This window comes from Pelodiscus sinensis, chromosome 4 (assembly GCF_049634645.1).
Source record: "Pelodiscus sinensis isolate JC-2024 chromosome 4, ASM4963464v1, whole genome shotgun sequence".
Classification (NCBI taxonomy): domain Eukaryota; kingdom Metazoa; phylum Chordata; order Testudines; family Trionychidae; genus Pelodiscus; species Pelodiscus sinensis.
In genome coordinates, this window is record NC_134714.1 from 98,279,110 (window position 1) to 99,432,542 (window position 1,153,433).

General features: G+C 45.4%; 9 protein-coding genes, 2 long non-coding RNA genes and 1 pseudogene across 20 annotated transcripts; 8 read left to right on the forward strand and 4 right to left on the reverse strand.

The window, feature by feature from the left end:
• Positions 1-39,520: 39,520 nt before the first annotated feature.
• Positions 39,521-86,526, reverse strand: LOC142829186 (uncharacterized). The gene is made up of 3 exons (XR_012903589.1): positions 86,389-86,526; positions 81,074-81,263; positions 39,521-41,459 (listed from the first exon to the last, which is right to left on the reverse strand). It is a non-coding gene; the product is annotated as an uncharacterized LOC142829186 (long non-coding RNA).
• PRRG4 (proline rich and Gla domain 4) lies at positions 45,443-66,648 on the forward strand. Of its 2 annotated transcripts, none has more exons than XM_075927811.1 (6): positions 45,443-45,539; positions 47,845-47,945; positions 50,781-50,944; positions 63,542-63,590; positions 65,233-65,368; positions 66,426-66,648. In XM_075927811.1, the coding sequence occupies exons 2-6, from the start codon at positions 47,855-47,857 to the stop codon at positions 66,646-66,648; spliced, it is 663 nt and encodes a 220-aa protein (XP_075783926.1). In that variant the 5' UTR covers positions 45,443-45,539; positions 47,845-47,854. The 2 variants fall into 2 exon arrangements, with proteins under 2 accessions (XP_075783926.1, XP_006110337.2); XM_006110275.4 differs by lacking the exon at positions 45,443-45,539 and adding an exon at positions 46,268-46,473.
• A 71-nt stretch (positions 86,527-86,597) lies between the features above and the next one.
• Positions 86,598-194,557, forward strand: QSER1 (glutamine and serine rich 1). Of its 4 annotated transcripts, XM_075927809.1 has the most exons (14): positions 86,859-86,991; positions 115,286-115,393; positions 135,576-135,688; positions 136,654-136,812; positions 144,321-148,004; positions 158,391-158,680; positions 160,495-160,611; positions 161,220-161,353; positions 166,519-166,730; positions 170,817-170,954; positions 177,635-177,732; positions 189,985-190,137; positions 192,747-192,842; positions 193,392-194,557. In XM_075927809.1, the coding sequence occupies exons 4-14, from the start codon at positions 136,719-136,721 to the stop codon at positions 193,530-193,532; spliced, it is 5,157 nt and encodes a 1,718-aa protein (XP_075783924.1). In that variant the 5' UTR covers positions 86,859-86,991; positions 115,286-115,393; positions 135,576-135,688; positions 136,654-136,718; the 3' UTR covers positions 193,533-194,557. The 4 variants fall into 4 exon arrangements, with proteins under 4 accessions (XP_006110338.2, XP_075783925.1, XP_075783924.1 ...); XM_006110276.2 differs by lacking the exon at positions 115,286-115,393 and having other exon boundaries at positions 86,598-86,991; XM_075927808.1 differs by lacking the exon at positions 86,859-86,991 and having other exon boundaries at positions 113,889-115,393.
• Positions 194,558-242,990: 48,433 nt separating this feature from the next.
• DEPDC7 (DEP domain containing 7) lies at positions 242,991-260,089 on the forward strand. The gene is made up of 9 exons (XM_006110277.4): positions 242,991-243,148; positions 249,950-250,343; positions 251,380-251,507; positions 252,818-253,007; positions 255,979-256,193; positions 258,888-259,030; positions 259,191-259,316; positions 259,410-259,488; positions 259,734-260,089. The coding sequence occupies exons 1-9, from the start codon at positions 242,992-242,994 to the stop codon at positions 259,955-259,957; spliced, it is 1,656 nt and encodes a 551-aa protein (XP_006110339.2). The 5' UTR covers position 242,991; the 3' UTR covers positions 259,958-260,089.
• Positions 260,090-271,420: 11,331 nt separating this feature from the next.
• Positions 271,421-307,278, forward strand: TCP11L1 (t-complex 11 like 1). 2 transcript variants are annotated; one of them, XM_075927813.1, is made up of 10 exons: positions 271,421-271,530; positions 276,927-277,101; positions 283,341-283,473; positions 284,260-284,380; positions 286,248-286,468; positions 291,465-291,601; positions 292,093-292,286; positions 301,367-301,548; positions 303,031-303,203; positions 304,741-307,278. In XM_075927813.1, exons 2-10 carry the CDS (start codon positions 276,948-276,950, stop codon positions 304,959-304,961), a joined length of 1,536 nt encoding a protein of 511 aa, XP_075783928.1. In that variant the 5' UTR covers positions 271,421-271,530; positions 276,927-276,947; the 3' UTR covers positions 304,962-307,278. The 2 variants fall into 2 exon arrangements, with proteins under 2 accessions (XP_075783928.1, XP_075783927.1); XM_075927812.1 differs by lacking the exon at positions 271,421-271,530 and adding an exon at positions 271,731-271,860.
• Positions 307,279-310,272: 2,994 nt separating this feature from the next.
• CSTF3 (cleavage stimulation factor subunit 3) lies at positions 310,273-397,247 on the reverse strand. Its single transcript, XM_006110279.4, has 21 exons — positions 396,971-397,247; positions 381,757-381,858; positions 381,528-381,623; positions 334,204-334,236; positions 333,712-333,809; positions 330,551-330,617; positions 330,427-330,461; positions 330,196-330,322; positions 326,913-326,990; positions 326,535-326,697; positions 321,861-321,970; positions 321,371-321,487; positions 320,958-321,032; positions 319,719-319,862; positions 319,527-319,629; positions 317,970-318,039; positions 316,718-316,913; positions 313,133-313,286; positions 312,477-312,571; positions 312,277-312,337; positions 310,273-310,973 (listed from the first exon to the last, which is right to left on the reverse strand). The coding sequence occupies exons 1-21, from the start codon at positions 396,998-397,000 to the stop codon at positions 310,771-310,773; spliced, it is 2,157 nt and encodes a 718-aa protein (XP_006110341.1). The 5' UTR covers positions 397,001-397,247; the 3' UTR covers positions 310,273-310,770.
• On the forward strand, positions 318,317-339,515 carry LOC142829188 (uncharacterized). The gene is made up of 3 exons (XR_012903590.1): positions 318,317-318,634; positions 322,727-322,814; positions 339,384-339,515. It is a non-coding gene; the product is annotated as an uncharacterized LOC142829188 (long non-coding RNA).
• Positions 397,248-421,200: 23,953 nt separating the features above from the next.
• Positions 421,201-461,436, reverse strand: LOC112547854 (uncharacterized). The gene is made up of 3 exons (XM_075928787.1): positions 461,326-461,436; positions 442,185-444,307; positions 421,201-421,429 (listed from the first exon to the last, which is right to left on the reverse strand). The coding sequence occupies exons 1-2, from the start codon at positions 461,434-461,436 to the stop codon at positions 443,372-443,374; spliced, it is 1,047 nt and encodes a 348-aa protein (XP_075784902.1). The 3' UTR covers positions 421,201-421,429; positions 442,185-443,371.
• On the forward strand, positions 443,778-605,171 carry HIPK3 (homeodomain interacting protein kinase 3). 3 transcript variants are annotated; one of them, XM_075927814.1, is made up of 16 exons: positions 443,778-443,915; positions 486,302-487,400; positions 557,586-557,709; positions 570,863-570,982; positions 571,606-571,692; positions 574,721-574,905; positions 576,181-576,340; positions 577,866-577,989; positions 578,505-578,626; positions 579,694-579,818; positions 579,928-580,089; positions 581,278-581,574; positions 584,036-584,176; positions 589,928-590,163; positions 590,456-590,583; positions 601,121-605,171. In XM_075927814.1, exons 2-16 carry the CDS (start codon positions 486,304-486,306, stop codon positions 601,592-601,594), a joined length of 3,582 nt encoding a protein of 1,193 aa, XP_075783929.1. In that variant the 5' UTR covers positions 443,778-443,915; positions 486,302-486,303; the 3' UTR covers positions 601,595-605,171. The 3 variants fall into 3 exon arrangements, with proteins under 3 accessions (XP_075783929.1, XP_075783931.1, XP_075783932.1); XM_075927816.1 differs by lacking the exon at positions 443,778-443,915 and adding an exon at positions 444,306-444,688; XM_075927817.1 differs by lacking the exon at positions 443,778-443,915 and adding an exon at positions 444,696-444,858.
• A 13,780-nt stretch (positions 605,172-618,951) lies between these two features.
• KIAA1549L (KIAA1549 like) lies at positions 618,952-848,968 on the forward strand. 3 transcript variants are annotated; one of them, XM_075927820.1, is made up of 21 exons: positions 618,952-619,186; positions 730,282-730,608; positions 733,489-734,079; positions 736,007-736,119; positions 738,660-738,879; positions 741,166-741,299; positions 745,380-745,542; positions 756,092-756,151; positions 758,424-758,575; positions 760,610-760,781; positions 763,280-763,443; positions 770,045-770,235; positions 781,116-781,243; positions 796,615-796,793; positions 799,510-799,727; positions 802,735-802,864; positions 819,680-820,027; positions 828,134-828,231; positions 830,647-830,795; positions 834,184-834,335; positions 845,930-848,968. In XM_075927820.1, exons 1-21 carry the CDS (start codon positions 618,991-618,993, stop codon positions 846,209-846,211), a joined length of 4,167 nt encoding a protein of 1,388 aa, XP_075783935.1. In that variant the 5' UTR covers positions 618,952-618,990; the 3' UTR covers positions 846,212-848,968. The 3 variants fall into 3 exon arrangements, with proteins under 3 accessions (XP_075783935.1, XP_075783933.1, XP_075783934.1); XM_075927818.1 differs by having other exon boundaries at positions 730,282-734,079; XM_075927819.1 differs by lacking the exon at positions 618,952-619,186 and adding an exon at positions 691,434-691,656 and having other exon boundaries at positions 730,282-734,079.
• LOC102462147 (centrosomal protein of 97 kDa-like) lies at positions 633,841-635,319 on the forward strand (annotated as a pseudogene).
• Positions 848,969-867,864: 18,896 nt separating the features above from the next.
• On the reverse strand, positions 867,865-872,434 carry LOC112547855 (uncharacterized protein C11orf91 homolog). Its single transcript, XM_075927821.1, has 2 exons — positions 871,701-872,434; positions 867,865-869,538 (listed from the first exon to the last, which is right to left on the reverse strand). The coding sequence occupies exons 1-2, from the start codon at positions 872,068-872,070 to the stop codon at positions 869,450-869,452; spliced, it is 459 nt and encodes a 152-aa protein (XP_075783936.1). The 5' UTR covers positions 872,071-872,434; the 3' UTR covers positions 867,865-869,449.
• Between the last annotated feature and the right edge of the window lie 280,999 nt (positions 872,435-1,153,433).

Consider the following 1,153,433-nt stretch of genomic DNA (forward strand, 5'->3'; position numbering starts at 1 on the left):
CTTGGGGAAGCTGACTTAAAAGCCAGTCCCCTCCAGCACTGTCTCCGGGGCGTCAGAGGAGGCAGAATGCAGTAGGGAAACAGTGTGAGTGGGGATTGAAACAGTCCCACTCACACCAGTCCAACTGCTGCTCCTTTCCCTTTGAAATGTACAAGAGCCACGTGTGGCTCTTCTACATTTAAAAGGAAGATGCACAGATATGATCACATGCTAGCAGGGACTGCTTTGGTCCCCTCTGGCACAGGTTCCTCCTGCCTCTCTCCCTTTGAAATGCATATATTAAATATTTCAAAGGGAGAGAGGAAGCATTCCCACTCACTATCCCGCTGTGTCTCTCTCTTTGAAATATATAAGAGCTGTCTGTGGCTCTTGTAGGTTTCAAAGGGAGTAGCACAGCAGGACAGCAAATGCCCTCCTTGTCAACTAATCGAGTAGTCGATGGTCATTTCATTGACTACTAAATTAACTTATTAATAAAAATTTAACATCCCTAGACATTATAGCAATTTCCAAATACCTAAAAGGATGTTACAAGGAAGAGGGAATTCATCCTTGACCTCTGATGATAGGACAAGAAGCAATGGGCTTAAATTGCAGTAAGTGAAGTTTAGGTTGGACATTAGGAAAAACTGTCAGGGTAGTTAAACACTGGAATAAATTGCTGAGGGAGGGTGTGGAAGCTCCATCATTGGAGATATTTAAGAGCAGGTTAGATCAGGGGTTGGGGAAATACCAGCCTGTGGGCCAGATCCAGTCCATTAGAGTTAGCTGCTGGTGGGTCCCCAGGTACGAGTGATCACAGCTCCAGCTGGCCTCAGACCACTGTTCCTGGCCAATGGGTGCTGTGGGAAGCGGTGTCCTGGTACGAACCACTTTCTGCTAATCCCTTTAGCCAGGAACTGCAATCCGTAGCCAATGGGAGCAGTGATTGCCCGTATCTGTGGAGGTGCAGGTAAATATAGAAGTGGCAGCCCACCAGGGGCTAACCCTGGGAAACCATCTATTAGGGATGATATAAAAGGTGAAGGGGATTGGACTTGATGACCTCTCAAGGTCCCTTCCACTTCTAGTGTTTGACAATTCTGTGAACTTTATAAGAAATTCCTAATATTCGGGAGTTAATTATGAAAAGACAACTTGCTGATTCTGTATCTTTATTAACCATGGTTCTGTTTGGACTCAGATATTTTCATAAATATTATGCCAACATTGTCCTACACTCCTGCTCCCTTTATTTTGTGAAAAATTTGGATTCTTTTAACCTTAAATAAAATTTCCAATCAAAAGTTGGAGATATCAGTAATTTATAGTAAATTATGAGACTGTCAAATGAAGCTTTATTAACCCAGGAAATTCAGAATTATATTTAAAATGAAAATTAATCCAAACCTATTAAAAATATATAATTTTACTTTTTCAAAAATTCTCTCCTGTTCTCAGTGACAAAGTTGTACTTAGCAAAGATGGCTGCTGTCCCCATTCTCCTCCTCACAGAGCTCCTCTCAGTGGCAGATTAGCCACTGAACCAATGTAGAGGAAGGCCCAGGCCTCGACCCATTTCACTCACCAAGTGCTCCTGGCAAGTAGTGGGGTTAGGGTGTGGGGACTTGACCTGTGCACCCGCAGTGCTCCTGCCAAGGAGTAGTGGAAGCCCGCACATCCCAACCCCACTCCCCAGTAGGAGTCCTGGTCAGGACATGCCCCCACGTCCCAACTGCATTTTCCCAGCAGTAGCACCAGAGTGGAGGCCTCCCCTTGCTCTGGACCAGAGCTTCATAAACCCCTAATTTCTCTCTAGCTCCTCTCCACTTCTTGATAGTAGAGTGGCTGCTGTCATTTTCCTAAAGTTTAATGTCACACTTTTTGGGAACAATGGTACCTGGTGACCATTTTGGAAGAGGGCATATTTTGGTGAGTTTCTCTTAATTTTTGGGTAGAATTTTCTGTAGGAGAAAATTATTCTTTCATCTGTTATGAAAGAGAAAATTTCCATTATGAAGAATAACTGGGAAACAATTTCCAGTGAAAGGTAAACCCTTAAAAATCATGTGTAGTTTATATACAATATTTCACTGAGTTTTAATAAGGGAATAATTGCATTATTCTGTTATTAATTTCATTAGAGTTAAATACAGATCATACAAGGAGTTTTAAAAAATTTAAAGGATTCATTTTAGCTAATTTAGTTAATTTAACATAAGTGGATTAACAAAAAATCAATAATATTTTTGGGAGAATAAATTGTATTTTTCATTGATAAATAAATTTAACATCTGTGTTGACGATAGAATTAAAAACTTAATGGAGTCTCAACCATTGCCTCAATTTAGCTTTATACACTTATATGTCCCTGCTCATCTTGAAATCAATAGGAGATATACCATTAACTTCAGTGAAAGCACGATGAGGCTCTACATTCACAAGATTGGGGACTTGAACATCTGCACTAAATGTACCATGAAAAATGAAAATCTGTGATGACAGACCTTTATGAACATGTATGGTTCAAGCTACATGTTTTCAATCAGGGCCTGCGATCTAGAAGCTTCTCTCAGTTGTCTGAAGAAAGCCTTGTCTATCTCATCCACCTGATCCAGTGGTCTATAGCAGACACCAACCACAACATCACCCCTGTTGCTTCACCTCTAAACTTAACCCATAGACTCTCAACAGGCTTTTCTTCCTCTATATACTGGAGCTCTGAGCAAACATACTACTCTCTTACATGTAGTGTAATTTCTCCTCCTTTTCTCCCCCACCTGTTCTTCCTGAACAGTTTATACCCTTCCATGACAATGCTCCAGTCATGCGAGTCATCCCACCAAGTCTCCATTATTCCAATCAAATCATAGTTCTTTGACTGGGCCAGGGCTTCTAATTCTTCCTGTTTTTTCCCCCGGGCATCTTGCATTTGTGTACAAAAATCTTAGATAAACAGTTGATCACCCTACCTTCTCCATTCAAATTAGGGGTCCTCCTTTGTTGCTTGTTCCTCCTTGTGTTTCTTCCCAATATCCGACTTCCCCACCTACCTCAGGTCTTTGGTCACTGTCCCCCACTGAACCTAGTTTAAAGCTCCTCACTAGGTTTGCAAGCCTGCCTGTGAAGATGCTCTTTCCTCTCTTGGTTAGGTGGATCCCATCTCTTCCTAACCATCCTTGTGCCTGGAACAGAGTCCCATGGTCGAAGAAACCAAAGCCCACTCTCCAACACCACCTGCGCAACCCACCCATTTACTTCCTCAATTTGATAATCCTTACCTGGACCTTTTCCTTCAATAGAGAGGATGGACGAGAACACCCCTTGTACTTCAAATTCCTTGATCCTTCTTCCCAGAGCTACATAATCTATTGTGACCCACTCAAGTTTAAGCCCATTGCTTCTTGTTCTATCCTCAGAGACCAGGAAGAACAATTTTTTTCCCTCCTCCTTGAGACACCCTTTTAGATATCTGAAAACTGCTATCATGGTCCCCTCTCAATCTTCTCTTTTCCAAACTAAACAAGCCCAATTCTTTTTAAAAAAAACAACAACAACAACAAATGGTCTGGTAGCACTTTTTAGATTTACAAAACATGTAGATGGTATCAGCTTTCCTGGCACCTTGGATCCTCCCTTTAGGCTGGGGGTAGGTCCTTTAGATGTGGGCGGGCTAACGCGCACCCACCTCCTGGACCCCAGTAGGAGCACTCTTCTGTAACTGTAATAAGTGTGTGATGTAGTAGACATAAGAACTACACATAGGTATCACCAAAATCTGTACAGGCATGATCATATGTCTGTAAATCGGGGCTTTTTCATAACTGACCTAGATACATCTTGATTACAAATAGTGATTAAAGGAGGTGGAGCCACAATGATGTTATAGTTTGAAAAGGTCCCGTTACAGTCCATTTACCCTTATTTAAGGAGCTAGAAAAACTTTGACTGAACATAATTAGGTTGTGAAGCAGAGCAGGAATTTACGCAAGCAGGAAAGGATAAAATTATAGATGAAGGATTGTGATTGGGAGGATTTGCACACAATTTAATTGAGGTGGTATGCTGCTTGACATGTAAAACTCTAGACCTTTTAAGAGGAACTTGAATTACAATGTAAAGTGCATCAATCTTTAAATTTATACATTTTAATGCATTCCAATTGCCTAAATTTAAAGTGCATGACAAAAGCAAGGTTTGGATCCTTTATCCAGCTGCATCCAGCAGAGGAATCCTTTTTCCAAATTTCAGTTAATAGTTTAATTCTGTGGAACTGATTTGCCTTTACTATATATTTGGAGTGAAAGATCTTGGGCTGACTACTATGTAGAATGAACAGCATCCATGGTCCATTTCCTTGCTCTTCACTAATAAGTAAGGCTATGTCTACACAACAGCGTTTTCAACATAATGTCGAAATCATGTCGAGCTGGAGGACTTCTTACTCTGACTCCTGTAACCCTCATTTTATGAAGAGTAAGTGAAGTTGGAGGAAGAGTGCACTACCTTGGACTTCCTGCTGTGTAGACAGTGCCAAAAGCCAAAATAAGCTATTTTGACTTAAGCTATGCAATTGACATAGCTCCAGTTGCATAGCTTATTTCAGCTTTATCCCTATTGTATAGACACATGCCCTAACTAACAATAGTTCATACTAGCACAGGGGCATAAAAGAGGGCTAACAGCCTTCTGGTTATGATTGTGAAAGATTGAAAGATTACTGCAACTGCCTCTGCTGCTTGTGCCAAATAGTGGGAGACAGTTCCTTGTGTGCCTCGGTCAGGTTAGAGGGTTACAGAAGACACCAAATGATTCCAGGGGACAAAGAAAAAGAAAACAGGGAGGGGTGTGAGGGTCAAAGGGCTAAAACGAGAGAACTGTATGGGGACACTGAGCAAAAAACCCTGGACAATGCCCACTGCCCCTCTAAGGTCTCAAGAGAGCCTCACAGTGGAACTCTGCCTAGATACGTGAACGGATGCAGGAACGGAAATAGGCCCCACAGTTGCAGGCACCTCCCTCAGCCAGCCTCTGCTCCCTGGACTTATAAATAGCCATCGTGGAGATAGCCAGGAGAAGGTTGATGAGGAGATCCCATGAATTTGTAGGGCCACAGATGGGGTGTGCGTAAATTAATAGGCGAGGGGAGAAGTGCAGGCACAACCTCAACAAAAGGTTCTAAAGGAGCCGAAAGAGGGGCTGTAACCTGGTGCACTCAAGGTAGACATACACCATGGTCTCCCTCTCACCACAGAAGGGGCAAGTGTTGGGGACAGGGGTGAACCGTGCTAAGTACACGCCCATGTTCACAGCACTGTGGAGGATTCCCCAGTAGGCCGCGGAACCAAGGTGGAATAGGGGCTGGCCCACTGGAGCTCCCCACCCTCTATTGGTGGTAGGAGGCCCCGCCACTTGGCTGAGTGGGACATGAGGGTGGAGAAGTGGAGAGTGTGGCGCACGAGCGTGTACAGATGACTCCTTGGTACGGTTTGAAAGGGGGACTGGATGCATTGCAGGCAGCCACCTTGGGTGATGAAGGGGAGGAGGTTGGGAAGGTACATGAGGCTGGGAACTATTGGAGAGATCAGGAGGGCTGGAGGTGAGGGGTGGGCGGGGTGCACCCTCTCATAGGACTCTGTCGCGATAAACCCAAGGAGAGCAGTGGGAGGCAAAGCATCCTTCACCTCCTGAAGTATGCACTGGGAAGTACGTAGGGTGGAGAGACCCATGTGCTGTATGAGTGCTGGAGGATCCACCCAGTCTCCCTGGGCATAGTCCAGGATGTCTCTGATCCTGGTGACTTCTGCCAGGACCAACCTCTGGCGCACCGAGGGGGATTCCGCCACCTGCAAACGTAGATGGGGATTGTGTAGCAGGGGCTTCGCGAGGAGGTCCACCCCCATGGTGGTTCCCAAGGACCTGGTCGCCGCAAGCAGCTTTCAGGTCCTGAGGAGGTCCTGGTAGCAGGCCAGCAGTTCAGAGAAGTCTCGCGGAAGACCTCTCAAATAAAGGAGCTGCCGGTCATATTGGAGTCCTTGGAAGGGACAAAGGAAAGCATGCGCCAGCGTGCTCCACACCTGACTGCCTGCATCATATAGAAACCTCTGCAGGGCCTGGAGGCGGAGGACATGGATCCACGTGCACAAACATGTCAGGCCTTGCCCTCCCTCCTCCAGAGGAAAATAGAGAACCCTTGCAGAGACCCAAAGTAGTCTAGGCCAGAAGAACCACAGTATCAGCTGCTGGATGTGGTCCAGGAAACCTGGGATTGGGACTGGGGTGTTGAGACGGTGCCAGAGCATGGACAGGACCAGTTGGTTAAGCACCACTGCCCTCCCACACAGGGAGAGGCATTGGAGCAATCCCATCCACCTCTGCAACCACTCAGCCACCCTGGATTCTAAACCTTGCCAGTTCTCCAGCGGGGAGAGCACTATGAACAGGATTGGGCCCCAAATCAGTACATATTAGAATCTAAAAACATTAAGGGACTGAAGTTATGATACCTTTTATAGACTTTCAAATTTGTTTTTCATAATTTTATGTGAAAGAAGGACCTGATCTTAGGGTTGGGATGGGGGGGAGAACAGACTCTGTTTAGCTGACTGGATCTGTTACATTAATTTTTTAATATGCGAAGGAGTAGATAACCCCCAAAGAGCAATGGGAAATTAAGATTGTGGGAGGGAAATTAATTTTCTACTCTGGTTTTTCCAATTAATAGAATATATCTTTAATAAAGTGATGTAGTATGTATATATATTACACATACACACACACATACCCTATTATAGATTGAAAGCATTCTCTAAATTTACCCTAATTAGCCTTTTTTAAAAGTCATGGTTTGATATCTTATATTTATTTTTTGCTTTTCATTTAGTATGAAATAGAGTGTATTTTTCTCTTTTTTTTTCTGATCCAGCCCAATTCAGCTCTCTATAGAAGAAAATGCATCCAAAAGAACTGTTCTCCAAACTTATATTGGTATATTTTGGTTAATGGTACATTGGTAATCTATGTGGTCCACAAATATTCAGAATCTGATACTGTATGATAATTATATCCATAGCTATATTCTTTCAGTTTGCATTTGTGTACAACACTGAAAATCAAGATAGCAAAGTCAAACACTCAGAAGATTCCTGTAGATTTCAGTCTCTCCAGACACCCAGTTCTGAAGGCAGGATGGAAAGCAGAAGTTCCTAGATGGGCACCCTACTCTGAAGGCAGTACTGCAACCAGCAACAAAGCAGAGCAAAGAAGGAGCATATATAGTTTGCCACCATTACTTCTGTTTAGGGTAAAAGTACATGAGACCAGATTTTATGCTCCAGGATGCATTTTTCACAGCCACAAATTTGGTATGGCCCTTTTATAAACCACATTGCTATGTGTATATATATATTACATTCATTCTGAAAGAGAAACATGCTTATCTAGGAGCCAGTTATGATACTACCTGGAAGAGCTGCAACTCACAAGCTAGCCTTCAGTTACTTCAGTTACTCAGCATTTTGTGGTTCTGCATTTGATTTTTTTTCCTTTCTGAGTATAATACTTTGCTTTTATCTTTAATTAATTTCATCTTGTAGGTTTCAGACTAATCCTCTAATTTAATGTTGTAATGTTGAAGGTTGATGTTGGGGTGGAAGTTGTTCAAATCCCTGTGCAATTCTTCAAGGGTCTCCTTCTCATGGGTCCATATGATGAAGATGTCGTCAATGTAGTGTAAGTAGAGTAAGGAGTTAGTAGGGGCTGAGAGCTGAGGAAACATTATTTAAGGTCAGCCATAAAGATGTTGGCATATTGGGGGGCTATGCAGGTGCCCACAGCTGTGCCGCTGACTTGAAGATATAAAATGCCCCCATTGGAAATAGTTGTGGGTGAGGACAAAGTCACACAGTTCGGTCAACAGTTGTGCAGTGGCGTCATCTTCTTACAAAGCAATTTCAGGAACTGACGAGAGAGACAGAGAGACTGTGGAACTGGCCTTCATATGCAAAGTGGACATTTAGCCAAGGATTGAACAAAAACATTTTTTGGATGGGCTAGAATATTCAATACCCAAATGACATCAAAAGCTAAGTATCAGGCAATTATAGCCCACTTTATTAGTCTCATTTAGCACAGACACTTAAATTGACTAGGTTCCACTATTTATTTGTACCTCTGGACCCCTTGCTCTATTCATCTGAAGAAGTGGGTTTTGCCCACAAAAGCCCATGATACCATCTATTTTTTGTTGTTGTTAGGATCGTAGAGACTACAGGACCATTCATTGTTTTTTAAGTTTTTTAGTATATTAGTACAGTATATTCTTCCAGTTTGAGCAAGCCTTTGATAACTACTCTGAGTACGACCCCTCACTCTCACTAGCCTTCAGGGACAGACTAATTCTCCTACAGATAACCCCCTAACCTCAAACAAATTATTTCCAATAACCACACAGCAGACTTCCATCATATTCATCCAGGAACCCACCCCTGCAATCAACCCTGATACCAACTCTGTCCATACATCTATACAAGTGATATCATCATAGGATCTATCCACGTAAGTCACCACATCAGAAGCTCATACAACTTCACATCCACTAATGTAATCTATGCCATCAAGTGTCAGCAATCCCCCTCTGCCAAACTGGATAATCTCTATGAGAAGGAATTAATGGACACAAATCAGATAACCGAAAAGGCGCAACACAGAAACCTGTTGGGGAACATTTTAACTTGCCTGGGTACTCATTAATGGATCTCAAATTTATTGTATTATTTCAAACCAATTTCAAATGCCAGCTCGACAGGGAAACTACAGAACTAAATTTCATTTACAAGTTTGATTCCTACAATATAAGTCTAAACAAAGACATTGGCTAGATGGCCCACTACATTCCACATCCTAACATAAAAAACCAAACAAAGGGTATTTGGAGTGGGTACTAAGTATTCTTATCAGTTTCATATAGCATGGACACTTAACAATTTCTTTCCCCTTTTTTTCTTCTCCCCCCTCACTCCTTCTCTGTGCTATTTATTTCAAAACTGTACCGACCCCTTAAACTCCATTTATCTGAAGAATGGGTTGTGCCCACGAAAGCTCATGATACCATCTGCATTTTTTGTTAGTCTCTAAAGTGCTGCAAGACTATTTGTTGTTTTTTAAGTTTTACTCTGAGTGTGGTTTTTCAGCTAATTGTGCCCCCGATACAGAGTAATTTAATCTAAGCCACATTTCCCTCATTTGCTAATGAAAATGCCTATATGGGACTGTGTTAAAAGCTTTACTAAAACCAAGATATATCACATCTGCTCCTTAATGTCTATGCATTAGATTAGTGATCCTATCAAAGAAGGAAATTAAATTAGTAGTATGATTTTTTTGACAAATCCATGATAACTAATACTCTCTTGCATATACAAATTCATATTTTGACAGATTCCAAGGCCAGAAGGGGCCATTGTGATTATCTAGTATGACCGTTTGTATAACACAAGCCATACAACTTCCCCAAAACAATTAGAAAAACATCCACCGTGGATTTAAAATTAGTTAGTGATGGGCAATCCAACACGACTCTTGGTAAATTATTCCAAGGATCAATTACTTTTACTGTTTAAAATTTTTACCTTATTTCCAATCTGAAATTTGTCTAGCTTAAGCTACTAGTCATTGGATTGTGTTATGCTTTCCTCTGCTAGACTGAAGCTCATTATTACATTTGTTTCCCATACATGTCCTTATAGAATGTCATCATGTCACCCCTTATCTTTCTTTTTGTTAAGTTAATTAGATTCAGCTCCTTGAGTTTCACTATAAAGTACATCTTTTAATCAATCATTCTCATTACTCTCTTCAGTTTATCAACATCCTTCTTGAATTGTGGACATGAGAACTGGACAGAGTATTCTAGCGGTGGTCATACCAGTTCCAGATACAGAGGGAAAAAACTCATCTCTGCGCTTACCCAAGATTTCCCTGTGAATGCATCCCAGGATTACATTATCTCTTCTGACCATAGCATCACACAGGAAGCTCATGTTCAGCTGATTATCCATAATAGCTTCCAAATCTTTTTCAGATGACTGCTTCTGAGGACTGAGCCCCTCCCCCATCCTGTAAGTATAGCTAGAAACAGACATTTCCATTAAGCACACACTGTTTACTTGTGCCCATTTACCAAGAGATCCAGATTGCTCTGAATCAGTGACCTGTCCTCTTCATTATTTACTATTCCCCCAATTTTTGTGTCATCTACAAACTTTATCAGTGATGATTTTATATTCTCTTCCAGATCACTGATAAAAGTATTAAATATAATAGGGTCAAGAACTGATCTCTTCAGGACATCATTGTAAAAACACCCACACAGTAACAATTCCAAATTCGCAATTATATTTTGAGAGCTATCCGTGAGCCAGTTTTAAATCCATGTAATGTGCACTATATCATTTTAGTATTTTGGTCAAAATATCACATGGTTCCAAGTCAAATGCCTTATAGAAGTCAAAGTATATTACATGAATACTTACCTTTATTAACCAAACTTGTAATCTCATTTAAAAAAAAGATATAGTTCGTTTGACAGGGTCTGCTTCCCCTAAACTCATGTTCATTTTCATTATTTACATTGCTTTCCTTTAATTTTGTATTAAGTCCCATATCAACGGCTCAATTATCTTATAAATAGAAGGTAAATAAATAGATAAATAGAAGGGTGTGAATAAACATGAGAGGGCTCTGTTAAGGCAGTGGATCCACGGCTCAAGCTCAGACCCTCTCCTTCCTCTTTGTCGCAACTTGGTTCGGTCATGTGCTGGAAGCCCCCAGGGGTTAAAGCCGACTACCCTGTGAAAACTACTGGATGATGGTGAAACAAATGATTTTTTATCAAACAGAATGGTTCTTTTATCAAAAATCAAGTGACTTTCATATGAATTTTAAAACAAGAAATTGCCTAATGCTTTTACAGGAGGGGAAAACTGAACCAAACTGCACTTAACTGATTACAAACTTTGTGATTACAATTTGATTATATTAAATCATTATGGCTGTGTCTACATTGGCACCCCTTTCCGGAAAAGGGATGCTAATGTAGCACTTTGGAATAGGCAAATCCGTGGGGGATTTAAATATCCCCCGCGGCATTTGTATTAACATGGCTGCCGCTTTTTTCCGGCTTGGAGATAAGCCGGAGAAAAGCGCCAGTCTAGACGTGATTCTCCGGAAAATAAAGCCTTTTCTGGAGGATCTCTTATTCTTACTTGAATATTCCTTATTCAAGGAATCTGTTAGGGTATGTCTACACTACCCCGCTAGTTCGAACTAGCGGGGGTAATGTAGTCATCCACAGTTGCAAATGAAGCCCGGGATTTGAATTTCCCGGGCTTCATTTGCATGAAGCCGGCCGGCGCCATTTTTAAATGCCGGTTAGTTCGAACCCCGTGCCGCGCGGCTACACGCGGCACGGAGTAGCTAGTTCGGATTAGGGACCCCCCCACATCCCCAACCTACTCACACACCCCCGCTGAGACCCTACACCCCCACCTGCTCCTGAACCTTCCCCCCCTCAGCCAGACACCCTACCCCCAGCCCACTCCTGCATCCTCCCTCCTGGCCGCACACTGCTCCTTCCCTTTCTCTTGCCCCCTTCCTCTGACCAGACACCCTACTCCCAGCCTGCCCCTGCACCCTACTTTCCATTCAGACCCCTTAACCCCTCCTACACTCCACAACCCACCCAGACCTCACACCCTTACCCCCTCCTGGACCCCACCTTTTTCCCAAATCCTGTACCCCCATTCCTCTCGCTGGCAGCCCTGTCCTACATGCTGAACCCCCATTTTTGTCCAAACTCCAGATCCTAGGATGAGTCCACAAAATCCACTAACCCTGGAACTCCAGAAGAGTAAATCTGGCTATGAGAAGCCCTGAACCTCAGTCCTCCCGGTTACTCCCCCTTTCTGGGTGGGGCTGGAGCGCCAAAGGAGTGAGGTGTCTCAGTTGGGAGACATATCAGTGAGGGGTGGGGGTTTTTTTGGAGGGTTTTTTCTTTTTTTGCTTCTCACTTGTGTGGTCCTATAATGGACTCAGGCTGGGGACAACCAGTCTCAGAGCCCCATCGCAGGGTCAGAGCAGGGCAAACAGTAACAGTTTATAAGCCTGTGCCCTGGTTCAGGGCAGGGATGCAGGCAAGCAGTTTATGAGCCAGGCGGTGGGATCAGGGCAGGGCGAGCAAACAAACAGTAAGTAATCCCAAAGGGTCCAAGGGTGCAGACCTGTCTACAGGCTCAGCCAGGGGTCGGATCTCCTTACTGGTGAAGAGCTGACAGGCGCAGGTGGTTCCCCCTATGAGGGGAGGAATCTGCTACCCAAGGGAAAGGCTGGCAGGGGAGGGAGGAACACAGGCCTACCTGCTCCACTGTGTCCCAGCCCAGGGCCCTAACAGTGGCAGCATTGGTTGCCACAGGGTTGGCGGGAATCTTGGCTGCAGCATGCCGGTCTGGTCAGTGATCTAGCAGGGATCCGGACTGAAACATGCAGCCCAGCTGACCTCCATGTCCTTGGCTGGCACAGGGCTGGCTCCCCCTGGGCTACTTTCCAGTCCCCCCGGGGTCCTACCTTGCTCCAGCTCTGGTCAGCAAGCTCTGCGGGGGTCAAAGGAGCTGGCAGAGTGTCCATAGGTTCCTCCTGAGTTAGCTGAAGCAGAGGTTCAGGGGGCCTAGCCCATTCCTCTGGCCCAGTGCTTAACAGGGGTCTCTGCAGCCTCCCATGGTCACCAGGCTCTAGCAGTGGTCACAGCAGCCTGGAGCAGTCCTCAGGGTACGGCAATGGTCCCAGCAGCCCATCCCAGTCATCCCACTGGGGGTGGTTGGGGCAAGGTTCTCCTTTGCCTCTTGAACTACAACCAAACCTCCTCTCTGTTCAGCTGCTGGGCTCCAACTGAGCTGGGAGCTCCCTCTCTTATACTTCTGGTCCCGCCCTTCTGCTTCCTGTGGGTGGGGCTAGGGTGCTCTGGCACTGCCCACCAAGGGGCCTTTAGGGGAAGTTCTCCTTCTGGGTCATCAGGAGGCCATACTGACTCACTACAGGTCCCCAATTGATTTTTCTGTGGTACAGTGGCCCCCAGCCCAAAAAAGGTTCCCCATCCCTGCCATAAATAAAGAAAACATAGTAACCTTTTGTGTTGGACTTTCTTTCTTTCTTTAAAATGAAGTTTGATAGCATGCAAAAGTTAAAGTGCTTAATATATTTATTAATTTAAATTTATATTTCCTTTTTTACTGGTTAAATTAAACCAAATTTGCAGCACTAGCAAAATGGCTGGGATGTAATTATGTAGTTAACAGTAAGTGGTGGGCCACAGAAAGGTTTACATTGAGCCAGGTGGGCCACGGGCCAAAATATTTTAGAACCACTGTGTTGGGGGATGGGAGAATGCTGTGTTGTGGGGGGATGGGCAGGAGGGGCTGGTGGTAGTACTGCAGGGCTGGGGGAACAGTGCTCCCCACCCATGAGGAGCAGCCAAGGCCCAGCCCTGCTGGCTAGAAGTCCTGCCTGCACTCACCTGGCACTGCCTCACCGAGCAAGTAGAGCAGCAGCAGGCAGAGGCAGCCAGGGGAGTGGGGGGGGTCAGGGCTGCCGCGCTGCCCACCATGATCTCAGAAGGTAATTTCTATAAAACCTTTATGACTGAATATATTTGTAGTATGTTATAGTAAAATCATTTTACCAATCACTGTTTCCACTCCAATTTTTCATTAACCTCTCTCATGCACTCATTGCATGACTATTTTTAACTCCTTTATTGTTAAAAGAATTGTGGTTCACATTTACAAAAAAATAGCACCCCTGTACAGAAATGCGTGCGTATGGGCCTGCCTGGACCCATGGGTATTCTTCTGTCTCCTCCGAGTACACTGCGAAGGGCATTGGCTGCAGCTCCACAGTGCCACCTTTCTACGGAGGTTCTGATTGATCCTTGGGGCAACAGTGGCTCTTCCTGCAGCTTGCCTCCAATGATGTGGCAGCAGTGTCTCTTGCCTCTGACCACTTCTCTCCAAGGGTATATCTAGACTGCATCCCTATGTCAGCAGAAGGATGCAGATTAGGCAGGTTGACATTGCAAATGAAGCGGGATTTAAATATCCCGTGCTTAATTTGCATAAAAATGGCCACGGTTTTTGCCAACTCAGCACTTTGTCAGCAAAAAGCAGCAGTCTAGAGGGGGATCTGTTGAGAAAGAAAGCCTTTTTTGACAGATCCTTTATGCCTCCTGTAAGTGACGTTTTATTGGAAAAACTAACATTTTTCCAAAAAAAACTCTGTGGTGTTGACATAGCCTAAGATAAGATGTCACTGCTACATTGAATAGGAAGCAAAACATTTTAAAAGTATATTATTTTTGCTTGTAACATATTGTAGAACGTGCAAAGCCTATTGGCAAATTTGGCTGAGATTTCCTCCTTTTTCAGAGATTTGGATCAAAAGCTAGAAAATAATTAATGAAAGACTCTATGAAGTGGATAACTGAGGTGGTTACTTTTTTTATATTACCAAAAGGTATGTCTGCACTACAGTGTTATTTCGAAATAATACATCTACACACAAAATGCATTTTGAAATAGTGTATTGCTATTTTGAAATAGCACGTCCACACTGAGTGGACTCCGAATCACATTTAAGGCTGGCCGGAACCAATTCCAGCAGAGCACCAGGTCAAGACTTACTGTGTGGGGCTGCTGCCTGAGGCTATCTGAGGCCTATGCTTAAAGGGACCCCCCGGACAGCCAGTTCTCAGGTTTCCCTGCTTGCTTGTCTACCTCGATGAGGGACAGCAAAGCATTTTGTCTCTGCGTGCGCTGGTTGCCCTCGCTCGGGACACCACAGCACTCTGCAACATGGAGCTAGAGGCACCCTGGGCACTCTGGTGCTTCTCTTGGACACGTTGCTGCGAGCCTGGCTGCAGTTTCTGCAGGCTGCCATCCAGGAGGTCCATTGGGGGGCTGTCAGTATCCAGGAGGTCCTGCGGGAGAGCTTCCACCCTGAGGAGCACTAAGAGCCTCCCTGGTCTGTCCCACTGCAGGCTTGTACCTTATTCCTCCTTCACGTCCTTCCACTTACTCCTCCCTAACTCCCCTTCCTGAGGTCAAATAAAATACACAATTTTTCATTAACACAAACTCTCTTTATTTAACAAAACTGGGGGGGAGGGAATGAAACTCTGGTGAGACTGGGGAAAGGAGGAGGGAGAGGGGAGAAGAGAGAGTGGGAGAGGGGAGGGGGAAACCTTGGAGGAGAGAGCTGGAAGGGGGAAGCAAGGGGAAAAGGAGGAGGGGAAGCTGAGGGCTCAGGGTTGGGAGTCTTGCCGGACCAACTTGATTGCTCCTGTGTTTGCATGTGGCCTTTGGTGGCCAGACTGATAGCTATCCTGCCATAGACAGCCACGTTCCTCCATCTACTGTGGAGATCATGGACGTTGGCAGCATCCCCCCCAAACCTGAATAAGATCTATGATCTCCACCCTGGACCAGGAAGGTGCCCACTTTTTCCAGGCCCTGGGAGGCTCCTGGGAGCTGGCAGACTGCTCCTGGGGAGCGGTGGAGGGCTGGCTGCCAGTGGCTTGCTGGCTCATGTTTTGGGGCCACTGGGTCAGGGGCAGTGACTGCTGGCTCTGGACTGGAAGGTTTGGAGCTGGCACAGGCACTGTGGCCAGAGTCTACCCCTTTAAGGGCTCCAGGGAGCAGGAGAGGGAGGAGAAGTGTTCTTGGTTGAGGCTGGAATGGTCATCAGGGCACCCTGGGAAGGCTGGAGGCTCCCTATTTCTAAATAAGTATCTACACAGCACTTGTGAAATAGCTATTTCGAATTTGGCGTTATTCCTCGTAGAATGAGGTTTACCAAATTCAAAATAAGCGCTCTGCTTATTAATTTTGAAATAGCAGTTTGGCTGTGTAGACTCTAGGAAAGCTATTTCTAAATAAGGGCTGTTATTTCTAAATAACTTTGCCGTGTAGACATACCCTAACTGACACAGAATAACAGCATGAAGTTGGATGGATGTAAAGAACTACAGGAGATGAAAGATTTAAAAATGCAGAGGAAATTTTTTTTTTTTTTTTTTTAAATCAGAGTTAAAGTATCTGCTTTCTAGTATGGATAAATTGAGGATAGGATTTACAGAAGCATATTCTAGACCCAATAATATATTAGTGTGTCTCAAAAATTTAGTCTCAGAGGGATAGTATTATTAGTCTGCACCAAAGCTCATGATAATATATATATATATATATATATATATAGTTTCTTAGAGCATGTCTATATCAGGGAGTTATTTCAAAATAACTCTCCTTATTTCGAAATAACAAGGTGAGCATCCACACTACCAACTCTGTTATTTCTGCTTGTGAAGAGGAATAAGCTTATTTTGAAATAGCTATTTTGGGAGTTATTATTTTGAAATAACCTGGTAGTGTAGACATAGCCTAAAGTGCTACAGGACTACTAGTTGTTTCAGAAACTTATACTTACATTATGGTTCAATATGCCTGGTAAATTCTGCCATTCATTTATTTGAATGGCTGTTCTCTTTGGGTATGTCTACACTACAGCGTTATTTCAAAATATCTCATTTCAAAATAGTTATTTCGAAATATCTTATTTCAAAATAATGTAGCTACATACAAAATGCATTTCAAAATAGCATTTTGCTATTTCAAAATAGTGCGTCCACACTATTGATTGGATGCAGAATTGCATTTAAGGCCAGCCAGAACTGGTTCCAGCAGGGCATCAGGTCAGGAGTTACCTTGTGTGACTGCTGCCTGAGGCTATCTGAGGCTTGTGCTTAAAGGGACCCCTCTGGATAGCCAGTTCTTAGGTTTCCCTGATTGCTTGCCTACCTCGCTGAGGGACAGCACTTCATTTTTTTCTTTGTATGCTTTGGTTGCCCTCACTCGGGACACCACAGCACTCTGTACCATGGAGCCGGAGCTGCCCCTTGGCACTCTGGTGCTTCTTTTGGATGTGTTGCTGCAAGCCTGGCTACGCTTTCTGCAGGCTACCTCGCAGCATCTGCTGCAGCCCAACCCCCATACCATCATCCAGACCCTCCTGGGGTACATGGAGGAGCAGCTGCACCTCCTGGATAGCAACGTGCCCCGCCACATCTGGCATCTGGACACCAGCACCGACTGGTGGGACAACATCATCCTGGAGTGTTGGGGAGACCAACAGAAGACCCAGAACTTAAGGATGAAGGAGGACACCTCCTTGGAGCTCTGCAAGTGGCTCGCCCCTGCTCTGCAGCGACAGGACACATACATGAGGCCTGCCATTCCTCTCCAGAAGTGGGTGGCCATCGTTCTATGGAAACTCTCCACACCGGATAGCTACCGATCCGTGGGGAACCAGTTCAGCATGGGGAGATCCACCATCAGAGCGGTGCTCATGCAGGTATGGCAATCTCCAGCCACTGTACCAGGAAGGGGGGTGCAAGGATGGAATGGGCTGCCCTAGGGAAAAGGAGGGGAGGAGGTGAAAGTCCCCTCCCCGGGGAGTGGGGTTTCTGTCCCGCCCGCACTAAGGACTGCCTGCGGTGGCCAGGATTGCAGGGGATGTTGCTCCTGAGGAGTAGTGGCACAGGGCAGTGGTGGGGAGGAAGCGTACTCAGGTGCTGCTGCTGGTAGTCCTCTTGGGCACGGGTCAGCCTGCAGAGTGCCCACGTGCAGGAGGATGTCCTGGGTGCAGGGGCGGCCCTAGACTAGCTGCCAGCAACTGGCGTCCGAGGCAAACCATGCAATCGGTGCCCCCACCTACAAACCCCTCAATGATATTGCACCACCATTTGGCATCCCATTTAGCTTGGCACCCTAGGCGACCGCCTATTTCACCTATATGGATGGGCCACCCCTGCCTGGGTGGGATGGTGTGCCCTGCACTCGCAACTGCTGCAGCTGTGGACAAACAAGAGAAGTGGTCAGTTATCCCTGGGGACACAGTGGGTGAAGCCCAGTCCCCTCTGCAAAGCAAGGACGGTAGGTCTCTGCACCATCACAGCCCCAGTGCTAGCACAGAGGCCATGTTTGTCATGTATGCTTAGCAGCTCTTTAAAATTAAGCCATAGCAAAAGCACAGACAACTATGTTTAAGAGGAAGTAGCCTAATGGCAGACTACATGTATTGCTTTTTTTTTTTTTTTTTTTTTTTTTTTTGCTGGTAAGAAGGAGTGTATTAGGAAATGTGTTATGAAACATATAATTTAGGATAAGCAGTAAAATTTGTAAGAGTAAAAATCCTCATCTAATTCTCTAGCTCTTGAGTAACATACCAAGTTTGGTCTAAGAGAAAAAAATTTTTTGCATCTAATTACAAGAGCCTCATCTAATTTGCCAGCTCTTAAGCAACACACTAAATTTGGTGTAAGAGAAAAAATTATTTTGCATCTCAAATTAACCACAGAACTGAATAGACAACGAGAGATCAGGCCCTAAATACCCTGCAGTAATGACTGCGGGTACCTCATTATCTACAACTCATTCTGGAAACTGAACTCAGTGCTGCTCTCTGACGACAAGAGGCAGGAGGTCCATACTGAAGCAGGCATTGTAACAGCATTCGTCGTCCTCTACCTGGCCAGTAGAGAGATGCTGCTACACCTGATCGGGTGAGTCAAAAAACTTAACAAAAGACTCTGAAAAACTTAACAAAATGAGTCAAAAAGTCTAACAAAAAGAGTCTAAAAACCTAACAAAAAGATTCTAAAAAATCAAGAAAAACAAAATAATCTTGATAAGCTATAAGATCAAGGATCCTCATAGTTGCAGTTCTTTTAAAAATTAATCTAGAAGAAATTAAAAAGCTAGATAACGAGTTAGCTGACGTCACTAAATAACCTTGTAATCATGCTAGCAGAACCAATTTTCTTTTATTCATTTTCTTTTAATTTTTAGCTGTTATCTTTTAACTTTGTTATTCATTAAGTGGCAACATCAATAAAGTTATGCTCATTGATTAAGACACAAATTGGTATTTGGTCTAAATTTATTGACGACTTCCCAGGTAAGCAAGGGGGCAGACCAGAGTTCTGCACAGTCCCAGCGAACGCAAGGGAAGGGGGCGGTTTGCTTAATTGCAATGTTCAGGATGTCCTGCTATCTCCAGGAGTGGGAGCTAGCCCAGGAGTGCACCCATGCCCCTGTGCTGTATGTGGTGTGGGTCTGTGGTGGGGGGAAGGGTGGGAGATGTCCCCTGCCTCTGTGTAGTGGGGGCTTGTGGAGGGAGGGAGTCCTGCTGTGTCCTACCCCAGGGTCAGGAGCATGTCATGTGCCTTCATACATACACGCGTGTGGGTAACAGGCCAAGGCTCCTGTGTGGCAGCCAGCTGGGGCCACATGCCCAGGGGTGGCACGGCACATGCACAGGTTGCTGAGTGATCTGTGGTCAGCAAGGCCCATGCGCACAGTCCCTGGTCTCCCTCCTCTCCTGCCCCCGCATAAGGGGACAGTGATGGCACTCACATGTTTTATAGCCTCCCCAGCCTCGGACAACACCGGTGACAGGCTCTCTGGGATGGCTCAGGGGTCCTAGCTGCACAGCACGCTCCCTCCGGGCTCCTGTGGCTTCTGGCCCTCTTCCTCCTCCTCCTTCTCCTCCTCCATGCTTTGATCAGAGCCTATGCCCCAGGGTCGATGACCACCTGGGGGGCACAGACCACCCTGCCCCTGAGTATGCGGTCCAGGGCATCAAAATAGGGGCAGGTATCTGGGTCTGCCCCTGTTTGGGAGCTGCCCTTGTGGCCCTGCATACTCCTGCTGCAGCTCCTTAATTTTCATCCAAACCTGCTCCTGGGTTCAGATGTGGCCTTTCATGGCCAGGCTGGCAGCCATCTGGCTATAGACGGCAGCATTTCTTCTTCTAGTGCAGAGATCAAAGACATTGAGGCATCACCCCAAACCTCACTGAGATCCCTGATCTCTGCACTGGACCAGGAAGGCGCCTGCCTTTTCTGGCCCCTGGCAGGCTCCTGGGAGCTGGCAGACTGGCCCTGGGGAGTGGTGGAGGGCTGGCGGGCAGTGGCTTGCTGGCTCATGTTGGGGCCACTGGGTCAGGGGCAGCGAGTACTGGCTCTGGGCTGGCAAGCCTGGAGCTGGCACAGGCACTGTGGCCAGACTCTACCCCTTCAAGGGCTCTGGGGAGCAAGGGGAGGAGAGGAGTTTTCCTGGTTGGGGCCAGAGTGGCCTTCAGGGCACCCTGGCAAGGGCTGGAGGCCCCCTAGTTCGAAATAGCCCCTTTTCCGCATCTACACAGCGCTTATTTCGAAATAGCAATTTCAAAATAGGCACTATTCCTCATGGTTTACCAAGTTCAAAATAAGCCCTCCGCTATTTTGATTTAATTTTGAAATAGCGATTGGCTTGTGTAGACGCTAGTAAAGTTATTTCAAAATAACTTTGCTGTGTAGACATACCCTTTGAAAATTGCTGCCAAGGAATTTGCTAAGTGAAACAGTATAAAGTATAAAGGAGTAGAAAAAAGTTATTTTACTCATTTAGAAGATTTGTTGCTTGCTTAATAATTGTTTAATAATTTAAATGTGTCCACAAGGGCTATGAAGTTAATACCACATTAAATGTCATCTGCAAAGAAAAAAGATGTTTCCTTTTTTATCCTTACTGATGTATAAAGTGTGAAAGTCTATTTGTTTATTTTCAATGTGGATTTTTCAACTTTAACATTAGAAATATCAGGTTCTTTCTATCCCATTTTTTCTGGAGCGTATATGGACATTGAAGAACTAGTGAGATTATGACATCATAAGAAATAATGGACTGGAGACTGTAAAGAAGTGTTTTATTCAGACTTTAAAGTACTGTCAACCTAAAACATTTTGGGGACAGGGTGTTTGTTTTTTTTAATAAATTTAGTCCAGTGATACTCAGAGGCTACATCTAGACTGGCATGATTTTCCTCAAATGCTTTTAACTGAAAAGTTTTTCCGTTAAAAGCATTTGTAGAAAAGAGCGTCTAGATTGGCACGGACGCTTTTCCGCAAAAGCACTTTTTGCAGAAAAGCGTCCGTGCCAATCTAGACGCGGTTTTGCGCAAGAAAGCCCCGATCGCCATTTTTGCCATCGGGGCTTTTTTGCACAAAACAATACCGCGTTGTCTACACTGGCCTTCTTGCACAAAAGCATTTGCACAAGAGGGCTTTTGCCCAAATGGGAGCAGCATAATATTTCCACAAGAACACTGACAATCTTACATGAGATCGTCAGTGTTCTTGCGGAAATTCAAGTGGCCAGTGTAGACAGCTGGCAAGTTTTTCCAAAAAACTTGCCAGTCTAGATGCAGCCAGATTGAAACTCAGGAGCCATAAGTGGCTATTTAATGCGTCTCCTCTGGCTTTTTGCAGCACATGATATTAGAACACTGTGATTTGTCTCCCTAGACACCGAAGACTAAATATCACTGATTTAGTTAAACTGATACAAATCCTGCATGAACATACTTAAATCCATTTTTCAGCTGACTTACATCAAACCATTTTTTATTAAACTAAAACAATACAGTTGCATCTACACAGCACCCTTACCTCAAAATTTCATAGCTTATTTTGAGGTTATTTCAAAATAGCTTATTTCGAAATTTAGCGCTGTGTACATAGTGTCATATTTCAAAATAAAGCACTATTCCAACAAGTCCCTTAACCCACATGGAACAAGGGTTACAAGGGACGACGGAATAGCGTACCCATTATTTCTAAACATATTTTGAAATAACGAGCACATTTAAAGACTCAGAATTGCTATTTCAGGATACTTCCAGTATCCCAAAATAGCCCCACTGTCTAGACATAGCGTACAAGTCCATTGTAAACTGATTTAACCATGTCTATGCAGAAGTCTCCATCAATTTAACTAACTTGATTTAAAAACTGATTTTAGTAAAACTTGTGTAAGATTTGTGAGGATTATAGCACAATATACATCACAGCAATTGGAAACTTTATTTGCAGTCTTAACAAAGAGAACAAAGATTGAATAAGTGTGGCGAATGAATGAATGAACCTATGACATCTCAAAGTAATCTTGATAAGATTAGACTTTTCACACAGTTGCAGTACAAATGTATCACTTCTGCTTTGGCTGTACTCATTCCGTAGATAAATAAAAAACATTCTGTATGAGGACTAACAATCCATGAGACACAAGCACATTTAAAAATTATTTGAGCATGTGTGAAATGTAATTTGTTCAAAAAACTAAAATTTCCAAGTACGGTCTTTAAACTATATAAAATGCTTTCTGTGATGATAATATGAATATGTAAAAAGAACAATAAGCAAATAATACATCTCTATAAACATAGAGCAATGTACATGAGCAATGAGAAGAAAGGAAAGTAAAATACTCCCTCTAGTGTAAAAAAGAAAAGCAAGCAGTTTAAACAAAAGAATAAATTGTTCAAAGAAACTATGTAGTCCTTAGACCTTAGTCCATTCCAGTTGACATGAAAAAGTAATATAACCAAAGTACAAGGAGAAAGAAGTAGCTAACTCCAAAGCACAGTGAGAGAAAGTTATGAGACAAAATTAGTGTCTTATTTTCAAAAAAGATAAACATGTTAGAAAAAATCCCTAGTACAGGAGAAGAAAACACAGGTCTCAATTTTCAGTTCTAGTCAAAATGAAATTAATAAAGAGCAAATGTAGGCTTACAATTTCCCACAGAACTATTGGATTATGAAAATCTCCAAAGAAGACTATTTAAACTGCAAAAGGGGTAGAAAATATGCTTTAGGGAACATTGTTGTATCTACATGGAGATGGACAAGAACAAGGAGGGGAGAGCAATAAAACAGAGGTAGTCCCTGGTGGGCCACTGCTGCAATCTTTACCTGCACTTCCACTGGTAGAGACCATCTCAGCTCCCACTGGATGGGAACACTGATCCATGGCCAACGGGAGCTGTGACCCCCCATACCTGCAGAAGAGCACATAAATACAGTGGCTAATCCTGACAGACCAGATCCGGCCTGTGGTCCAGTATTTGGCCACCCCGCACAAGAATCAAAATGACCTATATAGTTTTTTATATTTCCTGTTTTTTGAGTCTGTGTCTCCACTAAATAAGCTTTGACAAAACCAACTAATTAGTGTTTGTTCACTCTTCTACACAGCTAGGATCCTCCCAGGGTTGCATGTCTGAGGGCCATTGATATTTTTAGAGATATTTCATGCAAACAAGTTATTTTGAGAAAATCCAGAAACTGACTTTCGTCACAGTAGTAGAAGAATTCTGAGAACATTATAATTTCTGTATGTGTATTGTGCATTGTTCTAAACAATTATTCTGGCTATTTCAATTTAATTATTTTAAATATTCCTATCAAGAAGTTTATATAATATTCTAGTTTCATATTAGCCTTTCCAATAACCATACAAAACAGGAAGGTATAACTTAAGTAAATTATGTCTGAATATAATCTAACCAAATGGTAGAAAGATGTAACGGAGGGGGGTACCCCTCCCCACTCTCCGTCTCCGTCGCAGTCTCTCCCTCGGTCCACTAATTGTCCTCAATTTCCTCCCTGACGGGGGGGGGAGGTGATAGGGGGGTCCGGGCCCGCCCTCTCTCCCAGACCCCAGCCCAGGGCCCTAAAAACAGAATCAGACGGTCCTGTCCTGCTGGTGGGAGATCTGCCCTAAACTCACCAGCACGCCGGACGCCCTGTCCTGCCCTGGGCTACTTCCTACCCCCTCGTCCTTGTCCTTTCCACTCCTGTGCTCCTCTCCTTTTGCTCCTCTGCTCCCACGGCTCTGCCTCTCTCCCTCTCCCACTGCTCCAGCCCCAGCGGGTTTTAAAATGCCCGCCCCAGCGTCCTGGCATCGTGACGTCAGACGCCACGCACACGGACGCCGCCCTCCGGCTCCCCGCCAAACGTGAACCTGTTGCGCCGCCGCTCAGCTGAGCGGCGGCGGCAGAGCATATGCCGCATCTCGCCCCTCTGCCTCGGGCCGTCCCAAGGAGTGTTAGGGCGACCGCGGGCTCAGTGCGGGGTGGGTCCGCGTCCACGGGGCGGAGGTGGCCCACCCCGTCACAAAAGAGCAGAGATCCAGTCCTGTTAGGTTCTGTGTATCCCTGAGAGGAGCTGAGGGATCTGTTTTTGGTGAAATTGGAGATGACGGTTTACTTTTCCATGAAGCAATGAAAATGTTAAATAGTACTTCTTCAAGGAGTGTCCTGTGGGCACTCCACTATAGGTGTCTTGATGCCCCAGGGTGTGGACCCAGAACTTTTCAGCAGCAATACCCTCTGGGTGGCGGCACACACACATAGCACCGTCCACACCATAGCAAATGTGCTGATACACACATACTATCAACCGCCTGTCAGTTCCTTTCCCGGTTTGGTCGGAACACAGCAGTGCTCCATGCCTTACTCAAAGAGGGTATGTCTACACTACAGCGCTAATTCGAACTAACTTAATTCAAATTAGTTAATTCGAACTAAGCTAATTCGAGCTAGTGAATCTAGACTAAAAAATTAGTTCGAATTAGCGTTTTGCTAATTCGAACTAGCATGTCCACACTGAGGGGACCCTGAACTGAGGTTAAGGATGGCCGGAAGCAGTGCCGGCAGGACATCAGATTAGGACTTAGAGTGAGGAGCTGCTGCCTCAGGCTAGCCGAGGGCTGTGCTTAAAGGGACCCGACCCCCACCCCGGACAGACAGTTCTCAGGGGTTCCCCGCTTGCAAAGCAGTCCTGGCTTGGAGTGCCCAGAGTGCCCACAATCGGCACATCACAGCACTCAGCCATCGGCCCGGCTGTACTTGCCGCAGGCTGCCATCCGGGGGGGAGTCAATCAAGGGGCTTCAGGAGAGCTTCCACCCCGAGAAGCCCGCAGAGCCAGCCCAGTCCTCCCCATCGGGGGCTTGTACCCCATTCCTCCCTCACCTCCTTCCACTTACCCCTCCCTAGCCCCCCTTCCTGATGTACAAAATAAAGGACACGTGTGGTCAAAAATAGAAACTCTCTTTATTGAACAAAACTCGGGGAGACTGGGAAAAGGAGGTGGGAGAGGGGAAGAGAGAGTGTGGGAGAGGGGAGGGCAACTACAATATCAAGGGTTTGGAACAGGTCCCATATGAAGAGAGGCTAAAGAGACTGGGACTTTTCAGCTTAGAAAAGAGGAGACTGAGGGGGGATATGATAGAGGTCTATAAAAGCATGAGTGGTGTGGAGAGGGTGCATAAAGAAAAGTTCTTCATTAGTTGCCATAATAGAAGGACTAGAGGACACCAAATGAAATGAATGGGAAGCAGGCTTCAACCTAATAACAGAAAGTTCTTCTTCACAAAGCAAATAGTCAACCTGTGGAACTCCTTGCTGCAGAAGGCTGTGAAGGCTAGAACTATAACAGAGTTTAAAGAGAAGTTAGATAAAGTCATGGAGGTTGGGTCAATGGAGTGCTATTAGCCAGGGAGTAGAAATGGTGTCCCTGGCCTCTGTTTATGGAAGGCTGGAGATGGATGGCACGAGACAAAAGGCTTGGTCATTGTCTTCGGTCCATCCCTTCCAGGGTCCCTAGTGTTGGCCGCTGTTGACAGACAGGCTACTGGGCTAGATGGACCTTTGGTCTGACCCAGTACGGCCATTGTAAGCTCAGGGCTCAGGGTCGGGGGTCTCAGTGGACCACCTTGATTTTCATGCACACCTGCTCCTGGGTGGCCAGGCTGGCAGCTATCCTGCCCTAGACAGCCACTTTCCTGTGCCTAGTGCGGAGGTCGTGGATGAGGTCCACGATCTCCGCACTAGACCAGGTGGGCGCCCACCTCTTCCGGACCCGGGCAGGCTCCCGGGAGCTGCCAGCCTGGTCCCGGGAAGAGGCGGAGGGCTGGGTGGCAGCGGGTGGCTGGCTCGAGCCGTGCTAGGTGCAGGGTCTGCTGGCTGGGTGCTGGCAGGCTTGCACCTGACACAGGCACCGTAGCCAGCCCGTGCCCCTTTAAGGGCTCCGGGGCCGGGAGGGGGGCAGACGAGTTTCCCTGGTGGTGCCCAGAGTGGCCACCAGGGAAAGCTGGGGAGGGCTAGCCTCCCACTAGTTTGAATTAAGTGGCTACACAGCCCTTAATTCGAACTAGCTAATTCGAACTAGGCGTTAGTCCTCGTAAAATGAGGTTTACCTAGTTCGAATTAAGCGCTCCGCTAGTTCGAATTAAGTTCGAACTAGCAGAGCGCTAGTGTAGCACCTATCAAAGTTAATTCGAACTAACGTCTGTTAGTTCGAATTAACTTTGTAGTGTAGACATACCCAGAGTTAGTACTGTAGTTATTATTAGATAGTTATTGTTAGATAGTTCTCAACACAGTTTTCCTCTCCCAAGTAGTTAGTTTGTTAGTTCATTAGTTTAAAAAAAATTGTTGTTGTTGTTGAGTAATATATACTTCATAGTTATAGTTAGGTCTTTCAAACATACCAGCTTCACTGGGATTTGAGTAGTGCCTGACATGCCGCATGTCCATACCCGTTTTGTACGGGCATGCCTAATGCATTCGATGCTTGGGCCAAGAGCATTCGCCGAAGAGCTGCCACCACTGTAAAAAGCTCTCAGCCAGAATTCTGAAGGTGAGAGAGCTTCAGGTGAAACACTTCACCATAGAAAAATGGAGAGACCAGCTTCCAAACGGGCACCTCAAGCCTCCCCAGTGTGCACCTCACCAACGGCGGCTTCTGACCAAGGTCCCTCAGTTCCAAGAGACATCCCAGCCAAAAAGACTGCCAAAAGGAAGCACTCTTCACCCTCGGCACAGAGAGCACAAGAAACCTCCTTCACCTAAGGGGAAGAAGGCTCTGGGGGACACGATGCACCATGGAAGTCTGGTACAGACTAACCCCAAGGGGCGATATCTGCAAAAGATTCAAGTCCTGCGGTACTGGCATCCATGCTGAAGAAAACCACCACTGCACCATTGGCACTGGTACCAGCGGTACTGATGAAGTCAGCTCTGAAGATGTCACACAACGCCGAGCACAAGAAGTGCTCTGAACCATTGGTATGCACACCGATGAAACTGGTACCAATGAATGCCACAGAGATCTCCCTGGTACCGACTACATCCAGGGTATGGGCAGATTCCGTAGGGCAGTTACAACTCATGGCACCAGTGGTCCTGACTTTCACTCCACCAAAGCCGCTGACCATACAACAGGAGCTGACAGTAGCATTAGTACTGGGCATATTGTTATTCGGTACCAATACCTCTCCTATACTGGATGGAACAAGCAGGCTGCCCACTCCAACTAGTCCAGCACCTTGATTCTCTAGCAACAAGAATGACAAGAAGATTACTTTCTCCCTAGGCACCATTGCCCCAGCCAGCCACACCTGCCTCAAACAGGGTACGTCTACACTACAGCGCTAATTCGAACTAACTTAGTTCGAATTAGTTAATTCGAACTAAGCTAATTCGAACTAACGCGTCTAGAACTAAAAACTAGTTCGAATTAGCGTTTTGCTAATTCAAACTAGCGCGTCCACACTGATTGGACGCAGGGGCGCATTTAAGGGCAGCTGAAACCGGTTCTGGCAGGGCATCAGGTCAGTAGTTGCGTTGTGTGGCTGCTGTCTGAGGCTATCTGAGGCTCGAGCTTAAAGGGACCCCCCTGGACAGCCGGTTCTCAGCTTTTCCTGCTTGCTTGCCAACCTCGCCGAGGGACAGCAAAGCGTTGGTCTCTGTGCCCGTCTGTGTCGGTGCTTCCCTTTGGGGCCGCCGCCACAGGTGGCAACATGGAGCCAGAGCTCGCCCTGCACCTTCTGGTGCATTTTCTGGACTTGCTGCTGCAAGCCTGCCACCAATGGCTCGAGGCTGCCTGGTACCTCCTGGTGCACATCAGCCCCCTGCCTCTCCACCTGGCCGCCCTGGGGGCCGTGGAGGAGCCGCGGCAGCGCCCCGGCACAGGTGTGCCCCGCCGCGTCTGGCGTCTGGACACCAGCAACGACTGGTGGGACCGCATCGTCCTGGAGCGCTGGGAGGACCGACAGTGGACGCAGAACTTCAGGATGAGGAGGGACACCTTCCTGGAGCTCTGCGAGTGGCTCGCCCCTGCCCTGCGCAGAAGGGACACTCGCATGAGGCCCGCCATCCCCCTCCAGAAGCGGGTGGCCATCACCCTCTGGAAGCTCTCCACGCCGGACAGCTACCGATCCGTCGGGAACCAGTTCGGCGTGGGGAGATCCACCGTCGGAGCGGTGCTCATGCAGGTATGTCACTCGTCGACCACCGCGCTGCGGGGAGAGGGGGGCTGCCCCAGGGACAAAGGGGGGGCGGGAGGAGGCGAACGCGCCCTGCACCGGAGGGGGCGGTCTGTCCCGGCCGTACTACACGCCGCCAGGGGGGTTGCTTCTGGGAGTGGGGCACGGGGCACTGCCAGGGCACGAACGCTCCCAGCCACCCGGGCGCCCCACTGATTGGCGCTTTCCTGTGTCTCTCTCCGCAGGTGGTCAAGGCCATCAACCGGGTGCTGCTCTGCAGGGTGGTCTGCCTCGCCGACCTGGACGCCGTCATCCGGGGATTCGGCGCCCTCGGCTTCCGCAACTGCGGGGGGGCCATCGACGGGACGCACATCCCCATCCGTGCCCCGGAACATCAGGCGTCCCGTTATGTGAACCACAAGGGGTGCTTCTCCGTGATCCTGCAGGCCGTGTGTGACCACCGGGGACAGTTCACGGACATTAATGTGGGCTGGTCTGGCAAAGCACACGACGCCCGGGTGTACCGCAACTCCTCCGTGTGCCAGCGGCTGCAGGCTGGGACCTTCTTCCCCGACCACCACATCAGGGTCGGGGACGTGGACGTGCCTGGTGGGGGATGCCGCCTACCCACTGCAGCCGTGGCTGATGAAGCCATACACGGGGCACCTCAATCCCCCCCGCCAGGCCTTCAATGCCAGGCTGACCAGGGCCCGCATCGTGGTGGAGGGGGCCTTCGGGCGACTGAAAGCCCGCTTTCGATGCCTCCTCACCCGTCTGGACCTGGCCGAGCACAACATCCCTCCCGTGGTGGCAGCATGTTGTGTGCTCCACAATTTGTGTGAGTGAAAGGGGGAGGCTTTCCTGCCAGCCTGGATGGTTGAGGCTGACCACATGGCTGGACACTACGGTCAGCCCCGCACCGCCGCCGTCCGGGAAGCCCAGCGGGGGGCCGTCCAGATCCGGGAAGCCCTGCGGGAGAGCTTCCTGGTGGAGGAGAAGGACTGACCTCTCCCTTGCATGCCCCACTGGGGCCTTCTTCCACCCTACCCCCCTTCCCCTTTCCCCTCCCTACCTACTGTAAAATAAAGACACCTGTTTTTCAACCAAAAATGTCTGTTTATTTCACATAACTGGGGTGGGGGGAGGGAGGAATGAGGGTGGGAGAGGGGAGGGGGAAACCTGGGACGAGGGAGCTGGAAGGGGAGGGAAGGGAGGAAGGGAAAGGAAAGCTCAGGGGTGGGAGTCCGGCTGCCCCTCCCGTCTCGCCACACTGCGGGTCCAGGGGCGTCGGTGGGGAATGGTTGTGGAGGGTGGGGCAGGAGGAATGGGGGGTGTGGAGGAAGCAGGAGCAGGAGGGGGAGCTGGGGGAGCAGGGGGTGCTGGGGGAGCAGGGGGAGCAGCAGGGGGAGCAGGGAGAGCAGGAGCAGGAGGAATTGGGAAGCAGTCGAGCAGGCTCTGGAGGTGGCCTCTCAGGGCACGGCCCTGCTCCTCCAGGGCCTCCAAACTCCTCCGGCGCAGCCTCAGGTCCTCCTGGACCCAGTGGTCCTGGAGACGGAGCTGTTGCTCCAGGAACTGGAGGTGCCGCCTCTGGTAGTCCTCCTGGTTCCTGGTTCTCCTGCTTGCCCGGGCACGGGCAGCTGCTGCAGGCGGGGTGGTGCGCCCTGCAGGCCCAGGTGCTGCGGCTTTGGTGCAACAAGACCAGCGGTCAATTACCCCAGGGGCCCAGGTGTGTGAAACCCAGCTCCCCTCTGCAAGGCCAGGGCCCCTGCAGGATCCCCAGCTGCTGCTCCGTGGTGGGCAAGGCCCAGGCGCACAGTCCCGGGGCTCCCTCTCGCCCCAGCCCCCCGTACACATAAGGGGAGCACGATGGTACTCACAGGTGGACGCCTCCCCGGCCTCGGACAACACTGGCGAGCGGCTCTGTGGGGTGCCTCGGGGGTCCCAGGTCCTGGGCAGGCTGCCGACAGGCTCCTGGCTCTCGGAGCCCTCCTCCTCCTCCTCCGTCTCCTGGAGCGGTCCCTCTGCCCCGGGGTCTATCACGTCCCGGGGGGCAAGGACGGCATGAGCCCCCAGGAGGCGGTCCAGGGTGTGGAAGTGGGGGCACACCTCCGGTTTGGCCCCTGGCAGGCAGGCCCGGGAGTAGGACTGCCGCAGGTCTTTGATCTTGCAGCGCACCTGCTCCCGGCTGCGCTGGTGGCCCCTGGCGGCCAGGCTGGCAGCCATGCGGCCGTAGACTGCCACGTTCCTGTGGCTAGTGCGGAGATCGTGGACATTGGAGGCTTCCCTCCAAACCTCGATGAGGTCCATGATCTCCGCACTTGACCAAGCGGGTGCCCGCCTCTTGCATCCCCGGGCAGGCTCCTGGGAGCCGCCAGGCTGGTCCTGGGGAGCAGTGGAGGGCTGGGTGGCATCGGGTGGCTGGCTCATGTTGTGGCAGGTGCAGGGTCTGCTGGCTGGGTGCTGTCAGCCTTGCAACTGGCACAAACTGTGTAGCCAGCCCGTGGCCCTTTAAGGGCTCCGGGGCCGGGAGGGGGGCAATAGAGTTTCCCTGGTGTTGGCCAGAGTGGCCACCAGGGCAAGCTGGGAAGGGCTAGCCTCCCACTAGTTCGAATTAAGGGTCTACACAGCCCTTAATTCGAACTAGCTACTTCGAACTAGGCTTAATCCTCGTAAAATGAGGTTTACCTAGTTCAAACTAAGCGCTCCGTTAGTTCGAATTAAGTTCGAACTAACGGAGCACTAGTGTAGCGCCTATGAAAGTTAGTTCGAACTAACGTCCGTTAGTTCGAACTAACTTTGTAGTGTAGACATACCCACACAGATGTGGAAACCATTCCCGTGGCTCCCTCCAATCCCAATCCGCGAACCTTTTGCCATGCTGAAGGCTCAGGTTCAGCCCCCCCAACCTGATGCCCCCACCAAGACCTCCCATACAGCTGCCCAGACCCTCCTCCCCAACAAGGTCAGAGGTTACACAGGAGGACATTGAAGAGTTCAATGACTCACAAGGAGAAGATACGATACCTCCATCCCACATTTTGTCCTCCTCCCCAGATGAGACAATAATGCCCCCTCCGCCAATAGCAGAGGATGATTTTTAAGTTCTTTCGGGACCTATATAACAGAGTGGCAAACACCTTAGACATTTTCTTGGTTGAGGTGCCTGAGACACGGTACAAGCTCACCAAGGTCATACAAGCCTCGCTGTCCTCCAAAATTGCGCTACCATTCAATGAAGCCATTTTAGATCCTGTGAAAATACTATGGCAAACACCAGCTTCTATTTCTCCAACATCAAAAAGATAGGATAGCAAGTACTACATCCCGGCAAAGGGCACCAAATTTATATTCCCACATCCGGCAACAAATTCATTAGTGGTCGATGCAGCCAATAATAGAGGCAAACACTTGCAATATAAATCCACTCCCTACTATAAGGAGTGGAAGAGATTCAATATCCTACGGAGGAAGTCATACTCATCGGCCTCCCTCCTAATAAGAATAGCCAACTATGCGGCACTGTTGGTGAAATACACATACCACCACTTTGACAATATAAAAAATTGTATTGAACGGCTTCCTAACAATAGTAAGGCTTCTTTCCAGTCCAACATTGATGAAGGACTCCTCATAGCCAAAACGGCACTACAGGCATCCCTCGCCATAGCAGACACTGCAGCACAGTTGTTAGCCATCTCAGTAGTCATGCAGGGTGTATCCTAGCTCCATTTTCATCTTTCCCTTTTGAGGGCCAAAAACTTTTTTCCACAACAGATGCCTCCCTTCCCTCCCTCAGGGATTCTCAAGCAACCTTAAAGACCTTGGGCATGTATGTTCCCCAGCCTAGGAAGAGGCTAAACAGGCAATATATACCACAGAGCAGAGAGCATCATCTTTTGTGCCCCAGAGAAGCTATGATCTCAGGAGGAGGCAAAGGCAACAAAATCGCAGGCAAACTCAAGATCAGCCAACTACATCTCAGGTGACCAACAGCTGACAAGCCTTTTGAAAATCTGATCGAGGGTTCAACATCATTTCCCAGTGTAACTTATCAATACAGTCTGCACCCCTTTTACCAATCATGGGCCAAGATTACTACAGACAAGTGGACTTCAGAGGTCATACAGAAACACAAACCCCTTCCCTGTCCCTCAAACTCCTGCTACACAAACACACACAACTTCTGCCTCTGTATCAGAGGCAGCAGAGAGAGGGAAGGGAAGCTGATGTGTGTGGGGAGCTGACTTTTAAGCCAGCTCCCCGCAAACACTGGCTCCTGCCTCCCCCTACCTGCGTGTAAATGTGTAACTGCTAAAAATTCAGCAGTTATACGTTTACACACATAACCACATTTTAACATCCCTACTACAGTCATGATAGGACTCTTTTGCACATTACAGTAGTAGCATTGTCAAGAAAAGTCATTTGCCTGTTCTGTCTTAGTCAGATCACCAAATTCTATACCCTGCTAACGTGTTGATGCACATACTGACTCTTAGACACACAGTCGAACTCTTGGCTAACATTGCAATATAATCAGTTACTAATACAACATAGCACCAGCTGGAGGGAATATTATTTATTGTGAATTACATTTATTTCTGTCCTGGAATGCTCCTGATCACAACTAGATAAATTGTATTAACCTGTGTTTTAATGTAGGAAATAGCCTGAAACCAACATAGTACTTTCCCTTGTGACTAAATAAATGCTAATTCAGGGGGAAGAAATAAAAAAATGAATGCTCATTAACAGATAGTATCCCCCCTGTTAAGAAAGGTACTTTTATTTTTCAGGCAAATAAATAATGGAATTATCATTCAGATCTTCAATATGATAACATAGTTCTTAGATACCACTTTAATTAATGAGGTATCAAATATAGATACATAAGTTTAATGAATAAAATGAACAATAAGTTGAAAATTTAAATTTTAGGAAATATGAATCTATCTTTCTATGTATATAGATAGAGCGAGAAAGAGATTTTGTGTGTCTGTCTATCCATGAGTCTGTCTGTTTATGATTCTGTTTGTTCAAGAACTCCTCCTAAACAGTATGCACCAGGACCACCACATTCGGTAGGCAGCTTCCTCTTACCCTAACTTAAACCAAGGTCAAGGTTTGGTTGTGCCAGGACAATGGAAAGTTCCTAGAATGGAATTGTTTTCTATAACATGGAAAGGGAGAAAACTCAGAGGAGGGAGTTATATTGCAGAGTGACCACTGGGGACAGAGTGACCACAGGTGAGTGGCTGCATGAGGAAGAAAGTGGCCATCTGGGTGTAGGGCTCTCCATGTTGCTGGCCACCAACCCAGGTAAGTGGCTCCTGCTATCCCAAATCCCTCCTGACATGTTACTGGGTTGTAGTAGGAAAAGGCAGTTAGTTGTTGCACCCACTGTTGTGTGTTTTCCCCAAATTAGGTGCAAAGTGGGCCATGTGAGGCGTCAAATGAAAGCTCGTGCTACACTGACTCTGTCTATGCTACTCGTATACTTGTATGATTTGTATATGTAAAGTTATGAATATGGACTCTGTACTTGTATTTTAAATGTTTTCTGTCTGGGAGATAGAATTAGGCATTGACCACCTGTTGCAGGGATGGGCAAAATAGGGTCTAGGGGCCAGACTTAGCCCACCAAGCCACTGGATCTAACCTGATGATCACCCTGCCGGGACGCTCAGTTACACAGCTGCTGTGGTTTAAAGCACGGGCAGTGAGGTTCTTTGCTCCAGAAGGAGGGGATCTCCCCTCTCCTCTCCCACCTCCTCCCCCCCCCCCCCCCCCCCGCTCCACCCAATCCTCAGCTCCTCTTGGCCGGAAACAGCCAGCCAATAGGAGCTGAGAGATTGGCCTGGGAGATGGGGCAGCACAAACCTCTTTCCCCTCTGAGAGCTGAGAGCCATGTGGAGGGAGCAGCCTGCAGTTTAAAGTGATCTGGGGCTGCAGCAGGCAGGGAGCCCAGCCTGCCTGTGGGGTGTTGCAGGGCTGCTGGCTTAGTAAGTGCCTCCCAGCCAGAGCCTGCCTCTGGCAACCCTGCCCCTCCCGCACCATAACTCCCTCCCCCAGGTCACCATCCAAACCCTCTGCACCCCCTGCCCCAGGTCACAACTTCCTCCCAGACCCTGTACCCGCTCTTACACTCCTCCCTCAGACCAGAATACTCTCCTGCACCCACACCCCTCCCAAAGCCTGCACCCCACTGCTCTTCCCCATGTCATCACCTAAACCCTCTGAAGTCTGTACCCTCTTTTCCCATTCTCCCAGGTCCCAATTCCCTCCCAGACTTTGCACCCTCTCCTAGGGCCCCTCCTCCCAGTCAGAATGTTCTCCTGCAACCATACCCCTCCCTGACCCTACACCCCCATCCCCCGATCCAGGTCACAACCCCTCCTTCACCCAACCTCCATCCCAGACCCCGCAACCCCTCTACAAAAAGTGTGGCCCTTCACCACTTTCCAAATTCTTGGAGTGGCCCCCACACCAAAAATTCTTGCCCATCCCAACCAGGGTTCCCTCTAAGGCGTGTGCCCATGCAGCTGAGCACAAAAAATTCTCAACCCACCCACCTCCTTCCCAGAGCTGCACAGCAGCACTCAGTTTTTTGCAGGACTGGAAGGTGAGTGGTATGGCTGCTTGGGTGGGCAGCTGGGGACACGTGGGGAGCAGTTGCTCTGCTCCAGCAGCTGGGGCAGAGGCTAGGACCACTCGGCAGCTCTAGCTGCTCAGGCAGATGGGGCCGCAAAGAGAGCGGCTGCTCAGGTGGATGGGGCAAAGAAGTGGCATGCTGGGAGGTAGGCAGCTGCTCCAGCTGGCTGGAGCAGGAGGAACCACATGGCGGGAGGCAGGCAGATGCTCCAGTCAGCCTACCGGGACTGTGGCTATGAGACAGGCTGGTGGGCGGCTGCTCCAACCGGGCTGGGGCTGAGTGGTGGGCAGCTGCTTCAATTGGGACCATGGCTGCGAGGTGGGTGGGCACTGTGACTACATGTCTAGATGCGTCCCCAGGGATTACTAAACTTTAAGCCTCGTGGATATTTTTCTCCCACAAACGAGGCGTACAGCTAGTTCAGATTAGAAGCCTAATCCGAACTAGCTAGTCCGTGCCGCGGGTAGCCGCGCGGCACAGAGTCCGAACTAGCCGGCATTTAAAAATAGCACCGGCCAGCTTCATGCAAATGAAACCCGGGAAATTCAAATCCCGGGCTTCATTTGCAAGTGCGGATGACTACATTACCCCCGCTAGTTTGAACTAGCGGGGTAGTGTAGACATACCCTCATTAACATATTTTCTTCTGATGCTTTTTGAGGAAGAGGTTTTTACACAAAAAAGCAGTGTAGAAAGGTCCATTTTGCACAAAAAACCCCTTTTGCACAAGTACCCTTATTCCTCAAAAAATTAGGTTTACAGGTTCTTGTGCAAAAGGATTTTTTGGCGCAAAACGGACCTGTCTACACTGCTTTTTTTGGTGCAAAAACCTCTTCCGCAAAAAGCATCGGAAGAGAATATGCAAATGAAGCATGAGAAGTTGCTAATGAGCGCTTCATTTTCATTGCTTCCGCAAAAAAGAGGCAGGTAGACATAGCACCCATTCTTATGTTATGGGAACAAGTAAATAATGAGTAAATTCAAGATGTGGGCATATCATGCTTTTATACAGAGGCAATAAGATGTTCTCTGTTTTATTCTCTAGCCCATCCTAGGTCCCGCAATTTTTGTGCTACCGCTCTGGGCTGGGCCCCTGGGGGAAATTGCTCTGTACGGAACCATTGGCGGTATGTTTCTGGATTGATCCCTGTCTGGTCCAGGATAGCCTCCTTAACTTTGTAGTAATTAAGGGCCTCCCTATCTGGGAGACTTCTATATGCGGCTTGAGCTGGCCCAGTTAAATATGGGGCCACCAAGGTGGCCCAATGCTCCCCAGGCCAGCAGGCGGCTGTGGCCACCTGCTCAAAGGTGATTAGAAAAGCTTCTGGGTCATCCCCAAGCCCCATTTTTGCTAGGCGTACGGGTAACTGAGCTAGATCCCCCTCCTCGCCTGACACGCCGGAGGCAGCGGCAATTCCTGTGAGGTCTTTTGAGGCCCATCCCTGGAACCACCGGTCCTGTTGGGCCTGGTGTTGGTCTGCCAGTTCCCTGACCAATTGCCTCTGCTGCTCTTGTTGTTGAGCCGCCAACTGCTGCATCAATTGGGTTTGCTGTTGGTGGTTCTGGTGCTGGTGCTCAGTCAGCCAATCTAACAGCTATGCCGCATCCATTTTTTTTTTTACCCCAAATCTTATTACACTCCCTGACCTGAAATCCTCTTAGTGCAGAGGTGTGGGTCCAGTGCCCACATTCTCCACCATCTGTCACAGATCTCTCCGCCCCCAACCCCCCCTGAGCTCGTGTGGGAGTGAGTCCTCACGTTGACTGCACAGAGGCCCCAGTCCCTTTCTTTGTTCTGGGCTTGTAAAGCAAAGGGGGTTAGGTATCGGCCCACGCAGGTGAGCTTATGAAAGGCCAACCTACCACCCGGCACGCCGTATATCTCCCCAAGGTTGGGGAATAGCCACCAGTCACTTGGAGTGGGGACGTCTTGACGCCCATCGCAGCGTTGCTCACGGCCCCGCCTGGCTTTGTTGTGAATGCTGCTCCGGGTGTCGTCCTCGGCAGTCCCAGCCGCGGGTTCTGCGCGCGCCCTAGGGTCCGGGCCCCCCTGGTCCTTCCCTCCAGCCACTGCCCTCTTCCTCCGGTGCCTCGGCCCTCTGCTGCCTCCCCATCTCTCCTCTCCAGTCTTCCTCTTTCACCGGCCTCCCCAGTCGCCCCTGCCGACCCGGCGTATCCGGCCCTTCGGCCCCGGTGTCCCAGGCCGCTTCTGCCCCTCCCAGCTGATCCGCCTGGCCTTTAAATGCCAGGCGCTGGCCAGCAACACCCTTTCCCCCACGGCTGTGGGGCCCTACACGGCCTGGTGCACACGCCAGCAGCAACAGCCGGGCCAGACTGGACTGGGCCACGCTTGGGCCGTACACCTTAGGGGCAGGCACAGGCTGCGCACCAGCGGCTGTAGCTGGGCCGTGCATGCACCATGCGCCCCGGGGGCAGGGGCAGGCCCGGGCTGCGCACCAGCAGCTGTAGACAGGCCGTGCATGCACCCCGGGGGCAGACCTGCACACCCTAGGAGGGCGGGCCTGCTCCCCCCGGGTGGGCCCGCGCATGCATCTTGCACCCGGGGGCAGTGCCACGTGCCCGTGCCCAGGGCACCAGAATACCTTGGGCTGGCCCTGATCAGCCCCATCCAGTCAGTCAGCTCCATGCTGCATAGCTTGAAGGAAACACAGCTGCCTGCTCCACCCCTCCACAGGCAGCAGCCATGTGCTCTAGAGACCGTTGTGCTTCGTGGCTGCCTCTTATTGAAACAGGCAGCTTCCACTGGCTGGTTTCTGGCCAGAAGCCGGCCAATGGGATTGTGCTGAGGGTGGAAGCAGCTCCTAAAGCTTTCCTGTTCCCCTCTGGACTCACAGTTTTTAAAGAAAAACTGCCCCACAGCCATGTTCCTGAGTTTGGGTGGGGCAAGGCAAGCAGGGAGCCTGCTTGAGACTCTCCACAGCAGTGGTCCCCAACATGGTGCCCGTGGGAGCCATGGTGCCCACGGGGGCATTCGTGTGCCCCCGCCAAGTGCTCGGGGCTGGCCTGGCCCTGAGCACGTGGCGCATGCACAGTGCCAGAACCAGCCCCGGGCGCATGGTGCACGGTGAGCGCCGGCCCCGGGAGCGCTGCAAATTGGCTGCCCGCGCTCTGGGCGTGCGGTGCTTGGAGGAGGCGCCAGCCCCGGGCGCACGGCGCTTGGAGGATGGGGTGCCGGCCCCAGGTGCGTGGCGCTTGGAGGCTGGGGTGCCGGCCCCAGGTGCGTGGTGCTTGGAGGGGGGGCGCCGGCCCCGGGCGCGGGGCCCTTGGAGGTGGCCCCGCCCCCGGGCGCGCGGCTATGGGGGGCCCCGCCCCCTGGCTCCCGGCGGGTGAACGGCCATGCCCCCTGGCACCCAGCAACCTCCAAAGGTTGGGAACCACTGCTCCACAGTGTCTGTGGGCCGGTTTTGATCCATGGGCCAGATTTTGTCCAGGCCTGATTTAGACAGAACAAGTTACTTTCACCAGATCATAACCTTTTCCCTGTTACCTTACATGGCATACTTTATAAGCAAGATAATACTTAATTATAAATGAGGGATCTGGGGGATTATAGGACGCTCTCACATTGTCACAGAGGTCTCCCTGTACACTCTCCTTTGTAAAATTTGAACAGACAGTATGCTTGCCCTGAGGGAAACGGAGTGGAGGGTGAGGTACTGTGCACAGACTTCTTCAAGCATGATCACTGTACCACAGTGGGGAAAGATAGGCAATCCTATTGCAAGTACAATAAGTGGAGATGGGGGTCAGGGAGAAGTGGGTTCATTTGAAAGCTGATTGATTAAAAACCGAGTTGAATTTATTTTATTCTGTGCCCATTTTCCTAAGAAGAATCTCACATTTAAAAAGAAAATAAATTAAAATGTGTATAAAAGTGAACAAATTGTTGTTAAATGGTTGCTAGGGTGGTGGTCCCAAGGAGAGAAGTTCTCTGTTTAGTCACAGGATGGGTAGAGCAGGAGCAGTGGCACAGCAACTTTTCCCTACACAGATGGTCCTTTGTCAGGTCCTGAAGGAACCAACTCTGGGATAAAAAGGTGTAGGGCTGTAGCATGAAATCACGCTTCTAACAAATTATATCTATCAGTGTAACATTATGTATGTAACTCATGAATTGCAGCCCAGTTTTTATGTCTATGATTTGGATTAATTGTTAGTAACCTGTTAAGAATTGCCTTTGCAAAATCCTTTATTGTAACTTTTTTTACCGTTTTATATGTTGTAATTGAAACCCCATTTTAGACTTACTGTAACTGAAACCCCATTTTCAATTTTGTATTGCCTTAACTCTGTTTAAAGTTGGTGTCCGTGTGTGTGTCCATGTGTGTGTGTGTGTGCACAAACGCAGCCTGTCTGAATACCAGCTGCCAACACCACCTTGATGGCTGACAAACAATGTGAGCGAACTCTGCAAAAAAATCCACCCAAGAAATAGAGAGACAAAAGCCCCATCATGAAAAGAAGATCAAAGTCCCATCTGCCATTAACTGATGACTCACAGTCATACAGGGCACATCTACCTAGCAGCATTATTTTGAAACAACTCACATTATTTCAAAATAACTAGGTGAGCATCTACACAACAAACCCATTATTCTGAAATAATTTCAAAATTTTTTTATTCTAGATTTTATAACCCTCATTTTATGAAGAATAATGCCTATTTCAAAATAGTTATTTCAAAATAGGGCATGTATAGATGGGGCAGTTGGGATTATTTCAAAATAAGGGGCCTCCAGGGCTTCCCACAGGTGCCATGCTGGCCACTCTGTCCACACTCATCAGGACTCTATAGTTCCCCTTCCCCTTTAAAACTGCAGCCACAGGAAACAGTGTGTGGCACAGAGCAGGCCCAGCTCACACTGTGCCACACAGCATGCACCCAGCTCTGCCTTCCCCACTGTCATGGCAGACCACAGCACCAACTCTGAGCCCCCAACAACTGCAAGCACAGCTGCAGGCAGCTCCTAAGTCCTTGCCTGGAGGTGGAGGAGGCTGGGCTCCATCCTGGACTGATGTGGAGAGCCTGTCTCCCATAGCTATCTGGGGAGGTGAGGTGAACCTCCAGGATCTCTGCACCAGGCACAAAAACAATGTCTATTGCCAGATGTCTGGACCAGAGGGGACAGAGCCGCACCCAGGAGTAGATGCGAATGAAGGTGTAGGAGCTCAGGCAGGCCTATACCAAGGCCTGGGAGTGCAGCTCCCACTCAGGGGCAGCACTGCAGACCTGCTAGTACTACTACCAACTTCAATGCATCCTGGAAGGGGGGGTCATTCTCTTCTCCCCCTTGTTGTGGACTCTTTGTGGGAGATGCCCTTTGTCACCCTCACAGAGGGGATGCCTGCAGTGAAGGAGGAGGCAGAGGAGCAGGAACAGGCCCTGGATTCCACAATGCCCACCAGCTCCTGTCTTTGGAGCTGGTACCACCCTCCCAGGATGTTGCCCAGGGATCAGATGACCCAGGAGAAGTCCCATCAGGTGAGCTCCATGACTGTCTCTAGACACATGCAGGGGGAGGTGGTGAGCAGATGCCTTCTTGGCCAGGGCATCGCACAACAGCCTGTACACATAGGCACCAGTCCAGAGCAGACAGCCCCAATGAGGCTGTCTCAGAAGACCCTTGTGCTCCTGCTCACAGGGTTTCTGGACAGGCCTGCCTTACTCCCAACTCCATGGAGTGACACTCTCCCACCACAAGCCACCACTAAGGAGGATGAAGTCAGGGACACACACACAGCAGTGCCACACATAGCACATGGTCCGGCCCACACTCATGGGGCAGTATCCACACCCAGACAAGCACGGCGAGGCGGAGGACACCGAGCCCCTGGTAGGGGAGTCTGCTGGGATATGAACTGGAGGGGACCTCAGCAGCACTCTTCCCAGCAAGTGATGTCTGCTGCTTACACACACCTCCCCCGATAGGCTTCCCCCCTCCTCCAGTGGGCAGAGATAGAAGTCCTCTCCCTGCGGGCCACCACCACTGCCAGACCCAGCGTGTGTGTGGCACAGAGGGAAGCCCAGCCGCTCTGTCACCTCCTTCTCACCCACAGGCTCTCAGCCTGGCCGGCACCTTCCCATGCCTGCTTGTCCCCTGAACATGGGGGTAGTGAGGCTCCCCGCAGGGACATCTGTGCCCCTGTAGGAAGGGGCATGCTGTCCAGGCCACAGATGGTCTTGCTTGAAGCACATTACCTTCATCAGACATGAGACCTCTCAGTGTTGGCTCAGAGATGAGGGCTGGCTTCAGGCACACTGTCTCCTGGGATGACTGCCCTTCTCTCTGTTCTTCACAGCTGGACCAGCTGCAAGAGAGGTGCTTGCAACACCTCCCATGACAGCTCCCAGCCCCATGGGAGCTGCTGCCACAGATGAGCCCATGAGGACTTGGAGCAGGAACACATCGCTTGCAGGGTTCCCTGTCAGGGGCATGCCTGCGCAGGCACGCACCAAGAATTTAATTCCTATCCACCACCTCAGCAGAGCCATACAGATGCAGCTCCAGCTGCTCCCGGGGGTGGGGCCACACTTAAACTTATTCTTGTTTTCACTGTCAAAATATAAATCATAAAAACAAATTAAAATGAGAATGAGTAAGAATAGTGGAAACAAATGGTTATAGATAAATCAAATTCATAACATTTTCTAGAGACTAAACTAACAAGTTAACCTCCTGTCTAAAGAACTTAGGATGAGATAAATTTATCTTCAGCATTTTCAACAAGCCTGGTTGAGACCTCTTTTTCATTAAGCCAAATCACTCTCCTTTTACATCTTCAGTAAAGCATGCCTGGGCACCCTTTTCTCCCTGCAATTACACTCAAATAAACCTTTGATTGGCACCACCTCAGATGGTTCTCTCTTTCCCCTTTTTCTCCTCCTGTTACTTTCTTCCTGAAGTCCCCACAACCTTTCATTTGTGTTTGGTTCAGACTAGTGATGGGAGACCTATTGTGAATGAGACAATACTCAAGTTACAGGTAAACAGATGGAAGAGTAAACAGAAACCTGTTTTTCACGCTTAGTGTTGGCCAACTTCACAGACCAACTTCACAGACTTTAAGAACCTATGTTTGTTATGTGTACACACAGCTCCTTACACAACTCCTGTCCATGAATTTTGCAATGGTCCTGATGGACAGTGTGACACCAGCTTTTATGTGAGACTAGGCCTGCCAATGGGAGGACAAAGGAGACAGTTGCCCTGGGGCCCAGTGATTCTAAGGGATTGGGGCTCCAACCACCACTGCTGCCGCAGCAACCCCAGGCCTCTTTGATTCAGAGCTGGCAGGAGCCAGTGGTACAGTCTAGGTGGCGTTGAGGGCTGGTGGCTCTGACCCCACCCCTTCTATCTGAGGCCCCGCCCATTCTGAGGGTGCAAAGCCACCCCTCACACTTAGCCCCAGAGTCTTCAGTGTCTGTCAGCCCTGCTGTGTGAGACCTTGCATGACATTCTTTGAGGAACTAAAATGTACACACCAGACTTATTCGATTTCTGTAACCCTACTGCACTTCCTTGACAGTTGGCATTGAGAAGTTCTTGGGTCACAATCAAGACAGCACCACTTCAGATATAAGGCTCTTGGGCCACTCCACACCCCTCCACAAATGACAGTATCTTGTGTCCACTATGATTTTACAGAAAGGTAGCTAATATGTGTTAGTTATCTTACTGTAAAAATGAGGGATCTGCAAGGTTAGCCAGTTAACCCATAAGCATCATCCTTAACACCCGTAACCCTTAATTTTTAATCATTTCAGTTAAGCCACAAGCAGGGGGCTGCTCCAACCCTCTTGGACAGAGCAGCCCCTGTCCAAAGTAGGCCCTGGTGCATCGCAAGCAGGCAGGGGCTGCTCTGGGCAGAGGTTGCCCTGTACCGATTAGAGCAGCCCTGCCTGCCGTGGGGGGCTGCTCAAGTCTGACTAGGTGGGAGCACCTCCCCCTTAATTGGTTAACTGGTTAAACTTCACATTTAACTGGTTAAGCTATTAAACAGGATTTTACATCCCTAGTAAAAACACACCTGTAGCAACAGTGAAGAGTATGTCAAGTTATGTATTAATCTGTTAACCAGCCCATGTTACAGTCCTGCTGAAGACAATGTTGTGGCAGTTAAAGGCTAGATTGTTCTGTTGAGTTTTTCTTGACCAGCTAATATGGGTTAAAAATATAACTACCCTGTCTTTACGAGGCTTGTAAGATAGATTAGTTTAAATATACACTTTTTCCCTAGGCCTGAGAATAGGGCACATTGCATTTGGGGGTGGAGGAGGCTAGGGTTTGGGGTTGCTTGCCATCCACTAAAACACAGCTGTTTCTGAAATACTCAGAAAGTCTGTAACAAAGTAAGCAGGGATCTCTTACTGGCTTCTCTGGAATTAGCTATGCTTGTGTTCCTTTTGTCTTTTCTTTTCTTATTTCATAGAATCATAGCATCCTAGGGTTGGGAGACACCTTAGGAGGTCATTGAATCCAACTCTCTGCCCAATGCAGGACCAACCCCATCTAAATCATCCCAGCCAGGGCTTTGTCAAGCTGGGACTTAAAAACCTCTAGGTATGGAGATTCCACCACCTCCCTAGGGAACCCATTCCAGTGCTTCACCACCCTCCGAGGGAAATAGTTTTTCCTAATATCCAACATAGACCTCTCTCCCTGCAACTTGAGACCTGTTCTGTCATCATTCTGTCATCTGTCACCTGTCACCACTCTCCATCCTCTTTGGAATCTCCCTTCCCCCCCTCCCTTTCAGGAAATTGAAGTCTGCTATTACATTCCCCTTAGTTCTTCTCTTCTGTAGACTAAATAACCCCAAATCCCTCAGCCTCGCCTCATAACTCACGTACTCCAGCCCCCTATTCATTTTTGTTAGACTCTCTGCAATGTGTCCACATCCTTTCTGTAGTGGGGGCCCAGAACTGGATGCAATACTCCAGATGTGGTCTCACCAGAGCCAAATAAAGGGGAATAATCACTTCTCTGGATCTGCTGGCAATGCTCCTCCTAATGCTCACCCAATATGCCATTAACTTTCTTGACTACAAGGGCACACCGACAACTCATATCCAGCTTCTCATCCACTATAATCCCCAGGTCCTTTTCTGCAGAACAGCTGCTTAACCACTTGGCGTCCAGCCTGTAACAATGCTTGGGTTTCCTCCATCCCAAATGCAGGACTCTGCACTTGTCCTTGCTGAACCTCATCAGATTATTTTTGGCCCAATCCTCCAATTTAGGGTCACCATATTTGAACTTTCAAAAAAGAGAACACCCCTGAGAGGGAATGTATCTGTATCAGTATCTACCAACTCACGTTGTGTTAACATGTTATATAGCATTAACACGTGAGTTGGTAGATACTGATACAGATACATTCCCTCTCAGGGGTGTTCTCTTTTTTGAAAGTTCACATATGGTAACCCTATTGGTCACTTTGGACCCTATCCCTACCTTCCAGCTCATCTACCTTTCCCCTACCTTAGTGTCATTTGTGAACTTGCTGAGGGTGCAATCCATCCCCTCATCCAGGTCAATAATAAAGACACCAAACAAAACTGGTCCCAGAACCAATCCTTGGGGCACTCTGCTTGATACTGACCACCAACCAGACATCAAGCCATTGATCACCACCCTTTGAGCCCAATGATCTAGCCAGCTCTCTGTCTCCTTTCTATTTACCCAATCCATACGTATTTAACTTGCTGGCAAGAATACTGTGGGAGAGCATATCAAAAGCTTTGCTAAAGTCCAGATATATCAGGTCCACCATCTTCCCTATATCCACAGAGACAGTTACCTTGTCATAGAAGGCAATCAGGTTGGTAAGGCATGACTTGCTCTTGGTGAATCCAGGTTGACTATTTCAGAATGTATTTCTCTGTACTTTCTATCAGTGGTTTATTTGGGGTTCCCATACATTCCATATAGGGAGCATATTTTTCCTTTTTTCCCTATTCGCCTCTTTTTCAGGTGTTTCTATTATCAGTTGCTAGATGGATTAAGATCCTGTGCTGTTTGTTGAGACAAGCAAGCCTTGGTGTGGCTCCTTCCAATTTCACAAGGAAACCACTGCTCTCCTGCTTCATGTTTCCAACCACTGCACCATCCCCGCCCCCAAGCAAAGGAATGTCACATTATTGGGATTTAATGTGAGCAGGTAGATCATTGTTGTATCCACTAGTGTGTGTTTGCTCCCAATTTGGTGCAAAGTGGGCCATATGAGGTGTTAAACAAAAGATTATGCTATGCTGGTTCTGTCTAGCCTATTTATGTACATGTACAATCTGCACGTGTAAAGTTATGAATATGGGCTTTGTATTTTACATGTTTTCTCCTGGGAGAGGCGGTTGCTCAATGCTTCATGAACAATAGCTCTAAAGGGCTGCCAATTGACACCTGAGGAGCACACAATGGCCCTTTGCCTAAGAAGGGCACACCCGGGGACTATATGGCTCCTTGCCTAAAAAAGACAGAAACTGGTTTGGAGGTCATGTGATCAGCCCATTTTGGGAGGCACCAGCACCCAGAAGAGGAATGGGTTTTTCCTCTGCATGGGCAAGGTTATAAAAGTGTCATGAGGGGGCCTCCAGCTGGTTTTCACTCCTGCCCTCCGCTCCAGAAGCAGGACTGGTAAGGACGGAGGGCTAGGAAGGATTTGTTGACCCATCCTGCCATAGGATGTGCTCCAGAGACTTTTGAGCCAGCAGTTTGTAACATCTCTGCTAAGAGCCTGCATCAAGCATTTGGTGATTGATGTATGGCATGTGTTCTCTTTAACAATCTGGCTCTTGGCCTTTTCTTTCTTTTATTAATAACCCTTTAGGTTTTATATTCTAAAGGATTGGCTCAGCGTGCTCTTTGGGTGAGATCTAAAGTTTTAGTAAATTGGCTCTGGACTGTGGCTGGTTCTTTGGGACCAGGAGGATCTGTTTGGAATTGGTGAGGGTCGGTTTATAACCTGTAAGATGGGGTGCTGGTTGTGGCACAGGGAACACTGGGGTATCTAAAGGGATTTGCTGGTGAGACATCTTGCTGGCCAGAGTGGCAGCTGCAGTGCCTTGTGACTGTCTTAGTGCTTTATAGGAAAGGACCCCAGTTTGGGCCACTGCCCTGTTCTGCACAATTCTCCGAGGTGCCCCAGACCCTGGTATATTACAAGAGGGAAAAGGCTAAAACACCAATCTGAAGTCATGACGCTAGCTGCTGTGGGAAGAGGCAACGAGGAGACGGGAGAGACAGCGACGATAGCTGCTGGGGAGAGAGCGGGGGTCAAAATGGGACTGGCTCACACACGGAGGCTCAGCTGTTCCGCGGGCTATGGGGGGCTCAGCCCGTAGGGAGGAGCAGGAGCCCAACGACTGGCGGGAGGAGGGGGGCTGGCTGCTGCGGACAGCCCCTCTGTGGTCAGGCCAGGTGTCAGCTGGGAGGCTCCGCGTGGAACAGCGGCGGGGCCATGTGATCCCGGCCGCTCCCTGGTCGGGAGGCGCTGCGGGGAGGAGGCAGGCGGAGCCGGGCCGGCGCTGCGGCGGTGGAGCGCGTTGGCCGCTGTCTGGGCGCTGCACAGGTCAGTCCCCGGGCTGGCGGGGGCTCGGGGGGGCTGGCGGGGCAGAGCCCCCGGCCGAGGGATTCCTTGCAGCTCGACCCCGCCGCCGGGCGGCTCGCACAACGAGACTTGTTCAACCCGCGCCCCCTCCTGTCGGGCCGCGAAACTCATTCCCGGAGTCAAACCTGGGGTCGGCCCGGTCGCAGCAGCCCCCCAGCCCCGCAGGGGTCCGCTCCCATGTCCCTCGAACGCGCCTGCGGGTGGGATTAGGTGAGGCGGCGCTAACCGCCCGGCCGGGCCCGGGGATCACGGCCAAGAGCCCGGGTGGGTTAGTTCCACTCGCCCCAGCCAGTCATGAGAGCCCCAGAAACAAGCTGTGTAATGAAGACGAGCCCTTGGCTGGGAAGGGAGCTCCGGGCACGATCCCCGCGCCAGCAGCGCAGTCAGTCCGAGAACAACCAGGGTGCTGCCAGTTTCAGTTGTCTGGGAGGGGTGAAGGGTTGGTGCTCAAATTCCTCAGACCTGCCTCATATGGGGCTCAGCCGGCTGTCACCAGTCTAGGATGGCAAGAGACAGAGACTCCCTCAGTGGTCCAGCTTTAAAAAAAAAAGGGAAAACAGAGCTTTCCAGCAAGCTCCACTGGAAGGGAAATTACTTTTTAATTTGACTATTTATCTTAGAGTCACACTGGCACCCCTTTTTCATGTAAAGTCTCAGGGGGGTTGCTGTTTTACTCTGTAACTTGAAAACGATGCATAGTCTTGTCACAAATATAGCTATCATGAGCTTTCCTGGGCAAAACCCACTCCATAGAAAAGTGTTTTGTAGGTGCAGTTTGAAAAGGTTTAAATAATCAAAGCTGGTTTATATTCTAGAATAAGTTAAACGGTACCTTCCATTGGATAGGGTAGGTATTACAAATTCTGCTGTTAACAGCCAAGTAGCTTGCCCTCTCCCCAAATGGTGGCTGTATTTCATCAGTGGTCAAAATGATTGTTTTATCTGCAATCAGTCACACTTGCACTGTGGTTTGTTTGGCTGCCTGCAGGATCACCATTATTAAAATCTACCAAGTGTGATTGCCACAAACACAAAATGTGTGGTATCTTTTGTAATAGCCTATACTACTTCTGCCAGCTAATCAAGTTATTCCTCTAGCTCATGTGGTAAAATACTGAGCTTTGTTACATCAAATTGTGATGACTATCAATAAGGAGGTCATTATGCAATTGTTATTAAATACATGTGGGACTGGTTTGGGTAGGTGTACTGCCTATGGGGGGAAAAAATCCAAGTTGCTTGTAGGGACTTGTCTGACAAATGCATATAGAGGATTCATTAAGAAACACAAATAACATCCGGGCATTTTTAACTAATATTTTATTTTGACAGATATTAGACTATGTCTGTGGTTTTGGTACTGCTGTGTCAGCTGCCAGTAATGTTTGCATTTCCCCATTGCATAAGAAGATTAAAGCATACAAGGAAGCAAGGTAACATTCTTCTAAAATGAAGCTGTGCTTTCTGAAGCAACACTGCATCTTATGCTATTGAGGAAACAATCTTTTGCTTAAAATTGTGTAACACTTGTCATAGTTAACTAACACTAGTAGCAATGGCATTTAGACTGGTTTAAAAATTATATTCCTGCTTCTCCCATAATTTTAAAATAGTTAAACAGGATGGTACAAAATTCTCTTGGCATTCAGAAAATATCCATTTTTTTTAAATGAAAGCTTTGATCCAAAACTGTTTTGAATCACCAGATTAACTTCTGACATAACAGAAAGTTTGTTTGATTAAAGAAATGTTTTCATTCAGAAGCCTGTGGAACTTACTGCCACAGGATGACATTGAAACCAAGAATTCAGCCAGACTCAGAGGGGTTGGACATTTTTATGTGGACAGCAAGGAATATGTAGAGTTATGATAGTTGATAGTTGCATAATTTAGGAGCAGTGTAAACCCCAAGCTTCAAGGATTGAGACAATCTTTAACTGTAAAGATTTGAATGAGACCTTCATAGGGGCTGATTATCCTACATTTACCTACTGAGAGGTGGCTTGCACCCTCACATAAAACATATGCTGGTAACTGTGGAAGACAGTGATGGATCAGTGGTTGGTGCAGTTTGGCAGTCCTATACAGCCTCTTCCTGACTTACAACCAATTGCTTGGTTTGTAGCCGCTTTGTAACTCGGTGTGTTCGTAAGTCGGACCCCATAGAGTTACACGTGACCGTGCTGTTCGTAAGCGCGGATCGCATTCATAACTCAGGGTCCGCCATTTACAACTGCTTCAGTCGTAACTGCAAACGGTCATAAGTCGACCGTTCACAACTCAGGGACCAGCTGTATTCCTAACAGCCAGCATTGAATCCAAACACGTGGGAGCATTAATCTGGTCTCTCATTTGGTTTATTTCTCCAAATTATTTGTCTCTAGTCCATTATTACGTGAAGAATCCACTATTGCAAATAACATGAGTGTATGTGGGTGTGCAGACCAAGGTGCCCCACCACTCCTGATCAGTAGATCTCCAATCCTGCCAGTCAGGATTATATTTAAAGGCAAGATGAGTAAGTACCAAAACAGTAGTTCCAAGTCTGATGGGGTTTTTAAGGTGTGCCCAATTGCCCACTAACAACTGGATTAAAGTCTCATGATTATTTCACATAGGCTACTGAATAACCTAAATGCAGGAGATGGGTTTGGAGTCAGACTAGTGAGCTAGAAAGTCTCCATATATAGATCTTGATTCTGCAAGTCCTCTGCCTGCATAACTGATCATTTTAAACTAAAATGAGAAATTGTTAGTATAATGTTCTGGTACAGGGGTGAGACATAGAAAAGTCAGGAAATTCCCACAAAGCAGCCATAACTCTAATACATACACATTTAAGGCACTACAGTTAATGTAAATATGTGCAAGTTTCTTAGATTTAACAATATGGAACCTGATTTTGACATTTCCCCCTCCCCCCGCCCTCTCCCCCCATTCTGTTGGATTGGCATTTAGCTGTTGAAAAACCTATAAGTTGAAGGATCAGGTTTTGATTTCAGTTAAACACATGTATTCTGCTGTACAATTTTTTTCTCTGTTTTATCTGATAAGTGAATGAAAAGTTTGAGGGATAGCCATGTTACTTTGTAAGTGGAAAAATTTAAACAACAGATAGTCTTGCAGCACCTTAGCAACTAACAAAAAATGTAGATGGCATCATGAACTTTTGTGGGCACAGCCCACTTCTTCAGATGACTGGAGTTTTAAGGTGTCCATCCAGTTTTCAAATAAACAGCATAGAGAAAGGATGAGGGGAGGGAAGAGGAGGAAAAAGAAGGGGGGGGAAGGGAAAGAAATTATCTATTATCCATGCTAAATGAAGCTGATAAAATACTTAGTACTCACTTAACATACCCTTTGTCTGTTTTTTGTGTCATCAGGATGTGGAATGTAGTGGGCCATCTAGCCAATGTCTTTGTTTAGACTTCTATTGTAGGAATCAAACTTGTAAAAGAAATTAAATTCTGTAGTTTCCCTGTGAACTGGCTTTTGAAATTGATTTGAAATAATAAGGTGACCATGATATCCGAAAAGACAACACACAGAACCTGTTGGACCATTTTAACTTGCCTGGGCACTCATTAATGGATCTCAGTGTCACCATATTATTGCCTCAACAAAGACATTGGCTGGATGGTCTGCTACATGCCACATCCTAATGACATAAAAAAAACAAACAAAAGGTACTTTATGTGGGTACTAAGTGTTCGTATCAGCTTCTTTATCAGACACACACACAGACTTGAATTCACAGTACCAGCATGAGTGAAAAAGGATGTATGCTGGGGATCCTTATGGGAACATATCAAAAGAGATATCCACATCTTGAAAAAGCCTAAGGGTTATAGATTTTGCTCAGTCTGAGTCTGCTTAGAAGTCCATCTTAAAGAAATTGAATATTGCAAGGAAGCTTAGGATTCCCTGGGACTCAAATGTTCCAGCAGGGCTAATACCACAGCTGCATTTCAAACAATGTCCATGAGGGCCAAATTCTAAAAAGTTGTTCTGATAAAATCTGAAACTGTTTACAAGGTACAGAAAATGCTCCGATTTGAATGTGGTAGAGGCAGAAAGAGAATGATAGTCTTGGCAGCAAAGAAAATGGTTCAGGAAGAGGCATTGAAGTCTCTGATAGCAGGGGGGAAACTGGGGGGGGGGGAAACAGATGTTTTACTTTGGGAATTTTAAAGAGCTCCAGAGTTTTTCTATGAATACCAGAACCTATCCTCCTAATTTAACTATTTTAAATTAATTTATTTTGTTAGTGTTTATGTCAGAAAAAGGAGCCAATTTGTTCATTGGACGACATCTTCTGTATAACAGATTTGATTTTGAAGCATTTACTCCTGGTAATCTAGAAAGAGAATGCTATGAAGAGACATGCAATTATGAAGAAGCAAGAGAAATTTTTGAAGACCCTGCTAAAACGGTAATTGCTTTGATTTAGCTTAAATACTGTATGTCCATCAGCATATGGTTGTTATACTGCATTCCTTCAGAAGAAGTCACTTAAAATAGGAGTTCTGCCACTATTATTTATAGAATCATAGAATACCAGAACTGGAGGGGACCTCGAGAGGTCATGAAGTTCAGTTCCCTGCTCTCATGGTAGGACCAGTCACTGTCTACAGCATCCCTGATGTCTAGCCAACCTGCTCCTAAATACCTCCAGTGAGGGAGATTCCACAACCTCCCTAGGCAATTTATTCCAGTGTTTAACCACCGTGACAGTTAGGAAGTTTTTCTTAATGTCCAACCTAAACCTTCCTTGCTGCAGTTTAAGCCCATTGCTTCTTGTCCTATCCTTATCCTATCCTTAGAGGCCAAGGAGAACAATTTTTCTCTCTCCACCTTGTAACACCCTTTTAGATACTTGAACTGCTACAATGTCCCCTCTGTCTTATTTTTCCAAACTAAACACGTCCAATTCTTTCAGACTTCCTTAATAGGTCATGCTTTCTAGACCTTTAATCATTCTTGTTGCTCTTCTCTGGACCTTCTCCAATTTCTCCACGTCTTTCTTGCAATATGGCACCTAGAACTGGATACAATACTCCAATTGAGGCCTAATGAGTGCAGAGTAGAGCAGAAGAATAACTTCTCGTGTCTTGCTCACAACACTCCTGTTAATGCATCCCAGAATCATGTTTGCTTTTTTTGCAAGTGTCACACTGTTGACTTATATTTAGCTTGTGGTCCACTGGGACCCCTAGATCCCTTTCTGCAGTGCTCCTTCCTACACAGTCGCTTCCCATTCTTCATTTGTCCTAATTAAACTTCATCCTATTTACCTCAGACCATTTCTCCAGTTTCTCCAGATCATTTTGAATTATGACCCTATCCTCCAAAGCACTTGCAACCCCTCCCAGTATCCTCTGCAAACTTAATAATCGTACTCTCTATGCCGATATCTAAATCATTAATGAAAATATAGAACAGAACCAGTCCCAAAACAGACCCCTGCGGGACCCCACTTGTTATGCCTTCCAGCATGACTGTGAACCATTAATAACTACTCTCCAAGAATGGTTATCCAGACAGTTATGCACCAACCTCACAGTAGCCCCATCTATGTTGTATTTCCTAGCTTATTGATAAGATTATGCAAGACCCTATCAAATGCCTTACCAAAGTCTAGGTAGACCATGTCCACCACTATCCACAAGACTTGTTATCCTGTCAAAGAAAGCTATCAGATTGGTTTGAGATGATTTGTTCTTTACAAATCTATGCTGGCTGTTACCTATCACCTTATTATCTTCCAGATGTTTGCAGATGAATTCCTTAATTACTTGCTCCATTATCTTTTCTGGCACAGAATTTAAACTGACTGGTCTGTAGTTTCCTGGATTGTTCTTCTTTCCCTTTTTATAGATGGACACTATATTTGCTCTTTTCCAGTCTTCTGGAATCTCTCCTGACTCCATGAGTTTTCAAAGATAATAGCTAAAGGCTCAGAAACCTCCTCTATCACTCCCCTCCCCGCCAATGCTTTATGAAATGGACTTATGGACATAAATGTACATAACTCAAAGGTGCTTTGAGCAAATTACTTCATGTAACCTATCAATCTTCATGTCTTAATTCACTGGATCTGTTTATCTTATTTTGGTGTATGTAGCAAAATGTGTAAAATTAGACATATGGAGTAGGGAATACTTTATGGGTTTTAAATGTGTGAATGAAAGTCATCAACGGAGATCTTAGTGTCTGGGCAATCATATGCAAATAGCCTTTGTCCTTAGTTCTTAGCAGTGGTTGGTAAGTATGGGCCAGGTCACTCCCCGTGCAATAAGGCAGGGGTTGACATCCTATGGCACGCCAGCAAAATATGGCGTTCTAGGGAGCCAGATATGGTTCTTCTGCAGCCCCAGCTCAGCCCCCTCTTTCTCACCTCCACAGCAGGGAGCCCATGCTGGCGCTACAACTTTATTGCTCCCCACAAGACTGAAGTGTCAGTGCTGACTTCCTGGGAGGGCACGGGAGGGGGGGCTGGAGAGGAGACAGCCCTGAGTCTCCTTACAGGATCTGGTGTGTATACACTGACCATCTGTCCTGGAAAATCCGGGATAGTCCCAATTTTTAATCTCCTGTCCCTGTGAAGCATTGAAGTGTCCCGGAAAACCCCGAGACTCCAAATGCAACTGTGCATTGTGGTTTCCCCTCCGCCTCCCTTGGCTGGGAAAATAGGAGTCAGGACACTTCCTGCTCAATAGGAGGTGTCTATTGGGAGTGCCAGAAAGCAAGTGATTTGTGGGGCAAAGGCACAAAGAAACATTGTGGGGCTCAGCTGGGCTGTGGAGGAGAGTGGAGGCACCGGAACTTGGGTGCAGGGCTCAGCTGGGTTCTGAGGGGAGGCGGTGTGCGGGGATCAGCAGGGCTGTGAGGGAAGTTGCCAGGAACCTGGGTGTGGGGCTCAGCTGGGTTGTGAGGGTGGAGGAGGTGCCAGAATTTGGGCACAGGGCTCAGCTGGGCTAGGGGGGAATGGGGGAAGCACAGGGAATAGATAGTGGCTTAGCTGGGCTGCGAGGGGGAGGCACAAGGAACTGGTGTAGGGCTCAGCTGGGCTGTACCAGGAAGCCTCCCGGGGGAGGAGCAGCTGGGGGCCTGAAATGACCTCACCTGATCAGGAAAAATCCCTCATCTGGGAGCAGTAAGGTCCCAAGGGTGCCCCAAAGTCCCCTCCTGAATCCTCCCACTTGGCCAGACACCCTAACCCCAGTCCGCTCCTGCACCCTCTCCTTTGGCCAGACACCCTACCCTTGTCCTGCTTCCGCATCCACTGTTGCTCCTGCACCCTCCCTCCTTGCCACACATTGCACCCTCCCTTGCTCCTGCTCCTTCCTCCTGGCCAGACACCCTATTCCTAGCCTGCTTGTGCACCCTACCTCCCACACAGACCTCACAACCTCTCACCCTTCTGCACCCACCTCCCTCCCACATCCTGCACCCCATCCATATCCCATGTATTGGCTGCCTTGTCCCACACACTGAACCCTTCATTTTTGTCTCCCCCTCAGAACCTAAGGGGGGGGTCCATAACATTCACCAGAAAAGCAAATCTGGGCTATGGGGAAGCCTTAAACCTCAGTCCTCCCTGTCTCTTCTCCTCGTACTATGGAATGCCAGAGGAGTGAGGTGTCTCAGTTGGGGGTCACCTCCAGTGAGGGGTGGGGGTTGGGAGGAGTTTTTTTGCTTCTCACTTGTGTGGTCCCCAACTGATTTTTTTCTGTGGATCAGTGGCCCTCAACACAAAAAAGTTTCCCCACCCCTGCCATAAACAAAGAAAATACTGAAACTTTTTGTGGTGGACATAAATTACTATTTTACTTTATTTAAAATGAAGTTTGACAAACTAACATTAGAAAATTAAAATGCTTCATCTGTTTAATAATGTAAATTAAACCATTCTCCCCAGCTGCAACACTAGCAAAATGGCTCGAGTGTAATTAACAGTGAGTTTCCATTAGCAACTGGTGGTCTGCGGAAAGGTTTACATAGAGCCAGGTGGTTCATGGGCCAAAAAGTTTGAGAACCACTGAAATAGTCACCCCTGATCTCTGCCCCAGGCTCCCTGCTGCTCCACAAGAGCCCAGACAGAGTTCAGGTCTGGTGAAATCACTGTGTCACTCTGGTGTGGATGATGGACAGACTCTCTCTGAGCCTTCCTCATCCAGGCAGTTGATAATTTAAACAAGTGGTCCCCAACACAGTGCCTGTGGGCACCATGGACCCCGTTGGGGCATTTGTGTGCGCCCGCCAAGTGCTCGGGGCCAGCCCCGCCCTGGGCGCGTGGTGCATGCGTGGTGCTGTTCCGGGCACACTGCGCATGCGTGGCGCCGGCCCTGAGTGCACACCACATGGGGAGCGCCGGCCCTCGGTGTGCAGCTCTGGGGGCCGCCCCGGCCCTGGGCACACGGCAAATGGGCCGCCCTGGCCCCAGCTGCACGGCGCATAGGGTTGCTGGCCCCAGGCATGTGGCTCATGGGAGACCCTGCCCCCGGGCATGTGGCACATGCGCGGCCCACTCCTGGGCACATGAGTGGCCCCGCCCCCTGGCACTCGGCGGGTGAGTAGCCCTCCCCTGGGCGCCCGGTAGCGCCAAATGGTTGGGGACCACCGATAAACAGCATGTTAAAATGCCACATGAAAACACTTGGCGCGTCCACAAAGCAGCAGTCTCTCTCCAGAGAGGGTTGTTGTGACTTGTGTGTCTGGGTGAACAAGCCCTTTGTGAGCTCTGGGAAGAGCTGAGATGTTTTGACTTCCAGTTTCAAGGGACTTGTTTTTCTGTCTTTGGGCCACATGTTGCCTAGACCTGAATGGAGTTAGCTGTGACAATGCATTTCTGAGCTATTCTGACATACAAAGTAAAATTTGTGCTAAAGACTCTGTTTCCTGTGAGAGAAAGCACTGCTGTCAGTAGTAAATTCAAAATCTCTCCAATTTTCTTCAAAGGTCGTCTCTACCAGGCAGTGGGGCTTTGACTGATTTGTCCCTTATATTTTTGAAGAGTGACTAAATGTTAATTGGATCTTCTTGGGGAATGTCAACACATTGCTTTGGGCCCAATCCTAGCTTAAAATGTAAATTGCATCAGGCCCTTTGTAAGCAAGTTGGGAAGTGGTCTCATTTGGCAATTAGTATTAGGTGTTATTTACATAATAAAGGCATTGCTATCATGGGACTGACTTGTACATTTCTCAGTAGCTTTACATCTAAAATAACCCAGTCCCATTGATCTCCATGGGCAGTGGTGGGGAGGGTTAGTGACATGGTCTTCTCCACCCTGTAGTTGTAGTGGTTAGTTCAGTATTGTCATTCTGGCTTGTGGAAACCAAGGGCATTGTATAGTTTTTGCAGTAACTTGAAAAATGCAGTTGCAGTCCATCTCATTAGGGATGTAAATTCCCATTCATCAGTTAACCAGTTAATGTTGGGTTACACTGGGGCTGCCGCCAGCTCCCAGCCTCCACTGGAGCAGCCCCTGTCTACAGCAGGATGGACCCTCCATGGAGAGAGTCTGCTCTGGACATTGGTGCAGTCCCTGCCTGTGGGGCCCCTGGGTTCCCCACAGACAGGGGCTGCTCTGGACAAGAGTAACCCATGTTTACAGTTGGCCCTCTGTGGGGCTGGAGCAGCCCCCTACCTGCAGCAGGTGGGGAGCTGCTCCAGGCCCCTCCGTTTGCCAGTTAATTGGAGCTGGTAAGCATCATCTGTTAAGAGAAGTAAGGAAGTTGTCCCATGAAATTGTGGGCTGGTTCTGGATGACTCCCAGGCCCTGAGTCAAATGGGGCTGCATCTATATTGTAACAGGTCTCAGATGCTGGATCTCCTCTTGAATCGACGTTGGAACCCTAGTGCTGCAGTGTCAGGGGACCCTAGGTCTGGGGCCTGGGTTAATGCAATTGCAGGATAGTTGCATGAGGGGCTCCTATAATGCCCAAACCCATCCCTATTGGTAGAGAATGGTGGGAGGAGTTCTTAGAGGGGTCACGTGACACCCTTTACTTCGGGTCATGTGTCCCTCTTGACTCCAGAAGTACTACCCCCAGGGGCAGGACTTCCTGTTGCAAGCAAGTCAGACCTAAGGGGCTCGTTTACATTGGCCCCTTTTCCGAAAGGGGCATGTTAATTTAAATAAAAATGTCCGCCGCTTTTTTCCGGCTTTTAGAAAAGCCGGAAAAGAGCATCTACACTGGCCCCGATCCTCCGGAAAAAGCGCCCTTTTCCGGAGGATCTTATTCCTACTTCAAAGATAAGAATAAGATCCTCCGGAAAAGGGCCAGTGTAGACGCTCTTTTCCTAAAAGCCAGAAAAAAGCGGCGGACATTTTTATTTAAATGCCGCGGGGGATATTTAAATCCCCCGCGGATTTTTCTGTTACGATCTCTGAAATTAACATGCCCCTTTCGGAAAAGAGGCCAATGTAGACGTAGCCAAGGAGTCAGGTTTTGGGCTACCTGTGTAAAGAGCCGCAGCTAATGTAGCCCTGTTTTTGGTTCTGAAAATATGGTCATCATAGGTGTGTAGGGAACAAGTGGAACAAAAATATGTCTTGGTGTGCTGCTCTTTTTCTTCCTTCTGCATGCAGGAAACAAGTAGTCAAAATGGCTCCATGAGCGTTGCCCTTTTTCATCCTTCTGGGAAACACTTCCCTGGAGGCTTCCGGGGAATGGGAACAGCAGGCATATTACTACTCAGAGAGTAGTTATTAATGGTGCACAATCCTGCTGGAAAGGCATAACAAGTGGGGTTCCGCAGGGGTCTGTTTTGGGACCGGCTCTGTTCAATATCTTCATCAACTATTTAGATATTGGTATACAAAGTACGCTTATTAAGTTTGCAGATGATACCAAGCTGGGAGGGGTTGCGACTAATCTGGAGGATAGGGTCATAATTCAAAATGACCTGGACAAATTGGAGAAATAGTCTGAGATAAATAGGATGAAGTTTAATAAAGACAAATGCAAAGTGCTCCATTTAGGAAGGAACAATCAGTTTCACACATACAGCATGGGAAGCGATGGTCTGGAAAGGAGTACGGCAGAAAGGGATCTAGGGGTTATAGTGGACCACAAGTTAAATATGAGTCGGCAGTATGATGCTGTTGCAAAGAAAGCAAACATGATTCTGGGATGTATTAACAGGTGTGTTGTGAGCAAGACACGAGAAGTCATTCTTCCGCTCTACTTTGCGCTGGTTAGGCCTCAATTGGAGTATTGTGTCCAGTTCTGGGCACCGCATTTCAAGAAAGATGTGGAAAAATTGGAGAGGGTCCAGAGAAGAGCAACAAGATTAAAGAATGATTAAAGGTCTAGAGAACATGACCTATGAGGGAAGGCTGAAGGAATTGGGTTTGTTTAGTTTAGAAAAGAGAAGATTGAGAGGGGACATGATAGCAGTTTTCAGATATCTAAAAGGGTGTCATAAGGAGGAGGGAGAAAACTTGTTCATCTTGGCCTCTGAGGATAGAACAAGAAGCAATGGGCTTAAACTGCAGCAAGGGCAGTTTAGGTTGGACATTAGGAAAAAGTTCCTAACTGTCAGGGTGGTCAAACACTGGAATAAATTGCCCAGGGAGGCTGTGGAATCTCTGTCTGTGGAGATATTTAAGAGTAGGTTAGATAAATGTCTATCAGGTATTGTCTAGACAGTATTTGGTACTGCCATGAGGGCAGGGGGCTGGACTCAATGACTTCTCGAGGTCCCTTCCAGTCCTAGTATTCTATGATTCTATGATGCCTTCCATGCAGGGCACAAACAAGTAAGTGCTCTCCCTCCTGCCCAGACCCCCATCCCCTCACTCACTCCGCCCTCCCCGGCCAGACAGCCCAAGCCCCCTAGCCAAAATCCTTCCTACCCCCAGCTCTCTGGCCAGACTCTCCCTGCCCTCTGCCCAGAATTTTCTTTCAGCCAGAATCCCCCCATTCCCCTGGCCAGAATCCTCCCTACCCCCAGCACCCTGGCCAAACACCCCCACCTTCTGGCCAGAATCCCCCCTGATCCCAGGCCAGAATGCCCCACTGTCCTCCCTCTCAGCCCCCTTGGCCAGAATCCCTTTCCCCCCCCGCCCCCAGCCAGGCAGCCAGATTCCTGCCCCCTTGTCAGGCAGCCTGCTCCCAGCCCACTCCTGCCCTGTGGCCAGGCAGCCTGCCCTCTGGCCAGACCTCACACCCTCACCCCATCCTATGCCCCATTTCTTCCTATCCAGATCCTGCACGCCCATCCCTATCCCATTCACTGCTAGCCCTGTCCTGCACACCGAGACCCTCATTTTTGGCCTCACCGCAAAGCCTAGGGAGACCCACAAAATCCACTAACCCTGGAACCCCAGAAGAGTAAATATGGTCCGAGGCCTTGAACCTCAGTCCTCCCTGTCCTCCCTCTTCCCACTATTGGACTGGAGCATCAGGGGAGTGAGGTGATTCAGATGGGGGTCACATCATTGAGGGTTGGGCTTTTTTTTTTTTTTTGCTTTTCACTTGTGTTGTCCCCGACTGTGGTTTTGTTTTTTGTTTTTTTCTTCTGTGGGTCAGTGGCCCTCAGCCCAAAACAGGTTGCCCACTTCTGCCATAAATCAAGACAACGTTGAAACCTTTTGTGTTGGACATAATATTTTACTTTATATAATAATGAAGCCTGGCCAATTGGGGCCCAGTCCCCATCTAGCCGCAGCATCATAACACTCCTGCACCCCTCCACACACCAACCCTGAGCCCATTATACACCTGAACCCTCTGCCCTGAGCCCTTTCTATCCCCACATCCCTAGACTCCTGCAACCCCCACATCTTCAGCCCCTTCCATAGTACTCCTGCATCTCCACACAACCCAACCTTGTAGCCTGAGTCCATCATACACCCAAACCGCCTACCCTGAGCCCCTCATACACCCCAACCCAGATTCCTGCACCCCCACATTACAGGTCCCCTCCCATAAGATTGACCAAAGACAACCTCATTGCATGAATGAAGTTGAATTTGACCAGTTATGATGTAAACTTCAAATAAATGTGTGAAAAGATGCAGTAGCAGAAGTCCCATTAAATAAAGTCTGAGTACGTTTCATTTGTGCTATTATTAATCATCACGTTAATTATCAATAATATTAACTTGTATATTTTCAGTCATGCAAATGGACATTCTTATACAGCTCTTTGTTGACCACTTGTTCTGAATTTTGAGGTAGTTTGACTCTTTGGTTTGAAAAGGTTGCCGACCCCTGCAATAAGGAAATCTTTTAAAAACAATAGGAAAGTAGGAGTCTCTTGTTTTTGACTGGCTGGATACACCCAAGGAGGGTGAACCAGAGACCTCAGAGAAAGGGAGGTGACCCTGGTTTGGAAGGCAGCTGAAAGAAAGCTTTTTTATGAGTTTATAAGTTTTTGCTGAGGATTTTTGTTACTTTTGATTTGTAATCTGCTCTGCTCTGCCTGTTCTCACCTATTACCACTTAAATCCTACTGCTTGTACTTAATAAAATCACTTTTACTTACTATCAAGCCCAGTGTAAACAATTGTTACCTGGGGGAGCCGTCAGTGTGCACATTTCCCCTTTGATTGTTAAAGGGGGCTTACCTAACTAATTCCTTGGGGTTTGATCCCCTTTGAGGAGTGGTATCTCAGGAAGCTGGGCCCTAAGCTGCACTCTCCGTAGTCCTGAAGAGATTCAGAGTCTGCACTGCTTCTCAGTGGGGGCTGTGATTCTCAGCTCTGTGCCTTGGCTGAGGAGGAGACCAGGGAGCTGGCCAACCAAGACAGGGTGGCAATAAGCCTCAGAGAACAAGGAGGGTGGCAGTGGCCTTGTCAGCACCCCGGGAATCACTCCTAAGGGATCATCTGTGACCTCACCCTGTCACATTTCATCAGGCCCTGGTGACTTGAAGACATCTAACCTTGCTAATTTATTGTTCACCTGTTCTTTTCCTATTTTAACTTCTAAGCCTACCCCATTTCCACTAGCATTCACTATGTTAGGTATCGCCTCACCATCCATTTCCTTGTTGAAAACTGAAACAGAAATCATTAAGCATCTCTGCCATTTCCAAATGTCCTATTATTATTTCTCCCTCTTCACCAAGCAGTGAGCCTACCCTGTCCTTGGTCTTCCTCTTGATTCTAATATATTTGTTACCCTTTATGTCTCTAGTTTGAGCTCATTTTGTGCCTTTGCCTTTCTAATCTTGCTCTTGCATACCTGTATTGTTTGCTTATATTCATCCTTTGTCATTTGTCCTAGTTTCCACTTTTTATACGACTCCTTTTTTAGATCATGTAAGATCTCCTGATTAAGCCAAGGTGGTCTCTTACCATACTTTCTATCTTTCCTACACAGCGGAATAGCTTGCTTTTGGACCCTTAATAATGTCCCTTTGAAAAACAGCCAGCTGTCTTCTGTTGTTTTTCCTCTGAGTCTTGCTTCCCATGGGACCTTACCTACCAGCTCTCTGAGTTTACTAAAATCTGCCTTCCTGAAATCCATTGTCTCTAGTTTTCTGTTCTTTTACCATTCCTTAGAATCATGAATTCTATGATTTTGTGATCACTTTCACCCAAGCTGCCTTCCACTTTCAAATTTTCAACCAGTTCCTCCCTGTTTGTTAAAATCAAATCTAGAACAGCTTCCCCCCTGGAAGCTTTCTCAACCTTCTGAAATAAAAATGGTCTCCAGTGCAGTCCAAGAACTTATTGGGTAGTCTGTGTCCTACTGTTAGTTTCCCATCATATGTCTGGATAGTTGAAGTCTTCCATCACCATCAAATCCTGCACTTTGGATGATTTTGTTAGTTGTTTAAAAAAATTCTCATCCACTTCTTCCACCTAGGTAGGTGGCCTGTAGTAGACATGACATCACCCTTGTTTTTTACCCCTTTTAGCCAAACCCAGAGACTCTCAACATGCACGTCTCCTATGTCCATCTCCACCTCAGTCCAAGTGTGTACATTTTTAATAGATAAGGTAACACCTTCTCCCCTTTTTCCCCCGCCTGTCCTTCCTGATTAAGCTGTACCCTTCTATACCAATATTCCAATCATATGTATTATTCTAGTGATACTGACTATGTCACAGTTGTGTTTATTTATTAGCACTTCAAGTTCTTCTTGCTTATTTCCCATATGTCTTGCATTTGTATATAGGCATCTAAGATACTGATTTGATTTTTGCCTCCCAGTTCTGCCTTGTCCCTCCTTTATCTGCTATTATAGCCCATGCTCCCTCCCATTTCTGACCCATCTCTCCATGTTTTTCACTTGCCGGAGGGCATTGATCACCTGCCCGTCAAACCTAGTTTAAAGCCCGCCTCACGAGGTTAGCCAGTCTGCATCCAAATATAGTCTTCCCCTTGCTCAAAAGGTGAGCATCCCTGCTTAGCAGGCCCTGCTTAGCAGTCGTTCTCGGAATAGCATCCCGTAGTCGAAGAAGCCAAAGCCCTCCTGGCAAACACCATCTTCACAGCGAGGCATTCACCTCCAGGATGCACCTGTCTCTGCCTGGGCCCCTACCTTTGACAGGAAGTTCAGAAGAGAACACCACCTGAGCTCCAAACTCCTTCACCCATACTCCCAGAGCCCTGTAGTCACACTTGATCTGTTCAGTGTCACACCTTGCAGTATGGATGAGTGCCCACATGGACGATTAGCATGGGGGAGTAGTCAGAGGGCTGGATAATCCTCGATAATGCCTGCATAACGTCTTGGATATGTGCCCCGGCAGGCAGCATACCTCCTGAGATGTTATGTCAGGGTGACAGATGGGTGCTTCTATCCCCCTCAGAAGAGTTTCCAACTACCTAGGGCTGCCAGATATATTTCCCAAATTTTTTTTCCCATAGCAGGGAAAAAAACGGTTGAGCAAAAAAAAACGGGGGGGGGGGGGGGCAAAGTTGTTGAGCAAAAAAATTTAAAAAACTTCTCCAAAAAAAGGGTCACAGCGCCTTTAAATTCCAGCACTCCTCACTCCCTCCCACCCCCGCCAGACAGGGCAGGGGAGGAATGTTCAAAGCAGCCTTCTGTCAGAGACACAGAAAATACTGCACACGTACGGTATCTTTTTTTAAACCGGACAAAGGCCACAGATACCGGACTGTCCAGGCCAATACCAGACATCTGGCAACCCTACAACCACCACCACCCTACGCTTCCTCCTCGCAGTGGTGTCTTCTCCTCTTCTGCTTTAGGGGGTGATTCCTTATCTCTTGTATCCAGAACAGCATATCCAAAAAACCCAATTAGAGGGGGCCCATTGTGTTTGGAAAGCAGTGAAAACACACAAATACACAGTATGTTCCCCAAAGAGCTTAAGGGTAAAGGCTGTGATTCTGTGAATAATTACAAACATAAATGAGACTTCAGTAGGGCTAGTCACAAAAGTAAAGCTAGGCACATGCATAAGTGTCTTTAGAACTGGAAACTTTTTTGGGGGGAGGGGGAATGTGACCTGGGAAGGGGATAATATCACACACAATTTGGTTACTTTATACTTTTAAAAGTTTTACATAAAGTACCAAGTATTTCCATTTGTCCTTACTCATTAATTGGCTAATTTCATATACAAGATACAGCAAAAAGGAACCTCAAGAAGAGGGTGAGTATTATTGAGGGAAGTAGCTTTGTGAAATCAGACACTGGCATGAATAGCACTGGAATGTATTCTATTTAGAGTGAATAAGCACGATCAATCTCCGTTGTCAGAGTGTAAGCTAGCTACTAGGTGATACCAAGAAGAAATTTCTCTGCTACTTTGTTGCAATTTAGATGTGTTCCTATTTGTTGGGTTTTTTTCCCCCTTTTAAACAGCTGGCATTTCTTTATATTGGTTTACGCAGACCACTGGTTTGTTGTAATATGGCAGTTCTTATGATGTTTTCCCTGAATATGCTAGTGGATTTTCAGCTTGGCGTAAACAGGTGCCTCTTTTGACTTCAGTGAGAGTTGTGCCCATTGCTGCCATGTCTGAATTCTGTCCACAATCTTATTTACCATTTATCTACATGTATGCTTGATCTTTAAACAATTATTTTCATAGATGAATTTTTGGAAAGAATATTCCATTAAGGGACCCGGCACAAAAACTGGTAAGTCCAGATCAGAGCTTCTCATTTCTTTCCCTGTTATGTTGCAAATGTTGCTCCCTTCACACATACTCTAGGGCCCCCCTCCTTCTAAGCTTGTTGCAATTTATGTTGTAATTTGGTCATAACTAAGTCCCAGCTTGACAAAGCCCTGGCTGGGATGATTTATTTGGGGCTGGTCCTGCTTTAGGCAGGGGGCTGGACTTGATGACCTCCTGAGGTCTCTGCCAGCCTTAGGATTCTAAGTATACAGCTGGCAGAATTATAACCCTTGCTTTACAGTCTTTTTATCTTTGTGCATTTTCTTATAATATTTTATACACTGAAATGTATATTGTCGTACCTAATATATTTGTGAAGTTCAGGGAATTGGAGGACTTTAGCCATTTACTATTGCATATTGAAATATGCATTCAGCTATCTATTTCCTTGTTTGTTATTAGTTACAAGTTTCCATATTGTCTATCTTTCTGCAACTGCCTATTGTTTTATTTTGTATTGCAATGATTTTATAGAGACCCCAGTTAGGCTCAGGACCCTCAGTGTGGCAGGTGCTGTACAGATAGAGTAAAAGTCCTTCTCTGTTCTGAAGGATTTAATCTGATGAAAGCTGCAATAAGTAAGGATGTTTGATAGTGGGTAATAGAAGAGTGAACTAACCATATGAATTCTTAGCAGTTAGTTGACTGTTCTATAGTCCCCGGGGGCAGGGCCAACAGCCAGTATAGTCTGGCCCCACTCCCAGGAAGCCCCCTGCCACTCTGCACAGCAACATGGGGTGCCAGGCAGGAGTCGGTCCGTGTAGGGATACAATAGTGACGTCAATTAACCGATAAGCAAAAGTTTATAGATTAATGCCATAGACTATACACATTTCCACCCCCACCCCGCCTGTAAATTTTTTAGCAGGCTGGTCAGCAGCCTGGCTCAGTGCTGGCTCATGATGGGTCTGGGAGCTCAGGACACCCCCACCACCACCCCTCCCACACACACACACACACACACACCCAGACAGGGGCTGCTGCCACCCGATGTTGCTGCCTCTGTGTCAGAAGCAGCAGCACAGGATGACAGGCAGCTGGTCTGTGAGAGGAGCTGATTTTTAAACTGGCTCACTTTGAGGACCAGCTCCCACCTGGCACCCAATGCTGCTGCCTCTGATACAGCCCCTGTCCGTGAAGTAGGATGCCATGAAGAGGATGATGGAGGCAGTAGCATGAGGCCATAAAGAGGCAGTGGGGGAAGGGGTAATGCAAGAAGTTGGCTAGATTAACCAATAAGCCTAGGCTTATCAGTTAATTGTCTAGTCTACTACTCATTGACATCTCTAGCAATAAGTGTGTGAAATAACAATTCGCAGGGATGGAGTGGTGGAGAATCTCAATAATATGCATAAATAAATGATCTAGGAGAGGAATATTTGTTAACCTTTGCTTTTGGTTGTGGGTGGGCATTGAAGTCTTTGGCTATTGCTGGAGTGATGTGAGGGTTTGCCACATAAGAAGACTAAGAGAAAGGAACTATTACTGTTAAAGTTACTGTACAATTTCAAGTCTTCAAAAAGAGAGAAGGCCACCACTGAAGAAGTATTGTTAATAATGCCATAGTGCTAATCAACTAAAAATAATTACTGATTTCTGTTCAGATGGTGAAACTCTACAGAAAATTGATGTTACAGGACTTCTGACTGGCCTAGTTGCAGTTGGTGTGGTGTTGGTTATAACTGGATTACTTATTTATTATTTCTGCAAAAACAGATGCAAACCAAGACAACAATCAGGGTAAGCAATAGAGACTAATAACTCTCTTTACTTTCATACAGAATATGTATGAGGTGGAATTTTCAAAATCACTCTGCTCTCGTTGGAGTGGAAATTTTCAATAGGCCATAGCGTTTGATTATTTTTTGAAGGGTTATGCACATCATCAAACTGTAATCTGTGATACAACCCACACTACGACTCCCCTTATGATGAAAAGCTATACCACTATTATCTGAAGCACTCAAACTCTACAGAACATGGAGTATTTAAGAAACATAAATGTTATTTTATTACTAAAATATGTATTATGCTTCTGGAATATGATTAAAAACTAAATTGTATACCAGTACTTGAAACACTAAAATTAAGATCAACTAATATAAGTAATAGATGCTTAATGATGTTAAAGAAGAGCTCTTATTGGTTCCTGTAAATAGCACATATATTTTTACATGCACATTGTGGCATACAGAAAAATAGACCAGTAATCTAAAGTGCAAAAAATGCACTGAATTTTGATTTATATATAAAATAAAGGGAAGAGTGTACATAAAATGTAGGACAGTAAAATGGAGTTACATTATTTGCAAGAGTAAATATCTGTATAAGTTAAATACCTACTGATATTTAAAGCAAATCCTATCTGACTTCCATAAGCGTAGAAGGTTCTTTTCTAAGGAGGCACAAATCTGCAACTCCAAGGAGAGGTGGAGCTATGCATAGGTCTGCTGAGATAGGAAGCTGAAGAAAGCTGGAGGATCCAGTACTACATGGATAATTTAGTCCTCCTCCTCCTCCCTGTGGTCCCCTCAGCCTGATGAGTATGAATGGGGCAATAGAGTTACAGAAGATACTCCTGCCATTGCTATGAAGAAATAGACATTGAGGGCCCTGAAGGAGGATTCTGCACCATTCTTGTCCCAGTGAATTTCTGCAGCACCTGTGTTCTTCAGCCTGGGTTCTGGGGAATTTGCTGTTAAGATGATTAAAAATATACTTGTTTTGGCAAAAGGCTATGTAATCCTTCATACATAACAACGAAGCTGTCATTCATAAGACTCTTAACTTTGTTTAGGTACTCTGACAGTGTAAGAAGTAGAAGAAGTTCATCTATCTTCAGAAGACATGACGAAGTTTCTTTAAATCCACTCCCTCTAAGAACAAATGAGTCAGGACTTCCAACTTATGAAGAAGCAGTGACATTAGGTGGAAAATATGATGCCCCACCACCACCATATCCAGGGCCTGCAAAAGAACATAAGGTGCTTAAAAAGTCGGTGTCACTTCCTGCCCCTTAATCCCAAACTTGACTCTGGTGGAGTAGGGAATGAATCTTCATTGAAAGATGTACATTTGAAAAGATGCAGTACCTTACAAGACAATTTTCACAAATGTGAAAGGCCTACAGATCTTCAGCGCAGCTAGAAGCAAGTGAATTCTTTCATACTAGAAAGGAAGAAATTGTTTTACAAAGGTTTGATGTATTTTTCTTGCATGAAGCTTGTTCATACAGGTTTTTGGTGCAAGAACTGAACCATGCATAAAGGTACAAATTTCTATGAGCTTCCATGCATTTTGAGCCAATATCAAATTATTGATATTCCATTACTAGTTTTACTGGCTATTTGTTCAGAAGGTCACACTTGCTTATGGCCTTTGGCAAGTCACTTAACTCCTCACCCCGTGTGTTATACATTTTGTAGATTGAAAAGTATAATACTTAAAGCTTAGGATGATGTTTTTGTTTAATTCATTGCCATTCATACTTCAGGAGTGTTTGAGAGTCATTTGGAAGAGTGCCATAGATAATTTTCAATTGCTGAAGCTTCAAAGATGCATCTCAATTTGTGTAGTAGATCAGCTGATACATGAAGTGCTGAGCTAGGTCTCATGGCTTAACCACGAGTAGGAATGTGAAAGGTTAGCTGGTGGGGGCTGGTGCAGCTCCCCACCTGAAGTGGGAAGGGGGCTGCTCCAGTCCCGCAGGGGACCCACCATGGACAAGGCTGCTCTGGAAATCCAGAGCAGCCCCTGTCTGGGGTGGGCCGGGCGCCCTGTAGGCAGGGGCTCTGGCCAGGCTGGAGAAGTCTCTGCATGTGGTGAGGGAGAGGGGTGCTCCAGCCTGGCCTTGTGGTGGGGGGGAGCCTGCTCCAGCTTGTGCCCCTTTTCATTGGTTAACCAGTTAAACATAATGTTTAACCAGTTAACAGTTAAACTGCATTTAAATACCTAATCACAAGGAGGGTGTAAACCAGACAGGGTCAACCTTAGGGAAAATGGTGCCCTGGGCAAACTTACATTTTGGCGCCCCCGTACTCCCTACTCTGGGCATGGTGCCTCCTCCTCCCTCCCGCCCCCATTTCCCTTGGATGCTGCTCAGTCCTTTGCTCCCCTGAGTGCAGGGCTATTCTCTCTCCCCCTTGCAAAGGGAGTTGTCGCAGTCCTTGGCCAAGCCCTTCCTGTAGAGCTACATGGGGAATGGATTATTTTAGATTACATATTTTTCCCCAAGATACACGTAAAAGGTGGCTGCTGGTTTTGAATGACATCAGGTTGTGAAATGAAATAGCAGGTGAAAAACCTGAGTGGGCCACTTGCCTTTCAGTGGTTTCTTCCTTCACAGTCTGAGCTGCTCTGCAGAAGCCCTGGCAGCTCCCTTGCTGCGCAGCCCTTGGCCTGCAGTTCCTGGCGAGCTCCATGCTGTCAGATGGGCGCTGCATCTTGCCCATGGCCCTCCTGCAGCCTTCTGGTCACTCCTGACTCACCGGGGAGGGCCAGTTCAGATTGTGGTGGGGCTGGGTTTAACTGATTCCAGAGGATACTTAGGCACCTGAAATCTCCAGGGTTTTTTGGGTTTTGTTTTGTTTTGTTTTTAAAAAAACCAACCCTTAGCTGATTTCACAGTACACAGAAATCTTGAAATATTTCCATCAGTAATAATTAAATTAGTTACAGGTAGGGAGAGCAAGAAAAATGCTGCTTGAGAACTTGTTAGTTAAAATTTAGCGATATAAACTTCTGAACTGAGCTTGTTACAAATGGACAAATGAATGAATAGTTAAATCAACAAATCATGTCTGGTGTTAGGATATTTATTTTGTAGATATTGGCATGTGATATGGTGGTTTTGGCTGTTTTGTTGTAGTCATGTTGGTGCCCAGGTGGTACTTCACAAGGGGAGTGAAGTAATATCTTTAATTGGACCAAATATGGTTGGTGACAGAGACACCCTTTGGAACTCCTCAGAGCTCTTCTCCAGGTCTGCAAAGTTCAAAAAGGCTAATCTCTCACCAACCAAAACTGTTTAAAAAAAAAAAAAAAAAACTCACCCACCCTGTCTCTGTCTGTGTTTTAACAACTTTGAACTCTTTGTATCTCAACTTCTTCTGTCATTAAAAAATTATCAAACCTTCCTCCATAATTTCCCACAACTGTGAAAATTATAAAAAGACAAAAAACTTAAAACATATAGTACACAAAGTTACACAAAATAAAAAGTGCATTCTATCAAGCCTTTTTATAAGCCAGAGCAGCAGCGTTGAAGCACTGCAGAGGGGTGGGGAAGATGGGGCAGAGTCTATATTCCCACTGAGTTCCCTTTGAGTTTAAGAGCCTGACTGTTGTAACTTGCAGTTTCAATCACACACTTCAGATTCTCACACTCGGAACTCAGGTGCCTTCCAGAGCATGAAGAAGGTTTGCAGATTAAGATGGGAGCAAAGAAAATTTCCTTATTCTTAATCTTGATCCAGAAACAACACTGTGCCCAACAACAGCTTTGACAAGGCCCCCTGCCCTGACACAATTTAAAGGTTCCCCCCAACAACTCCAGTGTCATACCCCTCCCCCCCAGTTCCTCTGTGAGGTTCTTAGGGGTAAAGGAGAATAGGGATGTGAAAGGAACCGTGTACCTGGTTAAGCAATGAGCCTGGGCTCATTGTGAACCTTCATGGTTACATGCAGGCTCCTGGCATATGTGGGGAGCCAGCTTTTGCGAACGCCAGCTCCCTGGGAGCAGCCTTCCACCTGTGTGTCCCCTGAATTGATCAGTGGCTACACGGTTACTTAAACACATTTTAACATCCCTAAAGGGGAAGAAAAGGGGAGGGGACCTAGACCTACTCCACACTAACACTCCCCCTCCCCCCAGATAGCAGGGCTGCTCTGAACCCCAGCCAGCCAGAACATAGAGAGAAGCTGCATGCACACACACAATCCCCACCAAACTCAGGCACCTACCCCAAGCCTCTTCCAGCACAGCCTCTCCCCACAGGGCTTCTACAGGGCCCTCTGTCCAGGGAGAATGAGGAGCTCCCACCCTTTTCCCCCTCCCCCCAGGCACCCTGCTGCTGCTCCCACAAGAACAGAGGAGTTACCTGAGACAAGTGAATGCCTCTTTCCTCCCTTACTATGGCTGAGCTGGCTGCTGGGTTCCCCCTCTTGCTTAGCTGACTGGCCCCAGGTAAGGTGAGGTGACCCTATTCATATGCGCCCTATCAGCACATCCAGGATGGTTGCCCAGGTCTAGGGCCTGCCGTGAAACCAGACATTGTTAGCGAGAAGGGCTTGGCCACTGAATTGTCTCCTCAACTGTATGCTCCAGGTCCCGAGTCTGTTAACCTGCTCACTTTGCATGGCTCATTTGCTCTCCCAGGCTTTTTTTGCAGGGGGCAGTGAAAAGAGCTTTGTAACTGAAGGGGAGAGACTTGAAGAAGGGTCTAGAGGAGTATGGGACAGTTTGAGGTTTTGAGACATTGATCTGAATTGTATCTTGTACATGTGCCAAAAACATTGCATCATTTTAAAAAATATAAATAAAACTGTATGTGAAATAAGGTCAGCATATTCACTTGACTGTACAATCTAACTCTTAATTTGTAAAAGAAGGAAGTAATTCCAACTAGGTGCCTACCGCCAATGAAGAAAACCTGTTGACATAGCAAACAAACTACACTTTGAAATGTTGAGAGTATTTGTCTAGCCAGACACTTTCCTTGTACCTTTTTTGCCAACTAATGGATGCCCACCAGTTTTCTGCCAGAGTCAATGCACCTGGCTTCAGTCAGGACTGTCCCTAGGAAAGTGTGGGGACTAGGACAACCCTGGCTTCTTCCCACCCTCCCCTACACTTCTGCCCCTGCTCCACCTCCTGCCCCCAAGCTGTGTGACCTGGGCAATTACCGGGATGCCTGGCACTGGTAGTACAGGCTGGGCCTCCTACACTCACCACGGTGGCAGGAAGTGGAATGACCAGATCCCAGCCCACTCCATTCTCCCAGCCACTTCGGGACCCAGATGGGAGATGATAGAGTGGAGCAGGCTGGGGTTGGGTTTTTCCACTTCCTGTAACTCCCATCACCGCTGATTAGTGCTGGGATGGGCTCGACCCAGGCTGCCTAGTAATCTATTAGGCTGCCCTGGGCCTTGTGGGTCCCCCTTTCCCCCAGAGTGTGGGACCCAGGGAAGCTGCCCAAACCATCCTATGAATGGGACAGTTTTGGCTTCAGTATCTGTGCCTTATGTAAATCCATGCTTTTCCACATATTAAACTAAAGCTGGGTGGCATAAGAAACATTGATTTGGAAAAGGAAAGTTAATAAAGGAAGATTATTCTTGATATGATAAACGTGTCCTGAATTGAAAGCACCCCAATTAGTGCAACAGAAATGGAAGAGTTGTAAAGTACCACCCTGCATTCAAGGTGAACCACTCTTTTGTCAAGCTTCATACAATGGGATTATTAATGATGTCACTTCAAAAATAGGGAGTGAGAAGTTGAACTAATTCTGGAAAACAGGCCTAAACCACCACTCCCTTTCCAGTCTACAGGTTGAACCTCTCTAGTCTGGAACTCTCTGGTCCAGCAACATCTGTGATCTGGCATGATTTTAGTTTCCTGGATGTCCACTTATCATGGATAGCCAAGTGTCCCACAGTCCCATTAAGTTTGTTTACAGCCACCAGTCCTGGCTCTGCTGTGATTTAACTCTGATTTACTGCTAAATGTCTTCTAAGAGCCCAGTAAGCAGTGGCAGTGTTGGTGATGCTGCTAGACAATATTGACCTCTTGTGGTTTGGCAAATTCTCTGGTTCAGACCAGTCAGGTACCTAGGGTGCCCAAACTGGGAGGTTCAACCTGTAGTTAAAAGTAAGATCTGCACCGCCTGGCTGTACACAGTGGCTACTTCAAGTCAGGAATAAGAGATCCTCCGGAATAGGGCTTTATTCCGGAGGATCGCGCCAGTCTGGACGCTCTTTTCCGGCTTTTCCCCAAGCCGGAAAAAAAGCGGCGGCCATATTTATTTAAATACCGCGGGGGATATTTAAATCCCCCGCACATTTCCCGATTCCAAAGTTCTAAATTAGCATGCCTATTCCAAAGAAGGGGCCAGTGTAGACACAGCCAGCTTGTATAAACTCTGCAAAGCCAAGCTTCTTTAAAGTTGATCATTTACAAAGTGAATAGGTTATTGCTTTACAATAAAATACAAGTTAGACCTCCTTGGTCAGGCACCCCCAGGACCTGACCAGTCCGGAAGGAGGGATTTTGCCAATCCAGACGATGCTCCCTGATGCCCCTCCTTGCTGACGATCCCTGGCCCTGCTACGGCTGGTGCAGCCAGGAATCCCCATCCCTGAGGCTCCCATTCCCAGCCACCACTGACCCCAGTAGGCTCCCTCGCCCTGTGGATCACCGGCCCCTCTGCTGCCTGTGCTGCTGGGATCCCTAGACTGGGGCTCCCCAACAGCCTTTGGCCAAGGCTCTTTGGTCCAGCAACAGCTGTGGTCCCAGGCCAGAGTGTCCCAGATTTGAGCAGTTAAACCTGCACTTAGGCTAATATTACGTTGTTTAAAATATTTTACAGGTCATTTTGAACGAAGTAGCAACTTGTTTAATTTTACCATTTGTTTAAAGGATCTACACTTATTTAGACTATGAAATATGAAGACACTAGCTCCTAATGCTAATGTTTAGTCACTAGATACTTCAATTGATAGCTGTTGATCTTTTATTTATAATCTGTTATATTACAAAACTAATTAAAATATTATTTAAATGTTTGCATAGTTGCAGACAGTGTAATCAAATTTATTTCAAGATTAAACTTTTAAAGTAAGAAGTGAGAATTCCTCTAAAAAGGAAGAATTTTTCAAAGTTTGTCTTTCATACCCCAACCCTTCCTTACCTTCATTCCTGTGACCCTCTGATCTTTTGTTTAGGGATATTTATGTAAATATATACACTATTGGTTGCGTCTAGATTGGCATGAGTTTCTGGAAATGCTTTTAACGGAAAAGTTTTCCGTTAAAAGCATTTTTGGAGCAGCGTCTAGATTGGCACGGACACTTTTCCACAAAAGCACTTTTTGCGGAAAAGCGTCCATGCCAATCTAGATGCGCTTTTCCGCAAAAAAGCCCCGATCGCCATTTTCGTGATCGGGGCTTTTATGCGGAAAACAAATCTGAGCTGTTTACACTGGCCCTTTTGTGCAAAAGCTTTGCACAAAAGGGACTTTTGCCTGAACGGGAGCAGAATAGTATTTCCGCAAGAAGCACTGATTTCTTACAGTAGGAAGTCAGTGCTTTTGCGGAAATTCAAGTGGCCAGTGTAGACAGCTGGCAAGTTTTTCCGGAAAAGCGGCTGATTTTCGGGAAAAACTGGCCAGTCTTGACACAGCCTATGGGGAAAAATGTAAGTGATACATGTTCATGTATTCAGAATGGTCATCACATTTGCAATTTTATCCACTCTTTAGAATTACAATTATTATTATTAAAGGTTGATTATAAACAAAATTTGCATCAGAGGGCACCTTTGAAATGTTTTGGATTGTTGTTTTTTTCAAGTAGGGCAAATTTAAAATTTAGTATCAATGCATTTAGTAGCAATGATTTTTCTCTTTCGTAAAAGGCATGTATTGAATAGGAGTGATTTTTAAAACAGAACAGAATGAGGCCTTGTTAACAGCTATAAACTCAAGTCCTTCTTTCCTACGTTAAATTGTATTTGTTGATACGGTGTTTTTACTTCAGTTTTCACAGAACAGGTTTAAATGCAAATGATACGTCACTTCTGTACCTAATTGCTTTTAATTTCTCTGTTTCCTTTCAATTGTAAGGCTTTAAATTGACCCAACTTCAAAATCCTTCACACATCCCTGGAGTGTGATTTATAAAATTGTATAAATACTGGTTGGAGCAAGTTCTCTCAGTTCAGGGCAAGTACACCTGTATTCCCTTTCTGTGGTCCCTCGGTGATACCTGCTCTAAGCTCCTCAGCCATTGCCTGTCTTGTGAGAGAAACTCAACTCTACTCTTCTCACTGATTTCCCCCCCCCCCCCCAAGCTGGTTACACTCTAATATTCCCAGAAAGCCAGGCTGCCTAACAGGTCCCTGTCTGAGTTTTATTTTCTCTTTGAAGGCTAGGAATAGCTGTAATTGTCAGCTGCACAAGTTACCACACAGTTCTTTATATATGCGTGCACACCCTACTTTTAAGATGAAAGAATTACTGAGAAAACATTATCAGAGGTCACCCATAATTATATCGGGGCCTTAGTAAATCATATTCTTCCAATCCTTCCTGAAGGACTGGGGTGCTCATACTGTCGATACAAGGTTCTGTATGTTTGCTGGATCAGAAAGGAGGCCTTGAATCAGTTTAACCTCAGGCTATCCAGAAATCTGTTGGTTTCTAAAGAAACTGGTTTGATTTAATATGTGAGCTTCTACAGGAGGTGATTCCTCTGTGAGATGGTTACACACTGGTTGATCTGCCACTGTTTCTAGTCCTGGATAAGCTTTGGTAGCCTTCTGACTTGGAATAATACAATCATACATAAACCATTCAAAGATACTGTGTGATATTACAATTTTTATTCCGCTGTCCCCATAAAGAAGTTGCATGCCATCCCAACCCACAATAATGCATACACTTAATACTATAAGGTCTTCAAAAAATATTGCAGGACATTGCCATATCTGTCGCCATGGGCGGCTGGTATAATAGGTGGGGGAAGGCTCTCCCCTGACCCTGCCCACACTCTATCCCCAGAGTGCCGGCTGTAGGCGTTCTGGGGGTGAAGTGTTGTTGTCCCCAGTGCCCGCCCTCCTGCCTGGAGCCTCCTCCATTCTCCCTGTGCTCTGGGGCCGAGGAGATTGGAGCTGCACATTCTCCACCCTCCCCATGCTCCGGGGCCAGCAAAGCTGGGGATATGCGCCACCCTCCTCCTTCCCTGTGCTCCAGGCGGAGGAGGCTGGGGTATGTGTGTCCCTGTCCTCCTTCCCCAGCATTGGGTTGGGGGGGGCATGCGCACTGCCCCGCCTCCCCATGGTTGGGGGAGGGGATGGGGGGCTTCCCTCTCCTAGCCCTACCTTCACCAACCGCCCATGTCTGTGACACAAATGAATAGATACCAGCATTTCTATGTTCTGCTTCCTGTTCTGCCAAATGAATAAGCTTGGACAAATCCCTTGACTGTTCTTTAATAGGGTAAAGTAAAGATATCTAACTTTTTATAATAGATCTTGAGATCAAATGAAAGACACTATACATGTGAAATTATTAAATTCACTTTTTTATGGACATAGTGAAACAGCAAAACCTTAAGTACTATGTGAAAAGTGAGTCAGGGAACTATCTCCTGGCTCATGAAGGGCTGGAGAGGTTAGATCCTGCTCCCACTGAAGTCAATAGCAAGTTTCTGACTTCAAGGAGAATGTGTTTGGATGCAAAATGAAATGATTTATCAAAATTTACTGGATACTTTGTATATGCCTACAACTATGTTGCTGTCAAACTTGCTTATGGAAGATACTTATTAACAAACAAACAGTTAAATTTTACAAGCACAATCCTTTGTTTTAATGGGTTTGTTCCAGCTGTTTGTCATTTTACTTTTTGGTTAGATTTGTACCACCAGTCTTGGGGGATGGAGGGAGAACAGCTGTAAACAGATAATGAAACTACTTGATTATTGTGATCAATAGTTTATTAAAGCCATGATTATCAACCTTTTCTTATGTGTTACAACAGAGAAGTTTTGAGCCATAAAAAGGTGGAGGTGAGCTCTGCCTCCATTTGAAATTATTTCTGTATTTATATCTCTAAGGATATGTCTATCCTAGCCCCCTAGGGAGGCTAATGAGGGTGACCGAAATTGCAAATGAAGCGTGGGATTTAAATATCGTGCACTTCATTAGCATGTTCCCGGGCAGTCGCCATTTTGGAAATTGACTAGCCTGGAAGAACTGCCCGCGTCTACACACAGCAGAGAAGGGCGATTCCGGAATAAACCCCTCACTTTGAATTACCAATTAAACATTCCATGAGGTTTAAATCCCACACTTCATTTGCAATTTCGGTCGCCCTCATTAGCCTCCCTAGTTCGAACTAGGGGGCTAGTGTAGACATACCCTAATATATTTATCAGCTATACAATTTTCAAAGCAATAAACTCCATTTGTTAACCACTTCAGAACCTGTACATGTTCCCAAAATGTACCAGCTGTTCTGTAATTTTAACAGTAACACCTGACTGCTTTGTAATATTTATATAATACATCTCTTTCCAAAACTGTGGTAACTTTAGATGTTTGCCTAATCTTACCAGAGTGTTTCACTCTGCCCTCAAGCCAAGGCTGTCCTTGCCCACACCAAGAATACACAGCTGTGTGGGGCACCTGAAAATGTGGGGCATCACTGGGTGTTAATGTCACATTTTCCTGTCCCTGTTCTGTGACTCTGCTTCTTCCAAAGAGGATCCAGTTAAGTTAAAAGTGAAAAAGCTTCCAGACCTATTAGCAGAACATCGAGTCTAGGAAAGAGCCATTCAAGTGGTAATGAAGCCATTTAACAAGCATGTGTTAACTCCAGGTATATACTATCAGTTTCTGAATTTACCATATTAATCTATAGGACAGTAGTTTAAAATTTGCCGTAAAAAGTTCATCAGTGTGTTGCTGAAGATTATAAAATCAAAGCTCTAAAAAATTGTTATCCTCTCCTCCCCCAAGGCTGCTGTCAGGCATGGGGCACCAGTTTAATAGTACTGCGTAGGGCCCCATAAATCCTAAGTACATCTCGGCCGTAAGCCCTCTGCCATAATAGGAAACGGTATAGCATATTTGACATCATGTGCTGGTTCTATTTCCCTCCTCATAAAATGCTGAAAATGTGCCAATCTCCATATTAATGTGAAAAGTACTATCTCCAAGTAAATGCTTTCAAAACCCAACCACAGCAGAAGGAACATGCATTCACCCTGCAACAGGAAGTTAAAACTACTACACAAAAGGGACAAAAATTGTTATTAATTATAAAGGGTTCCAGTGTGCTGACGACTTAATCTCTTCATGCAAGGGATTATCCCGCGACTGCCAAATACAAGCAGTCCTCACTTGAGCGTAAACTGCAGAAAGGTGGTAGGTCACAGGTTGCATTTTGTTTCTTTATGTCAAAAAGGTTACATTGTTGTTCTTGGTTTTTTTATCACAGAAGAGCCTTGCTCATTCCTTAAGGAGTCAATTGTTGTGCCAACGAAGGGAACAGCACGGCAGAGGCTGCTAGCCAACAGCAGGAGCTATCAGAAATGGGAGCCAGAAGTAGCAGCAAAATGTTTATAGATAAGAATTAGGTAACACGTCAGAGCAGTTGAGGTAATAGGCAGAAGAAAAAGGAAAGGATGTCCAAGAGCAAAAGGGGAGTAGAAGATAAGCCAGGACATGGGCATTTGGGGAAGAGAGTGGGTAGGCAGGCTGAAAAAAAGAGCGGCTACATCTACACTGGCATGATCTTGCACAAGAACTCTTTTGCGGAAAAGTTCTTGTACAAAAACTCTTCCAGAAGAGAGCGTCTACACTCGCATATGCATTTGCAAAAGAGATGTGCTTTTGCGCAAGAGCATCCATGCCAGTGTAGATGCTCTCTTGTGCAAGAAAGCTCTGATGGCCATTTTAACCATAGGGCTTTCTTGGGCAAGAAATTTATGTTGCCTGTCTACACTAGCCTCTTGCACAAGAACAGTTGCACAAGAGGGCTTATTCCTGAGCGGGCGCATCAGAGTTTTTGTGCAAGGAGCACTGATTTAATACATTAGAACGTCAGTGTACTTTCGCAAGAACTTGCGGCCAGTGCAGACAGGCAGCAAGTTTTGCACAAAAGCAGTTGCTTTTGTGCAAGATCGCACCAATGTAGATACAGCCAGTGGATTAGGAGGAAATTTAATAAAGATAGATGAGAAAATGTATTTCCTTCCTGTTGAGAAAAGTTTCAATACATGGAAATATTTTGTTTATATTCATTGCCACGCAGTCATTCGGTATATTTGTGACTTCACTAGTGTAGTTATGAATTGGATGGGAAAGTCCATGCTATGAAAAGTTCAACACCACTGTGATTAAGGCCTGGTCTTAGCAATTATTTTTCACCACTTGTCAAGAAACTAAATTTAAAAAACCCAAACTTGTCTACATCAATTCCTGGCAATGTGTTTAATTCAACTTTGCTTCAGCGATTCAAAGCCCTGCTATCTAATCTGAGGGGTTACCATTAGACCCATACAAATTCACTTTGCATGTAACTTGTCAATTCTGTGCACTTTAATATTCATAGTGTTCAAGTTCAAACAAATTTTTTAAAAGGTGAAACCTTGCAGAAGCTGACACATTTTGCTTGACTTTGGGTTACAATCATAAGAAACCTTAGTATTCTTCATGGTTTTCAACAAAATTGTAAATTCCTTTCTAGAATAAACCCATTCCCCACTCTTGTCTTCTGAAGGATTGTGAATATGTGGACAGCATTTTGGTTTTATAACTAGAAAAGTTTAATCTGCTTTATTCCAAAGGTTTTGCCCAGCTGTTGTTGTTTTTAAAGTCCTAGATCTGTTGGAGGCATTTCACAGTAATATACTGACCTGTTCTGTGCACAGAATGATGAACAAAGGAATTAAAACAATGATACACTAGGTGTATGATACTTCAAGGTGCACCTGTTTATGCCAGTAGCAAACTTATTTATTTAAAATGAACTTATCCATACATGTAAAGATTCTACAAACAAATTCTGATCTCAGAGCTAGAAAACCTAGTGTAGAATTTGTGGAAATAGAGATTGTATTCATGTAGCAAATGGCAGAATTTGGCTTGCAGAAATAAACCAGTTTAATTTTGAAATCCCAGGTATAGTGTTCAGGGCTGCTAGTGTTGGGAAAAAATAGTAATAGTAAAGGAAGTGGATATGATCTAGAATCAGAGATAATAGAATACAGAACCCTCCATGCCCTATTTGTACTCTATTTGACACAAAGTAAGGTAAGTACCAAAGCCTTCATCATTGTCTACGTTTAACAATAAAATCTTACCCTAAATTGGACAATATTATCATTTAGAACATCTCCCATCTGCATGCAGTAAAACTAGAAGCCTAAAAACTTGCATGGAAATGTGTTAATGTATTTCATAACTTCTGTGCTAGTTCCTTACAAATCCTACATATTTTAATTCAAATTGTAAATCGTTTTATAGCCTTCACTAAATAGAACTAGCCTGAACAATTTGACAAAAACTGAAAATTCACCATGAGATTAACTTCCATTTTAGGAGTGTCAGTTCTTATAATGGATTAACAATGGACCCAATCCTGTTCTCATTTAAGTGAGCTGGAGTTTGACTAGACTATTAAACTCAGTTAAAGGAGCCTAAGTAATTTAGATCAAAACATAGCATAAGCATTCTAAAATATTTTCACTGTGTTGACATGGATTCAGAGAAGATGTCTTTATGCACCACTACCTTCTCTTTTGCAATCACGGTAACTACAGCAATTGATTACAGGGAAAAGCAAGAGAAGAAAATTAATGTATGTTAATAATCTTTTGAAGAATTAATTACAGTTTATTTTGGCTCTTCATTTGATCTTTTCTTCCCATGTATCTTGTTTTCCTTGCCTTGTGATTCTGCACATCCTTTGTTACCATGCTCCCTTTCCTTTCTCTCTCCTTCCTCGCTGCTTGGTCACCTATTGCACATGTAGACCTCTTTCTTAATTCCATTCTTTCCTAACCATGCAGTCCAGCCACCAGGTCTCATCCTGCCCCATTGGGCACATCTTTTCTGCTGGGGGCTCCAGTCCCACTGCTGACTTCAGCTCTCTCATAAATCAAGCTGCTTTCAGGGGCCTTATTTTCAGCTACTTTTATGAGCTTCCAGGTAAGATCTTCTTTCTGTGGTGCTTTGATTATTGGAGAAGCAGCCAAAATCAAGATTCAGCACCATGTGACGAACCAGCTGTTTACAGTCCACAACTTGGAAATCTCTAGATCAGTGGTCACCAATCAGTAGATTGGGATCTACCAGTAGATCTTGGAGCCTCTGACAGGTGACCCTGACTGGTTTGGTCAGGAAGCTATCAAGTGCTGGCACTTCAGTTGCCCCTCCAGCCACTGTCATGCTGCTCCTGCCCTCTGCCTTGAAGCTGCCTCCCTGGGAGTCTCCTGTTTGTTGTTTAGGGTGTGGGAGGGAGAAGAGGGGAGTGCTGATGTCAGGGTGTCCCTCCTCCCTCCACTGCTGTACCCCATCTCCACACAGATAGAAGGGGTGGAGGGAGCTTGGCAATGCAAATCTGTCAGTTTTCACACTGGGGCTGTGTCTACACTGGCATGAATTTCCAGAAATGCTTAAAACGGAATACTATTCCGTTTTCAGTTTTTCCGGAAAAGGAGCATCTACATTGGCAGGCTGCTTTTCCAGAAAAGCCCTTTTTCTGGAAAAGCGTCTGTGGCCAACGTAGACGCGCTTTTCCGGAAAAGAGCCCCGATCGCCATTTTCGTGATCGGGGCTTTTTTCCGGAAAAGACTACTGGGCTGTCTACACTGGCCCTTTTCTGGAACAGTGTTCCGGAATAAGGACTTATGCCCGAGCGGGAGCAGAATAGTTTTTCCGGAATAACGGCTGATTTTGTACAGTAGAGCATCGTTGCTTTTCCGGAAATTCAAGGGCCAGTGTAGACAGCTCGCAGCTTATTCCGGAAAAGAGGCTGATTTTCCGGAATAAGTGGCCCAGTGTAGACACAGCCTGGGTGTGTCTAGACTGGCAAGATTTTGTGCAAAAGCACTTGCTTTTGCGCAAAAACTTGCCAGCTGTCTACATTGGCCGCTTGAATTTGCGCAAGAGCACTAGCTTTGTAATGTACAAAATCAGTGCTTCTTGCACAAATACTTTCACTCTCTCACTTGGGGAAAAAGTCCTCTTGCACAAGAATACTTGCTCAAGAGGGCCAGTGTAGACAGGGAAGAACTGTTTTGCGCAAAAAAGCCCCGATTGCTAAAATGGCGACCAGGGCTTTCTTGCACAAAATCGTGTCTAGACTGGCCACGGATGCTTTTGCGCAAAAGCACTTTTTGTGCAAAAGCATCCGTGCCAATCTAGATGCGCTTTTGCGGAAATACTTTTAATGGAAAAACTTTTCCGTTAAAAGTATTTCCGCAAAATCATGCCAGTCTAGACATAGCCACTGTATGTGTGTCTGTCATTCTCACAAACACACACTGTCCTTTCCACTCATCTCACAACCCAGCACATACATCGGGGGGTTGTTACTCCTTTTATTGCTTGCAAAGTGGGTTAGTTTTGATTTTTGACTGGTCAGTGCATTTCATCATTTTCATTTCTCTCTTATGCTTAAATGTAATTCTTTAAGCAGTAAGTACTAAAATGCCTACCCTGCTGTGGCTGGAGTCATCATCTCTGTGGGAACTGTGCTCCTGTACGTGGCTCGCATGTCCCTGTAGCACCTGAGAGAGGCAAAGCAGTGGGTCTCCACACGCTGTCCTTGCCTGCAGACGCCGCTCCTGCAGCTCCCATTGATCAGTAATGGGGAACCATGGCCAGTAGAAGCTGTGGGCTCAGTGCCTGGAGCCACTGCTGTACATGCCAACTACTTTCAGGAGCGGGGAAGGGCCAGGGCAGGAGTAAGCCTGCCTTAACTCCACTGCTCCACCACACGGACATCATTTCAATTAAAAGGTGCCCAGCCAGAGCCTGCTTCCTGAACCCGTCCCAGCCCTGAACCCCCTCCTGCACCCAACTTCCTGCCCCAGACGTGAGTCCCTCTGAACCTAAATTCATTCCAAGAGCTTGCACCCTGAACCCCCTCCTAGACCCCAATCCCTTGCTCTGCCCAGGACCCCAGCCTGGTGAAAGTGAGTAAGGATGAGGGAGGAAGGGGGATAAAGTGAGCAGGGTGAGGCCTTGGAGAAGGGGTGGAACAGGGGCAGGGCCTTAAAGAGGCAGGAAGGAAGTGAGAGAAGGTTATTAGGATTTTAAGTAGGTCTTACATTGCACTTAAATTGAAAAAGTGGCCTTGTGGTTAAAAAGGTTGGAGACCACTGAATTAGACCCTGAGCAAGACCCATCAGCCAGACACCTGGGAAAGAAGTGTCTACAGCAGGGGTTAGCAACCTATGCGTCGTGAGCCAAATATGCCCACACCCCGTCACTCACTCTCCTCTCCCCCCGCCCCCGACTCTCCCAGGCCAGGCAGCTTGTCCCCAGCCCTCTGGCCAAAATCCTCCCATCCCCCTGGCCAGATCTCTCTCTCCCCCCCCCCCCCCCGCCACACACACATCCTCTACCCAGACACCCACCCCTGCCCTCTGGCCAGACAAACATCCCTCACCCCACCCTTGGCCAGATTCCCCTCTGCCCCCCAGACGGACAGCCTGCCCTCTGGCCAGACCTTGCACCACACCACCTCCTGCCCAGACCTTGCACTCCTGGACCCCAGCTGGAGCTAGATCTGGAGCCCATGGTCATGTTGCCAGCACCATTGTCTCCGGTGAACCCTGCATAACAATCATGGAGCCAGGTAGGCCCCCAGGGAGGACCGCAAGCAGCCTAGGCATAGCCAACCTAGGGTCAGCTGAGATGGAGGTTAACTGGCAGTGTGTTGCAGTCAGGATCCCCACTGATCCACTGGGCATGTTGCAGCCAGGATCCCTGTTGACCCAGTGGCAGCCTGTGCTGCCACTGTTAGGGCCCTGGGCTGGGATGCAGAGGAGCTGGAGCCCAACTGCTAAACCTCTCTCCACCATCTCCTGGACAGTGGCCTTGGACACCAGGAAGAAAACCACCTTCCCAAACATCTTAGAGGCTGCCACCATGGCCACAGACCTCACCATGCTTGCCAGCACCTTCATGTAGGTCTCCACATAGGATGAGGCTGACAACAGGAAGCAATGGACCCCATGCCTCCTGGTCAGGGGCAGCCACTGAGGATGAAATTCCAAGAGGCAGCCTGAGTGGAGTAGGAGGTGGTGAGCGGGCAGGGAGGTCTACCTGGGCGTATGCCCGGAGGGCCAGGACACCGGCGCTCCTAGAGCTGGTGGAGGGGAAGCCGTGGCTGACACTGGGGCTGGGAGAGATGCTGCCATGGGAGGTTTTTGCCTTCTGGGCAGGCTCTTGCCCTTCTTAGTCCCCTGACCCTTCCTGCCTTTCAGGGGGGCCTTCTTAATGGTGGCAATGATCCTGGAGTCCCCATCCATGCTCACCCCCACCATTGTATTGGTGGGCAACCTGGCAGCCTGAGAGGGGCTAGCATTTGCAGAGGTGAACATGAGGGCAGGAAAGTGGGCTTTCCACATAGGAGAAAGACTGGAATTTATTCTTCCCTTATATCATAAACTGACCAATGATTAAAAGAACTCGACAAATAGCAAACTAATGCTCTAGGTGTGGTGTCTAAAATTGACAGCTATTGTGAGCCTCTGAGGCAAGCAAATCTGCTTGAAAATGCAGGACCCACAGAGTTTAAGTAGGAGCTTTGTCATAATACATTTAAATAAATCTAAGTACTGAACATCAAATAGCAATTAGGACAATCAAAGAATCATTTGGGAAATCACTGAAAGATCTTTTGGTAAAGTCCTATGAGATAAAATATGAAGAACGGATTCTTTCTAAGTCCAATCTTTCTGAGCCCATTTGCATTAAAAGAATGAAAAAATATCCTTCAAGTCAAACAATAATCAAGCACGAAAATATAAAACACGGAGAGCTCAATGGATTTCCCAGTATAGAAAGGAGGCAAACAACCAATTTCAGTATACCAAAAAGCTGCAAAGATCTCAGTGCTTGACATTAGAGCAAATGGATTTCTGTGTACATAAAGTACAAACCAACAGATAAATTGACTATATTTTGCACATGTGGACATTAGCAATGCAAGTTATGCCCTGTTCATTCATCAGTCTTAGCTGCCACCACTGCAAAGACATGAACAAAATCAGATGTGTCTCAACTTTTCTTCAATACTCCTGACCTTACTCAGCAATATTATGGGAAATATGTTTGTACTGTAGCAGCCTGCTATTTAATGTAGAAAACTAGTATGTGTGTTGTACTGTTTTTCTTACCCATAAAGTCACGTGGTCTTATTTACCATGACTTTACATAGACAGTACACACATTCTCCCTTGCCTGTTTTCTAATAGTATAATCAAAATATGTAATACAGTAGAATACTATAGTTGCCAAAATTTACTGATAGTGCTGCCATTTATTAGGATGTTGCTGATTTACACTTGTGGCAACAAAGCTTGTATGGGAGCCCTGCATTAGCATAGTCTCTTGACACCAAACACTGCAGGTTGGCAAGGTATTGTGTGTGGTATGGGTGTCTGTAATTCCTTCCCCATCACTCTCTCATACTTGTGAAGGAAACAATGTATTGTAATTGTAATATTGTTATGTAGATTACTTGGGATCCTGCAGGAAAATCAAGACAATATGTAAATCCTTTCCTGCTAGAAATGCTACTTTCAATAGCCTTAACTATATTTACTTGAGCATTATCATAAAAAAGAGGTCCCTTTTGTCATCATGTTTAATTCAGATGTAAATAGCAACCTGTATATTCTCCACCACCTCACCCACTCTCTTTCAGGGCAGCTACAGCAGTAAAGAGAAGGAAAACTCTCTTTGGTCCCTGCACTTTTGCTCTCTAGCCTTGCCCCATATGACTTTATGAACTCTCACGGTTTCTTACTGCCCCTATACTGATAACTCTCACATCTACCTCTACACTTATATCCAAACCTTCATTTCTTCCTGTCTCATGGATAACGTGCTGCTTCCTTAGATATGACAAAAACTGAACTCCTAGCCTATGTCCCTAACTCTCTAGTCTTCTCTTTTTTCATTTATAGGGACCACTCTGTTTGTTTTGTAATCAGTCACTCACAGACTTGGTTAATCTTTCACTCTCCCCCCCCCCCACCACCTTTTTCTTGTCTGCTCATATACAGACTTTTGCCCAATCTTGTTGCTTCTGTCTTTAAAACATTCCTAAAATCTGTATATTTGTTTCTCTCCACTGCCAAAACTGGTTCAAGCCATAATTTTATTTTGCCTAGACTTCTGTCAACAAATCCTTGACTGTTCCTTCACCACTATCTAACATTAAAACTTCTATTTAATGTTAGGCAGTGTAGTTTAAATTCTTCATCTTCACTATTAAGGCTCCTTACCACCAACTTCTCAGGTCTCTACTCCTCATTGCATGGCCTGCACTCTTCTTTTCTTGCTTTTAATTCTCTCCTTCTTCTCTTGCCTTTTACATAGTATTTCCTAAATCTGAAACACTCTCTCAGTTCACCAACCATATTCAAACTGCACCCTCAAATCTCCCCTGACAATCCTTCCACTTTGCTTTATTATACAGTTGAATCCCTCATTTCTCCTTTCCTTATCTTCCTCTTAATATTCCTGTCTTGGATTTGTCTAGGCCTCAATCCTGCAAAGACATCCATGAGTGGGTCTCTGCAGCTGTACAGACCTCCTGGTGAGGCTCTTCAGAAATGTGAGAATCAAGAATAACTATTATATTGTACTTTAATTAAATGTATTTTGATTAGTCTACATATTAAAAGCCAAACATATGAACATCCTACTATAATAATGTGGAACAAAATAGGTTAAGATATTTGATTTTGTTTCAATGGCACCTTTGTTTCTCTGAATAGATAACATCTATGCTGTTTATTGTTATGGGAGGGACTTTATTATTATTATTCCTTCAATATAAACTTCCAGATTACAGAACTGTCTGCAAGAGAACTGTTTTCAAACAGGGATAGCAGGGACTAAGACATTTCATAAAGCTCCAGTTAGACTGTAAATATATCAGCAAAAACCCCCAACAAACCTTTTCCTTACCAACTAGAGGAAACTTTGTACAACTGCCTTCAAACTAATCCCCAAGAGGTAATCTCTTTAGGGACTGCTGCGGTAGTGGTGATAGCTGGGAGTATGGGGGGAGGGGGAAGCACTGAAGTTCAGAAACTACCCGCACATCCTTGACGCTTGGCACCTGCTTTTGAATATAAAGCGTCGGAGTGGGACATGTACGGTAGGGCTGTAAGAAAATAAGATAGAAGTCACCATATTCCCCAGTAGGGAAAATTTGTCCAATGGGGGGGAGGGCGGTCCACCTATAATGCAAGGAAGGAGGTGGGGGAATCGTCCCTCCTGCTCCAGGGCAGCGATTGCTGCCCGTTTACGGCGGACGACGACAGCGGGGAAGGTGGCTGTAAACCGGACAAGCAGCGCGCAAAGGACCCGCGGGGAGTGGAAAAGGTGCGGGCGGCCGCTCTGGGGCCGGGGAAGGAGACGATGCCTTCTTGCGTGCGAGGCGCGCGGCCGGAGCAAGCTTACGGGAGTGCCCGGTGGGCGTGGCAAAGAGCGGGCACTTCACCTGCCGCAGCTCCGCCGGCCCGAGAGGGAAAATGACACTCCGGCCTTTCACCCAGCGCCGCTTTCCCCCGAGTGGGCCGCCAGCCAGGGACACCCCCCGCCGCCGTGGATTAACACACACACCGCCCCCTCCTCCCGGTGCTTCCACGTTCCTCTCCCGCACAAAGAGACTCCGGATTCCAGCCCGCAACGCCGATTAAATCCCCAGCCCTAGCACTTGGAGGCGGGGTAGAGTCGCTCCTCGATCCGGATTATAACCCCCCCCCCCCCCGGAGTTTCGACTCACCCTTATGGCCAGGCTGCGGCTCCCTTTCAAGCGGGATTAAGGCCGCCGCCTTCCTCCAAGGCGAGAGTGCAGCACCCCAGCCTCGGCCCATCCCCCGCTGCCCTGAAGGGTTTGCCCCCCGCCGCCACACGACAGGCCTCCCTTGCCCCCGGCCGCGGGAGCCGAAGCCCATCGGCCCCAGTGAGCTGGGAGGGGGAGGTGCATCCTGGGAAGGAGCAGCCCGACATGGGTCTCCGCCTGGGCGGCTCGCAGCCCCTGCCGCCGCCTCCGTGTGCAGCTCCCCTGAGCCGCCCGCCCGCCGCCGCCCGGAGCTGAGCGGAGTGTGTGTGGGGGGGCGCTCAGCGGCCTGGCCCGGAGCGGCGGGGGGAGGAAGCGCGGCGCTGCCCGCCCCGCATGAGGGAAGGGGGGGCCGCTCCCAGCCGCCCCGCTCGGTCCCGGTTGCTGACGCCCCGCACGCAGGGCCCTGCTGGCCGCCCCCATGATGGACAGGAACTACCCGCCGACTGCCAGCTTCGCCGACCCGCTGGCCCCGACCGCCGCCGCGCAGCCACCCGCCGCCGCCGCCTGGGCCTACGAGCGAGGCGCCAGCAGCCTCAAGCCCAGGTAAGGAGGGTCCGCCGGGGGGGCTGCGCTAGGAAAGGCCGAGGACTGAGACTGGGCCTTGGGTCCCCTGCCGCCTATGGGGTCCTCTCCCCGCGCGGTGCGGGCGGAGAGGGGCCCCTAGCGAAGGGGGGGCTGAGGGGCGCCCCCTGGGGCTGGGCCCACCAGGGAGCCCGGGCTGCAGGAGGGAGCCGCGCTCTGGGGCGCAGCCGGAGCCCGGCGCTAAGGAGCGAGGCCCGGGGCGGTCATTGGGCCAGGGCGCGTTGCTGGCGGGGGCGGGGGAAGGGCAGGAATCCGGGCAGGCGGCCCGGCTCACGCACGTTCGCAATGGCCAGGGCAGCGCCTCTTTCTCTCCCCCTGCCCCGGAAGATGGGTGCAGGCTGGCAGCGGACGCCTTCCCTGTGCGGTCCTCCAGCTCGATTTCGTAGCAGGCTATGAGGAGTCGGGGTACGGGGGGGGGGGGCTAACTGGGGCAGGGAGAGTTGCTGGCTTCCCCTTCTCCAAAGGGCTGTGTTGAATCCGTAGCTAGGGTTCAAGAGTTCACGTTTTCCTCCTGCGAGTCCGGGGGCAGCCCCATACAGCAAACGTGCCTCGCGAGCTGTACAAAGGAGCAGCGTTCTCCCGGTGCCTTACACTGCGAAACAGCAACGTTACAAGCGGCCCAGTGGAAGGCGTGGTCCCGGTTTATTAACGGCATGGACTAATGAGGAATGCAGCGTCAAGAACAATACCGTGTCTTGTAGGTTCAGTCCCTGCGCTGCGAGAGTAGGCTACACATTCTGGGGTATTGGGAGTTTTTGGAGACCTCATCCTAAACCACCAGAGGAAGCTGCTGTGTTTGAGCTCACCTAACCTCTTTGCTACATTCGCAGCTTTGTTTCATCCTATTTTTGATTGTAGCATCTTATTACTTTCGTTCACGGTTACCTTTTCCAATAAATCAGTTTTGAAAGGTGCAGTGCGCTTTCTGTGCAGAAACGTGTCCAAGAGGGTTCAGACACTTTTTGAAAAAGCTGGGAGAAAAAATATTTACGAAAGATTTTATAGGATCAGGTTTGCTGTTACATTGTATAATTCAGGTTAACTTTGTGAACTTGATTTTTTTTAGGATTTGGAATATTTTTTCTTTTAATCTTATTATTATTAGTTTATTATTTGATTAATTATATTATTTATCTATATATAGATGTAGCTCCAAATTACTGTTTTATAGAAAGGCAAAATACAGTGTTAGGATAGCATAATGGATTTTTCTGTTGCTATGCTAATATTTGGGCAATTAAACTTGAATCCTACTTTTCCTTTCCTCTTCCTGTAATGGGATGGGGCTTCCTTGGGTTCTGAAAGCAGTCTGAGGGGGCCCAGATCTTCCCAGGTATTTAGGCTCCGAACTTCCCAGACTTTTGTTCCCAAAAGATTCACCTATGGATTTGTCGAGAATAGGATAAAAGGTGGATTTAAAAACATCTTTTCTAAAACATTTTTACTAATGTTTTAAAACTCTAATCTAGGCAGAGCAAGTTAACACATTCCTGGTAGGGGTTTTCCTATTTTGAAGAGTTTAGGGTTCTCCTTACCTTTATTAAGTGATTTAAAACACAGCTTGCTTTGTCTATATTACTTCTCCCCTCAAGGGTCTCATATTTAACGCAGTCTGTGTTTATATAACAACTGTCGAATAATTGAGATTATATAAAGTAACAATGAATATTAGAACCCACCAAAATGGAGGCTTAGAACTTTGCTGTTGGCATATGCAGTAGATATAAATTATTTGTTTTCAGAAGAATTTTAATTCTACACATTTTTTTCGTAGAAAAACTGACACGATATTGTAACAACTCCAAGTATCTGTAAGCCAGTCTAGACTTATCAGTTTGCATATTACAATGAATGTTTGTATTACAGATAAAAATTCTAGATAACTAAAACATGTTAAAATTGGCATAGAGAAATATTTTGATATTTATGCCTATTTTAACAAGTTTATACCTTTCATACTAATTAAACAAATCGGGTATCTGTCAGTTACTAAAATTATTTTTGTTTTACTTGTTGTCTATAGAGTACTAATATTTTAGAAGCCTGAAACTAAAGCCTTTTTCTTATTATAAACACAATTAAAAGAAAAACACACACAAATTATTGAATAAACTTTGTAAACCCATAAGAAAAAATATATCATATTGGCCAAACTTATTAACAGACCTTAAAACTAAAATCTAGCACTTATTTATGTTGCAAGTTCAACATAGGCAGAGGCAGTACAAGAATCCCTACAGTGCCCTGCTGGTGTGTGTCACCCATTTTTGAAGATCTGGAGTGAGCAAGAAGGTAAAATATTGAAAAAACAAGGAGAACGAACTGCTCTCTCAGTACATATCCCTCAAGTATCCACAGATACCAATGTCTGATGGGTAGGGATGCTGGTGTATAGTCATTTAAATGATTAATTGGTAAGCCTGGGCTCCGTGGCTAATCCTAATGACTACATGCACACTCCCCACCCTTGCTGCCTCTGTACTAAAGGTAGCAAGGGAGGGAGGGGAGAAGACGACTTCTAAGCTGGTTCCCTGCGCACACTGGTTCACGCAGAAACACCTACCCTTACCCCCTCCTACTGCCTCCCAAAGAGACAGCAGCATGGGGAGCAGGCAGGAGCCAGTGCTGCTCCTGCTGCCCCCCACGTGATACTGTCTCTTTATTAGAGGCAGCAGCGCTGGGGGTGGGGCAGGCAGGAGGCGATATGCGTGGGGAGCTGGCTTTTAAAATTTAAACTGGCTCCTCTCACGAACTAGTCCGCCTGTCATCCCGTGCTGCTGCCTCTGATACAGGTGGCAGGGGAGCTCCCTGGGAGTGGGGCTGGGAGCGCACTGGCTTCCAGCTCTGCCCGGGGGGTGGGGGGGGGGGGCAAATTCCTGCTGCCAGAGCCTTTTGTTACTGTGAGGAAAGGCTCTGGTGGAGGGAGACAGTGGAGAAAGTTTGATCCCCACTGCAGGAATCTTTCCCTGTAAGGGAGCTGTCAGAATGTCCCCTGCTTCCAGTCCTGTAGGGGGAAGGGGTCCAACAGCTACGAGCCAATTGTCTTTTTCTGTAATGCTGAAAGGCTGCAGGATACTACATGGTTAAAAACAGCAGAGTAGATGGGAAGGTGTGGTTTGGGCAAGCAAATAGCATTGTAGGATACATACTAAGGATGTGACCAGGTAACTGGTTAAACAGTTACCTTACTGGGTACTGGTTAACCGGTGCCTGGGAACAGCCCCCTGTCCGTAGCCTGCCATGGGCAGAGGGCTGCCCCAGTGACTCTGAGAACCAGTAGCAGCCTCAGGACTGGGACTAGGAGAGTGGCAGCATCCCAAGCCCCAGCACCAGGAGCCTCTTGCCGATGGCAGCAACAGCAGCACCGGGGCCAGGGATGGGAGCCTACTGCTGCTGCTTGGGGGCCAGAATCCCACTTAGCCAGTTAGATTGACCTAACATTTAACTAGTTAACTGATTAATTTGGATTTTTCATCCCTAATACGTACTCACAACCTTCAGGAGTGACCATATTCTGCTTAGCTAAGCTGTTCTACACTGCTGCTTGGACCCATGCTAGTGAAGCTAATTAATATCTATTGTATGCCCTACTGAAAGAAGACTGCAGTGTAGATGTAGGCTGAGAGGAGTGATAGAGCTCATTGTGCCCTACCAAGTCCTAAATTGCAGGGAGAACTTCTAAGTGTGAGAAACTAATTCAGACTACGTTTGCACTGCACACCTTAGAGCAGGGCTAGTAAACATGTGGCCCACGGCCCATTTGTTCACGGCCCGCAGTGCAGTTTGGGTTTAAGTGGGGCTCAACATGCGGCTCGTGGGTGGGAGCCAGAATTAACAAGTAGTAAATATAATGGTTTTCTGTTGATACACGTTTTAGCAGTTAAATTCCTGGACTGTCATTGCTCATTAAAAGTGCTGTCATATGAGTGGAAATTGGGTAACTTGCATTTTATTAATATCAACAGAACTGACTTAAAGGGGCTCTGCGTGTTGTGTAGTCTTGCCTTAATCTTTGTGTTCATGCCCATCAGTGTGAAAAACTATTTGCATATATATTTTCATGTATTTGCAACCACACTTAGGCTACGTCTACACTGGCCCCTTTTCCGGAAGGGGCATGTAAATTTCACTAGTCGTCGTAGGGAAATCCGCGGGGGATTTAAATATCCCCCGCGGCATTTAAATAAAAATGTCCGCCGCTTTTTTCCGGCTTTTAAAAAAGCCGGAAAAGAGCGTCTAGACTGGCCCCGATCCTCCGGAAAAAGTGCCCTTTTCCGGAGGCTCTTATTCTTACTTCAAAGTAAGAATAAGAGCCTCCGGAAAAGGGCACTTTTTCCGGAGGATCGGGGCCAGTCTAGACGCTCTTTTCCGGCTTTTTTAAAAGCCGGAAAAAAGCGGCGGACATTTTTATTTAAATGCCGCGGGGGATATTTAAATCCCCCGCGGATTTCCCTACGACGACTAGTGAAATTTACATGCCCCTTCCGGAAAAGGGGCCAGTGTAGACGTAGCCTTATGGTGCAGTCCTCAGCATATGCAATGAGTTTTGTTGTGGCCCCTGGTGCTTCCAAAGTTGAGTAGCCATGCGTTAGCTCAGAAAGCTGTGTTGCTCTATCCCCTGCCAACAAATAAAACCAACCCAGTAAGTATAACTGGACCACTTGGACATAGTGATCATAATATAATAAAATTTTAGCATCCCTGTGGTAGGAAAAACATCACACCAGCCCAACTCTGGCATTTAATTTCAGAAAGGGGAAATTACACAAAAATGAGGTGGCTAGTTAAAACAGAAATTAAAAGGTACAATGCCAAAAGTAAAATCCCTGCATGGAGACTTTTCAAAGACACCATTATAGAAGCCCAACTTAAATGTATACCCCAAATTGAAAAACATAGTAAGAGAACCAAAGAAGTGCCACCAAGGCTTAACAACCATGTAAAAGAAGCAGTGAGAGAGAAAAAAGCATTGTTTACAAAGTGGAATTTATGCTCCTTTCTATTTTCCTTACTAGGATTTAAACTCTGTCAAATTAAGTGCGAAACTGTAATAAGGAAAGCCAAAAAGGAGTTTGAAGAACAGCTAGCCAGAAACTCAAAAAGTAATAGCAAAATGTTTAAGTACGTCAGAAGCAGGAAGCTAAACACCCAGTGGGCCCCCTGGACAATCAAGATGCTAAAGGAGCACTCAAAGACACTCCTTGCAGAGAAACTAAATGAATTCTTTGCTTCGGTCTTCATGGCAGAGGATATAAGGGAGATTCCCAAACCTGAATCATTTTTTATGGGTGACAAATCTGAGGAATTGTCCTAGATTGAGGTGTCTCATTAGAGGAGGTTTTGGAACACATTGATAAACTTACCAGTAACAAGTCACTGACACCAGTTGGCATTCACCCAAGAGTTCTGAAAGAACTCAAATATGAACTTGCAGAACTATCAACCGTGGTTTGTAACTTATCTTTTAAATCAGCTTCTGTGCCGAATGACTGGAAGATAGCTAATGTGATGCCAATATTTAAAAAGGGCTCTAGAGGTGATCCTGGCAATTATAGACCAGTAAGTCTAATGCCAGAGTTTGGCAAATTAGTTGAAACTACAGTTAAGAATAGAATTGAATAGAATAGAATTGTCATAGATGAACATAATTTGTTGGGGGAAAGTCAACATGGTTTCTGTAAGGTCAGCATGGTTTCTGTAAAGGGAAATCATGCCTTACTAATCTACTAGAGTTCTCTGAGGGGGGCAACAAGCATGTGGATAAGGGGGTTCTAGTGTACTTAAATTTCCAGAAAGCCTTTGACAAGGTCCCTCACCAAAGGCTCTTAAGTAAAGTAAGTTGTCATGGGATAAGAGGGAAGGTCCTTCCATGGATTGATAACTGGTTAAAAGACAGGAAACAAAGGGTAGGAATAAATGGTAAATTTTCAGAATGGAGAAAGGTAATTAGTGGTGTCCCCCAAGGGTCCAAACTAGGACCAATCCTATTTAACCTATTTATAAATGATCTGGTGAAAGGGGTAAAGAGTGAGGTGTCAAAATCTGCAGATATACTAAACTGCTCAACTACTTAAGAATAAAGAAGAATGTAAAGAGTTTCCAAAGGATCTCACAAAACTGGATGATTGGGTAACAAAATAGCAAATTAATTTTAATGTTGATAAATGCATAGTAATGCACATAGAAAAAAATAATCCCAGCTATACACACAAAATAATGGGGACTAATTTAGTTGTAGCCACTCAAAAGAGATCTTGGAATCATTGTGGATAGTTCTCTGAAAACATCCACTCAATGTGCAGTGGTAGTCTAAAAAGCAAACAATGTTAGGAATCTTAAAAAAGGGATAGAGAATAAGACAGAGGACATCTTATTACTTCTGTATACATCCATGGTATGCCCACATCTTGAATACTACATACAGATGTGGTCTTCTCATCTCAAAAAAGATATACTGGCATTGGAAAAGGTTCAGAAAAGGGCAACAAAAATGATTAGGGGTTTGTCATAGGTCCCATATGAAGAGAAATTAAAAAGACTTGGACTTTTCATCTTAGAAAAGAGGAGACTAAGGAGGAATATGATAGAGGTCTATAAAATTATGAGAAAGTGAATAGGGAAAGTTTTTTAATTGTTCCCATAACATAAGAACTAGGGGTCACCAAATGAAATTAATAGGTAGCAGGTTTAAAACAAACAAAAGGAAGTTTTTCTTCATGCAGCACACAGTCAACCTGTGGAACTCCTTGCTAGAGAATGTTGTGAAGATCAGGACTTTAAGAAGGTTCAAATAAGAACTAGATAAATTCATAGAGGTTAGGTCCATCAGTACTTATTAGCCAGAATGAGTAGGAATGGTGTCCCTAGCCTGTGTTTGTCAGGAGCTGGAAATAGATGACAAGAGAGGGATCACTTGATGATTACCTGTTTCTTTTCACTCTCTCTGGGACATCTGGCTTTGGCCACTATCGGAAGACAGAATATTGGGCTAGATCAGCGGTTCCCAACCTTTTCCAGATGGGGACCCATTTTGACAATTCAGGAAGACTTGGTGACCAAGGGCAATTCAAAAAATGTGTGAATGGCTCCTTCAGAGCCACAGGGAGAGACTCCTGGCGACCCTTTTGAAATGTAATGCTGACCCATATTTGGGTCCTGACCCATAGGTTGGGAAACCCTGGGCTAGATGGACCTTTGCTCTGAACCAGTATAGCCATTCTTATGTTCTTATCTCCAATGAATTTTGGTGGCAGAAGAGCATCTCCCACTAACAAAGCAGTCCACACTGACGCTTTTTGTGGCTACAATTTTTAATAGTCAGGGGAATGTTTTTTTTCCACACCCTTGACTGATGAAAGTGCACCATGCTCATTTTGTCCTTGACTGCTCTTTAGAGTAGCTACAAAGATGCCAGGATTGATTGGTTTTTATTTCTGATGTGGGTCTTTGTCCATAAGAACATGAACACTTCAGATGGGCCACTGAGCAGGTTCCTGAAACAAATGCTTCTCTTAGAGACTAGGCTACCTATTCCTTTACCAGTGCAAAAAGACATTGAGTTCCTAAATGTTTTTGCATCTTTTTTGTTCTTCCTTCCTGCTTCTTTGAAAAATTAATTTCTTTCTATATTACAAGCCAGTGCAGCAAGCCTTTCACTTTCTTTGTTTGTTTGTTCTGCATTTTATTGCCTAGTCTTTGTTTGTTTTGGAGCATTCTGATGAAACTGGCAGGACGGGCTATTAGGAAGAGGGTGGATTTAGAAATATCACTGCTCTCGTTAGGTAAAAACACCTACAGCCATTATTATGGCAGTTTGTACAAATAACATGTATTTTCTCCTCTACATGGCTTGCAGTTTTTATTGTTTTTTGCTTATATGCTAACTTGTGAAATTTAGTCATTTGTAATGGATCTACTGATATCAATGTATATTTTTAATCAAATGTTCTGAGTGCATATACCATAACTTAAAAAAAAGTAAACTTAGAAAAAGGATTGCACATAAATATATCCACTTCAACCCACAGCTTCTCTCAACAGCCTTAACAAAGGGGTGAGAGGATGGGTGCCCAGAAAGTTAACAAATCCTTCACTAAAATACTGTTTTTACTTTACTTCAGGGAAAAACACTTTAATATAAAAGTAAAAGATAGGTCAGATCACAATTCAAACTCTTCATGCCCTCAGAGGAAGGACTACATCTGCCATTTACATCCACAGTGCTGTTTTTTTGGTGGTGGTGGGTTGTCTGTGTGGGGAGCTATTCAGAAATAACTCCAGATGTAGGCACTCTTGTTCCACAGTGTTCTTCTGCAGCTTACCTGGATAAGCTAAATGGGAACAAGGCACCCTTATTTTCGAATAAGAATGTCCACCAATGGAGTAATTCCTGAATAGCTGTTTTTCAATAACCCCATGTGTAGACAAGCCCTAATACTTTACTCTTTATCCTGGTGGTTTTTTCTCCTGTTTGTGGAGTTCCTGTTGTTGTCACTATGCTATTTTAGACTTCTCTTCTCCACATCATCCATGGAATCTTTTGACTCCACATTTATTTGCTGTTTTAGTAGTCAATGAGTGAAAAAGAATATCATTTATTGCATAATTTGTTACAGAGATCGTGCTGAGAAATGCCAAAAAGCTGTCGGGTTTCCTTATCTGTCCTGAAATTGAGGTTCTCCTTCCAGTGGTGTCCCTATGCGTGCTCCATTCTAAGGGTCAGTGCATCCCTCGTGCCAGCGATTGAAGGTTTTTGCTAGCAGTGCTATGTATGTGCAGTAGTCGCTTCATGCTGTTGTGTCCATTGATTGCATGCACGACATGGCACCCTCAGTTCCTTCTCTACCATCCTCGGCAGCAGACAAAGTGGTGTGACTCTTCTCCCTCCGACAATTAGAATAGTTTGCTTTACCATGTTCCCCCCCCCCCCAAAACCAGTACTTATGCAACTTTTGTTGAATTATCAATTTTTTTTCCTTTTTTCTTCACCTCAAGCTTAGGCCTGTTTAATCATGCCGAAGGCCAAGCGGCCAGATATACCTCCTCCTCTCACAGCAGCACACGACTCCGCATCAGGATGTGCTTCGGCACTGATAGCAAAATACCATTAGGCACCAGCTACAGGGGACACAATGGGGCAGAAATACAGGGAGCCTCAACAAAGAATGTCAAGAATGCACCTCCTCACCACCTCTGACATCCAAATCAAGTCAGTATCTCAGTCTCTGCGCTTCAGTAATGACAATTCACCTCAGCACTGCTCAGACCATCACACTGTGTCACCTACACCCTCCTCATCACATAGCGAGTTAGGCACGGGACTAGAGAGCAGATTTTTATCCCAGCGCTCTTCTCCATCGTATGGAGTGCCTCCTTGGCAGACAGGAAAGTCTAAAGTCGCTCACCAGGCACCTCTGCATCCATGGTTCAACCACCCATGGCTGACTTCCACCATGGGATCTAGGGCCTTAATACTGTATAGACAGCAGTACACTGCACCGTTCATGCCAGCCCATCCTGTAATCAGGTCTCCGTCAACCAAGAGTCCTGACACAGTTTTAGTGGCAGTGATTGATGAATCAGTGGAGGAGGAGAATGTCATTCAGACACTGAGGATCCCTTTTGGGCCATCAATTCTTCCTCACTGGATGAAGCTGTCATACCATCTACCTCAGCACTTGTTGAGGACCTTAAACAATTTCAAGATCTTTTTAAGACAATTGCCACCACACAGGACATCACCTTTAAGAGGTCCAGCGAAAGCAGCACAAGCTGCTTCAAATACTACAACCTTCTGCAGTTATAAAAATTGCCCTTCCAATTGATGAGGCCATCAGACACTATAAGGCAAAACCCAAAAGAGGTCAGACAAACTATTTTGTGCCCGCCAAGGGCATGGACTTTCTCTTTTCTCACCCCCAGCCTAACTCATTAGTGGTTGATGCAGACCACCACTGTTTAAAACAGTCTCTATTCAGATCCATGCCCCAGGACAAGGATCATAAACAAAACCTTATTTGGCCACTACCCTACAATTCTGGGTAGCCAATTATACAGCTCTATTGGCCATTTACAACCATTTTAACTATTCCAAATTACAGGAACTGCTCAACGATCTACCAGAACAAAAGCGTCTATAACTATAGGCTATTATCCAAGGAGGACAGACAATAGCTTGTACAGCTCTTCAGGCAGTTATGGATATGGCTGCTAGAATGACTGACGGCCACAGCAGTTGTGATGTGTTATGCTTTCTAGCTCCAGGCATCAGGAAGACGCAAAGAATTACAGATCAGAATAGATGATCTCCTCTTTTGTTAGGTCATAGCTCTTTGAGACAAAGACCAACAAAGTACTCCATCACTGACGGATTCCCGTACTACACTCTGCATTCGGGAGATGTGTACCTGCCTCAATAAGAGGACGCTATACTCCTTACCAGAGGTCTTGCAACATGCCCTGCAAATGCCACCAGCAGTGCTTATTTGACCAAAGGGCCATACAATGCCCCAACAGGAGATGCACTCTGCATACACAGTCTACTACGAATCAACCGTCCACTTCTATGACACATTTTGGGCCATTGAATACGCTCTTTTTACCACCAGTGGCTCCTAGGGATGTTAAGATGCAGTTCATTGGCTAGTCGACTAGTTGACAGAATTATCGACTGCTTGATTAGTTGATAAGGGAAGGCAGCCCAGCTCAGTCCCGGCTTGTGGAACCTGCCCCTGCTGCGGAACTGCATTTTAGATGTAGTAAGAACTAGTGCCAAGCTCTTTAAATGTATTAAGAGCCGGGCACAGGTTCTTACTACATTTAAAATGTAAAGCCACAACGGGGATAGTTCCCGGACCCGGCGTGAGCTGGGACTGAGCTGGGTTGCCTGCCCAGCCTGAGCAGTCTCTATTCATGGCCAGCCTGGGCCGCTGTGGGCAGAGACTGCTTTGCGACAGCAGTCCCAGTCTGCGGGGGTCCCAGTGGGAGGCGGGGACCCCAGCAGACACGGGTGCTGCCAGAGCAGCCTCTTCCCATAGTGGGCACAGGCTTGCCACAAAGAGGGCCTGCTTTGCGGCAGCCTCCCCTGTCTGCTCTGCCCACCGTGCTGCTGCCTCTCATAGAGGCAGCAGTGCTGGGGGGTGGTGGCAGGTGGCACTGCAGAGACAGTGCTGGAGGGAACCTGCTTGTAAGCTGGCTTCTGCTTCTCCCCCCTCCTTGCTGCCTTTGATGCAAAGGCAGTGGGGGTGGGGAGAAAGTGAGTAGTTGACTAGCTTAACCGATAAGCCAAGGCTTATCAGTCAACTACTCGTTTACATCCCTAATGGATCCATCATACATCAGGCTAGTGTGTACCAGAGATAATTCGATCTGGATACATAATTTCTTTCCTCTCTACACCTCCTACCTTCCCTGCTTCCCAGTCCCTCTTCAGGAACCATTCCCATGAGCACCTCCTACAATTAGTTCTAACACCTTCTCTAGCTAGGTGTGATAGAATCAGTTCCTTAATTATATCACAGGAAAGTGTTCTATTTGAAGTATTTCCTCACACAAAGGAAAATGGGAGGATGGAGGCCAACCGTAGACCTCAAAAGGATCAACAAATTTATCCGAAACCACAGGTTCAGGATGGTCACACTAGGAACTATTGTACTGGCACTGGACAAGGGAGATTAGTTTTCAGCCCTGGGCCTTTAAAATGTTTATTTTCACATCATAATTCATCCATCGCATAGACGCTACAATAGGTTCCCAACATCAATACTGGGTACCCTTCGGCCTCTCCACTGCAACTTGTGTCTTTTCCAAGACGCTTGCAATAGTCAATGCTTACCACAGACAATGGGCCATGATAATATTTCCAAACTTAGACTATTGTCTAGTCAAGGACACTTCCTTACCACAAACAGGGGACTTGCTCAATGTAACTTAAGACATTTTCACACGACTCGGCCTTTTGATAAACCTGAGAAAATCCATGCTAGAATCTATGCAGTCAATACAGTTTATAGGGGCCCTAATAGACTCCATCTGATCCAAGGCAATACTACCTCATCATCATTTTATCATTCTCCCTGATTTTGTAAACAGGCTGTGAATTAGGGATGTTCAGTATTGGTTAATTGAATGGTCGATTAACCTCATAAATTCTTATAAATTACTTGACTGTTCCATAATCCCTGGGGGTGGGGCCGCCAGCCAGTGCTCTCTGGCCCCACCCCCAAGGAACCCTTTGCCACTCTGCTGCTGCCTCTCATACAGAGGCAGCAGCGCACAGGGTGCCAGATGGGAACTGGTCCATGAGGGGAGCCAGCTTAAAAACCTGGACTGGCTGCCTGTTGCCCCAGACTGCTGACTGACCCAGAGGCAGCTGTGTGGGGTGGCAGCAGCCCCTCTCTGGGGGGCGCTGAGCTCCTGGATCTGGTGCAAGTCAGAACTGAGCCTGCCTGCCTGCCTGCCTGCCTGCCTGGCTCTAATACACTTTAAATGCAGGGCCACAGCAGGGGTAGGTCCCGGACCTGGCACAAGCCAGGACTGAGCCGGGCTGCTGGCCAGTCTGCTAAAAAATTTACTGGCAGCGCAGAGGAAGAGGGGGAATGCATATGGTCTATAGCACTAAACTATAAGCTTTTGCTTATCCATTAATCGGTTAATCAACTACACTATTGCATCCTTACTGTAAATCACTGAATTGATAACAGTACAGACATGCCTCCAGATCCTAGGCCACATGGCAGCCAACACTTATGTTGTGAGGTTTGCGAGACTATACATGCACTGCCTGCAAAGCTGGCTTGCAACAGTTTATTTACCTACCTGCCACAGCTTGACCAAAATAGTGACATCTCTTTCCCCATCCTGCCCTCTCTTCACTGACGGATCCAACCCCTGGGTCTACTACAAGGGGTTCCCTTCTAACAAGAGGATCCATCTCAAGTGATTACCACCAACACATCCCTCGCAAGTTGAGATGCCCGTCTGCATCAACACACGATTCAGGGCATATGGTCTGCACGAGAAGCTCATCTACATATCAACATCTTCCAACTCTGTGCAGTATGCAGTGCACGCCATCACTTCCTTCCCATAATCCAGAATAAAATGAATTGCATCATAATGGACAATGTTGCATGCATGTTTTATATCAACTAGGGATGTGATAGTGTATGCAGTTAAATGGTTACCCAGTGAGCATTGGCTCATCAGTTAACCTTCACAGTTACACACAACTCACGTGCTTCTGCCACAGCTGCTTTTTAACATTCTTAATGTCACCGGGGGGGGGGGGGTGGAGGGAGAGGGGACTGATCACACTCCCTCTGCGTGGAGGCCACCTGGTCATGGAAGTGGTGCATTTCACATCATGTAACTCCCACAGTGGCATACTTGCCAGGCAGCCAGAATGTCATGGCGGGCATCCTGAACCATCAGTTCTCCAAACAACATGAATGGGAGCTCAACTCCATAGTTTGCCACAGGATATTCTTCACATGGCGTTATCCCCACAAATCTATTTGGAACAATGAATAATTGCAAGTGCCCTTACTTTTGTTGAAGAGCAGGATCGAAACAGTGGTCACTGGGAGATGCATTCCTCTTCATATGGAAAGCACCACTTCTATATGCATTCCCTTGATTGCCAGGATAATACGTAGGATACGAGCAGACCAGGTCTGATTAATTCTAATTGTCCCAACTTGGCCCAGACAACCCTGGTTTCCTTACCTCTGTTGTCTCTCCATATGCGAACCCCAGGTGATATCCAGCACTCCCCAACCTCCTTTCCAGCATCGAGGCCACTCGTTTTATCCCAGGCCGCAGGCTCTGCAGCTCAAGGCATGATTCCTTTGTTGTTCCAACATGGTAAGCACACCCGCTCTGACAGAGTTAAACCAGTGCTATTAAACAGCCATCATCCCTCAACATACTATACATACCAAAGTAAGTGAAGACAATTTCAGGCCTGGTGCCCTCAGAGGGTATGTCTATACTACCACCCTAGTTCAAACTAGGGTGGTTTAAAGTAGGCAACCGGAGTTGCAAATGAAGCCCGGGATTTGAATTTCCCGGGCTTCATTTGCATATTGCCGGGCACCGCCAATTTTAAATGTCCGCTAGTTCGGACTCCGTGCCCGCGGCTACGTGCGGCACGAACTAGGTAGTTCGGATTAGGCTTCCTATTCCGAACTGCCGTTACTCCTCGTGGAAAGAGGTATACCGGTAGTTCGGAATAGGAAGCCTAATCCGAACTACCTAGTTTGTGCCGCGCGTAGCCGCGGGCACGGAGTCCGAACTAGCGGACATTTAAAAATGGCGGTGCCCGGCAATATGCAAATGAAGCCCGGGAAATTCAAATCCCGGGCTTCATTTGCAACTCCGGTTGCCTACATTAACCACCCTAGTTCGAACTAGGGTGGTAGTGTAGACATACCCAGAGACAGCTCCTGTCGTTTATCATTCTGGATTATATACTGAACATTAAAGAATATGGTCTCACCTGCTGCTCCTTATGGTTTATCCATCAGCCACTGCTGTTTCTCATGACCTGGTTGATGGTGTATTGATCTTTGCTCACCCCATCATCAATCACCTCCTCACGGGAATTCACAGTTTATACCAAGGGCAGGCAAGATCTGGCCCATCAGACCTTTGGCTTCAGTCCACGCCTGCCCCTGCAGCACGGAGCAGCGCCTATCAAAGTGGCTAGCTGCTCTGTGTTGCTCTCTCTGCTGTGGGGAGAAGGGAGGGAAGGAGTAGCAAAATTGCTCAGTTCCTATTGGCTGGAAACCAGCCAGTGGGAGCTTAGAGATTTTGCTGAGGGCAGGGGCTGTGCAGCATAATTTCTCAGCTCCATTTCTGGCTAATAGAAGCTGAGAGACTTTGCAGGGGGGGAGGTGGCAGCAGCACATGAAGCCTCTCCCTCCTCCATCCCCTCCAGCTCAGAGAGCCACATGCACCGTCAGTAGTCTGGTGCTGCAGGGAGAGTGGGGGAGGAAGCTTGCCTGAGTGTGTTGCTGGCTGGGAGCTGCTTATGTAAGCACCTCCTGGCCAGAGCCTGCCTCTGGGACCCCACCTCCTCCCTCTCCCCAACTCCCTCCCAGATCCTGCACTCCTCTTAAATCCTCCCCCAGCCTAGAATCCTTTTCCTGTATCCATACCCCCTCCTGGACCCTGCACCCTAATGCCCTGTCCAAGGTCACAACCAAATCTTCTGTACTCCTCTTCCACTCTGCTCCAGGTCACAACTATCCCTTTCCACAGACCTTCTACTCCCTCCTACATTCCTCCCTTTAGCCAGAATCCTGCACCCATTCCCCTTACCAGACCCTGCACCCCAATTCCTTGCCCCAGATTACAACCCCCTCTTTCACCCAAACTCCCTCTCAGATCCTGCACCTCCTTCTGCACACCAGTCCCTTACCCCGAGCTCCCTTCTGCACCTAATCTCCATCCCAGACCTCACAGCCAGTGTTCCCTCTTAAGATTTTCCATCTGTGAGCGGAGTGAGCTTTGTCTTATGCATTAATATTGACCTCGTGCGCTTGTTTGGATGTGTGGCACTGTGGCACCCACCAGTTACTTACCAAAATTATATATATAAATAAACAGACTGCTGGCTAAGCCAGAGCTCTGCCGCCACAACCTGGCTGAAAAGGCCAATTACCACCAGCTGAGCAAGCCCAGGCCTGAGGGGCTAATGGAAGCAGCTGTGGGCCTCATTAGCCCGAGGGCTAGATAAGGCAGCCAGAGGGGAAGTGAAGGGGAAGAGCCAGGTGCCAGGGTGTGGCTGAGTGCGCTCCCCAGACAAAAGGAAAGGCTGGCAGAGTTTGCTGTGAACAACAGCTTTGTAAATAGAAGGGTATGGAAAATTGGCACTGACAATAAAAGGCTTGGGTGACTGCACCAAAAAGGGGGTCTGGTTGATTTGTGACACGAGAAGGGGTCCCAAGCCAAAGGGCCTGGCAAGACCTTGCTGGAATATATAATTTTTAAAGTGTTGTGTTGTTTAAGGAAAAAATACTAAAAAATAGATAAGCATGACCCTGCACTCACCCACTCTGAAAACCACCCAGCTTGTTGGTCTTTCTTTATAATATGGAGATATACCTATCTTGTAGAACTGGAAGGAACCTTGAAGGGTCATTGTGTCCAGTCCCCTGATCTCACAGCAGGATCAAGTACCATCCCTGACAGATTTGCCCCAGATCCCTAAACAGCCCCTTCAAGGATTGAACTCACAACCCTGGGTTTAGCAGGCCATTGCTCAAACCACTGAGCTATCCCCCTGCCAAATGTATGCCCCACTGCCTGTGCCCCCTTCAGGACCACACACAGCCAGCTGGTACTTGTATAGGCCTGGCTAACTGCCTACCCCCCACACTAGGGATGTAAAATTTCAATTAATTGGCTAATCAAATAGTTGATAAGGGTGCCCTGCCTTTGAAGTGTAGCAACAGCCCCAGGGCTGTTGCTACACTTCAAAGACGAAAGCACTGTGGGGAGCACAGGGCTGGTGGGGAACTCAAGCAGTCCCTCGCTAGCTACGTGTTCCTCATGGCATTTCAAAGCAGCAGCACCACATGGAGCCCATGGTCAGCTGGGGACTCAGAATCCCCAGCTGACCCCGGGCTCCATGCTGCGCTGCTGCTTTGAAAAGCCATGTGGAGCCCCAGCTGGCTTTGGGCTGCACGCAGCATTTCAAAGCAGCAGACCCTGGGGTCCACACAGCACTGCCGCTTTGACACACTGCAGTTCAGGCCAGTTGGGGACCCAAGGCTGCATGCAGCATTTCAAAGCGGCTGATCTTGAGCTCCAGGCAGCACTGTCACTTTGAAATGCTGCATGCAGCCTGAGCCAACTGGGGCTGCCACTTTGAAGCAACTCCTCCTCTTCTCGCCCCCCCCCCTTTTTTGCCTCTTTCTGGTAGTCAGCAGGGGGGGAAGCGACTAGTTGACTAGTCGTTCACATCCCTACCCTCCACACCCTTGTAGTTGTGTCCAGCCTTGTATTCTGTGCCCCCCCCCCCCCCAATATGCCACTAGTACATATGTCAGGGCCATACTATCTGCTCCCCAAATACAAACAGCCAGTACCTGGACCTAGGGCCCATAGTCCAAGCACCATTGCCCAGAGACCTGTGCCCAGCCCCACATCTCGCCTGCCCCTCCCCCCATTCACTCAGAGACCTGTATCCAACACCACACCTTGCTCCCCTCCCCCCGAATTTACCTGTGCCTCGTACCTACCACCACCACAGATGGCCGGTGCCTTTGCCCCAACGCAGCTGGCTTCTGTGCCGGACCCCCGTTGTCCTTGGTACCACCTGTACCAGCCCCAGTACCTGCCCCACCTCTCTCCAGCCCAGGGCTCCCTTGCAGTGGCTCCGGCTCCAGCTGCCGGAGCAGCTGCCCACCACGCAGCTTGTGGTTCCTCCGGACCCAGCTGGCGGAGCAACCACTTGCCACACGGCTGCGCAGCTCTGCATAGAAGATGGGCAGGGTGGAAAATATTTTTGTGTGCCTGCGCAAGCATGCAGCTTAGAGGGAACCCTGCTCACAGCCCCTCCATAGAAACGTGTTGCCCTTGACCACTTAAAATCTTGGTATGGTCACTCATCCAAAATTATTGCCCACCTCTGACTTATACCCTTATATCTGAAAACCCATGCCACTATGGAATCTATTCTCAAGAGATCTTCATTTGAGCCCTTAGCCACCTGCTCCCTTTTCCATATGTTGTTGAAGGTCACATTTTTGGTAGCCATCACATCTGCTAGACGTGTTGAAGATATTTCAGCTCTGACGACCAATCTTCGTTATACTCTCTTGTCCAAAGAAAAAATTACATTGTGTAATTAAAATTACATTAAATTACACCCCACGTTGCTACCTAAAGCCATCTCTAGTTTTCACATTAATGAGCCCATACACCTTCCAACATTTTCCCCCAAACAGCATAACAATGCTAGGGAACCCTTGCTTCACATGGAGGATGTAAGATGTGCGATCGCCTTTTACCTGGGCAGAACTAATCCAATTCTATGAGACTGTCTCTCTAGCCGACCGATCTCAGGACTCAGCTATTTCCTCATAGCATATTTCCAAATGGATATCATCATGCATCCAGGTGTGTTATATGCTGCATATCAAATGGCCCCTACAAGGGTACATAGCATACTCCACTTGGGCAGTGGTAGCTTCAACTGCCTCTCTCAACGTGCCTCTCATAGACATTTGCAGGATGGCACCTTTGTCCTCTGAGCACACTTTCACCCAGCACTATGCCTTGAAGCATGGTCCTATCTCTGCTACAACTGTGGGACTTGTTGCTCTTCCCACTTCATAGACTCGACTCCAAAACCCACCACTGCCTGAAGCGGACACTGCTTTATAGTCCCCTAGAGGGGGACACCACTTGAAGGAGAAGTTACTCACCTTGTGTTGCAATGATACTTTTTTAACATGTGTGTCCCTGTGGCTGCTCCACAACCCACCCTCCTCCCCTCTACTTTGAATTCCTTTTATATGCGATTCCATGGTAGAGAAGGAACAGAGGGTGCTAGGCCGCACAGACGGTCAATGGACACAATGGTATAACGTGACTCATGCATGTGTGGTGAGGCAAACCTCTGATCGCTGGCACAAGGACATACCAACCCCTAGAGTGGAGTGTCCACAGGGACAGAGTTTGAAGACACTGGCACCATGGCAGCTTCACAATCACATTCGCCTTCTCCAAACACATGCTTATAAAGCATATCAGTTTAGATTAAAATAATACAAACCCAATAATTTAAGCCACACAAGCAAATTGGTCTGGGGTTCTGGCAAACCAAGTGTCAGCTTAGGTCAATGGTACAATCTCAATTGCTGAAACTTACTTTATTTTTAATAAAATTCTAATGGGACTAATCCACTTCATGAGCTAATGGTATGCTTTTATGATATAATTTTAAATACATTTTACTATAAAATTATATTAATGAAATATATGCAAACATGTATGCCAGCCATAGTAGAATAGGCCTCAATTAATAGAGCCCAATATGAAATATTGCAAAGTATGTGTTTAACAATGACCATATTAGTACATATTATTAATAAGGCTAAGGGAAACTGGTCTCCCACCTTCCCTCCCCCCCCCCCCCCACCATCTTGTATAGCACTCGAAGATATACAAGTGAAAAGTTCTGCAAGAGGGTTGAGTTTTGTTACTTTATTAATGGCAATAATTCATAGTAGTTATCCTTGCAGGAGGCAGGGAAGAAAAATTGATGGAGAAAGGGCAGAAAATAATAAAATGACATGGTAATAAAATAAACCAGTTGATACCTCATGAGGAAAGCACATCAGAAAAATCAAAACTATACACAAAAAGTGGGAATTGGTTATGTGGTCAAAACCATACAAAAAGGATTTATCAGTGGCTTTCCCAAAAATTTTAGGAAGGGCAGCAGGCCACTCATCAAGGGAACTGAGAGAGCCCTAAAACATGAAATTTGAAAATGAAATCGCTTAAATTGTTGGGATTGTATTATTTTAATCTAAATTGATGATGTTTATATGAGCATGTGTTTGGAGGAGGCATATGTGATTCTGAAGCTGCCATGGTGCCAGTGTCTTCAAACTCTTTGTGGAAGTTATAAGAAAAGTGCCACCACACGAGATAGAAACTACAGCATATTGTGAACTAGCATATGTGCCCGGTGTTGCTCAGCTCTTTAATTGAAGTTGTTGTTGGTTTTTTTTGTTTTGTTTTAAATAAATGAAAAATGTACAGGCTTTATTTAAATTATTGTATTTTTTTAAACAAAGGCTGAAGTGAGGGTTTTCAGGTAAGGTGAAGCAGAGGGTGGGTGGCTTAGGGTAGAGGATAAAGTTCCTATGCATGAATTAAAGTAATGTCACTCAAAGCCCATCTCATAACTGGATTCTCAAAATATTTTAAAAAGCAAACAAGATGTTAAGGTGTTTTTTATTTAATCGTAGCACATTAATATCAGGATTCAGACCCTGCTGTGTTAGGTGCTACACAAACATATAAATAGAAATAGTCCCTGCCACAAGCTTACAGTCTGAGACTTGCAAATCTGCAGATATCTGCGGGTACCTGCTTCTGCAGAGGTCTGTGTGAATATCTGCAACTCACTTTTGTGGATGCAGATACAAATTCTGTATCCGCACAGGGCTCTTCTTACAGTTACATAACGTGGTAAACTATGCACTTGTTAACCATCTTCCTCTGGTGTTCACTGATATTGGGTACAAGCAGCTGATTTGTTTTTTTGCATATTATTAACAGAACAAATAGTGCGGAATCAAGTGCTAGTATTCTTGATTATTATTAATTGTTTAGTTGGTTAGTCAGATTCAAATTGTAGCTTCTGCTGGTGCTTGAGCTTTTTTTCTTCCTGGGTCAGTTTGCATAGTTCTTTCGTAAATTGGGGTGAACAAACTTTGGGTGGCAGGTGCTTATCTGTAGATAGGAGGATAAGAAATCATTATAAATTCCCACCAGAAATAAGTGAATGTTCTGTCACATGGACAGTGTTCTCTCAAACTTCTCTAGAAATGCTCTGTGGCACCATCAATTTTAGAGGGCCTCGTCACATGACTAAAACAGGACCCTCCTTTAACAGGAGAGATGTGCCACAACTTCAACTTGCATGAATGAATGGTCTGATGACAACATGAGGAAAAACTTTAAACTATTAAACCTCCAATCCTATCCCAAACAGATCCCAGGCATGGCTAGCTGTGAGACCTCAGCCAACATATCGAGCTCTGGTCTCCAATTTCATAAGAAAATCTCCCCCAAAAATATAGGTGCTGCAGGAAGTGATGTCTGATGTATTGTGCCATTTTTCTCCTTTGAGAATTGATGCCACAGTATGGATCAGATGCAAAACTAGGACTTGAATTTTTTTTCCTTTGAGTTGAATATGCAACTTTCAAACTAATTAGCAGTAAACAGGATCTCATCAATTTCACAGCTACCCAATGGTGTTTTGAACAGTGGCAACGAAACTGGATAGTCTTGTTTCGCTGTGCTACAGTACTGGAAGAAGGAAGAGAGCAGTCCTTTTCCCCTCACAGCAATGGTCCATGGGGCTCTAGAGGTTCCAGATGGCAGCAGATGATTGGTCATTTTAACACCTAACATTCAGAATGGCTTTTTGGTAGCTGTGAAGCTATTCGGATCTTGTCCTCAGTAGCCATCTAGGAAAATGGGGAAGGTGAAAGGAAGTTAGTTTGATGCTTTCTGTTCTTTCAAGGCAGGGAAGGGAAAGAGACTGGAAGTTCTCTCCTTGCAGTGGTTGGTGATGGCGTGGAAGAGGGAGATAAAAAAAATGGTTAAGCTATAGTGTTAACAACGGTGAACTTTAAAATAAAAGGAAATTAGCTTGGTGCCCTTGTTTGTTCATCGATATCTGTAATATTATACAAGGAGGTGTCTCCATCACAGAGAGCATTTGAGAATACACTGGAAGGCTTGAAGTCTGGGTCTCAGGTGGGTCCTCCAGTGGCCTAATGGATAAGTTGTCAGCTAGAGCTGGCACCAGTTGAGTGTAGGGAGGTGGGTTACCAGCTTCCCCAGGGCTGGAGCTGGCAGAGGTAAGCAGTTGGCCCTGGAGCTGTGGAGCCGCTTGCTCTGGCTGCAGCCAGTGGAGCAGCAGCTGGCCCGGGCGGGGGGGGGCTGCACGTGCGGGGGGAGCCACTCCGGCATGTGCAGAGCAGCCCCGGGCCCACCCCGCAGGGAGCAGGGCTGCAGCTGGGGGTAGCTGGAGCCGGGGGCAAGGCCCGTGGGGCAGTGCCGGCACACAGGGGCTCCTAGTCCCGTGCAGGGGAGGGTTGGTGGAGTGGAGTCATGGCACTCCCTGCTTTCAGACCCTTGCTTGTGGGACAGTGCCTGGCTCCAAGCCCTTGCCCCCCCGTCCAGGACAGCTTCACTCCCCTCCCCCCCCCCCCCGCAACTTCCCACCCTCCCCAGCCAGGGCAGCTCCCAGGCTTCCAGCAACCTCCTCCTCTCCTTCCCCCGACCCCCCAGCAGGACAAGCCTCAAGCCCCTCCCCCTCCAATGTAGGGCAGCTCCCAGACACCCAGCCACCCCTTCCCCTGCAGCTGGGGACAATGGTGGCTCATGTTGGACCAGTCCCCTGGCCAGGCCACAAGTGACAGGTACCCCTGAACTCCAGCTCCAGTGTCTGTAACAGGCTTTATTTATTGTAACAGTCACTCCCATGTGGCACCCAGATGCTGCTCCAAACAAATAAGCGGCCCATGGACTGAGTGTGGAATGCAGGCTGCACCTTGCCAGGAGTTCAGGAAGTCCAGCCGGAAAGTGTGGGCAGGATGACAGACTCCATCTGCCCCACAGCACTCTCTGGCGGGCGTGAGTGCACAGTGTGTGCAGACAGTACGAGGTGGGGGCGGAGCAGCAGGGACAAAGCCATGGCAGCAGCAGCATGATGATGGACAGGTCTGCTTTTGCCCTCTACACCAGGCCAACCTGAGTGTACGTCTGCCCCCACAACCGGATGGGTAATGCTAGTAATGTATAGAAAGAGCCTGACAATCACCTCCTTCCCAACATCCCAGCCAGATGAAAGTACGTTTATTTTTAGCATGAAAATATTAGGAAAGTGAAGTCTTTTGCCTGTTCTTGTTTGTACACTTTGGCAATTTATAGCTTTGGAAGTTTACTCAGCCCTAAACTGAAGGGGTCTGGGTGTTAAATAGGATTGAATGAACCCAGAATTTTAATCCTGAATAAAAATGACTTCTCTTTCAATTAATAAATTGTCATTTGCAGTATTTCCCTAATGTTATAATCCCATCACTTTTCCAGTTGTTTCCAGGGCAGATAGTCCTAAATTTTAGAAATAACTGAAAAAATATAACTACCAGCATTGTAGAAAATGTGTCCATTTTTTAATTGAAAATTTGGAAAATTTTAACTAGCTTCATTGAATTTTGACTGTGTTTAAAAAAATCTCCCTCAAAAAACCCCATCCAGACTGTCTTTATACACAATAAAGAAGACAATAAGGACACAATTGAGACTCCTAATATAAAAGTTTAAAATTAGTCTTATAGCTATAAATCATTTTCAAATATATAGTTCAAAATGTATTTGTACTAATTTCATGAAAATGGCACTGCAGTTGTCTTTGCTATTAAGAACTCTATTTGTGGGTGTTTTATCTTAACCAGACACGCCAGCACTTGCATTCAAGTATTAAACTACTTAATAGCTGTAGGAATACCTTGGCCTTTGGTTAGCATGCACTTTTCAAAGATTCAGGTGAAAGATTTCAGACATAAGAAACATAAAATAAAAGGAAGATTGTTTGTTTCCTTTTAGCTTTTAATGTGGTGGTGTTGCTTTTTAAAATACAAAGTATATTTAGTATAAAAAAAGCCAACTTTCATATAAATAAAGAAAGAAATAATTTTCCTGCCAGATGACAGAATGATGTAGGCAGAGTTGAGAAGGGTATGCAGCATGGCCCCTCCCCACTCTGCCCTCAGCGCCTACCTTTCCTGTGCTTCGGGAGCTGAGGAGGAAGGAGCCACACAGCCTCTCCCTCCCCTTTCCCACGTACCCCCTCGCTCCCATCTCTGAGAGCAAGTGAGATAGCAGGGTTGGGGGTCCAGGATCTGTGTAGGAGGGGGTGAGAGTGCAAGGTATGGATGGGAGGTGGGGTGCAGTCTGTCCAGGAGGGAGGGTGCAGGAGCAGTCTCGGGGGAACGGTGTCTGGCCAGAGGGGAAGAGGTCAGGAGCAGGGGAGCGTACAGGAGCAGGATGGAGTGTGGGGGCTGGGTGGGGGAGGTGGTGTGTGAGGTGGCTGGGGGTGCAAGGGCTGGGCATGAAGGGCTGGGGCGGGGAGGTATTTGTTTTCACACTGCTCCCAGGCATCCTATGGGAGCAGTGGGGAAAACTTCCAGGAAGTGCACCTGTGCACTGCTGTTCCCCCAGCTGTGGGAGGGGGAAGGGTGGATCTGGTGGGGAGGCTTGGGGCTTTCCTTCCATCTCCCCTCACAGGAAGCTGGCACTAGCCCTTCAGTCTTGCAGGGGGGAGGAGCAAGGATGGGTCCCTCCCACTGAGCTTTAGCCTTTCAACTGTATTAAGAGCCAGCAGGCTCTTAATACCTTTAAACAGCTGGTGTGCAGCGAGGGGGACCCAGTGTGAGCCAGGAATCAGCTGTGCTGGCTCATAACAGGTCCTCCACTGTGCTTCTGATTTTTAAATATATTAAGAGCTGGTAGGCTTAAAAAGCAGATACACAGCGTCTGGCACTGGGCACAAGCCGGCAATCAGCTTATTCCCGGCTCACACCTGGTCCCCATTACTCCCTTGGCTTTTAAGCTGATAGAGGCAGCAAGGGGGGGATGTGACTAGTTGAGGTACTAGTAGACTATCCAATAAGCTTTTGCTTATCGGATAGTACCTACACAGATGATTTAGAGTGCATCTGTTTCTGTGTTGGTCTGCAAATGTGTTTGTTCAAGAACTCTTCCATCACCCTATACTGGAAACCTACCGACTGCTACACTTATCTTCATGCCTCCTTCCATCCCAGATACATTTCTCAATCTATCGTATACAGCCAAGCCCTAAGATAAAACCAGATTTGCTCCAATTCCACAGACAGAGACAAAAACCTATAGGATCTATAGAGAGCATTCTTAAAATTGAAATACCTACCTGGATAAGTGAAGAAACAGATTGACAGAGCCAAAAAAGTACCCAGACATGAACTACTTCAAGACAGGCTCAAAAGAGAAAACAGAATTCTACTTGTCATCACCTACAGTCCATAACTTAGAATCATAGAACTGGAAGAGACCTCAGGATGTCATCAAGTCCAACCCCCTGCCCACCGCAGGACCAATCCCAATTTAAACCCCTCCAATGCATTATCAAAAAAAATCCATTAGTTAGCACTTGGAAAGGAAGATTACCAACACCAGATTCTACACAGACATCAAGAACCATTAGCACTTTTATTGTTTGGTTGATAAAGTGTGAGTCATCTGATATCACGATTCAAACCATTAGTATAAGAATTAAACTTGTGAATGAAGTTAAGCTCCAAACCTTCTCTGTGTATTTGGCTTGTGGAATTGGTCTGAAACAAAACAGCGACTTGGAGATCCATTAATGAGTGTCCAGGCAGATTAAAATGTTCTCCAACACGTTTTGTGTGCTGCCTTTTACGGATATCTGATTTGTGTCCATTAATTCTTTCCTGTAGAGAATGTCCAGTTTGGCTGATATACATTGCAGATGGGCATTGCTGGCATTTCATGGCACAGATCACATTAGTGGATGTGCAGTTAAATGAGCCTCTGATTTGGTGGCTGATGTGGTTGGGTCCAGTGATGAAAACGCTTGTATAGATGTGTGGGCAGAGTTGGCACCGGGGCTGATTAAAGGGGTGGGTTCCTGGATGCTTATGATATAGTTGTGCTGTGTGGTTCCGGGAAAGAATTTGTTTCAGATTAGGGGGGTTGTCTGTAAGTGAGAATTGGCCTTTCCCCCAGTGCCTCAGAATGAGGAGTCAATTTCCAGGATAGGTTGTAGTTCTTATCAGCCTCTTTTAACTGTTTAGTCTTTGAGAAGCTACTAGACCAATTGTTGTTTAAGCTTTTCCTGTTACAGACTCACTCCACTATCTCTCTGAAGCTTATCTGCTGTCTTTTTTTCTTCCTCCCCTCCATTTTTTCCCCTCTCCTCGTTCTTCACTTATTTATTCTTGGATCTGGATTTCCAACACTCCGGTTATCTGAAGAAGTGGATTGTACTCACTAAAACTCATGATACCATCTACATGTTTTGTTAGTCTTTAAAGTGCTGCTAGACTATTTGTTGTTTTTAAGTTTTTCTTCATAAACAGTAAGAGCTGGGGCCACCATTTGATATGCAGCTTCCTCTTATCCTAACTTAAAGCAAGGTCAGGATTTGATTTTGCCAGGACAACCGGAAGCCCTAGGAAGAGGATAGTTTTCCATAACATGAAAAGGGAGGCACTGCTGTTCGGAGGGACACAGTATGAGAGTGTTAGCTGGGGACAGTGATCCCGCAGGGGAGAGCTGGTGGGACCAAAGTGGGAAGAGAACAGGCCCTTGGTAGCTGGGGAATCCAGAGGGTAAGAGAGTACCCACTGGGGGTGGCTGTACCACCAAGGGAGTGGTCATCAGGGCTGGGGCTCTGCCATCTTGTCTACCTGCATGCCAGTAATTGGTCCCCTGCCCTAAAACCTGTCTTCCCCCTAGCTCTTGACGGCAGCACCAGGGAGAAGAGAGAAAAGACCACTGATAATCTGTGGGGGGGGGGGGGGGGAATAGGCTGCTGAGGGCGTGTGGGTAGTGAGAGAATAGGCCCCTGGCAGTTGTGGGGGAAGGAGGGAGGCTCACAGGGGAAGCAAATAGGCCCCTGGCAGGCTTGACAGGTCCAAGAGGGTGAGACAACAGGTCCCTGATGAGCTGGGGGGACATGGCGGGGGAAACAACAGATCCCTGGCAAGTGAGCCTGAGGAGGGAGAGAACAAACTTGTGTTGCACCCCCCTACACCTGAAGGATCTGGGCAATGCCGGGTAAGTCTGCTAGTGTCTGTATGTAGTGTGATTGTGTGCGTGTGCGCACACGTACGTATGCACACACACACACACACTGAGATTTACCCGGCATTGATAGAGTCCTTAACTCAATTAAGTTTTTTTAAATAAAAGGAAAATATGCATGCTTTATTTAAATGATTGTATTTTTGAAAAATACAATTAATTTAATTTTTATTTTGGATTTCTTAAAAGAATTAACATTTTTCAACTTTGTTTTTTAGCATGTTTTTAAAATGGGAATTCCATCAGGTGTATTTGTCTTCATTCCAATAAACTTTTACACCTTGCTATGTATTAACAAAAAGGGGCTATAGTCAATGTGGTTTCCAATAATATTTTCTTCTAGTTTTCAAACTTTAAGCACGGATTTACCTGTTCCAAAACAGAGCTCTACCCCACCTGTTTATTGAAAGGCAATCCTATTTCAGTTTCATCCTATTTTTCTGGTTGATCTTGGTTAAGTCTTTCAACATTCGCTCAGTTATGTCAATTAAGAACTGTACTTGCTATGGTGATTCTGTTTTGTTTCTGTTTGGTTTAATGAGAAGCAATCCCATGCCAGGCATATCCTGTTTTCAATCCTTTACGTTGCTTTACAGTTATGATCAGAGGAAGCTGCATACCTAATTTGGTGGTCCTACCTCTTACCTTTTAGGAGCAGTTCTTAATCAAATAGATAACTCTCTAAAATATATAGCAGATATAGAATTGTCATAGCAAAATGATTGACCAAGTATCACTGAGCCTAAATGAATTATTTGCGTTGGTTGTTGCTGCTGAGGATGAGAGAGTGTTGGGATTCCTTACACCCAAATCATTCTTCTCAGGTGACAAATCTGAGTAATTGTCCCAGATTGAGGGGTCAATAGATTAGGTTTGGCACACTGATAAGTCAGACAGTAATAAGTCACCAGGACCAGATGCTGTTCACCTAAGTTTTCTGAAGGAACTCAGATATGAAATTTCAGAACTGCCAATGGCGGTATGTAATAATGTCTATTTTTAAAATACTCCAGAGCAGGGGTGGGGAATAATTTTTACAGGGGCCATACCGAGATTTGACAGTGGTCAAGGACCACACTTTTCCGTGCTCTTAATGGAGGAGATGTGGGTGTGGCCAGACAGCCTGCCTCCATATCATCCATCTTATTTGCCTCTCTGAAGCACAGGGCAGAGAAGGAGCAATAATATCAGCATAGTCTATGCTGGCTCATCTGATCCTGAGAAGCTGAAACACAGATATGTGGATAGAGAGCAGCTAAGTCAATAAGCTGGCCTCGAGGCTGCGGCTGGCACCTATGTTGATTCGAACACACACAGTCCCAGGAAGAGGAATTTCCCACTGAGAAAACAATGTCCTGTACTTCAAAATTTAATCACCTCAAATCTCTCTTACAAGTGTAAATTAAGTTCACAACTCCCTTGTAAGAACTGGTCTCACAGCAGACAGACCAGCATCAATTGGCATTACAGATAAGAAAGAGAAATACGTGACCTCATGATTATAAAAGATGGGCCCAGCACACACTCACTTTGAGTGTCATTCTACCCTCTACCTGCTGGTCGGGTTAGGTGTTTGACCTCCCGAGGTTCTATGGGGACGCCCACCTCGTATTTTCGTCTTTCCTAGGAATTGAGGGACCGGCCCTGGCCTGACATGCTGGAGTCGAGAGGCACAGAAGGGGGTAAAAATGGTACCTGGATGTGGTCCTCTGTCTTAAGTGTACACATAGAAAGAGTAAGCTGTTACTTGGTACCATTATTTCTATTTTTCTATCTTTATCTTCTTTGTAACCATTTTTAAGATCTATATTTTGCTAATAGTTAAGAAATAGAACAATAGCCATTGCAACCATATGATTTATAAGCTTCCTCAAATAAACCTGTAACTGTTTAAGCTTTAACCTGACTCCTTCAGTTGCTGTAACAGAACCAAGCACAATTTAAAAGAACTTCAGCCGGTCTAAAGGGACAGTTATAGGAAGAGCTTGGGCGTTTGGATCTGTGTCACTCCCAGGTGACAGGACCCACTGGGGCATCTTTCAGTCTTTCCTCAAGGCTGCCCGCTGCGAAGGAATTATGAAATTCTAGCAGCTGAAATCTAAGATGTAATAAGCTCTTCCTATATAACGGGGCGTCTGTTGGCCTGCTGGCCACCCTCTGCGATGGGACCCCGGTCCTAGCAGTAAAGGCACGGACGTTAAACCTTTTCTCGGAAACATACACACACACACTGCCCTGATATCTTCTTTGTAACCATTTTTAAGATCTATATTTTGCTAATAGTTAAGAAATAGAACAATAGCCATTGCAACCATATGATTTATAAGCTTCCTCAAATAAACCTGTAACTGTTTAAGCTTTAACCTGACTCCTTCAGTTGCTGTAACAGAACCAAGCACAATTTAAAAGAACTTCAGCCGGTCATAAAGGGACAGATATAGGGAGAGCTTGGGCGTTTGGATTTGTGTCACACCCAGGTGGCAAAATTCAGTTGGGGCGCTTCTCAGTCTCCCCGAGGCTGCCCGCTGCGAAGGAATTATGAAATTCTAGCAGCTAAAATCTGAAGCGTAATAAGCTCTTCCTATAAACTCGGGGCGTCTGTTGGCCTGCTGGCCACCCTCTGCGATGGGACCCCGGTCCTAGCAGTAAAGACACGGACGTTAAACCTTTTCTCGGAAACATACACACACACACTGCCCTGACCGTCGGCTGACAGTGGGGTCTGGGATGGAGGTTGGGTGCAGAAGGGAGCCTGGAGTCTGGGAAGGAATTTGGGTGAAGCAGGTGGTTGTGACCTAGGGCAGCGGACTGGAGTGCAGGGGTTTGGGATGTGACCTAGGATGGGAAGGGACTGTGATCTGGGGCAGGAGATTGGGGTGCCAGATCTGGGAGGGAGTATAGGTGTAAGAGGGGGACAGATGGTTTGGGTATTTTGAGTGGGGAGGGGGGAGAGCACAGAGCTGGGACAGAAAAGGGCTGAGGTGCCAGAAGCAGGCCGTGTCCAAGAGATTTACTTGCCAGCTGCCAAACTTGCCTGCCTGCCAAGCTTAAAATGTTTCCAAGCCAGCCAGCCTGCTTGCCTGGCCATGAGCTTCATGAATAACTGAGCAGAAGAAGGGGGGGTGGTTCTTCTTGGCTGCCTATTACTCCAACAAACAGCTCCCATTGGCTGGTTTCAGCCAGAAACTGGCCAATGGGAACATGCTGGACGTGGGGCAACTCCTAAAACTTCCCCCCTCCCCTCCAGTTTTAAAACAGAAACAGAGCCCTGCCGCCACATTTCCGCACAGCCTGGGGGGCAAGTAGGGGAACCGGCCTGGGGGTTGGCGGGCCAGATCTGGCCTGTGGGCCATACTTTGCCCAGGCCTGCTCCAGAGGCAATCCTAGCAGTTAAAATCTGGTAAACATGAACAAGGGTGAGCCATTGGAAATAATGTACTTGGACTTTCAGTAAGACTTTGACAGGGTCCCTCGCCCAACACTCTTGGCTGCGTCTAGACTGGCATGATTTTGCGGAAATACCTTTAACGGAAAAGTTTTTCCGTTAAAAGTATTTCCGCAAAAGAGTGTCTAGATTGGCAAGGATGCTTTTGTGCAAAAAGTGCTTTTGCGCAAAAGCATCCGTGCCCAGTTTAGACGCACTTTTGCGCAAGAAAGCTCCGATGGCCATTTTAGCCATTGGGCTTTCTTGCGCAAAAAATTAAGGTGCTTGTCTACACTGGCCCTCTTGAGCAAGTATTCTTGCGCAAGAGGGCTTATCCCTGAGCGGGAGCGTGAAAGTATTTGCGCAAGAAGCACTGATTTTGTACATTACAAAGTCAGTGCTCCTGTGCAAATTCAAGCGGCCAGTGTAGACGGCAAGTTTTTGCGCAAAAGCAGCCACTTTTGTGCAAAATCTTGCCAGTCTAGACGCACCCTCTTAAGTAAAGTGAGGAGTCATGGGGAAGGAGCAGAGTCTTTTCATGGATCAGTTGTTGGTTAAAATAGGAAACGAAGGCTAGAAATAAATTATCAAATTTCTCTGTGGAGAGAGGTAATTAGTAGTTTCCCCCAAGGATCTGTACCAGGACCAGTCCTAATCAACATTCATAAATTATCTGAAACAAATTTGCAGATTCAAAACTACGCAAGTTAGTTCAAATCTACTGAAAAGAGTTACAAAGGGAGCTCACTAAAAAAATTGACTATAAAAAGCTCACTAAAAAAACCTGACTGGCTGCTGTTACACTTCAAAGGCAGAGGCGCCCTTATCGACTAATCTAATAGTTGATGCAAATCACATCGACTGTTTGATTAGCTAATTAATCAACATTTTACATCCCTCGATTGCACCCTCAGCATATTAGCAGAGGACACTAAGCTAGGGGAGAGGTAGATACGTTGACGGGTAGGGGTAGGGTCGGGTCCAGAGTGACCTAGACAAATTGGAGGATTGGGCCAAAAGAAATGATGAGATTCAAGAAGGACACATGTAGAGTCCTTCACTTGGGACAGAAGAATCTCAAGCACTGTTACAAACTAAGGACCGACTGGCTAAGCAGCACATCTGTAGAAAAGGACCTGGGGATTATAGTGGATGAAAAGCTGGATATGAGTCAACAGTGTGCCCTTGTAGCCAAGAAGGTATATTAGGGTGCATTAGTAGGAGCATTGCCAGCAGATCTAGAGAAGCAATTATTTCCCTTCGTTCAGCATTGGTAAGGCCACTTCTGGAATGCTGTGTCCGGTTCTGGGCCGCTGTTACAGAAAGGCTGTGGATGCATTGGAGAGAGTTCAGCAGAGGGGAACAAACATTAATAAGGGGCTGAAAGACCTGCAAGGAGAGACAGCGGGATTTGAGCTTATTTAGGTTACAGAGAGCAGATTGAGGGGCAGCAGGCAGAGGGGGGGAGGGAGAAGTGGGGTTGAAAGCAGCCTTCAACTACCTGAAGGGGGTTCTAAAAACTATGGAGATAAACTGTTTAGAGGTGAAAGATGACAGAACAAGGAGCAATGGTCTCAATTTGCAGTGGGAGAGGTTTAGGTTGAATATTAGGAAAAACATTTTTTAGGATGGCAGTGAAGCACTGGAATGAGTTCCCTAGGGAGGTGGTGGAATGTCCATCCCTGGAGGCTTTTAAGTCTTGACAAAGCCCTGGCTGAAGTAATTTAGTGGGACTGGACTCAATGATCTCCTAAGGTCTCTTACTACTCTATGATGTTCTATGTTGAATTGCAGTTAAGTTCATACTCTGGTTAAAAAGGTCACATGATCATCCTTCTGTCCTGAACTTCATCTGTATTATGGTTGAGTATGTCCTGGGACAGGGTAATCCCTCTCCTGGGTCCCAGACCCTTGCTCAGTCCTTTAGCTGGCAGTCTCAGTACTGCAACACTGGTCCTGCTTGCACTTGCCAAGGTTTGAGCTTTTGTCCTAGGCTACAACGGGTGTTGGGACAGGTGTCCTTGGTCAACCTGGGCTAGATTCTCAGGCTGCTGGGGAAAAGGAGCCCAAAACCCCTTGTTGGAACTCTCCTCTCCCTCTTGCAGTCTCTGGCAATACTGCCCTTTCCTTTCTGGTTAGGTGGGGTCCAGTCCAAACTTCCTCTCCTCCCTGCAGAGAAGGCTTCTTTTTAATCTGCTCTATGGCAGCCTCAAGTGAGATCAGCTGGCCCTGCTTGATTTACAGCAGCCCTGTCTCCCCTGCTCCTGATTAGCCAGGGCTGTTGCTGCTATTTATAACTGGCCCTCTCTTTCAGGGCTGACCCTGTCACAGTCCTCAAATCATATGCTCTTTGACTAAGAACAGATATCATTATTGATACGTTTTCATTCTGGGCGTTAAACATCAATAGCTAAGACAAACTTGAGCTGAATTCATATGCATAAAAGATTAATCTAAAGGCAGATATATTGGCTAAAGGAAAATGAATTGTAAAGTATACCTCAGTTTACAAATAACTTTGCTATAATTTAGAGAGAACAATACTTCTAATAGGATTAGTCTGAATCTGGGCTCTAGTTGCCCTTCCCCCTTTCTTCTCCCCCCCCCCCCAGCCTATCCATCAGCCAGGGGGGGCCCTCTGGGGGCTGGGCCCAGCTTCCAGCTCGCCGCCCCTCCCCCGCAGCTGATTGCAGGCTGGGTTTCTCCTTGCAGGGGGGCATTGATCGGGGGGGGGGGGGGCAGACTGTGCCGCCCAGCTCCGGGGATGGTTGTAGCAGATTGAGGGGGCTCCTGTCTATCACTGTTTAGGGATGGGGGGCCATGTGGAGCCCCATCCCCAGCTGGCCACTTTCCTGCTGGTGCAGCTGCCCCCAATTGTCACTCTACTATATCACTGTACTCTGATCCTCTCATGTGGAAAACAGTCCCGTTCCAGGCACTTCCTGTTTTCCTGGCACAACCAAACCCTGATCTTTAAGTTAGGAGAAGAGGAAGCTACATACCAAACTTGGTGGTCCTAGCTCTTACGTTTAGGAGGAATTCTTGAATAAGCAGACTCACAGATAGATGGATGAACTTACAGACAGACACACTCTAAAAGTTTATATATATATAAAATGCATACTAGGTATGTTAAATTTTGAGTAATTGACTAATCAAATAGTCGATGCAATTTGCATTGTCTATTCGATTAGTTGAGAGAGTGCCTCCGCTTTTGAAGTGTAGCAAGTGCCCTACGGCTGTTGCTACATTTCAAAGGCAAAAGCGCTGCCCTTCCTTCCCACTAGGCACCCATGGTCTGGAATACGCTTGGCACACTCCCCCACCCCCAGGCCAATCAGGGCCTATGGGGTGCAGGAGCGCGTGAAGTCTCCTCCGCTCTGCCCCCATCCTGTGAGCAGTGCATGCGTCACGTGCTCCTGGCAGGGCGGCAGGAGGCTTCACTCTCTCCCTCACCCCCAGGCCAATTAAGGCCTGGGGGTGGGGGAGCAGCAGGGCCTCCGCAGGCTGGATCTGGTCCATAGAGGCCCTTTTGCCCACCCCTGCCTCAGAGCCATGTGCAGATTGGAGCAGCATTCCAGTGGCGATTTAAAGGGCCCACGGCTCTGGCCACTGCCACAGTAGTAAGGGCAGCCAGGAGCTTCGGACCCCTTTAATTGCTGGGGCCCAGGGCAACTGCCCCTTTTGTCCCTCCCTGTCGGCAAGCCTGCATCCTACTGAAATCCATATGAAGAAGTAATAACGATAATTTTTGCTTCCCTGCCCTACATGTACCGCTTCTGGTTAAGAACAAATACCATTAAGAGTACTTCCTTTGCCTGTCTAGCTGCTGTTAGGACTATATGTTTATCTCTATTTCAGTGACTTTATATGAATGGCTTTTGTGTGCATTTCTTCAGGTCTTTTCTATAAATTCCTGCTTTCAGTAAGTCAGGAATCAGTTGCAAGTCTAACCATTTTTAACTTTCATTCTTCTGGAGTTCTTTTTGTAGACATGCATGGAGCCTGAGAAAAAAATAAAATCCATTTTCAGCATGTGTGTCTGTTTAGAGGCATCAGTGTTGGAAGTTTTAGTCTTAGTGGGGTCTAGGAGAGTTTCCAGTGTTGATATCTAGTCTGATAGGATATAGCTTTCAATCTTGAGCTACTTTTGTAGTATGAGGACTTCAGAAAATTTCTATTGGTTTAAATAATCTAATTTTTCTATCAACAGAAGCAGTTGCTGCTTTAGAGCAATGTGGCAGGCTCATGGGACCCACAAAAGACTCTTTTGCTAAAAGTTCTGATGTTTAATCTGTAGTTTAGTTACTTAAAACAATTTTTGATGAGGTTTGTCTGAGAACTATTAAATGCCATGGATTTTGAAAGTACAATAGGTAACTAATCAAAACTATCCTCTCTCCTTCTACTGGCAGTCTTTTTAAAACCCTTTAAAGGTAATCTCTAAAAACTTGTCAAAAATAAAATATTAAACTACTTTTTGCTTGTGAATTCTTTGCTGTATGAATTGTAAGGAAGTAGCATTGCTTTGTAAAAGTGTGATTGTCTGAAAAGCAGTACTGAAAAAGCGTTATATCTAGACAATGTTTATTGCAGCAAAATGTTGTTGTCTTATAAGTACACAGTTCTTTGCACTTGGCCCCAAAATTAGTAGACATACAAAATCTGCCACAATCACAAAGATTGTGGGAAGCTCCGGAGGGTTGGCTAATGTGATTTCATTTGTTAGCTTTTAGTTCTGGAGAGTTTATTTAAGACGTAGAGATAATAGATTGAGTGAAATGAATACTTCATAAGTTTTTTAATCAATCAAACCCTCTAGTATTTAAATTGCATATTTTTTTTCTTATAAATTAGTCTAATCCTTTCAGTTTTGGATAGTTAGCATTCTTGAGGCAAAAAGAGGCTCCACACACAACAGCATGGAGTTAAACACCAGGACTGAGGTATTTCAGTAAAGGTGAAAGTAAATATATGAATTTCACTTTCATTAGTGCTCAAGAGGGTTTCTTTGTTGCCATTGTTATGACAATAAAAGTTAATAGTACTCCATATGAAGTCTCTAGGAATAGCTTCTTTTCTCTCTAGATTCTCTATACTTTTTTTAAAACTATCAGACTTGTACACAGAGGCATCACTATCCTTTTTTCTTAATTTTTTTTTTCAGTCCTCCATCAGCCCCTTTGAACATGGTAACTACTTCACTGTGCAATATTAAATTCCTTACAACAGAAATGAGGAAATTAGCATGGCTTATTTAAATTGAGTGTTAAATATTTTTGAAACATTAAATAGCAATTGAGACTAACAAGTACAAGTCATGAGATACTGCTAGAGGTGTTCATAACCACTAATATCAAGTACAATTAGCTAATATAGAAGTTGGCATATGAAGGATTGTTCAACAAAAATGATAACTTTTGTGAAATTAGCTGTTACATGATCTGCAAGGATATGTGTGGTTTTCTGAGATAATCTACACTGTTAACACTTTATTGCACAATAACTGCTAGCTAATTGGTTTTATTCTTATTGAATAAGATTTTTATGTTGCAAGACAAATTCATTTTCGAGATTGAGATTGTATTAATTCCTAACACGAGTGATTGAGAGGGCATAACAGAAATGTTGGACTCTTTCTTTTCCCCAGCCAGTCTTTTCCCCAAGTAGAAATGCAGAAATGAGTGTTGGGGGGAACCTGAGCCCACTCCCTACTCCAGGTTCCAACCCAGGACTCTGTAATAGCAGTTGCCTATAAAAGTCTCCTACACCAGTGACGTGATAGCTCAGGGATTTTGTAGCTACTTCCCCAGCATCTTCCTTATTTCAGGCTCTTCCTACTAGGGATGTTAGTATGTGTGGGAGGTTCGGGGGTGCAATCACCCCCTCTCCGGGGGGGGGGGGGTCTGCGAACCCTCTGCCCCTTCTTTGATCCCTTGTTGGGTCCCGGGCCCTTGTTAGGGAGCCTTGGGTCTGAGTGCGATCACCCCCTCCCAGGCGGAAGGGGGGGGTCAGCGAACACTCTAGTCGTTACCCATCCAAGCGGGCTTGGGCACCGGCCCTGTTCCTGGGTTTCCTTTCCCGCAGGGGTTCGCCTCCTAGTTCCTTCTCTTGGGTCGTCGGGAGCGGGTTGCTCCTATAGGAGAGGGAGGGGGACTCGGTCCCGCCCTCTCTCCAGGTCCCAGCCCGGGGCCCTGGGTGCCGGGGCTGGCTAGCGCCCCGGCGCAGTGGACGGGGGGGGGGGAGGATTCACTCCCCCCTAAGCTTGTCCACCCACGGTCGCCAAAAGCGCCCTGCTCCGGGCTCCTTCCTCCCTCCCGGCGTCTCCTGCGGACCGCCCCCGACGCCCCTGAACCTACCCTGGCTTGGCGGTCCGCAGCGTCCGGTGTTTGGGTGGGGTCTCGGGCGGGTTTTCCGGTCCCGGTGCACCCCTGGCTGTCCCGTTCCCTCCTGGTCCGGCGCGGCGGGGTCCGTCCACCATCTGAAGAGGGGCTGACCGCTCGCCAGGGGCAGTGGCTGTCCCGGAGGCCCCAGGACCAACGCCGGGCCGATAGCCGGGCTGAGCGGCGTTCACGCTCCGTCCTGCGGCGGGGGCCGCTCCTCCGCCGCTGCGAGGAGCCTGCCCCCTGCCCCGTTGGCGGCGGGCCCTTTTGAAACAGCCCGCCGCACCAGCCGCCGCCCGGGGCCCCGCCCCTTCCGGGCGCGTCCCGGCGTGCGGCCCTGTCAGGCAGCCACGTCCCTCTGCCCCGCCCCCACCGTGCGGGGCCTCGGGGGACGGGCCGTATTCGCGCTGCCAGCGCAGGCGCGGGGGTAACACCCCAGCCCGCCGCCTCCTCTGGCTCGCGTTGTGGGAGTATTGGGGGGTCCGGGCCTGGCTGTCAGCCCCCTGCCCGCGGGGGCTCCGGTCACCCCGCCCCCGGGTCAGTGACAGCCCGTCACAGCATGTAATTGAATAGTCATGAGACTGGATCAGATTTTAGTGGTTACAGACTATTTGATAGTTTATGAAAGGCAGCAGCACGGAGTGGCAGGCAGGTCCGCAAGAGGAGCCGGTTTAAAAATTGGTTTGTCACACAGACCAGCTCCACCTGCTGCACCTATTAGAGGCAGCAGCCCCTGTCCTCAGAGGGTCCGAGCTCCCCATGTACAGAGGCTCTTCCACAGCAGTAGCCCCTGTCCTTAGGGAGCTCAGACCCCCCTCAGATAGAGGCTGCTGCCATGAACAGGGGCTGCTTCATGGCAGCCTCTCCCCACCTCTCCTTCTCCCTGCTCTGCTAACCCTCTGATAGAGGCAGCAGCATGGTGGGCAACACCGTAAAGCCAGTGCTGGAGGGAGCCGGCATAGAAGGTGGCTTCTCATGTATATCAGCTCCTACCTGCTCCCCTCACCCCCGCTGCTTCTATAGGAGGCATCAAGGGGAGCAGGCAGGTTCGCAGAGCCAGCCTGTGCAGAGTCTCAGCCTAAAAGCCGGTTCCCCATGTGTATTGGCCCACCGGCTCCCACCTCTACCCCCTTCCCCTGCTTCTGATATACAGGCAGCAAGGTGGGGCAGAATGCATGTAGTCAACAGGATTATCCAATAGGACCAGGTTTATTGGTTAATCCTGTAGTCATCTACACATTGATATCCCTACTTCCTACTAGACTCCACTGGTGCTTGTTTCTCCTCAAACTCCTCAACTCCTCAACTCCTCTTGCACCCTAACAAACAGCAGAGAAGCTTTTTATAAGCAGTCTCAGCTGGTTCTTTAATTGGCCCCAGGTGTTCCAACTCGCCTTGGCTCACCTGAATCTGCAAGCCCACTTAATTAGCTCCAGATGCTTCATTGCCTTGATTGATTCTGGCAAGTTCTCACTGGTTCTGGACTAGCCCCTGCAGCTTACCCTGGGAACAGATATGTACTCAATCTGAGGCTAATATTCCTCCCTTACGTCACACTCTTGTACCCGTTTGCCTGACCCTGTCACTCTGCCTTTGGGGAAAAACAGCCAATAATAGATGCAGCAAGGAGGAGGCAGAGCTCTCCTTCCTCTCTGCTCGTCAGTGTGACACTATTCTCTCAAGAGGCCAGGGAAGAAGAGGGAGCAGAAAGAGCACAGCAATTCAAGGCAATTCCTCTCCCTCCTTCCCTTTCCCATTCTGTGAGGGTGTGTCTAGACTACATGCCTCCTTCGACGGAGGCATGTAGATTAGCCAGATCGGAAGAGGGAAATGAAGCCGCGATTAAAATAATCGCGGCTTCATTTAAATTTAAATGGCTGCCCCGATCTGCCGATCAGCTGTTTGTCGGCAGATCGGGGGAGTCTGGACGCGATGCCCCGACAAAGAAGCCTTTCTTCATCGACACAGGTAAGCCTGGTTTCACGAGGCTTACCTGTGTCGATGAAGAAAGGCTTCTTTGTCGGGGCATCGCGTCCAGACTCCCCCGATCTGCCGACAAACAGCTGATCGGCAGATCGGGGCAGCCATTTAAATTTAAATGAAGCCGCGATTATTTTAATCGCGGCTTCATTTCCCTCTTCCGATCTGGCTAATCTACATGCCTCCGTCGAAGGAGGCATGTAGTCTAGACACACCCTGAGCAACAGATCAGTCTTCTCTCTGGTTCTTCTCCTTTTCTTCTTCCTGGTCTGGGACAAGGAAAAGAGGGTCCTTACTGCAGCCTCCCTCAAGCCTGCGGGAGCCAGGGTGAAGTTGGAGGTGGGGAGAAGAGTTGAGGGGGTTAAATAGGGAAGAACAGTGGTTTGGACTGAATTTGAGAACCTGGAGGGATCAGGATTGATTTGGGGATGGATTTAATTCCTGACAGGGAGATGGGCAAAGGTCGAGGCTTGATCTTAGAAGTCCCACCTCCTCCCTTTTTTTCAGACCACATTAAACATTATACCTGAGACCTCACTTGGAAGGATGTTTGCCAGTGAGGATCCTTTTGCCCCAGAGAGTCTCTGCAAACCAGCATACTCCTGCTTCCCATAAATGAATATTGATGGAAAAACAAGATTCTGCCTTAGCAGTAATTTATTTAGTGAGAATTTATAGTTTGACTTTCAAAACCAAGGAAAGGAATCAATTATATGTTCTTATGGATGTTACTGAAAATTGTATTTGAAGTTGAAAATTCCTTCTGTAGATGAGAAGATCTCACAGGGCTAGGATTTGTATCACTGAATATAATGCTTGCTAATACTGTTCCTATAACTTAATTTGGTGATCTATTTAGATTGTAATTGCCAGTATAATCCAGTAGGGATGTCAACGAATAGTTGTCTAGGCCAGTGTTTCTTAAACTGTGTTCTGTGGCACACCAGTGTGCCGCAGAGATATGGTGACCATACGTCCCTTTTTTTCCGGGACAGTCCCGGATTTAAAGACACCCAGCACTAGCGCGGCGCAGCATCAACTCCTCACCTCCACCTAGCATGTAAGTGGCTCCTTTGGTGTTTTGCGTGGGCAGCTAGGGCCGCTGCCAGTGGCACGCAGTGTCCAGAGCTCCAAGGTCCTATGCAGCACGCTGCTGTCTGGCAAGCCCCTCCTCTCACTGCGTGGCTCTTCCCTCCCTCTGCGGAACTGCCTCCGCTGTGCACCGCAAGCCTGGCCTCCTCCATCCGCAGGCAGCCACCACTGGTACTGGTTGGAGTCGGTGAGCTGCTCCTGGGAGCTGCCGCCGGTGTCCCGGCAGAGACTGTGCAGAGCCTGGCTGGAGCACTGTAGAACGGGGTACGTTTGGGCTTTGCTGGTGTGCTCTGTGCACGGCCAGCCCTTTCTCACCCCCCCACCCCTTCCCATCCTACTGGGGGAGCGGCAGTGCACGGACCCGCTCGCTCTGCTGTGCTCCACGAGCCAGATCTGGGATGGTGGGGGCTTTCTCTCTCTCTCCCCGTGCTCCTCCTAATGGGAGCCAAAGCTGCTGCGAGGACTGGAATGCAGCACTAACTTTAGCACCACGGGCGGCCCAGCTCCAGGCCCGGCAAGTGGTCCTGCCCCAGAAGCAGCTGGGGTTGGGGCTGTGGGGACTTCTGGGTCCCGACCACAGACTCCAGCCCTGCAAACAGGAAGGCAAAAGATGAGGATGGGGCATGGAGAGAACTAGGGGGAAGGAGGGTGGGAGAGGAAGGGGCTTGTGCTGAGGGGAGGGACACAAGGCAGGAGAAGAAAGGGGAAGGCACCAAGGGGCAGGATGGAGGAGAGAAATGCCAGGGGGTCAAGTGGAGACAATGAGGAAAAGAGCAGAAGGAGGGAGGAGAGGTGTCATTGGGGGTGGGACGGTAGAGGGGACAGGGTGATGCTGGGAGAGGAGAGGGGAAGGGCATTTGGGGCAAGAGGAAGCAAGGGGAGGGGGAGGTGCTGAGAGAAGGGTTGAAAGGAAGGGTTGGATGGAGCAAGTCATGTGTGAGGGCACAGAGGCATGAGAGGGCATGAGAGGAACTCGGGCAGAGGGTTGTGAGGGGATGGGCATCAGGGAGAAATAGGGCAAGGGGGCGGGGCAATGAGGGAAGGAGGAAGCACAAGGAAGATGCAGGGGTAAGGGAAGGTGCAGATGCCAGGGGATTCTGGGAGTGAAGCAGAAGGGCAGACACCTGAAGAAGAGAGACCAGCACCAGAGGAGAGAGGTTCGGTGGGGGCCAAACTCATCCCCTGTGGGTGGGAGGATGGTGGGAAAAGTTCTTAGGGGGGTTACTTTTTTTTTAGTCAAGGGCATAGTAAACAGAGGTCAGGGTGTGTAAGTAGAATCAAAGAGCTGGAAGAGACCTCAGGAGGCCATCAAGTCCAGCCCCCTGCCCAAGGCAGGACCAATCCCAACTAAATCAACCCAGCCAGGGCTTTGTCAAGCCGAGACTTAAACACCTCTAGAGATGGAGATTCCACCACCTCCCTAGGTAACCCATTTTAGTGCTTCACCACCCTCCGAGTGAAATAGTTTTTCCTAATATCCAACCTAGACCTCTCCCTCTGTAACATGAGACCATTGCTCCTTGTTCAGTCATCTGTCACTACTGAGAACAGCCTTTCTCCATCCTCTTTGGAACCTCCCTTCAGGAAGTTGAAGGCTGCTATCAAATCCCCCCTCACTCTTCTCTTCTGCAGACTAAACAAACCCAAATCCCTCAATCTCTCCTCATAGGTCATATGCTTCAGCCCCCTAATCATTTTGGTCGCCCTCTGCTGGACCCTTTCCAATCCGTTCACATCCTTTCTATAGTGGGGGGGCCCAGAACTGGACACAATATTCCAGATGTGGCCTCACCAGAGCCGAATAAAGGGGAATAATCACTTCTCTTGACCTGCTGGCAATGCTCCTCCTAATGCACCCTAATATGCCATTAGCTTTCTTGGCTACAAGGGCGCACTGTTGACTCATGTCCAGCTTCTACTCCACTGTAATCCCCAGGTCCTTTTCTGCTTAACTGCTACTTAGTCCCTAGCCTGTAACAATGCTTGGGATTCTTCCATCCCAAGTGAACGACTCTGTACTTGTCCTTTTTGAACCTCATCAGATTTCATTTGGCCCAATCTGTCCAGGTCACTCTGGACCCTATCCCTGCCCTCCAGCCTATCTACCTCTCCTAGCTTACTGTCATCTGCAAACTTGCTGAGGGTGCAACTCATCCCCTTATCCAGGTAATTAATAAAGATGTTGAACAAAACCAGTCCAAGAACTGATCCTTGGGGCACTCTGCTAGAAACCGACCGCCAACCTGACATCGAGCTGTTGATCACTACCCATTGGGCTCGACAGTCTAGCCAGCTTTCTATCCATTTTACAGTCCATTTATCCAATCCATACTTCCTTAACTTGCTGACAAGAATGTTGTGGGAGACCATATCAAAAGCTTTGCTAAAGTCAAGGTATATCCCATCCACTGACTTTCCCATATCCACAGAGCCAGTTATCTCATCAAAAAAGCTAATCAGATTGGTCAGGCACGACTTGCCCTTCGTGAATTCATGTTGACTATTCCTAATCACTTTCCCCTTTTCCAAGTGCTTCAAAATGGATTCCTTGAGGATCCTCTCCATGATTTTTTCTGGGGACTGAGGTAAGGCAGACTGGTCTGCAGTTCCCTGGATTGTCCTTTTTCCCTTTTTTTTAAAGATGGGCACTACATTTTCCTTTTTCCAATCATCCGGGATCTCTCCCGATCTCCACGAGTTTTTAAAGATAATGGCCAAAGGCTCTGAAATGACATTTGCCAACTCCCTCAGTACCCTCGGATGCATTAAATCTGGGCCCATGGATTTGTGTATGTTTAGCTTTTCTAAATAGTTCCTAACTTGTTCTTTTCCCATCAAGGGCTGTCCATCTCCTTCCCATACTGCATTGCCTAGTGCATTTGTCTGGGAGCTGACCTGGTCCGTGAAGACAGAGGCAAAGAAAGCATTGAGTACTTCAGCTTTTCCCACATCATCTGTCACTAGGTTACCTCCCTCATCCAGTAAGGGCCCCACACCCTCTCTGATCACCCTCTTATTGTTAGCATGCCTGTAGACACCTTTTTTGTTACCCTTCACATCCCTTGCCAGCTGCAATTCCAGTTGCGCTTTTGCCTTCCTTATAACTCTCCTGCATTCTCGAGCAATATATTTATACTCCTCCCTAGTCATCTGTCCAGGTTTCTACTTCTTGTAAGCTTCCTTTTTTTGTTTAAGCTCACCATGGATGTCCCCGGTAAGCCAATCTGGTCACCTACCATATTTATTTTTCTTGCTGCACATCAGGATGGTTTCTTACTGTGCCTTTAATGAGGATTCTTTAAAATACTGCCAGCTCTCCTGGACTCCTTTCCCCTTCATGTAAGCATCCCATGGAATCCTGCACATCAGTTCTCTGAAGGAGTCAAAATCTGCCCTTATGAAGTCCAGGGTGTGTATTTTTCTACTCTTCTTTTTTCCTTTGGTCAGGATCCTGAAATCTACCATCTCATGATCACAGCTTCCCAGGTTGTCACCCACCTCTACTTCCCCTACTAGTTTCTCCCTGTTTGTGAGCAGCAAGTCAAGCTGCACATGGCCCCTGGTCAGTTCTTTCAGCACTTGTACTAAGAAGTTATCCCCTATATTCTCCAAAAACTTCCTGGATTGTCTGTGTACTGCTGTATTGGTCTCCCAACAGATGTCAGGGTGATTAAAGTCGCCCATGAGAACCAGGGCCTGCAATCTGGAAAGTTCTCTCAGTTGCCCAAAGAAAGCTTCGTCTACCTCATCTACCTGATCCGGCGGTCTATAGCAGACACCAACCACAACATCACCTCTGTTGCTTCCACCTCTAAATTTAACCCATAAACTCTCAACAGTCTTTTCTCCCTCCAAGTACTGGAGCTCCAAGCAATCATACTGCTCTCTTACATACAACGCAACTCCTCCTTCTTTTCTCCCCTGCCTGTTCTTCCTGAACAGTTTATACCCTTCCATGATAGTGCTCCAGTCATGAGAGTCATCCCACCAAGTCTCCGTTATTCCAATCAAATCATAGTTCTGTAACTGGGCCAGGGCTTCTAATTCTTCCTATTTGTTTCCCAGTCTTCTCGCATTGGTTGATCACCCTGCCTTCTCCATCCAAATCAGGGGTCCTCCTTGGTTGCTCGTTCCTCCTTGTGATTCTTCCCGGTGTCCGACTTCCTCACTTACCTCAGGGCTTTGGTCATCATCCCCCAGTGAACCTATTTTAAAGCCCTCCTCGCTAGGTATGCAAGCCTGCCCTTGAAAATGCTCTTTCCTCTCTTGATTAGGTGGATCCCAGCTCTTCCTAACAAACCTTGTGCCCGGAAGTGTCCCATGGTCGAAGAAACCAAGTAATGTGTCCCTAATTTGGTTCAGAAAATATGGTCCCCCTTCCCCCCCTTTTTTTTCTCAACAAAAATCCTTGGTGTTCCTTGGTCTTAAAAAGCTTAAGAAACACTGTTCTAGACGATTAACCGATAAGCTTAGGCTTATCGGTTAATCTTATCGACTACTCACATTCCTCCCCCACCCTGTATTAGAGGCAGCAAGCGGGGAGGGGGGACCAGTTCCCCCCGCCACCTGCTCGTAATGCCACCTGCCTTCCTACCCTGCTGCTGCCTCTGAAGCAGCATTGGAGCAGGCAGGGGAAGGAGGTACTGCCATGAAGCAGCCTCTGTCCGTGGGGGTCTGAGCTTCCTGTAGATGGAGTAGCCTCTGTCCTTGGGGAGCTTGGCGTCCCCCGACAGGCTGCTTTGTGGTAGCAGACTCTGTCTGCAGGGGGTCTGAGATCTCCACAGACAGTGGCTGCTTCACATGTCCCCAAGAAGCTCTTTTCTCAGGGAGCCTGGGCCTGCTGATGGGCAGAGGGTGCTTCGTGGTAGTAGCCCCTGTCTGTGGGGAGCACAGATCCCCCGTAGACAGAGTTTCTCTGGGGGAAGTAGAGTAGCCTCTGTCCACGGGGAGCTGGTTTGAAACTGGCTCCCCTCATGGCACCCCGCGCTGCTGCCTGTGATAGAGGCAGCAGCGTGGAGTGGCAGAGGGCTCCCTGGGAGTGAGGCCGGGCGCACTGACTGCCGGCCCTGCCCCTGGGACTATGGAATAGTCAAGTAACCAATGGTAATTCATGCGGGTACTCGACTATGCTATTAATCAATATCTAACATCCCTACAATCCAGTCTTGATTTATAAATTTAAAAATTAAAATATACTTACACCGACTTCGTGTGTATTATAAAATTCTCTGGTGAGTTGAAAATATAACAGTTTTTAAGAATGAGAGAAAAGAACAGAACTACACCCACAATGAAATAGATATGTCTGCCAATTATTCTTAACAAAAATACAAATCAGTAACAATTTCTTGTCTCAGAGCACAAGAGCCAAACCGAAGTGGTTAGTTGGTATTATCCATTCTTAACATGAAGCTATAAAAAGGTAGTCTCAGATAGTTTTTTTTTTTTCAGCTTTAATTTTTTTCCTTCAAAATTTAAAATAGGCTGGAATCCTATATATAGCTGAAAGAAATATTGCCAGAATATTGCAATCACAGAGCACTTGATGGATGCGTAAACTTGAGCAATATGAAGAAATGTTCACTGTGCTCAACAGTGTGAAGAAATATCTGTGCCCATGCCGAATTGAGTGTTGTTGATTAGGGGGAAAATATTATCACCTGCACATAGATGGTGATATGCTATATCAGTGGTCTCCAACCTTTTGAAGCATGAGATCACTTTTTTTAATCCAAGATCTACCTCAAATATAAATAACCTTACCCCGCCTCCTTCTCTCCCCTTCTCCAAGGCCCCACCCCTGCTCACTCCATCCTCCTTCTCTTGCCCATCCACACTCACTTTCATCAGGCTGGGGCAGAGGGTTGGGGTACACGAGGGGATTCATGACTGAGATAGGGTTTCGAGATGTGGGCTCCAGCTGGGCACTGCTTACCTCCTGGTTGGTGGTGCAGTGGGGCTAAGGGAGGTTCACCCCTGCCCTGGCCCAAGCCCAAGCCCAGGCCCACTCCCTAAACCAGCCAGCAAACTCCATTCCAAGTCCTTTTGTGTCCCCACTCTGCTTCGGGGAAATAGGATACAAAGTGATGAGAGGAAGCAGCTTGACATCAGCACCCGTTCTCTCCCTTCCCTGCCCTGCACAGCAAGCAGGAGCTCCCAGGGGGGAGGGGCAGTTCCAAGGCAAAGGGCAGGAGATGAGCAGCAGTGAGAGGAGCGGCAGCTGAAGTGCCAGCACTTGACAGGCACTTGACTGGCCAAACCAGTCAGGATCCCCTGTCAGAGGCTCCAAGATCTGTCGGTAGATCCTGATCTACTGATTGGTGACCACTGTGCTATATAGTGAGACAAAGCAATATGCACAGTTGCCATTTTTAGAATTTTCAGTTATGCTTTTTGTATGCAGTATTCTTGCAGCTATATCGTTCCCAGGATATTAGGAAACATTTCGGCAAAGTAATGACTTTTATTAGACCAGCTTCTGGTGTTGAGAGACACAAACTTTTGAGCGTACACAACACAGAGCTTTTCTGAAATGTATTCAGAGTGTCACAGCTAAATAAAATATGAAACAAATTATTCAGCATAAGTAAGTACAGGCAGTCCCCGAGTTACGTGGATCCGACTTACATCGGATCCCTACATACGAACGAGGCTTTTCTCGCCCCGGAGGACGCGGGCGACAGGACCGCCCAGACGCACTGCGGTCCCGCCGCCCGCGTCCTCCGCAGCGAGAAAAGCCGCTCCGCGTCTCCCTGGTCTGCGGGGGGGCAGCAGACCAGGGAGACGCGGAGCAAAGCTGCGGAGGACGCGGGCAGCGGGACCGCAGCGCGTCTCGGTGGTCCCACTGCCCACGTGTCCCTGGTCTACTGGGGGGGGGAGGGCGCAGCTAGTGCGCCCTCCCTCCCCCGCGACTGACAACAGGAAGCCCGAGGCGCTTCCTGTAGTCAGCCGCTGGTCAGTTTCAACAGCGGCTGAATCTGGACGCCAGTTCCGACTTACATACAAATTCAAGTTAAGAACAAACCTACAGTCCCTATCTTGTACGTAACCCGGGGACTACCTGTAACGCATATTTCACCCGGAAGGGTTCCTTGAAATATGTGCTGAAGTCCAGTGTTCCCGTTTTTCCTACATAACTGAGACCTAGAAGCTTGAAAATAATATTTCCCCCGCCAATTATCTGCTTTTCATATTGGCAAACATTAGTATTTTTGTCTTGTGTTTCTAATGGAGCTTGAAATTAAAATTGCTTTTCTCAGTTTCCTTTATGCATTGGCATTACAGGTTGGACCTCCCTGGTCCGGCACCCTCAGGACCTGATTGGTTCCAAACAAAGGATTTTGCTGGACCGAGGGAGATAATTTCTGGCCCCCCTGCCACTGCCTGCTAGCCCGGCTCTGCTTTTGGCCCAGCCACCAGTCTCACAGCAGCTCCCCTCTGCCACCAGCCTGGCTGGGATCATGGCCCCAGCATGAAAGGCTGCTTGCCTTTCATCAGAACACTCTGATCCAGTAACATCCATGTCCTGTTGGACCAGAGAGTCGCAATTTAGAAAGGTTCAACCCATATTGATATTGTCAAAGATCTAGACACAGTGTATTTTAACTGTTTGTATCACTTACACATTTTTGCTGGCAGTAGACATAATAAAACTGATAATTCAAACTTTATCATAAAACGTAAACATAATCTACTGTTTAAATCAGCAGAGGCCAATCATTTTTGCAGGGGGACTGCTCAGTGAATTTTTCTATGTGGTCATGTGCTGGCTCCACTCCCCAGAGGAGGCAGAGCCTGGGGAGGAAAGGGCAGAGCTAGCCTCCTCCCAGAGTTGTCTGGAGCTGAAGGATTTGAATTAAAAGCAGCAAAGGACTTGAGGCATCTGGCTCTGCTGCTACTACATTGCCTGCCAGTTGTCCGGGATTGCTGAGGCTATTTAAAGGCTCTTAGCTCCAGCCCTGCCAGATTAGCGCTGCAACAGTGAGCCATGAGCCATTTAAATAGGATCCTGCTGCCTGAGCCATCTCTTGGAAATTTGGTGGTATGGGCAGCAGGATAGAAATAGAAAGCAGCCAGATGCAGTCCATGGGTCAGATTCAGCCCACGGGCCACATCTTACCCTGCCCTGATTTAGATATTAGGGTGTAATGCAGATGGTGGGCAATAATTTTTGAAAGGTGGGGACACTTCACAAATTTCTTAAGAGTCCCTGAGCTGCCCTGGAAGGGGCGGGGCCAGGACACTTCCCATGCTTCTGCACCCATAGACCCTGATTGGCCTGAAGTTGGGGGAGTGTGTCGTGAAGTCTCTCCCCCAGCGCCTACAGGGAACCACCAGCTGTTTTAAACAGCTGGCAGTTCCCTCTAGGCATCACACACCCCTGGCAGCAGGAGGAGACTTCTCTTGCTCCCCTTGCCTCCAGGCCAATCAGGACCTGGGGGCATGGGAGTGCGCAAAGTCTCTCACCCCCTGCGTGGTGCCTACAGTGAACCACCAACTGTTCTAAACAGCTGGCAGTTCCTTCTAGTGCCACACACCCTGGCGGGGCAGGTGACTTCATGTGCTTCCCCTGCCTCCAGACCATTTGAGATGTGGGGAAGGGGAACGACAGGGCAGCTGTGGGCCAGATCAACCTGCTTGGCAGACCAGATCAGGCCCACAGAGGCTCTCTTGCCCACCCCTGGTGTAATGGCTCATGAATATGTAGTTGCCCACAAATGCAGTTAATGAAGCAGTAAATTGCAAAAACTGCACACACTCTCCTTCCCATCACTGAACTAAGCAAATAGCATTTCTTTCCTCAGTTAATGCAACACAGAATTTTTTTGTTTGAAATCCCTTTTTTTTCTGGCCAGCTGGTTCATTTAGTACCAATTTTTACTTACTTTACACTTTTTGTAAAGTCCTTTTTTAACCACAAACGACAAACCTTGATGGTGTTTTTTTCTTTCTACAACTTTTTGGCTTCTTGTCAGAGTTTCATCTATTTGTTTCTTTGGTTGTGTGCTTTGTTTCCCACATTTAATTTCTTCCTTTAGCTTAAGCTATGGAGGAGGACATGCATCACACTCAGAAACCGATCTTCTTCACAGACAAACATATGCAGCTTCTCATCAGCTTCCAGGATATGCTACCACCCACCATCCTACTGGTAACTGTCTATTGTCTGGAAACTCTATTTAAATAATTGCTGTGTTAAATATTGCATCTTTAAGCTGATTAATTATATGGTCCTAAGGAGCAAAAGAGCAAATCAGGGTGTAGCAAAAGCTATTTCAAGAGTGAATTTATTATTTCAGCAATTTTCTGATAGCTTTATACCATGGGTTTGTTATGAGTGCACAATGAGGAAGGTAACTAGCAAGTGCAGTGCTTCATAATCTGGTTAACCAGTTCTATGAGGTTTTTAAAATATCCTGAGGATTTTCTTTGATACTGAGCATCAAATTTTTAATGACTGTATGTCCAATAAGTATCTAACTATAAACTCTTCTGCACATAAGAATAAAATATTCAGTTGGTCTCCAAAGCGTGCTGCTGAAATTGCGCCAGATACTCAGAAATCTAATTCATGGAAGTTTGAATGCACAGTTGCTCTTACTAATGCGTTGTATTAAAAGCTTGCTAAAAATATAGCTTTAAAATGTGATAATAGTGAATGGCTTATAAATAAATGATGTAACCTAATGGTTCATCACTTCATAAAAATGTGACCCTGTGTTCTGCCATCTAGATATCAACTTGTGTTGCATATGAAAGAAGACCTTCTCAAAAATAACTGTAGAATAAAACCTGGAGGACAGGGGAAATGCATACCAAACTTAAAACTGATAACTTTGATTCCTGCTAACACCGATTAAGTTATAGCATGGAATTTTAATATATGACTAACAAATTTGAATTCACAAATGCAACCCCTTAGTACATTAAAATTTTGAGCAAATATATTTATAATTTTTAAACAGCAAGTGTTAACATTTCAAACACAAATGTTTTCTGAAAGTGTGAAAGGCTTTGTATTCTTTGAGTAGCATGATAACTCTGACTGTGGTTTGCTCTTAAATTTGTAATAGGAATTCATTGTGATTTGTATATTTGTTTTTTTTTTCCCCCGAGGTCTTTCTGGAATATTTGATACCAGTATACATAGTACTGGAAGTAACACTAAAGAAACGTCAGTTATGAACTTTCTCTCTGCAATTGAATCTCGCACTGCTCAAGCTGCTTCAGGAGCTACCCTTTTACCACAGTTCAGGGCTCCATCGTGGCAGACAGGTGATACTTTCAATTTTTAACACACTTGTACATTTTTATAGGTGTGTGTGTATACAATAAATAACACTTAGAAGGGAATTCTTTCTTAAACTCCTCTCTTCATTACTGGTAACTTTGTGAAAAAAATTTCCTCTTGAAACACATTTTTATTGGTGTTATCCCAGTAGTGAATATTTCTTGAGAGTTTAAAAAAAAAAAAAAAAAAAAAAAAAGCTTCACAGAAATGTTTGAATTTCGCAGTTATGAATAAAATGCACATTTTCCACATCCATTTTATTTTATGCGATAACCCAAGTTTCAAGCTTTTCATTTGAATTTTCAAAATTGGCATAAATATGAACAGAACAATGGCCCATCTAATCCACTATTCTGTCTTCTGACCATGGCCAGCTCTAGAATGACCAGAACAGGGCAATTTTGAGTATTGTCTGTTCCCAGATTCTGACAGATGGAGATTGAGGGATACCTCAAACATGGTGTTACATCCATGATCATTTTGGCTAATAGCCATTAATGGCCCTATTGTCTGTGAATTTATCTAATTCTTTTTTAAACTCAGTTTATACTTTTGGCCTTCACAATGTGCCCTCGCAACAAGTTCCATGAGTATGAAGAATTTCCTTTTGTTTGTTTGACACTCGCAGCCTATTAATTTCAGTGAGTGATTCAGTAATTCTTGTGTTCTGTGATTATCATCTCTTTTCTAGATGGAACACTCAAGTCTTTTGAATTTCTTCTTGTATGAAATACCCCTAATAATTTTTGTTGCTCTTATTAGCACCTTTTCTACTTCTAATAATGTCTCTCTTGAGATGGGGCACTCCAAAACTTCATGCAGCATTAAAGGCATTGGTATGCCATGAATTTATATAGTGACATGAAGATATTTTCTGCCTTTCCTTTCCTAATGGTTCCTGGTATTCTGTTAGCACGTTTGACTGCCACTGCATACTGAATCAATTTTCAAAGAATTCTGTGATGACACCAAGGTGTGTGTCTCTTTTGAGTTGTAACTAATTTAGATCCCATCATTTTGTATGTATAGTAGGATTTATGTTTTCCCAGGGCATTACTTTGCACTTTTTGATCATAAATTTCATCTGCCATTTTGTTGCCAGTCACTGCCTTTAAAGAGTTTCCTATCTTCTGTGATTTTGTGTCCTTTGCAAACTTTACCTCCTCACTGTTTACGACTTTTCCTAGATCATTTATGAATATATTGAATAGCAGTAATCCTAGTACAGATCTTTGGTGGACCCACTATTTACATCTCTCTACTGTGAAAACTATTTATTCCTGGTCTTTGTTTCTAATCTTTTAACCAGCTACTGATCCAGGAGAGGACCTTCCTTTCTATCCCATGACTATTTATTTTGCCAAAGAGTCTTTGGTGAGGGACCTTCTCCAAGTATACTGTTTCCATTGAATATATCTATGTCTATATGGGGGTTGACTCCTTCAAAGAATTATAAAAGGTTGGTCAGACATGATTTCCATTTACAAAAGCCATATGGGTGCTTCCTCAACATATTGTGTCCATCTATGTGTCTGCTAATTCTCTTCTCTTCTAAGCTACATCTGCACTGCACAGCTATTTCAGGATACCGTAATAGCTTTAAAGCAGCCCATTATTTCTAAATGGATTTTGAAATAACGGGCATGCTATTTCGGCGTCCCTGTAAGCCTTGTTCCATGAGGGCTAAGGGACATTTCAGACAATTAGACAGCGCCAAATTTCAAAATAAGCCATTTCAAAATTACCTCAAAATAAGCTGTGCAATTGCATAGTGCAAATCGCGTAGCTTGTTTCAAGGTAAGGGTGCAGTGTAGATGCACCTCTATAGTTTTAACCAGTTTTCCTGTTTGACAGACTTCGACTCCCCATTGTGACACCTCCTAATGGCTGTCCTGGGAATTACCTCTGTCTGCCAATGTGCCCTCTTCTGGTGATGTCTTGCCACTATCAGTTCTTCTCCAGAGACTTGCTTCACTCAAAGGACCATGGAGTCTTCATGACACAACCCTCTGGCTGTGCCATACTCAGTGTTCCCCCTTTCCAGGGGACAGTATCACAGTTCCTCAGACCAGCCACTTCCTCAGTGGTGATTGGGGTGGGGGTAGGGGACTTAGGTCCATCCATACTCCAGGTCCTGGTCCAAACCCTGTAGATGGCTGCCACTTGCTGCATCCCCTTTGTAGACCTCACTGGGCCACTTCCTGGCGGCCTCAGCATCCTCTTTGCCCTTGCCTTAGGGCTTCAGCCTGCAGATCCCTGCAGCCTGCTAGGAGCTGCCTTTACCTCCCTGGGTATCTGCCTGCAACAGTGCTCTGTCCAGGGTGCTTGCTGCCCTCTCTGTGCAAGCAGACAGTCCTTCTCCCTCTTCAAGCTCCAGGGTATGACTAAATCTGCTCTGTTCTGCCATCCTTCTTATATGGGCCAGCTGGGCCCTGATTGGCTACTCCTCACAGCCCCTCTTTGACTACCTACTGTGCTGTCTCTGAAGGGATCTAGTAATCCCTTTGAACCCATAATACTCTGGTACTTAACAAAGGCTTATTGGCTTGTAATTGCTAGGATTGCCTCTGAAACCTTTTTAAAAATTGGCATTATCTTAGCTACTCTCCAGTGATCTGGTACAGAGATTGATTTAAGCAATAGGTTACATACCTAATTAAGTTGCAGTTAATACTTCTGCAATATAATATTTGACTTCCTTCAGATATCTTGGTGAATCCCATCTGACCCTGGTGACTTGCTATTGTCTAATTTATCTATTTGTGCCAAAACCTTCTCTAGTGCCACCTCAATCTGAGGCAGGTCCTCCGATTTGTCACCTAGAGTATAGTTTGATTGTTTCTCACTAGCTCCTTCCTATACTTTACCAACTTCTTTTCTATCCTCTGGACTATTGTATAGAGTTCCCTCTTTAATAGGTGATCCTTAACCTGAGTAGAAAAGAGTCAACTAGAATCTGTTTGTGGGCCAAATCGAGATGTTTTCTAGCCTGGACACAGTTGTGCCAACATCCCCCCGAAACTGTGAGCGTTCCAGTTGTTCTAGACCAGCGATCCTCAAACTTTTTGTCTGATGGTCCACCTCGCTCAATGCAAACCTTTCTGCGGACCACAAGTTGTTAATGGAAACTCGTTATTAATTACATAATTACCCGGAACCATTTTCCTAGTGCTGCATCTAGGGATAATGGTTTCATTTAACCAGTAAGGGTATGTCTACACTACCCTCCTATTTCGAAGTAGGTGGGTAATGTAGGCATACCGCACTTGCAAATGAAGCCCGGGATTTGAATTTCCCGGGCTTCATTTGCATAAGCCGGGCGCCGCCATTTTTAAATCCCGGCTAGTTCATTCCTCGTGGAATGAGGAGTACAGCTAGTTCGGATTAGGAAGCCTAATCCGAACTAGCTACTCCATGCCGCGTGTAGCCACGTGGCACGGGGTTCGAACTAGCCGGGATTTAAAAATGACGGCGCCCGGCTTATGCAAATGAAGCCCAGGAAATTCAAATCCCGGGCTTCATTTGCAAGTGCGGTATGCCTACATTACCCTCCTACTTTGAAATAGGAGGGTAGTGTAGACATACCCTAAGAAAGGAAATATTAATTTAAATTATTAAACAGATTAAGCACTTTAACTTTCTCATGTTAGTTTATCCAACTTCATTTTAAATAAAGTAACATTAATTTATGTCCAACACAAAAGGTTCCGACCCACAGAAAATTCAGTTGGGGACTACACAAGTGAGAAGCAAAAAACCCCTCCAAAAAACCCCAACTCTCACTGATGTGCCCCCCAACTGAGACACCTCACTCCTCTGGCACTCTAGCCTCACTGGGGGAAGGGAAGGGAAGGTATAGGGAGGACTGAGGTTCAGGGCTTCCTATAGGACAGATTTACCCTTCTGAGCTTCCACGGATTTTGTGGACCCCCCCCCCTCCAGGCTCTGAGGCGGTATCAAAAATGAGGGGTTCAGTATGCAAAACAGGGCTGCCAGCGAGTGGGATAGGTATGGGGGTGAAGGATCTGGGTGGGACATGGGGTGCAGGAGGGGATGAGGGTGTGAGGTCTGGATGGGAAGTAAGCTGCAGGACAGGCTGGGAGGGTATCTGGCCAGAGGGAGGGGGCAGTGTGTGGCAAGGAAGGAGGGTGCAGGAGTAAGGGTGGGTGCAGGAGCACGATGGGAGTAGGGTGTCTGGCCAGGGGGGAGTATGCAGGAGCAGAGTGAGGGTAGGGTTTCTGGCCAGACTGTGCAAAATCTGGGCATGAGGTGAAGGGGGGCACTTTCCTTCACACCCCACGCCTCTCCAAGGCATCAGTGTCTCAGGCATGACCTCTTGCTGCTATGGGCTGTATTCCGGCTCATAGGAGCAGTGGGGAAAGCCTCCAGGCAGCATGTCCGTGCATTGCTGTTCCCCCACATGGGGGAAAGGGAAGAGGAGTGGCACTGCGTGGAGCAGCTTCTGGCTTCGCTTCTTCCTGCGAGCCAGATCATGCAGCAAGGCTTGGGGCTTTCTTCTGTCCCCTTATCCCCCCCTTCTTACCTGGTGGAAGGCTGGTCAGTCTGTATTCATCCAGCTAGAGTAGGACTCTTAAAAGGCCTGATTAGGGCCTTCCCTCCAGGGCTCAATGGGATGTGTACTATTTATTTATACTTATTCAGCCAGGAAGAACTCAAATTTACTACCCTGTCTGACATGAAAAAATCTTGGCATATTAAAATAATTCAGCCTTCCTACAGTATTCTTTCTGCCTCTGTAGCAGTAAGCATTTCAGTGCATAGGAGAATCTGATTGGTGTTTGACTCTTACTTAATTTCTTTCTCCTGTATCCATATAGAAATATTTACAAATAACATATTGCCTATTTATTCATGTAGTTTGCAAATATGAAATGAGCTAAAATATGTCTCTTTTGATGTTAAGGGTTTACCTTTTTGTTGAACCAAAAGGCCATCCAAATGCCCGCCTGAGCTGCCTCAGCTAATGCTATCTAAGCAGTTTTGAGATGAAGCTGTAATTGTGCCCTACTGTAACTAAAAAACTTGAAACAACTGAAATATTTTAAATTATTTAAAATGGAGTTTATTTGCTGAGGTAATTATTGTGTCAACATGGAAATCCTGCTTAGTGAGAATTTTACTTATTCTCAAATAGCAGTTCAAAGCTAAATAGTTGGGTTTTTTCCCTTAGCTGCTGAATTGTAAATTGGACTGTATGAATCACTTCCCTATACCCCATCTGGTTCCCATGAAAGTCAGTAGGAGCATTGCATTTAACTTCCAGTAGGAGCAGGGTAGGACTCCATTGATTAATTGACTATATTTTTAAATGTAAGACATCTATTTGAGGGCTTTCATTTGTAATAGAAGACAGATTCTCTAGCTTTGCCATACATTCCTGTAAGACTTTGGGAAAATCATTTAACTAATCAAGTGCTTCCATTCACCATCTCTAAAATAGGGATCATAATATCTTACTCCAGGACATTGTGAATTTGAATATCCACTCCTGGCAAACCTCTTTGAGCTCCTGAGATGGGAAGTGCTATAGAAGTGGAAGTAGATATGATTGTATCTCGAGATAAATCTAATGAGAGAATATATATATTATTGTATTATAATTCAAGTAATACAGAATTTATATTCTATTAAATGTTTTATCAGCTAAGGATGGTACAGCAAAGCAAGGCTGCAGGTAGGGAATACTAGATCTTTTGATCTGATATTCCTGTCATGGATGTTTTTATTCCATCTTCTATCTACAGCTGTAGTATACGTGCATTTCTTCTCTACCCCTCAGAGCAAAGCCTCCTTTTAAAAATACATATGTTGTAAATAAATAAGTTGTAAAAAATGCTGGAAAGACTCCCACTCAATGAATGTTTCGATATAGGTTTATAAAATGGCATCTCTTAGCCATGCAATGTAAATTTTATTCATACTAACAGATAATAGTGTTCCTTGTGGCCCAGGCGTTCATGAGTGTTGATCACTACAGCTTAAAAGATTTGTACATTACTGAAAGAAGTGTTATGTAGCTTTCTTAAGCAGCTGTGTTCTGTTGTCTGATGATTATATGAGGTGTGTTAGGATGGAGAGTGAAGGAGTAAAACAAGTGCTACTGCTTTGAATGATTTATGTTTGTAACTCCCATGGTGTATTTAAATGCATATCAAGTGTTGTGGCTCTATGGAATTCCATATAGATTAAAATCAAAACAGCTGAATAGATATAAATAAAAAAGTGCCTGAGGTGTCAAACAGTGCTCTCTTTTTGTGGCACATTTTGCACCAACAGTATGCAACTCGAGTTTGTTCTTTTTCTTTGCAATTAAGTGCAGTGAAGAATTCATTATGCCTACAAAAATGGAGCCCTAGAAAATGAGTTCTTGTATACAGGCAGTCCCCGAGTTACGCGGATCCGACTTATGTCGGATCCGCAGTTACGAACGGGGTTTGCTCTGCGTCTCCCTGGTCTGCTGGAGACTAGCAGACCAGGGAGACGGGGAGCAAAGCCTCTGAGGATGCCGGCAGCGGGACAGCCGCAGCGTGTCTGGGCTGTCTTGCTGCTCACGTGCTCTGTGGCTTTGGTCCGCGTCTCCCTGGTCTGCTGCCACTTGGAGACCAGCAGACCAGGGAGACGCGGAGCAAAGCCGCGGAGGACCCGGGCGGCGTCTCCCTGGTCTGCTGGGGAGGGGCTCAGCTAGTACGCCCCCTCCCAGCAGACCAGGCTTTTCTCCAGACGCCTGTGGTAGAGCAGCGGGGGCACTGCCGGTTGGTCCCGCAGCGCCGCTCTGGGCGCTACTGGACCAACCCGGCAGCACCCCAGCTACTCTCCCCAAGCGGCTGAATCAGGACGCCTGGGGCAGAGCAGCTGGGGTGCTGCTGGGTTGGTCCAGTAGCGCCAAGGAGCGGCGCTACTGGAGCAACCCAGCAGCACCCCAGCTGCTCTGCCCCAGGCGTCCCCAAGTCAGCCGCTGCTGAAACTGACCAGCGCTGACTACAGGAAGCCCGAGGCAGAGTTGCTCTGCCCCGGGCTTCCTGGAATCAGCCGCTGATCAGTTTCAGCAGCAGCTGACTTGGGGACGACTTGGGATTCAGCCTGTTGAAACTGATCAGCGGCTGATTCCAGGAAGCCCGGGGCAGAGCAACTGTGCCTCTGGCTTCCTGTAGTCAGCCGCTGGTCAGTTTCAGCAGCGGCTGAATCTGGACGCCAGTTCTGACTTACATACAGATTCAACTTAAGAACAAAACTACAGTCCCTATCTTGTACGTAACCCGGGGACTGCCTGTATTCATAGGTGTGTAAATAAACATTTTGTGATGTATTTTTGCTTGAATCTAAGAATAACACTACTTCTTTCCTTCACAGTAGTGTTAAGCTGAAATTACATTTGTAAAGGGCTTTGAGATTGTACAATACCATGAGCTATAGGAGTATAAAGTGTTATTACTTACAGTGCTTCTTTACACTTTTTTTTTTTTTTTTGCAGGTATGCATTCCTCAGCAGCAACAGAGCTATTTGTTACTGGAGCATTGCCAACCTCTGGAACATTTCCACCAACATCTGCTTTATCAGCTTATCAGCATCCCAACTCTTTCAGCAGTAGAAACTTTGCTACTACTCCATCTCTTACACTTCAAGATTCAACATTCAGTGCTACATCAAATGGTCTTTTAACAGCTCATGACCCTTTATTGCAAATCAAGACATCACAAGGCACAGTTCCAACCGCTTTGACATTTGAACGGCTAGGCAGCTCTGTTTTAAGTGCCAGCATACCACCTCAGTCATCAACGTACCGTTCTGCTCAAGAGTCTGCACCCCATCTCCTGCAACCTCAGTTTAGTTTGTTGCCTTCAACACTTGGAGGAGCTCAGCAGACTTCTCAGGCATATAGCACATCTGTCTTTTCTGGTTCCACTGCCTCCATTGATAGAGTACTTCAGAGAGAATGTAGTGTTATTAAACACCATCAGCGGCCTTCAAATACACAATCTGTTCAGGTACAACGGACTGGTTCCCAGCATTCCTTACACAGTTATTTATCAAGTACAAGTGTAGTTAATTTTCAGGATACATCCAGGCAGTCAGCATTATCTTGCAGTCCAGTTGGAGATGCTACTCAGGTGAGCAATGGAGGATCACAGCAGAAGACCTCTCAAGTCTCAGTAGAACTTGCTCAGTCTTATACATCTGCAATTCCATCACCTGGTTTTCCATCTGCTTCTACAGAAAAAACAAAAAACTGTTCTACAAAGCAGCCATCAAGGTCAACAAAGACCCCTAAACCTCAAAATGTAGCCTCTCCTGTGCAGACACAAAGCTATTCCAAAACTGCACAAAACCAGAGTTCTGTAATAGCAGGCCAAGCACAAATCTATTCTACAGCACAGCTTCCAAGTCTGTTGTCAGTCAGCCAATCCCAAAACTATGTTTCCACACAGTCACAGAATATGCCATCTGTCAATCATTCACAAGTTTTCTCATCCAGCAAGGTAGAGAAGCTGCCCTCATATAAAACACTGACTTTTTCTGGGCAATCACAAGCTATAACTTCTGATACTCAGACAACACTAAGTTATACTGCAGATCAACAGGTATTAACTTCAGTTCCAAATGAGAACTACTCTGGACAAACAAGGGATCTTTCTTCAGTTAGTCAATCTCAGAGTTATTCTTCTAATCACTCTCAGGGTTTATCTCCCGTTAGCCAATCACAGGTTAGTTATTCATCTCAATCACAGGTTTTGTCAGCTGTTAGTCCTTCAGAAAGTTATACTTCAGGGCAATCCTTAACATTAACTTCACCTTCTCTTCCATTTTCTTCCTCCCCTTGTGTTCAAAATTTGTCAGTCTCAAGCTCAAACCAGAACTATATTTCTCTACATTCTTCTCAGAATTCTCAGACACAAGAATCATCTTCCCCACAGTCTCAAAAGTTTTTAACTGGTCCTACGTTTGCATCCCCAGCTCATTCGCGAACACTGCAGAACAATAGACCTTCCTCAGAAACAAAAACATACGTGAAAAGGAAATCTGACTCTAACTTGTATGCTTCATCAAAACAGGAAGATGAATTGTCAATGCAAGACTTGCAGGCATTGCAACAGCAAACTTCTCTTGACTCCTCTACTCAAAGGCTAACTGATAATGAAATTAATGCTCAAGATGCTACCTTTAGGGTGTCAAAGGCAGATGACAGATATTCTCAAAGTGTAATCAGAAGTAATTCTCATCTCGAAGATCATGTTGTTGGGCTTACTCTTCAAGGGTCAAAAAAAGATGAGAGGATGGTTGGTTCTATGGCACAGCTTACTCAACAGATTGGCCATATCACTAATGTAGTAAGCCATGATATTAAAAAAGCAGCTAATATAATGCAGACAACACAAGTAAGTGTAAATGCTAAAGAACTAAACCAGCAGCATTCTCTTATGCATAAGGTACATGAAAGTAAGGGCCAGGAACAGCAGGGCCAAGTGATTAGCACACCATCACAGATTCAAGCTCATACTCTGAGGCACGGCAGTCAGCTGTGTTTGCCTAATGCACAGGTACTTCTGGAATCTGCCTGTGACTTACAAATTCTTCAGCAGTCAATACTACAGTCAGGTTTAGGACAAGCAAAGGCATCTCCACATGTGCAACGAATACAGAGCCCTCACCAGGTAGCACATCAGTTCCTTCAAATGGACAGTCACATTATTCAGAGTAATGGGGGTCATTCTCAGCAACAGCTTCATCCTCAAAATGTAGAAGTTATTAAAATGGATATTTCTGAGTCTTCAAAACCACTACAGCAACATATGACATCAAAAGACCATTTTACTCAACCTAATCAACACGAATCAAGGAATCAGTTTGTTTCTCTTGGTTCAATATGTTTTCCAGAGTCTATGCTTCTCAATGATGACAGGAATATATTGTCTAATGTGGATGACATCTTAGCAGCAACAGCAGCAGCGTGTGGGGTCACACCATCGGAATTTGCCAAATCAACATCTAATGAGGAAATCCAATCTGTTGAAAATGGTGATGATTCCAAATCTCAGTTCCAGTCAATAGATGTTCAACATATATCTCCTAGTTTCAGTTCCTCACCCACTATAGTTGGAAAGCCACATAGCATAAATAACATTTCTCTAAATGGAAACCAAATTACTATAAATCTTACAACAGTGTCTACAATACAATCAAAACACATGATCCTTGATCAGCATATGGAGACTTCTGATCAAAATGTGTCAGCTAGAATTACTTCTTCAGCCCTTGGGCCTAGTCAGGAGGAGCAAGAACAAGGGTCTGGCAAAGTTAAGAAACAGTCTAGCATTAGTCATGAATCTGAAGAAGACAATGATGTTCCTCTTGATGGTACCCTAAATGCTAGAGATTCAGAGTTTGTTTCAAGTGGCCGAAGTCTAAGTGAAGAAAGTGTTACATCAGATAATGATTTTAATATGGGTTGTGATGATGGCATTGTAGTAGGTAACAAGATTAAAGGTCTGATATCTGTGCTACAACCAGGAGATGAAAGTGGTAGCAAAACTGAAGAAGAAAACCCAGATTTAACTCAAGAGAACCTTCAAAAGAAAAAAAGTAAAGGAAAAAGCCAAATAAAAAATGCTACAGAAGATGACAGTGCAAGTCAGAAGCAATTGAAACGAAGTGGACAATGCAAACGTCAGAATACGCGAGGACCTGACATATGTTTACCATATACTTCTCCTGTTTCTGAAAGTTGTTGTGATACTTATCAACATCAAGAAAGAATGAGGCAAAAAATTAAAGAAGTGGAAGAAAAGCAGCCAGAAGTCAAAACAGGATTCCTTGCATCTTTTTTAGACTTTCTAAAATCTGGACCCAGACAACAGTTTTCGGCGCCTGCTATACGAATGCCTAACAGAACTAGGCGACCAGTTACACAGATAGTCCGTGCCCTGGGCCCCCAGCCACCTTCAAAGTCACAGCAAGCAGCAGCTTCTTTGTCTGTTGAAGTTGAGTGTGAAAGTCCAACAAAAAAAGTTGATGATGAACTTAAGAAAAATTTGGAAACATTGCCTTCATTTTCTTCTGATGAAGATGATTCTGTAGGGGGTAATCACGATCTCCAGAAGAGCATTTCTACAGCTTTGTCAGCTTTGGATGATGCTTCTGACAAAAAAAACAAATCAGGTAAAATAATTGTATGCTTTCAAAGACATAATTCTGTAGGTTTTGCATATACTTTATATTTTAATTTTAGATATCTTTAGTTTTAGATAAATCATATCTTTCAAAAGGCCTTTATTAAGTTGCACTAAAGTTTAGGAGTAATATTCAAATTATTGAACTGAGATTAAACTAAATTAGTGTTTTCCACAATAGTGGAAGTTATGTGACTAAATCCTTGCATGCTGTTTTGAAAATGTATGCTTGCATTTTCTCTTTCAGTATAAAAGATGATTTTGGCATGGAATGGAGAAACTTGTATTTTAATAGACTGATGTCAATTCTCTAACTCAAAATGGTAAAGAAGGTTTTGCTAGTAAAACTCAACAGTCGAGTACCAAAACATTCCATCAAATGGACAGTAAAGATTGTGAACATGTAACCGTGTATTTAAAGAAATTTCATCATGATGGACACAAAGGAGTTGCTTTCAGAAAAGGCTATTTTTGCCTTGGTGGAATTGTCTGGTTTTTTAGGGATGCTTAGTGACATAATTCTTTTATAAATAATTCTGCTTCTCTTTTAACACTGACAAGCTGAAGATGTTTTATCTGATCATTTCTAAACAGAGGGAGTCCAGACTTTAGAGTCATGTACTTTGACCGTAATAGTACAGAGAAATGGAATTTGAAAGGTAAATGTTCCGGTGCAAGTTGGGTTGTAGTCAGTGTTCCCTCTAAGCCAGGGGTCTCCAACACTTTTATGCCTGAGATCACTTTTGGAATTTAAGTGCAATCCAAGATCTACCTGAAACCAAAATACTCTTGTCCCCTCTCCTTTGTGCCTTTTTTCCCGATGTCTCATCCCTGCTCACTCCAACTTCCCTCTCTCTAGGCTGGGGCAGAGGGTCTGGCCTTGGATTAAGGGATTTGGAGTGTGAGAAGAGAGCTGAGCTGCAGGCAGGGGGTTCTAGGTGCAGGTTCTGGGAGGGCATTTGGATGCACTGGTGCTTGGGGCTAGGGATGTTGGAGGGGGTTTATGACTGGCATGGATTTTCAGGCTCTAGCTGGGCGTTGTTTACCTAAGGGAGCTCCTGGTTGATGGTGCAGTGGGGCTAAGGGCAGGCTCACCCCTACCCTGGCCCTTACACACTCCCAAAAGCAACCAGAAAACTCCCTCCGAAGTCCTGTTGTGCCCCCTCTCTGCTCTGTGGAGACAGGATACAAAGTGGGAGAGGGGGCACCTTGACATCAACATCCCTCCTCTCCCTCCCCTGCCCAGCAAGCAGGAAGCTCCTGATGGGACAGCTCCAAGGCAAAGGGCAGGAGATGTGCAGCAGTGGGAGGAGGGGCAGCTGAAGTGCCGGAACTTGATAGTCTCTTGGCCAAACCCATCAGGATCACCTGTCAGAGACTCCAAGATCTACCAGTAGATCCCAATCTACTGGCTGGTGGCCACTGCTCTAAACTGTGTGGCAGCCCAGCTTCACAGGTGATTAATCATCCCCACCCAGGCAGAGGCTCAGGGCTCTGTGCAGGGAGCTGAGTGACTGGATGGGGCTCATTAATCACCTGTGAAGCTCTGCTGCCACAGCTTAGAGGGAACAGTGGTAGGAGTGATGACACTATATTTTATATATAGTTCCTTTACTAAATATTATTGTGTTTGGTCAATACATAGAATTCTTGTCAACAATCATAAATTTTATTTACTGGTGCCTCCTCTGGAAGTATTTTCAACAAACTCTTTTTCACCCTTAGCTACATTATAAAATAGAGGTTTTTTACATAGTTGATAAATAGGAGGTAAAAACCATGGTAACCAGGATTTGACAAGTGCTGAACCTGCCTGCAGGGGCCTAATTTGTTCAATGGCAAGACAATGCACATCTTAGACTTCGTGGTCACTTTCAGTTCTCAGGGTCTCCATGAAGCATCTGGAGAGAAACACACTTTTACTTTGAATGCCAGTCCTGGAGTTTCCAGGCAATGTTTGACCAGAAGTTCACAATGAAGAAGCAAAAAGGGCAGATTCTATTAACTTAGGTCTGAATAGGCCTCACCAGGCATGGCTTCATCAATATTTTCCCAAATGCTTTCAAGGGTTAACAACATAAAGAATACCCAGTGTGTATCCTAAACCTAAAGTTGCAGGGGGTGCGGTCGCACCTCCTGGCTAGAACTAGTTTCCATTATATACAAGGTTTACAGTTTGGTTCAGTGGTTCACAGCAGCCCCACTATACAAATTATTCCAGCATCCCTGGTACCTAGTTAACTTTACTGGTTCTGGCTCCCTTGATTTTCGGTAAGAAATCTTTTCAAATGCTTGTTCAGTTTGTGTTTCTTTTGCCATGAAATATTATATGCATATTAAATGAGATTGAATGCTGCCTCACACTTCACATCAATTATAATCGTGGCTCTCCAGAAACAACTTTATAGAACTCTTAGGCCAGTTCATTAGTTTGGTGGCAATTCACTATAGCTGGCTCACAGATCATTGAGGAAAAGGAGTGCCTCAAGTAATCTTATAGCAGCTTCTGTAGCCAAGTCAAGAACGGTAGTGTTTATTATTTACAGAGGAAGCTTATCCAGACTGCCTTTACCAAAAGAATATCCATGCCGTAATTTTTTTTGGGACTGGGGAAATGGCAGATTCACAAAGTTTATAAATTACTAGATACTGCTTAAGATACCTAATTATCACTAAAAATGTATGCAGCTCAAAACAATTTTGACACACAGAGTTCAGTGCCACTTTGTCTTTCATAACAAATTATATACATAGAACATGCCTAGAGCAAGTTTGATCACTGGTTTGTATAGACCCATGGTTCTCAAACTTTTTGGCTTGTGGCCCACCTGGTTTAATGCAAACCTTTCCACAGACCACCAGTTGCTAATGAAAACTCGCCATTAGTTACATATTTATGCCCAAGCAATTTTGTTAGTGCTGAAGCTATGGAGAACGGTTTAATTTAACCAGTAAGAAGGGAAATATTAATTTAAATTATTAAACGGATTAAGCATTTCAAATTTATGTTAGTTTATCAAACTTCATTTTAAATAAAGTAAAAAATTTAATTTATGTCCAAAATGAAAGGTTCCCATGTTTTCTTTATTTATGGCGGGGTGGAGAACCTTTTTTGGGGGTCTGAGGCCACAGATCCAAAGAAAAATTAGCTGGGCACCACACAAGTGAGAAGAAAGGAAAAAAAATCCCAACTCTCATTGATGTGGGCCCCAACTGAGACACTTCACTCCTCTGGCTATCTAGCCCCACTGGGGAAGGGGGAGGGACAGAGACAGGGAGGACTGAGATTCAGGGCCTCCCATAGGCCAGATCTACTCTTCTGGGATTCCAGGGTTAGTGGATTTTGTGGATCCCCTAAGTTCTGGGATTGGGACAAAACTGAGGGGTTCAGTATGTGGGTCAAGGCTATCAGCCAGATGGATGGGGGTGCAGGATCTGGGCAGGAGGTGGGGTGCAAGGGGGATTGAGGGTGCTAGGTCTGGATGGGAGGTAGGGTGCAAGAGCAGGATGGGAGTAGGGTGTCTAGCCAGAGGGAGGGGGCAAGAGCAAAGGAAGGTGCAGTGTGTGGCCAGGAGGGAAGGTGTGGGTGCAAGAGCAGGCTGGGGGTGTGGGATCTCAGCGGGGAAGGTGTCAAAGGGGGAGGGCATGGGAGTCTAGGCATGAGGAGGCACTTACTGGCCTTTGCGCCCTGTGCTGGTCCCAGGCACCACCTCCCACTGCTCCCATTGTCCCAGTTCTAGCCAATGGGAGTAGCAGGGAAAGCCTCCAGGCAACACTCCCATGCACTGTAGTTCCCCCAGCCAGGGGAGAGGAAGTGATTTCCCCATGAGCTGGATCGCACAGCAAGACTCTTTCCCCACCCTCCAAATGGGAAGCCAGCGTTGGCACTCCAAACGCATGGAGGAGGGGCAATGATGGAGCGCCAAGGCAGGCTTCCTGCTGTGGGGGAGGCAGGGGCTGCACTCGAGCCGCAGACCACCTGGAAGGTGGCTGTGGATCACAGTTTGAGAACCACTGGTATAGAAAGATTGACACTTGAAGTGCACAGAATTAGTCAGTGCTGCTATACTCAAGCACCATGCTAAACATGTATCCATAAAGATCGCTGGGTTAAAATAATATGAGCCAGAGTTTATATATACACATACATATGTACGTATGTAGCTTTATATATATTAAACTTCCTTCATATATCTAAAGTGTATTTGGAATGTATCTCTGCCTGAATTTGGCACCTCTGAGGAATTTCATGTAGGTAGTCTTGGGATTCATAGAATGATAGGTTGGAAGGGATCACAAGGGCCATTTAATCTAACTCCCTGCCAGGATGCATAATTTGAGTCTAAATCGTCCGAGACAGATAGCTATTCAGCGTCCTACTGGAAACCTTCTGCAGCCTCCATAGGCAATCTGTTTCATTGTCCTACTGTTCTCACAGTTAGCACCTTTTTCCTGAGTTTAAATCTGCTATGGTGCTGTAGATTGAATCTATTGCCTCTTTTCCTGTCCTCTGTGGCAAAAGAGAACAATTTTTATCCATCCTTTTTTATTTCATCCTTTCAAGTAATTTGAAGACCACTATCATGTCCCCCCTTAATCTTCTCTTTTCCAAACTAAACACACTCCGCTCCTTCAGCCTTTTCTTTTGTGGCTTCCATTTCATCCTTTTGGACCTCTTTATTGCTTGCTTCTGGATCCTTTCCAATTTCTCTGCATCCTTTCTATACATTGGTGACCAAAATTGGACACACTACTCCAGCCGAGGCCTTCTCAGCATCAAGTAGAATGATACTTTCACCTGCTGTGACTTATGTGCTATGCCTCTGTTAATGCAAACTAAAATTGCATTTGCTTTTTTGTAATAGCATTGCATTACTGAGGCATGTTGAGATTGTCACCCACACAACTCCCAGATTCTTCTGAAGCTGATTATCCCCCATTCTCTATGTAGTTGGTTTTTCTTCCCTTAGTGTAGCATCTTGGCTGAATTTCATTTTGTTGCCTGTAGCCCAGTTCTCCGATAAAGTGCCTGTGAATGTAAATATAAGTATTTAATATAAATCTTGCATGGACAGCAAAGGACAAGATAGGCTGTGAGTGCAAAGGTAACCCCACCCATTCAGCTTTGTCAATCAAGCATGGTAGGGAGGAGGGCCTTAAAAGGAGAAAACCCACAGTGGCTGTCCCTCACCACTGGCCCTTGTGCATCCCCTGGGCATATCACCAGTCCCGGGGCGTGCCTAGATCCTCCAGATCAGTGGTTTCTGCCAGCTACCAATCTCGGTCTCCCCAGGACAGACAGCAGTCGAGGGCACCCTCTGCCACAGTGTCACAACCCTCCATTGGTGACAGCCCAAGAACAGAGGCCCCAGACCAGCCTTTGGGTCAAGAGATGTGGGCGTAAAAAGGGGAGAGGCGCGGGATCCCATCACCCAGAGCTTTCAGTGGACCTGCTGCCACCCCAGGCTTCTTTGTTGTCCTCCCCAGACAAAGCAGTGGCAGGAATTTCTATAGCAGGGCCTCTTCTGGTTGGCCACAGGGCCTACCAAGGGTTTTTGCTCTCGGTGGCTCAAAACATGAACCCCCTTATGGAGGAGATACAGGAACTGGAGGACCCAGTGGTAGACATCTTGTCACACGAGGGTCCATTAAGGGTGGCCTTCCCAATCATAAAGATCATCCAATCCAGTTTACAACACCTTGCAGCAGACCCCCAGCTCAATACTGCCCATAGCAAAAGGGATGGAGAGGAGGTACTTCATCCCTTCTAAAGAGTACAAGTTCTTTTTCTCAGACTTCCACCCCTCCTCTCTTGTGGTGTAAGCCGTCAACAAGAGAGAGAGGCAAGGCCAGCAAGTGCCAACGCCCAAAGCCAGGGAGGCAAAGAAACTCAACCACTTTGGCAGAAAGATCTATTCGGCAGGGGCCCTGCAGTTAAGGATTGCAAACCAACAAGCAATCCTCCGTCGGAACGCATTTAAATCCTGGGGGGTACTCTCCAAGTACAAAAAGCCCCTTCCCTCAGATGCCTGGCAGGTGTTTAGAGCCTTAACAGAGGAGGGACATACCATAGCTGGAACCTCCCTGCAGGCAGCCCTGGACTTTGGACTCAGCGGTGAGAACACTCTATGGGGATGGCCATGCATAGGTCTGCATGGTTGGAAGCTTCAGGCCTGCCTCCAGAAGTCCAACAGACTCTGCAGGACCTCCCATTTGAGGGCAGGATTGTTTTCGGAGCAATGGGCCCCAAGCTCCATTTGCTCAAGAATTCAAGGGCAACTGTGGAATTCTTGGGCATGCATACCCCTGCTACCCAAAGCCCAAGAATTCCATAGGCCCCAGCCTCCTCCACAGAGATTCACTCCTAGATAGCGTCAGGAGCAGCCATGTAGGCGCAATAGGAGGAGAACCCCAAGTCAACAATCTAGTCGGGAGTAACTCCTAAGAGGCCCCTCCAGGGCCCAAACAGGGCTTTTGAGGTTCACCTGAGGACAGGGTCCCAGTTTCCCTGGATCCTTTCCCTTTATTCTTGGGTAGTCTCCCGTTTCTACTATGCATGGGTACTTCAGACTGCTGGGTCCTCTGAAATCAGTGCTAAACCCAGTACAAAGAATAGAGTTCATTGGAGCGAGTCTAAACTCAATTTGGGGATGGGGCAGCCTTCCAGAAGCGTGCTCTCAGGTGATAAAGGACATGGTGTCCTCCCTCACCCAGTGTCCCACCACAACAGTGGGGACATGCCTTAGTCTATTGGGTCATATGGCGTCGTGCTGCCATGTGGTCAGATATTCTCGGCTGCACCTCAGACCCTTCCAGGGGTTTCTTGCCTCAGTCTACACACCAATGCTAGACAGTCTGTCCATTCCATCAGGCATGATATTGACCCTGAGATGGTGGTCACACCCACTCAGTCTGGGTGAGAGAGTGGCATTTGTCCTCCTGATGCCCACGCTAACATTCATCACAGAAGCTTCGGATCTTGGGAACGCAGGGTTTGCTATTGTACATGTCCATCCCCCCCACGTCCCAGTTCCCCTGCTCCACCAGGTCCTGCTCAAGGCACACTGGGACAAACCGTGCCTAATCCTACTGGTACCAGCGTGGCCATGTCAGCATTGGTTCTCCATCCTTCTCACCCTGTTGCTGAAGGCCCCAAAAGCCCTTCTCCTGTACCAGAACCTCTTCACACTGCACCAGGGGCATCTTAGGCACTCAGACTTGCACTCACTCCACCTTATGGTGTGGAAGCTAGATGGCTTAATCTGTTAGAGCTCTATTACTCAGCTCAAGTACAAGAGGTTCTCCTGGGAAGCAAGAAGCCTCCACCAGAACAGTGTACTTAGCCAAGTGAAGGAGGTTTTCCTCCTGGTGCGCATAACAGAATCTTTCCCCTAGGTGGGCACCCATTTCAGTGGTACTGGACTACCTGTTACACCTACGGACATAGGGCTTAGAACCTTCCTCTGTTAAGGCCCACTTGGGGGCTGTTTTTTGCATTACACCCAGCGTGATCCCACCAATTCCTGTTTGTTGACCCAGTGGTAACCCATTTTAGCAAGGGATTGGATAATTTGTATCCATATTCTTGCCCACCTGTACCCTAATGGGACATTAATTTGGTGCTCAATAAATGTATGGGACCCCCTCCCCCTTGATCAGTGGCTGAGTGTTCATTGCTTCACCTGTCCATTGAAGTGGCTTTCTTGATGGCCATCATGTCAGTGAGGAGGATGTCTGAACTAGGAGCACTTTCCTTGGAACCCCCATATACAGTGTTCCACAAGGACAAGGTGCAAGTTTGGTCACACCTGGCCTTCTTACCCAAGGTGGTCTCCTAATTCCACTTTGGTCAATACATCTTCCTCACGGTATTTTACCCAAAACACACACTACCACTAGCCAAAGGGTGTTTCACATGTTAGATTTGAGAAGGGCCCTAGCTTTCTACTTAGACCATGCAAGACCATTTAGGAAATCCACTCACTTGTTCATGGCAATAGTGGAGCAGATAAAAAGGGATCTGGTCTCTGCACAGTGTATATCCTCGTAGATAGCATGGTGAATACGTACCTGCTATGATCTGGCAGGGGTCACACACACTCCCCCCCACCCCCCAGTGACAGGACACTCAAGTAGGGCACTGTGTTCGTACACAAGTCCCCCTCCAAGAGATATCCTGGGCAGCCATGTAGTCCTCAATAAACACATTCACTGCACACTACGCCATTGATAGGTTCTCTAGAGGGGATGCAGCCGTCGGTAGGGCAATGCTACAATTTGTGATTCTTAACTCTGACCCCACCTCCATAGTGGAGCGGCTTGGGAGTCACCTGATTGGAGTCGACATGGACAAGCGATTGAAGAAGAAAAGACAGTTACCTGTTCTTATAACTGGGGTTCTTCAAGATGTGGTGTTCACGTCCATTCCAATACCCACTCTTATTCCCCACTGAGGAAGGGGTATGGTTGGCAGTGGTATATATGCACTGATTCAGCAGCACCACTGTAGGGTCTCCACAGCCAACCTTATGAGGAGGGGGAAAGTTTCCGATGCTCCCACGTGTACACCTGTTTGGAATGGACATGAACAACACATCTCGAAGAACATCAGTTATGAAAACAGGTAACTGTCTTTTTCCTTTTGTGGGTGTATTTCATTAAACTGGTTCATTTATAACTTCTGTTTTTGAGCCAAGGAAAGGAATGTGTCTTAAAACTTCATCCATTTCTTTCATTTCAAAATTCTGAATTTTTAACATGTTAAAATAGTCAATATTTTTTTTCTGACTGTTAAAGCAGCATGAACAGTCTCCCAGTTGCTACTTCTAGCCAAAGACAACATACATCTTTTAAAATCAAATAATTACATTTAAGAACTTGTTACAGAACATATGTCTAAAAGGAGTTTCCCTTTTACAGGCAGTCCCCGACTTACGCGGATCCGACATATGTCGGATCCGCACTTACGAACGGGGCTTTCTCGCCCCGGAAGTCGGGGCGAGAAAGCCCCGTTGGTAAGCTGCTCCGGTGCCCCTGGTCTGCTGGAGACCGTCTCCAGCAGACCAGGGGCACCGGGCGGGTTCCCGCGCTTCTGAGGCTTTGCCAGAGCAAAGCCTCAGAGGCGCGGGCAACCGCCGCTGCTGCCGCTTCAATCTGGGTGCCTGTGGTCTGCTGGGGACCGTCCCCAGCAGACCACAGGCTCCCGGACTGAAGCCGCAGCCGCGGCGGGGTCCCTCGCCTCTGAGGCTTTGCCAGAGCAAAGCCTCAGAGGCTCTGCTCCCCGTGTCCCTGGTCTGCTGGGGGGGGGGGGCGCTAGTGTGCTCCCCCCCCCCAGCAGACCAGGCTTTTGTTTTGGACTCTGGGGCAGAGCAGCTGGGGCGCTGCCGATTGGTCCTGCAGCGCCCGCTCTGGGCACTACTGGACCAACCCGGCAGCACCCCAGCTGCTCTGCCCCAGGTCCTGATTCAGCCGCTGCTGGTCAGTTTCAGCAGCGGCTGAATCAGGACGCCTGGGGCAGAGCAGATGGGGTGCTGCTAGGTTGGTCCAGTAGCACCCAGCAGCACCCCAGCTGCTCTGCCCCAGGCGTCCCCAAGTCAGCTTCTGCTGAAACTGACCAGCGCTGACTACAGGAAGCCCCAGGCAGAGTTGCTCTAGACATCCATGAGGAGTAACGGTAGTTCGAACTAGGAAGCCTAGTTCGAACTACCTAGTTCGTGCCGCATGTAGCCGCGTGGCACGGGGTTCGAACGAGCGAGGATTTAAAAATGGCGGCGCCCCGCTTATGCAAATGAAGCCCGGGAAATTCAAATCCCGGGCTTCATTTGCAATTGTGGTATGCCTACATTACCCCGCTAGTTCCAACTAGCAGGGTAGTGTAGACATACCCAAATAGATAAATGAATGGATGTGTATATCACCAAATTTCTCTTGTGTTGTAGGGAGGACTATTTGTACCTTAGGCAGGATAACAGTAAATGACATTATGCAACATGCTGATCATGCAGTGTCAGTAATGATTCCCATATACATGTGCAATTGTACATCTGTTTATTTTTTAGACTCAGCAATATAAAATATAAAAATATTCATTCAAAATTAAAATATAATCCTTTCTACCTTAGTAACACTACTGTATCCGATACAAATGCAACTGCTGCTCTTGGGAAACTTTTCTGCAAGTATACAGACTGAATTCTGATTATTTTAATGTTTAGATATAGGTTAACTTTGGGCTAGTTAACTTTGTTATTTTAACTTATATAATGGGTGCTTTTTGTATGTTTTGTTCAGGATAGTAAATAAAATACAATTTCTGTCTTATATTACTGACTCCTGATAATTTATATAACCAATGTCTTTTTGTTTTTTGCTTCAGAAACTGAAAAAATGGCAGTTGCTTCTACTGCCAACACCACTGCTGTTATAAAGCAGGAATCTCCAAACACTATTGTTCCTGTGGTAAATGTTCAGGAGAAAAAAAGTTCTGCAGAACCCCTAAAGATAGCTGACCAAGATGGTGTGACATCAGACCAGTTAGCAAAAATACAGGCAGCTGTTGCAATAGAAGGATGTACTGATGAGGAGAATACGGACAGTGGAGGAGAGGGCATGTACAGAGAACGTGATGAATTTGTAGTGAAGATTGAAGATATAGACTTGCTAAAGGTAATCCAAATGTCTGTTCTGAGTAATTACCAACACACACCAGGAAGCAGGCATCAAAAATTGTTCAGGACTGTGAATAAATCACCTCCCCAGAAACATACTTTACTATGACATAAACACGTGGGTTCACAGCGCTGTGTTGTTGGGAGAGCTTCTGTCACTGACATAACTTCTGCTGCTTACAGAAGTGGTTTTATTGTGCCAACAGGAGAGCTTTCTCCCTTTGGGACAGAGCATCTCCAACAGATGTGCAGCTTCAGTGTAGTTGCATTGATATAGCTGGATCACTACAGCACTGTTCATATAGATGTGCCCTTAGCTTTTTGTTTCTGGATTTTATTTATTTATTTTGGTGGAAGTTTGCAGAGTTCAAGAAAACCATATTTGTTTTCTCCATTTCTGATTCTTCTGTTTTGTCTGGTTCTTGTCCATTCCTCTACTGCTGCTCTAGCTCACAGATTTGATGATTACTTTTGCATGTCACTTTAAAAATCATTCCTAGATATCTTTATTCTTTGCCTTCCTACAGACCCTTTTGAATTCAAATTTTAAAATAAAAGGTCTTTTAATAATATGCTTGATTTGTTAGGTAAGTTATAGAATATCTAGTTTTAAAATGTCCTAAGCTTACGATGTTCGGTCTTTAATTATGTAAGGTTTTTCTCTCTTTATATGCATTTGAAAATACACCTAAGTTTTTTCTACACTTCCCTTACAAATATGAGACCCTATAGATCAATATTTTGAAGGATTTCTTGATCAGTGTTAATTACTGCAGATATGTTTAAAATATTTAAAATATGTATATTTTAAGAGGGTAACCTATTTGGCATAATTGAACTAAAAGCTGAGGGTACATCTACACTAGCCCCCTAGTTCGAACTAGGGAGGCTAATGAGGACGACTGAAATCACAAATAAAGCGCGGGATTTAAATATCCCGCACTTCATTAGCAGTCGCCATTTTGGAAACTGACTAGCCCAGAATAACTGCCCGCGTCTACACACGGCAGTGAAACGGGAGTTCAGAGTAAACCCCTTAACTCGAATTAGCTGTTAAACCTCATTCCATGAGGAGTAACAGCTAATTCGAATTAGGGGGTTTACTTCGAACTCCCGTTTCACTGCCATGTGTAGACGCGGGCAGTTATTACGGGCTAGTCAGTTTCCAAAATGGCGACCGCCCCAGAACATGCTAATGAAGCCCGGGATATTTAAATCCCGCGCTTCATTTGCAAGTTCGGTCTAGGGGGCTAGTGTAGACGTATCCTGAATTGCAAATGTACTCTTCATCCAGTTTACAAGTTACTACTGAATTTTCTGTTTTCAACTTGTTTGTAACTGCAAGTATCATGCTGGAATGTCAGGTACTCTGGCAGCTCTGCTGCCACAGGGAGCTCGTCCTAGGAACTAAGCAGAGTTATTTTCTGCTATTTGTTTGAATTCTTCAGTAGTATGAAAACAGTTTTTAAAAACAAAACTGAAGGCGTAGCAGTAAACGAAACTTGGGGGAAAATGACATATTGCTGAAATAAAATGTCAGGTTTTGATGGCTTGATTGCATGGTTTAGTAGCAGTGCCATCACAGCACAGGTGGAGCTGGCCATTTCAACTTCAAGGTTCCTGAAGAAGAAATACATTTTGAGGTGGTTCTGTGCTGAATATAATTAATATCCTGATGCAGTCAGCACATAATAGTGGTGTAGTTGGAACCTGGAGCATTTGTATCCCATTTCTCTCTAAAGAAAAAAAATGAATAAACTTTGGAAGAAAAATAAGCACCATTTTTAGCTAATAAATTTTTGGTTCTTATAGCTTGCTTTACAAACAGGAAAAGAACCTCCAGCTATTTGGAAAGTACAGAAGGCATTGTTACAAAAGTTTGTTCCTGAAGTTCGAGATGGACAGAGAGAGTTTGCTGCTACTAATAGTGTAAGTATGAAGATTCCTTGTCAAACCACAGTGACTACTGGTTGAGTTCCTACTCTCATAAAAGAAAATGTCTGAGCCTGGAGTGTTAAAGGAACATAACACTGCTGTTTATTTTCATCACTAGCATGTCTGTAAAGATCTTCCTACCGCTAGGGCTAGACATTAATGATTAGTGGGCCCCTCTTTCAACAGAACTACATTAAAAATTGATGTCATTGTCTGTTTAGGGCCAGTTCCCATTTTCATTCTGGTTTGTTTGCCAATCACATCATGCAAAGGAACCAGATTCTAGTCTCAACTGCCGAGTTTGACATTCCTCCAGTGAGGAAGAGTTCTCAGCTGGGATACAGTTGGATATATATTGTCTTATTTTTCTCATTTATATGTAAAGGATATTTAAAATCCAGAGGCAAGTCCCTCCTAAATTGCAGTAGTTTTAGTGTTAGATCACTTTCATAACCAAATTGATGGTCTTTAAGGTGATATGCTGCAATGCTATTTTTTTAAATATTTACAAGTGTAAATGTTTAAACTGAATAACTCCACTTAGCAAATAAATTTAATAGGAAAATCTGTGTGTTTATACTGTTTTTGTTTTGCTTTCACAGTATCTTGGATATTTTGGGGACGCAAAAATGAAATACAAACGGGTGTATGTGAAGTTCATTGAAAATGCAAACAAAAAGGAGTATGTCAGAGTGTGTTCAAAAAAGCCACGAAGTAAACCTTTACAGTCTGCAAGGTATTTATTTTCAGATCACTTTTTATTTATTGTATTGTTTTAACATGAGCCCACACACGTTTTAATATTTCAGTATAATTTAAAAATGGCATTAATGTAGCATTAAGTGGAAACTTGCATTACTTGCTTTGAGCAATTACTTAAAATTTCTGCAGCAACTATTAACTCTTCCCCTTTGCTTCTGTGGATTACAATAGTTCCCATTACAGCTATAAAGGATTTGGAAGGCTACATGACTCAAATGTCTATCTTCCCTTCTTACTCAACATAGATGGAGGCCCCTAGGTGAGAGAATTTCTAAACACTTGGTAATATATATGTATGCTGCTGGAACACAATAATATGTCTCTTTCCTTGTGGATTGTGCAAGTTAAGTCTGTGCTTCCAGATTGCTTGGATGACAATGCTGTCTGACTGCCTCAAGTAGCATACTTTATTCTCAACTCTGAGAAGACAAAAGTTTTGGTCTTGGGTTGTAGAGATGGTTGTCAGAAAAATGCTTCTCCTTTTTTGTGCCACTGGTCATAGAAGGGGCATGTTCTGCAGTAGAAAACAAACTAAAGAATTTTGTCAGCCCTTTAAATCATGTTCTAGAAAGCCATGTATCAGACTTAGTCTGAAAGTATGTCATCTGTACATTTTCACAGACTTCTCCCTTATGTATGCCAACCTTGCAGCAGCAATACATCTCCTAATGCCAAGAGGTTCAATCACTCTCTTAGTAGGGCTACACGGTATATCTCAATGACTGGTAACTTGTTATAAATACGGCACTATGTTTGCAGACTGATTTGAATAATCATGAGTATTTTATGCCTCCCCTTTACGTTATTCTTTACAATGGTTGTTTATAAGGCGACCACCCTATTGGAGGGTAAAGCCTTTTATTATGTAGGCTCTGGCTATGTTTAAGACACAACATTAATCCTGAAAAATATTGAGAAGCCATTATGGCTCCCATCAGGAGTGCTTTAATGATTGAAAATCAAAAAAGAATTCTATAAAAAATGGAAAGAATGACAGATGGCTATATGTGAATACAAAAGAATAGCACAAGTATATAGGGACAAAATCAGAAAAATTGCAGAACAAAGTGAGTTACACATAGCACACAGTATAAAGGGAAAGAAGAGGTTCCATAAATATATTAAGAGAAAGATGAAGGAAGATTTAGGTCCTCTCCTTAGCAGGGAAGTAGAGCGGATAATAGCTGACAACTAATTGCTTCAGTATTCTCTAAAAAGTATAATTATAGCTAGATACTGAATGTACTTAATGTTAACAAGAAAGAGGATGGAACACAAACCAAAATAAGGAAAGAACAGGTGAAAGACTATTTAGGTAAGTTAGTTGTATTTAAGTCAACAGGGTCTGGCAGAATTCCAATTGGGGGACATAAGTAAATAGCAGAGGTGATCCCAGAATCACAGCTGAGGTAACAGAGGACTGGAAAAATGGCAAATGTAGTACTTTTTTAATGAAATGAACAAAGAAATCCTGGGGAATATTATGCCAATCAGCCTTATTGATACCTAGAAAGCTACTGGAACAAATTATTAATCAGTTTGTAAGCACCTAAGTGATAATAGGGTTGTAAGTAATAGAGCATATGGATGTGCTAAGAACAAATCATGCCAAAGCAATCTAAGTTCCTTCTCTGATAGAGTTACTAGCCTACTGGATAGGTAAGAAGTGGTGGACGTGACATATCTTGATTTTTAGCAAGGTTTTTGGCATTCCCACTTGATATTCTGATAAGAAAACTAGAGAAATGTGGTCTAGGTGAAATTATTATAAGGTAAATGCAAAACTGGTTGAAAGACTGTACTCAGGGTTATCACAGGTTTGCTGTCTAACTGGGAGGTTTATCCAATGGAGTCCTACAGGAGTCTGTCCTGGGTCTGATACTATTCAATATTTTCAGTAATAACTTTGGTACTGTCCATAAATTTTATGTGCATAATCTCCATTCCATTACCTATTGAAAGATTGCACATGCTTTGGAAGACAGGATTTTATTTCAAAAAGACCTTGATAAATTCGAGAATTAATCTGAAGTCAATAACATGAAATTCAGTAAAGGCAAATGCAAAGTATTACACTTAGGATGGAAAAATCAAATGTATAAATTATACAGTGGAGAATAACTGACTCAGCAGTAGTACCGCTATAAAGGAACTGCAGGTTATAGCATATCACAAATTGAATAGAAATCCACAATGTGATGAAGTTATGAAAAAGCAAATATAATTCTAAAGTGTATCCAAAGGGGTGTCTGTGTAAGACATCGGCGGTAATTGCCCCTCTCTGCTCAGCACTGGTGAGGCCTCAGCTGGAGTATTGTATCCAAGTCTCTGTATCATACTTTAAGGCAGATGTTCTCAAACTTTGTGATACCACGACCCCCTAAAATGCTAACTGAATTTGTGTGACCCCTCACCTTCACTGCCCTAGGTTGCTTCCCTCCCCCCTTCTCACCAGACTCCTTGCCCTCCTGGGGCTACTTCAAAGCGTTTGCAGTCCTCAATGTCCTTCTCCCCCCCTGCAGGCTCCTTCCCCCAGTCTTTCTCCTCTGTGCTTCTTTTCTGCTCTGCATTCCTTTAGTTCCTCTCCTCTCCTGTGTCTCCTCTGCCTCCTCCTCTGACCCCCACGTGCCCTTATTTACCTCCGGGTCCTCTGCCCTGACCCAAACCCCCAGCCTGCTGCCTGAGGGACCCCGCTCTCTCCCACCTGCGGAAGCATTTGGCACCTGGCAACCATGCCCTGGCTGGCCCTTCACGCATCCGCTCCTGCGCTGGCCTCACTCTCCCACTGCCTTGCCTCCTCCGGCAGCTGAGCTGCGCTCCTGGAGTCCTGCGGCCCTAGCCATGCTGTGTGGCTTGCTGGCAGCTGCCTTCCGCTGCCCTGTCGCTCTTTGCGGCCTGGGGGAGAGGGGTCGCAAGTGAAAAACCGAATCCAGCTGCCACCCCCCCGCCCCAAGTTGACAGTTTGAGAAACGCTGCTGTAAGGTGTGGGCAGATTGGAGAGAATCCAGAGGAGAGCAACACAAATGATAAAAGATTTAGGAAACCAGACCTATGAGGAAAAATTTAAACTGGACTTGTTTAGTCTTCAGAAGGGAATACTGAGGTGGGGGCAGGCTGATAGCTGCCTTCAAATATGTTAATGGTTGGTACAAATAGGACAATGATAAATTGTTGTCCACATGAACTAAAAGTAAGAAAAGAAGTATAATGGGCTTTATCTGGAGCAAGAGAAATTTAGGTTAGATATTAGGAAACCCTTTCTAACAATAAGGTTAGTTAAGTTCTGAAATAAGCTTCCAAAGGAGGTTGTGGAATAATCATTACAGGCGACCCCGCACTTATGACCTAATTGGTTCCTGGAGAACCATCGTAAGTCAAGCCGTCATAAGTCGAACCCTTATTTCCCGTAGGTGCAATGTTATAAATGGCGGTTCTGTTCCTGGAAACCCATTTCATACCCTAAAAATACCAAAATTGACTACAAAAATGGAGGAAAACTAAACTAAATAGTTCAAATAATGCACAAAAATAACGAAAAGGTGAAGACCAATGTGGTGGAGAAACACACAGTTCAAGCAGCAACTGCAGACTGGCGAGTCTGACGGACCTTGTGCATTTTCTGTTTTGGGATGACGCGTGGAGTCTGCCTCGTATGTCATCATAAATGTGAGCTGCAGATGTAAATTGGTTTTTTTTAGGAGCTATCTCACATGAAAAAAATGGTTGTAAATGTGGTGGGTCGTAAATTGGGCAGTTGTAAGTTGGGGGTCGCCTGTATAGTTTTTTAAGTACAAGTTGGACAGACACTTGTTAGGGTTGGTCTAGCTATAATTGGTTCTGGCTTACTGCAGGGGCCTGGATTATATGACCTACTATAGTCCCTTTCACCTCTAAATTTACATGATTCTGTATCTGACATCTCCTCTTTGAACTTCCTTCTTTTACTGTGATTCATCTGTCCCTGAGGTATTACACCATGTCATCAGGTAATTGTGTTTTTGTGGAGGGTTCTAGATCTGAAAATTTCCCTCTCCAGCATTGGAGTGTGATGAATGAATTTATTTATTTTCTTTCTTTATATTCAGTTTAATTCCTCTTATTATTGTTTTATAGTTTTCAGAAATGTTTTGTTTTATTTTATATTTATGTGTAAATATTGCAGGGTATTGTTCTACAGTGAGGCAAGAAAATTAATGGGGTAGTAGTGAGAGGGTAAAAAATAAAATTCTCATTCATTACATTAAACTTCACATAGGCTACGTCTATACTGGCCCCTTCTTCGGAATAGCCATGCTAATTTAGAACTTTGGAATAGGGAAATGCGTGGGGGATTTAAATAAACCTGGCCGCCGCTTTTTTTCCGGCTTGGGGAAAAGCCGGAAAAGAGCGTCCAGACTGGCGCGATCCTCCGGAATAAAGCCCTATTCCGGAGGATCTCTTATTCCTACTTGAAAGTAGGAATAAGAGATCCTCCGGAATAGGGCTTTATTCCGGAGGATCGCGCCAGTCTGGACGCTCTTTTCCGGCTTTTCCCCAAGCCGGAAAAAAAGCGGCGACCAGGTTTATTTAAATCCTGCGGGGGATATATAAATCCCCCACGTATTTCCCTATTCCAAAGTTCTAAATTAGCATGGCTATTCCGAAGAAGGGGCCAGTGTAGACACAGACATAGTGTTTATGCAGGAATATAAAATGTTGCATATTCATATGTGGTTGCAAAAAGTAGAGTTCATCTCTATTGTATTCCTACCACAAACTATTGATTCATATTTTGTCAAAGGGATTATAGAATTTCCATCAGATATTAAAGATTAGTAAGACTATCAATATCTTTGTTACATAGTGATTGGAATACACCTGTAACTGTCCAATACTTGCATGACTTGCCATATAACCTTGGACAAAAGAGTTTACCATGTGCAAAAAAAAAAAATAGTGCCAGCTGTTGAGGATTAATTACTGAATAACAGCACTTCAAAGATATAAAACTTTGTGCTAAGTGTTAATTAAAATGATCATAATAGAGTGCAATTGAATATATTTACATGACACTCAAAAAGTATCGCAATTCTTTTTATGAAATTAAGATATGTGAGTTTATTTAGATGACTTACAAAACTGCCTATGATAATATTGCAGAGCCATTCATTATAAACCAAGCAATTGCACCAGCAAAGCTCCTGACCCTGCAGCACCAAAATCTACAACAACAAAAGTCTCTTCTGTGAAACCCAAAGCTAAACAGCCAAAAATAAAGGCCGAACCACCACCAAAGAAACGGAAGAAATGGAAAGAAGAGTTTTCATCTTCCCAGTCAGATTCTTCTCCTGAAGCACAGAGTGATGAAGATGGTGAGTGGTGCTCTGTTATCAGTCTTAATATTTGTTTTTAACTGAATTTAAACAGGAATCATAAATATATATAATATGTAGTCTATCATAAATGTTGTGTGATCTTGCAATAATCCCTTAGAAGGCAGCTGTGCAAAACTATCATGAAAGTTTAACAGCTCCATAAAAAGTTTATTCTCCCAGCCGTTATCAGTGATTTAACATTATTAAAAATCTGATATTTTACCCTCCCTTTGGGATTGGACAGATTGTGCAAGATTGCTTCAGAATGCAGTTCCATGTTAAACAATAACATAACTGTAGCAGAACATTTCCTTATGTGTACTCAGAGTCATATTTGCTTAGCCGAATGAGAGAAATACATTTTTAATACTTGGTTTAAGGTACGCAACTCCCGCTATGTAGAATAAGTAGCTGGAGTCAGCTTACCTTAAGCCGAGCTTGGTGCCATCCCATCAGCTTCCCTTACTCCTCGCGACTGCCAGGAGTACAAATGCCAGCCAGAGCTGCTCTCAGCATTCGAATTTATGGGTCTATACTAGACTCGCTAAATCGAATGCCAGAATGTCGATCTCTGGTGTAGTGAGTGAAGACCTGCCCTTAGCACCTTTCAGTCCTGCAAAGCAAGGGGGCGTCTATTGCAGAAGTTGATTTTGGATCATGCTTCCTTAACAGAATTGCTTAGAAATTTCCAATTAGAGTGACTTATTGTGTTCCCAGCCACATCAGTGACTGCGCTGTCAGGTTATTGGAGTAAAGACTACTTGGGTGATAATAATCACCCATGGCAACTTGGAAACCTGACACAATGGTGCAGTATCACTATAATTTGCCGCAAACTAGGTAACATTGCCTGCTGGAGCCAGGAAAGTCCCTTAAGAAACTGAGCAAACGCTAAATTTAGAATGTTAATGACTTCTGTGTAGTTAATGACTTCTGTGTAGAAAACTTTAGAAACATCTTGGAAAGTGACTGTGGCTATACATATCTGTGTTTGCTAATGTAATTGGTTATACATAGTTTCATGAGCTCATGAAAACATGACACTGACTTTCTGTGGTAACTTATGAAGCTTAGTGACTTTGCTGGTTTTGGACATTTTACCCCTTGAGTCATCTGAATTAGTTGGTCTCAAGGAATGTCTAAGTTCCCACTGGAAATTAGTGTTTAGTCTTGTTCACCTGTTGGGAATATTTCATCATCCCTTTTCTCCAGATCATTGTCTGGCTTAGTTTTAGAAGGCTCCTATAACCAGAGTATCTAAATTCTGATAATGCAAATAATTGTTCATTTTATGGGTATGTCTACATAGCAAAGTTATTTCAAAATAACTGCCCTTATTTCAAAATAACTTTCCTACCGTCTACACAGCCAAACCGTTATTTCGAAATAAATTCAAAATAGCGGAGCATTTATTTTGAATTTGGTAAACTTCATTCTACGAGGAATAACGCCAAATTCAAAATAGCTATTTCGAAATAAGTGCTGTGTAGACACTTATTTTGAAATAGGGGACCTCCAGCCTCAACCAAGAACACTTCTCTCCCTCCCCCACTCCCTGGAGTCCTTCAAGGGGTAAACTCTGGCCACAGTGCCTGTGCCAGCTCCAACCCTGCCAACCCAGAGCCAGCAGTCACTGCCCCGACCCAGTGGCCCCAAAACGTGAGCCAGCAAGCCACTGGCAGCCAGGCCTCCACCAATCCCCAGGAGCAGTCTGCCAGCTCCCAGGAGCCTGCTAGGGCCTAGAGAAGGCAGGCACCTTCGTGGTCCAGGGTGGAGATCGTGCACCTTATTCAGATTTGGGTGGGGGGATGCCCCCAACGTCCAAGATCCCTGCACTAGACAGAGGAACGCGGCCATCTATGGCAGGATAGCTACCAGCCTGGCCATCAAAGGCCACATGCGAACCCAGGAGCTGATTTGCATGAAAATCAAGTTGGTCTGGTGAGACCCCCCCCCCCCAACCGTGAGCCTTGAGCTCCCCCTCCTCCTTCTTCTCCTTGCTTCCGTCTTCCAGCTCCCTCCTCCCAGGTTTCCCCCTCCCCTCTCTCACCCTCTTTTCTCCCCTCTCCTGCCTCCTTTCCCCAGTCTCACCAGAGTTTCATTCCCTCCCCCCCCCAGTTTTGTTAAATGAAAAGAGTTTGTGTTAATGAAAATACATGTATTTTATTTTACATCAGGAAGGGGGGTTAGGGATGGGTAAGTGGAAGGATGTGAGGGAGGAATGAGGCACAAGCCCCCAGTGGGGCAGACCAGGGAGACTCTTAGTGCTCCTCAGGGTAGAAGCTCTCCCGCAGGGCCTCCTAGATACTGACAGCCTCCAGATGGACCTCCTGGATGGCAGCCTGTAGAAAGTGCAGCCAGGCTCGCAGCAACGTGTCCAAGAGAAGCACCAGAGTGCCCAGGGTGCCTCTAGCTCCATGTTGCTGAGTGCTGTGGTGTCCCGAGCGAGGGAAACCAGAGCATGCAGAGACAAAAAGCTTTGCTGTCCCTCATCAAGGTAGACAAGCAAGCAGGGAAACCTGGGAGCTGGCTGTCCAGGGGGGTCACTTTAAGCACAGATCTCAGATACTGTGTGGGGCTGCTGCCTGAGGCTAAGTCCTGACCTGATGCCCTGCTGATCCTGGTTCCGGCTGGCCTTAAATGCGATTCATTGTCCACTCAGTGTGGATGCACTATTTTAAAATAGCAAAATGCTATTTCGAAATGCATTTTGTGTGTAGACGCGATATTTCGAAATAAGGTATTTTGAAATAACACTGTAGTGTAGACATACCCTCTGAGAACTATTTCTCTGCTTTTCTGAAACACCATATATCTCCTTAGTTTGATGCATGCAAAATGTGACACTGTTTCTGTTAAGACATAACGTGTTATAACGTGTTATAACAGGGATCAGCAACCTCTGGCTCTCAAGCCAAATATGGCTCAGTACAGAACCAAATATGAGAAATTAATTCAAAATGTTCAAAAACACATAATTACTCATGTCAAGATGGTCTTTTTTGGTCTATTTCACCTTTAACCAGAGGTGAAAGGAAGGCGGTGCGCCCAGGTAAGAACTGGCTGTGCTCCAGCAAGAGATGGCTGGGGCACTCTGCCTGTTTAAAGGGCTGGCTGACAGTGTGCTGTAGGGGACACATGCACATTCCCAGTTAGGATGGTGAGAGGGGCTGGCAGCAGCAGATGCCTCCATCTGGCTGCAGCGGCCTGGCTCCAGCCTCCATCTGACTGTTTTGGTCTGTCCCCAGTGGCTGTGCCTCCTGGGGCAGACCCTGCATCCCAGCCCCGACGGCACTGTGACTGCTGCAACGGCTCAGCCACGGCAACTCGGCTTGGGCTCCAGCTGTGCAGCCTGGCCAGTGAGGCCCCAGTCAGAGCCCAGCCTCCATCTGGCAGCAGCATCCCGTCTCCAGCCCCAATCCTGGGGCGGGTCCTGCAGTCCAGCCCCCATTTGGCCACAGAAAGGGATGGTGGCAGCCCCCCTCCTGCTACGGCATAGGTAAGAGGGGATGCCATAATACGGCTGCGGAAATCCTGGCCCAGCCCCTTGTCCAGCCACTTTTGCCCAGGTGCAGCCGCCCAGCCCTGGCCAGGCAAGGTAATCTGGCCCCAGGCTTCCTCTCACCACGTACTCTACTTGCCACCCCCAGCACCTCCCAGACACCCCAACACTCTGCCACGAATCCTCATACGCCCAACCCCTGACTCCTGCATCCCCACATCCACAAACTGCAGCCCCAGCAGAAGTCCCATTAAATAAAGTCTGTGAATACGGTGTTTCATTTATGCTATTATTAATCATCATGTCAATTATCAATAATATTAATTTGTATATTTTCTGCCATGCATATGGGCATTCTTATACTGGCTCTTTGTTGACACTTGTTCTGAATATTGGTTTAGTTTGGCTGTGGTTTGAAAAGGTTGCCAAGCCCTGTGTTATAGAGTCTTGGGATACCACTAGAGGTCGCTTGTATTTAACAACAAAAGCCTTTTATTTCAAAATAGGAACATATGCTAATATACGAGATTTGCAGGCTATGGAAGGAAGAAAACATTAATTGTATTTCAATTACTTTTCAGAACTTGTACCTCCATCTCCTTATTTCACTCGCTTTTTGAACACAAGAGCTATGAAGGAGACCTTTAAGAGTTACATGGAGTTGCTTGTTAGCATTGCCTTAGATCCAGATACAATGCAAGCCTTGGAAAAGAGCAATGGTACAGTGTGTTTATTTTAAGGTGCACGTGCATTCTTTTATGAATGAAGCAAATGCAAAAACTCTTCTTGTTTTGCAATAGTTCTTTAGCCTACACTTTTTGATGCAAGTAATGTATTCTGTGTAATTTATATTGGTTTCAGGTTGCCCCAAATTCCTGTTTTCCCAGATTCAGCATTCTTTGATACTACATCGGGCAACGTTTTGAGTTTGTACTTGCACTGCAACTAAAAGTTCTAAACAAGGAATTGGCCAGTTTAGAAATACTGCTGCAATAGCATCTTTGACCTCTTTGCTCCAGATTCCAGTTTCATCTCACCATGGCTTTCGTGAGAAATAGATGCCAATATAATTGAGTGGATGAAATACTAATGTATCTGAATTAATTTACCATGATTGTCTTGTTAAAATCCAGATTAGCATTTACTGGAGGAATTTTTTGTTCCATTTGCTTTAAACTAATCCAGAGGAACTTGCCATCTTGTTACATTGGGCTGCTCTCATGTTAGCATCACTAATGAACCTCCTTTTTTTAATCAAGATCGCCATCACCAAACCATTTCAGATGTGCGCCTACTTTTTCATTCAGCGACGTATTTATTACTTTATGAAATTCTGATTTCTGAGCTATGCAGTAATTGGAGTTTGGATTTAGGCTTACGATTGATGTTTGAACACAGATATGTCCAGGTGGTCCTCGAGAACTGCAGTTTGATGGATGTGTTATTTAAATGTCAACATGTTAGAACTATGCACTGTAGTGGGCTATAGCATACAAATTTCACATTGGTTCTGTCTTTTGGAAATTTACCACAGAGAAAGCATTAGACTTGAGGCACTGATAGAAAGCATGGGTTTCACATAGTATGCAGCTGCTGCAACAGGGGGCTCTGTGTTGCTAATTTCAGTTTATCTAGATTTTGAAAGCTGTTACCTCTTTAAGACTCTTCCCTCTCTCTGTGTACATCAAGGGCACAGTCCTGCAACTATTATGTTAGTAGTCCCAATGAAGGCAATGGGACTGCTGATGTGAGTCAAAGCTGTGGGACTGAGCCACAAATTAGCAGCTAATGAACAGTCTTCTCAAGCACTGGTGGCCACTCACCCTGCTCCCTAGGTTCTAACACCTCTTGTGCAATTGTACAACTCTATACAGAATGATAAGCTCTTCTTTGAGGAGTGTCCCTGAGGGCGCTCCGCTGTAGGTTTCTTGGCACCCCTGCACTTACAATCAGAACTTTTTAGCGGTAGTATTCTCCGTGGGTGCCAGTGCGCCTGCGTGGCACTGCCCGCAACATAGAGAATATGTCGACGTGCACACCATCAACCGTCCTTTCAGTTCCTTCTCAACTGCTCCCAGCTTAGTCAGAATACAGAAGCACTCCATATTAGAAGTTAGTTAGTGTAGTAATTAGCGTGTTTGTTAGTCGAATTCACGTGTCCCCCCCCTTCCCACCACCACCATTAGTGTTACTTTAAAAAAAATTCTTTGTAGTTGTTTATAAGATTAGGAATAGGCATGCCAGGCTCACCAGGATTTAAACAGTGCCTGACATGCAGAATGTCTATACCCATTTCCAGTGGGCTCACTCATTGCATTAGGTCAGGGCCAGGATCATTCTCCAAAAAGCTGCCACTACTGAAAAAGCTTTCTTCTAGATCACTCAAAGTGAGGGCACTTCAGTTAAAGTTCCTCATTATGGAGAAAGTGGAGAGACCAGACTCAGAGCCGGCATCGAGCATATCTCCACACCCTATCTCACCAACAGCAGTCTCAGACTAGGGACCACCCGCACCAAGAGACGAATCGACTAAGAAGACAGTGAAGAAAACACTCCTCTCCGTTGGGTGAGAGGCCATCAAAAAAGCTATCCCCTCAGCACAAGCCCTCTTCACCCCAGGTAAGGGCTACTGGGGAGGTGCAGGCACTGGGGAATATGGTATGGACAAACCCCGAGGAGCAGTGTCGTCCAAGGACATGCGCCCTGCAGTCTTAGTACAAAAGACTAAAAGACCGCTCCCATGCTGTCAGTACCAAAAGCATCAGTACCAAAGAAATAGGTACCCAAACCACCACCTCAGGCACTGGCAAAGGGGCAGCCAGAACCAGTGGAACAGACACAAACAAAGTTGGTACCGACGGCATGCACCGAAGGTTCCCTGGTATCCATGACATCGAAGGCATGCGCCGAAGCAGTGCCACAGTGGGTAAAATCTTCCGCACCAACGTTACTGGCCTTCTTTCCTCCAAGATAGCTCACCACACATCAGGAGTTAGTGGATGCATTGGTACCGGGCACTTTGTTATTTAGCACCGATGCCACTCCAACATCAGAGGGCCCAAGCAGACTTGCGATACCCGCAAGTTTGGCACCTCAGTTTTTGAGTGACAATGAGGGTGAGCAAGAGATCCCCTTCTCACCACACCACTCATCACCAAAACTGACCTCTCAGTTGCAACAACAGCAGCTGGTCCAGACTCAGATGTGGCAAGCCTTTCTGTGGCAGAGATGGGATCCCTGGAGCACCATGAAGGCTCAGGTACTACCATCAGTGGTAGTGAGATCACAGCCAGCTGGCACCCAATCCACCTGCATCCACAAGGTCAGAAGTGACACAGGATGACATGAAAGACCTGGATAAAACACAGGAGGAGGATACACTACCTCCATATCATCATCGTCATCCCCAGATGAGTCCATAATGCCCCCATCTCCTGCCATGGGTGATGGTTGCAGGTCTTTCCAAGATCTGTATAAGAGAGTGGCTGATTCCCTCGACATATCACTAGTCAAGGTACCCGACATCCAGCACAAACTGACCAACATATTGCAAGCCTTGCCCTCAGTGAAAATAGCCCTACTGGTCAATGAGGCCATACTCGACCCAGCAAAACTTTTGTGGCAGACACCAGCCTCCATCTCACCCATATCAAGAAGGGCAGACAGACATCCTGGCTAAATGGTCTGAGTTCTTGTTTACACACCCTGTCCCAAATTTGCTGGTAGTCGATGCAGCCAATAATGGGTAAGCAGACCCAGTTTAAATCCACCCCATATGAGAAGAACTGGAAGAGACTCGATCTCCTAGCAAGAAAATCTTACTCTTCAGCATCCTTGCTCATCAGGATAGCAAATTACTCAGCATTACTGGCCAAATACACTTACAACCACTTTAAAAGAATGAGACCCTTTATTGTAAAACTTAAGAGGACTACAAGACCACATTTAAGTCAATCATTGATGAGGGTATCCCCATAGCAAAGACAGTGCTGCAGGCATCCCTTGATATGGCTGACACCGCTTCCAGATCTCTTGCCACATAGGTAGTGAGGTGTCACGTCTCCTGGCTGCACATCTCTGGGTTTCCTAGGGGCGTACAGAAAACAGTTGGGGACCTCCCCTTTGAAGATCAGAAGTTGTTTTCTACCACCACAGATGCCTCACTATGTTCCCTTAACGACCCAAGAGCCACATTAAAAACACTGGGGATGTATGTTCCCCAGCCAAAGAAGAAAATGAACTGTCTGTACACATGGCAGGGCATCATCATAATCATGCTACCCATCTCAGAGGGGCTATGACCTGAGACAACACCAGAGGCAGTAAAATGCTGACAGCCTGAAGAGCAACAGGCCATGGCCCAATCCTCTAACAGCAGACAGATATTTTGAACCATCGGTCCAGGGTTCAACATCGTTTCCACCAGCCTACCAATACAAATTTCAATCTTCAATCATTCTATCATGCATGGTCCACCATGATAACTTGAAAAAAAGGCTCTAGAGGCCAAAGCCAAAGGCCTCACAATACCATTCTTCACGTTTCCCCCAAACCAACCCCCTTCCCCTCCCTCTTCAGGGACAACACTCAAAAGTCAAACCTCACACCATCTCAGTTGGAGTTCATAGGTGCCACTCAACTGCATACAAGCATAGGCACAACTATCTCTGCAAAGATTCTATGCACTAGCCACACATTAGAAAAAATCATTATAAACAGCCCCACAGTATATGTCAACACCCCACTCCAGGTTGCACATGCGAACTCTGCAGGCTTGGCTAAACATGTTCTTTTGGCCTCACAGGCACCCATTGCACAAGAGGCTCAGCCCTGCAAGCAAGGTCAGGGAATTCCTCATGTGGTGGCTACATGACAACAAGCTCTGCTTGGTCGTCCTGTTCCAACAGCCAACCCTGTCTATTAACATAACAATGGACACTTCCCTGGAGGGCTGGGGAGCACACACTTGCAAACACAGTACACAGGGAACATAGTTTCCCAAGGAGACAAACCTACGCATCAATGTACTCGAGTTACGAGCAGTAAGAAAAGCATGTGAGCACTTTCTTCCCTTAATTCAGGGTGAAGCAGTGTGAATATACACAAATACCACTTCAACTGAGTCACATATGTTTGTGTTTCACCAGAAACACAAGTGGGAGATTCACCCTCAAGCCCTACATACCGCCTTCCTCAGGTGGGGATTTGTGGAAATAGACTTATTCACCACATCACTCAACACCAAGTGCCCCAGGTATTGTTCCATGGGAGATGCCATGCTGAACAACTGGTCTCTCAACCTTCTATACATTTTTCTGCCTCTTTCCCTCCTTAGCAAGGTCATACACAAGATAAAACTCAACAGAGCCATGATGATCATAACGCCTGTATGGCCCAAACAGACCTGGTTCCCTTACCTGTCACAAATGTCAGTTGCTCCTCTGATTCCTCTTCCATGATGGCTGGACGTAATATAGCAGGACCAGGTGTGAGTTCTTCATCCAGAAGCACTCAAGCTCCATCTTATGGCGTGGCTCCTTCAGGCATGATATCTCAGCATATCATCTGTTCAGAGGGAAGATAAAGGATAATTCTGAGCTGTCCTAAACAAAGCACAAGAAAGACTTAACTTTACAAATGGCGATGTTTCTCCAGGTGGGCCAACCACAGAGCACTCCAGCCTTGAACGGTGCAACCGGTGATGGTCTTAGCCTCATTGCATAGAAAAGACAAAATCTCTCTAACGCATCAATTAAAGTACACTTAGCGGTCATATCAAGTGAGCATGATATTGTGGATGGCCAAACTATATTTTCACACCCAACGCTAAAAAATTCCTGATAGGTCTCAAAAATACCTTTCTGCCAATAAAACCGGAGTTCCCATTTTGGGAGCTCGATCTAGTCCTAAATGCATTGACCATTTAAACCCATGGCAACATGCTCCTTGGCACACCTCTTAATGAAAGTGGCATTCTTAATAGCAATCACAACAGCCAGAAGGGTCAGTGAGCTGGCCACCCTTGGGCTGACCCACCCTTCACGATCTTCCACAAAGACGAAGTCATACTAAAACCATATCCAAAATTCCGACCAAAGATAGTTTCATGCTTTCACCTCAATGAACCTCTATACTTGCCAATTTTTCACCAGAAGCCTCAGCCGGATGTCAGTACGGCAAGACTCCACTCCTTGGATATTAGGTGTGTTATTGCTTTTTACCTAGACCGAAGAAATCAATTTAGGCCATCTCATAGGCTGTTTATTTCAATAGCAGACTTTTGAAATGGATAATGAGCTGCATTAGGGAGTGCTATGACATCAACAGAGTAGCACTCCTTACCCACGGGCACACTCCACTAGAGCGATGGCCACATCTACAGCCTTTCTACATGGCGTGCCTATCAGGGACATTTTCAGGGCAGCAACATGGGCCTGCACACACATCTTCACAAAACATTATGCAATAGACACTTACCCTTCACAGCGTACCACATTTGAATCATCAGTCTTCTTGGCGCTCCGCCAAGGAAGTCCAAAGCTTCTCCTTCCAAGGGCTCTGGGAAGTGCCCATGGGGACACTCCTCAAAGAAGAAAAGAGCGGTTACTCACCTTGTGCAGTTACTGATATTCTTTGAGATAAGTGTCCCTGTGGGCACTCCACGACCCTCCCTCCTCCCCTCTGCTTTGGAGCTTTAACATATCTCCGTGGTAGAGATTGAACTAAAAGGATCATTGACGGCATACGTGTGTTGGCACATTCACTGGCACTGGTACCCTGGGTGAATACTGCTGCTAAAACGTTCCAATTATAAGCACAGGGACATCAAGACACCTATAGTGGTGCGCCCACAGGGACACCCATCTCAAAGAAAACCAGTAACTGCACAAGGTGAGTAACCTCTCTTTTTTTGGCAGCCTCACTAATAGGCAAGTCACTAATAAATCCAAGCTGGACCAGGTAACATGACAGTCAGTTTCAGCTAAGAGGAACCTGTCTCTGGATTGTAAATTGTCTTGCATGACAGGAAGAGATTTAGAGAACAATTTGAAGTTGTGTGTAAGATTTATTCGGTACACTGTCATCTCTGTTTCCTTTTTGAACTTTTCATCACAAAGAAAAGAACAGAATAACAGTTACATTTAGCTGTTGGACTGGATAATATGGTATACTGGGCTTTGCATATTTGCTCTGTTGTAGAATCAAGTATTGAGTTTTGCATCTTAGCCTGTAAATCTTAATAAGTAATTTTCCTTTCTTATTTAAAGGTAGGATACATGAACAAAATGTACTAGTTTGGACTTTGATTATTTTATGCTAATAAATAGCGTAAGGGAGTAAACTAGCTGTAAGGGATTAATCTGTACTTAATTATTATGTATTTTTTCATGTCTTTTAGATGAGCTCCTTTTGCCTCATATGAAAAAAATTGATGGCATGCTGAATGACAACAGGAAAAGACTGCTTTCCAAATTACATTTGGAGCATACATTCAAGGTATTTTCTTTTAAAATTTCAGATTTAAAATAAACAAGTCACTAATTATATACAAGTGTCCAATGAAAAGGTGAAATGTGTAACAGGAATGGAATGTGGGGTTTGAAAGAGATTTTGAATTGAGTGTTAATATATTCCACTTAGCGAACATTTTGTGGTAGAAATGTTTCTTGGGGAGTGCTTAAAGTCCAGTTTTACTTCCCAAACTTAGTATTTATTTTAAAGCATTTTCTCTTCTAAGCTTCTGAAATTCTTCATCGAAAAATCAAACTGCTGCCACTTTGGAGCTCAAACAATACCTGTATTTCTGTCCATGATTCATCCCAGCTCTTCAGATGGGGTGAGGTGGAGAGAGCAGCAGCAGGGCTCCCTAGAGCCAGAGATGAGGAATCAGGCTGAAGAAACAGGAAAGCACTCTTTCACAGCCACAGCCCCAAGTTAAGAGATGTGAGCAAAATGGATCAGACAACCACAGTATGTGTCACCCTTCAGAACAGGGAAGTGAATGGTTTACCAGGTAATAGTTAAACGCTACCCAGGAGTAGCCCACTTTCTACCCCCAGCCTGGCTTTCACTTCCAGCCCCATGCGAGGCTGCTGACTCCCAGCTTGTTCAGGCTGGGAGCCTGCAGTCCAGTGCAGGGCTGAAAGCATCCTCTACCTGCAATGCGGGGCCCCCAGCTTGTCCCCATTTAATCAGTTGACCAGTTAAACATTAAGTTAAACTAATTAAACAGGAAGTTATATCCCTAAATAAGACAGTCCCACTTCCTTTGTTGTACACTCGGTGATTCAGCAGAGCATCACTGGGTGAAATCTGGTGACCTGTATTACAGATTGTGTAAGACTAGACAATCATAACAATCTCTTTTGGCCTCAAAATCTATGACTAAAGAAGCACTGTAGCAGCCCTCAGTAAGGGAGATGAAATCCTGGGCAGGCAGTTTCCAGCATCAGTGAAATTGGCTGCAGCTGTCCTTCCCTACTTGTTTAAATATGCTCCTGCCCACAGGACTGAGGCATTTTTTTGGAGAGTTGTTTGTTTCATCTCTACCATCTGCCTGCCTCTGGGGGCAAGTGCATGTGCATATGCATGAGGAAGAGGGCAAGGATAAACATGAATGTCATTTCTACCCCCTTATGCAGAAAATGATAGGGAGATGTTTATTCCCTAGCAGATTCCCCTGCCCATCAGGGCTTCTGTTCCAGGGGGAAAGCACTGCTGGCCAAGGTGGATTGATGTAAATCTCTCTCTCTCTCTCTTTTTCCTGTGGGCCAACAGAGTAACACCATCACATCATCAGTGTCCACATGCCACTGCCAGCCTCTGTCCTCAGCCACTTTCTGTGGCCATTCTAGGCACCATCCCCTCTGGGCATGGACTGCTCCGGCTCCTGCTTCACACCCCGAGGGTCTGTGCAGCCAGGGAGGAGCTGCTGGTGCTGGGTCTCTTTCACCATCCAAGACTGAATCCTCTTCCTGGGCCGCACCAGATCCCCATCAGCATCCGAGCTCTACCCCACCCCGCCCCAGGCAATGCTGGGTCCCCTCAGCCATCAAAGCCCCCAATGTGTGCCTGCTTATTCATTGGTATGTGTAGCGTTGGCATGCCCCAGGGGGCTGTCTGCTGGCAGCACGATGCAGTCCCAGTCTTTTTAGTCACTCTTCACACACAACCTTTCTTGGTCTCTAATTTTTTTCACTGCCTGCCTTGCAAATCTCATGTCTGCTACATCTTTTTGGAGGTGGGGTGACCAAAAGTGAACACCGCCAGCACTGCAGATGAGAGCAAACTCTTAACTTACAGGCACAAAATGAGCTCAAACTAGCTACGGGAATAAAGGGAAACAAGAAGACTTTTTATAAATACATTAGAAGCAAGAGGAAGACCAAGGACAGGGTAGGCTCACTGGTCAGTGAGGAGGGAGAAACAGTAACAGGAAACTTGGAAATGGCAGAGATGCTTAATGCCTTCTTGGTTTCGGTCTTCACCGAGAAGTCTGAAGGAATGCCTAACATAGCGAAGGATAGTGGGAAGGGGATAGGTTTAGAAAATAAAATAAAGAACAAGTTAAAAATCACCTAGAAAAGTTGGATGCCTGCAAGTCACCAGGGCCTGATGAAATGATTCCTAGAATACTCAAGGAGCTGATAGAGGAGGTATCTGAGCCTCTAGCTATCATTTTTGGAAAATCATGGGAGACAGGAGAGATTCCAGAAGACTGGAAAAGGGCAAATATAGTGCCCATTTATAAAAAGGGAAATAAGAACAACCCAGTTAGTTTAACTTCTGTGGCAGGGAAGATAATGGAGCAAGTAATTAAGGAAATCATCTGTAAACACTTGGAAGGTGGCAAGATGATAGGGAGCAGCCAGCATGGATTTGTAAAGAACAAATCATGTCAAACCAATCTGATAGCTTTCTTTGATAGGATGAGAGTCTTGTGGATAAGGGAGAAGTGGTGGATGTGGTATACCTAAACTTTAGTAAGGCGTTTGATATAGTCTCGCATGATATTCTTATCAATAAACTAGGCAAATACAAATTAGATGGGGCTACTATAAGGTGGGTGCATAACTGGCTGGATAACTGTACTCAGAGAGTAGTTATTAATGGTTCACAATCCTGCTAAAAAGGTATAACAAGTGGGGTTCCGCAGGGGTCTGTTTTGGGACCGGCTCTGTTCAGTATCTTCATCAACAATTTAGATATTGGCATAGAAAGTACGCTTATTAAGTTTGCAGATGATACCAAGCTGGGAGGGGTTGCGACTAATCTGGAGGGTAGGGTCGTAATTCAAAATGATCTGGACAAATTGGAGAAATGGTCTGAGGTAAACAGGATGAAGTTTAATAAAGACAAATGCAAAGTGCTCCACTTAGGAAGGATCAATCAGTTTCACACATACGGAATGGGAAGCGACTGTCTAGGAAGGAGTACGGCAGAAAGGGATCTAGGGGTTATAGTGGACCACAAGCTGAATATGAGTCAGCAGTGTAATGCTGTTGCAAAAAAAGCAGACGTGATTCTGGGATGTATTAACAGGTGAGTTGTGAGCAAGACACGAGAAGTCATTCTTCTGCTCTACTCTGCACTTAGTTAAGCCTAAATTGGAGTATTGTGTCCAGTTCTGGGCACAGCATTTCAAAAAAAAAAAAAAATGGAGAAATTGGGAGAGGGTCCAGAGAAGAGCAACAAGAATGATTAAAGGTCTAGAGAACATGCCCTGTGAAGGAAGGCTGAAAGAATTGGGTTTGTTTAGTTTAGAAAAGAGAAGACTAAGGGGGGACATGATAGCTGTTTTCAGGTATCTAAAAGGGTGTCATAAGGAGGAGGGAGAAAACTTGTTCATTTTGGCCTCTGAGGATAGAACAAGAAGCAATGGGTTTAAACTGCAACAAGGGAGGTTTAGGTTGGACATTAGGAAAAAGTTCCTAACTGTCAGGGTAGTCGAACACTGGAATAAATTTTCCCAGGAGGCTGTGGAATCTCTGTCTGTGGAGATATTTAAGAGTAGGTTAGATAAATGTCTATCAGGGATGGTCTAGACAGTATTTGGTCCTGCCATGAGGGCAGTGGACTGGACTCGATGACCACTCGAGGTTCCTTCCAGTCCTAGTATTCTGTGATTCTACAGAAGCTTCAGGGGGTAGCCAAGTTAGTCTGTACAGGATAAACTTAAAAAACAGCAAATGTGATAGCACTTTAAAGACTAACAAAACGTGTTGATGGTATTATGAGCTTTCGTAGGCACCGTGCACTTCTGCTGGTCATCCAAAGACTATCTGTTGTCTTTTTAATTTCATCTCAACTTACAGAATGGCATGAAAATTAAGGTTCTCAATTAATCATAGTTAATTCAAGCAATTAATGCGGAACAAATTGGCTAGATTTTAAAAAGCAGCAGTAGGCTGTTCCTGAGCTATAGTGCTAGGAGCTGCGCAAAAGTACGTTAGTGACCCCCACCCGCACAAGCCAAGACCCTGCAGCCCCAGTCCCCTCACTCGTTGCCCTGCCAAGACCCCACACCTCAACGCTGCTCACTTACACCCTCTGTTGAGATCTCACACACCACCCTGTTGACACTCTACACCACCACCACACTCACTCAACCCCTCCGCCAAGACCTCCTCACCCCACTAACCCTTAGCTGATATCCCACACTCCAGCCCACTCACTTGTACCCTCAAGCTGACGCCACGCACCCCCAGGCCCCTCACCCTTTCTGCCCAGACCCCATGCTCCCATCCCACTTCTGCCCCTCCCCTCTGACCAGATACCTACCCCCAGAGAGAGGGGGATTGGCAAGCATAGCAAGCAGGGGGCACAGCCCCCTAGTAACCATTTTAATCTTCTTTTGTATTTGCACTTTCCAATCAGTTTCCTAAAGAAAGGTTGATTTGCATTGGTAGGTAACCATTAAAACATGTTGATTTACATCTGTGTATTTCTTCTTTTTTGCTAACCAGGAGATTCACTGTAGCTATACACCTTTATTTAAGACATCATATGGCTTTATTTAGATTCTTAGTTTTCACTTTTGTATTGTGTTAGAATGGTGCATTAGATGATGGGGATTTTTTTAAACTCTTGATTTTGTCATGCTCTGGAGAAATTCGGGGGGGGGGGGTTCAAATGCAAAAACTCACCATTTGAAATTGTTTTTGTTAGCTAAATAAGAATTAATTACCATATAATATGTTTTTGTCAAACTATACCTATAACAAGTAAAAAATTAAAACTGATTTATACAAATAATATTATCTGCAATTAGTGAATTGAACTAATTGTTTCTGGTCACTATGTCCATCAATACTTTAGAACAAAGAGATATATTATCCTTTCTCAACCAGTTTTATGCATCAGTTTGAAGATGAAAATTAGCTTTTCAGCTATTTTATCTCCGAATCTGTTTCTTAACTTTGAAAAAACAGTTCTTGCACTGAACTGATTAAATAAACCAAAAATAAGTAACATGCATGTGCAGAAGTGGCTACTGCTAACAAATACTAGCTTGACATTTCATCAGACTTTGGTTCCAGATGCTTAGCCAGTGATTTTGCTTTTCAATACTTGGACTCACTTTAAAATTTTTGCAGCAAATATATGCTGCTAAACTCTGTTTTTAGTTTAATATAAATTAATCTAATAGATTTTGGTAAATTTAAGCCTTAACACAGACTGTCATAATTTCAGATTTCATTTAAATAAGTTTATATTTTAAAAGATAAATATATTTAATTTAATTTAATTTTTGTTTAAAGTAGATAACTTTTTAATTGATTTTTATCCACTTTGTTTTAGGCACCAGTCCTTTTAGTCTTTTTTCATTAATGTAAGACTTTGGGATAGGGGGTTAATTTTTGCCCCTGTCTCATCACTGCTGAAAAGCTGTTCTCTGCAGAAGCAATAGTTCTGGTTTCCAGATTTTCAGTAACTGTCTTTGGCTCCCTTGTGGCAACAGCAAATCTCCTTGGAAGGTGTCTAAATATTTCATAATACATATAAACTGTTTAGCTGACTTTGAGCCTGCATTTTTATTGTTTTTTATGGTGAGAGTTAGGGACATAAAGTCAATTGATTCCCGCTGTGCTAATACTTCTGTAGCTGATCATTACATTCCATGAGAAGAAAAGCATTCTTAGCATATAGAAGAATATCATCACTGTATATAATTATATTCATTTACTTACTATAGCATGTTACAAATTCCAACTGTCTGAAGAAGCTTATGCTTCCTGCTCACCCAATAAAAGAAAATAAATTATGTCTCTTAAATCAGATAACATAAGCCCAGTCCAACTGTCTGATCTGCATGGAAGTAAATGGGGCTCCAGGTAAGAGCAGAGATCAGTTCACATGGATCAGCTTGCAGGATCAGGACATATATTTGTAAAATGGTTGTCTAGTACAGAATATAAATCCACATCATTTTGTGTTAGTAACTCTGTAGGAATGAAAGGCTAATTTCCTATCATCAACATCTGTACTGGTTTCATACCAAATAGCTTACGTACTTTTTAAATCCAGTTTAATCCGTTATTTAGAACAAGAAAGCTTGTTTCTATAATAATGTTGATAAAAATTAGATTAATATGTGTTAAAAAATTCAAATTAAGCATCCAGCTAGTAAAAGATTAAAATACTTGAAATACTCATTAGCACAATTCATTTCCTAAATATTTTAATACTTTGTACTAATAACTGTACAGTAATGATATAGCGTATTACTTAAAACTGAAATGGACAATATGGGATATTTCAATATAGAATTGCAAATCGAATCATACAGTAAAATCACCAATCAGTGATCCAGTCAGCCACTTTGTCTGTAGACTTTTCTGCGTAGTTCTAACAGATATAAAACCCCACACTGTCTGGTTATTATTTCAGTAAATAAAATTAAACTATTCTTTCTGTTTCAGGTGAGCATCCATGTTAGTTTTTTTCAGCATGAACAATGAGGAGTTGTATGGCACTTTAAAGACTAACAAATGTATCTGGGCATAAGCTTTCATGGCTGGAGCCAGTCTTTAGTTCTGAAGCAAATCCACCAACTACATATCCCACAACTAACTCAGGAACTCTGCAACAAACCCCATTGCCAACTCTGTCTGCATATCTACTATAGTGATATCATCATAGGACTAACCACTTCAGACACACCATCAGGGGCTTGTTCACCTGCCCATCTGCTAACGTGATATATGCTACCTTGGGCCAGGAATGCTCCTCTGCCATGCACATTGGCCAAACTGATTGTGTCTGTGCAAAAGAATAAATTAACACAAATCAAACATTGAGAATGGTAGCCTTCAAAAACCAGATGCCATACTTGAACAAAAAAAACCTTCAAAAACAGACTACAGCATGACCCTGCAGAGCTGGAATTCAGATACAAACATGACACTATCAAACTGGATGTGAATAGACACTAGGAGTAGCTAGCTCACTGCAAAAAGTAATTGTTCCCTTGTTTGGTATTCGCACCTTCTCATCAATGGTTGGGCTTGGACCACACCAACTCTGACTGAATTATCCTCATTGGTTGTCTTTAAGGTGCCACAGGACTCCTTGTTGTTCTTTCTGAGTTAATTTCTTCTCTGTAAATTAACTCTGTCTTTTGGATGCAGCTGACCAGTGTATGTGTACTTAAATAAATTAGACTTCCTACAAATGTTGTTCAGAATAGCACTGTTAGTTAACATCAGTTGTGCTTCATTTCTTGGAATTTTCATCTTCTATAAAATACTCACCATTCAAAGCTGTTTGGCTCTCTCCATTGAGTAAGTCTGATTTACAGCTTATCCTTTTGACCCACTGGAACATGGAAATGACTAGTATTTTCCTCCTCCTCCTCCCAATTCAAAACTAGTCCTCTTTTGGGTGAGTGCTCTTCTTTGAAGTCTGTTCTATTCCATAGGAATAGACAGTAATATTGAGCCAGTGATGGATGAGGCAGAACTTCCTGGCAAAAGACAGAAATTCACAGAATGCAGTGAAACTCTACAGTGAATCCAATAACAGGTAGAAAATTAAACTCACGGAGGAAAAAAACAATCTGCTGGAGTTATTTTTCATAACTTGAAGACTGCTGCTATAACTAGTCTACATTTTGGCCCCTTCAGCTTATTAGTATCAAATTTCATCTGGTTGATGATGTTGTTTTTTTTCTTTTTGGCAAATGGATTTTTAGTCCCCCCCTGAGATTGTTACTAAGGGGAAAATAACTGATCTGTGTAAAACAGCCTGTAAACTGTAGGAGTCTGGAAAGGAGAGTCTTTGAATCTTTGAATTCTGTAACTATTTATTCAAAAGTGTGTCTTATCTGTAGACTAAAGAGGGCCATTAGTTTTATTCTAACATTTTAACCCCTTAATTTCTTCATCAGTAAGTCCAAATATAAGATTAAATCTTTCCTGTAATTTTTTATAGTCACTTTTTCCTGAACAATGTAGTAATTTATGCAAGTAGAGGAATACAGTCAGCTAAACAAATACATTCTCTCTGGATGAAAGATATTACATAACACAATGGAACTTGTAAAAACAATTATTAAAATTATTCTGCATTTTTGCATTTAGTAAAAGTAAAATTACACACTGTTTAGCGTGTGTGTGTGAGAGAGCAATGATCTCATGTTTTGCTGGAGATGTGTAGCTGTGTCTGTAGCAAAAATGATGACAGCTAACGCCATTGTTTCATAGAATCATAGAACTGGAAGAGACCTCAGAAGGTCATAAAGTCCAGCCCCCTGCTCTAGGCAGGACCAATTCCAACTAAATCAACCCGGCCAGGGCTTTGTCAAGCCGAGACTTAAACACCTCTAGGGATGGAGACTCCACTACTTCCCTAGGTAACCCATTCCAGTGCTTCACCACCCTCCTAGTGAAATAGTTTTTCCTAATATCCAACCTGGACTTCTCCCACCACAACTTGAGACCATTGCTCCTTGTTCTGCCATCTGTCACTACTGAGAACAGCCTCTCTCCATCCTCTTTGGACCCTCCCTTCAGGAAGTTGAAGGCTGCTATCAAATCCCCCCTCACTCTTCGCTTCTGCAGACTAAACAGACCCAAGTCCCTCAGCCTCTCCTCATAAGTCATATGCTCCAGCCCCCTAATCATTTTGGTTGCCCTCCGCTGGACCCTCTCCAATGCGTCCACATCCTTTTTGTAGTGGGGGGCCCAGAACTGGACACAATACTCCAGATGCGGCCTCACCAAAGCCGAATAAAGGGGAATGATGACATCTCTAGATCTGCTGGCAATGCTCCTCTTAATGCAACCTAATATGTCATTAGCCTTCTTGGCTACAAGGGCACACTGTTGACTCATATCTAGCTTCTCATCCACTGTAACCCCCAGGTCCTTTTCTGCAGAACTACTACTTAACCGGTTAAGTCAAATGTAGTGGCAAGTTCATGTGTAATTCTATACATTCAAACATTTTTCAGAAGATGAACTGTAGATTCTCTTTCCCCATGTAATTCACCAACTTTGCCAGCATAACTATGTCAGCTAGGCGTGTAGATGCACCTATGCCAGCAGAAAAAGTCTTATTTTGGCATAGCTAATGTCATTCAAGGGTAGATGTGTGCCAGCTGAACACCTTTTGGTGGTTTATACAGTGTTGGGGCTCCTGTTGAAATATTGCTATGCCAGCAAGGGATCTCAAAGAATGAGTACTAGTTTGGGAGCTGGGCTCGCTAACTTCTTATCCTGTCTGCGTCACTTATAATATGTCCTTGGCCAAGTTACTTCACCTCTCTGAACTTAGCTTTCCATCTGCAAAATGTGACTATTAATTCATCTACTTTTCAGCCTTAAGGTTCTCTTAAATCAAGATAAGTGCCTGCATTAAGGGATGCACCGATTTAATTGTAAATAAGTTTACAAACTGTTTTAAAATTAGTATAATTTTCTGGTATAGAAGGCCTTAAGTGTTAATTTAACATTGCAGTGATTCGATCTTTTAGATAAAATTTCTGCGTTAGGTTAGTTATTTCAGGAATCCAAAGCCTGCTGTATGCATTCCTGTCACATGCTCCAACTAAAGGAGCAGCAACATTTGTGGAAAGGAGCTTGCATTTTTCAAGCCAGACAGTGTTGCCAGCAGTCATGATTTCATCTTAACTCTTGCTGTATTAGATATTTTTCTTAAAGCGCCAGATTCCGGATTCATGTGATTATGTAAAAAATCTCAGCTTTCATTTTAAAAAACTATTTCTAGTCCTTGTGTTTGCAGAGAGAAGTCTTTGAAAACATGATTCCTAAAATATATCCGAAGGCAACTAAAAATAAATAAAAATATATTATTTTTTTAAATTGCTAATTGCATGTGTTTTGGGTGCCTTACTTCTGGTTTTTGAACATGTGGTATTGGCAGAACTGCAATAAGGGCCTGAAGTATGCTTTCAAAAGGATTCTTAATTAACGAGATTACATGTAGCTAAGGAGAGCTTCTGTACTTCACTGCTCATATAATCCTTTGCATTCCTATGTAATGGAAATGAATTATAGGAATTTTGTTTGGTTTGTTTTAGGAATTGAATGAAGGGACCTCCTAAAGCATATTACAAAAAAGGGAACTGAAAGGCCCATGAGAAAACTGCTACATGTAATATAGAGATGTTAGCATATAGTTGTGTATACAGTTAACCAATAAGCCTGGACTTATCGGTTAATCCTAACAACTACACACACTGTCAGAGGCAGCAAGGGGGGAAAGGCAGGAGCCATTGCCCATGAGGAGCCAGCTTTTAAGCTAGCTCCCCACGAGTACTGGATCTCTCTGAGCTACCTGCCCCCATCATTCCCGTGCTGCTGCCTATGATAAACCCTCTCTTATTAGAGGCAGCAGCTTGGGAGGTGGAGCAGGCTGAAGCCAGGATGCCTGGAGAGCCGGCTTTTAAGCCCACTCTTCATGTGGGCCCTATCCAGAGGGAGCTTGGGCCCCCCGCAGACAGGGGCCGCTGCCGCAGAGCACAGTCTCTGTCCACAGCAGGCCCAGTCCTCTGTAAAAATGGGGTGGACAGATCCTTACTTAAAAAAAGAACCAGAACAAAACACCATGCAATATATTATTTATGTGTCGTGTAAAGTTTCAGGGTTCGGTTTGGTTTTTTATGATGGATGTAGCTTACCACTTCACCTGGAAATCAAATTTTATTATTAATAAAAATATAATCTGTCTGAAAAAAATATTGGAACCCATAGAATTAGTTGGGTATCAATAATTAGAGTTGCTCCCAATGCTGCTAATTGACTTGGGAAGGAGGGGAAAGAAGGCACCTCCAAATCTTAATTAGGATTTTCAGGAGAGGGGTTTTTCCTTTAAAGAAGCTTAGATCAAGGAAAGGACAGCAGGTGGTTTGACAATAGAGGATATATCTCTTTCTTTTAACTGTGTAGCTACTGCATATCCTTCTTTAATCCTAAATATTTTGAGGGCTTGCTCTTTATTGCCCTCCCCCATTCCAATTTTCTAGTAACAGCAAGTGCTTTGTCTTTGTTTCCCTCTGTGACTTGTTATTTTTTCATTCATGTATACCCTCTGACTAACCAATGTATTCATTTAAAACTTTTTAAATTGTAAGTCCTCAAAATTGCATTACATTTTTGAACAGATATCAAAGTTCAGATTTTGGTGTGCTTATGAGATGGGGGGGTTAAACAAAGACATCCCTTGATGACATTTTCAGTTGAAAATAAACGAGGTGCCCACATTTTAAAACATTTCCACTATTCAAGCTGTTCTTTCAGTGAGATTAAATTCTGTCAATAGATTACTTTGTATCTTGGGAGCAAATGGAGAATTTATTTTTATTAATTTAAAGTACCTTTATTACAAAGCAGTAATGTTAAGAACCATGCAAGTTTATCCTTCATTAATGGCATACACTGTTATCTAAACCCGAAAAGTTTATTTTTGAAGTTATTGTTGAGTATTGTTAATTTGTTAATGATATTGAGTGTGTTTTCTGAGTAATGTCGAGAAAATAGGCAGTAGTCTAAGAGCTAAAACACAAGACTAACTGTCAGAAGTCTGGGTTTCATTTCTTGCTCTTATAGACTGTGTGAAATGGAGGTGCTTTGCTGGAAGACATACCTTTATTTCAATTTCCCCATCTGTAAAATAAAGATAATGTGTCTGTCCCTGCTTCATAGATGTAATGAGGCCTAAATCATAGATATTTCTAAAATGTTTACAGATTCTTGGATGGAAGGAGCAGTAAAATGCAAAGTAAAATAAAGAATTGCAAGCAATCTTACTAGCCTGCTGGATTCCTGGCTAGTTGTTGTGTTTTTTTTAATGAAGGAACCAAAGATGACACCTGTTCTCTCTGAAAGTACCTGATTCTCTTGAGACATGATATTTAAAGTCAATCAAAACAAGTCACTTTTGTGTTTATGTCTGTGTGTGTTCTTATCTTGCTTTCTCATAGTTGATTGACTACGACTTTGACCATATTGGCAATTGAGCAACAAAGCTTATTGTCATTCACGGGTGACAATTTTTGTCAGCAGTAGCTGCCAACAGTGTTTATGCTGCCTGAGTTTGACATGGCTGCATCCACACACCCTGAGTGAGGTTTTTAGAGTTGTGTGTAAAATGTATTATGATTGGGTGCTTTCAATATTTTAATTTGTCTGAAAATAATGGTCAGTTTTCCAGCAATCTGATTGATTGATCTTTTGGAAGAATTTTTGGATAATTCAAACTCTCTTTTGCTTTTATGCTCTGTTTAAGAGTGCTTTGGAAAACTTTCCTGAACTGACAGTAATCACTCGTGATTCTAAAACAAAAAGTGGAGGAGTTGCTCTTTCTAAAATCAAAATGAATGGTAAAGCTTACAACAAGAAAACACTGAGGGCTTCTAAATCAACCACTAAGTTAACACAGGTAAGTATTCAAATGGTTCCTAACACAATAGTAAAAACAAAACAAATTAAAGGATTGTGTTTTGTTGCTAATTAGTTTTTCTGTAAATTTACCAAGAAATTAAAATTTTAAATATATTTCATAATTAAGTAATTCTGAAAATAATAAATGATTTAATATGATGTAGATTAAAAATTCGTCTTGGTGGTATGTTTCTTTTCATTCTTAAACTATTATAGGTATAGTATTGATAGGTGTCCGGTTTTCAACAAAAATTCTTGGCTTCTGGGAAGCTGCTGGCATGTCCTTCCAACTTCTACATATAGGGACTGTCATAGGAGCTCTGGGCACTGCCTCTGCCCTGAACACCGACTCGACAACTCCCATTGGAGCAGCATGGAGCTCCCTGGCTGCACCTTTGCCTAGGAGCTAGAGGGACATGTTGCCGCTTCCTGGTAATTGCCTGAGGTTAGCACCATCAGGAGCCTGCACCCTCAGCCCCTCCCCCCCCGCCCATGACTCTGCTCCAGCACAGAGCCCTCTCCTGCATCATAAATTCATCTGTCCTAGTCCTACCCCAGAGCCCTGATCCCCAGCTGAAGCCCTCACTCCTTCCTGCACTCCAACCCCAGCCCAGAGCCCCCTCACATACCCTGAACCTCTCAATTCTGACCTCACCTTGGAGCCTGCACCCCCAGTCTAGAGCTCTCAATTCTGCCTCCAACCGCCTGCCTCAGCCTGGAGCTTCCTCCTGCATCACATCCTCTCAGTCTCAGCCCAAAGCTCCCCAAACTTGAATCCCTTATTTCTGGCTCCCCAGCTGGAGCCCTTACCCACTTCCACATTTCATCCCCCAGCCTAGTGAAAGTGAGTGACTTGGTATGGGGCCTTGGAGAAGGTGCAGAGGGTGGGCAAAGGAATTCCGTTTTCTGCAATCAGAAAGTTGGAAACTATAGGTAATTTATTCCAAATAGGCAAGCCACATGTGGCACATGTAGTAGAATAACAACAGAATTTATTGAATAGAATCAGGTGCCTAGGTAAATAAGGTATTTAAGGCCACATTGGGTACATCCTACATAGGGGTAAAAAGAAACCTGAAGTTGACTCAGGTGAGCTGACAGGCTCTCAGGGCTTGGCTTCATGGCTGAAAAATTGCTATATAAATGTTCGGGCTTGGTTTGGAGCCCAGGCTCTAAGAGCTTGCAATTTTTAGCCACCCAATTGAAGTCCCACAAGCACGAGTCAGCTGACACAAGCCAGCTGCAGCCTTGCAATTGGTCTTTTATCCTGGCCTATTCTGTATTACATAGCAAGGAGTTAAGGAGATATAAGACAGTCTCTTATTCCCAGACAGGGAACCTGTATAAAACTGTGGTACGCCCACATCTTGAATACTGTGTACAGATGTGGTCTCCTCACCTCAAAAAAGATATTTTGGCCTTGGAAAGGGTTCAGAAAAGGGCAACTAAAATTATTAGGGGTTTGGAACGGGTCCCATATGAGGAGAGGTTAAAGCGACTGGGACTTTTCAGTTTAGAAAAGAGGAGACTGAGGGGGGATATGATAGAAGTATATAAAATCATGAGTGGTGTGGAGAGGGCCGATAAGAAAAGTTATTTATTAGTTCCCTAAATAGAAGAACTAGAGGACACCAAATGAAATTAATGGGTAGTAGGTTTAAAACTAATAAAAGAAAGTTCTTCTTCACACAGTGTGTAGTCAACCTGTGGACCTCCTTGCCAGAGGAGGCTGTGAAGGCTAGAAGATATAATAGAGTTTAAAGAGAAGCTAGATAATTTCATGGAGGTTAGGTCCATAAAAGGCTATTAACCAGGGGATAAAATGGTGTCCCTGGCCTCTGTTTGTCAGAGGCTGGAGGCAAATCGCTTGATCATTGTCTTCGGTCCACCCTCTCTGGGGCACCTGGTGCTGGCCACTGTCGGCAGACAAGCTACTGGGCTAGATGGACTTTTGGTCTGACCCAGTACGGCCGTTCTTATGTTCAGTGCCAACTACTCACATTGCAGGTAGCAAGCAGGAGACAACAGTCTCCTTGGAGCTGCTGCTCTCCTCTTGCATGGGTAGCCTTAGATAATAGCCCTCCCATCCCCGAAGTGTAACAGGTAACAATACTGTGCCATCAAGCACACTTGGGCTGGTTCAGGGTACATTCCTCATCCCTCTCCCACTGAAGCCAAAGAGGAAATACAGGACAGATTTTGGGAGAGCACAATTACATGTCGCCCCTACATGGAGCTTGTGGCAATTTAGCCATTGGAGACATTTTAATTTGATCATAAGGCACCTCGTAAGCCATGCATATAAAAAAATTCTTTGTTGTAATTTCTCATTTATCTCCAGTGACAGAAATTGTTTTCTATCTTCTTGTCAAAAATATTGAAAATAAATATTAGAGAAATACATACATTCAAGCCATTTGTGGCTTTTTCAGAACTATCTTAAATAGCTTTCATAGGATGCTGGCAGTCTTGATGCAATGTCAGATGTGATGTTATTTTTACCTTTTATTTTTGAATTGCTAAAATTGACATGACCCATTTGGTAATAGAGTCTTATCTTGGAACAAATATCATTAATGTGCCTAAGAATAACTATTTTCTCTGCAGGAGTTTTCAGTAGATCCAGAAAAAATACAGTTGTATTCTTTGTATCACTCACTCCATCATTACAAATACCACATATATCTGACATGTAAAGAGGAGGTGAGTATTTGTTCTGTTTCTTATATGTGGCACTATTTTTAGATTAAGAAGTGGTGCAGAATCTGTATGTAACACCATTATCAAAACATCATTATGAGGAAGCTAAATGTCTTTCTGATTTTAACCAAACTAAAGTAGTAAGCGAGCCTTTTAATTGGGCATATTTGTAAACATATAATTTAAAAGAATATCTTAGAGTTTATATTATTGGCTCCCGTATTTTAAGAGTATTAAGTTCACACAGCATCACTCACATATATGGGATTTCTTATGACCAGTCCCATTCCTATACAGTACATTTCTTAAGATACAAGGAGAGTAGGGTGTTCAGCATCTGGGAAAATCAGATCATACATTAGAATTAGGTCACTTCAGTAAAGAATAATAGAGCTTGGTCATGTTTACAGAAGAGAGGACCCTGGACTAATAAAGCTAAGAATATCTAGCATATGGATCAAGGAAGTGTTTAAGAGCTGCATGATACATTTTAAATGAGTAACGGAGGCAGACTAATGTGTTTTTCTCTCTCTGTCTCTCTCTCTTAAATAGATTTCTTCTGTTCAGAAAAAAAGTGCAGATCTAGGGCAGGAAGAGATTGTTCAACTGTGCATGAAAAATATAAAATGGGTGGAGGATCTTTTTGAAAAGTTTGGTGAACTTTTGAATCATGTACAGCAGAAGTGTTCATAACAAACTTTCTTCAGAGTCTCACATTTTTCTACAGCACTAACCTGATGGAAAAGAAAGCTAAGAGAAAAACTGATTACTCTTACAATACAAGACTACGTTCTTATTCATAGGCATTTTATTTCTCTTATGGAACTTTGTACTTTGGCTTCTGATTAGGAAAAGTGATGCTGCCAAGGAAATCAGTCTTTTAGCGATGGAACTAAACATAAACGTCACAACATTTTTAACCTGAATAATGATTTTTCTATTTTGTAAACTATTGGGTAACCTAGTTTTATTTTCAGAAATGTTTTTGACAAAGGATAAAGCATGCACTAAATATAATTTTTTTCTTTTTTGCTATAGAGATAACACTTAAAATACTATGGCTATTTCTGACTCTGTTGAATAGCAGAAAGACTGAGGGCTGGGGTAAACTAATATTTGCATTTCTGTCTGACCATGAAATTTAGAGTATTATGCATTTTGTAAACAGAGCTGGTGTGACATCAAATTCTGTATACAAATATTGCCATCATAAAATTCAGAAATTTCATTATGCTTTATGGACTCCTTTTACTATTATCATGTTCAGGAGACTGAACATGGAGTTGGTGCAATCCTATGACTGCTTTTTGTGTCAAATTATATTGTAATGAAAGACAATGACCTTAACTATTTTCCCTGTTTTGAAGAAAAATATTTTGCTTTATACTGTGTTTTTTGTTTTTTCTTTTGGAAAAAAATCAATTGTACATTTTATCTCACTAATAGTTGTATTTTTCACAGAGAAAATATTGTGGTTAAAGTTGTTTCATGTATCTTTGTAATACACTTTACATTGTTTTCAGTAAATCTTATTCATTTATATGTTGATTTCATATTGTAAACTATGTATCTTGAGGTAACCCATTTTGCTTATACAGATTTGCTTCAGTATTAACTAGAATAATGCATAATAGACTAGTTTTGCTTTCTTCAAGTGTAGTTGTGTTAGACACTGCAGTTATTTTCTCATACATGAAAATAAATTTCTTACTAAACTAGCACTTGTTTAATTGAGAGTTTAAATGAAAAGCTACCACACTTTATCTTCTGGTCAACAAAGATTTATGATTGAATAGACTATATGCAGTGTTGAACACAGCTTACATAGTTTTTTATAGAAATGGCAGTGGCAGAGCTGTTCTCTTTTTGGTGCCTTTCAGATCTTCAAACAAACTTTTTAGCAACCCTCTGATCCAGTTTCTTAACGGTTAGTAGTGCCAGCAGTCCCACTAAGACAACGAATGTAATAGGCTCAAAATAGTAGGATATTTTCTTTAAGTTTGCCAACAGAATGCCTTACTTTCAATCATTTAAACTGTATATATACTCTGCTGGGGCCCAAAAGAAATGGACATGTCATTCTTTCCTCGGATAATGTTGTCATTTTTTAAAATTGTATTTGAACTGCCACTTAGTGCCTTAATTTCAACCAAGAAAGCATGGTGCACCATTCATTGGCCAAATAGGAGGACATGCTTGTATATAATGTGGTTTGTTTTCCAGTTTTCTGTTGTGATCCCATTTAGCTGCTAATATATTCGTTAGACTGTAGAATTGTAAAGAATATAATGAAGAGATGTGAAAATGAAATGATACCATCTTGAGTAATCAAATTAGGATTTTGAAAATCAAAATATATGTTATTTTAACTGATAGGGTTAAGATCCTTGTTAAATAGGATGTTTGCCATATTTCCAAAGGTTTTCTTATTGTTAAAAGCAATAATTGTCCTTCAAGGTTTGTGCCCACATTACTATGAACAGACTGACTCAATAATGGAAGTTGTAAATGGCTCTTGTTTATTTTAAAGCGCCTTCATACTGTGCCTGCTTAAAAAAGGCAGTTTATTACCATGACTGGAGGTATGTTGTGTTATGCTGTGCATACCATAATCAAGGGGAGCAGTGCCAATTTTGATTTAAAAAGTGTAGGATAGCTTCAGGGGGTAGCCGAGTTAGGCTGTAACAGGGAAAACTTAAACAACAACCAATAGTCTAGTAGCACCTTAAGGACTAACAGCCTGTGTAGATGGGATCGTGAGCTTGTTTCATTCGTCTTTAAAGTGCTACTAGACTATTTGTTGTTTTTAAAGTGTTTGTGTTTTCAGTGAAGAGGAGAGAGTTGAGGTGAAACAGGGTAGGGAAGATGCTGTAGTTCTCTCCTGCAGTATTGAATCTGGACTGAACTGCTCCCTCTCTTCCCCAATTGAGTAATTAAACTAATGTGGTGATATCAGTCAGCAATGTTACAAACATTACTAGCGTTCATTTGAAACTTGTTAATTTAAATATGAAGGCTAAATCATGTAAACATTTACCTAAAATATTCATTAATCATTTAAAAATAAAAGCATGACACCGATTGAGCAAACAATATGGTTACACAGCAACATACTAGTCAGGACTTGTTAGCTGCAGGTGCCTGCTTAATACACCCATTAAAAAACAAATGGAAGATGTTTCTACATTTTTAATATTATATGTTTCTGCTTTATGCTTCCTGTAGGAGCCTGAATGGAAGGTTTAAGAAAACCAGTCATTTCAGACCAAGCCCCAGACTAATCCCTCAGACTATTGGAAGCTAAGCAGTGTCTTATGGAGAAGCTGTTCTTTTCATAAAAGCAGGTACATTTAAAAGAAAAACGGATGGCCAGTCATTAGCAGTGCTCTGCGCTGCCATGGAAGGAGACCTGGATTCTTTCCAGCTTGGTTTCATTGCCAAGGCCAGTAGACAGAGCACTCTGCCTATAGAAGATAGGAAGCACCTTGCATTGCTCAAAAGGAATCACGCCAGACTATTAAAAAGCAACATAAAGGAGCGCTATTGTATCCTGTCCTTGGCTAGAAAGATTGTGATAGGGTTGCTAGGCCATCAAACAAAGGTGGATTAAAAATGTAGGAATATTAGGGATGTGAAGGACCATTCAGACAGACTCAAACTTTGTCAATGGGAATTGAGAGAGTTTTATGAAGAAACATATTTAGAAGAAATGTCAATATACACAGGAATCCTCCCCCCCTTCCCAGATATCCTGTTTTATTTTGTTGTGTAACAATTTCAGATAAGTGGTGGGGTAAGAGTTAATTCTGTACCTATAGCCCATTGTCCTTTCTTCCTTGATCCTGCAGTGGGGTCCAAGTCCTTTAACCTCTGTTCCCAACAGAAATTCAAGCATTAATTTGATTACATGAACAAATTAGAAGAGAAGAATCACTAGGAAGGAACAAACCCCTATAGGGCATTTCATTAGTTACCAAGCAGAGCAACTAATGAAATCAAATTCATGGTAAATTAGTTAGGCTTTAATTGTTCCCATTTCTCCTCCAAACAGCATAGCATCTCTTTCTCTCTTGTTTGTTTTAATTGAAGCATAGTATTTCTATAAAAGCAAGGTGCTTTCCAAGCTGCTACTTCCAAAGTTTTACTAGTAAAAATCTGTGAATCCTTTGGGTTGGAAAATTGTCTCTGAAAATCTCTAAAGGCTTTAGGGCCTCTAGAGTCTTATCTATGTCAAATTCATGAATTGTTTAAATGGAATGCTTTTAGAAAAAGAAAATCTTCCAGTCTGTCTTCCAGTATATGCTTTCCGTAGGGAAAATATATTTTAACTATTTAAAGTAAATTTTTTAAAAAATAAGCTAAAAGTATCATAAAATGTCAGTGTGTAATCACTTCTGATTTTTCTTGGTAGCACTTGACATTTGGTTTCACATATCACGTATGTGTGCATTATTATGCAATGCACACCTTACCATATCTTCTTGTTTAAGTTAATGTTAACATGTCATTGTTAATAAATGCATGTTTCTGTATATCTCCTCTACATATAGCAAAAATTAGGTTAGGAGTAAGACACCTTATGCATTTTTAGTCCAGATTTTCAGGTGGTCCATAATACAATGTATGGAAATGTGAATACGGACACAATTTTGTATTATTCATTTGATGTTATTAACTAAATCCATTAAAATGAAAACACTTTTTAAACAAAAAGTCATAATGTTCAGTGATTTATTATTAAAACATGAAAACTTGAAAAGCTAGACTGCTGAGAATTGGCATGTTTGAGACAAAATGCTTTCTCATCTCTCGCTTAATATGAAGTTTCTGTAACTGATCTAGTATGTTTCATCATGCTCTTCTAGTTCAGACACGTGCTATTGTGTTCAACACTGTAAATCTGTTTAATATAAATGTTTATGTCTGGTTTCCAAATGTCCTTCCACTGTACAACTAACAAGGCAGTCCCCCTGAACAGATAGAAAATTGGGAGATAAACGTTTTTTACATTGGTAAAATAGGAAGAATATGCCATCTTTGTGCAGTGTGGACAACTGTCCAAAGTTTTATCAATATATTGTTCCTACAAAAATATATTGCTAGGGATTTGCTTGTCTAGTTATGGTAAAACATCGTGTTTTAAACCCAAATCATCTCCCATGCATGTTATTTCCATACAGGAGACTGGAAGGCCCACAAGTTTTGAATCTGTGGTCAGGAACCATGGTCTGCCCTTCTCCCAACTCTCTGTGAGCAGAAATTGGTGACTCTTAAGAGATCTACTGGAGGCCTGGGACATCTTTGTGAAGGCCATATCCATCTGTACTGCTTCCAAGAACTACACTTCCATGGAGGCCTCAACAGCTGTTGTCCTCCAAACTCCTTTACAGAGGCAGTGGGTGAGGGGGGCTTAATACTGCAAAGGAAGGGTGCAAATATTTAAATTCTGCATTCAAATATAATGAAGCTATATTTTACAAAGGAACTTTTAAGAATGAAGGTTTAAGAAGCCAAACGTGTACAACTCTCCTAAAGGAAAAGAACAACAGAGATGAAGTTGTCACTGTCAACAACTCTTATCAGTTGTGAATAATTCAAGCTTTCAAAGGACTTATTTTCCACTGAGAATTCCCCCTCACTTGGATATCATTACAGATGTTTCATTCCTTTCTGGAGCACAAAAGAGCAGAAGAAAGTTTCATACGTCTTCTTGTATAGCTTGATTTCTGGTAACAGCAAAATGAATATAGAAAGCAAGCTACTAAAAAGAGAGAAGAAAAATAAGTGAGTCAGAGTGGATATATACGCAGAATTCTCAGTCATCAAAATCTTAAGGAAAAATCTAAATCATAAAACTTATTTTAAATAAAACCCCTACTCTAAGGAACGGAGTGGGTTTTTAATGTGCATATTAAGGTGTGTTGGATCATTACCTTGAATCATGAGGGTGCTTTTCATACATGAGGATTTATTGGTTTTGAAAATACTAGAATTAACTCTTGCATATCAGTCTGATTTTAGAGATTAGTGTGAAATGGAGATTGTATCAGTCAGTAGTCTCTGATCTTCACCTAGGGATGATCCAAGGTAAGTGTTTTTACCAATTTATTAGGTATATCAATAATTTATGACCAAAAAGTAGCATTGCCTTATCTGCATGATCTGGTAGTTGGTGGGCATTGACAATCGAGGAGCTTCTCTTCCCTCCACTCCCCACTAGGGATGCTAAGTAGCAGTTAATTAGATAATCAAGTAATCTATAGAATTTCCATCAACTCCTCGATTAGTCGATAAGGAAGGGCAGTTATAGTGCTCAGTGTCAGCTTGCACCAGGTCTCAGCACAACCCCCACTGCCGCTCTGCATTATTAAAGGGAGAAGGGAGATGGTGTGAGAGGATGCTGGCTCAATCCCTGGTCCTGCTGGGTTTCAGCACAAGCCCTCTCCCTCCCCTTCCCCCTTCCTCCCCCCCCCCCCCCCCGCACTGCACTAGTAAAGGGACAGGGGAGCCAATCCTCCAAGTCTCTACACCACCCCCACTGCCACTCTGCACGATTGAGATTGTGGGACTAGCTCCCCTGTCCCTTTAATAATGCAGAGTGGCAGCGGTGGGGAAAGGGGGGCGATGATCAAATAATCAATAGCTCCAGCTATAAATAAACTCCAGCTTATCGGGTAGTCGACTGTTCTTTCACATCCTTACCACCCCTCATTTGTATTCCCTTCTTGTTCTGCAAGGGTGTAATTAGCTCCAAGATAAAATGGAAGAATATCTGTTACATTTACTTTTGTTTGATGTGTGTTGACTTTTTGGATTTTTCTCTTTTCAATACTGAAAATAATTTGGTTGCCAACATCTCGGAGAGAAGCAAACGTTTTGTAGTGCTACTCTGCAGGTAGTTTAGATAATATGTATATATCGTGTTGTGGCCTAGAGATTCTGGTCCCTGTTCTGGCTGCCTCAGGGTGGTCCAGGCAGTGCAGAGTTTATCTATTTACCTTGGAATTCCCCTTGCACAAACTGAATCCCTGTGTGCATTTTCTACATGAATAGTGCGCTCTGTCTTACACCTGTACTATGCTCGCGCTGGGGTAGGGATTCTCAAACGTCCCTGCACAACAAAAGTTACTGCACAACCCCATGAGGGGGAACTGTAGCCTTGAGCCTGCCAAGCCCCAGCACTGCAGGCTGAGGAGCCAAAGCTGAAGACCAAAGGGGTGAAGAGAAGAGTGCATGTAATCTAAGCCCAACTAGCTGGGGCTGAAGCCTTTGGGGCTCAATCTTAGCCTTTGGCTAGCAAGCCTAAAGTCAGCCCTGGGTGAACCCATTAAAATGGGTCATGACCCACTTTGGGGTCCTGAAGCATGGTTTCAGAATAGCTGCACTGGCGTAAGATTATTCCTGGCTAAATCTAAAGGCATGCTTTCCAATCTCTTCCTCAACTTTTCTTTTACCTGTACTATAATTGATCTCTCCTGGCTCTATCCGGGTTTTGCTTTTCACTTTCTGTTCACTTTTTACTATCTCTTGTCCTTACAGTGCAGCTGCATGGTCAAGCTAAACTTGCCAAAAACTAGTCTCCTTTTCTCACTAAACCTTTTCCTGTTCCTGCCCTGTTCTAGCATTTAAGCTCACGATGACTCTTAGGCTATGTCTACACTGCCCAGTCTTGCGCAAGAACATATTCAAATGAGGCGCAGCGATGAATATCACCACGCCTCATTTGCATACTTCATGAGGTGCCATTTTGCACAAGGGGCTTTTGCACAAGAAGGAACAGTCTACACTGCTCCTTCTTGCGCAAAAAACCCCTCTTGTTCAAGAGCCTTTCTGCCAGGTTCTTCTTCCTCCTTGCGCAAAAAGCAGTCTACACTGCTACTTTTTGCACAGAAGCCCCTTGCGCAAAAATGGCAGTTCCTTAAGTATGCAGATGTTCTTGCACAAGACTGGGCAGTGTAGACGTAGCCTTATAGCTAGGTTTGTTTCTAAATACTACCAGCTCCTTGAGTGCTTGTGTGATGGCGTGTCAGGGTTCCCCCGGTCCTGCAGCCCCGTAGCAGCAAGAACAGACTCCGCCAGCCAGTAGAATAGAGGAGGTTTATTGCTCCTCCAGGATACAGCACAGCATAGGCATGATGTGGTTACAGGAGTCAGGGCCAGAATGCCTCAGACCCCTTGGGTTAAGGGATCCATCACCCCCCTCAGCACTCAGCTTAGTCTGTTCCCTTCATGTTTTCTAGCCAGAAACTTACCCCAACACTCACTGCCTTTGTTCTGTTCCTGCCCTCAACAGGTAAGAACCGGTTGGGTCATTGTCTGCTTAACCTAAGGCTCCTCAGGCGGCATCCCTTGCTGTGCAGTGCTCACAGATACAGGCCATAGGGGTCACCCACAGCCCAAACAGTGCCCACTACATCACAGCTTGTTCATGTCCAGTTCTGCTACATGCACTGGTGCCAGAAGATTTTCCTTCGCCAGTTCCCGTAGGGACCTGGTTCTCAGCGCCCCCTGGAGTGGCGTGCACATGCTGTGCTATATAGGGCACTCCCAGTCTCCTCCCTCCTCGGTTCCTTTCTTCTGTTAGTGATGGTGCTTAAAACACTCTGCTCCAGTCTTAGCTGCAGCATTATCATTCCCTCTGTTCATTTGCAAATAGTTTCTTCTTTGTGTTAGTAGAATGGTTAACAGTACCCTGTTGGGACAGAGCATGCCCTGTTCTCCCAGCATTAAAGCCTGTGCTGCATACTGCAGACCTATGCCAATTAGTGACCCTCACACTGATTGCCTTCATTGCGTGGGTGAATCGCTTGTTTCTTCTAAGTGCAAGATTTGCATTTCTTTCTGCCCCAGGACAATAAGGGAGAGAGGCATTCTATGAGGGTGCTGCTCATGGAGTCTTCCCTAGTGCTGCATTCAGACTCGGCTCTGAGTACTTCAGCCTTGGTGCAAAGTGCAGCAACATAGACACAACACCAGGCACCTTTGGGCACCCAGGCTAAGAAGGGTGCCAAGGACAGCTCTCCAGCCTGAAGAGAGAAGGCCAAGAATGGTGACCATCCCTCAGAACATTCCAAGGACTAATCCCCAGCGCAGACTGGAAGCCCCAGTCCAACCCAGTTGCCACTGGCCACCATGGACATAGAACCCCAGAAACCTTCCAAGTGGCACAGGACATTCTTACCATGCCAGTACCATCATCAGCGGGGCCAGCTGGCTGCAGGCACAAGGGATAGCTGCCACTTTCAAATCAGTCGCCAAGCCTTTGACATTCGTACTCCCCTGTACGCCCAAATAAGAAGGCCCTTTGTAGTCCCATCGGGGTTGGTACAGGCTGCCACATCATGCTAAATCCCTGGCACCCCATACCTTGGAACACAGACCTTCAGAGGCATGCTGCGCAGCAGAAGTTGTACCATAGGGCGAGTGTCTCTCCATACAGTTCTCACTGACCAGGTGGTACTCACCCTCTCTCCACCTCCACTCTCCCCAATACTCTGACCAGGTGGTACTCACCCTCTCTCCACCTCCACTCTCCCCAATACTCTGACCAGGTGGTACTCACCCTCTCTGCACCTCCCCAGCCCCAATACTCACTGTCACTGAGTAGTTCTAGACTCTGTACCCACTCCTACAGGTCCAGATCCACGTCCTGGCTCCAGAGATCACCACCCTGGCATCATCCCTCAAGCACTGGTAGCTTCTCCAGGGTCCACAGGAGCATGCCTACCAGACAGTCCAGGCCCCATACTTGGTCACTGAAATCGCCATCTGCACTGGGATCTCAGCACCGCAGGGAACGTAGAGTAAGCTCTGGATCATAGGCCTCCGCCAGTGTCTGCTCAGCAGGTACCACCTCGGACTCGGTTTCCCTGCCCCCGGTGCAGCCCTCAGCCCTCCCATTGAAGCAATACCACATGGTACCGCAAATGGCCTCTCAAGTCTCCCCTTGGCCTCAGAAGTAGTGGCAAGCACAATAGTGCCCTTGGATTCCCAGGGGTTTCCAGGCAGCCTGTTTGGTGGCTGGAGCCTTGGAGCCTTCCTCGACACTCCCTACCAAGCTGGGTCCTGGCACCAGAGGCGAGAGAACATTTCATCCCCCGGTTGGAGGAGGGGTCAGTGGATCAGCCGCCGCTCCTGGGCAAGGAGCAAGGGGACCAAGCCTCATCATCCTCCTCAGCAGACGAGGTCACTAGTCCCACCACTGGTGGTCATCTCAACAATACAAAGGGCCACCAGGACTTCCTTTAATGGGTTGCCACAAACCTTCTGCAAATGGAGGTGATCCAGGAGGTCTCTGACTCCCTCTTTGGAGTCCTGGGCCAGGGCACACAGGCAAAACTGGCCTTGACCCTACACAAAGGGGTAGCCAAGATTGCCAATGCACTTAGGCGGGATGGACGAGGATGTTTGCCAATCTCAAAATGAGAGGAGAGGAAGTACTTTGTGCTTGCCAAAGGCCGTAACTGTCTCTATACCCATCCACCACCCAACTCCTTTATGGTGGAGTCAGAACCACAGGAAGCAACAGGGCCAGCCTACCCCCATGCTGTGGAATAAGGACTCCAGATGCGTACATTTGTTTGGAAGAAAACTTTATTCTTAGGCCAGTTTTCAACTGTGTGTGACCACATCTGGGTCACCTTCATCAGTATTGGATGTCCATCTCCCCTCCACAGCAGAGGCCTTCCACGCCACACAGGACGTAAGTGCCATGCTAGTACTGCCGACACCGATGGGACCTCGGCACAAGGGTAAATCTGGCATGATCCAATCACACTCTCTTCCAGTGTCCAAGAGGAGAGTGCTTCGAAGTCCCCATATGTCTGCACCTGAGAGATGGGCACGACATGCGGTATCCTGCGTCACCAGAATAGATGTACAGACCTGTGGAAGCACATGCCTCCCCCTGCCCCAGCACCAACAGCTCTGAAGGGACAGTGACTCTCCCTACATGCCGCATCAGCAACAGGACTTCTCTCCATGGCACCAGAACCATTTGCTGTGACATAGATACTCACCGGCACTGAGCAACTCCAGCCACAGAGGCATGTCCTACTACTCTTGATCCCCATCCCAGCACTGTGGCTCCTCCCTTGGGTGCCGTTCCCCAAACTCAAGGAATAGATCTTTGGGGTGTCATTGCTCCTTCAGACACACAGAATGCTCCTGGTCTCTGAGGTTTCCATCGGTAGCAGAATCCTGGTACCGAAGGAGTCGCCATTAAAGCTCCTCATAATGGGTGCCAACAAGCATCCGCTCCTTTCAGTGTGGCCTTGGATGTGGCCTCCACCCCTCTATTGCAATAGTCGGCGCAACCCTCGGTGCCATCGACCTCAGCACCACCAGTGCCATCTCAGGGCAAGTGCAATTGTGTCCATAGACTCCCTGGGGCTTCCCAGTACAGCCCCAACTTACCAGTTTGGTCATTGGAGCAGCCAGTGTCTCATGGGTCTCAAGGGGAAACGGAGCCCTGCTACAATGATAAACTGCTTTGTGGACCCGGCCTTGCTTAAAGGGCCAGGGACAAACTGCTTTGTGGACTCGGCCTGGCTTAAAGGGCCAGGGATAGACTGTATCACAAGGGTGTCGGGGACCCAGGTGGGAGGGGCCCGCCACAGTCTCACTAAAGAGTTTTCTCTCCATGAGTGAGTGTCTACGCCCCAACATGACTACCTCCCTCTTCCATGATTGTGAACCTCTTTGAGACAAAAGAAAATGCAAAATGCAGCCAGTTCTGCTCCCGGTTCAGCCTCAAGCCGGGCTCCCTTCCAGAAGCATTTCTGTACCAATGGTTGGAGGGTCTTCTCTACGCTTTCCCTCTATTTCCCCTCATCAACAAGTTCCTGCAGAAGGACAAGAGGGAAAAGGCCGATGGTGATCCTCATCACACCAGTCTTGCCTCGCCAACATTGGTTTGGGGCACTCATGAAACTAGTGCCCCTTGTGCCCAAGTGGTTGCCCCTCAGACCAGACTTGCTGCCCCAGGACCAAGGGGATCTACTCCACCCAAACCTCAGCTCACTCCACCTGATTGTGTGGTTGAATCCCCAGGAGCTGGCATGTTCAGAGGGTTCTCAAGAGTAGAAAGCCCTCAACACAATCCTCCTATGCTGCCAAGTGGACCCGTTTTCCGTATGGGTGCAGCAGCAGGTTGTCCCATCCAAAGTCTCCCTTCAGGAAATTCTGGATTACCTGCTGCATCTGAAGCAGCAGGGCCTTGCTTTGGCCACCATTAGGGTCTATTTGGCAGCCATTTCCATTTTTCATCCACCTATGCAAGGCTGCTCTGTGTTCTCCTATGATATCACCTCCTAGTTCCTGAGAGGCCTGGAACGGCTTTACCCTCGCACTAGAGACCCCCTTCCTCAGTGGGACCTGAACTTGGCCTTGGCTCGGCTCACAGGGCCCGCCCCCCATTCAAGCCCCTGGCCACGTGTCCCTTGTCGCCACTCTCATTCAAAGCAGCCTTCCTGATCGCCATCACATCGGCTAGACAGATATTGGAGCTCTGAGCCCCAACGTCTGAATTGCCGTATACCTGGTTCTTCAAGGATAAGGTCCACATGCGGTTTCATCCAATCTTCCTTCCTAAGGTGGTCTCTGCCTTCTACATGGACCAGGACATCTTTCTGCTGGTCTTCTGTCCTAAGCCTCATGCAACTAATAAGGAGAGGCACCTCCATGCCTTGGATGTGTGCAGGGCTCTGGCCTTCTACCTGGAGAGGACACAGCCTTTTCGCAGATCCATGCAGCTCTTCATGGCCTACACGGAGTGAGGGAGGGGTTCCCCAATTTCCTCCCAGAGACTTTCCAAATGGATCATTTACTGCATCCTTGTGTGCTTCAAGTTGGCAGAGGCCCAACTGCCAGAGCTAATCAGAGCCCACTCTACCAGAGCTCAGGCTTCTTTATGCACTTACCTTGCATGAGTCCCGATCCAGGACATTAGCCGAGCAGCGACATGGTTGTCTGACCATACCTTCACGTCTCATCATGCAGCTGGCCAGGGAGGATGCTCCATTTGGCAGGCCTGCACTGCAGTCTGCATTTTCAGAACTCCTACCTACCTCTGCACACACTGCTCACAGTCACCCGTGTTGAGTGGACATGAGCAGGCACTCAAAGAAGAAAAGACAGTTACCTGTTCTGTGACGGCTGTTCTTTGAGATGTGTTGCTCATGTCCATTCAGCCTCCCACTCTCCTCCCCTCTATCAGAGTTCTGGCAAGAAGGAACTGAGGAAGGAGAGGCCGAGGAGTGCCCTGTATACCGTGGCTTGCAAATTTCCAGCCATTCATGGAATTATTATCTCCACCGTAAGATATTGAAACTAACTTCAAAAAATACAAACTTGGTTTTTAAATTAAAAATTTTGGGCAGGTCCTTAGCAGCCATTAATTGTCATAGCTCCACTAAAGTCAATAGAGTAAATAGTCTTTTCCAAAACAAAGTGCTTGCTGGGTTTGCATGAACGTAAAGAATGGCAGCATTTGGCCAGTTATCTTTGGTACTCTCAAAGTCCAAGTGTTATGTTTATTAATATTATCTCCTTTTATTCATATCCAGGCAACAATGAACCCCTTCAATATTCAACGTAATGCCTTACTAGAAAAGAGTTCTTTATTTTCTGCACAAGTTGCCATTGTTCTATACAAAGCATTCCCACTGAGTCAATGAGAGTTCTGCAGACTAAATGAAGAGTCTGGTTTGTTAGTTCATAGCTTACTAGTCTAAGCATTAGGTTGACATATCCAGACTCCCTGAAACAACATGATCATATCCCAGTAGACTACACTCAACTATTCAACTTTGGAAGCTGAATAAGTATACGAGACTCGATACCCTCCCAGGGTGGGAGGTGGGCTGGGTTCTGTAGTGGCCTAGGCGATAGGGCATTTTCCTGTGGAGCACAGGGTGGTGAGCTTGGAGTAGCCAGAGAGCAAACACCACTTTCTCCAAGGATGGGGAATGAGGATCTTTCAGTTGATGTCTAGGTACAACGTCAGCCTCATTGTATGCAGGTTTTTTGAGTGAGACTTTACAAACGGAAATCTAGACTACTATGCATGAATAGTAAAGGTCCAGTGGCACTTTTTCATGAGACAAAAGATGCTGTTTGTACTCGACCAACATTTCTCCTCCTTTGTGTTCTCTGTACTAGTTGGTTGCAATCCTCCACCTCAAGAATGGCTACAAGTTGGTGATGCTACATTTATTTAGGCCCCAATCCCGCAAACCAATCTTCACATTGTTTAAACAACAGCTAATCCAAAGGGCAGTGGAGAACTGCAGGAACACAAAGGTTGACTCCAATTGCAGGACTGAGACTATGCTTTTTTAAATATTTTGAGAGCTCCCATGATGTATGGTGCTGTATAAATATCAATTGAGTTAGGATTATTTTGAATGGCTCTCTGCAGCTCTAGGCACCTTCACAAATTGCAGAGTACACCAAATAAACTGAAATAAACATCCCAAAATCTGGGGCCTGATTTCCCCATTCCATGATGGCTACCTACCATTATAAGGTAGCAAACATGTTCATGTAGTAGAAATAAAAATCACTAATCTTTTCCTCCGTAATAATTTATTACAGAATGAGAACTTCCCTTGCATGTTTTATGTATTTCATCCATTGTTCTTGTTTTCTGAATCTTATAACTGATCAGTGCTCAGTTAATTTTTTTTTTCTGTTTTATTTTTAACTTAATGACACTTTTGTCCAAGCTGGGCAAAGTTTCTGGAGAGAATACAGAATCTGCTTTTAGAAAACAATATACAATATGAACAGTTTTAGAATGCTTTTCCTGTGTGTCGAGGGGTGCAGCCCCTCAGACGGCATACCACGGATCGAGGGATGCAGCCTCTCGGTCAGGATCTCCTTCAATCTAGCCCTGCGGCTCAGTTTTTACATGGTTCCCCCTTTGGGGTCCTTTTGGCCTTGCGGCACAGTCTTTATGGGCTCCACTCTTGGGGTAAAGACGGCCTTGCAGCACAGCCTTTGTAAGGCTCCCCTCTTGGGGTAAATACAGCCTTGCGGCTTAGTCCTCAGGCTTTGGGCTTTCCTCTGCTTCAGAGTGCCGCAGTGGGAGGGGAGGATGGGGGACCCGGGCCCTCCCACTCCACCGGGTTCCAGCCCAGGGCCCTATTGTCAGTGGAACAATCCACTGCTTGCTCAGCAACAGGGCTTCTCTCCTCAATCAGCCGAGCACTCTGGGGCCTATCACTCCCTGCCCTGGGCTGCGTCCTACCTCTTCACAATTCTCCGCAGTCATACCTCTCCCCTGTCTCCGGGGCCGGGGCTGTCGTGGCGGCTGTGGCTGTGGCAGTAGGTGCTGGGGTTGTGGTGGCTACAGCGTTGGCTATGGATGTGTGGATGACTCTGACTCAGGAGCTGGCTCTATAGGTCCTTCTCCTTCGGCCATCACCCCCGAGTGAGCTGGCTCAGGGCCTTTTATAGTGCGGCTCACCAGGGAGCATGCCCGGCAAGGCTGTGGGGGAGGGACCCTCTCAACCAGCTGGGCCCTGCCCACAGGTTGATTTATAGTGTGGGGCTGGGATACCCCATCACACTGTGTAATCCAGTGAGAAGGTAGGAAGGTTGCATATGATAATAATGAATTGCCTGCCAAGGTTGTTACAGTTGTTACCCTACTCATAAGACACTTCAAAATTCACTGTAACAACAGACAAAAACCCCAGTCCTCTTGCTCCAAAAACCATAGCTTCCTATCACTTGATTTTATGGGGTAATTCTGTTAGCAGCATAGGACTTGTGACACACAGATCTGATTCTGTCCAGTAGAGGGCATGATTCCATGTGCATGCTCCCTAGTTCTCTGCAGTACCGAGAAAGTTGGTTCTGAAATGGGAGACTTGCAAAATTCTTGCAACATATACAGTAATTGGGAGCATGGTTTTAGCCAACTTGAATGTCACTATTTCACATCCTACTTGACAGAATGGATATGTCTTCACAGAACAGCTAGCTCAAATTATAACTCAGGTGTTACCACTAACTTGCTCCAGGCCATACACAAAAATCTCTAAATTGAGTTAAGTGGTGTTTTAAACTCAAGATAGCTGGCCTGTAGTTGGAGGGGGAGGAGAATGGAGGCTGAAGCAGCAGCGCTGCTGACACTCTGGCTAATAATTTCAGTGGGGATACTGTAACTCTAGTTACAAAAATGTATCAACTAATCCAGTGACTCTCTGCTGCTAAGACAATCACTCTGTTACTGCTATGTGACTTTTCTCTCTCAAGCTATCTCGAGTGCAGTAAGAGGAAGTTATTTAACTTATAGTAACTGGAAGTTCTTCAAGATGTATGGTCCTACTTGTATTCCACTATGGGCATACACACACATTCCTGTGCACCTCAAGTCACAGAATTCTTGCAAGCAGTCTGTTAGTCCACACATGAGCCTTGCCTGCCTTCTGCTATCAAAGAAGGCATAAACAGTGGAGTGGACCTCAGTTTCTTGTCTATTGTGAATCCAATAAATATCCAAAGCGGAGGAGGGGGAGGGAACCAGTGAAATACAGATTGGAGCCACATGTCTCAAAGAACCTCTAGTTCTTCGAGGAGTATCCCTGTGGACACTCCACTGTAGGTAGGGTTGCCAGATGTCCAGTATTGGCCCAAACAGTTCAGTATTTGCAGCTTCTGTCCGGTTAAAAAAAACTGGGAAAATACCTGACATGTAAAATGTCAGGTATTTTCTGTTTTTCTCGGACGGAAGACTGCTTGGGACATTCTCGCCCTGCTGCGTCTGGTGGGGGCGGAGGGGCATGGGGATTTAAAGGCGCCATGACTCTTTTTAAAATATTGTTGGGGGGGTCTTTTTTCCCCGCCGTGTTCGGTATTTTTTGTGAAACTACCTGGCAACCCTAACCGTAGGTGTCTTGATACCCCAGGGCTTGGAACCAGAACTTTTCCACAGCAGTACTTTCCCTCCCGGGTGGCAGCGCACACACATGCAGCACTGCAAGCACCGTAGGGAACGTGCCAACGTGCGTGCACTGCCAACTGCCCCTCAGCTCCTTCTCAATTGCTCCTGTTTTGGTCAGAACACAGCAGCACTCCGTGCATTATTCAAAATTAGTATCATAATTTGATTAGAAAATAGTGGTTTTTGTCACGGTTACTCCTCCCAAGTAGTTAGTTTAAAAAAAAAAGTTATTTTCTTCTTTGGCTTTATAGCAATTAGTTCATAGTTATAAGTTGTTCAAACATGCCAGGTTCAGCAGGATTTAAGCGGTCCCTGACATGCTGCATGTCCATACCGGTTTTTGACAGGTATGCCCAATGCATTTGGTGCCTGGACCAAGAACATTCACTGAAGAGCTGCCACCAGTGTAAAACGCTCTTGGCCAGATCTCTGAAAGTGAGAGAGCTGCAAGTGAAACTCCTCACAGTGGAGGAAACGTAGAGACCAGTCTCCAAACCAGTACCTCAGGCCGCCCCAGCGCACACCTCTCCAACCGTGGCTTCAGACCAAGGTGCCTCAGTACTGAGACACACTCCGGCCAAAAGGAAGCATTCTTCATCGTTGGCAGAGAGGGCACCAAAGAGACTATCTCCCCATCGTAAGTCCCTCTTACTGAAGGGAAAGGCTATGGGGGACGTGCAGGCACCGGGGAAGTCGTATAGACAAACCTCCAGGGGCGATATCTGCTGAAGATCCATGCCCTGTGGTACCGGTGTCCAAGCCAAAGAAAACCACCACTGCACTGTCAGTACCAACACCTGTGGTACCAACTAAGTTAGCTCTGAGGAAGCTGCACAGTGCTGAAGACAAGGGGCAGCTGGAACTGTCGGTACCTACACTATTGAAACCCGTACCGACAAGAGCCATAGAGATCTCCTTGGTACCATCAACATCCACAATATGGGCAGACTCCATAGCGCAGCTACAACTCACAGCACCAGCAGTATCTACCTTCGCACCACCGAAACCACTGACCACGCAACAGGAGCTGACAGTAGCATCGGTACCGGGCACACCTCTATTTGGTACTGATACCTCCCCAATATTACAGGGAGCAAACCAGTTGCCCACCCCAACCAGTTCGGTGCAACCCTTCTCTAGTGACAGCAAGGACAAGGAGGAGATTACTTTCTCTCCTAGGCACTCATTGCTCAAGCCAGCCATACAGATATGGGCACACCACCACCAACAACTGCCTCAAACACAAATGTGGCAACCATTCCCATGGCTCCCTCCAATCCCACTCCCACAACCTTGGCAAGGGTGGAGCTCATTTGCCATGCTCAGCATAGGCTCAGCCCCGCCCCCCCCCCCCAGAGGGTGCCCTTACCCAGGCCTTCTTCACGGGTGCACAGACCCTCTTCCCCAACAAGGTTGGAGGTTACACAGGAGAACATCAGAGAGCTTGATGACTTACAGGGAGAGGATATGTTACCTCCATCCTACATTTCATCCTCCTCCCCGGATGAGACAATAAAGCCCCTCCACCAACTGCAGGTGATAATTTTAAGTCCTTCCAGGACCTATATGAAAGAGTGGTGAACATCCTAGACAATTTTGGTTGGTTGAGGTGCCCAAGATGCAGCATAAACTCACCAACATCTTGCAAGCCTCACGTCCACAAAAATTGCTCTACCAGTCAATGAGGCCATTCTGTCCCCTTTCTCCTGGGAACAAAGCGTGAACCACCAGCCCGGGGGCCTAGTCCAGCCCTCGCAGCAGGCCCAGAGGCCTAGTCCAGCCCTCGCAGCAGGCCCAGAGGCCTAGTCCAGCCCTCGCAGCAGGCCCAGAGGCCTAGTCCAGCCCTGCGGGATGGGGTAGGGGGGTCCGGGCCCTCCCTCTCCACCGGACCCCAACCCAGGGCCCTAATGGTGGTGGGTGGTTCCCACCACCGGCTCAGCGGGGGGTCCTCCCCCAAAACATGCTAAGCCCACTGGGGGAGGGGGGTTTCCTGGCCCCTTGCCCTGGGTTGCTTCCTACCCCCAATCTGGTAGCCGACGGAGGTCCCACCTGGCGATGCTGGGTTGCCGGCAGCGGCCTCGTCCGACGGTCTTGTCCCTGGGGCAGCTGCACCGGGCGTTCTGCAGCGGGGCGGGCGGCCAATGGGCGTCGGTGTTGGGGGCGGGCTCACCCCGGGGCTGGTGGCAGCAGCAGCGGCGCCTCCTCCGGCTCTGGATCTGGCGGCAGGTCCGGCGGCGGGCCTGCAGCTTGGGCCGGAGCTCCTGCCTCCCCAGCGGTCTGCCCCAACTGAACAGCCCAGCAGTCTTTTATAGCGAGGCTGCACTTCGAGCATGCCCAGTAGGGCTGTGGGGGAGGGGCGTGTTCTGCCCAATAAATGGGCTCCCCTTCCTCCTGCTCAGTGCGGGGCAGGTTAGTCCCGTCACATAGACCCTTTGAAAATACAATGGCAAACACCAGCTTCTGTTCCTCTGACATAAAAAATATCAGATAGGAAGTACTACCTAAGATAGGAAGTACAGTCATACCAGGGTACAAAATATGTCGGAAGAACAGAACAGGTCATGCTGGTGAGGGAGTGGCACTATACATGAAAGAAAATGTAGAATCAAATGAAGTAAAAATCTTAAATAAGCCCATATGTTCCATAGAATCTCTATGGATAGTAATTCCATGCTCCAATAATAAGAATATATCAGTAGGGATATATTATGAACCACCTAATCAGGACAGTGTTAGTGACTATGATATGCTAAGGGAGATGAGAGAAGCTGTCAAAATAAAAAATTCAATAATAGTGGAGGATTTTAACTATCCCCATACTGAGTGGGTACACGTCATCTCAGGACGGGATTCAGAAATAAAATTTCTTGATACCTTAAATGACTGCTTCTTGGAGCAGCTGGTTCTGGAACCCACAAGGGGAGAGGCTATTCTTGATTTAGTCCTAAGTATAGCGCAGGATCTGGTCCAGAATGTAAATATAACTAGACCGCTTGGAAATAGTGACCATGATGTAATAAAATGTAACATCCCTGTGGTGGGAAAAACACCCCAACCACCCAACACGGTGGCATTTAATTTCAGAAAGGGGAACTACACAAAAATGAGGACGTTAGTTAAACAGAAATTAAAAGATACTGTGACAAAAGTAAAATCTCTGCAAGCTGCATGGAAACTTTTCAAAGACACCTTAATAGAGGTCCAACTTAAATGTATACCCCAAATTAAAAAACACAGTAAGAGTACCCAGAAAGTGCCACCAGGGCTTAACAACCAAGTAAAAGAAGCAGTGACAGATAAAAAGACATCTTTTAAAAACTGGAAGTCAAATCTTAGTGAGGAAAATAGAAAGGAGCATAAACTTTGTCAAATTAAGTGTAAAAATATAATAAGAAAAGCCAAAAATGAGTTTGAAGAACACCCACCCAAAAACTCAAAAAGTAGTAACAAAATGTTTTTTAAGTATATCAGAAGCAGGAAGCCTGCTAAACAACCAGTGGGTCCATTGGACATTCCAGATGCTAAAAGAGCACTCAAAGATGATAAAGTAATCGTGAAGAAGCTAAATAACTTTTACTTCAGTCTTCATGGCTGAGGATATTGGGGAGATTCCCAAACTTGAGCCATTCTTTTTAGTTGACAAATCTGAGGAATTGTCCAAGATTGAGGGGTCATTAGAGGAAGTTTTGGGTTAAATAGATAAACTCAACAGTAACATGTCACCGGACCAGATGGCATTCATCCGCGAGTTCTGAAAGAACTCAAATGTGAAATTGCGGAACTATTAACTGTGGTCTGTAACCTATCCTTTAAATCAGCTTTGTAGCTAATGACTGGAAGATAGTTAATGTGAGTCTAATATTAAAAAAGGACTCTAGAGGTGATCCTGGTAATTACAGACCAGTAAGTCTAATGTCAGACCAGGCAAATTAGTTGAAACTATAGTAAAGAATAAAATTGTCAGACATGTAGATGAACATAATATGTTGGGCAAAAATCAAAATGGCTTTGGAAAGGGAGATCATGCCTTACTAATCTACCAGAGTTCTTTGAGGCAGTCAACAAACGTGGAAAAGGGGGATCCAGTGGATATAGTATACTTAGATTTACAGAAAGCCTTTGACAAGATCCATCACCAAAGGCTCTTAAGCAAAGTAAGTTGTCATGAGATAAATGGGAAGGTCCTCTCATGGTTTGATAACTCATTAAAAGACAGAGGGTAAGAATAAATGGTAAGTTTCCAGAATAGAGAGGGGTAACTAGTGGTGTCCCCTGAGGTTCCATACTGGGACCAATCCTATTCAACCTATTTACAAATGATCTAGAAAAATGGATAAACAGTGAGGTGTCAAAATTTGCAGAGGATACCAAACTGCTCAAGATAATTAAGACCAAAGCAGACTGTGAAGAGCTTCAAAAAGATCTAACAAAAGTAAGTGATTGAGCAACAAAATGGCAAATGAAATTTAATGCTGATAAATGCAAAGTAATGAACATTGGAAAAAATAATCCCAACAATACTTACAAAATGATGGGGATTTAGCTATAACTGCCCAAAAGAGATCTTGAAGTCACTGGGGCTAGTTTTCTGAAAACATCCATTCAATGTGCAGCGGCAGTCAAAAAAGCAAACAATATTAGGAATAATTTAAAAAGGGATAGAGAATAAGACAGAGAATATCTTATTGCCTCTATATCAAACCATGGTATGCCCACATCTTGAATACTGCATACGGATGTGGTCACTTCATCTCAGAAAAGATACATTGTCATTGGAAAAAGTTCAGAAAAGGGCAACAGAAATGATGAGGGGTTTGGAACGAGTCCCATATGAAGAGAGATTGAAAAGACTGGGACTTTTCATCTTAGAAAAGAGGAGATTAAGGGGGGATATGATAGAGATCTATAAAATCATGACTACTATGGAAAAAGTGAATAAGGAAAAGTGATTTACTTGTTCCCACAATATAAGAACTAGGGGTCACCAAATGAAATTAATAGGCAGCAGGTTTAAAAGAAACAAAAGGAAGTTTTTCTTTCACTCAGGGCACAGTCAGACTCTGGAACTCCTTGCCAGAGGATGTGGTGAAGACTAGGACTCTAATAGGGTTCAAAAAAGAGCTAGATAGATTCATGTAGGTTAGGACCATCAATGGCTGTTAGCCAGGATGGATAGGAATGGTGTCCCTAGCCTCTGTTTGTCTGGAGGTGGGTGAGAGGGAGGGATCACATGAGGATTACCTGTTGTGTTCCCTCTTTCTGGGGCACCTGGCATTGGCCGCTGTTGGCAGACAGGACACGGGGCTAGATGGTCCTTTGACCCAGTATGGGCCTTAAGAAAGAAAAAAGTTGATAATGTCTGGTCTAGAATACAGAATAGTGGAGACGTTGCAGTCTGGAGCAGGACGGTCTTATTTAACCAGTGTGTGTAGTAATTTCACATTGTAATGTCTCTTGGGTGGTAGGAAGGTTAATAACAGTTACTGACTAGTAGACCTAGAGATGAGTTTGTCCTGACTTGGTATGGAATTCTTGCCTATTTGCCAACCAGGGTGAAATTGCTAATTCCTGATAACTGGGCATTTTATGTTATGTTATGTTTTATGTTATGTTTTATTTTATTTTATTTTATGTGGACCCAGCCACGTGATTAGAATTAAACCAGATGTGGGAACTTCACTACCTAATTATCAACTGTGATCACTCTAGTTTAGTAGATTATGCTTATGTGTTGGTGTATGGTCTTAGAAGAGAATACCAACCTTCTTTTTCTTTCTTTTTAAAGGAAGACTTTAGGTCCAATGGTTTGTGGAGCAAAGGTAGAAAACATGCCTCGAGTTCAGCCAGAAACCTCAAACACCAGCTGCCAAATAAAAAGATCACCCAGTGTACTTTTATCTGTGATTTCAAGAAGCCACTCTCTTTTGTAGGACTGAGAGTGGGGCTGATTCATGAGTTTCGAGTGCTTGGGATTGGCAATACCATACATGTCAGTAAGTTGATAGTGTCTCCCCCTGTGTCCAGGAGCCCAGACAGCAATGAGGATGCTACAAAAAACATGAAACCGAATCCTCACCCTGACGCTGCCAGGTCCTTGCACTGGGATGCCTCCCACTGCTACCATGCACTTTCTCACACTGGAATCCCACCTCTCTTCCCTCCCCTCACACTAACATCTGAGTCCTCATGCTAGGATCCCCTGTCCCCACCTGGGGTAACCCAACATGGCTGAAGTGCCCTTTAATTATGAAGACCGGCAAATAACAGTTTCCAAAACAAGCTGGATTAGGGAAGTGCACAGATGGCCCCTGAGCCAGGATTTTGAGACCCCCTACTCTTTGGGCTCTTGGGCAGCATGGCCCTGTGCTGTCTCCAGCCCCACTGGCACTGGGGCGATATAACGGCCTCCAGCCTTGCACAGCAGAGCTGCCTCAGCCCTTACCCACTGCTGCCCCAGTGACTGGTGGGCAGTCCAGCCACTCCTTCCCACACTCGCTGCTTCCCCAAGTGGCGGAAAGGCAGCCTAGCTTTATCAGCCCACTCCATTAGCTAGGAAACGATTAGGAAGTGTCATGCCCAGCTCCGCGCTTTGTGGCTTTGCTTTCTATCGTAACCACTTGCTTTCTTCTCTTTCTCTTGTGCCTAGTTACATTTTTATTCTTTCCCAAACAAACCAACTTTACTTTTACTGTAAGTGCTTGGCAGTGTAGTGTGGATTAAGGTAAAACTGCTAAACGGGGACGCTCTGCTTCTTTGGGGGCAGAGGATCTGGCATTTTTGTGAGTAGCCAGTGTCAGCCTGGATATATTGTATGGGAGTGAGTCAAAGGTGCCCAAGAGTCTGGGCTTGCGCCTATTGTTAGCCAGAAAGGCAAAGAGCCTGCTGGCATTGCCCTGAAGAGAGTGCTTGAGTGGCTGGTGGTGGCAGGGAACTGATTCACAGACAGGAACATTCCCCTTCCTTCCACCCACAATAAACAGTCAAGAGTGGTGCTTGCTGGGCTAATGTCAGTATCTTTGGTTTAGTGCATCACGTTGTTTTCCTTCCAGCATATTAAGTAAGATTCTTCTTTGAGTGATTGCTCATGTCCATTCGAACGAGGTGCATGTGTGCCGCATGCACGGTTCCCACAGGATTTTTTCCCTAGCGGTACCCGCCGGGCCAGCAGGTCACCCCCTGGAGTGGCGCCACTATAGCGGAGCATAAGTACCCCTGCTGGCCCTCCCCCTCCTCAGTTCCTTCTTACCACCCCTGATGGTCGTTGGAGCTTGCTGTCTTGTGCAGATCCCAGCTTCTTGACTTCGTCCATTGGCAGTTCTTTGTTCTTGAGTAGTTGTAGTTAAGCAGTTGTTAAATACTTAGAGATAGTTCTCCTTTGAACCCTCTCCCCACCACCACCACCACCACCACCAGGGGATGGTGATGCCAGGCCCACAGGGCTTTAAACCTTGTACGGCGTGCACGCAGCCTATGCCCAAGGGAGACCCCCATGAACAGTGCCTTAAGTGTTTGGGGGAAGCTCACCTTGCAGACGCCTGCAAGCTCTGCCAGGGGTTCAAGCCACGTACCAAGAGGGAAAGGGATTCCCGTCTGAAGTTGTTCCTGATGGAGCCAGCACTGCAGCCTGCATCCTCTGGAGAAGCCTCGGTGTGTAATGCACCAACGTTGGTGTGGGAATTATGTTCTGACCTCCCCCGCGCCGTGGTACAGAAGAAGTCGGCGCCGCGGCACTGGTCTCAGTCCCCGGCACCGAAACGAGAGAAGCTAGATAATTTCATGGAGGTTAGGTCCATAAAAGGCTATTAGCCAGGGGATAGAAATGGTGTCCCTGGCCTCTGTGAGAGGCTGGAGAAGAATGGCAGGAGACAAATCGCTTGATCATTGTCTTCTGTCCACCCTCTCTGGGGCACCTGGTGCTGGCCACTGTTGGCAGACAAGCTACTGGGCTAGATGGACCTTTGGTCTGACCCAGTATGGCCGTTGTTATGTTCTTATGACTCCAGGGGAGATCACCCGAGCACAAGGCTCACTGGGACCGGTACCGGCGGAGGCACTCCCTGGCACCAAGCTCACCTATCCAGACCCACAAAGGGGTACAGAAGAGGAGGGAGACCGCACACAGGGCCGGGAGCCTGGGGCCTATCCTGGCCTGCCGCTTCTCCACACTGGAGGCGTTCGAGGCAGCTCAGGAACTTGATAGAGCTAACGGCCTCGCCTCCATCACCCCCCTCCTCGGAGGGGTCTTCGACTTAGTTACCAGAAGCCTTGGGGGGCACCGGTGGTCTCCCCATCCCCAGGACCCTGGCTGGCACCGGTAGAGTCGAGGGACCAACCATCGCTGCCGGCCACAGCAATACGGGGGCAGACTGTGCCAGCACCAGTGGAGATGGAATTGGAGGCACCCGTGTGCCCTGCGGCCCCATCGGCCGTAAGGGCACTGGCACCGTGACCATCATCGTGGGCACCGGACTTGCCAGCACAGCAGGCACCGGCTTTGCAGGCACTGCAGATACAGGCTCTGCAGGCACTGAGTACGGAAGGGACACCGCGCAGCCCGGTGCCGCAGCTTCAACACCCACAGCCCCGTCCCCATGCTAGGAAGCTGGAGTCCATGGCACGGTTTAGACCTGGGGCGATACAGGGTCAACCCTCGACGGCGCCGCCATAGTTGGCGTCTGAACTGTCATCGGAGTCCGAGGCAGAGTCTCTGCATTCCGCGGTGTCTTCTCTCATATCATCGTGGTACCAATCTTGCTCTCTGCACCAGACGGCACCGCAGGGGTTTGAACAGACATGGCCACCACAGGTGCAGCAGCCTGGCTGTTTTGGATGCCCTGGGCCTATCACCAGTGGCAGGGACTGCTTCTGCCTTTGGGCTCGGTCAGTGGGTCGTGGAGGAGGTTCACGCCTTCAGCCTCGTCGTCCCGAGCTGCTTCATCACCCAGGGGGCTAGCCCAGGGGGACACCCAGACCTGGGGGAACCACCAGCTAATCTCCAGCAGCCGGGGGTGCCGCAGCAGCCAGCCACTGCTCCAGTGGGGGTGGAGCAACCGGTCCTGAGTCGTGAGTCGACATCCTCATCATCTCCGGACGAGGCCTTGGCAGACCCAGCCCCGGCAATGCTAGCCATGGACGCGAGGTCACATCAGGAGCTGCTCCGTCGACTTGCAGCAAATCTCGGGGTGCCAGTAGAGCCGGTGACTGAGGAGTCAGACCCAACGGTGGACATCCTCACTGAGGATGCCCCAGCGAAATTAGCCTTGCCACTAAATAAAACAGTGGCGAAAATCATGAATACGTTGTGGCAGACACCGGCCTCTCTATCCCCGACGCTCAAGGGTGTCGAGAGAAGGTTTTATGTACCCCAGTCGGGGCACGAGCACCTCTATTCGCACCTGGTGCCGGGTTCTATGGTGGCCCAGGCAGCAGCCCAGAAGGAGGAGCTGGGACAGCCTGGCCCTTCTCCAAAAGCAAAGGACCTTAAGCGTATGGACCTAATGGGACATAAGGTCTATGCGACGGGGGGGGGGGGGGGTGGAGGGGTGTAATTGCGCATCACCAACCGGCAGGCAATGCTCAGTCGCTATGCCTGTAACACCTGGCAAGTGATGGACAGGTTCCAGGACAGGTTGCCCCAGGAGGACAGGCAAGAGTTCTCTGCCCTGGCCACGGAGAGCAGAACGATAGCACGCACTGCTGCAAGCGTCCCTGGATGCAGTAGATTCGGCAGCCAGGACAATGGCGTCTGGTGTGGTAATGCGGCGTAACGCCTGGCTGCAGGTTTCAGGGATTCCGTTGGACCTTAGGTCACTATTCAGGACCTGCCATTCCACAGGAAGGCTCTGTTTGCAGAGAATACCAACTCCAGGCTTCTCAGCCTGAAAGATACCAGGTCGACTCTTCAGTCGTTGGGTATACATACGCCAGCTCCCCAGTGCAGACAGTTGCCGAGTAGGCAGCCACATAGGGCCCAACCACAGGCCACGTGGCCTGACTATTGGCGACGTAGACCCTAAGGTCCTACGGGGGGTTTCGCCCATGTGCAGGGCCTGGTGCAATAGGCACCGTCGGCCCCGCCCAGATGCAGGCAGGGGCACCGCTCAGCCCCCTCCCAGTCTAGCCAAACAGCCATTTTGAAGGTGCGCTCGGGGACCGCATACCGACACCCACCATCTCCCCCTGTTTGGGGACTGGCTGTCCCACTTTGCCCAGGCCTAGTCGGTCATCACCTCAGACATATGGGTGCTGGACATAATATCACGGAGGTACTCTATCCCCTTCCTGGGCTCCTACTCCTCCCTTCCTCCCTCACTGTCTCTCTTCAGGGACCTGTCTCATGAGGCCCTCCTCAGGCAGGAGGTCCTCGCGCTCCTGGAGAAAGGAAAGGGTCCCTTCCCACTCGTAGAGCAGGGGGTTTTATTCCTGCTATTTTATTATTCCAAAGCCGAAAGGAGGCCTTCAGCCTATCCTAGACCTTGGGGCCCTCAACAAGCATATAAAAAAGGAGAGGTTTCGCATGGTGACCCTGGCCTCAATCATTCCGGTGCTAGACAAGGGAGATTGGTATGGGTACCCAATTTGAAGGATGCCTATTTTCATGTTGCAATTCAGACAAACCACAGGAGGTTCCTCCGGTTCTTGGTATCCCACCAACACTTCCAGTTTGCTGTCCTCCCCTTCGGGCTGTCGACGTCCCCCATGGTTTTTACGAAGTGTATGGCGGTGGTGGCGGCCTTCCTCCAGTGACTGGGAATCCAAGTTTTTCCATACTTGGATGACTGGCTTATCAGGGGTTGGTCAAGAGACCAGGTAGTCGCGCACATAGGTTTGGCGCAGTCTCTCTTTGACAGACTTGGACTCGTCGTGAATGAGGAAAAGTCAAAATTGACACCAACACAGAACATAGAGTTCATGGGGGTGGCCCTGTGCACCAGGACAGGGCACGCTTACCTCCCATGGTCCATATTCCAGGCGATCAGGGCCCTACTATCCAACCTGCAGCGATCCCCATTGTCGTGCATGAAGCTCCTAGGTCATATGGCAGCCTGCACCTATGTTCAGCCTGCACCTATATTGTCAGGCATGCCAGACTGAGGCTCAGGCTGCTGCAGGCGTGGTTGGTGAGATCGTTCAACCAGGCCAGAGACAGATGGGACCTGATCCTGACTGTGCCGCAGAGCGTCCTCACCTCGCTCAGCTGGTGGACGTTAGCAAGCGAGGTGTGCATGGGAGTTCCCTACCGTACGGAACTGCTGTCGGTCCAACTCATCACAGACTCATCCGGCAACGGCTGGGGAGTGCACCTACAGAGTCACAGGATGCAGGGGTTGTGGACCCCCAACAGAGGGGGTTGCATATAAATGTTCAGGAGCTGAGAGCGGTCAGGTGGGCTTGCAAGGTCTTCCTGACCATGCTCTCGGGGAAACTGGTATCAGTGCTGCTGGACAATACGGTGGCTGTTTTCTATATAAACAAACAAAGGGGAACTTGATCGTCCCTGCTGTGTTAGGAGGCGGCTCTCCTTTGGGAGTTCTGCATAGCCCACTGCATCCAGTTACAGGCAGCATGCTTGCCGGGATGCGTAAATATGTTAGCAGACTCACTGAGCAGGTCCTTCAGAGTCCACGAGTGGTGCCTGAAGGAGGAGGTTTTAGCACAGCTTTTCCAGATGTGGGGTCATCCCCTGGTGGACCTGTTCGCTACCAAGGGGAGCAGGAAATGTCCCCAGTACTTCTCCCTCCTGGGTCTGAGAGCAGGTTCGAAAGGGGACACCCTGACCTCACTGTGGCCTCGAGGGGTGCTTTATGTATTTCCCCCGTTCCCACTGGTTCCCAGGGTGCTTACCAGGATCAGGCTGTTCAAATCCCGGGTAATCCTGATAGCCCCAGACTGGCCCAGGAAGTTTTGGTACCCCATCCTGTGGGAAATGGTGGTGGCCAGACCTTGTTGTCTGCCACTGACCCCAGACCTAGTCACTCAGACCAGGGAGGGCGTCATCCTGTACCACCCGGATGTCAGGTCCCTCCACCTCACGGCGTGGCTCATCCATGGCTGAAACCCCCCCAAGAGGGCTTGTTCGAGGGGGATACAGGAGGTTCTCCTGGGAAGTCAGAAGCCAACCACCAGACAGTCGTACGCCGCCAAGTGGAAGCGGTTTTTGGTCTGGGCTCAGAGTAAGAGAGTATGCCCCTCCCAGACCCCTGTTCCAGTGGTCCTGGACTACTTGTTTGACCTGGGGCAAGCGGGTCTGTCCACACCATCGGTACAGGTGCATCTATCATCTCTGATGGCGTTTCATGAGGGATTGGGGGGTAGGTTGCTGTTCGCTGACCCCCTTGTGAAGAGGTTCCTAAAGGGTTTTGACATTATTTCCCCATGTGAGGGCCCCGGTGCCTCAGTGGGACCTCAACTTGGTGCTAAACAAGCTCTTGGGTCCCCCCTTTGAGCCCCTAGCATCCTGTCCACTGAGGTTCCTGTCGCTCAAGGTGGCATTTATAGTAGCCATTATGTCAGCACGTCGGGTATCGGAATTGCGTGCCCTGAGGGTGGAGGCCCTGTACCTAGTGTTTTCGGCAGACAGGGTTTGTCTGCATCCCCACCTTGCATTCCTCCCCAAGGTGGTGTCGACCTTCCACATGTTGCAAGACATGTACCTCCCAGTTTTCTTTCCCAAGCTCATAAGGAGCTGGTGTTGCATTCCCTTGATGCGAAAAGGGCACTGGCATTTATAAAGACAGAATAAGCCCATTTCGCAAGTCATCTCAGTTGTTTATTGCCTATGCTGAGCGGGTGAAAGGGACGCCGGTTTCGGCCCAAAGGCTGTCGGGGTGGATCTCCTCCTGTATTAGGGAGAGCTACACTCTGGCACACAGGGAGCCACCTTACGTGTTGGCGTATTCCATTAGGGCGCACGCTTCGTCCATGGCCTTTGGGGCCCAAGTCCCGATTCTTGAGATCTGTACGGCAGCTACACGGTCCTCTGTCCATACGTTTACAGAGCATTATGTCCTCACTCAACAGGTGTGGGAGGATTACACTGTGGGTGCGGCAGTGTTGAGTTCTCTTCTGTAAAACAAAACAAAAAAGGGTAAGGGATGAGTGGCACGTTGTAGTGTCATGTACCTGCTGTGCCTACCTGTTATGCGTTCTGTGTTCTGTTCTTTGGTTGCATTTCTGGATTAAAGTTCTCGTTGTCGTTGAATATCGGTGTGATTATTCTGTTAGCTAAAAAGGTGACTCTGACCCCACCTCCGGGAGGTTAGCTTGGTAGTCACCTCGTTCAAATGGACATGACTGAGCAATCACTCGAAGAAGAAAACAGGGTTACTTACCTGTAACTGCTGTTCTTCGAGATGTGTTGCTCATGTCCATTCGATTCCCCCTCTGCCTCCCCTGTGTCGGAGTTTTTCTGGTGAGAAGGAACTGAGGAAGGGGAGGGCCAGCAGGGGTACTTATGCTCCGCTATAGCGGCGCCTCTCCAGGGGGCGACCTGCCGGCTTGACAGGTACCGCTGGGGAAAAAATGCTCCGGGAACCGTGCACGTGGCGTGTGCACCTCGTTCGAATGGACATGAGCAACACATCTCAAAGAACAACAGTTACAAGTAAGTAACCCTGTTTTCTCCTTCGAGAGGTGTCCCTGTGGGTGCTCCACTCAGGTCAAGGTGTGTCCCTGCACCTTTGATCTGATGTTTTCTCAGCAGTGACACCCCCCCATCCCCTCCCCCTGCCGTGCGTGCGCTTTGCCTGCCGGGCGAGCAGTCAGAATATAAATAGCGTGCACACATTCCAGGCTCCTCAGCTCCTTCTCTACCCCAGCCAGAGGCGGAGTACTGCAGTCATCCTGCCCACCTCAGCAACATAGTTTCTTACCCTATGTAACTATGTATCAGTATGTCTACACTAGCTTGTTAATTCAAGCTAGGTAGGCAAATGAGGCGACCGGAGTTGCAAATGAAGCCCAGGATTTAAATATCCTGGGCTTTATTTGCATGTTCCCGTCCGGTCGCCATTTTGAAATTTCACTAGCCCAAACTCACTGCCGCATCGCTACACGTGGCAGTGAAACATTAATTCAAACTAGGTCCTTAGTTTGAATTAACTGTTACTCCTCATTCCACTTAGTTCTAAGGGCTTAGTTTGAATTAATGTCCTTAGAACAAAGGATTTAGTTCAAATTAATGTTTCACTGCCATGTGTAGCCACGTAGCAGTGAGTTTGGGCTAGTGAATTTTCAAAATGGTGACCGGACGGGAACATGCAAATAAAGCCCAGGATATTTAAATCCCGGGCTTCATTTGCAACACCGGTCGCCTCATTTGCCTACCTAGCTCGAATTAACGAGCTAGTGTAGACATACCCTATATAGCTACATATTTTGTTAACATACAGATAGTTAGTAAGTTAGTATCTTTCTTCTTCCTGTTTAAAAAAAAAAACTCCATTTCAACAGGCTCCTGGTTTCTTGTAAAGAGGCCGTCCCCGTGTCTGATGGCCACTCCCAGTGTGTCAGATGTTTGGGGGAGTCCTGTGTCCCCCCTAAATGCGCTCACTGTCAAAATTAAAAGTGTGGACTTGGAAGGACAGGGAACTGCGTCTGAAGCTGTCCCTCCTCCAGGACTAGCTCAGACCTTCCATCGGACTCTGGACAAAACTCTGCAGAGTCCCAGCAAAAACCCTCCAAGTCCAGGAGAAGGCCTGCTTCCTGCACTTGCCCAGGCAGAGGGAAGAAGCACAGACTTTCAGTCTCTTCTGTGTCAGCCACTCTGCAGCTGAGCACTTTTGAGTCTGCAGGCACCTCCAGTACTGGCCATGAGTCGGCAGCTGCTTTACGAGGTGCCGAAGCAAAGGGCTTTCAGCTGCCTGCCTCTCTGAATGCACCCACAGTCCCCTCAGTGACCCCGGTGCCGGCCTCAGGCTCGCAGCCGCCTAGTCAAACAGCAGAAGCGGCACTTCCCTGGGATCCTGCTGCTCCGCTTGAGCCTTGGAAGTTGCGGAGGCTGCCTGCCTGCTCAGCTGCTCTGACTGTCAGGGCACCGACATTCTCCTCAGCTTCCACGGTGCCGTCACCTGCTCACCTCAGCGGAGCACTGCGGTCCCACTCTGCACCAGGACACACGCTGCAGCTTGGCTCTGCTCAGCACCACTTCCACTGGGCAGCTGGTCTCACCATCTTCCCCTCTCCAGGGTCTCCTCTTCTGGAAGGGGGAGAGTTTCACTAGAGCCACAGGTACAAAACTGCCAGTCTCCTGTGATGACTTTCCAGTGGGGAGGAAGATGACTTGGAGAACAAAGGCCTTTCTCCACCCTATTACCCACCTGAGTAAAATACACCTGACACAATTCCCGTGGTATGCCCACCCCTGGATGGCACCACCTAAATCATTCCCTGGGTACCTGCCATACTGGGGTAACTGGGAACACTACAGAGCATGACATACTAATCGTCCTGCTACACGGAGGCAAGTCCACAACCCTCCCCCGCCAACCCTTCAAGTAGAGGTGGACTTTAATGCTGAACCTCTACTGTACATACAAATGGAAATTGCAGGGGATGATTCACCTATGGCCTCTGGGCACCCCCTTCACCCCAACAAGCCAAGCTGCCTACCACATCTACAGATGAACTCTCCCACTTTCAGGACCTCTGTAAAAGAGTGGTGGACGACTTCAGTATTGCTTTGGATAAGTCTCGGATAACCAGCATGAGCTCACAGCCATATTGCAAGCCACTGCTACCTCCAAAATAGCACTCCTCATTAGTGCAGCCATCCTGCAGCCTGCACAAACTATATGGCAGACACCCTGCCTCCATCACACTGCAATATAGGATCTTCCATTTGATGGGCAAAAGCTCTTCGCTGCCAGCACCAATGAGGTCCTCCACTCCATGAAGGACTCTTGAACAGCCCTGAGATCCTTGGGCATACAAACACCTATGCCAAAGAAGAAACAATGCAGGTATCAGACATACCAACAACAGCGATACCCGTTACTCACACCACGCACAGTATCGACAATATGATACTCATTACCAGCAATGCCAGAGACCTAGAGGCCAAAGACATTGCCCTCTACCTTCTGGGATGACCCAGCCCACAGCCTCCAATAAGCAAGTATGAAGAATTGGTTGAGAGCATTGAAAACAATCTACTCTCTTCAGTGCTTATAGTGGCCAACCCATTCTTCACCTTCTGTTTACGACCATTCTTCCATAACTGGGAAGCTATCACTTCAGGCTCTTAGGTCCTAGAGATCATTCAATCAGGATATACCATCCCATTCACATCCACATCCCCCAGCCACCTCCTTCTCCTGTCCCCCTTCTCACGTGCTATTACTCCATTCAGAGGTGCAACGCCTTATCCACCTCGGAGCCATAGAGCCAGTGCCTACTCAGCACAGGGGGAAAGGTTTTTATTCACGTTATTTCTTGACAGAAAAGAAAAATGGGGAATGACGACCCATTCTAGACCTCTGAGGTTTGAACAAATATGTACAAAAACAAAAATTCAGGATGGTCGCTTTTTCCCCAATAATCCCTGCACTGGTGCAGGGAGACTGGTTTTCAGCTCTCGACTTCCAAGACATGTATTTTCATGTTACTATCCACCCAGCACACAGATGCTTCCTCAGATTTACATTTGAGAATGACCACTATCAATACGCTGTCCTTCCCTTTGGTCTTTCCACAGTACCATGAGTGTTTTCAAAGCTACTGGCAGTGGTAACAGCATATTTAAGGAAGCAGTACCTGATAATCTTCCCATTTCTAAACGATTGTCAGCTGAAGTCTCCAACCCATTCTCACGCTCTTCATGCAACATCAGTGACGATGCAGTGCTTCCAAAAGTTGGGCCTACAAATAGAGACAAGTCAACATTAACATCTACCCAACAAATCCACTTTATAAGCACCTTTCTCGACTCCACTACTGATCGAGCCTCACTGCTACAGGAAAGATTCAGAGCAATCTGCAGTCTCATACACACCATTCGTATCTGCCCACAGGTCACAGCTCGCAATTGTCTCTACCTACTGGGACACATGACAGCCTCCACCTTTGTTGTCCCCAATAACCACCTGCACATGAGATGCCTTCAAACCTGTCTAGAGTCGGTATACAAACCAAAATGTCACAAGCTCCTCACGTACCTCCCAATGTCGTCTACGGCAGTCAGATATTCACTATTGTGGTGGACCATCCAGTACACATCTGTGAAGGGGTTCCATTTCAACAAAAACCACCCACAATCACCATCACAACACATGCATCCCTCACAGGATGGGGAGCTCACATAGGAGAAACTACAACGCAGTGACTATGGTTCACTTCCTAAACTACCTTCCATATCAGCCTCTTTGAGCTCAGAGCTATACGCTCTGCCTGCCTCCACTTCCTCCCTGTCATCAGAGGCTGCAACGTAAGGATCATGATGGACAACATATCATGCATGTTCTATGTGAACAGGCAGGGTGGAGCTCGTTCCCACTCCCCCTGCATGGAGGCCATCAAATTCTGGAATTAGTGCCTCAAGCACAACATCACTCTATCCGCCACATACCTACCTGACATCCAAAACACCACTGCGGGCAAACTCAGTTGTTGCTTCCCCGTGCTACACGAGTGGGAGTTGGACAATTCCATCCTACACACCAGTTTCCAGTGCTGGGGGTTTCCCCAGCTCGACCTATTTGCAACAGCCCAGAACAGAAAATGCCCAGAGTCCTGTTCCAGAGCAGGCCTGGGATCCTACTCCAGGGGATGCCTTTTCGCTCCCATGGACCAATATTTTTTTTTACACCTTCCTACCCATACCCATACACAACAGGGTAATGCAGAAGATCAGAACAGACAATTCACATGTCATCTTAATAGCACCGGGGTGGACCAGGCAACCATGGTATCCCTTCCTGACAGGAATGTCAACCAATCCCCCCCATCCGCCTCCCACTCCACTCCACTCCAATCTCCTATCTCAATGCAACAGCCAGATTCTTCATCCCCGCATAGACCGTCTCCACCTCAAAGCCTGGCTACCCAACGGTTCTCTCATGAAAAGCTGGTGTGCTCAGAACCAGTACGCACGGTCCTCCTGCACAGCAGGACACTAACCACACACACTACCTACCTCCAAAAATGGAAGAGGTATGCTGCTTGGTTCACACAAAAACATACCTCCTCAACCTCTGCACCTCTCCACTCCATCCTTGATTACTGGAACTTAAATTCACAGACCCCTCTACTAACTCTGTCCAGGTCCATCTCGCTGTCATCACCATATTCCACACAAAGGTAGATAATGCCACCATATTTGCACATCCAATCACCAAAAAATTTCTGAAGGGCATCCAGGCATGATACCCTGATGTCAGACCACCAACACATCCCTGGGATCTACATCTTGTCCTTAATGCACTCATGCACCAACCTCATGAGCCTTTGGCCACATGATCTCTCTTACACCTCTCCACGAAAACAGCTTTCCTGCTCGCAATCACCTCTGCCAGAAGGATGGGAGTACTCAGAGTTCTCCTGGCAAACCCTCCATATACCACCTTCTTTCAAGATAGTCATGCTTCGCACACACCCTATATTTCTACCCAAAGTACATTCTTCCTTCCATCTAAACGAGCCCATTTACCAAAATGCTTCTCAAAACCACACGCCAATGGTTTTGAGTCTGCCATGGGCACATTAGATATGTGCAGGGCACTATCATTCTATCTACATAGAACTACAGGCTGCCCCTGACTTGCGACACGATCAGCTCTGGGGATAGCGTCGCAAGTCAGAGGCATCATAACTCAAGCCTGCATTTACAACAGGCGTCGTATGCTGTTATAAATGTGGGGCCGAGAACATAAGTTGGGGGATTTCGGCCTCTTCCACACTTATGGAAAAGGTCATAAATTGGGCCATCATAAAGCGGGGGCCTCCTGTAAACTACTTGGAAGGACTCCTAAGCTCTTTGTCTCCACTGTGCTATGATTTTAGGGAAATGCCGTCTCCAAGCAGAGACTCTCTAAATGGATAGCCGACTACGTACGCCTGTGCTACCAGTTCAAACAAATCCAGCCCCCTGACTCCATCAGAGCTCATTCTGCACATTCCATTTCCACATCTATGGCCTTCCTACGCAGTGTTCCCCTTGCCAACATGTGCAAGGCAGCCACATGGGCATCAAATCTCATGTTTGCACAGCACTATGCCCACTTACAGGACACTGCAGCTGACACTAGAATGGGCAGAGCTGTTTTGTCTGCAGCCTTCCAGCCTGATCCGAAGCCCCTACTGTCCTAAGGGACACTGCTTATAGTCACCTTGGTGAAGCACCCACAGGGACATTTCCTGCAGGGCAAGAGAAGGTTACTCACCTATGCAGTAACAGATGTTCTTGGAGATGAGTATCCCTGTGGATGCTCCACTACCCGCCCTCCTCCCCTCTACTTTGGATATGACACTTGTCTGTTGTAGAGAAGGAACTAAGGAGCCCACACTGTGTGTGTGCTATTTATACTCTGACAACTTGTCTGGCAAAGTGCACACATTGCCCTGGGGCAGGAAGGGGGCATTGCTGAGAGAGTCTCTGATCAAAGGCTCTGGGACGCACCTTGACCTGAGTGGAGCACCCACAGGGACACTCATCTCAAAGAACGTCCATTACGGCATTGGTGAGTAACCTCCTCTTTTGCACCTGTGGTCAGTTTCTTAAAGTGAAGGGCAGGAAAGAGAAATGAAGATGAGAAGAGAAGAGGTTTTCAAGATGTGAGGCGGCATTTTCAGTATAGAGGAGACCATATGTATTGGATTTCATAAGATCATGAAGTGAAATAGTGGAGATTTAATAGTTTTATATCTTTGCAGTTTAAGGGGAATATAATAGTAAATTTCTCCAGCTCAAGTTGTTATTTTCCACAGTATATGTGAGCATCTGACCTATATATTGAAATGCCATTTATGTCATATCTGAATATGAATGGCACAAAATCATACAAACAGCTGCTTAAAATGTATGCCTTTCAATCTGTTTCAGATCTGCAATGAATGGACACATTGTTGATATTGTTAATTAGATTAAAGAGAACAGAACTGTTCTAAATAACTGGAATATTTCTGCATTTTCATGGTAAATATGATTTTTATAGTACTTCAACAGTCATAGAAATTGGACCCAATAGGTCCTTACAATTATATCAGTGAAACTATCACACCAGTATTCAGAGAACTTAAAGCTTTATTTGTGCACTTTATTTTTAAACTTTCCTTTTGTTGTAGGGGAAGCACACTTTTGTTAAATCTAGGGGAATATATCTAGTGTAGCTAAATCCTAAATCATGGAAATGAGCTATTACAGTTGAATGCTTAACTTCTGAGATTCCCTGTACTTATCAAGGTTAGCATATAAAGTGCCATTTAAGCACTGAAGGTAACTCCTCTGTGAGATGAAGTCATGGGTATAGTATAGTTGGTTGAATTTTTTTCTTTGTGAGGTTTTGTTTGCAGGGTTTTTTTTAATTAAAATAGCTTTTGTGTCAAAATGGACGGCTTTGGTGGGAAATATCTGTTTCTGCCTATTTTTTTTAGGTTTTCACCGCAAAACCATAACCAATTTTTTCCCACTTTTTGGTAAGCCTGAAAATATTGTGGATTTTGGCCAAAATGTTCTGATTTTAAACAAATAATCAGTTTCTGAATCTTCCATTTGATTAGAAAACTCAAAATTGTGAAGAAAACTTAAAATTTTATTTGATTTTTGTAAAAAAAATGGTAGGAACAAAAACCATTTCCTTTCAATTCATTTACCTGTCCTGGGTAAGGACAAGCATCTTAGCTGTTTCTAACAATACACTTCCATCTAGTAAGACAGCATTTAAGAGAACAAAGTCCTAGCATTGGCTTTTCAACATTGCCATATTTCTGCCAACATGGTTTTGAAATATGGTGTCCAATACACCTCCATCTCCTCTAGTCAATGGCTTTCTTCACCTAGCAATTAACGTCCTGAGGCAACAGATATGTGTCTGTAATTCTAAGAGAATTTAAATGGTCTCTCTTTCTACTCAAACTGAAACTGTCCTCTAGTGATGAAACCCTGAGATTCTAACTCCGTCTTCACTCAAACCAAATTCTCAAGAATTTCAATAGCAATTTGAATGAGTAAGGTCCTCAGAATTTAGGGTCTGGTGCTAGTCTTATTGCCAACAAAGGCAGTGGGAGTCATTCATTTCAATGGGGGTAGAATCTTGGTCCTTCAAACTCTTGGTTTGATTTTTTTTTAAGGTTTTCTTCACAGAACTTCCTTCAGTCACACATGGAATTTATCAATCCAAAGATGAGCTCTACACACAACCTTTATGATAACAGCTTTAAAAAGTGATTCAGTGGGCCAAATTCGAATTCGGTTACATAACTTGAATAAATATAGTTTAAACTTGTTATCTATATCTCAGAATGTAAATAAGTTTGTCTGACTCTATGTGATTTGGATGGGTGAGTCATATTATCCATAAAAGGGACAATGTTGTTGAGTTTTATTGGACTAACATCTGCTGGTGGAAGAGAAAAGCTTTCAGGCTTCACATAGCTCTTCCTCAAGTCTGGAGAAAGTAAGCATAAAGCATCCAAGCTAAATACAAAACAGGGCAGATCGTTAAGCATAAGGGGTTCACGTGCTATAGAAGATCACTTAATTTTAAGTGTGCATTTAAGGTTTAGAAGGCAGTAGGATGTATTGCAAATTATTATGAGCCACAAAACCAGCATCTCTGTTAAGTCCACAGTGTTTAGTGTCTGGTAGAGTTATGAATTTAAATTCCCCAGTTCATCTATGGATGGTGTTGTGCAAGTTTCCTTTGAAGAGAAGAACAGAGAAGTTTCAGATATGGAGTGATTGCTCTGTGAAAAGTTTTCACCCATGGGTAGTAGGTTTTTGTCTTTTATTGCTTTTCAGCATGAGTTCATTCTAGGGATGTTAGCAGGTAGCCATGTACACAAATGACTGATCAGCCTCGGCTCATTGGTTAAGCATAACAGCATACATACACGCACACCCCGTATCAGAGGCAGCAGAGGGGTGAGGCAGAGCCTGCTCTGTAGGATCTGGTGCTCATGGGGAGCAGGCTGAAAAGCTTGCCTGATACAGAGACAGCAAGGGTATGTGTGCATGTAGTTGTTTGGATTAACGTATAGTCATCTGCATTAACCAATAAGACCAGGCATATCAGTTGATTGTTTAAATGACCATGCTCTACCATCCCTAGTGTAAACGTATAACTGCTAAAAAAAAAATAAAAAAAAATTCCAGTGGTTACACATTTACACAAATACATGTTGGTTAACATCCCTAGTTCATTCAAGAGCATAGTAGTTGTTTGCTTTCAGCTTGATGTTCCTGGTGCATGTGGTGCACTGGATGACGTACCCCACGTTTTGCTATGGGCAAGTCAGGACCCATGGATTGAAAGGTGTGTTGTGAGAAGTAGTGATCATTCTGCCAGGGGAGCGATGTTCTGGCTGGGTCTGGTGCCTCTTTCAGTTGGTGTGTCTGTCTCTGGGGAGCTTGTTTCTGATGCTGAGCTTGGAGTTGTTCAAAAATCAGAAGAGCGGCCTGTGTAACTCTGGCATTTTCTTAGGAGGCCAGAGATAGGAAGTGATAACATAGTCTTCAGAATGATTCTTATAGCAATACAGTCAAGTTTATGAAGGTGCATTTGAAAAAAAAAATCTGGAAAATTAAAGAAATCCTGATTTCCCCACATCTCTTGGTATAATTCCACTGGGATCAGTGGAGGTGCACCAGCAGTTAAATCTCAGAGTAATATCAATGGATACTACAGTAAAAGCAGAGGCAACTGATGGAGGACGCAGAGGGGCACTGACATGTGACCACCACCCCCCGACTTCTCCCTGTGCCACTCTGGGAAGGGCCGGGACAATGCACCCTCTGCCCCAGGCACTGTCTCTTCCTGCCCCATTCCGCCTCTTCTGCCAAACCCCTCCCCCAGCGATGCTGCCTAGGGGAGTAGTGCGGTCTGGTGCCTGCAGCAGGGGTTCAGCCCAGCCCCGCACTCACTGGTAGCAGCGGGGGAATGAGAGCAACATGGCTCTGCTCCCCGGGTGCCAGCCGCATCGCTCTGCTTCCCACCAGTGAATGGTGCATGGGCTCTGCCACTCCTGATTATTGTGGCTGACGACCAAAGGGCGGAGCCGCACCGATCTGCTCCACCATGCTGCAGCTGGTCAGTGTGGGGGTCTCGGCCCCTGCTGTGAGTGTAGCTCGTGCACCTAATAGGGAGCTATCTCTTTAAGAGATCCTAGGAGGGGAAGGTAGGAGTGAGTTGTTGTCAGCCAACGGTCAGGGCAGTGAGTCCTTTATGACCAGCTGAAGTTCTTTTAAATTGTGCTTGGTTCTGTTACAGCAACTGAAGGAGTCAGGTTAAAGCTTAAACAGTTACTATTTTATTGTTACAGGGTAAACTTAGTTATTAAATGCTACTACTGTGTTACAGATAACACAGTCACTACAAAGGACAGGACAGAAATTACACTAATAAGTCACTTACAGGTACCATGAAACCCTTTTGGTTCTCTGAGCTCTTATTAAATGCATGCAAAATAGACACCTAGCAGGTATAATTCTCACCCCTGCGTTCCAGACTTGGCGTGGCCAGCGTCTTTCTCTCAATCCCTCGGGAAGAAGTAGGGCGAGGATGGGCGTCTCACAGACCTCGGGAGACAATCAATACCTGCCAGCAGGTGTGGATGATTGGAGCTCAAATGGGGTGAGCTACTGAACCCCTCTTTATACCCCTTGGGTCATGTAGGCTTCTTCCTGGTCTCAAGTGGCCAATTAGGAAAAATGGCTTTGAATGCCAAGTTTCCCACGAAGGGTGCAAAGCATAATTCACACCTGGGAAAATGCAGACAATGGGCACCTCTGGTATGTGATGGGAGAAGATTCCTCTCCTGGGACAGTGCAGGCGTGTCAATTACTGGTACTAGCCATCAGGGAGACGGGAGGCCCCGGGTCGTCAGCTAGCCCATTTACTGTCTGGTTTCTGTTTATGGTAGAGTCAGGGACAGGCAGCACACCTGTGTTCCCAGGGCATCAAAGGCTGACTGCCTTTCTCTTGCTCTCTGGGGGGGGTGGAAACCAAGATGGGGTTCGTGTCTGGCTACAGTTGTGTCTGGGTCAGTGTTGCTAGGTGGATTTAGCACTCCATGCCCAGAACCTTCTGGAACTAGGTGTGGTGGTTTGGGGTCTGCTCCAGTAGGTTCTGTCTCTGGTGCTGGGGTTAGACTCCATGAGCCAGCAGGCAGGGCAGCTGCTTCACTAAGGGCTTGTGCTCTGTGGTTATGTCTGCACAGAGCCCTTAAAGCTGCAGCCTTAGGGGAAAGGGCTTGTGGCAAACAGGAGGCCCTAATGGCCCTGAGCCACCCAGCAGCTGCCCCTGCCTCAGAATTTGCCCAAAATGACTCAGTCTGCTACTCCCACCTAGCACTCCACTGCTCCGAGGGGGCAGTCAGACAGCTCCCAGGAGCCTGCCCGGAGCCAAAAGAGACGCACCCTTCCTGGTCTGGTGCAGAGATCCTGGACCTCACTGAGGTCTGGGGTGACAAGACCAACCTCCAGGATCTCTGCACCAGACGCAGGAACATGGACATCTATGGCTATATGGCCAAGAGCCTGGCCAACAAGGGAAGACATGACTATCATGCGTTTTCCCCAATTACCTGCCATTGCTGTCCATAAACTGGCCCCACTGGTCCCAGATGGCCTACAGGACTATTGAGAAGTACCCCTGCCGGTGGATGTATTTAGCTGCCAGGTGGTTGGAGGTCCAGATGCGGATGTAGGTGCCATCAATAGCGCCCCCTCAGTGGCGGAAGCCCTGTCAACAAAGCCGGAAATGATGTTGCCTAGGTTGATGACCCTGCACAGCAAGACAGTGTTGATGGCCCTCACCACCTGTAGAAGAAGACAAACAAACAAATAGAGAATCATAGGGTGGCCAGGTCCCCAACCCCTTTTCCCCCATACACCAGGAGCAAACCCCCCGACACTTATTCCATCCCCCAGCAGGCCTTTGTGAGAGCGAGACTGAAAAACCTCCTGGGGAGGAGGCTTGCACCACCAGCACCCTCCCCCCACCCTTTTCCCTAGGGAACCCCCTTCCAGCAATACATTTCCCCTCCCCTCCCAGGACAGTAGCCTGAGAGCCCCATATCTGCATGAGCAGAGCCCCAACAGTTGATCTCCCCACGCCAAGATGGTTCCCAATGGATCAGTAGCTTCTAAAGGGTGATGTCAACCCACTTCTGGAGGGGAATGGCAGGTATCATGTGGATGTCCCATTGCCTGAGGGCAGGGGTGAGCCACTCTCAGAGCTGCAGAAAGGTGCCCTTCCTCAGTCAGAAATTCTGGAGCCACTGCTGGTCATCCCACCGCCCCATGACGAGCCAGTCCCACCAGTCAGCACGGGTGTCCAAACACAAGAGACAGCAGTGCACGGTGGGTGGGATCCAACAGCATGAGCTGCACCCGCAGAGAGGCGAGGAGGGTCTCCAAGTGGAGCAGGGGGTTGGGTTCCTGCAGGGTCTGGGAGGCAGCCTGCAGAAACTGCTGCATAAGGCGCAGCACAAGCTGCAATAGCCATCAACTGTCCAGAGGCAGCTCCGGCTCCATGGCTAGAGAGCTGAGGTGTCCACAAGGGCAAACACAGCAGGCAAAAGAAAAGTTCTTTGCTGTCCCTCGAGGAGGTAGGCAAAGGAAGAAAAGCTGAGGCACGTCTGTCCCGGGGGGTCCCTTTAAGCAAGAGCCTCAGCTAGCCTCAGGCAGCAGCCACAGGAAGTAACTGCTGTCCTGATGACCTGCCTGAAGTGCTTCTGGGTGGCCTTACATGCGAGTTAGCGTTCCGTGAGTGTGGACATTCTATTTCAAAATTAGCTATTTTGGATAATTTCTTCTGGAATAGTTTATTCTAAAATAAATGTACAGAGTAGATGTAGCCTGTGTGAGCTGGGAGAAGCTGAGCCAGGAGCAGAGAGCAGGCTGTTGTCCCTGACTCTGAAGCACTCTGCAGCAGGTAGTGATGATGTTAACCCTCTACCAGGGCACAGGGGCAATGTTCTTTATAGCCAGGGGAAACAAGGAGAGAAAACACCACCTTCTGTGTTAGTTGCATGCTCTGAATGCTGTTTTGATTTTAGCCAAACTGGTCTAGTTACTTTCTCAGCTGGTGGGATTCTTCAGCTCCTCTTTAAATGCAGCAATGGGAAAAGAGCCGTTTCTATTCTGTTATTCTCAGCTTGTATATTTCTTGTAGCAGGGTTTTCTTTAAGTCTTTATCCTTGTGAGTTAACTGACTGGTGAGTCCGTGAGCTGGCTGCCTAGCAGTGATCCACAGCGGGGGAAGTGGCTGCCTGCACTCCAACTGAGGATCCCTACAACCAAGTGGAGAGCTGGTTCAGACTCAGCCTATGGTGCAGATTTGATGATCAGAGTCATAAACCGAGACTTTGGTGAACTAAACCTAAGCTTCTGGGATCTCTCAGTCTCTTACTGTTGTGTTTTTAGTTTTGCTTTATTTTTTGTTTTGGACTGAGCTGTTCAAATTTTACTTTTGATTTTGTCTTTACTTATGTCTGTTGAAGACAATGTCGGTGGGTTCTAAAATGGTTCTGTTGTAAATTTAGATTCTTATTTGTTTCTTCATCATAAGATTTTATAAAGTTATTTAATTAAATTCATTTCTTTAGGAGTTTGGGGGATTTGAATGTAGGGAGGCTGACACTTGGCAATTCTTACTGAAATTCCTTAAGAGACTGAACTCTGGGTCTCCAGCTATTTTCTATGGGAGTGGCAGAGGGGAGTTTAGACACTGTGAAGTCTAGCCCACCCAAGGTTATATGTGCGCCAACCCCCCACCACCCACACACTACTCCTTCAGGCTGCCCAGAGGCTCTGGGCTCTTGTCCCTGCTGCCTGCAACATTTGGGGGACACGTGACCCCTTGCACTCCCCTCATGCAGCACCAGTGAGTAAAAGCTTTCACAATCAGCATGTTGTGGGAATGGTGGGGGGAATGTCAAATACTCCAGTTATCGAAGAGTTAACCAGAATAAGTTTGGGAGGGCGTGTAGGGCCTTTTGCTGAGAGTCTGGGCTCCAGGAGAGGACCAGGGATGAGCGGTTTGGGGTGCGATCGGGGCTCAGGATGGGGCACAGGAAAGAGTGCAGGCTCTGGGAGGGAATTTAGGTCTGGGAGCAGGCTAGAGGCAGAGGACTGGGGCACAGGAGGGTTTTCAAGGTGCTCAATCTGGGTATGTCCCTGCAGCTCCAAGTTGGTGGCATGGCTAGGCAGTTAGGGTACGTCTAGACTACATGTCTCTGGCGACAGAGGCATGTAGATTAGACTACCCGGCATAGGAAAATGAAACGGCGATTTACATAATCGCCACTTCATTTAAATTTACATGGCTGCCACGCTGAGCTCCTGGGACGAGGCATACCTGGGATGTCGACAAATGCCTTTGATGTCGACCCCTGCGCGTCCAGACTACCGCGCTGAGCTGACAAACAGCTGATCGGCTCATGTAAATTTAAATGAAGCGGCGATTATTTAAATCGCCATTTCATTTTCCTATGCCGGGTAGTCTAATCTACATGCCTCTGGCACCAGAGGCATGTAGTCTAGATGTATCCTTAGTCTGCATGTTGCCTCCGCCCACAGGCACCTTCCTCTGGCCATGCTAGAAGCCAACCAATGGGAATTGCAGAGACAGTAACTCAGGGCATGGGCAGAGAACAGAGCCCTTGGGGACAGCAGGGGTCTGTTGCTGGTTCTAGGGAGCCACACGGAGCCTGGGAGGGAGCTTGCCACCCCTGTACCAACTGGACTATAAACTGGACTTCCCAAGAAGATCAGAAAAGTCTGTTCATAGAGCTTCCCAGCTGGCAGAGTGCCAGATAAAACCGCTCTGGCTGTAGGATTGTTTAGAGAGGCCTACACAAATACTCACTGTGAGGGGCTCCTCCGCCACACATGTGCATACCCTTTCAATCTGCATTTTATATCACGTTGTTCTCGCTGAAGAAATGACTGTGTGTCTTTGCAGTGGTGGATTAAGGCTTACCTGGGCCCTAGGGATAAAGAACATTTGAGCCCCACACAGCTCTTGCCATGGGACCCCTGGCCCTCCCATTCTCCCAAGGCCCTGTCCTCTGGCTACGCTAGAAGTAGAGCCAGGCTGCTGTGGGGAGCCCTGGACCCTTCACCTGCCCTGGGTGGCATGCCGTAGGGGGTGGGGACACAGACTGGGGACATGCTTTTGGGCATCCTGGTTCCCTGCCAAGGACAGGTGACGCATCCTGCACAATACCCCAGGTTCACTGGGTGGCTTTGAACACAGCCTGGGGTGACCATACATCCTGTTTTGATCAAGACAGTCCCCTTTTTAGGCCTTGCCCTGGATATCCTGACTTTTTGGACAAAACTGGACATTTTTCCTGTTTGCTCCTTGCAAACAGGACCAATGCCCAGTTTTACCAAAGAGGGGCTCAGAGGTGGATGAGTGAGTGGCGGGTCTTGGGACAACCCTTCATGGGAGTGGGGTGGGGAGCTCAGGTGAGTGGCTTGGGCCACATGGAGGAAGTGGGGACATATGGTCACCCTACTACAGCCTAGTTCCACTTTCCAGTCTGTCCAGAGGGTGGGACTAAGGGAGGAAGAGGAGGAGCAGAAGGCCGGGCCACAGGTCAGTAGCCCCCCTCTACTATATGGGTTCAAGCACTCCTGCTGGGGCCATCAAATTGGTCAGGGCCCTTGGCAGAGGCTGTGTGGGCATATGTGTTACTATGCCACTGATGTGACCAGTGAAAAGGAAGGAAAATGTCCCTCTTTTCTGTTACCATTGTTATTGTGATTAAAGCCATATCTCTAGTGCGATAAGAAGAGGTTTACCTGTAAATTTGGGTGACTTTGTCAGATGGTCCTTTGGTGAGCTGGAAATGTAATGCATTCTTATAAAGAAAAGCAAAATAAATTATAGTAAATTAAGTGAAATACTACCTTGAAAGTATTTTAACCTCTTCTGCTTTCTTTTTTCATTTAGCAAAATAAAATAAAAAACCTCCCAATCTCAGAGATACAGTTCACTGTGTGCTAGTACTAGTTCATTATCTACGGACACAAAGTTTTTACAACTTGTTCTCTGATTAAAGTTGGACTGTACTTGTTACTACCATGCAATATCTCATTCCTGAAAATGTTTGTGTAGTTCTTACCTCTCTCAGGCTTAAAACTGAGGCTTTTTGAAGATATCACAGCATGGCAGAATCACCTTATTTCAGCAATGCACTAAAAATAAAGTTATTGAAAGTCCAGTAGGACTTTGGACCTTTGCTGCTTTGCAGTTAATTTTGGGACTACACTTCTTGATCTTTAGGTCTGATTTCAGACCTTTAAGGGATAGCAGTAGTCACATCTGGTATTATGTTAGTCATATATGGAACTCATTTAAATTGAGTCTCCTAATCCATATCATTCATTGCTAACACTATTGTGACCTTAACTACTAATGACACAGTCAACCCTGATGCAGAACTATATTTAGATACAGAAAACATCTTACAGGCCTGACAAAAGTGAGAGGTCTAACATTTTATGTTGTTTGGTTTTTAATATAATTATTGTCCTCTTCAGAAATAGAACTGTCACAAAGGAAAATAATTAACAAATTTCCACTTGCATTTTATTATGAAGATAAATGTGGGGTTCTGGTTTGAGTGAGCTCCTCTGTTTTTTATACACATATTTGAAAACACATTATGAAGTAAGTTAGACCTCAGAAGTAATTTAAGTTGTCATAACAGCATGATAAAGTACAATGTTTTTTCTAAAACTCTATCACTATCAATGAAAAATTAATGCATAGTGGCTGTGTCTAGACTGGCAAGTTTTTCCGCAAAAGCAACTGCGGAAAAACTTGCCAGCTGTCTACACTGGCCGCTTGAATTTCCACAAGAACACTGATAATCTCATGTAAGAAATCAGTGCTTCTTGCGGAAATACTATGCTGCTCCCGTTTAGGCAAAAGTCCTTTTGTGCAAAAGATTTTGCGCAAAAGGGCCAATATAGACAGCTCAGATTTGTTTTGCGCAATAAAGCCCCAATCGCGAAAATGGCTTTTGCCATTTTGCTTTTGCGGAAAAGTGTCCGTGCCAATCTAGATGCTCTTTTCTGCAAATGTTTTTAACGGAAATCTTTTCCGTTAAAAGCATTTGCGGAAAATCATGCCAGTCTAGACGTAGCCAGTCTGTGCTCTCCAAAAAAGCTCAAGGCACCTAACTGCAAGTGCAATTTAAAGGGAGCTGGATGTCTAATTTCCTTAGGCCCCTTTGAATTTCCCAGCTTTAAACTGCGTCCGTTATTTACACAGGCTTTAACAAATCCATTCTGCTGCCTGTGTATCTGCACTTCACTAACACGCAAGTGTTAGTTAATGTATCTGGAGCCTATATATGCCAACATCTTGAGGTTTGTCCAAAAGCTTCAAGGCTCCATTGGACAGATGAAAGACTCAATGCCAGCCTGGAGCAAATGGCAGAATCCAGGTTAAGTGAAGTTTTACACTTGTGTACGCTTTTGCAGGATTGGACCTATATATACATATGTAATTAAAAATGCAGTTTAAGATTCTGCAACTGCATCTGCTTCTACTTAAGTAAATAGCAGACAATCTATTGAATGCCATCATGCAGGAGGGGAGCTAATACAACATATTAACAAAGTGTCAGACAAAGTATTCAATAACTTCCCTATTCCTATCAAATGCAAAGCTGAACACTAACCATGCCCTATGTATAAGCCTGTTCAGATAGGCAGACCTTCCCTTGCAGCCATGAAGGCCAAGAAACTATGGTTCTTTCATGCCAACCTGAAACTACTGCAAAAATTAAAAAAAATAAAAAAATAAAAAATGTGTAAGATACACTGAAAACATCAGTGAAATATGATTGACACAGTTTTGGATGGATTGGTAAATAGCTGGTGCCCAAGTTAAACAATAAAAAATGCTCTTCTATTTATGTTGGCTGTGTCTACACTGGGCCACTTATTCCGGAAAATCAGCCGCTTTTCCGGAATAAGCTGCAAGCTGTCTACATTGGCCCTTGAATTTCCGGAAAAGCAATACCGCTCTACTGTACAAAATCAGCCGCTATTCCGGAAAAACTATTCTGCTCCCGCTTGGGCATAAGTCCTTATTCCGGAACACTGTTCTGGAAAAGGGCCAGTGTAGACAGCCCAGTAGTCTTTTCCGGAAAAAAGCCCCGATCGCGAAAATGGCGATCGGGGCTCTTTTCCGGAAAAGCACGTCTACATTGGCCACAGACACTTTTCCGGGAAAAGGGCTTTTCCGGAAAAGCAGCCTGCCAATGTAGATGCTCCTTTTCTGGAAAAACTGAAAACGGAATAGTATTCCGTTTTAAGCAGTTCCGGAAATTCATGCCAGTGTAGACACAGCCCATGTGTTTATCTAAAATCACTTGCAAGATTTCCTGAGGTTGCTTTCATGTTGTGGTTGGCTAATTTGGAATTATGTGAGACCTTGATCATTGTTTGTTCATTCTGTGTCCTTTATTATTTCTATACTTGTTGTGACGGACTCCCCACCCCTATGGTTTATGAAATGGACTCATGGACATGAATATACATAACTCAAAGGTGGTTTGAGCGAATTATTTCATGTAACCCATCGATCTTCATGTCATGATCTGCTGGTTCTGTTTATCTTACTCTGTAGTATATATCACTTGTGTGTGTGAAATTAGACACATGGAGTGGGGAATACTTGGTGAGTTTCAAATGTGTGAATGGGAGACACGGAGGGTGTTACCTGCAACTTCTAGATGAGCCACTGTTAAACAATCTTTTGTCCTTAAGTCTGAGAAGTGGTTGGTAGGGAGTGGCCTCACCTCCTTAACAAAAGGAATAGGAAAGCAGAGGCCTAGGTCTTTTGGCTGGGCTGCACCTGAAGGAAAGGGCCAGGGACCCCAGGGTGTGGAAGAAAGCCTTGGTTTGGAGGGGCAGCTGGAAAAGAGGCATTAGGGGGAGTTTGATTAAGTTTGTACTGAGGTTTCAGTGGAGAACTAGCCAAGCAAATTTCTTTTGATTTGTAACCTACTTTGCTCTGCCTGTTTTCACTTATTACTACTTAAATCCTCATGCTTCAACTTAATAAAACCATTTTTATATTCTATCAAACCCAGTGTAAGGGATTGTCACCTGGAGGGGTGGGGGAACCAGTGTGCACATTCCTCCTTTCATTGTTAAAGATGACTTACCTAATTCCTTGGGGTCTGATCTCATCTGGGGAGTGCTCTCTCAGTAGGCTGGGCCCTTAACTGCACTCTCCTTGGACCTGGAGTGGTTCAGTGTCGGTACTGCTTTTCAGTGGGGGCAGGGACCTCAGCTTGGGGCCTTGGCTGGGGAAGACCAGCAGAGCTGGCCCAGCAGGACTGGGTGGTAAGGAACCCCAGAGAGCAGGAAGGTGAGTGGCAGTGGCCGTGTCAGTATCCCAAGGGGTCGTCTGTGACTGCACCCTGTCACACTGGTGTCTTATAAGGGGCTGCAATTTTATCCAGCTAAAATATAACAGCATTTTTTTTTTAGAAAATCATGAAAAATAGTGTAAGAAGCAGAAATGCTAACTTTTTCATGGACAAAACATAATGCTCAGTATTCCCCTTTCTTTGACAATGCACCCTCCCAATGTGCTCTTACAAAACCTGCAAACTGACTTTGGAGCAATTTTAGATTTCAGAGAACTCTCTCCTTATGTGTCAGGTTTGTTTTCCCCCCAAAATGCACCACCCAACCTCAAGAAAAGTCTGAGGGTCTGGGTGAGGTGCTAAATGTCCTTACATGGGCAGGGAACCTTATCCCCGCGTGCCTGGCTCTGGTTTCATTGTAACTGTCCCGGTTTAAATGATGCTTTTCCCTGCCCCTTGGCCAGGCCAGCTGGAAAAAGAGAGACGGTAAATCTGGCCCCGGGAACAGAGGGCGTGGGGGGGGGGGGAGGCTCATTCTCCCAGGGGCTGGGGGGCGAATTGGATCCCGACCTCGTCCCCGCGGCCCCACCCCCAGCGCGAGCGGGGTCTGGGACAGGGGGCAGCTGCACTGAAGACGGGGCGGGGCTAATGGGCTGGGCGCTACGCGGGAGGGCTCCGCCCACGGGCTCAGCTACATGCCCGGCGGGGCCCGCGGCTCACAGAGCGGGCGGTATGGCCGGCGTGCGGGAGAAGGCGGCGGCGCTGGGTGTCTGCGCCCTGTACAGCCCGGCTAACAAGCCCCCGGGTAGGGGAGCGAGGCGCGGCAGGGCGGGCTGTGTCGGGGGGCGGGCTGTGCACTGGGACCCTGGCGCTGCTGCTGTGGGGTCTCGGCTCTCTTCTCCGGTGCTCGCACTGGGCAGTAGCGGGGGCGGCGTTGGCGGCTCTTGAGCGCTAGTTCCCTGGGTCCCCCACTCGAGCAGGAAACCGGGTCTGCCTGTGGAGCGCGGTCGTTGTGTCCCAGGGACTCGCAGGCGGTCTGCGGGCCGCTGGGAATCCAGTGGCGCCGTCCCTTCACCTGCCCTTCGGTTAGCGAAACGCACTCAGCCCGGCAGTGTGAGACAGGCGCGCTAGCGCTTCCGTCGGCTTGTGCTCTTCTTTGTGCCCTCTCCCCTGTCTCCTCAGCCTTCGTGAATCGAGGGCACCAGAACGAAACGCAGGATTCCGGGAAGAGCCTTCCCTGGAGTGGGTGATACTGTGTAATGGGGGAGCACGCCAAGAATTTGGGAAGTGGTGGAGGGCTGCACTCTTCCATATTGATGGAGGAGGTGCAGGGTCTGGGATGGAGGCTGGGTGCAGAAGGGAGCTTGCAGTAAGGGATTGGGGTGCAGGAGAGGGTGTGAGGTCTGGGAGGAACTTGCAATCTGGGTTAGGGTACTATGCAGAAGGGGGTGAAGGGGTTTGGGCTGTGACCTAGGGCAGGAGGGAGTTGTGACTTGGGAGAGGGGATTGGGGTGCAGGGTATGGGAGGCAATATGGGGGCAGAGGGTTTGGGTTATGTGGGGTAGGTGTGTACGAGGTGGGCAGAGGGCTTAGTTTGTGACCTGGGGCAGGGGATTTGGGTGCAGGATCTGGGAGGGGTTATGAGAGCAGGAGGGTGACAGAAGGGTTGGGTTATGTGTGGTGGGTGCCAAAGGATTGAGGAGGCAGCGGTGGGCTCTGGCTGGGAGACTTATCTCCTTTCCCACACTAGCTGCAGGGGCCATGTGGTTTTTGAACAGCTATGAGCCTGAAGGAACCCTGCTTTCCAAGCTGCGGATTGACAACAGGCAGTTCCCATTGGCTGGAAACCAGCCAATGGGATTGTGCTGGGGGTGGGAGCAGCATGTGAACCCTTTCTTCCTCTCTCCCCCCCCCCCCCCCCCGCCCCCAACCTGGGGTCACAGCTGTTCAAACAGAACCCTGTAAGGACCACATTTCTCAGCAGCTTGTGGGGGGCAGGCTGGGAGTCTGTCTGAGGTTCCCCAATGTGTCCGCAGGCCGGATCTGGTGGGTTGGATCTGGCCCAGGGAGGGTGTTTTGTCTAGGCCTGGTCTTTCCCCTGCTAAATACAGAGGGAAATGACCTCTTTACTTCTATTCTAGAGTCCTATTTATGCATCCAAGAATTACATTAATTCTTTTGGTCACAGCATTACCCTGGGAGCTCCTGTTCAGCTGACTATCCACCACAGCCCTTAAATCTTTGACACTGCCTCTCAGGATAGAGTCCTCTACTCCCTGTAAAGATGGCCTATGCTATTTGTTCCTAGATGGTTGTTTTCATTTAGCACATCATTTTAAAACACACATGGTTTGCTTGTGCCCAGTTTACTAAGGAATTCATCTCTCTGTGTCAGTGGCTTGTTTACCACTCCCCCAGTTTTTGCATCCTTCACAACCATCTGTGCTGACTGTGTTTTTTTTTTTTTTTTTTTTTTTTTTTAAACTATCATTGATGAAAATATTAAATAGAGGAGAGCTAAGAATCAGTCTCTGGAGCATCCTAGCAGAAACACACACGCACAATGATTGGCTGCTTACAATTATACTTTGAGTCAGCAAGTTTTTAATGTGTGCAGAGGTGAAAGTAAATGCATGCACCCTGGTGAGCAGCTCCAGTAAGAGCTGATTGAGCTGTGGCAAAAACCAGCTGGGAGCTATTTAAAGAGCTGGCAGGGATGCAGGTTGCAATAGGACCGTACCCGTAAGAAATGTTATTTTCACCCCTGAATGTGTGTCACATTAATTTTACATCATTCTGTTTTTTTAATTGAGATGTTGGGTGGTACCAAGTCAAACACCTTAACAGAAGTGTAAGTATACTATAGCAACACTATGACCTTTAATGGACCAAATTTGTAATCTCATAAAAAACCCTCAAGTTAATTTGATGGGATCTCTTTTCCATAAGATCATGTTATTGACAATTATAATGCTCTTTTAGTTCTTTATTACGTCATGTATCAGCTAGGGATGTTAATGGATGTGGGGCTGGAAGTGATAGCCCCTGCCCGTGGTGGGAGGGGTCACTCTGGCCCAGCTGGGCTGAACCGCCCCCCACCCCCAATTAAATTAGTTAACTACTTAAATGGGATTTTACATGCCTAGTATCAGCAGAGTCCTGTATTGGCTGCTCTGATATCTTGCCTGGGATCAAAACCTATCACCACCCAGGTCATGCTGTTTATCCCTCGTCCCGCCGCCGCGCCCCCCCCCCCCCATATATAAAATGATAGCATAGCATTAGGTTTCTCCCTTAGTGTTTTGGAATTTCCCCAGCATTCCCAGACTACTTCAAATTAACGTTAGCCAAATTTAGTGACTAGGATTATGAATGTGGTGCCTGTCCACCCCCGCCATCTCCATAGTACCAGAGCATCCCAGAACGTCAACTGATAGCATCAGGTTTCTACTGAGCAGAGTGTACGGATGTGGTCACCTCATCTCAAAAACGATACCTTGGCATTGGAAAAGGTTCAGAACAGAGCAACAAAATAATTAGGGGTTTGGAATGGATCTCCTATGAAGAGAGATTAAAAAGACACTTTTCAGCTTAGAAAACAGGAGACTAAGGGGGGGGTATATGATAGAGGTCTTGTCAAGGCTTCTTCCTCACTCTGGCACGCTAAATGCAGAAGTGGAGGCCTGCAAAAGTACCCCAAAACCTTATCTTTCCAGGCTTTGGTATAAAACTCCCTCCCCACCCCCATCTTAAAAACCTAGATTTTGGAGATACAATCTGCTGCCACTACCCAAGTAATGATAAGGGAATCAAAGGAGCGATCACTTGGGAAATCTCACCCCTAAAGTAAAAACCTGGACACACAAATTAACCAGTACCAGGTTAATAAAAAGAAAAGAGAACTTTTATCACCACAGTTTTCCTGTTGCAAACATAATGACTAGATGGAAAAATCACAAATTAATATACTCCATGGAGGAAACCGCTCTATGGGCCTAGAATTTAATTACAAAGGAGAGCAAAAAAAATTTTCTTAAATGCACAGATATCAGATCCCATTTCCCAAACCATAAAACAAACGGATTTATCTGAACTTTATCCTACTTACAGACTGTGAAGAGTCTCTTCTTGGGGAGAGACATAGTGTCTGTTCCCCTCAATAGCTGGAGAGAAACTGCCCAGAGACAAAGAAAACCCCCAAAATTCCTTTGTCCCAGTTTGAAATTCCTACCTACATTCCTATTGGCAGACTTAGGTATAGTTAACCCTTAGTCCCCAAGCTGCTTGCCATCTCTCATGATCATGACAGGTCTATACAATCACGACTGGTGTGGAAAAAGTGAATAAGGAAAAGTTATTTACTTACTCCCACAATATAAGATTAGGGGTCACCAAATGAAATTAACAGGAAGCAGATTTTAAACAAACAGAAGGAAGTTTTTCTTCACTCAGCCTCTGGAACTCCTTGCCAAAGGATGTGGGGAAGACCAGGATTTTAACAGGGTTCAAAAAAGCGCTAGTCTAGAATCTAACCTAGATAGCTGATGGACCTAACCTCCATGAATCTGTTAGCCAGGATGGGTAGAAATGGTGTCCTTGGTCTCTGTTTGTCTGGAAATGGGAGAGGGATCATGAGGATTGCCTGTTGTTCCCTCCCTTTGGGGCATTTGGCATTGGCCACTGTCGGCAGACAGGCTACTGGGCTGGATGGACCTTTGGTCTGACCCAGTACGGCCATTCTTATGTTATGTTCCGTGCTCTTGTTATGCTCTTATGAGTTAACTTTTCTAATGTCAGCTTTATTAGTGTTACCTTTGAGCTAAACACTGAGTTTATCAGCAAATGAATAGTGCGGCTACCAGGTAAATGCTGCTGGATAGCTGTGACTGGCCTAATGGCATCAACAAAACTTTCTTAACCCCTGTATTTTATTTCCACAAGTGAAACAGGCCATTTATTGAATAATACCGGGAAGTGCCCCTGCTTGCTACGCTCGCCAACCCCCTGTCTCTGGGGATAGACAGCCCTAGCTCTCCCTTGGCTGCCTGGGAGGGCTGGGTCAAGGTGTGGCAGCCCTGGACTGCCCCCTTCTATCCCGCCCCCCAGCTCTCCCTTCTTTTCTGGCCATCAGGCAGGGCTGAGGCCAGGCCAGCCCCAGCTCTCCTTCCCTGCGTCCCCCCCTCCCACCCCAGCCATCCGGCAGGCCAGGCTATCCCTACCCCCATGTCTTTCCTCCATTCCTACACCCCCATCCTTCCCTAACCCCTTCCCCTCCACACTGCCCATCCCCCTGCCTCCATTCCTATATTCTCCTCACCCCCCCCATTCTCCCTTATCGCACTTCCCATCCCCACATACACCTTATCCCCCTTCCTTCCTCTCTATGCACACCCTGCCACCTCCCACAAATTCACTGAGGTGCATGCCCCTCCACCCAGAAGCACTACCCGCCAGGCAGCACAGCCATGGCCATCTCAGCAGCAGCCACAGCCTGTCCCCAGCCCGGCCTTTCTATACAGGGCAGCTTTGCTTCATGGTGAACCTAGGGAGCCTGCTGTGCAGAGCGGCCGCTCTGGAGAGTTGGGGAGAGTTGGGGAAGTTGCCACGGTGCAAGACCTCCCCAGCTCAGTGCTCCCTGTTGGGCACTACTTTCAATTTCAGCTGCTGCAACCACGCCAGGAATCCCTGCTCCCCTCATGGTCCATGGCTGCACTGTGTGGCCTTCGCTGGCTCCAGGTTCCTGCATCCCTGCCTGCCCGCTCCCTCCCCACTGGCCGCTGCTCCAGCTAGTGGGCGAAGCGGGCACCAAGCAGGGGCCGGTGAGGTGGCAGGAGGCAGCGCCACCTCACTTGTTGTGGTGCATGGTGAGAGGCCCGGCTGCTCAGACAAGGCAATTAGTAACTGAGATATGGAGTTTTTTGCCTCTACATTGTGTATGAGAGTGAGAGCGGCTACTATCTGATCTGCTACTTGTAGAAATTAGTAGGTGTGAACATTACCTGGGTTTGAGAGGTATGTGAAGTCTAGGGATGCAAGAGCTTAACCAGTTACTGGGTTAACCGATCAGTTAATGCTTGTTGGTTACTGGCACCAGTTAAATTTTTCATAGGGCTTTCGGGAGCCATGGCAGCCATGCGGAGACCTGCAGTTAACCATGTAACCAATAGATTTTTTTCTATTGGTTACGTAGTTAATTTTTTTTTAACATCCCTAGTATGTTCTGAAACAGATGCACTCCATTCCTACATTAGTGGCTTTTTATCAGAGATGTATGAAAATTAACATGGCTAACACACATCTCCCCCCCCCCCCCTTTTTTCTCCCCATGCTCACTGGGCAGTGTGTAGTAATAGGGAGTTAGTTAATGGTAGCACAACTCCTTTTTAAAAAAACAGACTAAAGAAATTATTCCAGTGTTGATTTGCAGAGGGATAGTTCTGTCCCACCTCTTCCACAAGACACAAGCCTGTAAACCATATCACTTGATGGGGCTTCTGTGCAAAATGTTATAGGATCTGGATTTTAAAAGTTTATAGCTCCAGATAAATTCTTTTTGGAGAAAATCAAAGTGCAAATGCTTCACTTACTACCAAAATTGGGGTCAAAAGAATTAGTTGAAGATAACTTCTCAACTGTAGTCTCTTTAAAATTGTCAGATTTTTTTGTGTGGAAAAACAGACTTAACACAAACCCATGACTAATATGAAAGAGAAGTGAATAAAAATATCCCAAAATAATTATCTGCCATAAGGTGGGCTTGCTACTGATTCTGATGAACAACCCTGAAGTATTTTTTTAAAAAGAAGGGATTTTATTTAAAACATGCCTTGTTAACATGTTTTGCTGAGAAACCTAAGTATAGGCCTTAGCAGACCTGACAGGTACACAAGTGTGTAACTTGTGGCAAGCTAATAATATTCTGTGGCTTTTCTTGAGGGCTGTCAGGCTAAGGCAATTAGTAACTGAGATATGGAGTTTTTTGCCTCTACATTGTTGATTTGCCTCCAAGGCAGAGTTGTAATGACTGAAAGCTGTTCTAGCCAATACAGGTGTTCAGTAGCTTGTATGAGAAGTTGATGATCTTGGACAAGTGCTTAGTGAACAAATGTCTAGAAAATACCTCCCCTGTTTGTTTTGGATTTTTTTTAAAGTGTGGGGGTGGGGTGGAGGGATGTTGGCAACCATAGCACGGAAGCCAAGGAGTACTAAGCAGGCAACTTGCTGGAATCACAGGATCCTTAATTTTAAACATGCTGGTGGTTTTAAATATTGGAGAAGGGTCCCTTCAATATATAAAATATTGTCTGTCAGTGGTGTTTTGAATGAGGTACTGTAAGTGGGGGAAAAATCACAGGATGCTACCAGTTAAGGGACAGAAGAATTCTTAACTGTGAATAAGTAGCATGCTGAGGTGTGGAGGGGCAGGGCATGCGTGAAACCAGTATATTGCATTTGCATAGGAAGACCTTCCTCTCCCCCTCCCCCTTTGCTGAGTGATAGTTTACCTCGAAGAGAATAGCTTGCTGTGCTTTTTTTCCTGCATTATGTATCTTCATGTCACAGTAACTGAAGATACCAATTGCTTTCCCTCTCCTTCAACCATTAGGCTTCAGCTTAGCACAAAAGCCATTTGGAGCAACATATGTATGGAGCAGCATTATCAATGCACTTCAGACGCAAGTGGAAGTGAAAAAGCGGAGACACAACCTGAAATGCTATAACAACTGTTTTATTGGCTCTGATGCGGTGGATGTCATCTTTGCTCACCTCCTCCAGAACAAGTATTTTGGGGATGTAGATATTTCCCGTGCTAAAGTAGTGCGAGTGTGTCAAGCACTGATGGATTATAAAGTGTTTGAGGCTGTTTCAACTAGAGTCTTTGGAAAAGACAAACGGTCTGTGTTCGAAGATAGTAGTTGCAGCCTCTATAGATTGACAAATGTACCGAGCTCAGAAGGCAGTCCGTTTGAAAAAGAATATGGGTATTGTACCCATCACAGGTAAGTACTCAGGGGTATGTGAAGATAAGATGCTGTGCTATGGGGAAATACTGCTATTTTGGGGGGGGTTGCTTGTTCAGTTTTTCTAGAAAGGCATCCCACGTACCTTCCATCCACGACACTAGTACAATATGAGTGACAGCTAGCTTCTGGGGGGCAGGGGGGACGGGGCACGGTATATTTTCAAATGAGAAAGTAGGTCAGTCTCCACGTCAATTCAGCCCTTGCTTCCTCTAGCCAAGAAGGCATAAAGGACTGAAAGCTAGTTGTGTGGAAGAGGAGATAGATAGATAGAAGTTGTCAGGCTCTTCTAAAGGGGGCTGCTGATCACTAATCACAGGGAGTTCTATTCAGTCACTGTGTTTCTGGTGCAGAATTAGGTTTGTAATCCAGAGGTTTTCTTGTTACCAACTGACTAAGCCATGCAGTCCTCAAGGAAAACTGCAAAATTATTAGTCTTGCCACATGACTGTTTCATGTACAGTAAAACCTGTGTTATCTGGCATGCTCGGTGATTAGGGTGTTCTGGTAATCTTAAATATTCCAGTTATCTGATGATCCCATCAACCTAGGAAAAACCAATGGACAACGATAGTAAAACTCAAGTTTTGGATATCTACCAATGTAAACTATATTGTAATCAACATAAACACAATGCCAAGGATGTATGGGACAATTGAACAAGTATTTTATTAAAAAGAAACAGTACTGTAATTATTATAAGGCACAGTAACATAAATTAAAACTAAAAATTTAGTCATTCTCTGGATCCAAATCACTGCCTGGCCCAGTTCCCAGCTGGCCAGATCAAAGCGCCACACTGTGTGGCTGCGCCTGGCTCCCGGCCAGCTGGATTAAAGCACTGCGCCCTGCAGCTGTGCCAAGCTCCTTGGAAATTTGTTGGTTTCTAAAGTTTTCCGGATAGTTAAGTGCCGGATAGCGCAGGTTTTACTGTGTAGAGATTTGATTTTTCATAAGTAAATGGGCCCTTCAGAAAGAAGTTGTGATGTGGGATCACCCTTTCTTTTTGTCTCAGACACGAGAAAATGGCATTTAATTCTACTCCAGTCAAATCAGAAAGCTTAGAAGATCTCTGGGAAAACTTGAGTCTAAAACCCTCTATTGCTCCCAAAGTAAACAGCTCTACAAGTTTGCCTCGTCAAGGTAAGCCAAATACGATGTCTCATTCTTTCTTACTCCACAAGTAGGTAAAACAGGTTGAAACTCCCTAGTCCAGCACTCTCTGGTCCGGCAACATCTGTAGTCCAGCATGATTTTAGCTAGCCAGATGTCTACTTCTCATGGGTGTGGCCAAGTTTCCTGTGGTCCCATGAAGTTTTAGTCACCAGTCCTTCCTCTCAGGGTTCTGTGCTGTTTAGGTCTAATTTACCCCTAAATGTCTTCTACGAGCTCAGTAAGCAGTGGAAGTGTTGGTAAATCTGCTAGACAATATTGACTTCCTGTGGTTTGGCAAATTTTCTGGTTCAGCACGGATCAGGTCCTGAGGGTGCCAGACTAGAGAGCGACAAGAAGGTTCAACCTTTATTACTGGTAACAGACATATGCCTTTCCAGTCATAAACCAGAGGAAAGATGTTAGAATAGTCTTCAGTGTTTATGAAACTCAATGTTCATAATACAAGAACACTGTGCACTGGAGTTTTGTTTCAGCTTAGATTCTTACAGATGTTACCTTGAGATTAAACAATACATCAGTGTAGAAATTTGAGGGAAAACACACTCATGAGCTGGTATAGATTCAAACTAGAGATATTAACTGACAAACGGAGGATTTCTATCTTAAGCTACGATCACACCTAACTTTGTCATAGACATAACTCATTGGTTCATATATACCCTCTTCCTGTACCTCAAAATGTGCATATGCTCTATCCAGTCTCCATCCTTCTCCCTAAATTGCTTTATGTAAGAGAGCTTAAAATTTTGGCTGATGGTTTGTTTTCTTGCTCAGTTTAAACTGTAAAACTAGATTTTTGAATTTATTGCTGAATGTTTCCTTCTCGGGCTCAATTAGAGTACAAAGAAGTACTTCAAGTAGTTTCTGGGTAAGTACACTAGACCAGTCTTTTAGTTTTCAGTTCTGGAAGCCCTAAACCATGGTAGAGATCTACAGCTAAGAGCCACTGAGCTCTAGAATCTTCAACAAATCTTTCCTTCTTCAGGAGTCCATATGAGTAGAAGTTACTTGACTTGATTCATGTTAGCATGCAAATAATGTAAAGCATTTCAGACTATCCAAGGGTAATTCTCCTACTCTAACAGCTAACTAAACAAATTCTTTCTTCCTGCTGTAATAAAGTGCACTTAAAATTGATAAGGTACCTGCTCTTCGTTACTGGAACCCCTAAGAGAAGACTGAAGTCAGTTAGCAGAAAGGAAAACAAATTATACATTTCTAGACTCTTCAGTGGCAGGATCTCACTGCTTGTCTTTATATGCCTCAACCCCTCCCAGTTATTAATGAAGTATGGCAAGAACAAACAATTGCTCGTCTGCTGCAGCTTGTGGAAATTCCACTTCTTGACTCTTTACTCGAACATCAAGGGGTCCAGTCCAAGCTTCCCCGAACCATGAAGGAGACTGGCTACATCATCACAAGCAACTACATAGACAGAGAGATTCTCAAAGCTTTCAGTGACTCTCAGTAAGTAGAAACTTATTTGATTGTTAGGGCAGGAAGCCTTTCTGGACTGTTCTCTTTTTAAGTCGTGGAAATGTAACACCCCAGGTCTATTCTTGGTTCATCCATAGGCATGACTGTAATAAACATAATAAAACCAAACTTGCCTATTGCATAAAAGACAACAGGCAGGGTATCTATCCATTAGAATTGAATGGGTTGAACAGTGGTATAGTTTGCTAAGCTAATACCATATCCAACAGAGACCATTATTGCTGAACCCTGCCTCTAAAGGATCTGATAGTTAAGTAAGAAACAAAAGTGCCCAAATGTCTTTAAAATAAACTTTAAAAAATTGCAGCAAAATACAGGCTTTTCATTTGACTTAGCAAAAGTGGTGAGTTCTCCAGAGAAGGTTGTTACCTTATTGCATGTGCATGCCAACACTCCAGATTATGAATAGCATGTAACCAGTTGTTGGAAAGTTTAAAAACCTATCACACAGAGATTGGGAGCAGACTTGGGCCAGTCTAACTAATACAAGAACTAGATCTAGTGACTTCTCCAGCCCAGAGGTATAAGCTTGTCCAGCAGCCACTTTCAGTAATTATAAGTAAAGGGGTTTCTATGCATGGTGAACGGACTGTTAGCCAATCGTCCTTTTAGGCTGAGGGCAGGGACTGTGCTTTGATAGAGAGCTGAATGCCATAGGAGGCCCTGGAGAATATTTGGAGGGCTAAGTGTGGGGCCTAGACCAGCCTTCTAGTGGGTAGGGAGGGCTCCCTGACTTGGCCTCTTAGCTAACTGTGAAGTAATGGGGCGGGTGGCAAAGTGCACACAGATTCCACTGCTGGTAAATTGGGGTTCCACAGGAAAAGTTTAGGTACCACTTGTCTATGGAGAAGTAGAGTTAGAACTCCTCCTCTTCAGTTGAATAGTCCAGGTATAATTTTCATTAAAATGATAGCAAATTGTAGAAAATCAGCTGGAAAAGAATGAAGCACACTCTCCCTTTTTAATGTTACATTTCTAACTATAATCTTGTAATGTAGCTTATTTCTGATGAATGGCTGGATACTAATTGTGTGTGACTGCTGTGTCCTCTCCCTGAGATTCCCTGGACTTAAACTAGTCCTACAAACACAAAAAGCACGCCGAGGTATGTCGTGAGCCAGTATCTGCCACCTTGAGATGATTAAATGTAGCTTTTAAGGGTTGGCACTGTTAATCAAAACAAGTGCTGATAGATTTCCCCTTCCTCCCCCCCCCCCCCCCCCCCCTTCGAGAAGGAGAAAAATCTATCTAATTGTTTTTCCTGTGGGACAGCAAAGCTGCCTGGCCTGGGCGGATTCCACCTCTCTGCAAGAGAGTCTGGGGTGGTGGCAGCAGCTTTTCGCTGAGCTCGGGGGAACTGCCACCTCCAGCTGCCTCATGCCAGGGCCAGGAATGCTCGGGCCACCGCCTGCCCAGTGCTCCAGCCAGCGTCCTGCAGGGGAGAGGAGAAAGCCCTCAGGTTCTGTGCCGGGACAAGTCTTGGGGCTTTCTCTTCTCCCCCTCCCCCTCAGGAAGCCGGTGCTGTCGTGCTCATCTTGCGCGGGGGGGGGGGGGGGGGGGAGAGGGAGTTGAGGCTGGAGCGCTGGGTGGGCGGTGGCCTGAGCACTCCCAGCCCTGGCCTGAGGCAATCGGAGGTGGTGGTTCCCCTCTGGGTCTCCAAGTGTTGGGGCCCCGAGCACAGTGAGGAGCTTCTGCCCTCACCCCGGCCCAGCCTTGGCCCTCAACCAGCCACAGGGTGGCCAAGAGGCTGGAGCTAGCTGCGACTGGGGAGGAGGGTTGGAGGGCCAAGGGGCCAGAGCTGTGATCAGGGTGGGGAGGTAGGGAGGCCAGGGCTGGCTGCAACCAGGGAGGAAGGTGGAGGGGCAGAGGCTGGGGGAGAAGGCCAGGGCTGACTGTGGCCAGAGGGGGACATGGAAGGGCCAAGAAGCCAGAGCTGTGATTAGGAAGGGGAGTGGGGAGGCTGGGGCTGGCTGTGACCAGGGAGAGGGAACCCGAAGGTAGCCCTGAGAGGCCGGGGCTGGCACAGGCTTGGGCCCTCCCCCTCCAACTGCAAGGGGTGGGAGCAAGAGGCCCTCCCCCTCCAAGCGCAAGAGGTGGGAACAGATGGGTATTGATGAGTGTAGTGAGCAGGTAGCACTGCCCTGTAGTAATTAAGAAAAAAGAAAAGCACCTAATTGGAGGAGATAACAGCAGGCAGTGAGGAAAGGTAATATAGTGTTTTTTTAACTATATTGTACAACCAAAAGGCCCCCTCAAACTAGGTTAGTATGGCTGTATTACTCCTTCTTTGATTCCAGAAACTCTTAATTAACCATGAGTGAACAGACTGAACTTTTTTTTTAAAGGCTTCACTTGAAATTCCACACTATTCCATTAGGAATATAGATTGAAACCTTGTCCTTATCTATCAAGGTCAGATCAATGTTGGGGGATCGCTGGCCAGTCGTATTTGTACCATGTACACCTAATACATAGAAGGTCACTATGACTTTAAGTACTTATTACGCGTCCCCCTGCCTGCTAACACCAATTTCCCCAGGGATGGAGCAGGCAGTGGTATTGGGAAGGCAGCATAAGGTATGTCCTGAATATACAGAGGCATGGTGGGTTCTGGAGTGGCCTAGTGGATAGGGTAATCACCTCAGGAGCGCAGGGTGCTGGGTTTGAGTACCACAAACAGAATCCTGAACTTTAATCTTGAAATGCAAATAATGGAGCAGACTTTTAAACCCTTTACTCACTTGATCCTAACTCAGGCTTTGCCTGTTCTGAGAACCAGACTCCCTAAGCACCTAAACATATTTTTACTGGTTTGGACATGTAAATAGACGTGCTTGCGAAGAGTTTTTGTCCTCTGAAGACAAAATTCAGCTGACTAATGCTTTATGCCTGTATCTTCATAGAATTATTTTAGTCTTTAGCTAATGGTCTGTCTTCCTAGGACTGATGAATGGCTCTCTGCAGCAATAGATTGCATGGAGTATCTTCCAGATCAAATGGTGGTAGAGATAAGCAGAAATTTGCCTAGTCAACCGGATAAAGCAGATACCTGGAAACTGCTGCTATTTGATACTATTGGTAGATACTACAGCCAAAAGAAGGAGCCACTGTTAAACCACACATCTGACATCCACACAGGAATTGCAGAGCTGTTGGGTAAGTGAAATGAAATGTAGCTGAGATCCCAGGCTCATCTAGCAAGCGGACAGCAGAATTGGGTATTTAGCTGCCAGGCTTCAGGTCTGAAGGTTATACAAAGTCCTAAAAACGAAGGCTGTGTTTATACTACAGCCTATGTGGGCATAACCTGTATTGCTTGGGTGTGACCAAGGTTCCCTGCAGCTGCTTTAATGAGCCCCACCCAGGGGTTCAGGGTTGCCATGCACAGAGCTGTCTGGCTGGGGGAGGAGCACTTCTCCCTCAGCTAAAGCTGCAGCTCCCTGCTGAGGGCAGAGCAGATAGCTGGGAGGTGGGATGGGAGAGACTGCTGCTATAGCTGATAGAGTGCCCCTCCCCCCCCAGCCAGGTAGCTCTGTGCATGGCAACCCTGAGCACCTTGGTGGGGCTCACTAAGCGGCTGCCGCACAGCTTGGAGGGAACCCTGGGTGTGACTAGTGCATGCTTGCACCCCAAGCAACATGAGTTACACACTGGCATCAGCATGTTTGTGCACAGTGCTGTATTGGTGGTAGAGTGTCTCCTGCTGACACACATGCTGCTTGTGGAGGTGGGTGTTTTTTATGCCTGTGGGAGAACTCTTTCCTGTTTGCATAGAGCATCTTCAACATACTCCATGTAGGCCACAGCTGCACCTCTGCAATGTAAAAGAGCTCTAATTTAGGAGCCTCAGGGTGGATTTGATTTAAATCACTAGTCAGGAAGACTTGATTAATCATGGTTTTCTATGTTCTTGTTGCTGGTTATAACATTAATACATATTATTCACAACTCAGATGTAGGCTTCATTTTTAGAAGGTACCACACTCTACACTTCTCAAAATAAGCCACTTTTAAAACTTTTCAGATTAATTTTACAGCTATATCAGAAAATGAATGATTGTTTGGATATTTCATTTAACAAATGTAATTGAAGCAGATATTTATGAAGTCATTGGGAGGTGAATTATCTCCAATTCAACAGGTTAATCATTAATATTTGGAGGATTTTTCTAGCCATGCTGTATTAGGAGGAGAACATCACCGAGACAGACATTGAAATTGTTTAAATTAAAAAAATGCATATGGTTGTTAAAAATATTATATATTTGCTGTTGAAGAGAAAAATCCATAATACAGAATGTTGTTTTAGTTAAATAAAACATTCAATTTTTTTAAAACAATTTTAACAAAAACCTGATAACTATAAAATAGTTAAATGAAATATTAAAAAAAAATGACTCTGTCAGCCAGGTCAACATGAGAAATGTAAAATATTGGCTTCTGCAGCTAATTGTCATCCTCACCTTCATTTTCCTGTTTGTTCATAATCTGGAAAAGAAAAACAAGCTTTCTTGACTCTTCAGGTCTCAAACAATTTGTCAATTTTAAATGAATTAGTCCAAAGGAAGAAAATATTCTTTCAACACTGTCAGAACAAATTACTGCTGTTTGTTGAAGTTAATCTCACTTTTTAGTCTCTGAATCAAAGTGCTTAGGTGACTTCCACCAGTTTACTGGTGGGATTTTTTTTCTTTAAATCATCAGCAAACACATTTCTTGAATGGTTCACCTTTTAGCTCTGAAGTTTATTATAACTGGCATCATGGAGGGATAATTGCTGGATGCCCATGTCGGAGTCATCTCCTTTTCTTCAGCAGTTAAGGTTTGACCCTAGTACCAAGTATTAAGAACATTTGCAAGGAAACAAGCTGGAGATGAATGGGACACGCTGGAGACGAATGGGGGGGGGGGCACTTTTTTAAAATGCTTGTAATTTAAGTCTGTCACTGCATATGTCTCTTTAAGATCTCACTCAGTTCCTTCCAAATTTCAACACCACCAGCAGCTATTTCCCTGCCTTTTGTTCAAGGCTCCAGCAAGAAGCTTCAGGGTACTCAGCATGTATTCAAAAATGATTTAATCACTGCAGTGGCTGTCAATGAGCTTAGCTCAGCTGAATTTGGTACAGGTTGGACTTCTCTTGTCCCGCACCCTTGGGACCTGACCGGTCCCAATGAGGGAGTTTGTTTGGATCAGGGGAGGCCATTTCCATATCACTGCTGACGGGACTCCAGGTCTCCTGGCATCTGTCAGCAAACCTAGTGGAGATCCCTTGCCCCCAGGCTGCTGGCTCCCAGGACTGCTGGCCAGTCCCTGCCATCACAGTGGAGGCCATCAGGCTCTGCTCACTCTAGGGCTGCCACAGCTCCAATGTTCAGGGACTGCCAGGACTCCACTGTGGCTGGGCTGCTGTGGCTCTTGGGCACCAACGCTGCCACAGCTCTGGGGTGCCAGGGCTGATATGGCTTTGGGGCTGCTGGCGCTCCACTCCCAAGGCTGCTGGACTCTGTTATCCCAGGGCAGCCACAGCTCCACTGCTGCCAGGGCTCAGGGCATGGGGGCTGCCGTGGCTCTGCTATGCCAGGGCTGCCACAGCCAACCCCATGGCCCGCCAGCCCTCTGGTCCAGCAACATCCATAGTCCTGCTGGACTAGAGAGTCCTGGAGAAGAGATGTTCAACTTGTAGCATAGACTTGCCCTTAGTTTCTGCTTAGATATGTCCAGTTGAATAGATAACTCCAGTCTGTTTTTGTTGGTTGACTTACTAATAACTACTGTTTCTGAGCTTTGTATTTTATTTTCAAAGCTCAAAAGGAGCATGAACCTACTGAACTTTGTCTTTGTTCCCAGTGAATGGAAAGACAGAACAGGCTTTAGAAGCAATTCAACTCTATTTGAAGCTTTTGGATAGTCAAACTAGAGAGGAGTTGAGGAGGCTGCTGTACTTTATGGCTATTGCAGCCCGTCATTCTGAGCTCCAGTTGCTGAAAGAGGTAAATCTAACATCCAAGATTTCTAGCTCTCATAACTCCCCGTAGAGACTGTGTTCATTCTAGTGTGTTTTTAATGCAATGTGGAGCTTTCTTAACCTTAAGCAGTAAATAGGAAAATTATAATGCGACTCTGACTACTCACTGTTGCTCTGATTTGTAGAGTGACAACAGGATGGTTGTAAAAAGAACGTTCTCTAAAGCTATTGTCAACAATAAAAGTTTATCAAAAGGAAAAACTGATCTCCTCATTTTATTTTTGGTAGACCAGCAAAAAGACGTTTTAAAGGTAAGCCCATGAAAGTAGTTGAGACTTAATTTATTTCAAACATCTAATCTATTTAACCACTGAAAATATTTGTATTTTTGACTCTTATTCAAGATTCCAGCAACATTACATAAAATGGTTAGTGATAAGTTGATGGCTATACAACAAGGGCAAGATCCTAGTAAGGACACAGGTAAGGTTTTTATTGCCCTTTTAGACTATTAATTTTTAAAGGATTCTTTGTAAACTGGACAAATGCATAATTACATTAAAAATGCAGACTGAGATGGCATCAAAAGATCCTTTTTAAAACTGGATGTGACAGGAAAGATATAGAACCAATTTAATGTAAAGGCAAATATGCCTGTAAAATCTATAGGGTGGGTATCTCTTTCTGATTGCTTGTAAATGATCTGACTTTTTTTCATATGTCATTAGGCTACACCTTCTGCCAGAAACTTGATCAAAGTGAATATCATTACAGTATACAGAAGACCACAAAAGATGAGCTGTTATCTTTGCTAAAAACTATTGATGAAGATACAAAAATCTCAGCCAAGGAAAGAAAGAAATTGCTAGGTCAATTTCATAGTAGCAATCCAACTATTTTCTTGCAGTATTTTGGGGAGAGAGTTAATAGTATGTGTGTAATTGAAAATTAAGGAAATGTTATTTGTGCAGTAGTTTTCAAAACACTGTCTCTTTTTAAAGCTTTTGTACTCATTTACAATAAAACTATTTTGAAGATAAATGGAATTTACAAGTAATTAATCTAATTAAACTCTAATATCAGGCTTCAGTAGCTTTTTATTTATGGAACAGTTTGAGAGCTCATCTTAAAATTTTGTTGCAATAGTGCCAAAACAAGACTTTCTGATGGCAATGAAACCTGAAGTCAAGAATCCTGATTCCTGTATCTTTTTATATTACTGTCTTCAAACATTGAAGTAGTTGTGTGACAATGGAAAGTTAGCCACTTAGCCTGAAGCAAATACTTTTGCTATCTAGGACTGGTTTGAAGTTGAGGGGTTTTTCTCCCTCCTGCAACACTTTTTTTTTTCTGCTTGAATTTTAGCCTAATCTAACTGTTCTTGTAAGATATATTTCAAAGTAACAGTTCTTTCTTTTCTTTAATGCAGTACTATAGTAGTCTAGAAAGCTGTATTAACAGTTAGAAACAGGTTGTGGAATATCAAACAGCAAATGTTTAACTGCCATATTGTTGACTCATTGTACCAGTGTACACTTAATGAGGGACATGACTTGATTAAAGGCCTGATCATGCTGCATATGCTCAACTCCCGTTAACTTTACTGGCTTTAAAGTTGCTGTGCAAAAGATTATATTTAGTTGTAGCGGGATATTAGCTGGCTTAATTATTTTTATTTTTTTTACTAAGGGACAACTTATGAGTGTTTTAATGAATCTTAAATAAGGCCAGTGCTGGGATGCTTTTTATGAACCATTTAGCTACAGTTAGTGATTCAGAACAAACATGAGGGTTTTGAGTCTACAGTGTGGACACATGATTTGCTAACACAAATCCACACTGAAATCTTGGAAGCTGCTATATATTTTCAAAATTAGGGAAGGAGCATAGTCAATCTTTTCACTGACTTGTGGCCAATTTTGCCTTTACTCGGAGTCAAGGATTTCACCAAGCTATTGGGGCTGTGCCAGTAAAGACCTCTTCCTTTCATTATGCAGGTCTCTTGTGATACAATAACTCTACACTGCATTACAGCTGTCATATTGTCCCACAGCAACAAAAGCTAATTGAGAAACCAACTCCATGTATCTGACAGACTAAGGATGGTGACAGTTAGTTTAGTGTGCCATAATGCAAATAGTCATTGCCATATACGGTGGTTGAAATACAGAGGCACTTAAAAGAAATCTGCATCACTGCTCCTCTAACGCGCAATGACTCTACTCTTTGACTCTTAAACACAAACTATGCTGAAGGAAGATTAGCAATAGTTGATGCTATTTAATGGGTTGGAAGATGATTGACTTCAGCAGCCAGTGTTGATTCGTTGTAGCTAAAGCAAGATGGGCTATTGCTACATTTTTCTTATTGGATTACTTTTTTAATCACATCTGAGATTAAGACTTAACTGTGCCCAGCCCCATAAGTGTGCTAATTCATGACATACTATATTTAAAATATGCCCGATCATTGAACTAGTCTTTGTACTGGCTGGGGATCAGATGGAATATTATGAAAGGGATCAACTCAGCTGCCTAAATGCAAGCCTGGTTTTGAAGATGTCCCTGAAATGTCTCATAATGACTGGCAGATGTATACACTTCTAAAATAAATTGCTGATTTATTAGAACACTAGATAATGAGCACCCACAACACCTCTGTGCAAACATTATGTACTTCTCTCTGTAATATGACATTTGCTTGCTCTGCTTTTCATAAAGCCATAAAATTTCATATACTATGGAAATTAAGATAAGCTTTGTACATAGGCAGTGATCCTCATTCATTATTGCTTCCTATACTACAAATGACCTATGCTTATCTGTATTTTCCATACAGGTATGCTTTTGGATTTTTTTGGAGGGGAGGGGGTGTGAGGGAGACTTGGTGAGTCCTAAAACTAGCTTATTGCATGCCAGGGAAAACAAACTAAGTATACGGTAGATGAAGAGTTTACTACCTTTTCTCCCCCATCCCTTTTTAATTTTCCTAGGCCCTTTTCCTCAACTTATTTTGAGGAGGAAAGAATAATTGTTTTTTCTCCCTTCTAGAAGGGTGACATAAAAAGAAAAAGTTAGAGGTAATTATCCATTTTGGAAAAATGCTTTGGTTGAAGTTGACGAGGCTCATTTTGTCAAGCAATATTAATATTGTGCAGTTTTTAGAGTGCTTGTTCACATCATCCACTCCAGGTTGGGTGATTCCAAGAAGTACCAACGGAGACAGGTAGGAGTTAATGGATACATTGTGTGCAGCCTGGCTCTACTGAACCCAGCATTTTCACTGGCCTGCCGGGTGATGGTGTAGTGAGACGTGAACATGTGGACCAAAGACCATGTTGTGGTGTTATCCATACAAGTGTCCTGGATCGGAACATGAGCCAGGAATGGTGCCAAGGATGCTTCAGCTCTTTCAAGTGTTCCTTCACAAATGGTGGAGATGGGATGTGTGCCGGCTCATAAGTTCTGATGCAGGTGATGATGCAATTAGAAATCCTTTACAAGGACACCAGGAGGCCCTGCCTCCTGTCCACAGTTGCAATGAAGAACAGAGTCAATTTCCAGAAGGTCTTGGTTCTCTCCAGGTAAAATGCTAGGGCACACCTGACTTCCAGAGTGTGCAGTCTCCTCTCCAGCCTATTGCTTGCTGTGAGGCTTGGGATAAAACCCAAGGCTCTTCCTCCTCCTCCCTTGCCCCAGTGAAGGGGTGTACAACGATCTCTTGTTTCAGTAACTGTCCTTTTCAGTTCACTGTGCACTTTGTTGTATATAGTTTTTTTTTTAGTATAGTAGAGTTCCCTTTGTAATCCTACCAAGACTTAGCCTTGGGAAGGTGTATGCCCTGGTCCTCGGGGATTAAGAACTGCGACTTATAGAAATTCATTGCTGGGCAGTGGCACCCAAACCAATTGTCTAAGCTGCTGGAGGGATACCTACAGCTAATGTGAGTTCCCCATCTGCAAAACCATAGTCACCCCACCCTGGAGGCAAAGTTGCCCCTCAGGCAGAAACCTAAACTCGGGCCTACAAAGCACCATCAGCCATGGTCTCCTGCCCCCTGGAGATGGAACCACAGTGCTGGGGCCCCTTCACTTACAAGCAGAGGAAGCATTCCAAGCAGTGCAGGCCCCAAGGAAGTGCCACTGGCACCATTTTCCTCTTCCCCTAAGGAGGCCCTTGTGGGGGCCCTGCCCATAGTCCCCCCAGGCCAATGCCAAGGCTCATCAGGAGCTTTTTAAAAGGCCCCTTAAGGACAGTCCTTTTGACACCCCATCCTGTTTGCAGAAAAAACAGATAACCTGTGTGGGCTGAAGGATTAGTGCACCACCCTCAAAATCCTGTAAACCTCCAGGCAGCAGAGAAAGCAGTTTAAGCTACAGCCTACCCCCAAAAGCTGAGCCAGCCTAGACAGGAACCCTTCTAAGAGACTAGGAAGGCCTGGGACAATATCCTTCAGTGCAGCTGAGTTCTTCCCACCCAGCATAGTGCAAAGCAGGCATTTTGAGGGTGATATCCTAGCCACAGTCTTGCATCCTGCCCCTCTGCCTTTCTCCAACCAGCTTTATTTCCTCCTAGCCTGGACATCTATAATCTCAGATTGCTGGGTCCTCAAGTGCTGTGGTGAAGGGCTATATGCTTCAATTTGTTTCTACTCCCCCAGTCCACCCATCCTCCCTATCCCTTTTCAAGAACTCTCATGAAAGTCTACTGTAATAGGAAGTACAAAGCCTGTTGTAGGCAGAGGCCATGGAAGAAGTTCTCCTAGATTGCAGAGGTTAGGGGTTCTACTTCATTATTTGCTAACCCCCCAAAGTCAAGGGAGGGGTCTGAGACCCATCTTGACTTGCAAGATCTCAACAAATATCTCAAGAAGTTGAAGTTCTTCGAGTGGTTGCTCATGTCCATTCAAATTAGGTGTGCGTGCACTGCATGCATGGTGCCCAGACCATTTTTTCCCCCAGCGGTACCTGTCAGGCTGGCAGGTTGCCCCCTGGAGTGGCGCCGCTATAGTGGAACATAAGTACCCCTGCCGGCGCTCTTTTCCCCCTCTCCCTCCCAGTTCCTTCTTACTGCTCGTGACGGTTGTTGGAGCTCTGCTGTCTCGCACAGTTCCCAGCTAAGATAGTTTGTTCACCCGTTGGCAGTTAGTTCGTTATTGTTGTTTGTGTATTATAGGTGTTAGATACTTAGTAGTTGTAGTTCTTATCTCTCCCCTCCAGGGGAGGGTGATGCCAGGCCCATGTGGATTTAAACCTTGTGTGTCCTGTGCTAAACGGATGCCTCCCCCCCCCCACGAGGCATGGCTAAAGTGTCTAGGAGAGTCCCACCTCACAGACTTGTACAAAATTTGTCTCGGCTTGACAAAGCTGGGTTGATTTAGTTGGGATTGGTCCTGCCTAGAGCAGGGGGCTGGACTTGACCTTCTGAGGTCTCTTCCAGCTCTATGGTTCTATGATTTAAACCACGTATGAAGTGGGAAAGGGATTCTTGTTTAAAGCTGCTGCTTGTGGAGTCAGCTGTCCAACCAGCACCATCTAGAGCAGTGGTCACCAACCAGTAGATCAGGATCTACTGGTAGATCTTGGAGCCTTTGACAGGTGATCCTTACAGGCTTGGCGGGGAGGCTGTCAAGTGCCAGCACTTCATCTGCCGCTCCCTCACTGCCCTGCCGCTCCTGCCCTCTGCCTTGGAGCTGTTCCCCTTTGCCCCCCTCCCCACCTCTTGCTTGCTATTCAGGTCACAGGAAGAAGAGGAAGGGGGTGCTGATCTCAGGGTCCTCCTCCCTCCCTTCGTCCATCTCCACAGAGCAGTGGGGGCAAGGATGGAGAGAGTTTACTGGCTTCTTTTGGGAGTGGTGCAGGGCCAGGATAGGGGTGAGCCTGCCATAGTCCCCTGCACCACCACCCAGAAGCCACCTGTGGTAAGCAGTGCCCAGCTGGAGTCTGCATTCCGAACCCTGGCCCCAGTCCTAAACCTCTCCTGCACCTCAAGCCCCTGCCCTAACCCTGAGTCCCCCTGCACCCAAACTCCCTCCCAGAGCTTGCCCCCTGAACCTCCTCCTGCACCTCAACTCCCTGCCCCAGGCTCAGCTCAGAACCGCTCCCACACTCTAAATCCTTTAGCCCAAGATCAGAGTCCACACCCCAGTGAGGATGGAGGAGGGAGGATGGAGTGAGAAGGGGCAGGAAGGAGGTGGGGCAAGGGTGTTTGGGTTGGAGGTAGATCCTGGATTGCACTTAATTTGAGAAAGTGATCTCATGCTTAAAAAGGTTGGAGACCACTGATCTAGCGAGACCACGGTGCACAGTGCACCGGTTCCAGCGCGGGAGGCGCAACTGAGCCCCTCCCGTTCCAGGGTACCGAAGATGTCGGCACCGAGGCACCAGTTGCAGTCTCTGGCTCCGAAAAGGGTGAAGGACTCCAGGGGTAGATCACCCGGCTGTAAGGCACATGGGGACCGGCACCGTCATTCTCCAGGCCTGGACTCTCCTGGTACCGGTTGTAGGGGCACGCAGAAGAGGACTGACCTACCCTGGGTGCAGAGCCTGAGTCCAATTCCAGTGCATCGGCCCTCCATTCCAGAGATGCTTGAGGCAGCTCATGAGTTCATTGAGGGGACAGCCTCATCTCCGTCCCCCTGCTCTCGGAGGAGTCTTTGCCTTTGGCACCAGGGGCCATGGTGGTACCAGTAGCTTCCTTTAAACCAGGGGCCTGGTTGGCATCAGTAACTTTGGAAGCATGGGCATCGCTGCCAGCACTATCGTTGGCCATGGAGTCAACACCTGCACCGACAGGGGTGACCTGCCAGCCCACTGGGTACCGCTGGCGGAAAAAACGCTCCAGGAACCATGCATGCAGTGCGTGCACACCTCATTTGAATGGACATGAGCCACATCTCGAAGAACAACAGTTACAGGTAAGTACGGTAACCATTTTTTCCATGTAATCTCCTTGGCTTCCATAATCCTCTCCCTGGATCCAGGAGACTGGTATGCTGCCCTTGAAGGATGTGTACTTTCACATGGCAGTCTTTTGAGGACACAAGTGTTTCCTCCATTTCACAGTGGGATCAGTATATTACCAGTTTGTGGTGCTACCTTTTGGCTTGGCAATGGTAGGGAGAATGCTTATGAAATGCAGTGGCACCCTACCTTTGGAACTGAGGGTATCTTCACTTAACCAGTCACTTAGGAACAGATATTCAAGGGTCACTCTAGGTCCCAGATCAAGGATGTGGTTGTGATGCTGCTTTCCAACTGCAGGAGACTGGGCCTGTTGATGATAAAGAAAAATCAACATGAATCCCAGTGCAAAGAATTGTTTGTCACAATCCTCGACTCCACAGGGTGATGGCATTTCTGGCACACTACAGGCTCTGGACAAAGAGAGGTCACCGTTAGCATCTCCGTATTGCCGATCATGATGGCTAGGAATTGCCTGCAAGTGCTGGATCTCATGGTGGCCTGTGCATACATTGTCTGCTATGCAAGGCTTCAGGTGTGACTGCTCCAGCAATGGCTGGCAAGAGTCTACACCCATCCAGAGATCACCTAGACCAGGTAATAAGCATTACGCCTGAAGTACTCATTGCAATGCAGAGATGGACCAGTCCCAGAACGGTCCTAGATGGAGTACCATTCGGCAGCCTGTGCCCTTCAGTGTCACTGGCATCAGATGCCTTGGAACTCAGTGGGGGGGAGGCGCACTTTGGCGCAATGCGGTTACAAGGTAGGTGATCTCCAGAGGAGTTGGTGTTGCACATAAATGTCAAAGAGCACAAGCTTGTCTCAGTGATTCTCAGTCAGCTGTCTGTCTGGATGATTTGAGTGCTCTGTTTTACATCAAGTAAAGAGCAGGGTACTACGTCTGTGGGAGTGCCACATCCACCATATGATCCACCTGAAGTCCGTTCATCTCTGTGGCCTCAAACCCATTAGCAGATCACCTCAGCAGATCTTTCTTTTCTCACCATCAGTGGCTGCTTCACTGATAGGTGGCCCATGTGCTGCTCCAGAGGCGAGGAACTCCCTGACTGGACCTGTTCTTCATGAGGTAGAACAGGAAACTTTGTCAGTTTTGCACCCCGGGGATGTGGATGATGGTGCTCTTGCAGATGCTTTTCTCCTATCCTGATCTGGAGGCCTGATGCACATGCTTCTGCGAATCCTGCTCCTCAGCAGAGTCCTGTCAAAAATCAAGAGAAAAAAGCTTCAAGTCATCTTGATTGCTCCAGCGTGGCAGTGCCTGCATTGGTTCAGCATGCTGCTGGATCTCGCAGTAGTCTCTCAGTGGACACTGCCCAGTGAGTTTATCACAGGACCATGTTTGCCTCCTAAACCCCAACCTACACCTCATGGCATGGACGTAGTGTGGTTGAACCTGGAAGAGCAAGCATGTTCCAGGGAGGTGCAACAGGTGCTATTGGGAAGCCCTCCATTACTGCAACCTACCTGGCAAAGTGAGTGAGATTTGTGTCTGAGTGTAACAACTGCCCGATGTGTTTGTCTTTACAGTCCATCCTGGAATACTTGCTTTTCCTGAAAAATCAGGGCATGGCCCTTTCTTCCATTAGAGTTCATCTAGTGACCATCTTGTGACCATCCCCAATTTGTGATGGATCTCTTTTTTCCCACACAAAGATGTCAGTTCTGTTCCTAAAAGGCCTTGGAAGGATCTTCCCTCCTGCTGAAGTTTCCATTTCTCAATGGGACCTCAATCTGGTCCTCTCCAGACTCACAGGAGAGCCCTTTGACCTGTTGGGCTCTTGTTCCCTCTCTCATTTACCGTGGAGCATTGCCTTCTTTGTAGCAGTGACGGTGGCTAGATGAGTGTCAGAGACTAAAGCCCTAACAGCAGAGCTGCATTATGCAGTATTACACAATGACAAGGTGCAGCTGTATCCCTGCGGGCTGATGGTATTGTCCTTTGGTGCTAACCAGGACTTTTTCCTTTTGATGTTTAATCCCATGCCTTATGCCAAGAGTGAGGAGAAGAGGCTGCCTACTCTGGATGTCCGGCATGCCCTTGCATTTTACCTGGAGCACCCCAACCTCTTCGGGAAATCAGCCCAGTTCTTCTTTGCCACTGTGGACAGGATGAAGGGCTTCCCAGTGTTGTTAGAAAGGATTTCTAATTGTATCATCATCTGTATCAGAACTTAGTAGGAATTGGCACACATCACCAATTGTGATGGGGACTCGAAAGAGCTCCAGTGTCCTTGACAGTATTTCTGCCCTGTGTTCTGATCCAGGATGGCTGTAGAGCTGTGAGATAGTCTTCAGTTCACGTTCTCGGCTTGCTGTGTCATCACCTGGCAGGCTATTGAAAACACTGGGTTTGGTAGGACCATGCTGCAGGCAATCCATCCATCTCAGTTGGAATGGATGTGAGCAAGCACTCCAAGAAGAAAAGACAGATACCTGCTAGGTATTCTTCCAGATGTGTTGCTCATGTCCATTCCATGACCTGCTGTCCTTCCTTCTTCCCAGAAACTCTGACAAGGGGGAACTGAAGGTGAGGGGGTGGGAGGGGAGTTGGCAGTGACCCTTATATCATGCTCTAGAGGTGCCAGAGCTAGTCCCCTATGGGTACTGTTAAGAGGAAAACTTCCGGTATTGTTGCAGGGGGTAAGTGCACATGCCTAACTGGGAATCAACATAGGCAAAATGTCTTGAACACCACTTATGGAACAAGTAACTTTTTTTTAATATGCTGATTTTAACCTGCTATTACTACCCGAGCTCTGTGGGAACTGTCAATGCCTGCTTGTACTGAATTTGTTTTAAGAGCTTCCACTCTTGAAACTGCCTTAATTATTCATGTTGCAGAGGGCAAGAAATGCCATGTGTGGTGGCTTTTATTCTACAGCAGTGCTCTCCAACCTTTTTAACCACAAGGTCACTTTTTCCATGTAAGTGCAATGTAAGATCTACCTCAAACCCAAATAGTGCTGCCCCACTTCCTTCCCACCCCTTCTCTGAGGCCTCACCCTGCTCACTCCATCCCCCTTCCTTCCCTACCAGGCTGGCATAGGGGGTAAGGTGTAGGCTTTGGTCAAAGGATTTGGAGTGTGGGAGGGGCTCTGAGCTTAGCCTAGGGTGGGGGATTGAGGTTTAGGATGGGATTCAGGGTGCAAGCTCTGCGTAAGAGTTTGGGTGCAAGGAGACTCAAGTCTGGGGCAGGAGGTTGGGGGTAGGAGGTGATTCAGGATATAGGATCTGGCTGGGCACTATTTAACTAAAATAGCTTCCGGCTGGTGGGGCCGTGGGGTTAAGGCAGGCTTACTCCTGCCCTGGCCCTGCACCCCTCCTGAAAGCAGCTGCCATGTACAGCAATGCCTCTATGGCTACAGGCACTGAGCCCACAGTTTCTACTGGCCAGAGGTCCCCCTTATTGATCAATGGGAGCTGCAGGAGCGGTGTCTGCAGGCAAGGACAGCATGTAGAGACCCCCTTCTCTGCCTCTCTCAGGGGCTGCAGGGAGATGCTAGCCACTGTCAGGAGCAGCAATTCCCACAGGGATAATGACTCCAGCCATGCCAGGTTAGGCATGTTAGAACTCACTACTCAAAAGAATTACATTTAAGTGTAAGAGAAATGTAAAGTATGAAATGCACAGACCAGTCAAACTAACCCACTTTGCAAGCAGTAAAAAAAATAACAACCACCCTACGTATGTGTTGGGTCGAGAGCTGAGAGGGAAGGACAGTGTGTAAGAATGACAGACACACACACACTGTGTGAGAGTGACAGAGATTTGAATTGCTAAGCTCCCTCCATCCCCTTCTCTCCATGTGGAGCTAGGGTATGGGGGGAGGGACACCCTGACATCAGCACTCTCCCACACTCTGCACAGCAAGTAGGATGCTCCTGGGGGGCAGCTCCAAGGCAGAGGGCAGGACAGTGGAACAACTGAAGTGCCAGCTTCCCAGCCAAACCAGTCAGGGTCACCTGTCAGAGGCTCCAAGATCTACCCGTAGATCCCAGTCTATTGGTCGGTGACCACTGATTTAAAGCTACTATCATGTACTTAGAGCATTTGCATATAGAAAACTTCTGATATTGAGTAATGCAGAGTTTGGTGTAAGGAAAAACCCACTAATACGTTGTTCTGGAGGGAAAATATTGTCTACAACAGAATGGATTATCCAGACTTGACTAAATACATTTATGAAGAATATATAACTGTTGATACTGCCCTGATGCCCCTCGCCCCATTTAAAAAAAAGAAGGGACTTATTCTAGAGCAGTGAGCCTCATATTTTTTACCTTACACTCACCCTTACCCCTTCCATCCTGCCTTTCAGAGCCAGGAACAGGAGTGGGGCTGCAGCTCTGGGAGGGGGAGACATGGACTGGGTAAGGGACCGGCAGCTGATGCTACAGCTGGGACAAAGTTTCCTCTAAGCTGGGGGAGAGGTGGCAACACAGCCTTGCCCAGCCAGGGGCTTCGTGCATGGTGCTGCCTGACTTGGTGGGGTTGATTAAGCAGCTGCATGGCCATGCTGCCACACAGCTTAGAGGGAACCCTGAGCTGAGGGCAGGGCTGGGTGATGTTCCCTCCGTATGCCCCCTATGTTCCTCCACAACCCTCTAAGGGGGCATGCCCCATTGCACAGTTTGGGGACCTCTGAGTTTTAGAGCCATTATTCAAATATCTGATTATTGGAAAAAACTGTAGTAAGTGAAGTGGGGACACACAATGGTCCAGTATTCCATTAGAAAAAAGCAAACTACTTATCACACTGATACAGTTGAAGGGAGCTCAGTTAATGCACTATTTGCAGATGGAGCTGGGCCAGAAGAAATGTGGGCTGAGACCCAGCTGGGGAGTAGGGATGTAAAAGTGTAACAATGTAAATGATTAATTGATAAGCAATGCTTATTGGGTTCCATTATGGCTACCTGCTGGCTTCTCGGATGGACCACCAGCCCTGCTCTCATACTGTTGTATAATAAGCTATCTAGCCTAAGGGCTTTTAGGGTTCCATTACAAGCCCTGCCGTGAAGCAAAACAACCTGGTTGCGTCTAGACTGGCATGATTTTGTGCAAATACTTTTAATGGAAAAGTTTTTCCATTAAAAGTATTTGTGCAAGAGAGCGTCTACACTGGCATGGATGCTTTTGCCCAAAATCGTGCCAGTCTAGACGCACCCCCTGTCATTTAGCTGCAAGGGAAATTATGCACTTACAGAACTAAGGGCTCCATTTTTTTTACCAAGAGGAAATGCATCTCCGCTGTATTGACATCCCTAACGAGTCAGACGTCGGTTCTGTTTTGTTTCTTGGGTAAAGATGAGCCCCCCATCCCCGCACAGCCCCCTGCCCTTTCGTTTCTCTAGCGGCGGGGGGGAGGAACAGGTGCCTTGGAAAGGGAGCGTGCTCAGCTAATGCGTGGAGGGAGATTTTGTTTCAGGCTTACAAGTGCTGCAGGAGGAGGGCAGAGGCAGGGGCGGGCTGTGTCCCAGCGCCGGGCGGGCACGTTGGAGGGGACGCGTGTGGAAGGTTCCCGCACTCCGGACCCCAAGTGAGCCTGGCGCGAATGAAGGCGCGGGGCAGAACACCCGGCTGGGGCGGGTCCGCGGGGGGGCGGCGGCTCGCTCGGACGCCGGGATGCGGATGGGGCGGGGCCGCCCCTACACGCCAGCAGGTGGGAGAGCCGAGCCGGGCTGGGCCCGCTATTGCCCAGCGCCGCCCCGGGTCTTGGCGCCCGGTGGGAGCGCCGCGCCGCTGCCGTGTCTCTGCTCTGAGGCGCCGCCCTCGCGCGCAGAGCAGCCCGCGGGCAGAGCTGCGGCCTGGGCGCGCTCCGCTGCTGCCGGACTCCTTGTGGCGGCTGGCGCGCAGGGGCCGCCCCCAGGTAAGCGGAGCCCCCCCCCCCGCGGGCCCGGAGGGAGACCCCTGCCCAGGAGCCCGCCCCGCCCCCTGCTGTCGGTCTGTGGCTCGGTTGCCGGCCGGCAGCCAGGCCCGTGTGGCGCTTGGCAGAGCGGCGGTGCTGAGTCAGAGCGGGCCTGGCGTCCCGGGCTGGGGGCTCTGGCCCGGCTGACCCCCGGGGTGAGCAGCGAGGCTGTGGGTACAGACCGTGGCTCTCGCCATCCCGCTGCGCCTCTGCGGCCTGACTCCCTCATCCCTGCGACCCGCACCGCCAGCGGGGGGACGGAGCCTCCGCCCGGAGCCGTGTGGCCCTGTAGGCAAGTAACTCCAGCCCCGCGGGTAACCCGGCCGCAGTTGCAGGGCACCCTAATATGGGGGGCGGGGTAATACAACAAGGCAAATATCGGCTCCCTGTTTCGCCGTGGCAGTCCCGAACCCATGGCTGCTTGGCTTGGGAGGAGGCGATTCCCTTCGCTCCTACCCATGCTTGATGAAGCGGTAAGTGGGGCTGGCCCTAGGTGGATAGCGGGGGGTGTAAAGGCCCGTGGAATGAAATCAGTGGGCTGGGGAGGAGCCGCCGACGTGGGAGGATTCGGTCTATTTGGGGGATTAAGGTGCTCAGCCTGGATGGTGTCTTGATTCATGATTTTGCTACCAATGTCCCAATGAGCTGCACATGGACAACTCTCAGCACTTCTAGGGAGGAGCTTGTTGCAGCATTGGGACCTAAACATCTGGGCTACCTCTAGACTGGCATGATTTTCCGCAAATGCTTTTAACGGAAAAGTTTTTATGTTAAAAGCATTTGCAGAAAAGAACATCTAGATTGGCATGGACGCTTTTCCACAAAAGCACTGTTTGCGTAAAAGCGTCCGTACCAATCTAGACACGGTTTTGCGCAAGACAGCCCCAATCGCCATTTTTGCCATCGGGGCTTTTTTTGCGCAAAACAGTTTTTAGCTGTCTACACTGGTCCTCTTGCGCAAAAACATTTCCGGAAAAGGGCTTTTGCCCGAACGGGAACGTCAAAGCATTTGCGCAAGAAGCACTGATTTCGGAAAGTAGAATGTCAGTGCTTTTGCGCAAAATCAAGTGGCCAGTGTAGACAGCTGGCAAGTTAAACTTGCCAGTCTAGACGCAGCCCTGTGGTTGTAGTATCCCCCTCTGTAAAACGGTAAATAGCCTCTCACGGGAGCTTGGCAATGTTTGTTTAATGTTGGGGGTAGGGCTGGGATAGTGTCTGCATTTAAAGGATTAACCAATGAGCCTGAGGGCACGTGGGGTCTGGGATGGAGGTTGGGTGCAGGGAGCTTGGGGTAAGAGAGGCAATTTGGGTGAAGGAGGCAGTTGTGACCTGGGGCACTGGGCTGAACTAGGGGGCTGGATTGTGACCCTGGGGCAGGTAATTGGGGTACAAAAGGGGGTGCAGGGGTTTGGGTTGTGAGCTAGGGCAGGAGGGGACTGATCTGGGAGGAGGTATGGGTGGTACAGAGGAGTTGGGTATGTGGAGTAGGTGGGCAGAGGGTTGGGGAAGGGAGGGGCTAGGGTGCCAGAAGCAGGGTCTGGCCAGGAGACTTACCAGCCAGCAGCCATTCCTGAATCGGCCTCCCTGTGCCCCCTCCCCACTGCAGCTATATGCTCTGTGAATAACTATGAGCGCTTTGTGGCAATAGGCAGCTCCAATTGGCCAGTTTCTGGCCAGAAGCCGGCCATTGGGATTGTGCTGGGGATAGATGCAGCTCCTAAAGCTTCCCCTCTGGGCTCAGTTTTTAAAGTGAAACCACCCTGCAGCCGTGTTCCTGAGCGGCGTGCGGGTGGGGCGAGGCAAGCGGGGAGCCTGCCTGGGCCTCCCTGCAGCGTCCAGGGGGTGGATATAGTGGCTTAGTGTGCTGGATCCAGCCCATGGGCTGTATTTTGCCCAGGCCTGATTTAATTGACCAGACTCTTTACAAAAGATGCAGCTAGCTGATTCAGAAGAGGCATTGTTAAGCTTATTTAACCAATGCAAATGGAAATTGTTCTAGATGGATTCTAATGGACAGTAGTAACAATCAGCTAGATTCTAGCCTAACAAGTACTGTCTGGAATGCATAAAAGGTCTTTGCTCAGGTACCATACAAGTTCTTCAAAGCGTCACTGCACAGATAAATTGTGGAGAATAATTTTGATTTAATACTAGGGGCCTGTGTCCCCAGCTCACTGCGCTTGCCAACCCCCCTCTTGCAGGGAGTAGGCAACCCTGGCTCTTCCCCCTCCCGGCCACCAGGGAGGGCTGGGCTGGGCTTCAGCCATGCCAGCCGGGGCCCCTTCTCCCTCCCCCACTCCAGCCCGGGCTTCTTCTACCTCTCCCATCTCACCAACCCAGGCCCTCCTTCTTCTCCTGCCATGCCAGCCAAGATCCCTTCTCCCTCCCCCGCCAGCCTGGGCCCCTTTTCCTTCCCTCCCCTCTCCCAGCAATGGCGCGCGCCAGGCCCGGCTCTAACCCTGGCAGCCAGGGAGGTGCAGGGCTGCCTACCCACCCCACATGGGGGGCAGTGCGGCACAGGTAGTGCCGTGTGCACGTGGCGCTCTGAGGCGCTGCAGCCTGTTGAGATGGGGAAAGCAGCAGCGTGGCGGGCGCTGTCCCGACTCTCCCCCGTGCAGTCCCACCTGCGCTGCTCACCGCCCCAGCCCTGCCCGCAGAACTCATTTGCCCATGGGAGGGGTGGAAGGGAAGGAGCAGACAGGTCAGTGCGTCAGCTCCCCCGTGCAGTTCGGGGGTGCTCTGGCAACTGCGGTAAGTGCAGCCGCTGGGGAGGAGGTGAGTCTCCGAGGGAGCAGCCTGACTCTGGGCAGTCAGGCACCGCGCTCTGGCTCCCCAAGAGCCTGGTGGCGGGGGAGCCCCTAAAAGCCTGCTGCTGGCACATAAGCCCTGTTCCTAGTGCCTGACCCTGGGCTGCTGTACCCCCCTACCTGCCCCTAGGCTGTCACAGCTGCGATGTGGGGTCTGCTGGCTACTGTGCTACGATTCTTGGCATTGAAAGCCCTGTGGGGTGGAGGTGATGGAAGGGGGGTTATCATCATCATCGCCCTTCATGCCCACTGGTGTATAGGGCAGCAGCAAAGTTCCTCCACTTCTGTCTGCCTCTCAATAGTGCCCCTAGTGTGGATTCATGCTCTTCATTTCTACTTCAGCAGTCTGGCACCATGTTGTCTTGGGTCATCCTCATTTCCGCTTCCCTTCAGGGGTCCAGTGCACAGCAGTCTTTGTGATGGAGCTTCCATCTTTTCTGAGCACATGCCCAATCCACCTCTAGTGTCTTTTCATAACAGTGGTTGCCATGTCATCTTGTTTGCACTGTGCAAGCAGGTCCTGATTGGAAATTATTTTTGGCCAAAAAATACAGAGGATCCTCGGAAGACTTCTGGTATGAAAAGTTGACAATTTATCAAGGTCATACTCTGTCATCTGCCAGCATTCTGATCCATATAATAGTGTTGATAAAACACAGCTCTGATAAAACTTCAGTTTGGTATGGATGCTGTACTGTGATGACTTCCATACAGCATTCAGACTCATGAAGACATTTCTGGCTTTACTGGTCTGCTCTGGATGTCACTTCTGATGCCTCCATCTTGCCTGATAATACTACCCAAGTATGTAAAGCTCTCTGTGATAGGTAGGTCATGGCAATAGATCTTAACTGATGCTGGTGTCTCAATATTTAGGGTCATGACTTCTGTTATCTTTTGGCTAACTCTTAGTCCAACCTGTTTTCCGAAGATGCAGAGTCGATTTGTCTTCTCTTGCATATAATAATGCGTATGGGAGAGCAGCACGAGGTCATCAGCAAAATCAAGGTCCTCTAATATGGAGAAGACAGTCTATCTGATGCCTCTTGGCTCGTCTTCTGTTGTACGCCACATAACCTGGTCTATGACTAAGTTAAAGAGCGTCGGAGACATGACGCATCTCTGCCGTACTCCAGTCTTAACTTCAAAGCGTAGATCATTGGTCCTCACGCTGCACGTGAAATTGTTATAAAAGCTCTTAATGAGCTGTCCTACTTGTGGTGGTATTCCATATGCTCTCAGAATATGCCAAAGATTATCCCTATGAATGCTGTCAGAGGCTTTTTCGAAATCAATGAAGTTGATGAACAGCTGCCTCTGTCATTCAATGCATTGCTCGATGTTACTCAGTACAAAAATTTGATCTACACACCTCCTTCCTTTACGAAAGCCAGCCGCAAACAACAAGCTTGGTGATTTTCTTTTTAAACTTTTCCTTGTTCTTTTCGAGTAGCTGCTTCTTCAGCTTGTGCTGCTAGTTCCTGTATATGAGCTCTCTTATCAGCTCTCACCAGTTTCTTGATTTGCCGATCTGCCTCTTTGTATTGCTGTTGCTATCTTTCTTTCAATCTTCCTGATTTAGCATCTGTGAGTTTCTTCTTTAAGGTACATTTATTACCATTTGCCTTCCATGTGCCTGGCAAGATCCACACTTTTTTCTTCTGTTTCTGTTTGAAACCTAGACAGTCCTCACTGCTCTTTAAATATATTGTTGTAATTTGTTCCCATTTCTTATTAATTTCTTCTATGCTATGAGTTTCTTCTTCTAGATCTTGTGGCGCTTGAAACCTGTTTTTTACCTTACGGACAAAAGGGGAGTCAGGGCTTGGTTTGAAATAGCAATTCCAAGTGGCAAAGGAGAGCTGCGAGGTTGGGCTCGAGCTGGGAGAGACGGAGGAGGCAGAGTGATGTGATGATGTCGCTCTGTCATCATGCAGGAAAACCTTTTTTTTTTTTTTTTTTTTTTTTAAAATAGAGAGATGTGAAACTGTGTGTTCTGGAGAGCAGAGCTATTGGTCTTTCATTTTGTGGAAACTGACCAATTAGAGTGCAGCCTGTAGCATGAGAAGGATGTTTTAGTTCATTGGGGGAGAGACTAGGATGTTATGAGTTATGATTTATTTATAACTATACATGGGGGATTTTGCTGGTTTGTTTGCTTATGTTTTGCAAGCACAGGAAAAATATGTATCTATTCCATTCTGTGTGGCTTTTTTTTAGAAAGGGAAAAAAAACATTAAAATGTCTCAGAATCCTAATATTCCACATACAAGTGGAGAAAAATCAAATGATTCAGAGGATATCCAAGAGGACCGCTTGAATGACCCAGATCAGTCTATGAGAAAAAGGATACCGCCGAGTACCTCAAATCCACACAGATGCAACATCGGTCAATGTAAGCAAATCCGTTTAAAATACAGAAACGTTTTCCTTATTGTGAAAATCAATGTTTAGACTTGTTTACAAGTTCAACTAGGTGCTGTGCAATTGACTGTTGTATAATTAAATTCTGTATTGATCATTAACAATTAAATGAGAAGCAAACATTAAAGAAAAAAATGTCATTGGCTTTTCTGTCCTGTGAGGCAGCCCATAAGCAGGCTGGGAAAGGCTGCAATAAATGAATGCACCCCTCAAACACCCCTGATCCGACCGCAGTACCAGAATAAAACCAAACAAACATAATTCACTGCCTGCTGCCCCCAGCAGGTGATTTAACCTCTCCCCCCAGTGGCACCACTGGTAGTGCAATGGGGCTAAAATGGCTTCTGGTTGCTAGCTCTGTGTCCACTGCCATCACTTCCCTGCAGCCTGGGGAAGTGTGTGTAGGACCGTCCCATCCATAAGACAGTTGGCCCTGTGGCAACTGCCCCAACCATCCTATGGACAGGACCCTCCCCCCCCCCCCCAAATCAGGTTAGCCTGCAGGACCCTGGGCAGGCTGGAGTTGGCAGCAGCAGTCAGGCCCCCTTGCGCTCACCACAGCGACGGGAACCATGCTCGGCTCTGCAGCCCTCTGCCAAACCAGCCCACGCTGTAACTGGGACACTCTGCTTTCTGCTCCCACAGTGAAGCAGAGCGGCTGGGCTGGCCTGCGAGGTGGTGGCGGAGTAGAGCTGGGTGCTGCGTAGGTCTGGTTCAAAAACCCAAACTGCAAAGGGCACAGATTCCCTGATATTAGGCAGTACGCTGCCACCGTCCAAGTGAAGAAAGCCCCTTTGAGAATCTAGGAGGACACACTTGGGAATTTCTTCTTGTGAGGTGCCCCCAAGCCCTTTAGCCCTCCCCCAGGAGAGATCTTGAAAACAAAACTGTAATTTTTTAATTGCAGACCTTTCGGTCTCAGGCATGTGCACACAGAACCCCCTGCCTTCTAGGACACAGGAATCGGATCATAGGGTACGTCTAGACTACATGCCTCTGGCGACACAGGCATGTAGATTAGGGTACCAGACATAGTAAAATGAAGCGGCGATTTAAATAATCGCCGCTTCATTTAAATTTACATGGCTGCCGCGCTGAGCCAACAAACAGCTGATCAGCTGTTTGTCGGCTCAGCGCGATAGTCTGGACGCTCCCCTGCCGACATCAAAGGTATTTGTCGACCACCCTGGTATGCCTCCTGGGATGAGGCATACCAGGGTGGTCGACAAATACCTTTGATGTCGGCAGGGGAGGTCCAGACTATTGCGCTGAGCCGACAAACAGCTGATCAGCTGTTTGTTGGCTCAGCGCGGCAGCCATGTAAATTTAAATGAAGCGGCAATTATTTAAATCGCCGCTTCATTTTACTATGTCCAGTACCCTAATCTACATGCCTCTGTCGCCAGAGGCATGTAGTCTAGACGTACCCATAGACTTAAAACGCTGATTTTATTAACAAAGAAGGCATAATTGGTAAAGCACACTTGGTTGCTGGGTGTGACAGAGCAACTGAAAAAAACAGATTAAAAATACAGAGACTTGCTTCCGCAGGGTTCAGTTAAAAAGTCATTGTGTGGGGTCATGGCGACTCAGCACGGAGGAGTTCACAAGCCAAGCAATTGAGAAAATACCCTGGTTGTGTCTGTCTAAATATTCCCTATGCAATTATGTATCCGTTGTTCCAAGGATTAGTCCTTCATAATCATGGGCATTGCTGGCAATCCCAGGCCTTGCTCTTGTCTCAACTCATCTCTCCTAGCTCTGGCTCTGCACTCGCATAAAAGACTCTTCATTGGCTCTCTTGGCTCCCTGCTAAAACTTCCTGGAGACCCACTGTGTCTGGGCTAAACACTTATAGGCAATTGAATTAACTGAATGGACGGGCTGCCCAGGAAAGGGTAGTACCATCCCATTCATCACAGTGTGTGAGAGTAAAGGTAGAAGTCAAGTGTTAAACACAGACCTCTGTACTGAGAGGTAGCAAGTCATGAGAGCTGGGTAGAGAAGGGGGTAAGGTCAAGAGTGTGTGTGTCAAGAATGCTCAAGTGCATTCTTCAGCATACAGATGAGATGCTTAGCTATGGACTTCCTTCTTGGTCTTTACTTTGTCAAACAGCACATCAGGAAAAAGCCCTTTGATTTAAATACAGGTTCAGTGCACTGCCTATGTGTTCATCACTTAAGACCTTTCAGTAGTCCCCACAGGCAATGGACAGGATCAAACCCTAGGCAGTAATAGGGAAGTGTTTAGAGTACAGGCAGTCCCCGAGTTACGCGGATCCGACTTACGTCGGATCCGCAGTTACGAACGGGGCACTTCCTCTCCCTGGTCTCGAGCAGACCAGGGAGAGGAAGCAAAGCGGCGGCGGAACGCGCGGCCAGCTGACAGCCCAGACGCTTCTGGGCTGTCAGCTGGCCGCGCGCTCCGCTCTGCTCCCCCCCCCCTGCAGACCAGGGGGTGGGGGAGCAGAGCAGAGCGGCGGAATGCGCAGCCAGCTGACAGCCCAGACGCGTCTGGGCTGTCAGCTGGCCGCGCGTTCTGCCGCTCTGCTCTGCTCTGCTCCGCTCCGCTCTGCTCTGCTCCCCCTCCCCCTGGTCTGTAGACCAGGGGGAGGGGGAGCAGAGCGGAGCACGCGGCCAGCTGACAGCCCAGAAGCATCTGGGCTGTCAGCTGGCCGCGCGTTCTGCTGCTCTGCTCTGCTCTGCTCCGCTCTGCTCCCCCTCCCCCTGATCTGCAGGGGGGGGGAGGGGGGCAGAGCGGAGCATGCGGCCAGCTGACAGCCCAGATGCGTCTGGGCTGTCAGCTGGCCGCGCGTTCCGCCGCTCTGCTCTACTCTGCTCCCCCTCCCCCTGGTCTGCAGACCTGGGGGACGGGGAGCAGAGCAGAGCAAAGCCGCGGAGCCCGAGGGCAGCAGGATAGCCACGGCGCGTCTGGGCTGTCCCGCTGCCCGCGTGTTCCGCCGCTTTGCTCCCCGTCCCCCTGGTCTACAGACCAGGGGGACGGGGAGCAAAGCAGAGCAAAGCCACGGAGCCCGAGGGCAGCAGGATAGCCACGGCGCGTCTGGGCTGTCCCGCTGCCCCCGTGCTCCGCGGCTTTGCTCCGGACGCCTGTGGTACAGCAGCTGGGGCGCTGCCGGTTGGTCCCGTAGCGCCGCTCTGGGTGCCACTGGACCAACCCGGTAGCACCCCAGCTGCTCTGCCCCAGGTGTCCCCTAGTCAGCAGCTGCTGAAAATGACCAGTGGCTGACTACAGGAAGCCCCTGCCCCGGGCTTCCTGGAATCAGCCGCTGATCAGTTTCAGCAGCAGCTGACTTGGGGATGCCTGGGGTTCTTAAGTTGAATCTGTATGTAAGTCAGAACTGGCGTCCAGATTCAGCCACTGTTGAAACTGATCAGTTTCAGCAGCGGCTGAATCTGGACACCAGTTCCGACTTACATACAGATTCAACTTAAGAACAAACCTACAGTCCCTATCTTGTACGTAACCCGGGGACTGCCTGTACTGGATGATCTGAAGAGGTGCTTATGACAAAGTGGTACAGGTAATTCTTTCTTAAATGATATTTCTGTATAGGTGATAATTGGGGAAAGGCTTCTTAATGAAAGGCCTGTTCCATGTAGACGGTTGCTACCAGCATAAACCTGTTAGTCTGTCTAAAAAAAAATCTATTCCAAATTAATCCAGTGTATGATTAATATGGATAAAGGGGTTTTATTTCAGTATGGGGTGCTGTGTGTGTAATGTGTTTGCCAAGACTGGAATTGCAGCTTCAGGCCTTCTCTGTGTGTCTGCTACTAGCATTGACCTCAGTCCTGCTACAAGCACAACTTGAGGTGCTCCTGCTTCTTAGAAGGTCAACAGCAAAACTGCAATTGACTTCAGTGAATGCAGTGTAATGTTCCCTCTAAACTATTTAATCCATGTGCAGAATAAATTTTATGTGCACTAAAGCATGTGCACCACCAGTAGAAACACATTCTGTGGGCTGTAGATGCTCTGCTAATCAGCTGGCCAATATTTGGATCTCTTCTGGGTGACCTCCGAAGCACTCCTCTTACAGGGAAAACTAGTGCATTGTTACTCCCTTCATAAATGCCCATTGTAGCAGCAGCATCTCCACCCTTTCTGCTGTGTGCTGCTAACGTAGTGGTACTTCGCGTGTCACAGCAATATCAATATCACTGGGTGATATGTAACCTATCTCGGGACAAATTAGAGTGCTACTTCCCCATATGTTCAGGCAGCTGATGATATTTTCAAGACTTGGCTTTGCCTCCCATTGACCTTCCACCTCTCAGATTTCTAGGGAAGTGGTTCCCAACCTTTTTTATCCACGGCCTGGCAAACCCAGTCACAAACTTTTGGTGGCCCTGTAACATTTTATTTTCATATTCATTATTTGCATAAAGAATGAAAATGCAAATAAAGTGTTACCGGTCCGTCAAAAGTTTGTGACTGGGTTTGCCAGGCTGCAGTATAAAAAGCCTCGGCTCCCCAGTGCCAGCCCTAACCCTTAGAGACCCCCACCCCCTCATTACCCCTGAGTGCTAGCCACTGACCCCAAAGTCCCCTGCACCCAACCCCCCCATTGTTGGCCTCCTGCCCTCAGAGCCCCTCAATGACAGTCCCCCATCCCAAATGCCTCAGTGACAGCCCTCCACCACCAGACCTCCCCCCTTGCCAGCCACCTGTTTCCAGAGCCCCACTGCACCCAACTCCCCCAGTGCCAGCCCCAGTCCCCAATATTAGCTTAGTTGCCAGATCCAGCCCTGCTCCCATAGCCCCCTCACTACTAGCCCTGCCCTCAGAGCCCCCCAGTGCCAGCTCCACACTCAGGATGCCCTAGTGCCCCCCGGTATCAGCTCCCTTGCCCTTTAGAGCTCCCCGCTACTAGCCCTAGCCCCAGAGTCCCCCCAGTATTAGCTTCACCCCCAGAACCCCCCAGTGCTTGCCCCGTTCCCCCCCCCCCCCATCTCCTAGCCCTAAGCTTCTTCCCTGTGCTCTTCCACGGCTGGGAGGAGTCCCTGCCCTTTCCCAACGCTGGTTGGCTGAGAGGTGGGGCAGAACATGCTTCTTCCAACAGTCTCAGCAGGAGGGGAGGCGCTGGATGGTGTATCCCCCCTCTGGCCCCCAGAGCTGCTGTGGCCCGGAGCCAATCCGTGGACTGGCCTTTGGAACTAGGGATGTTAGAGTATAGTCGATTAAGCAATTAACTGATAAGCAAAAGCTTATAGGTTAATGCTATAGACTACATGCATTTTCCCCCTGCTGCCACCAGTGAATTTTTTAGCAGGCTGACCAGCAGCCTGGCTCAGTCCTGCTTGTGCCAGGTCTGGGACCTACCCCACTGTGGTTCTGCATTTAAAGCGTATTAGGAGCCAGGTGGGCAGGCAGCCGGCTCAGTTCTGGCTCATGCTGAGTTCGGGAGCTCAACCTCCCGCTACCCTCAGAGGCAGCAGTGAGGAGTGACAGAGAGCAGGTCCTCGAGGGGAACTGGTTTTTAAACTGGCTCCCCTCGCAGACCAGCTCCCACCTGGAAACCCGCGCTTCTGCTTCTCTATCAGATGCAGCAACACAGAGTGGCAGGGGACTCCTCGGGAGTGGGGCCGGAGTGCATTGGCAGCTGGCTCCACCCCCAGGGGCTACAGAATAGTCAAGTAACAGATCAGAATTGGTGAGGTTAATTGACTATTCCATTAATTGATATTTAAGATCGCTATTCTGGACCTAGTGTCCTCCTTCCTTTACTAGCTAATAGAAGCTGGGCCTACTCCTTGTGTGATGTCCTGCTGCTCTGCTCCCCTCTCGTTCACGTGTACACTTTCTAAGGAAAAGGGGTGCTCATGCCATTCCAAACCCGCGTCTTGCCATGCTCTGAGAGCTGGAGCAACTCTGATTCCCTTTGAATATATGGGGTGAGTGACAAGAGAAGACCTGTGGCACTGGCACACAGGGTACACTTTGGGATCATTAGCAAGATGCTGGTTTCAGGAAAGGGGGGCAAGGAGGTTGTGGAGAAGGGAACTGTTCTCTTGCATAGTGCTGATGGTGACATTATAAGGGCTTTACAGATATTTTGGAAGACAAGATCCCTCCATGCCCTGTAAAGAGTATAATTAAAATGGAAAGGGGTCCAGAAGGGTGGAGAAGGATCTTGCCTCCAGCTTCTGAAGGAATAATGAAATGTCAGATATTTGTTAATATTACAGCTAGTCTCCCTTGGCATGTGTCGATGGAAGAGCTGATGGAAACGGCGAAAGGAGTTTCCAATATGGCATTAGCACATGAAATTGTAGTCAATAGAGATTTCAAGATTACGCCTGCTGAATTTCCAGAAGGCAGGTAAGACGGTTACTGGTAGCAATAAAAATAGTCATTTATATCAATCCTTTGCATGTAAGAGTGGAATATGCAGATCCTTTGGGGGAATAATTGTTTGAAAAGAATCCTGATGAGTTTCTTAGCTTTTCGCTGCTTCATTCTAGCACCACTATTTTATTTTTCTGTATTCTTAGGCTTGTTCTACGCTGGAAAATGTTGTTGGATTAACTATATTGGTTGGGTGTGTGACAAATCCTTACCCCATAGCCAGCGTGAGTCCCTGCGTAGATTGTGCTAGGTTGCTGGAAGAAGGTTTGTCAACCTAGGTATTGATTCTTGGGGAGGAGGATTGCCAGTGGAAGAACCACTTCCTGCATCTGAAGTGTAGACATGCCCTTAGACTGCTCTTGGAGCAAATTGTTACCTCAGTGCTATTATGTTCTGGTTTTACTTTTTACATTTTACCCTAAAAATTTGCACCACTTTTAGAAAGCTAATGGTTTACGTATCGCTAAGAAACACTGATGGTGTTCATGTGAACATGCAATACATTATGATTTTCCTTTCTTTATAGATTACATTTAGAAATAGCATTTCCTAGATGTTTTTAAGGGTCTCTTGTTTTGTTTTCATCTGCTTTGAATACGTGTATCTTTTCTGCTGTGATGCCAGCCATTCCAAATCATTCCAATTTATATGCTTCTGTGCTTGATTAAAATGACAGTTTGCTTCTCCTCTAAACCTTGCTAATTCATTACAGGTAATATACTAACTATCATCCTTTGATATTGTTGTGCTTACCAACAGCCTGGAGAAAACTGTAAAAGAGATTGTACATAAAGCTTTTTGGGATTGTCTGGAAGCCCAGTTAAGCGAAGATCCACCAACATATGATCATTCAATTAAACTTCTGGGGGAGATTAAAGAGGTAATAATATTTAACATCAGAAGTAATTTACAGAAATTACATGGCAAATAAGCAAAATATATACACACAGTTGTTGTACAGAGATGGCGGAATACTTTGTAAAAGTCTAGACTATAGCTAGAGCCCTGTAAATTTGCAGATATCTGCTTCTATATCCGTGGGTATTTGTGTCCACGGATCATTTTTGCATATGCGGAAACCAATTTTGTATGTGAGCAGGGCTCTAATGATAACCTTGCCTATAGCCTGCATACGTACCTTGGGGGATGGGAAGGGGATTAATCATAAGAAAGCAAGAAATGACAAGTTGTGTTAAATGAAGGGAAGGTTTAAGCTGATGATAATTTAATTCTGAGGTTGCAGAAGCAAATGTGACCTTAATTATGTGTATTATTATATCATCTTGAGGCCGCGGTCTAGGTTTGGCAATGCATAAGAACGACCATACAGAGTCAAACCAATGGTCCATCTAGCTCAGTATTCTGTCTTCTGATGGTGGCCAAAGCCAGGTGCCCCGGAGGGAATGAACAGAACAGGTTCTATTTGCTATTGCCCAATCCCAACTTTGACAAACAGAGGCTAGGGACACCATTACTGGCCATCTTGGCTAATAACCATTAATGGATCTAGCCTCCATGAACTTATCTAGTGGTTTTTTGTTTGTTTGTTTGTTTGTTTGTTTGTTTTTAACCCTGTTATGATGTTGGCCTTCAGTATCCTCTGACAAGGAGTTCCACAGGTTGATTGTTGTGTGAAAAATACTTCCTTTTGCTTTGTATTTAAACCTGATCCCTGGTAATTTTATTTGATGACCTCTTGTTCTTGTGTTACGAGACTGAGTAAATAACACATTCTTTATTGAATAGGATTGGTCCCAGTATAGACCCCTGGGGAAAACACTATTTACCTCTTTCTAGTGTGAGAACTGATCATTTATTATTAACCATGAGAGGAGCTCACTTCTTATCCCATGACAGCTTGGTGAGGCTCCTTGTCAAAGGCTTTCTGGAAATCTAAGTACACTGCATCCACTGAATCCTCCTTGTCCACTGGTACCACCATTTTTTTAGCAGGTTTCCTGCTACTGATGTACAAGTTTTTATTCACTATTGCTTTGAGTCTTTGGCTCGCTGTTCTTCAAATGTAATTCAGAAGGCCAAAAAAGAATTCGAACATGTCATATATTGCATAGCCATTTGGCCTTCTTCCCACCAGTGTGAAGAAAAGTTTCTGGCCCAAAGAGCATACGATCTAAGTAGTACCGCTATGGGTGTCAGATATCATGTAATTGAATAGTCATGTAGCAGCATGAAATCTTGTTGGTTAGTCCCCGGCTGTAAGGATGGGGCAGAGAGGTCCACGGGAGCTGATACTCATGGGGAGCCTGTGTATATTGGCTCCGCCCTGCCCCCCTTACCCTCTGCGCTGCTGCCTTTCTAGCAGAGGCAGCAGCACGGGGGGAAAGGGAGAGGTAGATCCAGTGCTTGTAGAGAGCAAGCTTTTAAGCCAGCTCCTCATGGGCACCAGCTCCTGCTCTTCCCACCCACAACTGCTGCCTCTGATACAGAGGCAGCAAGGAGGGGGGGAATGTGTGGGTGGTCGATAAGATTAATCCATAAGCCCATGCTTATTGGTTAATCATATAGTTGTCTATACATTGCCATCCCTAAACTCCAATACTATATAGAATGTAGGAACACTGTGTTTTTAAAAAGATGTTGTGTATTTTTTGTGGCCCCTACATTTTGTAAACTCTAATGAGCCATAGAAATCCATTTTGAAGGTGGTTGTTAATTCAGTTCCTTTGTAAGGCAGTGACGTAATGTTTAATGTGAAAAACTAATACAATGAAAATTATTTTTTTCAGGCTCTTCTATCCTTCTTGTTACCTGGTCATACTAGATTAAGAAACCAGATTACAGACGTTCTAGATCTGGATCTGATAAAGCAGGAGGCAGTGAATGGAGCACTGGACATTTCTAAGCTGGCAGAATTCATCATTGTAATTATGGGGACTCTTTGTGCTCCAGCTAGAGATGAGGAAGTTAAGAAACTGAAAGACATTCATGAAATAGTCCCACTATTCAGGTACTGGAATGACATGATGGAATTGCAAGGATTCACACTGAGGGTCACTTAATTGTATTTGGTTATAGATCCTTGTTAACTATCCAGATTTTGCCTGAGCATGCTTGTGGAACATACAGTCTGCTAGCCAAAAAAATTTTCTAAGAAATATAAAGCAAGCGGGGAAGGGGGCAGCAGAGTTTATAAAGAAGAAAATTCCAGCAGCTATTAGCAACGACCCTTTTGGTTCTGATGGGCTAAAGGTAAACGTTTGTAGCTTTCTCCTTGAAAACAGTCTTTCTGAAATGTCATACATAGATAAGAGAAAATGTTCTGGATATTGAGAGACTGATTTAAGAAAAATTGTGAATTCCTTCACTTTTAATTTCTGCTGATATATTGAATACTTTAGAAAATAAGTGTTTCCTCAGCTTTAGGCTCTTCTTCAGCCAATTCTTCCCTCCACTCGAGGAAAGTATATAGGGCTTAGATGTCATTTTCCGTTTTGTTACTATCTCACTTAAATTAAATTGTGGAAGATCTCAACAACTACAGGGAATAGGGATGTAAAATCCTGGTTAATTAGTTAACTGGTTAAATGTAACCAGTTAACCGATTAAATGGGGGCTGGGGCTGCTCTGGCTGGGCTGGATCTGCTACGGGCCAGGAACTTCACTGGCCCACAGGTTAACCATAATTGGTGAGCATCATGTAACTGGGTGATGCTTATGGGTTAACCATTCACACCCCTGAAAGTCATCAGTAATGTCATTGGTCTCTCTTGCCTGATTAAGATATTTCCTAACATTCTCTAATTGTAAGGGTTTCCTTAAAAGAGAATACCTTTTTGGAGAATGGAAAAGTTGTTCACACGTAAGTAGACACTGAAGTTAATTTCTTCCATGACCTTTAAACTTAGCGCATGTCTACACTAGAAAATTATTTCAAAATAACTTATTTTGAAATAATAATAAAAAAACCTGCAGCGAAATAGCATGTTCACACTACTGGGAAGCCTCAACATTAGTCCCAGATAGGCTCCATTAATTTGGACTCACTACCTCAATTTAAAGCCCCAGGAAGCACTGGTGAGTAATTACGCTGAATGACTCTGGGGAGGAGCTATTTCGAAATAGCAGCAATGGATCATCCACACTACTGCTATTTCAAAATAACTATTTTGGAATAAGCGTTATTCCTTGTGGAAAGCAGGAGTTATTTCAAAATAACCAGGTAGTATGGATGCTCTGCTTGTTATTTTGAAATAACTCCCTGGTGTAGCCCAGGGCTCCGTTAGCTCCATTTTGGAGCAAAGATTCACATAGGAGAGAGTAAACAGATGCATAGCAGTAAACATCATATTAGGTTGACAACTCAAGTCTTTCCTACATTCAGCATGTGATTATCATAGAATCATAGGACTGGAAGGGACCTCGAGAGGTCATCGAGTCCAGCCCCTCGCCCTCAAGGCAGGACCAAGCTCCGTCTACACCATCCCTGACAGATGTCTATCTAACCTGTTCTTAAATATCTCCAGAGGGGGAGATTCCACCACCTCCCTTGGCAATTTATTCCAATATTTGACCACCCTGACAGTTAGGAATTTTTTCCTAATGTCCAATCTAAACCTCCCTTGCTGCACTTTAAGCCCATTACTCCTTGTCCTGTCCTCAGAAACCAAGAGGAACAAATTTTCTCCTTCCTCCTTGTGACACCCTTTTAGATATTTGAAAACCGCTATCATGTCCCCCCTTAATCTTCTTTTTTACAAACTAAACAAGCCCAGTTCATGAAGCCTGGCTTCATAGGTCATGTTCTCTAGACCTTTAATCATTCTTGTCGCTCTTCTCTGTACCCTTTCCAATTTCTCCACATCTTTCTTGAAATGTAGCGCCCAGAACTGGACACAGTACTCCAGCTGAGGCCTAACTAGTGCAGAGTAGAGCGGCAGAATGACTTCACGAGTTTTGCTTACAACACACCTGTTGATACAACCTAGAATCATATTTGCTATTTTTGCAACAGCATCACACTGTTGACTCATATTCAACTTGTGGTCCACTATGACCCCTAGATCCCTTTCTGCCATGCTCCTTCCTAGACAGTCGCTTCCCATCTTGTATGTATGGAACTGATTGTTCCTTCCTAAGTGGAGCACTTTGCATTTCTCTTTATTAAACTTCATCCTGTTTACCTCTGACCATTTCTCTAACTTGCTAAGGTCACTTTGAATTATGTCCCTATCCTCCAAAGAAGTTGCAACTCCACCCAGTTTGGTATCATCTGCAAACTTAATAAGCGTACTCTCTATCCCAATATCTACATCATTGATGAAGATATTGAATAGTACGGGTCCCAAAACAGACCCTTGCGGAACTCCACTTGTTATCCCTTTCTAGCAGGATTTAGCACCGTTAACAACAACTCTCTGACTACGGTTATCCAGCCAATTATGCACCCACCTTATCGTGGCCCTATCTAAGTTATATTTGCCTAGTTTATCAATAAGAATATCATGCGAGACCGTATCAAATGCCTTACTAAACTCTAGGTATATGACATCCACCGCTTCTCCCTTATCCACAAGGCTCGTTATCCTATCAAAGAAAGCTATCAGATTAGTTTGGCATGACTTGATCTTCACAAACACATGCTATTCCCTATCACTTTATTACCTTTCAAGTGTTTGCATATGATTTCCTTAATTACCTGCTCCATTATCTTCCCTGGGACAGACGTTAAACTGACCGGTCTGTAGTTTCCTGGGTTGTTCTTATTCCCCTTTTTATAGATGGGCACAGTATTTGCCCTTTTCCAGTCTTCTGGAATCTCCCCTGTCTTCCATGATTTTTCAAAGATCATAGCTAAAGGCTCAGATTCCTCCTCTATCAGCTCCTTGAGTATCCTGGGATGCATTTCCTCAGGACCTGGTGACTTGCTGACATCTAATTTTCCTAAGTGATTTTTAACTTGTTCTTTGTGTATCCTATCTTCTAAACTTACCCTCTCTCTGCTTGTATTCACTACGTTAGGCACACCTCCAGACTTCTCGGTGAAGACCGAAACAAAGAAGTCATTGAGCATCTCCGCCATTTCCAAGTTTCCTGTTACTGCTTCTTCCTCCTCACTGAGCAGTGGGCCTACCCTGTCCTTGGTCTTCCTCTTGCTTTTAATGTATTTATAAAAGGTCTTCTTGTTTCCCTTTATGCCTGTAGCTAGTTTGATCTCATTTTGTGCCTTTGCCTTTCTAATCTTGCCCCTGCATTCCCGTGTTGCTTGCCTATATTCATCTTTTGTTATTTGTCCTAGTTTCTATTTTTTAGGACTCCTTTTTTATTTTGAGATCATGCAAGATCTCCTTATTAAGCCAAGCTGGTCTTTTGCCATATTTTCTATTTTTCCTACACAGTGGAATTGTTTGCTTTTGGGCCCTTAACAACGTCCCTTTGAAATACTTCCAACTCTCCTCAGTTGTTTTTCCCTTCAGTCTTGCTTCCCATGGGACCTTACCTACAAGTTCTCTGAGCTTATCAAAATCTGCCTTCCTGAAATCCATTACCTCAATTGTGCTGGTCTCCCTTCTACCTTTCCTTAAGATCATGAACTCTATTATTTCATGATCACTGTCCCCTATACTGTCTTCCACTTTCAAGTTCTCAACTAGTTCCTCCCTATTTGTTAAAATCAAATCCAGAACAGCTTCTCCTCTGGTAGCTTTTTTAACCTTCTGAAACAGAAAGTTGTCTCCAATGCAGTCCAGAAACTTATTGGATAGCCTGTGCCCCGCTGTGTTAGTTTCCCAACATATGTCTGGATAGTTGAAGTCCCCCATCACCACCAAATCTTGGGCTTTGGATAGTTTTGTTAATTGTTTAAAAAAGGCCTCATCCACCTCTTCCACCTGGCTAGGGGGCCTGTAGTAGACTCCTAGCATGACATCACCCTCATTTTTTACCCCTTTTAGCTTAACCCAGAGACTCTCTACACAGCTATCTCCTACGTTCATCTCCACTTCAGTCCAAGTGTGTACATTTTTAATATACAAGGCAACCCCTTCTCCCTTTTTTTCCTGTCTGTCCTTCCTGAGCAAGCCGTACCCTTCCATACCAACATTCCAATCATGCGTCCCATCCCACCAGGTTTCTGTAATACCAATGATATCATAGTTGTATTTATTTGTTAGCAATTCCAGTTCTTCCTGCTTATTACCCATACTTCTCGCATTTGTATATAGGCATCTAAGATACTGATTTGATCTTGCCTCCCTGTTGTGCCCTGACCCTCCTTTCTCCTTGCCATTATAGGCCATAGTCCCCCCCCACCCCATTTCCAACCCATCTCCCAGTCCCGCACATTCAGCACTTTTACCTGTGGGCTTTGCTCACCTGTCCCCGTCGAACCTAGTTTAAAGCCCTCCTCACAAGGTTAGCCAGTCTGTGTCCAAACAAGGCCTTCCCGCTCCTGGAAAGGTGAACTCCATCTCTGCCAAGCAGTCCTTCCTGGAAGAGCACCCCGTGGTCAAGGAAGCCGAAGCCCTCCTGGCGACACCATCTTCGCAGCCAGGCATTCACCTCCAGGATGCACCTCTCTCTGCCCAGGCCCCTACCTTTGACAGGAAGGATCGAAGAGAATACCACCTGCGCCCCAGACTCCCTCACCTGTACTCCCAAAGCCCTGTAGTCACGCTTGATCCGCTCAGTGTCACACCTGGCAGTATCATTTGTGCCCACATGGATGAGTAGCATGGGGTAGTAGTCAGAGGGCCGGATAATCCTCGACAATTATGTTCTAAGAGAACTGATCTGTGAAAAAGATTCTACTATGTTCTCAGTTTCTTTACAGGGGAACAAGCCTCATTGCCATGGCTCTTTCCCCAGGGTTCAGGTTAATAATAGAATGTTTTTTAAAAGTTTTTAACAGTTCATTCCCTTGGACAATTTGTGCTAAGTCTTGCAAATTGTACATTTTAAACGTGTGCAGCCTTGTTTGAAAAACTAACTTTTTTTTTCTTTTTCAGAGCAATTTTCTCTGTATTAGACTTAATGAAAATGGACATGGCTAACTTTGCTGTTAGTAGCATTAGGCCACATTTAATGCAACAGTCTGTTGAATACGAAAGACAGAAGTTTCAGAAGATTTTTGAGAAGCAACCAAGTATGAATTATTTTCCTCCTCTAAATTGCATGTTGTTTCTCAAACAAAAGAACCCACCAAAATAAATAGTTTGCTCCATAATTCATATAGTGATACTTGTGGTCCCTAGGCTTTGATTAGAGAAATTTACTGGAACAATTCTGCATTAAAAGACCAAAAAACAAACCCAGATCCAGGATATCAATATAAGATACGACTCTCTAAATCAGCTTCCACGTGCTAGTCTCTCACACAGTATCTCTCTCCAACTCTCTGTAGTATGCCAGAGTAACTTGTAGCTTCTCTCCACGAGGTTCTCCATATTCATTTGTGTTTGGTATCCAGATTTTTTTGAATCATAAAATGAATAAAACGCATCTCAGTAATTAGCACCTGGAATAGTTAGAGAGCGTACTAGTGGAATTATTTGAAAATTATTCATGGACAGGCGGGGGAGGAAGGTTGACTCCTGAAAGTAAGATTTTTTTTTTAACCGAAACACTTCCTTTCAGACTGTCTAGACTTTGTCACCGATTGGTTGCAAGAAGCATCAGATGATCTTGCCAAACTGAGGCATACAAATCCACCTTGCCCTGGCACTGGAGCTGCTGCTAGTGTGGTTTCTGCATTGTGTCCTGTGGCTGTACAAAATCGGGCATATCTAAAGCTGCTTAAGTGGGATCATATGCACAGGCCTTTCCCAGAGGTAGGTATTTAAGAGAAGACTTAGCTTCTTTTATTTCATTTTTATGCTGATTTTGGTGATTATAGCAGAAGTCATTTGGATCATTAACCTTGTTCTGGACATGAATCCTAAATCTTTTAGTATTTTAACTGGATTGCTTGCAATTCTTTTAATAGTGTAGCTCCATTCTGAATTCATTTTTCCTCCCCAAAACTGCTGTTTAACTGGAGGGGAGGCAACATCATCTACTGTATAGAGCAGGGGTCGGCAACCCCTGGGGCAGTGTTTCCCAATTTTATTTGGCTGAGGAACCCTTTTCAGCTTTTCAAAATTTCAAGGAACCCTACATTTGTCAAGCAAAAAAAAAAAAAAAAAAGGGGGGGGGGGTGGGGGGGGGTGGGGGAGGAGAGGGGGACCCACCAATTCATGAAATTCACATTCCTTCCCCAAGACACCCCCCCATCTCCTTTCTGTGAGGCCTCATCCGCTCTGTTCCCCTCCTCTCCATCACTTGCTATACCCAGCCCTTATACTTGTCTCAACCTAGTGAGAGTGAGGTGTGGGGTGGGAATGAGGGATTTGGGTGTGGGAAGGGGTGAGAAGTACAAGCTCTGGGAGGGAAATTGGATGCAGGAGAAAGGGCTGTTGACTCAGGGAGGGGGCTCTAGGCTGGGGAGAGTTGGGTTCAGGTGGAAGGTTGGGGTGCGGAGCAAGCCAGGGCTTGTGGATGTGAAGGTGCTTGTGAGGGACTCAGGGCAAGAAGTTTGTGAGTATGATTGGCTCAGGACACAGATTTGTGATGTGTGGCTGGTGGAGGAATGTTGTGGCAGAAGACTGAGAATGTGGGGATGCAGGAGTTTGGGGATGTAAGAGGCTCAGGATGGGGGTTCCAGTGTATGATAGGCTCAGATTTGGGGTCAGGTGGTGCAGGAGTGTTATGATGTTGCAGTGAAATGGGGGTTTGGTCCCAATTGGGGGCTTGTTGGCCTGGCTTCATTTTTAAATAAAATGTCAAACTCAAAAGGTTTTAGCATTGTCTTTATATGTGAGAGGGGTGAGGAACCTGTTTTGAGTCAAAGGTCACTGACCCACAGAAAAGTCAGTTGGGGACACACAAGTGAGATGCAAAAAAACAAAAAAAGCTCCTCCAAAAACCCCCAAGCCTCACTAATGTGGTCCCAAATGTGCTGGTGGGGGTAGGGGACAGAGTGCTAGTGGGTGCTGGGGCTGGGGAGAAGGTGCTGCTGGGTGGAAGGATGCTGGCTCAGGTGGCAGGGTGCTGGGGCAAGGTGCTGGGACAGGCAGGTGGCAGGGTGCTGGTGTCAGGGACATGGTCCTGCTGGGCACTAGGGTGACTGGCAGAGTGCTGGGACAAGGAACAGGGTGCTGCTGGGTGCTAGCGTGGATGGCAGGGTGCTGGGGCTGGGGCCAGGGTGGTGCTGAGTCCTGGGGTGTGAGGCAAGGTGCTGGGGCCGGGGCGGTGCTAGGGTGGATGGCAGGGCTGCCAAGGAGCGGGATAGGGATGGGGTGCAGGATCTGGGAGGGAGCTGGGGGGCGGAAGGGGACAAGGTCTGGGTAGGGTGCAGACCAGATAGGTAGGGTGCAGAAGCAGGCTGGATGGAGGGTGTTTGGCTACGAGGGAGGGTGCAAGGAGGGGACTTGGGTAGGAGTTGGACCTCCCTGATCTGGCACCCTCTGGACCTGACTGGTCCCAGATGAGGAATTTTTGGACCGGGGAGGTCATTTCAGGGCTCCTGGTCTCCCCCCCCCTTCCCCACTAGGCTTCTTTGCACCTCTATCCCCTGCAACCGAACTAAGCTGCCCACCCCTGCTGGTTCCCTGCACTTCCCCCAAAACCATCCCTCACAATCCAAGGGAGTGCAGCACCAGTTCCCTGCAGCCCCTCACAGCCCAGCTGAGCTGCCCGTCTGTTCTGTATGCCCTCCCCCATCCACCTCAGCCCAGCTGAGCCTTGCACTGGTTCCCTGCATGCCTCCCCCACAGCACAGCTGATCCCCGTTTCCCTGCACCTCCTCCAAGCCCCACAAAATTGCTGAGCCAAGAGCCAATTCCCTGTCCCTTCCTCCCCTTAAGTCTAGCCCCGGTTCCTGGCACCTCCCTCCTCCTGCATTCAAACTGAGCTCTGAGCTCCACACACACACACCCCACCCCACAGCCCAGCCCAGCTCCCCAGACCTCCCCACTCTGCAACCCAGCTGAGCTCAATTTCCCTGCACCTTCCTCCAAACCATGTAGACATGCTGAGCCAGTGCTGATTCCCTGCCCCTGCCTCCCTCCCTACCCTTGGCTGTGTCTACACTGGCACGATCTTGCGCCAAAGCGGCCGCTCTTGCGCAAAAATTTGCTGCCTGTCTACACTGGCCATGTGTTCTTGTGCAAGAAACAACCTGTGTAGACATAGCCTAAGAGTTTCCTCACATGAGCAAAATGAATTCTGTGTTGTGCACCAGTATTGAGTTCATGTGGATTGTTTGGTTGTGCCACCCAAGTTATTAAATATTTTTAACCCTCTACCTTTTCCCTCTGCTGCCATGTCAGCTCCCCTGGTGCCTGCTGCCCCCCGACTCCTCATCTTCCTCTGCTGTCCTGACTCCTGCCCTTCTCACTGTCCTCAGCCCTCCTGCAACCTGCCCCCCTCCACCAGCCCTTCTCTCCCCCCTGTGCCCACTCCTCCAGTAGCCCCATTCTGATCATGTGAGCTACCCCTTTTCATCTCCTCTTCTAACACCTCCCTCTACAAACCTGCCCTGCCTCTCTCCTCTGGTGCTGGTCCCTCCAGAATCCCCTGGCACCTGCACCTTCTCTTACCCCTGCACCCTCCTGGTGCCTCCCCCTTCCCTCACTTCCCCTGCCCCCTTTGCTCCATTTTTTCCTGATGCCCCCCCTCACCACTCTCTGCCCCCATTCCCCTCATGCCCCTGTGCCCTCACACATGACTTGCTCCAACCCCACCTTCCTCATGCCCACCCCTTCTTTCAAGCCTTCTCCCAGCACCTCTCCTCATCCCTCTAGCCCCCAGTGCCCTTACCCTCTCCCCTCCCAGCATCACCCTGTCCCCCTCCCACTAACACCTCTCCTCCTGCCCTTTTCCTCATTGTCTGCGCTTGGCCCCCTGCCGTTTGTCTCTCCTCCACCCCTGTCCCTTTCGCCTGCCGGGCACCAGAGGGCGGGGACACTTGCGCGCCCGGGGGCAGGGCCCCCTGAAGCGCCGCGCGCCTGGGGACGCCCCCCCAAGTGCCGCGTGCCCGGGGCACGGGCGGCCAATCTGCGGCGCTCCCGGGGTGCCTTCCCCTTTCCCTTCCCCTCTCCCTCTGCACAAGTCCCTTCCCTTCCCTTCCCTTCCCTTCCCTTCCCTTCCCTTCTGCCTTCCACTTTGTGGGGCCGGAGTCTGTGCTCTGTCCCCGGACTCCGAACCCGCAACTCAGCCATGCGCTCATCACAGCACCCATCAACTTTAAAATCCCGGGCTGTGACGTTATGTCACGTCTGGGTGTCTCTCCACCTGCTGGTTTGAGTGCGCTGCGCAGGGCAGCAGCACCAGCCAGGGGGAGCTCAGGGAAGGTCGCGCATGGCAGGGACGGGCTCTCTCTCTCTTTTTCAGAGGGGGCGGGGAGCGCCGGCTCCTTGCGGAACCCCTCGTGCTCCGTGGAACCCCAGGGTTCCGCGGAGCACCAATTGGGAAACACTGCCCTGGGGTGTGTCACAGGTGGCACATGAGCCGATTTTCACAGGCAAGCGGGGCGGGAGCTCAGACCTGCCCCTTTCCCCTGCACTGCTGCTTGAGCCTTGTGGCTGGCGCAGCTGCAGCACCAGCTCCGGGAGGCAGGCGGGGAGGCTGCGGACTTGGCTGCGCACCAGCCAGCGGTTGGGGCTCTCCCCCTTCTCCGCCCAGCAAGCTCCATTTCAGACATGGTCCAGTGGAAGCAGCAGAGAGCAGGTGAGATGCTGCTGCTGCTGCTGCTGCTGCTGGAGATGGTGGGGGCTCAGCTGGGCAAGCTCCAGGGGCCAGGGCTTGGGCCCCATGGGCTGCTCCTTCAGCACTGGGGCTGCGAGTGGCGTTGAGAGCGGGGCGGGGGCTGCTCCTCTGGTAAAGGAGCCGTGGCAGTGGGGCAGCATGTGTGTGGCTGCCTGGGCTGGGTGGGGAAAGGGGGGGGTGCTGGCACTGGGCTGAGGCGGAGGCAGGGAGGTAGTTTGTGCTGAGAGGTGGGAGAGGGGTGGATAATTTGTGCTTTAGCTGGGAGTTAGGACCGGACAGACGGCTGGTGCCTGCCACTTGGAGAAGCAGGATTTATCCCAGCCCCCATTTGGGCTGGGGGGAGCAGATTCCACAGGGGAGGTAAAGAGGGTGCCTGGGTGCTGGCCTCCGTGTGGTGAGCTGGAAGCAGGGGACAGTTTATTTGGGGTGTCTGACTGAACACTCAGCGGCTCGTGAGCGGAGACCTCAGCAAGGCAAAGCCAGGCCAAGGGCCATGCTAAACAGTACGATCTGCGTCTTCACAGATTTGTTAATGAAGCTGCTGTAGGTAGGATTATTATGGGCTTTAAAAAGTGTCACCAGCACTCGGACCTGTATATACCGGTGAGTAAGTTAAATCTCAGCGCACCACTTCTGACAGGTTGCTGATCCTTGCTGGAGAGCACTGGAATGGGAGTCGGGAGATTTGGGTTCTGCCCCGGCTCCCCCTTTGCAGATCATTGCCTATTCTGTACCTCTGTTTCACCTCCCACTTTTTTTGCGATGTGTACTTAGGACTCTCAGCTCTTCAGGATAGAGATTGTTTGACACTGCACAATGCCCAGCACAGGAGTGGTCCACTCTTGGTGGGATCTCTAGATGCTACTGTAATACAGATCACAAAATACTCTTTTTATCAGGTTACTCGGGGTGGGAAAAATCGGACCTGGGGGCTGAAACTGACTCGCCAAGAATCTCTCTGGCTGGCCCAGCTGATTAGCAGAGGTGCAGACTTACAACCCACAGCCTGTGCTCAGCTGCCCCCGGTCCCCCCACCTTGCTCTGTCCTGCAGCCAAGGTTCTCCTGTTAGTTGTGCAGAGCGGGAGGAGGGAGCAAGGAGGGATAGGGTTGAGGGGAGAAGGGAGGGCTGAAGTCAGGGTGTCCCACTGATTCTGTACCCCATTTCTGCAGAGTGGGGCTGGGGAGAGACACCAGAGCAGGACAGCTTTCCCTGTTTTAAAGAGACAGCCTGGCTTCTTTCAGAAGCTTATTCTGCAGCAGCCAGCCCACACACACTCTCTCCCAGTCTCTGTGCCCTACACACTCAGTCTGTGTCTTTCACACACCCATGCTTTTACCCCCAGCTCTGCCCCTTCTGCCTGAGGTCGCCCCTTCCAGGGGGCCCAAAGCCAGCCCATGTTGATGTACCAAAATGTGGGAAGTGGCCCCCCTGCAAAAGTTATTGCCTACCCCCAGGTTTCTACTTTAACAGATGTTCCCTTAGGGACTATGAGATTTCTGTGTGTGGCTTGTTGTAGTTGTCTGAGAGTTAGATCTGTCAATGTGACTCTGACCCTGTGCCATGGTCTCTCACTGCAGCAGTTCATAAATGGCATTATGATGTGGCTTGCAGCCACCGTAAGGAAAACAGCTGCAGAGTTCTCCCTGCACAGCTGAGAAGATGTTCACTAGTGACTGGTTTCATGTATGCAAAGTGTCTCCGTTTAATGGCTATTGTGTCTGAGGTTCACAGCATAGCTCTTAGGATTTTGTAGTAAAGGTTGGATCTCCCTGGACCGGCACCCTTGGGACCTGAATGGTCCCAGACCGGGGAGGTTAGTGCTCCCCTACTGGCTGCCCCACTTCCGGGCTCCCAAGGCTGGGGCTCCCACCCTGCTGCCGGACTCACTGCCGCCAGGGCTCCCTGGAGTTCCTGGGGCCACCTAACCACCACCAGCCCTGCTCAGAAGCCGTCCGCCCCACTGCCACTGGGGATTCCCAAGGGTTCCATGGCCAAGAGTTCCCTGTTGCCACCTGGCCCCACTGTCACCGAAGGTTCTCTGGCCAGGGCCGCCCAGCCAACACAGTCGCGCTGCCACCAGGGATTGGGTTCTCCAGCCAGTGAAGCTGAGAAGTTCCCTGGCTGGGGCCGCTTGGCCCACTGCCAGTGGGGGTTCTCTGGCCACCTGGCTGCCCCAGCACCACTGCCACCTTGGATTCCCTGGGTACCCTGGCCAGATAATGCTAGGGAGCTCCCTGGCTGGGGCTGCCCAGCTGCCACTGGCCCCACTGCTGGGACTAATCCTGCTCCCACTGAGGTTTCCCTGGGGTTCTCCAGCCCAGAGCTGCCTGACGCCACTGCTGCATTGCGTTCCCCAGCCAGGGCAGGGGCTCCTCATTCACCGCCTGGCCCAGCTGACACCAGGGGTTCCCTGGCTGGGTTAGGGCTCCCTGTTTACCACCTGGTTCCGCTAATACCAGGGCTCCCCAGCCACCACCTGGCCCAGCCAGGGCTCCCCAGCCCTGTGTTCTCCAGTTGGGTCCCACTCTCGCCTCCGGGGCTCTTTGGTCCCCTGCCAGACCATGGATGTTGCCGGACCTGAGAGTCCCAGTTTTGGGAGGTTCAGCCTGTCTTGATACTGTTAGTCAGCTGTCTTTTATCTTCTTAGCTTTAAGACCTCTCCAGCTACTCCATTGCTGGGACGATTCTGACCCCAAATCTCTGAATGTAAATTAGCGTGCAGCTTTCAGGTTATTGCAGAAGCAGTGCAGCTCGATTCTGCGGTGGTGTCCCTGTAATCCTCAAGTAAGTCTGTTGAATTTGACCATTGTACTTAGCTTGATGGAGGAGAAGCATAAGGATTGTGTGACATGCTGAGAACTGACATTGAGTTAAGTCATCAAGGAGCTGCTTGCCCACTCTAGGTGAACTCTACAAAATCTTTCCCCTTTATAGTGATTGCAACTTGTATCTTATGAACCATCTAATGTATTTCCCTGTAACTGTTTTGAGGGCAGGGATGTGTGAGAGTTCAGAAAACGAACGTTCACAACTGAGCTACAAAACTTTACACTGTTCAGTATAAATCATGACTGGTGTGCTGTGAGCCATTGATAACTCTTATGCTTTATTTTGAATGTAGTAATCCAATAAATTTAAAGAATTTATCTTAAAAGAATATTTTTGAGTTTGTCTGGAAACAAACAGATGCTGAGTACAGTAAACTTCTGATAATCCAGCACCTTTAGGACCCAGCGGGTGCCGGATTATCAAATATGCTGGACTATCAGAAGTGGGGGCTATGAGGGGTCTGGTCCCAGACCCCTCATAGCCCCCCCCCCCGATAGTCCAGCTCTGCCCCAGGCGTCCCTGATTCAGCCACTGCTGGTCAGTTTCAGCAGCAGCTGAATCAGGACCCCTTCAGCAGAGCAGCTGGAGTGCTGCTGGGTTCATCCGGTAGTGCCGCCCCTTGGTGCAGCGAGACCAACCCGGCAGCACACCAGCTGCTCTGCCCCAGGTGTCCCCAAGTCAGCCACTGCTGAAACTGATCAGGGGCTGACTCCAGGAAGCCTGAGACAGAGCTGCTCTGCCCCAGGCTTCCTGGAGTCAGCCGCTGGTCAGTTTCAACAGCAGCTGAATCGGGATGCCTGGGACAGAGCAGCTGGGGCGCTGCTGGGTTGGTCCCTTCAGCGCCGCACGTTGGCGCTGCGGGGACCAACCTGGCAGCACCCCAGCTGCTCTATCCCAGGTGTACCCAAGTCAGCTGCTGCTGAAACTGACCAGGGGCTGATTCCAGGAAGCCGGGGCAGAGCTGCTCTGCCATGGGCTTCCTGGAGTCAGCCCCTGGTCAGTTTCAGCAGCGGCTGAATCAGGCACAGCTGGGGTGCTGCCGGGTTGGTCCCGCAGCCCTAAGGGGCAGCGCTACAGTACCTACCTGGCAGCGCCCCAGCTGCTCTGCCCCCGGCTTCCTGGATTCAGCCGCTGGTCAGTTTTAGCAGCGGCTGAATCCGGGAAGCTGGGGGCAGAGCAGCTCCAATGGTCTGGCTGCCCGGAGCACTTCCGGGTTCCTGATGGTGCCGGACCATCAGGAATGCCGGACCATCAGATGCCGGACCATCGGAGTTTTACTGTAATTAAAAGATGAAACATAAGCATTTTAAAACATTCTTTTATTTTTGTCAATTGAATTAGTATTCATTAAAGTGAGAGACTAAAAACATGATATAAAGCCAGGTATGGTGCAAGATTACTGATACTGCTCTGTTAAAACACCGGGGTTGTCACCTGCTAGTCCTTGTTGTTCTGTTAGTGTCCTTTACAGATAACTTGCATGGATTAGATGCATCATATTAGACTAGACCAGTGTTTCTCAACCACTTTGGGGTACTGGAGAAGATTTGGAGAAAACTGATTTTTTGTTTTAAGTTTTACAGCGCTTTATTTTTGTATATTTTACACCCAAAAATGTCATTGCCCACCCGGCTACAATTAAGTTGTTTAAACAAATGTGTTGCAATGATAGAAAAAAATGTTGTGTGTCTGAAAACTGTAGGGACTGGGGGTACTTAAAAAATTTTTTATTTTGAAAAAGGAATACTTTATTAAAAAGGGTTGAGAAACACTGGCCTAGACTATGTAATTAGGGGTTAGAAATAAGACTGATGCACTATCCCACTGTAACACCAATCCCTTGAATCTAGAGAGAGGAATCTCTATCCACAGTGAAAGCTTTCATTTGAAGAGGCCTGTTTTCTGAGTATTGCATCTTTTTTCTATGTATAATCAGTGCAATTGAGTTCCATTGCTCTCTGGGAAGTCCGGTTTTAGGAGTGAATTTGGCAATCTTGTCAGCGAAGCAAATGGTGTTAAAATATTTCCTCTTTGGGCTTCCAAGCATACTGCTTATTTCACACTCTGTATTGGATTTTACTCAGAATGGCCTGGGTATTAATTTAATACCACTGCACCATCCTTCAAACGAGTGGAAGATGGATACAATTTTGATGCTAGTGTACTAAAGGAATTGTTTTCAGAACCATCTTCGTTATGTTACCTGGCCTCCTAATTTCATTTTCACTATACTTTGTTAGCCCTGCATTTTGATTTTTCTCTGTCTTTTGCAGACATTATTAATGGACCACACCCGCTTTCAGGAAATGCAACTGGAGCTGAAAGAGCTCATCTTGATCAGTGCTATCCTCCTAGTCCTGTTCAGTGTAACAGGTGTGGCACTTTCCAGTCTGCCATGGTTTGCTGACAAAATCAAAGCCATTATAAAGGTGTTATTGGCAGGAATGCACCTTCCGTGAGTATCCGATCCCTATCTAGTAGCTCTCAGGTGTGCTGTGTTCAACTGTGGCATGGTATTCAGTCGTTTAATTTTGTTGTGAGTCGAGTATTGATTGCAGAGGCTGCTTCTTACTCTCTTGATTTCAAGAAACTTAAAGAAGGCTAGAAGGGACAAGTGATTAGAATGGAGGGTTTTAACTCCTGCAAGAGTACAAAGCTAGCAGCTTTTCCTAAGGAAATTAACCACCTCATTCCTTTCCTTGCCCACGCATCCTGCTGCAAATAATCCATTTGCTGTCACTGCTATTTTTCATATGAAGTCTTCTACCAAGTCCACAGCTTTCTGTTGGCAGTTAACCACATTTCATAGTTTGGACTAGTATCCCTCCATCCTTCATAGAATTGTTGGTTTCTGTAGGTTTAGGATGACTGCCATACACCCTGGGCTGAAACATATTTATTAATACTAGGGGGCTGTGCCCCCTGCTTGCTACGCTTGCCAGCCCTCCTCGCTCTGGGGGTAGGCAGCCTGGCTCTTCTCCCCCCCAGCCACCAGGAGGGCCAGGTCAAGGTGTGGCAGCCCTGGCTTGCGCCCTTCTCTCCCCTGGCCACCAGGCCAAGGCCATGCCCCAGCTCTCCTTCCCTCCACTTCCCTGGCTGTCAGGCAGGGCCAAGACCAAGCTAGCCCTGGCTCTATCCCCTTCCCCAGCCACTTCCGCCCCGGCTCTCCCCCACCCCACCTGCCACTTGGTGGGCAGGGCCGAGGCTGCACCAGGCCCCATGCTCTCTCTCTGAGCACCAAGGATGGGGGAGGCTGTGGCACGGCAGCCCCAGCTCATGAGCACTGGGCAAAGGGGAGGGAGGATGCAGGCGGGACACAGAGTGGCGTGACGACGTCCCTCTGTCATCCCGCAGGAAACATTTTTTTATCTACATTAGGGTATGTCTACACTACCCCGCTAGTTCGAACTAGCGGGGGTAATGTAGTCATCCGCAGTTGCAAATGAAGCCCGGGATTTGAATTTCCCGGGCTTCATTTGCATGAAGCCGGCCGGCGCCATTTTTAAATGCCGGCTAGCTCGGACCTCGTGCCGCGCGGCTACACGCGGCACGGACTAGCTAGTTTGGATTAGGCTTCTAATCCAAACTAGCTGTACGCCTCGTTGGTGTACAGCTAGTTTGCATTAGAAGCCTAATCCGAACTAGCTAGTCCGTGCCGCGTGTAGCCGCGCGGCACGGGGTCCGAGCTAGCCGGCATTTAAAAACGGCGCCGGCCGGCTTCATGCAAATGAAGCCCGGGAAATTCAAATCCCGGGCTTCATTTGCAACTGCGGATGACTACATTACCCCCGCTAGTTCGAACTAGCAGGGTAGTGTAGACATACCCTTAGAGAGAGGCAGCTCAAATCACTATAACTGGGCTGATTTGTAAAGAGTCAAAGATTGTTGTTTGGTCATTTCTTGTAAGGAATGGTTTTCTCCTTCATGGTCTCTCTAGCTCCTTCAACCTGAGTGAATCTTTGGCGACTGTTGGTGAGAAGGTCTGTGCTGAAGTTAATAGTTGTCTTTCCCAACATGGATTAACACCATTCACAACTGAGAGAGAGGTGGGGCTTAAAGGACAGATCCAGGCACTGGCAAACCCTGATAACGCCATATGTAAACTGATAGGTAATACTGGAGTGTTTATGCTGTGTTTTCAAGGTGCTTCTCTTTTGCTGTTTTTTTTTTTTTGGTATGACTTAATATTTATTATTTAATAACACTTGCTTCTGATGTACGGTCAGGCACCAGGCAAAGTTCACCTGCCTTACCTTGATCACTTGGGCAGCTCGGCAGCTCTGAAAATCAAGTCGACATTTGAAATGTAATTGCCAAAGTGTCAGCTGTAGGAATTCGAAGATCATTTCTAAACTTGGCTCTTCACTGAGCTGCCCAGGCTCCTGCATCACCAAGTCTACTTCCTGAGATTGCAGTTATTTGAAACAATGATCTTTTTGGACAGTAGAACATAGAATTGGGAGTCTGTGCTCAGCAGTGTCTCTGGATTGAAGTACATAACAAAGGGGACGGTGATCGACCCCCATGCTGTATGAAATGGACTTATGGACATAAAGATACATAACTCAAAGGTGCTTTGGGCAAATTGTCTCATGTAACCTATCAATCTTCATGTCATAATCCACTGGATCTGTGTATCTTATTTTGGTGCATGTATCATTCTTGTGTGTAATGTTAAATATATGGAGCATGGAATGGTTTGTGGTTTTAAATGTGCAAAGGAAAGCCATCAAGGCTGTTTCCAGTGCGAGGACACCTCAATGTCTGAGCAATCATATGTAAACAGCCTTTTTTGTCCTTAAGTCTTAGCAGTGGTTGGTAGGGACTGGCCAGATGACTTCCCATGCAAAACAGGGAATCTTTAAAACTAATAGGAAAGTAGGAGTGTTTGGTCTTTGGGCTGGCTGGACTCACCTGAGGGAAGGGAAGGAAACAAAGACCCCAGGGTGAGGGACAACCTTGGTTTGGAAGGCTTTGCTGGAAAAGAATCCGTTTTAGGGTGTGTTTGTAGGGAGAGTGTAATATATTTGTACTGAGGTTTCAGTGTTAGTTAGCCAAGCATTTTCTTTTGAGTTTGTAATCTACTTTGCTCTGCCTGTTCTCACTTATAACCACTTAAATCCTACTGCTTGTACTTCATAAAACCACTTTTATTTTCTATCAGTTCCAGTGTAAATAATTGTTATGGGGGGGGGGGAGGGGAAGCAACCAGTGTGCACATTCCCCCTTTCATTGCTAAAAGGGGCTTACCTAATTAATTCCTTTGGGGTTCTGATCCCATTTGGGGAATGGTATCCTGGGAAGCTGGGCCCAAAACTGCATTTTCCTTGGACCTGAAGAGATTCAGTGTCTGCATTGCTTCTTGGAGGCTGAGGGCCATTGATCTCAGCTCAGGGCCTTGGCTGGGGGAGACCAGCGGAGCTGGCCCAGCAGGACTGGGGGAGGGTGTGTGAGAGAAGCCCCATAGAGCAGGAAGGCGAGTGACAGTGGCTTTGCCAGCCCTCCAGGAGGCACCCCCAAGGGGTCTTCTGCAACCTCATCACATCACAGTGTTTTCAGCAATTTTTTTGGTAGTGCACTATGGAGGAAAAAGATTGATGACTTGCTTTGTTTTGTTTTTTAAAATCATCTTGGTCCTTTTTTCCAGATTCTCGAATCCAGACATTTTTAGAGCACTGTCTGACTTCTGGTCATCAGAAATCATTTCCTGCTATTCCAGAGGGATTAAGCCCTATTCAAAAAGAGATGGAAGAAATCGCTGTCAAGTATGTTCGACTTGTCAACTATAACAAGATGGTTTTCAGCCCTTACTACGATGCCATCCTTAGCAAACTACTGAATAAGGAAGAATCCCAGTTGTCAGAGTAGTCTGAAAAATCCTCATACCAATTTGTATCCTATCTAGACAGTATTAATTTTCTCTGCTAAAAAAATCTTGCCATTAACTTGGCTTTGGAAATGCTATTCCATTAAAACATTATTTTATTACTAGCTCAGTAGTGCTGATAATACAGGAGAAATGTATGTATAAATTGGAATAGGCATGTTGAGAATGAAGTGGTAAATAGATGCATTTTTAGCTGAAGGTATGTATGTTAATTTTATGGCTATTGTCTTTGCTACTGAGCAGCTGCTACAGGTTGGACCTCCCTGGTGCAGCACCCTCGGGACCTACGCAGTCCCAGATGAGGGAATTTGCTGGATCAAGGAAGGTTCCCTGCCACTGGCCTCCTCAGCCTGCTGCCCCTCCCTGCCTCCGGCTTCTTTGGTAATGCTTTCAGCTGGGTGACCCAGCTGCCCCAGCCCCACAGTGGCGCACAGCCCTGGCCCTGCTGTCGTGGCACCAGCCCCGCTGTGGGGCAGCACCTGGCTCTGGCTGAGCTGCCCAGCCGGGTTGCTGCAGCAGTACTAGTCCTGCTGCCGGTCTGGCACACTGCCCTAATCGGGCTGCTGGCTTGCCCTGGTGGTCCCAGCTCTGCTGTTGCGGCCCCAGGCAGGCTTCCCCGGCTGCTGGTCTGACACACAGCCCCAGTTGGGCTGCTGTGGTACCAGCTTCGCTGTTGGGTCAGCATGCATGGCTGCCCCTGCCTCACTACCGCAGCCCTGCTACCACCGCCAAGCTGCTGAGGCTCTGGCCCCGCTACCACCAGCCTTGCTGTGTGGGGCTCTCAGTTGCTGGCCCTCTGCCCCTGGGCTCTCCCGGACCATGAATGTTGCCCAAGGAGACTGTCCCAGTTTAGGGAGGTGCAAGCTGTAGATAAGATTAGATCATTGTACAACCAGACTGCATTTTTAAATTGCTGATAGTGGAGGGGAGGGGTCTTTTTGTCGCATTCTACCTCTCCGGCTTACCATGAGTTAGTGTGTTCATCTGGAGGAGATCAGCAAAGATCTTTTCCGTACTGAGTGATTTGACCTTTTGAAATCCTATTTTCACAACTGAAGAAATAATTGAATTTTTGAGATGCAAGAAACTGGGATAATGGTAGTTAAGAACAGGCCCAAACATAGCACTTTACTGTAATAGTATAAGGCTTAAGTATAAGTCTTTCTGCTAGTCACATTTTTTGGTAGCAATTTTTGCTCTCTCTGCAAACAGATTACCAAAAACATACGATATTTTGTAGTGAATGTTTTGCTTATCAAGTAATTGTCCTCTTTTTTTTGTGTATGGTGTTACAAGGGGAACAGTCTATAAGATTGCAGCTGTGTTTCTCTTTGTAAAGCTTTCAGGTAGGCCAAGTGAAAACTGCTTTCATAAGAGTGGCATTTCTTACCTTTCTTTTGCTAGAAGGGTATTCCTTTTTATGTGAAATACTAATTTTAGAAAGCAAACATTTTAAGAAGATGGATCAAGTCTTCTACATTGAATTTCAGGTGTGAAGAAATTTCCTCATCTCCCCTCCCCCCAAAAACTGTGTGAATTATGAGACTTATAGCTATAGCTAATAGCTTCAGAAATATCACTGAAATTGAAACCTATTAAGAACTTCATATTTTAAACAGGACTTAAAAGGTATAGTAGGAAATGAACTTTAATTAGTTCATTTGAAGTAATGGGAAAATGTTATTTAGTGTTTTAGATAACTTCACTTTTTAGATTTTCATGAACTCAGAATTTTAGATCCTTGAGAAGATAACTGGCAAGATGTTTTCTAAATGCACTCTGAAGGATTTCTGATCTTAGTGATTAATAAGATTGTATTTATTTTCAAGACAAAATTAAATATCAAAGTTTAGGACAGTTAAAAGCAAAATAGAAACTTTCTTCAGCAGATAGAGCCTCTCATAAAGAAATTGTTGCAGAAGTTCTTAGCATCTCAGGTAATTTAAAGTGAAAGGAGCTGGACCTTGTCCTAAGAGTTTAGTGGCTATGACAAAAATAGACCATTTACTGTATTCCAAAGAATTAAAGGATTTTTTTATTACTATTGAATAAAATATTGAATGTGACTGACCATTTAACTAGTAGAATGGTGATAGGAAGGGAAATACCCTGGAGTACATATTCCAATGTTTATACTTCCCTTTCCATTTTGAATTTTCAGTAGTTCCTAGGAATTGCACTGAAATCTGATGTATGGCTCTGTGTTCTCCTGTATGGGGAAGATGTTATTTTATTCCAGAAGTGTTACTTGCTTGATGTATCTCTGCATTAGCATATTAAATCTATCTCAAACTTTGATTGCATGAAAAAAAGTTTACCTCACTTTTATTATTACAATAGAAAACAATGTTTCTTTGTTGGATGGTTCTTTTGGCTGAATATGTATATTTGAACATTCTTTAGTAAGTAGATAAAATTAAGACACTTATTTTCAAACACTAGTTTTTGTTGTCAATGTTCTGTTTTACCTCAGTTCTCCTTCTTGCCTGGGGCACATAATAGTCTAGCCTCGTAATAATTTGGCCTAATTTTGTTTGTTGGATTTAGTGTGCTGGTGCTGGTCTCTGATATACGAGAATTCAGACATGATGACTCTCGTGCCCTTAAAATGCCATACTTTCTGTATGGAGAAGTTACTGAGGGCTATTAGAGAGATGCATTTGTTGCTTGAGGACCAGCACTTTGGTTCTGTATATGTCTTCATACCTTTGTGTAGCATCAGCGTGTGATCTTAACATTCTTGTGTATTAGCAGTGGATGCTTTAAACTTATATCAGATGGTGCTTTGGGAGATCCAAATACTACTTTTTTGTAACCTGTGTTTTGGTTATCACCTCAACAGTTCCTGTTAAAGATGAAGGCTAGAAAACACACACTGCTGTTTGTGATGCACTTGTTTGAGGATCAAAGTGTATAGGTTCTAATTGCTGCTGCTTATTTATATTTCAGCATTGCCCAGATTCTCCATCCATGTGGTGACTTACAGTCTTAAGACAGTGCTGGAGGAAAGGATACAACACACAGTGATTGGTGCATCTTTCTAGTTCTCTGAGATGTTAAATTGTAGATAATCCACTAATCAAGTAGCTGATGGCAGTAGGGAATTCTCACTACCCCCCACTGCAGCTCTGCCTTTTAAATGTATAAGAGCCAGGTGACTCATATTACATTTAAAAGGCAGATGCACAGTGAGGGGCCTGGCTTGCACCAGGGTCCCCTACTGTGCCTCTGCCTCCCCTGCCCCCCCCCCCCCAGTTGCTGCTTCTGTTAGAGGCAGCAAGGGGGGGGAAATGCGAGGAGTCTACTCAACTACCTGATAAACCTTGGCTATTCAACTACTCCTTTCACATCACAACAGATAAAAATGGATGTAGAGGAACTAGGGATGTAAAACAGATGTGATAGAATGATAGGAAGGAGGGACACAGCTGAACTATTTTTTTAAAATCAATTTTCATATTCTCTACAGCCTGGTTCTCCTCAGGCCATCAGCGCTGGGAGCCTATTCCTAGTGCAATTTCTAGTTGTTTTGTAGATTCAAGTTGTCAAGCAAAGCACCGAAACTTTAGGCTACTTTATCTCATTGCCTTTTAAGTGATTATTTCAAAGTAGGAAAGAGCCAGATACCAACACCAAAATAAGAAGTAGGAGTCATGAGCAAACATGTGAAATGGAGGATTAAGGTAAAAAATTTCTACCCTGGTTACTTGTGCCCAACAGTCCTGAAAAGAAAATCACTTAATCAGATGTTTAAATATGAACTTAAAACATCTCCAAAGATTGTCAGCCCTGGATGTTTAAGTGAGGAATAAGCACACCAGTAGTGCAGAAGTGGTGACTGGCACAACTCCCTCTGTCCCACACGGCTTTTGTGGCTGAGCTTTCTAGTTGTTTGGAAAATACTGCACACTGGTCCAGGGTTTGAATTCAGTACCTCCAGTACCTTCTTGCTTGTAGTGGAAGAGTGGTTTGCAGACTAGCTTAGTTAAAATACACTTGATCTGATCTGTTTTGTTTAGGTTTTCATTATTACACTTATCACTGTGGCAACTGATCACTTAAACCAACTCACAAGCTTAATGCAACAATCTCATGAACAGAGTTTGTCCTTATCCTAGCATTTACTCAATGAATACAATGTCAGGGTGGGTGACTTGCTGTGTGGCTAAGCAAAGGTCAGCTTCTGAAGTGCCTGGATAAATGTGTACTTAATGTAGGAGATCATCATGCCTGTTCAGGCAAGCAAAGCATCCAGCTGTCTGAGTACTAGGTCCTGCTTACTGAGCCTAACACCTACCAGTGCATGTTGCTTAGGTGATCAGTACAGTAAGGTCTGTCTGTCTGTCTCAATATTATGTTTTAGAGCTTTACTTTTTTTTAAAGCAGCGTTGGCAAACAGAGCCCCCTGTGGGCAGCAGGCACACAGGGCTGTGGTGGGGTCCTGTACTGACTGAGGACCAGGAACTCCATTCCATGTTTGATTTGTCAGCCTCGCACTGGGGTGGGCAATAACTGGGTTCCCAGGATTCACTGTTGACCAGCTGCCAGACACAGTTTACCTAAACATTTGCAGGCATGGTCACTGGCAGCTGGGGGGGAAGGGGGGCAACCTGTTTTCACTTCCTGCAGCTTCCATTGTGTCCTGCTTTTAAAAAACAAACCAACCAACCGACACACATTATGTTGTGGCAGGTTACTAAGCAATCCCTATTGAAAGTTCAACTTACATAAGATGACTATACTTTACTGGTTGAATATATAGTGTAGCCACCTCTTCAAATCTCACTGATACCACTGAACTACAACTAGGCACAGGAGTGGAGCTTGTATTATGTAGTAAGACCATGTATAATATCACGCTCTTTAAATACATTGTTGAGTATTAAGGTGTAGATTTAAATGAAATCTAAAACATATGTGCAATTACACAGAAACTGCTTTTAGTACCCTGTTAACTTTGAAAATGACAAGCAAAAAAAAAATTTTAAACCACTACAATCAGTTATTAAATAGTAACTATGGATAAAATGTAAGATAGGACTATCAGTACTTCTGGAAATTCCAATAGATGTGTGGGCATTTGATTGACAATATAGCACAAGTTATCTATTCTTTATTTTAAATTGCTTTGGAATGAGGAAATATAGTGTATCTTCCAATGGAGTTAGGAGTAGAATTCTGGAAATATCATGAGGAATTATCTCCTGACCAATAATTAAACCTTATTAACATCACTTTTGAGGATGCTGAGGTTGGGTGATGTAAGAGTATATACCTAATCCAAATAAGTCATGAAAGTAGTTGTCTTTTTTTATTTTAATGGAATGGGTTTTTTTTCCATTTTAAACTACAAAACAGATTCCATACAGTCTGCCATAAATAAAAACAAACAATAAGGCAGGACACTACATGAGCAAATTTAGAACAACTGTTTTCCAGGAAATGTGAATTAAAAATGCTTTACAATTATAAGCCACTCAGTTTTTAAAATAAAACTGTTGAAAGCCCACAAGACTTCAAGTGATTGATGTGAATACACTTGAAGAGGAACAAAATGCAATTCAAACATTTTGTGCTATTGTTTTTGAAAACCTAATTTTGTTTAGCCCACTTTCTAAGACTCATGTGTCTCTGCTAATCAAAAAACATACAGTATAAAGAGGCACCACAGTAACAAAACCTCATTTCCAAGATGTTTGAGAGAAACTGTTGTCCCTTTTAAAACATTTGACATAAGAGGCCAAAAAACCTCTTCTTACAAGTCTTTTACAGTCAGATTTGGAATCTGTTTCATCGGATTCTCTTTTGTTGCCGTGCTCTGTATATGTCATGTACAGGAGGAACTACTGATCCCTTCTCCTCTTCATCGTCAGAATCTTCATTTGGTCTCTTGACAGCTTTATTGAACAGGGTATTATTTTCCACGGGTCCATTGCCTTCCATAGTTAGTTCAGGTAGGCCTCCAGTAATTAATCTTACAGCTTCATCAACAGCTTTGAAATAAGAAATATAAATTGGCTTCAGAAAAACATTTTTCCTTGATTAGAGAAACAAGTCAGTAAATCACTAAGCAGTATACCCTTTTGCCAGAGGCAGTAGTAGGAAATCCTGACTATGAAAATTTATTGCAGGGATGAGAGAAGAGAACTTACATCAAGTAGTGTAGCGAAACTTTTTACTAAGGAATGTCTTTGACATTGTCTCAACTTAATTCTGTAAAACAAACTTCTCAAACTCCAATCAAGCATTGTATTACAGATCTGAAGAAAGATGGTTCATTTAAGCCATTGCTTTTGCCAATGAAGAATTTTGCCATTTTACTCAAACACACATTCACAAATGGTAGTGACACTAGTTGTTAAAAAAAAACCCTCAATTTAAGTACTTAAAATCTAAGTCATCTCATGATGTCATTCTCTCATCAGAAATGAGTGAGCTGAAAACTACACTGCATTGGGGGGGGGTGCGGAACTGAAAATGACGGATTTGCTGCCTTTTGAGTCTCACTAGGCTACATGCTACTTTCAGCAAGCATAACAGGTAGAAATTAATGTCCAAGAAGTACTTTACAGCCAGAAAGAGAAAACTCCATCTTGAGTGTCCCTGCCTAAGGTGAAGTTTCTCTGGTTTGTTATAGGAGAACATAAGTTTTAGTTTCAGGTATGGGCACTTGCTCCTTGAGCCTATATAGGCTAAAGATGTTGAGAAAGCTGCATATGGGATTTTACCTCAGAACTTCATGGCCTGTTGCGATGGGAATTCTATTGTATCATGTTCCATTATAAGCACTGTAGAGAAGGGATTATAGGGGACTGACCCATAAGGGACAGAAAACAAGATGTGAACTGTTATGGGGAAACTCTAAAATGGCTAATCCTTTAAAAGTTATGTATTCCAGGAATGAAAATCACCTCATTTCTTTATTATGGAGAAACCTCAGATGGTCAAAAAGGAATCAAAAGCACCAACCTAATCTCTGTACAGAATGCTAGGCAGGTTTCCTGTGCAAGAAGACATATAGCTAGTCTCACACTTACTATGCACTAATATCTTGCTATGTCAATGACGATAAAAATGAAGAGAATAAGTGTTCAGCCCTCAATCTGCAAATGTACACAAACCTGTAACTCAGCAGACTACTTGTGTATTTATGCATATGTGTTTGGAGGCTCCAGAACATTTTGGACAGCCATTTAAACTGGTCTGCAAAATAAATCTCCACAATAGATATTTAACTTGGTAGTGCAGCCCAGTGCCATGTTTTCACAGTAAAATACATGTGTTGGAACAACTTACTTTCTGGCAGTTTGCATCTTCGAAAAATCTCCATGAGTTCATCCACTTGTACAAAAGGGCCCTGATAGTGGAGAAGAATGTAGACAACTGACTATGAAATATTTATACACCAGTGGAAACATTAAGTAGCACAGTCTCTATCATTAATTAAAGCACTGTACTGAAGTGTCTGTTTCCTTGGGACAATTATTAAAACAAACCTGAAAGCAAATAGGAGGTGGGAGGAGCTTCATTAACACTACAGCAGCTGGTGGGACTGGAAATACACCACCTGGCACAGGATGCAAACCTGGAGCTATGAGGAAAAGAACAGTAGACATCAAATTTGAATGTCAGTCACGGTAATTCCAGCTCTATAAAAGCTTTTATCTGACACAAATGAATAAGTGGGTGGTACATTGTCATCTTCAGCTATCTGAACCCTAGGAAACAGGAGTTCTCAACATAGTTCTCTGAGCCTCCCCAGCCCCAATATATAGATTTCCAGAGACCATTTATGTTGCAACAGCTGTTTTGCTGAATAGCAAAACCAGCAGTAGGGGGTAGCAAGCTGAGCAACTGCCTGTAATCTAAAGCCACACAAGTCCCCCCAAAGCTGTCATGATCAGGCTTCTGCCCTGGGCCATAGTGAGTCTGAGCCTTGCTTGGTGGCCCCTAAGCAAAGCACTTGACTTTAATTGTGCTTAAATTCTTTTGAAGTCTCAATGGGATTGGAGCAGATGTTAAGAAGGTACTTTACTCATGGAGGCCCTGATCAGCAAACTGCATTACATTCACGGGATGGCTTAATGAGAGTTAAGGTGCAGTATCTGACCGCTCAACAAAGTCTTTTACCTGGACCAAACTCCTGACTTACGTGCTAAATGTCTTGGCTGAAATGGAATCATCTGCTGTGTGTCTGGTTTGGGGTATTCAGGTTTTCTGTCCACTTCATCTTTTAGAACAGGCACTATAGAAGGCGCCACCACGGGGTCTGGAATTATGGTGGCTAATTTGGCACGTGAGACATCCTGAAAATGCAAATTAGAGAGCACTGAACCAGGGAATTTAGCAATTCCATGTTTAAATTTACACAAAGAAATATTGTCGCTTTAATTCTTACCATCTTAGCTACATTTTTTCTAAGGCTTTCCGAAGATATCTGTTCAATATATTCAAACTTGGATGTCTTACAAGGTTCCTGAGTCCCATGTTTTAGGCTATGATTTGCATGATATGTGTTACAGTTGTGCCTTGAGGCCCCAGCCAAGATCTAGCTGTGGGCTACGTCTACACTGCAGGCTTCTTGCACAAGAACTGTTTTGCGGAAGAGTTCTTGTGCAAAAGGTCTTCCACAAGAGTATGTCCACACTGCCATGTGCTTTTGCACAAGAGCATCCATGGCAGTGTGGACGCTCTCTTGCGCAAGAAAGCTCTGATGGCATTTTTAGCCACCGGGATTTCTTGCGCAAGAAAAACATGTTGCTTGTCTATACTGCCTTCTTGTGGAAGAGCTCTTGTGCAAGAGGCCTTATTCCTCGTGGGGAGGGGGAATAACTTCTGGAAGAAGCCCTATTTTATGATGCTGAACTGTGAATTGACTTGCTCAAGAACGTGCGTGCAGTGTAGAAGCTCTGAAAGTTTTTGCGCAAGAACAACTGTTCTTGCACAAAAACCCTTCAGTGTAGATGTAGCCCTAGTGTTTTAGACAGAGAATGACGACTTAAGGCTTGTCTACACACAAGGGCTGTGTCTACATTGGCCACTTATTCCGGAAAAGCAGTCACTTTTCCGGAATAACTTGCCAGCTGTCTAGACTGGCTGCTTGCTTTTCCGGAAAAGCACTTTCGATCTAATGTAAAATTGTCAGTGTTTTTTCGGAAAAACTATGCTGCTCCCGTTCGGGCAAAAGTCCTTTTCCAGAAAAACTGCTCCGGAAAAGGGCCAGTGTAGACAGCACAGTAGTGTTTTCCGCAAAAAAGCCCCGATCGCGAAAATGACGATCGGGGCTTTTTTGCGGAAAAGCGCGTCTACATTGGCACGGACGCTTTTCCAGAAAAAGTGCTTTTCTGTGGCCAATCTAGGTGCGCTTTTCCGCGATCGGGGCTTTTTTGCGGAAAACACTACTGTGCTGTCTACACTGGCCCTTTTCCGGAACAGTTTTCCGGAAAAAGACTTTTGCCCGAACGGGAGCAGCATAGTTTTTTCGGAAAAGCACTGATGATTTTACATTAGATCATCAGTGCTTTTCCGGAAATTCAAGCGGCCAGTGTAGACAGCTGGCAAGTTTTTCCGGAAAAGCGGCTGATTTTCTGGAATAACTTGCCAGTGTAGACACAGCCAAGTTGTACCATCTTAACGTAAATGGGTTTAAAAATATTTAGTTCAACTGATACAAATCGCTTGTGGATGCTTTTATATACAGCCACTCTCCGAGTTATGAACAAGTTACGGACCAACACTTGGTCCGTAACTCGAACTGTTCGTAACTTGGATCCCATAGAGTTACATGGCAACCGCGCTGTTCGTAACTCGGATCTGCATTTACGACCGCTTTGGTCGTAAGTGCGGATGGTCCTAAGTGTAGGTGGTCATACTTTGGGGAGCGGCTGTATGTCTATATGTATTTGTATTTTAGTATGTTCATTTTGTGTATCAAACATTTTCTTTCACCTCATGTATAGAAACAGCTGAATTGTTTTAGCTGAAATTTCACCACAAAAACCCAAAACCTAAGTCAGTATGGGACCTGCAACCATGATTGGAAATTTTAGCAAAATTATAAGCAACTAAAAAAATCTTAAAAATGGAAACAGGTTTCTGTCTGTATATTATCTGTGTTAAAAAAACCACACACACATTAATAGAAAATGTTTATAAAGTATGAGTCCATGAACTCAAAGCCTGAACACCAGCCCTGTTTCCACCAACCAGGATTATTTGTAAACCATGTTTAGGTAAAGTCCTCCGTGAGCAGTTCAATAAGCTAATTCTTCTAAGGAGTACTCACATGAAGCAGGCTTACATGACTAGGTTCTTTATGAACAATTCTGGAAAACAAGTGACTCAAACACCCTTTCTGAGAGAGGTGATTCCTGTATCCTTCCTCTCAGCAGAAGTGAGAAAACAATCCTTCCAGCAAACAAGCTCTTATTGTTCTCCCACTTGTTCACTTATTTCACATTGCACATGAAAACCTTCTAGTTTTATCTCTCAGTTGTTTCCCCCAAACTTTATAAACCGCAAAAAATAAAACATCAGGAAAAAAATACCACTCAGGACAAACCAAAATGATTTGGTTGAAACATTTCTAGAACTTACAAAAACTAGATAATAGAACTGAAAGCTGCATGTACCACAGGTCACATACCAATACTTATTAGCACGTTCCATTAAATAAAGACTGACATGCCTGAGGCTCTCAGCACTAACAGAACTATGGTTGTTATTAAATAAAGACATTGTCAAAGTGTCATGTGAAGAAGTGGGCTGGGCCTATGAAAACTCATGATGCTATCTACATGTTTTGCTAGTCTTGTAAGGTGCTGCAGGACCATTTTCTGTTTTGTATGTTTTTCCAGTTATAGACTAAGTCAGCTACGCTCCTGAAGCCATTAAGGACAGGCAGATTTTCTCAGCTTTCAAGCTTGATCTTTGGTACTCAAAGATTCATATCTAACCCTGCTACGGAGTTAGTGGGAGTTTTGCTACTGACAGAACAGGAATTGGGCCCATTCCTCTGATACTGGTCTTTTTGAAGTTTTTTAGCAAAGGAATGAGTCATCTTAAATGCCTATTGACTTAAGCAGGAATGTTACTTGAGTAGGGAACTCAGAATTAAGCCTGTACTGAGGATTTGGAGTCTGTCAGGCATTACTGCACCAACATTTCATTAAAGAAGGCAAAACCAAATATTATTTTAGACAACATTGCATCTATTAGTCTTGTTCTCTCTCCACTTCCCTGCAATGGTTAACACCTGGCATTCAAAACACCAGCATCGTGGGACCTCTTGAAGTTCTCACTGTTACCCAAAAGCATTCTAAGTGAAGGACTGAACAGAAAGGCTGTGAACAACATTAATTCCAGGTTTAACCTGAATGGAGTTAAAACAAGGATGAATTAACTTGATGCTTTTAACTCCATTTTAGATCAAATCTAGTTCAAACAAAAAACCACCCAAGGGAAAGGAGTCTATGGAAAAAGAAGTCCAAACTTGCTTTATTTGAAACTCAATGGAAAAAAAAATCAAATCAATGGCAAAACTTTCACTGGGAGCAGGACTGGGCTAAAAAATGGAAGAATAAACCCCTAAAAAACCCCAAAACAAATGAAGGTTTGTTTGTTTTTTCCCATCTGTCAAGGAAAATGGAAGAAGGTAAGTGGAAGAAGACACATTGTTACAGGACTGCACCAGATCTCAAAAGAATGATCATAAAATTAAATGTTCTCAGCTACCTACCTTGTAACCAAGAGCTTTAAGTTCACTTGCAGAGCAAGGGTACAAATCCATGAACTTGTACCTATCTACCAGCAGAGCTGTCTCTTTACCCTCATATTCTTCTTTGAAGGCTGTAAACCTCCGTTTTTCCACTTTCAGTATACTAGCTAGATCACCAATATTACTTTCAAAAGCTAAAAAACGGGCCCAGATTTCTCTGTGAAAGAAAACAGGTAAAGGGAATAAATGATTGTTTGGGGGAACAGCTGTGCTGAATCCCTCCTTCTTGTCAAGATACACAAGAGGACAGACTCCAATAAAAGGAAGGTGAAAGCATGGACATTACCATTTAATATATCATCTCTTATCTATATGTATAAGTAATGCTAATATTATGCTCCTGATTACCTCATTTTTATAACACTTTTCATTCTGACAGACCTTAAAGCATTTTACAAACTATGTATACTGCAGTAGTAGGGCAGCAAGAGACCAACCAATGCATAGTATTCTGCACAATGTTAAATTCTAACTTCAGTGAAAATCCCACACAGCTTGGTAAAAAGGAATTTGAGCACATACATATGGGGTAATTCAACCTGCATTTTAACCTTACAGCCAAGCCCATCTGTGAGGAAAATTTGGCTTTTAAATGTGACACCTCCGTTTCCCTTTCTTCGAAATGGGGATAAAAATTTTCTCTCAGAGGATCAGAAGCAACAAATTCGGACATGAATGAGGAGAGCAGTGGAACATTCTTTGGCCATGATGCTTATGTCTTCTAAGCATTTCCCTATGGGGAGCACCAGGATTTGTACCCTTCTTACAATAACTGTGTTTATAGAGAGGGTGGAGACATGGCTGATGGGGTTAGGGACCAGATAGAAAGGGCTGCAAGCTCATCTATGATTCTTTTTCACTGGTTTTGGCTTTGCTTTTTGTACTCCTACTAACAGTCCTCCTCCATCAGTTCAGTTCCCCTGCTCTCGTGCTTGCATTATTCCCCACAATCTTTCCCTTCCTTTCCCAAAATGGCAGGGAACAATACTCTGATCAGCAGTACCATCTGCTAAGAATGAATGATGTATTTACAGCGCAGAACGGTTTTGTGCTCTCTCATCACCAATGCTCTGCTGACCATTCTATGCCCTTTTCTTTAGGTGTGATTACGAGAGAGAGCAAACCTGCTAGCTAATTACATTTTAAAGGAGAGATTAAAAAGAGTTAAAATTTACAGTGAACATTATTTGTCAAAAAAATTGGACAAACTTACCCAGATTTCTCAGGTGGGAGGCTTCCAGAGGTTAAAACACGCTCAAACAAAACTCTTGTATTATTGTCCTCTAAAAAAAAACCATATATGTAACCATTAAAAAGTATAAACATTCCATTCTAAATCTGTTTCTGTTCAAAGAAATTGCCATTCAACTGAAAAATAAAAGATTGCTCCAACAATAAAATATACTCTGACTTTATTTTTAATAAATAGGATCAAATAAACACACACACAGCCACAGCCACATCAATACATAAGTTAATCCTACTGTCGAGATATCAGGAAATGCAAAAGCCTCCTGCATGGACATCTCAGTATTTCAGAGGTACTCACCGTGGTGACAATGGAATTGCTGTGTAACATTCAAACACTGTATTGTGACTTGGTTACTGGGTTTTTATGGTATAAGTATGCTGGCTTAGTTTACTGCTACATTGTTGGAAAAACAAGCAGGTAGCAGAATAATGGCTCAAGATAACCATCATCTGCCAGCAAGGTACAGTGCAGGAGCCCTTTGGTAGTCCACCTCTGACTAACTAAAGAGTTCCCCAAACTGGTTGTGGGCAACAGAGGCCAAGTCTGAACTCAGGAAAACAAACCCCTAACCTAGCTTTAAAAGGACACCCCATCAAACGGGAGATGAAACCGACTGAAACGTCTAGGTAAGAAAGATACGCACTGGTCTTCAACCTTTGTAACCGTAAGGTCACTTTTTCAATGTAAGTGCAATGTGAGATCAACCTCAAACCCAAACAGTCTTGCCCAGCTTCTTTCCCTCCCCTTCTGAGGCCCTGCCCCTTCTCTGAGGCCTCACCCTGCTCACTCCATCCCCTTTTGCCCCCCACCCTCACTCACTTTCACCAGGCTGGGATACGGGGCTGGAGTGCAGGCTCTGGTCTTGGGGCAAGGGGTTTGGAGTGTGGGAGGGCCACTGGGCTTAGCCCAGGGTGGGGTACTGGGGTCCAGGAGGCGGTTCACGGTGCAAGCTCTGGGAAGGAGTTTGGGTGCAAGGGGACTCACATCTACAGCAGGAAGTTGGGGGTAGGAGGATGTTCAGGACTGGGATGGGGTTCAGGATGAAGGCTCTGGCTGGGCACTGTTTAACTGGGACGGCTGCCGGGTGGTGGGACAGTGGGGTTAAGGCAGGGTTACTCCTGCCCTGGCCCTGCACCACTCCTGAAAGCAACTGGCATGTACAGCAATGGCTCCATGTACTGCCCCTCATCTACAGGCACTGAGCCCACAGCTTTACTGGCTTCGGTTCCCCATTACTGATAAACGGGAGCTACAGGAGCGGTGTCTGCAGGCAAGGACACATGTTGAGACCCCCTGCTCTGCCTCTCTCAGGCGTTGCAGCGACATTCCAGCCACGTTCAGGAACACAATTCCCACAGGGATAATGACTCCAGCCATGACAGGGTAGGCATGTTAGAACTCACTGCCCAAAGAATTACATTTAAGTGTAAAAAAACGAAAATGATGAAATGAGGCCAAACTCACAGAGAAAGAGGGTTAATGTTCCATTAGTAAGCTTTCCCAGTTCCCAAAGCTTACCATTAAGGTGAGACAGATAGTCAATGTACGCCAGTACATATTCTGGAATGTCTCCATATTTCTTTAGCCCCAACTCAAAAATTTTGAAGGCCACTGATTTGTCCTGCAAATGTTAAAACAGAGTTATGAGCTTCAAAAAAACAGCACATCTGTTAATACGTCATTAATCCCAAAGAACATATCCTAGTTTACCTTACTACAGTAATACTCCATCAAAGCAGCCGTAACATACACATGATGGCGGGTCCGGGCATCCTCTCTCGCTTTCTTAAATATCATTCTTCCAGATTTGATGCCTTCCGCCCGCCTTGCAAATTTCATATACTGTATATATACCTAAAATATATATGATGATTTCTTCAGCACATAAGATGGTATACAAAACATAGAAGTACTAAGGTAAGAAAAAGACATCTTTTGGACATACCTAGAATTTGCTCCAGTCACAAAATATAATAAGGGTATGTCTAGACTGCAGCTCTATTTCAGGGGTGGAGCAAAGGCAGGAGCCAGCACCAGCTCCTGTTTCCCTCCCCCACACTACACTACACACTACACTGTGGCTCACGCCTGTACCCCCACCCCCTAGGCTGCTGCCTCTGTGGTAGGTGGGGGGAGGCGGCTCTGCGGAAGCCGGAACACACGGGGAGCCAAGCTTAAAAGCCAGCTCCCCATGCTTGCCTTCCCCCTGATAAAGAAGCAGCCGGGGGTGAGGGAGGGAGGGAGTGTGTGTATGTAACTGAGAGGACTGAAGAAGGTTCACCCCTGAACTTAAACTTTTCTGTTCCCTTCCCATCCTGCCAGGTTTACTGTTCATAATATAAGCTCCTCAGGACAGGACCTCTCTCTCTCTATGTACAGTGCTGCCACTATTGTGAAAGTATTAACATGGCTTTCTTTTTCCCCCCCTTAAAGTGGCAGTATAGTAGTAGCTTTTGTACTTATGCAGTATACTTCATCCTAAAGTGATTCATAAGTTTTAAACATAAAGCACCTGCACATTACATCGCCTCCTGGGGTACAGAGTGACAATCAATGGGTTCAAAGCACACAGTTAAGGCAAGAGGAAGTGAAACTTTGGTCAAGTCAACAAAGCAAGTGCCTCTTCTTACCAAGCAAGCCAGGAAACCTTAATGCACTTTCAAACCAGCATGGCTTGCTGTAGGTTTTATGGATGCAGAGAATTAAGTGCATGCTGCCCAAGTTATCTACCTTGGAAAACTAAAGGGCAGAATCACTGACCTTGCTGGAATTTGAATCACTGACCTTGCTGGAATTTGAAACTAGTCTACCTATTCTCAACCTAATACTTAGATTCACTAGTCATTCACTTGAACTATTAATGGACGAGAATGCTAGCTATTCTTTGGGTATACTGAGATCAATATTATTAGAAATGTGGAAAAACTGAATCGTACTGAATCAGCTTACCAAAGTGGGATCGATATCTTCAATAGTCAAGAGACGATTGTATATACTGTGCACCTTCTCATACTTCATTCGACTCTAAGGAAATAAATTGGTTTAAAAAATTGCTAACATGCGCCATAATGCTAGAGAAGCTGATGTTTCTGGAAGTCTTCCTCTGCCACTACCTACTTGTTTAAAAAAAAATCAATAATTTGAATATTTCTAACGTATTTTTTGAATTAATACAGAAATATTTTCCAATTTTATTATGTTAGCCTAGAAAATAACAATGTAAGCTGAGAAATTTGGCAGAATTTATATTCCAATTATAGAAAAACTCTGCTTATATAGTACTTTTCAAGCAGGTGAGATTTTGGAGAAGAGATGTCTTGTCCCATTGGCGTTTGAGACAGCACTGCAATCTTTTTGCTCACCTCTTCGTAGTCAGCATATGCAAAGTACAGAAGCATGTTCTTCTTTAGTAAAGTGCTGATCGCTCTTTCATAAATATTAGCAGCCTCATCACTGAACAGTTTAGCATTGTTCATGTCCTATGAGACAAACATTTAATAAAATTATGTAATACTCATGACACTGAAGACCAAGTTAAGATCTGATCCAGCAGGCACTTATGCACCATTTTACTTATGGAAGTAGTCCCATTGAATTCAAATGGGAGAGTATTCACATGCTCATGTACATAAGCGTTTGAAGGGTCAGCATTCACCATGTTACTATATGTATCAACCATACAAATCTAACATTTAGACTGCATAAAATATTTAATGGCAACATTACACTTGCACTGCATCACCCAAATGGTAATTCTGGATGTTATGGAATCCATTCAGCATTCTAAACTTCTACACATAGTCTGAGGTGCTAAAAATGTGTTTTCCCCTTTGGCCATATCCATTCCCTTACCCCTTTCTCGGCTAGCAGCTTACTGGATTGTTCAAGATACTGTGCAGCCTCGTACCAGATATCTGGATGATGCCCCAGGACCAACAGGCACTGCTCATAAGCAAACATAACTAGGGGAAAAAAAGTCAAAATGATAAATATTCCCAGCAAAACAAGGTGTATGACTGTATATTAGCTACTTGTATTTGTAGCTTAAAGTATCAGATAACACAGAAGATACACAACATGGCTTGAGGTCAGCCTATCTCTCTTCAGGACACTGTCCCAGTTGCAGCCAGTGGGGTGCTGACACAACATCCCCTCATTGTAACAGAGAGGGGGCGACTGGCAGAGTGTTCTGCAAATGGGCCTGTGACCACCAACCTTGGTCTGAAATGGCCTATTGTTGCAGATTTTTTCAGGGCTCCTGTACGGAATTTGCAGCCAGGTCTCTGAAGAGAGTTAAGGCAGGCGGAAGTACTAACAGACATGTTGCGACATTTTAGTATGTACTGCCGCTGCTTGGTAAGAGAAGTGATTAACTGTAATTTACATTTGGTTGTGTGATTTTAAATGACTGGCAGGATGCTCAAAGTGTAGGGACAATTTTTATTGAGCTACACTGAAAGAAAATATAAAAGTAAAATACTATTTTGCACACAGAAGTAAAGAGACGGAGTAATAAGAAAGTCATCTGTAGCTTAATATTTTAACCACTTCTTAGTGGCTGCTGATTGTTCCTGGCTTCCTATTAGCAGAGGAATGACACAACTAGTTCTATTCCCATCACAACTTTACTCTAGATGGAAAATTTTGGTCACACTGGATTTGTGTTTTCCCTTCTAATTTTTTTTCATCCACCTGATCTTTTCTTGTTCCACTTCTAGCTGAAGAGAACCAGGACAGAATTTGGAATATCAACACTCCTGGAACAAGGCACTGAAATGAGACACTGTGGTCTAGCAGCAGCTAGAGGTAATGGATAAACACCTCCAACGTAGTTTAAAAACTGATTCAACCCTAAGAAAAAAAAAGATCAGTTACAATACTCAGTAATTGAAGCAAAATGCAGGACTATGTAGCACTTTAAAGACTAACAAGATGGTTTATTAGATGATGAGCTTTCGTGGGCCAGACCCCCTTCCTCAGATCAAATAGTGGAAGAAAATAGTCACAACCATATATACCAAAGGATACAATTAAAAAAAATGAACACATATGAAAAGGACAAATCACATTTCAGAACAGAAGAGGGATGCGGGGGGAGGAAGGTAAGTGTCTGTGAGTTAATATTAGAGGTGATAATTGGGGAAGCTATCTTGGTAATGGGTAAGGTAGTTGGGGTCTTTGTTCAATCCCCCTGGAGAGTGTCGAATTTTAACATGAATGACAGTTCAGAGGATTCCCTTTCAAGTGCAGATGTAAAAGGTCTTTGTAGCAGAATGCAGGTGGTTAAGTCGTTGAGACAGTGTCCTTTCTGGTTGAAATGGCAAGAAATAGTTTTTTCTTTGTGGTCTTGTCTGATATCTGTTTTGTGGGCATTAATCCTGTGTGCCCACAAAACAGCTATCAGACAAGACCACAAAGAAAAAACTATTTCTTGCCATTTCAACCAGAAAGGACACTGTCTCAACGACTTAACCACCTGCATTCTGCTACAAAGACCTTTTACATCTGCACTTGAAAGGGAATCCTCTGAACTGTCATTCATGTTAAAATTCGACACTCTCCAGGGGGATTGAACAAAGACCCCAACTACCTTACCCATTACCAAGATAGAGGTGATAATTGGGGAAGCTAATATCATTAACTCACAGACACTTACCTTCCTTCCCCTCCCCCCCCGCATCCTCCTCCTGTTCTGAAATGTGATTTGTCCTTTTCATATGTGATCATTTTTTTTAATTGTATCCTTTGGTATATATGGTTGTGACTATTTTCTTCCACTATTTGATCTGAGGAAGGGGGTCTGGCCCACAAAAGCTCATCATCTAATAAACCATCTTGTTAGTCTTTAAAGTGCTACATAGTCCTGCATTTTGCTTCAGCTACACCAGACTAACATGGCTACATTTCTATTACTATACCCAGTAATTGTAATTCATGTCCCTTCTGTAGTATTAATAGTACTTCTGCTGGTTCCCATACACACTGGGAATGATTCCATATTCAGCTCATCTGTACTAGAGATGTAAGTGACTAGTCGAGTAGTCCACTACCCAATAAGCATAAGCTTATCGCTTTCCTCTCCCCTCCCCGCTGCCTCTATTAGAGGCAGCAAGAGGGGGACCGGTTTCTTCCAGCACCGTCTCTGTGGGTTGGGGTGAGCAGGGGAGGCAGAGCTGAAGTGGTCCCAGAGCCGGTATGAGTCCTGGCTTGCGCTGCCCCTGGAGCTAACCCTGTTGTGGCCCTGCACTTTAAATGTAGTAAGAGCCCACACAGCTCTTACTACATTTAAAATGCAAAGCCGCAGTGGCAGTAGGAAGCGCCATCTCCTCCTTATCAACTAACTGTTACTTAACATCCCTAATCTGTACTGCCACATCTACGACATTGTAACTTTCCTTTCCCTCAAATTTGTCTACTATTATCTGTGTCTAGTATTCTACATTTTCAAGGCACTTTTCATTCCGCATGTAGGGATTGGTTACAAGATCGAATATAAGCGGTGACTTCTCCTTTAAGTGTGTGTGTGCGGGGGGGTGCCCCAGATTTTCCTATGTTACATCAAGGGTTGGCAACCCCCAACACGGATGCCAAGCCGATTTTCACTGGCAAGTGGGGTGGGAGCTCAGACCCGCCTTTTTCCCCTGCACTGCCATTTGAGCCTTGTGGCCAGCATAGCCACAGCACCAGCTCCGGGAGGCAGGCGGGGAGGCTGCAGACTTGGCTGTGCACTAGCCAGCTATTGGGGCTCTCCCCCTTCTCCGCCCGCCCAGCTCCATTACAGACGTGGTCCAGTGGAAGCAGCAGAGAGCTGGTGAAAGCAGGTGAGATGCTGCTGCTGCTGCTGGAGGTGGTGGGAGCGTGGGGGCTCAGCCGGGCAAGCTCCAGGGGCCAGGGCTTGGGCCACGTAGGCTGCTCCTTAGGCACTGGGGCCAAGAGCGGGGCCGAGGCTGCTCCTGGATGTCTGAGACAGGGGCTTCGGCCATGTGGCTGCTCCTCTGGTAAAGGAGCCGTGGCAGTGGGGCAGAGGCCCGGGGCAGCATGTGTGTGGCTGCCTGGGCTGAATGGCGAAAGAGGGGGTGCTGGCACTGGGCTGAGGCGGAGGCAGGGAGGTAGTTTGTCTGTGCTGAGAGGTGGGGGAGGGGTGGATAATTTGTGCTTTAGCTGGGAGTTAGGACCGGACAGATGGCTGGTGCCTGCTACTTGGAGAAGCAGGATTTATCCCAGCCCCCATTTGGGCTGGGGGGAGCAGATTCCACAGGGGAGGTAAAGGGGGTGCCTGGGTGCTGGCCTCCGTGTGGTGAGCTGGAAGCAGGGGACAGTTTATTTGGGGTTTCTGACTGAACACTCAGCAGCTCATGTGCTGCTTGAAGTTTCAAACGCCGCGCCCAAGAGCGGAGACCTCAGCAAGGCAAAGCCAGGCCAAGGGCCACGCTAAACAGTACGATCTGCGTCTTCACAGATTTGTTAATGAAGCTGCTGTAGGTAGGATTATTATGGGCTTTAAAAAGTGTCACCAGCACTCGGACCTGTATATACCAGTGAGTAAGTTAAGTCTCAGCGCACCACTTCTGACAGGTTGCTGACCCCTGTGCTATATGATGGGAATTTCCTAGACAATTAGAAACAAGTTCTCTGTCTTTCTTACACAGGAAAAGAACTGTAAATGTTTAATCTTTATTATAATACTATAATACTTAACACTCCTTTGTTTCAGTTTCCCTAGCCTCTAAATGGAGATCATCTTTCCCCCTCCTGGAGAAGCCCTCTGAGATCTTTGTAGGCAATGCACAAATTAGTACTACTACTACTATCATTGCCTACAAGGTACCCATGGAAATATTAAACCATCTCCTGCTTCTGATATCAGTCTCCCCACCAGATAATTAGCCTTCTGTTGATTGCTATTTCTCCAATTTTCATTGAGAAAAATTATACTCCTCCCCAGCACACCTGGCTCCATCATCTAAATTAGCACTGAAAGGATCAACTCCAGGATTGGTAAACAATCACATCTACACAGGTAATCACATATTTGCAAGATTTCAAAGGCATTTAAACAGGAAGGGCACAACCTGCAATCACAGGTGCCTCTGAGAGCCCACAAGGACTAAGCAGCCCCAACCAGCCTCCTTCACAGTGGAAGAGGTACAGATGGTCTAAAAACTTCATAGGTAGCAGGGACCGCAATTAGCCTTCCTCCACAAGGTGCAAAACAGGAGCTGCGATTCATCACCCCCTACCTCCACAGGTAAATCACTGCTACTACTAAGGAAGGGAGAAAGTCTTCCTAATACCTGCAGCCCAAATAGACTTTTAAAGGCACAAGAAATACCATTCTTGAAAGGTCACATAGTTCGAGAATGGAGATTAATGAAGGGAAAAAACCATGATTTGACCAACTCGGGACACAGTATGATCACTGTTAATGTTAAGAACATTTTATTTCTTCAGTTAAAGGTCACTCTCAATTCTCAACAATAATTCTGAACATACCGCAAAGTTTCTAAGACAAATATCTGATCTTACCTCTTTTTGTTATGAGAGTTTGGTCTTCTGTGCGCAGTGGATTACTCTTTTCCCACTGGATATATTTCTTCCACATGTCTACCTGTTGAGCTTCTTGGGGAGTATTCTGGGGTGGTACGGAGGGAGCATTGCGATCCAGACCTTTCATAACAGTCTCATATTCCTGAAGAAGTAGATAATGTTTTAGGTTATAGAGAGAAACAGACATCGTGGAAGTGACTGCTTATGGCTATACTTTGGCATTTTTATCCTATGAAAGCATCAGTTATGTCAGCCTACCAAACAAGATGCTGAACTTGAGAACATTAACAAGGCTTAATACTTTCAGGCTTTTAAGGAATTAAACAATGTAAACACGAAATGAGCAGGAATCTGTACCTTGGCCACACGTCTAGCGTTCATATAATCTCTACTCCGATCTTCAATCATTTTTTTAGCTAAGTGAATATTGATTCCCTGGGGAGAAAAATAAAGAGCAATTGAAAAGATACAGTTTTACAAAAACATGCAAACAACTGAATTTTATCTCAAAGAAAGAGAATGGGCACTGGAAAAAGACGTAAAACCATTTAAGAAGGTTCAATAAAAGTCTTGTAGAAAGGTATGGACATCTGAAAACAAATAACTCCAAGTAAATGTATGGTAAGTGGAATTACAAAGTTAGGTAACAAATAAGGTAATGTAAGCAAGCTGTATTTGGCAAGTATTAGTCATTTACATCACAAAATATTTTATTTTTTACTTCTAAAACACACATGCCTTAAGTGATGTTGGACCGTACAGGAAGAATCCAGACTGAGACTTCTAAAAATTAAAACTAAAAACGTTACGTACAAATTATGGGACATAAAACTGAAATTTTGCCAGTAAATAATGACCAGTCCACAGTCAGTCACAATTCCTTTCCTCATTCCCCCTTGTCCTTTACCAAGCGAAGCTTTAAATTCCCTCCAAGTAGGCTCAGCTCCCTTGGCCAGAACATTGCAGGGGTCAGAGCCAAGACCCTGGTCACTTCTACCTCTCCCTGCTCACCTGTGAGGGGGTTAAGAGCAAGAGCTCCACAGAATCTGCTCTGCCTCATGCATACAGATTGGCAATCTCGGTACTCAAGAACAGCTGTTCTCAACCGCCAGTCTGCAGACCAGCAGTGGGCCATGAACTCCTGTCTGATGGGCTGTGGCACGTTTCCAGGCCATGCCCCCAGCTTTTATTTAGTTCCACCCTCTGGGGTTCCCAGGGAAATCCTTCCTGCGCACTTCAGGCGTCAACATGGTGAGTGGGGTGACTGGTAGCTGGGTACTGTAACGGACAGTAGGAGTGCCAACCAGCACCCAGTGACTAAAGGGTTAAACTCAGGTAGCTAGCAAAGGTGTTGGTCAGGGGGCAGGGAGAACCAATCAAGATAGAGGATTGAAATCTGATTTGGATATAGGTTCTCTACCGGCTTTCTTTGTGTGGGAGAGAAAAGCCAGGAGCTAAGACACACAGAACGATTTAAATCCAGGCAGAACTACCATGCCTCCCAAGAAATTTGGGACATCGGAGGGGACTGAACAAAGAAAAGATTGGAAGTAAGTAAAAGGAAAAGTGCATCTAGTCGCATTCAGGGTAATTTTTCTTTATTTTGTGGTTTGGTTTGAACTGCTCTGTGTGAATCTATGCCTCCCCTTCGCCATTTACTATCTAGCATTGTGCCCAGAGACTTTTCTTTGTGCTTCATTTTCCTTAGTTCCTCTGTAACATCTAGCAACCAAGTATGCTTTATCGAGTATATCTTTTGTTTTGTAATAAAAATCACTTGTTTTAAGGCGATTATTTAATTCTTATGTCCCGGAGGGTCTGTCTATCTGTGTGTATCTGCATGCCTCTGATTGGGAGGTCAGCTACTAAAAACTGCAGCTTATTTTCTTCATTTCTCTTTACAAGCTCTTTAGGGCAAAAGAGCTTGGGGTACACACCCGGGCGTGGGTTCAAGTGATCACCCCTGATTTTTTTAGGGATGATAAATCATTTGATGAGGGCAGAGATTCCCCAAAATCTGTGTAATAGGACTCTGGGGGGAAGTTTTTGTAACCAGTGCCTGTAGAGGCAAGGTTTTTTTTCCCCTTTTGAGCTCTTTGCGGGCCCCATCTTCTGCACTCAGAGTGGGGAACAGCCCTGACAGGTGTGCTGCAGCTGGAGCCGGGACCATGATGAGGCTGTCCCTACTGGGGCTCCAGCTCCAGGTCTGGCGAATACTACATGGCCCAGCAGGTGGGGCTGAGTGCCAGATGAAGGGCAGCTGCTCCTGAAGCCCTGTTGTCCTTCCACCCTACTCAGCAGGAGCCTCCCCCGGCCTCCAGCTGCTCCCAGCCATCAGGTACTCACGTTGTTATTTTGCATTACTAAGTGCATAGGAAAGTATGCATGTGCAGAAAGTGTCAGCACTATCTGACCTGTTAGTAATTAAGGATGTTAAAAGGAGAATATCTGGCTAACCGTATATACAAATTGTATAAACTATAGGATTAGCTGATAAGCGCCATTCTGCAGAGCCGCAGCAGGGGTAGCTCCAGAAGCTGACCTGAGCTGGGACTGAGCGTTTCTGGCTCATGCCAGCTCTAGAGCCACCTGTGCTGTGGCGCTGCATTTTAAATGTAATAAGAGCCACTGGGCTCTTACCACATTTAAAATGCAGCAGTACAGCAACCAGCGCGAGCTGGGACTGCTCGGTCCCAGCTTGTGCTGAGTCCAACAGCTGTCGGATGCGAACAGGGATTGCTAGGGGAAGCAACTAGTCAAGTCACTATTCAACTATCCGAAAAGCATTTACTAATAGGACAGTCGACTGGTCGCTTACATCTCTAGTTAGCACTGCCTCTAATTCTGGTGCCAAATTGAGGCAAAAGGTTTGGAGTGGAGAATACCCTTTAACAAGTATTAGCAACTATTGTATTTTTTGTTTTTTTAAATGTGTGTGTGCAGTAGTTTTTCAAATTCTTGTTAACTATCATGTACCCCCTCCTTTGATTTGCCTGATATACCATGGGCTAAAATGACCATAACAAATATGCAAGTAAAGTAATTACCATAATGAAGATACAAATATATGAGTTTGCCAGTCTGGGGTATAAAAAAGGTTGGGAACCACTGTGCAAATAGGTGAGTAGGCTTTGTAGACATTTATTCCCTTAGGTGGGAACATAGAACAGGTGCCCCTTAAATACATTCATTAACTTTAAATGTCTGAAAACGATAAATCATATTCTTTAAATGGAAGGAAACTCCCTCTATATTTGCTATTTTAAATGCCTTACACATCTGACAATTAATTAAAGGCATAAATTGGACAAGATCTTGCAAATGTTACTGTCTCCTACAAACTGCTGAACACCAAACTCCTACTGAATTCAGGCCATAAGGGAACTCAGTGGAAATATAACAATACCACTGAATGTTTAGCAAATAAGACCCTGAACACTTTATTTAGATATTCAAAGGGCTCATGGCTTTTGTGACCCTTCACAATGGCTGTCCATCTTAAATATGCATTGCACTACCATTATCTGCTGCACACATATATAGGGTGGAGACAATTCTGGGAAGAATCTTAAATAATTTTTAAGACAGGATTTTCTAAACAAACCAGAAATCAAAAACAAGTTTTATTTTTTTAAATTACCTCTTCATATTTGTTATAATCCCTCCAAAGTTGTTCAATGTTGATCATTGGATTCACACAACCTCGCTGATAAACCCTACGAACTGCTGTTATCCTTTGGTTTTCTGCATAAGATCCAACTGCCTCTCTAAACAGTCAAGTGAAACATCAACATGTCAGGATTACAACTCTATAATTTGTATAAACATTAAGATTACATGAATTCACTTAGAAATACTTAGAAGTACTTACACGCCTTTCAAAAAATTTATGTAATCCACCCAGATCTATGTGGGGGGAAAAAAACAACATAAAAGATGAAAACAACAAACATTTAGTAATCAGAAATAAATATTAATTAGATAACAAAACATACCTGGTATGACATGATTTCCATGCCAATTTTATCCAGAGCAAAGTCATATGCCTGAGCCATTTTTTCTCTGGAGGGGGAGAAAAAAAGCATAATATTTAAAACATTCAGTGCTAAGACTAGGTTTTAGTAATTTTAAAAAATAGTATTTATTTAAAATGTGCTTTTAGCAACAAATTCTAAATATATATTTACATAAAAGAGGCTAGTGGAGTAAAACAGATGTTTGGTTTCCTTACATTCCTGGTATTATTATTCTGTATTCAGACAAGTACCACAAGCAAGAAAGTTAAAAGGAAAACTGTAGCTGGCCTAGTGCGCGGAAGGCAGTACATAGTGCTCTCGTGTGCCTGGGGCTCTCTCCTCTTAACTGGAGCTCACATATGTCACATGCACCAGGAAGAAAGGATATGGTCAGTTGTTCTATAAATATCCTTTGCCCACTGATTTACTTAGTTGCAATATCTGAAAGCAAGGGAGCTTGACTACCTCCGCGGGTTCCTGAGCAGGGTGGCGGGAAAAGGGGAGCAGCCTCCAAAAAGGGGCAGGGCCTCAGGCAGAAGGGGCAAGGCTGCAGCAGCCACTCCTCCACACCACGTGGAACATGACACGCTATCCCTTCCTCACAGCCCTCAGAGCTGCACAGAGCCTGTAGAGAGGCATGCCAGTGGCAATTTAAAGGGCCCAGGACTCTGGCCACTGCCACAGTACCAGTGGTGGCAGTTTGGAGCCCTGGGCCCCCCTTGGATTCGCTGGGCCCTGGGGCAACTGCATCCATCTGTCCCCTCTTGTTGGTGGGCTTTCTTGTACGAGACTGACAAACTGTAGAGGAGGGCTAAAAGGAGGGATTTCCTATTAAAAAGCCTGAGTGGAGCAGCTTTTGAGACTTCCTTCTTCCCCTCTATTAAAAGAGTTTCTTTTTAATAATCAAAAACATTCCATGGATTTTTTTAAAAATTTTTCAGCCATGAACCCCTTCTTATCCCAACAAAAATTGTAATTTTGTTTCACTTTCCCTTTTCCATCTTCCCCATTTCCCTTTTCATTCCCATCCCCAGACATTTCACCACTGAAAACAGATGACAAAAGAAGGGGAAAAAGCAAACACAAAATGTGATTTTTCATTTTTATTGAATTTTTTTTACATTAAAAATTCTGTTTTTTGTTAAAAGTATGCATGATTTTTAACAGCACTAGTAATGCATACAGAATAACTTGGCTAAGTGATAACTAGATGGAGAGAATAAGTCAACAGCTTACAGCTACTCACAATGTAAATACTAAGGCCGTGTCTACACTACAGGTTGAACCTCTCTAGTCCTGCACCTTCAGGATCTGACCGGTGCCAAACCAGAAAATGTGCCAGCCCACAAAATGTCAGTATTGTCTAGCAGCATTGCCAACACTTCCACTGTTTATTGGGCTCTTAGAAGACATTTAGGGGTAAAGTAGAGCTAAATAACAGCACAGAACACTGAGAGCCAGGACTGGTGGCTGTGAACACACTTTATGGGACACCGGGAAACTTGGCCACATCCATGAGAAGTAGACACCCAGCTAAACAAAATCATGCCAGATCACAGATGTTGCTGGACCAGAGAAGTGCCTGACTAGTGAAGTTCAACCTGTACAGACATTGCAACAGCACAGCTACAGCATTGTAGCTATGACACTGTAGTGCCATAGTGCAGACACTTCCTGTATCAGGAGCTTTTCCACTGGAATCAGTAATACACCTCTCCAAGTGGCAATAGCTGGGTAAACAGAAGTATTCTGCAGTAACCTAGCCACATCTACATCAGGGGTTAAGTTAGCTTAATTACAGTGTTTCGGGAGTGTGGATTTTTCACACCTCTAAGTGCCACAGCTATGTGACCTAACCTTTGTTGGCCACACCTAAAGATGGAGATGAATTATTTAGTGCAGTACACAGGAGTATGAACAGAAACAATGGGAAGTTTAAGATGAATATCCAAAAATTCTTCCTGACACCATCGTGTATTAATTGCTAGAGTAGTCTTCCCAGGCCTTGTCTAAGCAAGAGTTCTTCAGCTGTTCCCACCTCAAATATTGTATCTTGATTAAAGCTAACACTTGAGCTTTATTACTTGAACATCCTAGTGTACAAAAGGCTCCTATTTGCTCTTTGTGATGGGGTGAGGTCACAGAAGACCCCCTGGGGGTGCTTCCCAGGGTACTGACAAAGCCACTGCCACTCGCCTTTCTGCTCTCTAGGGCTTCTTGCTACCCTGGTCTCCCACAGCCAAGACAGAGAGCTGAGATCGCTGCCCCCCCCCCCCCCAAAGAGCGGTACAGACACTGGTTCCTTCCTTTGGGTGTGTCACGCCAGCCAAAGACAAAGACCCTGGTAAGCTCCCCATGGTTTTATGGATTCCCTTTTACATGGGAAAGTTACCTGGCCAATCCCTACCAGTTAGGGACGTCACATGACAACCACTGCTAAGACTTAAAGGACAAAAGAGGGTGTTTACATATGATTGCCCACACATTGAGGTGTCCCAGCATTGGAAACACCCTTGATGGCTTTCCTTTGCACATTTAAAACCACAAACCATTCCATGCTCCATATATCTAACGTTACACACAAGAATGATACACGCACCAAAATAAGATACACAGATCCAGTGGATTATGACATGAAGATTGATAGATTACAGGAGATAATTTATCCAAAGCACCTCTAAGTTAGGCATATCTGTTTCCACAAGACCATTTTCTAAAAGCATGGGGGTGGGGGTTGGAGGTCTGTCACATCCTCACTGATCAAGAAGTTACATTAGGTTAGACAAGGCAATAGATGATGTAAGATAAAGAACAATCCCTCATTAACAGGGAGATGGACAGGACAATCTAGTAGGTCTTTTCCATCACTAATGTCTCTAGCTGCCCCAAAGAAGCAACCTTATCTGTTATTTTATATGCAGCACAAGCATGGCAATTGCCTACCAGAAAGAATCAAGGGGTGTATCAGACAAAATGTTCTTGGAACAGAACACAAGAGATATCTTATAGACCCATTATGATCAACTCTCCAGGTTCAGAGGCAGGTTTTCCAGGACAGAATCCATGTTCAATGCTTTGTAAAGGAAAAGAGAATCATCATAAAAACTAAGTCAGAATTTAGAACAAACCATTTTACTTACTTGTAACTGGGTAACTTTCCCTTGGTTTCACGTACATATGAAAGGTAACACTTCCATAAATCAATGTGTAGCACCTTCATAAGGCATCTCTGAAACAACTATTAATATATGGAGAAAATATGATCAGGAATCTAAGATCACAAATTAGGTTTTTATATTATTTCTTTGGTAAGAATATCTTCATGTTAGGTATTGAGAACTGAAGCGATATAAAATGCAGGACAGTTCTGGTGACCCAAACTAATTATAGTGGGTTGAAAACCCACTTTAGTGATCATACTTCTAAGGTATCCTTGGATAAACTATGTAAAAAGAATGACAAATATTCAATGCAAGCTGCAGTTCTTTCCAATCTACTAATCCAGCCTAATGAGTTGACAACATCTGATCTCCTTATAAGTATAATATTTTATATTTAAGGTCCTTTGAACTCTTGTTTTAAAAACAAAATCTTAAACATTACACAAGAATAGAATTTATTAAAGGACTCACCTTTTCTACTTTGTCGTAATTTTTTGCTTTAATCTGTACAGAAACAGAAAATAATATATTGGAAAAATTCTACTTTTAAGGTAAATTTTACATATGTAGTGGTGAAACAGTTTCATTTGCCTCCTTTTGTCTAGAGTACTAATGAGTTTTAGTCCAGTGTTCTATCTACTAGGTCACACTGTCTCTCTGTGTAATTATTATTCATTGCATAGACTGAACCTCTCTAACCCGGCATGAGCATCCTCGGGAGCTGACTGATGCTGGACCAGAGAATCTGCTGGAGGTCAATATTGTCTAGCAGCATTACCAATCTCCTTCCACCGCTTACTAGGGATGTAAAATCACATTTGCTTGGCTAACTGGTTAAGCATATTGTGTAACCAGTTAACAGATTAAATGGGGGGTCCACACAGGGGAGGGGCTGCTCCAGCGCACACTGGTAAATCTTAATTGGTAAGCCTCGCCTGCTAAGGGTGAGGCTTACTGGTTAACAGGTTAAAACCTCACATCCTTCCTAGGGATGTTAGTATCTAATTGTTTGCACAATTAACTGATAAGAGCAGATGTATTCGTTAATCCTAATGGTTTCACACACACTCCCCCTTTGCTGCCTCTGTATCACTAGCAGCAGGTGTGGAGGCAGGCAGGCGCCAGTGCCCATGGGGAGCTGGCTTTTAAGATGGCTCCCTGTGCATGCAGGCTCCTGCAGAGCCACCTGTCCCCCCTTCCCCTTCTGCCTTCCACAGAGGCAGCAGCGCGGTAGGGGGCAGGCAGAAGCAAGTACACACAGGAAGCTGGCTTTCAAGCTGGCTCTCTGTGCATACCAGCAACCACGGAGCAACCTGCTCCCCACATTCCTTCCCCCCCTGTCTCTGATAGAGAGGAAACAGAGTGATCAGATGCTTGCAGGGAGCCAGCTTAAAAGCTGGGTCCCTAAAAACACCCACTCCCGCCCGCTCTCCTGCATTTAAATGTGTAACCGCTAAAAATGTCAGCAGATAAACGTTTACACAAATACATGATTATTAACACCCCTAGTCCCTGCTTCTTACACGACATTTAGGAGTAAATTAGAGCTAAGCAACAACACAAAACACGAAGAGGCAGGACTGGTGGCTGTCAACAAACTTTAGGGGACCGTGGGAAACTTGGCCCCACCCATGATAAGTGGACATCCAGGTTAACTAAAATCATGCCCAACCACAGATGCTGATGGACCAGAGAGTTCCAGACTAGAACTGTTCAACTTGTACAAGAAGCCTCTCTTTTTCTTAGCTATTTTGGTTCTTAGAGCTAAGTCTCCATTGTCTTCACAGACTTCCAACAGGACCAGAATTTTGGCCTTAATGGGTACCCTTACTTATATTCTGTATTGGAAGTCAAATTTTCAAAGCTGGACACTTACTTTAAGGTGCTAAATTATGCACTCAAGTGCATAGAATAGTCACTGGTTATCGAAGTGCCCATCTGATCATCCAGGTAAGATTCTGGGTGTCCCAACTTAACTACCCTCGTTTGAATCTTGAGCTAAATGGGTCATTTCATTTATCAATCTAGTATAGTTCTGTATTTTATTGCTAGCAAACATTACTGCATTATGCTGAAAAGTGTATTTCTTAAAATAATCCTCTCGAAATGTTCAGACAAGAGTTGGCTGAATAACAAGTACTTCTGATTAAAACCAGTAAATTCAGCTCTCTCTCTCTCGCCACATTATTTATCATTTGCAAGTATGTTTGCAAATCTACAGATTTCAGCATGAGCAATTATTCATCCTAACTCCATACCAGAATAGGGATATTTTCCTGTTAAACATTTCAGTCATTCCATTAGGAAGCAGAAATATCCAGGGTGTTGTGTGATCACTCACTCACTGACTGAACCTGATTTCCGAGTAGACAGAGTAATCCGTTTGCAAATTATTCAGGAAATATTTACAAATAATGAATATATTAGAAATATTAAGGATCAGTTTGTGAATGTTACAAGCAGGAAAAGGGCTATATTTGCCTACTACTTTTATGTGAAATAAGGAATCTGCTCTATATTTTAGAACAAAATTCCACTTTTCAATTAATTTTGGAACTAATCTTACATTACTAGGAAATTACTGTAAACTACCAAAACCATAAACCCAAATCAGTAGAGTTCAACTTTCAACCCATAAATATTTATATTTTCACAGAGCATAGCAACAATCTCTATGTGAGGTTGCTAGTGACCTACTAGATTAGCAGTCTTCTGGTTTCACCTTGATTTCCACTGGACAGGAAACAAATGTTCCTGGTCAATATATTTATAAAGTAAACCACAACAAAGAGGGAGAAAATTACAATGCTGCAATTCCCAAAGACCCCAATCAGGATCAGAGCCCTGTTGCTTTAGATCAGGGCTGGACAGTAAACAGCTCATCTCCAAACACAATTAAGACCATGTTCCATGACCCAAAGAGAGAGGGGCTAAAAAAGAACTCTACCAAGAAATCACAGAAAAACACCAGTGCTTTTCACAAGCAAAATGGAGACCATCTGTAACCTGTAGTTGACGTATGTATTATAAATAACGGACCACTCTGAAATGAGTAATTCAACTCTCACGGTGCCAGAATAGCACATTAGATAGAGGCAGCAAGGTGGGGGGAGAAGATGGAGATACTTAAAAGCAACAATGCTGCATGGAGCCCGGGATCAGCTGCTCCATGCGGCGCTGCTGCTTTGAATGCCGCAGGGAACTCAGGGACGGGCTCCTCACAGCATTTCAAAGCGGCAACACTGTGTGGAGCCCAGGATCAGCTGGGGAATCCCCACATGCAGCGTGACAGCTTTGAAATGTACATGATTATTAAAATATAATAATTCCTAGCAGGGGCTCTTGTGCATTTCAAAGCAGAAGCGCCCGTGTGGAGCCTACAATCAGTGGGACTTCCCGCTGCCCCTGAGCTCCGCGTGGCGTTACGACTCTGAAATGCACAAGTGCCCCCGCTGGGGCTCTTGTACATTTCAAAGGAGGAACACGGAAGTGCTTATTGACTAGCTGACTAGCAAATTAATCGCTACTTAACATTCCTACTTTAAAGGTTAAAATAAACGAGATATTAAAAACAATTAATAAACCCCAATATCCAGATTTTGACATTGATCAATGACAGCAGATCCCCTTTGCAGGCTGAACGTGGCACCCCCCTGCTTAATACTTAAGCCCTGATTTTTAAAGTTTTTTGTGTGTACCTATCAAAGGTTGCCTCTCCTTCCTTGACCTGACCCTGCCACCAGTAGCACGCTGGAGCTGGTGCTACTGAAACAGATTTGCAAATGCAGGAAACATGCCTTTTTCAGTACCTGGCCCACAGCTCTGGAACTTCTTTTCTTCAAGATACCAGTTCATCATCGATTTTATGACCTTACCTTTCACTCTTAACACTACTCTCTTAGCACTTCATTTCATACAATAACAGCCCAACAGACAGTAAAACACAAACCCAAGTAGCAGTCTCACAGCACTGCACAAACATAGGATAGCAATTATAGTTTTACTGACTGCTTTAACTATAAATGTATTGCCTCTCATGACACTAATATGCATGTGGTAAATAGATGCAGCCAATTTTAAGGCTTCATTTACAGGGCAGGCTGAGCTATGTTCAGGTCCACAGACTAGTAAACTCTAGCCACACAGGTACACATGGGCTACATTTGCATATATATGCTATTAGCTGCATTATGCTTTAAAACGGAAGGAAGTCCGAAAATGCAAGTTACATCTGTGCTAGAAAATTGTATGCTTGCAGTAAAATAAGGATCCCTAAATCAAAACTAACAGAAATTATTTAGCTTGACCAGCCAAAAGAATAAAATACTCAGTTCCTGAAATTCAGGCTTAGACATAGCCAGAATCTTATTTCTCTTTGAAGTTTTAAAGCCACTGCCTATTCAAGCTTATGAAATGAATATATTATTCTATCCTATTTAATTAACAGTCTCATATAGCACTGTATATTTCAGACCTTTCTCTTTCATTTGATTTTAATATATTCTTTATGGCTCTTATTTATAGCCATTAAACATTATAGAAAGAGTTCATACTTCCATGGAAAATTTGCAAAGATCCTATTTTCATTCTTTTGCATTTGGAGAGAAGTGCTGGAATATTTAAAAGTAAACAAAAAGTTTGCACTGTAAATCCCATTGCTCCTGTTTCTTCAGTGCTTTCAAAATTTTACCCTTTAGCTAAGGAGTCATGGGATCAAAGCTCTTGGCCTTTTCTCATTCTCTCTGAGGAGTAAGAATCCATCAGAACATAGTAGTTTTAATGTAAATGTACATTCATTTCTTATTTTTAAACCCCAAGATAATAAGTATTATAAAAGCTTGTAGGAGGAGGGTCTTCTAGTCTTGCAGAAGGCCTCGAATAAACAATGCTATTTATACACTCTGCTACCATACATTAATTTAGTTTCCACAGGTGGGGAAACAGGGATTTTGATCAAGTTTTGAAATATTATTTTGGGTTCTAAGCTCTTAACAGGTGTATCAGAGGTTCTAGTTACCTTTGCATCCTCTTGCAATTCATCTGAATCACTCTCTCCTGCTGAATCTTCCTGTGAGCACAACCCTAGCTTCCATTTATTCTCCCTAGCCTTGCAAAACAAGATTACCTGTAACTGTTGTTCTTCGAGAGATGTTGCTCATGTCCATTCAAATGAGGTGTGTATGCGCCGCGTGCACGGTTCCCAGAGTATTTTTTCCCCAGCAGTACCCATTGGGCCGGCAAGTCACCCCCTGGAATGGCGCCGCTATAGTGGAGCATAAGTACCCCTGCCAGCCCTCCCCCTCCTCAGTTCCTTCTCGCCAGAAAAACTCCGACGCAGGGAAGGTGGGGGAGAATCGAATGGACATGAGCAACACATCTCGAAGAACAACAGTTACAGGTAAGTAACCTTGTTTTTTTCTTCGAGTGGTTGCTCACGTCCATTCAAACGAGGTGACTTCCAAGCTATCCCACCCGAGGGGGGTCTGAGCCACCTCTTAGCGAAAACAGAACATCTACACGGGTACGTAACCAAGAATCAGAATTTTAATCGAGAACGCAACCAACAGAACATAGCACAGGAACTCAGGAGAGGTACGTACAGCAGATATGTAACACATTAATCTCCCTCCCATTTTTTTATTTATTTACAGAATGGAACCTAATACAGCGGAACCCAGCACAGCATCTTCCCTCGCCTGTTGGGTGACGCATAATGCTCTGTGAACGTATGGACTGAGGACCATGTGGCCGCTCTACAGATCTCAAGTATCGGGACTTGGGCCCCAAAGGACACAGACAAAGCATGTGCCATAATGGAATGTGCTGATACTCTGGGCGGCTCCCTGTGTGCCAGAGCATAGCACTCCCAAATACACGAGGAGATCCATACCGACAGCCTTTGGGCTGACACTGGCAGCTTTTTCACTCATTCAGCATAGGCAATAAACAACTACAATGACCTATGAAAGGGTTTCGTTCTATCTATATAAAATGCTAAAGCCCTTTTTGTGTCAAGGGAATGCAATGCCTGCTCCTTAGGGGGGAGCGGTGCTGTTTGAGAAAGTGTATGTCCTGTGACATGTGGAAGGCCGACACCACCTTGGAGAGAAATGCTGGGTGGGGCCACATCTAATCCTGTCTGCCAAAAATACCAAGTACGGAGGTTCCACCATCAGGGCACGCAGTTCTGACACCCTGTCTACTGACGTGATGGCCACTATAAATGCCTCGAGAGACAGGAACCTAAGCGGGCAGAACACCAGGGGCTCAAAGGGAGGATCCATGAGTTTCGTCAGCACCAAGTTGAGGTCCCACTGGGGTATAGGGGCTCTCACATGTGGGAATAATTTGTCAAGACATTTTAGGAACCTTTTGGCTAGGGGGTCTGCTAACAGCGATCTGCCCCGAGATCCCTCATGGAACGGTGTCAGGCACGCTAAATGCACCCACACTGACGACGCAGACAGGCCTGCCTGATGTAGTTCCAACAAGTAGTCCAGGACCATGGCGACAGGGGCCTGGGAGGGACAGATTCCCTTTCCCAAGGCCCAGACCGAAAACCTTTTCCATTTGGCAGCGTAAGACAACCTGGTGGTTGGTTTCCGACTATCCAGGAGAACCTCCTAAACCCCTTGCAAGCAAGCCCGCTCAGGTGGTTTCAGCCATGGATAAGCCTTGCTGTCAAATGGAGGAACTTGACATCCGGGTGGTACAGGATGCCCCCCTCCCTGGTCTGAGTGACTAGATCCGGGGTCAGCAGCAGATGATATGGTCTGGCTCTCGTCATTTCCCACAGGATGGGATACCAAAACTGCCTGGGACAGTCCGGGGCTATCAGGATCACCCATGACCTGAACAGCCTGATTCTGGTAAGCACCTTGGGAACCAGGGGGAACAGTGGAAACGCATACAATATCCCCCCCGTGGCCATGGCGAGGTCAGGGCGTCCTCTTTCCATCCTGCTCCCAAGCCTACGAGAGAGAAGTACTGGGGACATTTCCTGTTCCCCACAGTGGCAAACAGGTCCACCTGGGAACGACCCCACCCCTGGAAGAGATGTGTCAAAACCTCCTCCTTCAGACACCACTCGTGGACTCTGAAGGACCTGCTCAGTGAGTCTGCCAGCGTATTTACGCAGCCTGGCAAGTAAGCTGTTTGCAACTGGATGCCGTGGGCTATGCAGAATTCCCACAGGAGAACCGCCTCCCCCTTGTTTGTTTATACAGAAAAGAGCTGCTGTATTGTCCAGCAGTACCGAGACCAACTTCCCCGAGAGCATGGTCAGGAACACCTTGCAAGCCCTCCGGACCGCCCTCAGCTCTCTCACATTTATATGCAACTGTCTCTCATGGGGGGCCCACAACCCTTGCGTTCTGTGACTCTGAAGTATGGCCCCCCAGCCATCGTCAGAGGCATCGGTGATTAGTCAGACCTATGGCAGTTCTGTCCGAAAGGCAACCCTTGTGCACACCTCGCTCTCCAGAGTCCACCAAAGGAGAGAGGTGAGGATGTTCTGAGGCACGGTGAGGACCTGGTCCCAGCCCACTCTGGCCTGGTTGAACAACCTTGCTAACCATGCCTACAGTGGTCTAAGCCTCAATCTGGCGTGTCTGACAACATAGGTGCAGGCTGCCATGTGTCCGAGAAGCCTCATACAAGACTGCACTGTCGTCAATGGGGACTGCCGCAGGTTGGACACCAGGCTCCCGACTGCCTGGAACCTGGATGCCAGGAGATAAGCATGCCCCGTCCTGACATTCAGGGTGGCCCCCACAAACTCTATGTCCTGAGCCGGTGTCAACTTCAACTTTTCCTCATTTATGACAAGGCTGAGTCTGTCAAAAAGTGACCACGCCAGCCTTATGTGCGCGACCACCTGGTCTCTCGACTGACCCCTGATGAGTCAGTTGTCCAAGTACAGAAAGACTTGGACTCCAAGCCTCCTGAGGAAGGCCGCCACCACTGCCATACATTTCGTAAACACCCTTGGCACTGTCGAGAAACCGAAGGGGAGGTCAGCAAACTGGAAATGGCAGTGGGATACCACAAAAGCGGAGGAATCTCCTGTGGTCTGGCCAAATTGCAACATGAAACTAGGCTTCCTTCAAATTCAGGGCCATATACCAATCTCCCTTGTCTAGCACTGGAATGATGGAGGCTAGGGTCACCATCCTGAACCTCTCTTTCCTTATGTGCTTGTTGAGGTCTCTGAGGTCTAGGATAGGCTGAAGCCCCCTTTTCGGCTTGGGAATGATAAAATACCAGGAGTAAAACCCCCTGCCCTCTAGATGGGAAGGGACCCTTTCCACTGCTCCTTTTTCCAAGAGCGCGAGGACCTCCTGCCTGAGGAGGGCCTTGTGAGAAGGGACTCTGAAGAGGGACAGGGAGGGGGAAAGGGAAGGGTGGGAACCCAAGAACGGGATAGAGTACCCCCTGGGAGATTACGTCCAGCACCCATATGTCCGAGGTGATAGCCGACCAGGCCTGGGCAAAGTGGGACAAACGGTCCCCAAAGGGAGGAGAGATGGTAGGGATTGGTATGCGATCTCCAAGAGCACCTTCAAAATGGCTGCTTGGGTTGACAGGGAGAGGGCCGAGTGGTTCTCCTGCCCACATCTGGGCGAGGTGAACGCCGCCTATTGCGGGTCCCACAGTTCAGCGCATTGGCGAAACCCCCAGCAGGGCCTCAAGGTCTACTCCTCCAATAGTCTGGGCGCTGAGACGTATTTGCTTGTCTACTCGTCAGCTGCCTGCGCTGAGGTGCTGGCGTATGGATACTCAACGACCTAAGTGTCGATCTGGTATCTTTAAGGCTATGAGGCCTGGAGTCAGTATTCTCTGTGAAAAGGGCTTTCCCATCGAAAGGTAGGTCCTGTATAGTGGACTGCAAGTTCAACGGGATCCCCGAGACCTGTAGCCAGACGCTACGCCGCATTACCACCCCGGATGTTATGGTCCTGGTGGCCGAATCTACTGCTTACAGGGATGTGCGGGCTATGGTTCTACCCTCTGTAGCCAGGACGGAGAACTCTTGCCTGTTCTCCTAGGGCAACCGGTTGCAGAACTTCTCCATCGCTTGCCAGCTGTTCTAGGCATAGCGACTGAGCATTGCTTGCTGGTTGGCAATGTGCAATTGTATCCCTCCGGTCGCACAGACCTTGCGCCCCATCAGGTCCATGCGCTTAGGGTCCTTCGCCTTCAGAGATGGACCTGAATGCCCTTGCCCCTCTTTCTGTACTGCTGCCTGGACCACAAATGAACCAGGCACAAGGTGCGAGTAAGTGTTCATGCCCCGTCTGGGGGACATAACTCCTCTGAACACCCCTGAGTGTTGGAGATATGGATGCCAGCGTCTGCCACAGTGTGTTAGTAATTTTTGCCACTGTTTTATTCAGTGGCAAGGCCAGTTTGGCCGGGGCATCCTCGGTGAGGATGTCCACCATCGGGTCGGACTCCTCAGTCACCGGCTCTACTGGCACCCCCAGGTTTGCCGCACGTCGGCGAAGCAGCTTCTGGTGCAACCTGGCTTCCATAGCCAGCATAGATGGGGCCGGGTCTGCCAGGGCCTCATCTGGAGAGGACGAGGACGATGACTCTCGACTTGGGACTGGTTGCTCCAACACCACTGGTGCAGAGTCCGGCTGCTACGGCACTACCAGCTGCTGCTGGAGATCAGCGAGCGGCTCCTCCACGTTGGGGTGCCCCCGAGGGCTGGCTCCCCTGGGTGATAGCGGGGCTCGGGACAATGAGGCAGACGGTGTGGACTGCCTAAGCAACCCACTGGCCAAATGGGAAGGCGGAAGCGGTCCCTGCCATTGATGGTAGGCCCAAGGTGTCCAAAAGGGCCAGGGCTGCTGCACCTGTGGTGGCCACGTCTGCCCGAACCCCTGCGGTACTTGTTGGTGCCGAGAATGAGATCGGTACTGTGATGACGGGTGGGATGAACCTGCAGAGCGCAGGGATTCCGCCTTGGATTCAGAGGACAGCTCTGACGCCAACCATGGCGGTGTCGCAGAGGGTTGCCCCTGTATCGCGCCAGGTCTGAATTGCGCCATAGACTCCGGCTTCCTGGCATGCATGCGGGGCTGCGGGTGGGGTAACTGTGGCACCAGGCCGCTAAAACCCACCTGGTGTGGTGGCACCAATCCAGGGGCCCGAGCCGAAGCCAGTGGTGCCGACACAGCCGGTGCCAGTGCCTGAGGCGGTGCCAGCACAGCTGATGGGACCACAGGCCTCACGAGTGCCGGGAGCGGTGCCCAAGATGTCGATGGGGCGGGGGATGGCACCGGCCGCACTACCTCCAACGGTGGTGCTGATACAGGCTGGCCCCGCACACCTGGTGCCAGCAACGAGGGCTGCTCTCCCAACTCTACCGGTGCCAGCCAGGGTCCTGGAAGTGGGGAAATCACTGATGCCCCCAAGGCTTCCAGTACCGAAATCGAAGACCCCTCCGAGGAAAGGGGGGAAGGAGGTGAGGCTGTCAGCTCTATCAGTTCATTAGCCACCTCCAATGTCTCCGGAGTGGAGGGGCAATGGGTCGGGATAGGTACGGGGCTCCTGGCCCTGTGTGAGGTCTCCCTCCTCTTCTGCACCCCCTTATGCTGAACAGGCGAGGACGTTGCCAGAGAATGCCTGTGTCGGTCCCCATGGACCTTCCGTATGGGTGATCTCCCCCTGGAGTCCTTCACCTGTTTTGGTGCCAGGGACTGAGAATGGTACCGCAGTGCGGGGGAGGCTGGAATGTGGTTCCCGCACCGAGACTTCTCTGGAGGGCACGGGTTGGAGTGCCGACTACATCAGGAGTAACTTTAGATGGGAATCTCTTTCCCTCTTGGTGCGAGGCTTAAACTCCCGGCAGATTTTGCAGGAATCTGTGAGGTAAGATTCCCCCAAACACTTAGGCTACGTCTAGACTGGCATGATTTTCTGGAAATGCTTTTAATGGAAAAGTTTTCCGTTAAAAGCATTTTCGGAACAGAGCATCTAGATTGGCACGGATGCTTTTCCGCAAAAGCACTTTTTGCGGAAAAGCGTCCGTGCCAATCTAGACACGCTTTTCTGCAAAAAAGCCCCGATCGCCATTTTCGCAATTGGGGCTTTTTTGCGGAAAACAAATCTGAGCTGTCTACACTGGCCCTTTTGGGCAAAACTTTTGCCTGAACGGGAGCAGCATAGTATTTCCGTAAGAACACTGACAATCTTACATGAGATCGTCAGTGCTTTTGCGGAAATTCAAGCGGCCAGTGTAGAGAGCTGGCAAGTTTTTCCGGAAAAGCAACTGATTTTCCGGAAAAACTGGCCAGTCTAGACACAGGCTTAAGGTACTGGTTGTGGGGGTCTCCTTTGGGCATAGGCTTAGCACAAGCCACACAAGGTTTGAAGCCCTGTGGGCCCGGCCTCACCATCCCCCATCGGGGGGGGGGGGGGGGAAGCGGGGGGAGTGTAAAGGACAACTATCTACTAAGTGCCTAACAACTACTTAAATACAAAGAACTGCCAAAGGCAACAATAAACTAGCTGGGATCTGCACAAGACAGCAGGTGCCAACGATCGTCACAAGCGAAGGAACCGAGGAAGGGGAGGGCAGGCAGGGGTACTTATGCTCCGCTATAGTGGCACCACTCCAGGGGGCAACTTGCCAGCCTGATGGGTACCGCTGAGGAAAAAATGCTCCGGGAACTGTGCATGCAGTGCGCACACACCTCATTTGAATGGACATGAGCAACCACTCGAAGAAGAATAGTGATCTCTTTTTCTTCATTAATGTCCAGTTTTCTTCATATTTAGTGGCCCTTCAGAAATAGCATTTACACAGGTTATTTTTCCTTTGTTTTCTCACTCATTTGCAGGGAATAAATTCCTTTACAAGTGGGACAAGGGATAGATGTTGAACTAAAATACTTACATGGGGTAGAAAGTACAGGTACCCATATTAGTTTCTCTCTCTCTCTCTTTTTTTTTTTTTGCAGGCTCCCCACATCCCCAGTGATCTGATTCCCACTTCCTTCATTCCTGAACAAATACATTCAGGAACAAAGAGTAATTTAAACTGTGATAATTCAAAACATGAAAGTAGTATCAGACGCAATTTTAAAAAAGTAAAGATTGTGGGTCTGATTCTGCAGTTAATGTAAGACCAGCCATACTGGGTCAGACCAAAGGTCCATCGAGCCCAGCATCCTGTCTACTGACAGTGGCCAATGCCAGCTGTTCCAAAGGGAGCAAACATAACAGGTAATCATCATGTGATCCTTCTGCTGTCATCCATTTCCAGATAAACAGAAGCTAGGGACACCATTCTTACCCATCCTGGCTAATAGCCATTAATGGACATAACCTCCATGAATTTATCTAGCTCTTTTTTTAACCCTGTTAAAGTCCTAGTCTTCACAACATCCTCTGGCAAGGAGTTCCAAAGGTTGACTGTGCACTGCGTGAAGAAAAAACTTCCTTTTATTTGCTTTAAACCTGCTGCCTATTAATTTCATTTGGTAACCCCCTAGTTCTTATGTTATGGGAATAAATATATAACTTTTCCTTATTCACTTTTCACACCAGTCATGATTTTATAAACCTCTATCATATCCCCCCCTTAGTTTCCTCTTTTCTAAGCTGAAAAGTCTAAGTCATTTTAATTTCTCTTCACATGGGACCCATTCCAAACCCCTTAATTTTTGTTGCCCTTCTCTGCACCTTTTCCAATGCCAATATATCTTTTTTGGAATGAGGCAACCACATCTATACACAGTATGCAAGATGTAGGCATGCCATAGTTGTGTCTTGAACACTATGGCCAGGTCTACACTACAAAGAAAAGTCGGGAAAAGATACACAAATTGTGAACCGCAATTTGCGTATCTTTTTCTGCTTTTCTTCCGAAAGAGGTTTTTCCAACATTTGGCCCATCTACATGGGGCCAAATGTTAGAAAAAAACCCTTTCAGAACATTCCTTCTCTCATATAAAAGGAGGTTTACAGGGATGCTGACAAAACACACCCACTTTTCCAACATTTTTTTTTTTTTCGGAAAAGCAGATGTGCTCCTTGGACGCGGCAGAGCTTTTCTTCAATACCTCTGGTATCCCGGAAAAGCTCTGTAGTCTAGACGTACACTATAGAGTCATTCAAACCTGTGCAGTGAATGTAAACATCAGAACAGGGACAGTGTTCCCTTTAAGCTGCATGGCAGCACAACTTCACAGGCCCTGAGCCCTTGACTGGGCAGTGCTAATTAATCACCTATAAAGCTGTGCTCCTGTGCAGCGCAGAGGGAACACTGAACAGGAAGTTACAATCACTTTGCACAGGCATAAATGACTCCACAAAGTCCTCATTAGTGGAAAATTAGACACTACCATCCCACAAGAGTATGTTTTTAAACACAAAGTGCACAATACATACATCTCCCTTATTACATCTATAGAGAAGGCTGTGCATTATGATGCACCCAATAAGTATTTACTTAAAAAAAAGCAACTGGCCTCAGAAGGCATTTCCTGTTTTGACAGACAACTTAATATTTTTAACAAAAGAACATTTGAAAGTAGAACATGCCTCTGCTATCATATAACACCAGTAACGTGTGGTAAAAAGAATTCAGGTACAGGGACCTATCTACTTCCACTTCTCAAAGCTTCTCAGTATAATTGGAGCATTATGTTTATATAATGCCTCTTAAAATGTTTATCATGACACTTTACAGTTATGTTAACAAAAGACTTTCACTGGATGAAAATGTCCATGAAAGGTTTGATTCCATCCAATTTTTTAATTGAGGATGAAGGGGCATAACTGTTAATAGGTTTAAATGTTTCCAACGTTTGTAAAGTCTTGGAAGCCTGAAAAGGACTTCTTTATGATCTGGGCCTAATCTTACAATGTGTGTTGCGCATCTCCAGGAACTCCCATTAAAGACCAATGGAGCGCCCTCAGCATCTCCAAAGCAGGCTTACAGAGTCCTGCCTTTTGTCCTCTTCCATTAGGCCAACAGTGATTATTGACTCTTTTTTGTAATGTTGGAGAAGCCTATGGGTCTTGTTCTAGTTACTTCTACTTATTAAAGTAGACTCTCATCAAGATCAGCAGAAATAGGGATACCATTCTTAGAGCTGAGTACATGAATTAACTTCTCCCCCCCTGCTTTCTACCCAAAGGGGACATTTTTTCCTAAATGCTACAAGGGATCTAAACATTGAAATTTATATTTTCTTAAATATAATTCCTGATGTAGTCCACCATTTGGTCCCCAACTAACCAGAAACAGACACTGCTTTTGTATGCACATATGTGCATGACCAGCCCTACTTTCTGCATTCCCAAACTATATTGGCAAGAGGAGTTCAAGATAGGGACATAAGCAACTAGTCGATGATCCAATAAGCATAAGCAGAGAGAGGAAAGCAAGGGTGGGGAGCAGGAACTGGTGCTTGGGGGAGCTGGCTTAAAAGGCAGTTCCCCTCAGCACCGTCTCTGCAGGGGAGGCAGAGGCATCCCTGCTGCTGCACCTCTCCCTTTGAAAGTATAAGAGCTGCCTGCAGTTCCTGTACATTTCAAAGGGAAGGAGGAACAGGATAGCGAGTGCCCCCAGTTATTCCATTGACTACTCAATTAGTTGATAATTAAATTTTGATTTAACAGCCCTAGTTCAATAGTTATGCTGATCGGCTGAATCCAGCCACCTGTGGAAGACAGGTTTTGCAGGTCATCTGTGACTTGACCTGTCAGTAGGATTAACCAGGCATAGCTGAAAGAACCGATGCAGACACGGGATTGCAAATTGCAGATAATCAGCTAATTGAGTAGTTGATGGAATTTCCATCAACTACTCCATTAGTCAGTAAGGAGGGGGGACGCTTGCTACCCATGCTGTGGCTCTGCCTTTTAAATGCAAGAGCAGCCTGGGGGTAGGAAAGAGAGGGACACTGAAGGCAGATGTGGGAGGGAGGCAGGGGAGGTCACGGTGGGGGTAGGGACAGAGCATTTAAAAGGCAGTGACACAGTGGGGCAGACTGCACGCACAAGTACCTACCATGATCGAGGCCAAATCCCACGTATGCAGTCCCTACTCACATGACTTCTATATTCAGTATGAAGGGGATTGATGTAGTGCTGAGCTCAGCAACTGTGCTTTGCTAATTTATTGCTACCGCAAATTATGGGGCATTTTGACTGTTGCTTGGTAACAGCCAAAAGCTAACCAATAAAATCCTAAGGAGCAGTATTAGCCATCACTTCTTGGTGGACTCCTACCTTCACCAAAGCCAATGGGAGTTTGGCATTGATTTCCATGGTATCAGGATTACAACTCCTCTTTAAACAGCTCTACTCTTGTTTTCAATAAGTACTGAAGATGCTGGAACTGAATTCTTCCTTTAGGGAAAAAGACCTGCCTCCATTTTGTAGGCCATCAGGTTGTTTTTAGACTATTAATACAGGATTGCTGGGGGGTTGGGGGAGGGGAGGAAAAAGCAGGTAGGAGCATAACATGGACCAGATACTGCCCCCTTCTGGCTCAACCTTGCTTTGTGCCACTAAAAAAATGGAGAGAATAGCCACATCACCTGTGCTGGAGCTTCTCCACTGTGGTCCAGTTGCAAATTATACTAGAGATGGCATAGCCTCTATCACACCTACATCCCACTTACAGATCTTGGCTTCAGGGCATTGTTAAGGGGTTGGGGGGGACAGCACAGAGGCAGAGCACACCATACTCTAGGGCTGTGTCTATACTATAGCCTGTTGCATAAAAACATATGCAAATGAGGGGAAGTGTAGAATACTGCCACGCCCCAATTGCATAATTAATGAGGCTCTGTTTTTGTACAAGAGGGGGTTTTGTACAAAAGCCTCTTGTGCAAAAATAGAGCCTCAATTATGCAAGTGAGCCACAGTGATAGTCCACGCTTTCATTTGCGTATTTTTTGTGCAAAATGGGGGCAGTGTAGACATAGCCTAACTGTCCTAAACAGGTACAGTATCGAGCAGGAGCTAGGCTGCTTAACCTTGGTCAGGCTAGGGATGGCATACAACCAACCTCAAGATCAAGAGTCATAACCAACTCCTGATGATTCCTGCAGGCTATACTTAGAGAAGACTGGCTGCTCCAGGTTTTAATTTACTGTATGAAAAAAATGCTCATGAAGAATTAGTCTAAACATAATCCAGAAGGTAAATTTGCCACATTAAGGATCAGACAATAGAAATCTCAAGCCCTTTCTTTAAAATTCTTTTTGCTTCTTTAAATATTTTTAAGGTAGAGGCAGCCCTCTTTGGTTCAGGCTGCAATGGCTTGAAAGTTGACAAGACGAGAACAGCTCTAATATTTATTTGTACTATAAGATTCTCTTTTAATCTGGGTGCTACTGAGAATGGCAAATGTGAGTAAATGTGTAATGAAATCCATTCAGAAGAAAAAGTAATTTTAGAGTACATCAAAAATTTTAATTTTTACTCAAATGTTAAATAAAAAATTAAATCAAATAGACTTTTAGTACCTGATTGTAACCTCGCATCTTCATAGTAATTTCTGATTTACAAAGCTAAGAAATCAAAAGCAGGCCCTTTGGACTTACTAACTTTTACCAGGCTCTGAATCATTTTCTTCTCCAAGCTAACATATAAAAACTTTTAAAAATATAAAACAGTAAAGCAACCGACAAACTATTTCTAAGGCATTTGCACCTAGCTAGCATCTTGCTGAACAAAGATCCGTGTGCAAGGACACCTAATCTTTATGAATTCTGAAGAACAGATTTAAGAGTAGATGTGTAAGCAAACTCTGTAAGATCCACTTGCACCCAAAGCTACCATATAAAGGACCCTGAGTTAGTGTGTAATGTACATGCTGAAGAGCCTAAAGAAGGTGTAAATTTAAGTAAGGAGATAGGATGTAAAAAGGTGGAAGTAAAAGTAGACCAATTTCATGCTTCCCTTACTATTTTTTTTACTCCTCAGGACAAATTAGATTATGTTAAATTATCAGAATCTTCAGTGGATCAAACTACAAAGCGATGGATAAAAAGTGGCCTGATTCTAATAGGAAACTTACTTGATATAATATATACATGTTTGGAAGGAGGCAGGGCAAAAAATGTAAATGGCAATTTAAACACACTAACATGGACCCTTAATATTTAAACAATAAGGGGTCTTTGAGGCAGCTATCACTGTAGACTATTTCATTTTTTATCATTGCAATCCTATTTTATGAAGATAATATTCAGTTTGAAATGAAGTTTAAAAAACTGAAATATATTCCTCTATTGCAGCTGTAATAAGGTGGGTAACATGAAGCCATTAGAGTAGAACTGTATTTGAATATTAATATTTAACACTTTACTAATATTCACAAAACATACTCATCACTTGTGTGAACTACACATTTCTATTTTATTGATGGGGAAACAAATGAAGTTAAGTGATATGTTCATGGACACAGGAAGACACTGACAGTCAGGATTCGAATTTTAGGAATCATTGATATAATTAATGTCATTTTAAGATTTAAAGAGACACTGCAAATTAAACTAATTCCAACTCTTTGTTGCTCGCGCTCTCTCTCTACACACACACACACACACACACACACACACACACACACTTGTCCTCCCTTCCTTTTTTACTTTCAATTGCTGTGTCTTGTCTTAGTCCAGATAATAAGCTCTTCAGGAGAGGGAACATCACTTTGTATTTCTACAGTTCTCAGAACTATAGAACCCCAGCGTGACTAGTGTATCTAAATGCTTCTGAAATCTTAGAATCATAGAACTGGAAGGGACCTCAAGAGGTCAGAATCTAGTCCCCTGCCTGCATGGCAGGACCAAGCATGGTCTAGATCAGGGGTGGGCAAAAGAGCCTCTGCAGGCCATATCTGGCAGATGGAGGCCCTGCCTGGGGGGCAGGGAGGGAAGCCTCCACCCCCAAGCTGATTGGCCTGGGAATGGGGGGAGCTTGCAACATTTCCTTCACCCTGTCCCTGCCCTGTGAGGAGCACGTGGCACTTAGAAGCATTATGCATCCCTGGCAAGACGGGCAGAGGCTTCATATGCTCCCCCGCCCCTAGGCCAATCAGGGCCTGGGGAAACACACAAAGTCTCCTCTACCCTGTCCTCACCCTATGAGAAGCACGCAGCGCTTAGAAGCACTATGCACTCCTGGCAGGGCAGGAGGCGGCTTTGCACGCTTCCCCACCAGAAGCCCTGATCAGCCTGGGGGCAGGACAGGGAGCGCATTAAGTCTTCTCCCATAGCCAGAGGAATGGGCCCCTATGGGGAACTTTTGGGGGGGGGGAGGGGTGGAGAGAGCAAAGGCACTCTCCCACCCCCAGACCAATCATGGGGTGTGGGCAGGGAAGCAGGAAAGTATCCTGGCCCTGCTCCTTCCAGAGCAGCCCAGGGCCACTTGAAAAATTTCTGGTGGCCCCCAGCAAAAAATTATTGCCCACCCCTCATGCAGATCATCCCTGATAGGTGTCTTGCTAACCTGCTCTTAAATATCTCCAACGAGGGAGATTCCACAACCTCTCATGGCAATTTATTCCAGTGTTTCACCACCATGACAATTATGAAGTTTTCCCTAATGTCCAACCTAAACCTCCCTTGCTGCATTTTAAGCCCATTGCTTCTTGTTCTATCCTCAGAGGCCAAGGAAAACAATTTCTCTCCCTCTTTCTTGCAACACCCTTTTAGACACTTGAAAACTGCTATTGTGTCCCCTCTCAGTCTTGTCTTTTCTAAACTAAACAAGCCCAATTCTTTCAGTCTTCCCTGGACCTTCTCCAATTTCACCACATCTTTCTTGAAATTTGGTGCCCAGAACTGAACACAATAAATACTCCAGTTGAGGCCTAGTCAATGCAGAGTAGAGTGGAAGAATGACTTCTTGTGCGTTAATAGGAGTGTTGTGAGCAAGACACCCCAGAATCACATTTTTTTCCTTCAACATTGTCACACCGTTGACTCATTTTTAAACTTGTGGTCAACTATGACCTCTAAATCCCTTTCTGCAGAACTCGTTCCTAAATAATCACATTGCCTTCTGTATGTGTAAAACTGATTGATCCTTCTTATGGGGAATACTTTGCATTTGTCCTTATTAAACTTCATCCTGTTTACCTCAGACCATTTTTCTAGTTTGTCTCTAATGCTTCTTGGGCTTTTGGCTAAGATTGTGTGTTATATTTAATAATAAATAAGAGTTCCTCGCTTTTAGTTCTATGATCAAATCATCCATTGCAATGGAATGTTCATTTCAGATCCGTATTTCATATATCCAATCATAAGTACAGGTTGAACATCTCTAGTCCAGAGCTCTCTGGTCTGGCAACATCCGTGGTCCAGCATGATTTTAGACAGACAGATGTCCACCAATCATGGGTAGAGCCAAGTTTCCCCATGGTCCCATAAAATTTGCTTACAGCTACCAGTCTTAGCTCTTATTGGTCTGTGCTGCTATTTAGCTCTAAATTTATCCCTAAACCCTGTTCTAGACTATTTTATTTCAAAATAACACCCCACTCCAAGGCGCAATTTATAAGTGGAGTGTTCACACTACCAATCCCATTATTTCTAAATAACGAGCTGTGGCATTTGAAATCTGTACTCTTGCTTTTCATCAGGAGTAACACTAATTCCAAAATAGTTATTTCAAAGTAATGGCAGTGTGGATGCTCCGGTGCTGGTGCTTTCAAAATTACTCCTGGAGAAATTCAAACTAATTACAAATCAGTGCTTCCTGGGGCTCTAAGGGACAGTAACAGAGCCTGACAGAGTAATTTCGATGCTTCACCGTAGTAAGGACACACTAGTTCAAATTTATTCGATTGGGAGTTCTGAAGTTGAATTTAGTCATTTGAAAATGGTTGCCTAGTACAGACATGGCCTAAATGTCTTCTAAGTTACAGACTAACACGACTATCCCTCTGAGACTTAAAAATTAGATACTGTACTCTTACTCTCCTAAACTTCCTCAACCCTGTACCCTCTTCCCTACTCATGACGCTTCCTCCTTACTGCTTCTCCAATATGAGACTTCTCTTATTTCTCTAGCTCCTGTTTGTCCCACAACTGCTATGTAAGTTAGCGCCAAGTTTCCCATGCAGAATGTCTCATTTTCCCCACACCGCTTCCAGTAGCTGATCTCACTGCATGTGTTTATTCTGACATCCATGGCAAAATATCTATCCCCCTTTCAGCCTGTGCTGCTGTTATCCTGCCCCATGATGCTTTATGGGATGAAATGGCAGAATGGACAGGAAAAGAGGCTGGGGAGTGGCAGTAGTCCCAAGCATACCTTATCTTCAAGTAGCCACAACCAACCTCATCATTTCAAACATCCCATCACTCAAAATAGTAACCCCAACTAATATGGGGGATATGGGGAGAACCTTGAAAAATACAGGGACTAGAGATATGAGTATATAGCTGGTAAGGAAATCTACTTGTCTTCAGAGAGCACAAAGAACTCAGTGGAAATTTGCTCATTAGTTACTACTTCTTGGAATAGCTAAGAAAACACCCCTCCCTGAGGAAGGAGAAATTGATGGTGAATGCATGGCAGTATTTCTTTTCAGGGAGCCAAACTGCTACGGGAAAATGGGAAAAGACAAGCAGCATAGAAGAACATGACCTTTCCAGGAATGGCCTGGTATATTCGAGGATGTCTTTTGCTATTTACGGGGATTCTTGGAAACCTGTACAACCTCAGCACTCCCCTCTCCTGAGGGGATAATCAAACAGGAGGGCAGAATGGTGCAGCCCTTTCTGTCAAATATATGTTTCCACAACCTAGATTAGTGAACTTGATATATTTTCCTTGAAGCCAAAGTGGCAGACTAAATAGAGAAAGGCATTCATATGGGGTCTCCACCATCCAAGGAATCATCAGAATCCTTGCATGGAAACTTTAAAGAGAACATATTTTGCTCTACTGGAAGCTAAGTTAGGCCTTTCTTGGAAAGATTGATTTATCCATGGTAATGGCAACAAGATCTGAATAAATGAAAACCAGTTTGCAGATAAGTTCCTGTTTCTTCTCTCAAACTACTGATTTGATCCAAAATGGTGCTTGAACTAAATCTCCAATGTAAGATGGGAGGCATGAATTCTAGGTCACACATTAAAATGCCAACTACTGAAGTATATGAATCAAGTCTGCATTCAAATGTTATGACAAAAATACCAACATTCAGAATTTAGGTATAATATAACCACCGAGCTCTAGGTGAAACAGTGGCTGTTAACCTTCCTAATTACATCCCTTAGGGGTGAAGAAAGGGCATAATAATCTTAACTGAAACTTCCTTCCTCCCGTAGCTAAGAATATGCTTCTGAATATTAAGGAATTTTCTGCACATTAGATTAGTCCCAAATAGCTCTTCAGGAGCAAAAGTGCATTGTTCCCCTTTATCTTAATCCACTCAGTGTGGATTGTTTAAAAAGAATAAACACATTCTAAAGTAAAATATTCAGGAATAGTTCAGGAACATCTTACTGCTCTTGAATTCACAGCCTGCCTTAATCCAAATTAATTTTAAAGAGCAGGAAAGCCTTAAGGACTAATTCATTTTTGAGCTTTCTTGGAAGAATTTAACCACCTATACTCTAATGTGCATCTTGCTCACCACCTTAGCTACCCACCTTCTACAATAGACTTCAGACAACACATCTGTTATTTGAGAAATAAAACTGCAAGCGATGGAGTGCTTTCAATTTCAACAGAAAGCTGAATGAAAATTAAGGGTGCCCAGAGCTTTACAGAAAGAGGCCCACTCTTTATACTGATTATCATACATTTCAATGATCTCAGTTTACAACTGTGGTTGTCAAGCTTTTTCCCCTTCACAACCCAGCTGAAGAAAAAGCACTGATGTCCATGACCCGACATAATTCTATCTTTTGACTTCAGTGAAATTTCAGGGTGGGGCTGAATATGAAAGGAGGCAGCTCTGAGGTTTGGGAGAGCTCAGGGTGAGGTAGTGGATATGGGCCAGGATTTACTTTCAGCAGCTACTGGTCAACAGCACAGCAGGAGTGCTAAGGCAGGCTTTCTGCCAGTCCTGGCACCATGGACCACTCTGCACCTTGGAAGAGGCCAACATTAGGTCCAGCTCCTAGGTGGAGATGCGTAAACAGTGCCCCAAGCTGCTCTGTCCCGCAGGCACTGCCCTCCAGCTCCCATTTACCAGTTTACAGCCAATGGGGGCGCAGAGCTAGTGCTCAGGGTGGAGGCAGTGCAAGGAGCCCTGAAGCCTCCTCCAGCCTCAGTTCTGGGCCTCAGCACATCATCTGGTCACCCTATAGCAAGGAGATCCCCTGTCTAACATTCTGCAACCAAGTTCTGGATCACAATCCAGACTTTGAAAATCACTGGCCTACAAGATAGAAACTAAGTCTGTGTGAAGAAAAACTAAATTTATAAAAAATGTGATTTTCTATTCCAGACTTTAGACAACAAAATCAACAGGAAATAGCAATTGGCTGTCATTACTAATTAACTTACACTTAGTTATTTCTCTTTGAAAGCTCTCTTCTACTATAAACTATTTATTTTGACTATTTCCTCCCCACCTCCCAACTTGGATAATGAAAAAAGTCAGTTTCCCAGTTCATTCTTCTCCTCCCTTCCTAGTCTATATTTGATTCCTCACTCCTTTGTGAGAAAGTCCTGTGTCTTCATCCAATTATAAATATGAGATGTCACTTGTTCTTTTTATTTTACCAGCATGATCAGTTCCTCCCTTCTTCCTCCCAAGTACATATTTTGGAGAGAAATGTATTTCTAGTCTGAAGTAAATATCATATACCAGTTTAAAGGCCAGTGCACACTTCTTCCCATACCAGTAGTTGAATAGTACATAAATACAAAGTAGTCCCAGTATAGTCCATGATATTTGACATGAATAAAAATGGGAGTTGCAGGCTCACATACAAGAATGTTAGAAAATTACATTTAACACCCCTTTCAGTTCTCACCCTTTTCAAGTTACTTTCACACAGAACACTAGTCTCCTTATCCTACAGTCAAAAATAAAATTGTGTTGGAATTGCTGTCCTCTTCTTTCACTTTTCTTAATAGTTCTTCATAGTTTATTGCAATTAAGTTTTGTTTCTCTAACTACAAGAGTAAAATCGGTATTTAGAAATCCAGACGTTGTTAGCTTATTTTCTATCCAACTCAGGGAAAACCATTAGTACAGTCAGCATTAGGACTACAAATACCCATTTCCAACTTTACATTGATCACGATTAAAGGCAACAGGCCCCAACATAATTCTTTTATCAACTTCCTTATAACATATTCTGTATTTTCTTTATTCTCACCTATATTTGTCAACCAAATTTTCATAATTAATATTTTTATGTGATTATCTATCCCTGCTTCTTGCATTAGTCTGGAGTTATTTTCCTTTTCTGTGATCATCTTCTCTGTTATCTTTTGTCCATTACTTTATATTTAGCCTATTTACGTAGTCTTTTTAGGAAATTGTTGTTTTCTCTGCTCTTTTTGTGCTGATTTCCTTGTGATGTGAATAATACCTACTACTTCACTACTTTTAAAAATGTGGAAAGTCTTCAAAAGCCTGTCCAGTTTCGATCCCACAAAGCTGATTCCCCATGCATACAAGTGAACAGCTATTTCTAACGGCTCCTTCTCCCAGTACAAGAAATTTCTATTTCACACCCTCAAATTTCTTCTCAAGCAATGACTTTAGTCCAACAATGTCTTGATCTAGTTCTCTAGGCCTTGCCTGTCCTTCAGAATGGATAACCTAATCAATTCAGTTTCATTCCTCATGTCATTGAACTTTTGCATGACACTTCTACCTTGTTTGCTGCTTGTGTCAATGTTGGGCAATTCTTTGTAACCATTCTTCCCAACTCCGGAGCCAATTCTCCTTATCCCTATGTTGTTATCCAATTCTTTTTCCATACTCTGATTATGGTGACAATTTCAAGACTTAGTTCAATACAGTTATCACTTTCTTTTAAAATGTGGAAAGTAAAGTAGTAGGTACTGCTGACATGAGGAATTTAGCACAAAAAGAGCAAATATACCATTTCCTAAAAAGACTACCTAAGATGAAGTGTAAAGAAATGGACAAAATAATAATAGTCTGTTTATACCACTAGTTCTTTGCAAATCTAGTTAAGATTTTTCAGATCCAGTTACAAGTACCCTCATGGTATATCAAAAATATAACCTATACGAACCTACTCAAGATGGACGTACTACTGATTGAAATACCATGCACAGAGTAGTTAATTATTGTTCTGGCCCTAATCAGTATCTTCATAAGTTGTGAACAATATCAAGCTGGGAGGGATTGCAAGTGCTTTAGAGGACAGAATTTGTATTCAATATGATCTTGACAAACTGGAGAAATGATCAGACGCAAGATTAAATTCAGTAAGAAGAAATGCTTACGGGAAGGAGTAATCAAATGCACACATAAAATGTGGGAAATGCCTGCCTAGGAAGTAGGGATGTAAAAACTGCCCAAAATAGTTAACTAATTAAACAATTTGTTTAACTGGTTAGTTACCAGCTGCAGGTGGCAGAGGCTGCTCTGGCCCACCCCAATGCAAGTGCTAGGGGATGCTCCAGCCCTGCACATTGGAAGCTGCTCTGACCTTGCCACAGGTAGGTTTCTAACAGCCAAGCTGCCACGGGGGCGGGGGAGGGCACCCATTGGTTAACCAGTTAAATGAAAACAGTTAACCTTTAACATCCCTACTAGGAAGTAGCACTGCAGAAAAGAATTCGGAAGTTATACCAGATTTAAAAAAAAAAAGTCAGTGTAATACTGTTGCAACTCCCCCCCCCCCCCCCCCTTCCTCCTTAAAAGACATCCCCTCCTGCTGGGCTGTGTTAACAGGAATGTTGTAAGGAAGACAGGAGAAGTAATTCTTCCTCCTATGCTCTGTATACAGCACGGATAAGGCCTCAAATGAAGTACTGTGTCCAATTCTGGGCATCATGCTTTGGTAATGAGGAGGCCAAATTGAAGAAAGAAAACTGATTAAAGGTCTAGGAAATACAACCAACAAGGGAAAAAAAACATGTTTAGTCTGGAAAGACTCAGGGGCACATAAGAGTAATTAAATATGCAAATAAGTGTTAAAATAGGAAGGTGATAAAACATTCTTAAACACTGAGGACAGGTCAAGAATGGGCTTAACTGCAGTATGGGAGATTTAGGTTAGACACGAGGCAAAACTTTGAAAGCTGTTAAGCACTAGAGCAAAATTACCTCGGCAGACAGAATTCTTGGAGGTTTTTAAAGAATAGGTAACAACTGTCTATCAGGGATGGTCTACATAAGAGGGGGGCAAACTACAGCTCATGGGCCATGTTTGGCCTGCCAGACTTTTGCCCAGCCCCCCAGCTTCCACCCACCGAGGCTAATCCCCAGTCCCTCCGTATCTGTCTCCTCTTCCCCGTAGCCTCAGCACTAGCGCCTGGTGCTACAGCCGGCACGCTTATGGAGTGGGGAGCAAGGACAGTTGGCTAATGGGTAGGAGTCCCTGGGGAGAGCACAGGGAGAAGGGGGAGGGTTGAATAGGGAACAAGGGTCATGGAAGTTGCAAACAGGTGGTCGAATAGAGGGCGGGGGCCAGGCTATCAGGGACAGCCTCCTCTGACCTTCTCTGTCCAGCCCCTCTATACAGAGTTTTTGAACCCTCATATGGTCCTCAGGTCAAAAAGTTTACCTAATCCTGGTCTAGATGGTATTCAGCCTTGCCTCAGAACAGGGGGAAGGAGAATATAATCTATCAAAGTCCTTTCAATACTACAGTTCCATTACATGTAAGTAAATCATACTCATGTTGTATTTTCTTAATTTTATGATCTTTCCATTCCAATTTCCTTTTATGGCTACATACAGTCCCATATAGTATCCTTTTCAAATGATATCAAGAGAAAAACCTAAATAAGCAGACTATGTTGCCTTGAGAAATATGGATTGCATGCTATTTTATAAATCTAATCAAGTACTAGAGACGTTTTTATTGAATTAAGTTACTGAATGTTGCAATAAAAGTCTGAAGATACCATTGAATGATTGTCCTTTGTCTTTTCATATAATGACTTTCCTGGTGATTCTTTAAATAAACAATGTTAGAAACCAGCTGACACTGGACTAGATTAAGATCTTACTTCTTGGAATGTGGTATTTGAACAGAGAGGATGAAATAACCCAGAAAAGCCCTAATTACTTTCACTAACAGTGGATTTAACACCTCCCAGTTGATCAGGAAGGAAAACGATCCATACATGTGAATGATAGGACTAAGTGATATGAAGTTATCTCAGAGCAAGTGTCAAAATGTATCCAAAGACTGTGCACTCACGCCCTTAGATGCTGACATACTGCCCATCAGGGTGTGGTTTTCTCATTAAGAATAGAAAAGCCACCACAATGACCAATGACTTAATTGATAAAGGACCACAAGCAAACCAGACAATTCTTCACCCTCACTATAGAGGGAACAAAGATGACTTCTTGGCTTCATGAAGTATGCAACTGCTTGATTGGACTGTTGTCTTCTGCTAATATGCCAGGGTATGATCCTCAGATTGATTTACTGCATGTAAACCACTGAAATGAGACTGAAAGGAATGCTTAGGAGATATTTGGAGGGTGGCAAGGTATAGCAAATAACTCTACCTCCTCACCAATTTACACCAGGAATATTTCAAAGACAAGACAAACAGTTCAGACTCTGAAGAAACTCAATTAAAAATATTAGTTTCCTAAAATTGGCCATCAAAATTCATCAACCACACCTTCCAATCAGGAATACTTGAACCAGCAAGGTAGACGTCAGACCAAAGGAAAGAAGTCACAATCTGGAATTCCAAGATCAATTCAAAGACTTAAAGTGCTACATTGTCCTGCATTTTGTTTCAAAGACTTCTCTGTTATTTTCGCTTATTAGATAAGAGGGCCTAAGTTTGGGTGCTATGTGTATTTATTACACACTATTGTTGCACTCGAGTTCATGGATGACACGAGAAGTACTGCATTACATGGAAAGTACAATGACTAAAATATAACAATACTGAGCTGCATTAGAGGAAGAGTGGCCTTATGGTTAAAGCACTGGGATGCAAGTGATCTGACTTCAGTTGTCAGCTCTACCATATGCTTCCTGTGGAACCCTAATCAGGTCACAATCTGGCTCAGTTGGCCATTTATGAACTAGGGACAGTAATCCACCTCAGTGCTGTGAGAACAAGTTGATGATTGTGATGTATTTAGATACTAGTCAAAAAGCAATGTCAATACAGACAGAGCCTCAGGTGATATGAGATGTGGGGTTTTTTCTGCACGTATCATTCTCTGGAGTCATAAAGCCAATTCCATCAATGGTTAATCAGAAAACCAGTAACTTCTCCAGTGATTTCCACCATTCTAACCAGAAAGTCTCTCCAATGTTATTGTTTGGAAGATCATGTTTAACCTCAAAAAGTTCATAATCACGTAAGGAAACCTATCTTCTACACCTGCAGTCTTTCAGAAACATAGCAAAGAGGTAAAGACTTTACTGCGGAGTACAAAAAGTACATCCAAAGGGAGAATTAATGGTTTCAGATGAATTTTTACCATTTCTGAATTCTGCTTCTGTCTCCTCAATAATTAGTTGCCTAATATACTGCAGGCTGGATAAGCAGGGCTTCAATCAAAATCATGAAAGGTAAGTCTTTCCACTGACCTCACTGGATTTGGGATTAAGTCCCTTATAAAGCTGAATTAATGACTGAAGTTCTATCCTGAGAATACTGCTTTATTCGAATTAGTATTTACACTGCAATTGTAAATAGTCCAGCTACTCAGAATGGATGTAAAATATGAAAAAACCTTCACAACTCAATTACAGGATTTTCCAAGTCCAAAACTCTCAGACTGCTTCCTCTACTGTTAGTAGGAAGGGAAAAAAAGGAAGGCAAGATGTTTACAACTGTTTATTTTCTACTTCATCATGATGTCTAGGAACATTAAATAACCTCAAAAGGCAGCCCATGTTGTAAATTAGCATAAGTCATAGTAAGCAGAAAATTAAGCAAAACAAAACAAAACACATGGCGAGAAACAATAAGTCCATTTTGTTAAATGTAATTTTTTTCTGAAGTTGTTTTCTTTTGAAGTTAGAAAACGTGTGCATGGTTTGACTACGTAACATACAATGTCATGCCACTAATGGTTATTTTATTGAATAACTTACAGATGGAGAATAGAATCCATGAGGTTCTTTGACTAAAAACGTGAGGAAACAAGCACTGAACACCATTACAAATGGCAAACAACAGTTTATTAAGCTCAATCTGACAAAGATTTGAAAAGAGGGATTGAAAGAGAACTGTAAAAGTAGTTTAGCTCAAAATGCAGGTTGAGAGATTATTTTTATTTTTGTAAACACAAAAGCTAAAAAAACCAGATGTTGCACAAAATTAAAAAGCAATTTAATCACTGATGCATAAGTATCCGAAAATTGAAAAATTGGTAACAAGGAAATGTTCTTTATCTTTAAAAACATGCATTCAAACAGTCCATTCAATAAAAATATGTATTAGTATTTAAAAATAATCACTTCTTGTCCTGATAAACAGTACCATAATTTTAAAAGCATTTAAATATTTTTCTGTAAACTTGCAGTCCTGGAAACGTGATTCTTTTTACCATAGTAAAGAAAACTTTCCCCATCTTTAGAAAAAGGGAGTAAGGAGAACTACAGACCAGTCAGCCCCATCGCAAGTCTCCTGAAAATTCATGGAGGGGATCCTCAAGGAATCCATTTTGAAGCACTTGGAAGAGAGAAAAGTGATCAGGAATAGCCAACATGATTCACTAAGAGTAAGTCAGACCTGACCAACCTGACTGCCTTTTATAACAAGATAATTGGCTCTGTTGATACAGGGAAGGCAGTTGATATGATGTACCTTGACGTTCGCAAAGCTTTTGACAAAGTCTTCCACAGTATTCTTGTCAGCAAGTTAAAGAAATACGGATCGGATAAATGGACTCTAAGGTCAATAAAAGGCTGGCTAGATCATCGGGCTCAACAGCTAGTGATCAATGGCTTGATGTCTGGTCAGTGGTCGGTATTATAAGCAGTGTGCCCCAAGAGTACTGGGGCTAGTTTTGTTAAACATTTTTATTAATAACCTGGATTAGGGGATGAACTGCACCCTCAGCAAGTTTGCAGATGATGACACTAAGATGGGTAGATATGCTGGACAGCAGGGATAGAGTCCAAAGTGACCTAAACAAATTTGAGGATTAGGCCAAAAGAAAACTGATGAGGTTCAACAAGAACAAGTACACAGTCCTGAACTTGAGATGTTAGAATCCCAAGCACTGCTACAGGCTGGGGACCAACTGGGAGGACAGCAGTTCTGCAGAAGAGAATCTGGGAATTACAGTGGATGAAAAGCTGGATATGAATCAACAGTGTGCCTTTGCAACCAGGAAGGGAAAGTGGCACATTGAGGTGCATGAGTAAGAAAATACAGGGAAGTGATTATTCCCATTTATTTGGCACTGGTGAGGCCACATCTGGAGTATTGCGTCCAGTTCTGGGCCCCCCAATACAGAAAGGATGTGGAGGACAACAAAAATTATTTGAGGGTTGAACACATGACTTATAAGAGGCTGAGAGCTTCTTTAGTCTACAAAAAGGGGGTTCCAAAGAAGACAGAGAAAGGCTGTTCTCAACAGTGACAGATGACTGAATGAGGAATAATCATCTCAAATTGTAGTGGGGGGAAGTCTAAGGTTTGATACTAGGAAAAACTATTTTACTAGGATGGTGGTGAAGCACTGGAATGGTTTACCTAGGTAGGTTGTAGACTATCCCTCCACACAGGTTTGAAGACCCTGCTTCACAAAGCCTCAGCTGGCATGATTTAGTTGGGATTGGTCCTGCTTTTAGCCGACTATAATGGCTTCTGCTATAGCGAACTAGCCACACTCAACCGGCCAAATAGCCATATGTGGCTAGCGTGTTCAGCACCACAGATTTAAATAATGTGTAGCTGTTTAGTTGAGTCTAAACTAACAAGTATACAGTCAAGAACTGGCACCAGTTTAAATTCACACCTTAAACAAATACAGCTCTCCCATTCAAAACTATTCCTGGAATGGGCATAAGGCCGAGGAAAACATTTTGCCAGGAAGTTTGTTCACAGTATAATTTCAACACCTTTGGTATGAGTGTATGATTATTTGTTTATTACTTTTGTGCTTGGTGTATATTTTAATCCTTACACATTGATAAAAGAAGCATATGCTGATTGACAAGGGGAATACCTAAAAGCCTCATGAAACTGGGGAACCTAGAAATGGGAACAGATAAAAGTCCAATTAAATACCCACTTTTTGTGGGCCCTGTATTATCCCATGACATTCTTTCTGAAAGAGCCTGAAGTATTTAACAAGCTTGGACATCTCTCCCTCTGAGCTGAAACCATGGGAATAAAAAACTGTCCAAGTACAGAAACTTGAGTTCAATTATCAAATAGCTCATCTTGAGACTAGAAAGCTAATCTTGCATAATAGTGGAGATGCTTTAAGCAACTGAAGCATTTGTAGAAAATATCTTTACTATACCCAAGGTATTTCAAATGCAACAAAAGCCTCAAACTTAAAGACAAGATTAATTTTTACCTTCAGCAGCTCATGAGAAATAAACATTAAGTTACAACAGCTCAATGGACCAAATGAAGAATGTAATTAAACACCACATTCATAACAATCAACGAGACTCATATTGATCCTCTTCAAACCGGACACGGTCTTTCCCAGCAACAAGAACACGGGCACCTGGGCAGACAAACCAAGATCCTGTCAAAATCTTTTCAGAATGAAAACTGACAGGGGAGACATTCCAGGTTGAACTGTAGACATAGCGTACATGGGTACTGTATATGAGCAATCATATGTGAATCTATTAGAATAGCCACAGTTATCTGCACCAGCAGTGAAATCAGAGGAGTCTTAGCTAATAAGGCAATCAGGGTTAAAAGAAAGAAAGAAAAAAAACACACCTTTCAGGGATTAGCTAGGACCTTTACTGTGAGAACAAAATCCATAAATCTGTCACAGGAAAAAAAAGATTATGTTCACTGTACTTCATGGTAGGAGCATTAATGTGCATGTAAAACTGGTAGTTCAGAAAAGATGCCAGAAGCAGAGTTCACTATTGGGAGTGTATCTAATCTGGCAAGGATATGCACCCCTACTATCTGATATAGTGTCTCCCTGTGAAGGCCTTATTACAAAAAAAAAAACCTCAGCCAGTTGGTTAATGTGTTTCTTTTCCATTCTAAGTAGGAAACGAGGAGTAGTTGGGGGAACAACAGCCTGTCGCGTATCAACAGCGCCTTCCCAAAATAGGGGACACTGCTGATTAACTTGCAAGATGGTGATATGATTTTTGTTTAAACTATCTTTTATTAAGTTGTAAAACCATAGCACCTAAATAATGTAGGTCTCTGAAGGTGAAGTGTATGCAGAAGCATGTTCATTTCCAGTCAACTTAATGACAGGAAGAGTTTGCAGAAAAATTCTGAAGGTGAAGCATTCCTCCTTTTTCATCTCTGTGGATCAATCCATAGTTGAAAATTTATGCCATTTAAATTGTAAGTATTCTCCATGCTGCAAGTTTCTTCTAGATGTCTACCAAATGTTTTGTGGAGAAGCACTCAATACGTACTTAGCCCTGTGACCCACAAACACTGTTCCATCGAGATTGTCTCATGAAGATGAGTTATGGGTGAAGACAGGAGCGGTGTGTAGTCCCAGTGTCTAGTGCTTGCCCTTTACAGAAGCTTGTTTAATCTGGCAAATTCTTCTTGTAAGGTGCACAACTTCATTGATTCTTGTGGTGAATGAAGAGATGGCACGGAAATAAGCCATGTTCATATGGTATCATTTATTCCAACTCTCTCAGTTGGAAACTTGAGTCAGTGAATAATTATATTAAAGAGCTCCAGTGATGCCTGCAGACATGTGTGATGTGGCCACAACCTCAAACTCCTTCAAGAAATACTGTTCTTAGCCTATTATCTTGAAAGTGGAAAGCAAATTCCCATTTTCAGTCAATATTCTGCTCATCACATCACCAGTCCAGAGGACCAAAAAAAACCACGAATTGGTAGTACAGTTCAGCTTTTGGAAATAACACAAAAAGGCCGATATTAAAGATCCAAGATATACTGTAGTTCTCTTGAAATTTCTTTTTTCACTCTGAAATAGGCATTTGATGTTTGGTTTATTTTAAATTTATGTTGCTAGAATGAGTCTCTGCTGCATTCCTGCATGAATGAGGGTGCTGAGTCAATTTGGTGGGAATTGCTTTCTTTTGCAAAACGAGTATGGTGACTGCTTGACAATCCTGAGGACCCACATTTTATATATGCATATGCAATTAGGGTATTCAGAAGCAAGAAAGCCCATATCGTCCCCTGAGATTATGGGGCAGACAAAAGCAGGTTAATTATTTAATCCAGAAATTTAAGATTTTTTTTTTGGCTGCTTTGAAGTTAAAGATAATATGTTGCTGAAATCATGTAGCATGTGGAGGTGTTTTCCAAATACAAATAATCAGCAACTGTCAAAATCAGTACACCGAGGGATACTCTCTCAAATGCTCTTGAAATTGGCATCTACATTATCCCCAAAGGGAACAGTATCATAGCATATCGTCCAACAATTGTATCTACTTTGGCATTACATTTGTCTTCCCATGTGTGTCTACTCGACATTTTTTCCCACCTGTCACATCATACAATACCTAAACTTACTACTGGACATTTGTAAATGTTAATCTATCAATGTTTGGAAGTCCACATATTTATTCTTTGAAGCACAAATGGGTGAACCACCTTCTGAAGCTCAAAGTATTTGCTCATTTAGGATCTGTAGCACTCGTGAGCACCTAGATGCAAAGAGATACTTTCCTAACTACAATAGTGCAATGCTCGTAATTGTGCTCAAGGACCACTAAACTGTTACCAAAGCCATAGGAGAACTGTAACAGGATAGGAAAAGCCATCTCTTCATTTGCAAAGCACTTGTACATGACTTATTTTGGAGACTGCAACTATTATATAGCTCTTTCGAAGCCATCTGATGACTAAGTCAACCTATCTGGTGTCTAATGCACAGATTAGCACTTAGCTCTTCAGAGGGTTCCAGGGTGACATTTGCTTACAGATGCACGGTGTCAGAGGCTCAAGGCCCCTCTAGGTAACACTGATGTAGTAATTCCTATTGTCTCATTTAGTACGATCAAGTTCCTAAGGTAAGATAGATGGCATGTTTACCACAACAGGTGTTGCATTGATCACAGAACATCCACACCCCTTAATCTCTAAGGAGGTTCTTGCATTATCACAATAGCTCATTTTGTCAGCTGATGTGGTACATTTATCAAAATGTTTCAGTTGTGCCCTGATGGAACAACAAGTATCAAACTGCATCTAGAGTGAGAGTAATCTATTAGCACCCAAAGCGTTCAAACTCAAAATCCAAGTTTACAGCAAGGGTAGACGGTCTGAAAGGACTCAGAAAAGTGATGATACCTCATTTAGAACTTAGTCCAAGCTTTGAGAGACACGGTGCTTCCAGGTCTGGCCATTTGTTGCAAAATATCTTCATGAAGGACTGACCTAGTATATCAGTATAAACAGACTTTTCCAAGAGCCATGAGAAAGTGTTACAGCAAAGGGTTAACGCAGTCACTGACCCAGTCAACCAGAGCAGGATTATTGACCTTTCAACTATTAACTGTATAAGAGAACATCAATTGATAGATGTGATAGTTCAGAGCAATACCCATCAAAAGGAAGAAGTGACTGAATTCATCTATAGGAGACATTTATGTCTATATTTTGTTTAAGAAGGAGAGTGTAAAATTTCTCCCAACACACATGGAACAAACACTATGATTTTCAAGTGTAGAAGTCCTACAATGTCACTGTTAGAAATCAAAGCTATTTTCCAACAACATGATCTCTCAAGAGTATATAGTTTTGTGCTTTCTTCAGCACAGAAAAGAAAAAGCAAAGGGAGTTGGATGTTATGGAATATTCACTTACCTTTATCTACCAACATCTACAGCAAAAGTATTTGTGCAGAATTAAAAAGTTATGTGCAACTAATAGAATTATAAAGACTCTCTCGTTTAATCAGTTTTAAACCATACTAACCAGTTACTAAGAGTACATAAGACCTGTAATAGGACAGAAACCCATTTAATTACTCTAACACAAGGGTCATGGGCTGCTGATCCACATTAAAAAAAAAAATCAGTTGGGGGACCACACGCAAGTGAGAAGAAAAAAAACAAACCAAACAACCCCACCCAAAACGTTGCTGACCTAGCCCGAGGGGGAAGACACTCCCCACATTCCCCTCAGACACTAGAACCTAGACTAATAGATTGTGTGCTCTAGCCTCACCCTTCACCCCTCCTCCCCCGGGAGGCCCAGGGACAGCGGGAGGCTGCAGCGCTAGCATAGGCTCCCCAATGCTGGAGTGGAACCCCGACCCCCCGAGCCTGAGGTTCCCCACCCCTGCTCTGACACCTACGAGCTTTAGTCATGGACCAGAACTGCATTTGGGCTAAGAACGCCACAAACAGAAGAAAAAGATGATCCCTGCCTAAGGGACAAGAGTTACATGGTTCTTCAGAAGAGTTAGAAGAAATCCAGTAGTTTCACTATCCCAACACCCCCAGGCTATATTCAAGAAAACTAACATTTTATCATTTAAAAATTAGAGATGCTTGTATCAGTCAATATAAAAGGTTACTGTACAGTGGAACTAACTCCTGACTGTAAATGCCAATTTAATTCCAAAACTCTAAAATGTGGTATACAACAGTTAATGGGCCACACTGCACATATTTTAGACAGCTAAATATGTATTTTCCTATATACGTAGGAGACCTATTTCTGCCCTCAGAAATCTAATACTACCTGACTAGCATCTATGAAGTTGTAGTATGGATAAAAGTAAGCAATATGTTAAATGGAACTGATAACACTGGTAGAAGAACTTTAACATTTCAATCTTGGGGTTGGGACAGTGGGTTATTGCATTTCATTTTCAAGCCTTGGCACATCAACTTAAAAAAAACACACAGGGAAACGCAGAGGAAAAAATGAAGTTAAGTGTAGCCTCTACTGCCAGATGCCATTTTTGTTGGCTCTCAGAGAACACAGGGCTACAGACAAGAAATATCAAGGAGTTTCTTTTCCCAAAAGTACAACTGGTAAAAGAAGCTACCTTCCAGCCCCATTTAACTGCAAATTCTCCACTTATCAAATGAATCTGGGAGAAACATGTAACTCCACAGTTAGATCAACTGGATTCACATTTGCTAAAGACACTTCTTACCAGTTTCTCCAATTGTTTTTTCACAAATCATTATCTGACAACAGCCAGTGATCTTGCTACAGGTGATGCACACAAATTTATACCTGCAAGCATCACATCTATGTTCAGTTACAAAAATGAGAAAACAGTTTTTATCTATTCAATTCCAGAAAGCATATTTATGCTGTTGTGACTAGGACACATTGACAATTTTATACTATGCCTGTGCAACTTTAAAGTCTCCAATTTTAAAATTACTAGTATCTTCCTTCTATTGTGTGCCTAGTTTCAATGCAGGTTTAATGAAAAATTAGTAACAAAAAATTGTGTGCTTGCCTAAATCGAACAGCTATTTATATTTTGCAGTGGGACACTGAAATAATCTTCCTTCCCCCTCATCCCATTGAAGAAGTCGATTCCAGATGCCTATGCTAGTGACTATCCATAGCGGCAAATGTTTACAAGGCTCGTACAAACAACTAGGAAAGTCACCCTTCTCACTGAACATTTTATGGCCATTCTAGTGAATTTTAGTATTTTATATCAATTTATTAACTTTAATGATTCTGTCATATCTCCATAACACAACCCAATTTTTACAGACACTATGATGGAAAGATTAAGTCACTTGAAATAGGTCAAGAGAGAAACCCAATTCAGAATCAGAACCACACCACAAGAGTTCCGTGTTCTTAGTTCCATATTTGGTCTTCTATACCAGGCTGCTTTTTGCTATTTAGCAACACCTTGTAGTCAAGATCACATTTTCTGTTAGCAGGTAGTGGCAGATCCAGCAGAGGCATCCAGCAAGGAGGTAACTTGCAACAGTTGTAACAAGCAGTAGTAGCCACTGAACAGTACCCGTACCCTTTCTGGTTCCCTGTAAAAACCTTGAACTGACCAGTGGATCTGAATTAAATCCACCACTGAAGGCCAGGCTAGAGCAACTATAAGGCAGAGAAAGGGAAACCATGAATAATCCATGATCTTTATAGCGTGGAAGACAGAAAAAAAAAATCAAATAAATTTTCAGTGCTGGCTATGTGTTCAAATTTGAAGACCACGCCTCCTCTCCCCTTCAAGGAATGGGCCAGGAACTGTTTTTTCAATTAAAACAAGTTCTAGGCCCCCAAAGTCCTAATGAATGGCACACATTTCAGGCAGCAATACTGGCTTTAAACTCAAAATCTTGTAGAATAGTCCAGGGACTACCTTTTGGCTAAGAATCCTGGAACCTTCCCCCACTCTCAGCAACTAATGGTAGGGGACAAGGAAGTGTAAGAGTGATGCTGTTCAAATGCACTAGGGCCTGTGCCTCCAAATCTACAGCAATTGTTCATAGACTGCTCATAAGGTTTTTCTAACACTGCCCATGGCTATGTAAAATATGAAAATTCACATTTTATAAGTAGGCAATCAAGACTGGATGACTAAATAGGACAATCTAGCTCAGGCATTCCCATAATGAGCTTGTGTTATCTATAATGTTAAATTTTAATTTAAGGTACATCTTACTTCAGCTTATTACAACTAAAATCATCCAGATGGCATAGTGCATATAAAAGTTGTACCCTTTAGAGGCAACAATTAGCCGCCACTCCAAACACACACAACTACAAATGATATGTTGAAGTATTTTGACATAACAGGCTTTGTTCAAGTTCTCTCAAAAACCCACTGAAAAGATTAGGACTAAAAAAAACAAATATGGTACATATGAACACTTTGTTTCAAGCCATTTATAAGATCCAACTAATGGTAACAAAACATCAATTTAGATTATTCTGATAAATGATCAGGATTAAACTTTTATTTTGCTTATTTGAATCCATGCGAGCCACACTATGTCCCCATATCGAGTAAATGGATTTATCTACGCAATACAAAAAGATTCCTTAAGACTCCACAGATGCTCTTCTTTTTTCAGGATACAGGCCAATGATGTTTTTATTTTTTAAATACATACATTTTCACAGTGCGCACACACATGAAATAGTATTAAAAATTTAGTACAATTTCTGGCTAAAATACAAGAAATCGTTTAGCTCCTGTTGGCCTTCTTAGGTTACGTCTAGACCACAGGTTTCTTTCAGAAGAAGCTTTTCTGGAAGAGATCTTCTGAAAAAACTTCCAAAAGAGAGCATTCACACTGCCAAAGTGCATCGAAAAAGTGGTCTGCTTTTTGAAAAGATAGCATCTATTCAATGTGGATGCTATCTGACATTTAAGCTGTGATTACTATGGAAGGAGTAGCCACCAGGGCACCTGTACTTTTTCCACTTTCCTCTTCTTTCCAAAAAACTCCCTCTTCCCAGTCCACATGCACAGTTTTCCAAAAGAACTTTCGGAAAAAGGCTTCTTCCCCGTAGAAAGAGGTTTACCAATGTTGGAAAACCACCCATTTGATTTTTTTTGAAAGAATGCGATTGCAGTGTGAACGTAAATGAAGTTGTCAGAAAAACATCCTTTTTAAAAAAAAAACTCTGTAGTGTAGGTGTACACACACACACACACACACACACACACACACAGGCTTGAATTCCTATCCCACTACCAATCAGGAAATGCAGGGAGAATGTTTTTACTTTAGAAGCATCAGAAATGCCAATTTTTCACTGCTTCTGCTCAACTATGTCTTAAATAGCTCTCAGCCCTTATGTGAAGAACAGGAATGCTGAATCTAAGAGCAAAAAACTATTCTAAAAGCAGTTTCAGTTAAATAAATAAATAAATATTTACAAAAGAGAAGTTTAGATGCCTGAACAAAAGCCACTTCATCTTGTGGTTTCACTTGTATAATTTCTCTGTCATACATATGATCTCTTGATACCGAAAGCACATTCCAAGATGGCTAGTGCAGGCAAGGTCCAATTTTAGTCTCAAAATTAAGCAAAACTATGCCTTTGAAAAATAAAACCAATGTAAGACAATCCTTTCCCACCCCCCACCTCCCGAATCGTCTTTAAGAACATAACATTTAGTGTGTCTCAAGAACTTCTATCATCCTGTTCCTAGAGTAGGAAGGAAAGCTCATGTTTCTCTCTGATGAATGTAAAGGGCAGATGTGGGAAATCTTTTTCAGGGTCAGGGGCCACTGACCCAAAGAAAAATCAATCAGGAGCCACACAAGTGAGAGAACACACACACACGCAAAATTCCCTTTGTACGCCAGAGATCAGGCTAGTAGACTGTGCTCCAGCCCTACGGTGGAGTGGCAAGGGGGCTGGAGTGCCAGCACAGGCTCTGCAATGCTGGGGAAGGGGGAGAGTCCTGAGACTCTGGAGGCAGATCCAGGCAAGCCGGAGGCCACATCTGGCCCATGGGCCTTAGGTTTCTCAACCCTGGTATAGGAGAAGCACAAGATAAGCCTAACTCTCACAAGTGAAGAGTTCGTTCCTTGCATCCCACTGATTGAGACAGATTGCTTATTCATATAATGATTATACCCAAGTCTGCTGATTTGTGAGGAAGGTAACAAGTGTAAGGGGAAGATGTGTGAGATGTGAAAAAAGGAAGCTGTGTTTGTTCCTGGACTTTGGTAAAACAGGGAAATTTCTTCTCCAATCCAAAGAGAATTAAAGAAAAATATATGCTGTATTTGATAATCATTGAAAGTAGCTATTTATTATGCAATCCTTGAATTTTGAGTTACATGAGATTACTCATGTGCATTAAAATTAAGCGCACATGTATGCACTAGCAGGATTACATGTTTACATACATATTCCAACAATTTTAAGGACCATTATTTTACAAAACTATTGATTTTGTACAAGAGAAGTGACAGATCTTTACAAGTTTGTTATCCTGTACTTCTAGAACAGAGATTTGAATAAATCTGTGTAAAACATAAGTGAGTAACTAAGCAACAGAGTTAATTACAAAGCCAGTTAGCAAAATGAAGCCTCTCACTTAAATCTAGCAATTTAACCTTTCATCCTAAACATGTATATTTCAACTGGTATCAAGTCTCAGGCTGTCTTACTAAGAATTTTGTACAATTAAGGTTTTAAGTGAGAATCTTGTTTAGCAGCATTTAACTCCCCACCACAAAGAATGAATTTTTCTGTAAGGGGAACAAAATGTGTTTTTGTAATAAACTGCATGTCCACATTAAAAATTTCCAATTTTTTATTTGATGAGTTTATAGGAGGTATGACGGTACTGATGAGACACCGTTAGGAAGTTCATTGTGTTAACATATAATACTTATTTAAGCAACTTGGAATCTACATCAAATGGGAAGAAAAAATGCAAATGTTCAAGAAGTCACAACACTAAGATGTGCAATTTATTTAGAGGATCAGTTTTGGACTATTCACAAAAAACCTGCCAGGCTAATGAAGGTTGTCTTGCATACTTGCTCCAATATAAAAACTGGTGGACAATACACTTGACCAAATTTCTAATGGCACAAGCAGCAATACCTGCTCTCAGAGTGTGTCGATACTTACAAAAGTTAGCTACTTTGATTACAAATATCAGCAGTAAAAAGTCCCAAACCAATACCATAATGTAAATATTTAGGAATAGATTAAGATCACTGAATTGTACAAGAAGTTTACAAAATATAATCAGCTCTTATACAAATTATGTTATGTACAAGGATGTATGCTTGATTTGTGTATAAATGTACACATGTTCACTGAATACATGCCATTTTTCATGTGGAATTGCCTATGTATACATTAAAAGTAGTCTGTCAAAGGTTACATTTTTGTGTCATGGACACTTCACTGCCAATTTTTTTACAAGCTGCCATTAGGTATAGGACGTGACAGATTTGCAAAGCGTACTGTAGCTAAGGAAAATGTTCAAACAAACTCGTTCATATCCTATAATGAATGTCATAACTGAATACAGTAAGTAATATGACTTCATAAGTTATGGGCAGAGAGATCACTGTCTTGCCTTCAACAGCTTCAAAGGGGTAACCAAGTTAGTATGTAACAGGAAAAACTTAAAAAAAAAAAACGAACAGTCTAGTAGCGCCTCAAAGACTAACAAAATATGTAGATGGTATCATGAGCTTTCGTGGGCACAATTCACTAATTCATGGTCTGCAAAAGGAGCTAAGAAAATATGTTGTACTCTAGCCTACAATCTGGTTATTGCCAATATTCATGCAAAGACATAGTAATGATAAACAGTAAGCTTTTGAAGTAGTCCAAGGAGTATGTATAGATATTCGACCAGCTGAAAACTGGAGAGAGATATAAAAATGAAGGCAAAGACAAGCTAAGAAGAAAGTTGGCTATAGAAGAATCCAGATTCAAGCGACCCAACCACAAACAGGGCACCGAGTTCTATACTGTACTGCAAGTTGTTATAAAAGGGGCCAGGAAGAGGCTTTACATTGTGCAAAGCTACAGGAAAGAAAGTTCAGAAGTAGAACTAAACGTTGTTGCAAAAAAAAGTAATGCATCAAGTTTTCACTGTCTACATAAATTCTGTAAATAGATCTTAGAAGCTTTTGAAAATTATATTCAGCAAAGAAAGCTAAAGCTTGTGTTTTTGCTATTAAAATCAGAATAGAGCGATGAAGCTAATAAAGGCTTATGATTACTACTATAATATTTTGATGTTCTCTAATTGATCTGAAATGTAGATATCTTTAGGAACAGTGTTTAGGTAGCCAACTCTTATGACGTGAACATTCCCAATGCCACAGCAAATACTGTTAAGTAAGAATACCAAACAGCCCAATTCTTCATGTGAAAATGGCAACATTCTACAAAAGAAAGTCTTAGTGATTGATATTCTATCATATATTGTCTTTTTACCATTGATATCGGAAATCTTGTCTACCCTCTTTCATTATTAAAATTAGCTTAAATGAACAGTTATGCATCAATTGATATTTATGGAAGCCAGATAAATACACAGTCTTCCACTTCAATATTGTATATTTACTTTAAGTCAAACATTTTATCAGTTGTGGTTGTGTGGAAAAGTATTTCAGATACTACACAACTCAAAATATGTTCTGTTCACTTTGTAAATTGTTCAAACTCATTTATATATTGGGCAGAATTGACAAGAGACAAATAGCATTTGATTTCTATTACAAGTCTATAATAAACACACAGACAGAACAACATTTATTAACAAGAAGGAATAAGTCCATTTGAATAAGAAAAGATAATAAGTAGTACAGTTGTAAAGAGATTAAAAGCTCAGGACAGAAGTTTCCAGTGTTTAGGATGTGTAGCAGCCAAGAGTTGACCATGAAAAATGCTATGTACCTGCAGTAGCAAGTAGTATATAGGTACATTTTATTAAAATTACTGTAAGAGTTTGACAAATTTAGCAAAACAGTTATTTCTAATTCAGGTAAGGTGTTACAATAAAGGCATACCAGAAGGAGAGAAGTCTACTTTGACTTTGAGTCACATCAGCTTCATCTTCATAGAAATTATTTCCATTTTCTAATCACAACACTAATTTTGAAAACATGTGTTCGCAGTTCCCCTCTCCACCCCCAAATCAAAGTATTAGGAGTAAGAAAATACTGTCAAGAAGAAAGAACATTTTAAACAAAAACAATCATTTTTCTAAATGATTTTATTAAAGTTACATTTTTAATGTACAAATATATTGAGAAGATACAGTCTGGCCAGTACTCACATCAATTTGAATTGCATGAGTTAAATATACTCATGTATAGGTTTATGTTGAAATGCAAAGCCATCAATCCTAGCCTTGGGTTATATAGTTCAAGCCCTCCTACTTCTCCCATCTTCCCATAAAAAAATTCTTGTAGCACATCTCTTGGTATTAAACTACATTTAAAATAAGCGTATGTTTACATTAAAATTAAATATTTCTATTCTATGCATAGAAAGTTTTCTTTAGTGCAAGCACACAATTCAAACTTGAGAAATCTGTAACAGTGAATACATATGAACTCAAAGAAGTTACAAGCACGTGGACTAGCTATGCATTTACTAGTTGAGGGGAGGGAGGATGTGTTTGTAAGAACTATACTGTGGTTGTGATGTTTAAATATCTTGTTACAGCAAACTTTTTGGATTCTCCCAACAAGGAGATACTGAAATAAGCCCATGAAAGAATGAAATTAGCAAGATGTAAACTTTCCCAGAGCATCTAAGACTATAGCAAGGGATCCTAAAAGCATTCAAAGATACCATTTCAAATGTCAGGACTGGAATTAGAACACTACTGATCAAGAATACTTGTAAGCGTAGATTGTTGTTTGTAACAATGTATTTTCTGCTGATCCATTTTTCTATGGGAAACTAAAAATGCATGAAAATCCCTGAAATTTTTTTTTAAAAACCTGAATATTTCAGAGATTCACTGCTGTCCAATTCACATGTTTGCAATACTGCCAATCATGTAAATTTGGCAAATGCATCAGAAAAATTAAATCTAAACTAATATTAAAATAAATATCTAAAAATAAAGTGGGTTATCTAGCAGTCTAGATCAAATTCAGAGACCATGGATATATATTATGCTTCTGGTTTTATAGGCCCACATGTGCTTCATCAGACATTTTATACTTCTATAGCACCTTGTAGGATTCTAAAGCACTTATAAACAAGCCTCACAACAACCCTGTGAGGTAGGTAAGTACGATCCCCATTTTACTGTCTGGAAACAGTTTAACTTACCCACGATGGCACACCAAATCAGTTGAGTAGAATTAGAATCCAGGTCACTGAACTATTAATTTAACATTTACAGTATATGTGGATGTTTTAGACTTGTAACATGCTCCCTTAAAACTGAACAGAGGCATTTTTGTGGATTTAGGTAAGCAGGTTGGTAGGAATAGTCTTTTTACCAGAAAAGGCATCAAAAAGGACATCAACTATATTAATTCTAAGCAATAGAAGAAAGCCAAGTTACACAACACTACAATGACTATTACTGAGCCATATTAATTTTCTAAAAAGATGCAATATACATTAGCAAGTGACTTGTTTTTCAACTTGCTACAAAACAGGTTGTAGATGATTGCCTACATAAAACTAAAACTATATGTTCACAGATGGCAAGTGGTTCAAGACTGCAGTCTGATAAAATGTTTTGGAGATGGAGTTATTTCTTCCATTGCTCATAATGGCCCTCTCCCCTCCCCAACATCCACCCTAAAGTCCTTCAGCCAAGCACTTCAAGTGGCTGCAGAAATAGGGACCAAGGTGAAAAGTCAGGCTATTTCCACTGTAATGAATTTATACTTGTGTGTATTAACAGTTTTGTCTCCTGTAAGCAAAGTAAGTCAGAGAGGAAGCTTATTCAATTTGGATTAGTCCAAATCTATGTTAAGATTAATTTGTAAAGTCAGCAATTTTCATTAAATAAAACCTAATACCCCCATGTATTCTAGGTTCAGAATACCAAAAAATGGCACTGTAAAGTATCCCCAATTTACCGCACCACATACATGTTTTCAAATTTGCTGGTAATAAATGTTATCACAGGTAAGTGATGAAAGCTGCTTTATATAATTATTCTACATTAGCCCACCAGAAAACATATTTCTTACTAGAACAGTCAAAATATGACAGCTGCAAAAACATAATTCTGAAGTTAAGGTAAATGTTTTAGTAGGATTTATAGCTCTTTCCAAAAACTGTAAGATAGTTGAGAGAAAAATGAAGTAGGGGAGAAAAGGATTTGTCTACCAGGGTACATTCACACAGCAGCGTTATTTCAGAACTGACATTATAAGCTTTTATTTTGAAATAACGTCCTGGAGGACTTCCTACTACAACTCCTGGTAACCCTCATTTCAGAAGGAGTAAGGGAAGCCAAAGGAAGAGCGTTATTCCTCCACCTTCCTGCTGTGTAAATACCGCAAAAGCCAAGTTAGCTATTTCGACTTACGCTATGCAATCGACGTAGTTCCAGTTGCGTAGTTTAATTCGACTTAAGCCCTGATGTCGAGATGTATCCCCACAAACTACATCAGTGATGAAGACTAATTTGAATTGCTTTCTACTCAAAGATATAAAAATTGACTCAAATAAGATCAATTCCTGAAAACAGCTAAAGGGAAATTTTAAAATGCTTAAGATAAAGATACCTGAGTTTTCATAAAGAAAATAACTGAATACAGCCATTCCACATTAACAGATTCCACAGGTTGTAATCTTCACCCTAAGTTATTTTCCTATGTAATACACAACACTAAATATTTAGTTTCTATGTTTTTCCTAATTTGTCACCATCTTTACTTCTCTTGTGTGTCAGGATAACTATGAAAACTATTTCTTTGACGGGAAAAAAAAAATCTGTTTCACATTAGAAATTCAGGTGTGGTCTGCCAGGAAAAAACACAGACTACAGATGACTGAACAACTAGTAGGCTAAAAGATTTAAAACAGCACAGGAATAGAGCTCACTAGGCACAATTCTTGATAAATTTTCAATATGCCCACCCCCTTCTGTTCTGGGCTGTGAAATTCCCTATCCACATTTCTGGATCATCCACGAAAAGCCTCCACCAAGGAAAGATGACTACATATGATATTTCTGATCTGGCTAATCTAATAAACAAGCAGAAAGGGTTTTAGGTAAACCCATTCAAAGTGTTCTTTGTACAACATAAAGCAACAATAAAAAACAAACCAATTCCTCCAGCCCCTCTCTCAAGTCCCCTTTGAAAGAAGTATGTATCAGTGTTAATTTAGGTTCAACTACTTTGTTAGAAAAATGTACAATTCCAAAGTTACTCTGAAGCTCTCTGTTCATAGCATACATAATGCAGTTTAAAGCAAGAATTTGGCAGAGTGCTAAATAATCCAATTTGTATGTTCATTTTGTCAATGAAGTCAGAAGGAAAAAGAAAAACAATCAGATTTATTTTTACACTGAAGCCTATACATTACAAGATAGAATTGTGAAGACAAATGAACAATAATATGGGTTTTCCACATATCACTAACTATATAGATTACTACAGAGCAAGTTACTAGAACAGAGCAAGTTCAAACTTAAAATCAAAACTTTGGTTTTAAAAAATAACTTAAAAGAACTAGAGCTTAAAATGGAACATGCTCAAGTAACCTCTGTCAAAAATACTAAACCATGTTTATTTTTCTTCATCTTTTTGAAAGATTTAATTTTATCCCATTTATTCTACAGGTCAAGTGTAATTAAATGCTCTATATCAGTTTTCAAACTTTTTTTCCTTGCAACCCAGGTGAAGAAAGTTGTTGATGCTCACAACCCAACATATATATATCTTGACTAGTATGCTGCGGGGCAGTGGAAAGAGTAATGGGTCTGGGGTGCAGAAGAGGCCTCAGGACTGGGGAGGGGATGGTGTTCGTAGTTGCACGTGAGCTCAACTCCAGTGGCTCCAACTCAGCAAAGCAGTGGGGGTGCTAAGGCAGGCTTCCTGCCTCTCCTGGCACCACGGACCACACTGTGCCCTGAAAGTGGCTCCTAGGTGGAGGCACATAAGCAGCTCTGCACACACTGCTCTTGCTCACTGGCACGGACACCAACACCCTCCGCCCAGCTCCCATTGGCTAGGAAGGGCCTACAGGAGTATGAAGCCAGTGCTTGGAATGGGAGCAGCACAGAGCCACGTGCCCCCCCCCACCCCCCTCCTGCCTACAAGCCAGGACCACTACTGGTCATTTCCAGGATGTAGCATTGTCTGCAGTGCCAGGACAGGCAGGAAGACTACCTCAACACCCCATTAGTTATAGGTCACCCAACAGCAAGGTGACCCAGTGCGTGACATCATGCAACCCATTATGGGGTCGCAATCTATAGTTTGAAAACCACTACTCTAAATTCATGGCAATAGTTAACTCAGTGCAGACTCATTCCTTCCAAAGTTATTGTGTAGCATGTTATTAAATATCACCCGATAGGTAGTTGTATCTTAAACTGTTTAAGCTTCAATAGTGTTTGTGTTTATAAATACTACTTTTTCATTAGTTACGAGGCATGATATTAAAAACTGACAAAGAAGAGTACATTTGTCAGGCCATTTCTGCAGAAGACCCAGTACAGAAGTGGCTTGAAGCTTCTTAGTTTAATACAAGAATGGCTCTGAATAAACCAAAAAGCAACACAGGCCTTAGAGAACAACTCGCTCATCTCTTAACTTAGGAGCATCTTCAATGAATGAACACAGTTCTAAACATGTACTAATGATAGCAGAGAGAGAGAAAAAGAGAGAGAGAGAGAGAGAGAGAGAGAGAGTTTTGATGTTGAAGTCCTGAGGCTAAGATATAGATCCTACAATTTAAATCTGCAAAGTATGCACAGGACTACTGGTGGACTTAATTGTAAAATCTAATCTTATTACTGGATAGGAGATACAGACACCCATACATATCCTATCAGCTGATACTCACTAACATCTACCTATTATGGGAATCAAAACAGTGCAAATTAAAGGATGTCAGAGAGACTATTTGAATGTTGCACATTTTGCACCCAGCTATAAGGAATAATTCAAGTACAGTATGCAAGATTGTCAGTTACAATTAGCGCCCTAAGTTTTATTGCATTACCTTTACAACTATTCTTTAGTGTCAAATCATTTGGACAATGTATATGATCTAGTAAGGATTAAGCAATGTGGCTTGCCATGCAGATTCCTACTCACCAATCTGCAGACATTTATTCACTCTGACACTAAACTAGCTCATTTATCTCAGGAACAGAAATCCCCTGCAGTTGAGTTTAAACTAATAAAAGACTTCTCTATATTTAACAAATGTATAGCTTAAGAATGCCAGTGAAAAGCACGTGTATCAGAATAAACTATCAATTATCTATAAAAAGTTAAAAAAAGAATCAAAATACCTATACAAATAATGTAATATGTTTGAATTGGTCTGTGGGCTTAGCCATCTGGAACAAAACCCTGTCAGTTTATACATATAAAAATAGTTATGTAAATTACTTGAAATTTTGATAGTTTAGTCAATATTTATGCTTAAACTATGCATTTTCAAGACATTAGAAATCATCGTCCTTTGCACACACTTCCTGGAAAAGACTATTTCAGAGACACTCAAAATAATATAGAAAGCAAAAATATTAAAGATTTAAACATTCATAGAAAGTAATTCAAATAATTTGTACAGGAGCAAAAAAATGAGCTCTAAATAAATGACACAGGAGGCAATAAATTGACACGACAAGTAAATAAAAGGCTAAAGCACTCCAATACCATTAAAACTGTTTTAATGTTGTTGCAATTCCATAATGCAACAATCATCAACTCATAAAATGACCCAAATATTTGAGAATTCATTTTAATTACTCTTTTGCGTCTATTTTACAAAATAAAGGCAAGATATGTTTAAAATCCTCCTTTACCTGGATTTATGTGCCTAACTTCAGTTGTTTATCAGAAAGTGTAAACTTAAATTCCTATTAAGTGTTATATAAGAAAGAATGTTAAAATATTAACCTCTGCTTCAATGTACAGTTTCCAGAATCTGCCAGAACTGGGGAACTGGGCAACAAGACGTTCATAGGTCTTCCGTGCTTTGTCTATAGGTTGATTCTAAAAAATTGAAAACCAACAAACAGCATTTACAATATTATGATTTATGTAAATGTTTATATTGACTGTACTCCAGAACCAAATAGTGCGAGTGGACCCATAGATAAGGAAATGTAATCCTATGTCACTAAACCTGTGCCTCTCGAATGAGAATGCTCCAAGCGTCAAGGTCATATGGATTCTCTTCTAATTTCTTTTCAGCCTTCTTCACTTTTTCTGGGACATATTCAGCAGCCTAGAAAGAACAAAGTAGAGGAATAAGTGCCTATAAGCAGAGTCTGAGGAGTCCAATGATATCTACAAGTGTAACTCCTTTTGAAAATATAGTATTTCACATATTGGTATTTCTATTCTTAGCTGTTATGCTAACATAACTGAAATATAATTAATATTTTAAATATAAAGCAAGTTTTCTTTCAGCAATATTAAGTAGTATTTCCCAAAAGCACACATTCAGAAATGTGATTTGTTTTCTTGTTTGGGCAGTGAAACAGGTTAGAGAAATAGTATGATAGCCTTAAATCAAGTCTACATTGTGCACCTTACAACACCACAGCTGTGCCACTGCAGCTGCACTACAATAAAGTACACTATGTAGCTACTTACTAGGAGATGCCTCCTCTGGTTATAGGTGGTACCTTCATTGCCAGGAGCATGGCTACCACTGACAAAGTGCTATCCACACCAGCACATTTTTTGTCAATAAACCTTGTGTCATTCAGGGGGGGTGTTTTTCACACCCCTGAACAACAAAAGTGGCAATACAGACATAGCCTAAGTCCATAAGAAATGTATTTTAGCTTGTAAACTTGCTAACAATGTTCTGTATACGTAACTTGACTTATCCGATTCTGGTTCTTAAAATGCAAAACAACATGAATTTGAAGTTTAATTATTTTTACAATCAATTTAAGTGCAAAAAATTAGTTAATTATGTCAAGCTTGCAAAAAAACACATAAGCCACATTACAAATCCTACAATTTTCTTCTTAGTAAGTTCAGTAACTTTAAAATGGTCACAACTGTGTTAAATCAAAACAATTGAACAAACCAAATTATGGGAGGACCACCGCTATGTTAAACTACAAATTAAGCTGATTTAAGGCTTCTTGGTTCCAACAAGTACATTTAGAAGTTATTTCTTTTAATAGTAGATAAGATTCTCACCAGCACTATTCTCTGGTTACTCAAAAGAAGAGAAGCGATTTGCTCACATTTCCAAAGACAGTTCACTTTCAGTCAAATAAAATATGGAAATTTTCAGTGTAAGCAACTCCTCAATACGCAGATGCTTATCAGGTGGTCAAGTCACTACTCGCTCAGTCACTTCCCCCACTTGCTGCCTCTATTGGAGGCAATTGGGGGAGGAGGGCAGGGAATGCAGAGGTGCAGCGGGGGACCAGGTGCAAGCCAGGAATCAGCTGTCATGGCTCATGCCCAGTCCCAGAAGCTGCCGGTGGCTCTTGCTACATTTCAAAAGCAGAGGCACAGCAGAGAACCCAGGGTGAGCGGGGACTGCTTCAGAAGCACATTCCTTTCAGCTGATTCCAGGCTCAAACCCAGTCCCCAGCTGCACCTCTGCCTTGGAAATGTAGCAAGAGCCACCCTATCATTCACGCTTACTGGAAGACGAGATGGCAAAGCAGCTAAGATGTACAACAAATACTGACAACATACTGAACACTAATGTTTTAGCCAAGTTCACCAATATCCATCTCTGTCACAGGATATTACACCCCAGGAAACGTGATCAATGGGGGTGTGATTTCTAAAGCATTCTATCCTCTGCCACACTGACTAGTGCCTGTAGATCCTGCTGGTGTGAACCAAAGTTTCTTTAATGCATTTTAATGTAGAATTGTTTCAAATATCAGTATGATAAAGCACACCAGCAGGGTCTGCATGAATCAATTAATGCACGTGTCAGTGGGCTTTGGAAATCACACTGCATTAAGAATGCATTATCCCACCAAAGCCATTATTCCAAGAATATAAATCCAGTCCAATAATGGACCAACCTTGGAAGACCATATTCTCAGGCCTGGAAAGGAACAAGAACTATTGTTAGGATAATTTGCTTAGGATTTTAAGTCACTGAAATTCAGAATTATCAATAATAGTTTTAATTAGAAATGCAAAACAACCCCCCTCTCAATTTATGTGCAACTATACTGAGTTAATGACAGTTAATGACCTTAGATTTTCATTTTCATGACTAAGTTACATAACGTCAATTAATATATAAAGGTGTCTCATTCTTTAACTATAAGAGCAAACTTTAATAAAAAACTATGACATACTTATGGAGTACCAAAAAAAGATATATGGTGACCAGAAAAAAAGTGGGAGGGAATGGAACAATAGAGAAGAGAGAAATCAGAGTGAGGTAGTGCCTACCAGGACTAGAAGAATAAAGTACTGCCATCTCTACATTTAAACTTCTTTATCTTCCCAAAAATTAATTCCCTCAAATTCACAGCAATTAGTTCTGGGACACAAACACCTTATGAGAGTCCAAAAGCACAATCAAAACATACCTAAAATGGTTAGCGTAATGCAGCAATGTCTATTTTAGTACATAACATAAGAATGGCCATCCTGGGTCAGACATAAGGTCCATCTAGCCAAGAATCCTGTCTGTCAATGCCAGATGCCCCAGAAGGAGAGAACACAACAGATAATTCTCAAGTGATCCCTCTTCTGTATCCATTTCCAAAGAGAGGCTAGGAACACCATTCCAACCCATCCTGGCTAATAGCCATCGATGGACCTAACCTCCATGAATTTATCTAGCTCTTTTTTAAACCCTGTTGAAGTCCTAGTCTCCTAACATCCTCTGGCAAGGAGTTCCACAGGTTGACTATGCGCTGCGTGAAGAAAAAACTTCCTTTTGTTTTAAGCCTGCTGTCTATTAATTTCATTTGGTGACCCCTAGTTCTTATGTTATGGAAACAAGTAAATAACTTCTTTATTCACTTTTTCCACACCAGTCATGATTTTATAGATGTCTATATCACATCACCCCTTAGTCTCCTTTTTTATAAGCTGAAAAGTCCCAGTTGTTTTAATCTGTCTTAATATGGTAGTCATTCCAAACCCCTAATCACTTTGATGCCCCTTTCTGAACTTTTTCCAATGCAAAGGTATTTTTTGAGACAAGTTGAACACATCTGTACTTAAGATATGGAGGTACCATGGATTTAAACAGAGGCAAGAACATATTCTATCCCTTTTTTAATTATTCCTAATATTGTTTGCTTTTTTGACTGCTGCTGTACTTTGAGTGGATGTTTTCAGAGAACTGTCCACAATGACTCCAAGAGCTCTTTTAAGTAACTGTAGTTAAATTAGTCCCCATCGTATTATATGTACAACTGGAATTATCCCCCCACCCCCACCATGTGGGTTAACTTTACGTTTATCAACATTAAATTTCGTTTGCCATTGTGTTGCCCAGTTTAGTTCAGTGAGATCTTTTTGAAGGTCTTCATAGTCAACTTTGGTCTGAACTGTTTTGAGCAAGTTAGTATCATCTGCAAATTCTGCCACCTCACTATTTACCCCTTTCTCCAGATATTTATAAAGAAGTTGAACAGGATTGGTCCCAGGACAGACCCTTGGAGGACACCACTAGTTATGCCATGATGGCACTTTTTTGGTTCTCTTACTGTGTTTCTTTTAATTTGGAGTATATATTTAAGTTGAGCCTCTATTATGGTGTGTTCGAAAAGTTTCCATGAAGCTTGAAGCGATTTTACTTTTGCCACTGTACCTTTTAATTTATATTTAACTAACCTCATTTTTATGTGGTTCCCCCTTTCTGAAATTAAATGCCACAGTTGTTAAATTTACTAAAAAGTATTATACTACAGGTTATAGTGTTTGTCACATCCCTACTCTTTCCAAAATCTGACTTCAGAGTGCTGTGTATTTATTGGGAATAAATAAAGAGTTACTAATTTACTAGCTTGCTCTGTGCTTAAAATTTAAAATATCAGTTTTACAGCACTTCCAAAAGGACTTTTCAGGAAAATTATTCAGAAAATTTGTTTCTTGTATTTGGAATTTACAATAAAGTCACAAACTTCAGCAAGGCTTAGTGTATAGACACATGGTTTTTTTGCCTTGGTGAAGTTATGAAATAACGTGATTGGAATACAATGTGTTGCCAAAATTCTATACTTGACACATTCCAAGTTAAAAAAGAATATTATACACTACACCTAGAGGTGAAAGTTTCTAAAGTTATTACTGAAATTTAAAGATAAAGGAACATTTACAATGTTATCCAAAAACGCAACAGACAGCATTGCAATTTTTGGCTATTTAATAAAAATGAAGTCAATTTAGGCTCCAGTAAATAATGCAAGTTATTTTTAAATAGATAATTTTGCTTCTGGCAAATACTGCTTGCTTAGATGACACTATTGTGCACTTAATACAAGTAAAACCCGTTAGTCTGACTGTGCTATTTTATAAGGATTTACTCTATTATAAACCTCTCTCTACAGAAACAGGGTCTTTTTTAGGCTGAGAGATGGGCTGCTCCACAGAAACAGTCCTAAGAATGACCCCAGTAGATGTGTGTAACTCAAATAGCATGGTGCAGATTGACTGTAAAATTTGGGGTAAGAAAAAAAAAAAAAAAAACTTCATTTGTCTCCTGATGTTTTAGCCCTTTAAAATATATTAAATCAATTTGACCTCTCAAAAAGACAAAAGTTCACTCAAAGCCATAACTGATACACTGTAGCTCCCTAGGTTGCTACAGAAGGCAATACAAGAGGCTAACTGGTCTCTACTAACTGCAAGTGTACTCTGTCCACTTTGAATATTTAAAATTATGTCAAATTAAAAATTGTAATTTTTTCCATACAGAACTTAATCTAATTTTCTGCTTTGTCAATATTTCTAAATATATTTTGAGTGAAGGAACACCCTCATATTAGATTCTATTTCCTATTTGATAAGGTGATAGAATGGAAACTGGAAGCATTAGTACTACAAAAAAATCGCTCCCTCAAGCAGAGGAACCTTCCCCATTGTCAGCACATCGATTCTGCTAGAGCTCAGTCTGATTTAAAAGTCAGAAGTAGGAGACCACCACCTACCTACACTGAGAGTAGATAGAACACACAGTTCCCTGAAAGGGGACAGAGGCAAATTGAAACCCAAACACTAATCCTACAAAACTTCAGTTTATGAATTGCTTTGCTCCTCTATTACACCAACTCCAGTAGAGGAGGTTCAAATGGTCATACACTTATTGTATTATAATATTACTAGGTAAAGGTAACCAAAGGAACTTCAATTTAAAGCTTCAGGGGGTAGCCAAGTTAGTCTGCACAGGATAAGTCTGCACAGGATAAACTTAAACAACAAAAGGTCTGATAGCACTTTACAGACAGACAAAACATGTAGATGGTATCACTAGATGTCTAAAAAAATACCCAAATGAAACAAAAATATTTAGTGTAAAGTTATGTTTTGCAGCACTTGTGTACAGCCATTTTCTCTTCTATAATTACAGTATACAATTAATGAAGCCCTACTCCACAGTTACTCATTTAATTTTAAACATAATTCCACTTAAACAGTAGGATTATTGAAGTGTTAAAAAATTACCCATAAACATAGCTGTTTGCAGTAAGAGCTTAAATGAATCAGTTTCTCTTTTGTGTGAAGATGATTTTTAAAGAAGAAGAGGGGGCTGTGCCCTCTGCTCACTATGCTCAGCAACCCCTCTCTCTGTGGCTAAACTTGGTCACCCTGGTCTGCACACAGCACTCCTCAGCCAGTGAACCGCACGTATTGGTGGCTACCATGGTCCGTGGAAAGTTACATTCACCGAACTCGGGCATGCAGCACTGCGCCTGCCCGCTCACCTCAGCTGGGCACAGGAAGGGACTGGTGCAGCGAGTGGGGAGTGTAGCAGGAATCAGGCAGGCCTAGGATGGGGCTGACAGGGTGCAGCAAATGGGGGGAGCTGCAGGGAGCAAGGGATGAAGCACTCAGGGGACACAGCAGGGGCTGGGCATGGTGAAGGGCAGAGAGCCCTCCACAGACCTGAACCCTGCAGCACTGCCTGTCACCTGTGCCCTGATAACCTCTCCTCATACCTGGTCCCTGCAACGTCTCCCCCACCCACTGTACCGACAACTTCACCTCGTGCCCAGCCCACTCAGCACCCCCCCACGCTCCCCTCCCCACACCCAGCCCCTGTAGTGCCCCCACAACTGCTGCACCCCCTGCTCCTGCCTGTGCTCTGAAGTGCCTCCCACTTGCTGCATCCTGCCAGCTCCACCCGATGCCTGCCCAGTCACTACTACACCCTCTAATCCCCTAACCCCTCCCTAGTTCAGCAGCCTGGTCACAGTGGAAAGCTGGGCTGTGGGCGGGGCTGGGCTCCAGGGACAGGGCTTGCTTTCCCGAGCTGGGCTTTCACCCGCCCATGCCTAAGTCTGCCCTCCTAGCCTGTGGACACTGATACCGTCATTCTGGAATTCCGCAGGAAAAAAGATTCAGAGAGATACAGATAGAGAGAAATCCTACAACACCAAAAAAATCTAAGGTGGGTGACTCAATCTGAAGTTTTTGAGGCCCCTGTCAAAAGTATTTTTGGCAAGTCACTTCAATGAAAAAAATCATTCATATACATTTCTAGAATACCATCAAGAGCACACGCAACAGTATGAGCTTCAATCCCCTCATCCTATAAAGCATAGCAGATTGAGTTCTGAGATTTGAACTCAATTTGCATGTACTGAAAGATGTCTGGCAAATTAAAACCTCCTCCAGTTCATATGGTTCAAGTTCAGGACATCTGTTAAAACAGTTATTCTCAATAGCTGATGAGGGTTTTTTTAAAAACCACCTAACTAACTACTGGAATTAAAGCCAAATCTATGCTCAATAGTTAAGTCAGCCTAAAATATGACACTCAGACATGAAAAAATCTGCACATTAGTGATGAAGTCACAATGACCAAGTCCAAGCTGTAACAGTACAAGTCTGTTCAGATTCTACTTTTTTTGAAAGCTTCATCGTAAAGAAGCAAATGAAGTTCACACTTCACCCTCTGTTTGAGACTATTCAACAGATCTCAGCATTTGAACTTTTTCTCCTTAATTTCTCCCTAGTCCATTTGGGCTATGTCTACACTGGCATGATCTTGTGCAAAAACTCTTCCAGAAGAGAGCATCTACACTGGCACGTGCTTTTGCGCAAGAGCATACATGCCAGTGTAGATACTCTTGCGCAAGAAAGCTCTGATGGCCATTTTAACCAGAGGGTTTTCTTGCGCAAGAAATTCATGTTGCCGGTCTACACTGGCCTTTTGCGCAAGAACAGTTGCGCAAGAGGGCTTATTCCTGAGTGGGAGTATCAGAGTTCTTGCACAAGAAGCACTGATTTCATACATTAAAATGCCAGTGTACTTGTGCAAGAACTCACGGTCAGTGTAGACAGGCAGCCAATGCAGACACAGCCTATGGCTTTACTGATGACAAATGCAACCAAACTAAGGAATGGATTACAAACAGTTACACAGAAGCATAACTAACTACCTGCACAACCAGGACAAAACCTTCAATAAGCCATGATTTTAACCATACTATAACCAACACCCACTTCATACAGTGCTGACAAGCCCTTTGCGTCATCCTAAACACTTGTCCCTTTCATATTTACCGTCCAAATACCTCTTCACTTCTACAAGATCTGCCTTCTGATTACTCTTATTACTGCAAAGTTAAATTTTGCTTGCCATGCCATATCACTCAATTAGGGATGTAAAATCCAGGTTAATCAGTTAACTGGTTAAACATCAGGATAACTGGTTAAATGCTAGGTAAACCAACTACAAGCAAGATCCTGGCCATGGGACTGTTCCAGTCCAGCTGAAGCAGCCAACTCCCATCCCCATGCTGAAGCTGGGGCGGCCTCTGGCTCCCAGCTGGAGCAGCCTGCTAAGCACCCGGGGCCTGCAACAGGCCCCCTCGGGCTACAGCAGGCAGGCATCTGCTCCAAGACCCCGTCCCCTTACTGGTTAAATTGGTAATGCTTACTGGTTCTAGTTAAGTTGACTGCTTACTGATTAACCAGGTAACTCGTTAACCTTTTGCATCCCTACTTAAGGCTAGACAGTTTTCTTCAACTGAACAGCTTGCACGCATTTTTAAAGTTGCACTAAGTTAAATAAGATTTTAACATTCATTTCCACATTCTGTATGCAAAGAGCCAATACAAGGGGAAAAGATTAATCCCTGCTGCAGTACATTTACCAGGACTTTGTCCACTGACTTGTGTGCCCAAAATAAATCAGCTAAGGTATATCCCTGACTGTACAGATGAGAGGGATCTAATTCTTTACGAAAAAATATGGTGGAAAAAAATCTCTGCAATGCAGCTGAAAGGTCACCATCATGGATTTCTAAGCTTTTCTATAGTTCTTAGGATACTACATCTGAGTATCTCACATGCATTCTCAAAATGTGGAAATAACTATTAAACGACTTGCCCTGGCTAACACGAAGTTTGTGTTGGGCTGAGAACAGAAACCAGATCCTCAAGTCTATCAGTATTTTAATACTATGGCCATTCTTCTTCTTTGGGCTCAAATGGGCTAGGCCAGGGTGGGCAATAATTTGACCGCAGGCCACTAAGAATTTGGAAAGTGGTCAAGGGCCGCACTCTTCCATGATATTAATGGAGGAGGTGAGAGGTCTAGGATGGAGGTTAGGTGCAGAAGGGAGCCTGGAGTAAGGAAGAGAATTTGGGCAAAGGAGGCAGTTGTGACCTGGGGCAATAGACTGGGGTGCAGAAGGCTGGACTGTGACCTTAGGCAGAGAACTGAAGTACAGGAGGGAATGCAGGGCAGAGAGCCTGCCTAGGACTCCCCACAGCATCCCTGGGCCATATTTTGCCCAGGCCTGGGCTAGGCTGTACAAATATGCAAAGAGACAGTCTCTTCCCAAAGAGTTCACAAAAGCAACAAAAGTGTGTGGGGGAAAGGATGGAGGAGGTAACAGCATAACAAATCACAATAGTAATTATGTAAGCTAATCTACAGTAGTACAACTTCCTAATGTTTTAATTTAAAAAAACTTCTTAAATATCAGCTATACCCAACCGCCCATGAATTTAGGCATCAGTTAGTCAATTGCTTGTAAGTGTCACAGAAGACAGGGGGTCTCAATGAGGCAAACGAATGAAATGAAGGTAGAACAGAATGGATAAAAATATTTTAGGTCAAATTTGACTAATTTAAAATCAGATTTTTTTATTTGAGTTATTTCTCTTTAAAAAAAATAAACCTATTTAAAATTATATCTGAAACAACCTATCCTAAGGCCTAAACTTACTATAATCTACTACAACCATTTAAATTCAATAAATATTCAAGCCACGTAGCTGCTAGCAAAGTTTTAAATAACCAATTAAACTAGATTTTTATATCTAACCAGTGAACGGATTAAAGTGGGATGAGCGAGGCGGGTGCAGCTCCTACTGGTTAACGAGTAAACCTTTTACATGCTTGGTTTTAAGTGAAGTCAAACCACTGAACCAGTGGAAGTGAATGACTGACCATCTGGAATCAATATTTACTGAAGTGTTAAACCAGTTTGATAGCAATTGTCTCTTATGCAGGCATTTTTGTTTATTCATCTCATTCTGAATTTTGAACTGAATTAGTTGAAAAAATAGAACTTGTTTTCTGCTTCATATCTGACTAGAAGATGAGATCTACTTCTGAATTCTTCATAACCAAAAACAATTACTAATACTACTTCCTATTTAAATAATCAGTTTTAAATGCAACACATCCTGATTTGGTTTTGTTCTGCATCTCCAGCACTTGATAGTTTTACTTGCCCCCCCCCCCAAAAAAAAGGCAGTGCAGCACTGTTTGTGTGCCCTTTTTTTAATTAAACTCCAATTTCTATACAAATGGGAGTTTGATACCTCCTGTGCAAAAAACCAGCACCACACATCATGAGAGGGAGGCTGGGCAAAGGAGGAGGGAAATCAGTTACAATTTTCTAACAGGAAAAAACCCTTAAACTCAATATATATTATGCTATGCAGCTGTTAAAATGTGTACAGAAATACTTGATCACCTGACAGAAAAAGCACTAAATGTATATAAAATGTATTTAGTTGCAAAGCATGTTTTAATGGATACCAACCAAGGATAATCAATGTGTCTCAAAATTAGATGACTGGGCAACGAAATACCAATTAAATTAACTTTCATGTTGCTAAATATCTAGTGCTGCATATTGGAAAATATAAACCCATACATATGTACAAAATGATGGAGACTAATACAGCTAGAACCACTCACGGAGATCTTGGTATCATTATGGACAGTTCTCTGAAAACATCCACTCAATGTACAGCAGCAGTCAAAAAAGCAAACAATGATAGGAATCATTTAAAAAGAGATATACAATAAGACAGTATATTTCATTGCCTCTGTATAAATCTAGGTATTCCCCCATATCTTGAATAAAGGTGTGTTTCACCTCATCTCAAAAAATATATTTTAGCATTGGAAAAAGTTCAGAAAAGGGCATAAAAATGCTTAGGGGTTTGGAATGCCTACCATAGGAAGACAGATTAAAATGACGGACTTTTCAGCTTATAAAAAAAGGAGACTATGGGGCGACATGATAGATGTCTATAAAATTATGACTGGTGAGTAGAAAGAGAATAAGGAAAAGGTATTTACTTGTTCCTATAACATAAGAACAAGGGGTCACCAAACGAAATTAGCAGATAACAGGTTTAAAAACAAACAAAAAAGGAAGTACAAAATGAAGTCAATCTGGAACTCCTTGCCAGAGAATGCTGCGAAGCAAGGACTTCAATAGAGTTAAAAAAAGTGCTAGATAAATTCATGGAGGCTAAGTCCACCAAACGCTATTAGCTGGGATGGGTAGAAATGGCGTCCCTAGCCTCTATTTGTCAGAGGCTATGAATAGGTGACAAAGTGGAATCACTTGGGGTATGTCTAGACTACATGGCTCCGTCGATGGACCCATGTAAACTAGTTTACCTGGCATAGTCAATGAAGCGAGGATTTAAATAATCCCTGCTTCATTAAAATAAAAATGGCTGCTGCACTGTGCCAACAATCAGCTGATCCGTGGAAGGAAGAGATTATTTGTGGGAAAGTGGACAAATGGACATTCCAAGTCTAGCACTACTGACAAAGCAGATAAGACGCACAGATAAAAGGTAAAAGACGACACACAAAGATGGGCAGATATGCAGTGATTTGTAGGTCACAAAAATGAGGAATTGGGGAATATAAAGATAAAATGTAAAGCTGAATTGATTATTTTTCAGGGAATATGACTTGCATTTTGTACAAAATGCAGAAAAAGTATGTCAGATTAAAGTGGCAGGAACCAAAACAGGAGTCACTGAGGATCTGCTAAGTTTCTGCTGTCTGGATAAAGAGGAAGGGTCAGATCTTAGTGATGTGAGGGGAAAAAAACAATAGAATTTAGACTGACTGGATGTGTGGGGCAAGATATAGGAAGAATTCAAATACAACCTACAGTTGAGCAGCCTGAATGAAACAGAGGTTGATAAAATAGACAGCTCTTGTGGACAATGCTATATTTAGTTCTTAGACCCACTACAAACCCCTCATCTATATGTAAATTTGAACAGACAGATCGGGATTCCAATGGTGCAAGCCAGCTGTACCATCCCTCGCTTAGCCATAAGTATAGTGGGACAAGTAGAGGCAGACCAGCACGCACTCCCTAGCTGGTAATTGGCCTTCAGAGGGACCAGACTGCTCTACACTATCCTGAGGTGGCAGAAAGGGGCAACTTGGTATCTAGATATCCCCCTAATCAAAGAATTGTCACATCTCCTTTGTTGTGCTCAGTAGACACTGGGTGAAGCAAAGGATATTGAGTTCACTAAGTTTAAGTTGGCAGTAAGTCATCAAGGACCAAAAAAGGAAGAAGTACCCTGACAAGCATCAAAGAAATAAAAAAGGTAGGAAAACAAGGCAAAGACAATATCATGAAAGGCAATGGAGTTCAAAAAGCATGCGTAACTATCAGCAGAACTGAGGAGGTCAAGTAGAATGAGAATGATGTAAAGAGGCCTTGAGATGTGGCCAGAAAGAGATGAAATTCCTTGGTAAAAGCAGTTTCAGCGTACTTGGGAAGGGGAATGAGTGGGATGATGTATTTAATCATGCTATTCTCTGTGGCTTCAATTTTACCTTGCAAATCCTTTTAATATTAGTGTATTCTCTTATTGAAAAGGGAATCACAGACATTTTACACTGATCCAGGGAACAAAATGAAATGCAATTACACTTGCATCCCGGTAACATTCTTTACCAACTGTGCCATTGGAGGAGCCCCCCTAACTCTGTGTTCTGGGACCCCCTTATCTGTCCTGTGTTGCAAGGGTGCCAGGGCAGGGCTCAAGCCCTTGACCTGTGGCTCCCAAGATGGGTACCTTATCCACTGCCCCACTGGAGGAGCCCCCCCCCACCTCCCTTATCTGTGCCCCCCTTATCTGTCCTACATCCCAAGGGTGCCCAGTTTTCAGAAACTAAGAATATAAATCTAAACAGGCATTTATAAATTTTACTGTTGACTGGCTAACAGCACTCCAGCAGCTCTGCACCAGCCCTTGGTTAACCAGTTAAACAATTAATATTATATCATTTAAACAGTTAACATTTTAATGAGTATTTACATCCCTAATTTAGTCATCTTTTTTCAAGCTGAAGAGTCCTAGTCTTATTAATTGCTCCTCATACGGAAGCCATTCCACATCCTTAATGACTTCTGTTGCCCTTTTCTGAACCTTTTTCCAATTTCAATATATCTTTTTGGTGATGGGGCAACCATATCTGCATGCTGTACTCAAGAGGTACTCATGGATTTGTATATAAGTAGTATATATTTTATCCCTTTATTAACAATACTAACACTACTAGCATTTTTGGCTGCCATAATTTTATATCAAAATTAAATAAGTATGGGATCATCAGCATTCTTGTTGCATGGAACTTTACTTCTTGGCAGTTATCTTCCTTGTAAACAGTAACCATAATTTAAAAGCTTTCCTTATTGGTTTCAATGGGAAAAGCACTGCATTTCAAATACTTTATTGGATCAATTTAGCTATATTCTTTTGCGAACTCTATTTTAATTAAGCTTATTTTAATTTACTTTACATGCAGAAGAGATTTGAGAGCTTTACATTAAGGCAGATAATGGGGTCTCCCCCCAACCATTTTCCTCCCCAAGAACCGGTGTTCCTATGAACGTTTCCCCATAACCTAGACACTCACTTTCTCTGCTTCTAGAGTGAGAAATGAAAAGTGGTATTTCTGAGACTTGCAGGGAAATGTCTCAATTCACACCACCATTAAAAATAAGTTCACTAGAAAGAGAAAAGCAGAACTATCAACTTCTGTTAGTATAGATGTACAGGTTGGACCACACTGATCCAGACGCTAAGGACCTGACTGGTCCCGAATGAGGGGATTTGCTGGACCAAGGAAGGTCCCTCCCTTTGTGGCTGTGTTGGGGCTCCAGCTTGCTTCTGGTGCTGCCTCAGACCCCCGGGGCTCTCCCCGGTCCCACTACTGCCATGGCCGAAGCACCATAACCAGAGCTATACAGCCACCAGGCTCCACAGCTAGGGCAGAGCTTCCCAGCTGCCTAGCTCCACAGCTGGGGCCAGAGCTCTAAAGCCAGGGTGGAGGATTGGGGCCAGAGCATTGTGGCTTAGGCTAGAGCTCCCTAGCTATGCTAGGGCTGGAATTCCCTGGCTGCTGGAGCCAGAACGCAACCAGAGCTCCCCGCCATGACGTCCATCTCCTCCCCCCCCGCACACATTCTGAGCTCCTGGCTGAGTTGCTGGTACCCCTTATGGCACTCCTGCTCTGTCACCAGATCTCCCTCTTCCTGGGCTCTGTGGCCAGGAACATCCATGGTCCATGCCGGACCACGGATGTTGCTAGATCAGGGAATCCCGGTTAAGAAGGTACAAACTGTAGTCTCCATCTCCTCTAAACTTGTTTCCATCACTCCTCCCAGCTTCAAAATTTTGAATTTTCCCACAGAGTATGGACTTAAAATATAGCTCTGACTGTCAAGGCAGACCTTCAATACCCAGAAAAAAAAATTAAAAAACAACAAATAGTCTAGCAGCACCTTACAAACCATGTAGATGGTATTATGAGCTTTCCTGAGCACAACTCACTTCTTCAGATGACTGGAGAAGTGGGTTGTGCCCAGGAAAGCTGACAATACCATCTACATGGTTTGTTAAGTCGCTAAGGTACTGTTACGCTATATGTTTTTTAAAGTTTTTCCAGTTACAGACTAACTCAGCTACCCAGCTCTCTGAAGCTTTTGAATACTGAGAAAGAAAAATAAGAGAGAGCTATGGCAAGCGAAGGAAGCATTTCATAGTAACACCAGTTCTAAAGGGGATGATGTATAACACCAGATTGTATCTACCTATAAAAAACAAACAAAAATAAGTTAATGAAAAGTCATTTAGCCACAACAGCAAATTAAAAACACAATTAAGTGCATGTAAAATAATTAGAAATGAAGTGTTTTCTTCACAAAAAGCAATAGGGAATAGTCCCTCCAAAACTGCTCAGTGGCAATCTCAAACAAGTACATTTTAATATTTTCCTAAGTACATTCAATAAAAACATTTTATAGTACATTGTCGACTTCTCTAAGTTTCAGTAGTTTGTAAGGGGAATAATCCCGCATTATAAACCCAAATCTTGAATTTATTTTAGAAAAGCAAGTATCTGTACATAGTCGTTAGAGTTTTAATCACCCTCTGGAATCTGAAAGGAAGATACTACTGAGCATGGCATCCAGAAAGCGACACCAATTGCACTTCCTATTGTCCAGGGTGAGTGGAAAGAAAGCGTGCTGGCCACCTTTGGTGGGGAAAACGGATTTTAAAAACCGCTCGCTGTCACTAGTGTAAAGCGCCGGCACCGAGGCCGAGCTCGTGCCAGGCGTTTCCCGGCTACGCTTGTTAGCCAGGGAAGTTTGCGGTTTCGTCCCGGCTCTGTGGGGGCCGCAGCCGGAGCGGGCCCACTTTCCGATTGTGCCACCGCACCACAGCGAGACCCCGCCGCCGCCTAAAGCGTCTCCCGGGCTTCCTCGCCTACCACAGCCTCCCCCCCGCTCCCACACAACGGCCGGCCCCCCAGCCATGGAGCAGGCCCAGCGGAACCGCGCACCCAAAGCCTACGCGGTACCCCCTTTCGCCGCCTCCACCCGGGCCGCGACGCCTAGGCCACCGGCCTCCGAACTCCCGCTCACCTGGTCGCCAGCGGCTCCCTCTCCGGACATGGCGGGTTAAAAAAGGCCAAGCAGCGGCCCCCTGGAACCAATAAAAACCCCTTAAAAAGCGCCCAGCGCTGCGGTGGCTCCGCGAATCCCGCCGGCTGCCTCGGCCGCCGACTCCAACCACCCACGGTCCAAGGAACAAAATGGCCGCCGGACCGCCCCGCTCAGCTTTGACGGAAGGGGCAAGCGGAAGAAGAGCGACGCAGCGCGCGGACTGCTGGGAGCAGCGTGGGCGAGCTGGGAGGAGACGCTCCGAGAAGGAGGTCGAGGGTGCGCGTGCCCCGTTAGCGCTGTGATCTCAGCGCGCCGCAGCTAGCGCGTGAACCTGTGGGCGGGCTTGTTCTATGGAGGGAGGTGCTGCCGAGCGGAGCAGCTCGCACTTTCCCGCCTTAGCCGTGGTGCGCCAGGGCGTTGTCATGGCAGCCAGCGGCTCCCAGCGCTAGCTGCTGCGGCCAGCCGCTTCTCTCGGAGCTCAGTGTTAGACTCCAAAGCGCGGCTCGGGGGACCTGGGCCCAGCCTACAAAAAGTGGCTGAGAAGTCCCTAAGCAGCGGGAGAGGAGCGACTGTCTCCTTGGACCCTGCCCCCTTGCTGGACTAGACATTTAGCAGTACTGGCAGGGGCTTGTGAGAGAGAAGTGTGTGATCAACACTGCAGCCATGTCTCCTCCGTAACCCTCTCCCCATACCTGTGGGCACGTTCAGCAGGAGGGGAGACGAGACGAAAGCCTCCGTGCTCCCACCTTATGCCACATACCCAAAACCAACGCAGTATCCCCATCGCCACGGCCCACCATAAGCCACTGCCCCTAGGGCGGTCTCCAACCGTTTTCCACCCAAGATCACTTTTTACATCTCAGAACAGGCAAAGATCTACTGCCCCACCCCTTCATTGAAGCCCCTGCCCTCTCTATTCTCCTCCTGTCCATCACTTGCTATCCCCCGCCCTTACTTACACACTGATAAACAGTTTATTTTTAAATTATGCGATGTATAAAATTAAAATCATGTGTTTATAGTTATGAAATAAATGGTCTGTTTTTTATTCATGCTATTTAAATCTAAAATGAAGCATTTATAATTATACATTTTGTGGGGACAGAGTTCTGCAGCTGGGGGCAAGGGAGAGGGAACAGGGTGCTGGGAGGGCAGAGGACAGGTTTCTGCAGCTGGAGACAGGGTGCCAGTGGGTACAAAGTTCGGGGAGTGGGGACGGGAATAGGGAAAGAGTTCTGTAGGTGGGGAGTGGGGACAGGAATGGGGACAGAGTTCTGTGGCTGGGGAGCGGGGAGTGGGGGCTGGGAAGTGAGGTGCCAGTGGAGGCAGAGAATCCCCGGCATCTGCTTCCCCCAGGATTCTGCCCCCCCAGAGGGAAGCCAGCGCGTGCCTCCTACGGGCCCGATTCTCCCCCCCCCCCCCCCGTGGTGCAGGGAAGCCCTGCACTCGCCTACCACGGGGCTGACACCCTCCCCCCCCACGCAGGGAAGCGGTCGACACCCCCCCCCCCCAGCACAGGAAAGCCCCGCACGTGCCTGCCCCAGGCCGACACTCCCCCCCCAGGCAGGGAAGCCCCGCGCCCGCCTGCCCCGGGGCCAAGCCCCCCCCCCCACGCGTGACTCCCCCGGGGCTGACTCACCCCCCCTGTGTGGTGCAGGGAGCCGATGCTCCCTCCCGCAGTACACCCGGCAGAGCAGCTAGCGCACTTCCAGAATCGCCGGAAGTGGTGCTAAGCTGCGGGACTTCTGTCCATCCCGGGAAGCCGACACTACCTCCATTTTCACTTGAGGTAGGTAGTGGGGCTTCTCGGGGGTTGGAGGGAAGTGGGGGCGGGGTGGACAGGACGCCTCGCGATCAACTGGTCGAGGCCTCGCAATCGACCAGTCGATCGCGATCAACCTGTTGGTGACCACAGCCCTAGGGGATCAGTCTCGAGACTCCACTTACGTGGTCGCTAGCAGCTCTCTTCAGACATGGTGGGTTAAAATAGAAAAGCAGCTATCCTCTCTCTGACACAGATAAAAACCCTTTAGGAAACCTCCGGTGACTGCATATCCCACCAGTCAGCTGCTTCAGCTGCTGCCACCACAGCCAATTACAGCAACCCACAGTCCAGGGAACAAAATAGCCACTTGGCTGCCTCCCTCAGCTTTCAAGGAGGGGGTAAGCGGCAGGAGGAGCTGTGAAATGCCACCTGGGGCTGCTGGGAATAGGGAGTAATTTTTCTTCAGACAACTTATGAAAGCTTCCAGATCACTGACCCTGGTTTTCATAGGGGACTTCAATCACCTAACATCCACTGGAAGACCAATACATCAGTACGTAAACCGTCCAGGAAGTTTATGGAGAATGTTGAGGACAACTTCCTGGTGCAAGTGCTGAAGGAACCAACTAGGGAGGATGTGGGTGGTAACCTGGGCAACCTTGACGTACAGGATCCTGACCAAACAAAGACAGGCGAGCAGCAAAATACAGACCCTGGACTTCAGAAAAGCACACTTTGACTCCCTGAAAGAACTGATGGGAAGGATCCCCAGTGACATGAACAGGGAAAGGAGTCTAGGAGAACTCTCTGTATTTTAAAGAAGGCACAGGAACATACAATCCTGATTTGCAGTAAGAAAAGCAAATATGGTAGGTGACCAGATTGGCTTAACAGTGAAATCTTAAGAAGTGGAAACTTGGACAGATGACTAGGGAAGAGTTTAAATATATTGCTCGTGCATGCAAGGGTGTAATCAGGATGGCCAAAGTGTAGCTAGCAAGGGATGTGAAAGGTAATAAGAAAGGTTTCTACAGGCACGTTAGCAATAAGAAGGTGGTCATGGAAGCTATGGGACCTGACCTGAATGTAGGAAGAAACCTAGTGACAGAAGATGTGGAAAAAGCTGAAGCACTCAATTTTTTTGCCTCTGTCTTCACAGGCAAAGTCAGCTCCCAGACTACTACACTAGGCATCACAGTATGGGAAGGAGGTGGGCAGCACTCAGAAGAAAAAGAACAAGTTAAGAACTACATAGAAAAGCGCTGTTCTGACATCCCTGTAACCTCATTACACCAGGATTAAGGGACGTTTTGGGATAGCGGTTTATTTCAAAATTTTGAAATAAGCTATTTTGAAGTTAACTCACAATAAGCTATGTAATTAGTCTTTTTATCTCTCTCTGCTTCTTTTACCTGGTTGTTAAGCCATAGTGGCACTTTTTTTGGTTCTCTTACTGTGTTTTTTAATTTGGGGTGTACATTTAAGTTGGGCCTCTATTACGGTGTCTTTGAAAAGTTTCCATGCAGCGTGGAGAGATTTTACTTTTGTCACTGTGCCTTTTAATTTCTCTTTAACTAACTTCCTCATTTTTGTGTAGTTCCCCTTTCTGATATTAAATGCTACAGTGTTAGGCTTCTAAGGTATCACACGCATAAAGTTAAGCATACACATATATCGGGGTAGGGAACCTTTTTTGGGTTGGGGGCTGCTGACCCACAGAAAAATCAGTTGGGGGAAACAACATGCCCTTCTTTATGTTGGCTGTGAATTGCTCTCTGTTATCTTCAAATAAATTGTCAATAAAGAGTGAAAGCAGTTCAAAGAGATGGTGGGTGTATTTTGCCAACATTGCCGTGTAGTTTGATATATGGAGCTGAAGGAAGGCCAAGGAGCAGGCCTTTCTCCCCATGAGATCTAGGCGCTTCCATTCTTTATCATATGGGATGGTCCACGTGGTGCTCTGTTTCCCCCTCTGATTAATGGCATCTGTTACTATAGAGTTAGGGGATGAGTGGGAGAAGAGAAAGTCTGCATCCTGTGGGGCCACATAATATTTATGGTTGGATCTTTTGCAGACTGGTGGTATCATGGTAGAGTCTGCCATATGACCTTGGCAGGGTCCACAAGCGTGGGTTCCATAGGTAAGGTGAGTTTAGAGGCAGGTGAGGTGTGGAGTATGCTGGTCAGTTTATGCTGAGTTTCAGGAAGGCTGACCAGGGAGACCTCAAGGACCTCTGCAACTCACTTGTAAAGTTCCTGGAAAGAACAGAAGTTGTCTTCTGATGTGGGGAGAGGAGGCATCAAGGGCTATGTCTACACTCACAGCTTCTTGCGCAAGAATATCTTGCGCAAGGGTTCTTGTGCAAGAAATCTTGTGCAAGAAAACGTCCACACTGCCATGTGTGTGCTGTGGTTTTGCGCAAGAGCTCCCATGGCAGTGTGGATGCTCTCTTGCGCAAGAAAGTTCCGACGGCCATTTTAGCCATAGGGCTTTCTTGCACAAGAAATCCCCGCTGAGCGTCCACACTGCCCTCTTGCGCAAGAGCTCCTGCGCAAGAGGGCTTACACCTGTTAAAAAAGAGCATAGCTCTTGCGCAAGAAGCCCTCTTACCACGCCGTACTGCAAATTTCCTTGCGCAAGAGCGGACAGTCAGTGTAGACACTCTGCGGATTCTTGCACAAGAATGGCCATACTTTCGCAAGAAGCTGCAAGTGTAGACATAGCCAAGGTGTCCTCAGAAGAGGAGGAGAAGTGCATTGGGGGGTGGGAGGAAGCAGAAGACTCCTCGTTACTCAATGCTTGTTCCTCCTCCTCTTGATAGGCTGACCTGTCAAGTGGTGGCAGGGATATTGCTCTACATGAATGTGCTGTTGTTATCTAGAGTTGCACCTGCTTGGGATATTGGACTCGATACACTGCCCATGGGTCCCAATAGGGCCAGTTGGAATGGAATGGCATGGGAGGAGGCAGCCACTGTGGCAGTTGTAGTTGCACCTCTATTTGCTGCTGTTGTAGTTGGGATTGCTTCAGGGAAGAATGCCTTGGGGTATGGGTGCCGACCAAGGGCTCTTCGTCCTCATCGCTAGACCTCATCGCTAGACCTCATCGCTAGTGCCGAGCCCAGCGTAGCTAAGTGTAGAAAGCTGCTGGACGCGGGCATGCCACTGGTGCCAAACAGGAGTTGTGGGTGACAACAATACCCTGAGCTCCTCTGTGGTGGTGAATATGACCGGTACCCAGCATCTGTGATGGCAACTAAGATGGAATTATCACCGCTACCTGCGGTGCCAATGGTGCTGAATGGAGAACCATCAGTGCTGCATGTTTGTGCCTCTTCGGGGCCACGGGTGGTATAGGTGCTGACGGTACCGTGTGAGGCTTAGGCTTCTTCAGCATTGATGTGTGTGCCAATGGTGCCAGGGGCACCAATTTAGACTTAGCTTTGCCTGGCGCCTTGGTACTCGACTTTCTCAGGTCTTGGACCCTCAGGATCCCTGTGTGCCAGATGGTCCCAGAACCTCCCAGGATGGAGCTGTAGCAGGGGTCAGAGCAGGGGGTACTTTGGGTGCTTGCTCTCATTTTTTTGAGGGAGTCACTTTTCCCCGAGGAATAAGATCTCTTCCTAGATTGCTTGGAGGAAGAGTCTCTCAAGGTAGAACTGGCAGACATGGCCCAGAGGAACGGCTGACACAAGGGAGAGGAGTACTCTGGGTCCGAGGCAGGTCTCACTGTATTCTCAAGTGATAGACATTTCAGTTGATGCTCCCATGCCTTCTGCGTGCAAGCTGTTAACTGCCTGCAATGCTGGCACTGTGTGCCTGACCCAAACAGCACACGCACTGGTAATGGCTATCTGAGAAGGGAATAGATAGCCTGCAGGAGAGGCAACATTTGAATCCCGGGGAACCAGGCATCCCAGGCAGCAAGAGTATGCAAGGCCAAAAGCAGCGGTAGGACAGGAGAAAGATTTTTTTTTTTGTTAAGAAATTAGAAGAATACTCTCCGTAAGTATTAACTAGAAAGAACTTTAACACTAACTATGAGATTAACAAAGAAAATTTCAAATTTCAAAGTGCTTTAGAAAAATTGGTGAGCAACTTTGGTTCTCATCGTTGCCAGTGGTGGCAGAGAAAGAATTGAAGGGACGGTTCGCTGCGCATGTGTGATAGTGGCATACTGTCTGCCTCGTGTGTGCAGCCCACCAGAGGACACTGCTACTATAAATCTCCAACGAGGTGCACAGCAATGCCCCAAGACCTCAGGTGGAGACCTCAAAGAAGAACCGTTCACTTCTTAAATCTTTAGTCTAAATTTAGGCCCCCCTGTCCTACCCTAGCTGCTTGGGGGTAACAATGCATATTAGTAATCCCTTTGAATTCACTCATGTAAAAATAATGAGTCCTGTGGCACCTTAAAGACTAACAAATGTATTAGAGTATAAGCTCTCATGGGCGGCAGCCAACTTTACTCATGTATATAAGAACTTGGGGCATTAATTTGTAAAACATTTGAATTGGGGATTATCTTTTATTTGCCTGTGAATCATTCTGATGCTATTGTGATGAGCATAGTGTAGCTAGATCGGACAGAAAGACAAATGCACACCTAGCGTCATTGAAAAGTGCAGTGCTTCTCATAGGAACTCAGGCTTTGTCTTGATCAGGCCTCGTTTTCTACTCAGAAAAGTTTAATGGACACCTTTTGCTAACATACAATGGTTACAGATTTAAAGGTGTGATTCTAGATCAGGGGTAGGCAAGAGGCTGCCATCAGGCTGAATCCAGCCCACCAAGCCATTGGAGCTGGCCCACGGCTGCCTCGCTGGAATTCTTAGGCAGAGAGTGTGATGGACTGGGCCGGGTCTGGGCACCACTGAGGGCATCTGCTCAGGGTGAATTGCTCAAAACCAGGGCTCCTTACAGCCCCAGACTGGCGACATTTTCCAAATAGGCCACAAACCAGTCACACCGAGCGCTTCAGTTACCAATCTGGCCAGCAGGAAGCCTCAAGAGCAAAACTCCTCAGACACCCCAGCTCTCCCTGTGTCACAATCAGCCCTGGGTCTTACACAGAGGTGAGGGGTTATAGAACCCAATCTTACCTACCCCAAACAGATTCTCCCGGTCCCAAAGAACCAGCCACAGATTCCAGGTCAGTTTATACTTTAGATCTTACCCACAAGATCACGCTGGGCCAAACCTTTAGTAACTAAAGGTTTATTAATAGAAGAAAGAAAAGGTTGAGAGTAAGGTTGTTAAGGAGAATACATTACATTCACTAATCTCCAAGTTCTTGATGCAGGCTCTCAGCAGAGATGTTACAAACTGCTATCTTAGAAGTCTCTGGTGTACATCCTATGTCAGGATGGGTCAACAATCCTTCCTGGCTCTCTGTTCCTTGCAAGGCTGCATCTAGGATCAGTAGCAAAATTGAAGACAAAATGGAGTCTGCCTCATGGCACTTTTATATCCATTCCTCGTACCTTCCAAGCTGGAGCGGGTCACATGGTCAAGTGTCCCATGCCAGCAGCCATTAGCTACTGACTGGTTTGCAGGTTTCCAGATGCATTCCTCAGGTGTATATTGGGCACCTTGAGACCCATAGTCCTTGGGGCTGTGCTAGTTAGCATAGTCATTGATTGGACATTCCTTCCTTACAGCAGGCAGTCCAGGCCATTGCTCTGTCTCAGACAGAGAACGTTCACAGTACAAGCACAGAGTCCATATTCATAACTCCACATACACACATCATACAAGTACATGAATAGCATATATAGAATCAGTAGAACATAAACTTTCATTTAACACTTCACATGGCCCCCTTTGTATAGATTTTGTGGCAACCCCCTCCCCCCTGGGTGCAGCAGTGATCTGACTCCTCCCACTAAAATCCAATAATGTGACAGAGCAGCTCATGCTTTAGACAGCCCACTGCTCTCCACTCTGGATGGCTGGGGAGGGAGGCATCTCATGCTGCCCCCTACAAAAAAAATCTCAGCTCCCATTGACCAGTTTCTGGCTAATAGGAACAGAGAAATTTTGCTGGGGGCAGGGGCAGCATGTGAAGCCTCCTCTCCCGTCCCCGTCCCCTTCCCCCCCCCCCCCCCCCACCATGCCCAGAGCATAGCCATGTGGAGCAGCCTCAGAATGTAGCAAACAGTCTGCCTCAGGTTTCCGCAGGGCTGGGAGCTGCCTAGGTAAGCGCCTCCCAGCCAGAGCCTGCCTTTGGGCATCTTACACCCTCTCCCCACAACTACCTGCCTGTCGAAGGATGCGCTCCCCTCAAGCAGGGTCCCGTGGTCAAAACCTCCCCCGCAGGCCCGCTTATCAGTGTCCATACAGCTCAATGGCCAGAGTATGGGTCTTAGTTCTCAGTTCTCCTTTATTAGGATATGTACAGCCTGACTGCCAGAGTCCCAAATACCAGTCCCCTCTATAAGGGTTAATATGGCCCTGAGGCTTAGTCTTTATAGCCCTCCCCTCTATAGGGGTAAATATGGCTCAGCAGCCTGAGTCCTTGTAACATTTCCCTCTATCGGGGTAAATATGGCCCTGAGGCCTAGTCCACAGGCCTAAGGGAAACTACTTCTGCCTATGAGCACTGCAGAGCGGGCACAGGGGGACCCGGGACCTCCCACTCCACCAGGTCCCAGCCCAGGGCCCTATTGGCAGTGGCTTGGTCCACTGCTTGCTCAGCGGGGTTTCCCTCCCCACAACATGCTGAGCACTCCTGGGACCAATTCCCTACCTTGAATTACTTCCTACCACCCCACACATCTCCCCATCACTGTAGATAAATAGAAAAGAACATAAACACTGTCAAATCAAGTGTAAAAATGTAATAAGAAAAGCAAAAAAAGATTGAGGAACAGTTAGCCAAAAACTCAAAAAGAAATAAAATGATTTTTAAGTACATTAGAAGGAGGAAGCGTGCTAAAAAACCTGTAGGTCCCCTAGATGATCGAGCTATAAAAGGAGCAATCAAGGACGATAAAGCCAAAATGGTCCTGCCTCGGACTCCTTCCACTCCTGCGTCGCCGGCTCCCCGGGCTGGCGCAGGGTTAAGTCGCTTACCCCGTCGCAGATGCCGTGCCCGTCCCAGGGCGAGTTGCCAGCTGCCGGTGTCGTCTCCCTTCGTTGCCCGGAAGGCCGGGTGCTTGGGGTGTCGGGAAGCCAGGGTGGCTGCCCGCTCGCTCCCCCCCTTCTGAGCGTCCCCGAGCCCCTGTTATGGGCGCGGGCGGGTGACGTCAGGGGCGTAAGCCCCGCCCCCTCTGGGGCGCTCCAGCCCGGCTCCCGCCGGAGCGTGCCCGCGGCTCCGCCCCTGGCTGCAAACCGTGGCGCCCTAGCCGGGCGTTTCGCGGTTGCCCGGGGCTTCCCCCGCTTCCCCCGGCGCGCGCCCGCCCCTGCTTCTTGCCACGGCGGGGCCGGTGGCGCCGTGCCGAGCGGCTTTCGGCTGTCCCTGGCTGCCGCTTCCCGCTCGGGAGGGGGGCCTCCCCCGCTCCTAGTGCGGACCCCGCTGGGTCCGTCACATCTAGACATACCCTAAATGATTTCTTTGCTTCAGTCTTCTCAGCTGAGGACGTTGGGGAAGATTCCTGAATCTGCACTGTCCTTTGTGGGTGATGAATCTGAGGAACTGTCCCGGATTGAAGTGTCATTAGAGGAGGTTTTGGAACAAATAGAAAAACTTAATGTTAACAAATCTCTGGGACCAGATGGCATTCATCCAAGGGTTCTAAAAGAACTTAAATGGGAAATTGCTGAGCTATTATCTGTGGTTTGTAACCTATCCTTTAAATCGGCTTCCGTACCTAATGACTGAAAAGTAGCCAACGTCACACCAATATTTAAAAAGGGCTGTAGAGGCGATCCTGGCAATTACAGATCAGTAAGTCTAACTTCAGTACTGGGCAAATTAGTCTAAACAATAGTAAAGAATAAAATTGTGAAGCATGTAGAAGAACATAATTTGTTGGACAAAAGTCAACATGGTTTCTGTAAAGGGAAATCCTGTCTTACTAATCTGTTAGGGTATGTCTACACTACCCCGCTAGTTCGAACTAGCGGGGTAATGTAGGCATACCGCACTTGCAAATGAAGCCCGGGATTTGAATTTCCCAGGCTTCATTTGCATAAGCGGGGAGCCGCCATTTTTAAATCCCCGCTTGTTCGAACCCCGTGTAGCGCGGCTACACGGGGCTCGAACTAGGTAGTTCGGACTAGGTTCCTATTCCGAACTACCGTTACACGGGGTTTGAACAAGTGGGGATTTAAAAATGGCGGCTCCCCGCTTATGCAAATGAAGCCCGGGAAATTCAAATCCCGGGCTTCATTTGCAAGTGCGGTATGCCTACATTACCCTCCTAGTTCGAACTAGGAGGGTAGTGTAGACATACCCTTAGAGTTCTTTGAAGGGGTTAACAAACATGTGGACAGGGGGGGATCCAGTGGATGTAGTATACTTAGATTTTCAGAAAGCCTTTGACAAGGTCCCTCACCAAAGGCTCTTGTGTAAATTACATGGCCATGGGATAAGAGGGAAGGTCCTTTCTTGCATTGAGAACTGGTTAAAAGACAGGAAACAAAGGGTAGGAATAAACAGTAAATTTTCAGAGTGGAGAGGGGTAACTAGTGGTGTACCCCAAGGGTCAGTCCTGGGACCAATCCTTTTCAACTTATTCTTAAATGATCTGGAGAAAGGGGTAAGCAGTGAGGTGGTTAAGTTTGCAGATGATACCAAACTGTTTAGGATAGTCAAGACAGAAGCAGACTGTGAGGGACTCCAAAAAGATCTCACCAAACTGAGTGATTGGGCAACAAAATGGCAAATGAAATTTAATGTGGATAAGTGTAAAGTAATGCACATTGGGAAAAATAACCCCAACTATACGTACAGTATGATGGGGGCTAATTTGGCTACGACAAATCAGGAAAGAGATCTTGGAGTTATCGTGGACAGTTCTCTGAAAACTTCCACACGGTGTGCAGCGGCAGTCAAAAAGGCAAATAGGATGCTAGGAATTATTAGGAAAGGAATAGAAAATAAGACCCAGAATATCTTACTGCCCCTGTATAAAACTATGGTACGCCCACATCTTGAATACTGTGTACAGATGTGGTCTCCTCACCTCAAAAAAGATATTTTGGCTTTGGAAAGGGTTCAGAAGAGGGCAACTAAAATGATTAGGGGTTTGGAACGGGTCCCATATGAGGAGAGGTTAAAGCGACTGGAACTTTTTGGTTTAGAAAAGAGGAGACTGAGGGGGGATTTGATAGAGGTCTATAAAATCATGAGTGGTGTGGAGAGGGCTGATAAAGAAAAGTTATTTATTAGTTCCCTAAATAGAAGAACTAGAGGACACCAAGTGAAATTAATGGGTAGCAGGTTTAAAACTAATAAAAGAAAGTTCTTCTTCACACAGCTTGTAGTCAACCTGTGGAACTCCTTGCCAGAGGAGTGTGAAGGCTAGGACTATAATAGAGTTTAAAGAGAAGCTAGATAATTTCATGGCGGTTAGGTCCATAAAAGGCTATTAGCCAGGGGATAAAATGGTGTCCTTGGCCTCTGTCTGTCAGAGGCTGGAGAGGGATGGCAGGAGACAAATCGCTTGATCGTTGTCTTTGGTCCACCCTCTCTGGGGCACCTGGTGCTGGCCACTGTCGGTGGACAGGATACTGGGCTAGATGGACCTTTGGTCTGACCCAGTACGGCCATTCTTATGTTATCTCCAGCCTGCCTCTGAGGTCATGGCTGTCTCTGCAGCGGCAGTTGCTTCTAGGGCTGTGATGACTGTTGCGTAAGGTTGAACTGGGTCTGCTTCTCTGGCTCTGGAGCTGTCTCTGTGGGTCCTTCCCCTTCTGCAGTCCACCCTGAGTGAGCTGCCTCAGGACCTTTTATACTCAGGCCTGCCTGTGAGCATGCCTAGCAGGGTCGTGGTGGAGGGGCTCTCTCAGCCAGCTGGGCCCAGCTCACAGTCTGTTCTACAGTGTGGGGCTGAGATGCCTTGTCACACTGCCCCAGACCACCACCCAAACTCTCTGTACCCCTTTCTCCCCTTCTCCCAGAACACAACTCCCACCCAGACCCTGTATCCTCTCTTATAACCCTCCCCAAGTCAGAATCCTCTCTTGCACCCATATCCCTCCCTGACCCTGCATCCCAAACCCCTGCCCCAGATCCCAACTTCCTCCTTCACCCAAACTACCTCTCAGACCCCACATCCCGTCCTGCACCCCAGTCCCTTACCCCAAGCTCCCTTGTGTACTCAACCTCTGTCCTAGATCCACACTCCCTCCATAGAAGTGTGGTCCTTGACTACTTGCTAAAACCTTGTCGTGGCCCCCCCCCCATTAAAAATTATTGCCCATTTTGTGCTAGATCATGTCAGCTAGCTCAATCTAACAAATACCCAGTACAGCACAAAGTACAATTTATTTTGTCTTGAATTGTTTCTAACCAAAAAATTTAAGCAGGAAAGTATTTGGACTGAAAAATATGTCTTATCTTATGAGCACATCAAAAGGATGATGAACACAAAGGGTGAATGTCCCATAGAGTTTATGATGTGGATTGGGCTTCATTCAAACAACTACCTCACAAAACTTTAATGCAAAACATCTGAAGTACATGAAAAAGGTATTACACTTTTATAGCCAGAGCAAAATGGTGAAATAAGAGATGATGATGGCTCAGGTTGTATGTGATGAGCAGAAGAACAGAGCCTATAATGGTGTCCAGGTTAATTGACAAACAAAGAAGTAGTTGTGGTTTAATAAATGAAAGATAATGGGCTTGTAGGGGGAAGAGTTACATTATATTTCACAAAGAGTCTGGTATCTAAAATGATTCAAAATCTTTTACCCAGATAGTTCTGTGATCTGCCTTCTTGGCCTTGTTCCTCCAGAAACAAGCCTTTTATCCTGCCTCTGACTCATGCCACATTTCACAGCACTTTTACTGTGTTTCTATACAATACCATCTTTTACTATTACACAAAGTATTGCCCCCTGTTTTCTACAGTCTGACTGCTTTCCTTTGGCTCCTTGGTGGAAGTAGAGCAAACCTCTTAGAAAAATCTTGATTTAAAAATGTCCAATAATGTAGAATCCATGACAAACTGTGGAGAATTGTTCTGATGGTCAATTACCCTTATTGTTAAAAATTTGCACCTTATTTCTAATTTGAAATTATCTAGTTTAACAAGCACACTGAGTGAGAATGTCTGAGCTGGGTTATGCATATATTTACAAACTTTGGGATTTCTTACCCCTTCCAGCAATCCAGTCACACTTAGTTCTGTATTTTTGTGTACAGGTTACTAATGCAAAATACAATGTCATGAAGACAAAAGATGTACTGGAGACATTTACATAATTGCTTTATGTATCTCCATTTCAAAACACATCTGAGTCTGGAGGGAAAACAGTGCTCTACAATTTCGGTGAAGTGAGAACTCTGAATAAGAAAATAATGTAATGCCAAAAAAGGGGGGAAATGGACATTATTAACTATAACAAAAGTATTTTCTTAATCTTCTTGTCAATTTCAAGAGTCAAGATTTCTAATGGGTCTTTGTACTGATAATTAAGTTTGAACATACATTACTAATACTAAAATCAAAACACTGGGGCTATGTCTAAACTACATCCCGCTTTCGAAAGAGGGATGTAAATTAGACAGATCGAAAGTGCAAATGAAGCGGGGATTTAAATATCCTGTGCTTCATTTGCATAATCGTGTCACAGCATTCTTTCGAAAAAGGGTATTTTGAAAGTGAATCTGCCATCTAGATGCGGTTCTTTCGAAAAAAGCCCCCTTTTTGAAATATTCTGTACTTCAAAAAAGGAGGAGTGTAGATGCTCTCTTTTGGAAGAAGTTTTTTTAGAAGATCTCTTCCAGAAAAGCTTCTTCCGAAACAAGCCTGCAGTCTAGACGTAGCCTGGGCTGCTTGCTCAAGGCAATAAACACCTGTTAAGATTGGTAGGGAATGCCAGGCCTACCCCTTAGAGAATCATAGAACCATAGAGCTGGAAGAGACCTCAGAAGGTCATCAAGTCCAGCCCCCCGCTCTAGGCAGGACCAATCCCAACTAAATCATCCCAGCCAGGGCTTTGTCAAGCTGGAACTTAAAAACCTCTAGGGATGGAGATTCCACCCCCTCCCTAGGGAACCCATTCCAGTGCTTCACCACCCTTCTAGGGAAATAGCTTTTCCTAATATACAACCCAGACCTCCCCACACTGCAACTTAAGACCATTGCTCCTTGTATCCTGGAAAAACTCTGACGCATCCAGGGAATGTGTCTGCCCTTCCGACATTTTTTGTGGAAGAGCAGACATGCTCTGTCGGAAGCCCTGTCTTCCTCATAAAATGAGGAAGAAGGCCTCTTCCAAAAGAGGAGGCTTTTCCGAAATTTGGCCCAGTGTAGATGGGCCAAATTTCAAAAAAGCCTCTTCCAAAAAAACAATTGGAAAAAGGTACGCAATTTGCGGTGTGCATTTTAAGTACCTTTTTCTGAAAAAAAAAAAAAAGCGGCAGTCTAGATGTAGCCTCTCTCTTGACATTGATGTAATATATATGTAAAATATATACATATCCATACACCCCAGATTCAAGCAGCATCGTATCTGTGCCTAGCTGAGCCCTCATATCTCTTCTAGGACTAATTGAAGCATAGCAATTGGTGTCAGTTTATGAAGTGCACCTGTCTACAATGACCTGGATTAAGACCAATTGCTCACTGGATATATACTTCTGGATAGCCAATGGAGTAATTTTGGGAAAGCTAGTGCACTATCTAAAAATAAAGGTTTGGTATCCAATTATCACTCCCCAAAATAAAAACAAAGTTTTATTCAAGCAACTTGTGCTGTTTTTTAAAAGTATTTCAAGAATTAAGTATGTGAAATTAGACATTTATAAACAATCTGAAACTAAGATTTTATACACCATTGACAGACTGCCAGGCTTCTTTAAGACGACAACAGTTTGTCTATATCACAAGAACTGAACTGTCATGCAGAGTAAATGCCTCAATATGTCTGTTAGAATGATTAATAAGAAACCCTGTGTAATTACAACTATGACTTCAGGAAGCACATGGAAGGGAAATTCTATAGGGTTTTCCTAATGTTTTAGTTGAAGGTGTCACTAAAATTACATTATTAAAAACTAAACATACTCCGGTCATCTGAAGAAGTGGGCTGTGCCCACGAAAGCTCATGATCCCATCTACATGTTTTGTTAGTCTATAAAGTGCTATCAGACCATTTGTTGTTTTTTCAGTTTATCCTGTACAGACTAACTCAGCTACCCCTGATGCTTCTACCACAAGTGTTTGCCTCATAGCTTTTGTAAGAGATACATGTACAAAGGAATGCATCTCTCATATAAACAGTGTGGATGTGTTAATCCAGTCCAAAAATGATATTGCAGAGAGACTACAAGCTGGCTGTCTTTACTTTAGAGCAAAATCAAGAGTAAAAGGGGAAAACAGAGGGGGTGCTAATCCAAGTTTGGCAGGGGGAGGTATCTACTCTGGGGGATCCAAGGTTCTTGATCTGCATAGGCCCCATTCAGCCTCCAAATGTCTTGCAGGAATCTAATCCTCCCCTCCAGACATTTATACAACTGCATGTTTAAAATAATTAAATAAGAGGTCAGGACATCAAGAAAAGAAGACACCTAATAATGTGCTATGAAGTTTATGTATACTCCAAAAGTCTCAGAACAGAGTTGTCGTATTTTGCTAACAAGTATTTTTTCATATACAATTGTTAAACCCAATTACCCATAATGTAGGTTTTAGTGTAGCAACATGCATGAAGAGATATAGAGGCCAGTGCCTGAAAAATATGTTCTAAAAAAAATTTGCTTTACATTAATTTTGCAAGATTTTTCCACTCACCTTGTCCTACGGACAAACCCTGCATATTTTTATTTGGATAATTAAAATTATCCACCAATGCTGCTAAATTTTTGTTGGTCAACACTAGGTCTAGTAAAGCTCCAGAGGTGGTATGGCTAATAAACATGAAGCGTCTAAGTATAGAGGAAAGTGGCAAACCCCTCAACATCTAATTTGAAACACAGGTTGAATAAAAATTCTGAAGAGGAAAATAAAATTAATTTGAAGAAAGATGCAAAATAAAAAACACAAAGCATAAAATAATGCAATGCTATTGTCTATATATCTAGAGCAAGCGATGACATTTTTTAATTTTATTTGTTTTTGATCTCTGTCATATAGACTATACTTATTACACAAATTCTATGTCACACAAGTTACCATTTGCGAGAGATTAAGTATAGGTAATTTAGGGGTTTATTGTATTAAACATCTAAATGCAATGGTTATGTATTATTGGGGTGTCCATGGGGATGGATGAATGAAGAATACTGGAGAATTCACTCAGGCTATAATATCCCCAGAGAGCTACTACCACCTAGGGAAACGCTCGCATATATATGTTCAAACTACATTTTCAAGGAGCCAACAAAAAAAGAAAGTACTTTTGCTAAGTAGCCCAAGTTTAAACTGATTCAGGGCCTTCTTTCTCATTCAGCAAATGGACAGGTGTTCTGGTTCAAGAGTGGCCCCCACCCTTTGGGAAGGGTTTGAAGACTTGGTGCTTGTTCTGAACTTAAAACTGCAATGAACTTATGACTACAACACTCTTGTGTAGGAGCTGATGGACTAATCACCAACCTGAGACCTTGTTGGTCATACAGGGTCAGACCAATGGTCCATCTAACTCAGTATTCTTTCTTCTACAGGGCCTGGTGCCAGATGCTTGAGAAGGAATGAACAAAACAAGGCAAATTATTGAGTGATTCATCTCCTGTTCTCCCATCCCAGCTGCTGGCAGTCAGAGCTTTAGGAACACCCAGAGCATGAAATTCCATACCTGATCATTTCAACTAACAGACAGTAATGGATCTCTCTCAGGGAATCATTTCTTTTTTGAACCCATTTATATTTTTGGTCTTTACAGTGTCCCCTGACAACAAGTTCCACATGTTGGCTGTGAGAAGTGATACTTCCCGTTTCCTTTAATCTTGTTGCCTACTAACTTCATAGGATGTGCCCGGGTTCTTGTGTTAGATGAAGGGTATTCACTTTCTCCATATCAGTCATGATTTTATAAATCTAACATATCCCCTTGATGTATCTTTGCTCAAGTGAAGAGTCCCAGTCTTTTTAATCTCTCTTCAAATAAAAGCTGATCCATACCCTTAATAGTTTTTTGCCCTTCTCTGTACTTCTTCCATTTTAACTCAGATAACTAGTAGGCTACATCTACACTGGCATGTTCTCACGCAAAAACTCTTTTGCAGACGAGTTCTTCTGCAAAAACTCTTCCAGAAGAGAGCATCTACACTGGCATGTGCTTTTGCGCAAGAAAGCTCTGACGGCCATTTTAAACATAGGATTTCTTACGTAAGAAATTCATGTTGCTTGTCTACACTGGCCTCTTCTGGAAGAGCTCTTGTGCAAGAGGGCTTCTTCCTGAACGGGAGCATCAGAGTTCTTGCGCAAGAAGCCCTGACTTTATACATAACATCGGTTTACTTGCACAAGAACACACGGCCAGTGTAGACAGGCAGCAAGTTTTTGCGCAAGAGCGGCCGCTTTTGCATGAGATCGTAGATACAGCCGTTATGTTTATCTAACAAGGAAGATTGAAGCACAAATATGTTTCTATGCATTCTGTAAAAAAAATCTTGTTCTAATTTTTAGACTGGGAGTCTAAATTCCCAGGCCTTCTTGGCATAAGAAAGTTGGACTGGTTAACCAAATCCATTTAAAAGTTTTATGTTTTTGTTAAATCAGGCCTGAGAGCCTATGTCCCACTGACTCACTATGTGACTTCAGCTGTTTAGGGGACGGTTCAAAACTTTGGAACAATCTACCAGAGGAGTCAAAGCCACCCCATCAGAAACCTTACTGCCTCCCACTCTAAGTGCAAAGTGCACTTTGCCTTCTCTGACCACCCAGCAGCCTGTGCACTACTGGCAGGCACCCAGATACTGTGGTGATGAATATAATATAAAAAACTAAACATTCTAGAATATCACAGCCTCAATTCTCGAGCCTGTAAAATGTGTGTAATAATACCTCTTGTTTCTTCACAGGGCTCCCCTGAGCACTTGAGGCTTAATCCTGAGATTACTGAAATCAATGGGCCAGTATTGGACATCATCATTTACAGGTCCTCTACAAATACTTAAAATACATTCGTAGTTGTTAAATGCTTTGGAATACTTGGATGCCTTCCAAGTATGAAGTAATATTATATGTAGATTAAGCATAGCCAGGTTCTAGAAAACTATTTGCCACAAAATCTGGAAACCCCTGGGGAGGAATCATTTGCACTCATAGTTCAAAAAAAATGGACAGGGATTTGACTGATGTAGGTTTTATTGCCATTTCATATTCTATTTGCACTATTTAAAATACACTTGTATATATTTTGTAGCTTTTATAACCAGTACTAGAGGTGAGCTTTCACAGGCACAACCCACTTCTTCAGATGACCTGAATGTTGGAAGTCCAGAACCAAGAATAAATAAGAGAAGGGGGAGGGGAGAAATTGGAAGGCGGGGAGAGTACATTGGGTAGATAAGTTTCAAAGGGATAGTCCAGCCAGTTTGTAACAGGAAAAACTTAAAAAACAACAAATAGTCTATTAGCAACTTAAAGATTAAATAGTTAAAAGAGGCTGATAAGAACCATTAGTTTGCACTAGGAAAGGAAGAGTACTAATATCAGATTCTATACAGACATCAAGAATCATTGGCACCTTCATTGTTTGGTTGGTTGATAATGTGCGAGCCATTCGATATCATGATTCATACCATTTGCATGGGAATTAAACTTGTGAATGAAATTAAGTTCCAACCTTTCTCTGTGTATTTGGCTTGTGGAATTGGCCTGAAACAAAGCAGTGCCTTGGAGAGCCATTAATAAGTGTCAAGGCAAATTAAAGTGTTCTCCAGCAGGTTTTTGTGTGTAGCGTTTTTGGATATCTGATTTGTGTCCATTAATTCTTTCCCATAGAGACTGTCCAGTTTGGCCAATATACACTGCGGTGGGGCACTGTTGTCATAGATCACATTAGTGGATGTGCAGTTAAATGAGCCTCTGATTTGGTGACTGATGTGGTTGGTTCTAGTGATGAAATTGCTTGTGTAGATGTGTGCACAGAGTTGGCACTGGAGCTGATTTCAGGGGTGGGTTCCTGGATGCTTATGATGGATGTATGTTGTGTGGTTACCAGAAATAATTTGTTTTAGGTTAGGGGGTTGTCTGTAGGTAAGGATTGGCCTTTTCCCCAAGACCTCTGAGAGTGAAAGGAGGGGTCATTTTCCAGGATAGGTTGTAGATTGTTGATAGTGCATTGGAGGGGTTTAAGTTATGGACTGTAGGTGAGGACAAGTCACCCAGACTGCAAATCTTGAGGTCTTCGGTCTGACACTGGTCCTACAGCTCCCTTTATAAGGCCTTCGTTACCTCAAATGGCTGCTTCCTCTGCTGCCACTCTAGCCTGTTTGGAGGACTTCTCTATTGCTTTTTTGGGGGCAGGGTGTGACAGGACCACAGGGCCTCTGGCAGGGAGGCCTCTGGGCCTGGTCCATCCTGTGACACTCCCTCAGGGACCCATAGTCATTGTGAAGCATATAACACACTTTGCACAGAATCTAACACATTAATGCACATGTCCTTTCCCCAGTTTCCTTCCCACTGTAGAGCACGTTTTGGGTTGGAGTCTGAGTTTCTTCAGTTGTCTAGAATCCTTAGAGCAATTTGGGATCAAAAAAGTAGGCTGGACCCCTTAGACTGTTGCATGCTGGGAAAGCTGGCTCTCTCCTGCTTCCTCTTCTTGTTTGGGAATTCTAGTCCTGTACAGGTTTTTAACAGAGTAGCTGGCCCATTCAGGGAAACGGGGCTGAGCTCTCCTGTTCCAGTGGAGATGTGCACCAGATGAGGGTAATCAAGAAAATGAGATTCCCCATGGCAGCTGTATGTTCAAAAGGCTGAAAGAGCTGTTTATAGATATGCCCACTCTGGCAAATTCCTCATTAGCGATGTAATTTCTCAGTAAATGAAAGCCTGGCTCATGATCTCACAACTGACTCTCAAATGGCTGGATTTTTTAAAAATCATGTCCCCAAAACATGATTTATGATTAATTTTACTGACAAATCACTGGGGTGTTCGCACTGTCAATAAACTCTGGGTGACCAGAGCCCCCATTGCCTGTCAGCTCTGCTCTGCACTCCCACTGCCAGCCACCCATGGCTGAGAGAAGGATCCCCTCCTCACAGGGCAGGCTGATAGTGAGAGCCCCTACTACTACTGCAGAGAGAGGCTCTGGCTGTCATTCATCCCAGCTGGAGCACGGGGCAGCAGGCCCAGACTCCTACTGTCAACCCTTGGATACGGTGGGGCTGGGTCCTTCTGTCTACCCCAGGTGCAGGGCTGTGAGGGCTCCTGCTGTCAGCACCCAGCAGCTGCTCCCCTGCCAGACTGGGAAGTGGGAGAGGGGACCCCAGGACTGGGGAGGATGAAGAATGGTAAAGAGGAGAGAGGAAGATGGGGAGGATGAACTATGGCATGGGAGCTGCAGGGGGACTGAAATAAGGAGGGTGGGGGTAAGGTGGGTGTACTGAGGGGGGGTTCTAAGTAGATAGGTAAGCACTGGGAAGGTGAACTGAGGATGGTAGCAGTTATTGGAGCATGGAGGAGCTGAATTGAGGGTGTTGTGATGGTGCAGGTCAGGAGGACTGAATTGAAAGGGGCTGGATGGGGGCAGAACTGATCGGAGACTGGGGGGGACAAGATTATTTGCTGGGCAGAAGATGGGCAGATGTAGGGCAAAAGCTCCTGTAGAAGGGACCAAAATCACCATATCCAGTACATGGAAGAGTGGGCAACACTAAGTATCCCATGCACAAACCCTAGGGATGGGCTTGGGGAACTCAAAAAATCAAGAGACTGACCTAAAACAGACACTAGAATATTGTATAAAATGTCATGGTTCTGGGGAGTCCAGCTCACAATTTCTGATCTCTTGAAGTCAGCAATACTGAGTTTAGAACCAGGAGGCCCAAATCCTGAGAGTGAGAGGGACTAGAGAGAGTTTAGAACAGTGACAGGCAACCTGTGGCCCACGGGCCCATTAGGGTTCTATGTCTGACCCGTGAGATATTTTGTTTACCACATTCCGGGGTACCAATTCCACTGGTTCCCATCTCTGTAGGTTTTTCCTACCTGTATTACAAAAGTGACATGAACATAAAGCAGGAGCATGTGAAGCAAGGTACACGCTGATTGCATCCTGCAAATTCTAGGTACACAAGTACAGTGAGCAAAGCTACCCTACCCAGTGCTGTAAATAGGTATTTTTGCACTTGGGGCAAAATATTAATTATGCGCCCCCCTCTCCTTAGGTTTGCACCTATCACCTGCCCCCGGCTAGACCTTCACCAGTCCCCTGCTCCCTCCCTCCTGACCAGACACCTATCCTCAGCTTGCTCCCGTATCCTACTTTCTACCCAGATTCTGCACGCTCATCCCTATCCCACTCACTAACAGCCCTGTCCCACACACTGGAACCCTCATTTTTGGCCCCACTTCAGAGCATGGAGGAGCCCACAAAAATCCACTAACTCTGGAACTCCAGAAGAGTTAATCTGGCCTGAGGCCTTGAAACTCAGTCCTACCTCCCCTCCCACTATGGGGCTGGAGTGCCAGGGAAGGAGGGGGGTGTTCAGTTGGGGCCACATCAGTGAGGTTGGGGGGGGGGTTTGGAAGGGGTTTTTTTTTTTTTTGCATCTCACTAGTGTGAGTCCTGACTGATTTTTCTGTGGGTCTGTGACCTCTGACCCAAAACAGGTTCCCCGCACCTGCCATAAATAAAGACAATGCTGTAATGTTTTGTGTTGGACATAATATTATACTTTATTTAAAAATTAAGCCTGGCCAACAAGACCCCAATTGGGGCCAAGTCCTCATCTGGCTGGATCATCATAACACTCCTGCACCCCCCTATACCTCAACCCTGAGCCCATCATACATCTGAACCTCCTGTCCTGAGCCCCTCACATCCCCAAACTCCTGCACCCCCACATCCCCAGTCTTGTGCCACAACACTCCTGCACCATCCACACTCTGCAAACCTGTGTCCTGAGCCCATCATACACCCAATCTCCCTGCCCTAAGCCCCTCATACACCCCAACCTAAACTCCTGCACCCTCACAGCCACAAGCCTGGGGCCTGCTCAGCACCCCAACCCTCCACCTGAGCCCAACACTCACCAGTCTGGAGCTCCCTCCCCTTCTCCACCTCCTCTTGCACCCAGATTCCCTCCCAGAGCTTGCACCTCTCAACCCTTCCCACATCCAAATCCCTCATTCCCACCCCAGAGCCTGCATCTCCTGTCTCAACCCAGGGAGAATAAGTAATGGCTGGGAACAGCAAGCAATGGAGAGGAGGGGAATGGAGAGGGTGGGGCCTCAGGGAAAGGATGGGGTAGATCTTGGCTTGCCCTGACATTTAAAAAGTGATCTTGAGTGTAAAAAGGTTGGAAACCACTCAGTTACAATAAAGCTAGTTTTCTAAGGATGCAGCTAACCTATTAGGCTGTGTCTAGACTGGCCAGTTTTTCTGGAAAATCAGCCGCTTTTCTGGAAAAACTTGCCAGCTGTCTACACTGGCCGCTTGAATTTCCGCAAAAGCACTGACTTCCTACTGTAAGAAATCAGTGCTTCTTGTGGAAATACTATTCTGCTCCCGTTCAGGCAAAAGTCCCTTTTGTGCAAAGCTTTTGCTCAAAAGGGCCAGTGTAGACAGCTCAGATTTGTTTTGCACAAAAAAGTGCCATTTTCGCAATCGGGGCTTTTTTGCGGAAAAGCGCATCTAGATTGGCATGGATGCTTTTCCGCAAAAAAGTGCTTTGCGCCATGCCAATCTAAACGCTCTGTTCCGAAATTGTTTTTAACGGACAACTTTTCCATTAAAAGCATTTCCGGAAAATCATGCCAATCTAGACGCAGCCTTATTGTTCAGGTGTTTGCATATGAATAGGGCTGTTGAGTCCTAAGTACCATTCCAGTCTCTCTGTTGTACTGTACAAGATATGTCAGTTTATACTGGAGCCACATACATATAGGCATTCACGAAACAGCTTTTTACAGTATGCACCAGAATTAGTAAGTTATAAAGAGATAGCCCCAACTCATCAAAATAGCAAAAAGTTATAAGACCGTATTTACTTTTAAAAGCTGTCTTGCATCTGGCATAAAACCCAAGCATTTCTAGAAGGGAGGGGATTAATAGAATAAATTTGATAGTATTAGATGGGACAAAACATAAGGCACTCAGACTAAATTAATTAATGCCCTGGTGAATTCAAGAGTATCGTATCCTCCCAGAGCATAAACACAGCTCAGAAGCTGTATTTAGGAAGCAGAATTAGGCTGCACCTGTTGGGTTTCAAACTGAATGCAGGCCTTGTTTCAATATTCCAGTTGGGACTGGCAGTTGCTGTAGGGATTAAATTATTTAAAGCCTTCAGCTGGCGAGTGTAGACAAGCTGTATTTTATAAAACACTTAATCTAGTTTTTAAAATCTCTTTATATGGTTGCTTTACTCAGTCTAGATAAGTATATATGACATGTACCTGCTAATTCTAAAACTCCTTTGTATGAAATTTAAAATTTATTAGAAATAATGTTAAACATTAACCATTTGCTTTTTTCTTACAAACACTTTTTGTGAAATTGTCTTCAGGAAACGATGGAACTATATAAAGGGAAAAAAATCCCAAACAAAAAAAGCTTCCAGTTTAAATTTCTTTTATATGGGCTAGATTTTGCAACTGTATGGGTGCTCCTACACTGAACCATAGGTCAAAATAAGATATGCAATTTGAGATATGCAAATTGCATCTCATTTCAATGTTATTTCGAAATCGTGACAAATTTCGAAACAAGCTATCTACACAGTATTTATTTTGAAATTAATCACTATTCCAAAATGTCCCTTGCTCCTCATGGAATGAGGTTTACAGGGATGTCGGAATAGCAAGCTCATTAGATTTCAAAATAATGGGTGTGCTCAAAAGATGTGGAATAGCTATTTTGGGATACCAGTGGTATCCTGAAATAGGGTACGGCTGCACTGCAGTGCTATCTGTCCCAGGCAGTCTAGCCTTCTGGTAATTAACTATTGTTTTCCTTCACAATTTCTTTAAAGAAAAGGTACTCTAAAAAGGTACTCTCAAAATTCTTCTTCTTGACTTTTCAGATGGACTATGATTAAGAGTAATCACAAAGTGTTTGAAATTCTGGAAATATTTTCATTATATAGTATTAGTATTGGGGACTACCTGTGCAGAAGAACAATAAAGCAGATCAAAAATAGTTCATGTAGTCTTCCTTGTTACAAGATGTTTTATTTCTTTCTAAAAAGTTAACAGTAAGTAATAAATAATTACATATGGAGTAGACAGATACCATTCAGATAGTTCTGCAACACAGGATTAATTAAGTAAATCCTCTTACGTCGATTTGCCATTACTTAGCTCTCTAGTTTATTTTTTCATTGCTTGCTCCCATTAATGTATTTTTCCTGTCAGGGTTGATTATTCTGGTTTCAGTTGCTTTTTCTGCATCAAAATGAAGCACAAATGTACATCCTCTCAGAGCAAAGAATAATAATACATCCAGATATAGTCAACTAATATTACTTACACTCACTATTAGTTCTTTTTAATCTAACAAGAGGATTTCTGTATGACTATTTTAAGGTAAAAGTATGTATTTTGGGCACAAATACAAAAAAAAACCTGTATACGGATATATAGTCTTTTTATGGTGTGGGGATTTGGAAACCTATGTGCTAACAAAGAAGGGTGAATCATCATCCATGAAAATAAGATCACTTCCAGAGTATATAGTATGTATTATATTTTTAGAAACCTTTGTTCATTTTCTCCTACTTCCCTGCCTGATGCCTCTACGCTGTCTCAGTTGTATGGAAAGTAAGAAAGTTGAATTTTATTTTCAGTAGCTCTTTGACCTGCTGTGTAAGCTCTGGCAAATCATTTTATGTGAACACAGGAATCAGAAATTTACCTTCCATTGTAACTGCTTTGAGATGTATTTATGGAGAGAAATATGGTGTAGTTGAATATTACTAGTGAATTTTAGTAAAATCAGTTTTATGATATAGCCAGTGCAAAGTTATGAATCCAATGTATCTATTCTGGATTTTGATTTGCCAATGTGCAGTGTATACTTTTTAAATTTAAAGTACATGTTGTGACATCTCAGTGAAGTCCTCTCCCATCTTAAGTAAGGAAGAGGAATTTAGGTATATGATCATTTCACGTGCAGATGGGAATAAACTCAAAACTTATGATGGAAGGAATGGTGGTGAATAGTAAGAAAAGGGAATTACCAGAAAGTCTATAATGTAGATAACAATTAATTATTTAAAACAAACATTTTAAAATTTAAACCGGATTTTAATAGATATTTTCTTCAAAAAACATTGCATCTAAAGATAGTTTTAATTAAGATCTTTGTGCTATAATGTATCTCATCATAGAAAACAGATAAGTTTTAATTTTACAGTATGAGACAATATATTCATATGGTGTTTAAAAAGTTTTGCAAATAAGTTCTACAATTCACTGATCAATTATTTTGATATTGGCATAGAGAGTATGCTTATTAAGACTGCAGATGATACCAAGTTGGGAGGGGTTGCAAGTACTTTGGAGGAAAGTGTCAAAATTCAAAATGGTCTAGATAATTTGGAGAAGTGGTCTGAGGTAAGTAGAATGAAGTTTAGTAAGGACAATCTGTTTCACACAGATAGAATGGATGTGACTGTCTAGGAAGGAGTACTGCAGAAAGAGATTTAGAGGTCTGGGGCCATGCATCTGCCCCACACTGTCCCTTTAAGGGGTTAAAACACAGCCCTGGGTGAGGGCTGGAGTCATGGAGCAAGCAGCTATAGCAGATTGCTGGGCCTTAATTGGCAGCTGTGAACTGTATAAATAAGGGCTGCCAGGGAAGCTAGATGCTTCCTGATTTAGAGCAGGGCTGGGGAAAGTCAGGCAGAGCTGGGGGAAGTTCTTGCCAGGAAAGCTCCCAGGCTACAGGGCCTGTAGCAAGGCCTCAGGGTCCCAGGGCTGTGGGGAGACAGCCAGGATAGGCAAAAGCAGCAGGTCCACACCCCCTTGCTAATGATGAGTGGCCATGTCAGACCGCAGTTTTGCCCTTGTGGCAGGAACTAGACAAAGACTGGCAATGGGTCACTGAAGTGAGGAGGGCATAGGGCCATGGTCACCAACAGGTCGATTGCGATTGACTGGTTGATCGCGAGGCCTAGACCAGTTGATCGCGAGGCGTCCTGTCTGCCCTGCCCCCATTTCCCTCCCACCCCCGAGAAGCTCCACTACCTACCTCAAGTGAAAATGGAGGTAGTGTTGGCTTCCCAGGGATGGACAGAAGTCCCGCAGCTTAGCGCCACTTCTGACGATTCCGGAAGTAGCGCTAGCTGCTCTGCCAGGTGTACTGCGGGAGGGAGAATCGGCTCTCTGTACCGCATAGGAGGGGTGAGTCAGTCCTGGGGGAGGCACGCGCGTGGGACAGTCAGCTCCGGGGCAGGCGCACGCGGGGTTTCCCTGAGCCGGGGGGGGGGGGAGGGGGAGGAATCCTGGGAGGAGGCAGATGCAAGGGACTCTCTGCCTCCACTGGCACCCCACTCCCCAGCCCCCACTCCCCAGCCACAGAACTCTGACCCCACTCCCCTGTCCCCAACTACAGAACTGTCCCCAATCCCGTTCCCACTCCCTGAACTCTGTCCCCACTCCCCTGTCCCCAGCTATAGAACTGTCCCCACGCCCCAAACTCTGTCCCCACTCTCCAGTCCCCAGCCATAGAATTCTGTTCCCACTCCCCTGTTCCCAGCTACAGAACTCAGTCCCTATTCCTGTCCCCACTGGCACCCTGTCCCTTGCTGCAGAACCCTGTCCTCTGCTCTCCCAGCACCCTGTTCCCTCTTCCCTGCCTCCCGCCACACAACTCTGTCCCCACAAAATGTATAGTTATAAATGCTTCATTTTAGATTTAAATAGCATGAATAAAAAACATTTCATAACTATAAACACGTGATTTTAATTTTATACATCGCATAATTTAAAAATAAACTGTTTATCAGAATGTGTAAATAAGGGCTGGGGATAACAAGTGATGGACAGGAGGAGAATAGAGAGGGCGGGGCTTCAAGGAAGGGGCGGGGCAGTAGATCTTCGCCTGTTCGGAGATTTAAAAAGTGATCTTGGGTGTAAAAAGGTTGGAGACCACTGCCATAGGGGGATTGAGGGTCCCCAGAGGAGGACTCCAGAGTATAGTGGCATTGCAGTAGGGCAGTACCCTGGTAGGAGGGCGCTATAGTCTGGGAGAGACATGGGCCCTGACACCAAATGGTGGAGAGCAACAGTAACACCAGCCAGAAGGGGGCACTCCAGCACCAAAAATGCTAATTACCTGAGTGACCAGCAGGAGGTGCTCTTGGTACTGAGCCTCCCACCCCAGTGTTACAGGGTCATAGTGGACCATAAGCTAAATATTAATAAATAAGTGTGACACTATTGGAAAAAAAAAGATACACACACAAACCATGATTCTGGGCTGCATTAACAGAAGTGTTGTGAGCAACACATGAGAAGTCATTCTTCCACTCTGCTCTGATTAGGCCTCAGCTGGAATACTGGTGTCCAGTTTTGGGCACCACATCTCAAGAAAGATATGGAGAAATTGGAGAGGATCCAGAGAAGAGCAACAAAAATAATTAAAGGTCTAGAAATCATGACCTATAAAGAAAGACTGAAAGAATTGGGTTTGTTTAGTTTGGAAAAGAGAAGAGAGGGGACAGGATAGTGGTTTTCAAGTACATAAAAGGGTGTAACAAGGAGGAGGGAGAAAAATTGTTCTCCTTGGCCTCTGCTGATAGGACAAGAGGCAATGGGCTTAAACAGCAGCAAAGATGTTTTAGGTTGGACATTAGGAAAAACTTCCTGTCAGGGAAGTTAAACACTGGAATAAATTGCCTAGGGAGATTGTGGAATCTCCATGACTGGAGACATTTAAGAGTAGGTTAGACAGACACCTGTCAGGGATGATCTAGATCAGGTGTATCCCCAGGGGGTACGAGAAGCTTGTCAAGGGGGAATATTTGGTAAATAACTAGATTATCCTAATTGAAATATTCCAAAACTAGTAGTGTTAATGAAAAAAGTTGTGGATTCTAGAGTCTAGAATTTATTTCCTTTCATATTGAATAGGGAAGGTTTACTAAAAGCCAAAGGAGTACAGGGACCAAAAAAGGTTGGAAACCCCTGATCTAGCTGGTGCTTGGTTTTACTATGAAGGCAGGGGACTGGACTTGATCTCTCAAGGTCCCTTCTAGATCTAGTATTCTATGATTCTAACCCAATTTTATGGGGTTACACATACTTCTGTACAGATTTAAATTAATTTATTTATCCAATGGGACTCAGTGCTCAGCCTAGAACATACAATCAGAGATGCTTAATTTTGCAGTTCTCACACTGTGAATTCGTGGCTCCAGAGATAACACATTTGTTAACAGCAAAAATGTTTTAAAATAGATAGGTAATATATAGAAGTGAGAAATAACAGACTTCAACCTTATTGTCCCTCTGCAAATCTGTGTGTACCAAGTCAATCCCTTATCCTGCTCTAAAAGTGCAAAGTTTGAAAAACTCCAATGAAAAGAAGATTGTTGGGGGTAGAATAGATCCAGACAAAGAAGAAGCCTGGAGATAAATGTGAGAAGAGAGGGACAATCAATAGAAACATGAGAGAATAAGAACGGCAATACCGGGTCCAACCAAAGGTCCATCTAGCCCAATATCCTGTCTTCTGACTGTGGCCAATGCCAGATTCCCCAGAGAAAACAGAAACAGGTAATCAGCAAGTGATCCCTCTCCTGTCATCTATTTGCAGCCCCTGACAGAGGCTAGGGACACCATTCCTATCCATCCTGGCTAGCAAGTACTGATGGAACAAAAGTGAAACTGTTTGAGCAGCATATTCTAGAAGTCTTGAGTGTAGTCTTCATTGATTTGAGATCTACCATACCATTCTCTCATTAGAAGGGAAATAACTTCATTATTCTAGAAATAAAGGCTAATGTTGAAATTGCAAAATACTTCCATAACAACCACGTTGCAGCTGCTGCTCTGAAAAAAGTGGGAGGAACAAGTTAACTCCCACAAAATGTGCAATAGAACTCAATAGTGGACTGTTTTGAGCACTATATAAAAAACTGGCCTAATCTGATTACAGTTTGTAAACTATCACAGCCAAAGTTCTCAGCATTGGGTTTAAGAGAAATATGGAACAAATGCAGGGAAATAGCTGTTTTATTGCTCATGCTACTGAAATTTGGAAGAAACTGAATGAGATCTTAAAAAGAGTGATATGCAATGATAGAGTTAAATTACAAGGATTAACCCCCCCAATGGGACAAGCAGTATCTCCAGGTCATTTTCTTGCAAATATTCTCAATATTCGGTACTAGAGTCAAACCTTTACTGCTGAAAAAGAGGAGTTAGCTATGACAGTAGGAAAATGAAGGTGAAGATGACTGAGTTAGCTGCAGAAGCCAATATTTTAAATTTCTCACATTGACCAGGCTGACAGTTACATGAAATATTTAGTTAACAATTTAACAGAAAGGAACAATTAAAAAATTTGAATGTTTAATCATAGAACACTAGAAATTCAAAAGTTCATATGCTTGTTTTGTTAAAATAATATGTTTGCTGTTGAAGAAAAAAAATCCAGACTACATAATGTTGTTTTAATTAAATAAAATAGTTTAAATGTCTGTCTGGTAATAGTCTTCTCCTCATACAGCATGGCACACACAAAAAAATCCTCCAAATATTAATGATTAACCTGTTAATTGGAGATAGTTCACTTCCCAATGACTTCATAAATACCTGCTTCAATTACCATTGGTAAATGAAATAGCCAAACCACCATTCATTTTCTGATATAGCTGTAAAATTTATCTGGAGTTTTCAAAATAAAATACTTGTAAAAAATGTGTAATGTCTACCTTCTAAAAATGAAACCTACATCTATCTCTCAGTTGTGAATAATAAATATTAAGGTTACACCTACCAACAAGAATGGACTTTTATATAGAAAACCATGATTAAATTGAGTCTTCCTGACAGGTAATTTAAGTCCTGATGTAAATCAAATCCACTCTGAATGGCTACAAGGTTTGTGACAGATTATTAGGTCAGTTGCTGAGTGTGTGAAATTAGAAATGGATTGAGCAGGCTTCTGAAAATTCTGCTATGACATCACAATAGTCAGACAGGAATAAGTGGCTTTTTTTAAAATGTTTTACTTGAGAAGACTGGAGAAAACATAACTCAAGGTGAAAATACATTTGAGCAGAAATAGTGAGAAGTAAAGCAACTTAACATAATGGCCATACAGAGTCAGAACAAAGGCCTCAGTAGCCTGTTGGCTGGCCAATGCCAGATGCCCCAGAAGAAGAGAACAGAACAGGTGATTATCAGGTGATCCCTCTGTCGTCCATTTTCAGCCCTTGACAAACAGAGGTTAGGGACACCATTCCTACCCATTCTGGCTAATAGCCATTGATGGACCTAATCTCCATGAATTTATCTAGTTCTTTTTTGAACCCGGTTAAAGTCGTGGGCTTCACAACATCCTCTGGCAAGGAGTTCCACAGGTTGACTGTGCGAAGAAAAACTACCTTTGTTTTAAACCTGCTACCTATTAATTTCATTTGGTGACCCCTAGTTCTTATCTCATGGGAACAAATAAATATATTTTCCTTATTCTCTTTCTGGACCTCTATCATATCCCCCCTTAGTATCTTATTTTCTAAATTGAAAAGTCAGTCTTTTCGATCGCTCTTCATATGGCACTGTAACAGGGTCCACCCTTCATGCGAGTGCCCTTGGTGGATGAGGGGAATCTTATAGTCTCTACTCGCCTGTCTGCGGGCAAAGCAGTGTCCAGTAAGTGGCTGGAGATCAGGACTCTTCTTTTACCAACCTCTTTGGGTGCAGTTTGCAACAGGGCTGGGGAGGGGGGGGGGGGGAGGAAGGCAGGGAAAACCAGGCCTGCCCACTCTTCTGGGTTCCAGTCCAGGGACCCCACAAGTAGTAGTTACCTGCTGAGTTTCAAGTTGTTAGTTGCTGTCACGTCCCTGGGACACGTCCTCAGGTTGCTATTCCATCCAGCCCTTCTCCAGGGCCTTGTGGTTGAGACCCTTGTTCAAGGTTCTGCAGGGTTGTCTTTGGCTTCTTGGCTAGCCTTCAGCCACAGGACCTGGCTCCGACCAGGTATGATGCCCAGCTCCCACTCGGAGCCGTCTAGAGTGCTGGTGTTCTCCAGTCAGCCCTGAGATCTGCCTGGGTCAAGCTCCAGGAAGAAACTGACAGGGCCTGCCCTAGCAGCTGCTTTTATATCAGCCTGCTGCACCCTGATTGGCTGCAGCGGAGGCTGCTACTCTATTCGGCTCAGAAGATTTCTCTACTGCTCCTGTTGCTGGCCAGGGTGCTGAAAGGCTTCTAGCAGGGATGTCGGGCTTTGTCCACCCCATCACACTCCTTCCCCCCCCCAGAAGTTTGGTCAGGGTGTGTCCTCAAAATCAGTATCTGCAGAAGTCTGCATTCCCATGTTGGGACCCTGGACAGTGCCCCACTGTGAAGGCATATGACTTCAGTGCCAAATACCACTGTGTAATCTGGGGGTTCATATCCTTCATGTCCTGTAGCCATTTTAAAGGTGCATGGTCTCTGATGAGTTGGAACAGGGCTCCTAAAAGGTAGTAGTGCAAGGCTTCCAAAGGTATGATGCCCAGCTCCCACTCAGAGCTGTCCAGAGTGCTGCTATTTCCCCAATCAGCCCTGAGGTCTGCCTAGGTCAAGCACCAGGAAGGAACTGACAGGTCCTGCCCTAGCAGCTCCTTTTATATCAGCCTGCTGCATCCTGATTGGCTGCAGCAAAGGCTGCCCTCTGTTCTGCCTGGAGGACTTCTCTACTGCTCCTGTTGCGGGCCAGGTTGCAGAAAGGCCTCCAGCAGACATGTCCGGCTTTGTCCACCCCATCATAGGCACCCATTCCAACCCCCTAATCATTTTTGTTGCTGTTTTTGAACCTTTTCCAATACCTATATGTCTTTTTTGAGATGAGGTGACCACATCTGTAAGCAGTATTCAAGATCTGAGTGTACCATGGATTTATACAGAGGCAATAAGATATTCTCTTATTTGCTATCCCTTTTTAAATTATTCCTAGTATTCAGTTTGCTTTTTTGACTGCTGCTGCACATTGAGGCTCTGTTTACCCGGCAGCGTATAATGCACATCTACCCAGCAGGCAGTTATTTTGACATAAAGTTGAAATGATCTTGAGCTGGAGGACTTCTTACTCCAACTTCTATAACCCTCATTTTATGAGGAGTAAAGGAAGTCAGAGGAAGAGTGCTATACTTCAGACTTCCTGCTGTATAGACAGCGCCAAATGCCAAAATAAGTAATTTCTACTGAAACCACGCAATTAACGTAGTTCAAGTTGGAGTAGATTATTTGAGCTTTAGCCCTGCTTTGTAGACATGCCCTGAATGGGTGTTTTCAGAGAACTATCCTAAATGGCTCCAAGATCTCTCTTGAGCAGTTATAGCTAAATTAGTCCCCATAATTTTGTACGTATAGTTGGGATTATTTTTCCGATGTGCATCACTTTGCATTTATCAACATTAAAACTCATTTGCTATTTTGCTGTCCAATCACCTAGTTTTGTGAGATCTTTTGAAGCTCTTTGTAGTCTGCTTTGTTCTTAACTATCCTGAGCATCATCTGCAAATTTAGACACCTCCCTGTTTACCCCTTTTTCCAGATCATTTATAAACAGGTTAAATAGGATTGGTCCCAGCACGGATCCTTTGGGGACACCACTAGTTACCTTTCTCCATTCTGAAAACTTACCATTTATTCCTACCCATTGTTTCCTGTCATTTAACCAGTTATCAATCCATGAAAAGACCTTCCCTTTTATCCCAAGATGACTAACTTTACTTAAGAGCCTTTGGTGAGGGACTGTAGTGGGGCACTATTTGGAAACCATGGGGGGGGGGGCGGGCACAGCTCACCCACTTCTCAAAGTCCATCCCCCAACCCTGCAGGAGGGATGACTAGACCCAGGGTCTAACTGATTACTGGGGACAAATAATGACAAAACGGATCAAAATGTGGGGTCACAGGTTTAAAACAAGGGAACCAGATGGGGACACCAAGCAGAGAACCCCGGACAGCACCAACAGCTCCTCAAAGCTGTCAATGGAGCCAGTGGACGCTGCCCAGAGGAACTCTGCCCTGATACATAAAATCAAGGAGGAACGAAAGTAGGCCCCACAGTCCCAGAGCACCCCCTCATCCAGCATCCTCCTCCTGGTGGTGTAGATGGTGGCTTTTGCCAGGGCCAGGAGGAGGCTGACAAGGAGGTCTCACAACTTTGTGGGTGCATAAATGAAAAGGTGTGGGGGAAAGTGCATCCAGAACCTCAGTAAGAGGTTCTAGAGGAGCCGGAATAGGGGCTGCAACCTGGTGCATTCTAGATATGTGCTCACGGCTCTGTGCAGGAGCTGCCAACTGATGTTCCCGATGGGCCGTGGAATTAGGGTGGAATATATGCTGGCCCATTGGGGTTCCCTACCCTCCACAGGTCTTAAATAGTGCCACCATTTGGTGTCAGGGTGGGACATGAGGGTGGGGAAATGCAGAGTGTGGAGCATGAGTGTGTACAGATGTTTTCTTGGCATGGTTTGGAAGCAGACTGGCTGCAGCTCTTGCAGCCGGCTTGGGGTCCAGGGATAGGGTGGCCCGCGGAACAGGGGCCCGATAATAATGGACGGAGGCTTTGCTGGAAGGGAGGGGTGGGGCATACCCTTTCACAGGGCTCTCTGCAGGAAATTGAGAACGGGCTGCGGCAAGTCTGCCTTCACCTCCTGGAGTAGGCACAGAGTAGTTCAGGGGGTGAAGAGCCCCATGCACTGAGCGAACACTTGGGGATCCATCCAGTCCCCCCGTTGTAGTCCAGGAGGTCTCCAACCTTGGTGGTTTCTGCCAGGATCAGCCTCCGGTGCATCGAGAGAGACTGGATTGTGGAGCAGGGGCTCCACGAGGAAGTCTACTCCCTCGGTGGCCACAACAAACCTGGTCGCCGAGAACAGCTTCAAGGTCTGGAGGAGTTCCTGGTAGAATTCCAGTAGCTCTGAGAGGTCTCATGGAAGACCACTCGGGTGAATAAAAAAGAGCTGCCAGTCATATTGGAGCCCTCAGAAGCGGCGGAGGAAAGTGCACACCAAAGTGCTCCAATGCAGACTACCTGCACTAAAGAGGAGTCTCTGCAGGGCCTGGAGGTGGAAGGTGTGGACCTGACTGCACACAGATTAGGCTCTGGCCCCCCTCCTCCAGGGGGAGAGACAAAACGCCTGCAGAGACTCAGTGCAGTCTGGCCAAAAGAACTCTAGAGCTGTCCTCTGGAGCTTGGCCAGCACCTTTGGTGCTGGGCTCAGGGTGTAGAGCCGGTGCCAGAGCATGGAGCGGACAAATTGATTTAACACCAGCACCCTCCCGCGAAGGGAGAGACACTGGAGTAGTCCTGTCCATCTCTGCAGCCGCTCACCTACTCTGTCCTACAAACCTTGCCAGTTCTCCGGCGGAGAAGGATGTGTGGTGGATAAATAAACACCCAGATAGAGCAGCGGACCTGCGCCCCATCTGATGGCCTGAAGTGCGGGTGAGAGGGAGCTTGCCCGCCACCCATCCCCGACCATCAGGCCGGAGCTCTTGACCCAGTTGACCTGGGCAGAGGAGGCTGCCGAGTAGATGGCTTGGCAGGCCTCCACCCACACCAGGCTGCCCGTTGTCCTGGACCACAAGGAGCACGTCATTGGTGTACGCTGACAGAACCAGCTGCAGCTCTGGTTCTCAATCCTGTCAACCTCCTATGGAGGAGATAAAGGAAGGGCTCGATTGCCAGAGCGTACAGCTGGCCTGACAGCAGACACTCCTGATGTACTCCCCTCCTGAAGCCGACCGGCTTGGTCAGGGTCCAGTTGAGCCTGACCAAACACTCTGCGAGGGCATACAGCCCCAGAGAAAACCCATAAAACGGGGCCCGAAGCCGAAGGCCTGCAGACTGCCCAGGAGATACCCGTGGTCTACCCTATCTCCTGGTCCAGGGACAGGAGGACGAACGACAGACCATCCCTACACTGAAGCTCCAAGAGATCCTGGACCATGTACAAATTATCGAAGATGCTATAGCTCAGGACGATGTAGGTCTGGTCGGGTGGATCACATCCGCCAGCATGGACCGCAGTTGCAGCAAGATGGCTTTTGCTACAAACTTGTAGTCCATACTGAGGAGTGAAATGAGATGCCAGTTCCAAAGGTCATGGAGGTCCCCCTTCTTCAGCAATAAGGAGAGCACAGCTTGCATGCATGACAGAGGGAGGACTCCGCTCTCCAAGGACTCGGCTCAGATGCTGATGAGGTCTGGGCCAAGGATGTCCCAGAACACGTAGTAGAACTCCACGGTCAGCCCGTCAGTGCCCAGGGTTTTATTGTTAAGCATGAGACGGAGGGTTTCTGAGAACTCAGCCAGAGTGAGAGGCAGCTCTAGCTGGTCCGTCGCCTGTGCTGATCTTCGGGAGCTCGGTCCAGAGCACCTTGCAGGCATCAGCTTCAGTCAGATCTGAGGAGAACAAACTGGTGTAGAAGGCCCTGGCCCCACCGAGGGGCGAGTCCTGGTGGTGTAAGGGTTCGTGGAGGGGCTTGTGGGGGTCGTGGTATGGTGGGGAGCTGGACTGAGAGGAGAGCTCTGAGCCTCTTTCCCCTGCCCCCCATTTAACAGCTCAGTTCCCCACCATCCCTGGAGCAGGTGAAAAAGGCTGTCTTATAAACAAACCCCCTCCACAGTCCTGGGTAGAGAGTCTCCTCTTCTTCTCCTTGGTGGGGCGCCGCAGCAGCAGAGGCGGACGGGCAGCAGCCAGTCAGGGAAGGCCTCTGGGTGTTGGTGGGGTCCTCTTCCTCTGGAGTGGAGAGGAGAGGGGGGGCAGCCGGCAGGCCCCCCTTCCTCCTCAGGCAGCAGCAGCTGTTGGTGGTGAGCAGCGGCTGCAGTGGTGTCCAGGGGGAGCAGGTCTCAGCAGGCAGGTGGCTGGGCAGGGAGATCTCCAGTCGGTGCAGGTAGCAGGAGCAGGGGGGAGAGAAGGAAGAGAGCAGCAGCTGCACCCTGCTCTCTCTCCTCCTTCTCTGGAGTGGGGCGCAGGAGTGGGCACCCACTGATGCGGAGGAACCCCTCCAGGAGCCATATTGGGCGCAGCCTAGCCCCTCCTCATCACCTGACTGGAACTCAGTGGGCAGGGCTAGGACTATAAAGAGCCAGGCTGAGGACTCAGTCTGGACCCAGCCACTGTGGGAGACAGAGGCCTGTCCAGAGTTCCCTGCTGAAGAGGCTGAGGCCTGGCTGGGGCCTCCATCCCAGAGGCCAGTGAAGGACTCCCATGGCTCGGGCCCCCAACTGCCTCTGACCCAGAGGCCTACCCCACGTTCCCTGATGGAGAGACAGAGACCTGGCTTGGCCCGCCAAGAGGCCTGCCCTCCGACCCTGAGGACCCCAAGACTTGCCCAGAGCTCCCTGCTGGGGAGACTGGGACATCGTTGGGGCCTACAGGGACTGACCTAGAGGACCTGAGGGACCTGCCAGAGTTGCTGGATGAGCCGGACCCCAAGGACCCGCTGGACTCTGCAAACCAACTGGATCCCGAGGACCAGCCCTGGAGCTGGAGGAAGCTGCCAAGGCCTGAATTGGGCCGCTGAGACCCTGCTGGGACGACACTGATCTTGACTCCCCGTGGAACCTGCCAGCGGATCAGGTACATGCTGAGGGGGAGAGAGGAAGTGGCCTAGGGGATAGCATGGGCTGGTAAAAGCCCTAGGATCCTGGGCTGCTCTGCTGCCTCTAGGACCCTGGGCTGGGGCACAGTGGAATGGGTGGGCCTGCGCCCCTCTGCTACCCACCGACCGGGTGGCAGTCTCCCTTTCACTACCGCCACTGCAGGTGGATTACCTGCAACCCTCCTGAACAAGGAGCTCCCTAAACCGTTGTTGTGTTTGCTGCCACACCCTGAATCAGGCCTTCGCCGCTCCTTTGAACTGCTAGTGTTTCTTTGCTGCCACACCCTGAACCAGGGCCTGGCCTCCTGCTTTAAACTACTTACTGTGTTTGCTGTTGCCCAGCCTGGGACCAGGCCTGGGCATCTAAAACTGTGGAGTGTTTGGTTTCTGTTCTGCCCTGAATCAGGGCCAGGGCCCTCCTAACTGAAGGGTGATTGCCCCTGCCTGAGAGGCCTGGGGCCACTGAACTAGTGAACTCTTTGTGTGTCGGCCCGCCCTGCCCCAGGGCCAGGGCCCCTTGTATTGTGAAGTGTTTATTGCCCTGCCCTGCCTTAGGGCCAGGGCTCTGAACTGCTGTTAAACTGTGGGACTCTGTGTAGATCCGCCCTGAACCAGGGCTGGAGCCTGAACTAACTGACATTCTTCATTGCCTGCTCTACCAGGGCCATGGGACTGCACAGGACTCGTTATTGTGGCCCGGACCTGAAGCAAGGCTGGGCACCTGAACTGTTTGCCTCTTGCCCTGACCTGACGTAAGGCTGGGCATTGAGCTAGTGGGACTAAAGACTTGGGGACTACTTTGCGGGCTCTGCAGTGGGGCAGACGTGCCATGGCCCAGGAGGTGAAGAACCTATGCCGATGGTGGCTCCATCTGGAGCAAAACTCTGCTGAGGAGCTCATGGAGCAAGTGGCGTTAGAGCAGTTTGTTCAGGTGTCGGGCCTGGGTGCTCCGACATGGGCCGACAAGCCTGTCAGAAGCCATTAGCCTCATGGAGGATTTTGAAGCGGCTGAGCACCTGATGAGACTGGGCACCAATGTCCCCAGCCTGGCACCAAGGGGGCGCACCTCCGCGCTGGCACCACCACCCTGACCAAGGGCTGCCCCACACACTTGGTTTCTGCCAGCCGAACGCCAGGATTATAATGCCACTCGCCTGAGCCGGGCCCAGGAGCGGGGAAGTCCAAAGGCCCCACACCCAGTGCCACAAGAAAGGCAGTGGTATCCTCCAGGTGGTAACCCTCCGTAATCAGTGCCCACCGGTCTGGCGCCCTGTTTTACCTGTGGCCACATGGGCCACCTCCAATGAAACTGTACCAAGATGGACTGCAGCTATGGTCAGGTCTGCACCACCGAGACCTATGCTCTTCCCATCAGCCCAGAATTCACGATCCTGACACGGGGAGGAATGCTGGGAGTGGTGGCCCTCCTTGACTCGAGCTGTGGACAAACCCTGGTCCGCCAAGACGTCCTTACAGAAGGCATAAAGACAGAGGGGGAGTTGTACCTGTGGTACATGCACAGGGACGTAAAGACCTATTCCTGCGCTAGGGTCCTGCTAACGGTCCAGGGAAGATTGGCGGAGATCGTCGTAGGGGTGGCATCGACACTACCCTACCCTGTTGTCTTGGGTAGGGACTGGCCAGGATTTCATGAGTTGCTGCGTGAGATTATGGTCAGGGCTTCGCTAGGGCCGGATAAGGTGGAAGGAGACCTTCTGGGGGAAATACCGCTAGAAGACCAGCCAGAGGAGGACGAGGGGCACCCGGAAGTTAGGTGAGCTGCCTGACAAACCCCATTCGCGTGAGGAGGTGAATTCCAAGGCCCTCGCCCTGACAGACTTTCTCCAGGACTAGAGGGATGACTCACTCTGAGGGCGGCATATGAGCAATTGGTGGACCCCCAGAGGGCGTTGCGGTGGCCCCACTTGGAGTTAAAGGCCGATCGCCTCTACTGGGTATATGCGGGACGCCTGGACCCAGGAGGTACAGACTCCAGTTACTCGTTCCTCGGTGTCATCGCCGGACAGTGCTGCAACTCGCCCATGATATTCCTGCGGCCAGACATCTGGTTTTGGAGAAAACTCTGGCCAGGGTACTGTCCCGATTCTTCTGGCCAGGAGTGCACCGGGAAGTAAAGGACTACTGTCAATCGTGTCCGGACTGCCAGCTGGCTGCCGACCCCAGGGAGCTGAAAACCCCCTTAGTCCCCCTGCCTGTAGTGGGGACTCCCTTTGAAAGGGTAGCTATAGATTTGGTGGGGCCCCTGCCTAAAAGTAAAGCGAAAATTACAAACATCAGTGTACCATCCCCAAACAGATGGCTTAGTTGAGCATTTTAACTGGACTCTGAAGGGAATGATAAAGAAGATTCCCCCAGCAGATGTGCAACAGTGGGATCAGCTACTTCCTCCACTGCTGCTTGCTGTACAGGAGGTGCCACAAGCTTTGACTGGGTTTTCTCTGTTCGAGCTTTTATATGGGTATTGTCCCTGGGGTATCTTGGATCTCATGAGAGTAACTTGGGAACAGACCCCCTCAACAGCGCAAGGCCTCCTGCAATATGTTTTCTAGCTCCAAGAGTGACTAAAACAAGCAGGGGCCCTGGCTCAGGAAAACCTATGCGCCACCCAGGAAACCCAAGAGCAGAGCTACAACCGTTGATCGCGTACTGCTACTGCTCCCCTCTGAGGAATCCAAGCTTCTTGGCCGTTGGCAAGGGCCCTACGAGATCATCCGCTGGCTCGGACCCATGAACTATGAAATCTACCAGCCTGACCGGAAAAAGAAAACCCAGATATACCATGTGAACTTCCTGAAGCTGTGGCAAGACTGGGAGGCCCTGAGGATTACTCCGTACCCATCTGAACCTGTTCTGGGGCTGCAGATACCCGATTTGGCAGAGGAAGGAGAGCCACAACTTGGGCACACCCTTTCTGAGGCCCAGATGAAGCAAGCACGCTCATGGAAGCATTCCAGAAAATCTTCATGACCCAACCCAGATGGACCACCATGATAACACATAGCATTTGGACCCCTCCAGGACAAGACGTGCGGGAAGGTAATCGCCCCCTTCCTCGCCGATGTGGGAGGTAGTCGAGCAAGAGGTCCAATCTATGCTTGAGCTGGGGGTGATTGAACACTCCAAAAGTGAGTAGCATAGCCCCATCGTGCTAGTGCCGAAGCTGGATGGCAGCATCCACTTCTGCATTAATTTTAGAAGGGTTAACGCAATTTTGAAATTTGATGTGTACCCGATGCCTCGGCCTGACAAACTTTTAGACCATCTAGGGACCGCCAATTTTATAATCACCCTCAATATTACAAAAGGGTATTGGCAGATTCCCTTGGACCCGAAGTCTCGAGAGAAGACCATCTTTACAACCCCCTCGGGACTCTTGCTTTGTAAGACTGCCATTTGGACTCCATGGGGCACCTGCCACATTCCCGAGAATGATGGACCGCTTGTTAGCCCCGCATACAGGATATGCTGCTGCATACCTTAACAACATGGTAATCTACAGTCAAGATTGGGAGGAACACTAGTTACGGGTAGCGGCCGTGTTACCAGGTGCGTTCATTGTCTCTCACACTCCATCTTTCTTTTAGTCTCGATTCATGAATCCATGAGTCCAGCTCACATCTTGCTTGACCCACCCTACTGACTCTTGATGCACTACATATGCCTATGCTCGAGATATCCAGTTGGTATCATGTCTCCACCTTTGGTGGTGGGGAGAGGGGGGTCCAGACCCACTCTCTCTCATGGACCCCCAAGGACAGGGATTAGCCAAGGTCCTGGCTGGCTGGCAGGGCCCCCCGCCGAAACACACTAGCCCGCTTGGGATCCAATTCCATGCCCTGCCCTGAGCTGCTTCCTGTCCCCTTTTGTTCCTGACGGCATACTTCTGGGAGGCGTCTCCCTTCCCGTGGTGCTCCACCGCCCGTGAGTCTCCCTCCCCAGTTTCCCAATACCTGTCACCCCTGCCTCACACCCCGTGCACCCCTTCTTGTGTTCTTCCTCCCCCTTCCTTCCCGTCTCTCCCCCTTTTAAATTCCCCACCTTCCATCCCCGCCCTTGATGTCATCCGTGCGCTGCCCCTTAGGCTCTGCCCCCTCCCCTTCGTCACTACTGCCACGGCTGTGCCAGGGCTGCGGCTTAGGGTCAGTGCGGCGGAGTTGGTTCACAGCACGGGAGCACCGTGTGCACGCCATGTACCTAGCTCCTCACGATGAGTACATAGCTGCCTTCCGGCAGCTCGGAGAGCAGGGCATTGGTGTCCCATCACAGGCTGTAATGCAGACCCTGTGAGATGCCGGTCTGATGGCCAATCCAAAAAAATGTAAAATTGGCTGGCAAGAAACAACCTGCTTGGGATATCCGCTTGGAAGGGGCCTTGTACGTCCACTAGTGGGGAAGGTGGACTACCCAATTCCCACCACCAAGAGGAAAGTGAGGCAATTTCTGGGGTTGGTGGGATACTATCGCTGCTTCATGCTGCAGTTCGTCACCCTCTTGGCACCCCTTACTGTGCTTCTCACAAAGGATAGTCCACAAAAGGTCAGGTGGACTGCGGAATGTGAAACTGCTTTCCAGAACCTGAAAGCTGCCCTTTGTAGTGAGCCTGCTCTGTTCAGCCCAGACTTCTCCCAACCGTGTTCATCTCCAGACAGACGCAGCTGACTGTGCTCTGGGAGCAGTGCTATCCCAGGATGTGGAGGGAGAAGAACACCCAGTGTTGCACATCAGCCGCAAATTATTTCCCTGACAACATGGATATGCAGTAATCGAGATGGAGGCCCTAGTGATCAAATGGGCCGTCGAGGCACTGCGTTACTACCTCCTTGGGAACTCTTTTATTCTTTTTACAGACCACACTCCCCTACAATGGCTCCACAGAATGAGGGACACCAACAGCCGCATCATGCGCTGGTACCTGACCCTCCAACCGAGTGTTTTTACAGTAAAACACTGAGCGGGGAGGAACAATGCGAATGCAGGTGCCCTATCACACATCGAAGAAGAGCAAAGGCCCCGTCCTGGAAGTCAGGAACTAGATTTAAGGGGGTGTGTGTGTAGTGGGTCACTATTTGGAAACCATGAGAGGGGGACTACCTGCACTAAAGAGAAATCACTACTCTGCAAGGCCTGGAGGCGGAAGGTCCGGACCTGATTGTGCACACAGATCAGGCCCTGGCCCCGCTCCTTCAGGGGGAGAGACAAAACCCTTGCAGAGACCCAGTGCAGTCCTGGCCAAAAGAACTCCAGAGCTGTCCTCTAGAGCTTAGCCTGTGTCTAGACTACATGGTTCCATCGACGGAGCCATGTAGATGAGGGTTGTAGGCAAAGGGAAATGAAGCGGCAATTTAAATAATCGCCACTTCATTTAAATGTACATGGCTGCTGCGCTGAGCCGACAAACAGCTGATCAGCTGTTTGTCGGCTCAGCGCGCTAGTCTGGACGATCCCCTGCCGACATCAAAGCCCTTTGTTGGCAGCCCCATTATTCCTCATGGGATGAGGTTTACCGGGGCTGCTGACAAATGGCTTTGATGTCGGCAGGGGAGCGTCCAGACTAGTGCGCTGAGCCGACAAACAGCTGATTAGCTGTTTGTCGGCTCAGCGCTGCAGCCATGTACATTTAAATGAAGCGGCGATTATTTAAATCGCCGCTTCATTTCCCTTTGCCCAATAAACAAATCTATATGGCTCTGTCGACGGAGCCATGTAGTGTAGACGTACCCTCAGTCAGGATCTCTGGGGCCGGGCTCAGGGTGTTGAGCCGGTGCCAGAGCATGGACAGGACAAGTTGATTTAGCACCAGCACCCTCCCATGAAGGGAGAGACACTGGAACAGTCCTGTCCATCTCTGCAGCCGCTCACCTACCCTAGTCTCCAAACCTTGCCAGTTCTCCGGCGGAGAAGGATGCGTGGTGGATAAATAGACACCCAGATAGAGCAGTGGACCCGCGCTCCACATGATGACCTGAAGCGTGGGTGGGAGGGAGCTTGCCTGCCACCTGTCCCCACACACCAGGCCAGAGATCTTGACCCAGTTGATCCGAGCAGAGGAGACTGCCAAGTAGATGGCTTGGGAGGCCTCCACCCGTGCCAGGTCGCCCGTTATCCTTGACCACGAGGAGCACGTCATCGGCATATGCCGACAGAACCAGCCGCAGCTCTGGCTCTCGGAGCACCAACCCCGTCAACCTCCTACGGAGGAGACAGAGGAAGGGCTCAATCACCAGAATGTACAGCTGGCCTGACAGCGGACACCCTTGACATACTCCCCGCCTGAAGCTGACTGGCTCGATCAGGGTCCAGTTGAGCCTCCCTCTCCCAGGGTTCAAGCTCCAGCATGAGCCTGAATGTCTATGCTGCATTTAAATAGCCTGAAAGCCTGAGTCAGCTGGCACAGGTCAGGTCTGGATTTTTAACCACAGTATAGATATACCCTAAGGAGCACTAGAGAGAGAACAGAAGGAAGTAGCTGCAAAAGGAACTCTGGCCATGGGAGACTGATCAGGAAGCGAGGGCCCTGTCACTCACCAAAACCTAACTACTAAAATAAGTTCAGGTAAATCAAACAACAAAACTACCTCCCTCCTGCTCACAAGCCTCATACCAACATTGAGGCTCCATAAGAGACTCCATTTCCTTGCTGTGCACTAGCCAATAGCTTTTTGCCAGTGAAGAACAAATCTATCAAAGGGCACATCTTCACTTGTCGTGCCACAGGTTGATCTTTTGGCGTTTAATTTAGTGGGTCTAGTTAAGACCTGAAAATCAAACACTGAGGGCAGCTCCAGCCAGTGCCTGTACTTCTTGCAGTCGTGAGGAGTAAGAGAAGCCGATGGGTGCATTTGTTCCCATTGGCCTCATGTTGAGGGGACATCACCAAGATTGGCTTAAGGCAGTGTTTCTCAATGTGGTCCACAGACCCACTGTGAGAAAGCTGCTACCACCCGCCACTCCGGTTTGTTTACTCACTGGCTCCACAGCCACAGAACCTTGTGACTCCCATTGGCTATGGACTGTCATTTACAATAAGGATGTTAAGAGGTGGATAATTCACTAATCGTGCAGTTGACAGAATTTTTATTGACTACACAATTAGTCAATAAGGGAAAAAGTGCTCAGTCATGGCTCGTACCGGGGTCAGGAGCGAACCCTGCTGCAGCTTTGCAGTTTAAATGCAGTAGGAGCTGGGCGGGCAAGCAGCCTGGTTCCTACTACATTTAAACTGCAGAGCTGCAGCAGGGGTAGGTCCTGGACCAGGCACGAGCTGGCTGCCTGCACAGCTGGAGAAGGGAGCTAGGACCCCTCGCAGACAAGGGCTGCTGCTGGAGCAGCCTCCCCTCATGCTGCTGTCTCTGATAGGGATGGGGGGAGGGGCAGGCAGCACCACAGAGACAGTGCTGGGAAAGCTGGCTTTTAAGACGGCTCCCCTTAGCACTGGCTCTTACTTCCCCTTCCCTGATACAGAGGCAGCAAGGGGGATGCAAGAATTCAACTCAACTAGTCAACTACTCACTTACATGCCTAGTTTGCAGCCAAGAGGAGTTTGCAGCCAGTGAGGTTCTGTGGCTGCGGAGTTGGTAAGTAAACAAACCAGAGCAGCCCGGTGGCAACTTTCTCATAGTGGATCTGCAGACCACTTTGAGAAACATTGGCTTAAGGTAAGACAACTCCAGCTATGTAGAATACATAGCTGGATTTGTACACTTTAAGCTGACCTTCCAGGACTAGTGTAGACCTGGCCTAAGTGACATAGGGTTTGTTTTCCTGGTAAAATGAGTAAGTGGTCAAGCAATCTCCTCTTAGCCTTTCTAAATGGTTGCAACCTGCTCTAATATCAATTGACGTATCTTCCTTCTGCACAGAGGGTGAAAGCACAAGCACCCTCAGTAGCATTACTTCAAAAAACATCATTCGTTGGTTTAAGCCAGGTGGCTCCACAGAGATCTCAATGGAACTCTCGAAGCCTCCACTGTGGACATCTTCTGGGTATGTCTTCACTACAGAGAAGATTGAAGCTGCCACTGTTGATCTTCCAGCATTTGAATTAGCAGGTCTAGTGAAGACAGCTAATTTGAACTGAGAGGGGCACTCTGGTCAACACTGATAGTCCTGCTTCTATGAGGAGTAAGGGTAGTCAAAGGGAGAGTGTTCTCCATTTGGCTTTCTGCAGTATAGACAGTGCCAAAAGTCGAGTTAAGATACTTTGATTTCAGCTACACAATTAATGTAGCTGAAGTTGCGTATCTTAATTCAACCTTATCCCAGAGTGTAGACATACCCTCTGATGCTTGTCAGTCACCCATAGGGGAATGAACAGAGCCACCTGCTCTAAAAGAAAGATGTTCCTTACCTTATAATAAGTGAAGTAGTTGGAGATGTGTGTGCGCTTCTATCTGTATTCTGCTGCCTCACCCTCTTCCCCCTGCCTTGGATCCTTTGCTTGCTTTGTCATGGTAATGGTTCTGGAGAAGCTATTAGTCCACTCTGCCCCTTGTACTCTTGATCTGCAGTTTGAGGAGAAGAGTGTATGTGCAGACTAACAGTTTCTTACTAGCAGTGTCTAAGACTTAGGAGCATGGAGCACATACCCATCTACCAGTGGACTATAAATAGCGATTGCACATCTGAAGAACTCTAGATACTACAACACAAATAACTTCTTTCACTGGCCATCAGAGATCTGTTCAACCAGGAAAGACTAGAACAGTACAGCCAGAAGGTTCCAAGGCAGTTGGTGATTGGCAGAGGACCCTCCAGGCTGCTGAGTGCTGCTTTCTAGGGGAGGCCTCTGGCAGAATAGGAACACCAACAGCTTACCAAGTAGCAGTGCTGGTTCAAACATATCAAGAACTTCTTTCTCTGCTATTGGCATCTTTTTCCTGTTTGAGCTGTAAGTTGCAAGGATTTATCCCTTTTCTTCATCACCACCTGCCCTTCAATGCCTGCTAGGATCTGTGTGTATGGAGGAAGCATTAGGTAACTGTATTGATGCTTTCTGCTTTGACCAAATGTATCATTTAGATACAAACCAAATTACAACAAAAATCAGTAGGTCCTTTCCCTGGCTTTGTTTCTGTAAGCAAGAGTGGGAAAGGTGCCATAGTTAGGATGACTGTAAAGGGGCAAGTATTGAGAGTTGTCCAGGGTTCCCTGAAAAGTTCACAAACCCCACAAACCTGTCCTCCAGGGTCCCTCAGCAGCCTGGGCACGAACAATTAAATCCCAAGCTAGCATTTCAGCCTGACCTGCTCAAAAGAGAACAGGCCAGGACCCGCAAGCCTTGAGCGCTAATCCTGGCTCCACCCCCAGCCTCACATACAACTTCAGGAAAGTTATTTCACTTTCCTACACCTCCGTTTGCCCTGGCGCACAAGGGAGCGAATGCTGCTTGCTCGGCTCCCCCTCGGGGAGGGATGTAGTAGCTAGGAGCAGCGCCAGGCGTTACTGAGCTGGGGGGTGCTCTGGCTGAGCAGGGCGTTTGACTGGGCACTTGCACGCAGAAGCGAGGAGAAGAGGGCTGGCGGGAGCAGGGAGAGACTAGCTCCTAGGGGCGGGGGCAGGGCTCCGAGCCTGGCAGGGAGGGTGGCGCGGAAGGAAGGCGCTGGGGCGGGAGGCTGGCGCCTCAGCGGGGCCGGGCCGGGTCTCTGGCCAGCAGTCCCGACTGCAGCGGCGGCGCGGCAGGCAGGGCCCGGGTGGTGGCGCTGCGCGGAGGCCTAGAGCTCGCGAGCTCGCCCAGGCTCCGCTAGAGAGGGCCCCTAAGCTGGGAGTCGAGCCATGTCCAAGGCCTGAGGGGCAGCGAGTGCCGCGGGCCCCTGCCGCCCGCACCGTAAGCGCCCACCCCGAGCGGCCGGGGGAGAAAGGAGGCGGCCGGGGGAGGCCGGGCCGCTCCCCAGGAAGATGAGGCGGAGGCCCGGGGAGCGGAGCAGGTTGAGCGGCGGCTCCTTCCTCGCAGCCGCCAGGACAAGATGGCCGGGGCGGCGGCAGGCAGCTCACCCCGGGCTGGGAGGCACCTTCCCGTGACTCTCCTGGCCATGCCCAGGGCGGCGGCGGCTCCGACACTAGCGCTGCCCGACCTGTGAAGGTGAGGGGCGGCCCTGGCTGCGCGCGGGGAACCTGCTCCCGTCCCGCGCCTCTGCCCGGGGCTGGGGCGCGGCGAGCTGGGCGTCCGCGCGGGAGCAGGCTTGGGTGCTGCTCGCCCCGTCTCTGGGGAGGGGCCGCCGCGCCGAGCCCGCTGGCCCGAAGGCGCCTCCTGCCGGGGGACAGGCACGTTGGGGCCGTGAGCGGCGGCGATGGGGCACTCGGTGGCGCTGTCACTTGGGGTGGCGGGGTGAGCCGCCCCCTTTCTGATAGCGCCTTGTAGCTGAGTGCTTCGTTCCCTGCCCGTGGGGCGCTGGGCAGGCGGTGCCCCACCTCGCACTGCGCAGCTTCCCTGGCACTAAAGTTTGCCCAGGGAGGTGACGCTCCACGAAAAACCTAATGGTAAACAGGCAGGGTGCGCCCTCACCGAGCGTCCCTTGTGTTTTCCCGGCCCCCCTTGTCACCGCTTCCCTCCCTTGTGCCCAGACGCTTCCCCTTCTTTGCCCTAGTCTCCAGGGCGCTCTGCAGTTTCTCCTTGGGCGGGCTTGCTTGACGTGTGTAACCCTAACCCGAGGATCGGTGTGTGATTGTTGTGATCTAAGAAATGCGATACCCCTCCGCTTGCAACTTGTTAGGCCAGCAGGAAGGCGTGGCTGCCGAGCTTCTCTTATTACAGCGATCATTGCTTCCCTTTGTGTCACAGGAGTAATTTGCAGATGTAGTTTGGGGACGAGTGTGCATTTCCATTTCAGAGGGGGAACAGAATTGGTTAAAATGGTACGTGAGACTGATGGCAATTCAACGGAACTTCTGTGGAACTTACGTTGCTGCAGTTTTTTCTCCTTCTCTTCTCCTCTCCTCTCCCCATGATTTAGTAATACTGTAAGAGTTAGTGTAGTCCTTGTATGGTATTCGCAAACTCTGTGAAACGCTGCCGTTGTTCCCAGGTGACGGTATAGTTATTCTGTTTATTTACCAAGAGCTCTTTTAGAAAATGTTTATCTGTTGTCGTGTTGATTCTTTACCATTCTCAAATATTTATAACTTGGCAGGTCTAGTTGGAGCTTGACAAAAATTAGTTAGGATGTGTTGCTTTGTATTTTAAACACTTGCTTGGAGACTGGCCAAAAGTAATTTTTTTCAGGGGTTCAGATGCTTTTTTTTATGAATCTTTTTATAGGGGAATTCTTGCCAGTCATTAGCTTTTAAAATAAGTTGTCTTCTTGTAGTTATAATTTGACTATTTCAAAAGAAACAATTTCTTTTTTGAATAAAACTTTGAGCAGACTCCACAGTTACTCTGCCCCCCCCCCCCCATGGAGTAATATCTGTATCCCAGTTCTATTTTGGTTTTGGGTGTTGAGTATCTTGTCTTGTACAATATAAAATCAATTACTGCAAATGTATTAGTTAACTTTGTAAGATAAATATTAATGACTCTCTTTATATCAAACCATAAATGAGCTAGTAGTACAAGTAGTATTTAAAATTATTGTTATAGGTTATGGCTCTGTTGATACTAGATGCTAATGTGTAATTTTTAAAATGAGAGAGCCAGAAACTAATGTATACTATTTCCATCCTATAGTCAGGAGTTTGTTCCTAGCTATTGTATTATATCATAATGTTTTAAGACTTCTGAATTTACATAACAGATCTTAAATGTCTTTGAAAGACCATTTCGCAACATGTTTTTAATTTGATCACTACCTTTATATACAGGCCAAGTACATTGCTAGTGTGGAGTAACTGATGTTAAAGCTGTAGTTCACTTTAGTAACAAGATTCAGAGAGTTAAATATTCTGTATTTTTAAAAAATATTATGTTTACATAGGATTACAGCGATTTCACTAAGTGTCTGTTCAAATAGAGCAGCTGATTTGAAAGCAAAATAAAAATATTGGCCAATTTCCAGAGTTTTGGTTTATAGAAACATTTGGCAAATTAATATTGCTACAGGAGAAACTATGTTTGAAATATACACTGTAACTAAAAACTGTCTTAACTTTAAGAAGCATGTCAGCCAGCAGAGTAAGTAATTAAGCGGCTGAAAAAATAGGTCAGGGCTGTATTATGAAGTGGCAGGATGAGATTGCAAATAAAGACTACAGCAGTGTGTAAATTTTTTGTAGGTAACTTAAGTGGGGAAAAATAAAGTAATATGATAATGATGAATGCGTTATCTTAGCATATATTAAACCTGCAGATAGATAAGTGTGTATGGTAAGCCAGATGTATTTAATCATGTAGAAGAATTTGCTAGACTAGATGTTTTATTATACTAAATATTGGAAACTTGAATTGTAATGATATTTTGGCTGCCCATCTGTGATGTAGTATTATTTTGGTAATTTATTTCTTCATAGATTTGTTTGGGTAGGATTTATGACCGGTATGTTTGTGGTATTAATGTGATTCTGTGTATTTGTAAACATTTTGGAATTAGACTCCATCAACTTGAATTCTTTTTAGTTTAAAAAATAAAATGGTTTATCGCTATATCTGCCTTGAGCACCTCTTGACAACTTCTATAGTTTCTTACATTTGGATGTCTTCTGCTGCTGTCTTTTTGTGAGAGACCCAGGCAAACAGGAAAACAAAGAGATATCAAATATACGGAGGAAATAAATTGTGGGCGAGAAATCAGTTACAGAAGTATTAAAGAGAATTCAGATAAGAGGTTGTGTTGTTTTACTAGACTGTTTTAAAGGAATACCAGGTGATGACTTGGAGGTGTGATTTTTCTTTCAATCCTTAGTGTGTGAACTTAATACTGCTCTCATTAAAATCTATAGGAGTTTTGCCAGTTAGGTTCTGAAAATCCCACCCTAGATATATTGTTAGATATATTGTTAGGTCTTGATTCTGCAGGCTTGTGTTCCCCTGAAGTCCAGTTACGTGCATGAGCTTGTGGATTTGAGAATTTAAAATGTTAGTTTAGAGAATAAAAAGCAAAATACAATTTTATTTATGTGTTACCACTAATAAATTGTAAGATGCTCTTATTTTGTCTGACAGATTTTTGAAGTTTTTTAAAAAATTACAAGTTTGCTCTCACTTTCGGAATTCTCAGTGGATGTGTCTTTTTGCCATGGACAATAATATGATTACAAATGGCTGGGCATATTTTTTCTGGATTTTTGAAGTAATGTCAAATGCAGAGGAAAATCTTTAATTTTGGAAATCTGGTATTTAACTTTCAGCTGATGTATTGATTTAGTAACTATTGGTAGAAGTAGATTGTGTGTACAGACACATACAAATAGGGGGGATGCAGTTTGAATGAGAAATACTACCACACACAAAGTTAATCTGCACGTTTTTGTCAAACATTCTGTAAGTTATGGTTTGTGTGTAAGAGAATTAGCACTACATTGTTTACAGTTTGATTATCAACTTTACTTTTCTGATGTGTAGAGGGCCCTACCAAATTCATGGTCCATTCTGGTCAATGTCACAGTTATGGGATTTTAAAGTCATGAAGTTTCCAATTTAAATATATGAAATCATGAAATTTCTGGTGGTGTAATTGAAGTACAGGTTGCACCTCTATAAACTGGAACTCTTTGGTCTGTTCCAGGATCAGAGAGTCTTGACGTGCTGTGGAAGGACTGGGAGCCTAGTGTTATGCAGCTGTTAGGGCGGAGGATGATGTGTGGCATAGCTGGGCTGCCAGGGAGAGGGGACTGGGAGCTGGTGTGTGGGTCAGGTGGGCTGTGAGGGTGGGCGATTGGAACCTGGTAGTGGGTGGGGGGAGCAAGGTGGGAGGCCAGCATCAGGGAGGCCAGAAATGACCTCCCCTGTCCAGGAAAAATCCCTTATCTGGTCAGGTCTAGAGGGGGCTGGACCAGAGAGATCTAACCTGTAGTCCTGACCCAAAAAGGAATTTTGGGGGAGAGGTTGCGAAATGATTGTAGATGAGGGATGCAGTACTGTTACACTTCCGATCTGCTGCTGTTGGTGGGCCCTTCAGAGCTGGGCAGCTGGAGACCAGGTACTATTGGCTGGGAGCTCAGCTCTTAAAGCAGAGCCATCACAAGCAGCAGAGCAGAAATAAGGATGCCATAATATGCATTGCTATCTTTTGGCACTGCTGCCTGCGGAGCTGTGCCCTTGGTCAGCAGCTGCCACTGTCTGGCTGCCCCTGCTCTGAAGGCAGCAATGCAGAAACAATGGTGTCCTGGTATGGTATTGCCACCCATGCTTCTGCCTGGCCAGCAGCTACCACTCCCCAGCTGCCCATCTCTGACGGCAGCGCAGAGTAAAGTGGGCAAAACCATGACCCCCTTAATATAATTTTGATTCCCCCAACTCCCTTTTGGGTCAGGACCCCCCAGTTTGAGAGAAGATGGTCTCCCCTGTGAGATCCATAAGAACAGGCATGCTGAATCAGACCAAAGGTCCTTCTAGTCCAGTATCCTGTCTTCCAAGAGTGGCCAATACCAGGTGCCCCAAAGGAAGTGAACAGAACAGGTAATCATCAAGTGATCCCCCTCCTGTCATGCATTTCCAGCCTCTGACAAACAGATGATAGCAACACCATTACTACCCATCCTGGCTAATAAGTATTGATGGACTTACCCTCCCTGGATTTATCTAGTCTTTTTTGAGCCCCATTAAAGTCCTGGTCTTAACAGCATTCTCTTGCAAGGAGTTCCATGGGTTGATTGTGTACTCTGTGAAGAAAAACTTTGGTAGGGTAAAAAAATCTGTAAGATAAAAGCAACAAAAGGCCACATTTTACAGGGGGAGACAAGATTTCCCAGTCTGTGATGCATTTTTCATGGCTGTAAATTTGGTAGAACCAATGTGTTCATACTCCGACAGTTAGGTAGAATAGCCTAATCAGCAAACATGAAAAATGAAACAAGGACTATTAATCTTCTTCAGTGATGTACTCCATGTTGGGATTAATTAAACGACACCCCTAGCTCATTGTAAGAAAAAGCTTCCAGTCTCATTTGTAGCTTTGCAAAAGCTCTTAAGATGAATTTACAGCGAATCTCTTGTTGCGATTTCTGCACAGTTACAAGAGAATTTAAGATTATTGTCATATAGTTAATTTACTGAAGAATGTATTCTGACGTACTATTTCTTCAACTTGCAGTATGATAGTCATTTAGATAGGTAATGTGGTCTGCAGCATTGTTCTAAATATTAACTCTATTGCTATTTTAAAAATGTGAAAACAGCTGTAGTTTGCAGTTGGTGCTGCAGTATTTTTAAAACTTAGCTATTTTTATGTGGAAGCAAACACACTTGTTTCCAAAACTAATATTTAAATATAATTTTTACTTCTAAAAAACCTTTTGTGTTGAAAATTAGGAAGATGCAAATTCAGGGAGTCTTCAACAAAACATAAAGGATTTATGGTACTTGGGAGAAAAAGTGGGGGAAACATCATTTCTACATCAATGAAATATGAAAGCTATTCTAAAGAAGGAAGGGTTAGAGACCACATTTTTATTCCAGTGTGTGCAGTTTTGGGCAAGAAGTAATACAAGGTGAACTAGAAAGAAGAGAAAATAGGAAGTGTGTTTAGTGGCTGAAATGAGTTGGTTGCACATGAGACCAAAGTTCAAGAAAACAAATAGTGAAATGCTGCCGGAAAGAATTTTGGGCAGTTTTAGAGTGCAGATGAGAAGGCTATGTATACTTGGTAACGGAATAATTAATGTAGTTTTTAACAGTTTAATATTCCATTATATATTACATTACTTCAATTTGTACATCTGTATCTTCTGTCTTTTTCTTGCTACTTCTGCCGCTAACAGAACCTGCTAGAGATGCCCTCTATTTACACCCCCCACAGGAAGATAATGCAATTTGAATATTTTTTTCTGGGAATTTATCAGCTGTAGCAAATCTTGACCTGTGTTTCCTGTAGTATAAGAGGAGGTAGACCAGGCAGATCTTGGACTAGAGCAGGGTTTCCCAAACTATGGGCCGCGGCCCAGGAAAAAAATACCGGGCCTCAGCGTGGCTACTGGGAGGGGAGCGGGGTGGGCTGGGAATCATAGACTCATAGACTTTAAGGTCAGAAGGGACCATTATGATCATCTAGGGAGTCATCAGGGGAGTGGGGCTGACCGGGGGAGGTTCGTGGGGGGCAGAGGGGAACTGGCTACCGGAAGCAGGGCTGGATGGGGGCAGCAGGGCTGGACTGGGGAGATTGGGAGGAGAAGGGGAGGGAGCGGGACTGACCCAGGCACATGCAGACCTGGGCACACGAGTGAATCTGGCCCCGGGGATTCAATTTTGCGCTCTTTCCCCTCCCCCCCCCAAATCCTCCCTCGAGTACTTGCGAACTGCCTAGCTGCTAGACACACTTACGCAGCCTGAGCACATTTACCAGCCAGGCAGTTCGCAGCTAAGGACTGATACACCTAATAATAATAAAACTTACCTAATTAGAAAATTTTTATATGTCCGGAATTTTCTCAGTTTGTTTCCTGGACAGAAGCCTCAAATACTGGACTATCCGGTACAAAACTGGACACCTGGCAACCCTACCCCTCCGTGCACCCTCCAACCTAGCCAGATACCCTATCCCCAATCTGCTCCTGCTCCTGCCTCCTGGAGTGCCCATGCAGCGCCGGGTTCCCCAAGCCCTGGCCCGGGCTGGGCGGAGGATGCAGCTGGTGAAACACTGAAAATTTATTTATTTTTAATTCTTTTTTTATATGCGTTTATATTTTTGGGCAGCAAAAAAAACAGTACTGAAGAAAAATGGGTTCCAACTAAAGTAAAAAGTTTGGGAAACCCTGGTCTAGCCAGCTTTCTATCCATCTTAGTCCATTTATCCAATCCATATTCCCTTAACTTGCTGGCAAGAATATTGTGGGTGACTGTATGAAAAGCTTTGCTAAAGCAGGCACTGGGGGCTTTGGGAGGACCAGAAACAACTTATTTGAATATCCATCATTTGCTTAATGAATATGCAAATATTCAAATGAATGTTACTGGTTCTCCAAAAGCTTGTGAATGGATTTACTTGTCCCCGTGTCAAAAAGTTTGGGAACCCCTGGACTAGAGTATGTGGTTTGAAAAATCTTACTGCTAATTTGCATAGACAAATCTTTATAATAAATCCTGGTTTTGGTCTTACTCTTAATGACATTGACCTTGTAATGACCTTTTGGGGCATTAACTTTTTAAAAGAAAATAAGAAAAAAGATGGAGTTCAAAGTGCATGTTTTCACATTCCTGTCTAGTCTGTTCATAATCTGTCACCTTGTGTTGGTATAGTTTTTCATTTAAAGTGTAGTCTTCTTTAAAGATGATAATTAGAAAAAGCATGAATTTCTACATATGTTTTAAGCTTGTTCTTTCTAAAGTGTTTCTCTTACAAGGTTATTGTACAGTTTATTGAGAAGACAGTCCAATTGAATGGGAATTTATTTTTTGACATTTTGCTGAAATTTCTCAAGATGTGATCTGTCAGGTTGAAGGCAGGTTAGGGACAGCTATAATTTTATTTAAGAAAAGCTAAGGCCCAGGGAAAGCTATGGCCCAGGGGCAGGATCCAGTCCTTGACATGTCTGAATCTGGCTCCTGAGGCTTGGGACCTCCCGCTCCCCAAATCTATTAGCTTGGAGCCTTCTGGGCTCTGGTATGCAAGGGGAATTTGGGGAGTACTTCTCTGCTTCTCCGTAGGGAGGCCACATCAGTGAGGTGGATATTTTTGGTGCTTCTCACTTTTGTGCAGCTCCTGACTGATTCTTCTGTGGGTCTGTGGCTCCTGAACCAGAAAAGGTTCCTCATCTCTGGTTTAAGACTACTCTACTGAAGGGTCATAATAATCTCAACTAATTTATTTTTCTTTGCAAAGCTAAAAAATGTTAAATCCTACTCTGGGAATAGGCAACTTCGTGGGAAATGAGGGCCTGTTCTACACTAGAAAAGAAGATCAGTATAAATGTTGGTAAAGGGTGTGAAAAATCCACCTCTTTGAAGTAAGCAGTTAAGCCAAAGGTGGGCAATAATTTGTGTTGGGGGGGGGGCCGTCCAAAATTTGGGTTAGTGGTCAAGGGCTGCACTTTTCTGTGGAGGGAGTGCAGGGTCTGGGACAGAGATTGGGTGCAAAAGAGAGCTTGGGGAATGGGATTAGGGTGCAAGAGAGAATATGCAGTCAAAAGTTTGGGTGAAGAGTGGGGGGTTATGACTAGGTATGTTAATGTGTTCTCAAGTAGATGGTTAACCAATGAGTCTGAGCTTATCGGTTAACCATGTTGGTCACACACAGACCCCCCCCCCCCCCCACGCTGCCTCTGTATCAGAGCCAGTGGCAATGGAGGCAGGACCTGGTGCACAGAAGCAGCAGTGCGGGTTGGGGGGCAGGTGGGAGCTGGTACTTGCAGGAGTCTGCTCCAGTGGAGCTGCCTGCTGCACCGCTGCTGCCTCCATGGAGGCAGCAGCACGGGATGGTGGAGGTGCAAGCACCAGCTTCCACGGAGCCATCTGCCCCTCCACTCTCCACTGTGGCCTCTGATCAGAGGCAATAGCACAAAGTGGGCAGGCAAGCACTGGTATAGTGGGGAGCCAAGCTGATGCATTCCCTCCCCCACTTCTTCTGTATGAGAGGCAGCAGCGCAGGGCAGGTGAAAGCCGGTATGTGCGGTGAGCCAGCTTTTAAGCCAGCTCCCCGTGTGTACTGCCTCCCGCAGAACTGCCTGCATCTCTCCCACATGCTGCTGCCTCCCTGAGAAGTGAGAGTGCAGGGAGTGGCAGGTACACACCAGCTTAAAAGCCAGCTCCTTGTAACCACCGGTTCCCATTTCCCTTCCCCCTCCCCAGCATGTAAACGTATAACCACTGAAAAATTCAGCAGTCATACATATACACAAATACACAATTTTAATGTCCCTAGTTGTAACCTGGGGCAGGGGATTGTGGTGCACAGTCTGGGAGGTGGTATGTGTACAGGAGAGGATTCTGGCCTGGGATTTAGAATCTGGGAGGGAGCTGTGACTTGATGGAGGGGACATGCACAGGGTTCGGGTGGTGACCTGGGGCAGGAAGTTGGGGTGTGTGAATGCGCAGGGTGCCAGAGGCAGGCTCTAGCCAGAAGGCATTACGCAGTTTCGCTAGACTGTTGACCGGGAGCTCTCAGGCAGGCTCTCTGCCTGTTGCAGTTCCATTCCTCGCTTCTCCATGTGCCTCTTTGCCACACACTAGGGAGGGGGAGGCTTCATGTGGTCCTCCTCCCTGCAGCACAGTTCCTTAGCTTCGATTGGCCCTAACACACCCTAATGTGCCATTAGCCTTCGTTGGCTATAATGGCACACCTTTGATCCATATCCAACTTCTCATCCACTGTAATCCCCATGTTCTTTTCTGCCAAACTGCTGCTTAGCCAGTCAATCCCCAGCCTGTAACAGTGCTTGGGATTCTTTCGTCCCAAGTGCAGGACTCTGCACTTGTCTTTGTTAAACCTCATCAGATTTCTTTTGACCCAAACCTCCAATTTGTCCAGGTCACTCTGGACCCTACCCTCCAATATATTTACCTCTCCCCCAGCTTAGTGTCATCTGCAAACTTGCTGAGGGCACAATCCATCCCCTCATTCACGTCATTAATAAAGATGTTGAACCTAATTGACCCTATCCAACCGTTGGGGCACTCCGCTTGATACTGACCGCCAACCAGATATAGAACTGGTGATTACTGCCCGTTGAGCCCAACAATCTAGCCAGCTTTCTATCCACTTTACAGTCTGTTTATCCAATCCATACTTCTTTAACTTGCTGGCAAGAATACTGTGGGTAACTGTATCAAAAGTTTTGCTACAGTCAAGGTATATCATGTCCACCGCGTTTCCCATATCCACAGATCCAGTTACCTCGTCATAGAAGGCAATAAAGTTGGTCAGTCATGACTTGCCCTTGGTGAATCTGTGTTGACTATTCCTTATCACTTTTCTCTCTTCCAAGTGCTTCAAAATGGATTCTTTAAGGATTCCCTCCATGATTTTTCCAGGCACTGAGGTGAGGCGGAATGGTCTGTAGTTTCCTGGCTTGTCCTCCTTCCCTTTTTAAAAGATGGGCACTATATTTGCCTTTTTCCAAATGTCTGGGCCCTCCCTCAACTGCCACGAGATCTCAAAGTTAATGGCCAATGGCTCTGTAAATCATGTCAGCTAACTCCCTCAGTAGCCTCAGATGCATTACATCCGGTTCCATGGATGTGTGTATGTCCAACTTTTCCAAATGGTTCTTAACCTGTTCTTTCTCCACTATATGCCGCCCTCCTCCTTCTCATAGTTTGTTGCCTAGTGCAGTAGTCTGTGATGACTGAGGAACCCCTTTTGTTTATGTAAGTTGTGTCTTCACTGAACTGCTGAAGTTATTTAATATAGACAAGTCTAGGAAACTACTTTTTTTTTTTTTGAGTTGTCATGTCTTATGTGCCGCTCATTCTAGCCATGAGAGTTAATTTCCAGTTTACTGTTATGCTTAAAAACTAGGAGAGAACAATTATTAAAAATAAAACCTGAAATAAATCAGTAATTTTATTATGAAATATTTCTACCTAAGATTTAACATTTCACCGTATGTCTACATTGTTGAAACCCGATAAGAGACACTGTGTAACTTCTTAATTAGAACTAAATATTTCTAGCACATCCAAAATTGTGTGTTTGTGTGTTTCTCTCTCTGACACACACCCTCTTTATTTAAGAGATTATTTAAAATTACTTATTGTTATGTGATCTACTAAAATATACCTGAGTTGACATTCCTAAACTGCAGCATGAACTGTTGGACCATAGAACCCTTTATCCCATTCCATCAAGTTGGAGTATCCCTCACATTGTAGTGCCATTGGCAAGCTATAAAACTCTGGCAGGTACTGCGCTTACACAGGCATCCATAGGTAGGGACACAGTCATTTGAGTTGCATGAATACTACTTACGTAATTTTAGCCAGTCATGAACCTGAAATAGAGAGACTCTAGCTGGTTCCCTAGCCTTGTATCCCAGAACTGTACCACTTTGCTCTGATCAGAATCTTGATCAATTCATGTTCATTACCTAGTCTGCCCCTCTCTTGATGTGTAAAAGACACACATTGCCCTTTGAAAACTGAGCTGAGATTTCCCAATCAGCTCAACAAAAGCACAGTGCTTTTAAGTAAATTATAAAACAGGTTTATTAACCACAGTAAGATAGATTTTAAGTAGCAAACATAAAATTCAAAATTGATTACCAAAGAAATAAAATAAAGTTGCAGTCTGAGTTTTATAAATTAAATAGGATTTGAATCAAGCAGTGCCTCACCCAGGTAGATGGTATAATTCCCCAGTACAAGGCTGGATTTCTACACTATCTTAGGACCACACTCCTCCAAAGTCTTTGTCCTCCAAACTAGGGATGTAAAATCCCACTTAATCAGTTAGACAGCTCCCCCTCCCAGCCTGCCTGAAGTGGGCCTCGTAGGGCTGGAGCAGCACGCTACCTGCAGCAGACCGGGGACTACTCCAGCCCACTGGTTAACCATAACCAGTAAGCATCACCTGGTAAGGGTGATGCGTACTAGTTAACCTGTTAACCATTCACATCCCTACTGCAAATATGCTTCTAGGTGTTGAGTTGTGGAGGGATTTAGGGAAAGTCATGATGTCACTTCACCTCTTTATAGTTTTCGTCCAGCTTGCTGAGAAGATCTTTGGTTAAGCATTGTCCACATGATTTTTCTTAGAAGTCTTCTGGGATGGCTGTTGACAAAGTGGATTCCTTGACTGGACCATCATCCTATCAGGCTACTCCACTGTTGTGCCTGAAAGGCTGGTTGTCCCATCTTTACAATATAGTTCAGTACAAACACACACAGAAAAACTTCATAACTTTGCATACGATGCACAGACAGTCCAACAGGATGTTAATTTTAATCAGATAAAGACTTTTAAAATGATACTTCACAAAGCATACTTTGTACGAAACATACCGTAATTATATGAGGGTCATGAATATGGGGATTCCAGGGTGCTGTTTTGAGGTGCCAAGTGCCCCAGTAGTATATCAGACATTCTCTCATACGCTTATCTGATCCTTCCTAGTCAATTCCATAATTTTGGGAGTGGCATCAAAAATGATTTTTAGTGCTCTCAAAGACTGAGCAGTGTGTGGCGACAGGATCCATAGTCGTCAACTAAAAACACTCTCTTTATGTTTGCTGAGACTGAATATCCAGGGATTATTTGGCAGTATGTCATAATAATTTTTCTTAACTTAGTGAATATTTTCCATATTGAAGGCCATTTGAGCAAATAAAAGTATTAAAAAAATATTTGAATAAAAAATGCAGCCATGATTGATATTGCTGTTAAAATTTGCACTACAATTTGGGGACTCTGTTTGGCTCCCAACCCTCCCAGTTCCATGGTGTCAAAAATATTAGGGCATAATAAGAAGCCATGTATCTTGTAGTTGGTGCTAAACAAAACAGCTGTGTTGGCTTTCTTCTTCGAAATCCACCAATAAAATGCATGTGGGTAAAATGGATTAGAACAAAATTAGTATGGCTGCATCTAGACTGGCATGATTTGCGCAAAAGCAGGTGCTTTTGCGAAAAATCTTGCTGCCTGTCTACACTGGCCGTGAGTATTTGCGCAAGAACACTGACTTTGTAATGTACAAAATCAGTGGTTCTTGCGCAAATACTCTGACGCTCCAGTTCAGGGATAAGCCCTCTTGCGCAAGTATTCTTGTGCAAGAGGGGCAGTGTAGACAGCAACGTTAATTTCTTGTGCAAGAAAGCCCGATGGCTAAAATGGCCATCGAAGCTTTCTTGCACAAGAGAGCGTCTACACTGGCATGGATGCTTTTGCGCTAAGTCACATGCCAGTATAGACTCTCTCTTGTGCAAATACTTTTAACGGAAAAACTTTTCCGTTAAAAGTATTTGCGCAAAATCATGCCAGTCTAGACGCAGCCTACCTGAAAACCTTTTTTTAGCTTCTAAGTAGAGAGTGTAATAATACCTACAGCAAAACTCCAGTAGTCCGGCATCCAATTGTACGGTACTCCCAACAGTCCATCATCAAAATGGCAAGAGCCTAGTCAGTGAGCTTCGGCAAAAAAAGAGTCACAAGGCAGCAGCGGCAGCAGCTGAACCGAGAGAAAAAGGTTAAAAAAACTAAAACATTACAGTATACTGTATAAAGTATGTACAATAAAAAGGTTAAAAATACTTTATATACAGTATATACTGTATACAGTGTATATATACAACCATTTTATAGTACCTCCTGATAGTCTGGCATATCCGATAATCCGGCCCCACGTAGGTCCCAAAGATTCCAGATTATTGGAAGTCTACTGTATTTTGAAAAAAGCGCCCTTTTTAAAAGTAAAATAAAGTGGTAGAATGCTTCATATTCGGTAAATGTGTCTACAGTGGGTGATCTATGGAATACCTTTTGAAAATCAGCGATTTTTTTGGGGGTGGCTAAATCCCTTTCTATGAAACAATTCTTTAATTTTAAAGTGTAATTTTAAAACTGATCACATCTCAGTGTCTCAACCATTTAGTAATACCAAATAAATCCATAGTTTTGGAAAATATCTCATTGTGTAGTGTCACAGCTTTCAAACAATTAATGTGCCACTGTGGATGATTTCCTTGTATAGTACCCTCTTAAACTGCTTTTAATTTAATGCATGGTTCAACTTCAATTTTCTATTATGATTTGTCCTTTCCGTAGCATGTAGACTACTTGTCTACCATGTATTTGAGAGAGTTTATCTGTCTGTTTTGTTCAAGAACTCCTCCTACACGATAAGATCACCATATTCAGCTTTTTTTTATCCTAACTTAAACAAGGTAAGGGTTTGGTTGTGCCTGTAATGGGATTACTTCTCATAAAACCATACAGAAAAGAGATTCAACAGACTGGTGAAAGATGCTAGCTGGAGCTCCACCCCTTCCCCTCCTTCCCCCCCATGCAGGACTAGTCCAGCTCTGAGCCTCCTATACCTAGGTGCCCTTTTTGGGGGGGGGAGGGGGTAACGTTAGTTTGAACCAAGGGGTTTGGTTTGAACTAACACATCCCAGCGCACACTTTCACTTTTGAAACAGCTGGCATTTGGAGTAATGCGCCGGCAAGATCATGCTAATGAAGCACGGGATATTTAAATCCCCACTTCAATGACTATTTCGAATGCCTGCATTTGCATCCCTAGTTCGAACTAGGATGCAAGTGTAGACATACCATTAGAGAATAAGGAAGATACACATTTCCATAAATATAAATTACTGGATACGCACACATAAGAAGTAACTGGTGATCCAAAATATGTAGTAAAATGTTACTGTCACGGAACTAATGTGTTCATGGTTTTGGGGCAAATGAGGTATGAAACTGGGTGTTTAAGGGCATGTCTTCACTGGAGAGTTATTTCCAAATAGCACCCCTTATTTCGAAATAACAAGAAGAGCATCCACACTACCAAGCCTTTTATTTCAAAATAACAGGCTTGTTATTTTGAAAGAATAACTCCTGCTTATGAAGAGGAATAAACTTCTTTTGAAATAGTTACTTTGGGAGTTATTCTTTCAAAATAACTTATTTCGAAATAGCCTGGTAATGTAGACATAGCCTTAATGAGCTTGTCTCGTTTCATCACAAGGATTTTTATCTTCGTTACAATGTTGTAAAGAACATGAATTGTAAAATGGGAGCTGATTTCATTTGTACAGTGCTAGTTATGAGAGAGAAATGCTTGCAGTTAATGTCTAGGTTCCATAATTGAAAATATTTGATAAACTAAAATTATAAAATGTGTATAGTGACAAATAGCCAGGCTTCACACATGGGAGAATCTTTTTATTGTAAATATATTTTCTTTTGCTCTATTTCTCTCTCTATAAAAAAAGTATTTCCTGTCGAACAACAGAATGACGTCATCATGCTCTCGGGCTGAAAAAGCCCTACCTCCTGTGCCAGGGGTCGGCAACCTATGGCTCCCAACCCAGATGTGGCTCTTTTGCAGCTCTAGCTTAAACCCTCCTCCACTCCTCTTGCAGCCGGGAGCCTATGCTGGTGCTCCAGCCTTGTGGCCCCCCTGCAAGATTGGAGCTACAACACTGGCTTCCTGCGGTGGGGGGAAGCCCGGAAGCTCCCCACTGGATCTGGCTTGTGGGGGAGAAGCAGAGCCAGAACAACTTAATCGGAGCTGGGCGGGTGATTAAATTTTTGGGTGTAAAAAGTATAAAAGCAATAAAGCATTGTAAAACTTAAATTTCAGTTGTTGACATACCCCCCCAGTCTTCTCTCAAGTACCCCTAAGGGTACTCGTACCACTGGTTGACAAACACTGAGCTAGACCATCCCTGTCTGGTGTCTGTCTAACCTGCTCTTAAATATCTCCAGTAATGGAGATTGCACAACCTCCCTAGGCAATTTATTCCAGTGTTTAACCACGCTGACAGGAAGTTTTTCCTAATGTCAACCTAAAACACCCTTGCTGCAGTTTAAGCCCATTGCTTCTTGTTCTATCGTTAGAGGCCAAGGAGAACGATTTTTCTCCCTCCTCCTTGTAATACCCTTTTAGGTAATTGAAAATCGTTATCATGTCCCCCCGGAGTCTTCTCTTTTCTAAACTGAACAAACCCAGTTCTTTTAGTCTTGCCTCATAGGTCATGTTTTCTAGACCTTTAAGCATTTGTGCCCATGCTTCATTTAAATCCGTGGTCCCCAACACGGTGCCTGCAGGCGCCCTGGCGCCCGTGGGGGCATTTGTGTGCGCCCACCAAGGGCTCGGGGCTGGCCTGGCCCCGGACACGTGGCGCATGCGCGGTGCCGGAGCCGGCCCCGGGCACATGGCGCACCGTGAGCGCCGGCCCCGGGAGCGTCGCAGATTGGCCGCCCGCGCTCTGGGCGCGCGGCGCTTGGGGGGGGGGGGGAGAGCGCCGGTCCCGGGCGCGTGGCGTTTGTAGGGGGCGCTGGCCCCGGGTGCGCGGTGCTTGGTGAGGGGAGAGCACCGGCCCCGAGCACGCGGCGTTTGCAGGGGGCACCGGCCCCAGGCGCGTGGCGCTTGGTGGGGGCCCTGGCCCCGGGCGCTTGGCTATGGGAGGGCCCCGCCCCCGGGCATGCGGCTATGGGGGGACCCCCACCCCCGGGTGTGCAAGTGTCCCCGCCCCCTGGCACCCGGCTGGCGAACGGCCACGCCCCCTGGCGCCCGGCAACCTCTAATGGTTGGGGACCACTGATTTAAATCATTGCTCTGGCGTGGGGCTGGGGATGAGGGGTTCAGAATGCCGACTGCATCATGGAAAGAGGACTATCCCCAGCCCTCACTCACCGCAGCAGCTTCAACAGCTTGGGCTCAGGTGAGAAGTGAGTCTCCATAGTCGGTGCGGCTCCAGTGGTGGGCACAGCCAGGGAGGGAAGCATGGGGCAGGTCTAGGTTTGTCTGCCCCCTGTACTCCCCAGCCAAAGTGAGGAATGCAGCAAATTGTGCACTTTCCCATTGCTCCCTTACGAATGGGAACAGCCAGCAATGTCCATGTATGAATCTGAATAGGGTGAGGAGGAGCTTCAGCCCCTTCCTTCCCTCCACCCCTGCTGTCCCTAAAGGATGCCTGGCGAGTGGGAGGCTCTGAGTTGGAGCAGTCCTGGACATGGGGATGGGGAGGACAGGGTACCCTCAGCCAGCCAGCCCATATCACCTATGTGTTGATTCTGTCTCTTTTTCTATAGGGTTTTCTGAGAAACATTCCCATTCCAGCCACATTCCCTTTTCCTGGCACAACCAAACCTTTATATTGTTTTAAGCTATGACAAGAAGAAGTTGTATACTAAATGTGATTGGTAGTCCTAGCTCTTCTCATGTATGTGGAGTTCTTGAACAAACTTTCTCAGATAGTAAATTATGAGCAATACCACCTCGACTCAATGTTGTACTTGGTCTTTTGACTTCTGCACTTGCTCAGCCTGTAATTGAACTCCTCCTTACTATACTCCAGGCTGAACGTTGTTTGGCTTCATAAGCCACAGGAGCAAGAGATAAACTGAATCTCCCAGGATCACTATTGGCATTTCAGTGCCCTGATGTTTAATTTTTCAGTCTTGGAAGAAAGTTTCAGCTTGCAGCTTTGCTAACAGGAGTTCCTAAAGATGCGCGTGTCATGCACCTTTCCTGACCATCCCATGTTGATGTCGGTGAAACAGCCTTTGTGATCCACCAGTGTGTGCAGTACCATTGAGAAATACCCTTTGTGGATTATGTATTCCTTGGCAAGGCGGGCAGGTAGCAAAATGGGGAGGTGAATACTGTCTGTTGCACCACCACAGTTAGGGAACTCTGTTGCTGCAAGGCCCTCCACTGTGGTATCCACGTTTCTCAGAGTCACTGCCCTCCATAGCAGTATGGCATTGATTGCTATCTATTTGTATAACAGTAGCCCTCACTGTAGATTTCCTTGCTCCAAACTGATACCCAACTGACAGGTAGCTGTCTGGTTTGGCAAGCTTCCACAGGGCAATTGCCATGTGCTTCTCCCCGGTCAGATCTGGTCTCATTCTGGATTTTGTGTGCTTCAGGGTGGGGGAAAACCATTCACAAAGTTCCATGAAAGTGGCCTTCTGCACATGTAAGTTTTGCAGCTGCTGCTAATCCTTCCATACCTGCATCACTTTGTAGTCACACCAGTCTGTCCTAGTGTGATGGCACCAGAACTGGTATTCTGCTGCATCCAGGGAATCAAATGCTGGTGCTATTTAGGTACCTCATGCACAAAAACTTCCTGTCATTTTCACTCTTCTGAGATAAACCTGTCTTTTTCTTAGTTGATAGTCAGTAGCTATTTCAGTCTATCACAAATGCATCAAATGTGTTTCAGATTATCTACAATCTCTTATAACATGCTATGGGCTTGATGCATTAAATATTTTTTAAAAATGCCCATAGATCTTATATGACAAAAAACATTAAATGCTTTCTGAGCCAGTTTGAGAACTCAAGTTTTGTGCACTTCTTCCCCCCCCCCCCCCCAAGAGCTACTGTTTTGAATTCATAGAGTAGGGAACTTCAGGCTTTAATGACTGGTCCATCTTGTGCTATTGTATGCAAAGTTAAGTTGATGCTGCAGACATGTTTTGAAGGGCTGGTTTCTCTGATGAAGCTGTTGGGCAAGGGTGAGTTTGTGCCCCCTTAATACTCCTGTGCCAACTTTCTGTTTATAGCAGCTCCTGCTGCAGGGTGCCAGTGTTACCCACAGGAACCAATGCAACAGAGATTTGTCAAGTGTTTGTGGTGCCGTAGATACAGTTCCTGTTTTGGGCTGCAGTGTGTAAATGTATGTAGCTATGGCAGCTATAGATAATTGAAATATTCCACTGTGTTGTTAGAATCCTCCATTGACTAGATCTTTGCCATAATATACCAAACGTTTTTGCCCTTCATTTCTTCCAAAGTTGGCAATAAACTTGCCTTTTCCTACGCTAATTGCCATACAAATGATTCCCCCCCCCACCAGCATTCCTATGTTAGTAAATTGTTTTTTTAGATGCTTGATGTGACACTATTTACAGAGTTTTAGCTGGAGTGTATTAGAGTCCCTAGAATGTCCCTAGAATCTTCTTCCTCTTCTTTTTCACTTCATCCCAATGAAGTAGTTTCTGCTATTAATCAGATAACCTTGGGTACCACATTTCAGGAAAGAAGTGGAGAAATTGGAGAGGGTCCAGAGAAGAGCAACAAAAATGATTCAAGGTCTAGAAAACATGAGCTATGAGGGAAGACCTAAAGAACTGTTTTTTTGAGTTTGGAAAAGAGAAGACTGAGAGGAGATAGGCAATCTCCATTAATTTAAATTTAACATATCTCCTAGAACTGGAAGGGACCTTGAAAGGTCATCAAGTCCAGTCTCCTGCCTTCATAGCAGGACCCAAGTAACCATCTGACAAATTTTAGCCCCAAATCCCTAAATGGCCTCCACAAGGATTGAACTCACAACCCTGGGTTTAGCAGGCCACTGCTCAAACCACTGAGCTATCCCTCCCTCTGTTAAAGTTAGCAGCTTTCAAATACCTGAAAGGGAGTCACAAGGAAGAAGAAGAAAAATTATTCTCCTTAACCTTTGATGATAGGACAAGAAGGAATGGGCTTAAATTGCAGCAAGGGAGGCTTAGGTTGATCATTAGGAAAAGCTCCCTTACTAGGTGATTGATCACTGGAATAAATTGCCTACTGAGTTTGTGCAATCTCCATCACTAGAAATATTTAAGAACAAATTAGACCTCTATCAGGGATGATCTAGATGGTGCTTGTTCTGCTGTGAAGCCAGGGGACTGGACTTGAAGACCTCTTGAGGTCCCTTCCAGTTCTGGTGTTCTGTAATTCTATGATTCTCATCTAAATGACTTCCTGGCTTTGGCTCTCTGTTGCAGTTTGACAGGTCTGTAGCTTGAAGGTCATGTTAAGGCTCATCCCATTCAGGGCCGAGTAGTTTGGGTAGGCAAGTATCAGATCTGTTTCTATCAAGATTAGCAGAGCAGTTGCATAGTTGTATACGGGTGTTTATAAAGCATTATTGCTTAGATTAGTAATCTAAGCCCAAATCCAGGTTTGGTGTTGGCATTACAGAACATATTCCCCATTGTGAGATGCTCAAATTCTTCCAATGTCAAACACCTTTTAGATGTATCCAAAGGTGTAGCAGGGAAGTGGGGGGTGTGAGAATGTTGAGAAGTGAGGCAGTACTAAAATGGAGCTGAGTTGTATGAGAGGGGATGGATAAATACACAGGGGACCTACTCTGAGAGAAGCAAAGCAGAGGGGAACTCTGTCCTTATGAACTTGAGTGGTTCACGAAAGTCCTCTCCCAATGTGATGCACTAGAATGTGGCATTTCAACATGTGGCTTCCCCAGCCTGTACATACGTACCTTCAGCATTCTCTCCAATCATTACACATTACTGCTTAAGTCCCTAGGCTGATGCTACATGGCTGTTTATCCTGTCCCCCTTGATTCCCCATGATCCACCTAATGAAGAGAGGAAGGAGCATCTTCGTGGGCAGGCTTGCAAACCTAGTGAGGAGGGCTTTAAACTAGGTTCGTCAGGGGACGGTGACCAAAACCCTGAGGGGACTGGGAAAGTCGGATACCGGGAAGAAATGCAGAGAGGAAGGGGCAAGAAAGGAGGACCCATGTTTCAAATGGAGAAGATAGGACGATCAACTGGTTACCTGAAGTGTTTGTACACTAATGCGAGAAGCCTGGGCAACAAACAGGAAGAACTGGAGGCCCTGGCCCAGACCAAGAAATATGATTTAATTGGGATAACAGAGACTTCGTGGGATGACTCGCATGACTGGACTGCTGTCATGGAAGGGTATAGACTGTTCAGGAACAACAGGCAGGGGAGAAAAGGAGGAGGAGTTGCACTATATGTAAGAGAGCACTACGATTGCTCTGAACTCCAGTATAATGAGGGAGAAAAACCTGTTGAGAGTCTATGGGTTAAGTTTAAAGGAGCAAACAACAGCCTTGATGTTGTGGTTGGTGTTTGCTACAGGCCACCGAATCAGGTGGATGAGGTAGATGAGGCTTTCTTCGGACAACTGAGTGAAGCTTCGAGATCGCAGGCTCTGGTTCTCGTGGGGGACTTTAATCACCCTGACATCTGCTGGGAAACCTATACGGCAGTACACAGGCAATCCAGGAAGTTTTTGGAGAATGTTGGGGATAACTTCTTGATACAGGTGCTGAAGGATCCGACCAGGGGCCATGCGCAGCTTGACCTTCTGCTCACAAACAGGGAAGAACTAATAGGGGAAGTGGAGGAGGGTGACAACCTGGGAAGCAGTGATCATGAGATGGTAGATTTCAGGATCCTGACCAAAGGAAGAAAAGAGAGTAGTAAAGTACACACCTTGGACTTCAAAAAAGCAGATTTTGACTCCCTCCGAGATCTGATGGGCAGAATCCCCTGGGATGTTAACACGAAGGGGAAAGGAGTCCAGGACAGCTGGCAGTATTTTAAAGGAGCCTTATTGAAGGCACAGAAAGAAACCATCCCGACGCGTAGCAAGAGAGGCAAGGCTTTTGATACAGTCTCCCACAATAGAAGGCCGGGCCCAGCGGGTAGTGATCAATGGCTCGATGTCAGGATGGCGGTCGGTTTCTAGCGGAGTGCTCAAGGTTCGGTTCTAGGACCGGTTTTGTTCAATATCTTTATTAATGATCTGGATGAGGGGATGGATTGCACCCTCAGCAAGTTTGTGGATGACATTAAGCTGGGGGGAGAGGTAGATACCCTTAAGGGCAGAGATAGGGTACAGAATGACTTAGACAAATTGGAGGATTGGGCCACAAGAAATCTGATGAGGTTCAACAAGGACAAGTGTAGAGTCCTGCACTTGGGACGGAAGAATCCCAAGCATAGTTACAAGCTGGGGACCAACCGGTTAAGTAGTAGTTCTGCAGAAAAGGACCTGGGGGTTACAGTGGTTGAGAAGCTAGATATGAGTCAACAGTGTGCCCTTGTAGCCAAGAAGGCTAATGGCATATTAGGTTGCATTAAGAGGAGCATTGCCAGCAGATCCAGAGATGTCATCATTCCTCTTTATTCGGCTTTGGTGAGGCCGCATCTGGAGTATTGTGTCCAGTTCTGGCCCCCCCCACACACAAAAAGGATGTGGACGCATTGGAGAGGGTCCAGCGGAGGGCAACCAAAACGATTAGGGGGCTGGAGCATATGACTTATGAGGAGAGGCTGAGGGACTTGGGTTTGTTTAGTCTGCAGAAGCGAAGAGTGAGGGGGGATTTGATAGCAGCCTTCAACTTCCTTAAGGGAGGGTCCAAAGAGGATGGAGAGAGGCTGTTCTCAGTAGTGACAGATGGTAGAACAAGGAGCAATGGTCTCAAGTTGTGGTGGGAGAGGTCCAGGTTGGATATTAGGAAAATCTATTTCACTAGGAGGGTGGTGAAGCACTGGAATGGGTTACCTAGGGAAATAGTGGAGTCTCCATCCCTAGAGGTGTTTAAGTCTCGGCTTGACAAAGCCCTGGCCGGGTTGATTTAGTTGGAATTGGTCCTGCCTAGAGCAGGGGGCTGGACTTGATGACCTTCTGAGGTCTCTTCCAGTTCTATGATTCTGTGTATCTATGTATTTCTATGATGTTCCTGGGGATTGGGCAGCTGTGGTATTGGTGGGTGAGATTACTGACAAAGGCAGAAAGTGGGGATATATGGGAACAGGGATCCAACCATGCCCCTTCTCCCTAAGCTCTGGATAATGTATTCAACCTTTTGACATGTAGTTCACCAGTGATTAAAGATGTCTGGTGACAAGGGGAGAGGGGATACAGAAGAGGAGTGATAGACCTTCATAGTCATCTGTGGCTTCTAGCTTCTCCATGGTGGGAAAATCTTTCAAGCACCAGTGTCTTTATGCTGATACACTTGGCTCTCAGGTGCCAAGGAACCAAGGCAGTGATGGTGGTGGAGTCCTTCACGTGCTGACCTGTCAGAGCAAAGAATCAGAGATCTCTTTCTGTGCCAACTTTGTCTCATTGCCAGTCCAGGGCCCCCGCATCCTTCACACTTCCTTTCTACGGCTCAACAGGCTGTGTGGAGAGTATAGCTGGTGAGCTAGCAAGACACAGAACATTGAATCTGAGATAGTCTGTATCAGAGGCAGCAGCACGGGGTGACAGGCAGCTGGTCCACGAGGGGAGCTGGTTTTTAAACTAGCTCCCCTTGCGGACCAGCTCCTACCTGGTACCCCACAGAGGTAGCAGTGCAGGGTGGCAGGGTCTCCCCAGGAGTGGGTCTGGAGTGCACTGGCTGCTGGCCTTGTCTTGGGGGACTATAGAATAGTCGTGTAACCAATAAGAATTCACAAGGTTAATCTAGTATTCAATTAACCGATATTTAACATCCCTACTCCTTATGCTCACTGGTGCTGAAGCTCGGTGGGATTCGGTGCTTGTGAGAAGCTGGCTTAAAAGCTGGGTCCTCATGGGCACTGGCTTCCACTTCCCCCACCACCTTGCTGCCTGTGTATCAGAGGCAGCAAGAGGGGGAGTGCATATAGTCTACAGGATTAATAGATAAACCTAGGCTTATTGGTTAATCATGTAGCTGACTACATGTTGACATCCCTATTACATAGAGATAATCCAGAAAAGTCTTGTAAGTGCTTGTGAATCTGGGCTTTGGGTTCAACAAAATGTTTAAGAATGTGCTTAATCCTATGTATTCAAGAACCCTCCTGAATTGGTTTTCTGGTGGTGATGAGACCGGTGTTCTGTCTTCTGTATATTTTCACAGTATGCTGTTGTGTTAGGCCCCTTGCTCAACATCTTCGTGTTAGGCAAGTAAAATTTTCTACAAGTAAAGAAAGTTTCGTGGCCTGGTACACTTAAAACATGTTGTAAAATGTGTTTGTATTTTTAGTAATATTTTACACTTTTTAAGTAATTTATTGAAACACACAAAGAATTCTATCTGTTTCACAATTTCAAGTTGTTTTGTTGGCATAGGATTACAGTATTGCACCAAGCTATAGATTTCCAATATTTAAATTCAGGAATTAAAAAAAACCCGAATATATGAACATTTTAGGAGTCTAACAATCACATTTAACTTTGTCTTATGTAGAGTTATAGTTGAAAAGAAGCAAATCGATGCTGTTCAAATATCGGTCTACTGAAAGTCTCAAAATTAGTATAGCAGCTGTAAAGCTTAGTTTATTCAGGACACCATGGTCATATTAAAAGTATAAATTTCTATTTGCGAATACAGTGTTACCTTGTAGGGAGAGTTTCCTTCCAATAAATGAAGTACAGTGATATGCCAACTCTTTTTTTTTTTTTTTTTTTTTTTTTTTTGAAGGCGAGCAGTTTGGGATTGTGGGGTGTTTTGGGGTTAATTGTTGGTGCAAAGTTGGTAAATGTTTACAGGTTTAAAAGGATTGTTTAAATTTCTGTTCCAAATATTTATATGTTTACTCAGACCATTGTGTATTAGAAACAGTTGCTAAGTGAGCCTTAAAAACAAATGCACTGCACTAAAGGCTGTTACAACATGATCAGAAGCAAGGTAGTATTACATAGTTTGGTTCTGTATGAACCTTTGCTTTCTACTGGAAAAGCATAGATTTGTTTGAATGGACAGGTAGTTGCTGAAATAAATTACAGAAAATCCTATTAGACAGTGGTAATATAGAATCAGAATACTAGGACTGGAAGGGACCTGGAGAGATCATCAAGTCCAGTCCCCTGCCCTTATGGCAGGACCCAGTACCGTCTAGATCAGTGGTCCCCAACCTTTAGGGGCTACCAGGTGTCCAGGGGTGGGGCTGCTCACGCGCCATGCGTCTGGGGGTGCGGCCACCCACGCGCCCGGGTACAGCACCGCGCATGTACCGTGCGCCCAGAGCAGGGGCCGCCCACGTGCCCTGTGCCCGGGGCCGGCACCACGCATGTACCGTGTGCTAGGGTTGGGGCCGGCCCAGATGGTTCGGCAGGCGCATATAAATGCCCCAGCGGGCGCCATGGCACCCGCGGGCACCGCGTTGGGGACCACTGGTCTAGACCATCCCTGATAGACCTTTATCTCACCTACTCTTAAATATCTCCAGTGATGGAGATTCCACAACCACCCTAGGCAATTTATTCCAGAGTTTAACCACCCTGACAGTTAGGAACCTTTTCCTAATGTCCAACCTAAACCTCCCTTGCTGCAGTTTAAGCCCATTGCTTCTTGTTCTGTCCTCAGAGGCCAGAAAGAACAAGTTTTCTCCCTCCTCCTTGTGACACCCTTTTAGATACCTGAAAACCACTATCATGTTCCCCCTCAGTCTTCTCTTTTCCAAACTAAACAAGCCCGATTCTTTCAGTCTTCCTTCATAGGTCATGCTCTCTAGATCAGAGGTTCCTAAACTTTTTGACATGGGGACAAGTAAATCCATTCACAAGCTTTTGGAGGATTGGTAACATTCATTTGCATATTTGCATATTCATTAAGCAAATGATGGATATTCAAATAAGTTGTTTCTGGTCCTCCCAAAGCCCCCAGTGCCAGCTTTAGCAAAGCTTTTGATAAGGTCACCCACAATATTCTTGCCAGCAAGTTAAGGGAATATGGATTGGATAAATGGACTGTAAGATGGATAGAAAGCTGGCTAGACCAGGGTTTCCCAAACTTTTTACTTTAGTTGGAACCCATTTTTCTTCAGTACTGTTTTTTGTAGCCCAATAATATAAACAGCTATTAAAAAAAAAAAAAAAAAGAATTAAAAATGAATAAATTTTCAGTGTTTCACCCAGCTGCATCCTCCGTCCAGCGTGGGCCAGGGCTTGGAGGACCCGGTGCCGCATGGGCACTCAAGGAAGCAGGAGGAGATTGGGGGTAGGGTATCTGGTTAGGAGGGAGGGTGTAAGGAAGGGTAGGGTTGCCAGGTGTCCAGTTTTGTACCGGACCATCCGATATTTGAGGGTTCTGTCCGGGAAACAAATTGAGAAAATACTGGACATTTAATTAGGTAAGTTTTAGTATTATTAAGTGTATCAGTCTGTAGCTGTGAACTACCTGGCTGGTAGAAGTGCTCATGCTGCATGAGTGTGTCTACCAGCCAGGCAGTTTGCAACTACTCGAGGGAGGGTATGGGGGGCGGGGGGTGGGGCGGGCAAAATGGAATCCCCAGGGCCAGACTCACCCATGTGCCCAGGTCAATCCTGCTTCCTGCTGGCCGATTCGCCCCCTCTCCCCCCGCTTCTCCTCCCAATCTCCTGTGGCTAGCCCAGCTGCACCATCCAGCCCTTCTTCCAGCGGCTGGTTCTCAAGTCTTCCTCCACCTCCTCCTGATCTTCCCTATCCCCCAGCTAGCCCTGTTTCGGTTGCCTGCCTGTCTCAATATCCAGTGGACAGCCTTGCTGCCCCCAACCCTGCTTCCTGGTGTCTGGTTCTCTCCCCTCCCCCACTTTCTCCCAGCCCGCCCCGCCTCGCTCTCCTCCCGGCAGCCACACTGAGGCCCGGTATTTTTTTCCTGTGGCCCGGTACTGTGCCTCGGCCCATAGTTTGGGAAACACTGTTCTAGACCTTTAATCATTCTTGTTGCTCTTCTCTGGACCTTCTCCAATTTCTCCACATCTTTCTTGAAATGTGGTGCTCAGAGCTGGACACAATACTTCAACTGAGGCCTAATCAGCGCAGAATAGAGCGGTAGAATGACTTCTCATGTCTTGCTCACAACGCACCCGTTAATGCATTCTAGAATCATGTTGGGTTTTTTTTTGCAACAGCGTCACACTGTTGACTCATATTTAGCTTGTGATCCACTATAACCCCTAGATCCCTTTCTGCCGTACTCCTTCCTAGACAGTTGCTTCCCATTCCGTATGTGTAAAACTGATTGTTCCTTCCTATGTGGAGCATATTGCATTTGTCCTTATTAAACTTCATCCTGTTTACCTGAGACAATTTCTCCAATTTGTCCAGATCATTTTGAATGATGACCTTATCCTCCAAAGCAGTTGCAGCCCCTCCCAACTTGGTATCATCTGCAAACTTAATAAGCGTACTCTGTATGCCGATATCGGAATTGTTGCTGAAGATTATTGAACAGAACTGGTCCCAAAACAGACACCCTGGGGAACCCCACTTGTTACTCCTTTCCAGAAGGATTGTGAACCGTTAAATACTACTCTCTGGGAATAGTTATCCAGCCAGTTATGCACCCACCATAATAGAACTTCAGTTTAAATTTATAACCCAAATTAAACATGGTAAGAACACCAAAGAAGTGCTGCCATAGCTGAACAACAAAGTAAAGTAAGCAGTTAAAGGTAAAAAGGCATCCTTTAAAAAGTGGACATTCAGTTCTAGTGAGGAAAATAGAAAGGAGCACAAACTCTGGCAAGTAAAGTGTAAAAATACAATTAGGAAGACCAAAGGGAGGAAAAAGAGAATTTGAAGAACAGTTAAATAAAGACTCAGAGGAATAGCATAAAAAAGTAAATCAAAAGCCCTACACCTCCCCAAACAACAGTGCGGGCCAGTGGACAGTTGAGATGCTCAAGGGATATTCAGGCAGGATAAGGCCATTACAGACAAACTAAATGGATTCTTTGCTTTGGTCTTCACAGCTGAGGCTGACAGGGAGATTCCCAAACCTGAACCATTCTTTTTGGATGATAAATCTGGTGAGCTGTCCCAGATTGAAGTGCACTAGAGGATATTTATGAATAAGCTGATAAACTAAACAGTAATAAATCACCAGGACCAGGTGACATTGACCCAAGCATTCTGAAGGAACTCTAATGCGAAATTGCAGAACTATTCACTGTGATATGTATGTAACTTATACTTAAATCCACTTCTGTACCAGATGACTAGAGGATAGTTAATGTGACGCCAATTTTAAAAAAAGGCTCCAGAAGCAATCTTGGCAATTAAGACCAGTACATCTCTCTTCAGTACCAGGCAAATTGATTGAAACTATAATGAAGAACAGAATTATCAAACATATGGATAAACATGATTTGTTGGGGAAGAGTCAACTTGGTTTCTGTCAAGGCAACAAGAAAGGTTTCTACAGGCATGTTAGGAATAAGAAGGTGGTCAGGAAAGGTCAGGGACCCTTATTGGATGAGGGAGGTAACCTAGTGACATGATGTGGAAAAAGCTGAAGTACTCAGTGCTTTTTGCCTCTGTCTTCACAGACAAGGTCATCTACCAGATTGCTGCGCTAGGCAGCACAGTATGGGAAGGAGGTGGGGAGCCCTCTTTGGAGAAAGAATCCTTGGGGCTGGATCTAATGCATCTGAAGGTGCTAAGGGAGTTGGCTGATGTGATTGCAGAGCCATTGGCTATTGTCTTTGAAAACTTTGTGGTGTTCGGGGGAGGTCCTGGACAATTGGAAAAAGGCAAATGTAGTGCCCATCTTTAAAAAAGGAAAATCCAGGGAAAATACAGACTAGTTAGCTTCACCTCGCTCCTTGGAAAAATCATGAAGGGGATCCTCAAGGAAACCATTTTGAAGCACTTGTAAGAGAGGAAAGAGATCAGGAATAGGCAACATGGATTCACCAAGGGCAAGTCATACCTGACCAACCAGATTGCCTTCTGTGCCAACAAGGAAACTGACTCTGTGGATATGGGAAAGGCTGTGGACATTTATATACCTTGACCTAAGCAAAGCTTTAGATAGGGTCTCCCACAGTATTCTTGCCAGCAAGTTAAAGAAGTATGGATTGGATAAATGGACTGTAAGGTGGATAGAAAATTGGCTAGATTGTTGGGCTCAATGGGTAGTGAGTGCATAACCAGTCTGGCTGGCAGTCAGTATCAAGTGGAGTGCCCCAAGAGTCAGTTCTGGGGCCGGTTTTGTTGAACATCTTTAATGACCTGGATGAGGGGATGAATTGTACCCTCAGCAAGTTTGTAGATGGCACTAAGATGGGGAAGAGAGATAGATAAGGTCCAGAGTGACCTAGATAAATTGGAGGATTGAGCTAAAAGAAATCTGATGAGGTTTAACAAAGATAAGTGCGCTTGGGGTGGAAGAATCCCAAGCACTGCTATGGGGATGGCGACTGACTGGCAGAGGCAGTGATTCTAAAGTGAAGTAACAGCTCAATATATTATAATTCTTTTGAAGGATCAACAAGTATATGTACAGACTTGATCCAGGTGATATAATATGCTTAGGTTTTCAGGAAGCCTTTCACAAGCTCCTTCACCAAAGGGTCTTAAGCAAACTAAGCTGTCATTTGATAGGAAGGAGGGTCATCTCACTGATCAGTAACTGGTTAAAAATAGGACACAGTGAATATCAGTTTTCAGTCTGGAGAGAGGTAAGCAGTGGTGTCCCCAAGAGGTCTGTACAGGGACCATTCATAAATTATCTGGAGAAAGAAGCCATTGGTGAGGTGGCAAAATTCACAGATGATACAAAACTTCTCAAGATAGTTAAGTATCAGGCAGACTGTGAAGAGGTACAGAAGGATCTCACAAAACTAGGTGACTGGACACCAAATGACAGATGAAATTCTGTGTTGATAAATGCAAAATAATGCACATTGGGAAACATATACATCCCAACTATACATATAAAATGATGGAGTCTGAATTAGCTGTTACCACTCAAGAAAGAGATCTTGGAGTCATTGTGGATAATTATCTGAAAACAGCCACACAGTGTGCACTGGCAATCAAAAAATTAACAGTGTTGGGAAACATTAGGAAACTGATAGATAATGAGACAGATAATATCATATTGACTCTCTATTAATCCATCGTATGTCCACATCTTGAATATAGAGTGCAGAGTTAGTTGCACCATCTAAAAAAAGATACGGTACAAACTGTGTCTGGCATTCATAGGGACTGAGGGTTGCTGGTTAATCAAATGTGCAGATTACTCGAGCTTCACACAGATTGTTCATGGATTTTTCACTATGTGCTAGTCATAGTTGCATCGTGTTAAATAATATCCGATAATGGTATTACATGAACAAGCTTTACTGTCTCAAGTTTATAAACTTGACTTCCGCAAGCACTGGAAAATGTCCAAAAATGATGCTGGATGGCTATTGGAATTTTTCTGGTTAACTGAAGGAGAAATTGTGTTGTCATCTGAGACATATGCCAGTTAACCAAGTTTTCCAGATATTCAAGTGCCAGATAACAAAGCTTGTAGTGTGTATTTGATTTGGAAGAGATTCAGAAAAGGACAAAAAAATTATTATGGGTATGGAACGGCTTCGACATGAGGAGAGACTAATAAGATTGGGACTTTTCAGCTTGAAAAGGAAATGACTAAGTGGAGATATGATAGGTCTATTAAATTAGACTGATGTGGAAAAAGTAAATAAGGAAGCATTATTATTTCTGAAAACAAGAACGAGGGGTCACCACATGAAATTAATAGGCAGCAGGTTTAAAACAAGCAGAAAAAAATGTTTATTCGCACAACATACAATCTACGTATGAAACTCATTGCTACGGAATGTTGTAAAGATCAAGGCTATAAGGTTTAAAAAAATCCTAGATAAATTCATAGAGTAGGGTTGGGCAGCCTATGGCTCGCTTAGGAGCCAAATACGGCATGCAACTCAAGCTCAGCCCACCTTTATTCCCCCTTTGCAGTGGGGAGCCCGCACTGGTGCCACAGGCTAATGCCCCTTGCAAGATTGGCTCCAGTGCCGGCTTTCTGCAGAGGGGTATGGAGGTGGAGAAAGCCCCGAGCCTCTCTGTGTGATGGGACAAAAATCCGGAACTACAAATGGCTCCATGTGCACACTCCTCCTCCCCTGACTGGAGGAACAAAGCAGCAACCAGCACGCTACCCGCAGGCTTTTCCCACTGCTCCATTGGCCAGAATCCAGACCATGGAGCAGCAGGAAGCCATGCCTGGGACAGGAAGCCTGAGAAGTAAGTGTGTGTGTGTGTGTGTATGCGCGCGCGCAAAAGCAGACCCGGCCACCATCTTGCCTGTGAAGGACTCACTGCTGCCATGGCCATGTCCCTGCTGCTCTGCACACTGGTCCACCTTGCCGTCTTCCTGGTGCCAGTGGGTTGGATCCTGGCTAGCTTGCCCAGGCCCCCCGTCAGGGTTCCCTGTGATCCAAACTCGGCCCTCGGGCTGCTAACTTATTCAGTGACCCGTGTGGAGCAGCGGCTGGCTGCCACAGAGGAGTGAGCATTACAATGAATAAATCCCGTGACAGACACTAGGGGGAAAAAAAAGTAAGTGCCAGTAAGACCCTGCACACCCAGCCTGCTCCTGCCCCCTTCCACTTGGCAGACACCCACCCGCACCCTGCCTTCTCCCTCTGGTCAGATACCTATCCACAGCCTGCTCCTGCACCCTACCTCCCACCCAGATCCTGCATCCCCATCCCTGTCCCACTTTCTGGTTGCTCTGTCCCACACACTTGGACTCCTCATTTTTGGCTCCATCCCAGAGCTTACGGTGGGCCCACAAAATCCACTACCCCTGGAACTCCAGATGAGTTAATCTGGCCTTAAACCTTGAATTTCAGTCTTCCCCTCCTCCCCCCAAACCCATGTTGCTGGATGCGGCCCCCGGCTTGCCTGGATCCATACCCCAAAGCTCAGCCTTCCCCCTCCCACCCCGCAGTTAGCTAGCATGCTGGTTGAGTACCCTGTGGCAAAGTCTTCCAAAAGGCTGTCGTCTTCTTTGAGTGGCCCCGTGGGTGCTCCACTCTAGGTGTCGGGTCCCATCCCGGCGCCGCGCCTTTGAGAATTTTCATAGCCGTGCTCAGCCAGCCCGCGCATGCGCGCTCCTTCAAAGCGCCGTTTGCGCCTCTGATCAGCCGCGCGCAGGCTGGCAACCGCCAGTTCCTCTCAACCGTCTCAGGTCGCGGTCGGAGCTCCCTGTGTTCTTATATCTACGGTTTTCAGTAGCATTACTAGTAGTTGTTCTTTCAGTGTAAATAGTTTCTTTAGGTTTAGTCGTGTTCGTGTTCTACAGTTTATTGATCTATCAAAAAAAAAAGGGGTTTTCTCTTCAGCGCTTCAACGCTACAGCTAAGCGCTAAGGACCTGAAGTTGTCAAACAGCATAAATACAGCCTGGGTTGACAACATCCGGTCACCCTATTCGGCCCTTAGCAATGCCGGGGTCTCCTGGTTTTAAAAAATGTTCAGTTTGTTGGGAGGCTATGCCGGTGGCCGATGGACATGATGCTTGCATAAGGTGCCTGGGCGAATCTCACGTCCCTCAAAAGTGCACCCACTGTTGCAAACTCACATCCAGAGCCCACAAAGAGCGGGAGTTAAAGCTTCGGATGATGTCCTTTGATAAGGCTCTACAACCTGATCCCATACCCTCTCCAGCCGCGACAAAAACTTCTACGGCTAAAAGGAGAGCGGCTTCTCCCAGACCGGCAACTTCAAAGAGGGCGAAGCCGTCCCCGACTCGCTCCCTCCCTCCCTCCGGCAGCTTCAAGGGCTTTGGCAGCCCCCAATGGGACCCCCGCGGAGTCCCGACACTCTACTGACCCTGGCAATGGGATCGCAAATACCGAGGGCTCGGGCTGCTTCAGCGCCGGCATTGGTAGCACTGGCTTCAGCTTCTCCAGCTCCCGACGCAGCGCTAACGCTGAAACCGACAAGTAAGCCGGTGCCGGGGGCAATGGCATTAACTTCAGCGGTGCGGGCTCCAGCGGCACCGCTTGTGATGGCACCGGCTTTGACGGCACCGGACCAAGGCGCTCAGGTCTCTGAGATGGCGCCTCCGGCAGATTTAACGATGTCGGCACGAGTGTTCTACCGGCACCGACAGCAGAGCACCTGCAGCTGATCTCCCCGGCACCGCTCTGCTTTCATTCCGTGCAGAGCTCCCCGGTTGCCTTGGAAACAGACAGTGCCTCAATACCTAAAAAAGCACTATCAAAAACCCATGGGAGGGACAGATCTGCCTCCCCAATTTTTTCACCAGGACCATCTCCATCGCCACCAAGGTGTGCGTGTTATCGCAACTATAGTGTCTCCCCGATCCGTCTCACATACAGACAGCGCAATTACAGAGACACAGTATATCTAGAAGCATAGCGATCCCATTCACGATCTCGTTCACCGGGACGGTCATCTAGATATGGGTCCTCTAGACGCTCTCCACACCGTGTCTATTACATTCAGCACAGTAGTGCACGCTCATTGCGTCATTCTTCCCCATCATGTTCTGAACGCTACTACGGTCACTATTATCGTTCGTGCGAGGATGGTACACACCGTGAGCAGCTATTATCTTCACATAGGGGATCCTCCTGCAACTGCCCATCACCAATTACACAATACTTACCTCAACAACCACAACAATTAAACTCACCTCCTCCGTCGATAAGTCAATCTGTCCAACAGGATCAGTCCGACCTGGAAGAGGGGCAGCTGTCTGACACAGAGGATCCCAAGCCAGAAACTTCTCCAACAGACTGTGCATCTTCATCACCGGATGAGGCAATCTGCCCAAGTGAATTTTCTCCACCGGACGACCTAAAACAGTTCCAGGACCTGATTAAACGAGTTGCAGGCACGCAGGAAATACAGCTGGCAGATGTTCCGGTGAAGGCACACCGCCTATTAAAGAACCTCCGCCCACAGCAGCGTGCAAAGATCGCCTTACCAATTGACGACGTGATCATGGAAATGGTGGACGAGATATGGCAGACTCCAACATCGGTTACTCCTATGAATAAGAAAGCCGATAAGAAATATTTCGTGCTGGCAAAGGGGTTAGATTTTCTATTCAACCACCCTCAGCCCAATTCGTTAGTGGTTGACGCAGCGCAGCGAAGGACCAAAGCACCACAGTACAAAAGTGCGCTCCCAGATAAAGACAATAAAAAGTTAGATCTATTTGGTAGAAAGGTCTATTCTTCAGCCACACTCCTATTACGTATGGCTAACTACTCGGCTCATTTATCAAATCACAACTTTGATAATTATTCAAAGCTAGCGGAGTTGTTACATCATCTTCCAGACACTAAGAAACCACTATTAAAAGCAATAGTTCAGGAAGGATATGCAGCATATAGTACTGCATTGCAAATTGCAATGGACGTGGCCGACACCCATAGCCGTGGCCCGAGCTGCTGTGTCGCAATGAGGAGGTCGTCATGGCTTTCATCCGCAGGAGCACCGAAGGAGTTGCAAAATAAAGTTGAAGATCTCCCCTTCGATAAGCTTAAACTTTTCGCAGCAAATACTGACGAGGTTCTCCATTCGGTCAAGGATTCTCGTGCCACCTTACGTATGCTGGGGATGTACATGCCCAATTTTAAACGAAGGCGCTATTACCCTTATCAGAGAAGATATGATTTGAACTTTTCCAGACAACAGGCACGCACGTCGGAAAATCAGCGCCCTAGGCAACGTCCTCAGCGGAAACGACCCCAGCAAAATCGTTCAACCAACCAGTCTTCAACCAAACAGCAGATTTGACTTCCCTGTCGAGGTTGCAAGCACGCCTTCCTCAATCAACACGGAAAACGACACTTCTTATCTCTTCCACCATCGACTGAAATCATATTACCACCAGTGGTCCAACATCACCACAGACAGATGGGTACTAGAAGTGGTGCAGTACGGCCTCTCAATTCCTTTTCTCTCCATTCCCCCTCCCACCCCACCCACCCCGTCCCTTTTCAGGGACCCTTCTCACGAGCAACTGCTGAAACAAGAAGTCCTCCGTTTGCTCGCTATCGGGGCAATAGAGAGAGTACCCGAACGATTTTGGGGAAAAGGTTTTTATTCCCGGTATTTCCTCGCACCGAAGAAATCGGGAGGCTGGAGGCCCATTCTAGACCTCCGAAAGTTAAACCGTCACCTTCGAAAGTGTCGATTGAAGATGGTGACCTTAGCAACTATCATTCCGTCGTTGAACAAAGGAGATTGGCTTGCAGTCCTCGACTTACAGGACGCTTATTTCCACGTAGCTATTCACGTGGCTCACAGGCGTTTTCTTCAATTCCAATTGGGGAACGAACATTTCCAGTACACGGTTCTACCATTCGGACTGGCATGTGCCCCCAGGGTCTTCACCAAAACTATAGCGGTAGCGGCGGCCCATTTACGCAGGACAGGAGTGACAATATTCCCTTATTTGGACGATTGTCTCAACAGGGGCCCAACATATACAGAGACATGTCATATGGTGCAGACATTATCCAGCCAGTTTGCATCCCTGGGCCTTCTCATAAATCTAAAAAAGTCATCATTAGTTCCGTGCCAAAACCTGATTTTTATAGGTGCACGGCTCGACTCAACGGTGGCACGGGCATACCAACCGTCGGAACGTTTTGTGGCGATTCAAGATCTTGTTCATACGGTCACGCATGCTCCGACAATTCTTACATGCGTCTGTTTACAGCTAATGGGCCATATGGCGGCTTCCACCGTAGTGGTACAAAACGCAAGGTTATGTTTTCGCTGCCTCCAACATTGGTTGGCCATGGTCTACAGCCCAGCAAAGAACAGTATCCACAGATCGGTGGTGGTACCCCAGCATATACGGGATTCTATTCAGTGGTGGGTCAAACCCAGCAATCTTCTCGCGGGCATCCCATTTCATCGCCCGCAGCCTACAAGGCAGATAACTACGGATGCTTCCCTCACGGGTTGGGGGGCGCACATGGACAACATGACTATCCAAGGTCGCTGGTCAGCGCAAGAAATGATGCTGCATATCAACATACTCGAGTTACGGGCGGTACGTCATGCTTGCAAACATTTTCAGTCTCACACACAGGATACAACTACCAGAATCATGACAGACAACATGGCAACCATGTTTTATATCAACAGACAGGGAGGCGCCCGATCTCATTCCCTGTGCGCGGAGGCTGTTCGGCTATGGAATTGGTGTATTCACAACAACACTATTCTAGTAGCATCCTACCTTCCAGGCGCCAACAATTTAGTAGCGGACTCACTCAGCAGACGTTTTCCCCACGACCACGAGTGGGAACTCTGCACAGAGGTTTTAAACATATATCTGTCTGGTGGGGATTTCCAATAATAGACTTGTTTGCCACAGAAAACAACAGGAAATGCCCCATCTATTGTTCAAGAGCGGGAGTAGGACATCAGTCACTAGGAGATGCCTTCCTTCTTCACTGGGGACAGACACTGTTGTATGCTTTTCCCCCAGTCATTCTAATACCCAAGGTTCTCAAAAAAATCAGCTTAGATGGGGCTCGAGTAATTCTTGTAGCCCCAGCGTGGGCTCGTCAGCCTTGGTTCTCAATACTCCATCAGATGTCGGTAAAGACACCGTACTCCCTACCTCTACTCCCGAATCTCTTGACCCAGAACAAAGGATCTCTACATCACCCAAAACCCGAGATCCTGCACCTCACAGCATGGATGCTTGTTGGTTTAGCAGTTTCGAACAACTCTGTTCTCAGCGGGTCAAGAAAGTGCTGATACATAGCAGGAAAGAGTCTACGCGAGCTACTTATATAGCTAAGTGGTCCAGGTTCTAGGCATGGTGTGTGGCTAATAATCTTGATCCCTGTTCCACACCTTTACCGCGTATATTGGAATACATCTTGCAACTCCATGATAAAGGATTGGCAATAGCTTCATAAAAGTGCATTTGGCAGCTATTAATGCTTTTCATCACATAGACGATTCTTTCTCCATATTCGCACACCCTACTACAAAAAGATTCCTAAAGGGACTCTCAAACCTTAATCCACCCCGAAGACCCCCTCCACCCTTGTGGAATCTGGATCTAGTATTGCAAACTCTATCTCAGCCTCCCTTTGAGCCTCTAGCCACTATCCCGCTACGCATACTTACCACCAAGCTTCTATTTCTCCTAGCCCTTACCTCAGCTCGTAGGGTTAGTGAGATAGCAGCGTTTATGGCTTCCTCTCCTTATACAATATTCTCTAAGGACTCAGTTACGTTGAGAGCTCACCCAGCGTTTATTCTGAAGGTGTCATCTGAATTTCATATTAACGAACCAGTGGTTCTACCATGCTTCTTCCCTAAACCTCATGCCTCGCCGCAAGAAGCAATATGACATATGCTGGATGTGAGAAGAGCCTTGGCATTTTATATTGATAGGACATGGGACTTTAGGAAGACGGACCGTTTAATAGTGTCATTGGCAGACCGTTCTAGAGGCCAACCACTGACCTCTCAGCATATCTCGAGACTTATTGTTTCATGCATATCTATGTGCCATTCTATACGGGGGAAATCCCTGCCGTATCCTCCAAAAGCTCATTCCACCAGGGCGGTCTCCACTACTACAGCCTACCTGAAGGGAGTCCCGTTCCGGGACATTTGTAGGGCAGCAACGTGGTCTTCTAATGTCACTTTTATGAAACATTATGCTATAGTTGACCATTTTGCTTCGGATTCTTCGGTGGCTACGGCAGTACTTAGTCGTGCTTAATTGTTATCAAAAAAATTTGAGTTCGGAGCACTCGGGACTCTTTGGTTACTGCTCCGGAGTCACCTAGAGTGGAGCACCCACGGGGCCGCTCGAAGAAGAGAAAGAAGTTACTCACCCTGTGAAGTAACGATTGTTCTTTGAGATATGCCCCGTGGGTGCTCCACAACCCGCCATTCCTCCCCGCTCCGAATTTCTTTCTTATCTCTTTCAGTTGAGCGGATGAGAGGAACTGGTGGTTGCCAGCCTGCGCGCGGCTGATCAAAGGCGCGAACGGCGCTTTGAAGGAGCGCGCATGCGCGGGCTGGCTGAGCATGGCTATGAAAATTCTCCGAGCCGCGGCGCCGGGATGGGACCCGACACCTAGAGTGGAGCACCCACGGGGCACATCTCGAAGAACAATCGTTACTTCACAGGGTGAGTAACTTCTTTTTGTCTTTTTGGATATTTCTTGATCCAGGGAATAGTCACTTCAGATGCCAACGTGAGTAAAGTGTCTAGTGTTCTTCAGTTTTATTGATGAGGCTGTATGAGGGCTTCAGTTTTTTTAGGCTAATAATGAGTCCAAGGTATTCAGTTTCCTTTCAGGAACTGTCAAAGATAATCTGAAGGTCACTTTTACTATAACTAAGTGGACAATCATTTGCAAAAAGGGCTTTACATATGAGTTCCTCAAGGGCTTTTATCTTCGCAGCAGTATAGACAGGATCTCTGCCAAAGGATTGTTGTGCCTGCCAAAATTATTCTGTCTCCTGGAAAACTTTTGCCTTACACTTTTTTTTTCTGCACACTGAAGTCAGTTTTGAATCCTGCTACTAATATTTTAATTCCACGCAAGCATGACTGAGCATAAGGGACAAAAAATAGTTGATGCAAATTTCGCTATAATCTTATCCAGATACATATTTTTTTTTTAATAATTAGAAAGCTGTTATTTATCTTGGAGATAGGAAATAGGGGCATATTGCCACAGCAGTGAAGGAGTGGCCGAAAGCAATTTTTTCTCACATAATTTCTAGTGACTGTCATCATCAGTTTAGGAATAGGAACACTAAAAACAGAGTTTTATGTATTAATATCAGAATCTAAATTAGGTTCTTCTTTCTCTAGTGTGTACAATTCTTGATTAAAAAGAAACAATCACATCAGGAATCCCAGACTAAGGACTTGTTTAACTATAAAATTCACTCCAAAAAGCTAAGAAGGCACGTGAGTAAGTATGTAAGTTGTTTTTAATGGCCTGTTACCTAACCTTGGACAGCCAGAAAGGCTGCTGACGACATGGATTTATTTGTCCATCAAGTTCTGCTGTTACTTGTGTAATATCCTCTCTGTAGCTACTTGTGGCTTAAGAAGTACTAGCTTATTGTACCGTTTGTGTATCCACTGTCACAAAGTTATTATTTAATATGAATATTATTGATATTTATATTATCTAGCTGTTGTGGGTACTGGATTCCCCTGGGAGATGTGGAGATCCTTCTCTTGTGTGAATTGTAGTAACTTCACTGGAGTAAGTGAAGCTATGGAGATGTGTATTTAGGCATCCTTTTGGCTTTCTGAGGGGCTGAATTAACAGATGAATTTGGAAGATAATGATCCAATCATTTACACTTGAACTGGGGTTTTGCTGTAGGGATCAATGCTACATTAGCACTGCATGAAAATGGTCTGTTTTCACCTCTTATTTCTGTAACATGACTACCCCACTGCCTCCTGTTTGCGATTGGGTAAACAAGTAGTCTAGCAGCTCTCTGAGGCTTCATCCACACTGCCAGTTTTTTTGGCAGAAAATATGCTAATGAGGGACTCATTAGCATAAGTCACATTCTCATTAGCATATTTTGTGCCATTTCTTTTTGTGCAAGGGGTTTTTGTGCAAAAAGAAGAAGTGGGGACTTTTTGCGCAAGATCCTTATGCCTCTCCAGGACAGGCATAAGGATCTTGCACAAAACAGGGCTTTTGCACAAAAAAACCTGGCCCACACTGCTTCTTTTTGCGCAAAAACCCCTTGCGCAAAAAGAAATGACAGAAACTATGCTAATGAGATTGCAACTTATGCTAATGAGTCCCACATTAGCATATTTTCTGCCAGAAAAAATTGGCAGTCTAGACGAAGCTCAGGGCTAACCATGGTGTAAGGTGTTTAGCCCACAGACTGCTTATTAACCACTTTGGTTTATAAAAAAATTTAGTTTGTGTTGCCTTTGCTAGTACTTTTCATGTAGCCCGTGTAAAACTAGACAAATATTTAGATATGTTGACCTACTCCCTCAAAGACTTTGGCACACAGGTTGCCATAATCTAATTTTAAATGTGATTATTTTTAAAAGTAGGAATATATTGAATGTAAATTTTAAACATGTCATTAAAAACCCCACATTTATTTGTATCTACCTGATTGGGGAAGACGTGTTTCAAACAAGGATATCATTGCAGAAGCAACAGGTGAATGAGGCATTGAGGCTGGTATTCTTTATAGAGATCAGGAATGTAATAAGAGACAAGCTAGAGATATGGATTAGGACTGTATTATTTAGGGCCTTGGAAACAAGACTGATCTAACTTGATACAGTGTATAATGCAGAGGAGATTTTGTTGTTGTATAGTATCTTCATGTCTGTAAAGTAGCTTCGCATGGGATTTCTCAGGAGTGTTGGCTTATAAAGAACACTGAACTAATTTACATGCTGGTGTATTTTAGGGAACATCTAAGTAGAAAGCACTGTAAGAATATTGTCCACTCAACAAATACATGGGATTTGCTGTTTGCTATACAAGAATATTTTTGTGTACAGTTTAGAAGTACAGTAAACATCTTTTTAATGGATGAGGGGATGGACTGTACCCTCTGCAAGTTTGCAGGTGACACTGAGCTGGGAGAGGTAGATACGTTGGAGGGATAGGGTGCAGAATGACCTAGACAAAATTGGAGGTTTGGGCCAAAAGAAATGTGATGAGGCTCAACAAGGACGAGTGTGGAGTCCTGCACTTGGGATGAAAGAATCCAAAACATCGTTACAGGCTGGGGACCAACTGGCTAAGTAGCAGTTCAGCAGAAAAGGACCTGGGGATTACAGTGGAGTAGAAGCTGGATATGAGTCAACAGTGTGCCCTTGTAGCCAAGAAGGCTAATGGAATATTAGGGTGTATTAGTAGGAGCATTGCCAACAGATCCAGATAAGTGATTATTCCTCTTTATTCAGCACTGGTGAGGCCACGTTTGGATTATTGCATCCAATTCTGGGCTCCACATTACAGAAAGAAAGTGGATGCATTGGAGACAGTTCAGCAGAGGGAAACAAAAATGATTAGGGGCTGGAGCACATGACCTACGAGGAGCGGCCGAGGGATTTGGGCCTATTTAGTCTGCAGAAGAGAAGAGTGAGGGGGGATTTCATAGCAGCTTTCAACTCCCTGAGGAGGAGATTCCAAGGAGGATGGAGAGAGGCTGTTCTTGGTAGTGATGGATGGCAGAACGAGGAGCAATGGTCTCAAGTTGCAGTGGGGAAGGTCTAGGTTGGATATTAGGGAAAACTGTTTCCCTAGGAGGATGGTGAAGCACTGGAATGGGTTCCCTAGGGAGGTGGTGGAATCTCCATCCCCAGAGGTTTTTAAGTTCTGGCTTTACAAAGCCCTGGCTGGCATGATTTAGTTGGGATTGGTCCTGTTTTTAGCAGGGAGTTGGACTCAATCTTCCGTGTTCTCTTCCAACCCTATGATTTTAAGCATCTATAATTTGTAGAAGGATTATATTGTAATTTTATAAGTTATACATTGGGATGAGAATAATATATAATAGAATAGAATATATGGTATTGCAAGCCTGGACAGAGGCCTATGTCTCACTTACTATGCACACCAAAAGAAAATATGACTTAAAGCAGATTGTTCAGGTCTTCTTAATAGAATTTTCCTCTTGTATTCCCTGAGAGCAGTGATGTCAGTTGAGGCTCACCCCTCTTTCATGTATGCTTTTCTCAGAGTGAAATGGTAACACTGTTAATGTTTTAAATTAGCTGGTTTCTGAGTTAATACTTCAGGATATTAGGATATGCTCGCACCCAGAACTATTATTGCAGGCTAGCCAGACATAACTGCATTAGGTTGCAACCTGCAAGTTATGAGCAGAATATCTTAATAGCCATGAGAGCTAGAGGGCTCTTTAATTAAAGCTTGGATTCTGGAATGAAAGAAGGTTAGCTTCTCCTTCCCAAAAAAGGATGGTTTGAGCTGCTGCAAACCATCCTTGTGCCAGTCTGTATAACTGGTCCAGAATGATCAGTAGCCACAGCTCTCAGCCCCTGAAATGTGAATGTCAGGAGTGCATGCATTATACACATTGAAGGAGAATGGAGGCAATGGGAACCAGGGTTAGGGGAGTTAGAGTATAACCGAATGACCACTTAACCGATATGCTGATGCTTATCACTAATGGTCTTGGTTACACTAAGCTGGCTCCTGGGGAGGCAGCATTGCTATGGCAGGGCAGCAAAGCCACCTCCTTGGGATGCAGGAATCCAAGGGCTGCTCGCTGCACACCATGGGAGGAGGCTTCACTTTGGCAACTAAGCCTCCCCCTGGGAGCCAGGCGGGCAGGGACTGGCAGTCCTGCTCTTGGGGAGGCTTTGCTGTGGGCTCTGCAGTTTAAAGCTTAGCAGTGTGGGTAACTGAATAACTGCTGAGGTTTTCAGTAGTTACACAATTTTTAACATCCCTAATTAGGATGAAAAATGTGTAGCAGTATTTTCCAAATAGTAGTTCCAAATCCACCGGTGAGTCGTAGTAAGGTGCTATATGGGCTTTGGACCTAGTGCAGCGGGGTGGCCTAGGGGTCAGGGGCATTTGGAGTGTAGTTGTTCCCCAATTAACCCTGCAACAGTGATTCTTGTTTTATAATATTAGGCCTTGCTCTCTGCTCTGTGATCTGGTGCATGGTCCAAACTTAAGTGGCCTCTGACTTCACTTGCCAGGTTGCAATGTCGCTCGGTCAGATTTGTTCTGGCTGTCCTCTCCATCATGATGGAGGGTGGCAAGTTTAAACCTCAATGGCGCTGCCATCCTGCACACCAGGGAGTGGGGCCCATTTTCATGAGACAGGGGCTGCTGCTGCAAAATGTGTGTGAGGTGGGCTCACTCTCCATCCTTGCTCAACACTGGGTTGGGGTGGTTATTGCAATGCTGGGGCAGAGGATGCTGCTGCAAATGGTCACTGTCCCCTCAGAGGGGTGAGGAGGAGACAGCAGAGGAGGAGAGGATGCTGGAATATGATGAATTTAGACACTAGGTGGGTTGCCAAAAAGGACAAAAAGCATTTGGTGGGTTGTTTTGGCTTAAAAATAATTGAACTACTGATTTAGGTAATTTTAAATGTCAAACTGTTTAATGGCAAACTGAAGTTTTTAATTTGAGTGTTCTCATTTCTCAGGGGAAGAAGTTGCTACAAGCTTTAAATTGTGATTTTTTTTTCCTGTTTTTCCCCTCCCTCCCCAACTTCCTTCTTCAGGTATGGCCTCACAAGTCTTGGTCTATCCACCATATGTTTATCAAACCCAGTCAAGTGCCTTTTGTAGTGTGAAGAAACTCAAAGTAGAGCCAAGCAGTTGTGTGTACCACGAAAGAATCTACCCACGGATTTATGTGACTGGTAAAAACTTTGGAATTGCTCATTCTCCCAGCAGGATTAGTACTTGTTTTCAGACTAAGAACCGATTTGACAGACCTCGAGGACAGAACTTTTTGTTGCAGACCAGTGCTGTTGCTTTAAAAAATACTGTAGGTGCTACAAATGTATTAGCAGCGCTGGCACAACAACCTCAAGTTGAGGCACCTCAGACTGGTACACAGGGAACCAGGTTAGATTTACTGGATGGATCCCAGCGATGTGGATTGAAACGTAAGAGTGAAGAGTTGAATAATCAAAACGCGATGCAGATCGTTGATGAACTGTCTGTATTACCTGCAATGTTGCAAGCAAATATGGGAAATCCAGTGACGGTTGTGACAACTACTGCAACTTCAAAACAAAGTAGTACCAGTGGAGATGGAGATTATCAGTTAGTACAGCATGAGGTGTTATGTTCAGTGAAAAATACTTATGAGGTGCTGGATTTCCTTGGGCGAGGGACCTTTGGACAAGTAGTAAAATGTTGGACAAGAGGGACAAATGAGATTGTTGCAATCAAAATTCTGAAGAATCATCCTTCTTATGCACGCCAAGGGCAAATAGAAGTGAGCATATTAGCAAGACTAAGTACTGAAAATGCTGATGAGTTTAATTTTGTGAGAGCGTATGAATGCTTTCAGCATCATAACCATACTTGCTTGGTATTTGAGATGTTGGAACAGAATTTATATGACTTTCTGAAGCAAAACAAATTCAGCCCTCTACAGCTAAAAGTAATACGGCCTATTCTGCAACAGGTGGCCACTGCACTGAAAAAACTAAAAAGTCTTGGTTTAATCCATGCTGACCTCAAACCAGAGAACATTATGTTGGTGGATCCTGTCCGGCAGCCATACCGGGTTAAAGTAATAGACTTTGGGTCTGCCAGCCATGTATCAAAGACTGTTTGTTCAACCTATTTGCAGTCTCGGTATTACAGGTAAGTGCTTATTCTATTTTTTTACTTCATTTTTTTTAAATGAATGTTAAAATTCTCCTCCATTAAAAATAACACCAGTGTGTTTTGTAACTGCCATTTTTCAGACAGTAAATAGTAATTTGATTTAAACTGACCATATAATCGTTTTATTAATTCTAAAATAAAATGGTTGATCATGAGATTAGATCAGGACTCTAAAACTTCATTGTACGGGAGCCCCTTTCTGGCAACGAAAATCACTTCAAATCCCCAGGAAGAAGGTCTGAAGCCTGAGCCTGCCCAAGCCTCATGGCACCAGATGGAAAAAGGTGGGGGCAAAGCCCTGAGCCCCACCACTCTGAGCAGGGGCACAGGGGGACTGCAATCTGAGCCATGCCACCCAGGGCTAAAGCCCTTAGGCTTTGGCTTTGGCCCATGGCTATGTAGCTTTGACTTGAGCACTGGGCCTCAGCAAGTCTAAACCAGCCCTGGCAACCTCATTCAGACAGGGTCACAACCAGTGTTCCCTATAAGCTGTGCACTTGTATAGTTGGTAGGAGACATTCACATGCCACCCAGCTAATTAGCAGAGTGCCCACAACTAAGTTATTTTTTTCTACTTGTGGTGCACATTCACACATGCCTTGGTGTACATGAAATTTATTTCACGCATGGATGGAAAGAAAATCTGCCCAGGAATGGAAAAGATTGGAGGGAACATTGGTCCTGATCCACTTTGGGGTCCTGACCCAGAGTTTAAGAACTCCTGTTTTAGATGGAATTTGCTCACTTTTTAAGACTATTTACTGCATGGGCAGAAGGTTTGTTCTTTTATGTTACGAGTTCCTTCCAGAATTACATCTTGAATGTTGCATTCTCTACTATCCCTGGTCAAGAACAGACTTTTAACAGACTTAAAAAGAGAGCTTTTTAAAAACTGTACAGTGTATATTATTGTTTTCTGTTTTAATGGCTTTCATTCTGTGCATCAACAACATGTATCTTATCTGTGCAGAATGCCTTTTTCCCTAGTTTAACCATATATGTAAATTTCTCTTCATGCAGTGGGTAATAATGTGGTGTTTGAGAGATTATAATATACCATTTCTTTATATTTTCTCTACCATGTATATACACTTATGCTCCACTCTTGCTAGATGCTAAGTACCCTCAATTTCAAACAGTTTCAGTGAACTTCAGGTACTTGTGAAGTGCATCCTGTACTTATAAGGTTCCAGAGCCTGGCCTCCAGCGTGAACCTGGACATCTACACAATTGTTTTATAGCCTCATAACCTGTGCCCTGTGAACCTGAGACAGTTGACACAGGCCAGCAGTAGGCGTTTTATTGAAGCATGGACAGTCCCAATGTCTTCCTCAGTGAGGATCCTACAAAAAAATGAGGCTCATGCGCAGCATCTGTTCTCCTGTAGCAGTTCCACTTCTGCTTCACAGTTCCCTCCTTGCTTAGACTTTGACCCCATTTAAGCATTTAAAAAAATCACAAATGTATGCACACACATTTTCGTTGGGAAGCAGGTAAGAGTTGCTGCACACACACAATATGCCTGACGCAAACTAAGAAGAAATGAAAAAATAAGTTACCTAAACATGCACTTGATTGTTCCCCAATTCAGTTCTTGGCAGCCTTTCAGGATTTGTAGAGGGTAAAGGTACCAGTCACCTGTGACTTCCTGCCAGGAGGGCCATCACCAGGTGACATGCCTAGGGCCCAAGCTTCTTAACATTTACATGTCTAGCATAGCTAAGAGCACAGTTCAGTAGGTGATGTCTGATCCTGCAAGGTGTTGAATAGCTCCCTACCTTATCTCAGAAATTTTATTTGCTCTGATGTTGGTTAGCATGTTCTAGTTTTAGCTGTTGACATATTGGGTTTTTTGTGCTTTGATGGTCCCAGATGGAATGACCCCACTAAGTCATTTTTCTGCTTCTGATTCAGGTTGTACATCAGGCATTCTGACAGATTAGTAGCATTATTGTATTGGCTAAGGATGTTAAATTTAGTTTAATCAACTAATTGACTAGTCGATGGAATTTCCATCGACTAGTCGATAAGTGGGGGAGCCGCAGTGCAGTTAGCGCCCAGCCCTGGGAGCTAACCCTGCTGTGGCTCTGCTTTTTAAATGTAGTAAGTGCCGGCTCTTAATACATTTAAAAGGCTGCTGTGCAGCGCTGGAAATCCAGCGTGAGCCTGGACAGCTGATTCCTGGCTCATGCCCGGTCCCCCTTGCTGCACTTTTGCTTTTTAAAGTTGGCAGGCTCTTAATACATGTAAAAAGCAGAGGTGCAGTGTCTGAGACTGGGTGTAAGCTGAGTATCAGCTGATTCCTGGCTCGCGCCCAGTCCTCGCTACCCCTCTGCTTCCCCTACCCCTTGCGGAGATGGTGCTTGGGGCAGCTGGCTTTTAATCCGGCTCCCCCCAGCACTGGCTTCTGCTCCCCCCCCTTGCTGCCTCTGATAGAGACAGCAAGGGGGAGGGAGAAACGACTAGTCGAGGGACTAGTAAACTATCTGATAAGCTTTTGCTTATTGGATAGTCAACTAGTCACTTACATCCCTAGTATTGAATTAAGAGTGCTCAGTTTTTGTGTGCCTGCAGTGTAGGGATGGAATAGTGTAGTTGATTAGCTAATTAACTGATAAGATTAATTCTGTAGACAACATGCACTTCTCCCCGCTGCCAGCACATTTTTTAGCAGGCTGCCCATCAGCCTCACTCAATCGTGGCTCACACCAGGTCTGGGACCTACCCCCGCTGCAGCTCTGCATTTAAAGTGTGTTAGGAGCCAGCGGGTGGGCAGCCCGGCTCAGTTCCAGCTCATGCCAAATCCGGGAGCTCAATTCAGCTCCTCCCCCGGACAGGGGCTGCTGACACCCCATACTGTTACCTCTGTATCAGAGGCAGTGGCATGGGGCAACAGAGAGCCAGTTCATGAGGGGAGGTGGTTTTTAAATTGGTTCTCCTCGTGGATCAGCTCCCATCTGGCATCCTGCACTGCTGTCTCTGATACAGAGATAGCAGTGTGGATTGGCAGGGGGCTCCTCAGGAGTGGGGCTGGAGCGTATTGGCTACTCCCCCCCCTTCCCCTCCAGGGACTATAGATTAGTCAAGTAACCAATAAGAATTCATGAGGTTAATCGACTATTCCTTTTACCAGTATTTAACATCCCTACTACTGTGTCCTGTAGCTTTTAAGAATTTCTCAGAGGAGTTAAGTTCATATCAATGGATTATGATGGATAGATGTTTGTAGGTGCCCATGCTAAAAGAGTATTAAGTTTCAATTTGTATAATTTAATTATATGGTGGCTTGTAAATACTCTGCTTAGTGAAGATTGCATTTCTTTCTTTCTCAGAGATTTATAATCTTGTAAAGCAACATTTAAAAATATATTTTAAAAGAAAAACCTTTTCAGAGATAAGTGTGAATTAGATTACTGATCTTGCGAGCTTCACACTGTGAAGACATATTTACCCATGTGGAGCAGCTGGCAGGATTGTGATTGAAATGAATTAAAACACACACACTCACTCACTCACTCTCCTCTCTCTCTCTCTCGTCTAATACCTATATTTAAATTTCAAGTATTTTGACAATTGGACTTTTGTTTGAGGGGGAGGAGCAACTCTCCCCAAAATGATGTAATGCTGGTGCTATTCTAAATCTATTAGGTTAATTCTCCAACCAGACAGCTAACCTTTGCAATGAGACTTGAAATTCATTGGTTGGAATTTTCTGTCTGGTTCCAGTAACTGCAATTCGATTTCAGTAAGTTAAGTTGCATTGCATGTGCATAGCACTTTAAAACATTGAGCAATTCAAATTCCTTTTGGGTAGCTTGACATGCTGTTTCATTAAGGGTATTACTGTCTAAAGTTTATAGCACCACTGTAACCTTTGATACTATAGAAGCACTTAGAAAATGTTACTATTGTTAGACAATAAAGGCTTGATCTTGCAAGATGCTGAGCACCCTCAGCTCCCACTGACTGGAATGGGAAGCAAATGTGCTCAACACCTCACAGAGGTGGGTCCTACCAGGGACTTTGCAGAGAACAGCAAAGGGGAGACGCCTCTGTTCAGAGACTACAAACATCAGAGAGCATATAAATATGAGGGAGTGGGAGGAATTAAGAGACCATTTATTTCACAAGAAAAGTGCCTCTTGCCATCCAGGCCCAGAGCTGCAGCTTTAATGAATGAATGAATGAATGAATGAATGAATGAATAAATAAATTGTGTGGCCTTCTCTAAATCTTAGGCCCTTTTATTTTCTTAACCAAATTTATAGCACTGTTCAGTTTTCACAGCTTATTCAGGTTCAATACAGGTATAATTGAATTAGGTACAAATTGGCTCTTTTTTATGTTCATCAAGAGTAATTTGAAAATTAGACATTTTTGTGTAATAGTTTAATCCCTTTTCTCTCCTGACATTTTCATTTGTTCTGTTTGTTGTGATCATGTTAATTGTACATTGGTGTAAAACCTTAATCACTTGCTATTCCCTTCATTTGCTGTCATGAGTAGTATGTTTAATTCTCACAGGGGAGAATTTTATTATGCAGCTGCCTAACAACGCAAGCGAGGTAATAAGAGCTTTGAAATTCATCCCAGATATTTTTCTTAAAAGCGTATTTTACCAAGAAAATAATTGTACAAATGTTGTTGTAGTGAGAATTGTTTTTAAAAAATACTAGGGAGCCAAGCCCTCTGCTCACTATGCTTGCCACTTCCCCCATCTGTGAGGGTAGGCAGTCCTAGCTCTCCCCCCCCCCCCCCCCCCCGGCTGCCACAGAGGGCCAGCAGTCGCCTCCCCTCCACTGCACCACTCTGGCTCTATCCCCCTGGCCTCTGGGGGCTTGGAGGAGGTGCTCCTCTTCCCCTGCTGCTCTTCCCCCAGTGCTGGGGAGCCACTCTGAGGCCTTGGCTGCCACACACGGGGGAGGAGGGAGGCGTGGCGTAGCAGCCAGCACTGCGGAAAGGGGAGGAAGGGGCTGTAGGACGCCAGAGTGACTGGTGCTGTCTGCATCCTGTTCTTCACATGAGAGTGATTGTTTCTTGTGGAGGTGGCTTCTCCATCACTTGAGGACTATTTGGAAGGGTCTTCAAGGTCAGGGTCAGAGGCATCTTTGTTGTCTTCTCTTGACTTTGTGATACTGCTCTCAAAAGTCATTGATATCTTCTGAGAATCACCATCAATACAGAGAGTGGCACCGCTTGAATTATAGGGTTCTTGTCCCAGCTCCTTCTGGCCACCAGTTCTGTATCCACAGTGGCTTTCTTTTAACAGGAGCTGGAGAGCCGTACACTTTTCCTTCTGTAGTTTTCACCTATTCTCCCATTCTCCTTAATCTCATGTATTTAATATCCTGAGGTTTTAGATACCTTTAGAGAGTTTTTAATCTTAATTTCAAATTAGATCTCGCTCTCTTCCCCTGCTCCTTTTGGGAGCCGCTCTCAAAAGAAACTCCTACTGTACTAGATAAGTTTCTTTTCAAAGGGGTGCAAATAGAGGAGGTTCTTGTGCAACTAAAAAAGAATGGGTTTTACTCCATATTTTTTTCCAAATACCCAAGGAGGAAGATGATCTGGAACTCATTCTGGACCTTGGGAACCTCAACAGAATATCTACAGACTTTGAGTTCAGGGTGCTAACCATTGGGAGATGATATCCCATCTTTGTCTACTTGAGAATTAAAGGTCACACAGTTCCATAAAGTAATAAAATCTTTGTTTTGTGTGAAAGCAAATAATTTCAAATTTCCAGTACCTCCATTCATTTATCTACAGAGCTAAGAGTATTGACAAGATACCTCTTATCTGTAGTATACCTCAGATAAGGAAATATTAATTTACACTTAATTGGATTATTGGCTACTAGCGGCCAATTTGCCACAGAATCATTCTGTGATCATTAGGGTTCTTCATTAATTGACAGAAATCCTCACTTCAATCTAAACAGCAAATCACTTCTATTGAGGCAGTCCTGGGTAGGGATCGTCGAATTGAGGAAGTAAATGTGTGACTCTCCTTTGAGTGGTCCCTGTGGGTTCTCCACTCTGGGTGCTGGTGCGTCCTCGCGCCGGTGACTGAAGACTTTTCTAGCAGTTTCCACCGCGCACGTGCTGCAGCGCCCCCTTGTGTCGTTGGAATCCGTTAGGTGCGCGCGCGCGCAGCGCGGCTCCTCAGTTCCTTCTCTACCACCCTTGGCAGCAGATGGAGCCTCTCTTTTCTCTTCGACTTCTGTGAAAATAATAGATAAATACCCATTTAATCCCTATCTCATCATCCAAGTTCTTTCAACCCCATTCTCCATCCCAGTCAAAAGTTTGGAAAAAAAAAAAAGTTTTTCGTTGCGGCTTGCCTCTTTCCCCCAGTGCCTCATGCCTGGTTCCCCCAGCTTTAAGAGGTACGAGATGTGCTGTGATGCTGTGCCCTTTTCTGACGGGCACTCCAAGTGCATAAAGTGTCTGGGGGGAGTCACATCAGACAGGGACCCATCTCACAAAACCTTTCTCCAACAAGAGGTTTCGCACCTTCTACAACTGGGTGTCCTAGAACAAGTGCCACCAGTATTCCAAGGACAAGGCTTCTATTCAACTTACTTCCTAACCCAGAAAAAAAGTGGAGGATGGCAACCCATATTGGATTTGAGGAGTACATTACCTTCCACTGTTTCAAAATGGTGACCTTAGCAACAATCATCCCCGCATTGGATCAAGGGGGCTGGCTTTCGGCTCTCAACCTCCAGGATGCCTACTTCCACGTCACGGTCCATCCTGCTCACAGACTTTTTTACGGTTTATGGTGGGCATCCAACTTTACCAGTACTGAGTGCTCCCCTTTGGCCTCTCAACTGCCCCCACGGTGTTTTCCAAAACTCTGGCAGTCATAATGGCCTCATTTCGGCGTCAAGGGGTCATGATATTCCCATATTTGGACGACTGCCTCATAAAGGGTCATCCCTTTAGGAAACCAAAGCCATGACCGACACCACTATGCACCTTCTGATCTTGGGCTTTCATATAAACCACGCAAAATCTGCGCTACTTCCAACCCAAAAATTGGAGTTTATAGGGGCTCTCATCGACATGGTAGCAGCAAAAGCTACTCTGCCTGAACACAGATTCAACACCATTCATGATCTTATCAGGCGTGCGCAATCAGCTCCCACCATGACGGTATGTGAATGCCTCAAAATCCTTGCACATATGGCCTCTATGACGTATGTCATCAAATTGGCCAGACTCCGAATGAGGGGCCTGCAGTCATGGTTGGCCACAACCTACAAGCCTTCGCGGGACTAACTCTCCAAAATAGTGTCTATTCCACAACACATCCTCAAATCCCTTCATTGGTGGACAATTCCTTAAAACATGCTAGACGGCATACCATTCCAGCGTCCTCCCCGCACGCTCACAATTATGACAGATGCCTCACTTATGGGTTGGAGAGCCCATTTAGGGAACATCACAGCCCAAGGCAAATGGTCCTTCATGGAAAAAACCTTTCATATCAACCTCCTCGAATTACGAGCAGTCAGATATGCATGCCAACACTTTGAACTGGACATAGCTCACAATCCATTACCATCATGACAGACACCACCACCTGCATGTACTACATCAACCGGCAGGGGATTGCACAGAAGCCATCAAATTATGGAACTGGTGCCTGGCACATCAGGTCACCCCAATAGCTTCTTACCTTCCTGGGCTACTCAGCGTCACAGTGGATGCTCGAAGCCGAACGTTCCATGATCAACACGAATGGGAGATAGAATAGTGGAGCGAGAGCGTGCCTGTCTATCAGTGGGGCTAACCAGACATAGACCTCTTTGCTACGAAAAATAACAGGAAGTGCCACCTCTACTGCTCCAGAGCAGCCTTAGGGAAACACTCCCTTGGAGATGCCTGCTCCACTCTGGGTGCTGGTGCATCCTCACGCCGGCGACCGGAGACCTTTCTAGCAGTTTCCACCACGCCGCGCACGTGCTGCAGCGTCTCCTTGTGTCGTTGGAATCCGTTAGGTGCGCACGCAGCACGGCTCCTCCATTCCTTCTCTACCCGTTAGAGCATAAGGCTCCAAAGCAGGGGAAGGAGGGAGGGTAGTGGAGTGCCCACGGGAACACATCTCAAAGAACCACTGTTACTACACAACGTGACTAACTCTTTCTTCTCCTTCACGTGGCCCTCGTGGGTGCTTCACTCAGTGACTACAGAGCAGTTGTCGGCTTGCGGAGGTGGATTTGGAGCCATGTGGTAGTCACTGTGGATAGTACTGCTTATCCCACCGCCATGGAAGATGCAATCAAAGAGGAGAGATGTTGCACAAATGTGTGGTCTGATGACCAGGTGACGGCATTGCAGATGTCTTGAAGAGGAATGTTGCTAAGGAAGGCAGTTGTTTAGTCTGCAGAAGAGAAGAATGAGGGGGATTTGATAGCAGCCTTTAACTTCCTGAAGGAAAATTTCTAAAGAGGCTGGAGAAAGGCTGTTCACAGTAGTGATGGATGGCTGAACAAGGAGCAACAGTCTCAAGTTACAGTGGAAGAGGTCTAGGTTGGATATTAGGAAGAACTATTTGACTAGGTGGGTGGTGAAGTACTGGAATGGGTTCCCTAGGGAAGCGGTGGAATCTCCATCGCTAGAGGTTTTTAAGTGTTGGCTTGACAAAGCCCTGGCTGGGTTGATTTTGTTGGAATTGGTCCTGCTTTGGGCAAGGGGCTGGACTTGATGACCTCCTGAGGTGTCTTCCAGCTCTATGATTCTATGATTACACTGAAGCCAGAGTTGTCTTCCTTCCCAGAAGACAGATTTCTGAAGAGATTCCTCAGGCTCTTAGGGATGAATCTGTTTGAAAACCCTGTAATTCTTCTCAAAGTTCCTGCATGTCATCAATTTATGTAGCAATTTTTACGTGTCTAACTTTGAGGCCCCTTCACCAGTGAGTAGCATCACATTAGATACCTAGTGGACACAGCCTGAAAAGTAAGCTAACAGTCTTCCCCTCCACATTTTCCCCCCACCGTGTGGTTCTGTAGCTTTCCTGTTAAGAGATCAGATACTATGTGCTACATGTAATAAGAAAAGCAAAAAAAGATTTTGAGGAACAGCTAGCCAAAAACTCAAAAAGAAATAACAAAATGTTTAAGTACATTAGAAGCAGGAAGCCTGCTAAAAAACCTGTGGGTCCCCTAGATGATCGAGCTATAAAAGGAGCAATCAAGGACGATAAAGCCATTGTGGAGAAACTAAACGATTTCTTTGCTTCAGTCTTCACGGCTGAGGAAGTTGGGGAGATTCCTGAATCTGCACCGTCCTTTGTGGGTGATGAATCTGAGGAACTGTCCCAGATTGAAGTATAATTAGAGGAGGTTTTGGAACAAATAGAAAAACTTAATGTTAACAAATCTCCGGGACCGGATGGCATTCATCCAAGGGTTCTAAAAGAACTCAAATGGGAAATTGCTGAGCTATTATCTGTGGTTTGTAACCTATCCTTTAAATCGGCTTCCGTACCTAATGACTGGAAGGTAGCCAACGTTCACACCAATATTTAAAAATGGCTCTAGAGGCGATCCTGGCAATTACAGACCGGTAAGTCTAACTTCAGTACCGAGCAAATTAGTCGAAACAATAGTAAAGAATAAAATTGTGAAGCATGTAGAAGAACATAATTTGTTGGACAAAAGTCAACATGGTTTCTGTAAAGGGAAATCCTGTCTTACTAATCTGTTAGAGTTCTTTGAAGGGGTTAACAAACATGTGGACAAGGGGGATCCAGTAGATATAGTATACTTGGATTTTCAGAAAGCCTTTGACAAGGTCCCTCACCAAAGGCTCTTGTGTAAATTACATGGCCATGGGATAAGAGGGAAGGTCCTTTCTTGGATTGAGAACTGGTTAAAAGACAGGAAACAAAGGGTAGGAATAAATGGTAAATTTTCAGAGTGGAGAGGGGTAACTAGTGGTGTACCCCAAGGGTCAGTCCTGGGACCAATCCTTTTCAACTTATTCATAAATGATCTGGAGAAAGGGGTAAGCAGTGAGGTAGTAAAGTTTGCAGATGATACCAAACTGTTTAGGATAGTCAAGACAGAAGCAGACTGTGAGGGACTCCAAGAAGATCTCACCAAACTGAGTGATTGGGCAACAAAATGGCAAATGAAATTTAATGTGGATAAGTGTAAAGTAATGCACATCGGGAAAAATAACCCCAAGTATACGTACAGTATGATGGGGGCTAATTTGGCTACGACAAATCAGGAAAGAGATCTTGGAGTTATCGTGGACAGTTCTCTGAAAACTTCCACACAGAGTGCAGCGGCGGTCAAAAAGGCAAATAGGATGCTAGGAATTATTAGGAAAGGGATAGAAAATAAGACCCAGAATATCTTACTGCCCCTGTATAAAACTATGGTACGCCCACATCTTGAATACTGTGTACAGATGTGGTCTCCTCACCTCAAAAAAGATATTTTGGCCTTGGAAAGGGTTCAGAAAAGGGCAACTAAAATGATTAGGGGTTTGGAACAGGTCCCATATGAGGAGAGGTTAAAGCGACTGGGACTTTTCAGTTTAGAAAAGAGGAGACTGAGGGGGGATATGATAGAGGTCTATAAAATCATGAGTGGTGTGGAGAGGGCTGATAAAGAAAAGTTATTTATTAGTTCCCATAATAGAAGAACTAGAGGACACCAAACGAAATTAATGGGTAGCAGGTTTAAAACTAATAAAAGAAAGTTCTTTTTCACACAGCGTGTTGTCAACCTGTGGAACTCCTTGCCAGAGGAGGCTGTGAAGGCTAGGACTGTAATAGAGTTTAAAGAGAAGCTGGATAAATTCATGGAGGTTAGGTCCATAAAAGGCTATTAGCCAGGGGATAAAATGGTGTCCTTGGCCTCTGTTTGTCAGAGGCTGGAGAGGGATGGCAGGAGACCAATCGCTTGATCACTGTCTTCGGTCCACCCTCTCTGGGGCACCTGGTGCTGGCCACTGTCGGCAGACACGATACTGGGCTAGATGGACCTTTGGTCTGACCCAGTACGGCTGTTCTTATGTTCTTATGTGCTCTAAGGAGTCTCATTCAGTTATCCAGTCCCTTGTTTTATGATGATCCCCAGTGCCTCCAATCTAGGGGTATGTCTACACTACATGGCTCAGTCGATGGAGCCATGTAGATGAGCTTTGTAGACATAGCAAAATGAATCAGCGATTTAAATAATTTCTGCTTCATTTACATCAAAATGGCTGCCGCGCTGTGCCAATCAGCTGTTTGTCGGCATAGCATGGTAGTCTGGGCGGTCGGCGGTCGACATCAAAAGCCTTTGTCGACCGCCCCGGTAAACCTCATCCCATGAGGTATAACGGGGCGGTCGACAAAGGCTCTTGATGTTGACCGCCGAGCATCCGGACTACTGCGCTGTGCCGACAAACAGCAGATCGGCACAGTGCGGCAGCCATTTTGATGTAAATGAAGCGGAAATTATTTAAATCGCTGATTCATTTTGCTATGTCTACAAAGCTCATCTACATGGCTCCGTCGACCGAGCCATGTAGTGTACACATACCCTAGGGTAGAGTGCTCATTGCCCGGACTTTTGTGTACCTGAACAGTGTAATGACTGGCAGCTTAAACTCCACATTAGTATCCTGGAACTCGGAGTGGTCGGATGGGCCTTAAAGGTCTTCTGTTTCTCCATGCAAAATCATATAGTCTTGTCTGTGGGCATTTATACCATGTCTATGTATTACATCAGCTATCCACAAGGAGCACGCTCAGGCTCTCTTTGCTGAGGCAAAGTATCTACCATTATATTTGCTTGATAACTTCCTACTAGGGACAGAGAATGTGCAGGCGGGTGCACTAAACAAGAAGATGTATGAGTAACATGAATGGTGCCGAACCTGCGACATTCTTCTTCACGTAGGAGAAATTACTAATTGATCAGGGCTCTCAGAGACGGAAAATCACTATCAGCATTTTTGTTGAATTGAGGCAGTTACCTCCCCTATTCCTCTTCACCCTTCTATCCGTGCCATTCCCTTGATCCACAATGTAGAGCCATTGTGTCCCAGACAGACCTGGTACACACATCTTTTCCTACTGTCCAGAGAATTTCTGGTTTGCCTTATGAGACTGTCAGGTATGGGAGGTTCTGACAAAGCATCCAGGCAGCTGCAATCCAGAAAGAACTCTGCTCTGAAATACTAAAGGGACACACTGTGTGTTGGGTGAAGACAAACAGGCTAGCCATGAGACGGGCAAACTTTTCATCTGATGAGACTGTGGTCTATTTTATCTAGTTTATTTATAAACTGAATCTTTTCTGCTCAGTCAAATTCCAAGCATGAAACTTTCTCCTGAATGTGAAAGGGCTTTGAAAAGCAAATAAGCTGACAGACTAAAATAAAAAACTATATAAATTTTGTTAGGCAGTGCTTCTGGTGTGGGCCTGAGAATCAGCAAACCTGGAAAAGCTGAATATAAGCAGTATGGACAGCAAAATCTCCCAAGTTTATTGAGCCTCATTGCCATTTGAACTGTTAACTGTACATCAATTTAATGGAAAGCCCCACTGGGTAATCCTTGTGTATTTAGAAGGAAGACTGTGAATTCCTTGTATCGCCTATGTGGTGTTCTGCACTTGTTATTGGGAGTTTCTACTGGGATGGAGCTCTAAGGACCTAGGAATCATAAGGGTCAAGCAAATTAAAAAAGAAACCAAAAGTGGCAGGAAAACATTCAGCTTATACAAAAAGCAACTGTGTAGAAAACCTGATATTTTAGGACTAGAAAAGACGTAAGAAGGGTCCAAATGTTCCACATCTATTTCCACACAGATAATATAGGGATAAGTAATTGGGGAGACTTTCCAATAAGTCTCCCTTGTGCACTTAGGACTAATTTAGCAAGGCAGATTACCATTCTTTGAGTAATATTATACAGGGCTTGATTTCATAGAATCATAGGACTGGAAGGGACCTCGAGAAGTCATCGAGTCCAGCCCCCCGCCCTCAAGGCAGGACCAAGCTCCGTCTACACCATCCCTGACAGATGTCTATCTAACCTGTTCTTAAATATCTCCAGAGAGGGAGATTCCACCACCTCCCTTGGCAATTTATTCCAATATTTGACCATCCTGACAGTTAGGAATTTTTTCCTAATGTCCAATCTAAACCTCCCTTGCTGCACTTTAAGCCCATTACTCCTTGTCCTGTCCTCAGAAACCAAGAGGAGCAAATTTTCTCTTTCCTCCTTGTGACACCCTTTTAGATATTTGAAAACCGCTATCATGTCCCCCCTTAATCTTCTTTTTTCCAAACTAAACAAGCCCAGTTCATGAAGCCTGGCTTCATAGGTCATGTTCTCTAGACCTTTAATCATTCTTGTCGCTCTTCTCTGTACCCTTTCCAATTTCTCCACATCTTTCTTGAAATGTGGTGCCCAGAACTGGACACAGTACTCCAGCTGAGACCTAACTAGTGTAGAGTAGAGCGGCAGAATGACTTCACGAGTTTTGCTTACAACACACCTATTGATACAACTTGGAATCATATTTGCTTTTTTTGCAACAGCATCACACTGTTGACTCATATTCAACTTGTGGTCCACTATGACCCCTAGATCCCTTTCCGCCATGCACCTTCCTAGACAGTCGCTTCCCATCTTGTATGTATGGAACTGATTATTCCTTCCTAAGTGGAGCACTTTGCATTTCTCTTTATTAAACTTCATCCTGTTTACCTCTGACCATTTCTCTAACTTGCTAAGGTCATTTTGAATTATGTCCCTATCCTCCTTAAATTTAAGTAAGTTTAAAGCATAAGTTGGTTTTTATTGAATTCTTTCAGCAAACGCTATAAAATAGACCACAGTCTCATTAGATGAAAAGTTTGCCAGTCTTTGATATGAGTTTTCCTGCATAAAATCCCTCAAAGCTGTCTGTCCCCTCCCCCCTCTGTTTCTCTCGGCTCTGTTTCTTTGAACTTTGTTTCCTTGCCCAGGAGGGAAAAAAAGTAAAACTTATATTTTTTTCACTATGTTTTTATCCTTTTTCAAGCGGACACTTATTTTTCCTGTGAGAGCCTCTTCAATTTTGCCTAATTTGTTTTTATTTCAGGTCAGGGATTTAGAGTTGCAGGGAGGGATGAGCTATCTCTGTCATTTCTTTTTCTTCCTCACACACCTTATGTATTGTAGAGAGGAAAAAATTCTAGGATTCCATCTTACTGAAAAGAACAAAGGATTCTGCTGAGAAATTAATGTCAGACGATCAGACTTTACAGAGCTTCTGTTCAGCTATGCAGTTGGTCCTGAGCAGCTCTCTGTGCTAGAGCAAGGCTAAGGAAGTGGGAGGAGAGAAGATAAGGAGGGACATCATTGCTCAGAAGACTGGAGGGAACTGATTATATTGAATCATGAGACAATAGGTGCATACTTTAGAAAGGATAAAAGTATGGTAAGAAATTAAATGCCACCATTTCTGGAGGTGGAGTCTGCCTTTGTTAATGCTTGGTTTAAATATGCTTCAAGATTGTCTAGTGGACAGCTGTTACAAATCTCAAAATAAATCAACATTGTTGGCATTCTCGGAGAGGCCAAAGGTCAGATAGGCAGGGTGATAGAGCTACTTTCTCACTTGTCTCTCTCGTCAGGGCTGGCAGAATAGTATGTGGAAACTTGCTCTGTCACTGCCAGTACTATACCTGTTGAAGATAAAGAGCACTTCCTTCCCCCCCCTTTTCATGAGAATCCACATGCTCCATAAAGTGTTAATGGGGAAAATGCTCTATAATAACTTGGCTTGACCACTTGAGAATATTACTGTAACAATATAGTGGGCAAACATTTTTCAGCTGACTCAGTTTTCTACTATAGTTTACGACTATAAAATATAAAGACACAAAATGATTCTTCCATTGACGTAAATAGGAAAATACTCATATATAAATACAGTAGACGTTAACTGCTATGAAAAATAAACAAGGAAAAATAAGTAGAGTATTATGGTTTTGGGGGGCGCTGGGCCAGAGCAAGTGGGGGCGCCTTCCCACCCATTTCATCCTGCAGTTCCCTTCCACCTCCCAGCACTCCTGCTGAGGAAGTGGATCGGGGCATGGCTGCTTGCATTGCCACACTCTGCCTGCCCAGCACTTGGGGGCTCATGGAGCAGGGGTGTCCATTTTTCCAAGATACCCCAGTTGACTGGGGTCCTCAGACATGGGCCCCATTGGCTCAGTGGATAACCTGCCAGCTCTTGGCACTAATGTACTTCCAGTCTTGTAAGTGATGGTCATAAGCTTTCAGTGTGAACGTTGGGAAGCTGCTACCTTTAAAAAATCCAGACATTGTGTCATACGCTAAGTTCCAATTGTGTTTTACATGAAAGCAGTCTGGGCTTGATTATTTGTTTACATATCACAGTTCCCTGTATTCATGAACAGAAATCAATTTTTGGATTTTAGAAATGTACACTTGAGTGAAGCGGTAGTCATAAATCAGGTTTTGCTTGAGATAAGTAAGGGAAGCACAGTATGAGAACAAATCCATAACTCCACTGTAAACAACTTGCATTTGAATACGGGAGCAGATGTTATTCTATCACTTTGAACTGTGCATCATTGAAATGTAGTGGGGATATCTTAAAATAGTCAGGAGTGATGGCCAGAGACTGTTGACTACTATAGATGGTGAGGCTGTTTCGCTGTTGCAGTGAAATAAGCCAGAAGTACATACTGCTAAGGGCGTTCCATTGCTCAAGGTCAGCATGCTCAAAGTCAGCTGTTATATTTGTGAGCATGGTTACTATCAAGAATATGTAGGGTTTCAGTATGAATAAAGAGTACTGGTAACATGAGTTTGAAGAGAAAGAGTCACAATTTTAAGAATTCTTTTCCTCCAGAGTTGCAAATGTTGGGGCTGGAAGCATAGATGTAATCAAACTGCTTTATCATAAGAAACTACTGTAACCTTTAACTGCTGAACACATTTCTGTACTAGTCTGGCAGTCTTACTTTACTTCTTGTGCTTTCTTCATCCAATCTGTTTTTAACTTGCTCTATCATTTAAATTTTTATTTTGCAGTTGGCAGGTGATCAGCAAAGTCTTTAGGTGTCCCCTTGCATTAGGAACCTTAATTCATCACAACTAAAGCAGTTCAATTAATTTGTCAGTTTTCAGCCCAGTGTCATAGAATCTAAGGATGGGCTCCATCCTTTTTGTTACTGTATATGTAGAGTACGGATGCTAAAATGCTTTCTAGCTTTACGTTCAATAAGGTAACCGTGTAACTGCTGAAAATTACGTGTGGGGGATGGAAAAGCTTTTAAGGCTGATACAGAGGCAGCAGCATGGGAGGGAGCAGGCGGCTCCACGGGAACCAGTGCGTGTGGGGTGCTGGCTTTTTAGCCGTCTCCCTGTGTGTACCGGGAGCCTGCGTGTAGCTGTAAAAGCTAATTGATGAGTCCCAGCTCATAGGTTAACTGTGTACAGTTGTACTTTCATATCCTTAGCATAGAGCTAAGTTCTCTCTAGGGTGCGTGCCTGTTCATGTGCACACACACAACTTTAATCCTGCCCACCACCTCATAAGGTTGCCAGATACTTTCCCAAAAATACCAAACATGGTGGGGAAAAAAATTGGTTAAGCAAAAAAAGGAAAAAAACAAACCCTGCACAAAATAAAGGTCACCGTGCCTTTAAATCCCAGCACTATACACACTTCTCACTCCTCCCACCAGGCGTGGCAGGGGAGGACTGTCCCAAGCAGCCTTCCGTCTGAGACAAACAGAAAATACCGGACATTTTACATGTCCCATATTTTCTGGTTTTTTGGGTTTTTTTACCGGACAGAGGCTGCAGATACGGGACACCTGGCAACCTTAGCCACACAGAGCACTCCCCTTCCTTGGACATGGAAGGTAAGCTGGTGGTGGTGGGCTTGTTGGGAGAGTGGGGGGGGGGGGGCAGGGCCTCATCATGGCTGCCCAGCTGCAACCAGTGCAGGCTACGTTGTGGGTGGCTGCTGGAGCTAGGCTGTGGTGTGGCTGCTCCTGGGGCTGGGGCCTCTTGCATCCCTATTCTTCTCCCCCCACACACACACATGCACAACTCTCATCCTCACTTGAACTGTCCTCTTGCTCTGAGTCCCTTGCCCCCTTCAGTCCCCTGCCAGTCCCCCTCCCCCGCCACTCTGCACATGTTGCTGCCCCACTCATAGCATCTCATTCCTGCAAACCCTGGGTACTGGCAGCAGCTTCCCACTGCCCCAGGCGGGGACTCGTGGCCAGCCCTGCGGGGAGCAGCATTCCCTGGGGAGGCAGCTCTCATCTTCTCCCCACGAGGTGGAGGAGTGCTGCTTGGGAGCAGGTTTCGGGGTCCCAGCAAGTGGGGGGGAGAGGCTGGGGAAGGCTGCTGCGGGACTTTGTTTGAACAGCTGTGAACCTTCATGTGCTGCTCCCACCTCCAGCACTGTCCCATTGGCCGGTTTCTGGCCAATAGGAGCTTCCTGTTGTCAACAGACAGCTTGCAAAGCACCCTTCTCCCCTCAGGTTTGTAGCTGTTAAAAAACCACATGGCCCCTGCACCCAGTGTGGGTGTGGGGCAGGCAGGGAGTCTGCCTGAGAAGGCTGTCAGCTGGGAGTCAAGCAGGTAAGTCTCCCAGCCAGATCCTGTCTCTGGCACCCGAACTCTTTGCCCACAACCCACATAACCCAAACCCTCTGTCTCCATCTCCCATCCCAGATCCTGTACCACAAACCCCTGCTCCAGGTCATAAACCACACCCTCTGCCCCTCCTCTTGCACCAATATCTCCTCCCAGATCCTGCATCACAATCCTCTGCCCCATGCCACAACCCAAACCCTCTACACCCTAGTCCCCTTTCCCAGGTCACAACTCAAACCCCTGGACCTCCTGCACTCCAGTCACCTGCCCCAAGTTGCAATCCCCTCCTGCCTTAGGTCACAGTCCAAACACCTCCACCACCTCTTGCACCCTAGTCCCCTGCCCGAGGTCACAACTGCCTCCTTTACCCAAACTCCCTCTCAAACCCTACACCCTCTCCTGAACTCCAATCCCTTACTGCAAGCTTCCTTCTGCTCTCAGCCTCCATCCCAGACCTGCACCTCCTCCATCTATATGGAAGAGTGCAGCCTTTGACCATTTTCCAAAATCTTGGAGGCCACCCATCAAAAATTATTGCCCACCCCTGACGTACAGGGAATACTGCTCAAAGTAACTCAAATTACAAGGCTGTGTAGTGATCGATCTCCTTAGGAATGTAAGGCTACTGTGAGCACATCAGGTCTGTCCTCCACGCTAGTCTACAGTGTCTTTCCACAGAATATTTCTTGAATCAGTTTAAAGTTGTTGGCCCTTACTTTCAAGGCATTCAGTGGGCTGGGCCCAGCATATCTAAAAGATTATTAAAACTCTTAGATGAAGACCATGGTAGACAAGTATCTTCCTTCAGCACAATGGAGCTTTACGGTATAATCAAATTTTATCTGTCAAGGAGACTGCTTTCTCAGGCCTTGTCTACAGTATCATGTTTTGTTGATAAATTCAGCCTTTTGTTGATAAACCAGTGAGAGCATACACACTCCCATGTGACTTTTGTCCAGTAAAACACCCAGTTTTGGTGACACACAATTTTCCACCTCTGTGAGAGACTTTTGTCTTTTCCCCTTCCTTTATTGTCGACAGAGTCAGTGTGGAGTTTATTTTGTTGAGAGAACTGGCTTCTATCAGTATCCCACAGTGCCTCTCTGATGGCTGTTCTCCGTGTTCTGTGATTTCTGCTGCCCTGCAGACATGTGGTCCCTCCCCTTTCAAAGCTGGGAAATATCTGACAGCTGAGTGAGCTGTTCCATTTGGGAACCAAAGAACAAAATCATTGTAATTCTCTTGTTCTGCACTGTACTAAAAAGATAGCAGCAAGCAGACTACTGCTACAGGGGAGAGCTGGAGAGATTACTGTGCTGCTTTGGCATTGCTTAGCGCAGTAAGCTCACAGAGCTAGGAAGGAATCCCAAGAAGTGCAGGGATCAGCTCTGCCTTCCCACAACATTGCACTGGAGGATGCTTATCCACATTGTTTTGCTCTTATCTCTTGACAGGGTGCTAGCAATGTGGCCATGAAATATGGACAGAAGGAGGCAGAAAAACTGGTTTTACTAGTTTTCACTTTTGGCAACTTTTGCATGTCTACAGCACTTTTGTTGCCAAACCTTCCCAGTCCCCCTTCAGAGATAGGTCCAAGACTACAGAATGAGCTCCCATAGGAGTGAAGGGTAATCACAAATCTCATCACCTTCCACTCCAAGTGCAAAGCATTGTGGTTTTTTTTAACCTCGCTTTACCTAACAGACATTTAAAAGCAAGTACATTAAAAAGAAAATTCCAGACACCCCCATACCCTTATCAAAGGAAAGCACACTACATGCACAGTTCCTATCCCCCTTTGGGAGTGGGAGGCAGGGCAGTGAACAAACTACATGTGACACTTCAGTCACATAACTCAATGTAATATTGGAAGGCACTCTGAAACTATGACAATGAGTGCTGTGAAACAGAAAAATAGCTAACTTGTATTTAATGCAAATGAAGGAGTATGCAATGGTGGGTAAGAAAAACACATTGTTAATAATGCATTACAGTTGTGAATTTGACAGTAAAAATATGGTGAAATTCATTCTTATTCAGAAATGAATCTAGTAAATAGGGTGAAATTCAATAAGGACAGATGTAGAGTACTCTGTTTAGGAAGGAACAATCAGTCTCACACATTCTAAATGGGAGATGATGGTCTAAGAAGGAGTACTGCAGAAAGGAGTCTAGGGATCATAGTGGAGCACAAGCTAAATAAGAACCAACAGTGTGACACTTGCAAATAAAAAAGCAAACCTTATCCTGGCATATATTAATAGGAGTGTTGTAAGCAAGTTCTGGGGGCCATATTCAGGGAAGATGTGGACAAATTGAAGAACGTCTGGAGAAGAGCAACAAAAATAATTAAAGGTCTCAAAAACATGACCTACAAGGGAAGATTGAAATAATTGGGTTTGTTTAGTCTAGAAAAGAGATGGCTCAGAGGGGACAGAACAGCTTTCAAATACCTAAAAGCATGTTATAAGACACAGAGAAAAAAATTATTTTCCTTAACCTCTGACAGTAGGACAAGAAGCAATAGGCTCAAATTGAAGTAAGAAAGGTTTAGGTTGGACTTCAAGACAGTGATAAACACTAGAACAAATTGTCTAGGGAGGTTATGAACTCTCCATCACTGGAGATTTTTAAGAGTTGGTTAGATACACAGAGATGGTCTGGTGATTCTTGGTCCTGCCGTGAGGGCAGGGGACTGGACTTGATGACCTCTTGAGGGTCCTTCCAGTACTAGTACTCAGTGATTCCAGGACTTGTGTGAAAACAGCAAAAAATATTGTTTTCAAAGAACATTCTACATAGATCTACCTGATTGTTGGTGGTAATTTATAGATTAAGTATTTTTAAAATTTAAACAATTCTTCCATTCTAAAATTGCAAAGATTAGAATAGACATTTTTCTATAATAGAAAAAGCATTTGATGACTAATGGAACTTACATTATACATTTTGCAAGATTCTTTCAATTTTTTGTAAAAATGCTGAGACTTCAGCAATAAAATTCTACTTTGTAGGCATGTTGTATTGGAGCACTTAAGATATCACACAAATTCTATGGAATACATTTATGAACTGAACTAATAAGTGATGATGGCTTTTGAAATAGTGTTAGAAGATGATGTACACTTGTACAGTTTAACATGAGCCATTTCTGCTGAGCTGTTACATTTTAGTTCAAAAGCATTAATCTATGGAATTTAAATTTATATCACTTTTTAAGTATATAAATTAGTTGGCTCTAAATTGAAATAGGAATAAAGTTTTCAGTGTTGAATTTTTTCATTTAAATGTTGTTTAAAAAGTAAATGTCATATTTGGACATGTTAAATTGTATTCCATAGTTGAATTAAAAGAATGCATGTGTTGTTGCATCCACATACAGCCCTTATGTACAAATATTTCTAAAGCTATTGACTTCTTTAATCTCTCCGTGTATTTTCAGCATAGGTCGCAATTTTCAGCTAAACATCACTATAGTTTTTTAGTGGAGAAAAAATTGGACACCTTTGCTATTTTATTAACGTACTTGTACATGAAACATTGAGGATTTGGACAAGTTACAGGTAATTAAGCATTAAGTAGCATTTGCTATTCTTGCCAATGGAATTTTTAATGACTGGTGGGCTCTCACACTTGTATTTCTCTTTTTAGCAGAGTGCTGTGTATTATAACCAGTATTTCCGGTGGATCATTGATAATATTGCCATTACTGTACTTTGAAATGAATTTTGAATCCATGTATTCATACTTAAGCAATCCCTTTCTTTTTGTCATCCTACATCCCTTTGCATCTAAGACGGGATGGGGAACCTTTTTTAGGTTTGGGACCACTGACCCACAGAAAAATCAGTTGGGGGCTGCACACAGGTGAGAAGCAAAAAGCCCAAACCTTCGCTGAGGTGACTGAGAGGGAGAAAGACACTCCCTATGTTCCCCTTGCATACCAGAGCCTTGGGGGACCAGGGCTAGTAGATTTATGTGCTCCAGCCCATAAGGTGGACGGTGGGTGACTGAAGCCCCAGCTCAGGTGCCCCAGTGACAGGGGTGGAGCCCCGAGCCTTGAGGGCTGTATTCAGTGGATCTGGAGGTCGGGAGGAGAGCTGGGCACCACCTTGCCCCAGCTCCCATCCCTGGCGGTTGGAGTGGGGGAAATGCAAAGAGTTTGGGCTGTGGGAGGGAGGGAGCAAGAGCCAGAGTGGCCTTGGGGCTGGGCCCTCCCTGGCGACTGGGGCCAGGGGACGAGCTGGGGCCAGGGCAGCCTTAGCCCGGGTCCTCCCTGGTGACCAGAACTGGGGGGGAAGAGCTGGGGAGTGCAGAGCCTGGCATGGTTTCAGCTGGAGGGAAATATGAGGGGCATAGGGTGGGAGGAGGGAGCCAAGAGCCAGGGCGGCCTTGGGGCTGGGGTAGGGGGAAGAGCTGGGGTCAGGGCAGCCTCAGCCTCTTTCCAGCAGTGGGGGGGAAGGGTAAGAACCTTGTCCCGGCTCCTTCCAGTGGCTGGGAGGAGAGTCCGGTGCAGCTTTGGCTGGGCCTGGCATATTCTTGGCTCGTTCCCTCCCGGCAGCTGGGGGAAGCAAAAAGCCCTGGGTGGCCTTGGGGCTGGGCCCTCCCTGGCAGCTGGGGGGCAAGGAGGAAGAGCCGGGGCCGGGTGGCTTCGGCTCCAGGCCCTCCGCAGCTGAGAGGGGAGTTGGTGAATGTAGTGAGCAGGGGGTGTAACACCCTCGTTTTATTTCATTAGTCTGCTTGATCTAAAGCAATTTGATGGCTTATAGCTGTTGAGTAGTGACAAACATATGACAGACTTTATTTTGTTGATGTTATATTTATATTCATGCTTTTATTGTGTTTTCTAAACCATACCAAATGACTTGTTCCCCTCTGTTCTAGAACTGTTGTTTATCCACTCGAATATAAAATAAAAACCAGTCTGACATTTTAGCAATACAGTTTTGCAGTTGACACCAGGGTTTGTATTGAGTTCATGCCCTTATGCAATTGTGTGCTTGTTTCCTGATACTTCAGCATTTTCATTTGATATTGGCACAGATTCTAGCTCCCATGATGCCATTGTCAGGGCAAGTTCTGCAGGTCTGTGCAGCATGATGCCAGTGCAATGGCCAGTAAATAATTCAGGTCTCAGCTGGTGTCTAGATTGTATTACCCAGAACAGATCGTGTGTATGGGCTGTACATGATCGTGTCACAAAAAAACAATGAAGATATGATAAACTGCAATTATTAAGCATCAGAACATATCTTCAATTTGCCCCTTACTGACAAAATTAGTGCTAAGCTTCTGGTTAGACCAAACTTTAGCAACCCAGCAACCACCATTTTGATGTAAAAATTGTCATGGACTGCAAGCCATCTTCTCATTTTCCCTGAGTTGCTCAACACTTGCTCAGTCCCAGGTGCTGCCACCACTGCATCCCTGTCCCCAAGCTCTGCTCTTGCCCCACTCCTCTCCCTGCCCCAAGCGTGCCATGTCCCTGTTTCTCTGCCTCCCCACACCTCCTACATGTCACTGAGCAGATGCTCCAAGGCATGCAGGAGGCACTGGAAAGGAGGGGGAGGAGTTGATCAGTGGGGCTGGCAGACCCCCTGGAGTATCCTTGCAAACCCCAGGGGATCCACGGGCCTCATTTGAAAAACTACTGTATTAAACTGTACCCATGACGTTTCAGTTTTCTACTTTGTGTGTAATAAAAGCCGGATCCCCCGGCACACACCTGATACAGAGGCAGCAAGAGGGGGGCTTCTTGTAGTCAATAGGATTAACCGATAAACCCCGGCTTATTGGTTAATCGTGTAATCGTCTACACACTAACACCTTTAGTATCCAATCAAAGTGCTGCTTTGGTTCAGTACAAATTCTAGGTACACAAGCATAGTGAGCAAAGTTACCCTATCCCGGGAGACCATCTTGGTTATGATAATCTTGCGGCCCATTGAGATGAGAGATACTTATGCGGCCCACGCACTAGGCTAGGTTGCCCCTCATGGAGCTACTGCCTTGGTTCAAGGTAGGTGTCTTAGCATTCTTTTTATCTCCAGCCATGGTTGACTCTCTCTCTCTGGGCCTTGCATAGAAATATACAAGGTACTGGTTTCCCTTGTCTTCCTAGCTGAAAGATCTATACAAAAGCAGGTTTTTCACTTATATTCAGCTTACAGAGACAATCAGCTCCTGTGTTGAGGGACCCATCTTTCTCAGCTTGTGAGCGCTCTGGCACCTTGTGTTGGATGCCAAGATAGTTGCTTCTTTCTCTGTTTATCTTTTCAAACTCACTGTTTTGTCCCCAGACTCAGTATGTCTTCATGCTTTTCTTTCCTTCCTGTGAAAATCCCATCCCTCTGCTCGGTCATATGTAAATGGGACTTAAGCAAGATGTGACCAAAAATAATTTAACTTTATTGGAGACAGGTATTAAAAAAACCCTGAAAAACAATAGAAGAGAGTTGGCAGTTTTTCAAAGGGACATTATTAAGGGCCTAAAAGCAAACTGTAACACTACGCAGGAAAGATGGAAAGTATGGCAAGAGACCACCTTAGTTTAACCAGGAGATCTTACATGATCTAAAAATAAAAAAGGAGTTGTATAAAAAGTGGAAACTAGTTCAAATTACAAAGGATGAATATAAGCACAAAATACAAATATTCAGGGGCAAGATTAGCAAGACAAAGTCACAAAACGAGCTTGATCTAGCTAGAGACATAAGGATAACAAGAAGACATTCTACAAATATCTGAGAAGCAATAGGCCTACCCTGTCCATTGCTCAGTGAAGAGGGTGGAAAAAAATAACAGGAAACTTGGAAATGGCAGAGTTGCTTAATGACTTAGAATCCTAGGGCTGGAAGAGACCTCAGGAGGTCATCAAGTCCAGGCCCCTGCCCAAGTCAGGACCCATTCAAACTAAATCAACCCAGCCAGGGCTTTGTTAAGCCGAGACTTAAAAACCTCTAGGGATAGAGATTCCACCACCTCCCTAGGTAACCCATTCTAGTACATCTGCAAAACCTGGAAGATAAAGTGAGAGGTAACAACCAGCATGGATTTGTAAAGAACAAATCATGGAAAACCAATCTAATAGCTTTGTTTGATAGGATAACAAGTCTTGTGGATAAAGGAAAAGCAATGGACGTGGTATACTTAGACTTTAGTGAGGTATTTGATATGGTTTCGTGTGACCTTCTTATCAATAAACTAGGGAAATACAACCTAAATGGGACTACTATAAGGTGGATGCATAACTGGCTGGATAACAGTTCTCAGAGAGTAGTTATTAATGGTTCACAGTTATGCTGGAAGGGCATAACAAGTGGGGTTCCACAGGGGTCATCTGTTTTGAAACCGGTTTTGTTCAATATCTTAATGAATGATTTAGATGATGACATAGAGAATAGGCTTATTAAGTTTGCAGCTGATACCAAGCTGGGAGGCGTTGCAAGTGCTTCAGAGGATAGGGTTGTAATTCAAAATGATTTGAACAAACAAGAGAAATGGTCTGAGATAAATAGGATGAAGTTTAATAAGGATAAATGCAAAGTACTCTACTTAGGAAGGAACAATCAATTTCATACATACAGAATGGGAAGGAGTCTAGGAAGAAGTACTGCAGAAAGGGATCTAGGGGTCACAGTGGACTACAAGCTAATAGGCTTGCCAAAAATCCCAAAAATGGCAGGAAAAAACGTGATTGAGCAAAAAAAAAAAAAAGTTGCGGCACCTTTAAGAATCCCTGTGTTCCTCGCTTCCCCACACCAGATGCAATGGGGAACCATGTCCCTGATGGTCCTTCTGTCCAAGAAAAACAGAAAATACTAAACATTTTACATGTCTGGTATTTTCTGTGGGTTTTTTTGTTTGTTTGTTTGTTTTTTTAACAGATGGGCCAGAAATAATTGACTGTCCGGGTGAAAACTGGACACCTGGCAACCCTACAAGCTAAATACGTGTCAGCAGTGTGATATTGTTGCAAAAAAAGCAAACATGATTCTGGGATGCATTAACAGGAGTGTTTTGAGCAAGACACGAGAAGTCATTCTTCCGCTCTAGTCTACGCTAATTAGATGTGGAGAAACTGGAGAAGGTACAGAGAAGAGCAACAAAAATGTTTAAAGGCCTAGAAAACATGACCTATGAGGGAAAACTGAAAGAACTGGGTTTGTATAGTTTAGAAAAGAGAAGACTCAGAGGTGATACAATAGCAGTTTTCAAGTATCTAAAAGGGTGTTACAAAGAGGAGGGAGAAAAATTGTTCTCCTTGGCCTCTGATGATAGGACAAGGAGCAATTGGCTTAAATTGCAGCAAGGGCGAGTTAGGTTCCTAACTGTCAGGGTGGGTTAAACACTGGAATAAGTTGCCCAGGGATGTTGTGGAATCTCTCTCACTGGAGATATTTAAGAGCAAGTTGGACAGACATCTATCAGAGATGATATAGATGGTGCTTAGTGCTATGATGAGGGCAGGGGACTGGACTTCATGACCCCTCGAGGTCTCTTCCAGTTCTGGTATTCTATGATTGATTACAGCTGCCTTTCATCTTGTTCTGAGAAAACCTGCTTCTCCCTCATTTCAAAGTCTGCTACCAAACCTTACTATCATTAAGTATCCTACATATTTCTTTATAGCGTGTTAATATATACATTTCCCAATCTAAATCTAAACTACAGAGAAACCTTGTTATCCAGAACTCTGTTAACCAGAAAACTTTAACCGGCATTGCTCCCAGCCACAGTACTGTCACATCTTCAGGTGCACAGGCCTGGCTTGGTTTACCATGATTGGCTTAACAATTTTTTATTTAAGTAGTTCTAATCATCTTTAACTCTGAATTGAAATGTGAGACCAACTGCCTCACACTACAAAACTACCAATATTAAAAACTTGAGTTTTACTATTATTGTCCATTGGTTTTTCCTAGGTTGATGGGACCCTCAGATAACCAGAATTTTTAGATAACTGGGACACCCTAATCCCTGAGCGTGCCAGATAACATAGGTTTTACTGTATTATAAAAGGAGAGGTGTCTGTCATGCTGTCTGTCATAGAGAACATTTGAGAATACACTGGAAGACTTGAGAAGTTTCTAGAAATCTACTAAATACTATCAATGGGGTTTAGCCTCTCCCCTGGGCCTGACTTAGCCCCACCCACTCTAGTGCATTCGTGAGCCCCTGGCTCCCTCATGCGTATTGTCCCATGTTCCCATAGCCACATGTCCCAGCTCTGCCACAGCACGCAGACTTTTGTGACACTGCAGCGGTACTCGGGAGCTAATTGTGGCAGCAAGCCAGGGTGGGGGGGGGGGAGCTGTGAGCAGTATCCCAAAAGTGGATCTGCAAGTTCAGTGTCAGGTTCTGCACTTGCTGCTGCCCCCTGTCCTGGTCCACTTTGCCTCAGCCCCAGACTCTCCATGACAGCAGCAGAAGCAACTGCCAGACCTTGCTGCCAATTTTGAGGAGATCCTTAGGTGGCGGCTCCGATCCTGGCTCGGACCTTTCGTGGGCGCATACCATCTACATGTTTTGTTAGTCTATAAAATACTACCAGACCATTTGTTGTTTAAGTTTATCCTGTACAGACTAACTTGGCTACCCCTTGAAGCTTCAGTCTCTTTATTGCTTGTATTGTAAGGATGTGTGGGGGGATTACAGGCAAACACATTGAATGCAGTGGCACTTCATGGAGAGCAACATGCATGACTCTCAAAACTGGCCATTCACAGAATTTTCTTTCAGATCTTCTCTGATATGCAGCACCCTGTCCTGTGCTCTTTTCCTCGCCCTGGTGTCTGGCTATTCAAAATCTCTGGTTAGGCACTCTGCCTCAGCCTCCGATCCTGCCAGATAACTTTATCCCTTGCTCACACACAGCAGGCTGCCAACAGAAAGGGAATGTTTGCATTCACTGAGAACTCATTGAGGCAGGGGTTCCCTTTTAAATGCACAAAACACATTCCACCACTATTCAGCACTTGCTCAGCTTGTAGTTGAATTGCTCCTTTTTGCAGTCCAAGCTGCCTGTGTAAGGTTTTGTGAGCCATTGGAGCCAAGGGGTAGGCTGGGTCTCCAAGGATCACTATTGGCCTTTCCACTTCTCCAATTCTAATTTTCCAGTTGGGGAAAAAAGTTTCAGCTTGCAGCTTTCTGAAGAGGCTTCACTGAGGATGTGCACATCATGCATCTTTCCCATCCATCCCATGTTGATGCTGATGAAGCAGCCCTTGTGATCTACCAGCACTTGCAGCACCATGGAGAAGTACCCTTTGCTGTTTGTGTACTCCTTAGCAAGGTTGTCAGGTGGCAAGATGGGTATGTGCGTTCTGTTGCCCCACCGCAGTTATGGAACCTCGTTGTGGCAAAGCCCTCCACTGTGGCATCCACATTTCTGTAGCAGAATGCTATTGATTGTTATCTAGTTGTATAACAGCAGCCTCTACTGTAGATTTCCTCACTCCAAACTGATTCTCAACTGACCAGTAGCTGTCTGGCGTTGCAAACTTCCACAGGTAATTACCATGTGCTTCTCCATGGTCAAAGCAAGTCTCATTCAGGTGTCCCTCTGCTTCAGGGCAGGGGAAAGCCATTCACAAAGTTCCATGAAAGTGGCCTTGCACATTTGGAAGTTTTGCAGCCACTGCTGATCATCCCATATCTGCAGTACTATGTCCTACCAGTCTGTGCTTGCCTGACGTCACCAGAACTGACGTTCCACTGTTTTCAGAGGATCGAATGCCAGCAGCGTTTCCAATTTGCTCAGCTCAAGGTTTGCATGAACAGCATGTCAATGGCCTCCTGAGATACATCCTCTAGCTAGAGTGATGTGCATATGCTCTCGACATACTCCATAATTAGGTAAACATCATGCTAAAGTAAACATCATCATCACAATGCTTTGATGCACAACGGAATCCACAAGGGGGTCCGTGCTTGAGCTGCTATGGCATCTGTGCAGGTAACCAAGGTGAAAAAGGGTGCGGTAAAACGGTTTCCCATTAACCTTAAGAAAAGGACAGAGGGAGTAGATAAGTGCATTATGGACTGCTGGCAACGTGAACTCCGAACCATCCACTGCACAGTTTTGGTCCCAATGTGCACCCGGAGCATAACCCACAGTGCATTGCTTTTAAAGTTGACAGCAGTCTCCCTACTGGGTACATGATTTTTCGAACTACAGTACATTGAATTCTTCCACACAGTAGGGTCATGAACCTTTGACTTCACAATATTGGATGGTAAGAAAATGAGCTTGATAAATTCAGCTTTATCTCATGGTGTAGATGTTTCCTTAGAGAGAGAGCTTAAGAGTGCAGTGAAATAAGAGGGAGAATGTGAGGGGAATGAGACCCAGGGAAATATGTAAAGCAAGAGTCTAGGGAGGGACATGGAGGGTGTGTCTAGACTACATGGCTCCATCGACGGAGCCATGCAGTTGAGTTTACTAGACATAGGAAAATGAAGCAGCGATTTAAAAATGGCCTCTGTGCTGTGCCGATCATCTGTTTGGCAGCACAGCACGGTAGTCTGGTCGCTCCACGGTTGACAACAGAAGCCTTTGTCAATCACTCCGGTAAACCTCATTCCATGGCTTCCGTTGTCGACCGCGGAGCGTCCAGATTATCAGGTTGTGCCACCAAACAGCTGATTGGTACAGCGCAGCGGCCATTTTGATGTAAATGAAGCAGCAATTATTTAAATCACTGCTTCATTTTCCTCTGTCTAGTAAACTCTTCTACGTGGCTCCATCGACGGAGCCATGTAGTCTAGACATACCGAGATTAAGAAAATGAATGGGATAAAAAACTAGGTGAGTCAAGGAGGCAGGTTAGTGAGAGGGGAAGGATGGAGAGAGGGAATGGTAGAATAGCTCTCTACTCCTGTGGTTAGGTAACTTCCTCCAAGCAGTGAACAGGGAGGCTTATAATTAATTGGTTGTCACCATAAGGTTGAATTTTGAGTCTGAAATTTGGATTTGACAGCTTTGTCCTAAAGACTCCAAACCAGAATTGGAAATAAGTGATGGTTCATATCTCATGATTTTTGAAAACCTGTATTTGGCTGTACTGCTTTTCACCCTTCTTTATTCCCCTCCATTAGAATCTCTTCTGTGTTTGCCCCACCCTTTGAAAGATGAAGGAGTTAGGGGAGACTGATAGGCAAACTCCTCTAAAAGCAGAGCTCAGGGCTTAATGAGCCATCGATGGGTCTTACAGGCTTCCCATAGTTTGCTATGTGGGACTTCTCTTAAGGCAGTATTCAGGAAATTTATATACAGGCAGTCCCCGGGTTACGTACAAGATAGGGACTGTAGGTTTGTTCTTAAGTTGAATCTGTATGTAAGTCGGAACTGGCGTCAGCCGCTGCTGAAACTGATCAGTTTCAACCGCGGCTGAATCTGGATGCCAGTTCTGACTTACATACAGATTCAACTTAAGAAACCCAGGCGTCCCCAAGTCAGCTGCTGCTGAAACTGATCAGCGGCTGATTCCAGGAAGCCTGGGGCAGAGCAACTCTGCCTCGGGCTTCCTGTAGTCAGCCGCTGGTCAGTTTCAGCAGTGGCTGACTTGGGGACTCCTGGGGCAGAGCAGCTGGGGTGCTGCTGGGTTGCTCCAGTAGCGCGGCTCCTCGGCGCTACTGGAGCAACCCAGCAGCACCCCAGCTGCTCTGCCCCAGGCATCCTGATTCAGCCGCTGCTGGTCAGTTTCAGCAGCGGCTGAATCAGGACGCCTGGGGCAGAGCAGCTGGGGTGCTGCCGGGTTGGTCTGGAGCGGCGCTGCAGGACCAACCCGGCAGCCCCCAGCTGCTCTACCCCAGGGGTAGGCAAGAAAAGCCTGGTCTGCTCGGAGGGGGGCACTAGCTGCACCCCCCTCCCCAGCAGACCAGGGAGACGGGGGTGGCGGGACCGCCCAAGTCCTCCATGGCTTTGCTCCGTCTCCCTGGTCTGCTGACCTGGGAGACGCGGAGCAAAGCCGCAGAGCACGCGGGCAGCGGGACAGTCCAGGCGCTCCGCGGCTGTCCCACTGCTGGCGTGCTCCGAGGCTTTGCTCTCCGTCTCCCTGGTCTGCAGGGAGACGGAGAGCAAAGCTGCGGAGCATGCCCGCAGCGGGACAGCCCAAGCGCGCCCGGGCTGTCCCGCTCCGGGCGTGCTCCGCGGCTTTGCTCCTGTCCCCCTGGTCTGCTGGGGGGGGGGGTCCAGCAAAGTCGCTGAACCCCCCCCCCCTCCCCAGCAGACCAGGGAGACCGGGAGAAGCTTTTCTCGCCCCGGAGGACACGTGTGGCGACCCGCCGCCCGTGAGCTCCGGGGCGAGAAAAGCCCCGTTCGTAAGTGCGGATCCGACGTAAGTCGGGGACTGCCTGTACTTGAGACTGCTACTAGCTTCCCTTCTGATGCTGGGAGAAATGAGATCCCCTCGTTCTGGTGAAATGAAAAGTTGGGATTATGTGAATTTGCATGTGAATGTAACATTGCTGCTTCTCCTTTCCAGTTTTAAGTGTATTAGGCAAAACAACTTTGTGACCGTTAAGTCTGTACACATAACATCCCTTCTTCATTTCAAGATGGACATATAAGCCTTCCATGGCTTTAGTCTTAGCAGCAGCCTCCTTTTTTCTTTGCTCTTTGATTCTAGGATGAAAGAGACAATCACCTGTTTCTGGTTTCCATACTCTCCTTTCAGGTTTACTTGAAGACTCATGGATTTTACAGAGAGCAGTGTGTGGATGAACGCTGTTTTCTACTTTTTGCAATTGTTTCTAGAACTATACTAGTCTTTTCTTTTCAGGAGCAAACATTTCCTGAAGTCTGACAAATTTATGATAGCCAGGACTTGGTTGGCTTGTTCCTTAGTTTCTGTAGGCTGTGTGTGAGATAAGGTATATGGGAATATGGCTGGCTCATACTGTTCTGAAATATTGTTTCCTGTATGTTTGTATTTAATAACCCCGTATAAAGATAAGGTTAAATCACTGTTGAAAGTTTCAGCGTTCTTTAAACTTAGGTAGACTATTTCATTGTTTAGTTCCACGATTCAGTGTTTCATGAGGTAAATATTTCAACTTACTTCAGCCTCCAAGAATAGATGTAATACAGGGAAAATGGTGTGATTTGTAGTAGAGAAATAGATTGCTGGTGCTTACAATTTGACAAATATTAATAAAGTGTATAATTTTTAATTGCAGATACCAATGCATTCTCTATCTTTATAGTCCACTAGATAAGTATAACAGAAATACGTTTTGTTATAAATGGGTTGAGTCTCTTCTGCATTTTCTGGGGTTGTATGTAACACTGTACCTCCTATATAATACCCTGTAGCCCCCATATTCACTACTGTCCATATGAGATGTTTTGTACAAAGTATGCTTTTTGAGTTATCATTTTAAGTCCTTATCTGTTCTATATTAACATCCTGTTGGGTTGCATGCGCCATCTTTGTATGTGATGGGAGGAAGTTTTCCTATATTTGTGTCACTGAAATATGTTGTAAAGTTGGGAACACTGACAACCAGCCTTTCAGGTACCACAGGGGAATACAAAGGTGTGCTGATGGCCTATTAAATGAAAACCACTCTTCCAAAGGCCATGCCAGAAGACTTCTCAGAGAGAGGATAGAGACAATGGAAATGGCTTGACCAGTGGGAGCAGACCCCCATGTCACAATATAACTAAGTATAAAAGAGGGGAAGTGAGATCTTGACTTGGTCTCACTTTCCACGCAATTCAACACCTGGGTACATGTCTGGAGGACAAAGATTTTGAATTGGGGGAGGGTGGACCCAGGCTGGCAGAGTCCCAGCCTGCATATTGAAGATGTGCCATGTGTTTGTATGATATGTTTTGGTGGGACCACTGATTAGGGTTGCCAGATGGTTTCAACAAAAATACTGGACACACTTGACATTACATCGAAATCTGCATTACATCTTCTTTAGAAAATACCGGACATTTATATTTTCCCATTTATATTTTCTCAATTTGTTTCCTGAACAGAAAACTCTAACACTGGACTGTCCAGTTCAAAACCAGACACCTGGCAACCCTACCACTGATTTAAATCCTATTTAGTTTGGAGAATTCAGGGTGCAAATTTATTTTTCACTTAACTAACCAAATTTTATCTCTACACTGGCTACTTACAGTTATGTAAAATCTATCTTTCTGTGATGGATAAATCTGTTTTGTATTTCACCTGAAACAGTGTCTTTTGGCTGAAGCGGTTGGAAAATTTCAGCTCAGTTAACAAAGGCTAGTGTGTGTCCTCTCCACATTAAAAGAGCGTCCAGTGGTCAGGCTTCTAACCAGTGAAAGATGGTATAGTTCTGGGCGTCTAAGGTTGGGTTCTAAGGGGAATTACTGGAGCCATCCAATTGATTGAGTGGCTGAGAGCTCATGTAACTCAATTGGCATGTCCCTGCCTGTGGATGTCAGTGCAAATGCAGTTTCTGCCAGAGGTTTGTGACTTGATCAAGTCTCTCAGTGTATGTGAGAGGCCCCACATTGGAGGGACAGAGGCTCAGTGGTGTCCCAGTTCAGGTTGCACTCCAGGAATCCTGTCTCACTGTGTTTGTAATTAAAATTATGCTTCTGTGCTATTGAGTGTGCAGGATTTATTTTGCATTATTGGGCATATTCCCATCCATACTCAAAAGATTACATAGCCTTTCAGTGAGTGTATTTTTAATTGCTGTATTTTTAGCTTCTAGGATAGGCTGAATTTAATAGGTATGTATTCTGGGCAGTGGTATCCAGTTGGTTGATAAATTCCAAGATTATTTAGAAAAGACTGTTTAAAATTTTCTGAATGGACTATTTGTACAAACAGTATGTTTCGTTAACTGAGCAATTTAAAAAATATGACATTTTATGTAACATTTATATATACAAATTGTATATCATTTTATAGTGGCTTTTATCAGTTTAATAGTCTATAGATGAAATTAGCTTTGTGATGCAGTGTATTTATGTAAATCTCATTACAGAAACTACCTAAATTTTAAACAGCTAGTACTTTCCTCACCATGTCACTTTCCTGTTAATTGTGTTTTCTCTAGCCTTCCAAGAAACTGCTTGCATTTGCTAACTATTATAAAAATATGCAGTAAGCCATGTAAACCAGATACATTGCATGAAAATGAAGAGTTTTGACAATTGTTCACTCATCTATATAGTGTTTTGGGGAGGATTTAAATACCTTTCATAATTATGCAACTACAGGATAATTTGACTTAAAAACTCCACAGCAAACCCTGTGTTGTCCTGTTGGTGACCTACACTGTACCCCATGTTCATTGTACACCCAAAGTAGTGCTTTTGGGTACTCAAGGAAAACAGGTTTGTTCCATCACTAAAATTGGTAATGCCTTGGCTTGCTTTCCGTGAAAGTCAAACTGCTGTTGCTCTGGAAACATCTGATATAAATGTAATGGAATTTACAAGAAACATCAATTAGCCTGGAGGTTAATAGCTGGTTTTTAATCTCCAAGAATGTGCATACTTTTGCACTTCAGAACGAAATCTTAAATTTCATATATTAAACCCAAGTATTATTTTTTTAAATAGTAAATACATATCCCTGAAAAGCTCCATGTTGTGCTGATCCTTGTCATTCCTTTTGTGTGCACTTACAAACTTTTGGATTTAGGTGATGACTCACTGAGACACACAAAATTCTCTTTCCCCTCATTCTACTTTCTTCTGTGTTCAGCCCACACCCCTATAGGGTGTCTAGAAAGAGGTCTTAGAGTTAATACAAATATTTTTCCTTAATGACCCAAATTCATAAGCATTGTGCATTTTATTGAAGGAAAATTGGCCAAACTACATACATTTTCAATGTTTAAAAATCCCCAGTATACTGAGGTGTTACATTTTCCTCAGTTATTTTGGTATAACTGGGTTATCTAAAGCAGATGACTATTCAATAGTTTCAGCTACCACTTAATACCGCACAAAAGCATAGGGGCATTTAACACATGAAGGGAAACAGTTGTCCTTTGTACACAAGCTTTCAAATTTAGTTCTGGGAGTAATTCTCCACCTTGGTTTTGACTTATAGGCTGTGTCTAGACTGGCAAGTTTTTCTGCAAAAGCAGCTGCTTTTGCGGAAAAACTTGCCAGCTGTCTACACTGTCCGCTTGAATTTCTGCAAGAACACTGACGATCTCGTGTAAGATTGTCAGTGTTTTTGTGGAAATACTATGCTGCTTCCATTCGGGCAAATGCTCTTGCGCAAATGCTTTTGTTCTAGAGGGCCAGGGTAGACAACGCAGTATTGTTTTGCGCAAAAAAGCCCCATCCATGAAAATGACAGTCGGGGCTTTCTTGCGTAAAACCGCGTCTAGATTGGCACGGACGCTTTTCTGCAAAAAGTGCTTTTGTGGAAAAGCGTCCGTGCCAATCTAGACACTCTTTTCTGCAAATGCTTTTAACGGAAAAACTTTTCCGTTAAAAGCATTTGCGGAAAATCATGCCAGTCTAGACGTAGCCATAAAGTCTCTGGAGATTCAAGTCCCCAGACTTTAATACCTTAAAGATTACCTCCTTCCTTATAGTCTCCTTAGGAGACTTGTTCAAAGTGACTGCCCAGATTTGAATGTTTGCAATTGGAATGTAAAATCCTGTTTCATTGGTTAACTGGTTCATCGTTATGATTAACTGGTTAACCAATTAAAGGGGACAGGTAGGGGGGTAGGTTGGGCCCACCACAGACAAGGGCTGTCGGAGCAGCCCCTACCTGCAGTGCATCACCCTGGTGGGCCTGCTATGGATAGCTCTAGCCAGCTGCTTGGAGCAGCCCGTGTCTGTGGTGGGCCTCGTAGGGCTGGAGCAGTTCCTTGCCCATAGGGTTGCCAGATGGTTTAACCAAAAATACCGAACCCTCCCCTTCCCCCCAAAAAAAACACTGGGAAAAAAATTCTGTTGGGGGGAGGGGGGAGAAGGGAGAGACCAAAGTTGTTGAGCAAAAAAACAAAGCACTGTGCCTTTAAATGGCCCTGACCTCCTCACTCCCTCACCAGATGCAGCAGGGGAAAATTGTCCCCGCTGGGTTTCTGTCTGTTTTTTAACGGACAGGGGATCTGACTACTGGACTGTCTGGGTGAATACCGGACACCTGGCAATCATACTTGCTCTCAGCAGGTGGGAGCTGCTCCAGCCCCAACCAGTTAATTGGAACTGGTAATTCTCACCCTTTAAGGTTAACTGGGTAATCATTCACATTTCTAGTTTGCAGCCGTGCTGGTCCCAGGAAGTCAGACATACAAGGTGGATGTTATAAAATTTGTGTATTGGTTTCTTTGAGTCTAATAAAAGAGATTACTTCACCCACCTGTGTGTGTCAGATTTCATAATCCTGATGGGATGTTTGACTGACATGGTGTTTCCAGTGCAGGACACTCAAATTAGCTTCTCTCTTCACTCTGACAAAGGCCTTGTCTACGTTGGCAAGTTTTGTTGGCAAAAAAACTTTTGGCAACAAAACCCAGAGAGAGTTCACATTCCAACATTACAAAAATCACAAGAAGCTCCCAGTTTTAGCAAAAAGCAAACAAAAAAAACCTTCCAGCTCTGCAAGGGATTTTTGTCTCTATGCCCTCTCTTCATTGTTGAAAGTCATACACTGTGTTCTACAGTAGGTTTTTTGTGGAGTTTATTGAACTCTAGAATGTTTCCCACAGTGCTAGATTAGCCACTCTGGCCAGCGATTTGAACTCTGCTGTTCTGCAGGTAAACTAATGTACTGGGTCTAGGTAGGATATTAGGAAAAATTAATTCCCTAGGAGGGTGGGGAAGCACTGGAATGGGTTACCTAGGGAGGTGGTGGAATCTCCATCCGTAGAAGGTTTTTAAGTCCTGGCTTGACAAAGTTCTGACTGGGAGGGTTTAGTTGGGGTTGGTCCTGCTTTGGACAGGAGGTTGGACTCGATGACTCCTGAGGTCTCTTCCAGCCCTAGGATTCTATGATTCTACCTCTCCCACCTGCAAATCCCAGGAACTTTAAAATCAATTTTTTGGTGTCTGGCTCATTGTGTAGTGGTCTTCATTGTGTCTTCTCAGGGAAACGGGTGACTGTTACTCAAGACCTCTCCTGGTTGGAGCATCCCAGAGCTTTTGGATCTTATCTGAGTATGGGGTGAAGAATGGGTGCAATCACAGCTGTGAGTGACCCATGGGAAGCAGGACACATATAGTCACATTTTTTGAGCCCTTTAATAGATTTGTGGAGGTTAGGTCTATCAATGGCTATTAGCCAGCATGGGTAGGAATGGTGTCCCTAGCCTCTGTCAGAGGCTGGGAATGGGTGACAGAAGAGGGATTGCTTGATGATTCCCTGTTCTGTTCACTCCCTCTGGGGCATCTGGCACTGGCCACTGTTGGCAGACAGGATACTAGACTAGATGGACCTTTAGTCTGACACAGTATGGCTGTTCTTGTGTTCTCATGTTCACATTGATCACAACATGGGAGAGAAGTCTGGGGTCCATGATTTCTCACCGTAGATGCTGAAGTACGCAGCCAGGACTACCATTCAAGTTGTGCCAAAGTAAGCTGGAAGCTCTGGGAGGGCTGGGAAGCAAAGAGGTGGCTTACAACACATAGTTCATGTTCTCAAAATGCCTAGCACTATCTTGTGCATTCCCACAGTGCTTTGCAACTGAAGATGACACCAGGCACAGTGGGATGCATATCCACATTGCTTTGTTCTTTCTGTCGTCTGGGGATTAAAAATGTGGCCATGATATGTTGACAACGGATGATTTGGCAAGTTATAATTGCTGACCGTACTTTTGTTGCCAGATCTTTCAAGGGAAGATATAGCCAAAAGCAAAGCTTGTCGATTTTCAAGTCACAATAGTGGGCTGATTTCAAGCTCTTTCCGAAGAAGTGGGAAGAAGTGAGGAGGATTTTTTCTTTTTGGTGGTGGTGGGGAAAGAATTGATTAAGAAGGTAGAAATAGTACAAGTAGATACCTTCAATTTTTATTTGTCATTCTAATCTTTGTGAGTTGTATTGTCAGAAGAAGGGCTATCTTATATAGGCTCACCATACTGTCAGTCATCAGAGAGGGGCTTTCTGGAAAACTTCACAGTGAACTCTGCTTCCTGGTAGAAGGAACAGCTGGTCTCCAGGAAGGATGGATTTGATTTAAATCATGGTTTAAATTACTAGTCAGGAAAACCCAATTTATTAATGTTTTTCTACATAAAAGTGCATTCATGTTGGGTTGTTAGAACCTTACTACATATTCTTCACTACTCAGAGATAAGTTTCATTTTTAGAAAGTACACACTATACATCTTTAAACAGTGATTTATTTTGAAAACTGTGTAGTTTTACAGCTATATCAGAAAATGAATGATTGGTTATTTAATTTATCAAAGGCAATTGAAGCAGGTATTTATGAAATCATTGGGAGGCAAGCTATGTCCAATTCAACAGGTTAATCATTAATATTTGGAGGATTTTCTTGCCATGCTGTATTAAGAGTTGAATATCACCAGACATTTAAATTTAACTGAAACAACAGAGTTAAATATTCTGGATTATTTTCTTTAACAGCAAACATAATAACAATGAGTCCGCTCCCTTGGAGAGGTGCATGTTGCTCAAAATGCCTACATTGTGCAAAAATGAAGTCGCGGGTGTGATGAGACGGAGACCTGTGTCTCAAGTTAATTCTGCTTGAGAAATCTCTCAGACCTGCCTCAGACAGGGGTCAACAGCCCGAGGACCAGAAACAAGGCGGAGGCAAAAAGCCTGCCAAAAAGCAAGCCTCATCTTTGCCTCAGGAGACACCAGTACTGAAATGGCAGTCTCTCAAATGGCAACTGCTGAGAGCAGTGGCAGCACTGCGCCTAAGCACTCCAGACCCACTAGCAAAGCAGGACGCTCAACCTCCCACTCTGAGGTTTCTGGCTTTAAATTGCCTGCCTCATCATCTGCAACTTCTGGCACTGATTTGATTTTGCCAACGCAGCATGAGAGGGTGGTGCCTGCCATAGCACCTGGCACTGACTCTTACACCACAGAGGCACCTAGCGTGTCTCTAGTCCGCTCGGCACCGAGGCATAATCCAACGCCTCAAATAGCATCAGTGCTTCTTGCTACGGCACCGTCAACGCCAGCTCAACAATATACACAACAGAAAGACGTATTAGTCTCTTCCACGTTCAGTTCACCATTTCTTGGTCCTGGTCATTCTCCTGCTATGTTAGCATCACAAATGACATTGTCAGGAAAGATTTTCATCTGAATCTGAAGATGACCTCTATGTGAGGTTCTCTCCAGAAAACTCCTCCCACCCCTTTGTACAATTAAGTCTATTTACACTTTCAGGGCATGCTGTAATTATGGGAATATGTCCCCATGGTATGGCAATCCCTGGGTACCTCCATCTATACCATACCCGCAGTGGCAATATTTAAACAACTGGCAGCCTTGCCAAAAACACCACCATGGCTGTAAACAACATTTAGTGCAACATTTCCCTCCACCACATTCCCCGCCTAAAAAGAAAGCACAGCAAGAGGACCCACCCAATCAAATTGTGGATGTACTCTTGGAGTCAAACGAACCAGCTCTAGCACAGGATATGGCTGTGCCTCCACCTTCAACTACCTCAGATGACCTTGCACATTTCTAAGACCTTTTTAAACATGTGGCTGCTGAAATTAAATATCCCCCTCAAGGAGGTCACCAAAAATCAACATGAATTAACAGACATATTGCACTCAGTAATGCCCTCTAAAATAGCACTACCAATTAATTCAGCAATAATGGAACATGCAAAGACGGTGTGGCAAACCCTGACATCAACCACTGCTACCTCCAAGAGAGCAGACAAGAAGTACTATGTATCGCCCAAAGACTCTGAGTTTCTTTTCACCCAACCCATACCTAACTCTCACGTAGTGGAAGCTGCACAACAGAAAACCAAGCAGCAACAATTCCGATCCACTCCATTGGACCATGATAACAAGAGACTTGATTCATTTGGACAGTTTCGTATTTTCAGTTATGCTGCTTTATTATGTAAATATAACTACAGAAACTACGCCAAACTTGTTGTGGACATTCCTAAGGGAAAAAGATAGCAGTTCAAAGTGCTGATATCAGAGGGTCACATGATTGCCAGAACAGCCTTGCAAGCTGCATTAGATGATGCTGAAATGGCCGCATGATCTAAAGCAACAGCAGTAGTCATGAGAAGGGCTTCATGGTTTAACTTCAGTCTCTTTCCGAGAGAAATCCAATCCACGGTGGAAGATCTTCCGCTTGATGGTAAGAAGCTGTTTGCAGCAAATTCCAACAAAATTCTGCATTCGATTAAGGATTCCAGCGCAACGATTTACTCTTTAGAGCTCCACAACCCGGCACCTAGGAGGAGACATTACAAGTATTAGCCCTACACTAGACCGCAATACTGTCCTTATACTCAATAACAGACAAGACCAACATCAACAGAACAGAGGCAGAGACAGAAACCAATGACGCTGCCCTCCCTCTACCAATTCGCAACACTCATAGCAATCCAATAAGCAAATTTGAACAGCATATCCAGGAGCATGGAATCTCGTATATTCCAACACTACCTTTGCAAGCCAAACTTTTTCACCACCGGCTACTACCATTCTTTAACAACTGGCAGCATATAACCTCTGACAGATGGTTTCTCCAGATAATTGACAAAGGCTAACTTATCCCCTTCACGTCTCTATCCCTTTCACATCCCTCATCCCAGTCTTCCTTCAGAGACCACTCACATGAGAATCTGCTTTAACAAGTAGAACACCTCTTGCACACAGGGACAATTGAACCAGTCCCTGCACAATTTAAGGCGAAGGGCTTTTACTTGCATTACTTCCTCACGGAAAAATGGTTAGCAAGCTGGAGACCCCTCTTAGACTTATGAGCACTCAACAAATTAGTTGAGAAACAGAAACTTAAGGTGGTAACATTTGCCACTATTATACAGTGTTGGAAAAGGGCGACTAATTCTCATCCCTTGACTTTCAAGTTGCGTATTTTCATATCTCTTTTCATCCAGCTCATAGAGGTTTTCTCTGATTTGTCGTAGGTTCACAACTCTACCAATACAAAGTACTTCTCTTTGGACTTCCTATGGCCCCGAGGGTCTTCTCAGAGATTCTGGCAGATGTCACAGCATACCCAAGGAAGCAAACCGTCATCGTATTCCCTTACCTGGACGATTGCCTCCTCAAAAGTGCGCTCATACGACAACTCCTGATGATTGCTGTCAATCACAAGAAACTTATTCCAGCATCTCAGCCTACAAATAAAGCCAAATCGATATTTTCTCCCACACAACAGATCCAATTTATAGGGAGCATGCCTCAATTCAACAAGTCCACACTAGCTTTTTTCCGGGATCCCCTTCCATCCATCACCAGAACCATCCATCTCCATGATGACCGATGCATCTCTTACAGGATGGAGTGCTCACCTACAGCATCACATGGCCTAGAGGTTGTGGGCCAGGAGTGACAAGAACCTACACATAAACATATTAGAACTCTGTGCAGTCAGATATGCTTGTGTGAAATTCCTCCCGTTAATTGTCATAGACAATGTTGTGGCAATGTTTCACATAAACCGTTAGGTGGGGCCTGATCTTGAACACTTTGCACAGAAACCATAGCACTTTGGAACTGGTGGCTCAAATACGGCATAAACATTATTGTGGTGCAACTTCTGGGCACACTGAACGCAATGGCAGATGCCCTCAGCAGAGCCTTCCCAACCGACCACGAGTGGCAAATAAACCTGCACCTATTGTTAAGCATTTTCAGACAGTGGGATCACCCCACCATAGATCTATTTGCCACACAATCCAACAAAAAATGTCACCTATTCTGCTCCAGGGCAGGCATTGGCAAAGGGTCTATGGGAGATGCCTTTCTCATCAGTTGGTCATCCCACCTCCTGAACGTGTTTTCCCCCCCATACCCATGTTGAACAGGATAGTCCACGAGGCAAGGAGAGACAAAGCACACTTAATTCTCATAGCTCCATTATGTCCACTTCAGCCATGGTTTCCCTTTCTAATAAGGATTTCCCATTTAACACCAATCCACCTACCACACAGCCAGGATCTCCACCTTCTCCCAGGAACCCCACTGCCCAACCGAAGCTCGCCTCATTACAACTGAAGGCGTGGCTCCTAGATGGTTCTGTAAGCTAGAACTGATTTGTTCACAACAAAGTACAAACAATCCTTCTACACGGTAGGGTGCAGAGCACCCAGAAGTCCTACCTTCAAAAATGGAAGAGATTCTCTGCATGGTGCATATACCGCCAAGTACACTGCTGGGCAGCACCTTCAACATTCTCCTTACCTATCATTCTGGATTATCTTCTGCACCTTAAATAAGCGGGCCTTGCAATAAGCGCCATTAAAGTCCATCTCACTGCCATTAATGCTTTCCGCTTTAATTTAGATGACTGTCAATATTTGCACATCCACTCACTAAGAGGTTTTTAAAGGGCCTTCAAGAACTTTATCCTGATATCACCCCTCCCAACACACCTGTGGGACCTCCATCTCATACTGAATGCTTTAACTCAGCCACCTTTCCATCCAATGGCCCCCACCTCTCGCATTTATTCATGAAGACTGCCATTACCTTGGCGAGAGGGGTGGGAGAGATCGCAGCTCTGATGGTGGATCCCCATACACCACTTTTTTTAAAGATCAAGTCACTTTACATACCTATCCCAAATTTCTCCCTAAGGTACACTCATCCTTCTATCTGAATCAGACAATACACCTTCCTACCTTTTCCCCCAAATCCCACACCAGCTCCTTCGAGAGGACAATGCACATCCTTGACATACACAGAGTGCTCTCGTTCTCAAACCTTGAACCAGGCCTTTTAGAGCATCTCTGAGACTTTTTGTGTCAGTAGCGAACCACAATAAAGGCCAGGCCCTCTCATTGCAAAGACTCTCGGACTGGATTTCAGATTGTATTAATCTCTGCTACTCCCACTCACAAATGATTCCTCCAGACTATATAAAGGCACACTCCACTAGAGCCATGTCTACCTCAATAGCATTCCTCAACAAAGTACCCATAGGAGACATTTGTTCAGCTGCTACTTGGTCCTTGGACCACACTGTCGCAAAGCACTATGCATGTATGCAGGGATCGTTCTCCAACCTGAAATTTGCTAAGGTGGTCCTTTTCACTGCTTTCCTGCCAGATCTGAAGTCCCAACCTCCCTAATTCAGAATAGCTTTGTAGTCCCCTAATGTGGAACATCCACGAGGACATCTCTCTCAAAGAAGAGGAGGTTACTCACTTCAACAGTAAATGATGTTTTTCAAAAGGAGTGTCCTTGTGGGTGCTCCACAACCCTCTCTTTCCTCCCCTCTACTTCAGAATTCTGGCCTCCTCAATGGCATCATTCCAGCATAGAGAAGGAACTGAGTGGTAGTGGTGGTGGGGGGATGGGAATTGGTGTAGCCTAGGCTGCTGCTTCCCATTGCTCCTTTTGGCTGCAAACAGTGAACCGCAGCCAATGGGAGCTGCGAGGCTGCGGAGCTGGCAAGTAGACAAACCGGAGCAGCCATTAACAACTTTCTCAGAGTGGACCTGCCATCACTGTTTTGTCTGGCCATTTGGTCTATGACTTCAGCTTGAAAAATGCCAAAACAGTTTTTTTTTCATTACCAAAAAATGCTGGATTCTTGGTTTGGTTAAAACTATTCAGTGAACCCAATATGAATTTATAAATATTTTCAAGTTGATCAAAACTGAATATTTTGTCAAACAGACTATTTGCCCATTTTTCCCCCTGATTTTTATAGACCATGTTTTTTTTTATAAAGGTGTGGAAACCGTGGAATGTGAAGTACCTCTCCATTACATATCCCATGATATTAAAAAGGCTGGAATGATCACATTGCATTATTCTCTAAGAAACTCTAAGCATGTAGATTGTAACTGAAGTGATAAGGAATTTATGCTGAGTGAATGTGGCCAGAAACCTGCGCCTTACACTGCAATACTTTCTGCTGCAATGACACCAGACCACTTACTGGTGGCTTGGTATGAGAAGATGCCCTACATGGAGGATGGAATAGGGCTGGCCTCCCCAAATACCTTGTAAGAAGGCTCTGAGAACTTTATAGTCAGGGCTTGACAATTAAGGCAATCTACTCACCCGTGGTGAGTAGATTTTAGCCCGGCGCGGCCGTGCAGAGAAGTCTGCGCATGTACAGCATGTGGTTCCGCATGGCTGGCGAGCAGAGCTCGCAGCCGCTTGGTGAGCCTTGTTTATAGTGGATTGTAGGAAGGATTCCCGCTCCATCTCCAGACATGATAACAAGCTGTTCCGGGCCCCTCGTGCTGGTTAGGCACAGAATATGCCACATGTCATACCCAATTAAAGTTCTTGAGTCTCGCTGATCCCCAGCTGGTAATTCTTCACCTCCTCTGCCACCATGCTGTCCTCCACATTGCTGCCCAGAGAGTCTTGGACTGACTCCACAGTCTGGGCTTAGGAAGCTGGTCAGGTTCCCCCCTAGAATCACATGCAGCTGGTCATAGAAACGGCATGTTTGTGACGATGAGCCAAACCATGTTTGCCTCCTTTGTTTTGTGCCTCCTTCATTTACTTCTGGGAGTCCTTAGAGTATTCTTTGGCCACCAGACAGTTTGTGATCTTTGTGTAAATATTGGCATTTTTTTTGCTCATTTGGAGCTGAAAAAGAATGGATTCCTCTCCCCACACCTCGTTGAGGTCCAAGATCTCCTGCATACTCCATGCTGGTGCTCTTTTGTGCCCCTGAGAACTTGAAGTCATGGAACTTTAAGTATTGGAAGTCATAGCCATGTGTGCTGCTAAGGGGTGTTATCTTCTCTGAGGTGTGTTCACAATTCTGGGCACATAGGAAAGGATTTCAAACTTTCAAACCTGTTCATCTGGGTTAGGGTTAGTGCAAGTTCTGGTCAGAGCGGGACCAAGAACCTTGACTCTTGCAACGCTGTGCCTATACAACTGTAAGGTCAACAGAACAGACTTGCTGATGTGGACACATGGTTTAGAAAATCAGCCTTATGTGGCTAAATTTGATCTTCAGTTTCTTAGTATTATTCCATTTTATTGACCATCATAATAGTACAAAAGTTCTATGAAAGATTAGACTTTATTTGTCAAGAATCATATAGAATAGTTGACAAAAATGTTTATTAAAGTTTCAATTTGTGATTAAAAGGATTGGTTATCACCTACAAATTAAACAAAGGAGTGCAAAGACTCCTCTTGGGCTACAAACAGACCACTAGAGACAGAGGCTACATCTAGACTGGCATGATTTTCTGCAAATGCTTTTAACGGAAAAGTTTTTCCGTTAAAAGCATTTGCGGAAAAGAGCTTCTAGATTGACACGTATGCTTTTCTGCAAAAGCACTTTTTGTGGAAAAGCATCTGTGCCAATCTAGATGCGGTTTTGCGCAAGAAAGCCCCGATCGCCATTTTCGCCATCGGGGCTTTTTTGTGCAAAACAATTTTTAACTGTCTACACTGGCCCTCTTGTGCAAAAGCATTTGCGCAAGAAGGCTTTTTCCCAAGTGGGAGCAGCATAGTATTTGCGCAAGAACCCTGACAATCTTACAATAGATCATCAGTGTTCTTGCGCAAATTGAAGCAGCCAGTGTAGACAGCTGGCAACTTTTTCCACAAAAGTCTAGACGCAGCCAGAATGTTTTCCCTCATTTCTTTTTAGAGGCCTGTATGTGGAGATGAGAATTGTTATGTGAATAATGTTATAAGCAGTAGTATTGTATATAATTAAATAGACAAGGTGGTGGAAACTAACACAGCGGGGCACAGGCTATCCAATAAGTTTCTGGATTGCATTGGAGACAACTTTCTGTTTCAGAAGGTTGAAAAAGCTACCAGAGAAGAAGCTGTTCTGGATTTGGTTTTAACAAATAGGGAAGAACTAGTTGAGAACTTGAAAGTGGAAGACAGTATGGGGGACAGTGATCACGAAATAATAGAGTTCATGATCTTAAGGAAAGGTAGAAGGGAGACCAGCACAATTGAGGTAATGGATTTCAGGAAGGCAGATTTTGATAAGCTCAGAGAACTTGTAGGTAAGGTCCCATGGGAAGCAAGACTGAAGGGAAAAACAACTGAGGAGAGTTGGAAGTATTTCAAAGGGACGTTATTAAGGGCCCAAAAGCAAACAATTCTTCTGTGTAGGAAAAATAGAAAATATGGCAAAAGACCAGCTTGGCTTAACAAGGATATCTTCCATGATCTCAAAATAAAAAAGGAGTCCTATAAAAAATGGAAACTAGGACAAATAACAAAGAATGAATATAGGCAAGCAACACGGGAATGCAGGGGCAAGATTAGAAAGGCAAAGGCACAAAATGAGATCAAACTAGTTACAGGCATAAAGGGAAACAAGAAGACCTTTTATAAATACGTTAAAAGCAAGAGGAAGACCAAGGACAGGGTAGGCCCACTGCTCAGTGAGGAGTCAACAGTGTGATGCTGTTGCAAAAATAGCAAATATGATTCCAAGTTGTATCAACAGGTGTATTGTAAGCAAAACTCGTGAAGTCATTCTGCCGCTCTACTCTGCACTAGTTAGGCCTCAGCTGGAGTACTGTGTCCAGTTCTGGGCGCCACATTTCAAGAAAGATGTGGAGAAATTGGAAAGGATACAGAGAAGAGTGACAAGAATGATTAAAGGTCTAGAGAACATGACCTATGAAGCCAGGCTTCATGAACTGGGCTTGTTTAGTTTGGAAAAAGGAAGATTAAGGGGGGACATGATAGCGGTTATCAAATATCTAAAAGGGTGTCACAAGGAGGAAGGAGAAAATTTGTTCCTCTTGGTTTCTGAGAACAGGACAAGGAGTAATGGGCTTAAAGTGCAGAAACGGAGGTTTAGTTTGGACATTAGGAAAAAATTCCTAACTGTCAGGGTGGTCAAATATTGGAATAAATTGCCAAGGGAGGTGGTGGAATCTCCCTCTCTGAAGATATTTAAGAACTGGTTAGATAGACATCTGTCAGGGATGGTGTAGACGGAGCTTGGTCCTGCCTTGAGGGCGGGGGGCTGGACTCGATGACCTCTCGAGGTCCCTTCCAGTCCTATGATTCTATGATCTTGTATTAGACCAATTTCTATTGGTGGGAGAGAGAACCTTCTGTCCTTACACAGAGCTTTTCAGGTTTGTAGATATGGGTATGTCGAGACTACATTCCTCTTTCGAGAGAGGGATGTAAATTAGACAGATCGAAATTGCAAATGAAGCTGGGATTTGAATTTCCCACACTTCATTTGCATAATGATGGCCACACATTCTTTCGAAAACGGGTATTTTGAAAGTGAAACCGCTGTCTAGATGCGGTTCTTTCGAAGTAAACTTGAGATTTCAGAAGAAAAACATCAAAGACCTAAAAATGAGAAATTGTAACAATGTTAATAACATTTCTAAAATGTAATTTTAAAAATATTTGGTATAAACCATATCTAGGATTAGGTGTCTTCTGTCCCACATTCTATCTCTGCCGTATGGGAACAGGGTAGTCTGTTCTCTGACATAAAGAACAAGTACTAGAAAATGAGGTGCTTGCTTTCTGCAAATTATATTTAAACCCTTTAAATTGTATAGTCTGATTTCATTGAAATGGCTAATCCCATGTCATGCATCTCTTGAATATTCTTTACGGTCATTTTAAAATGCATTTTTGGAGCAAATTCATGGTGAGCTAGCTCTAATAGACATCATGAATAAAGAAATAGCTTTATAGGTTTGTTCCAGAAACGATGACTTGACAGTAGTCTGTACCAGTGGAATTTAGCTATCAATAGCATGATAATCCACCTCAGTAGAAAATCTTTCATAGGGAAATTGATAGTTACGTGCTCCAGTAAAATTGCCTTTAAAGTTACCATAGAACTTATAAAAATTTTGTAGGAGTGCATCTTTTTTCTTTAACTTGCTTATCAGACACAAATATGTTGCCATTGTCAGTAATGCAGAAATCTACAATGTAGATCTGGTAATAGAATGATCTAATCTTTGTCAGTTTCTGGGTTAAAACCTTACATTAGTTTAATCTGGGGCTATGTGAAGAAAAGAAAGCCAGTATCAAAATTAATTTAAAGTTTCCTAGCTTTTGAAATGTTTAATTGTTGTTAATGTAAAAAGTTTAATTGTATTCACCTCTCTCTCTCTGTATGTATGTATGTATGTGTAAATTTTTTCCCTGTGGGACAACAGAGACATCACCTGCATCCTCATGCAGCTGCCCTGCCAACACACATGGTGCCAGGCAGCTCATTCAGTGCCAGGACCCTTCTGGGATCCTGCCTCTTGAGCATTCTCCCCCTCCCCCCAGCCCCCATTCGGAAGCTCGCGGGAGATAGTCAAGTAAGGATGCAGCACCCCACAGTGGGTAGGGTGAGCACGGACAAGGGCCGGAGGGGGGGTTCTCCCCTCCTGCCACACAGCAGCCTCTTCCTGGCAACTCACCTGCTTCTGTCCAGAGCTGCTCTTGGCAGCAGGTGACCTGGAGATATGCGGAGCTGCAGCGCAGCATTCTCCTCCCCTCTCACTGACTCACAGCTGAGCCACTTCAGCTCTGTCTTCAGCCACATGGCCCAGCCCGAAGTGGAGGGAGCCCTGCAGACATGGTCCACATCAGCGGGACGTGGCAAGCTCCGTACTCACCCTGCTAGCGGCTTCCTCGCTCTTGCTCCTCCACCCATCCCCCTCACTCACCAGCTCCAGCTCAGCACCCCCTGCTCCCTTCGCAACAGAGAGACCACACTGGTGCTCCAGCTGTTTGTCCCCCCTCCCTGCCCATGAGGCAGCTTCCTATGGGGGCAGTGGGGAGAGAGCCCTAAAGCTCCCTGCATGCTGCTTCCAGCTGGGGGAACAGCAGCACAGGGATGTGCTTCAAGGAGACTTTCCCTGCTGCTCAGCAGGGTGGTGAGGGGATGGAGGTGTGGGGTCCCAGCTTTGGGGGAGGGGGGGAGGCTGGAGTGCCAGCTTGGACTCCCAGGGCAGCCCCAGCCTGCTCACTCGCTGCCCTGCCAATACCCTATACCTCCAGCACCCTTACACCCCCTCTGCCAAGACCCTGCACCCCAACCTGCTCACTCATACTTCCCAAGCCAAGATCAAGCACCTCCAGCTGTTTTTTCAACCCCCCCAAGCCAAGACCCTGCACCCCATCCCCCTCACCCACCACCCTGCTGAGACCCTGCATCCCCATCCCCCTCACTCACCCATCTCACTGAGACCCCACACCCTCAGCCTGCTCTTCCACCCTCCTCTACGCTTGCCATCTCCTCACTGGCCAGACACCTACCCCCAGCTTGCTTCTTCCTCCTTCCCCCTGGCCAAACATCCTGCCCTCAGTCGGCTCCTGCACCCTCCCCCATGGACAGACACCTACCCCCAGAGAGAGGGGGAGTTGTTGAGCATAGTGAACAGTGGGTACAGCCCCCTTGTATTTTTAATTAAGAGGATAAATGAGAGACCCTTTGCCCTTTAGATTTCCCAAAAGTCTTGTATTGAGGCATATTGAGTGTATTCAAGAAGTTTAGAAGGTTGCTTGTCCGTGGTTACTCGAATAGCCTTTACATTTGGTGTGGAGGTCAGCTCTCCTTGTCTTGCCTGTGTGGCAAGTTGCTGCATGTCTTTCACCTTCTGTCCACTGTCCTACTCTGCAGGGGTTTTCAGAGTTGGGTTGCAGCCACTGGCGGGCCGCGAGATGCTTTGTTTTCTAAGGCATGGAGACTCGCGGCTCCTACATGCTGCTGGTTCCCTCATGAGCTGGGATATGGGGGGCTATGTCCCTCTGAGGGAGGGTGAGAGACTCTTCCTTTCCCTTTCCACTGTATGAGCCAGGATATGGGGGAGCTCTACTCTTCTGGATGTATACCTATTCTCAGATTCACTAGGAACTTGTAGCAAGATCACACTGCTGACTCTGACAGGGGGAGCTGAACATGTTTGCTTGTTGCCAGTCACTGGGTCTGTCCAGATGTTGGCTGCAATACTTTCGGCTGCAGTGATGCCAGACCACTTACTTACTGCTGGCTTGCTGTGGGAAGGTGTCCTTCTGTGGGGGATGGAATAAGGCTGGCACTCACCCTGCCCCATCATTTATGTAGTAGAACGGGAGCTAGGTGGTGTATTGCATGTGTGTCTTTTTCGAGCGATGCCCCAGTTTGCCCATAAACAGTCTTGACAATCTTTGCACTGTACTGCACAAGCACAACCTATGTCCACCCTGCACTCAAACACTTAGCTGACTTCACATAAAAACACCACATCTACTGAATTTGGCGGGCTATTCGGGCCCCCTTTTCAAACCCTTCACTCTTAGATGCAGACAGTGCCATCCAGCGCTGTTCTTTGGCTTCCCCAGGGACATTTACATCATCTTGATCTGGTTATGAACTCTGAAAAATCACAGGTTGCCTTTGCATCCTAGAAACTTGTTCAAGTTTGGTAGCTAAATTTTCTGAAGATACCATCTGCACCAGGCGTGCTTCAGCTCTGAGCTGCCCAGAGGCTCAGCAGGACTTGCCCTACCTCGCCAAAGACCATTTTGTGCATCGGAATTGAGAGCAGGGACATGCATCCTCCAGTGCTCTTAATGTATTCTTTGCTGGCACCTCGGAGAGCAGAGCAATCCCAAATGGTCTGCAGAGGACAGAGAAATAGGGGGGTGAGTTGCAGGAGCTATCAGTGAGTGGCGGGGGAATAAGCACAGGTGAAGGATGGAAGGCAGGAATTGATGGGGCCAATAGAGGGTGACAGGAACGGATGGGGAGGAGATATGAATGCAGAGGGGGAACCTGGGGATGGATGTGCGTTGAGGGGGTGAGAGAAGAAAGTGGATAGGAGCAGAGTGAGTCAGTAACAGGCTGTGGGCACAGTGGCAAAAATGTTTACAACCATTAGAGCATAGTGTCTTCAGGAGTATTGTGACTATAAAGTCATTAATGTTTATGTAGCATTTAGCTATTGTGATGAGAATTGCACAGAAATGCTTACAAGGAAATTAATATTCACATTCAGTTATAAAGGTTGGGTTGTGTGTCTTAAATTCTGGGACACCTAGTGAATGAAAAGAAGGCTAGTTTTATTTATTCTCAAGGCATGGATCATGTGGAAAAATATGTGATCATATAATTAAAAGACTTTCATAATGCATACGTAGAAGGGGGCTGAATTACCATTGAATGGGCAATTTAAAAATTCTGGAGTTTCCTAATCTAAATGCTTGATTTTGCAATCTGAAACTTCTTTTAAGGTACTTTTATGTAATATATGAAATATTTTTTTAAATAAATGGAGATGCCTTTCTCCTAGGATTGGAAGGGACCTTGAAAGGTTGAATCCAGTCCCCTGCCTTCACAGCAGGTCTAAGTACTATCCATGATAGATTTTGCCTCAGATCCTTAAATGGCCTTCTTGAGGATTGAACTCACAACCCTGTGTTTATAGCAGGCCAATGCTCAAACCACTGAGCTATTATTCTCCACAATAGCTTACAATATCAAAATAAAAGAAGACTTGTTGTAATTCTGTTACTGCCAGCTGGTCTCCGAATTGATATCCGAAAATACATTCAAAGCACTAATGTTTACACTTTGCCTTTCTTTTTGTAGCTATAATTGTAAATCTCTGTTGTGAACACATTCAGGAATTTAGAGAAGATATGAAGGTGATTTTTGGATCATAGTAAAATCTTTATATGATATTTAAAAGAATATAAGGACTTTACAAACATAGCCCCTGATCCTGCAAAGATCTGCATACCTTCATAGCTGGAATAATACCATAACAGAGATGCTTGTTATAGACAAATCACTTTGAAGCACACAGAAATTTGGACATCTTGAGGGTGGGGATGGGGAATTTAATGATTGTTTAACAGTACAATGCCACTACAAAACATTTTTAAACTAGAAAGTGATCATTGCCATATTAAATTGAAACTTTACATCCTTAAATCATTATTTGATTAGTTCAGTAACCAAGTGAAAGGTTATGGGTCTATTATAGGAATGGGTGGATGAGATACTGTGACCTTCAATCTGCAGTAGATCTTACTAGATGATTACTATAGTCCCTTCTGGTTTTTAGTCTAAATCTATGAAACTGCTGAGAGAATGTGGCATGGTAGGTAGAATATAATAATCTGAGCTGGAATGTGGCCAGATACTGTGGTTCACTTTGGTTATTTTTAAAAAGTTGGTTGTGATCTTTAATGATCAAATTGGTAAACAGCTCATTGCTTTACCCCTCATCCAAAAAATGGCATTTCCTGACAAAGATCACAAGAATCTTTTATAACAAAGAATCCGACAACTTTAATGCTGTAGTTGCTACCTGGTCCTGATATAATCCAAGAATAATAGTTCCTATTTAGGTTTCCAAAAGGTGTTAGCATTTACAACAGAGGTTAGGCTTTGGCCTTAGAAATACAGATTATGTATAAAATTGTCTGAGATCAGAACGTTGTCTTTCTGTAATTCTTATGCAGTTGTGCTTTTAGTAAATGAAAATCAAGTCTAGAGTTCAGCTGATACATTTTGTAGGTACTGTATACTTTTTTATAAGCAGTTTTAAACTGAACATTTCCTTGGAAGTATACAATATGTGATTTGGAATTTTTGGTCCTTAATGTGTATGTATGAGTTTCTTTGGTTACCAATTTATATAAGAATCTGTTTTAAAAGCAATAAAAATCTGCCTTATGGTTCTTATATTTCATAAAGTGTACCTAGTTTAGTCATTGGTTTTCTGTTTTTACAAATGTTTATTTATTTTTAAACCCAATAGGTTTTTGAAGTTTATATGTATATTTTAAGGTGCCAACTATTTTGGTCATATTTTGTAATGTTTTGTTTCATAAGACATTGTAAAATATTTATGGTTTCCCTATATTTCATAATAAAGTGGTGTACTGGGTGCTGAAGTTCAATTCCTATTCTTTTGGGTAAATGAGTCGTAATAAAACACCACCATAAGCCACTGTTCTGTCAATATATACTGTAATCTTATTTTGAAAGGACTGCTTCTTTGAAGTGATAGGATAGCTCAGTCTTCATGACCGTTTGATCCTTAGTGCTTCTGGTAAGACTGTCAACAAGGGTGCCATAAGGGATGTTTTCTGTGATGTGACTATCTAAAACTCTATTAGGAACTGGATGGAGATCATAGCTATCAAACAGTAACCATGTCCAATTATTATTGGCTTTAGCTGGACTCGGAGGATTTAGCCACATTTGAAAATCTGTCAGATCCGTTACCAGCCTTTCATTAGACTAGTCTGTTAACTTCTAACTAAATTTTTTTATAATAGCCATAAAAAATGTACACAATTTTTAGCAAAATTCCCCCTCACAGTGCAGTTATATTCATTTGTTGCTAAGCTGTTGTTGAGTTGTGGATGTCTGGCAAAATCATTTTTTAAAGAACTATTTTAAAACAAATCCACATAAAACAAATGTATTATATAAACTTTACGAGCAGATTGAAAAAGAAGAATTGTAACTTTTTATTTGCATGAAATACTAATTTTAAAAAAATTTGCAACTTGCAGAAATACTCAGTTTCTTCACTGTAGTCACATTCCTGTTGCAGCATGCGGTGGTCAGATTCTGATATGACATCAATCCAGTTGTAATAGATACATAGTTAAGCAGGTTATTTTGGGATCTAAAACCACTCTAAGAATAGAATAGGTCTTCGTTCAACAGGAAAGTAAAGACAGATTAAAACACGAATCCAAAAAAGGAAAAATGGAGGAAAGCAAATATGAGAAAACATCTAAGAAAGAAACATGGGGGGGGGGGGGGGGAATTCTAATAAATTAAAGGGTAGGGATTGCAGGCAGTGGTAAATACATGAAGAGATGACTGTTACTTATGGATACTGTAAGCAAACTGCCCAGAGTGGTGACAAACATGATATGACAGACTGGAAAGCTGAAGTCTTACATTTTAGACTAACAAAATATGCCTGCATTTTATGGTACATTATTTTTCTTACAAACACTCTGTAGGCTTAACTTTAAAGGATGTTCATCTGTCTCCAGTTTATCTGTCTCTAGAAGTTTCTTCATTTTGACAAAACATTGTCAGGGGATGTACAAGAAGTATTTACTTTAATTCTAAGGACCAGTCTATGCTAGGAGTTTACACCAAATTTAATCACATAATGTCAATTTTCTGAATGATGTGCCCACAGTACCAATGCTGTCTCGTCCTCCTTAAAGGCTACTGAAGTCTATATCAGGTATTCCTGATTTCACAAGGAGTAATGCTATTCCTGACCTTGCCTGGTTGAGTTTATGGTAAACGCAGTTGAGGCTCTTGGCCTCCAGGAGGCATCCCACAGTGCCCCTCTCTGACCACTCTGGTCAGAGCTTGCACCTCTGCTGCTCTGCAGGTGAACAGGAAAAGCCCCAGGAAATTTAATTTCCTACTTGGTTAGGGTTGCAAGCACACCTCAGAGCAGGCAGCGTACCAGAGCACCACATGTGACCATGACTTCCAATACTTCCATGACTTGCAATACTTCAAGTCCCACTAGCTCCACTTCCCACGGATACAGAAGAGTGCCAGCGTGGACTGTCTGGGACATCTTGGACTTCATCGAGGCGTGGGGAGAGGAATCCATTTTGTCCAAGCTCTGAACCAGCAAAAGAAATGGGGACATTTACGTGAAGATCACATACTATCTGTTGTCCAAAGGATGCCCAGCAATGCAGAGACAAAATAAAGGAGCTGGGACAGTCATACCACAAGACAGAGGAGGCAAACGGATATTTGTGGTGATGCATCGGACTATGCTGGTTCTATGAGCAGCTGCATGCGATTTTTAGGGCGGGAGAGGAGGGGGGCAACCAGCTTCCCAAGCCTTACTGTGGAATCTGGCCAAGGCATTCCTGGCATCAGTGGGGAGGACAGTGAGGTGGCAAAATAGGAGGAAGAGGAGGAAACTGGATATGAGTCAACAGTGTGCCCTTGTAGCCAAGAACCCTAATGGCATATCAGGGTGAATTAAGATGAGCATTTCCAGCACATCTAGAGAAGTGATTGTTCTACTTTATTCAGCACTGGTGAAGTGGAGTATTGTGTCCAGTTCTGAGCGCGCCCCCCCCCCCCCCCCCCCCATTACAGAAAGGATGTGGACACAATTCAGTGGAAGGAAACCAGAATGGTTAGGGGGCTGGAGCACATGACCAATGAGGAGAAGCTGAGGGATTTAGGCTTATTTAGTCTGCAGAAGAGAAGAGTGACGGTGGGGGGAGGTTCCAAAGTGGATGTAGAGAGGCTGTTCTCAGTGACAGATGACAGAATGAGGAGCAATGGTCTCAGGTTACAGTGGGGGAGGTCTAGGTTGGATATTAGGGAAAACTATTTATCTAGGAGGGTGGTGAAGCACTGGAATGGGTTACCTGGGGAGGTGGTGGAATCTCCATCCCTAGAGGTTTTTAAGTCCTGGCTTGACAAAGCCCTGGCTGGGATGATTTAGTTGGGATTGGTCCTGTTTTAGGCAGGGGGCTGGACTCAATGACTCCTGAGGTCTCTTCCAGCCCTAGGATTCTATGATTCTAAGATGAGGAGAATAGCCAGCCAGAAATTGGCAAGAGCCAAGAACTTTTCATCATGTTGGACTCAATCCCCTCTGCCCAAGACATCTCCTAGACAAGCACTGATCCTAGGGAGGGCACTTTTGGTGGTGAGTTCACAATTTTTTTCTTACTACAAGACAGTTGGGTGTGATGTGCAGCATGCTTTGTACCTCCACAGTGCGGGGGCTCAGAACAACTAGTTAACATGTTTGGAGATGGAGTAGGAGGCCTCCCTCCACAGCTCCATGAAGCTCTCATATAGGAACTCTTTGGCCCTTCTCACAAGGTTTCTGGGAAGACTAGCCATATTTTGTTCTCCATGGTAGGACACCTTTCCAAGCCAAGTCAGCAGTAAGTGGTCTGCCATTATTACAACACAAAGCATTGCAGTGTAGGGCCCAAGTTTCTGGCCACATTCAGACAGCATCAGCTCCTTGTCACTTTGTGTGGTTTGGAGAAGACTGATAACTTTCCTGGCAGCCTGGATGAAGGTGGAGGGGAAGCTATTAGCTGCTGCCTCGGTTACTAGCATGGCTTCAGCCTCTGGCACCCCCTCTCTCCTTCCCTCCTACCAGCTGGCTCCTGCAGGTGACTAGCTTGGCTTGACAAGGAAATCCTTGGTGAGCTTAAACATAAAAAGGAAGCTTGCAAGAAGTGGAAACTTGGACAGATGTCTAGGGAGGAGTATAAATATATTGCTCACGCATGCAGGGGTGTGATCAGGAAGGTCAAAGTGCAATTGGAATTGCAGCTAGCAAGGTATGTGAAGGGTAACAAGAAAGGTTTCTACAGGCATATTAGGAATAAGAGGGTGGTCAGAGAAGGTGCGGGGCCCTTACTGGATGAGGGAGGTAACCTAGTGACAGATGATGTGGAAAAAGCTGAAGTACTCAATGCTTTTTTTGCCTTCACAGACAAGGTCAGATCCCAGACTATTGCACTGGGCAACACAGTATAGGATCGTGGGAAGCCCACAGTGGAGAAAGAACAGATTAAGAACTATTTAGAAAAGTTGGACATACCCAAATCCATGAGGCCGGATCTAATGCATCCAAGGGTGTTGAGGCAGTTGGATGATGTGATTGCAGAGCTATTGGCCATTATGTTTGAAAACTCGTGCCATCCTGGAAGATTGGAAAAAAGCAAATGTAGTGCCCATCTTTGAAAAAGGGAAGGAGGACAAGCCAGGAAACTACAGACCATTCCGCCTCACCTCAGTACCTGGAAAAATCATGGAGGGATCCTCAAGGAATCCATTTTGAAGCACTTGGAAGAGAGGAAGTGATCAGGAACAGTCAGCATGGATTCACTAAGGGCAAGTCGTGCCTGACCAACCTGATTGCCTTCTGTGATGAGATAACTCGCTCTGTGGACATAGGGAAAGGCGGTAGACGTGATATATCTTGACTTTAGATATAAAAGCTTTTGATACAGTCTCTCACTATTCTTGCCAGCAAGTTAAGGAAGTATGGATTGGATAAATGGACTGTAAGGTGGATAGAAAGCTGTCTAGATTGTCGGGCTCAATGGGTAGTGATCAATAGTTCTATGTATGGTTGGTGATCAGTATCAAGCAGAGTGCCACAAGTGTTCTAGGGCTGGTTGTTCAGCATGTTTATTAATGATGTGGATGAGGGGATGGATTGTACCCTCACCAAGTTCACAGATGACACTAAGCTAGGAGGAGAGGTAGATATGCTAGCAGGTAGGGATAGGGTCCAGGGTGACCCGGACAAATTGGAGGTTTGGGGCAAAAGAAATCTGATGAGGTTCAACAAGGATCAGTGCAGTGTCCTGCCCTTGGGATGGACGAATCCAAAGCATAGTTACAGGCTGGGGACTGACTAGCCAAGCAGCAGTTTGGCAGAAAAGGACCTGGGGATTACAGTGGATGAGAAGCTGGATATGAGTCGTCAGTGTGTCCTTATAGCCAAGAAAGCAAGTGGAATATTAGGGTGCATTAGGAAGAGCATTGCCTGCAGATCTAGAGAAACAAAGACAACTATGAGGCTCTATTCCAGCTTTATGCTTAAAGAATTATCACATTTCTGCATCTGTCTACTTCCTTGCGTGTATTTTTCTCCACTCCTTTATTCCAATCCCAAAGAAACTCTTCATCATAGCTTAGAGAGTGCTTTTTACATTTTAGCTAGGAAACAATATCACAAGAATCACTGAAGCATAAATGGAGTGCCTTAGTCAAATGCTACTGGTAGAGATATGACAACAAGCATCTTGGAGTTCAGTGTGCACATTCACCAGATGCAACTGCTTGGATTTCATATTGTTGTACCAGCGTTCTGTGTGGGATAGTGGTGCTGCAATTCATATTGATGTTAGTATTATACCACTATCATCCTTCTCAATGGTCTAACAGAGAGAACTTGTCAGTAATAGTTATTCTTTGAGAGTCATCTGCATTCTTATTGCCTACCTGCTCTCCCCTTTACCTCAGAGTTCTATGAAGCATAGGGACTCTGCAGGTAGAGAAAACGGAGATTTCACACCATTTAATAGACTGGGCAATGATGTCACCAACATCCAAGATTCCTGATGCACTGCCAAAGGAGACATGCCTGTTTAAAATAGTTTTGCAGTTTGCCATATCTCATGTTGTGTGAGTGTATAAAGACAACTCTCCAACAGTTATTTGTAAGTAACCTCTCTTTACATTTTGAACATTGAGAATGTACAAACTAAAATGAGAATGTACAAACTAAAATGTAAGATATGGGAACATATTTTTATTGATCAATAACAAGCTGCAAAATTTCCCTGGAGAATTAGCTATTTGATTAGTTTTGATTATGCATACTATTTCTTTCATTAATTTGCCACATGAACATTTACCTGTTAAATGTCCATGTCGTTGCCTGCTGTGATACCTTCCAAAACTGCATCCTCAGGGTAGAGAATATACAAATAAATCTTCTGGTAATATGCAGCTTTGCTGGGGCAAATAAAATCCCAATCAAAATCCCAAGTGTAGACACTTCATGCAATCAGTAAATGCTCTGTCTTTTCACCAGGTAGGGTGAGTAATTAGGAAGAAATCTCATCAAAATAATTTTAAATTTATTTTTCCAACCTGTTTTGTCTTTCTCAATTCATTTCAATTACAAACTGAGGAGCAGCAGAGCAAAAGTGTAAATAGAGATTTCTGATCCTCAGTAATTCTCATAACAGTAGCACGATAATTAAAGATTTATTGGTTTCCAGTAAATTTCCACTTGAATTCCTCCTTGCCAGTATTGCAAGTGAGTTCTGGTAACCTTGGGATGGGGATAATCGTTCTGCTTTACTTTTGTTTTCCTTAGCCAAACTGGCTGTTGCAGTATTCTAACGATCTGTTTAGATTTCCAAATCAGATTTTTTTCCCCCTTTGTGTAGTTGTAAAATTGAGTTCAATTTTTAAAACGTTTTTATTAGAATTACTGCTTCTCATAATTATCCAGATTGTGTCTGATTGCTTCATTATGTTGTATATCCAAAACATTTCTTTCTTTTTAGGTCAGGGTTGAGAGTTGGCAAAATGGCAGCTGCTGACATAGGCTTGTCACATTGTGTATGAGAATTGTGATGATTAGTGTATGTTCTAACCCGTTAGCAATATCAGTTTTAATGAAAAAGTCATTTTGTTCTAAAATTAAATTTTCAACCAGATGAAAATTCATTTTATAGAAGATTTCAGACAACACCACAGTATTAACCTACCCAGAATAACCACTGGGTTTTCAGAGTTTATGATGGCACCTCTGCCTGTCTTTCCTTCCTCGCCATTCTTCTCCACTGAAGAATCTGGCCCCCTTCAGTGCACCTGCAGAGGAAGGCAGGAATGTTGGTGTGGACTCCTTTTCACGCCCCCACAAGCAGAGATCCACTGGATTTCTGTTCCTTCTGTTTTAGGGCTGGGCTATAGGGTGAGTAGAGCAGTGGCTCGGGTTCGGTCCTAATGGATGCCTTTGAACACTTTTTATTTATTTCCCTTGAGGTTAGGATCCTGAAACTGATTTGCTTTTAGATCAAAATCATCTCTCACTTTGTGTTAGTAATTTTTTATTTAGAAATGACAGACTACGTAAGACAATGTTTCATCATTTTAATGTATAATTATTGCTCAGATTGATCTGATTCACTTTACAAGAAACCCAGGACGTGTAAGTTAGTTAGTTGTAGGTTCAAGATAATAGTCCTTCCCACATGATGGAGGAAAAATTGGTTTAGCTCTCTGGCTTTTCATAGTGTAGTTACATTTCAGAGAGCAAACCTGCAGGGAATATATGACTGACGGGGGGCAGCCACAAAAGACCCCATTGGGATGCTTCCCGGAGTGCCAACAAAGCCATTGCCACTCACCTTCTTGCTCTTTGGGACTTCTCAATACCCTGTCCTGCTGGGCCAGCTCCCTGGTCTCACCCAGCCAAGGCACAGAGCTGAGATCACTTCTCCCTACCCGAGGAGCAGTGCAGACACTGAAACTCTTCAGGTCTGAAGAAAATGCAGTTTGGGGCCCAATTTCCTGGGATACCACTCCCCAAATGGCATCAGAACCCCCAATGAATTATTTAGGTAAGCCCCCTTTAACAGTGGAAGCAGGATGTGCACACTGATTGCTCCCCCAGGCAACAATGATTTATACTGGGCATGATAGTAAATAAAAGTGATTTTATGAAGTACAAGCAGTAGTATTTAAGTGGTTAAAAATGAGAACAGGCAGAGCAAAGTAGTTTACGAATTTAAAATAACAGAAAACGCTTAGCTAATTCTAACACTAAAACCTCAGTACAAACTTATTGCAAACTCACCCTAAAGCTGTTGTTATTCCAGCTAAGCCTTTAAACCAGGGAAGTCTCCTTTCATTACCCTCTTGGGTGCGCCACACCAGCCAAAGACCAAGAAACTGCTCGCTTCCCATTGTTGTATAGATTTCACCTTTGGGCAGGAATTCTGTTTCTATATTCCACCCTGCCATGGAAAAATCAAAGCTGGTCAGACCCTACCACTGTGTGGGGGGATCACCTGACTTCCTAGGACCAACCACTGATAAGACCTAAAGGACAAAAAAGGCTGCTTACTGTTGACCAGACATTTGGTGGCTTGCCTTTGCACTTTTAAAACTATAAACGATTCCATACTCCATATACAGTAATTCCTCATTTAACACTATAGATATGTTTCAGAAAATGATTGTGTTAAGTGAAAAAATGTTATGCAGGGTCAATTTTCCCATTGAAAATAATGGAAAAGGTGGAGGTTGCATTTCAAGCGGTGGTGTCTGTTGGGACTGGGACATAAGGTTGGGGGAGAAAGGGGACTGACTGGGTTACAGCAGGGAGGGAAGGTGTTTGGCTCTGGGGAAGGAAAGAGGAGGAGAGGGGAGGGGGATTGGGCTGGGAGTATGCCCCTGTGACGTGTCTGCCGGGACCTGCACTGCATCCGGCAAGGGGGGACCGCCAGGCAACGGCATGGTGAGCGGGAAACCCTCCGCCACTTTTCAGAGAGGCGGGGGAAGCCCCACGCAGCCACCGGCGATGGACCGTCTGGGGAAACTCAGCCGTCAGCCTGCAAGCGGGGGCGGAGGAGAGGCGGTGAGGGGGAGTCAGTGGGGAACGGTGCGGTGAGCGGCGAACCCTCCACCGCTTTGCAGGGAGGCGAGGGAAGCCCCGCGCAGCCGCCGGCAACGGGCCGGCTGGGGAAATCATGTTATTCGGGGGATGGTCATGTAATTCAAAAAACGTTCCCTAAAAAAAAAAATCGTGCTATCATGAAAACGTGTTAAGCGGGCACGTGTTAAATGAAGAATTACTGTATCTAACTTTACACACAAGAAGGATACATGCACCAAAATAAGATAGACTGACCCAGTGGATTATGACATTAGATTGATAAGTTACATGAGGCAATTTGTCCCAAGCATCTTTGAGTTATGTATATTTGAGTCCATTTCATAATGCAGGGGGGAAGGGGGGATCCATCATAGTGACATTAGTCTTAATTCTAATGTCCAAATACACTTACAAGCATGAGACAACTAAAAGGTCAGGCTTTCCGAAGAAGAAATATTTAGCGGGGTAGTTGTAAAAATACCATGGTTTTTCATGTTCACTGAAATGCGCTGTTTAATACACAGTGTTTGGTATTTGGAAATAGCCCCGCTGTCTAGACGTACCTTTAAATAACTGTTTCCTTTTTACTAACCTATTTACTTCAGATAGTGTCAGTGGATTCCAGAGGATAATAATGTTTTGGATTAGAAAAGCATTCTCTTTTATCAGTTGTGAGTTTGCCTTTTATTTCAAAGGATATTCTCTTGGTTTTGTATCAGGAAGGGAGGGCAACAGAAGCATCTGACCTTCTTGCTAGCTTTTATTATTTTATTTAATTTTAGTACATTACCTGTCATTCCTGTTCTTTTTAAACTAAATAACCTTAATCAAATTTCTTCTCATGTTGAAATATTTGAATATATTTTATTCTTCGAGTGATTGCTCATGTCTTTTCCATGTTAGGGGGGTGTGCACATGCCGTCAAAAGTTTTTCCCATAGCAGAACCTGTCGGACCAGCAGGGGAGCCCCCTGGTGTGGTGTCACTATATCAGCTAATACATACCCCTGCTGGCCCTCCACCCGCTCAGATCCTTCTTACAGCTCGTGCTGTGCTCTCACTATGCAAGCGCCTCTCAGCAGTTCTCACCTAGTTGGTTTTGTAGATTAGAGTTCCTGTTAATTACTGTGTTCACTTCTGTAAATAGTTCTTAATGTAAGTAGTTGACTTACTTCTAAGAAATTTTTCTCCCTGAGCCCCATGCTTCTGCCAAAGAACAGGCTTTATACATTGTAGATCAGGGTGGGCAACCCCTGGCATGCGTGCCACAAGCAGCATGTTAGCCGACTTTCACTGGCACGCAAGGTGGCAGCTCAGCCCCACCCCACCCCTGCTTCCTGCTGGGGCAGGAGGTAGGAGAGGCATCCCTGGGGCTGCCCCTCCTTGGCCTAGGCGTGCAGCTTCCAGGAGCTAAGGGATTAACCCTTCCTCCCGGGTACAGGCTCTGCTTCCTGCTGGGGCACGGGGGTGGGTCTGCTCCGCAGAGCCAGGGCTGGGCGGCCTGTCACACATGGCACGCACAGGCCAAGGCTGCACTGCGCTGCTCCTTGAGGGCTGTTGGGGCGGGGGGGGGGAGCCCCTTCCTGAGCACCCTGCTGTGCCCAGCCAGGATGGAGCCAGCTCTGGGTAGCCCCGGGCTCTGCCTGCCCCAGCCCCAAAACTACAGCCTTCAGGCAAAGGGTTGGGCTGGCGGGGAAGAGACTCTGCCCCCCCCCCCCCCCCGCACCTCTCCCTACCCCAGCGCTGCTCCGTGGGGGCTGCATGTCCTAGTGCTGCTGCCCTGCCGGTGAGTGATCGGGGGGATAGAGATGTGGGGATGAAGGGTTAAAGAGGATGAGGCAGGGTTTGCACTGAGGGACATGGGGCGATGCAGGGGATCAGGCTGGGGGTGGGTAATGGGGCTGAGGGAATATGTATGGGGGGGTTACAATTTTACTGCTCTTTCCTTTACTCCCCACTTCTTTGCATCCCTCCCCAACTAGCTATTTGGCTGCATTCTCACCCTCTCACCTTTTCTGCGTTACTCCCTCAGCCTCCTCCCAGCCCCAAACTCCCCCTCATACCCCCACCCGCCGCCAAACTCCCTTCCAGATCTTGCCCTCCTCACCCCTTCCTGCCCTCCACCTCCCACCCAGACACTGCACCCCCATCCCTAAACCCACTCAGTGGCAGCCCAGTCCCGCACACTGAATCCCCCATTTTTGTTCCCATCCCAGAGTCTAAGGGGGTCCACAAAATCCACTGACCCTGGTACCCCGGAAGAGTAAATCTGGTCTATGGGAAGCCCTGAACCTCAGTCCTACCTGCCCCTTCCCCTTGCCCCATGAGGCTGGAGTAGGACCCTGACCTAAAAAAATATTCTCCAGCCCTGCCATAAATAAAGGAAACATTGAAACCTTTTGTGTTGGACAAAATATTTTTATTTTTATTAATATCTTAATTTAAATTAAACCGTCCTCCTCAGGAGCAACACTAAGAAAATGGCTCAGGAGTAATTATGTAATTAACAGTGAGTTTCCATTAGCAATGGGTAGTCCGCAGAAAGGTTTGCATTGACCCAGGTGTTCCATGGGGTGCACGGTAGAGAGAGACCCTCCCCACCTCCCGGGAGAGCAGCATGGTCCAGTGCAGGGGGGTTAGATCTTGGCTCACCACTAGATGTTAGGAGAGCTTTAGCTTTTTATTTACACAGGACAAGTGCCCTTTCGTAAGTCCCCACAGCTGTTTGTGGCAATCACAGAGTGGCTGAAGGAGCAGCCGATCTCTGTTCAGAGGATCTTTTCCTGGATTACCTCCTGTATCAAGGAATGCTACGGTCTGGGCTGGGTGCCAGCCCCTCCCCTTATGCCCTCTCCACTAGGGCACAGGCCTCCTTCAACAGCCTTTGTGGCTCAAGGCCCAATCCTGGACATTTATAGGGCTGCCACGTGGTCTTCAGTCCATACCTTTGCCAGTCACTATGCACTAGCTCTTCAGGAGAGGGAGGACGCAGCCCTGGGTAGGGCTGTCCTCTGTTTAGTAGGTTAGAACTCTGGCCCTGCCTCCTGGGGTTTCATGTAGGTGAAATGGACATGGGCAATCACTCGAAGAAAAAACGATTACTTACCTCTAGTAACTTGTTCTTCCAGATGTGTTGCTCATGTCCATTCCAAATCTTGCCTGCCTCTCCTCCTTCAGAGTGGTCCGGTAAGAAGGAACTGAGGGGACGGGGGGCCAGCACGGGTATATATTAGCTGATATAGCGGCACCACTCCAGGGGGCTCCCCTGCTGGCTCATTGGGTACTGCTAAGGGGAAAGATGCTGACAGCACATGCATGCAGCATGCGCACACCTATGTGGAATGGACAGGAGCAACACATCTCTAAGAACAACAGTTATGAAGGGAAGTAACGATTATTTTTATCCTTCTCTGGGCATTTTCTATTTCCTGTATACTTTTTCAGATGGGGGGTCACCAAAACTGAACACAGAATTAAAAAATAAACACTCCTTTCAAGGTGAGGGAATACCATCAGTTTTTATGTAAGGCATAATAATTTCAGTTTTATTCTCCATCTTTTACTTAACACATGCTAATACTGTGTTTACATTTTAAATTTGTACTGCTCTTTTGAGCAGATGCTACTTTTTTATTAAAGAGTCCACAAAGAAGTCTAGATCTTTTCCTTGAAAAGTTAGTTTATTTATAACCCATCAGTGCATGAGCAGCCTGAGGCCGGCTGTGGCAGCTGGTGCCCCAGGCGGAAGGCACGATCGGCGCCTCTGCTTGCACGGCTGTCAATGGCCGTGATGTAATCATCGGGTGCCCAGCTGCCCCGTGACATCATCATTGGGTGCCCCGGGCTGGCGGCGTCCTAGGCGACCGCCGAGTCTGCCTAGGCTCACGGGCCACCCCTGCGTCAGTGTGAGTAATCCACATTATTTCTTTCAACGAACGTTATTATTCACTTATCTATAATGTGTAACTTCCTATTCTGTTGCTCAGTAGCTTAGCTTTGTTAGGTCATTCTGCAATTCCTCCTGTCCCAGGGATGGAGCAGGCTCAGGTATTAGGAAGGCAGGGTAAGGGATGCCTAGGAGTTGGGTTCTGGAGTGGCCTAGTGGATAGGGCATTTGGCTGGGAAACCCAGCGTGGTGGGCTCAAGCCCCAGGCAGACACAGGGAAAGAGGGAATGTTAGTCCCCTAAGTAACAGACCAGGCTCTGGTATTAGGAAGGCAGGATAAGGGATGCCTGGGAGGTGGGGTGGATTCTCAAGTGGCCCACTAGATAGGGTATTCACCGTGGGAGCACAGGGTTATTTTGCAGTTCCTCATAGTCCTCTTTATTTCTCAAAGATTTTGCATCATTTATAAACTTTGTCACCATGCAGTTCATCTTTCAAATAATTTGAAAGATGTTCTGTGTTGAATACTCACTGTTTTATTTCTGCAATTTTTCATCTATTAATCATTTTTTTGAAACCGGTTCCCCTTTCACACCGTAAACTCTTAGTTTAATCAAACGCTTTGGGAAATTCCAAGTAAATGTATATCTACCAAAATTAAATCTAATATAAATTTAAATATCTAAATATACCAAAAGAGAGAAAAGGAAATTATCCAAACAAACATTAAAATACTTTAAATCATGGAAATCCCTCAAGTGGTGTCTGTTGAAAAGAACAAGAATATAATGCCTCTCAGTCTTCTCGTTTGCTGGTTTCTGTGAAGGGCGACACCTTCTAGGTAGTAGTCTTCCAGCTTTAAGCTGGAAAGAGTGGTCTGTTTGAACCTTTTGATGGTTTTCAGGGAAATGAGCACAGTCTCATATGGAATAACACACATGTCCATGTAACAGAAAAAAGTTCACATTCTGATTGCAGGTTTTATTTACGGGGACCCAGAGCTGACCCCCATACCTTGCCTAGGTAGGGTTACCAGGTAGCTTCAGAAAAAATACCAGACACACTTGACTGGGTGGGGAGGAGATCAGGAGGAGGGCGGGGGGGGGGGGGGGGTGGCTGGTGGGAAGCAGGGCTGCTCGGGGGCAGCGGGGCTGGCCGGGGGAGATCGGGAGGAGGAGAACTGGCCAGCAGGAAGCAGGGCTTGCCGGGAGGGTGTCGGGGAGTGCAGAGGGGGGCAGAGAGAATCGGCTGGCAGGGAGCGGGACTGACCCGGGCTCATGCATATCCCAGGGTGCTGCCTGTCCCACTCACGGTCCCAGCGAAGCACGAGTGAGTCTGGCTACAGCTCCAAAATGTGCTCGAATATCGCTTAGGAGCACAGACAGGGCTTCCCCTCTTTCCCAAGGCGTCACTTCTATGTCAGGCACAACCAGAGGCTCCCAGCACCAATCGCGCCACTCCTCCTGCCCCTGCCAGGCTTCCGTCAGGCGCCCAGCTGGAAAACCAGAAAATACTGGACATTGCACAGAGGGCCCAAAAACTGGACTGTCTGGTTGAATACAGGATACCTGGCAACCGTATGTCTAGGGGTCTGGCAATTTTGTTGTCAACTCTTTGTGTTTGCAATCTAAGGACTCCATACAATTCAGAAGATGGGCAGCAGTGTGCCTCTAAGCTGTGCCGGAGCAGGGCTTCACAGGTGATTAATCAGCCCCGCCCAGTCAGTCAGCTCCTTGCATGGATCCCTGAGCTGCTGGTTGGGCGGTGCTGAGTAATCACCTGTGAAGCTGGGCTGCCCCACAGCTTAGAGGGAACACTAATGAGCAGTGCATCCTGAATAGCTTTATTTTAGAAGTACCAAACAGAAACTGAAAACTATAACAAAGGATGGATAAATAAATGCATTGCAAAATGGGCTGCTAACATAAAACCCTACAGTTCAATTTTTTCCTAATGTGCAAAATGAACGAACCTATGTTATACAAAAGCCAACATGTCCAGAACTAATGAGTGCTCAGTAGCAAAAAATCACATTCTGGAATACAGAAATGTTCACTTCTAGATAATGGGATCTATTTCCACATTTTAGTGATGGGGTACATGAGAAGATGCATGATGTCGTTGGAGGTGGGTACTTCTTGGAAGTAAATGAGTCTTTCTTTCTCTCTTTATGGGATTTGATCCTGCCCTAAATAAATTGTTGTTTGTTACGATTCTGATCACTTTGCCCAGATGGGAGAAAAGAATTAATTATTTCTGAGAATAGGGTCAAGCCAACTATATACCTTAATGAAAGGGGTCACTTTTCCTTTGGGATTTGGTCTCTGGCCTGGAATTTTTGCCAAAGGCCTCCAAGGTAGTTTAAAGGGCATGGGTCCCTTGCATCAAAAATACTTGACTGTTGCTTGCAGAGGATGTACTTCATTCTTTGGAGCTTCCAGGTCCACCTCCAACTAATTTTTATGCTGTCTCTAATCTGCTTTTTCTTCTTCTCCATCTCATTCACCCAGTCTTTGGAGTCATTTGAGTGTCTCTGGTGACCATTAGACAGTTTCCAGTGGCTGCACTCCTACACGCTGTGTGTTCATTTGATGCCACATTTCGGGAAAGAGGTTGACAAATTGGAGAAGGTCCAGAGAAGAGCGTCAAAAATGATTACAGGTGTAGAAAACATTATCTGTGAGGGAAGATTGAAAGAACTGTTTAAAAGTTTGGAAAAGAGAAGACTGAAAAAGAGAACATAACAGCTTGTCAGAAGGAGGAGGGAGAAAAAATATTCTTCTTAATCTCAAATGGTAGAACAGAAGCAATGGGCTTAAATTGCAGCAAGGATTGGACATTAGGAAAAACCTAGCACTCCGGGTGCATCTGCAGAGCAGGGCTTAACTCAAAATAAGCTACACTAATTGAGCTGCATCAATTGCATTTTGAAGTAAGGAGCGTCTACACAGCACTTATTTCGAAACAGAGCACTCTTCCTCTGACTTCCCTTACTTGTACAATGAGGGTTACAGGAGTTGGCGTAAGAAGTTCTCCAGCTTGACAGTATTTCAACATGATTTTGAAATAACTGCCTGCTGTGTAGATGCTAAGTTATTTCAGAAACGCCAGAATAAATTGCGTAAGGAAATTGTGGAATCTCCAACATTAGAGATGTTTAAGAACAGGTTAGACACACACCTGTCAGGGATGGTCTCGATAGTCCTTGGTCCTACCATCAGTGCAGGGAAACTGGACTCTCAATGTTCCTTCCAGTTCTATCTTTCTTGTTACAATTGCAATTACAGCCCAATATAGTTTTCCAGTCAGATTGTGGGTGACTTTGGTTCTGGTATCACCTTTGCACAAATATTGTATTTCTGTTGAGTCTTCAAGGAAAGATGTGCACAGCTGACAAAAGTATAAACCCCTTAGAACACAACTAGTCAGAAATGGAAAATCAAACAGATGCCTTTAGGCAATTAGAAATGGAGCAGCTGAGCTAGGAGGAGGTTGATAGAATGGTGTAAAGCAGGCATGTCCAAAGTCCGGCCCATGGGCCAATTGCGGCCCGTGTTCCGGTTTAATATGGCCCCCCAGGTAATTTGGCAATATCTATCTTTTATGGCCCCCAACGAATCCATATGTATTGAGATGAATACATTGTAAAATCTCAGTTAATGTCAGTTGGTCTAAATCGGTTATAAATATATTTGGATACAACATGTATACTTGGTGTTATGTTCCTGTTCATATTTTTTGAACTTAAAAGTTGACAGACAACCTTTATTACCAATAATATGTAATGTACTTTACAATGTTCCTGACATATATTTCAGCTTCCTGGATTTTTTTTTTCATCTGGCCTTCAGATATGAAAGGCAGAGTGATTTAACACCTGTTTAGATTTGTCATCCATGTGACGAAATGAAAAGTATGCCGTTTGCAATAAACTTTGCATAAAATAGTTAATTTGCATTTAATTTTAATGGTTCAAAGAATGTCAGGCAAAATGGTCGGCCCTCACGCATGTTCATTTCATCAAATCTGGCCCTCTTTGAAAAAAGTTTGGACACCCCTGGTGTAAAGAGAAAGTTCCCTAGGGTAGGGGAAAGCTCTCCCTAAAGAAGCCCTGCAGCTCTGGAGGAATTCACAGGAGGTAGAATAGGTTCCTGAGGGGACAAGCCCAGAATAAGGGTTTTGATGTGGCAGTAAGAAATCAGAGGAGGAATCTGATAACCGTATTCTTCAAATATGTTAAGGGATGGGGATAGGGATCACTTGTTCTCCATGTCCACTGTAGATAGGACAAGACATAATGGGCTTAATTGGCAGCAATGGAGATTAAGGCCATGTGTACACTATGAGATGAGGTCAATCTATTATGGTCAATTTCTGGCCACCTGATTTTGCAAAGTCGAAGGTCTGTATGCCCACTGTGAGGAAGAATTCAACATAGTTCAAAGTGTTAGGGAGACTGCCATCGACTTTGAGAGTGATGCGCTGTAGATAGCTCTCCCACAGTGACTGTGCTGCTTTGCATTCTGGGTTATGCTCCCGGTGTATGCTGGGACCAAAACGGTACAGAGGTGGGTTATGGGTTCATGTCAGCGACTCATAAGGCACTCTTCCACTCCTTCTGCCCCTGCTTGAAATCATTGGAAAACAGCCTTTTTGTGCCCTTTGTGGCCCTGGTTGCCCATAGCACCAGTAGTATGGCCCCCCTCGGGGAGCCCACTGTGTATCAAGCCATTATGATATTCATGTCTACTTTGATGCACCTAATGGCGCGGTATTTCAAGAGCTCAAGCAAAGCATGCCAGGAAGAGGAGGAAAAGGAATTTCCTTCATCTCAGGGTGTTGTGAGTACGCAGTACAGGCAAGCCCTTGCGTTCAGTGAAATGGAACTCAAAGCTCCTGTCCTCTGAAGAAGTGGGCTGTGCCCACGAAAGCTTATGATCCCATCTACATGTTTTGTTAGTCTTTAAAGTGCTACCAGATCATTTGTTGTTTTTTAAGAAAAGTTAAAGTATTGAATAATCGAGGAATAGTGCTATGCTTATTCTGTGATTGCTTTCACATTTAATTAAGTTTTTAGATATGATGAGAATCACAGCAAGTTAAGACAAAGAAAGAGTACAGAATAGAAAATGCAGAAAGATGATAGCTTAAGCATAACCTACAGATATTGCATGGAAAAATCATCTCTTCAATGCTACTGTACTAGTCTATTGTGCAGTATCTTGAAAACAAAGCAAAAAAACCTCTGAGGTTTTACTTTTAAAAGCATAAATGGTACGTTTTCATATTACAAACTTATCATCTACCATGTATTTTTAATTGTTTTAAGGTAAATATGTAATAACTGTATTTATTTAATTTGCAGAGCACCGGAGATTATATTGGGGTTACCGTTTTGTGAAGCCATAGACATGTGGTCTCTGGGATGTGTGATTGCAGAGCTGTTCCTTGGGTGGCCGCTGTATCCAGGCGCACTGGAATACGACCAGGTATAGTAAGAATAGCTTCACGAATGACTTTATATTTTAAAAGAACGTATCATTTCTCTATTCTAGGCTAAATTTATATTGTGTGATTTTTCTCGTGAAAGATAATCTGTGCTGTATTGTTTGATGGAATTAGATTACATGAAGAGTACACTTAAGTAATCTACTTTTGATTTTTATTAAACATTTCTAAAGGAAAATACTAAATGTTGGCAGTATTGAGGTACTATGATAGGCACTCTGTGACCGATTCTCATCTTTTGTAAATTGTTATGGCCCCATTGACCTTAGTTGAGTTATGCCTATTCTAAGCAGCCGATAATTTGACCATATTTGTATTCTGCAACATCCTAGATAAATATTGTTGATATGAAGACAAATAGGTGTACATATCCCTCATCAAATAGACATGTTTTCTCAATTTTTTTGAACTGGCTGCAGGCTGGGGGGCCCCGCTGGAAGCCAAGGCCAGTCCCTCACACCCTGCCCTCTCCCCCCTCCACCCCTGCCAGAAAGGCTGCAGATCTGGGGTGGAGTCCCCCAGAGCCTCACAGACAGTCTACAGGGCCGGGGTGTTGGTCAGCAGGCCAGGGCCGGCCTGTGCAGCCTCACTCCCCCCCCCCCCCCGGACCAACTGCAGGCCAGAAGTGGGCTGCTGGAGGCTAGGGCCAGCCCTTGGACCCTCCTCGCTCCCTCCCCCCCGCCCAGACCAGCTGCAAGCCAGGCATGAGAGAGGGGAAAGCTGGCTCCCAGAACCTCCCCACTTGTACACAGGCTGGAGGTGGGGGAGGGGGCAGTTGCAGGCAGGATCCACCCCCTGAAGTCTCCTCCCACTAACCCAGCTGGAAGCTGGGGCCAGGCCTCAAAAACCCTGCCTGCCTTCTTCCAGACCAGCTCCCTGTGGGGTGGGGAGGGAGAGAGCTGGTGGTTGGAGCCAGTTTCTGGAGCCTCCCCACCCACCGCACTAGCTGCAGGGTGTGGGGGACAACTGGAGGTCAGGGCCGGCCCCTGGAGCCCTGCCTCCCTAACCAGCTGCAGGGTGGGGAGAGGTAGCTGGAGGGTGGGGCACCCCCTCCCCAGACAAGCTAGAGACCAGGGCCAGCTTCCCATCCCCTGGGAGGAGTCGCCAGCCAAGAAGTACAGTCCTAGCCAGCCAGGAAGTGCAACTCCAGTCCCCCCAGATTACCTGCCACTGGAGCAGCGACACCCTCGCTACCATGGGCAGCACCAATAAGGTCCTCACGCCAGCCCTGTGCCTTGAGTCCTGCACCTCCCTCCCCCTGCCCTGAGATCTCCCACTCCTGCCCTGAGTGTCCCCAAAGTGAACCCTGTGCCCCGAGGCCCCCCATTCCCTCCCTCACTCCACCATCCTCCATCCCTTGCCCTGAATCCCCCCCCCCCAACCTCCCAGTCCCCTGCTTTCACTCCTGTACCCCACCTCTTGGCCTGAGCCCCCCCTGCCCTGTACAATCATTTACATAAATCATGTACATTTTTCTCTATATTAAAACAAACAAACATTACTACAGTTAAGGACACAAGCAATGCCGGATACATCTGGTAATATGTTATATTGCTTTCTCCTGTGGAATTTGTGTTTTGGGGTTGTTGTCTTCTGCTTTTCTTCTGCTAATATAAATTAAAATATTAGTGCTGAAGCTGCTGGCTGCGTACAATAGGAATTGAAGTCCATCACTGACCACTTGATCATTTCATCCTGGGTCAGATATGTCTGTACCAAAATGATTACTATGAACCTTCAGGGCAAAATACCAGTTTTGTTGTTGATCTTTGAGTAACTGTCCACACAGATTTCACTTGGGTGCATATGTGTCTTATGTACAATCAGATTCTGCTTCAAGTGACCGTCCCTACTTGTATTCACATGGGGTTTACACATGCCTGAGTCTGCACATTTTTAATAAACACGGTATCTGTTGGTCTGCATAGGCACAACTATGTTCCTACTGTGGCCGTAAAGGGTGGTGTGGACCCACTCTGCTTCCTCCTTACTACTGCACGGCCAGAGTTGGAATCTTCTGAGTCTCTAGTTTCTTCCTTCAAGTGCATCAGTCTGTAGATGTATTGTAAATAATTGTATTATTTTAATTCTTTTCACTTTTTTGAGTATTAGTGTTGGTTTTTTCCTACTGCAGGAAAATCCTCCTTAGGGAACTAGGATTATGCCTAAAAACCTGGGGTTGAAGAATTGCATTTATGTATGCTGATGACATCTGCTGCAGCTATGAAGCTCAGCCACCCTCAGAAATAGACATGGCCCTGGACAGTATTCCCTCAAATGTTTTATGTCCAACTACGGAATGACTTTTGTCATGTGCACCAACATGGAGGGGATGTAGCACATAACAAAAGTCATTCCACACACAGACCGTGTGTGGCGGGTGTGGAGCCAAAGGGTTGGGGTCAGGCCTGTAAATGAGAATTGGATATGGGAGGGTGCTCTGGGCTGGGGCAGGTAGCTGGGCTGGGAGGGGGCTCTAAAGTAGGGCTGTGAATGAGTATGTGGGACAGGAGAGGGCTCCATGCTGGGGTATGAGGCCAATGGATTCACAGTACGGGAGGGGGCTGTGGGTTGAGGCAGGAGGGAGTGAGGGATCTGGAGAGGGCCTGGAGATGAGGGGGATGTGATGCAAGAGGGGGCTTCAGATTTGGGGAGGGGATCAGGCCTGAGGGGGCAGGCTCTGGACTGGAGAGGAGGGGTTGAGAGTGCAGGGGAGGGTTTTAAGTTGTGGGGAGCTCATAGGGACAGGGGAGTTGCAGGAAACCCAGGCAGCTTCTGGTCAGTGGCACTAAGGTAAACTGCCTTGTGCCTCCCTGTTCTGGGGCACAGCGCTGTGCCCCAGCCATGGCCAACAGGTCCTGCTCCAGGGGAGGGGAAGCATGAGGCTCCATGGTGTGTTGTGCATGCTGCTCTCACCTGCAAGCACTGCCCCGCCCCCAGCTCCCATTGGCCAGGAACCAGCATACTTAGGGTGGGGGCAGCATGCAGAGCCCTGTGGCTCCCCCACCTAGGAGCTGGCTCTACTGCTGGCTGCTTCCCCAGAGGCTCCAGCACAGAGCTGCCATGACCTGCTGGGGCAAGCTCAGTGAGACCACTTCCCCCTGGCTGTGGCAGCTCTGGGGCTTGAAGATAGGCATCTCTCCCTGCTTCAGGGCTCAATAGGAAGCTGCATGGCCATGCAACGTAGAGGGAACGTAGATGTTGGTTGATGATATGGCTCTCAGGGCAGACTACATTAGTTTCTGGTGCCTGCAGCTGATCTCTTCCAAGCATTTCAGCTTCATAAAACAAGTGCATTCCATGAGATAAGCAGCCACTGCCTGCGCCAGACCCAACGCTGCTTTGCCTTGGCATCCCATTGGATAGGTCATTTGTGTACTTCAGCCACTCGAAGAAAGCAGCAGCCAAAGTTAGCACTTGGGAAAACTTGTTCAGAAAACTGCCTGGCTCACCAGGTTGAGAGTCTAGGCATTTAGAACATCAGCCCTTGTCCTCTGCTACCACAGTATTGTCCTCATGTCTGGTGTCACTCGTCTCTATGTCAGCCTGCCTCCTGGGAGCTTCCAAAAGCTATCTGCATCATTACCAGGACTTCACATGCAGCATGGCTGCCCATAACTAGAAAAAACATTGCCCCACATTGTCCATGAGAGGGCCTCCATCATGCTCCTGGCCTAGATCCACGGGAACAGGAACTTGCCTCTGTACTCAGACCGCATTAACCACCCACCGGTTCAGCTGTCTTCATTGTAGCATGAGAGGGTTAGAAGGGACTGCCAGGGTCATCTCCTCTAACTCCCTGCGAAGTTGCAGGAGCTCTTCTTTGAGAGATTGCTCGTGTCCTTTCAACATAGGGGTGTGTGCCAGCCGCTTGCACTTGTGCCGGAAGTTTTTTCCTAAGCAGTATCCGTAGGGGCTGGAGTTCCCAGCACCCCCTGAAGTGGTGCACACGTGCCACACTACATAGAGTGCTCCCAGCCTCTCTCCTCAGTTCCTTCTTACCGCCAGTGACGGTGGTTGGAACAGCGAGCTCCAGCCTTAGCTGCAGTAAGCATTCCCTTTGTAGAGTTGATAGTGTTAGTCAAACCTAAGTACCTGTGAACTTACAACCAGTACCTTCTCTGTCAGCTTCATGTAGCATGGACACTCTAATGGACTATTTCTTTCTCCTTTTTTTCCTCCCCCCTCCCCGCCCCTGCTCTATTTATTTAGAAACTGGACCTTTTAATAACTCCATTCATCTGAAGAAGTAGGCTGTGCCCACAAAAGCTCATGATGCCATCTACATGTTTTGTTAGCCTTTAAGGTGCTGCAAGTCTAGTGGTGGTTTTTAAGTTTTTCCAGTTACAGACCAACTCGTCTCCCCCTTTGAAGCTTGGAAATGGTTGGACTTTGTTCTGCCAAAAGACTTTGCCTGGGGACAGGGCATGCCCTGCTCTCCTTCCCTGTTTCAAAGCTTGAACCACATGCCACAGGCCTGTGTCAGTCAGCGATCCACATGCTGATTGCCTTTATTGCCTGGCAGAAAAATGTGTCTTGGACAAGTGCCACATCTGCAGGTCCTTCTGTCCCAGGACCATTGAAGAGTGAAGCATTCATCTCAGAGTGCTCTTCATGGAGTCTGCCCTTTCTCCGCAAGATCAGCGGTTGGACTCGGTACCAAGTATCAGTGCCTTGGTGCACAGTGCACCGCCAGTGTCAATGACTCAGCACCGTTTGTTGTCCAGGGGCCCAGAAAGGCCTGCTAGGAGGCCAGGCATAGACAAGCCCCCTTGTGAGGACAAGGGGAAGAAGGATAACCAACCAGCATATAGGCTGGAGAAGGCCCAGAAAGCACTCTTCAGGTCACCTTCATTGGTGTTGGAGGTTCATTTCCCCTCCCACTGAAAGCCTTCCAGGCCACACAGGGCATAAGGCCCATGCCAGTAACCCTGCCCCTGACACAGACAGGGGCCTCAGCACAGGGATAAACTGCTTTTGGCCCCCTTTTACTTGACACAGTTCAATCACGCTCTCCTCCAGTGTCTGAGAGAGGACAGCACTCTGGAGTCCCCCCAGATATGCATATGAGTCACCAGAATTGCTAAGACTCTCTGGCAGACCCCTTCCTCCATCCTGCTTATAGCCAAGAGGGCTGAGCGGAAGTATATTGCCCTGGCAGGGAACCACAACTACCACTACACCAGTGGTTCTTAAACAGTGATACGTGGACCACTAGTGGTCCACAGCCACATTCCAGATGGTCTGCAGCTTGAGCGCAGCCCCTCTACTTCCCCTGCAGCAGGGAGCCTTCACTGATGCTCCAGCCTTCCACCCCCCCACGAGTTTGGAGTGCCAGTGTCGGCTTCCTTCTGAGGAGAGGGGGAGAGAGAGCCCCAAGCCTTGCTGTGTGATCCACTTCATGGGCAAAAAGTGTTTCCCCCTACCTGTACCCCTCCCCTGACTGAGGGAACACTTTCCCCACTGCTTGGCCAATGGGAGCAGCAGGAGGACATGCCTAGGAGCAGTGCAGGATGCAATGGCAAGTAAGTGCCCAGACCCCCGCACCTGTGGCCCCCTCACATACCTCCCAACAAGACCTTGCATCCTCAGCCTACTCCTGCACCCTCCCCACAGCCAGATACCCTAGCCCCAGGTGACTCCTGCACCCTCACCTTCCACCCTGGCCAGACACCCTACTTCCAGCCTGCTCCTATACCCATTGTTGCTTCTGAACCCTCCCTCCTGGCCACACACTGCACCTTACTTTGCTGTTAGCTCCTCCTCCCCCCACGCCGCCGGCTGGACACCCTACTCCAAGCCTGCTTCTGCATCCTACCTCCTATCCAGACCTTGCGCTTTCACCCCTTCTGGACCCCACCTCCTTCCCACATTCTACCCCCCGATTCCTTTCGCTGGCAGCCCTGTCCCACACACGGGAACTCCCATTTTTGTCCCTACCCCAGATCCTAGGGGGAGTCCACAAAATCCACTAACCCTGGAACTCCAGAAGAGTTAATCTGGCCTATGGGAAGCCCTGAACCTCAGTCCTCCCTGCCCCGCTCCTTCCCCTGGTGGGGCTGCATCACCAGAGGAGTGAGGTGTCTCAGTGAGGGGCCACATGAGCGAGGGTTGGGGGGTTTTGGTGGTTTTTGTTTTGTTTCTTGTTTCTTAGTTGCGTGGTCCCCAACTGATTTTTCTGTGGGTCGGTGGCTCCTGACCCAAAAAGGTTCCCCTCCCCTGCCATAAACAAAGAAAACATGGAAACCTTTTGTGTTGGACATAAATTAATATTTTACTTTATTTAAAGTGAAGCTTGATAAACTAATATGAGAAAGTTTAAGTACTTAATGTGTTTAACAATTTCAATTAAGATTTCCTTTCTTGCTGGTTAAATTAAACCATTCTCCCTAGCTGCAGCACTAGCAAAATGGCCCAGGAGTAGTTATGTAATTAACTACGAGTTTCCATTAGCAACTGGTGGTCCATGGAAAGGTTTGCTTTGAGCCAGATGAGCCATGGGCCAATAAATTTGAGAACCACTGCTCTACACCAACACGCCTCATGGTGGAGTCGGTCAGCTACAGGGAACACCAGAGGGGGCCGGCTCCCACCCCAAGAATAAAGACTCCAAATGCTTGGACTTGTTTGGTTGAAAGATTTATTCTTTGGCCATCTTTCAGCTGAGGGTGGCAAACCACCAGGCTTTGTTGGCCATCTACGAAGTTAACACTTGGCAGGCACTGACAAAATTCAAGGCTTCCCTGCCTGAAGGTTCCCACAAGGAGTTTAAAGATTCAGCTGCTCACTCTATGCATTCCGCCATCTCCACGATGTGTTCGGCCTAGCTCCTCCTGTCAAGTATGTCTCTGGAGGTGCAGAACTCTATCCACGACCTCTCCTTTGACACCAGTCTTGCACTGAGGTTACCTCTCTCGGGGAAGAAACTCCAGTCAGTAGGAAAAGGCAGTTGTTAGTAAAGGGAGATTCGATCATTAGAAATGTAGATAGCAGGGTTTGAGATGACTGGGAGAACCGTATGGTGACTTGCCTGCCTGGTGTGAAGGTTGCAGATCTCCTGAGGCATCTAGATAGACTTATGTGTAGTACTGGGGAGGATCCAGTGGTCGTGGTACATGTAGGTACCAATGACGTAGGGAAGGATAGGAGAGATGTCTTGGAGGCCAAATTGAGGCTGCTAGGAAAGAGACTGAAATCCAGGACCTCTATGGTGGCATTCTCGGAAATGCTTCCAGATCCACACGCAGGGCTAGGTAGGCAGGCAGAGCTTCAGAGTCTCAATTCGTGGATGAGACGATGGTGTAGGGAAGAGGGGTTTGGATTTATTAGGAACTGGGGACACTTTTGGGAGAGGGGGAGCCTATACAGGAAGGATGGGCTCCACCTAAACCATAGTGGATCAAGACTGCTGGTACTTAATATTAAAAAGGTCGCAGAGCAGTTTTTAAACTAAGAGATGGGGGAAAGCTGATTGGTGCAGAGGAGCACGTGGATCGGACAGAGAAGTCTCTTAGAGGAGAGTCTATTGATAGAGATTCTCTAGGTTTTAGTCACGAGGAAAGGATGGAAGAGGATAAAGTATGGGCCAGATCAGACAAAAAACATTCACATAAAAAAGAATCTGACACATCAGAAAAGGGCAGACAAATAAACAGTGACAAGTTTTTAAAGTGCTTGTACACAAATGCTAGAAGTCTAAAAAATAAGATGGGTGAACTAGAATGCCTCGTGCTAAAGGAGGATACTGATATAATACGCATCACAGACAGCTGGTGGAGTGAGGACAATCAATGGGACACAATCATTCCAGGGTACAAAATATATCGGAAGGACAGAACAGGTCGTGCAGGTGAGGGAGTGGCACTATATGTGAAAGAAAATTTAGAATCAAATGAAGTAAAAATCTTAAATGAATCAACATGTTCCATAAAATCGCTATGGATAGTAATTCCCTGCTCTAATAAAAATATAACAGTAGGGATCTATATTGACCACCTGACCAGGACAGTAATAGTGATTATGAAATGCTAAGGGAGATTAGAGAGGCTATCAAAATAAAGAACTCAATAATAGTGGGGGATTTCAACTATCCCGATATTGACTGGGTACATATCACCTCAGGACGAGATGCAGAGACAAAATTTCTTGATACCTTAAATGACTGCTTCGTGGAACGAGGTGTGCCAGTAGTTCGAATTAGAGAGCCTAATTCGAACTACCTACTCCGTGCCGTGTGTAGCTGCAGGCACGGAGTCCGCACTAATGGGGATTTAAAAATGGCGGCGCCCGGCAAGATGCAAATGAAGCCCGGGATATTTAAATCCTGGGCTTCATTTGCAACTTCAAATGCCTACATTAGTCACCCTAGTTCGAACTAGGGTGGCAGTGTAGACATACCCCCAGAGACTTTCAACACTTCCGTCTCCTATGTCCATCTCCACCTCACTCCAAGTGTGTTCATTTTTAATGTATAAGGCAACACCTCCTCCCTTTTTTCCCTGTCTTTTCTTCCTGAGCAAGCTGTACCCTTCTATACAAACATTCCAATCATGTGTATTATCCCACCAAGTTTCTGTGATGCCAACAATGTCATAATTGTACTTATTTATTAGCACTTCCAGTTCTTCCGGCTTATTTCCCATACTAATCGCATTTGTATATTGGCATCTAAGATCCTGATTTGACCTTGCCTCCCAGTTTTGCCCTGCCTCTCCTTTCTCTCTGCCATTGTAGCCCATGCTCCCTCCCATTTCCAACCCATCTCCCAGGTCTCCATGTTTTCCACTTACCTGTGGGCTTTGCTCACCTGTCCCCGTCAAACCTAGTTTAAAGCCCTCCTCACTAGGTTAGCCATTCTGTGTCCAAATACGGTGTTCCCCCTCCTCAAAAGGTGAACACCATCCCTGCTTAGCAGTCCTTCCTGGAATAGCATCGCATAGTCGAGGATGCACCTGTCTCTGCCTATTCAACATATTCATAAATGATCTGGAGAAAGGGGTAAACAGTGGGGTGGCAAAGTTTGCAGATGATACTAAACTACTCAATGTAGCTAAGACCAAAGCAGACTGTGAAGAACTTAAAAAAGATCTCACCAAACTAAGTGACTGGGCAACAAAATGGCAAATGAAATTTAATGTGGATAAATGTAAAGTAATGGAAAAAATAACCCCAACTATACATATAATATGATGGAGGCTAATTTAACTTCAGCTAATCAGGAAAGAGATCTTGGAGTCATCGTGGATAGTTCTCTGAAGACGCCCGCGCAGTGTGTAGCGGCAGTCAAAAAAGCACACAGGATGTTAGGAATCATTAAAAAAGGGATAGAGAATAAGATGAAGAATATCTTATTGCCCTTATATAAATCCATGGTACGCCCACATCTTGAATACTGCATACAGATGTGGTCTCTTCATCTCAAAAAAGGTATTTTGGCATTAGAAAAGGTTCAGAAAAGAACTACTAAAATGATTAGGGATTTGGAACAGGTCCCACATGAGGAGAGATTAAAGACACTGGGACTTTTTAGCTAGTTTTTTTCTCCGGGCTGTTTTAGATACTATGGGCACTGTGTCCAAAGGGATAGCTATAGCTGCTTTTCTGAGGAGAGATTCATGGTCAAAATCTTTGGATTTGCCTACAGAGTTGCAAAGCACTATCCAAATCTTCCCTTTGCTACAGTTAACCTATTTGATGAAAAGATGGATGACTCTTTCCCCACTGTCATGTACTAGATGTTTCTGGACATCTATGTCTCTGCTTGTGAGAGGAAGCATCAGAAATAAGGATACAAGACCACCTACCATTTTACCATCAGTTTTCTCAGGACCCATCACAAAAACGACAGATGGTACAGAGATGCAGGTATACTGCTCCACTGCCACATCTCGTTCTAATCCACAACCAAAGAATGTCTTTTGACAATTCTTTTGAGAGCCACATCCCTGTATTGATGTCATGTCATATTCTGCTGCGCAGTGTTTTGGAGACCACCTTACCCGGTATGCACACAAGTGAAGGGTTTTAATAACCACAGATAGGTGCTGAAAAATATTCATTACCGCAGTCTGATCTAGTTTTTGTCAACCACTACCCATAAAACTGCTTCCTGGTTCCTTTTTAGAGACCATTTTGACAAGTAAATTCTGCATCAAGAAGGGGACAGCAATGAGCCAAAGAAAGAGTTTCATCTCAACATCAAGGGAAACAATTTTACTCGTCTTACTTCATAGTGTCCAATAGGAATGGGAGATGGAAAACAATTTTTGGCCTATGCCAACTGAATATGCTTGTGCAGAAATTAAAATTCTACATGGTCACTTTGGCATCAATACTTCCTTCTCTGAAAGAGGGCAAATCAGTTGGTTTCTCTTCACATAAAAGATGTACTCTTCCATATATACATGCATCTGGCCCACAAAAGGTTCCTCAAGTTTCTTCATGGTCAAAATCATGACCAGCTGAGCATTCTTCCATTCAGGCTAGCAACACCACCTCAGGATCTTTACAAAGGTCTTTTCAGTGATGGCAGCTTGTATGTGAAGAAGTGTGTTTAACCTCATCCCATATCTAAGCGACTGGCTTCTGGCAGACAGATCATACAAAGATGCCCCATTGGCAGCCTTATTCCTTCTCCATCCATTCTCTTCTCTGTGAATTTATCAACCACAAAAGTCCACTTTGACCCTACGAGGTGTATACACTTCATAGAAATGGCCATGGACTCAGCAGCAGCAAAAGCCTCTCTGTCTATCAAGAAATGCCATGCTGATGGCAGTTTCATAAAACAAATCAACCTGGGACCTCAATCAGAACTTGACCTTTCCTCCTAAACCATGTGATGCACTTCGTCAGACTTCATCTCCATTGCCTGCAAACTGGGCTTCACCCCATGTGTCCACTCAAAAACTCAGCATTGGTGCCGCTGCCTTTATCATGAGCATGAGCCGATGCGGGGGAGAGCCAGCTGAAAAGCCAGTTCCCCCAACACCATCCCCACGGGAGGCAGGGGGGTAGCAGGGACCAGGCGCAAGCCAGGAATCAGCTGACGCCCAGTTCCAGATGTTGAACTTCTGCTTTTTAAATTTATTAAGAGCCAGCCAGCTCTTAATACTTTTAAGAAGCAGAAACATGGCAGGGGGACCCTGGCATGAACCGGGACAGCTGATTCCCGGCTCGTGCTGGTTCCCCCTCACTGCGCACAAGCCTTTAAAGTGGCTGGTCTTAATACATGTAAAAGGCTGGTGCGCAGTGGAGGGGACCCAGAGCAAGCCAGGAATCAGCTGTCCCGGCTCATGCCTGGGTGTTCCCCCCCACACCTGAGAGGGTGAGAATTCAGCCAAATAGCTAGTTGGGGAGGGAGGCAAAGAAGTGGGGAGTAAAGTGCAGCCTCTGCTAAATAAAATTGTATTCCCCCCCCCCCCATCTTCCCTCTGCTCCAGCCTCACTCCCCTCAGGGCAACCCTTGTTCCCTTCCATCCTGCCCCCGTATCCTCCTTCATCTCTCTCCTGCCCCCACATCCCTGTGTCCCCAGCGCACTCACTGACAGGGCAGCAGCACTGGGACTTGCAGACCCCTGGGAGCCATGCTAGGGTGAGGAGAGGCAGGGAGAGGCAGAGTGTCTTCCCTGTACAGCCCAGCCCATTGTCTTCAAGCTGCGGCTCCAGTGATAGGGCAGGCAGAGCCTGGGGCTACCCAGGACTGTCTCTAGCCTGGCTGGGCACAGTAGGGCTCTAGGGAAGGGGCTCCTCGTAGGGTCAGCACAGCTCGGGCCCCAGCACGCCATGTATGCCAGCCGCCCAGCCCCAAACCCCTCCCGAAGCAGGAGGCAGCCCCAGGGACGCACACATTCCCCTCTCCTGACCTCCTCCCCCAGCAGGAAACCAGAGCTGGTGCTCCAGCCTGCAGCTGTGTGGTGGAGGCTCAAGACGCAGCACGGGTCCCCTCTGCACGAGAGGGAGCGGGGCAGGAGCGGGGCTGAGTCCCTGCTCTGCATGCCAGTAAAAATCAGCTCATGTGCCAGGGGTTGCCAATCCTTGTGCTAAACTGACGGGGGGGAAATGTTGGATTGTGTAACCTTACTATGCAGATCTCTTGAGGCAGGGAAATGTCAGAGAAGTGTGTGATGAATTGATAGTTGTGTGTATATATAAAATGTGTTAGAATAATGAATATTCACATGTAGTATTGTGTACGTCTTTCTCAATGCAGCTGTTCCAGACTTAGCAGAAATGGTCTCAGGGTTTTGTTGACTAGAAAATCTGGTTTATGTGTCTTATCTGTAAAACCCATGATCTGTGTAAATAATACAGTGATGCAAAGTGTTATGAGAGAATTGTTAGGTCCAGGTACCCATTCACATATTGACTGTCATATCATATGTTCTGAGATCTTACAGTATTTGTGCACAGCAGTGTGAGGTAAAGTAAAAATATCAGTATTTCCCTTGGTTACTCTGTTATGTTTTTAAAGGTTTTACGTCAGATCCTTAATGCTTTTTAATATTTCTGACCCAACTTTTTAAAATTGTAGAGAAAAATGGTTGTGAAATGATATGATTATAATAAGATGGTGTGGCTCAATAATCACGGTTTTGAAAACATGTACATACCTTCTGCACTAGTGGTAATGCATTGATAATTACAGTAAAATGTCTTGGGTATACAGTTATAGACTGATACAGTGTCCACTGACATCAAGAGTGATACTCTCATTGTTCTAAACCGACGTTGGATCAGGTCCTATTATAGTAAATTTAGGTCCTCATATGAGAGACAGAGGGTGACAGTCGAAGAGCTCCTAGAGAGCATTACATGTATATGGAGTCATGATTAGAACAGAGTTTGCAGAAGTTTTGAACTGGTGAGTAATAATTAAACTAATTGTTGACCAAAATGGTGTGCTTGTGTCGGAACACCAGTTCCGATTCTTAGATATTTAGGGGTTTCTCCTGCTAAGAGGTGGAGAGAGTAGTACAAAACTGAAGTGCTATTCCTCTCTTACGTAATAATTGTTTGCATGTTTTCAGTCTTCTTTGGGGTTTTTAGTGTGGGAAATGTTAAAGTGCAAGTTTCTATCTTTCTAGATAATGATTTTAAAAGAGAAAATTGGGTACCTTCTTTTTTCTCCCCCAGATTCGTTACATTTCACAGACTCAAGGTTTGCCAGGAGAGCAGTTGTTGAATATGGGAACAAAAACTGCAAGATTTTTCTGTAGAGAAACAGATGTACCATATTCTGGTTGGAGGTTAAAGGTAAGAAGTATAAATTAATTGAAAAAACCAGTATGATGTACTCACGTGCAAAAGCCATATTAAGGTTTCTTATTTACAACGTGGAATTCCTATTCACAAATTTGGAAAAAGATAGACCTATGTCTTCTACCTAAGTCGTCTTAGGCCAGCTCTGCTGTACATACCTATATTGACATAACTGCCTTGTTTGGGGGTGTGAAAAATCCACATCCCTAGGTAATATAGTTGTACTGAGCTAATCCCTCTCATAGACAGGGTTATGTCAATGGGAGGATCTTCTCCCATCAACAAAGCTACTGCCTCATTCCACGAGGAGTAACGGTAGTTCAGACTAGGAAGCCTAGTCCGAACTACCTAGTTCGTGCCGTGTGTAGCCGTGCGGCACGGGGTTCGAACGAGCAGGGATTTAAAAATGGCGGCGCCCAGTTTATGCAAATGAAGCCCGGGAAATTCAAATCCCGGGCTTCATTTGCAAGTGCAGTATGCCTACATTACCCCGCTAGTTCGAACTAGCGGGGTAGTGTAGACATACCCTCAGTTATCCAAATTCTGATTACTAGCAGTAAATATTTATACTGACAGTGTCCTTTTAATTGGTGTAAGTTGTTTTTTTCTCCTTTAAGACACTAGAAGAGCATGAGACAGAGACAGGAATGAAGTCTAAAGAGGCCAGAAAGTATATTTTCAACAGTTTGGATGATGTAGTGCATGTGAGTATTGAAGTATTTTTCCTTTGCAAGGAATACAGCTGAGAGCTGCACAATGATTTATTTTGAAATTTATCAGTTACCTATTGTGAATTAGAGTACATTCTAGGAATATCGTCCGTTCATCCATACTTTCCTATTCTGCTTCTGGGCAAACTATCCATCTCTGCCTATCTATTTAGTTTCCTTGATGCATGGATCTTGTCTTCCTTTGTTGTTGTATGGTTGTTATACTGTTACATTTGTCCTGGAAAAAAAGATCTTAAATATTGTGCAGCATATCCCATATTCTACTACTACATCTGCCAATCCAGGCAAAATTATTCTTTCATCTAGTTTTGTCTATAGTAGAAGTATCATTTGTCTTCATCTTTTCTCTAAAGGAAACTGACTGCTTCCCAAACAGTTTTGTTTGTAACTAAAATTCATGCTTCTATTTCTACTGCTTTATATGTCTTGATCACTAATAAAAGGAAATCCCCCCCCCTGCTTCTTTTGACATCCTCCTGAGGATGTATTCAGTTCCATTTCAGGACTGGTGGTACTATACAGAGTTGTCGTCTTGTACTAACTCTGTTCTCACAGCTTGACCTTAAAAAATTAATAATACTTAACATTTATTTAGTATTTTCCACCTTCAAGCAAAATTAAGTAAGAGGTCCTAACTTGCTGGATTTTGATACTTTTAATCTTTTATTCCTCTCTTCTCAGATGTAGGCAAAATCTGTTTAGTTTTGAAAGCTGAAGAGAGATTCAACCATGTCTGTAGACTTCCAATGGCATGGAAGCAGCCAGAGAATCTCTTTTGCTCCCATTTGTCAGGCACATGCATTCCCTAATTGCTCTGAGGGCTCATCTAGACTACTAGTAACAATCAAAAGAGAATACAGGACTATGTAGCACTTTAAAGACTAACAAGATGGTTTATTAGATGATGAGCTTTCGTGGGCCAGACCCCCTTCCTCAGATCAAATAGTGGAAGAAAATAGTCACAACCATATATACCAAAGGATACAATTAAAAAAAATGAACACATATGAAAAGGACAAATCACATTTCAGAACAGAAGGGGGATGCGGGGGGGGGAGGAAAGGAAGGTAAATGTCTGTGAGTTAATGATATTAGAGGTGGGGAAGGGTAGATGTCTCTGAGTTAATGGTATTAGAGGTGATAATTGGGGAAGCTATCTTTATAATGGGTAAGGTAGTTGGGGTCTTTGTTCAGCCCCCCGTGGAGAGTGTCAAATTTTAGCATGAATGCCAGTTCAGAGGATTCCCTTTCAAGTGCAGATTTAAAAGTCTTCTGAAGTAGGATGCATGTGATTAGGTCATTGAAACAGTGTCCTTTCTGGTTGAAATGGCAAGAAACTGTTTTTTCTTTGTGATCCTGTCTGTCTGTTTTGTGGGTATTGATTCTTTGGTGAAGTGTCTGAGACATTTGTCCAATGTACATAGCAGACGGACACTTTCGGCACATGATAGCATAGATTATATTTCTGGATGTGCAGGAATATGTATTCTTGATCTTATAACTCGGTTAGGCCCAATAATGGTGTCAGCAGAATGAATATATGGATATGTGGACAAAGCTGGCAACGGGGTTTGTTGCAAGGGAAAGTACCAGAGTTGGTATTAGTGTGGTATGTCCTGTGGTTGTTGGTAAGAATCATCTTGAGGTTAGGTGGTTGTCTATAGGAGACTATGGGTCTGTCTCCCAGAGCTTCTTGGAGTTTAGTGTCCTGTTCCAGTATAGGCTGTAATTTATTGATAATGTGTTGGACAGGTTTAAGTTGGGAGCTGTAGGTGATGACAAGTGGTGTTCTATTGTTGATTTTCTTGGGTCTGTCTTGTAGTAGATGGTTTCTAGGTATTCGTTTGGCTCTTTCAATTTGCTTTTTTATTTCTCCGGGTGGGTAGTTGAGGTTTATAAATGCTTGGTAGAGATCCTGAAGTTTCTGGTCTCTGTCAGTGGGATTAGAGCAGATGCGGTTGTATCCAATGGCTTGGCTATAGATGATGGATCGTATGGTGTGTGCTGGATGGGAGCTGGAAGCATGTAGGTAACTGTATGAGTCAGTGGGTTTTCTGTAGAGGGTGGTGTCTAATTTTCCATTGTTGATTTCTACTGTGGTGTCCAGGAAATGGATCTCTCGTGTGGAATGGTCCAGGCTGAGGTTAATGTTGGGGTGTAGGTTGTTGAAGTCTCTGTGGAATGTCTCCAGTGTTTCTTGGCCATGCACCCAGATCATAAATATGTCATTGATGTAGCGTAAGTAGAGAAGGGGTAAAAGGGGACGGGAGTTGAGGAAACGTTGTTCTAGGACAGCCATAAAGATATTAGCATACTGTGGGGCCATGCGTGTACCCATGGCTGTGCCGGTGATCTGGAGGTATAAGTTGTTCTCAAACTGGAAATATTTGTGGGTGAGAACAAAGTTACATAGGTCTGCTATCAGGTTGGCAGTGGTGTCATCTGGGATAATGTTTCGAATAGCTTGTAATCCGTCTTCATGTGGGATGTTGGTGTATAGTGCTTCTACATCCATGGTGGCAAGGATGGTGTTATTGGGGAGGTTATCGATGTTTTGTAGTTTCCTTAGGAAGTCAGTAGTGTCTCGGAGATAGCTGTGGGTGTTGGTTGCGTAGGGTTTGAGGAGAGAGTCTACATAGCTGGATAGACCAGTAGTGAGTGTGCCAATCCCAGAGATGATGGGGTGTCCGGGGTGTCCAGGTTTATGGATCTTGGGAAGCAGATAGAAATGTAGCCGTGTTAGACTAATACAGCTACTCGGGAACAAATCCACACAGAAACACCTTCTGACCCCCGACCAGGATTTTTCTATTACTAATCGAAAGAGGACACTTGTACCTCTCCCCCTTTATCGAAAAGCCGCATAAACCTCATTTTTTGAGGAAGAGCGGCTCTGGGCCCACCCACTCCCCCTTATTAAATGGGATTTTACATCCCTAAAAGGAAGTAAAAGATACATGTTTGGTTTTATCTGATTTTTTTTTTAATTCTTCCATGCCAGGTGAACATGGTGATGGATTTGGAAGGAAGTGACCTATTGGCAGAGAAGGCAGATAGAAAAGAATTTGTGAGTCTGTTGAAGAAAATGTTGCTGATTGATGCTGATTTAAGAATTACTCCAGCTGAGACACTGAACCATCCGTTTGTTACCATGAAGCATCTCCTAGATTTTCCACATAGCAACCAGTATGTTATATACATTAATAAAGCAGTATTGCATTAGACCTACAGTACAGTGTTATAGTCAGATTGACATGCATAATAAAGACTCAATTATTACTAAAAATCTTTGGACCTGATAAATTATAGTTGCCTTTCATAAGTTATACATATTAGACAGTTTATTGTGTGATCATATGCATTACTTGTATACAAATGGTGTGCGTGTTGATATAGTGTTGCTTAAAATGTATAGGATGTTGTAAGTATGTTAAGATCCTAGAATACAAAATTACCCACACTGAAATAATAGTGCTAGGGCATGATTTTGAACAGAACTAAGTACCTTTTATTTTCATACAAATGGTGTTCAGAACTTGACAGAATCAGGTACTAATTCTCAGGCCCAATTAAAGTATTTTTACAGTGCTGGAAATAGATACTTGAGCAACACAGAAGTTGAAGGAAGGACAAAACTTTCCGTCTGTCTAACCCAGCTTCTTTAGTATATACATCAGTTATTAGCAGAAATTCAGCAATATTGTTAGATACTACAAGTAGAACATAATTATAGTTTATCTTGATAACAAGACACAGATTTAATTCATTTATCAATAATTATAAGACTTTTGGGATTTCAGATAAGTGATGCCCATAAGCATAATTCTAACAGTATCTTGCTTTATACAGCCATGGCTGTGTCTAGACTGGCCAGTTTTTCCAGAAAATCAGTCGCTTTTCCGGAAAAACTTGCCAGCTGTCTACACTGGCCGCTTGAATTTCCGCAAAAGCACTGACGATCTCATGTAAGATTGTCAGTGTTCTTGCGGAAATACTATGCTGATCCCGTTCAGGCAAAAGTCCTTTTGCGCAAAAGGGCCAGTGTAGACAGCTCAGATTTGTTTTCCGCAAAAAAGCCCCAATCGCAAAAATGGCGATCAGGGCTTTTTTGCGGAAAAATGCATCTAGATTGGCACAGATGCTTTTCCGCAAAAAGTGCTTTTGTGGAAAAGTGTCAGTGCCGATCTAGACGCTCTTTTCCGAAAATGCTTTTAATGGAAAACTTTTCCGTTAAAAGCATTTCCCGAAAATCATGCCAGTCTAGACACAGCCCCATAGGTTTTGAAGGGACCTAAAGGGTAATTTTGTCTACCCCACTACCAAGATGCAGAATTATGTTAATCTTGCAGTTGTATTTTCAGAAACATTTCTCCTTCCTCCAGTGGAATGACTTTGTACTTTTTAAAATGGAAAATTTTAATTAAAACTCTTTTAATTAACTTAATTCTTTTCTTCTAACAGAGTGAAGTCTTGTTTTCATATCATGGATGTCTGCAAATACAGATCTAACTCGTATGACATAAGTAATTGCAATAAAACACCATTTATGAGACCAGTTGCCTCAGGTAGTGCTGCTAATTTGACTGCAAACTTCACCAAAATTGGCACAGTGAGGAGTCAGGTAAGAATTTTTGGCTATTAAGTCTATTAATTTAGTTTCTCATTTTGATTTCAAAATATGATCCAGAAATAATTGATAGTAGCTGCAAAATCTTATATGCATTTTGTTCCTCCTTTCTAGTGTTGTTCAGTTTGAGAAAAGTTAGTTTTATAAGCCTGATTTCAAATAAAAACAGAGGTTCTGAGTTGTCATCCTGAAAGTAGTTGCTTTAGTAGAGTGCCCTCCTGTGGTCTAATGACATTTCTTCATCTGAAATGTTTTGAAACTTTAATTCCAGTGGAATTATTATTAATTACTAGGGGGCTGTGCCCCCTGCTCACTGTGCTCGCCAACCTCCCTCTCACGGGGGGGGGGGGGGGGGGTTAGGAAACCCAGGCTCTCCCCCCCAGCCACCAGGGAGGGCTGGGCTGTGGCCATGCCAGACCTGATCCCTTATCCTTCTCTTCCCCCCTCCGCCAGCCTGGGCTTCCTTCTCCCTCACTTCCCCCGCCCCCCCCCCACACAGCCTGGGCCCTTTCTCTCTCTCTTCCCCCCCCCCCCCCCCTGCCTGGGTCCCGTCTCCCTCCCCCCGCCAGCCCGGGCTTTTTCTCTCTGCCCCCCAAACCTCTCCCCCCAGCTGCCCTAACCTCTCCCCCCAGCTGCAGTGCATGCCAGGCCCGGCTCTAACCCTGGCAGCCAGGGAGGTGCAGGGCTGCCTGCCTGCCCCGCGTGGGGCGCAGTGCGGCACAGGTAGTGCCGTGTGCACGTGGGGCTCCGGGGTGCTGCAGCCTGTTGAGGTGGGGGAAAGCAGCAGCATGGGGGGCGCTGTCCCGACTCTCCCCCGTGCAGTCCCACCTGTGCTGCCACCGCCCCAGCCCTGCCTGCAGAGCCCAGGGCCTCCCATCTGCCCAAGGAGAGTGGAAGGGAAGGAGCAGACAAGTCGGTGTGGCGGCTCCCCTGGGTGGCTCAGGGGTGCTCTGGCAGCCGCGGTAAGTGCAGCCGCTGGGCAGGGGGTGAGTTTCCGAGGGGACAACTGGACTCTGGGCAGTCAGGCACTGCGCTCTGGCTTCCCAGGAGCCTGGTGTTGGGGGAGCCCCCAAGAGCCCGCTGCTGGCACATAAGCCCGGCTGGGAGCCCTGCTCCTAGCACCTGTCCCCGGCTGCTGTCCCAAGCACAGTACCCCACTCCCTGCTCCTAGTCTGTCACGGCTGTGATGTGGGGTCTGCCGGCTACTTTGCCACGTTTCTTGGCATTGAAAGCCCTATGGGGTGGAGGTGGTGGAAGGGGAGTCGGGTCTTGGTTTGAAATAGCAATTCCACGTGGCAAGAGGGAGCAGCGAGGTCAGGCTCGAGCTGAGGCAGGGGGGAGGGGCAGAAAGAGGGAGGAGGCAGGCGGGACACAAAGCGATGTTATGACGTCCCTCTGTCATCCCGCAAGAAATTTTGTTTTTAATATTGATATGCGGGGGAAGGGTGTGTGTGGGAGAGAGAGTAATAAAATATACATTCATCTAATGTGGTCATCCATGCTGTATTTCCTGTTTCAGGCATTAACTGCATCTGCCCATTCAGTTTTACATCATGGAATACCACTGCAGGCAGGAACTGCTCAGTTTGGTTGTAATGATGCTTTTCAACAGGCACTGATTATATGCCCCCCACCCATCCAAGGTAGGATTAACTGAAATAGTTTCAGTTTCTGAATTTTGAGAAGCAGCAGATATTATTGGAGTAGTTTAATGATAATTTTCCAATAAATGTTTTCTGAGAAATTTACAATTCTGCTATAAAAAGCTCCCCAGATTTGAACTATTTGAACTACTCCCAGCCCACTCTTTCACCCTCTTCCCTGGCCAGACACCCGGCCCTCAGCCTGCTGGTGCACCCTCCCATCCTCCTGCCTCTACCCCTCTGACCAGACACCCTACTCCCAGCCTGCTCCTGCACCCTACCTCCCACACAAACCTCACACTCTCACCCCCTCCTATACCCCACCTCTTGCTCAAATCCTGCTCCCCCATTCCTATCCCATTCACTGGCAGGTCTACATCAGTGATATAGACATAGCATGAAAAATGAGCTGTCTGTTTAAAAAAATCTCATCAGTGTTTGCATTTTGCTCAAGTTATATCCTCGTCTTTGGTTTAAAGCGGGTATGATTCATTTGTTCTTCCTCTTTCCCATAGGAATTCCTACAAACCATTGTAAGCCTACTGGTTACTCACTGAGGATAGATAATACGGTTCCATTGGTGACACAAGCCCCTGCCATACAGCCACTACAGATCCGAGCAGGAATCTTTTCTCAGGTTGGTATAGCTGAATGTATGTGTGTTTGAAATGGCTATTACAAATGTGCATTTCTAAAGATTGTTTGATGTGGGGGATCTGCAGCGCAGGGACCTGATCCTCCTTGCTGCTTCGTTTCACCTGGCCCATAGCAAGTCCCTGTGCAACAGGTGGGAAGCCCTGAGTGTTGTGCCTCCCCCTTGTTCTCTGAGGCGCGGACTAGCTTGCCAGCACGTCCCTGCCACCCCTAGGCAGAGCAGTGATCAGGGAAGCTCCGTGAGCTGCCCCACCCCCAGTGCCAGTTCTGCAGCTCCCTTTGGCGAGGAGCCATGTACAGTGGGAGCTTCAGGGACAGGGCTTGTGGGCGCAAGCAGCATGCACCTCACAGAGTTGCCTGGTCCCTTCATCTGGGGGGCAGATATGGCACTGGCTTTGGGGAGCAGCACAGAGTCAGGGCAGGCACAGAGCCTACCATAGGTCTGCTGTGCTGCCGAACGGTGCGGGGGAGGGAAGAGGGGGAAAGGGGGGTTGACGTAACCACCACCCAGGTGGAGCCCACACCTTGAATTCAATATTGCCCCCACCAACTTCCTGCCCTAGGTTGGAACCCTACCCTGCACCGTAACTCCCTCTCAGACCCTGCATCCCTACCCACGCCCCCACCCCTGAGCCTCCTCCTGCACTGAAACTACCTTCCAGGGCCCACACCCCTAACCTCCTTCTGCTTCCCAGACTCCTGTCTCATCCCTAGCCCCACCCAGAGCCTTTGCCCCCTCCTGCATCCAAACTGTCTATCCCAGCCTGGAGCATCCTCCCACACTTGAACCCCTCTTTTCTGGCCCCACTTCAGAGCCTCAAGGAAGCCCCAAACTTCTACATCATTCCTCCCACCCCCATGGAGCTATGTGTGGCCTCTGACTGATTTATTTTCTATGGGCCAGTAGCCTCTGATGGAAGAAAGGCACCCCAACCCTGCCTTGAAGTAGTCCATTTAGATAACGTTTTTGTATTTATGCTGAGTTCTGAACAGCTGTTATAAATACTGGCTCTTTGCTACTTAATTGAAATCTGGGTTTCCTCACAACAGCCATGGTCTAATCGAACTCAGCAAATATTGGTTCCTGCTTGGCAACAAGTAACACCTGTGGTGGCTCCTACTTCAACACTAGCCTCTGATGCTGTGGCTGGTCCACAGAGATTTGGAGACTGGGGGTAGGTCCAAAACATTTTGTATAATGTTTTTGTAGGACGTCTGTATAACAGAGAATATGCATCTGCATTGAAGTGTTTACATGTAGTGACTCTCCTATTCTCTCCTTAGGAAAATGATTCCTCATGGCAGCCATTACAATACAGTGATGCCACAGCCTCTCTTAACCAATCAAATAACTTTGTCTGCCACTCAGCCGATTAGTGTGGGCATTGCACATGTAGTCTGGCCACAGCCTGCAGCTACCAAGAGAAATAAACTGTGCCAGAACAGGTTGGTAAAATGTCTTTCATTTAGGATAGATGTTGAGATTATAGCTTTTCAGTCTTTTGTACAGTGGGAAAGAGGGACTAATGCATGCTCACTGCAGTCGTTACCAGGGCTCGACAAATAATACAATCTACTCGCCCATGGAGAGTAGATTGCAACCCGGAAGAGCTGGGTTTGGGTGATCTGCGCATGTGTAGAATGATCTGCACATGCGCAGATCTCTGGACAGCACGGCTGGCGAGCAGGGCTCGCCGCGGTTCGGCAAGCCCTGGTCATTACTGTACTCAAACTGTCCAGTTGCCCCTTATTAAAAATAAACACCTGGCTAGCTACCTTGTTAGTTTCTTTGAGATATTTTGGAAATATGATGAGACATGAAATGAAAATCGACTTTTTTACTTTCGATCTAGTCTCTGCCTGTGATAGTAGCAGCTTTGTAAATGTATGTGCTTAAATGGCCTTTGACAAGTGTATTGAGACCATCCTAATTAAATGCTCCTGAACCTGTGTGCATGAGAACTCATCAGGTTCAAAGAATTAATCATAAAGAGAAATTATGTAATAGTGGTTGCAATATGACTAGACTAGTATTAAGAGTAGTCTTTCTTTTGCTGGCAGCGAGAAACACGTTAGCTGCTCACTGGAGAATATGTGCTCCATCACTACAAAAGTGGTTTGCAAAGGTCTGAGCTATTCTAGTACCACAGAACCAAGGCTATGAAGAACAAGTATGATAGTGGTTATACTACTGGACTCCTTTTCTAGTGTTTGGTAAAGCCAGATGTCATCCAAAGTGCATTGGTGTCAGTGAGAATCTTTCCAGTGAATCAAGACTAAAATGTCTGCTGTGCCAAGCTAGCATGTTTTCATTCCTTCTTTCCTTTATGAAAGAATGATACTTTTAGCATGTTGAATTACGTTTGTTGGTAAACCCAGCCTTGGATCTTATGGTGCAGCATCCAGAACAGCCCTGCTTGCTATTTGCAGTACATAACTGGAAGATTTGCCATTATTGTTAAGGAATACCACCTATGCAATGTATTTAGCTGTATCTTCCCTGGCTTAGGTTTTACTCTTTAATTTTATTCTTGGATGTATAAAAATGATGATTTTGTCTACTTGGCTTTTTAAGTTGTGGGGAGGATGTTACATAGATTCTACTAAATGTCTAATGAGATATCTTCTTCACAGGAGTAATGTGTTACAAAATACCAATATCCAAAATTCAGCATTTATATCTCCAAAGATAATTAATCTGAAGGCTGTCAGGAGAGTAAATTGTATAGAAGCACAGGACAATCATAATTCAGGAGGACAGCAAAGGAATTGTTGCAAAACATCTGTCAGGCAGGATCTTGATTCATCTGTTTCAAACAAACAGCGCCAGGCTATCGTCATTGCAGAGTCCCCAAGTCCTGCAGTCAGCGTGATCACCATCAGTAGTGACACAGATGAAGACGACGCAGGACAAAGGCATTCACTAAAAAAGTAAGAGTTTATAAATATGTCTAGGTATATTCAACTGTTACCATACTAAGAAATGTGCAGTGATTACAACATCTACTAGTTCAAGTACAGCAGGTAGGCAGTATTTGATTTTAGACACAGTGGCTGTCAAATATGTTTCCAACTGAATTTTGGTAGAAGAGGCAACTTCTTTTGGAGATGAAGGGCTACTTGTAAAATCCTGTTTAGCAGTGCTATGCAAGCTTTACAACTTTACAACTAAAGACTGAAAGTTTATTCTTTATAATGGTAGATAAATTTGTTAAAGTTAGAAAATTAGCTGCTCGTCGGTATAGCATGTTCATTGATTTTTTTTTATTAATATTGGCTTGCACTGTTCTGTAGCATGACATGAGTCTGTGTATGAAATTGGATATTAAGTATAGGTAATAGAAATGTCATCCTAAGATGATTATAAATTATTCCATATTAAATTACTGTCAATCAGAGAAAATATGTAATTTTATTTTAATGCATTTACACACCTTATAGCTGTGAATTAGGTGCTTTTCCTTAAACATGAGGCTGTGAATGTGAAACTCGTAAACAGACAAATAGAAGATAAAAAAATTAGGGACCTATATTGAAAATATGAATGTAGTATGTATACAGTTTATATAACATTAATTGTTCATTTTTTGCACATTCCTTGTGCACACAAACCATAGATTCAGCACACAAAAAACTCATTTCCATATGTACATTAAGTGCAAATAAGGGTGTGTGTGTGTGTGCGTGCGCGTGCACATGCCACCATTTATTTTTGGTAATGGTAGGGAAACTTGACAATATTTTTGTTTGCAGTTTTGACAATTAATATAGATTTCTCCCCTCCCCAGCCCCCAATTGTTTAACTATTTGTATTTTTACAGTAGCAGGAAGTTAAAGGGGGACAGAGTTGGGTTAGTGCCACACTGAGAGTGAGGCTGTGCAAGGCACTCTGCGTGGCTGAGGGGCTGAAGTCATTCTGGTACAAGGTGCATGGAGGCTGCAGTCTTGGCCCAGCAGAGCAGAGACCGCCCCCATCCAGTACTGCATGGAGGACGATGAGACTGGCTTAGGGAATGCCACCCTGTTACAATTGCAAGGCTGGCAATACCAGATTCCTGCAGTCATTTGGTCAGGGGAAGTCAGTGGCCCTGTTGGGTCAGAGCAGAAACCGCCAGCAAGGATCAGGAACAGAATGATGAATACATGGCTGCAGGGGAGGCCACCCTGTTACTGAATGGCTCCTACCCGGGAACAGAGCTATGCAGCCACAGGGTGACCTCCCTCATGACCAGGGGCCCATTCTGCTAGCAAGCCTGGCTGGGGGAGAAGGTCTTTGCTCTGATCCATGATGTCTATAACATTCCTCACATGAGGAATGGCCAGAGCCATGAGTGTCCAAGAAGCCCTCTGCAAGTCTGTTGTCCTGGCCCCACTCACTTTTACAAAGGCAGGTTGCATAGGACTCTGATTCCTGCAGGTGCATGGTACAGATGGGAGGCTGGACTTCCATCCTTAGTTACCAGTGTATAGTTGTTGTGGTTGTTGATTTCAGTGTCAGCTGAAACCAATATTTACCAGCATCTATCTGATTAAATCTAATCGTGCCAAGCCCAGTGGCAGCGTACAGAAAATTGAATTTTCTGTGGGTCTATTTCTATGCACATACACATTTAGTTCATGTTTCTCAACAGTTCAGGGTGCCACTCAGCTTAAACTGGTTCTAACAGAAGATGTGTGTCTAAATACCCTGGACTGCTTTAAACATCTCTTTCATGCTTGCATCCACACATTGCCTACTTATGCCATATTTCATTTTCATTGCGTATTGTGGAGAATGAGAGAAGAATCAGCTACTTCTATGGCAGAGATGGAACAGAGTTGTTTTTGTTGTTGTTTTTTATAAATTACACAGGCCCATAGTCTACAGTCCTTCATAAAACAAAATTCCCAATGAAGCTAGCAGAAGATTCACTTGAGTAAAAACTGCAAGATTTGGTCTGGGCTATGGCAAAAATGTTTTACTTTGAGTGCCTAAAGTTCATAATTCATATTTAGGCACCAAAATAAAAATAACCTGATTTTTCAAATGTGTTGTGTATCTGCAGGACATTGTGGGTGTTCACAAATTCTGAACTTTGTAATTTTTTGAACTTTTTACGTAAGTGTCTAAATATGGATTCAGGAGCCTTACTTTAACTTTCAGCGTTTAAGAATTATGGTTAAAATTTCCAAAAAATTAAATTAAATTATCCTCAAAAAATTAAATTATCTATGAGGCGAATGCTCAACAGGAATAAGAATAATTTCTTTTTTATGTTTCAGGTAGTAGGCCCCATTCCAGTGCAAAACCTATGTCTGTATTACTTTTAAGGTTAGCTGTGTAGAAGGAATGAATGCCATGCCAAATGACAGGCAGTATGTATTTTTGTGTTAATATTTTCCTTTGTTTCAGATGTAAAGGTAACCTAGATTGTGAAGCTTGCCAGAGCACTATGAATATTGACCAAGTGTGTTCATTAAGCAGCCCTGACAGCACTTTGAGCACCAGTTCCTCTGGCCAGTCTAGTCCATCTCCTTGCAAGAGACCCAACAGGTAAAAAGTTATGTGTACTCCAGGAGCCTGCTTTTAGTGAAACTTCTGACATTTTTAGTTTATTGTATTTTGCTTTGTCTGATTTCTCTCTTTCACAGGGTAATTTAGATTTTGAAAAAAAATTACATTATTCTAAGAGATGTATATGCTTGTTAATGATATATATTTATGCATTATAGCTAGTTTATTAATTGTTCCTTATAAATGGAGTTCATCTTATTGAATGGCTTCATAGTGTTGAACTGAATGGAAGTAATGTATATATCATGTAAAAAAAAACCTCAAAATTAAACACACATAACTCAATTAGAAGAATGTTGATTTCAAAGTTGGACTCAAAAAAGTTGGGAAATGCCGGAATTAAGTAACCTTAATACACAGACCTTTATGCACATCCTTTATAATAGAGTCCTTAATTACATGATAGGCCTCAATTGTAGTATTGTGACCAGTTCTGGGAACTCAAGAAAGATGTGGAGAAATTGGAGAAGGTCCAGAGAAGAGCAACAAAAATGATCAAAGGTCTAGAAAACATAACCTGTGAAGGAAGACTGAAAGAATTGTGCTTGTTTAGTTTGGAAAAAAGAAGACTGAGAGGGGACATGATAGCGGTTTTCAAATAGGATTTGAAGTAAAAGGGTGTTATAAGGAGGAGGGAGAAAAATTGTTCTCTTTGGCCTCTGAGGACCAAAAGGACCCTCAAATTTAGGACAAGAAGCCATGGGCTTAAATTGCAGCAAGGGAGGTTTAGGTTGGACATCAGGAAAAACTTCCTGCCTGTCAGGGTGGTTAAACACTGGAATAAATTGCCTAGGGAGGTTGTAGAATCTCCATCACTGGAGATATTTAAGAGGAGGTTAGATAGAGACCTGTCAGGGATGATCTAGACGGTGCTTGGTCCTGCTGTGAGGACAGGAGACTGAACTTGATGACCTCTTGAAGTCCTTTCCAGTTCTAGTGTTCTAGGTTTCTATGATCACATACTATTTTCTCCATAGTGCATGCCTCATTAAGTGCACAGAATGGATGTTGCTCAGTTAGTGAGCACATAGTTTTATTTTCTTGTTGTTCAGTGTTTGGCCCCATGACATACTTACATCACATTTTTTAAACCCTTCTCTGAAGACAGAATTATTAATTTCTTCATGGCAGTTTCTGTAACACTCATCGCGATAGCAGCTGAATGTTTCACAAACATTAGTTTATCTTCATATCATCCCTATGAGATAAGATGGCATACAAGATCGAAAGTTTCTACTGACTTTGGGTGCCTGAAGTGACATCTACGTCCTGACTTTTTCAAGTACTTAGCATTTTACAGCACTTTATATGTTCAAAGCACAATTTGTGTTGATTTAGCAGCAGCTGCGAGTGCTCAGCAGTTCTGCAAATCAGACCCAGGATCTCCAGCCAGGTACCCAGAAAACTAGAAACACGCAATCCAAGATCACCTTTGAAAAGTTTGGCTTAAGTGACTTGCCCATCCTTGTGTAGGAAATATGTGGCAGAGGCAGAGAGAGAATCCAGTTCCTCTTCAAGTGCTTACTCATGTTCATTCCACGCATGCTATATATATTGGCGCTGGAAGCTTTTTCCTCAGTGATATCCATAGGGTACTAGCTCTGGTGCCCTCTGGAGTGGTGTGCACATGGAGCAGTGGGATAAGGGACGCTGCAGGCTCTCTCCCACCCCACTCTCACTTGCCAACAGTAGCAGTGCTGGAATGCCTGCTGCTTCAGCAAGCCTTTTTGCTTTGCTCTGGGTTACAAAGTTTCCTTGAAAAACAATTATTCACCAATGTGTTAGTGCGTGGTTGTCAGTTCTCCCTAACCATGACTCAGCCTAGAGACAGGGCATGCCCCGATCCCCAGGCTGTAAGCATCCTATGCCTACCAGTGCCCTGCACAGTAGTTATCTGAGGTGTTTGGGCAAGGAATACATAAGCAACAAGTGCAGCATTTGTAAATCATCCAAGCCTGAGATGAAAAAAGAGAGACATCTATCTTAGGGCTCTCCTGATGGAGTCAGTCCTAACACCAGCGCCGGAGCGGAAGTCCAACCTCTGCATCATGTGGCGTACCCCTCGGGTGCTGTCTACAAGCTGGCACCGACCCAAGGCTCTGGCCAAGAAGCTGAAGAGGTTCATGAGGAGAAGATTTCCTACTTCCAGTGAGGGAAAAGAGAGGGCTGGAGGAGAGCTGAGACCTATGACGAGCAGCTTGGCACCTCCATCTGGGAGTTGGGTCCCAGCTTAAGTCAAGCAGGCTAGCCCATCCTGTGCCACATTTGCCACAGTGGTTAGTGAAGAGGGACTCCCATCATTTAAATGTCCCATGGGCTTGTGAGACACTGCAGGCAGGGCAGGAATTCCTAACACTGCTTGGACCACCCATGTTGGCTCAGGCAGTACCCCAGTCCAAGGGTAAACTGGCCTGGGGACCTTCCCAGGTGTTCCCACCTCAGCGACTCTGTTCCCTATCATAGGGGATATCGTTCCAGTGCTCTCCCACATGGTGCCATCACACCTTGGAAATTGGGAGACAGGCTCAGCAAAGCCTTCTCCAGTCCCTGAACAATGGGCACTGACAATGCAAGAAGCCTGCAGTGTAGACATAGCCTCAGAGGAGCAGGCCTGCTCTACAGAGGTCTAGCAAATCCTCTTGGAAAGCAGGAAGCTTTCCACAAGAGAAACCTACCCGGTAAAGTGGACAAGGTTCTCCCACTGGAATCGTGTCTCTCCATCGCGCTCCTCCTTACAATCCTCCTTCGATTACTTACTTCATCTTCAGAACTTGGAACGTGGCCCTCTCTTCCAGCAGAGTGCATCTTGCAGCCTTCTCTGCTTTCCACCCACCAGTTCAAGGTCAAACAGTGATTTTGCACAACACCTCTGTCCCATTCCTGAGGAGCCTTGAGAGACTTCTGCCAGCCTGGCTCCTGTCCCACAGTGGGAATTTAATGTGGCTCTTAAGAGACTCATGGGGCTGCCTCTTGAGTTTATGGGCTCCTGCTTCCTTTACCACCTGTCATGAAAGGTCACTTTTCTTGTGGTGCTAACATCGGTGAGATAAGTATTGGCACTTAAAGTTTTGACACCAGCCATACGTATACAGTGTTCTACAAGAACAAAGTTCAACTGTGTCCCCATCTGGTCTTGCTGCTAAAGGTTGTGTCTTCCTTCTGTGTGAACCAGGACATCTTCCTCCCACTGTTTTGTCCGAGCTGCATGCTGCTAGAGGAAAAGAGGCTGCAAGCCTTGGATATCAAACGTGGCCAAACCCTTGTGCCAATGAACCCAATTCTTCATTGCAACAGTGGACAGGATGAAGGGTTTGCTGGTGTCCTTGCAGAACATTTCCAACTGGATCACCACTTGTATCAGGACCTGCCACACACTGGCACAGGTCCCACCACTGCCAATTGTGAAGGCCCATTCAACCACAGCTCAGGCATCCTTGACAGCCTTCCTGCTGTTCATTCCCATCCAGGACATCTGAAAAGCTGCAATGTGGTCTTCAGATCACACCTTCAAGGTGATATATCCCATCACTCAGCAGGCCAGAGCTGACGATGGTTTGGCAAAGCAGTATTACAATCTACACGTCTGTGAACTCTTCCCTGCCTCAGTTGGTACTGTGTGGGGGTTACCTAATATGGAGTGGACACAAGCAAGCACTCGAAGAAGAAAAGAGTTCCCTTTTTCCGTAACCGGTGCTCTTCGAGAATGGTCTCATGGTTAAGGCTGTTGAACCCTAGCCTGGAAAAAAAAGACATTTCTCTTTTGCCATAATCGGTGCTCTTTAAGATGTGTTGCTCATGTCCATTCCATGCCTCCTTTCTTCCCCACTGTCAGAGTTTCTGGCAAGAAGGCACTAAGGATGGGGAGAGCTGGCAGTGCCCCTTACACCCTAGCTTGTGTGTGCTAGTCCAGAGAGCATTAGGACTGTCCCCAACAGATACTACTGAGGGAGAAACTTCTGGCACTGCTGCATGTGGCAAGCATACGCACCTGCTATGGAATGGACATCAGCAACACATCTCAAAGAGCACTGGTTATGGCAAAAGAGAAATGTCTTTTTTTTCCAGGCTAGGGTTCAACAGCCTTAACCATGAGACCATTCTTTCTCTGCCTGAAGTCCCCTGCCTTATCTCACACCTCACTCCATTTATATACACCTTCTGACTTCCACAGCAAACAGCAGCGCCTCATTCACTATCCAACTCTGACGTGCTCATGGAAAATGCTCCGTCCTATGCAGTGACTGAGCCATGGGCACATTATGTGTTGTGGGGGGAGTAACCATGTAATGAATAAAAGGATCATAATGTGCATAGACAAGGGAAAATAATTAAGGTTCAGAATTGCTTGTTGTTAAGCTTGTATGTAAGAGCTTTGCCAGATCAGCGCCTTACTCAGCAAATCAGAGTTCTCAAGTTTTCCTAGATGAATTCTTAAAAATAAATGAACTCGTGCCCATCTCTCAATGATGAACACATCCAGCTACCACACAGATGGGTGCTATAGATGAGCTTACTCACAATCCCTTACCACTTATTTAGATTGTACAGCTCTTTGGGGGGGCAGATAATGTTTTCTACCATGTGTTGGCACAGTGCCCCACATGCAGGTGGGGATGCTAAGCACCACTGCAGCATAAATAATTGTGTGAATTTTTACATTTACAATTTACATTTAAAATGAAATGAGTTTCCTGTCCCCAGTGCCTCACTGCTTGATCTCCCCTACGCTGCATGAAGTACCTGGCTTTGGCTCCATGGTTTTGCTGTGGTTTTGCTTAGCTGCTCCTGAGTCTTGATGGTTCTTCTCTGATTGGCATCAACAGGCTTCCCTACCTTGTTTCATGCTCGCACATGCATTTTGGTTTCAGTAAGCAGTAGATGTCTCTATAGAGAGTGGCACCTCCACCACCGCTCATTGCCAGCTACTTTCAAGATGAACCTTTTTTAAAAAGAGCCATGCATCAGGTGTTCAGCATATATGCTACGTCCCACCAGCAAATGTTCTACAGACTATAGTTGAGAATGGGGCTGTGCTTTGCTTCGTAACCTAAATATTGTCAAAATAATCTGTCATACCTACATGGCTGGCCACACTCTCTGTAAAATGAGGCAGTGCCTGTCTATGTAATCTATTTCAGTATTGTTCCCCTCAATTGGTTGATCCAACAATAACTAGCTACTGTTGGTAGGAGTGTTCTCCTGGCTTCTCTCCTGTAACTGTGCGTCTCTGTGGGGAAGGAGACAATTGCGCAGTCTTTCTAGGCCTGTGGCTTGTTTTTAGAAGCACATTTTCTTTTCTTTATAAAGTAGTTCCTCCTCTGCTTATGGCATGATCACCATGGGGAGGCTTTTAGTCTTTAAATTAGGAAGAAAATGAGGCAATTAGCATGCATGTATGTGTTGGGAATACAATTTAAAACTAAGTATAGATTTAAGGGATTTATTAGAGCAAGGTTATGTGCAACTCCTCATAATCCTTGCCTCTTTCTTTTAACAAAGTAACTGCCGCTTCATGCTCGCAATGTTAAGGCTGAAAGATGAGTTTAGACTTTTAACTTCCATTTCAATTCCCATCTTGAGCAGTTTTAACTTTAGACAATTAACAGAACTCACATGTATTTTTCCCTGCATTTTGTTAAAAAAAAAACATTTTAGGTAAATGTTTTATGTCTTACATTACAAGAATGCTAATGGCAGAACACACTTCTTATAACTCTGTATTTTTAATAGCATGTCAGATGATGAACAAGAGAGTGATTGTGATACTGTGGATGGTTCCCCAACTTCAGACTCCTCAGGACATGGCAGTCCATTTGTAGAAAGCAGTTTTGAAGACAACCACAATCAAAATACAGAAACCAGAAACTCAGTTAACCCTGAAACCAAACCTGTGGTCTGCGCTGTTGTGGTGCCACCAATGAGAGTAGAAAACAGATTAAATGTAGATGAGCACATGGCAAATACAGGTAAACTATTGTCATTGATCTTCTCTTTTATAATAATGCGTAAATCAGAATTTGAGGAGTCTATTGGATAGAATATGCACCAAACATCAGATTTAAGCTACTTCCCTCTTTTATTTCAGCATGTATTATACCTAAATTATTAAATCTTAATAATAAATTATTTTTAAAATATTTTGTAAGTGTCTTGGTTTACTATTTTGCAGCTATTTCTAGTTGAAATAATTGAAGTTTTGCCATGGTACTAGTATTTGATTTTAATTGTCTAAACTATGCCCCGGTTAAATCTTGCCAGATGATGCATGCCAGCCACTGATAAAAGGACGATCTGTCCCTGGAAAAATAAACCAGCTGCCTGCTATGGGTAACCGTCAGCAAAAAATGACATCCGCATTCCATCAGCAACCTGTACATTTCAGCCAGGTACGTGTGCTCGTTTACAGCTCAAAAGTCAAACCTCTTTTACTGTCTTAAGGTTCTAGGGCCTGATTTTCAAAAGTGATGGATGTCCACCATACTGCACTAAATGGGAGTTGTGGCTCCTATACACATTTGAGAAATGAGGCCCCAAGTCAGTAAAAGTATATGCCTGATATCTGCAATAAAGCTGCTGACAGCATGAAAATGGTCTTTTATAGCTTATTCTGCAAGTCAGAAATATCCTCCACCTTGTCCTTAAATTAGCAACCATGTTTGGAAAGATGATGGAAAAACAGAACCGGAAAAATTAATTAGGTTTAGTAGAAAGCCTGAGACAAAATCATATATTAGGGCTGCCAGTTCCTCACTGAAGCTGTTCCAGGAGATTTTTTTTTCCAACATGACATCATGTCATTTTCTTAAAATATCATATTAAAATGTCCTTGGTTGCTTTCAGTAGTCACTGGGAGATGGATGCCAATTCTGGGAGACTCCAGGCCCATCCTAGATGGTTGGCAACCATATCATGTACACTTGACCACTTTTCCTTCTTCCAAATAGTGAAATATGTGTACCGTGGAGTTAAAAATGTGGGGCCCTATTTTCAGTCTTGTTCTACCTATTTTGTGCTTCACCAGTGGCACAGAACAACTGTTGGTCTAGCTGCAAATGCTTTGAGTTAAGGGGAAACCCAGAATATAGTAGAGCTGATGCACCCAGCTGTGATTCACTCCCTCCCTTGCAGGGTCATCCTTAGAATTTATGGGACCCTACACAACCCTTCCCCTCCAGCGCTACATGTATAACTTGTTCCTGCCCCCTAGCCCACGGCCTCCTGTGCTCTCCCCATGGAATGTTACCTGGGGGAGTCAAGCCGAGAGAGAGTTATAAATGCCTCACCTGGCTGCTGTGGAGGCTCAGGCGACCTGTGGAGACAATCAGGGTACGTCTACACCACAACGTTAATTCGAACTAACTTAGTTCGAATTAGTTAATTCGAACTAAGCTAATTCGAACTAACGGATCTAGACTAAAAAACTAGTTCGAATTAGCGTTTCACTAATTCGAACTAGCATGTCCACATTAAGTGGACCCTGAACCAGGCTTAAGGATGGCCGGAAGCAGTGCCGGCAGGGCATCAGAGGAGGACTTAGAGCATGGAGATGCTGTCTCAGGCTAGCCGAGGGCTGCGCTTAAAGGGTCCCGACCCCCACCCCGGACAGACAGTTCTCAGGGGTGCCCCGCTTGCAAAGCAGTCCTGGCTTGGAGTGCCCGGAGTACCCACACTGGGCACATCACAGCACTCGGCCATCAGCCCGGCTGCACTTGCCGCAGGCTGCCATCTGGGGAGAGGGAACAATCGGGGGGCTGCAGGAGAGGTTCCACCCCCAGAAGCCCACAGAGCCAGCCCAGTCCTCCCCATCGGGGGCTCGTGCCCCATTCCTCCCTCACCTCCTTCCACTTACCCTTCCCTAGCCCCTCTTCTTGATGTACAAACTAAAGATAATGTGTCTTCCAAAATGGAATCTGTCTTTATTGAACAAAACTGGCGGAGACTGGGAAAAGGAGATGAGAGAGGGGAAGAGAGAGGCTGGGAGAGGGGAGGGCAACTAAAATGATCAGGTGTTGGGAACAGGTTCCAGATGAAGAGAGGCTAAAGAGACTGGGACTTTTCAGCTTAGAAAAGAGGAGACGGAGGGGGGACAGGATAGAGGTCTCTAAAAGCAGGAGTTGGGTGGAGAGGGTGCATCCAGAAAAGTTCTTCATTAGTTCCCATAAAGAAGGACTAGAGGACACCAAAGGAAAGGAATAGGTAGCAGGCTTCAAACTAGTAACAGAAAGTTGTTCTTCACAAAGCAAAGAGTCAGCCTGTGGAACTCCTTGCTGCAGGAGGCTGTGAAGGCTACAACTAGAACAGAGTTTAAAGAGAAGTGAGAGAAAGTCATGGAGGTTGGGTCCATGGAGTGCTATTTGCCAGGGGGTAAGAGTGGTGTCCCTGCCCAGGGTTTGTGGAAGGCTGGAGAGGGATGGCACGAGACAAATGGCTTGGTCACTGTCTTCGGTCCATCCCCTCCAGGGTCCCTAGGGTTGGCCGCTGTTGGCAGACAGGCTACTGGGCTAGATGGACCTTTGGTCTGACCCAGGACGGCCATTGTAAGCTCAGGGCTCAGGGTCGGGGGTCTCAGTAGACCCCCTTGATTTTCATGCACACCTGCTCCTGAGTGGCCAGGCTGGCAGCTCTCCTGCCCAAGCCGGCCACTTTCCTGTGCCTAGTGCGGAGATTGTGGACAAGGTCCACGATCTCCGCACTAGCCCAGGCGGGTGCCCACCTCTTGCAGTCCCAGGCAAGCTCCCGGGAGCCGCCAGCCTGGTCCCGGGAAGAGGGGGAGGGCTGGGGGGCATCGGGTGGGTGGCTCGATCTGTGCCAGGTGCAGGGTCTGCTGGCTGGGTGCTGGCAGGCTTGCACCTGGCACGGGCACCGTAGCCAGCCCGTGCACCTTTAAGGGGTCAGGGGCCGGGAGGGGGGCATAGAGTTTCCCTGGTGTTGGCCAGAGTGGCCACCAGGGAAAGCTGGGGAGGGCTAGCCTCCCACTAGTTCGAATTAAGGGTCTACACAGCCCTTAATTCGAACTAGTAAATTCGAACTAGGCTTAATCCTCGTGGAATGAGGATTACCTAGTTCGAACTAAGTGCTCCATTAGTTCGAATTAAATTCGAACTAACGGAGCGCTAGTGTAGTGCCTATGAAAGTTAGTTCGAACTAACGTCCGTTAGTTCGAACTAACTTTGTAGTGTAGACATACCCTCAGGTAGCATCCCCACCCCACAGGGCACATGTTTCCAAGACTTCCCCTAATTTGAGGCAGCGCCGAGACAGCAGGAGTAGGTCAGCTCCCATACATGCACATGCAGGAGCCGTCCTGCTCTTAACTGCTGTCCTGGTGGTGCCCCAACTTTTCAGGTGCCCTACGCACTCGTGTAATTTGTGTATGTGTAGAGACAGCCCTGCCTCCTTTTATATAGTGAGCATGGCTGAAAATGAGAGAGACTTGCTCTTTGAGCGATGGTCCCTGTGTGTATTCCACACGAGGTATGTTGTTCTTTAAGATGTGCGATATTGCACGCGTGGTATGCATGTGCACCGTACACATGAGATAGTTAGTGAGCTGTGCCCATTTGTCTGCACATGGACAGTTCTCCTTGTGCTCTGCACTAAAGGTAAAGGGTGGTCTGGATTGATGCCTCTCCAGTTTCTTCTTGGTGCAGCATGAATTGAGTAAGAATCTTCTGTGTCTGTAGCGTCTTCCTCAGCTGCCTCATTCTGTAAATACATTATCCATTGTTTTTGGTGTTTTTATCTTTTAAACTTAGTACAGCTTGTAGCTACTCGTTTTTTATCTCACGCTGGGGGAATTCTCCCAGAAGATTGAGATCATGCCCTGAGTCTCGGGTTTCAGGAATTGTTTTTCTGCCTCTGCTTGTTTGCTGTGCATGACAAGCACCAGCACTGCCACCGCTGGCTAGGCAAAGATCACATGGCAGCTAAAGGCAGCATTTGCTACTCCTTAGCTCCCAGAACTCAGGACCTAGGACTTCAAAATCTTATGAGGAGAGCCATGAGACAGCTGCATTACAGGGAGGTCACCCTGTGTGTTGGCCACATCCACAGGCAGCGCGCCTCCGAACATGGGCTCCAACACTGAGCCCGACTTTCAAGCCTTAGGAGAAGGCTTCTCGTGAGAGTAAGAGGAACTCTCATGAGAACTGAGCACAAGCCTCCTTTGTCCAGACCAGCTCTCAAGGGCAAAGACCCCTCTCCAAAGGCAGAGAGCCCTCACACATAGATACTATGGATGTAGGCCCAAGTAAAACTCCAGCAAGTGAATGTGATGAAAGAGGTACAGATGCGTTGGTTCTCATATCGGTTCATACATCTCAAATGCACAACAAACTTTCATAGCCACACTCTTCCATATCTGGGTCAGGGTCAGGATCATAACCATCACTGCCCCACAGGGAGCCAGAGAAGCACTAGATCTCACAGCTCCCCAAAGAGCTCACTTTGTACCTGCGGGCAGTCAGAGACCTGTCTCCCCAAATGCACTTCTGCTCTTTGCCACTTTCGCTCATGCCTCACCTCTGGCCTGCCTTTACTCAGAGACAGAGTTACCCCAAAAGAGGAAGCTCATCTGAGGTTGCAGAACTACCTTCCTCTGCCCTCAGTGACCAGTTCCTGACCAGGGCTACCTCAGTTCCACTAGTAGTCAACAAATCAGGAGCTCCACAGCAGTTTCTGCTTTACCACACACAGGATGGCCTGGGAAAGACGCCGTAGGAGATTTGCGTTCCATCCTCCAGCCAGACATGTCTTGCCAAGAATCAGAGCAGTGCCATGGGGTCCTCCCCTACTGGGTGGTTCCTCACCCTGACACGTCTGGGACCCTTGTAATCCTTACTGTAGGCACCCACGGTCAGTACATGAGCCTTGTTTGCCATCTGCTGACTCACAATTTAAAGGGGCAACTTATTAATCGCTCATCCAGTAATCATTGCCATACTGGCATGCTTATTGGGCTACCCAGTTAACCAGTGCCTGGCTGTGCCAGAGCAGCCCCTGTCTTGGAAACGGTGTGGCAGGCCCTGTCTGGCCAAGTCAGAGCAGCCCCATAGGGTGGTGGGCCCTGCCTGGACCAGCTGGGCCTGCCATGCTAAGGGCCAGGGGCTGCTTCAGTGACCCTCTACTCACAATGAAATTCAATGGGCAGGTTAATTGATTAAAAAATGTAGCTTCACCAGTTAACATTTTAAATGGGATTTTACATCCCTACTCCTGGCCAACCCCAACCAGTCCCATCCCAGTATTGGGAAGAGGAAGGGTGAATGCGATCTGATGATTCTGGCAGCAATTTCATTGTCTTTCCCAGAAGAAACAATTATCCCATCATTGCCAAATGTACCCTGCTGCCTCAGGCAATATCAGGAACACCTGCAGAGGATAGTGTCTGAGCTGCAGATACATCTTGAAGAAGTTCAGGAGCCCCAGCATAGATTACTGGAGATTTTGCAGCCCTCAGGCCTCAGTCAACTGATGTCCTGATCAATTAGACCATCATGGCTCCAGCAAAAAGGATGTGACCTGCTTTTGATTCTTTTGCTATCATCCCACAGAGGGTTGAGAATCACTGGTTTTGTTCCATCCAAGGTGAGGGAGTTTCTGCTCTTGCTTCTACCACCTAACTCCTGGTGGGACAAGTGAATACCAGGAGATCCAGGCCATAGTTCCCCAAAACGATGGCTTCAGATAGGAAGGACGAATGGCTCAATCCCCTGGGAAGAAAGTCCTTCACTTCCATTCCTCTTTAATTCAGGATTTCAAATCACCGGGTTGCTGTAGCTAAACATGATTTTACCAATTATATTAAAGTGTTTAGATTTTAAACAGAAAAACGGAGCCCACTCCCATCTGTAATCGATCAGAGCAAATCGTCGACCAACACTTCCCTCCATTCTGCACTAAGTGATGCAGATAGTATGTCTAGAGTGATGGCTATGGCCCTTGTTGAAAGGTGCCTTGTTACAATGGTCAGATTTTCATAGGGAGCTGCAGAGTACCATTTAGGATCTGCCTGCCGATACACGTAGGGTACGTCTACACTAGCCCCCTAGTTCGAACTAGGAAAGCTAATGAGGGCGACCGAAATTGCAAACGAAGTGTGGGATTTAAATATCCCGCGCTTCATTAGCATGTTCCCGGGTGGTTGCCATTTGGAAACTGACTAGCCCGGAATAACTGCCCGCGTCTACATGCGGCAGTGAAACGGGAGTTCGAAATAAACCCCTTAACTCAAATTAGCTGATAAACCTCATTCCATGAGGAGTAACAGCTAATTCAGAACTCACTTTTTATGCCCTTCCAGCGTGACTGAGAGCCATTGATAAACTGCTCTCTAGGACCAGTTATCCAGCCAGCTATGAACCCATCTAATAGGTCCATCTAGGACAGGCCTGGGCAAAACACCTTCCGCAGGCCAGATCCAGCCCGCAAAGCCACCGGATCTGGCCTGTGGATGTAGCAGGGAGCCTCAAGCTGGCTCCCCTGCTTGCCCTGCCCCCACACACCACTCAGAAAAGGGGCTGTTGGGACATTTGTGTTTCACAAACTGAGCAGGGGAGAGAAGAGTGGTGCTTCATGGCTGCTCCGCCCCTAGCACAATCCCATTGGCCAGTTTCTGACCAATGGGAGCTGCCTGTTTCAAGAACAGGCAGCGTGCAAAGCTCCCCTCCAGCTCTGCAGCCTGTGCAGGGGCAGGGCAGGCTCCTGCATGAGAAACGTGCTGGGCTGATGGCTGGGAGTCTCACAGGTAAGTCTCCTGGCCAGAGCCAGCCTCTGACACCCCAGCCTTGCCCTAACCCCCTCCCCCAGCCCTCTGCCTCCCCAGTCCTGTCTCCCACCCTTACCTCACATGCCAAACACGCTGCCCTCTCCAAAGGCCATATCCTCTCCCAGACTCTGCATCCCAATCCCCTGCCCTAGGTGTCAACCCCCTCCTGCCTTAGGTCAACCAAACCCCTGCACTGTAATCCCCTGCCCTAGGTAACTACCCAAAACCCTGTACCTCCTCCTGCACCCTGGTCCCCTGCCCTAGGTCTTAGGTATCCATAAATATCATAGGAGCGATCTTGGAATTGACCATAACAAGAGCCTACCTATTGAGAGATTACATGCCATGGGCGCTTTCATACACCAGGTCATCTTAAGATGCTGGATGTCAGACAAAATGTGACTGTTCCCTCCTCGGCCACATGGCCTCATGCATGATACCATCCGTTTTCATGATATTCCTTCCTCCGGGTGTACATCCAGTGACCCTCTGGGACTGGTGCATCAGCCATCACTTGACCCTGTCTGCAGCATGTTTACCAGCATGAGGAGAACTCACCAGTGCCAGTCTCAGCAGGCACTCTTCTGCAGCTCATGAATTGGATAGTCCCAGTTCAGTCCTGAATGGGTCTTCATCCAGTGGGGAATGACATCTTGGGACCTCTTTGCTTTGTAGGTGAACAGGGAATGTACCCTGGATCGCTCTAGAAGAGCATTCAGCAAGGGCTCAAAGGCAGACACCCTTCTGTTACTGTGGAGGGGTCACTTCAGATATGCCTTCCCGTATCATGAAAGTGCGTGAGACAGCATCCTTACTGCTCCCAACAGTCTGGGGCACTTTTGTTTCATGGATCTTCTGAACCTCTCAACTAGTCTGCCCACAATCCTCTCCCCATTTCCAGACCTGCTCACACTACACACAGGCACCTGCAGGGACCCCAATGGTATTAGTCTAGACCAGGCATGTCCAAAGTCCGGCCCGCGGGCCAATTGTGGCCCGTGTTCCGGTTTAATACGGCCCCCCAGGTAATTTGGCAATATCTATCTTTTATGGCCCCCAACGAATCCATATGTATTGAGATGAATACATTGTAAAATCTCAGTTAATGTCAGTTGGTCTAAATCAGTTATAAATATATTTGGACACAACATGTATACTTGGTGTTATGTTCCTGTTCATATTTTTTGAACTTAAAAGTTGACAGACAACCTTTATTACCAATAATATATAATGTACTTTACAATGTTCCTGACATATATTTCAGCTTCCTGGATTTTTTTTTTTCATCTGGCCTTCAGATATGAAAGGCAGAGTGATTTAACACCTGTTTAGATTTGTCATCCATGTGACGAAATGAAAAGTATGCCGTTTGCAATAAACTTTGCATAAAATAGTTAATTTGCATTTAATTTTAATGGTTCAAAGAATGTCAGGCAAAATGGTCGGCCCTCACGCATGTTCACTTCATCAAATCTGGCCCTCTTTGAAAAAAGTTTGGACACCCCTGGTCTAGACCTAGTGGTGCATCAGAGATTTTACAAACCATTGCTCGTTATTATTCTGCTCTCCTCTAAATTCTCTCTTCTGTTTCCACTAGTTGTTGTTTTATTGTGGTGCCCATAGTGAGTGCAGTTCCCTAGGTGTGCAAGCAACAGCTGAGCAGAGTGGAATAACTATGTTGCTTGTGCGATATAGGTGTGCAAAAACAGTGTGTCATTTTGTCCTTTTCTTGCAAGACTACTGCATTGACTTGCGTACAGTTTATACATCTACTACAACCTTCAGACTTCCTATTAGTGGTATTATTTCAGTAGGTAGATTTTCGACTGTCTGGCTGTGTCTAGACTGGCAAGTTTTTCCGCAAAAGCAGCTGCTTTCGTGGAAAAACTTGCCAGCTGTCTACACTGGCCGCTTGTATTTCCGCAAGAGCACTGACGATCTCATGTAAGAAATCAGTGCTTCTTGTGGAAATACTATGCTGCTCCCGTTCGGGCAAAAGTCCTTTTGTGCAATAGCTTTTGCGCAAAAGGGCCAGTATAGACAGCTCAGATTTGTTTTGCACAAAAAAGCCCTGATCGCGAAAATGGCAATCGGGGCTTTTTTGCGCAAAAGCGCGTCTAGATTGGCTACGGATGCTTTTGCGCAAAAGTGCTTTTGCGGAAAAGCGTCCGTGCCAATCTAGATGCTCTTTTCCGCAAATGCTTTTAACGGAAAACTTTTCCGTTAAAAGAATTTGTGGAAAATCATGCCAGTCTAGACGTAGCCTCTGTGTTTATCCCTTTGATTATTGCTTTATATTTCTTTATAGCAGGGGTTCCCAAACTTTTTGACACGGGGACCAATAAATCCATTCACGAACTTTTGGAGGACCTGTAATGTTCAATATTCTTGCCAGCAAGTTAAGGAATATGGATTGGATAAATGGACTGTAAGACAGACAGAAAGCTGTCTTTCCCAAACTTTTTACTTTAGTTAGAACCCTTTTTTTTCCCCAATACTGCTTTTTGCAGCCCAAAAATATAAACACATAAAAAACAAACTGAGAAAATACCAGACATATAACATGTCTGGTATTTTCTCATTAGGTAAGTTGTATTATTACTAGATGTATCCGTTTGTAGTTTCAAACTGCCTGGCTGGTAAATGTGCTCAGGCTGCATGAGTGTGTCTATCAGCCAGACAGTTCGCAACTACTCGAGGGGTGTGTGTGTGGGGAGGACAATAGAATCCCCAGGCCGGACTAACTCATGCTCTGTGTGTGTGTGTGGGGGGGGGGGGGGGGCAGGGGCAGCGTCCCAAAATCTACATATGGCCGGGTCAGTCCCACTCCCCACAGGCCGATTCATTCCTCCCCCCTGCTCCCCCTGCTGCACCTCTGGCCAGCCCCACTTCCCCCAACCCCCTCCCGGGCATCCGGGTCCCCGCCGCTTCTCCTCCCAATCTCCCTTGGCCAGCCCCGCTGCCCGCATCCAGCCCTCCTTCTGGCAGCCACTTCTTCTCCCCACCCCATCTTCCCCGGCCAGCTCTCTGCCCCCAACCTCACACCCCCTGGCAGCCCTGCTTCCACCGGCCCCCCAATCTCCCCAGCCTACCCTGATTCCCCCATCCAGTGCTGCTTCCAGTGGCCAGCTCTCCCCTCCTTCTCACTCCAGAATCCTCTGGCACCTGCACCTTCCCTTAGTTATTCACCCTCCTGGTGCCTCTCCCTTCCCTTACTGCCCCTGCCCCCTTTGCCCTCTCTTTCCCTGATACCCACCCCCTCAGCACTCTCTGCCCTATCCCCTCCTGCCCCCTGTGCCCTCACACATGACTTGCTCCATCCCCACCTCTCTCATGCCCACCCCTTCTTTCAAGCCTTCTCCCAGCACCTCCTTCTCCAGCCCCCAATGCCCTTCCCCTCTCCTCTCCTCTCTTCTCCCAGCATCACCCTGTTCCCCCTCCCACTGACACCTCCCCTCCTGCCCTTTCCCTCATTGTCTGCACTTGGCCCCCTGGCATTTCTCTCTCTCTCCTGCACCCTGTCTCTTGGTGCCTTCCCCTCCCAAGCCCCTTCTCCTTCCACTCCTCCCCCTCTGTGCAAGCCCGCTGCCTCCACCTCTGCCTCCGCCTAAGCCCAAGCCTGTTCCCTACCTTCTGCCTTCCACATTGCAGGGCCTGAGGCCGCCGGAGCCAGCGTGGCCCCATCACATGCCTCCAAAGACTTTTAAAATCCCGGGCCGTGACATCACGTCACGCCTGGGCGTCCTCCCCGCCCACATGCAACACCGCACATAGCAGCAGCAGGCGGTGAGGAGGAGCCACGCACGGCGGGGACGCTCTGGGGGCGGGGGACCCATGCCCGCGCCAGGCAGGACCAGGGGAGTGACCCAGCTCCACATATCGGTGGAGCAGGGCCCCTGGCTCTGTAACTCACCGGCACTTCCGGGTTCAGGGGCGCGGGGCCCGAATCGGCCTAAGGCTGGCACTGCCGGCAGCCACCAGGCATGCTGAGGCCCGGTATTTTTTTCCCGCAGCCCGGTACCGGGCCACGGCCCATAGTTTGGAAAATGCTGCTTTATAGAATTTAAAGTTTGTTAATTTTAAACATTTCTTCAGTTTGAATTCATACTCTAGCTGTGCTCCAAAATTAACATACAACAATTTCTCTGCATGGACAGGTTCAGCACTTTGGATCTGGGCCTCAGGAGTGGAATGGAAACTACAGTCATCGAAGACAGCAGACATACATTCCAGCTGGTGTTGCCAGTCATCCATTCTCCCTTCCACAGGGAAGTCCAAATCACACTACGCTGCATGCACATTTAGCTGGAAGCACGCACCTTGGAGGACAGCCTGCTATTCTTCCATATCCATCATCTGCACCCCTAAGTACTGCGGCACCTGTAGCCCACCTCTTAGCTTCATCATGTACCTCAAGACCTATATTACAGCATCCAACCTACAACATCTCTCATCACAGTGGTATAGTTCAAGTCCCGGTGGGCATAAATCCCCGGCTTTTACCTTCCCCAACCATTCATCAGACTCAATACAAACCTATTTTCCCGCCACATTCTTACATTGCAGCATCACCAGCTTACACAGGATTTCCCCTGAGTCCAACCAAACTCAGCCAGTATCCATTTATGTGAGAACTCAAGTACAGTATGTAGAGGAAGCTCAATGATGCAACCATTTGATTTGAGAAGAAACATGGTCTTGAATAAATATTAGCCATGGCACAACAAGAGAATTATTTTTTGAGTCATGTAGACTTGGGTGCAATTTCAACAACTTTGAGCTTTAAATAACAAAACAAAACTCACTTTTAATGTGTTTTGCACATTTGGTATAACTTGTATCTTTGGTCATGTTTATCTTCTTATATAGTAACTCCAGACAGGTGACTTACTGGAGCAGAAATCCAGTTTTGCTCCTGCTATTTTTTATAAAATTGCCTTCTAACTAGTGCAAGACACATCTACATTTGGGAAGCCATTCAGTGCACAGATTTAGAACAACAGATGCACATATGTCAGCAGTACAGTGTACAAGTAAAATGTTTGTATTATGTATCTCGATGTTTAAATGTTCAGTCACTTATCTAAAAAGTTGAGCTGTTCTTCACATTGCATGTGTCTTTTGCATGGGCAAAGAAGAGTTGCCTAGACATTGCTCTTAAATGTTGTTGTCCTAATAATCTCAGCTGCATTGTAAACCGTTCCCACACATAGTGCCTTAAATATTTGAGGTTGTTAATGTTATTAGTTATATATACATGTTTGAGGACTGCAGCACTTAAAATTTAGATCTCTGATTTTTGATAGAGTAACGCTCATTTGGAGTTTTGTGTGGTATGATTTTAGTATTGGTGTTTTTCCTTGTCAAAGGGGCAGCATGTTTGCTGTAGCTGAATTTTGCTATCTGATTTTTTCAGAATGATCTAGCTTCAACTGAAGAATTTAGTAGTGCTTAAGAAAAGTTGATTCAGTAGCTTTTAGTGACAAACACGAGACAGTATTTTATACTGTTAAATGGAACTGAAATACAATCTAAGTAATATATTTTCAAAGTGTTTATGTCTAATTGGATTTAATAACATGTTTAAGGGTGCAGTAGGCATGACTTTGACTAGATTATGAAAGAAAAAGCAAAATGCTCATTGATTCATGATGTGATTTCATCTTTGCTTGAGCAAACCATGCAGTATTTAATAAGTAGTAACAGAATATTTATTATTGAAGCTTGAAAAGATGTGAGTTCTTTGTGTGCAGTTTTTCATTTATGCACGGGAGAGATATTAGCCTTTTTCATTATAGTATTTGTTTTAGCTTGCTGGGGTGTTTGCTTATTTAATACATTCCGTCAGGGACGTAAATTACATGCTTTTTGGGGTTTTTTTCTAGAAAGTTTGTCTTTTTTGTTTTGTTTTTGTTCAAATGAAGTTGTTTTTGCAGCACCAAAGACTTAATCATCCATTTCCTATAAAAGGTAGCTACTTTTTTCATAGACCTCAAGTATACTGTAGTGTAGAGATGGGATTTAAAGAAGGTATTAAAGAGGCTGTGTGTTAGCTTATGGGCAAGTAATAAATTGTATCATTTATCTTGAATGTATCATAGATAAGCTGCTATATCATGATTGCCACTTCAGATAGCTGTGAAATTAGGTGATTAAGTAGTTCTTTCTTAGCCTTCTAATTTCCGTATAAGTCTAATTACATGAAATAGAAGTGGGTTTTTTAAATTTTTATTTTGCTTTTATGTTTGGAGTGTTGTAACTACTATAATGTGTAAATGATGGAAATTAATTGAATATGTTATTTTGGGGTGTTTGCACCAGTATTTTATCTCCATTTACTTTGGGCTCATCACTGCATATAAGTGGATGTATGTATGTAACTTAATTTTTTTATGTTTTAATATTGGCATTGTGTAGACATTTAAGAATCTGTATCTTGCAGGCTTGACTTAACTTTTTTTTAAACAAAATATTCTGGAATATAATATTTGCAGCATTGACTGGAATAAGAGTGCTAAGCATTTATGTTTAACTCTGTCAATAAGCTAATAACTGGTAGACTTTTTCTTTACTCCATTAACATAAGCAGTGTTTTATTTAATGAATGTCCAAATGAAATAACTGTGCCTATATTTGATATTTTTTGAATAACAAAAACTGAAATACAACAGTGTTACATCATAAACCAATACCAGCAGTACATTTTTAATCACACTGAAAAAGAAATTAATTTTTCCCACAAGATTCAGTGTTTTTAGTAATCAACTCTATGCATTTTGTACAAATATAAATGTATATATACAGTATACATTAGAAACTAGGAGTAGCCTGATTCATTTGAAATCTTTTCAGCACATATATAAAGTCTAAATATATGGAGTCAAGAAAATACTCAAGTAAATTCATCTTATAAACACTTCAGACGTGTATTATCTGTTCTAGCAGATTCCTATCCTCTGTTAATACCTTGGTGTTGGGAATGAGTTCTCTTGGTGTTATCTTATTGCAGGCAATGGACATACCAAGAACCACCAGCACAAAAGGATTAATTGACTTTTGTATTGTAACAACAATTACTGTGTTCTCTTTATTTGGGGCCATGGGAATCTCCATTACTCTAATGTATTTACTATACTCGTTACTGTACGTAGGATGTAAAGCTAATATACTTGTTAAATTGACACGTTTTCCTGTAGGTCACAAGATTATCCTATAAATTCACAAGAAAAATGTAACTGTAAGTGTGCCCCAAATTAAACCTGCTGCTGTTTATATTTTGTAACAATAGAAATGAGTTTGAATTTCAAAGAACAAAATGTTTAGGATTCTGCCACAACCTAAATTCTGAATAATGAATGATTCTGGTATTGATCCTGCAATGAGCTCCATGAAAGTGGACTCCTGCACCCATGTGGAGTCAAGTTGACTTCAGTGAGACTTTACACAGATGCCAACGGTCCATCTGTGTAGAACTGCTTTCAGGATTGGCACCTAAATCTGTGGAAACAGTCATCTCTCATCAGTGAAGTGCATACACATCAGATAGTTTTAATGCCTTTTTTAAATAAAACACTGCAGGACTACAGAAGTGCATATTTGCATATTATTTTAATTTGCAAATTATTTTATATGAATTTATTATATTCAGTTTTTAACTGTAATTCAGGGTGTTTTAGTAATCAGATATTCTACTGTATTAACTAATTCTTTTGATTTAAATTTTTAAATGTTTCTGCATTTGTAATTTTAACTTGGTTTGTGTTAAGTAAAAGTTAACTCACACTGCAAGCTGTAGGATGATTGTTCTAAAAATACCCAAGGATATAGACTTGATTATTATGTTTGAATTGTTATTGTCTAACAATTTGTAGACTTTGACTTTTTTTTGGTTTGGGTTTTTTGTTTTTGTTTTTGTTTGTTTGTTTTGCTTTTTGGTTTCTATGCTACACTAGTTTGCCATGTAGCAATTGCACTGTGCAATATTACAATACGAGGACTGGGAAAAATTTTTATGGATGTAATGTCTCTTACAGTTTGCGATAGTATTTCTCTCTAGTTCTCAGTGATTTAAATGTGACCAAGCCTTCTGTACTTTGTCACACAAAGCGGGTTTTCAAGGTGACTATTTTGGTGAGTGTCAAAATAAGAATTTATGGTGTATTACTGTTGAGATTCACTTTGAATTAAAATATATATTGCAACAAAGAAGCTATTGGCTTTTTTTATTTTCACTATATCAGTTCAAGGGCAGATTAAGACACTATAAAAATTTAGTGGGTAGGGCTTTAGCTCTCAGATTGGGATGTACTCACATGTATAAGCTTTGATTTATTTAAAAAGCAGTATGTTTCTGAATGTTGTGGTTGTGAGGGGAAAACTTGAAAATGTGAACCAAATATAAGCAATGCAGCAATGTCTACTTGAATTGGCAGCCAGCCAGAGACAGTAACTATGAGAGATGTGAGCCCTCCCATGCATTTCCAGAGAGTTTTAACTTCAAGATCCATTGTTGTGAGGATGGTTCACTCCAATAGAAAACTCTGTCGGGCAGTAGAAGACTGCATTGGGCCTGCCCCTCACACCATTCAAGCAGCTGTACTCCAGCTGCTGGGGTAAGTATTGTTTCCCTTCTCCCACCCAAAGGCGGAATGCATACTCCCCCTTCTGCTCATGAAAGATAGAATGGGGCGCCATCCCACTACCCCAGCTCGCTGAGAGAAAAGTGGGTCCCCAGCCATCACTAAGCAGGAGCAGTCAGTGCCACAGGGGCAGAGCCACAAGGTATCCATCCTCATGTTGTGGTGCATTAGGGTTCCAGACAATCCTAATCCAGTTTTGCGCTAGATTCTGTGTGCTGATTTCCAGGAAGAGCATTTATTTCATTGTAACACTCTTCAGCCTGACAATGAGTACCGTGACTAGCAGCCTCACAGCTGCCATGCATCAGCCCCGTAGGCTTATTTGGCTATTTTGCCTGGTAAGACAATTAAGATCCCAAGCCCTCAGGGTGCGCTTGCAAAGCCCTTGCAGGATGAAACCAGAAGTATGGACATTCCTCCTCTTTGGAATCAGAATTCAAACACAGCCGCTAAAAGCAACCTTGCAGCTAGACATGTGGGTGTAAATGTGTACATGGTTAGCCAGTGAGCCTGGGCAAATAACCTGCAACAACAGAGCTGTCTAGGAGGCGGAATCTCGAAAAGTCAAACAGACTCAGGACAAATGGCTTCAGGAAACTAACAGTTCTTTGCAATTGCTTGCTGGAACTTGGTGCTTCCCCCAAGAGTGAGGGATCTTATCAGGAAGTCATTATGATGGCATTGGTACATCTTTTCTCTCTCCAGATAACAGAACCCTGTCCCTAAAAAGGAAAGAGTCATTTATATTCGTCATACAGAAAGGTTTTGCAGGACTAAGAAGTACTAGAGTACAAATAATTAAATAGCTGGACGAGAACAAAATTCAGGATGAAAGCTATAGTATACATTTGTAGCAGTGATATCTCCAACAGTTCTTGCTGATATTGCGGGCCAACCAGTACAAGAGATCAGGTGTTTCATAAACATATAGTAATATAAAGGTCACTGTGTGACAGACCCACACCAGTTGGCTACTGCAGTCTGATGGAAGGTAGATACAATACAATCATAGACTCCCACGGCTGGAAGAGACCTCAGGAGTCATCGAGTCCAGCCCCCTGCCCAAGTCAGGACCAATCCCAACTAAATCAATCCAGCCAGGGCTTTGTCAAGCTGGGACTTAAAAACCTCTATGGATGGAGATTCCACCCCCTCCCTAGGTAACTCATTCCAGTGCTTCACCACCCTCCTAGGGAAATAGTTTTTCCTAATATCCAAACTAGACCTTCCCCACTAACTTGAGACCATTGCTTCTCGTTCTGCCATCCATCACTACTGAGAACAGCCTCTCTCCATCTTCTTTGGAACCTCCCTTCAGGAAGTTGAATGCTGCTATCAAATCCCCCCTCACTCTTCTCTTCTGAAGATTAAGTAGGCCCAAATTCCTCAGCCTCTCCTCCTAGGTCAAGTGCTTCAGCCCCCTAATCATTTTGGTCACCTTTGGCTGGACCCTCTCCAATGCATCCACAATGTTTTCTATAGTGGGGGGCCCAGAACTGGACACACTACTTCAGATGTGGCCTCACCCGAACCAAATAAAGGGGAATAATCACTTCTCTAGACCTGCTGGCAATGCCCCTCCTAATACACCCATTAGCCTTCTTGACTACAAGGGCACACTGTTAACTCATATCCAGCTTCTCATCCAATGTAATCCCCAGGTCCTTTTCTGCTGAACTGCTGCTTAGCCATTACTGGTGACACCCCTGTATCCCTGGGTGATATGCTGGTCTCTGAGGGTATGTCTACACTACAACGTTAATTCGAACTAACTTAGTTCGAATTAGTTAATTCGAACTAAGCTAATTCGAACTAACGGATCCAGACTAAAAAACTAGTTCGAATTAGCATTTTGCTAATTCGAACTAGCATGTCCACATTAAGTGGACCCTGAACAGGGCTTAAGGATGGCCGGAAGCAGTGACGGCAGGGCATCAGAGGAGGACTTAGAGCGTGGAGATGCTGTCTCAGGCTAGCCGAGGGCTGTGCTTAAAGAGTCCCGAGCCCCACCCCGGACAGACAGTTCTCAGGGGTGCCCCGCTTGCAAAGCAGTCCTGGCTTGGAGTGCCCAGACTACCCACACTGGGCACACCACACCACTCGGCCATCAGCCCGGCTGCACTTGCCACAGGCTCCCATCTGGGGAGAGGTGGCAATTGGGGGGCTGCAGGAGAGGTTCCACCCCCAGAAGCCCACAGAGCCAGCCCAGTCCTCCCCATCGGGGGCTCGTACCCCATTCCTCCCTCACCTCCTTCCACTTACCCTTCCCTAGCCCCTCTTCTTGATGTACAAAATAAAGATAACGTGTCTTCCAAAATGGAATCTGTCTTTATTGAACAAAACTGGCGGAGACTGGGAAAAGGAGGTGGGAGAGGGGAAGAGAGAGGCTGGGAGAGGGGAGGGCAACTAAAATGATCAGGGGTTGGGAACAGGTTCCATATGAAGAGAGGCTACAGAGACTGGGACTGTTCAGCTTAGAAAAGAGGAGACGGAGGGGGGACAGGATAGAGGTCTCTAAAAGCAGGAGTTGGGTGGAGAGGGTGCATACAGAAAAGTTCTTCATTAGTTCCCATAAAGAAGGACTAGAGGACACCAAAGGAAAGGAATGGGTAGTAGGCTTCAAACTAGTAAGAGAAAGTTGTTCTTCACAAAGCAAAGAGTCAACCTGTGGAACTCCTTGCTGCAGGAGGCTGTGAAGGCTAGAACTAGAACAGAGTTTAAAGGGAAGTGAGATCAAGTCATGGAGGTTGGGTCCATGGAGTGGTATTAGCCAGGGGGTAAGAGTGGTGTCCCTGCCCAAGGTTTGTGGAAGGCTGGAGAGGGATGGCACGAGACAAATGGCTTGGTCACTGTCTTCGGTCCATCCCCTCCAGGGTCCCTAGGGTTGGCCGCTGTCGGCAGACAGGCTACTGGGCTAGATGGACCTTTGGTCTGACCCAGGACGGCCATTCTAAGCTCAGGGCTCAGGGTCGGGGTCTCAGTGGACCCCCTTGATTCTCTTGCACACCTGCTCCTGGGTGGCCAGGCTGGCAGCTCTCCTGCCCGAGCAGGCCACTTTCCTGTGCCTAGTGCGGAGATCGTGGATGAGGTCCACGATGTCTGCACTAGCCCAGGAAGGTGCCCGCCTCTTGTGGTCCCGGGCAAGCTCCCGGGAGCCGCCAGCCTGGTCCTGGGAAGAGGGGGAGGGCTGGGGGGCATTGGGTGGGTGGCTCGATCTGTTCCAGGTGCAGAGTCTGCTGGCTGGGTGCTGGCAGGCTTGCACCTGGCACGGGCACCGTAGCCAGACCGTGCCCCTTTAAGGGGTCCGGGGCCGGGAGGGGGGCATAGAGTTTCCCTGGTGTTGGCCAGAGTGGCCACCAGGGAAAGCTGGGGAGGGCTAGCCTCCCACTAGTTCGAATTAAGGGGCTACACACCCCTTAATTCGAACTAGCCAGTTCGAACTAGGCTTAATCCTCGTAAAATGAGGTTTTCCTAGTTCGAACTAAGCGCTCCGTTAGTTCAAAGTAAATTCGAACTAGCGGAGCGCTAGTGTAGCGCCTATGAAAGTTAGTTTGAACTAACGTCCGTTAGTTCGAACTAACTTTGTAGTGTAGACATACCCTAGGAGAGCAGTTTTCTGTTCCCTTGGTAACCAGGGCAGTGGCTGCTGCAGCACCATCAGGAAAAGTCTGGGGGCAATGAGGAGCTGGCCAGAAGCAGCAGGCTAATCAGAACACCTGCAGCTCATTTAGGATGTGCTGGGGCTAGTGTAAAAGGCTTCCCATAGGGGAGGGCCTGCAGACCAAGGACTGGGAGTGAAGAGGTGCTGGAGAAGACCGGAAATATGTGATCTGGTACCAGGAGAAAGATACTGGGAGGAGTTCTTTGGGGAAGTTGCTCAGGGAATAGCTGCAGCTCTGGTGGTGGAGGAATTACTACCTGCTGCCATTGCCATTATGGCCCCTGGGCTGGAACCTGGAGCCCAGGTTCCTCCCAACCCTCCCTGCACCGCTACACAGGCTGCCCCTTAAAGGGAAAACTTAAAAACCAACAAATAGTCTAGTAGCACCTTAGAGTCTAACAAACATGTAGTTGGTATTATGAGCTTTCGCGGGCACCGCCCACTTCTTCAGATGACCAGAGCATTGGAAGTCCAGATCCCAGAATAGATAAGGGAAGGAGGGAGGGGAAGAAAAAAAGAAAGAAAAGGAGAAAAAATAGGAGGGGAGGGAGAAAAGAGAGAGAGAATGGGTAGATAAGCTTCAGAGGAGGAGCCAAGTGAGTCTGTAACAGGAAAAACTTAAACAACAAACAGTCTAGTAATAGTCCTGTTACAGACTCACTCGGCTGAACCTTAAGGGAGAGTTCAGGACTAAAGAGGAGTTCACTCCAAACCCCGCTTGACTAGCCTGTGATGAGGCAGGCTCAGGAGGCTGTGAAAGGGACAGAGGCTGCGAGAAGGGCCACAGCGAGCCTCTAAGGCATGCGATAGCACAGGAGTCCTGAGGCAAGGTTGGAGCTCTGGTGCAGTCACATTTCTGGCAACACCTGTATCGCTTTCCTACTAACGTTCCCATCACTTGCACCACAAGGGCAACAAAGTCTGGACATGCTGTAGTCTCGCAGCATGGTACTCCCTGTGCAGAGCAGTGCCCTACCTCCACTCACTCTCTTGAAGTAGCTGCAGGGGATAGCCACGTTAGTCTGTACAGGGCAAATTTAAACAACAAATGGTCTGGCAGCACTTTATAGACTAACAAAACATGGAGATGGGATCATGAGCTTTCGTGGGCACAGCCCACTTCTTCAGATGACCACGAAAACTCATGATCCCATCTCCATGTTTTGTTAGTCTATAAAGTGCTGCCAGACCATTTGTTGTTTTTTAAGTTTATCTTGAAGTAGTCTTTTTCACCTCTCTGTGCCCCAGCTCCCCTTCAATCTGGGTCGATGCAGCAGACTGAAAACCCACCTCAACTGAATGCCGCTAGCGAGACATTGCACTTCCAGATGTGTACCCTGACACTGAAGTGTGCAGGTCTTGCGAAAGCATTTCTCAAATGCAGCCACTTTGGCTGTGTGTCCACCAGGGGGGTTTCTTGCCAACACAGCTTACTGGGCTGTGACTTGGGGAGCTAAAGTAGTGGCCCCTCCGACTGCTGCTCCTGGATGCACCACCTCGGTGTTGGTTTTGGGGGTCACCAGTCAGGATTGGGCCATGTCCTCCTCTGGAGACCCCTGGGGCACATGCTGCCAGTGAGTTCCCCACCTTCCCAGGAGTGCTGAGGCTGAGGCTTTGGGCATCAGCCCTGCAGTGGTGGCTCTGGCTGTGGGGCTTCAGGCACCAACCCTAGGCTCCAGCTTTGCAGTGGCAGGCCCCGAGCTCCAGCTGCATGACTTTAGGATCCCTTTGCAGACTTCTTTAAGAAAAACAAAGTTAATTAAATATTTTAGAAAAAAGTGAGTGCGGCCCCCCCCTTCAACTCAGTGGCTGCACTCTTAGACTACCAACATGTTTGTCCGAAGACCCCGTCCTAGAGTATCCCCATCACCCCGGCTAGGTACAGTGTAGTGTGGCTGAAGCACAAAGGGAACCTGAGGGCTTGTCTAAAATGCTCCAGTGGTGCTGCTCTTCGGTGAGGACGCTGCCTCTGCCAATGTGTGTGTGGGGGGGGAGGTGGGGGCATCTCCCAGCCGTGTGGCTAATTTTCACCTCCCAGAGGCGATAACTAGATCAATGGGTTAATTCTCCTGCCTTCCTAGTGCTGGCAACACTGGGTGTGATGTCAATGTAACTGCGTTGTTCAAGGGTAGGGATGTTCCATGTGCCGGAGTGACCGTTACGCGTGGGGTGAACAGAAGTCCCTTTTAAAAGAACAGTCTCTTATGTAAGCCCTCCTTCAGGTGTCCTGGGCAAATTGTCCTGTATTTTCTGTTGCCCCCTAGTCAGCAGTGGTGGGTCCTGCTATGGGCCAGATCCCTGCTTGCTACCTGCCCACCCATGAGTGGGGGGTTCTCAAAGGCTGCTGATGGGGGCAGGTGTGCAAGGCTGGTGGCAGGACAAAGATGCAGCACACAGGGCTGGCTACTCCCCCTACTGCTCTGCCAATGCAGCCTCTGCTGTGTGCCAGCCCTTGGTCAGCAGGCCCCTGCCCCCATCCCATTTCTAGCTGGCATTGCCCACATGCTGGGAGCTGTAGTGGCAGGGGAGCACTGGCAGGTGTCAGGCAACTGCAGGTAACGTCTCACCTCTGTGGCCCACCCATCAGCTCTTCGTGTGCTCCCCTCTTGCTGTCATCTCCTGGCTTTGCCCCTTCCCAGCAAGCTCCGCTGCTCCTCTATCTCCCACTCCCAGTGTTGTGCATAGAGCCAGCCCCTGCTTGGAGTGCTCAGCTCACCAGCAGCCTGGCTGGCATTTCCTTTCCACCCTCGCTGCTGCTGGCTGGGCTGGCACCTGGCGAAAGCCCATGCCCCTCCAGCAACGTTCCTGCTCATCTTTTCCATCCATGTGCAGAATAAATGTCAGGCCTGTACGCAAAAGCATCCTCCATGGTCCCCCAGGGGGCTGATGCTGGTTGGGCTGTGGAAGGCAGGAGGGCGCATTGCTCCAGCCTCCCTCCCCTGTGCTCCAGTTGGCCGGAGGAAGGCTGGGGGTGATTCCCCCCAGGAGCTAGACTGGGGGGTGGGACTGAGTCTCATTCCTGGGGAAGAGGGGTGGGAAATCAGAAGGATGGGAAACACTGCCCTCCAGTCCGGGGTGCTGGCCAGGAGGAGCCAAACCTTGCATGTGTCAAAGCCCTTCACAGAAAAGCCTCTCTCCCCCTCAGCTAAGCTCTGGCATGGTATCGGGGAAATAATTTCTAGCCTGTTCATGCCCTGACCCTGCCGGCTCCACCGCAGCCTCCCATGCTGAGGCTTAGCATCCTCTTCACCCCACCCCACCCACTCTAGGTCCTTCTCCCATGAAGCAAGAGATTGCTGTGTCCCCTATGCTCCCCAGGCCAGGTTCACTGAAGGCCCTGCTGTCAGGTTCCCTAGACCCTGGTGCACAGTACAGTCTTAGGGCTTAACCCCTTCCCGCCAGAGCTTTAGCTGGGAGACAAGAGGCAGCTGGGTCATGGTGATGGCCAGCAGCAGCCTGGAGGTGTGAGCTGCCTTTCAACTCTGTGCAAAGGGACAGACTTTGGAGCTATGAGGGGAAGAAGAAGAGGCGAACTCTGCAAAGACATGGGCCAGGTCTTCCCTCTCCACCCTTCTCCCCTTGCAGTGGGGAGAAGCCCCCCTCCCTTCTCTCCCACACAACCCTGACAGGCAGTTGCTGGCTACATTCTGGTGTGAATTCTGGCAGAAATCTGGGGGAGTCATGTCACCCCCACCTGTTTCCCCCCCGTCCCAACTGTTGCCTTGGGAAGACATGGTGTCAAGTACCAGGAGAGCCGACTCTGTCCTGGAGGACCAGCCAGGCATGGAGAGCAGAGTGGTAGAAAGTGAGTGCCAGGTTGGTTAGTCATTCACCTTCCCCTATGTGAGAGAGGTATACAAGAATGGGTGTGGGGAGGGGGGGAAGGGGAGTAGAGGTGTTTGTGTCATCCCTTCCCATGTGAATCCTAAAGATAATAAGGCAGAGGAATCCACACAGTATTTCTTTTTAATGGATTCAGTTAAATGACAAGTATTTTTACCAGGTGTCCTACATTCAGTAAAGGGAAATATGGTCACCCTATTTATACCTACCTAATTTCCTAGTATAAATCAGATCTAACAACCTAGCCTCAGAAGGAATGAACAATCCATGACCTCACACAGAAAAGGTAGCAGCTACAACACAAGAAATGTGTAGAGCAACCAAATGCTAGGAATTAGAATACCTATCCTCTGTAAACATATCCTTTTGGAAGAAGGTGCTGTAAATGGCAAATTCCAAGTTACACGTTTTTTATTTGTTATCTGTTTAGTGATACTTTCCCCCTTCGATAATCCAGTTCTTTACTACTCATTACTTCCTATAAATCACAGTTTAGGGGCAATGAGATGATTGGGAATGAAAATCTGTTATCTGATCATTTCTTTTATGGAAATGGTATTTTAATCTGACCCACTCTAGTTCACTCTAAATTAGGAGGTTAGGACTTTGGCCTTGTCCACAGTGGAAGAGAGATGTACATTGTGGAAATTGTGAGGTTCTTACACCTGTTAATGGTGTACACTGGAACCTCAGTTACCAACACCAGAGATAGGAACTGACCGGTCAAACAACAAACCTCATTTTGGAACCTCAGCAGCACAGACCAAAACAAAAAAATTGTGAATACAGTATTGTGTTAAATGCAAACTACTGAAAAATACGGGGAAGTTTTTTTAAAAAGGTAGATTTAACAAGATAAGGAGACTAGTTTTGTGCTCCTTAATTTCTTCACTCTCAACCAAAGACTGCAGCAGGCTCTTTTTGTTTGATGTGATAAATCTTCCTCTGAGCCTCATGTAAAATTATTTTGAAGGGTACAAATATACAGTGCAACTTCTGTCAGTGATGAGACGTTTTTCTTGATTGCCTCTTGATTCACAAAGGTGGCTGTTTGCTTACTCACCAAAGCAAGCCCCAGTTTTGTGCAAGGGTCACTGAAGACTTTCCTGAACAGTGTTGGGCCATGTGCTTGTGAGAGAAAATATGCCTTGTGACCATGGAAAACAAACACCATTCTGTTTAGCGCTGGTTCCAGAGAAGGGAATTGTGTGCTGCATTGGTCTAGAAATGTAAAGTACTCAAGATTGACAAATCAACAGAAGTCTTTCAGTTCTTCAATATGAACAGCATAAATGCAAAAGTACTTTTAAATTTCCACAGCAAAGGAGTCCAAAACCACTGGAAAATGGGCAGCTGCTGTTTGTAGTCATTATGAATGACATGAGCACCACAACCAAAACCAAAGATCTCTTCCCCCAGTTTGACTTGCAGTTTTCGCCATACGTTGTTTTCCCAAAAAACAAAAAGTGGTCTGGTAGCACTGTAAAGACTAACAAAACATGTTGGTATCATGAGCTTTCGTGGGCACAGCCCACTTCTTCAGATGACAGGAGCTTTGAGTTTAAATTGTGCAGCCCCAAAATAAATAGGGGACAAGGGGGTCGGGAAGGGAAACAAGGAGCAAAGGTTATGAAAATATCAAAGGGAAAAACAGGAAGGCAGAACCGGCCATCAGCAAGCACCTGAAGATTGGATAGTTAAAATGAAGCAAGATAAGGATCAAAGTCAATAGATAGGGAGGGTCCTAACACAAGAATCTACACAAAAAGCTGTTTGCACCTTCATTGAATGTTAGGTCAGTAATGTCCCAGCCATCCACCTTTAGCACCACCACTATTTGTATTGGCACTGTCTGCATGCAGCCCAGCAAGTTTTTCATTAAGAGAAGGCTTCTCAATCGATTGATAGAGGAATCCACACTGCATATCAGAAGTTTCACATGGTAAGGAAGAAAATTCAATATTTGTGTTTACCCCATCAGAAGGAGCATCCGAGGCTGTGTGCAGCCAAGGGGTAGTTCAGGAGGCAGGGAGGGAGTAGCTAGCGGGAGTGTGGCCCGGGGGAGCTGGGGTCTCTGTGCAGGCAGGAGGCTAATTCGGTTTATAGAAGGTGTATCTAGAGGCTGTGTGCCAGGAAGGCTTTATGGACCCCTTGGCCCCTTAGGGCTCTGCCAGCCATGGAGTTGGGTCCCTCACCTCTATGGTTCTTTCCAGCTATGTCAGTAAAAGGGGATGGGAACGGAGGGGCAACTTCAGCCTCTCACACCAGCAGCAGTGGCAGGAGAGGCAGGAACCGCACGGCTTCCTGTGTCATGGCACCAGCCAGAGGAGCAGCTGCCCTGACCTGCCCAGCTCTGGCTTCCTGCCTCCAAACTGGCTGGAGAGAAGAGGGGTGGGTCTATCCCTGGGGCTACCCTGTGCTTCCACTGAAGTTTGGGGGCAACATCCCCAGGACCCCCCAGCTCTGTCCAGGTGCTTGTGAGTTTTGTTGCCTGGGGAGTTTCAGGGATCCAGGATTCAGTCCTGAAGCATCTGTCTTCAGTTTTGGAGGGATGGGGGTGGGGCTTCATCCCCTTAGCTCCTGCTTTCAGCCATGCAGGGGTTGCCAGAGCTTGTGGCTTCATCCCTTGGGAGAGGGTGCTGGAGACTGGGGCTTCAGCTGGGGAGGAAGGGAGGGCTGGGGATCAAGGTTTCACCCTGGAAGGCACTGGGAATTCAGGGGGCACAACAAGGATTAGGGCTTCAGCCTCAGAGTGCTGAGAATTCAGTGTGGGGAGAGCTACAGGGGATCAAGATTTCAAGCCTTGCAGCAGATGCTGGGAAGTGTGGCTTCAGTCCCGCAGCCTGAAAGGGCTGGCAGACCTCTCCCCCCAGGGAATCATGCTTTACCGGGCACATGGGGAGGGCTAATACACCCCTCACTCACCCCACACCTTTACCCGTTACACACAGGCTGCCTCTCCTCCTGCTGCCTACCTGTCTTTCTACCTCTGCGCCTGCTTGAGAGTGCCACCTGCCCGCACCACCTGCCGCATTCACCATACACAGGAGGTTGCTATGGGTGAGTTGACCAGCAGGGGGAGCACCAGAGCTGAAATACGGGACAATTCACTCTTCTTTTTTTAAAGCCAGGACACATGCAAGAGGACTTCAATATGGGAATGTCCCCTTAAAAGTGGGACAGATGGCCACCCTAATTAGGGCATAAACATTGGTGGGTAAAATCTATTTCATCAGATGAACTGGAATTGAATTTACAAAGGCACGAGCATATTTAAGGACTATAAAGAAAGAGGATACTTTGTAAATGAGGCTAATCAGATCAGGGCGGAAGTGGCTCACTTATAGCAGTGGATGTGAAAATGTGGGTATCAAGAGAGGGGACCCCTTTGCACTGAGTTAACCCGTAAAGATCCTTATTCAATCCTAAATGGATAGTATTGAATTTGCAAATAAACTCCAGTTCAGCTGTCTCCATTTGTAATTGGGGCTTTAAATTCTTTAGTAGAAGGATGGCTACTTTTAAATCCATTATAGAATGGCCACGGAAGTTAAAGTGTTCCCCTACAGGTTTGTGTGTGTTTCCATTCCTCATGCCTGATTTTTAAGGGATGAATTTACAGTTGGGGGGGGGGTCTATCCCGCTTCATTACTAGTTCTGACACTGACATTCATGGTGGTTGTATTTGTGCTTTAAAGACACACGCCCGTTAGATTGAAGCCATCTGCAAACACTTGGAAGATGATAGGGATAGGGAACAGCCAGCATGGATTTGTAAAGAACAAATCATGTCAAACCAATCAGATAGCTTTCTTTGATAGGATGACGAGTTTTGTGTATAAGGGAGTGGCGATGGATGTGGTATACCTAGACTTTAGTAAAGCATTTGACATGGTCTCGCATGATATTCTTATCAATAAACTAGGCAAATACAACTTAGATGGGGCTACTATTAAGTGGGTGCATAACTGGCTGGATAACCATACTGCGAGAGTAGTTATTAAAGGTTTACAATACTGCTGGAAAGATATAACAAGTGGAGTTCTGCCAGGGTCCGTTTTGGGACCGGTTCCATTCAATATCTTCATCAACTATTTAGATATTGGCATAGAGAGTACCCTTATTAAGTTTGAAGATGATACCAAATTGGGAGGAGTTGCAACTGCTTTGCCTCCAAAGGTCATCATTCAAAATGATCTGGACAAACTGGAGAAATGGTCTGAGGTAAACTGGATGAAGTTTAATACGGACAAATGCAAAGTGCTCCACTTAGGAAGGAACAATCAGTTTCACACATACAGAATGGGAAGCAACTGTCTAGGAAGGAGTATGGCAGAAAGGGATATAGGGGTTATAGTAGACCACAAACTAAATATGAGTCAACAGTATGACACTGTTGCAAAAAAAGCACACATGATTCTAGGATGTATTAACAGGTGTGTTATGAGCAAGACATGAGAAGTCATTCTTCCGCTCTACTCTGTGCTGATTAGGCCTCAGTTGGAGTATTGTATCCAGTTCTGGGCACCACATTTCAAGAAAGAGGTGGAGAAATTGGAGAAGGTCCAGAGAAGAGCAACAAGAATGATGAGAGGTCTAGAGAACATGACCTATGAAGGAAGACTGAAAGCATTGGGCTTGTTTAGTTTGGAAAAGAGAAGATCGAGAGAGGACATGATAGCAGTTTTCAGGTATCTAAAAGGGTGTCACAAGAAGGAAGGAGAAAAATTGTTCTTCCTGACCTCTGAGGATAGAACAAGAAGCAATGGGCTTAAACTGCAGCAAGGGAGGTTTAGGTTGGACGTTAGGAAAAAGTTCCTAACTGTCAGGGTGTTTAAATACTGGAATAAGTTGCCTAGGGAGTTTGTGGAATCTCTCTCACTGGAGATATTTAAGAGCAGGTTGGATAGACATCTGTTAGGGATGATGTAGAGACGTGCTGGGTCCTGCCCTGAGAGCAGGTGATTGGACTCGATGACCTCTTGAGGTCCCTTCCAATCCTAGTATTCTATGATTCTATGATCAATTAATTCAACAGAGAACAATGAACTGTTATAAAATTGTAATAAACTTATACCCCTACCAACTTCATACCACTGCCTGAGGAACCTTATTTGAATTAAGGTTGAATATGTTAAATTCATAGGTAAAAAAGAAACCCGCATTTTTCTGCCTGCACATAATAAAACAAGCTATGGGAAGGGGGCAAGCATATGTGCAGAAACAGCAAGGAGCAGGGTGCCAGTAGGGTAAAGAGAAGGTGGGCATGCGTTCCCTTGGCCCCTGGGCTTGTACCCCTGTATTTTGAAGGTGCTTATTTATATGTTTGCTGGGATAGAGTCTGGGCTCACAAATAGGGCGTCAGGGGGCTGAGGGCTTTGCTGAGACAGTCAACAGCCTCTTCTTTCCCCTGGCTCAGCTGAGAGGGTGAGTGGGGCGGGGGGGGGGGTTGTCTGTCACTCCGGTCTGTGGCCCGTTTCAATGAGAGCAGCTCACACTCGTGCCAGTCCCGCTGCGGAGGGAGGGGGGGGGCACAAGGGTCCCAGAAGCACCGGCCCCGGCTCAGTCCCCGCCAGGTGAGGGAAGTGGTTTGGGGCGCAGGGGCGGGGTCTCCGAGCAGAGCCCCCCTGGCTGGGTGGGGGCCGAGGCTGCCCGCGCGCGAGGGCGGGGGGAGGGGGCCGGCTGCGCGGTTCCTTTGTCGCTGCAGCGCCCGCGCCTGGTTCCGCGGCGCGCGCCAGCCGGAGCCCAGCAGCCTGCGAGGGGCGGCAGCGCCGCGTCCCTCGAGCGGCGCGCGGGCAGCCAGCGGCAGCGCCCCCCCCCCGCCCCCCCCCGGTGAGGCGGCGCCTGCGGGAGCGGGGCCGGCATCGATGTGGGAGCCCCGCAAATGGCGTTCGACGAGCGCGGGGCCGGTCCGCGGGGGGGCCCGCTCGCCGCCTCCCCGCCGTGGGCAGCTGGCGGGGCCCGCGGATGCCGAGAGCGCCCGAGCCGCCAGCCGCGGGCCAGCCGGGGGCCGCTCTCCGTCGCTGCCGTGCTCCTCGCGGCGCTCCTCGCCCTCGGCCGCGGCGCCCAGGCTGCGCAGGGTAAGCAACCCGCCCGCCCCGCACGGTGCAGGCAGGGACCCGTGACAAGCCCTGCGCGGCCGGGCGCTGCCGCCAGTGCCGGGCCCCGGGCCGGGAGGAGGTCGCAGCGCGCTTCGGGCTGGCTGGAATAAAACTCGCGGCCACCTGCCTCTGCGCTGCGCCTCCCCGCAGTGGCAACGGGCTCCGTTAGGTCGGGTATGTGGCTGTGCTAGCCGCTTGCCAACGGATAGCGGAACCCGACTGTATGCTTGGATAGGGCAGCCTGTAAAACCCAGACTTCCCCCCCCCCCCCACCAGAGGTTAAATGTGATAGAGGAGAGACAGTCTGTCGAGCTGTTTTCTTCCTTTGTAGTAGTCCTGTGTAACCAACGAGCTCTCTGGGCTTTTGTTTGTTTGGGTTTTTTTTTGGCCAACACGCGAATAATATCCTCATTTCCTATGGGACAGTCAGTATCTATTAGCTCTTGTGCCTGGAAGGGGAAAAGAGACTGCAAGAGACTTTGGTTAAACTACAGGATCATTATCTTTGCATTTTTGGGGATGGGAGAGGGGGCAGGTTCTTTATCTGAGTGTAAAACACACTGCAAATGCAATTTAGAATGCTAAGAAAGTCCAGGTTATATTTTTTTGATTTTCTTGTCTATTTTGGAAACACATTCTATATTCTCTTTAGTTTTGATAGTAATAATTTTACTGGTTTGGCAGATTGGCAGAGGCCCTGGAGGTTTTTCGCCTTCTTCTGTAGCATGGGGCATGGGTCACTAGTGGGAGGATTCTCTGCATCTTGGAGTCTTTGAACCATTGTTTCAAGGACTTCAATATCTGAGAGATAGGTGAGAGGATTATTCTAGCAGTAGATGGGTGAGATTCTGTGGCCTGCATTGTGCAGGGGGTCAGACTAGATGATCAAAATGGTCCCTTCTGACCTTAAAGTCTATGAGTTAAAGTCTGTGGTTGACCTCAATGCTTACTGTGTCGAAAGAGCAGTGGGCATGCTTTTTAATTGGTAATTAAATGGATCATGCTAACAATTTAGACACCAAGTGTACATCTGAGGCTATACTAATAAAATAGAAATAGACAGGCATTGATATAAGGCTTAATTAATGCCCTGGCTTTAAAAAGAGAACACAAACATATAGACTGTCCTATTTTTTGACAAATCTCTTATTGCTTATTATATTTCAAATGCTGTTTCATGTTTGCAGATAAATGGTAAAATGAATACTGTCGGTAGCTGTAGCTAAGAGATAGTTCAGATTCTTTTATATAGCACTCCCATATCTAGATGCATTTAGAATGAATGCACAGTAATTGTGTGCAATTGACATGGAGTATGGCTATAATGTAACATTGGTTCTAATTTACAAATTCCGAGACAAAAAAAAAAATGCATCACACTTCCATTATTTACTCTGAATTTGTAAATACTGTATTTTGATTTATTTGTATAAGATAAATTATTTTTCATGGTACAGGATTGTAGGTCTGGACATTTTTTTCTATGTATAAACATTGTAGCTTTGAAGTCAGGCTACATTTCATATTAACTCTCTCATTAAGTCTAAATTATAAAATGAAATATATTTACGTTAATACATCCCATCTTTCATAACTGAATTTGTAATTTGGGGAAGGCAAATGGGTACGATGCATTTTTCTTCTTGAGATTGCTACTTCATTTAGTCTCATTACAATATAATTACTACTTGATCATCTTTGTGAAATAATGAGCTTATGTATATAATATTAATATGTAGGTTTTCATAAGAATACCAAAACATTTCAAAATATATGTGAATCACATAGTAAAATAAAAAGCTGATAATTTCCTAATAGCATATAGCAAAACCAACTAACAGCGGCATAATACAGGAAGTGAAAAATACTGACCTATTGAAACTACAGGGGAATTTTAAATAGGTAGACTATAATTACCTAAACTGGAAATAGGCCAGGATTGGGGGCCAGTAATGAAAAAATGGACTATACTTTAGATTGTAATAGCTGAATAAATAATGTATCCATTGTAAATAGGGATGATACATAAATTTTAAATGAAGCAGATGGTACATAATTAAACCTATTGTAACTAGTAATATTTATGTGCAGCTTTGACTGAAGTTACAAATACAGTGTCTTCATATTTCTATGGTCTTTATGACTAATTTATTAACACGTTGTTGAATTTGAATTTTCATCGGCATAAAAGCTTCTGTCTTCCATTGAGATATAGGGTGGGAAATCTTTGTCTCTCTCAAATCTATGGAAAAACTCCCACTGGCATCAATAGGACCAGTATTTCATGCCAAATTTTTCTCATGAGGGTACTTGAAACATTTTTCTTCTTGTTTGTTAATAAAGTTAACCAATCATAATGCATATGATTGTGATGCTAATGCATATGCAGCTTTTCACTTTAATATCGGATTGACTCTACCATATATATATATGGAGCCAAATTATCTGCAGATGTCAACTGGCTCAGCTCTGGATTTCAGTGGTTGTGCCAGCTTTTATACTGGCCTATGACTGCGTTATCTGAGTGACTTCCAGTGGTACTATAAGCATTTTAACAGGTATTTGTCGTGTGTTGTTCCTTCTCCAGGCTTCTCCACAGGGGGAAAATTTGCACATGTAGTTTGTGTTGTTGTTTAGTGTATGATTTGTGTATGGCCTTTTGTGTATGAAGGCAAAGAAATGTGCTTTGTTCATGGAAGGGAAAGAATGTGCTTTGTGACAGCTCTGAGGTCCTGCAGGAGTGAGTTCCACACTGTAGCAAGCAACTCATAAGGAAGAATTTTAGGTTTGTGAAAGTTGAGTTGATTTGAAATAGTGGTTATATGCTGAGGGTTGGTAACAGGAGATTGTACCTACCATTGTGTGTGTAGGTAAGCTCTATACAGGGGGGAGAGCAGTTGGAGCTGTTTACAAGCACTGCATTGGGACAGGAGGGACCACAGGCCTGCTTGCAACCCAGGGTGTACCCAGCTGCAGGGATTGTGGCCTTCCCACCCACTGTCAGTGTGAGATGACAAGGAAGAGCAGCTGGCTCTATCTAGGCTGGAAGATGGACTGATTGGTTTGTAGTGGTGGAGCACATTGACAGAAGCACTTGGAGTTGTAACTGGTGGTCTTGGTTGACACGAAGAAAATGGTAACTAACATGAGTTGCTTTTTACATTTTGCTGATAGTTAATCTGGTTAGCTTAGATGGTGAGTTTGTCAGGGCCATATCTTCCCCTGTGTTTGCAGAGCATTACCACAATGGGACCCTACTGTAAATAATAATACTAATAATTGCATAAATAATAATAGCACCTTCAGTACAGCACCCCTGGGTACTAACTGAAGCTTTGGTTCAATACAGAGAGCAGTGTCACCTGGTGAATTTCCCGCACCTTTCCTAATAGATCTGGAGTTTTCTATGCATGATTCCCCCTAGCTTATGTGGTCTAATGAGATCACAGTCCAAAGTGGCATATCTGTAAGTATATCTCAGTCAGTGGATAGGTGTACACATTAAAAAAAGCCATAAAATGGCACCTTTGTTGCTCTCCTCATTGAGGATTTGTGGTGTCTGAGATAAATTAATATCTAAATAAGGTTGTATGATACCACATCCTACATAGGGTAGGACAAGTGAAGTACATTGTAAACTAGGGCTACGTGTTTAAAATTGTGATCATGTTTACATTATTAATTCCTGTACTTATAACTGACTTTGGGGCAGTACTTAATATGCTGGACTTAGTATCATGGATTCTCTTAACTTTCCACAGTGCTATGTTATGACAGCACCCATCAATTTATGCTTGGAGTCAGATTAATGGTGGCAGAGAATGTAGCCCACTCCTTTTATTCTCTCAGTAGCTGGGTTTTGTGCTAAAATAACGAGGCCTGAAACAGTTAACGGTGCTGACATTTACCTGTCAGGCCTTAAACTCTATGGCTATGTCTACATTGGCCCCTATTCCGTAATAGGGATGCTAATGTAGCACTTTGGAATAGGCAAATCCGCGGGGGATTTAAATATCCCCCGCGGGATTTGCATTTTCATGGCTGCCGCTTTTTTCCGGCTTGTAGATAAGCCGGAGAAAAGCGCCAGTCTGGACGCGATCCTCCGGAAAATAAGCTCTTTTCCGGAGGATCTCTTATTCCTACTTGAAAGAGCTTATTTTCCGGAGGATCGCGTCCAGACTGGCGCTTTTCTCTGGCTTATCTACAAGCCAGAAAAAAGCGGCAGCCATGAAAATGCAAATCCCGCGGGGTATATTTAAATCCCCTGCGGATTTGCCTATTCCAAAGTGCTACATTAGCATCCCTATTACGGAATAGGGGCCAATGTAGACGTAGCCTCCGGCTGTGTCTAGATTGGCAAGTTTTTCTGCAAAAGCAGAAATCAGTCTGAAATCAGTGCTTCTTGCAGAAATACTATGCTGCTCCCGTTCGGGCAAAAGTCCTTTTGCGCAAAGCTTTTGCGCAAAAGGGCCAGTGTAGACAGCTCAGATTTGTTTTCCGCAAAAAAGCCCCAATCGCAAAAATGACGATCGGGGCTATTTTGCGGAAAAGAGCGTCTAGATTGGCACGGACGCTTTTCCGCAAAAAGTGCTTTTGCGGAAAAGCATCCATGCCAATCTAGACGCTCTTTTCCGCAAATGCTTTTAATGGAAAACTTTTCCGTTAAAAGCATTTGTGGAAAATCATGCTAGTCTAGACATAGCCTATGATTCTATGTTAGGTTTCAGAGTCAACATATCCCTAAAATGAGTGGGGATACTACCGTCTTCAGAGAGCAGTTGTTTTAGCCTGGCTCAGGAAGGAAACAGTTCACTGGTTGGGTTGATCCACATTTTGCTTGCAGTCATAAGCGCCGCACAGCGGTTCACTTTCACCATATGCTGGTAACACTTCACTTTGCTCTCAGTGACACTTGCTCTCTGGTAAGAGGAAGGAGCATATCTGACAGGCTGTGGATGGACATACATCTAGCGCTCCTTAGCCAATACAACACAGAGGAAAAATTCCAAATTCAGTTATTCATTAAGGCAATAGATGAGGGAGAGAGCAATATCTGTAGTCTAAAGTAGTGTTAGAGTTCTTGATTCCTGTGTGCTTAAGAGGTTGTGTTTTTACAGAATGTCTCTGGAATTATTAAGGAGCATTTTCCAAGGATAAGACAGCTTGTTCTTCCATAAATTTAGTTTTTCAAAGAGTTGAGTAGTATTTTAATACTCGAGTAGAAGTTTTGGCAGGTCTTTTGTCACAGGAGGAAGAAGTACAAAAGAACTCCAACCTATTTGCCACTTAACCAGTCTGAGTTAAGTAGATGCAGCTAGGACACAAACAGTAGGATTCTGCCAAAGTAATACCACCTGTCTGAGTAAATAGATGAGTTAACAGATTGAGCTTTAAGGAGGAGAAAGGCCTAAGTACTATTGTGTATGCATCTAAGAGGAGCAACTGGTGCTGCCATCATGAGCTGAGTGCTCCTAAATCTGAATGTTAGAACACTACTTTATCTACACCCAGGTTCCAGAAGCCAGTATCTGAGCCTGCTGGACCTAACCATAGAACTCTTGTCATTGTAGTATTTGAGCATCTTACAGTCATTAATGGATTGCATCCTCACAACGTTCTCATGAGGTAGGGGGCATTATTTTTCTTTTACAGGTGAAGAACGGAATGCTCTTAAATTCTGAGATATAAGTTCTGTAACATGCTGGTAGATATCTGAAGTATTTCCATGAAGACAGATAATGCTTTTAGAAGACCCGTTTGTACTAGCCCAATGAGTGCCAGTTTCATCATCCATCATTAGAAAGCCTAATTCGAACTACCTACTCCGTGCCGCGTGTAGCAGTGGGCACGGAGTCCGAACTACCGGGGATTTAAAAATGGCGGCGCCCGGCAAGATGCAAATGAAACCCGGGATATTTAAATCCCGGGATTCATTTGCAACTTCGATTGACTACATTAACCACCCTAGTTCGAACTAGGGTGATAGTGTAGACATACCCTCTGAAATTAAACATGAAAGTCTGGTAGGGTGTGTTACTGGGGTGTTATGCTTGAAAGGAATCACCACAGAGTTTATAGAAAAATTGAACAAACACATAATTTTGTTTTCCTTATAGTTAAGCCAGTTAAGTTTCCCTCCTATATTGTGAGAGATGGAGGGAGGTAGGGTCAAATGAAAGAAGACTTGGAGCTAGGCTAAAAAAATCCCCTCAACTCTTAGCAAAAGATAACTATTTCCAGACTTTTTCATGCACATCTTATTACAGCTTTGGGAAAGCCATGTATAATATCTGGTCCATCATTTCTTCACCCATCTTCAGTATACCAGTATTATTTTCTAATGGAAAACTTCCATTGCTTTCAGTAGATTTTGATGTAAGCCTTAAGTCAGAAGTGGGGAACTTCCAGCCCAAGCACTGCATGTGATTTCCTGAGTTAGCCTCTGGCAGGCTCCCAAATGGTTTGTTTAGGGGAGCATCTGCAGGCAAACAAACTAACCCTGGCAAACCATGCGTGGAACGAGGTGTACAGATAGTTCAGAATGGCTTGCTAGTTCGAACTATCTAGCCCGTGCCGCGTGTAGCCGCGCGGCACGGGATTCGAACAAGCCGGCATTTAAAAATGGCGGCTCCCCGCTTATGCAAATGAAGCCCGGGAAATTCAAATCCCGGGTTTCATTTGCAAGTGCGGTATGCCTACATTACCATACTAGTTTGAACTAGGGTGGTAGTATAGACATACCCTTACTGTTTAACCAGAGGTCTGGGCAGGGCCAGCTCGAGCCATTCCTGCGCCCCGGGCAGTGGGCACGCGACGTATGCACGGCCCCACCCCCCGGCACGCTGCGCACCTTACACTTGCAATCGGGCGTGCGGTGCCTGATTGCAGCTCTAAGGGGCGCCGTGTGGCCCCCGGGCATACAGCACCTGATTGCAGCTCTAAGGGGCGCCGCACGGTCCCCAGCCCCGGGCATGCAGTGCCTGATGGCAGATCTAAAGGGCGCCGCGCGGCCTTCGGCCCCAGGCACATGGCGCCCCTTACAGCTGCCATCAGGTGCCCCCCATAGGTTGGCGCTCTGGGCAGCTGCCCGGCTAGCCCCCCCCTTTAATCCAGCCCTGGGTCTAGGCCCAACTGGAGCAGCCCCTCAGCCGCAGCACAGTAAGCCTAGCTGGCAGGACCATGACTGCAGTGGGCCAGGCTGGAGGAGCCCCGCCCACAGAGGGCCAACCTGTAGGAGCCTGCTGCCTAGAGCGGGGTGACCAGCAGGGCCGTGGTGGCCCCTGCCTGGAGCAGCTCCCCTGCTGTGGCACCCCAGCTGCTCTGCATCAGTCCTCCAACAGCGAACCAGTTAAATCATATCATTTTAATTATTTAATAGATGAACTGTATGAATGGGTATTTACTTCCCTAGGCCTGGTCTATGCTAGGACTTTACATAAACTTTAGTTGCATACGGGCTCCTTTCTAAGTGATGCATCCACACTACCATAAGGGCTGCTGAAGTCGATTTCTGTACTCCAGCTTTTCATGAGGAGCAGTGTTATTCCTGACCTTGCACGGTTGAAGTGTAGATGCAGCCTTGCCAGAAAGTTGATGTTATTGGCCACCTGGAGGCCCCCCACCCCCTGCAGCTCCCCCAGCTCCCCCTTCTCACTGCTTTGGCCAGAACTTGTGCCTCTACTACTCTCGTGAGCTCAAAAAGCCCTAGGAACAGTAGAAAGGTCTGTCTTGTGTGGCCAGTGTTGTTAGCCCGTGCTGAGCAAGCAGCACACTGCAGCACATGTGGAAATAACTTCCAACAATCCTTTGAACGCTGCAACGACTTCCAGTTCCCAGGGTCAGAGAAGTGCATCAGTCTGGAGTGTCCAGGACATCTTGTGGGGACACTTACATTGAGGTATGGGGAAATGAAGCCATCCTGCACAAGCTCAGAACCAGCAAAAGGACTGCCGAGGTTTACAGCAGGATCACAAGCTGCCTTGAGGTTAAAGGCTATTCCAGTGCAGAGTAAAAATCAAGGAGCTGTACCAGTCCTCCATAAGAAAAGGAAGAGAGGAGATGGTGTAGTGTAGCACCTCAAACATGCCGCTTCTATAACCAGCTGGACGTGATTTTAGGGAAGGGGGTAGCCAGCTTCAAGAGTGCTGCTATATGTAGTTTGGGGACTGGGCTATGATGCATTGATTAGGCCTGCTGCTGAAAAACTTCACTGCCTTCACTACATTTTATTTTAGGGTGACAGAAAGTCAGCCATAGTGGATGTATGATTGCCTGCCATTTTATTTATGGGCAACATAACTGGAAACCGTATACCTGTGCAACAAAATGTAATTTTTTTACAACAAATCAACAATCCATCTGAAGGTCAGTTAACAAAATCTAGCAAGATTATTCTGTGATCTTGTCCCTTCTCAAGAGCCTATATTTTGATTACAGTGCTCGTTTGTATGTAAATAAATGAAAAATCTTTATCTAGTTTGGTCACTTGCTAAGAGTAGTAGAAGGAAGTTGTTTTGTAATTAAGTGCAAATTGTGAATGTTGTAGAACATTTTTTTAAAAGGCATTGATTCATTTCAATTAGTTTACATATTTAAAAATATAAAATATATTTAAAAATGTGAAAAGATATTGATGTTTCTAGCAAAATAATGGAAAAATAAGATGTATTTTTTCACAGTGCCTTTAAAACAATGAAACAATACATGCATTTTTGAACAGAGTCTGCTAAAATAAATGGACACATTGCTCAAGGAAAAATGGTAAGAAAAGAGACAGAAAAACTGGAGTTTATCCTTGAACAGTTAATTATCAAATAGTGGCTCTTTGTTTTGAAAAGAATACAAGGAGCTTGATTGTTGTTTTGTATGTCACTGAAGTGCTGAGAAGCTGATTTAAAAGAAACCATTATAAACTTAACTGCTCCTTTCTTTGTATAGTTTCCTTTTAATCTGATGAACTGCTGGAGCAGATGGATGTATCAGACTGAATTTTTGTTAGAGTCATGCTAGTTAGAAAATCAAACGATGCACAGCATTTTCTATAGTTGAAAGGTCTTCTAAGAACTGTGGTCTTTAAATGGGAGCTTCCGGAGGCAATATGAGGGAATCCTCAAAACTCTCCTTTTCCTTTTTAGCAAACAGTGATCTGTTTAAATTAAACTTAATTTAGCATACTTCAGTCTGTGGTACCGTGGGTTTAAATGTACCTTTTTTTCAATGAGAAAAATGTTTTGTATGAAAGTTTTTTTTTTGCTTGTGGTAAAATGTTTAAACGCTGATTTTCAGAGCTGTTGAAAGTCTACAGCAAGTTTCAGCTGGAGTTTAAGATGGCCAGCACCTCTAAAAATCAAACAATCTGTTTCTCAGTGCTAGCTGTAATATATAACGACACTAAGATAAGTAATAGACTTAAAAAAACATCAATGAGTGATGATTAATATGCAGGTTTGCATAACAGTGTATGTACAGGTGTGTTACAAAATACGTACCAGCAGAGGTGTTTTCAAAGCTGGAGCCAGCTCAGCTAATAATACCATTACACACAGGGAATCTATTCAGGGTTCAAATGTCCAAAACAATGTAAATGTAACTAAATCGGAATGACCCAGAAACTCCTATTCTGGGTGCATCACTGAGTCTCCTCACTGCATAAATATCTCTGAGCAAATACTGTTCTTGAACCAATTAGCTGCTTACTAGAACTTAACTTTGTGCTGTTTTAGAAACAAAAATGTACTCATTGGTGGAAATAGTCTAAAATTTTGTATCAGCCTTCCTATTTGGCACAGAGAGTAGGAACCAGGTGGACACAGGAGATTTTACAAAGAGCATGGGGTTTAATAAAGGGTTATCTTGTAAACACGAGTTGAAGAAAGAGCAGGGGACAAGGATTGCATCCTTGCTTATATTCATACAGTGCTTACCTCCATAGTCATACAGTGATTCTTATTGGGGTGTTTACGTGCTGCTGCAATATTCCTAATTGCTCTAATTTGTTTTGCTTTGAAAAATAAAAAAGTGTGTCTATACAGAGCCCTAACTACCTGAACACATACTTAATATTACAACAAAACAACCCTCCAGTAGCATTAAATAATTATTCTGATATTGTTCTGCAATCCAGTACCTACTTAAAAAAAACCCCAAAACTTGGTTTCACCCTCCCATCATTTTGGGAAGCCCTCATCAAAAACTGTCAAACAGTGTATTTAATAAGATTGAGAAAGGTATGAAACTGTCTATGTTTGTTATGTATATAAATGTCTCTTGTAATTAAAAATACATTTTTGGGGGATAAATCTCATGCTTCAGAGTTTAAACTAGTCTCTAGCTATTGCAGATCAGGATGAGACTCATTGTGGGAGGCTAGATTACTCAACTTCTGGCTACTGCAGAGTTGTGAATGTAACCAGTCAGACATGACCCCCCTTCCGTCCTCTCCACTGGCATCTAGCTGACTGGACATACTTCTCTACGGGTATGTCTACAGTACCCCGCTAGTTCGAACTAGCTGGGTAGTGTAGACATACCCTGCTTTCCCCTTTTCCCTTGATCCTACCTCTCTTAGTTACAATTTATGTTAAGCTCTGTATCATGTCTTTGGTGTGTTAACTCACATTATTTACATTAGGTCTTTTGAGTATGTCAAGCAATCCAATTTATGGTAGGTTTCTAGTTACTCACGGCCAGGAGGCTGGATTTTACCTAGAAACCATATTGCTTAATGTATGCTTATGAATATGTATGTAACCTGTGGAATGTGTGTGGGATGTGAATGAGAAATACCCAATCAAAGGCAGTTTAGGATCTGTGACCTTTTAAAGCAAAGACACCTGCAAGCAGATACATTAACTAAGAAATGACCAGAAAATCTTTCTTTCTCCTGGACAAGATGTAACATCACAGCAGAAACTTCGGACCGGCCCAGAGACAGTAGAGCCTCCTGCATGTCTAAAGAGATCTCCCAAAGAACATCATGCTCGAGTCCTCAAGAAGCTGACGCCTGGCCAACACTCAAGCCACCAGTGAAATCAAAAGTAATCGACACCATACTTGCAGCCTGCCTCCAAACTGCCAGCATGAATGTGTGTGTGAGTGTGTGCATGTGTGAGAGAGAGAATGAATCACTTTACTCTTAAGAGTCTGTACCAGTAAACAACCCCAAAAGCAATCCTGCTCCAGCTCACCCTTTGTCCGGGTCTGTTCCTCAGCATGTCTGAGAAAGTGCAACAGTTACACCCTTCTCTGCAGCTTTTGTTCCTTTATAATTACTGCAGTGTATTACTGGTCCCATGAGTTCTGTTGAGCTATACAACAGCAAGTTGTGGGTGCTTTCAGTAGTTCTAGGTATTCTATATCACATGTTGTGAAATAATAAAGATGAAACTATGTTTCCAAAACTAGATTTTTTATTGCATACAAAACCAGTGTGTAGAAACTACATGCAATAAAAACACAGTAAGACTCTTTGAAATACAGGCAGTCCCCGGGTTACGTACAAGATAGGGACTATAGGTTTGTTCTTAAGTTGAATTTGTATGTAAGTCGGAACTGGCTCCAGATTCAGCTGCTGCCACTGAAACTGACCAGGGGCTGACTACAGGAAGCCGGAGGCAGAGTTACTCTGCCCCCAGCTTCCTGGAATCAGCCTGATCAGTTTCAACAGCAGCTAAATCTGGAGCCTGGGACAGAACAGCTGGGGCACTGCCTGGTAGGTTCCCACAGGACCAACCCGGCAGCACCCCAGCTACTCTACCCAAGGCATCCCGCAACAAAAGCCTGGTCTGCTGAGGGGGGGGGGGGGGGCGCACTAGCTGCGCCCCCTCCCCCCCAGCAGACCAGGGAGACCCGAGGAAAGCCGCACAGGCGGAGGGACCCTGCTGCCCGTGCGGCTTTGCTCCTGTCTCCCTGGGGTGCTGGGGGGAGTCCCCCTCAGCACACCAGGGAGACCCGAGCAAAGCCGCACAGGCGGAGGGACCCCGCCGCCCGTGTGGCTTTGCGCCTGTCCCCCTGGTCTGCTGGGGGGGGAGGTCCAGCAAAGCCGCTTTGCTCGGGTGTCCCTGGTCTGCTGGGGGGTCCAGCGGCTTTGCTGGACCCCCCCAGTAGACCAGGGAGACCGGGGGAAGCTTTTCTCGCCCCGGAGGACACGGGCGGCGACTCGCCGCCCGTGAGCTCCGGGGCGAGAAAAGCCCCGTTCGTAAGTGCGGATCCGACATAAGTCGGATCCGCGTAAGTCGGGGTCTGCCTGTAGTTAATGGAACAGAACTAACTGGAAAGAACATTCCTGTCCATTTCAGTCCATTTTGGCTGCCCATACAGCAACTGTGGTGCTCAAAGGTTAGCGCACATGAAGCTGCAGTTGTCCATACTGACCCTGGCAGTGGCTTGATAGGGGAAGTGGTGCTGCCCCTGATGCCACAAAGGATGTTGTGGGTGTGTAGGGAGGAGCTAGAATGGAGTTCTCCATTGACTGAAATAGGGATATCACCAGTTAACCAGTAAGAGTCACCCAGTAAGGGTGAGGCCTACCGGTTACTGGTTAACTGGCGGCTCAGTCAGGCTGGAGCAGCCCCCTGCCGCTAGTGCGGTGCAGTGGGCCCAGCCTGGCCTTAGCAGACCCAGCCTGGCTGGAACAGCTGTAGCATGGTGGGCCCAGCCACGAGTAGGTGGGCCGCCTTAAGCCCGGCCGGGCCCAAAACACCACACTAAGGTCCCCCGGCTGTGGGATCCTGTTTGAAGAATTAACTGGTTAAACCAGGGGTGGCTTATAATTTTTTACTGAGGACCACTTCAGAAATTTTTGAAGTGGCCCAGGCCAGCCCTGAAAGGGGCGGGGCCTCAGGTGGAAGGAGCAGGGCCAGGACACTTCCATGCTTCCCACCCACAGACCCTGATTGGTCTGGGGGTGGGGGAGCACAAAGTCTTTGCACCCCCAGAGAGAACAGCTGGTGGTTCCCTCTAGGTGCCAGTGCCCCTAGCAGTGGGAGGAGAGCTTGTGCACTGCCCCCTGGGAAGGGGGAGCACATGAAGTCTCTTGCTTCCTGCCTCCACCCTGCAAGGGAGCACCACGCTTAGAGTCAGTTTCTACCTGAGCAGCAGCTGGAAGTTGACTTTAACTGCTGAGCCCCTTGCAGGGTGGAAGCAGACTTCATGTGCTCCCCCGCCTCCAAACTCTGATTGGCCTGGGGGGTGGGGGAAGCATGCAAAGTCTCCTCCCACACAGCCCCTGTCCTGCAAGGAGTGTGCAGTGCTTAGAACCACTGCACTCCTCACAGGGTGAGAGGAGACTTAGCGCATTAGAGACTTAGTCGTCCTCTTTTCCCTCCTTATCTGGTCAGGGGCTCTGGAAGTATGGAAGGGAGAGCTCGGCCAAGCCTTAGCAGCAGAAATAGACAAAACACTCAGACACACATAGTCATAATGAAAAGCAAAAATTAAGATTCAAAACTCCCTTCCCTTGCTTCCATAACATTTTAAACAAGACATGCTTATTCACAGCTTCCCTCTCGAGTCCCACCGATGGTGACTATGACCCAAAGGGAGCTTAGGTGGAAGGGAAATGTGGAGGGAATTGCATGAAACAGTACCATTTTGGCCTGTCTTTCCATGAGTGCAGGACAATGGCTTTGAGCCGTAGTACTGTTTTCCACATGCACTCGTGACTTTTGCTGATATTTTTCTGCTACAAATATCAAAGGCACAGAAAGCACAGCTGCTGCTAGTGTCCTAACGTCCCCTGGGCCCATATGCTTCTAGCTTGTGTCCTGCAATGATGCCTGCCACAGAGTGGGATGGGAAAGTGCCCTACCATGGAAGAAATAAGGCTGTCTTCCCCAGAAACCTTCAGGAGAGGATTGCAAAGTATTTCCATGAACATTTCATTGAGCTCTCTCATGAGGATTCAGGGGATATCCATGTGCACATCAACAAACTGTTTTGGTTTTGCATGAATCCCCACCCCACCTAACTCTACATGGGAATGAAAAGCAGACAACAGCTCTGCCTCTCCTCTTTGTGTTGCTACTTCTTCTAGTACATAAAAACATAAGTACGACCATACTGGGTCAGACCAAAGGTCCATCTAGCCCAGTATCCTGTCTGCCAAGAGTGGCCAATACCAGATGCTCCAGAGGGAGGGACATACTCAGGTAGATCTTGTAGCCACTGAAGCTGCACAGCCTGACTCTGCGAGGGGAAGAGGAACCAGAGCAGGTTAGAGGGGAGGAGCAGCCAGGACCTGCGGAGAACTCGGCTCTAAGGATGGAGCCGGGTGGTGGAGCCAGCCGGCTGGTGGCACTTACTTCATGATGGCGGCACCAGCAGCTCCGGCGAGCCTGGCAGCTTAGAGGAAGAGCAGATCATGGGAAACTGCCTTCTATACACAGCATGGGGCACCATGGGAAACGCACACTGAGCAGTGTATCACAGGACGAAGTACCCCAGTTTCCAGCCTGAGGAATTTCTTCCCCTCTCCTTCAAATTCGCTTAAAAATGGCTGCTGTTGGCACCGGGGGGAGCCCTTGTCAGGGGACTTCACAGCTAAAATGCCCAGAAATTATTTTTTGTGCATGGATTAAAGCAGCCAATTCAGCGCACGGCATCCTATTGCCTGGTGTCGTTAGCAAGCAAGAAGCATGGCGGCGGCAAGGAGTGAGGCGCCTATATTGGCCCTGGGAGCCAGGGAAGGCTCCATAGTCAATTGATCAGGCTAGGAGTTTCAAAAGTTGAGTCCAACATTACCTTGTGATGCTGACATTCATACTCTAATTCTGAATAAAAATCAAATAATTAAACTGGAATACCTGGAGAAATGCAGGAACTTAAGGCAGCTGTCAGTAGCCAACAATCGACTTGTAAGGATAATGGGTGTGGTAAAACTGACTCAGCTTCGGGTACTAAACTTGCCTCACAACAGTATTGGTTATTTGGGGGGCCTTAAGGATTTGGTGCACTTGAAATGGCTAAACCTGGCAGGAAATAACCTTAAGACAATGGATCAGCCCAATACCTGCACTTCCCTTCAACACCTTGATTTTTCAGACAACAATATAGCTCTCTATGCTTTTATGTCTAAAGACTCTGCTGCTGCATGGAAATATTATAACCTCACTTCGTGTGGCACCTGTTTGCTTACCTCAGAGTCTGACTATTCTTTCCTTGGCAGAAAATGAAATCAGATACTTAAATGAGATTTCTTTCGTGGCTTCCTTTTCTGAGTTGGAGCAGTTGTCAATTATGAACATCTCTTGTGTGATGGCCACACCTTCTATTCCTGGATTTGACTATCAGCCGTATATTATAAGCTGGTGTCCGAATCTTTTGGATGGATATGTGATTTCTCAGAAATAAAGTTTGAAAGCAGAATGGCTTTATAGTCAGGGTAAAGGACGATCATATTGACCTGGCCAGCATGTTCAGTTAGTTCAGCATCTGGCCACTGTTTGTCCTCTTATCTCTTCATTTGATCTCCAGACTGAAGAGGATGCCAAACTGGAAAAAATACTCAATAAGCAGAGGCTTCATCAGAAGCAGCTGATGTACCAAAGCCAAAATGATGGGCCACCTACATCTTCTACTCCCAATAAAGCGGTGCCCACAACATATGAACACAACAGCTCAACCCAGGGACCCTAGATAATTCTTGAAAGTGAACCTATTCTCCAAAAGAATTCTTGGGTTGGGCCAAGTTCCTATGCAGTTAAGAATGTCTTTCCAGCTGCAGTGCAAGCTGAAAGAAACTATCACAAGGAGCTGTACCTGGAGGATATATAGACTGATGAGGACAAACTGAACTGCAGATTTCTGTCCTCAGAGTCTACTTTTATGCCACTTGCTTCAGGACTGTCTCCAGTATCTCCCACTACAGAATTAAGGCTACATGGAATCAATTTGAAGCTAGAAGATTATAATGATAATACAGTTATTGAATTTGTGAAAGAGATTCATCAAGATGATGACAACAAGCAGGAAAAGACTTCTGGGTTACAAAAGATTGTTCCTTCAAAGAAGCAGAAACTGTGGAAACTCAAGAGGAAGATGATGAGGATGGAATATTGCCTTCCCCAAATACAGCAATGGTCACTGCTAACCCAATTGCTAGTATTAATGATTAGTATTGAGTAGATCAGTGAAAAGTTGATAGCGATGAGCTGCTATGCTGGGTTGGGCACCATCACTCCATTTAAACATTGCAATGGGACATTGCTTACCTAAGGTTCCTTCTCCCCTGTGCTTAGCTGCTGTGACTGCCAGGACTGTGGTAGTATCAAACAGGTCATGGCTTGGGGCATAGCTGGGTCACCCGATAACATGTCACCTTCCTACTCCTTTTCCTTCTCCTCTTTCTGTTCATGGCAGTCAGGGTCTACATCTTGGGCTCCTCCGAGGTATCCATAGTGAGCAGTGGGGCCCTGATGGTGTCTCTATCAGGTGTGACTTGCAGCTGGTTGTGGTTCCTTTGCTTTCATGTGACACTGTCGTTGATTCTTGTTGTATCCCTGGAGGTAATCATCACACATGTGTCAATGTTTCCACAGCTGGTCCATTGCAGTGCCTGCATGGTCACATCTTGCCTCATGCCCAGGAGAACCAATATCTCCTGTCTTCTCCAGAGTGGAGCATCTCTGTTGTACATTGCCAGCATGGTTGGCTGGGAAGTTGTATGCAATAAGGGAGTATTGTTGGATATGCTTGCCAAGCTGGCCAATCAGGGAAAAAATATTTTTTTTAAAATGCAGGCATTTTAAAGGGTGTATGTGGCTTCCTGTCTCTGTGACCAGGGGCAGTGGATTTCACAGTTGTGATCAGAGCAGTCAGTGTCACACATTGTGGGGCAGTTGCTGGCATACTGTGAGGCTAGATGTAGGTCATGCAGTATCTATACTTGCACTGTGTCAATCTTTGTGCTTTGACGTGAATAATGTAGCTGGAGTTGATGTATCTTAATTCGAGTTACCCTGGCCTCCCTAGTGTGGGGGACTTCTTGATCCGGTGGAGTACTGGAGTCAAAAGGAGTGCAATCAGCAATCGATTTAGTAGGTCTTTACTAGACTTGCTAAATTGATCCCCGGGAGATTGACCCCTGCAGCGCTGAATTTCTAGTAAGCGTAGTCTAGGCCACAGTGCCATTTGGAAGGAGGTATTACTGTGATGCTATAGCAGGGTGCTTAAACTGGTGGGAAATGATTTTTAAGTGTAGGCCCATGCACAACTAGGAGGTTGTTGCACGGTGGCTTACATGTTCCTAACTTTGTAGAGTAGGCCTGAGTACAAATCAGTGTAATCACTGAATTTACAGAGACAAGGTGGAGGAAGTAATATCTTTTTTAGAGACTACTTCTATTGGTGACAGATCTGTCACCTACCTTCCTTCTAATATTCTGGGACAAACACAGATACATCATCATTATTATCACTAAATGGTAATTTGAGCTAAATGTATTTTGGGAATACAATTTTGTTTGTATCAAGATTAACAATAGGTATAATAAAATTATAATAGGTATAATAAAATTAAATTTCTATGTCTGTCATTATAACAGTCCAATCAGTATGCTCTCTATAGAATATCTGTAGTTATTTAAACTACTATACTGCTTTGGTCCTGAATTCATCTTTTGTCTTAGGCAATTATTGCTAAAGTCAGTATTCTGTTGTGCATGTAAATAACATGAAGATTTCTCAGTATTCAACATTCCACACTAAATTTACTTTATTCATTTTTAAATATTTCTGTATTATTTAGGCTTAATCAAAGATATATAATAATCTGAACTTTCATATCAGTAGTGGTCCAAACAAACATTCAGAATCTGACTGACTTCAGTGGAGTGGAGTTGAGTCCAAAGCACACAAACCGAGCATGGCATCTTACTGCCATCCTTGTCTAGATAAACTCTGTATTAAAAACTGAGTACAGAACTCAGGATTTGGTCCCATGCATTTAAAAACAAAATCTGTTTTCATGTGGTATTTAAGTAATTTCCAGCTTCAAGTAACTTCATACATTTGTGAATTCTTTCATGCATGAATCTTTATGCACAGTATAGAAAGCAGTTCTGTCTTGGGGTGACAGCACTTCTGTACACTAATAAGCCCATATCCCTCAGTCTCTTCTCATAAGTCATGTGCTCCAGCCCCCTAATCATCTTCGGTGCCCTCTGCAGGACCCTCTCCAATGTGTCCACATCCTTTCTGTAATGAGTATATGAGTGCATAGGGCAGGGAGAATGGGGGGGAGAGGGGCTCAGAGCCTGGGGTTGAGCATATGGGGCGGCTCAGCCATGAGGTGGGGGTTCAGGAGTGAGGGCAGGGGGCTAGGAGGCCAGGGATGGGAAGCTAACTGGTGCAGCGAGGGTGGCCGTGCTGTGGTGGCAGCTCATCCTGGGGGACCTGGGCTGTGCTCTCTGGCTGGTACCAAATCCTGCGAGGCCAGGGCTGCAGTGTGGTTGGTGGTGCCTCCTGGGAGGCCAGGGGTACATGGGCTGGTCCAGACTGCAGCTTGACTCAGGGAGGGGTGCGAAGCTCGGAGGGAAAGCCCTGGATTCCACTGCCAGCCCCATGGCCTGCAGCTGGTCTGGGGGAATCATAGAATCATAGAATCATAGGACTGGAAGGGACCTCGAGAGGTCATCGAGTCCAGCCCCCCGCCCTCAAGGCAGGACCAAGCTCCATCTACACCATCCCTGACAGATGTCTATCTAACCTGTTCTTAAATATCTCCAGAGAGGGAGATTCCACCACCTCCCTTGGCAATTTATTCCAATATTTGACCACCCTGACAGTTAGGAATTTTTTCCTAATGTCCAATCTAAACCTCCCTTGCTGCACTTTAAGCCCATTACTCCTTGTCCTGTCCTCAGAAACCAAGAGGAACAAATTTTCTCCTTCCTCCTTGTGACACCCTTTTAGATATTTGAAAACCGCTATCATGTCCCCCCCTTAATCTTCTTTTTTCCAAACTAAACAAGCCCAGTTCATGAAGCCTGGCTTCATAGGTCATGTTCTCTAGACCTTTAATCATTCTTGTCGCTCTTCTCTGTACCCTTTCCAATTTCTCCACATCTTTCTTGAAATGTAGCGCCCAGAACTGGACACAGTACTCCAGCTGAGGCCTAACTAGTGCAGAGTAGAGCGGAAGAATGACTTCACGAGTTTTGCTTACAACACACCTGTTGATACAACCTAGAATCATATTTGCTTTTTTTGCAACAGCATCACACTGTTGACTCATATTCAACTTGTGGTCCACTATGACCCCTAGATCCCTTTCTGCCATGCTCCTTCCTAGACAGTCGCTTCCCATCTTGTATGTATGGAACTGATTGTTCCTTCCTAAGTGGAGCACTTTGCATTTCTCTTTATTAAACTTCATCCTGTTTACCTCTGACCATTTCTCTAACTTGCTAAGGTCATTTTGAATCATGTCCCTATCCTCCAAAGAAGTTGCAACCCCACCCAGTTTGGTATCATCTGCAAACTTAATAAGCGTACTCTCTATCCCAATATCTACATCATTGATGAAGATATTGAACAGTACGGGTCCCAAAACAGACCCTCGTGGAACTCCACTTGTTATCCCGTTCCAGCAGGATTTAGCACCGTTAACAACAACTCTCTGACTACGGTTATCCAGCCAATTATGCACCCACCTTATCGTGGCCCTATCTAAGTTATATTTGCCTAGTTTATCAATAAGAATATCATGTGAGACCGTATCAAATGCCTTACTAAAGTCTAGGTATATGACATCCACCGCTTCTCCCTTATCCACAAGGCTCGTTATCCTATCAAAGAAAGCTATCAGATTAGTTTGGCATGACTTGATCTTCACAAACCCATGCTGGCTATTCTCTATCACTTTATTACCTTCCAAGTGTTTGCATATGATTTCCTTAATTACCTGCTCCATTATCTTCCCTGGGACAGACGTTAAACTGACCGGTCTGTAGTTTCTTGGGTTGTTCTTATTCCCCTTTTTATAGATGGGCACAATATTTGCCCTTTTCCAGTCTTCTGGAATCTCCCCTGTCTTCCATGATTTTTCAAAGATCATAGCTGAAGGCTCAGATACCTCCTCTATCAGCTCCTTGAGTATCCTGGGATGCATTTCATCAGGACCTGGTGACTTGCTGACATCTAACTTTCCTAAGTGATTTTTAACTTGTTCTTTGTGTATCCTATCTTCTAAACGTACCCTCTCTCTGCTTGTATTCACTACGTTAGGCACAACTCCAGACTTCTCGGTGAAGACCGAAACAAAGAAGTCATTGAGCATCTCCGCCATTTCCAAGTTTCCTGTTACTGCTTCTCCCTCCTCACTGAGCAGTGGGCCTACCCTGTCCTTGGTCTTCCTCTTGCTTCTAATGTATTTATAAAAGGTCTTCTTGTTTCCCTTCATGCCTGTAACTAGTTTGATCTCATTTTGTGCCTTTGCCTTTCTAATCTTGCCCCTGCATTCCCGTGTTGCTTGCCTATATTCATCCTTTGTTATTTGTCCTAGTTTCCATTTTTTATAGGACTCCTTTTTTATTTTGAGATCATGCAAGATCTCCTTGTTAAGCCAAGCTGGTCTTTTGCCATATTTTCTATCTTTCCTACACAGCGGAATTGTTTGCTTTTGGGCCCTTAACAACGTCCCTTTGAAATACTTCCAACTCTCCTCAGTTGTTTTTCCCTTCAGTCTTGCTTCCCGTGGGACCTTACCTACAAGTTCTCTGAGCTTATCAAAATCTGCCTTCCTGAAATCCATTACCTCAATTGTGCTGGTCTCCCTTCTACCTTTCCTTAAGAGCATGAACTCTGTTATTTCATGATCACTGTCCCCCATACTGTCTTCCACTTTCAAGTTCTCAACTAGTTCCTCCCTATTTGTTAAAATCAAATCCAGAACAGCTTCTCCTCTGATAACTTTTTCAACTTTCTGAAACAGAAAGTTTTGAGTTTAGGATGTGCAGACTCAAATGAGGCTCCGGAGGCCAGTCCTGGCCTCCAGTGGCTCCCCTCTGCCCTGCAGGCTGTCAGCGCAGGAGGGGGCAGGCACTGGGGTAGTCCAAGCCTCCAGCACTCATCAAGGGCTGGAACGTGTGTATGGGAGGGACTGTGGCTAAGTGCTGGGGCTACTTACTGGTGTGCTCACAGACAAGATAGTGGAGCCTCAGCCCTGCTGGCCACTCCATTGGTGGTACAGCTGCCCCCAGTGGACACTGCAGGATAGCTCTCCCCTGCAGGCTCACTGCCACCAGTGTCCACTCTGATATCATGTTCCTCAGAACAGAAGCCCCTCCCTTTGCATGTTATGAAAACTGTCCTTTCCCGAGACCTGTGGTTGTCCTGGCACAACCAATCCTAATGTTGCTCTAAGTTAGGAGAAAAGGAAGCTGCATACCAAATTTGGTGGTCCTGGCTCTTACCGTTGAGGAGGAATTATTGAACAAACAGGCTAGCAGAGAGACACACACACAGATGTGTGTGTGTATGTGTGTGTGTGTGTATATTATATCTTCAACACTGGTAAGCACCTTAGAAATAAATAGACATATTTTTATATAATATAAAATGTGTGCATAAGTGCATTTTAAAGTGCTTAACAGTGTTGTATGAAATCGTAATATATATTTTGAATATTGTCTTCAAGGTCTTAGTATTCTTAAGTGAACTGGTTAAGTAGCATACAGTATTAGTCATAATGGTGAGTAATTGTAATACATGATCAGAAACTTCAGGGAATAGCCGAGTTAGTCTGTACAGGATAAACTTAAAAAACAACAAAAGGTCTGGTAGCACTTTATAAACTAACAAAACATGTAGATGGCATCATGAGCTTTCGTGGGCACAGCCCACTTCTTCAGATGACCGGAGTTTTGAGTTTAGGATGTGCAGACCCAAAATAAATAGGGGAGAAGGGGGAAGGAAAAAAAAGGAAGGGGAGGAGCCAGAAACAACGAGTACAGGTTATGAAAAAATCAAGGGGAAAAACAGGAAGGCAGAATAGGCAATCAGTAAGTACCTGAAGATTGGTAGTTAAAACGAAGCAGATAAGGATCAAAGTCAATAGATAGGGGGGATACTATGCCAACAAAAGCTCATGATACCATATACATGTTTTGTTAGTCTGTAAAGTGCTACCAGACCAGTTTTTGTTTTTTAAGTGTATTATGTAATACATGAGTCATTCAGACCTCTTTACAGCCAGGTATGCATTTTCTAAGAAATGGTCAATTATTTCAATAGACTAGAAAAGATGGAATGTTATCCAGAAGGCAGCATACAAAAGTCAGCTTTATTACTTAGCATTACTTAAATTACACTTCCTGATGTGTTGTTCAGATGTCCAAGTCTCCACTCTGGTTGGAGCTGTAATCTTGAGGAGTAGCTGGAGCTTTATTTCAGGCAAAGGGGTATGTAATTACAATTTTAATGTCACGGACCTTTCTTACTAAAAGAAAGAAAAACACCATGAATAAGTGCCTGTATTTGATGGGTCTTCAAAGGGTCACTTTTTTTTACTCTTTCCTCTTAGATCTTCTATCCAGATGCTCTGACTCAAAGTGAAAAGAATCAGATAAAATGATTTATGCTCCTTTAATGATAGTTCTGACTGGTGGTGTGTCAGGATATGTCTACACTACAGAGTTTTTTTCTGAAAAATGGCCGTTTTTCTGAAAAACTTCACTTTCGTCCACACTGCAACTGCATTCTTCCAAAAGAATATTGAAAGAACAGTTTTTTTTCCTGACATTGGTAATCCTCATTCTTCGAGGAAGAAGCCTTTTTCTGAAAGAGCTCTTTTGGAAAAAGGCATGTGTGGACGGGGAAGAGGGAGTTCTTTTGAAAGAAGAGGAAAGACGAAAAAGCATAGGTGCTCTGGTGGTCACTCTGTCCACAGTAATCACAGCTGAAATGCAAGATATTCACTATGGACACTATCTTTCAAAAAAGCAGATTGCTTTTTTAAATGCGCTTTTGCATTAAAACTTCTTTTGGAAGAAGTTTTTCTGGAAGATTTCTGAAAGAAGCCTGCAGTCTAGACAAAGCCTCAGGCTATGTCTGCACTACAAAGTTTTTGTGCAAAAACGGCAAAACACAGGGCTTTTGCCGGTAGAGTAATTCCTCTCCCCACGAGGAATAACTCCTTTTTGCGCTACAGCTCTTGCACAGAAAGGCAGGTGTGGATGCTCCGGAAGGGTTTTTGCACAAGAAACCCCTATCGGCAAAAGCACAGGTGCTCTGATGGCCATTCTGTGAATGGCCATTAGAGCTTTCTTGCGCAAGAGTGTCCATGCGGCTGAGGAGGCAGCAGAACGTCCCCTTGAGATGCCCGAAGGCACCCTCAACAACAATATGGGCCTTGCTGAGCCTGGCATTGAAGTGCCCCTTGCTTTGGTCCAGGTATACTGTGTAGGGCTTCATTAGCCAGGGGAGCGTAGGCTACGTCCCCCACAATACAGACCAGCATGTTCACGTCCCTGACTCTGATAGTGCAGCTAGGGAAAAAAGTGCCGATGTGCAGCTGGCCCCCCAAGTTGCTTGATCCAGCTTGTGGCCACTTTGCCGGCACCCGTATTACACAGCAGCTGCCACTTTAAAAGCTGGCTCTCCATGCTCTGCATGCTGGGGAGGGACTGGGAGGCTTTCCCCCTAGCAAAATACCTGAGCTCCCATTGGCCAATTTCCATCCAATAGGAGCTAAGAAATTTCAGGGAGGCAGGGGCAATGAGTGAACCCTCCTCCTGTGCTAGAGCAGAGCCACCTGGAACAGCTGGCCCAGCAGACTGTCTCAGGTTCCTGCAGGGCTGCTGGCTGGGAGCTGCCTAGGTAAGTGCCTCCCAGCCACAGCCTGTCTCTGGCACCCAATCCCCTCCTTGACCCCAACTACCTGCCCCAGGCCACCACCCAAACCCTCTGTATCCCCTCTCCCCACCTGCTCCAGGTCACAACTCCCCCCCAGACCCTGCACTGCCCTCTACACCTTCCCCCAGGCCAGAATCCTCCCCTGCACCCATACCCTCTTCCTGGCCCTGAAACCTAAGGCCCTGCCCCTGATCATAACCCCCCCTTCACCCAAACTCCCTCTGACTCCACATCCCGTCCTGTACCACAGTCCCCTACTCCAAGCTCCCTTCTACACCCCACCTGCCATCTCATACCCTGCACCATCTCCATAGAAGTGCAGCCCTTGATCACTTACCAAAATCTTGGAGTGGCCCCCACATGAAAAATTATTGCCCACCCTGGCTTACAATGTGGTTACTATGTTGACTGTCCACATATTATTTTAATACTATATAAGCATGTAGACAAATGGGCAATGAAAGTATGTAAGAAGTATTGCTCCTATTTTCTCTTTTCTGATGGTGTCTTAATACATGGCTTCTGTTTACAAGATAAAAATAGATTTGCTTATCTATAGATCTAACTATAAATAATTAATGTATTGAATATAAATAATTAATGGATTGAAACCAGTATTTACACTTAATAAACTAGCCCTTTAAAAGCCACATTATTACACACTTTGCCTCTAAAATTTCATTATGATTTGTGGTATACAGAATCTGCCCTCCAACGATAACTTAGTAATACACCTTTACAATTTTTTTGGTCAAAGACCCTCAATTGTCTTCACTAATGCAAAAGTGATGGTTGTGTTTTTATAGATAGGGAAGATACATAAAATAGTTATTTTACTGTAAAATCTGAAGTGGAGATTGTACAGTTATAATGAGGTAAGTAGGCAAATTTGGTATTGTACAGTGTTCAACCCACTTTATGGCTAATGTGCAGTGCTTTGTGCCCATTACGATTTTACATCCAGTTAGGTATCTGAACCTGAACACAAATATTTTCTTCTTTTGAAGAGAAAAACAATAGTTCCGAAATCTATTTAATAAACAGTGATATGATCTGAAGCAGTTATTATAGTCTATCAAGGCCCTGAGTCATTAAAAAGTTTTTATATGGATATTAATATTTTAATGAGCTGTATTAAAACTTATTATGCACTGACTTAAACCTTGCTGTAAGCTATGTGAGCTGTGCTATTTGTTTAAGATTGCTGTAAGGGACAGTTAAGAAGCCACACCTAAACCAAAGCACAATGGAGTTTGACTGGAAATTATGTCCACGTGGATGTAGGTTTCCACTAGGTATTGTTCTGACCAGATGGGTGGGTGTCTCTGTGCTAGTGTAAGAATCTAATGGAGACAGTCAGGAAACTAAGGCTACGTCAACACTGCACCTCTCTTGCACAAAAGCCTATGCAAATGAAGTGTGGATTAGCATATTGCCGCATTTCATTTGCATTAATAATTATGGGCTGTTTTTGCGCAAGAGGCTTTTGCACAAAAAGGAGCTGTGTAGATGGCTCGTTTTTACACAAAAACCCCCCTTTTGTGCAAGAGCCATTCGTCCTGAAAAAGTGAGGAAGAACAGTTCTTGCACAAGAGGGGGATTTTGCGCAAAAAGGAGCTGTCTACACAGCTCCTTTTTGCGCAAAAGCCTCTTGTGCGAAAATGGCTCCTAGTTAATTATGCAAATGAAGTGTGGCTATATGCTAATCTGTGCTTCATTAGCATAGGCTTTTGCACAAGAGAGATGCAGTGTAGATGTAGCCTAATACTGTGTGACCCTGTGAGAAGTTAGAGATATTGGTTCTGGTGTGGTCTAAAATTTGCTATATTTTACACGTTTGAAAGGCTTTATAAATTGATGGGTTTTTGTAGTTCTCTTTTAGGCTGGTTGAGTCACAGTTTTCAGAACTTTAATTTGAGTTTTACATTAGTTCTGTATCTGGGAATAATTAGAATAGCCATGATAAATAGCAAGTAGGACTCAAGTTATGAAACTAATTGCCATGGGAGTTCAGGGCCTGCGGGCATATCAAGGTTTAGTCATCTGTTATAAATTATTTTAATAACCCATTGTGAATTTAATAAAATCAACATAAATGTAGTCTTTTATTGGATTATAATTTCTTAGAACCTAGGAACCCTAGTCATAGATCAGGACCCACATTGTGCTAGATACTGTTCAAACTATGGTGTTAATAAGCAGTTCATTAGGTAACCATGTAACAGCCGATAATCTTAACAGTTACAGGCTATGGACTATACAATGTAAAGCTTATACGGCAGAGCCTAGAGGGAGGTCAGAAGCCATTGCATGCTGGGAATCAGCTCCCAGCTGCCAGTCCTTCTCCCAGGGAGTCAGCTGCACTGTATGCTCTGCAGTATGAACTCTATATTGCATAGCCCACAGTGCAGGGCAGCATATGGCTCCTCAGGAACCAATGTGCGCTGGAAACTGGATTTTAAGCTGGTTTTCAGCATGTACCAGTTTCCACCTGCCACCCTGCTCTTGGGAGCTGGCTGCCGCTCTGTGCTACTGTCTCTGCTATAGAGGCAGCGTACCCTTTGAGCAGATTGGGATTTACATAGTTGGCCCTCTGGAGAAGAGGGCGGCTGGCTAATGGCTCAACCTCATCGTAGTAGACTGTGCGACCTGGTATCCCAAGGCGGTGCCATTACATTCCATGAGTGCCAAGAAAGTAGCGACTGAGCTCATGAACATCATTGTCTGTATCAGAGTCCCTGGGGAAATCTTAATGGATAAAGGGACAAACTGTATTCCCAGATGCTGCTGCCGATTATTAAAAATCAAAATGCTCAGGACATCCGTCTATCATCCCCAAATGGACAGCCTAGTAGAGCAGTTCAACAGGTACTTGAAGGCTATGCTCTGTAAGTTTGTCCTGACCGATGTGCGTCATTGGGACCAGGTCCTCCCGGCCCTCATGTTTGCCGTCCAGGTGGTCCCCCACGCCTCCTCGGGGTTCTCACCTTTTGAACTTTGGTAAAGGCAACCCTGAGGGGTTTTGGACCTAGTCTTGGAGATGTTGGAGGAACAACCCTCCCAAGCCAATAACATAGTACAGTATGTGCTTAATCTCCAGGAGAGACTCGAAGCATTAGGCATGCTTGCTCGAGAGAACCTTGTACATGCCCAAGAAGCCCTGAAGGCAGCCTATAACAAACAAGCAAGACTCCACCAATTCCACCCTGGGGATCCGGTCCTACTGCTGCTGCCCAGTTCAGACTCCAAACACCTTGCCCACTGGCCCCTGCCTTATGAGGTTCAGTGAGTGGGCCCTGTAAACTATGAGAGACGCCAGCCAGACAAATACAAAGTTCTGGATAACCCAGAAAGGTTTCCTAATAACATCCTACCCACTGGACCCAGAACTGGGTCCACAGGTAGCTGATACATCCAGTCCAGGAGAGGTCCAGCTTGGGTCCAACCTCACCTCCGAACAAAAGCACCAGGCACAACAACTGGTTGCTACCTTCTTGTCTGTCTTCTCAGCTAAATCAGGCCATACTCACTTGGCCATCCATCACATTCAGACGTAATCAGGGGTTAAGGTCCGGGAAAACCCCCGACTCTTCCCCAAAAACTGAGAGAAGTTGTGAAACAAAAACTCCAGTTGATGCTGGCGTTGGGGGTAATCAAAGAGTCCTTAAGTGACTGGAAGAGCCCAATAGTCCTAGTCCCCAAACCTGATGGGAGCACTCAATTTTGTATTGACTTCTGGAAGGTGTGTGCTGTGTCCAAATTTGATGCATAGCCCATGCCGTGAGTGGATGAGCTGCTTGATCGGCTTGGAGAGGCAGAATATCTCACCATTTAGAACTTAACAAAAGGGTATTGGCAAATCCCCTCATACCTGAGTCCAAGAACAAGACTGCATTCTCCACCCCTTCGGACTTTTCCAGTTCCAAACCATGCTCTTTGGATTGCACAGTGTCATGGCCACATTCCAGCGGCAAATGGACTGTGTTCTACACCCTCATAGTCAGTACATGGCTGCTTATTTGGACAATGTGGTGATCTATAGTTGCGATTGGCAGACCCACTTACAACATGTGGTGGCCATGCTACACTCACTCAAGGAGGCTGGCCTAATGGTGAACCTGGGAAAATGCTGCCTCAGGAGGGATAAAACCACATACCTGGGGTACACTTTGGGGAAAGGCACTGTCTGTCCCCTAGTGGGAGGTCCAAGCCCTCCAGCAATGTGCCCCTCAATCATCAAAAAACCAAATACACCAGTTTTTAGGGTTAGCTGGTTACTATCACCGCTTCATCCTGAGCTTTTCCTCCATCATGCCCTCTCTTACCGACTTCCTCAAAAACAAGAGTCCAAATCAGATCCAGTGGACAAAGGCCTGTGAGGAAGCTTTCTAAGACATAAAGGTCCAGCTCTGTTGAGAACCCATTTTGTACAGCCCTGACTTCTCAAAGGAGTTATTGTTACCAGCGGATGCCTCCACAGTGGGCCTAGGAGCCATTCTCTCCCAGGTCATGGGAGGTGACAAACACCCAATCCTCTACATTAGTAGGAAGTTATTTCCCAGACAAAAGGCCTACTCTGTAATCAAAAAGGAAGTGCTAGTGGTGAAATGGGCAGTGGACTCACTCCGGGTATGTCTACACTAGCCCCCTAGTTTGAACTAGGGTGGCTAATGTAGGCATTCAAACTTGCAAATAAAGCACGGGATTTAAATATCCCGGGCTTCATTTGCATGTTCCTGGGCGGGCACCATTTTTAAATCCCCTTAGTTCGAACGGACTGCCCGCGGCTACATGCGGCAGTCAGAAGTTAATCCAAACTAAGTCCTTACTTTGGATTAACGGTTACACCTCATTGCAGGATATTTAAATCCCGGGCTTCATTTGCAAGTTCAAATGCCTACATTAGACACCCTAGTTCGAACTAGGGGACTAGTGTAGACATACCCTCCACTATTACCTACTGGACACTTTATCCTCATCGCAGACCAAGCCCCTCTTTGCTGGCTACATGCAATGAAAGATACAAACCTCAGAATCATGCAGAGGTACCTTTCCTTCCAACCCTTCTCCTTCTGGATCCATCATTGGGTCAGGAGGGCCCATGCAAATGCAGACTTTTTTTCTATGGAGGGTGGAGAACAGCTCGGGGGTTTGACCCCAGTAAGGGTCATGGGGGGGATGTGTGAGAGAGTGAGAGTAGGGCCTGGCAGGGCAGGGCTAAACAAAGCCTTTTTGCCCAAACAGCCCTGCCTCGTTTTACCTACAGCCAATGCCAGGCCTGGAGGCAGGATAAAAGAAAGGAGCCTGGCTCAGTTAGGGGCTGACTAGCGAGGAGACAGGAGCTGGTTCTGCTGTCTGCATGACCTGAGCCAGAACCTATCTACTTAGCCAGCCGCAAGAGTACGTAAGCTTCCAACCCCGTGCTGGGGCAAAGAGGGGTGGGGGTGAGGGTGGGGGTGGGAAGGGACCTACGAGGAACCCTGAGAGAAAAGGGGGAAATTTGGGCTCTTGGGGCCATGCTCCAAACTTAAGAACTATATTCAGATAATGGGCCGGAATTCCTAGGCCCAGGCCAACAGTGGCAAGGGTCTGCACCCTTTCCCGCCAGCTCAATCTGGAACCTAACCACTAGACAACCACAAGATCCAGCCACATCTTTATAAGCTGACTCTTTATAAGCACTATAACTTGATAAGCCTTAAGTAAGTAATTTATCAATACATAACAAAAGTTTGAAATTATGTAACAAAAATAGAAACATTAGCTAATATCTTTTTGATATGTTAATTATAATGAAATACTGATTGTGAATGTAATTCTGACAATCTCTACAAATATAGCATATCCACAGGCTCTGGTTATCCCTTCAGAGATTACCTAATGTCCCAGGTCTTTTCGATCTCCAGCTGAAATTCTGAGCGGATCCTCTGAACTCAATGAGATGATTCATTTGAAGTAAGCCTTTGCAGGGCTGGGTCATTTTGTTTGTCATAGTGGTGGCTGAAACTTTCCAGGCAGTTTTCCAGAGTGGTATTGACATCTTATAAAATTCTCTGTACATTTGGGAAGAAGTTCCAGAGGTGAACTTCAGCTGATACGTTATATTTTTGCAGTGCTGAGAAGTACTTCAGAAAAACAGCAAAGAATTGTTTTCTGGACAGAATAGTTAAAACATTACTAACCAATACCAGTTTTATTTGCCAGACCCTCTCGGGATGTGTAAACTGATGAAGCTCAGTCTAACCCCATATATATATATATATATATATATATATTTCTCTATCAGGAGAAAGAGGTCTTCTCCTAGCTCCTAACCTAGCCCATGCTTGAACCTCCTGAGGCAGGGAATGACACCTATCCTGCTACCTCAGTCCCAGCTTCTGTACCTAATGACTGGAAGATAGATAATGTGATGCCAATATTTAAAAAGGGCTCCAGACGTGATTCTGGCAATTACAGACATGTAAGTCTAATGTCAGCATCTGGCAAATTAATTGAAACTATAGTAAAGAATAGAACTCTGACACATAGATGAACTTAATTTTTTGGGAAAAAGTCAACATTGTTTCTGTAAAGGGAAATCATGCCTTACTAATCTACTAGAGTTCTCTGAGGGGGGCAACAAACATGTGGACAAGGGGAATCCTGTGGAGATAGTGTACTTAGATTTCCAGAAAGCCTTTGACAAGGTCCCTCACCAAAGGCTCTTAAGTAAAGTTAATTGTCTTGGGATAAGAGAGGAGGTCCTTTCATGGATTGATAACTGATTAAAAGACAGGAAACAAAGGGTAGGAATAAATGGTAAGTTTTCAGAATGGAGAGAGGTTACTAGTGATGTCCCCCAAGGGTTTGCACTGAGACCAATTCTATTCAACCTATCTATAAGGTTATGTCTACACTACCCTCCTAGTTCGAACTAGGAGGGTAATGTAGGCATACCGCACTTGCAAATGAAGCCTGGGATTTGAATTTCCCGGGCTTCATTTGCATAAGCGGGGCTCCACCGTTTTTAAATCCCCGCTCGTTCGAACCCTGTGCTGCGCGGCTACACGCGGCACGAACTAGGTAGTTCGAACTAGGCTTCCTAGTTCGAACTACCGTTACTCCTCATTCCCAACTATATGTGCAATATGATGGGGGCTAATTTAGTTACAACTATTTAAGAGAGAGATCTTGGAGTCATTCTAGATCTCTGAAATGATCCACCCAATGTGCAGCAGCAGTCAAAAAAGCAAACAGAATGTTAAGAATTATTAAAAAAAGAGTTAGAAAATAAGACAGAATATCGTATTGCCTCTGTATAAATCCATGGTACCCCCACATCTTGAATACCATGTGCAAATGTGGTTACCTTATCTCAAAAAATATATCTTGGCATTGGAAGAGGATAAGAAAAGCACAACAAAATGATTAGGGGTTTGGAACAGGTGTAATATGAAGGGAGTTTAAAAAGACTGGGACTTTTCAGCTTAGAAAAGAGAAGACTAAGGCTATGTCTAGACTGCAGGCTTCTTTCAGAAGAAGCTTTTGTGGAAGAGATCTTCCAGAAGAACTTCTTCTGAAAGAGAGCATCCACACTGCAAAAGCGCATCGAAAAAACGATCTGATTTTTTGAAAGATAGCGTCCACACTGATTGGATGTTACCTTGCATTTAAGTTGTGATTATTATTGATGGAGTGGCCACCAGGGCACCTGTGCTTTTTCCTGAAGGCTTCTTCTTTAAAAAATCCCCTCTTCCCCTTCGACACACACCTTTTTCTGAAAGAGCTCTTTCAGAAAAAGGCTTCTTCCTTGTAGAAAGAAGTTTACCGCTGTTAGAAAAACCACTGCGTTCTTTTGACTTTTTGTTGAAAGAACGCAATTGCAGCGTGGACATAAGTGTAGTTTTTCTGGAAAAATGGCTGTTAGCTTAGTTGACTCCTTTCCTAGTGTGCTGCCTTTTGTGGCTCCCATTCTCAGACACCTATGCTTGCATAGGAAGGCTAGTTGTCTAACTCAGACTTTGTGAGGCCCAGTGATTTTCTCTTCACATGAACATTAGGTGTTGCAAAGCTCACCCAAGTTTTGTAGTTATTTAATATTTCATATTTCATATGTGGCCCATTCATATGTGATCCTGTGTAAATGCTAACATAGTTTAGGTTATTCTGTTAGTTTTTGCTCACACCAAATCTGTCTGTCTGTCTGTCTGTCTAAAGAGTGCATCTCTGTGGGTGTTTCTAGATTAGATAGAGGAGGCTGTGAAGGCTAGGACTATAACAGAGTTTAAAAAGGAGCTAGATAAATTCATGGAGGTTAGATCCATAAAAGGCTATTAGCCAGGGGGTAAGGAATGGTGCCCCTGGCCTCTGTTTCTCAAAGGCTGGAGAAGGATGGCAGGAGACAAATTGCTTGATCATTGTTTTCGGTCCACCCCCTCTGGGACACCTGGTAGTAGCCACTGTCGGCAGACAGGATACTGGGCTAGATGGACCTTTGGTCTGACCCAGTATGGCCGTTCTTATGTTCTTATATCCCTCTTTCAACAGAGGGATGTAAATTAGACACTTTGAAATTGCAAATGAAGCCGGAAAATTCAAATCCCAGCTTCATTTGCAATTTCGAAGTGTCTAATTTACATCCCTCTGTCGAAAGGTGTACCTGTGAGTCCATCTGTCTTTCTGTGAGATGGTTTATTTAAGAACTCCTTTTAAACTGTAAGAGCTAGGACTACAAACTTGGGTACGCAGCTTCTTCTTACCCTACCTTAAACCAAGGTAAGAGGTTGGTTGTGTCTGGAAAATGGGAAGTGCTGGAAATGGAACTGTTTTCGATCAGAGGGGGGAAATGAAAGGGAGGGGCAGGCACTGAAGGAGGGAGCAGCCCCTGGAACCTAGCTCCCCGAGACAGTCTGCAGAATGTGTGTGTGTGGGGGGACCCACTGGAGGAGATGGAAGTCCCCAGATCCTGGCCCCTCCCCAGAGAGCCTGTAGGACACTGGTGTGCTGCTGGATGCACGTCAGGTGGATGGGGTAAGTCCTTAGAGCCTGCCTCCCCTCAGACAGTCTGCAGGACATGGAGGGGGACCCACTGATGGAGGAGGCTCACCTCCAGAGGAGGGGGAGCTCCTGGAGCCTCACCCATCCCCACACAGCCTGCAGGCTGCAGGGGCTGCTGGAGGGAGGCAGCTGGAGGGGGCGCAGCCTTCAGATCCTGGCCCGTCTAGACAGCCTGCAGACTGCAGGGTACTTCTGGAGGGGGAATCTCCCAGAGCTCAGCCCTTCCCCAAATAGCCAGCAGGCAGGTGGGGGGAGGCACTGCAGGCTGGGGGCAGCCCCCAGAGCCTCACCTCCACCTTAACAGCCTGTAGGCCGTTTTGGGGCGGGGGGGGGGGGGGGGGGCGGAATAGGGTTGCCAGATGGTCTCCCAAAAAAACCAGACACCCGGTATTTTTTGGTCAAGCAAAAAAACCAAAAACGAAAAACTAACCAACCAACCAACCAAAGAAACAAAAACGCGGGATAAGGAACGATCGCAACCCCGCCCCCACTATTGGTGCTGGGAGTCTGTGATTGCTCAGAAGCCTTGCAGGGGCGGACTCCCAGCTACTGCCCCCGCCCCTGCCAGGCTTCTGTTCAATCACAGGCTCCCAGCACCGACGGCAGCCCCGCCTCCCAGCCTGGGAGTCCCGGCTGGTAGGCAGGGCTGCGATCACTGCTCTGGGTGCTTCAGAAGCCCCCCGCAAGGCTTCTGAAGCACCCAGAGTGGCTATTGTGGCCCCGCCTCCCAGGTGGGGAGTCCCAGCCACTCGCTCCACCCCAGCTAGGCTTCTGAAGCTCCCAGAGCAGCGATCGCAGCCCCGCCTACCAGCTGGGACTCCCAGGCTGGGAGTCGAGGCTGCTATCGGTGCTGGGAGCCTGTGATTGTGCAGAAGCCTGGGGGGCGGTGGGAGTGGCCAGGAGTCCCCGCCTTCCAGCCACTTCCCCCCTCCCATGCCAGGCTTCCATCCGGTGCACAGCCGAAAAAATCAGAGAATACTGGACATTGCACATGTCCGGTATCCTCTGATTTTTTTTACCAGACAAAGAGCGCAAATACCGGACTATCCGGTAGAATACCGGACACCTGGCAACCCTAGGGGGGAGGGGCTGGAGGAAGGCAGCTGGAGGGCGGCAACCTCCTAGAGTCTCCCCACCCAGACAGTCTGCAGTCTGTGGGAAATGGGAGCCACAGGATGAGGGGCAGCCCCCAGAGCCTGGCCCCCTCCCAGGCAGCGTGCATACCATGGAGGGGCTGTTGGAAGCCTGGAGCCTGAGCCCACCCATAGGAGTCTGCAGGTGAGCCCTGAATGCTCAGGGCAGCTCATGGAGCTTGGCTAGCACCCCCAGAGTGCCCTCTAAATAAGGTGCAGAATGGAGGGGGATGCTGGAAGCAGGGGATAGCCCCAGAAGCGTCCCCGAGACCAGCTGCAGGATAGGGAACAGCTGGAGGCTGGGGCCAGCCCTCAGAGCACTGCCCCCCAATAGGCTGCAGGATGGGGGGGCCACTGCCCCAAACAAAGCCCCCCTGGAGCAGCTGCATGCTGGGTGTGTGTGTGGCAACAGCAAGCTAGGGCTCCCCCCCCCCCCGACAGGGTGCAGGCTGGGGAGGGTACAGTTGGAGGCTGGGGCTGGCCTGCAGAGCCCCTATTGCCACCGCCACCTGACATGCGTGCAAACTCAGATACCCCCTCTCAGGAGGAGCCGCCCTCCAGGGAGTGCAGCCATAGCCCCTCGGGAGGAGCCACTGGCCGGGGCACACAACTATGGTCCCTTGGGAGGAGTCGCTTGGGAGCAGTGCCACCCTTGCAGTCACAGGCAGCCCCACTGAGCCTCCCCACCTCCCAGCCTCTTACCCTGACTCTCCTGCCCCACTTCCTGAACCTCCCACCTTTCTTGACTTTGATACCTCCAGCGCCTTTCCTGTGAGCCCCCCACACCTCTTTCCCCCTGCCTGAGGCCCCCACCCCCTGCCTTAACCCTCCTCTACCTCCTACCTCTCTTCCCTAAGCCACCCACCCCTTTGCCCCTCCTTACCCCCAAACCCTCACTCCAGACTCCATGTTCCTTCATTTAAAAAAAATACAATCAGTTAATTAAAGAATGTACATTTTTTTCATTTGTTTTCCAAAAAAAAAAAAAAAAATTCTGCTAAGGATCCAAGCAATGGCAGGTACATCTGCTAGTCGTCAGTTTTTGTCTTCTGTATTGAAACACCAAATTCACCAACACATTCTGATACTAATGCAAAACAACGAAAAATAGCTGACACGACCCCACTTTCATCGTACATTAGTTTAACAGTGCTGACCTAGTATGTTTGCCTCAATCAGCACTGCCTGGGAGCAAAAAGACCATTGCTTATTTCTGTATCTCAGACCTAAGCCTTGCATGGATTCCAGATGGCAGCCTAAATGATATTTGATGGTTGAGAAGAATCTTTTCACATGCTCGTGCATGTTTTTGGCCTGTTTATATAGAATGGAATATTATTATAATTGTTGTAGGCCCCAGTGGATTAAATAAATATATATTTTTAAAGATACAAATTTTCCCCCTTCTCTTTCCTTTGGTTCTGCAAGGCTGGCAGATATTTATCTGAAGGTGGTAGCTTTCAATATTCTGTTTTAATGAATATTTTATCATATGCAAGATTCTTTCTTCCTTCATTGATGTATTTATGGATTAACAATTACTGTAGGTTCAGAATATATGGGAGAAATTAATATACCTCTCTCTGGCAGCAGCCTTTGTCTGTGGCAGCCCGGGCTGGTAGTGAACAGAGGCTGATGATCCGCAGTAGCCCTTGTTTGTGGGAGGTCCCAGCTCCTTGCTCAAACCCCCTATGAACAGGGGTTGCTGGACTTGCATGAGCTGGGACTGAACAAGCCCGGCTCAGTCTTTGCTCACGCTGGGTCCAGGAGCTACCCCCACTGCAGCTCTGCAGTTTAAATGTAGTAGGAGCTGGGCTTAGGATTGTCAGATACTTTCACAAAGAATACTGAACATGGCAGGAAAAAAATTGGTTGAGCAAAAACCCCCCCCCCCCAAAACTGGGGACCAAAGTTGTTGAGCAAAAAAAAGAGTCACTACATCTTTAAATTCCCCTGCTCCCGCTGCCAAATGCAGCAAGTAAGGAATGTCTCAAGCGGTCTTCTGTCCGAGAAAAACTGAAAATATCGGACATTTTACACGTCCGGTATTTTCTGTTTTTTTTACTGTACAGAGGGCGCACATACTGGACACCTGGCAACCTTATCTGGGCTGCCTGTGTACCTGGCTCTTACTACATTTAAACTGCAGAGCCCCAGCAGAGGTAGCTCCTTCCCTTATCAACGAACCATGTAGTCTACACGAATGATATCGACTACACGATTACCTAATTACCCGCCTCTTAACATCATTACAGTACTCCAGATGTAGCCTTACCAGTGCTGAATCAAAGGGAACAATAACTTCTCTAGATCTGCTGGTAATGCTTCTCTTAATGCACCCTAATATGTCACTAGACTTCTTGGCTACAAGGGCACCCTGATGACTCATATCTAGCTTCTCATCCATTGTAATCTGCAGGTCTATTTCTGCTGATCTGCTGCTTAGCCAGTCTCCCCAGCCTGTAACAGTGCTTGGGATTCTTCCATCTCAAGTGCAGGACTCTACACTTGTCCTTGTTGAACCTCATCAGATTTTTTTTTGGCCCAATCCTTCAATTTGTTTAGGTCACTCTGGACTCTGTCTCTACCCTCCAACATAGCTACCTTTCCCCCATCTTAGTGTCATCTGTGAATTTGCTGTTAGTACAATCCATCCCCTCATCCAGGTCATTAATAAAGATGTTGAACAAAACTGGCCCTAGAACCAACCCTTGGGGCACTCCACTTGATACCGACTGCCAACCAGATATCGAGCCATTGATCACTACCCATTGAGCCTGACGATCTATCCAGCTTTCTATCCACCTTATAGTCCTTTTATCCAATCCATACTTCCTTACCTTGCTGGCAAGGCTATTGTGGGAGATTGCCTTCTATGACAAGGTAACACACTCTGTTGATATGGGGAAGGCAATGGATGTGATATACCTTGACTTTAGCAAAGCTTTTGATGCAATCAGGTTGGTGAGGCAAGACTTGCCCTTGGTGAATCCATGTTGACTATTCCTGTTGACTTTCCGCTTTTCCAGTTGCTTCAAAATGGATTTCTTGAGGATTCCCTCCATGATTTTTCTGTGGACTGAGATGAGGCTGACCACTCTGTAGTTTCTTGGCTTGTCCTTCGTCTGTTTTTTAAAGATGAGCACTATGTTTGCCTTTTTGCAATTGGTCCTCCTTCGAGGGCCACATGTTTTCAGAGATAATGGCCAATGGCTCTGCAAATCCATCAGCCAACTCCCTCAGCACCCTCAGATGCATTAGATCTGGCCACATGGTTTTGTGTATGTCCAAGTTTTCTAAATAGAATCATAGAGTCACAGAATACTAGAACTGGAAGGGACCTCGAGAGATAATCAAGTCCAGCACCCTGTCCTCACAGTAGGACCAAACATGGTCTAGATCATCCCTGATAGATGTCTGTCCAAACTGCTCTTAAATATCTCCAGTGATGGAGATTCCACAACCTCCCTAGGAAACTTAACCTGTTCTTTCTGTGTTGAGGCCTGCCCACTTCCTTCCCATACTATGTTGTTGCCTAGTGCAGCAGTCTGGGACCTGAACTTGTCTGTGAAGACAGAAGCAAAGAAAGCATTGAGTACTTCAGCTTTTTCCACATCATCTGTCACTAGGTTACCTCCCTCATCCAGTAAGGGTTCCATACCTTCCTCACCACCCTCTTATTGGTTATACTTCACACCCCTTGCTAGCTCCAATTCCAATTGTACTTTGGCCTTCCTATTACATCCCTGTGTGCTTGAGCAATATATTTATACTACTCCCTATTCATCTATTTAAATTTCCATTTCTTGTAAGCTTCCTTTTTATGTTGAAGCTCACCAAGGATTTCACTGTCAAGCCAAGCTGGTCACCTACTCTATTTGCTTTTCTTACTGCGCATTGGGATGGTTTGTTCCTGTGCCTTCAATTAGTCTTCTTTAAAGTACCGCCAGCTCGCCTGGACTCCTTTCCTCTTCATGTTAGCATCCCAGGTGATCCTGCCCATCAGTTCTCTGTGGCTGTGTCTACACTGCACCCCTTTTCCGGAAAAGGGATGCAGATGAGACAAGTTGGAATTGCAAATGCAGCGGGGATTTACATTTTCCCCGCTGCATTTGCATGAACATGGCTGCCGCTTTTTTCCGGCTCGGGGCTTTGCCGGAAAAAAGCGCCAGTCTAGACAGGGATCTTTCGGAAAATAAAGCCTTTTCCGAAAGGTCCCTTATTCCTGATTTTATTTTGCTTCTCTCCTTTCTTCCTTCGGTCAGGATCCTGAAATAGATCATGATCGCTGTTGCCCAGGTTGCCAGCCACATCTACTTCCCCTAGTAATTCTTCCCCATTTGTGAGCAGCAGGTCAAGCTGTGCCTGGCCTCTGGTCAGTTCCTTCAGCACTTATACCAGGAAGTTGTCTCCAATATTCTCCAAAAACTTCCTGGATTGTCTGTGCACTGAAGTAAATCCTCCTATTCACCCGTACATTGTACAGGGCCACTGTGGCCTTGCAAACATAGCACCAAGCAGAAGCTATGGATTTGCTGCAGCCTCCCTGTCTTGCTCTACCTCTGTATATAGTAACCTAGTGCATTATGGTTATATATTTCCTAGTAACATGGACCAGGATCCTGTCATGCTGCAGGGCTCAGCCTTGTTCCCAGGTGGCCCACATCTGCTGTAGGGCTCAAGCTCTGTTCCTGTGGGGCCCCCAGCTGCTGCGGGGCTCAAGGCTGGTTCCTGGGTTGCCCCACCCACTGCAGGGCTCAGCCCCATTCTTGGGCACCCCGGCCCCTATGGCTATGAGCTCTGTTCTTGGGCTGCTGTCCCCTCCTCCTGCAGCAGTTAGCCCCATTCTTGGTCACACCTCCCCTCTGCAGTTATCAACCCCATTCTTGGGTGGCCCCCTCCACTGGGTGGCCCCCTCCATTCCCGGGTGGCCCCAGCTGTGGAGTTCAGCCCCATTCTTGGGTGGCCCCAGATGTGGAGATCAGCCCTATTCCAGGGCAGCCCTTGCTGTAGGGCTGAAGCCCCATTTCTGAGTGGCCCCAACCACGGAGCTCATCCCCGTTCCTGGGTGGCCCCCTCCGGGGGGCAGAAGCCCCACTTCTAGGCATCCCTGGCTGTGGAGCTCAACCCCGTTCCTGGATGGCCCCTGCTGCAGGGCTCGACCTCTGCCCCATCCCATTTCATCTCCCCCCACTGTGGGGTTGGAGCCCTGAGTGCCGGCAGCCACCAGTCACACCACCCTCCAGTGTCCTGGAATAGCAATTTATTTCAAAATAAGTGATGTGTAGACAGCACCATATTTCAAAATAAGCTATTTTGAAATAAGCATAGGGAAATACGGTCACCGTATTTAGAAAGAACATGCCAAATTTAAGAATTTGGCTTTGCATTTAAAATGGGGCTACATTAGACAATGCATTATGAATCTTCTGTTAATGGTTCTCAACTCATAGGAACTATCGTAATTTATCTTTTAGTTCACTTAGTAGAAGTCTTAGCTATAGTGCTGGAAGTCCAGGACTCATACCCTGCAAACAGTGGGGAAAAGTGTGGTATGACTGTTGTACATCACAGAAATGTTTTGTCTTTTTTTAAAGGAAACCTAGGAAATTACATAGAGAGATATAAATTAAAATATATTACTCGAGCTTTCAAAGTCAAATATTCAAAAGTTAGGAAATGCCAGAATTAAGATTTCCTGTGCAGCCTTAATTTGGCCACTTTGCGTGCATTCCTTATGAATACACTATCTTTAATTACATGATCACATACTGTTTTTTTTCCTCCACAGGAATCTTACCTTATTCAGTGCACAGATTGACCTAGTCTGTGGATGAATCAGAGTTGCATAGGGAAGAAATCTATTGTCTATGACCCCTACTTCATTTATTGCAGAATTTGGAAGGTGTTTAGAGGTGGAATGAGATGTGGGATGATGCAGGGGATTTCAAGCAAAGAAAGAATGGACTCATGGTTAAGGTAGTTGAATGCTGCAAGGATAGAGAAATCATTTAAACCAAACTTTTCACATGTGGTCACCAATTGGATGTTCCTTGGTTTTTGGATGCCTTAATGGATACTCCTGGGGCCAGATTTACAGAAAGATGAGCATTTTCAGAGGAAAAAGCCTTAGAGGAATAATTCTGCCAAACTCTAACCTACCTTTACTGAACATGTGCGAAAGATCATATTTCATAGGCTTATAACCTATTTGGGTGGATATTCATCAAGGTGGCAAAAGGTACTCCTCTGACACAACAGAAGTCGTCTTGCCAAATCTCAAGCCTTTGTTTCAATAGATGGGGTTCTAGTGTTTCCCAAAGAGACAGCTATAAAAATTAAAAATGGTCAAAACAGTGTATTTTTCCTTTATTTAGTTTTCTGAAAAGCCTGAGGCAGTTTTAGTAAACTCCACCTCCCGACCCCCAAAATTCAGCCTGAAGAAAACATCATTGAGTTAATGATTCTAAGGAGTGGTAGAAGGGAGAACAGCAAAATAGAGACAGTGGATTTCAGGAAGGCAGATGTTAGTAAACTCAGAGAGCTGGTAGGTAAGGTCCCATGGGAAGCAATACTAAGAGGAAAAACAACTGAAGAGAGTAGGCAGATTTTCAAAGGGACATTATTAAGGGCCCAAAAGCAAACTATTCCACTATGAAGAAAAGATAGAAAGTATGGCAAGAGACCACCTTGGCTTAACCAGAAGATCTTACATGATCTAAAAATCAAAAGTCATAAAAAGTGGAAACTAGATCAAATTATAAAGGATGAATATAAGCAAACAACACAAGTATGCAGGGGCAAAATTAGAAAGGCAAAGGCACAAAAATGAGCTCAATTTAGCTAGAGACATAAGGGTAACAAGAAGACATTCTACAAATATATTAGAACCAAAAGGAAGATCAAAGAGAGGGTAGGTCCATGGCTCCGTGAAGAGGGAGAAACAATAACACAAAACTTGGAAGTGGCAGAGGTGCTTCATGACTTCTTTGTTTTGGTTTTTGTCAAGAAGATTGATGGTGGTGGGATGTCTAATATAGTGAATGTTAGCGAAAATGGGATAGGTTTAGACGTTAAAATGAAAAAAGAACAAGTTAAAATTACTTTAAAAAGTTAGATGTCTTCAAGTCACCAGGGCTGATGAAATGCATCCTAGCATACTCAAGGAGATGATAGAGGACATATTGGAACCTTTAGCTATCATCTTTGAAAAGTCATGGAAGTCCGGAGAGATTTCAGAAGACTGGAAAAGGGCAAATATAGTGCCCACCTATAAAAACGGACATAAGAACAATCTAGGAAACTACAGACCAGTCAGTTTAACTTCTGTGCCAGGGAAGGTAATGGAGCAAGTAATTAAGGAATTCATCTGCAAACAACTGGAAAATAAGAATAATATGGATTTATAAAGAACAATCATGACAAACCAATCTGATAGCTTTCTTTAATAGGATAATAAGCCTTGTGGATAAGGGAGAAGTGGTGGACGTGGTATACCTAGACTTTAGTAAAGCATTTCATATGGTCTTCCATGACCTTCTTATCAATAAATTAGGGAAATACAACCTAGATGGGACTACTATAAGGTGGGTGCATAACTGGCTGGATAACTGTTCTCAGAGGGTATGTCAACACTACCCCCCTAGTTCAAACTAGGGGGGGTAATGTAGTCATACGGAGTTGCAAATGAAGCCCGGGATTTGAATTTCCCGGGCTTCATTTGCATAAAGCCGTCCGGCGCCATTTTTAAATGCCGGCTAGTTTGGACCCCGTGCCGCGCGGCTACACGCGGCACAGACTAGCTAGTTCGGATTAGGCTTCCTAATCCGAACTAGCTGTACACCTCATTCCACGAGGCATACAGCTAGTTCGGATTAGGAAGCCTAATCCGAACTAGCTAGTCCGTGCCGCGTGTAGCCGCACGGCATGAGGTCCGAACTAGCCGGCATTTAAAAATGGTGCCGGCCGGCTTTATGCAAATGAAGCCCGGGAAATTCAAATCCCGGGCTTCATTTGCAACTCCGTATGACTACATTACCCACCCTAGTTCGAACTAGGGGGGTAGTGTAGACATACCCAGAGAGTAGTTATTAATGGTTCACAATTATGCTGGAAGGGCATAACAAGTGGGGTTCCACAGGGGTCATCTGTTTTGAATTTCTTCATGAATGATTTAGATGATGGCATAGAGAGTACGCTTATTAGGTTTTCAGATGATAACAAGCTGCAAGTGCTTTAGAGGATAGGGTCATAATTCAAAATTATGTGGACAAACTAGAGAAATAGTCTGAGGTAAATAGGGTGAAGTTTAATAAAGACAAATGCAAAGTACTCCACTTAGGAAGGAACAATCCATTTAATACATATAGAATGAGAAGAGACTGTCTACGAAGGAGTACTGGAGAAAGGGACGTAGGGGTCATAGTGAACCACAAGCTAAACATGAGCCAACGGTGTGACACGGTTGCAAAAAAAGCAGACATGATTCTGGACTGCATTAACAGGAGTGTTGTGAGCAAGACATGAGAAGTGATTCTTCTGCTATACTCTGAGCTGATTAGGCCTCAATTGGAGTTTTGTGTCCAGTTCTGGATACCACATTTCAAGAAATATGTGGAGAAACTGGAGAAGGTCCAGAGAAGAGCAACAAAAATGATTGAAGATCTAGAAAACATGAGCTATGAGGGAAGACTGAAAGAGCTGAGCTTGTTTAGTTTAGAAAAGAGGAGACTGAGAGGGGACATTGTAGCAGTTTTCAAGTATCTAAAAGGGTGTCATAAGGAAGAGAGAGAAAAATTGTTCTCCTTGGCCTTTGAGGATAGAACAAGAAGCCATGGGCTTAAAGTGGAGCAAAGGAGGTTTAGGTTGGACATTAGGAAAAACTTCCTAACTGTTAGGCTGTGTCTATACTGGCAACTTGCTTTTGTGGAAAAGCTTGCCAGCTGTCTACATTGGCTGCTTGAATTTGCGCAAGAACACTGACGATCTAATGTAAGATTGTCAGTGTTCTTGTGCAAATACTATGCTGCTCCCGTTCGGGAAAAAGCCCTCTTGCGCAAATGTATTTGCGCAAGAGGGCCAGTGTAGAAAGCTAAAAACTGTTTTGCGCAAAGTGTGGAGGGGTGTGACGGACCCACGAGGGTCCGCACTCCTGATGGGGAGGTACCCCCCCGAGGTGGAAAAGATGGGCCGGGGCCAAGCCCGGCCGCGGCAGCCCCGCCCGCTGGCTCAGCAGAGTTGGGGAGGAGCGGGAGTGCGACGCAGCCCAGCCGCGCCAGGGACGGGGCCACGCCATGCTGACGCTCCCTGGTGTGAGGCTGGGGGAGTGGCGGAACCGGCGAACGCCGGACCCCCCGGGGGGCGGGGCTACGGCTCTGCAACCCGACGGCACGTCTTGGAGCGTCGCGGAGGGGGCAGGGAGTCAACTCAGGGGGCCAGGGAAAGAGCCTCTGACCCCCATGCAGGAGGAAGGACATCCCGCCCCGCTGGAGGGATGTAGGAGCAGCGCAGCGGCCCCTAGGGCACCAGCAGGATGGAACCGAGGAGCCGGACGTGGTGAGTGCCCCGGTCAGGTCCGCAGGGGGGTTGGTGCTGGATGGGGAGTGGAAGGAGCCCGGGGCAGTCTGCCTTTGGCGGCCATGGATAGGCGAGTTTCGGGGATTGACCCTGTCTGTCGTGGAGGGAACGTGCTAATCCCTCCACTTAGGGCCCCGGGCTGGGACCCAGTGGAGAGGGAGGGCCCGGGTCCCCCACTCCCTGCCCCCCCCCAGTCGTAGTCAAGTTGACTCGCCACCTCCTCCGGGGTTTCCGTATGGAAGCGGCCCCCCAAATTGGACCCTAGCAGTTGTTGCCCTTGCTGGCCGGGCATCCGGGGATAGGACCCCAGGACCGGTGTAGGGGGTGAACCCCCCCCAAACCCGCATCAGGGACAGGACCGTGAGACCCTTACCAGGGTCGTGAAGGTGGGTTCGCTGAACCCCGTTGTCGGGTGGCGACGAGTGATCGCACCCACGGACCTCTTCGAAGAGGTCGGACTTCGGGACCCACAACCCCGGACCCAGACGGTGGGTCAGCTGACCCCCCCCGCCCACCCGGGAGGGGGCGCTCGCACCCAACAAACCCATCACAAGGGGCTTGGCTCCATGCTCCCAGCAGGGACAGGGCCTCACGCAGAAGGGGCTGGGCCTTGGGCAGAAGGGGTGGGGCTGGAGCAGCCAGCCCTCAGTACTGCTTGGACTGCAGAGCTGGGTCCCAGCACAGCCCTCAGAGCCACAGAGAATCCATGACAATTTAAGGGGGCCTGGGTAGGCACTGCAGCCCTTGGGCCCCTTTGAGTCACTGGGTCCGAGCCAACCATCCCCATTGGTGGACCTACTTACAGCTGAAGCATATGTGATGAGGATGTAATAAGTGAGCCACTGGTATAGTGAACATTGCAATCAAACCGCTCTTCTTCCTTGTTAGGGAAATGGTCTCTGAGGTTTTGTGTCTTTATCGAGTTAGCACTGTAATTGCAGCTGTGATCTTGATAGTTCCTGACTGATCAAGCTTGTCAATGTGTCAAAAGCAAACCACAAGCCCTGATCAGTCATTAAGAAGAATTTGTGTTGCATATTAATATTTTAATAGATATGTGGTTTTAGGTTGAAAATGTCTAATATGTATCTAATAATATTGTTACATTCAGGATATATCAATGTAAACAGTATTTTCAGATTGTATAGGATAATAATGGAAACAAAACATAATACTATGTTGATCTGAATGGTGTCTACATTTGCTAATGCTAGAAATAGGAAACTGCTGCTTTTGACCTAAAGCATTTGGGGGGTGGGGGGTGGAGGGGTGGGGAGGGGAAGAGCAGCAGCAGCCCTTTATGGAAAAGTCCTGTGGAATTTTATAAAAATAGAATCAATGGGGTTCTATAGAAATTCAATTAGATAGAAACTGCTCTTAAAAACTCAGAATTTAATAGAGAATTACACCCCAGCTATAGAATTCTACAGATTAGTTTATGAATATTAGAAAAGAGATTATAAGAGCATTGACCTGCATCCAGTTTTTTTCTGTTGGACCACGTTCACCCCTGGTGTCACTCCTGTACAGTCAATGGAGTGAGAACATGCGTGGATTTGGCTCTAGAAACTAATGTGCTCTGCCCAAATAATAAAACAATTCTTCAAATTAAACATAATTGTTGTTCAGTCTGGTGAGTGTATGAACACACTTTCTACTAGCCCCTGCACATAGACTACTGTGAGATATCATTCCAGGATCATGTTTTCCCTGCTTATTGTAACACTGGTGTATACTTCCAGTAGTGGCTATTCATGGGACATTATGCATCATCTGTCCAAACCATATGACCTCTAAACAGAGTGTATCACACTCAAATAATTGTATATCTGATACTGTGCAAGTGATTTAAATGTACAGTTTTAAATGTTTCAATATGAAATATCTGTCCAAGTTTATCAGATGACAGGAAATGTCTCATCTTATGCAGACTTGTTGAACTTCTAAATAAAATCCTTGTGAGTTAAGAACATCCCCAACGCTTTCTGACTTCCCCACCCTCTCTCAGCCTAGCATGAATGACAGTGCTGAAAGTTGCTAGCCAATACATTCAGCCATTGACCTCTAAGCACGTGCTACCCTGGATGGTGTATATTTGTGCACAGAGGTGAAGAGGGGAGTGGAAGAGAAGGGATGAAAACTCTGGCTCACATATATCAATATGCCATGATACTCTAGTGCAGTGAGCCATGGAAGGACACTGTTTCAAAACCATCTCAGAGGGGCATTGGGCCTATACGGTCCCAGAAGGGATTCAAGTTCAGGTCTAGGTTATGGAGCTATGTAGCCAGACAGGAACCCCCGTGTAACATCCATTTTTGATTGCCTGGAGCATACAGGGCACACAGAGCAGTAAAAGCCTTGAACAGAAGGCCTGGATATGCAGGCTGCTGTGACCCTGGATGGCTGTAAACAGAGATACTCCAATTGCTGACAAAGAGGCTGCCGAGGAGTGCCCTTGACTGAAACCCATATTGATACGAACACACAGCCGGGGGGGGGGGGGGGGGGGGGAGGAATCTCTTGCCCAGTAAAAAAATGTCCAGTACTCATAATTTAGTTATCTCTCTTGCAAGTGTAAATTAACTTGAAACTCCCTTGTAAGAACTGGCGTCACAAAGACAAACCAGTACAATTTGGCATCTTAGATAAGAAAGAGGATACGGGCCCCTATGGGTATAAAGATGAGTCCAGCAGCACATTTACTCTGAGTGTCAATCTACCATCTATCTGCTGGTCTGGTTAGGTGATTGACCTCCTGAGATTCCACGGGGACGCCCACCTCGTATTTGTCTTTCCTAGGAATTGAGGGACAGGCCCTGGCTTGACCCGCTGGAGTCGAGAGGCACAGAAGGGGGTAAAAATTTTACCTGTATGTGTCCTTTGTCTTAAGTGTACATATAGATTTAGAGCTCTGTAAAGATTAAGCTGTCATTTGGTACCATTATTTCTATTTTCTATCTTTATTTTCTTTGTAACCATTTTTAAAGATCTATATTTGCTCACAGTTAAGAAATAGAGCAATAGCCATTGTAACCATATGATTTATAAGCTTCTTTAATAAACCTGTAACTGTTTAAGCTTTAACCTGACTCCTTCAGTTGCTGTAACAGAACCAAGCACAATTTAAAAGAACTTCAGCCAGTCATAAGGGACAGGTATAGAGGGAGCTTGAGCATTGGATCATGTCGCTTCCAGAGGACAGATCTGTTGGGGCATCTCTCAGCTTCCCTGGCTGCCCACTGCGAAGGGATCCTGTATCCTAGCAGTTGAAATCTGAGATGTAATAAGCTCTTCCTATAAACTCTGGGGTGTCTGTCAGCCTGTTGGCTGCCCTCCGCGACGGGACCCCGGTCCTAGCGGTAAAGACATAAACGTTAAACTTCTCAGGGCGCCCTTCAGCCTCGTAGGCTGCCTGCTGCGACGGGACCTTGTGTCTCAGCAGTTAAAGACATGGGTGTGACACACACACACACTGCCCCGACCATCGGCTGACAAGCCAGGGCACAGCAGGCCCCCACCCCTCCGATCCAAACAGCTGGGCTCTTGATATGTCAGCTTTGAGCTCTTCTGTGCTGATGGGGGCAGGAGCAATGACAGTCAGGCCAGGTGTGTGTGTGTGTGTGGGGAGAAGATCTTACTACACTTTGGATCCTTCCCATGCCAGCTCAACCAGCCTCATGAGTGCCATTTCACTCCTCACCCACACTCTGTCCTTCTCTGCATGTTGTCCCGGAGCAGGTCCCTGCTGGACAGGTGCTTCAAGGTGAAGTGCTTGACGATGTGGGAGGAGATAGAGTCTGGTGGGCCCTTGATCACGGCCCACAGTAACAGCCACACCACTATGGAGAGGTGCCATGCTGAGAGCTGGGGGAAGGGGAACCCAAATGGGGAGCCACAGCAGGGGATGCTGCCCCAGCCCATCCTGCATGGAGCCCTGGGCTCAAGCTGCAGAGATAGGCACTGTGGAGTGTGACAGAGGGAAAGTGCACAGGCAGTTGGGTGAACAAGTTCTTGTTCCCTGAATAGACTGCTGGAGACTGCTGCCTCTTCAATTAATTCAGGCAGGCACCTGAAACTCACCTGAGCTGGCCTGCAGCAGGCCATGGGAACACCTGCAGCCAGTTAGAGAGAGGGAGACTGCCAGGGGCAAACAGAAGAGTTTTTCTCCCAAGGCACCAGGGGAGGGTATTGCGGGAGTGGTTGGGTAAGTGGCCCAAAGGAAGGCTACTATCTGGGGGGTAGGGACGGGGGCAAGAGCCCTTGTAGTAGCCACTACCTAGGGTCCCTGGGCTGGAACCTGGGGAAGAGAGGACTTTTTGAACCATGGAAGGGTTTTCCCTCTCAGACTATGACTGGCTGATGATGAGAAGGGCTCATTAAGCAGGGAACCCTTGCCTCTGAAAGCAGTGAGAGGCAGTGGGAAGGTCACCATGAGCCTCTGAAGCGTATTAAGATCCTCCAGGAAGCATGGGACCCAGGGGGCACTGCCAGGGATCTGCCACAAGGAACACACACAGTCAGCACTGAATTTCATGGACATAGTTCCCATGAACTTAATTGGAATGTTCATAATCCCTTAACAGGTGGACTAGGGTAGAATTTGGCTCTGTATCTGCAGAATCTTAGTCCCTTATGCATTTAAGTATTGCACAATGTCAACCATTATGCTTTTAATTATATTGAAGGAAGGCACATCCTGATTTGGCTAAGGCCACTGAAAGCAATTTAACTCTAGAAGGTTATGTTTATAAGCTACTGTAGAGGAGCAATAAAATAAGATGTTATTTATCATGTCAGTCATTAAGGTAGCACAACTGAATTGTTCCCTAAGGATTTTCAGCATGGGTCATTACATAAAATGAACCAAGAAGACAGCCCTGAGCCTCTATGCATTTGTACCTGTGACAATGGACTTGGCTTAGTCAATAGTATGGATTCACTGTTGCCCCCTAAGCTGGACCAAGTGTTAAGTCAAGGTTAATTTATACATATAGCGGGAGGCAAACAATCTATGATACATACCCTGGGTGTGTCTAGACTGGCAAGATTTTGTGCAAAAGCGGTCGCTTTTGTGCAAAAACTTGCCAGCTGTCTACACTGGCCGCTTGAATTTGCGCAAGAGCACTGACGTTCTAATGTAAGAATTCAGTGCTTCTTGCGCAAATACTTTGACGCACCCACTCAGGGATAAGCCCTCTTGCGCAAGAATACCTGTGCAAGAGGGCCAGTGTAGACAGGCACCTTAAGTTTTTGCGCAAGAAAGCCCGATGGCTAAAATGGCCATCGGAGCTTTCTTGCGCAAAATCATGTCTATACTGGGCACGGATGCTTTTGGGCAAAAGCACTTTTTGCGCAAAAGCATCCGTGCCAATTTAGACGCTCTTTTGCAGAAATACTTTTAACAGAAAAACTTTTCTGTTAAAAGTATTTCCGCAAAATCATGCCAGTCTAGATGTAGCCTGTATGTATCATCTTACACATTAGTGACACGTTTGGTACCTCTCCTTGTACTTTCCTCCTGACATTTCAGACAAGCATTCCTATTCACCACCAGTTATTGTGCTTTCATTCCTGACATTTGAGACAAAATATCATTATTCATCACTTTTTGTCAAGCTTTTTTATCATGTGCTAAGTTGGGGTGTCCTTGTACTGTCCTGGTGGAATGGTCCATGTGTTTTAGCAGTGCCAACTGTACTAGTGCTGAGTTCATGTCCCGGACACTGACTTACAGGCAAACATCTGCTTTTGACAAGGCCTGCCTGTTACTCAGAACTCTTGTTTACTTTGGTTCAGCTCTCAGGCCTTATACCAGGCCTGTGCTTCAGGCTCTTTCTTTCTCCTACACTGGTTAATTGCAACATCCCCCTCCCCATGTGCTCTGTATTTTAAACTAGGACCAGTAGGCTGGCTCAGTCCCAGCCCGCCAGTCTGAGTTTTAAATGAAGAGCATGCATGCTCGAACCCTCCCCATGGACAGGGGTTGCTCCCATCCCATGTTGTTGCCTCTGTATCAGGTGGCAGGGGGCTCCCTGGGAGTGGAGTCAGGAGTGCACTGGCTGCCGCTCTGCACTGGTGGGAAAGCATTTTAGTAACTGTGAAACTGATAAAAATGAGTAGCAGATACATGGTTGCTAAAATAATCCATCCCTACTTTTAGCTTAGCTGTCTGTCTGGTCCCTCATATGGAGCAGTCAGGTTTTGCTACCACCCCAACTTCACTTGTGAGATAGATGCAGTTGGCTTGTGCGATGGTTTAAATTGTACATGGCTGTCTCTGCAGTGTGCATGTGAGCTCTGTGTGGATCTTAGGTGATGTCATCATAACCATCTATGTAAAAAGTCAAACACAAGTTTATCGCAGGGGTGATGTTCAGAATTCTGAATAATACACCAACTAGTGATGCCAGCAGAGTTGCTTCTTTAGCCTTTTTGTCAAAGTACCTTATGACTTTGCCCTGTTGTGCAATTTAACGATTAGTATAAAAGTTACTATGATGTTAAAATGTATTCAGGACTACTGCCATCGCTGGCATAATCTTTTTCCATATGTCCCTCATGACTTGTTCCTTAATGCTTTCTTACCATCTTTGTAACATGAATACGATTTTGTTGGCATGCTATGGTAACCTGAAGCCATTATTTCCATTAGCAGCAGGAAGTGACATTTTATCATGTGTCTCAGTACCACAGAATATTAACCCTGTTATAACTATAGCATCTGCTTTGGCACTAAATATTTGTTAGTGTAGCCTAACATTGTTCTTTATTGATACTGCACATTCAGGCTAATTTAAGATCTGCTCTTTTATTGGGATTACTTCTCCCAGCTTCTGGATTCTTCTCTCTATCTCTTTGCTATCAGTGCAGAAATGCTAGTGTCCATACAGGCGTCCACTTGTAGCAATGGATTTGTACCCTACAGACTTCCTTGCCATGAATTGATCCAAATGTATTAAAATAATCCCCCTCTAGTCTCATGTTTCCATATATTTTCTTTACTAAGGAGGCAGCAGCTCTTTACAAATAATGTCAATGTAACACTTAATGCCAACTGAAGTGCTGGTTGAGTTTGTTTGCTGCATCAAAATTACATGTACTATGTGTCAGAAAACTCTAAGCTCTAGTAGAGAAAATTACAGCTGATGCTGACCATGCACATAAAATCAAGGAATCTAATTCATGCCTTTCTATTTGTACCCAGCGTCTCTCAAACAAGATTTATTTTGACATGAGGACAAAATATTCTAGACTCTCTTTTGTCCCTTTAGATTCATTTTATGCCTCATTCAGTTCCAGTCCAGGCTTCTCCCTAAATTGGCTTCTGAAGGTTTCTAATTTTACCTCAGGTTTAAAAAAATGGAGCTTTTGAAAGAGAAAGTTCATAAAATTATCACTGGCCAGAACAGAATAGTATACAGCCATGCACAGTAATTTCCACATGTAATATACCAGGTTGTCTGTGAGCAGAGGCGTAACGAGGGTGTTATGCGCCCGGGGCCAAAGGAAAAATTTGCCCCTCCCCCCCGCCACCATGTGGCACAGCCCCGAACCTGGTGCACAGCTGAGGGGAATTTGTACCGCATCTTCCCTCATCCCTTACAGTTTGAGGACAGGCTCCCACATGCACTAACCCGCCATTGGAGATGGAGGAGGGTCAGGCTTGAAGCAGGGTCGGGCTTGGAGCAGAGAGGCAGGGAGGAGGCTCCAGCTGCTGGTGGCAGACGGAGTAGGAGCACATGAGTTGAAGGGATAACGGGGGGAGCAGAATGGGATTAAATAGGAGTCTCCCTAGCATGGTGCCCAGGGGCAACTGACCCCTCCAGCCCCCTCGCTACGCCACTGCCCCCCCTCCTGCAGATCTATCATCTTATGCATGTGCACGATCTGTGAGAGCTGTCCCATGAATCTGCAGCTAGAGTCTGTGGCGCCGGCTTCTGGGTGGTGTCTCAATGCTGCGACATTCACCTCCAAAGAGGGGGCTTCCCAAAGCAGGCCCTTGCTGCTGACCCCCAAGGCATCCACAGGTCCAGTCTCCTTTCAATGGGCCCACTTCCCAGGGCTTATTGATCTTGGATCTGGCTTCCATCCCCTCTCCAACCTTTACAACTGCCCAGAGGTGCTCACCTTCTGCCTTATACATTCCTACCTCATTCACCCCACAGGGACAGTCTCTGCCTCACTTGTCCTAGGGACTATTCTACCAAGATGTAATACAAAGTTTCCATGTAAAAGGACTCAATAAAAAGCTAAAAACTTCAATGAGAGAATGATTAATACAGAGACTTGTCTACATCTGCTGCAGGGAGACACCTCTGCCTGCCTCCACCCCTCTCCCCCCAGAGTCTATAGCCCCATTGCAAAGCTGGGTAGGGAAAGAAAAGAGACTGAGGCCCATCCAATGGGACTGAAGCAGTCATGAGCAAGCCATGCCCGGGAGCCATTCTCCTGTCCATTGCTGGTGCTGTGTTGCTTCAGGCACGCTGAAATGCAGTCACCTCTAGGGTGGGCTAGACAGCTGTTTAACACCTGCACAAGGTTTCAGGCAGGGTGCAGTGTGGGCTGCCTTCCTGCAGAGCCCCCATCAGAACTACTGTGCCCTCCTGGCTTAAGAAAAGAATAAACAGGAGGATTAGAAAGTAACCCACCCAGTCTCATGTCCCCTAGGCAGGGAATGAGCCATCTACATTAGGTCCCAGTTGGAGTATCATGTCCAGTTCTTGGTGCCACATTTCAGGAAATATGGAGAAACTGGAGAAAGTCCAGAGAAGATCAACACAAATGATGAAAGGTCTAGAGAACATGAGATATGAGGCAAGGCTGAAGGAATTGGCCTTGTTTACCTTGGAAAAGAGAAGACTGAGAAGGGACATGAGAGCAGCTTTCAAGTATCTAAGGGTATGTCTACACTACCACCCTAGTTCAAACTAGGGTGGTTAATGTAGTCAATCGAAGTTGCAAATGAAGCCCGGGATTTAAATATCCCGGGCTTCATTTGCATCTTGCCGGGCGTTGCCATTTTTAAATCCCCGGTAGTTCGGACTCCGTGCCCGCGGCTACACGCGGCACGGAGTAGGTAATTCGAATTAGGCTTTCTAATTCGAACTACCGTTACTCCTCGTGGAAAGCCTAATTTGAACTACCTACTCCGTGCCGCGTGTAGCCGCGGGCACGGAGTCCGAACTACCGGGGATTTAAAAATGGCAGCGCCCGGCAAGATGCAAATGAAGCCCGGGATATTTAAATCCCGGGCTTCATTTGCAACTTCGATTGACTACATTAACCACCCTAGTTCGAACTAGAGTGGTAGTGTAGACATACCCTAAAAGAGTATCATAAGGAGAAGGAAGAAAAATTGTTCTCCTTAGCCTCTGAGGTTAGGATGAGAAGCAATGGGCTTAAATTACAGCAAGGGAGGTTTAGGTTGGACATTAGGAAAAATCTTCCTGCCTGTCAGGATGGTTAAACACTGGAATAAATTGCCTAGGGAGATTGCGGAATCTCTACTACTGGAGATATTTAAGACCAGGTTAGACAGACACCTGTCAGGGATGAGCTAGAGCAACTCAACTTTGGAAGCCCCAGGGGCCACACTGATACAGAACATGCTGAGGGCCTCAACTTAAGTGTGGTTGTATTTGCAAGCAAATATATACAAATAGCTTCTCTTACACTGACAGGCATGAATACAAAGATAAGGCAAGACTACACAACACATAGGCCCCATTTAAGTCAGTTCTGCTGATATTAATAAAATGCAATATTTACCCGATTTCCACCCATGTGACAGCACTTTTCATGAGCAATGACAGTCCAAGAATTTATCTACTAAAACGCATATCAACAGAAGATCATTACACCGACTACTTTTTTGTTTTGGCTCCCACTCACCAGCCATGTGTTGATCCCCACATAAACCCAAACTGCACCGCGAGGTGCAAACAAACTGGCCATGGGCAGCATACCAAGTTATTAATAAATGTTTTTAAACCTTTACCTTTTCTCTCTGCTGCCATGTCGCCTCTCCTTGCTCCATCATCTCCCCTGGTGCCTGATGCCCCCAAACTCCTCACCCTCCTCTGCTGTCCTGACTCCTGCCCTTCTCACTGCCCTCAGCCCTCCTGCGACCTGCCCTCCTCCACCAGTCCTTCTCTCTCTCCTGTACCCACTCCTTCAGTAGCCCCACTCTGATCAGGTGAGGTACCCCTTCTCATCCCCTCTTCTAACACCTCCCTCTACACACCTGCCCTGCCTCTCTCCTCTGGTGCTGGTCCCTCCCCTGCAGGTGTCTGCCCTTCTGCTTCACCCACAGAATTCCCTGGCACCTGCACCTTCCCTTACCCCTGCACCTTCCTGGTGCCTCCCCCTTCCCTCACTGTCCCTGCCCCCTTTGCCCTCTTTTTCCCTGATGCCCACCCCTTCACCACTCTCTGCCCCCATTCCCCACATACCCCTCGGTGCCCTCCATCCCCACCTTTCTCATGCCCACTCCTCCTTTCAGGCCTTCTCCCAGCACCTCCCCTTCTCTCCGCTAGACCCTAATGCCCTTACCCTCTCCTCTCCACTCCCAGCATCACCCTGTCCCCCCTCCCACTGACACCTCCCCTCCTGCCCTTTTCCTCATTCGCTGCACTTGGCCCCCTGGCATTTGTATCTTCCCTCTCCCCTCCCCCTCCGCTCAAACCCCTTCCTCCCCTCTCCACACAATCTCCTCCCCTCGCCCTGCCCCCTCCGCACAAGCCCCTTCCTCTCCCTTTCCCCTCTGCACAAGCCCCTTCCTCTCCCACCCCTTCCCCCTAGTTTTCCCCCTGCCCTGCCCTGCCCTGCCCTGCCTTACCTTCTGCCTTCCACTTTGCGGGGTTGGGGTCTGCGCTCGAGCCCCAGAAGTCCCCGGACTCTGAACCAGAAGCTAGGTCGCACGGCACCATGCGGCACCGAACACTTTTAAAGTCCTGGGCCATGATGTCACATCTCACCCGGGCGTCTCTCCAGTCACCTGGAAACGCTGCACACGGCGGCAGCAGCCTCTGGCAGCATGCGCAGGCAAGGGGGAGCCAACTGAACGCTGCACAGGCAGGGCTGGTCCGGGGTCGGGGGGGGGGGAGGGAGGGCCATATAATTCGCTGCCCATGCCAGGTGAGCCTGCGCAGCATGTGCTCGCTCTCACCCCAGCCCGGTGCCCCCCTAGGATGGCGCCCAGGGGCAAGTGCCCCCCCCCCCGCTCCGTATTCGCTATGTCTCTGCCTGTGGGCACCACTGTGAGGGTCAAATCAGGCCGAACTGCTTAAAACAAGGGCTACTTACAGCCCAATATGGGGGGGGGGTGTCCCCCTCTATAAGGCACCAAACCAGACTTAAAGTATGCTTCAGGTGCCAATCTGGACTACAAGAAGTTACAAAAGCAATTCCCTCAGGGTATGTCTACACTACCATCCTAGTTTGAACTAGGGTGGTTAATGTAGGCAACCGAAGTTGCAAATGAAGCCCGGGATTTAAATATCCCAGGCTTCATTTGCATCTTGCCAGGCGCCACCATTTTTAAAGCCCCGGTAGTTCAGACTCCGTGCCCGCGGCTACACGCAGCACGGAGTAGGTAGTTCGGATTAGGCTTTCTAATCCGAACTACCGGTACACCTCGTTCCAGATATTTAAATCCCGGGCTTCATTTGCAACTTCGGTTGCCTACATTAACCACCCTAGTTCGAACTAGGGTGGTAGTGTAGACATACCCTCAGACACTCCAGCTTTATCTGTGCCACAACCAGCACCACACTTTACATAGGCAAGAGGTTAAAAAAACAATCTCACCAGTCCAGGAAGGACTGCTTGGCGGAGATGGAGTTCACCTTTCCAGGAGTGGGAAGGTCTTGTTTGGACACAGACTGGCTAACCTTGTGAGGAGGGCTTTAAACTAGGTTCGACGGGGACAGGTGAGCAAAGCCCACAGGTAAGTGCTGAATGTGCGGGACTGGGAGATGGGTTGGATATGGGGGGGACTACGGTCTATAATGGCAAGGAGAAAGGAGGGTCAGGGCACAACAGGGAGGCAAGACCAAATCAGTATTTTAGATGCCTATATACAAATGCGAGAAGTATGGGTAATAAGCAGGAAGAACTGGAATTGCTAACAAATAAATACAACTATGATATCATTGGTATTACAGAAACCTGGTGGGATGGGACGCACGATTGGAATGTTGGTATGGAAGGGTACGGCTTGCACAGGAAGGACAGACAGGGAAAAAAGGGAGGAAGGGTTGCCTTGTATATTAAAAATGTACACACTTGGACTGAAGTGGAGATGAACGTAGGAGATAGCTGTGTAGAGAGTCTCTGGGTTAAGCTAAAAGGGGTAAAAAATGAGGGTGATGTCATGCTAGGAGTCTACTACAGGCCACCTAGCCAGGTGGAAGAGGTGGATGAGGCCTTTTTTAAACAATTAACAAAACTATCCAAAGCCCAAGATTTGGTGGTGATGGGGGACTTCAACTATCCAGACATATGTTGGGAAACTAACACAGCGGGGCACAGGCTATCCAATAAGTTTCTGGACTGCATTGGAGACAACTTTCTGTTTCAGAAGGTTGAAAAAGCTACCAGAGGAGAAGCTGTTCTGGATTTGATTTTAACAAATAGGGAGGAACTAGTTGAGAACTTGAAAGTGGAAGACAGTATGGGGGACAGTGATCATGAAATAACAGAGTTCATGATCTTAAGGAAAGGTAGAAGGGAGACCAGCACAATTGAGGTAATGGATTTCAGGAAGGCAGATTTTGATAAGCTCAGAGAACTTGTAGGTAAGGTCCCATGGGAAGCAAGACTGAAGGGGAAAACAACTGAGGAGAGTTGGAAGTATTTCAAAGGGACGTTGTTAAGGGCCCAAAAGCAAACAATTCCGCTGTGTAGGAAAGATAGAAAATATGGCAAAAGACCAGCTTGGCTTAACAAGGAGATCTTGCATGATCTCAAAATAAAAAAGGAGTCCTATAAAAAAATGGAAACTAGAACAAATAACAAAGGATGAATATAGGCAAGCAACACGGGAATGCAGGGGCAAGATTAGAAAGGCAAAGGCACAAAATGAGATCAAACTAGCTACAGGCATAAAGGGAAACAAGAAGACCTTTTATAAATACATTAGAAGCAAGAGGAAGACCAAGGACAGGGTAGGCCCACTGCTCAGTGAGGAGGGAGAAGCAGTAACAGGAAACTTGGAAATGGCGGAGATGCTCAATGACTTCTTTGTTTCGGTCTTCACCGAGAAGTCTGGAGGTGTGCCTAATGTAGTGAATACAAGCAGAGAGAGGGTAAGTTTAGAAGATAGGATACACAAAGAACAAGTTAAAAATCACTTAGGAAAGTTAGATGTCAGCAAGTCACCAGGTCCTGAGGAAATGCATCCCAGGATACTCAAGGAGCTGATAGAGGAGGTATATGAGCCTTTAGCTATGATCTTTGAAAAATCATGGAAGACAGGGGAGATTCCAGAAGACTGGAAAAGGGCAAATATTTTGCCCATCTATAAAAAGGGAAATAAGAACAACCCAGGAAACTACAGACCGGTCAGTTTAACGTCTGTCCCGGGGAAGATAATGGAGCAGGTAATTAAGGAAATCATATGCAAACACTTGGAAGGTAAGAAAGTGATAGGGAATAGCTAGCATGGGTTTGTGAAAAACAAGTCATGCCAAACTAATCTGATAGCTTTCTTTGATAGGATAACGAGCCTTGTAGATAAGGGAGAAGCGGTGGATGTCATATACCTAGACTTTAGTAAGGCATTTGATACGGTCTTGCATGATATTCTTATTGATAAACTAGGCAAATATAACTTAGATAGGGCCACGATAAGGTGGGTGCATAATTGGCTGGATAACCGTAGTTAGAGAGTTGTTGTTAACGGTGCTAAATCCTGCTGGAAAGGGGTTAACAAGTAGAGTTCCGCAAGGGTCTGTTTTGGGACCCGTACTGTTCAATATCTTCATCAATGATGTAGATATTGGGATAGAGAGTACGCTTATTAAGTTTGCAGATGATACCAAACTGGGTGGGGTTGCAACTTCTTTGGAGGATAGGGACATAATTCAAAGTGACCTTAGCAAGTTAGAGAAATGGTCAGAGGTAAACAGGATGAGGTTTAATAAAGAGAAATGCAAAGTGCTCCACTTAGGAAGGAACAATCAGTTCCACACATACAAGATGGGAAGCGACTGTCTAGGAAGGTGCATGGCGGAAAGGGATCTAGGGGTCATAGTGGACCACAAGTTGAATATGAGTCAACAGTGTGATGCTGTTGCAAAAAAAGCAAATATGATTCTAGGTTGTATCAACAGGTGTGTTGTAAACAAAACTTGTGAAGTCATTCTGCTGCTCTACTCTGCACTAGTTAGGCCTCAGCTGGAGAACTGTGTCCAGTTCTGGGTGCCACATTTCAAGAAAGATGTGGAGAAATTGGAAAGGGTACAGAGAAGAGCGACAAGAATGATGAAAGGTTTAGAGAATATGACCTAAGAAGCCAGGCTTCATGAACTGGGCTTGTTTAGTTTGGAAAAAAGAAGATTAAGGGGGGACATGATAGCGGTTTTCAAATAGCTAAAAGGGTGTCACAAGGAGTAAGGAGAAAATTTGTTCCTCTTGGTTTCTGAGGACAGGACAAGGAGTAATGGGCTTAAAGTGCAGCAAGGGAGGTTTAGATTGGACATTAGGAAAAAATTCCTAACTGTCAGGGTGGTCAAATATTGGAATAAATTGCCGAGGGAGGTGGTGGAATCTCCCTCTCTGGAGATATTTAAGAACAGGTTAGATAGACATCTGTCAGGGATGGTGTAGACGGAGCTTGGTCCTGCCTTGAGGGCGGGGGGGCTGGACTCGATGACCTCTTGAGGTCCCTTCCAGTCCTATGATTCTATGATTCTATGATAATTCCAATCCGGCTCTTCCAGTCCCAATGGACCAGCCACAGTCCCCGGTCAATTTGTACCTCAGATCTTACCCAAAGAGCATGCTATGCCAATCCTTTAGCATCTAAAGGGTTATTAACAAAAAGAAAGAAAAGGTTGAAAGTAGAATTGTTAAAGGAAACACATTACATTATACCTAAATCACCAAGTTTCTGATGCAGGCTCTTGGCAGAGATGTAAGAAAGTACCAGCTTAAACGTCTCTGGTGTATATACTATGTTAGGATGGTACCCGAGGATGCTTCTTCCCAACTCTCTGTCCCTAGCAAAGGTGCTTATGGAGTGGAGAGCAAGAGTGAAGACAAAGATGGAGGCACCCCAGGATACTTTTATAACCTTACCCATGTGGCGGGAAATCCACTGTCCTCCTGGGTGATGGTGCCTCCCAAAATGGGGCTGGTCACATGATCACCAAACCAGTCTATGTCCTTTTTAGGCGAGGAGCCACGGGGTGCCCAGGTGTGTCCTTCTCAGGTAAGGGGCTATTGTGTGCTCCTCAGGTCTCAATTGGCAACACTTAAGAGCCATTGTCCATGCATCATTCACTGGGTCACCACCCCTCACAATAGGTGGGCCAACGCCTGCTGCTGTCTCCCAGACATAAAACATTTGAAATACAAGTACAGAGCCTATATTCAGAACTTTTCATATACAAATCATACAAGTGTACGAGTAGCCTAGAGAGAATCCGCATAGCATCACTTTCATTAGACACCTCATTTAGCCCACCTTACATAGATTTTGGAGCAGTAACACACAGTGGGTACAACACTGCTCTGCATTCTCCTATGATGTGACACTACGTACTGTTGTCATTTTCATTGAGTCTCTCATCAACAATACCCCTTGCTGCTCTAGGTTTAATGCTGAATTAGACACAAATGTGCCAAATAGTCTAATTAGACATAACTGAGCCAAATAATGGCTCTTTAATTGGGATAGACATTCCCTAGGAACTCTGTGGAGACCATTATACTAACTTTAATTTCTTAAAATCTCCCTGTGATCTGTAACTGCTGCTTTGGTTCCTAAGCCACATTCTTTACTTTCACCCACCAAAAGAGTTCTTCCAAAATTGTGCATTTCTCAGATGAAAAATCCCAAGATATATGTATTTGTTCTTTCAGTGCATCACCTATCTTCCTTCAAGGCAGATAATGAGAAATAAAACCATGCTCCTCTCCCAAACTGAGAAAGTACTGGGATGGGTCAGATTGAGGAGGTGCTAATCTCAACAATAATTGACTACACCACTTCAGCCCCAATCTGTGACTGATGGAAGTAGTGAGTGGTAAAGCAGAGATTAGGGAGAGGAAAAATAAATTATTCAGATCAGTAAATAATTTTGACCCTTCCCCATTGAAGTAAATTGACTGGAATTAATTTTTTGTGGAACACTTTCCTGCCAGAAGATGCCACTGTGAAACAGAGGTAGTCAGTCCACCTGTGGTGTCCAATAAATGTAGCACTACAGAACCACAGGGTTTCCTTGACATCTTTTGTGTAAAATCTGAATCTGATTCTGCACAGGGTATTGTTATGGATCAAATGATGTAAATTCTTGGTCACTCACGACATTGTTGTCCATTAATTTACTGGTTTCAGGACCTATTTTTGCTAGCTGGGAATTCAATGACAAAATCCCAATGGATGCTGAGTTGTGCCTGTTTTTTGAAAGTTCTGTTGTGTTGTAGATATTACCAGTTATTAAATAAGAGCTGCTTGTCAGCATTTATGAAATGCATCACTGTATATATAGAAACATATAATGACTTCTATCTGCATAGCATATGACATCCTGGAGTCAAAGCTGTTCTCTTCCAGATCAGCAGACCAGGCTTAGGTTAGCAAAATACTTGAGGATTGTTAACTCTGAGAGAACCTATGAGGAGTATGTATTTTCCAGTTTTTTAGAGCATTAGAAACCCTAGAGTTGATAACATGCTCAACACTGGCGCAAAATCTTTCCTAATTTGAATAGTGGATGTTAGATGGATTGAATATGGCTCAGGAAAGAGGGCCAGATTCTCATTTGCAGTAATTTGTGAGGAGAATTAGGAAACACAAATGCTGCAACTCATCATGTTCCAGTTCTTCGAGTAAGCCCTGGAAGGCTGTACCCACCCTTACCTCAAGATTGGAAGTAATCCTGCTCTATCAATTAATTTTTCTGCCCTCTGTTCCCTAACTCCTATTGGTCAGAAATACCTCCTAGAAATAAAACAAACATCACCTCTGGCTTTCTAGAGTTATGTGTATATGCATGACTCTGAATACTTATTTCAGTGGGATCATTACTTTAGCAGGAGGCTGTTTCCTCCTTTATTATTTATATTTTTGATACAACAGAAGTGATTTTGTTTTGGCCAGTGAGAATAAAAACAAATTTCTGTTCACACTCCCTTCTGAATTAACTTGAAAAACAACAAATAGTTCTGCAGCAATTTCTAGACTAACTCAAAATGTAGATGGGATCATGAGCTTTTGTGAGCACAACCCACGTCTTCAGATGAATGGAGCAAGGGGTCCAGGGTACAAATAAATAGCAGAGCAAGAGAGGAGATGGGCAGGAAAAGAGAAGGAAAAACATAGGAAAAAATATTCTCAATTAGAGTGTCCATGCTAAATGAGGCTGATAGAGTGGGCTGTAAATACCCAGTGCTTAGCTTTTTATGTCATTCGGGTGTGAATGTAGCGGCCCATCCAGGTCAGGGTTTTATTCAAACCTTGATTACAGGTGTCAAACTTGTAAATGAAACCAAGTTCTGCATCTTCTCTCTCCAGCTAGTTTTTGAAATTGCTTTGTAATAGTATAGTTACTTTTAAATCCATTAGTGAGTGCCTGGGAAAGTGAAAATGTTCCCCAACAGGTTTCTATGTGTTACCATTTCGAATATCTGATTTGTGTCCATTCATCCTTTGCTGTAGAGACTGTTCAGTTTGGCCAATATCCATGGCAGAGGGGCATTGCTGGCACTTGATGGCATAGATCACATTGGTATATTTATGAGCTTCTGATGTGGAGGCTTATGTGGATAGGTGCAGCAACCATGCAGCACACCTCCATCATACTCACCCACAGATGAAGTTGAACCACTTCCTCCAGTGGAATTCTTCCTGTTAATTCAGACTGCAAGGTTCTCAGCATGGGATTTTTCTTCTGTATAATACATGGTTACACTTCTGAGGGTGTATTAGTGATTTTTTTGCCTCTATTGATATGACAGGCTCACAGTAGTGTTTTACATAGATGTTTATGTTTATTTCCTCCATTGTCTTTTTGATATTATGGATGCCAGAGCCCGGGTGGAAACACTGAAACCTTTCCTCAAATCCCTCCCTGAATCTTAACTGAGTTCTAATCTTGCCTCTGCCATTAACTGGTTCTGTGGCTTTGAGAAGTCACTTAACTCTCTTCTGCTGTTTGCTCCCATCTGTAAAGTAGAGTAATATTTCCCTCCTTTGGTGTTGTGAGGATTATTGATTTATGGTATGATTTCCAGTTGCCTTCCAGAACTAGACACAGAGCCCCCATGGTTTTCAGTCAAAGCAGGAGTCCTAACTCATTTAGGCATTTTTGAAAATTATTTTGTTAAAATCTAGACAATGCTTTGAATATCTTGAGTAGTAAATATTAGGTACTCTTCTTATCCTTTGTATCACCTCCTACAGTGGCATAATGTAACCACCAACTGACCTTTAATCAGAAAGTTAATGCTGGGCACCAGTGTGACTTACTATAACTAGTGACTATTTTTGGCAAAAAATACTTTTTTATACCCTTCTGTTTGTAGAACATCCCTCTGAACTGCTACATGTGGTTATTCTCTTTGGTCTCTGTCCTGCCTGGGGGATGGGAAAATGTATTTATATAAGACTTTAATTTCTGCACGTTCCTTCCTTTCTAGGAAGATTAATAGAAATCTAATTGATCCTTTAACATATGGTACATAAATCATCTCAATAATGGACACAGATTCTGTAAGGGTATATCTACACTAGCCCCCTAGTTCGAACTAGGGAGGCTAATATAGGGATTCGAACTTGCAAATGAAGCCCGGGATTTAAATATCCCGGGCTTTCTTTGCATGGTCCCTTCCGGTTGCCATTTTTAAATGCCACTAGTCCGGACTAACTGTCCGCAGCTACATGTGGCAGTTAAACGGTAATTCGAACTAAGTCGTTAGTTTGAATTACCTGTTACACCTCATTCCAGGAGGAGTCTGTCCGGGGTGGGGGTCGGGTCTGGGAGTGGATTCCATCAGTTGCAGGCTGCAGGATTTTTATAGGGATTACAAGTGACTTGGCATCTGCTTCCCTTCCTTTTTCTTAACACGTTGACATTTGAGTTAGGCTTGGGTGACCATATTTCTAATCAGAAAATGGGATACCCTTCCCTCTGCATCTGTGATGCTGTTGCCCCTCTCCAGAACTATGGTCTTAGGAATTCTTCTGCCACCCCCCTTCAGTGCCGGAATGCAGCCTTCGCCCCGAGCTCTGTTTCCTCTCTGGAGGGGGGCTGACACCTCTTCTCACTTCCTCTCCCCCGCATGTTCCTATAAACCATACCGCTTGTTTTTGATAAAAGTGGGTATTTATCCCATTTGGTCTTGCTAACTGATCAAGGGAAAACTTCCTAGCTGTCAGGGTGGTTAGCCACTGGAATAATTTGCCAAGAGGGGTTGTGGAATCTCCATCCCTAGAGATTTTTAAGAGCAGGTTAGACAGACATCTGTCAGGGATGGTCTAGATTGGGGTGGGCAAACTGAGTGCCACACCTCAGTGTGGAAATTGTATGAAGGGCCATAAATGCATATGCAGTTGAGGCATTGGGGGTACAGGATGGGAGGGGGCTCCAGCTGGGGGTGCAAGCTTTGAGATGGGACCAGAAGTGAGGAGCTGATGGTGTGCAAGAGGATTCTAGGCTAGGACAGGGAGTTGATGTGCAGTGAAAGGGTGAGGGTTCTGGCTGGGGGTGAAGGCTCTGGGGTGGAGTCAGGGATGAGGGGTTTGGCGTGCAGGAGGGGACTCTGGGCTGAGGAGTGGAGCCAAGGGGTTTGGAGTATGGCGGGGGGGAGGGGCTCTGGGCTGAGGAGTGGAGCCAAGGGGTTTGGAGTATAGGAGGGGGCTCTGGGCTGAGGCAGCTGTGGGAGGGGGATACATGCTCTGTGATGTGGTTGAGAACTCCAGGACGGAGCCTTGAGTGGGGGGTGAGGGTGCTGGCTGGGGTGCAGACTCTGGGATGATGTGGGGAGGAAGTGTTTGGGGTTTAGGAGGGTGCTCTGGTCTGTGACCGAGGGGTTCAGAGGGTGGGAAGGGGCTCTGGACTGGGTCATGAGGATGGGGAGGCTTATTGGTGCAGGCTCTGCTTTCCTCAAGCAGCTCCTGGAAGCAACGGCAAGTTCCCTTCTGCCTCCTACATGAAGGGGTGGCCAGGTAACTGTGCGCTGTCCCTTCTGCAGGCACTGTCCCCACAGCTCTCATTGGCTGTGTTTCCTGACTGCAGAGTCAGTGCTTGGGGTGGGGGGCAGTGTGTGGAGGCTCCTGACTGCCTCTGCGTCCAAGAACCACACGGAGCTGTGGCACATGTGGAATGGAGCAAGTCTCAGACATCGCTTTTCAGCGGGAGCTCAAGGGCCTGAGTCAAAGGTCGGGTGGGCTGGACTCAGCAGAGGGGCCATAGTTTGCCTGCCCCTCGTTTACATGGTGCTTGGTCCTATCATGAGTGTAGGGAACTGGACTTGATGACCTCTTGAGTTCCCTTCCAGTGCTATGATTCTACAAAGTCAACAAGATAGATGCCTCCTTTTGGGGGCAGAGGGAAAGCTGGGACGACTGGGACCGGGACCATCCTGGCCAAAATGGGAACTGTGGTCACCTTAGCATGATCTGTGCTGGTGGAATAGTTTAGTAAATAGCCACTTGCCACTGGAATGGTGCCAGTTCCCATGAAGCCACCTTCCCCCTCCTTGTTGCCTCCCAGGGTATGTCTACACTACAGCGCTAATTCGTACTAACTTAGTTCGAATTAGTTAATTCGAACTAAGCTAATTCGAACTAACACATCCAGACTAAAAAACTAGTTCGAATTAGCGTTTTGCTAATTCGAACTAGCATGTCCACATTAAGTGGACCCTGAACCAGGCTTAAGGATGGCCGGAAGCAGTGCCGGCAGGGCATCAGATGAGGACTTAGAGCGTGGAGCTGCTGTCTCAGGCTAGCCAAGGGCTGTGCTTAAAGGGACCCGACCCCCATCCCGGACAGACAGTTCTCAGGGGTGCCCCGCTTGCAAAGCAGTCCTGGCTTGGAGTGCCCGGAGTACCTACACTGGGCACATCACAGCACTCGGCCATCAGCCCGGCTGCACTTGCCGCAGGCTGCCATCTGGGGAGAGGGGGCAATTGGGGGGCTGCAGGAGAGCTTCCACCCCCAGAAGCCTGCAGAGCCAGCCCAGTCCTCCCCATCGGGGGCTCGTACCCCATTCCTCCCTCACCTCCTTCCACTTACCCTTCCCTAGCCCCCCTTCCTGATGTACAAAATAAAGAAAACGAGTGTTCAAAAATAGAATCTCTCTTTATTGAACAAAACTCGGGGAGACTGGGAAAAGGAGGTGGGAGAGGGGAAGAGAGAGGGTGGGAGAGGGGAGGGCAACTAAAATGATCAGGGGTTTGGAACAGGTCCCATATGAAGAGAGGCTAAAGAGACTGGGACTTTTCAGTTTAGAAAAGAGGAGACTGAGGGGGGATAGGATAGAGGTCTATAAAAGCATGAGTGGGGTGGAGAGGGTGCATCAAGAAAAGTTCTTCATTAGTTCCCATAATAGAAGGACTAGAGGACACCAAAGGAAAGGAATGGGTAGCAGGCTTCAAACTAGTAACAGAAAGTTGTTCTTCACAAAGCAAAGAGTCAACCTGTGGAACTCCTTGCTGCAGGAGGCTGTGAAGGCTAGAACTAGAACAGAGTTTAAAGAGAAGTGAAATAAAGTGATGGAGGTTGGATCCATGGAGTGGTATTAGCCAGGGGGTAGGAGTGGTGTCCCTTCCCAAAGTTTGTGGAAGGCTGGAGAGGGACGGCACGAGACAAATGGCTTGGTCACTGTCTTTGGTCCATCCCCTCCAGGATCCCTAGGGTTGGCTGCTGTTGGCAGACAGGCTACTCGGCTAGATGGACCTTTGGTCTGACCCAGTACCGCCATTGTAAGCTCAGAGCTCAGGGTCGGAGGTCTCAGTGGACCACCTTGATTTTCATGCACACCTCCCGGGAGTCGCCAGCCTGGTCCTGGGAAGAGGGGGAGGGCTGGGGGGCATCGGGTGGCTAGCTCGAGCCGTGCCAGGTGCAGGGTCTGCTGGCTGGGTGCTGGCAGGCTTGCACCTGGCATGGGCATCGTAGCCAGCCCGTGCCCCTTTAAGGGGTCCGGGGCCGGGAGGTGGGCAATAGAGTTTCCCTGGTGTTGGCTAGAGTGGCCACCAGGGAAAGCTGGGGAGGGCTAGCCTCCCACTAGTTCGAATTAAGGGTCTACACAGCCCTTAATTCGAACTAGTAAGTTCGAACTAGGCTTAGTCATCGTAGAATGAGGTTTACCTAGTTCGAACTAAGCGCTCCGCTAGTTCGAATTAAGTTCGAACTAGCGGAGCGCTAGTGTAGCGCCTATCAAAGTTAATTCGAACTAACGTCTGTTAGTTCGAATTAACTTTGTAGTGTAGACATACCCCCACAGAGACTGCAGCATGGGGAGCAGGCGGGAGCCAGTGCTCAGGAGGAGCTGGCATGCACAAGCACCGAATCCAGTGGAGCCATCTGCTCCCACATCCCCATGCTTCTGTCTCTGATAGAGAGGCAGTAGTGTGGAGGGTGAGGAGGGGAGCCAGCTTTCAAACCAGCTACCCCTGTGTATTGGCTCCTGTGGTGCCGCCTGGCCTTCCCCCCTGTGCTGCTGCCTGTGTTGAACTGATTCAGATTTCATTCTGACATTTCCGAATAGGGATGTAAGCGACTACTTGAGTAGTCGGCTACCTGAATAGTCACTACTCAACTACTCACTCTCCCCTCCTCCCCCCACTGCCTCTGTGTGTGTGTGTGAAGCAGGAGCCTGTGCTTGCGGGATCTGACTTAAAAGCAGTTTCCCCCTGCATCATCTCTGTGGTGCACCGAGGTGGGGGCGGGGGAGGCAGAGCTGCAGCAGAGCCACCCGCAGTACAGCTCTGCTTTTTAAATGTAGTAAGAGTCACCAGAGCTACATTTAAAGAGCTACATTTAAAAAGCAGAGGTGCAGCAGTCCCAGACCTGGTGCAAGCTGGGACTGCTGAGTCCTGGCTCATGCCGCGTCCCCTGCTGTGGTTCTGCGGTTTAAATGTAGTAGGACCTGGACTTTCTACGCACCCGGCTTCTACTACATTTAAACTGCAGAGCCACAGCTTATCGACTAATTGTGTACTCGATACAAATTGTATCAAGTACATCCTTTTTTTTTTCAATTGACATTTTGTGACCATTTCATTCTGCAAAGGAGTTCAGTATTTCAATGTGTTGTCCCATGTTGAGACACACACAAAAGTTGAAATATCTGAGTTTCCTATGGGATGGAAATTCTGAATTTCACTCACCTCTACTCCCAAGTCTCTGGTGTCCTGGCTTCTGACCTCATGCCTCCCAAATCAAATCATATCACTGTTACTGTGATCCTCTTTCCCCTTCAGTCAGTCCCCTATTGTCCCCTGCCCCTCCCATACTCCTCCTTTTCTAGGATCTGTGTCCATCTGTCAAATTTATAGACACTGGAAAAAGTTACCACTTCTGGCTGGGCAACTCTCCCTGGCCGTGCTCCTATAGTCAGCTGCCCCTGGTGCCCCTATGGCTACTGAAGATAGAGGACAGGAAGCAACTTTCAACTGACCCCTGGAAGCAGCAGGAGCTTTCTGCAGTGAGGGTGGAGAATTCCCAGCTCTCCCAATACATAGAAATAGAACCTCACCCAGCAGAGAAAGTAACTTAACATTTCTCACAGGCACTGTCCTATTGCAGCTCTTTCAATAGCTCCGGCTGGCTTTTGCTGCAGTTCAGCCAACTCTTGCTAAAGCTGCACACCAGGGCGCACCCGCTTCCTGTCACCTCTGACCTCACCTTCCAGTTACTTATGTTAATGGGAGTCAAATTCCATGCTGCTTAATCTAAGCAATGAGCCTGCTTCTTCTGATGAGAGGGACCAATGGCATGGCAATTATCACCACGAAAATGTTGCTACTGGGGAAGGGAAACATTTCCATTTCAAAGATGCTTTTAAAATTCGGTTTCAATCTATGCTCCTATTTAATAATTTAAATTCTTAAAAAAAATTGCTGTAGCCTGGCTTAGGTATACCCCAAATGCTGTAAAGTGAATTATTCTGTGCCTTTTGCAATTAAGTTTTTGCTTTCTTTAACTCAAGGCAATAAATGCTACTGCTACATTCACCGCACTAAGGACCTAGCTGAAAACAGATGGTTTCTATACCCTTTGGTTAAAAACCAATGAGGTTAGTTGTAATAAGGCACTTGAAACCTGATTTACATACAAGCTTGTTTTTTGAGTATACATACGATCATGTGTAAAAATCCCAAGAAAAGATCCTGCTTGTTAACCCCATGTGGACAGCAGCACTAGAGATCTTTTATAACTCTCTACTACCACAGTGTAGATTTTTTTTTTTTGTTTCATAGGCTGACAGGAGCTTTGATTGTTTGGGTCAGACTTTTAGTAGCAGTTGTAAAACTGTATCTCATGCAACTGAATTTTCTAAGGCATGTGTTTATTTACTGGCTTGCTCATTACCTTAAACTGTTTACCAGGAAACAGTATGGAAGCATTTACTGATTAACCGATCACCTGGGCGTGGGAAATGTACAAAAACTTTTCTAGGAAAATTAAATCTCTCACTATATATAAACATTTTTTTTGCTGCAGGATGACAGAGTGATGTCATCATAGCACTCTGTGTGTCCCACCGCCCCTCTGCCCTCAGCTGCCCAGCCTCTTCTCCCCTTCTTCCCTCCTCCCCCCCAGTACTCTGGGGGGGAAAAGTCATATGACCTCACCCTCTACCCCCCCCCCCCCCAGTGTTCTGGGGGTGTGTGTGGAAGCCACGAGTTGCGCAGTCTTCCGCTCCCTGGGGGGGGGGGGGGGCAGGAGCTGCATGGCCTCCCCCCTCCCCTGTGCTCGGGGGTGGAGGGTGGAAGTGCATGGCCTCGCTGGCACTTGGGTGCAGGAGCCAGGAGCCACGTGGCTTCCCCCATGCTCAGGGAAGGAGGTAGGGTAGGCCGGGAGCTGTATAGCCTCCCTGGTGCTCTGGGGTGGGGGTAGGGGGGAAGCCACAAGCCGCACTGCCTCCCCCCTCCCCTTTGTTTTGGGGGGGCAGGAACCATGTGGCCTCCCCTCCCTCCTCCTGGGGGGGGGGTGGGAGCCGCATGGCCTTCCCCCCTATGCACACCCCCAGCACCATCATACACACCCCCAGACCTGAGACCCCAAACCCCTCCCCCTCACACACTCCCTCCACCGAGACCCTGTACCCCCAGCCCCCTCACTCACCCCTTCCAGCGAGACCCTGCACCCCGAGCCTGCTCTTGCATCGTCCTCTCTGGCCAGACACCTATCCCTAGCCTCCCCCTGCCCTCCCCTCTCCGGCCAGACACCCTACCCCAAGGTTGCTTCTGCACTCTCCCCCCAGCCAGATAGCTACTCTGAGAGAGGGGTGGTTGGCGAGCATAGAAAGCAGGGGCACAGCCCCTTAGTAATGATTTAACTGAATTTTATGCTAGTAAAATTTTATCAGCTGTTTCTGTGATCAGATCCCAAGCTGACTATCGTTCATATGTAGGTTTTCCTTTTTGCTCTGTCAGCATGTGTATTTTATTATTAACAATAATTGTAATGTTGTAATGTGTTGTAACTTTACAAATAGTTCTGAGATCAGAGTAGCACTCAGGACGTTTCTGGACCCCGGAAACCAGTGTGGATTAGAAGAGGATTGTGTTGCAGAGCTGGGAAAACCAACTTCAAATTTGTGCAGAACTGACTCTGGACCTTCAGGCTATTTATTGGAAAACTCTCTTTTTTTGCAAGATCCCTTATTCCTCAGAAAATGAGGTTTACGGGATCTTGCCAAAAAGGGTTTTTCCCCCGGCAAATAGCCCCATCTACACGGGGCTTTTTAGCAGCAAAACCTCTTCTGCAAAAAAGATAGGCAGAAAATATGGAAATGAGAGCGTGATTTGCATATCTTCTGCTAAAAAAACCCAGCAGTGTAGACATAGCCTCAGTGACAACATACCAATATGGAGTAAGCCATACCCATGGAGAAATGAGTTTCCAATGCCTTCACACCAGAAAGCTACTAGCCTGTAGCCAACCAATTTGGTGTGGGGAGATCAACTGCTGAGGCTGTTTTCACACATCTGCTGTGTCATTGATAAACTGCTATCTAACTGGGTCATGCTCAGGAGATCGTTGATGGCTTTGTATGATGGCTTTGTTTGGGGTTCCCAAATTATATTAGAGCTGTTGGTGGAACCCATGTGCTTATGGAGTCCCTTTTCCTCCTCCGTCACCTGGCTAGGGTGTAGAATGTATAAACAGGAAGGAAAATGCACAGCATTCCAAGGACTAACAGACCACTGCAGCAGTGTTATGGACATACAGGCAGGGTGATCTGGAAGAACCCTGATGCTAGGGTTTTTGCAAACTCAGCATTGTTTACATTAATGAAGAAAGAAAGGACTGTTTGCACGATGAGCACCCAGCTTTGCCCCAGATGCGGTGACTGATGAAGCCAGGGACAGAATGGAGGAACATTGAGCTCTTGCCTGAGTAGTTGCAGAATGATAGTCAAGTGTGCATTGGGCTGTCGGAATGGCAGATGGTGCTGTTTATGAAATAGGTTGGAAGCAGCAGGAAAAGAAATGTCCCAACTGTTAAAACTGCATGTTGTGCTTTGCTCAGTATGTGTGAGAGCAAGGGGGTAAAGCCTTACCAAGAGACTTGTTTGTGGGTTCGAGCACCCCACAAGGGCCCTGTTAGACAAAGCAGATACTGGGGAACTGCTGTCAGGGATGCCTGTTGTTCAGGCATGAGGCTCAAAATACAAACATGTTAGCCCATGGAGAGATGGTCAGGCATTGGGATGCAGATATTGGGAACACTATGGTATGTTGAAATTGAACTTTCACAATGCGCTTTTGTAAAATCGTATGAGTTATGTCAGCTTCATTTAAAAGATTTGTTGTGTTAAATGCAGTGATGACTCATAATAGATGTATTGTAAATGTTTTATTATGAAAGAACACTACAGAGAATAATATTTTAATGAAACCAATAGAAAAATAAAATTTTTGTATTTGGTTAGTGAAATAAATTTCCAGTCTTCTTAAGTAACCAATGGATTAAAACATATATCACTGCAACAGTGCAAAGAGAACTCAAAGTGCAACAGTAAGAACATTTCTCACAGGCTTTGCAGAGCTCAAAAGAGCAGGATTCCCAGGCGCAAGTGTTCTCTGGGCACAGGGGGTGGAGCTGAGAGGTGAACTGGAGCCACTGAGAATACCACTGTGCGGATGTGAAAGTTAGGAATTGTTGCCACTCCCAGTAGCCATCATTTTCAAGGTGCTGAAGGACATGGATGGGTTCCAAATTATAGGACTGCAGGGCCAGCTGATCTATCAGGAGCATGTTTTGCAGTGAGGCATTCATACTCATTGTGTCCATGAATTGCCTATGCATCTCTCTCTTTTTCTATGCTCTACTTTGCCACGGTGATGCTGTTCTTGGCCCCAGCCAAAATTGCCTGAACAGCTGCCTTTCTTTCTCCCTCTGGGTTCTCTTGTACAGCCTTCATTTGTTTTTCAGCCAGCCTGGTTTTCCTCTCTGACTTTGCCATGCCATGTTCTGCAGATATTTTGTTCTGAGTCCTTCCTTTCCCCTGCCCATGTGGTTTGCCAGCCTGTCTTCTGTAGATATAGGCTATGTCCTTGATTTGGCTATTGCAAGTGCTGTGAGTACAGGTGTATGGGAGAAAACCAGTTGTTTGTTGTTCATATCTCAGAGATAGCCCTGCATTTAGGTGCATTTGGATTTCAATCTGCTGAGTCTGCTTTCATGTTAGGGTTGGTGTGATTGGAGCTATGTTCTAGGTTTGTTTGTGCAGTGTGCTAGAGGCATTTCTATGGTACTGGAAGTTATGAGGGGAATGAGGTACAAATAATCCCCACTACCTCCTTTGTTGACACTCTCCTTACTTCCAGTAAAATTATGTTGGGGCAGGAGATCAGAAGGAAGAGAATGGTCTTATTCCAAAAGGCAAAGGCAGACTAGAGAGCTAAGCTCTGAAGTGATTCATCAGGATGTTTCTCCACATGAAATGCTGCAGGAGCAGGAGGTGCTACAGTACTGGCAAGCAGGTATTCCTATAATGTGCAAAAGAAAATCGAGCTATTTCTTAGGTTTATATTCTGCTATATCTCTCCTGCAGGCACGGAGAAAGTGCAGAGAAAAATAGATAGCATCTATAGTCCCCTTTCTAAAGGAGCCTCTGATTTTTACTGGAAGGATCCTTTGTGCTGCAGTTGAGCCCTAGAGACTACAACTCCCATGAGCCCTTGGAAAAAAAGAGGGGACAGTGGCTCTTCCAGGCATGGAGAGAGAGAGTTAGTAGTCTCCATTTTGGAGAGAAGAGCTAGGCTGCTGGTGGGGAGCCTTTTCCAGTCCACAAGCTGTTGCGTTGAAGCTAGAGCCTATTATTGAGAGCCTGCCGAAGTGTGGATCTAGCAGGCTGCTTCTGCGGCTGTTGATTGTCCCTAGACGGGAGAGATCCTGGATGTGCCTGAGTCTGAGAAAGGCTACATAAATCTACACAGGAGGTAACTGTGAGTAACTGGGCTCTTTGGGAAAGTGCTGCCTGGGAGGAGCACAAAAGACAAACTGATTCTGGGTCCAAAGTGAGCCAGAGCTGCTGGCATTCGGTGGGGCCTGCTCCTGTGGCAGAAAGATTTTGCGTCTGGCTGGTCAGGTTGGACTGACACACACAGGACCTGCACAGGGCTGCCTCCACTCTAGCTGCAGACCTTCAAGTGCACCCACACAAGCATCTGGGACTCCGACTCTGGGGTGGGATACATGGTGGCATTACAAATGCCAGATAGATAAGTTTCCTTTATTTCTATGTATTAAATTGATTTTATTCACTTTTAATCTGTTAAACCCTATTTCTTTAAGTTGTTAAGTAAAAGTGTGTTAATTCTAATGTAATCAATTAGATATATCTTATTTACAATTGTTGTCTTGGAGTTAGATCCAGATTATTGCTGGAATAATTTTATTCCTGGATGCTCCCAAGGCACACCATTAAGTGCGTACCAGGCCAGCAAGGTGGAGGGGCACCTCCACTGTATATTCTTTTAGGAGCAAGGGAATGGACAACATCACCACTGGGGTACTCAGGATCTCCTTTTATGTTAAAACTTCAGGCGCCCAGGCATACATGTGAGTATGACCTGCCCCCGAGTAACCCAGGGAGGAAAAGGGGCTACACATCCTACAATGATCACCAGCTGCAATGTTTGTTACAGGAAAGTTGCGCCTCAGCATGGAGCCGTATTGTTTGTCTCTTGACTGGGTGTGCAATGTGCCCTTACCACTTGTAAACTGTGAAAACTACCCACATTTATTATTCTGTAAGCACCATCTCAGTAAACTGCTCAATTTAGCACAGATGAAGGTTTCGTTTTTTAAATGTGGAGCAGAACTGGGGTAGGGTTCATATTGTGACTGTGGTATACAAAAGGTTGGGTACCATTCAGAAGCTGCATGAATGGGCAGTGAGAGAGGAGGCAAATCCTAGCTCGCATCAGCCAACAATAATAAATTATTATTTATTATCACCTCTAATACCAATTATCACCTCTAATACCATTAACTCACAGACATCTACCCTTCCCCACCTCTAATATCATTAACTCACAGGCATTTACCTTCCTTCCCCCCCCCCCCCGTATCCCCCTTCTGTTCTGAAATGTGATTTGTCCTTTTCATATGTGTTCGTTTTTTTAAATTGTATCCTTTGGTATATATGGTTGTGACTATTTTCTTCCACTATTTGATCTGAGGAAGTGGGTCTGGCCCACGAAAGCTCATCATCTAATAAACCATCTTGTTAGTCTTTAAAGTGCTACATAGTCCTGTATTTTGTTTCAGCTACACCAGACTAACACGGCTACATTTCTATCACAATAATAATAAATAAATTGTAAACATAGGTCCTTACATGCTTGAATTCTCTTCAGATTAGGTGCCAAATACAGAAGTCAGACAACCTCTGTAGTAGCATTTGAGATTGCTCTGTTTCTGCATTCCAGGAGAACAGTAGCTCTTTTGGCTACAGTGTCACACTCAGGGTACGTCTAGACTACATTTTAATTTCGAAAGAGGATATGCAGATTATGCGGGAATTTGCATATCTTCTTTAGATCACTTTTTTGAAAGAGGATCTTTCGAAAGTGACAGTAGTTTGGAAACATTTTATTTCGACCCCCTCCCCCTTCTTAGAAAAAACACTCTTCCTAAAAAAAGGAAGTTTACGTGGTTTTTTGAAAAAGCATTTTTTCCCCCAAAAATAACCGCATTCAGACTACTTTCACTTTAGAAAAACCCACTTTTGAAAATGCGATTGGAAGAAGATATGCAAATAGCACCGAATTTGCACGTCTCCTTTCGAAAAAAACCCGTAGTCTAGACTAGACGTACCCTCAGGGCTCATGTTTAACAGATTATACACCATGATTTCCAGATCTCTTTGAGAGATACTGCTTTCCAGGGTAGAGGTCCCCATCCTGTAAGTATGGCCTACGTTCTTTTTACCTAGATGTATACATTTAGATATAGCTGCATTAAAACATGTGTTTGCTTGTGCCTAGTTTACTCACCAATCAAATTGTTTTGCATCAATAACCTGTCATCTTCATTATCACGCCCATGCTCTCCTCCCCACTCCCAATTTTTGCATAAATTGCAGATTTTATCAGCAGTTATTCTAAGTTTTCTCCCAGGTCACTGGTAAAGATGTTAAATAGTATAAGCCCTCTTCGCACAAAAAAAGTGTAGAAAAGCCTTCAGACAACCATTACATGCTTAAATTGGTATCATTTGGAATCAAGCAGTGATGCTTGTGGCACTAAACTTGCCTCAGTAGTCAAGGATTCAATAGTTTTTTATGATTGAATCTCAGGTTTTTATAGTCCTGATATGAAAATGTTCATGGGTTGTAAACTACTGCATCTGAGCACAAGGGCATCCTTTGAAAAATCTGAAAGAGTTTCTTGGTATTTTTTAAAATGGCCTCTAACATTAGAGTACAATTTTGGAATACCAGGGAGACGCTGAGCAAAGCCGCTGAGGACCCGGCCGGACCCGCGGCGCTTCCAGATCAGCTGCAGACCAGGGAGACGCTGAGCAAAGCCGCGGAGGACTCGGGCCGGACCGCGGTGCTGATCTGGAAGCGCCGTGGTCCGGCCCGGGTCCTCCGCGGCTTTGCTCAGCGTCTCCCTGGTCTGCTGGGGGGGGACGCAGCTAGTGCCCCCCCCAGAGGACCAGGGAGACGTGGAGCAAAGCTGGGGGCCTGTGGTAGAGCAGGTGGGGCACTGCCGGTTGGTCCCGCAGCACCGCTCCTTGGCGCTACTCGACCAACCCGGCAGCACCCCAGCTGCTCTGCCCCAAGCGTCCTGATTCAGCTGCTGCTGATCAGTTTCAGTCTCCAGTAGCAACGAGCAACTGCCCTGGGCTTCTTGGAATCAGCTGCTGATCAGTTTCAGCAGCAGCTGACTTGGGGATGCCTGGGGTTCTTAAGTTGAATCTGTATGTAAGTGGAACTGGTGTCCAGATTCAGCCGCTGTTGAAACTGATCAGTTTCAGCAGCGGCTGAATCTGGATGCCAGTTCCGACTTACATACAGACTTTCAACTTAAGAACAAACCTACAGTCCCTATCTTGTACGTAACCTGCGGACTGCCTGTACTTCAATTTTACCAGGCAAAACAGCAGTTAAATATCTACCCATTCTGCATACACAAATGCAACCCAATTTGTAACCCTAAAAACTGCATATGCAAAATTAGAACTTTGATTTTAGAGACCAGGTGAATGGCTCCTTCAAAATTTGGTTTTGTGCATTTCATTTACAATGTTATGGTAAATATTTTAATAGTTTGATAAGCAATATTCTCACATATTTTTAGGTGTTTTATGGAGTATCTGAGAGATACTCTTAACATTATGTTCTTGGTATCTCTGGTCTTTCTCAGCTATCATGTATCAATTTCTTTTCAAGTGACTTTCATTTTGAGCCTTTCAGCTATTAGATCTGTCATCAGATGTCAGCTGACAATATGGCCCTTTTGTCAGATTATTAATCTAAATATACAGTGTTCCCTGTTAACCACATAATAACATTTGTTTTAGGGAGCTGTCATGTGCTAGTACTTCAACTTGTTACTTTTAAAATTGCAAAACAACTTACATGAAATATGTAGATACATAATTCTGACTCCGAGTAATTGGAGCAAGTCATCTGAAAAAAAATCCCTGCTGGTGCAAACCACCTATGTTCCGTCCAGCTTCTTCTGTTTTGCCCGCCCTCCCTTTCCTTCTGTTCTAGCCCATAGCTCCATAACTGATTCCTTCTCCTGTGTAAATGAGCTTCCTCCTTTTTTGTGGAAATTATTCTTTCCCATGCTTCTTAATGGTACATGACCATAGCAGCCCTGGACATTACTTTACTATTACCACTGGTACTTAATCCTTTGACCTTGTTTTAAGCATTTGATTCTATTCCAAGGAGAATTTGCAAAATCGCCATTAATACTGTTTAACAATCACTTTAGTACAGCCAACCTGCGGCCCACGAGTTGCATGCAGCTCTTCCCCACCCCCAGGGTATGGCTTGTAAAGCCTCCCCCGCACCTCTGAAAACGGCCCTCTCCTCCCGGTTCCCTGTGCTCACCAGGGCAGGGAAGCCATCCGAAGTAGCCATTAAATATGGAATATTAAAGCTGGTGTTCGCCGGCGGGAGCCTGATGTGGAGTTTTCTTAAAGGGACTCCTTTTAAAGGGGCAGTCCTTTTTTTTTTTTTTTTTTTTTTTTACTTTGCTCGACAACTTTACCCCGGCTCTTCGCGCTGGATCCACTGATATCTTGTCTCTTTGCTGATATCTTGTCTCTTTGCCTGGAATGGAATGGCCATCCCTGCTTTAGTAGTTCTCCTCAGTGCATGAAGCACCATAGCAGAATCAAAATGCTTAATGGTCACTTGCTATTTAGCACTTTAATGATTTTGTTACTTATGATCAATTTGATTGGAAATAACATTATTTTAAAGCTAATTTTTAATTCTTCCTGGTATAGAGTCAAATGTGTTAATCTAGATCCTTCACATGGTATAAATTGGTATTAACTTCAATAGAGCCACACTGATTTATTCCACCTGAGAATCTGACTCATTTGAATACAGTGAGAACCATGCACGTGTATGTGGGAGCAGAATTTCTTTTTCCCTAAACTCTAGTCTTGTTTTCACATTGAAAACAGGAGCAACTCCACTGAAGTAAATAACTTAAACAACAAATGGTCTAGCAGCAACTTAGAGACTAATAATGTAGATGGTATCATGAACTGTTGTAGGCACAATCCACTTCAGATGAATGGAGTTATTAAAAATACAGTTTCAAAATAAATAGGGGATGGGGCGGGGGAAAAGGGAAAGAAATAGTCAATTAAAGTCTCCATGCTACATGAAGCTGATAGAGAAGTTACAATTCTTCTTAACTGTTTTTTTTATGTCATTAGGATGTAGAATGTAGCGGGCCATCCAGCCAATATCTTTATTTGTATCTTTGTGGTAGGAATCAAACCTGTAAATGAAGTTAAGTTCCAAGGCTTCCCTGTGTATTTGGCCTATGGAATTGGCCTGAAACAGTATGTTGCCTTTGAGATCCATTTATGAGTGCCCAGGAAAGTTAAAATCAAAGTCAAAGGCATTAGTTACAGCAGCGTAAACCCTGTGAGAGATTTAAATTAGAATTTAGCTGTATCATTTGCATAATGAATTTGCAGCATAGGATCCATAATAGTTTTTCAGGTCCCAAAAGTGCTTTATAACTAAGTTGTCTGATATGTACTTTGTAATCCAATATTGCACTGGAAACTCTTCGCTTGCATCAAAGAGAAGAATATGATCTTAGAAGTAAAGAACTATAACCACACCTCCTAATTTGATATTTAAAAGTCTGAAGTCTGTACATCAAACCAAGCTCCTTTAGAAAGCTCTGATTTTTCTGTAACTGGGACCAGTGTAGAAACAAATTATCTGAGGCACGCTAAAACTCATTTTTGTGAATTAAAGCCTATCAGTCTATTAAAAAACTGAAAATACTATTTGTCCGATTTTCCTGTAGGTTAAAATCCTCTCTTAAGTATGTCTACACTGCACGCTTATGTCAAAATAGCACATCTACACAACAAACGGCCATCGCAATAATGCTGAGCTAATTTGAAATACCGCGTCTACACAGCAAACAGCCATCGAAATAGTACTGAGCCAATTCAAAATAGTGTGTTTACACAGACTGGACGCAGAATCGCATTTAAGGACACCCGGAAGTACTTCAGGCAGGGCATCAGGACAGCACTCACTTCTTGGAGCTGCTTCCTGAGGCTATCTGAGGCTTGAGCTTAAAGGAACCCCCTTGCACAGCCCTGTCTCTGCTTCTCCTCCAGCTTGCCTGCTTCTCTGAGGGACAACAAAGCATATTCAGTGCGTGCTTTGGTTTCCCCGTTGGACACCACAGCTTTTGGTTAGTTCCTGGCAGTTTCTTGCAGTTGGAATGACATCCTAAACCAGTGGGCCAGGCCCCTTCTCTTTATTTAAGACTCTCAAAGACTTATTTCTCCAAAGAGGTTAACAGGCATTTGTCAACCAGTCAACTGAAAAATAACAATCTTGGCAGAGATGTCTACAATCATAGAAAATGGAATAACCTTTCACCCTGTGAAAAAGGTTAAAGTCTGAGCTGCATTGGTGGATCAGTATTCCATGTCACTCTTGTTGCATAAATAAGGGTATGTCTACACTAGCTCGTTAATTCGAACTAAGTAGGCATTTGCAACGCCGGTTGCCTGATTTGAAGCCCAGGATTTAAATATCCCAGGCTTTATTTGCATGTTCCCGTCCGGCCGCCATTTTTAAATCCCCCTTAGTTTGAACGAACTGCTTGCGGCTACACGCGGCAGTTTAAAGTTAATCCAAACTAAGTCCTTAGTTCAGATTAACTGTTACACCTCATTCCACGAGGAGTAACAGTTAATCTGAACTAAGGACTTAGTTCGGATTAACTTTAAACTGACGCGTATAGCTGCGGGCAGTTCGTTCGAACTAAGGGGATTTAAAAATGGCTGCCGGACAGGAACATGCAAATAAAGCCTGGGATATTTAAATCTCGGGCTTCATTTGCAACTCCGGTTGCCTGATTTGCCTACCTAGCTTGAATTAACGAGCTAGTGTAGACATACCCTAAGAGACTCCATTTTCTAGCATCAGTCCATATAGTATCTTTTATCAACACTAAGTTCACAAATGTCCTCTACATTTAAATGTCTGTTCTTTTAGTAATGCAGTGTGGATATTTTCAGAGTCAGATTAATAAATTATTCAATGAGATGGAAATTAGACATAATGCAAGTTTAGGGTGTACCTCAGTCAGTACAAGCAGTATAAACAAAAGTGGTTGAGAAGGAAATATGAGAAATGAGAATGAATATTGCCTCTTTTACAGCATTGATAATGCTGATGAGCAATGCAGTTGTAACGCCTACTGCAAAATCTCTCATGAAAACATGAAAATTTCCTGCCATCATGTGATGGAAAGGAAAAGGAAGATCAAGATCTTCTCCTTCCTCTTGATGTCTGATAGATTACTGGGAAATTCCACTGCAGGCATTTAAATAAGTATGGAAAGATAGCATGTAGAGTAGTTGATCTTGGTGCAACAGGGCCAAATTTTTAGCTTGTGAAAATTGTTATAGACTTCCTCTCAAGTCAAGAGAGCTATGTCTACACTGTAGAGAAAAGTCAGAAAAAGATACGCAAATTGTGAACCGCAATTTGCGTATCTTTTTCAGCTTTTTTTCTGAAAGAGGCTTTTCCAAAATTTGGCCTGTCTACACAAGGTCAAATTTTGAAAAAAACTCATCTTTCAGAACAACCATTATTCCTCTCACCAAGAGGAATACAGCGATGCCAAAAGAACACATCTGCTTTTTCAGAAACTGTTCCAAAAAAGTGGACGCGTTCCTTGGACGTGGCAGAGCTTTTCTGGGATACCTCTGCAGTCTAGACGTAGGTGAACTGTGATGTTTTACAGCAATCAGGGATCTAACACCCAGACCTTTAAAGGGCATTAGATAGCTTGTACTGTGAGGCTATGCCTTCACTACCAAGTTATTTTGAAATAAAAACTCCCAAAATAACTATTTCAAAATAAGCTTATTCTTCTTCACAAGAAGGAGTTATTCTTTCTAAATAACAAGACCATTATTTTGAAATAGCAGGCTTGATAGTTTGGACACTCGCCTTGTTATTTCAAAATAAAGGGAGTTATTTCGAAATAACTCCCCAGTGTAGACATGCCCTGAGGGATTAAGCTGTTTGATGTGTGTGGAAATGGTTTGATTTATAAGAGGAGGTATAGATGAAAAGACCATTAAAATGTTTTGTTTCTAGAGTCAAGCAATTTGCCTGACCTTGATTCACTGATGACATACTATTGATTTTAACACCAATAGAAAATCTTCAGCAGAGAACATATGAATAAAACCATAACAGGAAAACAAGCATAACAAATGTTATCTTCATGTAGGTAGTAAGCATGGAAGTAGGAACTAAAATTATGTGTCTGGTACCAACTCAGATATGAAAGGAAACCCTAATAGGACAAAGTTGAATGAAGGGAAGAAGGGGACTTGGCGTAGGCTTCTGCTGGCAGAAAACTGCCCAAAGGTATCAATCTTTCACTATGAGGCATGTTTTCACATCCCTTAATCATTCTCATGGCTTTTTGCTGAACCCACTCCCATTTATCAGTATCCTTCTTGAACAGTGGGCACGAGCACTGAACAAAGTATTCCAGCAGCAGTTGCACCAGTGCCAAATACAGAGGTAAAACAAGCTCTCTACTCCTTCTTGAGATTGCCTGTGTATGCATTCAAGGATCACACTATCTCTTTTGGACAGAATCACACTGGGAACTCATGTTCAGCTAATTATCCACCGTGACTGCCAAGTCCTTTCCAGAGCCATTATTTTCCAGGGAGCAGTCCCGCTCCATGCATGTATGGCTGATACTCTTAGTTTCTAGCTGAATAACTTTATATTTGGCCATGTTGAAATTTGTATTGTGTTCATTTCTCCAGTTTACCAAGTGATCGATTGCTCTGGATCAGTGACTGGTTGGATTCATTATTTATGAAGAAGTATTCATGTCACTGTCAAACTTCATCAGCATTCCAGTGCATTATTATTTAATCCAGCCCAGTGCTCCATGTTGTCACAATGAGCAACACAAGCTGCAAGCTAGACAACCAGGGAGATGCAGAGTTTGTGTGTGTTTAGCATTTTGAGTAAAGAATACAGGGTGTCCGCACTATAAGTCCAAGATACATTCCAAAAATCTTAGATTTATAATGAAACAACTTAAAGTGAGGAATTTTTTTCCTGGAGATCACTTCCATTTGCACAAAATGGTGGCAGGGGGTGGGGGTGGGTTTTGTGTGACTTAAGAGCGGGGAATGGGAGGACTTATAATGTGTCCTACAAGTGTCAACAACTTTAGTGTGGAACAGATTTCAACTGGGGCAACTTACAGTGGGGATGCCCTGTGTCATGTTTTTTACTCCTGAGTTCTTTCTCTTGTCTATTGTTTGGGGCTCTGTAACTGCTTCCTCATTTATCAGGATTTAAGGAATTTTAAAATGTATATTTATACCTTGTCTTCCATGGTGTACAATATTTTAATAAAGTGATTTTCTAAATATGGGTCGCGCCCCAGTACCGGGTCGTGGAACATCAGGCACTGTGCCACCTTGTTGTAGGGTGACAAGGTGACCAAAGAAGAGTGCTAAGTCCAGCTCCCTGCCTGTGCTGGCACTGGAGACCACAATAGATCGTTACATTACTTTACCTTCCTTGAATCCACAAATGTAAGTTGTCTATTTACTGATACTCAAAAGACTTCCTTCCATAGCTGTTGCAGATGGTACCTGCTAGATTTCTTTCAACCTCCATAGAATTCTCATTTAGATTTAGTCCACTGTGGAAATCTGATGGCCGAAATTTTCAAAAGTGTCTAGTGATTTTGGGTGCCCAACTTGAGATTCCTTAAAGGGGTTTGATTTCCAGAGCATAAGTGATCACGACTTCATGAAAATCACTCCCTTTTAAGGAACTTGGAGTTATGCCCTCAAATAAAGAGTCACTCAAAACCACTAGTCACTTTTTTGAAAATCTAGATTAGTGACTGGGGAAATTCATAAGGTGAATTTTTCTAGTGCTGTTTCTGCTGGTGGTAATATCTCAGTTTTTTTAATGTGTCAAATCCCTCAAATATTAGCTTGGTTGCAGTAAAATTGAAGAGAATGTGCACCTAACAGGACTCCACTCTGATCTCTCACAGTGAACTTGATTCTCCACGTGTTCCTTATGTAGTCATTTACACCTATGCAAAGTGAATTTAAAAGGCCACCGTATCAGAAAGGCTACTTCAAGTGGCTACGGCATCATAAAAGAATTCTGAAGTGGGAATCACTCACCTTGAGGCCCCTTCAAATGACTAAACTGGTGTAAAGTGGCCTGAATGTAAATGAGAACCAAGGTTGCATAATGATACATTCACTTCATACAGGTGTAACTGATATCACATGGTACAAGGCAGTAGGGAATTATGTTTGAAGTGTTTACAACAGGCTGGTGTTGCCTATGTATTCATTTATTTAAAAAAAAAGTTTGAGCAAGAAGAAAGCAGCTCATTTATCAACTGAAAAGGTTTTCATTAAACTAATCAAATTATCTCCTTCAGCCAACTAGTGTCTTTGCACCTATGATGTGCAAAACCATGCAGCTGTTCACATCACCTCGTGCTAGAGTCCCGGTCCCACTCCTCACTCTGCAAAGGGATTTTACTGTTCATAGAATCATAGAATCATAGAATAATAGGACTGGAAGGGACCTCGAGAGGTCATCGAGTCCAGCCCCCCGCCCTCAAGGCAGGATCAAGCTCCGTCTACACTATCCCTGACAGATGTCTATCTAACCTGTTCTTAAATATCTCCAGAGAGGGAGATTCCACCACCTCCCTTGGCAATTTATTCCAATATTTGACGACCCTGACAGTTAGGAATTTTTTCCTAATGTCCAATCTAAACCTCCCCTGATGAACTTTAAGCCCATTACTCCTTGTCCTGTCCTCAGAAACCAAGAGGAACAAATTTTCGCCTTCCTCCTTGTGACACCCTTTTAGATATTTGAAAACCGCTCTCATGTCCCCCCTTAATCTTCTTTTTTCCAAACTAAACAAGCCCAGTTCATGAAGCCTGGCTTCATAGGTCATGTTCTCTAAACCTTTAATCATTCTTGTCGCTCTTCTCTGTACCCTTTCCAATTTCTCCACATCTTTCTTGAAATGTGGCGCCCAGAACTGGACACAGTACTCCAGCTGAGGCCTAACTAGTGCAGAGTAGAGCGGCAGAATGACTTCACGAGTTTTGCTTACAACACACCTGTTGATACAACCTAGAATCATATTTGCTTTTTTTGCAACAGCATCACACTGTTGACTCATATTCAACTTGTGGTCCACTATGACCCCTAGATCCCTTTCCGCCATGCTCCTTCCTAGACAGTCGCTTCCCATCTTGTATGTATGGAACTGATTGTTCCTTCCTAAGTGGAGCACTTTGCATTTCTCTTTATTAAACCTCATCCTGTTTACCTCTGACCATTTCTCTAACTTGCTAAGGTCATTTTGAATTATGTCCCTATCCTCCAAAGAAGTTGCAACCCCACCCAGTTTGGTATCATCTGCAAACTTAATAAGCGTACTCTCTATCCCAATATCTACATCATTGATGAAGATATTGAACGGTACGGGTCCCAAAACAGACCCTTGAGGAACTCCACTTGTTATCCCTTTCCAGCAGGATTTAGAACCGTTAACAACAACTCTCTGACTACGGTTATCCAGCCAATTATGCACCCACCTTATCGTGGCCCTCTCTAAGTTATATTTGCCTAGTTTATCAATAAGAATATCATGCGAGACCGTATCAAATGCCTTACTAAAGTCTAGGTATATGACATCCACCGCTTCTCCCTTATCCACAAGGCTCGTTATCCTATCAAAGAAAGCTATCAGATTAGTTTGGCATGACTTGTTCTTCACAAACCCATGCTGGCTATTCCCTATCACTTTATTACCTTCCAAGTGTTTGCATATGATTTCCTTAATTACCTGCTCCATTATCTTCCCTGGGACAGACGTTAAACTGACCGGTCTGTAGTTTCCTGGGTTATTCTTATTCCCCTTTTTATAGATGGGCACAATATTTGCCCTTTTCCAGTCTTCTGGAATCTCCCCTGTCTGCCATGATTTTTCAAAGATCATAGCTAAAGGCTCAGATACCTCCTCTATCAGCTCCTTGAGTATCCTGGGATGCATTTCCTCAGGACCTGGTGACTTGCTGACATCTAACTTTCCTAAGTGATTTTTAACTTGTTCTTTGTGTATCCTATCTTCTAAACTTACCCTCTCTCTGCTTGTATTCACTACGTTAGGCACACCTCCAGACTTCTCGGTGAAGACCGAAACAAAGAAGTCATTGAGCATCTCCGCCATTTCCAAGTTCCCTGTTACTGCTTCTCCCTCCTCACTAAGCAGTGGGCCTACCCTGTCCTTGGTCTTCCTCTTGCTTTTAATGTATTTATAAAAGGTCTTCTTGTTTCCCTTTATGCCTGTAGCTAGTTTGATCTCATTTTGTGCCTTTGCCTTTCTAATCTTGCCCCTGCATTCCCGTGTTGCTTGCCTATATTCCTCCTTTGTTAGTTGTCCTAGTTCCCATTTTTTATATGACTCCTTTTTTATTTTGAGATCGTGCAAGATCTCCTTGTTAAGCCAAGCTGGTCTTTTGCCATATTTTCTATCTTTCCTACACAGCGGAATTGTTTGCTTTTGGGCCCTTAACAACGTCCCTTTGAAATACTTCCAACTCTCCTCAGTTGTTTTCCCCTTCAGTCTTGCTTCCCATGGGACCTTACCTACAAGTTCTCTGAGCTTATCAAAATCTGCCTTCCTGAAATCCATTACCTCAATTGTGCTGGTCTCCCTTCTACCTTTCCTTAAGATCATGAACTCTATTATTTCGTGATCACTGTCCCCTATACTGTCTTCCACTTTCAAGTTCTCAACTAGTTCCTCCCTATTTGTTAAAACCAAATCCAGAACAGCTTCTCCTCTGGTAGCTTTTTCAACCTTCTGAAACAGAAAGTTGTCTCCAATGCAGTCCAGAAACTTATTGGATAGCCTGTGCCTCGCTGTGTTAGTTTCCCAACATATGTCTGGATAGTTGAATTCCCCCATCACCACCAAATCTTGGGCTTTGGATAGTTTTGTTAATTGTTTAAAAAAGGCCTCATCCACCTCTTCCACCTGGCTAGGTGGCCTGTAGTAGACTCCTACCATGATATCACCCTCGTTTTTTACCCCTTTTAGCTTAACCCAGAGACTCTCTACACAGCTATCTCCTACATTCATCTCCACTTCAGTCCAAGTGTGTACCTTTTTAATATACAAGGCAACCCCTCCTCCCTTTTTTCCCTGTCTGTCCTTCCTGAGCAAGCCGTACCCTTCCATACCAACATTCCAATCATGCGTCCCATCCCACCAGGTTTCTGTAATACCAATGATATCATAGTTGTATTTATTGGTTAGCAATTCCAGTTCTTCCTGCTTATTACCCATACTTCTCGCATTTGTATATAGGCATCTAAGATTTGATCTTGCCTCCCTGTTGTGCCCTGACCCTCCTTTCTCCTTCCTATTATAGGCCGTAGTCCCCCCCATTTCCAACCCATCTCCCAGTCCCGCACATGCAGCACTTACCTGTGGGCTTTGCTCACCTGCCCCCAACAAACCTAGTTTAAAGCCCTCCTCACAAGGTTAGCCAGTCTGTGTCCAAACAAGGCCTTCCCGCTCCTGGAAAGGTGAACTCCATCTCCGCCAAGCAGTCCTTCCTGGAAGAGCACCCCGTGATCAAGGAAGCCGAATCCCTCCTGGCGACACCATCGTCGCAGCCAGGCATTCACCTCCAGGATGCACCTCTCTCTGCCCGGGCCCCTACCTTTGACAGGAAGGATAGAAGAGAATACCACCTGCGCTCCAAACTCCTTCACCCGTACTCCCAAAGCCCTGTAGTCACACTTGATCCGCTCAGTGTCACACCTGGCAGTATCATTTGTGCCCACGTGGATGAGTAGCATGGGGTAGTAGTCAGAGGGCCGGATAATCCTCGACAATGCCTCCGTAACATCTCGGATACGGGCCCCTGGCAGACAGCATACCTCTCGAGATGAGCTGTCAAGGCGACAGATGGGTGCCTCCGTTCCCCTCAGAAGAGAGTCTCCAACCACCACTACCCTACGTTTCCTCTCGCAGTGGTGGCAGGAGACTGCTCAACCTTGGTGGTGCAAGGCCTGGTCTCCTCCACTGTGGGGGGTGACTCCTTGTCTCCTGCTGAAAGTAAAGTGTAACGGTTATGTAACAACACAGTGGGAGGGTTAGGAGCAGGGGTGGAACACTGCCTGCTGCCGGAAGTAACCAGCTGCCAGTTCTCACCCTGCACCACTGCCTCCTCCATAAGTGGCTGGTCAACAGTCCCACATCCTAGGACAGTGACCTCCGTGGACTCCACAGGAATACTGTCCAGGAATTCCTCATGGCTTCGAATGCTCCTCAGCCTGGCCACCTCCTCCTGTAGCTCTCCCACCTGCTGCCTGAGAGATTCCACCAGCAGGCACCTTTCACAATGGTTGTCTCCCCCAGCCTGGAGATCACTCAGTGGGAATTGCAAGCCACAAATACAGCAAGACCACACCAGGACCTGGGTAGAGGCATCCATGCTCAGGTTCTCTGTCTGGTTACAGGCACAGGTGGAGGAGACAGGAGAAGTACTGGCACAAGCGCTACGGGTCTTCATCACCATCAGTCACTCCCTCTGCCCAACTCCCTCTTCAACTCCCCTGTCTGCAGTCCCCTGTCCGCTTCGCTCCCCTGGTCACACTGCTCTGGCTTTTTAAAGCCTGCTTGCCTAGGTCAGGCCTGCCCCCTTCTGAGTCACACAGGGGAAGGCTGAGCCTGAGGCTAATCAGAGGCAATCAAGGGAACAATGGCAGGCTCTCAGTCCCAACTGCCACAGAAGCTGAAACTGAAACTGCTAGCACTCACCTGGAATCAGACTCAATTCACACTTCAAACTGTAAAATTCAAACAATCAGGCACACACACACACTCACACCACAGCTTGTACTCTCACCGGGTAGCCTCTTCGGCGGTGGGGTCGCTTTGCTCTCCCTCTTCAACTCCCCTGTCTGCAGTCCCCTGTCCGCTTCGTGCTAGAGTCCCGGTGTAAAGTGGCCTGAATGTAAATGAGAACCAAGGTTGTATAATGATACATTCACTTCATACAGGTGTAACTGATATCACATGGTACAAGGCAGTAGGGAATTATGTTTAAAGTGTTTACAACAGGCTGGTGTTGCCTATGTATTCATTTATTTAAAAAAAAAGATTGAGCAAGAAGAAAGCAGCTCATTTATCAACTGAAAAGGTTTTCATTAAACTAATCAAATTATCTCCTTCAGCCAACTAGTGTCTTTGCACCTATGATGTGCAAAACCATGCAGCTGTTCACATCACCTCGTGCTAGAGTCCCGGTCCCACTCCTCACTCTGCAAAGGGATTTTACTGTTAGAAGCCTTATCACTCAGACTCCAACCCCAACACATAAGCTGTCCAACTCTTGGGATCCCTGGACAAGAATCAGTCTCACTATACAATGAGACAGTTCAAAGGGCTTAAGAGAACTTTTTTTCAACTCCCCAGCTCAACTGTCCAGAACAAGACAGGCACCAGACAACAAAACCCCACTAGTCTAGGACCTATTCCATGAGCACGGCCCTATGCTTTTTCCTTCAGGGATGGACCAAATAGCCTCTGAAGCAGGGTGGATTGATTTAAATAGCTTCGATTTAAATCTCTAATTTTAATCATGATTTAATCCGGCAAGCAGAAAACCTTGGTTTATATGAGCAATTAATCATTTAAATTATACTTTTAAAATGTTTTCCTAAAGGATCATAGAATCATAGAACTGGAAGAGACCTCAGAAGGTCATCAAGTCCAGCCCCCTGCTCTAGGCAGGACCAATTCCAACTAAATCAACCCAGCCAGGGCTTTGTCAAGTCGAGACTTAAACACCTCTAGGGATGGAGACTCCACTACTTCCCTAGGTAACCCATTCCAGTGCGTCACCACCCTCCTAGTGAAATAGTTTTTCCTAATATCTAACCTGGACCTCTCCCACCACAACTTGAGACCATTGCTCCTTGTTCTGTCATCTGTCACTACTGAGAACAGCCTCTCTCTATCCTCTTTGGAACCTCCCTTCAGGAAGTTGAAGGCTGCTATCAAATCCCCCCTCACTCTTCGCTTCTGCAGACTAAACAGACCCAAGTCCCTCAGCCTATCCTAATAAGTCATATGCTCCAGCCCCCTAATCATTTTGGTTGCCCTCCGCTGGACCCTCTCCGATGCGTTCACATCCTTTTTGTAGTGGAGGCCCCAGAACTGGACACAATACTTCAGGATGGTTGAGTCTTATTGATTAGCAACCTTTAAAACATGTTGATTTACAACTAAATATAACCTTTATGCCAAATTTGGTGCTTCTATTTACTAACCAGGAGAATATACTCAGTACAGCTACCAACTAAATAAATGCCTAAATAATAGTGTAACTTACATGTAATCAGAGTCTTAATTTTTATATTTTTATTTTATTACAAAATGGTGTATGATAGGAACACTTAAGAGACAGGTTTTACCCCATTTATTATTTGCTAAGTGGTAGCTACTTTTTTTAAAACATATGATTTGCATCTACTTCTGTCTGGACGGAAATTCAATTTAAAATAAGCAAAACCAGCATTTAATTTTTGTATGAAATAAAACTACCTTAAATGTGAAGGATGCATAACAAAAAAAGTATCCAAACACATTTTGCATCTAAAATTCATTTATTAAACGAAGGAAATATCCATAGTGAATTTAACAGATCGATTCTAGTCATCGTGTTCTTCAAGATGTTTGAATGCTCTCATAACCAGTTTTTTACTGAGAGAAGAGGAAAACAAGTTTTTCTGCTTCGTCAACTCTTGGTTTTGCAACGGTGAATGAACTAATCATTGAATTGAACTAGCTGAATAAACCAAAGTGATAAAAACATTCTCTCTTCACTTGCAGAAGAAGCTATTGCTGATGTAAACACTGGTTCTGGGTGCTTACACAGCAACTTACACTAGTGAACTGACAGGACACATGTTCTATTTAATTTTTAAAAATAATTCATAAGTTATTTAAATAGGTTATGATAAATTTAGGACATAACAATTTTAAATTTAATTTTAAAGGTATATTATTTAAAACAAAGCCTATTTACATGTGATCACAATTCCAATGTTAATAAAGCTCTCCTGCCCCAGACAGGAAGGGACTTGGGGACACGGGCGCTGGGAACACCAGAGTTCCCTTTCCTCAGACAAAGGGAAAGGGAGAATCACCTGGGTCCCAGGCAGGGGTGAGGTTGTCAGGACACAGCACAAGGGGGCTGGGTTCCTGGGCGGGTGTGGTCGGGGGAAAGGTTCAGGGCCCTGAGAGTAGGGGGAGGGGGGATTGTTTAGAGAGCCAGACAGGGGATGGGGATCCAGGTGGGTGGCAGGAAGGCGGGGGGGGGGGGGGGACAGGAGGGGAGAAGAGGAGATGGGGTCCCAGCAGGGTTGCAGTGGGCCAGGAGGTGGGGTGCGGGGTTGCTGGGCAGAGGCTGAGCTGGGGCAGGAGAAGAGAAGGGGGAGGTAGCAGGGGGGAGGTCTCAGGACAGTGAGCAGGGGCACACAGGCAGGGGAGACAGACAGCCGGGCAAGGGGGGTTCATAGTCAGGGGAGCTGTGGGGAAGAGAACACAGGCAGGGGGGTGGCCGGCTGGGGGAGGGTACGCAGGTGGAGGGGTCCATGGGCGGGAGGCGAGAGAGGGGAAGTTGCGGGGGGGTTCACGGGAGGAGGGATGGCCAGCCCAGGGGGCACATGGGCGGGAGGGGGCTGCACTCACTCAAAGGTGAAGAAGAGGCCTCTGGGCTCAGCGTGACCAGCAGCAGCTGCCCTCCAGGAAGCGCCACAGCAGGGGACGTGCCTCAGGGCTGGCTGCGCAGAACTCCCAGCATCCCAGGGCCAGGCGCAGGCGCCAAGTAGCCGGGCGTGGGTCTCCCAGCTCAGGGCGGCCTCCGCGGGGCTCCCCACCTGCTCCTCTTGCGGGCCGGAATGCCACCCCGGAAAATATGCCGACCCAAGCACATGCTTCTTTTGATGGTGCCTAGAGCTGGCCCTGCTGCTAGGCAACAGGAGAGCCCTTTAAATAGAAACAGCTGAAAGGGATCCTGCGTTTCTGGCAATGTACTGTAGCTGGGCTCGGATGCTCCACTGTGGAGCGGGTCAGGCAGGGGGTGCTCTGCTGACCTCATGCGGGGTCAGGAGCCTACACCCCACACAAGAACCTGGCAGGCTGGAACAGCTTTCTGCTCAAAGCTGGCTGCAGGCAAGGGGCTGCTTCTGGGTACCAGATTACTGGGTAACTGGTTAACTAGTTACCCATTCACTTCCCTATTGTGAACAATTGATAACTATTGTCTTGTAATGGTTATCCAACCAGTTATGCACCCAACTTATAGTAGCTCAGTCTAGGGGTACGTCTAGACTACATGCCTCTGTTGCCAGAGGCATGTAGATTAGGTTACCAGGCATAGGAAAATGAAACGGTGATTTAAATAATCGCCACTTCATTTAAATTTACATGGCTGCCGCGCTGAGCCGATCAGCTGTTTGTCAGCTCAGCGCGATAGTCTGGACGCGCGGGTGTCGACATCAAAGGCATTTGTCGACCACCCAGGTAAACCTCATCCCAGGAGGCATGGTGTAGATGGAGCTTGATCCTGCCTTGAGGGCGGGGGGCTGGACTCGATGACCTCTCGAGGTCCCTTCCAGTCCTATTATTCTATGATTCTATGATTTGATGTCGACACCCGCGCGTCCAGACTACCGCGCTGAGCCGACAAACAGCTGATCGGCTCAGCGCAGCAGCCATGTAAATTTAAATGAAGCGGCGACAGAGGCATGTAGTCTAGATGTACCTTTAGTCTGTGGTGTCCAACCAGTGCTGAAGCAGTAGCCCAATAGTAGCTACTGCTATAGAGAGTTAGCCATATTATTCTGAACATGTAAATAATTCTGAGAGACTCTCTGAGCATACCAATTGTTGTCTTTTAATGTCAACAGAACACTTCAATATTGGTTTTAATCAACAAAAATCATCACATTTCACAGAAATTTGATTAATGGGACAATTTTGTTTCACTGTTAAACCTCTGAAATCAGGCAAAAACTTTTCACTGACAGCACACTTCAAATTGGCCTCCATATTTTCACCCAGTAACTGTGACCGATACTTCAACTTGATGTATGTCATGACTGAAAATGATGCTTCACAGAGCCATGTTGAACCAAACACAGAAAAACGTTTGGCAACTGCAGTTTTCAAAATAAAAAACTGATTCTATTGCAAAAGTGGATCACACATTGTCAAAACTGTTTCATTTTTGACTGATTGAGCTGGCTTTGAAGTGTGAGCATATTTTCTTCAAACAAACATTTGTGAAAGCTAAAGAAATTGACAAGGTCTTGAGAATTAGCAATATTGAACTAAAATGGGTTTTTCATTAATCAAAATGCCAACATGAAGCTTTCAAAATCTGCAAAACGCTGACTGAATTTCATTCCCAGGTTTTAAAGCCATCTCATGTAATGCTGATAGTCAAGGTCATCACACACACATTCACTATCTCCAGCAGTTTTTTAAAAATGTGGGATGTGGTTAAATTCTTCTGTCTTCATTTGAATGTTGAATAGTTGTAGCTTAAAAGTGAGCTCCCGAATTTGCTGGACTATATCACCAATCAGCTTTCCCTTTCCCTGAAGACTCAAATTGAGTTCATTCAAATGACTGGAGATAGCAGTCAGGAACTGTGCATCCAATTGCCACTGCTTATCTTCAATAGCAGAAAAACTGTCTAGCTTTCCTTTCTTGACAAGAAAGTCTCTAATTGGAGTGAGCAGTGCAAGGAACCTCTCAAGCGCCTTTCAAGGGACTGAGCCATCACACATTGGCAAAACAGATGATTTCAGAATGCTTAGATTCGACTTCTTTCAAAAATTCCACAAATTGGCAATGCTTCAGAGCACTGCTGGGAATGAAATTCACAATTTTGATCACAGTATCCAATCCAAGTCAAAATCATTTGAGACACTTTTGAAAGTATCAAATATAGAATCATAGAATAATAGGGCTGGAAGAGACCTCAGGAGGTCACTGAGTCCAAGCCCCTGCCCAAAAGCAGGACCAACCCCAATTAAATCATCCCAGCCAGGGCTTGTCCAGCTGGGACTTAAAAACCTCTAGGGATGGAGATTCTACCACCTTCCTAGGGAACCAATTCCAGTGCTTCACCACCCTCCTAGGGAAATAGCTATTAGGAAATACTAACCTAGACCTCCCCCCACTGCAATTTGAGGCCATTGCTCCTTGTTCTGTCATCTGTCACCACTGAGAACAGCCCCTCTCCAGCCTCTTTGGAACCTCCCCTCCTCAGTCTTGCGATCCAGCCCCCTAATCATTTTGGTTGCCCTCCGTTGGACCCTCTCCATTGTGTCCACATCCTTTCTGTTATGGGGGCCCCAGAATTGGACGCAATACTCCAGATGTGGCCTCACCAATGCTGAATAAAAGGGAGTAATCACTTCTCCAGATCTGCTGGGAATGCTCCACCTAATGCAACCTAATATGCTATTAGCCTTCTTGGCTACAAGGGCACACTGTTGACTCATAACCAGCTTCTCATCCACTGGGTCCTCTTCTGCCAAACTGCTGCTTAGCCAGTGAGTCCCTAGCCTGTAACAGTGCTTGGGATTCTACACCTGTCCTTGTTGAACCTCATCAGATTTCTTTTGGCCCAATCCTCCAATTTGTCTAGATCACTCTGGACCCTGTCCCTACCTGCTAGCACATCTACCTCTCTCCCTAGCTTAGTGTCATCCACAAATTTGCTGAGGGTGCAATCCATCCCCTCATCCAGGTCATTAAGATAAACTTAAAAAACAACATATAATCTAGTAGCACTTTAAAGACTAACCAAACATGTTTTGTTAGTCTTTGGCTGCATCTAGATTGGCATGATTTTCTGCAAATGCTTTTAACAGAAAAGTTTTCCATTAAAAGCATTTGTGGAAAAGAGCGTCTAGATTGGCATGGACGCTTTTGCGCAAAAGCACTTTTTGCAGAAAAGCGTCCGTGCCAATCTAGACGCGGTTTTGCGCAAGAAAGCCCCAATCGCCATTTTCGCCATCAGGGCTTTTTTGCGCAAAACAGTTTTTAGCTGTCTACACTGGCCCACTTGCACAAATACATTTGCTTAAGAGGGCTTTTTCCCAATTGGAGCAGCATAGTATTTGCGCAAGAACACTGACAATCTTACATTAGATCGTCAGTGTTCTTGCGCAAATTCAAGCGGCCAGTGTAGACAGCTAGCAAGTTTTTCCGCAAAAGCAATTGCTTTTGCGGAAAAACTTGCCAGTCTAGACGCAGCCTTTATGTTTTGTTAGTTTTTAAAGTGCTACCAGACTAGTTGTTGTTTTTTAAGTTTATCCTGTACAGACTAACTTGGCTACCCTCCAGAACTTGGGTGAGGGATAGCTCAGTGGTTTGTGCATTGGTCCCTTAAACTAAGGGTTGTGAGTTCAATTCTTAAGAGGGGTTATTTAGGGATCTGGGGCAAATCTGTCAGGGTGGTACTTGTTCTTGCCATCAGGGCCGGGGACTGGACTCTGTGACTTCTCAAGGGCCCTTCCAGTTCTTTGAGAGGTAGGTATATCTCCATATATATACAAAAATTAATAAAGATGCTGACCAAAACCAGCCCTAGAACTGATCCTTGTGGCACTCCACTTGAAGCCAGCCAGACACCAAGGCATTAATCACTGCCTATTGAGCCTGATAATCTAGCCAGCTTTCTATCCAAATTACAGTCCATTTATCCAATCCATACTTCCTTAACTTGCTGGCAAAAATTATGTGGGAGGGCGTATCAAAAGCTTTGCTAAAGTCAAGGTACATCACATCCACTGACTTCCCCATGTCCACAGAGCCAGTTACCTCATCATAGAGGGCAATCAGGTTGGTCAGGCATGACTTGCCCTTGGTGAATCCATGATGACTATTCCTGATTAGAGACGAGGAGTCCTGTGGCACCTTATAGACTAACTGAAGTGTAGGAGCATAAGCTTTCGTGGGCAAAGACCCACTTCGTCAGATGCATGTCGAAGTGGGTCTTTGCCTACGAAAGCTTATGCTCCTACACTTCAGTTAGTCTATAAGGTGCCACAGGACTCCTCGTCGCTTTTGCAGATTCAGACTAACACGGCTACCCCTCTGATACTATTCCTGATTACTTTCCTCTCTTCCAAGTGCTTCAAAATGGATTCCTTGCGGATTCCCTCCATGATTTTTCCGGGGACTGAGGTGAGCCGGACTGGTCTGTAGTTCCCTAGATTGTCCTTCTTCCCTTTTTGAAAGATGGGCACTACATTTGCCTTTTTGGGACCTCTCCTGATCTCCATGAGTTTTCAAAGATAATGGCCAAAGGCTCTGCAATGATATCTGCCAACTTGCTCAGCACTCTTGGATGCGTAAAATCTGGCCCCATGGATTTGTGTATGTCTAGCTTTTCTAAATAGTTCTTAACCTGCTCTTTCTCCACCAAGGGCTGTCCTCCTCCTTCCCATTCTGTGTTGCATAGTGCAGTAGTCTGGGAGCTGAAGACAGAAGCAAAAAAACCATTGAGTACTTCAGTTTTTCCGTTATCATCTGTTACTAGGTTACCTCCCTCATTCAGCAGTTGCAGGGGGTAGCTGAGTTAGTCTGTACAGGATCAATTTAAAAAACAACAAATGGTCTGATAGCACTTTGTAGACTAACAAAACATGTAGATGGGATCATGAGCTTTCGTGGGCACAGCCCATTTCTTCATAAGGATCCCATACCCTCCCTGACCGTCCTCTTATTGCCAACAAGCCTGTAAAAACCTTTCTTGTTACCCTTCACATCCCTTGCTAGCTGCAATTCCAATTGCGCTTTTGCCTTCCTGATTACACCCCTGCCTTCTTGAACAATATATCGATAGATTCGCTGCCTGAGGAGCAGGGCAGGAAGTAGACTGTATTCCTGGGACTTCCCCTTTTTCCAGTGGTTCTCAAATTTTGGTTCATGACCGCCTTGCAGGTGGGCTGCAGTTCGAGCTCAGCCTCCCACGAGGTTGGAGCACCAGCACCAGCTTTCCACTGAGGAAAGGTAAGGCAGGTGCCTCCCTGCTGGATCCGGCTTGTGGGTCAGAAATGGAGCCAGAAGCTGCTGCCCCCACTTCCCTGGCTGAGGAAGCAGCAATAGATGGATGCACTGCCTGGAGGCTTTCCCCACTGCTTTCATTGGCTAGAATCCAGTCAATAGGAGCAAAGGGGGCTATGTCTGGGAGATGATGCCGGGGAACCGCAGAGGATGCAAAGGGAGATAAATGCCCCTTCCCACCATGCCCATATCCCCATCCACACTCACACACTCCCCTTGGCCTGCTACTGCACCTGCCTTTGCTCCTGCCCCCTCCCTCCAGCCAGACACCCTAGTCCTACCCTGCTCCTGTACCCTACCTCCTATCCAGACCTCGCATCCTCACCCTCTCCTACACCCCACCTTTTGCCCAAATCCTGCAGCCCCATCCCTGTCCCATGCACTTGAAGCCCTGTCTCTCACATTGAATCCCTTATTTTTAGCCCCACTCCAGTGCCTAGAGGGTGTCCACAAAATCCACTAACCCCAGAAGAGTTAATCTGGCCTATGGGAAGCCCGGAGTCTCAGTCCTCCCTGTCCCTGTCCCTCTCCCTCCCCCAACCCCATGCTGTGGGGCTGAAGCACCAGGGGAGTGACTCAGTAGGGGGCCATATTAGTGAGGATTGTGGGTTTTTGGAGGATTTTTTTTACTTCTCACTTGTGTGGTTCCTGATTGATTTTCTGATAGTCAGTGACCCCCAACCCCCCAGAAAGATTCCCCACTCCTGCCATAAATAAAGACAATGTTGAAACCTTTTGCATTGGACATAAATTAATATTTTACTTTGAATAAAATAAAGTTTGGTAAACATGAGAAATTTAAAGTGCTTAATCTGTTTAATAATTTTGTTTAATATTTTCTGTCTTACTTGTTAAATAAAATCGTTCTCCCTAGCTGCTGCACTAGCTAAATGGCTCAGGTGTAATTATGTAATTAATGGCAAGTTTCCATTAGCAACTGGTGTTCAGAGGACAGGTTTGCATTGAGCAGGATGGGCCATGGGCCAAAAAGTTTGAGACCCACTCTTCTAAAGAGATAGAATCTCAACATCCTTTTTGGTGACACAACAGGTGGACATCAGTTGTGGTATATAAGCTGGTGCCCTGGGGAGTCGGGGGCAGAGACAAAGCTTCACACACTTCCCATCCCTGCCAACCCACCCATGCAGAAGAAAGAGTGGCCCCTCATGGTATCGGTGGGACGTAAGTGCTCCGTATGCACTCTTACTTCTCTGTACAAGTAATAGGAGAGCTCTTGATTGAGCATTCATTTGTTTGTAAAAGTGACAACTCATTCCATTCTCTGGAGTGGTGTGGCTTCTTTTGTTCCTGTGTTGGCGCATTTTGAAGTATTTCTTGTTTCTGTAATAAGAAATAATTAATCAATAATGGTTATTTTAATGAGTGTGCTGCTAAGTGGGTTTTAGCCCTAAGGAGAAGGCAGTAAGTCAATAGCCTGAAATATGATGGAACAAAAGGTCATCTTCAGTAAGATAAATGACTAATGAAATGTACAAACGGTGGCTTGGTGTGTAATTTCAACGAGTGCAGAGTTCTGAGGACAGACTTTTAATTCTATATTCAGTTCAATTTGCTCTTCAGCTGCTTTTGCCAAGTGTGAGAGTTGTTGGTAGATTGTAAAGGTCACATTCTCTCCTGGGTAATTAACTATGATAATCAGCATTTTGAGAAGCTGTTAATCTCATACACAAGTTGTAAATGTGGAAGGAATTTTTGGCAAGTCTACACTGGCAAGTTACTGCACAGTAAATCAACCACCAGCGTTGTCACTTTTGCGGCATCCACAAGGCACTTTGTAGTTAGTGTGCTCTAGGTAAGCCACCTCTACGAGAAGTGTAAAGCTTGCTGTGCTTTGGATACTGTGCTGGGTGCCAGTACTGTGTCCTGGCTGGCCTCTGGCACCTTTCACACAATGTCTGTTCTGGCCTCTCTAGTCATCTGTTGGAACCGTACTGCTCTGCTAAGGCGAACAGCTAGGTGACCAAGACTGCCCTTGTATTCTTTTTGAAATGTGACAATCCTCTTTCTGTTTGCTCGCTGATGCAATGGATGAAGGAGGTAACCTAGTGACAGATGATGTGGGGAAAGCTAAAGTACTCAATGCTTTCTTTGCCTCTGTATTCATGGACAAGGTCGGCTCCTGGACTTCTGCGCTAAGTGACGCAAGATGTGCTGAAGATGGAAAGCCCGTGGTGAGTAAAGAACAGGTTAAGAACTATTTAGAAAAGCTAAACGTACACAAATCCATGGGTCCGGACTTAATGCATCCGAGGATACTGAGGATTTGGCAAATGTCATTGAGGAGCCTTTGGCCATTATCTTTGAAAAGTCGTGGCGATCGGGAGAAATCCCAAATGATTGGAAAAAGGCAAATGTAGTGCCCATCTTCAAAAAAGGGAAGAAGGATGATCCAGGGAACTATAGGTCTTACCTTGGTTCCTGGAAAAATCACAGAAGGGATCCTTAAGGAATCCATTTTGAGGCACTTGGAAGAGAGGAAAGTGATTAGGAATAATTAGCATGGATTCACAAAGGGAAGTCGTGCCTGACCAATCTGATTAGCTTCTATGATGAGGTAACTGGCTCTGTGGACATGGGGAAGTCAGTGGATGTGATATACCTTGACTTTAGCAAGGCTTTTGATACGGTCTCCCACAATATTCTTGCCAGCAAGTTAAGGGAATGTGGATTAGATAAATGGACAATAAGATGGATAATAAGATGGCTAGAAGGCCAGGCCCAGCAGGTAGTGATCAACGGCTCAATGTCAGGATGGCGGTTGGTTTCTAGTGGAGTGCCCCAACGTTCAGTTCTAGGACCAGTTTTGTTCAATATGTTTATTAATGACCTGGATGAGGGGATGGATTACACCCTCAGCAAGTTTGCAGATGACACTAAGCTAGGGGGAGAGGTAGATACACTTGAGGGCAGAGATAGGGTCCAGAGTAACGTAGACAAACTGGAGGATTGGGCCACAAGAAATCTGATGAGGTTCAACAAGGACAAGTGAAGAGTCCTGCACTTGGGATGGAAGAATCGCAAGCATAGTTACAAGCTGGGGACCAACCAGTTAAGTAGTAGTTCTGCAGAAAAGGACCTGGGGGTTACAGTGGATGAGAAGCTGGATATGAGTCAACAGTGTGCCCTTGTAGTCAAAAAGACTAATGGCATATTAGGTTGCATTAAGAGGAGCATTGCCAGCAGATCCAGAGATGTCATTATTCCCCTTTATTCGACTTTGGTGAGGCCACATATGGAGTATTGTGTCCAGTTCTGGGCCCCCCACTACAAAAAGGATGTGGACGCATTGGAGAGGGTCCAGCGGAGGGCAACCAAAATGATTAGGGGGCTGGAGCATATGACTTATGAGGAGAGGCTGAGGGAGTTGGGTCTGTTTAGTCTGTAGAAGCGAAGAGTGAGGGGGGATTTGATAGCAGCCTTCAACTTCCTGAAGGGAGGTTCCAAAGAGGATGGAGAGAGGCTGTTCTCAGTAGTGACAGATGGCAGAACAAGGACCAATGGTCTCAAGTTGTGGTGGGAGAGGTCCAGGTTGTATATTAGGAAAAACTATTTCACTAGGAGGGTAGTAAATCACTGGAATGGGTTACCTAGGGAAGTAGTGGAGTCTCCATCCTTAGAGGTGTTTAAGTCTCGGCTTGACAAAGCCCTGGCTGGGTTGATTTAGTTGGGATTGGTCCTGTCTAGAGCAGGGGGCTGGACTTGATGACCTTCTAAGGTCTCTTCTAGTTCTATGATTCTATGATTCTCAGCCAAGCTCTTTGCCTGGCCATGACTGCTTTATGCAACAGGAGATCCCCAGCTTGGAGCCATGCTGAGGATCAGTCAGATGGCGGAAAGACTGTTCATGCAGTGTCTTATGTCTTGGTAATCTGCTTCACAGACCTCCTTGAAAGCTTCATGCAGCTGCTGTGCCACCCTTTTCCTGAGATTAGCTGACAGAGCAAATGTGATATTTGACCATTGAATACTGACATTCCCTCACTTTTTGCCATTGCTGGGAGGAAGGCCATCACAAAGACAAAGCTGTGAATGGTCCTGAATGGATTGAATAGAAGACCTTCTTTTCCTCTATGCTCACCCGAAACAGTGAAATGTCTTTTAGAGTGAACGCACTCTGTGGAAATGGGTGACCATTACTAAAACTTTCACTCCCCCCTCCCACAGTAGTATGATGGGGACTAATTTAACTACAGCTACTCAAGAGAGAGATCTTGGAGTCATTGTGGATAGTTCTCTGAAAACATCCACTCAGTGTGCAGCAGCAGTCAAAAAAGCAAATAGAATGTTAGGAATCATTAAAAAAGGGTTAGAGAATAAAACAAAAAACATCTTATTGCCCCTATGTTAAACCATGGTACGCCCGCATCTTGAATACTGTGTATAGCTGTGGTTGCCTCATCTGAAAAAAGATATCTTGTCATTGGAAAAAGTTCAGAAAAGGGCAACAAAAATGATTAGGGGTTTGGAACGGGGCTCATATGAAGAGAGACTAAAAAGACTTTGACTTTTCAGCTTAGAAAAGAGGAGACTAAGGAGGGATATGATAGAGGTCTATACAATCATGACTGGTGTGGAAAAAGTGAATAAGGAAAAGTGATTTACTTGTTCCCACAATATAAGAACTAGGGGTCACCAAATGAAATTAATAGGCAGCAGGTTTAAAACAAAAAAAGGAAGGTTTTCTTCACTCAGTGTATATTCAACCTGTGGAACTCCTTTCCAGAGAATGTTGTGAAGAAAAAGACTTTAACAGGGTTCAAAAAAGAGCAAGATAGATTCATGTAGGTTAGGACCATCAATGGCTGTTAGCCAGGATGGGTAGGAATGGTGTTCCTAGCCTCTGTTTCTCTGAAAATGGATGACAGGAGAGGGATCAAGGTGAGGATTACCTGTTGTGATCCCTCCCTCTGGGGCATCTGATATTGGCCACTGTGGGTAGACAGGATACTGGACTAGATGGACCTTTGTTCTGACCCAGTATGGCCGTTCTTATGTTCTCCCCAACTCTACCCCTGCCCAAAACAGAATATGGCCATGTGTGAATTATAACTCCTGCTCCCTATCACCGTGCTCAGCTGCACCAATAGATTCTGCCACAGGTGGTTCCCATGCCCTTTGCCTTGACTGGTGAATGAAGGGATACCCCTGCTCATGCCACCGCAGCAAGGGTTTTCCCAGCCCCACTGAGACCGCCGACCCTGAGCCCTGAGCTTACAATGGCCGTCCTGGGTCAGACCAAAGGTCCATCTAGCCCAGTAGCCTGTCTGCCGACACGGCCAACCCTAGGGACCCTGGAGGGGATGGACCGAAGACAGTGACCAAGCCATTTGTCTTGTGCCATCCCTCTCCAGCCTTCCACAAACCTTGGGCAGGGACACCACTCCTACCCCCTGGCTAATACCACTCCATGGACCCAACCTCCATGACTTTCTCTCACGTCCCTTTAAACTCTGTTCTAGTTGTAGCCTTCACAGTCTCCTGCAGCAAGGAGTTCCACAGGTTGACTCTTTGCTTTGTGAAGAACAACTTTCTGTTACTAGTTTGAAGCCTGCTACCCATTCCTTTCCTGTGGTGTCCTCTAGTCCTTCTTTATGGGAACTAATGAAGAACTTTTCTGGATGCACCCTCTCCACCCAACTCCTGCTTTTAGAGACCTCTATCCTGTCCTCCCTCCGTCTCCTCTTTTCTAAGCTGAAAAGTCCCAGTCTCTTTAGCCTCTCTTCATATGGGACCTGTTCCCAACCCCTGATCATTTTAGTTGCCCTCCCCTCTCCCAGCCTCTCTCTTCCCCTCTCCCACCTCCTTTTCCTAGTCTCCCCCAGTTTTGTTCAATAAAGACAGATTCCATTTTTGAACACAATTGTCCTTTATTTTGTACATCAGGAAGGGGGGCTAGGGAAGGGTAAGTGGAAGGAGGTGAGGGAGGAATGGGGTACGAGCCCCCGATGGGGAGGACTGGGCTGGCTCTGTGGGCTTCTCGGGGTGGAAGCTCTCCTGAAGCCCCTTGATTGACCCCCTCCTCCAGATGGCAGCCTGCGGCAAGTGCAGCCGGGCTGATGGCCGAGTGCTGTGATGTGCCGAGTGTGGGCACTCAGGGCACTCCAAGACAGGACTGCTTTGCAAGCGGGGAACCCCTGAGAACTGTCTGTGTGGGGTGGGGGTCGGGTCCCTTTAAGCACAGCCATCAGCTAGCCTGAGGCAGCAGCTCCACACTCTAAGTCCTAATCTGATGCCCTGCCGGCACTGCTTCTGGCCATCCTTAACCTCAGTTCATGGTCCACTCAGTGTGGACATCCTAGTTCGAATTAGCAAAATGCTAATTCGAACTAATTTTTTAGTCTAGATGCACTAGTTCGAATTAGCTTAGTTCGAATTAACTAATTCGAACTAAGTTAGTTCGAATTAGTGCTGTAGTGTAGACATACCCTCTCTCTCTCATATATATAGATAGATATAGATATGAATGAATCATGAACTTTTTGTCAGAGTGGAGGAAAAACGGGGGAAGAAACAGTGTTGGTGCTAATGAAGGAAATTGACTGGCCTGGAAGTGTCCCATATTTAGCTTTTGATGTCAATGAGGTGTTAAATGTAAGGGGAGCTGTATTTATAATGGGCCTTCCAGTTCATGTCTTCGTTCAGGCCTAGGGAAACTGTTAGATTCATATATGAAGGTCAGTTCTGTACTCTCTGTGCAATTGGCTTATAAAATTCCTTTGTAGAAGAATGGCTACTTTTAAATCCATGTTTAAGTGCCCAGGCAGGTTAAAATGTTCCCTTCAGGTTTCTGTGTGTTACAATTTCTAATACCTGATTTGTATCCATTTATTTTTTTGATGTAGAGACTGTCCAGTTTGGCTAATACACATGGCAGAGGGGCATTGCTGGCACTTGATGGCATAGATCATGTTAGCTGTCGTATGAGCCTCTGATATAGTGGCTTTATGTATTTATGTCCTGAGATGGTGTTACTGGTAAAGATGTATGGACAGAGTTGGCGGTGGGGTTTATTGCACGGATAGATTCCTGGGTGAGTGTGTCTGAAGTGTTGTGCGTGACAGCTGGTAAGTATTTGCTTAAGGTTGTCTGTCTGTGGGCAAGGACGGGGCTGTCTGCTAAGATCTGTCAGAGTGAGGGGTCATTTTCCAGGATAGGCTGTAGATGGCGGATGATGCGCTGGAGGGGTTTAAGTTGGGGGCTGTTGGTGATGACTAGTGGTGTTCTGTTGTTTTCCTTGTTGGTCCTATCTTGAAGTTGCAGACCAGCTGGTGTACCAAGGCAGGCATTAAACTACCAACTCAAGAGGAGGATGTTAAAGACACAAATGTGATGTAAATCTGAAATGCAGGATGCCATGTACAAATGGAACAGATGTGGCAAAGAATACATTTTTCAATTGCTTATATACCTTCTCGAGAGCAAGTAAGAAGAAATAGAAACTTTAATCGATAAGGAAAAATGCATATGACTGGCCTACTGAAACCTGCTGGCACAAGTCATACAATTAGCTATAACCTGTTTAGGAAGATCAGAGGAGGTAAAAAAGTGTCTATGGGGGGGAGCAAGAACTCTACATTCTAATCACCTATTTTACAGGGTTTTTTTTGTAACTCAGAATGACAAGATTTTGAATGTATATGGATCGATGTGCTAACTAACAAAGCACAGGACAAGGTGGTAGGTGTAGGGTATGCAAGCCAGTGAATCTAACAAGAGAACAGATTGTGTTATTCCTTAAGAACTGTAATGTATTGTTGGAAATGTTGCTGTTATTGCAGAGTTCAACTGGGGAGACATAGGCTGGAAGTGTATTGTAGCCTTTAATAAAAACATCATTCTATGCATTATAAGTTACAGATGATAATTTTTAACACTGAAGGCATTACACCCATTATAACCATTTTGGTCTTCATTATGACAGGTAAAGATGAATTCATCACTAGATTGGATGTTGATCGCTTGTTTCTAAGCAACCATCAAGACCTGATTACAAACTCTGGGCAAACGGGACAGGACCAGCAAGTAACTAGATATTTAGTGCTTCAAAAGAGGGCTAATTTCTCAAAAGTGAAGAAAATTATGAACAATAATGACCTTATGAAAAAGATTTAAACAGATATAAAGTGAATGAAAATAAGTAGTTATTAAAGAGGAGAATTCATAGATGAACAAAAAAAAAAAAACCCCACACAATTCCACAATGAAGAAAAACATCAATGCTGGGTAAGAGTCCTTTGTAGTTCAGTAGGGAAGTGGGGGCAGCAATTAGAAATAATAAACTAGCGTATGGGACAATAAGTGGAAATAGCAATCAATATAAATGACAAGTTATGAAGTGTAGAAAATTGCTATGGGTAATGTGACTCAGCAGAGCTTAGGAGCAGTGCGAGAGTGATATTGTTTCTTGTTGGTTTCAAACCCCTTTCATGTTAAGTGAACACGCTAGCCACTACACAGCAGATACCACCCTCAGTAGGAGAGTGGTCCTGTTGGAGACGGGGAGGTAGGCGGGATCCTTCCCCAGCCTACAGGGATGATCACCTGAGTCTTGGAATCCAAATAATTACAGGTGACAAATAAAGAAAGAAAAACAGGAGCAGGTGTGAAGGTCAAAGGGCCAAAACAAGGGAACTGGAAAGGGACACCCAGCAGAGAGCCCCAGATAGCACCCACTGCTCCCCACAAGCATCCAGTGGAGTCAGCCGATACCACTCAGAGAAACTCCACACAGATACGTAAATGGATAGAGGAACAGAAAAAGGCCCCTCCCACAACCAACCTCAACTCCTTGATTTTATAAATGGCCATCTTGGCCGTAGCCAGGAGGAGGTTGACGAGGAAGTCCTCTGACTTTGTGGGGCCATCGATGTTGTGTGTGTAAATCAGTAGGTCAGGGGAGAAGCACAGCCAGAACCTCAAGAAGTGGTTCTAGAGGAGCCCAAAGAGGAACTGTAACCTGGTAAACTCAAAGCAGATGTGCACCAGAATCTCCCTCACTCCACAGAAGGGGCAAGCATCAGGGGCAGGTGTAATATGCATCAAGTACACACCCCTACGCATAGTGCCATGGAGGATCCTCCAGCTGATGTCCCCGGCAGGCCATGGGATCAAGGTGAAATACAAACTGGCCCAGCAGGGCTCCCCCCACTATTGGTGGCAAGAGGTCCCGCTATTTAGTATCTGGGTGAGACAAGAGGATGGGGAAGTGAAGAGTGCGAAACACAAGTGTGGACAGATGACTTTTTGGCACAATTCGAAAGGAGACTGGCTGCAATGCATGCAGCCAGCTAGTGTGATGAGGGGGAGGTGGCAAGGAAGGCAGGTGGAACTAATAGAGAAATCGGTAGAGCCAGGGTGAGGGGTTGGGATGGTGCACCCTCTCACAGGACCCTGTTGTGATAAACCTGAGCAGTGGATGGCAAAGGGTCCCTCACCTCCTGACATATGCATCGGGGAGTACAAAAAATGGAGAGCCCCATGTGCTAGCAAGCACCAGAGGATCCACTCAGTCTCCACGATCGTAGTCCAGGAGGTCTTGGTCCTGGTGAATTCTGGCAAGAACCAGTCTCTAGTGCACTGAGGGGAACTCTGCCACCAGCACACGGAGATGCGAGTTGTGTAGCAGGGACTCCAAGAGGAGGTCTGCCCCCATGGTGGCTCCTATCGACTTGGTCACGAAAAGCAGCTTCCAAGTCCAGAGGAGGTCCTGGTAGAAGGATGGCAGCTCAGAGAGCTCTCGCAGAAGACCCCCTGGCTGGAGTTAAAGGAGCTGCTGGTCATATCGGAGCCCTTGGAAGTGGTGGAGGAAAGTCTCTGCAGGGCCTGGTGGCGGAAGACATGCGCAAACACGTCAGGCCCTGCTCTCCTTTCTCCAGGGGAAGATGGAGAACTCCAGGAGAGTCCCAGTGCAGACCTGATCAGAAGAACCCCAACATCAGCTATGTCGGCCAGGAAACCCAGGATTGGGACCAGGGTGTTGAGACGGTGACAGTGCATAGACAGGACCAACTGATTAAGCACCAGCACCCTTCCTCATAGGGAGAGTCACTGGAATAGTCCTGTCCATCTCTGCAACCACAAGGCTTGTGAGAGTGAGGAATCATTTTCCAGGGTAGGTTGTAGATTGTGAATGATGCGCTGGAGGGGTTTAAGCTGGGGGCTGTAGGTGATGACTAGTGGTATTCTTCTGTTTTCCGCTTGGGTCTGACCTGAGGAAGCAGATTCTTGGATATGCATCTGGCTCTGTCAATCTGTTTTTCACTTCCCCAGGTGGGTATTTAAGTTTTAAGAATGCCCGAGAAAGATCTTGTAGGTGTCTGTCTCTGTGGGATTGCAGCAAGGGAGGTTTATGTTGGACATTAAGAAAAGCTTCCTGACTGTCAGGATCGTTAAACACTGGAATAAGTTGCCTAGGTGGTTGTGGAATCTCTCATCTCTAGAGATACTTAAGAGCAGGTTGGATAGACATCTATCAGGGATTATCTAGACAATGTATGGTCCTGCCATGAGGGCAGGGGACTGGACTCGATGACCTCTTGAGGTCCCTTCCAGATCTAGGTTCTATAAATCTGGTTGTGTCTTGGACAGCAGGTCGGTCAAGGGACTATCTACCCTCTACAGCAGGGGTTGCCAACCCGTTACAGACAAAGAGCCAAAATATTTGTGCATATAGCACAAAGAGCCGGGGGGGGGGGGGGGGGGGGGTGTTGAAATTGGCCTGTCCCTAAATCAAAAAAACAGTTCCAAAATTTCTAGGTTTAGCAAGATATTACAGGCAATTTGTATTGCACTACAGACAGATTGCTGCTCCACTGACTGATATAACCAAATGCAGTTGCTTCTTTTTGGTTAAGTGGCCTGCGAAGTGTCAGGAACCTTTTAAACAGCTTGAGGCTGCCTTTATGTCTGACCCTGTACTACATCAAGCCTTTCTTCGTCACCACAAATGTGTCAGAGCATGGTGTGGAATTTGCATGCCCTCTCTCACCCTTCCACAGTTTGGGAAGCCCATCTGGGCTAAGCCAACCACAATGTCATACATGTTACTCAGAGTCATGCTCTTTTGGAGCAGGATGTGATTGATGGCCCTGCACACTTTGATTGGCACGAGTCTAACTTTCCCACTCTGAAGTGCTTGGTGGTGAAGTGAAAGCTGTCTGGAGTAGCCAGCTTCCACAGTGTGATCACCACGTGCTTCTCCACCGGCAGGGCAGCTCTCATTCACATGCAATCCCAGGCTTGCAGGACGATGTGATCACACCACTCAGTGCTTGTTTCCTGAGCCCAAAAATGTTGTTCCACTGGGGCCAGCACCTCCCTGAATCCCACAAGAAATGTCATGTTGGATGAATGCTGCAGAGACAGTGCTCATTGTCACTTTGCAGCTTCAGGAATAACTCAACTGCCACGTGATGTGCTAGTGAGACCTAGCATTTTCGTCAACAGCTGGGGATCCATTCTTGCACACCAAGGAGGCAGAGCGCGCAGCACGAAGCCATTGAAAAATGGTATGGTGCCAAATGCAGACAGAAGTGCAGTGTAGACACTCAATAGCATTTTCGCTACCAGCGCTTTACGTCGGCCAGTGTAGACATGGCCTTAGAGTCAGTGGATTTACTGGTAGCTGTGCCCAGTTGCTAACACTGCAACTCATGCATGTATGTTCCATCAGGCCATCTCTGTTCCTTCATGTGTCTTGGTTCTGGTCTTCTTGCTTCCTGGGAAAGCCTGTGAAGGGTTTCATGTACCAGTAGGCAGCACCCCACAGTTTGTGTGTGTTGATGCTACAACTCAAAGTCTTTGCCTCATTATGATCTTGCTCAAATCTCACCATGTACTTATACTTTTCTGGTTGTTATTTATCTGCATTTTAACATCAAATGCATGTTAATAGTCACTCTGCCTGCTCTCACCCTGCTACTAAATGCATTCCATTCTTAATTAGTATTCACGCCTATCTCTTCCCTGGCTTCTGAGATACTGTTTTTTCCATTTCCTTAGCTGATCTTTGAACATTTGTTCCAATAGTGTTTTCTCTTTGTTATGGTGCTGCATTGATCTATTCCTTAATCCTGCTCCACTCTTTCTCCAGCCTCTCATTCTGGAAAGAGTAGGACCACCTAGAGCAGGGGTTCCCAACCTTTTTCGGTCCCTGTACCTCCTTGGCTTTTAGTAAACCTTCCCATACCCCCTATTCAATATGAAAGGAAATAAATTCTAGACTCTAGAATCCACAACTTTTTTCACTAACACTACTACTTTTGGAATATTTCAATTAGGATAATCTAGTTACTTACCAAATACTCCCCATACCTCCTTGACAAGCTTGGGGGTATGCATACCCCAGGTTGGGAACCCCTGACCTAGAGAATTCAGCAGCATTGCATTCTTTACTTTACCTCTCCTCTTGCAATAGTATTAGGGTCAAGATTTTCCTGCATGTTTTCCTAGCCTTCTCTCTGTCCCCTTACACATAAGTCTTCCAAATGTCTCATACCACTTTGATGTATAGGTTGTACTGTCCTTCAAGAAGTACAGTTATTTATGCTCCTTCTGTATCTGCAAGTATAACAAGTATTCCAGGTTCCCCCACAGCCAGATAGAGGTGTAGTTATGTCATAGACCTAGATGAGATTTGATCCTTTCCCCCACCCCCAATTGCTAATAAACACATTGGGTGGATTCTTTCATTTTTTGAGTACTCCACGTACTCACAAATGGAAGATGGCAAGTTATGTAAGAGTGGGAGATGTGTGTAGAAATGCAATGATAGCCAGATGGAACCATAAATTTCCCAGCAGCAGCATGACAACATTTTGAATCTGACTAAAGAACACCTGATAAGTAGTTCCACAAACCACCAGTCATTCAAGAGAATGAGTATGGATGTTGGGGGATTTTGCTCATCAAAGGACGTAAAAGAAAAATTACCAGCTGGCATAGAAAAATCCTTTAAAGCAAAGATTAAGTTGTGGAAGAGAAACAGCGGATGATTTCATAGCTGATGACATTCTCATTTTTGCTACTCTAAGTTATGCCACACTTTCCCCTACTTGTCAAACTGTGATCATGTCAGTTTGACACTATCTCAAGTCTACAGTCTCTTCTGTGGCTCTGATGAGAATGATAATCTTCAAGTGTGAAGAAACAGAGGGGGAAAGAGAATGTTACACTGATGTTGACATATTCTGATGCTCTAGTCTAAAGAGCGAAGACTTCAGAAAATAAAATCTGTCTTCCCCTGACTTCCTAGGCTTCCTCTTCAGAAAACAGTAGGCGAGTCTTAACTAATGTAAAGAATACAGAAGGCTTTGGGTCTGGGTTTTGATACAGTACATGGACCAATAGTCCAGTTTGTTAGTGCTATAACAGATTGGGCAATGATGAATTTTGAAGTGATTTAAAGCAATTTTAAATCACAGACTGGCTAAATCCCTGACACAGAAAAGCACTTAAGCACATGCTTAATTTTAAGCTTGTGTCGGAGTCCATCCTTATTCAGCATATGCTAAAGTTCCATTGAAGTCAATGGGACTTGAAGTTAATAACATGTGTGAATGGTTTGCAGAACTGGACCCAAAGTGTTGGAAATAAGTCACATGATCGTTGCTTTTTAAGGTCTCTCTCTTTCTATTTGACAGACAACAGTTTCTGATTTGTACAAAGTAAGCCATTAAAGAACACAGACTCTCTCTTTCACGTAGCCACTATAGCTGTTTTGGTGGCTAGCAATGTTGAAGGGAAAAATATAGTCAGGAAAATGTTTTGTCCATGTAAGACTGGCTTCTTTTCTGTATAGAGCACTGCTAAGCCTGTACTAGAGCACTGCTGTCTGATTAGAATTGCTAGGCATCTAGTTTTCAACCAGAGCACCCACTTGAAACATAATTCTGGCAGCTCCAGTCAGCAGTGCTCACTGGACCATTAAAAGTCCAGTCAGTGGTGCATCAGGAGGTGCGGCATGAGGTCTAAGAGCCAGTGAGTGTTTTGCAGCGGGTCTGGTTCCTTGGCTGGAGTGCTGTGATGTCTGCAAGGTCAACCTGAGCATGCAATGAGAAGAGTTTGCTGTCCCTCTAGGAAATAGGCAATGGAGAGGAGACTGAGACACAGCTGCAGAGGGGAGTCCCTTTAAGCACGAGCGTCAGATAGCCTCAGGTAAACGCTACAGGAAGTGACTGCTGTCCTGATGCCCTGCCCGGAGTGCTTCCAGGGGCCTTAAATGCGATTCAGGCTCCAATCGTTAGGGATGCGCTAACCGGACATAAATCTGTGCTATTTTGATGGGCATTTGTAGTGTGGACATGTTATTTTGAAATAGCTATTTTGTGAGTTATTATTCCAAAATAGCTTGTTTCAAAATAAGCACGTAATATAGACATACCCCAAGAGCTATTGTTACACCCTAGTGCTTATTCCAGGTAAAATTGTTCAAGTCAGAGCTGATTTTTTCTCTGGCTTGCATCTAACAGATTCTTGTGTATATAGAGTTCTTTGTTTTCCGGTTTCTTAATGCATATATTTTTGGGGTGAGGGAGAGAGTATCAAAGCTAGCTGAAGATGATCATTGATTGTTTCCCATTATTTAATTAGAATTTCCCCTGGGAAGGAATCTTTTTTTTTCATCCTGCCCATCCCAACTGATTCAGATTCAAGAAGTATTCCACCACCAGGTGGCATGATCACATATCTTTTTTAGACCATCCAAAGTCCGGGGTTACAAGGACAAACAAAACCATTTACAGACCATTGTTTTGAGCACCAAGCCAGTAAGTCCTTGAAGTACCACTAATGGCTTTCACTAGAAACTCTAGATTAATAAGCAGGTTTACACTTCATATTTCTAATTCACTTACCATCTATATGTTTTGTATCATTCTTGTATCATGAGCTTTCGTGAGCACAGCCCACTTCTTCAGATGACTGGATCTGAAGAAGTGGGCTGTGCCCATGAAAGCTCATGATACCATCTATATATTTTGTTAGTCTATAAAGTGCTACCAGACCATTTGTTGTTTTTAAACTTTATCCTGCACAGACTAACTCGGCTACCCCCTGCAGCTTCCAAGAATGATACAGGCACACAAATTCAGTATACACATTCAGGGGTCACATGCTCTTGTATGATACATGACTTGATCTGTTTTGCATAAGCATATCTGAGTTATGCATATTCATATTCAAAAACATATTTCCATAAAAATAGGTGACGAAGTGTCACAAACTGCACATAATATTTTGACACAGTATGAAGGTAACATCAAAAGCTGTCTCAAGTGCAGCAAGTTATCTTCCTAGTAGGTTAAGCCACCCCGAGTTTATGTACAGCAGCAGTAATTATTATCACTGTAAATAAAACTTGGTGTTATCTTTTATTTTCTATATAATTAAACAATGAGAGAGTTATGTTTACTCACATTGCACTTCTCATATTCATATTTTTAAACGTTCTGTAATTTTGTTTATTCGTTATGTTTATCAACAGAGAAAAATAATTCCTTTACCTAGTATTATACATTTCCTGTTCAGATTCACTGGTGTGGTGTATCAAGATAACACATTTTTTGCAGAACATTCATTTTAATTATTATTTTACAGGTACCAAACACCATCGAATAAAGGTCGCCCCTTCTACAGAGTCTCTTCCTAACTGGAGATCTATATTATTACCAACATGGTCTTCAACAGATATTAAGTCTTCCTCAGTGGCTGACATATCAACGAGACAGATATTGGAGAATGCAAACTTACTTCAGATAATAAAAACAACATTGACTGGTGCCAGTACTATGGACCAAGCTAATTTTTCACCCACCCTTTACCAAGGCAGTGGAAATAGTGCATCCCAGGAGCCTTCCAAGGTTTCAACTGAATCACCAGTGAGGTCACCCTCTCAAGATGTAGATGAAACACCTGTTGTATCAGGTTTGCCTCAAATCAGTATGTTTGCCACATTGTCCACAAAACCATCAATGACACATTCAAGTACCTCTGTGCCATCTCAGCTAACATTAGAACCACCCCCCATTTCAAAAAAAACCACATCAGGATCAGACATTCTTGCAACTGTTCCATCATCTTCATTTTCTTCATTGGTAATACAATCACCTCATACCATTATCTATTCTAAGTCAACTGTATTACCCACCAAAGTGCCTTTATCCACAGATTTTGAAAATTTCTTCCACGTAGATTCAGCTGACTCTCATTTTAGTGCAAGCAGACCTAAACCATCAAGCACAGTGACTGCTGTCAAGTCCAGTACAGTGAATCACCCCTTATCCAGAAGGGATCCTAAAGAGGTCACAGGTATCACATCGCTTATTAGCTATGGCTCAACAATAACACATTCCACAAAGACAATGGGAAGAGTGTCACCAATATCCCCTCAGCCTTTCCTACCAGTAGTTTCTGAAACTGTGTCATGGCTTCCTATTGAAAGACCTTCATTGTTTCACTCAACAGATAATGTATCTTCCTCTGGAGCAATGCGCACCAATCTGCCATTCAAGGCAGTGGTGACTGACCGAGAGAATGACATCCACCCAGCTACATCATCACCAGCTTTTAATAGTAAATCAGAGACTCCAATGTTTAGTACTTCACACCATGGGCAATTTTATACCACGGGCACTATAGCTACATTACTAAAAATGAGTCACGAGGCCTCCACATCAGCTAATGACATGTTGGGTTCTACCAATGCAATATTTTTATCACCAGCTTCTAATAGTTCAATGAGAGCCTCCCATTCAGCAGAAAATAAGTCTTCCTTTACTGTGCCAAGAACATTTATTCCAGATGCAATAAGCAATAGCAATGCAGTAGTCCCACCACCAGCACCTACAAATACATCAGACTTCCTTTTAAAAAATGCCACTGTTACTTTTTCAACAAATAAAGAATCTTCCTTAATAATTGTGACAAATCATACTTTTAATATTATAACATATATGAACAATACAACAAACTCAACACCAGACCATGAGAACACTTTTACATTCCCTCTAATAAATACTTCATCCCTTCGTTCAACAGTGTCAGTCGGTCAAGCTTTGGAAAAAGAGGTAACTGATGCCATTAATAAGACCAATACAGTGGTATTGTCAAGTGCTTTTGAAAATAATTTGCAATCTTCTGATGGCTTTTCAGTTAGAGAGGCTCCCCATCAGCCTTTTGAAATAGGTAGTACAGCCAATGTGTATGCCAGCATAGATGCTAACAATATCCTTTCTTATGGATCTCTACATTCCAGAGTGTCTCCAGAAACTCTAGCCAGCAAATACAGAACAGGAACAATGATGCCTGAAAGTACTTTGAAAACAGAAATGGTTGGTTCTGTTAATACATCTACAGAATCATTACTCGATCCTAATACAGGCCTTTCGAAATCTGAGTTCTCTATTGAAAATTGGCCTGGTATTCGTAATTCTACAACCTCACAACATTCAGCTACTAATGGAGAAAATGAAGAAACAAACACAGGGGCATTCACCATTGTCACTTCAGAGATAGAATATGGCCCTCTCCCAGCTTTAAATAAACCTGATTTTACCACTGATCAAGTTTCAAGCACAACTGATACAAAACCATGGACCACTATAGTGCCTTCAGAACTATATACATTGCCATCATTTGTTCTAGCAACAGAAGCTCCACGCATTCCAGCATCAGTTTTTACTAGTGTTTCAAATGCTGCCTCTGAAAGCAGTTTAAATAATACAAGGATACCTATAATCGCAACTTCAGCTTCTGAGTGGAGTGTTACAGCCGTGCCTACTTCAACTGGTGTTAGTGGTCTGTCAGTAAAAGAAACAACCAACATTCCAGTAATAGAAGTTTCTCCAAGCACTTCTTTTTTAGAAACTGGGTATCAAATGCCAGATTCAACAATTTCAGGTCTGCAACAACAAATAAACAATACTACAAACACACAAACTGCTTCTGTCTCTCTAACTTTAGAAACCTCTACATCTGCAACATCTAATCAAAATGTTTCAACTTCATCTTTGACTGGAATTAGGTCTCCTAATGTCATACAACTTAACATACATGCATTTGCCACGGAAATATCTACTGTTCATTATTCGCCACATCCTACAACTCCAGCACTACCTGCAGCCCAGTCAAAAAAAGATATTGACACCACTCAAAACATTAGTGAATTCTTCACTCTCAGAGACACTAACTTCACTGCAAACTTTGAAATAGTCTCACATCTGTATTTGCCTCCAGTGAAAGAAGTTGTAACTAATTATACAAGTGCTGTTTCTAGCATTCTGACATCTCATTCAACCCATGGTGAAAATATCTCTTTGTCAACAAAAGCCTTATACATAACACCATCTGAGCTACCATTGGCTTCTCAGTTCACTGACAATTTGATTGTCTCAGCTAATAATGAAATTAGTTCTCTCAGTGATACACAACCAAGAGTTTCTTCCTTTCCAATAGCCAAACAATTTTCAAACTCAACATTGATATCTAGTCTAACTAGAGAAAAATACATAACTTCTGGAAATTTGACAGACATTACAGACAGCTCTGTTTCAGAACCACCTAGTCATGAGGCTACTGTTGTTCAAAATCAAGCTACATTTAGTTCAGAGAATTGGCATGCAAATGGTACAGGTGATATTCGAATTACAGTTTCTTTATCTAATGAATCTACCAATGGCTCCCCATTGCAAACACATACCACCAGTGCTTTGCAATCAGTCATTATAACCTCTGTCCATGAATCACCAACACAAATAACTTCTGCCTTTTTGCCAGCAACCAACTTTACCCATTCTGTCATTACAGTGCTATCTTCAATGCCGGCTGGTGCAATACCTACCGTAGCAACTTCAGAAGCAAAATCAATAACAGGAAAGTCTGCGCCAACTTCATCCTTGTTTTCTTTAGGCACTGAAAACACACCTTTGCTGTCTGTGACAGCATTAAGCACATTTATATCAACACTAGCAAAAAATAACACTCCCTCCAAACTGACATCGACAGTAACAGCACATCCAAACTTCCCGTTTGCACCAAGAAACACACCAACATCACCCCCCCACACGACTGCTACATTTCTAACCAATAAAGCAAGCACAGTGATAGCTTCCACACTGACATCCATGACAGACACACACAGACAGATAGAAACCACAGTACCCAACATGAAGAAATTCACAGACTCAGAAATCACCAAAACATCAACTGCATATCCACTGACAATTACAGCAGCTTTGGCATCTATTACAGCATCAGCGAAAACAACTAGACTCCCCTCTGCCCCAGTGGAAAACACTTCTGCTGCTCCTACAACAACTATAACTGCAACTTTCGATAAAGTGACAACAGTTTCCCCTCTGGAGTGCCAGCTGTCCAACAACCTTATGGTTAAAACAGGTATGATTCTATACTCAGCTTGTTTATCTAGAAATACACCAGTTTTGCATGAGATATAGTTCAGAATAAAGTTGTTTAAATATTGGTTAGCTTTCTAAATAACTTAAAGTAATGTGGGCCTTAGATACAATGGGAATGACTACTCTAACAAGCCAAAAAGATAGGCGATGGTGAGGATAGTAAATAATAGAGAAAAAATTTATCTATACACCATATACATTCTATCGTATACATGTTAAAAGGAGGAAACCAAATCCCATTTCCAGGGCATGAGTTGCACAGTAATAGTTTATTTCTTCCTCTGCAGTGATGGATAGAGCATAGTACTTCTCAACCTTTCCAGGTTACTGTACCCTCTTCAGATGTCTAATTTGCCATGTGTACTCTAAGCTACACCTTACTTAAAAACTACTTGCTTCCCAACTCAGGCATAAAAATATGAAAGTGTCACAACATGCTATTACTGAAAAATTGTGTACTTTTCTGTTTTTACCATAGAATTATAAAATAAATTGGAATATAACATTGTACTTACATTTCAGTATATCGAGCAGAACAAACAAGTCATTGTACGTATGAAATTTTAGTTTGTATTTACTTTGCTAGTGCTTTTTATGCGGTCTGTTGTAAAACTAGGCAAATATCTACATAAGTTGATCTATCCCGGAAGACCTCTATGTATCCCTGATTGAGAACCACTGGCAAAAAGGAAAGGGGAGGCCTAGATAAAAGGGCATGCCAATTTATGCAGGCATAGAAGGGGCACAGAAGAGTGAAATCTATAAATGATCTGCTCTTGGATATATTACATCCTTATTCCTATGTCTGAGGCCCCTAAACAGATGCAGCAATAACACAATATAGTCAGCAGCTGTGAAAGACTGATAATATCCTGTAATATCTTGAATAAACTTACGGAATTAAAATAAATTTTATGGAATGAAGCTAAACCTTTAATTTAATACTTCTGGGACATATTGTATTAAAATATAATTGTGTATGTGGTGTTGTGGTATTGCTGGTACCTTCTCTAGGAAGGAGTAAGAATGCTAATGAACTTCCTCTGTTATCAGCTTTTGATACCATCTCCACCTTAAAAATATGTATATACTCCCCTGTCAACATAGAGCATCTTCACCAGATGCATTCAATTGGCGCAGCTGCACCAATGTAGTGAATCTAATGTAGATTAGCCCTTAGTCTTTCTAAGAACATAATAATGGCCCTACTGGATCAGACCAAAGTCCATCCAGCCTAGTATCCTGTCTGTCGACAGTAGCCAATACCCGATGCCCCAGAGGGAAAGAACAGAAACAGATAATCATCAAGTGATCCCTCTTCTGTCATCCATTTCCAGCCTCTGACAAACAGAGTTAGGGATACCATTCCTACCCATGTTGGCTAATATGAGTTTATCCCATGAATTTATCTAGTTCTTTCTTGAACTTGTTAAAGTCCTGGTCTTCACAACCTCCTCTGGCGAGGAGTTCCACATGTTGACTATGCGATGCATGAAGAAAAACTATTCTTCAAAAAAAAATAATTAGTAAATGATCCAGTCTTTTCCCCAGAGCAATCCACTAATCAACAAAAGTTTGGAGAGCTTCTAAAATGAACGTAACTGTGGATATGAAATGTCATTTTTATTTGCTTGTTTCCACTTTTGAGAAGTAGAATTTTTAATTTACTCTCTTTTTGAAAATGTGCAGTGCATATTGCTTCTCCCTGAACTTTCTTGTGCTAGCTCCTGCAGTTATGAACTTCATTTTACCTGATGCACAGCATAACTTCTTACTAAATCTTCATAGTGTTGTGACCGAAGTACTGTGATCAAATTGAGGAAAAAACAAACAAACCAAAACCCAACCCTTATGCAAACAACACATTGATGTTTCAAACTAATGTGTAACTTGGTGTTGTTCAACAGTTCTGCTCCTGAACACAAGAAGGCTGCTGATCAGCTATTCCTTAAAAGAGACTGTGACAAAAGGACTCACCCAGGCATTGAGACAAGCTTTCAACCAAAAGGTCAATGCTCAAGTAAGCAAGTTTAGTATGCTTATATAGTAAAGTAAGTCTTCCCCTTTCCACCAAACAGAAACATTGTGCTGAATATTCGTATTCTGTGACATTTGGGGGTGTTGTTTTCTGTTTTTATTAAAATGAATAAAGGATAGTCTAGTTTGTTTCTAACTCCTGTATCTCATCTCATTTCCCCTAGACCCAATTCAAACAAAAAGGGATAAGGCCACCAAGACCCCAAAACTGAGTAGTTTGCATTTGTGATAGGCAGAGCCAGATACCTTTTGATGGAATTGTGTACGGAACAGAATTTTATCCATGAACTGGTGCTAGACATTCTAAAGATGGTGTCACCTACTGGCAGGTTAAGGGAATCATTATCTTCTGTTCCCACCTGTTCCTTATCCAATTGGATCTAGCAGAGGGAGCAGTATTATAAGAATCAGAGAGGCTGCCTGGCTGATTGCTCAGCAGGTGATACAATGATCCTTGATGGCCAGCTGCACCAAATTACAGGCCCTTCCTGCAACCTGCTGGATGTAAGAGATCTTAGGGCTGCCAGATGTCGGTGAGATGAGATGCATGACACTTGGCAGACTTGTTTTTGGCTATGCAATAATTAGCATATTTAACCCCATAGTTATCCCATTTTTTCCTTCTCTTTCACTTCAACATGGCCTGCCTCCCTCCGCCCCACCCAAAACAATCCTCATCCCCAGAAAATTAGATGCTAAAAAAGTATTTAGAATGACAGATCCTGAAGCTTTTTAGTTTTATTTCCAGTAGCAGATAGAGAAGAAAACATTTTTCCAATGCTTTCATAATATTATTATGCTCACTAACAACAAACTGTTTTAATTATGCATCCAGTTAATGGCAAACTACTATGTTTTGGAGAGTATATTTTGGTCTTTAAAGAACGCAGTTCTCTGCCTCTGAGCACTTAACTGTTACGATTAACTCCAAATCACAATTCAGCAACCCAAGGACTAAAGTTTTACTTTAGCTTGTGTGTTTCCCTTTTATGGTTAGAATTTATTTCACTTGTTTTTCTATAAGTCTGATGTAATGGTCTCTTGTTTAACTGTAGCTGAATTTATCAGACTAACTGTGACAATGAGCATATACAATATTTCTTTGCCATTTGCAGTCAGGTTTTTGTTGTTCAGAAAGTACAACCTATCTATTAATATTCCTTAAACTAGAAATAAAACTGTCCTTTCTATGAAAACCCCTGATTTATTTATTTAAAAAAAATAGGCTGCAGCTTTATTGAGCTGCTTTGTGGGCAAGTCATGGTGGGGAATTTATTTGCAGACGTTGGATTTATTGCAGAGGTGGCAAATTGTCTTGGAAGAACGTACAATGCTTTTGGTAGTTTTCCCATGGAAGAAAGGCAGAGTGACCCAAACACTATGTGGGCTCTTAAAATTTCAGGGTCTCTTTTATGGTGGCTGTCATTTTTTGTTTTAAGAGTTAAAAATGGGGAAGAGAGGAAGGTATCTCTTTGGCACATTGTGTGAGATGGCAACTGACAGCAGCAGCTTCATCCTCTTGAAGGCCAGGAATGAGTACAGCCATGCAGTGAGCCAAGCGCTTCCACAGCTTAATACTGATCAGCTGCAAAAGCAAGACCAGTAAATTGGTTGTCACTGCTGTCAATCCATCCTCCAGTTTGGAAGCACTGTGCCTGATACATTCACTTCTACAGTGACAAAAAATTGCAGTTGGCAGAAAACAGTTTCTACTAAAAATAGATGAGCAGCATGTTCATTATTTTCCAGATAAATGGCATGAAATGTTGGATTATCTCAAATGTGAGCCTGGAGTGAAATAGATGGCTAGACCCATAGTCTATATAAAGCGAGGGACAGAAATCCCATTTCTTTGCACAGGGCTTCTTTGCATAGTTGTGCTTCCAGTGTATTAACTATAAGTCATGACACAAAAAGGGAACATGGATAAAAATGATGGAGGAAGGACACAAAGCATCTTATTTGAATACACTGTGGAAGGTCTGAATTTTGCTGTTCAACTATAACTCTGTACATTTCTCCTTTCCTTTTTGGCATGCTATGTAGGCAGGGAAAGCAGCAGTAGTGAGTGGAGAGAGCTTCTAGCCCAGGATGGCCACACAGGGAGCAGTAATAACTGCAGAGTAGCTGTACTGTCACTCTCCTCCTCCTGGGTTATGTTTCTCTCCCTTTTAATGGGGGATCCCAACTTGATGTAGTGTCGGGGACAAATTTTGAGTCTAACGACCCAAGAAATTGTATGCTCTTGGGACAAAATTTTTCTTTCTATTCCTGTTCTTTGCTGTGGCTCACTGTTCTGTTCATTCTGTAGTTGGTCTGTGCCCAAAATTCTGCTGATGGCAATGTGTCAGGGTTTGCAGGATGGGAACTTTAGATTTTATATTCAAAATTAAAATTACTGTATATTGCACCACCTCCAGATTACATATACAACTTCTACGCAATCTCATTCAAAATAAAAAATCTAACAGTATAGTTGTTAAAATGGAAATTTAAAAAAGGCATTTCCCTTGTGTGTTTTAGGTTGAGATCCTGGAACAATCAAATAATGTGACTGTTGGTTACTACGTTGTGAAGGGGAGTTTGGTTTTCATACCTGCGGTTGTTATTGAAATGCTCATTGCTTATGGTATTAGCAACACCACTGCAGACATAAAGCAGCATATGCCAAATCTTCAGTCTGTTGCTCTTCTGGCTTTGCCTTGGAAACCATTACCTGCATATCATTTTCAGCTGAAAACAGGCAAGTAATAACATCTCTGGAGTAGCAGTTGCAAGACTTACTCTCCGTTCAGCCGTTAGTTCCTGTCAGAGGAAACTGTCAGAATTTGGCCCCCAATTCCACATGTGCAGTCTTCTTCTCAGTGCCATGTCTCGTTAAATATGAGAATGGTGGGCCATTTCTGTCCCAGGCACAACTCCACTGAAAACAGTGGAATGAATTGGGTCCAATATATTTAAATATCTGAAATCCTCAGACCTTTAACCTCTCTGGACCAATGCTCAGGCAGAGTAGTAGGAGAACGTGGGGCAACTGCTCCACAATAGGTGCAGAATGTGCTGTATTGAAAGCTTTCACCGAGTGAGGAGCAAAGTCTTACTGTGTAAAGGGATGTTAAATATCAGTTAATTGAATAGTTGAGTAACCTCATGAATTCTTAGCAGTTAGTCGACTATTCCATAGTCCCCGGAGATGAGGCTGGCAGCCAATGCACTCCATCCCTACTCCCGAGGAGCCCCCTGTCACTCCGCGCTGTCACCTCTGTATCAGAGGCAGCAGCATGGGGTGCCAGATGGGAGCTGGTCCATGAGGTGAGCTAGTTTAAAAACGAGTTCCCCTTGCAGATCAGCTGCCTGTCACCCCTCACTGCTGCACAGCGTGGGGTGGCAGTAGTGTCTGTCTGGGGAGCAGGGCAGGGCTGAACTCCCAGACCCCATGCAAGCCGGAACTGAGCCAGGCTCCTAATACACTTTAAATGCAGAGCCGCAGCGGGAGTAGGTCCCAGATCTAGCGTGAGCCAGGACTGAGCCGGGTTGCTGGCCAGTCTGCTAAAAAATGCAAAGCATCAGAGGGAGGAGGAGGGAACGGGAACAAGGAATGTGTGTAGTCTATGGCATTAACCTTTAAGCTTTTGCTTATTGGTTAATCGACTACACTATTACATCTCTAACTGGCTGTGTCTGGACTGCATCCCTTTTTCGTAAAAGGGATGCAACTTAGACTTATCGCAATTGCAAATGAAGCGGGGATTTAAATCTCCCCCGCTTCATTAGCATAAAAGTGGCTGCCACTTTTTTCCGGCTCGGAGCTTTGCCGGAAAAAAGCGCCAGTCTAGACACGGATCTTTCGGAAAATAAAGCCTTTTCCTAAAGATCCCTTATCCCCCCATTTTAAGAGGGATAAGAGATCTTTCGGAAAAAGCTTTATTTTCCAAAAGATCCGTGTCTAGACTGGCGCTTTTTTCCGGCAAAGCTCCGAGCCAGAAAAAAGTGGCAGCCACTTTTATGCTAATGAAGCAGGGGAGATTTAAATCCCCGCTTCATTTGCAATTGCGATAAGTCTAAGTTGCATCCCTTTTACGAAAAAGGGATGCAGTCTAGACACAGCCACTGTGTATCTCCAGACTGATTCGTCATTTAATAGGTAAAGTGTTGTGCTAGCCTATAAAGACACATTTTAAGTTACAAAGAGATTTTATAAGCATATACAATATAATGCAGACACCTTGTTGAGTATACTATTATCCAGAGAAAAAACAATAAGAATCTGTATGACAATTGTTTCATTCCTGTGAGGAACCAATGACTTTAAAGATATTAGTCATGTTTAAAAAAATTTTCACTTAACATTACTCCTAAGGGATATTTTGAACCAAGGGGTCTGGTTCGAACTAATGCGAAATGCAGAGTAACGTTAGTTTGAACCACGGGGTTTGGTTCGAACTAATGTGTCCCGGCACGCATTTTCACTTTCGAAATAGCTGTTGAGTGGAGTAACGCGTAGGCGAGACCATGCTAATGAAAAGCGGGATATTTAAATGACCGCTTCATTAGAAATTTTGGTTGCCTACATTTGCATCCCTAGTTTGAACTAGGGTGCAAGTGTAGACATACCTTTAGGCTTTGAACAAGAACATAGTCATATGTACCACTGCAAAAACAATCCTTTTATTTGTGCTGTTAATCACAGGCTTTAATTCTTGTATTTTATGTTAATGATAAATTGTTTATAATACTGCTTAAAAACATAAGCGAACCTCACATGACATTACTATCTCTCATTTGATTTCTTAAATTGATCATTTTGTTGTGTCATTATAGGCATTATACATAAAGACTTGCACAGATACAAAATTTGTATCCTCATCTACATCTATATTTGCAGAAATGGTCCCCGGATATCCGTATCCACATTCACAGATGCAGATACCCACGGATATAAAGCAGATAGCTGCGGATTTTCAGATCTCTAGTTATGCAGGCAAGGAATGTATTTTCACTAAACACACACATGCTATTCCTGTTCTAGAGCTGCAGTTTGTGGGTCAGACAGACAACATACAATCATGCAAGTTTGTTCAGACCATGGAGCAACGATTACAGAAAGCATTCGAGGATGCTGAAAGAAAGGTGTTAAACACTAGCAACAACTTAACAGTTCGGGTAAAATTTAATCTCTTTCACTAATCTTTAAGTCATATATGATTATTCCCTGCCATTAAGAGTGCTTGTGTACATTATGAGCTTTTGTGAATAAAACCCACTTCATCAGATGAATACTCAAAGTTGAATTAGTAAGACCCACTTTATCAGAGGAATTAGCAAAGCTTTTGAGACAGTCTTCTACAGTATTCTTGTCAGCAAGTTAAAGAAGTATGGGTTGGATAAATGGACTGTAAGGTAGATAGAAAGTCTGTCTAGATTGGGTGTTGGTATCAAGCGGAGTTCCCCAAGGGTCGGTTCTGGGGCTGGTTTTGTTCAACATCTTTATTAATGACCTGGATGAGGGGATGGACTGCACCCTCAGAAGTTCATAGATGATGCTAAGCCAGTGTTTCTCAACCAGTGGTACAAGTACCCTTAAGAGAAGTCTGGAGGGTACATCAACACAACTGGAATTTTGAGAAAACTGAATTTTTGTTTTAAGTTTTACAGCACTTTTATTATTTTTTTACTTTTTACACCCAAACATTTCATTGCCTGCTGGCTATGATTAAGTTGTTTAAACAAATGTGTTGCAATGGTAGAAAACATTTTGTGTGTCTGAAAACTGTAAGTACTGGGGGTACTTATAATTTTTTTTAAAAGGGGTACTTTATAAAAAAAAAAGGTTGAGAAACACTGTTCTGAGCCATGGAAAGAGGTAGATATGCTGGAGGGTAGGGATAGGATCCAGAGCGACCTTGAGAAATTGGAGGATTGAGTTTCAACAGGGACAGGTGCAGACTCTTGCACTTGGCATGGAAGAATCCCAATCACTGATACAGGCTGGAGACCAACTGGCTAAGCAGCTGTTCTGCAGAAAAGGACTTGGGGATTACAGTGGATGAGAAGCTGGGTAGTAGTCAACAGTGTGACCGAAAGTGACCAGCATATTGGGGTGTATTAGATGGAGCATTGCCAGCAGATCTAGGGAAGTGATTTTTCCCTTGATTCAGCACTGCTGGGGCTTCACCTGGAGTATTGCATCTAATTCTGGGCCTCCCATTACAGAAAGGATGTGGATGCATTGGAAAAAAGTCCAGTAGATGGCAACAAAAATGATTAGGGAGCTGGAGCACATGGTTTATGAAGGCTGAGGGATTTAGGTTTATTTAGTCTGCAGAAGCGAAGAGTGAGGGGAGATTTGATAGCAGCCTTCAACTTCCTGAAGGGAGGTTCCAAAGATGATGGAGAGACGCTGTTCTCAGTGGTGACAGATGACAGAACAAGGAGCAATGGAGTGGAGGAGAAGTGGAGGAGTTTTGGTTGAATGTTAGTAAAACCAATTTCTCTAGGAGGGTGGTGAAGCACTGGAATGGGTTACCTAGGGAGGTGGTGGAATCTCCATCCCTAGAGGTTTTTAAGTCCCGGCTTGACAGAGCCCTGGCTTGGATGATTTAGTTGTGGTAGGTCCTGCTTTTAGCACGGGTTGGACTTGATGACCTTCTTAGATCTCTTCCAATCCTAGGATTCTATGATTCTATGACTCTAAGTGGGTTTTACCCACAAAAGCTCATAAGCTAATATATTTATTAGTCTCTAAGGTGCTACAGGACTACTCATTGTTTTTAAAGATACAGACTAACATGGCTATCACTCAGAGACTGTTAATGTTAATGTCAACTTAATACATTGATAATCACTATGGAAATGTTTTTATATTTTCATATTATATTGTGCAGTTTTGCATTTTTCTAATCCTACGGATGCAACTTTTGTGAAAAAAGGTGATAAAGTTCAGTTGCATGAAAAACTGTTTTATTATTTGAATAACCATTATTCATGTCACTTTTCTAAACTGAAAATGTACTGAGTTTCATCTTTGAGTATAGTCATCATTCTAATACTATTTATATTTATTACTAGTCAGCTCCAACAGAACTCCTTCTGACAATAAAGTGCAAGATCTCTCTCTCTCTCTCTCTCTCTCTCTCTCTCTCTCTCTCTCTCTCTCTCTCTCTCTCTCTCTCTCTCTCTCTCTCTCTCTGTATTGTAGAATAGTGATAGAAATGTAGCTGTGTTAGTCTGGGGTAGTTGAAGTAAAATGCAGGACAATGTAGCAATAAACCTAATAAACCATCTTGTTAGTCTTTAAAGTGCTACATTGTCCTGCATTTCTCTGTATTGTGACAGAGTTAAAAGGGTATAGGACAGGAGTAGAAGTGAAATATATTAGCTCCTGATATAAAGGCAGCTCTATAGAGGGGCATGGAGATTGGGGTGCTTGAGCCTGCTATGGTATTGTGAGAGTCAGTCCGGAATCATCAACTGAGTACACCCACACCCCACTCACACACTGCCTCTGTATCAGGACAGGAGCCAGTGCACACGGGGAGCTGGCTTTTAAGCTAGTTCCCCGCATGTGCCTCCCCATACTTCTGCCTCTTACAGAGGCAGCAGTGGTGTGGAGGGGGTAGGCAGGAGCTGACGCTCACAGAGAGCTGATTTAAAAGCCAGCTCCCTACTGTTTGGGAGGCAGTTTGGATGAAGGATCCTGTTGTGATCTAGGGCAGGGGACTGGGCTGCAGGGGTCTGAGTTGTGACCAAGGGCACAAGGGGGTTGTGACCTGGGGCAGAGGATTGGGGGACAGGGTCTGGGGAGGGGTATGGATGCAGGACGAGAGGCAGAGGGTTTGAGTTATGTGAGGTAGGGGGACAGGAGCAAGGGGAGGCAGAGGGTTGAGGGGAGGGAAGGGCTGGGGTGCCAGAGGCAGGCTCTGACTAGGAGACTTACATGGGTAGCTCCCATTCAGCAGCTTAGCAGGTTTCTCAGGCAGGCTCCATGACTACCTTGCTCCTGCACTGGCTACAGGGGCCATGTGGGTCTGTGAATAGCTGCAAGCCTGAGAGGAAGAGGGAGGAATGTTTCATGTGCTGTCTGTTGTTCAAAAAGGCAGCTCCCATTGGCTGGAAACTGACCAATGGGATTGTTTTGGAGGCAGGGGCAGTAAGCGAACCCTCTTCCCCCACTCTCCCGGGCTCACACCTTTTCAAAGACAAAGAGGGACGCCCAGCCGCTTTTCTGAGTGGCATGCCTGGGTGGGTAGGCAGGGAGCCTGCCTGAGGCTCTCTGCTGGGTCCATGGGCCAATTTCGGCCCACAGGACATATTTTGCTCAGCTTTGGGATGGAGAGTTCTATGGAAGTTGACCCAAGGAACTGTGGAATATTTCCCACTGACTCTGAGGACCTGAATCAAACAGGGTGCATCTATGCTGCAGAGAATTGTGTTAGTGATAAATATACTAACCATTGGGTTTATTGATTATAGTCCTGTGTGGTTTTGGTATCCTGTAGAATCAATAGTAATATTTAGGGCAGAGCATTCTATCACGTGATGTATTTTGTGTGTTGACTCTAACCTTAAAAAGAGGGCAGCTAAATTCAGTGATTTAAGTGAGTAAACATAAAGCAGAACCTATATAAAAACAGTAAAGTTAACATTTTTCTCTTGCTGGCTCAGTAATCTCTTAGCTTGTGGCTGATATGCGTGGCAATAGAGGAGGGAAAAGGAGGTACAAGGGAGCTTCTCTTAGCACCCCTCCTCCCTTGTACTCCTGAGCAGATGCCGACACAGTATGGGTAGAAGGAGGCTCAGAGGAGGTGGTAAGGAAGGGAGCAGACACAGCAGCAAGATTAGAAAGAAAGGGGAGGGCCTTTTCCTCAGAAGATGGAAGAGAGGGGAGAAGAGTTGTGCCACTTCAGAAAGAGTATAGAGAAGGGAGTGAGGCTCCTCAGGTATTTCTTAGGGTCAGGACGCCTGCTGCTTTCCCCAAGGAAAGCCTTTTTAATATTTTATCTATCAAATAACCAGCCTCATCCTCCTCAGATTTTTGCCCTTTTCCCATTGGAAAATGTGGTCCTCATGGGTGATGACTCCTTTTCTACCCTTCTCTGTCAGTAATGAAGCTGAGCATCCTTTTTACGGAAAGCGATGATCACTGTCAATATATCTCTGGTTTGTTATTTGGTTTGATGATATCACACGTGCAACTAATGGGTGGAGATATAGCCTCCCACTGTTTCTTTACTCTTGTTTCAGATTCTGAACACATCAAATGTCTCCCAGGCTGTCTCTCTGTTTTATGTGGTGAGCAATCAGAGTAAAGCCCTGAATGGCACTATTTCCAGCTACCTTCTCAATCAGCTTTCAGCTGAGCTGGTTGGATTCTACCTTACCTATCCACCGCTGACCATTGCAGAATGTAAGCTCTTACCTTATAGCATTCTTTACAGATTTGCTGGCTCTGCTTGAGGTATTTTGGAAATGTAACAAATGGAAATGTAATATGGATATTTGTATTTCAGCTGGAACATTTAAAAAAGACTGATTCCAACCACTAGAAACCCTGGTAAATAAGAATGCATAAAACCTTCCCTCCTGCCCCCATGGCAAAACGGGCAGATCCCACAGAAGTATAAAGCCAGCCTTGAATCAAGAAAACATAACAAATCATCCCTTGCTCTCTCTACCCTCCTTAAGGGCCTGATTCTGTACCGTTATATCAATGGGAGTTTGACATTAACTGTGGCAGGAGCAGAATTAGAACCCAAATACTTGTTGAAATAGATGGACTTTGCAGTGTGTTCTGATTTTCAACACATCCAGGTGCTTTGTGTGAAAGCCTTCACGTGGAGAGTGGAAGAACAGTATTTGAAAATCCCTTTGAGATTACTCTTTGGGGTGTTTTCTGCTAAATTTGCAAGGCATTTCTTTAACTCACAAACTCGGTTGAAATATTTCATAATGAAGTTTTTATTTCACACTGAGCAGCCTCTTATTTCCCTGTGTTATGAGGAGGGAAGGATGCTGTGAATCGGTGAAAATCCTGCTGCAGGGCAGCACACACAGAGGCTGTGTCTAGACTGGCCAGTTTTTCCGGAAAAACTTGCAAGCTGTCTACACTGGCCGCTTGAATTTCCGCAAAAGCACTGACTTCCTACTGTAAGAAATCAGTGCTTTTTGCGGAAATACTATGCTGCTCCTGTTCGGGAAAAAGTCCCTTTTGCACAAAACTTTTGCGCAAAAGGGCCAGTGTAGACCGCTGAGATTTGTTTTCCGCAAAAAAGCCCCGATCACGAAAATGGCGATTGGGACTTTTTTGCACAAAAGCACGCCTAGATTGGCCACAGGCGCTTTTACGCAAAAAGTGCTTTTGCGGAAAAGCGTCCGTGCCAATCTAGATGCGCTTTTCCTAAAATGTTTTTAACGGAAAACTTTTCCGTTAAAAACATTTGCGGAAAATCATGCCAGTCTATATGTAGCCAGAATGTATTCTCTTTGATCCATGTAATATTCTAATTTCCTTAAAAGGAGTGAAGACATAAGAATATTGGTGGCTATGGGGATTTTTGCTTAATCATGGAAATTCAGCCTGTGAAATTAGGTTCAGTATAATTATGAGTTTGCTGTTAACGGGGAAAGATCACTGTAAATGAAGGGAGACAAAGACACAATGGGGGAACATTAATATATAATAATGCGCTTGAGTTAAAAGAGGGCAGGTTGCAATTGATCTTACTATGTCTTCATGATCATAAGTCTTCATGATATTCTTCTCAGATATTAAAAATGTCTTGTAATAGTCCCCTTGCAGGCATTTGCATGAGTAACTGCTCATTCACCAATTTGAATATGCCAGGAGTCACAACCTAACCCAGTGTTTGTAAAATGGCTATTTGTCACTCAAAGTACAGGAATTCACAGGGTAGCTTGCCATTGAGAAATAAGCAGGCTGTGATTATGTAAATCAGCCCAGCACAACTGATCACAGTTCAAGGAACTGAATTACTGTGTCTGGAACTGTACAGTTTTGCAGCACTATCTGTCCTGCATGTCTGCACTCTGACTGTGAGAGACAATTCTGTTTTGGGATGAGGGGTGTGAAAGGTTTGCTAGTTCTGGTTAACCAGTGACGGCTGGAGCAGCTCCCCACCAACGGTGGGCAGGGGGCTGCTGCAGCCACGCAGGGACCTGCTCCAGCCTAGCTTGGGGGTCGCTCTAGCACAGCAATGTTAGAGCTGCCTTCCTGCCTAGCTCTCCATGTGCAAGGGGCATCTGAAAGGCATTCTGTCACTAAGGCCTTGTCTATCCTGGCATGTTCTCTCAAGAAAAACTGCTTTTGGACAGCAAAAACCTTGGAGTGTCCACATTTCAGCATGAAATGTCGCAACATGCAGCCATTTTTAACAGCAGAAAAATTCCACCTCCACAAGGGACTGTACGCCGTACGCTGCTCATAATCATGCAGTATGCACCAGGCAGGTTTTTTTCTTGAGTTTATGGGACTCCAGCATGTATCCCACAATGCCCTGTTTAGCCACTCTGGATATCACCTTGAACTTAGCTGCCCTTTGGCCATGTAATGTTTACAGGTAAAGGGATGTTCCCCTCCCATCTGCAAACCCCAGGAAATTTAAATCCATATCCTGTGGCACATTATAGGGTTGTCCTCATAGTGTCTTCTCAAGAAAACACTCCCTTTCTTGGAGCAATGTGGAGCTTTTGGATCTAATCGGTGTGTGGGGTAAAGATTCGGCGCAATTGGACCTGCAAGTGACCTGTAATAATTGGGACACATACAGTCACCAAGGGGAATGAGTGAGACACCCTACAATGCAGAGCCAAGATCAAGGAGCTTTGGCAGGCCTACCACAAGGCTAGGGAAGGTCAACAGCTGGTCTGGTGCTTCTCCCAAAACATGCTGGTTTTATAAAGACCTGGGCGGAATTCTGGGTGAGAAGCCCAAGACCGAACCCAAGGACACTGGATACTCCTCAGGAGAGAAAGGAGCCAGAAATACTTGTCCCAGACACAAATTGACTAAGAGACTGAAGAGGGGCAGTAGGTGAGGGTCAATCTGGTAATAACTTGTATGCCCAGCAGCAAGGAATTGTTCTGAAATGATGTTTGCGAGGAGGCTTAGCAACTCATCACTGATGCGATGCCGCATGGTGAAGCAACGGAAGGGACGCAGGGTACATTGCTGTGCAGGCAGTCAGGGTTGGGGGCTGAGCAGACGACAGCCATCCAGGGCGAGATGGAGGTGTTTTCCCCTGTGAGCAGCTGCTGTGCAGGCAAGCCACGTTGTGGGCTGAGCAGGCTGTGGCCATGCAGGGCTGGATGGAAGTGGGGCCCCAGAGAGTAGTTGCTGAACAGGTTGGCTGGGTTGAGGGCTAAGTGGTTGTCAATCTTCAGCAGCCATGTGGGGTGGCCTATGCAGTTGGGAGCGGGAGGGGCAACAGTACAGGTTGACTAGAGGCTGAATTTCACTATGGCCAAACACAGCATCGATTCAGGCTTGGATAGCAGTAGAATCTTCCTGGGAGATGGTCATGGAGATTCCATGGCAGGGCTGCCTTTGGCCCATCCCCTTGGTAAGATACTTTTCCAAACCAGCCCTCAGTGTGCGCTGCTGGACCTAACACAGAACACAGTTTGGCTGTATAAAGTCTGGAGTACCCCCCCATTTGCCCTTCAGATGCTCAGCCTGGGTTTGCTTGTTAACCTTCAGCAGGGATGTGTCAGCTAGGGAGAGGGAGCAAAGGGAGCACAGATGGCACCAGTGACAAGGTAGGGCCAACGAACAGAAACAGGAGACCAGTGAACGCATGCTAGAGCTCATGCAGGATCAAAATGACACCCTGAGAAGTATAATCCTCTTGAACAATAATAGGGACCATAACCTAAGGTGCCCAGTCCATAACTCTTTTCCCAGCAGCCATTCCTCTACCTCCCCACATCATCATGCATGGCTGCAAAGGTGCAATTCTGCATCCAGGAAGCCTTCTTCCTCAGCATGCTTATGTAATATACCAGGTTGGTCTGGCGGCACTGCTGAGAGGATCAAATCAGGGCGAATTGCTTAAAACCAGGGCTACATACAGCCCAAGACTGGGGTCCTTCCCTATAAGGCACCAAACCAGCCACACTGAGCACTTCAGCTGCCACTCTGGCCAGGAAGAAGCCTCACAAGCAAATCCCCTTAACGCCCCAGCATTCCCTGTGCCACAACCAGCACCGCATCTTACCCAGGTGAGAGGTTATAAACCCCATCTCATCAACTCCAAACAGGCTCTCCCAGTCCCAAAGAACCAGCCACAGTCCCAGATCAATTTACGCCCTGAATCTTATCCTAAAGAGTACGCTGGGCCAGTCCTTGAGCATCTAAAATCTATAGGATTATTAATAAAAGAAAGAAAAGATTGAGAGTGAGATTGTTAAAGAGAATATATTATATACATCAATCGTCAAATGCTTGATGCAGGCTTTTAGCAGAGATGTTACAAACTGCTGGCTCAAAAGTCTCTGGAGCACATCCTATGGCAGGATGGTTCAACAAATTTGTCCTGGCCCTCCGTCCTTACCAGTGGTGTTTCTAGAGCGGAGGGCAGGAGTGAAGACCAGATGGAGACACCCTCATGATACTTTTATAATCTTGCCCATGCAGAGGGAAAACCCATTCCTCTCCTGACATGATGATGCTTCCCAGAATGGGCTGATCACATGACCCGCAAACCAGTTTCTGCCCTTTTTAGGCAAGGATTCATTTAGTCCCCAGGTGTGCCCTTGTTAGGTAAAGGGCCATTGTGTGCTCCTCAGGTGTCAATTGGCAGCCCTTTAGAGCCATTGTTCATGCAACATTGAACAACCGCCCCTCCCAGGAGAAAACATTTAAAACATAAATACAAAACCCATATTCATAACTTTACACACACACATTGTACATGAATAGCCTATACACAGTCAGCATAGAATAAGCTTTTGTTTGATACCTCGGTGTCATCAGTCAGGTGGTGCATGACAGGTCCTGTACTCCATCATGATGATGATAAACGTTTGGCTGCGTGCATGCATGTGTGTGCTCCCCTGTCGAAACACATTAACCATGCACAATTGGTCAACAAGACAGACTCCCTAAGAGTCCCCAGAGACCACGAATCAGATAAGGATCAAAAGCACCCGAGCTGGTTTATTGCCAAGTGACATACACTAATAGCTGTCAGCAAACAGACTCACTGTTGCGCCACTACACCTTATGTAAGCTGTGGCAATGAACTAACACCCAACTAAGTGCCCTGGATTTCCAGCAGCCTCCCCACCCCTTTCCCCCCTGCCATGGTCAATAAATTGCCCTTTTGGGTGCACTTTTATGCAGAGGTACAAACAAGCTACACATCACTCCTGATGTATCAGGTTGTTATCCTCTGTTGCCTAGTTACCACACCTTATCTCACAGAAGGGGGGTTTCCATCACTATCCATCATGCTGTCAATTTAGACCTGGTCCTGAACCTAGGTCGATATGTCTGTTATTTGTGGGGAGGTGGTTGGTACCAAGATGTTTCTTAACGAGGTGTTCTGTTATGACCCCTCTGGAATGTGTTTTATGGTCTGTGCCTGACACTTTTTGGTGTTCTTTATGCTTGACCCTGCTTATACTGTTTCTCTTTAGCCCAGCCTCTTTCCTGCCTGCAGTTTCACTGAGACAAAGTCTTGCTCACTAGATTTCAGGCCTGCTGATTTTATGTTACAGGCTTTTATTCAGGGCTGCTAATTGTATGTTACAGACCCTCAACTTTCTACATCCCCCCCCCACGCAATGCCCCCATCACAATCTAGCAATGGTTACTTCCCTTATATTCCACTCCCTGTGAAACCAAGGATGAAAGCTGGACATTAGCAGAGCTGTGCTGTTTTAAAATACAAATAAAGACAAATGTCTTGCATGTTTCCATGAGTTTTTATATTGTATTAAACAACCCACAGCAAATGCTCTGGCTTGATCGCCACACTCAGAACCTCAACACAGAAATCTCAGGCCCCCTCATTGTCAAAGAGCTTCCTTAGAGCCTCCCTGATATTGATGGCCAACCCATGTGCTCCTCTGACAGCTCAAGGGTCGGGCTGTTCAAAGTGTGAGTCCCAATGCCATACCTCAGTGCTCCACCTATGGGGAAACAGATCTCCCTTACTCTCATGGAAATTATGTAAGCAACAGCATGTGGGCACCACTTGGGGATATAATCCTCCAAAAGATCTAGCACAGGGCTGGGCAATAATATTTGATGGGGGGGGAGGCACTCCAAGAATTTGTAGGTGGTTATATTAATGAAGGAGGTGCGGGGTCTCGGATGGAGGTTGGGTGCAGAAGGGAGCTTAGGGTAAGGGATTGGGGTGTGGGATCTGGCAGGGAGTTTGCATGACGGAGGCGATTATGACCTGGGGCAGCAAACTGGCGTACAGGAGAGGGTGCAGGGTCTGGGAGGGGAGTGTGACCTGGGGTAGGGATGCAGGGGTTTGGGTTGTGACTTGGGATAGGGGATTGGGGTGCAGGGTCTGGGAGGAATATGGGTGCAGGAGAGGATTCCTGCCTTCAATGCCTGTGTACTGCTTACACAGTACGTTTACGTCTACACTGGCATCCCTTCCGGAAAAGGGATGCTAATGTAGCACATCGGAATAGCAAAATCTGCAGGGGATTTAAATATCCCCCGCAGTATTTGCATTAACATGGCTGCCGCTTTTTTCCGGCTTGGAGATAAGCCGGAGAAAAGCGCCAGTCTAGATGTGATTCTCCGGAAAATAAGCCCTTTTCCGGAGGATCTCTTATTCCTACTTCAAAGGAATAAGAGATCTTCCGGAAAAGGGCTTATTTTCCGGAGAATCATGTCTAGACTGGCGCTTTTCTCCAGCTTATCTCCAAGCCGGAAAAAAGCGGCAGCCATGTTAATGCAAATTCCGCGGGGGATATTTAAATCCCCCGCGGATTTTGCTATTCCGAAGTGTCTAATCTGCATCCCTTTTCCAGAAAAGGGGTGCAGTGTAGACACAGCCTACATGTACAAGGGTAGGGGCCATGTTTCCTGCTGCTAACACTGTGAACCTGGGGGATGAGGGGGTAGGGGCACTTCACATGCTGCCTGTCCTGCAAACAGGCAGCTGCTATTGTTCGGAAATGGACCAATGGAAGCTACTGGGGTCAGGAGCAGTGTGAGAAACCTTTCGCCTCCTCCCGGGGACTCTGAGCATTCACAGAAACACGTGGCCCTGCAGTTGGCTTTCCTGAGTGTCGAGTGGGGGTAGGGAAGCCACCACAGATCATATTTTGCCCAGCTCTGTTCCAGGCTGCCATAGAGACACCTCCATCTCCCTTTCAATCTGCCAAAAGTACATTCAACAACCATATGGCAGCAGTTTAGTCTGTTGTTGAGCTACTCCTCTCTACTGACAAGGTGCCCCATTTAACACTTCATGAGCTATGACTGTAAGGGGGAGGCTGCATCATCTAGGATCACGATGGGCATTTCCACATCCCCTACTGCAAATTTCTGGTCTGGAAAGAAAGTGCCAGCATGCAGCCTCCTCTTGTAAAGTCCACTGTTCTGTACTGACAGAGCAGCTCTCATTCGGGTGTCTTTGCATCACAGTTCAGGGGCCAGCTCAGCACACAGCTCCAGGAAGGTCACTTTGCACATCCGAGAGTTCTGTAGCTGCTGCTCTTCATCCTACACCCTCATGCCAATGCAGTCCCACCACTCGCAGCTGGTTTCCCTGGCCCAAAAGTGACTATCCAATGAGTATCTCAGGTCTTCATAGCCAAACGATGTACCGATTCATCGTACTCAGATTCAGATTAATCAGAATTAGATGCGTCATTGTCTGCTAGTAGGTCTGTAATTAGATATGCTGCTTTGCGTGATGTCTTCTGCACAGTGCTCTCAGTAAGGGCCAGAAGGCTGGGATCCATGTTTTCTCGCTGTGATTGCTCGAATTGGCGTGAAATCCAGGAACCCCCAGGGATGTCTTGGAGAAAAGAGATGAAGATGGGACGTTTGAAATTCCCATCATGCTTGGTGCTCTGTTGCATGTTCCCATGGCGCTTAGCAGGTGAAGGTGGTGCAAGGCTCTGTGGGATGCATGCCCATAATGCTTTGCTCTTTCTGGGTTTGTCTACACTTCCACCCTCTTTTGAGAGAGAGGTGCAAATGCAGCTGAGGGAAAATTGCAAATGGAGCGCGGATTTGAAGTTCCGGTGCTTCATTTGCATAATTGCGGACCGCTGCTATTTCTAAATACCCTATTTCAAAATAACATACGCTGTGTAGGTTTACCGGTTATTTCGGAAGAAGGGTTTTCTCCCGAAATAACTGTGTCTACACGGAGTTTGTTATTTTGAAATAGGGTATTTTGAAATAGCGGCGGTCTGCGATTATGCAAATGAAGTGCGGGAAATTCAAATCCGTGCTTTGTTTGCAATTTTGCTCAGCTGCATTTGCATCCCTTTCTCGAAAGAGGGTGCAAGTGTAGACATACCCTCTGACAACAAGGGAGCTGCAGATGTGGCCGTGAGTTGTAGACAGCAGGTACCAGAAAAAATGGTTTGAAGGGTTTCCAATTTGGGCGATTTCTTGTCCACAGCACCATCATCGCCAAAACTTGCAAGCATAGACATAGCCTGAGGCAGAATCCTTGCCAGAGCTCCCCCCGTGAGATGGTGCAGTTCTTGGCTGCCCCCCATCGGAGAGTTGTGCCTAATAGGCATGATCAACTCTTCAGTTAGTGCTGCTGTAGCACACCCTGCAATGATTTCAAAGAGAAATTGCAGGTCTTGGCTATATTCTCCCCACAGCAGGTATGCGGCTGAGTGATGAATCCATTGTGCATGTGAAATACATAGCCTCAGACTGTTATTGACTGTTTAAATGTTTACTTAGGAAACTGTTTGGTGCTTATTAAGTTGGCACCATAATGGTATCAGTCTGCTGGTAAATATTCCTATCATTGTGAGGACTTATTTCCCAGAGTGCTGTTATGGTTCCTTCAGAGCCTTCAGGAGTTATCATATATATAGAGAGTTCAAGTAACCTGAACAGCATCTGCACAAATCATGGCAGATGCAGATACTTACTGCACAAATGGACAATTAAAGACTCTCCAGGGGTTAATGAGGCCACGCAGAGCAAACCATGGAGCACAGAACAACTCAATATGAAGGTGGCACTACAGATAATACACGCCACTACTCCTGACACAATTATCTGGCTTATCCATCTGAATATAAAATATCATTGTTGCTCTACCTTTATATCAGTCATATGAAGAAAAAGAAGACAACAGTTAATGACTGGAATACATTGCAAAGTTTAATATTTCAACTCACTTTGTTTTCTAAAATCTTCTATAACTAAAGCTGCTCTATAAGAATATAAAAGCAGCCACACTGGGTCAGACCAAAGGTCCATCTAGCCCAGTAGCCTGTCTGCTGACCGTGGCCAATGCCAGATGCCCCTGAGGGAGTGAATGCCATAGGCTGAATCCTTTTTACCTCTTTCTTTTTAATGAAAAAGCTGCAGATCTAGATTCTGAATTAATTGCTAATGAATGTTACATTATAAGGGTATGTCTATGCTGCCACCCTAGTTCGAACTAGGGTGGCTAATGTAGGCATTCAAACTTGCAAATGAAGCCCGGGATTTAAATATCCCGGGCTTCATTTGCATGTTCCCGGGCGCCGCCATTTTTAAATGCCCCATAGTTCGAACTACCTGCAAGGAGGTTTAACGGTAGTTCGAATTAGGAGCTTTAATTTGAATTACCTAGTCCTTGCCGTGTGTAGCCACGGTCAGGTAGTTCGAACTACGGGGCATTTAGAAATGGCAGCGCCCGAGAACATGCAAATGAAGCCCGGGATATTTAAATCCCAGGCTTCATTTGCAAGTTCGAATGCCTATATTAGCCACCCTAGTTCGAACTAGGGTGGCAGTGTAGACATACCCTAAGGCACTTGTGAGATGCAAAAGTTCAAAAGAGTGCCAAAATGTCAAAGAAGAGTTTCTCGTAGCCACCTAGTAAATTTCTGCATATATGAATGATGGCATATTAACATCATACACTGGATGCATTTTAGCATGTATAGTTTCATACCACATAGCTGGGCAATGCGAAATAGGGCCAGTTTAGTTTGTTTCATTTATAATTTACAAAGAAACAGATATGTTTGATGCATATATTCAATACATTATTGTTTAGTATGGACCAGATTCTGCCAGCCTGACATTAAATATGACCTTGCTCCATGAGCAGTCCTACTGAAATCATTGGTTCCAAGGGCACTGCATGCTGAGTGGGACTCCATTCAATGTATAGGAGTAAGGCTAGCAGAATCAGACCCTTGTTTATTTTATTATATATTGAGGACCAAATTATACCCTGGTTTGTGTAGCTACACAGGTGAAAAAGGAGGCATTAAATATTCTCTCACTCCCTTACGTAGGCTGCTCATGTGGGCAGAGCAGCCTTTGTAGAGCCTCTGCATTCTCCACCCCGTGCATTGGACTCCCTGGGTATATTTTGTTTCACACCTTTGGCACTTGCCACTGCTCCGAGCAGTTTCTCTAATTCTTTTAATAAATGTCCCTGAAATTCTCAGAGCAAGGATGGTGTTTCTGGAATGGAAGGCTCCCTTCACTCCCAATAGGTCAGCAGGCATCGCTGCACCAGGGCATGTATGTTGTGCTAAATATAGACTTTGCATCGTGTACCTTTGACTGCCATCTCAATCCCAGAAAGCAAGGAAGAAATTGCATCATAGGTTGCATCATGGGAGTCATGTCTGCTCCTAGGCAGCACACTGATGTTTTGCAAAGTTATACTTCAGCCTTATTTCTGAGTGCTTAGTTAATTTATATTTTTAAGACATAGAATGTACTTGGATGTTGGAATATTATGAAGTATTTTTTATTTATTTTTAAGCTTTGGAGTATCCAAACCTTGATGTCTCAGAAACTACAAGAGACTACTGGGTGATTACAGGTACATTTTTCTCGCTAAGGAGAATTATTAAAACTCAGTCCTGCAAACAAACCAGTGAGTAACTTCACACAGAAATGCATAATAGTCACATGAACATGTCCCATTCCTTAAAACAGGACTACTCACCTGTTTGTAGCTACTCCTGGGCACAGCTGTGATTTTTGCCAGCTTCGGTGTCACAGTCTCCTGTGTCTAATATTTATAACAGGATTTCTGTTTTTTATCTAGGTTTTGGATTTAAATCTGAAATTCAAAGAGGATTGGATTCAAGGCCAGAAAAAATGAATATTTGTAGAATATAACAAAGTTTGTGATGATTCTCTTGCTGTCTCTAAATCCAAGTGTTTCTGAATCTAAACTTTTTAGAACTTCAGTATGTCACGATAAAATGCTAATGATCTTCACAATGTAATCATATTCACTATATCACATTCCAATTGAGAATCTTTTTTACTTTTAGAAATCATAGGGGGCCAGTAATGCTTTTTGGGCATCATAGATCTAATAGAAAACTAAATTTCACAATTAGATTGTCAGTACTTGGAATCCTTTCTATTAAATCAAAAGAGAAAACAAGGAGAAACCTCACATGAAATAAAATTCTGTTGTACACCCTGGCTGTGTCTACACTGGCCACTTATTCCGGAAAAGCAGCCGCTTTTCCGGAATAACTTGCCAGCTGTCTACACTGGCCGCTTGCTTTTCCGGAAAAGCAATGACGATCTAATGTAAAATCGTCATTGTTTTTCCGGAAAAACAATGCTGCTCCTGTTCGGGCAAAAGTCCTTTGCCAGAAAAACTGTTCCGGAAAAGGGCCAGAGTAGACAGCACAGTAGTCGTTTCCACAAAAAAGCCCTGATCGCGAAAATGACGAAAAGCATCCTGCCAATGTAGACGCGCTTTTTCCGGAAATACTTATAACGGAAAACTGTTCCGTTTTAAGCATTTCCAGAAAAGGGTGCTAGTGTAGACGTAGCCCCTGTGATTTGGTACTCTTATTCTGCTTTTTTATATTATAAAAAATGAGCAGTCCTGTGGCACCTTTGAGACTACCAAGTAAATTATATCATGAGCTTTTGTGGGTAAAAGAGTTTTACCCATGAAAGCTCATGATATAATATATTTGTTATTCTCTAAGGTGCCACAGGGCTGCTCTCTTTTTTAAAAAATTACAGACTAACACAGCTACCCCTCTTAGACTTTTATTTATATTATGTTATGTTTTTTAAGTAAAGACTTACCCTTACATAAACGATTATTGCAATTCATCATGGCCTTGATTCAATTCCCACTAAAATCGATGGATAGACTCCCACTGACTGTTGAGGGCTCTGGATCAGATTTCATGAGCCTAATGTTCCAGTTCTTGCAAACGCAAAACTCCCATTAACTTCAGTGCTATATTGTAGATATCCTAGTTCTTGAAAACATAACTGCAGCTACCAGGGTAAGCCCTTTAATGTTTTTAAATGACCTCAAAAATACAGTGAATGTGTATGAATTACTTAAAGTATGTTAAATTGAAAAAACAACAAATGGTCTGGTAGCACTTTGTAGACGAACAAAACATGGAGATGGGATCATGAGCTTTCATGGGCACAGCCCACTTCTTCAGATGACCACGAAAACTCATGATACCATCTCCATGTTTTGTTAGTCTATCAAGTGCTACCAGACCATTTGTTGTTTTTTAAGATTATCCTGTATAGACTAACTCGGCTAACCCATGAAGCCTCATAAAATATGTTGTATATGCTTTACAATTTACTTGGACTTCATTACATGAAACATGTATCTTCACAAATTGTTCAGTGCCCTAGAACACAGAATGTTTTTTCAAACTGAATCCTGTAAAATTTCAATTTCAGATTTATGGTCCCTTAGATGAAAAACTGTCCCTTTGCCTGAGAAAGGCATATAACTGTATTTTGGTAACTTCCTTGAAGCTCGTCTGTTCTTATACTTTTATTTTGCATTGAAACTTGGTATAAATGTAGAGATACTCAAAGAGCTTTTGGTAAACTGAAAAGCAGAGCATTCCAGAGGATTTTATTCTCCCTGTGTAGGAATGTAGCTGACAGATTCAGAAAAGCAGTACAGTGGCTGGAATCAGAAAGTTATGCTATACCCACAATGGAAATTATTTAGAGTGTGTAAATTTATCAGGTTGTTTTACTTCTCAGCTAGCTTGTCATATACATCATTGGAGCCATTTATTATTTAATCCATTCATGCATTATCTGCTGATATGAGATTTTCTCTGTTCCTACAGTTATACAAGGGGTCGACATTACATTACTGGGACTGAACAACCAAAGCTTTGCAAGACTAATGGAGCAGCGTCTGGCCCCACTATTCATGATGTCCTATCAACAAGGAAGGCGATTTAAACGTGCTACTACTGTGGGCAGCTACACAGTGCAGGTGGTTAACAGGATACAAGTTGTATTTTTAAAAAGTCTGTGGGTGCATATATAGTGCATGGATTGGTGTGCAAAATGTTTAATTGGCATGAGTTTGGACATCCTTATTCATGAATGCTGAAGCAGTGTGTGAGTTGTGCAGGTCATCACAAATGAGGTTCTGTTCCAAAGTGAAGCGTGTTTTCACGTTTTTTTTTCTCTTTGGAAATAGGATTGGTGTCAGGGCATGCTGGGATGGGAGGGAGTTTATGGTTGTCCACGGCTGCATAACAGCCCCTTTTTCTTTAGAGATGAATTGCTAATAATCTAATAGAGAGATTGCTCTGCAGCAGGAAATATTTTGGTCTTTGCTGTTTATATATATTTATATATCATGCAATAGAAGGAATCTAGTAAACTTCAGTAAGACCTTTGCTATATGCTTAAAGGTGAATAGAATTCCTATAGGGCTCATTTTGTACAGCTGACACAAAAAGTTAAAGTTGTATCTGATGTATGCATTGTGCTGAGATCCTATGCAAAGCAGTGAGTCATCTTTCAATTAAGTGTTATTTAGTTTTAAATATGGGTTTGGTCACATTCTGACGTGTGAGGGTCTGAAACCAGAGTGTTTTCCCAGTGAATCAGACAGAATATTACATTGTATACCATGAGAAAATTCTGCACCAAAAAATAAAAGCAAAATTTGTGCACAATATTTTAAAATTCTGCAAATATTATTTGTCTACTCTACATAATAACTCTAGTTTAAATTACTTTGGTAATTTATTTCAAAATACTTGTCAGCAAGTATGTCTGTAACAATACAGACAGACACAAAATTTCCCTCAGGAACAGAGAGTTAAAGAAAACCTGTGATGACACAGATCTGTTTCTCTGCCCCCTCTCTCCACAGAACCCAGCTGGGGGGTCAGACACCTACCACCCCGCCCCCCCTCAGAGCCCGGCCACAAGGCCCCTCCTACTAGACACCCATTCCCCAATTCTTTGGAATCCAAGGATCCAGAAGGAGATACAGCTGATGCCTGGTCCCAGGCTTGCATTGAGTGTCCTGCATGCTACCTACCATCTCCTTCCCTTAGGCTGTGTGGGGAACTGTAGCTGCCGGGCACCCTCCAGCTCCTCCTCCCCCTCCCCAGGCAGTGTCTTCTATCTGGGAGCTAGGCTATGTGAGGGGCAGCAATTCCAAGTGGTGGCCAGTAGCACTGCAGCCCTTTGTGTGGGTAGGGGAGGAAATTCTGTGTACGTTGTATTAATTTCTGCAAAATTTTGCATTGCACAGTGGTACAGAATTTCCCTGTGAGTAAGTGAAATGTCCGTTTTCTCTTAGTACTAAGATTTAGATTTCCAGTCAGCGTTTTACCCAGAGGGGAGCATTATTGTGATAAAATCATGCACGTCACATGAAAACACAGAGTCAATAACAAAATGCAGAAAAGAAAAATCCCCTTTCTTTTTCAAGTGTTTTAAGTAATTTGCAGAATTCTACTTAACACAGAGGTGCACTTTCAACCCTCAGCCACTATTCCAGAACAAAACAGAGTCTTTTTTGTCTGCTTGTGATTAGGAGGTGTGGAGATTTGTTACTTTCAAAATAGAGGCGACATGTAATTTTAAATAAAAAAGCACATTTAAATTTCAGAGTAATTGCTTTTTCATAGTGCAGTAGCAAGTTGACAACAGGGCTGCACTGGAGAGACCCAAAAAAAGAGTTGACATTTTGTTTGCTTCTTTACTTACTTCTTTTTACTACCTCTGTTTTCAAATCTAAGAAGTTCACATTAAAAATGTTTTTTAAAGATTCTTATAAAGGCTGTCTGCAAGCACTGTGGTTTGCTAGGTAAAAAAAGCTATGCAGTAATGCAGTGTAAGGCTCTGAAATCCTGCGAGAAATTTTTCATGGTGCTTGCACTTGTGTCCTGTTAACTCTGGTTCTTGATAAGTGCAGGGGTTTTCCTGGACATGGTTCTGTGCGGAATCAGTGATAGTACAATATAAACAAAGCTTCTGTCTCTTTCTTTTCTTTTATTGTAAGATGGTAAAAATGCAGCGTATTCCAGGACCAAAGGAGCCTGCTGAACTGACTTACTATACTTTATACAATGGAAGACCTTTGCTGGGAACTGCAGCTGCCAAAATGTTGAGTACTGTTGATTCTCAAAGAATGGCCTTGACGTTAGGTTATGTCATCCAAGTACAAGCTGATCGTAAGAATCCTTTTCTTAAATTTTGAATCACCAGTTTTAATCACATTTATTGTTTTTTTTAGAATGAATATTCTAAATGTAACATTAACTACAGGGACATACTCATTAACCGCATTCTATAATTGCAAATGCACTTTATTTAGTAAATTCTTCAGTCAGGTGGCACTTGCTGCATACAAAAGCATAGCCACTCCATCTGTTTGAACGAGGCACTGACATTAGAGAAACTACAAAGAGCACTGATAGGAAAAGGGAAAATAATATTTAGTAAATATTGGCTATAAGCATGGGAGGTGGTCAGGAAATGGCTCAAAAAGTTCAATATCAGTTCCAGTGAGTACAGTACATCCTGTGTTTGGTCCTAGTTTTGATCACACAGTATTATTGATTTGTGGTCTTGTTCTGCAGACAACAGAGATTTTTACCTGTTTGCATAAATGCCATTCCCCCAAATTCTAAATTTCCCATAAAATACTTTAAAATGCCTTTTCAGGGAAACTGGCTGTAAATTAGAAAAAAATATACTGGCTTCTTATCTTCTGTACATGCTTTTATGCACTTGCATGTCTGAGTGACTCTATTGCATGTGTAGGATTTGGGCGGAGATGATCTTGCTCAGGTCTAGCTGTACATGTTCCATTTTTGCATCAGATGAAGTGAATCGCTTACTGAGTTTTATTACATGAAATGATGAGCTTTGGTAGCGAAGGCACTCAGATTGGATGATTTGAATGGAAGAGACAAAACACCCTAGTAATTTGCTAATGAAATAAAATAGTCTCGTTGCCTTGTTTTGGACATGGTCATACAGGAAGAATGTGTCAAAGCTGGGAACTGAAACCTGAGTCTCAGTCCTTTGTGTGTACCATAGGTTCATTCCTTTCTGTCTACAGTCTTCAGAAAGAACTGCACATTTTCCAGTGCTCATAAGATAAACCTCCGCTAAAATTGCTTGCTGCTCACAGGTATAGTTGGTGATTAAAATGGATATTGTTAGGTAAAATTTGGACTGAAGCCTTTATTTAAAGCATCCCAAACCAAAAAACTAGCCCATGCTAATATATTGATTTAATAACTAAAGGTCATTAAGAAGTTACCATTTCTTATTAAGAGGAACACTTCAGGGTACAGTTCTGGGTGTAGACTACCTTTTTGAGGTGTAATGAAACATACTATTCTGGGTTAGATTATGTGCAAAAATATGCTATTGAGCACCTCATTGTGTGATTCCAGCACATCCGAATTACCACTGATTTCTAAGGAGGGCTGAACATTCAAGGCCGGCAGGATTAAGACCCAGACAGGCTTTAGGTCAAAGAGAAAGTGGAGTAAGAACTATTAGAAATGTCCCACTAGTATTTTCATGATCGCCTTGTCTATGCCACGAGCCAGTAAGATAGGAAAATAAATACAAAATACAGGTTCATCCTCATAATTTAATAATTTAAGAAATAGACTATGGTGATTAGCATAAAAATTTGCAAAATGAAATTAAATGAGAAAACTGCATTTATTTCACAACAGAATATTTAGTATATATGCTCATTAGATAGATATGCTGAGGTTTAAATGGCAATTTACTCAAATAAACTTGAATCTAGAATCTTAGCAATATTGCTTTTCTAGAATGCTCTCTAGATAAACATGATCAAACAAGTATTTCAAGGTGAGATATGCATTAGTGCTGTGATGTACAGCATTTAGCACAGTTGGGTTTGTCCTAGGCACTATGGTAATAAAGGGAACTAATTCATATTGTGGTTCAATTATAAATAGTTCTGAAAATAATTTTTCCTAGCCCCAATATTCCTCCCCTCCCCCCACCAAAGTGCCAGATTTTGTGCTTTTTGAGATGCCTGGCCTATAACCGCCAAAAAAGCTATAGAACAACAGCAGCAAAACAAAGAGAACAGCTCCCCTTCTACTGATGTCAATGGCAAAACTCTCAATAAACCAGATCCTTAGCTAGTGTGAGTTGTCTTGCATTCATTGGCTTCAAAGGAACCTTGCAAATGTATAGCAGCTGTGAGTCTGCAGCAATGTCTTCTGTAGGAGTGGGTCTGGGCGCAATGTGTACATTTTTAACATACAGACTATCTGAGTCCAAGCTCTGCTGGCTTTTTATGTTAGGAAACACGTATGGCATGCTTAGTTTCAGCATTATTTGCATATATTGTGAAAGAGCTATTTGAGAGAGAGAGAGCCACCCAACTTCCTGATCTCAGGAATAGGAGGATTGCCCTGTAATGGTGTATAATAAAAAACATGGAATTTGAGAGGAGAGAATTCAGGCATTAATCACAGAAGCCTGTTAATCTATTTTGATTATTGTAGGAATCCCAGCAAATTATTATACATATATGAATAAATAATAAACCATTTGTACTAATTGTTATGTTAAGACCAACCACGTAAGGGTGTATCCAGCTGGTTTTTCTATTACTTTTATATAGCAATGGACTGTGGAACACTGACTGTCTGTCTTGTGATTTGTGCAGCTGTGGTGAAAAACCCACCAAACAACCTGTGGATCATTGCAGCAGTGCTGGCTCCCATTGCTGTGGTTACTGTCATCATTATCATCATAACAGCTGTCCTGTGTAGGAAAAATAAGAATGATTTCAAACCAGACACCATGATGAACCTTCCTCAGAGAGCTAAAGTAAGTGACTGTTCTAGCAGGAGAAGTTGTGTCTCGGGACATTCATTGATTTTTCATAGTGTTCATTCTTCAGATCCTTTCCTAAGTCTATTTCAAGGGCATTTGGGAATTTAACTAGTTGGTACACTCAGGCTAGGACTTTCTCGGCTGTTACAGAAGTCCTGCCCGGTGACAGAGATGGTCTCAATTCTGTGCACAGAATTTCTGCTAAGCCTTTCCCATTAGCACTAATAAGAGTTGAATTGTTAAAGTTCTTTGCTTTGACAGAAGCTGAGAATTTAGTCCTAAATTAGAAATGTTCCAGCCAATTAGCATTGCAGAAACAGTTGCCAACTGTTTCTCCTTCCTGCTATTCTTTTCTTTTACTTATTTTATACTTCTAATCCACTTGCAAATATAGCTCACAGAGAATTAAGAAAATCATGTTTCCCCTTTTCTTAATAAGCTATGTAAATTATAGGGGCACTGACAGATAAGTCCCTCATTTGACTCTCCTCCTATAAAGTACATATTTTGTGTTAAAGTACTGCTTCTCCCTATAGCGGAAAATGCTGCCAGCCCACCCAGATGGATTACAACATTACTAAAATCTCAGCTTCTAGGCTGGGCAACCCACCCAGGCCAGGATTGGGTGAGGTGTTTTTAAGCTAATAAGCATGCATGCACATTGCACTGTCCCTTCACTCTCCTTGTTGGTTTCCCTCTTTTCATAGGTAGGAAACGGAAATGATAAAAACCCCATTTGCTTTCTGAGCATTCTGATAAGATTGAAGTGTTCCATTTTGACCTTATCAAAGTGGTTCATGTGTTTTTTTTCAAAAGCACATTTTATCTAAATGACACTTTCCTGACGAAACTGCATTTTCTGGTGGAAAACTCTATTGTCAGAAACATTTCAGTCAGCACCAGTTGGAAGGTATAAATTGGATTGATGGTAGAGGTAACTATTCTGCACTGGCAGGGAAATGGATGAATTAGTTAAACAGGTATTTTCCATCACTGATATTGGTGTTTCTGCTTAAAAAAAGTACTGAGATTTATATGTTGGGAAAGTAATGAAATAAGAATATCCAAAGAAGAACAATATATTTTCATCTTAACCTACTTGGAGTTTGAAGCTATGAGGCATGACAATAATTACCAGTGCTATAATTGCTACAGAATCTTAAATGTAAAACATGGCAATACAAATGAGTGATGGTACCATGTATAGCATTTTTTAAAGTAAATTTGTATAATTTCATTTTTTGCAAAAGGGCTTGAAACTACTACAATCCTTCCAGAGCAAAATTTGTTTAAAAAATGGGGCCGCAGTAGATATTTCCAGTTTAAGAAACAGTTTTGAAATCTCACTTCTGTGTGTTTTGTTTTTGAAAGGTGTTTATCAGACTGAGAGTTTCTGGTATTTTTTGCCTGTTCTGCATTAAAATAAAAGGAAATTCAAATTCTGTGAGGAAGGCCTTCATTGTTATTCAGCTTATTTTGTTTTTAGTGGGCAGTTTTATGTGATCTACTTTCAAAAGCTTTATGCCAAGGAAAACGAACAGAGTGGAACTGTCCAGTCATTGCTGCATACCAGTGGGGGTATTGCAGTTCTTCAGATAGAGCTGCCTATTACATCATTTCACAGAACCCTTCTTGTGTGAATGAAATGAAATTAGTGAACAAAGGATAATGAAACATTTAAATATTATTCTTTAGGGCTATGTCTAGACTGCAAGCCTCTTTCGAAAGAGAGCGTCTAGACTGCACGCGGAATTTCGAAAAAGCAAGCCGCTTTTTCGAAAGAAAGCACCCAGTGAGTCTGGATGCTCTCTTTCTAAAAAGCCTGTTTGCTTTCAAGAACGCCTTCTTTCAAAAGAGCACTTTCGAAAGAAGGCGTTCTTCCTCGTGGAATTAGGTTTACCACCGTTGAAAGAAAAGCCGCATTCTTTCGATTTAATTTCGAAAGAACGCGGCTGCAGTCTAGACGCAGGTGAAGTTTTTTCGAAAAAAGGCTACTTTTTTCGAAAAAACCCCTGAGTCTGGACACAGCCTAGGATAGTTGTCACTGGGTGGTTGGCCCTAGAAGGGGAGATTTAGTCCTCCTCTGATGAGCTACATTCATCTGATCCACTGGTTACATGCTCTTCCCTCAGGCCTCTTATTAGGCAGAGGGCTGAGGGAGCTCTGCTGAGAACTAGTAATGCTCAATTGAGGGTGTTGGAAGGCTTTCCAGGACAGAAATCTGGGAGGCTGCAGCTGGTTTGCGGAATCAGCTGCAGGAAGCAAGACTGTCTCCTGTAGGGAGTGAGAGGGAGACTGAAATGAACCTGGTTGTGGAGTGGAGGCTGAGGACTCTTGTCTTTCAGAGCGTGAGACCATGGAGATTTTAACCCAGCTCCAGGAAGGAGAGCTTGGGGATTCCTGACCTCAAGGGTAGAAAGCTGTTTGCTGTGGAGCCAGTGGCCAGCTGGCGTGAAGCTGGCCTGGAGTATTCATGTGTGTATGGACGGAATAAACTGGATGCCCATTGGCAGGGAAATATTTTAAAATATGGACTCTGAGCTGTTGAAGAGAGGGAAAGTGAGGCAGTTTGCCTGCAGTCCCACCCCTGACAATGAGGAGAAACTTGTCAGGCAGCCAGCCTCAAATACAGGTTGGACCTCCCTGGTCTGGCATCCTTGGGACCTGACCAGATGTGCACAAGTGGACCAGGGAAGGTCTGGAGGTAGTGAGGCAACAGCCTTCCCACTGGGCTCCTCACTGGGCTTTCCACTCTGAGCTCTTCTCCCCAGCCACCTGTCTCCGCTGCCTCTGGCCCCTGGCAGAGGCAGCTCTGCCAGCTTCCGGCCCCATTTGCTGTAGGCTCTCGTGCCCCATGGGTTCCATTGCCCCCCTTGTCCTGCTGGTGTCTCTGCTCCCAGCCATCGGCAACCTCTGTGCTGGGGCTCTCTAGTCCACCATGTGGTATTGAACCACAAATGTTGCCAAACCACAGAGTTTCAATCTGCGCTGGTGTTGGCTGTAGAATGCTTGCTGCTTCAGCATGGTAATGTAGTAATTGCCTTTGTATTGCAACTATTGAAGGATGAATACATAAATGAAGTTAGAAAAGTTTAGCTGCTCATGAACAGTATAGTTTATAGCATCCTTCTTTGGAGTTGTATTAAATCCTGTTGCCAATATGGATTGATTTAATAGCAGGCAACATGTGTGCTGAGCTTCAGAGACAAAGCACCATTACCATTTGTTTGAAATGGCTTACTAGTTCCAAAATAAAAAAGAAGTATAAGCCACAAGGAATGTGAGACTTTTGGAGCAGATAATAGACAAACAGAAAACACCTAGACGTGTTTCTTTCAAAAAAAAAAACAACAACCCTTTTTCAAAAGAACCCTACACACCTCATTTTTTAGGAAGAAGGGTTCTTTCAAAAAAGTTTTTTTTTAAAGAACCGTGTTTAAAACTGCTTTCTTTTTCAACAAAACCTCTTCCAATAATGCAATTGGAAGACGATATGCAAATTAGCTCAAAATTTGCATATCTTCTTTTGGCAGAAGAAAGTCTAGATGTAGCCATACTGAACCATTTTCAGAGGGGTGATGGTAATGTCTGTTAGCCAGTCTGGTAATAGCTTTTCTGTTTTATTACACCTTTGTGGCTATGTCTACACTGCAGTGTTATTTCGAAATAGCGCATCTACACACAAAATGTGTTTTGAAATAGCGCTTAGCTATTTCGAAGTAGCACGTCTACACTGATTGGATGCTGAATCGCATTTAAGGCCACCCGGAACCAGTTCAGACAAGGCATCAGGTCCATAGTTACTACATGTGTCTGCTGCTTGAGGCTATCTGAGTCTCGTGTGTAAAGAGACCCCCCTGGACAGCCGTGTCTCAGGTTTCCCTGCTTGCTTGCCTACCTCTCTGAAGGTATGTCTACACTGCCACCCTAGTTCGAACTAGGGTGGCTAATGTAGTCATTCGAACTTGCAAATGAAGCCCGGGATTTAAATATCCTGGGCTTCATTTGCATGTTCCCGGGCGCCGCCATTTTTAAATGCCCCGTAGTTCGAACTACCTGCCCGCGACTACACGCGGCACGGACTAGGTAGTTCGAATTAAAGCTCCTAATTCGAACTACCGTTATTCCTCCTGCAAGGAAGTTTAACGGTAGTTCGAGTTAGGAGCTTTAATTCGAACTACCTAGTCCGTGCCGCATGTAGCTGCGGGCAGGTAGTTCGAACTACGGGGCATTTAAAAATGGCGGCGCCCAGGAACATGCAAATGAAGTCCATGATATTTAAATCCTGGGCTTCATTTGCAACTTCGAATGCCTACATTAGCCACCCTAGTTTGAACTAGGGTGGCAGTGTAGACATACCCTGAGGGACAGCAAAGCATTTCTCTTCTTGCTCTGGTTGACCTGACTCAGGACACCACAGCACTCTCTGCTATGGAGCAGGAACTGCCTCTGGGCAGTCTTCAGCTCTTGCAGGTTTTGCTACAAGTCATGCAGCACTTTCTGCAGGCTGCCTTCCAGGCTCTGCAGGAACCCACCCCCCCCAGGACTTATTGGAGACCCTTCTTGGTTATATGGGGGAGCGGCTACAGGACCTGGATGCCGCCTGTCATGATCTAGCTGCCATGCCCTGCCGCATCGGGCATCTGGACACCAGTGCAGACTGGTGGGACCACATCATTCTGAAGTGCTGGGGAGACCAACAATGGCTCCAGAACTTTCGAATGAAGAAGGGCACCTTCCTCGAGCTGTGTGAGTGGCTCGCCCCTGCCCTGAGGTGATGGGACACATATATGAGGCCCGCTATCCAGCTTCAGAAGCTATTTCGGAATAGGAGCTATTCCTCGTGGAATGTGGTTTACAGAATTCAAAATAAGCCATCTGCTATTTCAAACTTATTTCGAAAGAGCGGTTTGGCTGTGTAGATGCTTGCAAAATTAGTTCAGAATAGCAGTCATTATTCTGAAATAACTTTGCTGGGTAGACATACCCTTATAGAATTATTCAGATTAACATATATAGTGAATACTTCAAACCATTAATTTCACTAGGTGTATTAGAGTCTTGGATGTCTTATAGGTTTTTTTTCTTACTAGCTGTCTTTCACATGACTCTCTTGCCCTTTTTTCATTCCCTCCCTCCTTGAAGTTGATTTGCTGGCATCTTTCTGGGTACTTTCCCTTCAAAGTATTGGGAATATATAAAGCTCCCAACATGAGATACAGCATTGTCTTTGTCTGGCAAATGTTGTTCATGGGGAAGCATTTCTGATATGGTGTAATCTTCACTGCTATAATGTGCTAGGACTTTGTTCCGCCAAATCAATGTGAGTCCTTTTAGTGCATCTCCTTATTGCATTTCTGCTGGAGCTGTTTATCAGATGTATGTCATCTTTTAATGCATCTTTAAAAAATCAGCATTAGTGTCAAGTAAGAGCCTGAAAATGTGACATATCAACTTCAATAGAGTGAAAGTGATCTTTTCTTAGATATGGCAAACTTCTCAGATTCACATGCCTACAAAGCATGTCTCTGATTTATTGTGTAAGAGACAGAAATGTTTATACAAAGCAGACTGTGGATAACTCACTATTCTGGCTTAACTGTACATGGATGGATATTTTATCAGAGTAACTCAAATGTTCAACTTCAGAAAAGCCTGAAGGAGCCTTTTCAAACACTAGGCTTATAATTTTGATGTGTTATTGCTGGAATATTATGGGGCATGTTTTGAGGCCATGTCTACAGTAGGAAACTATTTTGACTTAGTAACTCCAGATTTAACACATTCAAACTAGCATGACCACACTACAGGAAGCCTCAAAATTAGTCTGAGGCAGGCTCTGTTAATGTGCATGCCTTACCTCGGACTTAGAGCCACAGAAAACATTGGGTTGTAATTAGTTTGAATTACTTATTTTGAAATAGCGGCACTGGTGCATCCACACTATCGTTATTTTGAAATAAGTATTTCAGAATTAGCATTACTCTTGATGAAAAGGAGGAGTACAGATTTCAAGTTCCGTGGCCCATTATTTCAAAATAAAGGGCTTGGTAGTGTGGATGCTCCACTTATAAATTCAACCTTGGGGGGAGGTTATTTTGAAATAAAGCCCTAGTGTAGACCAGGGCCCAGAGTAAAACCAAATTGCTCAGGGAATTGAAAATCACCATTGTCTCATCATTCAGTGTGCTTTCATTATGTTTATAGCACTCTGTCAACAGCCATATGTATCCAAGAAAAATAACGTTGATTTTGGTAACTTAATTCAATTTATAATGGAAATGCAACCTCTGTGAAATTTTTAGGGTTTTCCCTCTTGTAGCCCCTTTTTTCTTTTCTTACATTCAATTCTGACTTCTCAATTATCTTCCTAAAAACAAGGATGATTAAATGTCCATTAATAGTTTAAAACATGTTGAATAAAAGTCTAATTAACATGCTGCATTGCTGCCAATTTTCCTAATTACGCTTATGGTTGCAGCTTTTAACTGTAGCATATAGAATTAAATATATTAATAGGTAATAGCAAAAGATATTGCATTAATATATAATGCCTGTTGGAATCCCATGGTTTTTGTTTTTTCCTTCTTTGCAGCCAGTACAAGGTTTTGATTATGCCAAGCAACATTTAGGTCAGCAGGGAGCGGACGATGAGGTTTTACCTGTGACTCAGGAGACTGTAGTGCTACCGCTTCCAGTGAGAGATGCTCCTGCCTCTCAGGAGAGAGAAATTGTTCAGGATGGGAGCACCATTAAAACTGCTAAGTCCAATGAAACAAGAAAAAGGTATGCACTGAACAAACTGTGTCCACAGCATCTGGTTCTGCAAAAGTGCTGGGCATACAATAACGTTTTGCACCGTGTATGTCAGGTTGCTAAGGAAAGTAGGATAATATGAAGTGGATCTTTAGCAGAATTTTTTGTGTGTTTGACTAGTTAAAGAGATGAGTGGGAAGTGGAGAAACCATGGGCTAGTGTTGGATGTGAACCAAACCCCTGGATTTGAAGTTTGGAAATGCTCAATCTGAAACTGGATGTGGATTTTGCAAATGGACAGTGGGACAGCTACTCAGCGGATTCAATTTGGCATAGCTATATTGACAATTTATGCCATCTAATGATCTGTCCCCATATCTGTATTAAAGGCTGAACAAAAATGCAAATAGCACTAACATAACGTTTTCATACGTCAGAGTGCACAGCACATGCAGCATCTCTACAGTGAACTTTCTGTGCTCTTATCCAATGGATGGGGCTGCTTGAAAAATTATGTGAACAGTAAATATTTCTCAGATTCATTTACAATGAATGAATGGAGTCACCTAAATTCTCATATTCTTCAGCTGTAAGATGAATTTTTGATGTTGAAATCTTCTTAAAGGAATCAAGGAAATATCGATCTATTATTTTAGCAGAGAGAATAAAGTCTACAGTGAGGTTATAAATGAAGCTCCCTGCTTTTTAGACTGTTGGCTTTCAGGGAGGTTATTTGGTTTGTGCAGAGAAGCTTTGTTGGAAAGTAAAGCTCAGTTTATGCATGTTGCTTTATCTTTGCAAAGCAGTCTACCAGATTTATTTAGTGAGAAACATCTCGACAAGTTAGAACTTTATATCAGTGGAACTCAAACTGTGGTCCGTGGACCATCAGTGGTCCACAGTTGCATTAAGGGTGGACCCCAGCTTGAACTCAGCTTCCCTCCCTCCCATGAGGTTGGAGCGCCAGGACCAGCTTCCAGCTTTGTGGAGGATGGGGGGGGAGGTGAGAGGGATAGGGAGAGCGGAAGCCCTGAGCCTCCCTGCCAGATATGGCTTGTGGAGAAGAAGTGGAGCCAGAAGTGACTCCATATGTTGCCGCTCCCGCTCCCCTGGCAGAGCACACAGATGTGCACTGCTTAGAGGCTTTCCCCACTGCTCCCGTTGGCCAGAATCCAGCCAATAGGAGCAGTGGGAGGCCATGCCTGGGACACAGTGCCTGGGAGCAGCAGAGGGCACAAAAGCAGGTAAGTGCCCCCCCTTCCCACCATGCCCAGACCCCACACCTCCTTCCCCCATTTACTCCCCCACCAAGACCCCGAACAGCACCGCTCCTGCACCCTCCCTCCTGGCCGGACACCTACCCTCAGCCTGCTCCTGTACCCTACCTCCCACCCAGACCTCACCCCCTCATCCCCTCCTGCAACCCACCTCTTGCCCAGATCCTGCACCCCCAGTCACTGGCAGCCCCATCCCTCACAACAAATCTCTCAAAATCCACAACATTCACTAACTCCAGAACTCCAGAAGAGTAAATCTAGCCTACGGGAAGCCCTGAAACTCTGTCTTCCCTGCCCTCCCCTCCAGACCCCCCCACCCTGCCTGTGAGGCTGGAGTACCAGGGGAGTGAGGTGTCTTGGGGGTCAAATCAATGAGGTTGGATCAGTGGCCCCCAACCCCAAAAAACATTCCCCACTCCTGCCATAAATAAAGACAGTGCTGGAACCTTTTGCATTGGACATAAATTAATATTTTACATTATTTAAAATTAAGTTTGGTAAACATGAAGAATGTAAAGCACTTAATCTGTTTAATAATTTAAGTTAATATTTCCTTTCTTACTGGTTAAATTAAACCATTCTCTCTAGCTGCAGCACTAGCAAAATGGCTCAGGGGGAATTATGTAATTAATGGTGAGTTTCCATTAGCAGCTGGTGGTCCACAGAATGGTTTGCATTGAGCCAGGTGGGCTATGGGCCAAAAAGTTTGAGAATATATAATGAGAAAGGTATGGTAGCATGTTCACTTTGGCAATTGTCTCCCATATAATAGGCATTTTTTTTCTGTTAACCTATGTATGCTTTCTTGGACTCTAGAATTAGTTTGCTCTTCTTGTCTAAAATCCTTCTGGCTTTTAGAGTCAGTAATGTATGAGGTGCCTTAAGTACAGATTGTTGTGTTTGTTGCAGAGCACAGGAAGTAATTTATCCAGTTCATCGGAACTCAATGGTACTTGTCCTTTTTAACATCTTCAATTCCCTGACACAATACCACCCAGGAGATTATCACTGTAGCAGCTGTAGGTGCTGGTACTATGCTCCTAAAAGATAAGTCTCCTCAGGAGATGTTCCTTAAAGATGTTTTTCAAGCCTCTTTGATTCCTGACACTCACACTTCTATAAACATACACACAGAGTTTAACTCTCCCCAGTAATAAAAAAAAAATCCATTAACTGCTTGGGGTATATAAAAATCCTCTTAACAAAGAGCTCTATGTAAGCTCAAAGTTTGTCATTCTCAACCATGGATATTGGTCCAATAGAAGGTATTCCCACGCACATCTCTCTCCAAAATCCTTTGGTAATAAATCTCTGCATTCCTAGACAAATTCTGATCAGCAAGCTTTTTCTGGTTTAGGAATTCACTGGGAAATAGTGATTCAAATTCACTGTCAGGTGATTTGAATATGGAGTACTCCTATAATGCCTATCTGGGCAATTGTAGCTCATCTTACACAGGTAGGCCGATTAACTCCAGTGGGGTTACTTTTATAATCAGGTCAGCAGGATTTAACTCTTTGTGATCTCTGACAGGTGTCAGGGGAACTTTGTTTAGTGGCTTGTGAAAATGAAAAATATTATATGATCATCTGTGAGATGCTTGCAATTTCATTCCAGGCCCATTCATAACCTGAAAAGATCCTACCAGTTTTTCATGAAATAATTTCTGTTATCTGATCAGAAGAGACACTTTGTTGTTATAATTGAACCTTGACAGAAACTTTAAAATTACATCTTAATAAACATGAGTTTCTTTTTACAAAGAGGGTGTCTTAAAAGTGTAATGGTGGCAGAAGTAATCCTGCGAGGACAGCTGTCCTTTCTTTGTTTCTCTGGAGCCTACCTTGTTCCCACTAACAGCATGGTTCCTTCATACCTTTTGCTGGCCTGTATCCTTTCCTTCTTCTTTTCTAACTTCCTGTATGTTTTCTTCCTGTCTTCCAACTGTGAGTCCTCTTTAAAACCTCTCACTTATGCTATGAGTACACTAGGAGTTTTGTCGGTAAACCTTTTGTTGCTCAGGTGTGTGGGGGAACCACTCCCCACCCCCAACCAGAAAATATTTAACTGACAAAATTGGCAGTATGGATAGTGCTATCACTGCTTGTTGGTTATGGCTTAATTATGCTGTCAGGAAAGCTCCCTCCCACCAGCATAGAGTAGATACCCAAGAGCAGTGTTCCCTCCAACATTTTCTATCCTTGAGTGAGTTGAATTTTCTTGTGGGTGGGTTAAATTTCTTATGTGCAATATTGAGTTAGTGTGTGGATGTGTACCACCAATACTATATCTATATCTATATCTATATCTATATCTATATCTATATCTATATCTATATCTATATCTATATCTATATCTATATCTATATCTATAGATAGATATACATATATATATAAAATAAGGGATATTTAACAAGGAGCAATGCTTACAATATTTAATATGAAATTAATAAAAAGAAAATTACCATTACCCTTGGAGTACAGGTATTATCCTTTCTAACAACTCAAGCTAGTTAATGTCGTCAGTCATCCCTATGAGTTCCTGACAGGTCCTCTACTCTGTCAATAATGATCAACTTTCGGCTGCATGCAGGTGTGTGCTCCCCTGTCTAACACGTTAAACATGCACAACTAGTTAACATGACAGATTCCTGAGAGAGTCCCCAGAGACCACAGATCAGATAAGGATCCAAAGCACCCGAGTAGGTTTATTGCCAAGTGACATACAATAATAGTTGTCAGCGAACAGACTCACTGCTGCGCCACTACACTTGTGTAAGCCGTGACAATGGACTAACACCCAACTAACCCCTAGAGTCCCCCCATGATCAGTCGATGACCACCCTTTGGGGTACACTTTTATACACAGATACAAACAAGTTACACATCACTCCTGACATATCAGGTTGCCACCCTCTAGTTACTGCCACTTACCTCACAGAAGGGGGTTTTTATTACTATCTGTCAGAGCTGTTCTCTATTCTGGCACTCTGAGTGCTGAAGGTGGGGCCCACAAAGACTTTAAATACCTTTGCCTCTAGGCTCTGCTTACAACCCCCACCCCCAGAATCACAGATACTGGGCTCTGAGAAAGACAAAAGCTGCCATCATCAGTGATTTAACCCTGAAAATACAGGGGTGAAGATTTAATCCCTTCTCTGGGGGTATTCCAAGTTCTTTTGCCCCAAAAGAGTTTGAAAAGAGAAAAACAAGCTGCTGTCTCTGGTAGCTGACCCATCAGTCAGAGGCCTGCAGCTACACATCGACAGACCTCCTGTTACTTTCCAGGGCACAAGACTCAAATCACCACCATAAAAAAGTGATTTTTATTACAAACAAAAGATATACTCGATGAAGCATACTTGGTTGCTAGATGTTACAAAGCAACTAAGGAAAACAAATTAAAACACAGTGAACATCTGTGGGAACTCTTAGATGGTAAATGGGGAAGGGAGGAGAGGGGAGGTATAGATTCACACAGAGCAGTTCAAACCAAACTACAAAAATAAAGAAAAATATCCTAATTGCGACTAAATACACACTTCTCTTTATTTACTCACGATCCCTTCTGGGTTCAGTACACTTCCATGCCTTGAATTCCTTGGAGGCATAGTAGTCCTGCCTGGCTTTAAATCATTCTGTGTCTCTCAACTCCTGGTTTAACTCTCCCACACAAAGAAAACAGGCAAAGTATCTTCTACAATTCAGATTTCAGCACTCGATCCTCATTTGTTCATCGGGCTCCCTGCCAATACCTTTGTTAGCTACCTGAATTTAACCCCTTAATCACTGGGGGCTGGCCAGCACTCCTCCTATCCATCATGCTGTCAATTTAGACCTGGTCCTGAACCTAGGGCAGCATGTCTGTTATTTGTGGGGAGGCGGTTGGTGCACATTACTCTTATTGTAGAGAATTCCTTTGTGCCTGAGGAGCACAGTTGTTAATTACACACACAGTCTTCAATGTGGAGCTTGGGAAATTGGCCCAGGCCACTAAGTGCCTTCCAGATAGGGACTGACACCTTGAGTTCAATTCAAAATTCTGTGGGAAGCCATTGCAAAGAGTAGAAGTCTGGAGCGATGTGTCAGAGGAAGCCTGCATGCCCGAGGAGATGCCCTGCAGTGTTCCATACGAGTGGAGCTTCCTAATTGCTACAGCTTTATGCCTCGCTAGATAGCAATGCTGCAATCCAGACAAGAGGTGACGAAGGCCAGGTCATTTTCCACTCGGATGGGATGGAGGCTTGTAGCCAACCACAAGTAGCAGAAAGCAATACTTGTGTCTGTTGTTATGTGAGAGGTTGGTGTCAGTGAGCAATCTGTAGAGCACTCTCAGGCTCTGATTTTCATTGGCCATCTGCAGATCTGTACCTTCAACATGGGTGAGTGCAAATGCTTTATTTTTATCAACCAAACTTTCCGTGTCAAAGAAAGAAATCAAGTTTGCTCGATAAGACCTATTTCCCACACAACCATTCTGATTGAAATTCATTCTGTTCCGGTCTTTGACTCATTAGTGACTGAATCCCGTATCATTTCTTTCACTATTTTGTCTTGGTTTGATGTCAGGCTAACCAGACTTTAGATAGCTAGGTCATACCACCTCCACATTTTGAATGCTAGCACCAGATGGGTACTCATCAGGTCTCGTGAGATTCAAACATGTAGTAAAAATTAGCAGGGGTGGGTCACCGATCTCTTTTCCAGTGACTGCAGTGTGGGCAGCTGTGCTTGGGGGGTAGCACAGGCACCTATCACCCTGAGTCTGAGTCCAGGATCAGAAGCAGAATCAGGCTGGATGCCGGAGACAAAGGTCAGAGAAGTCAGGAATTAGAGATGAGGGTCAGAACCAGGTTTCCAGGAGTGAGGTAAGGCTGGATCCAAGGTAGGCATAAGGCCAGGGCCAGGCAGGTGCAGAAGTTTTAACAGCCATGAGAGAATGCGGTAAGCAGCTGCTGCACTGGTACTGCTCGCAGTAAGAGTTAGTCTGTTGACTTTGCCAACCAATCAGGTGGGGCAGCCAGTTAGATTGCTTACTACAAGCCAGCTGTGCTTATTTGGTTGCCTGGAGACTGCCTGACATCCTTCGCCAACGCTTAGTACGTATGAGTGCACGCTCTGAAAGATAGCTGATAGGTTGGAAAGTAGTTTGTCAGCATCAGGTGATACACATACAGACCTGAATTTTGTATTGAACAATTTCTGAATCATTATTGATAACTTTAGCATCTCCCTCTTGTAATGTGCCCCTAGCCTTGTGCCATTGCTAGAAGTTTTCTAGCTCTTTCTAGTCTTTAACAATTCCGTACTGTCCTTAGCCCTCCCACGTGTGGATTTTCCTTTAGGCAATTAGCTATTATGACAAAATGGCCAATGTTAGTATGGTGGGTCCCATGCTTTTCTCAGCAGAGGACTAGGATGCTATTAGGATGCTGAGGGCCTTGGTAGTAGCCCACAAAGCTGGTAGAGGAGGGAAGCAGGAAAGGGTTCTGGATTTTGCTCCAGTCCATCTTGATCCCTACAGATTTCTCACCCTTTTCCCCTATGGGAGGGTTCCCATGGTCTTTGACACTGGGAGAATGAGTCTTTCTGTTCCTCTGGGCAGGGTCTCCTGTTTTCTGGCCTTTCAGTTCTCGGTTCTGTAGCCCTCATTTCACGAGGCATAAGGGAGCGGTCAACCGTGTCGACTGATCTGCATCTTGACTGCCGCACTGTGCCGATGATCAGCTGAGCTGGCACAGCATAGCAGCCATTTTTATTTTTATGAAGCCGGGGATATTTAAATCCCAGCTTCATTGACTGTCGGGTAGTCTAAACATACCCCTAGATTTCTTTGAGGGGGTCAATAAACATGTGGACAAAGGGGATCAAGTAGATATAGTGTACTTAGATTTCCAGAAGGCCCTTGACAAGGTCCCTTACCAAAGGCTCTTAAGTAAAGTAAATTGTCATGGGATAAGAGGGAAGGTCCTCTGATGGATTGATAACTGGTTAAAAGACAGGAAATAAAGGGTAGGAATAAATGGTACATTTTCAGAATGGAGAGAGGTAACTAGTGGTGTCCCCCAAGGGTTTGCACTGGGACCAGTTCTATTCAACTTATTTATAAATGATCTAGAGAAAGAGGTAAAAAGTGAGGTGATAAAATTTGCAGATGATACCAAAATGCTCAAGATGGCTAAGACCAAAGCAGACTGTTGAAGAACTTCAAAAAGATCTCACCAAACTAAGTGATTGGGCAACAAAATGGCAAATGCAATGTTGATAAATGTAAATAATGCACATTGGAAAAAAGGATCCCAACTATACATAATGTATGAGGAGGACAAATTTTGCTTTAATTACTTGAGAGAGAGATCTTAGAGTCATTGTGGATAGTTCTCTGAAAACATCCATTCAGTGTGCAGCAGCAGTCAAAAAACCCAAATAGAATATTAGGAATCATTAAAAAAGAGTTAGAGAATAAAACAAAAAACATCTTATTGCCTCTATGTAAAACCATGGTTCGCCCACATCTTGAATACTGCATATTGATGTGGTCAGCTTATCTCAAAAAAGATATATTGGCATTAGAAAAAGTTCAGAAAAGGGCAACAAAAATTATTAGTGGTGTGGAATGGGTCCTCATATGAAGAGAGACTAAAAAGACTTGGACTTTTCGGCTTAGAAACAGGAAACTAAGGGGGATATGATGGAGGTCTATAAAATCATGACTGTTGTGGAAAAAGTGAATAAAGAAAAGTGATGTACTTGTTCCCACAATATAAGAACTAGGAATCATCACATGAAATTAATAGGTAGCAGGTTTAAAACAAAGAAAAGGAAGTTTTTCTTTACTCAGCGCACAGTCATCCTGTGGAACTCCTTGCCAGAGGATGTGGGGAAGACTAGGACTTTAACAGGGTTCAAGAGAGAGCTAGATAAATTCATGGAGGTTAGGCCCATCAATAGCTATTGGAGAGGATGGGGTACGAATGGTGTCCCTAGCTTCTGTCAGAGTGTGGGAATGAGTGACAGGAGAGGAATTACTTGATGATTCCCTGTTCTTTTCACTCCTTCTGGGGCATCTGGAATTCACCACTGTTGGCAGACAGGTTACTGGACTAGATGGACCTTTGGTCTGACCCAGTATGGACGTGTTACCCCAAAAATATTCTCACTGGAGACCACTCAGGGTTACACTGTATGGGTTTATTTCCACTAGGTAAAACTAAAGAGAAGAAAGCAGCCACCAAAGGTTTAAACTAAAGAAGACAGAACTCTCTCTCACACACACACACACAGACAAGCAAGCAAGCGCACACCCTTCCATTCATTCATTCATTCACACCCATTCGTTCCTACCCTCAGGCACTCACACACTTACACAGACATATGAGTTGCAGAAGGAGCCAAGGCATGTGGATCCTGGAGGGTCTGCTCATTATGGCTAGGGAAGCTGGTCAGAAGAGACACTGGAGAGGAGCTTCTCAGGAGCTGGGGAAGGAAAAAGAGAGGGTCTCACATGTGCTCCTTCTCTTTATATAGTGTCTGAATGGTTCCTGTGACTCATTCACTTCGTCATCAGGGAGCATGCCCAGACTTCCCTTTATCCAGCAGGGAGCATGCCCAGACTGTGGTGACTCATTGAAATGTGCTCCATTGTTCCCAGTCTTCTTCAAACACACTCTTGCTCTCTCTCCATTCACCCAGGGGAGAATGCAGCTTAGGGAAAGTTACAAGCAAGGTGGCTGAGAGTTACAAAGATTACAAAGTTGCAGTTTACAGTAAGTATCTGAGAGTTACACAGATTACAAAGTTTGACAAAGATCACAATGAGTTGCACTTTAAAACCTTAGACCTTACTGTTTGGTGTAGCTTTAGAAAATCCATGTACAGGCAGTCCCCGAGTTACGCGGATCCGACTTATGTCGGATCCGCACTTACGAACGGGGCTTTTCTCGCCCCGGAACTCACGGGCGGCAGGACCACCCAGACGCGCAGTGGTCCTGCCACCGCGTCCTCCGGGGCGAGAAAAGCTGCTCCGGGTGTCCCTGGTCTGCTTGGGGGGGGCCCCAGCAGACCAGGGACACCCCGAGCAAAGCCGCAGAGGCGGCAGGGTCCCGCGCCTCCAAGGCTTTGCTCCGGAGCAAAGCCGCAGAGGCGAGGGACGCCGCCGCCTCTGCGACTTTGCTCGGGGTGTCCCTGATCTGCTGGGGACCCCTCCCAGCAGACCAGGGACACCCCGAGCAGACCAGGGACACCCGGAGCAAAGCTTTGGAGGCGGCGGGGTCCCGCGCCTCTGCGGCTTTGCTCCGGAGTAAAGGCTTGGAGGCGCGTGACCCCGCCGCCTCTGCGGCTTTGCTCCGGGTGTCCCTGGTCTGCTGGGGACCCCTCCCAGCAGACCAGGGACACCCCGAGCAGACCAGGGACACCCGGAGCAAAGCCACAGAGGCGGCAGGGTCCCCGCCTCCAAGGCTTTGCTCGGGGTGTCCCTGGTCTGCTGGGGACCCCTCCCAGCAGACCAGGGACACCCGGAGCAAAGCTTTGGAGGTGGCAGGGTCCCGCGCCTCTGCGGCTTTGCTCCGGAGCAAAGGCTTGGAGGCGCGTGACCCCGCCACCTCCAAAGCTTTGCTCCGGGTGTCCCTGGTCTGCTGGGGGGAGGGGCGCAGCTAGTGCGCTCCCCCCCCCCCCCCCCCCCCCAGCAGACCAGGCTTTTGTTGTGGACGCCAAGGGTAGAGCAGCTGGGGTGCTGCCGGGTTGGTCCTGGGGGGACCTACCCGGCAGCGCCCCAGCTGTTCTGTACCAGGCTCCAGATTCAGCCGCTGTTGAAACTGATCAGTGGCTGATTCCAGGAAGCTGGGGGCAGAGCAACTCTGCCTCGGGCTTCCTGTAGTCAGCCCCTGGTCAGTTTCAGCAGCAGCGGCTGAATCTGGAGCCAGTTCTGGGTTACATACAAATTCAACTTAAGAACAAACCTATAGTCCCTATCTTGTACGTAACCCGGGGACTGCCTGTATATAAATCAAGTAAGCTTAGATGGAGGCTTTTTTATGCAACAAAATGTTCTTATGTTCTTAATATGATGAATTTTCTAAACTTCTAATCTTACATTGATGCATTTTTAAATAAGTGTGGTGTTTAAGGAACTGGGATCCACAAATAAAGAGCTGGTACCATGATTAAGAAACTGGGAATAAGCAATCAATTTCAGACACATCGGACGAAACCTGTGACGTCAGTTGCAAACTAAATAGGGGGAAAGTGTTTGCAATGAATCTGTTCAGCCATGTTCATTAAATAATTGACATTAAAAACTCTGCTTTCTTTAAGCTGCCTAGCAAACCCCAGACAAATGATGACATCTTTTACCTTTTACACTCTTTTCCTTTTGGTTCATGCTGGAGAAATAATCCGTTCTGATTTCACGGAAATCCTCTCCAAGACTGAGTTTACATAAAAGTATTTTTTTTAATATTGTAAGAGCATCTCTGCTTTCATTGTATTTGTGTTGTGCAGCTTATTTCCCAGCTCTTTTGTGTACAGAGTCAGACTTGAAAAGCCAATGATGCAAACTGTGCAAATGAAATAACCTTGAAAGGAGGTTTATAGAGATGAAACTTACAGTCTTCCTTGTTGCTATGGTTACTTACAGCAGGTCGCCTAGTCAGAATGGTTCTGTCATCAGCAACGAATCTGGAAAGCCCAGCTCAGGCAGAAGCTCTCCACAGAAAGTAACGGTACAGCAGAAAATGACAAAAGATGAGGGAAGAAAGAGAAATGGTGAGAAGTATTTCCTGATGAAAGACCTACTTTCTGCTTGCAGTCATTCCTATAGAGATACCAACCCAGAGACATGCCATGTTGAAATTCTCCTCCACCTTTGTCCTCCACTTACTAATCCCTCATGCATCTATTTTTATTAATCATTTCTCTTTTTCTTCTGTGTTATGCCTTCCCCTAAATCTGACATAGAACAGTTTGAGGTTTGCTCAGTTTAATGGGCCTTCATAAGGTTTTACTGATGAAACAAAACATAGTGCTATTTGATATATTTTGATAGGATAGACGGGGTTTGATATTTCTCTGTGTATGCCCTAGGACACTAATTTCAATTGCTGCTACCTCTCAGCTGGCCCACATCTGATAACATTTATTTGTCAAAAAGTGTGAGGCTTTGATAATCTCTTTTAGGCTATGTCTACACAGAGGAGCTTTTCCGGGATACCAGAGATATCCCGGAAAAGCTCTGCCACATCCAAGGGATGTGTCTGCTTTTTTGGAACAGTTTCCAAAAATGCGGACGCATTCTTTTACCATCCCTGTATTCCTCATTGTAAGAGGAATAAGGGATGTTCCGAAAGAGGAGGTTTTTCCAAAATGTGGCCCCATGTAGATGAGCCAAATTTTGGAAAAGCCTCTTCTGAAAAAAAGTGGAAAAAGATATGCAGACTGCAGTTTGCAATGTGTGTATCTTTTTCCAACTTTTCTTTGCAGTCTAGACATAGCCTTATTGTCCTCCTTTTTTCTGCTCCTTTGCTAATGGCTTTAGCCATGGCTCTTCCTGGGACTAAGAATCTGATGCTGCACTAGACTGTTTGCCAGTCCCTTGTGATGATGCTAATTTTGTGATTTAAAGTGTATAAGGGATATCTAATAAGCATTAGATTGTAATTCCCTTTTCTTTTTTGCTTGTTTACTTATTGCTCTTGAGTTTTAGCCCTGTGTTCATAGCCTTGTGAGGCCAGACTCTGCATGAAATATAATAATTGCTTCCCAAAAGGGGGAGAATTAATATACACATAACCTGCTAAGGTTCTGTTACAGGTGCAAGAGGATAATTCCTACTTTGTATAAGATATTGGGGGGACAGAGAGGGAAGCTGAAGCAAAAAAGAAAATCTGAATACAAATCTCTAAATCATAGAATCAGTCATAGAATCCTAGGGCTGTAAGAGACCTCAGGAGTTATCAAGTCCAGCCCCCTGCCCAAAGCAGGACCAATCCAACTAAATCAAACCCTTCCTACTTCACCAAATCAGTTGTGTAATCTTTTGATGCTTATGATGTAAATGGCATACAATCATAACATCTGCCTGTGGTAAGCTTTACGGGCGATACAAAATACGGTGTGGCTAAAATACCACCTGTTTTACAAAAATATACTACTATATATTCAGGTACATAGAACAATAGACAAACTATATGATCTGCATGGAAAAACTCCATTGCATTTTTCATTCCTTCTACAGTTTCTGTATATTTAGTAGCAGTGCATTCCACAGGGCATGCAGAATTGATACATTTGATGTGTTAGCTTTTAAAATGACTGTATTGTGCTTGTACCAAACACAGTTCTTAGTTGTGCAGTGCATGCTCATACTCTTTATATTTTCTACTCACAAAGCTGTGATTTTAGTAATACCATCCCCGCTCCAGTACTGACACAGTGTCAACTGCTCTTGGGGCAGTTTCTCTGGAGGTCCAGCTGTGACCTCTTCGCTTAAACTGAGTGTAGCAGCTCTTTAACTCCAGGGCTTGCAGTCTCCTTTTGTTTCCCTGTCAGTTTCTCAGAGGCAGCCTGGAATGGGGCTGTTGCCCCTTTGCTGTCTGAGGCCTTTCTGCCTCCCCTTTCCTTTCTGTTCTCCTTCTAGTATAGGTAGGCCTGTTTTCTTCATTGGCCCCAATTGTGGGTACATGTGTTCAGCACAGGCAGTTCTGCAAAGGGGATGGGGGCGTGCTCAGCCTGCAAGCAGAGAAGACTGTTCTCTCTCTCCTGCCCATGTTCAGCATGCTGTCTGTAAACCCAGGTACACATCCATTGCAATAGATGCCTGCACCTGTACATTGCCCCATTAAAGGCAATGAAGTCCTCCTCTCGCACACTCCTGGGGCAATTCTGAGCCCAAATTTTAAAAATTCTGTGCATGATATTTTAAAATTCTACATATTTTATTTGTCAAAATAACAGAATATAATCACACCATTTGAATTAATTTTGATCATTTATTAGCAGGCCCTTCCATGCTGATATTGAACTACTTCCACTGTGTCTTGGGTCGTCTGCATTTGGGGCATAAAGATGTGATTTCCCCCTAAATAAAATGATTCTGTTGATCAGAATTACCTATTATTGAAGAAGATCCAGAGCATACCCCCTGCTCTGTCAATGCTCCTATCATGCCCTTCATGAATGGAGGAGGCTTCCACGCTCTTCAGAGGATGATCTCTTGCACTTCCCGCAGGATACTTCAGGAGTCTCCAGATTGCACAACTGGGAGAGGAGGTGCGGAGTGGGCACACAGGCAGGAGGCAAGCTTAGAAGTACACAATAATTCCCCCATCAGCATATCCTTTTAATAGAGCTCTCTAATGCCACCCGAACAACACAGCTCCACAAAGGGTTCATAGGTCAGGCATGGGAGCCTGAATAGTTTGGGACCCAGAACCTGCAACCCTGAATAGTTTGGGACCCAGACCTACAGTGCTTTTTTAAGGGGGGGGGGGCGGGAATCTTCCCCTTCTGATAGAACAGCAGTGGGCACCTAGACTAGTGAGTGGGGCGTGGGAGTATTCCTCCATCTCAGTGGGCTGTAAGATTGTCATAACCATGGCAGACTGCTGGGCTAGAATAATTTTGCTAACTATCCTTGTGCACCTAGAATTTGTTGGGTGTGCCAGTTGAACCCTAGCGACACTTTGATTGGATGCAAAGAGAGTGTAGTCCATGCGGTATGCAGTCAGCATGCACTTCACTTCATGTGCCATGGCTTTACGTGCAGAACACTTTAGTAATACCAATAGGAAAAAAACGACTCAGATGGAAACCAGCAGAATCTAGCAACGCCGTGCATAGGCAGTGGTAAACAAAATGTCTCGCTGACCACATGTAGAACCCCCATAGGCCATAGATTGCCCACCTCTATGACAGAGCAATGGGAAGCAGATATAGAAGAAGAAAATCTTTCCACGGTTCTTCCCTACTTAGCCCCTCGGAAGGAAAGGTCATGCTCTACAATGCCAGTTTTCGGTTATGTGAATGTAAAGATATATTTCCCTTGCAATTAAAAAAAGGCAAAGCAATACACCGTTGTATTCTGCATGTAATGTTTGTTGTCATTTTTTTATTACAGGACTTGATCTTTATCCAAGATAATTAGCATATGGATAAGGTGTCCGCTATTTGGCCTTCCAGTTTAACAAAGGAATTGTTTTCCTTTTAGATGTTTGCCTTAGACTGTGCCAGCCTATTTGGCATGATTGTAGCCTGACATCCCTAATGTCCATGTTAGGAAAAGGAGCAGCGCACTTCCTCTGAAAATCAGCATCTTAAAATTGGAATGAATCCCTTGCTAGTCACATGATGATCTGGGGACTCCACATTAGATTGGCTCATTAGTTGCCATAGTTACAAACTCATTTTAGATTCTTTTGCTCACTGACTGTAACTCACCTATACAGGCAAATAACAGCAGTGAGTGTTTGTTTAATAGATAAATGCTATTTGGCTTCTTTCAGAACCTACCTGTTATTCATGTCTATAGTATTTCAGCACTGCAAGTGAACAAACAGCAAATATGAAATGGGGATGTATAAAAAGTCTTGAGTGAAGGAACTGAAATTACAGAAGCTTCAGCAGAGACTCTGTAGTTGATAGTTTATATTGCTATGTCTTCAAGCTTCATCCAGCAACTCATCTTTACAATCTCTTGGACGTAATTAGCTATTGGGACCGGAAATAAGGTTTAATAGCCTTTGCTCTAATTTGTCACAGCTGATCTACTAAATGTGACATTCCCTACAGATCAGAAGACTTAACAGAAAGTGCCTATATATCTACATGGGAGGAAAAAGCATTGAGAATTCACTTCAGGGAGCAAGAAAGATTGGTTGGGGCAGAAATATTGTAGAAGACAGGGGAATGTTAGCACTTCCCTGCCTTCTACCAGAGAAACGAGGTCTGGCTTGGAAGAGTGGAGAGTGAATCCCTGTACTCACATCCAAGCTGAGCTGAGCTTATTGTTTTGAGGAGAACCTTAATTCTGGCATTTTCATAATGAAAGGGTGCTTGGTGTTTGCAACCGTAGTGCGCATACAGTGCAGGTTTCCTTTTCGTGTAACTTCCTAGATTTTAAAAAAGCAAATTAAAAAAATAGAAATTCCATCACACTTACGCTGACATACATCATCAGTAGGATTGGAGCCTTTCGATCACCTGCCACTTAAGCTAATAGAGCAACATAGAAATAATAGCTTATCATTCTCTGTGAGGACTAGAATTAGCACAGAATAAGATGCCAGGCAAGGACTCTTGTGCCCCTGTTCCTACCCTCCTTCCCTTCCTTCAAAACTTACTCTTTCTGTAGTGTCCCACTCCTCTTTTCTCTCTCCAACTTCTCATCCCCGTGGCAGACTCTTTGCGTCCCCCTCTCTGAACTTCCTGTCTGCCCAATTTTCCCCTTGCTGTTTACCAGCATCCTTCCCCTCCCTTTCATGCCAGTCTTCTTTCTCCCTCTGCCCCACAGACTGATAGGCTACGTCTAGGCTGGCCCCTTCTCCGGAAGAGGCATGCAAAGCAGGCAAGTCAGAATAGGGAAATCCGCGGGGGATTTAAATATCCCCCACGGGATTTAAATAAACATGGCCGCCGCTTTTTTTCCGGCTTGGGGAAAAGCTGGAAAAGAGCGTCTAGACTGGTGCAATCCTCCGGAATAAAGCCCTTTTACGGAGGATCTCTTATTCCTACTTGCAAGTGCTTTTTGATCCCTAAAAACCAGGGGTGAATACTAGAAATCACCTCCAGGAGTACCCCAAACTTGTTTCCCCCAAAAGAGCTTGAAAAAAGAAGAGAAAAACAAGCTGCAGTTTCTGGTAGCTGACCCCTCAGTCTGAGGCATGGAGATACACACAGACAGACCTTCCAGGACACAAGAATCCAATCATCACATTTTTAAAAAAATGATTTTTATTACAAAACAAAAGATAAAGCGTACTTGGTTGCTAGATGTTACAGAGCAACTAAGGAAACCAAATTAAAACACAGAGAAGTCTCTGGGCACAATGAAAAGTAGCAAATAGGGAAGGGAGGCATAGATTCACACAGAGCAGTTCAAACCAAACCACAAAATAAAGAAAAATGACCCTGAACATGACTGGATTCACTTTTATCTTTTACTTACTTCCATTTTTCTCTTTGTACAGTCCACTCCCATGCCCCAAATTACTTGGAGGCATGGTAGTCCTGCCTGGGTTTAAATCATTCTGTGTCTCTCAACTCCTGATTTCTCTCTCCCCCACAAAGAAAGCAGGCAAGGAATCTATATACAATTCAGATTTTATCCCTCTCTCTCGATTGGTTCTCTCGGCCCCCTGGCACACACATTTGCTAGCTACCCGAGTTTAAGCTCTTACTCACACTGCTTAGTCACCAGGTGCTGGTCAGGACTCCTCCTGTTCAATACAGTCTCAAACTCCATGCTCAACCAATTCAGGTTTCTACTCCCTCCCCCCAATTTCCTCATCTAGTGTGTCTTCTTGACTCCCAGTTGGTCTCCTGCAGCATGCATCCAGGCTCCTGACCCCAGCCTGCTCCCTCTGCTGTCTCCCCCATCCATTTCAGCTCTTGTTGTCTCTGTCATGCTGCCTGGGTTCCAGAGGGAGAACACTGAGAGCTCTGGACACAGACTGTCTGCTCTCTGACCAGCGCCTAAAAAGGGACATCCCACTTCCCTGAGTGTTGTATTGCTAATGAAAGTCTCACAAGTGGTAGTATGCAGAGTCCATCCTGATGAAGAAAGAGGTTGTTTATCAGTTGCTGGTTCTCTGAAAATACTGCCTCAGAATAATTACCCTACCAGCCTGCCTTCTTTCCTGCTTCTCAGTTCCTCTCTTGGGCTCAACAGAAGGAACTGGGTGTGGCTGGGGACCACACAGAACTACAAACATCTGGTGCCATAGGGTGGGGGTCCCAATGGGCACTATACATCTGGCAAGTTCTGGAAGCTTAGCAGCACCAGGGCCACACCCCACAAGTGTGATTATGCAGAGGCAGTGTTCTTAAAAAGCCATATGTGCTACTGTATGTAACCTTTCTCTCTCCCTCATGGTCATTGGATGCCCCATGCCCCATTACGAGTGCCTCATCTTGCGAGCACACAGACTCCTCTTTCCTTCAAAAGAACCAGTCTCTCTCCAGCATCACAGTGTGCTGCTAGCAGGCAGAGCATCTGAGAGAACAGAGTCCAGCCCCAGCTTGCTATTGCCTCACCTCCACTTGAAGAAGCATGAGGTTCCTCTGCATCTCTCCACTTCTGTCTGTTTTTCATCATATTTGCCCCTTCTCTTTGGTGCCCCTCTGGAGAACAGATCATCCAGTGCTGGAGGAGAAAACCTGGACATGTAGAAGACCCAGCTGAGATCAAAGGTCCGCCAGCACAAGCGGCACAATAACTCACTGTCTCTATAGCAAGGCGGTGGCTAAGTTTTAAATTGAGGCAAAAACTCAGTCACATGAGCTGACTCTGCAAAATCTCCAAGCCAGTTCTCTGGCTCCATAAGGTAAGGTGAAACATGGCAGCAAGGTTTGAGTCCAATAGCACGAATGTGTCAGGCAAGCCTTAAGCCTCTTGTGGTAGAAATCTAGTTGCAGGAATTGGCATTTTGGAACCAACAAGCCAGAGTTCCTTGGTTGTTACTTCCAAAATGCCAGTTCCTGCAACTAGGGACCCTGCTTCAGCACGGCTGTGCCACCAAATGGGAGCTGCCCGATGGGTTGTGGGGCACTTACAATCACATTCTGGCCCTGACCACCAAGACAGCACGTACGAGTGGCTGGCTCCCACACACTCAGCGTGCACTGCAGTCTCCTCAGGCAGGGCCTGTATCCACATAGCTGAATGCACAAGCACAGCACATTCTGCATGAGGGAGAGGGTTTGGGGATCTCTGTGAGGACATGTAAGCTTATGTTGTGTAGCTAAGACCAAGTCGAGCAGAGGGGCACCAGGGTAATAATACTACATCAGGCCTCTTAAATGCTAAGGCGGCCCTGCTGACTGAAGCTTCCAGCTAAGTGACAATGCTGAGAGTATCTGGTTGCTCACAGTTGAGGTCTGCTAAACATTGCTGTGATCCTACACTAAAATGTCATCAGTAAGGGAGGAGAAGGCACCATTTTGTTGCCCAAGTGCAAAATCACTTCAGCCAGGGTTTCAGACTCACAAGGTTCAAGCATGAGTGCTCATGTCTGGCTCGGCTGTCCTCTTCCCTCCCCGGATCTTTTTAGCCCCTGCTTCTATATATAATGGAACAGCAGCAGAAGAAGGAAATGCCTGAGACCTCAAATAATAGAATTATAGTGGCCTAGGTGCCACAATCTCTGACCTACTACAGATGTCAGTGCAGCATTCCTGAACCTCTGCAGACTCCTGGACAGTAGCTGAGCCTCTTGGCCTGGACCCTGAAAGGCTGTCTATGCCAGTGATGGGCAACCTGCAGCCTGTGGGCTGCATGTGGCCCATCGGGGTTCTGCATGTGGCCCACCAGACATTTTGTTTACCTTTGCCAAGTGCAGGGTTGCCAGGTTCCGTTGGTTTCTGTCTGTGTAGGTTTTTTCCTACTAATGTTACTAAAGTGACACACATGAGAGCATGTGAAGTGAGGTGCATGCTGATTGCACACAACATGGACTCTGAGAGCTGTGTGCTCCCTCTGCATCCAATCCAAACATTGAGAAGAGAAGGCTCTAGAAGACGATGCATCTCAGGATGCCTCTACACAGCCCATGGCAGGAAGTCTCAGGGCCTTCAAATCCTGCAAATTCTAGATGCAGAAGTGCTCCTACCTCAGGAGATCATCTTGGCTATAACAGTCTTGTGGCCCACTGAGAGGATAATCATTCAGCCCACTCCCTGGCCTAGGTTTCCCGTTGCTGGTCTACATAGTGAATGACAGCTACGGCAGTGAATCTCAGAGCCTGGCTTGGCAGACACGAGCATGCAATACGGTGCTGAAAATAGCTGTGTATATGTTATGGCTTGGGCTGAAGCTCAGGCCCTGAAGATTAGGGAGGGAGTCAGCTTCAGAGCCTGAGCCACAATGTCTACATGGCTATTTTTAGTGCTGTAATCCGAGCATGAATATTCAGGAGAACTCATGGACTTCCTGCTGCGCTCTATACACTGTCTGATACCCTGGGTATTTCAGGGGATATGGAGATCCTGGAATTTTTGGTGCTTTTGAAAAGGATAAGGATCCCATGTTTTGCCTCTCAACCAGGGAGAGTATTGGATTTATTGGAGTTCCTTCTAGATGGGCTCTTGATTGTGTCTCAGTCCTAGCTTCCTGAAGGTCAAAGTCTGTATTAAAAACTTCATAGCACATTTCTTCAGCTTCCAGCTCATTTTGGTGACACCCCTACATTTCCCAATTTCTTAAATGTCTTTTTTTAGAGACATTGACAGGAAACTATTAGAATAATTTGATGCTTCTGGTGACCTCTGAACCATCTCTTTTGAATATATCGAGGAGTTTTTTCTTGTACTTTCTATTAATTCTTTTCTGGTTAGCCCTTAACAGTGTCTGGAGAGTTAGTCATGTAAGCCAGAGGTCTGAAGGACTGCTTGAAATGCAGCCAGCTGAAGTTGTTTAGCCTTGCAAGATAAGTAACTGTTTATATGTAAATACAGCTCATGCTGGGATGGGGAAGGAATCTGGGGTGTGGTTATGTAAATCCAATTCAGCCAGGGCTGATGGAGGATTGGTTGTTAGAATGGAATGTGATGTATTGTAACTAATTTGGGCGGTTGTGGGGTCACAAATCATGCTACCCCTAAAGGTGGAAACTGTACAATAGGATATCAGTGCTTGCAGGAGAGACATCATCATTGTAAGAGGTCTCAGATGAACAAGCCTCCTCCTTCCAGAGTTGAGTGAATGGAATTGGGGGGAAAGGGCTTGAGCCAGCTTGCTTCCTACCTGCCAGGTGTGAGCTGCAAGACTGGTTCAACCTGCCTTTCCCCCCCTCCGGTATTCCTAAAGCAGACTCCACGAGGAGTCTTTTTGCTAGTCCAGTGGAAGCTGGAATCTTTTGCCAGCCTAGGTGGTGCTAAAGAGTTGAAATCACTAAGAGCTGAAGTCACTGGTTTGGCCTGGAGCCAGACCCATTGCAGCCAGCAAGATTGCTGGTAGGAATGACCGGCAGGCGTCCAGCGGAGCGGCTGGCGGGTGGCCAGTAGGAGTGGCGGCAGGTGGCACAAACAGACCACAGGAGCAGCACAAAGGTGGCATGGCCTCAAGCTCAATGAGTGGAGTCATCAGGGTGATGTGTCAGGGTCTGCACTGACTGGACAGAGCTGCAAGTGGGGCATTTGAAGTGGGGTATGGAGAAAGTTTGGGTAAATGAATGGAACCCTTACATTGTTGGAGTAGTGAGCCTGAGGGGCAAAGGACATTGCTCAATCCATTTGTGCTCGGACGGTTACTCGTGGGGGGTTAGGAACTATGTTTGTGGTATTTTCCGAGCTAATGCCACGTAACTTCTCTCCCTCTTTCATTAACAGTTTGTTTTGTACACTCAGACTCTGTGCTTGTGTGTGTGGAAATTGCATGTCTTATTTCAAGATAGCTTATTTCATAATTTGTCACTGTCTACACTGAGCCAAATTTCGAAATAACCCACTATTCTGAAATGTCCCTTACTCCTCATGGAATTAGGTTTACAGGGAGGTCGGAATATTGTGCCCAAAATAACCAGCTTGTTGTGAAGATGCGGGGATAGCTATTTCGGGATACTCCAGTATTCCAAAATAATGTTGCAGTGTAGACGTAGCCTAATAGAGCATTCTTCCAGGAAAAATTACCCTTAGATAAATGCCCACAAATTTACACTAGTCAGTATTTATTTTAATTTGGAAAGAGGGAAGGAATAATCACTATGCTTTTTGATTCATGTACAACTGTTTAAAACCAATAAATGAAAAGTACTGCTTTTGCAATGTGGGTTGTTGCAAGTTACTCCCCTTACAGGTATTATTATAATTTAAGTCCCCTTTTTAAATGACTATTGGGCTTAAAATACAATCAAAATGTTCTTTACGTGTCATGTAATTCTCTCATTCTCTCCTCCCAACCACACGTTAGAAGAAAATGAGTGTACTGAACCATGTAGTATATATGCAAATGAAATAGTCATCAAGGTTTTGTAGTTTTCCATACGCTCTTCCATTGGTTGCTTACTAATAGTGAAGTGGTGAGTTGTGTTTAATCAGATTTTGAGCACACTGTGAATTCACTGGGAAAGAAATAAAAGTAAACACAAATGTGCCCACAGTGCTTGCTTACAGTTCACCACCAATCTAAATTACACGAGTTTGCTAAAATCTATAGGTCCCATCGCCATTTTATCACTCACCAGCAATAAAAAAAATGCAACAGAAAAAGCCCCATTCAGGATTAAAACGACATTTACTACACAAATATTAAGTTAGGGTGCGGTAAATATTCAGTTTCTGATCCCATTTGATTAAAGTTAATTTATCCATACAACTACACTAGGTGCTGAAGATGTACGTCCTACTATTAGACTAGGTCTGCACTGCAGTGGGGTGTAGGTGGGGGGAGTAGGGTTGCCAGGTGTCTGGTTTTGAACTGGACAATCCAGTATTTGAGATTTCTGTCCAGGAAACACATTGAGAAAATACCTGACATAGGAATGTCCAGTATTTTCTAATTAAATTAGTTTTATTATTATGAGTATCAGTATGTAGTTGCACGCTGCCTGGCTGGTAGACACGCACACACTTTCTGTCAGCCAGGCAGTACGCAACTACGCAGTAGAGAGGAAGAGGATGGGGCTGGGGTGGGATGGAATCTCTGGGGCCAGACTCACCTGTGCACTCCGCCGGGACTGTGCGCAGGACAGGCAGCACCCTGGGATCTGTGTGCTCCCGGGCCAGCCCCACTCCCCACTGGCCGATTCTCTCCCCCCACTTCCCTTCTCGGCCAGCCCCGCTCCCCCCGATCTCCTCCCGGCCAGCCTCGCTCCCTGCCGGCTGGTTCCCCCCTCTCGCTCCCTTGGCCAGTCCCATTCCCCCCCCCCCGACCCTCTCCCAGCAAACCCCACTCCCCACTGGCCGATTCTCTCCCCCTGGCCTCCTCCTGGTCAGCCCCGCTGCTGCTGACACCCTCCCGGCCATCCCTGCTTCCCGCGGGCTGGTTCTGCGCCCCCCCCCCCCCCGATCTCCATGTGTCCATCACCCAAATAACAGGTAACCAAGCGCTCTAAGTCCAGATCTTGCAGTGAGGCCTGTCCAGACAGATGAATAGATGTGCTGAGCCCCTTTGAAGCCAATAGTAGTTTGTGTGGATTCAGGACTTTTTCCATGTTTCAGGAAACCTTAATTAACCTTCCCAAGACCTTAATTAACAAGTCCAATATTTTTGAAATACTTTATGGCAGTGACACAGTTGTGCTCACTTGTGCTCTCTGCAAGCAATGTGGTAAGCAGGGAGTGTTTGAAAACATCTTTGTTCTGGAATCAAAGATTGTGAGGGGAAAAAGACATTGTGGCCTGGAACCATGTTTGTTGTGGGCTTTGAGCTAGGTTTGAAATTTCTTACGTTATTGGTCTGGACACTCTAGAAAGCACCATATGCTTAAAAAACAGCCATTTACATAAGCCATATTTGAGCCTGGTTGGGACTAACTCTTGAAAGCAATTTCAAAACAGTTTGGTTCAGTCAGATGACCAGGAAACCCATGTTTAAAACTTGTTTAACAACAATGTTTAAATAAAGTTCAAATTCAGTTTTCAGACTCTTGGCCCATTGCAGACGATGACTCTGAGGTGAAGGTAAGGGAGTTAGTACTAGATTTTGTATCTTTTAGCATGGTTACTAGTTATATACTGTCCAACTCTGTGCCAGTCATGACCATGTTGACTGCCTTTCAGTTGTCTGTATAAAATAAAGCTCTGGTTTTCGTATGTTGTTTGATACAGCTAGCTATCCATGTCACAAAACCACCCTCCAAAAAGCTAACCAATCAATTGTTCTCCCCTATGGGCCGTCTCGCCACAATTGAAGCACCTTGTTACGGCAGCACGTAATAAGTTTGCATGGCAAGCACTTGTATTGTAACTGTTCTTTGATTAAACAGCAGTGTATATAGTAATGAAGCTAAAAACGCCGTGTTCCAAAGATATGTAATCTGATGCCTTTCACAAGATTTAAGCAATTAAAAATACCTAAGATGGAAGAAAAGGTATCAGGCCTTAATAATTATTTTAAAATGTTCTCCTGTTCTGTTCTGCTTTATGATATGTAAGCCTCCTATTGTTCATCCAGTGTTCCTACCATAACATTCTTTGCCCATTGAAGCCAGTTGGGATTTTGCCATTGGCATCACAAAAGTCAGGTTTTCATCCCATTTACCAATAAGAGTCTTCAGAATTCTTAGCATTGTGCTTTACGACACTCTGGACAAGTCTGAGAGGAGTTCCTGATAGATTAAAATAAAGGCCATTTATTTGAGCAATTTCACAAACCCTGAAGGGCATTATTTCATGACAGCATGAGATAACCCGTGTATTTCAACAGTTCAAATGATGTCAACTCAGCCTGCTGTGACTGCATAGAGAAAAGTCAATAATATTATACAGGGAGTTCATATTTCATGTAACTTCCATCAAACACTTTTGCCCAAGTATCTATCTTAGTTGTTTAAATAGGGCTAATTTATTTCTTGCTGAGCTGCCTGTAATGCATTGTAATTCTTGCAGTGATTAAAGATTAAAAGGGAACTAGGGCACTGTGCCCCCTGCTCATTGCCCTTGCCAACCCCCCTCTCAAAGGGGGCTAGGCAACCCTGGCTCTCTCCCCTGCCACTGGGGAAAGCCGGGCTGCAACCATGTCAGCCTGGGTCCCTTCTCCCTCCCCTCATCCGTGCCTTGCTCCCCCTGTACACTGCCGTGCCAGCCCATGTCCTTTCTCCCCCAACCCCGCAAGCCTGGGCCCCTTCTCTCCCTGCCCTACTGCACCAGCCCGGGTTCTATCTCCCCCTTTCCACCTGCCCTACAAAAGGGTAGGAATAAATGGTAAATTTTCTGAGTGGAGAGAGGTAACAAGTGGTGTCCCCCAAGAGTCTGTCCTGGGACCCATCCTAGTCAACATATTCATAAATGATCTAGAGAAAGGGGTAAACAGTGAGGTGGCAAAATTTGCAGATGATACTAAACTGCTCAAGACAGCTAACACCAAAGGAGACTGTGAAGAGCTTCAAAAAGATCTTACCAAACTAAGTGATTGGGCAACAAAATGGCAAATGAAATTTAATGTTGAGAAATGCAAAGTAATACATGTTGGAAAAAATAATCCCAACTATACATATAATATGCTGGGGACTCATTTAGCTACAATTACTCAAGAGAGAGATCTTGGAGTCATTGGCTATGTCTTTCGAAAAAGGGATGTAAATTAGATATATCGAAATTGCAAATGAAGCAAGGATTTGAATTTCCTGTGCTTCATTTGCATAATTGTGTTGAAAAATGCTATTTTGAAAGTGAAACCGCAGTCTAGATGTGTTTCTTTCAAAAAGAAAAGCCTTTTTTGAAAGATCCTGTACTCCTCAAAAAATGAGGTTTACAGGATTTTTTGAAAAAGGCTTTTATTTTTTAAAGAACCACGTCTAGACTGCGGTTTCACTTTCAAAATAACATTTTTCAAAAGAATTTCGTAACACGATTATGCAAATGAAACACAGGAAATTCAAATCCTGGCTTCATTTGCAATTTCAATATGTCTAATTTACATCCCTCTTTCGAAAGAGGGATTTAGTTTAGATGTACCCATAGTGGATAGTTCTCTGAAAACATCTACTCAGTGTACTGTGGCAGTCAGAAAAGCAAATAGAATGTTAGGAATCATTAAAAAAGAGTTAGAGAATAAAACAAAAAACATCTTATTGCCCCTATATCAAACCATGGTACGCCCGCATCTTGAATACTGTGTATAGATGTGGTTGCCTCATCTGAAAAAAGATATCTTGTCATTGGAAAAAGTTCAGAAAAGGGCAACAAAAATGATTAGGGGTTTGGAATGGGTCCCCATATGAAGAGAGACTAAAAAGACTTTGACTTTTCAGCTTAGAAAAGAGGAGACTACGGAGGGATATGATAGAGGTCTATACAATCATGACTGGTGTGGAAAAAATGAATAAGGAAAAGTGATTTACTTGTTCCCACAATGTAAGAACTAGGGGTCACCAAATGAAATTAATAGGCAGCAGGTTTAAAACAAAGAAAAGGAAGTTTTTCTTCACTCAGTGCAAAGTCAACCTGTGGAACTCCTTGCTAGAGGATGTGGGGAAGACTAGGACTTTAACAGGGTTCAAGAAAGAGCTAGATAAATTCATGGAGATCAGGTCCATCAATGGCTATTATCCAGGATGGGTAGGCATGGTGTCCTTAACCTCTGTTTCTCTGGAGGTGGGTGATGGGAGGGATCGCATGAGTATTCTGTTCCCGCCTCCTGTGGCACCTGGCATTGGCCACTGTCAGCAGACAGGATACTGGGCTAGATGGACCTTTGGTCTGACCCAGCATGGCATGGCGTTCTTATGGGGAGCTAGCAGTTATTTGAGCATACTTGCACACTCAACGCAGTACTTCATTTTAACAGCTAGTATCTGTAGTTGTAAATGTCTTTCCAGTCCTTGCTAAAATTAATGGTTTTATGTTTGTCAGATTGACAAAAAGTGCTAATGTGGGATTCTACTTCCATAGATGTTGTGACACTGAAAACGCACACACACAGTCTTCTTTTGTATAAAGGATGTGGTGGAGGTGCTTTTTGTCTTCCATTGTCATTCTCCTACATTTGGCTTGATATCAATCTTTTTCTGATTTTCCTTCCATGTCATTAGTGAAATTCAATCTCCCCTTGTGGGGCAGTGTATCCAGACACAATCTCTTAGAAGACAGTTGCTCATCCAGCTAAAATCTAACTGAAGATCTTCCAGGGCAGAAATCTTCAGGGTCTATCCTCTAGTGTACTGAGCATATCCGTATTAATCTACTGCCCATGTTTACTTAGTTTTTTCCTGAGCCCGCAGCAAGCATATGGAGACCATGTGCTCAATAACTGTAATATGCTTTAGTGCCCTTAAGCGATGAAGAAGAGGGAGGCATTCTCTTGGAAAGCATTGCCAAGTCCGCCATGGATCCATTTGACACCTCTTCTGGATCTGTACAGCTGATTGCTATAAAACCTATAGCATTGCCTCCTGCTCACCCTGCATCAGACAGGAGCCATGAGTCTGCTGTCATTAACGGAGAGGTAAGAATGATCTGACAGTGTTTCATGTGCTGGTTTCTTGATTACGTGTGGGGTGCACATTGTGATAGGACTTTACCTTGGTGCACTGAAGAGGAAAAGGAGAAATGCCACCCTTTTGAGTGTCCTGTGTAAAATCCCATTACAAACACAGAGTTTGGGACCACTCTCATTACACACCTGTGGATGCATTGTGCTCGCAAGTAAGCAATCTGTCTAGCTTGCCGGTATTTCAGCACCTGACAGTCATTAAGGGATTGTATTCTCCCACACCAGTTTAGAAAATAGAGACCTAAGGGAAAGGGTAGATGAAGACCCATGTTTTCAGGTTCACAAAGGAAGCCATGTCTGAGCTGGGAATCAAACTTGGACCTCAGAAGTTCCAGCTTAGTGATCGCTAATAATTACTAGACTATCCCTCCTACTGACAGTGAGATGTGTAGCAAGTGTGGCCCTGCCTTTATTTTATTTGTATCTTGCTTGCATATTAGGGTATGTCTACAATGTAGACATACCCTAATATGCAAGCAAGATACAAATAATAATAACAGCCGTTATTTCGAATTAACTTTAATAGCGTCTATACATGCAAACTGCTATTTTGAATTTAATTAGAAATAGCAGAGCCCTTCATTCGAATTTGGTAAACCTCATTCTACAAGGAGTAACACCAAATTTGAAATAGCTATTTCGAATTAAGTGCTGTGTAGACACTTAATTCGAAATAGGGGGCCTCCAGCCTTCCCAGGGAGCCCTGGTGGCCACTGTGGGCACAACCAGGAAAACTTACTCTCTTCTCCCCCAGCCCTAGAGCCATTAAAGGGGTAAACCCTGGCCACAGTGCCTGTGCCAGCTCCAAACCTGCCAGCCCAGAGCCAGCACTGACCACCGGGGCCCCTGACCCGGTGGCCCCAAAACATGAGCCAGCAAGCCATTGGCAGCCAGCCCTCCACCGCTCCCCAGGAGCAGTCTGCCAGCCCCCAAGAGCCTGACAGGGCCTGGAGAAGGTGGGCGCCTTCCTGGTCCAGCGTGGAGATCATGGACCTTATTCAGGTTTGGGGGGGATGCCCCCAACATCCATGATCACCGCAAAAGACGGAGGAACGCAGCCGTCTATGGCAGGATAGCTGCCAGCCTGGTCACCAAAGGCCACATGCGAACCCAGGAGCAGGTTAGTATGAAAGTCAAGTTGGTCCGGTGAGATCCCCAACCCTGAGCCCTGAGCTTCCTCTCCCCCTTCTTCCCCTTGCTTCCCCCTTCCAGCTCCCTCCTCCCAGGTTTCCCCCTCTCCTCTTCCACCCTCTCTCTTCCTCTCTCCCACCTCCTTTTCCCAGTCTCCCTAGAGGTTCATCGCCTCCCCAGTTTAGTTCAATAAATCTAAATTCCTCTTTCGAAAGAAGGCGTTCTTCAATGTAAATAGGGCTTCTTCGAAAGAGAGCATCCAGACTCACTGGATGCTTTCTTTCGAAAAAGCAAGCTGCTTTTTCGAAAGTTCAACGTGCAGTCTAGACGCTCTCTTTCGAAAGAGGCTCTTTCGAAAGTATCTTTCGAAAGAGCCTCTTTCGAAAGAGGCTTGCAGTCTAGACATAGCCTAAGTCCTAACCTGATGCCCAGCTGGCACTGGTTCTGGCCAGCCTTAACTTCAGTTCAGGGTCCACTCAGTGTGGACGTGTCTATTTCGAAATAGGTTTTGTGTGTAGATGCGTTATTTCGAATTAGCTTAATTCAAATTAACTTTTTCGAATTAAGTTAATTCAAAATAGTGCTGTAGTGTAAACATACCCTTAGACACAATTGCCCCACAAGGTTCCCATAGAATGTTGTGGGTCTGCACTGGGGTGTACTGGGGCCACTGCCAAATGCCATTGCTTGGCTCTGACGTGTGTTATTTTACAAATGATTTATTTAGATTTTGTTCTAGAACAAAATCTATGGGGGATGGTGGATTTTATATATCAGATGAGAAGGAAAGAAGCTTCTTATTTGCATCTCTGTGCTGCACACTTATGTAAGGACTAACCAGGGTATTGCCCTCAACTCTTTGTTGGACAAAACTAACACTTTAAACCACTTGCTGGTTAGAAACACAGTAGAAGACTGTATAGTCTGTCCACTGGGTGAGGCCAGATTAGAGCAATTTGTCATGTTTTGGTTCTGTGCTTTTATTTTAATCATCATTTGTATCCAGAGCCCTATTGTACAGTATTCAATGCCTATTTTTCTTCCAGGAACTGTAGCTCTGTATCATCAGAGTACAATTTAGGAATATGCAAATGGTTATCCCCTTACACACTCACAGATATGCTGGAATTCTTACAGAGACTGTAGAATTTGACTTTTTAGCTTCACACGTCAAATAAAGTAGACATTTTTACACAGTCAGCTTTGGGGCAGAAATGAAATTTGTTCAAATATACAGAATACTGCCCCCAGTCCTCCCTGAAAATAAGCATTATTTGGATCCGGCTGGTTGGCTGACGTCAGCTCTCCTCTTCCATGGCTGTGATCTGAGTTACTGTGGCTAAAATGTATTTAATCATCTGAAATGTCATACAAAATACTATGACTCTGTCACTTGAACTTCCCTAGTACTGACAGATGGCATAGGGTGGTACCAGAGGTGCTCTGCAAAGTACTGTCCATCAAACACACTTTTAAAATGTCGTTGAGAAATCAGCAGTATGGTACAGTCATCTGAAATTCATTCACCTTCTCTTAGGTAAACAAAGCTTTGAAGCAGAAGTCCGACATAGAGCACTATCGCAACAAGCTGCGCTTGAAAGCCAAGAGGAAAGGATACTATGATTTCCCCCAAATTGATAACAACAAGGGGCTGACAGAAAAAAAAAGGATATATGAGAGAGCACAAATGGAACTAGACCATGTGTTGGAACCAGAAGCAGATGTATCTTCTCAATTTGCAGAGCCTAAAACCAGGTGAGATGTGTGTGTTTTTTAGACATAGTTATTTATCTAGAAAGTAGGTTCTTCCTCAAGGCTGTAGGATGAAAGACGCATCTGAAGCGCAAACATTCGCCACTGATGATGAAAATGTGTATTGCATACTAATTAGGGCTATTGATTAATCACCGTTAACTCACACGATTAACTCAAAAAACGATTCACAAAAAATTGATTGTGATTAATCACAGCTTTACTCACACTGTTAAACAATAAAGTACCAAGTAAAATGTATGAAATACTTCGGATATTTTTCTACGTTTTCAAACATTTTGATTTCAGTTAAATCACAGAATACAAAGTCTTGGCTTTTATTATTATATTGGATTATATTTCATTGCTTTGAACTCTTGAGCAGGTCATTTAATCTTTGACATCGTTTACTCATCTCTAACATGAGTTAAGGTATTGTGAGACATAATCAATGTTCGTGTGGCACTTACGGCCCTTTGAGGTAATGTACAAATGGAGAGCATTCATTATCTTGGCCCCAGACATGTACTGGTGGAAAAGAGACCGAAGAGCCCCATCTATACATGTGGCACTGGTGAAAGAAATTTGTAGCAAGGGTTCTAAACGAGTTTGTCTTAGAGTATAAGCAATAACTAGCCAAATGCACTCGGTTATGCGAGGGCCTCGAGAGCGCGGAGGTGGAGTTTGAGAAGCCTTGTCCAAGGGTTGTACCAGTAGGTTAATGAAAAAAAAATATTCTGATTAAATTATATCAGGTGTCCTTGCTGATGGGCCTGGGGAGTCAGTTCATTGAACAGCTATTCAGTCAGGGAGGAACACATTATTACAAATGCACAGAAAATGTAAGATATGAATGTGAACATTAGCATTATACAGGAATCCTACTTTTATTAGCACAGTCTGCCTTGAGAATATAAGTGAGGCCTGTAGAAACATGAATAGTAATGTGTACAATACATACAATGCAGTACAAGCAGTCCCTGGGTTACGTACAAGATAGGGACTATAGGTTTGTTCTTAAGTTGAATTTGTATGTAAGTCAGAACTGGCTCCAGATTCAGCTGCTGCCACTGAAACTGACCAGGGGCTGACTACAGGAAGCCCGAGGCAGAGTTGCTCTGACCCCAGCTTACTGGAATCAGCCTGATCAGTTTCAACAGCTGCTGAATCTGGAGCCTGGGACAGAACAGCTGGGGCGCTGTCTGGTAGGCTCCCACAGGACCAACCCGGCAGCACCTCAGCTGCTCTACCCGAGGCGTCCCGCAACAAAAGCCTGGTCTGCTGGGGGGGGGGGGGGCGCACTAGCTGCGCCCTCTCCCTCCCCAGCAGACCAGGGAGACCCTAGCAAAGCCGCACAGGCGGAGGGACCCCTCTGCCTGTGCGGCTTTGCTCCTGTCTCCCTGGGGTGCTGGGGGGAGTGCCCCCCAGCACACTCGGGAGACCCGAGCAAAGCCGCACAGGTGGAGGGACCCCGCCGCCCGTGTGGCTTTGCTCCTTTGCCCCCAAGCAAAGCCGCCCAAGCGGCGGCTTTGCTCCTGTCTCTCTGGTCTGCTGGGGGGGGTCCAGCAAAGCCGCTGGACCCCCCCAGCAGACCAGGGACACCCGAGCAAAGCCGCCGCCTGGGTGGCTTTGCTCATTTGCCCGGGAGCAAAGCTGCCCAGGCAGCGGGACCCCCGCCGCCTGGGCGGCTTTGCTCCTGTCCCCCTGGTCTGCTGGGGGGGTCCAGCAAAGCCACCCCCTCACAGATGGTCCAGCTGTGAAGAATAAAGGGAGACAGTCAGTCATCCCAGGGAACACTGTGCCTGAAGCCCAGCCCCCATCTGTGAGTTGAGAGTGAGAGTTCTTGGCTCAGACGAAGGCTATGTGCTTGGAGCAAGGCCACGTGCGCTCTAGCCAGTGGGCCCTTGCCTGCAGGGGCCCAGATGTCCCCAGGGAGGAGATTCACTCCCCCCCCCATCCTGGGGACAAGCAGGCATGGGAAGGTGCTGGCAGGAGGGGCGCCCACGGGGTGTCTGGGCTTCCCTCTATGCCACGCGCCTGTTGGGTCCAGCAGCGGTTGTGACCTGCAGGGAGAGAACTTGTGTCCCTGCCCGCTGGGGCGAATGGGGCGGTGTAAAGCTGGCCTAGCTACCCAATCATAGCATAGAAGTGGTAGAAAAAGCTGCTTAAACTTCATCTCTGCCCTGGAACATAACGATACCAAGCCAGCTGGAACTGGCAGCGCCAAAATGGTGCATGGACTTTGCTCCACATGTAGATTCTGCTACTCAGAAAAATCTTTAGTGTCCTGCTAGACCAGCAAGTGACTAGACAGAAAGTAAAGCTGAGTATTAGGCTCAATGGTAATTCACTTAGTTCTAATCCTGGTTTTGCTAGTGGTATGCTGTGTTCCTAAATTATTTACCACAGGTCACAGTTTACCTTAAAGCTCAACACTTAATCCTATGCTTTGGTTCCTAAATAAAATGACTTGATTTTCAAAGTTTCTCAGCATGTGCTGTGCCCATTAAACGGACAAGTTAATATTAGTTACACCTAATGAATGCAAATCCTATCAGCTACAGTCCACAAATGATCCTGTACCCTCTAGCCTTTGGTGTTTAACAATGGAAAACAAAATGCATAATGATCTCTTCCATAATTTTGCCTTCTTCCAGCCCTTGTGTGTATATTGAAAAGGTATCCTATGAAAATGGCTCTCTTGTAATAACTAAGGCTATGTCTACACTGCTGAGCTATTTTGGGATACCAGACGTATCTATTAGCTATTCTGCATCTTTTGAGCAATTTCAAAATATAACGGGCTCACTAGTCTGATGACCCTGTAAACCTTGTTCCATGAGGAGTACCGGATGTTTCGGAATACGCTTTATTTAAAAATGTAATTGCATAGCTCAAATTGCGTAGCACCCTTAAATAACATTAGAATAAAGATTATAACTGCAGAACATTGTCATTTATTTTTGTGCTTTTCCTTCATTTTAATATTTTCTCTTTGGATGTTCTCCAGACAGCAAACGAAGAACTCTGTGTATAGAAGCAGGCAATCTTTGAACAGTCCTAGTCCGGGAGAAACTGAGATGGATCTTCTAGTTACCCGGGAGAGACCAAGGCGTGGAATACGCAACAGTGGATATGATGTAAGTTTATCAGATGCATTCAGTGAAGTTTGCTCAGTAAATCCTTAATTCATTCTTTTAAAAAAGAAAAAAAATAGCACAAGGACCACACCCTGGTACTGATCTGGTGGTGCATGAGGGATGGAAAACAGGGTTAAATAGCCACCGTGGAATTCCACATGGGTAGAGGACTCCTCAGCTGGGTCAAAGCCAGTTGTCAGTTCACAGGGCCAGGACCAACTGGATTATGGATTCACTTCAAGACAGAGTCAATTAGGGATAGTTGTGTTTATTAATCTCACTATATCACTGCTAGGACAGAGTTAATACTGCCAGATGGTCACACAGCTACAGCAAAGCACAAGCAGAGCAATGCAGAAAAGAGAGCAACAGGCACTTGGAAATGCTTACGCCCCTTCAGTCTGTGGGGAGTCCAGTTCCTGTCACCTTGCACCAGGCAGCAGTGGACGTGGCTCCAGCTGGGGGGATCCAAGGCACCCTCTGAGGTCTAGGTCCCTGGTGAGACTCACCGGACATGGGGCTCCCTACACTAGTTTTACTACAGTTCACTGGGTATGCGCATACTGGCTCAATGCCACTCAGCGTTTCCCTGGGGCTGAGGACCGAGGTTCTGTTATTTATCCCATATTTGGCTCTCAGCTAGCAAGCATAGGAGTTGCAGCTGATGAAAGCCATCTGATAAAGAACACGTAGTATTTTCACCAGCAGGGCTCATGGCTGGCCTAGCGGAATACAAATTTAACCCTTGCAGGCCCACATACGGCTTTATATGTGACACCAATGTAGTCAGACCTTGACCCCAGTTTTTCGTCAGGGGAAAAAAGGCTACGTATTCAGAGGAAGTAATTGTGCTCCACTAATCCTAAGTTGGTGAATGGCCCTAAGGGGTTATTTCAGTCCTCTTTAGCTGCATTAAGGATAACCGCTTTGCTGGGCAACCAGGTTGGCTTGGGAGATGGCGGCAGGTGTGGAGCTGAGGCTGCTGTGTTGCTCTGCTTCCCTGCAGCTTTCACCGCCATTGCGAGTATGAGGGGGCCCAACCCCTGCTGCTGGCCCCAGCCTGCCCAGAATCCCACCAGCTGACCTCAGTATCGGAGACTGGGCTATTCATAGGACAGTGGGAAGGCTGCTGCAGGGATCCCCAAAGGGCAGGGCCTGGGGTGGCAGCCCCAGACCATCCTATGGATGGAACAGCTGTGCACATACCTTTCCACAGGGAAGCAGAATTGCTGGGCTGGCCTGGGAGATGGAGGGGGAGCAGAGCAGAGACTGCTGCATTGTTCTGCTTCCCAGCGGTTCCCACCACTGCTGCTGGCCCGTGCCAGGCCCCCCCTGTAATCCCTGAAGCCACATCCCTGATAGGGTTGGAGGAGGGGGTGCAGTGGAGAGTGGCAGAGTGATGTAGGGGTGAAAATAGGTGAAGCAAGGGTGGAGCAGGGGCTTTGCTTGGGGAAAGGGGAAGGACATCCCTCCCGCCAGGAGCCATAGTTGCAGTGGCTGTGTGCAGGCTGGCTTGTGGAACTGTTTGGGCTATAGATGGCCTGCGGGCCATGAGTTTGAGACCCCCAGTGTCGTTACAGACTGCATCATAATGCATGGGCATATAGGGAGTGAAAGAAGGTTGTGCAGGCAGTTTTAATTCTTGCACTTCCTAACTTTAGAGTGTTTGACATTACAACCTTAGTGAACTTTGAACATGGGCTTCTTTTTAAATACAGTATTTGCGCGCACACGCGAGTGAAAGTACTTAATGGTTTGTGCCTACAATGTTAAAGAATTTTAGAATACAGGCAGCCTCCGGGTTACGTACAAGATAGGGACTGTAGGTTTGTTCTTAAGTTGAATCTGTATGTAAGTCGGAACTGGCGTCCAGATTCAGTCTCTGCTGAAACTGACCAGCGGCTGACTACAGGAAGCCCGAGGCAGAGTTGCTCTGCCCCAGGCTTCCTGGAATCAGCCGCTGATCAGTTTCAACAGGCTGAATCTGGACGCCAGTTCCGACTTACATACAGATTCAACTTAAGAACCCCAGGCGTCCCCAAGTCAGCTGCTGCTGAAACTGATCAGCGGCTGATTCCAGGAAGCCCGGGGCAGAGCAACTCTGCCTCGGGCTTCCTATAGTCAGCGCTGGTCAGTTTCAGCAGCGGCTGACTTGGGGACGCCTGGGGCAGAGCAGCTGGGGTGCTGCTGGGTTGCTCCAGTAGCGCTGCTCCTTGGCGCTACTGGACCAACCCAGCAGCACTCCAGCTGCTCTGCCCCAGGCGTCCTGATTCAGCCGCTGCTGAAACTGACCAGCAGCGGCTGAATCAGGACACCTGTGGCAGAGCAGCTGGGGTGCTGCCGGGTTGGTCCAGTAGCGCCCAGAGCGGCGCTGCGGGACCAACCGGCAGTGCCCCAGCTGCTCTACCACATGCGTCCAGAAAAAAGCCTGGCCTGCGGGAGGAGGGGGGCGCACTAGCTGCCCCCCCCCAGCAGACCAGGGAAATGCGGGCGGCGGACCGCGGTCCCGCCGCCCAGGTCCTCCGCGTCTTTGCTCCGCGTCTCCCTGGTCTGCTGGTCTGCTGGAGACCAGCAGACCAGGGAGACGAGGAGCAAAGCCTCAGAGGACGCCGGCAGCAGGACAGCCGCGGCGCGTCTGGGCTGTCCCGCTGCCCGCGTGCTCCGCGGCTTTGCTCAGTGTCTCCCTGGTCTGCTGGAGGGAGCTCCTCCCCCCCAGCAGACCAGGGAGACGCGGAGCAGCTTTTCCCGCCCTGGACGATGTGGGCAGCGGGACCGAGGCGCATCTGGGCGTCTCGCCACTCCCGTCCTCCAGGGCGAGAAAAACCCCGTTCGTAACTGCGGATCCGACATAAGTCGGATCCGCGTAACTCGGGGACTGTCTGTACACATTATGTGACTACTCACATTTGAAGTTCTCTCTAAACAAACCTTGCATTATTTCCCTAGGAGGGTGGTGAAGCACTGGGATGGGTTCCCTAGAGAGGGGCTGGAATCTCCATCCCTAGAGGTTTTTAAGTCCCAGCTTGACAAAGCTTTGATTTAGTTGGGGGTGAGTCCTGCTTTGCCATGGGGTTGGACTCACTGACCTCCTGAGGTGTCTTCCAGCCCTAAGACTCTATGATTCTATGCCTCCTGAATCAGGGTAGCAAAAGAGTAAAATGGAGTTATTACGCAGTATTCACAGCCTTATTTGAAATCCTGCCCTTTAGTTATACCAGAAGATCTGGTCCTAGAGATGAAGTAAAAGATGGACAGGAAGATTTGGCAAAATAAGGGAGTGCTTCAGTATGTGGGGTATCCTTTAATCTGTGGAGAATCTCATATTTTGCGTGAGACTTAATTAACTACCAGCTGCCAAACACTGGCTTTTAGGTGAGGGAAGGAATTTGGCAATGTGAGAGAATATGTTCAGGAAAGTGTAAACCATGGTTAATTGATTTAAATAATTATTTAAATCACCAATTTTAATCGTAATTTAAATCAGCAAGCCAAAAACTTTGATTTAAATAATCATTTTAAATTTGTTTTGAATTTGTACTTTTTAGTTCTTTTCTTAAACAGAGTTAATACTTATTGGTTGATAGCCATTAAAGCATGTTGATTTGCAACCCAGTATAACCTTTGCACTCAACTTGGTACTTATTTTTCTTCCTAGGAATATATATCATAGGTATGCACATTTATTGAAGTATTTATACAGTTTACTATATATTTATTAAAAGTCTTAACTTTTACTTGTTTATTAAGTTAAAAAATAGTGAGTGCCACTTTGCCAACCTGGGACCATGTCTGGTTTCATGGGTACTGTGTGACTCCAATTGCAGTTTAGTTTGGTACTGTTAGCTGGGAGAATGCCTATAGTTATGGTGACAATATTTTCAAAACCAAAAATGGGAACACATGGTGTAAGGGCCCTACTAACAATCAAACATTAGTCATATCCCTGACCCCCAGGCTCCCACCCACCTGCCACAGGAAGTCCCAGCTGGGGGTAGTACTGCTGGGGTCAAGATGGAAACATGATTGGAAGTAAAGGGCACTATGGGCAGGATATGTGAGGTTGTTCTGCACAGAGACAGGATGTGTGAGTAGGCTTTGGTGTGTGGGACTGGTTGTGGTGGTGCTGTGCATGGGGGCAGGGTGTGTGTGGAGGTGCTGTGCGCGGGGGCAGGGTGTGTGTGGTAGTGCGGTGCGCGGGGGCATGGTGTGTGTGGAGGTGTTGTGCGTGGGGGCAGGGTGTGAGTTTCATGGGCAGCTGCTCCTGGCTGCAGAGGTCTCTGTGACCTGTGATCTGCACTGGTGCCAGCAGCTCAGAGTGGATAGCCCAGTTCTCCCACCTGGCCTGGTGACACCTCCTGACAAGTGGCCATGGGCAGCAGCTGAGCGCTGCGGAGCCAGGGTGGGGGTCAATCTCCTGATGCTGCGGGGTGCTCGGGCCGGGCGGGAAAGACACCCACCTATGTCCCCTTGTGGCAGGCTTTCCCCCTCCTCCTTTTCCTGGCGGCTGACATGCTGCTGCCTATTAATCATTCACCAGCCAGCGAGCGGCGGCAGGCTGCTCCTCACCACGCAGCCTCAGGTGGGAGAACTCGGCATGGCTCTGCCAGGATCCCGAGCCAGGCGGGCGGCCAGCGCCTGCTGCTCTGAGCCTGTCGGAGGGCAGAGGATGCTCCCACTAGTAGACGTTAGTGGACCTGTCTTTCATGAATGTGTCTGGTTCTTTTTTGAACTCTGTTACATTCTCGGCTCTCACAGCATTCCTTGGCAAAGAGTTGGGGGACCCTCTCCCAAAGAGAGACTCATGCCCACAACAGGACTGGTGGACCCCTCTGGGCCTAGGCTGCCCCTCAGGATTGGAATCCCTCGGCAGGGTTGGGGAAAGGTAGTGGGGTCTCCCTGTCCATCTGCTGCCAGAAGCCACCTGGCTGCAGGAAGCGCTCCCAGAATCTGGCCCCTGGCCCGAGTTTCTGTGGGGGCAGGACAGGCTCATGTGGATTCAGGTACTGGTCCTTGAGCCAGCAGTGCCACAGAGCACACAGCTGCTGCAGCCACGACTTCCCGTTGGGGATGTAGCCCACCAGGCCAAGCCCCTTTCTCTGCTCTGCCCTGTGCCTCCCGAGTCCTGCCCCGCCTCGCACCCCAGGGAGCCCCACACTGCTTTCTACGCTCAGCAGTTGCACAAGTACCTGTGACCACTGCAGGAAGCGCAGCTGGTCAAAGGCGCTGCTGGCCTTGGCCATTCCATGGGCGCCAGCCTGGATGCCCCACCCCACCCTGCTGAAGCCCTCATGCCCCTTGGCCCCACCCCAAGGGAGGGGCATGGGCCTGGGCTGGCTCTGCTGCCAGATCTGCCCTGCCCAGCCACCGCAGGGAAGGGCCGGGCTGGGGACTCGGGCTGGGGGCCCCCAGTCCACGGCAAAGGCTCTGCTGAGCTGAGGCATGGGCTGAAATGTGGCATTCTCTCGTGGCATCACCAGCATGCACGCTCCCTGCTGCTCACAGAGCCATGCAAAACACTGGTGCCGGAAGCCACCTCTGAGTACTCATGGTATCTTGTGGGAGGGGGAAGAGCAGTGTGCAGCCGCTTCTAGCTCTGTTTCAAGTCTCAGGGCTTTCCGGGACATTTCAGTGCTTTATGGGGACACTGGGTCAGGAGATTTAAATTTGGGACTGTCTGGTTGGCATACCTATAGTTAAATCATAGGATACGAGAAAGGAATTGGTAATGAACCCAGCAGGAAAGGCAAAAGAATGAGAGCTCAGTCTGAGATACACAGCTCCAAACACGGGCTGTGGGTGAATCTTTCCATCTTTTACCTTTTATTGGTTTCTTAATTTTCACTCATTGAATTGAGGCAGCTAGATAAACTGAAATGAAGGCCATGCACTTTCTGCATGGTCTGCTGTACCAAAATAGGGAGAGGAGACATTCATTAAGGGTTGGATCAGGTGCAATTTTATTATTAAACATCTGGGACTACCTGGCAGCTCTCATGTATAGTGCGGGTAACTCTCTCTGGTTTTCTCCCATAATTCAATTGGGGAGGGAGTGTCTTTGATAGCTGTCCTCCTCCCCATTTTCCACTCTGCTCCCTCCAGTGACTTAATTGCTGGGATCTTACCAATTGCCCCCTTCACATGAGGGATATGCTGGGCTATAACGATGGGGCGTTGGCTTCATGCTGTACCAGTTATAGGAGTTCCCAACTACTACCAGCTCACTCAATAAGGGGGTGTCTACACTGCACTGTTATTTCAAGATAACTAGCATTATTTCAAAATAACAATGCGAGTATCTACACAGCTATTCTGTTATTTCAAAATAATTTCAAAATAACAGATTGCTAATTCCAAAATCTTTAAACTCATGCTACGAGGAATAATGCCTATTCCGAAATAGCTATTTTGAAATAAGGCGTATGTAGATGCTCCACTGTTGCTGTTTCGAAATAGCCCCTCACCAGAGCCATTCTAAGTTATTCCTCCCCAGTGCCTCCTGGGGCTCCAAATCAAGATAGCATGTCTACATTAGGAGAGCCTGCCTTGGTCTAATTTTGATGCTTCCCTGCAGTGTAGACGTGCTATTTTGAAATAAGCTATTTCAGAATAACTATTCTGGAATAGCTTATTTCGAAATAAGTGTGCAGTGTGGACGTAGCCTTATTGAGTCCTTTCCCCCAAGATATTTATTCATCACTGTGTGCCTTCTTATATGAGGTATCTGCACTACAAAAATGCACTCCGGCTATGTCTACCCTGCAGGCTTCTTGCGCAAGAACGGCCGTTCTGCAGAGTGTCTACGCTGCACGCGTGTTCTTGTGCAAATAAATTTACAGTACAACGTTGGAACAGAGGGCTTCTTGCACGAGAGCTCTGATGCTCCATATGAGGAAGAAGCCTTTTTTGCACAAGAGGGCAGTGTGGACAGGCTGCCAAGAGTTTTTGCATAAGAACTGGCCTCCCAGGAAAAACCACAGGTGGCCGCTTGGACACTCTTCTACCTGCACTCACAGCTCGCTACTTCTGGTTGCCAGACCCCCCCCTTAAAGCCACATGCAGCCTGCAGATGCCGCATGTGGCTCTGCCGTACTGCACCCAGGAGCCCCAGGATGTCTGCTCCACAGACACCCCAAGAGCCTGCACCCTCCTCCCAGCAGCCATCCCAGGGCTACCAGCAGGCCCAGAGGGGCACCAAGTGATGTGCCCCTTGCTGGTCCAGGGCTGAGGTAGAGGCCCTGTAGGACCTGTGGGCAGAGGAGGAAACCCTCCACGACCCCTGATCCTGGCGCCGCAATGCTGATATCTTCGCCTACATGGCCCAGGTGCTCTCAGACCAGGGACATCCATCCCAGACCCTTGAACAGGTCCAGGCCAAGGTCAAGGAGCTGCACCTGGGCTACGTCAGGGCCACTGAGGGCGGGGGGGCAGGAACCGACACCTGCCCCACTACAAGTGCCTGCATGCCATACTGGGGGAGATGGCGGTGCAAGGGCCCTCGCCGGTGGTGGACACCGGCCTGCGTACCCCAGTGCTGAGGTCACCTGGCCTGGAGGAGGAGGGTGACCTGACCACGGGGTCCAAGGATGAGAGAAGTAGGAATAAGAGATCCTCCGGAATAGGGCTTTATTCCGGAGGATCGGGCCAGTAGAGGTAGCCTACTTTGAAGTAGGAATAAGAGATCCTCTGGAATAGGGCTTTATTCCAGAGGATCGGGCCAGTCTAGACGCTCTTTTCCGGCTTATCTACAAGCCGGAAAAAAGCGGCGGACATCTTTATTTAAATCCCGCGGGGGATATTTAAATCCCCCACGGATTTCCCTATTCTGAAGTTTAAAATTAGCATGCCCCTTTCGGAAAAGGGGCCAGTGTAGACGTAGCCATAGGGTTTATAGCTTATTACAACAATGTCTTTATTAAGCCCATAATTTTTAGTGTTCAGCAAAACTATGAATTTAGATTCCCAAATTCTTTTGAAGGTGTTTTGTTGGTTTCCTTTGAGATTGAGGATTGAGATGTCAGGTATAGAGTGATTGTTTTATGAAAGGTGCACAGGTATGGGTGATAGTGTCTTCCTTGATCACTTGTCTGGGTGAGTTCATTTGAGGGCATAGTAATTGTTTCTCCCATGTAGCTTTGGGGCATTCAGTGCATTGGATGAGATATGCCACATGTTGTGATAATCATAGAACTTAAAAAGAGCTCAAGATGTCATCAGCTCCAGTTCCCTGCACTCATGGCAGGGCCAAGTACCCTGTACACTATCCTTGACAGGTGTTTGTCTAACCTACTCTTAAAAATCTCCATTGATGAAGATTCCACAACCTCCCTAGGCAATTTATTCCACCTAGACAGGAAAATTTTCCTGCAAGTCCCACTTACACCTTCCTTGCTGCTTCTTGTTCAATCATCAGAGGTTAAGGAGACTTTTTCTCTCTCCTCCTTGCAGGGCTGTAACAAGGGCGAAGCGAGTGAGGCACTTGCCTCAGGCGCACAGCTGAGGGAGCGCAGCTGCCGCCCGCCCCATCCACCAGTCCCCTCCCCTGAAGCAGCTGTCGGCTCTCGCTCCACTGGGCTAAGGGCTAGGTGGGAGTCTCCCGGTGTCTTTGCCAGTGGGTACCCTGCCCGCACGCAGCACAGGGACGGGCTGCTCTGCCTCGCCCGAGGAGTAGCAGGGCGCGGCGATAGGTCGGTGGCCCCGCCGTACAGGCCTGGCTTGCCCTGTGCGCGGTGCCACTCAGTGCGTCCACGGGCCTGAGCGCACCCCGGCTGCTCATTTCCTGCGGTGCCTGCTCTGCTGCAGGGAAGAGCTGCCGCTTCTGAGCTGGCGGGAGTCACCAGCTGGGCCTCTTCCCCTCTCGCGCCTCTCTGCAGCTACCTCTTGCGGCGCCCCGCCATGCGGAGTCACTCTCCCCGGCCGCCGCTGAGAACAGGACTCTCTCAGCCCAGGCCAAGCTTTTGTCAAGTGCCAGACTCCAGGGAAGGGGGGCGGGTGTCGGGGTCCATTCCAATGGATCTGGCTTTGGCCCATGGTCTGCCTGTTGCCCACGCCTGGGGGGTATTCTGCCCAGTGTCCCCGTTGGGCCGCCACACTCGCTGCGGCCCCTCAAAGTCACTCTGCTCCTTTCTGTCTTCCCTTTGGGCGAGGGAGGGGGAAGGGGAGTGGGTAGGGGGACCCGGGCCCGCCCTCACCTCCGGGCCCCAACCCAGGGCCCTAGGGGTCAGAGAACACCGACCCTTTAAGGCTGGAGCGGGATTCCGCTCTGCAAGTCTCCAGCCACATGGGACAAGCCTGCCCTGGGTTCCTTCCTACCCCTCCCTTTCTCTCAGACTGGGGTACCTGGTTCTCCGGCGGCTCCAGCCGGGACACCGTCTGCTTCCCCGGGGGGTGCCGCCTCAGCCCGTAGCTCGGCCGCGGGCTGCTCCTCTCCTGGCCAGGGGGGGGGGGGGGTCAGACCGCTCCCCCCCCCCCCACAGGTGGACCCGCCGGCTCTTTGTGCTGCCTGTGGGGTGCCTCCTCCGGCTCTCCTCTGTCTCCTGCTCCGGAGGGCAGTCCCCCTCTTCCCCCCCCCCCGCAGTCGCGCTGCAAGCGTTTAAAGCACCCGGCGTTTGGAGCGAGCATGTGCCGCACAGGCGCGGGGGAGGTGCCCGGCAACCGGGATTCCCGGGTGCCGCGTCTGCCCAGTGGCGGAGCGTCCGCGCTCCGTCACAGGATCAATGAATCTAGACTTATAATGGCTTAAATACAGAGTTGTAGTTGAGTACCTGATTTATTTCAGCATTAGGTATTAATAGATCTCTTGTGGGTTTCTAGTCATTGACACTATTAAGGGCCTGAGGAAATAAATCAGGATTATGGCTATTAATCTGGAAAGAGGGAGCATTGCAACCTTTGAGACTTTTTTATTTGTATCTGTAAACAAAAACATCCATATTTTATAGTTACTGTACTGGAATTCCCTTGTTTGTTCATCCTCTACATAAATAGAGCAAGGAGGGAGGAAATATATTTGAACAAATGATTTTTGGTGCAGTGTCACATTAACCATAGGCTGCTAAAATAGAAATCAGTCTTTTGTTTTCTAGCATTTGTGAGACTTGGTCCAATGTAGTGATCTGTTTAATTCCATAGTCCATTGGGGTTTTTTCCCCTTGAGAATTAAGCTATGTCAAAGCAAGAATGGAATTTGGACCCTCTCAGAAACAACTGCAGGTTCCTGTCTTTTCACCATTGCATTCTATGCTGTAAATTCCAATTTAAAAAAAGATGATAAATGTTGATTACATTGTACAGGAACTGAATGGTTCCTTGTGACCTGAGTTATTGAGAAGACTCTCTCTCTCTAGTCACATGTGGGCTATGTCTACACTGGCACCCTTTTCCGAAAATGCTTAAAACAGAACAGTTTTCCGTTATAAGTATTTCTGGAAAAAAGCGCATCTACATTGGCAGGATGCTTTTCCGGAAAAGCACTTTTTCCGGAAAAGCATCCGTGGCCAATGTAGACGCGCTTTTTCGGAAAAAAGCCCCAATCGTCATTTTCGCGATCGGGGCTTTTTTTGTGGAAAAGACTACTGTGCTGTCTACACTGGCCCTTTTCCGGAACAGTTTTTCCTAAAAATGACTTTTGCCCGAACGGGAGCAGCATAGTTTTTCCGGAAAAACACTGACAGTTTTACAGTAGATCGTCATTGCTTTTCCGGAAAAGCAAGCGGCCAGTGTAGACAGCTGGCAAGTTATTCTGGAAAAGCAGCTGCTTTTCCGGAATAAGTGGCCCAGTGTAGACACAACCGTGGTGTTAACAGATTTGCCCATTACTCTGGGGTATGCTCATTTATTAGGGTTACTCTTATGGGACGGGGAGGTTAATAATTCTATCTGAGTGCTGCTTGTGCTACTTGTGCTCTCAAATGGAACTGAATTCTCCCTGATGCCAAATCCCTTCCAATGGAGCTCTCCAGCAGGAACTGTGTTCCCCAGGACGGGAATCTTCCCACCCTAGACGCAGACGAACACTCCCATCTATTAACAGAGCACGTCTGAGAGGACCAGTTAATCAGCACTCACAATTGAACCCCTGGACTCAGCAGGCTCGGTTGCACAGCAGTGCCAAGTTATGACCCACATGTGTCCTTGCATTCAGGGAGCTGGTTTAACAGCACTTTCAGCTGCCACCCTTATATGCCCCAAGGATCAACACCTCCCTACCCCTACTTTCCCACCACAACCGTTCTCCGTGGGAGAGTCTGTGCTGTGTACTTTTCAATTTGATCACTTTGTGTAAGTGACTAAGTAAGAGCTGCAGTCTCTTTAAAATATGGCTCCTTATCTCTGGAACAGTAGAGCTGCAGTTTGCAACTGGGGCACAGATTTCATTTTTGCACCTGCATAAATAGATTGCTGCTCTGAAAAATAAAATGCAGTGCATCTGCTAATTCAAATGATGGCTCTTCTTTCCCTTCAGAACTCCTTGGCTGTGTCTAGACAACTTGCCAGCTGTCTACACTGGCTGCTTGAATTTCCGCAAGAACACTGACTTTCTACTGTCTGAAATCAGTGTTTCTTGCGGAAATACTATGCTGCTCCTGTTCGGGCAAAAGTCCTTTTGCGCAAAGCTTTTGCGCAAAAGGGCCAGTGTAGACAGCTCAGATTTGTTTTGCGCAAAAGCGCGTCTAGATTGGCATGGACTTTTTGCGGAAAAGTGTCTGTGCCAATCTAGATGTGCTTTTCCGCAAATGCTTTTAACACAAAACTTTTCCGTTAAAAGCATTTGTGGAAAATCATGCCAGTCTAGATGTAGCCCTTGAGTTTAGGTTAAGGGGGGAAAGCATCAAGCAAATGAACAGATTTAAAGTAGTCTCAGTCTTGCATCCATCCCTGTTTGACTAACACATTTTGTTCATTTATAATACAGCAGGCTTGAGGGGGGATTTGATAGCAGCCTTCAACTACCTGAGGTGTGTTCCAGAGAGGCTGGAGAGAGGCTGTTCTCAGTAGTGGCAAATGGAAGAACAAGGAGCAATGGTCTCAATTTGCAGTGGGGTGAGATCTAGGTTGGATATTAGGGAAAACTATTTCCCTAGGAAGGTGGGGAAGTGCTGAAATGGGTTACCTAGGGAGATGGTGGAATCTCCATTTCTAGAGGTGTTTAAGTCCCAGCTAGACAAAGCCTTGGCTGGGATGATTTAGTTGGGTTGGTCCTGCTTTGGGCAGGGGGCTGGACTTGATGACTCCTGAGGTCTCTTCCAGCCCGAGGATTCTGTGATTCAGGCTGTTCTAACTTACTCCAGACGTAACCAGACCCTAGCATTCAGCTAACAGAAAGGTGACAGAACACCACATTATATCTTTTAAGCACTGTGAGCAGAACTCATTCCCATCCTTAGCTGATGGTAATTAACATAGCTCCACGGAGGTCAATAGACTCATGCTACAGGTTGGACCTCCCTGGTCCGGCACCCTTGGGACCTGATGGGTACTGGATGAGGAATTTTTCTAGACCAGGGGAGGTCATTTCAGGCCCGCTGCTGCTGCCCCCCGGCTCCTCCCATGGGCTTACTGGCTCTCCCCACAACCCAGATGAGCCACATACCAGCTCTCTGCTCCCCCCATGCAGCCCAGAGGAGCCCCACACCACCCCCCTCACAGCTCAGCTAAGCCACAGGTTGGCTTACAGCCCCCCCTTGTAGCCCAAATGAGATGTGTACCAGCCGCTGGCTCTCCCTGCCCTCGCAGTCCAAATGAGTCACATGCCAGCTCGGGCCCACACCCCCTCTGCACTGCACCAGGATTCTCTGGTCCTGGAATGTCTGTGGTCATGCCGGACCAGAGAATCCTGGACTTTAAAGGTGCAACCTGCAGTCGTTTACATGAACTGAGGATTTGTAATATCTTTATATTTAAATGAAAGGCTGAGCTCCAGTCTTGTAAATCTCTATGGCCCCATTGAACAGTGTGCTCTAGATATTCCCTAGTACTGTCAAGCCTGGGAGCAGAAGCAGCAGTGGATTGGGGGAGCCTACTGCTGGGAAACACTAGGCCTTTATTGAACATGAAGACTGCAGTGGAGTAAGAGTTGCTGGGCTACCCCATGTGTTATACTGGGTCTCAAACCCCTGATCGTGAGTCCCCAGGTGGTCACGGCAGCCTGACCCCCACCCACTGCCTGCTGAAACTTGATAGGCCAAGAAGCTAGGAGGCAGGCTAGCCAGCGCACCACTCTCAGATGCCCTGCTCAGCTCATCCAAACCTATTATTTAGGCTAGAAGAGGTATAGGAAATTTGTCCACTCAACAACGTGGATTTCCTGTTGTGTTTGTGATGGGTGAGGACTCCCTTGGGACTGTCACCTGATGTGCTGAGTCCCCCATTGAGCCTGCTTTCCCTGACAGCCTGGGCGCACGCTGTAATCCTGTCTTGTTGGGCCCAGACAGGGACATCCCTCCAAGGCTGCCGAGCCAGGCTGAAAGCAGTCCAGTGTGAGACTTTCCTAATACGCAATTACACAGCCCCTTTGGAGATGAACACTAAATAAATCCACCGTATGCTGTATAGAGATCTATACAATATAAGCTCATGAAATTCTCCCTCTTTCTCAATGAAGAGACACACACAGACTGTTTGCCCCCACCCCTATCCCAGTAACAATTACTTACACTTAAGCTACATCTAGAGTGCCCCCTCTTGTGCAAGAAAATACGCAAATGAGGCGAGGTGGTGAATATTGCTGTGCCTCATTTGCATAATTAAAGGCTCCGTTTTTGTGCAAGAGGCTTTTGCGCAAAATGGAGCTGTTTACATGGCTCCGTTTTGTGAAAAAAACTCTCTTGCGCAAGAGCCGTTCTTACTGAAAAAAGCAACAGAACGGCTCTTGTGCAAGAGGGGTTTTTTTTTTTGCGCAAAACGGAGCCATGTAGATGGTTCCTTTTTGCGCAAAAGCCTCTTGCGCAAAATGGCAGCTCATTAAATATGCAAATGAGGTGCAGAGATATTCACCGCTTTGCCTTATTTGCATATTTTCTTGCTCAAGAGAGGGCAGTCTAGATGTAGCCTTAGTCTATTAATAAACAAAAGTAATTTCTTATATAAAAAAGATAGGACTTGAGTGGTCACAGAACAAAGTAGGTTATTAAGCAAAAAAGTGCAAATTAAACGTAACACACTAAGTTACAAAGTTCTTGCCCTACATGTGGTTCCAGTAATCACTGCCCAGACTGGATGCTTTTAGAGTCTGGGTCCAGTCTTCCTCCATGTTCAGCCTTAGATATTTCCAGCAGTAATCTTGGGTGGAGACCCAGGGGAGAACTGATGACCTGGGTTACCCCATTCCCCGCACTTAAATAGGGGGAGGGATAGCTCAGTGGCTTGAGCATTAGCGTGCTAAACCTACAGTTGTGAGTTCAGTCCCTATGGAGGCTATTTAGGGATTGTGGCAAAAATTTGTCAGGGATGGGTATTTGGTCCTGCTGTGAAGGCAGGGGACTGGACTTGATGACCTTTCAAGGTCCCTTCCAGTTCTAGGAGCTAGGCAATCTCCATTAATTTAGGATCTGCCTAAGGTGGGAAGTCTTTGTTCCAAGTTGGACCCTGCCCAGCTTCTCATGAAAAAGTGCAGAATCCAAGATGGATTTCAGTATTGTGTTTATTTATTAGCACTTAAAGTCTATTTAGCACAGTTTGAACCTCCCAAATCTGGGACTCTGGTCCAGTAACATCTGCGGTCTGGCAGGGCCACAGATGTTGCTGGATCGAAGAGCCCTGGAGGCCAGGAGTGGGAGCCGGCTGGGAAGCCCTTCCTGGGCCAGCAAGTGACTGGGCTGGGTGGTGGCTGGGTAGCCCCAGCCAGGCAATCCCTGGTGTCAGGGCTGGCAACTCTGGCAGGGGAACCCTGGGGAACCCCAGGCAGCAGTGTGGCCAGTGGCAGGGTGGGTACACTCAGCCTTAGGAGCCCTAGCACTGGGAGAGGAGCCTGGGAGCAGGACAGCAGCCTGTAGGGGAGCATTGACACCCTCCCCCCCGGTCTGACAAACTCCCTAGTTTGGGACTGCTCAGGTGCTGGACCAGGAAGGTCCAACCTGTATTAAATGTCAGCCCTTCACTTGCTGAAGTAAAGTGCCTGGCTGTCCACTGCCTTAGCTCTTATGCAGTCATTGTAAACCCGGGGAAAGGGGGAAAATGCAACCAAATGAGAATGGTCATGTTCATAATCAGTTTACCCCGCTATAAGTGACTGCCCCAAGTGCAAGGCAGTGCCGAATAATACACGTAACAGCTTTTTATAATGGGTAGCTTCGGTTCTTGGGAACTATTAAGCAGCATCACGCTTTGAAAAGAAGAATGTAACAAATATTCCTTGATATGAAGTAAGGTTCTTTGCTTTAGTATAGCTCTGTCATTTACTGCCATGCTTTCAAAAGCAGACCCCTAAATTACCCTTATACAAATACATGTGTGGGGCTTCACAGGTTACTGCGCTCATCAAATGTGCTGTTTCAAACCTTGGAGTTTGTGCGCTTAAATCTTTGCAAGACTGGTCCCTTTGGGCCTGATTTTCTGAGTTTCTCTAGCTCTATTTGACCTCCTTTAGAGTTTTAGGTGTTTGTCCTTTCTGAACTCTGGACTTATATGCAATTGTATTGGTAAGTGGATATTTTGCCCAGTGTGTTACCTGTTTGTGACTGCAAACATACATTTTGAATATAGTGTGTCAAAACTGCTCCTAAAATGTTCAATAATCATAATGTCCTTGAGATTACCTACTCCTCATATATTATTAATTCATTATTATTATGTAGTTTTATTATGGAGGGCTCCAAATGTGAATGGAATCCCATTGTATTGGATGTCATACAAATACAGAAAAGAAATCATCCCTGCTCTGAAGGCTTTAAATCTAGACACAGGCCATCCCTGCTATAAGTTGCCCTGGTTTGCATTCACTCCACACTAAAGTTGTTGATGTTTGTAGGAACTGATACATTATAAGTCCTCCCATTCCCCGCTCTTAAGTCATGCAAAAAAAACCCCAAAACCCCAAATTTGCGCAAATGGAAGTCAGCCGCAGGAGAAAATTCTCCACTTTAAGTTGTTTTGCTATAAGTCCAGGGTTTTTTGAATGTATGTTAGTCTTGTAGCGAGGACAGCCTATAATAATGTTTCAAAATTATTAAAAGTGCTTAACTCTTTCATATTAGTGCCATAAATGCATCCTATGTATTTTCCTGTTATTTGGAAGTCTAGGCTACAGTCACAGTCTACTATTTACTGAGGGTGCATCTACACGGCACCGTTAGCTTGGAATAAGATACGCAATTTGAGTTATGCAAATTATGAATCTTATTTTGATCTAATTTCGAAATACCTTATTTCAAAATAAATCACTATTCCGAAACATCCCTTAACCCTCGTGGAAGGAGGGCTACAGGGACATCAGAATAGCATGCCCATTATTATGAAATCTTTTTAAAAATAACAGGCATGCTCAAAAGATGCAGAATAGCTATTTTGGGATACTGGAAGTATCTTGAAATAGTGCCGCAGTCTAGACGTACCCTGAATGACTTGTGCTGGATACACAAGATGCTTAATGTCACTTAAACCAAACTTTTTACACTAATTTTTTACACTTGCTATGCAGAAATGCTGGGCAATCACAGTTGCAACTGGTATAAACATTATAGTATATAGTCTCATGTATTGTACCATTTTGTGCATGGACATGAGAAAATTCTATTTTATCTGTATTGGAGAAAATATGTAAAAAACAAGACTCCTGTTCTGATGTATATGTACATAAAATGCTTTTACTTTATCCAACAGACTGAACCTGAAATGACAGAAGAAACAAATGTTGACCATGTCAATGAACCTCAAAGTTATACCAGATCCCGTCAGGCTAAAGGTCATTCTGAGACATCTACTTTAAGTTCTCAGCCTTCTATTGATGAAGTTAGACATCAGATGCATTTGCTATTGGAAGAGGCATTTAGTCTGGCATCTGCAGGTCATGGAGGGCAGAACAGACAAGATGCTCACAGTTCAGCACAACACATGTCATATTCTGAAGTTGTGACCAGCGCCCCTGGTACCATGACCCGGCCCAGAGGGGGAGTACAGTGGGTGCCAACATACAGACCGGAAATATATCAGTACAGCTTACCAAGACCAGTAAGTTAAAATATTGCTTACAGTACTATCATGAAGATACTTGTGTTCTAGGCTATAGTTTTTAAATCAAGAGCCCCATGTACATGTGCATGAAACACATATGAACTTGTACAGGTTGAACCTCTCTAGTCCAGCATCATCCTTGGTCTGGCATGATTTTAGATAGCTGGATGTCCACTTATCATGGGTGGGGCCAAGTTTTCTGCAGTCCCATGAAGTTTGTTTATAGCCACCAGTCCTGGCTCTCAGTGATCTGTGCTGTTATTTAGCTCTAATTTATCCCTAAATGTCTTCTAAGAGCCCAGTAAGCAGTGGAAGTGTTGGTAATGCTGCTAGACAATATTGACCTTCCATAGTTTAGCAAGTTCTCTGATTCAGCACCGGTCAGGTGCTGGACTAAAGAGATTCAACCTGTTTTTCTGATAACTATATGCACATATGTAAGTTAGTGCATGCATACACACTTAAAAGAAGATTCCTTATATCCAGTTTGAATAATGGGCCTCGCCTCTGTATTGTTCACATAATAGTGTGAAGTAGTACTTCCTTATGTTTTAAATCTATTGTCTATTCATTCTTGTGGGTGACCCCTGATTCCTGTATGATATGAAGAGGTAAAATAACACTTTTCTAGTCACTTTCTCTACACCATTCATGACTGTATAGACCTTTATCATATCCTCCCTCAGTGTCTTTCCTAGGCTTGTGTAAGTCCAGTCTTTTAATCTCTCCTTATATGAAAGATGTTCCATACCCCTAATCATTTTTGCTGCTCTTCTCTGTACCTGGTTCCTGTCTCAGATTTCCTATGTGACCTTGGGCAAGTTTATCTGTGCTTCATTTTTCTTATCCGTAACATGTAGATATTTCCCTGCCTCTCATGTATTGAAAATATAAAGTGATGAATGACTGAAGTATCTAGGTAGCAATATTGGAACTGCTCTCCATGCTCATGGTTGGCAATCGCTCCTTTAAACTCCTCTGAACTCTCAGATACTTTATCTAAACTTCACAAAACAAACATTTTCTTTCACAATTATCATCTGCACAGCTACACCCGAGTTTTGTCTGGTGAAGTAAACTGAACAGCTGCCCAACTTTTGGCAACAAAACCAAATAAATAGGCCATGTAAGAATGTAAAATTTCTGAAAACACATAGGATTATGCTTCAGAAAGGAAAAAAGCAAAAGGCACATTTTTTTCAGCAGTACATGTTTTTCTGAAAGAAGACATTTCAAGAGTCCTAATAGAAATGGAGATTCCTGACTCTGTCTGTATTTAAGTAAATTATACTAGGACTACTCATTGTTTTTAGAAATATATTGTCATTAGGGGCTACACCCTCTATTTGCTACGCTTGCCTACCCCCTCTCTCTGGCCACTTTTGCTTTGCTGAGAGAACCTGTTGACACTGATGACTTGATGAAGTTATTCTGTTGCCTGGCAGGAACATTCTGTCATCCGTCAGGAAAAACTTTTTTATATATAAAGAGAGACAATTCCGAATCATCATTGCTATGATTACCTTCTATGGTAAGGAGAGTATACCAGTAAGGACTGCTTTTCCTGAACTATCCTTCAGAGATAACTTGAAGCCAGGGGCATTAAATGCTCATGTTCAGGCAAATAGTGTTTAAATCAGAATAAAGTTACTCCTGGCACTTGGAAATTGCTTTACTGCAGTTCATACTGCATTTGATCATGTTTTATGGTTGGAATCTGATTAAGTTGTGCTGATCACCATGGGTATGTCTAGACTATGTGGCTCCATTGACAGAGCCATGTAGATGAGTTTACTAGACATAGGAAACTGAAGTGGTGATTTAAATAATCGCCGCTTCATTTACATCAAAATGGCTGCTGCACTGTGCTGATCAGCTGTTTGGCGGCACAGCGTGGCAGCCATTTTGATGTAAATGAAGCGGCGATTATTTAAATCAACCCTTCATTTTACTATGTCTAGTAAACTCATCTACATGGCTCCATCGACGGAGCCTCGTAGTATTGACATACCCCATGTGTCCTATCAAATTACTTTTATAGTTGAACAGATCTTTTAAAGTGAAATAAATAAGTTATATGGCTATGTATTTTTGAATAGAGACTAATCATGCTGTTCTCTGAATTCATGTTTTATAAAGAGGATCTGCAGCATTTTCACTAAGATTTGATAATTTCTCCAATGTAATAAGTACTGGAAAAATTATGTTAAAATGCCATTCTTGTTTTTCTAAGTACATTGAGTGTTTTGCTGTGCGACTCCAATAAAATCCCATAATAAGGGCTTTATAAGCTTTTTCAGGCAGCTCATGCAGCTGCAAAGGTCAGCTGGAACCTGTATTTAAGTGTTTGGCTATGGGGCCAATATCTTTTTTCCCCAACATCCATTTAAGGATGCTAATGGTATGGTTTCCACTTTTGAAACCCTGAAAGCTGACTGAAACAAGCTGAGAACTGTAGTCTGAAAAATTGAAGTAATTTTTCTGGCAGTCAAAACTGAAAAACACAGACTAACAGAGCCTTGTATGTTAGGACTTTGGGCAAGCTACCATCTCTGATTCTGACATGAGAACTAAGACTAATTACAGGGAACTGGTCCGGCTTTGACTAGTTGATATTCAGCCAGCATCTCAAAGATTAGAAACCTCTGCTGATTATTGAAGCAAATGCCACTCGATATCAATTTCATAAACATTTACAGCTATTAAAATCAGGGAAACATATCCCCAAAGCTAAACTACTATTAATAATAAAATTAAACTTGAACTATTAAACCGAAATCAAATCAAGGTAAAATCAGCTTAGTATCTGTATTGGATTGGAATCACTTTCGTTAAATAGATTAATCCAATAATCAACCTAATAAATCTTAAGAAGGGATGTAAAGATTTGGCCATTCATCTGTATAAGATTCTAGGGTTGTCACTTTGAAGCCCAGGATATCTGAGTCAGGGCAAAGTGATGAAAAAGCTACAAGCATGGTTAAGAGTTTCTCTTCATTCAGAATATTACCAGGTTGAATCATCACTGGGTTTTCTGGTCTGTTACCATCTGATTTAAGTTTTCTGCTATTTTAACTTCATGAATTACTCTCAGGCTATAATAAGGCATCTGTGTGTGTCATGCCAAGAATCCTAGAACATTTTGCTATCTGAGGTAATTTAGCTAATCACTACTCTTACTCTACAGCTTATTTGCATGCAATAGATTAATTGGTTGTATGAGAGAGACTGCAGAGATGGTGGATTACTTGACCTGACTTCCACACCTATATGTTTGCCCCTCCCCACAAATATCCTAACGTGACCCCCTTTAGACACAAATCAACACAACCACCAGCACACACAATAACCCCAAACTCATAGACCGGGGTAGGCAATAATTTTTTCAGGGGGACACTTCATGAATTTTGGTCCGTCAAGTGAATTTCTGGTTACATCTCCCAGAATGGGCGGAGCCTGGGGTGGGGTTGGGGACTAGCCTCCCCCGAAGAGTTGTCTAGGGCCAGAGGCTTTGAAGTAAAAACAGAGCAAAGATCTTGTAACTACCGGCCCCACTACTGCTGCATTGCCATTTGGGGTTGCTGTGGCTATTTTAAAGGCTTGTGGCTCTGGCCCCTGCCAGGGTAGCACCGTGACCAGGAGCCGTGAGCCATTTAAATAGGATCCTGCTGCCTGAGCCATCTCTTGGAAATTCAGTGGAAGGGGCAGCAGGATAGAAATAGAAAGTAACCAGACGCAGTCCATGGGCTGGATCTGGCCCCCAGGCCACATCTTGCCCTGAGTTGTCATAGGCCCTCTCTGCAACTTATACCTCTCATTTGCCATCGTCACCAATGCACCCAACTTTCACAGCACAGCCACCCTACATGCTAGAATTTGAAGGCTAGAATATTGCAGTGGGTAGGATTGCATAGAGCCTGCTGCAAGCATCTTCTCTGTTTGGAATGTCACAGGGTCCGTCATTACTGGGAGGCGCAGCTGGTTACTGGCCAGATTTTTTGTTCTTAGTGATTTTCTGGTTTTCTGCTTTAAAGCATGTGGATTTACAAATTATAGGTCTGCAACAACATAGGGTCTCAACTACTAGTTTGATTATAATCTGCAACTCAAAAATTTCACCCAACTCCATTGACTCGATAACTTGGAACAGGTTAATATTAATGTATGAACTGCAATGTTACAATTACAAGCCTTTCTCCTTAGTGTGAGCTGTATTCATCCTCCCCACTATTCTTGTACTCTGCACTCCAGAGTCTCACCGCAGCTATGGACCCTTTGAATTACTGGTTTACCCTCTTCAAGACTTTGAGAGAGTCAAAGCAAGTAATCCAGATGTTGCAAAGGAATTTCTGAACTAGTTGATTCCCAGAGGCAGCGCAAGAAATATGCATATCTATAGAAAAATAACAAAACTCACATGTTCATTCCTGCCTCAGTTTCCTCTCTCACCAAAATGTCCTTTGGCTTTTAATAGCCTTCCAGGACAGTCAGGATTCCCCCTTTCCATCTACCCAAGTCTGTGTTCGGTCACTCCACCTTCACTGAAAAGGGGAGAGTCTTTTGATAAGGTTTCATTGCCCTCTGTCAGGTGACTCCTCTAGCTTCCAGTGACTCATCAGGTGATTCATTGCCCTCACTTATTTGCCTCTGCTGGGAGGAATCCCAGTCCAATATGGAGGTTAATGCAATAGTGAAGACACCTTACTGTTTATGAACAAAATGTTATTAGTGAATACCATGGAGTTTATAGCCTGATATAGCAATAGGCTATGTTTACACTAGCAAAGTGTGGCAATGCAAGTGCTGTTGACAGACAGGAGTTACCAAAACTGGAAACAAGTCAAACCAGTTTTTCTGGTACCTGGTGTCCACAACTCCTGGCCACATCTGCAGCTCCCGAGACAACAGAAAGAGCAAGCACAGAGCCTTGCGTCATCTTCACCCGCTAAGCACAGTGGGAATGTGCAACATAGCATTAGGCGTGATGGGAATGTGAAAAATGTCCCATCAGCCATCTGCTTTCTTCCCAGATGTCCCTGGGGTTTTCTGGATTTTGCGACAACTCGAGCAATCGTGGCAAGAAAACAAGGATCCCAGCCCTTTGGCCCTTACAGTGTGCATTGTGCAGAAGACATCACACATTGCGGTGTACCTAATTACAGATCTACTAGCGGACAACAATGATGAATACTCATCAGAGTCAGGAAATTCATCAGCTTCATCAGAATCTATTTCAGATTCATCAGACTTAGATGATGATGGATTTACATCTAATTTTGTTATGGCAGACCTGAGATACCCATTGGATCATCACTTTTGGGCCAGGGAAACCAGCTGTGAGTGGTGGGACTGCATTGACATGTGGGTGTGAGATGAAGAGCAGCGGCTACAGAACTCTTGGATGTGCAAAGCGACCTTCCTGGAGCCATGTGCTGAGCTGGCCCCTGAACTGCAGCACAAGGTCACCTGAATGAGAGCTGCTGTCTCGGTAGATAAGCATGGGGCCGTTGCTTTGTGCAAGCTGGCCACTCTAGATTGCTACTGTTCAGCTGTGAATCACTTTAGAATAGGCAGGTCTACCGTCGGGGCAGCACTGCTGCAAGTGTACCAGGCAATAAGTGAAATTTTGCTGGACAGGATGGTGACTCTGAGAGATGGGGATGACTCAGTGGCTGGCTTTGTTGAACAGGGCTTTCCTACTTATGGTGGAGCAAACAGATGAAATACCTCCCCCATTATAGCGCCACCCCCACGATGCCTCAGAGTACATCGATTAGAAGGGGTGCTTTGGCACAGTGAAAGGGCAATGGAGGTGTCTGTATGGCAGGCTGGACATTTCGGCGGATCATAGCCCCAATGTGGTGGCTGCATGCTGTTGCTTATGTAATTTCTGTGAGAGTAAGGGTGACTTGTTTCCTGATAGGTGGAGCACTGAGGTACGGTGTTGGGACTCACACTTCGAACAGCCTGACCCTCGAGCTGTGAGAGGTGCACATAAGTTGGCCATCAATATCAGGGAGGCTCTAAGGAACCTTTTTGACAACGAGGGGGCCTGAGATTTCTGTGTGTTGGGGTTGTGAGTGTGGCTAGAGCGTTTGGTGTGGGTTTAACACAAAATAAAAACTAATGGAAACATGCATGACAGACATTTGTCTTTTATTCTATTTGAAAACTTTACAGCTGTGCTGATGTCCAGCTGCCATGGCTGGGTTCCCAGGGAGTGGAGTTCAAGGGGAAGAAACCATTGCTGGATTGTGATGAGCGTGTTGAGAAAGAAGGATTGCTGGATGCAGAATTGCACCTTTGCAACTGTTCAGGATGATGCTGGGCAGAGGGGGGGGGGCAAAGTAGAGGCATAGCTTCTGGGAAAAGAGTTATAGATGCGGGGGGCTTACGTCTGTATTATTGTTCATGAGTATTATATTCCTCAGGGTGTCATTCATGAGCTCTAGCATGCGTTCACTGGTCTCCTGTCTCTGTTCATTGGCCCTACCTTGTCTCTGGTGCCATCTGTGCTCTCTTTGCTCTTCTCCGTAGCTCTTTAGTCCCTCTCCATAGCTCGTCTCTGTTCTCTTTTCTCTGACTGAGCAAAGGAGTGACCCACAAATCCGTCATCAGATCATCACGTATCCTCGGCTTTTTTCTCCTCAGCTGCTGTATTCTGTCTGATGATGGTGTCTGAGATGGTGGACTCCTCGAGGTGTGGTCTGAAAAAGCAGCCATTAGCAATAGAGTGACTGTGCTGTTCATGATACAGTTATTACGTTTCTGTTATAATATCCATGGCCCTGGAAAAAATTCTCACTTTCTTACATCCTCCTGGAGTCGAGCAGACCTCTGCTCTGCAGACACCTCTATATCATGGTGAGGTGTTTTTTTAAATTTGGGGGTGCAGTGGCGGGGGGAAGAAGTTTGAATTATGACTTCCCCAAAGTACAGACCGTGGCTGTGCAGCATTTGTAGAAGAAAACAATTTTTGATAATTCTACACTTGTGCATAGGCTGCAATCTCTGACATATCCCTGCTGAAGGTTAACAAGCAAACCCGGGCTGCGCTTTTGGAGGCAAGTGGGGCACTCCCCAATCCTCATGCAGCCAAATTGTGTGTTGCCTTGCTTCCAGCAGCAGACATTGACGCAGGCGGAGCAAAGGGAGCCCTGCCATGGCATCTCTTTGACAATAAGTTAATCAGGCAGATCTTTGACCCCATTTCCCAGGAAGATTTTGTTGCTCTCCATTCGTGTGTTGATGCTTGCCATAGTGAAATGGTCATCTCGTACTGTGGCCCCCTCTCCCCGGCTGCATAGGCTGCCCTGCATAGCCGCTCTGGATAAAGGTGATACTCTATTCTTTGGACCATGAGGGTCAGGGAGATGTATCCTTTCACATACCGTGAATATTGCACAGTCTCTAGCTGTACTCAAGATGAAACCCAGCCTTGTTGGAAGGCAGGTTGCTAGATATCATGACCCAGTGGTCTGATCCTGGATTTCTCTGAATTACCTTGCCTTGTGGATTTGTTTGTGCCCTTCATTGCTTTACAATGCTGTGGTTTAAGTACCTTGGTTTTCTTGCTTAGGAGAAAATGGAAAAAAAATCCACTGAAAGCCAGAAAAAAGAAGTTGAAATATCAAGTAATGATTTGCTGGCAGTTTCATTTCAGTAGATGTTGTTTCAAGGATACTTCCAGTTATACTGACTTAAAAACATGTAACTTTCAGAGGGAGCAAAACTGTGATCTCCCTCTCTGGAGGTTTTCAGGAAGGGATGAGTCTTCCAAAATTGAGAAAGGTTGGGTTATGGAGCCGGAGGCATTATTTTCTTATTCCTTCTGTTTGAATTTCTCAGCTGCAGTTCTGGGATCCCATCGGTATGCATGCTTTCTGCATCATTCAAAAAATCACTCAGCCTATGGTAAAATCTGAAATAAGATACCTCCTACTATAAGCACCACCAAAAGTTAACTTCCTAAAAGCCAGTGATCATAAAACTGGTATATGCAATTTATAGGTGTTGTTGGAATGAGTTTAACAAATATCTTCACTTGTTAGGTTCTCATGTTGTTGTTTTTTAAAATAAGGTTATTCATTTTCTGTTTCTCAGGCTTACAGGTTTTCTCAGCTTCCTGAAATGGTAATGGGCTCTCCCCCACCCCCAATTCCTCCCAGAACATGTCCTGTGGCTGCACCGTCTCTCAGGAGGTAATTCATTGCTATTTTTGTTATAGCCAAAAACTGTAAATCTTTACTGCACTAATGAGGATTACTCCAGAACTATAACTTCTAGTGGCATTTATTAACCATCTTCCTTGTAATCAAGAGATGTTCATGAAATTAAGAAATTCATTTTGGTGCTTAAATTTCAACATGGTAAAAGAAAACAACAAAGGATCCCATATTCCACTACAGGTTGGACCTCCCTGGTCTGGCATCCTTGGGACTTGAGCGGTCCTGAACCAGGGAGTTTGCTGGACCAAGAGAGCTTCCAAAGCTGGGGCATCTACCCTGCTTCTGGCTCCACTGCCACCAGGCCAGGGCCACCCGCCGCTGCCAGCCCTGCTCAGAAGCTGTCTACCCTGCTGCCACTGGGGAATCCCCAGGACTCCCCAGCCAAGAGTTCCCTGTTGCCACTTGGCCCCACTGCTGCTGACGGTTCTCTGGCCAGGGCCACCCGGACAACCCTGTCCCACGGCCACTAGGGATTGGGTTCTCTGCTCTGATATCTCTTAAGCCATGATTTGACTCTACTTTGAAAAAAACCATGTCATATATTGCAAATGAGCACAAAGTAGTCAATATTTCACTATCATATAATTTCTGCTCTTCTTTTCTAAGTCATTCAGCTCTATTGAACAAATAATTATATGAATAATAAAATGGCTTTTGAGACTCTGGACTCAGTTAGAAATTGCTCTCTGATATTTCATTCCCATGTTTGTAGGCCTAATAAATGCATGTGTTGTGTTTATTTTAATATATACATTGTGTTTCACTTTAGCAATATGGCTTTTTCAGTTTAATGAAGTCAGACCTTCAGCCATGTGCTATATAGTACCAACTAGGCCAAACTGTAAAGGACTGTATGCCTGCAGGCAGTTTCTATGGAATTCGAATAGAATACCAAACACTAATGAAGCTTTTCTGATTGACTGCCATTGATATCAAGCCCATGTCATATACCAGGGGTGGGCAATAAAGTGTGACAGTTCGTCAGGGTTAGCCTCCGCAGGTACAGGTGATCGCAGCTCCCATTGGCCAGGAATGGCAATCCGTGGCCAATGGGAGCTGTGATCCTTGTACCCGTGGAGGTGTGGCGTAGTGGGGGTGCTGTCTGCTCTGTGACCCGGGGCCCCCCTGTGCTGTGATAGGAGATTCTCATTGACTCTCCCAAATGTGTATTAACCCAGACACCCAGGCTCAGCCTCCCAGGGAGGAAGACAAAGGAAGGAAGGCGGAGACTAACACCTGGCTGGGGGGCAGGGCTGGAAGAGAGTGGTAGTTTCTGTCTGGGATCATGGAGGAGACAGCCTAGGGAAGGGGCCGGAATTTAGGGGCCCAGTCTCCCCCATCTCAAGGGGGGCTGAGGCATTCTAGGCCTGCCCTGTAACCAGATTATATCTGTGCTGTGCTGTACCCTGGAGAAGCAATAAACTCCCTCTATTCCAATGGCTGGTAGAGTCTGTTTGTGCCACTACGGGAGTGCAGGAGATGGGAAAACCACAACGCACCGTCACAGGAGGTACAGGTAAATGTGGCGGGCTAACCCTGGCTGACAGGATCTGACCTGCAGGTTGGTATTTGCCCACCGTCATATACTCAGGACATGCATAGTTCTCATTGCTTGGCTCATTTTTGTCATTTAAATTTCATGATAGGCAACAATTAGGGACAAGCGTGCTGTATACTAAAGCCTCTCACCCTCCTGCTTTATAGCACCACCGCCTGTAGTAATTATCTAGCATTGTCCATTGTAGCTTATTGTTGAAATACCATGTAGTTGTGATTTCTGTGTTGTATGTCACTGGGGCGGTGTCTAGACTACATGCCTCTGTCGTCAGAGGCATGTAGATTAGACACATAGGCAAAGTCAAATGAAGCCGCGATTTAAATGATTGCGGCTTCATTTAAATTTACATGGCTGCCACGCTGAGCCGACAAACAGCTGATCAGCTGTTTGTCGGCTCAGCGCGCTAGTCTGGACGCTCCCCTGCCGACATCGAAGTCCTTTGTCGGCAGCCCCGTTATTCCTCAGCTGTTTGTCCGCTCAGCCATGTAAATTTAAATGAAGCCGCGATCATTTAAATCGCGGCTTCATTTGACTTTGCCAAAACAACAAATCTACATGGCTCCGTCGACGGAGCCATGTAGTTTAGACGTACCCTGGGATCCAGTTTGGAGTGTTGAGTGAATGGGCTGTAGAACTGTAAATCATACACTGTAGGAGAGAGCATCCCAGGGCAATGGAAATTGCTTTCTATTGATAGTCAAACACCACGGATGCCACAGAAAAAACAAATTGTTGCCCACTGGCTTTTGCTTGCACTTCCTGCTGCAGTTGTTGAAGATCCTGTCAGTCAGAATCACCAGAGTTTCTTGCTTTTTTTTTGTAATGCACAGGTCGACATCGGATATTGGCAGCAAGACAAGAATACCTGAGTCCAGTGGGACAGAACAGGCCCAACAGCATGATCCTGCATCCTGTACCCCGGGTTCAAGACCTCCAGTGTCTGTTGGGCCATTGGATCAGTCAGCATTGAACTACTCAGGTGAAAAAGAGCGTGGTGCAAACAGAAATCCTTTCCATGCTCTGTGTCATGTGCAGACAAGCTTAGGGGATAGTTCAAGCACAGATTGTTATTTATGGCTATGGAGAAGGATTTACTAAATGCTTTTCTTGCTGGCTTGAGGGTCAACATAAGGTACTTTGCCTTGCCCCCATTGTCACATGCATTGTTAAAGATGGGATATGATGGAAGTTACGGGGGGTTTTTAAACACCAGGTTCTAGCCACTTCATGAGGCAGGACCCTGGAGTAAGTGAACCAAATGATGTATGTTCCAGAATAGCAGATTGCCGGCTCCCGTACTGCAATCAGCAATCCCTCCTGCAACTATGTAGGTTTGGGCTAGGGAGCTCCCATGTGGTGTCATTAGAAGAACAGACTGTGTTTAACTGGACTGGAAACTAGAGTGAGATTTTGTCTGTGACAAACTTTAGCAAAGAATCCCCTTTACTCCCACTGCAATGTCTGTATCAAAAGAATAACTGCAGATTCCATTTCCCTTAAAAACCGGATCTGGGCACCTCAAACCCCTGGGACTTTGTTGGAACGTTGTGGCTTCAGCTTCACATTCAGGTGGTAACTATGAGCTGATCTCTTTTGGCTGCTCTTGAGAAGCCCTAACAAGGCTCTGCATGATTTCATCTTTGCCAGGAAAGCAATGGAGATTACGTGTCTTGACTAAGGAGCTGGGAGTTCACCAAGAACAACTATGGCCACGATATTTGTTGAGCCATGGCTTGTAGGAGGCAGTTGTCATGCAAACTCCTGAGACTTGCTGGAACTACAATTTGCCTGCCATTCTCCCAGCCGCGTGATTGAACACTGTCTCCAAACAAACAGCAACCTCAATCCAGGGTTGAAATAAGAGGAAAACAGGGGCAATGCAGCTTGTACCCCTCTCCTAAGCACAGAGCTCCCCTGGCTCCTGATCCAGTGCTGCTAAAAGTACAGCAAGAGCTCCCCATCTTCCCTGGCCTGTGTAGTGAGAGCTCACCATCCTATTTCAATCTGTTTTCATTCTCGGCATCAGCAAATATCAACTGCCCTTTCTCCTAGTCCCGCTGCAGCACCCCGCTAGCAGCATGACATGGCAGGCCCAGCCAGAGCAGCTCCCTGCCATGGGATCCCAGTTAAACATATTGGTTAAATGGTTCATTTTGCAATGGGATTTTATAGTTCTGGTATGGAGTGCAGGACAGTCCAAGTAGCTTTGTATGTAGTAGTCAGAACAAACAAGAGTTGGTGGGAGCTGAGTCTTTTCCACTTTAACCCCCACCTGCTTGCAACCTTTCCCTCCTCCCAACTAAGTTTCTTCTTTGTTTCACTTGGGAGCAACAAGCGGTGATGTTGTGGTCCGTGTCTGCTATAGACTAGCAATCAGATGGATGAGGTAGAGAAGAATTTCTTCAGACAACTAAGAGAAGCTTCCAGATCATGGGCCCTGGTTCTCATGGGGGTTGTTAATCACCCTGACATCTGTTGGGAGACCAATACAGCAGTACACAGACAATCCAGGAAGTTTTTGGAGAATGTTGGGGATTACTTCCCAGGACAAGTGCTGAAGGAACCGAACAGGGGCCATGCACAGCTTGACCTGCTGCTCACAAACAGGGAAGAACTAATAAGGGAAGTAGAGGTAGGTGGCAATCTGGGGAAGCAGTGATCATGAGATGGTAAATTTCAGGATCCTGACCAAAAGAAGAAAGGAGAGTAGCAAAATACACACCCTGGACTTCAGAAAAGCAGACTTTGACTCCCTCGGAGAACTGATGGGCAGCATCCCCTGGGATGCTAACATGAAAGGGAAAGGAGTCCAGGAGAGCTGGCTGTATTTTAAAGAAGCCTTATTGAAGGCACAGGAACAAGCCATCCCAATGTGCAGTAAGAAAAGCAAATATGGTAGGCGACCAGTTTGGTTTAGCAATGAAATCCTTGGTGAGCTTAAACACAAAAAGGAAACTTCCAAGAAGTGGAAACATGGACAGATGACTAGGGAGGAGTATAAATATATTGCCTGAGCATGCAGGGGTGTAATCAGGAAGGCGAACAATTGGAATTGCAGCTAGCAAGGGATGTGAAGTATAACATGCATGTTAGCAATAAGAGGGTGATCAGGGAGGGTGTGTGGCCCTTACTGGATGAGGGAGGTAACCTAGTGACAGATGATGTGGGAAAAGCTGAAGTACTCAATGCTTTCTTTGCCTCTGTCTTCACAGACAACGTCAGCTCCCAGACTACTGCACTAGGCAATCCAGTATGGGAAGGAGGTGGGAAAGGACAGGTTAAGAACTATTTACAAAAGTTAATCATACACAAATCGATGGGGCTGGATCTAATGCATCAGGATCCCCATTAAACAAAGGATATGGCTGCATTGGAGAAAGTCCAGCAAAGGGCAACCAAAATGATTAGGGGGCTGGAGCACATGAGCTACAAGGAGAGGCTGAAGGATTTGGGCTTATTTAGTCTTTAGAACAGAAGAAGAGTGAGGGTGGATTTGATAGCAGCCTTCAGCTACTTAAAGGAAGGTTCCAAAGAGAATGGAGAGAGGCTGTTCACAGTAGTGACAGATGGCAGAACAAGGAGCAATGGTCTCAAGTTGCAGTGGGGGTAGGTCTAGGTTGGATATTAGGAAAAACTATTTTCCTAGGAGGGTGGTGAAGCACTGGGATGGGTTCCCTAGGAAGGTGGTGGAATCTCCATCCGTAGAGGTTTTTAAGCCTTGGCTTGACAAAGCCTTGGCTGGGATGATTTAGTTGGGGTTGGTTCTGCTCTGGGCAGGGGGCTGGATTCTAAGACCTCCGGAGGTCTCTTCCAGCCCTAGGATTCTATGACTGAATTGAGTAGGCAGTGGGTCGGCAGAGGATTATATTCTGTGCCATCTTGGGGGCTCCTTAGTGGACCCAACAAGTACTGCTAGGGAATATCTTCCAGGGACCCTGTGTTCACACACATATTGGAATGGACATGAGCAGCACTTGTCAAAGAACAACAGTTATGAGAGATTCATGACTATTTTTACTAGGGATATGACCATCAACCCTTGTAGGAAGTAAGGAGCCAGTCACATCAATGACACCCTTGCGCTCCCCTCATTCTGACACAACTACTCTGCATACTTCCTGAAGCAGCTTTACAATACCCCTCACTCCGCCTGCAGATACAGTCCTTAGCCACTCTAATATGCTTTGCCTTTTTAGAAAGGAGATCTGCGCAGCTGATGTGAACAATCCTATTCTAGTCTGATGTTCTCAACTTACTGGCAAAGACTCATTGTGTCTCTCGCTGCTTCATGTACACTTTGTAATGATCCTCTAGGTCTATAGCTAAGATTATCAACTACTAATTGCCTCCACCGTATTGCTTGTTAGGAAATACAGTACCTGCAGTGTTTGCCATACCTGCAGCAAGTCGACCTGGGTTCACGGGCTATTTCATTCCAACCCCGCCCACGGCATACAGGAGTCAAGCCTGGATGCCTTACGCTGGAGATAATGAGTTGCCAGGGCAATGGGCGGACTCGGTAAGTATGCTTGTTTTTTTTCTGCATTGTGAACTGAAAAGGGATGAAAATTTTGACAGGAGAATTCTCCCTTTGTAAGATGTGAGTCTGCAGCAATATAAAGCTATTAGAGATGTCATAGACATTACAAAGAGGAGACAGGCTTGGGAAATGCGAGACACAGGATGGGAAAGTGAGCAAAAACCTGCGAAGCCTCCATACATCAAGCGCATTTTAGTGAAAGTAAATTTAAAGGAAATCAAAAGAACAAAAAGGGGTTTTTTGCAGTAGAGGTATTCCTTTTTCTATAAGGAATAACTCCTTTTTGTGCAATAGTCCTTGCACAAACAGGTGTGTGTGAACGGGCAATAGGGGCTTTTTGTGAAAAAAGAGCCAATCGACAAAAGCACAGGTGCTCTGCTGGCTATTTTGTGAATAGCAATCAGAGCTTTCTTTCGAGAGAGCGTCCATGCAGTCTGGATGCTCTCTTGCGCAAGACATTTTTGTGGAAGATCTCTTCCGCAAAAAGCTTCTTGTGCGAGAAGCCTGCAGTGTAGACGAAGCCCATTTGGCCTTCCAAACCTTTATTAGCACTGCATGACAAGGAAAGAACCCAGGGGACTCTCAGATTGCAGGTTGAATTTGAAATCTGGACCACTAGAAAAAGTATCTTTTATCTTTAACGAGAGGACATTTGGAGAAGAGTCTTTGGGATATGGAGCCATTTTTTAATCCCTTTTCAGAGAAGAATTTCAGTTGTTAAAATTGTGGTAAGCCTGTTCTGTAACCCTACTGGCTCTTACAAATTCAGGAGGCCCCTTGCAACTAGACTAATAGTTTTGGACTTCTACTTTTAAAAACATAGGCAAAATATTTAATTTTTACCTCTTTCCTCTGTACAGTCCTACTTTCTGACAGTAGCCCATGGAAGTGATTGCCAGATCTTATTTGCCAAGACGTGGGGATTTGCAGCCCGTGAAGAGGGTGAATGGAGCAGGAGGGAAACTGCAGCCTGTTATTCCTTTCTTTTGGAAGGGGATGCACTCTTTGGAAGTGGGCAGGGAAGGAGGAGCAGCACAGTATAGGAACCCTAACCCTAACTCCAAGGCTATGTCTACACTGTACAGTTATTTTGGAATGAGCTATTCTGTAATAGTTATTTTGAAATAGCTTATTTTGAAATAGCATGTCTACACTGCAGGGAAGCCTCAAAATGAATCCGAGGCAGGCTCCCCTAATGTAGACGTGCTATCTCGAGTTAGGGCCCCAGGAGGCACTGGGGAGGAATAACTTAGAATGGCCGGTGAGGGGCTATTTCGAAATAGCAGCAGTGGATCATCTACACAGCCCTAGCTATATCAGAGTAAGTATTATTCTTTGTAGAATGAGGTTTACAGAAGTCAGATAAAGCCTCCTGTTATTTCGAAATTATTTTGAAATAATGTTATTGCTGCGTAGATGCTGACATAGTTATTTCAGAATAACGGCCGTGATTCCAACAGAACTTTGCTGTGTAGATGCACCCCAAGTGACCTATGCATAATGACCCTAACCCTATTGTGAGGAGCGGTATTGGGGCAGCTGCTTCAGGCAGTAGCCTCCATCTTTGTATGTGAGGAGGTAGAGAGAAAGATTGGGGGGGATCCCAAAAGATCATTGTAGCAGGAGGGGATATGAATCCCTCTCCTGGAATAAAAGGCAGCAGATTTCCTACCCTTCAGAGCTTTTAGCTCTTGCCTCTTGGTTAGCAGGGGGCTGGCATCTCCTTATGAACCCACACCATGGCTATTTTATAGGCAAGGGGAAAAAAAGAAAAAAATGTGGGGAAGATCCTGCCCCCAATTGATTTCTATCGTGCACTGGGACCTCCTGAATCTGGAAATTGTCACTGTGGAATAGAATCACAATATTGCTAGTTCAGTATGTTCAAAAATCATGAATTGGTCCTCAGAAATCTTGAAATTAAAATTAGAACATTGGCATTTCTTTGTCTTCTGGGTTGTGAAGCTTTAGAATGCACTTTTGGTTGCAGAAAATAAGCTTGAAACTAAGACCCAAAACCTTACCTTTTAAATAATGAAAACTGAGATCTTTCACTAACCACATGCCCCCTAGACCTGGAGCTTTAAAAAACACCAAATACTGGTGAAATGGTGACAATTTACTTTACACTTCACTTACTTGAATGCATTACTTTCTCAAAGAAAAGCAAAGATTTGAAACTTTAAATTTGGTGGAGGAAGGCAAATGTATTTGGTGAGGCTATGATCATCCAAGCAAATCTTCAGTTGCTGCTGAGTATAAGCAGCAAAATAGCTACCTCTAGTGGTTTTTATATATTGTTCAATATAAATGTTTGCTATGGCCTGGTCTACACTTGGGCTATGTCTAGACTGCCCCCTCTTGTACAAAAAAATATGCAAGTGAGGCAAAGTGTGGAATATCGCTGCGCCTCATTTGCATAATTAATGAGGCTCCGGTTTTGCAGAAGAGGCTTTTGCACAAAAAGAAAACGTCTACACAGCTCCTTTTTGTGCAAAAAACCCCTCTTATGCAAGAGACGTTCTTCCTGAAAAAAGAGGAAGAACGGCTCTCGCACAAAAACGGAACCTCATAATTATGCAAATGAGGCATGGCAATATTCCACACTTTGCCTCATTTGCATATTTTTTTGCACAACAGGGAGCAGTCTAGACATAGCCTAGGAATTTAGCTCAAATTTAGTTGCATGAGTTTGATTTTGTAAATGATGTGTCCACATGACCAAGCCTATTCTGTCTAAAGTCAATTTTAGGTACTCCTGCTTTTATGAGGAGTAATACAATTTCTGATTTTGCCTGGTCAAATTTACAGTAGTGTAGACACAGCATTGGTGAAAGTAAAGGTTTTTGGCCTCTGGGAGGCATCCCTCAGTGCCCTGCTCTGACTGCTGTGGCCAGAACTTGCATCTCTACTGCTCTCCAGGGGTGCATCTAAGCTACACCCGGAGCTTGAAATAAGCTATGCAGTTTGAGCTACGCAAATGGTGTAGCTTATTTCAAATTAATTTCGCAATAGCTTATTTAGAAATTTGGTGCTGTCTACATAGCACGAAATGTTAAAATAAACCACTATTCTGAAATGTCCCGACTTCTTGAGGAATGAGGTTTACAGGCATGTCGGAATAGCGAGCCTGATATATATCAAAATAATGGGATTGCTAAAAGACACAGAATAGCTATTTCAGGATACTTCCGGTATCCCAAAATAGCTCCGCAGTATAGACATACCCCTGGTGAACAGGTAAAGCCCCAGGAAAGTTTGAATTTCAGTCACCCATGTGGAGCACACCTCAGAGCACACCTGAGCGGCACACGTGGCCATGACTTCCAATGTGTCAAGTCCCACAAGCTCCAGTTCCCAGGGTCAGAAAAGAGCGTTAGCATGAAGTGTGCAAGAGATCTTGGGCCTCACTGAGGTGTGGGGAGAGGAACCCATTCTCTTGACAGCCGAACCAGCAACTGAAACGCCAGTATTTACGTGATGATGACATGGGCCGTGGTGAAGTAAGGATACCCCATGGTGCTGTGTTAAAATAAAGGAGCTGAGGCAGTGCTACCACAAGACAAAGATGGCAATCAGACAGTCTGGTGCATCACCACAACCATGCCTTTTCAATGACCAGCTGCATGCAATTTTAGGTGCGGGGGACCTGACCAGCTTCCCAAGCCTGACCATGGAGTCCAGCTGAGACACTCTGGGCAGAAGCACAGGGGACAACATGGTGCTGGGGCGGGGGGGAGAGGGAGGGGGAGAGAAGAGGAGGAAGAGAATGGCAAGTTGGTGATTGGTGAGAGCCAAGAACTTTAATATGTTGGGGCCAGTTCCCTCCTCCCAGGACATCTCCCAGCCGAACACTGATCCCAGGGAGAGCACTTCTGGTGAGTTCACAAGGTTTTTTTCTTACTACTAGTGGGTTAAGGCAATTGGGTGTGATGTGTAGTGTGCCCTATGCCTACACAGCCTCGAAAGATACTGTGTACCCGTGGTACAGTGGCCACTTTAAAGCAAAACTCTGGCCTTGCACAGAACACAGACCTTTGCTTTGTGCTAACAGATGCGGGATAGGTTTAACACATTGTATCTCCTGTAACCTGTGCCCTTGTAACTTTTTGTTATAGCAGGATCAACAAGCAGCGTGCTCGTACTCCCATGGCTCCTGCAGCTGTCTCTGTCTCACAGATCTGCAGGTAAAACTGGACAAAAGAAGACATGTTTAAGGAAGAGATGGAAAGGAGGAATGCACTCCTGGAAGAAATGCGAGTGGAGAGGCAGGAGAGGAAAATGTGCAGGGAACTGCGAGCAAAGCAACAGGAGAATGATGGTAGTGATGGAGCACCTGCCTGGAGAAGAACACTCTCCCCCCCTCCCAAACATCTTGCACAAAAATCACTTCAGCTTCTCCTCCAGTTCCATAGCCTTGACCCCCCAGAGATGCCAGGACACTGGGGCTCAAATTCAGCCTCATACTCAACCTCCAGGAGGCAAAAGGCTGTCCTTCTCATGTTTCTGAGCCTCCCTCCTCCCTGCCCTTGGGTTCCCACCATGGTCTTCTTTTCTTTCCCTGCTGTCTTCCCTAAATAAAAACTTTATTGCTTGTACTGCAGAAGTGGGGTGGGGGATTACAGGCAAACACACACTGAATGCAGGGGCCCCTTGCTGAGGTGTATGACTCCCAAAATTGGCCATTCATAAAACTTTCTTTCAAAGCCTCTCTGATTTGTACTGGCCTGTTCTGTGCTCTCCTTATTGCCCTGGTATCTGGCTGCTCAAAATCTCTGACTAGGCATTCTGCCTCAGCCCTGCGTCAGTGTTCCCTCTAACATTTTCTATCCTTGGGCAGGTTGAAATTTCTTATGTGCAACACCAATACTGAGGTAGTGCACCACCAATACAAACAAAGCAACATACATATATAACAAAACTCAAAGGCTGTGTCTAGACTGGCAAGTTTTTCCGCAAAAGCAATTGCTTTTGCAGAAAAACTTGCCAGCTGTCTACACTGGCCGCTTTGAATTTGCGCAAGAACACTGACGATCTAATGTAAGATTCTCAGTGTTCTTCCGCAAATAAAATGACTCTCCCGTTCGGGAAAAAGCCCTCTTGCGCAAATGCTTTTGCGCAAGAGGGCCAGTGTAGACAGCTGAGAACAGTTTTGTGCAAAAAAGCCCCGATGGCGAAAATGGCGATCAGGGCTTTCTTGCGCAAAACCGCGTCTAGATTGGCACGGACGCTTTTCTGCAAAAAGTGCTTTTGCGCAAAAGCGTCCATGCCAATCTAAACGCTCTTTTCCACAAATGCTTTTAACGAAGCATTTGCGGAAAATCATGCCAGTCTAGACATAGCCAAAGAGTAGAAGCCTCAGAACAAATTAATTCATGGCTTTAGTGTTTGTAGACAGATGCATGTTTCAACAAGCTTGCAAATAGGGTTTTATCCTACAAAACAACTATCACATTACACCTAGTACTTGTTACTTCTGACTCATAAGAACCAGAACTGTACCACATAGCAAAGATCTGGCCTTAATGCAGTACAATATACAGTGAAACCTTTGTTATCTGGCACTCTGATAACCAGAAAACTTTGTTAACCGGCATTGCCTCCAGCCACAATATTGTCACATCTTCAGGTGCACAGGCCTGGCTTGGTTTACCATGTTTGGCTTAACAATTTTTATTTAAGAAGTATTAATCATCTTTAACTGAAAATAGAAATGTGAGACCAACTGCCTCACACTACAAAACTACCAATATTAAAAACTTGAGTTTTACTATTATTGTCCATTGGTTTTTCCTAGATTGATGGGACCCTCAAATAACTGGAATGTTTAGATAACCGGACCGCTCTAATCCCCGAGCGTGCTGGATAACACAGGTTTTACTGTACCATGTATTAATTAGTAACAAGATTTTTTTTAAAAATCATAAAGATTAGAGTTTCAGATATCTGCAACACTCCAGAAAATTCTGTTAAAATAATCTTTTTCTTTCTTACCTTAAACCATTAACACCTATGCAAACTTTGTTTGAAATGTGATGCAAATGTCCTCCTAGCACACCCCTCTCCAACCCAGCCAGCCAGATAGAACTGCAGCAAGTGAGTCAGACACCCCAAACAAACTGCCCCTTGCTTCCACCTTACTGCACAACCCCCCCTTTCCCCCCCACCTACTCATGTGCAATCTGCTCCCCTCAGCCCAGGTGGGGGCTGGGATAAAATCCTGCTTCTCAAACTAGCAGGCACCAGAAGTTTATTCGGTCCTAACTCCCCCACCTCACAGCACAAACAAACTCCTCCCTGCCTCCACCTCACCCCAGTGCCAGCGCCCCCCCCTTCCTCCACCTACCCCAGGCAGTCATCCCCTTACCTCCCCTTCCCAGGCAGCTTGAAAGTGCTGAGTTTCTGCCTCTCTCTCCTGAACACATGGGACTCTCCAAACTCCCCTCCCCTCTGACTCCCCTTCAGCCAATTACCCACTCCCACCCTCTTCCTCTCCCCACCCCTGCAGCCACTTATTCTCTCCTTATCTCACTTTTTATTACTTGCTCTAGGAGCTGCTCTGTTTCAAACACGGAGCAGCTCCATTTAGCTGCTTGCTCAGAGAGATGACAGCTGGTCCCCCACCAGACAGCTGAGCTCCCTGCCTACGTGGGAGCCTTGAATTTCTGAGCAGAGCTCAGAAAACAGCTGCACGGTCACACAGCCGTGCAGCTTATAGGGAACTTAGTCCCCCTGCCACTGTTCCAGATACCTTTCCCCCTTGCTCTCCCAAAGATTGTGGAGCATGTAACAGGCTGCCAATGCAAAGGGCATGTTGTGTTCACTGACGTCCAACCTAGTCAGTCTATCCTAAATCTTCCCTTTAAGAGCCCAAAAAGCACATTCAACCACCATTCTGCTCAGCCTGTAGTCAAACTGCTCCTTCCCCTGGTCCATGCTGCTCATGTACAGCTTCATGAGCCTCATTAGCAAGGAGTGGGCTGGGTCACCAAGGATCACTATTGGCATTTCTACTTCTCTGATTTTGATTTTTTGGTTCGTGAAAAAACATTGCAGCTTGCAGTTTCCTGAAGAGGCTGGAGTTCCTAACGATGCTTGTGTCATGCATCTTTCCCGGCCATTCCATGCTGATGTCAGTGAAACAGCCCTTGTGAGCCACCTGTGTTTGCAGCACTATCAAGAAGCTCCCCTTGCGGTTTATCTACTCCTTGACAAGGTGGCCGGGTGCCAAGCTGGGGATGTGTGTTCCATTTATCACCCACTGCATCACCCTTTGCGGCAAAGCCCTCCACTGTGGTACAGGCAGTCCCCAGGTTACGTACAAGATAGGGACTGTAGGTTTGTTCTTAAGTTGAATTTGTATGTAAGTCGGAACTGGTACATATTGTAGGGGAAACTCTAGCCAGACATTTCTCCAGAGCTCAATTTTATTCTCCCACACCTCACTTCCCTCAGTCCTTTATTCTCAAGCTGAGGTGTCTGCTGAGAAAAGCCGCTCTGTGTCTCCCTGGTCTGCTGGAGAGGGGGGGGGAGCACTAGCTTCGCATCTCCCTGGTCTGCTGGGGGGCAGCAGCTAGTGCGGGGTTGCCTCATTCCATTTGTAAGTAGGGATCCGATGTAAGTCGGATCCATGTAACCCGGGGACTGCCTGTATCCACATTTCCCAGAGTCACAACCCTCTGTAGCAGAATGGCATAGATATACTTGTATAACAACAGTCCCCTTGATAGATTTTCCTACTCCAAACTGATTCCCAACTGACCAGCAGCTGTCTGGCCTTGCAACCTTCCACAAGGCAACTGTCATGCGCTTCTCCACTGTCAGAGCGGGACTCATTTGGGTGCCCCTGCACTTCAGGGTGAGGGAAAGCCATTCACAAAGTTTCATGAAAGTGACCTTGTGCATTCAGAAGTTTTGCAGCCACTGCTGATCATCCCATACCTACAGCCTTACGCTGTCCCACCTGTTTGCATTTGCCTCATGGCATCAGAAACAGCGTTCCACTGTGTGAATAGGAGCAAATGCTGGCTGCATTTCCACTCCACTGAATGCAAGGGCTTCCCTCTACATCCTGCCCATGGTACCCTGACACAGAGGTGATTCCTCCTCCTCCTCCTCTTCTTTTTCCTGCTTGCAATCTCTAAATACTGCACCATTAGGTGCACCAAGGTAGATATCAACATCACAATGGTTTGATGCACAATGGGATCCACGAGGTGGGGGGAAGCCATGCCCACACTGCTGTGGCATGTGCGTGGGCAACCAGGGCCAAAAAGCACACAAAAAGCCTGTTTCCCATTGATTCCAAGCAAGGGAGGAGGGAGTAGATGAGCACGTTATGGGATACTGACAGCATGAACCCATAGCTACCATCTGCATAGTTTTGGTCCCAGCATGCACCAGGACCATAACTCAGAATGCAAAATGGCACAGACACTGTGAGAGAGCTACCCACAGTTCACTCTGAGTCAACTCACTACTTCAAACTACATTGAAGTCTTTCCTACAGTGGGGACACAGACCTTCAACTTCGCAAAATCAGGTGACCAGAAATCAACCATAATAGATTCAACCTCATCCTGTAGCATTGACATGGCCTATGTGATCATTCCAATCAACAGGGGTACAAGCCTCTTGACTGCATTTAAATACCACTTTCATCTAGTGCTCAGGTAAATACTATGCCTGGTGATTTTCACGTTTTGTGCACTAAGTGCATTGAGTGGATGGAAATACCTTGAATCTTGTGGAGCCTATGTAATATGAACACCAGATTTGTAAAGATATTTAGATGTCTAATGATGCAACTAGACACCTGATGGGATTTTCAAAAATTCCTAAGCAGTTAGGTGAAAAGCACCCAAAAAGTATGCGTGCCAGACAAAATCCCACTGAATGCCTATTTGCAACTTTAGGGATGTACTCTCTTTTAAAAAAACTATCCCAAAATAGCATTTTCCACATCTTAACAGCACAGCCGTTAGTTTGAAATGTAATCAAAATAATAGGCTTGCTATTCCAACATCCCGGTAAACATTGTTCCACGAGGATTAAGGGACTTGTCGGAATAGCGGCCTATTTCAAAATTTGGTGCTGTGTAGACAGCAGCAAATTTCAAAATAGACTCTCTCAAAATAAGCAACACGATTTGCGTAGCTCAAATTGCATAGCTTATTTTGAGCTAGTGCCACTGTGTAGATGCACCCTTACACTACATATAGACTACAAGCCTCTTTCGAAAGAGAGCGTCTAGATTGCAACCACTTCTTTTGAAAAAGTGAGCCGCTTTTTCGAAGGAGAGCACCCAGGCAGTCTGGATGCTCTCTTTTGAAGAAGCCCTGTTTGCATTCAAGAACACCTTTTTTCGAAAGAGCACTTTTGAAAAAAGGTGTTCTTCCTCGTAAAATGTAGTTTACAGCGGTCAAAAAAAAATGCTGTGTTCTTTCGATTTAGTTTTGAAAGAACATGGCAACAGTCTAGACGCAGGGGAAGTTTTTTTGAAAAAAGGCAACTTTTTTCAAAAAAACCTTGTAGTCTAGACATACCCTTAGTGAACAGTTTTTGGGGAGTTCAGTACCCAAGGGTCCCCATTTATCACCTAAATAAAATGGCCAAATTTCCAAAGGTGCTCAATTATCAACAGTTGTCTGAAGGTGCTGGACTACAAAGGTTCAACCTGTATCAAATGCTCTCTTGTATGCTTATGCATATTAATGGCTTTTATATTGATTCATGATGATCATAGGATGCTATGCCAATCACTTCAAGTCTGAAAATAAATGAGATTTTGTTTCATTTTTTCTAACTGGATTTAAAATGGTTACTCTGTATCAGTAACCTCTCAGGTAAAATTACTTTGTCTAATTAAGAAAATAAACACAACTTCAAATAAAGTGACTTAAAACATCCCTTAAAATGAAGCACTGTTGCTCCTTTACCAATTTGCTAGGTGATTTTCAAAACAAATAAAAAATTAGCTAGAAGCTGAGTTCTAAAACTGCCTCAAAGTCAGTAGTTTTTAGAGTTTGCCACAGTGGATCAGAATGTAGCACCAGCAAATTTAGTATTCTGTCATGATGCAGGGCCTTATTCCTCACTGATAACACTAGTTTAGGCCAGTGTAACTCCACTGAAATCAGTGGATTCAGAGCAAACAAAATTGTGGTGTAACTGTAATATATCTAGTCCTGTGTGGAAATGAAATCTTCCAATTACTATTATTTCTGATTGATATAATGGACTATGTTCATCTCTGGTAAAATTGCACTTGAGTTAAGAATTTCACCAGGGTTGAAAATGGTCATTAAAACCCAATGTTTCAGAGAAATCAAAGCTCCTTTCCCAATAAAGGACATAGTCAGCTGTGCAGTGATGGGCAGGGGGTATATAGAGAGGCCTTTCTTCCTAGTTTCAGCAGACTGGTTTCCCCATAGGAGCTACCTCCCCATTTACTAAGTGTTGAACTCACAGACTTTAATGTCAGAAGGGATCATCATGATCGTCTAATCTGACGTCTTTCACATTGCAGGCCACAGAATCTCAGCACTACAGGGATACATCCACACTGTGGGCTAAAGTCGAGTTAAGATATACAACTTCAGCTACGTTAATTCTGTAGCTGAAGTCGAAGTAGCTTAACTCGGTTTTTGGCGCTGTCCATACTGCAGGAAGTCGAAGGGAGAACACTTTTCCTCTCTGACTTCCCTTACTCCTCATGAAATGAGGGTTATAGAAGTCGGAGTAAGAAGCCCGTTATTTTGAAATTATTTTGAAATAATGGGTTTGCTGTGTAGATATGCACTCTGCACATGAGTTATTTTGAAATAAGTGTGCTGTGTAGACATAGCCTGGTAGGCCTGTAACCTCTGGCAGAGCTACTGAAGTCCTCCAATTATGATTTAAAGACTTCAAGTTACAGAAAACCCACCATTTACACTATTTTAAATGTGCAAGTGGCCCATGCCCCATACTGCAGAGGAAAGTTAAACACACACACACACGCGCACACACACACACACACACACACACACAGCCTGCACACACACACACACACACACAGCCTGCATCTAATACTATCTATGTCCATTCTCATTTTTTATTGGGTGAGTTGAGACTCAGAACCTGGCTCCTTGCTTCATGTTGATTAGACAGTGATTCTTCAAGCCATATTCTTAGATATTTTTCAGGATACTGTGATAAATCCATGTGTTAAAATCAGCTATAGGAAATCAAAGCACGATATAAAATAAAAGAGTGACACTTTCAAGAAGGCATCCATCTTCCCTTATAGTGATGATCAGTTTAGCATGTATAGTTTTGTTTTGTTTTCCTGTGCAAAAAGAGTTTGTTCACAGTTTAGATAGTGGGGCATTTCCTACTGAGTTTTGCTTACCAACAGCACATACAACAATGTAGACAGTGAAGCGTTACTGTGAGTATGAAGTCTGCTTTATGTTCATGTGACCCCAAGACACACGTCCATTTGGCTCCGACTACATGGAGTTCTCTGGAGTGTTCGGTTTTGTGACAGAATCTGATGGTCAGTTATTTTGTGTGATTGCTGTCTTCTGTAGGTTCCCCTCCCTGGCTACATAGAGGCTTATCCGCGATCACGCTACCAACATAACTCTCCTTCAAGACTTCCCCGCCAATACAGTCAGCCAGCAAACATGCATCCTAGTCTGGAACAGGCTCCCTTGCCTGCTACTGCGGTTTCTCAGCAGAGCCTTTCAGAGAACGACCCTTCGGACATGCCTCTCACCAACATTTCTACAGCTGCCCTAGTGAAGGCAATAAGAGAGGAGGTGGCTAAACTGGCCAAGAAACAAACAGACATGTTTGAATTCCAGGTCTAATACAAACACTGTGCACAAAGGTATCACATAAGTTCTTGTAGCCAAGGAAGTAAGTCCTTTAATTTTCAGTTAAAAACTTGCTGCGACTTGTGCCAAAGTAATGGGTTTTTTCTTTTGAGAAGTGAACAGCTGGTTATTGTGCAATGGAATGAAATGGAAGAGAACTTGAAGATATGCACTCTGTTTGCTGGATACCAAGATGTTGCCAGGTAGATATTGAATACTGATAAATTCTATTACTATGATATTGGTTAGTCCCTTAGCTCTTGTCTTATGAGCCCTTTGTCACTAAAATGCTATTAAACATGTCTGTGTAATACTGGAGTCTGTTAAGAATCGGAGACAAAAACTAGAACTGTTTAAAATGATTTCTGCATGTCAATTTTTCTGTGATTAAAGAAGAAAATACAATAGCATTGGGTAAACTAACGGCCATAATTCTTGTACAGTAGAGTTTGTATGAATAGTTCATTACAGAATAAGCAGGACTGAATCCAGCAAAGCATCGTCAGTCCTTTCCTTCTAGAGACCATATTTAAGCCACAAAAATTTGATGTGAATAAGTAATACAAATACTTTACCCTGTAAATAATCCCAGCTCTCATCCTATTAACATTACAAAACCCAGAAAGAAGAGAAGACTGTGAAGAGAGTTAATTGTATCTGGGCAATTTGTGGCTTCAGTGTTCACTAATGCCTCTGTTGAGTACCGAGAATGTGTTTGCAATATTAAAAGAACTTCCATTGCAAGATGGGAAGGAAGATTAACAAAGGAAGTGGGTTCTAACAGCTTTCAGAAACCCACAAATGAAAAATGGTTATTTGAATTTTGCCCTACATTCAAAGTTTTCATTCGGAATGTATTGTGAAGCTGGTAAATTTGAGAACTTTGAGCAAATCTATTCCGCCTGTAATAATGAACACACATGCTTTGACAAGAAAATCTCTGTGTAACATAATGCTTTGTACTCTTCCTTGAACAATGACATCTAGTAAAGTGATGCCAGAAACTGCTACCTGAAGCTGTGATTGACTTTGATTACAGTGGAGCCTGGAATACATGAACTCTAGAATTCTCAGTCTCGGTTTGTAGGCAATTCTGAATGTAGAGGGACTGTTGATTACATTAAAGTGTAAATAAGTAAACAAGTCTGTGTATTTAACAAAATACTATTGTTCTGTGAAAAGGGGGTATTTGCTGAACTTATGATGATTGTAGGCTGCTCAAGATAAAGGTTATACTGCACTGTTACATGAATGCTATATCCACAAAAACCCAAACAGCTGAATTTGACAGCAATTTATCTTTTGCAGTCACACAAACCTGTTAGGGGATTATGAAAAATACTTCCAGTTCCTTCATTAATAGTTTAGCTCCGGGAACTGAAGTTGCTTATGGGGTCCTGTGCTCTAGTTATGTTTGGCTAGTGGAGTTAAAGGTAATGTTGTTCATCCTGCTAATTTATTCAGCTTCATATGCTATTTTATCTGGTCATTCCATTTTCATAATGAGTTTCTTTGGTCTTTACTGAGGTGAGAAAGGTGCTTGGTTTAGCTTTACAGTCATTTGAAAAAAACTGACTGGAGAGGAAAAGAAAAGACTGGAATGGGTCACTGAAATTGTTGAAGCACAAATTTTTAGAACAGAGCTATTTTTTCAAAAAAATTATAATTAAAAAAACCCATTCCAGATGGTGATGCATAGCTACCTTGGAAGAAACATATTTCTTGCTCTAAAGACTTAAGTCTTCAAAGATTTTGGAATGCTAGTTGATTCTTAAACAAGTGTGAAAGTGAATTTTTGTTACTTAATTAGATATAAATGAAATGTATTTTTGTAATCTCTATGTAAATATATGCTGTATATTTATGCAAGTGACCAATCTATTATGGACAAAAATTATCATAACAGTTGCAAAAAAGGGAAAAATCTCGAACAACTTTACTGGTGAAGATTGATACCAGATGCCTGGTATACACAAATAGGTAGTAGATAATTCGAATGAACAAAGCACCAAAGAAACTCAGCCTTTCATATAAATATGAATCTAATGAAAACAGACTGGTATCTCAGTTCCCTATCAACCAACTAAAACTAATCATCTCATGATTGTAGCACAATGCATCCAAATGTCTTTTTGTGTTAATTGCTGTCTACCTGAAATTAAGGCATTTGAAAGTGAAGGCTTATAGACACTGGACCAAATTCAGTTTGCCATAAGCAGACCTAATTTCTGTTGGCTTTAGTGGGAACTACAATTACTCACACCAGGGCTGAATTTGTCTTTTAAGCCTTCTCTAAATTCAAGTTTCACCAGTATATTTTCATTTAAACTTTAATTTAACATCCTTCTACAGAGGCAAACTGTGATGGCAAAGTTAAATCAACTCCCCCCTTCTCTGCCAAGCTGGTGAAGAACTTTTGGATATTCAATCTGAATTCTGTTTGGTATTCTATTAAAGATGTGATATTTGTTGAAAAATTCCCTGATTTACTTAAAAAAATCCACCACCACTGTAGTACACTTTATTCACAAATGCATTTTAATCTCTTCATTCATAATGGCTTTTTATCTTGCTCCTATTATGTTTTTGTAGTTCATTTAAAAACTGCAAAATAAGTTTGTATGAAGACAGTAAGGACATTCCTGGAAAGAGACATAATGCTATATATTTACGCTATCTGAACACAGTGCAATGACAGTGAAAACAGTGTACAAATAATTTGTAATACAATAAACACATTATATGCCAGCAGTTCAAATAGTTTTTCAATAGTGATTTTAAAAAACGAAATAGACCTTATCTATCTGTTAGAGTTGCAATCTCATCAGAAGAATGTTAATGCCATTTTTACTGGAAAAGACCTAGTGAAGACTGAACATGACTATTGAGATCTGCCCACAAATCCTTCACTTTCTATTAAATAGCATTTCCATGTTAATATTTAAGGTTTTGTTGATAAGAGATGGTTGTGTCTTGCTCAATGTCTTGCCTTTAGAGTTGTAAATCAGAGAAAAAAAACCTCCTCAAATTGAAAAATAATGGTGAATCACATTACAGTATATGTGCTATAAGAACATAACAACGGCCATACTGGGTCAGACCAAAGGTCCTAGCCCAGTATCCTGTCTGCCAACAGTGGCCAGTACCAGATGCCTCAGAGGGAGGGTACAGAACAGGGAATCATCACATGATCCCTCTCTTGTCACCCACCTCCAGAGAAACAGAGGCTAGGGACACCATTCCTACCCATCCTGGCTAATAGCCATTGACGGACCTAACCTCCATGAATCTATCTAGCTCTTTTTGAACCCTTTTAAAGTATAAGAACATAAGAACAGCCATACTGAGTCAGACCAACAGTCCATCCAGCTTAGTATCTATAACACTCTGCAATCTGTGTCTAATATGTGTTCTTTGTAATTAACTGTAGAACAGTAACTCAGGGTGGATAAGTGGAAGAGACTGCTTACAGATGTGGTCTCCTCATCTCAAAAAAGATATACTGGCATTAGAAAAAGTTCAGAAAAGGGCAACTAAAATGATTAGGGGTTTGGAACGCTGGTTTGGTCCCATATGAAGAGAGAATAAAGAGACTAGGACTTTTCAGCTTAGAAAAGAGGAGACTAAGGGGGGATACGATAGAGGTCTATAAAATCATGAGTGATATGGAGAAAGTGAATAAGGAAAAGTTATTTGCTTGTTCCCATAACATAAGAACTAGGGAGTCACCAAATGAAATTAATGGGCAGCTGTTTTAAAACAAATAAAAGGAAGTTCTTCACACAGAGCACAATCAACCTCCTTGCCTGACGATGTTGTGAAGGCTAGGACTATAACAGGGTTGAAAAAAGAGCTAGATAAATTCATGGAGGTTAAGTTCATTAATGGCTATTAGCCAGTATGGATAAGGAATAGTGTCCCTAGCTTCTGTTTATCAGAGGGTGGAGATGGATGGCAGGAGAGAAATCGCTTGATTATTACCTGTTCGGTTCACTCCCTCTGGGGCACATGGCATTGACCATTGTTGGCAGACAGGATACTGTGCTGGATGGACCTTTGGTCTGACACAGTATGGCCGTTCTTATGTAAATGGCCATTTTTCTGAAGGAAACAATTTATTGGGTTCAGTGAGATGTCTGGACAGCATTTGTCTCTCTGGCATTGCATGGAAAACCTATATACAGTACTCTGCAAAAATGGGGAATGAATCTTAAAAGAACCATAGTGTCCTTGTGCATAGCTTCAAAGTAGCTGTGGCCACACAATGGTTAGGAAGAGAACGTATTCAATATAATACCAAAAATAAGAGTATTTATGCAATCTGGGATCTGTATGGTCCTGATTGATTCCTGAAGTTCAGAAAATTCTGAGGTTACAGCAGCTTCACTGCTTTTCATTGCTGAGGATTGCTGAATATCAATTAACAGGGCAGTCATTTTCATTACACCCCATACGATCCCAAGATAGCCTATGAATTAAAACTTCTAACTAATGCTATTTTCTCTGGCCACAATAAGTCATGCTTATTCTTGGAGCAACTCCTTATGAGGCAGTGAAGTTATATCAGGCTTCTGGCTACCAAGAGTGTGCTGGACATGACATGAATAATTTTTATCAGCATGTTACATGTCACTACTATATTTTGAATGTACCTTAATGTACAATTAAAGAAGCAGTATTATTCAGTGCACTTATTATAAAGTAGCAATCAAATGGATTTTAACCCATTTGTGTGTTGATATACAGTAGCCTTATTATAGGGATGGTGGCATTTCACACTCATTGTGATCACATTGCACAGGTATCCATGTCTGCAAAAGCACAAAGCAGGGGAGGGTTAAGCTCACTGAATTCAGTATGGATGACTTGGTTAAGTGTTCTCAGATTAATAGCTTTATTTTACACCATGGAACCCGGAGGAATCCCTGAGGTCTCATGGATTAAACTGTAGGAGCAATCAGGCATATTGACTGCATCAGGATTTTGGCTGTAATCGGGACCGCATTGTTGGGCCTGAAGAATTGATGGAGTAGAGTGCAGTGGGTCTGAAATACAGGGGTGGAAAAATTTGTCACATAGGAATACCGTGTATTTTAAGCATTCATATATATTTGTTCCCAGTGTACTACACTGTGTCCAGCCTTTTGGATCAAAGGCTTTCCCCACTAGCCCGCACTCCTTTGTTTGTTTAATAAGTTGTGCCAAAATGCATCCATAGGCGTAAGTAAGAAATATTGTTCAAAGTGTGAGTGGAACCAGGTCCTTTGTAATCAATTCTCTGCAATGGTTCAAAAGACAATGATGAATGTGTTGAACAATTTTCACCCATGCCTGAGAGGTTCAAGCTGAAATGTATCAGCATTTGTGTTATGAGCATAATGTAGTTTACAGGTAGTATTTTGGGTACAAATGTAGTAGCAGGGGCAGTATAGCTAATGGTCGATCACATTTTACTCACCAACTTCTCTCTGTCAGGTGTTTAATCCTTGGCCAAAATAAATTTTCGCTCGGGAATGCAGCTTGATTCTTGAACTGCGAGCCTAAGAGTACGATTTAGGTTATCAATTTCTGTAAGGTCGAGGTTAGGTTTTTCCGTTTTTTAAACTTAAAGCATAAGAAAAGAGCAGGTTTCCTTGATATGAATGCCTTTTTTTGAACAATACCTATGTAATATGATGAAACAATATAAAGCTTTGTATGCAAAATGAGCTTTCTAACAGCACATTGCAAATGCTGGGTGCTCATCTGCTCTTTTAAAAGATGAATTTTAAGAAAGATGATCAAGTATTTGGTGTTTGAAAATCATCCCTAACTGCCACTGCAGTGGCTTCGGTGGAAAACGACACAGACTAATTCTGGGGCTAATTCTGTTCTCGTGCACTGGGGAAAATTCAGGAGTAACTCCACAGAAATGGATAGGTCAGATCCCCCTTCCCTGCCCCTATATAGCCCCTTCATAGTGATTAGGCAATGCAAAGCAGCTGGAGAGTTCCACTGTATAGGGAATCCTCATATGGGATCAAGTCAGAGTAGCATAGAGCCTTGGTGTAGGTGGGACAGGAGGCTGACGGAGCAAACTGGAGTGGGCTCTAAGTAGGCTCTTTATTAACCACTATAAGCAGATCTGACTTAAAAGCACCCTTAGGCCACCAGCCAGCCAGCCTGCCCCAAAAATCAGGGGCCAGAAATGTAATTTACCACGAGATTTGTAGGAGTATTTAGTGACCTACAGAAGAAAATATGATGCCCGGGGAGATTTTCAAAAGTCAATCGGTGAGTATTCAAAAATCCCTCTAGCTGAGTATCTGCAGCTTTAGGTAACAAGAAAGGTTTCTACAGGCATCTTAGCAATAAGAAGGTGATCAGAGAAAGTATGGGACCCTTACTGAATGGGGAAACTAACCTAGCGACAGATGTAGAAACAGCTGAAGTATTGAACACTTTTTTTTTTGCCTCTGTCTTCACAGACAAGCTCAGCTCCCAGACTGCTGCACTGGGCAGCACAATATGGGAAGGAGGTGAGCAGCCCTCAGTGGTGAGAGAACAGGTTAAGAACTATTTAGAAAAGCTGAACATACACAAATCCATGGGGCTGGATCTAATGCATCCGAAGCTGCTGAGGGAGTTGGCTGATGTGATTGCAGAGCCATTGACCATTGTCTGAAAACTTTTGGCAATCGCGGGGGGGGGGGGGGGGGGGGGGGGGGGGGAGGGGGGAGACCCAGAAAAAGGCAAATGTAGTGCCCATCTTTAAAAAAGGAAAGAAAGCGAATCCAGGGAACTACAGACCAGTCAACATTACCCCAGTCCCCAGAAAAATCATGTTGGACATCTTCAAGGAATTCATTTTGAAGCACTTGGAAGAGGGGAAAGTGATCATGAATAGTCCACATTGGTTCACCAAGGGCAAGTCATGCCTGACCAACCTAATTTCATTCTGCTACAGGGTAACTGGCTCTGTGGACATGGGGAAGTAAGTGAATGTGATAAACTTTGACTCTAGCAAAGCATTTGATACAGTCACCCACAGAATTCTTGCCAGCAAGTTAAGGAAGTATGTATTGGATAAATGGACTGTAAGGTGGATAGAAAGCTGGCTAGATCATTGGATAGTGATCAATGGCTTGATTTCTGGCTGGCGGTCGGTATCAAGCAGAGTTCAGTATCAAGGGTCAATTCTGGGGCTGGTTTTGTTCAACATCTTTATTAATGACTTGGATGAAGGGATGGATTGCACCTTCAGCAAGTTCAAGGATGACATTAAGCTAGGGGAGGAAATAGACATGCTAAACGGTAGGGATTGGGTCCAGGGTGGCCTAGACAAATTGGAGGATTTGGCCAAAAGAAATCTGATGAGGTACAACAAGTGCAGAGTCCTGCTCTTGAGATGGAAGAATCCTGAGCACTGCTGCAGGAAAGAATGTGGACGCATTGGAGAGAATCTAGCAGAGGGTAACAAAAATGATGAGGGGGCTGGAGGACATGACTTATGAGGAGATACTGAGGGATTTAGGCTTAGTTAGCTTTTCCTGAGATGTCATATTAACTAGATAAATTGCTTCCTTTTCCATGCACATCAGCTCACTTTTCAATTAAAATGTATTTTTGCATCTTGGAGTTATCAAAAGGACTATCCCGGCATATGATGAAAATAGTCATTTTATCTTTGTTCACAGCATGATTCCTCATCACTGTAACAAGTTGTGTAAATTAAAATGGTCAATGACTTCTCAAAGATATTTGCCCATTTTGAAAATGGGCAAATTAGAGGTTTCTGAGGTCAAGAAAAGTAGCATAATTAAGAGTTTGAGCAGCAATTTGTAAGACAGTCTGGAGATTAAAAGGAAAGAGAATAATGAATATTAATACTATACTATGCAATTAAAATGAAATATCCAGGAATTGTATCCTTTTTGATTAAAATCATGATGTGTACTAATGCTACAATTGTGCATATCATTGACAAATAACCAGTTACATGTTTGGGTCATTACCAAATGGATTTGTTTTCCTTCTGAATTGTAGCGTGGCTGCAGAATACAGCATATGCTCTCATAGAATTTGATTTTAATGACAGTTGATTTAGCTTATTTGAAGTTGCACAATGTTCTTTCTTGACAATTTGGCAAATGAAATAAAACATTGTTTTAAAATAGGCTTTGCCCACTGGTTGTTCCTGATGTGTCCTTTCCAATAGATGAGCTACCCTGGCTGCCTGCTGGAGATGGAGGCCATGTCTATACTGCAGAGCTCTTTCCCTTTCTAGCTCCCTCCCAGGCTAAGACATGTAACTGAGAAAGGGAATGTGCAGCATTTTAAGTGATCTTCTGGAATACGTTCCGATACCGTCCTCTCTCTTGGAACGGTCAGAGCTTCCAAGAGCACAGAGTGAGCTCCTGGGTCCTGGCTGCTCCCCTCACATGGAAAAACTCAAGTGAGACTGAAAAATCCACCTAAAAGAGACAGAGGTGTGAGCTGTCTTCTTTCCTCCAAGGCGCTGTGTGCAGTCCTACAGTGCAGGACAACAGCACAGCCAGCAAGCATCACAGAGTATAGGGCTGATCTGTTGATTGCAAGTCTCCTTTCTGGAGTTTCCCTATCAATTTGGGATCTTGGTTGCAATTGGCTACTTCCCTTATCTTCACGCACATCACCCCTTGCAGACAGTGGCAGGAGCTGCAAAGGCAAGTCATTTACGTTTGTAGGGATCTTTTCTTGAAGGGAGCATGCAGTGAAGAGGGGCTGTTGCCAGATAATATTCCCTTCACACTCCTTTTCTGGGACTCTTGACATTGGTCATCTGTGCAACTGCTGAGCCACGTTGTCCCAGGACATTAGTGAGACAAGGGAGGCTGATCATAGCTTTTATTGGACCATTTTTGGTTACAGAGTGAGACAGACAAGATTTTGAGCTTACACAGAGCACTTCTTCGGGTCTGGGAAACTGACTCACAAGATCATTGTTTAATACAAGCAGCAAACACATTTTTCACCTTGACCATTCACTTTGGTGGCATACAGGGGCTGGAACTGTACCAGAAGGATCCAAAAGGGAATTCCCCCACAGGACAGACACAAAATAGGGCCATTCATGAAGCCCTGACAGCAGACAACACTGCATTAACTCTGAACTGTAGACCAGCTTTTGGGAAGTCTCTGTCAATTAGTTCACCACTAGTTACTTTATTTTTATGCTGTTTTTTCCCAGCCCTCCTAGTGGTGTGGCATTAATGTCTATGCTATACCACTTAGTAGGGCTAGAATAAAAGCATGAAAATAAAATCGAAAAAGAGAGTCTTATGTAAATCTGTGGTACTACACCACTGACTGGTATTGTTAATGCCTTGCTTCAAGATTTCAACTTGTCCTACCTACCAGCTCCTAGAAATCCTAGAATCCTTGGGCTGGAAGAGACCTCAGGAGGTGATTGAGCCCAACCCCCCTGCTCTAGGCAGGACCAACCCCAACTAAATCATCCCAGCCTGGGCTTTGTCAAGACAGGACGTAAAAACCTCTAGGGATGGAGTTTCTACCACCTCCCTAGGGAACCCATCCCAGTGCTTCCCCACCCTCCTAGGGAAATAGTTTTTCCTAATATCCAACCTAGACCTCCCCCACTGCAACTTGAGACCATTGCTCCTTGTTCTTCCATCCATCACAATCATAGAATCCCAGGGCTGGAAGAGACCTCAGGAGGTCATTGAGTCCAGCCCCCTGCCCAAAGCAGGACCAACCCCAACCAACCACTGAGAACAGCCTCTCTCCATCCTTTTTGGAATCCCCCTTCAGGTAGTTCAAGGCTGCTATCAAATCCCCCAACAGGATCACTGTGAGCCAGATTTGAACCTGAGCGGGAAAACCAACTGGATTTTTCAAGGCCAACACCTTAACCACACAGCCATCCCAGCTAGATTGTAATTGAGTTATCAATAAGTGACTCCTAATTGTCATCAAAGCCAGTTCCCAGTTATCAATCACCTACTAAATAGCTAGTTTTCATAGAGTGAAGAGACAGTTTTTAATTTTCTTGTTTAAAGACTGGATGGTAGGCCATTAGCCCTAAAGTTTCAAAAATCAGGTGACTAAAATTCTGCACAGCTCTTTGAAAATGGAAGTGATAATGTTACTTTAACAAGGCTTTTGGATTTTGTCTGTCAGCTGTTCCAAGATAAATTCAAGTAATTTTAGTTTAAGTCTGTTTTACTCTCTAATGATCCCTCATGGTGAGAAGAGGCCTCTGTTCAGAATGTTTTGTCATAGTGAATTCAAGAGAGGAAGAGATTTGAAAGCTGGTGGACCTGGTTGCTTTTTGCAATGTAGATTAAAATACAGCTCAAATGTTTTATCATCTACAAATGTCTTAGTATCTAAGTGTTCCCACCAGAAAACAGCCAAAGCCACTTCAGATTTCTGAAGTGAAATAATTCAGTGCATTCCATGGAGAAAACAATAGGTATCACTATGGATACACTCTGCTTTCAGAGCGGTGGGTATCATTACTCAACTCTGATGTTAGCTGTGGAGAGGTCACAAGCTGCTCTTTGAGAAACTTTACTTGTTAAAAGGTAGAAATGAAAGGGGATACCTTGTTGACATTTTGAAAACGTTGCCCGTGAATCAAAACCTTGGTCCAAATTGTTACTTTCCTGAATGCAGTGCAGATGGATTGGTTGATTCACAAGGAGAAGCTTTGCAAAACTGGCCCGAGAGACACAAACCTTTAAATGTCTAGATGCCCTTTCTACTGTCCATATGAGACAAAAACAATGTAAACAAAGTTCACATCTTTTAATGATATCTAAAAATAAAATGAATAAACATAAGGTTTGCATGTATATATTATCTATCTATCTATAGATATATAATTTAAAGTGTGTCTCTGTTAGTTTGTTCAAGAACTCCTAAACAGTAAGAACTAGAGACACCAAATTTGCTATGTAGTTTCCTCTCCTCCCAACTTAAAGCAAAGTCAGGATTTGGTTGTGCCAGGAGAACCAGAAGCCCCGGGAAAAGGACAATTTTCCATAATATGCAAAAGGAGGGGCTGCTGTTCTGAGGAACATAATGTGAGAGTGTTAATCCGCCACCAGGAAGATTTGAACATGGGACATCGGGAGCTTAGTGTACAAGCTGCTACTGCTTGAGGTATAAAACCAGCTGGCACTGAGCCTAGGCTGTAGAGCTCCCTTGTTCTTCTCTCTCACTGTAAGTGCTACTACATGGGACAGTGGGTTACACGGGTTACAAAAGCAGCCATTGGGAGCAGGAAACCTGCAAAGGAGAACTATCCTGCAGTGTGTCCACTGGAGGCAGCTGTAGCACCAAGGGATCAGCCAGCAAGGCTTGGGCTCTGCCATCTTGCCTGTCACCAGAAAAGATGAGTGGGGCCCCCTGCCCAGCTGTGGGGGTGGGGGGAGGGAGCAAGAGCAAGCCCCCGCAGGCTGGTCTGGGTGGGGGTAAGGAAGGAGGGAGAGTGCACGTAGCCGGGGCAGAAGGGGGGGTGAAGGAGGAAGAGCCCCCTGCTGCCCTATGGGAGAGAGAAACCCCCCCCCCCAGCGAGGCTGGGAGGTGGGGGGAAGGAGAGTTTGCCCTGCAACCGAGGACAAGCTGGCAGAAAGGTGTGCAGATGGAAGCAGGATCAAGGGCCTCAGAGGGGGGACTGCTGGGCGAAGAAAATGGACAGTGGAAGCATGTGACTCAGAGAACCAGGCAGAGGAAAAGATGGGTCAGTGAAGGAAAAATAGAGCTCAAGAACAGGTATGTGGAGCTGGAGAATGAAGAAGGGGTACAGCAGGTAGATAATGAAAATGGAAGGGTAAGGAAGAAGAGAAGAGTGGCTAGTCCAATAGATAAAGGGGAAGACTTAATGGAGACAACACCAATAATGAGCATTAGGAGGATACAGGATGGGTTAAAGAGGATTACAAGGGAAAATAGGAATGGCAAGGACTTGCAGCCAGAGGAAGCTAGAGATAGACCAGAGAATTTCACTGTCACTAGGAAAAGGCAGGTCTATGTAATAGGGACTCCTTATTGAGAAGAATAGATAGGCCTGTAACCAGAGCTGATCCAGAGAACAGAAGGGTGTGCTGTCTGCCAGGTGCTAAGATACGAGATGTGGAACTGAGGTTGAAGAGGATTATTAAGAGAGCAGGAAGGAATCCATTGATCATCCTTCATGTAAGAACAAATGATACGGCTAGATTCTCGCTGGAACGAATTAAGGGAGACTATGCTAGGCTGGGGAGGATGCTCAAGGAAATTGAGGCTCAGGTGATCTTTAGTGGGATTCAGCCTGTTCCTAGAGAAGGGCAACTAAGATGTGACAGGATTATGATGATCAATAGATGGCTTAGGCAGTGGTGCTATAAGGAGGGCTTTGGGATGTATGGTCACTGAGAGGCATTTATGGACAGAGGAATGTTCTCTAGGGATGGACTTCACCTAAGTAGGGAGGGAAATAGACTTCTAGGATGGAGGCTGGCTCAACTGATTAAGAGAGCTTTAAACTAGGAATTTGGGGGAGACGGTTGGGAGATGCCCAGGTAATCTCTACGCCAGATTTTAACACTGAGAGGGAGGAAAACGAAGTAAGAAAGGATATAGCTGGGGGTAGGAGAATGAACATGAGGAAGGGTAGGGTGGATACTAGTCTAATAGGTCATATTGGAGGTATAACGTCCGTGCCAAATTGGGTAAAGAATGTGAATGAGGCCAAACAGCAAAAATTAAGATGTTTGTACACCAATGCGAGGAGCCTAGGTAACAAAAAGGAGGAACTAGAGCTATTGGTCCAGGAAGTGAAACCAGATATTATAGGAATAACAGAAACATGGTGGAATACTAGGCATGACTGGAGTACAGGTATTGAAGGGTATGTGCTGTTTAGGAAAGACAGAAATAAGGGTAAAGGTGGTGGAGTCGCATTGTATATCAAAGATGAGGTAGATTGTAAAGAAATAAAAAGTGATGGAATGGAGAAGACAGAGTCTGTTTGGGCAAAAATCAAATTGGGAAAGAAAACTAACAGATCCTCCCCTGGGATAGTGCTTGGGGTGTGTTATAGACCACCAGGATCCAATTTGGATATGGATAGAGACCTCTTTAATGTTTTTAATGAAGTAAATACTCATGGAAACTGCGTAATTATGGGAGATTTCAACTTTCCAGAAATAGACTGGAGAACAAGTGCTAGTAATAATAATAGGGCTCAGATTTTCCTAGATGTGATAGCTGATGAATTCCTTCATCAAGTAGTTGCTGAACCAAGAAGGGGGGATGCTATTTTAGATTTGATTTTGGTGAGTAGCGAGGACCTCATAGATGAAATGGTTGTAGGGGACAACCTTGGCTCGAGTGATCATGAGCTAATTCAGTTCAAATTAAATGGAAGGATAAACAAAAATAAATCTGAGACTAGGGTTTTTGATTTCAAAAGGGCTAACTTTAATAAATTAAGGAAATTAGTTAGGGAAGTTGATTGGACTAAAGAAATTATGGATTTTGATGTGGAGGAGGCCTGGAATTATTTTAAGTTAAAGTTGCAGAAGCTGTCAGAAGCCTGTATCCCAAGAAAAGGGAAAAAATTTATAGGCAGGTGTGTTAGACCAAGCTGGATGAGCAAGCATCTCAGAGAGGTGATTAAGAAAAAGCAGAAAGCATATAAGGAGTGGAAAATGGGAGGGATCAGTAAAGAAAGCTATCTTATTGAGGTTAGAGCATGTAGGGACAAAGTGAGAAAGGCTAAAAGTCAGGTAGAGTTGGACCTTGCAAAGTGAATTGAAACCAATAGTAAAAGGTTTTATAGCCATATAAATAGGAAAAAACAAAAAAAGAAGAAGTAGGACCGCTAATTACTAAGGATGGAGTGGAGGTTAAGAATAATCTAGGAATGGCCCAATATTTGAACAAATACTTTGCTTCAGTCTTTAATGAGGCTAATGAAGAGCTTAGGGATAATGGTAACTTAACAAATGGGACTAAAGATATGGAGGTAGATATTACCATATCCGAGGTAAAAGCCAAACTTGAACAGCTTAATGGGAGTAAATCGGGGGGCCCAGATAATCTTCATCCAAGAATATTAAAGGAATTTGCAAGTCCATTAGCAAAATTTTTTAATAAATCTCTAAACTCAGGGGTTGTACCATTTGACTGGAGAATTGCTAATATAGTTCCGATTTTTAAGAAAGGGAAAAAAAGCGACCCAGGTAACTATAGGCCTGTTAGTTTGACATCTATAGTATGTAAGATCCTGGAAAAAATTCTGAAGGAGAAAGTAGTTAGAGACATTGAGGCTAATGGCAATTGGGACCAATTACAACATGGTTTTACAAAAGGTAGATCGTGCCAAACCAACCTGATCTCCTTTTTTGAGAAAGTAACAGATTTTTTAGATAAAGGAAATGCAGTGGATCTAATCTACCTCGACTTTAGTGAGGCATTTGATACAGTATCACATGGGGAATTATTGGTTAAATTGGAAATGATAGGGATTAATATGAAAGTTGAGAGGTGGATAAGCAACTGGTTAAAGGGGAGACTACAGCGGGTCATATTGAAAGGTGAACTGTCAGGTTGGAGGAAGGTTACTAGCAGAGTTCCTCAGGGATTAGTTTTGGGGCTAATTTTATTTAATCTTTTTATTGCTGATCTTGGCACCAAAAGTGGAAGTGTCCTAATAAAATTTGCGGATGACACAAAGTTGGGAGCTATTGTCAATTCAGAAAAGGATCGGGATATCATACAGGAAGATCTGGATGATCTTGTAAATTGGAGTGATAGGAATAGGATGAAATTTAATAGTGAGAAGTGTAAGGTTATGCATTTAGGGATTAATAACAAGAATTTTAGTTATAAGCTGGGGACACATCAGTTGGAAGTAACAGAGGAGGAGAAGGACCTCGGAGTCCTGGTTGATTATAGAATGACTATGAGCCGCCATTGTGACATGGCCATGAAAAAGGCTAATACGGTCTTAGGATGTATTAGGCGAGGTATTTCCAGTAGGGATAAGGAGGTGTTAGTGCCATTATACAAGGCATTGTTGAGACCCCATTTGGAATACTGTGTGCAGTTCTGGTCTCCCATGTTTAAGAAGGATGAATTCAAACTGGAACAGGTACAAAGAAGGGCCACTAGGATGATCCGAGGAATGGAAAACCTGTCTTATGAAAGGAGACTCAAGGAGCTTGGCTTGTTTACCTTAACCAAAAGAAGGCTGAGGGGGGACATGATTGCACTTTTTAAATATATTAGAGGGATAAATACCAGGGAGGGAGAGGAATTATTTAAGCTTAATACCAATGTGGACACAAGAACAAATGGATATAAGATGGCTAGTAGGAAGTTTAGACTTGAGATTAGATGAAGGTTTCTAACCATTAGAGGAGTGAGGTTCTGGAACAGCCTTCCAAGGGAAGTAGTGGGGACAAAAGATCTATCTGGCTTCAAGATTAAACTAGATGGGTTTATGAAGGGGATGGTTTGATGAGATAACATGTTCTTGGTAACTAATTGACCATTCATTATCAGTGGGAAATAGGTCACTGGAGGGATGATAGGAATTACTAGAGAACTTTCTGGGTGTCTGGCTAATGAGTCTTGCCCACATGCTCAGGGTTTAGCTGATCGCCATATTTGGGGTCGGGAAGGAATTTTCCTCCAGGGTAGATTGGCAGAGGCCCTGGAGGTTTTTCGCCTTCCTCTGTAGCATGGGGTACAGATCACAGCTAGAGGATTCTCTGCATCTTGGGGTCTTCAAAGTATTTGAAGGCTTCAATATCTGAGATATAGGTAAGAGGATTATTCTGGGAGGGGTGGGTGAGATTCTGTGGCCTGCACTGTGCAGGGGGTCAGACTAGATGATCATAATGGTCTCTTCTGACCTTAAAGTCTATGAGTCTAATTTCTGCTGCCATAGGTTGCCCCCAGGGAGAAACCAGAGAACAATCCCACCTCCTGCTTTGAGCCTCTCCTCCCTTCTGCCCTGACTGCTACCCCCGCCAGCTCTTGCCCTCAGCCCCTCCTCACTGCCCCCCAACCTATACTCTCGCACCCTCCCATACCATTGACCTCCTACTCTGAGCTCCCCATCCGCAAGACCCTGCCCTGACTCTGGCACCTACCTCCTCCACTGCCAGCCCCCTGCCTGGAAGCACCCAGCAATGCCGGGTAAGCCTTCTAGTGTAGTATAACAAGAAAAATGCACTATGCACCACCATAATTAAGACCAATTTATTTGTAACAAAATCCAAGGAAAACAGGAAAGAAAAATAGAAACAAATTTTGCATGTATAAATAATCCTGCTGATGTCATTAATGTTGGCTCTTTTGTTTCCATGGGTCATTAACACAATTGTATTCAAAATGAAGAACTAGCATGAAGTTTATAGACACACACACTGAACATAAGGACATAAGAACAGTCATACTGGGTCAGACCAAAGGTCCATCCAGCCTCGTACCCTGTCTGCTGACAGTGGCCAGTACCAGATGCCCCAGAGGGACGGAACACAACAGGCAATCCTCATGTGATCCCTTCCATGTCACCCACTTTCAGAGAAACAGAGGCTAGGGACACCATTCCTACCCATCCTGGCTAATAGCCATTGATAGACCCAACCTCCATGAATCTATCTAGCTCTTTTTTGAACCCAGTTAAAGTCCTAGTCTTCACAAAATCCTCTGGCGAGGAGTTCCACAGGATGACTGTATGCTGAGTGAAGAAAACTGTCCTTTTCTTTGTTTTAAGCCTGCTGCCTATTAATTGCATTTGGTGACCACCTAATTATTATATTGTGGGAATAAATAAATACGTTTTCCTTATTCATTTTCCCACACCAGTCATGATTGTATAGACCTCTATCATATCCCTCCTTAATCCAATTCTTATTAGTCTCTCTTCATATGGGACCCATTCCAAACCCCTAATCATTATTGTTGCCCTTTTCTGAACCATTTCCAATGCCAATTTATCTTTTTTGAGAAGAGATGACCACATCTGTATGCAGTATTCAATATGTGCGTGTGCCATGGTTTTATATAGAGGCAATAAGATATTCTCTGTCTTATTCTCTATGCCTTTTAAAATGATTCCTAACATTCTATTTACTTTTTTGACTGCCGTTGCACACTGAGTGGATGTTTTCAGAGAACTATCCACAATGACTCCAAGATCTCTCTCTTGAGTAGTCGTAACTAAATTAGTATCCAGCATATTGAATGTATAGTTGGGATTATTTTTTTCCAATGTGCATTACTTTATATTTATCAGCATTAAATTTCATTTGTCATTTTGTTGCCCAGTCACTTAGTTTGGTGGGATCTTTTTGAAGCTCTTCACAGTCTGCTTTGGTCTTAGCTATCTTGAGCAGTTTAGTATCATCTGCAAATTTTGCAGCCTCACTGTTTACCCCTTTCTCTAGATCATTTGTTTATAAATTGAATAGGATTAGTGCCAGGACAGACCCTTGGGGGACCCCACAAGTTACGTCTGTCCACTCAGAAAACTGACCATTTATTCCTATCCTTTGTTTCCTGTCTTTTAACCAGTTATCAATCCACGAAAGGATTAATCCATGACAACTTACTTTACTTAAGATCCTTTGGTGAGGGACCTTGTCAGAGGCTTTCTGGAAATCTAAGTATACTATGTCCACTGGATCCCCTTTGTCCACAAGTTTGTTGACCTCCTCAAAGAATTCTAGCAGATTAGTAAGGCATGATTTTGCTTTACAGTAACCATGTTGACTTTCCCCCAACAAATTATGTTCATCTATGTGTCTGGCAACTCTATTCTTTACTATAGTTTCAACTAATTTGCCCAGTACTGACGTTAGACTTATTGGTCTGTAATTGCCAGGATCACCTCTTGAGCTCTTTTAAAATATTGGCGTCACATTAGCTTTCTTCCGGTCATTAGCTTACAGAAGCTGATTTAAAGGATAAGTTACAAACCACAGTTAATAGTTCTGCAATTTCACATTTGAGTTCTTTTAGAACTCTTGGGTGAATGCCATCTGGTCCTGGTGGCTTGTTACTGTTAAGTTTATCAATTTGTTCCAAAACCTCCTCTAATGACACCTCAATCTGGGGCAATTCCTGAGATTTGTCACATAAAAATAATGTTTCAGATTTGGGAATCTCCCCAATATCCTCAGCCGTGAACATGGAAGCAAAGAATAATTTACTTTCTCCACAATAACTTTATCATCTTTGAGTGCTCCTCTAGCATCTCAATCATCCAAGGGTCCCACTGGTTGGTTAGCCGGCTTCTGATGTACTTAAAAGCATTTTGCTATTACTTTTTGAGTTTTTGGCTAGCTGTTCTTCAAACTCTTTTTTGTCTTTCTTATTACATTTTTATACTTAATTTGACAAATTTTATGCTCCTTTCTATTTTCCTCACTAGGATTTGATTCCACTTTTTAAAAGATGTCTTTTTATTAGGGCTGTCAAGTGATTAAAAAAAATTAATCACGATTAATTGCGTGATTAAAAAAATTAAGCATATAGTAAAACAATACATAATACTATATATTTAAATATTTTTGGATGTTTCTACATCTTCTAATATATTGATTTCAATTGCAACACAGAATACAAAGTGTATAGTGCTCACTTTATATTTATTTTTTATTACAAAACATTTACACTGTAAAAAAACCCCTTCAGTTCACCTCACTGAAGTATTTTAGTGCAAATTCTATCATGAAAGCTGAACTTAAATTCTTCTATATAATCAATATATTTGTGGCCTATTCAAATGAGTCCTTTTTTAGCCCAGCCCTATCAGCACAGGACTGGAGGGGGGTAGACTTTGCCATGGGCAGTGCAGTTTGGGGGAGGAGGGGCTCAGACCCCAACTGCAAGTGATATAGGGCTCAGGGGTGGGGGTTAGCCCCCAAAGCTTAGGAAAGGGGTCAGCCACTGGGCTGGGGGGGGGGTAGACCCCCCCCATGATCAGTGCAGCGTTCAGGAGGGGGGACAGCTCCAGAATCAGATATTGGGGGAGGGTCAGTCCCAGCCCCAGGAGGAAAAGAGAGGGTGCCTTGGGTGATTGGGTGAGCACTGCCGGGTGGGGGTTTGGAGAAAGTTTGGGCAAGCCCCTCCACCCCAGGATGTTTTTTTTATATATGGTCACCTGGAAGGAGAGAGGGACGGGTGCCAGGGTCTTCACTTTTCTTGTTTACTTTTCTCCATTGGAGCTGGAACCACATCTTCAGGTTTTTTCCCTCCTTTCTTGGCTGCTTTGTTTTTCCATGCGCCCTCTGGTGGTGGTTTGCATTACTGCACGGTACCAGAGCTTATGCTGGTTTGCAGACCTCTGTGATGAACCAAAAAAAGCAGTCATGTAGCACTTTAAAGACTAACATGATAGTTTATTAGGTGATGAGCTTTCATGGGGCAGACCCACTTCTTCAGATCACCAACATGAGTTAATTCTTTTTAATGTGTTAATTCTGCTTTGCGTTAATCGCAGTGTTAACATCCACTAATTGACAGCCATACTTTTTATCTCTCACTGCTTCTTTCACTTGGTTGTTAAGCCACAGTGGCACTTTTCTGGTTCTTTTACTGTGTTTAATTTGGGGTATACATTTAAGCTGGGCCTCTATTATGGTGTCTTTGAAAAGTTTCCATGCAGCTCACAGGGATTTTTTTGTATTTCTGTATTTAATTTCTGTACCTTTTAATTTGTTTAACTAACCTCCCTTTTTTGTGTTGTTCCCCTTTCTAAAAATAAATGCCACAGTGTTGGGCTGCTGAGGTGTTTTTTCCCACCACAGGGATGTTAAATTTTATTACATTATGGTCACTATTTGCAACCTCTTGGACCAGATCCTGTGCTCCACTTAGGATTAAATCAAGAATTGCCTCTCCCCTTGTGGGTTCCAGTATCAGTTGCTCCAAGAAGCAGTCATTTAAGGTATCAAGAAATTTTTCTCTGCATCCCATCCTGAGGTGAAGTGTAACCAGTCAATATGGGGATTACAGGCAAGTACATGCCAGTAGTTCTTCAAATATGCTTGTATTTTCAAGTGAGCTTATTAACTATGCTTCATGGGTATGTCTTCACTAGCTTGGTAGTTCAAGCTAGGTAGGCAAATGAAGGCAACCGGAGTTGCAAATGAAGCCCGGGATTTAAATATCCCGGGCTTCATTTGCATCTTCCCGGGTGCCACCATTTTTAAATCCCTCTTAGTCCGAACTCCGTGCCGCGGCTACACGCAGCACAGAGTAGGTAGTTTGAATTATGGGCTCCTCATTCCCCGCCTGCCCCAGTGGACAACAGAGGTGTCCTGGCTGGGATGGGGGCTCCCCATTCACTACCTGGTCCCACTGATGCTGGGGCCCCAGCCACCACCTGGCCCAATCACTGCTGGCGCAGCCAGGGCTCCCCACCCCTGTGTTCTCCAACTGGGTTCTGCTCCCGACTCTGGGACTCTTTGGTCCAGTAACATCAGTGGCCCTGCCAGACCATGGATGTTGCTGGACTAGAGTCCTGGATTTGGGAGGTTCAACCTTTAATGTGCTGTTTGTGTCCGTTCCTGAGTTCAGAAAGTCTCCTATCCCAAAAATGGGTTGAACACAGTATGTTGACTTTCTTAGTCCCATGGTGGAATGATGATGGTTTTGACATATTAAATTGCTTTATTGCACTGTAAAGTCCCTCCATGAGCTGAAGTTATTGGTCATGCTGCCATCTAGTGAACATGCACCAGGATAAGAAAAAATTATCTTATTTCCTACAAGAAGTCAGACAATTCTAGCTAATCAGATTTCCTTCTTGGTTTCTTCCTCATGCTCTTCGTGGACTCACAGTCAGCAGCTCTGTGCACTTATTGTAGCTATTTTCTTGGCCTTTAATCTCCCTGTCTCTGCTTTTGCTCACCAATTGACAGCTTAATCTCTTTGTACCAGGACATTATTGCTCTAAAATGCCACATGCCTTTAATGGACAAGTACATCTATTATGGCTCAGGTAATAAAAAAAGATAAAACCCCAATCAAACACTAAAATAGTAAAACATGAGTTTCATAAAATAACTTTAAGAAAAAAGCCCTATACTTTTTAGTTATATAGAGCTTCTCACATAAAAGGGTCTATGTTATTGCTAACATTTAATTAACTGAGCCCTGCGATTACCTAAGGTACATAATATTGTCCTCATTTTACAGATGAGGACACAGGCAGAAATTATAGCTAAAATCTTCAACTAATGGCCTCTGAGTGCTCTTCTTTAAACACCTATCGCCTGACATTCAGATACTAAGTACTATTGAATATGTGGCTGTGACTTGACCAAGATCAAAAAAACAAGTCTGTGGCAGAGTTAGGAGTAGAGTAGACCTGAACTTTAAGTCCTATGCTTTAATCACAAAATGATTCTTCCTCTTCTGTACTGTAAATATCAAACTGGCTTTGTCCGCAAGGAGCTTTTTCTTAACTTTCACACCATTGTACTGTACTCAGTCATGAATGGTTTGAGTAGCCAGGGATTCATGAACCTGCAGTCATGGTAATATTCTTTTTAGTTCACCAATATTTTTTTCCATTGTCACATTGACTACATCATGCTATTTTAAATGATTTTTGAACATGCTCTACCTATACAAATCTAATGAGTCAAGGCAGCTAGAACAAAGTGGCCATACATTTATTTTCGTCTCTCTCCTCTTAACGCTTCATATTATGACGGACATATTTTTAGTGCAGATGAATGCATTGCTGAATCTAGTACAAAAAATCTGTCAGATCCACGAGGAATAGCTTTTTAGGACAAGGAAAAACCTGTCTTGTATGCCGTCTAGGTATTGACCAACATTCTAAGCTTTAGGGGGATTGCTGTACAGTAAATGGGATGTCTTCCTTCTCATGGGAACCCCTATCCACCTACACCCTAAAATCCTGACATTGCTGTTTATTGTTAGTGGGAAATAGTTCATGCTGGGGAGCAGAGCCAGGCTAGGATGGAAGGAGGTGATATTTTTATGGGAAGTTAGATAAGTTTGGGTATTACATGATATTATGCATCACTGGGGAAAGTATTCGTGTCCTTAGTATGTATTTTGGGGAACAGTGTGGTACCTTAGAATTATGCTTTCTCTGCTATAAGAACATGGGATTTTGCCATGCTGGATCACTGGACTAATATCCTGTCTACAGCAGTGTTAAATTCTGAGTATTTCTGAGGAAGGCACTATGCAGTGCCCTTTGCCTTCAGTAATATACCTTGGCAAATTTGTAAAAGTCTGTGCCCAGGTGTGATGATCATGAGGGATGGCCAGTAGCCTGGAGACTAAGAGGTTAACTATGTCCTTTATCTAACCAGGTAGCAGGCAGCCAATAGAAATGTAGATAAGAATTTCAAACTGGGACAAAGGAATTTTTGGTTTTCCCTCCTTTGTCTCTGGGCAGTTTCTCTACAGATACTGAGGGAGACAGATATGTCTCTCTCTCTAAGAAAAGACTCTTCACTATCTGTAAATAGGGAAAAGTTTAGATAAATCTGTTAGGTTTTATTGTTTTTTGGTTTGGGAATGGAAATCTGATGTCTATGCATTTAAAAATGGGTTTTCCTCTCCTTTGTAACTAAGCTTTTGGCCCATGAGGGTTCCCCATGAGTGTATTAATTGGTGACTTTTCCATCTAGTCATTATGCTTGTAACAGGAGTATTGTGGTGATAACAAAAATTTTTTTTTTTTTTTATTAATCTGATATTGTTTAATTTTTGTGTCCTGGTTTTACTATAGGGCTGAGATTTCCCAAGTGATCTCTTCCTTGGTTTTCTTACTATTACTTGGGTGGTGGTAGTGGATTTTTATCACCAAAAGCTAGGTTTTTAAGAGTTTTGGGGGAAGTTTTATACCAAAGCCTGGAAAGATAAGGTTTTGGGGTACTTTTGCGGGCCCGCACTACTGCATTCATCATGCCAGAGTAGGGATTTGGCCTTGACACCAGGTGATAAAGATAAGCTCTCAAACTGAAACATGAAGATTAGATGCCAGGTTTTCATATAAAGATTACTGCCCAAAACTAGTATTTTATGTATTTAAAATATTCAATATTGGACCAATAAAGAACAAAAAGCCAAGTAGAGAATACATACAGTAAATTTCCAACTTGGCAATATAACTGAACAGCATATAATCAGTAAAGCAATCTATTATACAGAGTCCATTAAAATGCTGTAACTGAATGACAGAACAGCTAACTGAAATAATCCTTATGATGATGTAGGTGTCTGTTTGTTCAGATTCCGCCTTGTCCTAATGCCTTGAACTTTTTCATCTTTTAGTGCCTTCAGAAGTTTATCTAGATAGAAATGGAACATAATATTAATATTAACTAGTACAAACATGTAACTACGTAATATTTTCAGAAAAAAACCTCCCACTGTCATATGAAACTAAGTATACTGCTACAACACACTAAAAATAATCAGATGTTAGTGGGAAAAGGTATCCACTATTTTGACACACAATATCCATTACTTTGTTCTTAGGTAAAGTAATTGAATTAAAGCTACATGTTATAATTTCTTGCATATATTTAAAGATTTTGTCTCTTATGGATTTAAATTTTCTGTTCAGTTATTGTGTGACTTCAGCACTTCTGAAATATTCGTTCTCCCTGCCAACCTGATTCTTCTTTTAGGAAGAGATGAGAATCTTTGTGCAGAATGTGTGCTGGTGACTGCCAACGTTTTTTTTTTTTTTTATCAGCAATGCTTCTTTTTAATTCTTGTGGACATTTTGCTAATTTTGGAACAGAAATGAAAACATCAAAGGCATTTCACCACTAGCTTTTAGTATCAGGGCACTACTGACCTGTGCTGGTTTCTATATTGACCTGCTGCTGAATGCATCTGTATTTTAAGACAAACTCTAGGGGCAGTTCAGCCCTTCATACTCTGTAATGGGTTCAGTTGAGGTCTGAGAAACATTATCAATAAATATCCACATTTCCTTGCCAATGTTTTCTTATTAAATATATCTTTTACATATCGACTGGTACAGTCGTAAGAGACAGTCATTTCCCTTTCATATCTCCTTCTATGTTCAACAAAAGACAATGATGTTCCCACAAGGGAGTGGTGGGGGGGAACACTGTTATTGTTTTTGCATCTAGCCCTTTTGGGGGGGGGGGCATCATGAGCATTTTTGGAGATGGAAGCAACCCGGAGCACCTCTCAAAACACTGAGTGCTATGAGGGGAGGAAGTTGCACGCAGTCTGTTCAAAAGGTGCTGTCCTGTTTAAGGGCATGTTTGGTCACAGACAGGAGGGAATCAAGGGGCACTCTCCTAACCGAAGGCCTGTCAATCAGATGATGTAGACATGTATATTGTTTATTGACTAAAGAGAGCAACATAAGTTTGATTTATCAGTTTTCTTATTTTCAAGTCACAATTATGGGTTTTTTGTAAGGTTACCAGATGGCTTTAAAAAAAATACTGGACACACTTGATCTCAGATGGGGAGGTGGGGGGGAGAGGACCGGGAGGAGATTGGGGGGAGCAGGGCTTGCTGGAAGAGATGGGGGGGTAGTGAGAACTGACTGGCGGGAAGCAGGGCTGGCCGGGGGGTGGAAATAACCGTGCGGCGGGGAGCGGGGCTGGCCGGGGGGGGGGTGGAAATAACCGTCCGGCGGGGAGCGGGGCTGGCCGGGGGGTGGAAATAACCGTGCGGCGGGGAGCGGGGCTGGCCGGGGGGGGGGGGGGGTGGAAATAACCGTGCGGCGGGGAGCGGGGCTGGCCGGGGGGGTGGAAATAACCGTGCGGCGGGGAGCGGGGCTGGCCGGGGGGGTGGAAATAACCGTCCGGCGGGGAGCGGGGCTGGCCGGGGGGGTGGAAATAACCGTCCGGCGGGGAGCGGGGCTGGCCGGGGGGGTGGAAATAACCGTCCGGCGGGGAGCGGGGCTGGCCGGGGGGGTGGAAATAACTGTCCGGCGGGGAGCGGGGCTGGCCGGGGCGCACGCAGATCCCGGGGTGCTGCTCGTCCTGCATATGGTCCTGGCAGAACATAAGTGAGTCCAGCCCCAGGGGATTCCATCCCTCCCCAGCCCGCTCCCCTCTCTACTGCGTAGCTGCGTATTGCCTGGCTGGTAGACACGCTCATGCAGCCTGAGCACGTCTACCAGCCAGGCACCACGCACTGATACTGATGATAATAATAAAAGCGAATTAGAAAACACCGGGCATTTCTATGTCTGGTATTTTCTCAAGTTGTTTCCCGGACTGATACCGGACTGTCCCGTTCAAAACCGGACACCTGGCAACTCTATCTTTTTGCAGGCCCCAGGCGTTGTGCCCCAAAGGGATCATGTGGCCCTGGCCCTAGGGGGCGCCTCCAGGCAGCCAGCTCCTGTGAGGGGCAGGGGGCTGCATGGGCTGGTGGTGGGCGCCCAGGGAGCGAGGGCTCTGCGCCCCAGCCCAGCAGGAAAAGGCGGGAGAGGCTCTGCGGGGGGGGCACGCACACTGCTGCGGGTCGGAGCCGTCCCCGGTCAGCGCCAGCAGCTCCAGCTCCTTGAGGCGGATGCCCAGCTCGCAGATCTCGCCGTCCGGCTGCTGCCCGGGGGCGGCGCCGCTGCCGGGCGCGGGGCAGAAGAAGCGCAGCGGCTCGTAGGGGAGGGGGGCCAGTCCGGCCGGCCAGGGGCGCGGGCAGCCGCGCTCGGCGGCGGGCGGGGGCCCCAGGCCGGGCGGGGGCCGCTGCGGCCCGGCCGCGGCCCCGCGCAGCGGCACGAAGAGCTTCCGCCACAGGCCGCTGTCGGGCAGCGGGGCGCTGGGCGCGGCGCGGTCGTAGAGGGACGGGAAGTAGAGGGGCCGCGCCGGGCGCTGCTGGCTCATGGCGCGAGCCGCCCAACCGCCGCTGCCATGGCGACACTGGAACGGCCCGGGGGGGGGGGGGGGGCGATGGAGAAAGGCGCTCGCGGCGGGGCGCAGCCCCTGGAGGGCCACTCGCCCAATGGGCTGCGGCGAGGCTCGCTGGGGGTCTGGTCCCCGCCCGCACAGCTGCCTGGCCAGGGGCCCCGGGCAGTGGCTGCTCAGACCGGGAACGGTTCAGTGGGTGGCGGAGCGGGCCAGGCTCCCTGCCCGGCGCTGTGCGCCTCCCAGCGGTGACTGGCACGTTCCTTCAGCGTGGGGGAGCCGCGGGGGCTCCGGCTGTGGAGCAATGGCCAGGGGGAGGGCGGCATCCCTTCACTTGTCCCGGGGTCCCTGAGCTACATGCCACTGGCGGCTCACGACTCAACCCCTGCACCAGGCCTGAGCCCATCCCAGAGTCCCCTCCCCTTACTCCAGGCTGGAGCTCCGACCTGCACCCGGAACCCCCCATTTCTGCCCCCCCCCCCGTGCCTGCCCTCCCCACACTCCAAGCTGCTGCTTCACCCCTGAGCTCCTACTCACACCCTGAACCCCTTGGGCCCCACCCTTCCAGGCTCTGCAGAAACCCAACCCCCAGCCCTTGTGGCAGACCCTCCTCGGGTATGTGGGGGCGTGGCTCCAGCAGCTGGAGGCTGCCCATCCTGCCCTGGATGCCATGCCCTGCTGCATCTGGTGTCTGGACACCAGTGCAGACTTGTAAGACCACATGGGTCTGGAGCACTGGGGAGACCAACAATGGCTCCAGAACTTTAGAATGAAGAAGGGCTCCTTCCTTGAGCTCTGTGAGTGGCTCGCCCCTGCCCTGAGGCAACGGGACATGCACATGAGGCTGGCCATTCCCCTTCAGAAGCATGTCGCCATCACCCTCTGGAAACTTTCCACACCGGATAGGTACTGATCCATGGGGAACCAGTTTGGCATCGGGAGATCCACCATCGGGGCTGTGGTAATGCAGATATGGCATTCTCAGGCTATTGTCCCAGGAGGGGGATGGAAGGATGGAATGGGCTTCCCTAGGGAAAGGGGGGGGGCTAGGGTGGGTGCAAGTCCCCTCTCCATTAGAGTTCAGTCCCACCCTCACAAAGCCCTGCCAGGGGTTGGGAGTCATTGGAGGGGGGTGCTCCTGGTGAGCGGTGGGGAGGGGGACTAGGAGAGGTATGGGGGAACTTGCAGGTGCCCTGGTGATTCTTGGTTTGTTTCCTGCAGGTGGTCAGGCCAAGCAACAGCACCCTGCTGCTCAAAGTCATCTGCCTTCCAGATGTGGATGCCATCATCAACGGATTTGGTGCTCTGGGCTTCCCCAACTGCGGGGAGGCTATCGATGGAGGACACATCCCTATCCATGCCCCAGGCCACTGGGCATCAAGTGCCACTGGGCATTAACTGCAAGGGATACTTTTCGGTGGTCCTACAGGCCATGACTGACCACTGGGGCCAGTTCACGGACATATATGTCAGGTGGTTGGGGAAGGCGCATTATGCACGTGTCTAGGAATTCAAGCATGTTCCAGAAGCTCCATGCCAGCACTGACTGCATAGGCAGGGTCTTTGAGCAGGCATGCATGGCTGCCATCTGGCAAGCCTATCGGGGTCATGCACATCTGGGAGGCCCTGAGAGAGAGCTTTTCCCCAGGAGACCAGAGACACTCTTCCCTGGTCCACTCCACTGGGGGCTTCTGCTTCATCCCTCACTGCTATCCCTCCACTAACCCCTCCCTTGCCCTCATTCCCCCTTTGCTGCAGAAAAAATAAAGATACTTTTTTTTTAGAAACTAAATGCTCTATCTTTACTGTGCAGTAAAAGAAACTGGGGAGAGAGCAGAGAAAGAACGTGGGGAGAGGGGAGGAGAGAGGGTGGAAGAAGGGAGGTGGTGAGAACCTTGGAGGAGGGAGGACGGAGCTGGAAGGGGAAGGAGGAGTGAAGAGAGGCTCAGGGTTGGGGCTGGGAGTGGTGCTGGGCTATATGGATCCCACTGCCACAGGTGCGGGGGCCTCGGTATCCCTGAGGGTGTGGTGGGGAGGGTATGGAGGGAGAAGCAAGAGGGGGAGAGGGAGGGGGAGGAGGAGTGACAGCAGGAGATGGAGCAGAGGCTGGAGGGGGAGGAGGCAGAATGCTCTGCACAAGGGAGTGCACATCAACACACAGGGAGTGGCCCAGCGCAAGCAGCTCCTGCCAGCTCTCCCAACACAGCTGCAGGTCCTCTTGCACCCAGCCATGCATGGTATGGTGCAGGGCTTGCAGTGCCGCCAGGTGGCATTGGATGGTGGTGCCTGTGAATGCCTCGGGTGCAGGAGGCTGTCCTGGATGGTGTTGACTATCCTCCACTTGCAGTTGGTCCAGTTGTGGGGAACAAAGAGACATGGTCAGTCATCCCAGGGGACACAGTGCCTGAAGCCCAGCCCCCCTCTGCAAGCCGAAAGCGACAGTTCTCAGCTCTGTCCCAGGTGATGTGCTTGGATCCAGGACATGTGCGCTCTGGCCAGTGGGCCCTGATATCCCTGGGAGAGGGTCCTGCCCTGAGACTATGGGCATGCTCGTATGTGGGACTGCTGAGTGTGGCGTGTGTTGTGTGTGTCGATGTCCCCTGCCGCCTTCTTGAGACCTTTTTAAACATAAAATGGTTTGATTGTTAAATCAGATGTCACAGTTCCTTGGCCCTTGTTCAATCACTCATGATAGTCAAAAGTGGCATTTGTGTGTGCTTCATCCGCATTGTCAGTATGGGCAAAACACCGCAGCACACTATTCTCTGTCTCTCCATCAGCGCATGTGGGCATGCATGTCCTGGTCCTGTCAGAGGCTATTAATAAGACTGCCCCAGAAATTTGCAGCTTTACAGAATTGCACCAGTTTTGGGAACGTCACAATGCCTGGTGTAACGCCACAGGCTCCGCTCATTCTGCTGGTGCAATGGTCCTTAGTAGACTTACTGTGATTCATGACCATGATGAAATTAAATAACAGAGTCCATCTTATTTAATCACTAGTAGTGTGTTTGGCACACTATCAGTCATACAAGTATTCTAAGGAATTTACATGATAAATCTGACACGAGATACATATATGTTACACAGGGTATGTCTTCACTACAGCACTATTTCAAATTAAGTTAATTTGAAATAGTTAATTCGAATTAAGCTAATTTGAAATAACGCATCTAGACACAAAAACTATTTCAAAATAGCTTTTTGCTATTTCGAAAAAGCGCATCCACACTGAGAGGACCCTGAACCAAAGTTAAGGCTGGCTGGAACCAGTGCCGGCAGGGCATCAGGTTAGGACTTAGTGTGTGGGGCTGCTGCTTGAGGCTAACTGAGCTCCGTGCTTAAAGGGACCCTACCCCACCCCGGACAGACAGTTCTCAGGGTTCCCCGCTTTCTTGTCTACCTCGATGAGGGACAGCAAAGCAGTCCTGTCTTGGAGTGCCCTGAGTGCCCACCGTCGGGACACCACAGCACTCGGCCACATGGAGCCAGAGCTGACCCTGAGCACGACGGTGCATCTCGTGGGGTCGTTGCCATCAACCTGGCTGCACTTGCTGCAGGCTGCCATCCAGAGTGTCCATCGGGGGGCTGTCAGGATCCAGGAGGCTCTGAGGGAGAGTGTCCACCACGAGGAGCCCTCGGAGCCTCCCCGGTCCTCCGCACTGGGGGCTTATGCCCCATTCCTCCCTCATTTCCTTCCACTTACCCCTCCCTAGCCCCCTTCCTGAAGTCAAATAAAAGACATGTATGATCAAAAATAGAAACTGGGTTTATTGAACAAAACTGGGGGGAATGGACCTCTGGGGAGACTGGGAAAAGGAGGTGGGAGAGGGGAAGAGAGAGGGTGGGAGAGGGGTGGGGGAACCCTGGGAGGAGGGAGCTGGAAGGGGGAAGCAAGGGAAAGAAGGGGGAGGGGAAGCTCTGGGCTCAGGATTGGGGGTCTCACTGGACCAACCTGAGTTTCATGCAAACCTGTTCCTGGGTTCACATATGGCCTTTGGTGGACAGGCTGGCAGCTATCCTACCACAGACGGCCGTGTTCCTCCATCTAGGGCTGAGATCATGGATGTTGGGGGCATCCCCCCCAAGCCTGAATAAGGTCCATGATCTCCACCCTGGACCAGGAAGGCGCCCACCTTCTCCAGCCCCTGTCAGGTTCCTAGGAGCTGGCAGACTGCTTTTGGGGAGCGGTGGAGGGCTGGCTGCCAGTGGCTTGCAGGCTCATGTTTTGGGGCCACTGGGTCAGGGGCCCCGGTGGCCACTGCTGGCTCTGGGCTGGCAGGCTTGGAGCTGGCACAGGCACTGTGGCCAGGGTCTACCCCTTTAATGGCTCTGGGGCTGGGGGAGAGGAGAGTAAGTTTTCCTGGTTGTGCCCAGAGTGGCCACCAGAGCTCCCTGGGAAGGGCTGGAGGCCCCCTATTTCGAATTAAGTGTCTACACAGCACTTAACTCGAAATAGCTGTTTCAAATTTGGTGTTACTCCTCGTAGAATGAGGTTTACCAAATTCGAAATAAGGGCTCGACTATTTCGAATTTATTTCAAAATAGCGGTTTGCATGTATAGACGCTATTAAAGTTAATTCAAAATAACTGCTGTTATTTCGAATTAACTTTGTAGTATAGACATACCCACGGACATTTAATACCTCTCTCTCAATTATTATAGAAAGCTCTCATGGAAGAAATATGTTTTAATATGATTTAAGAATGTTTAGTGTGCATATCGAGCATATCCAGAGCTATCATTATTACCGATGAAAATGTTTGAAAGGGTATTAACATTGTGCTTTAGGGCTTACATCATCTTCCACTGGATGTTGGCAGCCCAGAGGATCATGGTAGGCTGAATCCAAATGTCTGACAGGCTAGATCCAGCCTGTGGGTTGTATTTTGCCCATCTCTACTCTAAAACATCTAGTGTTGGCCACTGTCAGAAAGGGTATGTCTACACTACAGCGCTAATTCGAACTAACTTAGTTTGAATTAGTTAATTCGAACTAGCATGTCCACATTGAGTAGACTCTGAATCGGGGTTAAGGCTGGCTGGAAGCAGTGCCGGCAGGGCATCAGATGAGGACTTAGAGCGTGGAGCTGCTGCCTCAGGCTAGCCGAGGGCTGTGCTTAAAGGGACCCGACCCCCACCCCGGACAGACAGTTCTCAGGGGTGGCCCACTTGCAAAGCAGTCCTGGCTTGGAGTGCCCTGAGTGCCCACACTCGGCACATCACAGCACTCGGCCATCAGCCCGGTTGCACTTGCCGCAGGCTGCCATCTGGGGAGAGGGGGCAATTGGGGCACTGCAGGAAAGCTTCCACCCCCAGAAGCCCGCAGAGCCAGCCCAGTCCTCCCCATCGGGGGCTCGTACCCCATTCCTCCCTCACCTCCTTCCACTTACCCTTCCCTAGCCCCTCTTCTTGATGTACAAAATAAAGAAAACGTATGGTCATAAATAGAATCTCTCTTTATTGAACAAAACTCAGGGAGACTGGGAAAAGGAGGTGGGAGAGGGGAGGGCAACTAAAATGATCAGAGGTTTGGAACAGGTCCCATATGAAGAGAGGCTAAAGAGACTGGGACTTTTCAGCTTAGAAAAGAGGAGACTGAGGGGGGATAGGATAGAGGTCTCTAAAAGCATGAGTGGGGTGGAGAGGGTGCATCAAGAAAAGTTCTTCATTCGTTCCCATAATAGAAGGACTAGAGTACACCAAAGGAAAGGAATGGGTAGCAGGCTTCAAACTAGTAACAGAAAGTTGTTCTTCACAAAGCAAAGAGTCAACCTGTGGAACTCCTTGCTGCAGGAGGCTGTGAAGGCTACAACTAGAACAGAGTTTAAAGAGAAGTGAGATAAAGTGATGGAGGTTGGGTCCATGGAGTGGTATTAGCCAGGGGGTAGGAGTGGTGTCCGTGCCTAAAGTTTGTGGAAGACTGGAGAGGGATGGCACGAGACAAATGGCTTGGTCACTGTCTTCGGTCCATCCCCTCCAGGGCATCTAGTGTTGGCCGCTGTCGGCAGACAGGCTACTGGGCTAGATGGACCTTTGGTCTGACCCAGTACGGCCATTGTAAGCTCAGGGCTCAGGGTTGGGGGTCTCAGTGGACCACCTTGATTTTCATGCACACCTGCTCCTGGGTGGCCAGGCTGGCAGCTCTTCTGCCCTAGCCGGCCACTTTCCTGTGCCTAGTGTGGAGGTCATGGACGAGATTCATGATGTCCACACTAGACCAGGTGCCCGCCTCTTGCGGTCCCGGGCAAGCTCCCAGGAAGAGGGGGAGGGCTGGGGGGCATCGGGTGGCTGGCTCGAGCCGTGCCAAGTGCAGGGTCTGCTAGCTGGGTGCTGGCAGGCTTGCACCTGGCACGGGCATCGTAGCCAGCCCATGCCCCTTTAAGGGGTCCGGGGCCAGGAGGGGGGCAATAGAGTTTCCCTGGTGTTGGCCAGAGTGGCCACCAGGGAAAGCTGGGCAGGGCTAGCCTCCCACTAGTTCGAATTAAGGGGTTACGTAGAATGAGGTTTACCTAGTTCGAACTAAGCGCTCCGCTAGTTCGAACTAGCGGAGTGCTAATGTAGCGCCTATCAAAGTTAATTCGAACTAACGTCCATTAGTTTGAATTATCTTTGTAGTGTAGACATACCCAAAGATACTGGCTGAGTTAGGCCTTGGCACTAATGCAGTGTTGCAAGTCCTCTGCTCCTAGGGCAGATACAAGGGTTTCCTTCATTTCACTTTTAACACGAGAAAAGAATTTCAGCTGTTAGTGGCAACTCTGAAGATATGAAAGCAAGAGGAAGAGGAAAATATGAGGAAACACTGAAGAGAGAAGTTTGAGAGGAGAGAACTTAATACAGGTGATTATAGCATGCAGTTTTTCTCAGACCAGTTTTTCCTTTACATTCCCCTTTCCCCACAATAAGATATTACAAAAACAGGCAAAATAAGTGGGGTCTACAGACTTAACAAAATTCCTGTAATACATAATTCTATATGCTAAATGCTGAAACTCGGACTTTAAAACCAAAACCGAAAGTACTTTTTATATTCATAACAAAACACATTAGGGCTATGTCTACACTGGCAGGTTATTGCGCAAGTTCAGCCATTCTTGCGCAAGAATCTGCAGAGTGTCTACACTGACTGCCCGCTCTTGCTCAAGGACATTTACAGTACGGCGTGCTAAGAGAGGACGCAACGAGCAAGAGCTACGCTGTTTTCTATCAGGTGTAAGCTCTCTTGCGCAGGCCCTCTTGCACAAGAGGGCAGTGTGGCTGTGCAGCAGGGGTTTCTTGCGCAAGAACTGGCCTTTGGGAAAAAACCACAGCTGGCCTCTCCGACACTCCCTATGCCCAATCACCACTCGCTGATTCCCTGTAGCCGGCCTCCCCTTAAAGGCATAGGCAGCCAGCGGAGCCATGTGCAGCCCTTGGAGCTGCCAGAGGAAGCAATGGCCACTGCTGAGCAACAGCCAGGTTCCTCAGGCCCCATCCAGGAGCCACCCCAGACCACCCAGCAGGCCCACAGGAGCACCAAACGGGCCGAGGAGCCAGGGCCCATCGCAGCCCACCCGGGACCGCCACCACCTTCTCCGCCACCACGTCTGCGCCATCGAGCTCATGGAGCACTCACTCACGAACAAAATATGTGCTGATGAGGAGTGGTGGGAGCAGGTGTGGGGCCAGTACACTGAGCACTGTGACCGCATGTACGCCTTCCTGGGCACCATTGCGGAGTGCATGGGCCCTGTGCCACAGCACAGCGTGGCCAGGCCCCCTCCTGTTGCCCCCCTTGCCTTGCCCAGCCTGCCCCCTGCTTCCCCCCCGATGTGCCCAGCCCTCCCCCCGCTTATCCCCCTGACGTGCCCGTGCCACATCCTGTGGCCCCCCAACATCAGCACCTCCTGGTGCAGCCTCCCTGACCCGGCACGAGGGTGTGACAGACCGGGCCATGTCTGGGCACAGCTAAGGGCGTCCGCTCAGGGCGAATTGCTCAAATCCGGGGTTCCTTACAGCCCCCGACTGGCGACCTCTCCACACAGGCCACGAACCAGTCTCACAGAGCGCTTCAGCTGCCTGCCTGAAGCCTCCCGAGCAAAACCCCTCCGACACCCCAGCAATATCCGTGCCCCAGATGGCCCCGGGCCTATACACAGGTGGGGGGTCCTAGCACCCAATCCCACCTACCCTGAACAAGTCCTGTCCGGTTCCAAGAAACCAGCCACAGATCCCTGGTCAATTTACCCTCTGGATCTTACCCACAAATCACGCTGGGCCAATCCTTTAGAATCTAAAACTAAAGGTTTATCAACACAAGAAAGAAAAGCATGAGAGTAAGGTTATTAAAGTACAGTACGTTACATGCACCGAATTTCCCAGTTCTCGATGCAGGCTCTAGCAGAGATGTTGCAGCTGCTGGTTTAAAAGTTCTTATTGCACATCCTGAGATCAGGATGGGTTCACAGGTCTTCCGGGCTCTTCAATCCCTGCAGTGCTGCCTCTGGGATGAAGTGCTGAGCTGAGAACAAAATGGCATCGACCACATGGCCTCTTTATACTCCTTCCTGGCCTCTTCTAGTATGTAGCAGGTCACCTGGTCCTCAGCCTCTCTGTGTTCCCTGCTGGCTGCTCTCAGGACAGCCCCCATTCTTTGGGTGTGTCTTTGGCCCATTGAGAACCATTGTCCCACAGGTAATTAGCATGTCCACAGGCTCCACAGGCTCGGCCCTGCCCAATGCTTAACCACATGCAGGGAAATCTTCAGTTTCCACACAGATTACAGATCTACACACACAGACATTATATACTCACATAAACAGTGTACACAGGATGAGAAAACAACAAGCTCCCATTCAATACCCCACATGGCTCCCTTTCATACAGATTTCTGGGGCCAACACCCCCACCTAGGGGTGCAGCAGCGATCTGGCTGCTTCCCTCCAATTCGGTAATGTGACAGAGGGGCAGAGGCACCCCCGCACCCATTCGGCTGGGAGAGGCCTCCCCTCACACCCATGAGGCCCTCCCAGGTCAGGGCCCCCTCCTCCCCCCTCCTCCCAGGTCAGGGCCCTCTCCTCCCCCCTCCCCACAGTGCACCCCCTTCCCCTTGTAAATAAAAGTACATTATATAAAGCAAGTGCATTTTATTTATTGGGAGGTGAGGAAAGGGTGGAGGAAAGGGGTGGTGATGGGAGTGGGAAGTAAGGGCATGGGGTATCCCTGTGGTCAGAGGTGTAGGGGTAGCCTATTGTGGGGCCTGGTCCAGCATCATCTGGAGGGCTTCCCAGATCTGCACCACATGGCGGTTGGCCGTCTGGGGCTGCTGGTAGACCTGGCCCTCACCTGCCAGGAAGGCCTCCCCATTCCACTCAATAATATTATGCAGCACGCAGCATGCTGAGATGACCTCTGGGATGTGCTGCACCCCCATGTCCAGGTGGGTCAGGAGGCACCTGAACCGTGCCTTCAGACGCCCGAAGGCACACTCCATAGGGCTGTGGGCCCGGTCCAGGTGGGCGTTGAAGGTGGCCTGGCTGTGGTCCAGTTGGCCGGTGTATGGCCGCATCAACCAGGCCATCAGGGGATGGGCCGCATCCCCCAAGATGCAGACCGGCATCGTGATGTCCCCAGTGGTGAATTCCCGCTGGGGGAAGTAGGTGTCCGCCTCCAGCCTGTGGCACAGGCCTGAGTGCCTGAAGATGTGAGCATCGAGGACCCGGCCGGACCACCCCACGTATATGTCCTGGAACCGGCCCTGGTGGTCCACGAGGGCCTGGAGCATTACCGAGCAGTAGCCCTTCCGCTTTATGAACTGGGCCACTCGGTGCTCTGGTGCCTGGATGGGGGTGTGGGTCGCATCTACGGCTCCCCCGCAGTTCGGGAACCCCAGGCTGGCGAAGCCGGCAATGGTGGTATCCAGGTCACGGGGGCAGATGACCCTCTGGAGGAGCACATCATTGATGGTGTGGACGACCTGCAGAGGGGCACATGGGAGCACAGGGGATGCATGGAATGAGACACAGTGCGTACATAGGCCCCTGGGGTATGCTCACCCTCCCTTTCATGGCCCCTCCCCCCATGCAGGCCAGGGCCCTCTGCCCCCTAGGGTTCCCCCCCAACAGTGGGGCTGTGTGCAGGAGGGATAGCAAGACCCCCTGGGTGTGGGGCTTCCCCCTGCCCCTACAGCCTCACCCCCCCACCCAGTCTGGCCCCTTCTCTCCCCCAGGACGAGCCCGTTGTCCACGGAGGGCCTTACCTGCCAGACGACTGCACCGACAGTGGACCTGCCCACCCCGAACTGGTTCACCAAGGAGCAGTAGCTGTCCGGGGTGGACAGTTTCCACAGGGCAATCTCACCCCTCTTCTCCACGGGAATGGCGGCGCGCAGGCGGGTGTCCTGCCTCCGGAGTGCAGAGGCGAACCAGGTGCAGAGCTCATGAAATGTCCCCCTGCGCATCCTAAAGTTCTGCACCCAGTGCTGGTCACCCCATTGTCCCAGCACCGGGCACTCCCACCAGTCCCCACTGGTGTTGTGGCTTCACAGGTGTCTGTCAGTGGTGGGGTGGGGGTGCCCAAGTGCAGCTGTTGCATGCATCTGATCGAGCCTGTGTTGCCCAGTCTCCAGTTCCCGCTGGAGCAGTGTGGGTCCCTGCAGAAGGACCTCCACAATGACGTGATGGGACATTGCTGGGTGGGGTCCTCCTCCGGCTCCTTGTCTGTGAGCAAGGCAGCAATGGTGCCCAGGGGCACATGCTCAGAGGCTGAGTTGGAGGGCACGGTTGTGTGTCAGGATGCCTCAATGAGGTGCCTCTGCACACAGCTGCAGGGAAACGGCCATCCATGTGTCCTTTTAAGTTCATTACCCAGCAGGGGTGTGGCACGCGCCCACAGACGCCGCTGGTGACCTTTTGACATGGCCAAAGTGGTTCCAGGGCCAAGTTATTGCATAACACGTCCGGCCAGTGTGCACACTTTCTTGAGCAAGATCTCAGCGTTCTTGCGCTGCGTTCTGGCCAGTGTGGACTCTCTCTTGCGCAAGAGATCTTGTGCAAAGATATTTGCGCAATTTATGCTTGCGCAATAACCCGCCAGTGTAGACATAGCGTAGGAGTATAGTGCTAATAAAACATTATGGTGCTAATAAAATGCATTTTGCTGACTTTAGTGCCATCTAGTGCTTTTTCCTGGCATTGTTTTAAAGGGTTTTAATTTTAATCTGATAATCCGAATGAGTGAACGTGTCTTTGCACAAAAAGGTTTGAAACATATAAAAGGTATTGGGGATCAGATACAAGACAGAAGAGCAACACTGAGTATGGACAGCTGTAACAATGAAAAGCTGTAAAAGATGTAATTCACTTTGGTATACCATGTGTTTTAAATCTCTTCTGATGCTTATGATTCTTCCCTGGATTTCATGTGTAATCTCTTTCACCAAGCTTTCCTGAATGTCAACTAAAAACTCCTAGTCTTGATAGCCCCAAATGAGGATAGCCACATTCAAACTGCTATCTAGCCCTTTCTGGTGACTGTAGCTGAGTCCAGATGCTTTGGTCTAATTGTTGTTTCTGTAGTAATCGACATCCTGGTTTAATGTGTGATTATTCATGTATATTAAGAGTTATGTCTAGTAGTCAAGTTAAATCATGAAAATGCTGAGATTACTTATTTTGGTTGCTCTATGCCAGAAGACATAGGAAATGCACATACACAAAATATGGGAAAAGGCATTGATTGGTTTCAGAGAAAGTGCTGTGGTTTGGTGTAACTAGCACAGAAACAAAAGCAGGCTTTTTAAAAGTTTCATTGAGCTCTGTGTTGTCCTTGTCCTCTGCAGCTGCACAGAGGACTACACCCTTCACATCTGGCATCATAGGATTTGTCAGGTTTGTCGCTTGGTGCATGGGTTGAGCAGGGATGTCTTGTGGGGAACAGGCATCTCTTGGGCACGTCAGCCAGCAGAGCTGTCTGAGCATAACGGGAGGATATGCAGTGCTTGGCAAAGAGGTAACATAACACTCATTCCCAGAAAAGGTAAGTCTGACAGATACTGCAATTTCATGGAGTGTCTTTGGAGGGACTATGGCAGAGTGTTGAAGGGGTGAATGTGGCTCAGAAGAGGCTAATTAACCTAGTAAGCTTCACCTAGGGGGAGACTTAGGGGGAGACTAAGAGTATCATTGAGTGTCCTATCACATACAGTCATCCTGGTACTCTTAGGCCTGTGCATGGTAAACAACATGGTATTAAAAGACAGAAGCAGCAAGAGCCTTTTTTATATTGGGGTCGCTTTTTGCTACCTTTGATACGACAGCGCAATGGTTTTAAGTTGCAGTGGGGGAGGTCTAAGTTGGATATTATGAAAAACTATTTCACTGGGAGGGAAGGTGAAGGACTGGAATGGGTTGCCTAGAAAAGTGGTGGCTTCTCCATCCTTACAGGGGTTTTAAGTCCCGGGTTGACAAGCCCTGGCTAGGCTGATTTAGTTGGGGTTCGTTCTGTTTTGGGGAGGGGGTTGGACTAGATGACCTACTGAGAAAGCCTCTTCCTTCTTACCTTAATCTGCTATGATAGGGCTACTATTGGTGTTAACAAGGGGGGAATTGTTGCTAGAAATCCTCTATTTAGAAACAGCTCAAAATAGATTTAAAGGGGTGAATAATTGTCTGCAAGCAATGAGCATAGCTGTTTCTAGCATGTGCCCATTCAACTTCATATAGGTTAGAAAATGTTGATAATACATTTTAACTTCTAATATATTTTGCCTCTAACTTGATGGTTCATTAAGCATGACACACCAGCTACTTTAGAGCACTTTTGGTCCACTCAGTAAATATTGCAGCATGAGAAGGAAATGACAATTACATTTTTCACATAAATGCTAAGAGTAGCCTCTCTACGTTCTTTACAGTTACAAACATTAATTAGATAAGTAATTACACAGCATTGTGAGTAGTTAAGTGTGTTCATTTGACAAGTGAGTAAACCGAGGTACAAAGTTTGGGGGCTGGTCTTACTAATCCTTAATGGAGGGGGAGGATGGTGAATATTCAAACAGCTACATGGATGAGTTGGCCCTATTAAGTCTTGTCAATGGAGTTCGACCATAGACTTAATAGAGATGGCAATAGAGATGTACAATCCCGTTTAACTCGATGACCTCTCAAGGTCCCTTCCAGTTCTATGAGATGGTTACCGGCTCACATCCCTAATGGGCAAGCTTCTTTGGAGTTGAACAATTGTTTTAAAATGGACATCGCTAACGTTTCAGAGTTTGTAGTTGTAGCAGGGCAGCTGCCCTGTACTGGCCCTTTAAGAGCCCAACCCCAGCCTGAAGCAGGCCCGGGAAGTTCAGCCCAGCTGGGCGGCGTTGGCCAATTAAGGCCCAGCTGGGAGCTATAAAAGGGAAGGGCTGCTTCAGCCAAGGCAGTGTGAGCCGGGCTGCCGAGGGAGCAGGACGCTCTCTGGAGCTAGGGCAGGGCTAGAGAGTCAGGCTGGGCCAGGACGCTTGGACAGCCAACCGGCCAGCCTGCTAGGCCTGCGGCAAGGCGGGGAGCCTGGCTGCCGAGGGAGCAGGACGCTCTCTGGAGCTAGGGCAGGGCTAGAGAGTTAGGCTGGGCTAGGGCGCTCGGACAGCCAGCCGGCCAGCCTGCTAGGCCTGCAGACAGGCCCGCTGGAGAGACACCAATCCCCCGGAAGGGGGGCTCAGAGCGAGTGACTTGGGCACTGCCGGAGGGCAGTGTGGCGAAGAGAGCAACGCGACTAGAAGATTCGAGAGGGGAAACGCCCCGTGAGCGGAGGCCTGTGCGGGCGGAATGGACTGATTCCGGGGACAGATGACGGACCCCCCGCTACGGTGGTGAGTGACCCCCTCACAGATGGTGGAGAATGTGGGTACTTGAAAATACGCGACCCCGGCCCTGACGTAAGGGCTCCGCGTGTGCCTCAGTGGACCCTAGTACAAAAAAAAAAAAAAAAAAAAAAAAACCCCCACGCAAAGAGAGAGAAGTTTGCGGGGTTCCCTCCTCCCCTCTCGGCGAGCTCGGGCGGGAGGGCCATGGAGGGAGAAGCAATGCCCGAAGGACTGACTAAGGGGCGACAGCCACCCGTGAAGCTTCGAGCCCAACGATTGGCAGCGCAGCTCCTACAACAGCAGAGGCTGGTACAGCAGCTGGACGCCCAGTACCGCCAGGCTCTTCAGGAGGTGGCGGAGCAGGATCCGGCCGGTATGGGGGCCACCCTGACTCCCCCGGCTAGCTCCCCCTCCCTGACTACGGGGGGACCCGCGGGGGACCCCGCGTTGTTTGCCCTCCTCGACTCGGGATGCAGCCAGACACTTATCCGCCCCGATGTACTGCCTGACACCGCGACGCCCGAGGGGGAGCTGCAGCTGCGGTGCGTCCATGGGGATGTGAAGACCTATCCTCAGGTCCGGCTCCCCTTGATGGTGCGGGGAGTCACCCGAATGATGCGAGTGGGCGTGGTGCCGCACCTGCCATACCCTATGGTGCTGGGTCGCGACTGGCCAGGTCTTACAGCTCTCATTAAAGACTCACCGGCGCCGACCGAGGCCCGCGTGGAACTCCTGGGGGAGGAACTCCAGGCAGTCCGACCGCAGGGGTCGCTCGACAGGGAAGGCCCCGCCGAGCGCGACGCATCTGACCTGGCCGACCCAGGGCGCTCAGACACGGAGGACGTGCCGGTCGTGCTGGACTCGGCGGATTTTCCCCGTGACCAGCGGGAGGATCCCACCCTGCGGGAGGCCTACGTCCAGCTCGCTGCTGTTGATGGGACGGTGGTGGATCCACAGAGGGCGGCACACTGGCCCCGGTTTGAGCTACGAGCCGACCGGCTCTACCGGGTTGGGCGGAACCCGCAGACGCAGGAAGAAGAGGCCCAGTTGTTGGTACCCCGGGCCCATCGACGAGCCGTGCTGAGGTTGGCGCACGACCTTCCCGCCGCCGGGCACCTTGGGCATGAGAAGACCCTGGCCCGAGTCTTGGCCCGCTTCTTCTGGCCTGGGGTGTACCAAGAGGTCAAAGACTACTGCCAGTCATGTCCAGCCTGCCAGCTCGCCGCCGCTCCCGGGGTGCCGAAGGCTCCCCTCGTCCCTTTGCCCGTGGTAGGGACCCCCTTCGAAAGGATTGCCTTGGACATAGTGGGGCCCTTTCCACGGAGCGCGGCTGGATTTCGATATATTTTAACGATCATGGACTATGCAACCCGGTTCCCTGAGGCCGTTCCCCTTCGAAACACCCGTGCCCGCACGATCGCGAATGAGTTGGTGAGGATTTTTGCCTGGGTGGGGCTACCTCGGGAACTACTGACAGACCAAGGAACGAACTTTACATCCCGGATGCTGCGTCAGGTCTGCGACCTCCTGGGTATTCACAAGCTACAGACCTCCGTCTACCACCCCCAAACCGACGGGCTGGTAGAGCGGTTCAACCGCACCCTGAAGGGGATGCTGAGAAGATTCCCTCCACCGGACATGAAGCACTGGGACCAGCTCATCCCCTTGCTCTTGATGGCGGTGCGAGAGGTGCCACAGGCCTCCACTCGATTTTCCCCCTTCGAGCTCCTGTACGGCAGACGACCTCGTGGCGTCCTCGATCTGGTTAGAGAGACCTGGGAACGGACCCCCTCCTCCGCCGTCGGGCTGCTGCAGTACGTACTCCGACTTCAGGAGAGACTCACGCAGGTGGGGGCCTTGGCTCAAGAGAACCTACAGGCGGCCCAGCGAGCGCAGGAGCGAGGGTATAACCAGGGAGCCCAGGAAAGAGTGTTTGAACCCGGGGATCGGGTGCTGCTGTTACTCCCCTCAGAGGAGTCAAAGTTGCTGGCCCGCTGGCAGGGGCCGTATGAGGTCTCCCGACGAGTGGGCCCAGTCACATATGAGGTTCATCAGCCGGACCGGCGAAGGAAAAAACAAATATACCATGTGAACCTCCTCAAACCTTGGCGAGAGCGAGAAGGCATGTTGGTCGCGCCCTACCCGTCGGAGCCCGTGTTAGGTCCTAGGGTCCCTGACGCCAAGGAGGAGGAGGAGACACCCCAGCTCGCGGACACCCTGTCACAGAACCAACGGCGCGCAGCCCAGGTGCTTGTCGAAACCTTCGCCAGGACCTTTACCTCGCGGCCGGGCCGAACCTCGGCGATAACACACACCATCCGAACTCCGCCCGGGCAGGTCGTGCGGGAGGGAAACAGACCTCTTCCCCGACGGATGCGTGACGTCGTGGAACAAGAGGTCCGCACCATGTTGGAGTTGGGGGTGATCGAGCGATCCCGAAGTGAGTGGAGGAGCCCGATCGTGTTGGTCCCTAAACCAGATGGAAGCATTAGGTTTTGCATCGACTTTCGAAAGGTAAACGCAATATCGAAGTTTGACGCCTATCCGATGCCACGGACGGATGAGCTGCTGGAGCGCCTGGGAAAAGCCAAGTTCATAACAACCCTCGACCTGACTAAGGGCTATTGGCAAATCCCGCTGGATCGGGAGTCCCGGGAGAAGACCGCTTTCACCACCCCGTCCGGGCTTTTCCACTTCGTGCGCATGCCGTTCGGCCTCCATGGGGCACCCGCCACCTTCCAGCGGATGATGGATCGCCTGCTCGCCCCGCATCTGGAATATGCCGCAGCTTACCTGGATGACGTGGTCATCTATGGGCGCGACTGGGAGGACCACATAAACCAAGTGGCGGCAGTACTACGAACGCTCCGCGATGCGGGTCTCACGGCCAACCCCAAAAAGTGTAAAATCGGCGCGCAAGAGACCACCTATTTAGGTTATCATTTGGGGCGCGGCTTAGTCCGGCCCCTGGTGGGGAAGGTAGAGGCCATCCGAAATTACCCCATACCAACCACGAAAAGGAAGGTCCGACAATTCCTGGGCCTGGCGGGGTATTACCGCCGATTTGTCCCCCAATTTGCTAGCATAGCAGCGCCGCTCACCACTCTGCTCACGAAGGACAAACCCCAGAGAGTGAGGTGGAACACAGAGTGTGACTCGGCTTTTCAACAACTGAAAGACGCCCTGTGTAGCGAGCCCGTTTTGCTTAGCCCAGACTTCGATAAACCATTTTGTCTTCAGACAGATGCCTCCGCCACGGGACTGGGCGCCGTACTCTCCCAGGAGGTCGATGGAGAAGAGCACCCGGTGGTCTTTATTAGCCGTAAGCTCTTTCCCCGAGAACGCCAGTACTCAGTAATAGAAAGAGAGGCCCTGGCTATCAAATGGGCGGTTGAAGCCCTAAGGTACTACCTGCTCGGGGGTGAGTTTACGCTATGGACAGACCATGCCCCGTTAAAGTGGCTACAGACTATGCGGGACACCAATAGCCGCCTCATGAGGTGGTATTTAGCCCTTCAACCCTATGTATTCTCCATACGCCACAGGGCGGGCAAGGCCAACGCCAATGCGGACGCCTTGTCCCGCCTGGCCGAGGAGCCGGGATCCAATCCCGAGGGGGGGGACCTGGACTTGGGGGGGAGGGCAAGTAGCAGGGCGGACTGGCCGCCCACTGAACCAGAGGAGGAGGAACCCCTCAGGACACCCGGGTGGGTGGAGGCGGACCCCACCCCGTCACCTGACCGGAACCCCGAGGGCGGGGCGGGGAGGATAAGAAGACGGCGGGAGAGGGCAGTCAGGGCCCGACCGCTGGGGGAGCGGGAGGCAGACCCCGAACTCCTGCCTGCGGAGGCCCGGGCGGGGCTGCCCCCGGCTGGGTTCCTGGAGGCCGACCGAAACTTCCCAGAGTGGGGTACGGGGGCCTGGCCCCAACCAGCGGCAGAAGCACCCCTGGACCCCGAGGACGAGCCCGACGGGCTGGACCAGCTCGATCCCCGATGGGTGCTGGAGCGCTGTGGCCGAATCACCGGCGGGACCTCGCAGGACCCAACCCTAGACCCCTGGAGTGGGCCGCCCGGACCCTACTAGGATGACTGGCACAGCTCGACAGCCCGACAGGCCCGCAGAGGCTACAGGTACCCGGAAAGGGAGGGGGGAAGAAGGGGCCCAGGGATCGCTCAGGCGGAGAACCTCCACGGCCAGCAAGTCCGGACTGAGCCAATTGCAGCGACACGGCTGCACTCAGGGTCCCTGGGCCGGGGCGCAGAGAGATGGGTGGGCCTGCGCCCCCACCCCCTCCCCTCCCCGCCTTCCCCCCGGCGGGGCCATCCCGGGTCCACTCCGGAGGAGGACTTGATAGGGACGCATGGAACTGCGGCCCTGCCTCGTAGCGGGACGGGGCTGGGACTTCTGAAACAGGGCGGGCAGCAGGGAACCACCCCCCCCCCCCGGGAGATAGTTAAGGGGGAGGGTGTGTAGCAGGGCAGCTGCCCTGTACTGGCCCTTTAAGAGCCCAACCCCAGCCTGAAGCAGGCCCGGGAAGTTCAGCCCAGCTGGGCGGCGTTGGCCAATTAAGGCCCAGCTGGGAGCTATAAAAGGGAAGGGCTGCTTCAGCCAAGGCAGTGTGAGCCGGGCTGCCGAGGGAGCAGGACGCTCTCTGGAGCTAGGGCAGGGCTAGAGAGTCAGGCTGGGCCAGGACGCTTGGACAGCCAACCGGCCAGCCTGCTAGGCCTGCGGCAAGGCGGGGAGCCTGGCTGCCGAGGGAGCAGGACGCTCTCTGGAGCTAGGGCAGGGCTAGAGAGTTAGGCTGGGCTAGGGCGCTCGGACAGCCAGCCGGCCAGCCTGCTAGGCCTGCAGACAGGCCCGCTGGAGAGACACCAATCCCCCGGAAGGGGGGCTCAGAGCGAGTGACTTGGGCACTGCCGGAGGGCAGTGTGGCGAAGAGAGCAACGCGACTAGAAGATTCGAGAGGGGAAACGCCCCGTGAGCGGAGGCCTGTGCGGGCGGAATGGACTGATTCCGGGGACAGATGACGGACCCCCCGCTACGGTGGTGAGTGACCCCCTCACAGTAGTAAATAAGTGATCCAATACTTGTAGATATCCAAAATGTGTAGCTAACTTACCTACATATTAAGTGAGGCTCAGAACTTTTGTTACAAAAAGAAGTGTATATATTGGGTCTAGGCTAACAGCTGTAATGCAGAATAGTCACACTGACTGTAGGAGGTCTGCTCTCATCCAGCAGAGGGAGTGATACACATACACATAGTAGTATATAATCCACATAATGTACGTTTACCTACGTGTATCTGTATCCATAGTCTTTTTTTTTAATATAGTGCTTGTTGCGAATATTGGATCATTGGACATAGAACTCTCCTATTTATGTACAAAACCAGGAAGAGGACAAGCAGCAGCAGTGCAAACATCTTGCGGACACTCTGTCATTGTGCCTGACCCCGATCTACTTTCAAATGTATGATCTCTTACTGAGAGTTTCCTAATGTTATAGGACTAGCTGTGTCTTAGGTCTCTCTGGTCTCTGAGGGTACGTCTACAAAGCAACATTATTTCAAAATAACTTAGTCCATGTCTACACAGCAGGCAGTTATTTCAAAATAGTGTTGAAATACCGTCAAGATGGAGAACTTCTTACTCTGACTTCTGTAACCCTCATTGTACAAGGAGTAAGGGAAGTAGGAGGAAGAGTGCTCTGTTTCGAAATAAGTGCTGTGTAGATGCTCCCAATTTCTAAATAAGCTACTTCAAAATAAGCTACGCAATTGATGTAGCTCAATGTGCATTGCTTATTTCAAGTTTAGCCCTGCTGTGTAGATGCACCCTTAGGGTAGTGGTTTTCAGCCTTTCCCAACTACTGTATCCCTTTCAGGGGTCAGATTTTACATGGGGTTTGGGTAATGAATTAGCAGCTCCCTGTACCAGGCCTGCCAACTGGGGAGAGGGCACAAAAGGGAAGTTTCCCTTAGACCCAGTGATTCAAAAGGGCCCATGGCTCCTGGCTGCTGCTATTGCACCCCAGGGCCCACCACCTTCTGACCCAGCCTCTTACAGGGGAAGAGGAAGTTCTGTCCTTCCTAGCGCAGCTTGGACTAGCAGGTGAGCCCAGCACAGCACCCCCAGCCTTGTTCTTCCCATGTGGTTCACCTTCTCACTGGGTGCTCCAGGCACCTGAAGTAATGCACCCACACTGCTGGAAAGGGACAGGTGGCCACTTTTGCTTCCTGTCATTTTCTGTAGGAAAAGCGAGAAGTCCACAGGGGATGGACATGAATTCTGCACATGTGCAATAGTTCAGAATTGCTCCAAGAAGTAGCAGGTGAAGTGTCTAGTTGTGGTATAGACATATCCTCAGCATGAACCTTCCTCTGTCTTGGGCCGATTATCCTTACCTGGGTCACAGTGGATTCTTGCAATTCTTTCAGTCTTAATGCAGGAGCCAGGTATGATAACCTGGCAATGCTAACTACTTATTGCCCTGCCGTTTTATAATTCCGTATGGGGCCCATAAATCCCAAGAACGGCCCTGTCTATGCTTGCGCTCGATTAAAATGTTTGTTGTTCAGAGTTTCTTAAAAAATAAACCCCCCATATGAACAGCCAGTTTTGGCGGCAGCAATAGTATGGGCGAATGCTGCTTTGTCCACAGGGGGCAAAGCCCACTGTTAGACAGCTTCTCCCTTCACTCTCCCACCTCCCTGGTCCTGTGAACAGAGACCAGCAACACCCAAAGATGCAAACAATTTAATGTTTAGTGGGGCTATCTTCCACCAAGCATGAATCCAGTTTCCTTTTCCCTTGTTTTTTTCCCCCTTCACTTCCTTTTTCTCCCTAAAATATTGTGGCAGTTCAAAGACAGTAGACTGCAGGAGTGTGACAGAAAGAAGGTGCACAGGCAGTTGGGTGGACCTGTTTTTGTTCCCTTAATAGACTGCTGGAGATTGCTTCCTCTGCAATTAATTCAGGCAGGCACCCAGTGCTCATTTGAGCTGCCTGCAGCAGACCACAGGAACACCTGCAGCCAGTTAGTGCCTGCCTATCCTTTATAATAGGCTGCCCCGAGACAGGGAGGGGAGAAGGTGGAAAAGGGGACAGACTGCAGCCAAGGAGGACAACCTGCCTGCAAGGAGCAAACAGAAGAGTTCCCTACCAAGATATCAAGGAGAAGGTAGAATCATAGAATCCCAGAGCTGGAAGAAACCTCAGGAGGTCATTGAGTCCAGTCCCCTACCCAAAGTGGGACCAATCCCAACTACATCAACCCAGCCAGGGCTTTGTCAAGCTGAGACTTAAAAACCTCTATGGATGGAGATTTCACCCCCTCCCTAGGTAACCCATTCCAGTGCTAACCCACCCTCCTAGTGAAATAGTTTTTCCTAATGTCCAACCTAGACCTCCTCCACTGTAACTTGAAACCTGTGCCTTGGGGGGAAGCAAGCCACTGAACCCTGAGAAGTCCCTCCCGATGAGTACTGGGTAGAGAAGATGGGGACCACCCCCGCTCGCACCCTACAGAGGATGTTGTGGTATCCTCTCGCACTGAGGATACCCCTGAGTGGGAGGGAATGCCAGTTAGGAAGAGGCAGGTGTTAGTAGTGGGTGATTCGATCATTAGAAACATAGATAGTTGGGTTTGTGATGACCGGGAGAACCGTATGGTCACTTGCCTGCCTGCTGCGAAGGTTGCAGATCTCTCGAGGCATCTAGATAGACTTGTGTAGTGCTGGGGAGGAGCCGGTGGTCATGGTACATGTAGGTACCAATGATGTAGGGAGGGGTAGGAGAGATGTCCTGGAGGCCAAATTTAGGCTTCTAGGAAAGAGACTGAAATCCAGGACCTCTATGGTGGCATTCTCGGAAATGCTTCCAGTTCCACGTGCAGGTCCAGGTAGGCAGGTGGAGCTTCAGAGTCTTAATGCGTGGATGAGACGATGGTGTAGGGAAGAGGGGTTTAGATTTATTAGGAACTGGGGACACTTTTGGGAGAGGGGGAGCCTATACAGGAAGGATGGGCTCCACCTAAACCAGGGTGGAACCAGACTGCTGGCACTAAACATTAAAAAGGTCGCAGAGCAGTTTTTAAACTAAGAGATGGGGGAAAGCCAATTGGTGCGGAGATGCACGTAAATCGGAGGGAGACTTCTCTTAGAGGAGAATCCATTGACAGAGATTCTCTAATCTGTAGTCAGAAAGAGAGGAGGGGAGAGGGTGGACCATGGCCAGGGCAGACAAACAACCACATACAAAGGAATCCAATGCATCAGGGAAGGGCAGACAAATAAGCAGTGGCAAATTTTTAAAGTGCTTGTACACAAATGCTAGGAGTCTGACTAATAAGATGGGTGAACTAGAGTACCTCGTATTAAATGAGGAGATTGACATAATAGGCATCACTGAAACCTGGTGCAACGAGGAAAATCTGTGGGACACAATCATACTGGGATATAAAATATATAGAAAGGATAGAGCAGGCCGGCTGGGTGGCAGAGTGGCACTGTATGTGAAAGATAATGTAGAATCAAATGAAATAAAAATATTAAGTGAATCAACATGTTCAACAGAATCGCTATGGATAGTAATTCCATGCTCCAATAATAAGAAATTAGCAGTAGGGATATATTACCGACCACCAGATCAGGACAGCGATACTGACATAGAAATGCTGAGGGAGATTAGAGAGGCTACCAAAATAAAGAACTCTATAATAATGGGGGATTTTAATTACCCCCATATTGACTGGATACATGTCACCTCAGGAAGAGAAGCGGAGATAAAATTTCTCAATGGCTTAAATGACTGCTTCTTGGAGCAGCTGGTACAGGAACCCACAAGGGGAGAGGCAATTCTCGATTTAGTCCTGAGTGGAGCGCAGGATCAGGTCCAGGATATAACCGTTACAGGACTGCTTGGGAATAGTGACCATAATATAATAACATTCAACATTCCTGTGGTGGGAAGAACACCTCAGCAGTCCAGCACCCTGGCATTTAATTTCAAAAAGGGGAATTACACAAAAATGAGGAGGTTAGTTAAACGGAAATTAAAAGGCACAGTGACTAGAGCCAAATCCCTGAAAGCTGCATGGAAACTTTTTAAAGACACCATAATAGAGGCCCAACTTAAATGTATGCCCCAAATTAAAAAACATAGCAAGAGACCTAAAAAAGAGTCACTGTGGCTTAAACACCATGTAAAAGAAGCAGTGAGAGACAAAAAGGTATCATTTAAGAAGTGGAAGTTCAATCCTAGTGAGAATGAGGTGTACAGCTAGTTCGGATTAGGCTTCCTAATCCGAACGAGCTAGTTCATGCCACGTGTAGCCGTGCAGCACGCAGTCCGAACTAGCCGGCATTTAAAAATGGCGCCGGCCGGGATCATGCAAATGAAGCCCGGGAAATTCAAATCCCGGGCTTCATTTGCGACTCCGTATGATTACATTAACCCCCCTACTTCGAACTAGGGGGGGTAGTGTAGACATACCCTAATAGAGTTTAAAGAGAAGCTAGATAATTTCATGGAGGTTAGCCAGGGGATAAAATGGTGTCCTTGGCCTCTTTCTGTCAGAGGCTGGAGAGGGATGGCAGGAGACAAATCACTTGATCATTGTCTTCGGTCCACCCTCTCTGGGGCACCTGGTGCTGGCCACTGTCGGCAGACAGGATACTGGGCTAGATGGACCTTTGGTCTGACCCAGTACGGCCGTTCTTATGTTCTTATGTTCTAACCATTGCCCACAAGTGTCCCAGAGGGAGGAGAAGGATTTCAGGAAGGCTAACCCCGTGGCTAAGCCTTTGTCTGCTCAGGACACCTTGGGTGTGGGGAACTGGGTCACACAGTGGCCTAGTGCCCCAACAATGAGGAGCCAAAGCAGTGTAGCATTGGGGTCTGGGGCACCACCTGCTCCTTGCCAAACTTGGTAGGGGTGGCAGTGACACTTCACAACTACACCAAGCCAGTGAGGGTAGATGGGTCGAGATCACAGCACTTGTGGACTCCAGGGCTATGTCTACCTTGCCCAGTCTTGCGCAAGAACATATGCAAATGAGGTGTGGTGATGAATATCACCCTGCCTCATTTGCATATGTTCTTGCGCAAAACTGGACAATGTAGATCTGTGGTCCCCAACCCGGTGCCCGCGGGCGCCATGGCGCCCGCCGGGCTCTTTACATGCGCCCGTGGAGCAATCTGGGCTGGCAGGTGCCAGCCCCGGGCGCATGGCCGGTCCCAGCCCCGGGGGCGCCGCGCGTGCCCTTGCCGGCCCCGCCCCCGGGGGCGCCGCGCGTGCCCTGGCCACAGCCCCGGCTTTGGCCCCGTGGCGCTTACGGGGGGAGCACTGGCCCCGGGCGCGCGGCGCTTGCCGGGGGGCGCCTTCCCCGGGCGCGTGGCTATGGGGGGGGGCCCTGCCCCCGGGCATGCGGCTGGGGGGGGCCGCCCCCAGGCGGGCAAGTGTCCCCGCCCCCTGGCGCCCGGCAGGCGAACGGCCACGCCCCCTGGCGCCCGCCAACCTGAAAAGGTTGGGGACCACTGATGTAGATGTAGCTCAGGAGTGCAGTTACCCTGATTTTCTGAAAACTAGTGAAGTCTAGCCAGATGATACCAGGGAGGCGTACTGAAGTCACCTGTGTCCATGGGACTGTTAATTACCACCTGAATGCTATGGTGAAGCTGGAGGTTCAAGGAAATAGTTGTAGGGTGCGAGCGGGGGTGGTTCTCATCTTCTCTACCCAATACTCATCGGGAGGGACTTCTCGGGGTTCAGTGGCTTGCTTCTCCCCAAGGCACAGGAACCAGGGGACTCCCCTGAGCCAAGCATGACCGATGCCAATCGGTACTCTCCCCCGGTGTTTGCAGAAATGGCCAAGAATTGTTCCCTGATCCAGGGAGGGGTAGGAAAACAACGAAGCAAAGAAGGGTAGCCAAAATCTTGGGCACCTGAATTTTGCAGCAGGCCTGGAGAGACATCTGTATGGACCCCTGCCCATGAGTAATGCTAGGGGAAGGCTCAGAGATGCAGGAGGGGGAGGACCTTGAGATGACAGCAGGGGGAGACCCAGAGCTGTTGGAGGACATTATCTTTCACATGCAGAGTCAGCCTGGGGGAACTGGGAGGATCCAATAGGGTTTGAATTAACCTGCCCAGTGATGGCAACCTTTGGGCAAGATCTGGGAGAGGACCCCAGAAATGAAAACGTCAGAAGGGTGGTAGCGAAAATACCTGTACCTGTAGCCAGGAAGGCCTGGGGCCAGGCGCCTACTTTATAATGGAGGGGCTCTCCTGTATTGTATTGCATGCACAGAGGGGCAGGAGGTACGCCAGCTCTTGGTGCCCCAAAGGCACTAGGAGGCCATTTTGGATCTGGCCCATAGTCACTTATTGGGAGGTCATTGGGGGGTAGAGAAGACCCAGGCACGAATCCTGCGACAGGTCTGCTGGTCGGGGATACATGAGGGCATCCGGTGGTACTATGCCTCTTGCCCAGAATGCCAAGTCATAGCCCTTGCCCCCCTGAGGACTCCCTGGTGCCCCTGCCCATCCTCAACATCCCCTTTGAATGGCTCACCATGGACATACTGTGACCTCTAGAGAGGATGACCAGAAGCCACCAATATGTGCTTGTTGTCTTTGATTATGCCACCCAATATCTGGAAGCAGTTCCACTATGAAACACGGCCTCCCGGAACATTGCCAAAAGCTGGTGGAGATCTTCTCCTGAGTGGAACTCCCAAAAGAGATCCTGACAGACCAAGGGGCACCTTTCATGTCCAAGCTGATGAAGGACTTGTGTTCCCTGCTTCAGGTTAAGTCGTTATGGACCTCGAGCTACCACCCCCAGACCGATGGCCTGGGGTAGAGATTTAATAGAACTCTCCAGGACATGATTAGAAAAGTGGTAAGGAAGGCTGGAAAAGATTGGGACACTGCTGTTTCCTTTGCTCATGTTTGCCATCCACAGGCCCAGTCAAAGAGTTTGCGGGGCCCAAGGCAGCACCCTGTGGTTGGCTGAGTTGCACGGCTGGGTGGTGGGTGGGGATTCTCTGGGATGTGCTGCAACCCAGCTTAGTGTTTAACATCCAGCCAGAGCAGTTCACAGCCCAGCTGCGCAGCTAGGGAGGGGCCAGAGTGCTGGTACAAGACGCTTCCCCTAATGAGAGTGGCATCAATCCGAAGAGTGGGGGGAAGAGGGGTTAGATAGCCTGGCTGTGTCTGGCCAGCTCAGGGTGACCCACTTCCAGCCAGGGTGGGGGGCGGGTGGAGCACGGGACTCTGACAGCCCATCGCCTTCCACCATGGGCAGCTGCTACTCCTCTTGTCTCCTTCCCTCCCAAGCCCCCGCTGGTCACAGTGACCCCCGCCCGCAGTGCCCGATCCCTGCCTGAGCCTCCCCTGCAGCCCTGGGGCAGAAAGACAGGGTGGGCCAGGCCAAGGCAGCAGAGCAACCACCCCCCCACACTTAAAAATGCGGATGGAAAAAGAAATCTGTGTCTGCTAAGAGCTTCCTAGTTAGGGCAGTGAATGAGCAGCCAGGTGGGTGGGGCTGGGAGCTGGGCAATACAGGAGCCTGAGTGCGCAGAGCCATGAGGCCCTGAATTCATGGGGCCCAAGGCAATCACTTTGCTCGCTTTGTCCAAAAGCTGGGCTTGGCCGTCTGGGAGGTACACCAAATCTACACTGGTTTCTCCCCTTTCAAATTACTGTATGGGCACCACCTCAAGGCACGTTGGATATTGCCAAGGAGGGCTAGGAAGAGGAGTTGACAGAGGGGAGAAACATACTAGAGTACATATAGTGAATGAGGGATCAGATAGCACACGTCACCCCGATTATGAGGAAGCCCAGGAGGCCCAATGGGCATGTTACAATTGCCAGACCAAAATTCGACACTTCCAGCCAGGGGATTGGTTCATAGGCCTCATACCCACTACCGAGAATAAACTGGCAGGGCCTGTATGAGGTAACTGAGTCAATAGGGGTATGTCTACACTACCCTCCTAGTTCGAACTAGGAGGGTAATGTAGGCATACCGCACTTGCAAATGAAGCCCGGGATTTGAATTTCCCGTGCTTCATTTGCATAAGCGGGGAGCCGCCATTTTTAAAACCCTGCTGGTTCGAATCCCGTGCAGCGCGGCTACACGGGGCACGAACTAGGTAGTTCGAACTAGGCTTCCTAGTTCGAACTACCGTTACTCCTCATTTCACAAAGCTCCTCATTTCATGAGCCGTTACTCCTCATTTCATGAGCTAACAAAGGACTATTGGCAGATCCCCCTACTAGAGGAGGCCAAGGAGAAGACAGCATTCTCCACCCCAGAGGGCATGTTTCAATATACAGTCCACAATGTTTGGTCTCCATGGGGTTCCCGTAATGTTCTAGTGCCTAATGGACAAGCTGCTGTGCCTTCATGTCAGGTACGCGACTGCCTACCTGAATGACATAATCATCCATGCCCCAGACTGGGAGACCCATCTCGAGTGGATGGCGGCAGTCCTGGACTCCATTCAGCATGCAGGCCTTACCGCAAACCGAGCTAAGTGCACCATGGGGTTTGCTGAAGCCAGGTACCTTGGGTGGTGGGAAAAGGACTGGTGAAGCCACAAGTTAATAAACTAGAGGCCATACAACAGTGTCCCCACCCAAGGCTTAAGAAACAGGTTCGATCATTCCTAGGGGTTGTGGGGTATTACCGATGCTTCATCCCCCACATGAGCTAGCCCCCTAATGGATTTGGTAAAATCCCGGAGCCCTGATATAGTTAGATGCTCTGATGTCGTGGAAAGGACATTCCTAGACCTACGGACTGCCCTCTGCAGTAGCCCCGTACTGATAGCCCTGGATTTTTCGAAGGAGTTCATTCTGCAAACTGATGCATCCGAGGTGGGGTGAGGGGCACTCCTGTCCCAAGTGGTAGGGGAAGAGGAGCATCCACGTAACGGCTCAGTAGGAAGTTGCTCCCAGGGAGCGGAAATAGGCCGTGGTCGAGAGGGAGTGTCTTGCCGTAAAGTGGGCTATGGAAGCGCTGAGATATTACCTGCTTGGGCGCCAATTTGTCCTGGTGACAGACCATGCCCTGCTCCAATGGAAAAACGGCCGGGTGACCAGATGGTTCATATATCTCCAGCCTTTCCAGTTCCAGGTGCAACACAGGGCAGGGAGCCGGCATGGTAATGCCGATGGCCTGTCCCACACACGCTGCCCTACGTCCCAAGTTGTCCAACCCCCTAATAGTTGCAGCACTGCAAATACTGCAGGATTGCACACCATACGCTTTCAGTACTCATGACAATCGTGCAGAGCCGTGCAGGCTCTGTGTTTCTGTGGGAGATTATGGACAGTAAACTGGGCTGCATGAGTTGGTGGGATTTGGAAAAAAGGCACAAAAAATGACACTATGCAATGGAGACAGTTGCAGACTGGGAAGTAGCTTTTGTGTGTAACTTATTTGGTCCCTATCCTGCATTGCCAAACTTTCCCAAAATGGTGACTTGAGCCCTGGAGTACCTACCTATGGAATATTGCTGTGTGCACAGAGACAAGCGCTCCTCACTGCCAACACAAGGAGCCAAGTATGTTTCTATGCACACAAGCGATGCACTGACTGCTGTTGCTTTATGCTGCTGTAATTTGCATCAACCTGAGTTTGTAATGTGGATACATCCTTGATGGCTCACTCATCCTGCAGTACGTGTGAGGACTCATGAGGTCGCCATACTAAGAATGACTAGGCTTCATCTTTTATGATGCTGTATCTCCTCTTCTCACTGGGAGCCAATATAAACACTGACATCTGTTCTCCCCCTTGCATAATTTTTGGACTTTACTGGGGCCAACTTGAAGTGTATCCCCACAAGAATTCACTTGCTCAAGGACAGGTGCCAGATCATGGACAACATCATAGCTTAGACCAAGCTACCCTCACATACTGGCAGCAGTGAAAGAAACTTAACATTTCTCACAGGAGCTTCAGGGGGTAGCTGAGTTAGTCTGATACAGAAAAAAACAACAAATGGTCTGGTAGGACTTTATAGACTAACATGTTTTGTTAGTCTATAAAGTCCTACCAGACCATTTGTTGAACATTTCTTACAGGTACTGTCCTGTTGCAATGGGGTCCTTGCCAGCTCTTTCAATAGTGCCTGGCTGGCTTTTGCTGCAGCTCAGCCAGCTCTTGCCAAGCTGCGTCCATGGGTGCACCCACTTCCTGTCACCTCTGCATACTGGGCAAGACATGCCAGTCTCCCATAGGTCACGTCGTGTCATGCACCTGCATTCATCCTGTTTGCAAGACTCCACCTTCCTTGCTTTCAATGCTGTTTGAACTGCCATCAATGCACCTCATGGAAATAATCACCACCAACCCAGTGTCTTCCACTGCCCTTCTCCATTCCTCTCCAGAGAGGACCCTTATTACAGACGTGTCCCAGGTGAACAGACACACTGCATAAAGTACGTGCCTTGAGAGTCCAGTGGGCTTCTCTGTATCTTGTAGTTGGGAGCTAGAAGGCATGCACCACCTTTCTTAAGCTCACCTCTGCTCACCGTATCCTTGTAACATCAGACCTCGCAACTGTCGTCGGTAGCTGCGAAGCCTGTGTGCAGAAGCCCTTGGGCTGTGGAACTGGCATGTCAACAGCTGACTCGCTCTACCGGCAGGCTACCTTCCAGGGAAGCAAATTGTCCTTGTTGGTTCCTTCTGCAGACATTTCACAGTTGTGCATGAGTGGGAGCTCTGACCCTGTATCACCTAATATTTCTATTTTTGGGGGAACTCCCAGCAGGGATCTCCTTGCCTCTCAAGTGAACAGGAAATGCACCACATATGCTCCAGAGGCTGTGTCTATACTGCAAGCCTTTTCTGCAAGAGGAAATGCAAATGGAACACTCATTTTCATAAGTTGCGCTCTCATTTGCATTTCCTCTTCGGATCCCTTTTCCACAAGAGGTTTTTGTGCAAAAAAGAACTGTATAGCGGTTACATATTGCCTGATTACACGGGCCCCTGGCAGGCAGCACACCTCCTGAGATGTCATGTCAGGGCAACAGATAAAAGTCCTCCTCAGAAGAAAGTCTCTGACCACCACTACCCCACATTTCCTCCTCGCAGTGGTGGCTGCAGACCTCCAAGCCTTGGGGGTACAAGGCTTCTCCTCTTCTGCGATAGGGGGTGGTTCCTTGTCTCCCGTATCCAGAACAGCATAATGGTTCTTCAGAACCATGGTGAGAGGGTCGGGAGCAGGGGTGGGGCACTATCTGCTGCCAGAAGTGACCAGCTGCCAGTGTCTCCCCTGAGCCTTCTCCTCCACCAGTGGTGTGTCAGAAGTCTTGTGTAACTGGACAGCTTCCTCAGCCTCAGCTGTCTCCACATGAATACTCTCAAGGAATTCCTCATACATTTGGATGTTCCTCAGCCTAGCCACCTCCTCCTGTAGTTCTTCTTCCTGCTTCCTGAGAGATTCCACCAGCAGGCACCTTTCACAATGGATGGCATAACAGAAATTATTGTCCATGTACAATTGCTATGGATTTGTTCCTATTGCTGATATTAACTTTTGTAACCAATGTGCCATTACTAAGAATTGTAAAAATTAGCACTGCCTCATGGACACTGGCTCTCAGAGTGGCCCCCATACACCTGAGGAATGTGTCTAGAAGCAGATCAGCCAGTGTGTAATGGCTATTTGCATGTGGAACACAGACAGGTCACATGACTATGTGACGGGCTCACTCCACCTTTGACTTCAGTCCTGCTCCTGATCCCAGATGCATCCTCACTAGGGACAGAGCTGGGAAGAATTGCTGACCCATCCTGATTCAGGATGTGCACCAGAGACTTTTAAGCTGGCAGTTGTAGTATCTCTGCTAGAAGCCTCCACCAAACACTCGGAAATTGATGTATGTAAGGTATTCTCCTTAACAATCTCACTCTCAACCTTTTCTTTCTTTTATTAACACACCTTTAGATTTTAGATTATTAAGGACTGGCCCAGCGTGCTCTTGTAAGTGAGATCTAAAGTGTAAATTGGCCTGGGGCTGTGGCTGACCCTTCGGGACCAAGAGGATCTGTTCAGAGCTGTTGAGTGTGGGTTTTACAACCTCTCACCTGTGTGTGAGGTCTGGGTCTGATTGTGGCACAGGGAAGCTGCGGTGTCTAAGGGGTTTTGCTGGTGAGACTTCCTGCTGGTCAGGTTGTCAGGTGAAGCGCTTGGTGGTACAAGGAGTGGTGCCTTGTAGGAAAGGTCTCCAGTCAAGGGCAGTAAGTAGCCCTGATTTTGAGCCCTCAGAGGTGCCAAGACCCGGTTTGGTGTATGACAGTGGTGTATTTGGCAGAATGCACAGAACCTGGTCAATTGAGCTTTGGATCAGGACCCCATGCTCTGGGTGTATCTATATGCCTCTGACTGAGGGGTCAGATACCGGAGACTACAGCTTGTTTTTCTCTTTTCTTTTTCAAGCTCTTTTGGGGGAAAAGAGCCTGGGGTGCCCCTGGGGTTGGTTTCAAGTGTCCACCACTGTTTGTGGGTTCAAAAGCACTTGATGATGGCAGCAGATTTCCCCAAATCTGGGTAATAGGATTTTGGGAGGAAGTTTTTTTTTTTTAATCAAAGCCTGTAGAGGCAAGGTTTTGGAGTGCTCTTGTGGGCCCCCAACTTCTGTATTCATTGTGCCAGAGTGGGGAGCAGCTTTGACATAAGCCAACTCCAGTTATGTATTGTAGGTCGTGGAGTTGTGTGCCTTAAGCTGACCCTCGGGGTCTAGTGTAGACCTGGCCTGAGACTCTTCATAGCTACTGTGGTGAAGATGGCATGCCCCCCCTCCAAATCGCCGTATGGATCTCTGGGTGCATTCTGCTCTAGCAGCTGCTCAATCACCTCCTCCTCTAGCTCCCAGGAGGTGAGTGCTCATTAAACAAGAGCAAAAGCATAGAGGGATTATGCCATCGCTTTCAGAGCTGTCTCTCCTCAATAGCTGCAAAGCAACCATGTGAAGTTCCGTTCTCATATTTTATGAGACATTTTGTTGGGCTGCAGGACTCCTCTCCTGATGCCTCTTTCAGAGGGTGGTCCTCTGTCCAGCTCTCCTCTCTACATTCTTGCACCCACCTCCTACTTACGTACCGGTTGTAGGCCACCTACAGTAAATACACCATGGACCATAAAGTTACAAATCCGTAACTTCCTCTTCTTTAAGTGAAGTTGTTTGAGATGTGTGATCCTTATCTATTTTCTTCTCCCTGCCCCCTTTTCTTTATTTTCAGTTGTCTGATGCATACTAGAGAAGGAACTGGGGGGTTGGTTAGTCTGCCCTGCCCTTTCTCCCCTTAGACAGAGATATGAGGTGAGCCAGGGCTCCTGCACAGACCAGTGGGCCCCACCTTCAAATTCTCTGAGTGTACATGCGAAACTCACAGGAGAAGACAGTCATCCCTGTTAAACAGGCAATCAGGCAGGAACTACTGCTGTCAGTGCCAGAATAAGGTAAGCCACAGAAAATGAGGTTAGACCTTTATAGTCCAATCTTTTCACAGCTAGCTCATCAGGAGGCATGCTCTCTCCCTCCACCCCCTTCCCATTTTTATTTTGAAAGGAAAAGACATTTAATTTTAGGATGGTAACAGACACAAGAATGATTCCTTCCAGAGGCTTCAAAACCAAATCAAAGGAAGTTGCTGAAGAAGAAATATCCTGGCTCAAGAGGAGTGCTGCCTATGAGAGCTCTGTTCATGCATTGTAGTTAGGGTTAGCCACAAAAACGTACCTGAAGTGGATAATTCACAAATGTACATTTTATAGGACCCAAAAAAGCTGACCTGCCTCTGGTATGCTGAATATTGTATTTAGCTCATCACATGAACAATGGGCTTGAAAGTCTTTGCTGTTATTTCCATGAAAAAGTTTAGGGTTATTAGAAGCTGAATCTGCACTTGTGTCTCAGGGACATTTTCTAATATGTAAAGATCTGCACCAAACAAACCATTTGGAGCCCACATAAGTGATTTTTCCCCTCTTTCAAAACCTATAAATAGCAATATATATTCCTGAGCACTATCTCTACTGGCCCATTTTCTATTCATTGGTTATATATGTCCTGACATAAAATGTCCTCACAACAACATGGACTGAAAAAGAGGGCCCAAATATATAGAAATCATTATACAATTATAGACTTCAAGTTAAGTCAAAGCAGGTTTGTTTCCAAAAAAAAAAAAAACCTCTGAGATTCAGACATACCAATAGTCAAGTTGTACATATTTGGCTCTTCCCATACTGGGTCAGACCACAAGTCCATCTAGCCCAGTATACCAGATGCCCCAGAGGGGGGGAACACAGGTAATCCTTACGTGATCCCTCCCCTGTCACCCACTTCCAGAGAAACAGAGGCTAGGGACACCATTCCTACCCAACCTGGCTAATAGCCATCAATGGACCTAACCTTCATGAATCTATCTAGCTCTTCTTTGAATCTTGTCAAAGTTCTAGCCTTCACCACATCCTCTGGCAAGGAGTTCCACAGGTTGACTGTGCACTGAGTGAAGAAAAACTTCCTAATGAAGTAATCTCTCAAACCTGTTAATAATCCTGTTTCTCTTTTTTAAACTCCTTTTAGTTTGTTTGAATTTTTCAGCTCTCCTTGTTCCAAAACCAACATTAAAAATACAGAATGAGGTTAGCATGGAGCCCCTCAAGGCATGATTTCTCCCATTTGCAGAAAACCATTGATTAAATCACCTTGAGTGACTGGGAAACTGACTCAGGGTATATCTAAACTATGTGCTATTTTCGAAAGAGAATATGCAAATTCCACAGTAATTTGCATATCTTCTTCTGATCTCACTTTCAAAAGCAGAGCTGCCTTGAGTGCCTTTGTCTAGCTAGCTCCCAATGAGTTGAAATTCTGTTCTGCATTATGGAGAAGTGTGGCTTTACATACAGAAACTTAGAAACAAAGTGATAGAGCAGTAAAGGTAACCCAGAATAAATAGAACTGCATGAAGAAACTGGAATAATGAGGAGGCATTGCAGGAAGGGCAGCTGGGAAGAAATCGGGTGAGATGGCGAAGAAAAACTGTCTTTCAACTTTGGAAGGCTCCAGCAAGGCTCATGTGATCCTCTTAACAAAAATCTCTTGTTAGCTGAGGTTTGTAGACTGTTCAGTTGGCACAGTTGTGGTGTTGCAAATTACTAAAGCATCATTTTGGGTCCTAATCAGCAATCTATAAATTTTAATGGCAGAGTTATCCAGGTGAGTACAGAAATAATGGGCCTTTAGTGGTCTTACTGAAGAGCCAAAGAAAAGCACGATTGAAGTAATGCAAAACACTCCTAGCTAGTAAACATAAAATCCTAGAATCCTAGGGCTGGAAGAGACCTCAGGAGGTCATCGAGTCCAGCCCCCTGCCCAAGGCAGGACCAACCCCAACTAACTTAGGCTATGTTTACACTCGCGGCTTCTTGAGCGAGTAATATGCAAATGAGGCTAAGCATAGACTATCGCCGAGCCTCATTTGCATACCTAATGAGCCTCCGTTTTTTTCAGAAGAGGCACTTGCGCAAGAAGGAGCATCTACACTGCCCCTTCTTGCGCAAGAAAAACCCTCTTGCGCAATGCCGTTACACCTATTACTTTTCAGGAAGAATGGCATTGTGCAAGAGGGTTTTTCTTGCGCAAGAAAGGGCAGTGTGGACTCTCCTTGTGCAAGATCCTCTTCTGAAAAAAATGGAAGCTCATTAGGTATGCAAATGAGGCTCGGCAATATTCCATCCTTAGCCTCATTTGCATATTACTCGTGCAAGAAGCCGCGAGTGTAGACGTAGGCTCAGTGTCTATTACAATAGATGTGGAACATATATACCAGCTTCCTCTGGGCCGGGGGGTGGGAGTGCTCCACCCCCCACTCCACTAAAGGGTCTGCCCCCATCTGACAGTTTCATCCCAAGCTTGTCATGCTGCTTCCTACTTCCTTCCCTGAGCATCCCCATCTCTGCTCTTCCCCCTCTCTCGGAAAGCCTCCTGTATGGCACGACACAGCTGATGGGGGGAGAGGGAGAGGGGTGCTGGGAGGGGAAAAGCAGGGGTTGGTTGGGAACTATCTTTTCAATGCCCATGTTGCTAAACTTTAACATTCTTCAAAAGAATGGAAACTATAGTTCAAGGGATTCGCGATAGCAACCTTTTTGAGGCAGGTTTTTGCATTGGTAGGGTGCCCAGCATAATGGGGTTCTGGTTCATGGATGGGGAGCCTAGATACTACCACAAGCTACCTAAATAAGAATAAGATGTATATTATAGACCAGGAGGTCTGAATTGTTTCTCTGCTATGAGCCAGTGTTATTACTTTGTTCACAACTTCTCTAGGATCATGAGCCCCAGATTCAGAAATCTTTATATAAACTACATGCACATTTACCCAGCATTGCTCAGGTCATTAATGAGGGGCTAGGGATATGGGAGGCAAGGGCTTGCAGATATAGCGGGGGAGGCTTAGGGCAAGGGGTTGAGGGTGTGGGGGGTGCAGGACTCAGGGATAGGGGTGAGGTGGGGTTGGGAAGTACAGAAGTGAGGGTGAGGAGGGGCTCAGGGCAGGGGGTAGGGAGGTGTGTTTGGGACTCGGGGTAGGGAGTACAGGAGTTTGGCCCATCCCTGGGGCTGACTGGGGTACAGGAGGTCAGTGGCTCACAAATACAGGAACCTTATTTGTTTATGGTGGCCAGCAACATCCAGAGCCCTGGCCCTAGCCTGCTACTCTCTTACCAGTGCACCTGTCCTCCTGGGGTCATTCTGCAATACACCTGCGTGCTAGCAGACCTCTCTCTCTGTGTTTTATGAGAAACAATTGTATTCCAGACAAATTCCATTGTCCTGGCACAACCAAACCCAGGGGTTGGCAATAATTTTTGATGGGGGGGGGGACACTCCAAGATTTTGGAAAGTGGTCGAGGGCTGCACTCTTCCACCATATTAATGGAGGAGGTGAGGGGTCTGGGATGAAGGCTGGGTGCAGAAGGGAGCTTGGTTAAAGGGATTGGGGTGCAGGAAGGAGTGTGGGGTCTGGGAGGGCGTTTGGGTGAAGGAGAAGTTGTGAACTGAGGCAGGGGACTGGGGTGCAAGGTCTGGGAGGTGGTATGGGTTCAGGAGAGGGATGGAGGGATTGACTTATGTGAGGTGGGAGGGCAGAGGGTTGGGAGAGGGAGGGGCTGGGGTGCCAGAGGTAGGCTCTGCCCAGGAGACTTATATGAGTGACTTCTGGCCAGCAGCCCAGCAGGGTTCTCAGGCAGATTCCCTGCCTGCCCCATGCCTGCACAGGGTGCAGAACCATGTGGAGCATGAATAACTAGAGTTGTACGGGAAGGACAAACAAGTTACAGAGAAGAAGCTCCCACTGGCCAGAAACTGGCCAATGGGATTGTGCTGAGGACAGGGGCAGCTCATGAAATTCCCCCGTCCCCGCCCCTCCCCTGCAGGCTCACAATTATGGAAGAGACAGGGCCTGGCAGCTGCTTTTCTGAGCAGCTGGTGTGTGGGGCGAGGTAAGCATGGACCCTGCCTGGGTTCGCCGCTGCATCCGCAGGCTGAATCCGGTGGCTTGGTGTGCTGGATCTTGCCCCATCCTGACCAAACCCTGACCTTGCTTTAAGTTATGATAAGAGGAAGCTACATATCAAATTTGGTAGCCCCAGCTCTTACTGTTTAGGAGGAGTTCTTGAACAGACAGACCCACAGACAGACCCACACAAACTCTCTCAACTATATGGAAGATACTTAGCATCAGTCCTTAGATTTCCTTGTTATTTTTTCTTTTGATTGAGTAGGACAATGCACTGGGCCAGCACGAGAGAAGGTGCTTGCTGGAGAAAAGAACATAGGAGTTGCAGAGGGAGATGGAATTCGTAGATTTTCCTGAGCAGTTGAGTAGAAGGCGATGAAATCATGTTTCCGGGCTGGCGCCATTTTTAAATGCCGTAGTTCGAACTCCCTGCCCGCGGCTACACGCGGCACGGACTAGGTAGTTTGAATTAAAGCTCCTAATTCAAACTACTGTTATTTCTCCTGCAAGTTCGAATGCCTACATTAATCACCCTAGTTGGAACTAGGGTGGCAGTGTAGACATACCCTAAGGGAGCAATATAGCTGGAAGAGCAGCTGAGAAAGATCTGCTTGGTAGTTGCCATGTTGGTGCACTGGAGAAAGTGAGGCCAATTCTAGAAAATCTAGAGATAAGATGTCATGGCTGTTAGAGTGCAGAAGGGAGTCCCACAAGAGACTAAGCAGAAGCCTATAGAGGCAAGGTATTTTTAAAAACTCCCCAAGGTCACAGATTCCACACAAGTGAAAAAAAATCCCCACCCTTTCTTCTTGAATTCAGGAAAAAATCACTTGGAAATGCCTTCCAGAGGGGTACCCCAAGCTCTTTTACCACAGAGAGCTTTTTTTAAAAAAATTTAAAAGAAAACAAACCCACAAACAAACCCAAAAAAACAAACAAAAAAGATGGTAACATCTGGTAGCTGACCTCTCAGTTTTAGGCATGCACACACAGACCTTCCATTACCTTCCAGGACAAGAAACAAACCAAAGACTTGAAAAAGGTGATTTTAGTAACAAAATAAAAAGAAGTACTTGCTCCCTGTGGCTTCTCACCACCCTGTCCTGCTGGGCCAAATCTCCTGGTCTCCCCCAGCCAAGGCACAGAGCTGAGTTCACCATCCTTCCCCCAAAGAACAATAGAGATACTGAAACTCTTCAGGTCTGAGAAGAATGCAGTTTTGGGCCCAGCTTCCAGGAACCCAACCTCCAAGTGGGATCAGAATCCCAAATAAATCATTCAGATAAACCCCCTTTAACAATGAAGGGGGCAAGTACACCCCGATTGATCCCCCAGATAACAATTATTTACATTGGGCTTGATAGTAAATCAAAATGATTTTGTTGAGTATTTACAGTAGGATTTAAGTGGTTACAAGTGAGAACAGGCAGACCCAAGTGAATTACAAACTTCAAATAACAGAAAATGTGTAGCTAATTCTAACACCCTAAAGCTTAATACCCTAAGGCTACGTCTACATTGGCCCCTTTTCCGGAAGGGGCATGTTAATTTCAGAGGTCGTAATAGGGAAATCCGCGGGGGATTTAAATATCCCCCGCGGCATTTAAATAAAAATGTCCGCCGCTTTTTTCCGCTTTGAAGTAGGAATAAGATCCTCCGGAAAAGGGCGCTTTTTCCGGAGGATCGGGGCCAGTGTAGACGCTCTTTTCTGGCTTTTCTAAAAGCCGGAAAAAAGCGGCGGACATTTTTATTTAAATGCCGCGGGGGATATTTAAATCCCCCGCGGATTTCCCTATTACGACCTCTGAAATTAACATGCCCCTTCCGGAACAGGGGCCAATGTAGACGAGCCCTCCAACTGTTCTTATTTCGATGGGACCTCCAAGCCAGGGATGATCTTTTTTTTCTTGGGATCTCTGGTTTATTCCCTTGGGAGTGGCATGCTAGCCAAAAACAAAGTGACTGAAAAGTTGCATCTTTAATAGCCTTCTGTCAGGGCTGTTACCCACTCTGGTACTCCGAAAGTGGGGACCCATAAAAGACCTTAAATAACGTACCTCTATAGCAGTGTTTCTTAAACTGTGTTCCGCAGCACACTGGTGTGCTGCGAGGCATTCGGAGGTGTGCAGTGGAGAACAACAGAATTCAAAATGGCCACCCTTAAAGGGGCAGGTGACTATTTTCTTTTTTTCCCCTCAATAACTTTCCCCCTGACTTTTTTTTTCTGCTCAGCAAAAAATCCTTGGTGTTCCTCATAAAAAACATTATTGTTTGGTGTTCCTCGGTCTTAAAAAGTTTAAGACACACTGCTGTATAGGCTCTGCTTACAAAAACTCCCCAGAGCCACAGATTCATTGCCCCCGGGAGATAGGTTGACACCATCAAATGAATTAAATAAAACCTTGAGAATCAGGAAGAAACATGTGAAGTTCTTCCCAAGGGGTACCCCAAGCTCTCTTGCCACAAGAAAGCTTGAAAAAAAGAAAGAATAACAAACCACAGAAAATGAATTGTCTCTGATAGCTGACCTCTCAGGCCAGGCAGACAGACGTCCTGTTTCTTTCCAGGACACAAGAATCAAATCATCACCTTAAAAAAGGTGATTTTATTAACAAAACAAAAAGATGTATTTGGTTACTAGATGTTACAGAGCAACCGAGAAAAGAGCAGATTAAAACACAAAGAAAAAATGGTATTTCTGGCACAGTTTAGGAATAGTGAGTGGGGGTGGGGCATGGGTTTCACACAGAGAAGTTTAACCAAACACAAACCAAAGAATAATACTCTGATCGCCACTAAACATACAGTGCTCTCTCTGCTCACGATCCATATTGATCCGTATTTCAAGGCCCTGTACCTTCCCATGCCCAGTATTTCTTGTAGGCATGGTAATTCCATTTGAATGTTCCATCTTGCTTCCTCCAGCTCCTAACTTAGAACTCAGGCAAAGGAGCAGCAGCCAGATATCTATAGTCAATTTAAATTGCAACAGTCTTTCCCATTGGCTTTCTTGGCTCCCTGCCAACTCCCCCTAGCTACCTGAATTTAACCCTTTAGTCACCGGGGACTGGTCAGCACTTCTCTTCATCACAGCTCCCTTTGGGTGGGAATTCTTTGTTTCCCATTCTCCCTTCCATGGAAAGGGACCCCACCAGCTGGGGTGGCCACATGTCTTTCTAAGACCAACCACTGCTTAGGCTTAACGGACAAAGGAGGCTGTTCACAGGTGATTACCCAGAGGTCAAGATATCCCAGCACTGGAAAAACCCTTGATGGCTTTCATTTGCACATTTAAAACCATTCCCTATGCCATATCTCAAATCTACATGCAAGAGTGATACATGTATCCAAATAAGACGTACAGATCCGGCAGCTTGAGACATTAAAATTGATAGGTTAGATGAGGTTTTTTGTTCAAGTTATGTGTACATATATCCATAAGTCAATTTCACAAAGCACAGCAGGGTTCTTCACAAACACACAATTCTAGAAATAAACTTTTCACTGGCTTTTGTGTCTTCAAGCTTTTCATTTCCTTTGTGCCAAGCTATTTCACTTTCATTTAGAGTTTGTCTCTTCAGGAAATCTCTGCCTCATATCACTAGCTTCCACATATGCCATTGGCACCAGCTGTGTGGTTCCTGGAGCTGTAACTCTGATAAAAGCTGTCGTGAAAACTGAACAGTTCTTCAGGCAAGAACAAAGGAGGCCCTTGAGGAAGGCAGTGACTGCCAAAGTTACAGCAATTAAAAAAAAGAAACCAAGTCACACTGTCCCCTGCATTCTCAAGTTTGAAACTGGTCCTTTATGTGTTTGGACTTTCCAAACAGCCTTAAGAAATTTGGAAGTTCAATTGCCATTAAAAGTATCCGGCTCCGTGTGCCCTGTTTCCATAAGTAGCTTTGAAAATCTCACCCCTAGAGTTTTATTTTCATTCTAACAGCTAAGAGGGTAGAGTTATGTTTGTCCTCCACCCCCTTTGAATCAACAGAATGTCATTCCCTAACCCAGCAAATCCACCTGCTTGCTGGAGGCCAGAGCTACCTCCTGGGATCCTGGTGACCTGCACTGTCCCAGAGACAAGACAGAGAGATGGCTCTAGCCAGGCAGTTGTGCATTTTCCCAGTAGCCAAAGATGATTATTCCAGACGCCTTTGCACATGGGAAGTTGCAGAGGAGGAACGTGGTTACATTGCTGCTCAGAAGGGAAGGGTAGAGTAGCAGCACAGAAACCATCCCTCTTCCCATCACTATCAGAGGTAGTTGCAGGCTCCACAACAGGGGTTCTCTATGCTAGGCTCCAGGGAAGGGAGTCATGAGGCTGTGGAGAAGGCACTTCCATATTCAGTGGTCCTGATGGGTGTTTATTCACAAAGTGACGTGAGTTCAAAGCACCATCAAACTGAACTTGAATTCTTGTGCCTTTGAGGCCCTGTATCATGCTGCTAATGTGATTTAAATGTAGTTTTTGTCTGGGATTAGTAACATTGCGTGACATTATTTCAATTATTGCATTAATATTCTGTCAAACTAATGTACGCAGTCATAAGCTGCCTCAATTTGTAATTCTTCCATCTGACTTTCATTGCCATTTGGAGGTTACAATACCAGACACTTCTGATTCTACGCATCTTTTAATCAATTAAAATTGATTTTTTTGATTGAAAAATTGAACAAGGAAATACAACAGCTATCGGTGCTTGAACACACCACGAAATAAAATGTTTAAACTGCTTAAAAGAGCAGTTACTTATATATTTCACATTGAAGATCACAACACCAATGTGCGGAATACAGTAGTTGTGCTTGATAGAAACTACACTTAAGAAGATATCTTTTCTTCTCCCTATCTATAGCTAAAGACAGCAGTAGTTGGGATCCTGAAAGACTCTTCACAGTAGAAAAAAGAATTTTGATCAGCTGCTGCACTGGGCATAAACTTTCTTCAGATATCCAGTGCTTCATTTTTGTACACGTGCAAGAAGCAAGCTAGGCCACATCTACACTATCAGATAAGGGGGAATCTATTAAGGCCAGTGTCCAGTCACCTGATTTTACAAAGCCAAAGGTCTGTGTCCCCACTATGTGCAAGAATTCAGCATAGTTCAAAGTCGTACATTCTCATTAGTTAGACTGCCGTCCACGTTGAGAGTTATGCACTGTGGGTAGCTATCCCACAGTGGCTATGCCACCTTGTATTCTGGGTTATGCTCCTGGTGACTCTGGGACCAAAACTGTACAATGGGTGGTTATGGGTTCATGTTGTCAGCATTCAAGAATGTGCTCGTCTAATTTCTCCCTTCTTGCCCGAGATCAACAAGAAACCATCTTTCATGCCCGTTGTGGCCCAAGTTTCCAGGCAGATGCCGTAGCAGCACAAGCATTCCCCCTGCAGTGGATCCATTTTGAAACAGAAACCAGAACCTCAGGCCCAAGGCTTAGAGTTCTGTGATCTCATTCCTCTGTAGTTTCATCTGCAAAACCCAGGGATGGAGATGGCTCCTGCATTAGGAAGGCAGAATAAAGGACCCTCAGAAGGTAAGGTGGGCCATGATCCCCAACTCATCGATTGCAATCGACTGGTCAATCGAATTGTGAGGCATTCCAGCTGGCTTCCTGTGGCGTGGGAAATGTCCCACAACTGCGTTCCAGGTCTGGGGTCTCAGGAAGTGTGCAGGCTGATCTTCCCCTCCCCAAACAGCCCGTGTGAGTCCTGAAATGCTGGGTCTGTCACACCTCTGGGGACTTCCTTCTTGTGTGGGGGAGGGGGAGTCCTGGGACCATGCCAGCTCCAATTTCTCAGGAAGCATGCAGCTGTTGTGGGGAGCGGCGGAAGAGCACTGGCTGTTTGGGGAGGAGAAGAGCAACCCTGCCTCAGTCCCCCCCACAACGCCCTGCCTTCTGCCTAAACCCCCCAGCACCCTGCTCAAGTACCTAGGCCACTCCAGAACCCACCCCGCCTACCTACCTTCTGGGCGTCCCTTATCCTGCCTTCTGAATGGTATAGCCAGTTCCTGCTCAAATGCCTAGGTGCCACTCCAGAACCCACCCCACCTACCTACCTACCTTCCTTCCCTTATCCTGCCTGCTGATACTAGAGCCATTCCTTCTCTGGGGCCACCTGCGTTGGCTGTTCAGCTGCTCCCAAGGTGGGGAGGGGACTAGAGCCCACCACTGTCGGGTGTCCAAGTGCATGCTCAATCCCCTAGACCACTCCAGAACCCACTCCATCTACTTACTTTCCGGGCCTCCCTTATCCTGCCTTCTGAGTGCTAGACCCTGCTTCTGCTCTGCAGCAGCCTGTTCGGGTGCTCCCAAGTTGGGGGAGGGGACTCGGATCCACCACCCTGGGGTCCCCAGGTAAATGCCCGATCACCAATCTACTCCTGAACCCACCACAGCTATTTATCTTCCAGGCGTCCCTTATCCTGCCCTCCAAATGCTAGAGCCAGTTCCTGTATGTTCCTTCCAGTAACTGATTGTTCCTTCCTAAGTGGAGCACTTTGCATTTGTCCTTATTAAACTTCATCCTGTTTACCTCAGACCATTTTTCCAGTTTGTCCAGATCATTTTACATTTTGATCCTATCTTGCAAAATACTCACAAACCCTTCCCAGCTTGGTATCATCTGCAAACTTGATAAGTGTAATAAGTGTACTCTCTATGCCAATATCTAAATCAATGATGATAATATTGAACATAACTGGTTCCAAAACTGTCTCCTGCGGACAGGGGTGGATATAGGGCAGGGCGAGCGGGGTGGCCGCCCTGGGTCCCGCGCTTCAAGAAGCCCCCGCATGCGCTGTGGCAAAGGGGGGCCCCACAAAATTGTGCTGCTCTGGGCCCCATGAAATGGTCATCTGCCCCTGCCTGCAGAACCCCACTTGTTATGCCTTCCAGCATGACTGTGAACCGTTAATAACTACTTTCTGAGAATGGTTATCCAGCCAGTTACACACTGACCTTTTAGTAGCCCCATCTAGGTTGTATTTCCTTAGTTTATTGATAAGAATGTCATTCAAGACCATATCAAATGCTTTATTAATGTCTAGTTACACCATGTCCACTGCTTCTCCCTCATCCACAAGACTTGTTATCCTATCAAAGAAAGCTATTAGATCGGTTAGACATGATTTGTTCTTTACAAATCCATGTTGGCTGTCACCAATCACCTTATTATCTTCCAGATATTTGCAGACTGATTCTTTAAATGTTTGCTCCGGTATCTTCCCTGGGACAGAAGTTAAATCGACTGGTCTGTAGTTTCCTGGGTTGTTCCTTTCCCCCTGTTTATAGATGGACACTATATTTTCCCTTTTCCAGTCTTCTGGAATCTCTCCCAACTTCTATGACTTTTCAAAGATGATAGCTAATGGTTCCTGTATTCTAGGATGCATTTCATCAGGCCCCAGTGATGTGAAGACATCTAACTTGTCTAAGTAATTTTTAACTTGTCCTTTTCCTAGGGCCTACACTTATATGCATGCATCTGACGAACTGGGTCTTTGCCCATGAAAGCTTATGCTCCAACACTTCGGTTAGTCTATAAGGTGCCACAGGACTCCTCGCTGTACTTATAGATAGTTACCCATCCTATCTCATAGTTCAGTCTTTTGCAGTGTGTGCTAGTCCTTAGGAGGCAAGAACCAAACTTTCATAAATCACCCCCCACTGTTCTAAGATCCTCAGTGAATGGATCCAGAGCCTCTATCTTTATGCTTTGATTCACTAAATCAGTCATTTGTTTTATTCCCAGAGAGGTTAGCTGCTCACTGCTCTTTCATTTCTTTTCATTTCCAAGTGGTTTCAATGTTTCTTGTTTATCTGTGGTGGTCTTCATTGACTTTGCTGCATTAGTGCAAAGATAGATGAGCAATACATTACATAACTGGCAAGTCACAGTGCGGGGACACCTCCCTCCCACTACAATCATTGGGAATGAGGCCTATTTTAATACGAGAGAGACGAAAAACAGAAAACATAAGCTTTGATGGAAAAAAGCTGTAAAATAAGGGCATGTATTTTTAAGAATAGCCAGTGCAATTCTGTCCCTGGTCTTTTGCTAGCAGAATGTTCAATTCCTGGCTTCCAAAGAAGAGAGAATTTGCAATGTCTAGTACTTGATAAGAACGATAGGTCCCAAATGATCCATAATAATAAACAAACATTTATGGTCAGTGCAGACAGTTTTTCTTTTAGAAGAAACGCTTGTGTGGAGAATGACCATTGCCTGTTTGTTCTAAACATTTTATTGCATAACTGCTTGTCTTCCTTTCCTTTTGGCAATATTAAGTATTACTGATATTATCTTTCTCCAGGCCCTTTTTAAAAGCAACATGCTGAAGGGGGCTGTCAGACTTCACAAGAAGTGCCCTGTTTTGAGACAAACAGGTTTATTTCCCTGGACTGAAGATTTACTCAAGCAGGATAGATCCAAAAGAGCATTTTGTTTTAAAACAACAAAATCTGTGATTTTGTTGCACTATTTATTTTTGTATGCAAGATAAATCACACGAAGGGTCATTGGAAAAGTTATGATATATGAATATGATTATTCTATATGTATGCATGTGTCATTTTTGTATGTGAAGTTATATATATGATGTATTTGTATTTCACATGTAATTATACCTGGGAAGGGCCTATTCATAGTGATGGGACATAATGATAATCAATAGGCCTTAGAAGAAGTATCTCTTCCCTTACCTGGTGAGCCTCATTGAGAACATTGCAGACAGCCCCTAAGTATTGACTGCTATAACTTGACCAGGTCACATGATGCTGGACTCTATCTTGGGATGTCAGTGTTTTTCTGCCCACTTGTCTGGGAACAGTGCTTTGAAGCAAAGGGTTCCCGCTATATGCAAACGTAGTATATGGCAGAGAGTGACATCATCTGTAGTTCTTCTTTCCCCACCCAAAAAGACTCCTGGAAAAACCTGAGGAACAAAAACAGAACTGGAAGAAATGCTGGACCCAATCTAAAGAGATTTCTACCTGGTGAATGAAACTCCTGGGGATTCCAAGCTTTAAGCAAGTGCGACTTAAGAATCTGCAGACTGCTTGTACCCTCTCTTAGGGTGAGATTCTTCTGTTCATGCCCATTTTTTTGAGCATATTGAGCATGGTTTCCATTATTTGTTTAGTTGCTTGGTAATCTGCTTTGTTTGCTATCGCTTACAATCTTTTTGGAGTTAATAAACTTGTTTTGCTTTAGATAATCCAGGGTATGTCTACACTACCCCGCTAGTTCGAACTAGCGCGGGTAATGTAGTCATCCGCAGTTGCAAATGAAGCCCGGGATTTGAATTTCCCGGGCTTCATTTGCATGAAGCCGGCCGGCGCCATTTTTAAATGCCGGCTAGTTCGAACCCCGTGCCACGCGGCTACATGCGGCACGGAGTAGCTAGTTCGGATTAGGCTTCTAATCCGAGGAATGAGGAGTACAGATAGTTTGGATTAGGAAATCTAATCCGAACTAGCTACTCCGTGCCGCATGTAGCCGCGCGGCAGGGGGTTCGAACTAGCCGGCATTTAAAAATGGTGCCGGCCGGCTTCATGCAAATGAAGCCCAGGAAATTCAAATCCCGGGCTTCATTTGCAACTGCGGATGACTACATTACCCCCGCTAGTTCGAACTAGCGGGGTAGTGTAGACATACCCCCAGTGAATTGAGGAGAATCTTGGCTCAGCTGGCAATGGCTGTTGAATATTCCTCTTCCCATTGAGGGAAAGGGTGAACTTCATAAGTGTATGCTGCACAGTTTCCTGTGCCACACGAGTTGGTGTCATTTTGGTTTTAAACTCCAGAGGGGTGTTTGCCCGGGGAGCTGGGAGTTCTACTGTTGATTCTTTGCAGGAGCTGGTCAGAACTGCTACATGTAAGTACAGCTGTGTGTGTCCCTGCTTTATGAATGCTGGTGAAAGTGCACGTCGCAGTACAGTGCAAGAGGGAGCCTAAACTGCTGGGTCAGAGAGCTCAGTGGTACCCTAGTTTCAGCTGGTAACCTGGGGAAACCCATCATGGTATACTTCTAAGGCACTGAGGAAGTAAGAGTGAGAGCCAGGAATAGAACTGCACAAGCCATGTTTTATTCCTGTGTTAATTGAAATGTGCCGATCAACTTTATCAGTTCAGTGGGGACTATTTGGTTTAATCACCTAAGCTAAAATTTTGAAATGTCAAGTTAAAGTTACTCACATGAAGAGACTTTACACTAATGCTACATCTACATTGCAGGCTTTTTATGCAAGAATGGCTGTTCTTGCGCAAAAACGTATGGAGCGTCTACACTGCACATACGTTCTTGCACAAGTAAATTTACAGTAAAGCGTCAGAACAGAGGGCTTCTTGCGCAAGGGTTATTCCTCTCCCCATGAGGAATAAACTGTCTTGTGCAAGAGCTCTTGCGCAAGGAGGCAGTGTGGATGGGCAATAGAGGTTTCTTGCGCAATAAACCCCCATGGCTAAAATGGCCATCAGAGCTTTCTTGTGCAAGAGAGTGTCCACACTGCCATGGATGCTCTTGCGTAAGAACTTTTGTGCAGAAACTTGCACAAAACAGTTCTTGCACAAGAAGCCTGCAGTGTAGACGTAGCCCCCAGGTGAAACTTGGGATAAAATTCATGAATTATCTACTTTCAAATTTTAACAAAGAACCATATTAAAAATCCCACCCTATCAAATCTATTATTCTGTAAGGGTGCATCTACGCTGCACCCAGAACACAAAATAAGCTACACAATTTGAGCTATGCAAATTGCATAGCTTATTTTGATCTTATTTCGAAATAGTTTATTTCAAAATTTGGTGCCGTCTACATAGCACTTATTTTGAAATAAATCACTATCTCAAAGATGTCCCTTAATCCTTGTGGAATGAGGTTTACAGGAATGTCGGAATAGCGAGCCCGTTATATTTTGAACTAACGGAGGTGCTCAAAAGACACAGAATAGCTATTTTGGGATAACTCTGGTATCCCAAAATAGTGCTGCAGTGTAGACATAGCCTAAATGAATCGAATCTCTAGGCTCATCTGAAAGAGACTAGAAAAATTGTTGGAATTGTTAATAAATGACACATATATTAGAATGTGGATAAGTAAATGACTATAAATCTAAATGTATAGAAAACAATGCTTCATCAAATTGTGCTATTAATATTTGGTGGTTTTTTTTATAATATAGACATTTGGTATACATTTTTAAACCAGAAACCAAAATACTCAGCGTAGCGGCATTGCGCAAGAAGGTTTTTCTTGCGCAAGAAGGGGCAGTGTAGACAGCTCCTTCTGGTGCAAGAGCCTCTTCTGCAAAAATGGCGGCTCATTAGATATGCAAATGAGGTTCAGCGATATTCTATGCTTAGCCTCATTTGCATATCTCTGGCTCAAGATCGCACCAGTGTAGACATAGCCCTACAGTTCATAACTTAAACCCATCCAACTCATTATCCACAATCTACAACCTATCCTAGAAAATGACCCCTCACTCTCAGAGGGTAAGGCCTATTCTCGCTTACAGAGAACCCTCCAACCTGCTCTCTCTGGTATCCATGCTACACAGCTACATCATAAACATCCAGGAACCCAGCCCTGCAATCAGCCCCAATGCCAATTCTGCCCACATATCTATACAAGTAATTTTATTACTGGAGCTAACTACATAAGCCACCAAATCAGAGGTTCATTTAACTGCACATCCAGGAATGTGATCTATGCCATCAAATGCCAGCAATGCCCCACAGCAATATATATTGGACAAACTGGACAGTCCCAATGGGAAAGAATTAATGGACACAAATCAGATATCTGTAAAGGGAACATACAAAAACCTAAAAAACAACAAATGAGCTGGTAGCACTTTATAGACTAACAAAACATGTAGATGGTATCATGAGCTTTTGTGGGCACAGCCCACTTCTTCAGATGACCAGAGTTTTGAGTTTAGGATGTGCAGATCCAAAATATATAGGGGAGAAGGGAAAGGTGAGAAGGAGATGGGGGTAGGGGGGCAGGAAACAAGGAGCAGAGGGTATGGAAATATCAAAGGGAAAAACAGGAAAGCAGAACTGGGAATCAGTAAGCACCTGAAGATTGGGTAGTTAAAACAAAGCAGATAAGAATCAAAGGCAATAACAGGAATCTACACAAAGAGCTGTTTGCATCTTCATTGAATGTTAGGTTGATAGTGTTCCAACCATCCCTCATCATGATTGAGGCCATTAGCATGCGAATTGAATATGCGGATGAATTGTAATTCAACCTGCTGGGGAACACTTCTATCTGCCTGGGTATTCATTAACAGATATTCAAGTGGCTGTTTTGTTACAGACCAATTCCACAAGCCAAATACAGAGGGAAGGACTGAAACTACAATTAATTCACAAGTTTGATACTCACATTAATGGATTAAATAAAGATACCAGATGGCTAGGACATTATCAACCTACCAAACAATGAAGGTACCAACAGTTCTTTGTCTGTATAGTATCTACTGTTAGTTCTCTTCCTCTCTAATTGCTGACTAATGGTTCTTATCTGCCTCTTTTGACTATCCAGTCTTCAGGTGCTGATAGACTTTGTTTTTCCTGTTACATTCCAGCTCAGCTTTCCCCATGATATTTTTATACCCATTGCCTCTTCTTGTTTCCCACCCTCTCATTTTTTTCCTTCTCCCTCCTCCCCTTCTTCCCTATTTATTTTAGTTCTGGACATCCAATACTCTAGTCATCTGAAGAAGTGTGTTGTGCCCACAAAAGCTCATGACACCATCTACATGTTTTGTTAATCTTTAAAGTGCTACCAGACTATTTGTTGTTTTTTAAGTTTATCCTGTACAGACTAACCCTAAAACTTTTCCACAGATGCAGGTGATCATAGCTCCCATTGGCTGTGGATCACCATTCCCGGGCAATGGGAGCTGCAGGAAGTGGTTAGGTGCCCTAACAAGCTGTGACCCAGAATTTGAAACCCCTGTCCTACACAATGGTTGAGAAATTGTGCCCTTAGTGTAAATGGCTCAAAATAGCTTATGGAGCCTTTTACTTTGCAAGTCGGCATCCAATTCATCCTAATCCGAACTACCTAGTCCGTAGCCGCAGGCACGGAGTCCAAACTAGAGGACATTTAAAAATGGCGGCGCCCGGCAAGATGCAAATGAAGCCTGGGAAATTCAAATCCTGGGCTTCATTTGCAACTTCGGTTGCCTACATTAACCACCCTAGTTCAAACTAGGGTGGTAGTGTAGACATACCCTAGGGGACCCATTCCAGTACTTCACCACCTTCCTAGGGAATAGTATTTCCTAATATCCAATCTAGACCTTCCCCACTGTAACTTGAGACCATTGCTCCTCGTTCTGTCATCTGTCACTACTGGCAATAGCATCTCTGCATCCTCTTTGGAACCTCCCTTCAGAAAGTTGAAGGCTGCTATCGAATCCCCCCTCACTCTTCTCTTCTGCAGACTAAATAAACCCAAATCCCTCAGTCTCTCCTCATAGGTCATGTGTTTACACCAAGGTGGAGTTTGGAAGTGGTCCAGCGGAAGCTGGTGAGAGTCAGGCTGATCTCATTATGTTTAAGTGAGTCAGCGTGTTGTGGGCTGGATCCCTGCTGACGCAAGGGGCAGTCAGTCCTGCCACTGTTGGGGCCCTGGGCCGGGACGTCATGGAGTGCCCCCCCTGCATTACCCCAGTCTCTGGGCAGCAGTCTCCTCTCTCCCCCCACTTGCAGTTGAATTGCTGTTTGTTTCCATGCCCTGCACCTGGGCCTGGGCCTACTTAAACTGTTGAATTATTGTTTGTTGCCTGTCTTGTCTTGTATTTAGGGCCAGGGCTTACAAAGGACCATCAGGGGTTTGTTTACTGGCCCGAGCATAGGCCTGAGACCCAAGACAAGTCAGTGGGCTTACATGCAGTAATGATGGTTCTTCGAGATGTGTGTCCCTATGGGTGCTACACAACTGCCTTCCTTCCATCTGCTTTGGATTTCTATACAGGGCTCTGTGGTAGGGAAGGAAGTGATGGGCTTTCGCCCACACAGTGCTAGATAGCCTCACAGCAGACCACAATGGAGGGAAAAATCACTGATTAGAGGTGCACATACACCTATAGAGGAGTACCCCTGGGGACACACACCTTGAAGAACCATTGTTGCCGTACAAGTTGAGTAACTTCCACTTTTCACCCACAGTTATTTCACACACACCCCTTAAAGTAACTATTTTGTTTCATCCACTTCCTATCTCTATGGGTTGGTTCATAGTTAATTGGTTTTGTTTTATATTAAACACAAACAGTAATAAAAAAAATCTTCCAAAAGATAGAGACATAAATAGTAAGAACAGCCAAATAACTGAACAAATTGGTGGTGGAAAGAACATACTACATGGGGAAAGTCATTTCATGTATTTTAAAATGCTCCTTTTTATTATCATATTTATAGACTGAACTGTGTCGCTGACTTATTGCCCACAGTATGAATTCTTTCTTATATTTTCATTTCCTCTGGAACCTATCTTCCATGAGAGAACATACGGCAAGTGGACCCTTTTACTACAGTGAATTAACAGGATTGGTGCATTTCTAATATATTCGGTGGGAAAAGAGCTCATGTCACAAATCTATTTTGTTGTTCAAGTGAGCTTTTGAATATACTGACCAAGAATGAGTATGGAATTTAAAATAGCAGCTAAAGTGATTGAGGCTGTGACAATCCATTTAATGTATAACCTGCAGTGTCCGCATCAAATTCAATTCATACCAGAGTGTACTTCCCATTTGCTGTTAGTTTGAGACAGATGGGGTTTTAAATGTGGTTTTGGGGAAAATGGAAAATCTCAACATGATTTGGAATTAAATACGAGTTTGTTGGTCTTACTGAGTTTTTGTTTGTTCATTCTGACTGGTCCAGTTAAACCACTGAGTTTTGGGATAAGAAAAATAGGGTGGAAGAGGACACAGACATAGCACATTTCCTCCCTTGTTATACCTCGGTGTTTTCGTACCTCGGGCAGGCCTATTGCCATATATCAGATATTAACAGCACTTAGTCAAAGGTAAGTTACTGTGCGTTCTGTAAGTTCAGGCAATGACACCTGCCGTTCAGGCGCCTAGTGCGCCCCCCCTCAAGGTTGGCTGGAGAGCACCCTCTGCGGTGTCCTTTTATAGACAGGTACAAACAACTTACATCATTTCTTTACGTACCAGGTTACCACCCTCTGTTGCCTAGTTACCACCCCTCACCTTATGGAAGGGGGGCTTACTTACTATCCTTCATGCTGTCAATCTCGACCTGGTCCTGAACCTAGGTCGGTATGTGCATTAGTTTTTAGGGAGTCTTTGTACCAAGACATTTCTTATTAAGATGTTCCATTATTCCCCTTTGGCTTACAGTCTGTACCCAGTGCCTCCCTGTGTCCTTCCGTGCTCGACCTACTTACACAATCACACAATTATCAGTAGGGCTTCTTTCTTGGCTCCTGTGTTACTGAACCAAAGTCTTGCTCACTAGATTGCAAGGCCTGTTGCTGTTTTCATGTTACAGGCCTCTATTTAGGCCTGCTGACTCCATGTTACTGACCCTCAACTTACTACACCCCTGATCACCATAAATCAAGTATTGAGACAGTTTATACACCTAGCTCCAAAACTTGTGATGTTATTAATTTTGTTTTGAATGTTCGCAGGGGCTAGGAATCCCAATCACGAATCAGGACAGGTCTCATTGTGCCAGCTACTCACACAAATATCTACCCCATAAAGCAGTGGCAAATATTGGGCATCACGCACCCCTTTTTGATTTTTGAAAACTCTCATGCGCCCCGCCCCCAAAATAGCAGCAAAACTTGTTGAGCAAAAAAAAAAAGAACTGAACAGGGCAGCAAAACTTGATGGGGGGGGGGGGGGGGGGAAGAGGAGGGGGAGGGGAAGCTGTAACATGAATACTGAAAGCTCTATGGCATGGGTTCCCAAACGCCCCCCCAGTTTGGGAACCCATGCCATAGAGCTTTCAGTATTCATGTTACAACTTGTTACAATTTGCCATTGTTATAAGTGGCCTTACTTGTCCCTGAACTATTTAAGTTTGTGCTGTTATATCTCATATCATCAGGATAGAATTAACCCACTTCAGCATCCTGTGATTTGCGCCAACCTTGGGACATTACCCAGTTGCCATGAAAGAGACGTGAGCAGTCTTGCCTAGTGGATGGGAACAGGAGTCAGACCTGGTGGGCAGAGCAGGTAGTGGAGGTAAGCCAGGTGTCAGCCACAGTCAGAAATCTGGAGCAGAGCCAAAGCTCAGAATGAGAGTCAGGAATCTGGTCAGGGATCAGGAATCAAGCCAAGGGTAAGAGACACAGAACAGAGACAGTGTCTGAAGCAAGGAAAAAGAACAGAGTTTGTGGTAGCAGCATTTTAGATACTGCCAGATGGCTTCCTGGAAAGTACTCTATGCTTAAATAGTGTGGTCGGGCCAATGGAGGTCTTAAGGAGATGTTGGCAACTGGATATTCTGCAAGATCTAGTTTGTGTCTTGGAACCCTGTCTAATGGCTGGTACACAGCTGCAGCATCCCAGGAGTAATCAGTGAACCTCAGATTTCCCTCCTGACTCTCTTGCTCTTTGGAGGGAGTGACTGACTACTGCCATTGGTCCTTTCTGTGCCCAGCCAACTCCTCTTCTGGCACACGGGAAGGGAGAGAAGGGGCACCATCATGGCTTCACACACTCCCTTTACTGGCTCAGAGGGGGAGCAGAGGCTTCGTAGTGCCTGTGCTTTGCACACTACCTTGAACGAATGTCTGAGTAGCTCAGGGTGGATTAAGACATAGATACTCATGGCCCATGCCCAGGTGTCACATAATAAGATCCGAATCTTGGCTTTCTTTTCAAACATTTTTCATGTAGTGATGGCTGTGAAGTTCCCCCCCCCCCAAAAAAAAAACCAAAAACCCACAACAACCAAACCCAAACCAATGAAGTAGCCTGAAAATGTGAACAACATGTAATTTCTGCATGGATGTGCAGACAGCCTGAAACACTGGGACTGCCCATTAATCTGAACTCTACAGGGGCCTACTTCCACTCCATGGAGAGACAGGGCCACTGCAGGATTGGGCCAATGCAGGCTGCATATGGTTTATCCCTAGTACACAAGATTGGCTTACTGGGATCATGTTGGCGATGGAAGTAATTACTTCCCCTTCTCCAAATGGCTGCATCACGACAAGTCAATGTCTAATGGCTACCCAGTGAGTGAAACCCAGGTGTTCTGACTGCTTGCATCACTAGTCACTGCAAATGGAATTAACCAGCAAAAGCAAGGGAAATACACAGCTTTATACCACTTCCTTGTGTTTTTCATTCAGGGTGTTCAGCCTCACCCTTTTGTGTCCAAGTATTGCAGGACTGTAGAAAATGTGTTGGGGACGGGGAGGTGGTGGAGAGAAAGAAAAGAGTAAAGGATTAAGAGTTTCAGTATCAGAATACAACAGAGAGAATTACAAACAGAGTTGCAGCCTTAGCTCTACTCGTTTCAGTCAAACCTTTAGGATATTATTTTCAGCACTGTGTGCTGTGGATTAGATCTGCAGCTCCCATTACCAATAGTGGGAGTCCTGCTTGCAATCTGTCACTGCTATAGCAATGAAAATCTATCTCTTAATGTTATTTTACTAGTGTAGGATTTTATTTGCTTAATTATATTACACAGAGGTTGGTTGCAATGTCTGCATAATTCCTTTAGAGCTGCACTTGAAATGCTTGTGAATTTTATAAACACAAGTTGTGGATTACTTTTAGTCTCTTGCTACCTAGTTTCTTCGCTGTAAACTATTCTGCAGTGATACCATTGCATGTTTTTTTCTTGCTCTCCATGCAAAGTGTGGCCATTTTGTCAAACACGTGCTATTAAAACTGATCCCCCAACTTGTGAATATTAAATTCATGACTTGTATGTAAATATTCAAATAGTTAAATCCAGTTTCCACTCAAGTCAATTGCAAAAAAGCCTGTTGATGTCAATGGGTCCAATATTTGGGTCTAATTGTTGGATGTATCATTATCGTCATCATAAAGTTACTGATACGTGAAGCTTGATGGTGCATTTTCCATGAATGTGTTCAAACTTTGTGAATTTGCTTTGACTCTGTTTGCTTCACTCTTTTTGCATTCTGTGAATGAACCAGTGAATTGCCGGGAGACGCAACAAACCTGTAAATTTTAGGAGCTTACTGCTGTATATTCATGAAGAGTTAATTTCAGATTCTTGACGGTGACTGTTTCTGCCAGAAACCTGATTCTAAAAGTTACAATCATCCAGTCACATCTAATAGCATGGCTTTCCAATACCAAATACTCCCAATGAACTTGTTAGTTACAGATGACAAATTACTCCATGAATAATTTTAAATGTAACTGAGAAAAGAACTATCAATTCAGATGATCTGCAAACCAATGGTGGGGTGAAATTCATCTAAAAATTATTGGTTCTAAATTATTCACACACTAGTTCTGCAGTTATGGAGCCTTGAATCAGTTTTACCGTGCACTTCCTCTGACTAGGAAGAAATGAATAAGAATGATCATTGCATTTCTGTTTTGCTGTTGTAACCTAATTTTTCTCCTCTCTGTTTGCTTGGAGAATGAAAGAAGAACAATAGAAAAACATCACTTTTTTCATTCCTTTGAATTCGTTTTGGAGAGGCAACACTCACAGTTGAAATACTCTGTTCAGAATGGGTATGTCTACACTACAGCGCTAATTCGAACTTAGTTCGAATTAGTTAATTCGAACTAAGCTAATTCGAACTAACGCGTCTAGAACTAAAAACTAGTTCGAATTAGCGTTTTGCTAATTCGAACTAGCGCGTCCACATTGATTGGACGCAGGGGGGCATTTAAGGGCAGCTGAAACCGGTTCTGGCAGGGCATCAGGTCAGTAGTTGCTTTGTGTGGCTGCTGTCTGAGGCTATCTGAGGCTCGTGCTTAAAGGGACCCCCCCGGACAGCTGGTTCTCAGCTTTTCCTGCTTGCTTGCCAACCTCGCCGAGGGACAGCAAAGCGTTGGTCTCTGTGCCCATCTGTGTCGGTGCTTCCCTTCGGGGGGGGCCGCCGCAGGTGGCAACATGGAGCCACAGCTCGCCCTGCACCTTCTGGTGCACTTTCTGGACTTGCTGCTGCAAGCCTGCCAGCAATGGCTCGAGGCTGCCTGGCACCACCTGGTGAATGTCAGCCCCCTGCCTCTCCGCCTGGCCGCCCTGGGGGCCGTGGAGGAGCCGCGGTGGCGCCCCGGCACCGGTGTGCCCTGCCGCGTCTGGCATCTGGACACCAGCACCGACTGGTGGGACCGCATCGTCCTGGAGCGCTAGGAGGACTGACAGTGGACCCAGAACTTCAGGATGAGGAGGGACACCTTCCTGGAGCTCTGCGAGTGGCTCGCCCCTGCCCTGCGCAGAAGGGACACTCGCATGAGACCCGCCATCCCCCTCCAGAAGCGGGTGGCCATCGCCCTCTGGAAGCTCTCCACGCCGGACAGCTACCGATCCGTCGGGAACCAGTTCGGCGTGGGGAGATCCACCGTCGGAGCGGTGCTCATGCAGGTACGGCACTCGTCGGCCACCGAGCCGGGGGGGAGGGGGTCTGCGAGGAGGGGATGGGCCGCCCAAGGGACAAAGAGGGGGCGGGAGGAGGTGAAAGCGCCCCGCACCGGAGGGGTCGGGCTGTCCCGGCCGTACTACACGCCGCCGGGGGGGTTGCTTCTGGGAGTGGGGCACGGGGCACTGCCAGGGCACGCACGCTCCCAGCCACCCGGGCGCCCCACTGATTGGCGCTTTGCTGTGTCTCTCTCCGCAGGTGGTCAAGGCCATCAACTGGGTGCTGCTCCGCAGGGTGGTCCGCCTCGCCAACCCGGACGCAGTCATCTGGGGATTCGGCGCCCTCGGCTTCCCCTACTGCGGGGGGGCCATCGACGGGACGCACATCCCCATCCGTGCCCCGGAACACCAGGCGTCCCGGTACGTCAACAGAAAGGGGTACTTCTCCGTGATCCTGCAGGCCGTGTGTGACCACCAGGGACAGTTCACGGACATTAATGTGGGCTGGTCCGGCAAAGCACACGACGCCCGGGTGTACCGCAACTCCTCCGTGTGCCAGCGGCTGCAGGACAGGACCTTCTTCCCCGACCGCCACATCAGGGTCGGGGACGTGGACATGCCCGTGTGCCTGGTGGGGAATGCCGCCTAGCCACTGCAGCCGTGGCTGATGAAGCCCTACACGGGGCACCTCAATCCCTCCCGCCAGGCCTTCAATGCCAGGCTGACCAGGGCCCGCATCGTGGTGGAGGGGGCCTTCGGGCGACTGAAAGCCCGCTTTCGATGCCTCCTCACCCGTCTGGACCTGGCCGAGCACAACATCCCTCCCGTGGTGGCGGCATGTTGTGTGCTCCACAATTTGTGTGAGCGGAAGGGGGAGGCTTTCCTGCCAGCCTGGATGGCTGAGGCTGACCGCATGGCTGGACACTACGGTCAGCCCTGCACCACCGCCATCCGGGAAGCCCAGCGGGGGGCCGTCCGGATCCGGGAAGCCCTGCGGGAGAGCTTCCTGGTGGAGGAGGAGGAGGACTGACCTCTCCCTGCATGCCCCACTGGGGCCTTCTTCCACCCTACCCCCCTTCCCCTTTCCCCTCCCTACCTACTGTACAATAAAGACACCTGTTTTTGAAACAAAAACGTCTGTTTATTGAACATAACTGGGTGCGGGAAGGGAGGAATGAGGGTGGGAGAGGGGAGGGGGAAACCTGGGACGAGGGAGCTGGAAGGGAAGGGGAGGGAAGGGAGGAAGGGAAAGGAAAGCTCAGGAGTGGGAGTCCGGCTGCCTCTCCCGTCTCGCCACACTGCGGGTCCGGGGGCATCGGTGGGAAATGGTTGTGGGGGGGGGGGCAGGAGGGACAGGGGGTGTGGAGGAAGCAGGAGCGGGAGCGGGGGGAGCAGGGGGAGCAAGAGGGGGAGCAAGAGGGGGAGCAAGAGGGGGAGCAAGAGGGGGAGCAGGGGGAGGAGGAAATGGGAAGCGGTCCAGCAGGCTCTGGAGGTGGCCTCGCAGGGCACGGCCCTGCTCCTCCAGGGCCTCCAGACTCCTCCGGCGCAGCCTCAGGTCCTCCTGGACCCAGTGGTCCTGGAGACGGAGCTGTTGATCCAGGAACCGGAGGTGCCGCCTCTGGTAGTCCTCCTGGTTCCTGGCTGTCCTGCTTGCCCGGACGCGGGCGGCTGCTGCAGGCGGGGTGGTGTGCCCTGCAGTCCCAGGTGCTGCAGCTGTGGTGCAAGAAGACCAGCGGTCAATTACCCCAGGGGCCCAGGTGTGTGAAACCCAGCTCCCCTCTGCAAGGCCAGGGCCCCTGCAGGATCCCCAGCTGCTGCTCCGTGGTGGGCAAGGCCCAGGCACATGGTCCCGGGGCTCCCTCTCGCCCCAGCCCCCCGTACACATAAGATGAACATGAGGGTACTCACAGGTGGACGCCTCCCTGGCCTCAGACGACGCAGGCGAGCGGGTCTGTGGCGTGCCTCGGGGGTCCCGGGTCCTGGGCAGGCTGGCGGCAGGCTCCTGGCTCTCAGAGCCCTCTTCCTCCTCCTCCGTGGCCAGGAGCGGTCCCTCTGCCCCGGGGTCAATCACGTCCCGGGGGGCAGGGACGGCATGAGCCCCCAGGAGGCGGTCCAGGGCGTGGAAGTGGGGGCAGGCCTCCGGGTCAGTCCCTGGCTGGCGGGCCTGGGAGTAGGACTGCCGTAAGTCCTTAATTTTCCAGCGGACCTGCTCCCGGCTGCGCTGGTGGCCCCTGGCGGCCAGGCTGGCAGCCATGCGGCCGTAGACGGCCGCGTTCCGGTGGCTAGGGCGGAGATCGTGGACATTGGAGGCTTCCCCCCAAACCTCGATGAGGTCCACTTGACCAGGCGGGCGCCCGCCTTTTGCGCCCCCGGGCAGGCTCCTGGGAGCTGCCAGGCTGGTCCTGGGGAGCAGTGGAGGGCTGGGAGCCCTCGGATGGCTGGCTCATTGTGTGGCAGGTGCAGGCTGTGCAGGCACGGGTTCTTGCAGCCTTGCAACTGGCACAAAGTTTGTAGCCAGCCCGTGGCCCTTTAAGGGCTCCGGGGCCGGGAGGGGGGCAATAGAGTTTCCCTGGTGTTGGCCAGAGTGGCCACCAGGGAAACCTGGGAAGCCTTAGCCTCCCACTAGTTCGAATTAAGGGTCTACACAGCCCTTAATTCGAACTAGCTAGTTCGAACTAGACTTCATCCTCGTAAAATGAGGTTTACCTAGTTCGAACTAAGCGCTCCGTTAGTTCGAATTAAGTTCGAACTAACGGAGCTCTAGTGTAGCGCCTATGAAAGTTAGTTCGAACTAACGGATGTTAGTTCGAACTAACTTTGTAGTGTAGACATACCCATTAGATGTGCTAATCCAGAACCAAAAGCCATGCATTCCAGATGCCTTCCTACTTTATGCTTATATGCAGTGGAGGTATAGCTGTGTGTGTCCCAGAATATTAGAGAGATGAGGTGCTTAAGGTGATATCTTTTATTAAAGTAACTTTGTTGGTGAGAGACAAGCTTTTGAGCTACATAGAGCTTTCCTGCAGCTCTGGCAAAGGGACTCTGAATTGTTTGGCAGGTAATTAGCATGAATTCTAAGAGATCACGCAAGGTGGAGCTGTTTGTTAACTCTGCAGTCATAGGGCAAATAAGGGTGGAGTTAGTGATCAGCTACTCCCTGCAGCATGCCTGTTAAGATCCATTGGTCCTACACGTGGATTATAGTTCAAAATGGTCTGGACAAACTGGAGAAATGGTCTGAAGGAAATAGGATGAAATTCAATAACATGTGCAATGTGTCAGGTTTGCATTCAGAGTCCATTTTCTTAAGTGCATACTATTTCGGAGTAACATTATTCCAAATAACAAAGGCTATATCGAGGCTGCACAGTTTTTCTGGGATACTGGAGGCATTGCGGAAAAACTCTGCCATGTCCAGGGAACACGTCCACTTTTTCAGAACAGTCTATGGGTGAGGAGGGAAAGCTGTTATGCACAGATTGTGGGGTGTCCCTTTCCAGGATCTCTGCCAGGCACTCCATCACAGCAGTCAGGAATCAAAAGAGATTCTCCTGTTCCTTCACTTGCAGTTTCCTGCATGTTTTCCTCTCCTGCCTCTACAATACTCTCCTGCCTCCTGCCTGCTTCTCCTCCAGGAGCATATTTCTCCTCTCCATTTGCTCTTTAAACCTCTCTTCACTGGTCCATTTTTGCCTGCAGATTTGTGTGAGCCCCGGTAGTTCAAATTAGAGAGCCTAATTCGAACTACCTACTCCGTGCTGCGTGTAGCCGCGGGCACAGAGTCTGCACTAACGGGAATTTAAAAATGGTGGCGCCCGGCAAGATGCAAATGAAGCCCGGGATATTTAAATCCCGGGCTTCATTTGCAACTTCAAATGCCTACATTAGCCACCCTAGTTCAAACTAGGGTGGCAGTGTAGACATACCCATAGATACCAGCATTTCTTTTGCTGCTTTGGAGATGTGAGAGAATGGATTCCTCTCCCCACGCCTCAATGAGGTCCAAGATCTCCGGCACACTCCACTCGACTCGTTTGCACTCCTGAGAGCTGGAACTCATGGAACTTGAACTCATAGAAATCACAGCTACATGGGCGGCTCAGGTGTGCTGCCTGCTCTGAGGTGTGCTCTCAACACTGGCCACACAGGAAATGAAACTCAAAATTTCACTTGGCTTTTCCTGTTCACCTAGGGTACGTCTATACTGCACGCTTATTTCGAAATAAGCTATTCTGGAAGAAATACTCCAAAATAGCTTATTTCAAATTTGCACTTCTACACTACAGGGAAACCTCAAAATAAGTCTGAGGCAGGCTTCCCTAATAATCCTGACCTCTATTTAGAGGTCCAGGAGGCACTGGGGAGTAATTATTTTGAATGGCCCCAGGGAGGAGCCATTTCAAAATAGCAGCAGTGGAGTGTCCACACTACTGCTATTCCGAAATAGCTATTTTGGAATAGGCATTATTCCTCATGGAATGAGGTTTACAGAAGTCAAAATAAGCCATCCATTATTTCAAATGTATTTTGAAATAATGGAATTTCTGTGTAGACACTCGCTTTGTTATTTCGGAATAACGGCCGTTATTTTGAAATAACACTTGTGTAGATGCATCCCTAGAGAGCAGTAGAGGCACAAGTCCTGGTCAGAGTGGGGCACTGTGGGATCCTTCCCAGAGGCCAAAAACTTCGACTTTTCCTATGTTGGGTCTATGCTACTGTGAATTCCATCATGGCAAGTTGAAATTCGCATTACTCCTTCTGAAAAGCAGGAGTACTGAAATTGACTTCAATGGCCCTTAAAGTCAGCTGAATGGCCTTGTTATTGTGGACTCCATTTAGAAAATCGACCTCAAGTAGTTAAACTTGATCTAAACTCCTAGCGTAAACCCGGCCTCAGCTATACCACCCATTACTTATCTTTAACTGCACTGGCTTCCTAGGATGCATTGCTAATGAACAATGAGGACAGGGAGAAGCCCTAACCGTGTAGCTTTTTTTTTCTTCCTGAATTGAATGGGAAACTGGCCATTTTGAAGTTTCCTTATTCGTAAGAATAGGGCTCACGCTGCTTCTCACTCAAGTTGTGTAGCTTGCTATTTCATAGGAAGGGAACACTCCTGTAGTAATGTACCACTCAATATAAGTCAAGGTCACATAATTGAGACCTGCTTTTTTTTTTAAAGAATTTTTCATAATCCCTGCTTGGGAAGTAATATAATCATTTACACATGGGAAATCTCAAGCAGAGATAAATAAGTGATTTGCACCTAGTGACACAGCAACGGAGGACAAAATCCAAGAGTCCTGACTCTAGTACCTTGCTTTAATCAATTGATATGCTGCTGGATGGGAAACATTTGCATTTCTGGTGGAATCATAGAAACTCCCTTATATATCCAGAAAAATAAAAGTCAGTGAAATATGCTGAAGTTTGCAATGGTATTTTGATTTGGATCTTTAAAAAATATTCCTCTAAAGGGCAAATAAATAAATAAAATTGTACACAGCTTCGATATATTATTTAAACATAAACCAGTATCAGTGCACAGGCAGCTATATGCAATAAAGTAGTATTTGCTTATCTCTACTTTGCATTGAAAGTGATTTTTCATGGTTGTTTTTTTCAGGAACCCACATCTTTGTTTATCTCGTAGAAACCCATGACTGAAGATTTATTTTAAAACTGTTTGAGATTCATTTATGTCATCTATATCTTAGGCAGCAGATCCTTATTTTAGTGTAATTTGCTTTTAAAAAGTCACTTTTTCTTTTTATATTAACCTGAGAATGTAGATTAAAGACATTTCAGGAATTGCCAGGGATTCTGAATCATCATTTATTAAGCCTGATGTAATTTAAGTAGAGCATAAGCCCTGACACTTTCAGTGTTCTCTGGAATACATACATTATTAAGATAAAAACAAATGCAGAGTTTTGGGAGCAGCATCCTTTTCACTGTGATGTGTAGCTACACTGAGCCTATATGCTGTGCAGTCCCAGCCAGAGTGTACTGGGCATAGACTTGGCTCAGGAAACAAAGCAAAGTGAAGCCTTTGGGTACATCTAGACTACACACCTTTTTCGAAAGAGGCTTTTTTGAAAGATAATTTCGAAAAAGCTTCTTTCAAAAAAGAACGTCTAGATCGCACTAAGCGGATTGAAAAATCGATCCTTTGTTTTGAAAAAGTCCAGACTGCCTGGACGCTCTGTTGAAAAAAGGGCACCTGGAAGCACTTGTGCCAGGGCTTGGGGGGCAGCCTTTATTTCTGGTCCTGCAGCATGCTCTTTGCAGAGACACGTGCTTAAAGGAACCATCATGAACAGCCATTCCTCTGCTCCTGAGCTGGCTTGCCTGCCTCCTAGAGGGACAGCAAAGCTTCTGCAGTGCTTGCTTGGAGTGCCCTGCTTTCTGGGACACCAAAACATTTTTTTCCCTGGTTGGTGTTTATGCTTTTAATTGTTTTTTTGCCATGGAGCTGGAGCTGCCCCATGGCAGGCGATGGCCCCACACTGTAGTGCTTCAAGTTCTGCTGCAGCTCCGAGACCTTCACGATGTTTGTGGCAGATCTGGATTCTGAACCCAGCTTTCAGCCTCTTGCTCAGGTTGCAGCAACACTATTTTTGCCACCAAACTTCTTCCACGAGAGGCAATTTTGGAGGCTGCAGACAAGTTCAGACTGGTGGGACTGGCTCGTCATGGAGTGGTGGGATGACCAGGCTTGGCTCTGAAACTTCAGAATGCAGAAGGCCATGTTCTAGGAGCTGTGTACCTGGCTCACCCCTGCCCTGCAATGACAGGACACCCACCTGCGGCCTGCCAGCCCCCTGGAGAAGAGGGTGGCTATTGCCCTCTGGAAGCTGGCCACCGCTCACTGCTACCATTTGGTAGGACACCAGTTTGGCGTGGGGAGATCTACTGTTGGCGCCGTGTTGATGGAGGTAAGTCCCTGTGGGGGGACAGTCCATGAGGGGTAGGGGGAGTGTAACAGGAAAGAGTGGGGGGGGGCAGTGGAGTGGGAGTTGAGGAGGGCTCTTGTCCTCACCCTGCCCTACTTCTGGGAGCGGCCACCTGGAGTGGGGGCTCCTGGGGTTTTTGGGGGGGAAGGGAGAGGGGACACCTCCAAAGGACTCGGGCAATCCCTCTAACTTCCTATTCTGTGTGTTTGTATATGTCTATTTCTGCAGGTGGTGAGGGCCATCAACTTGGAGCTGTTGAACAGGATTGTCCATCTTGGAGACTTGGACACCATCATGGCTGGCTTTGCTGGGCTGAGATTCCCGAACTGTGAAGGAGCGCTTGATGGAACTCACATCCTGATCCGTGCACCACCCCATCGAGCAGCCCGGTGTATCAACAGAAAAGGGTACTTCTCCATGGTGCTGCAGGACCTGGTTGACCACCGTGGACAATTCACTGACATTGTGTGGGTGGTCGGGCCGGGCACATGATGCTCAGATCTTCCAAAATTCCTGCCTTTTCTGCAGGCTGCAGGCTGGAACATTCTTCCCACAGCAAAATTTTGCTGTTGGGGATGTGGAAATGCCAATCTGTCTTGTGGCCGATATGGCGTACCCCTTCATGCCCTGGCTCATGAAGTCGTACACTAGGCATCTGAACGCGAGCAGGGAACAATTTAACGTGCACCTGACATGGGCTCGCTTGCAGGTGGAATGCGCCTTTGGCTGGCTGAAGGGAAGGCTGAAGGCCTGCTCACTCAGCTCAACATGAGGGAACTCAATATCCCTGAGATGGTGGCTGTGTGTTGCGTGCTCCACAACCTGGTGGAGAGCAAAGGGTAGGCCTTCCTCCCCTGGTGGGGGACATGGGCTGATGTGGAGGGGAGGTGGTTCGAGAAGCCGCTGACAGCTGCCATCTGTCAAGCCCATCAGGTGGGGGTCCGCATCTGGGAGGCTCTGCATGAGAGATTTTCAGCAGGAGCCCAATGACTCTCCCCAGGGTCTCCCCACTGGGGCCTGTTGGCCTGGGCATCCCGCCCCAATATCTTTCCTGCCACAACCCATTCCTGTACCAGTCTCCGGACAGTGAACACACACACACCAGGTTTTATATCAAAAAAATTATGTTTATTAGCAAATAATGTGCAAAGAAATAACTTTTTGTAACAAAATAAAACTGTGTGCAAAATGTTTTCAAAAATAAACTTTCTTGTTCAACTACCAAAGTCTTTTTAAAACTGGGGCAGAGGGGGGATGTTAACCTGGAGTAGGGAGGAAGGGAGGGAGGTTTAGGTCTCAGGGTATTGCCTGGCCCACAAAAGTCTGCCACCTCAGGTCCGTGGCCCTAAACATGCTCAGGGTTGCGTGGGGCCTGGGACAGAGTGGGAGAGCTGCAGCTGGCTTTGCACTAGCAGGCGGTGGGGGAGTAGGTGGTGAGGGGTGGCAGGGTGTGAGGGGGAAGAAGGAGAGGCAGGGGCTGTGGGGCAGGAAGGGGGAGGCAGAGGGTTCTGGAGCAGGTTGAGAGGGAGGAGCGGCAATGGGGACAGGACCTGGGACACCCAGGGCCTCCTAGATACTCCCACACACTGCCGTCCACTGCGGGAGGAAATCCTCCAGCAAGCAGTTGTGCCACTGAGCCTCTTCCTGTGCCCTTGCAGCCATGGGCTCCTCCATCCTTTCGAGGGCCTCTACATGCCTCCGCACGAGGTCATTGTAGACCCACCAGTGCCTATGGCTTCCATGGGACTGAATGGGTGGTGGCACGAGTGTCGCACGGTGCTTTGATCTGGCAGGCCCAGCTGTGGAGGAGAAGAGGGAGAAGTGATCAGTGTAATGAATGCACACACTGTCCCTGCTTGTGATCAGTGAGTAAGTCCTTAGAACAAGGGATGGGAATGTTCTCACTGCAAGCCCACGTCTGGCCTAGCCAGCATTCCTGGCCTCACAGGGGCCCCAAGGTGACTAGGACAATGTCCCGCTTCCCTCCTCCACTCTCCCTTCCCGCCATGGCCATACAGCCCAGGGAAGTGTCCAGCCACAGTGGGTCACAAGACATAGGACAAGGGCCTGGAGCAGTTTGGGTCTCCTAGGGCCCCCACCCACACACCCACCACCTGCCTGTGGCAGCACTGTCTGTGGGACTGATTGTTGTGTTGCTTGTGCATACATGCCCAAGTGCTAGGTATGACACTTGCAGTGCTCTTTATGGTGTTGTGTGTGCGCCCTTGTGACCAGCCTGTTTCCCTCAGTTCCTGGCGGAGGAGGACAGCTCTCCCTGGGGTCAGATATGTGTGGGGACTTCCCCAAGCTGTGAGCAGCTGCCCATGTGTGCCCTGGAAATGAACATGCTTGCACACACACACAGAGGTGCAAGCTGTCCGGGACGAGCATGACATGTGCAGACATTATTCCTCGTAAAATGAGGTTTACTGCTGTCTACAAAACTACCGCGTTCTTTCGATTTACTTTCAAAAGAACGCAGTGGTAGTGCAGACGCGGGTGAAGTTTTTTCGAAAAAAGGCAACTTTTTTCGAAAAAACTGTGTAGTCAAGACACACTCTTTGTGATCCTAATTTGATCTAAGCTCTGAGAATAGTTTAGCTCTTGAGTTCAATTTCTTCCTTTCATAGATGGTAACAGAACTGAAACTATTATTCACCTAGCAGTCCACCCATCTTCCCAGAGCATCTTGCGGATGCTTCCCACCCATCTTCCAGACACAATCGTGCAACTAAAAACAATCCAAATAGATGTGCTCCTTGATTTTTTTTAATCAGACATTGTCTCATGTATATGAAGCAGATGACTTGCAAAATACATTATTTTTATGATAAATACACTGATTGTCTTTACCAAATTGATACAGTGTGTCTGAAATTTGTATTTTCAGGACTCTAATATTCGTTAACTATTAATGTGTTTCTCTTCCTGCACTGGTAATTTGATTTTATGTATGTGGTGTCGTGGTAGGAAAATAACTTTTAAGGATTCACTGTAAGGGCAACCAAGTATGCCAGAGGTCTACCTCTCACTTAAAGTGGGTGTTTAAAACCATAATTGTGGTACTGTATGTTAATACAGGATTGCTTTAAAATAACACATGATTTAAAACGTGCAAAGTATTTTCCCACTCTGTGAATCTGTGTCTAGGCTTGTTTTCAATTTTTATCCACACATATCTCTTTCTACATTGTGAGGGTATTGTGAGGATCTTTGTTTATTTCTTAGTAATTACATCTAGACTACAAGCCTCTTTCGAAAGAGGCTTTTTCGAAAGATACATTCAAAAAGGCCTCTTTTGAAAAAGAGCGTCTAGACTACAACCAGTACTTTCGAAAAAGCTAGCCGCTTTTTTGAAAGAGTGCACCCAGGCAGTCTGGATGCTCTCTTTTGAAAAAGCACAGTTTGCATTACATAGTGCCTTTTTTCAAAAGAGCACTTTTGAAAAAAGGCGTTATACCTCTTAAAATGAGGTTTTCCATCGTCCAACAAAGGTGCAACAATGACATTTCAGGAGATCTCTGTGACGAGATTGTCTCCCTGAAATGTATACATTGCATCAACTTTAAATTAGACTGGAAGCCAAAATAACTGCTTCAAAAATATTTGATCTCAGCCTGTTGACTGTATTTCCTGATATCACAATTGCATTATGTATTTTTGTCAGTCTCTCTGCATCAGTGGCTTCAGATGAATGCACATTTAATGTGTTAAAATAAGTCAAGAACTATCATCCTTCTACAATGGGACAAGAGCCTTTGAATGGGCTCGCAATGCTTAACGTTAACAATGATGTTGCACATAAATTAGATTTTTCTTCAATTATAAATGAGTTTGCACACAACAAAGCCAGAAAAGCATTCCTAAATGAACATTTGGCTTGCAGTGGAAACTCTCAATTAGTTACATTTTTAATATATATCCTATTGGCATAATGACTTAATTGTTAATAAATAAATGTCTCAAGTGTCCATTTTCATATATTCTTTTGGTTTTAGTATGACCCTGTGGATAAGAAGTTACATAGGTCAAGGGGCTGGGGCTGGGCCTGGGCCTTTGTCATTCTCTGAGACAAGTGGCCTGGGCCTTTGTCATTCTCTGAGAGGGACTGAGTCCAGCTCAGTATACAAGTAAAATGTTTGTAAAATACCTTTTAGTAGCCAACAATGCAAATTGTGAAAGTCAAGCTGTGTTTTTGCTGTACTATCCTAATCACCAGTTAGAGACTTTTGGCATGTCAGATTCTGCCTGAGTGTCCACACCTGTACCCCTCTGTTGTCTTCAGTTTTAATGGGACAGCAGCTACAGAAATGACAGTAGGTTTTGTTCCTTCTAATTAAACTTTAGTTAGCAATTCTGTTGGCGATTATGCAAGCTGTAATAGAATCATCCTCCCAGAACTGTCAAGGCTTTCTGACAAGTGAAACAAAATCATCTATTTTGTCACTTAGTAAGGAAAGATGACTCTGAAGAAAGTGAATATACTGTCCACTCTGAATAAAAAATTATTAACAATGTAACTTTTCAGAGTGGAATCACATTTTCTAGTGAGGGGGAGGTTTAGGTTGGGTATTAAGAAAAACTATTTCACTAGGAGGTGAAGCACTGGGATGGTTTCCCTAGGGAGGGGTTGGAATCTCCATCCCTAGAGGTATTGAAGTCCTGCTTTGACAAAGCCCTCGCTTGCATGATTTTGTTGGGGTTGGTTCTGCTTTGGGCAGGGGGCTGGACTTGATGACTCCTGAAGTCTCTTCCAACCCTATGGCTATGTCTAAACTACAGCACTATTTCAAATTAACTTAATTCAAAATAGTTAATTTGAATTAAGCTAATTTGAAATAACGCATCTAGACACAAAAACTATTTTGAAATAGCGTTTTGCTATTTTGAAATAGCGTGTTCACACTGAGTGGACCTTGAACCGAAGTTAAGACTGGCTGGAACCAGTGCCGGCAGGACATCAGGTCAGGACTTGAGTGTGTGGGGGTGCTGCCTGAGGCTAACTGAGCTCCGTGCTTAAAGGGACCCTACCCCCACCCCGGACAGACAGTTCTTAGGGTTCCCTGCTTGCTTGTCTACCTCGATGAGGGACAGCAAAGCAGTCCTGTCTTGGAGTGCCCTGAGTGCCCACACTTGGGACACCACAGCACTCAGCCACATGTAGCCAGAGCTGACCCTGGGCACGCCGGTGAGTCTTGTGGGGTCGTTACCATCACCCGGTTGCACTTGCTGCAGGCTGCCATCTGGGAGGTCCATCGGGGGGCTGTCAGGATCCAGGAGGCCCTGAGGGAGAGCGTCCACCCTGAGGAGCCCTCGGAGCCTCCCCGGTCCTCCACACCGGGGGCTCGTGCCCCATTCCTCCCTCACGTCCTTCCCCTTACCCCTCCTTACCCCCGCTTCCTGATGTCAAATAAAAGACACGTATGTTCAAAAATAGAAACTGGGTTTATTGAACAAAACTGGGGGGAAATGGACCTCTGGGGAGACTGGGAAAAGGAGGTGGGAGAGGGGAAGAGAGAGGGTGGGAGAGGGGTGGGGGAACCCTGGGAGGAGGGAGCTGGAAGGGGGAAGCAAGGGGAAGAAGGGGGAGGGGAAGCTCAGGGCTCAGAGTTGAAGGTCCCTCTGGATCAACCAGACTTTCATGAAAACCTGTTCCTGGGTTCACATGTGGCTTTTGGTGGCCAGGCTGACAGCTATCCTGCCATAGACAGCTACATTTCTCCATCTAGTGCGGAGATCATGGACATTGGGGGCATCCCCCCCAAATCTGAATAAGGTCCATGATCTCTACCCTGGACCAGGAAGGCGCCCACCTTCTCCAGCCCCTGTCAGGTGCCTGGGAGCTGGCAGACTGCTCCTGGGGAGCAGTGGAGGGCTGGCTGCCAGTGGCTTGCTGACTCATGTTTTGGGGCTACTGGGTCAGGGGCCCCGGTGGCCACTGCTGGCTCTGGGCTGGCAGGCTTGGAGCTGGCACAGGCACTGTGGTCAGGGTCTACCCCTTTAATGGCTCCGGGGCTGGGGGAGAGGAGAGTAAGTTTTCCTGGTTGTGCCCAGAGTGGCCACCAGAGCTCCCTGGGAAGGCTGGAGGCCCCCTATTTCGAATTAAGTGTCTACACAGCACTTAATTCGAAATAGCTATTTTGAATTTGGTGTTATTCCTCGTAGAATGAGGTTTACCAAATTCGAAATAAGTGCTCCACCATTTCGAATTTATTTTGAAATAGCGGTTTGGCTGTGTAGATGCTATTAAAGTTAATTCAAAATAACTGCTGTTATTTCGAATTAACTTTGTAGTATAGACATACCTTATATATATGATTCTACTATTCTCAGATTTTATGCATGGGCAAAATAAGGTAATTAATATACATTTGGGTTCTGGTAAGAGCTATTCTGGGTTCTGAAAATACTGTCAAGGATCACAGCCAATTGCTGAAACTATAAAAAGGAAAAATATCAATGTAGAATGTGAGGCCCAGACCCTTGGTTGCGCTTTTTGTGTATTTAGCACAACTGAGGGGGCAGTAAAGAAGGGTGGCTTTATTTTGGTCATCCAACAGTCATTGGGGAGTGTTTGGATCCCCAAGAAACTTAGGATGCGTCTATACTGCAGAGCTTAACTCGAAATAAGCTCCTCAAATTGAGCTACATCAATTACATATCTTATTTTGAAATAGTCTACACAGAACTTATTTCAAAAGAGAGTCTCTTCCTCTGACTTCCCTTCCTCCTCGTACAATGAGGGTTACAGGAGTTAGAGTAAGTCTGCGTCTACACAGCAGGCAGTTATTTCGAAATAGTGTCAAAATACTGTCCAGCTGGAGGACTTCTAAGTTATTTCGGAATAGTGCTAGTGATTTTGCAATAGTGTTGCAGTGTAGACGTACCCTCCGAGAAGGGTCAAGGCTGCTCTAGTTTTTGTCTGGCTGCAGCACTCCACACACAAGCCATTTTAGTAACTGCAGATCATAAAAGTGCAGCAATGCTCTGGCCAAGTCGTCATTCCCAAAGCCCATATCCTAAAGCATAGGCCAGGAACTGATGGCACATTGGCTCATCAGCTTGCCCTATCCTGAGCTGGCATATGGCCCTAAAGTACAGTGGCCAGCAGGTACAATTTTGAGCAGATTCCAGGCTGCTCTAACAATGGCTGGAGCAGTGAATCCGGGAGCAGTGACCATTTCTTGGCTTCTTCTCTTTTCCCCCTCATCTTGCATTGGGTGCCTGTATCAGGGTAGAGGTCCTCCTTTGTCAGGTGCTCCACTAGGCTCAGACAGAGCCAGTTAAGATCCTGTCCTATGCTTCTTGAGATCTGCTCAGGAGCCCTGAATTGCCTTTAATCCCACCCCGTCCACCAGAATCAAGTTCCCATTAAAATGGCATTTTAAAAAAATATTCCATGTCTTTGATAGACAAGATAAACAGGAAAGTGAGCTTCCAAATGATCCATAAACTGGGAGGGGAGGACAAGGAAAGAACAAAATGTGTGTGTGTGTGTGTGTGATTCTTATAAAGCCATATGCAAAAAGGAAGCTCTAACTTCTCCCCTGCTTCACATAGTGAAAAAGCAGCAACCTGTGTTTCTCCAGCTCTGCCGGAGTTTCAGAGCAACACAAACTTTACAGTTGGGGACACAACTGTGTCTAAAGAGGGTCCCAGCTACTTCTAAACAGAATAACTCTGCCGGTTGGAGTTCTTTCTCTGTAAAAGCTTGGTCCTCCATGTTGAAATTTTTTAACTCAGTCCCAGCTTGTGGCAGAGACACAAGTAAATGGAGAGAGAGGAAAAGAGGCTATATGTGGGTAACTTTTCTTCTTCCTAGAAAGAGGTTTTATTTGGCAGTTTTATTTGGAGTGGGGGAGGGGGAATTGTGAGGGGTGGGAGAAAGAGGGCAACTGTTATCCCAGAATATCTACTTGCTTTCCTTCCCCCTGAGTCCAAATATGGAAGGGACCAACCATGCATGAATCTCTTTGCTTCTGTGTGGAAGGAAATTCAGCTGCTTCTTTCTCCCTGGCTTTCCATTTAGACTTGAAGAATCTCTTTGTACCTGAGGCTTATGGGGGGTAATAAGGAGAGTGGTACATGTTGGGACGGGGAGAGGGAACATATTCTGCCCTCTTTGTTCTCTATACAATCTCTGGAAAAAGTGTTGTGGTACGAGGCATCTCTGCAGGGTTAACCTGCCCTCTCAGGATGCAGACTTATGCCTTAAAACATGAGGATTTATTACCCTTCCAAACTCTATTCTTAAATCATATACTGGTATAATCTGATATTCTCATTATCCGTATGGATGTTGTATCTTTGGACTCTATCTATAGAAAGGAAAGATAGTCCCATTGGCTAGCTTGTCCCTTGCTCTTTTTGGCCAATGAACATTCAAGTATTTATTCAAATTGGAACCAGAAGAGATTGGGGTGAGATGGCTTAGCTCAGAATAATTTAGGATGATTAGGATGCTCTGGGACTGGGGAGGTCTGAGTTCACCTCCATTCTTGAATAGAAACTTGTATTCCAAGAAAATGCTCTAACCAATGGGCTAAATTTTAGGGGGGTGGTTCCCCCTGCCTTCCTAAGCTGGCCTAAAATAGACTCTTGTAGCTTGTTGGGGAGTTCCAAATATTTTTCCCTGGACTCTTGGGTTGTTGGCGGTATTGAAAAGAATTAACTATTTGCCAAACTGTGGCTGTGAGGAAAATGCATTAATGGTTGTGAGATGTTCAGATATTACAGTAATCAGAGCCATACAAGCACTTGCGAAAGATGGGTCTTGTGGTGATGAGTTCTACAGGCTATTTCTCTGGGAAAAAAAGTATTTCTTTATATCTGTTTTGATTTTTTTTCACCATTGAATTTTATCCATTGGCTCCTTGTTTCATAAGCATAGACACTCTCTGCTTTCTCTTTAGCCTTCATTATTTTGTATACTTGTATTAAAAACTCTTATTCATCTTCTGCTAGAGGTAAGGAATAACAAAGAAATCCTAGTTCACATTTCCTCTCCAAAGATTTTAACATGGGAGGGGATGATCCATCCCACTGATGTTAAATGTATAGACTCCATACTGTGTGTTTAGTGCATTCTGAAATGCATATTGAAATAATACGTATAACAAACTATACATTCTAAACATAGATATACAAGATGAAGACTTCTGCTAAAATTTAGCTGACACACTTAGCAGGTTGCTGTTAGGCTGTTTTGATACAAAAGCATTTGAAATGTAGGGTGCTCTTTATAACGGGCTTCAATTATTATTAATACCTGCTGTTGTAAGACTGTCAGACAATAACCAATTCAGCAGAGCCTGTTCCTCTTTTTTGGTCTATATTCCCTGCTGCCAGGATACTCGTGTTAGTTATAGAAGAGGTTGTGAAGTGCAATAAAGCTCTTTTGAATCCTCTGGCTCTCCGGAGGCATTTCCTTTCAAATGTATTGTTGTATGGCTGGTCCTCAAAAGAAACTATCTTATATGGTTTGTCTGATTACTGGTTTTGAGTCTAATTCAGTGACAAATCTGCAAGAGACAATAGCAAAACAAGCATACTGTAACATACTGTAACAACGGACATACTGTAATTACTGTACAGTATGTCATATTGGGCAATAAGCCTAAAATTATTCAAATAATAATTCTGCATATCATGTGTAAGTAGAGTAATGTCCAAGTAATAGCAGTGAAAAGTTTAAAAACAAAACAAAACTGGAAATGGGCAATAAATTACCTGCTGCCTGCTTTCACCAGGGAGCATGCTGAAGGTCTAGCTCATTTCTGCAAGACTGAACTCTAAAAATAACCTTTCACGAGAACTACAACCATATGAAAATTGCTGTGATGACAGCCTGATGGATAATGTTTTTTTCTGCCATTGAGTAAATACAGTGTAGACCGAAGCAATGCTTGCTTCCCCGTCCCAGTTAATGAAATGCTATAACCTTAGCCTTGAGGGACTCTCTTTGGGTTTAAAAGAGTTCATTGTCCAGGACTATTCCATTTTTGGAGTCCATTAAGACTGCCCATGAGAGAGTTAGTTGCCATCTCAATGGACATAAGGGCAACGAACAAATGTGAGCTGCTTACTGCTTTTACTCACTGACCGAGGAGGAGCTTTTCTAAAGTGCCTCAGTGACTTAGGGGAGAGAGTTTCAAAGGCACAAAAGGCAATGAGGTGCCCAAACCCAGTCGGACCCATGATGGACAGCAGGTGGGAGACTGTTTTCAGATGTGGCTGGGCTGGAGTCAGAGTATCTTCAGGATGAATTTGATACTAAATGTCAATGAGAATAAGGCTTCCACAATACATAGACACTTTTGAAAAATGTTATTCTGGGACTGGTTTCACAGCCGAAGCATAAATGTGCAAGAATCCATATCAACCCAAGTCCCCAAGAATAGACTCTAGCTTTACTTAGTAGCACTAGATTTTTCAGATTTTTGGTAGAGGGTTTATTTTTGTTTCTTTTAATGGAAATATTATTCAAGGAAACTGCAAAGTGTAGTTCCTGTGTTTGTCCCTGCCATGTGAAATTGGACTTCAAAGAAACTTCCTTGCTACAACTGTTTTGTTGTTTTTCTTAAGCTGCAAGTGGCTGGCAGTGACAATGTTATTGTGGGCACCCCTGTGTGATCACTTTGGCTCACAGCTGCAGTTAGTGCCAATAAGAAGAGCTAATGGGATTAGTTTCACTGGTAATGTGACAAGTTTTGATTGTTAGGGCCCTTGAAACCTTTGGGATACTACCTGTGGGTGACAATTGGGATCACAGTAGGTAAAGGAGCAAGTCTGAGGGAAAATAAAATAAAGGGGGAGAGAAATCAGTGGGTAAAATCTTCTTATTCAATAGCTATTTACCGTGATTCAAATAGCCATCATAAAACTATAAAGGAGCCACAAAATTAGGTTTCCTTTGTCCTCTTGGCCCGCTCCGCCCTAGTCCCTTGAAGGAAATTTGGTTTGTATCAGACGAAATAATTACCAACCAGTGGTGCCATCTGGATGGAAACCAAAACTCTCAGAAGAGAATTAAGTGCTTTCTAGTGTATTTTTGATGTTTTCTTCCTTGAGTCAGATAGTTAATTACTGTGTTGACAGCAGAGACATACATTGCTCTGCCCACTAATCCTAAATGTGTTTTCTATTTCATTTCTTGTTTTGAAAAAAAGTAGAGGTGGCAATGGTGGGTGACTTGTGTAAGAGTTAATAGCAGCAAGGGCCAGGTTTAGTACCTAGAGGTCCCCTCCCAACAACGTAATGCAACACCGGCTCGAGCCCCCAGCCAGTGACCTGGGAAATCTAACACACACCCCGGGTGCCTCAAAGTGGCAATTCTTCCCCTCTCGCAAGCACAGAGCCTCAGTATAGCAGCAAATCTTTAATAACATGAGGTAACTGACATCAGCATTAAATTGGGAAAACACCACAACTAGGATTCATAGACCAAACCATGAGCAAAGACCCAACCCCAGCCAAGAATCACACAAAGTCCCCAAGAGTCCAACACACCAAGAGTCTCTTGAGTCCAGCAGCCCAAAAATCACCCAAAGTCCCAAAGGGTTCAAAAGTTCACCTGGAGGGTTTTTACCCCCCCAACCTGGGTGGGACGGAGAGGGCGGGGGGTTGATACACCTTACATAGTCCACAGATGGCCCCGCCTCTCCGTAGGGTTCTGCTGCTACCTTTAACGCAAGTCACTTCACCACACTCCACCTGCTGTCCTGGGAGCTGCTCCAGCCGTCCCGCGAACTGCTCTGCTCCCGCCTCTCTATCTTGTTCCACTCCACTGGCTGCCCACTGGTTGTTCCTGCAGCTGCTCTGCAATTCTCCTGCCGCTGCTCCTACTGGCCCCGTGCTGGTTTTTCCCCCAGCTGCTCCGCTGGGTCGTTCTCGCAAACTGGTTTGCCAGCTGTCCTGCAAACTGCTCTGCTAGCAGCTCAGCAATTTAGCTTCAGGCTCCCCACAGCACTCAGTGATTTCAGTTCATAGTAGATTTCAGCTCTTTAGCAATTTCAGCTCATAGTAGAGGAGCCTCAGTGCTAGTGCACCATTGGCCCAAAGTGAAGTCAACTCAGCAGCCTGTAACTAGACTCCTAATGGAATCCAAATTAGCTCTAATGTGCCACAGTGGAGAGAGGAGGGGATGCAGTTGGTGTTTCAGGCCCTCAGACAGGGACCCCACCACCAGGTACAAATACCTGTCCCCAACCTCTCTCACTTCACTGGGTTTGGAACCCATGCCCCTTGTCTAGCGAGTGCTACTTAGTTGATGGTGAGTCCCTCTGTCATAAAACAGTTCCACTGTTCCACTGTCCTTGATTCACATAATCAGGATAACAACACTTTATCCCCTCTGCCTCAATAACAGAGACAGCAGCCAAAGTGACCATTTGGGCTGCTGTGAGCTCATACTTGGCGATGTGGGTGTGCCTATGCAAACAAGATCAGCCCCTGAAGTCTTTTTGCACCACTCGCCACAATTCACCACCAGAAGTCAGGATAGAGTTTATCCTGACCCTGCTTATACTTGTCTTTTCGCCCCTCACTTTCTTGGACTGGTGAGAAGAGTGAGATGAATTCGAGTAAAATCTGAGAACTCTTGTCAATTTTAATTTATCAGGTGATTTTGTCACGATTAACACAATAGTTGGAGTGGGAGGTACGGAAGGAAATGACAATTTAAATGAGTTTACTCATATATTGTCTTTTTAATGTCATATGCTTTACAGTGTCTTCAGTTGACTGTTATATCAGAAGTGAAATACATAAAGACTACGGTTGTAAATGTGTGCCCTCATCCTGTACCTCACTTAGCTAGAAATGCTGCCTGTTCTAAAAGGGTCTTGATTATATCACAAAATATCAACATAGAGCATTTGGTAAAATGCACTACTGACCTTACTGTGTATATATTGTTCATTGCTTATTGTTTCTGCCTTGGAAGCCTTCTCTCACACATCCAACTTCTGTCTTTAGTCCCTTAATTCTTAGCTTTCAGCAAGATCTCTGCTATGACAGTTACTTGGCTGGCTATAGTTTTTCAGCCCTCTGTCAATTCCTTCATTTCTGCTGCAAATATTAGTTCCGATCAAGCTGTTTTAATTAATCTGTAACTCAGAGTATAAGAGAAATGAATGCAAATGTTCTCAAATCCCTGCTGATGACCAGAGAGGAAGCCTGGATGACATGATAACAGGGCTCCAGAGGGACTGAAAATGTACTTTGTCCTGCGCTATTTCACAGTGATATTCTGTGGGAAACTACTGCTGCTGAGAAATACTTGCTGGGCAAACCTGTCACTATATGCTTTGTTAATGAATCTCTGCAGACCCAATCCTCCAGCCATGAGTATGAGACACTGCTATGGAAACCACTGAGAAGAAGGCGGTAGTGTGTGGGCGAATGGAAGCCCCTTTGTATGCAGGGATAGAGGGGGGAATGAGGGAAGCTACTGAGACTTGGCAGGGAGCTGTGTCTGAGCTGTGAAGGAGGATCCTGGGATTCCTACCTGCTCCCCTACCCAATATTGGACTCCTGAAGTGGCCCCTCCAGCCCTTCTGTATCCTGCTGTCATCTCCATTGCCCCCGGTTCTGCTGTCCCTGGAAGGAGGATACATCTACACACAATCTGGGTCAAAGTTACAAAAGGCTAGAAAGGCCCTGGGCTTCCTGGGGCCCCTCGGCAAGTTAAGGGGGGTCCAACTCCATGCTCCTGGAAGGGGAGGGCCTCAGATGGAATGGGCAGGGGCCGGGGCTCTCTGGATGGCAATTTAAAGGGCCTAGCACTCCGGCTGCTGCAGTAGCAGTGGTTGGGCGCCCCGGGCTCATTTGAACAGCTGGGTTCTGGGGCAATTGTGCCCATTGTCTCCCCTCCTCCATCAGCAGGCCTGCCTGTGTTTGAAGTGTCACATTGACACATCTCATTGTGTCTAGGAAATGCAGCTATTGTTGAGCTCTTGCAGGCTCCCAAAGAACTGACTGTGAGCCTTTAAAGAATAATGGGGAGGGGGCACATTTTTGCTCCCTTACGCTAGTAAAAATGCATTGTTTGCCAAAGGTCATAAGAATGTAGGAATGGCCATATTGGGTCAGACCAAAGGCCCATTTAGCCCAGTATCCTGTCTGCTGACAGTGGCCAATGCCAGATGCCCCAGAAGGAGGGAACACAACAGGTAATTCTCATGTGATCCCTCCACTGCCATCCACCTCCAAAGAAACAGAAGCCAGGGACACCATTCCTACCCATCCTGGCTACTAGCCATTGATGGGCCTAACCTCCATGAATTTATCTAGCTCTTTTTGAACCCTGTTGAAGTCCTAGTCTTCACAACATCATCTGGCAAGGAGTTCCACCGGCTGACAATGGCTGAATGAAGAAAGACTTTCTTTTGTTTGTTTTAAACCTGCTGCCTATTAATTGCATTTGGTGACCCCTAGTTCTTATATTGTGGGAATAAGTATATAACTTTTCCTTATTCACTTTTTCCATACCACTCATGATTTTATAGATCTCTATCATATCCCCCCTTAGTTTCCTCTTTTCTAAGTTGAAAAGTCAAAGTAGTTTTAATCTCTCTTCATACAGGACCCGTTCCAAACCCTCATAATTTTTATTGCCCTTTTCTGAACCTTTTCCAATGCCAATATATCTTTTTTGAGATGAGGCGACCACATCTGGAAAGTTGCAAGCGAAACAAGTGGAAGTGCGGTGCAATACAGTCACTGCAAGTGCTGCCACTCCATGGTCAATCATGTTTCTCTTTGGCAGTAGGACAGGATGTGGGGGACTCTGCTTTCTCCCAGATTGCCCCTTTAGCTAGCCCCGGTACTTACGCTTTTGGCAGGATGGGGAGTGTTAAATTATCAGACTGGCCTCAATTATGGAGATGTACAATGTCCAAGATTTTGTGTTGGCAGACTGCCTACCAGAGGGAGAGCTCATTTATCTTTATTTTAGCTTTCATTTCTGAGTACTAAGTCACTTTTCCAGGACAGGAGATGTTTTCAGCTCCAGTTACACTGTAATTCCAACTTTCTGTAAAACAACTTCTTCCAGCGCCTAGCACCATGTTTCCATCATTCTTGATTTTGTTAATTTTCAGTAGAAACTATTTATTTTTGAAAAAATATAACATTCTTCTTCTGTATCAGCAACATTGTAACCTTCTACTTAATGCAGAGAATCTGACAATGAAACCAATTAAGAATGGGGTGAGATGGATCTTGAAACCAGTCAAACTGGGATCAGATATGAGAAGTTACCTTTCCTCCTACTCTATGCTGCTGGAGCAGAAATCCCTTTATTATTTTCTCTGGTTGGATTGTAGCGATGCCTAAAGCCCATCAGTAGCCAGCATAGTACAAACCTACAGGAAGTAATGGTTCCTCCTCTGAAGAGTCAATTCTGACCTTCAGGCAGGCCTGGCAATAGGGTGGGGAGAGCCAAGAGGGCAGTTGCCCTGGTGCCCATCAATTCAAAAGCACCCATGTGTCCCAGCCACCTTCGCTGCTACTGCGGCATCCAGAGTCCCGGGTCCTTTACATCGCCGTCAGAGCCCTGGGAGGCCTGCTCTGAGTAGCGCTGGGGGAGGCAAACCTCAGCTCCCCACTCCTGCCCTAGTGCCAACCCCTTCCAGTAGCATGGTGACAGGCCCTCCGCAACTTGCCCATGGCCTGGCAATTCTGGAAGCCCCACTGTAGGCAGGCAAGTGCAAATTGAGCCCAGGAACTGTTTCCAGGTAGGTTATGTTCCCTGGCAGGCTCTTAGACTTCTGTCCTGTATTCCCTTCTGTACGTGTTTATCTTTAAGAAAGTGGAAACTCTTGTTAAATACTTTTTGTTTGTTTAATGACACTACTGGTGTGCTTCAAATTAAGCATATACTTAAGTTCATTCCTCTTAAAGATGGTTTGTAAGTAGAATCTATACAATATACGTAAGGATTTTCATGAACAGGAATAGAGTTGTAATAGAGATGTAGACGTGTTAGTCTGGTCTTGCTGAAACAAAAGACAGGACTACGCAGCACTTTAAAGACTAACAAGATGGTTTATTAGGTGATGAGCTTTCGTGGGCCAGATCCACTTCCTCAGATCAAATTGTGGAAGAAAATTGGCATGACCATATATACCAAAGGGATACAATAAAAAAAAAAGTGAACACACATAAAATTGACAAATCAGATTACAGTTACCTACATGCCTCCCATCTAGAACACACCATATGATCCATCGTCTATAGCCAAACCCTTAGATACAACCACATCTGCTCTAATCCCACTGACAGAGACCAGAAACTTCAGGATCTTTACCAAGCCTTTGTAAACCTCAATTACCCATCTGTGGAAATAAAAAAACAAATTGAAAGAGCCAGCTGAGTATCCAGAAACCATCTACTTCAAGACAGACCAAGAAAACCAACAATAGAACACCACTTGTCATCAGCTATAGCCCCCAACTTAAACCCATCCAACACATTATCAATAGACTACAACCTATACTGGAACAGGATATTACCCTCTAAGAGGCTCTGGGAGAAAGACCCATAGTCTCCTATACAGCGGTGGATTTAGGGTAGGGCGAGCGGGGCGGCTGCCCCAGGCCTCGCGCTTCCTGAGGCCCCGCGCATGCGCTGTGGCACCATGGCGCATGTGCCGTGTCAAAGGAGGGGCCCCATGGTGCTGCCCTGGGCCCCATGGCACTTTCATCCGCCCTCTACTCCTATAGACAACCACCTAACCTCAGGATGATTCTTACCAACAACCACAGGACATACCACACTAATACCAACCCTGGAGCTTTCCCTTGCAACAAACCCTGTTGCCAGCTTTGTCAACATATTTACTCTGCTGACACCATCACTGGACCTAACCACGTCAGTTACAAGATCAATAACACATATTCCTGTTCATCCAGAAATATAATTTATGCCATCATGTGCCAACAGTGTCCGTCTGCTATGTATATTGGATAAACTTCTCAGACACATCGCCAAAGAATTAATGCCCACAAATCAGACATCAGACAATTTCACAAAGAAAAAACAGTTTCTTGTCATTTCAACCAGACTGGGCATTGTCTCAACGATCTCACAACATGTATATTACTTCAAAGATATTTTAACACCAGACTACAAAGGGAAACCTCAAAATACATGCTTAAATTTGATACTTTAAGAATGGGCCTTAACAAAGATGCTAACTACCTTACCCATTACAAAGATAGCTTCTCCAATTATCACCCCTAATATCATTATCTCATAGACAGTAACCTCCCCCCTCACTCCCGCTCTGTTCTAAAATCTGATTTGTCAATTTTATATGTGTTCACTTTTTTTTATTGTATCCCTTTGGTATGTATGGTCATGCCAATTTTCTTCCACAATTTGATCTGAGGAAGTGGGTCTGGCCCACAAAAGCTCATCACTTAATAAACCATCTTGTTAGTCTTTAAAGTGCTGCATAGTCCTTTCTTTTGTTTCAGGAATAGAGTTGAGCACCTTCTTAAGTTCTTTCATGAATTAGAGCCCTTTCTCATGCATGTTAGAAAATGTATTTTCAGTAGAATGGAAGAAGGATACCAAATTGAATTTAAGAAGACTAGACAAAGTTCCATCAACTATCTACATGGGGGAAAGTTAAATGTTTTAAAAGCTATTTTTAATCTATGATTGAAGTAACCAACAGGAAGGAAAACTATCTACAGGCAGTCCCCGACTTACGCGGATCCGACTTATGTCGGATCTGCACTTACGAACGGGGCTTTCTCGCCCCGGAAGTCGGGGCGAGAAAGCCCCGTTCGTAAGCTGCTCAGGTGCCCCTGGTCTGCTGGAGACCGTCTCCAGCAGACCAGGGGCACCGGGCGGGTTCCCACGCTTCTGAGGCTTTGCCAGAGCAAAGCCTCAGAGGCGCGGGGAACCGCCGCTGCTGCCGCTTCAATCTGGGTGCCTGTGGTCTGCTGGGGACCGTCCCCAGCAGACCACAGGCTCCCGGACTGAAGCCGCAGCCGCAGGGGGGTCCCGCGCCTCTGAGGCTTTGCCCAGCGGCGCTACTGGAGCAACCCAGCAGCACCCCAGCTGCTCTGCCCCAGGCGTCCCCAAGTCAGCTTCTGCTGAAACTGACCAGCGCTGACTACAGGAAGCCCCAGGCAGAGTTGCTCTGCCCCGGGCTTCCTGGAATCAGCTGCTGATCAGTTTCAGCAGCAGCTGACTTGGGGACGCCTGGGGTTCTTAAGTTGATTCTGTATGTAAGTCAGAACTGGCGGTCAGTTTCAGCAGTGTCTGAATCTGGACGCCAGTTCCGACTTACATAGAGATTCAACTTAAGAACAAACCTACAGTCCCTATCTTGTACGTAACCCGGGGACTGCCTGTACTGAAAAGTATGAATTTTAATTTGGTAGGGTCCTTTTTTTAATTTTCTTTGGATCTGTAGAAGATAGTAATTAACTCTTGGGCCTGTCAGGTAAGTAGCATCTCTTTAACGCTGTTTTGACGCTTGCTAAGATTTCATTGATTAACGTTCATTTAACGTTGTCCTTGATGGGACTACTCACTATGTAAAGGTAAGTAAAGGCATAAGCAGGATGGATCGCTTTACAATCAAATCAGTTTTAATCATTTGTACCAGCAAGCAGGAAATGTTTTGTAGAGTTGATTTAGATCTTGTTTAGAAAATAATTAAAAAGTACAAATTGAAAAGAGAAGTTAATTATTATATAACCATTGAAATATGTTGATTTGCAAACAAATATGGCTTTTACAATATATTTATTTACTGCTTTTTGCTAAACAGGAGGATACTCTACAGCTACACACATTTTCTTAAACGCTTAGGCTACGTTTACACTGCAAGGTTTTTGTGCAAAAACCCATGGAGCATCCATACCTCAAATGTGCTTTTGCGCAAGGAAGTCAAGAGTAAAACAGAAGAAGAGAGGGATTTTAAATAGTTTTTATTAGTTAAGTAAAACTACTTTAAGTGTGCTGGATTGATGTAGTTTAAAAATACATTTTCTCTGTACTTGCTAATTAAGTTGACACCAAAATTAAGGGCAAAATTGTTTCCTCTACAAAGGAAATTGAAAGTACAAGTACATGGGAAAAAAGAAATACCTGCATGTAGTCTATTGTACAGATAGGGAACTGACAATAATAGAGATACTTTGCAACACATAACACTGTGTTATGTTTATAAAGCTTGATCTGGCCTCCAAAATTAGTTTTCCCTGATTCTGTAAAGAACTGGAAAAGCAGCATACGTTAGCATATTAAAATTTGAGAGTGGTTCATTTACCCAGCACATTCTTTTTATTTATTTAAATATCTAGGCGGCTGTGCCCCCTGCTCGCTGCACTTGCCAACCTCCCTTTCACGGGGCAGGCAACCTTGGCTCTCACACCCACGGCCACCGGGGAGGGCTGGGCTGCTGCTGAGCCAGGCCGGGTCTCTTCTCCCTCCCAATCCCCCGCCAACCCAGAACCTTCCTCCCCGCTCATGGCAACCCCACCTCTCCTGGCCGCAGCACTTGCCAGGCCCGGCTCTAACCCTGGCAGCCAGGGAGGTGCAGGGCTGCCTGCCTGCCCCGCGTGGGGCACAGTGCGGCGCAGGTAGTGCCGTGTGCACGTGGCGCTCTGGGGCACTGCAGCCTGTTGAGGTGGGGAAAGCAGCAGCGTGGGGGGCGCTGTCCTGACTCTCCCCCGTGCAGTCCCACCTGCGCTGCTCACTGCCCCAAGGGGGCAGCCAGACTCTAGGAAGTCAGGCACTGCACTCCGGCTCCTCAGGAGCCTTGTGGCAGGGGAGACCCCATGAGCCCGCTGCTGGCACATAAGCCCAGCTGGGAGTCCTGCTCCTAGCACCTGTTCCCAGGCTGCTGTCCTGAGCACCGTACCCCCCTCCCTGCCCTTGGGCTGTCACGGCTGTGATGTGGGGTCTGTTGTGCTGCCTTTCTTGGCGTTGGGGGTGGCGAGTGGGGGTGGCGGAAAGGGAGTTGGGGCTTGGTTTGAAATAGCAATTCCAAGTGGCAAGGGGGAGCAGCGAGGTCGGGCTTGAGCTGGGACAGGGAGGAAGGGGAGGGGCAGAGAAGGCAGGCAGGATGCAGAGTGATGTTATGACGTCCCTCTGTCGTCTTGGAGGAATTTTTTTAATATATAGAGAGATGTTAATTATAGTAAGGTTTAATGTTATAGAATGTCATTTCTAATTTAACTAGCCAATTAGCTCGTCATAAGACGGGATTCTCAGGTCGCTCCTCCACGTCGGTCTTCTCACCTGAGCCTCTGGTCTCTCTCTCTCTCTCTCTCTCTCTCTTTCTCTCTCTTCTTCCTCCTCCTCCTGCCCCCCCTCAGCTCTCCTCTGCCTCCTGCATTTCTCTCTGTCTCTCTTTTTCTCTTCTCCTCCCCTTCCTGCCTCTCACTCGGGGGACCGTGGAGCCCAAATGGCCGTTTGGGCTTTGCACTCCCTGTGCTGCATGGAAAGCGTGGATCCCAGATGGTCACTTGCGCTACTTGTTCCCACGTGGCGGCCTGGCTGAGCGGCGCAGAAGTCAGCCGAGCTCCACGGCGGGAGGTGAAGGGGGGCGGGGCGGGGCGGTGACATTCATGTCCAGAGGGTGGGGTCTGGAGCCGCTGTCACGCTGCACGTCACCACCCGGCCTCCCTTCGCCTCACGCCGTGGCTCTCGGCTGACTTCTGTGCCCCTCAGCCAGGCCGCTGCGTGGGAGCAAGCAGCCATTTGTGCTCCCCCGCAACAGCCCGGCTGAGCGGCACAGAAATCAGCTTAAATACAAATCTGATTTTCCATTTTTAAAATGATTTTTTTCCATTTGGGGCATAGTTTTTGAGAGTTCATTACCTTATGGTGTTGTATATGTGCTTTTCCTTTGTCATGTTATGAAAACATGCCACAATTTGTTTTAAAAAAACAAACAACAAAAAATTGTCATTGTGTTATGAGGAAAACCTTCCATCCCAAATGTGTATAATAGCTTCACAATTTCTTCATGCTATTACTTGAGCAGCTCAGGCAAAACAGAGTCCTTTCAGTCACAAAACACACTTTTTTGTTTTAAAATGCCTTTTTGACATATCATCATCAAAAGAGTAAGGGTACGTCTAGACTACACCAGACTGTCACCAGAGGCATGTAGATTAGGCTACCAGACATAGGAAATGATCAGCTGTTTATCGGCTCAGCGCGGCAGCCATGTAAATTTAAATGAAGCGGCGATTATTTAAATCGCCGCTTCATTTTCCTATGTCTGGTAGCCTAATCTACATGACTCTGGTGACAGAGGCATGTAGTCTAGACGTACCCATAGATGGAATTTCTAAATTACTGTGTTAAGAAATTCTATTAGAGCAGTCAGTAAAATGGCTATAGGGAACAGAAAGGGTTTAGACATCCACATCATCCAGATGGGATTTACAAATGTTAAGCAAAATAAGCACTCACCCGTCCAGTCAACAGACTCATGTTACTGACATTTTGTAGGGTCATTTTGTCATCTCTTTCCGGATGTGAAATGTTACACATGTTTTCTAAGAGTAATCAAATCTCACTACAAAGTTTAAAATGAATAACTGATTATAAAAGTTAAACATGGCATACATTTTAACTGACAGGTTTATTATTTTGGATGCTTACAGTAGCTATATATCCAATGTTTTGGTAGTTTACAGTGTTTTAAAATCAAATTTCAAGTAAATACTATTAGAAAACAAAATGGAAAAAAAAATCTAGGCGGCCAGATAATTACTACATTTAGAACTTGCTCTATGACAGGAATATTTACTCTAGTAAATGTAAATATGATATGTAGGCAAAAAGCATTCTGTAACAAATTAAAATTGTGCCATTTCTCCCTTGTGTTTACAATTTGTGGCAGGAAATTGCTTGCTTAAGTTTCCCCTGAGAAACTAAAATATGTGTAAGCTACTTAACGTGTCTGAGCACTTACTGTACAAAGCATTGGTGTAAGCTTGAACATACTGCATCTACACTGGAAGGCAGAATGGTTTTATTAGTATTGCAGTGAATTATGGTGGTACACATTTATCATTTGACACTGACATTAAGCTTTGTTCTGAAATACATTACATACAGTCTGTCTGCTCTCCAATCCCAAATCCAAATTATATAAATAAAACATCCATTTGATTTTGTCTGTATTAATAAGAAATGAGAACCATGAATGAGAAACTGAGAAGACGAGAGTGCATAATTGCACACTTTTGATAGTGCTCCCCATTTTCCATCCAGTCAGAATCCAGAGAAAAAGTGAGTGGCATTTTTCAGCTGTAACTTTTTTTATTAAAAATGCAGATCTGAGTTCCCTGAAACATTTTCTCTCTGTAGACAACAAAACTTAAAAGAGGTTGGTTCTGGTTTTTCAAAAATAAAGCTAGTAATAGGCTGAGGATGGTCTTCCTAGAGTGCTGGATTATATGGCCTGGAGCCTGTAAATATCTGGACCTACTTAAATGTGAGGATTTGGGAGACAGAGCAGATAGAGCCACTTTACAGTGTTCAGGTAATAAAGTTTCAGCTGGCCTTTAATTCCACCCTTGAGTCTGTCCTCATTCAGCTGCATCTCATGAACAATGCTGATAGAACCATGTGAGTAGAAAAATGTATTTCTATAAATTGAATCGGGCTGTCATCAGTGTGCACTGTGCTGTACAAAACACAGAGGCAGATATTGTTCCTGCTACAGGAATTTAAAATTTACTGTCCCAATCCTATTGCTCTTCCATGGACAAAACACTGTAGATGTGGAAACTTACAATAGACAGAAAATACAGTTTAGGGACACAACTTTTGAGGTTCTACCTAGCATCCATCACTGTAATATGGCAGCACCTTAGTGTGTGTCTAGACTACAGGGTTTTGTCAACAAAAGTCCACTGTTGTCGACAAAACTATACCTGTGTCTACACTACCACCGAGTTCTGTCAACATAACGTCAACAGAACTCGGCAGTTTTATCAACGGCAGTAAACCTCGTTCTACGAGGAATAACGCCTTTTGTCGACAGAGTTCTGTCGACAGAAGACGTTATTGTATCGACACTGTCCTTTGCGTCTACACGCTCATGTCGACAAAGCGACGTGCTTTGTCAACAGAACTGGATGTAGTCTAGACAGTCTTTGTCGACAGAAGCTTTGACAACAGTATCTGTCGACAAAGCCTCTGTCGACAAAAGCCTGTAGTCTAGATGTACCCTCTGGGTATGTCTACACTACCACCCTAGTTCGAACTAGGATGGTTAATGTAGGCAACCGGAGTTGCAAATGAAGCCCGGGATTTGAATTTCCTGGGCTTCATTTGCATATTGCTGAGCGCCGCCATTTTTAAATGTCTACTAGTTCGGACTCTGTGCCCGCGGCTACACGCGGCATGAACTAGGTAGTTCAGATTAGGCTTCCTATTCTGAACTACCGTTACTCCTCGTGGCACGGAGTCCGAACTAGCGGACATTTAAAAATGGCGGCGCCCGGCAATATGCAAATGAAGCCCGGGAAATTCAAATCCCAGGCTTCATTTGCAACTCCGGTTGCCTACATTAACCACCCTAGTTCGAACTAGGGTGGTAGTGTAGACATACCCTCTGAGAGCAGAACTAACACATAGTAAGGCCCAGGCAGCAGATGTCTGTCTCGTCTCTTGGTGGATGCCAGACCTTTTTAATGTCATAGATGTGTGTTCCGCCCTTCTCCCACAGAATAATTGCAGCCTCCCACTTTTCTATCTTCCATTTTTGTTGCTGTCGTGGGGAAGCAAAGCTATGTTAATGTAACTGCCACCAGGTGGATTTGAACCTGGGACCTCTGGAGTTTTGAATAGGAGCCACTACTGTTTGAGCTAAAAGCCAGCTGGCACTCAGTCCATGTTGTAGAGGTCTCTTGTTCTTAACTGCTGCTGTGGTCTACGTGCCACTGCATGGGACAGTAAACCACACTAGTTGTGTGGGTTACACTAAGTCATGAGTATGTTGTCTCTGGAAGTCAGAGATCCATAAAATCAGGCCAAGCAAGCTAGTTGTCCTACTTTGTCAGCCTTGAAAGTCAAACCCGTGAATCTCACCATTCCTGTTGAATGTCCCTTTTGAAAGAAGCTTTGGCCCCTTTGTGAAACATGTTCTTTCAGTGACGTGGTTCAATGTCATATGAGCCCTTAAAGGTGAATACCTAGAAATGTAACAGTCTTTAAATGAAATGTATCACTATTTCCTAAGTGAGCTGAGCGCTGCGGTTTTATTATTCTGGCTGCTGATTTTTAAGTCATATAGGCTTGGATCAATGTGGTTAGGTCATTCATTAATAGATAACAGGAGTCACAGTCAATGTTCCCTTTAATTTTTTCCATCAATATGCAGAATGAATTTTGTTCTTTGCCCTAAAGCATGTGCAGATGTGCACCACCAATAGAAACACATGCTGTGGGCAATCTGCTAATGAGCTTTACAGGGAACACTGGTCCAGAGTGCATGGTAGTTTTCCATCTTCAAAGGATGTGTTAACTCTTTGGATAATTTGGTGGTGATAAGAAATCCCAACATAGTGCAAATATCATAATTTTGTATATAAAATGCACTTCTTTCTTTAGATTAATGTTGAAAAAGGCTAGTTTCCCCTGTTTTGAGAGACTGTTTTACTTGTTCACTTTTCTGAGAAAACTTTATTATAAAAGGAATTCTTTAGTCAGCCGAGTGAGCTTTTTCAAATGTCATCTTTATACAATCTTCTGATGCACAGGTGTTGGCACTAGGGAAGTGTTGCCTCATCTCCTAGCTTGAAATGATTTCCATTATATACAGAGTGCCAGCATCCCTGTGCTGCTGGGAATCATATTATTATAGACTGAAGGAATACAACAGCTTTCAAATACTTAAACAAGTGTTACAAGGAGGAGGGAGAAAAAGGATTGTCCTTAACCCCTGATAGGACAAGAAGAAATGGTCTTAAATTGCAGTAAGGGAGGTTTAGGTTGGACATTAGGAAAAACTTCCTTATTGTCAGGGTGGTTAAACACTGGAATAAATTGCCTTGGAAGGTTGTGGAATCTCTGTCATTGGAGATATTTAAGAGCTGGGTAAACAAACACCTGTTAGGGCTGGTCTAGATTAGGGGTGGGCAAGATATGTCTCGTGGGCTGGATCCGGCCTGCCAAGCCACTGGATCCAACCTGCAGACCCCTCCGCTGGGACCCTCAGGCATGCAGCAGCTGCTATTTTAAACACAGGGTTGCTCCATGTGCCTATTTGCTCTGGAGTCAGAGGGAGGCTTCATCTGATCTTTCCACCCCCAGCCCAATCCTCAGCTCCTATTGGCCAGAAACAATCAGCCAACAAGAGCAGAGAGATAGGCCTGGGGCACTGGGGCAACATAAGCCTCTCCCCCCTCCCAGAGCTGAGAGCCACATGGAAAGAGCAGCCTGCATTTTCAAGTAGTAGGGGGCTGTGTTCCCTCTAAACTGTGCGGCAGCACAGATCCACAGGTAATTAATCAGCCTTGCCCAGTCAGAGGCTCAGGGCTCCATGCAGGGAACTGACTGACTAGGCATGACTGATTAATCACCTGTGAAACTGTGCTGCCACACAGCTTAGAGGGAACACTGGTCTGGGGCTGCAGCAGGCAGGGAGCCCAGCCAGCTTGGGGGTGCTGCTGGCTGGGAGATGCTAGGTAAGCACCTCCCAGCCACAACCTGCCTATGGCACCCCTGCCTCTCTCACCCCGGAACTTCCTACCCCAGGTCATTATCCAAACCCTCTGCACCCCTGCCCCAGGTCCCAACTCCCTCCCAGACCCTGTATCCCCTCCTGCACCCTTTCCCAGGCCAGAATTCTCTCCTGCACCTATATGCCCTCCCTTACCCTACACCCCAATCCCCTGACTCAGGTCACAACCCCTTCCGTCACCCAAACTCCATGTCAGACCTCACACTGTCTCCTGCACCCCAATACCTTATCCTGTGCGCCCTTCTGTACCCAACATCCATTTTGGACCCCACATCCTCTTCACAGGAAAGTGCGGCCCTTGACTACGTTCCAAAACCTGGGAGTGGCCCCCCACCAAAAATGATTGCACACCCCTAGTCTAGATGATGCTAGGTCCTGCTGTGAGTGCCAAGGACTGGATGTTAACACCTCTCGAGATTCCTTGCAGTTCTATGATTCTATAATTCTGATCAAATCCCTCTTTGTACAGAATAATTGCAACCACTCACCTGGAATAATGCTCTGCTTTACAGAGATACAACTAATACCATAGCTATTGACTGTGCCTTAATTCTTAGTTACACTGTACTGTAGATGCTTTCACCAATGATGCTGGCATGACGTTAGTATCATAATGTGCTAAGGACCGAAAAAATAACAGCAATAGCAAGGAATACGTTCTCAATAGAATGTACAGAATAAGTGAAATACAAGGCACTTAGCTTCTGTTAAATCTCTTCGGAAATACATTATTTTCAACATTCATGTATATGTGTTTTGGCTAACTACTCCCTATAGAATTAATAAGAGGTATGTGATGGTTTTTTGTATGTGAGCTCTTGTATTCAGGCACAAAAGGAATATTTCTATTTAAAGCAGTAAACTGAAAAAGAAGAATCCAGCAGTTTTTCCAATATTTCTATTGTAAAATGATGAGTCTGTTTACATTTTTAAACATTTATTTCTTGAAGAATAAGTTCTATTTTGTTTAATTTCAAAACAAAAAAACCCTCATGCAACAATGTGTGATCTAAAGGTTTAAGATAATTGCATATCAGGCACAAAGCTGGTCTTTGTTTTAGCTTGACTCAAGCTTTTTTTTTTTTTTTTTAAGTAAATGTGAATTTTTATTCTATTATTTTTATGGAAACCCTGCCAACACATCTTTTAATCATAGGCTTTCTGAAAATTTACATTGCAGATATTTTGCCATGACTTAGTGAAAATGAATATTCATTTATTCCAGGCGTAGTATTTTGAAGTGAAGCTATAACAGTTTAAGGGTGAGTCTACACAATAAAGTTATTTCGGAATAATAATGCGAGTGTCTACACAGCAATAGCATTATTTCAAAATAATTTTGAAATAGTGGGAGGCTTATTCCAACTTCTGTACACCTCATTCCATGAAGAATAATGCTTATTCAGAAATAGTTATTTTGAAATAGGGGCTGTATACGTGCCACTGCTGCTATTTCAAAATAGCTCCTAATGGCCATTCTAAGTTATTCCTCCCCAGTGCCTCCAGGGGCTCTAAATCGAGATAGTAAGTCTACATGAGGGAAGCCCGCCTCAGACTCATTTTGTGGCTTCCCTGCAGTGTAGACGTGCTATTTCAAAATATGCTTTTTTGGAGTATTTCTTCCGGAATAGCTTATTCCAAAATAAATGTGCAATATAGAAATAGCCTAATAGTTTAATAGTGTAACACTTGCTTTATATTAGCTTTCCTTTTCTATCCTGCTTAGTAGATACGGCCAGTTGAAATACCTGTGCTTCTATCACCACTGTCTTTCATTTTCCCTGGATTTTTGCATTCAAACCTTTAAGCCTAGTTTGCTTTTAAAGAGTGGGAAACTACTGAATATAAAAGTACTTATATTTTCCAGTCAGGTATTCAAAAAAAAATTTTTTAAAGGCTTAAATGGCTCAAAGGGTGTGTGCTGTGCTCCTGGAACTGATCTTCACACAGACTGGCTACGTCTACACTGGCATGATTTTCCGGAAATGCTTTTAACGGAAAAGTTTTCTGTTAAAAGCATTTTCGGAAAAGAGCATGTAGATTGGCACGGACGCTTTTCCGCAAAAGAACTTTTTGCGGCAAAGCGTCCGTGTCAATCTAGACGAGCTTTTGCGCAAAAAAGCCCTGATTGTCATTTTAGCAATGATTTGCGCAAGAGGGCTTTTGCCCGAACAGGAGCAGCATAGTATTTCCACAAAAACACTGACGATCTTACATGAGATTGCCAGTGTTCTTGCAGAAATTCAAGAGGCCAGTGTAGACAGCTGGTAAGTTTTTCCGCAAAAGCAGATGATTTTGCGGAAAAACTTGCCAGTCTAAACACAGCCAGATAGTTTAAGTAACGGAGAGAGATGTTTTATAATTCTTCTCTGTTAGATAGTGACTGAAAACGTATTTTCACTTCTGAATTCTTTGTCTTCAAAGCTGCATGGAGTATTAGTTGTAAGTTGAATTACCAGGTCATAGGTTACCTGGCACTTTGTGTCTGTAAGCAGAGTAAACCCCCATCAAATTCTTTAGGGTATGTCTACACTACCCCGCTAGTTCGAACTAGGGGGGTAATGTAGGCATACCGCACTTGCAAATGAAGCCCGGGATTTGAATTTCCCAGGCTTCATTTGCATAAGCGGGGAGCCGCCATTTTTAAATCCCCGCTGGTTCGAACCCCGTGCAGCGCGGCTACACGGGGCTCGAACTAGGTAGTTCGGACTAGGATTCCTATTCCGAACTACCGGTACACCTCATGGAATCCCAGGCTTCATTTGCAAGTGCGGTATGCCTACATTACCCTCCTAGTTCGAACTAGGAGGGTAGTGTGGACATACCCTTACTTCTTTTAACAATTTATTTGGCAGATGAGTGGATTACAGAAGATAGACTCTTTAGGTTTGTCTAAACTACACGTAAAGGTTAGGGTTAGGTCATGGTTATTAGCCTCAGCACTTTTCCTGATATGGATACCACTTAAAACCTTTTATCTCAAGTTAGCTGCTCAAGATCAACACTAAACATAAGTGAAAAACTGTGTTCAGGCCTGGGTTAGCTATCACCTACTAGCTAACCTCTACAGAGCCTCAGCTTGTCTGCCTAATCTTGTAACACCCTTTATATATGTAACTGATAAAACTATTTTCCTAGATTGCCAACAAACATAAGCACTGTGGTTTTGATTTTTAAAAGCCATTTAAATATCTGTAGCAGTGCTAACTATTGCTTGTTCAGAAGCCTGATTCAAAATCAATGGGAGTCTTTCCATCCATGTCAATGGGCATGGGATCAGACCTTTGTTCTGCTTGTCTGGGTAATACTCCTTTGGCACACAAGTCATAGCAGCAGCAACGGCCAGTGCTTTCTCAGTCCGGGCTGATATGGTATCCACATGTAACCCTTCTGCCAGGTAGCGCCTAGGCGTTCCTCTTCTTCCATCCCACATAGAACTGGCTTGAGCCCTCACCCAGTAACCTGGGAAATTCATACAACACCACTGGGCACCGCCGAGAGGCAATGGTTCCTCACTTGCACACACAGAGTCTGAGGGTATGTCTACACTACAAAGTTAGTTCGAACTAACGGACTTGATCTCACTTCCCTTTAAACTCTGTTCTAGTTCTAGCCTTCACAGCCTCCTGCAGCAAGGAGTTCCACAGGTTGACTCTTTGCTTTGTGAAGAAGAACTTTCTGTTACTAGTTTGAAGCCTGTTACCCATTCCTTTCCTTTGGTGTCCTCTAGTCCTTCTTTATGGGAACTAATGAAGAACTTTTCTGTATGCACCCTCTCCACCCAACTCCTGCTTTTAGAGACCTCTATCCTGTCCCCCCTCTGTCTCCTCTTTTCTAAGCTGACAAGTCCCAGTCTCTTTAGCCTCTCTTCATATGGGACCTGTTCCAAACCCCTGATCATTGTAGTTGCCCTCCCCTCTCCCAGCCTCTCTCTTCCCCTCTCCCACCTCCTTTTCCCAGTCTCCCCCAGTTTTGTTCAATAAAGACAGATTCCATTTTTGAACACAATTGTCCTTTATTTTGTACATCAAGAAGAGGGGCTAGGGAAGGGTAAGTGGAAGGAGGTGAGGGAGGAATGGGGTACGCGCCCCCGATGGGGAGGACTGGGCTGGCTCTGCGGGCTTCTGGGGGTGGAAGCTCTCCTGCAGCCCCCCAATTGCCCCCTCTCCCCAGATGGCAGCCTGCGGCAAGAGCAGCTGGGCTGATGGCCGAGTGCTGTGATGTGCCCAGTGTGGGTACTTCGGGCAATCCAAGCCAGGACTGCTTTGCAAGCGTGGCACCCCTGAGAACTGTCTGTCCGGGGTGGGGTTCGGGACCCTTTAAGCACAGCCCTCGGCTAGCCTGAGACAGCATCTCCACGCTCTAAGTCCTCCTCTGAAGGCCTGCCGGCACTGCTTCCGGCCATCCTTAAGCCTGGTTCAGGGTCCACTTAATGTGGACATGCTAGTTCGAATTAGCAAAATGCTAATTCGAACTAGTTTTTTAGTCTGGATCCGTTAGTTCGAATTAGCTTAGTTCGAATTAACTAATTCAAACTAAGTTAGTTCAAATTAACGTTGTAGTGTAGACGTACCCTGAGTGTGGAAAATAACCTTTTAATAGAAAGAAGAAATGTGGCATTAACTTGGGAAAACACCACAGAAGTTCACAGAAAAACACCAGAGTTCATAATCAAAAGCACAAGTAGGCGTTCCAGCCCAAGTGTCCTTTTCCTCTCAGGCTCACAAGCCCAGCAATGTAAATGTCCCTTTTGCATGCCCAACCCTCCTCTGCACCCCACACACATTCGCCACCCTCGGTCAGGGCAGACCAGAGTTCAGAGGTGATCTGCAAAGCTCACCTTCCGTCCTGAGTAGGGAGGTAGGAGACATCTCACCCACCCCGCTGGTCACTCACCATCCTCCTGATCGCTGCCCTCTGGCACCGCTCTGCTGGCCATTCTTTGCTCCTCACTGCCACCGCTCTGCTGGCCGCTCCTCATGCCTCTCCATTCTACCCTGCTGGCTGCTCAATGCATCTTCCGCTGGCTTGTGGTGGATTTGGCTTTGGGCCATACCTAATGATCTCAGCTCTTTGCCCGAAGCACAGACCAGCCACAAGAGCATCCAGCATCCACTGCAGTAAATTTACACAGAAAAGAGACTCCTTATGGAGCCTTTCTTTAGCTCTATCATTGAAGCAGTGGTGAGAAACAGGTTGAATCAGTCTTACAGCTCATGCCTGGAGGGCATGCAGCCTGCTGACTCACCTCCCTCCCCAACTTAAACTTTAGGCCTCTGAAAGACCAGCCTCTGTCCATCCTAGTGTACTAACACTGACAGGGTCTCTTCTTTTAACCGAGTTAAACACAGTCTGACTTTTCTGCATTGTGCATTCCCACAATAAGGGCATGTCTATACTGCAAATATTTTGGGATACCAGAGGTACCCCCCATCTTTGGAATGGATCCGCTATTGCGAAATATAATGGACTCACTATTTCGGCATCCCTGTAAGCCTCGTTCCATGAGGGATAACAAATGTCTCAAAATAATGTGTTATTTCAAAATTTGGTGCTGTGTAGACATGCCAAATTTCAAAATAGCCTATTTCAAAATAGAATCGAAATAAGATACTCACTTTGTGTAGTGCAAATTACATATCTTATTTAGAGCTAAGGGTACAGTGTAGATACACCCTAACTGCAAGCATTCATAGTCATATCTTATAATTCCTTCATTTAGTGTTAACACAGTTTGTGACCCCCCCACAACTACCAAATTGGTTACAATGGGCAAAACACCATTCTAACAGTTGAATATCTAGCAGGCCTAACCAAGCTGAGTGAACTGTATTTACATAGCCACACCCAGGATTTCTCTCCCATTCCAGCTGGCTGCAATGGAAGCATTGATTCAGACCCTGCTTACATCCACAGCTAGTATATAGAATACTGGCTACAATCACCTAGTAACATCTAATTCCTTGCACAAAGGAGAGCTGACAACCATGCCAGGCTCCTGGGCAAGGTGGGGGGCTCCAGCTCCACTATCCCAGAAGAGGTGTCACCTCAGGTAGACAAGGCAGGACTGGGGGCAGATGGTGCTCAGTGCCTTGCAGGCTGCTCACTTGGAGTGCCCGCGGTGGCACTCTTGTGGCAATTTAAAGGGCTCAGGGTGCTGCCGCTGCTATAGCAGCAGTAGCAGTTGGAGCCCTGGGCCCTTTGAATCACCAGACCCCATGACAATTGCCCCATTTGCCCCCTCCATTGGCAGACCTACTTACACAACTATCATTTCATCCCAGGATTTTAGTCAAAGTCCAACCCATAAGAAGTCTTGAACTTCAGAATGAGCTAGAAGAGTAAACTGGACAATCCTGTCCAAACCAATGCAGCAAATCAAATGCTGCTCCTTCAATATTTAAAATACACAAGTTTTCTTCTTCTTCATTATCTAATTTCTGCCTTGCTTTTGTGGAACAAAAATATTCAATGGCTAATTTATTAACAACACTGGAATATGTAATTAGAGAATTTTTATCTTTTTTTCAGCTCTACTGATACAAAAGAGACAGAGTAACTAAGGATGGGACAGGGAATCAGAATTTCTTGGATCTGCATTTGACTCTACCACTGCATAATAATACTTAGCCCAGATATTGCTTTGCATTTCCAAAAAAACCCTTAAAAACAAAGGCTCTGTAGAAATTTGCTGTCATGTTGAGTAAATCACTTCAATGTTCTCTATGCAAATTTCCCACCTATAAAATGGCACGTAGTCTTTCTGTTAAGTAACTTTTGTATTGCTTAGTTAGTGTCTGCAAAGTGCTTCAAGTATCTTGAATGAAAAAGTGTTTCATAGGTGCAATACCTTATTAGAGTTATAGTTCTATTATGGTGAGTTATAGTTCTCTGAGGTGAAACTAAAAAGATCAGGGCTACTCAGCTTAGAAAAGAGATGGGGAGATATATTGGAGGTCTCTCTAATAAATCCATGATTGACATTGGAAGTTGAATAGAGAAGTGTTATTTTCACTTCCCCACATGATGAAAACCAGATGTCACCCAGTGAAATTAAAATAAGCAGCAGATGAAATACAAACAGGAGAAAGGACTTTGCACTCAGTGCACAATTAACCTGTGGAACTCTCTGCCTTGGGATAATGCCAAAAGTATAAAAAGGTTCAAAAAAGAATTAAATTCATGGAGGAAAGGTCCATCAGTAGCTATTAGTTAAGATGGTCAGGTAGGTAACCTCATGCTTGGGCCAACACTAAAACTCTAGCGGCCATATACTGGGGAGGAGAAAACATGGGATGTATCTCTGCAAATGGCTTAGTTCTGTACTGTTCCCCTGAAGCTCTAGTACTTGCCACTGTGGGAGAAGGGAAACTGGGCTAGTGCTGACCCTGTCTGGCATTTCTTATGCCATTTTGTGGGTCATTGGGCCCACTGAAGAGGTGGAGCAAAATCCTCTCAGAAACACCCTGTGGTCTGTCAGAGTTGATGTAGGACGAACTATCACCTGTCCTCATCCACAACAGAAGAACCTGAAAAGCAAGTGACATTTCAAGGTGTTACCAATTCAACTGCACTATGATTGATGCAGTTGGCCATACTTATTGAATTGCTGAATGCTACAGACTTAAGTTTGCAGTATTGATCCAGTTTTGGTCAAGAGAAGATGGGGTGAAAAGGAGAATGTTAGTCTTATTAGTCTTAATGTTATTTCTCTTTAAAATGAGGTGTATGAATGAAGCTCTAGTTTTACATGCAGTATTTCTGCAGAATAGTCCAAGTAAGAAAGGTAAGGGGCATTTCTGTAAATATAAATTTGTAAGGAGAGGTTTAGTCATTGAAACAACTTCTAAGATAAAGCAGTCATCTTCCGTAAGCAGTCAGTTTTTGTTACTTCAGCTGCTGTGAGGAAGTATGTATGCTATGCATTCTGACTCAGAGAGCACAGTTTTAAAAAATTGCCTGTCCAATCACAACTAGAGCTCTGACTTTCTGTAGGAAGTGAAGAGTGGTGACCTTAAATTGGGGGGTTGAATTCATAAACTTTTTGTCCTCTTTTTTGGCAGGCTCACAAAGATCAACAATTTCTAGCTGCAACCTGGCCTGACACTCCTTCTTATGCTTTGCTGCCACGTCCATCTCACTGCTGAACAGCAATGGAAACTAGAGACAGATCAGTCCTTAATTTCTCCTAACATGGTTTCACTTTGTTCTTTCTGTTCCTTGGATCATGGTCGAATGTGCACGACAGCTCTGGCTGCTTGACTGGACTGTTCACCTCATCATGGGTCTAACTCTCTGCTCTGCCAATGCAATGCTATAGGTGCAGTTATGAATGAGCAGAACAGAACAAGGTGGAGAATCAGGTCTAGTTTCATGGGGAGGTGTGCCAGAGTAGTTTTGCTTTGGGTTATGTTGCATAAAGCCTCCATCTGAGCTATTATTTGATTTTACACATGGATTTTCTAGAAATACACTAAACTGTAAGGTCCTGCCAACACATGACTTAGAGCCTGCTCTAAAAACCTCCTGCTAACTGCATTGCTGGGGGGGTTGGGAGGGGTTGGCAGTGTCTTCTAAATCACTTTAATACTGATGATTTGTAAATGATTCTCTGAAGCTTTGTAATTGTTTCAGCTGCATTGCCTTTTAAACTCTGCAACTAGTTGTAATCTTTGTAAAACCTTGCAACTTTGTAACTCTCAGCAACTTTGCTTTGCTCCCAACCCCCTTTAGCCATGCCACTTGCCGCCAGAAGTCCCACCCCTGGAGTAGTACTTCCAAGGTCGAGATGGGCACATGACCTGAAGTAAAGAGTGCAGCTCAGAACAGAGAAAACAATTATTTAATTGGTCACTTGTCTCACCTGGAAGGACGTCAATTTCAAGAACTTTCTCATTAACTCCAGTGCTTCCATGAAAACATCTTACTAAGACAGGAATACCCTTTTGATCTTTGTGGTTAGATGAATCTACCATAACAGTGAGACATGAAGTTTCATCTGATTCCTGTTGCAAAATCTTTTGAGCTTCTTGAGCAAGAACCTTTTCATAATTGTTTCACTTTGGGTGTGTCTAGACTACATGCCTCCTTCGATGGAGGCATGTAGATTAGCCAGATCGGAAGAGGGAAATGAAGCCGCGATTAAAATAATCGCGGCTTCATTTAAATTTAAATGGCTGCCCCGATCTGCCGATCAGCTGTTTGTCGGCAGATCGGGGGAGTCTGGACGCGATGCGCCGACAAAGAAGCCTTTCTTCATCGGCACAGGTAAGCCTCGTGAAACCAGGTTTACCTGTGCCGATGAAGAAAGGCTTCTTTGTCGGCGCATCGCGTCCAGACTCCCCCGATCTGCCGACAAACAGCTGATCGGCAGATCGGGGCAGCCATTTAAATTTAAATGAAGCCGCGATTATTTTAATCGCGGCTTCATTTCCCTCTTCCGATCTGGCTAATCTACATGCCTCCGTCGAAGGAGGCATGTAGTCTAGACACACCCTTTTTGTTTTTGCTGATGAAAATGTAGGCCCAAACAATGTAGAAATTAGCTTAGAGGTGCAATCTAAAGATCTGAAACTGTGATAGTGTTTTACTGTGTGATATGCAATTACCGCTTCCTTTGCCACAAGCTCCATTTTAACAGGATCATCTTTTAGAATACATTTCTTCACTGAAGCACTGGAAGCTATGGAGCAGACAGCTAACTGGTGTTTCTTTGATTGAATATGTGCAGTGATGTCAAATTTCCTGCCATGAGCAACATTTATCTCACTACTACATTGGGTGCAAAATGTTACGTGTGGATTGTCACGTTTCTTTAAAAAAGGATATTCCTTTTGCAAAACCTCAGTAAAAGTGTACATTCTTTTCCTGCTCTTTGCATTCATTTTGGCACTAAAATAAATTTTTACAATTACATTAGTGGGCTGTGCCCCCTGCTCCCTAAACTCGTTACCCCTCACACCCTGCCGCTACGCTTGCCAATTCCCCCTCCAACCCTCTCCAAAACTCCAACCTTTTCTTATGTGGTCCCCCACTGAAACATTTCACTCCCCTTGTGCTCCAGCCCCACAGTAGGGGGAGGCCAGGGAGGACTGAGGTTTAAGGTCTCAGGCCAGATTAACTTTTCTGGGGTTTCAGAGTTAGTGGATTTTGTGGCCCCCTAGTCTCTGGCATGGATAGGGATGGGGGTGCAGAATCTGGGTAGGGGTAAGGGTGCAGAGTCTGACCAGGAAAGAGCAAGAGCAAGGGAGGGTGCAGGAGTGAGCTTGGGAGTGTGGGTCTCAGTGGAGGGTGTATGTGAGGGGGGATGGTGGTACGGGGTTTCAGCAGGGTGGTGAGCAAGAGGGTTGGGGGTGCAGGCAAGGAACTATCTAGAGCAGTTCTCTCCAACCTTTTTACACCCAAGATCACTTTTTAAATATCAGGGCAAGCCAAAATCCTCTCCCTCCCTTATCCAAGACCTCACCCCTTCCTTGAGGCCCCACCCTCTCTGTTCCCCTCCTCTACATCACTTGGGCCGTGTCCAGACTCAGGGGTTTTTTCGGGAAAAGTAGCCTTTTCCCGAAAAAACTTCCCCTGCGTCCAGACTCAAGCCGCGTTCTTTTGAAATTATTTCGAAAGAACGCGGCTTTTCTTTCGATGGCGGTAAACCTCGTTTCACGAGGAAGAACGCCTTCTTTCGAAAGTTCCTCTTTCGAAAGAAGGCGTTCTTCAATGTAAAGAGGCCGTCTTCGAAAGAGAGCATCCAGACTCGCTGGGTGCTCTCTTTCGAAAAAGCGGATTTCTCTTTCGAAAGATCCGCCTGCAGTCTAGACGCGATCTTTTGAAAGAGCCTCTTTCGAAAGAAGCCTGCAGTCTAGACATAGCCTTGCTGTCCCCAGCCCTTATTCATTCTCACTGGGTTGAGACAGGAGGGGCAGACTCTGGGGCAGGAATGAGGGATTTGGGTGTGGGAAGGGGTGAGAGGTGCGAGCTCTGGGAGGGAGTTTGGGTGCAGGAAGAGGGAGGGGGCTCCAGGCTGAAGAGTGTTGGGGTCAGGTGGAGGGTTGGGGTGCTGAGGAAGCCACAGGCTTGTGGGTGTGAGTGTGAAGGAGTTTGGGCCGGAATGTATGAGGGGCTCAGGGCAGGGAGGTTTGGTATATGATGGGCTCAGGACACAGGTTTCCAGAGTGTGGATGATGCAGGAGTGTTGTGACACAAGACTGGGGATGTGGAGGTGCAGGAATTTGGGGATGTGAAGAGTTCAGGGCAGGGGGTTCAGGTGTATGATGGGCTCAGGGGTGGGGGTGTATGTGGGGTGCAGGAGTGTTATTATACTGCAGCCAAAAGGGGACTTGGCCCCAATTGGGGGCTTGTTGACCAGGCTTCATTTTTAAATAAGTTATGTCCAAGACAAAAGGATTCAGTGTTGTCTCTATTTATGGGAGAGGCAGGGAACCTGTTTTGGGCCGGGGCCACTGACCCACAGAAACATCAGTCGGGGACCACAGAAGTGAGATTAAAAAAAAATCCTCCAAGCCCCACCGATATGGCCCCAACTGAGACACCTCCTTCCCCTGCAACTCCAGCCCCATGGGAGGGGAGGGGAGGTAGGACTGAGGTTCATGGTCTGAGGTCAGATTAACTCTTCTGGGATTCCAGGGTTAGTGGAATTTGTGGGCCCCAAACACACTTGCAGCTCGACCAGTACCTGGAAGTCTCAGCTGGTGCCATCCTATGCAACTGTCTTTTACATCTAAAATCCACATGGCTCTTACTGGGTTTAAAACGCAGAGCAGCAGCACAGCAGGAGCTGGAGCTGGGAATCAGCTGATTCCTGGTTGTTGCCGCTCTGCCCTTTAAACATAGTAAGAGCGACGCGGGTCTTCTTAGATTTGAAAGGCAGAGCCACACGGCATGGGGCCAGTTGAGCTTGAAATCTGCTAATCCCGGTTTGTGCAGAGAGCTGGCTCCGCCTTTCAAGTCTAAGAAGCCACGTGGCTCTTATTCAATTTAAAAGGCAGAGCCAGCGCTGTGCACAAACTGGGATCAGCTGATTCCCAGCTCAGCTGGCCCTGTACCATGTGGCTCTGCCCTTTCAATCTAAGAAGAGCCATGTGGCTTTTACTAAGTTTAAAGGGCAGCGAGGTTTGTGGAGGAGGTTGTGAGGGGATGGGGGCCACTAACCTGCTGCTGCTTTACCAGTGGCTCTCAAAAGAACTACCTGCCCACCAGAGCAGCAGAGGGCCAGAGGTCTGGAACTGCTTCCTGCTGCCCCTATTGGCTGGGTTCCAGAGCAGCGGGAAAAGTCTGTAGGAGGTGCCTGCACGCCTGTGTTCACCTGGGAGGAGGAGGGGGTGGGGAAACAGCAGCATGTAGCACTTTTAGCTGCACTGCTGTTTCTGGGACATTTTTAGTGTTTTTCGGGGCACTGGGAGAGGAGACAGAAATTCAGGACTGTCTTGGATTTTTAGGGCTGTATGGTCACCATAAACATGGGTGATGTTAATTATAGCACGAGGAAATAATTGGTGGGGAAAAATACCTTCTTCTGTGTTAGTTGCATGCTCTGAATGCTGTTTTGATTTTAGCCAAACTGGTCTAGTTACTTTCTCAGCTGGTGGGATTCTTCAGCTCCTCTTTAAATGCAGCAATGGGAAAAGAGCCGTTTCTATTCTGTTATTCTCAGCTTGTATATTTCTTGTAGCAGGGTTTTCTTTAAGTCTTTATCCTTGTGAGTTAACTGACTGGTGAGTCCGTGAGCTGGCTGCCTAGCAGTGATCCACAGCGGGGGAAGTGGCTGCTTGGACTCCAAGGCTATGTCTACACTGCACAGTTTTTTTGGAATAAGCTATTCCGGAATAGTTATTTCAAAATAGCTTATTTCGAAATAGCATGTCTGCACTGCAGGGAAGTCTCAAAATTAATCCAAGGCAGGCTCCCCTAATGCAGACGTGCTATCTTCATTTAGAGCCCCAGAAGGAATACCTTAGAATGGCCCTGGTGAGGGACTCTTTTGAAATATCAGCAGTGGAGCATCTACACAGCCCCCATTCCAAAATAGCTATTTCAGAATAGGGGTTATTCTTTATAGAATAAGGTTTACAGACATCGGAATAAGCCATCCGTTATTTCAAAATTATTTTGAAATAACGGAATTGCTGTGTAGATGCTTGCGTAGTTATTTCGGAATAACTTTGCTGTGTAGCTGAGGATCCCTACAACCAAGCGGAGAGCTGGTTCAGACTCAGCCTACGTTGCAGATTTGATAATCAGAGACATAAACGGAGACTTTGGTGAACTAAACCTAAGCTTCTGGGATCTCTCAGTCTCTTCTTGTTGTATTTAGTGTGGACTGAACCATTCAAATTTTAGTTTTGGTTTTCTCAATGGCTACATCTACACTGGCATGAATTTCCGAAAATGCTTTTAATGGAAAAGTTTTCAGTTAAAAGCATTTTCGGAAAAACACGTCTAGATTGGCAGGTTGCTTTTCCGCAAAAGCACTTTTTGCGGAAAAGCGTCCGTGGCCAATCTAGAAGCGGTTTTCCACAAAAAAGCCCCGATCACCTTTTTCGCGATCAGGGCTTTTTTGCGGAAAACAGTATTATGCTGTCTACACTGGCCCTTTTGCGCAAAAGTCTTTCGGAAAAAGAATTTTGCTCAAACGGGAGCAGCATAGTTTTTCTGGAAAAGCACTGATGATTTTACATGAGATCGTCAGTGCTTTTCCGGAAATTCAAACGGCCAGTGTAGACAGCTGGCAAGTTTTTCCGCAAAAGGAGATGATTTTGCGGAAAAACTTGCCAGTCAAGACACAGCCTTTATATTTGTTGTAACTGTGAAGACAATGTCGGTGGGTTATAAAATAGTTGTTATTTTGTAAAAATGGATTATTTGTTTCTTCATCATAAGATTTTATAAGTTATTTAATTAAATTCATGTTTTTAGTTTCTTTTGGTACTTGAATGTAGGGAGGCTGGCACTGGGCTCTCTTTGCTGAAAGTCTTTAGACTGAACTCTGGGTCTCCAGTTACTTTTTATGGGAGTAGATGTGTTGTTGGGTTTTTTTTGTAGACACTGGAGAAGGGCAGTGAAGTCTAACCTACCCACAGGTTACACATGCTGTGTGTAAATGATTCATTTGCTCGAGCTGTTGGCTGCCTTCTTCTGTGTCTGTGATGTTTAGTTTGTCTGTGCTTCTCAGTGGCACTTACTCAGATTGTGGAGTGTTATGTTTTGTCGCTTTGCAGTCGAAGTTCTCTGTGCAGCTCACTTTTGTGTGCTGGAGCTGCACGTGCCTCGTTCTGTCTCTTTTGAAGGCAAGTGTGTCTGTCATCCTCACTGGCAGGTGCTCCAGCTGTTGACAGTCTTGTTCTGGCTGTGCTCAGGGCAGGGTGGTGCAGGACTCAGGGTAATGGGCACAGGATAGGGAGCTGGGATGTGAGGGTATGTCTACACTAGCTCATTAGTTCGAGCTAGGTAGGGTAATTAGGGCAAGCGGAGTTGCAAATGAAGCCCGGGATTAAACTATCCTGGGCTTCATTTGCATGTTCTCGTGTGCCACCATTTTAAAATCCCCCTTAGCCCGAACTCCGTGCCCGTGGCTACACGTGGCACGCAGTAGGTAGTTCGAATTAAAGATCCTAATTCGAACTACAGTTACTCCTCATTCCACGAGCACATTCCACGAGGTGTACCGGTAGTTCGAATTAGGATCTTTAATTCGAACTACCTACTCCGTGCCGCGTGTAGCCGCGGGCATGGAGTTTGGGCTAAGGGGGATTTAAAAATGGTGGTGCCCGGGAACATGCAAATGAAGCCCGGGATATTTAAATCCTGGGCTTCATTTACAACTCCGCTTGCCCTAATTACCCTACCTAGCTCGAACTAACGAGCTAGTGTAGACATACCCTGAGAGTGATGGGGTAGCTTACTGGGCAGCCTGCGGCAGCACTGCTGTAGCAGTGGCTACTCCCAGAGGGCCAGGGCAGTGCTCTCCAGTCATATCCGAGGCTGCAATCCCTGGTTGGTAGCTGACCTGGAGGGGCAAGGCTCCAGGGCCCTGCCTCTGCCTCCAGTGACCTCCCTCATGGGCTTCAGCCTGGCCTGAGCCAACCCCCTTGCCTGTGGCCTGCAGCCTGTCCAGGGGGTGTAAGGCTCAGAGGCCCCTCCGTAACCTATGGGCTCTGTCCAGGGCAGGGAGTGTGCAGGCTATGGAGGCTGCCCCTGACCTGGAGAACCCCACCCCTCCCAGCCTGCAGACTCTCAGGGGGGTCCATGTTGCAGGGGCTTCTGACCTTCAGGTGTGTGTGTGGGAGGCCAGTGGTGGGGGGATCTGAGACTGTGATAGGGGCTTCCCCCCCTTGGGTCACTTACCTGCTGTGTTGCAGAGCCCCATCCTCAGCGGGCCAGTATCTTGCTGATGCAACTGGCCCTAATGGACCATGTGCAGGATAGCTCTCCCCTGAGGACTCACTGCCCCCAGTGGCCACGCTCAATATTGCATCTCCCCTCTTTGCCCCTCCCTTTGCAAATTCTGGGAAAACAGTCCCATTCACCACACTCCCCATTTTCCAGGCATAACCAAACCCTGACCTTACCTTAAGATAGGGTAAGAGGAAGCTATATACCAAATTTGATGGCCTTGCTATTAACTTTTGGGAGGCATTCCTGAACAAACAGAATTGCAGACACATAACAGACACATGCTAAAAATTGTATATGAGAGAAAGCGAAATATATAGACTATATTTCATAAGATTTCTATCTCATAAACCACATACATTATTCCAATATGTCAGCCAATGTACAGGGAAAAAAAGCAGATTACTCTTCCAGGGAGTTGTTTAACAGGTAACTGTTTGATAAATGTTAGCTGACATATAGTGGTAAAATATAGTGATTTTTTGCATACACCAGTAAATGCCAAGAATAGCAAATGCAATATTTTTGAGAACTGCAGCTCTAAAACAATCATTTGGCACTATGTGATCTGTACTTAATTTTCTCAAAGACACATGTATTTGATTTTGCTGTACTTTCTCTTTTTGTTCAATCAAGAATTTGGAATCAGCAATGACTTTACTCAGTTATTTTGAGTGGCTTTATCCCTGATCCTAATGTTATGCTGCACAAAATCAAATATCTAGCAATAATTAAGTCATAGCAGATTATCTAGGAATACAAGTTACCCATCAAAGTACTCACAGTTCTTTAGCTCCCAAGCCAGTCTGAATCAATGTTATTTTATTTCCATTTTCTTTGGAGGAAATATACAACCTTTTAACAGCCTTTCCCTTTATGTTATTAGTCTACTGGCTCCAAAGGTTATATTAATATGCTTCTGGTGGGAGTTCAATATTTTCCCAATGAATAAAACAGACTTTAGAATTTAAGAGAGTCCAAAGCCTTTCACTTATAAACATTCTTGTTTCCATTTGCTTTATTCTTTCCCTTAGTCATGGTGCTTAAGTCCAAAATGATGAAGCAAGAGGAATTCTGATTCATATACTCTAAGACTATGGGTACGTCTAGACTACAGGCTTTTGTCGACAGAAGTTTTGTCGACAGTATCTGTCGACAAAACTTCTGTTGACAAAGAGCGTCTAGACACATTCAGTTCTGTCGACAAAGCAAGCTGCTTTGTCCACAAAACCCTGTAGTCTAGACGCAACCCTACAGGCAATAACACCTTCTGTCGACAGAACTCTGTCGACAGAAGGTGTTATGCCTCGTAAAATGAGGTTTACCAGCGTCAACAAAACTGCTGAGTTCTGTCGACGTTATGTCGACAGAACTCAGCAGTAGTGTAGACGCTGGTATAGTTTTGTCAACAAAAGTCCACTTTTGTCGACAAAACTCAGTAGTCTAGACGTACCCTATGTCTACACTACAGGCTTCTTGTGCAAGAAGCTTTTTGTGGAAGAGATCTTCCGCAAAAACTTCTTGTGCAAGAGTGTGTCCACGCTGCAAAAGCGCATCGAAAAAGCGATGCACTTATGCGCAAGAGAGCATCCAAACTGCATGGACGCTCTCTCAAAAGGAAACTGTGATTGCTAGTTACAGAATGGTCACCAGGGCAGCTGTGCTTTTTTCAATTGCCTCTTTTTGCCTCTTCCATGTCCACACATACCTTTTTGCACAAGAGCTCTTGCACAAAATGGAGTTATTCCTCGTAGAAGGAGGAATACCTAGACCAGAAAAACCCCTCTGTTCTTTAGTTTTACATACGCAAAGATGCACTTGAGCAAGGGAGGCTCCATGAGTTTTTGTGGAAAAACAGCTGTTTTTCTGCAAAAACTCTGTAGTGTAGACCTAGTCTATATAAAAAACCTGAACATATAACATTACATGCACTGGGAGTAAATTTTGAGAGTTGAGGGACTTCCTAAGTGGTCCTCTATGATTTTAGTCACTGTTAGCAATTTAACTCTCTAAAGAATTAGCTGTTACTTTTAGACTGTGAAACTAATACAAACAATTTTCCAGGGATGCATGCACCAAAAAATATTCTGAAACTTTCCTTAGAAAGCAGGCAGAATACATTTTTGGTTGTTAACTTTTAAAACATTTTATAATGTCATCTTCTAACTTTCCGTGCACAGGTGCTATTTCCACCTTATGCAAGCAATGTGTGCATTATAAAAAGGACAGTCAGCAAGTTCATGAAGCTGAATTTGCATATTAATGTAGGAGTCTAATCCTAGTAAGTACAGCTTGAATAATTAGTTTATGCACTGGTGTGAGCCAAAGGGGCAAGGGTTGAGAATTTGCCCGTCTATGGGCTGCTAGCAGCAGTAGTGTCCCTCGACGTTTGCTACTGCCAGGCTGCCCAAGAACATCTGTGGATTATTCTAGTCAGGGCCCTCCATGGCCCTAGTTGCATTTGCAGATGTAGAGTGGATCAAGGTTTGAGCCCTAGGCCTTGTGTATACTTAGGAATTTGTCACTGTAGCCACATTTTGACTTGCCTGGCTCATAGGCTTTGTAGCATATTACGAGTCTCTGATGAATTGATGCTAATGGTGCACAGGTGTTTACCTCACCATTTGGATTGCTCTTCATCTGAGCAAACATAACTAGCATGGCATCAGTGGATGAAATGAATGGTGTAGAGACTGGAGAAACTGCATGTTTCAGTGTAATCCCAGATTGCCTCCTGTCTTTTGCTCATTCAATTTCTCAATCCTAACACTGCATTAATGTCAGCTTTTGGCAATGAATAATAACCTCAGTGATCTCTGGAGTCGGTGTAAAGCTATAAGCAGGGATTATACTTTCTATTCAATGACACAGAAATTTCATTCTTTGGCTACTTTCTTTTACCAGAAGAGCTGATAAGAAAGACAATAAGCTATGTTGCAGGTAATATCTTAATAAGCAATCAGACCCCCCTAGAACCTTTGTAAGACCTAAATATCTATCAAAACCTTATTTCCCTGGGATGGAGAAAGCAATTATAATGCTCTCTGAAATAAATGACAGTTCTGCAAACTCACATCCTGGCCATGGAAAGGGAGTCTAGCTTATGAGAAGATCAGAGAGCATTTTATAAAAGTATATGAATGAGGTGGGGTGGGGAAAAGCTTCATTACAAGTAAAGCTTGTAGATCTGGGAACAACTCAGTCTGCCTGGCTGATGTCCCCATGAAAGAAACCTTAATAAAACAGAACAAAAATAAATTCATATGGAGCCAGACACTTAACAAGCCAAGGAGTTTTTTGAGGATTTACTCTGTGCAGGTGAGTAAGAAGGTAGGCAGACCTGCAGCCTGGCATTGGGAGAAAATGTTAAGCTCAAGAGCTGCTCCAACAATTTTGCACAAAGTTATGAACTCTGTGAGACACCAAACATATACCTATGTCATTTCTTTGTTCAAGTCCCTGTTCTTCACCCTTAGACATGAGAGGTAGTTGCTTGCCCAGTTAGTCTGTAGTCTGTAGTCTACACTACAGCACTAATTCGAACTAACTTAATTTGACTTAATTAATTCGAACTAAGCTAATTCGAACTAGTGCATCTAGACCTAAAAACTAGTTCAAATTAGCATTTTGCTAATTCGAACTAGCATGTCCACATTGAGTGGACCCTGAACCAAGGTTAAGGATGGCTGGAAGCAGTGCCGGCAGGGCATCAGATTAGGACTTAGGTCGTGGATGAGGTCGACAATCTCCGCACTAGACCAGGTGGGCGCCCGCCTCTTGCGGCCCCGGGCAGGCTCCTGGGGGCCACCAGCCTGGTCCCGGGAAGAGGCGGAGGGCTAGGTGGTAGCGGGTGGCTGGTTCGTGACATGCCAGGTGCAGGGTCTGCTGGCTGGGTGCTGGCAGGCTTGCACCTGGCACGGGCACCGTAGCCAGACCGTGCCCCTTTAAGGGCCCCGGGGCCGGGAGGGGGGCAGACAAGTTTCCCTGGTGGTGCCCAGAGTGGCCACCAGGGAAAGCTGGGAAGGGCTAGCCTCCCACTAGTTCAAATTAAGTGGCTACACAGCCCTTAATTTGAACTACTTAATTCGAACTAGGTGTTAGTCCTCGTGGAATGAGGTTTACCTAGTTCGAATTAAGCGCTCCGCTAGTTCGAATTAAGTTCGAACTAGCAGTTTGCTAGCGTAGCGCCTATCAAAGTTAATTCGAACTAACGTCTGTTAGTTCGAATTAACTTTGTAGTGTAGACATACCCTTAGGGACATGGTCAAATCGCCATCCCTTGAGGTTTTTAAGTCCTGGCTTGGCCTAAAAGCCCTGGCTCAGATGATTTAATTGTGATTGGTCCTGCTTTTAGCAGCAGGTTGGACTTGATGACCTACTGAGATGTCTTCCAGTTCTATGATTCTAAGAGATTCCCAGTGCCCTTACTCATCAGCAGGTGAACAAACTCTGAGTCTACACTGAGCATTCTTGTGCAAGAAAATATGCAAATGAGACACGGTGATGAATATCGCATACCTAATGAGCCACCATTTTTGCACAAGGGGCTTTTGCGCAAGAAGGAGCAGTTTACACTGCTCCTTCTTGTACAAAACCCCCCTCTTGTGCAAGAGCCTTTCTGCCTCTTATTTTCACCCCTCTGCTCCCAGGCAGCCCTGAGAGCTGGCTGGAGTGTGATACGTGGCACTTGAGGGGTGATTTAAAGGGCCCAGAGCTCCAGTGGCCACCGCTCCTGCAGTAGCGGTGGCAGCAGCTGAGAATTCAGGCTAACTGCACTCTTTGTGCCACTTGTTGGTTAGCCTACTCACCACTGCCCTGGTGCCTCTCACTTTGCTGCAGTTCAAAAACTCCATTCGCACTTGAAAATCCCCAGGGGAGGAGAGGATGTGACCCTGTGTATTCCCCAAACACAGTACCTCTAGGGGGCGCAAATGAGGCTTGCTCAGCTTGGGCACTAGAATGCCTAGTGGCGGCTTTGCAGAAGGGTGTATGTTTTGATAGGTGACATGTGAATCGATGATATGCGCATACGGTAAAGTGTTCCAAAACCTTCCTCTTCTTCAGAGTTAAAGACACATCTGAACAGAAGTAGAAAACTCGAAGGGAACATCTACAGTACGCAAATTAAGATACGCAACTTCGGCTACATTAATTGCGTAGCTGAAGTCAAAGTACTGTGGCAGCCTGAGAGCAGGGGGCTGCCAAAGCCTAGTGGAAGGTAGAAACACGGGGAGCTGGGTATGCAGTTTTATGTTCCCATTATAGGCTGCCAGAGACTGTGGCCCAGCAGTTCAACACCTGAACCCTATCTGTCATCAGCCTGAAGGGAAGACTAATCAGAACACCTGAGGCCAGTTAAGGCTGATGAGTTCATCATAAATAACCCTCCCTCAGGCAAGGCGGGGGGAAGGAGTGGAGGGACGGACCAGAGGAGAAAGGAAGGAGAACAGAGCAGCCCAGCACAAGAGACTGACCCTAGACAGCCTGCAACAAAGCCTGACCCAAGGCATTGGGAGGAAGTACTCAGGAGGAGTTGGGGAAGTGGCCCAGGGAGGGGCCACTGTTCCATGGGGCAAGAGCCAGGCCTCACAACCCACTCGGGTTTACCCCCCCGATATGGCTCTGGGCCTGAACCGAGAGCAAGTGGGTGGGACTGGGTTCCCCCCAACCCCTTTCCTGGCTGTTGGGCTGCCTCCAAGAATCAAGAGAGGCCCTATGGTCTAACATATGGTCTGACCTCCTGTACCCTGGACTTGCCTATGATGAAAAGGTCTCAGAAAGTGGGATACCTTTGCCGTCATGGCAGGGTTAGGGACACCGCAAACCTCTGAGGCACATGTGTAGCCAGACAGACTGCCCCCCCCCATCTCATCCATCTTATTTGCCTCTCTGAGGTTCCTGAAGCATACAGGACAGAGAAGGAGCAGTAAAATCAGCATAGTCTATGCTGGCTCATCTGATCCTGAGAAGCTGAAAACATAGATATGAGGAGAGAGCGATTAAGGCAATAAGCTGGCCTTGAGGCTGCGAGAACTGCCACCGGCTGGCACCTATGTTGATTCGAACACACACACAGTCCCTGGGAGAGGAATTTCCCACTGAGAAAAGAATCTCCAGTAATTCCAATTTAGTTATCTCTCTTACAAGTGTAAATTAAGTTCACAACTCCCTTGTAAGAACTGGTCTCACAAAAGACAGACCAGCCCCATTTGGCATGACAGACAAGAAAGAGAAATACTGTCCCTATGGGTATATAAGATAGGTCCAGCACACACTCACTTTGAGTGTCATTCTACCCTCTACCTGCTGGTCGGGTTACGTGTTTGACCTCGTATTTTCGTCTTTCCTAGGAATTGAGGGACCGGCCCTGGCCTGACATGCTGGAGTCGAGAGGCACAGAAGGGGGTAAAAATGGTACCTGGATGTGGTCCTCTGTCTTAAGTGCACACATAGAAAGAGTAAGCTGTTACTTGGTACCATTATTTCTATTTTTCTATCTTTATCTTCTTTGTAACCATTTTTAAGATCTATATTTTGCTAGTAGTTAAGAAATAGAACAATAGCCATTGCAACCATATGATTTATAAGCTTCTTTAATAAACCTATAACTGTTTAAGTTTTAACCTGACTCCTTCAGTTGCTGTAATAGAACCAAGCACAATTTAAAAGAACTTCAGCCGGTCTTAAGGGACAGATATTGGGAGCCTTGACCGTCGGCTGACAACATGAAGAAAACCCTGCCAAGAAGCACGGAATCTAGGGGGCTTAGTCCCAACCGGCCACAGTACCTTAACTTGACTTTTGGTGCTGTCCATACTGCAGGAAGGGAGAACATTCTCCCTTCGACTTCCCTTACTTCTTGTGGAAGCAGGACTATCGGCATTGACCAGAGTGCCCCTCTCAGTTCAAATTAGCGTGTCTTCACTAGACCCTCTAATTCAAACTCTGGAAGATAGGCAGCAGCAGCTTCGATCTCTATAGTGTAGATATCCCCTCAGAGTGTTTTTAACAAACAAAAAGGCTTTTCTCAGCTTCATCTCCTGTCTATTCCTCAATAGACTTCACTCCTTTCTCAGCTCTTAATATCCGTGACTTGGAATGACAGCAATCTTGCTGGGTCCGGCTGTCAGCAGCATAGGTATGCACCTTCCAACAGTGTATTACTGCTTATCTGGGGTTTTTGATGCTTGCAGACTGATTTCCAGAGGCATTGAGCCAACCCATAGTTCCTATTCCCATCAGTAGGAATTGCGCAAGTGAAGCACCTTTGAATATGTGCCTGCTGTTATCTGCAACGAGGCCACTTGGACACTTCACATAGATCATGAAACAGTGTGATGAAATGGTATGAAACTTCATTGGCCTGGACCAAATACAAGTTGATGAACTAGAGATGAGTAGGTCTGCATCTCATTACCAGTCTCCTGAACAATCAAGGGTCTTGAAGCATCAGCAAATCTGATAACTCTTTTAGGGTTGAATTATATTATGTTGTTATTGTTGCCAGGTCCCAGAGAAGTAAAACAAATGGCGTTCTGCTTTCTGATCTTCTACATCAAATAATAATCTAACACATGTTGTTATACAGTAAGAGTAAGCATTAACTTTTCAGTGTTTCTTTATCTAGCCATGGATAATTTAAATTGGCATAGCTTCCATGATTCTAATTTGTACCTCATTATTTGAAGGAAACAAAATACCTCAGAAAAATATTAAAGGAAGTGCTAATCTCATCTGTTATGAAGAAGCAGGTAACTGTTTCTGTTGGAACTGTTCCAGTATCTTGGTTTCTGACTGATTCTCGGTAACAGAGCACTTGTAAGAAAAGACAAAAATTAGATTATTTTTTGTGATGATAAACTTTTAATTCTAGTTGTTTAATAAACTTTATATATAATCTGGCAATCAGCCTGTGTTCATATTCATAATAACACACCAACTATTAGAGGATTTTAATAAAGGGAACATGTTAGCAGACAAAATTTCAAGACTTTGTCATAAGGCTATGAGGATCATAGTAAATAATACCCCCAAATCATTATTATATAATATTCATTGCAAAGTATATACAATTAAAATTTTGTATAACCAGTAGTCTTTAGCAAATTAATTTATTGTGTGTTACTGTGTTTTAAAAGAACCCCTTTATAAAATGAAGCGAAAATTTGAAAGTGGTGCAAGTAAGAGACAGCAAAAACAACAAAGTGAAGCAGCAGTTAAGAGTTTAAAGCCAATAACATCATTTCTCAAAGAAAAGATGCCTCAGCCATTAGACTGTGACCATACTGAAAGTGACACTTCCAGCTCTGATGATGAAAACTTTGTACCTACAAATGACATTTCAATGCCACTACCTCAAAATGAGAAGGTCATTAATCAGGACACAGAAATGCCAACAGTAGCAATAGATGCACTAGATTTAGAGACTGTGCAGGCAGAAAATGAGGACTTCAGAGATGCTGTGCAGTAAGAGCTAGCACAGGACACACTGTAACAATAGTGGCATCAGAAGCTGATATTGGACTTCTTGATATGAACAACGTTGTTCAAATGCAGTTGCTTCTCAAAGTTAATTGTTTTCAGATTCCAAGTAATATACTGAAATATGCTGAAAATCATTCTTTTCCCATGCATCTGCTGACAAAAACTCTTCCAAATGGAGAGATCTTCACAAGAGACTGGCTTTGTTGGAGCACAGAAAAGCAGGCTTTGCACTGTGTACCCTGTTGCATTTTTAAAAGTAATACTCCAAATACATCAGTACTGTCTGATCCATCCAGTTGGAGCATTACTAGTGGTTGGAGGAAGTTAAAAGACTGAATATCTGCACATGAAACTTCAGAAGCACATAAAGATAACTATGTTACATGGAAATCAGCTAGTAGAGCTGCACTAACTGACAGTTCAATTGAAAACTTACTCCTGAGTGAAATAAACAGAGAAACTAATAACTGGGAAAAACTCCTTGCGCGCATATTGAATGTCATTCTTTTTCTTTATGAATGGAGATTGGCTTTGTTTGGTTCCAGTCAATGTATCAGTGATCCTAAAAGCAGAAACTTTCTTTGTATACTTTAGCTTCTTAGCTTCTTGGCCTCTTTTATCAGGCCATGTTAAGCATGTTCATGAATCACATGGGCGCACAAAATGCATACAAGTCCATTATCTGTCTACCAGAATACAAATTGGCTGTGTCTATATTGGCATCCCTTCCAGAAAAGGGATGCTAATGTAGCACTTTGGAATAGGCAAATCCGCGGGGGATTTAAATATCCCCCGCGGTATTTGCATTAACATGGCTGCCGCTTTTTTCTGGCTTGGAGATAAGCCGGAGAAAAGCACCAGTCTAGACGTGATTCTCCGGAAAATAAAGCCTTTTCCGGAGGATCTCTTATTCCTACTTGAATAGCGGATTTTGCTATTCTGATGTGCTACATTAGCATCCCTTTTCCAGAAGGGATGCCAGTGTAGACACAGCCATTGTGTTTATTGAGCTGTGTGGGATATTTGTGCAAAGAACAATTCTTGAAGAGATACAACGTGCAAAGTACTTTCAATTATTATTGATGCAACTCCAGACTGTTCTCATAAAGAACAGATGACCTTGGTTGTTCAATATGTTAAAATTGCAGAAAGTTCAAAGGTTTCAGTTGGAGAATGATTCATTTTGTTTGATAATTCCACACAAAAAAAGGGGAAAGAAATTGCCACTCATGTATTAGGAATTCTGAAAGGCTTCAAATTAAATTTTCAAGTCTGCATTTGCCAAGTCTATGACAATGGATCTAATATGGCTGGGGGGTACAATGGAGTAGAAGCAGTTCTTCTTGAGCAAAATCCAATCTGTGTTTTCTCCACTTGTGGCAACCACACACTAAATCTTGTTGGCATTGATTGCGCTGAATCATGCAAGGAAACAATCACATACTTTAGAACAATCCAGCAATTGTACAACCTCTTCAGTAGCAGTCCACAAAAGTGGGAAATTCTGAAGCTGCATGTGCCTGTTTCCCTTCACAGCATGTTGACAACGAGATGGTCAGCATGAATTGATGCAGTGGCACAGCATTTAGACTCTGTGAAAAAGGCTTTAAGTGAGCTTGAATCTCTTGCACTCAATTTGAGTCACTGCGAGAAATGTGCACCCTTTTTGGATTCCTCTGGGAGTTCAGAGAACTATTGATGTGCTTGTTCCCTTAGGCTGTGTCCAGACTCAGGGGTTTTTTCGAAAAAAGTAGCCTTTTTTCGAAAAAACTTCACCTGCGTCTAGACTGCAGCCGCGTTCTTTCTAAATTAAATTGAAAGAACGCGGCTTTTCTTTCGACGGCGGTAAACCTCATTTCACAAGGAAGAATGCCTTTTTTCAAAAGTGCTCTTTCGAAAAAAGGCGTTCTTGAATGCCAACAGGGCTTTTTAGAAAGAGAGCATCCAGACTCACTCGCTGCTTTCTTTCGAAAAAGCGGCTTGCTTTTTCGAAAGTACTGCTTGCAGTCTAGACGCTCTTTTTCGAAAGAGGCTTTTTCGAAAGATACTTTCGAAAAAGCCTCTTTCGAAAGAGGCTTGCAGTCTAGACATAGCCTTAGTGATAGGGGCAAACACCGAGACATCTCTCACTGGCTTGTGGAAAATGGTGATGACCGACAGATGAACTCTTATGGAGCTGATGGAGAGCCCCACATCAGTGAGGTCCATTAAGTAATACAGTAGGTAATGGGGAGGTATGTCATTGTAGATTGCGTTGACTGTTTATGAATGTTTGAAATTCCCAGTCACCTTTTTGAACTTCACATAGGTTTGTCTGGGAGGAATGCCTAGGCATTGTCATATGATCAGCCTTTAATGGCCAAATGTTGCTCATTAGGCATTTGTTTTTTCAAAAACCTTGGAAAATGCATTCTTAACCTAGCCTCAGTGTGGTGGTAAGAGGCATTGCAATGCTGTAAAACATATTGGTTGGATAAGACTGAAGTAGAGACCTTAGTTCATGTGATTGTTGAAGATTCCATGACATTGCAAATACAGGCAGTCCCCGAGTTACGCAGATCCGACTTACGTCGGATCCGCACTTACGAACGGGGCCCTCTCCCTGGTCTCCAGCAGACCAGGGAGAGGAAGCAAAGTGGCGGAACACGCGGGCAGCGGGCAGCCCAGACGCGTCTGGGCTGTCTGCTGCCCGCGTGCTCCGGGGCTTTGCTCTGCTTTGTTCCCCGTCCCCCTGGTCTGCAGACCAGGAGGACGGGGAGCAAAGCGGCAGAACACGCGGGCAGTGGGCAGCCCAGACGCGTCTGGGCTGTCCGCCGCCTGCGTGCTCCGCAGCTGTGCTCTGCTTTGCTCCCCGTCCCCCTGGTCTGCAGACCAGGGGGATGGGGAGCAAAGCAGAGCAAAGCCGCGGAGCCCGAGGGCAGCATGACAGCCACGGCGCGTCTGGGCTGTCCCGCTGCCCCCGTGCTCCGCGGCTTTGCTTCGGGCGCCTGTGGTACAGCAGCTGGGGCGCTGCCGGTTGGTCCCGTAGCGCCGCTCTGGGCACTACGGGACCAACCCGGCAGCACCCCAGCTGCTCTGCCCCAGGTGTCCTGATTCAGCCGCTGCTGGTCAGTTTCAGCAGCGGCTGAATCAGGACGCCTGGGGCAGAGCAGCTTGGGTGCTGCTGGGTTGGTCCAGCGGTGGCGCTACTGGACCAACCCAGCAGCACCCCAGCTGCTCTGCCCCAGGCGTCCCCAAGTCAGCCGCTGCTGAAACTGACCAGTGGCTGACTACAGGAAGCCCCTGCCTGGAGCTTCCTGGAATCAGCTGCTGATTAGTTTCAGCAGCGGCTGACTTGGGGATGCCTGGGGTTCTTAAGTTGAATCTGTATGTAAGTCAGAACTGGCATCCAGATTCAGCCACTGTTGAAACTGATCAGTTTCAGCAGCGGCTGAATCTGGACGCCAGTTCCGACTTACATACAGATTCAACTTAAGAACAAACCTATAGTCCCTATCTTGTACGTAACCTGGGGACTGCCTGTACAGAGATGTTGCCTTTGGGACATGCCAATTTGGATAATTTCCACATTCTATATTGGGGTATGTCTACACTACCCTCCTAGTTCGAACTAGGAGGGTAATGTATGCATACCGCACTTGCTAATGAAGCCCGGGATTTGAATTTCCCGGGCTTCATTAGCATAAGCGGGGAGCCGCCATTTTTAAATCCCCGCTGCTTCGAACCCCGTGTAGCGCGGCTACACGGGGCTCGAACTAGGTAGTTCGGACTAGGGTGCCTATTCCGAACTACCGGTACACCTCGTTTCACGAGGAGTACCGGTAGTTCGGAATAGGACCCTAGTCCGAACTACCTAGTTCGAGCCCCGTGTAGCCGCGCTACACGGGGTGCGAAGCAGCGGGGATTTAAAAATGGCGGCTCCCCGCTTATGCTAATGAAGCCCGGGAAATTCAAATCCCGGGCTTCATTAGCAAGTGCGGTATGCATACATTACCCCGCTAGTTCGAACTAGCGGGGTAGTGTAGACATACCCTTGGATAGTTATTAAGCCAGATCTGCCCCTATGTTAATGCCATTGACCCAGTATGTCTATTTTGCCCCTCTCCAATTTCTGTTGTAATACAATATTTTGTATTTCGTGTCTCTCTTATGGCGCTGATATACAATGCTGGACAGTTGCCACGTTTCATTATAGTTGTGGTGGCAGTTAACTGTTGGTATTAGCAAAACAGATGGTGAGCCATGTGGATGAAAGGCACTAAATAAGGCCAAGATAATTTCTCCACCATCTTTAGCCAGAATAGTGCAGAGAAGAGATCATACCACAAATTTAAGAATATCGAATGAAAAATAGTGGACAATGAATGTAAACCATCATAAATGGGTCTTAGGGTTTTGAAGTTTTGAAAAAAAGATTTTTATAAAAAGAGTAGCAGAAGAGAAATGTTTTTTCCTCTGACTACCTACCACAAAATTGTTCTCATGCTGCACTTTGGCACCAAACACTGCAAACTCCATTATACTGCTCAAACCCTGATTAGTCTGACAACTGATGCTCCACTTGAATCTGTGAGAGAGAAACTACTTCTTCTAGCATGCCTGGCCTGGTTTGATCGACAGCTGTTTCAGTTAGATGTGGTGTTCTGGATATCCCAACTTAGTATGACAGCAGATGCAGAAACAACGATAGTAAATGAATCCTGCTTGCAATTACTGAGCCGGAGGGACTGATAGCAGTGAGGGCAGTCATTAATTCTCTCTAGTGTGACTTCACCCTTTCTGCTGTGTTTGAAACTTTTATTCTCCACGAGTTGCCTAAGGCAGAGTGGATTGAAGAGATGAGACTAGTAAAGCTTAGTGCCCAAAACAATGATAAATTGCATTGACAGCGTATTAGCTTTTAGTTATTTGCTCAGCTGTAGCCTAGAAGCCGTGTCATGGGAGATGTTTAAAATGAAATGGACAAAACTCCAGAGAATATACTATAGGTAATAGTCCTGAGCTGACATGTGAGACATGAGTTTAAACAACATGGTAAGGCCTTCCATCTTCCCAGAGAAAAAAAGAGTCCAAGCTCCTCCCTGCAAATAGCCCTTCCTTTAAAAACTCCAGATTGTCTGAAGGAATAATAATAATAATAATTAATAATTAATAATAAACTTTTCATTTTCCCCATCACCACATAGTCCCTCTCAGAATCCAAATTGTTCCCATGGTGCTATTGTACATTGTAAGACAAAATTCTACACCACATCTCTTAGGGTGTGTCTAGACTACCTAGTTTTGTTGACAAAAGTGGACTTTTGTCGAAAAAACTATACCAGCGTTTACACTACCGCTGAGTTCTGTCGACATAATGTCGACAGAACTCAGCAGTTTTGTCGACGCTGATATACCTCATTTTACGAGGCAGAACACCTTCTGTCGACAGAACTCTGTCGACAGAAGGTGTTATTGCCTGTAACGTTGCGTCCAGACTACGGAGTTCTGTCGACAAAGCAGCTTGCTTTGTCGACAGAACTCAATGTGTCTGGACGCTCTTTGTCGACGGAAGTTTTGTCGCAGTAGTCTAGATGTACCCTTAGTTAGTCAAGATTCCCAATGAAGACAAAGAGCATATTCTCTGGACAAAGAACAATAATTTGGTCCCAAGAGGAGTTGGATTCTACTCGCTACATTAGTGGATCCTGTGCTGTGGGGCTGGCTGGATTTGACTCTGCTTTGGGGTTTGGCTCTGCCACCTTGCCGGGACTAAGTTTGTGTGAGCAGAGTTGTGAGCTGGCTTCTGAAGTTACAGTGCTAAATTTGGTGTACACAAACTTCCATTGCCATGGTAGCTGGGCTAACCCTGAGTGGTACTGGGAATCCCAGAAGTTGCAATGCCTGGAACAGGGAGGCAAGCCCAGCCTGCCCATTGGGCGAAGAGCTGCTCTGTGACCCTTTGAAACATTCTGGTGATCCTCTTTTATACCTGGACCCAGGGGTTGAGAAACCCTGATCTAGATCCCCTGAAAAATGAGGCTGGAAATGTTAAGAGAACTAGCATTCTTCTGGAGTTTGATTCTCTGCTGAAATACCACACAAACGGCATTTCTTGCGATATTTTGGCATTTCTGGAGCTGGCCCTGATGCAACGCAAGATTAACCTGAGTCATAAAATTCCAATCTGAACATCCCCAAATTGATGTGTTTGGAGCCATCTCTATCAGAAACTAGAAGAAAAAATCACTTATGTGAACATCTCAGAAGATCAGAGGTTGCATCTCTCTCCTAAATTTGGGGAAAGCTTTGTAAAGGTTGTGGTGGGGTGAATAAGTGGTAATGTGGAAAAGCCAGTTTGCTCTCTCCTGCTTTTTTGCCTTCTGTACACCATAGTTTAAGAACTTTTATTTTACTGTGATTTTCTGATGTTTCTAATTTCACATAACAGGCAGAATGTTTTATATAGCCTAACTTATGCCTCTGATGAACTCTATTAGGGTATGTCTACACTAGCCCCCTTGTTTGAACTAGGGTGGCTAATGTAGGCATTCGAACTTGCAAATGAAGCCCGGGATTTAAATATCCCAGGTTTCATTTGCATGTTCCCGGGCGGGCGCCATTTTTAAATCCCCTTAGTTCGAACTGACTGCCCGCAGCTACACGCAGCAGTCAGAAGTTAATCCAAATTAAGTCCTTAGTTTGGATTAATGGTTAACCTCATTGCAGGAGGAGTAAAAGTTAATCTGAACTAAGGACTTAATTCGAATTAACTTCTGACTGTCGCGTGTAGCTGCGGGCAGTCAGTTCGAACTAAGGGGATTTAAAAATGGCGCCTGCCCGGGAACATGCAAATGAAGCCCAGGATATTTAAATCCCGGGCTTCATTTGCAAGTTCGAACGCCTACATTAGCCACCCTAGTTCAAACTAGGGGGCTAGTGTAGACATACCCTTAGATATTTATTTTCAGTAATGCTTTTACGTGTTCTATACAGATTTCACTGTCCAGTCTGCAAACTCTACATTTAAAGATACTAAAATCAGAGATGCCAATTGGACTAGACACTCAGAAGACAGGCTCAACAGAATCTGTGTCTAATCTCCTTAAAATGTCATTTATTTTCTCCAGGGTCTTTTGTAAATTACTGCATTAAAATGAAGGCTTTTAAACCACTTTTAAGTTGGGAATGATTTATACACTGCATTAAAACTACTTAACTTTATATGCTGATTTCTAACCTGAATAGCATTAACTACCATATATTAGGGTTACAAAATGTAAAACATTATTCATCTTTGATAATAAAATGTCAAAAAGGACATAAGTCCCCTTTCATCTTTAATATTTAGAAGTAAAGGTCTTTAAAGTAAGATATATGACCATTAGTGATAAAATCAGTAGTTTAGCTTTTTGCGGAAGATGGCTTTTTGGGTAAAATTTAATGCTAAAAAAGTTATCCAGTGAAAACATCAAAAGGAACAAGGCTTACTAGGAAAACTCTTATGGCTTTGATGCACATCTCCAACATAACAGGAAACTTTTTAAGTAGTGTGTAGAGATTAGCAACACAAGTCCTAGAGATTTCAATGGGAGCTTCATGGCGAAGTTACCCCAAACTGTTCTGAAAAGCACAGCCCTGCCGATGAGGGGAGGTGGACAAAAAGAGAAGTGCCCTGGAGCTTGGCCATTCTGGTCACTGCCACTATTGCAGGAGCAGTGGTAACTGGTGCCTGGGCCCTTTCAATCACCGCGGGGGTGCTCTGGGTGGCTCTGAGGGCTGCCTGTAAGGGAGGGGGAAACCCAGCATGCTTTGGGCAGTGAAGCCCCCTCTCCTTCTGCCGGAGGCCCTGTCCCTTCAGGGTGGGTGGAATTTAGCCTGTCCCCCTTCCCCCACACACACCTTGTCCAGGGCCCACGAAGTGCATTGTCACTCCTGGAAAAGCATGAGCTGGTGTGTTTTGAGAAGTCTATTTGGAATGTAAATGCAGCATAAGGAGCACTTAGGCGACACTTCCCCCCTGCCCACAATAATAAACCCCTATCTGACAAGGTCCCATTCTGGTTTTGGGTGAATAACTTTGTCAAGGGGCTCCCCACTCTGGCACTCTGAGTGCAGAAGGTGGGGGCCTGCAAGAGAGCTGCAAACTCTTGTCTCTACAAACTCTGGTTACCAAAACTCCCCCCCCCCCAAATCCTAATACCCAGATTTTGGGGAATTTGCTGCCTCCATCAAGTGCTTTTTGATCCCTAAAAAAGCAAACAGGGGTGGACACTTGAAACCAGCCCTAGGGGTACCCCAAGTTCTTTCGCCCCAAAAGAGCTTGAAAAAGAAAAGAGAAAAACAAGCTGCAATCTCTGGTAGCTGACCTCTCAGTCAGAGGAATGGAGATATACACAGACAGACCTTCCAGGACACAGGAATCCAATTATCACCTTAAAAGTAGTGATTTTTATTACAAAACAAAAGATAAACTTGATAAAGCATCCCCGGTTGCTAGATGTTACAGAGCAACCAAGGAAAACAAATTTAAAAAACGGAGAAAAGTCTCGGCACAATGCTTAGCTGGTAGTAAATGGGGGAGGGGAAACATAGATTCACACAGTTCAAACCAAACCACACAATAAAATTTTTTTTGCCCTGAATACAACTGGACTCACATTTCCCTAGTACTTACTTCTAATTTTCTCTTTGTTTAGTCCTCTCCCATGCCCTGAATTCCATGGGGTGGGGGCATGGTAGTCCTGCCTGGGTTTAAGCTATTCTGTCAAGTATCAGAGGGGTAGCCGTGTTAGTCTGAATCTGCAAAAGCGACGAGGAGTCCTGTGGCACCTTATAGACTAACTGAAGTGTAGGAGCATAAGCTTTCGTGGGCAAAGACCCACTTCGTCAGATGCATGTAGTGGAAATTTCCAGAGGCAGGAATAAATATGCAGGCCAGGATCAGGCTGGAGATGATGAGGTGATCCAATCAAGGAGGATGAGGCCCACTTCTAGCAGCTGATCTGGAGGTGTGAATTCCAAGAGAATAGAAGCTGCTTTTGTAGTTAGCCAGCCATTCACAGTCTTTGTTTAATCCAGAGTTGATTGTGTCAAACTTAAAGATGAACTGTAGCTCAGCAGTTTCTCTTTGAAGTCTGGTCCTGAAGTTTTTTTGCTGCAGGATGGCTACTTTTAGATCTGCAATTGTGTGTCCAGGAAGATTGAAGTGTTCCCCTACAGGTTTTTGTATGTTGCCATTCCTAATATCAGATTTGTGTCCATTGATTCTTTTACGTAGGGACTGTCCTGTTTGGCCGATGTATATAGCAGTGGGGCATTGTTGGCACATGATGGCATATATTACGTTGGTGGATGTGCAGGAGAATGTACCAGTGACAGTATGGCTGATCTGGTTAGGTCCTGTGATGGTGTTGCTGGTGTATATATGTGGGCAGAGTTGGCACCGAGGTTTGTTGCAAGGGTTGGTTCCTGAGTTCGAGTTATTATGGTGCGGTGTGTAGTTGCTGGTGAGAATATGCTTCAGGTTGGCGGGTTGTCTGTGGGCAAGGACCGGCCTACCTCCCAAGGCCTGTGAGAGCGAGGGATCATTGTCCAGGATGGGCTGAAGATCGCTAATGATGCGTTGGAGAGGTTTTAGCTGGGGACTATAGGTGATGGCCAGTGGTGTTCTGTTGGTTTCTTTCTTGGGCTTGTCCCGTAGCAGGAGGCTTCTGGGTACACGTCTGGCTCTGTCAATCTGTCTCCTCACTTCCTCGTGTGGGTATCGCAGTTTACAGAATGCTTGTTGAAGGTCTTGTAGGTGTAGGTCTCTGTCTGAGGGGTTGGAGCATATGCGGTTGTACCTCAGTGCTTGGCTGTAAACAATGGATCGTGTGGTGTGTCCGGGATGGAAACTGGAGGCATGCAGGTAAGTATAGCGGTCGGTAGGTTTTCTGTATAGGGTGGTATTGATATGACCGTCACTTATTTGTATCGTGGTGTCCAGGAAATGGACCTCCCGTGTAGATTGGTCCATGCTGAGGTTGATGGTGGGGTGGAAGCTGTTGAAATCATGGTGAAATTCTTCCAGAGTCTCCTTCCCATGGGTCCAGATGATGAAGATGTCATCGATGTAGCGTAGGTAGAGAAGGGGTGTAAGTGGACGAGAGCTGAGGAAGCGTTGTTCCAGGTCAGACATAAAAATGTTGGCGTATTGTAGGGCCATGCGGGTGCCCATAGCAGTGCCACTGGTCTGGAGGTATATGTTGTCACCAAATCTGAAATAGTTGTGTGTGAGGATAAATTCACAGAGTGAAAACTCCAGGACCAGACTTCAAAGAGAAACTGCTGAGCTACAGTTCATCTTTAAGTTTGACACAATCAACTCTGGATTAAACAAAGACTGTGAATGGCTGGCTAACTACAAAAGCAGCTTCTATTCTCTTGGAATTCACACCTCCAGATCAGCTGCTAGAAGTGGGCCTCATCCTCCTTGATTGGATCACCTCATCATCTCCAGCCTGATCCTGGCCTGCATATTTATTCCTGCCTCTGGAAATTTCCACTACATGCATCTGACGAAGTGGGTCTTTGCCCACGAAAGCTTATGCTCCTACACTTCAGTTAGTCTATAAGGTGCCACAGGACTCCTCGTCGCTTAAGCTATTCTGTGTCTCTCAACTCCTGGCTTTTCTCTCCCACACAAAGAAAGCAGGCAAGGAACCTATATCCAATTCAAATTTCAACCCTCTATCTTGATTGGCTCTCCTGGCTCCCTGACAGACACCTTTGCTAGCTATCTAAGTTAACTTTTTAATCACCATGTGCTGGTCAGCACTGCCCCTGTTCATGACAATATTTTATTCTGTTTTCATGTAAATACTCAAATGTATTGTATTTGGCAGTTACGTCACACATGACTTTTTGTCACACTGCCAATCAGAGGAACTTGATCTTGCTATTCTTAACTACTCCTAAAAATTTCTGTCACTAGTCTGGCACTCAAATGTGCATGGTAGTTCTATTTTCTCTCTTCCCCCACCAGAATTGGTAAGGACGGAGATGAGTGACAGATATCTGTGGTAAAAACAACATTGATAGGTTTATTCTCTAGCATCATCCTCAGTTATAAAGATGAGGGTGACAGACAGGTGGGTGCTGATTGCATTACATGGTGATGGACTGAATAAACTGCTGTGGTGTGTTGGACTGGAATACAGACCAATATGTACAAAGAAATGATTAAAATAATTAAAAGTACTGGGAAGTGGCCCAGGAATCTAGTTGTCAGATGGGGTATAGAACAAACCCTATCTCTTGCTGCTGCCTAAGGGTCCCTGGGTTGGAACCTGGAGTAGTGGGTGGGCCCGGATTCCCCACAACCTTCCCCACATCACTATAGGGTCTATAGAAGGATTTCACCCCCATATTATGGACTAGCCTGTGATGAGTGTGGCTCAGTAGGCTGTGAATCCTGCCTCTAGTAAACAAAGAGGCCATGTGGTAGGATAAAGTGAGCCTCTGAGGCTGAGCACTATCCACCAGAAGCACAGGATCCACAGGCACAACCATAGCTCAGCCACAACTGGTGTCGGGAGTGGGATACTTCACAGTGCAGTGGAGGAAAGAGGGTGAAGAAAAAACAAAACAAAAAAAGCCCCAAACAAAACAAAAAACAAAACAAAACATACCCAAAGCACAAAAACAACCATCCCTCCCCAAAACAAACAAACAAACAAACAAACAAACAAACAAACAAACAAACAAACAAAAAGGCAGTTTAGGTTTATTTCCACCCCTTCTCCACAAGTATTTCCCTTATTTGTTTGGGTTAAGGGCTAACCAGGGTGGAGGATTTGGTAAAAACCTGGTCCAAGCCATGGCAGTCCAATAGGAGGCCACCCGGATGTAGGAGTTGTTCGACAGGAGGTTACTCATCAGCAACAAGAAACAAATCAACTGCTAGTGAATCAAGCAGCCTTTGTTAAAGCCCTCCTTTGAGAGGTGGTAAGCTAGCTAAAGACTCTTACCACCTGGACACCCAGGCCTGGAGGGATGGAAACCCTGTGGGCCACAGGCTGTCTGCCAAAGATGGTTTTGGAAGATGATGTAGAGGCGTATCTCCTCTCATTCAAGAGGACTGCCCAGATTGCTGGGATACAATGTGACCTGTTACCTAGTTATTCAGAATAAGCATACTTATCATACGCCAGAAGGGAAGGAAATATTTCTGTCATATGATTAGATTTGAAGGGGTCAACAAAAATGTGGACAAGGGGGATCCAGTAGATATAGTGTACTTAGATTTCCAGAAAGCCTTTGACAAGGTCCCTCACCAAAGGCTCTTACGTAAATTAGGTTGTCATGGGATAAGAGGGAAGGTCCTTTCATGGACTGAGAACTGGTTAAAAGACAGGAAACAAAGGGTAGGAATAAATGGTACATTTTCAGAATGGAGAGGGGTAACTAGTGGTGTTCCCCAAGGGTCAGTCCTAGAACCAATCCTATTCAACATATTCATAAATGATCTGGAGAAAGAGGTAAATAGTGAGGTGGCAAAGTTTGCAGACGATACTAAACTACTCGAGATAGTTAAGTCCAAAGCAGACTGTGTAAAACTTCAAAAAGATCTCACAAAACTAAGTGATTGGGCAACAAAATGGCAAATGAAATTTAATGTGGATAAATGTTAAGTAATGCACAATGGAAAAAATAACCCCAACTATACATATAATATGATGGGGGCTAATTTAGCTACAACTAATCAGGAAAGAGATCTTGGAGTCATCGTGGATAGTTCTCTGAAGATGTCCACGCAGTGTGCAATGGCAGTCAAAAAAGCAATCAGGATGTTAGGAATCATTAAAAAAGGGATAGAGAATAAGACAAAGACTATCTTATTGCCCTTATATAAATCCATGGTACGGCCACATCTTGAATACTGCATACAGAAGTGGTCTCTTCATCTCAAAAAAGATATACTGGCATTAGAAAAAAGTTCAGAGAAGGGCAACTAAAATGATTAGGGGTTTGGAATGGGTCCCATATGAAGAGAGATTAAAGAAACTGGGACTTTTCAGCCTGGAAAAGAGGAGACTAAGGGGGGACATGATAGAGGTCTATAAAATCATGAGTGGTATGGAGAAAGTGAATAAGGAAAAGTTATTTACTTGTTCCCATAATACAAGAACTAGGGGCCACCAAATGAAACTAATGGGCAGCAGATTTATAACAAATAAAAGGAAGTTCTTCACACAACGCATAGCCAACCTGTGGAACTCCTTGCCTGAGGAGGTTGTGAAGGCTAGGACTATAACAGGGTTTAAAAGAGAACTAGATAAATTCATGGAGGTTAAGTCCATTAATGGCTATTAGGCAGTATGGGTAAGGAATGTTTGTCAGAGGGTGGAGATGGATGGCAGAAGACAGATCACTTGTTCAGTACCTGTTCAGTTCACTCTCTCTGGGACACCTGGCATTGGCCACTGTTGACAGACAGAGTACTGGGCTGGATGGACCTTTGGTCTGACCCAATATGGCCATTCTTATGTTCTTATTTGTGCATCAAGAGTGGCTTGCAAGCTCAAGATTCCTGACTCCCCAAATCTTTTGAAGCTGGGCTCCTACTTTGGTGGCACATGGTGCAAGAAATTCTTGATGATCAGGAGGTGACACTCCTCCATTAGAGCATAGTAATAGGACTCTGCTCTGTTGGCAGCATCATCCTTTGGAGGAGCCATGAAACTAAAATTCTGGTTACTAATGTATTCAAATAATCTTTGCACTTTTTTTTTGCATGACTAGTGATTCTAGCCCGAGTACCCTCACCATTTTTTTCTGTTTTGTGTGAAGGTTTTCCAGGGAGGCTAAGAATTTTGGGTGTTCAATCTCAGATTCAAATATATCTGAATATCCTATAAATACATCAGGCCAGCAGACATTCTGGAAAGCACTCTAGGGTAATATCTTCAGACAGCTGCCCATCAGGCAGTCTTTGAGAGGAAAAAAAAGGGGGGGCTTTCTGAAAGTGACTGTTTTTAAGACATGGCTCAAAGTGCAGTTTAAGTTAAGCATAAGGCACTGAAAATCCCTCCTCTCATTTGTCATTACCATCCGGGTAGATATCCATATTTGATATGGATAATTCCCTCTGTTGTTTCATAAGTTGAATGCACTATTCCTTACTTCATTCCCTACACTGTTCAAAGCTGTTGTCATACAGCTATTGCAATCCATGTTAAAGGAGGCTGCCCTTCTTAAGGGGACAAGGTTTACTCACAAAAGCTCATGCTACCGTATGTTTTTGTTGGTATGTCTACACCACAGCGTTATTTCAGAGTAACTGACTTTATTCCTAAATAACATAGTATGTGTCTACACTACAAGCCTTTATTTTGAAATACTGACAAGCTGGAGGACTTCTTACTCCAACTCCTGTAACCCTCATTTCAGGGGGAGCAAGGAAAGTCATAGGAAGAGTGTTCTTAATTAAGCTATTTTGAATTTAGCTATGAAGTTGATGTAGCTGAAGTTGCGTAGTTTAATCTGACCTTAGCCCTGAGATATAGATGTATCCTAAGGTGCCACAGAACTACTCTGTGCAATCAGTTAGTTGATTTTGGATGAAAGCTGTTAATGATCATGTTTTTGCATTTACCAGATTAGAAAAAAATCCTTAAATTTCAGATTTTTTTCATGTTGGTCCACTTTCCTACCCCCCATTTTATCATATAAATGTTAGAAAGGTTCTGTGCAGTTTAACATTTCTTAGTTTCATTGGATGTAATTTCTGTCTTCTGATTTAATTTCTAGAAACCACTAGTCATACCTCTGTGACCATGGACACTATAACAGTAGCCACTGAAGGCACTGAAAATTGACCCTAGTCCAATGAGAAGATTCTAATCATTTGCAACCACTCTGGCTTGTGTCCTCTGACTTTGGCTAGGAAAGTATCAGTCTCTTATCAGCAGTCCCATGTATCGTGTATCTTCATTGCAGAAACTAGTACATATTATATCCTACCATGACTCTTTTGGTTGTAATTTGCCTGAATACATTTAGTAACTGTGTGTTACTAATGTTAACACAAAGAAGGACTCTCTCAGGCAAAATGATAGCTTTGATCACAGTTATTGAACTAAAAAAATGCCAGGTGAATTGGCATGTTTCCTGGACCCCTTGGAGCATCTAGGGTGACCGAAATTAACTAGGAAACCCGAGATACAAGTCCAGTCATTTCTATATTTGCGTTGCAAAAAAAAGGCTAATGTTACTTGGAGTCTGAACACAATGTTCCAGGACTCAATAGCTACCACACCCTAAAAGATGCTTGGAAACACATTTCTGGTTTCATGGAGAGCTAATCTGGATTTATTGGAAGGGAGCAATTAAATCATACGTTCAAGTTAGACAAAATTACATTAAAATGCTGAGACTGGGAGATAAAACCTCCTATAATATACATCTTTAATAAGAACATTCTAACTGCTGGATTTTAATTCAGTTCTGAGCCTTCTGAAACCATTCATGATCATTTGTGGTTGTGGTGGACATTTTTTTTCTCCAATTTGCTATGTTGCAGTTATCCACAGAACTGGATTAAAGTTATTCAAAGCTTTGGATGGATTACTGTCTGATTGCCATTCAGCATGTAACGGGATAATTTTGTGAGATTATTTAGCCTTTTTCATTCCTAGAGCATGTTGTCATTCATTAATTTTCTCAATACCCTTGGTGAGTTAGTAAGGGACATCCCAATTTTGAAGGCCAATAAGAAAACTGAAAATTAGAGAGATCAGGATATTGGATTGGCCACAATCAAACAAATTATAGTGATGAAGACTTCAGAAGACATACACGTATAATTAAGCAGACCAAAAAAGAATTTGAAGAACAACTTGCAAAAGACTCAGAATTATAGCAGTTTTTTAAAGTACATCAGAAGCCTGCCAAATGATCAGTGGGGCTACTGGATTATCAAGATGCTAAAGAAGCACTCATGAAAGACAACGTTGTTGAGGGGAAGTTAAATTAATTCTTTACCAATGTCTTAACTGAAAAGGAGATGAGGGAGATTCCAACAACTGAGCTATTCTTTTGAGATGATGAAATATCTGAGAAGCTGTCCCAGACTGAGATGTCGGTAGAGGAGGATTTGGCACAAATTGATAAAGAAATCATGAGGACAAAATGGTATTCACCCAATAGTTCTGAAAGATCTTTGATATGAAAATGCAGTGCTACCATGGTATGGAACCTATTACTTAATTTTTTGTCTGTACCAGAGGACTGGAGGATAACTAATATGCCGATTTTTGAAAAAGAATCTAGAGGAGATCCTGGCAATTACAAGATGGCAAAGCTAATTTCAGTTCCAGGGAAACTGGTTCAAGCTATGTAAAAAACAGAATGATCAGACACATAGATGAATATGAGATGTTGGGTAAGAATGAGCACAACTTTGGTCAAGTGAACTCGTGTTTTACCAATCCATGAGATTGCTTTGAGGGCATCAACAAATGTAGATTTTCAGAAAGCCTTTGAGTAGTTCCATCACCAAGGGCTCTCAAGCAAACTAAACTGTCCTTATATAAGAGGGAAAGTACTCTTCTGGCTCAGTAACTTGATCAAAGATAGGAACTAAAGGATAGGAAGGAAGTCAGTTTCAGAATGGAGTCCAGTAAAGAGCCATGCCCCTAGTGTAGCTCTACTGGGATCAGTGTTATTCAAGTGATCTGGAAAAAGGGATAAATAATGAGGAAGCAAAGTCTGCAGAGGATACAAAATTACCCAAAATAATTAAGCCCAGAGTTAACTATGAAGAGTTATAAAAAGATCTCCCAAAAATGGGTACCTGGGCAATAAAACAGTAGATGGAATTCAGTGTTGATAAATGCAAAATAATGCATATTGGAAAACATAATCCCAATTATATATATAGCATTTTGGGATCTAAATGTATTGTTACCTCTCAAGAAAGAGATCTTGGAATCACTGTGGGTAGTTCCCTGAAAACATTCAATCAATTTGCAGCAGCTTTCAAAATAGCTAATGGAATATTAGAAACCATGAGGAAAGATAGAGTAAAACAGAAAACATGGCAAAGCTGCTATACATATCCATAGTACACCCGCACCTTGAATACTGTGTGTAATACTGGTTATCCTGTCCTACATATATACATTACAAATGGAAAAGGTATAGAGAAAGGCAACAAAAATGATTTGGGTATGAAACAGATTTCACAGTAGGAGAGATTAAAAAAACCTGGGATTTTTCAGTTTGGAAATGAGGGTTCGAAGGGGGAATATAAGATAGTGGGCTATAAAATCAAGAATGAGGTGAAGAAAGTGTCCAGGGAAGTGTTATTTAATCCTTCCACATTACACAAGGAGCACCAATTAAATTAATAGACAACAGGTTTAAAACAAGCCAAAGGAAGTACCTCATATAACATAGTCAACCTTTGGAAATCATTACCAGAGGGTGTTGTGAAGGCTCAAATTATAACTAGAACCAAACAGAATTAGATAAGTACATGGTTGAGAGATTCATCAAAATGGTCAGGGATGCAACCTTATGCTCTATGTCCTGGGTTTGGCAAATCAGGGTCTACAGAATGACGGTCTAGAAATACATTTTTTCAAACTCTTTCCAGGACCAGTTTGGAGGTGGTGGTAAATATTATGGTTGCTCTGCAAATCCCAAATTGGCAGTGGGCCCTGTTGTACTGGGCGCTGTACAAACACTGATAAGAGAGAATCTCTGCCCCTGTGGATTTTGAATCGCTCAGAGATGGAAGAAGGCTAGAAGATGTGATAAAATACATAAGCAAATCAGTACTTTGAAGAAGTGGCAGACAATGGTAATTTCATGCCATGGTGGTTTTTTAAATTGCAGCTATAGGGAAAGGATAGTGAAAAGAGGCACAGTTGGAGCTCATTGCTCACCTAGCCATTAGCAGCCGTGAGACATCATGAGACAGATAACTCTTCAGAAGGGATTTGAAGGAATATGAAGAAGTGGCTGTTTGTCTCTTTGGGTATGTCTACACTACAGGCTTTTGTCGACAGATACTGTCGAGAAAGCTTCTGTCAACAAAGAACGTCTAGACTACAGCCAGTTCTGTTGACAAAGCAAGCCACTTTGTCAACATGAGAGTGTAGACGCAAAGGACAGTGTAGATGCAATAACGCCTTCTGTCAACAGAACTCTGTCGACAAAAGGCGTTATTTCTCATAGAATGAGGTTTACCGCTGTCGACAAAACTCCCAAGTTCTGTCGACGTTATTTCGACAGTACTCAGCGGCAGTGTAGACGCAGGTATAGTTTGGTTGACAAAAGTCCATGAATAAAAGCAGTGGGAGAAAGCATAGCATATGCAAGAGAATTTAATGTTTAGTAAATGTTGGTAGAGTGAAGGTGGGGGTCATACAAGGGTGTTGGAAATTTTTTTATAGTGTGAACAATTAAAAGTTATTGAACAAAATGATAAACTTGTATGTGATTGGGTTACTATTATTCCTTGAAGCTAGTGGCTGCTTCGGCACTTCTAGTCCCCTGGTCAACATCTTGATAGATTACTAGGGCAGCTAGCCCTGGTCTACACGAGGGTGTTATTTTGAAATAACTCCCCCTATTTCGAAATAATAAGCGGAGCGTCCACACTACCAAGCCGTTATTTCAAAATAATGGGCTAGTTATTTCAAAATCTGTACTCCTGCTTACCTTGGGGAAGAATGCTTATTTAAAAATAGGCATTTCAAAATTGCGGTAGTGTGGTTGCTACGCTGCTGCTATTTTGAAATAACTACTCCGCAGAGTCATTGGAAGTAATTACTCTCCAGTGTTTCATAGAATCATAGAATCATAGAACTGGAGGAGACCTCGGGAGTCATCAAGTCCAGCCCCCTGCCCCAGGCAGAACCAATCCTGACTAAATTGGGACTTTGTCAAGCCGAGACTTGAAAACCTCTAGAGATGGAGATTCCACCACCTCCCTAGGTAACCCATTCCAGTGCTTCACCACCCTCCTAGGGAAATAGTTTTCCCTAATATCCAACCCAGACCTCTCCCACTGTAACTTGAGACCATTGCTCCTTGTTCTGCCATCCGTCACTACTGAGAACAGCTTCCCTCCACTCTCTTTGGAACCTCCCTTCAAGAAGTTAAAAGCTGCTATCAAATCCCCCCTCACTCTTCTCTTCTGCAGACTAAACAAACCCAAATCCCTCAGTCTCTCCTCATAGGTCATACGCTCCAACCCCCTAATCATTTTGGTCGCCCTCCGCTTCCATCCTGTAATTGGGCTCCCAGAACTGGACACAATACTCCAGATGTGGCCTCACCAAAGCCGAATAAAGAGGAATAATCACTTCTCTGTATCTGCTGGCAATGCTCCTCCTAATGCACCCTAATATACCACTAGCCCTCTTGGCTACAAGGGCACACTGTTGACTCATATCCAGCTTCTCATCCACGGTAATCCCCAGGTCCTTTTCTGCAGATCTGCTACTTAGCCATTCGGTCCCCAGCCTGTAACAAAGCTTGGGATTCTTCCTTCCCAAGTCTACAATTGTCCTTGTTGAACCTCATCAGATTTCTTTTGGTCCAATCCTCTAATCTATCCAGGTCACTCTGGAGCCTTTCCCTGCCCTCCAGTGTATCTACCTCTCCCCCTAGCTTAGTGTCTACAAAATTGCAGATATCAGGTGGAGCTTGGTAAAGGAAAAACTTAAAATCAGGTGTGCAAGAGCCAAATTCTTGCGATGCCAATGCACTCATTTACTTTCAGGTTGTTGTGTAAAGTAGTTGGGTTAATCTGGAATGCTGGTCACATGAAGAATTTGCATGATCCTGAGGGAGACGTGGTGTCAGTTAATGCAATTCCCTTTCCTTTCTGAGTTTTGGATTTTTATCTAGAAATCCCCCAACCAGACTGGCATTTGCCTTGTATTCTTATGCACTGTCAGGTGAGACAGGACATTTCTAAAACATGCTTCTTCAAATAGGTATAAATGGATGTTTTAAAAATAAATTTTAATTCAAATCAGCTTCACTATGAAGTGGTTTCCTTATCCTGCTAGCTGCTGAAAACAGCCAGTTTTCAGCCAGGTGACTGAAATAAAAAACTACTTAAGAGCAGAAAATAGATTGCTTCATACAGCTCTCGAAGTCAATGCAAAGCATCCAGAGTATGCTTATGCTAAGGTCTTTTTTTTTTCTTTGCTGACCTTGGCAATAAATGAACTGGGTTCATCCCATTCAGTGCATGCCAAACAATAGGTATAACCATGTGCTCTTAATTAAATTGATGTGTTTTCAATAGTTCACTTACGTCAGGTATTCATTTGTGATGTAAAATAAATGCTGTCTTTTAAAAAACATTTCCAGATAACCTTTTCATGTCTTAATACTTTAAGCACTGCAGAAAACACTGAAGTAAGAGGAAGAAAATGTGGAACATCAGTAGAAAATTCTATTATCAAAGGTGCATCCATGTAGGAAATAATTCTGACAGCAGCAAATCTTCTCTTTGCTCCTTCTCATTTCATGCCTTGTCATGTCTTTTAGCCCTCTGAGAAAAGATGCATCTCACTGTTGCCAACATTCATACAAGCGACTTGTTCTTATCAAGGATAGAGACCACCCATTGGGAACACTGATGCTGTTTTCTATGTATATCTATCTCTTGTAGGGTCACACAAGGAGTTCTATACATTACAAAATCTATACATAGCAAAATGTTTCAGGGGACTGGTAGAGGGGGAGAAGAAAATATAATTTAGTTCTTGCAGTTACATGTCAGAAAATTCCAGATATCAGTAGATTTGTTTTAAAAAGTCTTGCACTGTCAGCAGCTTTCTAATCCAGAGTGGTTATGGGAGTTTTGTATCAAGAACCCTGCCATCCTTTTCATATAAAGGAAATAACATGACTCTACCTTCATGCTACTGTATTGTAGAAATGCATATTAATCTAGGAACCTCTTTTTTTTAGATGATTTAATACAATGATTTTAAACCAGCAAAATAGGAAGTTTAAAGACATTCTTTTAAAAAGTATGTTCACTGATTTAGTGTGTTTGGATGCTATGGTTATTGGTGGCAGTACGTTGGAAGCCAAATATATTAACTTTATTTGGGTAAATCAATATCTCGTGTTGAAAAATACATCTGTTCTACAGAATTTGTTCATTTTGCAATGGAATATACTAGAGCAAATAGCAAAAGCTCTGAAGTCATCTCGCTCACCATTCCCCTGATGTAGTGTTACTTTCTACATTGAAATTCTAGCTGAAATCCAAGCTATTTCCCCTACTTTCTGAACAATAGGGTTTGCATCCTATCCCTTGGGAAATTATTTCACAGTACAATAAATCTGTTGATATGACTTGCTGATGTTCTACCTACATTTTTGCTTTTTATTTCATCCCATCATTTCTAAATTCTTTCTTTTCTCTTTTCTTATAAGGTACATCTAGCCTACACTACTTTTTTGAAAGAGGCTTTTTAGAAAGATTCTTTCGAAAAAGCCTCTTTCAAAAGAGAGTGTCTAGATCGCACTAGGCAGATCAAAAAATAGATCTGCTTTTTCAGAAAAGAGCATCCAGACTGCCTGGACGCTCTGTCAAAAAAACGGCCCCCAGAACCACTTCTGCCAGGCATGGGGGCAGCGTTTACTTCCAGGTGCTGCTGCCTGCCCTTTGCAGAGACGCGTGTTCAAAGGGTTCCCCCTCGACAGCTGTTTCTCTGCTGCTGCATCTAACTTGCCTAACTCTGAGAGGGAAAGCAAAGCTGCTGCAATGCTTGCTCTGGTTGCCCTGCTTTCTGGGATACCACAGCAGTTTGCTTTTTGGTTGGTTTTTCTGCTTTTCATCCTTCTTTTTATATGGAGCCGGAGCTACTCCTGGGCAGGTGATGGCCCCACACAGCTATGCTGCAAATTCTGCTGCACCTCCATGCAGGGGCAGATGACCGTTTTGTGGGGCCCCGGGCAGCATAATTCTGCGGGGCCCCCCCTTTGCCACGGCGCATGCACAGTGATGCCATGCACATGTGTGGTGGCGCCACGGCGCATGCGCGGGGCTTTTTGAAGCGCGGGGCCCGGGGCGGCCACCCTGTTCGCCCTGCCCTATATCCGCCCCTGCCTCCATGACACTGTCATGATGCTTGTAGGCCATCTGGACTCAAAACCTAGCCTTGAGCCACTCGTCCAGGCTGCAGCACCACTGGTCTTGACACCCAACTTATTCCTGGAGAGGCAATTTTGGAGGCTGGACATGAGTTCCGACTGGTGGGACCATCTCGTTATGGAGCGGTGGGATGGCCAGGCTTGGCTCTGAAACTTCCGTATACAGAAGTCCATGTTCCAGGAGCTGTGTACCTGGCTTGCTCCTGTCCTATAAAACCAGGACACCCACTTGCAGTCTGCCATCCTCCTGAAGAAGTGGGTCGCTATTGCTCTGTGGAAGCTGGCCACCTCCAACAGCTACTGCTCAGTGGGACACCAGTTTGACGTGGGGAGGTCTACTGTTGAGGCCGTCTTGATGGAGGTAAGTCATTCTCAGGGGACAGTCCAAGGGCAGGGGAAGGGAACTGTCAGGAAAGGGCAGAGGGAGTGGGGGATAGGGTGGGAGTGGCAGAAGCCCTCCTGGGAGTGGAAGAAGCCCTCATCCTGCTCTAGTGTGGGGAGCAGGGGTCCGCCTGAGGTGGTGGCTCCTGGGGTCTTGGAGGGGAGGGGTGGGGGAGCACCTCTCTACAGCTCAGCCACTGCCTCTAATCTCCTATTATGTGTGTTTCTCATTGTCCCTTTCTGCAGGTGGTGATGGCCATCAGTTCGGAGCTGCTGCACAGGATTGTCCGCCTCACAGACCTGGATACCATTGTGGCTGGATTTGCAGGGCTAGGATTCTCGAACTGCAGTGGAGCGCTCGAGAGGACTCACATCCCGATCCGCTCACCGCCCCCTCGAGCAGCCCACTACATTAACAGAAAGGGCTACTTCTTCATGGTGCTGCAGGCCCTGGTCGACCACCGGGAACAGTTCACACACATTTGTTTCAGGTGGTCGGGCTGGGCATATGATGCCTGAATCTTTCGGTACTCATACCTGTACCACAGGCTGCTGGCTGGGATGTTTTTTCTGCAGCGCAACTTTGCAGTCAGGGATGTGCAGATGCCTATCTGCATTGTGGCCGATTCGGCCTACCCCTTTATGCCCTGGCTCATGAAGCCCTACACTGGCCACCTGGATGCAAGCAGGGAACAATTTAACTCCCACCTAAACAGGGCTCACTTGCAGCTGGAATGTGCCTTCGGGCATCTGAAGGAGAGGTTTAGGTGCCTGCTCGCTCACCTGGACATGGGAGAACACAATATCCCCGAGCTGGTTGCCACCTGTTGTGTGCTGTACAAACTGGTGGAGAGGAAAGGGGAGGCCTTCAGGGTGGGGGACATGGGCTGATGTGGAGGGGAGGCATTTTGAGCAGCCTCAAACAGCTGCCATCCACCAGGCCCACCAGTCAGGATTGTGCATTTGGGAGGCACTGAGGGTATGTCTACGTTACCACCCTAGTTCGAACTAGGGTGGTAATGTAGGCAACCGGAGTTGCAAATGAAGCCCGGGATTTGAATTTCCCGGGCTTCATTTGCATAAAGCCGGGCGTCGCCATTTTTAAATGTCCGCTAGTGCTTCCTAGTCCGAACTACCTAGTCCGTGCCGCCTGTAGCCGCGCGGCACAGAGTCCGCACTAGCGGACATTTAAAAATGGTGGCGCCCGGCTTTATGCAAATGAAGCCCGGGAAATTCAAATCCCGGGCTTCATTTGCAACTCCGGTTGCCTACATTACCACCCTAGTTCGAACTAGGGTGGTAGTGTAGACATACCCTGAGGGAGACAGTCTCCTAAGGAGTCCAATGACTTTCCCCAGGGCCTTCCAAATGGGGGCTTGCTCCTTGCCCTCAGTACCTTTCCCCCCTAACCCATCCCTGCCTCACTTTGTGGACATACACACGGAGAGACAGGTGTGATTTTCAAAATGCTAACAGGCTAATGCAAAGTTCAATGTAGCAAACAGTATCACTCTCTTGATATGAAAAATAAAGTTTAATGTAAAAAAATAAAGTGCTTCCCTCACTGTTGGGAAGGGGGGCTGTAAACCTGGAAGGGGGAGGGGGCTGTAAACCTGGTAGGAGAGGGGGGAAAGGTGGCTCACGGCTGAGGATGCCTCCTGGATGAATAGCTCCTGCCACCTTGGAAATGGGGGACTCTTTGGAGACGGCCTTGCATGTGGCCTGGGATAGTAGGGGGCTGGGCAGGAGGTGGGGCTGCACCTGGGTCTGGGATGGCAGGAGGTAAGGAGGGAGGCTCATCAGGAGGAGCGGCAACAGGGACAGAACCTGGGAAGAGCATCACCTCCTGGATAGCAGCACAAATAGCAATGTGCTGCTGGATGAACTTGTCCAGCAAGTGATTGTGCCACTCTGCTTCTACCTGCATCCTTTCACACACGATGTCCTGCATCCTTTGGAGGACTGAGATGCGTTGGCCTGTCAGTTCCAGATATGTGCGCCGGTGCCACCAGATTCCATGCAGACAATTGGGTGGTGGGACAGGTGAGGCTCACCTCTTCTGGCCGGCTGGCCCAGTTGTGGAGGACAAGAGGGAAAAGTAGTCAGTCATGCATGCTCACACTGTCCCTGAAGGCATGCCCTCCTTCACAGCAGTCAATCTCCTGTTCTAGGGTCAGGAGACGCTGATGTTCTCTCAGCAAGGCCTAGTGTGGCCTGGCCAGCAGCCATGGCCTCACTGAAGCCCAGAGGTGTACAGGCCACCATCCCCCCCCCCCCCCCCGCACCATGGCCAAGCAGCACAGAGAAGTGTCGGGCCACAGTTGGGTTCCCACGGATTGCAGAGGGCCTGGAGCTGCCTGGCCCTCCCAGGGTCCCCAACTCACATCTGCAGGAGCAGGTCATGCCTCGTACCCATGTGGGGGAAGTACAGCCCTCTCTGGGGTCGGCCATGTGAGGGGCCCCTCAGGCTGTGATCATCATGACACGTCACAGAAGCACTCCATCCCCTTTGCTCCTGCCTCCCCTGTCCTGTGTGTGTTGGAACCTCACAGCACTCACCTGATGTTCCCTCCCCAGTGTCCGAAGATGTCTGGGAGGCTTCCTGCATCTGGGGGACCGGTTTCTAGGTGAGGGACACCATGGTCCTGGAATCCTCCTCTTCATCATCTTGGAGCTGCTGGTTTTCAGGGATGTCATCCTGGAGCTGTGGCTGCTGCTGCACAAGTCTCTCCATCCCAGAATCCACTACCTTCTCTGGAGACAAGGGTCCCCCTCTGGGATTTGGTCCAGGTCCTCATAATATGCGCAGTACTGTGGTGCTACCCCAGAGCGGGAGCTGCACTCACGGTCCCTGACATACCCTTGCCGCAGCTCCTTGACCTTTGCTCTCACTTAGTCTAGTGTGCAGCAGTAGTGACTTTTCTTAGCAAGGCCATCGGCCGTTCGGACATAAATATCCGCATTACTCCACCTGGCCTGCAAGGCCTGCAAAGATTCCTCCTTGGACCAGAGCTCCAAGAGGGTTTTAATCTCGGAGACAGACCGTGATGGTGCCTGGCGTTTGGTGCCCCTGGCTTGGTCCTGGGATGTGTCCTTGGAAGGGCCAGGGGGGTCTTAGGGAGCTTGGGCCTCTGACGTGGCTCTGAGTGGGCCCACCAGGAAGAGCTGAGTGGTCAGAATCCTGCTTCGAGCTGGCTTCCTGCCCCAATGCTTCTCCTGGCTGCCTGTGCTTTTAAAAGATGGCTACAGACAGGAACAACAGAGGTGAAAGGTCTGGCAAGGAGTGTCCATCAGGGCTTTTTCCTGGTCGCCTCTTTTTTCTAAAAAAAAGAGCTCTCCTGCATCCACACATGCCTTTTTTTGAAAGATCTCTTTCAAAAAAGGTATTCTTCCTTGTAAAATGAGGTTTACTGCTGTTGACAAAACCGCTGCACTCTTTTGATTTAATTTCAAAAGAACGCGGTGGCAGTCTAGACACGGGTGAAGTTTTTTTTCGAAAACAGGCCACTTTTTAAAAAAAATCCATATAGTCTAGACACACCCAGGCTATGTCTACACTACAGGCTTCTTCTGCAAGAACTGTTTTGTGCAAGAGCACAGCCACACTACCATGTGCTTTTGCGCAAGAGCGTCCATGGCAGTGTGGATGCTCTCTTGTGCAAGAAAGCTCTGATGGCCATTTTAGCTATAGGGGTTTCTTGCGCAAGAAACCTGTTGCCCATCCACACTGCCTTATTGTGCAAGAGCTCTTGCACAAGAGGGCTTATTCCTCATGGGGGGAGGAATAACTCTGGCACAAGAAGTCCTCTGTTCCAACACTTTACTGTAAATTTACTTGCAGAAGAATGCATGTGCAGTGTAGACGCTCTGCAAGTTTTTGCGCAATAGTGTAGGCATAGCCCCATAGTACCTAGGATCAGTCAAGGATCAAGGACCTCATTATGTTAGATCCTTAACCAAAAGACAGTCACTACCTCAAATAACTTCCTGTTCTTTTTCAGTCCTTATCTTTTCAGTTATTAGTTGCTTGTTATGTTCCCCCACTCACTTGAGTTGGTGCTTGGCCAATACTTAAATGTAGTATATCCTCATGAATGATTCCCTTTGGCTCTATGATGGGATGTATGCCCACACACTGGCAAACAGAGGGTTAATAGGAGTCTGAGGGCTTAATTAGTCCACCAGATTAGACCTGTGTATATGGGAGGGTGAGATGGGGCAGGCAAATTCAGTATCATGTTCCACCTGAGAAGGAGGATCCATAAAGGCAAATCTGAAACAAAGCAGGAAAGCCTCTGAAGTGACGAGGTTTATGATGACACTAGACATCACCTCAGTTGGAGGATGACATTGACAAATAATGTTTGTGCTATAATTCAATTTGAGAAGAACATTTATTGTGCTGGCCACAGATCCATCTGCCTAGTTGTGTTGACTGATTTGCTAGTGTGCTAGCCAGGTAATGCCTTGATTCATTTACAAGTATGGGAGCCATTACAAAGGTATGAATAAAGACATTACCTGGCTCGCACTCTACCTTCCACATCCTAATGACTTAACCAGCCAAACAATGGGTAATTAAGGACAACGTGCACCTTCTCTATCAGCTTCATGTAACATGAACACTCTAATTCTCTATTTTTTTCCTACCTTCCCCTATTTATTTTGGAACTGGACTTTTAATGCTCCATTTATCTGAAGAAGTGGGTTGCACCCATGGAAGCTCATGATACCGTCTACATGTTTGGGTAGTCTTTAGGTGCTGCTAGACTATTTGTTGTTTTTTAAGTTTTTATAGTTATGGGCTAACTTGGCTGCCCCTCTGAAGCTTTAAGGCTGAAAGGTCAGCTATCAGAGATTGTAGTTATTCTTTCCCCCCCAATATCTCTTGTGTTAGATGAACTTGGGGGTACCCCTCTGGAAGAAGTCCCAAGTGCTTCTTCCTGGGTTCAAGAAGAAAAGGGGTTTTCTCACTTGGGTGGTGGCAGCCTATCTCCCAAGGTCAGGGAATCTTTGACCTCGGGAGCTTTTAAGAGGCCTATAGAGCAGGAATGGGAAACCTTTATTGGGTTGGGGGCTGCTGACCCACAGGAAAATCAGTTAGGTGGGGGGCAGCAGGGACTGGAGTGCCAATGCGGGCTCCCTAATGCTGGGGTGGGGACGAGCCCTGAGTCCTGGGGACTGGATGCAGGCAAGCCAGGGACCGCATCTGGCCCTTGGGCCTGAAATTCCCCACCCCTGCTGTAGAGGCAAGCTATTTGTTTACATCTCTTGCAGGCCCCCACCTTCTGCACTTGGAGTGCCAGAGTAGGGACCAGCCTTGACAGCACCCATAGGGCAGTGTTATGAGGACAACAGGGTTATAAATTTTGCCTTTTGTCTGTAGAGAGATTTCATGTAGTTTCCAGATTCAGTAATGGAAGTGACCATATGCGGTACTGGTCTCTCTTAATTCACATTTCCTCTTTGTTGTCTATTATTGCTTCATTGTTCAATGAGTTGCCAAGGTTGACAGTTTGATGCCTTCCAGACAGGTAAGGTTCCTGAGGAGTTGGCCGGTATGTAACCTCTGGTTTCACTCAGCCAAAGGTGAGGACAAAATTACGAACAGTCATAGCACAGCAGTTTGTAAAATGTTGTAAGGCTGCTTCAGAGTGCGCTTTCAGAGCTCAGTCATCAATGTAGAGCAGTTCCTGGATCAACACTTCTATCACCTTAGTGTTTGCACATAACCCAGAAAGACTGAAGCGTTGACAGCTCTCTGCTGAGCACAAAAGCCACATTGTCACTCAGTTGAATATTGTCAGTGATTTGGGTCAGGGGTCAGTTCAGAGTGGTCTGTACAAGATTGTTGCTAGCTGCAGAGAGCAAAGAGCTTCTGCCACAGGTACATTTGCTCTTTGAGCTTTTATGCATACAGTGACAATGTTGACATGTTTCAGTTATTAAGATACAATTTCTTGAAGCTAGCCTCAGAAAAATTCAAAAAGCTTGTCAATGAGAAGATTTCCTCCGTGTTCTGAAAACTTCATCTGGAATGGCATTGGGACCAGGAGATTTGATATTTTTCATTTCTTGATCAAGCCTCAACACTTTATCTTATGTAGGTAGATTGGTAATGTGGATAATTTGTGGACATTATACAACAGATCATCAGAAACAGTAGATACTTGATTATATAGCTCACTGCACTGTTGGTTGATGGTAGTGTGATGAGAGACTCACCATTGTAGCCACCTGGACATGACTGTCCTCCCTCCATTGGTGTCTAGCTGCCTGAATATACATACCCCTGTGTTTTCCCCCTTCCCTTGACCTCATCTCTCTCAGTTATGATTTCTGTTAAGATCTTTATTATGCCTTCTTGTTATATTCTTCGGTATGTCAAGCAATGCAGTTTATGGTTAGGTTTCTTGTTATGCAAGGCAATGAGGCCAGACTTTGCTTAGAAACCATATGGCTTAATGTATGCTTAGGAATGAGTGTGAAGTGTGAATGGGGAATAGCCAATCAAAGGCAGTTTAGGATCTGTAATTTTTTAAAACAAACAAACAAAGACCCTGCAAAGTGTATAAATCAACTGATGAGTGGTCAGGAAAATCTCTCTCTCTCTTGGACAAGATGTAACAGTATAGCAGAAACCCGGGACTGGCCCAGAGAAAGGGAAGCCTCCTGCAGATCCGAAGGGATCTCCCAGGGAACCTCATGGCTGAGTCTCCAGGAAGCTGATGCCGGGCCAGCATTTCAGCCACCAGTGAAATCAGAAGTAATCTATATCGCACTTGTAGCCTGCCTCCAAACTGCCAGCATGAATGTAATGTGTGTGTGTGTGAGTATCACCTTACTCTTAAGAATCTGTGCCAATAAACAACCCCAAAAGCAATCCTGTTCCAGCCCACCGTCTGTTCAGGTTTATTCGTCAGCAGGTCTGAGGAAGTGCTACAACTATCAGTACTCGTTAGTGGTGTCAAGGCAGATTGGGTTGGGCCATATACAGTTTGACTGCATTATAGAAACCAATGGAGTCAGGTTTATCAACAAGGACATGTTGTTCACATATTTTACGGTCAAACCAAATATTTTGCATTTGTCAGAGTTTGCAGCATGTGGCTATATATGTGGACTTTTTGACTGAATGGGACAGCTAAGAGTATAGCATTTTCTTGTTTGATATCAAGGAAGTTTGGGATAATTTTCATCAAACCAGTTTGCACGAGAGTATTTTGTTTTCCAAGCACAATCCACAACTATGTTATAGATTCTCTCATGCAGGGATACACATTTGCAGATACAGTCACTGATCACTGGAAGACTACCTAAAATGCTCACTAGCTCTATTGAAAATTGTTCAGTGATGGACAGATCTTTCAGCTGAGCAATATTTACATGCTTAACTAACTGGGTTTTGTGCATTTTTGGCCAAATAAAGAGGGAAAGACAGACATGCTTTGTTTGATCAAAGCTAACAGTCAGCTTAGTGTAATAGCCCAGTTCTTCTCGGAGGAGTGACCCTGTGGGTGCTCCACCTTAGGGGTACATCTAAACTACATGGCTCCGTCAACGGAGCCATGTAGATTTGTTTTTTTGGCAAAGGCAAATGAAGCCGCGATTTAAATGATCGCGGCTTCCTTTACATTTACATGGCTGCCGCACTGAGCCGACAAACAGCTGTTTGTCTGCTCAGTGCGCTAGTCTGGACGATCCCCTGCCGACATCAAAGCTCTTTGTCGGCAGCCCCGGTAAACCTCATCCCACGAGGAATAACGGGGCTGCCGACAAAGGGCTTTGATGTTGGCAGGGGAGCGTCCAGACTAGCGCGCTGAGCGGACAAACAGCTGATCAGCTGTTTGTCGGCTCTGCGCGGCAGCCATGTACATTTAAATGAAGCCACGATCATTTAAATCGCGGCTTCATTTGACTTTGCCTATCTGTCTAATCTACATGGCTCCATCGATGGAGCCATGTAGTCTAGACACAGCCTAGGTTTTTGAGCGCCACTGTGCCTCTAATCAGAGAATTTCGGTACTAGTGCCTATGGTTGGCTGTGCACACAGAACCACAGGTGTGCAACATTAGAAATGGCTATCCCGCATGCGTAGCCAACCGTCCTTTCACTTCCTTCTCCACTGCCACTGGCTTCAGTCATTGCTTAGAAGTCACCTTCATCTCTGAATCAGAATTAGCTATCTAGCTGTTGTTAATAGTAGGGTTTATTAACAGTTAAGTATTAGTTGTCGTTCTCATTTGTTTTTTATTACTAGTTTAAAAAACAACAACCCCGCCCCCGCTTTTTTCTTCATAGTTCATAGCATAGTTAGGTTAGATAGCTTACTTCTGTGGTCTTGTTCTGTAGCAGCCACTTGAAGTTTTTCTTTACTGGGACATGCCAGGCTCACCTAAGAGGTGTAGGAGGTGCAGGCTGTCCATTCCTATATGAGACAGACGCAGGCAGCATGTCCACTGCTTGGGTGAGGAGACTCCACTGTTCAGTGCCCCCACTGTAAAAAACCCCTCACTTCCAGGATGAGAAAAGGCAGAGAATTCCCACTGAAAATGATACGCCTGGAGAAAATTGCTCATCCAGCTTCAGATCCAGAGCATACCACTCTACTGAGGCAACCATCCCCTGGCGCAGCATTGGAGGGAGGGGCTTCCACCAGGTCGAGCCCACAGGACCATGACAGGGCTCAGGTGCCCAAAAAGAGGTCCCACTTTCCCTCAAGGACTGATTCCCCTTGAGGCAATGCTCTCTCCAGAAAAAGACTGTCTCGGCACCTACAGTACTTAAGGTGCTGGAAAAACAGGCAGCTAGCAGGTCCAGCCCCAATAAGTGCTGGGACCCCAAGGAGAAGGCCCACTCCTCCTCAAAACAATGGAGGGAGGCTTAACAGAAAACCAGACCATGCTCAGCCTCAGCTCTGAGAGCCACTGTGCCACCTCCGACAGTAACATCAGCACCAACCAAACGCTCCAGACCAGTGGTGCACACAAAACAGCCAGCACTGCCTCAAGCCAAGCTACCAGCACCAACGCTGCAAGTGCCATCGGTACCCATGCTGCCTCTTCCTCCACCAGTATCACAATTCACCCTTGTGGCAGAGCTCATGGTTTCCTCAGTGCCAGGAATACCCTAATTCGGCACCGACAATACTCTGAATACATCCACATTCAGCCTCTCCTCTACCCCAGCTACCTCTGTGCCACCCCTATCTAGTGACGATGAGGATGATGAGCCCATTCAGACACATATGCCTAGGCCCTCTTCACCTAAGCCCACCCAGTAGCTGCAGCAGTGGCAACCGCCAAAGTGGCTCCCACCACCCATGCCACCCAACTGGCCATACTGGGACCCTTGGGCAGCCTACAGAACTCAACAGGCACAACAGGCACAGCAGCCATCACCAGCTCCCAGATCTCAGGCTCCTAGGACTCAGTCACTGACTCACTCTTTGTCATCTTGTGACAAGGCAGATGTGGACGGAACAGGTGATGACCTGACACCCGACTCGCCCCCACCCACGTGTATCTCCTCATCTCCGGATGATACAATCATGCCGCCGCCTGCAACTTCAGGAGATGATTTTAAATCATTCCAAGAACTCTTTAAGAGAGTTTCAGATACATTCAGGATCTCCCTGTCAACTATGCCAGAGGCCCAGCAGAAGCTGACGGATATACTGCATGCCTCTCCACATGCTAAAGTTGCTATACCCATGAACGAAGCTCTCATGGGCCCAGAAAAACATCTGGCAGACATCAGCCGCAGGATCTCCAACCTGCAATAGGTCAGATTGGAAATACTATGATGCTCTCAAAGGGGCAGATTTTTTTATTTTCCTATCCCACCCCAAACTCCCTGGTGGTGGATGCCATAAATCAGAGAGGCAAACAGCATGTTACCCACACTGTTCCCTATGCCAGGGACTGGAAGAGATTAGACTTGATGGGTATGAAAGCATGCTCATCAGCTAGCCTCCAGCTCAGAATTTCCAACCATACCAAATACAAGCACTACATGTTTGACCATCTTCCATCTTTTATTGAATTCCTCCATGATTACCAAAGGGAACAATTTAAGTCTAATATCAATGAGGGTGCACTAATCTCCAGAACAGTGCTACAAGCACCACAGTACAAGCCACAGACACCACGGTAAGATCCATCGCTTCTACGGTTATCATGAGACGTGCACATGGCTCTAACTTTCTGTATTTCCCAGAGAAGTCCAAATTCCACAGTTGAAGACTTGCCTTTCGAGGGAATCCATCTCTTTGCTAAAGGACTCATGCACCACTCTGAAGACATTCAGCATACACATGACTGTTATGAAAAGAAAACAGGGAAGGTCATTCACACAAAGATACAGACCTACACCTTTCAATCAGCATCCTGGGCAATGTGACAACAGGCCTGACCACGACAAAGTAGGTGCAGACAGATCTCTGAGCAGACAGCAGTTCAGCAGCCATCCACACCATGAAAGGCATTTTGAAGTGCTGGTCGAGGGTCTGAGAGCCCCAATTTCTCCATGGCAGCATTGCAAATCCTTTACAACATTTGGCAGCAAACTGACTGCATTCCATCCAGCATGGTGTACCATCACCACCGACAGGTGGGTGCTGGAGATCATCAAAACTGGCTATTGCATCTCATTTTTAGTTATCTCACCTCTTTGCCCATACATCTTTAGAGACCTCTTTCACAAACGTGTTCATACAGGAGTGTGACGGGGCGACCCCTCCCCGCCCTCTGAGCTATGTTGAACAGGCGCTGCTCAGCATCCGGGGGGGGCCGGCCCGAGATTGCACGGCTTGCATGCAAGCCACGCCGGGGCTGGAAACGCCGGCAGCCCCGCCGAATCGCGGCCGCGGCGCGGCAGGAGGGGAGGGGCTAGGGCAGGAGGTGTTCCCCCGCCATGACGAGCTCTGGCGGCGGCCAACCGGGGGCAGGAACGGGCGGCTATAGTCCCGCCCCGGCCTGGGACGTCCAAAAGGGACGCCTCCAGCAGGAGGCTTAAAAGGAAAAGCCTCGCCGCCATAAGAGAGGGGGGCTACGAGGAGTAGGGAGGAGGCCCGGGAGAGGGGGAGAGTCGGGTGACACCCTCGGGGCGGGAGCACCGCCCACACCCGGATCACGGTACCGCAGCCCTCTGGTGCCGGGGGGGGGGGGGGGGGGGGCACGATAGGGTCGGCAGCCTGTTGGCCAGGCTGAAGGTAAACACCCCGAGCGGGGAACGCCGGGGGTGGGGAAAGGAAGCAGCCCAGGGCAGAGCCCACTTGGGCTGGTGGGCTGACGAGTTACGGCAGGAGCCCCGTCAGCCGGACAGGAGCAAGACAGTTCCGCATCCTTAGGGCCCTGGGCTGGGGCCCGTGAGTGAGGGTGGGCCCGGGCCCCCCTTTCCCCTACCCCGCGGTGGGGGAGATTGCATCGACGCCTGAGCAAAGGCAAACCGCCTAAACGTGCAGCGGCGAGACAAGACACCGCCGGAGAGCGGGGTACACCGGAACACCGGGAGGTGCCGGTCAGACACTGGGGTACACCCGGGTACACCGGGGTACGCCCGGGTACAAGGAGGAAGAACATCATTTTCAGCTGGGGGAGGGGAGCATAGAAAAAATACTACCAGAGCACAAGGGCAAGGGGTTCTACTCCCACTACCTTCTCATCACCAAGAAGATGGGAGGATGGAGGCCTATCTTAGACCTCTGCAAACTCAACTGCTTCATTTGTTTCCAATGATTCAAGATGGTAAACCTCACCACTATCATTCCTGCCTTGGAAAAGGGAGCCTGGCTGTCCACCCTCGACCTCCAGGTCACCTATTTTCATATCTCAATACATCCATCACACAGATGCTTTCTGCGATTCACGATAGGGGACTTGCACTTTCTGTACAAAGTGCTACCCTTCAGACTCTCAACAGTCCCACGTATCTTTTCAATGGTCCTTGCAGTGGTGGCAGCCTTTCTGTGCAGAAGAGGAATCACCATATTCCCATACTTGGATGATTGCCAGTTAAAAGGTCTTACAGCGAACAACACAGGACAGTCAAAGCCACCACAGGCCTATCTGACAGCCTAGGGCTCTGGGTAAATCAACCAAAGTGCATACTAGCTTCTACCCAGGAGCGCACCTAGATGTCAAGACTGCAAGAGTCTCCGTACCAGAACAGAGGTTCTCAGAGCAATCATAGACCTCATATCTCTAGCACAGGCCAGCCTGTGCACCACAGCTCAATACTGTCTCCAGCTTCTAAGACACAGTTTGTGGTACCATATGCTGGCCTCCACATGAGTCCACTCCAGGCATGGTTATGCACGGTATACCGGGCACACTTCAATCATAAGTGAAAGTCTTGCTATGCCTACCAACATAAAGGCCTCACTCACATGGTGGACCGTGCACAACAATGAGTGCAAGGGAGTCCCCTTCCAACAACTGTCAGCATCACACACTCACCACAGATGATTTACTACTCGGGGATCGCACTTACGCCATTCCATTGGGCAAGCACAATGGGCCCCGGAGAAAGCCAAATGATATATCAGCATGTGGTGCATTTTCCACAGCTTTGAATTTGATAGGGTTCTTTTGATGTGTGTGCTCTATTACTGGCTTCTAATGGGTTTTTGTTTGTTCTCTCTTGGTGTTCTATAGTTCATTAATATCTTCTGAGTGCTTTAGCAACAGTAACTTGACTATAATAGTCTAATGGTAGGGCAATATGAAGCGTATTAAAACACCTCAATGCACAGTGGTCTGCCTCTGAATTAGCAGCCCCAACCTTGAGTAGGCTTTTTTGTGTTACGTAAAACAACAAAACTTAAACTTACGTCTAACTTTATGACCATTATCACTTCTAGAGTTTTCTTTGCATTACTGCTTTCTAAATATCTCCTTCTCACTGAATTTCTGTATTTACATTATTTCCAAATGTAATCCATTGTATTTTTTCAAAAAAATTTCATTTTGATGTTTTTGTTCATATTTCTGCATCCACTAGATTGCTTTGAATCATAGCTGTGCACATGGTGTTAACTTTTCTGAATTTACTATAATTTACTATAATTTAGATATGCTGTTATTATATTCTTTCTTTAAATCTCTGCCACACCAGTAAAAATGTTTCTGGTTTCCCACTCTCTTGCCATTTTGGTTTATGGTCCTTCAGCCATTCTTCAGTCCACATGAAAATGTTAAAATGAAATCTGTAAGGTAGAGCCATAAAATACCTGTATGTATATTCTAAAAAACCTTTGAAATATATGTAGGGTTCTGGGGATTTTTTTTCTGTTTCCATTAATTCATTTAAGCAAAACTCAGCATTTCATGCGAATAGGGAGTTAACAAGTACCAGGAATTAGGTACAGAAGAATCTACAGCACTCCTGTTGAATTCCTATAAATATGATTCTGTTGTTCCCAACTCATAATTTTGAGAGTCGCCTATTTGGTGTTTTTTCTGAAATCCTTGTCTCGTCAAGACATGTAATTACATAAGAATCTCAGTTGTTAGTAAAAAAGCACCCTAAGGAAATAGTTGTCAAACCTTTCTCAGTTAAACAGATCTAATTATTTTTAAGACAGTGTCATGCATATGAAGGTGGGTGATTTGACTCATTATTTGGGTTTGGCAGTGCTATGATTCCAAAAACTGATATGAATAGCAAGTGCCCAAAATAGCTAGTCCAACACTGGCAACAATTTTAAGAATGGTTTAGGTCTCACCCTGCGTACTGCTACTCCCACCCTTCGCAATCTTGTGCCATGCTCTCACATGCTTGCTTCTGTAACTCAGTTCTCTCCCTCTTGGAGCATATGGTGCCTTTCATTTTCTCTTGCCTGTTGTATCCTGCCTTCCCAGTCTAGAAAGGACCCAATAGCACTGAGATTTCCTGAGTGGTGAAGACAAAAGATTTGACAACGTGAAAAGATGTGTTCATTCATTCTTTCATAAGACATCTGAATACAACTTACTAATATGCCAAGTCAGTTTACTTTGAATTCTGCATTGCATAAACTGCATGTATTTTGCATGGTATTAGTAACAAACCATGTAACATGTTCTCCAACTAGTATATAATTAAGTAGTTAGAAAAGTATGTCTTGAGCAATTCCAAGACTAGACAACTGCAAAACCAAATAAAAACTATATTTATATGTCACACCAGTGTAAATGACATATGACATATTTGTTGTATGATGAAACATCTGTATTGCATTTCCAGAAAACTCTGTACTTTACAGCTTTAGTAGCTCAGATGATTCGGGTACATTTTTTTAAGCTATCATATGATAATATATATAGTATGGGAAGGATAAATAGTGTAAAGCAATGATCACCAGATCACTAAACACTCGGGAGCATACAGTATTTGTATTGCTCTCCAAGACTGTCAATTGTCTATGCCAATTAAAGATAGGAAAATAGGCATGTTTTTTCTACTCATGATAAATTTTAAAATGGACACAGAAAACAACGTAATCAGAAATTATTCTATTGGCTGGGGTGATCTTAGCAATATTGCCAATATAATTTTAAAAGAAATTCAGAAGTCATCAAAAAGATTCATTATATAGTCCTGCAATCTGAAGCAGGGACCACAGAAATTAATTTTACCATCTTACATTTGATCCTGGTTGCTCAAAACGATAAACAGCTGCAGCTTCAAGATGAAAGGCACAAAAGCTCATGATGTGTACAGTCAGAATGGAAAGCAGAACGCCGATGCAAGCATTATTGGTTACTTACCATATAGAAATGAAAACAGCTGATGACTCTTGCTGCATTTTAAAAAGGATCAAAACTTGTTTGCAGAACTTCACTGCCCTGTGTTGCTGTTAGTTTGGTCACTCATAAAAGGCCACTGCAAAAAGCTGAGAAATAAGAAATGTGAACAAGAATTGGCATGAGCGGTGTTAATCATGGATGGTAAGGCAGGTTTATGAAATATGGGCAAATATAAAATCATACTTTTTACACATTATACCTGGCTCAGTGTATGAACACAGATTATGACCACAGATTAAAGTAGCAGGGTATTAAACAAAATTCAGCACTTTGTACACTTGGATTCAACATAATTGGCTAAAATTGAGTAAAAAGTGATTTATCATGAGGTAATTATGTTTTAATTATACATTTTATTTTTGAACTAGGAAAAATACTGTGCTTTGGTTAGATGTACTAGAGGCTGACTTCTCCCAACCCTCCACAATTCTATTTAGCATGTATATATTTTACAAAGAGATTACTTTAAGAAGCATACTTGAAAAAGCTCTAGATATTTCTCTTTCCATCTGGTTATGCAAATATCTAACCCACTTCATGTTATTTGTTAAATTAATGCAGTTTCAGGAGGCCGAATACAAAGTTATTTTTTCTAAATCAGATTGACAACATCAATTCACACCCTTCCTTTAGCTCTAAAATTCCAGTTACAGAGTGGGGAATAGAAGTAATGATGATATAGAAGAAGAGATTACCATGTGCAAGGAGAGAGGATATTGCAAAAAATACTGTGCTAATTTATAAATCAGTAATATTGTGCTAATTTATAAATATTGTGCTAATTTATAAATGACTCACCTGTAAAATCCTGTTCTGATCTACTCCCTACATATGAAAATGAAGATAGCAGATATAAAAAGTTTGGAGAAAAGTGTGACAGTGATTAACGGCATGGAAAAATACTCATGTGGGTAGTTTACCTTAGAGAGAAGATAACTAGGAGAGGACATAAGAAAAGTGTACACAAAATTAATGGTGTAGAGAAAGTAGTTCAGGAAATTCTATTCACCTTGTCTCAGTACAAGAATAATGGAACATTAAATGAAGTTTCAAATGAAATCAAAACAACTAAAAGGTATTTTTTATACACAATGCACAAGTGCTCTGTGGAACTCATTGCCACAAGATGTCAATAAGGCCACATGACTGAAAAAAGACCTGGACATGCATTTCGAGAATGTGACCATCTAGTTATATTATATATATAGTGAAACGAGGTTTACCGGAGCGGTCGACAAAGGCTTTCCTTGTCGACCGCGCTGCGTCTAGACTGCTGTGCGTCTAGATCAGCTGATTGTCGGCACAGCGCGGTGGCCATTTTTATTTCAATGAAGTGGGGATTATTTAAATCCCTGCTTCTTTGACTATGCCGAATATACTATTTTACATGGGTCCGTCGACGAAGCCATGTAGTCTAGACGTAGGCTCCTAGGCTACATCTACATTGCACAGTTATTTTGGGATAAGCTATTCTGGAAGAGTTATTCCAAAACAGCTTATTTTGAAATAGCGCATCTACACTGTAGGGAAGACTCAAAATGAGTCCAAGGCAGGCTTCCCTAATGTAGATGCACGACCAGGATTTAGAGCCCCAGGAGGCACTGGAGAGGAATAATTTAGAATGGCCCTGGTGAAGGGCTATTTCGACATAGCAACAGTAGAGCATCTACACACGCTTTATTTCGAAATAGCTATTTTGGAATAGGCATTATTTTCTTCGTAGAATGAGGTTTACAGAAGTTGGAATAAACCTTCCACTATTTCTCAATTATTTTGAAATAACAGAATTGCCGTGTAGATGCTCACATAGTTAATTCGAAATAATGGCTGTTATTCTGAAATAACTTTGCTGTGTAGACACACTCCTAGGTGGCAGGCATCATGTATGTGTGAGCCACCCTCCCAGTTTCTTCTCTACTTCTTCTGGCTGGAGACAGAAATCAGCACCGTGCCCTATCTCATTCACATTTTTAGATACTAATCCCCTTTTAGAACCAAGGTTTTTCTCCCTAGTTAATCAGTTGTTGATAGCTTAATTTAGTTTTTAAAAAACCAAACCAAACCAAACCCTAGAATACAATATTTTTGTCTCCCAGTTTATCCCCTTCCTGCAGTTAGATCGTTGTTTGGAGCCATGCCTGGCTCACCAGGTTTTAAGCGTTGCTTTAATTGCAAAGGTCCTATCCCCATTTCGGACGGGCATGCAAAGTGTGTCCACTGCCTTGGAGAGATGCATGTTTCTTAAAAATGCCCGCATTGCGCAGAACTGAAATCACGGGCACAATGGGACAGAGACTTGCATCTCAAGTTAATTCTACTTGAAAAATCTCTCAGACCTGCCTCAGACCTGGGTCAGCAGCCTGAGGAGTGGAAACAAGGCAAAGGCAAAAAGCCTGCCTAAAAGCAAGCCTCATCCTTGCTTCAGGAGATGCTGGTACCGAAGTGGCAGTCTTCCACACAAGCAGCGGTGGCATCACACCTAAGCACTTATGACGCTCTGGGCATTTCCAGAGCCACTAGCACAGTTAGCAAAGTGGGACACTCAAATCCCCACTCTGAGGCGGCAGGCTTTAAATTGCCTGCCTTATCAGCTGCAACAACATCCGGCACTAAATCGACCTTGTTAACGCAGCATGAGAGCGCGGTGCCTGCCATGTCACTCAGCACCTATGGCTCCACCACAGTGGTGCCTACCATGTCTCTAGTCCGCTCAGCGCTGAGGCATAATCCAAATAGCACCAGTGATTCCTACTATGGAACTGTCAATGCCAGCTCAGCAATATATGCAACAGAGAGACGTATTCGTCTCTTCCATCTTCAGTTCACCATTTCTCAGTCCTAGTCATTCTCCTGCTATGTTAGCATCACAAATGATATTATTTTAAGAAAGATTTTCATCTGAATATGAAGATGACCTTTATGTGGGGTTCTCTCCAGAAACACCCCCCCCCCACACACACACAGATCCGTTTATTTATACTTCCAGGTCATGCTATAATTATGGGAACATACCCCCATGGTATGGCAATCCCTGGGTACCTTCACCTATGCCATACTTGCAGTGGCAATATTTGAACAACTGGAAACTTCGCCATGGCCAGAAATAACATCTAGTGCAATATTTCCCTTCACCACACTCCCCACCTATAAAGTAAACACAGCAAGAGGACCCACCCAGCCAAGTTGTGGCTGTACTCTTGGAGTCAAACGACTCAGTACGTAACTCTCATGTAGTGGAAGCTGAACAACAGAAAACCAAGCAGCAATAATTCTGGTCCATCCCATCGGACCGTGATAGCAAGAGACTTGATTCATTTGCACATAACGTTTATGTGTCCTCCACTGTACAGTTCCATATTTTCAGTTATGCTGCTTTATTATGTAAATAAGACTACAGAAACTATGCCAAATCAATGAATTTGTTGTGGACATTCCTGAGGAAAAAAGACAGCAGTTCAAAACGCTGATATCAGAGGGTCAAATGATTGCCAGAACAGCCTTGCCAGCTGCATTAGATGCTGCTGATATGGTTGCATGATCTACAGCAACAGCAGTAGTCATGAGAAGCCCCCAAACAACAGCACACAAATGCCTTCAGCTACTGTGACACATGGTGGCGTGCAATTTTATTGTCAGCAATGCTCATCTCCATATGAGATGCACACAGGGATGTCTGGGACAGGTCTACAAGCCCAATATCCACCCACTGTCCAAATCCTTAGTCCTCCCGATACTAGTAAAGAAATCCCTGCAATAGTGGACAAGTCCATACTACCTTTGTTCCAGAATCCCCTTCTATCCATCAGAACTGTCTGTCTCCATGACACCAGATATGTCCAACAACATCACATGGCCCAGGGTCTGTAGTCCAGGAGTGACAAGAACCTACACATAAACATACTAGAACTCCGTACAATCAGATATGCTTGCATAAAATTCCTCCCATTTGTCAACAATCATTTCAGACTGTATACAGACAATATAGCGTCAATGTTTTACATAAACCATGAGGGTGGAGTCCGATCTCGAGCACTTTGCACATAGAACTTTGGAACTGGTGCCTCAAATATGACATATACATTACCTTCCGGGCACCTTCCGTGCACCTTGAACACAACGGCAGATGTACTCAGAAGAGCTCTCCCAACTGACCACCAGTGGCAAATAAACCAGCATCTATTGTTATGCATTTTCCAACAATGGGGTCACCCTACCATAGATCTATTTGCAACACAATCCAGCAAAAAATGTCACCTATTTTGCTCTAGGATAGGCATTGGCAAAGGGTCTATGGGAAATGCCTTTCTCATCAGTTGGTCATCTCACCTTCTGTACGCAATTCCCCATGCCCTTGTTGAACAGGGTAGTCCACAAGGCAAGGAGAGACAAAACATATCTAAATCTCATAGCCCCATTATGGCTACATCAGTCATGGTTTCCCTTTCTAATGAGGATGTTCTGTGTGCCACTGATCTACCTACCACACAGCCAGGATCTTTTTCTGTCCTCAGACTCGGTTGCTGCCCAACTGAACCTCGACGCATTACAACTGAAAGAGTGGCTCCTAGATGGTTCTTGAGGCTAGAACTGACTTGTTCACATCAAATACAAACAGTCCTTCTACACAGTAGGGTGCAGAGCACCCGTAAGACCTACCTTCAAAAATGGAAGGGATTCTCTCCATGGTGCTTACACCACCAGGTATACCGCTGGGTAGCACCCTCAACATCCTCCTTACCTATCATCCTGGATTATCTTCTGCATCTTAAACAAGTGGGCCTTGCAATAAGCGCCATTAAAGTCCATCTCACTGCCATTACTGCCTTCCACCTTAAGACAGATGACTCGTTGATATTTGCACATCCACTCACTAAGAGGTTTTTAAAGGGCCTTCAAGCACTTTATCCTGATATCACCCCTCCCAACACACCCGTGGGACCTCCATCTTATACTGAACGCTTTAACTTGGCCACCCTTTGAACCAACGGCCCCCACCTCTCTCTTGCATTTATTCATGACAACTGCCTTTCTCATAGCCATTACCTCAGTAAGATGGGTGGGAGAGATCATAGCCCTGATGGCGGATCCTCCGTACACCACCTTTTTTAAAGATAAAGTCACTCTACGAACCCATTCCAAGTTCCTTCTTAAAGTACACTCATCCTTCCACCTCAATCAGACAATACATCTTCCTACCTTTTCCCTCTAGCCCCTTGCCAACTCCTTTGTGGGTACACCTACCTAAACTGCAGAGTTTTTTCAGAAAAACAGATTTTTGTTCTGAAAAAACTTCACTTACATCTACCCTGAAATCACATTCTTTTGAAAAAAAATTGAAAGAACAGAGGGGGTTTTCTGATATTGGTAAACCTCTTTCTACGAGGAAGAAGCCTTTTTCCAAAAGAGCGCTTTTGGGAAAGGGCATGTGTGGACGGGGAAGAGGGAGTTCTTTTGCAAGAAGAGGAAAGAGGAAAAAGCACTTATGCCCTGGTGGCCACTCCATCCATAGTAATCACAGCCTAAATGTGAGACTGCATCCATTCCGTGTGGATGCTCTCTTTTGAAAAATCAGATCATTTTTTCGATGCGCTTTTTCAGTGTGGATGCTCTCTTTCGGAAGAAGTTTTTTTGGAAAAACTCTTGCGGAAAAGCTTTTTCCCAAAAGAAGCCTGCGGTCTAGACTTGGTCCTCGGACCACACTTTTGCAAAGCACTATGCACTTATGCAGGGACCTCTTTCCCACCTGACATTGGTTAAGGTGGTCCTTTCCACCGCTTTTCTGCCAGATTTGAAGTCCCTACCTCCCTAATTCAGAATAGATTTGTAGTTACCTAATATGGAGCACCCTTGGGTACACTCATCTCAAAGAATGTCCTTTACTGTTGAGGTGAGTAATCTCCTCTTTCCAGTGATGCCAAGACTGCCTCATTCTTGTCTTAACAGCTCTGATATCCTGCAAAACCCCTATAGTCTAGACATAGTCTCAGAGAAGGAAGGGGGACAGAAAAGCCTAGGACAGCCAAAGGCAACATGTCTGCACCAGGCTACCTGCTGAAATTGTACCCAAAGGAATAAAAGCAGACCAGTAGTCCAAATTAGAAGCCTCGGAGGGGTAGCTGTGTGCGTCTATAACTGAAAAAAATTAAAAAACAACAACTAGTTCTGCAGCACCTTAGAGACTAACAAAACAAGTAGATAGGATCATGAGCTTTCATGGGCAGTGCTGGGATATGTAAAAGGAATAGGGGTCTGGGATAGTGGTAAGGAATTCAGCCACAGTAGGCATTACCTTGGACATTACCATTGGACATTACTCTGTTTTTTGCAGCCTAGAAAAATAGAGTAACCCTGCAGCTGCTCTTCTTTGTTGTGTCTTTTACCTACCCTCATTGGCACTGTATAAAATAGCTCAGGGTTAAATTTATTATAATCTCTGTAACCTGCTGATTTGGAAAATTTGTAGCATAGGAAACTGTTGATGTAATTAGAACTTCTGTAAATAGTAATTAAGGGTGGGTATAATAATATTCATCACCTGCTTATGAATATTCATTTTATGGGAGTTAGCACTACCAAATACTTTGGAAAAATAGTGTTAGACATGTGAATTAACATACTAAAATAGAAAAAAGGGTGTAATTGCAACCAGGTTGTGGTCACTCGGACGTGTTGAATGTCTGAGGTAAAGGTGCGTGAGCAATAAAGCAGTTCCATTTGCCCCATCCATTCCTGGGTCTCCTGTTTCCCTCTAATATCTGGCACCATGAACAGGATCCCAGGGGAGAGTCATGCCTGATCATCACGTTTCAATGGATCGCATGGGTAAGTCTGACGGGCTCTTTACTGCAACAACTTCTTAGGGTTTTTATTAACCAGTTGGTAGGGAAATGGGAAGGAGTCCTTATGTGGATCCCTCCAGAGGTCATTAGGATTGGTCTGCCATCCAGGGGTGGATGGAGGCCTCCCTGGTGTCCAGGGGTTCCCCAGGTTGTGCTGGTGCAGGCTCTGTGTGAAGGTCTGTCAGGTTTTTGGGAGGAAGTTACTAATCTTAGAAGTAAGGTAGAGTCTCTGCAGCAGATTGCTGAGAAGCAGCACACTGTGAATTATTAGGATGTGTTAGAAGCCGGGATGGCTGAAAACTGTATGGACAATTTTTAATTGTCTTAAGTCAGAGAACCTGGCCTAGAAGGATCAAGCAGATACCTTAAGCAAACTTCTTACCATCTCCTATCCCTTCTACTTTTACCCCTTTCTGCCCCTGTTAGAAGCAAAATTCCTGTTTCCCTCACTCTCTCTCCCAGGAGAAGGAAACCGAAGTACATCACCTCATTCATTTACCGATTAAACAGTGGGATAATTCATCCTAAACTCTTAAAGGAAAGAAGCCATTGAAACCTGGCCTGCTTATAGAACAAAGTATTGGGATAACTGCAGGCAAACAGAGAAATCAGCAAGAATATCTGTAAAAGAATGGAGCATTTTAAGACACAACGTGCCACCCCCATGGGGGTAGACAAATGTTCTTTTTGTCTTTCAGAACATCAGAAAGAGCTGGTACCAGCTGAAGAGCAACCGAGATAATATGGAGTTATTGTTGCGACAAATGTTGTGTTTTGTGTTATGTCTTGTTTGTCTTGTGGCGTCTGTCTCAGTGCTAGCATTGCTGTGTACTATGTTTGAAAAGGGGAGATACTGCATTAAGCAGAAAAGGATTAATAAGCATCTAACTATAGTTACAGGAACCAATATAGCAGAAGGGGCATTGGATGGGAATTTCACCCACCCTCTGGATTCCCTTGAATCCTACAGGCATGGTACCTCCACCTGTTTTAATTAAACTTCTTCCTCTCCCTACCCCTCTACCTCAGACCACTTTGTTAGTTACACGCCTATCTCCCCTCACTCACAGGCCTGTGGTCCTAATGCATCACTCTGCTCCCCACTGTTTGGTATCTTAATAACACATTTGCTAAGTGGTTCCAGTTTGCCAAAGCAGGAGGAGAGAGTCTGTTGTGAGCCATGAAGAATTTGGGTGACGGAAGTACCCGGAGGCAGCGAGATCTTGCCAGCTATGCCTGGGAGGGATGGAACTCCCTACAAGAAGCTGATTCCTCTGCTTGGATCCAATGCCTGGGACATGGTCTAGGGTTATTGAATATGGTGGGGGCTGTTTCAGAGATTGGCCCTTAGCTCCGCTGATCATTTATTGGACTGGCATTTTAACTCTGGAAACATCACTGAATCCCTTATAGCTAACATGCACCTAGTGTACAGACTGTTCTTTGGGGGTGTCTCAGGATGTGACTCACTGCCATGGCGTCTCCTGTCAGTAGCACTGGGAATTAGCTCTTGTAAGCAGGTTGCCTCTTTCTGGCCGGTGTCTCCCCCCTTACTCTGCTCTGTCCATAGTTGGACGCTGGACCCGCATCACTCCTAGACCGTGGTGTCCTCTTCAGGGCACCATCCTCCAGCAGTACTCACTACAGTTCTCTCCCATTCTCCTTCTAGGGGTATAGCAGCAGTCAGGTGGCTCACCCGCCACCGTGGCCAGCTGTGGCCTCCAAGCCCAGCCCCTTCACCTCAGGGGCAAGCCACAGTTTGTATGGGCCCTGCCTTTAGAGTGGCAAGATGTAATGCAAGGGGGGAAGGAGGGGACCCAAGCCCAGCCACTAGTCCGGGTCCCAACCCAAGGACCCTCTGGTGGCAGCCTTGTCCTGCCTTCCTCTACTCCCTTTCTCTGCCTTCTGTTCCCTGGAGCCCCTTTGCACCCTCTTGGCCCTTGTGGCAAGGCCGCGGCCTGGCAAGTATGAAACAGGAACCTCCTCTTTTAGCCCCCAGAGCCTGCCCAGCACTACCCTCACAAAGGTGCTTCAATGGGAACCAGGTTCCTGAACCTTCCCTGGTCAGGGCCTAACTGCCTCTCTTTGCTGGGCAGCTCCCTATATGCATGGCTGCTCCAGCAAACATCCTAACGATTCTTTACAAGTTTCACCTGGTTGACCAGGGCTCTGCGCAGGCTTCTTGCAGCCACATTAGCCATTCTGGCCAGCATGAGGAACTTGCCCCGCCACAGGGAGGAAGCCAGTCTGGGTTTGGGGACAGATGCCGATGGAAATGGTCCCAAGAACCAGCATTGCAAGTCCAGGTTGGGAAAACAATGCTCGGTTTTTAGTAGGGTCAGAAGTATAGTATCCACGCATGGGGTTAATATGGGCAGGACCTGGCAATACTTGGGTGGGATGCCACAAGAACCATCGCTCTGACCATGCTCAGAGATGGCATCCCCTCAGCACTGGGTGGAACAGGGAAATAGATTTTTTTTGGGAGGGTTCAGCAATGCTCAGTGGCCAGGCTCTGGAGGGTGGAAGATGCATGGAAAGGGTGGGGCTTGGTTTGGATAATTTTTCCTTGCAATTTGGAAACTCCGCTTATTGGATTTATATATCAGCTGTGTAACAACTTAACCTGACCGGACACCTGACACTGCCAACTAATTGGACAAAAGCAGCCCCTGAGCCTACCTGGATACGTTGGGACACTTTGATACACCTGTTAAAGCAGCTCCAGGCTGAACAACTCCAAACGCAAATCCTGGAAGCCCAGGCCATCCAAGGGACTAATGCGTTCCAACTGGCAACTGAACTGCCTACAGATTGTGCTTAGACTAATATAGCCAGTGCCCTTCAGACAGGCCTAATGAACACTCTTTCACTCCTCAGTCAGATTGTGTATACTGTTGGGATTTTGCTTCTATTAATTGTACTGTTAATTTTACTGATGGCATGTATAAGGCTATGCACTGCCCTGGCTGCTCTTTGGAAGCCATACTTGAAAGCCAGCAACCAATTCCATGGGTGACCTGCCTTTCCCATCTCCCCACAGCATGACCGATGGAACAAGGTACTGGGCAGTTAGACCCTGGGCCTCTAGCCCAGATACCCTACAGGCCAGTGTGCAGGAAGGAAGAGCACCTGGGCCCTTCCTTAAAAGAGAGTTGTGGAGAGTTGGGATATGTAAATGTGAATAAAGGTCTGGGATGGTGGTAAGGAGTTCAGCCACATTAGGCATGACCCTTGGACATGCTCTTTCCCTTTATTTTTGCAGCCAAGAAAAATAGATAAGCATGTGGCTGCTCTACTTTGTTGTGTCTTTTACCTACTCTCACTGGCACTATATAAAATAGCTTCAGGGTCAAATTCCTTGTAATCTCTGTAACCTGCTGATTGGGAAAGTTTGTAACATAGAAAACTGTTAATTTAATTAGAAATTCTGCAAATAGTAATTAGGGGTAGGTATAATAATATTCATAACCTGCTTATGAATATTCATTTTATAGGAGTTAACACTACTAAATAAGGTTTTTGGAAAAGTAATGTTAGACATGTGAATTAACATACTAAAATAGACAAAAGGATGTAACTGGTGCCAATTTGTTGCCACTTAGACGTTGTGTTGAATGTTCGAGGTAAATGTACGTGGGCAATAAAGCAGTTCTGTTTACCCCATCTGATCCTGAATGGAGTAAAGAGTCCAGGGTACAAATAAATAGCAGAGAAAGAGAGGGGATGGGGAGGAAAAGAAAAGGGTGAAAAAATGGAAAAAAATACTGTCAATTAGCATGCCCGTGCTAAATGAAGCTAATAGAGTGGGCTATAAGTCCCCTGTGCTTAGTTTTTTTATATCAGTCGGGTATGGAAAGTAACAGCCCATCCAGGTCAAGTCTTTGTTCAAATCTTGATTACAGGTGTCAAACTTGTAAATGAAACCAAGTTCTGCAACTTCTCTCTCCAGCTGGTTTTTGAAATTGCTTTGCAATAGTATAGTTACTTTGGGTACTTCGACACTGCATGGCTATTTCAAAATAAACTATTCTGGAATACTTATTCTGAAATATCTTATTTTGAAATAGAATCATAGAATAGAATCATAGAATAGAATCATAGAATACTAGGATTGGAAGGGACCTCAAGAGGTCCATCAATTCCAGTCCGCTGCCCTCATGGCAGGACCAAATACTGTCTAGACAATCCCTGATAGACATTTATCTAACCTACTCTTAAATATCTCCAGAGATGGAGATTCCACAACTTCCCTGGACAATTTATTCCAGGGTTTGACTACCCTGACAGTTAGGGACTTTTTCCTAATGTCCAACCTAAACCTCCCTTGCTGCGGTTTAAGCCCATTGCTTCTTGTTCTATCCTCAGAGGCCAAGATGAACAAGTTTTCTCCCTCCTCCTTATGACACCCTTTTAGATACCTGAAAACTGCTATCATGTCCACCCTCAATCTTCTCTTTTCTAAATTAACAAACCCAGTTATTTCAGCCTTCCTTCACAGGGCATGTTCTCTAGATCTTTAACCATTCTTGTTGCTCTTCTCAGGACCCTCTCCAATTTCTCCACATCCTTTTTGAAATGTGGTGCCCAGAACTGGACACAATACTCCAACTGAGGCCTAACTAGCGCAGAATAGAGTGGAAGAATGACTTCTCGTGTCTTGCTCACAACACTCCTCTTAATGCATCCCAGAATCATGTTTGCTTTTTTTGCCACAGCATCACACTGCTGACTCATATTCAGCTTGTGGTCCACTATAACCCCTAGATCCTTTCTGCCGTACTTCTTCCTAGACAGTCGCTTCCCATTCTGTATGTGTGTAACTGATTGTTCCTTCCTAAGTGGAGCACTTTGCATTTGTCTTTATTAAACTTCATCCTGTTTACCTCAGACCATTTCTCCAATTTGTCCAGATCATTTTGAATTATGACCCTACCCTCCAGATTAGTCGCAATCCCTCCCAGCTTGGTATCATCTGCAAACTTAATAAGCGTACTTTCTATACCAATATCTAAATTATTGATGAAGATATTGAACAGAGCCAGTCCCAAAACAGACCCCTGCGGAACCTCCCTTGTTATACCTTTCCAGCAGGATTGTGAACCATTAATAACTACTTTCACAGTATGGTTATTCAGCCAGTTATGCATCCACCTTATAGTAGCCCCATCTAAGTTGTATTTGCCTAGTTTTTTGATAAGAATATCATACGAGACCGTATTAAAAGCCTTACTATAGTCTAGGTATAACACATCCACCCCTTTTCTCTTATCCACAAGACTCATTATCCTATCAAAAAAAGCTATCAGATTGGTTTGACATGATTTGTTCTTTACAAATCCATGCTGGCTGTTCCCTATCACCTTGCCACCTTCCAAGTGTTTACAGATTATTTCCTTAATTACTTGCTCCATTATCTTCCCTGGCACAGATGTTAAAATAACTAGTCTGTAGTTTCCTGGGTTGTTCTTATTTCCCTTTTTATAAATGGGCACTATATTTGCCCTTTTCCAGTCTTCTGGAATCTCTCGTGTCTCCCATGATATTCCAAAGATGATAGCTAGAGGCTCAGATACCTCCTCTATCAGGGTATGTCTATACTACAAAGTTAGTTCGAACTAACGGAGGTTAGTTTGAACTAACATTAATAGGCACTATACTAGCGCTCCGCTAGTTCGAATTTAATTCGAACTAGCGAAGCGCTTAGTTCGAACTAGGAAAACCTCATTTTACGAGGATTAAGCCTCGAATTAAGGGGTGTGTAGCCCCTTAATTTGAACTAGTGGGAGGCTAGCCCTCCCCAGGTTTCCCTGGTGGCCACTCTGGCCAACACCAGGGAAACTCATCTGCCCCCCTCCCGGCCCCGGACCCCTTAAAGGGGCACGGGCTGGCTACAGTGCCCGTGCCAGGTGCAAGTGTGCCAGCACCCAGCCAGCAGACCCTGACCTGGCACAGATCAAGCCACCCACCCGATGCCTCCCAGCCCTCCCCCTCTTCCCGGGACCAGGCTGGTGGCTCCCGGGAGCTTGCCAGGGACCGGAAGCGGTGGGCACCCACCTGGGGTAGTGTGGACATCATGGACCTCGTCCACGACCTATGCACTAGGCACAGGAAAGTTGCCGTCTAGGGCAGGAGAGCTGCCAGCCTGGCCACCCAGGACCAGGTGTGCATGAAAATCAAGGTGGTCCACTGAGACCCCCCAACCCTGAGCCCTGAGCTTATAATGGCCGTACTGGGTAAGGCCAAAGGTCCATCTAGCCCACTAGCCTGTCTGCCGACAGCGGCCAACACTAGATACCCTGGAGGGGATGGACCGAAGACAGTGACCAAGCCATTTATCTCGTGCCATCCCTCTCCAGCCTTCCACAAACCTTGGGCAGGGACACCACTCCAACCCCCTGGCTAATAGCACTCCATGGACCCAACCTCCATGACTTGATCTCACTTCCCTTTAAACTCTGTTCTAGTTGTAGCCTTCACAGCCTCCTGCAACAAGGAGTTCCACAGGTTGACTCTTTGCTTTGTGAAGAACAACTTTCTGTTACTAGTTTGAAGCCTGCTACCCATTCCTTTCCTTTGGTGTCCTCTAGTCCTTCTTTATGGGAACTAATGAAGAACTTTTCTGTATGCACCCTCTCCACCCAACTCCTGCTTTTAGAGACCTCTATCCTGTCCCCCCTCCGTCTCCTCTTTTCTAAGCTGAAAAGTCCCAGTCTCTTTAGCCTCTCTTCATATGGGACCTGTTCCCAACCCCTGATCATTTTAGTTGCCCTCCCCTCTGCCACCTCCTTTTCCCCTCTCCCACCTCCTTTTCCCAGTCTCCCCCAGTTTTGTTCAATAAAGACAGATTCCATTTTTGAACACAATTGTCCTTTATTTTGTACATCAAGAAGAGGGGCTAGGGAAGGGTAAGTGGAAGGAGGTGAGGGAGGAATGGGGTACACGCCCCCGATGGGGAGGACTGGGCTGGCTCTGCGGGCTTCTGGGGGTGGAAGCTCTCCTGCAGCCCCCCAATTGCCTCCTCTCCCCAGATGGCAGCCAGCGGCAAGTGCAGCCAGGCTGATGGCCGAGTGCTGTGATGTGCCCAGTGTGGGTACTTCGGGCAATGCAAGCCAGGACTGCTTTGCAAGCGGGGCACCCCTGAGAACTTTCTGTCCGGGGTGGGGTTCGGGACCCTTTAAGCACAGCCCTCGGCTAGCCTGAGACAGCATCTCCACGCTCTAAGTCCTCCTCTGATGCCCTGCCGGCACTGCTTCCGGCCATCCTTAAGCCTGGTTCAGGGTCCACTTAATGTGGACATGCTAGTTCGAATTAGCAAAATGCTAATTCGAACTAGTTTTTTAGTCTGGATCCGTTAGTTCAAATTAGCTTAGTTCGAATTAACTAATTCGAATTAAGTTAGTTCGAATTAACGTTGTAGTGTAGACGTACCCTCAGGGAGAGGCATAAAGGATCTGCCAACGAAGGGTTCTGAGGTCAGCAGATCCCCGTCTAGACTGCCGCGCTATGCTGGCAATCAGCTGATTGGCACAGCGCTGTGGCCATTTTGATTTAAATGAAGCTGCGCTTATTTAAATCACGGCTTCATTTCCCTTTCCCATCCTGACTAATCTACATGGCTCCGTCGACAGAGCCATGTAGTTTAGACACACCCTAAGCGTCTTCATTTTTAATATATAAGGTAACACCTCCTCCCTTTTTCCCCTGTCTATTCTTCCTGAGCAAGCTGTACCCTTCAATACAAACATTCCAATCATGTGTATTATCCCACCAAGTTTCTGTGATGCCAACAATGTCATAATTGTACTTATTTATTAGCACTTCCAGTTCTTCCTGCATATTACCCATACTTCTCCCATTTGTATATAGGCATCTAAGATACTGATTTGACCTTGCCTCCCAGTTTTGCCCTGACCCTCCTTTCTCTCTGTCATTATAATCCATGCTCCGTCCCATTTCTGACCCATTTCCCAGGTCTCCATGATCTCCACTTACCTGTGGACTTTGCTCACCCATCCCCGTCAAACCTAGTTTAAAGCCCTCCTCATTAGGTTAGCCAGTCTGTGTCCAAATAGGGTCTTCCCCCTCCTCGAAAGGTGAATGCCATCTCTGCCTAGCAGTCCTTCCTGGAATAGCATCCCTTGATCGAGGAAGACAAAGCCCTCCTGAGGACACCATCTTCGCAGCCAGACATTCACCTCTAGGATGCACCTGTCTCTGCCTGGGCCCCTACCTTTGACAGGAAGGATCATAGAATCATAGAACCATAGAACTGGAAGAGACCTCAGAAGGTCATCAAGTGCAGCCCCCTGCTCTAGGCAGGACCAATCCCAACTAAGTCAACCTGGCCAGGGCTTTGTCAAGCCGAGACTTAAACACCTCTAGGGATGGAGACTCCACTACTTCCCTAGGTAACCCATTCCAGTGCTTCACTACCCTCCTAGTGAAATAGTTTTTCCTAACATGCAACCTGGACCTCTCCCACCACAACTTGAGACCATTGGTCCTTGTTCTGCCATCTGTCACTACTGAGAACAGCCTCTCTCCATCCTCTTTGGAACCTCCCTTCAGGAAGTTGAAGGCTGCTATCAAATCCCCCCTCACTCTTCTCTTCTGCAGACTAAACAGACCCAAGTCCCTCAGGATCAAAGAGAACACCACCTGTGCTCCAAATTCCTTCACCTGTACTCCCTGAGCCCTATAGCCACTCTTGATCTGCTCAGTGTCACACCTCACAGTATCATTTTTGCCCACATGGATGAGTAACATGGAGTAGTAGTCAGAGGGCTGGATAATCCTTGAGCTCCTGGCAGACAGCATACCTCCCAAGATGAAATGTCAAGACAATGGATGGGTGCCTCTGTCCCCCTCAGAAGAGAGTCTCCAACCACCACTACCCTACATTTCCTATTTGCAGTGGTGGCAGCAGACCTCCCAGCCTTGGGGGTACGTATCTTCTCCTCCTCTGTTGTAGGGGGTGATTGCTTATCTCCTGTATAAAGAAGAGCATAACGGTTTCCTAGTACCACGGAGGGAGGGTTCGGAGCAGGGGTGGAGCAGCGCCTGCTGCCAGAAGTAACCAGCTGCCAGTGTCCACCCTGAGCCGTCTCCTTCTCCACCAGTGGTGTGTCCGCAGTCCTGTGTACTAGGACAGCTACCTCAGCTGTTTCCTCATGAATACGGTCCAGGAATTGCTCGTGGATTCGGGTGCTCCTCAACCTGGCCACCTCCTCCTGTAGCTCTCCCACCTGCTGCCTGAGAGATTCCACCAGCAAGCACCTTTCGCATTGGATGATCTCCCCAGCCTGGATATCAGTAAGTGGGAATTGCAAGCCACAGTCTCTGCAAAACCACACCAGTATCTGGGTAGAGGCATCCATGCTCAGGTGCTCTGTCTGGCTACAGGTGCAGGTGCAGGAGACAGAAGCAGTGCTGGCACCGGTGTTGTGGATCTTCCTGACCATAGTAGGCCTCCCTCTGTCAAACTCTCTCTCAAACACCCCTGTCTACACCCCCTGGCTGTGTCTAGACTGCATCCCTTTTCCGTAAAAGGGATGCAAATTAGACACATTGCAATTGCAAATGAAGCGGGGATTTAAATCCCCCCCGCTTCATTTGCATAAACATGGCTGCCGCTTTTTTCTGGCTCGGAGCTTTGCCAGAAAAAAGCGCCAGTCTAAACGGGGATCTTTTGGAAAATAAAGCCTTTTCCGAAAGATCCCTTATTCCTCTTAAAATAAGGAATAAGGGATCTTTCAGAAAAGGCTTTATTTTCTGAAAGATCCCAGTCTAGACTGGTGCTTTTTTCTGGAAAAGCTCCGAGACGGAAAAAAGCGGCAGCCATGTTTATGCAAATGAAGCAGGGGGGGATTTAAATCCCCGCTTCATTTGCAATTGCGATGTGTCTAATTTGCATCCCTTTTACGGAAAAGGGATGCAGTCTAGACACAGCCCCTGAGTTTGAGGCAGGCTTCCCTAATGTAGATGTACTATTTTGATATAGAGCTCTAGGAGGCACTGCTGAGGAGTAACTTACAATGGCCCTGGTGAGGGGCTATTTTGAAATAGCAGCAGTGGAGCATCTGCACACACCTCATTTCAAAATAGCTATTACTCGCAGAATGAGGTTCACAGATTTTGGAATAAGCCATCTGTTATTTTGAAATTATTTCGAAATAATGGAATGACTGTGTAGATGCTCAAATTGTTATTTCAAAATAACACTAGTTATCTCGAAATAACAGTGCAGTGTAGATGCACCCTTTGAGATCCATTAATGAGTGCCCGGGCAAGTTAAAATGTTCCCCAATAGGTTTCTGCATGTTACCATTTGAAATATCTGATTTGTGTCCATTCATCCTTTGTAGTAGAGACTGTCCAGTTTGGCCAAAATACATGGCAGTGGGGAATTGCTGGCACTTGATGGCATAGATCACATTAGAGGGTGTGCAGCTGTATGAGCCTCTGATGAGGTGGCTTATGTGGTTAGGGCCTGTGGGGTTATCACCTGTATAGATTTGTGATACTTTACTTGAAAGTAGGAATAAAAGATCCTCCGGAAAAGGGTTTATTTTCCGGAGAATCACATCTAGACTGGCGCTTTTCTCCGGCTTATCCCCAAGCCGGAAAAAAGCGGCAGCCATGTTAATGCAAATGCCGCGGGGGATATTTAAATCCCCCGTGGATTTGCCTATTCCAAAGTGTCTAATCTGCATCCCTTTTCCGGAAAAGGGGTGCAGTGTAGACACAGCCCCAGGGTCTTGCATGATTCTAGTAAGCCAGACGTCCACTTATCATGGGCGTGGCCAAGTTTCCTGTGGTCCCATAAAGTTTGTTTATGGCCACCAATCCTGGCTCTCAGTGTTCTGTGCTGTTTATTTACTCTAAAATGTCTTCTAAGAACCCAGTAAGCAGTGGAAGTGTTGGTAATGCTGCTAGACAATGCTTACTTCACATGGTCCGGCAAATTATCGGTTCAGCACAGAAGGTGTCAGACTAGAGAGGTTCAACCTGTACATCTGTTCTCACTTACAGCAATATACCGCTTAATAAGCACATCTGCTAATTCTCTTTTTGTTTCTATGACTCTCCTTTTCTTTCCTATAATTGGTATTATTACGGCTAGTGCCTTAACCTATTGAGTTTGTTTTGGTCTAGTTAGTGTTGCTAATAATTACAGGAAAATTGCACTGAAACTTCTGCCCTGTTGTCACTGTGAAGCTGTTTGAAAGGAATCTAGCACACATCAGTGAAATCATAAGCAGAACTTCAGTGACTTGCCCCATTGCTAGCTATAAATTTGTTTGGCTCCACACAATCGAGTAAAAATGGTTACATGATTGTGACGATGGCTTCCATAATTGTGTCTAGTATAGAAAAATCAAACAAAGAGACAAATCCACTATAAAAAGAAAATGAGGAGTAAATACTGAAGATGTTTGAGAGATTCATGAATATTCATACAGAAACTAAACAAATGCAAACATAGAAAACTAAACTTTTTTTGCAAATAATTATCAATGAAGCTGCAAAATGGATGCTGATACACACATGGTAACAAGCTAAGAAATGACTTTGAGAAATTGAGGCGTTGTGAATTCTGCAGCACAACTCTGCCTTGTAAATCAGATGACAAGCCAAAGAAAAGACACGAATCAGATGGCAGTCCCTGAAAAGATGTCAGAGGCCCAATCATTCAGTTGCAAATGTGAAGAGTCATTTCATATACTATTCATACAGAAATCAGCAGCAAGGGTTTGGTCCATGGAAGTAAATATATCTTGGTGTTCAGCTGCCCTTTCTGAAGTGACATGAGTAACAAAAATGTTGGTATGTTATAGCAACAGTATTTAAAATCTGGTTTATAATTGTCATAGGAACTAGCACCCAGAGTATAGTAGTTTTATATCAAGAGCAGCACTTATCCAGTCATTTGCCTGGGTAAACTATATTGCTTTAAAAACAACGAGTAGTCCTGTGGCACTAACCAAAATATATAGAATCATGAGCTTTCATGAGTAAAACCCACTTCCTCAGGGGAATTCTATATATTTTGGTTAGTCTCTAAGGGTATGTCTACACTACCCTCCTAGTTCGAACTAGGAGGGTAATGTAGGCATACCGCACTTGCAAATGAAGCCCAGGATTTGAATTTCCCGGGCTTCATTTGCATAAGCGGGGAGCCGCCATTTTTAAATCCCCGCTGGTTCGAACCCCGTGCAGCGCGGCTACACGGGGCACGAACTAGGTAGTTCGAACTAGGAAGCCTAGTTCGAACTACCTAGTTCGTGCCCCGTGTAGCCGCGCTGCACGGGGTTCGAACCAGCGGGGATTTAAAAATGGCGGCTCCCCGCTTATGCAAATGAAGCCCGGGAAATTCAAATCCTGGGCTTCATTTACAAGAGTGGTATGCCTACATTACCCTGCTAGTTCGAACTAGCGGGGTAGTGTAGACATACCCTAAGGAGCCACTGGACTACTCATTTAGGGTATGTCTATATTTGCAGCCTATTTTGGAATAGGGCTGCAAATGTAGGCATTCAGAATTTCAAATCAAGCCCAGGATTTAAATATCCCGCGCTTGATTTGCATCTTCCCGGCCGGGCGCCATTTTTTGAAATTTACAAGCCCAGAATAACTGCCCGCGTCTACATGCGGCAGTGAAATGGGAGTTCGAAATAAAGCCCTCGTTCGAACTACCTGTTATTCCTCCTGCAATGAGGTAGTTATGACGTGGGCAGTTATTCCAAGCTTGTAAATTTCCAAAAATGGCGCCCGGCTGGGAAGATGCAAATCAAGCCCAGGATATTTAAATCCCGGGCTTGATTTGCAATTCCGAATGCCTACATTTGCAGTCCTATTCTGAAATAGGCTGCAAGTGTAGTCATACCCTTAGGCTATGTCTAGACTGGCATGATTTTCCACAAATGCTTTTAACGGAAAAGTTTTTCTGTTAAAAGCATTTGCAGAAAAGAGCGTCTAGTTTGGCACGGATGCTTTTGCACAAAAGCACTTTTTGCTGAAAAGCGTCCGTGCCAGTCTAGACGCAGTTTTGCGCAAGAAAGCCCTGATCACCATTTTTGCCATTGGGGCTTTTTTGCGCAAAATAGTTTTACCTGTCTACACTGGCCCTCTTACGCAAAAGCATTTGCACAAGAGGGCTTTTTCCTGAGTGGGAGCATCATAGTATTTGCGCAAGAACACCGACAATCTTACATTAGATCATCAGTGTTCTTGCACAAATTCAAGCGGCCAGTGTGGACAGTTGGCAAGTTTTTCCGCAAAAGTGGCCGCTTTTGCAGAAAAACTTGCCAGTCTAGACGCAGCCTTATAGTTTAACACAGCTACACACATATATACAGAGGCAGTGGTGTGTGTGGGTGTGTGGGTGTGTGTACTTATTGGGTAGTCCAGTAGTCGACTACTCACGTACATCACTTATTTATTTAATTAATGATTTAGCATCGCATCCTTAACTGAAGAGTTGGGAGAAGCATCTCTCTGTCCCTGAAATATTATCCCATCCTGCGCATTCAAGTCATCTTTAATCTGAAATATGGTTCTGCTTCTAGAGACGGTTGGCTTTGTCTTATGAGCATCTTGCTAATGCAGCTCTCACTGTCTTGACGGCCTGTAGTTGGATGTTCTGTTCTGTACCAATTTTGATTTCCATCAGCTTTGTTTTGATCATTCTGAGTCCCTTCCTTGCACTTGCTAATGCTGGGCCTATATGCTCTGGTCAGGGTGTTGGCGAACACCAGTAACCATCCTGGACCACATCTGATCTCTACCAGGTAGCACCAGAGGTACATCAACATATGCTGCATAGAGGATTATGGTCTAACTGTACTATTACTGTGTGGACATGCTTCATTCCAAATACAAACCAGAAGCTCTCTTTCTATTTGGGCATACTCCTGTTCAGTCTGTGATGGAACTTTGCTTGCAGGAGTGACCAGTTGCTCCTGAAAAAGAGCTACACCAAATCCTTTCTTTGCTGCATCACACTGGAGTGTCAGTGGTGGGCTGGCTGGTAATACTTCAGGACAGCGGCATCCATTAACATTTGTAAGACTACATCAAATGCTCATTGTTGGGAATCTGTCCGGTCTCCCCTTCACATCCTGCTATATGAGCTGATGTATGGGGGTGGAGAGAACTTGGACAGAAAACGTATCATTCTTATGAAGTGCTCTGTTCCTTTCACCCCCATTGGCACTGGCATGTCTCTGATCTTGCTGGGATCTGCTTTCAGTTTCTTTGCTGTGAACAGATGTCCAGGTGCTATTTAAGTCCCAGTCCCATTTTTTGCTTGGTTCTTCTTTATGTTCCTGTAATTGCACCTGCAGAAAAGCAGGTAGTTTTCTGGCATGGAATCGCTCAGCTTCTTTATCATTGCTCGTTTCACCTCCAATGGGGTTGGTCTCTGCAATAATATTCAGCCCAGACACTTCTTCCAGGGCATGGGTGTGGGCAATGTCTCTGGTGCTGGACATGTGTTGCCCTCACTAATGACCAAGTGGTGTTTCAAAGGTTGTCAGCATGAAGCGCACTGTGTCCAACCCTGTTCCTGCAGGCATTACAAATCGTCCCAGTTGCCCATAGGACCTCCCCCCCTTTTTGGTTCTTGCACTGCTGTTATAAAACGGGTGCTGCACCTGAATCAGACCCTAGGTTGCTGTATGCGATAGGGTGGGGGTAACAATAAGCTGGAGCAGAGGGCAGTTTGCCAGGGTTAGTCTCCAAGGGGCTGCTGGTGCTTTATTTACCAGCACCTCCACAGATATGGCCACCTGAAGCTTCTCTTGGCTGCATATTGCTGTTCCCACCCAGTGGGAGCTGCGGGAAGTAGTGTGAACCAGGACACGGCTTCCCATAGCTTCCATTGTCCAAGGACAGCAATCCATGGCCCACAAGAGCTTCAAGCAGCTGTAGCTGTGTAGGCACAGGTCAATAGTGTGGTGGCAGCCTGCCATGGGCCAGCCCTGCTTTGTTCCTCATTACGGTAAAGTAATAGCTTTACATCTTGCCTGTAAGCAAGGTTTTGCCACTGCTGCTGTATTTCTTCAGAGGTCTGTTGTTGGCTTACAATCTACTACCACAAATTTCAGTTGGTATGGTCTGGTTTTGGTTTTTTGGACTTGATACTGTGAGGTCACATTTCTCTGTAGGCTGCACTATGTTCTCATTGTACATTATTAGATTGTTGGTAACTTCAAGTCTGATTTACCATACAGAATGGGAAGTGACTGTCTAAGGAGGAGTACTGCACAAAGGGACCTAGGGGTCATAGCGGACCACAAGCTAAATATGAACCAACAGTGTGATGCTGTTGCAAAAAAAGCAAACATGATTCTAGGAATGTGGTAAGCAAGACATGAGAAGTCATTCTTCTGCTCTACTCTGCACTGATTAGGCCTCAATTGAAGTATTGTGTCCAGTTCTGGGCACCACATTTCAAGAAAGATGTGGAGAAATTGGAGAGGGTCCAAAGAAGAGCAACAACAATGATTAAAGACCTAGAGAACATGAGCTATGAGGGAAGGCTGAAAGAATTGGGCTTGTTTAGTTTTGAAAAAAGAAGACTTTGAGAGGGGACAGTTGTCAAGTATCTCAAAAGGGTGTAACAAGGAGGAGGGAGAAAAATTGTTCTCCTTGACCTCTGAGGATAGGACAAGAAGCAATGGGCTTAAACTGCAGCAAGGGAGGTTTAGGTTGGACATTAGGAAAAATTCCTGTCAGGGTGGTTAAACATTGGAATAAATTCCCTCAGGGGGTTGTGGAATCTCTCCCACTGGAGATATTTAAGAGCAGGTTGGATAGACATTTATCAGGGATGGTCTAGACGGTTCTGGGTCCTGCCCTGAGGGCAGGGGACTGGATTCGATGATCTCTCGAGGTCCCTTCCAGTTCTAGTGTTCTATGATTCTATCATGATAAATCACTTTGCAGAAGATCCCTTTTATTCCACTGAAATTGCACAGAGCAATTCTCCATTCACATGTTTGTGTGGCTAGGGGTTGGTGGTGTTCCTTGTTGTTTTTCTGCCTTGACAAGCATGAACATGTTGATCTACTTTCAGACTCAAGAGGAGAATCAAGCTGTCATCACTGCTGTCTGATATGTTCTCCCCTCTTGTATAAGTCTGAGTGAGTCTTTCTGGGCCCTTTCTCTGATTTTGCACAGACTCCTAAAATGGGGCAACTTGCCATGTTCCTTCAGAGTTGTTCTCACAGGGCCCTTCTTTTTCCACTCCTACTGTGTCCTACGATAAATGTCACTCCCTATGGGTATGTAATTCTGGCCACCTGCTCTCCTTACCTGTTGTCTTACCACGTGCCTCTCTGAGGGTGTTGGGCCTCATAGAACTTTCATTCTTTCTCTTGCACCCTCTCATGCATGCCCTGTGGGTAAGCATCTGTCTCATGCAAGATCACCTTCCCAGAGCAGCTGCTCCTGCATGTGGTGATCAAAGTACTACGGACTATCCTGTCCCCAACTGGAAATTCTGTCAGGTCCCCAAAGCTGAATGCAGCTGCTAATGTGTGTTACCATGTATTCCCTTCTCTTTGGACTGGTTCAATGAAAAATCTGTCATGTCATGGTCCCGTTCTGCTTCTGGGAGTAATAGTTTCCTTGGGATCCTAGGATGCTGTGAGGCCCAAGCAATGGTGAGCTTCAGAGTAGCACAGATCTTTTTGCTTTGTTCCCCATTACGGTAAAGTAACAGCTTTACATTTCTGCTGTTATTCTGCATCCAGGTCTGTGAACAGCTCAAATGCTTCCTTCCTACAGGTATGTAGCTAGGATAGGTGTGTAACTGTAAAGTCCAAGGCTTCAGGCAGGGCTGATCTTAATCGATTGGTGGCCCTGGTCAAGCAAAAAAAACCCCAAACCCCACACACCTCCGGGGAAGTAACCAGAGAAACCTCTGGGTTTGGGAGGTTGGGCCTAAATGCAGTCACAGCCCGCCCCTAAGACTGGCTCTGTCAACAGTCCCTTCAAAATGGCGGCCCTGGGCAACCACCCAGCTCACCCACCCCTAAGACTGGCTCTGGCTTTAGGGCTTCAGCCCAGGTTCCGTGGCTCGTACTGCCCGCTAATGCACAGCAGAGACCTTGTAACTCAGATGCTGTGACCATGTTTAACTTACAAAGCATGACTCAGCATCAGTTACGCTGATCAAACAGTGCTTTATTAAAACCAGTGCTCTATTAAAACTACTCTTTCTGCATGGCTGTTTTCTTTACAGGTTAATTCCTCATGTGCCATTGTCCTTGGCGTTCAATCAATCAAAATACCTCCAGGGACCTGGGCCCTTTGATTCCAGGTCTAATGATCATGATGCATGATTTAGGCACCTAAGGATGCAAGTAGTGGCTGTACAAAATTAGCTAAGGGTGTTGGGCATCTAACTACCATTGAAAGCTAATGGTGGTTTTGTACCTAGCTTTCTTAGGGTACGTCTACACTACAGCGCTAATTCGAACTGACTTAGTTCGAATTAGTTAATTCAAACTAAGCTAATTCGAACTAATGCATCCAGACTAAAAAACTAGTTCGAATTAGCATTTTGCTAATTTGAACTAGCATGTCCACATTAAGTGGACCCTGAACCGGGGTTAAGGATGGCCGGAAGCAGTGCCGGCAGGGCATCAGATGAGGACTTAGAGCGGGGAGCTGCTGCCTCAGGCTAGCCGAGGGCTGTGCTTAAACGGACCCAACCCCCACCCCGGACAGACAGTTCTCAGGGGTGCTCCGCTTGCAAAGCAGTCCTGGCTTGGAGTCCCCTGAGTGCCCACACTGGGCACATCACAGCACTCGGCCATCAGACCGGCTGCACTTGCCGCAGGCTGCCATCTGGGGAGAGGGAGCAATTGGGGGGCTGCAGGAGAGCTTCCACTGCCAGAAGCCCGCAGAGCCAGCCCAGTCCTCCCCATCGGGGGCTCGTATCCCATTCCTCCCTCACCTCCTTCCACTTACCCTTCCTTAGCTCCCCTTCCTGATGTACAAAATAAAGGACACTTGTGTTCAAAAATAGAATCTCTCTTTATTGAACAAAACTGGGGGAGACTGGGAAAAGGAGGTGGGAGAGGGGAAGAGAGAGGGTGGGAGAGGGGAGGGCAACTAAAATGATCAGCGGTTTAGAAGAGGTCCCATCTGAAGAGAGGCTAAAGAGACTGGGACTTTTCAGTTTAGAAAAGAGGAGACTGAGGGGGGATAGGATAGAGGTCTATAAAAGCATGAGTGGGGTGGAGAGGGTGCATCAAGAAAAGTTCTTCATTAGTTTCCATAATAGAAGGACTAGAGGACACCAAAGGAAAGGAATGGGTAGCAGGCTTCAAACTAGTAACCGAAAGTTGTTCTTCACAAAGCAAAGAGTCAACCTGTGGAACTCCTTGCTGCAGGAGGCTGTGAAGGCTACAACTAGAACAGAGTTTAAAGAGAAGTGAGATAAAGTGATGGAGGTTGGGTCCATGGAGTGGTATTAGCCAGGGGGTAGGAGTGGTGTCCCTGCCTAAAGTTTGTGGAAGGCTGGAGAGGGATGGCACGAGACAAATGGCTTGGTCACTGTCTTCGGTCCATCCCCTCCAGGGTCCCTAGGGTTGGCCGCTGTCGGCAGACAGGCTACTGGGCTAGATGGACCTTTGGTCTGACCCAGGACGGCCATTGTAAGCTCAGGGCTCAGGGTTGGGGGTCTCAGTGGACCACTTTGATTTTCATGCACACCTGCTCCTGGGTGGCTAGGCTGGCAGCTCTCCTGCCCTAGACGGCCACTTTCCTGTGCCTAGTGCGGAGGTCGTGGATGAGGTCCACGATGTCCGCACTAGACCAGGCGGGTGCCCGCCTCTTGAGGTCCCGGGCAAGCTCCCGGGAGCCACCAGCCTGGTCCCGGGAAGAAGGGGAGGGCTGGGGGGCATCGGGTGGCTGGCTCGAGCCGTGCCAGGTGCAGTGTCTGCTAGATGGGTGCTGGCAGGCTTGCACCTGGCACAGGCAACATAGCCAGCTCGTGCCCCTTTAAGGGGGCCGGGAGGGGAGCAATAGAGTTTTCCTGGTGTTGGCCAGAGTGGCCACCAGGGAAAGCTGGGGAGGGCTAGCCTCCCACTAGTTCGAATTAAGGGGCTACACACCCTTTAATTCGAACTAGTAAATTCGAACTAGGCTTAGTCCTCGTAGAATGAGGTTTACCTAGTTCGAACTAAGTGCTCCGCTAGTTCGAATTAAGTTCGAACTAGCGGAGCGCTAGTGTAGCTCCTATCAAAGTTAATTCAAACTAACGTCCGTTAGTTCGAATTAACTTTGTAGTGTAGACATACCCTTAGACAGGCTTGCAAAATTCCTTTAGACACCTAAATCCCTCTGTAAATCTGGTCCTGGGCCCATAATATGGTGATGGCCAAATCTTACTGGGTGAAGCTAATTTGAGAAATGAAGACATAGTGCGATATAATGGATTGTGAAAATATACTCTTGTGCAAGACTGCATCATTGCCTCAGTATGACACTCTTTCCCAGATTTCCACATGCATACAATTAATTAGAAATGGACTGTGCCGTGGGGTCTTGTGTTTGTGCTTTTCTCTGGCATTTGTAATGCCTCAGGGAGCCACTGATGGAGTTGATATGAGAAAACAGTATTTTCGTTCATAGCTGGAAGGTGGAAATGCCACAGGAAGGCCAGAGTGCCTTTATTTTTGGAAAAGCATTAATACAAATAAACATCCTCAACCCTGCATGCCATCCATGTGCTCATGGTTATTAATGCCACTGTTTGGGCACATTGTATGCATTCTTCTTAGAAGGTGGTCCTGGGAATTAGGAGTAAATTTCTATCACTGGTAAAATGCATATCAGGATTCATATCAGGATTACTAGGAATGTACAGTTAGACAATAATCACTTGAATTAAATTATAGTAATTCTCTTGTATGCATTGTGTCATGTATATATTTAGCAATATCATTATCCACATTCATTCTTCTACTATATATGTATTACATTATGAATCAGTTTTGCATGAAGATATTGTCATTAGTTATGACTTGTGACATTAAATTGTATCTTCATGCACTGCATGAACATTATTTTGTGTTTTCTCTTCATTTTGCCCTTTAGTAGCCATGGTATTTCAGTTCCTGGGTGGAGGAAATAGTATGAGAATGGCAGATGGCTTGTTATTTTGGCTCCATCAATAGTTCCCAGAGGTGTTATGAAAACCAGTGACAACTTTAAATGCAAGTAGAAATGCCAAGATATTTATCCAGATTTACCTTTCACTTCTGTCTTTCTTTTTAGCATGGTTCCTATGGAACTTGAATGCAAAGCTGTAATTAAAATGGAACCTTAGGCAGGAAGCTTACAAGAATATCCTGTATGACTTGATAAAAGAGGGAGAAGGAAATGTACTTTTGAGTATTAGCTTTTTATTTTTTTAATAACTGTTTAGAAAATCCTTCTTTCAGAACTATGAAGTGAGCTGCCACAGCATAATTAAACGCGATACAAGGCTCATTATTTATGGTGAATGAATTCAGAACATGTGGTTTTGTTTTCTGTTCAGAAGGCTGAGTGTTTAGAAATTGAGCTTGGTAGTAAGTGAACTTAAGAAAACCCTTTTCACTTAATAACAAAAAATTAAGTTATTGGCTGCAAAGGTGTACAACTGAAAATAGTCCCAAGAGCATTGCATGTTTGACTTTTTTATTTCTCAGTATCATGAATTTAATGGCTTCCACTATGGCATCCTTTAGGATATATGTTTGTATTAGGCCTTAGGATAGGTCTAGACTGCAGGCTTCTTGTGCAAGAAGCTGTTATCGGAAGAGATGTTCCGCAAAAACGTCTCACGCAAAAGCGCGTCCACACTGCAAAAACAAATTGAAAAAGCACTGCACTTTTGCGAAAACAAGCGTCCAAACTGCATGGATGCTCTCTTGAAAGTAAGCTCTGATTACTATGCACAGAATGGCCACCAAGGCACCTGTGCTTTTCCTTCTTTCCATTTTTTTTTGCACAAAAAACCCTCCTCTTCCCTGTCCACACACGCCTTTTTGTGAAAGAGCTCTTTTGCAAAAAGGTGTTTTTCCTTGTAGAATGAGGAATACCTATGTTGGAAAAACCCTTCCATTCTTTCAGTTTTTTTTATGCAAAAATGCACTTGAGGTGTGGACGCTCCACAAGTTTTTTTCGGAAAAACAGCGTTTTTTTTTTAAAAAAAGCTCTGTAGCGTAGACATAGCCTTAAAGTATGTCTACACTCCAAAGTTTTGGCAATGAAATTAATGTCAGCATATAGAAGTATCCAAAACATGTTTACACTGACTCCTCATTCTGGCCACATTTTTAACTCCCTCCACGGCAGACTGAGTAATGCAATATGGGCACGCATCACACGGTGCCTGGCAACCCCTTCTTTTGCTAGCCAGTGTGGGAATGCAGAACAGAGCGCAGTACACCTTGGAAACATGAAAAATGCCCCATCAGGCACTGCTTTGTTTCCCATCCCTCTAGGGGCTTCCACACTTCTCTCCTATGTTGTGTTCAGTGTCATGAGGACACCACATATTTCAGCAGAGTTACTGTTAAAGTTAAAAACAGTGAATCATCCGTTTGTAGAAGCAATTGAAGTAGAAGTCAAGAGTCTCATTATGGTCATCAGGAGGGGTCCACATAGAGGCCTTCTTCTTATGGAGTTGGTGGGGGGGGGGGAACTGGAGTGTCAGTATGTTGTTCATTGGTGTGCTGGAAATATTCCTTTAGAAGGAGGCAGTGAAAATTGGCTTCCAGCTCTTCGCAGATCTGGTGGTAGGGCAGAAGGAGAGTCCTCGAGATAGAACAGATTCTTCTGCCAGGCTAAGAGTTTGGTTGGATAGGTTGACAATGTTGCTAGGTGAGTTGAGGGTCCCGGAACTGAAATATCCTGAGGCATTGTCAGCCGACGGTCAGGGCAGTGTGTGTGTGTGTGTTTCCGAGAAAAGGTTTAACGTCCGTGTCTTTACTGCTAGGACCGGGGTCCCATCGCAGAGGGTGGCCAGCAGGCCAGCAGACGCCCCGTTATATAGGAAGAGCTTATTACACCTTAGATTTTAGTTGCTAGAACACAGGGGTTCCTTCGCAGCGGGCAGCCTAGGAAAGGCTGAAAAGGTGCCCCAACGGATCTTGTCACCTGGGAGTGACACAGATCCAAACGCCCAAGCTCTCCCTATGTCTGTCCCTTTATGACCGGCTGAAGTTCTTTTAAATTGTGCTTGGTTCTATTACAGCAACTGAAGGAGTCAGGTTAAAGCTTAAACAGTTACAGGTTTATTAAAGAAGCTTATGAATCATATGGCTACAATGGCTATTGCTCTATTTCTTAAATGCTAGCAAATATATATATATATAGGTCTTAAAAATGATTACAGGAAAAAGGTAAAGATAGAAAAGAGAAATAATGGTACCAAGTGACAGCTTCATCTTTAAAGAGCTCTAACACTATGTATATATATACTTAAGCAAAGGACCACATCCAGGTACAATTTTTACCCCTTTCTGTGCCTCTCGACTCCAGCGTGTCAGGCCAGGGCCGGTCTCTCAATTCCTAGGAAAGACGAATACGAGGTGGGCGTCCCCTCTGGAACCTCGGGAGATCAAACCTAACCCGACCAGCAGATAGATGGTAGATTGACAGTCAGAGAAAATGTGCTGCTGGACCCATCTATATACCCCTGGGGGCCCGTATCCTCTTTCTTATCTAAGATGCCGAATTGTACTGGTCCATTTTGTGGCGCCAGTTCTTACAAGCAAGTTTCAAGTTAATTTACACTTGCAAGAGCGATAACTAAATTGTGAATACTAGACATTTTTTTACTGGGCGAGAGATTCCTCCCCCCGCGGACGGATGTGTGTTCGTATCAATATGGGTTAAGTCAAGGACACTCCTTGGAAGCCTCTTGGTCAGCAATTGGCGTATCTCTGTTTACAGCCATTCACAGTCACACAGCCTGGGCCTTCTGCTCTGTGTGCCTTGCATGCTCCAGGCAAGCAAAAATGGATGTTACAAGGGGGGGGTTCCTGTCTGGCTACAGGCATGTAGGAGTTTGAGCATTTTATTGTCCTTTTTCTTCTGAAGGGAGATGAAGAGAGATTTGAAGGTGGCTTGTTGGGTTTTAGAGAAGTCCAGCCAAGAAGAAGTGTGTGTGGAAACTTGGTTTTTTATGAGAGTCTCTAGTGTTGAGAGCCCCTCCTTGATTTTCTTCTGTTTGTTGTATAATATGCTGGTTAGGTGGGTCCTCAGTTTCTTTAAGAGTGTGTGGCACAATCTCTTGGTGTGGTCGGTGGGATATGTAGATTGTAGTGGGGTTTTCACCTTCAGACCATTAGGTATGATGTTTATGTGTTTGCACTTGGATAGGAAGATGATGTCTGTTTGGATCTGTGTGAGTTTCCTTGTGTAGTCGATGGATTCCCATGCCATATGGCTGAATGCAGTGCCTTGCATGTTCACCTCATTGCAGGAGGAGTAACAGTTAATCCTAACTAAGGACTTAGTTTGGATTAACTTCTGACTGCCACGTGTAGCCGCGGGCAGTCAGTTCAAACTAAGGGGATTTAAAAATGGCGCCCGCCCAGGAACATGCAAATGAAGCCCGGGATATTTAAATCCCGGGCTTCATTTGCAAGTTTGAATGCCTACATTAGCCACCTTAGTTCGAACTACGGGGCTAGTATAGACATACCCTTAGAGTCTAACACAAAATGTAGATGGCATCATGAGTTTTCATGGGCACAACCCACTTCTTCAGAAAACTGGAGGTAAAGGGTCCAGAGTACAAATAAATAGCAGAGAAAGAGCGGGGATGGGGAGGGAAAGAGAAGAGGAAAAAAGTGTGTGTGGGGGAGGAACTGTCCACTAGAGTGTCCATGCTAAATGAGGCTGTAAATACCCAGTGCTTAGTTTTCTATGTCATTAGGGTGTGGAATGTAGCGGCCCATCCAGTTAAGGTCTTTTTTTAAACCTCTATTGAAGGTGTCATACTTGGAAATGAAACAAATTTCTGAAGCTTCTCTCTCCAGCTGACTTTTGAAACTGTTTGAAATAATATAGTTACTTTTAGATCCATTAGTGATGTAACATATAAACTCAGCCATGCAGAATGCAATGTTATACATAGCCACAAAAAATTTCTAACGTTGTAATCAAAGAGGCTTACAAAGTGTGGTAGTCATCATGAACAGAGCAGATTATGAACAAGATGCTACCACGAAACTCTCCAACACCAGATTCTACAGGCTTCTCTCCTTTGATCCCACCAAAGAATACCAAGAAATCCCTAGACGACTTGCTCATGAAACTTCCTGCTATACCTCAGGACTAAATCTATAAAAACACCATCCAAAACCCCAACCAGGAGTTTTCTACTTGCCACCCAAGATCCCCAAACCTGGAAATCCTGGACGGCCCATCATCTCAGGCATTGGCATACTTATAGAAGGATTATCTGGTTATATTGACTCTCTCCTCAGAGTGTATGCTACCAGAACTCCTAGCTATCTTTGAGACACCACCAACTTCCTGAGGAAATCACAAAACATCCGTAAACTTCCTGAAAATACCTGCCTGGCAACCATGGATGTAGAAGCTTTTTACACCAACATTCCTCACGATGATGGATTACTGGCTGTCAGTAACACTATTCCTGATGACACCACTGCACACCTGGTCAAAGAGCTCTGAGACTTTGCCCTCACCCACAACTACTTCCGAATTCGGGACAATTTATATCTTTAGGTCCACAGCACAGCCATGGGCACCTGCATGGCCACACCATATGCCAACAACTTTATGGCTGATGTTGAACGTTTCCTCAGCTCTCGCTCCCAAGCACACTTACTCACACAACACTGATGACATTTTCATTATATGAGCCCAAGGGAAGGAGACCCCTGAAAAATTCCATGGGGGCTTTCAATAATTTCCACCCCACCATCAACCTCAGCCTGGATCAGTCCATACAAGAGATCCACTTCCTTGACACTACAGTACAATAACACAATGGCTAAATTTCCACCACCTTAAACCACAAACCTACCAACTGTTACACTTACCTACATGCCTCTAGCTTCCATCCAAGACACATTTCCCAACCCATTGTTTACAGCCATAAAATATAATCCGATTTGCTCCAATCCCAGGGTGTGTCTAGACTACAGGGTTTTGTCGACAAAAGTCCACTTTTGTTGACAAAACTATACCTGCGTCTACACTACCACTGAGTTCTGTCGACATAACGTCGACAGAACTCGGCAGTTTTGTCAACAGCAGTAAATCTCATTCTACGAGGAATAATGCCTTTTGTTGACAGAGTTCTGTTGATGTTATGCTTTGTCAACAGAACTGGATGTAGTCTAGACACTTTTTGTCAACAGAGGCTTTGTCGACAGTATCTGTCGACAAAGCCTTTGTTGACAAAAGCCTGTAGTCTAGACGTACCCCGACAGACAAACAGATGCAGGATCTCTATCAGGCATTCTTAAAACTTAAATATCCATCCAAGGAAGTGAAATAACAGATTGATAGAGCCAGGCGAGTACTCAGGCATCAGCTTCTTCAAGATAGGCCCAACAAAGAAAACAACAGAACATCACTGGTCATCACCTATAGCCCCTCAACCTAAACCCCTCCAGTGCATCATCAGCAATCTACAACCTATCCTGGAAAATGATCCCTCACTCTCACAGGCTTTGAGGGACAGGCCAATCCTCGCCTACAGACAACCTCCTAACCTCAAACAAATTCTTTCCAGCAACCACACAACACAGCTCCATCATACTCACCCAGTAACCCACCCCTGCAATCAACCCTGGTGCCAACTCTTTCCACAAATCTACACAAGAGATTTTATAACAAGACCTAACCACATCAGCCACCACATCAGAGGCTCATACAACTGCACATCCGCTAATGTGGTCTCTGCCATCAAGTGCCAGCAATGTCCTTCTGCCATGGATATTGTCCAAACTGGACAGTCTTTATGACAAAGGCTGAATGGACACAAATCAGATATTTGAAATGGTAACACACAGAAACCTGTTAGGGAACATTTTTACTTCCCAGGCTCTCACTAATGGATCTAAAATGACCATATTATTTCAAAGCAATTTCAATGGCAGCTGGAGAGCTGACTTTCATTTACAAGTTTGACACCAGTAATCAAATTCTGAACAAAGACCTTAACTGGCTAGGCTGCTACATTCCATACCCTAGTGATATAAAAAGCGAAGCACCAGATACTTAGAATATATTTAGAGTCCACTTTAGTAGCTTCAGTTAGCATGGACACGCTAATTGACAATATTTTCCACATTTTTCCCTTTCTCTTTCCCTCCTCATACCCTCTCTTTCTCAGCTATTCATTTGTACCCTGAACCCCTTCATTCCATTCATCTGAAGAAGTGGGTTGTGCCGACGAAAGCTCATGACACTATTTACATGTTTTGTTAGACTTTAAGGTGCTGCAGGACTATTCGCTGTTGGGTTTTTTTCAGTTGCAGACTGACATGGCTACCCCTCTGAAATGGTTGAAGTTAATGAAAGAGGAAGAAGAGTTGCAGGCGGACAACACTGTGCGTGACATGGACAGCAGCAACCTAGCATTGCATTTGGCAGTCACAGTACCTATACAGGGTAGACTGATACTTGCAGGCTAGGAAAACCAGCAGTGAGTGGTGGGACTGCATTGTCATGCGGGTGTGGGATGAAAAGCAGCAGCTACAGAACCTTTGGATGCGTAAAGCGACCTTCCTGGAGCCGTGTGCTGAGCTGGCCTCTGAACTGTGGCCCAAAAACGCCCCAATTAGAGCTGTCCTCTTGATAGAAAAGCCTGTGGAAATGGCTTTGTGCAGGTGCTTGTGACTCATGATTTCTACCAGGGATATCAGAGTATAACAGAGTAACTATTTAACTGATAAGCAGATGCTTATCCATTAATGGTCTCAGTTACACCCAACTGGTTCCCAGGGAAGTGCTTTTGCTGCGGTAGGGCAGTGAAGCCACCTTGGGAGCTGGGGGAGGCAAGAGTTGACCAATGGGAAGGAGGTGTTGCTGAAGGAGAGGCTTCGTTGCAGTCTCTGCAGGACAAAGCTTAGCGTTAGGGTAACGACTGAGATTTTCAGGGGTTACACAGTTACCCAATTACATGATTTTTAACATCTCTAATTGCTACTGGTGTGTTGCAAATCAGTTCGGGGTGGGGAAGTCTACGCCTGGTGCTGTACTTCTGCAGGTGTGCAGGGTGATCAGTCCCATTCGGCTGCAGAGGACTGTGTCTCTGGGAAATGTGCACGACACAGTGGCTGTCTGGCATGTGTCTTCCAGAACACTGGCCTGTACAGAAAGCTGCAGGTTGGGACTTTCTCTCAAGACCACAAGATTATAGTGGGGAATGTGGAAGTGCCCATTGTGATTCTGGAAGACCTGGTTTACCCCTTCTAGCACTGGTTCAAGAAGCGTTATACGGAGTACCTGGACAGCAGTAAGAAGCACTGAGCAGCTGGCTGAACCAATGCCACATGGGAGTGGAATGGGCCTCTGGCAGATTGAAAGGGAGAGGGGGTCTCTATGGCAGTCCAGAGCTTATGGAGGATCATTTCCCCATGCCATACTCTGTGTGAAAATAAGTGTGAAATGTTTGCTCATGGGTGGGGCACTGAGGCCTCACACTTGGTTGCAGAATTGAAGCAACCAGACATAGGGCTCTCGGAGGAGCCCATGGGGCTGCCATTAACATCAGGTAGGCTTTGAGGAGTCACTTTTAAAATGAGGGGCTCTGAAATGTCTCTCTCGGGGTTGCTTCCCTGCTGCACCCCATCCTTCATCCCAAGTGACCCGTTCACATGGAAGAAAGGCATGGATAGCCTTCACCTGGCGCCTGAGCTATGCATATGGGTTGCGGAACAGAAGATGAAGCCATTGGATCATTACAAATGTTTGCCTTAGTTCATCACTGAAAATCAGGGCTCACTCGCACAGCTGAGGATCAACGTTTGCAGCTAAGGGAGGTTTGGGCAAGGGTACAGCTTCATAACTCTGTGTGGGTCTAGTGTCATAGTCACAGCTGTGGTGCAGCAGAAACTGAGTATTCCCAGGAATGTGTGGCTGTAGTGGGTTGGTTGCGGGACAGAGAATTCTGTATCTGCTGCAGGAGGAGTGGGTGAGGGGGGGTCGAGGCCCATTCTGCTCACTCTGCATCTTGGTTAAACACTTGGACATCTCCATTTGCTCCTCCGCAGTCTTGATTGTATGCTCCGTGGCCTCTTTCCTATCTTGCTTTTCACTTAGCCACCGCTCTACTTTTGTGCTTCAGCTGAGGAATGGTTCAGAACCTCCCTCATAAGTTCCTCCCAATTTCACTTAGGGTATGTCTACACTACAAAGTTAGTTCGAACTAACGGACGTTAGTTCGAACTAACTTTCATAGGCGCTACACTAGCGCTCCGTTAGTTCGAACTTAATTCGAACTAACGGAGCGCTTAGTTCGAACTAGGTAAACCTCATTGTACGAGGATTAAGCCTAGTTCGAACTAGCTAGTTCGAATTAAGGGCTGTGTAGACCCTTAATTCGAACTAGTGGGAGGCTAATCCTTCCCAGGTTTCCCTGGTGGCCACTCTGGCCAACACCAGGGAAACTCTATTGTCCCCCTCCCGGCCCCGGAGCCCTTAAAGGGCCACGGGCTGGCTACACAGTTTGTGCCAGTTGCAAGGCTGCCAGCACCCGTGCCAGCAGACCCTGCACCTGCCACACCATGAGCCAGCCACCCGAGGACACCCAGCCCTCCACTGCTCCCCAGGACCAGCCTGGCGGCTCCCAGGAGCCTGCCCGGGGATGCAAGAGGCGGGCACCCGCTTGGTCAAGTGCAGAGATCGTGGACCTCATCGAGGTTTGGGGGGAAGCCTCCAATGTCCACGATCTCCGCACTAGCCACCGGAATGCGGCCGTCTACAGCCGCATGGCTGCCAGCCTGGCCGCCAGGGGCCACCAGTGCAGCCGGGAGCAGGTGCGCTGCAAGATTAAAGACCTGCGGCAGTCCTACTCCTGGGCCTACCTGCCAGGGGCCGACCCAGAGGCCTGCCCCCACTTCCACGCCCTGGACCACCTCCTGGGGGCTCATGCCGTCCCTGCCCCCCGGGACGTGATAGACCCCGGAGCAGGGGGACCTTTCCAGGAGACGGAGGAGGAGGAGGAGGGCTCTGAGAGCCAGAAGCCTGCCGGCAGCATGCCCAGGACCCAGGACCCCTGAGGCACCCCACAGAGCCGCTCGCCTGTGTCGTCCGAGGCCGGGGAGGCGTCCACCTGTGAGTACCATCGTGCTCCCCTTATGTGTACGGGGGGCTGGGGCGAGAGGGAGCCCCGGGACCGTGCGCCTGGGCCTTGCCCACCACGGAGCAGCAGCTGGGGAGCCTGCAGGGGCCCTGGCCTTGCAGAGGGGAGCTGGGTTTCACACACCTGGGCCCCTGGGGTAATTGACTGCTGGTCTTGTTGCACCACAGCTGCAGCACCTGGGCCTGCAGGGCGCACTACCCCGCCTGCAGCAGCTGCCCGTGCCCGGGCAAGCAGGAGAGCCAGGAATGAGGAGGACTACCAGAGGCAGCACCTCCGGTTCCTGGATCACCAGCTTCGCACCCAGGACCACTGTGTCCAGGAGGACCCGAGGCTGCGCCGGAGGAGTTTGGAGGCCCTGGAGGAGCAGGGCCATGCCCTGTGAGGCCGCCTCCAGAGCCTGCTCGATTGCTTCCCATTTCCTCCTGCTCCTGCTCCCCCTGCTCCTCCTGCTCCTCCTGCTCCCCCTGCTTCCCCTCCTGCTCCCGCTCCCGCTCCTGCTCCCGCTCCTGCTTCCTCCACACCCCCTGTCCCTCCTGCCCCCCCTCCACAACCATTTCCCACCGACGCCCCCAGACCCGCAGTGTGGCGAGACAGGAGAGGCAGCCGGACTCCCACCCCTGAGCTTTCCTTTCCCTTCCTCCCTTCCCTCCCCTTCCAGCTCCCTCGTCCCAGGTTTCCCCCTCTCCTCTCCCACCCTCATTCCTCCCTTCCCCCACCCCAGTTATGTGAAATAAACATACATTTTTGTTTGAAAAACAGGTGTCTTTATTTTACAGTAGGTAGGGAGGGGAAAGGGGAAGGGGGGTAGGGTGGAAGAAGGCCCCAGTGGGGCATGCAAGGGAGAGGTCAGTCCTCCTCCTCCACCTGGAAGCTCTCCCGCAGGGCTTCCCGGATCCGGACGGCCCCCCGCTGGGCTTCCCGGATAGCGGTGGTGCGGGGCTGACCCTAGTGTCCAGCCATGCGGTCAGCCTCAGCCATCCAGGCTGGCAGGAAAGCTTCCCCCTTTCGCTCACACAAATTGTGGAGCACACAACATGCTGCCACCATAGGAGGGTTGTTGTGCTCGGCCAGGTCCAGACGGGTGAGGAGACATTGAAAGCGGGCTTTCAGTCGCCCGAAGGCCCCCTCCACCACGATGCGGGCCCTGGTCAGCCTGGCATTGAAGGCCTGGCGGGAGGGATTGAGGTGCCCCGTGTAGGGCTTCATCAGCCACAGCTGCAGTGGGTAGGCGGCATCCCCCACCAGGCACATGGGCATGTCCACGTCCCCGACCCTGATGTGGTGGTCGGGGAAGAAGGTCCCGGCCTGCCGCCGCTGGCACACGGAGGAGTTGCGGTACACCCGGGCGTCGTGTGCTTTGCCGGACCAGCCCACATTTATGTCCGTGAACTGGCCCCGGTGGTCACACACGGCCTGCAGGAGGATGGAGAAGTACCCCTTGTGGTTGACGTACCGGGACGCCTGGTGTTCCGGGGTATGGATGGGGATGTGCGTCCCGTCGATGGCCCTCCTGCAGTTGGGGAAGCCGAGGGCGCCGAACCCCCGGATGACAGCGTCCGGGTCGGCGAGGCGGACCACCCTGCGGAGCAGCACCCGGTTGATGGCCTTGACCACCTGCGGAGAGAGAAACAGCAAAGCACCAATCAGTGGGGCGCCCGGGTGGCTGGGAGCGTTCGTGCCCTGGAAGTGCCCCGCGCCCCACTCCCGAAAGCAACCCCCCTGGCGGCGTGTAGTACGGCCGGGACAGACCGACCCCTCCGGTGCGGGGCGCTTTTGCCTCCTCCTGCCCCCCCTTTGTCCCTGGGGTGGCCCATCCCCTCCTTGCAACCCCCTTCCCCCCCAGCTCGGTGGCCGACGAGTGCCATACCTGCATGAGCACCGCTCCGACGGTGGATCTCCCCACGCCGAACTGGTTCCCGACGGATCGGTAGCTGTCCGGCGTGGAGAGCTTCCAGAGGGCGATGGCCACCTGCTTCTGGAGGGGGATGGCGGGCCTCATGCGAGTGTCCCTTCTGCGCAGGGCAGGGGCGAGCCACTCGCAGAGCTCCAGGAAGGTGTCCCTCCTCATCCTGAAGTTCTGGGTCCACTGTCGGTCCTCCCAGCGCTCCAGGACGATGCGGTCCCACCAGTCGGTGCTGGTGTCCAGACGCCAGACGCGGCGGGGCACACCTGTGCCGGGGCACCGCCGCGGCACCTCCACGGAACCCCACGGCCAGGCGGAGAGGCAGGGGGCTGACATGCACCAGGTGGTGCCAGGCAGCCTCGAGCCATTGGTGGCAGGCTTGCAGCAGCAAGTCCAGAAAGTGCACCAGAAGGTGCAGGGCGAGCTCTGGCTCCATGTTGCCACCTGCGGCGGCCCCCCCGAAGGGAAGCACCGACACAGACGGGCACAGAGACCGACACTTTGCTGTCCCTCGGCGAGGTTGGCAAGCAAGCAGGAAAAGCTGAGAACCGGCTGTCCGGGGGGGTCCCTTTAAGCTCGAGCCTCAGATAGCCTCAGAGAGCAGCCACACAAAGCAACTACTGACCTGATGCCCTGCCAGAACCGGTTTCAGCTGCCCTTAAATGCCCCCCTGCGTCCAATCAGTGTGGACGCGCTAGTTCGAATTAGCAAAACGCTAATTTGAACTAGTTTTTAGTTCTAGATGCGCTAGTTCGAATTAGCTTAGTTCGAATTAGCACTGTAGTGTAGACGTACCCTTAGGTCCCCTCTTTGGGTGATGCATTCTGTCAGGGGGAGAAGTTTCTGGAGTTCTCAAAATCCCATCTGTAACAGAACATAACAAAAGTGGGATTGTTAAATTCTGGTTCAGGGTTGAATCATTTCTCTTACAAGCAGCGTTCTCTCCAAGCTGCGGGGTAGCCAGCTTCCCAGGTGATCAATGAGGCTCAGGACTCTGTGAAAGGAGCTGACTGACTGGGAGGAACTGATGAATCACCTGTGCTGCCCCACAGCTTAACGGGAACCGTGGTCACAAGCATCTTTTCAACATATGCCCCCACTTTCTCCCTGGCCCTTTCAACACACATGCATCTCTGCAGGCACTGTAATCGTGGCGCGTTTGGGGGAAAGGGAAGGAGAGGGATGGGGATGCGCTAAGGGGCTTAAGAAAACACAGTCCTGACGTGGGCAGCCGGTGTGCATGGACATAATTCCAATAATGCCCCACTTGCCCCTGGGCTGGCATCACGCTTGCTGAGATCTCACGCATGAGGGTAACCATGGAAACCGGTGCTCTGCTGCGGGAGGCTGGTAGGTGTTGCCCTCTTCCATATGCTGCCCAAGGAGGCACTGCGGTGGTTCCTTCGACACCGATTGAAGACTAGTGTGGGAGAAGAGGAGAGGAGAAACGTGGCTGCACTGCCATGGCACCTGTGAGAGAAAATCAATAACCACTTCAGGCAAAGTTTCCAGAGCATCTCTCATCAGGATTCAATTGACATCTCAGTAGAGCCAGCAAATCTGAGACATCTGTGTTATAGCCCTGGGGATCTGTGTCCGTGGATGTCAGTGAAGATATCCATGAGTCATTTGTGCAGATACAGCTACAAACTGTTGTATCTGTGCATGGCTCTACACCTCAGTGTGCATCAACTCCCCGCTGGGACATGACGTCGAGCTCCACAGGGCTATGCCGGCTCTCAGAAACGCAGCTACCTATTACCTTCCTTGGGTCCTACCCCCACCGCTGCACTCCCCCAAGCCATAGCCACACACCCTGCATCTCATCCCCTGCTCCCTGAGCTGCTGCTGAGACTGGCCATGCACCTCGAGACTTGAGAACCGTTCCTGGCTGCCTTCCACACTGGGTGACCCCACTGCCAGCCCCTCATCCTTGTCCAGCTCTACCTCTCCAGCTATGATTTCCTCCTCCAGGTTAATTCCTCTTTCTGCTGACTCAGTGCTCTCAGAATTATCCACAGGAGTCCTGGCAGTGGAGGTGAGGTTCCCTCCCAGGACTGTCCAACTTCTTGTAAGAACAGCATGTTTGGGGAGCCGCTCCTGCACTTTATGCTATGACTGCATCAGCTCCCGTGTCTTTGGTCTGCACTGCCATGTGCCTCAGTCCTACCCCTTCTCACACAAGGATTGAGAAATGTGGCTATATCTGGCCCCGTTCCTCCGGGTCACTTGCAGCTGGGACTGCACAGGCTTCTCTCTCCACACACTGATAAGATCCAAACGTTCCATAGGGATCCATGTGGGAGAGTGTTTGGCATGATAGCTAGTCACAGTCAGCTGGGAAGGTGCCATGAGAGCACTCCATGCTGAGCCAGCTAACAGGGAAAGGAATTTAAATCCCCCAGCACTTGCAAGGGAGTAGGGATGTGAAGGGTTAACCGGTAAACCTTGCCTGTTAAGGTGTGACTTATGGGTTCCAGTTAACTGATGGGGGCTGGAGCAGCTCTCCTCCTACCAAAGGTGGGGGCTGCTCCAGCCCGACAGTGGGCCCAGGTGGGGGCTGCTCTGGTCAACTAGATCAGCTTCTGTCTGCAATGTACCCTGGCCTGCATAGAGGTGGAAGCTTTTTCTGGCTGAAATCGGGTGTTTCTCGTGACTTTTGTCTCATCGCAGCGTGATTGCTGTTGGAGTTTTGTCATCAGAAAGGGATCAGATTCACATGCACTTAGAGCCTTCGAAGAAAGTAAAAAAGACCAAGTGTACTAGGTCAATTTCCTGAACAAAATCATCCAAGTGCCAGTATTGTTACATGAAATTAAAAATACTTTCTGTAATGAAATCTGAAACGTGGTGAACTGGGTTTGAAATCTGTTACAAGTGCAGAACTTGGCCATACTATATCAAAAAAGTTCACAGAAGTTTTCATTCCTTTCAATAAACCTTGCCCAAGGTTGAAGTGAATCTGTGCTAGTTTATAAGTCTGTAACTAAACTTGAATAAAAGCTCTGATTTAAATCCCAAACTAGTGAAAACACACATTTTCCCTGTGCAAATGACATGATCTGAAATCAAAGAGGAGATGGGGGCGTGAGGGCTGACATCTCTGAATGGAAGCCACATGTCTACCCATGGGCTGTGTCTAGACTGGCAAGTTTTTCCGGAAAATCAGCCACTTTTCTGGAAAAACTTGCCAGCTGTTTACACTGGCCGCTTGAATTTCTGCAAAAGCACTGACTTCCTACTGTAAGAAATCAGTGCTTCTTGCGGAAATACTATGCTGCTCCCATTCGGGCAAAAGTCCTTTTGCACTAAACTTTTGCGCAAAAGGGCCAGTGTAGACAGCTCGGATTTGTTTTCCGCAAAAAAGCCCTGATCTCAAAAATGGCAATCGGGGCTTTTTTGCGGAAAAGCACATCTAGATTGGCACGGGCGCTTTTCTGCAAAAAGTGCTTTTGCGGAAAAGCGTCCGTGCCAATCTAGACGCTCTGTTCCGAAAATGCTTTTAACGGAAAACTTTTCCTTTAAAAGCATTTCCGGAAAATCATGCCAGTCTAGACACAGCCATGGTGTATTTCTTACAGGAATCTGAAAATGTCATACGCTTCTACTTGGCAATGAGGAACAAAGCGAACCTTCATCTTACCCAAATGAAAAGCAGAATTGCCCTGATATACTGAAATGAAAAAGAATGAAATTGCCTTTGTAAAATTAATTTCAAGATAGGAGTAAATTACTTGAATTGAATTTGCTCTGTACTGTCACAAGGGTCCACATCCTGTACAGATGCTAAATCAGGAAATCAGTTTTTCAAGAACAAATATAATAGGGAAAATAAAATAGATATGATTAATCTTTTAATGAGCAATTTTATTTGTTGAGATGTATTGCTGTTACTTGGATATGTAGGAAGATATGTCTCTTGTTAAAATAAGGCATAAGGCATCCACCAGACACAATATAAAATATCTGTCAATGTTTCATTTCTTCTTCCCCATTGAAAGTCAGAAAATGTTCAACTTTGGTGTGTGCTAGAAACAGTCAAACTATTCCTAGATTTAAAACCAGATATAAAGCCAACTGCTCATTTAACAAAAAACAAACAAACCCTTTGTGATGTCTGCTATGCTTTCTTCTCTTTTCCTGTTTGTCAGCCTTGCTGCAACTTTTTTTCAATTTTTTTCATCCCTTTTCCCCTCTTTGATTAGGTATTCTTATAATTTTTTGGACTCTTCTCAAAATCCTGTATTTATAATTTTTACTGATAGTACTTTTTCTACTCTGTCCAAGGCTAGGACTACACTGCAATGGTAAGTTGGAAAAAGAAACAGAATTTAAATGCAAATTGCGTATCTCTTTCCTCTTTACTGTTGAAAGAGGCTTCTCCAAAATTTGGTGCATGTACATGGCACCAAATTTCAGAAAAAAAGTGCTCTTCCAACACATTCCTCATAAAACAAGGTTCACAGGGATGGCAAAAGAGCATGTCCGCTTTTTCAAAAATTGTTCTGAAAAAGCAGATGCGTTCCTGGGACGCGGCATTGCTTTTCTGAGATATCTCTGGTATCCAGGAAGAGCAGTGCAGTCTAGACATAGCCCAAGTCTCTCTCCCCTATCCAAAACCACCCTTTCAAATGCTTTCTCTCTTTCATTTTTTCCATTGCTCTGTTTAATCCTTTTTGGGGTGAGGTGACAGTATAGTTCCTGCTATCACTCTAATTATGGGTATGTTGAGAGTTTTTGGAGGCCGACATGGCTGCTGACTGAATTCACAGTTCTCACCTCCAAACATAGCTGAACTGGTAGTTCAGTGTAATGAGAGGGGCATCACTTCAGAAAGACTGAAGTGTATCATTACTTCCCAGGATATTTGTAGGAGAACTAAAAATAGGTAGATAGTGGACTGCTTACTCCATCTGCTCACTGGGCTGCCTATAAATATGTATATAATTGGGGAGAATACAGAAAAAAGAAATATCAAGGTTTAATTGTTTCCTTCATACAAACTACGATGTGTGTACAGTACTGTAGGACAAAGTGAGCCAAGATGTGTATGCAAATAATGCAGTCTGAATTGAGAAACTTAGGATAGAAGAAAAGGCCAATAGTGCTTGTACTTCTATGTTCCGAAGAAAAGCGAGATTTTTATCAGGTAACATTGCAGATAGATGCCTTTCAGGCAACCTCAGTGAGAGGCTGAACTGATGAATGAAAGTGAACTGGGAAAGGATGGGTCAAAGAGCTTCTGAAATAACAGCAAGGCTGCTGCTCTGCCTTCCCCATCCGTTCAGCCAACTCCAGTATTCTATTGGGTGTATGTTTTATGTATGGCGTACTTATAAATAGAGTAAGAACAGAAGTGAGACTCAGCATGGCTTAGCTATCAGGCAGAGCCTGACTTCCAGATGCCCTGAAGCATGGGATGTCAGGAATGATTAATGCTGGAGTCTGACACCATTCAGTCCCATCGGTTATGGTACAAATACTTCTGACTTAGGTGATGGCCTGAATCTTTGCTATGTGTTGTGTGCTTCGGTATCAGCATCTTACAGTGAAGGAAAGTAAGTGTGCAAAAGTCACATCTCTTGGCCCTTAAGGCTTTCATTTTCTGAGTCAGGAAAACCTAGTTAAAGGTACCTATCCTCAGATTTCCTAGTAACATGGCTCCATATTGTAGCATAGATAGGAAGTTATCTAGTCTCTTAGGCTATGTTTACACTGTAACACTATTTTGGGATACCAGAGTATCTCAAAATAGCTATCCTGTGTCTTTATGGCAAGCCTGTTATTTTGAAATATAACAGGCTCGTTATTCCAAAGTCCCTGTAAACCACATTCCAAGAGGAGTAAGGAACATTTTGGAATAGCGATTTATTTCAAAATTTGGTACTGTGTAGACAACGCCAAATTATTAACTAAGCTTTTTCTAAATAAGATTGAAATAAGATATGCAATTTGTGTAGCTCAAATTACGTATCTTATTTTGAGCTATGGTGCAGTGTAGATGCACCCTGACTGGGCTAAAACCGTGGACATCATAGAAATCCTAACTAGATTTTTATTTTAAGGATTTTCAGATACATTTTGGCACATATTGCTAATAGCCACTAGATAATTTACTCTATTGATAAATGGTATTATTGTTAAAAAATGGATTTGAATATTTCTTTTTGATACTCAGCTGCTTGTCGTATCTTTGCTTTCCTAGCTAAATTCCTGCATGTGATTAGTCAAAAAGGATAGGCTACTCTGTCCATGGCACAAAAGATGCATTTTGGAAAATTTATTTTTAAAAGTTCCTGTGATTTAAAATATAGTTTGTGTGAAGAGAAAATAGAAATAAATCAATTTTTAACATAAGTAGCTCCTTAGCTATAGTATTCCCAAGTTTATGAAACTTTTCCACATTGCTCCTGAGGGAACTCCATTCAGTAGCATGACATACAAATGAAAGTTGATTCATTTCTCAGCACCCACAAAAGACAAAATGGTTGATATCTATGCTTTGAATATGTCAAAAACTTTGAGCCTAGAAGTTTGGCGAGGAGTTATGAGAAAGGTGTTTAAATGAGGTCTTCTGCTGAATCCATATCTCCTTTTCAAAAACAATTTTTTGGAACAAGTATTCTTGGTGATGTGAAAATCCAGAAGACATTGTAATAATGCTTCCTTGAGCTTTTGTGTCTATGGACTTGGAATCTAAACTTGATGTTAGTTGAATTTAATATAAATTGGAATTGCAAATGTAAAAATAAATACTACAATTAGGAAAGAGATAATAGATCTTTGCTAGGAAGTAGAGTGTACAGCGGAAGCATGCTGGGACCATAATCCAGAGGTCGATGGATTGAAACTTAGCAGGGGGTTGGACTTGATGACCACCTGAAGTCTCTTCCAACTCTATGATTATATTATTTACTGAATTATTTCCATTGTTTTCATTAAGGATATCAATGTGCAGTCGTCTACATGATTAACCAATATGCCTGGGCTTTATCAGTTAATCTTATTGACTACATACACCTGCCTTGCTGCCTCTGATACAGGAGTGCCTCTGAGGAGTAACGGTAGTTTGAATTAAGAATGTTAATTCGAACTACCTAGCCCATGCCGCATGTAGCTGTGGGCAGGTAGTTCGAGCTACTGGGCATTTAAAAATGGCGGCGCCTGGGAACATGCAAATGAAGCCCAGGATATTTAAATCCCAGGCTTCATTTGCAAGTTTGAATGACTACATTAGCCACCCTACTTCGAACTAGGGTGCCTAGTGTAGCCATACCCTTATATAGTACTTTAATGGCTAAAAGTACCAAAGACTGTGCCTTAAGGAGAAGACACTTCATTTAAAAAAAATTAAAATACCTAGCAATGAAAAAGGCGATGGGAAACTTTTACAATAGTAAATATAAAAAATATTTTAAAAATAGCTTTTTTAAAAATAATCACATGCATTTTTTCTCTTTTCAGGCAGCTTTAAAACAAAGTTGTAGTGACTTGAAAATTTTAGCTTGGTGCTACACTTAGCATGTCTGTAGTACTTTACAGGTGCATGTATGAATGAAGATCTGATTTCTTATGCACACTTACTCTAGTAGTCTATTGAGTATATCCCACTCTGTGAAGATGATATGTCTGCTCTGCTGTTTTGTGTGTGCCAGAGTACCCTGACAGAAAGGTCTGGCGATAGGTTTCACAATGCTGGAGTTTTTCCTTCGGTTTTATTTTGAGGAAAACTCTTTTCTATTCCCACACCTTTATTACTGGCTTTTAAGGAGGCGCTCACTTGATTGACTCAGTGGTCACTTACTCTTTGCATTCTCTCTCCTCTCTTCAGTAGCTGTTTCCCATTACCCGGGTTGTTCCATAGGACTTCCTGATAGATTTCACTCACAGGGATATGGGGCAGTGTAAGTAAGCTAGCCTTCTCATGTGCTTCTGAAAGACTCTCTGTTCCCATATGGGTGACAGCCATGCTGGAAAGATCTCATAAGCTTGACAAACATGGCTTATGATATAAGGAACATGCCAGATAAAAGATGTGACCTCCCCATCCTGAAAACTCTTCCCTAGCCAATTCTGTGCCCACCGGACTCATTCTCTCTATAGGGAGAGTGACGTCAGATTAAGCATTTCCTGTAATGTTTTGGAGGCATCCGTGTATTATGCTAAATTCATAAGCCACTGAGCTTTCATTATACCAAATTAAGATACAGATGATATTCCATAGGTCTCTTTTCTACCTGGGAAATGGGATTTTTCTATCTTGTTTTCTTTTGCTTACCCGATTCCCTTCCCCCAGTGGATTGAGGGACATAGGATGTCTGTAATCACCCCTGTCCATGGGAACATGATTTTGGCTGCCACGCTGTTGCCATCAAAAATACATAACCTCTGCTGTTCAGAAGTGAGTAAGGACCTTCCAGGCAGCCTACAAAAGACAAATATGACATAAAAGTTCTAGGGAAACGTAACATGACAAAATATTTCCCCCCAACTCTAGGAGATGGTGGATTTGTCATGAAGTCTTTAAATTGAGTTGGGCTGTCTTTCTGGAGATGATGCTATGGTTCGACTACAAATTCAGTTATGTATGAGGGAACAGTGATTCCTTCTGCTGCAGAAATAACTAGATGACACTCCAAGGCCCATATTATGTAGGAGGTTTGACTAAATGATCGTAGGAGGACCATTTTGTTCTTTACATATATGTATATCAAAGTAGGATGACATGTTCCTGATACTTCACACTACTCCCAATGGAAACACTTTGTCCCAGAATTATGATTTTCAAACATGTAGCTTTCACCTAATACCGAGGCCTGCTCACCCCAGCCAGGAGAGGGTGGTTAGGGAAATTGCGAGCATTCAGGCACCTTTGCTTTTGTGGCCTCTAAGGCTAGGGTGGTGGCCAAACTCAAAAGTGGAACTTGAGAAAGGGGTGCAAAAGAAGAAGGTCTTTCCCTCATGGAAAACCTCCTCACCACAGATATTGCTCTCTTGGCGAAGACCTCCCAGCTCTCATTGTCTGTTTTAACAGCCAAACTTCTTTCCATCTAAAAATGCACCATTTCATCCTTCCCACTTTTCCATTACATGTAAATCTTCAATTATTATTCTAACTCCAAATTACCGTCCATTTTGGAGCCCAAAAGTAAAACAAGCAAGGAAATAACAAAACCTCACTCAGTACCTATGTTTTTACTGGTTCCTGCTCTGTGGCTAAGCTCTGTCTTGTTGTGTGGGGCATGAAAAACAGGGTAACCTAGGTACACGGATGCTTCATGTTCTTCAGAGCAGCACCTGATTTTACAAACATTCCTAATTAGAAATCTGCTGATTGAGTGACTATTCCTAAACTCTGATCTCCCAGGGTATGTCTACACTACAAAGTTAATTCGAACTAACAGCCATTAGTTTGACTTAACTTTCATAGGCGCTACACAGGCAAATCACTAGTTCGAACTTAATTTGAACTAGCGGAGCGCTTAATTCGAACTAGGTAAACCTCATTCTGGGTATGTCTACACTACCCTCCTAGTTCGAACTAGGAGGGTAATGTATGCATACCGCACTTGCTAATGAAGCCCGGGATTTGAATTTCCCGGGCTTCATTAGCATAAGCGGGGAGCCACCATTTTTAAATCCCCGCTGCTTCGAACCCCGTGCAGCGCGGCTACACGGGGCTCGAACTAGGTAGTTCGGACTAGGGTGCCTATTCCGAACTACCGGTACACCTCGTTTCACGAGGAGTAACGGTAGTTCGGAATAGGCACTTAGTCCGAACTACCTAGTTCGAGCCCCGTGTAGCCGCGCTGCACGGGGTTCGAAGCAGCGGGGATTTAAAAATGGCGGCTCCCCGCTTATGCTAATGAAGCCCGGGAAATTCAAATCCCGGGCTTCATTAGCAAGTGCGGTATGCATACATTACCCCGCTAGTTCGAACTAGCGGGGTAGTGTAGACATACCCCCAGTGAGGACTAACGCTTAGTTCAAATTAAGTAGTTTGAATTAAGGGCTGTGTAGCCACTTAATTCGAACTAGTGGGAGGCTAGCCCTCCCCAGCTTTCCCTGGTGGCCACTCTGGGCGCCACCAGGGAAACTCGTCTGCCCCCCTCCCGACCCCGGAGCCCTTAAAGGGGCACAGGCTGGCTATGGTGCCCGTGCCAGGTGCAAGCCTGCCAGCACCCAGCCAGCAGACCCTGCACCTGGCACGGCACGAGCCAGCCACCCGCTGCCACCCAGCCCTCCGCCTCTTCCCGGGACCAGGCTGGCGGCTCCCAGGAGCCTGCCCGGGTCTACAAGAGGCGGGTACCCTCCTGGTCTAGTGCGGACATCATGGACCTCATCGAGGTTTGGGGGGAGGCCTCCACCGTCCACGACCTCCGCACTAGGCACAGGAAAGTGGCCATCTAGGGAAGGATAGCTGCCAGCCTGGCCACCCAGGAGCAGGTTTGCATGAAAATCATGGTGGTCCAGTGAGACCCTGACCCTGAGCACTGAGCTTAGAACATAAAAACTTAAGAATGGCCGTACTGGGTCAGAACAAAGGTCCATCTAGCCCAGTAGCCTGTCTGCCGACAGTGGCCCACACTAGGTACCCTGGAGGGGATGGACTGAAGACAATGACCAAGCCATTTGTCTCGTGCCATCCATCTCCAGCCTTCCACAAACAGAGGCCAGGGACACCACGCCTACCCCCTGGCTAATAGCACTCCATGGACCCAACCTTCATGACTTTATCTAACTTCTCTTTAAACTCTGTTCTAGTTGTAGCCTTCACAGCCTCCTGCAGCAAGGAATTCCACAGGTTGACTATTTGCTTTGTGAAGAAGAACTTTCTGTTATTAGTTTGAAGCCTGCTACCCAATCATTTCATTAGTTGCCCTTTTCTCAACCTTTTCCAAGGCCAAAATATCTTTTCTGGGGTGAGGAGATCACATCTGTACACAGTACTGAAGATATGGTGTACCATAGTTTGATACTTCCCCTCCTCCTTCTTCCCCTGGCTTCTCCCTTCCAGCTCCCTCCTCCCAGGTTTCCTACTCCCCTCTCCCACCCTCTCTCTTCCCCTCTCCCACCTCCTTTTCCCAGTCTCCCTGAGTTTTGTTCAATAAAGAGAGTTTCTATTTTTGAACACACGTGTCCTTTATTTTGTACGTCAGGAAGGGGGGCTAGGGAGGGGTAAGTGGAAGGAGGTGAGGGAGGGATGGAGTACGAGCCCCCGATGGGGAGGACTGGGCTGGCTCTGCGGGCTCATCGGGGTGGAAGCTCTCCTGTAGCCCCCCGATTGACGCCCCCCCCCCGGATGGCAGCCTGCGGCAAGTGCAGCCGGGCTGATGGCTGAGTGCTGTGATGTGTCGAGTGTGGGCACTCAGGGCACTCCAAACCAGGACTGCTTTGCTGTCCTTCATCGAGTTAGACAAGCAAGTGGGGAACCCTGAGAACTGTCTGTCCAGGATAGGGGTCGGGTCCCTTTAAGCACAGCCCTCGGCTAGCCTGAGACAGCCGCTCCACGCTCTAAGTTCTAATCTGATGCCCTGCCGGCACTGCTTCCGGCCATCCTTAACCTCGGTTCAGGGTCCACTCAATGTGGACATACTAGTTCGAATTAGCAAAATGGTAATTTGAACTAGTTTTTAGGTCTAGATACACTAGTTCGAATTAGCTTAGTTCGAATTAACTAATTCGAATTAAGTTAGTTCGAATTAGTGCTGTAGTGTAGACATACCCCCTGGTCCCAGCTCTACAAGTTTCATATGGAGAGTCTCAGGCAGGCCTTCAGCAACAGAATGCAATATTCAAGCCCAAGAAATTCAGTGTATTTTGATTTTTACTTTGCTTTAAAATGGGTGATAGTCCAATTTTTGATACTAATCTGGTTTTGGACTTTTAGAAAATGAGATTCTTTAAAAACAACAGTTATTCCTATTTTTTTATATAAATCTTGTACATATGTTTCAGAATTGCAAAACATACTTTATGAATTCCTAATCTGAGAGCTTGTGTATCCAGATTTTTATATCAAACCCCAAATGTATTTCAAACTGCATCTCAAAGTGGATCAGACATGATTTCCAAATCATATAATCTGTAGTAATTGCCTTCAGAATTTATCAGCTGTAAACCTATTCAGGTTTTTGATAAATCACCTGTTTCAATTCAGTTTTTCATATGGTAGTTACTCATGGTGTTGAAAAAGGAACTATACTTAGGTCAGATGTTAAAATTCAAAGTAATCTTCCTGTTAGCTATCCAAATTAACATAGCAGGTCCTTCTTCTGACAACCGTAAATATGCAGAGATAGAAACAAGGCCATACATCTTCCAGACTTGCTTGAACTGCGAGAAAGGAGCTTTTTATTTTATTTATCTCATAGGTAGGAATTTAGTGTAATGAACAATTACTTCAAGATGCATATGTATATGAATGCACGTTGGATGATGCCTTTCTCTGAATGCCTAGAAAATAAGGATTTTAAAGGATTGAGGTGGTAAATCTACTTGGATATTTGTGAAAATGTACAGATAGGGATGTGTAAAGTCTATCTGAAAGCAATACATACCTCATAGGTTATGTTTCTCAAACCAGTCTTTGCTAGACATATTGCCAAACTCAGTACATGCTTACTTTTAAATGGATAGCTTTGAGCTGTGGCCAACTCATCCTCTGAAAGGTAACATATACCATGGAAATTATAGGGGGCATCACTTCAGCAAATCAAAGTCAGTGAGACTTCTTCTAAATAAATATAACATCACCAGAAGACTTACTTGGCATTGTTCGGGTTCTTCAGGGCAGGGGGCTGGTGATGTAGGGGGCGCAGGTGTCAGGGCAGGGAGTTGGAGAGGGTGGTGGGTTCAGAGGAAGGAGGTGGGGTTCTCAGGACAAGAGGCGGGGGAGTCAGGCCAGGGGGCTCAGAACATGGGGCTGGGAGCTCTGGGGGTTTCACCGGGGCTGCCTGCAGTGGTGAGGACAGCACTGTAGCTACTGGCCTCTCTGGTTCCTCCTAGGGGTGGAGGGGCAGAGCTGTGGTGCCTGACTCTGGCTGTTGCCTCCTCCAGGAATGTGGGAGGGCAGCCGGGAAACTCTGGGGTTTTGCGGGAGGCTGGGGTTTCACAGCCCTCCCTGATGGTGCTCCTTTTGTGCGGGAGAGCTGCTGTCTGGCATACCCCCCCTCCCATCTGGTGCTGCAGCTGAGGGTGGGAGGGAGCGGTTTGGGACACTTACCTGAACCTGTGGCCAGGAAGACGATGAGCCCTGTTCCCAGCTAGCCACTCCTTTCTTGGTGAGGCTGCCCAAAGTGGTCACTCAGCGGTATAATTGCTCCCCCTCCCGCACATGCTCAGTGTCCCCATTTGTCACTGTGCAGTATTGCATCCCTCTGATCAGTCCCTCCATGTCATAGAAAACAATTGAATTCCAGGCACATCCTGTTCTCCTGGCACAACCAAACCCCAACCTTGCTTTAAGATAGAATAAGAGGAAGCTGCATCCCATATTTGGTGGTCCTAGCTCTTACTGTGGAGGAGGAGTTCTTGAACAGACTCTCAGATGGACAGACAAGTGGTCTCACAGACAGATACAGAAATCTCTAAAATATATATATTGATAGATATTTCGGGTAAAAAATTCTCAACAGCATGAAATGTCCAGTATATAATATATGAATAGAGAAGAAAATGTATTGCTTAATCCCAACAGCAATACATTCTCTTCTTCAGTCCAAATAAATACAAGGAGAATAATAACATTTTTAGATATTACAAACAATTCCCAACTGCCTTGTCTTAGTTCACTTCTTGGACATTAAAAAAAACCCCTAAATCAATTATATTGCAGTCAATGAGAAACTTAATACAAAAATCATTAGCATCAGGACAATGGGATGTATACATGTATCTTTTTGTTCTCTTTATGGATTAAGAGTTGGTCCACCACAAGATAATGAGATTAGTCCATTTTAGGTATGGATGTCATCTGTCAGATGCTTTTTCAATAAAAAACATACAGCTGAAAAGTGGTACTATATCACATGTGCATTAGTAGGACACCTAATTTTAATGTACTTCCATATACAGTTACTTACTTCATTAATCTGGCTTTGATAGGTTATTTCCCCAACTATTCTGAGTACTCTAGAGATGTTAGAATTCTAATTTTGTTACTCAATTCCTTAGTGCTTTCTGACAGATTTAATTCATCTTCCTATTTCTGAATTTTGCAGAGTGGTGTATTTTGGTATTAAAAAGTGTGAAAACTTCCTTGCATATGTTTCTGTAGGACTTTTGTAACTAGTAGCAAAATAGTCTAACTCTCTGTAAGCACTTTGCGCAGGAACTGTCCTTTTCTTGTGTCTTTGGACAGTGCTTAGCACAATGCAGCTCTGGTCTGTGGCTGGGGCTCTGCTGTGCTATCCCAGGATAAATTACTATGATTGCTATATATACTCCAGAACATCATCTTTACCTGATTTGACTGGATACTTATGCATACAAAGCAAATTTACTAACCACAGTAAATACTAGAGATACTACAAACCAGCATGTTGTCTACTCCATGTTTCTAGCATTTTCTATGGTTAGAGAAAATTGTTCTGTGTAATATGCATTGGACACATTGGTCTCAAATAAAATCTGTTGAAGAGTTTGTTCCAGAAGACCATAAAAATTACATATGATGCAATTCTGAATTTCTATCAGTTTTCATCCCAGTCTTTCTGATAAGTAATTGAGCTGCTTGATTATTTGTTATGTCCACTGTCAATGAGTACATAATTAAGCCAGTCGTATCTATTATTTATATCTTAATAAAATTCAATAACAAATACTTTTGCTGATTTTTCGACATGCTGCCTAATTTCTCTAGTATAATATTCTTTTATTTAAAGAACTGTGTGTTGGAAATAGTTGATATTTGTTTAGAAAATGGAAGTAGAAATTATATTGGTTTTATTTCTTTGCTTTTTAATCCTCTCTCTCATTTAAAATTTAAGTAGTCCCTGAATACAATCAATTTGAGTGGGTGAGTGTCAGAATCTGAAATAGGAGGAACATATCTGGAAGACCTTTTCTTTTATGATCTCTTCATTTTTCTGTGTGAAAGGTATGCCTTGCTTAGCATTTAAGAAAATGAGGAGAGAACCTCAGAGGTAACATTTCTATTAAGTATGAGAGTTTGAGTCTTACCTAATAGGTCTGCAGTCTCAGTGAAATTTAAGAAGACATGGAATCTGTTGCCAGAATGCAATATGTTCAGAAATGTGATTAAAATATTTCAGTATTTTCAAAGCCCACATCAAATAAGCTTAAAATACAGTTTTACTCCTAAATGCTATGTTGATATATTGGCAATGGGAAAATGTTGGTACTGAATGGTATTTGTTCTCTTAGATACATCCACTAAATTAGATGTGGTTCATTTAATCTTATATCCAGCTAGACATTCCAATTTCTTGCTAAAGTCAGGGAGTGGAGGTAAGGATGTGGATAGATTCTTGAGCATCATTATAATGTAAGAAACCCATGTTTAATAGGTATCTGTGCAATTCTCAGTCACTTTGATCTTGTTTTGGGTGCCTTCCTGACATGGATTTTTGTTTAACTAAGTGTTTCTGGCCTTTTAGTTTTTGTGGTAGAGGTGAAATGCCACTACCTACCTGTACCTATGAATATTTTAATATCTGTGTGCATATCTAGATTACCCCTCTTCTCATCTCATTGTGAAACAATCATCTGTATATTTCAGCATTAGCTTTAAAAGGCAGTATATCCAACTGCTTATCCTACAGCACCCATTAGTTATGTTTTTTAGCTTTGCAACATGACAGCTTCCATTTCATAGGCAAGATTTTTTAGTGCCTCACCCTGCAAGTAGTTAGGCAACCTTCAACATTCCTGTGGTGGGAAGAACACCTCAGCAGTCCAGCACCCTGGCATTTAATTTCAAAAAGGGGAATTACACAAAAATGAGGAGGTTAGTTAAACAAAAATTAAAAGGCACAGTGACTAGAGCCAAATCCCTGAAAGCTGTGTGGAAACTTTTTAAAGACACCATAATAGAGGCCCAACTTAAATGTATACCCCAAATTAAAAAATATAGCAAGAGTCCTAAAAAAGAGTCACCGTGGCTTAACCACCATGTAAAAGAAGCAGTGAGGGACAAAAAGGTATCCTTTAAGAAGTGGAAGTCCAATCCTAGTGAGATGAATAGAAAGGAACATAAACACTGTCAAATCAAGTGTAAAAATGTAATAAGAAAAGCAAAAAAAGATTTTGAGGAACAGCTAGCCAAAAACTCAAAAAGAAATAACAAAATGTTTTTTAAGTACATTAGAAGCAGGAAGCCTGCTAAAAAACCTGTGGGTCCCCTAGATGACAGAACTATAAAAGGAGCAATCAAGGACGATAAAGCCATTGCGGAGAAACTAAATGATTTCTTTGCTTCGGTCTACATGGCTCAGGACGTTGGGAAGATTCCCAAATCTGCACCATCCTTTGTGGGTGATGAATCTGAGGAACTGTCCCAGATTGAAGTGTCATTAGAGGAGGTTTTGGAACAAATAGAAAAACTTAATGTTAACAAATCTCGGGACCGGATGGCATTCATCAAAGTGTTCTAAAAGAACTCAAATGGGTAATTGCTCAACTATTATCTGTGGTTTGTAACCTATCCCTTAAATCGGCTTCCATACCTAATGACTGGAAGGTAGCCAACGTGACACCAATATTTGAAAAGGGCTCTAGAGGCGATCTGGGCAATTATAGACCGGTAAGTCTAACTTCAGTACCGGGCAAATTAGTAGAAACAATAGTAAAGAATAAAATTGTGAAGCATGTAGAAGAACATAATTTGTTGGACAAAAGTCAACATGGTTTCTGTAAAGGGAAATCCTGTTTTACTAATCTATTAGGGTATGTCTACACTACCCCGCTAGTTCGAACTAGCGGGGATAATGTAGTCATTCGCAGTTGCAAATGAAGCCCGGGATTTGAATTTCCTGGGCTTCATTTGCATGAAGCGGGCCGGCGCCATTTTTAAATGCCGGCTAGTTTGAACCCCGTGCCGCGCGGCTACACGCGGCACGGAGTAGCTAGTTTGGATTAGGGTTCCTAATCCGAACTAGCTGTACTCCTCGTTCCACTATATCTACTGGACCCCCCTTGTCCGCAGGTCCCCTTGTCCGCATGTCCCCTTGTCCGTGGAACGAGGAGTACAGCTAGTTCGGTGTAGACATACCCTTAGAGTTCTTTGAAGGGGTTAACAAACATGCAGACAAGGAGGATCCAGTAGATATAGTATACTTAGATTTTCAGAAAGCCTTTGACAAGGTCCCTCACCAAAGACTCTTGTGTAAATTACATGGCCATGGGATAAGAGGGAAGGTCCTTTTTTGGATTAAGAACTGGTTAAAACACAGGAAACAAAGGATAGGAATAAACGGTAAATTTTCAGAATGGAGAAGGGTAACTAGTGGTGTCCCCCAAGGGGCAGTCCTGGGACCAATCCTTTTTAACTTATTCATAAATGATCTGGAGAAAGGGGTAAGCAGTGAGGTGGTTAAGTTTGCAGATGATACCAAACTGTTTAGGATAGTAAAGACAGAAGCAGACTGTGAGGGACTCCAAGAAGATCTCACCAAACTGAGTGATTGGGCAACAAAATGGCAAATGAAATTTAATGTGGATAAGTGTAAAGTAATGCACATTGGGAAAAATAACCCCAACTATACGTACAGTATGATGGGGGCTAATTTGGCTACGACAAATCAGGAAAGAGATCTTGGCATTATCGTGGACAGTTCTCTGAAAACTTCAACACAGTGTGCAGCGGCGGTCAAAAAGGCAAATAGAATGCTAGGAATTATTAAGAAAGGGATAGAAAATAAGACCCAGAATATCTTACTGCCCCTGTATAAATCTATGGTACGCCCACATCTTGAATACTGTGTACAGATGTGGTCTCCTCACCTCAAAAAAGATATTTTGGCCTTGGAAAGGGTTCCGAAAAGGGCAACTAAAATGATTAGGGGTTTGGAACGGGTCCCATATGAGGAGAGGTTAAAGCGACTGGGACTTTTCAGTTTAGAAAAGAGGAGACTGAAGGGGGATATGATAGAGGTCTATAAAATCATGAGTGGTATGGAGAGGGCAGATAAAGAAAAGTTATTTATTAGTTCCCTAAATAGAAGAACTAGAGGACACCAAATGAAATTAATGGGTAGCAGGTTTAAATCTAATAAAAGAAAGTTCTTCTTCACACAGCGTGTAGTCATCCTGTGTAACTCCTTGCCAGAGGAGGCTGTGAAGACTAGGACTATAATAGATTTTAAAGAGAAGCTGGATAATTTCATGGAGGTTAGGTCCATAAAAGGCTATTAGCCAGGGGATAAAATGGTGTCCTTGGCCTCTCTTTGTCAGAGGCTGGAGAGGGATGGCAGGAGACAATTGCTTGATCATTGTCTTCAGTCCACCCTCTCTGGAGCACCTGGTGCTGGCCACTGTCAGCAGACAGGATACTGGGCTAGATGGACCTTTGGTCTGACCCAGTACGGCCGTTCTTATGTTCTTATGTTAACCCAATACCCGTGTCCTCCTGCACAGATGCTTATTGATTCTTGAAATATGTAGTAAGAAACTACTCAAGAGAAGGCTGGCGGAAGTTGCAGGTTGTAGTTCTACATTGAAATACAGAAAGAACTTTTGTAGCCTTAGTGATAATATTGTTTTCTGTATGCTAATACATGTCCTTGTTCATTGTTTAAACAAGACTGATTCTTTCCCTCTGTTGAATGACCTACTTCTATTGTGAAGTATGTGCATTTCTTCTGAACAGTCTTATATTTCTGATGGAATGGAACAGTAAGCGACAATTAAGGTTAAGCCCTCTAATAGAACAGGAATAGCAGGCTTGAAATGTATTTAAATGAAGTTCTGGTACGAGAAGTCATATAAAATAATACAACCAAGCTCAACAAAACAGTGCAAAAGGCCCTCTTATTAACTTCACATCGCTGAATGAGAATGATCTGCAAATAGCATCACAGTGTAAGAAAGGGCTTTGGGAAATTAAGGGCTCCACAAACTGTCATTTTTAGCTACATCAATCCAATGCAAACCTGCTATTGTTTAGATGACTGTAAGATAAATGTGGAAGTTAAAACTTTCGGTACATGCATATCTGTTCTTTGAATTATTGGGTACATGGGATACCAGGCCTTGCATCCATTATGATTCACAAGACAGCCAACTGTAAACTGATTTTTTTGTCGCCGAGGTCCAGGGTACTTCAGGAGCAACCCTGGGTATGTCTACACTAACCCCCTACTTCAAACTAGAGAGGCTAATGTAGGCATTCGAAGTTGCAACTCAAGCCCAGGATTTAAATATCCCGCGCTTGATTTGCATCTTCCTGGCCGGTCGCCATTTTTTAAATTTACAAGTCTGGACTAACTACCCATGTCTACACACATCAGGGACCTGGAATTTCAGGAGGAATAACAGGTAGTTCGATTTAGGGCTTTAATTCAAAATACCGGGTCCCTGCCGTGTGTAGACGTGGGCAGTTAGTCCGGACTTGTAAATTTCAAAAATGGCGACCGGCCAGGAAGATGCAAATCAAGCGCGGGATATTTAAATCCCAGGCTTGATTTGCAACTTCGAATGGCTACATTAGCCTCCCTAGTTCTAACTAGGGGCCTAGTGTAGACATACCCTCTGGGAACTACAAGTTGTGGACTACAAACTGTGCCATGTTGGGAGAACTTCTTGGTTCTGCCAGGATGTACCCCCTTCCCTCCAGCAAGGTCTCAGCACTGAGGCTATGTCTACACTACACCACAGGCTTCTTCTGCAAGAATGAGGAGTACGGGGTCTTTCAAAAAAGGGATTTTTTTCCAAAAGAACCCTGTCAACCCTTTTTCAAATAAGTGCTCTCACACAATTATGCAAATGAAGTGAAAGATTTGCAAATCCACGCTTCATTTGAATTTTCGATCTCCTTCATTTGCATTCTTCTTTCAAGAGAGGATTGCAGTCTAGACATAGCCAAAGTCTTCAAGTGCAATACCTGTATAATGTGTCAGACTAGTTGAGCACTAGAATAGATTTGTGACTATACTTGCTAATAGCTTTGAGTCACTGCTAGACAAAGGGGTCCTATAATTCATACTCCTTCTAATTACTCAATTGGCTGTTGTTTATGAAAATATTGGTGAATCCTGAAAGTATAGAGGACTCACCAGTTAAATTTTAGCCAGTTGCGGTTCAGAAACAATACAATATGGCCAGTCCTCTGCAGTGAATAGTGAATAGGCTGAAAATAACACATAATCTGAAAATTAGTATTCCAAACTTGTTGGTGCATGTGTGAGAACTGAACATATTTTGCAGCTAATGGTACTGGCTTGTGAATGATTCATGAACCCTTCCCCCCCCCAAAAAACCTAAGTGTGTTGAATTTTCAGGTTCAATGAATACTATTCAATAGACTCTAAGTTCTTTGTGTGCTATAGTTGCATGTATCTTCTATAAACGAGTAATAGCTTACTTTATGAGTGTGTTTTATGTATTGCATGTAATTTATATGTATAGATTTTTGAAACATTTCAAAAATCTATGTGCAGTTCTCTTTATCCTACAAATGACAGGGGTACCCACTGTAACTTAATGAATTATATGAGTTAGCAAGGAATGCAACTGAAATGCAATATAAAATGTGACTGTTCATTTTTTAATAATTACAGTTTAGCTTTAATTTTTTATTATGCTTAATTATTGATATTACTTATACTACGCTAGTAAATGTACTCTAGTGTATTTTGTGAAGGTAGTGATTAGTGACGTATGAGCCCAATAGAGCTTTCTGTAAAGAAAAGTTATGAGAAGCCTGCACTTTTTCTGTGTGAATTCATAAAATGGTTGGAGGAACAAAATGTGGTTTAGGTCAGTTCTTCTGTACATGGAGAATATATAGGTTTTTGAGAGATGGATGCTAACCAAAATGCCAGATCCAATAAGAAAAATCTCTAAGATGTCCCTATAAAGGCACTTGTATTATAACCTGATAAGTTAGTCCAATATATGCCTTGTTACAGCAAACTGCTGGTGCTCTGCTAATAAAACAGGATTAACCTGGAGTCTGGGTTTACTCCTGTAAGACATAACATTAACTCTGTGGGAGGGAAAGAGGAAGACTGAAATATAAACCCAGATAAAGACCCCGTTTCCGGAGCTGACACCTTTCCTCATACTGGGCTGAAATAAAATGTCTGCTCAAAACACCCTGGAACCTGAGGCTATGTCTAGACTACATGGCTCCGTAGACAGAGCCATGTAAAATAGTTTATTCAGCATAGGCAAAGAAGCGGGGATTTTAATAATCCCTGCTTCATTAAAATAAACATGGCCGCTGCGCTGAGCTGACGATCAGTGAAAGCAGTGCTGTGACTAACTTGGGTGTCAGGCACTTTTTGTGTGCACCACATAATTTCAGTACTGTCACTCACTAAAGAACAATTTCCCAATCATTTCAAGCAGCTGTTTGTCAACCTCATGACTCCTATATTTGGGGCTGTTTTGTGAGTACCCCCCCCGGGCAGTGGACCATTTAAGTTACTCTGTGTGTGTGTGTGTGTGTGTGTGTGTATGTACATTCTGTAGTCTCCTACTGGACCTGCTCCTTTAATCCCCTATTCAGAGACCTCTGTTTTTCATATTTGAAAAGTTGTGTGTTCACATCTGGTTGTTCACTGAGGCTGCATCTAGACTGGCATGATTTTGCACAAACGCGTCTGCTTTTGCGCAAAATCTTGCCACCTGTTTACACTGGCCGCGAGTATTTGCGCAAGAGCACTGACTTTGTAATGTACAAAATCAGTGGTTCTTACGCAAATACTCTGATGCTCCCACACAGGGATAAGCCCTCTTGCTCAAGATGGCCAGTGTAGACAGCAACGTTAATTTCTTGCGCAAGAAAGCCTGATGGCTAAAATGGCCATCGGAGCTTTCTTGTGCAAGAAAATGTCTACACTGGCACGGATGCTTTTGCGCAAAAGCAAATATTTTGCGCACAGGCACATGCCAGTATAGATGCTCTCTTGCGCAAATACTTTTAACGGAAAAACTTTTCCGTTAAAAGTATTTGTGCAAAATCATGCCAGCCTAGACGCAGCCTGAATGTATTTTGTCACTGTAGTATAATCATTGAGCCAGCCTGACAGTCTGAGTTTTAAATGAAGAGAACATGGGGCAGTTGGGGGAGTAAGTTGCTGTGGTTAACTGGGTCTGCTAACCGATAAGCAGGCAAATTGATTGCTAATCGACTGCTAATCAATTAAACGGTTATCCAGCTAGTTGCTAACATCCCTAGTATCTGGTGGCATTTAAACTCAGGTGCAACCAAATTTCAATTTGTTACTGAACATTTATCAGCTTGAATCTGATGTGAGTAGCTCCATACGAAATTAGGAGTAGCTCCACTCTTGTAACTCCAGTTATACCAGTGTAAAACCAGCCTCCAATCAGTTTTCACATGTAATATTTTACATACTTAAGCAGAGAGTGAATTGTGGGTTAATATTTTGCTCTTAATATTGTTACATATTTATATCATTGCTTTTATTCTCAGTACAAATAGTGCCCACAAACTTTGGGCAAGAAATAATAACAGGCTTTGGAACAATGGAAGTGTTCCTTTTCCGAAAGGGGCATGCTAATTTTCAACTTCGTAGTAGGGAAATCCGCGGGGGATTTAAATATCCCCCACGGGATTTAAATAAAGATGTCCGCCGCTTTTTTCCGGCCTGTAGAAAAGCCGGAAAAGAGCATCTAGACTGGCCCAATCCTCCGGAATAAAGCCCTATTCCGGAGGATCTCTTATTCCTACTTTATTCTGGAGGATCGGGCCAATCTAGACGCTCTTTTCCGGCTTTTCTACAGGCCGGAAAAAAGCGGCGGACACCTTTATTTAAATCCCGCGGGGGATTTAAATAAAAAATGTTCAGTAACAAATAAATAAAATAATAAATAAATAAATAAATAATAAATAAATAAATAAATAATAAATAAATAAACAAATAAATAAAATAAATAAAAAAATGTTCAGTAACAAATACTTTGAAGTAGGAATAAGAGATCCTCCGGAATAGGGCTTTATTCCGGAGGATCGGGCCAGTCTAGACGCTCTTTTCCGGCTTTTCTACAGGCCGGAAAAAAGCGGCGGACATCTTTATTTAAATCCCGCAGGGGATATTTAAATCCCCCGCAGATTTCCCTATTACGAAGTTGAAAATTAGCATGCCCCTTTCAGAAAAGGGGCCAGTGTAGACGCAGCCGATATGTCTACACTATCTTGAATTACACTTCAACCCAACCTGAGTGTAGTATAAGCTCTTTCGGGTAGGAACTGTGGTCATCTTTGTTCTTCGATGTACCAAACACCCTCTCAGCATTCAATAAATATTACAGTAGTAAATTATCTCATGTACATTATAATGCAGGGGAGAGGGCAAAATTCTGCCTCAGCTATGTGCAGACAGCTCCCATTGGCAGACTACTGGCAGACTTTGGTGTGGAGACAGCAACTTTTAGTGCTGTTTCTGGATTTAGCCATTTGAGGTGCACGTGTGCAGATAACCTTGGGAGTGTCACCTTAATCAGGACAGTTCATTTTTTTTCTATTGTCCTTAGAATACCAAATTAGGCACTCTAATGAATAATTTAAGCAACTGTATGCCAAGACAAACCTAGGCTTGTGGCTATAATTTTGATATTAAAGTACTTAATTCTACTACTTATAACTGAACAGATAAATAAAACTCAGATCTTATTTCAGTTAGTAAGCATTGTTTTACTGAGCCGGCAAGGCTTTCTCACGTGCCTTGTCTAGAACTGGCCTCAGTGTTTCATAGCACCTGTTGAAGAGTAAAGTGTTACCAGATTTACTATCGATGTACGAAAACTAATGAACCTTTTAAAGGCATACCATAAAAATGGTACTTTTTTGTGCATCATAGGGTACGTCTAGACTACAGGCTTCTGTCGACAGAAATTTTGTTGACAGATACTGTCGACAAAACTTCTGTCGACAAAGAGCGTCTAGACTACATTGAGTTCTGTCGACAAAGCAAGCTGCTTTGTCGACATGGTAGTGTAGACGCAAAGGACAGTTTACATGCAATAACACCTTCTGTCGACAGAAACTCTGTCGACAGAAGGCGTTATGCCTCATAAAATGAGGTTTACCAGCGTCGACAAAACTGCTGAGTTCTGTCGACGTTACGTCGACAGAACTCAGCGGTAGTGTGGACGCAGGTATAGTTTTGTCGACAAAAGTCCACTTTTGTCAACAAAACCCTGTAGTCTAGACACACCCATAGATATGGCTAGGAAAAGGAGGACATTTGATCAGAAAAAAAATATGAACATAACTTTATAAAAGGAAATGAGACACATATGAGCAACCTGTAGCAATAGTATAGTGCAGGGGTTCTCAGACTTTGCATACTGAGTTTCCTTAAGCCAGGAGTTTTCAGACTTTTGGGATACAAAAGTGGGTCATAGCCTTGTTTTAATGGGATGGCCAGGGCTGACATTAGATTTCTTGGGGTTTGGGATTAAAGCCCTCTGCCTGGGACTGAAGCTTTGGGGTAGGGAAAAGGGATGTTCAATATTGGTTAATTGAATAGTTGATTAACCTCATGAATTCTTCTCAGTTACTTGACTATTCTATAGTCCCTGGGGGTGGGGCTAGCAGCCAGTAGTCTCTGGCCCCACTCCTCAGGAGTCCCCTACCACTCTGGGGTATCAAGCAGGAGCTGGTCTGCAAGGTGAGACAGTTTAAAAAACAGTTCCCCTTGCGGACTGGCTGCCTGTTGCCCCACTCTGCTGCCTCTGATTCAGAGGCAGCAGCACAGGGTGGCAGCAGCCCCCATCCAGGAGAGGCTAAGTTCCCGGACCTGGCGCAAGCCAGGACTGAGCCAGGCTGTCTGCCTGCCCAGCTCCTAATGCACTTTAAATGAAGAGCTGCAGCAGGGGTAGGTCCCAGACCCATCACAAGCCAGCACTAAGCCAGGCTGCTAGCCAGCCAGCTAAAAAATTTACTGGCAAGCGGGTCAGGGGAAATGCATGTAGTCTATAGCATTAACCTATAAGCTTTTGCTTACCGGTTACTCAACTACACCATTACATCCCTAGTGGGGGACTGAGTGTTGGTCCTGGAGCCCAGGGCAGCAGGCTCAGTGTTCAGTTCCCCATCCTAGGATCATGTAATGATGTAATGTCATGGTGTAATGAGGTTTGAGAACTCCTGCCCTAAGCTAAGGTGACAAGCCCCCAGCAATTCAGTTTCACCTCCCCATAGGTTACTAAGACAACACAAAACAGAAAATCCTGTCCTTTGTGAGAACGAGTGCTAAAGCAAAGAAGCTTGGAACAGTGCAGTTACAATAAGAATATGAGAGTCGAAAGTCCTGTTACCTTATTCAAAAAGGCTGTGTCTACATTGGCACCCTTTTCCGGAAAAGGGATGCTAACGAGACACTTCGGAATTGCAAATGCCGCGGGGGATTTAAATATCCCCCGCAGCATTTGCATGAACATGGCTGCCACTTTTTTCCGGCTCGGGGCTTTGCCGGAGAAAAGCGCCAGTCTAGAAGGGATCTTTCGGAAAAATAAAGCCTTTTCCGGAACATCCCTTATTTCTGAATTTAAGAGGAATAAGAGATGTTCTGGAAAAGGTTTTATTTTCCGAAAGATCCCGTCTAGACTGGCGCTTTTCTCCGGCAAAGCCCCGAGCCAGAAAAAAGCGGCAGCCATGTTCATGCAAATGCCGCGGGGGATATTTAAATCCCTCGCGGCATTTGCAATTCCGAAGTGTCTCATTAGCATCCCTTTTCCGGAAAAGGGTGCAAATGTAGACACAGCCTAAAGAGTACAGCTGTCAGCACCCACCATAAAGCTGACGTGATTGACTGACTGCAGAAGTGACATAAACAAAGGTTGTTCCTTGTGTGTGTGCCTGCCTAGTGACCATGACATGGCACAACAGAACCATGTCTCCTAGTGTGCCCAGCACGTGACTGAGCCTTCCTGTTTTAGCTGCACCACACCAATTGCTGGGGAGAAGGAAGGCAGGAGTTACCATGACGTCTTGTACATTGTCCTGCCGAGAAAGTTATTGATATTGTAACTTATCACAGCAGATGCCAAAATAATTGTTATGCCTTTAACAAAGTTGGCCCCTGAAGTCCCTGAATGAAATGGGGTTCTTGAGGAAAAATAGTAGGATCATCATAACTCCTAAGACATTATTACAGTATTTTTGAGTACTTGGCTTTGCAACCTTAACATTCTTTTAATGTAATTTCTTGGATGACACACACGCACAAGTGTACATACATGAAAATGTACATGCATGTGCACATGAACACATAGGGTATGTCTGCACTACAGAGATTTGTTGGAAAAACAGCCAATGTCCACACTGTAATCACATTCTTCTGAAAGTAAATTGAAAGAACAGAGGGGTTTTTCCGGCACTGGTAATCCTCATTCTACGAGGAAGAAGCCGAAAGAGCTCTTGCACACAGGCATGCACGCGCCAACACAAACGTGCACATGAAAATGAGCACACCCATGCAAATGAAATTAATATGTAGATTGCCGATCTTACTAGAAAAACCTTGATTTTAGAAATACAAGACCTTGATCTTAGAAACACACATGAATAACTTCTAGGAATAGATCCATTGAATTTTTCCTATTGTAAGGATGATTACTCACTTTGACTTTATTTATTTTGCAGCTGTAGCAATGCAATGTTTCACATGCTGCACTTCTATTTTCAGTTTCCTAAATTAACAGTTGCCTTTCTTTTCCAGTCTCCTGCTTAGTGTTGCTTCCTCTTGTTTTAGCATTTTGTCCCATTTAACAGAAACTTTATTTGCTGGGCTCCTGTCTGGTGGCATGAGTAAAACTAGAAGCTGGCATAACTGGCCAGCTGACAGTTGCTTTTGCATACAGATTCCTTCACTGGCATAAAGCGAGCATAAAGAGCCCTCCACTGTCCTCCCACAGCCCCTGATGTAGAAGTCATGTCAATAATATTAGAGGAGGGGGCTGAACCAGGATCACTGTGATGCTCTGGGAGCTGCCAGCTGCTGGAATGGTTCCTTCTGTAAAGTGCTGTTTCATTCAGATGAAACCTTTAATCTCTTTGGGTACGTCTATACTTGCTCCCTATCTTAAGATAGGGATGCAAATGTAGCCAACCGAAATTGCTAATGAAGCGGGGATTTAAATATCCCACGCTTCATTAGCATAATCTCACCCGCATGCTATTCCAATCGCCAGCTGATTCGAACCAGAAAGTGTGCTCCGGAATGCGTTAGTTCGAATCAAACCCCTTGGTTTGAACTAATGTTACTCCTCATTTTTTGACGATTAACGTTAGTTCGAACCAAGAGGTTTGATTCGAACTAACGCATCCTGGAGCGCATTTCCTGGTTCGAATCAGCTGGAGATCAGAATAGTGTGCAGGCAAGATTATGCTAACGAAGCATGGGATATTTAAATCCCCGCTTCATTAGCAATTTTGGTTGGCTACATTTGCATCTCTATCTTGAGATAGGGAGCAAGTGTAGACGTACCCTTCCACAGTAATTTTTCTCTCTGCCTAGATCTTTGTCCCTTTATATTTCTGCTTCTTTCATATGAAATGTTTATATTGTAATTTTGAGAACATGCCTACTTTCATGGCTCTTATTAATTCCTTCAAGCTACCATATATTATTTCTTAAAAGCTCTCTAACACAAGGCAGTTTCTCACAACTGTGGTCTAAATGTTTAATATGACAGAAGTTGGGATCAATGGAAAAAGATCTAAGTGCGGAGTGTGTAAATTAGCTTGAAAGAGAGTACAGGGATTCTTGCCAAGGTCTTCCTGCTGTGTAAATAATCTTGATCACTTAAGTGAGATACGGATGGAGATTGATGTAGTGAGATGAGTTTTCCCTTTGTCTGTGAGGCACAACATTTCAGGTTGGTTTTTGTTTTGTTTTTAAGGCTGCATTTACACTTAGGCTGAAATCTGCACAGTAGAACTCAGCAAATCAGAGAACTTGCTAACTCTGCCTAAGGGAACTTTAGTTAAGTTAAATGGTATAATTTTTGTGTGCTGACACTAAGGGACTTTAAAAAATAACAATTTTTTTTGTGCTTTGATAGTTGTTAATTGTTAATAACTATGTATTTAATTTCTACATGTCATGGATCCTAGAGAATCCCCCTTTGCAGACATCTACTAGGGATGTGTCTACACAACAAAGTTAGTTCGGAATAACAATGTGAGTGTCTACACAGCAGAACCATTATTTCAAAATAATTTCAAAATAATGAACGGCTTATTCCGAGTCCTGTAAACCTCATTCTACAAGCAATAGCGCTCATTCTGAAATGGACATTTTGCACTCAGCAAAACTCTATCCCCGCCCCTCCCCTGGAGCCCTTAAAGCTGCAGACTCTGCAGAAAGGGTTTGTGGCTCGCATTAGGCCTGACAGCTCTGAGCCACCCTGCAGCTGCACCTGAGTCGCTGTGCCCCCACGATGAGCCAGACTGAAGCTGCCACTCAGTCGTCCACTGATCCCAGGGAGCAGTCAGACAGTTCTTAGGAGCCTGCCAGGGACTGCAAAGACATGCGCCTTCCTGGTCTGGTGCGGAAAGCCTGGATCTTATTGAGGTTTGGGAGGAGGAGAACAACCTCCAGGATCCCTACACCAGACTCAGAAACGTGGATGTCTATGGCCGGATGGCCAGCAGCCTGGGGAGCAAAGGCCACATCTGTATTCAAGAACAGGTGCGGATGAAGGTGAAAGAGCTCTGCCAGGCTTATGCCAGGGCCACAGAGGGTACCTCCCGATCTGGGGCAGAGTCCCAAAGCTGCCCTTATTACAAGAAGCAAGATCGCATTCTGGAGGGTGGGGCAGTCCCTTCCCCAACTCCTAGTTATAGACTCCAGGCTTGAGAAGCCCATTGTCGTTCTCGCGAGGGGGAGATACAATGATGAGGAGGAGGAGGACCAGGACCCAGATGAGACCAGCCTCAGCACGCAGCTGACCCAGGAGCCCCGAAGCCACCCTGTGGATGTGTCCCAGGCATCGTCCAAGGCCGGGGAAGGTACATTATGTGAGTGCTATCACTTTCCCCTCATACAGGGGGTGAAGGGGATGGCTGGGCGCTCCATACTTGCTCCTTGCTGGCCGTTGATCATGCAGCAATCTGTGCACGTGGGAGCATGTGCTGTGCTACTCTTGGGCACATGGCCCCAGTAGGCTGCCACAGAGGCCCCTTGTGCTATTGGGGTGGAGAGGTGTGCCTTGCTCCTGACCCTGGGGTGGGACACCCTCCCACCACAAGCCACCTCAACAAGGAGGCAGGGGACATCAACACACACACACACACACACACACAGTCTCAGGGCAGGACCCTTTCCTGGGGACAGAGCTGAGAACTGTCGCTCTCAGCTTGCAGAGGGGGGCTGGGCTTCAGGCACTGTGTCCCCTGGGATAACTGACCATGTCTCTTTGTTCTCCACAACTGGACCAACTGTGAGAGGGGGGGCGGTCAACACCACCTGGGACAACCTCCCAGACCCAAGGCATCCACTGGTGCTACCGTCCCATGGATGAGTACCAGAGGCAGCACCTTGTGACAGTCTGGCCTTCACCAAACCATCCATGGCTGGGTGCAGGACCTGCAGCTGTGTTGGGAGAGCTGGTGGGAGCTGCTTGCACGGATGTCCACTCCCTGTGTTGATGTGCACTCCCTTGTGCAGAGCATGCTGCTTCCTCCCGCTCCAGCCTCTGCTCCATCTCCTGCTGTCACTCCTCCTCCCACTTTCCCCTCCACATACACACTGGGGATACCAAGGCCCCCGCACTCGTGGTGGTGGGTTCCACAGACTCCAGCACCATTCCCAGCCCCAACCCTGAGCCTCTCCTCACCTTTCTCCCCTTTCTAGCTCCCTCCTCCCTGGCTCTCACCCCCCCCTTCCACCCTCTCTGCTCCCCTTTCCCAGGTTCTTTCCCTGCTTTCTCTCCAGTTTCTTTGACCCCACAATAAAGATACAGACTGTTTACTTTTTTTAAAAGTGTCTTTATTTTTAGCAAGAAAGCGGGGGGAGGAGGAAAGGGAGAGGTAAGCGGAGTTTCGGCAGTCATGGGTGAAGCAGAAGCCCCCAGTGGGACAGCCCATGGTGCCCCTTCCCCCTCCTACTGCCCAATGTACGTGCCCCTGCACTCTGGGGTCCTCCCCTCCCAAGGAACCCCAATCCCCCCTTGTCTCAGTGACCCACTGCCAGCTGTCATCTGGCCCCTTGCCTCAGGGGCAAACTGCCATCTGAAATGACCACTCAGCATTAGCAAGGGGGTGTGGATCTACTTCCTTTGCCTACCCTGGCTATCTCCCTGCAGCCCAGTACACTCAGACCCTGCCTCAGGCCCTGCAGCCTGGGAGTGAGGTCTGGCCAGAGCTCCCCAGCTCTGCCTGCCTTTCCCCAGCCCTACTCTGTCCCAGGAAGCCTCCAGCTTCCCTGGCAACCAGGTCCCTTCTGCTCCCTAGCTGGAGCAAGAGTGTGTCTGCTCTTCTTCCCTCTGGGAGCCCTTATTTATACAGCCCCAGGTGCGTTTTAACTGGGTGTATCTGCCTCAGCTGTGGGCTCCACTCTCTCAGCCTTCTCCCAGGGCTGGGTTTAACCCTTAAAGGGCCAGTGTGGGGCTTAATGCCCCATCACACACCCAAATGAAAAGTGTCAGAGATTTATTTTTGTCTTGAGTGTATTTTCTATGCATATTGACGCCTACTGTAAGAATCAGATGAAAGGCAAGATTTTAAAAGGGTATTCTCATTTTTCAGTCATAGAATTACAGTTTTTCTTTGGGGAGCCCCCTTCTTTTTAGAAAATAATAGAGAGGGAGCTGTGCTAGTCTGATCTTGGTAAAATAAAAGGGAAAAAAATTATGTAGCACTTGAAAGACTAACAAGATAGTTTATTAGGTGATGAGCTTTTGTGGGGCAGACCCACTTCTGACTTATAATCTGAAGAAGTGGGTCTGCCCTACAAAACCTTCTTTTTAAAGAGAACCTGACCATTGCTATTCTTTATCTTTTATAGTAAGGGGCAACCATATTGCTCATGTCTGTAAAACAGCATGCTGGAAAAGTTTATAGACTAGTGATTGGGATTATGTAATATTTATCTGAGCTCATTCATCTAAAGTTGTAAAGATGTCAGAACTATGAGGGGTATTACTCAATGCTCCATGCAAGGATGCCCATTTTGAAAGGCTTTTCTCTTTACAAAGTGTATCACTGTGAACCATTTATCAGTTTTTTCTTTTCTTTTTTTTGTTTTTGTTTTTGCCTACCAGCTTTGATAGCCACTTTAATACTATTGATCTTGGTGAAAACTCAGTTATCACTATAGACCATTAAGAGTACTGTCCTAACTTTATATCCCTCACACAGGATATACAATTAAAAATATTTTTCCATCTTCCCTATAGAACAAGTTTCAAATCCCTGATGTAGAATGATCCCATCAACTGAATAGCTGATTAAAGAATGAGCCTTGTATATGCTCCTATACTTATACACTTTTGAGAGGGATAAGAAACTAAAAAGTAATCCTTTTAGTTTAATGGGGAAGTAAAGGAGTGTTTCTACAAAACAAGCATATTGCTATTTTCCTGACCTATAGAAGTTCTGCTTTTATCCAGTCTAAAAGTAAAATGTCTTGTAAGTAAATGCTTTTTTTAAAGAACTATTTCAAATACTGCCAAACTTTAGGATGTATGACTATGAAATTATCCCTAATGGTCTCTCATGGGCTAATTTATTAAAGCAGTGCAACTAGATATTAGAGATAACTGCCTATATTGAAACAAAATTCATTGGTAAATTTACAAAAATGTATTTGAAAGCAATTGACTTCCAAAATTTGTTGGAAAATGGGAAATTTCAAGGTTTTCCCATTAAACCTAAAACACCATAAAATTCACCCTAAAACATAGGGAACCTTCTGTACTTACTCTGGTATTACTGAGATCAGGATATCAGGATATTGATCTTCACTGGGTGTGGGACAATCCGCAGCTTAAGATATGAGCATGCACGGATCCACCCATCTAGTGGCCTCACTCCAGTGTAGATGCAAATATTTATAAGAAGGTAGATAACCACACAAAGTACCTTTTATTTTTGTTACCAGGCAGCATAGCCAAGGTACTGATTCTTCATAAGATGTGTTGTAGCCGGCAGGGAAATTAAATTAATTCTCCTGGTTCCTAGATAGGGCCCTGATGCAGGGTTCTCATTTTCCTCTCAATTACTTCAGCTCAATTCAGATGAGCAACAGCATATTCCTGTGAATCAAATGTTAGATGAGAATGTTCAGCGGTCTGCAGGATTGGGCCCCTAGTGCTAACCTTTTGGATGTGTGAGTTTGCTATTTATCCATCCAATACAGTGAAAAGAGAAACTCTTTTGCCAAAGTTCAAAACAACAAATCTGTTTCACCTTCATTGAGATAAGGCTGCACCCTGGCTTTGTATGATTTGTGAATGATATAAAAAATGAAAAATTCTCCTTTCCACAGAAAGGACAGTCAGTGCTGTGCTTGGCTCTTTGCCATGTTCTCAGCCTCCCTATGAGAAATAAAGACTAATTGAAATGAGTTTACAAAACAATTAGGGATTTTGTATTAAGGATTTAATTCTGGTTGAAAGAGGTGGTAAATCCTCTGTACTTCATATTTCCCTGATCACTAGCTCTTCTAAGTTTAATACATGTTGACTTTCCTTTTTTCCTGTCCATCAAACTTTGATTTTAAAAAGAGTTTTTCCTATGTCATCTGGATAGGAATTTTTGTTTTTCTCTTGTACTGCATCGTCAACTCTCATGCTGTGTTTACGCTACAAAGAAAAGTTGGAAAAAGATACACAAATTGCAAAGATACGCAAATCTACATGGATCCACATGTCAGAAAAAAAAACGCTTTCAGAATATCCCTTCTTCCTTATAAAATAAGGGTTATGGGGATGCCAAAAAAAGTGTCTGCTTTTCCAAATTTTTTTTTCAGAAAAGCTCTGTAGTCTAGTCGTAACCTCACTGTGGGGTGTTTTAGTAAAGCTCCATTCCCTACAACCATGTAATTCCCCTTTCTTCTTAGCCTTTTAGTATTTAAGAACATTTCTAGTCTTCATGGTTGTCTAGAAAAGAAGGAAATCATGAACTGTATAGGGCCAAAAACCTGATGACAGACCCAAAATGTATTATTGATCTGAAAATGCCAATCTTGGGGCGGGGTTGGGTCCAACTCACAATTTTTGAATAATTGGGGTTGGCAAGACTGCATCCTCATAGGAACTAATAAGACATTGAGTTAGCTTGAGCAATGACATCTTTTTCAGCCCCATGCATTTCTACCCATTGTAGTAAGTTGAGGGTTGGTAACATAAAATCAGCAGGCCTGAAATCTAATGAGCAAATATAACTGGCTTCTCTCCTCCATGATCACACAGCTATGTACCCTCGGGATTTTGGGGAGATGCTTTGGAGCACCACATACCTAACCTAATTTTATTTAGATGAGGTGGGGAGATGAAGATTTTTGGGGATCTAGCTGCAGGGGGAATGAAATCTATATGCTTGTGCAGGAGCCTGTACATAGGGGCCAATCTATTTTAAAAAAGTATTTCAAAAAGGTTATTCAACTCAACTGGGATTTTGGAGTCACTACAGCCCAGCTACTGAAGTGTTTTGGGTACATTCTCGTATAGAACCTCACAAATGTTAATTAATCAGATGCTTCAAGGGGTAGCCACGTTAATCTGTACAGGAAAAAACAACAAATGGTCTGGTAGCACTTTATAGACTAACAGAACATGTACATGGGAGCATGATGAGGGACGGTTTGGACACTATCAACCTAACATTCAATGAAGGTGCAAAGAGCTCTTTGTGTAGATTCCTGTGTTAGGAAGGGTACTATCTACTGACTTTGATTCTTATCTGCTTCATTTTAACTACCCAATCTTCAGGTGCTTACTGATTCCCAGCTCTGCCTTCCTGCTTTTCCCTTTGATTTTTCCATACCCTCTGCTCCTTGTTTCCCACCCTTTCTTTTTTTCCTTCCTTTTCTCATATTTATTTTGGGTCTGCACATCCTAAACTCAAAACTCCGGTCATCTGAAGAAGTGGGCTGGGTCCACGAAAGCCCATGACACCATCTACATGTTTTGTTAGTCTATAAAGTGCTACTAGACCATTTGTTGTTAATTAATCAGTTATCTGGACAGTATTTCCTCCATTTTAAAGAGGGGAGCTTTACACAGGAATGGTAGGTGGTTTGTCTCAAAGTCAGTCACATCTAGCATTTAGAATGGGGAAGTCCACTGGTCTCACTTACATGTTCAGTGCACCATGCAAGGCTTTTCTGAGATAGCTCTAGTAGCAGTAGCAGAGTGGTATGTGCGCTGAACGGACCGAGTCTTCTGTAATTGAGCTTTCTTTACATTGTTTAATAAAAAAACAATTTTAAAGCTGTCACTGATCTGGGAGTAACATTTGGCAAGCACATCCTGGAGAGGATAAATTGCGCAGATCTGACCTCTCTGGGGGTACGTCTACACTAGCCCCCTAGATCGATCTAGGGAGGCTAATGAGGGTAACCAGAATTGCAAATCAAGCCCGGGATTTAAATCAAGCAAATCAAGCCCGGCCGGTCGCTATTCCTTATGGAATCAGTTTATCACCTAATTCGATTTAGGGGCTTTATTCCGGAATCCCATTTCACTGCCGCATGTAGACGTGGGCAATTACTTCGGGCTAGTCAATTTCTAAAATGGTGACCGGCCGGGAACATGCATATCAAGCGCAGGATATTTAAATCCCCGGCTTGATTTGCTATTCTGGTTGCCCTCATTAGCCTCCCTAGATCAATCTAGGGGACTAGTGTAGATGTACCCTGGGAGATGAACCTACCTAGAAGCTACTGGAGATGGTTTCAGCCAGGAAAAAGCTGCCAGGGAAGTTTTAACTGCTTTCAAGCATTATGGCTGGGAAAGAATTAGAGGAACTTCACATGGAAGTAGAAGGACTTTAATACCAGCTAAAAGATGAACATTTAAAAGAAATCTGTGCCTTTCTGGACAAAGTCACAGTGAACCTGCAGCAAAAGACCTTTTTCTTTTCATCAAATATATAAGAAGCTGCTCAAATGAACATGGAGAGTTGGAAGAGACAACTATTGTAAATTCTTGGAGCACAAACTGAATGATCAAGAGAATACAGAAGGATATGGTATGCATGATGCCAGTTGCATCTGGATACATCTGGAATATTTTATTGGCAAACGAGTTACCAAAAAGACTAGTATTTCCAGAAAGACAAAAGATATATCTAGAACTGCATGAAGGGATAGGAGCAGAGTAAATAATCAGTTTCTCAAGAGATCGATATAGATCATTAAACTTCATTGGCTGTCAAAGCTCCACTAATGTTGCCTTGACATAATAATTTGAATGTGCATCAATAGACTTCTTGTAAATAGACAGAAGTAAAGCAGGATCTGAATACATCTTCAAGTGAATCATTTCATTAGATTCATTCAAGCCTACCCTATTACCAACAAGGCAGACAAGACTGTGTGAGACAAGGTCTTCAATGATTATTTATAACATTTGGTTTCCCAAAAGGGTATATCATGACCAGGGTAGAGTTGAAAACTCAGAAGTTAACAGCACTAGTCTAAAATTGAAACATCTCGCAAAACCCAATAGGGTACCACCCACAATTGAGAGGGCAAGTAGAAAAGCTAAATTGAACTCTACTGACAATGCTAAAAACTTAGACATCAAAACAAAAGCCAGAGTGGAATGTTTGCCTTTACAGGATTCTCATCCTTCTATTTATTATGTGGGAAAACACCACGTTGTCCCATTAACATCATATTTGGTTTACAGATAAAAAAGCAGTCTAGATGGGGTTCTTTCAAAAAACACCCCTTTTTCAAAAGAACCCTGTAAGCCTCATTTTTTCAGGAATAAGGGTTCTTTCGAAAAATGATTTTTTTTTCCTGGAAGAACCCTGTCTAGACTGCTTTTTTCATCAAAAAAATCTCTTCCGAAAAAGCAATTGGAAGAGATTATGCAAATGAAATGCGAGATTTGTAAATCAGCACTTAATTTGCATTTTCAATTTCCCTCATTTGCGTTCCTCTTTCGAAAGAGGAAAGAAGTCTAGATGCACCCTAAATCTGCACCTATGGACCATAAAGATTATATTGGGTAATTGAAATAGCAGATGAAAGAAGCCTGTGAACAGGCCTCAAAATGTCCACAATTCTGTTATTTGTGGAAGGAATCATGATCAGGTGAGGCATGGTGCTGCTTTCATGCTAGGTGACAATGAACTTGTGAGGATTCTTTGAGTGAGGGGTAGGCAAAGGAAGGTCCCTATTGAGCATATAAAGCTCGTGTAACCCTTAAAAAGAAAAGGGACAGTCCAGTCAATGAAGTAAAACCAGATTGGTCTATGTCTTAGTTTTTTACTGCAGTCTCTTACCCTCCTGTGGATATATCATCACCCTCTGAATCCCCTCCAAGAAAGATACAGAACAAGGCAAACTGATTCGATAAGGCCAAGTCTACACTGGCAAGTTACTGTGCAGTAAATGAGCTCTCAGTTCTCTAATTCCCCAGAACCACTCAGGTCAGCTGCTCTCACAGCCAGGCTTCTGTGAACTGCATGTGTGCTCACGGCTCGCGCCGTTCCACTCATGGCCCCCAGCGCAATGTGTCATATCCTGCACGTGCAGGCCAGTTTGCACACAGCGTCCCAGCCTGCACGTGCTAGCAGCTGGCTGCTGAGTGCAGGCAGCGGCAGCGGCTCTGGGTGAGGCTGCGCCAGAGGCAGCTCTGGGACCTGGGCATAAGGCTGGTGGGGGAGGGGTATTGGATTGGGAGAGGGGGTGCGCAGGTGCACCAGTCTCTCAGTGCACCCACCCCAGCTCCTGGAGGGAGATGCACATGGTTGTAGCAGTGGTAGCTCCGCCTCCGAGACCCAAGAATTAGGTTAGAGCAGGGAAGGTGGGGAGGGGGATTGGTATGAGGGGGACGGTGCCTGGCTCTGGGGAAGAGGAGGGGGATTGTATTAGAGTAAGGGGGTGCCTGCAGGAGGGGAGGGGAAGAGCAGTCAGCACACTTCCTGAGACCTGGGATCCCCAGGTACTGGCCCCAGCTGTCTCTGTCCCCATCCCCTAGCCAAACCCACCCCCACAAATACACTGCCCCCGCACCCACCAGCACTCTGCCCCAGGACCCTGTGCCCTGCCCCCACCAGCACAGTTGGGGCCACATTTGTGAGGCTTGGGGGGTTTTAGAGTGGTTGTTTTTTGTATCTCACTTGTGTGGCCCTGACTGACTTTTCTGAGGGTCAGTGATCCCTGACTCAAAACAGGTTCCCCGCCCCTCTCACAAATAAAGACAACGCTGAAACATTTTGTGTTTGACATAATATTTTATTTCAAAATGAAGCCTGGCCAACAAGCCCCCAATTGGGGCCAACCCCGCAACTGGCCGCAGCATCATAACACTCCTGCACCCCCCTGTAGCCAGACAGGAACCCCCCTTGTAACATTCATTTTTGCTTGCCTGGAGCATACAGGGCACACAGAGCAGAAGGCCCAGGCTGCTGTGACCGTGAATGGCTGTAAACAGAGATTCGCCAATTGCTGACCAAGAGGCTGCCAAGGAGTGCCCTTGACTCAAACCCATATTAATACGAACACACATCCATCCGCAGGGGGAGGAATCTCTCGCCCAGTAAAAAAATGTCTAGTATTTACAATTTAGTTATCTCTCTTGCAAGTGTAAATTAACTTGAAACTTGCTTGTAAGAACTGGCGCCACAAAACAGACCAGTACAATTCGGCATCTTAGATAAGAAAGAGGATACGGGCCCCCAGGGCTATATAGATGGGTCCAGCAGCACATTTTCTCTGAGTGTCAAGCTACCATCTATCTGCTGGTTGGGTTTGGTGTTTGATCGCCCGAGGTTCCAAGGGGACGCCCACCTCGTATTCGTCTTTCCTAGAATTGAGAGACCGGCCCTGGCCTGACACGCTGGAGTCGAGAGGCACAGAAAGGGGTAAAAATTGTACCTGGATGTGGTCCTTTGCTTAAGTATATATATACATAGACTTAGAGCTCTTTAAAGATTAAGCTGTCATTTGGTACCATTATTTCTATTTTCTATCTTTATTTTCTTTGTAACCATTTTTAAAATCTGTATTTGTTAGCATTTAAGAAATAGAGCAATAGCCATTGTAACCATATGCTTTTATAAGTCTTTTAATAAACCTGTAACTGTTTAAGCTTTAACCTGACTCCTTCAGTTGCTGTAATAAAACCAAGCACAATTTAAAAGAACTTCAGCTGGTCATAAAGGAACAAACATAGGGTGTGTCTAGACTACATGCCTCCTTCGACGGAGGCATGTAGATTAGCGAGATCGGAAGAGGGAAATGAAGCCGCGATTAAAATAATCGCGGCTTCATTTAAATTTAAATGGCTGCCCCGATCTGCCGATCAGCTGTTTGTCGGCAGATCGGGGGAGTCTGGACGCGATGCCCCAACAAAGAAGCCTTTCTTCATCGACACAGGTAAGCCTCGTGAAACCAGGTTTACCTGTGTCGATGAAGAAAGGCTTCTTTGTCGGGGCATCGCGTCCAGACTCCCCCGATCTGCCGACAAACAGCTGATCGGCAGATCGGGGCAGCCATTTAAATTTAAATGAAGCCGCGATTATTTTAATCGCGGCTTCATTTCCCTCTTCCGATCTCGCTAATCTACATGCCTCCGTCGAAGGAGGCATGTAGTCTAGACACACCCATAGGGAGAGCTTGGGCGTTTGGATCTGTGTCACTCCCAGGTGACAAGATCCGTTGGGGCACCTTTTCAGCCTTTCCTAGGCTGCCCGCTGTGAAGAAACTTTGTGTTCTAGCAGCTAAAATCTAAAGTTTAATAAGCTCTTCCTATATAACGGGGCGTCTGTTGGCCTGCTGGCCACCCTCTGCGATGGGACCCCGGTCCTAGCAGTAAAGACACAAACGTTAAACCTTTTCTCGGAAGCATACACACACACACTGCCCTGACCGTCAGCTGACACCCCCCGACCACAAACCTGAGCCTATCATACACTAGAACCACCTGTCCTGAGCCTCTCACATCCCCAAACTCCTGTACCCTCACATCCTCAGTCTTGTACCACAACACTCCTTCACCATCCACACACTGCAAATCTGTGTCCTGAGCCCATCATACTCCCAGCCTCCCTGCCTTGAGCCCCTCATACACCCCAGCCCAAACTCCTGCACCCTCACAGCCACAAGCCTGCGGCTTGCTCAGCACCCCAACTCTCCCCCGGACTCCAACACTCTCCAGCCTGGAGCCCCCTCCCTGAGGGTAATGTAGGCATACCGCACTTGCAAATGAAGCCCGGGATTTGAATTTCTCGGGCTTCATTTGCATAAGCGGGGAGCCGCCATTTTTAAAACCCCGCTGGTTCGAACCCCGTGCAGCGCGGCTACACGGGGCTCGAACTAGGTAGTTCGGAATAGGAAGCCTAACTAATTCGAACTAGTTTTTAAGTCTAGATGCGCTAATTCGAATTAGCTTAGTTCGAATTAACTAAGTTAGTTTGAATTAGTGCTGTAGTGTAGACATACCCTGAATGATAGTTATTAACTTGTGATATTCATGGACAATTGCTAAGAAGTCAAATGAATGGTCTCTATGCTCTAAAATAGTGGTTCTCAAACTTTCTGGCCTTCTGCCCACCTTGCTCAACTCAAACCTTTCCGCGGACCACCAGCCAATCACTCATGAGGACAAAATGCTTTTGCTTATCTCTAAATAACTTAAATACAACATTTTTCATATTAAGCTACTATATCATAAAATTGTAAATATGTTATTTTAAATTATTGTCAAAGGTAACTAGAACCTGGGCTGGAGCCTTTTCCAATCTTCTTCCTTATAAATAAAACCCAGGGATCATGTGATAGCTGTCATTTTGGCTGGAGATTGGACTGGGGACCTTCAGTGCTGAAAGCACTAACTATACCTTGAATGAAAGAGCCAGGCTCTCTAGCTGAAGAGTGTGGAATCTTTCCTTCCATTGCTATGGACACGGAGAGGAACATAAAAAAATCCCCTTAAATGGTATTCCCCACGTGGAAATGTAGGGTTACATCTACAGTAGGGGCTCGTGGCATAACTCAGAAATCGAAGAGACATACCTGATCTAGATCTGATTGTGCTAAAAATGGTATAACCATTGTGGCACAAGCAGTGAATGGGGACAGCTGCCCAGATTACATAGCTCTCTGAAAGAGTAGGCATGTACTTGGAGTCAGCTAGAGTTCATGCTAATCTATGGTCCCACTAGCCTGCTGCACACAAAGTTTCCACATGAACCAGGCTACCTTGCATTAAAAGAGCCCCCTGTCCTGAACTTTATTTAAGTGAATGCTTTCAGGAAGATCCCTTTGCAGCTTTCATTTTTCATAGATTGAGGGTTTTGCCACTTCAACAGTTTTCCTATTTTCATGCTGCAATATTTGAAAAAAAAATCCAAACACAAAACAGCTACAGTTTCAAATAGCTTCCCATTTCCACAAATGTGGTGTATTTTAAAGGTCCATTGTCCTCATGAAGTGGAGATCTTAATGACAGGTTTTATAAATGGGGAAAAAAGACTGCACCAAATAATATTTTAAATGGGAAATCTCAAAATATCGTAGGGGACTAAAAGATATACCAAGAAGCTCAGAGATTATTCCAATACATCAGTGTATATTTACTGACTGTAAGAAGGGTATTTTCTCTTACTGGCAGTTGGTTTCAGGGTTTCAAGCATATTGCTCCACGGGTGGGTTCTGGCGCCAGTTTTGTTCAACATCTTTATTAATGACCTGTATGAGGGGATGGATTGCACCCTCAGCAAGTTCTCATGTGGCACTAAGCTAGGGGGAGAGCTAGATATGCTGGAGGGTAGAAATAGGGTTCAGAGTGTGCTAGACCAATTGGAGGATTGGGCCAAAAGAAATCTGCTGAGATTCAACAAGGACAAGTGCAGAGTCCTGTGCTTGGTACAGAAGAATCCCAAACACTATTACAAGCTAGGGACTGATTGGCTAAGGATCTGGGGATTACAGTGGATAAGAAGCTGTATATGAGTCAACAATGTGTCCTTGTAGCCAAGAAGGCTAACGGCATATTAAGGTGCATTAGGAGAAGCATTGCCAGCTGATCTAGAGAAGTGATTATGCATTTTATTCGACACTGGTGAGACCATATATGGAGTATTGCTTCCAGTTCTGGGCCCCATTACTGAAAGGATGTGGACACATTGGAGAAAGTCCAGCAGAGGACAACAAAAATGAGCAGGGAGTTGGAACATGTTACTTATGAGGAAAGATAGAGGGATTTGGGCTTATTTAATCTACAGAAGACTGAGGGGAGATTTGGTAGCTCTCTTCAACAACCTGAGAGGGGATTCCAAAGAGGATGGAGAGAGGCTTATCTCAGTGGTGACAGATGGTAGAACGAGGAGCAATGGTCTCAAGTTGCAGTGGGGGAGGTCTAGGTTGGAGATTAGGAAAAACTATTTCACTGCAATGGGTCCTGCTTTGATCAGGGGGTTGGACTCTATGACCTCCTGAGGTGTCTTACAACCATATGATTCTATGATTTTCTCAGGCATTCTTAAATATACCAGGGTCTGGAGTAAGCCTATTTTTTTTAAAGCAAGCCTGCAAAAGGCAACGGCTTCCTTCCCACCCTGGGCCCCTTTATGATCAAATTTATGGTGTGTGAAGGTCCGAAAGGCTTTGGCTTTTATAAACTAAAAATTAAGTTTTATAGACATTCCTTTTCCTTTAAAACTGGCAACTTAAGAACTGATATGACAGGTATCAGTTAAACTACACACTTGAAATGTGATTGAGGCATAAAAGAAGCTTTCGTCACGTTTTCAAATTACTTTTTTGTGGATATTTAACTCAAACACCTTAAAGCAATAAAGATCAAAACATGTGAAAGATTCGAGTCCCCTCCCCTTCTAATTATGGCAGACAGATTTCAAAGTCCACATCACAGAATACCAATAAATCCTCTAGTTAAACTAGGCATAGGTCAAGTGAGAAGAAGTGATGTGGCTGTGTGGTTGGAGACTACAAGAACTAGTAGTCATAGGACAAAAACAAAGAGGAAGCTCTCAGAATAAGGTGGGTTGAGATACTGGAGGTGGATATAAAGGGTGGTGTTAGCTTATCAAGACACATGACAAGAGTGCTAAAAGACAAAGAACTAAGTGCCTCCAATCTACTGGAGAAGGTGAAGAGACACATGAATGTATGTCTTGTTTGTGTGAGAAAGGTTTTTAGATTTGTGACTATTTTTCAAAACCAAACCGAATACTGTTTATTTGTGTGCTAAAATGTGAAGATAAGTGTTTCACTTAAAGGTCTCTGATGCTCTGAATTATGTGCAGTCACATACACCAATGCAAAGTAGCTTAAAACACTGCAATAGTAGATAGCATTTTTCACTCTTTTTGCAGTGGAATACATTATTACAAGAAGAAAGATCTTGGAGTCATTGTGGATAGTTTTCTGAAAACATCTACTCGGTGTGCAGCGGCAGTCAAAAAAGCAAGTAGAATGTTAGGAATCATTTAAAAAGGGATAGAGAATAAGACAGAATATCTTAGTGCCTCTATATAAAACGATGGTATGCCCACATCTTGAATACTGCACACAGATGTGGTTGCCTCATCTCAAAAAACATACACTGGCATTAGAAAAGGTTCAGAAAAGGGCAACAAAAATGATTACGGGTTTGAAATGGGTCCGATATGAAAAGAGATTGAAAAGACTTGGACTTTTCAGCTTTGAAAAGAGTAGACTAAGGGGGGATATGATAGAGGTCTATAAAATCATGACTGGTGAGGAAAAAGTGAATAAGGAAAAATTCTTCTTCAAGGAGTGTCCCCGTGGGTGCTCCACCTTAGGTGCTTCAGCACCGCTGAGCCCATAGCCAGAGATCTGTGACAGCAGTACCCCTGGCCGGCCGTGCATGTGCAAATAGCTGGTGAATGTTCTGAGGAAGATAATGCACAAGCGCAGCCACCCTCTCCCCCTCAGTTCCTTCTCAACTGCCACCTGCTACGGTCGCAGATCAGCAGTCTCTCCTTCACCTCACTCAAGACTTACTCCTTTGTATATAGTTTCTTACATAAGTTCAGATATAGTTTATATTCTTAGGGATAGTTTATATTCTTAAACTTAAAAAAAAAGGAGAGAAGTGGCGATTGCTTTACTACGCTAGCAGCACAAAACAGCCGCATACTACTGCAGATCCTCTCAGATATGCGGGGTTCACCCGGATTCAAGAGGTGCACCACCTGTAAACTCTATCCCAATCTCTGACGGCCATGATCAGTGCCTCTGCTGTCATGGGCAACATCACGCATCAGAAAACTGCCCATGTAGCCTGAAATTGATTAGCTGCTCTAGGAGAGCAAGGGAGCTTTAATTAAAAATGCTCCAAATAGAAAACAGCTCAAGACCACCCATTGACCCTGATCAATCCACCCCTGCCAGACAAAGATCACTGTAGACGGGGTTAGAAAGAAAGGCTTCCCCTGGGTCGAGACCAAAGGAATGGGAGAAGAGTTAGATTAAAAAAAGGTCCTACTCCTCTGGGACTGAGTCACCATCAAGGAACTGATCAGCCCAGACTAATGCTGCACCTCAACCCTGGGCAAAGGGGTTGGACAAGCAGTGATCTAAAGAGACCGGCAAGGAGAAGAGCCGAGATCCCAAGCACACATATCGCGCATCAGACAAAGCTCTGACAGGGGCAAAAAGCAAAGCCTCCCGGTCAGCATCAGCAGGCAAACCCACGCCAACAGCTGAGGCACGAAACAAACAGCGCTTGCACATGGCCCTGAGCCAGAGCACATTACCTGATGTGGCACCACCGGCACCGCTCAAGCATGCGGCACCGACAGCTCATTCATTCAGTGCCTCATGCCTCCTGCCCTCCTGTACAACCTGCTCTGCCTCTGACGCCATAACTGACGGTTCACTCAGTACTGGGGACGCCCCTCTTTGGTACCAACGGTACGCCTAACACCCTGCGGGGCACTCTCTCAGCCACTCCAGTCAGCTCTGTGGCTGTGAGCATTACTGACGACGAGGAGGAGATACACAAACTACATCACACACTGAGGCATTATTCTCATAAACCTCTGCAACAGGCTCAGCAATGGCAGCCATCACAGTGGATGCCACTACCCATTATGCCTCACTGGCCGTACTGGGACCATTGGGCAATCTATACACAACAACAGGTTATACAGCTTTCCATGACACCACCGTCCCATTCATCAACCAGACAGCCCACGGAGCATTACAGCTTAGAAAAGAGGAGACTGAGGGGGGATATGATAGAGGTCTATAAAATCATGAGTGGTATGGAGAGGGCAGATAAAGAAAAGTTATTTATTAGTTCTCATAATAGAAGAACTAGAGGACACCAAATGAAATTAATGGGTAGCCGGTTTAAAACTCATAAAAGAAAGTTCTTCTTCACACAGCGTGTAGTCAACCTGTGGAACTCCTTGCCAGAGGAGGCTGTGAAGGCTAGGACTATAATAGAGTTTAAAGAGAAGCTGGATAAATTCATGGAGGTTAGGTCCATAAAAGGCTATTAGCCAGGGGATAAAATGGTGTCCTTGGCCTCTGTTTGTCAGAGGCTGGAGAGGGATGGCAGGAGACAAATCGCTTGATCATTGTCTTCGGTCCATCCCCTCTGGGTCACCTGGTGCTGGCCACTGTCGGTAGACAGGATACTGGGCTAGATGGACCTTTGGTCTGACCCAGTACGGCCGTTCTTATGTTCTTATGTTCTTATGTACAGCTCTGACACAGAGGATCAGGATGGGAATACCCTGGGGGAAGATCACAGTTCACTACCTTCCCCACCTGCACATACTTCTGCCACCTCTATGGATGACACAGTAATGCCTCCACCATCAATAGTGGGGGAAGATATGAAACCGTTCCAGGAGCTTTTCAAGAGAGTAGTGGATGCCCTGGAGATCCCTCTCTCAGATGCTCCGCAGTCACAGCATAAACTCACAAACATTTCTTCAATCAAACTTAGCCATCCCCATGAATGAGGCCCTCATGGACCCTTCCAAAAACATATGGAACACTCTGGTCACAATTTCTCCAACCTACAAAAGAGCTGACAGAAAATACTATGTTGCACCTAAGGTAGCAGAATTTCTGTTCTCCCATCCAACACCAAATTCTTTGGTTGTGGAAGTAGTCAAAGAGAGAGGCAACAAATTACATGCACAGCTCCCAACTACAAGGATTTGAAGAGGCTGGATACTATGGGGAAAAAAGGCGTATTTGTCAGTAAGCCTGCAGATAAGAATAGCTAACTGCGTTGCACAATTAGAAAAATATACACACTGCATATTTGACCAAATTGCATCTGTTATTGAATCTATCCCTGACGCAAAGAGAGAACAGTTCAGAGCAAATGTCAAGGAAGGTACAAGCAAAATGCAGGACTATGTAGCACTTTAAAGACTAACAAGATGGTTTATTAGATGATGAGCTTTCGTGGGCCAGACCCACTTCCTCAGATCAAGCCCTACAGGCTGTATGGGGCTCTGCAGACACAGCAGCCAGATCTTTGGCTTCAGCAGCGGTAATGAGGAGGACATCATGGATTCAGCTCTCCTGTTTTCTGAGAGGTGTCCAATCCACCATTGAGGACCTCCCCTTTGAGGGCACAAAGCTCTTTGCAGAGTCCACAAACATGTCCCTCCATACCCTGAAAGATTCAAGAGCCACACTCAGAATGCTGGACATCCAGGTACCTGGTATAAAAGGGAAACCAAATAGATCTTTCCAACAAAGATACAGGCCTTCATTGTTTAACCAACAGCAATGGCAGTATGATAACAGACAAGGTCAGTGACAGACCAGACGTAGACAGACGTCAGAACAATCATCCACACAGCAACCATCGACATCCAGACAACAGTTTTGAAGTCCTGGTCGAGGGTCAGGCAACCCTGATATTTCCAAGGCAGCAGCCAAGATCATCAGCACTATTTGGAAACAGACTAGCCAACTTCTATCTGGCCTGGACGAACATCACGACTGACAAATGGGTGCTAGAAATCATAAAAACTGGTTATTGCATTCCATTCACAAACATCCCCCCACCCTCCGCATCCTTTTTCAGGGACCTCTCTCATGAAGGCCTACTTCTACAAGAGGTGGAGCACCTCCTTACTTTTGGGGGCTATAGAAGAGGTGCCGAAGCAACACAGGGGCAAGGGTTTCTACTCACATTATTTCCTTACCATCAAGAGGTCGGGGGGAGATGAAAACCTCTACTTGATCTCTGCAAACTCAACCACTATGTCAAATACGAACATTTCAAGATGGTTACCTTGGCTATGATTTTACCTGCCCTGGGAAGAGGAGCATAGCTGTCTACCCTCAACCTCCAGGATGCTAATTTCCACATTTCAATCCACCTGTCACACAGAAGATTCCTCCGTTTTATAATAAAGGATAGACGTTTCCAACACAGAGTGCTACCATTTGACTGTTGACCGCACCTCAAGTATTCTCAAAAGTACTCGCAGTGGTAAAAGTATACCTATGCAAAAATCAAATTACAATATTTCCCTATCCAGACGATTGCCTGGACACAAGCCCTACAAAGCAGGGAACACTGCAAGCAGTCTTGACAATCAGAGCCCTCTTCCACTCTCTGGGGCTACTTCTAAATGTGGCAAAATGGACTCTCTCCCTGACTCAAACTCTAGAATTCATAGGGGCATGCACAGACTGTGTAAAAGCCAGGGCCTACTTATCACACCACAGATGGACCTCACTCAAGCTCTTGATAGAAACAGCACAGTTAAGCCCTTGTATAACAGCACAATTATGCTTGCAAATACTGGGGCACATGGCAGCAGCCACATTTGTAGTACCACACGCCAGATTACGCATGCGACCATTGCAAGCATGGCTATGCACAACCTTTTGGCCTCACATCCACCCATTGAGCAAGAGCCTGTCAATGCCCAACAGGATAAAATCCTCCCTTACATGGTGCACAATACACAACAATGTATGAGTAGAGGTCCCCTTTCAACAGATCCCGCCATCAGCAACCATCACTACAGATGCCTCGCTACTGGGTTGGGGGCTCACCTTCAACAAGAGCTCATGCAGGGTCAATGGACCCATGAGGAGACCAAGAACTACATAAACCTATTAGAACTAAGGGTTGAAAGGAATGCATGCATGCACTTTCTGCCCCGATTCAAAACAAAATGGTACAAATACTCCCAGACAACATCTCCATGATGTATTACATCAACAGGCAGGGAGGAACACGTTCATACCAGCTATGCCAGGAGGCCATACACCTCTGGGAATGGTGTACCCCATGAAACACACACCTGACTGCAACCTATCTACCGGGCAAAAACAATATAATAACAGACAATCTAAGCAGACAATTCCCACAAAACCACGAGTAGGAGAGAAACTAATCAATGCTAACTCACCTCTTCAAGAAGTGGGGATTCCTGAAAGTGGACCCATTCGCTACACACAAGAATACTCAATGTCCACAGTACTGTTCCAGAGTAGGCAAAGGTCCCCGCTCCCTGGGGGATGCCTTCAGTATACAACGGACGATCCTCAAGATCAGACATGACAGGGCTATAGTAATATTCATAGCACCCAACTGGCCCAGACTGATGTGGTACCCATACCTGCTACAGATCAGCATTCCACCACCACATCACTTTCTACCAATCGCGTCCTTGCTGACGCAGCAGAATGGCCAAATTCCTCACCCAACCATCCACAGGCTACATCTCCAAGCCTGGATGCTCGCTGGTTAACTTCCACGGAAAGGACCTTTCCTGAAGCAATTCAGCTCATTCTCACAAATTCAAGAAGACCTGCAACAAGGAAGTTATACGGTCAAAAATGGAAAAGATTTGTGGCCTGGTGTACAACCCACAACTATGAACCACTCCACACTACAGTGCCTCATATTCTACAATACCTACTAGACCTGTACAAGGCGGGCCTCTCCATGAGCACCATCAGGCTACACTTTGTTTCCATCTCCATGCTCCTGTGCAGGGATATTTGATCTTCACACACCCTTTGGTCAAATATTTTATACAGGGTCTACGCAACTTATTCCCCCGTTACAGGGAACTGATCCCACCATGGGACCTGAACCTTGTTCTGAAGATGCTCATGGGTAAATCCTTTGCATCCCTTGCCTCATGTTCATTGCTACACCTATCAATGAAAGTAGCTTTCCTCATGGCAATCACTTCTGCACAGCAAATGGGAGAAATAGCAGCCTTAATGGCGGACCCACCATGCACAATATTCCATAAAGAGAAGGTGAGTCTCAGGACTCATCCCAAATTCCTACCTAAAGTACTTACCTCGTTCCACTGCAACGAATCCATATACGTACCTGTCTTCTTCCCTAAACTGCACAAGGACAGTAAAGAGGCAGCTTTCCATATCTTGGATGTCTGCAGAGCTCTGACATTCTACCTACAATGAACAAAACTCTTCCGGAAGACTCCTCGACTGTTTGTTTAATCAACAGAGAGGTCACGGGGGCTGTCTATATCAAAACAAAGACTCTCGAAATGGGTATCCTGTTGCATTAAACTAGCACACACCATAGCCCAGAGAGAGCCCCCATTGAATGTGTGAACTCTCTTGACAAGGGCAATGGCAACCACAACGGCATTCCTACAAGATGTCCCAACAGAACACATCTGCGGGACCATCACATGGGCATCAACATATACCTTCACGCAGCACTATGTGATACAGACATTTGCCGAGTCAGAGACAACATTTGGCCACACGATACTCTTGGACTCACTACCCCAGCAATTGAAGCTCCCACCTCCTACTGCAAATACTGCTTCGTAGTCATCTAAGGTGGAGCACCCATGGGGACACTCCTCAAAGAAGAAGAATAAGAAGAAGAAGAAGAAGAAGAAGGGAAACTTACTCACCTGTGCAGTAACTGGAATTCTTTGAGATAGTTGTCCCCATGGGTGTTCCACCACTCACCCTCCTCCCCTCTGCTTCGGCACACAACATGTCTGGGGGAGGGAAGGAACTGATGGGGGGTGCCAGCTGTGCATGTTCATTATCCTCTGCAGAACAAATACCGGGTCTTCGCCTACGCGGCCGGCCAAAGGTACTGCTGTCAGGGAACTCCAGCTATGGGCTCAGTGGCGCTGAAGCACCTAAGGTGGAGCACCCATAGGGACAACCATCTTGAAGAACTCCAGTTACTGCACATGTAAGTAACCTTCCCTTATTTACTTATTTTAACACTATAAGAACTAGGGTTCACCAAATGAAATTAATAGGCAGCAGGCTTAAAACAAACAAAAGGAAGTTTGTCTTCACTCGGTGCATAGTCAACCTGTGGAATTCCTTGCCTAGTGAAGACTAGGACTTTAACAGGGTTTTAAAAAGAGCTAGATAGATTCATGGAGATTAGGTCTATTAATGGCTATTAGCCAAGATGAGTAGGAATGGTGTCCCTAGCCTCCGTTTGTCTGGAGGTGGGTTACAGGGTAGGGATCAGATGAGGATTACCAGTTGTGTTCCCTCCCTCTGGGGCATCTGGTATTGGCCACTGTCAGCAGACAGGATACTGGGCTAGATGGACCATTGGTCTGACCCAGTATGGATGTTCTTATGTTCTTAATAACATACAAGGCAATTGACTGTTAGACCCAACTATTTTTTCCTTGAATATGACCTTGAAAACTGAAGAACAGATACCTCAATCAGGACCTATTAAAAATAAAGCATACTTTTCAGCCCTATAAGCCAAATCTTAAATTCTAGATGCGTATTCACTTTCCATATCTGATTTATAGAGGCAGCAAATCTCATCCTTCTATCAGAGTGGATATGAACTATGAAAGAAAAGAAGATTTGGATTTACAAATTTTTACTCCAAGCTCATACAAACAAAACATACCTTTGGCCATTCACTGTCATAGCTCTTTTGTGGTCTTAAGTAATACTTTTGTTCCGTAAAGTCTTGCAGTGACAGCAGCTCTTTAACCGTAGCACATCTTTTTCATAAAGGTCTGAGAGAGATAACACAGGAAAACTGATGGTGGAAAGGAAGCTCTGCTTCATCAAGCTCACAGAAAACAAAGTGCCTGGCCAGTTGCTTAAACATTTTCTACTCTTTTGGTGTTTAGAAGTATTTTGTGTAAATCAAGTCAAATTAATTACACAGAGTTCAGCTTCAGACTTTTTCCACAGTGAGGTAGTAATTCAGTCAAACAGAAATCAATAACTTGGGGCCATGGCTACAGGTCTGTGCACGAGCCCTTTAGAGTTTATTTAAAGAATTTTGTGTACAGATGCAAGAAATTGGTTGTCTTCCTCCACTTGGCAGATTCAACTGAAATGCTGGTGCCAGAGGTCTCTTCCGATAAGCATAATTCAAGGAATTTGGTGTTTTCAAGATAACAATCGGAAAGCACACTAATGGCCAGAAAACTTTCAAATTTTGTCTCTTGTTTGGAGGGTTAGTGAAGGAGGGACATTCTTTTTATTTTTCAGACACAGTTTTTATTCCATCAAGATTGAATTGTGTGTAATCAAGTTTGCATACATCATATTTTAATTAAATAGTCAAATTTAGGACCACATTCCATGACTGGTACTGCCTTCCTGTCACTCTTTTCTAATAGAGCTTGAACTTCATTTGTTCCTAATGCCTTTGTTAATATTAATGACCGCATCCCTAGTGTGTGAACAAAATTAGAATACCTGCGGTTAATAGGCAGAAAGCATACTAACTATTCTGAAAAGGCTTGGACTCTTACCAAAGAAAAGATGACAGAGAAAAGCTTTTTACATTGGAGGTTGGTTTGTGTGTACATGTGTGTCTGAGCACAGTCCGTTAATTTACATCTGTGACTGTTGGCAAGAAGCACTAAAGCTGCCCTAAGAGAATTGATATTGATATTGTTTATGTAGACCTTTGTTTCTTTTGGAGCTACTGCCCTTGGCAATAACTGCCATACAGTAAAGCAGATCCAAACTAATTTAGAAAAGTCTTAGCACCATCTAAGCCTTGAGTACGGTGACCAGTTTCAAATCAAAACGAGGTAGAGAGAAAATGTGAGTTAATTAGTTCTTGAAAGATTCTCTCTGTCTATTCATGTCTCTTTGCAATACTCCCCCTCCTTCCATGCAAGCCTCAGTGCACTTCCTGTGATTTGTGACATACTTAGCAACCCCATGCAAGAGTTTTCCTCCTTTCCTCAGTGCACCTGACTTGCTTAAATATCTCTCTCAACGGGGTGAATATGAAATGATTGCTGCTTGTTTTCATTGGGGAAACATGCACTCCCCACACCCTCAGAAAGGGGCTATGTCTACGCTACAAAGAAAAGTTGGAAAAACATATGCAAATTGAGAACAGCAATTTGCGTATCTTTTTCTGCTTTTCTTCCGAAAGAGGCTTTTCCTACATTTGGCTCATCTACACAGGGCTAAATGTTGGCAAAAACCCTCTTTTGGAACATCCCTTCTTCCTCGTGAAATGAGGTTTACAGGGATGCCGACAAAACACATCTGCTTTTCCAACATTGTTTTTTTGGAAAGTGGACGTGTTCCTTGGATGTGGAAGAGCTTTTCCGGGATACCAGCCGACTCCATGTTGGTCTTCAGAGCTGCTTCAAGCCCTGTGTGAAATGCCACAAGCCTGTGCCCTGTTGGGATCCCCACAAAGCCTGCCTTAAGAGCCTCAGATTGGTTTGACATGATTTGTTCTTTACAAATCCATGCTGGCTGTTCCCTATCACCTTATTATCTTCGAGGTGTTTGCAGATGAATTCCTTAATTATTTGCTCCATTATCTTTCCAGGTACAGAAGTTAAACTGACTGGTCTGTAGTTTTCTGGATTGTTCTTATTTCCCTTTTTATAGATAGGCACTAGATTTGCTCTTTTCCAGTCTTCTGGAATTTCTCCCATCTTCCATGATTTTTCAAAGATGATAGCTAATGGAACAGATACCTCCTCTATCAGCTCGTTGAGTATTCTAGGATACATTCCATCAGGCCTTAGTGACATGCAGACTTCTAAGTTTTCTAAGTGATTTTCAACTTGTTCTTTTTAAATTTTTTCTTCTAAATCTACCCCCTTCCCACTAGTATTCACTATGGTAGGCATTCCTTCATCATCAGACTTCTTGGTGAAGACCAAAACGAAGAAGTCATTAAGCATCTGTGCCATTTCAAAGTTTCCTGTTACTGTTTCTCCCTCCTCACTGTGCAGTGGGTGTCTGTGATACCAAGCATGTCATAGTTGTGTTCATTTATTAGCACTTGAAGTTCTTCCTGCTTATTCCCCATACTTCTCACATTTGTATACAGGCATCTAAGATACTGATTCAGTTCTGCCTTGTCCCTCCTTTTTCTCTGCTATTATCGCCCATGTTTCCTCCCATTTGTGACCCATCTCCCAGGTCTCTATGTTCTTCATTTCTGTGAGTTTTGGTCACCTGCCTCCGTTGAACCTAGTTTAAAGCTCACTAGGTTAGCCAGTCTGTATCCAAATACGGTCTTCCCCTTCCTCGAAAGGTGAACCCTATTCCTGCTTAGCAATCCTTTTTGTAACAGCATCCCGTGGTCGAGGAAGCCAAAGCCCTCCTGGTGACACCATCTTCACAGCCAGGCATTCACCTCCAGGATGCACCTGTCTCTGCCTGGGCCCCTACCTTTGACAGGAAGGACTGAAGAGAACACCACCTGAGCTCCAAACTCCTTCACCCGTACTCCCAGAGCCCTGTAGTCACTCTTAATCCACACAATGTCACACCTCTCAGTATTGTTAGTGCCCACATGGATGAATAGCATGGCATAGTAGTCAGAGGGCTGGATAATCCTTGACAATGCCTTCATAACACCTGGGATATGGGCCCTCGGCAGGCAGCATACTTCCCGAGATGACATGCCAGGGCAACAGATGGATGCTTCCATCCCCCTCAGAAGAGAGTCTCCGACCACCACTGCCCTACGTTTCCTCTTCAAAGTGGTGGCAGCAGACCTCCCAGCCTTGGGAGTATGAAGCGTCTTCTCCTCAGCTGTAAGGGGTGATTTCTTATCTCCTGTATCAAGAAGAGTATAACAATTTCACAGTACCACGGTGGGAGGGTTGGGAGCGGGGTGGAGCAGTGCCTGCTGCCAGAAGTAACCAGCTGCCAGTGTCCCCCCGAGCCAATTCCTCCTCCACCAGTGGTGTGTCCGCAGTCCTGTGTACTGGGACAGATACCTCAGCTGTCCCAACATTAATACTGTCCAGGAATTGCTCATGGATTTGGATGCTCCTCAGCCTACCCACCACCTCCTGTAGCTTTCCTACCTGCTGCCTGAGAGATTCCGCCAGCAGGCACCTTTCACATTGAATGGACCCTCCAGCCTGGATTTCAGTGAGTGGAAATTGCAAGCCACAGTCCCTGAAAAACCACACCAGGATCTGGGTAGAGGCATCCATGGTCGGGTGGTCTGTCTGGCTACAGGCGCAGGTGGAGAAGACAGAAGCAGTGCTGGCACAGGTTTTGCGGGTCTTCCTGACCATTGTAGGCCTTTCTCTATTAAACACCCTCTTAAGCTCCCCTGTCTGCAGCCCCTTATCTGATTTGCTCCTCTGGTTGCTCTGCCTCTGGCTTTTAAAGCCTGCTGGCCTAAGTCAGGCCTACTCCCTTGTTAGTCACAGAGGGGAAGGCTGATCCTGAGGCTATCAAAGCCAATCAAGGGAACAAAGGATCAAACACTCCCAGACACATATCCCCAACTGCCACAGTAACTGAAATCACCAGAAATCAGAATCAAAATTCAGACAGTCGAGCAAACTCACTCACACTAAAAGCTAGTATACGCCACCTGACAGCCTGTTCAGTGGTGGGATCTCTTGCTCGTCCTCTTAAATGCCCCTGTATGTACACATGGGGTGTTGTGTTTGCAGTAACAGTAGTAGAGTGTAGAGGTAACAACTGAATGCTGGTAAGTTCAACTCCACAATCAAACTCAAAGACCGACAATGTTTGGATTTTATTCTAGAATTGTCCAGTGAGATGGTGAATGACATATTTGAACACTGAAGCACAAGACAGAAGTCTTTCAAAATCAGATGCTACTTATTGGTCAGAAATACCCCAAACGAGTGAAGCTTCCTTAAAATGGATGGCAATGTAGGGCATTTCATTTTCATTATACTTTGTCTGAAGAGCTTAGAGGACAGCCTGTCTCAGTGTTTCTCTTTATTAAGATGATTCACGCTCACACACATATGATAGCAAAACTTTAAAATCAATACAACAGACACAAGGCAACTAGGCAACTCTGAAATTTAGATATGAGGAAAGTTGTTTCTTGACAGCTTCCTCATCATGACATCATTTAAATGACTAATTATCTTGAATGCATTCTGAACACCAGCAATAATTAATCCTATTTGGGCTCCCAAATCTCCATTAAAAGGCTGAAGCAACCCTGGGTGTCATGTGCAGAGGGACTCCAGGCAAGTATTCTGTAGTCTGGTTTAACTATGTAGGTTGTTGGAGAGATGAAAAGCTTTTTACTTTTAGTTCCATTGACAACAGGCTGCAGAAGGATGCTTGAGCCGTATCTCTCCAGCAGAGCAGTGTCTGTAATCCCTCGTGCTAAGGAGCATTGTGTCTGGAATAATAACGACTTCCTCTAATCTCGTTTGAGCACCGTGTTCTGAGCATATTGAATGTGTTGGGAGATGTCACTCAAACGCAACCACTTAGGCTTTTAACTGCAGCTAACAAAACCCTAATTATTTAAAACCCCTGTTTCCATGGCTAGCTGCAGAGCATTGCACACCTCACGCTGGTGACACCTCCAGCCTCTCTCAGCTACTCTAGGAAACCCAGGATCCAAATCTCCTCCCCATGTTGCCAATAATTCCCATTGCTTTGAAGTCAAGGGAGCTTCCTGCCAGACTCCAGTCCCACAACCAAATCCATGGCAGGGTTCAATCAACTTTCCATCTTGCAGTAGTTACATTGTAGTCCATGCGGCGTATTATTGGAAGTCTTTTAGATGAGAAGCTGAAAACTGGGACAGCTGCATGGATATTAAAGATGCCAAGGGGCTTCTTGAATTGACAAATGTCTGGCTCCCACCTTGGTCCAGATTTTCTCACCACTGTTACCTCAAGTGAAAAGACAGCTGCCACTTTCTGTTGCTCAGATGGCAGGCAGGCATGCTTGTGCTTGCTCCTTGGGATACAAGCCGTTATATAAAGGTAATATTCAGCAAGTATATGGTTTATTCCATCAATGTTTAAAAAAGATCACAATTGCCATGGAAACGATAACCCTGTTAACCCCATCAGTGGTAGAGGCCAGAATGTCCATTTTGGTTTTGGGCTTGCCAGTACGTCATATATTCTACTGATCAGTCTCGGAGTTTCATGACTTGGGGAGAGGGCAGTAAATAAACAGGGCCGTTCAGGCCTGTGGGAGGATATAAATAAAGGGGTGAATAGATAATCATGGTCTGAGAGATTCAAACTTGAGAATGATGGAAATGGACGTGGCTGACAGGGCTCAGGTGGAAGGTGTTTTAGGAGGTGGGAACTGCCAGGGAGTGCTGGTAGTGGGGAGTGGTGATTGGTGCTATTAGCAAGCTTGAAGCATTTAGAAAGAAAGGCAGTAGAGGAAGTGAGTAAGAAAATGGGGCTGGAGAGGGGCAGTAGAAGGATCCAGAAGCTGTCAGAGTTCTTCAAGTCTATGAAGGCATGCAACTGGGTACATGAACCAGATCCCTGGAACTGCCAATGGTTGGCAAAGGCATATTATAACTCAGTTATGAGGCTTTATGAACCTATTGATGGATTTGTAACCCCATGACTCAATTGTCTGACATTTCTTACAATGAAGAAAGCTAATTGCTTGGTGTGACGGGGTGTTCCAAACCACAGTAAGGCGCCAGTGGGTAAGCCTGGCTACCTGGTTGAGAAGGCCTCACCCCACAGCCCTGCTGGGCAAGCTCCAGCTGGAATCCAACTATGAAGACCCGTGGAGCAGCTCAGTCTGGGCTTACTGCCAATAGAAAGGCAGTGCCATGGGAGCTCCTGAAGGAGAAGCGCAGGCACACCCAGATGTCGTCATCAGTCAGCAGGGAACCACATATGAAATCCCCTGGCTGGAGGAAAGAGACAGAGCAGACTATGCAGGAGACTGGCAGGAAGTAGCTAAGGGCAGGGAGTTGAACACCCAGGCAGATGGGTTACTGTGTGTTTCGGTAGGATTCCCCCCGAGCTAGTGGTGGTCTACTACACTGCTGACAGGGCCCTGGGCTGGGACCTGGTGGAGGATAGGGGGGAGGTTCCATTATCCACTTCTCACCATCCCCAGGAGGTACTCTACTCTTCCCTTTGCTATTGACTCTGGCTGCTAGGCCACACAGCCCTGCATGAAGGGGGCTTTGCTGTTGCCTTGATGCACAAGGGCACTATTCTTGACTTTGATTGTTAGAATGCATATGGAATGGACCACCCGTTGGGAGGCCTCAGAGGCCCAATGCCCCCCATTGAGGGGAATGGGTAGGCTTGCCCCGCATCAGCTGGTTCAGAATGTGAGCAATCAGCACTACCCCTTCCTTGGTTTAAGGGGAAGTGCAAGTGAAGTGGGGAGCCAAAAGCCGGACAGTCTGAGCGAGAGGGAAACAACTTACAAGATGGACCCCCCACGTTTTCTGAATGGCTGTGGGACAATCATCAGAAACAGGCTGCTAAATAGCAACAGCAGCAAACAGAGTTGCTCCAGCAGCTTGTCGCTCAGCAGCAACTGCAGGCGTACCAACAACAAGAGCAGCCACAACGGTTACTTCAAGAAGTGGCCACCCAGCATCTGCCCTGATGCAAAAGGGTGCTATTATTACTTTTGACTGTAAGGACGCATGCAGGAAGGAGCAAAGCTTGAACCTCCCTATAGAGAGGAAAAGATGGGCTTGCCCCATCACACATGGTTATTTTAAGAAACTAATCATGAGGCTTCACCAACTTCATAAGTTCCTTTTAAATGACTTTGTGATGTAAGTTTCCCTAATCTGCTTTTTCCTGGCCTAAGCAATTGTAATTAAACTGATTACAAGTTTTAACTTTTTAATAGAATATTTCCAATCTTAACAAGCAAGAAATATTTTGTGTAAATATTTGTTATAAAACCAAGGAGCATTCTTTGTTTTAGTTTCCAAGATGAGTTGATGTCAATCTTGCCCTGGGTTTATAAAACTTGCTGGTGACTCTTTAACCATAGATATTTTATTTTGAAACCATTATTTTAAGCATCATTTTTATGCGAAGCATTGGTGATCCTTGTAAGTCATGAAATAGGCACAGCAACTGTCGAATAATTTTACAGTTCTTAAAATGGATTTACAAATCCTGCAATGGGATTGCATATCAAATACATAAATCCTGAAGAAAATAATATTTCTTTACAGTTACTTACCTCCCATTTGGGATATATGATCTGAATATTTTCTAGATCAGGATTTTGAAGCGCTGTCATTTTCACAGTGTATGGAAAGAATGCAGAAAACCAAAAATAAAACACTTTAAACCCATATAAATGGTTTTCTGTCCTCATTTGTATCTTTGATTTGGCCCTGGGATTTATTTATAATCTAACTGTATTTCCCCCTTTTAACATATAAGAAATAACGCTGTTGTTTAATACTTTGTAAACACATTGTAAACACTTTATTCTTTTCTCTTCTCCTCGTTTTTTTATTAAGATCTCAGTCCTGCAAGGTGCTGAAGATCACAAGCCAGTGGCAGTTGAGGGAATTCTAGAATTTTGTAGGATGAAATGCCAAGAGGAGTGTATGGGGTGTTGGTCCAAACTTAGGACTATGAGCCCTGAGACATGGATTAATTGAAATAATGTCTGTGCAGAGGTTTGAAATATTTGGATGGAAAGAGTTAGATGAACACAGATTATTTTTTATAAATCTTGATTGATTTGAGGGACTTGAATATTCAGATGGCATACAGTGGAATTAAGAGCAGGCCTTCATTAAAAGAATTAATTAGATCTCCACTAAGTGCATGTGAATCCACTATGGCAATGGGGAAATGAATGAGACTTAAAAGCTATGCTGTTTAAAAAGTGTTCAGCACTTTGCAGATCTGAGTTCCCAATAAAGTAGAGAGAAGAACAGCAAAAAATAAAAGACAGCTACGTGAAATGAAACAAAGGTAAATATAAATAAAAGCAGAAACATAAATTAAGTCATAAAAGAAGGAAATGCAAACTGTGGGGAGAGGAGGAACTCAGCCTTTTATAATACAACAAACAGGTGATTGGAACCTGAGAAAATGAAACTTCATAATCCTGACAGGAAAAGTGTTAAAATATACCTGGCTTCTGCCTCCTGCCATTGCTTATTTCTCTCAATTTAAATATAGACACGTGCTTTGCTCAAGCATGAATAGACATCATGACCTAATAGGACACTCTGTACCCTTAGTTTTTAAGTCCTTTGAAAATATTGTTTAATGTTCTATTGAAGTGATGGATGAAATCCAAGTCAGAGATTCAGTCATGTGTAAAAGTTCCAGTTCATTCCCAAGGAGGAGCTGGACGAATAGCAAAACCAACATACATAGTTCAGGCCAAGCTGACATAAAAACTCTCCTCTGACTAAGGAGAGTAGAAACACAGAATCACTCTACTTCTCACTGGGTAAAAGAAAAGGGAGAAAGAAGTAGTAGAGTGTAGGAAGAGAAACCCATATGTGAACGAGATATAACATGGAACTCTTTCCAACATCTGCCTAATGTTTAACATTAATTGTTCAGTATTATTGCCAGTTTTTGGCCCCCAGGAGCATGACTTTATCTAGATTGCTGTCTTTCTTTATATGTTCCCCAGTTCAGAAAAGCACAAAAGAAATCAGTGGGACTTAAGCAGAGATGTTCAAGTGCTTTTGCTTAATAGTAATGGATTTAGGCAAGCTTTTAATTCTTTTACAGAACTGAGATAAGCATGACCCAAATCCTACATCTCCAAATTGTGGGTTGATGGGAATAAGGAATAAAGAAGTTGGACTGCAAATCTTGGATGTGAATATGTAGACTTCGGCTTGAAATCTAGATAATTTCACCTTTTTTTTTCTTTTAGTTTTGGCGTATCTCTAATTACACTATTACAGTTTGTAAATTATTCTATAGTTCACACATTAGATCACTTTAGTTCTAGGAAAGGAAATTAAAAAATCTGTCTAGGGAATTCATAGCCCTTAGTAATCTTAGCTGTGTTTGGGGTTGCATAGCATGGTCATAGTCTACCTAAATCATACTGTAGTCTTTTATGAATCTGAGAATTTTAACATAATTTATTGTTCAGTATCCATAAATAATCACTTATAAATAGACTCTGTAGGTCACAAAGTTCTCTCTAAAAGTGAATGTGAATTATTTATCCCTGTTTTACAGATGGCACTAAGGATCTGTTCTTCATTCTGTGGTTTAGCTGTGCCATCCTGCAGTATGGTTTTGTTGGTTAAAATAATTTTACTTTATTGACAATTTTATTGTTTGGAGCACCACTGTACTGTTGTAGAGTTCAAGCAACCATCTTTAAGCTGCAGAAGGTTCAGTATTTTTAGCATCCTTTTGCACTTTTATCACTGTATATAAGACAATTCTTCTTTGAGTGATGTCCTGTGGGTGCTCCACTGTTGTTGTCGGGTCGTCCTGGTGCCGCAGATCAGAGTTTTGAGCAGCAGTAGTCAGCCAGATCACGCATGCATGGTAGACGTCTCATGAGGTTTGCACCCTTTTGCTCACGTGCACGGTCCGGCTTCCTCCAGTTCCCTCGTTGTCACCCTCAGTCACAGATGGAGTGAGCTCTTCTCTGCAACTGTTCAAATTAAAAAAAAAAAGAGCGAGAATTTTCGTAGTAGTTAGTTGTTATACTTAGTTTACAGTTTTAGTTACTGCAGTGTTTCCCAACCCTAGGGTTCCGCAAATCATCGTTAGGGGTTTCACAAGAAATCGTGGAATACATAAATAATTTTTTCTTACAATGTAAGCTGACATACATATATATACATAGAGACAACAGCTCTTTTCAAATAAGTTTTCTTGACAATAATTTAGCAGTAATTGAATTGCGCTCCCTGCTGTCAACTTTTTCTGGCCAAGCAAATGTTTTCATTGGTAGGAGTTCCTCAGGATATGAAAAATTATTTTAGGGGTTCCTCCATGGGAAAAAGGTTGGGAAGAAGTTCCTTGTTCATTTAAAAAAAATTCTTCTTTAAACTATGTGGTTACCGGCTGTGTGTCAGACTGTAACAACAACAAAAACAAACAAACAAACAAACCAAAACAACAACAAAAGAGAGAAGAAGAAAGAAAGAAGATTCTGACAAACGAATGTGAGGGAGGACCGACGATAGTACCCCCTCATAATGCAGCGCTCACTGGGTTTAAAAAAATGCAACACTTGTCACAAGCATGCTTCTTGTATTAGATGGGCACTTTTCTTGTACTAGATGCCTAGGTGAGGCCCGTGTGCCTCAGAAATGCCCACACTGCTCAAAGCTAATGGCCAGGGCATGGTGTGACAGAGATGTGTCTCTGCATGCTCTTATTCGAAAAAGCATTGCAGTCATACGACTCTACATCATTCACGGCTCGCACAGACTCCCCTAAGGCCCCAAAACGGAGGGTGTCTTCCCCTACTACAGGTTCGTCAGCAAATGACCTCACCAATGAGCTCTCTTCCACCCATTCCGACAAGCATGGTCAGTAGAGGGGACAAGTCGGGGACATCTAGTACCCTCCCTTTACACCGTAAGGTTGTCCCACACCCGAAGTCCGTCAAAGGGCACCATCGGTGCTGACAAAAAGGACAGCCTCTCACCATCCAGCACCAAAGTCATCAGCAGCACCGGCAGCCACATCTACAAAGATCCCAGCACATCGCACCCTATCTTGGCACTGGATGCACCCAACAGACCATCGGCACCAAGGAAGGCTCACGCTAAACTGAAAAAACCTTGAAGCCCTAGCCCTGACTCTCTGACTTTTTCACCAGCTCCTTCTCCTTCGCCGCCAGCACCAGGGTCATCGGTACCACATCATTCAGAAACTGGGCACCGTTTCCACAACTTTGAAAGCCACCAGAGGTCACTGTCTCCATTACCTCCGGCACTGGGGCATGAATTTCATCGCAGCGCCTGGCCAAGACATATGTCTCTTTCTCCTCTCCCGTCTTCCAGGGGCTCAGTAAATCTCCCTCATTCCCCAATCTTTTTGGGGCACGCAACATATTGTGAGGAGCATAGGAATGTCTTCTTCTTGAGGTACTCATCTCCTAGGTGTTAATACTATCATCTCCGCAGATATTACCACAGCCGCCCACCATATTGGACAACTGACTACCACCATCACTAGCCTCCATATTCAAGACACTGGTCACCTTGCTGCTACAGGTCCTCTCATGCACATTGATATGCTTCTTCTCCTGTGCCTGCTCACAGACAATACACTCCATCACCACCTCAGAGTTCTTGCCCTCTGCCACACCATTCTGAACTATAAGAGGGCCAGTTATCAGAACCTGAGGAACAGCAGCCTGATACTTCCCCTATAGACCAGTCCTCCTCGTCTCTAGATGAAGCTATTATCCCAGGAGACACCTCACCTATAGATGACCTTAAACAGTTGCAAGAATTGTTTAAAGGGGTGGCCATTATCTAGGAAGTCCAACTAACTGAGGTTCAGGAGAAGCAGTATCACCACCTTAAAAACCTTCAACCCTCCTTCAACAAAAGTATTTTGTCCCAGCTAAGGGTATGGAATTTTTATTTTCTCTCCCTCAGCCCAATTTCCTAGTTGTGGATACAGCCCAACACAGGTCCAAGACTTCCCAGTATAAAAATACTGCAGCTGATGAGGAAAGCAAGCTCATGAATTTTTTTGCAGGAAAATATATTCTTCCTCAACACTCCTGCTTCACATCACCAGTTATGTTGCTCTCCTGTCTAACCACGACTTTGACAATTACACCAAACTTACTGAACTAATGGAGCATTTACCTGATGCGAAGAGACCCATCTTGAAGTCCATCATCCAAGAAGGTTACGCATCTGCTAGGACTGGCTTTCAGATTGCACTTGATGTGGAAGACCCAGCGGCTTGTTCCACGTACCGCTATAGTCATGAGAAGAGTCTCATGGCTACAAACTGCTGGAGTTCCCATGAGAGTTTCAGAACAAAGTGAAGGACCTCCCATTAGACAAACAGAAATTGTTTGCTGAGAAGACTGATGAGGTTCTCCACTCAAGCTAGGACTCCAGTACCATTCTCCATACTCTCAGTATGTATACACACCATACCAGACACACCATGACTTCTCATACTCGAGATACCTTCAGTGTGGGTTCAATCAGTCCCAGGCAAGACAAAAAACCCAGAAGAGGTGCACTCAAAATAACTTCACCTCTAACCAATCATCCAACAAACAGCAGGTATGACTGCCTGGTCGAGGGCTCTCAAATCCTCCCTGTTGCATATCCATATGATCATATGGTTCCAATTTTCTACCACCCCCTCAGACCTTTTTACCATCATTGGTCCACCGTCATATCCGATTGTTGGGTTCTCAAGATCATCTCATCAGGCTACACCATCTCCTTCATGTCACTACTTCCAATCTCCCCACCCACCTCATCCCTCTTGAGGGACCCTTCTCACGAGGACTTACTAAAACCGGAAGTTCATTGATTCCTCTCTATCAAAGCAGTAGAAAGTGCACCACCTGAGTTCAAAGGCAAAGGCTTCTATTCCCACTACTTCCTCACCCAGAAAAAAACTGGAGGTTGGACAACTAGACTTGATCTCTGGAAACTCAATCATTACCTTCGAAAACAGTGGTACAAAATGGTAATTCTTGCAACTATAATCCCAGCGCTAGACAATGGGGGTTGGTTTGCAGCCCTCGACCTCCAAGATGCTTACAGTGAACCCTCGCTACTTCGCGGTTCGACCATCGCGGATTCACGACTTCGCGGACTTTTTTCATTACATTATGTATATACGTGAATCCGCGATGGTCGAACCGCGAAGTAGCGAGGGCTCGCTGTATACATGTTAAATATACATGTCCCTACTTCGCGGATTTTCAACTATCGCGGTCGGGTTTGGAACCTATCTACCGCGATAAACGAGGGTTCACTGTATTTCCTCATCACCATACATTCCGCTCAGAGGCTGTTTTTTTCACTTCACAGATGGGGTAGAGCATTTTCACTATCATGTGCTACTTTTTGGCCTTTCCTCCGCATCAGGGTGTTCTTGAAAACATTCACAGTAGTGGCAGTGCACCTATGATGACGAGGCATCATAATCTTCCCTTACCTCAATGACTGCCTCATAAGGGGCCCATCTGTGGCTGAAACATCCCATATAATACTCTCAGCAAGGTGGACAGTCGAGTCCCTCAGTCTGATCATTAACGACCAGAAATCCACGCTAGAGCCAGCCCAATCCCTGGAATGTATAGGTGCTCACCTCGATTCCAGCATGGCACAGGCTTACTTACCTATTCAGAGATTCCAAGCTATACAAGACCTGATCTCGGCACTTATTATGAGCCCCACAGTTCCAATCCTTACATGCCTGCAACTCATGGGTCATGTTGCTGCCACAACATACACAGTGCATCATGCACATCTGCACTTTCATTGCCTCCAGTATTGGGTGGCTTCTATGTATACTCTCACATTCCTTATGACAATCCATAGATGGCACATCTGTGTTCGCACACCCGACTAACAAGAGGTTCTTCAAAGAGTTGGCCAATCTCAGTCTGCTTCACAGGCCTCCACCGCACTCCTGAACTTAGATTTAGTCCTGGACATCCTTACTCAATCATCTTTTGAACCACTACCTCCTTCACCCCTTCCAGTAATCACAAGCAAGGTGGTTTTTCTACTTGCCATGTCTGCCTGTAGGGTCAGTGAACTGGCGGCTCTGATGGCAGTACTGCCATATATTACCTTTAATAAAGATAGTGTCATTCTTCAACCTTACCCAGCCTTCATCCCCAAAGTGTGTTCTGAATTCCATGTCAATGAACTGATCATTCTCCCATCCTTCTATCCCAAACTGCAAGCCTTGGCATGGGAAGCAACCCTACATTTCCTCCATGTGTGTAGAGCACTCGCCTTTTCGATAGATAAGACTCGAGCTTTCTGCAAGTTTCATCACTTTCTAGAATCTCTAGTGGACTGCTTCAAGGGTGAACCACTCTCATCTCAATGCATCTTGAACCTTATGGTTTTGTGTATCAACAGGTGTTATGCCATCTGGAACAAGTCACTTCCAGTACCACCCAGGGTTCATTCTGTGAGAGCTGTAGCAACATTCACAGCTTTCCTATGAGAGGTCCCTCTTCAAGACATCTGCCATGCAACCACATGGTCATCTAATGATACTTTTATGAAACACTATGCCATAATACATTATTTGACTACTAATTCCTCAGCATCCTGAGTAATGCTTTCAACAGCCCTTAAAGTATGACTCCAAGACCTGCCTTCCAGGTGCTTTCAAGTACTGCTACAAAATCACCCACAGTAGAGCACCCATGGGAACATCACTCAAAGAAAAAGAGGAAGTTACTCACCTTGTGCAGTATCGATGGTTCTTTAAGATGTGTGTCCCCGTGGGTGCTCCATTACCTGCCCTCCTCCCTGCTTCAGTATCTCTGCTCATAATTGTGTTTTTTTCAGATACTCAGGCAGTTGAGAGGAAATGGCAAGAACCAGATGGTTTGTGTGTGCAAAAGGGCACGAACATCACAAGACACCTACTATGCATGCATGGTGCGGCTGACTACTGCAGCTCAAAACTCCGATCTGCAGTGCCGGAACAACCCAACACCAACAGTGGAGCACTCACGGGGACACACATCTGGAAGAACCGTCGTTACTGCACAAAGTGAGTAACTTCCTCTACTTCTAAACTTCTCAGAGGAAGAATCAATTCAATATTTCAGACATTAACATTAAAAAGTGACAGGAAAACTGCAGTAATAATGTAGGTAGATGAGATTGAGACAAAAAAGCTTTCCAATTATTTTAACAATTTAAATCAAATATCTTTAAAATGAAATGACAGACGAATGCCTGATTATGTCTCTTCTTAATAAACAGGAACAATGTTAATTTTTATAACAAAAACAAAGATTTCAAAGCATATTTTATATTTTAGGAGTACATTCTATATAGAGTTATCTCAGGCTAATTGAAAATAACAAAGCATTTGCATAATTATTTGCTGGCAGTGGTTTCAATTCAGCCTGCTGAAATCTCCTGGAACACAAAAAGCAAAGCTCAGTGAACCAGTGATTCCCCATATAACCTACTTCATCTACAATAAATCACTTTGATACTAGTGATAAGCACTAGAAATATTGTTTGTTGTGCTTTTGAATTAATTATGCTTGTAGAAGCCTTTCCTTTATCCAACTAGATAATTTATCCAACTATTTGAACTTAGAGCTGTTCCCAATCAGTCCTTTTGAATTCACTTCTGAGGTCATCACAATGGAATGCAATTTTGTAAATAATGTAAATGTAAGTTCTGGGAGCCTCAAATTGGAATTTTAAGTGTATGTGTCTGAGGGGAAGGGAGTATAGTTTAACACTAATTGCAACGCAGAGAAAATGGATATAGGTTAAATTAGTCCTGGGGTCTAACTGGCCGATGCTAGAATTTGTATAGTTGCTATATTAATTAATATACATGTATACAAGCATTCTTGTGGTAGGTTGAATTTTATTTCTGCTGGTGTCTAAAAAGTGGAGAACTTTCGAAAAGGATATGGAGAGCCAGTCAGCTCAGGTTTATTGGTTGAAAATCAATCCAGCTTAGCAGCATGTACAATTAAGTCAATCACTCTTGATCTTGTTTAGTGATTTTCTATCAACTTTAAGCAATCTCATGGTATGCTCATGAAACTACTAATAAAGTTAATGAAACAAAACACCCCCCCAAGCTAAAGTAACTGGGGATGTGGCTAACCCAAGTGGATCCAAAATCTATCACATATTCCCAACACAAATGTGTAGTTTACATATGACAATTTTACTGTCAGAGACAAATATTAATAACTCACAGGAGAGATGTTTAAAAGTTCTTCAAATTTACTCTTGTATGTTTTAGGAAAAATAGGGGACAAACAGATTTAGGTAATTCTCATGCTATCAAAAAAAGGGGGGGTGGAGGCCTAGAAAACTTCTGTAGTAATGACAATATTGAATGCTATATCAAGATGTGCCCAGTTTAAAAGAAGTTTAATTATGACCTAATAGGAAGCCACCCCTTTCTTAAATATAGTAATAAAAAAAAATGTGTGTAACCCTGTTTTAGTGTATACCTAAGTACTGGATTTTTTTTTCTGGTCAAATTTTATTGAGTCTTTGGAAATATATCGTCAATATCACTGTAATTAGGCAGGAAAATTATTTCACAGGTAACTTCCATAGAACTCATTTTTTTCATACAAAGATGCATATTGGCCTATTTAAATGCATTATTGAGTATAAAATTTATTCAAGAGAATCCCAGCAGCAAAAGTTTGCCTTTTTTTATTAATGCCTTTTTATGAAGCTCAGTTGAATGGCATTTTTTGATGTTAAATGTCTTTGAAAGTCATATTAAATGCATGGCAGCTGACATGAGAAGCCCGAAGTTTTGGTTGATGATTATGGCTTTTTTTCATTTGCCATTTGATAATACGACCTGCTGGTTTGCTGAGCCACCATGAAAGGTCAAACTTTTCCATTACAAACCCACTCTTCATGTATTTCTTTAAGGTTTATCAATCCAGATACAAACGCTGGCTTAAAATAATTAAGAAGTTTTCTTTACATGTAAAGGATTTTTTAAAACTGTAAGTATATAAATCATTTACATAAACATAGTAATCAGTAAAAAGTACATTATAATAGGTACATAAAAGCAACTTGCCAGGCATATATTTTGCTCACAGAATGGTTATCATAGACCTTTCTTCTATATTTTTATCTGATCATGTAGCTGTCATTTGTTGCTCGATTGCAGTAGAAAATTCCATTCCCAGTGTCAAATGCAACCTTTTTATTTTTATCTTTGATTACTATAAATCAATCAATACAATCTTTACAGACTTTGAGCATGGGGGAATAGAATCTTCAAAATAAGAATATTTTAAGTTTCATTTCTTGATTCAAGCTAAACTGAAATAGATTTGAAAATTTAAAATTATGAGATCACTTGAATCAAATCAAAGACACAGAGAGAGACGGTTGTCAGTGGGGAAGTGGGATACTGGGAAGAAATATAAGGAGGAAGGAGGAACACAGGAGGACCCCTCATTCAAACAGAGAACTAGTTATCTAAGGTGTCTGTACACAAATACACGGAGACACGGAGACTTGGTGGGTTGACTCACATGACTGGAGCACTGTCATGGAAGGGTGTAAACTGTTCAGGAGAAACAGTCGGGGGAGAAAAGGAGGAGGAGTTGCATTGTATGTAAGGGTACATCTACACTAGTTCGAACTAGGGATGAAAATGTAGGCAACCGAAATTGCTAATGAAGTGGAGATTTAAATATCCCGTGCTTCATTAGCATGATCTCGCTGGAGTGTTATTCTGCTCAACAGCTGTTTCAAAAGTGAGGGGCTGTGTCTACACTGGCATGAATTTCCGGAACTGCTTAAAACGGAATACTATTCCGTTTTCAGTTTTTCCGGAAAAGGAGCGTCTACATTGGCAGGCTGCTTTTCCGGAAAAGCCCTTTTTCCGGAAAAGCGTCTGTGGCCAATGTAGACGCACTTTTCCGGAAAAGAGCCCCGATCGCCATTTTCGCGATCGGGGCTTTTTTTTGGAAAAGACTACTGGGCTGTCTACACTGGCCCTTTTCCGGAACAGTGTTCTGGAATAAGGATTTATGCCCGAGCCAGAGCAGAATAGTTTTTCCGGAATAGCGGCTGATTTTGTACAGTAGAGCGTCGTTGCTTTTCCGGAAATTCAAGGGCCAGTGTAGACAGCTCGCAGCTTATTCTGGAAAAGCGGCTGATTTTCCAGAATAAGTGGCCCAGTGTAGACACAGCCAAAGTGTGCGCCGGGACATGTTAGTTCGAACCAAACCCTTTGGTTTGAACTAACATTACTCCTCAAAAAATGAGGAGTAATGTTAGTTTGAACCAAGAGGTTTGGTTCGAACTAACATGTGCCTTTTCTTGAAAGAGGCTTACAGTCTAGACATAACCTCCCTCAGAGAACTGATGGGCAGAATCCCCTGGGATGCTAATATGAGGAGGAAAGGAGTTTAGGAGAAAGGGCAGTATTATAAGACGCTTTATTGAAGGCACAGGAAGAAATCATCCCGCTGTTCAGTAAGAAAAACAAATATGGTAGGTGACCAGCTTGGCTTAGTAGGGAAATCCTTGGTGAGCTTCAACACAAAAAGGAAGCTTACAAGAAGTGGAAACATGGACAGATCACTAGGGAGGAGTATAAATCTATTGGTCAAGCATTCAGGGGAGTAATCTGGAAAGCCAACACGCAATTGGAATTGCAGCTTGCAAGTGATGTGAAGGGTAACAAGAAAGGTTTCTACAGGCATAATAATAGGGCTCAGATTTTCCTAGATGTGATAGCTGATGAATTCCTTCATCAAGTAGTTGTTGAACCAAAAAGGAGGGAAGCCATTTTAGATCTGGTTTTGGTGAGTAGAGAGGACCTCATAGAAGAAATGGTTGAAGGGGAAAACCTTGGCTCGAGAGATCATGAGCTAATTCAGTTCAAACTAAATGGAAGGATAAACAAAAATAAATCTGAGGCTAGGGTTTTTGATTTCAAAAGGGCTAATTTTAATAAATTAAGGAAATTAGTTAGGGAAGTGGATTGGACTAAAGAATTTATGGATCTAAAAGTGGAGGAAGCCTGGGATTATTTTAAGTTAAAGTTGCAGAAGCTATCAGAAACCTGTATCTCAAGAAAGAGAAAAAAATGTATAGGTAGGTGTTTTAGACCAACTTGGATGAGCAAGAATCTCAGGGAGGTGATTAAGAAAAAGCAGAAAGCATATAAGGAGTGGAAGATGGGAGGGATCAGCAAAGAAAGCTACCTTATTGAGGTTCGAGCATGTAGGGGCAAAGTGAGAAAGGCTAAAAGTCATATTGAGTTGGACCTTGCAAAGGGAATTAAAACCAATAGTAAAAGGCTTTATAGCAATATAAATAGGAAGAAAACAACAAAAAAGAGAAAGTGGGACTGCTAATCACTGAGGATGGAGTGGAAGTTAAGGATAATTTAGGCATGGCCCAATATCTAAACAAATACTTTGCTTCAGTATTTAATGAGTCTAATGAAGAGCTTAGGGATAATGGCAACATAAAAAATGGGTATAAGGATATGGAGGTAGATATTACCAAATCCGAGGTAGAAGCCAAACTCGAACATCTTAATGAGAGTAAATCAGGTGGCCCAGATAATCTTCATTCAAGAATAGTAAAGGAACTGGCAAATGAAATTGCAAGTCCATTAGTAACATTTTTAATGACTCTCTAAACTCAGGGGTTGTACCATTTGACTGGAGAATTGCTAATATAGTTCCTATTTTTAAGAAAGGGAAAAAAAGTGACTCGGGTAACTACAGGCCTGTTAGTTTGACATCTGTAGTATGCAAGGTCCTGGAAAAATGTTTGAAGGAGAAAGTAGTTAGAGACATTGAGGTTAATGGCAATTGGGACAAATCACAACATAGTTTTACAAAAGGTAGATCGTGTCAAACCAACCTGATCTCCTTCTTTGAGAAAGTAACAGATTTTTTAGATAAAGGAAATGCAGTGGATCTAATCTACCTCGATTTCAGTAAGGCATTTGATACAGTATCACATGGGGAATTATTGGTTAAATTGGAAAAGATGGGGATCAATATGAAAATTGAGAGGTGGATAAGGAACTGGTTAAAGGGGAGACTACAGCGGGTCATACTGAAAGGTGAACTGTCAGGTTGGAGAGAGGTTACTAGCGGAGTTCCTCAGGGATCAGTTCTGGGACCATTATTATTTAATCTTTTTATTACTGACCTCAGCACTAAAAGCGGGAGTTTTTTCGCCTTCCTCTGTAGCATGGGGCACGGATCACTAGGGGGAGGATTCTCTGCATCTTGGGGTCTTTGAACCATCATTTCAAGGACTTCAATATCTGAGATATAGGTGAGAGGATTATTCTAGCAGTGGGTAGGTGAGATTCTGTGGCCAGCATTGTGCAGGGGGTCAGACTAGATGATCAAAATGGTCCCTTCTGACCTTAAAGTCTATGAATCTATGAGTCTATGAGGTATGATAGCAATAACAGGATGATCAGGGAGGGTGTGGGGCCCTTACTGAATGAGGGCAGTAACGCAGTAATAGATGATGAGGGAAAAGCTGAAGTACTCAATGCTTTTTTTGCCGTTGTTTTCACAGTAGTGGTCCAGACTACAGCACTAGGCAACACAGTATAGCTAGGGGGTGGGCAGCCCTCGGTGGAGAAAGAACAGACTAAGAACTGTTTAGAAAAGGTAGACATTCATAACTCCATGAGTCCGGATTTGATGCATCTGAGGATGCTGAGGGAGTTGGCAGATGTCAATGCAGAGCCTTTGGACATTATCTTTGAAAACTTGTGGAGATCAGGAGAGACCCTGGATGATTGGAAAAAAGCAAATGTAGTACACATCTTTAAAAAAGGGAAGAAGGACAATCCAGGGTATGCCTAGACTACATCGTTTTTAAAAAAAACCTGCCCTTTCTTAAAAAATCTTCATCTACGTCCACAATGCAATCGCGTTCTTTCGAAATTAAATCAAAATAACACGGGTTTTTTTTCCAACATTGGTAAACCTCAAATTACGAGGAAAGACCGCCTTTTTTGAAAGAGCTCTTTCAAAAAAAGGCATGTGTGGGCGTAGGACAGAAACATGTTTTGAAACAAGAGGCCATCAAAAAGCGCACAGGTGCCCTGGTGGCCATTCTGTGAATAGCAATCAGGGCAGTATGGACGCTCTCTTTTGAAAAAGCAGATCGCTTTTTTGATCTGATTTTCAGGTGTGGACACTCTCCAAAAAAGCTTCTTTTGAAAGAAGCTTGCAGTCTAGCCATAGCCCCAGGAAACTACAGACAGTCAGCCTCACCACAGTCCCCAGAAAAATCATGGAGGGGATCCTCAAGGAATCCAGTCTGAAGCACCGTGAAGAGGAGAAGAGATCAGGAATAGTCAACATGGATTCACCAAGGGCAAGTCGTGCCTGACCAACCAGATTAGCTTCTATGATGAGGTAACTGGCTCTGTGGACATGGGGAAGTCAGTGGAAGTGATATACCCGGACTTTAGCAAAGCTTTTGATATGGTCTCCCACACTATTCTTGCCAGCAGGTTAAGGAAGTATGGATTGGATAAATGGACTGTAAGGTGGCAGGAAAGTTGGCTAGATTGTTGGGCACAATGGGTAGTGCTCAATGGCTTGATGTCTGGCTGGCAGTTGGTTTCAAGCACAGTGCCCCAAGGATCGGTTCTAGGGCCAGTTGTGTTCAACATCTTTATTAATTACCTGGATGAGGGGATGGATTGCACCCTCAGCAAGTTTGTGGTTGACACTAAGCTAGGGGGAGATGTAGATACGCTGGAGGGATAGGGTCCAGGATGATCTGGGCAAACTGGAGTATTGGACCAAAAGAAATCTGATTAGGTTCAACAAGGACAAGTGCAGAGTCCTGCACTTGGGAAGGAAGACTCCCAAGCATTGTTACAGGCTGGGGACTGACTGGCTGAGTATCAGTTCAGCAGAAAATGACCTTTACTTCCATTACAATGTATGAGAAGCTGGATATGAGTCAACAGTGTGCTTAGTAGCCAAGAAGGCTAATGGCATATTAGGATGCATTAGGAGAAGCATTGCCAGCAGATCCAGAGAAGTGATTATTCCCATTTATTCAGTACTGGTGAGGCCACATCTGGGCTACGTCTAGACTACATGGCTCCGTCGACGGAACCATGTAAAATAGTTTATTTTTCATAGTCAAAGAAGCGGGGATTTAAATAATCCCCACTTCTTTAAAATAAAATGGCCACCATGCTGTGCTGATGATCAGCTGAGCCGGCACAGCGTGGCAGTCTAGACACGGTGCAGTCGACAAGGGAAGCCTTTGTCAACCGCTCTGGTACGCCTTCTGCTTTTTTTTTGCAGAAGAGCAAGTGTGCTCTTTCAGAAGCCTCTGTATTCCTCGTTCTGTAAGGAAGAAGGGGGCTTTCAAAAGAGGGTTTTTTATGACATTTGGCCCAGTCTAGATGGGTCAAATGTTGGAAAAGCCTCTTCCAATAAAAGTATCAGAAAAAGCAATGCAAAATGCGGAGTGCACTTTGTGTAGCTTTTTCTGACAAACAGATGTAGTCTAGCTGTATCCTGAGTGTCAAATTACTGACATTTTTATAGGAAAGTATGAAGACTTTACATCTAGAAGATACTTCAACTATGACAGATGTTATGAGCTCTGAAACTGAGTGATGGGCTGTATGTTATGTCAGTTGAAAAATGCAAAGATACAGCACAAAAAAAAAAATCTGAACATTAATCCTAAGGCACCATAACAACTAGCATTTGAAAACGCTGAATCTTCTGACTGCAAAATAACCGAAGAAAAAGACATCCATAGAATTGAATTATTATCAAACATTTCATAAAGCAAACACTTACAGGAGTGTTTCAACCCATAAGTTTTAAAATGCATTTTTATTTATCAAGGAATCTTATTTATGATTGGATCAGGGCCAGCTCAGTAATACTGAATACCAGTCAACCCTGTATACTTTAAATCCAATGTCTGTGGTTCACTGTAGTTTCTCAACTTATTCCCTAGAGCAGTGGTTCTCAAACTTTTTGGCCCATGGCACACCTGTCTTGATTCAAACCTTTCTGTGGACCACCAGCTGCTAATGGAAATTCACTATTAATTACATAGTGATAAAAATGTAGCCATGTTAGTCTGGTGTAGCTGAAACAAAAAAGAGGACTATGTAGCACTTTAAAGACTAACAAGATGGTTTATTAGGTGATGAGCTTTCGTGGGCCAGACCCACTTCCTCAGATCAAATAGTGGAAGAAAATTGTCACAACCATATATACCAAAGGATACAATCAAAAAAATGAACACATATGAAAAGGACAAATCACATTTCAGAACAGAAGGGGAATGGGGGGGAGGTAAATGTCTGTGAGCTAATGATATTAGAGGTGATAATTGGGGAAGCTATCTTTGTAATGGGTAAGATAATTAGAGTCTTTATTCAAACTTAAGTGTAAAGTGTTGAATTTAAGCATAAATGACAGTTCAGAGGATTCTCTTTCACTTGAGAAGAGAATCCTCTGAACCAGTGGTCCCCAACATGGTGCCCGCAGGCGCCAAGGCACCCGCGGGGGCATTTGTGTGCACCCACCAAGTGCTCGGGGCTGGCCTGGTCCCGGGCACGTGGCGCATGCATGGTGCCGGAGCCGGTCCCGGGTGCATGGTGCATGGTGAGCGCCAGCCCCGGGAGTGCCGCGGATTAGCCGCCTGCGCTCTGGGCGCGCGATGCATGGGGGGAGCGCTGGCCACGGGCATGCGGCGCTTGGGGGGGCGCCGGCCCCAGGCGCACGGCGCTTGGAGGGGGGTTGCCCTGGATGCGTGGTGCTTGGGGGGGGCGCCGGCCCCAGGCGTGTGGTGCTTGGGGGGGGTGTCAGTCCTGGGTGTGCGGCCCTTGGAGGGGGCACCGGCCCCAGTCATGCGGCTATGGAGGGGCCCCGCCCCTGGGCATGTGGCTCGGGGGGGGCCCCGCCCTCTGGTGCCTGACGGGCGAATGGCCACACCCCCGGCACCCGGCAACCTTAAATGGTTGGGGACCACTGCTCTGAACTGTCATTCATGCTTAAATTCGACTCTTTACACTTAAGTTTGAATAAAGACTCTAATTATCTTACCCATTACAAAGATAGCTTCCCTAATTATCATCTCTAATATCATTAGCTCACAGACATTTACCTCCCCCCCATTCCCCTTCTGTTCTGAAATGTGATTTGTCCTTTTCATACGTGTTCATTTTTTGATTGAATCCTTTGGTATATATGGTTGTGACTATTTTCTTCCACTATTTGATCTGAGGAAGTGGGTCTGGCCCACAAAAGCTCATCACCTAATAAACCATCTTGTTAGTGTTTAAAGTGCTACATAGTCCTTTTTTTTATTAATTACATAATTACACCTGAGCTATTTTGCTAATGCTGCTGCTGGGGAGAACAGTTAAATTAAACCAGCAAGAAAGGAAATATTAAACAGATTAATCACTTCAACTGTCTTGTGTTTATTTAAAATCAATTTAGATAAACTGAGTAAAATACTAATTTATGTCTAACACAAAAGGTTTCAATATTTTCTTTCCTTATGCCAGGGTGGGGATTTTTTTTTTTTAAATCCTGGGCCACTGTGCCAAAGAAAAATCATCTGGGAACCACACAAGTGAGAAGTAAAAAACCCTCCAAAAACCCACAACCCTCACTGATGTGGCTCCCAACTGACACATCTCACTCCTGGCACTCCAGCCACAGGGGACAAGGGGGAGGGACAGGAAGGACTGAGGTTCAGGGCTTTTCATTGGCTGGATTTACTCTTCTGTGGTTCCAGGGTGAATGGATTTTGTGGACCTCTCCTAGGTTCTGAGGTAGGGACAAAAATGAGGGGTTCAGTGTGTGGGGCAGGGCTGCCGGTGAGTGGGATAGGAATGGGGGTACAGGATCTGGGCAGGAGGTAGGGTGCAGGCGCAGGCTGGGAGTAGGGTGTCTGGCCAGGAGGGAGGGAGAAAGAGCAAGTGAAGGTACAATGTGTGGCCAGGAGGTACAATGTGTGGCTGGAAGCAGCGGAAAAAATCTCCAGGCAGCATGTCCATGTACTGTTGTTTCCATCAATGTCAATGAAGATGGCCAACTTGCACCCAATATAGAGCTTGCTCCAACTGCTAATAGGACTGGAGGAATTCTTTGCTGCTAGTTCTATTTGACTATGAGCCTGATTGTTCCTTGTATATTAACTTATCCTGGTACATAGTGAATGAAGTTCCACCATTCTGATCCAGTAATATTTTGCATACAGTTTTCACAAGTGAAAAGCAGTGGAGAAGAATTTGGCCTTTTGGTGTGCTAAGCTTTGTGAATATAAAAGACATGCAAATCTGCCCTCATCCATAGTCTACCCTCATCCACTACCCATTCTTTAGATGCACAACTTACAAAGTATTATAAAAGTTACTTGGAAACAAAAAGTCTATTGAAAAGAGACAGATCAAAGTAACTTTCACCAGATACATACCTTCATGCATCCAAGGGTGCTGAGGGAGTTGACTGTTGCGATTGCAAAACCATTGGCCATTATCTTTGAAAACTTGTGGCAATGAGGAGAGTTCCCAGACGATTGGAAAAAGGCTGGAGATGAGGTGCCTGGCCAGGAGGGAGGGTGCAGGATTGGGTTAGAGGTGCAGGTTCTGGGCATGTGAGGGTGGAGGGGAGCACTTGCTTTCATGCCCCACACTGCTCCCGGGCACTGTGTCCCATGCACGGCCTCCTGCTTCTCCCATTGGCCATTCTTCTCCCATTGGCCATTCTTCTCCCATTGGCCACAACTCTGGCCAATGGGAGCAGCAGGGAAAATCTCCAGGCTGGGCATCCATGCACTGTTGTTTCCTGAGCTAGAGGAGGGGGAGTGGAGCACGTGGAATCGCTTCTTCCCTGATAGGTGAATCTGGCAGGGAGGCTCAGAACTTCCCCGCCCACGGGGAAGCCAGCACTGCTCTCAAACCTTGTGGGGTCAGGGAGGCATGAGGCCGGAGTGCCAGCGCAGGCTCCCTGATGCAGGGACAAGGAGGAAGGGTGGAAAGGGAGGCTGAGCTCGAGCTGTGGACCACCTGGAAGATGGCCATTGACCACTGGACTGCACTTTGAGAACCCCTGTGTTAGAGGAAACAAACAGGAAAGAAAAGAAATGAGCATCCAGCGAACATGCAGACACAAAAGCCAGGCCATTAGCTGTGATGAAGCTACCTGCTTGGTGTTGCTGTTAGCCAAGAGAGATAAGACCAGAGAGATCAAAAGACACAGTCCAGTTAAAGAATTGCTCCACATACAGGTGCGGGGAGTGGGTATTGTCAGCAGACTGAGGTTGACATCCAGGAAAGCTCTGCAGGGATGCAAAGCATCCTCAGACTCACAACAAGAATCTGGGGTAGGTTCAGACTGCCTGAGTTCTGCAGAGAGGTTAAGCTGCAGTAAGGTGAGCTGCATAGGATTTTGTGTGTGTGTGTTAAATTCATTGTCCTAACTTCTGGGTTCCTTTTGGTGAACAAACACAACTTTGTTGTGAAGAAACTGCTCCTGTGTCACTGCAAACTTCTTCTGTCACTGGCTCCTGCAGGCAAAAGGCTTGCAGGTAGGCCTGTCAGGTCATGTGGCTGTGAACCCGAGGGCTGCAGCCTACACGTCCAGGCTGTTTGTACTGAAAGGTCCCAGCAATAGTGAAGTGAAGGAAACAAGGGCTGTCACAAGAGGTCTGTGTTCCAGAGGGACTGAAAGGAATTGAAAGTGCGGCAAATACATCTAAACCTCCAACTGTGATGATAACGTAAAGTCATAATTTCCATGCTCTCTGAAGATGAATGAGAATTTTTTGATCTACAAGAATTCATCCTAACTGGTCATGAGCACGGGTCTCTCACTTCTTTGACACAGAAGCACAATTTAATAGAATGAGGTTATTGAGCTGCATGTCACTAGGGAGCTAACTTAGTGACAGATGATGTAGGAACAAGCTGAAGCACTCAATGCTTTTTTTGCCTCTTGTCTTCACAGACAAGGTCAACTCCCAGACTGCTGAGCTGGGCAACACAGTATGGGAAGAAGGTGGACAGCCCTCGGTGGAGAAAGAACAGCGTAAGAGCTAATTAGAAATGCTGGACATGCACAGATCCACAGGGCCGGATCTAATGCATCCAAAGGTATTGAAGGAGTTGGCTGATGTGATTGCAGAGCCACTGACCATTTTCTTTGAAAACTCCTGGCGATTGGGGGAGATCCCGGATGATTGGAAAAAAGGCAAATGTAGTACCCATCTTTAAAAAACAGAAGGCGGCAAATCTGAGGAACTACAGTCTGGCCAGCCAACCCTATTCCCCAGAAAAATAATGGAAAAGAGCCTAAAGGAATCCATTTTGAAGCACTTGGAAGAGACGAAAGTGATCAGAAATAGTCAATATGGATTCACCAAAGGCAAATCATGCCTGAGCAACCTGATTGCCCTCTCTGATGAGGTAACTGTCTCAGTGGATATGGGGAAGTCGGTGGATATGATCTACCTTGACTTTAGCAAAAAATTTTATACAGTCTCCCACAGTATACTTGCTAGCAAGTTAAAGAAGTATGGGTTGGATAAATGGACTGTAAAGGTCAGATCTGGGACTGGTTTTGTTCAATGTGTTTATTGATGACCTGGATGAGGGGATGGATTGCACCCACAGGATGTTCACAGATGTCACTAGGTTAGGGGAAGAAGTAGATATACTGGGGGTAGAGATAGGGTGCAGAGTGACATAGAGAAATTTGAATATTGGGCCAAAAGGAATGTGATGAGGTTCAACAAGGACAAGTGCAGAGTCTTGCACTTGGGAGAGAAGAATTCCAAGCATTGTTACAGGCTGGGGACCGACTGGCTAAGTAGCAGTTCAGCAGAAAAGGACCTTGCGATTACAGTAGATGAGAAGTTGGATATGAGTCACCAGTGTGTCCTTGTAGTCAAGAAGGTTAAGAGCATATTGAGATGCATTATTAGGAGCACTGCCAGCAGATCTAGAGAAGTTATTATTCCCCTATATTCAGCACTGGTGAGGCCACATCTGGAGTATTGCTTCCAGTTCTGGGCCCCCTATTAGAGAAAGCTTGTGGTGGACACATTGGAGAAAGTCTAGCAGAGGGCAACCAAAATGATTAGGGGGCTGGAGCACTTGACTTATGAGGAGAGGCTGCGGGATTTGGATTTATTTAGTATACAGAAGAGAAGAATGAGGGCTGATTTGATAGCAGCCTTCAACTACCTGAAGGGAGTTTCCAAAGAGGATGGAGAGAGGTTGTTCTCCATCTTCTGACACATGACAGAAGAAGGAGCAATGGTTTCAGGTTGCAGTGGGGGTAGTCTAGTCTGGAGATTAGGAAAAACTATGTCACTAGGGGTGAATCTAAACTACAGGGTTTTTTCAAAAAAAAATTCCTTTTTTTGAAAAAACTTCCCCTGTGTCCAGACTGCTGCCGTGTTCTTTGAAAAGTAAATCGAAAGAATGCGGCAGTTTTCTCAACCGTGGAAAACCTCGTTTTACGAGGAATAACGCCTTTTTTCAAAAGTGCTCTTTCAAAAAAAGGAGTTCTTGAATGCAAACTGTGCTTTTTCGAAAGAAAGCCACCAGACAGCCTGGGTGCTCTCTTTCGAAAAAGCGGCTTGCTTTTTCTAAAGTACTGGTTATAGTCTAAATGCTCTTTTTCGAAAGAGGCTTGCAGTCTAGAGGTAGCCTAGGAGGGTAGCACTGGAATGGGTTACATCCCTGGAAAGTTTTAAGAAAAATCTGAGGATTTCAATAGTCGCAATTATGTTTTGAAGCTCATACCTCAGAGACACAAAAGGGTGAAAATTCCTATTTTACTTCTGCTGTTGCTTAGCTAAGAATAGTTTTTAGTAAACCTTGATTAGAAGGTTACAGCAGAACTGTTTATAAGGGGTTGGCTGCATTTTTACAGCATAGAAAATCAAAGAAAAATCTTCCACTCCCCTCCTCCCCCAACAAAATATTTAGATGTGGGCCTAAAATGTCCTTAGAAATAATTGTCAGGAGCAGTCATCACTAATTCCTATCTGTCCATAATGGTGTGAACGACTTCCCATCGATGTAAGTGGACCAGGATCTGATTCTGTGAGGAAGCTGTCCTGGTCAAATCAGTCTTTGCTATGCTGTCTCTCTCCTGGAAATCCATAGTTTTTCACCCTGCAGAATCATGAATGGGAACTAAGGGACTGCTGTACCAGTCAATGCTAGGAAAAGGCCATCAATGCAGCTGCCATTCTGCTGGCTATTCAAAGGGAAACATTCTAAGTGTATCATTCTGAGTAGGACCCATGTGCATCATTGTGTCCATTTAAAGGTTTCTCAAAATTAAAAATGAAGTTGAGATCCTGCATGAGGCACTGAACCAGCAACTACCAGGAGAATGAACGGAAGTCTGAAGTTTTTACCAACAGACAGGATCCAGTTCAATTTGCACATCCTGTTTCTAATAGTAGCTATGCTGCTAAGTAACTCTAGATAAAAAAAGAATTATTAGAATTTTATATGTAAAAATTTATATTTCTCCCCACACGCATCCAGTCAACTCTAAAACTGCTGTAGCGATTTTGATCAACAGTAAAACATAAGTTTACTGAAAAATATTCCTTTTAGAGCTAAACTATGAGTAAGCACAAAGGATTAACCATCCTAACTATAAGCATTTGCTAGGGAGCAATTACTGTAATATTGATTTAAATTTTTAGGTTGCATCTTAAATCCATTATATCTTTCCATCAATTTTCAAAGAAAGAAAGGATGTGAATGCATTGGAGAAAGCCTAGAGGAGGGCAACAATAATGGTTAGTGGGCTTGATTGAGCACATGACTTACAAGGAGTGGCTGAGGGATTGGGGCGTATTTAGTCTACAAAAGAGAAGAGTGAGGGGGGATTTCATAGCAGTCTTCAACTACCTAAAAGTGGGTTAAAAAAGCGGATGGAGAGAAGCTGATCTAAGTGGTGCAATGATTTCAAGTTTCAGTGGGGGAGGTCTAGGTTGAATGTTAGGAAAATATATTTCCCTAGGAGAGTCGTGAAAGCACTGGAATGGGTTACCTTGGGAGGACGTGGAATATCCATTCCTAGAGGTTTTCAAGTCCCAGCTTGAGAAAGTGCTGGCTGGGATGATTTAGTTGGGATTTAGCCCTGCTTTTAGCTGGGGTTTTAACTTAATGACTTCTTGAGCTCTCTTCTAACCCTATGATTCTATGTACTTGAAGACTACTGCCCCTCTTGGTCATAGTCAGGTAGGGAAAATCCTCTCCCAATTCCAATTGTGAAACATTCCTGGGACAATTACAACATTGTCTATAGAATGCTACTGTCGGGAAAATATTTAGTGGAAGACTTACAAAAGCACCTAACAAATGTAAGGAAACAAAAGCATGCTGAAAATGTGAAGATGGTCCAGAACTCAGAAGGAAGTGATCATGATCTGATAGAATTCAATATCTTAAGAAAAGGAGAACATGAGAATAGCAAAACACAGCACCTAGGCTTCAAAAAGACAGATTTCAACCAATTCAGAGAAATAGAAGTATATAAGGTTTCATGGAGAGTTCCATTAGGAAGAAAAGGAGTTTAAGGAGATTGGCAGTTGTAAAAGATGTAATATTAGAGACTCAACATCAAGCTGGTGCAGAGGAAAGATAAGAACCACCACAGGTGACCAATGTATCTTCACAAGTATCTTTTAAGCTATCTAAAACCCGTAAAGGATATAGCGAGGGAATGGAAGGAGGATCATAGTACTAGAGAAGTATACATGTTAATAGCACAAACATGTAGGAACAAACTTAAAAAACAACAAATAGTCTAGCAGCCCCTTAACAGGCTAATCTAACATGTAGATAGTATCATGAGCTTTCATGGGTACAACCCACTTTTTCAGATGAATGGAACATTAAAAGTCCAGATCCAAGAATAAATAAGGGATGGGGAGGGAGAAAAAAGGGGAAAAACAGTGAATTAGAGTGTCCATGTTACATGAAGCTGATAGAGAAGGTGCAAATTGTTTTTAAGTACCCATTGGTTGGTTGGTTATGTCATTAGGGTGTGAAGCTAAGCTAATGTCTTTCTTCATACTTTTGGCTATGTCTACAATACAAAGTAATTTAAATATCCAGGGCTTTATTTGCATGTTCCTGTTCGGGCTAGTGAAATTTCAAAATGGCGACCAGACGGGAACATGCAAATAAAGCCTGGGATATTTAAATCTCGGGTTTCATTTGCAATTCCAGTCTCCTCATTTGCCTACCTAGCTTGAATTAACGAGCTAGTGTAGACATACTCTTAGATTGTACTTATTGATGGGCAGCATTCAAAAGAGAGAGTTACTTAATCTGTCTGTACCTATTGACTCCCATCTGTAAATTGGGGATAATTCTTTATGTCCTTGTCTACATAGCAGGTAAATTATTTGGGGGTGATGGCGGTTTCTTAGTATGTGTCTGTACAATCTTGGTAATTGAATTATACCATGAAAAAAAATACAAAAAACTTTCTGAAATTCTGAACTGTTTGGAGAAGGTCCAAGATTCTTTTGCAAAGGTTCTTTGAATGTACTGGATCCTTTTCCTTAAAAGCTACCTTAATCTTTTCCTGAACCTTTTGAGCTTTACCCATTACTGGAAAAAAACACATTGCCTCCAGGCTATCGCTTCTCAGAAAATGGTTGCTACTGCAAAAGATGAGGCTGGAAATGGACACAGAAAAAGTTTTGGGATTGAAATGGATAGGTCTTTATCTGCACAAAAATCTGACCAAACTCTGTGCTTCACTGACTGTGTGAAACATTCTTGTGCCTTAAATAAGCTCTATTAGACATATTTTAATAGGTATTATGCAAATACAGGCTGTTGTCCCTATAAGTCCAAGATACGTTCCAAAAAACTGGACTTATAGTGAAACAACTTAAAGCAGAGAATTTTTTTTCCATGTCTGACTTCCATTTGTGCAAATTGTAGTTGTGGTTTGTGGGATTTGGGGGTTTTTTTTTTGCATGACTTAAGAGTGGGGAATGGGAGGACTTATAATGCATCAGTTCCTACAAACATCATCGACTTTAGTGTAGAACAGATGTATACCAGGGCGACTCATAGCGGGGACGCGTTGTACTCTATCTGTTCTCGCTTGGTGACTTGAATGCCTTCAGCTGCTCTTAAGATTTATCTGAAGCTCACAATAGAGAGCAAATTTTCCCCTCCTCTGTTGGCAGAAATGATGCACTTGCTTTTTAAACAACATTAATCCTGAGCAAAAATGACCCAGCTGCAGTACATTTAAGATGATTTCTGTAAAAGATGTTCTTCTGGTTACCAGAAGGGCTGTGACATGAGACTTGCTTAATTGCTCCTTTATGTAACCTCAAAGTCAACTTGAGGTCAGAACAGATGGTGTGCGGTACAACTGAATTTGAATGTAATGCTCAAAATGGAAGGACTCTGCCCTTGATTTTAGAATTGATCCATGGTTGAGTGTAGAACCTTATACAGGCTACGTCTAGATTGCAGAGTTTTTTTCAGAAAAAGATACGCAAATTGCAAAGTGCAATTTGCGTATCTTTTGCTGCTTTTTTTTTTGGAATAGCCTTTTCCAAAATTTGGCCTGTCTATCCAGGGCCAAATTTCAGAAAAACCTCCTCTTTTGGAACATCCCTTATTCCTCTCATCGAGAGGAATACAGGGATGCTGAAAGAATGTGCATGCTTTTTCAGAAACTGTTCCAAAAAGCGGGTGTATTCCCTGAATGTGGCATAGCTTTTCCGGAATACCTCTGGTATTCTGGAAAAACTCTGCAATCTAGACACAGCCACGGAAGGAGGTCTAGCTGTTATTTGACCCACAAGAAGCCCTCTCATTCAAGCGATGGTATTTTCCCCCTATAGTTCACAGCTGGAAGGAGTCTGAAATCTCCCAAAGACAATAGAGTTTTTGTACCAAATAAACAGAATGGTCCAGAGCCTGTGAAGCTGGCATAGAGCAGGGTAAAGTATAGCCTCCCATCCCCTTCTCATACACTCAGGGGGATTCACACAGAAGGGCAAGTAATGATGCCATAAGCATTGTTCTTTCTTGTGGCTTTCTTCTGGAGAAGGGTAGCTTTTTATGAGTTGACATACCCTTCAGCTGTGTAGCTATGCCTTTCTGCTTTGTACCCAGAAGCCTTCCTCTTCTTTTGATTTCTTTTTGGTTCTGATTTCTACGAGTCTTTTTCAGGACACTCTTTCTATTAGCATGTCCTCCCCTAAGGCCACTTCTTCCTTTGAGTTTTGGGTTTTTTTGTTTTGGGGTTTGTTTTTTGTTTTGTGCTTTTGAGCCCACCTCTCTTCCATCCTTCCCCACCTTAATCGGGTATTTACACAGATGGTGAAAGGGTTAACACAGGCTTCAGACCAATTCATTCACTTATTTGCAACTGGAGTGTGAGTCAGGAATAAGTTAAGGTTAAACTCAATAGACTGGTGTTACATAGACAGGAATTCTACAGCAGAAGTGACCTGGAGGGAGAGAGATAAGAACTGTGTAGTCATTGTTGTCTTGGTAAATGCACTGGGTTTGGACCCCTTGGAAGGTCACATGAGGCACTGAGATACCACTGTGTCTGCCTTTTCTGCCAGCCTGGTCCTCATAAGCCCCCTCTTCTGTCCGCTTGTGTTTTCAAGTACTGGTTGAATCTTTCTAATCCGGGAGAAGATATCAGGAAGGCAATGGACTGGAACAATTTCCTGTGACTTACCCTGACAAAAGTATGAACTGAACCTTTCGGGAGCAGAGCCCTGGGAAATGTTGCTTTTGACCAAGAGCCCAGAAGGGGATGGAGAAAAGGCCCAAAGAAAAGCTAATGGAAGTAATGAGCCCAATGAGGGAGTGGTATGACATCTGAAAGTAGCATAAAGGGTTCACCTGAGTTCTGCTATCAGCCACATGGAATTAGGTGTGAGGCTCCTCTGAAAGAAATGAATAAGTAAGGGTGATTTCCAAGAGAATGTAAAGACCTTTAGGCCCATAGTCAGGGGCCAGAGATGACACAGAGGCTTGAGATCATCTGTTGTATTTTGATACGTCAGAAGGGGTGGAAGTAAAATGTGCATGCTGGCTGGGGGGCTAAGTCGGAAGAAGAGGCAAACCACCATGGGACTGGGGTAGACTACCAGCACAGGTACTGAGCAGGAAAGAGCTGCTATACTAACCCAGCCCAAATGGGGTGCACCCGCAGTGAATCCAGGCTTTGGGGCACCTTTTTTGCTCTTTCATTTTAATGGCCTTGGTGCTCCCATGTGTCTGCTCCTTTGCCTCCTTTACAGGGGAAGAAGTGTCCTGGGAGGCCTCTTTCTAGCTGTTCTACCTAGTTTATCAGGGTGGCAGTATCACATGTGGGCCCTCTTCATTTTTATGAGACTGTTCACTGCCACGGTTATTCATATTTCACCCCACCAGTGCTATCCCACTGTACCTGTTGTTCCCAGTACACCCAGGGGCTGTCTGAGATTCTCAGTGTCTTGAAAACACAATTTGAAATAGGGACTCCATGGCTCCCTTCCACTTGACATTTTTCTGTATGATGGTCTAGTGCCACCTGGGTCATGCTCTTGATTCATTAAGCAGTTGTCATGACTGGAGAGGTGGGAATTTAAATGTAGCATAGTGTGGTGCTTTAACACTCAATCACCCATGGCAGGTGAAAGGGAAATTGGATTTTGAACTTGGGAAAACTGTCCAAAGTTTTCAAAAGCGATTAGAGATTTTTGGATGCCCAATTTATGAGAAATCCTAAAAGGGACCTGATTTTCAAAAGAAGCAGGAGTTCAGAATTTTCGGAAATGTGGCCTCTTTAAGGTGTTTCTAATGCTTACTAGAAATCATTAATTATTTTGGAAATCTTTGCTTTGGTGAACATATTTAAATTCAAGGTTATTGTCTCATCTGGGTGTCCCAGAACACCTCATTATTTATTTCCTAGACTGTAAATTCCATAGGCCTTGTCTATAGGGGAAAGCTATAATGGTCTGAGGTCAGGTATGGATTTAAACAGATGTATTTATGCCAAGTGGACACTCTGTAACAGAGCCTTTTATCAGTAAATGTTATGTTGCATGGGAAAGGCTTTAAATGAAACTGAAAAACCCTTCTTATGCCAGAAAAAATGTGTCTTCACCACGATTGGCTAAGCGTGTTATCTCAGAATAAATATACCAGAATAACTGCAAAATAACTCCATGTAGTCATGTCCCGAGGGTAAGGATTAGCTTTATATGTGACTTGTACAGCTTCTCAAACATCATGCAAATAAATGAAAATTTTGCATCAAATTATGCAATTATGTTCCTTCAGTGAAATGTTGCGGTAGCATCTTATTTCACTGAAATAATGAGGAAATGACACATTTCATTTGAATATTGGCTGGTTAAGCGTATATATTGACTCTCCTGTAATGGAAATGCACTTGCATTTGGGGCTAGCAGCAGTGATTGCAATTTCAGGTTCCAGTTTCACTGTTACACACATTTTGGTTCCCTACATTTAAAAATATGTTATGCTTTAAAGTTAGTTCCCATGAGAGATACTGGAGGAAACTCTAGCTGGTAGATTATAAACCTGCTTTCGGCTCTGTGCTGCTCAAGCCGGACAAAGCAGGTGGAATAAGAGCCAGGATTGTGCAGGCTCCTTGATCTGTCTGGCTCATCTGGGGTGTATCTAGGCTACAGGATTTTTTCGAAAAAAGTGGCCTTTTTTTCGAAAAAACTTCCCCTGAGTCTAGACTGCCGCTGTGTTATTTCGAAATTAAATCAAAATAACACTGCAGTAAACCTCATTTTATGAGGAGTAACGCCTTTTTGCGAAAGTGCTCTTTCGAAAAAAGGAGTTCTTGAATGCAAACAGGGCTTTTTTGAAAGAGAGCATCCAGACTGCCTGGATGCTCTCTAACGAAAAAGCGGCTTGCTTTTTCAAAATAAGTGGTTGCAGTCTAGACTCTCTCTTTCAAAAGAGGCTTGTAGTCTAGACATAGCCTTGGAAACAGAGTTTGCAGGAAGGCATGGAAGTTTGTTCCATTGCAGTGCTGGTCCAATTCTGGAACCCCCAGGATGTTCAGCTGTCCATGGTGACTTTGTGTGCTCATTCAGATTTTCAGTCATCTGTCCATCGTACATGAGACAAACTTTGTAATCCCTTGAAAACACTAGATCAGCTCCTGCTTCATGCTAAGGCTGCTTTGTGTTGATCTAACTAGCATGAGGAACACAAGGTCATGTAGAGCTGGCCCAGCTTTCTCTATGTCATGACAACCTGGCTATTCCCAGTGAAAAGGGATATGGCTAGCACATGTTGTAGTCTAATCATTCTCACCAATCTGTTGAATTCCAGTGGTCTGCTTGAAACTGGACATTAAATCGCAACAGCTTCTGAGAATTGCTAACTTACACCTCGAGCCAGTACAATTGATAGTGGCCTCAGGACATCGGTTGCTCATCAGCAGCTGTTGAACCAACCCTCTCACTCCAGCTGCAATTAAAGGAGGCAAATTGCTCCAGTTCAAGGAAGTAAATTGGAACTGGCTGGGGAAAACATGTTGCTGACAGGAAAAGGAGAAACAGCTACAGCCTGGGTAGCAAGCGGCTAGCTCCAGGTCCGGGTGGATGGAGTAAGAGGAAAGCCAGGGCAGGAGTGTGGTAGTTCTAGTCTCCTGGTTCTAGAGCTGTACCTGGTGAGAAGGTGGTGGAATTGGGCTGCTAGCACTCCTGGAGCAGATGCCATTCTTGTGAATGGTGTGTGGCTGGGCACGCTGGCAAGCCTATGGTAGGACAGCACTGTGTAAATAAGTGTCCTGGTGACTGCTGAGCCAGAAGATCACAGAGTGTCTTTTGGAACAGAGCAGAGGCAGCCCCTAGGGGGATTTGCTACTCCTGGTTACACCTCCCCACACCTTTGGCTTCTACACTGAGCAGATCTTGGCCAGATCTGAGGATTCCAAACATGGTGTGCAAATACAGTGAGGAAAGCTGCTGCCCTGAAAAGGAAGTTACTGGCTGCATGAGGCATCAGCCCTCACGTTTTGGAACTTTGCACCTCACACTACAAATATTATAGTACTGCAAACATAAAGCTTAAGGGGGAAGTATATTTTTAAAGGAAAAGCCATCTGCCGAGGGATTTGTTCAAAATAAATATACAGAGATTTTTTTTAATGACTCTGATCCTATACTGAGAAATCCAGGGAAAGCTACCAACTGATAGCTTGGGTCTCAGGCTTAAGAAATGCATAGTCACCAAACCCACTTATTCATCCCTCATAGAACTATTTCAGCAGACCAGGAAAAGAGACTATTAAGATTGACATTACTCGTGGTGTAAGGGGTTTGGGGTGAGGAAATGTAGGACTCAGAAGGAAATGAAAAGCTAGAAATTACTTGAATTTTGTTTGTCATCATGGACACATTAAGAGGAATATTGCATTGAGCTATTTAATTCTGCCATTGCTTTCAGCATTTTTGTAAAAAGTTGTAAACACCCAGGAGGGGTATGTCTACACTACCACCCTAGTTCGAACTAGGGTGGTTAATGTAGTCATTTGAAGTTGCAAATGAAGCCCGGGATTTAAATATCCCGGGCTTCATTTGCATCTTGCCGGGCGCCGCCATTTTTAAATCACCGTTAGTGCGGATGCCATGCCCGTGGCTACACGCGGCACGGAGTAGGTAATTCAAATTAGGCTTTCTAATTTGAACTACCATTACTCCTCGTGGAATGAGGTGTACCGGTAGTTTGAATTAGAAAGCCTAATTCGAACTACCTACTCCGTGCCGCGTGTAGCCGTGGGCACGGAGTCCGCACTAACGGGGATTTAAAAATGGCAGCGCCCAGCAAGATGCAAATGAAGCCTGGGATATTTAAATCCCGGGCTTCATTTGCAACTTCGAATGACTACATTAACCACCCTAATTCGAACTAGGGTGGTAGTGTAGACATACCCTTGGAGATTAAGAGGCATTTCATTATGATGTTCTCGAGTTGCACTGTTAAAAAACAGATTATATCGTTGTCCCCATGGAATGAGGATTCTAGAATGGGGCATTTTGTATATGGCCAGATGCTTCTTGCAGCAGCCCTGTGGGTCATTTGCAAAGGGATGGGGAACTGTTAAGTATTTCCATTGGTCTGTTTGGGTATGTCTACACTTGTACCCTCTTTCGTGAGAGGGATGCAAATGAAGACATTCGAAATTGCAAATGAAGTGGGATTTAAATATCCCGTGCTGCATTTGCATATTCACATTATGGTGCTATTTCAAAATAGCGCTATTTCGAAATAACAGAAGCTGTTAAGATGTGGTTATTTCGAGAAAAAACCCTTCTCTCGAAATAACTGGTAAACCTCATTGTATGAGGAATAAGGGTTATTTTGAGAGAAGGGTTTTTTCTCGAAATAACTGCATCTTAACACCATCTATTATTTCGAAATAGTGCTATTTCGAAATAGCGCCATAATGTTAATATGCAAATGAAGCACGGGATATTTAAATCCCGGCTTCATTTGTAATTTCAAATGTCTTCATTTGCATCCCTCTCTTGAAAGAGGGTGCAAGTGTAGACATAACCTTTATGGCTGCTAGTCATTACCACTTGGACTTGACAGTTATAGAATATACTGTATACACCATAATATAGTGTAATATTTATGAGCTGTCTGATTTAGCTTTATAAAGGACACTTCGATAATGAACAAGGATAGAAAGAAAGCTACTTGTAGAGCAAAATGGTGGAGAGAACAAGAAAAGAAATTGCTCTAATTTGACAATGAACTGATAACAGTGTCACAAAACTAGTAACATTGAAATATGTACCAACCCACTCGATTGAACTTGTGAGTGAAAAAGCCAGTTGCTGATATCTGAGATAGTGAAAATTATGCTACAGTTTCCTATTGAATACTGATGCCATTGCTACAGAAGTCTACACTCATTTTTCTAACAACGAGCAGCAGTTCTCATGATGTGAAAAAACCTTAACACTTAAATTTTAAGTATATTTAGTTTTTCAAAGCACCATATGTAATAATTAGCAAAAATACTGGAGTGAGAAGAGCGACTGAGTACAGTTGGACTGATTAAGCTATTCTAGTCCATAAATAACACCAAGGTTATAATGATAGAAAGTGCATCTGTATCTGAAAGAGTTACAAACAATCTGAAATCTCTCGTCTTGGTGGACTGATCGTGCCTTTCTTTGGAAACACCATTCATTCTTGCACTGGGCCCAATCCTGCTAACGCTACCCTACGTATTAGTTACTTCTATGTGCGGTCCCATTGAAATCAACAATAATATGCTTGATAGGAATTGGGCCCCAAGTGGTAGAATATCATCTTGACCATAACATAGAAGATGATTTAATTCTGTAAGGAGGTTGAACATATCATGGATATAGTTCTTGTCTTAGACATATTGGTCCCTTAAAAATTATGAATTCACCTCTCTCTCCTGCTTCTGTTTCTCAAATTTGAGATTGAAAAGAGAAAAGCCAGAAATATTAGAAAGGAGAGAGAGAACTGGTCATAGCTGTAGGATTTGCCACTTAAGCACAAATTGGGATGAAAGTAAATAAATATGAACATATTATGCTAAATTCAAGTGTGTGCACGTGGTTTTTTTTCCTTTCCCCCTTTCATAATGCCTTTTGCTGCAGGAATACTGTGAGGTTTAAGTGAAGAAACATACGAATTAGTCAGGGTCTGTATTTTACTTTGCAGCTTTATGTAGGAAAGAGGACATAACCCTAGAGTTATAGTGATGACTTTGAGAATATGATTGCTGCCTAGAGAAGGAGATGGCACTTGTTTAGTACACTGTTTAATAGGAACATGAAACTTTGTCTGCGTGAAAAAATGTTGATGGCTTTATCAATGAGGCTCAGTAAACTGTAAAGAATATGCTGCCATCCATTTCCTGAGCTATAAATTAATGTGTTGTCTTAATTAGTTTAAAAAGTTGGTGGACTTCACTTACATTTCACTTTCTTAGCATGTTTCTTAGCTCTTCAATTTCTTCTTTCAGATGTGTGCGGCAGTTGGCAGACTTTTGAAGCAACTTGTTAATTTATTTTTTCTATGGAAAGTTAAATATTGATTTTTGTATTAAAAAACCAGCCCCTAGCATCGGTCTTTCTCAAGGGACATTATAAAGAATTCCTCTTTCTAAAGCAGTTGATCTTAAATGCAGTTTAAAACAAGATACTAGATATTGTGCCTGTGAGAACTATCAATGATATAAATGGTCTTTCTCATGACAGTATCTGCTTTGGTAAGACCCTTGTCAGTGAATTCACTTAAGCCCCAAATCCCATCAGCAATGTCTAACCTGGGTAATGGCTGTGCAACGTAGCAGTCCATGGGAGGATCTAATCCCCTTGCCATTATATGGAGTGGTTAATGTCTGAGTTGCACTGCAGCTTCTACTGTAGCATGAATAGGCTTCACACAACCCCTTGCTGAAAATATTTTAGCCCATGGGCCATCCCCTGAATAGGACACCACAGGGCCCTATGCACAGTTCGTCTTCATGCAGTGCACACGAACTCCTTGGACAGTGAAGGTATGTCTATACTGCAGAGGTTTTTTCAGAAAAACGTCTGTTTTTCTGAAAAAACTTCGCTTATGTCCATACTGCAATCGCATTCCTTCAACAAAAAGTTGAAAGAACAGAGAGGTTTTTCCAACAGTGGTAAATCTCTTTCAATGAGGAAGAACGTGTTTTCCAAAAGAGCTCTTTCGGAAAAAGGCGTGTGTGGACGGGGAAGAGGGTTTTCTTTCAAAACAAGAGGCCTCCAGGAAATAACAAGGTGCCCTGGTGGCCACGCCATCCAAAGTAACCACAACTCTATAGTTCCTGTCTCCTGGCCCCTCTTAAAGCTGCAGGCACCCTGGACAAGCCTTGTATGTCAGGAAGCCAGCCCTAGAGCAGCACCCTGACTGCGCGGCTCTCCCTTCCACAGGCCTGCTCACCCATGGCACAGCCACAAGCCCCTCAAGATCCCCCTGGCCCTTTCAGGGAGTATGACCATGGCTCCCAGGACCCACTCAGGGGTACCAAGTGGTGGGGACCCTCCTGGTTTGGAGCAGAGATCCTGTCCCTCCTCGAGCTGTGGGGGGAGGAGGAGACCTTACAGGATCCTGCTACAGATGTCACAATGCGGACATTTATGTCCAGATGGACAAGTCCCTGGTGGAGCGGGGACACCCACCCTGGGACTTAGAACAGATCCAGAGTAAGGTGAAGGAGCTCCGTCAGGAATATGTGAGGGCCAGAGAGTGCAACCTGCACTCTGGGCAGGACCCCACTCCTGTCCCTACTACCAGGAATGCCACCAGATCCTGGGGGTTGGGGGTGGAGAAGCCGTTTCTCCACCCATGGTGGTCAACTCAGACCTTGACACTCCTGTCATCGCCTTGCCGGAGATCGCGGAGGATGAGGAGAAGGAGGGACAGGAGGGGCAGGAGGAGCACGACACAGCGACCATAGTGACACTGTCCCTGGAGCCAATTACCACTTCCCCAGGCCATCCCCATACACCTCCACCCTCCCTTTTCCCTAGAGTCCCCCTTTCCAGCCCCCTTTTCCCCTCACCTCCTTCAGGGACTGCAGCCCGAAAGTGCCTTACCTCCATGAGGAGGGCCCCAATGGTGGACTTCCCTACGCCAAACTGGTTGTCCACCAACTGGTAACTGTTTGGGGTAGCGGGCTTCCAGACAGTGATTGTGACCTGCTTCTCCAGGGGTATGGAGGGCTGCAGGTGAGTGTCGCATCATTGGAGGGCAGGGGCGAGCCAGGCACACAGCTCCATAGAGGAGGCTGTCTGCATACAGAAGTTGTTGAGCCACTGCTGGTCATCCTCACTGCTCCATCACCAGCTGGTCCCACCAGTCGGAACTGGTGTCCAGCCTCCAGAATAATCTCTCTATTGTCTACTATCCCTACCACATCTAGTGAAGAAGAGAATGTACAAACATGTTCATCATTGTGTTGGCCATTTTCTATTAGATTATTTTCAGAGGGTATGTCTATAGTACAGCATTATTTCGAAATATCCTGTGACCGCACTAGGCACAGGAAAGTGGCCGTCTAGGGCAGGAGAGCTGCCAGCCTGGCCACCCAGGAGCAGGTTTGCATGAAAATCAAGGTGGTCCACTGAGACCCCCGATCCTGAGCCCTGAGCTTACAATGGCCGTACTGGGTCAGACCAAAGGTCCATCTAGTCCAGTAGCCTCTCTGCCGACAGCGGCCAACCCTAGGGACCCTGGAGGGGATGGACCGAAGACAGTGACCAAGCCATTTGTCTCGTGCCATCCCTCTCCAGACTTCCACAAACCTTGGGCAGGGACACCACTCCTACCCTCTGGCTAATAGCACTCCATGGACCCAACCTCCATGACTTTCTCTCACGTCCCTTTAAACTCTGTTCTAGTTCTAGCCTTCACAGCCTCCTGCAGCAAGGAGTTCCACAGGTTGACTCTTTGCTTTGTGAAGAACAACTTTCTGTTACTAGTTTAAGCCTGCTACCCATTCCTTTCCTTTGGTGTCCTCTAGTCCTTCTTTATGGGAACTAATGAACAACTTTTCTGTATGCACCCTCTCCACCCAACTCCTGCTTTTAGAGACCTCTATCCTGTCCCCCCTCCGTCTCCTCTTTTCTAAGCTGAAAAGTCCCAGTCTCTTTAGCCTCTCTTCATATGGGACCTGTTCCCAACCCCTGATCATTGTAGTTACCCTCCCCTCTCCCACCCTCTCTCTTCCCCTCTCCCACCTCCTTTTCCCAGTCTCCCCCAGTTTTGTTCAATAAAGACAGATTCCATTTTTGAACACAATTGTCCTTTATTTTGTACATCAAGAAAAGGGGCTAGGGAAGGTTTAGTGGAAGGAGGTGAGGGAGGAATGGGGTACGAACCCCCGATGGGGAGGACTGGGCTGGCTCTGAGGGCTTCTGGGAGTGGAAGCTTTCCTGCAGCCCCCCAATTGCCCCTTCTCCCCAGATGGCAGCCTGCGGCAAGTGCAGCCGGTCTGATGGCCGAGTGTTGTGATGTGCCCAGTGTGGGTACTCTGGGCACTCCAAGACAGGACTGGTTTGCA

Excerpts from the sequence above, each read along its gene's own strand:
- PRRG4 (XM_075927811.1), top strand. The coding sequence starts at position 47,855 with ATGTCTGTGGTTTTGGTACTGCTGTGTCAGCTGCCAGTAATGTTTGCA. Across the intron at positions 50,945-63,541 it reads TTGAAGACCCTGCTAAAACG|ATGAATTTTTGGAAAGAATA; the intron begins GTAATTGCTTTG and ends TTATTTTCATAG. Across the intron at positions 63,591-65,232 it reads GGGACCCGGCACAAAAACTG|ATGGTGAAACTCTACAGAAA; the intron begins GTAAGTCCAGAT and ends ATTTCTGTTCAG.
- QSER1 (XM_006110276.2), top strand. The coding sequence starts at position 86,867 with ATGATGGACAGGAACTACCCGCCGACTGCCAGCTTCGCCGACCCGCTG. Across the intron at positions 148,005-158,390 it reads TGACAAAAAAAACAAATCAG|AAACTGAAAAAATGGCAGTT; the intron begins GTAAAATAATTG and ends TTTTTGCTTCAG. Across the intron at positions 190,138-192,746 it reads CAACCACTAAGTTAACACAG|GAGTTTTCAGTAGATCCAGA; the intron begins GTAAGTATTCAA and ends TTTTCTCTGCAG.
- DEPDC7 (XM_006110277.4), top strand. The coding sequence starts at position 242,992 with ATGGGCTGGGCGCTACGCGGGAGGGCTCCGCCCACGGGCTCAGCTACA. Across the intron at positions 243,149-249,949 it reads CCCGGCTAACAAGCCCCCGG|GCTTCAGCTTAGCACAAAAG; the intron begins GTAGGGGAGCGA and ends TTCAACCATTAG. Across the intron at positions 256,194-258,887 it reads AGGAATTGCAGAGCTGTTGG|TGAATGGAAAGACAGAACAG; the intron begins GTAAGTGAAATG and ends CTTTGTTCCCAG.
- TCP11L1 (XM_075927813.1), top strand. The coding sequence starts at position 276,948 with ATGTCTCAGAATCCTAATATTCCACATACAAGTGGAGAAAAATCAAAT. Across the intron at positions 284,381-286,247 it reads TTCTGGGGGAGATTAAAGAG|GCTCTTCTATCCTTCTTGTT; the intron begins GTAATAATATTT and ends TATTTTTTTCAG. Across the intron at positions 303,204-304,740 it reads CGCCATATGTAAACTGATAG|ATTCTCGAATCCAGACATTT; the intron begins GTAATACTGGAG and ends CCTTTTTTCCAG.
- CSTF3 (XM_006110279.4), bottom strand. The coding sequence starts at position 397,000 with ATGTCCGGAGAGGGAGCCGCTGGCGACCAG. Across the intron at positions 326,991-330,195 it reads ATTATAACAAATATGAAGAG|GGAATCAATATTCACTTAGC; the intron begins GTAATTTAAAAA and ends TTTTCTCCCCAG. Across the intron at positions 319,630-319,718 it reads TGGAGTATTACTGTAGTAAG|GACAAATCAGTGGCCTTCAA; the intron begins GTAAACTAGGAT and ends TAACATTTGCAG.
- LOC112547854 (XM_075928787.1), bottom strand. The coding sequence starts at position 461,436 with ATGAGACCAGATCTGACCGGGGAGAAGCACATGGCAATTGCCCTGTGG. Across the intron at positions 444,308-461,325 it reads TTGGAGCAAGGAAATCTACA|GTTTTTCGTGGAGCGTCACC; the intron begins GTGAGGGCTACT and ends GTTTACCATTAG.
- HIPK3 (XM_075927814.1), top strand. The coding sequence starts at position 486,304 with ATGGCCTCACAAGTCTTGGTCTATCCACCATATGTTTATCAAACCCAG. Across the intron at positions 487,401-557,585 it reads TTGCAGTCTCGGTATTACAG|AGCACCGGAGATTATATTGG; the intron begins GTAAGTGCTTAT and ends TTTAATTTGCAG. Across the intron at positions 578,627-579,693 it reads GAGCAGGAATCTTTTCTCAG|CCATGGTCTAATCGAACTCA; the intron begins GTTGGTATAGCT and ends TCCTCACAACAG.
- KIAA1549L (XM_075927818.1), top strand. The coding sequence starts at position 618,991 with ATGGCGTTCGACGAGCGCGGGGCCGGTCCGCGGGGGGGCCCGCTCGCC. Across the intron at positions 741,300-745,379 it reads GCAACAACTTAACAGTTCGG|ATTCTGAACACATCAAATGT; the intron begins GTAAAATTTAAT and ends CTCTTGTTTCAG. Across the intron at positions 799,728-802,734 it reads TTTGCAGAGCCTAAAACCAG|ACAGCAAACGAAGAACTCTG; the intron begins GTGAGATGTGTG and ends GATGTTCTCCAG.
- LOC112547855 (XM_075927821.1), bottom strand. The coding sequence starts at position 872,070 with ATGAGCCAGCAGCGCCCGGCGCGGCCCCTCTACTTCCCGTCCCTCTAC. Across the intron at positions 869,539-871,700 it reads CGGCTCCGACCCGCAGCAGT|ATAAACTTCTGAAGGCACTA; the intron begins GTGCGTGCCCCC and ends ATTTCTATCTAG.